At 49.5% G+C, this 1,101,631-nt stretch overlaps 41 protein-coding genes and 10 long non-coding RNA genes across 212 annotated transcripts; 20 read left to right on the top strand and 31 right to left on the bottom strand.

Annotated features, from left to right (window-relative positions):
• Nucleotides 1-9,673: 9,673 nt before the first annotated feature.
• Nucleotides 9,674-50,848, bottom strand: FUBP3 (far upstream element binding protein 3). 5 transcript variants are annotated; one of them, XM_087753122.1, is made up of 20 exons: nucleotides 50,691-50,828; nucleotides 46,793-46,914; nucleotides 43,671-43,776; nucleotides 37,260-37,310; nucleotides 36,745-36,778; nucleotides 34,758-34,807; nucleotides 33,089-33,160; nucleotides 32,279-32,336; nucleotides 29,487-29,649; nucleotides 28,512-28,610; nucleotides 26,387-26,491; nucleotides 25,891-25,993; nucleotides 25,120-25,220; nucleotides 23,685-23,826; nucleotides 18,794-18,954; nucleotides 17,863-17,936; nucleotides 17,285-17,361; nucleotides 13,093-13,164; nucleotides 12,239-12,366; nucleotides 9,674-11,075 (listed from the first exon to the last, which is right to left on the bottom strand). In XM_087753122.1, exons 2-20 carry the CDS (start codon nucleotides 46,850-46,852, stop codon nucleotides 11,067-11,069), a joined length of 1,665 nt encoding a protein of 554 aa, XP_087609248.1. In that variant the 5' UTR covers nucleotides 46,853-46,914; nucleotides 50,691-50,828; the 3' UTR covers nucleotides 9,674-11,066. The 5 variants fall into 5 exon arrangements, with proteins under 5 accessions (XP_087609248.1, XP_087609246.1, XP_087609247.1 ...); XM_087753120.1 differs by lacking the exon at nucleotides 46,793-46,914 and having other exon boundaries at nucleotides 50,691-50,848; XM_087753121.1 differs by lacking the exon at nucleotides 46,793-46,914 and having other exon boundaries at nucleotides 36,745-36,775; nucleotides 50,691-50,848.
• Nucleotides 50,849-64,391: 13,543 nt separating this feature from the next.
• On the bottom strand, nucleotides 64,392-93,681 carry ASS1 (argininosuccinate synthase 1). Of its 3 annotated transcripts, none has more exons than XM_087752877.1 (16): nucleotides 93,589-93,681; nucleotides 91,307-91,371; nucleotides 90,476-90,587; nucleotides 89,944-90,012; nucleotides 89,471-89,659; nucleotides 86,668-86,724; nucleotides 86,109-86,183; nucleotides 82,780-82,850; nucleotides 82,361-82,391; nucleotides 78,429-78,519; nucleotides 76,533-76,617; nucleotides 75,293-75,357; nucleotides 70,966-71,097; nucleotides 66,799-66,955; nucleotides 65,222-65,287; nucleotides 64,392-64,677 (listed from the first exon to the last, which is right to left on the bottom strand). In XM_087752877.1, exons 1-16 carry the CDS (start codon nucleotides 93,628-93,630, stop codon nucleotides 64,623-64,625), a joined length of 1,362 nt encoding a protein of 453 aa, XP_087609003.1. In that variant the 5' UTR covers nucleotides 93,631-93,681; the 3' UTR covers nucleotides 64,392-64,622. The 3 variants fall into 3 exon arrangements, with proteins under 3 accessions (XP_087609003.1, XP_087609004.1, XP_009475232.1); XM_087752878.1 differs by having other exon boundaries at nucleotides 91,307-91,360; nucleotides 93,589-93,671; XM_009476957.2 differs by lacking the exon at nucleotides 93,589-93,681 and adding an exon at nucleotides 91,712-91,941.
• A 1,034-nt stretch (nucleotides 93,682-94,715) lies between these two features.
• HMCN2 (hemicentin 2) lies at nucleotides 94,716-132,007 on the bottom strand. Its single transcript, XM_087752708.1, has 83 exons — nucleotides 131,742-132,007; nucleotides 130,768-130,838; nucleotides 129,601-129,759; nucleotides 129,228-129,350; nucleotides 128,253-128,424; nucleotides 127,812-127,918; nucleotides 127,501-127,621; nucleotides 127,141-127,404; nucleotides 126,829-126,973; nucleotides 126,423-126,544; nucleotides 126,058-126,330; nucleotides 125,817-125,958; nucleotides 125,079-125,206; nucleotides 124,706-124,819; nucleotides 124,401-124,550; nucleotides 123,497-123,691; nucleotides 123,009-123,104; nucleotides 122,507-122,631; nucleotides 122,067-122,211; nucleotides 121,808-121,920; nucleotides 121,391-121,547; nucleotides 121,019-121,181; nucleotides 119,358-119,485; nucleotides 119,108-119,216; nucleotides 118,647-118,816; nucleotides 118,029-118,124; nucleotides 117,734-117,910; nucleotides 117,256-117,410; nucleotides 116,773-116,896; nucleotides 116,411-116,583; nucleotides 116,066-116,153; nucleotides 114,778-114,897; nucleotides 114,366-114,527; nucleotides 113,725-114,006; nucleotides 112,970-113,137; nucleotides 112,689-112,802; nucleotides 112,408-112,494; nucleotides 111,711-111,902; nucleotides 111,104-111,259; nucleotides 110,591-110,704; nucleotides 110,144-110,286; nucleotides 109,818-109,968; nucleotides 109,370-109,588; nucleotides 109,072-109,185; nucleotides 108,817-109,004; nucleotides 108,527-108,623; nucleotides 108,106-108,267; nucleotides 107,599-107,712; nucleotides 107,348-107,479; nucleotides 106,720-106,863; nucleotides 106,459-106,618; nucleotides 105,954-106,078; nucleotides 105,687-105,870; nucleotides 105,406-105,503; nucleotides 104,824-105,096; nucleotides 104,536-104,726; nucleotides 104,377-104,458; nucleotides 103,949-104,085; nucleotides 103,691-103,832; nucleotides 103,330-103,477; nucleotides 102,939-103,066; nucleotides 102,658-102,814; nucleotides 102,422-102,543; nucleotides 102,054-102,218; nucleotides 101,858-101,965; nucleotides 101,635-101,769; nucleotides 101,210-101,344; nucleotides 100,898-101,088; nucleotides 100,293-100,506; nucleotides 99,969-100,103; nucleotides 99,708-99,898; nucleotides 99,538-99,619; nucleotides 99,119-99,388; nucleotides 98,226-98,375; nucleotides 97,864-98,001; nucleotides 97,556-97,677; nucleotides 97,240-97,477; nucleotides 97,055-97,117; nucleotides 96,840-96,968; nucleotides 96,411-96,728; nucleotides 96,038-96,157; nucleotides 95,661-95,787; nucleotides 94,716-95,536 (listed from the first exon to the last, which is right to left on the bottom strand). The coding sequence occupies exons 1-83, from the start codon at nucleotides 131,974-131,976 to the stop codon at nucleotides 95,194-95,196; spliced, it is 12,720 nt and encodes a 4,239-aa protein (XP_087608834.1). The 5' UTR covers nucleotides 131,977-132,007; the 3' UTR covers nucleotides 94,716-95,193.
• Nucleotides 132,008-134,413: 2,406 nt separating this feature from the next.
• NCS1 (neuronal calcium sensor 1) lies at nucleotides 134,414-159,394 on the bottom strand. Its single transcript, XM_087752709.1, has 8 exons — nucleotides 159,042-159,394; nucleotides 143,781-143,805; nucleotides 141,795-141,933; nucleotides 141,247-141,325; nucleotides 141,021-141,109; nucleotides 140,621-140,698; nucleotides 140,094-140,210; nucleotides 134,414-139,368 (listed from the first exon to the last, which is right to left on the bottom strand). The coding sequence occupies exons 1-7, from the start codon at nucleotides 159,103-159,105 to the stop codon at nucleotides 140,112-140,114; spliced, it is 573 nt and encodes a 190-aa protein (XP_087608835.1). The 5' UTR covers nucleotides 159,106-159,394; the 3' UTR covers nucleotides 134,414-139,368; nucleotides 140,094-140,111.
• An 8,732-nt stretch (nucleotides 159,395-168,126) lies between these two features.
• Nucleotides 168,127-208,282, bottom strand: GPR107 (G protein-coupled receptor 107). 2 transcript variants are annotated; one of them, XM_087752509.1, is made up of 19 exons: nucleotides 208,128-208,282; nucleotides 202,914-203,039; nucleotides 202,039-202,089; nucleotides 201,705-201,793; nucleotides 200,907-201,073; nucleotides 199,078-199,112; nucleotides 198,804-198,860; nucleotides 197,832-197,942; nucleotides 196,158-196,291; nucleotides 195,154-195,229; nucleotides 194,072-194,145; nucleotides 193,366-193,483; nucleotides 192,228-192,358; nucleotides 190,308-190,351; nucleotides 183,248-183,322; nucleotides 181,894-181,943; nucleotides 181,061-181,144; nucleotides 180,135-180,259; nucleotides 168,127-173,855 (listed from the first exon to the last, which is right to left on the bottom strand). In XM_087752509.1, the coding sequence occupies exons 1-19, from the start codon at nucleotides 208,236-208,238 to the stop codon at nucleotides 173,759-173,761; spliced, it is 1,755 nt and encodes a 584-aa protein (XP_087608635.1). In that variant the 5' UTR covers nucleotides 208,239-208,282; the 3' UTR covers nucleotides 168,127-173,758. The 2 variants fall into 2 exon arrangements, with proteins under 2 accessions (XP_087608635.1, XP_087608636.1); XM_087752510.1 differs by lacking the exon at nucleotides 183,248-183,322 and having other exon boundaries at nucleotides 172,322-173,855.
• A 47-nt stretch (nucleotides 208,283-208,329) lies between these two features.
• FNBP1 (formin binding protein 1) lies at nucleotides 208,330-317,578 on the top strand. 36 transcript variants are annotated; one of them, XM_087752500.1, is made up of 20 exons: nucleotides 208,330-208,820; nucleotides 209,251-209,314; nucleotides 246,447-246,562; nucleotides 251,631-251,687; nucleotides 254,280-254,427; nucleotides 266,882-266,944; nucleotides 267,767-267,871; nucleotides 281,811-281,939; nucleotides 283,698-283,844; nucleotides 289,195-289,392; nucleotides 290,774-290,956; nucleotides 296,765-296,851; nucleotides 300,142-300,156; nucleotides 300,307-300,342; nucleotides 304,061-304,170; nucleotides 306,882-307,014; nucleotides 308,090-308,211; nucleotides 308,686-308,825; nucleotides 309,253-309,411; nucleotides 312,140-313,555. In XM_087752500.1, exons 5-20 carry the CDS (start codon nucleotides 254,320-254,322, stop codon nucleotides 312,172-312,174), a joined length of 1,770 nt encoding a protein of 589 aa, XP_087608626.1. In that variant the 5' UTR covers nucleotides 208,330-208,820; nucleotides 209,251-209,314; nucleotides 246,447-246,562; nucleotides 251,631-251,687; nucleotides 254,280-254,319; the 3' UTR covers nucleotides 312,175-313,555. The 36 variants fall into 36 exon arrangements, with proteins under 36 accessions (XP_087608626.1, XP_087608625.1, XP_087608599.1 ...); XM_087752499.1 differs by having other exon boundaries at nucleotides 209,160-209,314; XM_087752473.1 differs by lacking the exons at nucleotides 208,330-208,820; nucleotides 209,251-209,314; nucleotides 312,140-313,555 and adding exons at nucleotides 213,922-214,196; nucleotides 314,564-317,578.
• Nucleotides 317,160-342,558, bottom strand: USP20 (ubiquitin specific peptidase 20). Of its 9 annotated transcripts, none has more exons than XM_087752467.1 (26): nucleotides 341,900-342,557; nucleotides 340,827-340,865; nucleotides 338,188-338,302; nucleotides 337,758-337,811; nucleotides 337,003-337,065; nucleotides 336,722-336,853; nucleotides 336,038-336,134; nucleotides 335,778-335,847; nucleotides 335,074-335,187; nucleotides 333,873-333,951; nucleotides 332,080-332,521; nucleotides 331,008-331,145; nucleotides 329,622-329,734; nucleotides 329,012-329,184; nucleotides 328,445-328,539; nucleotides 327,843-327,876; nucleotides 327,352-327,397; nucleotides 326,896-327,076; nucleotides 326,296-326,422; nucleotides 326,032-326,201; nucleotides 325,319-325,400; nucleotides 324,839-324,947; nucleotides 324,336-324,438; nucleotides 324,017-324,088; nucleotides 322,856-323,040; nucleotides 317,160-317,358 (listed from the first exon to the last, which is right to left on the bottom strand). In XM_087752467.1, exons 3-25 carry the CDS (start codon nucleotides 338,266-338,268, stop codon nucleotides 322,880-322,882), a joined length of 2,736 nt encoding a protein of 911 aa, XP_087608593.1. In that variant the 5' UTR covers nucleotides 338,269-338,302; nucleotides 340,827-340,865; nucleotides 341,900-342,557; the 3' UTR covers nucleotides 317,160-317,358; nucleotides 322,856-322,879. The 9 variants fall into 9 exon arrangements, with proteins under 9 accessions (XP_087608593.1, XP_087608590.1, XP_087608592.1 ...); XM_087752464.1 differs by lacking the exon at nucleotides 317,160-317,358 and adding an exon at nucleotides 321,783-322,435; XM_087752466.1 differs by lacking the exon at nucleotides 317,160-317,358 and adding an exon at nucleotides 321,783-322,049.
• A 294-nt stretch (nucleotides 342,559-342,852) lies between these two features.
• Nucleotides 342,853-349,460, top strand: CUNH9orf78 (chromosome unknown C9orf78 homolog). 3 transcript variants are annotated; one of them, XM_087752513.1, is made up of 9 exons: nucleotides 342,853-342,986; nucleotides 344,518-344,577; nucleotides 345,228-345,279; nucleotides 345,494-345,564; nucleotides 345,758-345,835; nucleotides 346,265-346,462; nucleotides 346,937-347,073; nucleotides 347,836-347,934; nucleotides 348,480-349,460. In XM_087752513.1, exons 1-9 carry the CDS (start codon nucleotides 342,904-342,906, stop codon nucleotides 348,569-348,571), a joined length of 870 nt encoding a protein of 289 aa, XP_087608639.1. In that variant the 5' UTR covers nucleotides 342,853-342,903; the 3' UTR covers nucleotides 348,572-349,460. The 3 variants fall into 3 exon arrangements, with proteins under 3 accessions (XP_087608639.1, XP_087608640.1, XP_087608641.1); XM_087752515.1 differs by lacking the exon at nucleotides 342,853-342,986 and adding an exon at nucleotides 343,104-343,400; XM_087752514.1 differs by lacking the exons at nucleotides 347,836-347,934; nucleotides 348,480-349,460 and adding an exon at nucleotides 347,438-347,816.
• A 368-nt stretch (nucleotides 349,461-349,828) lies between these two features.
• Nucleotides 349,829-358,997, top strand: LOC104023263 (torsin-1A). 3 transcript variants are annotated; one of them, XR_015703620.1, is made up of 7 exons: nucleotides 349,829-350,138; nucleotides 350,442-350,707; nucleotides 352,477-352,652; nucleotides 352,744-352,871; nucleotides 353,710-354,158; nucleotides 356,270-356,357; nucleotides 356,825-358,997. XR_015703620.1 is itself a non-coding variant. In XM_009477067.2 (5 exons), exons 1-5 carry the CDS (start codon nucleotides 349,928-349,930, stop codon nucleotides 353,958-353,960), a joined length of 1,032 nt encoding a protein of 343 aa, XP_009475342.2. In that variant the 5' UTR covers nucleotides 349,829-349,927; the 3' UTR covers nucleotides 353,961-355,107. The 3 variants fall into 3 exon arrangements, 1 of the variants encoding a protein (XP_009475342.2); XR_015703619.1 differs by lacking the exon at nucleotides 356,270-356,357; XM_009477067.2 differs by lacking the exons at nucleotides 356,270-356,357; nucleotides 356,825-358,997 and having other exon boundaries at nucleotides 353,710-355,107.
• LOC104023262 (torsin-1B) lies at nucleotides 357,294-362,955 on the bottom strand. The gene is made up of 5 exons (XM_087752512.1): nucleotides 362,742-362,955; nucleotides 362,086-362,351; nucleotides 360,611-360,786; nucleotides 359,464-359,591; nucleotides 357,294-359,367 (listed from the first exon to the last, which is right to left on the bottom strand). The coding sequence occupies exons 1-5, from the start codon at nucleotides 362,920-362,922 to the stop codon at nucleotides 359,093-359,095; spliced, it is 1,026 nt and encodes a 341-aa protein (XP_087608638.1). The 5' UTR covers nucleotides 362,923-362,955; the 3' UTR covers nucleotides 357,294-359,092.
• A 458-nt stretch (nucleotides 362,956-363,413) lies between these two features.
• LOC104023162 (torsin-1A) lies at nucleotides 363,414-368,213 on the bottom strand. The gene is made up of 5 exons (XM_009476953.2): nucleotides 367,271-368,213; nucleotides 365,820-366,088; nucleotides 365,562-365,737; nucleotides 364,462-364,589; nucleotides 363,414-364,328 (listed from the first exon to the last, which is right to left on the bottom strand). Exons 1-5 carry the CDS (start codon nucleotides 367,455-367,457, stop codon nucleotides 364,084-364,086), a joined length of 1,005 nt encoding a protein of 334 aa, XP_009475228.1. The 5' UTR covers nucleotides 367,458-368,213; the 3' UTR covers nucleotides 363,414-364,083.
• A 16,231-nt stretch (nucleotides 368,214-384,444) lies between these two features.
• PTGES (prostaglandin E synthase) lies at nucleotides 384,445-392,905 on the top strand. Of its 2 annotated transcripts, none has more exons than XM_009476952.2 (4): nucleotides 384,445-384,622; nucleotides 385,426-385,608; nucleotides 387,053-387,135; nucleotides 390,676-392,905. In XM_009476952.2, exons 2-4 carry the CDS (start codon nucleotides 385,501-385,503, stop codon nucleotides 390,923-390,925), a joined length of 441 nt encoding a protein of 146 aa, XP_009475227.1. In that variant the 5' UTR covers nucleotides 384,445-384,622; nucleotides 385,426-385,500; the 3' UTR covers nucleotides 390,926-392,905. The 2 variants fall into 2 exon arrangements, with proteins under 2 accessions (XP_009475227.1, XP_087609453.1); XM_087753327.1 differs by lacking the exon at nucleotides 384,445-384,622 and adding an exon at nucleotides 384,644-384,966.
• A 6,885-nt stretch (nucleotides 392,906-399,790) lies between these two features.
• On the bottom strand, nucleotides 399,791-425,219 carry PRRX2 (paired related homeobox 2). The gene is made up of 4 exons (XM_087752516.1): nucleotides 424,976-425,219; nucleotides 403,203-403,387; nucleotides 402,850-403,028; nucleotides 399,791-402,284 (listed from the first exon to the last, which is right to left on the bottom strand). Exons 1-4 carry the CDS (start codon nucleotides 425,217-425,219, stop codon nucleotides 402,149-402,151), a joined length of 744 nt encoding a protein of 247 aa, XP_087608642.1. The 3' UTR covers nucleotides 399,791-402,148.
• A 6,907-nt stretch (nucleotides 425,220-432,126) lies between these two features.
• Nucleotides 432,127-436,712, top strand: ASB6 (ankyrin repeat and SOCS box containing 6). The gene is made up of 7 exons (XM_087753134.1): nucleotides 432,127-432,207; nucleotides 433,179-433,412; nucleotides 433,873-434,054; nucleotides 434,465-434,571; nucleotides 434,989-435,097; nucleotides 435,607-435,693; nucleotides 435,896-436,712. The coding sequence occupies exons 2-7, from the start codon at nucleotides 433,300-433,302 to the stop codon at nucleotides 436,570-436,572; spliced, it is 1,275 nt and encodes a 424-aa protein (XP_087609260.1). The 5' UTR covers nucleotides 432,127-432,207; nucleotides 433,179-433,299; the 3' UTR covers nucleotides 436,573-436,712.
• Nucleotides 436,713-438,814: 2,102 nt separating this feature from the next.
• Nucleotides 438,815-442,369, bottom strand: NTMT1 (N-terminal Xaa-Pro-Lys N-methyltransferase 1). Of its 6 annotated transcripts, none has more exons than XM_087753137.1 (5): nucleotides 442,300-442,369; nucleotides 441,165-441,315; nucleotides 440,230-440,425; nucleotides 439,751-440,003; nucleotides 438,815-439,310 (listed from the first exon to the last, which is right to left on the bottom strand). In XM_087753137.1, exons 3-5 carry the CDS (start codon nucleotides 440,389-440,391, stop codon nucleotides 439,054-439,056), a joined length of 672 nt encoding a protein of 223 aa, XP_087609263.1. In that variant the 5' UTR covers nucleotides 440,392-440,425; nucleotides 441,165-441,315; nucleotides 442,300-442,369; the 3' UTR covers nucleotides 438,815-439,053. The 6 variants fall into 6 exon arrangements, with proteins under 6 accessions (XP_087609263.1, XP_087609261.1, XP_087609266.1 ...); XM_087753135.1 differs by having other exon boundaries at nucleotides 441,251-441,315; nucleotides 442,300-442,347; XM_087753140.1 differs by lacking the exon at nucleotides 442,300-442,369 and adding an exon at nucleotides 442,087-442,235 and having other exon boundaries at nucleotides 440,230-440,431; nucleotides 441,251-441,315.
• Nucleotides 442,370-450,398: 8,029 nt separating this feature from the next.
• On the top strand, nucleotides 450,399-456,638 carry LOC148056235 (uncharacterized). Of its 2 annotated transcripts, none has more exons than XR_015703733.1 (3): nucleotides 450,399-450,874; nucleotides 450,975-451,090; nucleotides 451,826-456,638. It is a non-coding gene; the product is annotated as an uncharacterized LOC148056235 (long non-coding RNA). The 2 variants fall into 2 exon arrangements; XR_015703734.1 differs by having other exon boundaries at nucleotides 450,452-450,850.
• A 7,896-nt stretch (nucleotides 456,639-464,534) lies between these two features.
• Nucleotides 464,535-576,528, bottom strand: LOC148056234 (uncharacterized). 9 transcript variants are annotated; one of them, XR_015703725.1, is made up of 6 exons: nucleotides 540,745-541,025; nucleotides 513,153-513,423; nucleotides 487,376-487,470; nucleotides 469,871-470,001; nucleotides 468,926-469,049; nucleotides 464,535-465,397 (listed from the first exon to the last, which is right to left on the bottom strand). It is a non-coding gene; the product is annotated as an uncharacterized LOC148056234 (long non-coding RNA). The 9 variants fall into 9 exon arrangements; XR_015703728.1 differs by having other exon boundaries at nucleotides 469,887-470,001; XR_015703726.1 differs by lacking the exon at nucleotides 469,871-470,001 and having other exon boundaries at nucleotides 464,535-464,968; nucleotides 465,099-465,397.
• A 1,125-nt stretch (nucleotides 576,529-577,653) lies between these two features.
• IER5L (immediate early response 5 like) lies at nucleotides 577,654-578,974 on the top strand. Its single transcript, XM_087753207.1, has one exon. The coding sequence runs from the start codon at nucleotides 577,968-577,970 to the stop codon at nucleotides 578,949-578,951; it is 984 nt and encodes a 327-aa protein (XP_087609333.1). The 5' UTR covers nucleotides 577,654-577,967; the 3' UTR covers nucleotides 578,952-578,974.
• Nucleotides 578,975-589,911: 10,937 nt separating this feature from the next.
• On the bottom strand, nucleotides 589,912-618,126 carry PTPA (protein phosphatase 2 phosphatase activator). 3 transcript variants are annotated; one of them, XM_087753074.1, is made up of 11 exons: nucleotides 617,953-618,075; nucleotides 616,927-617,188; nucleotides 615,392-615,492; nucleotides 613,905-613,991; nucleotides 608,552-608,677; nucleotides 607,760-607,877; nucleotides 606,110-606,209; nucleotides 604,821-604,945; nucleotides 604,213-604,313; nucleotides 599,487-599,594; nucleotides 589,912-593,783 (listed from the first exon to the last, which is right to left on the bottom strand). In XM_087753074.1, exons 3-11 carry the CDS (start codon nucleotides 615,449-615,451, stop codon nucleotides 593,709-593,711), a joined length of 900 nt encoding a protein of 299 aa, XP_087609200.1. In that variant the 5' UTR covers nucleotides 615,452-615,492; nucleotides 616,927-617,188; nucleotides 617,953-618,075; the 3' UTR covers nucleotides 589,912-593,708. The 3 variants fall into 3 exon arrangements, with proteins under 3 accessions (XP_087609200.1, XP_087609198.1, XP_087609199.1); XM_087753072.1 differs by lacking the exon at nucleotides 616,927-617,188 and having other exon boundaries at nucleotides 617,953-618,126; XM_087753073.1 differs by lacking the exons at nucleotides 613,905-613,991; nucleotides 615,392-615,492; nucleotides 616,927-617,188; nucleotides 617,953-618,075 and adding an exon at nucleotides 609,830-611,142.
• CRAT (carnitine O-acetyltransferase) lies at nucleotides 617,998-639,797 on the top strand. 4 transcript variants are annotated; one of them, XM_087753060.1, is made up of 15 exons: nucleotides 618,390-618,570; nucleotides 620,818-620,909; nucleotides 622,263-622,526; nucleotides 622,994-623,112; nucleotides 625,350-625,403; nucleotides 626,436-626,601; nucleotides 627,204-627,378; nucleotides 627,883-628,061; nucleotides 629,130-629,230; nucleotides 629,694-629,813; nucleotides 630,309-630,431; nucleotides 630,787-630,922; nucleotides 631,430-631,492; nucleotides 632,016-632,153; nucleotides 632,726-639,797. In XM_087753060.1, the coding sequence occupies exons 1-15, from the start codon at nucleotides 618,390-618,392 to the stop codon at nucleotides 632,939-632,941; spliced, it is 2,127 nt and encodes a 708-aa protein (XP_087609186.1). In that variant the 3' UTR covers nucleotides 632,942-639,797. The 4 variants fall into 4 exon arrangements, with proteins under 4 accessions (XP_087609184.1, XP_087609186.1, XP_087609185.1 ...); XM_087753057.1 differs by having other exon boundaries at nucleotides 618,435-618,570; nucleotides 620,807-620,909; XM_087753059.1 differs by lacking the exon at nucleotides 620,818-620,909 and having other exon boundaries at nucleotides 618,427-618,570.
• On the bottom strand, nucleotides 623,084-632,700 carry LOC148056232 (uncharacterized). The gene is made up of 3 exons (XR_015703697.1): nucleotides 632,494-632,700; nucleotides 632,341-632,397; nucleotides 623,084-623,190 (listed from the first exon to the last, which is right to left on the bottom strand). It is a non-coding gene; the product is annotated as an uncharacterized LOC148056232 (long non-coding RNA).
• Nucleotides 634,989-652,858, bottom strand: DOLPP1 (dolichyldiphosphatase 1). Its single transcript, XM_009476939.2, has 8 exons — nucleotides 652,732-652,858; nucleotides 644,938-645,038; nucleotides 643,206-643,290; nucleotides 642,838-642,937; nucleotides 641,887-641,985; nucleotides 640,408-640,536; nucleotides 639,529-639,618; nucleotides 634,989-639,045 (listed from the first exon to the last, which is right to left on the bottom strand). The coding sequence occupies exons 1-8, from the start codon at nucleotides 652,853-652,855 to the stop codon at nucleotides 639,009-639,011; spliced, it is 765 nt and encodes a 254-aa protein (XP_009475214.2). The 5' UTR covers nucleotides 652,856-652,858; the 3' UTR covers nucleotides 634,989-639,008.
• A 5,816-nt stretch (nucleotides 652,859-658,674) lies between these two features.
• MIGA2 (mitoguardin 2) lies at nucleotides 658,675-695,414 on the bottom strand. 4 transcript variants are annotated; one of them, XM_087753062.1, is made up of 18 exons: nucleotides 693,456-695,414; nucleotides 681,061-681,209; nucleotides 677,475-677,663; nucleotides 672,835-673,073; nucleotides 671,961-672,171; nucleotides 670,920-671,032; nucleotides 667,852-667,969; nucleotides 667,206-667,345; nucleotides 665,587-665,704; nucleotides 665,300-665,400; nucleotides 664,699-664,814; nucleotides 664,190-664,262; nucleotides 663,436-663,522; nucleotides 662,656-662,754; nucleotides 662,027-662,161; nucleotides 661,221-661,274; nucleotides 660,132-660,248; nucleotides 658,675-659,482 (listed from the first exon to the last, which is right to left on the bottom strand). In XM_087753062.1, the coding sequence occupies exons 4-18, from the start codon at nucleotides 672,928-672,930 to the stop codon at nucleotides 659,282-659,284; spliced, it is 1,779 nt and encodes a 592-aa protein (XP_087609188.1). In that variant the 5' UTR covers nucleotides 672,931-673,073; nucleotides 677,475-677,663; nucleotides 681,061-681,209; nucleotides 693,456-695,414; the 3' UTR covers nucleotides 658,675-659,281. The 4 variants fall into 4 exon arrangements, with proteins under 4 accessions (XP_087609188.1, XP_087609189.1, XP_087609187.1 ...); XM_087753063.1 differs by having other exon boundaries at nucleotides 694,142-695,414; XM_087753061.1 differs by lacking the exons at nucleotides 677,475-677,663; nucleotides 681,061-681,209; nucleotides 693,456-695,414 and adding an exon at nucleotides 674,581-674,829.
• On the top strand, nucleotides 674,959-702,423 carry SH3GLB2 (SH3 domain containing GRB2 like, endophilin B2). 6 transcript variants are annotated; one of them, XM_087753065.1, is made up of 12 exons: nucleotides 674,960-675,304; nucleotides 684,191-684,332; nucleotides 684,680-684,808; nucleotides 686,049-686,182; nucleotides 686,658-686,750; nucleotides 690,927-690,989; nucleotides 695,424-695,447; nucleotides 698,219-698,308; nucleotides 698,803-698,903; nucleotides 699,398-699,412; nucleotides 700,050-700,314; nucleotides 700,971-702,423. In XM_087753065.1, exons 1-12 carry the CDS (start codon nucleotides 675,242-675,244, stop codon nucleotides 701,076-701,078), a joined length of 1,227 nt encoding a protein of 408 aa, XP_087609191.1. In that variant the 5' UTR covers nucleotides 674,960-675,241; the 3' UTR covers nucleotides 701,079-702,423. The 6 variants fall into 6 exon arrangements, with proteins under 6 accessions (XP_087609193.1, XP_087609191.1, XP_087609196.1 ...); XM_087753067.1 differs by lacking the exon at nucleotides 690,927-690,989 and having other exon boundaries at nucleotides 674,959-675,304; XM_087753066.1 differs by lacking the exon at nucleotides 699,398-699,412 and having other exon boundaries at nucleotides 674,961-675,304.
• Nucleotides 702,424-704,770: 2,347 nt separating this feature from the next.
• NUP188 (nucleoporin 188) lies at nucleotides 704,771-735,123 on the bottom strand. Of its 4 annotated transcripts, none has more exons than XM_087753014.1 (44): nucleotides 735,040-735,123; nucleotides 733,081-733,135; nucleotides 731,812-731,885; nucleotides 731,135-731,219; nucleotides 730,372-730,452; nucleotides 729,867-729,911; nucleotides 729,156-729,248; nucleotides 728,886-729,005; nucleotides 728,256-728,467; nucleotides 727,344-727,458; nucleotides 726,618-726,818; nucleotides 725,801-725,890; nucleotides 725,156-725,221; nucleotides 724,505-724,624; nucleotides 723,907-724,033; nucleotides 723,631-723,786; nucleotides 723,150-723,276; nucleotides 722,427-722,514; nucleotides 722,257-722,333; nucleotides 721,975-722,089; nucleotides 721,514-721,634; nucleotides 721,212-721,278; nucleotides 720,654-720,782; nucleotides 719,310-719,443; nucleotides 718,796-718,902; nucleotides 717,783-717,989; nucleotides 716,959-717,128; nucleotides 716,553-716,622; nucleotides 715,834-715,901; nucleotides 715,003-715,198; nucleotides 714,418-714,495; nucleotides 713,976-714,061; nucleotides 713,395-713,540; nucleotides 711,979-712,160; nucleotides 711,390-711,590; nucleotides 710,664-710,756; nucleotides 710,279-710,437; nucleotides 709,528-709,665; nucleotides 709,038-709,112; nucleotides 708,103-708,312; nucleotides 707,206-707,337; nucleotides 706,995-707,065; nucleotides 706,419-706,548; nucleotides 704,771-705,638 (listed from the first exon to the last, which is right to left on the bottom strand). In XM_087753014.1, the coding sequence occupies exons 1-44, from the start codon at nucleotides 735,063-735,065 to the stop codon at nucleotides 705,468-705,470; spliced, it is 5,214 nt and encodes a 1,737-aa protein (XP_087609140.1). In that variant the 5' UTR covers nucleotides 735,066-735,123; the 3' UTR covers nucleotides 704,771-705,467. The 4 variants fall into 4 exon arrangements, with proteins under 4 accessions (XP_087609140.1, XP_087609142.1, XP_087609141.1 ...); XM_087753016.1 differs by lacking the exon at nucleotides 735,040-735,123 and adding an exon at nucleotides 734,148-734,778; XM_087753015.1 differs by lacking the exon at nucleotides 735,040-735,123 and adding an exon at nucleotides 733,481-733,953 and having other exon boundaries at nucleotides 713,395-713,497; nucleotides 713,976-714,074.
• Nucleotides 735,124-735,151: 28 nt separating this feature from the next.
• On the top strand, nucleotides 735,152-740,043 carry DOLK (dolichol kinase). Of its 5 annotated transcripts, none has more exons than XM_087753037.1 (3): nucleotides 735,152-735,220; nucleotides 737,641-737,710; nucleotides 738,197-740,043. In XM_087753037.1, exon 3 carries the CDS (start codon nucleotides 738,304-738,306, stop codon nucleotides 739,873-739,875), a length of 1,572 nt encoding a protein of 523 aa, XP_087609163.1. In that variant the 5' UTR covers nucleotides 735,152-735,220; nucleotides 737,641-737,710; nucleotides 738,197-738,303; the 3' UTR covers nucleotides 739,876-740,043. The 5 variants fall into 5 exon arrangements, with proteins under 5 accessions (XP_087609163.1, XP_087609167.1, XP_087609166.1 ...); XM_087753040.1 differs by lacking the exon at nucleotides 735,152-735,220 and adding an exon at nucleotides 735,227-735,631; XM_087753039.1 differs by lacking the exon at nucleotides 735,152-735,220 and adding an exon at nucleotides 735,227-736,045.
• Nucleotides 740,044-742,378: 2,335 nt separating this feature from the next.
• Nucleotides 742,379-749,860, bottom strand: PHYHD1 (phytanoyl-CoA dioxygenase domain containing 1). Of its 2 annotated transcripts, none has more exons than XM_009476934.2 (11): nucleotides 749,627-749,860; nucleotides 748,634-748,792; nucleotides 748,023-748,098; nucleotides 747,845-747,892; nucleotides 746,173-746,228; nucleotides 745,925-745,987; nucleotides 745,802-745,823; nucleotides 745,305-745,433; nucleotides 743,537-743,653; nucleotides 743,273-743,399; nucleotides 742,379-743,080 (listed from the first exon to the last, which is right to left on the bottom strand). In XM_009476934.2, exons 1-11 carry the CDS (start codon nucleotides 749,657-749,659, stop codon nucleotides 743,035-743,037), a joined length of 876 nt encoding a protein of 291 aa, XP_009475209.1. In that variant the 5' UTR covers nucleotides 749,660-749,860; the 3' UTR covers nucleotides 742,379-743,034. The 2 variants fall into 2 exon arrangements, with proteins under 2 accessions (XP_009475209.1, XP_087609178.1); XM_087753052.1 differs by lacking the exon at nucleotides 749,627-749,860 and adding an exon at nucleotides 749,159-749,533.
• Nucleotides 749,861-751,930: 2,070 nt separating this feature from the next.
• On the top strand, nucleotides 751,931-758,807 carry LOC148056231 (uncharacterized). The gene is made up of 2 exons (XR_015703696.1): nucleotides 751,931-752,038; nucleotides 753,153-758,807. It is a non-coding gene; the product is annotated as an uncharacterized LOC148056231 (long non-coding RNA).
• LRRC8A (leucine rich repeat containing 8 VRAC subunit A) lies at nucleotides 756,942-776,235 on the bottom strand. 8 transcript variants are annotated; one of them, XM_087753026.1, is made up of 6 exons: nucleotides 776,017-776,155; nucleotides 775,392-775,527; nucleotides 774,338-774,463; nucleotides 773,120-773,205; nucleotides 762,018-764,181; nucleotides 756,942-759,096 (listed from the first exon to the last, which is right to left on the bottom strand). In XM_087753026.1, exons 5-6 carry the CDS (start codon nucleotides 764,172-764,174, stop codon nucleotides 758,821-758,823), a joined length of 2,433 nt encoding a protein of 810 aa, XP_087609152.1. In that variant the 5' UTR covers nucleotides 764,175-764,181; nucleotides 773,120-773,205; nucleotides 774,338-774,463; nucleotides 775,392-775,527; nucleotides 776,017-776,155; the 3' UTR covers nucleotides 756,942-758,820. The 8 variants fall into 8 exon arrangements, with proteins under 8 accessions (XP_087609152.1, XP_087609150.1, XP_087609151.1 ...); XM_087753024.1 differs by having other exon boundaries at nucleotides 773,120-773,202; XM_087753025.1 differs by lacking the exon at nucleotides 773,120-773,205 and adding an exon at nucleotides 767,737-767,787.
• KYAT1 (kynurenine aminotransferase 1) lies at nucleotides 776,134-790,239 on the top strand. 4 transcript variants are annotated; one of them, XM_087753043.1, is made up of 14 exons: nucleotides 776,134-776,242; nucleotides 781,132-781,252; nucleotides 783,613-783,671; nucleotides 784,644-784,794; nucleotides 785,105-785,254; nucleotides 785,619-785,705; nucleotides 785,829-785,957; nucleotides 786,300-786,420; nucleotides 787,087-787,163; nucleotides 787,419-787,508; nucleotides 787,887-788,073; nucleotides 788,295-788,371; nucleotides 788,614-788,700; nucleotides 789,132-790,239. In XM_087753043.1, the coding sequence occupies exons 2-14, from the start codon at nucleotides 781,169-781,171 to the stop codon at nucleotides 789,198-789,200; spliced, it is 1,368 nt and encodes a 455-aa protein (XP_087609169.1). In that variant the 5' UTR covers nucleotides 776,134-776,242; nucleotides 781,132-781,168; the 3' UTR covers nucleotides 789,201-790,239. The 4 variants fall into 4 exon arrangements, with proteins under 4 accessions (XP_087609169.1, XP_009475206.1, XP_087609168.1 ...); XM_009476931.2 differs by lacking the exon at nucleotides 776,134-776,242 and adding an exon at nucleotides 778,184-779,110; XM_087753042.1 differs by lacking the exon at nucleotides 776,134-776,242 and adding an exon at nucleotides 780,065-780,998.
• LOC148056230 (uncharacterized) lies at nucleotides 785,353-788,377 on the bottom strand. Its single transcript, XR_015703694.1, has 5 exons — nucleotides 788,268-788,377; nucleotides 788,046-788,158; nucleotides 787,806-787,924; nucleotides 787,391-787,592; nucleotides 785,353-785,725 (listed from the first exon to the last, which is right to left on the bottom strand). It is a non-coding gene; the product is annotated as an uncharacterized LOC148056230 (long non-coding RNA).
• ENDOG (endonuclease G) lies at nucleotides 790,017-799,490 on the bottom strand. 4 transcript variants are annotated; one of them, XR_015703691.1, is made up of 5 exons: nucleotides 798,967-799,490; nucleotides 798,298-798,407; nucleotides 797,270-797,576; nucleotides 794,633-794,810; nucleotides 790,017-790,129 (listed from the first exon to the last, which is right to left on the bottom strand). XR_015703691.1 is itself a non-coding variant. In XM_087753054.1 (4 exons), the coding sequence occupies exons 1-3, from the start codon at nucleotides 799,465-799,467 to the stop codon at nucleotides 797,291-797,293; spliced, it is 897 nt and encodes a 298-aa protein (XP_087609180.1). In that variant the 5' UTR covers nucleotides 799,468-799,490; the 3' UTR covers nucleotides 796,377-796,515; nucleotides 797,270-797,290. The 4 variants fall into 4 exon arrangements, 2 of the variants coding, with proteins under 2 accessions (XP_087609180.1, XP_087609179.1); XR_015703690.1 differs by lacking the exon at nucleotides 790,017-790,129 and adding an exon at nucleotides 793,289-793,414; XM_087753054.1 differs by lacking the exons at nucleotides 790,017-790,129; nucleotides 794,633-794,810 and adding an exon at nucleotides 796,377-796,515.
• SPOUT1 (SPOUT domain containing methyltransferase 1) lies at nucleotides 790,489-796,422 on the top strand. Of its 3 annotated transcripts, none has more exons than XM_087753050.1 (12): nucleotides 790,489-791,056; nucleotides 791,138-791,180; nucleotides 791,318-791,437; nucleotides 791,762-791,921; nucleotides 792,572-792,661; nucleotides 793,010-793,059; nucleotides 793,300-793,430; nucleotides 793,849-793,921; nucleotides 794,290-794,388; nucleotides 795,044-795,146; nucleotides 795,712-795,859; nucleotides 795,962-796,101. In XM_087753050.1, exons 1-12 carry the CDS (start codon nucleotides 791,015-791,017, stop codon nucleotides 795,965-795,967), a joined length of 1,065 nt encoding a protein of 354 aa, XP_087609176.1. In that variant the 5' UTR covers nucleotides 790,489-791,014; the 3' UTR covers nucleotides 795,968-796,101. The 3 variants fall into 3 exon arrangements, with proteins under 3 accessions (XP_087609176.1, XP_087609175.1, XP_087609177.1); XM_087753049.1 differs by having other exon boundaries at nucleotides 790,491-791,056; nucleotides 796,047-796,422; XM_087753051.1 differs by lacking the exon at nucleotides 790,489-791,056 and having other exon boundaries at nucleotides 791,152-791,180; nucleotides 791,318-791,489; nucleotides 796,047-796,422.
• A 137-nt stretch (nucleotides 799,491-799,627) lies between the features above and the next one.
• TBC1D13 (TBC1 domain family member 13) lies at nucleotides 799,628-812,196 on the bottom strand. 2 transcript variants are annotated; one of them, XM_087753045.1, is made up of 12 exons: nucleotides 812,066-812,194; nucleotides 811,880-811,953; nucleotides 811,225-811,265; nucleotides 810,668-810,729; nucleotides 810,272-810,371; nucleotides 808,795-808,877; nucleotides 808,477-808,636; nucleotides 807,453-807,660; nucleotides 806,589-806,752; nucleotides 804,903-805,063; nucleotides 804,627-804,684; nucleotides 799,628-803,964 (listed from the first exon to the last, which is right to left on the bottom strand). In XM_087753045.1, the coding sequence occupies exons 1-12, from the start codon at nucleotides 812,086-812,088 to the stop codon at nucleotides 803,899-803,901; spliced, it is 1,200 nt and encodes a 399-aa protein (XP_087609171.1). In that variant the 5' UTR covers nucleotides 812,089-812,194; the 3' UTR covers nucleotides 799,628-803,898. The 2 variants fall into 2 exon arrangements, with proteins under 2 accessions (XP_087609171.1, XP_087609172.1); XM_087753046.1 differs by lacking the exons at nucleotides 799,628-803,964; nucleotides 804,627-804,684 and having other exon boundaries at nucleotides 804,979-805,114; nucleotides 812,066-812,196.
• Nucleotides 812,197-812,220: 24 nt separating this feature from the next.
• Nucleotides 812,221-835,103, top strand: ZER1 (zyg-11 related cell cycle regulator). Of its 7 annotated transcripts, XM_087753031.1 has the most exons (17): nucleotides 812,650-813,175; nucleotides 815,947-816,104; nucleotides 818,027-818,286; nucleotides 819,158-819,308; nucleotides 819,602-820,038; nucleotides 821,624-821,800; nucleotides 822,886-823,000; nucleotides 823,523-823,669; nucleotides 823,937-824,110; nucleotides 824,805-825,020; nucleotides 825,718-825,759; nucleotides 826,361-826,480; nucleotides 826,942-827,057; nucleotides 827,189-827,377; nucleotides 828,359-828,456; nucleotides 828,839-828,941; nucleotides 830,047-835,103. In XM_087753031.1, exons 3-17 carry the CDS (start codon nucleotides 818,129-818,131, stop codon nucleotides 830,102-830,104), a joined length of 2,301 nt encoding a protein of 766 aa, XP_087609157.1. In that variant the 5' UTR covers nucleotides 812,650-813,175; nucleotides 815,947-816,104; nucleotides 818,027-818,128; the 3' UTR covers nucleotides 830,105-835,103. The 7 variants fall into 7 exon arrangements, with proteins under 7 accessions (XP_087609159.1, XP_087609156.1, XP_087609161.1 ...); XM_087753033.1 differs by lacking the exons at nucleotides 812,650-813,175; nucleotides 815,947-816,104 and adding an exon at nucleotides 812,221-812,495; XM_087753030.1 differs by lacking the exons at nucleotides 812,650-813,175; nucleotides 815,947-816,104 and adding an exon at nucleotides 812,221-812,500.
• On the bottom strand, nucleotides 834,503-837,444 carry LOC148056229 (uncharacterized). Its single transcript, XR_015703695.1, has 2 exons — nucleotides 837,017-837,444; nucleotides 834,503-836,142 (listed from the first exon to the last, which is right to left on the bottom strand). It is a non-coding gene; the product is annotated as an uncharacterized LOC148056229 (long non-coding RNA).
• Nucleotides 837,445-837,450: 6 nt separating this feature from the next.
• On the top strand, nucleotides 837,451-843,737 carry ZDHHC12 (zDHHC palmitoyltransferase 12). The gene is made up of 5 exons (XM_087753055.1): nucleotides 837,451-837,614; nucleotides 837,998-838,134; nucleotides 839,055-839,141; nucleotides 840,444-840,610; nucleotides 841,204-843,737. Exons 1-5 carry the CDS (start codon nucleotides 837,530-837,532, stop codon nucleotides 841,511-841,513), a joined length of 786 nt encoding a protein of 261 aa, XP_087609181.1. The 5' UTR covers nucleotides 837,451-837,529; the 3' UTR covers nucleotides 841,514-843,737.
• A 134-nt stretch (nucleotides 843,738-843,871) lies between these two features.
• Nucleotides 843,872-864,470, bottom strand: PKN3 (protein kinase N3). 2 transcript variants are annotated; one of them, XM_087753017.1, is made up of 22 exons: nucleotides 864,333-864,470; nucleotides 860,675-860,957; nucleotides 859,966-860,114; nucleotides 858,348-858,477; nucleotides 858,083-858,234; nucleotides 857,508-857,703; nucleotides 857,007-857,198; nucleotides 856,640-856,749; nucleotides 856,001-856,144; nucleotides 854,983-855,058; nucleotides 853,814-854,000; nucleotides 852,605-852,716; nucleotides 851,663-851,739; nucleotides 850,084-850,150; nucleotides 849,392-849,483; nucleotides 848,848-849,024; nucleotides 848,697-848,759; nucleotides 848,058-848,134; nucleotides 847,342-847,484; nucleotides 846,965-847,072; nucleotides 846,308-846,388; nucleotides 843,872-845,562 (listed from the first exon to the last, which is right to left on the bottom strand). In XM_087753017.1, exons 1-22 carry the CDS (start codon nucleotides 864,351-864,353, stop codon nucleotides 845,350-845,352), a joined length of 2,850 nt encoding a protein of 949 aa, XP_087609143.1. In that variant the 5' UTR covers nucleotides 864,354-864,470; the 3' UTR covers nucleotides 843,872-845,349. The 2 variants fall into 2 exon arrangements, with proteins under 2 accessions (XP_087609143.1, XP_087609145.1); XM_087753019.1 differs by having other exon boundaries at nucleotides 860,675-860,939; nucleotides 864,333-864,468.
• LOC148056228 (uncharacterized) lies at nucleotides 864,441-867,447 on the top strand. 2 transcript variants are annotated; one of them, XR_015703693.1, is made up of 3 exons: nucleotides 864,441-864,701; nucleotides 866,034-866,436; nucleotides 866,988-867,447. It is a non-coding gene; the product is annotated as an uncharacterized LOC148056228 (long non-coding RNA). The 2 variants fall into 2 exon arrangements; XR_015703692.1 differs by having other exon boundaries at nucleotides 866,034-867,447.
• Nucleotides 867,448-867,595: 148 nt separating this feature from the next.
• SET (SET nuclear proto-oncogene) lies at nucleotides 867,596-877,883 on the bottom strand. The gene is made up of 8 exons (XM_087753048.1): nucleotides 877,477-877,883; nucleotides 876,072-876,129; nucleotides 874,879-875,021; nucleotides 874,051-874,154; nucleotides 873,747-873,860; nucleotides 871,979-872,149; nucleotides 871,731-871,877; nucleotides 867,596-870,732 (listed from the first exon to the last, which is right to left on the bottom strand). The coding sequence occupies exons 1-8, from the start codon at nucleotides 877,865-877,867 to the stop codon at nucleotides 870,709-870,711; spliced, it is 1,152 nt and encodes a 383-aa protein (XP_087609174.1). The 5' UTR covers nucleotides 877,868-877,883; the 3' UTR covers nucleotides 867,596-870,708.
• A 377-nt stretch (nucleotides 877,884-878,260) lies between these two features.
• Nucleotides 878,261-881,141, top strand: LOC148056227 (uncharacterized). Of its 2 annotated transcripts, none has more exons than XR_015703630.1 (4): nucleotides 878,261-878,554; nucleotides 879,207-879,323; nucleotides 879,413-879,543; nucleotides 879,677-881,141. It is a non-coding gene; the product is annotated as an uncharacterized LOC148056227 (long non-coding RNA). The 2 variants fall into 2 exon arrangements; XR_015703629.1 differs by having other exon boundaries at nucleotides 879,409-879,543.
• A 44-nt stretch (nucleotides 881,142-881,185) lies between these two features.
• Nucleotides 881,186-893,659, bottom strand: LOC148056226 (uncharacterized). The gene is made up of 3 exons (XR_015703631.1): nucleotides 882,021-893,659; nucleotides 881,834-881,919; nucleotides 881,186-881,254 (listed from the first exon to the last, which is right to left on the bottom strand). It is a non-coding gene; the product is annotated as an uncharacterized LOC148056226 (long non-coding RNA).
• A 332-nt stretch (nucleotides 893,660-893,991) lies between these two features.
• On the top strand, nucleotides 893,992-902,134 carry DYNC2I2 (dynein 2 intermediate chain 2). Of its 2 annotated transcripts, XM_087752603.1 has the most exons (9): nucleotides 893,992-894,192; nucleotides 894,938-895,192; nucleotides 895,945-896,054; nucleotides 897,796-897,953; nucleotides 898,515-898,624; nucleotides 899,383-899,550; nucleotides 899,992-900,224; nucleotides 901,017-901,174; nucleotides 901,721-902,134. In XM_087752603.1, the coding sequence occupies exons 1-9, from the start codon at nucleotides 894,115-894,117 to the stop codon at nucleotides 901,957-901,959; spliced, it is 1,509 nt and encodes a 502-aa protein (XP_087608729.1). In that variant the 5' UTR covers nucleotides 893,992-894,114; the 3' UTR covers nucleotides 901,960-902,134. The 2 variants fall into 2 exon arrangements, with proteins under 2 accessions (XP_087608729.1, XP_087608730.1); XM_087752604.1 differs by lacking the exons at nucleotides 893,992-894,192; nucleotides 894,938-895,192; nucleotides 895,945-896,054 and adding an exon at nucleotides 896,061-897,374.
• Nucleotides 902,125-955,103, bottom strand: SPTAN1 (spectrin alpha, non-erythrocytic 1). Of its 17 annotated transcripts, none has more exons than XM_087752579.1 (58): nucleotides 954,947-955,103; nucleotides 946,088-946,327; nucleotides 945,343-945,468; nucleotides 942,689-942,829; nucleotides 941,395-941,541; nucleotides 940,637-940,770; nucleotides 939,779-939,923; nucleotides 939,537-939,691; nucleotides 938,135-938,270; nucleotides 937,476-937,577; nucleotides 936,590-936,727; nucleotides 936,055-936,165; nucleotides 935,515-935,592; nucleotides 935,182-935,337; nucleotides 934,627-934,831; nucleotides 934,308-934,489; nucleotides 933,249-933,492; nucleotides 932,801-932,923; nucleotides 931,788-932,005; nucleotides 930,959-931,051; nucleotides 930,449-930,583; nucleotides 929,801-929,949; nucleotides 928,415-928,474; nucleotides 925,972-926,170; nucleotides 924,619-924,723; nucleotides 923,777-923,800; nucleotides 923,390-923,425; nucleotides 921,453-921,500; nucleotides 920,752-920,843; nucleotides 920,214-920,358; nucleotides 919,918-920,099; nucleotides 919,639-919,738; nucleotides 919,309-919,506; nucleotides 919,026-919,172; nucleotides 918,371-918,474; nucleotides 918,072-918,234; nucleotides 917,581-917,595; nucleotides 915,681-915,812; nucleotides 915,187-915,324; nucleotides 914,720-914,824; nucleotides 914,291-914,499; nucleotides 913,330-913,450; nucleotides 913,056-913,177; nucleotides 912,374-912,506; nucleotides 911,818-911,916; nucleotides 911,379-911,538; nucleotides 911,071-911,147; nucleotides 910,698-910,907; nucleotides 910,132-910,428; nucleotides 909,518-909,630; nucleotides 908,651-908,668; nucleotides 906,769-906,831; nucleotides 905,454-905,508; nucleotides 904,736-904,932; nucleotides 904,287-904,340; nucleotides 903,650-903,796; nucleotides 903,164-903,311; nucleotides 902,125-902,452 (listed from the first exon to the last, which is right to left on the bottom strand). In XM_087752579.1, the coding sequence occupies exons 2-58, from the start codon at nucleotides 946,322-946,324 to the stop codon at nucleotides 902,327-902,329; spliced, it is 7,497 nt and encodes a 2,498-aa protein (XP_087608705.1). In that variant the 5' UTR covers nucleotides 946,325-946,327; nucleotides 954,947-955,103; the 3' UTR covers nucleotides 902,125-902,326. The 17 variants fall into 17 exon arrangements, with proteins under 17 accessions (XP_087608705.1, XP_087608706.1, XP_087608703.1 ...); XM_087752580.1 differs by having other exon boundaries at nucleotides 954,831-954,955; XM_087752577.1 differs by lacking the exon at nucleotides 954,947-955,103 and adding an exon at nucleotides 951,777-951,824.
• Nucleotides 955,104-955,586: 483 nt separating this feature from the next.
• Nucleotides 955,587-968,106, bottom strand: GLE1 (GLE1 RNA export mediator). Of its 9 annotated transcripts, none has more exons than XM_087752597.1 (18): nucleotides 967,967-968,106; nucleotides 967,388-967,612; nucleotides 966,228-966,453; nucleotides 965,823-965,971; nucleotides 965,460-965,520; nucleotides 964,926-965,180; nucleotides 963,913-964,141; nucleotides 963,199-963,314; nucleotides 962,934-963,003; nucleotides 962,441-962,583; nucleotides 961,382-961,572; nucleotides 960,772-960,901; nucleotides 960,328-960,432; nucleotides 959,278-959,360; nucleotides 959,042-959,105; nucleotides 957,572-957,687; nucleotides 956,981-957,166; nucleotides 955,589-956,138 (listed from the first exon to the last, which is right to left on the bottom strand). In XM_087752597.1, exons 1-16 carry the CDS (start codon nucleotides 967,969-967,971, stop codon nucleotides 957,685-957,687), a joined length of 2,055 nt encoding a protein of 684 aa, XP_087608723.1. In that variant the 5' UTR covers nucleotides 967,972-968,106; the 3' UTR covers nucleotides 955,589-956,138; nucleotides 956,981-957,166; nucleotides 957,572-957,684. The 9 variants fall into 9 exon arrangements, with proteins under 9 accessions (XP_087608722.1, XP_087608723.1, XP_087608720.1 ...); XM_087752594.1 differs by adding an exon at nucleotides 958,172-958,302 and having other exon boundaries at nucleotides 955,590-956,138; nucleotides 956,981-957,687; XM_087752598.1 differs by having other exon boundaries at nucleotides 955,591-956,138; nucleotides 956,981-957,141; nucleotides 957,593-957,687.
• Nucleotides 968,107-968,728: 622 nt separating this feature from the next.
• Nucleotides 968,729-988,691, bottom strand: ODF2 (outer dense fiber of sperm tails 2). 4 transcript variants are annotated; one of them, XM_087753209.1, is made up of 20 exons: nucleotides 988,489-988,691; nucleotides 986,727-986,811; nucleotides 984,353-984,478; nucleotides 983,559-983,729; nucleotides 981,905-982,071; nucleotides 980,717-980,846; nucleotides 980,286-980,417; nucleotides 979,361-979,435; nucleotides 978,291-978,362; nucleotides 977,582-977,698; nucleotides 976,493-976,678; nucleotides 975,560-975,669; nucleotides 974,716-974,851; nucleotides 974,351-974,461; nucleotides 973,594-973,698; nucleotides 972,863-973,021; nucleotides 971,875-971,975; nucleotides 971,165-971,327; nucleotides 970,680-970,805; nucleotides 968,729-969,926 (listed from the first exon to the last, which is right to left on the bottom strand). In XM_087753209.1, the coding sequence occupies exons 1-20, from the start codon at nucleotides 988,689-988,691 to the stop codon at nucleotides 969,753-969,755; spliced, it is 2,649 nt and encodes an 882-aa protein (XP_087609335.1). In that variant the 3' UTR covers nucleotides 968,729-969,752. The 4 variants fall into 4 exon arrangements, 3 of the variants coding, with proteins under 3 accessions (XP_087609335.1, XP_009475198.2, XP_087609336.1); XM_009476923.2 differs by lacking the exon at nucleotides 988,489-988,691 and adding an exon at nucleotides 985,883-986,036 and having other exon boundaries at nucleotides 986,727-986,816; XM_087753210.1 differs by lacking the exons at nucleotides 986,727-986,811; nucleotides 988,489-988,691 and adding an exon at nucleotides 984,571-985,855.
• Nucleotides 988,692-989,722: 1,031 nt separating this feature from the next.
• On the bottom strand, nucleotides 989,723-995,336 carry PTGES2 (prostaglandin E synthase 2). Its single transcript, XM_087753326.1, has 7 exons — nucleotides 995,098-995,336; nucleotides 993,857-994,051; nucleotides 993,125-993,180; nucleotides 992,339-992,491; nucleotides 991,580-991,780; nucleotides 991,163-991,280; nucleotides 989,723-990,515 (listed from the first exon to the last, which is right to left on the bottom strand). The coding sequence occupies exons 1-7, from the start codon at nucleotides 995,314-995,316 to the stop codon at nucleotides 990,387-990,389; spliced, it is 1,071 nt and encodes a 356-aa protein (XP_087609452.1). The 5' UTR covers nucleotides 995,317-995,336; the 3' UTR covers nucleotides 989,723-990,386.
• A 1,232-nt stretch (nucleotides 995,337-996,568) lies between these two features.
• On the top strand, nucleotides 996,569-1,000,200 carry BBLN (bublin coiled coil protein). The gene is made up of 2 exons (XM_087753214.1): nucleotides 996,569-996,728; nucleotides 999,907-1,000,200. Exons 1-2 carry the CDS (start codon nucleotides 996,629-996,631, stop codon nucleotides 1,000,098-1,000,100), a joined length of 294 nt encoding a protein of 97 aa, XP_087609340.1. The 5' UTR covers nucleotides 996,569-996,628; the 3' UTR covers nucleotides 1,000,101-1,000,200.
• Nucleotides 1,000,201-1,001,430: 1,230 nt separating this feature from the next.
• On the bottom strand, nucleotides 1,001,431-1,021,010 carry CIZ1 (CDKN1A interacting zinc finger protein 1). 2 transcript variants are annotated; one of them, XM_087753211.1, is made up of 15 exons: nucleotides 1,020,674-1,021,010; nucleotides 1,018,499-1,018,614; nucleotides 1,015,810-1,015,976; nucleotides 1,014,641-1,014,776; nucleotides 1,013,677-1,013,737; nucleotides 1,010,755-1,010,834; nucleotides 1,010,305-1,010,384; nucleotides 1,009,080-1,009,262; nucleotides 1,008,597-1,008,727; nucleotides 1,008,101-1,008,185; nucleotides 1,007,383-1,007,496; nucleotides 1,006,862-1,007,041; nucleotides 1,006,131-1,006,200; nucleotides 1,004,920-1,005,041; nucleotides 1,001,431-1,002,183 (listed from the first exon to the last, which is right to left on the bottom strand). In XM_087753211.1, exons 1-15 carry the CDS (start codon nucleotides 1,020,769-1,020,771, stop codon nucleotides 1,001,575-1,001,577), a joined length of 2,232 nt encoding a protein of 743 aa, XP_087609337.1. In that variant the 5' UTR covers nucleotides 1,020,772-1,021,010; the 3' UTR covers nucleotides 1,001,431-1,001,574. The 2 variants fall into 2 exon arrangements, with proteins under 2 accessions (XP_087609337.1, XP_087609338.1); XM_087753212.1 differs by having other exon boundaries at nucleotides 1,001,431-1,002,120.
• Nucleotides 1,021,011-1,021,385: 375 nt separating this feature from the next.
• On the bottom strand, nucleotides 1,021,386-1,026,964 carry LOC148056225 (uncharacterized). Of its 7 annotated transcripts, none has more exons than XR_015703741.1 (6): nucleotides 1,026,822-1,026,964; nucleotides 1,024,460-1,024,508; nucleotides 1,022,749-1,022,892; nucleotides 1,022,622-1,022,651; nucleotides 1,022,244-1,022,382; nucleotides 1,021,386-1,021,627 (listed from the first exon to the last, which is right to left on the bottom strand). It is a non-coding gene; the product is annotated as an uncharacterized LOC148056225 (long non-coding RNA). The 7 variants fall into 7 exon arrangements; XR_015703739.1 differs by having other exon boundaries at nucleotides 1,022,749-1,023,121; nucleotides 1,024,470-1,024,508; XR_015703742.1 differs by having other exon boundaries at nucleotides 1,022,244-1,022,338; nucleotides 1,022,749-1,023,121; nucleotides 1,024,470-1,024,508.
• A 2,019-nt stretch (nucleotides 1,026,965-1,028,983) lies between these two features.
• DNM1 (dynamin 1) lies at nucleotides 1,028,984-1,100,220 on the top strand. 12 transcript variants are annotated; one of them, XM_087753164.1, is made up of 22 exons: nucleotides 1,028,984-1,029,311; nucleotides 1,055,456-1,055,529; nucleotides 1,056,733-1,056,882; nucleotides 1,058,026-1,058,229; nucleotides 1,058,766-1,058,864; nucleotides 1,059,583-1,059,743; nucleotides 1,060,839-1,060,981; nucleotides 1,061,065-1,061,200; nucleotides 1,062,318-1,062,385; nucleotides 1,066,838-1,066,976; nucleotides 1,071,785-1,071,871; nucleotides 1,072,067-1,072,137; nucleotides 1,072,588-1,072,639; nucleotides 1,073,847-1,073,858; nucleotides 1,075,126-1,075,239; nucleotides 1,086,040-1,086,149; nucleotides 1,086,785-1,086,896; nucleotides 1,089,399-1,089,569; nucleotides 1,089,747-1,089,988; nucleotides 1,090,373-1,090,591; nucleotides 1,093,900-1,093,936; nucleotides 1,098,162-1,100,220. In XM_087753164.1, exons 1-21 carry the CDS (start codon nucleotides 1,029,151-1,029,153, stop codon nucleotides 1,093,919-1,093,921), a joined length of 2,547 nt encoding a protein of 848 aa, XP_087609290.1. In that variant the 5' UTR covers nucleotides 1,028,984-1,029,150; the 3' UTR covers nucleotides 1,093,922-1,093,936; nucleotides 1,098,162-1,100,220. The 12 variants fall into 12 exon arrangements, with proteins under 12 accessions (XP_087609290.1, XP_087609289.1, XP_087609280.1 ...); XM_087753161.1 differs by lacking the exon at nucleotides 1,066,838-1,066,976 and adding an exon at nucleotides 1,063,429-1,063,567 and having other exon boundaries at nucleotides 1,028,985-1,029,311; nucleotides 1,099,563-1,100,220; XM_087753159.1 differs by lacking the exon at nucleotides 1,066,838-1,066,976 and adding an exon at nucleotides 1,063,429-1,063,567 and having other exon boundaries at nucleotides 1,028,985-1,029,311.
• Nucleotides 1,100,221-1,101,631: the final 1,411 nt, after the last annotated feature.

Genomic DNA, 1,101,631 nt, shown 5'->3' with positions numbered 1-1,101,631 from the left:
AAAATAAATAGATGCTCCTAAAATAAGCGGCGGCTCCGGTGCGGGCTGCGCTGCAGCCCCGGTCCCGGCTGCGGGGGCTCGGAGCGGGGGCGATGGAAAAAGGTGGAAAAGAAAAAAAAATCCTTCCATTTTCTGCGTGGTTTTAAATATCCCCAGCTGTTTCCCAAAGCTTCTTCCCGGTCCTAGGAAGGTGCTTTGGTGTGTGTCGTCCCCGTCGTCGTCGTCCCGTCCCCCCCCCCCCCCCGCCCCGTTTCTCTTTTTTAATATCGCAGCTATCCCTCCTTTTTAACATTTAAGAGGAAACAAGTTTAATATTCATGGCTGTTAATAGAGAAGGGCCATTATCGCCGCCCCATTGTTCTGAGCCCCGCACAATGCTGCTTGTATTTTCATGTGTATATTCCCAAAGTTCCTTCTGAGCGTTTAGTGAGCACTTTAATATTCATGGGTGTTAATAGAGAAGCCCTCAGTATATTGGCATATTGTTGGGAGGTGTACATATTGGTCTGACTTTGAATAGCCACAGTCCTCTTTTCTTTTGCTCTGTTTTGCAGGGTTGATGGGCCAGGAGTAAATGGGCATTTTTCCCCCCCGTCTCCCCCTTACAGAGAGAACATCTTTATTCCAGTCCCAGACTTTCTGGTTTCCCATTCAGGACCCTCAGAAATAATGTCAGGCAGAAGAAAAGTGGAGCAAATCAATCTTTCATGGTCTTTTTGAGACCAATTTGACATCCATGGACTCTTCTTTTCTTTCACAGCCTACAAGGGGATGGTCAGGATCTGGACAAGGTTGGGGTCTGATGAGGGGAGACATGGGATCATAATGCAGCAAAGAGAGAAAAGAAAAGCAAAACAAGAAAAGATTGCAGGGATGGGGTGATGGAGGAAAAATGAGGGTGAATGACAGTGCAAGAAAGGAGATTAGAGCCCAGCAGCTGCTTTTTGGGGGGCGGGGGGGAGGGGGGAGCTCTCTCCCCTCTTCCAGCCCTTCGCATGAATAGGATTTGAACAGAGCGGAGATTGATTTATAGTTATTGCAGTTGAACATTTATTGCTCTTAAAGAGTGGCGGGGAGAAAAGAGAGAAAAGGGGTTTGAAAAGCTCCTTTCTGTATTAAAGAGGTATCAAATGAAGACTGCTGAGATAATATACAGTGGCCAATGGGAATTTGATTTGCTTTAAAATTTAACTCTTGTGGGGCCGCCGGGGCCGGGCGCTGCCTCCGCGGGCGCGCAGGGGCGCGGAGCCGCCGCTGCCCCGGGCCGGTGCCCGCCCGCATTCGTTCCTCAAACCCCGCAAACCGCCCGGCTTCGCCGCAAAAAGCTCCGGGCGGCTCCTGTGCGCGGCGGGGCACGGCTACAGCCGCGAAATTGTGATTATTCCTTCGTTATTACGATGTGGGTTGGGTTTTTTTTTCTGTAAGGGGGGCGAAGGCAGGCGGGATGCGGAGCTGGGAAATAACCGGCGCAGGGCAGAGCCCTTTTCGGAGCTGAGTTTTCCTGCTCTAAAACCGGAGGTTTCTCCTCGCCGGCAGCAGAAACGCGATCGCAGCCGAGTCCCCCCGGGCGCAGAAAGGAGCCCATTGTTCAATGGGGAGAAATACATTTTTAGCGGTGATTGAAAGCTCCCCTCTCGTTTGAACTCTAGAAGAAAGTCCCTGGCAGGGAAGAGCATCCCCCTCCCTCTGCCCCAACATCTGTTTGGAGCAATCCAGGCTCTAGGGCAGAGCCGGGCTCTGCCCCCTCCCAAAGTCATTAAAAAGATATTAGTTGAGCTGAGAAAAGTCCAGCGCAGCCCCCGACCCGGGTGGGGTGGTGATGGGGGGGGTGTGTGTGTGTCATTAAAGACGATTTTGGATTTGCCAGCGCTAATACCGGCCGAAGGGACTCACGGGGTCCGGGTTCAAAAGCCCCCCGGCCCCGGCCGCCCCGCTGCGCCCTGCCCGCTGCCCGGCGCCCTGGTGCCCGGGGCCGGCGCGGCGCGGCCAGCCCGACCCCATCACCTGCTCCGTGCGCCCCGCCGAGCGCCGCGGGAAGGGGGACGGCGGCGAGAGCCGGGCGGGGAGCCGAGGCGGTCAGCTGCTTTGGCCGCATCCCCCGCACCTCCACGGGCTGCAAATGCCCCGGGAGCCGGAGGGAAGGGGGGGCAGGAGGGATCATGGCACCCCTGCGGCTGCCGCAGGAGCCAGGCGCCTCCGAAGTTGCTAAATGTGTCATTTATTAAAGCATTCAGGGGGCTTTTCTTTGGCGTTTGCTTGCAAACTCACAAAGGCCGAGCTGCTGTTTGGGGGTCTTTTCTGATGGAAAAAGGGCTCGGAGACCCCCGGCACAAAAGAAATCCTGGCAGTGCTTTCAATGGCCGGGACTCAATGAGGGGGACCCTGTGCGCAGCGGGCGGGGGTGAGGGGCCGCCCGGTGCTGCCTGAAAGGCAGGCCTGAATGTAATGGGGAGATCTGCGTTTATTTGTTGGGATCACATTTAATTAGCTTAGTACAACCCTTGAAAGACAAAGGGACCTCAATCTGGATCCAATCTGAAGCTCGTTTGGAGAGCGAGGGCTCCTGGAAAAGTCAAAAGAGAGAAAGGAGAAAGAAAGGGGAGGCTGGGAGAGAAAGGGGCTGGGGGCCCAGCCAGGTGACTGGCACGCGTGAAACAAGGGGGCCTTTTGGGCACAAGGCAGGGCTCAAAAGGGAGGGAGGAAAATAGCCTCTTCCTCAGGTTTTACCTACTTAAACCCCCTGAAGGGGCCGGAGCTGAAAAGCCTCAATAGGGGCTAAGGAGGCTGTAAAGCAAACAGCGGCGCTGGAGAGGGGGCTCCGGCCCTGCCGCCGCAGCAGTTGGCAGCACTCGGTTATGGGAATGCACCCAAATGTTACCTGCGCCCGGGAACGCTCCCGCCGCCGCCGCCGTCCACCCCGGAGCAGGAGGGATGGGGCGACGAGGCGATGCCCGGGGTGAGCCTGGGCTGGGGGGTCCGGCGGGCTGGCTGCCCCCCACCCCAGCACGGGGTCCCTCGCTGGTCCCCATGCCCCCCCCATGCCGCCACCCAGCCCTCTGGGGCCCACGCAGCACCCCTGCCCCATCGCTTGGGGTGCTTCATCACGTGCCGATGGGGCCACAGCTGGCTCGGGGCACCGAGAGGGGGTCCCCATGGGTGCACCCCTTGCTCTGGGGCAGCCCCCAGCATCCCTCCTACCCGTGCCAACACAGGGCACACACGGGTGGATGCGCTGCCACCTCCCCAGGGGTGAAAAGGAGGAGAGTGGTCATCCCCAAGGTGCCACATCCATGGGATGGAGCCGAATGGACCCTTGCCCCCCTCCAAACCTCATGCTGCCTGGCTGTCCCTGCTCTCCTCCGGCAGCGGGGTGAGGAGCAGCGGGGAGGGTTCGGGGTGCCCCGCAGCGGTGCCAGCCCCTCGGCGGGTGCCCAGTGGCTCTGGGCGGGGGGGGGGTTGGTGCAGTGAAGCCATGACCCTCCTGGCAAACACCCCGGCGCAGAGCGCTGCAGCCCTCCGAACCAGGCGAGCTGATTGCACTGCTCGGAGAAGGAGCTTTAGGGCATTATTCGCCTCCATTTCACTCTGCGGGAGGCCACGGAGCCGAGCAGAGATGCTGAGTGCTCTCCCCTCCGCTCTTGTTCGCTTTCTTGCATTTTTTCTTCCCTTTCTTATTTTTAAGTAGTATTTCCAGGATTATTTTGGCAAGGGGGGCAGAGTGCACAAAAGCAAATGGGAGGAAAAAACCCCACCATCCGCGCCTTCCCGGCTGCGTCCGACTCCTCCGTGGGGCTCAGGCAGCCTCGAAATGAAACGTGACTGTGGCAAATCACGGCGGTAACTCCTCGGCTGCCTCTGCGGCGCTGCGGCTCGGCGAGCGGGGCCGGTGGCACGGGGCAGCTGTATGCCAGCACCCGCCGAGGCAGCCCCAGCACCGCAAGGCCCTCGCTGAGCTGCTGGGAAACACAAAGTGTAAAATAGCCTCATGATGGCTTTTCTGCCCATGACCAAAGGTGTTGGCTGGGGGTGAATGAGGCACCGGGGGGTTCAACCTCCTTGAAGCGGCCAGGTGCTCCTTGGGAGTCCTGGCAAGGCCAGGGCCAGGCTGTGGGGCCAGGCACAGCCCCTGCTTGCTTGCCCTCATCTCGGTGGTCTCTGCACCCAGGGTGGATGCCAAAGGTGCTCCCCCCTGTTAGAGGCTCCTCCCTGACAGCACGGAGCAGGAGGGAGCGAGGGGGGATTTGGACTGGAGAAGCAGGAAAATCTCTGCACCTTTTCCACCCCTCTGGCAGTGACCTGGGGCTGGGACAGTCGCATCCCACCACCATCTCTGCTGCATCCCACCGCCATCTCTCCCGCACCCCACTGCCGTCTCTCCCGCATCCCACTGCTGTCTCTCCTGCATCCCATCACCATCTCTCCTGCAGCAGCAGCTCCAGCTGCCAGACTGGGACCCACGCTGGTGACTGCACCGAGACACCAGCCCGGAGAGGGCCAGCGCCCAGGGCAGGGCAGGGCGAGCTGCCCATGGGGAGAGGGCGTGTGTGAGCCCCATCACTCCCCCCTGCCCTCTCTCTGCTCCCCACAAGGGCCGGGGCCAGGGCCACGCTGGCCGTGCCGCTCCAGTGGTTGCCGTACCCATGTGCTGGCTGCAATGGGGGGATTACAGGAGCCGGCATTGGGAGATGGCGGCTAAGGCTGGGCAAGACCAGGGTCCGAGGGGTCCAGCCCAGCCTCCCCGGACCGTGGCTGGCAGCATCCCCGGGGCCAGGGACGAGCCCAGACACGCTGGAGGAGCGAGGCCGTGCTCGGCTGAGGCGGAGGACAGGGATGGGTACCGGGAGCTGGGCTGCCCCGCAGGCAGGTGACCCAGGCCGCGGGGCCGAGGAGGCAGCGGGGAGAGACGAGCCCTCCCGTGGCTCCTGCCCTTTGCCAGCCCTATTCTCTCCAAAACAAACAGAGCGGCGGCCCCTGCCTCCCCGTGTAATGACTCCACGGCAGCAAAGTTTAATATTCCCCGGTGAATGGCCCAAACAAGGAGCCCCGCCGGTCGGTGCGGCTCGCCGGGGCACGGTTGCCGGTGAGTGACGGCTCGCACAAAGGGAAGGGACCGTCTAATCCCCCGGGACCGTGGCACCTGCACCCTGGCCCGGCCGGGATTAAAGGGGAGTGAGCCGGCCTCTGCAAAGATCAGAGGCTTCTTTATAGCGGCCTTGAAATAGGATTTCCTCAAGTGATAAGGGGCAGAGTGGGAAGATAATCTGGGGGGCTCTTGGTACCTGCCCCCATGTCAACCCCAGAGATGCTCTTTTGGGTCGCCTGCCTCAAACCAGGCGCTCCAGACCTGGAGGGAGGTGGCAGGGGGGACCCGGGCACCCTGTTCCCCTTGTCCCAGGGGTGGCCGGTCCCTCCCTGCCAACCCCCTCCATCTCCAGCACCCGCCAAGGTGACGCCAAGACAAGGATGGGGGCTTGGTGCCCGCCCGATCGCTGCCCTCGCCTCCGGGGACTGCTGTCCCCTTGCGCCAATGGACCAGGGAGCTGTTTCAGCTCATCCTCACATCACCTAATTCTGGTGCCCCTCTTGTAAGCAGTTTCCCAGTGCCCGGTTTCTGCCGATTTCCAGCATGAAAAGTTGTGGAAAATTCCCTTTGTGTCTTTTCCAGCCCTAAGAGAGCACAGAAATGACCCGTCTGCAACGGCCACCCTGCACCACTGCTACTCACAGGTAATCCAGAGGAAAAAAAACCTCCAAACCATCCAAATGAAGGTTAAACAACTCCTTACATGGAATAAAACACCCGTGTGCTGCTTGACAGGATACCTTGACACCTTTATCTGCACAGGTATCATAGAATCATAGACTCATTTAGGTTGGAAAAGACCTTTAAGATCATCAAGTCCAACCGTTAACCCAGCACTGCCAAGCCCAGCACTAACCCATCGCCCCAAGCACCACGTCTGCCTGGCTTTTAAATACCTCCAGGGATGGGGACTCAACCCCTGCCCTGGGCAGCCTGTGCCAGTGCCTGACTGCCCTTTCGGTGAAGAAGTTTTTCCTAATATCCAACTAAACCTCCCCTGGCGCAGCTTGAGGCCGTTCCCTCTCGTCCCATCGCTTGTTCCTGGGGAGAAGAGACCGACCCCCACCTCGCTACAGCCTCCTTTCAGGCAGTTGCAGAGAGTGATGAGGGCTCCCCTCAGCCTCCTCTTCTCCAGGCTGAGCCCCCCCAGCTCCCTCAGCCGCTCCTTGTAAGACTTGTGCTCCAGACCCTGCTCCAGCTTCGTTGCCTTTCTCTGGCCGCGCTCCAGCACCTCGATGTCCTTCTTGTAGTGAGGGGCCCAAAACCAAACACAGCACTCGAGGTGCGGCCTCACCAGTGCCCAGTACAGGGGCACCATCACCTCCCTGGTCCTGCTGGCCACACTATTCCCAATACAAGCCAGGATGCCATTGGCCCTCTTGGCCACCTGAGCACACTGCTGGCTCGCATTCAGGCGGCTGTCAACCAACCCCCCCAGGTCCTTTCCCGCCGGGCAGCTCCCAGCCGCTCCTCCCCACGCCTGCAGCGTTGCATGGGGTTGTTGTGACCCAAGTGCAGGACCCGGCCCTGAGCCTTGCTGACCTTCAGGCAGTGTCCTGGGCCCATCGATGCAGCCTGGCCAGGGCCCTCTGCAGAGCCTTCCTGCCCTCCAGCAGATCGACACCTCCCACCCAACTTGGTGTCATCTGCAAACCTACTGAGGGCGCACTCGACCCCCTTGTCCAGATCGTTGATATATTAAACAGTAACAGGAGCAACCTGTCACCACGAGATCCCGATCCCTCGCCCCGCACCACAACCCTACAAGCACCAAGAGCCCCAAAAACCCTCCCAAGAGTGAGATGAACCAAGGGTTTGCAGAAGCAGCAGCACAGGTGGGACCTCGCGAACATCCACATCGTGTCAAAAAGCTTCAAGTTAAATACCACGAGCTCTCCCTCCGACCACGCCGTCCATCACCCACCCAGCTTACTGTAAATATACTGTTGCTCTAATGCAATTAAATATTTAATACTCAGGGAAGAAAAAAAAAAAGCCCCATGCCTGGTTGTCTCTTTCAATAATCATTTTGGTTTAACTTGCAACGTCCATAATGTAGTTCGTTCTCAAATCATGCAAAATTAAAGAAAGTATTTTAGACTATCTTAAAGTCTCCCCTCTGCTCCCAAAATAGCCTTTGCCTGTTCAGGCACACCGAATATAGAGCACAGGAGAGCATCGGGGTCATCGTGAACCCAACAAGATGCTTTAGTGACGTGCTTTTTCAGGCTGCTGCTCAGAAATGGTTTGCAGAAGGACCGTAATAAATTTCTACTTAGAAATAAGCCTCCGTGCCTGAAGAGCGGGGCAGGTGCCGCCCAGCCTGGGCTGCCACGGGGCCGAGACGGCCATGCCTCCCGTGAAAGACGCGCCGCTGAATAGAACTGTGATGGATCCACGCCGGGAGGGAGCGAAGCCATCGCGCGCCTGGGCTGAGGCCTCGGGAAAGGGATCGTGCTGGAAGGAAGGAAGGTTATTTGTAGAGGATAGGAAAGAGCGGGAGCCAGTGAGCTGGGGCTGGGGACCTCCCGCCAGGGCACTCACCTGGGGTGTCTTTGGCTCTGGTTTCTCCGTCCCCAAACGCCGCGCTCCGGAGGCAGAGCGCTCCCCAAACGGAAGGTCTCCTCGCTGTCCCCTGGGATTAACACCCGGGCACGGCCCCACGCCCGGCCCCTGTGAGGAGGAAAAGGCTGCGCCGTCCCCACCACCGCTGGTGGACCCCAAAGCCCCAAATGCGGCCCAGGTGCCGGCTCCTACGCGGTGCCTTGGGGACCTGCCCTGCTCCTTGCAGCATCCAGTTTCTGCCCAAGGGGCCGACAAACCCTCCCTGCCACAAAATCTAACGCAGTCAGTGCTTAATCCACTTTATCTGGGGATTAAGCTTGCCCAGAGCTGAGCAGGAGACTCGGTTCCTCTCTTGGAGACCACAGACTTGGCTTGAAGGCACCACAGCAGCTTCTGGGCTGCACAACACACCCGAGCCAGGAGGCACGAGGAGCTGCCCACAGACCCCAGCGTGAAAGGCGAGGCGTCCTGGCCAGCCCCGGGGTGGGACTGACCCTCGCACCGGTCCCCAGGACCCCCCCGGGCAGCCAGAGCAGGATGGCAGCAGGGCTGGAGCGGGGTTTGGAGGAACCCGGAGGTCACCGGCCCCTCGCGAGGTGCCAAGGCGTCTCTTCGCCTCCTGCCCTGCCCCTCTCCAGCTCCTCCTGGGCTCACAACAGAAAGAAGTTCAATGGCTGCGGCCCCTCCGCCCCGAGCAGGCAGCAATAATGGAAAACAAATTGCTGAACTTGGGAACATTTCAAGCACTTTAGTCTTCCAGGCCACCAGACTGCTGATGAAAACCCAGCTTTGCAGGCACCATCTTAATGACAGGCCAAATTTCAAAGGCTTGCAAACTATTTCTTTTGCTGCCCCACCCCCTCAATAAAAGGTTGCATCAGAAGGAGATATTTCCATAATTTATAGTATGGGTATTTCACTGGGGAGACTCGCTAATCTGTACTTACAGATACATTTAAGAAAATGCATCCTCCCACAATCCTGTGCCATTTACGACTATTGGCACAATCTGTAATACTCAGTCTTCAATTAAGGGACACCTTAGGGTTCATTATCACACAATTGCTCCCTGTGAACCATGCCAAATGCTGTTTTGGCACAGAGCTTGGAAGATGAATTAGAAGGAAGTCTTCTCGGTAATGCCCACTCCCAATTCCCATCAGCAGCCTTTATGCCCTCCTCTAGCCATTTTTTCCCCCCTCTCCCCTCTTTCCAAGTGGCTTTTACTATCCCATCTTTCAATGTCTCTCTTGATTCTCTGGAGGTATATTTAGAGATGCTACATCTCCTTTTCTTCCGGCTCTCAACATGCCTCCCGCGCCCTGCTTCGCAGCTGGGATCTTCTTCCCTTCCCCCGTCTGTAACCCCCCTACAGCTGGCTGGGGAGCGGTGGATGGAGCTAGTTTAGGTTAGAGGAGCACAAAACTCCTATTTTACAAGAAAGGGAACTCGGGAGGGGCTGGAGTTATCGCCAAACGTGGCCTGGATACATCCAAGTAAAAGTTACTGCTCCTTAACCTATCTAATGAAGGAGCACGGCCAGAGCCGCGTCCCTCCGCATCCCTCTCCCTCTCCAGCAGCCCCATTCGCAGGGAGGAGGGCGAGTCCTGGAGGGATTCAGCCGCAAAAACAAAGTTATGGAAAAAGCAACAAGTTCAGGCTATTAAAACCAGGGGCTGCCGCCTCCTTGACAAGCAATAAAATGTTTATACGGCTGCAAATCCATGCCCCTCTGGCGTATAGAAAACTTCCCTTTTCCAAAACAGCTCTTCCCGGCCCAAACAGCCACAATCACAGCACCTTACTGCGGGAATCCTCAGCGTCACGGTGCCAGGAGACGCTTGGGCGCGACGTTCAGAGAGTTTCGCTAGAATTAAGGCTGGAGCTGACTTCGCTGATCGTCCCCGACCTGGCAGCAGCGCGAGCGCGGCGGCGAGAGGACGCGGGGCTCTGCGGGCTGCCGGCTCGCCGCGCGGGGACCTCGGCCAGCGGACGGGGAGCACACGGAGGAAAACAGACTGGAAATACTTCACCCACAAGACACCTTGTGGAAATTTTATTATATAGAGTGTAAAATGCAACTGTCAGTCAAATAAAAAGAACACTTTTTTTTTTTTTAAACACCATGCTCAACATTATCCAATCGCGTTTCTTTATAGTTAGACATTTCAAGCATAAGGAAAAATAAGGAAAGAACCCAAGAACAGTAACTTCAGTACATTTCAAAACGGAATGTCCCGCAGAGCAATTAAAAATGCAAGAAAAAATAGCTTCAATTCCGTTTTTCCTTTAAAAATACACTGTTATCTGTACAAGAAACACTACAGTAAACATTGGAAATCATATTATCCCTTTTATTAAATCAAAATTATTTAGCGCATACTGTGGTTAATACTAGATTCATTTATTTCTCTAGGTAATTTGACAAATATTAGATAAGAAAATATTTAAAAGAAATGAAAAAGCAAAAAACACCTTGGAATTAAAAAATAGTTACTACCTTTTATATGGTTTTAAGTTCCACAGTGTTTGTTAAAGGTACTAATAGCAGATTCATTTTAATATTAAAAATAACAGTATTTATATTTCTGAGAGCATAGAGGAAAGTTTTTTCTTTTCTTTTTTTTTGTTTTGTTTTGTTTTTTTTTTTTTTTTAAACAAGCTTGGAGGTCTTAGATACATAAATGCAACTAGCAATGGAGACATGAAAAAATGTATTGCTAAAAAAATTAACACGTTTTTATATTACCCCTTTAGACTCTAGAAATTATACAAACCCTACAAAATGCCCCCCCGCCCGTAACTTGCCTGACAGCAAAACAGTAACTGCCTCAATACAGAATTCACATAATTAATTACAATACATATCATAGTTCAGTTTTTAAAAAATGCAATAAAATCAAAGACAGCCAAGATACAAGAAATTAGAAGTAAAACATTTAATGAATTTACATATTTAAGAATATTTAAATACTGTTTAAAATTTTTTTTTTTTTCTTTTTAGGATTTGTTACATACCACCTAAGACTTCCAAGCCACTCTTTCTGTTGCAACAGAAAAGATCGAAAATTAAAAGGAAAAAAACACACAAAAAACCACATGTTGAAATGTCACAGCTCTGGGGTGCGTTTTGGCGCCTGCAAATTCTCTGGCTTCTCTCCAAAAAGAATCCCGGAGGTTTGTTTTGTTTTTTTACAAATTTGGAAACAAAATTACCAGCATGTCCATAAGTTTAGTACATTACTAATTGTTCCTGATTCTTAGAAAAGTTCAGTATAGATTATCCTACAACTAGTGTTTCACAAACAAACAGAAAAGTCTTCATCAAAATGTTGCAAATCTAGAAACCTCTGTTACAAAAAGGTTTTCTTCCACAATGATTCCAAGAAAAAAAAAAAATTGCCACGAGGACCTTGTTCTACTGCTCCTAGAGAGAGAGAGGGGGGGAAAAAAGGAAAAGTTACTCAGCGGCAGCAAATTCTTAACGCTGTCGAGCCCTCCTCCCCCGACACAGACAGGTCTCTCATTCCCCGTTCCAGCCGAGCAGGATATATACCTCAAACGATGCTTCAAACCGCTGCCGAAGAGATCTCTGCCCTAATGCCTGCTATCCCTGAGCTCTCCTTCCAGGAGTTCATGCCTCTTATCGAACAAGATTTCTCTTCTCTAGAGGGCCAGACTTTGAGAGAGGAATGAAGAGAACTCCCTTTTATCACCGCTTCTAGGTCACACTTGGCCAGCGCCCGCGGCAAGCGCTGATTCCTGCACCCGGCTCGCCCCGCTCGACCTCGGCGGTGCCGGAGCACGGCAGCGGGGAGGCTGCAGCTGCCTGAGGACGGTGCTGGCTCCCCGCGCCGCCTGCATCCAGACCAGCTCCTGCTCCGAGGAGCCAGAGCAAAAACAGGATTCAGCGGGGAGAAGCGTCTGACCCCGCCACGGCATATGTGCGCTCTGCACATACTTTTTGCCAAATACCGAGATGTTCGCTCTGCAAACCCAGTGCTCAGAATGCCCTGTGGGTACGATCAGGATAAATCCCACACAACCCTCCTGAGTGACAGGTGAGGTGAGATTTTACTTGGCAGCTGGTTAATCCAAATTGTTTTTCAACAGTTTTCCCCTCCCTGTCAGGACAGGGTGCTCCCTCCCCAGGCAAGTGCACAGCTCCTCTCCTAGCACAAAGCTCGCAAGAGAAAAGGCAAAGTCTGCACGCATGGCCCCAGACTGCGCGACGTGCCAGTGTTGCGCTGCCTCGCCAGCCTGGCTCCATCATTCCTTTTACTTTAATTCCCCGAAGCCACAAAACAGCCTGGGGGTTATGAGGAAAGGTCCCCAGGATAAACAAATAACCTCCCAGCCCTCTCCCAAAAAACCCCCTCGTCCTGTACAGGAAAGTAAGACTCTGATGTCGAGACAACACGACAGGGAGGAGTGAGCAGTTTCTCACTTCTGTGATCACTTCCTCAGCCACAAAATATCTCTTGGCTTCACCACGTGAACCCAAAGCAGAGTCCCCACACCAGGGCAAGGCCAACGTACCCAGTTCCCCAAGGGAAAGAGCAGTGGGGTTCAGGGAACACGAATACAGACCTGGCTATGGGCCTGAGCCTGCCCTAGTGTCTGCCCATAGTAGGCAGCCTGCTGTCTGTAATACTCTGCCCAAGCCATCGTGTAGTCCGGCTGGGAACTTGCCTGAGAAGCAGCACTGGCAGCATGACCTGGAGGAAAAGAAGGGAAAAGGGAGAGATGAGCAATTCGGTAAGACCAAGCCCAGGCTTAGGATCTCCTTTTGTAAAGCTTAAAGAAGAGCCAGCCCCCTTCCAACAGCTGCAGACATCTGAAAGAGCGACACTGGCTATCTGCTCTTTGGATACGACAGGACAGGCTTTGAGCTGGCTTGCAAGCGACAAGCCAACAGCAGCCAGAAAGCATTAAGAGACCGTTCCCGCAGCTGCGGGGACAGGTCTGAAGGCCTGCACCCTTCATCCTCGGCCCGAAGGCCCCAGCAGCATGGTGTCAAATGCAAATCCAGAAGTTGGCACCACGCGCTTCTTAACAGAGTGGAGAAAGCCAGACCCATGTTTTTCCACGTGCGCAGAGCTCTCCTACCCTCTCAACGACCCAGCTTCAGCTTTCTGGTTTTTGTTAGCATCAGTTCTTGCTGTGTGCTACGTTTCCCCCAGGCAGGCCGACTGCCAGCGTGGACACGAGGTCTACTGTGGTTCAATGGGAGCACCTCTCCCGAGGCGCAACAGCAGACAGCACAACTGAGAGCTTCCAGCGCGAGAACTACATGCACCATCACCAACAGGAGAGGACCAAAGGGGTTTTGTAGAGGACTGGAAGCTAACAACAGCAGGGGATGGAGACGCAAGTCATTGAATTAGCGTTAGCTCTGTTTACAACAAGAGTTGATTCATCTCCAATAACCCTGTTTCACTCACTCTGTTTTTTGAAATACTCCTCCCATGCTTTGCTGTAATCGGGATGGCTGTTCTGCTGCTGGCTCTGTTGGCCTGTGCAAAGATGACAACAAGGGGCACGTCAATATGGAACAGGTGACAGTTTCCAGCCAGTGACACCTACCTTTCCACTAGACAGGCCCTGGATCTACCTCAGTTGCCCAGACTTCACACTTCAGCTTCCACCTTTCTACAGTGTTGGGCATCTTCAGTTCAGGGAAAGCTGAGGACAAGCTCAAATTCCTGATTTCATCTCGCCTGTGCCCCGTTAAAGGGCATTAAGCCCAGTCCCCCCTGCTGGGACCTGCTCAAGCAGGTCCAGGTCCAAATGTGCTCCCAGCACATTTGCTGGGAGCTGCTCAGTTTGCACATCAGCCACCCTAGGCTCCAGCTAGCACAGGGACGGAGGGTTTGAACCCCTGACAGAACTGAGGCCTCAATCTCCAGCCATGGAGCTGCCAAGGAAATGGCCGTGTTTTGAGTCATCTCACTTGGTTTTCAGGGGTCTGCATCCTCCACCCTGACTCTCGCCAGCAGACCATGTCTGAAGGAGCCCCGGCGGGCAATGCCTGTACAATGTGCCCACACACGAGCCTCCAGTGTACCATCTGCCCCAGCACACAGCTCTGGGGTAGCCAAACCGCTACCGGCTGCAGAGTCCTCAGGACCGAAGGGAGCCGTGAGCCCTGCACAAAGCACAGCCAGCTCCGCGGTCCCTCAGCACTACGCCCACACACACCGCCCGGAGAGGCAACCACGACACCCTCCAACAGCCACGACTGGCTCTGTGGCGCAGTCTCCAGACTCCTATGCTGCACTAAGATAAGCGGTGCCAACGCCTGCACTGAGAGAGACCTCACAGATCCCAAAACCTTGGTCTAGCACAGACTCCCCCTCTGTGAAGCCCTAAGACACCTTCAACCCAGCACATCTAAGTGCTGTTGCAGGGGAGAGTCCAGCCAGCCGGGTGCAGAGGCGGGATGCCCGCACTTGCCTTAGTCACGGTTAGAGCAAAGAGCCCTCAGCCAGACACGCAGCAAACAAAAAAAAGCCCTGAACAGAAAACACAGCAATTAGAAAACTGCAGAGAGAGGCAGGCACAGCGAGAGCGTGAGCCGCTACGCACACGGACGGCAGGCAAGGACGGGAGACACGCGTGGAGGAGAGCTCTCCCCAGCCCATCCAAGCGCCCGTGCTCCGTGTGCAGCCCTGCCCTGCGACGCCGGCCGAAGGGGGGCTTTGAAGTGGGGGGAAGGGGGAAAATAATACACTGCCAGTGTGAAGTGGGTGGAGGGAACAGGGCAGCAGTGTCCTGTCCAGGGGCATAAAAGCGGGTTAAAAGACTTGACCAACGCTACAAGTCAGGACCTTTTCTGGCAGAGGTCAAGGCTGCCTCAACTGTCCACCTGCTAATGCCAACAAAGGACCTCCTTCAATGCCTTTTCTTCTAGGAGAATTACAGTCCGCAGCAGGCTGAAAGAACACGCAGCTAAATGCATTTCACAGCAAAATGTTTCCCCAGCCAGTTAATTTATTTAAGATGGGGGAAGTAATTAAAATCTAAATACATGTGTAGGGGGTGGGGGTCTGCCCCTCCTCCCACAAGGAGGGCACTCTCAAGTCTGTCCCTAGGAAGCCTGCTCGGAGAACGACTCGGCCGGCTCTTTGACAGGGTAGCAGAGCTGTGAACGGGCTGCAGCACTCGGGGAAGGGGCCCTTCACAAGACTGTTTTCAAATTAAAACTTAAAGTGCAAAAGCAGGTATTTACCTAGTTTCTTACAATAATCCTCCCACGCCTTGGTGAACTCCACCTGGCCTGACTGGGTACCATTGTGATCTGCAGCAGAAGAAAGCGGTGAAGGCTGCTTAAAGCACAGCATTATCTTGTCTGTCCTCTCTCCTTAACCCAGACTGCCTTCAGTTTGCCTGGCTACAACAGGAACAGGGAGGATCCTAAGTAGACATGTCACTGGAGAGCCAACATTTTCCATCAGGTTCAACAGCAGAAATAAAACATCTGCCCCCAAAACACGGCCTTGTGGTAGCAAACCCATCCAGGGGAAGGACAATGGCAAGGAAGGATGCTTCACTGGTCTTGGGAGCCACCGGCAACCTGACAAACTCACTACAAAGCAGTCATCATCAGGATACAAGCTGTACTATCGGCAATCAGGGGATTCAAAGGGTCTGTGCTTTTATACCAGGCTCCAAAGCCAGGAGGTGTGAGCTTGAGATATGCCTATATGTTGCAGGAAGGGAGATTCCCCCCCCCCCCCCAGTGGCTGGTGGGCAGGATTAGAGGATGTTTCAGGGAGGTGAGAAAGAAGATAAGTTCCTGAAGTGAGTTTCTAAAGGCATCTTGCAAGGCAAATAGCAATGCACATTTCATAAGCATTTATTCAAAGGCTTTAAGGGAAGATACAAATGACATTTTTCATAGTTTTCCCTGCTGCACTGACTGCTCTGCTTCCCAAAGCTCAGGGAAGCCCAGTGCTCTTGGGGGTGCACAGAAAAGGACTGGAATAACAATTTTTCCTGTAAAACAAGCTAATGAGAAAATACTCTTTAGTATACTATTCCACTCCTGCACAAAAAAAAGTCCTTTCAAGCCCACCATTGCATTTTGCTGTCCTGAAAACCGAACAACTATTGACCTTCTACAAGTCCCTAGAGCTCAAAGGAAAAGTAATGATTTTCAGACTGTAATTGTTAAGGAGCAGGACTCTTCCAGAGGCATTTTTTTAGAGTTTAACACACATTTGCTATGCAGGGTTCCTATGTCCTACTGTAGCACACATTTTAGAAGTGCACTGTTAACAATGCAGCATGAAGATTTCCAAATTTCACGTATGCACAATTTCATAAACATTAAAATGTGATTAGCGTTACAGGGAATCACAAGTGCAATTGCAGGCATTGCTGCTCCAGCGTTTCCTCTACCTCAGGCACCTCAAAGAGTGGGAATTTATACTGAAGTTAATAATCTACCTGATCACTAAATCAGCCTTAGCACTGAAAGGCACCTGTCATTATACCCCTTTAAAATTACACCCCACGCCCCTACTTTTTGGTGCTTAGCTTTAGTTTTCACAAGACCAGACCATTAAAAAAACCTTGTATTTCCTGAAGAATTGTGATTGAAAAGTGTCTGTTGGGCACTACTGCCCATCACATGAGCTTTGAGATTACCAAGCAGACTGTGAATCCGCTCTGTTTAGGGCAAACCATTACCCTGGCTGTTGACACAGGACGATGCAGTTACCAACATCACCACTAGCATTTACTACCTCAATTATTCTGAAAAGGGGGACTTCCCCATTCCAACCTGCTGAATTTTGACTAAACAGAGCTTTAGGAAGAAATGCCACTTTGAACTTTGAAGAGTAACAGCCAGCCTGACTCAGTGCTGGTGGCTTGAAGTGGAAAGCCCAGCAGCAGGGGTGATCTGGGTTCAGCTTTTCAACTCATGACTAAGGACATGTGTGCATTGTTTTTTTAAAGTTTATTTATTTGAATATTTGAAAGCTGGTTATCCCACTGGCCTCATTCTGAGCGTTTAGCACTGTGAAGGCTGAGCAGTTCTCATCAGCTCCGAAAAGGAGGCAAGGGGAGACTACCACAGCCAGCGTGGATGAACCAGGACAGAAGCCCTGCCTACCTTTTCTTCCATTTTCTGCATCTCCTTTCCCAGTCTTTCCATCAGACTGGGAGTTGAACAGTGAGAAGAGCTCATAAGGAACATTTCAAAAAAGAAAATAAGCAAGAACTGATAAGGTCAAGAACAAAGAGACGGGAGGGCTCAACACCAGACACAGCGTGCCTGTTAGGGACAAGTGGGGTTGGCAAGGGCTTGCCTGGAGAATACTGGCAGAAGAGAGCCTAAGGCAGAAACGTTTGTTAGGAACAGACAGCAAGGGCCCAGTTTCCACACAAAGAGAGCAGAAATTAATAATAAGCAGTCAAGTGCACAAAAAGCGTTACAGTTTTCAATGGACTTCAGCTTATTCTGAGCTCAAACATGACCGCACGCCTCCACACACCTCTGCTGCTCAGAAAATTCTTTTGCTGTTTTCACACAAGTGGTCTGATGGGTGAACCTGTGTTTTGCAGGCACGAAACAGCAATTGCAAAGGGAACACCAACCCTTCTCCAGCCCAGGTCCCAGACACTTACTTGGGACTTGCTGTCCAGGCTGCTGCCACGTCTGGTAGGTACTGCCCCAACCCTGCGTCATGAACGCCTGAGGACCACTGCAGGGGACAAAAAGGCACACTGAGGTAGGCAATAAAATACTTAACAGGCCGTATACATGATGTTGCCCGTAGAAGCGAAATTGTTACTTATGGTCAGCAACTGCTGAGCAAACAGGTGAACATGGGAACAAAAGGAAATGCTGTGTAGGTGTGACTGCTTGCTATTGGTCTGGTCATGAAGCCAAGATGAAGACCCATCATACTGAACAGCACTCCTTGTGCTGTATGCAGTTCAGGCTTCTTTCCATGCTCTCACTGCACTAGAGACAGGAATTTTGGAGATGCCAATAGCTACTTTTTTTCTAAGTTAATAGCTAAAATCCTTCCTGTAGTCAAGCTTAAAGGATCAATCTCACTTGCTTCTTGCTTCTGAATGCTCAGTCTTTAAAAAGCTCCACTTATACACCACCCCTTCAGGGCCCTCCACCCTCCTCCCAATGTTTTTATAGCTCCCAGCCATTCCCCACAGCCCATCCATGATGAGATGGAGAAGCTTACTTTTGATGAGGTGTAGCAGGTGCTTGGCTGAACGGACTCTGACCAAATCCTCCAGGTCCACCCATGCTGGTACCCTGTCACAGAATCCACAAATACTTAATGCCAGCTCTAAGCACAGGGTGGAGGCAGCTAGTAGGAGCAGTAAGAAAGGGGAGAAGACAGCCTGGGACATGTTCCACTAAACCCCAGCACCTGAAAGAAGTGACTGATTCTCCAAGGATGAAGTTCTCAGGACTGTCAGCACACTCCAGGAGCCCAGCTTCAAAAACAACTCCGGCCAGCCCACAAAGGGACTAACGGGACTACGGCACACTTGGAAGTTTTCCTTTGAATAGCTGGATCCTGAGGTTGGTATCAAGCCTTCTCCTCTCAGGCAATTCAGCATAAAGGTTGCTTTTCAGCTTTACCATGCCCCAGTTCAGTACTTTCCATACTTTCTTTTACCCAAGTCTCCCCCTTCAGTAGTACTCCAGCCTGACATTATTAAGCTTCAATACCACAGCACTGCATTAAGTGGAAGATAAGTCATCCTGGATTTACTGGAGCAAGGAGTTGAGCGTTACTTTCAGGATGATGATGCCAGGATTGTGTCATTCTCACGCAGTGACACTATTGTCTTCCCTTCAAAAAGTCTCCTTTGACAGCCTTCTCATACCTTATTATTGCTGCTCTTCCCTCTCATACAGCTGCACACTACCCTTGATTATGTCAGCAAAGAGTCAGATCCTTCTGGGACCACAGCAAAAATTAGTCCAATGGATGCTGGAGGGTCAAAGTTCAAGACAGCTGCTAACAGGCAAATGGTTTTGAAGCTGAATAACGTAAGCGTGTGTATTCTGTGCCATCCTGTAAGTCCAGGCCTACATGTACCTAAGAGTGAAAACACCACATCTGAAAGAGACAGACCAAGATCAACAGAGATGGAACTTACACCAACTTTCTCATCTATGAGATGTCTAGCGAGTTCAATTTGCTGGGGAACTCCTCTGATTGTGAATATTCGTACACCAGGGTCTGTGTTCGGAGGTGGGTTTCTCTGGAGCTCCACATGGGCTCCCGACTGCTGATTTATGCTCTTGATGTTCTCACCACCTAAAGAAAAGAAAACCAAGGCATAAGGAGGGATATTCAGCATCCCCTTCCACAAAAGCATATCAAAGTCAGGTTCTGGTCATGGAATATAGTTTCAACTACCTTCCGCGTGCCTCAAGGGAGGCGGGCTGAGGATCGCAATGGCATAAGAAACCACAGTACCTGAGCTCATGTTGCTCCTTTAAAATGCCTCGTAAGCATGACCTGAAAGTGTGAGCTACTGCAATGGTGTTTGGGGTCATGGATGGTGCTGTTTCAAGAATACATACAGCCCCCCTTGTGTGCACACTGCTAGGCTCCCAAGAAAATGCAGCATGGCTGAAACACACTTTGACAAACTAGATGCAAAAAAACTGTACTGACTAAATTCTGGTGGTTTCACACAGCTGTTCACAATCCTCAAGAAAAGAAAGTAACCTGCAACTGAAACATGCTTTTTCCTTCTCCCACGAGGCTTTTTTGTCCATCACTAGACATTTCATTCCACTAAGGCAAAAAGCCACGAGCCACATACCTTGTAGCTTAAAAACAAAGCTTAAGCTTTCTCACAATCATGTGCCGTTCAATAGCTTATTCCCTTAAAGAAACCCCCGCTTACCGCGCTTCCTATTCACACTGCGGTGTAGGCATCCCTCCCTCCACACAACCGCAGTAGTGCGGGATTCCAGGCTGTCTTCCCCTATTTCAGAGTTAGTTGTGCATGCAGTGAACATATCTGGCTGCTCTGCCATCTGGATACGCTGGAGCACAGGAGTGCTTGGAGCAGGATGCTGCAGGGCCAGCCAAAGTAGATCTGATTTCCTCAAGACCTGCTAGCTCCCGGTCTCTTAATGAAATTTGCTTAACAAAAGCCTCAGCCAATGTTACAATGGTTCAATTCTTCTTTTGGAAGCTCACACAACTTACAGACCAGCTCCACTCAACTGGAGAAATTAAAGGGTGCGGGGAAGGAAGGGTTTTTACAACTTTTAAATCACAAACCAAAACTCACCAGCCAAAAGGACATACAGCAAGCAGGAAAGAGAGCAAAGGCAACTAACCGGAGATTTTTGTTTGGTTTTAATTAAAAAGAGTCTCCAAAAATAATCTCCTCCATTTTGCTCGCATTTCCATCTCTATACATCCAGCACAACTTCAAAACAAACTGTGGATGTTGCAGACACTTGTTCATTTCATTGTAATGGACTCGTGACCTTTTTAACATTTTAAAGCCTTCTTGGGGAAGGGAGGAGGAAAAGTTGCCAAAGGGCAATTAACTCTTTCTAAATGAATTTTTGAAGATGCATTTAACAAAAGATAATCGTGTCACATCCCTGGGCAGACAACAGGGATTGTACTGTGCAGCCAAAAGCCAACCCACTTATTTTCAGTCAAGCATGGGAAAGCGGTAAGATGAAGTTTCAAAACCAAGAAGTTTTTTTTTATGTAATGCTTTTGTCTGATGCAGACTTGTTTGAAGCTCTTTTTTATACGTATTGAGGTGAGGTCTGAATCAACAGCCATTTCATCTGCTTAATGAAAACAGAGGACCCTTTTAGCCAACACAATTTGGATCACGAAGGAGCGGGAGAACTTCTTTACTGGGTGACAGAGGCATAACCATAGGTTGCTACTCGCACAGCAGACTAGGTTTCTGCATCCCAAAAGGGGATTAAAAATTGAAGCATTCTCAAACTGGAAGCAAGGGGAATACAGATTTCAAATCATTTCCCCATTTAGCATTCAGCACCAAGTTTGTAGTTGTTGGGACTGGTTTCACATCAGGTCCCTCCCAGACCATATTGCAGGATCAAGTTAGCTGGGTCTCCAGGTTTGGTCAGAGGCTGCAAGCTCCCACCCCCCGTACCAGGACTCGGTGCCCTTCTCCTCCTCACCCTCCAGTCTGGTCCCTGCCACGGTGCTCCCTCCCATCCAAGCTATCCCAATTCAGCCCCCAGAGCACGCAAATGAAGTGACGCAGTCAACACGATGATGCACGATGCCGGAAGGAGTTCATCTTCCCCCATAGCGAGGTGACCCGCTCGGCACATGGTGGCTGTCTATAGACACATTCAGCAGCCCGCTCCATTCTTCTACCTGATGGGGGGTAGAAGTGATCCAAGAGCAGCCCCCCAGCTGAACGTGAAATCGTAAAGCAATTAATCAAACCTGCTAAAAGGCAGAGCTGACAAGAGCCAGGCCGGCCACGTTATCTGTCAATATTGCTGTATTTATCATGGAAATCCAGCGGGGGCCCAGAGAGGCTGCGGTTTGTTTCCAAGCACCACCAAACAGAGAAAGCACTTGACGTGTGTATGGTGCTCGTCTCCACCCTTCCTTGAGTCTTTCAGAAAAGAAAAGCTGCACCTACCCACCCTCTAGAGGAAAAAGCTATGCACAGGATTTGCAGGGAGCCGAGCGCTTCTTATCAGCTCATAAAGGCTCCCGCTCCCAAGCTGAGAAGTGATGCCCATGAGAAAAGGGCCTTAGATCTATCATATACGCTTTAGAAATTGAGCTGAGAAACTTCCTCATCTCCCTCTTCCCCGCCCCCCCCCCCGCCTCTCCAGCGGTTACCTGGCCACATCGCATACACTACACCCGGGGGCCCAAGATCCCCACTGCATGGGTGCTAACCTCAGAGACCAAGCTAGGTGTGCCCAGAGGACTCAGCCAGATTTTACAGAGAAGGCTAACAGCGAAGTGCTGTATCACACAGGAAAAAAAATAAAAATAAGAAGAAAAAAAAAAGCTGGAAACTGCTCAGAAACTAAAAAGGGGGGAGCAAAGGTTTTACAATTGGTCACTGTTAAAAAAAATCCCCACTAACATCCCCTCTCCCCTACACTGCCCCACAGGCAGGGGGAGAAGAAATAAGAAGAATCAGGTGTCTTGCATCAACATATGGAGAGCGCAGTACATCCATCCTGGTCCAGGCCCCAAAGGCAATGCTACAGCCATCACTCACTTGACAAAAATGAAGGCTGCAATAGACTAAGAGCATAGGCACTGTAAGAACACCGATTACAAGGTGGTATTACAAAGCTACAAGCACTCAAATCACCATACAACTAGTAATTAGTCACTCCAGAAAGCTTCTGATCTGGCCGGTTAAGAATCCCCGTTTTGCTGTTGTGGAAACAAAGGTAAAAAGCTACCCTTCACCCCCACAGTGAGCCTGTGCCAGGCCTTGCACTTGAATGCTAGGACATCCACCTCCACTACCTGCATTTATCTTTTCAGCACACAGTGCTCTCTGTAGTCACAAATGCTCCACTTCAGTGCACGGCTGAACAACAAGTGACCTTTTCTGATCCTTTATTAAGGATGACTAATGGATACAGCAATAAAGTTTCATTATAATTTGATTTTTCCATACATATAACTCTCACTTGTGGGCTTAAAATTTGCTTTGCTTGATCTTTTGCCCAACCGGACTATTCAGTGAGATCAAGCACAATCACTCCACAATTTCTGCATAATGGGGAGAGCAGGTGTTTTTTCATATTGAAAAAAGTTTTCAGGTTTGTGAACAGGTTTACGGCAAAGAACAACAGCTGAAAATAACTGCAGATACACTGCTGACGTGCTCGTGTCCCTTGTCACCCAACAAGGCAGCAGTTCAGGGTGCCACAGGAGCCAGACACACGGACAGGAACAAGTGAGATGCAGCAGGCTTGTGCCGCAGGGGAAAGAGGCCACAACACGTTTCACTGCAAGCTTGCTCCTGCCCAACAAGACGGCAGGAAACTAAATGTCACTGAAACATGGCACAATTCCCTCAAGCCCCTGCCTCCTTTACCGCTGCAGCTAATCTGTTCCTATTCTATTCACCTCACCTCTGCTGAGGCTAAAAGCCAACTGTGATTACTTAAATACTAGTTAAGGCATATGTCATTCTTTCTGAAATAAGCAGATAGAAAAATTAAATACAACTCCTTTGATACATCAGTGTATTAACTTGGAAGCATCGCAACGATTCAGAGTGATAGAGGTCTTCTATTCCTGGCTCTAAGTACTGCCATTACCCAATGTGTAGCTCATGTTCTGTGACAAACAGAGACTGCTGATGATGCTCCGGTTTCATAACTGTCTTGGGGTTCTACTGGTTCTTGAGAAGAAGGCCAGATGACTCCTTGTCCATCTCCTTAGCATGGAGAGATTCAACAACTAAGACAGCCAAGGTGCCTCCGTGGCAGTGAACATGTTCATCTGAGTGAGACGAGGTGCACCAGCCTGCTCTGCGACAGGCTCCGATACAGACAAACCCTGCTACTTCACTTTATTCATCAGACACTTCAGGTACGTGGCTGGAAGCAGCTACTCTTATTATCACATTCAGAGACCTTCCATTTTATCACATGGCACTCACAGAAATCCAGCATGAAGAAATGACTGTTCTGCTTGTCCCTGATAAACTGTCCTTTAAACGAATTCTCTATAAAAAGAATCCACAAATGAACCTGCCTTTTCTCAGCCAGCTGCTTGTTATAGCAAGCTTACTTGACAGCTCTGCATGAAGAGCCTCTCTTACAGATTGTGAACAAGGGCCTGGAGAGTACAATTATGAGTGAGAGCACCACAAAGAAAACAACCACAAGCGCTTATAGCTTATTCCTATGCTGCATTCACCGGCCACTAAATACCTGCAATTACAGAAAACTCCAAAGCCTCACTGTCAGGCAGCAAGAACGAGACCATCCTGAGAGAGAAAGATTGTGAGCTCTAGTATTTAGTGTCGCTGGACCCACCTTTGCCTATAACGAGACCACACTTATCGGCTGGCACCGTGTAGGTTATTTCCTGCATGCCCCCAGGTGTTCCAACGCTCCAGTCCCCGCGGCCACGACCTCTTCCTCGGGCAACAGCCAAGCTTCCAAAGCCATCTCGTTCCTTGGAAGGCAAAAAATTTGTATCAGTGGTTTTTTGTTGGCCCCAATGCACATTAAAAGCAAAATAAAGCAAGGTAAGTTAAGTTGCATTATAATCAATGGCACTGAATTAAGATATTCTTGGACTTCAGTTTTACGTTCAAGATTTTGAAGCACTTTAAAGAAATGCCAAGTAACGTAGGTTACAGCTGCCTTCCTGACTCAGGAAGGTATTTATATTTTTTAAATGCATGCCTTTATATCTGCTGAAATAAACCCATAAACAAGCATCAACTACTAAAGGGCTTTTCGTTTGTAATGGGGGCTTTCCTTAGAGCAACGAAGAGTTCTTGGCACTGATGCGCACAAGTTGCTTCCAAAGCGTTTCAAGTGTCGTTCTTTAAAGAACTGCTGGAATCACTCAGCTGAAATGCACATTTTCCAAAACTTCCAAAGGAAGCTTTTAAGTTCAAAGACACTTAAAGGACATACCTATTTTGGGTAACTGCTTTCTCCAAAAGCAAAAGGTGATGGGCAGTCAGAAGCTACCATGACAGACCTCAAAATTTAAGTGGATGACTTAAAAAAATTATGTAATCGAACATTCAAACCAGATCTCAGGGCAAGAAGAGATATCAAGACCTACCCTTGATGGAGAACTTATGCTCAAGTATCTGGTCTGGAATAGTCTAATATCTTTTCTTCTCACAATACAAAGGGAATATACAAACTCCTTCATGACTGTCCTACTACTTCACCTATCTTTGTACTTCTTGCTCTTGGGCAATGCAATACATCGGTGTCTTTCTTAGAGCACAGGGATTGCATACGTGAGCGTTCCTTTGCCTTTCCCTGCCTCCCACAGCCACCAGACCAGAGGACTGGACTCTGAAGAGGAGGCATCGCGGAGCGCTCTTCACGCTCTGCTGCCCAAGCGTTACTCAGCCCCACTGAGCAGGACCTCCAGTCACTGTCTCATGCTACTGCTGGACTCCATTCCACCACGTCACCATTTCCAAATAACTTAAGAACACTTCAACATGTGGGGTAAAAATGAAGCTACAATGAGGCCTCATAATACTGCCTGAGAATAGGAGATCTTCCCATAGCTCACTCAGCCCATACCACATTAAAAAAACCGAACAGACAAAAACCAAACCTAGCAGCTCTGTCCCAAGCAGCAGCATGTGTGGCCTACCAGAAGGGAAATTTAACACTGCTGTTCTTCAGATGGTGGCATCCATCCACACAGCTGCATGCATGCAGACGACATTCCCATATAACCACTTTCCTCCCAAGAGCCTCCAGAACCCACCTGTGCTGTGAGAATGAGCTCACTGATGATGTGTGCTGCGTGTTGACACCTATCGGGAAGCCCCATGACCTGTGCGACTCTTTCAGAACTAATCCCATCATCTGTGAAGAGAAGTGGCAAAGACTAAATTAAAAGGAGAAAACATCCACCCGCCAACAAAAGCTTCCTTCTAGCACCACCATAGCTAGCAGCATTTTCACATAACATCACTACCCCAAGAGCTACCTCTTCCCTCCACCTTCAGCGCCTCTTCCATGGACTGTAAGAAGACAAAACCCAACCCACGTTGCAGAGGGAACAACATTCAAAAGGCAACACTTTCAAATGCCAAAAAGCCATGAAAGAGACTGATATAATTTTAAGAGGACAAAGGCAGCTTTGATAGGTGATCAGACAGCCAAGGACCCAGAGAAAGTTACTTAGAATTAATCAACTCCTGATCCCCAAAGGCTTTAATGTCCTGAAGGAGCATTCTTTAACAGAAAATAAAAAGGTTTTTGTTATTATTTTGTTTATCCGTATAATTACCACTCAAGACATGACTGTTGTGACATCTAATGTTTGCAAATGAGCTGTATATAATCTTACTCTCTGAAAACCAGAAAGTGCAGGAGGAAGCAGCACATCATTTTTAAACGGGTTTCAGAAAGAGAGACAATGCACCTTTAAATTAGGAAAGCCTAGCTGCTGTAATCTCAGATCAGATCCACTTTAGCAAACCCAAACTGGAACGCTGGTCAGAAAGTAACGGCTCTCCATCCTCACACAAACCTGGTTTAAACTGAATCCTAACTCCAGCATCATTCTGAATCTTTTTGATCATTTCTCCATTTCTTCCTATCACAATTCCAACAGCAAACCTGGGCACAGAGACCTGATGGGAAAGGCAAAGCAGTATGAAAGCTCAGAGAACTAGACTGAATTACTCTGATTTTACAAGGAGATGCTCTTAACTATGAGGACAGGCCACGTTAGGCAGCTCCAGGCTACAGAACCATATTGCTTAAGAAAAACAAACATGTGGCCACAAATTCCTTCCCCGCTAAATGAACTCTGCACTACAAGAATGCAGCTTAAAAAGACAATTAGAAAAGTGCCATCTGGGAGTCCATGAGAACTCCTCTTCTTTGCAGCCAGACTCACTCTTCTGGCAACAGAACACAATGCATTTAAAAATAAGCTTACAGGTTACATGTGCAATTTGATGACTTCCACCCACTACCCAGCCCACAGGGAGGTTAGCAGAGTACTCGTGAAGAAAACATACCTCTATGCTGCCTCCTCCCATTCTAGAACTGAAATCATTGCGTACGCCTCGGAAGTCTGCCTGATCTTTCTCTCGGATGATCTCCAGTACCATTTCCCTCGCTTGCTACATGGGGAAAGAAGTTACAGTTAGCTTAAAATTATTCTGCTTGCCATCTTGGTGTTAGGGCCTCAACAGTGGCTAATGGTCAGGCTTCAGGCAAAGCGATCTCCGTCTGCTTAACAGAAACAGCATTCTGATTCAGAATTTCTTTTACCACAGTCAATGGAGATCTGTTCTCGATGGCATCTTCCATGTCTGACAAAACCTGCCAAGTGTGCAAGGTAGCAGTTTCTTGTGTGCAATTGCTTCCTTCAGTCTTTCAAAAAGGCCCTTCAGCTTTTAAAATAGCTTTGATTTTTTTTGGTTTTGTTTTGTTTTTAAATTAAAGGAAGGGAAGGCCCTTTGCTACTGGATAGAACTGAAACCAATATAGTAAGGTAGAAGCTGTGGTAGCATAGCAGAGACCATGTCCACTAAGAGCTAGAGAGCACGTACCAAGGAGGCAGGTGGGCAGCAATGAGCTTATTGACACTCGGAAAAGTTAAGCCCAAGCCTGCAGCAATCCAGCAAGACATTTTCTGAGACAAACGAATATTCTTCCTACCTACTTGCAGCCCTCAAGCCCATTCACAAGCTTGCATGTAGCCCAGCTAGTAAAAGTGTACCTTGGAAATAAGCCAACAGTAGCCACCATTAAAAAAAAAAGCCTACATGTCAAAACCAAAGCCTTTGTTTCTATATATTACCAGTCAAGCTTTTGACATTATGGTTCTATTTCCAAGTTTGAGGGACACTGGTAAATCTGACTCCTTTCACATTTTTACATATTTTACATTCCCCCGTGGTATTTTTTTATAGAAGGAGACAACTCAAGACATTTCAGAGATGCCCAGACAGAAGTAAGGGCAATGGAGAGATCTCATAGGGATTTGAGAGAGTTAAGAAACACTGTTGCAGCATCCAGAGAATCCCACCAAACCCAAGGATTCATCAAACTTCTTAAGTGCTTTCTAAGTGTGCTCAACTTTTCCAAGCGCCTCAGAGATCTTCCAGCCTATGCAGTCTCCGTGATTGCTTGGCACGATTTATGGCATGGAAGATGTGACAACAGCAAATCTTGCAAGGCAGAAGAAACCACCTGGGAAGTAGCAGCACTTAAAAGTATGATTTGGTTAAAAGTAGCAAGACTGCCATTAAACTCCTTTTTGCATATCTATACCTCAACAATAAGTATAAGAATTTTGAAAAATAACCACATTCAAATCTAAAAGCCCACCTGCAATAAGAGGTTTGAAAAATACAACCCAAACTTACTATCCCTGAGCAACATCAACTGTTGCAGCAATTTATGATTAGGGAGATCCTATGAAACAGAACTATTTTTGTTAGAGCCAGGAATGCTAAGCTAGATTTAAATACTTAGCAAGGTATGAAAAGCACTTGCTGAGAAGCGGAACATGCCACAGCTAAACTTTAGTTCTTTAATTAAGGCATTCCCATCATGCTGCAGTCTTCCAGTCTCCGGCTGATCATGTGTTTTTGCTTTAAACCGCAGGTATGAACACATCTGTAGAACCCTGACACAAGGAGACTGAGGTACCAATATTAAGCAAACCCCTTGGTTTCAGGAGTTGTCATGGTTTTGTTTGTTTGTTTTTTTAATTACCTGCGTCAATTGGCTGTCTGAGATAATGAACCTTCCACAAAACTTTCTCAAATGTGTGGTTAAGTTAGTCACTAAGAACCCATTTGCTCAAGTAACATAGAGCTATGATTTTTGCTTCATGGACTGGAAAGCATTTCAAAGCTACTTTCTCCAAACCCTCCTCCTGAGCTCTTCTCCTACCCATGTCTCATATCTACGTGGAGTAAGATCTCCTAGGTTATGCTGTAAACAAGCCAACACTTGCTAGTCTGGTGTTTTAAACTTGCTCTACTCAAACTTCAGCCTTACAGAACAAAGAAAACTAGCAAGGATCATTACATTTACAGTTGGATTCGACTCCATTAGATGCTCACAAATACGCTAAAGTTTAAATTTGTCCTCAGTTCTCTGGGGCAACTGCTTACTTTTATTACATACCTGTACTTTAAATGCATCTCCAGTAATACGGAGAGGTTTATCTGCTCCAGTAGGCAACGGACCGTCTTGGATCATGATCATTTTCACACCTGTCCGCTCCTGAAGAAAAAGCACAGAGCACTTTGCTAAGCAGAGTCCCTAAAACAAGGGACCATATTTTGGTTACTAAACATTAGGTAGGTCAAATCAGCAGCTTTACAGAACGCTACTTTAGCTCTTCACGGTAATAGTCCTAGAGTGTAAAGGACTGCCAGAAAGTGTGCTACTCCTGAAGTTCTCAAATAGCTGAATCCCTTGCAAAGAGAACCCCTCCACCTCAACAACTCATTTTTCAGCCCTTTCCAAAATCTGTAGCTGTCTGCATATAATAGTTATTAAGTGACCAGCCTTAATACTATTAGATTACAGAGGCCTAAACAGGGCACTCAAAAAAACTACATTTTTGACCTAGGTGCTTTCCTGAAACCCTCTCTTCTTTAAAAAACTTGTACCAGATGGAGGAATAAAGAATGTCTAGGAACACAGATTTATACATAACACAACACTTTTAATTAGAAAGGGGTGGGATGAGAAAAAAAAGGAAGACACGCCAGCATTATCACAGATCAGCAACAAAAGAGAAGCACAGCACTCTACAACAGCATGGCTGGCATTAAAAACTATTGCAGCAGCAGACTAGAGGTAGCCTTTTCTTGGCTACAAGGATCCCCTCCTAAACAGCACGCACCAAATGTTATCTAAAGCACACGAGTTTCTCTCACAGTTCTGGCAAAACTCCACTACGTGCGTAGCTGGGGCCAAACCGATTTCTTTTTTAACACAAGATTGGATTTGAGTCCAGCTCTCCGAAGGCAGAAGAGTAGTCCCTGCTGTAGAAGGTTAGAGCATTTAAGGCTCTCCATTTCAGCACGCTCTTGTTGATCTAGAGAAGCTGCAGTAGGGAAGAGAGCCCTAAAGTAAATGCATCTTGCGCACCTGCAACTGTTTTATTGTTTCACCTCCTTTGCCGATGACTAGACCCACTTTGGATGCCGGGATCAAAATCTCCTGAATCGTACTGTTGCCATCAACATCGTTGTGAAAACCAGGTCCGTTCCGACAGCGATCTACAATCTGCCCCAGTAGCCGTTTTGCTTGTCTTTGGAAAAGAATCGAGGGAAACAACCATTAGACAACATTGTTCCACGTGACCAAGAGACCAGGAACCATCGGAATGGGAAGCGATCGGGGAGAGAAGTAGTGAAAAGATGGAGGAAACCATAGTTAGCACAATGTTTGCTTTTTTTTTTTTTTTTTTTTAAACTCTTTGACATATATTTTCCCCTATCATATTACTTATAAGCAGTTTGATTTTTGAAAGGGGAAGAGAGAAGGAAGAGCAGCAGCATGCTCTGACCTCTTTGGAAGTTAAGGATAATAGTTGAGCTATAGCATTTGGGGTGCTTATTTTGAATGAAGATGCTCTAGGTTCTAAACTTTTTTTAACATATATACAATATCCGGTAAAACTCAAGCTCTGTTCTCCTTCTTGGTCAAGACAAAGACCACACACTGCTCTGATACTAACACAGCACATTGGTTAACCACTCTCTGATCAGTCACAGGCAACTGCCTTGCTCTTCTCTGCTTGCTCTTACCAGCAGCACCAGAACACTGTTCTAACACAGCCTCTGCCCCAAGCAGTAGGTGCTGAAGCTACACCGCGAAGCAAGGCAAGGATACTGCAGCAGCAACCAGTGAAAGACTGGGTTCTTCTACTCCTGGTGAGAAGAGACACACAAAGAAGCATTTGGGAGATTAAAGATCCCTTCTCTAAAATCTTTAGCATGTCAGAGGCAACTGACAGGGCTTCCCTTCATCTTGAAGGCTCCTAGTACCAACACATCACTTGCCTGCCCTTCTCCCACAGCCCTTCTCCCACAACCCTTCTCAAAGCAGGTAGAAGAAAGTCACCAGTTCCCTATTCAGTCTAAAGCAGCGTCTTCCCCTCCTCTCCACTTCATACCAAGCCATATCAGGCACCCTAGGAGGACTGCCTTCTCTCTGTCGATTTGAAGAAACAGTACAAAGTCATCCCTCGCAAGCAGACAGCTATCCCGGGCAGCTCAGGGGGTGGTGACCTGAGGCTGCACATGGATCAGAGCACCGCTTTCTCTTGACTTTCACACAAAACAAGGCAAAAGATGGAATTTCTGGAAGCCCGCTTCCAATATTCTGGAAGAGTCTTAAGAGGTTTTATCCATCTACCTTCCTATTTAGCATAAAGTTCTTTTAGTGACAATACAGAGACTACAACAGTTAATACACAACGTATTTCAGATGAGAAGGGGTCGTTTGGAAATTAACCCTATTAGTTTGCCACTGGATACAGCCAACGGAAACGCTCTTCACAAAACCCTTCACAAAGAAGTCTGACATGTGGATTGGTTTCTTTACTTCATTTTCTTTTTCTACAAGTAGCCTGAAAAAATAGTTCAAACAACCAACTCGACGAGAATTTTAACACAAAACTAAATTAAATTTCGCCTAATTCCATGTCCTCAACACCTTGTTCTGCTTCACAAATTGAGTACTCTCACCTTTCTTTTTTTTATTTATTTGTATTTTCTTTAAAGACAGCCTTGGACATGACTACATTTAACTGCTTATTTCAGAACCATGAAGTCTTAACTATACCTCTCCCCCATTTTCCCCCAACTGCATCTCATCAGGCATCCCAGCTTTTTAATATTTTGCTCTTGTTCTGAAATATCCTTTGCTAAAGGGGGAAAAGCACTTCAATATCAGCAGGAATACATTGCCGGCCCTATAATGTGAGCTTGCCAATTACATTTATTCTGGCTCACTGCTTGCAGTATTATGGTAGAATAAGGAGATTTAAGTACCCTTAGATCTCTTAGGAATGGAAGAATGATGAGTGTCTTCTCTTTAGAGAGACAGTCTTTGCGCCCATGTATTTTCACTATCAAATGCAACTCAAAGATTTCCAGATGGATTTTAAAAAACCCACCTACCCAAAGGCTGGGGAGAGAAAGAGCAGCTCCATATGTTAAGTGTGTTCCTGTAAGCCTGAGGATCCTGGATCCAGTTCCAGCAGGAGGTCCTCAACTGGTTTGTGAGAGTCTCAAACTCAGCTCCTGGGAAGGGGGAGGGAGGAAACACTGTCCCTAAAGTTTCTATAGGTCTAAAGAGTAGAAACCCCCTGCTGGCTGGCCACGTGTCTCTACCATGCAGGGATCAGAATTCAAGACTTTGGTTCAGTCCTTTGCTTCTTGTTGGCAGCGATGCAGAGGCAAGCACACCCATGGGCCTCATGCTGCTCTGCAACACCAACACCTCCAGATTATTCTGGAGTGGCACCAACAGGCTTTGGAGGCCTCATGCAGCCCTTCTTCAGCTGGAAGGATGGTCATCTCAATAGGAGTAGGGAAGCAGAGGGGAGAAGAGAAGTGCCCTTCAACAGCTTAGCTCAGTATCCTGGAAAGCTGCAGTTAGAAAACTGCATCCTAGGTGCCCTAAGAGCGACCTTGCCCTGCGGAGGGGAATTCCACGGAAATTTCTGCAGAGGGTTCAAACTGCAACTGGAAAAAAGCCTTTGAGGTGCACAGTTTAAAGCATCAGACCAAGAGGTTCTATGCTCCAGAGACCCTCAAGTTTCTCTAGGCCAACATTTGCTGGTGTGGCTAACCAAGTAGCACCACTGACAGAGCACAGCATTAGGGAGAAGAGAGAGAAGGAGAAAGGAGAAAAATGAAATCAGAACTCACTCAATGCTCTCTGGCGTCCCGGTGAGTACACAGGGCCTCTCGGGCATCCCACCACTGTCTACAAAGGAAACAAGAAGGAAACCTTTAATACATGGAATTAAAAAAATGGCAGTTGTTTCAGTAACTACCAAACACTAGCGGAAGCACTGTCCCCCCTGCACACAGAGCATGTTCATGAATTCAAAGACATCCAGGGTTAACATATTTTAAATTATTTGCTGGATGTCTGCATTCGTTTAAAGCCTTCTCTGCCAGTTAAAGGGAGGGGTAAGAACTTGATTAGAGTTTGTTGATTACACTCATCAAGAGTTTCCTGTACAGCACTGTAGTACAGTATTCCCCAAAGCAAACAGGCACCAGCACAGAACAAACGGATGGTCTCATTTTTTCCATGCAAGGCGATTTGTACGAAGAGCTGCTGCCACCCTCCTGAAACGTCTTCTGCCAGGAGCTGACCAGACTAATCAGAGACAAACCACAGAGCTGAGCAAAGTGGTACCACCAGGAGAAAACTCAACAGCTGCAATTTCAGGTCTAAGTACAACATGGATTGTCCATTTGCACTGTACCCATCTGTTGGTTAAAGATAGTTCCTTAATTGTTTCATTCCCCAAACCACCTGACAAACTTGTTTTCTATGCTAGTCGGGAGGACAGTCCTACAACAGCTCTCCCATGCACGTTAGCCTAGCATATATATCAGTTGTTAACGGTGGTAATGCGCCATGAGCATGGCAAGATGCCTGATCTAATGGACGCATCATCCTTCAACATTAAAAGCTGTTCACCTGCCATACAAAGAGGTGCTTACCTGGAGCAATTTGAATTTTGCAGCCAGACTCTGCCTGAATCCGTGAGATCTGTTCACCTCCCCTGCCGATTACTGAAACGAGTTCAAAAAGCATCAGAACATACCATTCTTCTGAGTAACTGCAGAGCACCTTCCCCCTTTTACTCCGCTGTAGCTATCTATAAAGGAACAGTTTGACTCCAGGATTGCAGAAGAGGCATCCACAGCATGACCAAATTTAGCATAGTAGAAAAACATTAAGATACTCCCGAAAGTTATTCTATTTGCTTGGAAAAACAAAACAAAAAAGCCTGTCTTGCACTGAAATGGAAATACATGCTATGCAAGAAATAAGGCACTAGCTTGAGTGCTGCTAGAAGAGTATATCTTGTTCAGCCTGAACCAACAAACCAGTTATTTGGGGTACTAAAAAAAGGCAAAGACTTTTCTTCTTTAAAATTCATATTTTACTGTCTCTTTTCAAAGGACATGCTATTTGGCTGGTCTGCACTCAGACAAAACTGCTACGTACTGAAATGCTCTATCAAACCTTAAGTGAAAACAAATACCCATCTCCCTTAACTCTTGGAGTCAGCACATCATTGTTTCACAACGAGATATACTGGGGAGAGACTATGCCAATCACCATTCCTGTCCTTCCCAGACTGCAAAAAAAGAGCAAAACCGTCAAGTCAAACAGGTATGCCTGGCTCAAGATGCTCCCACAGAAGCATCTCTCAGCTGTGGGTTTGCCACCTTCCTGCCTCTGTCTGCCCCTGGACCAGGACTACGTTTAACACACAGATGACGCACCAACAGAGCACGCAGGTTCCCCTCTCACAGAGCTATGGCATCCCTCCGATGTTCCCCCACACGCGTGGTACCAGGGCCGATAAATGAAGGGGTCTGGCAGGAGGAGAGCGAGCGTTTCCTTTGCAGGAATTTGAGTTACAGTTTTAGTGTCTTTCGTTTCAGAACAAAACTTCACGCACTAAGGGGTAATTATCATGGCCTGTTATTTTCCTTTTTACTCTTCATATATCAAATTGGAAAAGCTACACAAAGATGTAGCAGTAGAAGAGTCAATGCAATCACTGTAGTAATACAACAGCAGGAGGTGCCATTGAAGGGAAGAGTAATGATCATCAAGAGGAAGAGAGAAATTAGGACCAAGCTTGAAAGAGAACACTATCAGGAATTCAAATCTAGGAAAAATTCTCATCTGAGCAATTCATGCTAGTTGTGTTTCCCTGCAGCAAAGGTATGAGAGATTTAAAATTCTGTTTAACTTGCCTTAAGTCAACTCTTATTTTAACATTTAAATGTTGTTTTCCTCCCTCAACTCTCACAGTTTTGCATGCTCAAAGGAAGTAAAATGTTTCAGTGAGGGGAAATAAATTCACTTTTGACTTGTTTATGTACTGTGCTAGTGGGAATTTAAAGGAGAGAATCACTAAAACTCTCAGTAACCCATACCACACAGTCGTGTTCTTATTACTGGGACACGAAGCTTTTCCGTGCAGTTTGCACCCAGATTTTAAAGACAGTTCATCTGGTTCCCATGAAGACAACATTAGACAAGGCTTATCAAGGCTAGCAAGCACAAAAACTTGTGAGCATGTCAGAATAACCTGCATTCCTGCACAGAAGACACATCAAGAAATACATCAAAAGCATCCAAGGTACTTACTAAATCCAACCATTTTATCAGGCACTTTGAACTCTTCTGTTATTACAGCCCTAAAAAAAGAAAAAAAAGGAAGATAAAAAAAAATCAAATACTTATTACAAGGAACAATTTGGAAGACAACTATGTCCATGCCATGGAAACCAGGCACAGCATTACGCTTTTGCACACACAAGTAAACACTACATCACAAAATCATTTGTTTTAGAATAGACCTCTCGTGATCACCTAATTTCTCCTACGCTGGATACATTTCCAGTCTACTCTCCATTATCTTCAAGGGAACTGACAGAAAAACCTCTTTTTGTCATTCTTGCTCCAGACAGATTTAACGGACTAATGACAAAGTTTCTTTAATATTTGGTTTAGACCTTAGAAGCCACAGTCTTTGCTTACTACTTTTGGATATGCTCTTGCCAAGAGACACTCACCAAAGCCAATCCTGATATGAATGTCCCCTCCGATATTCACAGATCTTTTTCTTTTGCCTGCTTGTCCTTATCATTCTTTTCCTTGGAATTTATAAAAGCTGTCTTCAATTATCCTTTGAAGACTTATTACCTCGAGACTTCCATATCTATTGCTCTTTGGACTTTTTCAATGTGTCTCTGCCTCAAAACATAGCACCCAAAGCAATTTCCTAAGACCTGACCGTAGTCAAGTAGAAAGGAATTACCTTGGATGGTTTTTTGCTTCGCCATTTCTCTCTCGTAGAAAATACAACACAATGAATATGGAATTTGCAAACTCCATATATTCAGATAGGCATTATATACAATTCGTTCAGCAATCTCAAAAGCAATGAAACACCTGCATAATAAGTTCAATGCAGGTTTTGTGGTGAGGTATATTAAAATCTTCCTATTTTTTGGCTTTAGATCAGCTAGGGAAGGTATGAAATACACATTAGACTTTGCCAGCTAACCTGTAGATAAAGTACTCTCCACTGTCCTGAGGCTCACCAGCAGAGATGCAAAACCAAACGGTGCCATCCATACCCACAACAGAGAGGTTCAGAATTACCGTCTTTTTAACCTGGAATAAACCCAGTCTGTTGCCAAAACGTCCTATCCTGCATCCTTTGTTAACCACCCTGTGCCGGAGGAACAGTTGCAGCTGGACAAAGAAGCTAACCTAGCAGAAAACCAACCACCAAACCCAGAGAGAAACCATTTCAGGCTTTTCAGCCTCTTCAATTCCCTACGCAAACATCACTCCTGCAGAAGAGGGGTGGCAGGTAGCAGCAGAGCAGACAACGCTGCCCACCCTTCTCTCTGCTGCCCTAGCTGGACGTTAGCTTTAACCTAACCATTAAAAATTGAAGGTTTTTACGTATATCGCTTATCCTTTCTGCTGAGGCCCTTAACAAATAGCTGGTTATGAGGGCAATGCACTACTATTAGCTCGAAGGTGAATCCAGCTTTAGAAATGCTCTCCCCTTCCTACTCAAAACAAGACAGTCAATTCCTTAAGAGCAGGATTTGAGGAAAACTGAGAATTTCACTTTTGTTTTAGATGCTAAGGCGTGCTGCACAACAACTCATACTTGCTTCAGTCTCCCCAAACCATCTTTGACAAAGGAGTCATCCCAGGTCATATTACACCAACAAAATTAAAATAAAAACTAAGAACTAAAAAAAAAAAAAATCTACCTGCCCATTTTCTACTTCCAACTCCTGCCAAAATGCCGGAGCTTTTTTTACCTTTTCATTCTCCCTCCCGCCCAGGGCAGGGGAAGGGAGAGGAGAGAGAATTTATTCTGCTCGGTCCTGCAGATTTTCAGGAACCAAATCCAAGTTTCACATCAACTCTTTTTTCTTCATCACAACAAACAGCCTTAAAGGGTTAGCAGAAACGCCAGCCTAGAGAAAACCTAAGCTGACAGTTTCTCCACATTCTCAACCTCTGACTTCCTAACACTACTACAGATGGTGGATCAATAAACAATTAGAATTGATCAATAAATAATAAAACATAACCCACTGCTTACCTTTGATGTACCAGGGCCCCTAACTGGTTACCTACTGTGGCAGAGAGAGAAAAAAGGAAAAAAAAATCAAAGCATTAGCACGGATAAACTAACTTCATCCCTATAGAAAAAGAGTTCTTACCATTTCATCAAAAAAGAAAGAAAAGCAAAACAGTAATTTAGGTTCAGTGGCTGAAATGAATGTGTTATGTGGTACAAAACAGGAGGGGATTTCTTGATCAACACACACCATAACCCAGTGTCCAGCTGAACACAGGATAGGGAATTGATCTGCGTCTCCCCATGCTGAGAGTCATGGGAGAAAATCCTGCCTGCCCAAATCCAAATCCCTGCAACTAACCTCCCCCCTTCCCAAATTAAGCCCAAAGTAGTAAAAAAAAGGAAAAAGGGGGGGAAGAGGGTGGGGAGAAGAGAAATTTCAAGCAGACTGGTATGCACTAAAAAACAAAAATAAAAGCTGAGCAGACTCGGAGATTTAGTCTCGGCAAAAAGCAATAAAGACCGCTTGCACATACTTCTCTCTGTCTCTCTTATCTGTGCTCCATGGAGCCCACTTACACGGAGACCTGTTAAAGGAATAGGTCTGTTAAGTAACCTTGTGGCACCCAAACAGCTTTTTTTTTTTTTTTTTTTAATAAACCACCACGTTTTACTGAATACACACATTCCAGGCATATCTGCGATGTTAGCTGGTGGTCCATTTATGATTAGCAGTTATCTCCCCAGCTGACAACCCCCAAACAGATTTCTCCCCCCACAGATTAGATCCTTCTTCCAAATGTTAATGGGGAAAATATCATTAGACCAACTCATGCAAAGTGGGAACACATGCCCTGCTGGGCTTCCTACTGGACTTTGCCTGCAGCAAACCAGCTAAAAACCAGACCATTTGGTCCTAACAACCAGTTGAAAGATTATATTGCATGCCTGGAGGGCACAAGTAGCGAAACAAATGAAACCGGCCAACATGTGAGCTGCGATAATAAAGACGCTGTTTCAAACTACCTTGCAGCAACCTGCACATTCTTTGACCTGAAATAAATTGGCAATCAGCTGGCAGGGTGAGAAAGCGGATGCATCCCACACTCTCCAAATCCGGCAGAAAAATGCATAAAGTTTGCAGCCAAACATTTTACTCAAATAAAATAGACAAAGAGAGTCAATACTGTATTTCTGCTGTGTGTCAATACCTTCATAATAATTCAGGACCAAAATATCGACAGCATATATATTCTATTACTCTCCCCACACTCAGTGATAAGACAACTGCTGCGTTATTGACTCCGTTAGATTTGTCTTTGCATATTCTCACCCTGAATATAAAAAGCTCTAATTTGATAACTATCAATACCGCAGTTGAAAAAGGTGGGTGATGTAACGGGGAATATTTGCTCTAGCTGATAAGCTACTACCGCAGAGCTGAGCAAATACGACCAAATTCAGAATCTCGCCATCTTGCCCCAAACTGTGCTCCGAGTATTTTTACTACGCGCGATAGGTCTGGCGGCTATTGCTGTAGTACGGGAGAATCGCCCTTGCCAAGGACCAGGCCACTCATTATCCCAAGACGCCAGAAAGAGTGCTCTTAACACTCCAAGGCTGTATTTAAATATCCACTTCGCATTTCAATTCACCGTAACAGCTCTCTTAGCAGTCTGTTCCACTGCAGCCGCTGCCCACAAATTATGAGACAGATACACATCCTATAATCAACTCCTGAAGTTCACGCAAGGAACGGAAGAGCCTTCATTTTGTAACACAATCCTACACTTGAAAAAGACAACTTCTTAGGGGAAAACTGTACCAGCGCAAGTTAAATCAGTCAGGGAAATAATGCTTTAGATATACATAACAATGTCTCCAACCCATTCCAAGTACTATACAAACATAGTAAGCCATTCACCACCCCAGACTGGTATCAGCCTTACTGTATATTTATTGTATAAATTGGTTAAAAAAATTAAGCTGCAATAACTTATGTGTGAGATCATTCCTTCCACATTTCACAAATAACCTCTCCATGAGCTGAGACAGAAGGCAGATGGAGAGAACTGGGAGTGATTTCCTTGAAGTCAGTTATGATTTCTCTCCGTTTTGGGGGAAAAAAAGAAACGGCACAGCTCCCGGTTCCAACAACCTACAGGTCCATTCCTTCTCCAACATGCCCATTTTGCTCTGAAAGACAGGGACTAATAGAGAGGCAGGGCTGGGGCAGACGGTGCTCGCTGCAGGACTGAAAGCTGATGTTCTGTTCCACCATCTCCCTCTTCACGCCAGGGAGGGGGCTGAACTCTTGACAAGCCACGTACATATTTCCCCCTTTTACATCTATTGAGTACAATTTAACTGTAACTGCAGTCATTTTACTGCAAATAAGGAAAAATACTGAATAAAATCAGCACAATTTCCTATTAATGGCACCTGCTGGTTGATAACTCTTCACTCTGCTTTAGGCTTCACCTTAACTGAATTCTACCTAACAGACACTCAAAACAAATGTGAATTTTTTTTCCACCCCATAAAACAGAGCAGTTCCTCCCACTAAATTAATGTGCATGATGGGAATATACAATCTCGTCACAAATATCTTCATGGCTAGAATAAAATCAGAGCGACGCATCTCTTGGAGAGCAGCGGAACAGGGTTGCATTTCATACTTTTGAACCAAAATGGGATCATCATAAATCTTAGAAAACTACGAGGAAGACATTAGTTACCCTAATTCTTCATCATTAAATATTGCTAAGCTTTTCTTTAATTAAATGGTCAAAACCTAATAATTTTCATGTCTGCCTTCACTGCAAATCTTTATAGGCTTTTTTGTCCTTCCTTAAACTGCCTTATTTAAAAAATGGTGATCTGTAAAGTTGAAGTTTGAAGAACATTGGGATTTTGTGTATTACACTAAAATACACAAATTATTACACTAAATTGCACTTTTTGCCGAGAGATTGGGACTTTTGCCCTGGTCCTCCTGCTGCTACAGATGTGTCAAGGAGCATCACTACTAACTTTCATCATCAGTAAGACAGGGATAAGATTTCCTTCTGCCTATTGCTATTTTCATTGAAAACATGTTGGAGCAAAAGAATAAAGTATTCTGTACAACAGGATCATGCTGTGTTTCAGCCCCTTGGCTCTACTACAATCAAGTTTTATTACACCAAAACAGGCTGTCTTCATATTTGGATGCACCACAGAAGCTTGGGGAAGGCAGGGGATGGAGAGAGGGGGGTGTGAGGCTTCTCCAAGGTCTCCCATCTTTCTTTCCACAGACTCAAAGGATGCCCCAGCCTTCAGCTGCAACACTGCTGCTTAACCCTACATATATCACTGGAAGCTTCTTCAAAGCGGTCCAAAACAGGGCAAACAAAGGCTAACGTTTTGGTGATCAGTCTCTTTCCAGCAGACTAGATCCCTGCTTCCTTTGAATAAGGAGGCTGTTTCTTTAAGGATTATTTAGCATTAAATAAACTTATTAAATTGTGCTGGTAATTAGAGGGACCCAATAATTACAATGGAGGCCAGGAGCACCCGTTAGCCATGCAGGAGGGCTGGGATCTATCCTCAGCAGTGAGCCATAAGCAAGATGCCACCAGGTCTCTGCAGCTCAGAGGTAACCTTATCTCCAGCGCTCACCTTCGCTGAGGAACATTAACTGCTGCAAGTGGCCACATAAATGCCAACTATGACTTACTGTGAGCAGTACAAATAAACCTGATCTCCTCTCTGCACTATAACTATTTGTAGGATTACTTTAAAGTTGTTTCCAGAAAGGGGAAATAAAGAAGCCGGGGAAAAGAGAAATAATCAGTCTCAAGCTCCATCTAATACGAATAGGCCAGGTCACCAGGGCGAATCCTAGCAGCTCCTCATTTCAGATGAAGGTTATGTTAAGGGAAGTGCAAAAGCCACTCACACGTTCTGGTTTCCAATAGTATGACAAATCTATTTTTCCTGGAAATGCTCTAAAAGCAGCTGAATTTGTTTTGACCAGCACGCCGTCACCCTGTCTTAAGAGCACTTCCTAAGCTGACATCAATCAGCCACGCCAGCATCTGTTTACAGAAACGGACAGGCAGATTAGATTTTCCTGAAAGACAGACAGTTTTCTTGTCACCTTAAATACTTCCCCTGAACCCAATTTTTTCAGGAGTATTAGGGACAGAAGTAATTTTCTAACAGCCACATGGGGATATGGAAGCAGTGAGAACTGCACCCAGCCGTGAACATGCAGTATACAGAAGTAAACAATCAAACGATTTACCACCAGATTTGTTTCCAAGCTATCCAGAGCAGCAGAATGCATCCAAACCCCCGCACTATAAAGTTTCTAGAGCATGCGTAACAATATAAATAATCGCTTCTTGACAACAACATCTCCAAACCGTTGTCTACGGACAAGCAGAAAAATGGAGAAAAGTGTGGGCACGCAATCCCAACATCCCGGGTTCGCAGCTAACAGAGGACTAAAAGATCATCCAAATGGGAAGTGCTTTCCTAATTTAAGTGTCCTATTAAAAACAACTGCCATCTTCCAGATGCCTAAAGCCAAAGCTGCATTAGACTTTTAACGCCATGGCAGCAAGAGCAGGTAGCCCAAGACTGACTAAGGTGTGGCTCATACCACAAACAAATACAGAGCAAGAAGCACTCGCTACTTCAGGAGTGCCTTGGCCAGGCTGCAGTTCTGGGGATGCAGTTAAAGAGCAGCGCAGGAGGATTATGTGGTTAGGTGGGGAACTCATCACACGGTTGTATTTCAGTACAGGATTTACTAATGCCATTAGAAATAAAACCCAAGATAACCAAAGCTGAAAGAAGCGATACAACCCTTGCTCCTACCCTGAGAATTCTGTTTTCTTCATGAAATTCCAGCTCTTTAAAATATTACTTCCATCATTTCTCTTCTCCTCTAAGATCTCACAGATCAAATTTTTGGGAAGGGAGTTGAACAAAGTTATAACATCTACAGATGTATATGAAGAACCCAAGGGCAAATACAGCGCTCGGAGCTACTTTTAAAAGTTACAAACACGACCCAGTGCTGAACAAGCACCCAGGGTGAGCAAACACCCGTAGGTCTTTGCATCAGCAGAACAACTGCCAGTGCAACACTCAGAGTACAGCCACTCTGGAGGCTCTCCCAGGAGCGATACCTGCTCCGTGGAGTTACCTACCACAGCGCAAGAAACCAGCAGTAACGTACATTTATAGCCCAGGCTCCAACTGCATCGACACGGTTTGTGTCAACACAAACAAGGCTCAGCAAGTAACAGGGCTCACCAGTAAAAGTTTAAGTACAAAGTCTAACTTGCGCTGTCATTAAGCGCTATGACCATTTCACGTGTTAAAAGTTCATAGAAACCCATGCCGTCAAGAGGTCAGATTTCTCGGTTCAGTCTGATGGATCAATGAAAGAAATAGATAGGACTACTGTTATGAATGACCCGTTCCTAGAAGGCTCCTTTTGTTCTTTTTCACATGCAGCCACTTATCTAAGCCATTCAGACACAGCTCAAAGTTGCTCAGCATTCTTCAATGCTGAACAGCCTGCTTGACAGCCGAGCACCTTCCCATACAGAAACCAACACATACCAGTAATACCAGGCCTCTGGCTTCTCACAGACACGGTGATGCTCCAGCCTGAGATAGAAGGCGCAGGGGCTCACCCAGATAAACCCATTCTTTCCTAAAACACCAAACCAAAGGAGCAGCAACCTCTTGCTCAAACACAGCCAACACCAGAGAACAAAGTGGGTTGTGGCACGTGTTCAGAAACCAGTAATGTTAGCAAGCCAGAGGCTCCACATGAAAGAAACTTCTCCCCGTGCTCCAGCACGTTTTTTCAGCACGAGAAGTGGACATGCAGTATTTTCAGCCTTTGCCCCACACAGCTTTGTATCAGACAGAAAAAATTATTTCCAAACGAAGTGCTAGGCAGCAGCTTTGCTTATCTCCTCACTACTCCTGAACATATGGGGGGGGGAGAGAATCACCTTGCAGGGCTACTTGTGTCAGTAATAATACTAAAGGAAATAGGAAGACAGCCACATTTTTTTTTTTTTATAACCAACCACAGGAAAAGGTGAGCTCTTTGCATCCATACAGCAGCAGCTAATAAGTTTAAACACTTCTTGTAACAGTGCACATCATTAGATTTGTAAAAAAGAAAACACCTGTTCTAACATTCTTGTTGTTCCCACCAAAGATAAGAAACTAATAACTTATTTTAAAATTGTCACACTTCATACAGTATTAACTCATTACAGCTCCCAGATATGGTCCACCCAGTAAATTATTCTTTGGCTGTGGCCAACATTAAATGCTTCAGAGATCTAAGAATCCTCAAAGAATAATTATGAAAAAAGCTAAGCCTAATACGGGAAGTTTCCTTCCAACTTGCATCAACACCCCTTCTCCTTAAAATTCATGTACAAAGCGATCAGAACTCTTGACAGTGACTCAATTACTGTGCTGTGGCCATTGCTACACTGGGAAAGGAGCACACGTAACACTGTCCCTATACACTGTATGCTCTCAGAAATTAAGGTCATCAGGGACAAACAGCTTTACTACATATATCTGGTACCCTATACCAGGACCCTATACCAGGCTCCAGCACAGTTCCAATAAGCACATCCTCCTCCCTCCCTCCCCCCAACTACCACAGAACAAGATTTAAATTAGAGTTCTTTTGCTAATACCCAAAGTTCATTAACTAAGAAAGAATTGCTTCACATTAATAATACTAATGCCTAGGAGCCCTGTGCTATCTAGATAAGACTAAACAGCACAGGGAATGCTGTATAAAATTTCTATACACTGAAAGATGCATTGATTTCTGTCCTTAAAGCAGACAACTGCCTCCATAGATGCATTTCAGGAGCTGCATCCACAAGATTGACTAATCGTAACCAGCTTACCTCCGTCATCCAGGGGCCGTTTCTGCACTCCATAACCGTAGACTGATGGGTCCACAAGTGTTGTGGAATTATTCAAGTGAGGAATATCTCCAATTTTAGCAGCAATCTATAAAAATAGAGGATAAAAGCATGATTAGCATACCTGAAGTTTCAACCACCACAGCTAAACATGCTTTCGTCCAATAAGGCATTTACCCCAGCCCAATCTTCTCTCAGCTATTTTCTATATAGGTGGCTTTATAAGAGTTCCAAGACAGAAGTGCTTCATTTGTAAAGGAAACAATTTTCTGCTTGCTATTGATATTTGTTTAATTAAGATCGCATTCACCCAGTTCCTCTTCCTGATCATAAGCAGGTATTTACTCCCTGGAACATTATATTCAGGTTTGTTCACTCAATGGACAGCTGACAAGCTGTATCTTGCAAGGAGGAGAGTTAAACAAGCTCACTAGCTTTGTCCTGGAGAAGCTGCCTCCACCATAGCTGTGTAGGAGGACACACGCTTCCTCCTGCTGCCGTGCATATCCTGATACATAGCAATGCATACTTGCACATCAGTGGGGGGAGTGGAGGGAGAAGAATGTGAAAATACACAGCACAAGGACAGGTTTGGGAACTCCTTGTCAAAGAGACTGGATCACCCTGTGTTTACTGTACGAAGAATAAGCCAGTGGGCAAACTATTAGCCCAGAATTAGTTTCCATTTCCTGCAGCCGTCAATACAGCACAAACACGACTAATGCTGCCTGTGCCTCTGCTTCCATCCCTTACAGAGGGATAACAGCCATTCCCTGCTGAGCCAGGATGCAAGGAGGATATTTACAGGAAAGAGGAGACAGTCAGGTATCACAGTAAGGGGACTAAAGTAAGCAAATAAACCAGGTGAGAGAGAGATCTAACCACCACTTAATAAAAGTGAAAAGTTAAGCTCGTCTCTAATGACATTTGGGAGACATCTATACAGATGGATGCTGACAGAAGGGAGCTGTCTCACCTGCTCTCCAAGCTAACTGATGCAAGCCCACTCTAGAACCATACAGGTGCGTTACTTCAGTGCTGCACCCCAGTTAATACCCCCTTCAGGGCCAGGCAAACTGCAGGCTCACGGCACCCCTTGCCTACATAAAGTACTTTGCTATAATAAGCAAGCGCAGAACAAAGCGGTTACAGAACAAATATAAAGCACGGCGTATTCTACAGCGTTTGCTTCCTTTTCCAGCAAAAAGAAAATCATTGAATAGGATCTTTACTAGGAGTCTGATCTCACTCTATTATAACTGGGATTTCACCAGAGAATAAGCAACAGGAACAGATGAAAGAGCATTTTACACAGATACGTTTTAAATGAAGAGAAGGGCAAATGACAAATATAACTAAAGGTGTTTCTAAAATTTGAGTTTTACTGCAAAAGAAAGACATCTACAGTAACTCTGGTTGTTGACACTATCGGCTGCTGCAGTGGAATAAACAATTGCCCAAGATTCAGAACCACAGGGTACTGAAAAAAAAAAAGCTATTTGACATAATCTTGAAAGATTGAGGGCACTGCTTTTAGAAAAAGAATAGAAAACATTCTCTTCAATGCCTTGCATGAAAAGTGCTCCAAGTTTTGACCATTTTCTTATCATAGCCCATTCCCTCCCGTCCTCTTTTAGAAAGTCAACAACTTTGTTGTGTCAAAAATCCCAGGAGCTAGAGAACAAAGTCTTCCTGCAGGACCAGCACAGCGATCGTGTAGCAAAGCTTGGCTGACAAGCACCTTGCCTATCAACACATCCAAAAACTAATAAGCCCATAGAAATCTGATTCTGAAAGCATTAACACCGACTACCCCTTGTCCACTCCACACTAGAGAGTGCCAGGTAACGCCTTGCTTTTTGACTGAAAGCTGTACTGCATCCACGGTTCCTGCCCTTTGCCCCCATGCCTTCCCCTTATGTTTGGGATGCAGAGGATTTTAACAAAGGTACAAAGAGCACAAATGTTTCCTGACTACTTCAATGCTGAAAAATAAATTTAAAAATACATTTTATAACGATTACAAGCTTTCACATAATAACTTACAAACGTATGCCAAAAGGAACAGTGTCAGGTATAACATACCCTGGCATGTTTTGGAACATTTGATTTTAACATGCCCTTTATGAACTCTCTTTCTGTTAGTGGTTATTTACTCGAAAAAATCTGTAAGTTGTGGAAGCTGCTAGCTGACAGGCTGAAGCTGAAATCACACACAACACGCACAAGGGAAAGAAAAAAAATTGTCTGTGGATAGCAGAAGCTGGCCTACAAAAGGAAGCTAGCACAAAGCACAAGAAGAGATCACCAGCACTAAGGCTGACTGCTCCCAGAGCAGGAGAGCTTTGCAAACCCCTACTCGTGCTTAGCACACAATTATCGCCCGGGCACAGAACCCTCCAAGTAAAGGACAAAAATAAGAGAGTCAAATCAATTTTTACATTATCAGCTTTTGGGATGTTTTTCTCTTTTTTTTTTTCTGCTTTATTTAAACTTGCACCCTTATCTCTAAAGCCTCCCAGCTGCCACTGGATTACAGGCAGACAACACGCCACCTTGCTACAACAGGAAAAAATACCCTGCAAAATTAACTTGTGCTTTTTAAGTAGATGTAGCAGTTAAAATACATTTTAACTTCTTATGTTCAACTTAAAATGGGAACCTCAGTTTTTACTATAGGTTCAGCAGGGAGATAAGCACAAAAGTTAGAAAACAGCAAAAGTAAGCAGACCTAGCCCTTATCTGACTAAATGACCTTGAGTAATGTACTGCTAGCCACTGCTTTTGTCCTGCTGTATGTCAGTCTTCATTTTTTTCCTTTTTCTTTTTTCCTAAACCCAATACATCCATTTCATTAAGCTCTGAAATACACTGGAAAAAAGTATCACTACCACAGAACTGTTTCTGCACCTGACTTCCCCAAAATAAAGCTCTCCAACAAACACTATAAAGGACACAGTACAAACCTGAGCTACAGATTGCACTGGTTAAGCCAAGAAAAACAAACAAAATAACCCACAAAGTTGTGTGAGGAATACATGTTTCCTATACCTTGCACTTCTGTCCTTCTATACCTTTAACACTCTTTAAAAATGGTGTAATACCAAAACGCTTTTAAATATGAAGCTTCTTTGCTGGGCACAGCAGGACTCAAACACCAGCATCTGCAGAATTCAGCTTTCAAGAGAAAGGGCCTAGCTTCTGGGAAGAATCTCTCCTTGCTGTCCTGCAAAAGAACAGCAACCGATAAAATCACCAATTCTAGGTATTAGCAGGATATGAAACAATAAGGCGCTGTCACCTGGCCCTTCAGACAATTCTAGTATTTCTGCTACTCTTCCCATTTGTCGAGCAGAATACTCGAGTTTGCATGACAGACGTTTCTCCAGAGCTCTGTAGGAAGTAGCGAAACTGTCCACAACCATTTAAGTTTCATGTCACAGGTGGTTTTCCTAAATAATAGAGTAATTGCAAAGCCCTAAATCTATTTGAGGATGATCTGAAAAAGTACTCTGCAAGGCGATAAAGAAAAGTAAGTCTTAAGACCCCTCCGTCTCCGCAGAAATTAGAAGTTAGAGCCTGATAGTAGAAAGGGATTTTAAACACACAGCCTGTTGACACTCAGTCAGTCTCAGGATATTCATCCACTTTCAAGGTACCCAAGATGGCATGCTACAGGCTTACCAAGCCACAGCCTTTCCTCTTCATAACATTCCCAGAAATTCAGATTCAGGCAGTACATATGGCAGCTTACAAGAACAGCACATATATGAAGAAGGAACCAGTAAGTGCTGCAAACACATGTACTGAAAATGAGACTGCCAAGAGGAGAGGGTAAAAAACAAGCAAGACGCTGTTTTGTCAGTAAGAACAAGACTCGGGGACAGCCTGATAGAAATCCATTTTTGTCCAAAGCACAGGCAGTTCTGCTTATTTTCTGATCTCATTACTCAAAAGGGGAGCAAACATCCTCTTTTTTCCCCCCACCCCAAAATGCCACAGAAGAAAAGCCACCCGGCTGAGGAGCAGCCGGACAGATGGACGGATCGGTCACTACCTATGATCCATAAACTAATCCACTCACTTGAGCCGTGGTGCAGAAGATGCAAGACAGACCATCTCAAAGCCCCAGCATTCACTTGAAAAAGTAATTTTTGATACATCTCAAATATTTAAGACTCTACAAAAAATCCAAACAAGCCCAGCACAAACATCAAAAGCAACATACAAGTTATTTCTTTCAAAGGTATTCCAGATTTCTTACTCTTATATGTCATCTCACACCCCAGTGAATTTGAGGAATGCAGTTACTGTGATTGATCAGGAGTCTTCCCTGTCCTGAATTATTTAGTTATTAATAGCTAAGCATTGTATTCCACAGCCTGATTTGAGTGTTATGGCTTTCATGAGAACCGAATTTAGTAAACTTGATTACTAGTCTTAAGTGTAAGATTAAACTTTGGAAGAGTTCAAATGTCAAGCCAAGGATGCCATACCAACCCACAAAGCAAGAGCCACGACTGAAGTTTTTTCCTCTGCTTCCTCATCCTCTTAAGCAAAAGTAATACTCAGAAAAGGCTATGGCATTGGCCATAGAAACAGTACAAAAGCTGATATCTACATACCAGATCAGTATAGTTCAGGCAAAAACATTAAACACACTTGGCGAAAGCTCTGCCACCACCTCCAGAGAAGTGTTAGGTGCAGCTGCCTTTACATCCCACCCGATTCTCAGCCAGGACGTTCCATCACAGACTGCTTGAGGGAAATATTCGTCCACTGAGACCATCTTAATTCACATTTGGTAACAAGTCACCAGTGACAATTTAGTTCTGTTGAACTGTGCAGAAGACTACCTACTCCCTTACAAAGCCTCTATGGAACTAGATTAAATCAAGTACTTTTGCAGGGGGGGAAGTATTTTAGCACTTGCCAACAATTCTTTTCATCCCACTAATGGGAGAAAAAAAAAAAAAAAATCACATTCAACAGGAGCACATAAGTCTGCACGAAAATGTAGGCCACTGCACTCCCATGAATACGTGCAGAGCACGCATTTCACTTGTTTCAAGTTTTCACTTGTTTCCAGCGTGAAAAGATAGCAGGAAGGTTGCTACGCTGCAGCGCCTGACCTGAAGTTGGCAGCTTGGAAGACTTTGAAATCTTCCAGTTCAGACTAACTCAAGCTGTAGGCTTACAGAAACTCAACACAATCTTTCAAGCATAGTGAACTTAAGAACAGCAAAATCTGAGTAAGTGAGCAGAGCCAGGCTACAGAATTATTTAATATTCTCTCTCTTTCATGTGTGGGTTCGGGGGCCTCACAGATTCACCCTACAAACATGATGACAGCAACCACACAGCACCACCTCAGTGAATTTTCAGTTAGTGCTATGTTTTAGCCTAAGACCGTCTGAGGCACCCCACCTTCACATTTAACCTGCTACTGATCAGATGAGCGGTACGTACTGTGGCACTTTCAACATGCTCACAAAACAATTTCAATATGCTCACAAAACAATTTCAACAAGCTGCAACTTACCACCAAATAATTGTTTTCTTCTACATAAACAGGTTATTCAAAGATCATTCAACTGCTAGCAGACGATAATATTACCAGATATTCAACGAGATGTTTTTGCAATGAGGCACCTTCGGTAACAGACGATCAGGTCAAGACAAACACAGCTGCAATACCTCTCAATTTAACTGCATCACGGTGATAACCCTGGGCTAACAGCAAAGCTTTCAGACATCGCATACCATCAAGACCACAGTGCCTTGTTCGCCACTGAAAAAAGCGACGCGTGGCCTCATCCAGGAGGCAGCTAACACGCAACTTGCCTACTGCAATACTTATGCTGAGAAAGAAATCAACAACCGAAGAGCAGACTAGCTCGTGATCTCCTCTGGGAAGGTGCAGGGTGTTCATCTAGACCAGCGAGCGCCTCTGTACAGGTCACTGAAGACCGCACAAAATGCGGCCTGGCTGCCATACTGATTCACGAGTGAGCTGCGAGCGACGGTAAACCACTTAAGTTCCATTAGAGCGATCGCCTGAAAGGTCTTAGGTCCAGCTTAGTTTCTTCGGAAGTTTCTCAGTGAAATGAGAAAAGCGAGTCTGGGCAACAGGAGATTTCTCCCACCTGGTCTGTAACATTGGAAAGAATAAAGTCAGGGTCTTTAAGCGCCAGTTGGGCTGCGGTCCCGGTATTTAGCTGTATTACACCTTGTTAAGGTGCAGTTACTAAACATGAGTAAAGTGCGAGCTGTTCAGAGATGGAATAAACACCTGCGACAGACGTGGAAGAGGTGCAATGAACGGTCACAAAGTCTGCACTGTTAGCAGCAGCTTCTTGATTCTGGAGCCACTTTCCACAACCTGAGAAGCACAGAAATATTTGGAATATGCTGTACTGAAGACAAGGGTGTTGAATTCGGCAGGTCTGGGCACTTTCACTGAAAGTTTCCATTTTAGCGCCGGGTAAGCTCAGAGATTCCTTTGGGAGCACTTCACTCCCCCCTCTCTCTCCCTGCCAGGAGGGAATGCAAAGCTCCCCCTCTGCCGGGGTTTCCACTGATTAGCCTAACACACAATTAAGGCCTCGTTTAAAAAACGAATTAACATTAGCTCACACCCACCCACTGCAAAGTGCAAGACGACAGTTTCGCAGACGAGAGCTCCCGCAGGCTGCAGCCCGCCTCCTTCCCCGCAGAGCAGCCTTTCGGCCGTATCACAAGCCTCGGCCGCGACTCGCCCCGAAGGGGGCTGTCAGAGAGCCCCGCCGCCGCCCCGGCCTGCCCCTCGCCCCGGCGCCACCGCCCCCCGCAGGGGACAGCCCCGGGGCTGCTGCGAGGGGCCGCCGGCTCCGGCCTGCCGGGAGAGGGGCAGCGGGGCCGCGGCCCAGCCCCTCACGGCGGCTCCGCGCCTCGCCTCAGCCCCGCGGCCTAGCGTCGCCCCGCGGCCTCCTCCCGCCCCCAGCCCGCCCAGCAGGCGCCTACCTGCCGGACCCGGTGCAGAGCGTCGACGAACCCCTCGGGCTTGATCCCCACGGGCGCTGCGCTCTGCCCCTGCGCCAGCTCCGCCATGACACGCGCCCCGCGCCCGCCCGCCGCCGCCGCGCCGTCCCGCCGCTCCGCCCGGGGACCCGCACCCGGAAAGGGAAAGAGCCCCCCGCTTCCGCCGGAAGTGGGACGGGGGGGCGGGGGCGCCGCGGCGGGGCGGGACCGGGGCGGGTGGGGGGGGGGCTCGCGCCGCGCGTCACGGGCGCTCACGTGCCGATGGGGGGGCTCGGGGCGGGGCGAGCCCCGGCACCGCCCCACTGGGGGGGACCTCCCCCCCCCCCCCCCCGCCACCGGGAGCCTGCGGGCGGGGGGCGCTGCCCGGGGACCCCCCGGCCCCTGCCCGCCCCTGCCCCTGCCCGCCCGGCCCTGCCTGTGCTGCCCCATCCCTGCCTGCCCCTGCCATCCCATCCATGCCTGCGCCAGTCCTGCCAGACTGCCCCCTGCCAGCCCCTGCCATACCATCCCTGCTTGGGCCAGCCCCTGCCAGGCTGGGTCATTCCGTCCCTGCCTGCCCCTGCCATCCCATCCCTGCCTGTGCTATCCTGTCCTTGCCTGGGCCAACCCCTGCCAGACTGTGCCCTGCCAGCCCTTGCCATAATGTCCCTGCCTAAGCCAACCCCTGCCAGGCTGGGTCATCCCATCTCCTGCCTGCCCCTGCCAGCCCGTTCCTACCTGGGCCACCCTGCCAGCCCCTGCCACCCCATCCCTGCCTGTACTGGCCCTGCCAGACTGTGCCCTGCCAGCCTCTGCCATCCCATCCCTGCCTGTGCCACCCTATCCCTGCCTGCGCCACCCTATCCCTGCCTGTGCCACCCTATCCCTGCCTGCCCCTGCCATCCCGTCCCTGCCTGTGCCATCCCCTGCTAGGCCATGCCATCCCCTCCATCCCCACTGCGGTGGTGGCCGCAGAGGCACCCCACCAGCAACCACCATTTAACATCCTCTGTGGAAACACGTCACCCCACAGCGCCCGTTGCCTGCCTGTTTTCCTGCCTGTATTTGAGGACCATGTTTCTGACCACGCTGCCGTGGGCCAGACACTGCCACGGTGGCGGTGACACATTGTGCAAAGCTCCAGGACACGGGGTGCCGGTGTGCTCCGGGGAGCTCTGCCCTGCTCTGCCGAGACCTGGAGCTCCGGGAGGTGCCCGGGCTCCCCCCGTCCTCTGGGCCGGAGCCCCCAGGTCTGATTCCTCCCTCAGCCGCAGCCCTCCCGCCACAGCAGAGGAGCAGAAGGCTCTGGGATGATGCAAGGACCAAGGGGTAATGCAAAGAACATGCAAAGTAATGCATGTTCTTGGTAATCACCAAGGGGTAATGTAAAGAACATGCAAAGCTTTGTGCCGGTTTTGGCTGGGGTAGAGTTAATTTTCTTCATAGTCGCTAGTGTGGGGCTGTGTTTCGGATTTGTGCTGGAAACGGTGTTGACAACCCAGGGATGGTTCCTTATCACTGAGCAGCGCTTGCACAGAGTCCAGGCCTTTTCTGCCTCTCAGCCCCCCAGCAGCGAGCAGGCTGGGGGCACAAGGAGCTGGGAGGGGACACGGCCGGGACAGCTGACCCCAGCTGCCCAAAGGGACATCCCACACCGTATGGCGTCATGCTCAGCGCATAAAGCTGGGGGAAAAGAAGGAATGGGGGGACGTTCAGAGCGATGGCGTTTGTCCTCCCAAGTCACCATTACACGTGATGGCGCCCTGCTTTCCTGGGGATGGCTGAGCACCTGCCCGCGATGGGAAGGAGGGAATGAATTCCTTGGTTTGCTTTGCTCGTGCACATGGCTTTTGCTTTACCTATTAAACTGTCTTTATCTCAACCCAGGAGTTTTCTCACTTTTACCCTTCCAATTCTCTCCCCCATCCCACCAGGGGGGAGTGAGCGAGGGGCTGTGGGGCTTAGTTGCCGGCTGGGGTTAAACCACGACAAGCTTATTCCTCAAGCAGGGCGCTGCTGCGTGGCCCCTGCCCAGCCCTTACAGTCTGGGACGTCTGGGCGATGGCGGTGCTTCATGGGGTGTCCCACGAGGGCTGCCACCCACCCTGCTGCCCGTGCACAGACCTTCTCAGGGTGTGTTGCTCTCGTTCTCAGCTCTTTCTTGCTCTTTCCAGTTTTATGCATCTCATTTGTGCCTACATGAGTAGGCAGGAATTGCTGAGGCCGATGAAATTGTCTGGTGGCTGTCCAAGAGCAGGGAACACGCTTCTTCACTGGGATGCACAGTCTGCTGCCAGTCACCTACGTTACACCAGCAGGCTTGCTGATGACCAGCCTTTCCTTCTTTCAGAAGCTGGGATCATTTTCTTAAGCAAAACGCCCATTTATTTTAGGAGAAAGGAACACAGCCCATGGGGGAAGGATTTTAGGATGATCTATATCACCGTGGCCACCCCATCATCTTCCAACCATGGTGGAGGCAACTTCTCCAGCCATGCCAGGGCTTTGCTTCTTCTTCTCTTGCAAACAACCCGGAGACTTTGCTGGATTCAGGGACTTTTTCCCCTCCCAGCCTTGGCCAGGAAGACCCAACAGGCTCAGCACCAGCTGCCCCTTTCCCCAGACAGGTCCCGGGTGGGGGGATCACCCCGACAGCCCCACTCGGCTCTCGGGGGTGCCATGCCCTGAGCAGGATTCCCCCCGTGACCCTCCAGCCAATGCCAGCCTCAAAGTGGCTGCAAAAAAAAGGTGACCAAATCTGAAGCCTAAAGCCCCCAGCGCTAGGACGCCGGCAGACAGAAGCCGTAGCCTCTGCTGTCAGACCCAGCGTGGCACTCGGGGCTGTGAAAGCCGAGTTTTGGCAGTCTCAAGCCCTGGCAAGAGACGGAGGAGCCTCCTCAGCGCTGGGCAAGACGAGGGCCAAGGGACCAGGCTGCCAGGAGGGTGACGGCGAGCCCCGGCGCTGGACGGGCAGGGATGGTCGGGAGGGAGCCTGGTGAGAAGAAGACATCAGGCAGCAATTGAAAAGAAGGAAATTACAGGCCTTAAACACTTCCAGAAACAAATTTCTGATGTAAATCTTCCTTTTGAGGGGGAAAAAAAAGGTAAAAAAAAGAGTGATTCTACGCCTCCATCACCCGCCTCCCCCCACCCGAGACACACACACCTTCACACACACACGCGCTGAAATTAGTTGTGACAGCTGAAATTCTCCTCTCTCGGACGCCGTTTGACAGGGTACTTAAAAAAGGAGGAGGGAAAAAAAAAAAAGGAGAAGAAGAAGAAAAGGGAAAGTGGTTTGGTGTTGCATGGGGGAGGCGGAGGGGGGTGATGGGGTGGGGGGTTTCAAGTGATACAAGGCGCATAATTCAGGCTTCTTGGATTGCAAAAGCTCCTCTTACCTAAAGGGCCTGCTGCCTTTATTTTTATCCAAATGGCTCAATTACTGCAAAGCCCCACAGAGAAAATTATGGATGTTTGCCTCTATTTTTCTCCCCTTGTCTCGACAACTGTAGATATTTTGTTTTCCTTCTTTCCATCTCTTTTTTTTTTTTTCCCTTTTGGTGGTGGGTGCGGGGGGTGGAAGGTGGCCAGGGACCAGGACAGGGGATGGATGGGGAGATACGGGGGACCCAGGGCGAGGGACAGGGCGCTGGCACGCGGTGGCCCTGCCACCATCACACAACTTGGTCCTCTCTCCGTCTCCCCCGTGTCACATCGCACCTTTGGGTCCTCGCATCCCCCTCGTCCCCACATCCCCCACCCTTCTCCCTTCCTCCAGGCCTCTCTCCCTCTCTTCTCCCCCACCTCCCTCCTCTCTTTCCCCCTGCTCTCCTCCCCATCACTCCCTCCCCGTGCCTCTCAAAGCCACCATAATAGCAGCTTGTTTGGCACTTCACTTGGTCTCAATGAGAAAATTCCCCCCTCTCCCTCTTTTTGCCTTCGTTATTTCCAAACCCTGCAATAGCTCCTTTGCTCAGGGCTGCGGGAAGTGCCCATTTTTCAACATTTTTCTTTGGCTTATGTTTGTCATCCTCTGAATTACCGCACCGGGGAGTCCAGTCAGCCCGACACCAGGCCCTGCTATTCACGCCTCTCCTGCTCCTTAAGATCATGTAGGGAGAAATTAGTTATTTATTTCGAGCACCACTGCAATGTACTTCCCCGCAGAAGTGTTTGTTTTGATCCCCCGCTGGAAAAGGAGGCTCCGCGGGGAGCGTCGGCAGCATTGGGTCCGCCAGGAGACGTGGTGAGGGCAGGGTGTGGGCAGCCCCAGGGGCTCCCAGGAGAGGTGTGAGCATGGAGACCCCCAGCGAACACGTGGCTCGTGAGAGCGGTCCCCACCATGCTGAGGTGTTTCTCCAAGGCTCCTCCTGGAGCAGATGCTCTCTGCAAGTCCTGAGAGTTTCCAGGTGATGTTGTCCCATCAGGAAACCTGGTTGTCTGTGGTTTTATCCCTAGGTCAGACATGCCATGGTGAGGTGGATCCCGAGACCGCCTGGCGCCAGGAGAGCATCTCACCCCAAGGTGGCCATGACTGCACCAGGGGGTGCAACCCAGGAGGCTCTGCCAAGCGCTGAAAGATTGGGCAGGTTTGGTGGCTGGAGAAGGAATCCCTGCTCCAGCCCACACTCACCGGCCACGGTCCCCAGTCCCACTCGCCAGGTGCTGTCCTGCCCACCCCGGCCCCCTTCGCAGAGCGGTGCCAGCCCTGCCTGGGCAGCCGGGCTTTTGGGCAAGGGCAGCGCAGACCGGGAAACATTCACCACCTTGGAGAGTCCCAGATGATGGGAGATGGGAAGGACGCTGCCTGTCCTCGGAGGTCATAACCCACCTCCCCTTCTCCCTGTGCCGGGGTCAGGAATCAGTGATTCCCATCGCTGAGTCCACCGGTGCCGTTGCAGACCGGGCTGGCATCACTGCAGCTCCACAGCTGCCCTGGCAGTCAGGATGCTGCCGATGCCCATGAGCCCTTCTCCTTGCAGAGGTGCCATGGACAGGCTGCTGGGGAAGGGCCCAGGGAGCTGCAGCTTTAAAGAAAGAAGAGGAGCAGCGGGAGGAAGAAAATGCAAAATTGGCCCAGTGGGTAGACCTGCTATTTAAGTGCAGTTGAGAAGCGAGCGGGAGGAATTACAGGAGAAATGATAGTGCCCTGACAGCTGCCATTTCCCACCGCCAGTCTCCCCTAATGGAGTCCTAATGTAGTGGTGGGCTCTTCGCTGACAGCCCAGCCCGAGACAGGGCTGGTCTTTGTGCTGGTGACAGATGGGACAGTCCGGCAACAAACCTGTAATCCTCTGATTTCTGCCGCTGGCTCAGCTTAACCCCTTCTTCCCCCCGCACCCGCTCGCTTCCCAGGTGTGTGTGGCTGGCATGGGGTCCGACCTGCCCCCGGGGTCCCCCATCGACCCACTGCAGTGTGCCGGGTCTGGCAGCAAAGCAAGGTACTGAGAAGAGGAGGCAGCTGCCTGCAGCTCCCTCCACATCGCTTGGCTGCTGCTGGCCGGAGCAGCATGGCAGAGGCTCAGCCTGGTCACCAAACCGAGCCGGAGCAGGCAGCAGCACGGCTCCCTGCAGGGAAAGCAAAAAGCCGGACCCCGCTCTGGCTGCGTTCCCCACGCCGCTCTGCCTGTGTGACATTTAAGTGGGCAGGTGAGCGTAGGCAGGTGAGCGCAGGCAGGTGTGCTCTGCGGCACGGCGCCTGCCGGGAGGGCTCTGGGCTGCCTGCCCGGCACAACACCCGCCGGGAGCCTCCCACTACCGCTGGCTGCTGGTTCTGGCACTGAACCTCCTTGCTTGCCTCAAATTAGCCCCAAACCAGGGTAGGATTAGACAGTTTTAAGCTAAAAGGTGTGACAGCTCCCCCTCAAGACCAGGCTGCCTTGACTACATGCAGCTCCGGTCCTGCTGCCCGGGATGTTGGGGCTGGCAGCAAGAAAAGCTGCTGGAGTTTTTCTGCGGAAAAATGAGTGCAGCTGCTCCACACCCTTGTCTGTCTGCTGGGAGGGAAGGCCGGGGGTGCTGGGGGATCCTCTGCGGCAGAGGGATGGGCAGAGGGATGCTCTCACCCCTGGGATGCAAAGGGGGAGATTAACCACCTGCTGATCTCTTCTCCTGCATCCCAAAGAGCCCAAAGGATCCCTGGGGAGGGATTTTTGGATGCTTCTCTGTTAGGCAAAGGTCCAAACCCCTCTGCCTCCTTCCCAGCATGGAGCATCTCTCACTTTCGCCCTATCTGCCCTCCAGTGCCTGTGTGGATCTCCATCCCCTCCAGTGAAACCCACTGGCATCCTTCCGAGCTGCAAGGGAGCTCTCTCCCGTCGGCACAGGGCAGCCGGCTCTTCTCAGCCTGCAGACCCAGAGCCATCACCCCAGGATCACAGGCACCGAGCAAAAAGTCACCAGCCTGGCAGGGTCCCAGCGCCCTCCTCGTCTCCCCCCTCAGCTCCCATCCCACCGGCAGCATGCCTGCCTGCTTTCCTGCCTGCTTTCCTGCCCGGGCAGGAGTTAGCAGGTAGGACAGAGAGCTCCAGGCAGCTCTGCTGGGTCCATCTGCTCGTCCATCCCGCTGCAAAGGGGGGTCCTGAGCTGAGCCCCACTCCCAGCTCTGTGACCATCCTCTCCAGCCAATCCAGACCTACCCGAGGCCAAGGGGAACAGAAACATCCCCATCCTGCATCCCTGCCCCACCAAACCCTGGGGAGCAGCTGAGACCCCGGGGCCCATCCCAGTGGATGCTGAGGGTCCTCATCACCCTCTGCTCAGCAGGGAGCCCCAGCCCCCGGCAGCGTTAGACCCTCCTCGGCAGGAAAGCGCAATGCGGCGCACGCAGGTCCTCGGCACAATTAGCCAACAAGTGGCTGTTTTGTGAGGGATTGTTGCTGATGTGTTTTAAGTGGCTTTCCGAGTGGAAAATGTGAGGCGCTGGAGAGGCCGGCAGACAAAGAGGGGGATGCATTAGGTTTTCTTGGTCTGCTTTGCACACATCTGACATCACTCCACGAAGCAAGTTCTGCCCGGCTTTGGGGAAAATGAAAAATAAAGCAAGAAAAAGGGGCCAAGGGTACAGGGGCGGGGGGAGCGCGTGCGATTCAAGCAGGCAAGTGGGGGCTTAATAGCAGGAGACACTGGAGCAAACTGTGTCAACCAGATGGGACCCGGGTGCTGCGGGAGGAGAGGGGAATTAGCCAACCCGCGCTTTGTTCCAGCAGAAAGCGTGGCCCTCTCCCCCCAGGAGCTGCCTACATGTGATATAATACAGCCCCTTTCAGCCGCTAAGCTGGCCAAGGACAAAAGTCACCAATAAATAGCGAGAGGGCGAGGCTGAAAGCAAAAGGCAGAGTTGCCAAGAGCCCCCGCTTTCTCCTCGGGCGGCCCGTGCTGCCGTGCATCTGCCCTGGCTGCCGGCACGGCGACCCGTGGGCACGGCGGTGGTGGGCCTGGGGGCAGGAGAGGTTTTGGAGGCATGGTGCCTTCGGCAGGGGCGGTTGCAGCCTGCGTGGCGTTCGAGGGTTGTCCATGTTTTCTCTGCCTTGATTCCTTCAGCCAAGCTGTAAGAGCCAGAGTCCCTGTGACTCGGGCATCCCCCAGCGTGCATTGGGAAGGGTTGGAGGCTGCTGTCCCAGCCGTGTCTCCCAGCAGCCCACCGCTTGGGCTTGGGCTTATTAAGCCAACGTGCATCCTTTACCTTCCAGACTCCTGTAAAAACACCCCAGCACCAAATAAAACAGTTCAAAAATCCCTCACCCAGCCTGGAATGCCAGGGAGCCAGAAGCAGACCCCACCGAGCGCTGTCCCTGAAGCCGCCTGCTTGCGGCCATGGGCGTCCCATGGTTCCTCTGCAGTTCATCCAGAGGACGGTGAGCACCCTGCACCCCCACCCACTGCCACCCCCCTGCCCGTGGCAGCCCCATGCCTGCTGGGTGGGGGGCTTGAGGGCTGAAGCCACCCCAGCTCCTCGAGTTTTGGACCCAAAGGCACCCTGGCCATCGCATCCCGGCAGAGAGCTTGAGACCCACAAACATTTCCTGGAAGGAGGAGACCCCAAACACCCCTGGTCTGAGCTGGCGCCCCCAGTTTGGGGTCTCTCTTCCCTCCCAGCCCCCAGCAGGGACCCAGCCCAGCCAAGCACTAAACCAGCCGTGGAGCTGTGCAAACAAGTGGGACCCTCCATCCTCCCCCCCCCAAAGGGGTCTTCCTTGCTTTTGCAGAAATATTGATCCCGATAAACCAGGGAGACACATTAGGTGCCCTGGGGGGGTCAGGAGATCAGCGGCTCAGCTGGCTGCCCGCTGCCCGGGCCCATGGGGTCCAGGATGGGCAAGGGGAGCGCCGGGGGCCTCGGGAAGCCCCGTACGCTGGAGCCAAAGTGCTTTTGCCAAGGGGAGGTAAAACAAATCGATGAGGGACCACCGTGACACGCTGACCCTGGTGCTGAGCCGTGGTTTTAACGCATGACAGTAAATCTGGGCGGGGGGCTCAGAGGCAGATGGCCGGAGGGGGGAGGCAAGACGGGGCACTTGCTGGTGGGATGAGGGAAGGGCAAGAGCTCCCGAACCACACGGAGGCCAGCAGAACCCCCGGGGAAGGGAGAGGAGGTGGGAAAGGGCAGCTTGGATGCTGACACGAGGATGGGTGATGCCTCTGCCATGACCCGGATGCCCCTCGTAGCCGAGCATCACTCCCGAGCGGTCCCCCCTGCCGCCGCACGTGCCCTGGTCCAGCCAGGAGGGCTGTAGGGTGCCAGAGCAGAGACACCCCGAGGCTTTCTCCAAACCTATTTCCATCCAGCCGAGGGGAAGCATCCCCTCTGAACGGAGTTCTCGGTTTCCAGCCCTCAGCTCCTCACTCCCACCTCCCATCTCTCACCCCCCGCCAAAGCCAGAGGAGAGGGCAGGAAGGCACCAACGGCCTCGGATCCGGTTACCTGCAGCCAACAAAACCTACCTGTCCCTTCCCGGCCGCTCCCCCTGCCCCCTCTCTGGGGGGACGAACCAGAAGGACCCCTCTGGCCCTCCCCGAGCATTGCCGGGTCGCTGCCCACCGCGATTGAGTGACCAGATGGACAGCGGGCTCGGGCCACAGCCTCCTCTGTGGGTCCCTTGTCCCCCACCCTGAGCCGGCTGAGCTTTGACGCTCTGTCCCCCCGGGGCAGCCTTTGTCAGGGGCGTGCAGAAGGGCCCCTGTGTCCCTCTGATCCCTGCCGGCCCCACAGCAGCACGTCCCCGGTCGGAGCATAAAGCTGGCTTTCAGGGATCCATCGTTGGGAAACTCCCAGGGAAGAAGCAAGGGAGCTTCTTGTTAAATGGGGAAACAAAGCCACCTTGTTAAGGGGTTTACAAAGGCGACCATCTCCCCCTTGCCTGGGAAGCTCACGGCCAGTGACTCCCAACCTCACCGGGGGGATGGCTTTCCCTCGGAAAGATGGAAACACTTAATAGCTGCGCTGTGCTGCAGCCCTGTGACCCGTGTGCTTCCATGAACCCACTTGGAGTCGCGTCTCTGAAGGAAAACAGGGACCAAATGCTCATTGCAGGGTCTCCCATGGTTTTTCCATTGCTGGTAGCAGTACCCCTGCCAGGGGAATGCCATCCTCGGCGCTGCCGGGCCATTACCAGCACCCAGGGACCACTGCCTGCCCAAAATTACCTGATATTGGGTAGCACAAGAGGGTTTTCTCCCCCTCCCTTGGGAGAGGTGGGCCGGGGTCCCTTCCACACATCCCGCAGGTGGGGAGATGGAGCCCCAGGAGGGGACGTGATGGGGACAGGGTCCCACAGGGTACAGCTGCACAAGACCTCCCTGCTTCCCTCCTGCAAAACATCCCCCTTTTTACTCCTTTTCTCCAAGCAATAAAATAAAGTTTAAGCAAAATCCCAGTGGCCCTACAGCTGCTCTGCCCCCCCCCCCCCCGGAGTTTTCTCTTAACACCCATCTATTCTTACTGTCTTTTGCAGGAAACAGTCCCTGCCCCGAACAGCAGGATTTTGGCACGACCTTCATGGGACCTGATGGCAGCTCAGCCTCCAAGGGGCTCCCCCAAGCCTCTGGGCCCCCCATTTTGCAGACCACACCTGGGGGCTCCTCACCCCGTGGCCACATCCAAGCCCCAGGACGCATTGCCCAAACCTGTGCATTGTTCGGAGTTGTTCTTGGCAACGCTTGCGCTAAAATTCACATGCAATTAGGTAATTACCTCTACCTCCAGAGAAAGGGGAAAATTGATTTTGCCATAGTGATGCAGCAGGCTGCGGTAGCCAGCGTTGGCTGGTCAGCTTGTAAAAACCAGAGCTCCCTGGGCATGTACAAAGCCTGCCTGGGCACGACAGCTGGCCGGGCAGGGGAAGAGGAGACCTGCCTCTGCTAGCAATCCCTAGGGATGGGCAAAACAGGCCAAGCCCCATGTGGTGAGCCGTGCCAGGCAGCAAGCATGTTGCCAAAAAAGCCAAATTAACAGCAAGGAACTTTCCCCCCTACTTTTCCCTGTGGCACATGCTTGCCTTCCCACCTACGCTTGCAGGTGGCACTCTGAGGGGTCCACATCCCTCCTGGCATCATCCCCACATCCTCCTCCTCCTCCTCCTCTCCCTGGGGAAACGCCATCCCTAGGTGAGTGAGGCTGGAGGACATGTCGCCTTCTCTGCTTTGAGCCAGCAAATGTGAGCTGCTGCGGCTGCCTGTGCCATGTGGTGCCACCCTGGGTGCTGGTCCTTCGCTGGGAAGCCCTGACCACAGGTCTGTGCCCCGTGGGGCTGGGCTGGAGGCAGCTCTCCCTCACTGGGACCAGCAATAAATTGGACTGCTGCAGCTTTAAAGAAGCATGTCTGCTCCTTGGCTAGCTGCAGGGCTGGTGGCAGCGGGGAGAGCCGGAGGACACCTGCGGAGATCCTGTACAGCTGGGGAAGATTAGCCTTTTCCACTAGACAAGACCCATTACCATGTTCCAATATACCATCACTTCCGCTAGGAGAGCCTGCAGATGAGATATCGATTGCAATGACCCCGGACAAGCCCTTCCCCAGAGCCTGGGAGGGTGGCAGAGCAGCCCCACAGCATGGCCTGCAGTGCAAAGAGGGGGTGCAGCTTCCCAAGGGCATCCCCAGGGACCCCCAGCCCCAGGGTGGCGAGGGGCTGCCTTGGAGCAGGCTAGAGCTTGAGTGATGGGTGATGCTGTGCGGGATGCACAGAAGAGTTTCAAAGCCCAGCGGTGACCCAGGTCCCTTCCCAGGGTCCCTCCGGGCTCTTCCCAGCCGCAGCTCTGCCCTGGGAATGAAGAGCCCCCAGCCCACGCTCGCTGCCCTTACAGCTGGGTGGATGTTGCAGAAACAAGCCTGCCACCTTGAAAGCACAAAATATTATCCCCAAAATGCCTCTGCTGGGGAGTTACCTGGTGGTTCAGGAGCTGCTCACACCATGCTGCTCGCCCACTGCTTTTCCTTCCCACTGCAATGTGAGGCATACAGCCCCAGCCCCTGACATACCTCCCTGCGACACGCCGGGGTGGAAGGATGCTGGGAAACTGCAAGGAGGGCAATGAGAAACCACCAAATCATGGGAACTGGAGGAGCTGATGGTAATTAAAGCAGTAAAGTAATTAAACATGCGGTGTTTGACTCACAGCATCCTATTGCTGCAGCCCCTGGTAGCTGCACCAAGGGGAAAGGGCAGGCGCTTGCTGGGTCTTCTCTGTCCTGCAACCCCACGATTTTCAAGAGTTTTTTTTCCCGTGCAAGACTCCCACTGGGTTTGACTTGGCTGTTCAAGTACACTGAGCTCTGCTTTACCAGCACGATGCACTTTCAGCCCAGTTGGAAGCAGCCGCTGGAAGCTGATACATGCTACTCCTCTAAGGCTGACCACAGCCACGTCCACCACTGCCTCCGAGAGCAACCCTGTACTGCCCGAGGAGTCGGAGCTGCCATGGTTTGCAGCATCCTCTACCCTCAGCCAACAACCTCGTTGTGCATCCCAGCGGGTGCGGCAAGGGATGGGCAACCGGGGCACCCTGGGGTCCACGCTCCGAAGTGCTGCAGCACGGGTGCTGGAGGAGATCTGAGGCCTTGGGGTGAAACGGCTTTTTCCAGCTGATGATTTAAGTACCCCGGGGAGAGGTGGCCCAGCTGGTCTGATGAGCCCTCCCTGAGCACGTCTGGCATTTCTCAAGCATTTGGGCACAAGAAGCTTCTGCTGTGACATGGTTTTTTTGTTGTTTTTCCTCCAAAAGAGACATCAGCTCCTCATTGCACCACGTTCTTTCAAAATCCACTTTGCCAGTGGAGACCTCTGCCACGGCCAAGCCGTGTTGCTGCCAAGGACAGGTGGGCAGGGGAGGTAATGCTCACAGCTTACAGGGCTGCCCGTTGTCCCATGGGCCAGCACAGCATCCTTCCCCAGCGTGCGGGAGGACAGCAGCTCTGTTCCCATCTTGTTTTTTGAATGATCCCCCCAGGAGATGGCTCCTGATGAGGTTTCAAGCTCTTTCCCCCACCTGGGAGGGGGCTGCTGTGGGAGGAACAGCACAACCCTGCTGACTACCACCACCGCTGCGGGGCTCCGGGACACAGCTCATGAGGGACCCCCACGTGTAGCTGCATTTTCTACGTGGACTTGCTGCTGAAAGCAATGGGCTGTAGGGAACAGGGCGGCCCCACGCAGCCTCCCCCCTCCCCGCGCCCCACGGGGGTCAGACAGGCTTCGCCAGCCCAGAAAACCATTTCTCTCCCCTTGCCTGACAACCCTCCACTGCTTTCTCCTCCCAAGATGGTCGCTGCCAGTAATAGCAGGGAAAGTCACATCCAAGCTGGGAAAATAACATGTTATTTTCCCAGCTGTGATGTCAGAGCTTGTCACGCTCGCCGGCTCGGCAGCAGGGTGGGCAGGGCACGCCTGGACATCCCCGAATGGCCACCAGGCCTGGCTGCTCCCCTGGGGGCTGCAAAAATGTTCCTCTTTTTGGTGGCAGCTCTGCTTTTGCTCCCCAAATGGGTGGGACAGCGGCATGTCCCTGCCACCGGGATGGGGCTGCCTGGTGCCCCGCAGCCGCGCCAGGCACCGCAGGATGCAGCATGGGGGCTGCATCGCTCCCAGCCCCTGGAGGGCTTCTCTGTTCCCAGCCTGGGGACACCCACCACGGGGACATCCCAAACCGGGTCCTTCCCCATCCTCGGCGGTGTGGAGGAGCAGTGCATCCCGGGTGTTTGCACGGGTTAGAAAGTGTTTTCTTTCCTCCTGCTTCCACCGTACGTTTCGGAGCAGGTCTCCCTCGCTGAGCCATCCCTGCGTCCCGGCCGAGCGCTGCAGCCTGAGCCCCGGGGATGGAGGGACCTGCAGCCCTCCCAGATGCGATGGGAGAGAAGCCCACTGCCCAGCCCGGAGCAAGCATTCCTCTCCTCCTTGCCTCCCACAACACCATCGGAGGATATTTCCCTTGTTTTTCCCTTTTCAACAAGCCCCAAGTCTGCTCTTAAAACGCACTAAAACAAAGGAAGGCTCAAATCCTCTTAACTCATCCCCGCCACCCAGCTCGCCCCTCCGGACCAGCACCGTTTGGGGCGATGTCCCCTGCTCCCCACCTTCACAACAAGGTACCGACAACCCCCTCCACGTCCTTCAGGGGCACTTAATCCATTAAAAATTTCACAAAGCCCGGCTCGGGGAAGCGCTGGGCCAGAAGAGCAAACAAACAAGGCAGGAATAAAGCCCGGCTCTCAATAAGTGGACCCAGCGCGTGGCTGGGTTTTTATTTCTTTCCTCACTTCTCCTCTGGCCGACCACCTTTTTTTAATGATTGCATTTCACTTGCCGCCCCGTAACAAAGCCATCACCTCTGCCGTGACTCCAGGGAGACGAGTTACAATTACAAATTACCACCACAATTAGTTGCTAGTTCTTAGAGAAATTAGAAAGGGGAGCGGGAGGCTCGCGTGCGATTGATTGCTATTCATCCTGCTTTACGGTGACCTTGCTCTGGAGACGATGATATTCCTTCAGCCTGGAAACCGAATTAAAAAAAAAAATAATTAATTGTAAATTAACAGTAATAACACACATTTCCTTTCAATTAATTTAAACAGAATGAGGGGGCGTGAAGAGCAGGCATTTGTTAAGGCCTGTACAGTTTAATTATTTTTTTTTCCCACGAGATAATGTAATTAATTTATCTTAGAGGGGTGGGGGGGACATGGCGGATCGGGGAGAACAAAGCAGTTAACAGGCAATGGAAAAATTAAGAGCCCATTATGTAAATGTGGCGTGTTTTACAGCCCCGGAGTTGGGGGGCGGGGAGTATGGTGGGGTCTGAGAAATAAGTAAAATAACGACCGGCTGTGCTGGGGAAGGCTGTAATTAGGCAGGGCTGGTGCTGGGGGGGAGGTGGTTGCACCCTGGCGGTTGCTGGGGGCTCGGGGGGAGGCCGAGGTGCACCCCCAGAGCCCGAGCAGGGAAGGAGGCTGCATCCCGCGGGGCAGGGGCGAGCCCCGGGGGTGCTGGGGGCTTTTCCCCCCGCTCGGGGAGGATCCCACCTCGACCCCACAGACCTCAGTGAGTTGATGTTGATGAAGCCGGTGGCATCGGCAGGCTCGTAGTCCCCCTGCACGTTCATGCTGTGGAGAGAAAGGCACTGTCATGGGGATGGGGGTCCCAGGGCAGGCTTGGGGCTGCCTTTTGGGAAGGGAGCGGACACAGGTGACCCTGGAAGCAGCTGCTCCCCTGGGTCAGTGCCCGCTGCCACCCCTCCTCAGCTGCCCATGGCTGAGGGGGGCTCAGGGCAGGGTCCCCGCCAGCCCCTGGGAAAGGGCACGTGGCCTCGGGAGCAGCAGAGCCACAGGGCCACCCCAATGGCCATCCCCAGGCTCTCCAGGGCCCTGCTGGAGACACAGCCCCAGATTTCCCTCCATGGTCCCTCGTGTGCATCATCACCCTTCGTCCCTGTGCTCTTGCATCAAGCAGGGCTGCTCGCCCTGCCCCAGAGCCGTCTCCTGAGCATGGCTGTCCCATGCCAGGCAGGGACATTGCCCCAGGTCCGGGGCAGGGGACGCTGCCCAGGGGAGGGCAGCGGTGCTGGAGGACACCCCTGGCACCAACGGGGTTTATGGCCGCAGCGGCCGGTGCCTCGATACAACACCGAGCACATCCCCCTCCCCAAAGGCAGCAGCCACCCACCGAATCCCAACTTCGATGGTTTCCTACATCCCCAAAACACACGGCTCATTTCCCAGAAACCACAAACCTTAAAAGAGGGGGGGGTGGGGGGGGGAAATAAAGAAGATAAAAAAAAAAGAAAGAGTTTACAATGATTTTACCTCCCCTGACGGGCTACAGAAAAACCTCTGTGCTTTTATTTTTGCTCATTCGAGTGGTTCTGACCTGCTCTATAATTATGTTACTTTCTACCTACTGTGCAGAGGCATTTCCACACAGCTCTGCCTCTCACAGCTTTCTCTCGGGTTCCTGTGACGCCGTCACTCAAAGGCTTTCAAACCAGCGATGTAGAAATCAAAAAGAAAAGGAAAATGGTTGGAGACGCAGGGAGAATAAGTGCCCCTGCTTTTCTCTCCCTCTCTCTTTTTCCTCTGTCCCACCCCCCTCCATCCTCCTTTTTTTTCTTCCCTCTTTTTTTTTATTTATTTTTTTTTTATACTTTATTCATTTAATCTCTCCAAGTGAGAGCGCGAAGCATAATGAAGGGTTGGGACGGATTATTAGGAGCTGTTGATTTTGAGGGGGAGGGAAGGGGGGGAAAAAAGCCAGAGAAGAGAAAGAGAGAAGATAATTTGACATTTACTCCGACTGATCTAAACTCATTCGGGTGTATTTATGGCTTATAAAGTGTTTAGAGAGATTGAAAGGGGTTGAGGGAGGGCAGGGGGGGAGTGAGCAAGAGAGAAAACAACGTGAAGAAACAGGAAAAGCTGGAGGAAAAAAATAATATTGACTTGAAAACAGGGCTCTTGCTTCGGCCAGGCGCTGGGCTGGGAGGACACTGTGCCTGGTGTCACCAGGGCTGGGACAGGATGGGATGGGATGGGATGGAGTGGGACAGGATTGGGAGAGATGGGATGGGATGCTCTCTGCCACCACCCCTGCCCACCCTGGCCCCCCAAACCCCACTCACCTCACCAGCTCCTCGTTGTACAGCGACCGCGGTGACTCCCTGCCCAGGATGTAGACCTGGCCCTTGAAGACGGAGAGGTGCACGGTGCCCACCACCGCCTCCTGCGAGCGCCCGATGCACTCCCGGAGGAACTCACACTCAGGGCTGTGCCAGAAGCCTGCGGGCAGGAGGCAGCGTCAGTGAGGGGCCGGGGTGCCCATGCAGGGTGGTTCCCCCAGGTGAAGTCCTGCAAGGCAGACTCTAATAATTTACAAGGGAAGGGAGGCGGTCAGGGGACTGGGAGAGGTGCCAGGACACCCAGGTTCAGCTCTGAGTGATGGAGACCCCACGTGTGTCCCTTTCCCTCGGTGGCCCTCGGGTCCCCACCCGGCAGAGGAGGCTGGAACCAGCTGCTGGAGAAGAGGCAGCGGGGCCATTCTCCTTCCAGCTCCTCTGGGTGGGGGGCCCTCATGGAAATTAAAAGCTTCGTTAAGTTATTATGGAACTGCCACTCAAGAACCAGCATCTTGGGAGGGTCATGTGGAGACAGACAGGCGGACACAGAATCTGGGGGGGAACCAGCTCCCGGGGACGAGCTGCTCTCCCCTGGGACAGGCAGGGCAGGGATCGGCCCCGAGGGGCCAACCCCGACCGTGGGCTCTGCTTGGGGGCATGCAGCCCCCACAGCAACACTTTGCCCCTGGGCAGCCCTGGGAAGGGAAACCCCCCCGGCGATGGGGGTCCCAGCGGGGCAGCCCCCCAGCCCGCTTCCACGCCCCGTCCCCTGTGGGATGCGGAGCAGAGTGCTCCCCCCAGGTAACACAGCCGGGGCTGATCCCGGGGCTGTATCAGGCTGCGCGTCGGGGCACAGGCGTCTCGGCAGCCCCGGGTGGGCTCACCTTCCTGGCCTTTCCTAGGGCAGCAGGGCTCTGCTTTCCCCCACCACCGCGCTCCCCCCGTCACCGCTTGCAGTTTAACTTGTTTCCCCCATGCCTCTGGAGCGAGGGCCTGGTGGGATGCAGGGAATGGGTGCCAGCACCCACCCAAAGCTCCATCTAACCATGACCACAGCAAGCGCCTCCTCCTCTTGCCCCAGCTCCGGCTGGCACGGCAGCCCCCCAGCACCCCAAGCTCCCGACAGCGGGGCTGAAGCCTGGGCTGGGCGCTGGGGTGATGTGCATTCGCACCGTGGCCCCCCAAAATGCATCCTGCGGGAGCAGCCATTGGCATTGCCGTCCACCGAGGCCACCGCAGGCGCACGGAGGGGCTGTGGCCCTGCCTGCTGCCCCTGTGCCCCCTCCTGTCCCTAAGCGGGGTAATTAGCCGGGGAGCCCTCGGAGACCTGGAATAAAGCCTGGGAGATGGAGAGGGAGATAGAGGAGGAGAGAGAAAGAGCCCATTCACCGCCCTCCGGTCATCCCCAGGTTTTATCTCTCCCATCGCCCTCCCGCTCACACACCGGTGCCCTCTCACCTTTCCCTTCCCAGCTGGGCTCCGGGGCCGAAGCCATTGAAGAAACAAACAATTTCTTTTGTTGTTTGGCCTCGCCAGCCCCGAGCGGGGCCGTATCCTGCAGCCTTGTCCCTGGGATCTGCGTAGCCCTGCACTGAGGCACGGCATCAAAGCCCTGCAACCTCCCAGGGTCAAAACCATCTCCCTGACCCAGACCCCCTCCACCACCCCACTGCAGCATGGCCGGGGAGTTTGGGGACCCCTTCCCCGCAATCGGCACTGCCATGCAGGCAGGGACCCCGTCTTTGGGCAAATACACCCCTCTTTTTGGTAACCACCCTCCAGGTACAACCGTTCAAACATCAGGATTGATGTATGGCTGTTGCATCCCCATAAAAATAAACCCGAGACACATTAAAATAATAACCAGCTACTTAAATCCTGACTCTGACAGCTCCAGGTGTGAGGAAGCATCCCCCCCTCCTCGCCCCCCACCGCAGACACATTCCCCACGGGAAGCGATCCCGTTTAATGACCTTCCCGCCTTGTAACCAGGATCCTGCCCTAATCGCGGCGGGCAGGGGGACAATGGCATTTCCGCACCTGGCCGTACCTGCCGGACCGGAGCTGGCTTCAAAGCCACCCCTCCACAATGGGATCAATGGGGACGGGGGGGAAGATAAACACTAATTCACTTAAAATCAGGGACTAGTTGCAATAATGAGGTGTTAAAGGAAGGTGAGCTTGAAAGCCTGGCCTCTGGCAGGGGGACCTGCGGGTGCTGCACCCCGTTGGGATTGTTCCTTGGGTCTGGGCTCGGCTGCCAGGAAAGCCCAGGGCCAGGCTGAAAATCCCCCGGGATTCAGCATCTGGAGCCAGGGAAACAGCAGCCTTTGCCTGGCAGAGGTGGGGAGGGAGAAGCGAGACCACGATTCTGTGAGCGGTTCTTTAATCTCATGGCTTCACAACAAGTGGGTGGTTAGAAATAAACAAACAGGTTTATGCTTAAACTGGAAAAAAAAAGCCAAAATAGAGGCAGCCCAGGACAAAGTCTAATAAAGATAACCAGAGGCAGGAGTGGCATCAGAGGGTGAATTAAGGCAGGGGCTGTGATTCAAGGGGAAGGTAATCGAGACTTCTGCAGCCCCAGAGGCCCTCGCCCTGCTGGGGCCCTAAAATACAGTTTAAGCAGCAAAGGGGCTCGGGCATTAAATGCCAGTTGCTGAGGAAGATGCAGGAGGGAACGTCCTCGGAGGGGAAGGTGCCAAGGACAAGCACGGCATCAAAAACTGCAGAGGAGAAGACAGCCTGACCCAGTCCCGCTGGATCTGCTGCTGCCCAAAGCCTGAGCTTCTGGAGTCAGGTTATTTCCAGGGGGGGATCACCGCCATGGTTAGAGAGCAATGCCTGAAAAGGGATGGGAGGAGGAACTGGGAGGCTGAGAAATCAGGACATATGAAAGAAAAAAGTGTTGTTTGGCCGAGGGGCAGGAAATCTCCCCAGTGTGGGGTCTCCAGGGACGTCAGCTCTGAAGCGGGCAGGGGATGGAGGAAGAGCCGGGGCATGGGGGTGCACTGCTGTGCTTGGAGCCGTGCTGTGGGCAGCAGGGTTTTGAGCACAACTACAACATTTTGGGTTAATCCTGCTTCCTTCAACTTAGCACCAACAACCGAGCCAGGGTTGATCCCCGGAGCAGACCCCGGGGCAGTGCTGACGTCCCCTCCTGGGGGTGCCATTCCCGGCCCCCCCCGGGGCAGCAGCCTCATGGGCCATGGCAGGCTGTTCCCTGCAGCACCCACCCCAGCAGCGCAGGGGGGACTGAGCTGAGACCCCTCAAACTCAGCCCACGTGGGTGGCTGAGCAGACCCGCACCGGAGCCGCTGGGTGCATCACAGGAGGAAGAGCAAAGGGCTTGATGTCTGTCCCTAACGGTGGGCGCAAGCCAGCGTCCCCTTGTCCCTTAGGGCTGCCAGCCCAGCCGGGCAGTGCTGTCCTGGCCCAGGCCTGGCTGCGCTGGGAGCGGCTGGAAGCCCCTGCTGCAGCCCCCAGCAAAGCCACAACCCGCAGTGCCCCTGTGTGGGCTGCGCACCGCATAGCATGGCCCCGACCCTCCTGTCCCCTCCCGCAGCCCCCCGGGCCCCGCTGGCCAGGGCCACGGCACCCGGAGAGCCCCCTGTGCCATGCACCCCTGGGCTTGCCCCCGCCAGGGCATGGGGAGAGGTCTCCGGCTTCAAACCCCACCGTGGGGATGGCTGTGCCGGGATGGCATGCCCCATATCCCAGTGTGCTCCGGTCCCCATGGGGCGAGGGCAGGAGGAGAGATGGAGGGGGCTGGAGGGGAGAGCTGGGGAAAGGCTGGGGGGGGCACAAAGGGACAGTGAATTACAGCCTGAGAGACATACGAATGTGTTGGATGGGATGAAGCAGTGGCACCAGGCTGGGAGAGATGCCGGGAGCATCCCCCACCAGCAAGATGGAAGGCGGCATTGCCTCCCGAAGGCAGGCATGGAGCCCCTCCGGCACAAAAACAGGCAGAGCGCGGGGTCGAGCTCAGCCTTCGGCACAAGCAAACCCCTCTTTTCCCCCGTGAGTAGCCTCAAAATCCACATCTGAATTTTACAGCCCTGAGCACATGTACCAGCAGGACCTGCAGCCTCCGGTAGCAACGAGGGAGGAGGATGAGGAGGGCTGGGAGGATGCTGTGGCAGCAGGGCCAGGCCGAAGGACCGTACGTACCGTTGTACACCAGCTCGGAGAATTTCAAGGCGAGCCCCTGCTTGATTTTCCGTACTTCCCGGTCCATGGTGAAGGCCTCGATATCTAAATGCGCATGGTATAGGATCGTTCCCGCTGGGGTCTCATAGATACCTAGCCATTTTTCCAGGCAGGGGGAAAAGCAGAAAAAGAGAGAGAAACGTATGAGACCAAAACTGTCAGCAAATGACAAAAAATAATGATTTGGCTGACAGAAGGAGCTGTGGTCGAGCGCATTCAGTCCCAGCTTGCTGTAAAATGCATCTGTCATTATATTCATGCTGGGGCCGAGACAGTCCACTCCGCACCTTGCGGAGAAAATTTCTAGATTCCCCTCTTTGAAGAGGCACTCTGACGAGGCTAAATGACAGGGTTTGGGAACCGATCCCCCCACCGATCCGTGCCCAACGGTCTGCAGCTGAAAACCTGTAATTAAAGGAACGACGCGGGGCACAGGCACGGGGAGCGGAGGGCCTGAAATACCCTCCTCTCCCCTCGGCGGGCGAAAAAGAGCCCCGCGCGTCCGTTGCGAAGCAATGAGGCTACCTGGGGGCTGGGAGGGCAACCTCATTTGGGGCTGGCAGGGCCCCCCCTCCGGTCCCTTGCCGCCTGCCCCCGTATCGCACGAGGCCTGGGGATGGAGGGATGCTTGATTATTTCAGCGATGGGGACTAATGCTGCGGGCAAGCTGCTCCCTTTGTTCCAGCCGCTCCGGGCTTATTTGCTGCATAACATGTTTACTTGGTGTTTAAATGCAAGGGTGGCCACGCAGTGGCCATGGCTCCAGGTTGGATGCGGGTGGGAAGCCGGTGGGGGAAACGCTGAGCTAGTCCGGCAGCAAACACGTGGCGGGCAGGGCTGTAACCTGCCCATGGCCAGGGCTGTTCCACCAGCATGTCCCTGTCCCCTGCCCGCCCTTGGGGATGGTCCCCTCCCAACGCCAGGCATCCGTGCTATGTCACGGCCATAGGAATGGCAAAGGACACCCACAGGTTGGGTTTTGCTGGCACACAAAGAAAGCCCATAGGAAACCATCCCTGCCAAAGGACACACGTCCTCAACCAGCCCCAGCCCCGAGAGGGGGTGAGGGGAGCCCACGGGGCTGTCATGGGGGCTCAAACCTGCACCGGGCTCTGCCTGCTCAGTGCCCTGGTGTGCGGCAGAGGCTGAAGCGGGGTCCCATCCCAGGGTGGCCACAGGTCCCACGGACACAGCAGGAGCCCTATCTACCACGGCAGCCCAAGCCACTTCCATCAAACCTCGTCCCTACCAGGGTCCATGGTCTCAGCATCCTACAGGCACGGGACGGGTCTCTGTCCCAAAGGACAGCCACCCCCTCCTCTCAGGCCACCCCAGCGATGTTGCGGCCTGGTCCCCGGGGGCAGGTCACGGGGTGCTCACCGAGCACCCATCCCCACGGGGCTGCGGGAGGAGACAGCCGAGTTAACACCAAAAACCAGCTGTCCCATAACCATACAGCCGTCCCATAACCATACAGCTGTCCCCCTGCGCCCCTGTCCCACGGCGGCGGCACAGGGGCGCAGAGGGCTGCCGTATGCCCCCTCCAGCCCCCAACTGCAAAGCTAACACAATTAATATTCCTTCTGCTTCCCCTTAGGAGTTGTGAAAGCCAATTCGGGCTGACCAAAGGTTTGTGTCTCGGTGCCCACCTCCTGCCCGTCTGCCTGCACTCCTGCCTGTCCCGTTCGACCTGACGCTAGAGGACCAGGGACCGGAGGAGCGTGACAGCCGGGGTGGAGGGGAGGGGAGCTGACAGCCATGCTCCCAGCCTCGCCACTGAGGAGACAAGAGACACCTTCAAAGTGACACTTGCGGCGTCTCCAAGTGTCTATTTTCATCTCCCCGTGTTTACAGGAAAAAGACAGAGGTGTCAGCACTGCAGCCTGGCGAAGCTTCAATCACCCCATAATTACCGCTGGGGAAGGGGGGGACCGGAGCGGGGGGGTATGGGGGGGCCAGCCAAGGAGACAGCTGCCGCTGCTTAAAATTTTCTAATTTGTAACCTCGGCTGTCAGTTCACCTCCATCGGAGCAATTTTGCTGTGCTGAGTGCGGGCTGTCACTTCCGACAGCATCCGCAGGACAGGACGGGATGCGGTGGCTTCCCGAGGGGAAGGGGAGGGCGATGCTGCCCAGGGGAAGGTGCTGCCCAAATTTCCACTGATGGTCCAGGGCTGAGGCTGAGCGTGGCTTGGGATGGGTTGATCACAGGGAAGGGGTTTTCCACTTTCCTCTTCCATCTGCTCAGCGCATCGAGGGGAGGAAAAAGGAAAAGCAAGGAGGAAAAGCCCCAGCCCAAGGCAGTGCTCGGCTCTTTTGCCAGCAGCCGTCCTCTCCTTCCCACTTTCTCCCCACTGATTTCATTTACTTCACTTAATTAGCCCCCCTTTGGAGTTAAAAAGATAATTTGATAATGAGGATGTGAAAAGGCAGGAGAGGCAAGGCCGGGCTCCTGCTCGCAGCCAAGAGCCCCTGGCCGAGCCGCGGCCCCTCCGGCCGGCTGCAGCACCGCTCCCGGCACCCCATAATTACCCACCCTCCTCCCACTAAAACAAATACGGCAAAAGCGAGTTAATAGGGCTTAAAAGGCTGGCGCAGGCAGGCTCAGCTCGCCCCTTGCCCATTAGACCTTAACGAAGTTCAATTAGGAGCTTAGTAAAAATCAATGCAAATGAATTTTTCTCTTCCCTGACTCCCCGGTTCCAGGAGGTGAGGGAGAGGAGGCACCTGACGGGAGCCTTCGCTGCCACCTCTGTGGCCGTGGAGGGCTCTTGCTGTGCTGCTGACTGCCCGTGCCTCAGTTTCCCCTGCAGAGCAGGGGGTCCCTGTGGAGAAGGGGTCCCTGTGCTGCCCCGAGGAGCCCCGAGATGGTGGGAGCGAACAGGCACAGGGTCACCACACGCTGCTGGGATTTAAGGGATCATCTCTTCCCACCTGCAAGCCCAGGTCCCCTCTCCTGTCCCGTTGACTCTAATCCCATTTGGGGTCCAAAATGCTCCTGCAGAGCAGTGGTGGGGCCACCCCGAGCTGCCCTGCACCCCAAAACCCCCGGGGGAGGCAGGTACCAGCAACACCCTCCTGCTCCAGCCCCCTCCCGTCCCAGCTCTCCATCTCTCAGAGCAGATTTTGGAGAGGTTTCTGCTTATCCCAAGGAGCAAAACCAGGGGCAGGATCCTGCTCAAAGCAAGGGGGAAAACCTGTCGCCAAGGTCTTGTCCCCGAGGCACGCGCACCCCCGCTGTCCCCAGAAAGCCCCGTCCTCCCACGTCTGCCGGCGCACAAACGCGGCAGCGATCGCAATGGCAGTGTCATGCAGGAGACAGACATGACAGTTAAATGGGGTTTAGAGAAATTATTAAATGCTGGAAGGGTCACTAGAGCATGTCAGTGGCTCTTAAAAAAATAAAATAGATTTTGACAAATTACTCAGCATCCTGCACGCAAATGCACAGGCTGGCGTGTGCGGTTTGGGGTTGGGTTTTTTTTTTTCCTTCTTTCGGTTTTAATTTGATTATTCAAACTCAGATCGAATGATTTGGGGTTTTGTTTCTCATCTTTTGTGGCTGATGCTTTTGCACAGGGGCCAGTGCGCTGCGGCGGGGAGGGAGACGGCGGGCTGAGTCTTATCAAAATATTTGCTGATTCTCTGCGTGAAGGGCAAGTTTAAAGAAAGAGAGCATCTAATTAGGTATTAACGAGATTTAAAACAAAAGAGCAGGGGCAAGGAGATGGGAAATTATTCTAAGCCCTCTCGTTACTTAGTTCTGCATGGGGCAGCTCGCTGCCTCCAGAGATTTCCAATGAAGCTGATCCTAATGGATGATCAATACTGAGTCACAGCCTCAAAACACATAGATAAATCAAAGAATTGGCTTTAAAAAACCCCTCAGTGACTTGCATCAGCCTCCTGCGCTTTGTACCTGCATTATACAGCCTTGCACTCTCCAGGACCTCCCGTGAGCATCCTCCCATGCAAGCCCGCAGCCTGGCATTTTTTCCCGCTGGGGACAGGTCTCACCTGAGACCTGGGGTCTCCGGTGACACTGGGACCCCACGGCTGGTGCAAACAGTGGCATTGGCAGCGAGCGGGCAGCTGCCTTCATTAGAGACCAGTGGGAACTCCCTGTCTCAGGGAAATCTCTGTCGAAAGCTGATGGGAAGGGAGCAGTTGAGGGCTGCTGGCATGGCCTGAGCCAGAGCACCCCAGCAATGCTGAGCATCCACCACGTCCCACCAGGGCTTTCCCTTTTTTTCAGGGAGGGACCTGACTGCCAGCTGGTGGCTGCTCACCTCTGGACTTCATCCCGACGAAGCGGTTCTCCACGATGTCGATGCGCCCAACGCCGTGCTTGCCCCTGTGGAGGAGAAGGGAGGTTGCAGCAGCCCCAGCCCCACAGCGGGATGCAGGCGGCCACGAGAGGTGGGTTGAGGGGGGGGACAAAAGGAGGGGCAAACCCCAAATGACAGCATGGCCAGCATCTGAGCAGCACTGGCGACCATTGGTAGTGGCCCCCGGATAGGACACGTGACAAGGAGATGGATTTTCTCTCCTTTTCCCCTCCTCTTTGCTGTGCCACCAGCATCTCCATCCTCACTCGCTGCTGGGGCTGACAGTGCTGCAGGCAGCTATGGCACATGGGCCACTGGAAAATAAACCGGGCAAGGGAACAGGACACGCTGCAGCTGTATTCCCGATGGCTGAAGTAATTTTAAAACCATTTAATTAACATTTAAAAAGAGAACTACATGAAAAAGTTCATTCCCATTCAGCACGGGGGAGATAAAGGCAGAGGCACAAAGAAGGATGGCCGGGGACTGGGTGGCACTTGGCACCGGGTGGGAGGAGTGGGTGTCCTCATGGGTGCTGCCGTATTTTTGGGCAAGCCCCTGGGGATGGCTCTGCCCAGCGGCAGCAGAAACCGGGCGAGGGGTGGCACAGGGCAGAAACCCCCGAAGGAGCTGCTGCTGCGGAGGCAGGGGGAGAGCAGGGCAATGGACCCAGTCAGCACATCTCCATGCCCCAAAAAAGCCAACTCCCCACCCAAAAGGGACACTGAGCCCCCTTGGGCAGGCAGGGAGAGGCAATGCTCCCTGGGACACAGGAGCTGGGGGTCTGGGGCTGAGCTGGGAGCAGGGGAAAGGGGTGTCCTGCAGGCAAGGGGTGCCCCAGGGCTGAGCCCCCGCTGCAGGCAGGGCAGCCCTCGCCCAACCATGCGGCCGGGGCAGGCAGTAAATGCGCAGGGTGTTAATAAGACTTCTTAGCCCTTCTCGTGCACAGCAAGCATAAACTGTAAATACCCCCGTGCTCCTGGCCTCGGTGCCCAGCTCTGCTTGCTGGCATGAATGGCACAACTGGGACCCAACTGGGACCCAGCTGGGACCATCCCATCCTCACACTGCTGACCACCATCCCTGGGCATGTCGGGATGTGCCTGCTGTGAGCATCCTGCTTCCACCTCACCCTGGGGACCCTGCCCTCGTCCCCACTGCCAGCCAGCGGGCAGGTGGTGGGGGACAGCGTGGCACTCACGCGATGTCGTTCAGGTACACGAAGAGCTCCAGGGCCGAGCAACGAGTGGCTCCGTCCCTGGCATTGGTGACCTTCACGGGGACACCTGCGGAGGCGGGGAGGGAGGACGGGCAGGATCAGCCGGTGTCAGGATCCCCCCGGAACATCACCCCGCAGGCGTTAAATAGATGTGACAGATATGAACTCTAAATAACTTCTTAAAAAGGCATATCCAAGCTGGTGCGGGGGGGAGGCGAGGGGAGGGGGACCCACCTCGGGAGAGAAGTGAAATAAATAAATAATAAAAGGCCATAAAACCGTCCCCCCTCCTTTTCCCCTGTCCTCTCCCTCTCTCTTTTTTAGGGCCTGTGAAATTGCAACCAGGCCCTTAACTAATTGAATTTCACGCTCGGCAATTGTCTTATGGCACAGCACCTTCTGTCCCACCAGCCCCTGCCAGGGGGGGCTGACAAATGTGTCCCCTACCCTGCCAGCACGGGGGGTGTCTGGGGGGGACCCCCACACCGGGGCACGGCTGCTCGCACACGCACGCACACGCACCCCGCGGCAGGGTGCTCCCCACCATGAATTAATTATTGCACCTCTTTTTTTTTTTTTTTCCCCCCCTCTTTTTCCCTTAATTTTTTTTTAAGGGCGCTGGGCAGGAGCGGGGCGGGTTGTGGGGGGATGCTGAATAGAAAGAGGCATTTTTCTTTAGCGGTGTGAAATGAGCAATAAATGTATTAGGAAGCTGACAAGGGGGCTGCGGGGCCCACAAAGAAAAGCGGTGCGGAGTTGGAGGCTAATCCCCCCTCCATCTGCCCTCCTCATTACCATTTAACGCACTATCAGTTGCCAATCAGCCTCAATGCCTCCCTTTCTAGTCTTTATTACGAAGGCGCCCGCAAGAGCCCTGTCTAGTGATGGAGGCTGTCAGCTCCCCCCCCCGGCCCCCCCTAAACCCCCTATTTTCCAGGGGTTTATAAACTCAGTTGTAAATTGCTATTAAATGTAACTCGCGGCAATAATGAACCTTAAGCTGCTTCTCGGCGCGGGCCCCCCCTCCGCGCCCTCCCCTCGCCCCGGCTCTTTCTATTCGCATCCTCCGCCGGGGTATTGGCCGGGGTCCGCTCGGCAGAGAGCCGACGTTGTCGGGGCTGTTGTTGGTGAAAGCTGCTTAGCCTTTAAAATAGTTAATAATTAGATTAAAACTTCAAATAAATTAACTAGGGGCTGAATGGGCTGCTGAGAGGGGGGCTGCTCCTGGCAGGGGGATCATTATAATGGAGCAGGGATGCTGGTGGCGGGGAGGGGGTGCCCCCTCTGAGCGAGGTCTCCCCAGCCCGGGCTGGGCTGGTGGCTGCTGGCAGGATGGATGGTGGCACGGGGATGCCCATGGCTGGCAGAGGTGGGAAATGCTGCCCCGTGTCCCCTCTCCAGGTGACAGGTCCGAGGCTGGGCCCTGCCACGCATCCCCCAGAATGGGATGGGGTGTCCCTGTCTCCTCCATGCGATGCTGATAGCACCGCTGGCCAAATCCTACTGGAGCATCTCCCCAGCTGTGACACTGGCCAGGGCCACCTGCGCATCCCCAGGGCCAACTGTGTGCCACCCTGCAGGAGAGGGACCCTGTGCCCACTGCACCTCAATGCCTGGGGTGCGGGCTCGGACCTCTCTCTGCTCTCAGGGGGTCTCAGCAAGCCCCCCGAGACATACCCAGACCCTCCGCACCCCCCGAAGAGCCCCAACGTGCCTCAAGCACTGTCCCAAGCCCTGACACCACGCGTTGGGGCTCACCCCGCCTGCCCCCGCCCCAGGGATGCTCCCGACCATCTGCAGCCCCTGGTCCTGGCCGGGGAGCGGGGTTTGGCTTCAAGGGGCAGAAGCGCAAAGGGCCGGCTGTGAGGAGGCGCTTACCCCGCTCAAAGTCGATCTCCAGCACATCCGGGGTGTCGGGAGAGGTGGCCGGATCGCGAGTCTTCGTGTAGAGCCCGGCAGGGGCCTGATTCTGCCCAGGGTGGGGAAGAGAAGAGAGAGAGTCAGCGGCATTGGCATGGCCAATGCTGCTGGCAGCGCTGACCCCGGCGCGCATCCCCTGTCCCTGATGTGCATCCCCCATCCCCAGCACACCCCATCCCAAAGTGCGGGGCCGGCACGGCACAGCACCGGTGCTTACCGGGGCCCCAGGAACAAAGGGGTTGGAAGAATCAGCCAATTTTTCCCCTCAACTTGATCTCATCTTTTCCTCCGACGCCCCCACAGCTGGAGGCGGGATGGCTGAGGAGACGCAAGTCAGGCAGGGAAAAGCGGGACGATGGCAGCGAGCGGCAGGGCGGGCGCCTACATGTCCCCGCGCTGCGGCCGGGCTTATTCGGCGCTGACCGAAAAAACTAATGAGGAGGCCTGACCCCAGCAGGTGCTCCAGGCACACCGGCTCTTTCATGGTGTCCTCGGGGTTAATATACATGGGGGAAAATAGAGGAACAAAGCAAAAACCCATTTCAGAGCACATCAACCTTTATGTATATTTTTTTTTCTAGATTTATAGGAAAGAGGCATCTTATCTCCATCAGAGCCAGGCCACCAGAGGCTCGGGCGCTGACAATGAATTGCCACAATTGAAGCGCGTGCCAGAAGAGGCGGGGGGAAAAATATAATAAAAAAAGCTTTCCGTCCCAGAGAGCAAATGCTTTGCAATTTCGTGTGCCCCCTTGGCACTCACACACGACGCGGCTGTGTGCACTGGCCCCAAAACACTTTCGGACCGGTGTCTGCAAAATCCTGTCTCTAAAGGGACCCCTCCACCCACCCAGCCACAGCTCCAGGAGGCAAAGGGGAGGGAAACTGAGGCACAGAGCGGTGGAAAGGCAGGCAGCACCGAGCAAGCGAACCGTAGAGCAGGGCTGGGCCAAAGCTCTCCTTGGCCAACATCGGAAGGGACATTGCAAAGGAGCCTCCAGCTGAGGGGTCCCTGCGACCTAAAACCCCATCTGCAAGCAGCTCGGGTGGAGTTTCTCCAAACTGAGCCGCTCCTGCAAATATTTTGAGTGGTGGTAAAATGGTATTTTCCCACAAAAATCGGCTGTGAGAGCTGGAGCTCTGGGCACCCCTGGGCAGTGGGGCCCTGCCTGCACCCAGGGCTCTGCCTGCAGCCGGGGCCCTGCCTGCACCAGCCACCCGCAGCCTGGCCCACGGTCCCCCTGCTTCTCCTCTCCTTTTTAAAGCACAACTTTTCTCCTGCTCACTTTTCCTCTCTCCTCCTTTCTAGCAAGGAAAAAAGACCAAGGTAGAAAGCAAGTTTAAAAAAAAAAAAAAAAAAAAAGCAAAAGGGATTGTTTTAAAAAAATTTAAAGCTTTTTTTTAAGGGAAAATTAATTTCTCTGCAGAAGTTTTCATCTAAAATTTTTAAAGATGGGAAATAAGCCTTTTAGTGAAAACTTCCTCTTTTTTTTGGTCCAATAAATAGCAAAGCCCGATCACTGCCAGCACCTGAGGGCAGCCCGCCCGGCTGCGAGCATCCCTGCCGTCCCCTCCACACCGGGGGGACCCCCCTCGCTGCACCCCAAACCCCGGGGTGCACGGCCCGGCGGCAACCCCAGCCAAGTCCCAGGAATACAGACACAACTACCCCAGCACATGCTCCAGCAAAACCACCCTCAGGTTCCCATTTTCTCTCATTTTTGCCCCTTTCCCTTGCTTTAAACAGGAGGCGCTCGCACACGCGCCTCCCCCGTGCCCCCCGTGCACGCACACGCACAAATTACACGGGCTGTGGATTTCAATTTTACATCGTCTGGCCTTTCCTAGCCCTGATCACACTTATTAACTAGACGAACCTGCGAGAGATGATGAAAAACTTCGAGTTCAAAAGGAAAGATGGGGGGCGGGAGGGGAAAAAATACCAGAAAGTATTAAAAACTCTTTACTAAACATTGGAAGTCAAAGTCAGGTAGTTTCCAATTTTCCGAGCCAACTATGAAAACCCCTATTAAATAAAATAACTAAATAGAAATAAAAGTGACATTTGGCTTGCATTCCACCATTACTTTGCGAGTCTGTCCTCTTTTTATTCTCTCTCCTAAAAGCACAGTTCAAATGACAAATAGTTTGTTGCAGTGTATCAATGCCTCCTATTTATCCCTCCCTGCAGGGGGGCTAGTCCTGCAATGTCATCTTTAAAGGGGAGAGAGGAAAAAAAAAAGGAAAAAAAAAAAAAGGAAGAGTGTGTGGAAAGGGAGAGAGGGAGGGGGGAAAAAAGAAGCAAGAAAAACGGGGCAAGAAGAGAAGAAATTGGAAGCAAATGGTCCATGAAGTAAACCATGATGCAGAGCTATCGATGCCGCAAATGGTTTATTCATCCGGCTGATATTGTTGTGCCCGGGACTGAATGAACTCTTTCAGAGTGCCATATGAAGTTAAAGCAAGTAAATTTCTATCTTTCTCCGCATTAGCTGCCTCATTGCCCTTCAATCGGGCCTCACAGAGGCAGAAAATAGCTCAACCATCTGCTTTCAAATCCCTGCGTTTGGCAGGTCCCGGGGGTTTGGGGAGGGGAGCCCGCCGTGCCTGGCACCCTGGATCCTGCTGCGGCCGCCCCGGTGCCCGGCACCGCTTCCCGGGCTGGGGAAGGGGACGGTGGTGACACCGTGCGCCGGGAAGCCACCTCCCGGTGCTGGCGGAGGGAGAGGTGTCCGAGTGGAAGATGCTTGGGGATGGGGTTTCTGCTCTGTTCTCTGCTAAACTGGCCCCATTTTCCGAGATGGCTTTGGGAAGGAAGAGGGCTTGGCAGAACCTCGAGACCGGGGATCTTCCCCCCAGGGGAGAGGTGCTGGGTGCAGAGGGGTGGGTCAGGATGGGTGCACTGGGAAGGGCACCAGTCTGTCCCTTGCTAGCTCCAGCTGGAGACATGAAAACCCATCCCTGTGCCAACCACTCTCCTGGAGAAGGAGACACCCCCCCCCGAGGGCCCAGCTTTGTAAAGGCCAGCCCGCAGACACCCCTCCGGAGGGTATCGAAGGGAGAGCGGGACCCCCTCTCCACCTTCCTCTTCCTCGCATCCCTGCCAGAGGCACGCGCCAACCCAGCTGCAGTGAGCCGGCCGCAGGCCGCTGAGCTCCAGCCGGCTCCTCTCCCTCTCCGCCTGCCTCCCCCTCCTCTCCCTGGATTGTCTAATTAGCGCTGACGGATAGTTTAAGTAGCCACCGAGCATTGCAACCTGCTAGAGCATGAACAGTGCAGGCAGGGGCCAGCAGGCAGCCAGACCATGAGCACTATTCGGAGGCGGCCGGGGCTGGATCCACGCCTCTGGAGCGATGTGCTGCGCTCACTGGCAGCGCTCGGCCGCAGCACCCACCACCACCAGGCTCTTGGCCCCATCAGCAGCCAGAGCTGCCCAAAAGCCAGTGGTCCCATGGGTGCCCTTGGGGTCTCCAAGCACCACCCCACGCGAGGGGAGGTTTTACCCCATTTCCCCCCGGATAGTGGGGATGGGAAAGCAAGGAGGGCTGGGTGAGCTGCAGGCACGGGCAGGGGACCCAAGCTGCAGGGGCCAGCTCGGACCTCCGTCACCCGCCACCAGCCCCCATTCTCCCACCAGCGCCTCATCTGTCTAATTGCTCCTTTATTGCTGCCCCGTGACATTGTCCCCTCCAGTGTCACCCTGAAACAGTCCCTTCCCCTATTCACGCCGGCGGCAATTAACGTGCCGGGAGAGGCGGAGGGGCCGGGGCGGACGGCAGGGCCTCCCCACCGCACACGGCCTGCCGTGAAATTTCCAATTAGGCTGCAAATACATGAGACGCCCTCAGCCCTGTGGCTGCCACGCTGGCCGGGCGGCCGTGATCGATTACCTTGGGGTTCTCCAGGATCCCGGCTTCGTAGCTGAGGCAGGCAGGGAAGGAGAGAGAAGTCACTGCAGCACCTGCAACCTGCAACCCCAAAACCTGCTGGGACTACCTCCCTGCTCCCACCACCCCATGAGGATGGGCGTAAATATGTGTTATGGATCTCCAGGGGCTTTTAGCAGCAACCCTGCAAGGAACACGGGGCTTGGGAGAGCCCAGGAGATGGACACTGCCACGTGGGATGTGGACAACTGGGCAGAAAGGGAGGCTGGAGGTTTTGGGGTCACCCTTGGCCAGCACGTGGTGGGGCAGCCTGGGACTCTGGAGATGGGAAGGGCTGTCCTGACCACGCAGGATGGGGGGATCTGGGCCCCAGCCTCTGGGTTCTCACCCCATGGGAACTCCCAGCCTGCCCGGCCTCTCACCTGATGTGCATAAGGTTTTCATCCATGCTCCAGGGCGTCTGGGGCGTCACGGGCACCGGGATCCCATGTTTCTGCCAAGAGAAGAAGGGGAGCTGCACTGAGTGAGCCCATGGGGAGAGCCAGTCCCTGCCAGCACCAGCCTGGATCAGCCCCGACAGCGCAAAGGCACAAGCCGCAGCCACCAGCAGGGCAGCATGGAGCAAGGTGGACATCTGTGTCCCTGACTCTGGGCAACAACAGCTCCCACCACAAGGGCCACCTTGATGGGGACATCAGGGACACAGTGCCGCTGGGAGGAGAACGGCTGCCCCAGCCCTGCCACGAGCTGAGACAGAGCCCCAGAGCACCCCATGAACCCAAGCGATGGAGATGACGGCACGGACGTTGTGTGCTTTATCTAGGTCCAGGTCCAGGACAGTGCATTCCCCCAGCTTAGCTCCTCATCAAGGGGAGGTGACACGGGGACAGAAATCCCCAAAACCACAGGATGCTCTCCAGCCTAAACAGGACTGATGCTTTGCCGTGAGGGGACAGTACACGCATCCCAACAGCCTCATGCAAACACGTGGCGATGCAGACACACGGCACACGGGGCAATAGGCATTCCCCCGAGCCCAGGCATCCCGAGCGCACCATGCCCGGGGACGCACAGCCCCACACCAGCTTGCCTCCCCAGCGCAGTGCACAGCGCCAAGCCCAGCTCCCTAACAAGGTCACCAGCGCGCTCAATTATCCACTGACATTTCAATGGGGGAAATTGCCTGTGAAGACAAGGTGAATACGCAGGGGAATTAGCAGGAGAGGCGACGGTGGCAAGCTAACAACCGGAGCCAGTGGGGACGTCGCCCACCTTGCCAGCATGCCGAGCCACGACGTCCCGGCTGCAGGATGGCCATGGTGAGCTGGGGCTGGAGACGGCGGCGGCTGTGGGTTCCCACCGTGCCTCAGTGTGTTTGTACAGCCCATGCATCGGCAGGCGGCTCTGCCATTTCAGTGTCACCGCAGCAGGGACCTCAGGCTTGGCCAGGAGGAGAGGAGCAGGGGCTGAGCAGAGGCTCCTTGTTTGCCGGGAAGAGGGGAAGGCAACACTTGTGCTTGTTAAATCACCATCCTCAACCCATCACCTGAGATCACAGCAAGGTCCTGAGATGCCTCCTAAGGCTGCAGAGGGACTAACTCAGCCCTGCTCCCAGGGGATCACTGTCCCAGGCTCACCAGTCCCAAAACACGCTTCCAGGACCTCCCCAGGACCTCCATACCAGGCTTTGGAAGCGGGCACTGGGCAGCCTTCGCCTCCTCGACCCCGGCCCCTCTGCAGGGCTGCCGGGCACAGGGTGCTGTCCTGCCCGCAGACCTTGGGGGAGAGCAGGCAGGGCACGTCTGCACTTCACATGGGCTTCAAAACACAAGCTTGGGCTTGCTGGGAGGGCAAAACACGGCCTGCTGGGTGCAAGTGCTGGGGATCACCTGGCTTCTCCAGGAAAGAGCGAGAAGATGCCTCTCCCTGCCCTGTCCCTTGGACAGATGGAGATGCAGGTGCCTCCAAAGCCCCCCCCCAATAATGCTAGGGGAGCCCAAGGGCTGGGGGACAGACCTCAGCCCTGCCTGGGGTCAGACCACGCTCCCATCAGCGCCTGTCCCCTTGTCCTCATCCCAGCACCCTCGTGGATGTTGACAGAAGAGGTTTCACCTTAGTTAATTAAAGCCAAGCAATTAATGCTGAGTGCTATTTACCCTGATGGGCTGCACTCAGCAGCATGGGGCTGGGGGGCCCTGCCCTCTGACGGGCTCTCCCCGTGCCATCAGTCACACCCATCTCACCCAGGATGCATAAATGCATCTTTCAGACGCAAATACCCACCGATCACAAGCCGTGAGCCCCAATTGATTTATTTTCCCAGCCAGCCCTCTCCTCCCTCTGCCTCCTCCTGGCAGCCAGGGAAGCCCATGTCCCCCAGCCCATCCTCACCCCACGTTATTGCTTCAGAGGGGATCCTCCAAGTCCAGACCTGCGTACCAACAACGGCCGAGCCCAGGCAGCCTCAGCTGGGGCCAAATGTGTCGCAACCAAGGAGAGATCTCGCTTTCAGGGCACAACTCTGACGAGCTCCGTCCTGCCTGGCTCTGCCCGAGGCAAGGGTTCATCCTGGAGCAGCATCCAGGAGAGCTTCACCTTGCTCATTAAGGTGTTTCAGGCTCGGCTGGTTGCGGGGATGAAGCGGCTGCTGGAGCGGCTTGCTGCTGGAGCAAGGCTGGCTCCAGCACCCAGGCAGCAGATCTATGGCAAGAGCTGTGCCACAGCGGCACAGATCCCCACTTTCCGCGGCAGCAACCAAGCCCCAGACATCATCGCGTTATAACTCCCTGAGCACCAAGGCGAGAACATCCAAGCGCATCCACGCGTCTCCCTCTCTTGCGTGTGAAAAAGAGGGGAACCCCCCTTTTTTTTAATGCCGAACATAACCAGAGACCGAGAGGCACTAGAAACCCTCAACCCCAGCCTTTCCTCTTTGAATGGGGCCCCAATCCATTTCATTTCCCGTTTTTCCCCCCTTCCAAACAAAAAAACCCCACCCAAACAAAACCCCCAAACCTAAAACACATGTTCCATTTTCCATATAATAAAACCGCGGCACTCTTAATAACTCCCCTATTTGACAATTTGTTTGGCAACATATGGAAAGCTCTCGTAAACTCGCCCCTTCATAATACAACAGCAGATGGCAAACACAATCCTCAACACGCTGCTCTTGGCGGCCCTAATGGGCTCGGAGGGCTCCTCGCCCCGCTCTGCATCCCTCCGGCTTTGCACCTCGCCTTCCCAGAGATTACCCAGGCAGCTTCGACGGCAGCTATTTAAAAACTGAAGCAATTTTCTGGTTTATGCACAGAGCTGCCTTTTCCCTTTTGATTGATTGAGCCGAGTTGTCAAGCATTTCCATGAAGTCGCTAAAAAAGAAAGGTACCCTGGTGGGCACGTAAAAACCTGATGCAAAACTTCTAATATGTTTTATTGCAACTTGTACTTCAAAAAGGAAGGGACAACAAAGGCAAACGTATTTGCTTTGTCTGTTAGGCAAGTCAGGGAGCTGGGACCCGTTTGCTTGGAAAGCGGGTTACAATTAATAGCCAGGTAATTACGGGGTTTTTAGAAGGAAAGAAGAGAAAAAAAAAAAAATAGAGGGGAAAGAAAAAAAAAACCCAGCCAGAAGGTTCCAGTGTGGTGCTGCAGGGATGTTGTGCAGGGTTGCTGCTGTCACCCGCCAAACCATGGTGAGCATCCCACCGCCACCCCGAGCACCCCACGGCCACCACATGCCGGCTCCTACCTTGGCGTAGTCCATCAGCTCGCGGCGCCCGGGGAAGCGCTGGTAAAACTCGGGCAGCCTCCATGGCGCAACGACCTGGCGGGAGCGCAGGAGCATGAGACAAGAAACCCCGGGCCCCCTTGCAGCCCCCGGCCCCCTTTGCCCCTTGGCACCCCCCAGGCTCCCCGCAGGAGAGGGCTCCTGGCAGCCCTGGGGAGCCGGCACCCATGGGGTGTTGGTCCCCCAGCCGAAACTCAATCTCCCTGTGCAAGGGTGGAGTAACCCAAACCCCTGACCCTAACAAGGCGCTGGATGTAAGGGGGAAACAGGCAGCATCGATTATCTGGCAGCTGCCTTGGTACTGTTTCCTCCAAGGCCTCGTGGTGTTTGGGATAAAAATAGGTCAATTAAGGATCATTACAGCCCCCTCAAATGCCAAAATGTTGCTTGGTACAGCTGGCAGCTTGTTAAAGCAAGACATGGCCACTTGCATCGGTGTTAAAACAAAACTCCCCCTCAGGTGGGGAGGGGGCCAGGAGCCCAGCGGTGGGGCCCCAGGGGACAAGTTTGGGTGCCTTACCTTGATCTTAGGACACAGGGCGTAGCAGGTGAGCTCAAACCGAACCTGGTCGTTGCCCTGAAACACGAATGGGAGATGCTGAGGGGTCACCCCACACCAGGGCGGGCTGGGAGGTGGGTGCCCCCCACCCCGATCCCACTGACAGAGGACCAGCTCGCCCAGGGCCATACAGCATCCTCGGGAGAGGACCGTGGCCTGGTGGGGCTGCAGGTTTGGATTTGGGGAAAGAAACTGCAAAATAGGTAGGAACTGTTAAAAATAAAAGGAAAGAGCATTAAAAGTACAGATGATAAAACAGCAGCTCCCGGCTGCGCTACAGCCCCACGGCTTCATCCAGGGAGCTGGGAGGCTCAGGGGCTGCTGGGTGCTGCGAGAGCACGTGTGTGGCGGTGCACACGCGTGTGATAACACACGGGTGCAACTTCTAAGGCGCTGCTTGGCTACAGTAGCAGCTCCCCTTGCAATGCTGGAGACCTCAGGCACGGCGAGCAAGGACCCACCGTTTCCCTGCTCCCGGCTGCTCTCCCTGCGCAGGGACGGGACCAAAATGCCCCCAGCAGAGAGCTAGAGGGGACACGTCTCAGGGTCTCAGCTCCAGCCAGCACAGGACAGCCACTTGTCCTATGTCCACTGGGAAAAGCATCCCAGCCTGTGGCTTGGGAGACCCTCGGCTGAGCGGGGCATTTGCAAATCCCTGCGAGAGCCACCAGCCAGGAGGGACGCCCGCTGACGCTGCCCGGGACTTCAGATACCGAAGCTCCCTGTGCAAGAGGGGGGGGTCACATCTATTTTCCCAGTAATGCCACTGTGATGGGATTGCTGGCAATTTTCACTGGAAAAGCAAGGCGTGAGGCTGAGCACCCATCTATCTCCTCCGTTCCCCCAGCATAGAGGGAGGCAGGAGAGGGTAATGGATGCCAGGACCTGGGCTGGCTCTGTCCCATGGGGTCACTCCTGGCCCCTCTCCATGGCTGATTTGAACCCAAAACCACCTTTCCTGGTGCTTCTAATAGAATCGGGCACTGAATGATCAAACCCCTAACGCAGCTCATTCACCTGGCTCCGAGGGAGCCCAGCTGACCCTGGCGTCACCCAAGAGCCGTGCTCTCCCCTGGGCTAAGACTCCTAAAAACTGAACTAGTAGAAACCCAGATTTAGGTATTTTTGCCCTCACAGGCATCAGAGGACACATGGAAGGAGAAAGCAAGGGGGGAGGAAGACCACAGTGTCCAGGAGGATGCAGCAGCTCGTAATTAAATAGCTCTGAACCTCCCTTTATCTTAGTTGGCCTGTGCTGATGAGGTCCCGCTAATGAGGCCAGGTAGTCAGGAAGGGGCAAGGAGCAAGCCTGGGAGTTATTAGCACTTCCAAGGGAATAGCGCTCACCAAAGCCTATTTTCCACCAGCACCAAGGGGCGTAAGGACCCCCCTCCCCTCCTCTTAGCCCCAGCCTGGAGGATACATTTACGGCCGGGCTGGGAAATCCCCGAGGACTATTACACGCAGGCGAGTACATCCACCAAAGCACTCATTTCCCTTACAGACCCAAAACAAGTCCATCTGCTCCAGCAGCGGGGCCACCGCAGATGGCCCGCATTTAAGACGCTGCGGCCTCAGCCGGGGCCGATGCGCAGCCGGGTCGAGTTACCCCATGGCTGGTCCCTGCCTGTGCCCGCGGCTTAATGGCTTGGGGAGCGGGCAGAGCCCGGGGAGCAGCCGAGGGTGGCCCTGCCAGCAGGGATGGCTGGTGCTGGTGGTACCCAGGAGCGGAGGGGACATCGTCACATTAGGGGTGCATTACTCCAGGGCACCCTCAAGTGGGGGCTTTCAAGAGGAGGCTGCTGGGGACAGGCAAGAGGGACAGGGAAGGAGTGCAGAGAACCCATTGCAGCAGGAGCAAGAGTTATTTCAGCCACCAAGTCCCCCAGCCCCATGGCTGCCCCTCTGCCCCATCGCCCCGGTGGCAGCAAGCCCCTTGGCTATCCCCTGGCTGCATCCAACATCTCCCTTCTAGCAGGGTCCTCTGCCATAGCCGGGAAGCCCCAAACCCAGCCCCTTGCACCGAGACCCCTCCAGGTGGGCACCTCGCCTTTGCCCCTCGGCCAAGACGGGCACGATCTACGCTGCGGGTCCCTGCGGGACGGGGAGGAGGAGGCACCCGGCAGGTCCTGGGTGCACGCACAGCACCCAAGGGCCCTACAGAGCCACAGCTGGGACCAGCCGGGCTTGTGGCCTCCGGTGACAGTGTCACCCTGCCCCGAGTGTCCCCACACCGGGCTGGGCAGGGTGCGGGCAGGGGCTGGAGGTGCCAGGGTCACATCAGGCAGGTCCCACGCTCCCCGTGGAGGATTCCCTCCGCGCCGGGCAGGGGCTGGCCCCGAGCATCCTTTCCACGGTCTCTGGCTGCCTCTAGCGGCAAAGGGTCTTCCCTGCGGCCGGCGACGATGGGGACAGGGATGGGGACAGGGATGGGGACAGCCGCACCCTGCCCAGGGTGCCCCAAAACGCCCCGAGCGGTGCTGGCTCAGCCCCAGCCGGGTCCTGGCCCGGGCAGCCCGTGTCTGTAAAAAACCGAAAGCAGGAGGTTGGGCTGTGACCCGAGCCTTCCCGACAGGGGGAGGGAACCGAAATCAGGCACAGAAATCCCAGAAGTGAGAAGGAAGTGTCGAAACACTACCCCGCAGAGCACCCACAGAATGCCCTGTGCACCCCTCCTGGCACCAAAGCTTGGCCAAGGGACTGATTGGGTCCCCCCCCAAGCACCCTATGCCACCCCTGCTCCGGTGCCCCCGTCCTCCCTCACCTTGCCGGTGGCCCCATGGGCGACGTACTGGGCTCCCTCCCTCTGGGCGATCTCCACCAGCTTGCGGGCGATGCAGGGCCGTGCCAGCGCGGTGCCCAGCAGGTACCGGTCCTCGTAGAGAGCGCCGGCCTGCACCGCCGGCCAGATGAACTCCTCCACGAACTCCCTGCTGATGTCCTCGATGTAAACCTGCCGGGATGGAGGGAGCCCCATGATGGGAGGGTGGCTGCAGGGGGGATCCTGCTCCTCTGGGGCTTTGGGGACAGCATGAAGGGTCCCTTCGCCTCCCCTTTCCTAGATGTTGCTAAAAGGCTTTGGTGCAAAACCTCTGCAAAAGGGATTCCTTGCTGGCACTGTCCCCCCACCATGGTGGCCCCAGCTGTGGGGTGTGCAAGACCCCAAGGCTCAGCCCCACGGCAGGGAGCGGGGGGGCTCAGAGCCCCCTGGGCACCCGGAGGGAGGGACGCTGTTACCTTCTTGGCCCCCAACGCCAGCGCTTTCTTTCGTGCTGCTTCAAAATCTTCCTTCTGCCCGATGTTGGCCTCGAAGGGGGAAAAAACCAAGACTGAATTTGAAAGGAGACCACAAAACCCAGCGCAAGCACAGCCCAGCATGGGGCATCGTGTGAGGCACAGCAGAGCCCGTGCTGGCCGGGCTTGAGGCCACCCAGGATGGGCAGGAGGGGGGTTGCCCCCCCAGACAGCATACTTTGGGGCCATACCTTCCACTGCCAAGCCCTTGGCTCTGCCCCCGTGCACTGCCCTCATTAGCGGAGGATCATTTGCTCGAGGGGATGGGCTGTGCCACGCAGGGCTGGCAGCTCAGCAGAGCAGCACCCGGGCTGGGCAATGCTTAATCAGTGAAAGCAGGGTCGCCACCATGGCCACGCACATGCCAGGACCCCCGTCACCCACCCCAGGTCCCCAGAGCCATGGCCCAGCGCCCCCTCCCACCCCCAGCCCCCGGGGACAGGGTCCCTGCGGCAGGGCTCGGTGCGGGGCTCACCAGGTAGGCGATGACGTCGTAGCCCTGCTCCTTCAGCCACACCAGGATGCAGGAGGTGTCGAGGCCCCCGCTGTAGGCAAGGACCACCGTGCCCTTGGGCTGAGCCATGGTGCTGGCAAAGCAAAGGGAAAGGGGTTCACCGTGGCCCCAGCCCCTGCCCTTACTCGGCGCAGGGATGCTGCAGCCATCAGCCGTGAAACCCTCCCCCGTGTCCCTGAACTGGCCACGGGGCTGTCACCGTCCAGCCGGGCACTGAGGGCAGCCAGGGGTGAGGGCTCTTCCGGGGATGGGATATTGTGGGCAAAACAAACATTATCCTGGGGATGAATAACCACGAGGCAAGAAGCAAAGCCCACGGCAAACTAAACACTCAGGGCGGGCAGCGGTGGGGGTAGGTGGAAGAGCACATGGTGGAGCCACTGGTGCTGGGACAAGCTCTCCGATTGAAATACAGGCTCCCAGGATTGTTCTCACTCACAGGCAGCAAGAGCTGCTGCCATCGGGTGCGCGGTGCTCCCTCGGGACCAGGGCCATGGGCAGGACACCAAGCCGGGGTGCGCTCAGCCCACGTCTGGCTGAGCCCCCTCCTCTGCCGGGAGCACCAGGCTGGGGCAGTGAGCAGCAGGCAGCGCAGGAGGGGACTTGCCACGGCATCGGGAGGGATCACTTGGACCAAGAGCCCTCCCGGGATGCAAGGAGCAGAGGGGGAGAGAGCTGGGGGCAAGAGGAAAAGCCATGGCACCGCAGCCACGTCCCAGCTGCAGCTCCCAGCCAGCGGCAGCCAGGTGATGGAGGAGGCCAGGGCAGCCATCGGGGCAGCTTCGCTCTTACCTTTGCTCCACGCAGCTCTCACTCTGGCAATCCCGGCACAGCCTGCTCCACGCTCTGCAAGCACCCTGCAACACCGGGGTGCCAGGACTCAGACGCAAGCACCCAGCCGCGGCAGAGATGCAGCCCGATGCCTTGCTCGGGCATGACCTGGCACATCGTGGTCCTGCACCAGCGCTGGTACAGAGGACCCCCTGCAGCAGATGGGCGCAGCCGCCCACCAGCTTGGCCCCGAGCACCCACGGGCACTGCTGGGTGTGTGATAGCTTCAGGGCTGGGGCGCTTGGCAGCACCCCCCACAGCCCAGCCCCAAGTCTAATTAATGCTTATTGGGTGTTTGTCCTAATTATGCTGCCCCGTGTTTCCTGCCAGCATGAAACACCTACGTGGGGATCCCATGCCCCTTACCCTTTGGCCGAGGATATTGAGGACTTCAGCCAACAACAGATGGTGAAGGACACGGCAGCCTGGAGCTCAGGGGGAGGGATGGGGGATCCCGCTGTGGGACGGGGCTCAGGGCTGTCCCCACGGTCCCCAGGCCGGGCTGTGAATCCCAGGGCCCCGCAAAGAGGCGATGCCAGCTGACCCTTGGCCGGAGAAGGCGGACGGCAGTGCCGGCCAAATCCTGTCCTGAGCAACTTCCACGCTGTTGCTGCCAAGTCAGCACAATCCTGCTCCTCTTGCAAGCAGGGAAGGTGCCATGCCGAGCTCCTCCAGGCTGGCCCACCCAGCACCTTTCCGAGTGGGATGCAGTTACACCGGGGCGTGCCCCAGCACCCTGGTCCTGCCAGCGCGGTGTGGAGCCAGCATCCCACGGGGCATGGCTTGGAGCCAGCCCAGGTGCAGGATCTGGCCTGCTGCTGCCGGTTTCTTGCTGAAAAGCAAAGGGCTCTGACAGCCCTGTAACCATGATTCGGCCCCTTGAGCCTGCCCACGCCTGTCGGGCTGCCTGTGCAGGCAGTGCAGGCAGCACCCAGGCTTGTGCAACCAGCGTTTCCCTACCCTCGAGCCCCGTGGGTGTGCCACGCTGGGCCCCCGCCCGGGGCGGCTCCGCCATTCCCTTCCTCGCCAGGGCATTTACAGGAAGGCAATGGCAGTTCCCCAAAAGGGCTCAGCCCAAGCGTGACGCTGCACCTGCGACTCCTCACTGGGTAAATTCCCTCCTTTACCCCCAAACCCCATCCCCGCTGCCAGCATCGCTGGCATGGCTGCCAGCCTGACTAAGCACCTGAGACCGGGCACGCTCGCTTCACAAGTGGCCCGGCAGCAGGTTAGAGGAAAAGTCTCCAACTTTTGCCTGCTCAGACATGTTACGCTGCCCACGTGATACCCAAGGGACCTGGGGGACCTTGCCCTGGGGTCGCATCCTGCATCCCAGGAACGGTGCAGGGCCACCAGCATTCCCAGCTCCGGAAATGGGCTCGTGCCAAGACCGCCTGCCCAGGAAGGGAGAGCCCTGAAGTTTTGGCGTTAGGCAGTAATAAATCAGAGCAAACAAAGCTCAGCGAAGGGGAATGTGGCGGGACTTTCTCAGCCCTGATTATTATTCTGTAGCAATTTTCGTGTGAGTTGGGGCAGGGTTTTTACCAGAGCGACTCTGGCTGCTCTGCTCCGCAGGAGCACTGCGGTTTTGTTTTTAAAACCAAGAAAAAAAATTATAGAGGAGGGGAATAAAAAGCTAGAAACTTTGGTAAGGAGAGAAACCACCTTCACTAGCCGGGCTGAAGGAGCAGCCTCTGCTCCGGTGAGTGCTGCCTGCAGGCTGGGAGGGGGCAGGCAGCACGGGCAGGGGCGCAGGCAGCAGGGACAGGCAGCACAGGCAGGGTCCCCAGGGGTTCCCGCAGCAGAGGCATTGGGGATGTGCTCGCTGGTGCTGAGGTTTGCCTTAGCATCATTCCTCCGCCTCATGGGGGTCCCATCCTGCCCCCCAGAGCAGAGCAGGGAGGGCACGGGGTGGTGCCAGCCGAGGTCTCAGGGGGTGGCCAAGCCCAGGGTGCCCATCGAGGAGATAGAACTCACTTGCATCCCCCCTCTCCCTTCCAAAACTGAGCTAGAAGGGGCTTGACTGCAGCCAGTACTTCCCAGTGCTGGGAAGGGGCTGGGACCCCCTTGCCCTCCTCTTGCAGGGACCAGCGAGCCCTTTTCCAGCACCTAGGGGTGGGGGAGACCCGTGGGTGGGCAAAGAGGGGACAGCCAGCAACAGGGGGCCGGGTCCCCGAAGGCAAAGGGCCCCCTTTCCCCTCCCCCCCCCCCCCCCCCCCCCCCCCCGCCATGGCCGCACTCACCCACTCGCTGCCCTCGGCGCTTCGCTCCGGTGCCTGGAGCATCCGCCGCCTCCTCCTCCCTTATAGCCCGGCGTGGGCAGGCGGAGCCGCCACGGGACTGTCCCCTCCGTGGGCACTGTCCCCAGGCGAGGCCCTGCCCTCCTCCTGCCCGCAGGGTGCAGAAAAGGGGGGGGGGGCAGCTTGCACCCCAAGCCGGGATGGAGATTGTGCCTGGCCCTAGCCTGCTGCAGGGCTGTTCTCGGTGCTGTCACCCGTGTGTCCTCCACTCCTGACCTCCTCATCAGCCTCCACAGAGCACCGAAGGGGTGCCCCCCGCCCCGGGGACCCCACGGAGCCACCTGCCCCCAGGGGTGGGAAAATGGGGACCATGCTCTGCGACCATCCCGCTTTCCTCCCCAGCACAGCGTGGCAGGGGAAGGTTGAATTTATTTGAAAAACTCTATCAGGAGAAGCCGCAGGAGCCTGGGTGGGCAGGAGGGGATGGGGCAGGGGGCTGTGCATGGGGCAAACCCGCCTTTCTCCCTTGCATGTGCCCAAGGGACCCCAGACCAGCAGCAGACCTGGCCTTGGGGGACAGGGAACCCCTAAGCCAAAGGACAGGGCCTTTTGGGGGAATCTCAGTGTCCCCACACAGGTGCAGCAAGAGTGAGCTCCAGTGATGGGATCTGACCGCAGCACCCTCACCTGGGTGCACAGCCATCATCAGAGCCAATGGCCCAAACCCGGGGACACGTGGGCTCAGGTCCTCGGGGCCAGCACCCCCCGTCCCCTCCAGCCAGTGCCATCAAGGGGGCCTGAAACAGCTTTTTTGGGAACAGCCTCCACCTGCACAAAGGCCAGATCCTGCTCCCGCTGACCGAGGGACCCGAGGCTGGGGCAGGATTGGACCTTCAGGTGCTGGACATTGGCCCTTTGGCGTTGCCACATCCAGACAATCTCCCTTCTATGGTCCAAGGCCACGCAGGGAGGTACCCAAAGCCCCGGGAAATCAGGGCTGCTGCTAGGGCAGCCCCCTCCCGTGTGCTGAAGGAAGCTCTTTCTTTAGGCACGGCTGATATTTATCCACAGAACACCTTTATTTGGAACAAAACCGTAAATAAATAAGTGTGCACAGGAACCAAGTGGATTTAAAAAAAAAAAATAGAACACAGGCTATTTCAGTTTAATAGGTGGTAAATGCCAGGGCGCTCTGCACCCTCCCCAGCCCAGGGGACCCACCCTGCACCCAGCAGGGCCCTCACCAGCCGCCGTCACCCGACTCATCCCCCCACCTCTATCTGGGGGCTGATCGCGGCCAAGGCCACCCAGAGCTGTGTTTGCTCCAGGACTGCCGGTGCGAGTAGCAGGGTTGCAACAAAACCTGTTGTTTGCAAGAGGTTGGTGGGACATCTTGTGCCCCCCCAGGGCCCTGCTGAGTCAGGGACTGGGCCTGGGTGAAGGCAACGCAGGCAGGAGCTGCCGGGGGGCCGGGGAAAGCAAGGGAGTGGCTGGGGGGGAGAGGAAAGGTGCAAGCTCAGCTCTCCCTGAGCCACGAGCCTCCACTGGTGAGGTGGCGAGGGACAGGAGGAGATGTGACCCCATGTCCCCTCCTGTCCCTCGGCTGTGTCAGTAGGGGTAGGGTGAGACAGAGATGAGGAGGAGGAAGATGCTGGGCGCCCGCTGCCCGCCCGGGGCCAGCGCCTGCACCTTGAGGCGGTGGGTGCCGGGGTCCCGCAGTGGGCGCAGGGTGGAGACGATGCCGCGACCCCGCTCGGTGCGGAGGGCGAAGGGGCTGCCGGGCTCCCGCTCCAGCAGCGTGAAGAGGGGGCGGTGGTGGAGGGCAGCGCCCGGGGTGAGGTGCACCACGTCACGGCCGGCGGCGATGCCGAGGGGCAGGGTGAGCAGCTGGTACTGCAGCGTGGGGGGGCCAGCCGAGCCGCAGTCTGGGGTGCAGCGACCGACACACACCCTGCACGAAAGCCAGGGGGGACACAGGACGTGGCAGGGTGTCAGGAGCAGCCAGGACACCTGGGTCCACGGTGCTACAAGAAGGAGCGCGGGACGGACACCCCCAGCCCCGCAGCATGACTCACCCAGGCCTGGAGCCTCCCTGGTACCCGGCCGGGCAGGGTGCATCGATGCACTGGGCACCTCCACGGGTGTTGAAGCACATCTGGCTCGAGCCACACTGGATCGTGCCCTCTGCACACTCGTCCAGGTCTGCAGGGAGAGAGGGGACAGGTCTGAGGGTGCTGGGATGCCCACGTGCCCCAGGCTGAGGTGGGGATTCAAACCCCAGCTCCAACACCTTCCCACCCCTGCCTGGGGTCTCAGACACTGGGGCAGCAAGATGAAAGCACCCAGGCTTGTAGCCCCAAAGAGATGACATCCAGGGCACCATGGGGACTGGTTTCACACCCCAAGGAGCACAGGCGTCCCACCAGGACAGGGACACCACCCCGGCACTGACCGTGGCAGGTTTTCCCGTTGGGCAGCAGCCGGTAGCCAGAGGGGCAGACGCAGCGGTAGCTGCCCAGGCTGTTTCTGCACTCGTGCTGGCATTGGTTCAGCATCTGGCACTCGTCAACGTCTGTGGGGTGAGAGGGGTGAAGCCAAGCGGGGAAGCGGTGGTCCCCTCCAGTGCCCACTGCCCTGCAGCAGCCTGGCTCTCGCCTCCCCTTCCCGACACAGCCAAGCCTGGGGAGACCCCAACCCCACGAACAGGGGTGCAAACAAAATGGGAGATGGGGCAGCAATGGGCACAGGAGCTGCCTTTTGGGCACAAAGTGGCCTCCAAACTCCTTGCAAAGCTCTTCCCCAATATTCCCCCTGTGCCCACTCACCGGCGCAGGTGCTGTTCCTCTTTACAAAGCCCATGGGGCAGCTGGGGCCCCGGGCACCCAGCCCTGCAGCCTTCGCCACCCGGCGGAGGGCGAGCTGGGTGTAGAAGGACCGTCCCCGTGGGCTGCTTGGCCCCAGCCAGCGCAGGGGGGATTCCCGGGGCGTGCTGCCCGTCATGTCCCCTCCCTCCGCCCCCGCTGTGCCACACTCGCCGCCCGGCAGCAGGGTCCTGCCAGCGGGGCACAGGCACTCGTAGGAGCCCCGCAGGTTGCGACACTCAAAGGCACACGGTGGAGGAGACTGCAGGCACTCGTTTACATCTGAGGGAGGAAAGAACCAGGGAGTTGCAGCTGGATGGGGAAACTGAGGCTGGAGCAGGGCAGGGGAGCGACTGCGGCCGAGGTAGCGTCCCCTGCAACCCCAGCTCGTACCCAAGCATGGCCAGCCAACACCCAGCGAGCGGTAGCCGGGAGGGCAGGCGCAGCGATATGCCCCTGCGATGTTCTGGCAGAGCTGGTTGTAGCGGCAGGTGTGGGATCCCTCAGCGCATTCATCAATATCTGGGGAGCAGAGAGGGGACAGGGAGGTGGCACCACGCAGCAGGTGCCCCTCACCATCCTCATGCCCCCCTTGGGAAGGTCCGTACCAAGGCAGTAGAGCTGCTGAGGGCCCAGGACGAATCCCGGTGGGCACTGGTCTTTGTCGGCCCCTGAGAATCAAGCAGAGCTGGCTGAGAATGGACATGTCACTGCAGGGACGTCGCCTTTGCACCCTCACAGCCACCCAGGATCCCGGCATCTCTGTCCCCATCCCTAGGAACCCCCTTGTTACCTGCATCAAGCGAGGCACGGAGCTGGAAGCGGAGCTCCTCCAAGGTCGGGTTGAAGGAGGCTTTGATGGCGCTGGCCTGAACGTGCTGCACCCGGGGGGGCTGCGGGCCCATGGGGGGGTCGTATGCAATGGTGTGATTGCAGTGGGCACGGATGATGCGCCCATCCCGCAGGAAGCTCTGCACCGAGCCCCCCGAGAGCCGCCCCGTGCCCATCTGCACATAGCGCTCACTGAAGTCCTGGGGAGAGGCAGGGAGGGGGGTCAGGCCACGGATACCCGCCAGGTTCCCTGTGGGGAGGATGGGCAGCACCAGCACCTGCAGTAGCACCGCGGCCTCGCCGATGCTCTCCGGCACGGAGCCACTGATCACACTGTCCAGCAGCAGAGCGCCAGTGGGATCCGTGCCCCGGGCGAGGTGGGTGACCCGCAGGAGCTCCCCTGCCGGGAGGGAGCAGTGAGTGGCAGCCTGCGGCACCCCCAAATGCAGCTCCATCTCTGGCTGTGAAGCTCAGACAAGCACTGGGCTGAGCTCCCAGCGATGGTGCGTTGGGGAGACAGAGGCTGAGCCGGGCAGGACCAGGCACCGCAGCACCCAGCACGCCTGAGACCCCCGGCATCCCTCACCTGTGGCAAACTCCAGCTGCGACTCGTGCCAGAAGGTGCCCCGGGTGAGCAGGAACCCGCTCTGGGCCTCCCCACCAGCATGCGCCAAGGACCAGTAAATGGGGGCAATGATGATGACCAGCACCCGCATCAGCGGCCCTGGGGGTGAAGGAGAAAGGGTGTCGCCACAGAGCCAGCACCCTCCTAAGGGGGCACCCAGCCCTCCCCAACTGCCCCGGCCCCCCTTGCCCATACGGGACAGCACAGACGTGGGGTGCTGCGTTTGGGGGAGAAAAAAAAAACCAAAAAAAACTTTCCCCCGAGATTTTCACCTGACACAGGTCAAAATCCTCCCTGGGGTGAGGGCGAGGGTGATCACCTACCAACGGCGGGTGGGATGCTGCCGATGCTGCTTTGGACAACGGCGGTGCCGGAGCGCGGGTCATCCAGCACGCTGGCATCAAGGGCGGCCACGCCGAGCTCATGGGTGTTGATGACGCCGACCAGGCTGCCCCGCACCCGGCGCGGCTCCCCTGGGGTGAAAGAGACACGGGCAGCGGTGTCGGGGCTGCTCTCCCTGTCTCCCTTCTCAATAATTTGTGTGTCAGGAAAACACCATTTTCTGGAGGTGAAGGCAGGCAGAGCAAGGTGGGCAGTGTCCCCAGGGGTCCAGGCAGCACAGTGCCATGTCGACAGGGGATGCTGTGAGTGTGGCCCCACGCCTTTTGCTCACCAATGTGCACTAAACCCCCCCCCCCAAACCCTGCTCTGTATCAACCCCCAGGGTCCTGGCCCCAGCCCCAAACTTTTAGTTGCTTCTCCTCCAGCGCGCCTGGCAGCAGAGTGCCAGCAGCCGTGCAGAGGGCACCCAGGGCACCCTGCACTTCCTCCGTGCTGCCGGCCGGCCCGGCCCTCTGCTCCCCAAGAGGCAGCGGGAGAGGATGTGCCTGTGCATTTAGCAGAGCCCCTGGGAAATGGGAATTCAATCACGGCCAGCAAATGCAGGAAGGCTGGGGAGAGGCCAGCGGGGGCACAGGCTGGCATGCTGCGGTTGCTCCAGCAAGGGTTTGTCTGGGCTCAGACCTTCAGATGAGCAGTGGAAGAGATGGAAGAGGGCAAACCAGAGTATGAATCAAGGGGTTTAGAGCAAGTAAGAAATGGCAATATCCCTCCAAACCACCATGCAGGAGGTCTTACCCCAGGGTAACGGTGCTGCGGGCAGCCCCAGCCCCCCGAGCCAGCCAGAAGCCCCACAAGCCCCAGGGCAGACACCCACCTCGGACGGCCAGGGATACATGGGCGACAGCAGACCCCAGGGCGTTGCGAGCGAGGCAGGAGTAGCTGCCGGCATCCCGGCGGCTGACGGTGGGCAGGAGCAGCGTGGCGTTGGGCAGGACGCGGGCGCGGGGACCCTCAGACAGTGGCTCCCCGTCCCGCCGCCACTCCACGGAGGGGGTGGGCTCTCCCGACACAGCACAGTGCAGCAGCACCCGCTGCCCGGTGCGCACTGCCACTGCTCGTGGTGTCACCGCCACCGTGGGGGCACCTGGGCAGGGAAAGGGATGCAGGCAGTGCCGCAGCATCCCAGCGGTGCTGGGGCCGTTCCCCAGGAGTCAGAGGTGGTCCAGGGGGCTGGGGGGTGACATGATTTGCAGTCCCTCAAAAGGAGGGTGCAAAGGGGGGCACAGCACTCACTCTGCAGGGCCAGGGTGACAACCTTTGCCGCCATGCCTGCATCATTCTCTGCCACGCACCGGTAGTGCCCTGCGTCAGCGCTCTGGTGATATCAACAGTGTTAGCACCACACTCGGCTTTGCTGTGAAAGCTCCCCAAAACGCGCTGACACCCACCAAAACCCCACTCACCCCCACAGCGCGGATGGCCAGGGAGCCATTCTGCAGCTGGCGCAGGTGCCCGCCGGTCGCCACCAGCACCCCGTCCTTGCTCCAACGGATGAGGGGTGTGGGGTGGCCCCGGGCATCACAGTCGAGGAGGGCATCACCCCCGGGGGGCTCCACCTGGTAGGTGCTGGGGTCCCCCCATATGATGGGTGCCTCTGGGGAAGGAAGAGGGGTGGCAGAGGAGGAGGGCTGGCCGGGCACCCTGGTTTCCCCACTAGCACCTACCTCTGATGGAGACAAAGGCGGTGGCCCTGATGGCACCAGCGCTGTTCTCGGCGTGGCAGACGTAGGTCCCACTGTCGGCATGGGTGGCTGCCTCCCGCCTTAGGGTGCTCTGGCCGCCCTGCCCTGACACACCATCTGTGGGGTGCAAACCCCCCAAAAAGCACAGACAGGGACCAACTGGTTATAAACCCACACAGCCAGCTGTGCCAGCACCCCAGGGACCCCAAAAGGTGGAAGAAGGATGGGGAGGAAGCCAGGATCACATCCTCCCCACGAAGCTCAGCGTCCTCTGCCCCACCTGCCCGCGGTCCCCCTGCCACGCACCAGTGACGAGCTGCCCGTTGGCCGTCCAGGAGATGTGGGGCTGGGGGCTGCCCACAGCAGCACACACCAGCTCCAGCCTCTCGCCCCAGCTCAGGGTGACGTCTCTGGGCAGGCGGGTGAACGTGGGCAGGGTGTGGACAGAGAGGGAGAGCCAGCGGACGGCCCTCCCGGCTGAGTTCACTGCAGTGCAGGAATAGCTCCCGGAATCCCCCTCCTGCACAGGGAAAGCGGGGAGGACAGGGGTTGGGCTCAGGTCTGGGGTCCGGCTGCAGCCCTGGCTCGCTCAGCTGCATCTCTGCTGGCTGTTGCGCACCAAAAAGCCACATCTCGGCCATAGCCGTGTTTTCCAGCCCACGTTAGCAAACTCATGCTGCCCTGACCCACCAGCCTGTTGCAAAGGACCGAACAGGGCTCTCCCTCTGCCAAATATTTTTGAAAGCAGTCAGGATGCAGCTTGGCTAAGCGACACCTCGTCCTGCCAGCCCCAGCCCAGGGACATGACAGGGCACAGAACAACCTGGGCTTTCTTTTCAGCAGCAACAGATGCTTGTTTTCCAGCTCTCCAACTTACAGCTAGCTCGGCTGCAGGAGGGGATGGTGCTCACCTGGACGTCCTGGAGTAGCAGCTCCCCGGAGGGCAGGACAGTGGCCTTTCCCCCCCCACCCCGCACTGGGGCTCCCTCCCGGCTCCAGGACACACGAGGCTCGGGGACACCGTGGGCGGCGCAGGGCAGCAGCACCTCCAGCCCCTCCAGGACACCCAGCTCCGCCGGGCCGGCTGCGATGACGGGGGGCACTGGATGGGGCAGGAGGGCAAGGACTTGCTCACACCTTGACAGCCAGGGTTCACTGCGAGGTACCGGGGAAGGAGCCGAGCAGAGGAGGGGGCAAGTGCTGGTGCCCCAGTCCTGCCTTACCTTGCACAATCAGCCTGGTCCGTCCCGCAGCAGTGCCTGAGGGGTTGCGAGCCATGCACAGGTAGGTGCCCGCGTCCCTCAGGGAGGCCCGGAGGAGATGCAGCTGCCCATTGGGGAGCACCTTCAGCCCGGGCCCTGCGGGGATGGGCAGGAATGAAGGGCAGGACAGGGCAGCACAGCCGTGCTAGGGCACAGATAGATGGTGTGCCGGGACTGCTTCGCCTACAGAAGTGCCCCTTCCTGGGGAATCCCCGGGAATGGCTCCAGCCCACCTTGGATGGCAGCCGGGAGCCAGGAGGACCCACGCGCAGTGCCACCCAGCACCTTGCTGGGACGCCTACAACCTCTGGGCACCCAAATCTCCCCCTGGACGAAGGCTGGCAGGCAGCACGCGCTCTACCAGCCTCCAGCGGGCTCCCGCTCACCTCCGGCAATGCCGACACCATCCTTCTGCCAGGTGACCTCCGGCTGGGGGACCCCGGTCGCCTCACAGGACAGCACCGCACTGGTGTTGACCATCACCATCACCATGCCGGGCAGGGGTTTCAAGGCAGGGGGTTCTACAAGCGGCAGGGAAGTGTTGCCCACCAGGGCTCCCCCAAGGTGGGCCAAGGCACAGGGAGCGGGACCCCTGGGAGCTGCATGTACCATGCACCACGAGCCGGAGGTGTTTTCGGGCTGTGCCAGCAGCGCTCCTCGCCGTGCAGGTGTAGCGGCCAGCATGTGCAGGCAGCACCTGCCTGATCTCCAGGGCCCCTGGGAAGACAGCGGGCAGAGGGGAGGCAGCGGGAGGGCTGGCAGGGACCCATTGCCCCACCGGCGCTGCACTGCCCCGTGCCCGTACCTGTGGGCAGGATGCGGTAGCCCCCTCCTCGGCTGCCCAGCTGAGCCCCATCCTTGCTCCACGACACCGTGGGTGGGGGCACACCGGAGGCGTAGCAGGTGAGGACCGCAGGGGACAGCCGGGTGACAACCACGTCCGTAAGGTCATCAGCAATGGTGGGGGGCACTGGAAAGGTGAGGGAGGGTGATGAGTAGGGCTGCATAGAAATGCTGAAGGGGATCCCATCCCCTTTCCCCACCCCCATAGCCAGTCCTCTAGAGGGGACCCAAGCCTGGGGGGGGCTGGAGCACACCCCACATCACACCTGAGGTGATGACAGACTCTGGGAAAGCCACTCTCAGCAAGACCCACAGCCCCCAGGAGCTCACCGTGGACGGACACGAGGAAGACCTTGTGTGCCTCTCCCGCAGCATTGGTGGCGATGCACTCAAACCGCCCCTCGTCCCGGGGACTGGGGCTGGTGATAAGCAACGACCCCGAGGACTGCAAGCTGCAAGGGCAGAGCACGTGTTGGGGTCAGCCCCTGCCACACAGGGAGCAGCAAGAGGGGGCAAACCCCATCCTACAGTGGGACCCTTTGGCAGGCAAGGTGGCCAGCGGGTACCTGTAGGCGCCAGGCGGGAGGTGTGGGTTCAGAGGGTGGCCATCCTTCTCCCACCTGACGTGGGGCTTGGGGAATCCCCAGGCGTCGCAGCCCAGTGCAGCTGGCTGCTGAGCCAGCAGGGTGAGGTTGGAGGGCCCGGGGGCGATGGCGGGAGGGACTGTGGAAGGGCATGGCAGTGATGAGCAGAGGACAGCAGCACATCGTTGTATCAGAGCAGCCCAGCAGCGGTGGGTTGGAGGGGGGTGAGCCCAGGAGGGATCTGGCTTGGTTCTTCTGCTTACCCAGGACGTGGAGGTCCAGGCCTCGCCGGTCGGAGCCGGCAGGGCTGGATGCCATGCAGAGGTAATAGCCCGAATCCTGGACCTGAATGGGGTCAATTTGCAAGGAGCCGCCTGGCAGGAGCTGCAGCCTGGGGAGGGAGAGCATGGGAGCCCTGTGGGGGTTCTGCACGGCCGTGCTCCAACACATGGGGACACGCGGCTGGGAAGGTGGCATATGACACTGGAGCCAGATGTGGCACATGTCTGCTGAGCTGGTGTGGGGACAGAGCACAGCCCTTTGCGGGGGGACAACGCTGTCTCTGCTCCAGGCACGTCAAAACACCTATTGATGTGGAGGGTGGCACAATTTGAGCGCCAGCTCTCAGTGCCACCAACTCGCAGAGCCTCATACCTGTTGCTCCCACGGAGAGGCAGGAGCCGGCCGTCCTTCCACCACGTCACCCGGGGCATGGGCCACCCCTCCGCCCGGCACGGCAGTACCGCTGAGCCATTCAGCAGTGCCCTCGCCTCCTCGGGGCCCGGCTGGATCTCCGGGGCCACTGCGGCAGCGCCCAGCCAGCACCGCAGAAAGTCAGAGACAGGGCTCAGGGAACAGAGAACATCAGCCCAGACCAGCACTGGCTTGGCACCTTCCAACCCCCCCTTCCCATTACCCCAACCTTAGAACCTCCCATAATGTTGCGCATCCCCTAACAGGGACAGAGCTGGCACGCACTGCCAGCAAAGCCCTGTGGCAGGGCATCATCGCTCACCGTGAACCTCCACCTGGACACGCAGGCTGGTGTCCCCCAGCGTGTTGGTGGCCCTGCAGCTGTACTCCCCACCGTCCGCCGCCCCCACGGCCCGGATCTGCAGGAAGCGCCCCTCGGCCAGGACCCGCCTGCGGGCATCCTCCTAACGCCCCCGGGAGCCCCCGTCAGCAGCGCTCCCCGCATCACCCCCGTGGTGGGGGTGGTGAAGGTGCACCCCAGCCCCTGCCCGTGCACCGGCCCGGGTCCCATCACACGTACCTGCAGTGGGGAGCCCTCCCAGTGCCACTCGATGTGGGGGGGTGGCACGGCATCCTCAGGGCACTCCAGGGTGAGCTGCCCCCCTGCCACAGCAGTGATGCTGTGGGTCTCTCCAATGCTTGCGATGCTGAGAGGTGCTGTGGGATGCGTGCCAGGTGAGTCAGGGGGTGCCATGTGGCTTGGGCACCCCTGTACCTGTCCCTGTAAAGTCATGCATAGTCCCCCTGCTCTGCAGGACCATCACGCTGTGCTCCAGATTCCCCCCAATGGAGGCCTGACAGCCCCCACCCCTCTTCCCATCCATCTCCCAGCGATCCCCAGGATGGGGATGCAGGGGATGCTCCAGCTCTCTGGTCCCCCAGAGCTCTGACCACCCCGCAGCACCCCCTGCTAGCACCCTCCTCACTGCACCACTGGGGCCACGCTACCTTGGATGCTGACGTGGAAGCTTCTGCTGTCCTCCCCGGCAGGGCTAGCGGCCAGGCAGGTGTACAAGCCAGCATCAGCCACCTATCCAAAGCCAGGAGAGGGAAAAATTGAGGCATGAAAAGAAAATGCAGGTGGGGAGAAGAAAGAAGAGCCCCTACCTTTGTGCTCTCGATGTGGAGGGTGCTCTCATTCCCCGACACAAGCCAGGGCCCTGCCAGCAGCCGCCCGTCCTTCTCCCAGGTTACAGTGGGCACGGGGACACCCGTCACCACACACGTCAGCTCTAGCGGGGTGCCCACGGCGATTGACATCTCAGTGGGATGGGGCGCAGCCTCAATACGGGGTGGCTCTGCAAGGCACACAGCGAGGCAGGTGGGCTCAACCCCTCGTTGCTCCCTAAAAATTGGCCAGCTGTCCCTCCCAAATCCCCAGGGCCAGACACGCACCCGTCACCATGAGGTGGAAGGCTTTGCTGGCCTCCCCCGCCTCGTTGGCCGCCAGGCAGGCGTATACCCCTGCGTCAGCTGGCCCCACGGCTGTCAGGTTCAGCCGCGGGCCACCTGCCACCCGGTTGCTTTGCTGTGCCAGGGGCTCGCCGTCCTTCACCCAGGTCACTGTCGGTGCTGGGGACCCAGTGGCTTCACAGGTGAAGGCGACGTCGGAGCCCTGGGCCACCATCTGCTCCTCACTGCTCTCTGGGCTCTCCAGGATGGGGGGCACTGGGAAGGGAGTGGTCCCCCTTAGTGTGGCCATGGGAGCAAAACTGGATCCCCAGGCACTGGGGATGTATTTGGCAATTCCCTAGTGCCCTGTGAGCACCCAGAGGTGGCTCAGCCTCTCTGCAGGGTGCTCTGGGACTGCTTTCAGGCTGATCCCACTTTGCTCCATCCTCCTTGAGCCCAACACCAGCAGTCAAGGGCCAGCTCAGGACCCTGCTTAGAAACAGAGCTGCAAAGCATGATGTGCTCTCTGCCAGCAAAACTGGTGCTCCCCGCTCTGCTCTCCCCAAACCCCTGGCTGCCCCGTACCCCGTATCTGCAGGACGAAGCTGCGATCGGCCACCCCTGCCCGGCTGGAGGCGATGCAGGTGTAGAGCCCGGCGTCAGAGACCTGTGCCTGGGAGATCCTACCCCATGGAGTGGGGCACGGGGATGGGGAGGAGATGTCAGCTCCAGGTCCCCCTGCTCCCCAAAGTCTCCACACTGACATGCAGCCACCTTCGGGGTGCAGCTGTGGCCATCCTGGCACGCAAACCTGGGTACCAGCCCCAAAGCCTGCGGCCAAGCATCACTCTAGGGTCGCTTCTTACCGGAGGATGTGTCCAGCTGAGAACAGGGTAACGCGGGGGGACAGGCGCAGGGGCAGCCCGTCCTTCAGCCAGCTCACGTGCAGCGGAGGGGACCCCCGCGCCCGGCACTCCAGTGTCACCACCTCGGACAGGATGGCCCGGACCACCTCCGAGTCACCGGCACCTCTCTCGATGGAGGGGGGAACTGGGTGAGGGGACAGAGGCGCTGACAGGGCTGTTGGGGGTGGGTGGCCCTGGTGCTGCCCCGTGGGCCCCAGCCCCACTCACCCAGCACGCTCAGCGTGTGCAGCCGTGCGTCTTCGCCTGCGCTGTTTCGGGCCAGGCAGGTGTATGCCCCTGAGTCGGCAGCCTGGAGCCCCTCGAGGAGCAGGGAGCTGCCATCCGGGGACATCCTGCGCAGGGAGGATGGGACAGTGACCTGCATGTCCATCCCCAACGTGCTCATGGGGCAGAGATGCTCTGTGCTTTGTTGCAACCCAGGCTGCAGATTTTGGGGTGCGCTGCAAGGCCAGCACAGGATCTAGGACCCTGCCAGGGCGATAGCGACCACACAAGGCTGCAGCAGGATCCAGGATGCCAGGGCTTAACCCAGGATGACACTTCTCAACAAAACAGCTGGGATACATTCATCCCAGCCCAAGCAGGGAGACAGGGGAGAAGCAGCAGAACTCAGCCTGCGTTGCATTGCTCTTCTGCACAGGGGGAAACTGAGGCACGGACGGGGCTACGCTGTGGCTAGCCCCTGGGGTGGTCCCCCCCACCCCAGACTCACCGGGCGCGTGAAGGGGGCTGCAGCCCCAGAGGCTGCCCGTCCTTCAGCCAGGAGATCTGGGGGGTGGGCTGCCCCTCTGCCCGGCACTCCAGCCTCACCCCTCTGCCCTCCAGCACGCTGTGCTCACTGGGAACCCCCGCGCTGGTGATGCGGGGTGCCACTGTGCCGAGAAGAGAGGGAGGCTGAGGAAGAGGAGGGGGAGGAAGGCTCCTCTCAGAGGGAGAGCCTGCGGGGACCTCCGCCACCATGGGAAAGCCGTACCTCGCACCAGCACTATGAAGTCCTTGCGTGTCTCGGCACCCAGGCCCCGTGCCAGGCAAGTGTATCGGCCCTGGTGGAAGGGCTGCAGGGGGCTGAGCTGGAGCTGCCCCCCCCCAGCCACCAGGCCCTGCTCCGGGCTGCTCTCTGTGAGGAGACGGGGCGAAGGGGGCTGCAGCAGCGCTCCTCCGCCAAGCCCTCCCCAGGCACGGTGTCACGGTCCCTCCCTCCCACCCCCAGGACCCAGGTTTGGGGACTTGGTTAAAGCGGAGGTCAGGGCTCTGCAGAGCAGGGTGTTTGCACTGAGCGTTGCTGGAGCTTTGCAGGAGAAAAACGCCACTGGTCTGGGGGCAAACCCCTATCCCAGCAGGTAGCCCAAGGGCTGGTACCCAGAGAGCTGACCCCCACATCTCTCCATCACATCCCATGCCCACGACCCATTGTTTCAGCCTCAGAAATGAATCAGAGGCCCCTTAAAATCATGCAGGGAAAATGCCAGCCACTTCGTGCTTCTGCCTCCTCATGGGGCCCTGCCGTTCTCTCACAGCAGGATTAGAAATGGGGAAACTGAGGCAGGACAGTGGTGAGGCTCGGGATGGCAGCCTGGCATGGTGTCCTCCCACACACATACCCAGCGGGATCCCGTCCTTCAGCCAGGTGACGGCCGGCGCGGGCACACCAGTGACTTGGCAGGTCAGGACCAGGGGGCTCCCCATGTCGGCATCCAGTGTCTCCTGCTGTGGGTCCTCGGTGCCTGGGGGCCCTGGAGAGGAGGAGCGGAGATGGGGTCTGTGAGCAGGAATATGCGGAGCAGGGTTTGCCATCAGCTCCTTCGTGTGCGCTCGGGGGGGCAGAGCTCCCGGCCGAGCCCTCACCACTTACCGTGGACGGTGAGGATGAAGCGCTTCTCGTCCTGGCCGACGGCATTCAGCGCCACGCATGTGTATGTGCCTGAGCTGGAAAGCTGCAGGCGAGGCAGCTGCAGCACCCGTGAGCCTGGAAGAAGCAGAGAGCAGGGAGTCAGGGCGGGCTGGAGCCAGGACCGAGTCTGGGCCACCGTGCCAGCAAGCTGACCCATCCCCCAGCAGCCGGCCAAGCTCCATGCGAGAGGTGTCTGGCCAAAATCTCTCTTTGAGGTCTGAGGCCTCACTGTGCACAGCAGAGAAGGGTGCTGAGCTCCTGGATGCTCAGGATGCAACCTCGGTCCTTTCCAGAAGGGATCGCTCGGCAGTAAGTTGTTAGCATGTGGTTACTGCTGAAAGTCTGAGCTCGAGTCCCGCTTGTGGCATTCAGAAGGGCAGGTTAGGGGAGTTACAGCCCGCCATCGAGAGCTGGTGACCGTGCCAAGCCCCGGGGAACAGGCTGTCATCCTTGCTCATCCCAACGTACCTGGGGCGAGGGTCACCTCCTCACCGAGCTGCAGGACATGGCCATCCTTGTACCAGGCGATCTCCGCAGCGGGGTGGGATTGGACATCACATGCCAGCGAGATGCTGCCGTTGATGGTGCCATCGACGCTTTCAGGGTTTGCACCCATGATCCGGGGTGCTTCTACTCCGGCACACCCCAAAAGACAGTGCCAGAGGGGAAGCGTCACTGGGGAGGCTGAGCTCTCCCCAGGAGGAAACGTGCACCAAGCATCTCGCCTGCTTAGAGCATGCTGGCGCCTCGACCTCCTCGCATGGGGCAAGCGTGACAAGCACGAGGGCAGCCACGCAGTTCAGGAGCCACAGGAGACTCTGGCTGGCAGAGGAGGAGGAGAGGAAGGGTAAATCAGCGACCCGGGGAAGGGTCGCTGGGGATGCCTTACCTTGCACAGCAAGGGCAAAGTGCTTCTCAGCTGATCCGGCCGGGTTCTCAGCCACGCACGTGTAGCTGCCAGTGTCAGCTGCCTCCACCGCGGCCACCTGCAAAGGGGGAGCGGAGCCCTGCTGAGGGCTGCCCCGAGCCAGGGAGCTGCTGGGGCTCCCACAGGGACCTCGGAACCTGGCAAGACCAGGGCAGCCTCCTCCCTGGGGAGGGAAGGGTGCCCTGTCCCCTCCACCTGGTGTCTCCCGTGTCTCCCCCCAGCACAGCCACCGTGCCCAAGGGGACACCAACCTGCAGGACTGTGCCGCCCTCCAGGAGCTGGTGCCGTGGGCTGACCACAATGGGGACATCGTTCCAGAGCCAGGACACTGCGGGCACTGGGTGCCCGGTGGCGTTGCACTTGAAGCGGATGGTGCCATTGATGGTGGCTGTCACCTCCTCAGCCAGGTCCTCTGTGCCACCGTGGATGGCCGGGGCAGCTGCAAACCAGCAGTTACAGGGCTGCCATGAGCCTCCATCCACTCCCTGCCCCAGCCCCGTACTCACTCAGCACCTCCAGCTCGTAGTGCAGGCGGTCCCGTCCCGCCGCATTGGACGCCTCGCAGGTGTACGTGCCCGCGTCCTCCTCCCGCACCACGGGCAGCTGCAGCACCCGGCCCCCTGTGGCACAAGGCAAGGTTGGGGCAGGGAACAGGGAAGACCCTGCAGGTCCCACAGGTGCTGTGCATGCTGGCAGGAGCAAGGGGACAGGATCCAACCTCCTCCATGCTACAGATGCTCTCACCCCACAAAGCTGCTGCAGGAAACCCCCCCCAATCCCACAGTGAGGGTCCGTGGCCATTACCTAGCAGCATCAGCACCCCCGAGCCAGGGGAGAGGGGCTCCCCATCCTTGTACCAGGTGAGCTGGGGCGGTGGGATGGCACTGGTGTCACAGTAGAGCGCAGTGGGCTGGTTGAGGATGGCCTGCCGGTGCTCCGTCACCTCCCCGTCCTGGTCTTCCTCCCGGTGGAAGATCTCAAGGGCTTCGTTGGGGCTCATCTGCTGCTGGAAGAGGGGCGGCACTGTGGGGACAGGCTGTGGTCAGCTGTGGGGAATGGGGACTCACATCCCCAGGTGCAACCGGAGCATCTGCCCAGGCCTGACCGGGGCCAAGGAGATGTCCGTTTTCCAGCAGATACAAACCCTCTTCCTGCTCACCCTGCTCTGCTCCCACGAGGGACTCCACTAGGGACCCCTCCTCTTGCCAAGACACCCGCTGCTCCGAGCACTGGCTGGCCACCCAGGGCTCACCTTGGACATGCACGATGAAGTCCCTGTCATCTTCACCCACGGCGTTGGTGGCCACGCAGGTGTAGTGCCCTGAATCCGAGACGCTGGCTGGTTTGATCTGAAGGACCTGCCCCTCACTGAGGATCTGGAGGTGGCCAGCACTTTCCAGGAGCTGCACGGGGACCCCAGCCCCAAGGCAGAGAAGAAATAGAAGGACAGGAGGAGGATTACACACCCAGGAGTGGGATGGAGCCCAGCCAGCCATATAAAGGGTATCTTCCCACTCCATCCACCTGAGAGGGTCCCCAAACCCAGCAGCTCCTCCCTGGTTGCAGTTAGAACCTCACCTGCTTGTCCTTGTACCACTGGATGGTTGGCTCGGGCACAGCCCAGGTCTCGCACTCCAGCGTCACTGTGCTGTTGACCATGGCTTTTACCTCTTTCGTGGCAAATTCCCCCAAAGGGTCATCTCTGGAAATCCAAGGAGGAACTAGTGGGGAGAGATGACACAGCTGGCATGAGAGAAGAGCCCCCAGAGCTCTTGCTCTGCCCTAATCAGCAACAGGCAGCACCATGGGGGGGCTGCTGACACCCCCAGACAGACCCCTTTGCCCTCCTCAGGGTAGACCAGAGGCTTTTTGGGGCCACGTGCTGGTATGTGTGTGACTGAGCACCAGCTACAAGCGGTGCAGCTCCCTGGGGTGAAGGCATGGGGAGGGAAGGAAGGGGCACTGGCCCGGTTACAGTGGTGGGTTCGCTGCAGGAGATAGGAAGGACATGGAGAGCTCCCGCACCCAGGACCTTCACGGAGTAGTTCTTCACGGCCTCCCCAGCCTCGCTGGCCACGATGCAGCTGTATGTGCCCGCATCCTCTTCCTGGGCATTCAGGATCTGCAGCCCGTGGCCACCTGGGCAAAGGGGGTCTCCTTAGAGGGTTGCTGCTCACAGCCACAGCTGTCTATCCCCATGCAGCACAAGAAGGCATCTTAAGGGACCCACTGATCACCTGCAAGCCTGACTTGAGTGGATGTAATGCTCTTCTAGAGCCCATCTGCCAGGCTTATATAAACCAGTGCTATCTCTCTGATGCTGCCGAGGAGGCTTTAGCTATATCAGATGATGCAGCACATGGAAGAGCAGCACCCACCTGATGGCCTGAGCCCCTGAGGTCCTGCAGGATGATGATTTCTCACCATCCCACTGCCACGGACTGCCGTGAGACCCAGAAAAGGCCCCGCTCCCACTCCCCGGGCATGCAGCAAGGGGCCACCATGGTCATGCAGAGCCAGTAGACACCAGCACAGTACCAGGGAGCAGGTGGATGTTTCTAGACACTTTGAGGGGAACCTCATCCTTGAGCCAGGTGATGTTGGGAGATGAGTATGTCAGAGCCTCACAGACCAGGGAGATGGGGTTGTTGATGATCACTGTGACTTCTTCTGTGACAGCATCATGGGCATCTCCTGCAAAGGTAGGACTGGCTGCAGAAACGTGTTTGCATGGCAGATCAGCATTAGCACCCACTTAGGCTTCCCGATGCTTCATCCCCCCACCAGAGAGCATGATCCAAGTTCAGGGAGTTAGACTTGATCATAACATGTGAAATGCACAACCCGTACAGCACAAGCCCAGCTTCAGACTCTGCCCTCCAAAAGCACAAGGGACACAAGAGACACTCTCCCCCTTCCCATCAGCCACCGTCAGAGATGGATCCTGCACTAGATGGGCCCTTTATGCCCATCCAGGAGGTCTTCTGAAGGATTTGGAGCAGGTCCAGGACCTCATGCCATGCTGCTGGCCAGTAAGGTTAAGGGATCCTCACCACCTACCTGGCACAGGCAATTAAAAAGCCCTCTAAGTCCATGTCCCCTTCTCACACCCAAGACACTGCCACCATCTGAAGGCATCTCGTACCCAAAACATCTAGCAGGTAGTGCTTGGTTTGATTTGCCACAGAGCTGAAGGCCACGCAGGAGTAGTGGCCAGCGTCAGACAGGGAGGCTCGGGGGATGTGGAGCACGGAGCCATCAGGGGAGATGGAGAAGGTGTCTCCACGGGGCAGAGGGTGGCCATCTTTCAGCCAAGTGATCATAGGCTGGGGATTGCCTGTGCAGGGTGGAAAGCAGGTTTTAGCCTTCATACAAAGCTTTTTCTGTGCGTGCGCACAGCCTGACCAGGGTCGCCACGCTGGAGATTTTCTGGGAAGCAGGGACATCAGCCCAAATCCAAAGTTATCATGATCTGGATCAGGTTTTTAGAGGCTGCTGGATGAGCCAGCAAGAAGAAAGAAAACTGTCCTGAGTAGGAGGTGATTAATTATTCCCATCACTAAAGTAGAAACCAGATTAGAGGAATTTTAGCTCCATTTGGAAAGCTTGGAGCTTACGTCATGGAACAAGCTCCCCGCATGGGCGTCCTCTCCCCAGCGCTTCCCGGATAGCCCAACTGCAAAGCCAGGAACTATCCCAAAAATGCTCTTCAGACGATTTCAGCTATTTTCATGTCATTGGCTGGAGCCTTCCATTTGCTCCATGTCCCAAAGGGAGACTCAGGTCCCTGAGCCCCATCTCCCACCTGCTCACGCCACCGCCGCTCCCCGTGTGATGCTCACCCGCAGCCAGGCAGGACCAGGTGACAGGGTGGCCTTCGGGCACTTTGATGGTCTCTTCTTCGCCTGCGTTCTCGATGTGGGGAGGAACTAGGAACACAAGCCACCAGGGACCTCATCAGCTGGCCAGCTTTGCCAAGCCTCCGAGCTCACATGCTAAGGCACGAAGGACTCCAGCACTGCAGCTCCCACCATGCCCAGTCTTAAGTCGTGACTGTCCCTGCAAGGGTAAAGCTCTGAAATCCCATCGGGAATCCTGCAGCAGACTGACAACCCCTCCTTACCTAAGACATCCACATGGAAATGCCTCCTGGCCTCCCCAGCTACATTGCTGGCCAGGCAGGAATAGTGGCCACCATCCTGGGCTCGTGCACGGGTGAGCCTCAGCAGCCAGCCCCCTGCAAACAGGGAGCAGAGAGGTCTCAGGGCCCTGATCCAGGCACCAGCCCATCCCAGCAGTGCTCCTGCAGGGCTGGGGCTCCACCACATTTAAACCCATCAGCGTTGGGGCAAAACATGTTTCCAAAGCTCCCGTCTCTCACAGCATCCATGCCTCGTCCCTGACCTGAAAGCAAGTGCGTGTGCTCGCTGCGGGTGACGGGAGAGCCGTTCCAGGACCAGGTGACTGTGGGCAGGGGAACACCAGTGGCCTCACAGGTCAGCATCAGAGCTCCGTGCAGAGACACACTGACGTTGGTTGTCGATCCTGATCCTTGAAGGAACTCAGGAGGAACTGGGGAGACAGAAAAGGATGGACATCCATTGCAAAGCAGCCACCAAGACAGCAGAGGACCAAGGCAAAGGGGGCAAACTGAGTAAACCTGGCTTGTTCCCATCCTTCTGCTCATACAGTTTGAGGACATGAGCCCATTAGCATCACCTGAAGTTGTCAGCTTTGAAGGTGTTATGGGACAGGTGACCCACAGTAAGTATGTGTCACCTACCTGCACCCCCAAGCCCATGTTTACAGGTGTGACACCAAGATGGCCACACACCTGAGCCACCTCAGGCCTTTTCCAGCTCAAGTGCTTGGTACCCTGGTACCCATGAGGTTTCCCCAAGTCCTTGGAAAGCAGATGACTTTATAAAGCGTGAGATGGTCTGCTCTGATGACCCCAGAAGGAAACTCCTGCCCGATGGAGCCAGTTCTACAGTTATGCCTGGAGCATCCCCCTTCTGACCCAAGATCTTCTATGTGCTGGGTTGTCCAAGACCTCCATGTCGTCTTGTTCTCTGCACTTGTGCTGTGCAACATCACCACCCTCCCAAGCCTGCCTGCATCCAAACTCCCCAGCCACCAGCCCTGTCCTGCACCCCTACCATGCACTGCAACGTCAAACTCTCTCCGCTCCTGCCCCACCGCATTTGCCACCAGGCAGGCGTAGCGTCCTGCATGGGCCACCTCCGCCTTGGGGATGCGCAGCCGCCTTCCCTGCTCCATAAGCAGGAGCCCGTCCCCACTGGCCACGGGCTGCCCGTCCTTCACCCACTTCACCGTGGGCGGTGGCGTCCCCACAACCTCGCACTCCAAAACCGTCTCGCCAGCCTTGATGACAGAAACCTTCCTCGGGGCTTTGCTGCTGCCCTGGATCCTCGGCAGCACTGTGGGCAGAGGGACACAGGGTGAAGGCAATGCTGTAGCAACTCCCTTGGCCATATGCAAGTGGATTTACAAATGCCATCAGTCTGGATGGCGGCAGCAGGAGGGCGAAGCAAATGTGAGCGGGTGCAACTAGTGCAGTTGGGCTGCTGGAGTGAAAACCAGCTGCAAACAGCTGGAAGTCAAGAGGAAAGCTGGAGGGGCAAAGCTAGCCCAGCTAGCAGCATCCTTTCCAAAACACCCAAGGCAGTGGGCAACGGCTGTGAACTTTTGGGTCCAGCTGGACCTTGCATTGAGGGAGACTGTGGCACCTTCAGCCACCCCCATAGGTCCTCTGTGTCTCTGGAGCCCCCCGGCTCACCATGCACCTCCAGGCGATGCTCCTTGCTGCTGCTGCCGGCGGCATTCCTGCATTCGCAGGTGTACGTCCCCTTGTCCATCAGCCGTACCTTCTCAATGTACAGCATGCTCCCTCCTGTGGACACCAGCTTCGGGCTCCCGGGCTGGGTGGAGAGGGGCTCGCCTGCCCGGGGAGAGGGACAGCAGCCTCCTCTCAGGTTCCCAGCAGGACCAGTTCCCACCCAGAAGCTGGATACTGCTTAACATAAAGCACTCCTTGCTCCAAGGAGACCAACTTCTGACTGGTGGGTCGACACATAGAATCATTTATGTTGGAAAAGACCTTTCAGGTCATCGGGTCCAAAGATAAAGAGGAAGGAAAGCACATTTTTAACATGTGTGGGGAGGGATGAGGCTGAAGAACAGGACCCTACCATCCTTCCACCAGCTCAGGGTGGGGAAGGGGATCCCATGGCACTCGCAGACCAGCCTGACAGACTGCCCCTCCGGCACGGACATGTTGGTGGGCTCTGCTGAGGAGAAGGACGGGGGCACTGCAGGGGATGAGAGGAGAGGAGCAGCTTGCTGATGGCACCAGACAAGAGGAGAGGGGCAGCTCCCCACCGGAGCTCCATCCTGCTGGCTACGCACCACCCACAGCTCCACTGGGCTTCACACAAAGAACCGGCAAGCCTCCCCTGCACTGGCTCCATGTGGAAATAATAATCTTGAATCTCCAGCTAGTAAGCGAGCAATGCTTTTAATTGCACATGGCCTACAGCAGAGGACGACAAGCATCCCGTGCCAGCCACACAGGCAGGCCAAGCCCAGGTTGGCCAGACACAGCCTTATTAGGTAACCTTCCCAGTGAGCAGTGCTACCTAACTCTTTCCATTATCAGATGCTGTGCTCAGTTGCTCATAAATACAGCTGGATGGAAAACGGTAACTCCTTCCCATGAGGGATATCAATTTGTAGAAGAAAAAACCCAACACCCAGAAACCCCTGAAAAACAAAAACAGCAGAACCCAAACAATCCACCCGAGCCAGGACGCCAGACGTGCAAATGTTTCCCTGGGAAAGGATCGCAGGAACAAACCCGGATCAGGAGAACTGGACTTTCTCCACTCCCTGGCTACCTGCCTGCAGGACTTCCACCAACTGGCCTAGAGCATCCCTGAGAAAAGCCAGCCCCTGGCGCTGCGGACGTGCTGAACGGGCCGGGAAGGTGCAAGGATGCTCAAATCGAGCAAGCGAAAGCAGCCGTGCCTGTCCTGGCAGCAGCCTGGGAACCACCGCTGGCATCCTCCCCTCTCGGGCAGGGCGAGAGAAGGGGGACGACACCTGCAGCAACCACTGCACTGACTAAGTGCAAAAAAAGGACAGAGAAGCCCTGGCAACAGCAAGGAAATCCCTTCACTCTCCTGCCCGAACTTTGGAAAGACACCTCTTCTGCATCATCACTGAAATCTCCCCCCAAGACTCACGCAAACGTTGGCTTTTTCCCCTCTGACACCCGTTCTGGTGGGGATTCTCTACCACCTCCAGCTCCATCATTTTGCAGAGCTTTAATATTTTGGGCTTAGTGTTTTCCAAGCAAATCAGCTACCCCAGGTACACATTATACATACAAATGGTATACAATATAGTATATATGTGTGTGCATACACACACACACTGTATTTGCCCCTGCTGGGCTATTTCAGCCGCAGTGGCCCTTACCCCACACATCGAGGTTGTAGTGTTTCTCTGGGCGGCCGGGCGCCTGGCACGTGTACCTGCCCGCATCCTGCGCGGTGGCTCGCTCGATCTGCCGGAGGAAGCAGACACTAAGATGCTCTGCAGCAGAGCTGGACCCACGCAGCCCCTCCATAGGGGGACTTCGTGCCAGCAGAAGCCATGGGGATGGGATCAGCCTGAGGGGTGGGAATGGTGCTGAGCCATGGGCAGCAGGGAGGGACAGTCCCTCCCTCTGCACCCATTCTTTCCCAAGGGTGGGGAGGGGGAGACGGGGGTCTTCACAGCCCCATTTCCCCTCCCATGCTCTGCAATACTCTGAAACATCACCTGGAGCACGGTCCCTGCTGCAGACAGCTGCGTGCCCAGCGATGGTGTGAGCAAGTTCCCATCCTTCAGCCAGCGGGACCCCCGAGGGGGGACCCCGGGGCCCGGGCACTCCAGGGTCACTGGCTGGTTGATGATGACAGAGACGTTCTCCACACCCAGGGTGGTGGTGGGTACTGGAAAACAGATCGGCAGGGCAACACTTTCCCCGAGCCATCCCCTTCGGTACCGCTCCCCAGGGATGGTCCCCCACAGCCCTGTGCGCTTGCAAGGGGATGGCAGAGCAGCCCTGTGGTCCCGAGCATCACCTCCAACCCCACGGCCACGCGGGTGGAAAGGGGTTGGGGATGCATGGGGGTACTTACACCGCACCTCGAGGGTGGCCTCATGTCTGTCCTCCCCCACAGCGCTGCTGGCTACACACGTGTACGTCCCTGAGTCCTGGAGGCGAGCGGTGGGCAGGGACAGCATGCGCCCGCTGGAGAGGATCTGTGCTTCCCCAAGGTGCAGAAAGAGCCCAGATGAGCACAAAACCAAAAGAAACTCACAGGCAGCTGGGCTGCAAGCCGGCACACAGGAACAGGGATGGGTGGGCATAAGCCTGCCTTGAGCCCGTCCTCGTCACATCCCAGGGACCCTCTGCCCATCCATGCCACTCGTGGTAGGAAAGCCCAGCGCAGGGCTGAGCAGGTCCATGCTCCCATGGACCTAACGTGGGGCAGGTCTGGGCAACATTGCACCTGCTCGGCTCCAGCAATTGTTTTTTTAAAAGCCAGAACAAGGAAAAGGAGCATTTTCCTGGAGGGACGTCCCCAGTGACCCTCTCCCTCGATCAGGAGCTGTCTCACCTGTGGGCCACCCACCACGACACTGGACACCGGATTGCCGTCCTTCAGCCACAGCAGCACCGGAGCTGGGGTCCCCGTGGCATCGCACTCCAGTGTCACTGGCTCGTCCACCACCACCGTGAGGGGGCTGGGGCCAGCTGTGATCTGTGGAGGCACTGGGGGGCAGAGGAACGTCACCAGGAGCAGCAGGGTGCAAAAGGGATGGAGTGGGTAGGAGACACCACAGTGTGGACCAGGCAATACCCATCCATGGGGCCATGGTTTTTCTAGGACATTATTTGGGATGAACACAGGGGATTGCATGGCTGGAATTGCAAACGGGGCAGAAGACAGGGGCTCTGCTAAAGCCATCTTCCAGGGACATGTCCCGAGGGCTGGGACAGCCCTGCCGGTCCCATGCCCACACAAGAAGTGCTGGTGGGGGAAACACCCAGCTCTCAGACAGTCACGGTCCTTTCCCTGCTCATCACAGACTCACCAGTCACCTGCAGGCTGTACCAGAGCTCAGTGACACCGGCCACATTGGAGGCCACGCAGCGGTAGCTGCCAGCGTCAGAGAGTTGGGCACGCTGGATCTCCAGGCGCTTCCCATCCCTGGACACGGTCCGGCCCAGTCCAGCCAAGAGCTGCTCGTGCCCCTTGTACCAGGCGATGTCTGGAGGGAAGCAGGGAGCCAAGCTGTAAGGAGTGATGCTGCTGCCCCTCTCACCAAAGGGACCCAGGCGAAGCCCCAGGGAGGCATGAGCAAGAGCCAAGGGAGAGGACCGACTCACCGGGAGCAGGCAGCCCTGAGACCAGGCACTCCAGGGACGCCGTGCCGTTCTCCAGGACAACCAGGTCCACTGCACTGGGTTCAATGTTTGGAGGCACTGCAACCCAGCATGCACAGTCATGTGGGGCATGGCCGGGCTCACCATGGGCTCTCGGGATGCACCGAGTCCTGGGAGAGCAGCAGCCAGGGCTCACTCCCCTCTCTGGGAGGGGACCACATCACCACACGGTGCCACTGCTGCTCCCCAAACCAGCTAGCAGATTTGTTGCCCCCTGGGATGAGATATTCATCCTTCCCAGGGCAGGGGTCTCCACTCCCTGCCTGGTTTCTTACCCAGCACCTTCAGTGGCACATCCTGCAATGCTGACCAAGGGGCTGGGAAGAGACCCTCCACTGGGAAGCACCCATCAAGGATGGATGCTATGGTTTACTGCAGTGTCGGTGGCCATCAGTTCTCAGCCTCAGGTTGAGACTGGTGAAGGGCAAGATCCCAACAGATGAAGCTAGTGACCCTACACCTCCAAAAAAGCAGGGCCAAGGACACACGCTCCTTTGGCTAGCTGTGTCCTCCCTGACACGTGGGATGAGTAGCAGGTCTCGCCCCAGACGCTGCACTCACCTTGCACTGAAACCTGCACCTCTGCCTGGGCCACCCCTGCCCAGCTGCTGCCTTGGCAGATGTAGAGCCCTTCATGGCTGAGCCCCACACGAGTGATCAGCAGGGTCCCACCATCCTTGGACACCACCACACCGTCCCGTTCACCCAGCGGGTGTCCGTCCTTCAGCCACCTGCAAGGAGTGGGGCGGGTGGCGAGTTCTTGGTCTGTCCTACCACCCCTGGCCCCCATTTCTGCCCACCAAAGGAGTGAACAGCGGGGTGCTGGCAGCAAGGACTGTTCCCTTGTCACCTGGAAAGGGGCTGGCAGTACCCAGACCACTAGGAAGAGTGGGATCCCAGGGGCAAGCAGCAGAAATGATGCCTCCCATCCTACGGGACACCCCAAGATGAGGTGTTCATTACCCAGCCTGAGCCCCCATCCCAATCTCTGCTGCAGGATCCCCCCACTCTGCAGTACTCACTGGATCTGGGGTGTGGGGATGCCCATGGCACGACAGTGAATCCTCAGGGAGTCATTGGCAACAGCTGTCAGGTAGCTTTCCCCATCGCCGATCAGCAGCTGAGGGGGAGCTGGGGGGAAAGGGGACCTCAGGCTGGGGCCACCGTCAGACCCTGGCACAGGAACATGGGAGCAGCCGGGGTTGCAGGACCCCAGTAGTACATTAAGACCCGCAGCCTGTGGGAAGAGCATTTTAACCAGCAGACATGAACCTTGGACTTGCAGGCTGTAGCTGAGCGAGGCATTCCCTGCAGCGTTCATGGCCGTGCAGGTGTAGAGGCCGGTGTCTGTCATCTGGGGCTCGGCCAGCCGGAGGAACCCTGAAGGGAGGACGCTGTACCTTGGGGGAGAGGGAACAGAAGAGCTGGATGAGAGGAATGGCCACGTCCTCCATCACCTACCCCTGGGCCGGAGCTAAGGGCTGAGAGCTCACTATTGCCTTGAGACAGCCAAGAGAAGGTCCCCAGGGCCACCTCCTGCACAAGGAGGGCAGCAAAGCTGTCCACAGGTGCAAAATCCCTTTGCTTAGCTCTCACGTGAGCTCAGCGCAAGGCAGCAGTGTGAGCCACCCACCCCAGGGGACGAGGGGGGACGGGGCTCCCTGAGGAGCACGGCCCCTGCAGCTGGAGCTGGCCGTGCTCTCGCTCCCAGCACCGTCTGTGCTCCACAGACATAACATCATCTCAGCCCACAGCCGCAGATTCCTCCCCATGTGCTCCCATAAATCACCCAAGCACAGAAGGACAAGCCAGCTGAGATGTGGGGAGCAGCACAGGTCAACCAGGAGCAGCCATGGGAAACGGGACAAGAGCAACAAGGCAACACGGTCCCTCAAGAAGAGCAAAACCAACATGCCTTCCTGCTTCCCCAGGCCACAGCAATCCTCAGATGCAGGGAAAGAAGTGATTAACCCCAGGATCAAGGCCCATGATTTTAGGGAGCCCCTTCCAGCATGGTGCCAACATACTGAGAAAGCGTGTCCTGCTTCCAAGGGGGAAGACCAAGACACTCAATAAACATATCCAACCACTCTCCAGGTTATCTTCTCCCATCAAATCACATTAAATGACTGTCTCATGGCTGCCATCAGCCTCAACACCATCAACAAGTGAGTCTGGCTCTCCAGAAGTCACCCACTGGAACAGAACTGGCCTTTAAAACCACGTCCCAGTGCAGACAAAGCCACTGCCAGGCTCACAACCGTGTTTGTGCCAAACCTTCCTTGGTCCAGGAACATTTCAATGCCTAAAGCCCATGAAGTCACGTGGGCTGCAAGGGGCAGCGCAGGCTGCAGCCCCCCAACCTCCCCAGCTGCCCGTCCTGCTCTCCACACTGCTCTCCTCCTCCTCCAGACCTCAAAACTCCTCCTCCTCAGTGCCCTGCAGCCACCTGGGTGTGGAGCGGCATCAAGCTTCAGTCCAACACCTCCCGCAGGGATCTGCCATCCCCAGGCGCGTCCTTGGCCTCGCCGCCTCCTGCACCGTGACGGCACAAGGCAGGAACGTGCATGAAGATGGACAGGCGAGCAGGGCCGAGGAGCTGAGCTGGAGCCGCCTTCCCTTCCCAACTCCAGCCCTGTGATCAGGGCAGGCACGCAAAGGGCCAGGAGCAGCTGCTCCATCCCAGCAGATGTTTGTATGATGGAAAAAGTGCCTGGTGGTTCTTGCTCTGCTCTCCTTGAAGAGCAGAGCTAATGCCATACGGCTCGGCTGCCTTGGCTCCTGCCAGAGCACTGAGCACTGGCCACTGGATGCCAGGGATGCCCTTTGCGTCTCCCTACAAAGCAGCCGAGTCCCTTCATAGACCCGACATCCCTCTGGGAAGACACACAATCCCAAGAGATCATGGCCCCAGCACCTACAACTCTCCTTACCTCATGGTGGCGAGAGGCAGCGGCTGGGACTCCCGGGTCCACACCACCAAGGGAGGGGGATAGCCTTCAGCCTCGCAGGGCAGGGTGGTCTCCTGCCCAAGCACAGCCAGGATGGTTATGGGGTCCGATGCCTGTGATCCATTCACCCTGATCCTGGGCTTTGCTGGGTGAAGAGGGAGCACAGCTGGTGCAGGAACACTTCAGGTGCCCCACAGCCCTCATTGATGCTTTTCCCATCCCACAAACCCATCTGGCACCTGGCTAGGTGGCCCAAGGAAGCTAGGAGAGTCCCCGGGTGATGTTCTCCCTGCCAGACACCCTCTGGAGCCACTTTACTAGGAGTTGGTGCCAGGGCCAGTCCCAGGCACTCACTGCTGACGGAGAGCTGCATCTCCCGGCTGGAGAAGCCTGCTGTGTTGGTAGCTGTGCAGAAGTAGGTCCCAGCATCCTCAGGGGAGGGCGAAGGGATCAGGAGGGTCCCATTGGGGTCAAGGTGGTAGTGCGGGCTCAGCGAGATGAGCTCTGTGCCCTGTGGAGGAAAGGGAAGGGAGGAAGGAAGACAACAGACTCCCACAAGCCGAGTATCCCAAGGGCAAGAAGAAGGCTCTGCACCCATCAGAGCAAGCTGCCTCCTGGTCCTGGCTTCCCAGGGCACTTGGTGCCACCTCCCCGGGCAGCCACAGCCACGCTGGTGAGCTATGTCCCCTCCAAACACATTAGCCCACACCCAAGAGTGACCCATAGCCCAGCTGGCAGCGGGATGGCAGCCTGCCCGTCCCTGTCACCTACCTTTGCCCAGGTGACAGTAGGGGGGGGCACACCAGTGGCATTGCATCGCAGGGTGACAGCTGCTCCCTCGGTGGCAGTGATGAGGACAGGGCCAAGCTCAATGCTGGGAGGAACTGGGAAGAAAGAGAAGCACCTCAGCCTGTGTGGCCAGGGCCACGTCAACCAAAGAGAGCGGTGCTTTGCAGCTTAAGAAGTGTGGAGGGCACCGGGCCCCGATCACCGCAGCACAGGGACGCCCATCGCCCTGCCACTCACTCACCATGGATGACCAGGGACAGGTCCTGCCTGTGCGAGCCGAGGGCATTGGTCACCTCGCAGGTATACCTCCCCGCGTCCCCCTGCGACACCTGGTCCACGTGCAGGCTCCCGTCAGCCCGGATGGAGTAGTGGCCGCTCGGGGCTACCTGGGCACAGAGCAGAGGGCAGAGAGCAGAAAGCAAGACAGACGGTGGGGTCAAACATCACCATATCAATGCATCATTGGGGCATATCTAGAAACCAGTGCTTGAGCAGTAGGAACATCCTGATGCAGTGACAAACCCACATTACCCTCCCAACCCAAAGGCTCCCCTGGCATCTTCTACCAGCAGCTTTGGCCCCAGGAGGTTGGGGCACCCATCCTGCAGCAAAGCCCCCACCGCAGGGCCATGCTGGTGGCTGCCCACCCACCCACCATCCTGGCGGGCACGGAAGCCTCACCGGCTGCCCATCCTTCAGCCAGCGGCGGACTGGGAACGGCCTCCCAGCCAGGATCACACAGGGCAGTGACACGGGCTGGCCTGGTACTGCGCGGACCACAGGGGATGCAAGAGCTATTTCTGGGGCTGCTTGAAAGAGGGGAAAGGGAAACAATATTAATTGGAGCTAAACTGGCCAGGAACACTCAGGAGAACAGATCTGGATTGCCTGTCTTCCAAGGTCCAGTCCTTGGCTCGGCATAGGCCAGCTCCGACACTCAGCTCCCCCAAGAATTTGGGGATATTCGTCTACAGTTTGGGTTCAGGCGTGTGTCAGTGCATTAAGCCAAAGAGGTGGAAGGGCATTATCCAAACCCAGGGCTGGGCTGGGTTTGCTGAGCATTTACCACGACCGGCTTGGGAGCAGATGTGGCTGCACAGCTCTGCCACTTGCTCACCACCGGGGCAGCCGGTGCTGGCAGCAGCCGGGATCAATACACCAATAAAAGCACATGAAAGCAAACCGTGTCCTGTGACTGTGAGCTTGACCTCTGCTTGGATTTTCCCAAACTCGTTCTGGGCTTCGCAGATGTAGACGGCTTGGTCATCCAGGGAGGTGCCTGGAGAATGGCAGGGAGAAGCCTGAGCCTGGCAATGCCTGAGCCTGGAAGGGCTGGAGAGCCCCAGGCAAGCTCCAGGACAGGGTGACACCACCCTCCCCTGCCCTGCCCCTGCCTCCGAGGAGGGAGAGGCCCTGCAGCACTGGAGGCTTGCAGGTGTTACAGCACAGCAAAGCTTGCATGAGTAAAAAGTGCAAATAAACCCACTATATCAATGCTTTACTACTGCAAAAAGAGTGGGCATGGGGGGCTAATCCCACTGCTGGGACACCAGCCTGCAGCAGGAGGGGGAGAGCACCCAAGGGTGACACTGTGTAAGCATGCACCCGGGCGGGATGCCCACACACACTCTCCACCATGCCAACGCATGCTTGCGCACTCAGCTCTCTTACTGTCGATGAGGAGCTCAGCAGCCTCCAGCTGGCTGGAAACGCCATGCGGCCCATGCCAGCCCTTCACGGGCTTCCCGTCCTGCCGGGACCAGGCGATCCGTGGCGGGGGAGAGCCCTCGACGTGGCACAGCAGGCTCACGCTCTCCCCGACCTCAACCGCCACGTCCCCCAGGGGCTCGGGGAAGTGAGGGGCAGCTGGAGAGAGAGCAGCGGAGAAGGAGCTCAGGCAGGTCCGACACCCCAGCTTCCCCATAGCAGGCTCTGCGCACAGCTGAGCCCAGAGAAGGGACAGGGCTGCAAAACCCACGAGCCAGGTGCCCTGAAAAGTTACGAGATTGACTTAAAGCATTTGGTGTTTTTCCAAAGCTGTTATAGCCGTTGCAGTTTCCATCCCTTCCAGTCACACTCAGCACCGCCCTGGCTCAGCAAAACCTCTTGCACTTTTCCACCTCTAACTGCTTCAAGCCTTACTGCCCCCAACTCAGAACCTCCTTCTCCCTCCTCCCCAGGCTCTTCCATCCTTTCTGCCTCCGGTGGGCAGCCCTGAGCATCGGTTGGGGTACCTGGATTTTCAGACACAGAGAAGCCAGCCCCCAACCTCCACCTAATCCCACTAATTGCATTTTGCATCCCCAGTCTTGTCCCAAGCCATTGTGTCCCATGCAATAGCATCTGCACCTGTCTTCTGCCACTCTTTGAGCTTCTTCCCTCCTCCTGACCCTTGGAAACCCCATCAGGCTTCAGCCTGCTTTTACCAAGCACCGACACCCCTGCACTGGGAAACCCAGGAGCTGGGGGCAAGAGGAGCCTTGGGAAGCAGCAAGCAGGAGCTGAGCCGGGATGGAGGGTGGTGGAGACAGGCTTGAGTGCTTGGTGGGACCCAAAAGGAGAGGCAGGGACTTACCTCCCACGTCCAGCACAGTGCCATCAAAGGCGACGCCGGCCTCGCCGAGAGCCTCGCAGACGTACCGCCCCGCATCCTCCTCCCGCACCGCCTGCAGCCGCAGGACAGCACGCTGGGTGCCGGGTGGGAATGCCACCACCACCTGCTCGCCTGCCCCGAGACACCCCTGTGTCAGCACCCCGAGAGCCCCTGGCGGTCCCTTCCACCGTCAGTCCAGGGGACCCCGCATGTGATGTCCCTGCAGGGTGGCGGAGGGTCCCCAGTGCATGGAGGAGGTTTGCTCCCCACGTCCATTCCAGTCTCACCTTTGTACCACGCAATGTGGGGTGGGGGCACCCCTGAAACCCAGCACTCCAGGGTCACATCTTCTCCCACCAGCACCTTCAGGCTGGGCGTCACTGCCAGGATGGCAGGAGGCTCTGCACCACAGCGAGAGAGATGGCTTCAGTGACTCCCTGCAGCACCGTTCGTGGTGCCATTCACCCCGAGGGGGACCCCGGAGCCCCAGCAGCTGCTCCCCAACACCCTCCATCACAGACAGCCCCATCCCATAGCTCGCATGCCGCAAGGTCTCAGTCAGCAGCCAAGGCACAGCAAGGAGGGATAATAAATCCCTCCTGCGGCAGCTCTGAGCCCAGGCCCTTCCCGGGATGCTGCCAGCTGGCAGGGAGCAGGTACCGGTGAACTCCAGGGTGATGACTTGCTTGTCCCAGCCCAGTGCGCTGCTGGCGTAGCAGCTGTAATTCCCTGCATCCTCTGGGATGACAGCCCTGATGTGCAGGGTGCCCTGAGCATCCGTGAAAACCCTGCGGCAAACGGGGTGAGAGGGAAAAACGAGCTCTGTGAAAACGGAGCTGGTGAAAAATGTGATGAAATAAGTGAGCGGGCTTAAGGCCACCCCGCACACATGGTAAGCACTGGGCATTCGATAGATGTGGGTTAGTACTGAAAGCCAGCTACACCCGCTGCTTCAGGGAAGGACATTGCTTTGAACCAGGGAAAAGCATTTAGAATTGGGCTTTTTCATCTCCAAAGTAAAAAAACCTTCCCCAAAGTCCACTCCAGCACTCACAGCCTGACACAGAAAGGGAGGGGGAAGCCAAAAAGCAGAAGAAATTAAGGGGAAACACAAGGAGTATTTTGAGTGCACACCATGTGTGCAAAGCACTTTGAGTGCCCATCGGTGCGGACGGTGACCTGGATAAGGCAGGATGGCTTAAAAATAAATATACGAAGTTAAGGCTAGCAGCATACCAGCCATCTCAGGTGAACAGGTTAGGGATATCGCAAAGCTTTCCTCTCTCCAGAGCTACGGGCACCCCAAGCCCCTCTCCCTCAGCCCGTGCATTCCTGCAAGGGGAACACCATCCCCAGCAGGAGAGGGAGGATGAAGGCACCTAGGTCCCCACAGGCTACCTCTCGTCCTGCTCCAGGGCCCAGCCCCAGCGCTTCCAGGCAGTGTGGGGTGGGGGGTGGCCCCCGGCCGTGCAGTTCAGCCGCAGCTCCTGGCCCCTGCTGATACGCTGGGGGCTGGCATCGACCTTCACCCATGGTGCCTCTGCACAGAGTGGGAGAAGGGCTCAGCCCCCAGGTGCCATCCGCTGCCCGCGGGGCAAGGCGTCAGCCAGGCCAGGGTCCCACGCAGGGCAGAGCTTACCCTGGACAAAGAGCCAGAGGGAGGCGGTGGCGGTGCCGTGGGCGCTGCGTGCCACGCACTCGTACAGGCCCCCGTCCCCTGGCTGCACATGGCTGATCTCCAGCGAGCGGTTCTGCAGCAGCCTGGTCCGGCCATCCACTGGCTGTGCCGCCTTCCCGTCCCAGCTCCACGTCAGGTTGTAGGGCACATCACCCAGAACTGGGCAGGACATGACCACGTCTTGGCCCGGCGAAACAGTGATGTTGCCCGGGGGTATGAGACGTGGCGGTGGCTCTGCAAACACAGCACACCAGGGTGAAATGAGCCTGTGCCCAGACAGACCTGGAGACCTGCAGGCATTGAGGCTTGGCACAAGCACTCCCCACCTGAAACAGAGACGTAGGCACGAGCCCGCGTCGCCCCGAGCTTGCTTGTGGCTGTGCACTCGTAAAACCCTTCGTCACTCTTGGACACCGCAGGGATCAACCAGCTGATGTTCCCCAAACTCCTACGAAAAGCAAGAGAATATGGTGTCACCCCCACCCTGGGGCTGCCATGCCACCACCCTGCTCCAAATCCCTGGGGCTTTTTTCCAGAGTCAGGCAAAGGGGTGCACCCCCCCCCCCCCCCCCCAGACACATCCCTTGGGATTTTCCTCTGCTGCCTTGGGATGCTCAGAACTTGCAGGCACCCAGCCAACACACAGCATCCCCCTGGTCAGCACAGCTCAGGGGGCTGCTGCTGCCCACATGGGTCCATCATGGAGCCCACTGGGCCAAACCAGAGGCTCACCTGAAGAGCCGCTCTTCCCCAAGCTTCATCCTACCCCGGCTGAGCTGCAGGCGGAAAGGGACCTCGCTCCGTGCGGAGCAGAAGATAAGCTGTGGCTCACGGTTGTAAGCCTGGATCTTGCTGGAGATGTTCACTTTGGGTAGACCTGGGAGTAGTTGGGGACACGCACACATACAACGCTACTTGGGAGCTCACCAAGAGCTGCACTGGGAAGCAGGATAAAAAAAATACCCAAGCAGAAACCAAAGCAGAGGCGGTGCTGGAGCCTCTGTTCCCTTCTCAGCACCCTTGGGGAGCATGGGGACCACTCACTGGGGACGACGCTGGTGTAGGTGACCCCGGAGAGGCGGTGCAGGGGGTGGCCCTGAGCATCTTCACCCTTCACCTTCAGCAGAAAGTCACCCGGGGGGACACGGAGTGGCGAGCCCACCCAGAGCTGCCCTGAGGAGGTGTTGGAGAGGGGCCGCACGGGCAGCGAGAGTAGGGCATGGCCGGAGGTGTTGAAGAGCTCGATCTCCTGCAAGCGTCCAGGCAACTTCAGACCCGTGCAGTTCACCACCACGGAGATGGGCAGACCTGGAAGGAGGGAAGGGGAAAAACAACCCAGCCATGTTCCCAGCTGCAAGAAGCCCAGACACAGCATCCGTGCCCCCCAGGCAGCACCAGCCTCACCCTGCACCGGCCGCTCCCCAGGCTGGCTGGCGTCAAAGTCCGTCTGGGTGGAGAAGCTGGCTTGAAAATTAATGTTGCTGATACCCATGATCCTCAGCGAGTGGCGACCGCTGCTCTGAGTCTGGAAGCGGAGCAAGAGGTGCATGCCGAGGGCAGGGGAAGGCAATGGGGAAGGGCAGCCAGCCCCTTCCAGCCTGCTCACACATCCTCTGCCTGGCTGGAGGTGGATGGGGGAAAGCCCGCGCCTAGCCGGATAAATATCCATCAGGGGATGGGTAGGGGACAACATGCGGGGGCTGCCACCAGCCTACCATGACCGACCACATTCCTGGCTCGTGGGGCTCCACGGACACCACCATGGCCGAGTTGGGGATGCTGAGCAGTTCCTTCAGACCTTGGCCTTTCTCGAGGACCTTTCCTGCAACAGCAGGGATGGGCAACCTGGGTCCATCCCCTGGTCCCTGCAGCCGGCCAGGGGCCTGTTCTTGGGGCTCACCGCAGTGCAGAGCCCATCACACAGCTCTCACAGCCGGGGCAGCAGAGAAAACCCTCCTAAAACCAGAGGCAAAGCCAACCCAGGAGGGGAGTAGAGCAGATGCACTTGATGCTTAATGTGGGCTTGGCAGCTCATTGCTTTTTTATTTAAGTTTTCAGTGCAGGATTTGGTAGTTCCCATGCCTGCAGCCTCCTGTCTGTCCTGACCTGAGGGTTCTCCGGGAGGCAAAGCATCACCCCCTGCCCTGGGCTCCTACCTGCTGGGTCCCGGACCTCGATCCCTGGGGCAGGGCCACTCAGGGAGATGGTGACCTCCTTCAGGCTAGGGTCGAAGGGGATGGGCCACATGTGCTCCCCGCCGTCCTCATGGTCCGTGGACAGTAAGTGGACTTTGGAGGCCTGGATGGCCTCTTCTACCCACTTCAGCACCTGGGGGCACATGGGGGAGGATTAACCCAAATCGCCCCTCCATTTCGGGAGCGGGGCTGTATTGCACTGGGTCAAAAATGTCAGGCACGGCTGCAAAACAGCACCTGGGCTGGCCAGCCCCAGCTGGGTCTGGTGGGTGCCAGCACGAGGATGGCACAGGGACGGGTGGGCAGGAGGTGATAGCCCTGGCTGAGCCCCCCTTGCTATGAGCAGGTGCAAGAGGAATTGAGTAATTTGGTGTAATTGTTATTGCCAAGCGGCTTCTGCTCAACTGCTCGGAGCAGGCGCGTTATTACCCCCCCAGCTCGCTCATGGGAATAGAAACCATTAAAACACACAACTGCTGGAGGCTGGGTGGGGGCCTTCGCCAGGAGTCTGCTGGGAGATGCTGCCTGGTAACGAGCAGAAAAGCACTTTACTCTTCCTCAGGTCTCCAAGACCTCACAAGTGCACCAGTCAAGAGCTTCAAGGTCAGGAATGGGCAGGGAGGCCCCTCTCCCTGTGGCCAGGCCACCAGAGCACCCCAGCTTCAGCCCCAGCCCCAAGCAAACACCTCCCCTCCGTGGGGGCAGGTGAGTCAGCTCATCCCACGGACCACGCAAGCAGCCCAGCAGCAAGCTCAAAAGCAACCAGCCTTCTCCAGCCCTCACTTCGGCTTCAGGCTAAAGCAGGGATCCCAGAGCAATCTGGAGATGCCTTGGGAATGAGGATTAACCCCAGGAAAATCTAAGAGCAGCTGAGCCAGGCTGGACCACATGCGCCTCTGTCACCCCATCCCTGCTCCTGCAGGTCTCCCCGCTCACCTCTGTCACCTGCTGCTTGTCCAGGTGGAAGATCTGCCCGGAGCTGGTGGCCGCGATGCGCTCGTACACGCGGTACCCGGGGTGGCTCCTGTCCCCGCAGTCCCCCGTCAGCACGAACACCACCTGCCACAGCAACGCTCCCCATAGCATCACACACAGCCATGGGGGGCCTATCCATCCCAGGGAGAGGACGCAGCCAGCATCCACCAGCCCCCAGTACCTCAAGCCAGCCCAGGGGATGCAAAATTCACCCCACTAACAGGCAGCGGAGGGGGCTTTATTGCTGCGGCTCATTGCCAGGACCTGCCGTCCTGCTGCTGCAGCGTCCACCCAAGCCGGCCGTTGCAGGAGGCCGGTGGGCAGCGCTGCTCACCTGGGTCTGCTTGTGCTGCAGCAGCCGCAGCAGCTCCTCCTGCTGCTCGTAGTCCTTGGCCCGAGCATCCGAGAAGACGTAGATGAAGGAGCCGGGGTGCGAGACCTCCACGGCCAGCCTGATGGCTCCCACACTCATCTCTGGGCAGTCCCCTCCGCCCTGTGGCACATAGCGAGGGACATGGCACAGGCACCGAGCCACCCAGTGCTCAGCCCTTCCCTCCTGGGCTCCCGCCGGGAGCCCACCCAGGGTCTGCTCATGGCAAGGGATTGCACCAGGTTGCTGGAGTCGGCTCAAGCACAGCCAAAGCAGCGTGATGGTACTGCAGGGACACGCAGGATCACAAGGACCCGTCCCTGTCTCACAGCTAACAATGATTAAACTGCCCATTTGGGGGTCCAGACTCACAGAAGCCGCTGGCTTCCCACAAATGCCTTTAGCGGGCACATCCGTGCCCACCCCAGCCTGTCACCCCCACACGGCAGCAGGGCCGGCCACCCCAGGCACGCGCAGAGGCACAGCGAGGACCAGCTCCTGCTTCCACGGGCCTTTGCACCCCGAAGGGCTGTGAAACAATTTGCAGCCGCAGCTTTACACCTCCCGCCAAAACACAGCTGCATCCGAAGGGAAACGCCACAGGGATTTAGCAATGCATGGGAGGCAGGGCAGGAGCGGGGATAGATAAAGCATGATTAAACTCCCGGAGAGCATTTCAGCTGGCAGAATGCAGCTGAAATAATTAAAAAAAAAAAACACCACAAAAAAAACCACCAAAAAACCCCAACCAACCAACCATACTCAAACAGTTTTCAAACAGCACTTCTAGAAGAAGAGATTTTTGGTTCCATGGAGAGTTTGTGCAAACTCTCCCGCGGAAAGCGTTCCCGCTTTGGGACAAGAGCTGTGAATCGAGAGGGCTCTGCCCAGGGCACAGCGCCAGTGCTCCCCACCCTCTGCGCCCCCACCCTGGTGTGGTCAGCCCCCAGCAAGCCTAGCTCAGCCCCGAGCCCCCGTCACATTCCCAGGGGACACCAGGCCAGAGGGGAGCAGGGATTGCTCCCAGGACCCACCACTGTGCAGGAATGCAGGGCCTGGCTTCCCACCAAGTGCCACGGACCACGCACCAAGCCAGCCACGGAGCAGCGCTGCAGGGCTGAGGACGCCTACCTGGACATGGAGCTCCCGCAGGCGCCGCTGGAAGAGCCGGGGGTCCGCGGTGAGGGTGGCAGGTCCCACTTCTGCAAGCACACACCGGCACTGCCGCCTCAGCCTCCCCGACTGCCAGCACCAGACTCCTCCGGTGCCACGCTGCTGGCGCTCCCAAGCACCGGCCCCGGCTTAAACACCCTTATGGGACCCGCGAGACTCGGGGTTAAGCATCTACCCTGACTCAGCACCAAGACGTGGATTTGGGCAGACCCGGCACCGTGCCCAGGGGCACAGCCTGCCCCGGGGAAGCTCTCGGCCAGGGTGAGCTGCAAACCCAGCACCCTTTTCTGCTGGGGGAGGCTCCCAGCAAAGCAATGCAGAAACCCATTTACTGCCTCTGTCTCCTTTCCTGTCCGGCTCCAGCGATTTTCATTCAAACTCAGTAGTTCTGCTGAAAATAAAGCCTCGGTCCCGCTCTCCTTGTAGGGGGTCGGTGCTCTTTTGGAGAGCAGCTGCTATTTATGGGTGTGCACAAAAATTCCAAGGCAAAGACTGGGACGGAAAGAAACAATTCTGGCATTGCAGCCTCTTAGCAAGTGGTGCTTTTATTGAGGCAACCTGAAAGCACACTTGTATAGAAATTCCCCTCCATGATTAAACTGGGGAGATTGGGCCAGGCTGAAAGTAGAAAAGCCACCCATATGCGGGTGCCAGCATCACCGGGATTAATCCAGTGAGAAACGGCTTGCCCCGTGCCTGCAGGGTGGCGTGGGGATGGGAGCCCCTGCCCAGCACCGTGCCCTCGAGCTGTGGCTCATCCCGTGCTGGCGTCCCCATTCCGTGGTCACTGGGGCATTAAAAAGGTGGAGAAGGGACAGTGCAGGCACTTGGGAAGTGCACGCTTCAGCCCCAAACCCATCCAGAACCGCACCCCGGCCCCCACAGCCCCAGCCCCCAGCGGGACGCATGCCCTCGCCCTGTCTCGGCCGTACCTGGGTCATGGAAGGGGACCAGCACATAGTTGCTGATGGGCTTCGTGCTCCTGCTGAGCGTCCGCTCCAGGATGCGCGAGGCCCCGTCCATCACCTGCACCAGGTCGTCATACATGGAGCCGGTGACATCAAAGACGAAGGCCAGGGTGACCCCCTCTGTGCCAGGGGTGGGCTCAGCAAGACTGGGAGCCAGCAGCAGCCAGAGACCCACGAACACCCCTCCGTGGGGTGGCATCGTGGGGGAGACCTTCGGGAGCCAGGGACACCCCGTCTGTCCTTGCCCCGCTCCTTCCACCAGGCCCCCTGGGCACTGTCCCTGCACCAGGGAGGGACACAGGGTGCAAGGGGGGACAAGGTGCAAGGGGCCACACGCGGTGGGGCCAGAGCAGGGACCCCAGTCGGGGGACGCCCAGGCGCCGGCAGCTGCAGACCTGCTCCTCCAGCGTTCAACTTCTGGGAGGGAAGGAGGGAAAACAGGGCTTTTGGAGCCAGCAGCACGGCGGGGAGGTGGGTGGGAGCAGGAGGAAGCCGGGATGGGGATGCGGGGATTGGGAAGCAGGTCCTGCAGCCCATAGGATTGTCAGAAACACTGCCCAGGCCCCCTCCCTGGCCCTGCCCCCCCCCCAGCTCAGAGAGCCCCCCGCTCTGCCGGGGGGAGCCAGGGGTGAGGGGAGGACACGGGGGCTCGCAGCTGAGCGCCTGCGGGGAAACCCTGCCAAACCCACGGCTGGGGGGAGGAGAGCCAGCTGCGAAAGGGACCCCGAGGGATCAACCACCCCTCTGCCAGGCAAAGGGCTCTCCCTGGAATAGGGGTCCGCAATGGGGCTGGGGAGGACAAGGGGCTCTGGGGGGCTCAGGGGGGTCTTCCCCAGCACAGCCACCCTAGGAACAGGGAGCAAACAGCCACGCAAAAGTCAGACAAAGCCAGAGCCAGGAGAAGGGCTGGGAAAGGCAGCCCTTGGCCAGGAAAGGCAGCCTTTGGCCCGGAGCGCTGGCCGGGGGCTGCAGAGCTTTTCCTGGCTCCCCTTGAAGCAGATTGCTGAGCTCATGGCCGCTCCGGAGGGATGCTCTGCTCTTGCTCAACTCCCCCCCAGTGGGACCCAGGGAGAGGCCGCAGCCAAGGGCTGGCTCCTGGTAAGGCTGCACACTGAGGGCCAAATCCTGCCCTGGGCTGAGCACCCCCTCCTCCAGCCCCCAGCACCTCACTGGCATCAGCCCCACTCCTCCCAGACACAGGGGCCAGGGCAGGTTAGGGACCTCCCCATCCCCGCACACAGGACAGCACCCCTCTGCCCCACGCATCCCTGCCAGCCTAGGCTCAGCACAGTCGCAGGGTGGGCGAGGACCCCCCTTGCAGCCGGGCAGAGGGGGCAGCCAGACAGCACCTCTGCCCCATGGGGCTGAGCTGTGAGCTGTGCCGGTGGCCTGTCCCCCTCCTGTCCCCCAGCCAGGGCTGTAGGCTTGCATGCAGCCGCTCATCTGCAGCCCCTCATCCCCCCAAGGCTTTGCACCCCAGCCCCACACTCACTGCAAGCTCAGGGGGGGTCCCCCGCCCCACAGTGCCACCAAACCCACTGCAGAGCACCCCCAGCCACTAACCCCATGCCCTGACTCCATCCTGCACCCCGGCAAGGAACACCTCTCTCCAACACTGCTGGCACAAAAAAACCCCAACAGCTTCTCCCCATCACCAAATTAATCCCAGCCAGCCCTTCCCACACCCACCAGTGCTCCCAGTCCCAGGACCACCTGGACTAGTTGGGCTTTAACCCCTTCCTTGCTGGGGGTTAAAGCACAGCAAAGCAAGGGACAGCCCCTGGGTAACTGCTGTGGTTTGGAGCCTGCGCCTGTCCTCACCCGCTCCCCGGCACGGGGGCTACATCCCCGGGTGCCCCCGCCGTGTGCTGGCACAAGGCACCTCCGACCAAACCCCCCTGTGCAAACACAGCCTCCTTGTTTAGACCATTAGGGCATCTCCTCTGGCCTCCTGAAAATAATTAGTCAGCCTCGTTAGGAGAGCAAACAAAGATGGGCTGGCAGGGAGGCCTCGCAGTACTTGTTTCCAGAAGACTTAGCAGGGCAGAACGGCAAACGCAATCCCACGGCACGTGAAAAGCCTGTTCCAGGCTGCGAGCCCCCCTGCTCGCCCAGCCGGCTGGGGGGGGTGCTCCTGAGGGGCACCTCCGTTATGGGGTGGGAGGCATAATTACGAGATATTAATATCAAGATTATTCAGCAGCCGTTGCATGCCAAAAGCGTCCTGACGGCTCCCAGCCCGCTGCATCGACAAGAGGGCTCGGAGGAGACGGTGATGGCGCAGGCGGGCACAGCACGCCTTTGCTGCAAAAGAGGAAAAGAGAAAAGGACGTGGCACTGCGGGGGGATAAGTCCTGGCAGAAGAAAAGCTGTGTCTGGGTAAAGGGAGGTGGAAGGAGCAGTGTTACGGGGGTGAACGGTCCCTGCCGTGCTGGGAGCTGAGACCTGACAGCTCATCACGGCGTGTGGGCACAGTGCCTCACCGGCCACGGGCCAACACAGCTCAGCGCATCCCCGTTTGCAGCCCTGCTGGCACAGCCCTGGCAGCGCTCGCTGCTGCTGCCGCTGCAGCCCCGCGCCGCAGCCCCCCGAGCCTGCCTGCCGTCCCCCCGCAGCACACCACAGACCACCGGTGCTTCGTTACTGTCATTAAGCTTTTATTTCCACTGTCACAAAGTTCCTGGGTTTTGTTTTGTTTTCTTTTGTTTTTAAACTGTTTCGTTTGCTTGGTTTGCTCTTGAATTCATCTCAAGACAAGGCAGCAGGGCATGCAAGCCGAGACACCGGCACGGACGCACAAACAGGCTTCATCTTTACAAACAAGGCTCTTTGCTGGAGCTGCTGTTTCTCAGCCCAGGGCTTGGCTGCTCCCCGGGCAGGGGTCCCACGGGACGTGGCACCCAACCTGGGGCTGGCGGCCGCAGGAGCAGAGAGAGAGAGATGGGAAGGACGGCTTTCCTGCAGCACTGCTGGAACAGAGTCAGGGCTGGCACGTGTGACTGAGACCCCAAAACTGTGCACCGAGACCGGGGCCATCAGCTCCCTCCTTTGCCCCCAGCCCTCACTCCTGCCCCGCTGGCCACTGCCACCGCCCCAGCCGGACCCCTCCCCTCCAATGCCCCCGCCAAGGAGGGGTGGCTGCTGCCCTCTCAAAATGCCCCCGATCCCCACCTTTACCCTGTGGCTGGGGCCGATGGGACAGCGAGCTGGCTGCGGGTCACCCACCCACCCCATCCAACCCCCCCGATCCTAAATATATGGGAAGAGGGCAGCTCTCCAGTGATTTCGGCTGCCCCCGTGCCACGCCTGGCCCTGCTTTGAAGCCAGCCCTGCTCCAAGAGGGGCTCGGCCCCAGACCCCGAGACCCCAAGACCCTTCCACCCCCCGCGTCAGCGCAGCCCCACGGCAGCCGGTGGCAGATGCTTACGCGCATCCCTGCTCGCTCGGGGGGAGCAGTGGCTCTGGGATGGGCGTCCCCAAGCCTCAACCCCCTCCATCCAACTGGGATGCCGTGACCTGCCGGTGTGGGAGGCAGGCACCAACGGGCACCCACTTCTGCGTGGCTGGGTGAGATGCAGCTGGTACCCAGCACAAACGGGGTCTGGGGTCCCCCATAAGCAAACACCCCTCTCTGTGAACCCGGCGGGGAGCACTCCTGGGGGCTGCCCAGTCTCATTACAAATCACAGCAATTAAAGGGCTGCTCCAGAGGAAAAACCCACTTTGCTTCTCTCTCTCGGGTCCTGGTTTGTGCCATGAGGAGAGGGTCCGGGGGAAATCTGCCCCCCGAGCTTTCTCCCACGTCCTTGCTCTTGGGGGGAAACAGCTCAGCCCAGCCCAGCCCCAGAGCTCAAGGAAAGACGGTTACAAAGCAGCAACAGTCAGCACACGAACAGAAAAGTGAAAAGAAAGGAAAGTACAGACACGGCATTTTAATGGGGCAACACAGACAGGGACAAATGAGAGGTGGGGGGGACACGCCGCAGTCGCCGGGGCCGGACCCTCGCCTCTGCCTGGCTGTGCTTCGGGTCCCCTTCCCATCGCCAGGGCTGCAGCCGGCTTTATTTCAGACAGGCATCAGGAACCCGAGTATAAACAGAAACAAATCAGGTCTTGTTGGCTGTTCGCTTTTAATAATGAGCAGGTGTAAAAAGAAGACCGAAATGAATTATTCGATGATATAAACTCCAACCCAGTGGTTCATGCCCCACTCCCGGCGCTTCGCACGTGCCTGATGTTCGGTGGGTCCTGCCAAACCCTTGCGGTCGCAGCCATGAGCCGTATCCAGCGCCCACGCTCCCCTGGGCACAGGCATCGAATCACTCTCTGGAGGGGGAATGGCTCACCCAGGCCACTTCACTGATGGGGAAACTGAGGCACAAGGAGGTTAAGGCCAACATTTCCAAGCGTGAGATGCTTCAAGCCTTATTTTCAGCAGTGCCGAGAAGCTGCAGATCCTGGTGACGTTCAGGAGGAGCTGGGGGCCCTCAGTGCTCCCCAAAGGGAGGCTAGAAGCATCCAAGCCAGAGTCCCAAATCTGCAGCCAGGGGCGAATACTGGGGCCAAAATGATTTGCTCGGGGATGCTCAGCATGCCCAGAGCGGGGCAGGACAGACCCCACACTGGGACCCAGGACAAGAGGCAGCCCTGACTCTGCAGGAGGGGCCTCTGCCCAGGAAAACTCACTGTTGCCACCAAACCAACAGGGTCCTCACAGCCAGCACAGAGCTTTTGAATACAGGCATAAAACTTTTTTCCTTTTTGCTCTTTTTTTTTTTTTCCTAATGTGCAAATATTTAACAAGGGGCGAGGGAGGATGAGGCATTGGGTTCCATCCCTGAGCCCTCCAGCAGCAGCGGCAGCAGGAGGGTGCTGCCAGTAATGGCAGCACTGGCCTGGTGGACACTGAATTTTGGTATTTCTGGGGTCTGAAGCTCCCCCAAGCCAACACCGGTCCCTCACCCCAGCCGTGACGGGGGCCACATGCCCGCTGCCCTTGCAGGGCTGCCTCCTCGCTGAGACATCGGCGAGCGCTGATGGAGCTCGAAGCATGGCAGGTCGTCCGAAAATTAAAAGCCTTTCAGGGGAAAGTGTCAGAGCAAATGAGGTTTGCCTTTGCCTGGGAATTATGTCAAACATCAGAGGGTCCATCATTTATCAGCAGAAGCGATTACAGCAGTGTCACATTCATTGGGAACATCGATTGGCACCGGGAAGGGACCGGTCTGGCAGACGAGCGTTAGAGAAGTTGGAGGCGCTGCAAAGATCTACCCAAGAGAGCCGCATTTTGGCCACAAAGCATCAAGGAAAAGGAGTTTCCATGAGAGGGAGCGAGGTGACACCCTCCCGGAGCCCCCAGCAATGAAACACGGGCACTCCCAGGGGCAGGAACCGCAGAAGCAGCAGAAATATTGCACGTGGACTTGAGGTCAGTCTCCTTGGGGATGGGGAAGGGCATTTTTTTATGGGTATCGGAAAGTGCCACGAGCACACAGCCCCGAAACTGGGGAGCGGGGCTGCACAGCAAAGGACCAGTATCGCTTGGCTGGAGTCTGTCCCTGCCACGCTGGGAGGACTCAGACCCCGCTGGGGCACCGTCTTGTCTCCTGCATCGTGGGACACCTGTGAGAACGTCCTCTATGTCCCAATGTCACCTCCCACCGCCATGGGGACAGCCTCCTGGCTGGGCTTGGCTGCAGGAGCTGCAGACATCCCGACAGACAGCGAGGCGGAAAGATGCCACCACCACCAGCCGGACTGGGGATGGAGGGGTGAGCCCCCAGGGCGGTGGGAGAGCGGCACTGGGGTTGCTGGGCCAGGAACAAACCGTGTCGGAGCAGGAGGGGTGTGCACCCCGGCTGGCTTTAGGGGTCCCACAGGCATCTTGCACTTTGCTCCCGAGGAGATGCAAATCTCTCCTTCCCCAGGGCAGGGGCCAAGGCGGATGGAAACAGCTGCGGCAGCATCCAGGTAACGCTCGTCCTCCAGCGCGGATGCCAACTGGTGTCCCACGGTGTGTGTCCCGGCAGGGCTGAGCCCTGCTTGGGGACATCCCGGAGTGGTGGCGGGTGATGGAGAGGCCACACGGGCACCGCTGGCGGCTGGGGGGCCGTTTCTAAGCCCCACGCTCGGGTGTCTCCAGGCGTGTTTCCCCAGCCCTCCACCTCCCCCAGGGCAGATGCAAGCGGCTCCGCTTTGGGGCCATGCTCTCCATTTACAGCAAAACCTCCCAAGTCCTAAATGAGGAGCAAGGGGATAAGGAGACACCCCAAGCTGCACGTCTCCCAGCCTGGCATCCCCAAGGCAGAAGCTGCCACATCACCCCAGCCAGGATGTGGGGACGGAGCATGCCATCCCTGTGAGCATCCCCTCTGCTCCCCCAGCCCCACCGCACACGGGCTAATTCACAGCCACCTCCCTGGGGTGCAAACAGACCTTCCCCCAGTCTGTAAAAAATAAAATAGTAAAGGAATCTGCCTGAAAGCAAAACCCAACTCTTGGCTCCATTACTACTTCTCCACGCAGTGAGAAAATGAAAATAAAAGGAAATTAGGATGTTCTGGTACCCGGCGGTTTCCTCGCCCTGCCCAGCTAAGGGATGGAGTGGGCTCGGACCGCTCAGAGCCTGGGCTGAGTGAGCCGTGGCTGAGCTTGCGAAGGGAAGGGTGAGCAGAAAAATGCAGGAAACAGGGAAATGGGAAGAGGAAAAGAAGCTACAGCATCCCCTTAAAACAGCAACCAGCCCACGGAGCTCGGGACACGGGGGGTGGGAGGAGACGGGGGAAGGCAGATTTTTGGCTTCATTGTTATTGCAGGCTCCCAGTGCCCCGCAATAGTGTACGAGCATGTAAACCTTACAGATCATCACCTAGGTGGTCAGACACACACACGAGAGACTAAACACGGCAGCAACATTTACAACAAATAAATAAGGATATCGCTCATCGAGATAGGCATATAAAAAAAGCCTCACTTTTTTCCACCAAAGGGAAAAAAAAGATAAAAAAAAGAAAAAGCACAATACTGTCTCACGAAAAAAAAATAAAACAATAATATAATAATATATATCCCTAGTGAGCCAGGCTGGGCTGCCAGCGACATCGCAGGTGACGCCAGGACCGTGTTCCCAATCGCCGTCGGTGCCTCGGCTCCCCGGCCACCCCGCGCAGGCAGCACCCCAGGGTGCACGGCCCCCCAGTACCTTTGGGCTCCGTCTCCAGCCGGCCGGTTCCCAGGAGAGGACCACACCAGCACCGGTGCATCCGCAGTTCCATCCGAAAACATAGGAAAGGAGAGCAAAGAGGGCGAGGAGGCCGGGGTGGGGCTCTGCCTTCGGCGATGCTCGACCCGTTCCCCCGGCCTTGAAGTCTCGGGCGTTCGCTGCCGCTCAGACCGGGGTCTGTGGCGGGTTTTTTTTTGGAAAAAGCAGAAGTTGGCAAATGGCAGCGGCTGGTTCAGAGTGCGGAGAGGGAGAGTGAGCTCACGCTTCGAGGGCATCCTTTGCTCGCGGAACAGAAAGGAAGGCCGAGAGGGACAGGCAAGCTTCGCACGGCGGCGGTCGGATGGCACGGAAAGCATCTTCCCCCAGGCATCTGCAGGAGAGGGTGGGAGAAGGAAAATTGGGTGAGAAGGATGGGCAGAAAGCCCTGCAGCCATCTCACACCACACCAGCGCAGCTGGAAGGGCAAAGCTGGAAACACAGTAAAGATTTTGAAAGGCTCAAAACTCCAGCGGGGTTAAAAAAAATCCCCACGATCGGACACTGTCTGCGCTGCGATGACCAAAATCATCCCAAGAGACATCTCTGCATGGCCCTGCAGGGCACGGTGAGGCGCTCAGCCCAGCACCCCCAGGATGCTGCGAACCACAGCATCCCTGACACCGCCATGCCAAACCCTGCCAGCTCCAGGGCATAATGTAATAAGATCTAATATAAATAAAACAGTTAATAGAATATCTCGCCAGAGCATCCCCATGCCCCCAGCACACCAGCTGCCTCCCTGCCTCCTCTGCAGCCGCATCTGCAGGCGAGAGCGTGAGTTGTGCCGCAGGCAAACACCTGCCAGCAGGGCGGTTTGTACCGTGTCCTCATGGGCTGCGGTCCTGGGGTGCTCTGTGGGACGGGGGGGACCTGGGGGAAACCCATCGGTGTGGGGGCAGCATCTCCCCCCAGCTGGATTTGGGGGGAATGCCCATGCTTGGATGCTTCAGCAGACGAGAACCAGCCACCCGCCCCTGGGGAAGGTGGGAATGGCATCAGGTGGGTGGGAGATGGGGCCCCCCTGGGCCCCCCCAGGCCCCCCCGTGCTGCACTCACCGCCGCTCGGCCCCGGGACTATACGAGCCCGTCGTAGAGGGAGAGAGCTTGCACGATGGAGGGGTCGGCCTTGGAGCCCTCCTGAAATTCCTGCAGCGTCAGCTTCCCATCGGCATTCTGCAAAACACTCCCGTTGCAGCTCCGCTTCGCCCCAGTGAGGGAGATGCCAAGCACCCCGGGACTGAGCAACCCGGGACCAAGCACCCTGGGACCCCAGCAGCACCCACGCCATCCCACAGAGCTACCTGGGTCCCCCCCCACTGCCATAGCCTTGGTTTCCCCATCAAACCACCCACGCCTGCAGCCAGGGAGGAATGCCATGGAGGGTGCAATGCCATCTTGGGGGCCCTCAAATGGATACGGGGATCCCGGAGGGATGCGGGGGTCTACAGTGAGCCCAGCGGCAGCTGAGACCTTGTATTCACAGGGGAAGGAGGTACCTGCAAGAGCCGAGACGTGGCAAGGGGGCCCACAACTGCCTCCTAAATCCCTTGGCCCCAGGAAAAAAAAAACTTGAGCATCCTCACCTTGTCCATCATGGCGAAAATCCGATCTACCCTCTTCTCCGGTGTGTTCTCCTCCTCGGGAAGCTCCACTGTGTTTCCCTGCGGCAGCAGGACAGGACCCGGTCACGCAGCCGTTCGTGCCCTGCCTGGACGGTGTCCCCAGGCGAGGACACACGTTTTGCCCCTGCCCACATCAGGACAGGGTGCAGAGGGCTGGCATTCGTGCCAGAGCCATCCTCAGCGGCCAGATCCAAACCCTGCCCCGGCCATGATGGCCACAACCCCCCCAAAAAAAGCCCAGGAAGAGAATCAGGGGTGTTTCAGCATCCTCTCCGCAGCCCCCCTGCCCGCAGAGCCGGGCTCCAGCCCAGCGGAGACCCCCAGGGACTGCTCGCCCCGTGCCCCCTGCCCCGCCACTTACCACCATCTGATAAATCGCATCCACAATGTCCAGCATCTCGTTCCTCGTGATGTACCCGTCGTTGTCCAAGTCGTACAGCTTAAACGCCCCTGCAAGCCAGAGCAATGCCAAGGTGCTGGGGACTGCAGTCCCCCCAAACTGGACACACACCCCATCGCCACCCCCGTGCCACCCCCCGCCCCCTTCACGGGGCTGAGCCCACCGGTGTCCCGCAAGGAGCACTTACACCTCAGCTTCTCGTCCAGGGTCCCCCGGGAGGTGACCGACAGTGCCTGGATGAACTCCGAAAACTCGATCCTCCCATCCTGGAGAGGGGGGAAAGAGGGGGTGAGGGTGCCGCTGCCACCCCCACCCCGCAAAGTCCTCCCTGCCCATGCTTGCCCGATGCCGGGTGCTCTTAGGGGGCACATCCGAAAAGGCAATGGGGAGGGAGAAGCGATGCACATTTATCTCCAGCAGCGTGATCCGGCCGCTGTGCCCAGCCCACGGCGAGCATCCCGGCGGGAGCGACTCTGGAGCGTGGGGGGCGCCGCGCAGGTGGGCTTTTGTCAGCGGCACCGAAACATCGCGTTTCTCCTCTCTCGCTTGCCACTTCATCGCCTTTTCCCACGTGACTCTCATCGACTAAAATAAGCACGGGGGCTCACTCGCTACAGCTGCGCCACTTTCATTTCACGCCCCAGGAACGTGCAGCCGCGTTACTGAACCCGTCCCACCATTGCCACGGACCCAGCCCCGACCCTCCCGGACCATGCCCTTGGCTTGCAGACTTACTTTGTTCTCGTCGAAGACATTGAAAACAAAAGTGGCGAATTTGGTTGGGTCGCCAAAGGGGAAGAACTGCTTATAGATCTTCTGAAAGCCAGCAGCATCGAGCTGCCCGCTGGGGCAGTCCTTGATAAAGCCCTTGTACCTGCGGAGGAAGGGCAGAGGATGGGCACCAGGCGGGTCTCCCCGCTGAATGCAGCCCCCCAAGCCCTGCGGAGCCAGGACGGGGCTCTCCCCAGTGCTGCGGTGGGCTGGAGCTGGGAAGGTCCCTGGTGCTCCCTGTGTTGCTCCCATCACCCGCCCGCAACCTCCCAGCCCCGTGGGACAAGGTCCCTGCGGGCACCGCAGTGAGGGTGGCAGCGGGGAGAGCCTAGAGAAGCAGCGAGCAGCACCGGTGACACCGAGCGGTGCCCACCACACTGCTCCAACCCCACTGCGAGCCCACAAGTGGCAACCGAGCCACAACCAGGCTCCTGTTGAACATTGTCCAGGACCTGGGAGGGGACAGGGACCCGCTGCCCGGCCAGGAGCACCCGGGAGAGTCTTTTAAACCTACTTTAAACTAAAAAGCCCTCTGCACAGTCACCTCCCGCCAGCACAGCCATGCTGCCTGCAGAGGTGCCGGGGCAGGCGATGCCTCGCTTGGCCCTGAAGCTGTCACAGGGCCAGCAGGAGAGTATTTCTATCCCTCGCTCAGAACTTCAAATGCACATGGCTCCTGAGCAAGAAGCTGCAAATGGAAAGCTTCACCCAAGGGCCAGAGCTCCCCTTCCCCTCCACCACTGTGGCATGGCCCCGCTACGTCAGGTGCATCCAAGCGTCTCTCCAGCACGGAGGCGGCCACGAAAGCTCGCCCTGAGTTGCTGCACCACCACAGGAGAGGGACTCACGATCGACAGCAACCCCACAGGCAATTTGCAACCCACCACTCGGCACACACATGCTGCAGCCATGCCCCGGTAAAAACGAACAGCACAGCGGCCTGAAGCACCCAGGGCAGCCGAGTCTCCGTGACGGCATTTTTTGCATGATCCCAAGTGAAAGCTGCTCGGAGGAGCTGGGGGGCACAGCAGGGTTACTGCATCCTTGGGGTGGCACAGCCCAGGGCATCTCCCAAAACCCATCAGCGCTTAAACACCTCCAAAGGCCTTGGTCCCAGCTCCGGGCTGGCCCTGGATACCACAAGGTGCCACCCTGGAGGGCGCAGGGGAAGGGGCTCGCCGGCTCCGTGGGTGCAGGGACCACGTGGGGACCATGCAGGGTGCGTGAGCATTATGCAACGCGTCGCCCAGATCTGTCAGGCGCCCGCTGCAGCGGGCCGAGGGCTGGAGGAGGAGGAGGGGAAGGGGGTGGCGAGGTGGGAAACCAAAGCGCCGGTGACATCTTTTTCACGCTGCTGCAGCTATGACTCATCGGGGAGCGGGGGGAAGGATGAGAGAAAGAGATAAAGAAAGCAAATCTTGACTGGTGGGATAGGAAGATGAAAGGGAAGCGGTGGCTTTTCTAGGGCGTCGCATTCAGTGGGGCGGAGGGGATGGGGTGAGAGCGTGCTGCCAGCAAGGCACCACACTCCCAGCCCCTGCCAGCCTCTGCGGGCCCCGCTGCAAACAGGGACACGCTGGGACAGCACCGGCCTCCCACAGCCAGGGTCACGGCCACCAGCTGGACAGTCCCCACGTCCCCGCTCCCCTCGGCTGCCCTTATGGGAAGGGAAGAGGCGAGACGGAGTGGGCACCATCCCACACGGGTGGCTGAGAGCAGCCGGAGCCAAGCCCCACCGTGTGCTGTGCATGAGGTGTGCAAGAGAAAACCCTCTATTTTCTCGTCTCCCCTCTATAAGCAAACACCTGCACCCCAAAACAGGCGCACCCTCCTGCACCCCCTTGCTCTGCACGGCTGGCAGGGTTGCTGAGTGCCACCAGCTCCTGCTGCCTCGCCCGCCAGCCCCGTGCCCCGGCAGCTCACCGCCATGCCGCTGCGCCGGACACTCACCACTGCTGCACCTCCTTCTCCGTAACTGCAAGAGAAAACAGGAGAAAAGAGAAAAAGAAAAGAAAAGAGAAAGGAATTTAGCGCTTTCCCAGTGACGGCTGCTCTTCTGCACCTCACCTAAGTGACTTCCCTGGGGGGATGCCCGCAGGCTCGCTCGCTCCGTGCGCTGCCGTGTGTTACCCACACGCAAGCGGCTGCCTGCGAGGCACAGCCTGGGCTAGCCCTGTGGCCGATGGGGCCGGGGCTGCAGGTGCTGGGGCCCCTCCAGCCCTGAAACCAGGGAGCCCACCAAGATGTTTTGCTCCCTGCCAGGGGAGTGCAGCACCATTGCTGCAAGATGCTATGGACCACACAGGGGCTGGGCTGATCCTGGGGAGGATCCAGCCCTGTCCTCCTGCTTCCCCAGAGCCAAAACATCCCTGGAAACATCTGCCAAAACATCTGCCGGGAGGCAGCCTGGGGAAGGCACCTGCCCGGCCCAACACCCACACACTGATCGTGAGCAAGAGGACAGCCCCAGGGCCAGCATCCCTCCAGGTACCGGCTGCCTCTGAGCCACAAGGAGAAACATCATCAAACCCATGCCGGGGCCCTGGGAAACTTTACCAGGCTCCAGAGAAACCCCAAAACCGTGACAAGCTAGAAAATGGCGAGCATTGGCAATCCCGAGTGTCCCCAGCCCGGGGACAGCTGCTGAGATCGCAAATGTCCTCAGCAGAGGAAAGGCTCCGATGGGATGCGGGATGCCGGGGAGCCCGACGGGGCGGGGGGCTGGTGCCTGTCCCTGCTGCAGGAGCGGTGCCTGGCCGGCACGCCAGCGGGGAGCTGGGTGCCAGCAGGCGGGCACGGGGGAACGGCCTCATTAGTCATTTCCTTTGCATTGTGCATCTAAATAATAATAAAAAAGCAATAGGTCTGAAACGTGCTGGGATAATGAGGCAGAGTGGAGATGTGTCAATGTGCAAACGGGTGATAAAAATAGAGACCCAAGACACATCAAGAGATGCCAATTACCTTGGATGGCAAATAAAAGAAAGCAATTTTCTATCAGAAAGATTTATAACGCGCCTGGCAGAAGGCGCAGGCCGCAGAAGGTGAGGGCTGGCAGGCGGCAGCAGTGGGGCGGCCGAGAGGGCACACGCTGGCCCCCACCTCGCAGCCGGCCGGGTGCTGGCTCCCGCATCCCCGTGGGCAGGAATCGCTGCATCCAAGGCTGTCCCTCTGTATAGGAGGGGTCCCTCTGTCCCAGCTCAGGGACCACTGGAGGGACAGAGCCTGCAAACCCCCCGGGAAGGGCTCGCCATGGGGTGGAGAGGCCGGCAGCCTCTCCCCCTGCCTCCCCAGGGAGCTGGAAAAGGGCTGCGGCGGCCACGCCGGGACCGGCTGTGCTGGGAGGGCGGCAGCACCCGCCGTACTGCAGCGGGATGTCGAGAGACGGCAGCACCCGGGGAAAAGAGCGGGGAGGCAGGTACAGGGATGCTCGGCACCTGGGCTGAAGGACACTGAGGGCTTTGGCCGTGCCGCAGGAGGGATCTGGAGTGTTGTTTTGGCAGGGCTGTCTGGCAGGAGGAGAGCAGACAGGGGGAAAGGACAGAGGTCTCCTGGCAGGAGGGAGCCAGGAGGGACATACTGTATCCAGCAGCAGAGCTGGGGTGGCCAAAAAGAAGTCGTGCCAGTCCTGAAGGATTCCCCATCCCAAAAAAAAGGGTTGCACGGAAGCATCCTTCCAAAAGAGAGCTGCCGAGTGACGTCTCTAACAGAAACAGGCTTCCCTGCACACACTCCCCACAAGCATCCAGACACCAGCCAGGAGCGCCCCCAGCCAAGGATGCCCCGGGGAATGCCCCAGGCACCAGCTCTGCAGCCCTGATCGCCCACAGGCACCCGTGAAGGCAGGTGGGAAGAGGAGGAGGAGGACGGTGAGCGGCAGGACTTCAGGCAGCCCTTGGGGCAGGCAAAATGGGCAATGGCAGCAGCCTGGTCGGGGCTCGGCTCAGCCCCTCCAGGCGAATCGCCTTCTGCTCTCTCTCTCTCGTTCGGCAGTGTTTCCCCCAATGTGCTATTTTGGGCCTGGGAGCTGCTTTTCAACTCCAGCAGGAAACAATTAAGAAATATGTGCTTTTTTTAGTACAGTAGAAATGCTGGTAACGACACGCTGGGGCTGGAGCAGGAGGGAGGGAGGGAGCCAGCTCCCCTCGTGCCCACAGCAGGGATGCGTGATGCTCCCGGGAGAGGCTTTTCCAACAGAGCGGGCTCTTCAGGTGCCAGCCCAAAAACTGGCACAGGGCTTCCGAGGTGGGATTTTTAATGTGAACCCCTGGAACGGGGCCATGCAAAGCCCCATCCCTCCTCCAGCGCACTGGCACCGGTGCCCTTCCTCCTGCCCCGGGTGCGAGGGGAAGCTGCGGAGTTTGCCCTGGGGTGGGAATGCGGCCCCCATCTCCCAGCCCTTGGGAAACCACCCACCTCTGGGGGCATCCCTCTGCTGCCACCAAATCTTCCCTCACCCCGGGGCAGAGTGTTCCCAGCGCAGGGAAACGCCACGGCCCCAAGCCCAGCGTCGCTGCGGCCGGGCAAGCTGGGAATGAGCAGGTACCTGCCTCCCCGTGTCTGCAGTTCTGGATCTGAGACAGATAATGCTTCACGGCTGCCACTTCCCAGCTGCTCCAACCTCGCTGGGTGTCGACACTCCGAGTGGCACCGATTAGGGATGCTAATTGCCCATCCCCGCAGCAGGGACCCATGGCCGTGGAAGCCTTGGGGACACACCACTCTCCTGGCTGGGCTGAGCCACCCATCCTGGGGCTGGGGACAGGGGACACGTGCAGGGGCAGGGCCATCCCTCCGCTCTCCCTGATCCAGCCTCTGCAGCTCCCCAGCGTGCAGAGCCCAGCCGAGCTCACAGAAAGTACCTGCGCGGCGGCGGCTGCTGCATTTCCCTCCCCCAGAATCGATTATGGCGTGATGCTGAGCCGATGCAAATCAATTTGCAGCGATATAAACCTCAGCCAGGTTTGACCCCGAGTGCTCAAGGACAAGGGGATTACCTGCAGCGGCCCCATTGCAGCATCCCACCGGAGCAGGGCCGGCTCCCTCGCCATGCCCCTGCCAAGCCGGGGTTGCGGCTGGGCTCAGTTGCCATGCCATGCTCCCCAGGGACCTGCTGTGCCATGCTCCCCAGGGACCGTCGTTCCCGCAGCCGCTATGGGGATGGCTATAAATAGCACACGTAGCAGCTTGTTAGAGGATGCAGTGTGCCCCGGGGATCCTTGGGGATGAAAGGCGCTAAATAAAGGCAGGGTATTAGCATTCGTTATGAACCGCAACGCTGTAAGAGGCATCGCCAAGCTGGGAGCCCCGGCTACGCACCGCAGACACCCTCCCGTATGTACAACACCGCACAGCAGCTCGTGCTGGCAGCATCTTTGTTTCCACTGCTCTTAGGAAAGCACGGGGAAATGCCAAGCGCAGGGCTCGCACCGCAGGCAGGAGCAGGCAGCAGGTGCAGGCAGCAGGGGCAGTCACCCCAGAGCAGCACAGGAGCTGCCCCGCATGGCCAAGCCGCAGCCACGGGCCCTTGCTGCCCCTTCGCAGTGCTGGTCGGTCCATCCTCGCTCCCATCGCAGCTGGGAAGAGGGTTTCAGCCACACATCTCACCCAGCACAGAGGAGCAGAGACTGCCCAGTGGGGCTGCACTGCCAGCAGCCCCCAGCTCCCTCCTCCCAGCTACCGGTACCCAAAAACCCCCAACCCTCCCCCCCACCTTTCCATCAATCCCCAGTGGCACAGGCGAGGACTGACAGCTCTGTCACCACCCGCCCTTCGCGTGCCCCCTCTCTTCCCACCACCCAGCTGCCACTGCAGCAAGAAACAGCTCTGGTTAATCAATGCTCAAGCCCGTTAATTTGTTTTTGCCAGGCAGCAAGGAGAGGAGGGACCCAGGACTGCAAACCCTCATCCATCACCCTGCCCACGAGGGAGCTCGTTGCTCGCTGGACCGCGGCGGGGACAGGGCAGCAGTAAGGAGCGCAGGAGAGGCGGCCGGATTCGGAACGGTTTGGGGACCCCTGGCCACGGTGGGATGCAGGAGGTGACACGATGCTTCAGCCCCACAGGGCTTTTTTTGTGCTGCCCTCCCATTCTGCAGCCACCCCCTCCCCTGTTTGTGCAAGGGCAGGGGTTTAGCCAGAGCCGCAGGGCCGGATCCTGAGCGGGAGCGTGCACGCTCAGCCTTGCTCCCATGTGCCACGGCCGTGGCACATGGCTGTCCTCGTCTGGGCTCGGGCTCCCAAAGGCTCGGCAAGCACCGTCCCCATGCAGCAGCCAGCGGGGAGTCTCCGCCAAGCCCTGGCATGTCCCGCCTCGCTCCAGCCGCTATGACAGCACCTTGATCCCACAAGGCCACGGGCACCGCCGCCTTATCAGGGAAACCAGGGTTAATTATTTCCAGGCACAGAGTGGTTCCCCCGTCGCTGCAGGGCACTCCCGCTCTGCCAGGCCGTGGGCTCCACCGCCAACCCACAGGCAACTGGTCCGGCATCACCTGCCGAAGAGTGGCGGCAGCGGTCCTGTGGCATTTATTTCCCCCAGGGACTCGCTGCGGCTCCTTCCCATGGTCCCCGCAGGTCCCCGCGCATCCCGGTCTGGGGGAGCTGGCACATCGCCCCGCGCTGGGGCTCCCGTCCGGGTTTGAGGCTGCCTAAATCTGCTGCAGACGCTCAGCACAGCGCCCAGACAAGGGCAAATTGGGCACCCATGTGTGTGCAGAGTGGGCACTCCTGCGTGAGCAAAGTGGGTGCTCAGGCATGAATTAATGGGGCACTCCTGCATGCACTAACTAGGCACCCGTGCCTGAGCTAGATGGGCACTCATGCAAAAATAAATCAGGTGATCATGCACGGACTAATTGGGCACTCATGCATAAATTATTTGGGTGCTTCTGGGTGAACTAATTGGGTGCTCATGCACGAACTACCTGGGTGCTCCGGTGTGAATGAAAGGGGTGCTCATGCACAAACCAGCTGGGTGCTCATGCATAAATTTTTTGAGCACTCATGAATTTATCGGGCGCTCACGCATGGACTAATTGAGCACTCACACGTAAATTCACTGGGCACTCCTGCGTGAACTAATTGGGCACTCATGTGTAAATTAGTGTAATTAGTAAATAACACACTTGTGCACGTATTAATTGGGGACTCAGGTGTGAGTGGATCAGGTGCTCATGCATAAATTAATTGGACACTCAGGCACGAGCTAACGGGGGGCACATGCACCAATTAATTGGGCACCCGTGCATTAACCAACAGGGTGCTCGTGCATGGACCAGTGTGCGATCCAGCGCAAATTAACCGCGCACCCATGCATAAATCAACTGGGTGCTCATATGTAAATTAATTGTGTGCTCATGTGTGTATTAATTGGGTGCTCATGCGTGAACTTATTGGGTGCTGATGCGGAAACGACTGGGGTGCTCATGCATGAGCTAATCGGTCCCTCATGCGTAAAATACCACGGTGCTCCAGGGTGAACCCCGCACACCCTGCAATTTATGCCCAACACACTCCACCCCTCGCCTCTGCGAAACACATCTTTAAGAATTGTCTGAACATGAATCTGTTACAAACACCACTTTCAACATCATCACAACGTTACCATTCACCCATTACAAGCTCCCCCCTCCCTCCCCACCGAGCGGGTGACAGGGCTCGCATGTGCATGCGAGTGCATGCACTCGCTCTGGTTTCCCTCCTTGCCCCTGGGACCCAGATTTGGGGGTCAGCATCACAGCCCCAACAAACACCCACCGCAGAATTAGCCCTTGGTCCCCACAGAGCAACCACAGGGCTCCGTACAGCAGTCAGAACGGATACTCGGTGCAGACTTCACACCTTGCTCCTGCAAACACGGACCCAAGGAGGTCCCATCAGTCGCCACAGACGGACCCATCCCCAGCGCCAGCCCCTGGCCCTGCAGAGTGGGTTACCCGACATAACCTGAGCAGTCATTACCAATTTCAGGCCTCATCCCTACAAAACACGTAGCCAAGAGCACAGCAGCAGCTCAAGCTGTTGGAGGTATTGATGAGTGCAGTAGCTGTGGGGCTTCATCCAGCCCCTAAATGGGTGCTGGGCAGCATCCACTTAGTGCAGCACGGGCATCTCCCCACAGGGAGAGGAAGGACACATGCTGGGGCTGTCCGGGATGACTCCGGCAGCCTGGGCTGTTGGGTGGCTTTGTGCAGGCTGGGGAAGGGGGCAAGTACCCGCTGGCCCCTGGGGATGGCTGGAGCACAGGCACGAGACTCCCCCAGCAGCGCGCTCCTCCGGCTCCAGCACCAAACCCCCGGCACGGAGCCCAGTACCTGCGGGGGGGGGCAAAGGGGTGAAAACACCCCCCCAGGCTGCCGCGGGCTCAGTCCTTCCCCCCAACCATCCGTCACCCTGTCTTGGGGCACCTCAGAGCTCACCTGGGTCCCCATTCGATGACGGTAACTTCTAAAATATGCCACACATCAGCACTTTGGAAATTTGGGTTGCTTGGCCCTGTCTACTCAGTCTTATTAAAATTCAAGTTTCAATACGTAACCAATGTCCTGGTTAAACATTACAGAGCACATCGTCCTCCTGCCCTCCATCGAGGCTCGGCCAGACGGCCGCGGGGCTGGGGTTTGCTCCTGCTCCCGGGCGGGCACAGGGCTAGCTTTGGGGAAGCAGTGTTAAAGCACAACCCCAGCAAAACCCGGCTGCAGCACTGGGGACACCCCCCATGAAAACAACCGCGGCAAGACCCTGCCCGATGCCATTTTCTTTTGTTCCCAGAGATGACCCGCAGCAGCCTGCCCAAACCCCCGTGCCCCCATCTCAGCCCCGTGCACCCCGGCAGTGCCCAGTCTCCGCTCTCGGCTGCATCGCCCGTGCGCTGGGGGTGTCCCCGTGCGGGTACCCGTCCTCACAGCATCCTATCGTAAAGGGATGTCGGAGCAGCCTCACCGCGCAGGCACCACCACAGCCGGAGCTGCCTACCTGTCAGAACGGGACGTCCCCATCCCAGCTCACCCATCTCCCCGCACACTTGCCCAATTTGGCTTCGCTCCCCATCAGACACAGACATCGCCAGCGTCATGGCAGGTCTGGGAGCCTCCGAGACGTCCGGAGTACAAGCCCGACGCTGTTATTGGTGTCATTTGTTACTGCTGAGATACGAAGCAATATGCGGAGAGACCTGCATGTGCATTTGGCACTCTTCTCACCAGTGGTTGCCATTAGTGGTCTGTCTTGCTCCCAGACTGGATAAACAGGTCCATGAGGCAGCTCTGTTCTCATCTCCCCCGGGGCTGATACCAACAGGAAAGCCAATATGCAGTTAAAATCCTTTTTAGACTTTATTAAATATTTAAGGGCCCGACATTAGGCTTTGGAAATTGGGTTCAGGCAAAAAGCAGCAGTCGCTCTTTGCAGCAAAGGCAGCAGAGGAAGGGCAAAGGACTGTGCCTTCATTTGGGAATTAATGATCAGACTGAAACACGCCCACAGCAGGAGCCGGTGGCTGCGGCAGGTCTATCCCGGGCTGGATTTAATCCCAGCTTTCCCATGAGCCGACGCAGCAATGCCCCACGGCGGGGCAGAGCATCGCCAGTGCTGCTGGGAGCAGGGATGGAGCAGCCCCCCTGCCCCGGCCGTGCGGGGGGCAGCTGTGTCCTGCCCCCCTGCTCAATCCTCCCCATGGCTACGGGGATTTCAGCATGGCCTGGCGCTCCACAGTGCTGTCCCCAACCCATGGAGCAGTTCCTGGCCCAAGCAGAGGAGAAAACTCCCCTCCGGCCCCAGCGCGGGCAGGGGAAGGGAAGCCTCCGACTCAGCCGTCAGAGCCTGGAGCCAAGGGAACGTCAGGAGGACGCTGCAGGGCAAAGCCTCCCTGGCAGCAGGGCCACCACTGTCCCCTCCCTGTCTTGCCCACGGCAGCGCCAAGGGCTGCCAAAGCAGAGGGTGCTGGAGGCACCGAACACCTGCTCCTCCATGGGAGGTAGCACAGACACCCAGGGAATCTCCATGGGGTCCAACCATCGATCAAGAGACACTGGAGAAACATGGGTGGACAGAACACTGGCAGCCCTCCTTCCATGTAGGAACCAGAAACGTGCCTTGAAGGGAGAACAACGTGCAGGAGGTGTGGGAGTGAGCCCCGTGCCAGCACCGCTGGCCTGGGGAACCTGCAGCAGTGGCCACCGAGGAACCACAGCAGCAGTGGCCCTGGGGTAAGCACCCCCAGCCACCCCTGCCCTCGGACAGGCAGGGGTGCAGGGCACGGACCCCGGCTCCCTTTCCCATCCAGCTCCCTAGATGACCTGGGAGGCTGAGGAGGGGAGGGAGGAACACAACAGCCCCACGAATGTCACCCCGATAACGGAGCAAGCGCATCCGCGGGCTCCTCCCTGAAGCAGCCGCTTCCTTTGATGCCTTCAGAGCTTCTTGTTTCACAACCTTAATTATAGCGGCAGCAGCAAAGGTCAGGAGAGTGGTTAAGCAGATCCATTAACATGTCAGGGGATAAATGAAATGTGATTCTTCTGATGCCTGAACAGCAGCAGGCAGCGGCACGAGCGCAGCCGGCAGGGACGGCTGCTCCGCTCTGCCGCAGAGGGAGCCCGAGGGGCCCTTGGTCACGTCTTCCCCTTCCCACCCCAGCATTGCAAGCACCTCCCAGGGAGGTGCACAGGGACACCCCAAAACTTGCTTCTGACACCCCAAAACTTGCTTCACTTGCATTTATGTGCAGAACACCAGGTCTGTGCGCACATGGGATACCAGACATGAGATTCGCTGGGAGCAAGCTGGGGTCTCCCTGGGGAAGGGGCTGGAGATGCCCTCTGGACCACCACAGCCCTCCGGAGGCTGCACATCAGGTCCCCATTGAGCTCGCAGTGAACCTGCACCGCAGCTGCCACCTTGGCGGCTCTGGGTTACACGTGGCTGCAGTAAAAACAGGCCCCAAACAAAAGCCAGCGCCTGGGCATCCCTCCGGCGCGTCCTGCCCATCGCCCTCCTGGGACCACAGACCCGCTCTGCTCCCCTCGCCCCAGCGCATCTCCAGGGTGCTTGGGCAGGTGCTCTCCTCCCCCCCACCAAAACTTCCCTTTTGGGCTCCTGCAAATCCTATTACACACGGAGAGCACTCGGAGCAGGCAGGCACACTCGCCGGGTCGGCTAGCCAGCAGCAGCCCAACCTCAGCCTCACACACCGGGCGTGCGCCCACCTCGGCATCCCGGTGCCCCTCTCCCAGGAGCAGGTCCCACGGGGCTCCCACCCCGGGGTGGGATCCTGCCCACCAGCTCCCTACCCGTGGCTGTGCAGGCAGCCCCAAAATGGGTGCTTGTAGGGCCGAGCGGAGGCTGGTGCTGCAGAGGTGAGCGCAGGCAGCTGCCAGACACAGGCAGGGAGCCGCGTTTCAGCCTGGCTTTGGGGCTCCATGCTTTAGGTTATTGCACCCAGCGTTTGCCGCTGAGGGATAACGGGTCCGTAACCACCTGGCCGCGCTTTCTGCTGGATGAGCAACAGGAGGGATTTCAACACGAACCAACCTGGCAGAGAAACCCAGCGCCCAGGGCCAAACACTTCGGAGGCTAAAAATAAACCAGCACTGGGGAGCCACCGAGGTCCCTCCTCTGCTCCGACTGCCCCTCTGCTCCTGCTTACCGCCCCGGCCGGCACATTTTCCTGGCACCAGGGCGGCACGACGGAGCAAAGCCCCAACCCAGTGCCCCCGGTTTCCTGGCTGAAAACTGCTGCAATTGGAGAATTTTCTTCCCTTTCCCGCAGAACTCAACCCACCAGTACGTACCCCCATAACTACAAATCAATATGTTTGTAGTTTGCTCTTAAACTAATGCCCATTAATTCCATGCATTACTGTCGAGCAACAGAGCCAATTTTGTGGCTTATTGTAAAAGAGCAGAAAATGATGATGCCAGAGTGAGTTTAAAATCCACAAAATAGATCGCAGTGGGTGGGACGCGGTTCTTGGGAAAAGAGCATCTTGCTCTCCCCGCGCCCACTCTGCAGCCCGGGCCTCCCAGCACCACGGGCGTCATTTTGGCACCCTCGCCGTGGCTCCCACGCCTTCACCGGAGCCTCGCTGCGGCCTCCGGAACACTGGGACCGTCATCCTGATCCCATGCCCAGTCCCAGCAGTGATGCCGCTGCACCTACATGGCTCTGAGCGCGCTGGATTGCACAGCTATTGCAGCTGGCGCTAAAAAAAAATACAGCGTTAGTAGTTCGGACACAGGCAATAGCTATGAAAAGTTAACCCTGAAATCCAACCCCCCCAAAGATGACTAAAAAAAAGAGCTAAAACATGCTTTTCTGAAACAGCCTCATATTTTTAAGCCTGTTTCATGATTTTAAGGGTTGCCAATGCTGTGGCTGGGCCGGCCTGGGAGCGCTGCTGCAAGCAGGGACGCTCAGCACCGCATCTCCCAGTCTCTCTACCAGGAGTCCACACCAAGCCATTTCCACCCATGACACATATCCCGCACCCACAACTGCACACATGCACTTTACACAACAGGCTGCAGAGAGCAGCCATACCCCAGGACCTTCATAAATCTCCAGCTTAGCAGAACCCTTTGACCGCGGCCCCGCAAGGCTCTTAAGCACAATCCCAAATCCCACCGCGGCCCTGAGCCACAAGCACCTGGCCCGAGTTAAGCCCAGGCTTAAATCCCTGCTGAAGAGGGGCCGGCAAACGCGATCCAGGGAGGACGGTGGTTCCTTCGAGTCTAGGCAGTTATCACCTCCTGGGACAACACACACAGCGGCCAAAACTGCGTCTCCAAGCTATCTCAATAAGGCATCAGGAAGATTAATAAATTAATGATTATAAAGCACTTTAAGAGCTTTTGGATGAAAGGCTCTATGGAAGTACAAGGAATTACATAATTTATTATTCATTATTATTATCACTCAGTGTTGGCTTCTCCCGCACGGTCCTATATGGCACCAGCCTGGCCTCCGAGGAAGGTTAAATCCTCGCCCTGCAGCCAGGCTCTCCCCGCCAGCGCCGCTCCAGCGCCTGGCAGACAGGCGAGCTTGGCACGGCCAGATATTCCTGGGCACTCAGGTGCCCAGAGATGCTGAAAGGCACACAGTGATGGGTCCAAATCAACAGGACTTGGGCAGCTGGCACTTTGAAGCAGACCCCGGGTGTCCTTCTGCGCCTTTAGGTGTCCAAGTACCATTAAAATCTGGCCCCCAGTACCGTAAGTCAGGAGCGGAGTGGGGAGGGGAGCCAAGAGACGAGGTTTCCAGGCTCCTACCCTACCGTGTCCGGTTGCTAGCAGGACCCAGGACAACCTGCTCCGAACACCTGCAGTGAAATAACTCTCGCATCTCCTGGAGGCCCCTGATGGCAACCCTGCAGCATCCCCAGCACGACCACCGTGCCCGTGACTGCCCGGGCACACGAGTGGTCCCACGCTCCTCTCCCGGCTGCTTGTCCCAAGATCGCTGCAACTGAGGCAGGGCCAGAGAAACAGCACAAACAGGAGACGGTGAGACCAGAGGGGACAGCGGCTGGGGACACGAGAAGCCACCAGGCATAGGAAAAGCACTGAGAGGACATGGCGCAGGCCGCGGGTCCTCTGTGTCCCCCAGACATAAATCTGTACCAAAGCCACCCGGAGCAGGGAGAGGAGGCGAAGTCTCCCCATCCCGCCGATCCCAGCGAAACCAAGAAGGGGGTTTTTGTTATTTGCTTAATTTTCTTTCGAAACCACACAAACAGCAAATGATGCAATGGAAGAAAATCGCACCGTGGGAGAAACCCTTTGTGTACCGCAGCCCCAGCTCACACTGCCGCGGGACCCTCCCCGGGACAAAAGCGGGTCTCCTGTCATTAGCTGCCAGTTACGGGCTCCTGGAGACATCTGCCCAGATGTGCTGCAACAGCAGCAGAACAGCACGATGCACGAGGCAGGGCCAGCGCCCGCTCGGTAACGTGGCAGCCAGCATGCGGGAAGGGCAGCCACGCACTGGGGATGCTCTTCAAAGGATGGTCATCGCCGGTCTGCCAGAAAGGTGCCGAAATACCACAGTGCTGCGGAGTAAAACCTTTCCCAAGCAGATCCCCAGGAATCCTGGAGTGTGCCGTGGATTTGTGGCTACGACTATCCCCTGCTCGAGCTGGTCCCCTAGCCACGGCACAGGGGTCTGGATCAGTCTCTTCCACTGCACTAAGTGCAACCCTGCCCTCCTACCTGCACCTCCTCTGCCTGGATTCCCCAAAAGGCAGAAGGAAATTAATATCTTTTCAATCTCCCAGGGTCTGAAGATAAATCAGAGGCTCTCAGACGTGCCTGGGAGGGCCCTGTGAAGTGCTTTGCCAGACAAGGGAACACGCGTTCGCCTTGACAGCTGCAGAAAAGGGGCAGAAACACTCAGCAAAAGTAATTAATCCCAGAGACGAGAGGTGGAACGAGCAGAGATCAACAAACAGAGCCTGGTATTAGCGACGGCTCTCCCTGACAGGCATCGCACCGCCGGCTGCGTGCTGCCGGGGCACGGTGGGATGCTGCACCGGGCTCCGGCCCCACGAAGGGCCACGCGCTGCCCTGTGGCACGGCTGCCCGGGTGCTGCTGCCTCACCTGCACAGGTACGTGGGTCTGGTGCACCTCGAAAAATAGGCTGCAAGAGGGCCAGAGCAAGCAGGCAAAACCCCAGGCAGGCCAGGAACTCATCAAGGGAGCGATCAGAGGACCGGAATCTTTTTTGGAGGGGGTGTGGTGGAAAGGGGACGGCACCCAAGAGAGAAGAGCAGAAAGTTGGGAATGAAGTGATTCAAAAGGCAGTGACCTTCTGCTGGCCTCATCCAGCAAGAGAGACATCCCCATGCCCGCAAACGATGGTTTCACCAGCGCTGTGTTTGTTTGGCATCGGCTGCCCGTAAGACATGGGGCATCACTGCCCGTGTGCCCCGCCATCAGCCCCGCTGAGGTCGGCACCTTCCCTGAGCAGAGACGAGCCACCCCAGGGGTGCAGAAAGCCCAGCAGGCAGGAGATCACCAGCAGATGAGGCTGCGCCGGGGCTGGCTCTTCCCAGATCCCTCTCCATCGGAGATCGGATCGTCACGGCGGCTGCAAACCGAGCGGGCGATTGCAGCACGGCAATCCCAAGCGCGAATACAGACTGGGCAGAGAATGGACTGAGAGCAGCCCTGAGGAGGACTTGGGGGTGCTGGTTGATGAGAAGCCCAACATGACCCAGCAATGCGCGCTTGCAGCGCAGAAAGCCAACGATATCCTGGGCTGCATCAAAAGCAGCGTGGCCAGCAGGGCGAGGGAGGGGATTCTGCCCCTCTACTCTGCTCCCATGAGACCCCACCTGGAGCCCTGCGTCCAGCTCTGGGGCCCCCACCATAAGGAGGACATGGACCTGTTGGAGCAAGTCCAGAGGAGGCCGTGAAGATACTCAGAGGGCTGGAGCACCTCTCCTATGAGCATGGGCTGGGAGAGTTGGGGTTGTTCAGCCTGGAGAAGAGAGGGCTCCGGGGAGACCTTATAGCAGCCTTCCAGTACCTGACGGGGGCCTACAGGAAAGCTGGAGAGGGACTTTTTACAAGGGCATGTAGTGACAGGACAAGGGGTAATGGCTTTAAGCTGAAAGAGGGTAGATTTAGATCAGATATAAGGAAGAAATTCTTTACTATAAGGGTGAGGAGGCACTGGAACAGGTTGCCCAGAGAAGCTGTCGATGCCCCATCCCTGGAAGCATTCAAGGCCAGGCTGGATGGGGCTTTGAGCAACCTGGTCTAATGGAAGGTGTCCGTGCCCACAGCAGGGGCATTGGAACCAGATGATCTTTAAGGTCCCTTCCAACCCAAACCATTCTACCATTCTACGGATAACCGCACCTGGCCCAGCGCGGCTGCACCCGCAGTGGGTCACAGCCGCAGCGAGGACACCAAAACCCGGGGCTCAGCTCCAGCCGGGGTCTGTGCCCAGCCGGCACTGCCACGTTCTCACGATTTCTTCTCCCCGAGCCACTTCGAGGAAGCGCAGCCGGGGTACCCCAACCTCTCCTACCATCGCTCACGGTCTGCCAATGCAGACATGCCTCCCGCAACCTGCTCCCGCCTGTGCCACGATGAGAGAGCAACCCCGCTTGTAGGGTTGTGCAATGCACCAGTATTGCCTCTTCTCCATATGGGAGAACTTGCTGCATCCTAATCTATTGCCTTTTTGGGTAAGCGCTGCCGTGGGACTGCAGCAATGACAGCGGGGAGAGCTCGCAGGTCTGCTAGACGTTAGCAGTTCTCTGGCGAAGCAAAGGGGGAATATTTTCAACCTGCGAGCGGAGAAGCAAACTTGAATCACCAAAGCCTTTGTTTCCTTTGTGCACCCTTCCGAAAAAAAACTCTGATTTTGCTAAAACTGGATGGCTCGGGCACTAGCCACATTAATAAGATTACAGCGGAGGTTCAGACGGGAAAGCCACTCACTTAGAAAATCAGGTTATTAAACTGATACTGAGATACTCACAGAAAAATACCGAACTCTCTCGTGCCAGGCTCTTCTCTCCACTTCGGAGCATAACAACAAAGGAAACCCCTCCAACTAACGCACCCAAACTTTGAAAGCCACCCAGACGGTTGGGCTCCCTGTTTAGGGAGAAGGTGCCTGGCTCCAGGGAAGCAGCGAGGGGAGGACAAGCCCCACGGCCGGTCCCTGGGTACCCGCCTGGCACCGAAACCCCGTGGCCAGGCCGCCCTAGCAGAAAGGATGCCCCAAGCAGGGGCAGGAGGGGTCTGGAAAAGACAGGGGCATCGCTCCGGGTGGGCAGGAGGCGGCCCTTGTCCCACGGTTACTGAAGGCTTAGAAACAGGCCACGGCGAATTGTTTTTATAAGAAAACAGAGTGTTTCTCTGCCTCCCTACCCCTCGTCTCTGCTGCCTTGTGGGTTGCTTTTTTTTTTTATCCTCCCAGCCTAATCTCTGAATTCTTGCAACAAAGCGCGGCCGAGCCTGCGCCCTCCCCCGGGGAGCGGCCCCGGCAGCGCCGATGCCCGGCGCGATCGCAGCCGCGCCGCCGGGCGGGCAGGGACGAGCCGGGGGAGGAGGCCGGCGCCGGCCCCGCGTCCCAGGGGCGCCCGTGGACCCCAACACCCCCCGCCCCGGGCCCCATCGCCTCCCCCCGGCACCCGGGGCCGCCCCGGCAGCATCCCCGCGGCGTCCCGTCCCCCCCCAGCAGGCCCCGTTACTCACAGTACGTTTTCCTGGTCAGCTCCTCCACAACTTCAGGCTTCAACTTGCTGTTGGATTTCCCCATGGTGGCCGGCAGCCCCGGCAGCCCCGGCAGCCCCGGCAGCGCGCCCAGCGCCGGCTCGCCCGCCGCCTCCCGGGCCTCACTGCGGGGGCATGGAGGGACGGGGGGGGGCCGCGGTGCCTCGGTGGCGGCTCCCGGCCGGGCTACATCCCGCGGAGGGGACGGGCAGCGCCGCGCAGCGAAGCCCCGGGGGGGTGCGTGGGGAAGGGGGGGGGGGGTGTCTTTGTTGCCGGGGCTTGGCCGCAAAGGCGAGCGGCGCGGCGCTGCAGGGCCGCCCTGCGTGTGCGTGTGTGCGCGTGTGTGTGTGCGTGTCCCTGGTTACACGCACCCTCCCCGCCCTCCGCCGCCAGGCGCGGAGCGGCCGCGGCCGCGCTGCGGGGGCGCGGGGCGCTGCGGTGGCGCGGAGGGGCGGCGCGCCCCGCCCCGCGCTGCGGGATGGAGCGGGGGGGGGGGGCGCTCCGGCACGGCCCCACCGCTCCAAACCGCGGGGACCCCCGGGCGGGAGGGGGATCCCGGGATACCCTCCCTCGCCGGAGCGGTAGGGATCAGCGGGGAAAAGCCGGGGTAAAATGTCGGGAGGAGGAAGGGGGCGGCGGGGCGGGGGCGATGCTCAGCCGGGGCCGATGCTCAGCTGGGGGCCTGCCAAGCCCTCCGGTCCCTGGAGGTCGTGGTCCTGCCTGGAGGGCTGGTGGGCAGCGGGAGGATGGGGAGCTCCGGAGGGAACAGCCTGGAGCAAGGCTGAGCTCAGGGCCTGGGGGACGGGGATGACCTTGGGGGGACACCAGCACCTTCACTGGAAGAAGCATCGTCACCTCCTGGCTGCCCCCAGCTGAGGGCTGTGCCTCTCACCCCAGGATCCTCAGGACTCTCGTGAGCCTTTGCTCACACTCTGCAATAGACACCAAGTTCAATCCCTCCAAAAACCCCACGGATTCAACCTACAGCAGGTTTGCGGCACAGCCAGGAAACCATACAAGTGCTAAAAGCAGCAGCACTCGGCTCTTTTCCACCTCAAAACCATGCAGGGCTTTATGCCTCTACAAAAGCTCTCTGTGGATGTGTGCACACATTCATTAGCTGTACCGATGCACATGATAAATACCATGTTCTTCCCGCCTGTGTTGCAATGAAGGCCCGCTGGAGCTGCCCAGGCATGCCTGGACTTCTGTGGTAGCAGCCAAGGAGGGGAAAAAAACCGTGCTTGGCTACAGTAAAACCTGGCTGCGAGGCTGCAGAGAGCACAACGCAAACCACCCGGGGTTCTTGCAAAGGGGAGAAGGAGCATGGCTGATACAATGCCGATCTTCACACTTTTTTTTTTTTACCAGCGAGGGATTGCCTGGCACTTCTCCAGGGATACATTCCCCAGGGAGATATTTCTAAAATGTGTAGTCTCTATTACCCAGCCTTTCCACGAATGAGCTCATTAAGGCAGGAGAGTAGAAAACCACCATCACCATGCCCCAGCTCGGGCGCCCAGCAGCGGCACACCCCGGGGGACCACCAGGAGGAACGGCACCGAGCGCCTCGGCATTTGCAGCTGCGAGAGCTCTGCGAGGCTCGCGTTGTCCCCCCAGCATCCCTCCCCGTCGCTACCAATATTTGCACGGCTTTTAGGGACAAAGGCCTGCCTGCGACTCAGGCACAGGCCTCGGCAGATTTCAGTTTGGTCTTCAAATCTGCTGCAAAATGCCCTGTGCAGCCCCTTCCTTTGCTGCCCACTAGCAAAATACCAATTTTTGCAGTATTTCCCTTCATCTGCGGCCACGGGGCTGTAACCGCGTTGCAGCGGGGGGGTCCTGCTGTGTGCAGAGCACGACCTGTCCCACGCCCGCGGGGGTGATCAGCAAGGTCCCAAACCTTCCCCGTGCAGCACCGGCATTTTAGCACAAGCTCTGCTGATGCAAAACTGATGTTAAAGGGATTCAATTCTATTTAAAACTCTACCCTGCCTCCACCACGGGGAACGCTGAAGAGAGACCTCAGATCACACAGACGAGAGGAGAAAAGTAATCGGAAACTGTGCAAGCCAGTCACTTTCTCTTCCTAATTATTAGCTTTAACCCTATTATTGCTTAAATAACACCGCTAGTGGCATTTTCTGGGATGCAGTGACATTTCTACAGCCAGAGAAACACAGCCCCAGCCCGGAAAGACTCCTGGGGCCGGCGGGATTGGAATGTGAACAGTGACTGGGGCACAAAACAATCCTGTCCAGCTGGATGCGGTCAGTGCGCCAGGGAAGGAGCCGAGTTGCTTGCTCAGAGAGGAAAATCCAACGCAGGGCCAGCCCTTGAGAGCAGTTTTGCTTTGCAAATCCCCCCGTCTTTCTCTTCTGAAGAAAACCTCTGCAGCCCAGGCAGCACTCGCACCTCCCCGCCGCCAGCGACTGCAGCCCGAGCTTGCAGCCTGCCCGGCCCTGGCCGGAGCTGGCTTTTTCATTAAGCGACTGCATGTGCTGCTCGCAGTGCATCCACCGTCTCTTCACCGTATTGCAATGCGCTGCCATGGAAATGATCGTTCCCTGGGCGGTATGCGCTGTCGCTGCTGCGGTCGGAGCAGGGTCTTGCTTACAGCGAAGCCGCTGCCTCTCCTGCCACGCCAGCGCCGGAGGCTGGGATGGGATCTGAGGACGCTCCACGCTCTGACTGCAAAAGCTGGCTGCGTGGGCTGTGCAGCCGAGCCTGTGTCTGCAGAAAGCTTTTTCTTCCTTGGCTATTTACTTAAAAGCGTTTAATAAAACCACTGAGCTCTTTTTCCCCAGGACACAGCAAGTCTGTCAGGCTCAGCCACGCAGCCTTTGTTCCACGTGGGCTCGCCACGCTGCGTGCATTTAATAAAGCATCCTCAGACACCATCACGGGGGTTTTCCCCAACGCATCCTTGTTGATTTAATCGTCAGGATTACAGTCACCTCATGGGAATAGCGCTGCCTGCAAGCAGCGCGGTTCGGTCCCCCCCCGCTCCAGGGCGCTTGCTCGCTTTGCTTCATCGCAAGAGGTTTTTTCTTTCCTCCTTTTCTCCCTCCCTGCTGATGTGCTCGGACCTGAAAAAATCAGTGGTTATAATGCAGCCAAAGCACAGCACCCTCTGGCCCCCACCTCAGCCATGGCTGGAGCCATGAGTGGGGCTGGAAATGGGGGATGGGGTGGTATCCAGTATCCCGCACTTGCACTCTTGGATGTAGGTTGATGCAGGAGCTGCCCTGAGCTGGGCGGCTCAGCTCAACTCATCCCCTACCTCTCTCCTGCCCTTCCCAGGGCTGGATGAGGCCCCATGCAGGGTCCACTCCTGCTTCAGGCTTCACCAACCCCCTTTTCCCTAGCGCATCGCTAAACCCACGCATCCATCCGTCTGCTGCTGCCGTCTTTGGGGCCAGTGTTACCCCCAGACCTGCCGGCTCGCAGACATCCCCCTTCCACATCCACCCACGCAGAAGCAGATCGAGAAGGTGCTCCAAAAGCAATCTGGCGCTGGAGACGGCAGCAGCAAAGGTAAAGAGCCTTTGTCCGGCCGTGAACTCACCGAGCGGAGCGCACACAGCCCCTACGTTGTGCTTTTTCATGAAAAAGCCAAGTTTTGCTAAGAGCTTTCTTGTGCCAAAGCAGGGAGGCCGTCAGCAGGGGAGTGGTGAAGCCTCAAAGCCCGGGATGGGCAAGGAACATACACACACACACAGGAGATTAATTATATCAGCTACAAAAATAGTGACTATTTTAACGTTAATGCTTAAGTGATCTGACTCAGTCAGAAAAAGAGCCAAAGAAATTACTGGCATCAGCGCTGGCTGCTCCACCAGACAAGCCGTGGTCACTGCTGGCACGGAGAGTTACCAAAATAGCTGCTTTTTGAGGGTTTTTGAAAAAAAATGCCAGTAGAGTGAGTTCAACATCCTGGTGCAACAGCCAGAAATGGCGACCGCCGGTATGCATCGGCTAGTCCTGGGGACATCCTCGCCCGTGCCTCGGCTTCTCAGGCATCACCCGAATCTCAGATTACAACAATTTTACGTACGTGTATGATTTCAAGACTGGGGGCAGCTTTAGATGGGACTCCACAGCTTCGAGCTCATCAACCAGCGCGTTTCTGAGGCTCTTTTAAGCTTGACAAGACGCGAGCGGTGCTGCTCTTGCTTCGCCCCTGCTTTCACTGCCGGCCACAGCAAACACGGAGCGCCGGCAGTTATCGTTGTAACTGGTTTGATAACTGAGCTACATACAAGAAAGCCTCAGAAATCAAGATTTATAACCCAAACCACACTGTGGCTCGAACTCTAGCAGCCCTACTGGCTATCACCGTTATAAATTAATTTCAGCTAGCACAGCATTTTAGTGCCAATACATAGCATGGCTTTAGAGAAAACACAACAGAAACCAAACATACCAGTTTTTTGGGTAAATGGCAGCGGGAATGGTGCCCTGCAGGCTCTTTCCCCAGGAAACAGAATTGCAGATGGCGAAGTGATGGCCAAATGCAGAGGAAGGTCTGGAAATCAGCACAACCGCGCCAAGGCTGCACATACAGCTGTCTTTCAAGACTGACATGCAGCCGAGGCGCTGAGTGTTACGATTTGCTATGCTATTAATTCCTCTGTTAAATTCTAGTGTATTTTTTTAAAGACTATATTCTCTTTACAGGCTCTGGGGCTGGAATTGTTATGCTAATGTGGGAACCTGGAAAGGGCGGCTGTGGCGAACTCATCAGCTCTTCTCCCAGTTGCCTGCCGTGCGGAGCTAGCAGTTGGCTGAGACGCAGCCAAGCAGGAGGAGGTGTCGCGCTCTTCCTTCGTGGCACATCACAAATCACAGCTGGCAACTGGGAAACCACCTTCTTTTTCTGCTCCTGCCACGCTCATCCTGCAGCGCAGGAACTGCGGGGCTCAGCCCAGCTGCCTTCAGCCTTCGAACAAGGCTCGATACTAGAAACGGGCAGCGCATTTGTTCAGGGACAGAAAATAAAAAGACTCCTCGTAACGACAACCAAGCAAGTGCTGGACGGTTGCGTCTGCGTGAGATAAGATCACAGGCGCAGAGGCAGCAGCAGCTTTTTGCAGCCAAGACGCCCCACAGCATCCACCAGCGCCGTCAGGGCTGAAAGCGGGGTTGGAGAGGCTGTTCTGCACACTGGGAGCGATGCGTGGGGTTACTGGAGCACCGTTCACCAGTTCTGCTGCCCAGCTTCAGCAGATGCCTTTACTCAAAAAAAATCTCTTTGAGAGAAGTGTCCCTAAAACTGCAAGAGTGGGGTTTGGAACAGAACAAAGCTTTTTTTAGAAATATATATACGTAAGAACCTTCAAAATAAAGGGAAGGTATGCAGCTGCCAGCTGTCTGCTTTCCTGCCCAGATCTTCGCCCTGAAGGTAGCTCGTGAGGGCTCAGCATTGAATGGGCAAAGGCGGGCACAAGGGAACGGTCGCGGTGGTGCTTTTCGTGCCACGAGCTGGACAGAAGTGAGGCTCTTTCCAAGATTACTCCTGAGTCCTATTAGATCGTCAGCCCCTCGGTGCGTGGAGCCTGCCTGCAGCACACACCACCCCACCAGGGACGCTGCCCTGGAGCAGCCCAAGGAACCGGCCACTGCTCACCTGGTCTGGTTTTAAGACGAGACACGAGCCTCTTGAGCAAGCTTCGTAAGCAAACTGCAACGTCAGCAGTGACGTCTGTCCACCCAAACCCCACCCTGCAATCAAGTTAAAAAAAAAAAAACAAACAAAAAACCCCCCACAACACCCTCCCCCCCCAAAACACAAAAAACCAAAATAAAAACCAAAACAAAAAAACCCATAAACCCCCCCCCGCCCAAAAAAAAGCATTCAAACATTCAAAATCAACCTGTACCTATTTTTCAAATCTCATTGCCATGAGAGGTTGAACCGTTGCCTCCCACAAGGATTCATGGCAACACACAGGCGTCGTGTGCTTGGTAAATCCCAGCAGATATTTCTGCTCACAACAACGGTTAAAACCCTGACTTGCCATGAATACAGATTAGGGCACACACGTACCAGCTTCATTTTAACGTTGTACTTTTATGTTCCTCTTATGGAGCAGCCGAGCTCACTCAAGGCATCGACAAGGTTTAATAGTAAACCAAAAGCGGACCCCCAAACCAGAAATTATGCATGCAATATACTTCACACAGAGATAAGCAAATGGAAAAAGACCTGTTCAGGCATTTAGTCCAGCTCACAGCCGATAAGGACTTGTTCCCTACAGTATATTTAGCAGTGATTTGTCCAGTCTAGTGTTGATTATGTAAAACACCACAGAGCTGCCTCCATTTCTCCAGGGAGATTGTTTGCAGCCAAAGCCATCTCATTGGCAAAAGGTTTCTCCTAACACCTCGTCTTCCTCTGCTTTCATTTCATCTCACCTCTCCACAGCTCAGGCCTTGAGCCACACGAATTAATTCCCCACCCATTTCTGCAGTTTCCCCCCCCATGCAGCCATTTTGTAGCTTGCAACATCTTCTTGGCTCTCTTTAATCATCACTTAGTCAGGCTTACAGCTTTAATTCTTGTAATCTTCTGTCATTGCCCAATTCTCTCATCTCAGTCCCCGCAGCTGTTCTTTGTAGCCCCTCCAATTTGGCTACCGCCTCCTGGTATGAGATCCATCCCAAACCGAACAAGTTTGGCTTCTCCCAGGGGATGCAGATCGATACCTTCACAGCCGTGCTGGGGGTGGGATTCCTTCCAACTCCACAGAGCTCCAGCAGAACGAAAGCAGCCCGAGAGCTCAGGGGAAGAGGCATTTCCAGCCAGGCAGCAGCTGAGGCACTAACCATCGCTCTTCCACACCCCGTGGTAAACGGTGGGCGCGTACATGTTCTTAGGGCAACAGGATGCCAATGGGATGCCCTACAAAAACGACTCGGAACTGAAGAAGATCAGCACCTCAAAACAGCGTCCTCAGGGACAAAAAAAACCCTTATTAATATATTTACCCTTGCCACAGGAGACCCACGTTGCTCACAGCTCCCCTCATTGAGGACGCTGGAAGCCTCTTACCGAGCTCAGTGCAATCATCCCAACAGGGAGCAGTAAAAGGAGTTTTAAGCTATCCCCTCCATTTCGATCCTCACCTATGCCACCGACCACCACTGTAACAGCCTCACCTTGCAGGCCTGTTTATTTTTTTCAGCAATACAAGGAGCCATCTCATGCATTATATCTCAGCCACCCCACTAAAAATATTCCCCAGGGGAGAAGAGTCAGGAGAAAGCGGTGTCACCCCAAGTGACATTACTCTCCACAGATGAGAGGGGAGAGAAGAAAGGGTTGACATCCATTTGTTGTTCCTTAAGACACATGAAAGCCCTCGTCTCCTAACTGAGGACCCCAGTATCAGGATCAGCTGTGCCAATACAAGCTGTATTATTACCTCTTCTGCACAAAGCAATTTGTTTTTATTGACCATTCAGTATACAGGGCACTACAACACGCTCCTCCTCATTAGAGTCTGTCAGTCAGAAGGCAAAGGAAGGTAAAAGCAAGATTTAAAGAGAAGGCAGCTCTTTGCAGTCATGAAGATAATCTTGCTAGAGCAAGAGCATTGACAGCAGGCAGCCTGGACTGCAACAAGGCGCAGCAAATGATCAAGACAGCTCAGAATTTCAGACACTAGAAGAAAATCCTTAAAGCAAACAAAACAATTTACCTCCTCCGGGCAGGAAAACACCTACAAACTTGCATCCAAACACAGCACATTGAGGAGAGCTGTGTTAGGGCTCTGGTTTTGTTTATCTCCCCCCCATGTAATTCTACCAGACAATCTCTGCTTGCAATACACCTTAAGTACCAGGAGCTCTGGTGCAATTAGGGGCTTTTTCTTTTTGTCTCTCCTTGGAGAAGGTAGTCAGAAAGCAAGATTTTTTTTCCCACGTAACCTATACTTGGTCTCAATCTCAAGTGAGTCTTCCCACAATTTAGTCCCACTTTACACAGCCCTCCCCTAACATTTCACCTTTCGTTACAGCCGAGCGGTTTTTTAGCCCAGTGCCGCTAACTCCGCTGGAGCGCTGCGCACTGACAGCAGGGATGAGTTTGGCTGCTGTCGCTTTAAGGGGAGATATTTTAAGGCCAAATATACAACCAACAGAAAAAGCAGAGGATATTCAGTTTGGAGAAACCGAACATCCAAGAACTACCTGCACGAAAGAGAGAGAAGCTACCCCAGTGCAACAACCAGCCATCACCTCAAGTTTGGTTTATTCTACAGCAGGGTATTACTAAGTCCAAAACCCATGTACTTTTTATAGTTTAGTTCCCTGGCAAAACACCACCCACCCAAAGGCTTGAGGCAATGCAGAACTGGCTGCTTGGGATTTGCAGGGTAGAAGACACAGGCTATTTTTGGCATTACCCCTCTGTGGTAGGATGAGAACTATAGGCTAAACTGTAAGAAACATCTTGAAGACCTCCATTTCGTGATGAAGGACATATGCTTTTGAGGGGCGGGGGATTGTCAGGAAAAGCACTTTACAGAAATACTTTGCCCTCCTCATCCCTGCCAACCCAACCAGTTTGCAGAACCGAAACATGGGGTTAGGTCCCAACAGCTCAGGAAGAGAACAGCTACAGCAGTCCCAAGTCACCCCCAGTCCAGCCTAAAACAAACAGGTCAAGGACCTAGCCCTTTGCGATAACGTGGCCAGATCCACAAAGGAGACTACTTAAAAATACAGGTTTCTACCCTTAATTTGTATCTAGTCACCAAGGTTCAAAGCAGAAACTACTGCAGAAGTTCAGCTGACAAAACGAGGAGAGGAGCTAGGCACATACCAGCACAGCTGTAGTACCCGGAGGTCTTTCAGCTCAAGGCAAGGCACCTCAGTGTCACCCCCAGGAAAGCTTTTCCCATAGACTACAGGCAGACGAGATTGTTGTGATTTGGCCCTGTATCCATGATGCATATGTTAATGGATGCCAATGGCAGTTAGGCATGGGGAAACGCAGACTTTGGAGTCAACGGGTCAGCTTGGCTGCTAGCAGTTCAGAAGCAGAAAATGAGATGCATTAAACTTCTTTCTGGTCAATCTTTATTTTACACATTTGCATCACAGCAGGGAAACCAAGTTACACAGACCACCCTGATTTGTATCTACCTTGCTTCTCTTCAAATACTGTTTGCTGTTCTTTTAATAAAGTTTAAAAAAATACTGAAAAAATCCATTTGTACATCTGAACATGAACTGAGGAACAGGATATTTACAGGTCACCAAAACCCCTGGAACTGGACCTTGCTGTACACAGGAAAGTCTTTGAGTTCTGTTGGAGGTCATTTACTAAACGAATTCAAAGCTACAGTGTACAAGGTGCCCTAAAGCTGCTTAATGCCACAAGAGGATCTAGAATTAATTATTAATAGTTACTAAAGGGAAAGGGAAGCTATTTAGACCCATACTCTGTTTTGACAGAACAGGTACCAGCCCAACGCTCCAGTATCCTAGCTACGAGACGAAGTGCTTCTGATAATGTGGAGGTCGGCTCTATTTTATTACACAGAGAGCAGAACGCCGAGTGAAATCCCACAGGGAAATATTTATTAAGAATTGTCCTTTCTACAGGATCGCTGCAGTCAAAACATAAATGGGTTCTTGAGCCAGTCAACCTACAAGGAGCAACACTTTTCTCAGCCGCTTTCTTCCAGTACAGTCACTTTACACATAAATGAATATTGCAGTATTTTTCTTAAATCCTGTTCCAGCCGCTTGCAAGTACATATCGTGCGGAGTTCTTACAGGATCATTGCTATATCCACGCGAGAAACTGTAAGGGGGAAAATACACAGCCTCCCAATATTGCTAAGTAAAAGTGATTAATAAGCCCAAAACAGCATCGTACCCGGCGGCTACGAGACAAGGCCAATTAATCCAATTTAGAACAACGTTTTCCAGCACATCAACCCCAGGGAACACAAAGAACCACTGGTCAAGTGCCTCTGAGGAGCACCACCTCAGTTTTCATGAAACATTCAGGTTACTGAAGTTAAACACAAGATCACAGGTTTTGGACAGTGTCAGTCCCCTTTCAGGTATCACCGTACCTTCCATCTATGGCAGCCCACAGCTCCACGCTCTTTTTACCAAGGTGAAAAATGGGGAAACGTTTTATGATTGAAATGGAGGGCATAACATAGAATCAATAGAACACATTCGCTTTAAAGTACCAGTAATCTGTTAGCTATCATGACAGGTCAAACCAAAGGAGACAAACCAGGTAGACTGAAGGAGGAGGATTTCCTTCTCTTCAATACCTGTGCTACTCCCTGATTATTTTTTTTAATAGCTAAGCAACTTCAGTTTTCAGAGCTCAACAGAACATAAAAATACCTAATATTTGCTTCAAATGCAGGTGGGCAATTTTCAAATAGACAAAAAACCTCTTTCTTGTCAATTTGATTGTCACTGGCCAGACTGCATAGCTCTTCTTTAAGAGGAGCATACTGTAAGGAAAAAAAAAGACTTAACACACTAAAAATCTTCCATTGGACTTTCACCAAATGTGCACACTGGAGTGACTAGGACATGCCCTTTCATGGCCAGAAGGAATGTTACAGTGCTTAAGAATACGTGGTGGATGCACACTCATGCTAGAGAGAGTCCACTTAGCTTCGGAAAAAAAAAATACATCTTGCACATTACTAGCTCCAAGACAAAATACTGCAATGCAGCAAATTTTTACAACATGCTCCCAGGGTATGCCAGCATGGAGATCCAGGAACAGGGCACTCGGCTGGAGAGAAACCCTGAACAATGCACTGCACAGATCACGACATGCTGAGTTAGATGACAACATGAAAGAGCATCTTAATAGGACAGCATGTGGCTTCTCCAACTCGAACTGCTACATTTTGAGCAAGCAGCAGCAATGTTCCAGATGACCCCATTATGTCTTGCTTTCTTTTAGTACGCCTCTTGATGAACCATCAAGGAAAACATTTTCAAGCCTGAGGAATGCAAGAGTCTGGCAGTTGCACTGCAAGGAGGTTTCCTATGGAAGACAGCTTGCTGAACAGTTACAGCAGGCAGGAGGAATGCATCAGTGGCATTTGCACGTCATCATCAACAGGGATTTACCGGGGCAGAACCTGCATTACAACTGAAGACTGAACCGATCTCATTTTTGTCTGCAGAGGGAGCCGAGTACTCCACTGCAGCAACATACGTGCATGCCTTCAAAGCCATTTATTCTGAATTGCACCAGACCTGCTTTTCCAGGACTCCTGTCATTACACCACTGGGTACTCACAGGCTGATTTAGTTGTTCGCTTCAGTAAAAGGCAAAGACAGGAAAGTAAGGCTGTATCCCAAAACTATCTGTAAGCCACAAGCAGCTCTTCTATTTTCCCTCCCTGTGAAAGACAGAGCTTCCTACCAGATCAACAGCCGTCAGCATCTGAAAGGCAAGCTCTGCTATTATCCTGCCCGGTGAGCTCTAAGCTGCTGCTTTTCACTAGCAAGAGAGTCATGCACTTGCCAGTCATGCAGATGTGGGTTTGCCTTGGGAGGAAGGGGGGGAGCAGCCCTCCCTTCGATGCTTTGCGGTGCAGCACACACCGTGCTGCGTGAGGAGCACGGCTGCAGCCATCCTCTCCATCCGCCAACAGCCCAGCCGCTGTCCAATCCATCATACGACCCTGCAAGACAAAATTTTTCAACCTGCTCCAAGGAATTCCACCAGAGAAAGTGGAAATTTACTTTGGAAATGGCTACAGTAAGAATCTTCTATCACTCTGTTTTTTGACTTGTACATCCACATTCATTTTCTTTGCTAATGCTTAGGTCTGACTAGTTACTGTTGTACTGCTGGTTAGCATCCTGCATTAAGCACCAGCTGAAGGCGGTTGTACAGCTGACTGCTAAAGCTCAGGTCTGAACTAGGAAACAGCTCTTCTAAAACCACTTTTGGAGTACTGCCATGGCTTTTCAGGCCAAGACAAAAAAAAGTCACCCATTTTTTGGCCTTTGACTAGTGAGCCGGCAACTTGGCAGATAAACCTACACCATGCGCAACTTTAGTAAAGTGCGTATAAAAAAAGAAACCTGAGACTAAGGTAAAAGCGCTCGCCAAATCAGCGGCTCCACTGATGCTGAGGTATGGAATAGGCAGCCGTTTGGAACCAGCTCAGCCCATGCTGGGATCCCAGCACAACCCCTCATGTTTCTGGGTGAAACGCCACACCCATCACAATTTCACATCTCACTCGCAAAAGGTATTAACAGGTTTTAAGACAGCATCATGTCTGGATTAACATTGTTTTTGCAGTTCTGTTCCTGACAGCAAATCCTTATCCTCTACATACTTCAGTGCCAACAGACTTCAAGTCTCCATGGGCTACTCTGAACAAAGTTTACAGCCTGTTTGAGTGGCCCTTTGGATGCAGTGACATTGCAGGGTTACTCTGTCCCTGTGGCAAAGAGTGAGGGGATGAGTTTTTCAGTTATTGTATTTAAGTGTATGATGAGCTGGGACTGCCTATGTTTGTCTGGAGTCCAATTTCTCAGACCTCAGCTACTTAGTATGCAGAAGATTTCTTCATACAGAAGGTCTGAAAGGCTCACAGGTCACCTAACAGCCTTTTAGTTGTGTAGGCTTCTCTGTTTTCACAAAAACTGTATCTTTGCAAAACAATGACAGCAAAAGTCAAACCATCACTGCTGCAATTACCATGCAGTTACAGCTGAGGAGGAAAACATAGAAGAGGACTCTGTACACAGAGAAGAGGGCTATTCTCATGCTTTATCAGAAGAGAAAGCAGTTCCAGGTATCAGAGCAGGCAGATTCATTTCTACCGTTTCCATGATGCATAGAACCAACTACTTTTGGGACTTTTCCCCCCACCTGGGAAAAGAAGTGGCAACTGGAGAAAACAATGCTGGACTTCAAAAACGCAAGTCTTGGTACAGACTGCTCATTTAAGAGCTCTACAATCCCTGTTCAGGACTGAGGAAGAAGTGGTTCAAGGTTCCAGAGGAAATCCCCCTTCTAAACTTAAAGAATAAAAAACCCTAGTGGCTAACAGTCCTCTAATCAGTTGTGCCCCAGAGATGTAGTCCCTTCAGTCAAAAAAAAGCAATTCCTAAGTGCCTTTGTAAAAGATGCTGGCACATCCGAAGCTCTGCGATGATGACTACCCCTGTCACCCTGACAGAAGCACTTTGCTCGACAGCACCATACATCAATGTCTCTACATGAATATTAAGGCTTCAGTGGGTCAGTGAGTTATACTTGATTTATTTTTCTTAAAGCTTATCCTCATTACATCAGTGAACCACTTCCATCCTCCCCCAAATTAACAATCATTTGCTATGCCTTACTACTACTACAGCTATGGGCACCAGCTTGCCTTACTAACAATAGCAGAGTACTACAGATAAAACGCACATGGCATTTGTAACATGTCTCTAAAAACTCCACTGCAAGTTTGCAGCTAACAGTTAAGACTTCCATATTCCCCTGCATTGAGTGTTCTGCTCATAACCTTCTCCTTTCCTGACAAAAACCATTTAGGACTGGAAGCTGCGGTTGCCTGGTTTTGGCAGCAAAATACCATTTTGACCAGTTCAGCCCAACTCAAACAGCAATACCATTAATCCTACGTAGCCAGAGAGGTACAAGTAGCCATCCAGTGAGGCTAAGTAACTCAGGATAATGGTGAACCAGAGGTTTATGCTGCCGTACATTTGCTAGACAGACTTCCACTGGAGATTCCGGTACTGTTTATACCATGTCAGAAAGGAGTGTCTTTTGAAATCCCTTGAAAATATTTTATGATACAGATTGAAGTGCTCTGGGTCACAGCTTGAAATAAAATGTTTACAATAGCATGGCAGACCCCTAGAAAGCAAGCATCAGTCTTACACCTCTTGTGTACTTCTTGTCAGGTGGGTGTGAATCAAGAGCAACTCCATGAACAGTGGAGAATTTGCGTTAACGCTTATTGCACTACGGCTAGTGCTTTTAATGGAGAACAGTCACTTGCTTCCTGTATAGCAATACATTTGAAAACCTGACATATTCAAGTGGATACCTGCCTGGATAAGACAAGAAGATACTTATCAACTTTCCCACTGATGCGAGTAGTGGCAGAAGTCATCTGATCCAATACCCCATTTAGTCTCTCAAATAACTGCAGTTGTTTCTATTCGTTTGTTTTGCAACGTTTTGTCCAAGCCAAAAGGAGAGTTTATAAAGAAAAAAAATACTTACATCTCTTCTTTTCCCACCTTCTGACACGCCTTGTAATTCCCAGCATACATGTTACATAGCAAGTGTGTATATATATATATATGAGCATTATATAAAATATATAGTTTACATACACACTAAGGTCTCTCTTCGCATTAGTATTACACATTCTGAAGAATGCAGCTGCAAACAACTCTGAATATCTAACCAATCCAGAAAGGGGAAAAAAAAAGAATAAGCTACCCAAAATCCCTAGGAAAGCTTCACGCTCCTTGCAGGTACCAAGAGATCCCATTTTCTTATGATCAGAGGAATAGTTATATTTCTGCACTGCTTTGCTCCCCCTAGACACACCCCACTCTGCAGTTTCAGTGTTGGGGAGTGCTAGTTGCTCCCTTTCCACTGAGAGTAATAATAATAAATTAAAAAAGTTTCTCTGAAAGTGCTGCCTTAGTCCAGTCCATCATGCCGTACTTTCCCACTCGCCCCGTGGCTCTGCTGAACCATTCACCACTTTCTTGACCTTCTTCATGCCCTCCATTACTCCAGAAGTCGTCACCCTAGAAGAGAAGGGAGAAACATCAGAGAACCGAACTTGAACAGTAACATCCATTTCACCAGTAGCCCAGGTTTGTGCTCTTGCGCGTATCAAACAACACTTCTCTAGTGTTACCAAGACCTAGCAGTCTTGATGATGTTCGGCCTTTCCTATTGCTACCATTTTGCAGGCCAAGTATCATCATGGACACAGCACTGATGGGTGGTGGAAGCAAGGCCGTTGTACTTGAGAACCTCAAGGCCCTCCCCATCTATCATTAAACTAAATGAGCAAATAATATTTGCTCATACTTGAAAGAAGATAGCAGGGGTGGTTAAATGGTTAAAATGGGTGGTTATTTGCTAAAGTTTGAGCAGCTTGCTTGAAAAAAAACAAAATATTTTGCTATACAGTTGAACACACTGAATTCTGTGCATTAAATACTTTCTTCTGCATTTGCAATGCTTTTAATAGGTACAACGTATTATATAAACGCACACACAGTGGACAGTGCCCCAAATGAACCTTACTAGCTTAATGCACACCAACTCCTGTTAATAGCAAAATTACTCAATGAATGGCAACAGAACAGAAGAGAGAGGTCATCCTTTTTATACCATCCAAGTCTGGATTTGTCATGGCAATCTGATCATTGAACTATAAAGCCTCATAATACCGTTCAAACACTAGGCAGACTGAACTGTTTTTCCAGCCAGAACAGCACCACTCCTCTCAGAACTGCCTTAGCTATCCAAAAGCTTTTCAGCCCAGGAGCTTTCTCTGTTGCTATACAAAACAGGCTATTCACATGCACAAGACGTCTGCTTTGTTCTTTTGCACACTATTATTCTCATTCCATACAGGTATTTTTTTCCCCCACAAATGTGCTACAAGGGTTATTTTGGATGCTGAAAGTAAGAGTGCCAATAGCTCAATGCATTCACAAGGGATGCCTGGGAGCATACATAAAACCGTCCTGTTCAAAGATGCCCCTGTCAGTCTTCGCAGGCTTTCACCTGCTGTTTACCATGTAAGAATACTTTATTTGATCAGACTAGCTAACAACATTTTAACAGTATCACCCAAGAGAAGAAGTAATCTTCAGATACACTCTTCTGATAATGCCTTTAGTTCCACGTTAGGTATCAGCTTCTGTACATGTACTGTAAAAATAATTTACTCAAAACGGTGTGTTCAGTGACTCTCTAGCAGTACTGGGATCATCAGTGGTTCAGACGCTTTAGAGTGGGCCTAGATGAGCTTGTGTTTAAAGCAATAGGGAAAGAGTTCAGATCAAATAGCAGCTTTATTCCCTATTGAAATAAAAAAAAAAAAGGGAGAAAAGTAAGCAGGTTGCTTAAAGGAGAAAGATGGAATTAGTAAGCAGCAAACATTTGCCTGGAAGAAATCACGTCGAGCTCATCAGCACAGAGAACACGTAGATCTCTAAGTTCTCCCTTTTGACAAAGGTTTTCCCCACAGTCACACACGAAAACATCTGGGGAAACATGAGCTAGACAAAACCATCAAAGTAGATACATAAATAATTGGAAAAGCTTGCATTGAAATGTACTTAATGGTTTCCTGTCAAAAATGAAAGAACATTGAGTGTGGTTCCAGAGAGGTCTGTCCTGGGTTCACTTCTATTCAGTATTTTCAGTAATTGCCTGGGTAATGGAATAGAGAATTTGCTTATTAAATCCACAGAAGACACTAAAAGCTACATATTTGAGAACAGGACTAGAATGCAGAAAGATCCTGGCAAATCAAGGTAATGGTCTGAAAAAATATGGGACAATGCAGCAAGACAACTACAAAGTTTACTCTTCAGAAATAATAAGCTTTTTAATTACAGAATAAGGGGCTAAGTACCAATTCTTCAGGGAGGAGCTGAAGATTACAATGGACTACAAACCAAACACAAGCCACTAACACAGCAATGCACAGCAGACATACTAGGATATATAAGTAAGTTTTTTGCACATGCATGACACCAGGTAGTCCTAACACTTGACTCACAGCTGGCCCACAGTCTAGATTTTTAGCTCTGCATTTTAATACAATTACAAACCCATTACACACCAAGATGATGACAAAATGATCAGAGGTTGTGGCTAAGAGGGAATGATGCACTTTCATGGAGGGAAAGGACAGACAGCTACATACTGAAATTGCAGCCAGCTCAAGTCCTGTCATTTGTTACCAGAGGCCATTTACTGTCCCCACCCTGCAACGACAGCAAAGAACAGGGAGAGATTTTGGGGTGGATTCCTCAACAGCAGAAGTTAAAGACCATCTGATGAGCACTGTTCTCATCTCATGAGAAATGTATGCCGTAGCTCTTGAGTCCTTATTTTCTCAGATTGTTTGCGTACAATGGGCAATTCCTCTCACTCAAAATCAGTTCAGCCAACACGTTTCAGTGCCCGGTAAAATAAGGGTATCAGCACTAAGACCAAGCACAGTGCAATTCTCATTCTAGTCCTCTGAGCAGTCTCAAGACTTCAGTTCTGACCTGCAATACTGCAAGTAAATGTTCCTCACCCGCAGTTTGAGAACTGCATGTCTATCCCAGAAACTAGCAGTAGCTAAAAAGCAACAGATCCTTCTAACTAAACCATCTCTCTCCAGAGAGAATTTTTGTGGCTGTCAGAGAGATACCTGTCACAAACGAGGCACAAAAGGAGTTCCCTGAACACTCCATTGCACAGTGGTACACGCTGCAGATACTTCATAGTTCCCCCCCACGTTGTATCCAAGGTATCAAGAGATAGCTAAACATTCAGAAGCATTTTCAGCCCTCCGCAGTGGTGGATCTCAGCTGTCTTTTCTCCTGTTTTTTGTTCCCAAAAAGAAACACTGTGATACTGGCAGGAGCCAGCCTTTACAAGCTATTGCAAACTGGAGTGAAAACTGATCAGCCATTGAGCAAAAAAGCTGATCTCTGCATGGGAAAGATGCATTAGGTGAAGAAAATCACTTCTAACGGAGAGCATCATGAATCAGTCTGCCATGAAGCACAAGCTGAGAGAAAGCAGAGAAAAGCAACCAACCAGGACTTCAAGTCTCAGCACAGAATAGGTTGTCTCATGATACAGTGAGAAACTCCAGATCCCAAGGCATAAGCAAAGGTAGGTCAGTGTTACCACAACAGTTCACTATGTTGAGGCTGTGCTGGGTGTTAAGAACAAACAAAGTTAAGTCTCCACACACTCAGTAAGATGGATTTACTGAATTAATAACAAAACCATTAATGGCTTTTCCTCCAATTCCTCCTCCAGTGGAAATATCTTACCCCCACATGCATGTATGAACATCATTCTCAACCAAGATCTGTAGAAGAGCACTTCAGTACCTCACATTTAAAGCAAACTTACTGAGCTAATGAAATAACTTACTGCAAGAGTAAAAAAAACTAAAACTGCTTCCTTTCCCCTTCCCCACCCCACCTCATCTACTGTACTGTTTATATTTTTGTGTTCATGCCCCAGAAATGGCATTAGGACTGGAAGCCTGACAACTCTTTCTGCCAAGTGTGGCTGCACCTTTTCAAACAGAGTACTTAAATCTAACAAACTGTCAGCGACAAGCCCACATACCGACAGCATGGGCTCAAGAGGCTGCCCAGCCCAGAATACACAGAAAGCCACTTTGTTGATGATAAATGGCTATTGACCCTACTTGAAAAAGAACAGGCTGGTCCTTAGTTCAGGTTTAGTCATACTCTCCTCTCCACCAGGACAACTTCTATTGAGTCTGGTATAACTGAAGAGCAAGTCCTATCCCAAGACAGAGGCGCGTTAGTGGAAGAGACTTATTGCAAGTTACCTTTGCTGTTCTTGATTTATATTTTATTTGAGAGTTACGAGAATTTACAGAGGGAGGATTTGTGCCTTACGTTGCTTCTGTCACAGACACCTAGCCTTTGGATTTTTCTTGAAACTTCACAGATTTCCACACTGTCCTTAACAATATTTACATTTACTGCCAGACTGAGCTTTGTATAGTTCGCACTGCATTAAAGCAGGCATAAGCTAGAGAGCTGCACTTAAAATGTCCTATTTTTTGCTGGAAGGCAGGCAAGCCTGGAAAACAGGCTTGGTGATCTCACAGCTCTCCCCTCCATTGGCTCATGGAAATGTTGAGTCTAAAGAAACTGAACGCTTCTGCAGCAAATATTTTAAAGAGCCTGATTTTAACAAAAACCCTCCGGGAGAGGAAAACAACCATAAAACCTGACAATAAGACATGGCAGAACACCATGAAGTTTGAAGTTTGCAGGCTTTTAACTTCTGCCATAGCCTCTGAAGACAAGTGGGTATTTATCACATGAAAGACAAAACACACTCATACAATAGTTGGTCAGGATGCTGTCAGGCACTCACTCACTCGGTCAAATAAGCCTTGGTATTTTTTCCCCCACAGAAACAACATTTAATATTTATAAAAGCAAAAATAGGACCAGCAAGACCAAGTCAACAAGAAATTTAATACACTTCCATTGCAGTGCTTCACCTGTCACAGAATGTGTATGCAGCATGCTTTTCAAATATGTGCAAACTTCACCTCCCTGATGCAGCTGGGGAAGGAAGAACAAGACTCTCGGAGATTACACCCTGCCAAGTGCCCAAATGGGGTAAAACTGGTGAATCAGATGAGAAAAATTCAAGCAAGGCTAAGGGGAACAAAGCCACAAGGCACAACAATGGAGACTCCCAAGGCAAAGAGCAAAATGCCTTACTAGGAAAAGGCTCCCAAGGAATTCTGATCCTCGAGTTTCTAGTAATGTCTATTCCAGTATGGCAAGATGTAAATCACTTAATTAGTTCATTAAACTTTTTCCAGCTTATTCCTGGCAGGTTCTCTTAAATTTAGCAGCTTCTCCAATTTACTGAAATTACTACATGCGAAAGGTGCCATATTATTAGTCCTAAAAAAACCCAAGTAAAAACTCATTAAGCATGTCATGCAAACTTAAAATTCACTCTAACAGGCAATCTTGTAGGAAAAAAAGCTCTTTTCTGTACAATCACAAATCCTGCCACATCTTCCTTTTCAGACAGTGCCTTCCTAACATGGATGTTTATTTACCAGCTCCCAAACTGAAACCAGCTTCTTACATAAACCATTTAAACACTTTTAAAGCAACAGTGATTTTAGGGCCACTACCTACTAGTTGGATTCCGCTTGCAACAATGACAGATTTTATGGATCCAAAGCAAAAATAACTAAGCATTTGAAGAGATCTTTGTTTCTAGAGACATTTCTGAGAAGTTACACTCCTTGTATGACATTTCAGGCTGGATTCTGCCTCAAACCTCCTTGTAGCAATTTCCCAATAAGCTCCATTTCTTTCTGAGCTAACTACGAGAGCAAACACATTCTGACTTTTTTTGCCCCCGCAGTAAAAGTTGGAGTGTTGATTTGTTTCACCCAAGATCAGGTAAAGGAGATCTGCCGAATTAGAAATAAATTCTTAGGAACAGGCTTGTGGGCCTGTACATGAATTGCAATTATGCAGAAGTGCATAACTACTAAAGAGATTAGGTTAGCTCGGCTCCTATCAAGCAACAGAGTCTGTGGCAATTATAGCTGTATTCAACACTTCTAGCATGCTGAATTTCTTAGGGCAGTTTCTATTACAGATTCAGAAATGCCACTCATTTTTTAAGTCCTCAGAACAGCACTGCAAAGAAAATGACAGGGACTTAGGCTGAGCCCCACTTTATAATTTCTCCAGACTATCTCAGGTCCTACTGCATTTGTGGTGCCTCATGGTTTAGCATGAAGGAACAGAACAGTGAAGAGCATTGGTAAAAAGCCATCTCCTCAGCTCAGTGTTACTTTCTGCAAAGCTACAGGCTGAACTTCAAGGTAGGAGTGACCTTACACCATGTTCATTTATCTTCTGTAGATTGGTAGTTTGCCATTGCTTGGTTGGTTTGGTTTTTTTAACCATGAAGCATTAATGACAATCTGTAAGGCTCATTTGTGTTCAGCAACACAGATTAAACACAAGTTTTTTCACTTGATATTTTCATGGGTATGTTTTTGCCCCACAAAAAGCTTTACCAGCTTATTCCACACTACTGTAATATCCAGCTCAGAGGCTCCTATGCATATCACAAATTTCTTTGTTAGTTTAACACACACCAAATAGACACCTCATCTTTAAATGTGTGGGCAGATCTTAAATCTTTTTCAAAGAAGGATTTAGAGACATTAAAGTAAACCGCTTTTAAACATTACTTTTCTCAAATCAAGCAAAGATGTAAAAAAAGGCAGGGGAAGGGGTTCTTACACAGCTTCCATCTCCAAGTCATCCTCATCATCTTGAGAAAGCTGTAGATAAGGGTTGTCTGATGCTGGACGGAACTTGTACCCAGTGAGGACAAAGAAGACAAGTGTGGCCATTTCATCCAGCAGCTGCAAGTAAAAACACAAGATTGAAGTTCAGTCCTATAATCCTTCATGGTCATGAAACATTTCTTCTCATTCATAAGATTTGAGATTTAATGGCCAAGAAGCCTGTGCCGTAGCAGAAATAACAAAGCAATTCCTGTCCTGTTATCATTAATCTCAGGCTAAAGGCTGTCAAGCCCTTTGTTCTTTCAGCTTTCCCTGTCACTTTAAATTCAGTTACAGTTCCAGCCATCACTCCAGTGCTTTTAAGTAACTACGGCAAGACTTGGCTTTTAAATGGGGGGGGATGATCATCCCTACGTTGTTTGGAATTTTCAACAGTTAATGTATTCTAAAGACTCCCCGCACAGTTACTTGGACTATATGTTAAGAAACCAAGTATTTAAAAGTCACTAGGCAAATAAAGCCTGTAGATAGAAGAGTGAAAGCCTATTTCGCTGGCTCCCTGGGGCCTCAATTACACAGGGCAAACCTGACTATTTTTTCTCCTTTGTATGTTCTTGATTAATTTCCTTCAGACATTTTTAAATTGAAAGACTAAAAATCAATAATGCAATTACTTTCAGACATGTCATGTATAATCCAGCAGCCTTGCTGGACAAACATAAAACTAAAAATATATTCCTGCCACCTTAGGCACATCAGTGATAAAAACCAGGAGGAGAAAGGGTGCAGCACTGTGCTCTGAGATGTTCTACTACAACATGAGGAACAATTTATGGAATTTTTTTTGTGTGGTTATATTTAAAGAATAATAAGAAAAAAAATAAAGGAATGGATGTATTTTCCTTTGCTAGCAAATACCTGGTACAGCCATTTCCACTGGAATGGAACAGCAATCTTTATGAGAATTGCAATGATCCGTGTGAAGTAAATGTAACACACAATCTGGGAAGGAAAAGGAGAAAACATGATGAGAACAATAGCACCATCCTTATAGAACCTCTTTTTCCAGAGAAAGAGCTCAAGCAATTCCCAGGCAACTCATTATGTCAGATTAGCCCTATTATGCTCCTTGATAAACAGGGAAGATACAGGCTGAGGGCCGTACTGCTTGGTGAATGTCCAAATGACTCAAAGTATTGCTAACATATTTAAGTTACAGCAGGAAAATGCTTTAAGCATTAGGATTTTGTAGAACTTGAAAAATCGGGATTGCAATTATTACTCTTACCACTTTTAAGAGTCTGAAATGAGGCTGCTGGAAATCATTAAGAAGCCTATGCTCTCTTGGGAGGTATGCTCATGGCTCCCACTGACTTAATCAGAAGCTGCACACATGCATCTCAAGGCACCATTTGGTCCCAAGTTTAATTTTTAGGAAGTTTACAGTATGTTATTCAAGCCCATCAATTCAACTGGCAGCTCAAGCTGTCTCCAGAGGAAATTAGTAAGCGTTACAAATAGCTGTAACCAATTTAAAGATAGAGAGAAGGATGCAACCGCTAGGAAAAGAAGGGAAGTTGCTTTGAGCACTGTAACCCAGTTGACCAAGATGCCAAAGCACAGCAGCGCCACAGAACTAGGAACATCTCCACCACATCCACCAGCTATACTAGCTTCCAACAAGTAAGCCATCAAAAGGCTTGAACGGCTTCTAAGTGCTCTGTATGCATGCGTACATGTGTTTTACTTACCATTACATAGTAATGTCTGAAAAGCTTCAGCTTTGCTAGGTTAATGGCAGCTATCAAGAGAACACAAAAGTCCATCAGAAAATTGTTAAAACAAGATGAAGTTTCTTTCGATGTCTGTCTGCAAGGTAGGCAAGTGGTCAAAACTAGGACTTGGGTAATCCCAGACTAGAAGGATTTGTCACACAGCCTGTTGGGCTCTGAGGAGTACCAGCCTGGCTTGTCTACATACCAGACAACTCCTAGGCTGGGGTGAATGCCCTCTTAAAAAGGCAACTCGGTGATATCACCTTTATGCTAAATTTTATATGCACGCACTCTGCAATATAGAACCTTCTTCCTCTAATGCTTATCTGTACATAGCCAACTACATACTGTCACCTCACTCTTGCCAGAAGGACCATGCCACTTGACATTGCCTCCTAGAAAACTGACATCTTTTCTAGAGTTCTAGAGTCCTGACCTGCTCTGTGCCTTCAACTGACCTGAACGACTTTGAGGTAACCTCAGCTCTGGGAACCACTGCAGCTTGGTGAACCGCAGCAGGAGTATTTTGACATCTATACAGTATCCTCTATCATTCGTGGCTCAGTCACAACTTACCAGTGAAATGGGAAGTCATACTAAATAGTTCTTATAGCAAATGCATGTTTCAGTCACAAACCGTGTAAGCCAAGGCCCCAGGGCTAACTTGTGTTTATTGGACAGATTACATCAGCTCTTGAGGAACAGAGCAGATATTCATGTGAAGGAGCAGAGGTCAACAACAGATGGAGCAGCTGTCAACTCTGGTTTGAGAGTCAGGTTTTAGAGGTGCAGCAGGATTACAAATACGGACTCCTGGTGCTTTTGTGACAACACAAGAGGCAAACACTCCAAGATATGTTGACAGCATACAGAAATGCAATTTAGAGACCATGAACATCAGTTGCCAGTTAGAAAATCTGCCACATGCTTACTGGTATTCCCTCCAAGCCCTCCTTATAAAATTTTTTATCAGATGTGAAAGTGCAACACATTGTGCTTAAGTTCACCTGCACTCCCTCACAGAAATCACCAACTGCAAAAAATTAGATTTACAAAAGGCTGCATGTATTTGCACATAAGGCCTCCCAGGTTCACAACAGTGCAAAATACAGTATTACACACCAGGAAGAGGAGGACTAATAGCTACCAAAAAATGCTTCACTTTCTTTGTCAAAAACAATGAAGCTTTTCTTATGGAAAGGTAATGTCAAATGCACCACTCAAACTGTTACAGGTTCCCCCTACATAAGCTACAGTGAAGACAGACAACATTCTCTTATAAACCTACTTTGTGTAATCTAGAGATCAAGAGTCACTTTCCAAAACTTACCTTTAGTGTTCCAGAAGAACCACTGAAAGCTACGGACACCTTGAGACAGACAGAAACCCTCCTCCAGCAGACATACTGTAACAAGAGCACCCGACTAACACAAGGCGTAAACTGACTGACAAGTAGATAAAACTAAGCTAAGGGTAGTTTTGATTTAGTGCTGGCTAGTGGCTTCTACACATTTCCAAACGGTATGTCTACTTTTGACAGAGCACAGGGCATGGCAGAGAGAGAAAGCAGAGACAGGCCTCAAGAGGAAAAAAGCAAACCTTATTTGTGAAGGAACACCAAGTTTGTTTCCATGCAGCTAAAGCTTTATGTGCAACGCTCATCTGAACACCAGTCAGACTGGGTTGGCTTTGGGCAAGACTGTGCTCATGGGGGCAATCTTCTGGCACAGTACGTCAGAGGAACACTAGCTCTCAGTCTGGGGAGGATGCTCCCTTCTGGACTGCAATATGAAAAACTGAACATAGAATAGCAGCCGCTTTGCAATATACAGTTCTGGACTCCAGAAAGCAATGCCCAAGCTCTAAACTTGCATCTGGAGAGTACCAGCAGCGAAGCACAGAGCACTTCACTGGGCAACAGATGGCAAGACTTGGAACTGCTAGAACAAGAATCTAACTAAATCCTTGGTAGCTAAATCAGCCCCGAGACATTGGTTTAGCTACTTCACCCTCATTTCTGTCCCTCACAAAAGCTAGTTTCCCCCATTTAAATAGCAAAAACTTAGGAATTTTCATGGATCTAGTGCTCTACCAGATAACCTAATGTTAAAAGCTTTTCATAATACAGTTGGAGAAAGATTAAAGCCTGCAAATAAGCAGGACAAGAATATTAAATCGTGAAGCAGGGAAGCAATATTGTCCTATTTAAATGAGAGCTACATTAAGTGTGACCACGAAGATCTTGTGATTTACCACATATCGGTTTGTACACAGAAGGATCTATTTTGAACTCAACGCATTCATCTCCAAGAACTGCCACCAACTGGTGCAATGACAGGCCATGAGAATTACGAGGCTTCATAGTTAAAGAAACACCAACTCAACAGCTGTGATTCAAACTGCCATCCATCAATGCTTTACAGTCAACAACCGAGTGAGCTGGGGAGTCATTTCTGTTGGATTCGTGCAGTGCATAGGAGGAAAGGATAGTGAAGCCAAAGATCTGGCTGCCAACTGAAGTATCACCATGCCACCTCTCCCACCTTATGGAGCACAGCTCAAGATCTTGCCTATTCATCATGATAATCAATACCGAAAGTCATAGGTTGGTACATCCAGATATCTAGAATGGCTGAGCATGGGAAAGAAGGGCGAGGGGAGGAAAAACGACAACCACCACCAAGTAGAAAGACTGAAGAGCCACCTCTGGAAGCTGGCTTGCTTATTTATCACAACTAGGTGCTCTCCTCTAGCTGCCTCAACTTCAGGAATACTTCCCTCCGCTATCAGACACTAAAGCCAGTATTAATGCACGTCTACAAAATTCTGCCAGGTTTTTTTTAAACGGCTCAAAGTTACAGCACACACTGTTCTGGAGAAAGTCTAAAATCATCATTGCTTGGCATCAGCAGCTTGTGAATTGCTTTTTCACAGGCTGAATGTGCTCCAAGCAGTAACACTTGAGTCTCGCTATGCTGGACACTAAGACTTTGATTCACCTTAGCCTGGCAGTCCAGACACTGACAGCAACATTTGCAAGGAGAGAGGCTAGGCCAGCAGCTGTCACTTACAACTTGAATCATTTGCAATCCCAACCTGTAAAGCCGTGATAACACGGCAGCAATCACAGCATGCAGTAAAGGCTGGGTAAATTTATGTTTCGAGTATGATAACCATTCTTCAAGGAACAGTACTTAACTGCAGAGAAGGTAGAAAAAAGTAGCAGAGACTTTCTACCAAAGAGTTTACAAATGAATTCATATTTGTATTCCACCTCTTTCATAAAGTAATTAAAAAGATAAAAGCCATCCTCCAAGAAAGGTTTATAACATCTATACCTTGCTTCCCTCAGTTTTCCCTCCCTATCACCATTTACTTAAACAGCTTGTGCCTGCAATAGCCTGATCTGCATCGATCAAAACATAGCACACCACACAATTTTGATAATCAGTCTCTTTTTCCAATTGCCCCCTTGCTAATTTCAAATGCTGAGACAGCCTATAAGATGGGGAAAAAGAAAGTCAGACCATCCACTACAGCTTTGCACACCATCAGACAATAGCTTTTTGATGAATAAATCTGACCTTTTTAGAATATGTAATAACAATAAGAGGACTGCAGCCCAGGGCGTAACAAGCTCAAGTCCAGATAATATAGTATGCAAGGGCAAACCATAATGCATTTTGAGTGAACACGCTAAAGTACAGCTAAAAATATTTCTACAATCTTTGTGCGCTATACTAACTCCGGTGCATTTGAGATGCAATCTGCACCATTTCCAAATAGTAAATGAACTTTTTATTCCCCCACCTCGCCCCCAAGAATGAAGGCACACATGTAGATCCAGACCTCAAAAAGCAACTCCAGGAGTAACTCTGAGAAGTACGGCCCTGTAATCTCTACAGCACTCTGCTTAAAAGCATTCTTATACCAGAAAGAAGAGGTCAAGCAAACAGATACAGCAACTCTGTGTTATGCATGAGAAGCTGCACAGACTAGTTAATCTTGAACATTCTAAAACACATTAGCCATTTGGCACAACACTTCCCCACCAGGGTCAGAAGAATGTCCAAAGTACAGGATAAGCAATGTATCTCCAACACGTAATTGCTACATCAACCCCAGATAGTTAGCTAGGGCAGCTGGAAGTAGTACAGTGGAACATAATAGGCCTATTTAATTTCTCAACATTTCCTAACTCTCCAGCGCTATCCATTGAGGTCTTGACACTTAAATCACCACGCTTTATCTCAAGGTTTGAGATGCCCATGTACTGCCTAGAGCATGTTTGCCCCTGCGCTACCCCCTCCTCCTCGCCGGAGAGCTGCGGAGGTGTTTTAGCATGGGTCTCCGCAGAGCCATCGCCTCCAGCGTCTGCTGAGCTCAGCTAAGCAGAGGGTGTTCTGCACCACACAGGACCAGGCTCTTTGTTCACGGCATTTCCATGGTACAGAAGCAGGAAGACACTCAATACAGCAAATGTTTTTTCCTGACATGGGGGCAAGCACGAAAGCTTTAACCATCATTTGCCCACTGCACAGCACACAGGGAATGCTGCCTGGGAGCTCAATGCATTCCGCCTAATTCTCCTAATTCTGCTGCCAGCTATGACATGCTGCAGTGCTTCAGGAAAAAAGCTAATGTTCGTGATCAGACTGCACCAAGTTTCACATCTCACATCACACACACAGAAGTACAAGCAGAACAAAAACTGCAGTGGTGTTTCCAGCCCTCCATTCCTCCCTCAAATAACAGATGATGTGATACACAAGAGTGGGTTATGAGACTTGAGAGGTCCAGTGACCAAGAACTTTGAGTTTCAGACAAACATAAGCAAGTTTACTACAACATACTCCCTCTCTCCCTTTTCTCACAATGCCTGTAAAAAAGGTAGTGGTAGTTGAGCAGCTTTCCAGCCCAAACAATCCCAGCTCAGTTTGCAAGGCTGATTTCCTTAAATCTGCAAGACATTTGTAATGCAGATCTAGAAATGGACAGAGAGCCCGCTCCCATCTGAAAGAACAGTGACAGACCAAAGAGCTGCAGCTAGGCACTTGCTTAAGTCTGAAGGTGGCTATTTTAAAAGGGGAAGAAAAAAGCTTCTAAAAATGGGATGTTTACACCCACTGCTGTGCAAGATAAGAAGCCTGTGTAGGTCAGATATTTTGCTTTAGAGTTAAAGATCACCTTCAAGGAAAAAAAGCAAACAAGCAGGCAGCTCAAACTCAGCTCTATCACTGTGCCTTGCCTACTCTTCACTAGCAATCCACAGCACCTGTGCATATAAGGTCTCCCTGGATAAATACGGCTTTAGACCCATTCCTCTAGCTTTCCCACTTTAGAAAATAATCTTTAAAAAAAAAAATCAAGTTTAAATGACCATTAGCTAGTGACTCCAAATCATTGTTGCTTCTAACAAGCCTTTTTAATAATTGTACATTGCTAATACAAAGGCCTATAGCAAGCACAGCTGTAACAGGCTAAAAGACTAGTAGTCCGACCAGCCTTCTGCTTCATTTCTAGTCTAGTCACGCTGCAGTCACGGCTGCACTTGACCCAAGGGAGTGCTATCTAATAAACAGGTTGTGAAGTAGCTGGAAGAGGACAAGACAGACAGACAGTCAGGAAACACCACCAGGATACTGAGCCGTGAAGTCCTAGAGTTGTTAGTTCTAATAGATGTAAGGAAGCAAAAATAATTTACCTTAGGTCTTTCTCACCAGCAGACTCAGCACCAGGGAAAAAAAGTTATTGAATTTATAGTCTATAATTCCCCAAGATACCCTATAAGTTAATGAAGTCTGTGTGAGAGAACAGGGAAAGCAGCCGTTGAGGTAATACTAGACAATAAATCCTAGCAAGCAATAGGCAGCCCAGCCAACACCGGCTGCACAAGATTCAGTCAGCTCTAACCACAGGACAGGCAGTGCTGCAGGTAAACTGCGTATGAAAGGATCCAGTAGTTTTCACCACTTTAGGAGAAAACTATCTTCATCTGTGGAAAAAAAAATGCTGGTGATTTTAGAATTATCACTAGTCCTGTTTTTCTTGTGAGAAGCTAAGACACTGTGCAACACCTCTGCAGAACAGGGCCTCCAAGGGAAGCCTACAGAGTTAAGAGCATGTGGTTCTAGTCAAGACTATTCATTTATAAGCCTAACAAATTATTTTACCATATTATAGGGCAACCATATCACTTCTGGTTTTCTCAGCCAGGCACACTAGCAGCATGACATCATTAGGTTACATTCTGCTTCTGGCATCATGTTGCCATTCACTTGCTCCCCACGAGCTCCTATCAACAGCCTCTAAATACTCTAAGCACATTATTTCACAAGTGAGTCCCAGCACTGTGGCTGTCCTGGCCACAATCTAGTGCCTATGTTTTCCCCGAAAATTCTTCCTTAGCTTCTTTTTTATTAGTGTAGTATAACACAGCTGCCAAGTCCCTCTCAACACACAATTATTGAACTTGCAGGATCTGCACAACAAAGCATGGTAATGGCAGTAGGTGATCCACAAGCAACCTTCATGATAAAGAGCACCATTACCCGTTGAGAACAACACAAAACAGAGGACTAAGAACAGTCCTTAGGGGCTATTGTGCATATCACTGACTAGCTATAAGGACACAACCAGTTCTTCTCAGATCATCATTTTCTTCTACCTCCATTATACACTACAACACATCCTTCAGAACTACTTGGTTTTACTTAGATCCAGATTCCCCCCATTACGACGAAAAGTGGACACGTCCAGAGTCTATGCTGAACACCCTTGATGTTGGCCACCTTACTTTTCTCCTTCATTCAGTATGTTTTGAAGTTAAGCAAACTCCATAGCACCATCTTGTGATAAAAGGCATCAAGTGCAAAGCAGGCACGGGGTGATCACCTGGGGCCACACAGATCTGGAGGGTTTGTGGCTCAGTTTGAGTGCTCAGTGTCGGAACAGCCACAGACTCCATTGCCACCCAGCAGTTCTGCCTCAGTTACAGGAAAGCTGATCTCTATTTGTAGTCACACACGGTGGCTTCAGCTAAGAACCAGGACTTACATATGTGAAGTTCTCAGTTCAGAAGAAAGGGATTGCTTTAGGGAATGTCTAAATTTAAGCAGACTTTGTAACAGTAAGAGCATAAATACTCCAGAACACATGCTCAGTGGACAAGATAAAACAAATTCAGTCAATGTCACTGAATCCATGTGAACACACCGATGAGAAAGCTACCAATAACATTCATGTTACTTTATCAACACAAACCTCTTTTACATTGGTTTCTATTAGAAATTAATATTTTCCCCCCTTTAGGTTTGGGGTGGGTGGTTTGTTGTTTTTTTTTTTTTTTAACAACTTTGAATCTCAAAAAAAAAATGCTGGGCTCACCTTCATTATTGTTTCATTTTAACAAATGGCAAGAAAAGACCTAATCTGTGGTCTGCACAGAGCTGAGTTCAGTGCCCAGCCTAAACTTCACCTACTGGACCACAGAGACAATCTGCACTGAAATGCAAGCGGCTCAGTGGAAACCGGGAAATGACTGGAAGAAGTATTCAGACCTAGGAGGCTAGCTCCTGAAAGGCGAGACAAGAGTTAACGGATAAGACCAGGTTGAAAGGATGTTGCCAAAGGACCTTCTACAAATAAAGCTTTCAAGAAAAGCCATCAAATGACAGAACGTTGAAATGGCTGCCTGCTTCCAAGGAAGCCAGTGCTGTGCTCCATGGCTTGCATCTGCAGCCAACTGAGGAACTAATTCAGAAGAAGTGAACAGATAAGACAGGAAAAGCACACACTTACAGAAGCCATATTTGGGTTAGCTTTCTATCCATCATCTCATTTTCACTGCTACAATAAACATACTCAACTTTACACAAGCAGTCCTTTAAGCTGCTGTACAAACATGGACAAGAACTGCGTTACATTGAATGCCAATTTATGTTTTGTTTCATAATGAGGTTTGTTTCCCTGTATTCTGGCAGGAACAGATTTCTGCAGAAACTGAAGTAAGGGTGTCTATTTTGTCTAATAGTCAGCAATTCTGGAATTCATTTCTAGTTCTGCTTCTGAACACTCGAGTCTGAGAAAGGAAGGCAAATCTATCAAGATGATTTGCTCTAGATGTCGTGTCTAGCTCAAGCACCGAGAGCTGTGCAAGTACCAGAGAGTGAGTTCCACATATGAGTTCCAATAGTCAAAGCAATACATGAAAAAGGTCATTTTCCAGAAGTTATTCCCACTAGCCCACTGAGGAAAAGCAGCAGTGTGACAATAACATAGTGTAGATTTGTAGTGTTACTTTACATATTTTAAATCAGCATCATGTGTTTGAAAACCTAGCACTATCTTATGGCACGTAGCATAAAACAAAAAAATTACAGATTACTTGCCTTTCCCATCTGTTGCTGAAGCTTCCTGTAAATGTCTTATTGACCTGAAAAATAAAAAAGGAGTAGATTAGCTATAATTTTTGCACTCCCTTTTCACTGCAGCCCTCTAGAACACTGACAAGTTTTGATAGCTCTTTATGGCTGGGGTATACTCGTAATTAACTGTGCTTAGCGTGCTTGGCATACAGTTCACCCCCAGCTCAGGCAGTTAGTTCAAGTATCTGCATCTCCTTGCGATTAAGAAAGCCGATTGCCAAAGCCTACTTCAGCCTACAGAAAGCTTTGTGGGAGGGAGGGAGCAGAGTGAGAAACTGGGGCATTTTCCAGCATAATGCTTTCCACTTGTACAATTAAGCTGAGCTACTACTCAGAGTACTGCCAAGCATTTGGCATCTTACTGCTCTTTTAAGCTCTTTTCATTTAAATAGTTGATTACAGCTTACATGTCTACATAGGCAACTTATGTAACAGAAGCTACCCTGCAGGAATGTAAATTCAAGGGCCAAGTCTTAGTCACCTTGCTCCCATGAATCATCCCACCAGCTGCAGTGACACTATCCAGATGAAAAAGGGGCAGGATTTTGTGTCTTGGGCTTCACTGCCAGTTTATGTTGGTACCATGACAATCCAGGAACACTGGCTGCACACTATAGACAGTTACACGATAGCTCACCCAAATGCATTTGCTCTTCAGATACAATTCCTTTATGGAAAGCAAGTTTTGTACCAGCATATCACTAAGCAGGACATATGGATTCTAGCATTAGGTAGTAAAGAGCTGCAACTGTAAAAGTCACCTTTATCACAGGAAATCAGTCTCTCTACAATTAAAGTTAATATTCTTGCAGGTTTATTTACCATACCCAAACGCTCTCAACCTCAGAAGAGCTGCAGCATTTTGACTGGAGTGGAGGAAGGGAAGAGTGGGCAGTGCAAGTTTCTTGGAAGACGTTTCCCAGCCTTGGCAGAAGGCCACCAAGACTGTGTAGGGTTTTGCCCTTACACAAAGGACAACTGGGAAAGTAAGGACAGCTGAAAGCCACCCTCACAAGTCAAGCTGAAGCTTACCCCCATCTGCTGAGCAACACGTACGTGTGTCTTTACGAAACAGTTTGCTGAAACACTCAAGAGTTACACACTCTAGAGTGATGACATGTTTATTAGACAGACATTTATATTCATTCTGTGTTTCAGGAAAAAATACTGGAGATACTGGAGAAAAAGAAGAATATTCTGTGTTTACTAACCAAGGAGCCAGAAGCTCCTTCATATCCTCCTTTAAATCCAGCTGTTTATCCAATTAAGACTAAAATGAATTTGAAGATAAATGTTCTGACTAACTGGCAAGAAGCAACAATAGTGTTTATCTGAATTATCTGTGTTTTGGTTGAGTTTTATATAACCAACATTATTCTTTGCCAAGTAGAGTGGAAGGAAGGGCAGGGAAATGCTCCCTGTGGGATTATTTCTTTTAAACAGTCAAGTAAAAATACAGCTACTCTGCTTGAAGGCAGCACAGATCTTAGACAGCACTATTGTTTTAGAATTTAACAGCCTAGTTTCCAACCTCAGTCAGTAAAGCAAAATCCTATTTCTCAACGTAAGAGAGTCAGTACTTCTGAAAAATTCCAAGTTTCAAAAGCACCTATAGTCTGCACTGTGCTGGCCCCACTTAAAATCGCCACCCACCTTACCTTATCCCCACTTTAACATCCCCAAAACAAGTATCTTCTACAACACAAGGCTGAAGTGTTAAGATTGATACAGTTTCAAAAAGTTAACAGAACCCTTGCCTCCACAGGACTGACTTTTTGCGCTTTGGCAGTACCTTTAGCTCTAACTAGCAGTCAATACTCATTAGTTCAGAAACAACTCAAGCCATCGGGGCCCAGAAACCACACAATACATACAGTGACTCACCATACCACTGGAAACAGGATAGCTCCGCAACATAGCAAGTCTACCAGGAAGAGGATTTCTTTCCACAGTCCATATTCAGTTGTCCCCTCTTCTGTTGACTCTATGATAATGTACGCCACATTTGCGAGGACCTACAGGACAAAACATGCTTAATGGTTTCAGAAGCTTTCCGAGGAGATACTGATGTGGGCTGCCAATTCAGCAAAAGCTGTCCCACAGTGGCAGGAAAAGGCCGTTCGCTAACGTCAATAATTCTTCTGCACCTCTATGTCAAGAAAGTCACACGTTCAGCAGCATCTTCACAGGATTCACAGAAATAAAACTGATTGGAACTGATTTCTGCTGACATTCAGGCAGTAGTCCTTTTTGTTATATACTATGCTGAATCTATTGTATCAGTAGAAATAAAAAAGAGCATAATCTATTTATAAAAATACAGAAACAGGACTCCCCATACGCACAGACAGCAAACAGTCTAAATGCATTATTCTCAATTACGCCAATAATTCAAACTGGTCATTGACCACGTTTTGTACTCTGTACCTGAGCTCTGTAAGAGCCTCAAACCACTAATTATACACTTCTGGTTTTGCAGCCGAGTAAGGGATTCCATCTGGAAAGGCAGAAAAGCTGTTCTATCTACAACAAATAGAAGTGCTGCCCTCCTATTTACTTCAGTTCCTGGAGTACGAGACAAGCACTGATCACTTTGAACACACTGGGAAAGTTTCCCTCAGACTCAGTGGACCTACAAGTCTCAGTTTTCCCCTTTTTTTTTTCTTAAGCTCACTCAGCATTGCAGAAGTGACAACTTTCATTTCATTTCTCTGCTGAGTAGTTTAGTACTGTTTTGCAGCCCAAGTTTTGCCCCAGCATGAACATACCTACCTTATAGCTAGTTGTTCACTTGCTGACACTGTTTGATCACCATTATCTCATACTCAATACAGGCATAAAAGTGGGGAAAATTACAGAGGTCATTTCTGGCCCAGAAAATCCCAGCTCAACTGGGATTGTAACCAATAGGCTTATACAAGCAGTAGTTATGCAGTAGTTTGTGAGGGATTCACAGCCTTTTACAGTTTCCACAAGCAGCTCTCCCACAAGACCCTAAGTATTAACACAGCTCAGTCCTCACCTGAAGTGGGATGACAATCATGAAAATTTTTTTGTCTTTATCTGACAGGATGTGTTTAATGAAAGCCCAGCCTGTGCCAATAAGGGCAATAGTGATGAACAGAAGAGCACCCTTCAGTCTGAAAGAGAAACAGATACTGCAGTGAGAGACTTTATTTTATCACACTTCCTCTTCTGCCCAGGTTCTCTCCTACAGTCAGTAAAGCCACAAACCCAAACAAATGCCTTGCTATTCATAATTTTGGCAAGTGCTTATCCTACAACAGTGAAGCAGATGTACTTGCTTACAACTGCGTATCACATAGCAATATTACACTTCATTCATAATTGTCAATATATGCAATCTTTTCCTGGGGGAGTCATCCATTCACCATCATGAACAGGAGAAAACACTGGCAGCTGTACCCTCTTTTACCATTCACACCAAGAGCAAATTAGATACTTGAATATTAGTATGAACAAAGAAAAGCAAAGCATTTCTTCTCCTTTTACTCCTCCACCCAGATAAGTACCAATTCTCTGCAGCTGCCCTGTATAAGTAGAGCTTTCCCCTTCACACAGGGCTGATTGTTGCCTTGTCATTCAGCCCATAGTACCAAAGAATCAGCAATTTTCCAGTTTGCTCAGGAGGGAGGGAGGGGGGCAGCCCCACAGGGAATTCAATTTCATTGTTTGAATCTATCACATCAATCTTCTGACATACTTACAGGTGAGTGATGTAATAAACAACAGCCCAGCCTTCAATAGGAAATCCCTGAAAAGAAATGTAGTGATAGTCGATCTGGAAGCAAAAAAATACAGTATGTTACTTTACAAGCTGCTCATCAGCACCCCACCCATGTCTATAAAATAGGTCTGCCTGACAGCCACTTCAAATTTCATTTTCCAATCAGTGTGTACAAACTCAGCTCTGTTACGTCTTACAGAATGCTTCCTCCCAACGTGCTCTGGTTTTGTTTAGCAACAACGAGGCCGCTTCCATTTGCTGTATTTCCTAAGTGTTAGTGGATATTTCTCATAGAATCTACATCCTTTCCACACAGCTCCCATGCTTAGCTATAGTTAAACAACTGCATTTGTAACCTATTTATTCATTCATTGTTCAAGTTCAGTTGCATTAGGTGACTAGAGGTTTTCTAGTTTCAATTTTACTGGAAACCAGATTCAATGCCTTAGACCCCAGAAATGTTTGTAGCAGTTATCCGAACGTGAAGGTGAAGATCATGGCTGGCACAAACATTGAAGGATTAAATGCTTGCCATTACCTTTGTTTATGAGATCTTTCCAGTGGAAAGGCAAAGTCAATACAATTCAACAGAGACTTTGTGTGTTGAAAGTGTTAGGTCTGTTAACGTTAGGTCTGTTACAGTACACCATAATACTTCATCTAAAGCAGTGCCCTTGAATTTTACAAATATTCATCGAGGTTTCCATTTATTAACATTTATTGCAAGCCACATAGCTGAAGCAGCACCATCGCTCAAGCTTTCAGGCCAGCCTCAGATGGCCAAAACATTAGAATTCATGGAACTCATTCAACCCTCACGTACGCTTGCTGCTTCACCACTTCAGGCCATGATCTCAATTGTATTTAAAGTCAGAATTTGCTAATGAAAACTGAATCACTTCCACCAAACAGCTGCAGTTCAGTTCCAATGCTTCAATATGAAAGACACTTCTTGCTCCCTCCCATTCTCCCCCACAAAGCGGATTTCTCTAACAGCATGCCCTGGATTCCATGTTTCTACTTTCTAGCTGAACAACTTAAAGGCAGAGACGTTATACATACCGCATGGAAGACTAAGGACAGAGATTTTGTGAAAGGGAGGGCTGCCATTAGCCAGTGAATCTTAAAGACATCATTTCTGGGAGAGGAGGGGGGGAAAAAAAAAAAAGAAGAGCATCAATTAAAAGCCAGCAGTAAAAACTTCAGTTCCCAGGGGTATTTCTTGAAAACCTACAAACAGTAACACCCAGGCTGAGGTGACTATAGCGTAAAAGGACTCCCTTTAATGCTGCAGCCCAAGTTTTTGCAACATCCTGAACAACATTTCAACTATGTTCTACAACTCTGATTTTTAATACTCGAGTTAATTGAAAACAGTAATTCGTAGGAGTATCTTGCCTATATAGATGATAGCTGTTAGAAAGTTTGCTAAACATCATTCAAACATGTATTACTCCACCCTCCGCCCCCAAGTCACTATACACACCACCAAGTGAACTCCAGACTACTAAATAATCTGATCACTAAGTGAACTCCAGACTAAGTCAGAGGTAAAGCCAAAATGGAATCATAGGTGCTCCTGGCTTATGTTGCTACGCTTTAACTATTAAGCAGCATGGTTTTCACTTAGGAATTCCTACCACTTTTGACTATAATCAAAATGTTTATGGCTCTCCACTGCCATAGCTGTCATTCCCCATGGGGAAAAAAATATGATCACCTTTTTTCTTATTATTTCTTTTCAAAGAGCGTTCTCCTTTTGTCATCAACTACAGGAATATCCCATTTATTTGTTGCCACAATATATTTTAATATGTATGCTACATGAAGAATTTCTTAATGTAAGACTTGATAACTTTAGAACAATAGTCTGCAACAGTGATACTGACAGAAGTACCTGCTTTCAACTATAAACTTATGTATTAGGCATACAATATTGAGCCAGATTTGGAGTTTTAAGTGATTAAATCTGACTATGAATTGGGCGTTCTAAGAGGAAGAGTGAAAAATAAAAATCAAACACAGTAGGCCCATACTTGTCTCTGACACCAAACTAGTCCGCTTACCTGCGTTTACGAAGTATGTGGATCCATACAGTCCCAGACAGGAAGAAGAACATAGCCATGGAAATGTAGAGTTTTGGCAGTGGGATCTCACCTGCCGAGAGGTAGCTTTCAGGATTCTTTTCCGTAATTTCTATCTGAATATTAAAGGTGTGTTATGTGTACAGTTGAAAAAACATTTTCTTAAAGCACTGAGTTAACAATTACAGTTCACAATCAAATTTGCTCATTTAAAATTAGCTTTTCTGAAGCAGTGACTGTTATGAGACTCACAGAAAAAATAAAAGCAACTCTTCATCCTCAAGAACCTCAAAACATTTTGCAAAATTACACCCACAGCAATAATTTCCTTGAAAAGCAGAAAAGGACAGACGTTCCTTCTGCTGCTTCTGTTATGCAACATAATTCAGAAAGACAAAGTAATTTTCCCAAAGAATAGTTGTTCTCTATACCAAACTTCACAGAGTTTGCCCACCTTTAATTCAGAAACAGTATCTATAACCTTGCATAAACAAGTAGGTTTTTTAGCACAGTCCCGAATTATGTGTGGAGAGAATCACACATAGCTGAAAAACCCCACTCTTGGGTTTACTACAGTGGATTTCTTCACCTGTCAAGAGACAGGAAGCACTCTGCTGCAAGCCTGTTACCTTGCGACTGAGAAAACAGAAGCTTTATTTAACATGCTATTTATGCCCCTAAATGGCTTGGTTACATGTGCTAGGACTTCATTAAAATAATGCATCAAGACTGGTTTGCAGCACCGAAACTGTCCTGCAGCTCTAAATACAACCAAGCAGGTTAGTTATCCAGACTTTCTTCTCTTTCTGATTTCTTCAGTGGGTCAAAGCAACAAACAGCAATTCAAAAACTTGGTCTTTGAAACACACAACTTCAGAAGCAGATTTATAGCAGTCCAGTCTGAGTTAAGCTATGGCTGCTAAGTTTTATCACTACATGCTCCCTTGCTTTTCCCTTGCCGTAGCATCAGCACAACCATGTAAAAAGCAGTTCAGGGGGCTGATCTGGCTGAGTTACCTCAGTCAACGAGAGGATTCATTACAGAAGAGCTCACTATACACCAGCATGGATGCCGGCATGAGCACAGGAAAGAGAAAAAAGGGAAAGCCTGAGCTGTGATAATGTACTGTGGCTCAAAAGAGCATAGGACCAAACCCCTGGATGTTAAAAGAGATGAGACATTTGCTGTAACATATTGCCTTTAAGATGTGCATCTAACACTGTAAAAACGCATCTTTAATTAGGCCAGAAAAAGCAGAGACACTGAATTCAAACACCAACAATTTTGACTGCAGCAACAGCCTTAATATCTGCAATTGTGTAAAGAAAAAAGTGATTTTTGAGCACAACAAAACATGAACAGCTGTTTTAGCTCCCATCTCATTACAGCATCTAGTCACAACTGTGTAGATGGAACCCAGCCCACATGCAGTCTTCAGATTTCCAGACATTTCTCCAAAATAGTATTTTAATTCTTCTTACTGTAGTTGCTTTCTTCAGAAATGCCACTACAGAGATTAAAGGCACAACTCTGAATCACTTTCCACTCCATATATACACTCATGTACAGTGTGTGCTGATACACAAGCTAGAATTGAAAGCTGTATCTTTCAGTCTAAGCAAGTGAGTTAATTATACTTTAGAAGCTATACTCACATCGAGGCTAAATAGCTGCTGATCATTAGTCGCCCCATCCTTGCCAACACATTTATGGAAATACAGGCTGTAGAGACCTTCTTGGTTTTCAGAGCTGATGTTAAAAAAAAACTGAAAATAAGGAATAGGAAAGTCAGCATTCTTCTCATTCACAACAGGGTTGCCCTGGTAAGAAGCCATCTCTACTGAAGCATGAAAGAAGTCAGTCATTTAAGGTCAGTTGGTTCCTTTCAGCAAGCATACTGTTCTGAGGATACCAGCATATCTGCAAGTTTCGACAGAATTCCACATGCAAAATCATTGTACCTATCTATGATTAGGCACTCTGGTAATCCAAGACCTTTATGAAAGGCCTTTAGGTACCAGTGTTTAACTCAGCTCACCACAGAGAAAAGATAACAAGAAGTGTTGTGTATTTAACATGGTGAGGTGTAAAATTTTAATCATACTTGCCCTAAAGCATAAGCAGCTATTCTGTTCCTCCCCCAACTATACAAATTGGAAGCTATGGAAGTAAGATTTGTGTCACATAAAACAAACACATTTTAAATTCTATAGTAACCAACAATCACAAGTGAACCAGTATACAGAAACACAGCACTAATCTGGTTTCAGGCAGAGTATCTTCCCCTTAAGCGAGTCATCAGTCAGGTCCCAGCTACTCGTTCTTAGAAACCTGTATGCACTAGTTGCGTCACAATAAACTTCAACACGCTGAGGCTCACAGACTAAGATATTTAGAACTGCATCATACCAAAGACAGTTTAAAACAGCCCCCACACCTTATGAAGAAAGATTTCCAGCACTTATTCTTAACAAGAGTCCACTCAAAAACTGACTGAGCTATCAGAGAGGCATCTATACCCAAGAAATGGGGATTACAGTAGGGAGCAACAGACTTGCTTTTCACAAAGCAGTACAGTGAAGGAACTGTCTGCACACATTAAGACTAGACACTGACAGACACCCTACCTGAAATGAAAAAGTTCCTCTGTCATTGTGAACAGGATGTTCTTGTTCTACTATGCTCTGGCAAAAGGAAAAGAGACAGATTATTTTTTTTTTTTTTTAAAGCAGGTAACTACCACATCTGGCTACATCACCCAGACAATCAAAACTGCATTCTGTATATTTACAGCAGAAGTTGAGAGCAATAGAAAATAATACTCTCCACTTCCTGGCTGTGCTTATACTGGAATATTCCCCTAGGTTCTTTTCAGAAAGAGAACAGCAGACAGTTTCTTACCTGGGATGATGTTGTACTTCGTTTGGACTGCTTCCCTAGAGATAGAAGTATTAATGGTACATTTAGAGTGTTTGCATTTAGACATCCTTGTAGACTACCACCTTTTACACATTGCCAATACCTTACTCAAATCTTCCTATACTTGTCTGCATGGCAATTTCCTAGATAATCATTAACAGAGATTCTTTCCCAGTCCTTCCTTACCTCCCAGGACTCTTCCTACAACTAGCATCCATTCCTGATGAATCCTCAAATGCTAGGATAAGCTTCTCTACTATTACACCTTCTACAAAAACCTACCCAAGAAATCTTTCCAACCCCTCCAATTACACTGATGCAGGAGGCGGATGACCTATACCAGATGCAGGCTACAGCCTTGTTTCATACAGTCTACAGCTATGACTTTTAATGTTATGACAGCACTGTTAATCTCACTGACTAATCTTAATCTGGACATCAATACATGGCCTGACAAACATATGGAAGTCCTAACCAGCCCTGGGGAAGGAAAAAATTCTCAGCTCTTTATAAGCAAGGCACCAGTAAAAACACAAACAAACCCAAACCAAACCAACCCCAAAGCATAGGTGACCTGCCAAGTCAGTATCTGTTCTGAACTTGAGAAACTTAAATTGACAGGAGACTTCAACAGAGCAGCATGTCAAGTTCACAGTTTCATTCTACTGCTATAAGAAGCTTTTCAAACCTAAGGTCATCCCATTCTATTAGGAACCAAAAGTTCAAGACAAACTTTGCTTTTGGCTCCCGCACCTCAATGCGCCGTCAGTGTGCATGCTAGACTTCTCAGTGCCAGAAAAAGCAGAACTAGAGCTGTCAGATCAATTATTTTCAGTGCCATCCAGCTTTAGTTCTTGACTTGTTAGAACAGCTGTGCAAAATTTTCAACAATAAAGCTTGTGAACATGACAGGCCAAGACAGACTCAGACTACTTCAGATCAGACTGAGCAGTCTGATCTAAAGTCTAAACTCTTCCAGGAAGGGATAACATGAACTGTTTAGAGATAATCTCAGCAGAACTGAGATTATAAAATTGTTTCATCTGCTAATCTGGAAGCCAGACAAAAGATTTGTGCCTCCAACAAAGGTTATGGTATAGTTACTTCTCCATCCCCATAGCTTCTAAGTGACAGACTAGATTTCAGCTCTTTAGATACATACAAACTCATACAAATGCTGGCTGGAAAGGACCTGTGGAGGTACTTAACCCAACTTCTGACTCAAAGCATGCCTAGCGTCAATACTGTATCACATTGGCCCTGGCTTTGTTTAGTGAAGTGTTTAAAACTTCAAAGGATGGAGGTTCTACAACTTCCACAAATGATGTGCTACCATGCTGGAATACCTACCTAGGAAAGTCTTATTTTCCCTCCCAGCATCCAGTCTGAGACACCTGAGACTTAATAAGGGGGATCAGCCACAGGTTGCATTGTGTGACACTATTAAAAATAGCTTGGCATCATTGTCCTTCTAACTGTCCTTCAACTAGCTGTTGGTGGCTACCAAATTCCACCTTAGCCTTCTTTTTGCCAGACAAGAGACAACCAAGTACCTCAGCCCCTCCTCACAGGTACTGTAGGTCTCCAACAATCACATTAGGTCTCTGCTGGATCAACAGAACTGGTTAACACAAATCACTGAGCAGGAGAGACTCTAGCCCAAAAGGAAGCTCTATGCACTGGTTTACACAAGACTTCTGTCAAGTTCTAGCCCCAGGGGAACCCAGCATGTAACCACAACACACCGCTGAATGCACATCAACAAGGAACCAGCCGTGAGAGCGCACACAGGTCAGCTTTAGCAGGCTTACCTTTGCTGTCTGCATTTTCATTGGTCTTTGTAGGATTTTTACCAGAATCACTGCTCTGTTCAGAGGTTTTTTGCGGCTTGGTACTTAAGGCAGTAACATTTTCCTCAGACATGAATGAAATTTTAGGTAACAAAGAAGCAGCTTCTGCAGAGAACCGTACTTTCACGCTAAATAAACAAAAGAGTTTTTATGCAAAACTAAAGTCAATCAACATTCATAAAGAGGCTGTCATAGCCTACATATACTCAATAAAGGAAAATCAACTTGTTCTGACCTTTTTTTTTTACCACAGAGAACAGGCAAGCACCAGATCATGACTTACAGCAGCCTGGCATTGAACTGATGGCTCTGGGAGAAGTCACACTATATGTTTATATCAAATACAAGAGCAGCTGAACAAAAAGTTTATTCAGTTTTGGTAACCAGAGTCTCATTAGAAATCATGTTTCCACACAAACAGTTACAGTTGTTCTTCCAAAAGAAAGCAAGACAAACAATAAAACAGCGTATTCAGTGCAAGAGCTGCAGAAGTGACCCAAGAATTCAAGTTCATGCCTGCAGCACAATTAAGGTATGACTCTTCTGCCCTATGTCCTCCAACATACAGCAAGAATTCTTAGACCATTTTATACTGAAAATTTTTCTTTCACTCTCACCTCCCCTCAACTCTCATGTAACCCATTAAGAAATAAACTACGTGCACAGCAGTTTTCCAAGCCCTTAAAGAAATTTCACAAGTGTTACCTTAGCTTCAACTAGAGAAATAACTTTAAAACGTAGTGTACACTGTTTACTCACACTTCAGTTTTGAAGTCCAGAAGTAAGATGACAACAGAGACATCTCGCTCTGGTTTCTTTTTCAAGATACAGTAATCTACTTCTTCATCCTGGTAATATAAGCAAAATATCTTTGAAGTGCCCTCCTGTCGATAAGAAATGGGACATGTTCCCCCCCCTCAGGTAGAGGTTACCATTCTTAGTCTAGAAAGTTGTAAAATTGAATTACCCTTAAAAACTGCCCATGTCTAAAGGCCCCCCCCCTTTTTTTTTAATTTCTTCCAACCATTCCTGGAGTGAGGTAGACTATGAGATGCCCCTAGCTTAGAAAAGTAAGGTCACATCTCATTCTTACCAGGTAAGTGGAGAACCCATCATTCCTTGTTCGATCCAAACTGAACCCCACCTATGAAACAATTGAGAAGAATCTGTCAAATTAAAACAGCTCAGGTTCCCCTAGTATCAGAAGTCAAACCACCACTGAAAGAGTCAAAGACACTGCTCTCTAAATAAATTAAACATTTAAGGCAAAATCCAGGTATTTTTCTCATTACCTAATTAGACAGAAAAAAATTATTCAAATCTAATAAGCTTGCTGGTTCATCCATATCCACCAAGAATAAAATATATACTGATTCAAACTCAAACTAGAGTACCTTCTGTCCCTGAACCTTTTAACTTATTTCAGAATTTTTCCAGATGTTTTTCCTTGAGGAAAACATTTAATACTTTTAGTAATAAAGAGGTCAAACTGTGCAGAAGAATAAGAACACAGGTCTGTTTTCTACCCTAGTGTTTCAGTCTCTCTATTAAAATTACTCATATAATGTACTATATAACATGTAATGTTAGAGTCCTCTAAAAATAAGACGGTCACTGTTCTGGAAACCTACTGATATCATGATTACAAGACACATTGCAATGCAACAGGACAACAATGTGAAAATCTCACATCAGAGGACTGCTTAGGAAGCCTATGTTCAATATAGGTTGTATATGCACGCATCGAGTTCAGTAGAGGATCCGGTAAGTTAAAGTTTATTGTTAAAGCAGAATGTATAGTGCTCAAGGATAAGTCTCACAATATATATATATCGTCATAAATTGCTCGCAGTGGGGAGCAAAGCCAACAGCACCACCAGTCAGGATCCGACTCCTCAAACAAGGTAAGGCATCCAGTGGAAGGGCAATTTAACGGGAAGCTTAATACAGTCATTGAACTCAACTTACTGATAAGCTGCCCTTGTCATCAGAGCCCACAGGGGGCTTCAATGAAAGGTTGCCGACATTGACTTTCATGAAACCATCCTTGAAGAAGCCAAAGGTATTCAGGTGCACTTTCTGCCTCACATCATCCTGTAAGAAAGGAAAGTAAGTTTACAAATCACATATAGTCATCTGCAGCAGCAAAGAAGAAGCAGGGTGACAGAGATTGACACTTAACTATTCATGCAAAACATCTACCTGATCATACCAAGAGAAAATTTCTTTAGGATACCTTCAGATATAACCAATTATTTCACTGGAATCAACCAACTCTTCCAATAACTTGAACAGTAAGAACTTTAAATAAATGTGTCTTTGCTAATTACCTGGCTATACTACTGAGAAATATGCAAGAAAAAAGTTTGGAAGAAATTAAATATCTGGCAATGATTAAACAAAAATATTGCTACCAAAAAAAAGACTGTAGACAAATCAAGACAACTATTGTTTGAACACTAGCTGCTGTCATTGCAACAGACTGAAGAGGAATTAGTTGACTATAGTGATGTCACCTAACCGAGAGCTGGGTTTTGGCCAGGTGTTTCACAACTATCACAGGGTATTGCCATCCCATCAGATCTTCTACATTAGGCAGGGTCAATGTTTGGGCAGTCAAACACCTAACACACTGGAAAACTATGTGTACAGTGTAGATGAGAAAATTTCTTATGTAGCCCCATTCCTCCAAATGATTTTTAGCAAGGCCTTGCATCTTATAAGTAGGATAAATACCAAAAACTGTATATGTGTGTTCAAACAGAATTACTTGGGTCAGTTTCTCTAACAGGAAAATTGCAATCCCCTCCTCTGCTCCCTGTCTTAGCTGCAGAATAATTTACTCCACTTCAGTCTGGCAAGGAAAGTGTAGAAATTGATCCCTTTCCATGCCTTGCTCAGCTGATAAAGGTTCAAGTACAGTGAGCATTTTTTTTTTTTTTAAATAAGAAGGTCATGAAGGACCTCACATGAAAAGTAGTAAACATTACACACAGTTGCCACATCAGGTGAGGAAATGTCATATCCCTGTTACTTTGCATTCATAAGTCAATAAACAGGCATGCAGTTGGAGCCTCAAACCTACTCGATCATTAATTGGAAGAAAAGCAGAAACAGAGCAACAAAAATTAAAAAGCAAGTTCAAAATTGATTTAAAGCACTTTTACAAGTTGTCACTGAAAATAAGAAAATTGTTTCTTCTAGGAAAGATAATCAGATTGCAGAATACTCTAAGCAGAGAATTCAGCTGCTAAAGGCAAACAAAGCGTTCTGGGCAAGGTACTGGAAGACCGAGCTAAGAACTGTAGAAGTACAGTAAGTTCTCTCTCTTCCTTTGCTCCCAGTATTAATTTTGACTTCTCTGCATAAAACATTCCTGACACATAAATAGGACTCACTGTAATAGCAGGACACTACTCCTGACACAGCTAACCTGTAATATAGCTGTAATAAGATCGCCCTAACAGAATCAAGTTAACCTGGCAAATAACCAGATGGTTCCCTTAATGCTCAGAAGAGGAAAAAAAAAGTTAGTGACACATGGCACACAGCAGATGCTTTGTTCAACAGAGTATTATAGCTGTGCTGTCTTTGGGTTCTAGGTCACTTAACGTGCTTGAAACAAGAGCCCATCTGGTTCATTTAACACTGCTTTTGATATAATTTCCCAGTCAGAACAGAATATTAATACTAGCTCTTTACGTAGCACATCATACGTATTTAACCACATCTGGACAGATAAGCATTTGTCTGCGTGATTAGGTAGAAGGGAACAGGAGGGGGGGATACAGGGTCATCCAGCCACAGGGTGTTTTGCACCTTATAAACATGACCAGAGACAGCTGCTTAAGTCAGAGTACTTGCAAAAGCTATTCAGTTCAATTTAAGTTTGTCTACTCTGCCAGTTTACTGCTCCCCACCAATAAAAGATAATTAATATACAACACACACACTTTCCTCCCTGGTTTTATCTCAGCTTTGAGTGCTTAGAGTTTACAGATTTAGTTCACAAATCCTTCAGCTTTACATGATCCCACACACACTGTTACCAGTTGCCACCAAGCAACAGCACGCCCTCCAAGAGCTGTTCCACACATCGACAGCTTAAAGACAGCGGCTTACTAATAACTGTCTCACCTCTCACAGGAGGTTTAACAGGTTGGAAGAATCTGACTTTTATTTATAATCACTCAACCGCTGACTGCAGAAATATTCAATTGTAAGTTTACAACAAAGATCTGAACCCATACAAGTGAATACTTAAGCATCTGAGTTGTTAGCATACACATTATTTTAGTTTACATAGAGTGCTTAAGTCTGCCCCTTTGAGAAGGGGTGATCTGGGACTCATCACTACCAGGTTACAATCAGACCAATACAGTATGTTCTCAGCTTATTTCCATAAAAATCTTCCCCACTTCTTCTACCCCTTTAGGATAAAAATTGATCCTGCAACATATGAATAAGATTACAGGAAAGTGGTATCCAAGATCCTGTAGCCCAGAATGAGCAGAAAAAGATTAACATTTTACCCAAAATCTAATTGGGATCATGGTATCAGTGTGTGAGACTAATAGACTTAATTCATTTAGTCTTACATAAATTATGTGAAAGGTGTTTTCTACTTGAGCAATTGGAGCTTGAGGCCTACCAACATTAAAAGGCCACAAGTATTTACAAACAACCACTGAAAAGTAACATCTTCCAAATAATAATTTGGAACATGAAACTGCAATCTTGACAATATCATAAAACAGGAGAGGTCTTACTTCCCTTTTGGAAGCTAAATAATTGCAAAGAGAATTCACTCTAATCAGAAACTAACACCACAGCTGCTACACAGCATTGTCAGCTGGATGGTTCCTCTTGATAAATCACTACAAACTGGTACATTCAGGTATTCACTAGCATTAAACCTAACTTCCTCAATCTCCGAGACAGTTTGCCATTGCATCACGCAAAACATAAGGCTTCAATATTACACCATTCAACTGTTAAGACAAAAAAAAAAAAACCAACAACTTATTTTAAATCAAGAGAAACATTCCAACTACTTCTGGAAACCTCTGAAAATTGCTTCCAGTCTTTATAACTTCACTTTTTGTAGGTTTTTTTTTGTGGTGCTTTTGTTTGTTTATTAACACAGCTCATTAAACTAATGAAGCTGATAACAATTGCTACTAAGGAAGAGAGTTTCCTTTGACAAGGTTAGTCTAATAGCAAGATTCAAATAATTTTCCTAACTCAGAAGAAATAAATCATTTTGTATGTTTTTATAAAGATAAAAAGTTATTTTCAGAACAGGAAACCACTCAGACGGTGGCTTGTTTTTCTGACAACAAAAAAAGCTTCACCTTAGCACACTAATTACAAGATACAAGAATGAGGCTATTCTAAGTCAAGCAATAACAGCTTGTTTGAGGAAACCTAATAGCAAACACTCACACAAAGCTGCGGCCTTTAGCTTGGCACAGCATCAAAGCACACTTACAAGCCAGGAGCCAACAGCAAGAACACTAGAAGGGAGATTTCTCTGTGAAAGGGTACAGTTGTTGGAGCCTGACGTTCACATAAATGCTGTAAAGCGGCAGCAGAAGCAGAAAGGGAGAGACCGTGCTCTAACAGTAAAGCTCGTGTTTATACAGGAAGCGGACAAAGGCATTAACGCTCTTCTACTTTCCACAGTGCTCCATAGGGCAGTGTTGCAACTCACACAAAATACCTACAAAAGTAAAACCATACCCCACTTTGATTGCAAAAATCAGCAACCACAGCATAGTAATTGATCCAAGTAGTTAAGAGACCCTAGTAGGAACTAGAAACGGTAATGTTTGCTGCTGAGAACATTTGCTTGAGGCCAGTTTGAAAGTTTTCTATCTAAGGGAAAAGTATCACCCCAGGAGAAATTCTTCCAGCACTCAACTGTTGGCCACAAATTCCTCAAAACAATAATGTAACTAGCACAAACCTCCTAATTTATTGCTTCAGAGAAAAGTTTACTTTTTCTGAAGCAGAAAAATATGCATGTGGTTGCACATTAGACAACTACATAGCCTGGAAAACCCCCTACGAATAAGTCATGAATGTCCCCCTGGCATTCACTCTATCCTACAGGCTGAAGGGGAGCTCCTGCAAAGTTTTGGCACTCTCCCTAAACTGCTACAAGAACGGAGTAATCCTGGCCCTGGTCATATACCACCTTTTTAACTTCTTCCAATGTTTCTATTGGCAAAATATTACATGTTGTTGACAGCAAGAACAAAATTAACAATCGCATTCCGAAGATATACAGAGCGCTTCATGAACTATACAGAAGCCCTTAAAAAGCATCACCCCAAGCGCACAGTTCTGGTATCACATAACCACTGCACAGCTTCTCATTTAAAACACAACAGACAGCATGACTCTGGAGCTGCAGGTCATCGCCACGACCTGCACCACTTCCCATCAACCAGCCTGAATAACTAGTTTTTCCTCAAATATAGGCACAGGACGACACAACACTCTCTCAAAGCACAACCAGAACTCTATTAAAATGAAATAGAGAACTGTCAGCATGAGTATCTTCTTTTGCCTCTACTGATAGCTTGATTAGCGCTAAGAAACTACAGATGGAAGGCCAATAAGACAGCCACACAGCCTTTTAGAGTCGAGCGACCCACAAAGAAGACAGGAAAGCTACTACAGACCACAGATTAAAAGAAAAACCATCCCCAAATTCCCTCCGGAAACCTCCCCACATCCCATGTTCAGTCCTCGCTCATCACACACAGCTTTCCACCTCGCTTTTAAGAGGATGTGAAAATTTTGGACCTTCAAACCACTGCAGTTCTGAGGCTCCTTCACACGCTTTCCCCAGACTAAGAAACAGGCGGCCAAAAAGGCAAGGATGGAGCTAAGGGGATGCAGGGAGAAATAACGGGAAAAGCAGAACACAGCAGGGCCCGAGCAGACCGAGGAGCAGAGAGAGAGCCCAGAAAGCAGCAAAGAGGGAGAAATGCCGGGGGAAGGCAGCGGGACAAAGCTGGAGGCGCGGGGAGAACAGAAAAGCCCCGGACCGCGGGAGGCGGGCAGGGCCAGGCCGGCCCCGCCACTCCTCTCAGGCGACCCGGAGGGAGCCCAACGCCGCCGGGGGGGGGGGGGGGGGCGAGCCTGCAGGGACGGGGGCGGCGCAGACCTTACTTTGAGGGTGAGGTGATGGACGCGGGCACCAGCCGGGCCCGTCCAGAGCAGCACCAGCCCCAGCACAACCGCGGCCCGCGATAGCACAGCCCCAGCGCCGCGGGCCGCCATGTTTATTCCAGCATCAGCATCCTCTTCCCGCGCTACTTCCGGGGTCAAGGGGCGGTGGCGGCACGTGACCGCGGCGGGGCGGGGCCGTCCCTCACCCCTGTCACCGCCGGGTCTCTCCTGTCAGCGGGGTTTGTCCCCTGTCAGCGGGGTTTTGTGGCTTCCCAGCCCTTTTCTCTCCCTCTAGGGCCCCTCTGGGCTGCCCACCGCCCGGACGCTGCCCCCCAGAGTGTCCCCGGGTTGGCCCGGGCCCATCGGTAAGGGCCATGGCGGTGGTCAGGGCCGTGAGGCAGCTCCCTCCTTGCTGATGGCCCTCGCTGCTCTCACAGGGGAACACCGGTCAAAGGCAACCCCTGAGCCTTGCCGAGAACATCCTGTGTGGAGGTGCTCAGCAAGGCCCTGGTTGGGGCGAGGCGCCACAGAGCTGCTCTGCCCCCCGGGAGAAGGCCGGAGATCTTCCCGCCACAGTCCTCAGCCAGTTCCCAGGGAGGTTTGGGGTTGTCGCTTCCAGCTACAGCCGTGGGTCCGCCAGCAAGTTTCAGCTTCTTCCTGGGAGCTGTAGCAAGACAGATGTCTGAGCATCAGGTAGTCCAAACAACTGAAAAACTGCCTTTCTGTTTAAAGCTGGGTTTCGAGTATTAATTTTAAATATCACAAAAAACTATGTAACAAAACAAAGGGCTTTCTGCTTCCTTACTGGAATAGTTTTGCAGCTATTGAACTCGTTGAAACTGGTAGCTGTAGTCCCACTGAAAAATGAAACGACAAGCAGATTGGGCCTGACTTCAGTGGCTTCTTTGTTGCTCAAACTGAGAGTAACACAAGAAGCAAAATGAACATGAATAGCAGCAATTAAAATGGCTTTTAGGTTAACACAGTGCTAAAAAAATTTTTGAAAGACTGTGCAATTTATCTTCCTTACAGGAAGCCATCAGTATCAATAAATGTAGTTCTTCAGTGTGGAGTCCTGTCCTGTCAGATCTTGGAACCCAAACATTCTGATTTTCCCTTTCAGCGTATGGAGTGACAGCTTGCAAGTTTCTTCATCTAGAGCCAGATAAACAACTAGATTGGACCAGGTGAGTAGTAAAATGCAAGCAAGAGCAAATAGGCAGAGAAAAATCAATAGTCTCGACCTTTATATTAGCAAGATTATGTAGAATGTCACATCTTTGTACAGAGGTGATTCAGATGTTACTGTACATTACCCATTACCTCTTACACTTTAATTTCCCCCTTCTTCTTTTATACTCTTAGGTAATAAAATAAACACAGAAATCTCACCATCAGCCAAAGAAACCTGGACAGGTACCAGAAAATATCTGGAACTACGAAAAAACCAATCTTGTGGTTTTCTAGTAGGATTCTTTCTCTGGGCAGTGACTTGTACGTGCCACTAGATGTCCTGTCAGCATCAGGCCTTGTAGTGCGCGTAGCTACACCCCACAGATTGCAAGAAGCCTACGTAACTACAAACATCAGATAATTTATCCTGGAAAGATAACTCTGGTCCAGATATTTTCTTGGAATTAATACTTTTAATGTTGTAATTATTATAATTTCTGTGCACGGACCACCTGGGAAAGCTAGAGACTTTTGATTCCTGAGAAATAGTTGCTTGCAGCGACAGCTGCAGTGCAGGCTTTCATGCCTTGCTCCACTAAGTATCAGGCACAATCTGACTGCTTCAGTGGTCAAATAGCATGAGGTTTTCCCCTATAATTCTGGGGATTGGTTCAGCTGAAGAGCCTCTCTTAGTCTGAAGATGCTTCCTAAGAGCAATCAGGGATTTCTATGCCACAGACTAGAAACTGTCTGAAGATCTTTATTTTGTTCATGTAACTCTCCACCAACTATTAGGATATTGTAGTAAGTTCCCCACTTACCTAGCCTAAATAATCTCAAAGTTAGAATTTATAATGTTTACTATGGCTATGCATTTTTCGAAGAATTTGTATGTTAAATGATGTCTATACTTAAATTTACATGCCTATCAATATGCAAACTGGCTGCTGGCTGTAATGAATATGCTATAACAGCAACTCTCATCGTTATATTGATATGTTTTACTGTAGCTTCCAGACAAGATTCGCCTTGCTCTAAATGTGCTGTTCCTAGCAAGTACAGTTATTCTCAGCTGTGGTTAAACATATTTAGCCTGGATATCTTTTTCCTTTACTCCTTCATTGTATTTTCACATGTACCCAAATATCTAATTAGAACCCTTCACTGATTTTTTTTCTTTAAGCTTATCATGGGCAAGTATTGAGATTGGGTGGAAGGCATCAGCAGTGGCAGGAAAATCTTGGCACGGGGGCGGCCTGCAGGTACACCTCCATACAGAGCGAAGCAGATTAAGTGTCAATTTGTTAACGTACTCCATGAGCTGAGGTACAGGCGCGTCGTGGGGTAGCAAGGGCTGGACATGGAGTCGGTAGATGAGCATAACACAGCCAGCAGGGCAGGAGCCTCACCATCTCACCATTCAGGGTCCAGTCCCGCCGTCCCCAGGCAAGGCGAGCAGGGCAGGCCCAGGGATGGCAGCTGAGAGTCCGGGTCATCAGGCCAGCTCATGGCAATGCGACAGGACAAGGCTGAGCTGAGAACTCAATCCACAGTTCAGGTGATGGTAGCCAAGGTCAGACACAATCTAGTGATGGCTGGACAGGTCCACAGGGATGAGGCAGGCCTGAGATCAGCCAGATGTGAGCCAGGCTCCACATCAACAGGGTCTATAGCCATCGCTGTGGCTGAGCTGGAGACCCCTGCAACATCGCTCAGAGACTGAACCCTCAGGCCAAAGCTTAACTGCCGCTCCTGAGTCCATGGGCAGAGGGTGTGGGTGGAGGCCACAGGTGAGGCTGGTCATGGCCATTAAGGTTTATCAGGTGTTAATCAGGCCTTAATTAGCCCCCTCTAAAACCCTGATAGGGCATTTAAAGAGCACCAGGGGCCCCCTGCTGTGTGGCTGAATGATCTGTGTAGTGCTGTAACAGCAGAGAGGAAACAGCTGTGGTGGCCTTAGGGAAAGGTGTGTCCTCTTCCTTTCCCGGTGCCGTTTCGGTCCCAGTGTATGAGAGGTTACAAGCAACATCCACGTTCCTTTTCTTGGATGTGGATGATCTGGGTAGAATTATAAAACTAAAAGGGAAGCAGCTGCAAGGGTGATAACTTTGGGGGGGAAAGGTGGGTCCTCTTCCTCTTGTATCCTGGAAGCTAGAAATGCTTGTACGTGCTCTGAAAAGTTCTGATTTTTTTTGCTTTGCATGAGTAAACAAACCCAGAGAAAAGGGTTTAGATTGAACTGTGATTTAGGGATTTACTTCATCTTCTTTAAATACCTTCTGAATCATTTAGCAGCTAATCTGGCTGTTTTCAAGTGGGATTGGGGTTTCCTAAACAAAGTCTTGGCCTTCTAAAAAGGGAGTTGCTTCTCTTTGGGCTTAGGATCTACCTCTGGGAGTGTTCTGAATCATAACAACAGGAGAGGTAAACACAGACAATTTACAGGAATAGGCCCATATCTAGAGAACAGATCTGCGTGGTCTTGGTCTCGGTGTGGCTGAAGGAAAACTCCCACCAGCTTCTGTGTCTTTCAGATTTGGATTGTGCAAATTCAGTAACAAAGTGATAGATAATATAATTTCTAAGTGTCATTTTGAATTATTCTTTTGAGGCTGGGACCTACTGAGCTTTCCAGCATCCTACTTCAGCATAAAGGGCTCTTAATGCTCCCATCATAGTTAATTACATTAGTAATTAGGGACCAACCAAGCTGCAGGCCCTGCTGTTTTGGGCACTGTACAACTGAAAGTAATAACGTAAATGGCAGTCCCTGTCTTGGAGAGTTTCAGGGTAACTAATAAAGATAATCAAAGATAGGAAAAAGTCCCCTTCCAGAAATATCCAGAATTAATTTTATTTGGTGTTTGTCTTGAACCTCTGTCCACATGAATTTTTAACAACTTTTTATAGGTTTTGGCATGGTTGATTGTAATGTACCATCATAATACAAAACTTGTATTTCTGGCCTTTATCTTTCTGTAACTGGTTAAGCATTTTTATCTTTCAGTGTGGACAGGTTTCCCTGCCTGTGCTGGTGTAACAGGTTTGCCTTGTTCCCCTCCCAGCTCTTTGTGCAAAAGGAAATTCCACAGCAAATTTACCTCAGATGATACTAACGCTGCTTTCTGTTTGGTCCCTGTACATTCTTTTTACTCAAGTATTTGTGGATTAAGCTCTCAAAAAGTCGTGATGCAACCGTGCTGTCTGGTTTTGCAATGCATTCTGGATGGACATAGGTCTAAGGACAGCGGGCTTTGGTGCCCCTTCCCTGAAAGTTCAAACCCTTGGCAGATTGTGGTTGTGCTTTAGGCAGCATGGCAGGCTCAGGTATTTAAATATGTTGGCAGTAGCAGGAAGAAGTACTCTGTAAAATGAGTTGAAGAGCGTGTCTCTTAGTTGTTATGAAGTCAGTCCTTAAAAATAATAACTTTTAATGATGAACAAAAGCGTTGCCTGTTCTCTGCCTCCCTTTAGAGAGACCTGTGTGAGGAGCAGCACTGTACTCTTATGTTCCAATCATCTGAACTAGGATAAAAATAAATGCAATTCAGTTATTAACATGACACTCATCTTCATTGTTGTTCTAAACGTTGGAATTGCTTAATAAGTTATTCTGCTCTCGGCCTTTCTCATGTAGGGTAATAGCCAAGTGTCAGTGAAAGAAGTGCATTAATCTAAAGGCGATAATGCTTGTAGCAGCTGGTCAGTTTTTATCTTCTGACATCAAAAGGATCCCCACCCTCTATAAGCAGGTACCTTTTTCCCCAGGTGAATAAATGTGCTTCCCTTTTTTTTCCCCCGTGTAAATCTTTCATGAACAGATGCAGCAATATAAAACATCAGCCTGAAGCTCTTTTTACATTTCTTGTAGCTGAAAAACAAACGTAAAATCAGATTAAGTGACGCAGCTCAAATAAATGCTGTTAGAGGAAGATGAGCACAAAGTAAATCTTATTTCTCTGTCAAGGAAATGGACCATTTTCTGCAAGGCCTGCATAATTGCTACAATAACCCACATTTATGCAAAGGCAGATCATTTGGTTATTTTTCTGCTCGCTCGTTGAGCGTGTTGGTGACAGATGGTGCACTTCATAGTCCCGGATTTAGGTTATTTTGGGTGCGTGTTTGTATATGTATATATATATATATATATTTGGGTAGCTGACTTTGAAGAAATCAGCCCTTGCAGTCAGTTTTAAGGGTGTGGGTTTCCTTCTTCTCTGGGGCAGTTGCCCCCCTTCCAAATGGTCAAAACAGGAACATTTGCTTACAAAAAAAAAAAAAAAAAAAAAAAAAAGCCCCACCTCGTTCGGGGAGAGGGCGGCAAGAAATGGGGAAGCGACACCTGAGGGAGCGGAGGGCGGGGATCGCCGCCGGGGCTGCCCTCCGGGCGGAGAGCGCCCACCTCACCCAGCCGGGTGCTCCCACCGGCAACGCGGGCTGAGAGGTGCCCGCCGCCCCGCTTTCCCCTGCGGGGACCCTGGGGGTCCGGCCCCGCCGCTGCCAGCGGGCACCGGGGCGGCGCTGACTGGAGGCCGCGCCTGCGCCGTTGGGGCCTCGCCCGCCGCCGCCGCGCCTGCGCAGTGCGCCGGAGCTGTCAATCGCGCCCCCCCCCCCCGCTCCGCCACCGCCTCCCCGCGCGGCGCCGCTCGGGCCATTTTGCGGCGCGATGAGGCGGGAGCGGCGGTGAGCAGCGGCGGAGAGCAGCGCCCGTCCCCGTCCCGCTCCGCTCCTCGCCGCACTCCCCCGCCTCGCCCCGGCCCTCCGTGTGCGGGGGAGCGAAGGGGAAGGAAGCTTCGGCCAGGGGACAGAGAGACCCCGAGCGCCCCCCGCCCGCCCCTCAGCGCCGGCCCTCGGCGGCGCGGCGGAGCCATGAGCTGGGGCACAGAGCTGTGGGTGAGTGAGGGAAGGAGGGAGGGAGCGGGGTCGCCGTTGCGGCGGTTACCGCGGAGCGCCGCGCCCGCCCCGTGTCATAACGGTCCGGGCGGAGGGGCCGGCGCCGGCCCCGCTGCGGTGCGGGGCGGTGCGGTGCGGTGCGGTGCGGTGCGGGGGGCCGGGGCTCCGCCGTGCGGGGCTGGCCGGGGGCCGCCCTCTCCGGTGCGGGGGTCTCCCCTTTCCAGAAACTTTTACGTGTAGCCTCCGCAGCGAAATCCCAGCGCAGACTTAGTTCTATTTATTTTCTGAAATAAAATAATAATAAAAAAAGTGCTCAATCGCACAGAAAGCGGCGGCGGTTCTAGAGCGGAGGGAGGCTTTCAGGCAAGGGCTGGGGTGGGTTTTGTGTGTGGCTTCTGCAGGAGGCTGGAGGAGAGGCTCCGAGGTGGATTCGTATACAAGGGCGTCCAATTTCAGGAGAGGGAGCTGCAGGGAAGAAAAGCCAGATGATAAAATTTCCTTTCGCTGTTGTTCAGGGCTTTCTCTCCACGCTTGTTTTGAAGGACGGAGGTTTTTATTAGCGGAGTTTGTTGTTGTGTGTAAATAAGTAGGTTTTAATGGTGGGGAGGGTTTCGGTGTACAAAGCTCCTTGATTGTTTTTGAAGTGAACCTGGAAAGTATAAATGCATTTGGTTTACGATGGAACAGCACTGGAAAATACCAAACTGTTAAAAGGAATGAAAAGTGGGTAATAACGATTTGAAATGGTCCCTTGCTAATCTGAGAAAACAAGGGTGGGCAGATAAAAGAAGTCTTGGAAGGCAAAGGAGATATACATATTCAATCACAAAGAGGACACGATGCAGCCATGTTTGGCAGCGTGATGGTGGAGCATGGAGCAAAACCTGTTCTTGAGGGTTTGTGACAGTGGACAGGAGGCTGCAAGCGGTCGTTAATTTAATTGTGGGACATTAAAAATCTTTGGACAAATCTGTGCTCGGGAGGGGGGAAGAGGAAAACGGAAATGGTGTTTTGAATGGAGAAGTCAAGAATGAGTGGCAGAGGGTCATCTGGATTGCAAAGCACTGCAGGATTTTGCTCCTGTGTTCATGTTTGTGGCCAGTAACCACTGCGAGTTAAGATGGGAACATCTCTAAACTGTCTCTGTATAGAAATGGTTATTTTAGATGTGCTGATTGCTGTCCTTTCTGGATGCGTTACTGGCCTGTTCGGGCAGACAGTTAAGCATCCCGTTTTGCTGTGACATTGTAGTCGCGTTACAGCTGGATCTGATTAGAACTAGACAGTAAACTAGGAAGCAAATGCTTACTGCGAGGTTACTGTGGTATGTTTGTATATTCCAGAGAAAGAAAGGTGGTACATACTGATGAAATATTGTAGTGATGCTATATTGATTCATCAGTATATAAGCAGCTCTGCTGCGTGAGAGTGTTTATGGGAAAATCTGCAGTTGCCGCCTTTTTTTGCATCTTGGGTGCTTTGGGGGGAGATGAAACAGTTTGAGTGGAATTAAAGTAAGAGTCAGTGTAACAATTTTGATGCAGGAAAATACATTCTGAATTCTCAAGATAGACTTAGTTATTTTTGCGTTCTTAAAAGTGTGCAAGCAATACCGAGATGTTTCTGCACAAGAACAGTAGTAGTATAGTAGTGCTTATAAATAGTTGTTTCTGTTTTATGTAATCTTTGCAGGTGTATATGCAGTCATATATTTGTCTTCTGTAACAGTTCCAATCTGCTTTTGTAACATACTTTTTTTTTTTCTCCCCAAAAAATTTTTCCTGGTGAAATTACTGTCCTCAGCAGCATCAAAGTGTTATTTTTCATGTCGTCAATGTCGTACTTTGAGAAGCATAGCAGGATACTGAGGAAGAGGGTTGGACCAGCAGATTAAATGATTCTAGATGCAAAATTGGCAGAAGTTGCTTTATTTTAAATTGGGCAGAGTTTTGAAAACACATTGGTTTCCAGTGCTCTGGGTATTTAGGCCAAAACACTGATTTCTCTCTCCATGTTCACCCTTTCACTGTGAAAGGAAACCACACAACCAACCTGTACTTAGTATATGTCACCTCCTTTTGTTGATCATGGCATGCTTTTTTTTTTTTAAACAACATTAAATTTTCATTTACCTTAGAACTTAGTATTTGTTTTAAGTAGTCAGGGAATGGGTGTTTAGGAACAGGTGTTGCAAACAACAAATGCCTGTTTTACGATGTGACTGGTATTTGATTTGGTGCAACCATTTGATGGACCAAAAGTTGAGGCAGTAACAAGAGTTTCCAACTGTAGTTTAGGAGTTTGAAGTTTGCTAGAAAGATTAGTTAGCGTTGTTTGATCAGGCTTGACTTGCCCCCTGTATCTCCGATGTGCTGATCTATCAGACTGGAGGTGTGTTCATGATTCACCCCTTTAAATGTAGCAAAGGAGAAGTAAAATCAAGCTTGCTCATTAAAGCATGTAGAATGTTAATGTGCGTGGATTTATGTAGAATTTCTGTTCATTCCTGGAAGAAAAAAAAAAAGCTGGTTGCAGAAAGCATCAAACTTCAGAAGCAATAAAATTCCTTTGGCAACATGTAAGTTATTCCCAAGACAGACTTTTAGCCTTGTGCTGTGATGTGAGTGTATTCTGTGCCTCTGGCTTGCAAACCCTATTGCAAGGTTCCTGTTGATGTTTCACTTGAATCTAGACTTCTGAGTTTCATTTCAGGATTGGCCCTGTGAGTGTAAATGGACCTGTAACCAGCAGAATTATTAGAGGTACTAATGCAGCATTTATATCCCATATGAGGGTAAATGCTTGGCATAATGAGATCATCTGGGGCCTCCAAGCAATCCAGCGTTACAGAGCAAAACCTGAAGGTCTTGTGTCGCCGCCTGCGAGTTTCCTGTGTGTAAGCACGCTGTACGGGGTGGCAGCGGCTGCATTGTGCGGTTTGTCAATCTACCCAACCCCTGCAAGAGACAGTCTGCCCGTTATACTTGAAACACGCAGGAGCTGGAGGAAGAAGTGGTGGGTGAAGGTCAAAGTACAGTCATAGGACCGAACCGTCTTGTTTTTTGCCCCAGTTCAGGAGTAGCATTAAGGGCTAACAGGTAGGAGGGTATTGTAGATACTTATTTCATGTCTGGTTCTTGAAATTGGCAATGTTTTCTAAATACTCTGCTAATGTAAGTGGTAAGTAAAGATGATGTGTTACAGACCCAACTTGTACCTTCAGTGAACTACGCTTTGGGGACAATGGGCTGTAAAAGCATACTCGGATCTCGCTCACCCTTTTCCTCTCTTGGGTAATGGGAAGAACCTCGAGCATGGCTTATACAGCTATTCTGAGGGGTGTTTTAGCTTGTAAAATGCTACTGTGCGCTACGCTTCCCACCAGTGTCCATTTGTGTGGTACGAAGCCCTTGAAGCAAGTGGTAGGAATTACACAGCAAACTGAGCTAAAACTAACCTCAGCGCTTCGGTCCTTGTCTTTTGAGTGGAAAAAGCTGTGGCCGCACGGCTGGTGTATTGAAGGGAATGAACTGTCTTGATGATGAGCTGTGGCACAGCATGTAGTTTGGGGGAGCTACGTGTAAATTTGTGGTTAAGTGGTTGAGGAGAAACTCTGCCTCTTCAGAACACTGTCACATCGCATGGCAACTGCAAATGGTAAATGATTGAATGTGAGAAGATTTATCTTTTTGTTATGAGTGTTTTAGAGGTTCAGACACTGGGTTTGTTGGTTTTTTCCACATTCAGTGTAAAGTTTAGAAAAAGACTGGGGAGAAGGTGATTTAGTAAAATTTTTCTGTGACCTTTGGGAAAAGCTGCGTGCCTGCTAACAGCTGTCACTGTCCTTTCCACCTGTGAGAAGGTGAATATTCTGTGTTTGCAAAGGACTTAATTTGCCGTCTTTACGCAAGGGGCTCTGTTGGCCAACTCCTCACGTGACTGATACTTTGGGGACTGCGCCTTTTCTTTGTAGCGTGTTCCAGAATGCTTTAGTATGAAAAAAAAACCCAATTTGTGGATATGGTTATTTTTGCCTTATAAAGTTAATTCCACTTAAAAATGTGAATTGTCTCTAAGCTTTTTACAGTTTAGAAAATTATTATTTTCAGTAATAGCAATTTCTTAATTCACGGTATTTAAACAAGTGGGATTCTTGTAGGTCATGTTCTCTTAACTGCGTCCTCATTGTCAGATGATGAAACATGGGGGTGCAACTCTGAGTTGAAGGTGAAGGCCCTGCTTGCTGTCTTTAACTGATGAATCGTTTCCTCTTTCAGTAGTTGCATCTCTATTTCATCAGCAGAATTTGTCTTTAAACAGCTGTAATCTTGCATTTCTTAAATTTGCTTGAATGCAGTATTGTTCTTCAGCAGTATTTATAATGTATGGGTGTTGCATATAGGGGTGACTCACATTCGGAAACCGTCTGGAGAACCTAGGTGATTTTGACCTTGGTGGCATTACATAGTGTTGTCTGGGCTCAGTAGTCAAATGTGATCTGAAATGAAGGCTCTGTTCTTGTCGGATTCTTCCCTATAAGAGGATGTGCAGAGCTGGGTTTAGGTTTGACGTACTGATTCTTTTCTTAAGCCAACACCGAGTTTTATTCTATGCCCCACTATGGTTGATTGCCTGCAATAGGAATCTGTGTGTGGGTCATCCCACCCATCGCATTCTCCCCCCTGCCCCCGGCCAGTTCTTTGGTTTTGGGTGTTAACTGTTACTCTCCAAAATTGAACAGAAAAGGAGCTGGTTTCTGGTGGGACAAGGACACAGATCAGAAGTATTTAGTCTTGCCTGTTAAATCACAAGTTAACTCTGATTATGAGTTGAGAGTTTCCATTATATAAGGTAATGGGCCTAACCTTCAAAGGTGGGCGGATGAATTGTTTGCAGCTTAGAAAATCTTCTTCTGTAGTGATGGCAAATGCTCTTCTGAAAAGTGTGTTTCATTGTAAATTGGCTGTGAATTGTTGCAATTTATTTGGCATCATTCAGACAACTCCTAGAGGCAGAGCTGTGCATCCATGACCCCTTTCTATTTAGTAGAATCTTCATTTCTATTTAATAACATGTTAAAACTTCTTCTGTAGAGGCTGAAATTTCACCCACAAAAATATACTCCCAGATTAAGGCACCCTAAAAGCAAATACATTGAGAGGTTGAAAAAAAAAAAAAGATGAGGTCAGGAATAAATGCATCATATTTATAATTTTGGCTTGGTTATTCTAAGGCTCTTAGTTATATACGGAGTGCTGGAGATGGGCACTTCAAAGCAAAATACACTTTTCATTAGCTAAGTATTCTGCATAGTTATTTTGGACAGTTTTGAGGTAGCAAAGTTGTCTGACATTAATATCTCCTTATTTCACAGTGGATCACTCACTGTTTTAAGTGGTCAGCCTGTACATGCAGATTACTGAGTGAGAAATTGTTTATAGAAGTTGAATCATTACGCAGTATCTTAATTCTGCAGCACACGCCTTCGTGCGTTTGCCTGGCACAGGATGGGAGTTCAGGCTGCAGCCGCCTGTAAGTTTGTGCATTTTAAAATTAGTGCTATTTTAGTCCTTTTCATTAGTTTAAAAGTAGTTGATTTTTAAGCTTTAGGATGTGTGGTGTGGGAACTCCCCTGCTGCTGGTAGGAGAATGGGGTTGTGTGAGGTCCCTGCGTACACCCCGTTGTACTTCCAGGCGCTGGGAGTAGAAACACTCTGTTCCGGTTTCTGAAGGAGTTGCTGGGTCTTCAGTGTATGAATGTCTGAGTAATTTCGTTTACAATTCTGCTTTGCTTTAAGAAAGAGGTTTTCTGTAATATTGTCACCAACCTATTCTTGTATTTCCTACCTATTCATTAAAGAATGGGGGATTTACGATCTTTCAGCGTGAGTCAAGACTGCAGAATATCTTCTTTTTTCCTTTCAGTCACAGACTCTTCCCATTTGTATTGTGGCTGCTGAAGATCCCCCGCCTTCTTGAACCATATGGGAAGGCAGTCAAACATGAGACGATGTTTTTCTGGACTCGGTGCAGCTCATTAGTGTTACTCATGTTGTGAAACATTCTTTTAAAGCAGAATTTCAAAAGCCTTACTCCACATGAAGAGTAAGAGCCACTGCTGCACTGTAACTTAATAACGTGCTTTACGTTATTGCCTTTGTTGATTGCTGGAAAGGTAACCTGCTAATGAATTTTTGAAATTCACTTTCATCCTGTTTGAAATAATGCTTCTGAGATTGGTTATACGTTGAATCCAGTCCAGCTGTCAAAATCCAATGCTCTGTTGAGTTTCCTTAGAGTTCATATAAATATTTTAAAATAACTTCCCCTTTCAATATAATTGTAAGCTTTTCAGATGAAACTTGTCTTCCTGCTTCCACCCCTAGAAACTCTGCTTTTTCTATTTCCCTTCTTTTTTTAAACGATAAGCTGGTTAAATTGGTGAGAGGAAAAACGCTGTTGCCTCTTGGCTTATCGCAGTCTTCGTCCTTCTTTTCAAATGATGGCTTTGACTCTAAAATACGAAACAGGAAAAAGTATCATATGTTGTATGTACGTGCACATGTATGTACAGGATGTGATGGTTTCAGTCTGTCTTCTCAGGCAGGTGTCGTAGGGTGATTTGGATCCATTGGGAATTTTTACGTGATTGCTTTGCCTCCGTGCTGTCTGGATAACCGTATTAACCTGGTCAGTAATTTCTTTTGGCTCAGTTTATTGAGAATGGTTTGTTGGCATTATTAAATAAAATGTTTCTTTTTGCATCTAAAAATGGAAAAAAATGTAGATGAGGTTTCTAGATTACTTACAGCACAGAGCAGTGCAGTTAGTGCAAGAACGAAATGTTGATTGCCCAGTGTTCATTGCTGGTCACTGAAGCAGACATGCATGTTGTAAAGCACGTAAAGAAGCAATTCTGTTGCAATGTTGTCCTTAATTTATTTGGGGAAGAGTCAGCCTAATTGGAAAAACAAGCAAAAGAACAACAGCAATCCCCTAGACACCCTTAGAAACCCAGGAAAGCAATAGAACTTGAAATGGAGTCTCAGGAATTAATGCCTGGTTTAGAAAGATGGTCCCCAATGAGCTACCAAGTCATCCATGTAGTCCTTAATCCTGAGGAAATGCCATAGTGGATTATTATTCTTCTTGTTGTAGCTGAAATAACATAGGTTTCTTACGTTAAATGTGTGTCACTTAGCTGTCTCTCGGTCAATATTTTTCAAGTGCTTCTGCTTGGTACCTAAAAAGTTTTAAAGCAAATCCTTGAATTCTGCCATTCTAGAGAGGCTGGTATCAGTGCTGCCAGTAGCATTTATGTATCTGAAGGGGAAGGGTGGTAGTTTGCAGTGTTTAGACTGCTCCTCTGTGAACAGCAGGTACAATTTATCTCATTAATTACTCATTTTATAGTTCAGGAATTCTACTTTCATTGAACTAAGTCTCTGGATATGCAGATAAAGGAGTATTACCTATGTGACAGGAGAATGGTCATCTTGGCAGAGATATTGAGAATACTGCTTTTTAGTAACTGGACTCCTGGAGTCAGTTCAGCTCAGCTCTGATTAACTGAGAAATTGCTTATTAGGTGCCTTGGACAGTTTTCCCTGTCTCAGCCCATATTGTAGACTGAGCTGGTTATGAAGGTTATTTAATGCTTTCTGTCAAAGTAATCTATCTTCTGATGTTTAGATTTTTTTTCCAACTTAGTGTGCTCAGACTGCAGTTTTCTTTTTTTTCTGTGCCTCCCTCACATTTTTTGTATTTCAGATTAGTCAGGATTATTCAGTTGCTACCAGGGCTAGTGTCTTGCACATACTAAACACGATGCCTCTTCGTTTTTGGAAAGCTGTAGTGCTCCCGTTCATTTGAGCAAGGTTTTGAAATTTGGCAGACAATAGCTGTTGAACAGGGGTATGGCTTCTGCTGCTCTTGAGAAAATCTGCCCAAATTAGGCAAACTTGTAAGTCTCTGGAAAAATACCACTTTGCAAGTAGTCAGTGAAGATACCAGTGCTAAGTTTTCAGAAGTTCCAGTGTGTGCTGAGTGCGTTTTGGCCTTGGAGGGGTTTTTGTGGGACAAGATGATGCAGTCACCCACAGAATAGTCGAACGTGCCTCAGTCTCATCCTCGCAAGAGCGCAGCCAGAGTTTCCATGTCGTGGCTGCTCAAGGCCAGGGTGGAGTCAGGCAGCCTCTCCTGCTCTCAGACTCCTTTATGGGCACCCAGCGGTGCCGAGGGGGAAGCTGGCTGGAACACAGTCCTGCACCAGTGGGCTCTGGGCTGCATTGAGGGGGGTAACATGAGTCAGTGAGTTGGGAGAAAGTGGGCTACAGCTGGGAGGGAAAGGGGATGAGAGGCATGGCTGCACCGAGTCATGCTACAGGTCTGTCAGACCACTTAACGCTTCCTTGATGGTAGCAAAGTAGTTCTTCTCTTATTAGGTACTTGTTCTTCTCTTGTTATGCTCACCCGAGGGTGAGGAATGGGGGAAGGGATGCTGTGGTCAGAGAGGAACCCAGCTGATTCAAGAGACCAAATGTGGTGGGGAAGAAGTAGTAGAGCTCAGCCTAGGATCTGGTTACAGAAACTTGGAGCTGCTTGTCTAGGAACCGCTCCTGTGATTGGAGTGCCAAGAATGATGGGAATGGGGTCGTTTGAGGAGAGACCATTTGAACTGGCAGTTCTGGTAGTGAACTCGGGGAGGATGAGAGAACAGGAAAGGAGCTCGTGAGGAGAAAGGGAGTTTAAACAGAAAAGACAAGGAACTAGTAATAAGGAAGCAGCTTGGATAAAGAGCATGTGGGGAGAGCAGGGTTGGACTGTGGGTAGGACGGGTGGGATTGCGAGTTGCTGTCAGGATGTGCAATGGGATTAGTGCATTAGGAATGGCAAGTCAAGAGTTTGATGGGATCAGGAGAAAGTGTAGTGGGTGCACAAGGGGAAGAAGGAAGCATGGGGCAAAGGATGAAGATTAGATAATAAATAAAACAGAAAAGTAGTGAAGGGACCTAGCAGTCCTCTTTTGCATGCCTGGTTTTGTAGCATTGCTATTTTGCTGTGGCTTTTTCCTTGTAATATTTAAGTAGAGTTGACTTACTGGTTTGAATGTATGTACATTGACTTCTGTGGTTGCATTTTGCATCTTTACTCACTGTGGAAGAATATTTGACCACATCCCCAAGTGAGAGCTTTATCCAGAAGGGTGTGCACTGCTGTTTTTCATCCACTCGTTCTGTGCAGAAAGCTTTGAGGAATTGTTTAGCAAACAGATTTAAAATGCATTTAGATAATATTTTTCACTCTGCAATACGCTTTAACGCATTTATCTTGTATTTACAAAAGGAAAAAATGGTTGGCATGCAGCAGTGAGTGAATGGAAGTGTGTTTTCTCAAACAAAAGTTGAATGAGGACAGGAAATATTTCTTGCCCTCTTGAGGGCTGTTGATCTGTCAAATGTGGGTCTTATAGGAGTGGCATTCATTAAGAATGTGTAACTAAGGTTTTGCTGTAGTAAAAGAAAAACTGGCAGTGGATGAACCGGGAGAGCTGTGATAGAGCGCTACATAAATATTTTTTCACCTGTCATGCCTCTCTCTCCCAAGTATAACAGTCTGAGATACTTTTGCTCATGTGTTGTCACTGGAAAAGCCTAAAAATAAAGGGTTGAGAGGAGAGGGTTGTATATGCTGGTCAAGAGCCTTTATTTCCTTACAACTCTTTGAGGTTGTGAAACATCTGTGTTTCGCAGAGAATGCTTTTTGGCATATGTTCGTAACTTAACATCTAAAAGCTGTGTAGCACAGCTTTACTTCAGTTTTTGGTGTGCAGAAAAACTCCAAGCAAACATTTCAGAAGTGTGTGTGTGTGTGTGTATGTGTGTGTATATATATATGTTAGTAGCTTCTTTGCTACTTTGCTGAAAGACACTGTCATCAGCTGATCAGAAAGGCGACCTTCTCCTGGAGGATAGGCAGCCTGCCCACAGTGATCAAGGCATTCAGCGCTTAAAGGTTATTGTTGCATGCTTTACCCGAAAACCAGAATTGTAAGCTGAGCAAACGCACCAGCCTATCCTTTAGGTGATGAGAATGCATATCACATGACACGTGTGACTCGGTTCCTATTTAAATCAGTGCCCTGGGGATTTGTAGCCTTATTTTTGGAATAGGGGGGATAGCTAGGTTCCAGCTCTATTTAAAGACAAAATAATGTTTCTCTGGCTGTGTGGCTGCATGCAGTCTTCTGAGATGCAGCGAAGTAGCCCGGAAACACCCCTGCAAGGGTGGAAGCATGCATCCGTTCCTGGTAAAGCACAATGTGAACTGTGCGCACCTCTACACCTCCTCTTCTGGATAATCGTGGGCTGTTTTTGCATTGTGGCTTTTGCTCTGATTCTTGTCTGCGTCATCCTTATACTTGCATTATGTATAAAATTGTTGAAAGCTCAGTTTCCAGAGGTTCAGTATGATTGACATGAAAGTATCTCGAAATAGGAAAGCTGTAATTGTTGGAAGAAGACAATTTTGCAAGAAATGTGCTGTTGTGAGACACGTGCACCTAATTCAGGCATCTTTGGAGACTGAGATCTGCATAGTTGTTGAAGCTTTTCGAAAATAGTTAGTCTTGAATAGTTTGCGTATCCTAGTGCTAACATTTAATGTTTGGGGGAGTGTGTTGAATTGTTCCAGCTAACAAAAGCCTTCGCTGAGCTAAACAATATAAACATAAATATTTCACTTGGTTATTGGCAGTTGAGTTGAAGTACTTGATGGTTAGGAACAGCATGACAAAGTAGTGCACTCTGTTCACGCAAAGGTCGGAAGATCTTTTCTTTTATATGATATGTATGGTTTTCATGCATATGATTACAGCAGTTTCTAATGATGTGAATGTTGAATCTGTTGTTGGCTTGGTATGGTTATCTTTTGTGGTTTGCTTGTGGGTTAATCCCTGGGAACAAAAAAACAAATCTGGAATATTGAGAGAGTAGTAGAAAGCTAGCATCCATGCTTCTTGAAGAGCTGAACAAGTAAAAAAGTGTCAAAATAGTGGAAATTCAGAACCTATTTTATAATTAGAATGCAAGACTTAAGTGCTTTTTTTTCTTTCTTTGTGATACGTTGGCACATGCAGTGTTTGGAAGTTGCTGGTCAGTGGAGCAATATTGATTTCGCTCTGGGGGCAAGGCATTCATCTAACCTGCTCAGCAGGGGGTGAGATGGATTCCTTAATCAGAATAGCAACAATCCATCCTGAAGCTTCCTCAAGGTATTAGGGCTAAATTAAACAGTCTGGGACTAATGTGTAAGCCCTAATGCACTTCAAGAGGCTTTCCTGGATAAAGAGAATTTTGAAAATAATCAGAAGATGAACCCAAAACTGAAAGAAAAAAGCCACAGGCTCAAATCACCCTTAAAAAGGGGACTGTAATACATTTTCTTTGTGTGGTGCAGTGCTTAAAGCTCAGATTCTCTCGGGGAAGAAAAGAAAAAAATGCATGAACTATATAGCTCTATTCATGGCACTTCATTTATAACTTGTTTTCTCTTTTGTGTATGTGTTCCATAGCCATTCCAAAAATAGATACGGTCACAAATATAAAATTGCTAGGATTAAGCATCTTAAAGCTGGGAAACACACCATTTTTTAACAACAGTCACTACTGAGGAAGTGTGTGTTCCTGTGCATATTGTATTAGGTCTTAATTTTGCAAAATTTTAAGATTGTGTTTACTGGTGTGCTTTTACAGAGGCTACAATTATGCATGAATTTCTTGAGGATAAAAATGTCATGGTTGCATTCAGCTTTTCTGGAAATCCTTTCATTAACTCGAATGAGGAATGAAACAGTCTGACTGAGCTTCAGTCAGTATATTAAGCGCTCATAAGCAAGATTTAACTACTATATGTCAGTAACCTTGTTGGATATGCTTACTGATCATTATGAATGTCATTCGTGTACAGGAGTACTAAAAAAAAAAAATAATGGGGTAGACCACATGACGTTTCTTTAGTCTTGCTCTTAGTTCTTAGCCACTTTGTCTCGGTCCATCTCAGTCTGCACACCAAGTCAGGTGAGCAGTAATTTTCTTTTTACAGAATATTGGAATCCTTTGCAAATATATCCAGAAGGCCTGAGGGCTTTAGAAAAGCTGGAATGTTTTAGGGTGACTCTTTGTTTATGTCTGTGAAGACATACTGAATGTCCCTGGTAGATGGCAGATGCTCTCATCTTAAAGACCTCTGACTTCAGAGATGCTCTGCCACAGTATTCTTCCGTAACCTAAACTTCCTTGGTCCTACCGGTTCACGGCTCACCAGTTTGTGTTAGCAGCCAAAACTCCATTATTTGGGGAGGTGGGTTTAAACTTTAGGGTTTGTGAAAAATAAGCTCTTTACTTTCTCTTTCTTGGCTGAGAGCAATAGCAGTTTCAGTCAACCTTTGGACCAGAGTAGTTTCCAAAGACCATTTTAAGTGGAAGGTGTTGTCATTATGACAGCTGAAGAGCACCGAATGACCTCATTGTCCTTGCTATGGGAGGGGATGTTCTTGTCAAATTGTGAGAAATTGTACATAGGTAAGCACGCGTTTGTTTTCCTCTTTCCCTCTCCTCTATATCAGTCTCGTTCAGAGGCCAAGCTTGCTTTCCCAGCTTGGCAGATAAAGCATCCAGTAGATTCAAATCAATATCCGCTTTCATATTTTTTAGATGATTCAACTGCTCATCAAGCAAATGGTCTATCCCTGTGTTATAAAATAGTTGGGGAGTCATGGGACGTTCAGGGAACTGTGCCCAGAAGCTCCAGTTGCTGTCTGAAGATCAGTAGCTCTGATCCATCCAAGTCAAAGGTTGGACAGGAGGTTCCTGTTTGTTCCTCTTCAAAGGCATTTCTTCTGTGTTAGAGTGCTCTTTAATCCAACAGACAAAGCTGCAGCAATGTAATGGGTGAAAGCAACGCATGGATACGAGCAAGAGTGAAAGGGGAAGAGGAGGAAGGCTGGCACATTTTTATTGTTAATAACAGGAGTTGGTACAGATTGCCGAGGGCTTTCTGTCAGAAGGAGCAGCTGTATATTGAGATCAGAGTCCCTAGGTCCGCCCTGAGCTTCGGGGATCCTTGGTCCTGTTGTGCCAGCAGTCGCATGGGGCTGCTGCAGCCGTCGCCCTTCAGCTGCAGGCTCTTCCTCTCGCAAAGTTTACGAACCCCCGAGCTCCCGTTTGTCAGGCCTGCCGAGGGTTTTAATCTGTGTGACTGCTCTGGATTGCTTGTGATGATACTGCTGGGTGCTTACGACAGCGGCTCATTCATTTTGGGTATGATAGATGCTCTTACTTCTTGCAGTTGCTTTCTGAGTAAGCATTTCTGAGCATGAACATTGAGAAGATTTATTTTGGGTTTTTTTGTCTTTTTTTCCTAAGGCAGTTCGGTTTACCTGAGAATTGTATTTAAGTCCAGATTTAGAAGATTATATTAATGCTATATTTTGCATTCACATTAAAAGAAAATAGAACAAGGAGTATTTTTTTGATCTTCCTGTCCCAAGATAAAATGTTAATTACAGTTGTATAAATGAGACAATATTTGTTAACTTAACATCTGTGTTTTGAAATATGTGACTTAAAGTTTGTAAACAATGTGATTTTCTTCAGCCTAGACAGAAAATTACAATGCAATAGGAATTACAAAGGTGACAAGAAAACAAAGATATGAAATTTTTATATAACTTTGGGGATTTTACCTGTAGTAAAATTTATTTTTGCGGAAATTACAGCCTTTTAATTTTAGATAAACTCATGAGATCTGCTTTTACCTTGCCACCACTATCACTTCTAATATGAAGCCCTTATCATAAGCTTCACCTCGCAAAGCACTTGCACTCGTGTAAAATGTTGCTTAGACTATTTCTCTTTGTTAGTGTATCTGTTATTTTAGAAATTGCTTGTATTTCGTGCCATTGTTCAACTAAATCACACTATAAAAGAGTGAACCTTATTCTTCAGCCCTTAACCTTATGATTAATGTCAATTATTTCAGTGCAGTTAAGAGCCCTGGGCTTTTTGTTTATGCACCTGTTCTGTCTGTCTGCATTATGGGTATTTGGCTTTTTTTCGAGGTTAATAAGAAATTTAGATCATTGTGCCTAATTTAGTAATGCTGACTCTGCTCTCCGAACATCTGTCACTCTGCATCAATGTCTGTGCAAGGCAGTGCAATGTTCAGAACCTTCGGTCTCATTTCAGGCACATATTTTTCTAAAGCACTTGTGTCTCTAGTATCCTGACTAAGAAATTTTTCTCCAATACATGCAGATGCCTTACACTTTAGTCTTGAGCTGTGGTACAGTAAATTTTCTCTTTTCTGGCGTTCTGCAGCAGGACCAGTTGTTTTGTTAATATCCCATTATCTTCCGCTGTCCCCCCATGCGTCTTATTTTCCATGAGTAGATTATTTATTCTCAAAGATACTGTTCTTTTTTGTCTCTCTTGCATTACTCATAAGATTAACTCATCTCACCATGTACTTTAGAATTTGCGATGTATGCTTCCAAAAATGTCAACTGAAGAGCAGTGTGATAACCCCTTGCAGGCTTGAGTGCCAAGTCAGGAAGCGTCATGTTTAATGAAGGAAGGCGTCTTGCACATCAACTGAATATACCAAGTGTCATAGAAGCCGCAAATAACTTACTCTGATTATAAGACTCCAGACCACTGGAAGAAGGCTTGCAGATAGTAACTTGGTATTTTAATATAATGGCGAGACTTTTTTTTTTTTTTAAAAAAAAAGGTGTTTTGAAGTGGGGAGTTTTCCCAGGTTACATTTTCTCTGATGAACTGTAATATGTGAAGCCAACATCTCTTACACAAAAAATGAGAACTTTGCCTTTAGTATCTTCTGCTTTGAAACTAAATGCTCTAATACCACCTCGTTCCAGTAATAAATGAGCTGGAAGTGCATCTAGCAAGGCTTTTGAGGAGTGCCTCTCGGTACATTTACAGAATGTCAACCCTTGTAGCACTTAAACGTCTGCCGTTTTAGTAAGTGCATTGCTTAAAGTGTTGTGCTGTTCCAGAAGTCCCACTTACTTTTTTGTTTCTTTATTTTGTGAACCCGGGAGGAGTTGTCATAGCAGTTGTTGCTGGAGATCCCATCATGCTAGGTGGGCATTGTGCAACCCGGGCATTGGTGGACCCTGTCTTGAAAATTGTGTAATATGAATTAAAGGCAAGCAAGATGGTAAGGATGGGACGTGTGTCACTTGGACGTGGAAATCATACACAGATCTCAAACCTCTCCCATCTCATGACTCTTCTGGTCTGGGGAAAAAAAATAGTAATTTCTCTTGCACCCATGGTTTTTATGAAAGTCCATATGTGTTGTGAAGTTGTAAACTACTGAATAGTTACTGTACTCTGAGACTGAGTTTAAAAAGTAAAACAGAGGGTATCTATTTTATTGTATCCTCTTACATTGAAAATGAATACAGTATGGTGATAGATATCCAAAATAGATTCTCTATTCTAGAACACATTTCAAAGAATTATTTTTCCAATATACTAATTAATTCCCTTCAAATAAATAGTCAGGCAAAAAATGAAAGAAGACAACATCAATATTTAATGGCATCTGCTTAAAACCCTCCCGGTCTAGACTTTTGAAGTTGTGCGGGGGTGATATTCACACATCCCTGATAAAGAGAGGATGGAATGTGTGTGTGTCTGTGTTTTCTTTTCATTCAAGGAGTTAATTACTCACTCCTTAAAGATGTAATTGAGATGCCCCTCATGGCCCTGCTCAAGAATAATAGGTTGTAGGAAATGGCTTCATCTCTTTGTAGGCTGTTGCACCGTGAATACACTTCTGGATGTTACCAGAGAGTTTCTGTTTCCCGAATGGGATGCGCTGGTCTCCGCCTTTCAGCAGGCAGGCTCCTCCAGTTGAAGCAAGTGTGCAGAAGTAATACTGAAAATGGGCTGTAATTTTTCTCTTCCTTCAGGAAGGAGTGAGCCCAAGTGACCGACATCTTACTCTGCACATCACATCGCTTCCTGTTCCGCTGCTGAAGAGCGCAGCTACGAGCTGACCTAAATCTATGGTTCTCTTGCGAGATGCCAGTCTACTCGTGAGCTGTTTGCAGTATTTTTATAAGTGAACAGGCTGTATTCATTGTTATTGCTATGTTATCAGCTGCTTATTTTGAATGGTGGGCTTACGGAGAAGTGAATTTGTAACAGATTTACCTATAATTTGTGGGCACTGTTTATTCCAAACAGACCTGTAGAGTTGGGGAATCCATCACTTTCTGGAAATGAAGCGAACATTTGTTAGATTTCCTCCCACAATAAGGGTGGAAAAGAGCAGCGCTGTGCTTGCCATCCTCTTTTGATACGTCATGGTTTGTTATTGCTGTGATAGGAAAACACAAGTAGCACATAATGTAAGCATTCCCTCTGTTTATTTTTTTTGTTGCTGTAGCCTTCTACTTGATATTCCAAGAAAGTGAGAAGAGTGGAAATCAGGATCATTTAGCTGTGTAGTTTTATTCACAAAATTTTGCCACACGTGCTCTGTGCACAGCACATTTTTCTATGACATAGTCTTAGTAAAGCAATTCATTAAGAACTATTCCTGTAAAACACGCTGTGCTATAATACCAACTCAAAACTTGACCAGCAGCTCTCCCGTACTTCTATCGTGAAGATTTTAATAACATTGAACCCTAGTTTGTGTTAGTCTTTAACTAATAACATCATGATTTACGTGGTATGGTGGTCTTGGTTTTGTCTTCAAGACAGAATGCTTTTTATTGCTGTCCCAGTAATCAGCCCAAAGTACAGCAAGCGGCTTTACGCTTGGAAAAACTGTAGCACCCTTTCAGAAAATATCTTTGGTGCCTCAGATTTTTTCAGTCTGCTAACACATTCAGAACACAGGACAAGCAGCTTAAGATCTGAATGAGATTGTTCACCAAATGAGTTGGTGCAGCATATTAATTTGCTAGCACTTCTAAATGCCTGCAGTGTTACAAGAGCCTTCAATGTCACTAAAATACCAGGAGCTTTGTTGGTTCTAAACTCCTTAAAAGAGAGTTTTAAATTCTTGTCTGCTTGCCGTAGCCTTACCAGCTTTATAAAGAATTTCGAGATCTGTATTTGAAAACTGTTGTGCATCCTGGGCTTAGAAAAACTACTAAGAATCTTTTTCTGGTAGTATTAATGGCCTTGGAGTTTCATTGTGCTCTAGGTTTTACTGTGTAGCTCATTGTTATATGAGGCTCCTATTAGTGTTTTTATCTAGGTGCCAGTAGATACATTTACTGCATGTTTTGATATGCTTTTAATCTCAATGGACAGTCTAGGATTTATGTTGGAAAAAATTACAGTCAGATAAACTACCATAATGTGGTTTTAATGAGGCTGGATGCAGTCAACCTGATGTTTTTCATGTGTACTTTCTGTTCCATCTTAAGTTCATAAGTTGGTATTTAAATGCCAGGGTAGAACTGATACGACACTAAACCGTTTTTCCTTTTTCCTCTTTGTGTAGTAGACCAACTCCTGCCTCCCCCCAAAACAGTATTCTACCTGGCAGGTCTTGGGGAAGAGGGATATGAATGGGGTTTTAAAACTATGAAAAGTTTTAAACTTTTTAGAAGTCTATCTTTTTTAAATGAATGCTTTTATTCAGAGATTGATTTTTAGTAAAAGCTGCCTAGATGGGTAAAGCATAATTTTATTACCTGCTGCAGAAAAACTTCTATGTGAGGTTTATGAACCAGTACCGATTGACTGTTCAGAACTGGGAATTGAATATAAAGCTGCATGTTTAGGAATGGAATAAAAAAAAACTCACATGTGCTGTCCCTTGTTTCACTGATACTGGATTTAGGCAAATATGTAGTACTGGAAGATGGGATGGGCAGAAAGAAGTGGTCAGACTGGTGTGACGTACGTGTGGTTTTTAATCTTAGCTCCAATAAGCACTGTTTTAAATTGGGTAGTGCTTTTCCTCATGTCTATGTCTAAAAACTAGATTGATAGAAGACAACAGTTTACTGATTTAATTCTCATTAGGGTTGTGAAGATGCATACTTATTCAAGCATTGTGAAGGCTTGAAATCTGTATCATGGTACCATCATCACTGTTATAGCATGTGTTATACTCACATGGTTTTTTGGAAACCAAGGGCATGAGATTGTTGTCACAAGAAAACGGAATTACCCCTTTTGCTCAGCTAGACTTGCCTGTCCAGCTTAGGAGCAGAATATCCTCGCTGAGGAAAGCAGTCCGTGCTTAAAGGATCAAAGGATGTTGCTTTTCTTGCTCAGGATGGTGAAACATTATTTATTCCTGCTGCTTAGGTTTCTAAGTCATATTGGTCAAAAGAGAATGTAATTGTAGATTTGTTTCTGTAAAATGTTCTGACTATTTTACTTTGAGAGGCTTTGTAGGGAGCCAGGCTGGGAGGTTTGTACAGTCCGTCAGTAGATGCCCTACTTTCTACAAACTGCAGTTTTAGGTTATCTTGGTCAGCACGGTATGGTTAGCACGCTGAACTTGAGCTTTGTCTGTTGGGGCTCCAAGTGTGGCCTTACTACAGCATCTTTGTGGGACAGCCAGCAAACCACTGTGTCTTGCATGCTGCTCTGTGGTTCCCTGCTTGTCTCTGATTTCTCTGTGAACTGGTCCCTGTTTCAGATCTGTTAGGTGAATAGGCAGCACTTGCACAACGAGGCTGCTGTTAGAGCTGGAGGACCTTTGCTGCTGCTGCAACTTGCTTCAAATGCTCTCTGATCAGGTGGTCGGGCACTTAAAATTTATGGATGGTAGAGATAATTGCGTTATAAAACTCCAGTTCTGTATGTTTCATGAACGTCATGTTTATAGGGAGGAAACACTGGTTTCTTCCCATTTTACAAAGCTTGGTGACACATGATCTCTCTATTCTTCTCGTATGAATGTTTGTTTAGTGAGATGGAGTTAAAATTACCTTTTTCTCTTTAGATGCTTGTAATTGCCTCATGTACTACGAAGAATCTCAGGTATCCTCGAGTGAGTAGCTGGGATGGCTCCGTGACAATCCACAGCGCCTTGTGCTTGGCTGTGTGCGTGCTGCTCTGTTGACTCTGCAAACCTGAAATGTGCGTGGGCGAACTTTCTCTTGTATTCTAGCATGTAATTTAATTGATGTTTGTTTGGTAATTTGCCTCAGATTAAATTATTCGTTGTCACTACTGAACAAATGCTTTCTGTGCTTTTGGTGGGTCAGCATTTTGCACAAAATTTCCCCTTCTTTATTCCACCTACTTTGATGCATTCATTTATTTTTGCTGCGATCTTATTACTGAAAACTGAGCGAGGCTTCTGTTGGGAGGAGGGGAGAACCCAGTGGAGTTTCAGAGAGGCTTTATACAGTGATTATTTGGTTAAGGGAAATGCGATTACTTTTCCTCAGATTTAAACTTTGATTTAACACTAGTTCATGCTGTAATTAATGGGAGTTGTTACGTGAGGATACACGTTATAGAAATGGAATAGAATTGAGCATATGAGAATATGAGTATATGCTCTCTCCCTCCAAAGGAAAAGAAACTGAAGTTATCAGAGAATCCTTCCTTATTGATAGCAGTATATGCTTTGATGCACAGGTGGATGTTTCTGATCCCCAGCAAGACGTGTCAGTGGTACAGTTGCCACATTAGTTTTGGTTTGACCGTATTTTAGTTTGTTAATCGTAGATTAATTCTGTGGCTATACAGGTGATCTTGACTTTTCCAGAGGAGAAGAGGCATGGCAAGATTCAGCTTAAAGTCTGAGTATTTTATGCAAGTGGGATCAGCCTGAACCAATGTTGTTGTCAAAATCAAGACACATGGCCTGACTCTACCAAGTACTGCAGAGCGTGTGCAAGTGCAGCAGGGGTTAGTCCCTTTTCTGAAGCGTTTATCAGCTGAAAAGCTGAGATGAGAAAGGTATAGGTAATAGGAAAATACTTGGCAGGATGTTAGCTGAATGTCTGGGTTGCCATTTTCATAGCTGGAGGAAGAGTTGGGTCTAATTGTAATAAAAAAGCCGTGTGGCAAACCCCAGTAGACTGATTTAAGGAATTGTGTCTTTTCAGCTTTTCTTCAGCTCTTTGCTTATTTTCTCTTTCTGCCCTAGTTCCAGAATTCATCTATTTTTTTGCCAGTGTAGCTTGACTCCACTCTACAGAGTGGAGTGGATGAGTGGATAATATGAATTATGAAATGCACTTTGAACAGAGTTTGTTAACAAATTTTGAAGTGATCAACTTTGTTTAAAATTTAAGTTGAATTTATGCCTAGGTTTGCAGACATTTAAAATGCCACATACTCAGAACGACAGTGTCGTTCTATGTATTGCATTAGATTGCCCGAATCATATATATCTCTCTGAGAAGTCTCCTGTTTCGGGAACTTAACTATTTCTTGGATCCGAGCAGAAGCACCAAATCTAATTTCTGGGTTAAAAATGGAATGCAATGGCAGATAGAAATACTTAAGGCATAGCAGTAATGTTATTTGGTCCTGAGTGCAAAGTGGCCCTTGAAGAATCTAGGGTTGTACTTGTAATGTCATGGTATTTAAGATATTAAATGCTTTTTGAACCCCATCTGCAAAGGAGTACTTTAGTCTTTTTCAGCTGTTAGTTCCATTTAGTTTGGAAAAGAGAGGAGGGAAGAGTGAGTGTACAGATTTTCACTTTTCATTTGAACTTTGGGGAAGGACTTTGGACCCGCTTGGGGGGACACCTTGTTTTTTGACCCTAGGTATTGCCATTGCTCCAGTGATTCTAGGAGGCAGCTTCCATCAAAGCAGAACTACAGTGACTTTTACAACATTTTTCTTTCCAAGCGTCTGCATAAACAGTGCCGTAAGGACACCATGCCTGCAGCGGAGTTTGGTGGTCAGTTCTCAGAGTGCTTCACAGTGCCAGAGGAGGAGGGGAGAATGAGTCAGAGGAGTAAAGGCTATTCTCTTCTATTTAATAAACAAATACATCTTTGCATTAGCATCTGTGTAGAAATGGGATTCACACACATGCTCCATTCTACATCTGACAGGTGATTTATTTAACGGAGATTAGAAGATCAGAAGTTTTGCTATTGAGAATACCAGGCATACCTGGCGAGGCCTTTACTTTTTTTTTTTTTTTTTTTTAAAAATGTAGCCCATATGGACTACATTTAGATAGAGGGAGATCAAGGACTCTTATTTTGCAAAGTTTAACAATGTCACTTTTTTTTTTAAGTGGTTATAAAAACTAATCGAATTAAATCCCCCCAAAACGAAACAAACCCTCACCCAGATATTACTCCACCAAAGACTTCAACAGAATGGGATTGAAATTCAGGAGTTCCTAAACTCCAGCTGCGTGCTTAGAGCAGTACCGTATTTGAAAAGGTTTGGTATTAACAAAAAAATCATGCACTTTGAGGATGCATAGAACAGCTTGGGTATATTGTACATGATGAATCCAGTGTGGCATCCGTTTATGAAGAAGCTGGGCAAAAAGCTCGTTTCCCCAAAATACGTTCCCCCAGACTGCTGCAGTTTGAAGTATTGTTCTTGTGGATGAGATTCTGCTATTGTAATTCAGGGTGGTTTTGGATAAGAGGGCAGAATTGCCTTTGTGTGTGCGTGTGTGTCGTCTTTTAAATGGATCAGCAGATTTGTTTGTTTTTCTGTTGCAGTTATCCGTGCAATAAGCAGCAACACTGTATGGTTCATTTTTAATAATTAGTACACAGCTGCCCAAAGGGGAAACTGTGTGGGCAAGAGATCTTGTTGATCTTTGTTTTAACAGCTGGTATTATTAAGGGAGAGTGTTGCAGAATGGGAAAAAAAGAGGATGAAAATCAGTCAACAGTTAATCCAAAGATGTAGCCAGGCACCAAAAGATTTACTGGGAATTAGTTCTAAAATTGCATTTGTTCAAATTATTTCAGAATAAAAGAATGGGTGTGTATTAAATCAGGGAAGTGGGATGGTGCTGGGGAACAGTCAAAAGTTGCAACATTGTCAACTGAAAAATCTTAACTGGAACAACAACGACATATATTTAGCATTGTTACCATGCTGCAACTCCTGAGGGAGGCAGCTCGGCTCTGGAGCTCTGCTGCGGCTCATGATTTATACCATTCCAGCAGCAGAGCGATACACACCAGAATCTGCTCACTTTCAAAGCTCTTGTTTATAACGCACAGAACAGAACAGTGAATCCCTGTGGGTCCTTGCAGCTTTCAGTCTGCAGCTCTGGATACTGTCAGCAAAAACCAAATCCTTGTCCCATTCCTATTCCCTCAGGATGAGCAGAAGGAAGAGGTTAGCATTGCTTTGTTTTGTTTCTTTGTTTTTTAAATGAGTTTCATGGGTACCATTAATGCTAATGGTAGAGATGCATCATCTCTGGGCCCCAGTAGGTTTTTAGTAGTTACGAGCCTTTGCTTAGCTTTTGCTTAGCTAACGAGCCTGGATTTTAAGGTCTAGGTTCTGCTGCTTATCCCTATACCTAGTAGGGATAAATTCACTTAACATTGGTGGAATTGCACTAACACCACCAAAAGGAGAAGCAGCATGTGCACGTTTGTCTTCAGTTTAAATAGCTGAGCGTGCACAGAAGAAGGTTGAAATGCACTCAGTCCTTCAGTAAAAATAGTTGGTATTTCTGACCTTACATCTGGCATTAGTTGAGGTTTCTCTCTTATTATCTTGCTCTTTAAGAGCTTTCTTATATCCTAGGTTGTAATTTGCACATTATAATGTATTTTGAAACAAAACTGTGACCCATTCTGGGGTTTCTTGCGCGTATTTTATAAGCAGAATTGTATGTTTGAAAAGAAGTGTTCATTTCTGAATGGTCTGCTTATGACAGATGGTTCTCATTGTGGCAAAGTCATGCAGTGCCTCAAACCTCAAAATGTATAAACTTATTGGAAGGAAATGAATTGCTGCTGCAGCATGGCCATCTATGAAGAGTATCCGTGGACATTGCAAACAATGTTTTTTGAGCCTTACCTTTTCCTTATTTGAAGAAAACTGTAATACTCATTTTCAAGAGCATAAAACTGTGACACCTCTAAGATGCACATCTCCTCTTTCACGAGATGGAACGCAACTTCCTTGGAAGCGTCTCGCACCGATAACAGCAGATGACTTGTGTCAAGTCTCTAACGCCTCTGTATGGCCTTTTCAGGTAACTGAATAAAAATGAAACAGCACCTGTATAATGCTCTATACTACATGGACTAATTTCTTCCACATGTGCCATCCAGGGCACGTAACCTACATAATTTAACATCAAAAATCTCCCTTGTTCCAAGAAACCCAGGCTTCCCATTAGCCTTTTGCCTGCAAAAGGACAATCTTACTGTCCCTAACTATCCAGTATCCTTTGATTCAGTTGCTGTCTTTTAATCACCTATTGCTCATCAGCTCTGTCCTGCTCCACTTGAGCTGTTCACATCCTCCTGCCTTCCCACTCCCCAGAATTAATTATTCCTCGCTGGTGCCTTACCTCTCGCAGCATCTTTTGAAGCCGCTGCAGTGCCAGCAACCACATCCTCTCTCGTATGGCACATCTTCTCTCACCTTCCTTCCTGGCTGCTGTGTTAGCACTGTTACTTGCCCTGTTGCTATAGAGGGACCACAAGTTCTGCTTTACCACATCCTTTGTAGGATTCAACAGGCTAAGGGGGAGGAGAAGGCTTGGTTTGACACCAGGACGGCAGAGGTGGAGGGCTTGGGGGTCTAACAGGTTTGGGCTCCGGTGAGGAAGGCTGTTTGCTGTAGTGGTAAGAGCAGCCCCTAGAGCCAAGACCAGGAGGTTTCTTGCAGGAGCACCTGCTCCTCCTGGAGCTCCACCGCTCCTGCAGCCGTGGCGGGCAGCAGCAGTGACTCAGAGGCTTCTGGCTGCTGCAGGAAGGAGTAGTTTCAGCTCAGGGTTTAAGCCGTGAGCAGAGAGCGCTAGACATGAAGAGTGCGTGTGCGTGAACGTCTCGGCAGTGGATGACACTGGTTGTACTCACACAGGGAAGCGTCCTCCCGTGAACCACGTGTCAGGGTTTGCGAGGCTTTCATAATAGGTGTTAAAGTGGGTCACCAACGCGAGTGCCCGGGCTGTGCTGTTGGTGACCTGTCAGGCAGATGGAGGTGTCTTGCTGCCAACCCGATCCTCTGTGCTGCTGCTGGGGGGAGCCGCTCTCCCTCCCTTCCCTGCTTTCAAAGCTCGCTGGTCGGCTTTGCACTGTGGTTTGGTGTTGTGCTCTCTGTAGCCTACTGCTGTGTTTTAGACTCTGGTGCTGTGCATCATCTTCTCTACAACGAGGTCGTCAGCCCCGATGATCTGGTTGTACTCCCAGCACTGGCCTTGCCTCAGCGTGGCTGTCATTTGTTCTGCTCTCCAGGCGCTGGCCTCTGCGCCATGGGCTCAGGTGGCTTTTGCAGAAGTGCTTGACTTCAGTCAGGTTTCCATCAAGGTAGGGGCAGGGTATGGGCGAAACCTGCCTGTGAGACAGCACTTCTGCTTAATTAGCAGGAGGGGTCACTCTTGAGTTTGTGGGAGGTGGTTTTCTGGGTGGGGATGAGTGTGGTTGGTCTCAGGAGCAATTAAGATGGTTACTCCCTGTTGCTACTCTTTGCTGTGCAAAGGGCCTTGCTGTTATACTGGGGCAGTGTTATTTTAAATACAAATTAAAATTGGCATAAATATTAGAACTTATTTTGCTTTACAGCTTCAGCAAAATACTGAAGAGTAAGCATTTCAAGGCTGAAATATAGACCATAAACTGCTTAATTCATAAAGCTTATTGGAACAAGTAGGACAATTAGAGGTGAGTTTATCTAGCAACATAAACGATAGTTCAACATAAAATATAGTCTGTTTCCACTCTTGATTTCTGGGATCCTCACAGCCTCCCCCCAGGTTTGAAATGCACACAGTTGCTTAAGGATGCAGCAAAGAATCTTATTTTTGTTTCTGTTTTCTCCTAACTAGATTAAGTTCTGAAGCAAATCAGAAGAGAATAGTAAAAACCTTTTGGGCTTTATGGAAATATGAGTTAAGGGATGGCGATGAAGGGAAAATGGATGTGGGAAAGTAAGCTGGATTTTTTTTTCTGGGATATTTATTATTCCTCTCGAGTGGAAATATGCCTGTTTAAGGTGAAAGGTCAGGAAGCATTTATTTAATACTTAAAGGGTAAAATGAAATTAAACGCATGGATGAGTAGGAGATCTGCATGAAAAATGGATGTGATCATAAATAGTTTTGTGAACGAGAACCGGATATACAGGGGTAATGAAAGGGTAGGTTCATCAAACAACCAGTAAAGCCACAGCAACGTTTGAATGTAAAGCTAAAAGAGATGGTCTCCCTGTCCCATCAGTACATTTTCCATGGTGCTCCTTGTCTGTACTGCGTGAAGCAAAAGGTTAGTGTCCTGTACTCCATTTCATGCTTAACCTGTATGAACACAGATGTTTGTTTAGTTGTTGGTAACTGAGGATTTCACCGACTGTAGCTGACAAGTTTTGCATGGGAAGTTGTCTCTCGGTAGTGGCTGAGTCAACAGATGCTGAAGTGCTTTTGTATTTTCTGCTTATCTCTGTTTTCTGGAAGGCTCTTGCAATGGTGGCCTATACTTCATGCATTTGCTTTCATTATTAATTTGCCTGAAGACTGTTAACATTCATATGTAGCTTTATTGTAGGTCTCTGAGGATCTGTGATCTGAATTCTGTTGTATTCTGCCAGCGCTATGGTGCCGTATGGGACTTAACCGAGCCTATGAAGGTCTCATCATCTTGTTAATTATTTTTGTAATTTGAAGTTGTTAAACCATGGAATCTAAAAAAGTAATTTAGAACTTGGATGCTGTAATGTATTCTTGATCTTCGCTTTAATTCCTTTTTGTCTATGGAAATGGATGAGAGTGTTTTCAAAAAAAAAAAAAAACGGGGGGGGAGTGGGATGTGGGAGGAGAAGGTATGAATCAGAGGTGAAAGATAGCGTTTAATTCCCCTATTCCTACTTATGTTTTTAAGGACAGCAGATAAACAAGTAATTTCGGGAGGAAACAGAATCAAACTCCCTGGAGAATGAGGCAGTAGAAAGGCTTCAAGTTTTCTTGATGTTTAAGAATCATGAGTCTTTTATTATGTTGCCCGATTAGAATTACAGGAGGAATATGCTAAATATAAAGGCTTTGTTTTTCTGTCATTAGCATCTGAACCTTCAGCATACTCTTTCTTCACTACTTATCTCTGTATTAGCATTCTTCTTAATTTCGCACTCCTGCACCACTACCTGTGAAAGCAGCAGAAAGAGTGACAGGGACAGTTCAGCCTGGTGACTGGTGTGGTAAACACTGCCTCCAAAGTCTAATCTGAGCTGGTTTGACATGATGATTAAAATTGCAGGGTTAATTGTTAGTCTCCCAGAATCTAACGTTTTTTTTTCCCCACTTGAAACCAACTAGAAATCCCAGGACTTCTGTAGGTGCGGTTGGACCATCGTTAGCCTTTCTGTTTGTGGAAGCGCTTACCCGACACGGGGAGCACAGCGACCTGCATGCGGGTTGTCTGGCTGCGGAGAGACTGAGCCTGTAGCTCAAGAGAGGAGCGAGGACACCCCCTTCATTGCACTAGATGTTGATGCTGAAGCCCCTTGGTGGCAAATTAAGGTCCCATCCATCATTGGATCTGAACGAGCCTTGTGTCAAACTATTTCGCAAGAGATGGAAGCACTCTTGAAAGAGGAAGGAATATCTTACTGAGCTGATCTTCAAAGACCACATGAATAACACTTTATTGCACAATAATTGGTTGTACTCCATGTTATGTGGCTTAGAAATGGGAAGAAAGTTTTTCTTTCTTTTGTTTTGGTGTTTTTTGGGTTTTTTTTGTTTTTTTTTAATGGCTAACTTTTTCTTCTTCCCCAAATACTTTGCATAGCTGGGGAATGTGACTTCAGGAGAATAGTTGAGAAGTGAGGGGATTTGACAGCTTAAAGTAGCCGTTAAAATGAGGAAAAGCGAATAGGCAGCGCTGTTTCCATTTTAAGCATTGTCAGTGTAACAAGCATGCAGCTGAGTTCCAGAAAGAATGCATGAATGTGAGGTTATTTGGGCAGCGGTAAAAATACCGGGAGAGAATTAATGGGAACAGAACTGAAGTTAGAAGCACGCTTTGCCTTAGGGATAAAATTTTCAGAGCATTTTGGGTACTTGGATGTCCAGTTCCTGTTCAAGTTAGTGACAAAAGTTCTTCTTTCCTCTTTTGAGCTTTAGCTTTTGTGTGCATGCTCGAGAATGTGTTAAGCTCTGAACAACTGCGAAGATGCTGTTTGTTTCAAAGGGCTTGCAGCAGAGGCTCCGCTTTCCTACCCAGGTGAAGTCAGGTCGGTTGTGTATTCGGACTCCTCCATCGCTGGGGGAAGGCATGATGGAGTGTTTGCACTGGTATGTGTTGCTTTCACTGGGAAGCTGGGGGAATCTGAGGAAGAGGCACGAGTAGTTTAGTTATGTGCGCATCTTGATTGTCAATCAATAGTCTGTTCTTTCTAATAAGCTGTTGATGTCACAATAAGTAAGTATAGGGACTTGAAAACAGGAGAACATGAGATCTGGCAGGTTGGAAGGCCAAAGGACGTAGAGAATAACATGAAGGCTGTGGTGGGAGCCTGCTGAGATGCACGACTCATTGTCAGTGCAGTATTTTGCTTAAGAGTGTTCTTACGTAAAGCAGTCTGAGTCAGAGGAAAGTAGGGAATGCTCCTAAAAAATGTGTTGGTGTTTCTTTTTCGGAGCAAGCAGGTGCAAAGTGACCTTTTGTTTCCCCCCCTCACTGTGGTCTGGTGGGAGCGTTCTCACTGAACACTGCGTTATGGTTCGTGTCTTGTTTTCTTGCTTTTCTTGAAGAATGCTAAAGCCTTGTGGAATTTATTGTTCTCTAATGTTATCCCTAACTGGAAGGGTGAGGAAGCTGCAAAAACAGACAGAGGAGATGATGTACATTGAAATGAAAAGCTGAAGGAGCAGCTCATGGAGGTACCTGAGCCAACTTCCAGCTGATGACTGAACCTGCACAGCTGTAGTGGCACGTTTTATTTGCTGAATGTGGATCCAGTCACTGGCAGGGACGGTGGGCTTTGTGCTGAAACCATGTGCTGCTCTGATGAGACTGCTCCTGGTTGTAAAGCCAAGTTCCTTCACAGTGGAGACAGCCAAATCCTTACAAGCTGCATTCTTGCTTCTTTTTGTAAGGTGGATGCTTCCCCAGCCACCAGCTTCTTGCTGGCTTTCAGTGCAAAACTGATACCTTGATCTTTACATTTAAAAACCACCTTTGAGTTTTACTGTTTGAATATGAGCAGCTTCTTATGCCCCGTGCTACAAGTGCTTAAGTTAACCAGAATACGAGCTAATTTACTGATGGTGTTGCCCTCTTCACGAGATCTTTTTTGCTGGGATCAATCACTATGAAGAGCTTGTTTTAAGCTACAAAATTATTCTGGAGTTCAGTGAAAACTGAAATGAAACATAGTACTGGAGTTTGGGAGTCTTTCGAAGAACTTACTTCCTAGCAGTCTGCTTCTGGGAAATCTTTTATGGGAAGCAGTCTATTATGGAGAAGGATGAAAATCTCATTGTTAGGATTACTAAAACTAGACCAAATTTGTACCGAATAGTTGAGATTTTTTCAACTTTTCAGATTCCATGTGATAATGTATTTTTGTAATAAACTTTGGAAATACTAAGTCAATTTAAAAAAAATAATCTTTTAAATGTTGTTTGAAGGGACGACATTGTTGGTAACTACTCTCTGAAATCTCCTTTTTCGAAGTTCTGGTTTTGCATTGATTGCATGTATTCCTGGACTTGGGATTCCCTGAATTAAAGGTTATGCTTTACGATCAAAGCATTCTGTGTACTCTGTCATCTGTACGATTCATTAGCTTTAACACAGAGCCTTTGCCTACCTTCACCTTGCTGAGCAGATCCATGAACAAGGAGGACACATCTGTGTTGGGTCCCTCTGCCTGCACTGCCTTTTGTTTTGGAATCTCATGCTCAGCAAGTGATGGTGTTGCCAATTTTACTGACTTTTTTCATCCTTAAGGAACACAGAAAAGAGAACGGATAATGGAATACATGACCCCAGCACACTGTTGTGGGGCGTCGGCTGCTTAGTGAAATGGCACTTGGGCCAAAACCGTTCCATGCCTGGAAAAGGTCAGAAACTCTTCTCTTTAGCAAAGTCTGCAGAAAGCTAAATTTCACCTTGCCTTGCTTCTTGATAGCAGAGGTCGGTGCTTGTAGCTTATCTGGTTGAGGTTCTTCTGGTTACAGCTCGGCGCAGGGCAGATGTCTCTGCTCACTTTATAAATAGACGGTTAGCATCTTCACACAGTTGGTCTGAGAGCTGGGCCGTGGTGCGTTCGCCTTTGCACTGCGCAGCATGGAGTTTTCTTTCGCCAAACTTGACATAGTGAGGCCGCTGAAACAGTCCAGCAGATCCAGCTATGGGATAATAGACCAAACTGAGGCTGCTATCTGGAGCCATTTTCAGGTTTTTATTCATATTCTGATCTAAATGATGCTCTGAGAATTGAGTCAGGGTGGTGGTGATGGTGGTGGAAGAGGTTTGGACGAGCCACCACCAAGATTGCCTTTGCAGGGCGAACCTGCTCTATCTTTCTGTGCGGTCAGCAGCCTCAATTCTCTCGACGGGCAGGATCTCCTTGAGAGGCATTGTTTCCTATGGGAAACCATGACCTTTCCTCTCCGAATGGGGTTACAGTAGGATGCTAAGTTAGTTTCTTGCTACTAGTACGGTATATCTGATAAGGGTGGTTTAATTTGCTTACAGGGATTAGGGATTGGATTTCCCTCCCTGACATTTTCCTTAAAGTTGGGAGTGTGTGTGAATACATGTAAACTTGTGAGTAATGGGCTGCCTTGTGGGGTATTTAATTGATATGCATGTGTTTATGTTAAATAATATAAATTGTGGAAGAGGAGGGTGTGGGTTAGCTATAAGACATCTTTATCAGAAACTGTAAAAAGGCCATGATTGCACTGCTTTCTTGATGCCGGCATAACCTGAGAGATGTAGAGGTTGTATATTTGAAGCAGAGCAGAAGGTGCCTCGTTGTGCTGGCATCGTGCTCCAGCCACCATGTTCCTTCCTGATCCGAGCCCTCCGGGAGGAGGAGAGGTCCGTGATGGTACCCATGGCGTCTTTGTATTCTCCCCAGCTGTGAAATTGTCTGAAATAAGGATTTGTCTATATGCAAATATGTACTGGCTTAGTACACATCTTCCCTTTCTGCAGAATATGTACATCCTCTTTTTGTGTGAATGATGTTATATTGGTTTAAGGGTGACTTATATTGCTGGAAGTCGAGAGTTTTATTCTGTGTACTTTGAATCTCTCTCTCTTTTTTTTTTTTTTTTTCTTTCCCCAGTTGCCCTTAACAACTTTTTCTTAGTTCCTAGAGTATGGGGCTTAGTAGTTCTTTACTATTTTTGTAACTTTATACTATTGCCCTTTTGCTGTTCTCCCCCCAGTGCCTCTTTAGTTGACCAATACTGACATAATTTAAACTGAAGCCTAGTCTGGTTTGGCTGAATTGCTTTAAAATAGTACCTTATGCTAAACCAGAGCAAATGCAGATACACAAATCCCATGCGTCCTATTCCATGCCGATTACCTGCTGTTTTAACTTGCGTCTTGCTAGGCTTTTGCAAATTTCCTCCTCTAGCGTGGTTTCTATTTTGCCCCTTCAAAATACAGTTAGAGCAGCTTTGTTAGCAAGTAGCAGCTTCTGTGTAGATGAGTGTTTTGTTCGATGCTGGAAGAATCTCTCCTGATATAATTTATTGTCAGGGCCAGATATGCTACAAAGCAGAAAGTGGTATTTGCTCAAAAGCAACGTATTCATAAGCGAGGCTTTGTACTAATTTTCTGTTATTTTTCTACTCTGTGCATCTAAGGAAGTGGGCTTGTATTGCTTTGATAACATCCAACGATAGCTCTACAAACTGCAAGTCACAAGAGCAAATCTTTGGCAGATAGAAAGAAGCATCACTTCTCTCAGAAGCTGTAACTGTGGCAGCTCAGCATCTGACCCAAATCTAGTGCTGTGCACAATACTTTGGAAAACGTTGTAAATATTTGTACTGCAGATGTACAAACTTATTCTCTATTTTCCATGTAAAACATAATGCAACCTGATGCCAAATAAGTCAGGCTGATATTAAAGACCTTGTTTACGCTGTGTTTGTCAGGATAAGTATTCAGTGTATCACAGTTTAAAAAAAAGGTTTCTACAAGACCTGAAAAATAGAACTTCTGAAATGCTGTGTGGAAGGGATGATTATGGAATTTGAGTGTTGTTGAAGTAACCATATTTAAAAAAAAAAAAAAAAAAAAGGTAATTTTAGGTTAAATCTGCAGATAGTAATAAGCTGGCTTGGATAATTAATTTGGATTTAGAGTTGCTTAATTTCTCTTGGCATTTGCAAATCCCAAACTGACTTGTGGAATGTTCTTGATTGAAAAAGATTTTATTGAAAACATGTGTGACTGTTTTTGAGGGCAACAGTATTTGAAGAACAAAGTAGTATCGGTATATAAATGGAGGTAGAAAACTTACTGTAAACACAGCTAATGTCAAATTTTGTGGCATCATTTGTTAGCGTGTCTTCTGTTTTAGAACGAAACAGGCTATAGGGGAAGTAAATTCTGTTCTGTCAAAAGATTGTTAGTTGTTCTAAATGATATTTTAAATTCATAACACTGGCAAAGCTTGAGTATAAATCTCTATTTTTCAGACTAAATTCAGAATTACTAATTAGCAGTAGACCTCAAATTCATGGAACTTCTATTAACTCTTCAGGGTAAAATAAAGTACTGGCAAGAGTATCTGTTTCTTATCCTTTGTCTAAGTATGTCTTTATATTAGAAAATGTATTCAGTGGAGTTGCCAGGACTTTTCCAATGAAACTGATTCAGAAATGAGGAATGAAGAATTGTACTGAATCTGTCTCATGTTAAAAGACAGATTTTTCATTGCTTCAAAAACCTGTGTTGCTACAAAAATGTGTAACTGTGGTAATGGAAAATATTAATAACACTTTCTTTATGGTGATATGCGCTTTGGAAATTATTTTTAGTTATCTCTGTGTTCAACAAGACGAAACTATTTTTTTCATTCATTGCAGGACCAGTTTGACAACTTAGAAAAACACACGCAATGGGGTATTGATGTTCTGGAAAAATACATCAAGTTTGTAAAAGAAAGAACAGAGATTGAACTCAACTATGCAAAGCAGCTTAGGTAAGTTGATACGTCAAGTTCTGGACTTTGAGTTGCATGTGTTCAGAGCCTGTAATCGCCTGTAAGTTTACTGTTTCAGTGGTGGTAATTTGTTTGGTTTATAATCATGGCTTTTAGAGAATGGAAAGCTAAAGTTAATTTAAGATACGGTTTTATTATCTCTGCTAAAAATCATATGCTTTGCAAAAAGAATGGTTCTTTAGGTGACTGAGTAGCACACTAGGGCTTACTCACGATTTAAGCATGATTAATGGCTTGGGCTTTGAGGATAGCATTGTAATGTTTTCCATGAAATGAGGACTGCTGCATGTAAGTGCTGAACGGTTTAAGAATTCAGCAGAATAATGATCATTTGTTGTAAGGCAAAGTTTAGGGTTTCTTTTCATAAGACAGGCTCTTTATGAATGAGTGTTGGAGAAATTACAGGTCAGAAAGTCAGTCTCAGCCCTTGGAAATTTTGGCAATGTAGTTAGCCAGGTTGCAGCCTGAGATTTGAATTTTGACAGTTTTATAGTCTTGCCACAGTTCTTGTGATGTCTCCTGAACAGAGTAGAGATCCTGTGAATTTATCTCAAGTAGCTAAATTACTGGAAATTCCTGCTATGTACGTTCTACGTGTCTGGTTCCACCATCAGGTTGTAGGGAGAGAGAGGAGTGTATGTGAACCAGAGCCAGAAAACATATTCCCTGAGGTCAGATCCAGTGTAAATGGGGAAGGGGGAAGGGAAGGGGTGCAAAGAACCCTCCCACAACGAGTAGCTCTTACCCTGCTTTTCCCAGTAGGGCAGAAAAAATGAGAGGTGAACAGGGGTTAGAAGGGAGTACAACACACAGGCAGTCCTGCTGCTGCCGAGAGAGGCTGTGGTGCAATATTGCTGGCAGCCGCTAGTGTCCAGGGTGATAAACTGGAGGTGGTGGAGCTAACTGGGGGAGGGGAGCGCAGCACTAATCCTTCCGAACCCCTCCAGTAAATCCATACCTTTTTTTGCATGACTATAATACATATTAGAACTCCTTCCATCTTTGCAATATTTATAGAGATTGAGATCTGAGGTTCTAGTTGTTCTGTGCATATCTAAAGCACAATGTCTATTTAAAAAAAAAAAATCGCCCATAATTTTTGATGCTTGTATGAGGATGGATTTGAGATGCACAACAGCTTGTTATTTATGAGGAGCTGGTAGTTGAGAAAACCCTGCCTTTATGGTTATGTGCTTTCTCAGGGGAATGCCACAAGGATTCCCCAGGGTTTCTGCTATAGGCAAGCAGGAAATAGAGAAAATTACTTCTGCAGGAACAAATTGCTCACATCCTATGGAGATGAGAAGAGATTGAATTACAGAGGCAAAATGGGCTGGAAGAAAGAGAGTATGACTGGACTGGGAAACCCCAGCAGAGTATCTGTGTGAGCAGGCCTGCCTTATGAAGAATCACACACTAGACTCAGTGAATTTCTTAGGATGACAAAATTCATGTATAAAGAGTGTAATTATGAAAACAAACACACAAACAAAACGTTTAAAGAAAGTGGGAGATAGTCACAGGCAAAACTATCTAGAAACTCTGAAATTCTTATTCTGTCCTAGACTTCCAAAACAAACTTGGTCAATTTGTTTCTTCTTTCTGTATTTTAATTCCCCATGCATAGCTGCATTTGTCTCCCCCATCCATGGGTATGGTTTGAGGACAAATACATTCATTCCTGAGGAGCTCTTAAACACAATGCTGTTTGGAGTCACTAAGAAGTTAGAGGTACAAAAGAAAAAAACAAAAATGTAGGCTTGTCAAATGTTGAGATAAAACAGTGCTGGACATCAAAAAAAATAAAAAATCATGTGCTTTTATTAAGTCTCCTCAAGCCTGGTGCAAACCTTTCTTGATCACATCCGTTTGGTGTAAAAGGGCTGCAGTGTATCACTGCATGTCATAACATGCAGCCATACTATTAAAAAGGGACAAGTTAACACAAGATACTCCCGTGGATTTAACTCAAAGTTTTATTTATAGCATAAGTAAAGCCGCTGAACTTTATTTTCTTTTGTGAAATTTGTGTGTTCTGCTTGGGCTCTGGGCTCCCTAGCGAGCTATTCTTCCCGTCTGACTATCTACATCTCAGCCTGGTCATCTGTTGAAGTTTCATTGTCTTCTATTTAAAAATGTTTCTGTCCTTCCTCCTTATAATTCTGCAGATATATATGTAATATTTTTTTTTTAAAGTGTTTAGTTAGATCTACATACTTGCAGGATGCATCAAATTTATCTGGTTACACCAGTGGAAGAAACTCCCCAGTATCACACACCTTCTACATTGTGCCTGCGCTATTCAAGTCCTGCTCGTACCACTTCCGATCACTCCTGGTTTGAGAGTCCAGTTCAGATTTGGCATGATTGCTTTCTTTATAATTGTCAAGTCATTAGACTAAACTGGGAAGGAAGAGATGCAGAAACTATGGTAGAGCGTTTGCTTGTTGCTGCATTTTGTTTTGAACTTCGTGGGATGTGACATGCTGGACGCTGTGCTCCGAGTGCTGAAGTGGTTCGTGGTCCTCCTTCCCTAGTCACTGCTTCGAGCATCAAAAAGTGTGTCAAAAGCCTTGCCTAATGTAACGATGGTTAGATAGCCCTGAGGAAGACGTATTGCGAAAAAAAATGCTTAAGATATTAGGATAATCGGAGAATCGGGAACCTCTGGATGATAAATGTGAGAGGAAGAGTAAGATGTCAAAGAAGTGAAAATCAGGGAGCAGAGAAACAAGCTGGAAAGGCAGAAGAAAATGATGTGGTGTGAAAGGCAAACAGAAAGGTGGATCGGAGACAGGTGCACAGGCTGGCACAGAATCTTCCCGGAATTGCTGTTTTACTGCTAATCTCTGTTCGTCTGTGTTAGTTCCCGCTGATCGCAGTTAGCTCTGCAGGTGTCATTGCTTCATGAGTTTGAACGTGGGAAGCGCTGGTGTTGTGGTCATGACACTGCATGCTGAACTTCAACGTGCAAGAGTCAGATTGACTCTTACTGGATTCAGTATCACTTCTGGATTCAGTATCACTTCTTTCTTTGTGTGTGTATCCTGGTTTAAAACCCTACGTGTGGTTTTGATTAAAAAAGGGGGAAAAAATTGAAAAACACAAATATATAGACTCTATATTTTATGCGCTTTATGAAGTACATAGAAAATAATAAAATGTTTAACCCGGGTGCTAATCTTTGTTACATGCTTTCAGAATTTTTTTTCTGTGAAAGCATACTGGATTTTTTTGCCATAGCTCTGTAGCATTTCTACACCTTCAAAGGTTCACAAGAAGACAGTAGCTCTGTATGTCAGAACTAATTGGGCAGCATGGCAGTGCAGGGAGATGTGTGTGTGAAAATGCCTTATTAGTGTAGTCTTCTGTGCATGTTTTCTTGTGGTTTTTCCTTTCCTCTTTAAGCCGGTGTGTGGAGAGAGGCATTCCCATGGCATACGAAGAGCGCCGTAAGACTTACGGTAATCATGCAGAGCAGCTTGCAGAACTCTTGCCATGCTGGTATTCTTTGGTTGAAGCTGCTGTACGCAGAAGTAGAGAAGAGTTCTTTGTTTCAGAGCATCCTCTTTTCAGGGAAGGCAGAGACTGGAAAGGAGATGCTCATTTGGATCCCTTCCAGCAGGGATACTTAAATTTTGAGAAACACATGTTTGTCTGTGCAAATCCGCCAGGGTTCTGGCTACTACTCTGTTTGGGCAGATGCTTTTTAATTCCTTAAGGAGAACAAAAGGAGTAAGAAATGTGAGACAAGAGGCCCTGCTGTCTCCTAGTTAGCAGTAAAACCAGCATGCAACAGCGAGTGGGTTACACCTCTGAAAAAGCAGTTTCTTTTCAACTGGATGCGTTCTGGTACTCCTCCAAAGAGTTTGGCACAGATAGGTCAGTGAAACTTGGTAGTCCTTTGGACAACGATTCCATCAATACCACTTGTATGTTATTCTTGATCACTGAAACAGTCTTGTAAAGCTGAAACAAATAGCTTCCATTTCACAGTGGGGTAACAGAGGCTGCAGGAAGGCATATAGTAATAGGGCTGAGCTTCGAACAGAGGAGATCCCAGTACTGCAGCACAGAGAAGGTCTTAAAATTGCTGAGTAAGATTTGCCAGGTCTCTGGTTTGCAGTGTTGAAAAGGTGTGCGGTGGCATATTGTGCTACAGTGCAATATGTATCGTAGTGTTGAGCCTTAAGTATCGCAAGAGGTGTTCAGTGTCAGGTGGACAGCACGCATCCGTTAAACCCGGGCTGTGCCGCTGGCTGGGGGCTTGCAGTCAGTGCTTTCAGGACAACGAAGGCTGTATACTAACTGTCAAATGTGCTAACAGACTTATGTTCAAATTTCTTATTCAAGATATGATCACTTGAAGAGCATATCAGTATTTTAAAATTAAATCATTAGTTGGATGTGGGGTAAGGAGAGATCTGTGCTAATTGGGATAATCAAATTTCACATTTCTCCCAGCATCCGTTGATAATCATAATACGATCCCCTCTTCTCATCTCAGTGCAGCTTCCCGCAGCTTTACGAAGATTTTTCTCTTCCTTGGAAGCATCCTGCTAAAGGCAGGCAAATTTGCCTGGCCGTGAGTGTCATCTGCAGCAAATCACACTTTAATGAGCTGGCTGACATTTGGATATGGAGGAGCACCTTCTACTGGGTGGCATTTGTAAAGCGTGTCTGTGTGTCCAAGGACCAGTATATTTACTGTAGAAGGGTCTTTCCTATAGATCAGGTGACGGAGACTTCTGCATCAGCAGAACCAGGACTCAGGTGTATTGACTGCATGACCGTAATTTATGGACTTTTAGGGTTCAGAACCCGCTACTTATTGTGGTTATAGAGACTGAAGCACTGTGCGGCCCATTCTTTGTGTGCTACTACAACGCAGTCAAAGCCTAAGTGCAGTTGTACTTCTGAAAAGGTGTCTAGTCACTGCAAATAAAAACTGAAGCCCCACAGAATATGTGTGTGCATGCAAAGATTATCCAGTTAATTTAAAGGAGATTTTAAATTTAATTTTATATATATGTATTTTTAATTTTAGGAATCTTTCAAAGAAATACCAACCCAAAAAGAACTCCAAAGAAGAGGAAGAATACAGGTATGTTCATGATCCACTGCTGAGTGAGCATGCGTTGATGGAGGAAGGGGAAAAGTTTGGGTTACCAACTAGGATCTGGCTTGTAAACCAAATATTTTTAAAGTATACGAGTATAGAAATCATAGATGCAGAAACAGGCTTAGATGGTAGATACTAAGGAGTGGATTTTCAAAGTTTGGATTTGGTCTGCAACTACTCAATTCCTTTTATATGTTACAGTTTCTGGATGCCTGGGTTGGGGGTTTTCATTTTGTTGGGTTTTTTTTTTTTTTTTTTTTTTTTCATGTACCTTAAAAACTAAGCCAGACTGTATGAGCCTGGCTCTTTGAAGTGAATGACCAAACTCTTAACTACTTACAGCAGGAACAGAAACAGTTGTTAATTTTAGCATGAAACTTAAGCAGTCCGCGTAAATATTAAATTACTCAAATGGACTGACAACACAGATGAGTAACTTACTAAAGGGGTAATGTTATAACACCGCAGAGAAACCAGTGGCTCTTGAAAAGTAAGGTGAAGGATGTAGTGTGTACTCCCGGGATGGACTGACGCATGACGTGCTGCTGTTGAAGGATCTTGCATGGCCTCAGCTGCCTGCTGTTGATTCACGGATTCAGGCTGTATCTCCCTGGTGGCAGGGGACTAATGTCGTGCTCGCAGGTAGCGGCTGCAGCATCACAGCACCGCTCCTTCACTGGGTGACGCTGTGGGCATGACTACAGGTGATGATAGACCACATGTCGTTAAGATCATTCCTGCCCCTCATGAGATTAAAGATATTCTTTAAAGAGAACTTTCTAGAGGAGGAGCTTTCCGACAGACAGGCTATAAGCCAGAGCGAGAACCTTTTCCTTAGTTTCTCAACTAAGTCAGTGTTTTGTAATGCATCAGCTTTGAACAAAGGCATCGCAGAGTCTGACCCTGCAGCCTTGTATTGCAGGAGGCTGCTCTGCCTCTGGAGAGCCCAGCGGCAGACTCAAACCCTTGACCTTGAAATTTGAAACGTTTCAAATGAGTTTGGATACGGGTCCAACTGTGTGATTATATTGATTTAGATTTTTGGGTCAGACCCCCAAGCTGCTGTATACAGCTACTCTAGTGGCTCATATTAACAGAGATAACAACCTTTTCATTTTCTTTTTAATTTATTTTTAGTAATGCTGTTTGGGAATCAGTTATTTATACCATTGTTTCCTGAGCTATTGATATTTATACAAGGAAGCTTATGTTACCAGCACATCGGTTGTTTTGGTCTGTACCCGGGATTAGGAATAAATCTGCCTTTGGGTAGCTTTACCATAAATGGGTATTTTGAGTTTACTACAACCTTTTTTGACACATCTTTCACTGCTGTAAAAGGATATTGGAGTTAAATGATTCATGTAACGTGGCACAGAAGATCCCATGTATCCTTTGCCCTTTTAAATATAGTGTTCACCTCAGTATAGTTTCCTCATGTCTCTAAACAATGTCTGGGGATTTTTCATGCGACCTTTGGGTGCCTTGGACACTGCTTTGAGACAGTCTGTCTAAAAATTATCTGTTTTCAAGCTTATTGTCAGTCTGTAGTTCCGTGGCTTTGATCCCCTTGTCTTTTGCAACCGGGGTTTCTCTTGAGGCACCACGGCTTGACTTGTGAATGTGGCTGCTTGTACTGGACTATATTTTTAGTCTTTTTTTAGTTTCTTTTTTCCATTTTTTCTCTGACGCCTTTTTCATCCCTGCTTGTACCACTCCCCTCTGTCACCTCTAAATCTCCCCCTCTTTGCTTTGCTTTTTCACCTTTAGGTGATGTTATTAGTGCAGACTGCTACCAGTTAATATTAATAGTTTTTCTCGTATGTCCAAGTGCAGTGCTTCAAAGCCGCTGTTTTCCAGCGGACCAGCACAGCCAGCTGGGGTATTTAAGTGCAGCTCTGTTGGCTCTGTGCTGAATATGCTAGTGACATAATCTGCTGTTTTGAAATTGTGTGCACAGATGTTCGTTTCTTCCTTTTTAATAATACATGGAATGCTGTGTAAGAGATTATTTTATACGAAAAATAAACCTTGCAGAGGAAGGTACTAAAAGATATGGGTTGACAATGAACACCTGGTTAGTAAACTCACTACCTTTTTGAAAACTTTATAACTATAGCTGATTTAAATCCAATTTGCACTATTAAAAGTTTTTTTTTCTGCACTATGCTAGCCAAAAAGTTGGTTGCTTAGACAGGATTTTGCCAGGTAGAGTACAGTGATGACTCTGTGCACTGAACTGTAGCACTTGAAAGGGTATAACTAGAAATGTTTGGTGAATAGAGATTAGAATAGTGAAGTCTCAGAGCTGTGCTGATAAAAAACCTGGCACTCTACAACTGTGATATATTAAGAGCCAATGTCAAACTGTCTAAATCGAGATTAATTTATCAGACAACTGTCAGTGTGTGGGATAGGCTTCCTTTTGAGAAATTCCTTCAAGTGAATCTATGCTAACCCATATTCAGTCTCATGTAGCAATACTAAATGCTTAAGAAGGATACAACCTCCTTTGCAGTGTGTCTTTCTGAAAAGAAAGGGACTAAAAGCAGAATACGTTTTTGTCCTCTGCAGGTACACATCAACTAGAGCCTTCCTAGCCACTTTAAATGAAATGAATGACTATGCCGGACAGCATGAGGTCATTTCAGAGAACATGACCTCTCTTATCACTGGAGAGTTAACACGCTATGTGCAGGAGCTGAAACAAGAGAGGAAATCGGTAATTGATCATTTTTTATTATTCACAATTAATTGCCGTTTAAGACAGATGATTAGGGGAGTTCAATGTTAAGCAAAATTTATTTGTAGTTAATAAACATAAGCTTTGCTAACGAGCCAAGCAATAAAAAAGTGGGTTACGTGCCCTGGCCAAGTCACTGAACCATTTGAATCAAATGTTATAAAATCAGACAGCAATGCCTTCAGGAGAATCCCTGCTAAATAAGGTCAGAGACCCATCTGTGCTTAAGGCTCTGGTAGCCAAAAGCTTGTTTAGGGAAGAGTCCAGCAGCACTGTGTAAAGCCTGAAATAAACAGAGAAACTGTATTACTGAGACCGATTGAAAGAATTGTTAGGATCTTGGTTCACGCTTTCCTGCTTCTCAGGCAGATCTGGTCAACAGAACTTTCTGAAAAACTATTCTAATGAGAAATACGGGGTCTGTCTTGTTTTGTGATGGTGGGGAATCTGGTTTTCAACCTGTTATCCTTCGAGACTGGTAGAATTAGGAGCTTTTTGTTAATACCCTATTTTAGCTACTAGTTTAGGAACCTATGTGCCTGCTACAGTAAATGTTCAAAACTGATTAATTTGCATGTCGCCAGCTCTGAAAGGCACATAGTTGAAATGTGATTTTTCTTCCTTGCCTTGAACCCTTTTATCCCTGGGATGAGTGGGCATAAAACAGTCATTCTAAGCATTATTGTTACAAATACTCATATAACACAGGTATAAAATGACTAAGCAAAGTGCAACAACGCAGGGGAGCATCAGGACACTATATTTGATTTCGAAACTGTTGGTACATTATGGAAAGTGCAAAAGTACTCTTGCTCAGTCCAGGAAAACTTAGGCATTTATAAACAGTCCCACTAAACATTAAGCATGTTTTGAAGTGCTGTGCAGGGTCAGAGCCCTGGAAATGACATCTTTTCCTAAGTATAGTATTAGGATGGTAAGTCTGTCAACAGGCGTACCTTTAATTTGCAGAATGGTGTGTAATCTTTCAGGGACATAGTATTCTGGCAGCAACTTGGAAGGATGTTTTACATATAGCTGTGATGAGAATGTTTTCTCAGCCACTTCTATGACGTTTCATTCAGTATGGACTCTGTACAAAAAAGCAAAAAAAGCATTCTAGTATGGCATTTTTCTGTCACTTTGAATGTGTTTACCTAGTTTTTCAATTATATGGGCGTATAAGGTGATTGGAATATCTGTTAGACATTTTAAGTACGATGAAAGAGGACTCGCTATCTAGTAAAGAATGTGAACAGTAACTATTGCTTTTTTGGTTTGTTAATAGAGTTTTGAGGTAAGTATGGCTCATGTAAGTAATGGGTGCATGACAAAAATCATTTTAATATTGGTCGAGTGATAACAGCGTGGGAACAGCTGTTACAGTGTATTTACCTGACATTGCTGATAAACTAACTGACGGTGTATTTACCTGCTGTTGCTGATCATTCTTAGCCTTTAACAGAAAACAGCTGTCAGTCATGGTTGGTTCGTTTGTTCTTGTAACATGAATATAAACTGTATGAACTATGAATCCTTGTCTGAGTCCTGAAGATTTATCATTTATGAGCAAATGGTGTTGAAAAGGAAACTGCTTCTGCCTTCGGGCATTTTTTCATACATAGCTTCTCTCACTTCATACTGTAAAACACCAATGCATCAGTCATGCTGGGATCTGCAGGAGGGGCAGGTGGTGGGTGTGTAAATATCACAGAGGGCTGATGCTTTGGCAAAACCTCTTATGATACAAATTGATGAATGGCTCGGTATTTCCAGAAATTTTGCTGGCAGAGTTCTCATGCTCGCTGCTTGATATGTCATCAGCTGTTAGGCTACAAGTTCATGGAATCATAGAATCATTTAGGTTGAAAAAGACCCTCAAGATCGTTGAGTCCAACCATTAACACTACCAAGTCCACCAAGTTGCTATAAACTGTAAGAAAAGATGATCGCTTCTGGGGCTAGGGCCACATGTAGGAATTGGGAGACCCACATTCTTGTCCACGGAGTCTTGTATCATTTGGATTAAGTCACTGAGGTGTCCAAACACCTGTAAAATGGTACAAATTTCCAGTGATTTCGGTATTGCTGAGATAGCTAAGCAGCCTTGCTCTTTTTCTTGTAATTTCCCACCTGGAAGATGGAAATGACAGCGGCGTGATAAGGATAAATGCATGAACGATGAACTCGGGTACAGCAGAAAGTGGTCAGGCAAATATATAAGACAAGAGCTTCTGTTTCCAAAGGAAACCCTTTTGATATGCAATAGGAATTGTGCATTTGCTAGAGTCATGGGGGATGAGGGTGGTGATCTTTAAACACGTGGGGTCTGATGCATGCCTGCGTTACTCTGCTTTCCTGCTCATTTAGCTCTGTTGGTTAAAGTGGGATTACAGCAGCAGATGATTGGGGTCACACAGTGATAAATCACACTTCTTTTGTTTTTCCTTGACAAGTACAAGCCCGTAGCCTGTAAGCAGCACAGAACCTGATAGTATATAAAGCTTTGCACTGGTTTTATGCTGGATAAGATTCATCTGGCATGCAAGTTTTACATACGTTTGACTTGCTAGGCTACTGTGAAATGTATACTTGATGGCTACCTATGTCATGTTTTTTCCATAGAAGATAGTTGCTAATGGTGAAAATAAAGGAAGAAGCAGGTAATCAAAAACAGGTGGGACACTCTGGAGGTTGGACAAGTGGGACAATTTGCAAATTCACAGTGGCTTGGTGCTGTAAAAAGAGCAATACCTCCTCTTTCCTCTGGCCTGGTTTGGAGCTCAGGAGAGTTCTCGGTTACCTTTAAGTTTTTACAGATCGCATGCTTTGTTGCATGATGGTTTTTGATCATCAGAAAGCGGTAAGAAAAATCAGGCAAATACTCTTTTTGTGAAACTTGAATATCTTCAGCAACAAAGGTCAGTCAGTGCGTTAAACTTTATCATATTATGCATTCCTCTTCCAGAGGATAGCCCTCGTTGATGTTATCACTGTACCAGATGAGTTGTTTTGCCCTCACAGTCACTGAAGTTAGGCAAACACCCTGCCAGCTTTTCACATACAACGTGTGAGAGGGAGAACTCCTTGCGCTGTTTCAGTTCTTCCCAGCTGTCTAGTGAAGTGAAACTCTTTATAGTACAGTTCCTGACTTCAACTTCTTCTTGTATTCTCTTGATCTTAGTGTGTCCATGCTCTCATGTGAGTAATTGTCATCTTCAGCCAGGATCTTGCTAGCTGCTTCAAAGCTGAAATTTCAGTTCTACATGACATGTGAAGGTCAAGCCCCATCCACCTTCCTTTTGAGGTTATTGAGGTCAGATGCATGCGACTGAATTCCCCTTCGCTCCATCACCAAGCCACACAAATGAGTTGGGGATCGCCTCTCAGAGTGGTTCCGGGAAAGAACTCGCTTCTGCAGTCATTCTTTGTGCCACCCCAATTTCACCACAACCCTACGTCGGGGTAGCTCTGGAAGGTGTCAAGTTTGAGCTGGGGGCCCTGCAGTGTTGCAGAATTGGGTCTTAGTCTTGCTTGTCTGTGACAAAAGAAAAGGAGATGATCCCAGTATGTCAAGAGGGATGTTTGGACTTCACTTCATCTCCAGGCTGGAGAGATGTACTCAAGAGTTGTTCTACTCCCACCCATTGCGACTGTTGCTGGTTGTGATGGTAGCTCCTAAGCAGCCCAGTTATTCTCAATATGAGAGAAAGATCACCAGCATTTTGATTGCTTGGGTGAGGGAATCTGCTTCTGCACATTGCTGCGCCTGCCGAGTTGCTCAGCATGCTTTATTCTATTTAAAAAAAAAAAAAAATCTAGACACTGGGGTGTTTTTGCTACCTTCTTTTTGGATGACACCTAAGAGGACTGCTGAGCAAAGATGCAGCCAGTGCAGCCCAAGCATTGAGAATTTCCTTTTTTTCTTAAAGCTTCACAGGAGATAGCCGAATTTAAGTATTCGCTCGACTATGGCTGAGGAAAACCCTCAATACTGTAGTTTGTCTGGATAGAAATTCAAGAATTAATTCCTGGGACAATTCTCATTTAAATCTGTAGTCACAAAGTAGGTCTGACTCATGGTCTCCTCTGGCAGCAGCTGCTCTGTGTAGCTGTTGCTCAGGTCAGCTTTGCTAAAAATGTATTTGGGAGTCATGAACTATACCTCTTATTGCTGCTGCTGCTTTCACCTCTGCCTCCACCTCCCCTTGGGGGTAGGCTGGCTCCATACAATCAAGCATGAAAGTCAGGTACAAGCCCAGAGCTTTGCTGCAGACTGAACTGGTGCAGCACTGGGATTCTGTGGTTGGGAGAGAATTTACCTGATGTCAATATGTTCCATTTTGTGTCGGGATAGAAGGGGAATGGGGAATGGGGAATGAATGTATCCTTATGGGTACCGTGAGGGCAAAAATGGTCTGGTTCTTTATGGTGGAGCTTGTGCGCCCTCCCTGTGTGTATTCATACACGGGGTTTACATGTCAGAGAACTTTCTGTTTCTTGCAGACTCTCAGGTGTTGATGAAAAGTAAATAATTGGAGGAATTCTGCCACGTTCATTGATTCTGAATAGTGCCCTGTTCTGCAAATAGTCCTGTGGTTTTCAACAGGACTTCTCATGGCGTAACGCACCGTGCAAGCGTGAGACAGGATGGCAGAATGTGACCCTGTCAAGCGCACAATGGATTTTTCCGTGTTGCATTTTGGATGTGGCTCAATGTCTTTGTGTGTTTGGAGCACGGCTGTGCTTTGTGCTGCAGAGGTCCAAAGCGACATTGCTGCCTTCCAGAAATGACAAAGTAATGGCAAAGCGGGTAGTGGGAAGAGGAAAAGAGAGACAGTGAAAGGAAGTGATTTGCCAAACTTCAAACTTCACGTTGACGAGATTCAAACTGAGCTTTCCCCAGCTCTTGTTCTGTGACTATCCCGCTTCCAGCTTCCTGCCCCATCAATGGAGTTAGAAGCATTTACTTTTAATCTAAGTATAAGGGTATAAAAATTAAACATTAATAAATAGTTATGTTGGCAGGTAGAAGCTTTGCAGGAGCTATTTATGAACAGAAAGAAAACTCTGGGCGTTTATGGGAGATTTTGTTGTGCTCAATAAATACGCTGCATAACGATCCAACTCTGCATATTCATCCTTTATTTCTTAGAAGATTTCAGCTGTATTTCATTAAGTTAAATTGTATCAGTAGAGTGTGAACTAGTAGCTATAAGAAACAAAAGAATGCAGAAAATCATTTAGGAAAGACCATAATAAATTCTGTATATTCTTATTGAGTATTTGTTGGTTTTCCCCAAACTATGGCACAAATTTAATGAAACTGTTAAATATTTATATGTATCATTTAATGGTGCTGTGAAGGACTGTTCTGGGATGGAAACAGCATATGCTTATTACAAAAGTTTCCAAAAACATTTTTGTGTGGGAAACTAATAATAATATCCAATCCAGCTGAAAGGTATAGTGTGAACTTTGGATTCAGCAGGGTTAAAGTCGAGACCACTGGACTTATCCTGCTCTTCCCAGTTTGGAATGGGTACATTGAACTGTGAAATAATAGTTCGAATAAATAAATTGGCTTCTGTTTGCTACACGAAGGATTCTGATTGGGAAACAAAACATGGTTACAAACATATGTAGTTACATTTTCTGTGAATTAGCCTGAATATTACACTGCAGAGCAACAGCCTGTTAGAGGGATGAGATGAGAGATGTCTTCTATCGACAGTAACATTTCCTGCTCAGTGCATGACTGTGAAACGCTGGAGGGCGAGAGGTTGAGCGTCGGCCATGTATGTGTTTTTCCCTTTGTGCTCTATCCAGACAGCCGCAGAGATCGGCCTAAAATGGAAGGGCAACAATAAAGCCATGCTAGCAGAGCATCCCTTAACCGTGTGCGAATGCTGTGTATCCAGGGCCTGAGGCACATGATACATGTGGGCGCGTTTAGCTGGCATTTTAGTTAACATTCAATATTTTATGTATCTGATGCAGGTCTTAATACTCGTGTGTGAGTATATGCATACATGAAGGCTATATGGAAACAGCTAAAAGGTTGCCGCTCTTTAAAGAAATAAGTATTTCTTTGCCTGTTGAGGCATTAACGTGTACATCTTCTAGTTTTCTTATCCCTGTAAGAGTTGTACAGGACTGTCACACACCTTTTCCATGGAAGGAGGAGACATCCAGGTGAGGTGGCCTCTCTTGGTTGTGGATCAATGGAAGAGGAGCTTTGTGACAAGACTGGGAACTAGAAGAGGTGGAACGTGGAGTAGCATGCTCCTTTATTATCGTTGAAGGATTTAAAAACACAAACATCTTTTTTTCTTACCTTAGTTTTTAGTAGTAATGGTGGATCTCCCTTTGAAAAGCCCATAGGTTTGCTCTCATAGAGCACTTCAGCACAACAGGGCCTTTAAGGACTTGATCAGCCCCCAAGGATGGATTTGGGAGTGGGGTACACGATCTCCAAACAACCTGTCATACTCGTGTTTGTGCTCCCTGAATCCAGGGCCTTCTGGCCTGCTGCCGTGAAGCCAGATGGTTGAGCAGGACCGCTCGAAGAGTTGGCCAGGGTAGCAGAGTGCTCTCGGATCCCTGTAGCTTTGCTCCCACGGAGTTGGCCTGCTAAGCTGTAGGAGTGCAGGGCTGCTCTGCTGGGAGAGGAGCACGATGCAGTTGTCTCTGTGTCAGAGCAGTTACTCAGTTCTGAGTTACAATTCCCAGTATAAGGCCTTAATGTGTCATATGTAGCATGAAACAGCAAGTTACCATAAATACTACTGCCACGGTGTCTTTTAGGTTTATGTTAATCACCATCATTCTGTTGTCTCATCTCCCAGTAGGCATGAGCAGCTAGTTCTGGTCGTCTCGTGCAGCTGATCTGGTCTTTGTCTGAAGCCTGAAAACTTTGGTCTTAGTGGTCTGTAACTGGAATTCCTCTGGAATGCACCACTTCAGGAGGAGACAGTTCAAGTCGAATTAACATCAACCTTGAACAGCTATTCGTATAACCTGTTTCAGGTTGGACCTAGTTGATAGGTACATGTTAAGAATAACGTTCATGTGGAAGGTTGCAAAGGAAAACAGGGTTATATTGCAATATTAAGAAGTAGCGCTGATGAACGTGTGTGAAAACAGTCCCGTGTTTCATGTCACCGTTCACAGGACTGTCTTATGCTACTCTTATTATAAATGAGGGTGATAAGACCTCAAGAGCATGTTGCTATTCTTAGAAAGAAAGATTTCTTCTGAGTAGACTGGTTCCTGTCTTTGCAGCCAGGAAAAGAAAAACATTTGACAAGGCTGCTTGCAAATTGAGGAAAAAATAATGTCTCTAATTTCCGTCTCTGGTATGCTTTAATCACGGGCCGTTATTTTAGGAATCACTTGTAACAAAAATGGAGATAGAGTTTGAATTGGAGGAGGAAGTACTACCTTGCTAGGAGTGTGTTTATATGGACTATCGATACGAGGTGAGAGCGCGAGGTACAGAAGTCAAAGGTAGCTGTTCTTTGTGTGTTGTATTATCTAGTTTGAAAACAGAAAAGAGAATGAAGCAGCTTTGTCATATGTCTCTCTTTTGCAAACTCTTAAATAGGATGTTGTCAAATGAACCATATGCTCTGCATATAGATTAAGATATTTTTCTGACTATTTCTAATATAAACAGACTGTAGATGTGCAAATCTTAAGTTTAACTATGCAATCAATTGCTGTTTACTTCCTTAAGACAAACAAGGCTGTCTTGTTACAGCCTTTCTTAAAATGTTTCACGTGGTCAGTTTTTGATACAGCATAAGCAGCCCAGTTGTCATAAGATGCTTTTAACTACATCTTGCTTTTCTATTGCTCCTCTCAAAAGGTCAGAAAGAAGATAAGAGGCATCTTCTACCGAGCTTTTGTTGTCTGCTGTGTGAGCTGTGTGGCTGTGTAAACCCTCTTGCATACCAAGAAAGTTTTGCAAAAATATCCCACTGCTCCTTATTGTCCTAGCGTTGGCAGTAACAGGCGCTGTATTGTAGGTAGCTCGCTCGCTGCTCCCAGTGTTTTGATCAACATGGGTGAAATCTGAGCCTAACAAAAGTCAATGAGAGTTTTGTCTTTGATTGCGCAGCAGCCAGGATTTCTCCCCAGCTGTCACAAACGCAGTCAGCATGGCGATGAGGAGAGCACGCTGATTGGTATGGCTTAATTTACAAAGGAAAAAACTCATGCGCACAGTGTGTCTTTAGGTGGATTTCTTGCTTTTCCTAAAACTCTTCTTCCTTTACTGTAGCTGAGTATTCCTCGAGCTGAGAGTTTTTAGAATATCATGAATCCTTTTTAAGAAGTCGATCTAATGCACAGTCTTCGTATAAGCAATTTAATACTGTGCTGAAAATCTCTCAAGTCTTAACAACTCTAGCGAGATCACCTAAAACCTAGATTATTGGGTCTTAGCCTGTGAGCGCAGAATGGATGGAGATGTCCAGTCAAAACATGGCCAGTTAGGGATCGTTCGGAGCGCCCCGGGACATCCTACCTGCATTGTGCTTTAACACGCAGGGAAAAAGGAGAGTTGTGGTCATGTAGCCAGGATGGTTTGAGTTGCGGTAATGCTGCTATGTTTGAAGCTATTTAGTAGGTCTAATGCTCGGATAAAATATTTTTCAGGGAAATGTTAAAGTTGGCATGGTGATTGCTACCCTAAGACTCCAAAGTATAGATTAAAAGGTGATTTAGGGAGATCGAGCGAGTAATGAACGCTAATAAAACCAAAACTTTCACTTATCCTGTTTTTAATGTGTGCTTCAAATGCTGTGGATATGGCCGAAATGTCTGGGGGAAATCATGGCATATGAACAACCAACACTGCTCCTGCAAATGTCTTACTGCTACGCTTGAAGTGTGATTCATTAATTCGGTATCTTGCTCGTAATCTGTTTTTTTTTAAATAGAAAGCCTGATTAGGGTGCATTAGTTTGGGCATTTGGGCGGGGGAAGTAATATTCTATATTGTATGAACTACTCCAAATTCATCACTGTGTGCTGCTGAAATCTGGGTGACTGATTAAGAACGGTAGTTTTCCATATGATTTGCTAAATCATTTGTGATGTTCCCATTTGCTAAATCATCAGGTGTAGAATAACCAATTATTTCATTTGATTAACAAAAAAATTTCTTTAAATTAGAACTTGTATCTCGAAACCTTGTCAAGGAAGAGTTGATCTTAAAGTTATTTTTGCTAAATTTTTTTTTGGGGGGGGAGGGAAAGCTACAAGGCCCTTGCTGTTTAAGAAGTTTGGAAAGGAAAGGAAAGGAGTTTGCGGAAGTTGAAGATCGTACAGGGTTTGAGGAAACTGGGGGCTTCCTGTATGACTTGGAGCCGATCGCTAACCATACTGTCTCGATTTGCTTACCCGTAAAATGGGGGCAATGAAGACACATAGACAGTTGGAAGGTCCCGCTTCGTTGCTTTATATAAAAATGAATTTTCGAAAGGCAGAAATCATCCTCTGAGGGCAAAAGATTTGCAAAAGCAGAAGTGCTCTCAATACATATTACATCTATTATCGTGTGTAGCTTTCTCTCTCATAACAAGGATATATATGCGATAACACAACATGAATTGGGGGTTATAAATATATTTAGAAAATCGTTGAATGAAAAAAGGCAATATTGCACTGAAATCTCCAAAATGCGATGTAACTTGACATCAGTTCCTCAGTTTCACTATTTAATAATGCTCGGTAACACCCATTTTACATCTCAGTGCTCCGTTTCTGTAAAAAAAAAAGGGCAAAATATGGCAAAATCTGAACAAGATGCAGCCGTGATGCTCAGGCTTACTGCTTCTCTCAGATGTACTTCCAGCAGCTTGTAGAGTTTATTTTACAGAGAAGACAGATTTGGAAATGACAGGGATGGCTTGTGCAAAATGAAAATTACATTAGTGATTAACTACAAAGTGGTTTAAAAATAGGAGCTCAGGGTAGTCCTGTTATCTGTTATACTTTTGAATCCAAGTTCATCCTTCAGCCCCTATGTACCATTGTGTTCTGTTAAATTAACCTGGCGCGTTGTTTGCCTGAGGTTTGTGGGTCGGTGGCAGCGTTAGGTTTCGTGCCGGCCAGCTGCTCCCAAACCAAGGCCCTTCGTACCCCCCGGCAGAGTCGGAGCCAGCGGAGAGGGGAGCAGGCAAACGAAGGCTGGTGCAGGCGGGAAGCGCGGTATGAGGACAGCCAAGTAATTTTACTTGCAGCTTCACTGTTAAAAGATTTTCATGAATTCCGTGCTCGTTAGCAAAATGTTGAAAAATGTAGTGTTAAATTACAGTTGTTCCTTGGGACTGTTTTTGTTGCTCCTTGGGACTGTTTTCCTAAACTCTTAAGTACAAAAGCAAGCCTGAAATGAGGAGCGTTACAAAGCCCCCTGGCAAGGAAGATGCAGGATCTGTCACACGCAGAGTCGAAAGGAAATGGGGAGCTACAGAAGGAACCAAAATCAACTTGGAGTCTTTCCCCACCGCCCCAGCACTCTTACAGCTACGTCTGGGTTTTTTTAATGTCATAATGTGGCGACTGAGTTTTTGGAGAAGCCTGGTATGGTAGGCAGGGGTCTGGACTGCACCAGCGCCATCAGGGTTGGTGGCAAAAGGCGTCTCTCCCCAGCCGCAGCAGTGCCAGATGGCCTGGCTGCTGCATGCTCTCCCCCCTCGGCAGGCAGGAGTCGAGACAGGAGCTGAGCACCATGCCCAGGATTAAAAGCATTCCTGACATTTGTGCCTCTTCTCTGCTTTGAGAGTTTTTGTGCAGAGATAAATACTATCCAGAAAGTTGAACCTATAGAATGCCCCTATGTTCAACCATAGGTGAGCACCCCTCCTTAACAGCCGGTGTTTGGGACTACAGGCAGTAGTACCCAGAGCACTCGGGATAGTGTGGCGGTGGTCTGTTCTCGCAGACAAATTGAAGGTTATTGTGATTTTTAAGGCAATACAAGTCTATTGGACATGGCGTGACAGAGCATTGCGGTTTTGGGCTTTTTACTGATGTGACTGGTGGAGGCAGAAAGGCAGCTAGGAAATGCCACTAGCACGTTTGCTCCAGAAACCTGCCTCTGACAGAGGAAAATAGCAGTTGCTTTTTAGTGGAAGGTGCAGGAAACCAAGTAGCTGCCAAATTATGCAGTGCTTGCAGGCACATTTTTCTAACTTTGGCAGTTTGTGGCAGGCTACTGTTCTGAAGTTGGAGCTTTTCTGCCCTAACAGACTGCTGATGCCATGTTGCTCAAGATATATCTAATGTCTGATGATGTGCGGGCCTGAGAATGCATGAATTCTAGTGAGTTGCAGTGGGACTATCTGGCAATGTCAGACCTTTATTTTTCAAGTTTACTGTGTGAAATCATGCCTGTATTTGAGTAAGACATCCTAATTGCTAGTAAATAATGCAGCAGAAAGGCATCTCTCTTCCTATGTGTAGTTTCCTGTATTATTTATTTTACAAGGTGGTTGGGGGGGGGGGGGGGTAGCCTGTTCTGGCGGTCAGCTGGGGGCTGCGTTAACATCCCTGTTTAGAGCTGGGTCATTGACGTACGCAGTGATCTTGAAGGGATTGCTTATCCTGAGGAAAAGCGAAGCATGTGGAAGATAGAGGGGGTAAATAGCTAAAGCATATTAAATTCTCTGATGAAGAGCATTGTGTAAGGGTTAGGAACGATTATTTAAACCAACTGCAATGAAGAGCCTTTCTCCAAAAGGCATGTCAGGAGAAGTTCTTGTCATTTAGTATGCAGTTGACATCTCGTATTTAAAACTTCTGTAACGCCTTAGTGTGTGCACGCACGCACCCAGCGTGTGGGAGAGGAGGGTTTTTGGAGGGACCCAAAGAATTGATACCTCTCAAGAGAAACGAACAGCTGGCCTCGCACATGCAGCCAGTAACTAGGAAGAAGAGGGTTTTATGTTGAGTCTGAATGAAAATCAGGACAAACATCCGTTGTTAGAATGTGCCAATCAAGGGCATCTTGGTAAACTCCATGTAGAGAGAAATTTTAATTTAGAGCTCGCGTTCAGTCAGTAACCAAAGAAATACTCTTCAGATAAAAGTGCTTCAGATTTTGTGGTCTGGGAAACCAATAATTATGAGATACAGTGAACAATACAAGGTAGAATTGCTAAAGGGATTAGTCTAACTAACTACTATAATTGATGCAAATATACATCTGCAGCCTGCTAAGACATTAGCTAGTCATCATACACCTGCTCAATTTACCAGTGTTGCAGAACACAGCTGTCAGAATCATTTCTGGTTGTTGGGGTTTTTTTGTTTGTGTGTTGTTTTTTTTTTTTTTTTTTTTTTTTCCTGGAACTCCTTGAGCATAATTGACTGTTTGTTCTTTTGTTGTTCAAAATGTTTTCTTTTTCTCTTTTCTTTTTCTAAACAGCACTTCCATGATGGCAGGAAGGCACAACAACATATTGAAACGTGCTGGAAACAACTCGAAGCAGTAAGTGGAAGCTTCCTCAGATGTGACATTTAAGTCATCTTTATATTGTTTTCCTAGAGATGGTTCCAAACATTATATTTGGAAAAAGAAGGGTGTATGGATAAAAGCTGTAGAAATGGGATTTTTTTAAAAACTCTGCTGTCTTAAATACACTGGTACACACGAAAAGGTCTGTTTTAATAGTACATTTGGCTTTCTGTGGGATCTGTGTCTATCATGAGTAAAATTTCATTTGATATGACTTGAAAAGTGTGCTAAGCATTGCTGGGAACGCAGAGTCCCTAAGGGTCCTATTCAGATATTCCACTGTAAGCTGAATAGCTTCATACTGCGTGAATAAATTGAATGGGGCCATCTCTTGAGTAAGGTGCTGTTTCTCAAAAGTAAATACATCGGAATTGTCGTTCATGTGATGAATGAAAAGTGAGAGCGTAAGTAGAGGAGAGGATAAAGAAAGGGGACATTGGTAACCAAAAGTCCTACTTGCAAATGTATGAATCTTATAACTCCCTTGTTGTGCATTGTACAAATGAGGGAGTGATTTGGTCTACAAGAGCAGAAGAGATGCTAACAAGGAAAAATACTGAAATACTAGTGATGTTGGTGGAATCAAGCAGCCTGAAGAACGGAACAAAAAATGTGCTTCTGGTAACTTTGTTTTCTGAAGTTCTTTAATATGGAAATGTATTCCAATGTGAACAAGCGAGTCCTAAAATCTGACAGTTGTGGCAGCAAATCAGTTTAGGGGCAGGTATTGATTTTAGGTAGATTTTGATATCGTGTTTCTTTCCCATAATGAAGGCTTCTATTTTTCCTTTTCAGAGTAAAAGGCGGTTTGAACGTGATTGCAAAGAAGCTGATAGAGCACAGCAGTATTTTGAGAAAATGGATGCTGACATCAACGTTACAAAAGCAGATGTTGAGAAGGTAAGCCAGAGGGTGGAGAGACTGTAAACATGGATGTGAGAGGTTTGGTTCCTCAGTCCTGCTGGTGGGATAAACCCTCTGAGGCTCAATGCCTCGCTTCAATCAGTCCATAGGTTAATTAAAAATAGGGAGATCTCTACAGAGACCTGTATTTGCATAAAAATTCTAAACAGATAAAGTCAGTTCTCTTCAGTAAGGCGATATCGGAGTTTAACATAACTGACATGGCTCTAAATGAGCTTATGCAAAATCAGTTCTAACTAACACTCTTGATTCTGTGACAGTCCAGCTTGTGAGGGCTCCCTGAGGAGTGCTTGCAGTTACTACGCGTTGCTGGTCGCTCTGTGATCCAGGTAGAATTAAACTTCCTGGCTTTTGGGCAACACTTTGAAGGTGTCCCAATGTCATTGGTTGCAATGAAGAACTACCAGGATTGTTGTTCATGGTCCTAGGTTTACAGCAGGACAACTCTTCATGTCATACAGACTCCTGGAATCCCCGCTTGTCACAGATGGCACATAGCTTTTATTTTTATTTCTCAGTTGCTGTCTGGTTGCAGAATCATTTCTGGCTTTTATAGATTGATCCCCATTCAGTGAAGCTTTTGAACTGATGCTTAATTTTAAACACACATTTCTGTTTCAGCATATCCGCCTTGAAATATTTTCTCTCTTTAGTTTGATTCAAAATTGGATGTGCAGAAAGATGTTTAAAGTTTAAATGTCCAAGTCCAGTGATGTACCTGTAACTTAAGGAAGCAATGGAGAGGGAGAAGACGTGTTTAAATTGCTTCTCTTTTTGGTGTTACACATCTGCTCAGAAGATGCAGTAACGTAGATCAGAAACACTGTATTACAGTGTGTAAGGGCAGTTTTGTCTTCCCTGAGTTTGATTCATATAGATAGAAAATAGCCAGAACATTTGAAAAGGTTTGTTTCTTTAAAAAAAAAAACAAACAGACAAAAAAAAAAGACAACAAACAAAAAAAGGCAAGGGGGAGGGGGGTGGGGAAACTGAAGCTTAAAATACACCAAACATTTTGTTGCGGGGACAGGAAAGGAAACTGAATTATAGGTAAAGAATCTTTTCTAGTCCAAGATAGCCCTTGTAAAATGTAGCTTTTGCTTCTCAAGAGGTCAGCTTCATTCTATTCTCAGTTAATTCAGTCCTGGGAAGCAATCAAATACAAATTTTTCTTTACATCTATGGAATCTTAAGATGTTTCTAGTATGCTGAGCATCATGGAGGTTGCGTAGCAGATAGCATCAAGCATGCTATTAGAAATGAGGACAGTAAATAAAAAGAAGCTCAGGAAATTTCCCCAAAGGGCTATTGCATATCAAAGGGAAAAATACCTCTGTGGTCTTGTAATTTGCTTGGCTATTAGTTGTAAATTCACCATGCAGATTTGATCCTTTGTTGCCTTCTGGATTTGCCAGGGCGCTTTACAGATGAATGCATGTACAGGACTGTTAAAGATGTAACACCACATGTGGGTTTTTCTGACGGAGGAGGATCATCGCTGCTTTATCTGTATAAAGTGATTTCAGAATACACTTTTTTTTTTTCATAGATAAAATTAGGACTTGCCCTAGATTTTTTTCAAAGCTGAGGCCATGTCAAAGGGATAGAGAGACATGACTTACTATTTGAAATAGAGAGCTGAAGCGCCTTACTTCTACATCCCTTTCGAAGGCTGGCCTTTTCTGGTCAGAGTGACAGGCTATGTATTGATGCTCTATCAATCTGATAGTGTTAGGTAAATTCTGGGAAGCAATCCCTACCCTGGTGGTCTTTCCCTGGAAAGTGAAGCAGAGAGGGGCTTCCCTTCTAAATTTCTCTAGCTTTTTATTGTATATATTTGTAAGCTATTTATTGCAAAACGAGTCTTAGTGGTATCTTGAAAGAAAAAAAAAAAAATCTGTTGCAGTTATGTGTGTTGGCTAGTCTCAGGAGAAGGCATTAGTCGACTTTCCAGTCAGTCAGCGGGGTAGATGGAGAAGGAAAAGGTTATCAAAATGAGTGGAATGTGAAATAATATTACTGAACAGAGAGAACAGTGTTTTCCAAGTGCATGTGTTTAAACCGGGTTCATCCATGTCAGGCTGTGAATAATGCCCTTTCTTTGCTTCCCTCCGCCCGTGTGACTGGGGCCGCTCTGACATAACTGCCAAGCGCAAAATAGGATCTTGTTTAACCGAGTGCTGCTGGTGGGGGCCGCTCTCGCCGGCTCAGAGGCTGCTCGGCTTCAGATGAAGCAATAGGATGACTTTTTACGATGATTTTTACCTCTTCCTTCTATTGCAGTGGTTCTGATTTCTCTTGCCCCTTATGGCTTGGCTGCTGCACTCCTACTCCTAAAAGCTCCCAAAAAATCTGTCTGGCCAGGAAAACGGACAATTTGGCTGTGTTCAGAGCCAATGCTATTCACTTTGGCAGAACAAGGTGCTCTTCAAGCAATGGGATCGGTCGCCCTCATTTCTTTGGCTTGAGATTGACACCTTGGCTACTTTAACTTGTACCTGCAAATATGAGCAGACACTAGAGCTATTTTTTGCATCATGCATTATAGAGTAATGGAATTAAAGTTCTGCAGTGATCACAATGACACATGCAATCAAAAGAATATATAGCTGCAGTTCCCTAATGCACCTAATGCTAAGCTGTATGAGGCTCTGAAACGCTCTCATCTCTCAATCTTTCAGTCGTTGCAGCCTTTGACAACGGCAGCAGGAAAACTCTGTGACAGAGCTGCCAGCTACCAGCGCTTAACGTGGCCTTGCCTAAGGGATAACTCTTGGTATTGCCATTTGCTAGGATTGAGTAACCAGAACAGTGGCAGGGAAGCAAATTAGAGAGTTACTTTCCTCCTTATTTCTCCAGGATTGTTTCGCAAAGGCCCTCAGGTGTGCGCTTAGAGGCAGGGCTGGATGTGCCCTATGGGCACAAGTATGGGTATCTTGCACCTAGGTCCAAACTCCTTCTGTAGGACCAGCTCAGGTTTGATGCGCAGAGGGTATCTGCCTTCTGTGCCACTTTTGCGGCCAGGATGGGCTCGATCGTCTTTGCAGCGGGTCAGTCTGAGAGTTGATCTCAGAGCGAGCAGGGTGTTTAGCTTTCTTTGCTATCATCTCCTTTTTTGGTGGTAGGAACATAGAGCAAAAGGCTGTGTTCAGTCTCTGCAATGGTCAGGGTCTTTATGCAGGAGCCAAAGGAGAGTGGCTCTGGGCTCCCTTCCCGTGTTTGCACCGAGCCTCTAAATTACCAGCAGCCGACATTTGCAGAGAAATGTTTAAGTGTCAACACAAAGCGCGGTTTGGCACAAAGGTTTTGTCAGTTCAGTTTAGCAAAGTCAGGGTACGAAGCTTACGGTGTTGCAGAAAGCTGCGCTGTGAAAATATCCTTATAAACCAAGTAAATGGTGCAGCATGCTGATACCGGGAAGTCTTGTAGGTATCACTGTAAGCTTTAGCTTCATTTGGATTGCAGTGGGACGTGTGCCTTAAAGCATTTCTCTTTCGAAAACCACAGTGGAGCTGCTTCAGTTTTTTGACCATTTGGGGAAATGGTCTCTGTCACCAGCGCAGAGCCGGTGTACATATAAGGAAGCGCTTTATTGTTTGTTCCTTCACTTCAGAGCTGCAATCGCTAAAAAGCTGACATCTTTATGGGGTAACGTGGTACCCAGTGGTGCCTCTGCAGACTTCTTGCAGTAAAAAAAAAAAAAAAAAAAAATCAGCTGGCTTTTCTAAAGGTTTGTTTTCAAAGTAGACTTTTCAGAATCTGTTTTTAAGGAGGAAGTGGCTGAGGCCAGCCATGGGAAGGGGCGAATGCTTTGCCTCTTGATTTGCACAGCAGTTGAGGGGGAGGACAGCAGTTTGAGGTACTCGGTGTCAGGCAGGATCTGTCCCTTTGCTGAAGAGGAGCACGGTCGTATGTTGGCATCCTAGGTGATAATTTAGGCAGCAAACAACTTCAGCTTTCAGCAGTGAAAAACGAGCTGTGCATGAGTTCCCAGAACTGCCGCCCTGAAGTCAGGGTTCATCACCTGATTCTGATTTTTGTTCCTGTTATGTTAGGAGGCTTCCACCTTGAGTGGTTTTGAGATTAATGTAAACGTGATGTGGATTTAGAAAGTAGTTTAGTAGTGGTAGATTTAGAAAGACAAATATGCAATTTTGACCTTAATTCTCATTAAGTCAAGAAGCTTCTGGCGCTGCTAAAAACATGGGGTGGGCATTTTGTTTTGCTGTGGGTTTTTGACTGACTTGAACCCACACCCAGAAAGGACGAGCTTGTATTAAGATTTTATTCATATCCTGTGACATTCAGAGATCTTTTCTGGGGCAGTGGGGTTTTCCTACTGGATTTGTTTTCTTACGTACTTACAGCTGCTTGAGCTTGTTGCAAGTCAGTTTGAAATCAAAATTATGCCAAAATTATCCAAGCTTATATCCAAAATTATTATTATTACAGAATTATCATTCCATTCCTTCCTCTCTTCTCTGCCCAATCCTATGTTATATCTAAAAACAAACAAATGAAAAAGTTGACAGTTCTATTCCTGTGCTGACTCTGAGATACTTAGGAGTTTTAGAGGTACTGGCCTTTTTTTGTTTGGTTGGTTTGGTTTGGTTTTTGGAGTGGAGAAACTGGGGGAAATAGAAGTAATCTCAAGTTTATTGAAATCTGTAGGAGCTTTCCCCAGTGCTCTGCAACTTTCAGATCAGTTTGTCTGCCATATCCAAGATCTTTGGAGTCCCAGAATAGCTTAAGATTTGCATAAAGGCATAAAACCTCATAATACAATGATCACCATGACATTAATTTTCTAGTCTGTAAATATAACTACAGAGAGATACTGACGTTTCACACTTGAAGTTTCATTTTCTCTTCTCTTTTCTTACGCCGCGTTCCCTGGGTGCTCACCATCAATTGCAAAGCAGCGTAAAGAGTCTGTATCTCCCTCCTTACCCAGAGGAGACACGTCCACTACATTGCCGTGGGGAGTCATGAGCTGAATCCCTGGCAAAGTCTTACTGAACATAGATGTAGAAATACTGCTACTTAGAAAGATTCTTGGAATAAGCTGATCTTCCTGCCTGTGCAAGTGCAGTTATGCTGTCAAGTGGTAAACTGCTTTTCCAGCCTGTCGGCTGCTGCGCTGCAGGACGCAAATCTCTTCATTAAGAATTTACACAGCCTTACAATGAAGGGTGCACTAAGCTATTTTTACTTGGGCTCTGGAGAAATCTCTGATCTGTGTTTCAGCACTGCCCTGCACACAGCGTTTACAGCATGCTTCGTCGGCACAGCAGCCAAGTCACAACGGAGCCGGATGCAGCGTGCACCACCGAAACCCCACAGGCAAACCATAGAGGAACATCTCCAGCTCCGTGCTCTGTTGTTGCATCGTGCATCACTGAGGTTTTAGTTAATTAAGACTGTCAGCAGGAAACTCTACAGCATAACCTGAGATTGTGGGTGCCTGCCTTCTGCAGACCATAACTACTAAATGGGCCTAATTTTTCGGGAGATGCTGAGTCATCTGCCCTGTGGCAGTGGGGCTTGTTGGATCTCCTCCTTCTCCTGCCCACCTTGAGGCACCTACTGGCATAATGAACTTCTCAGCATTTTGGAGAATGTAGTGCCAGGCAAAGGTGATGTTAGAAGGTGGACAAGCTGTGCAGTGTTTGTGTCATTAATATGGCGAATGCTTACTGCAGCGAGTAGTTCCAGAGGCTTTGCTTTTGTTATACGCTGCTGTGAATTTAGAAAAGTGCAGCAGCAGCGCCTCAGTGAAATATGGAGGCAAGGTGCGTAAGGCTCAGTCCTGAACGTAGTGCAGGAGGGCCTGGCCTGTGCATTTCTTATTCGAGAGTTAGATATTGCATAAGATTTGCCACGCTCTCTGCGTGGCGGTCAGTTTTACATACTTCAATTAGGCAGCTGCTTTTCTTTTGCTCCACAGATGGAGCTAGCTAAACCCTTCAGTGTCTTTGCTTGTGACGCGGGTCAAATTTCCCATCAATTCAGGTTCTTGGTAACATGATTTAAGGCCATAGATTCACAGTAACATTATTTCTCTGGGTTATGCAGACCCCAGTCTCCATCCTGAACTGCTTCCTTCCTGATGGATGAGGTAGTGTGTGAACGCAGGGAGTCCCTCAGGACAGTCATTTGCATTTCTGAAAGAGTAAGCCTTGTTTACAACCTGCTGTCTGTGACACCCTGCATAGCAGCTGTTTCCCTTTTGGAATCATGACTAATTTAGGAGGTTTGATTTCTCGTCAATAGAGTTAATGACTGCAGCAGGAGTGGCTGGAAAACTTAATAAGTATCTGTATGTATCCCGTGCATACACTGTGTTTGGTGTTAAGAGATCGATGAACAGAAGCCGCAGCCAGTTTTAGGGTGAGATAAGGAAATCCCATCTGAACTCACATTTCCTCTCTGCAGTAATGCTCCACATAGCAATCTGACTGAGTTTCCTAACAAAAAAACTCTGTTGGGAAGCAGGTTGCTAAAGGAGCAAACAAGTTAGGGAGGGAAAGGGGGTGTGAAGGGGAGGCTTAAGAGCTGCTTCTGAACTAAGGATCAACTGCAGTTTGAATCAGAAGTGTAATGTAACCAGCCTTCTTGGCTAATGTAAAGCAATTAGTTTATGCTATACAGTTGGAAAGCTTGTTTATAGTCATTCTGTCAAAATATGAGAAGAGATATCTTTACCTGTTTAAGAACTAAGGGAAAATAAAGCAGAGACCTCAGAATTTAGTTTATTGTTTGTAAGTTGTTCGGTTTAAGTGAATGTATTGTACGCATAAAGCTGGGGTTTAAGGCTGGCAAATTCATACTGGTAACTTTCTTCAACCCTGACTAGCCATTCTGCATTGGCTGTGTTTGTAAATTCTTTCTTGGAGAGAGATGACTAGAACTGTGCCCAGTATTCAAAGTATGAGCTAAGCCATCTATTATACAGTCCTGAAATAATTTCCATTATTTATATTCAATACTTACATTTATACACCGCAGAATTTAATTGCTTATGTTAGTACAACTAAACACATCTCCAGAAATCATTTAAACGTTGTTGGCCACTGCTCCGAATATATCTTTTCTTGTTACCTCCTCCCTCAAGTCTACATAGCCTTCCACCCACCGTGAACACCTCGTTCTTCCGTAATAACCTTTTGTTAGGTATCCTTGTGGAACTGCGTTTCTCCGAGCTGTGTGGCAAGCTACTGGATGTTAGCAGGGATTTGCAGTTTGGTCACCCAGAGAGTCTGGATATTTAGTATTCGTGACACGAGAGCGGCAGCGCAGGGAGGCAAACTTTTGGATTCCAGGCACAGTTACTTCACTGGGGCCTTGGAGCAGCGTGCTGAGAGGTGCTTCTCTGGCGCACATTGCCGTGACACTGGCTGCTGTTCTTAATTCTTATGTGATGGTCCTTCTCTTACACAACATTTAGACTGCTCTGAACGCTTTCCAGACCGAATTGAGGCGATTGGTTGCATGTGATAGAAAAGAAAAAGCGATACACTTGTTTTATGACCGGGAAATACAATGCTCCAATTTGTGCAGGGGAGTCTGCGGCAGAACTGAAGTCTAAAGCCAGGCAACCGAAGTCTGGGGCTCATTCCCTTATGTAAAATTTCAAGTAACCTCTAGCTGTCGGACTCCATTAATCAGCAAGCAACTGTTCCTTTAGCCATGCTGCAGGAGTGGTCCTATGAGTATAGGACTGACACAGTTAGGTGAGTCCTTGTTGTAATATGATTTTTGTTTTTTCAGTAGTGCAGATGGGACCAGAGCAATTCAAGAGCTGTGCTAGAGCCTTGTGCAGGGTGCTTACTGTGTTCCTGTCCCAGCTCCGTTAATTCGGTCCATCTTTCTTGTTAGAGCTTCAGTGGTGTTCTGTTGCTTTGGTGTATCTCTTATTAGCGTGCGCTTCTGTAGTCTGGCAGAATTATGTGGAATGCAGCTGCACTAGATAACAATTCCTGAGATCTGGTGATGAAGACTTTCCATCCCTTGTCAGTGGTTTGCTCAGTTGTATATTATATTCAGCCAAAGGATGAATCCACAGATTCTCAGATATTTTTTTTCCCCCTCCCCTCTTCTAATGTTAAAAGTAAGGATTTTTTCCTCTCTCTCCCCCCCCCCCCCCCGTTATTTTGCACCCCCCATTCTACCTTCTTGCTTTCAGGAAAGCAAATTTCAAAACCTTTTTCTGCTTGCCAGTTCAGAGAGACCAAACTGGTTATTGTAAAATAGTAAACAATGGAGCTTGATTTGGAGGCTATGTAAATCAAAGCCTGAAATCCTGGCCCTGTTTCGAAGCCCATGGCAGAATTCCCACTGTTATTAATGATTCTGCAAACGCTGCCAGTGTTGCTGCTACCAAGAGGCGCCCCGCCGCTGCTGGTGACGGTGCCCGCTGGTAACAGCGCGCGGCTATGTGAGGCTGGCCGCGGAGGGAGGACCAGAGCCCGCAGCTGAAAAATCTGTGAGCAATTGAAAGCATTCCTGAAATTGGTGAAGTGTTTCTGAGTCTGCCTTTATCATTAAGTTATTTTGAAGGGGTTGGGTAGTTGAAGGGGGGCAGGGGTGATTTTTTGTGTTTGCCTTTTAGTCTGATCTTGGATTTACCAAAGACGGATCTATTTTGGCAGGCAGTGGCCTGGCAGTGATGCATCTCACATGCTGTCTGGGTTTAAAAAAACAAGGGGGGGGGGGGAATGGGAGAAAAGAAAGAAGAAAGCAAACTACACCAAAGTTTTGACTGGAAACTCTGCCGTTCTGGACAAGAGCGACTGCTGAGAAGTTGAACTGTTCCACTTAGTGCGGATCAGCTGAATAGCAGCCAAAGCTTTTTTCTGCCCTTTTCAGTTATTCATATCACTCCCACCATAACAGCCTTGAGGAGCTGCATTTTTTGTCTGTGTAAACCCAGAAGACAGTGTGTCTATTGACCCTCTTGCCGTTTCTGGAATGTGTCTTAGAAAATTGTTCTCAGCAAAATATCCTTCATTCTTTTCTGTATTGGAGACCGAAATGGCAGAAAGTGTACTTGTTTTTTAAAAAATTCTCCTACACTTAATAATCAGTTGCCTTTCATATCGAACCGGATTTTGGGGGGAGAAGGTGTACGCAAGTAACACTATACAAGGATTTATTGTTTTGAATTCTCTGAGAGGTTGCATGTAATGCGTAACAGCTTACTAACATTTTCTCACGCGTTCAGGATCGACAGTGCCCATCATAAAGATGTCCGTATCCCCTTTCTCTATTAAATTTTCCCTTTCCGACTGCTGTTCAAAGGCATAAAGTACTAGGATTGATTTCAGATCAGCATATAAAGCTTTACTAGTACTGCATGTTTGCGAGACTATGGGGAACTTTCCTTGTCTGTAATACTTTCGTCTCATTTGGATATGCAGTGAGTACTTACGTTGCATCGTATTGCTAAACTGCAGGATTATTCAAGCAGGTGATGAGTAGGTTCAGACTAAATATTGTCTCCCTAACATGGGTTACTTCAGAGTAAAAGGGATGCAGGGTTAACTTTCATCTAATTTTTTATTTTAAAAGGGAAAGAAATACTTCTGTAAGTACTTTGGTCATGAAAGATTTTAGCTCATCCATGTCCCACCCTGGCATCTGTCATTTAGCTCGAAGCTGCCATCTCTGGACTCCTGGTGGAGTCATTTAAACATTTGGAACTAACTGTTGATGCTGTTTGAAAGTCTGGTTTTTGCAACTCAGTGGTTAGGTAGAAAATCTGCAGGAAATGTGGTCAAAATAATCTTGAGAGAATAATGGTTGGTTTTTTCCTGCTACCTTGTAGAAGAGAGAGAAGCCGTAGTGTGTGTTGCCAGTTCACATGGCTATTGAGTTCAGTGTTGTTTTTCATATAAGGTAAGTGCTGTTAAGGCTGATTTTTTTTTTTTTTTTTTAAATTTTATTTTTAAAAGCACTGAAGACAGCCACAATTCTACTGATTATTTTTTTTTTTTTAAATCAACCATTTGAAAGCCCCGCAGTTAGCTACTGCCCTGCATTCTCCCCCATCAACGAGCAAGGCTGTTAAAGGAAGGAAAAAAGATGGGGTTTTATTATGTTTAATAGCAATTCTGTGTAAGTTCTGCGAGAAAAGAGGTCACGCATAAGAAGCCTTACCTGCTGCTAGGGTGCTTTTAACTAGCTCAGTATATCAGAGCTACGCTTTCTTTACCTGGAGTTTTCTTTCAGAGTTAGTTATAGAAAACGCTCCCTGGTGTGATTGTGTTTAAATCCGATTGCCGTGATGGTGGAAACCTGAAGTTTTCCTGTATGCTCGTTGCAAGGTTAATGGTGCTGCAGCTACTGGGCTGTCCTTCATTCTTGGGAGTCCTTTTCTTGATGAGACGTACATTGGCGTACGTGACCTTTTGGTTTTGTTGCTGCCATATGAGCTCAGAGAAGAACTGCCGTAACAAAACCAGACTTTGGAGAGGAGGCAATATGTACGCACACTGTGCATGTTCATTTGGGGACAGAAAGATGTTACAAAGGTACATTCGGGGGGGGGGAGTGGGCAAAATCTGTGTATCCTTTGCAAATGTGTGCAGGAGCACACATTTGAAAGCAAGCTGCTTTTCTGCTTCTCCCCACAAATCCCCCAAATGTACCTACCCTTTTCTGCTTTTTCGTGATGCCGAAAGGTGACCTCATTCCTTCTTCCTTTCAAGAGGGGAGGGGATTTTTTTGTTGCATTACGAGTACCTAGCCTTGACATCTCTTACAACTGAGTAATCTGGCAGTCTGTAGAAGATCTGGATCGTGGTTTCACATGTGGTGCTGGAACCGTGAGCTCTTGCTCCGTCGTCCCTGCCCAGCTAAAGGAGAGAGTATATTGACTGAAAGCTGCATCACATTATCATCCTCTTATAGCTGAAGTCATGGTCTGGTTTTCCAGAGACCAATTATTCCAAAGCCTTTCCTCCTAAAAATACTGTTCAGAGCAGATATTTTAACATTAACTCTAAGAAGCCCAAAAAATACCTTCTCTGAAGCTCTTTGCATGCACAAGTGAGCAGTAAAGAAGGCAAACATTTATTTTCTGTAACACTCAACTATAAGTTACTCCTGAAATAGCTCCTGTGACTCTGTGCAGCTCCAGGCCACTGTATCCATTACTCCGAATGTGAAACTTAACATCACCGGCTCTTTTTTACCATTCTGTGCTTCAGCAGAGTGCAGGCACCTAGCTATAAAATATAATTCTGTTAATACTAAAGTGATGATGTTTGAGGAAGTGACATACTCAAATGAAGTAATAAAAAAATTCTAGACTTTTTTTATATTTTTATTTTAAGATCCAAATACCTCATTGGAAAAATATTTAAACTGTTTGAAGCTTGCCAAATGCATTAAATGGCCAGGAGAAACAAAACATCACTGGGGCTCTCATACAAAAAATTGTTGGTTTTGGAATGTACCCAGTTTTACTTATCTGCTGCCTCCTCTTATGTGGGGCCAGTTATGATAGTTTTGGAAACCAAGCGTCTACTCCTGTATACATTTAGCTCAGAGTTACTTTGCTCATATCCGACCGATGAGCTCGCCCATGAAAATGAACTCTGATGGCTTAATGTTGGCTGGATCTGCCTGGAAATGTGTAATAATGGATTTCTTGTTTTTCTGCTTCAACAACAGAGTCAAGGGACAAATTCCTGAGTTGCATTATTTTAAAAAAATTAATAATAAAAAAGAAAAGACAGCTGTACGAGTGGGACTGGGGCTGTTGTAGAAGGCGGCTCAAACAATGGGTTGCTCTTAGGTAGATGAAGAGAATGGGCCTCACAAATGGATGCTGAGCTGGAGCAGCTGGGACGTGAGGAAGGGGTTGGGCGACAAGCGGACATTACCCTTACAGCTGTCAGCCTTTCCATGGCTGACTTTGTTTTGCTGGTAAATTTGTTTGTAGTACAAAGCTATATTGTTTTCCACTCGTATTTAATGTAGCTATATAGGAGTGTGGGGATGATAAAGTTTAATAAGCTATATAGCACTTGGGCAGAAAACATGATTGATATGGCTTCTTGGAATTTCACTGCAGCAGGTAAATTTTCTGAAGTTATATATGCATCTGTTACAGGGGTTAGCGGACAGTTAAAACTCCTGGGGAACAAGCAAAGTTGAAAGTTTTTTTTTTTTAATTGGATTTATTTATTTGGTTATAGTTTCAGTCTTTTCCATTTGATGCTACTGTTTCATCTCCTGTTATGGACTCGGTGTCCAGCATTTTCTCATTGTGCTTGAATTATTTTCGTAGAAAGAATGTGACGGGGATCTAGGAAATTCCTACAAGTGACTGCGCTCGCAAAAGAAATAGCTGAATTGAGGTGACATAAATTATTAGGTGAGATGTGCGAGCTGGACAAATGGGAGGGAAGCCTGTTTCTTTGCAAACTGAGATTTGAAACCTTCTGGCAGAAATTGTTACCTTCCAGTTATGATTACTAAAATGTTCCATGATTTGGTATTTCATGGGTTTATTGTCAGGAAACTATTGTCTGCTTGGAACAGTTCAAAGAATAACCCCATTCTGAACTGTTTTTAACAGGAGCCCACTTAGAATATGCTAAAATTAATTGTTGTGCTGGTTTCCCTGAAACACCCCAAAATCCTTTAAATGAGTTTTAAAGTGGTCTTTCTTTCCCCTTTCTTAAAGGGATTATTCTGAAATTGAGGGAGGGATTGGACCACAATGCTTTCTGGTTGCTCACAGCACTGTTCCAGGGCTAGGTAGACAGCGGAGGGCGAGGAGACTCTGTGAGCACCTGAAAAACGAGTGCAAACTCAGGATAGTTTTGATTCACAAAGCCAAAGCCTACGCTCGCTCCGATCGATGGCAGAGCTCTTGCCGGAGCAAGCGTTTGGTCCATGGCCGTGGAGCAGGCTCTGCTGGGGCAGGTGGGAGAGAGGGGAGCTTCAACAAGCGGGTGCTGGACAGGGAGCGAAGGCACGTGGGTGCGGGGAGCTGGGTAGGAAGGGAAGAGGAGGAAGAGCCGCTGTATGAAGGCCAACAGCAAGGAAGGAAAAGGCAACTAAAATAAACAGATGGGATAGACAGTAAGGGAATAATATTGGGCAGTGAAACAGATAACAGAAGGCCTTGGGAAGCAGAATTGTAAGGGGAGGAACTGGAAAATACAGAAGGGTCACTCAGGGACAGATTGTTCTAGGGAAGGTTAATTCCCCAGTGCTCTGCTATGCTGGGTAGCAAAGCAAATCATCTGTGTAGGTAAAAATAGCAAGGGAGTTGTCTCAGCTGCTACTCAGGCTCCCCTTTCCTTGTGCACTTCATGCCGGCGCTACTCAAGGAGGTGTAGATAAAAGACTTTGCAGAGAGCGCAGTGGGAGCATGTATGAAGATGTTTTGTCGTGATTATGTTGGCTAAGACATGCGAAATGAGACAAAACCATTTTGTTTTGTCGCTTCCCTTTCCCCCAAAAGTACTGCTAGCCAACAGGTAAGCAGTTCATTAGAGAAAAGGCGGTGCCATCCAACAGGGCATGCAGTGGAGCACGAAGAGTGTCCGCAAGCGTACAGAAAACGGGCATGCCCGTTAAGTGGGCTAGTAGAGGGGCAAACTTGTTCCGCTGTTCTACATGCAGTACGAACAGAGGTTGTTCATGGAATGCAAAATGGTTCATGGAAATAGCATGTCATAACAAGAAAAGAACACAGCGGTGTGCACACTGCAGGCTTATGCTTGACGTAGATGAACTGTTTCACAAAATAGGAGTAAACCAAAAGCTGAAGTGTTCAGAGACCCATATGCGAATGCTCCTGTGCTGCCTACTGGTAAGGATAGTAAGATGAGGAGTAACGCAATGCAATTTCTTTCCATGTAGTATAAATTATAAATTTCTTTTGGCATTTCTTTAGGCAAGACAGCAAGCCCAGCTGCGACATCAAATGGCAGAAGACAGCAAAGCGGAATATTCTTCCACTCTACAGAAGTTCAACAGTGAGCAGCATGATCATTACTACACACACATACCAAACATCTTCCAGGTAAGGGTCACTGGCACTGATCTAGAGCAGCTCATAATCTTGTGATAAGAGCAGAGGGGCGTATTGCACATCGCCTCAATGCTATGACCCTATCTTTTACTTTTCGGTGATTTTTGTTGCTGTTAGCAAATTTTATATGCAGTCTGCCAACACAAGAGATGGAGAGCTTGGTAGGATAAATTGTCCCTTTCTCTTAGACTAGATATCAAGTGATGAATAATATATGAGGAAGGTGACATTGAATTGTCATGATAGATTACGATAGTCTTTGGAATCCTCACAACCTTGCTCTGTTAAACTCTTGTGTCCGTGCAGCTGCAGAATGAGAGCATTATTTGCATTGTTGGGGCAGGAGTCAGCTGGGCATCATTACATCTGTAGAGCCTCACAGCCCTTTATTAACCTGTCTTCAAATCGAACTTCACAGATGTTTAAATTTAAACCACAATAATTCTGCAGTAGTGAATGTCAAAGGGTCTAAGCAAACTTGCTCATTATGTCTTAGGGTGCCTGAAGAAAGACTGTAGAGAAAGAACAAAAAAGCCATCAGATTTATACTGACCGCAGATCTGACTTTGTGCTTGACTGAACAAAGAGAGATTAATGTAGTAGAAGAGAAGTTCTAAATGACTGTTCCATTGTAATGGGTCATAAGCATCAGAAGTGGAAAATACAACCTCTTTAAGGGAGCAAATGTCACATGCTTCTCATCTGATGAGAAATAACTGATATTTGAGTAGCAAATAGGCATTTTCTTATCCGTAGCTGGAAATTCTTAGCTAAATGGACACCTCCTTTTTTGCTTCATGGTATTTCAAATCAATGTCTTGAGGTAACTTCTCCCTGGCATCAGATATAAAATTCTTGCAGTAGATTTGTATTTACCAGATCTAGTGTTAAGCGCTCTGATTTGTAGGTGAGCATGCTTAAAGTACTGCAGAAGTATCCTTTTCACTACCAGTGCACCAGTAAGCTCTAGTGTTTTCTTTTAGATGTTGAAATAAGAAGTTGTTTTGTAAATTATTTGTTGCTTGTGAATCTGTCAAGGCAATGGGGAGTTTTAAGTCAACAATGCTCCGTAAGATTCCTGCAGTCTAATGTGAAAGAGGCAGTTCTTGTTCATGCCCTTCTGTATCCTGTTATTATCTGTCATAATAGCGTTATGCCACATCCAGTTTCCCTCCGTTGTAAACGAGAGGTCCATGGAATAGATGCTGGAGATCGTGGCACTGAATCGGTCGAGCAACAGGGAGCATGTGTTGAGAAGCCCTGGTGTGAACAATACATGATATATAGGACTGCCTGTAAACCAAAAATTGCCTTGAGGGAAAAGGAGAAGGGGGGACATCAAGATTTTTGTTTGCTTCGATTCTGCAGTGGTATGAAAATAAGAGCTTTCAGAACATGTGTAGAAAATGGAAGAATTTATTGTTGCAGAAATTCTTTTAAAAGCCTGAGGAGCCATCCTTACAAAAGTCTAAAGCTGGGGTTTTGACAAATCAGCATTTTTTAACATAAAAAGTTAATTGAAAATTTCCCAGTAATAGTAACAGAGATTACTTTTCGAATGGCATTTTGACGTTTGAGGGAACAATATCACTTGATGCCTTCATGAGAACAGCTGTCCTAGTTTGTCTGTTCTTAAAAATATATTTAAACCATAAATTTTAAAGCAGCTGATGTATGCTGGGGAGAAAAATTGGTTGAAACTGTGAAGTTAATCTTGGTATTTGATCTGAATGAAATGTAATGTCTTAGAAAATACAAGAGATGGAGGAAAGAAGAATCGTGAGGATAGGTGAATCCATGAAGACTTTTGCAGAGGTCGACCGCCAAGTGATCCCTATCATTGGAAAGTGTCTGGATGAAATAACAAAGGCTGCAGAATCAATCGATCACAAGAACGTAAGTGTTGCATTGTGTGGATTGTTGATTGTCATCTTTAGTGTTGGTCACATACATGGAGACCTAAATCCTGGGTCCAGGCTGCAGCATGAGAGCTTTATAATCATAGAACTAAAACAAAGAATAGTTTCTTGTCCCTCACTACTTTGTCTGAGGCGGGATGTGCTCCCATTATTTCCCAAATCTACTTAACGCCCAGCGTCTACTGCCACACTTTTACCTATTTATTTTTTTTTGGTTTCTTTCCTTTTTCTTTTAGGAATAGTCTCTCCTTTTGCTAGGATAATTACTTTTTGAAATAACTGTAATTGAAAAATAGGCTTCTGCATAGAATAAGGAAGATACCTAATAATCACTAATTCTTACTCAGATGGGTTCTGTGTCTAATAGTCAGAAAACTGAATGTTGCAGAAATGTCTTCATTCCAGTTAGTTTTATAATAATTGAAGTATTTAAAGTATTGGCTGCATAAATTATTGCAAACGACTGGCAAAATTTCTATTTTAGTGTAAAATCTTTCTTTGCAGATTTGAGGTTTGCTAGCAATCTGTAAACGAGCTCACACAAATCTTGATTTCTGAACATCACTGTAGGAGTAAAAAGAAGCCTTTCTGATAAAAAGGCTGATAAATTGTTCGGTTGAGCTTCCTGACGTACAGTTAGCACAAGGGCAAATGTGTTTTCTATTTTGTTTTCAGAATGATCTGCTCCCTTTGTAAATGAAGTCTCTGCTCTTTCAGCCCTTCTCATGGATCACATTAGTGCTTCAAATACAAACAGCATGTGTCTTGCTGGCTGTTTGAATTTCTCATACGTCTTTTTCACTGGAATCTTTTCTGAGCTATTCAGTACCCAGAACCTGGAGGCTGCCATTAATTGGCAGCATAAGCCTGAGGCTGAAGTTTTGAAATGAATCCACTACTTTCTGCTCAGCAATTGCTCTCACAGAGAGCGGCATAGGAGACCAAGGAATCTGAAAATTACTCTTTCAGGGTGGGAGAAGGGGGAGCTGGGGCACAGATTCCCATGTTAGAACAACGTACCCTTCTTGAGATCCAGCTTTTGGTGCTGCATGGTGAAATCGTGTTGGGGAGATTCATATCTAAGGCTGTACTCTGCTTGAATCTTAAGTGAGGTCTTAGCAAAACACACACAAAGCTTAAGCTAGGTGTTTGAATCACCATGAATTTCATATTCAAGTTAGTCTCTCTTGCACACAGATAAGTCAGATTGATGGCTCATGTGCACAAGTATGACATTAGAAACCGGTGGCTTTGAGCATTGGTAACTAAGGGATCTCCTGTAAACACCATGCTACCAAAAATGTATTTGTTATATCTGAACAATTACAAAGGGTTTAGCATGTTCTATCTGGAAAACAGTTATGTCCATAAAGGTTCTTTTTTCTTCTTAAATATCACCAAGGATTTTTTTTTCATCTCTGGAACAGTAGTTTCTAACTGTCTTGACTCTGATAAAAGTGATATGCTTGTTCCTGCCTTTCTGCAGGATGCAGGTCCTGCTACTTTACAAGGGTGGCCATAGGTGAACACAGTAGCAATTTAAAAGCTGTATCTTCTCGATTTCCAGATCGCGTACTACTTTTGCCACTAATGCAGAGTATTACAGGAGACCTTTCCCATCTGACCCCTTAATGTTATAAGAGGCAAGTTTGGGCTCTCTTAGGCTACCATCAGGATAGTTTCTCCCTGTCCTCGAAAGATTCAAATTGAAGGTTGTCTCCTTTACTCATCTCTTTCAAGCTTGAAAAACTTTGCATAGGAAAGTCGACTCAATCTGAGCTGTAGTCAACTTTGAAAATGAGGTCAGATTCCAGGAAAGTTGAATGCAAGGACCGCTGGTGCTAATACAGCTAGTATAATGGTGAGCAAAACGAAGAGCCTGCTGAGCAGGAAGAGCTTTGTGTGAACTGCGAGCCCACACAGACACGTGTTTCCCAGCTGGGAGGAGATCTCCAGGATCTGGTAATCATAAACAAACATACAGTATCGCCAAACCTGAAATGTGTAAGGTCAGACGCTATGACACTGAGAAATGGCAGTGATGCATTTGGAGTTCTTATTTAGCTCTTGGTATCCTTTGGTTTTATTTTCACTTTTTCTACCCGGCTATCCCATGCAGAGTTGCTGAAGTAGGTGAGAGGGGAGAATGAAAGCTGTGCTCTTTATGCAGTAATTTCAGTTCAGAAACCAGAGCTTTAAATGGAACAACCACAACTAATATAGAAGATGTATTGGTCAGAAAGAAAAAACAATTACAGAGAAAGCACCAATTCTTAGTAATTTACCCTGAGTACCAAACTGTGTGTCAACTCTAGCTGAAAGGATGTAAGAACCTGCAAGTTCTGCAGCGGTTTTTTTTTTTGGTCTGTCAGTAAAACATTACGAGCTGATGGTAAGTAATTTCTGTTTAAAAAGAAAAAACAAAATAAAAGCAGCAGAACTTTACACTTCGTGTAGGTATCTTGGAGCTTTTTGATAATCAGTTTTCAGCTTCAGATAAGTTTTTCTTACAAACTTTGTTCTATGAAGGGGCGGTTCCTATGGCATCTGTGAACCACCACGTTTTCTAGCATCAGAACTCTGTAGTAAATAGGAAGGAAAGATGTAGTTCCGTGGTGACTTTGACACAGTGGAAGTGCAGACTGCTAACAGCAGGCCTCCTTTCCATGGCCTGCTCCGTGCTCCCTCCCTCTGCGGGTGTTAGTAGGATTGTGGAAGACCACTTTTCTTCCAGGGCCCCTGTTTCGTTGGATAGTGTTAAGAAAGGGAATGACATATGGGACAGATTTACTACTTTCTATATTCTCTGCAGCTTAAATATTAAAGTTCTGCTTCGTGCCCACTTCCAAAATGGCCAGTCTTTCAGGCTTAGTTACTTAATTTGTAACTGTGTAAATAGGATTGCTTTATGCCGTCACTGAAGTGTATAGAATTCCCGCTAATAGCAACAGAAACTCCGGATTTGGCTGGGAGTACCGGTTAGCCCTGTGTTCCTAATGCAGTTGTAAATATGCTTCTTTTTCATCTCCTCTTTCTAACAACTCGGGCAACGCAGAGGTCATGTTGCAAGGGTAAGCTGTAGTGACTGCTGGGTGAACCTATGCAGAATTTGCTTCAAAAGGCTCTAGAAGCAGATAAAATTAATTTGTTATGGACTTGGGAGTTCCTGTTATGACATTATCTCTGTGATATATGGAACATGCTGGTTATTTTTAGCTCCATTGTAGTGGAAGGATGTTTTGACTAAATGGAAGGAACAGCCTAAAATTAAGAGGAAAAAATGAAAAGCTCCATGCATAGGATAAAATACCAATAGAATATTTAATATAACCTTGTGTATGTTTATAGTCTCTTCCTTCTTCATCTTGCTTCCATGACTATTATTAAAAATCTCTTCAAATGTCTAGAAGTTTTAATGGCAGACTAGGATGAGATAATGGAAAGCATCGTTCTACCTCCCTAAAAGCTGCCGTAGGATTTTCACAGCACACTGGATAGGTCGAGGATCTTAAACCTGGATTTTCTTCACAATCCCAGGAAGACTTTTGCAAAGCTCTTCCTGTACCTGTGTTTTGCTCAGTTGAGCCTGGCCTCTGGATGTGCTTATATCCCACTAGATTTCTCATGAATAGTGTTTTACCTACAGACATAAGCAGAATCTGTGAAATGCCTTCAAAGCAACAAGTTCATCTTTTTTATCTGAGCAGGATGGTGATGCTCTTCTCTAGAGACTAAGAAGATATTTGTGTGCTGTGGCACAGTTTCTCTAATGATCTTAGAAGAAAACCGTTAGAACAGTATAACATTAAAAGCTCTCTTCCAAAGAAGTAGATGAGAAGTGTGTTACAATAAATTTTTTTCTGAGTCCGTTAGATTTAAATGCATTCAGCAAGCTGAAGTCTGAATTCGAGCTCAGGTATAATTAATTGTGTTTGCAGATCTGACTAGGAAAAATGCTATATATTGTTTTGCTTTGATTTATTTTTTTCTTTTCCCTCTGTCAAAAAAAAAAAAAAAAAAGGCAAACACATTGTACGCAGTATACAGCTGGTGTGCGGCTGACTTGCATCTAGCACTCCTCGTAGTGCCAAAAGGGCGTGTGGCTTCGATGACGGCGCCGGGAGCTCCCAGGCGCTGCCCGCACCGAGGTGTTGGGCCACTTGCGTGACCTTGGACTGCTCAGTTGTTCAGTAAAGCTCATAAGATAAACTCCTGCCGTTTACTGTAGCTGAGTTCACAAGCACCAACTTGTCAACTCGTGGCAGTGTGATCACTTAAGAGCTCCCTTATATAGGAATATTTATTGGGATTTTCCACTAGTTTGCTTACAGCTGCATGCCCAGCAATTCTATACCTTAAATCTTTGTTTAGAGTCACTTAAGTTACCTGTTCAGTGACTGAAGTATGATTGCTTTTCTAGTCAGTAAAGTTAACAGTAATAAGCTCTTAGTCATTTTTACCAGTAGACATGAAAAAGCCTTTGAAAGATGTTTGTATCAGAATTTTTATTTTTGTGTTGGAACAGAAACAAAGGGAATGAAGACCTTGCTGGTTGTGGTCATACTCAGGGGTTGTGCAGCCCAGTGGAAGGTTGGAGTGAGGAGACCTGAGTTCACTTTTCCTAAGCATCATCTTTAGTTAACTACAATGACCTATGCTTTAATGATAGTTATGTTTTTTGTTGGTTTTTTTTTTTTTTATTTTCCTAAATAGACCACAGTCCTCTGCTTTTTATCTGTTGGTGTTTTGCATAATGACTGGTCTCAGTGATACCTTTTCAAAATGGGCTAGAATTTCATTACAGGAATAATGGGCTGTTTGAGACAAAAGCTCGCCTGCTTTATTTCCGTAAATTGTTTATTTAGAGATCTATTCTGAAACTGAGCTTGTAGCCATTTATGTTCCCAGTTGTAACACATTCTGACTGACATAGGTTGGAAACTTTTGTTCTGTGTGGGGTGGTTCTTGTGTTCTTAACTGCATTTATCACTTCAGTATCTGGGAGTATTAAATCTTACGTATTAGTGTGCCTTGTTTTGGTAGGATACTATGCTGCACCTAGGTGTTTTTTTTTAAAAGCACATCATGATAGCGAAAGTAGGTCCAAGAAAAGTGCCCTGATCTTGGAGCAGAAGGTGGAGAGACTTGTATTGATCCTGGGCGTTCGTTCCCAGGATGTTTGTTCCCAGGAATGAGACTGGTCCCTGTAAAGGCTGGTTCCCGCACAGGTGAACTTCCTTGTCCTTGTACTGTTTCTCTATGCCACCAATTTGATGACAGCCCTCATCCGAGATGTTTATGCTTGTACTGGATCTGTCCCATTTCAGGATTCACAACTGGTAATAGAAGCCTTTAAATCAGGGTTCGAGCCTCCGGGAGATATCGACTTTGAGGACTTCACGCAGCCCATGAAGCGGACTGTCTCGGAATCCAGCCTTTCCAACTCCAGAGGGGATGGGAAGTCTGAGCCGAAGTTTGGTGGCAAATCCAAGGGCAAGTTATGGCCATTCATCAAGAAAAATAAGGTACTGACTTGCAAACTTGAGCGTGGTGCTAGTATGTGTATAGTCAGTAACTCTGCCTTGTCTAGTAATCCTGGCAATTGCAAATTTTTAAAGAGAATTTTAGATTCAGAAAGTTAATAACTGATGTCTTAATGTGGTGTTTTGTTGTAGTCTTTGGTTACTTAAGTTTCTTTATATATTTAATTTTTTTTCTCGTATAATTTGTTTAATTATGTTGCAGTTTTTGTATTAATTTAACTTCAGTTGTCACGTCTCTGCCATGGTCCATTACTGTTCCTAACTCGGAAGGAATTGTATACCACTTACCTAGTGCCATGTGTGCTGACTAACATTGTTACTTTGGGGAAGCTTTAATGTGGCATTACTGTTTTGACACTTCTAAAACTCTCCTTGGCTTTTCATTTGCGTTATCTTTTCAGTCTGTGCACTGGGTTCAGCAGTTGGGTGGCTGGGAACAAGGAATTGCTGCGATTCATTCTTCTTAAGCACAACTAATGGAGCACAACTAACTGAGCAGTTGACTTTTTTAAGAGACCATATTAACTTATGTATCCATTAAACCTTTTTCATTTCACTGTCATATTTTACACCATAATGCATGGCAGCATTTATCTGGGGTTACCAGAACGTGTCAGGGTGACCGGACGAAATTAGTTTTCAGTAGCACTGATGGAAGCCCAGCGTAGCTTTGTTGTTCTGATCTCACCCTTGCTCTGACCCGTACCAAACCACTTCTACTAATTACAGAGTCAAAAAATCTACCTGTTCAAAATGGATCGTTCCTGTTGTGCTGGTATATGAGAGAACACGGCTGTCTGGTGCTTACATCAGTGTAGCCAGGAAAAAAAATTAAAAAACAGGACTAAGTCCTGAGCAAATTCATAGACCAATTTGTAAAAGTGAAGTGTGATGGACGTTACTGAGGTATGATTTGAAAGCAGGAAGGAATGTGGTTTGTTGTTTTCCAGATAATAGAAACGCTACTGGGCACTAAGGTACCTTCCTTATCTGATCCATTTAAATTCAGGTATTTGAAAGCTCTATCCATATGCATTATTCTGAGCTGTCCACAGAGCGAGAACAGGGCAATTTATGGGGATAGCGCTGCATGGAAGAGTCTGCATGAGCCTCCTGTCAAAATACTTTGTGTTATTCTTCTGTTGCATCACTTACTAAAACTTCCATTTATCACACTCTTCATTTAACACAACTCTTAAATACTGCTTTCCCCCCTCTTTTGAACCATGGCCTTTAATATTTAATTATTTAATTGTTTTTTTTCTCTGGATTTCAAATATTGGTTTTGATGCTTATTTTCGTTTTGTGTTTTATCTTTTTATTTTGGTTTTTATTCTGTCACTTCTCCATCTCTTATACGTAGCTTATGTCCCTTTTAACATCCCCCCATCAGCCCCCTCCTCCTCCCCCTGCCTCTGCCTCACCCTCTGCTGTTCCCAACGGCCCCCAGTCTCCCAAGCAGCAAAAGGAACCCCTCTCCCATCGCTTCAACGAGTTCATGACCTCCAAACCCAAAATCCACTGCTTCAGGAGCCTAAAGCGCGGGGTAAGTTCTCCTCTGGATACCTCTCTCTCTTTCTTTCTCTTTTCTTTCTTTCTTGCGCTTTTATTGCACGTTCTGTTATGTAAAAACTCATTTTGTTTTGTGAATGAATCCGTTGTGTTCTATCATAACATGCAGACAAATCCAAGGAATCCCAACCTATAAAGCCATTTGTAGTCAAAAACCCCACAATGAAACCACAAAAAGTACAGTTGCTGATGGAAATTACCCATTCAGGTTTTTTGGGGGAGGCGGGATTATCCAAAACACGGAAGGAAGAGCTGAACATTAAATAATACTCAAGTTGAAGTCAAAGTTGTGAATTTAGTAGCCCTGCGCGTGTCTGTGGCCAAGCAGGTTTGGAGGAGCACCATGCAGAGGTTTACTCTGATCCTGGTGCTGCATGCTGTCTACCTTCACGTGAGAAGTTTTCCTCTCTGCAGGATGGATTCAGCTCAATATCTGTGTCGGGAGGAGGAGACTAAATTAGGAGGGATTCTAGAAAATAATTCTTCTGACCTCAGTTGGCGCATGTTCAGGCATTTCCCTGAAAAGATCAACACCTTGCTGTAGTAGCAGGAAGATGGCTTCCCTGTATTTTATGGCCAAGTGCGCCTCTGCGTGCGACTTCTGTTCCAGAGACTTGGCCTCAGCTTGTGCTGCAATGTTAGCTTGCTTAGTAAGTCTGAGTCTTAAGATTAAAAAACAGGTGAGATGTGAATGGTGAACTGGTTATAGGCGGTAATAAAGTTGTTGATACAGTATATGTGTTTTAAACCAGGGCTGCCGTGTTGGGGGGGACGACACTGCATTTCACGTTCCCTGCAGCTACCTGGATGTATTGATGACAGTTGGCCCTAAATATTTGGGGCTGACGCTTCTCAAGGACCTTAACTGCATCCTGTAGCATGAAGCTTCAATAAGATAGGAAGGTTTGATTTGACTCCTGTGGAGAGAGCCTAAGAAATCTTGCTTCACAACGAGTTCATCATGTCCGTGTTTGGGCCTCCTTGAGCAGATGATGTGGCTTAAACAGCTTTTAATGTGTCCGTAGAAGAATTTAAAATCCTGCCATGCTCTTTAACTTTTTTTCTAATTAGTTTTAAATGTATTTTCCACAGTTTTTATTCTTGACACTTTAAATGTCGATGAAATACCTTCGCAAAAATACCAAGTTGAAAAACTACTTGTAACGGCCACTAATAGTTGCCATTCTTGCCAACTGTGCAGGAAAGACATTAACTAAGAGTTCAGTAAACATTGTGATATGAACCATTGCAAAGCTAGGAAGAAAATGTCAAGTCCCATGTTTGACTTCTCCTTGCAGCCTTCCCTGCGTACATTAGCATGCAGAATTGTAGGCCAGCGCGTCTTTTTCTGGGCATTTCCCATCAAGTCCACGGATTCTGTTGGTTTCTGAACTGACTTTCACTTCCCGGTGCTATGATGCACACAGTTTAAAATGATATTCTGTCTGCAAAAGCTGTATCAGGCTAGCGTGCGAGCTCCAAAACATAGATGAGGTGTTTTGAGGGACTGCGGTTTGGGTTTTTTCCTCTGCCAGCAGCTGAAGTGCAGTGCGTTAGGTGCTGCTTTATGCCCTGGACAGTGCAGAGAAGCTGAAAGCCTCCGTGGCTGACCTCGGGGATTCACCTGGGGCTAGATCAAACTGGATCAGTATTTTGTGACACATCACCGCTGTTACAAGTGCAGTGTCCCTGTCTCCTTTGCTGCTGGTAGAGTAGGAGGCATGGCCTGAGTTTTCCCAGGTCAGCTGCTCTGTTCCTGTCCTTGACATCTGCTGTGGCTATACTGGTAAGCTGATGGTGAAGTGTTTGTGTTGAATTAAATGCTCTTATTGGTGGTCTTCATAAGAAATAAGTAAAATGACAGGTCCCTGAGATACAATTTTCCATTTTTCAAACAAAAAGGCAGCTTTATCTTCCCCGGAAGCTCGCACGTGGCCCAGTTGTGCTGAGAAGTTGCTGGCACAGCATGGCTTTGGCTCCTAGGTTAAGGTCCTTAGAATTATTTCCTCCTCTAAAAATTACAGGAAGGAGACACAAGTGTTCAGTATTTTAAAATGTTTTTTAGAGCAGGCTGTAACAGCAAGGAAGTGAATACTTTAAAAAGCCCAAATTCTGCTCCAGGGACTGCACTGACATTTAGGGCTGAGGGCTGGAGTTGTATAAAAGTGGGGAACTTCAGTGGTTAGTTACAGAGAATGGAGAACAGTGCTGTAAACAATATTTTGTCTCATCTGGTTGCAGACAGTACATTTAAAAAAAAAAAGATGTTTTATACAGAGCGGTTTTCAGTTCTTTGCTAGAGAATTGCCATTTAATGGGACATTCAGAACCCAAAAAATCCCATTTCTGGCGCTTTTCACTGGGGAAGCGGGAAGTTTCTAAGTTGTCCAAAGGCAGGTTCTGTAAATGTACCTCCTTCCCTCAGTTGCAGTTTGGCTCAGAGCATCTTTTCTCGGTGGCTTTTAGGGGGGCGAAACAGTCTTTCAGCTCTGCTTCCGTAGCGGCAAACCTGGGGGATGTGCAGGCAGCGGCTGTCTTGGTGGCACCGCTGCGGCGGGCGGGCGTCTGGCAGCCCTCTTCGTAGCGGGTGGCAGGGGGAGGCTTCGGAGAGCGAGGTGCTGCTGAAGGCGAGGGTTTGCCTTGCGATCTACTGCTCCAATAGTGACATTGACAGAACAGAATATTGAAAATAGTGCTGAGTATTTCTAACTTGGTTTAAAAATAGTCGTTTGTAGTTCCGGGGGCACTTCACAAGTTTGTGTTTCAAATGTACTAATTCTTATTGAGTGAGTGTTTGGCTGTAGAAGCAGTTATGTCTAATTGCTTTTAGTAGTTTCTGAAGTAATGCCATTATTTTCTGTTATCAACTGAGAAGTCCAAGCAAGTCTTACAAATCCTGCGTGCTGTATTGGTTTTAGTGGTTTGTGTGAAAGGTGAAATAATGAGAACAATTTCCTATAGTCTTCTCTGAAATCCCTCAAATTTCTGCTGACATGTTCATTAAAAATGTGCAAGGAAAGGCTATTGCTAAATCTTCATTTAAACCTTTCACTGTGTTCTCTTTCTATTTAATTTCCTTCCCCTGTTAGCTACCAGGATGTTTGTAAGTAAATACTTTTCCTGCCTGACTCATCCCACAGAGTTGGAGGACAGTGTTCAGATCATCGTTTTTTTTTGTTTTTTTTTTCCAGAGGGGTGAATTTAGGCCACATGGTTCATCTAGAAATATGGAGTCGGAGAAGCTGCAAAGCTCTGGCAGCTTGCTCCATCTGATTTGAAAACTTGTCAAGTTCACATTTCATAGGTCCCTGGTGATTTGTTGTACAAACGGTCAGACTACAAGATCACAAAAATGCCATATGACCTTCAAAACCAAAATAATTCTAACCAGGCAAAACATAAATCAAGAGCCATCCCCAAATTTATCAGGTGAAGAATGAATGGTTGGCATGTGTTTCAGCTGATGCGGTTGACCCACTTTATATTCAGTACAGCCAGATAATACTGTTAATTCTGCTTTTACCATATTCAGTTTTATAACATTTCCTTTTCTCAGTTCCTCTCCATCCCCCTGCCAACTCCAAAAGCATCTGAATTCTGCTCAGGAGCATGAGCAGTAATGTTACGAACACTGGATTGTGATGTTACCAAAGAAATCAGGAGGACATAGAGGGAAGCTGTCCTCTACGCAGAAGAACATTTGATCTATACAGAAAGACATCAGTGAAACAACTTTTGGAAAGGTCGTGCAGGGAGCCAGCAGGACAGCACAATGTAACGGGCCTTTGGCTTCGGACACTGAATAATTTCAATTGCTCTGAATATTGTCTCTGCACTGCTGGTTTTGTTCAGAGACAAAATTCTACTCCAGCCAGACACCTTGCAGTAAAGGTGGCCACAAGACATTTGAAGTACTGTTTTAGAGTATTCAAGCAAATTGTCAAGCAGGTCCTTCCTGGCTTTGTTGATAAACTGAGCTGTTCACTCCTACAAAAGCCAGGGTAACAATTTGTTTATGTCGGAGGAAACGGGATCGTGCTCCTTTTTTGCACTGGCTTAAGGAAGAAGTGCATGAAAAGGAACTACTTAATGCGAACAAGTCCAGTAGATACTAAGACCGTAACAGGATAAATAACACCAGCAGAACTGCACGTTGTAGTTGATCCTTGAAACGTGAGTGAATGGATTCCCATACAATTCCTCCATGAAACCTCTGATATCAGAACGTGTCTGGAGAAGCAGTATGTTCTAGTACTTGCCTTATAAAGTTTTGCTTTAGCATCTTATGTTGCATTTGGAAAGAAAGATTTCAAAACTAAAGCAGAAAAATCACTGGTGACTGTTAAAATGAATTATATAATTAGTAATGATATGTCCTGTGCCCAGTCTGGTTTTAATTTTGCTTCCAAACCAAAAATCCAATGAATCTTGTTTTCATGGAAGGAAGCAGATGCCTGAACAATTTACAACAGATGCCAGGTTAATGTAGAGGCGCCAATACCAGTACCAGTGGTCACTGCCAATATGAAATCCTAGTCTGTTTAAAAAAAAAAAAAAATAAATAAATTTAGGTGCTGACTCTTGTCAGTGTCTATGGTTTTCTAAATACAGTTTCTTTCTTCTAACCCCACCAGCAGAAATGTCCATTGTAGAAAGTACTGTAAAACTGTTACAGCACTTGTCATGGATCAGAACTACAAAATGAGGGGAAAAAAAGTCTTTTACACAGTTTTTGTGAGTGCTGTTTCTAATAACTCTTTACAAAGGCAGTATGAAAGTAGTATAACACTTAAAATCAACTCTGTCTCTTTAGGGAAGTTAAAGCCAGAAGAGTACAAAAAATGAGGAACCACTTACATAAGTCACCATTTCATTTATGCTTGCTCTGCTTTTTCTAATTCCATTTTGAGGACAAAGACAACTCAGTATTCTGCTAGTTGATATTAATTTTGTGTTCTTTTGTTTTATTGCTATAGCGGCAGTAACATCAGCACCTTTATTTAAAGAGCAATACTTCTGAACTAACAAAATCCAGGGGTAGAACTTACACCTTTGAATCGCTGTGTTGTGCAGACTTGCCTTTCCTCTCGTACCCCGAGACTGGGTTGTGATTAAGCAGAGGGGATGGGTTGGGGAGCCGGGACGCAGGTATTGCTGTCATTACCCACGTTCCGGCCTCCAGGCGGTCCCATAAGGCACACGGAGGGACTTTTGTGGTTTCCTTTTTAGTGGAAGGTGTTGACTTCATTACAATGTGATTTTATTTCCATTGCACCAGTTAATGTTTTCCCCTACCATCCCGTCTTGCCTCTGTGACACTGTGCAGTCTTCTCCCTCGACACTTAGCTGTTGGTCTGCCTGGGTGATCAGTGCTTTGTTGTTCTGCATGCAGAAACAGCAAACCAAACAAACCACCCCTCTTGTACCTGCTCTCTTCCCTGCCCCTGGGAATACTTGTTATTCTAACGTAAGTGTATAAATCTGTGCCGAGACCAGGATTTTTTGGTGGGTGGGGTCATTAAAGCCATGGCTTATTCTAGCACAGAGAGAGAGATGTTTTCTGACCTTGCGTGTTTAAGCTAGCATTTAAAAATATTGTATTTTCTGATTTTTGTGAGAATGCTAAACTCTTAATATTCACCTAGTTTCTAGGAAGCTTCCACTTTGCACTGAAAGGCTAGTTAAATGCCAAGCTGTCTTTTGCTGTAGAAGCAGTAAACACAGAGGTGCCGTGCTCGTCTCCAGTGTAACGGATGTGTGTTTTCTCTTGCTGACTCACCAGCAGACACAGTCTTTGTATATTCACAAAGAACTCATGAAGAGGACTTTAGGGACACCCACGTGTGCCATTGAGGCTAGGGAATATGTTGTAAGTCCGCGTATGGTGTGATCAGCCCATACCGTTGCTACACAGTCGCTAACCCCACTTACAATGCCGTTAGAGTGTGCTGTGAAAATGTGCTTTGTAAAAGATAAAAAGAAAATTTGGTGGGAGGCAAGTTGCAGCTTACTGTGTTACGTGCAGGAAAGAGATGTCTGCTAGTCCTGGAAATGCTGAAATTGGCACAATTAAAGTAGCTGGACCTGTGAAATTCAGAGTAAGTACTACAAACAGGTTCCATGCTTTTATTCCAAATTATTCTATGAATGCGGTCTTGAGCATCATGAGCCAGCCCCTGATTTGCAGCAGTGCAGTGGCACGTTCCGTGCCTTGGTCGTGGAGCACTCCGTGGAGCTTTCTGAAGCCTCCCTGAACTCCCTGTAACGATGACAGCTCACGCAATCGAGATATGTGACCTCTAAATCTGATACCCGGATAAAGCAGAGTATGGGGAGATGGTTACAGGACCACTAAGAAAGAAAATTGCCTCTTGGTTGTATGAAGTCCAGTGATTTATTTCATCCCTGTTTTCTGTAAGTGAGGTTAGTGGCCGTGACTGTCCAATAACACATGGACTTGCTGGCTTTCATGCTCTCTCATGTGTTATTGAAGCTTGTGGCTCTTAGGCTCGTCGGTTTTTTTCCTTGTAAGACTAATAGACTTGTTCTAAATTGACAGCTTGAAACGGATTTGCTCATTTTGAAGAAATCTAATTTATTTGATCATTTGGGGGAAAAATGCCCGTGTTCTCCCAGGAGCTTGTGAGCAAGTTTCTAGCTGTGAAAACCCAAAAGAAATGGGCAAAAGTAGTTACTTAGTGTTTAACGCAGATTTATTTTCAGTCTGCTTGTATTTGTTTATAGAAACTGAATTGCTCTCATGTAAAATTATGAATACATTTCAGAAATGGAAAACTGTGAATATGACTTATTTCAGCATTTCATTGTTTCCAGTCTCTGATCTGCTTTGTTATTTGTACTGGTTATAACAATCCCTGATGTACTATTTGGAAATGCTATTAATAAGTTTTCTATTTTTGTCATACTTAACAGCGTAAGAATTCGGCATACAGTGTCTATAATCCTTATCAAATTTGCTGAATTTACAGCAAAAGAATAGTCTTGATGCAGATGATTCTTCGCAGTAGCGTAGCGCCTTTAGAGCGAGTAGTGTTTAGAGACTAGCGCATGTAGCATACATTTGTGCCTTTTACAGAGTGCTTTGTAGGTAAATAATTATTCCGCACCATGAGTCTTGTCTGTATATATGTACAAGGATCTCAATTTGTGCTGATCATGTCTATGCTAAAGTTCACAGGAGTGCTAAAGCAATTACGCAAAAAAAAAGCTGCCTGCGCTGAATTTCTTCAGCAGCGTATTTTAGCTCATTCTTTCTCCTTCCCGTATGATTATTCTCTCAAATGGATTGCGTTTTTTTTTTTTTTAACTTTTTTGCTTTTTTTGTTTAACGGCCTCGTAGCCGAGAGAGTGCATTTCTTCATGGCGCTGTGATTGTTATCACACGTTTGCTTCCTGATGGACTGACCTTCAGAGGGAAGTTGAACTGCTGCCGTCTCACTGAATGTGTCCGTTCAAGTGGGCTATTCCACTATTCATTGCAAGGCCATATGTTTTCCTTGAATGGTTGGCATGTACGGCTGTACAAATTCTGGTAACCAATGGTAATTGTTATTTTTGAAAAATGTGTATTTCTTAAATCATGCTGTCAAAAACACCATAGGTGTGGAGCCACCTTTATTTATTTTAAATCCAATCCTAAAGAACTGTGCTTTTGCCAAAAGTTGAGTGTCTGAGAGCATCATGTTCAGGAGCTGTTGGTAGTAAAATAACAGAGAACTCTTGAACGGGAAGAGGTTCAGAGGTCTCGCAGTACAGATCATTGCCTGGAGTGAGAGGCGTTTCCCGAGTTCTACATTTCAACTGCCTTCACCAAGCACATACATTTACGCACTTACAAGTTTGTTGGGTCGTTTGAGCGTTTCCCAGCTGTCCCCAAAGAGCTGGTAGGACAGGCACAGCGCAGGTTCCTGGAGGAGGAGGTTGGGGTAGTTTTGATTCTCCCTTTAAAATCTGCTTTTATATCCTGAACAGCAGCTAACGTGCGCTCCTTGGCACAGCACAGAAAAGCACTGTAGCGCTGTTAGTCTCCCTATCTCTTGGAAAACCTGAACTGCAGCTGTCATAACGTCTTGCAATGCTGGGAGAGGCTTTGGGTGGTTTTGGTGGTCGGCTGCCCGGGCCCATTTGTTCACCTGGCCGTTTCTGAGGCCCTCAGCGCTGCCGAGAGCGGTACGGGCAACGATGCAGGGCAAAGGCAACCCGTGCTGCTGCGCAGGCCCTCGGAGCGTGCACATCCCTTCAGTCTCTTACTTGCCCAGAGTAACTAAAAGATAGTGGTTTGGCTCCGTACCAGGAAACATGATAACCTTTGAAGAATTGGATCACGTATATCATTTAAGGAGCTTGCATAATGTCTTACTATGCTGTGATAGAACCAATTTGCTGTAAAGAGGGATTTTTTTTTTTTTTTTCCCCCTCTTCTTGGTCTTGACCTTGTCTGACTGTATGGCCAAAGTATGTTTTAAGACTGAGTATTTGTTTTTTAATTGATCAAGAACATGAAATGACTTGATGTGGCTGCCCAGACAGCACCGTACGCAATCAACAGGGCTCTTGCAGGGACGTTGTCCTTTGGACGTAGGCCTGAGAGCTAGGAAATCGCTGGAGATCCCGTCGTGCTTTCGGCAGCTGGAGGCCAAGTGCAGTCCCTTACCTCTTCACTGAGTTTTGGCTGGGTGTTACCCCGCTTCTCTTAAGCCCTTGCATAAAGGGACTGATGCTCATGACTGCATTTCAGCACATTTTTGTTTTAAAGTGACTTGCCTACATCTGCAAGTTCTGAGGTTTTTTCCACTTTAGAAGCATTACTGTAATGTGAAACATCTCTGCTGTTGTAGCCGCTGTAAATGAGGCAATCCAGGCCAGATTTTTACCTGCGGTGCTAAAGCACGAGTAGAGGTACAACACTCTTCTATTTCTGTTTCTTCTGGCGAGGAAATGGCAGCTGACTGATAACGCTGGCCCGTCTTGTGAACTTTTGCACAGATCTGTTAGTGTTACCCATTTTGCCTTCCAAGAGCAAGGGGATTATGTGTCATTTTATTGTAACATCAGTCTGAAAAAGTTCCTCTTCTACTGATGCACTGTTGTTTTTTCTCTTTCTCCCCCACCCTGTATCTCTCCAATTTTTACATGAAGCTTTCTCTCAAGCTGGTAAGCACATTTACAGCATGCCTGTCCTGTGTTTTAATCACAATTTTCTGTGTGTGTTTTAATGTGCACTGTGCCACACGTGACATGACACTGAAATTAACTGTTAAATTTGTTTCTTCTTTGTGTTTGCCTTTTTTTGATATTTGTCAGATAACTCTGAATACACAGGTCTGGAGTCTAATAGAGGTGATCAGTATTCAGTCTTTCTAATAAGCTGCTAAAAAATTAACTCTAATATATAGTTTAGTTTTCACTTTTATAATCTAGGGCTATGAAAATGTAGAAAAACAGTATCAAGTAATTCTGCTACTGTGTAAGTATACATTAAAACATTTAAAGGAGAAAAAAAAAAAAAAAAAAAGGTCCCTGTGCTTGCTGGACCTTTTCCAGAGAGAAATGCATGTCTTTTGTGTAACATAGCTGCAAAGTTTGCTTTCCATGTCCAGGTATTACTGGAAATCTGCATTATCATCACCTACATTTTACAGCCCTATGTAGTCCTTCAGAATAACTAATGATGATATTAATTAAAGTTCTGTAAATCTTAACCAACAAGGTTAACTCATTCTGATTTGAATTTGCAAATGGAGATATACATATATATATATGAATCCTAAATTCTCTCTCGGATGCAGCTGTGAAGGTTTCTTGAACTACGGTAAGATAACATGTTACTGAGTTGGAAAGGGAAGGGGTGAACATATTTGGGAAAGCAAATTACGTGCTGAACTTCATACACAAGGTATCATACTACTTGAGATACTCCACACCTTGGTCTGTCCCTGACAGCTTGTCTACATTCCTTTGCCCTTCGTGAGCCCAATGACAAGGAGAATGCGACTGGTTTGCTGACCCACTTCATGCCGGCCAGCAAGAGCTGCAAATGGCTGCTGGCACTTTCAGAGAGCTTCAGAGGACCTGCACCCTAACTGCATTAGCTTGAAAGTTTTCTTATTCCTCACCAGTCAGCACCTTTAGGTGCTCTCTGCCCCCTGCACATATATATTGTTCTTGGATACATCTTTGTGGACCTGTTCTGTTCATAGCAGCTTATTCGGAGGAAACACATGGGCCATGAAGGCTACCCGCTGTAGCTCTGGAGGGTTCAGGTCCTGCTGCTGCTCTGTCAGCACAGTGACTTGCTTGGGCTCCATCAGCGATATTGCTTCTCACTGGAGACCTGCGGTGGGCCTGAGGAATGATGGAAATCTCTAGCTTAGTTGCAAACCTTGTTCTTTTGGCTGGTAGCCCAATGCATTTATACCAGGGATTTGCATTTGTTGTTTCCGTAGCCACAGTGCTAGTATGTTGTGTAGCTGAGCTAAGCCTTTGTATGTAGGAATAAATCTTCCCAAAATAAATGGCCGACCTGGCCTTTCCCCAAGAATTGCACAAACCAAAGAGATGTGCAGAAAGGGCAGAGACCCGTGTGCGGCTCAGGCAGAGGAAATCAGCTTGTTTGTAAATTCCTCTAGGACCCAAGAGCCGAAACGGGGGCTGACAAACCCTGTGCTCTCCCCACATGTAGCCTCAGCCCAGAAACTGGTCCTAACACAGCCTTGTTTTTCACAGCCCTTAATCTTGGGGCAATTTGCATCCTAAATCACAATATCTTTATGCAAGGAAATCTAGTGAGCGCTGGCTCTGCTGGTCCTATGATAACACATCAAAACCAGCACAGGTTTCCCCCCCACCTCGCTGATGAAGCGTTTTTACAAATGTAGGCAGTGGTCACTACTGGAGAGATAGCCCAGGTGTGGTTTTGCTTGAGAGCATGAAATGTGCCCGGCATGTGCAAAAATTGCTCCTTGACTCTTCCTTTTGGAAGAGGAACTGTAGGTTCTGTTACAATGGGAAATGATTGAGCACGGAATAAAGCCTGAGTGAGATCACCTCCTAAGCTCGGGCATGTGTTTCTATGCAACTCTAATGCTTTGGTCTGAAGCGTTGTGAACAAAGATACTGAATTGAGTCTAGCCTAGAGCTTTTGAATGAAGTTGAAGAATTAAAAAGAAGATGCTTTTCCAAATCTGTTTGACTACATCTGTTGCATTCTCCTAATGTATAACTGGGGATATTTTCAAGCATATCTGTCTCTTCTGCTTAGAACTGAGAAGAATGTTATATAGTCTTTCCTGTAACTGCTTGTTTATTTACAAAGCTACATCCAGATGCTTTGCCTTAAAAAGATATGTATGGGTTTAGTGTGTAGATTATCCGTAAAATATATTGAATCACTCTCATGTCTAATGCGATGTGGGAGTTACTATCAAGCAAAATATTATTATCATTAAAGAATGAATTAAAATAGATCTCTCCTGTACCATACGCAGCAGGTAATGTAAGCACGGTTAAGACTTCCTGTGGTTAAAGTTTCAAAATGAGCATAACTTACTTAGTTGTTTCCTTCGTTTGTCTTAAATTTGCTTTCTCGTTGTCTCATGAAATGGAATTTTAAGTATATTATTACACAGATGATGAAGGCTTAACTAGACGCATATGCCATCTTTTACTGAAAATCAATATGGCAGCAATTTCATGAGGTTTGCCTGTTCTGTTATTTTGAAATGGCTAGCCCAGAGGAGAAGATCTGTTGTAGTTGTCCTCCATCCCTGACACCCACACGCTTTCTTTCTAAACAGCTTGTTCTGCAAATGCAGAAGAAAGAGCGCACTGTCTGAGACCACATTCAGTGCAGAGTTGAAAGGGTCTAATGGGGAGCTTTTGTGGCAGTTTCCACTAAATCACACTCCTCGGAGAGAGACTTGGCATTTTAATAAGAGTAATGTTGGAACTCTGCTCACAAGTTTTCAGTAAGCTGCTGGGCCACTGAATTTGGTTACTCAGCTCTGTGTTTTTTACCCTTTTTTCTTCCCTGGGCTGGTATTCCACCTTAGAAATGAGATGAGGAATGAGCAGAAGCCAAAACAAAAAAAAAAAACTGTACCAATTCAAGATTATGTACAAGAACCTCATTCCTTTATTGGTGCAACTAGTTAATATTGGTGTGTGTTCAGTGTAGCCCACCCAAACTGTCCCCCTTGCCCTCCTGCAAGACAAAAATAGGTGGTACTTTGAAGAAAATAGTATGGATGTGTTTTATGTGTCATCTGTTTGCTATATTAAATGGAGGCAATCAAGAAGAAGCGTAGCAGTTTGAAGGCAGAAAAGGGGTTTTCAAGCAGAATCACACAAAGGTAACCACTGTGGTCTTCAAATGTCTTCTTTGGTTATGACTTCAAATTGATTGATTGATTCTATGGCTTTGATACAACTCCTGATTTTTATGCTAGAACAAGTGAGAGAGGAAAAATGGAGAGACTTTGACATGGAATGTGGATCTTGGAAAGCATGCAGCATGGTTTTAAATTGCAGAACGCCAGAGGAAGCACTTCTATTACCTTAGTGCGTTCAGGAGAGCCCTGGCATAAATTAACTGTATTGGGCCAACACTCAGACTATGCGGACCACGCCAGCAATTAATAGCGCACGTGAGAAGCGTGGCTGTGACACAGGAGTAAAAGCTAGCAACTGCTTTTATGGGGATGCTGTTTGGAGCAGAGTAAGGGAAGGCAGGAAAGATCAGCATGAAAATGGATCTCTGTTAAATAAAATCTGATGATAAGTATGGATAAAAATAGATTCTTGGCTCTGCCATTGAATTCTGGCATTCTTTAGTTGGTGATTTCCCATTAGCCGTTTGGTATGAAAGTGGGGCTTGGTCCTGAGGTTATTTCTAGGGCATCCAGATTGCTAACAGATAACTCCCAGTACAAATAATAACAATGCTTCAGACCATTGTAATTTTGCACAGACTTTTGTGAGCTGTTTTCACAATGCAATCCTGAAGGATTCTTTCAGGCTCTGATTTTTCTTCTTTGTTATTCCATTCCGCTCTGTGCAGGGAGCAGGGCCAGAGGACTTCAGCAATCTCCCACCTGAGCAAAGAAGAAAGAAACTTCAGCAAAAAGTTGATGAACTAAACAAAGACATTCAGAAGGAGATGGATCAAAGGTATGTCGGCTCCCTCCAATGAAAAATGAAATAGGTGGTCTTATATAGCAGAAGAGAAACAAGTAATATATAAGAGCAAATCAGGACAAGGTTCTAGGTTTTTTTAAGGTACTGTTCCAAGCAAAAAAGAACCAGGGGTTACATACGGTTGAAAACATCTGAGAGAGGCAAGGCTCTGCACAACTCAGATTCTGAGGTCAGTTGTTTAATTTTGGCTGATGTAGGTCAGAGCTGGGGCAAAAGCTGGCTTTCTCTTTATTCCATTCTCCCACCTCAGAGTAATGCATATCCCGTCTTCTTGGGAATCATGAGATAAGATCCTAGTGTAAGGATGGGAATGATGGGCATGATATAAATGAAGCAACTAGAGACTTTTTTTTCCTTCTTTCTTGAGCTTTCACAGGAGAGCAGCAGTTTAATCGTGAGCCAGACAAAGATTGCTGTTAGATACACTTAGTTGGTTTCTTGATGTGAGCCATTCCTGAGGGTGTTTTTTAGGAAAGTACAAGCTGTAAATACAACCTCAGTCAAAGGTACAATCATAGACCTCTCAGCACTGAGCAGAGTGCCTATTACTGCTTGATGGGCATGGGTAGATCCCAACAAGAGAGGCTATTATGAGCATGCTAACATCGTCAAAAGTGCTGATTGATTGGTGTGTATCTTAAGACTCTCTGATCTGTAGCTTACATTTCCTGGAAGCAGAAAGATGATGACTCCTGTGCTTTGTGGATGCTTTTTCTACAAGGCTTTGTTTATCATTCTGGTTGAGAATAAGGCTATTTTATTACACGTTTTTTATTGATTCTGGCAGCCTATATTTGTTGCTTTGTGTTTGTTCACATTCTGCAGTTGCATTAAAGATTCAGCATGTTATGTTTGCAAGAGGCAGAACTTTTCTTTCCTGAATGATTTCAAGACTTAGCCTCTCCGGTACTAGTCTGTCCCTAAATATTGCTTTACATTCGTACAGATGTGCCTATATTTTCTGCTAACTTGCTTTGAAGAACCTGTTTACTTGGTCTAGTAACACAAACTTTCTTCTTTGTTTTGTATCATGAATACAAAAGGAAAACCGCCACATTGATTATATGTTTCTCATTGCTTTGTTTTTGTCCTCTGTTATAACTTACATTTGTTTCTGTACAGATTTTCCTTTTTGCTCTGTATTGATTCTGAGGTAACCCAACATTAAAATCGGATATGAAATCAGAGCAGAATGAAGTTATTTAAAATGAAGATAGTATATGATTGAGGAAGTAGCACCAGCAGTTAAATAAGAGTTAAAAAAATAGTAATAATTGTGACTCATATGTTTGCAATATTGTTCCTTAGGGCTTTAACCACAGAGCCGTCCCACTTCCTCGCCACCCACACTTTTCCCCATTTTCAATCCACACAAAGCAAAGGCAGGCACAGGATTGCAATTGTCAAGAGTTTGGTGGGAAACTCTAAAACATAAAGAGTGTTAACTTGAGTCGTGGGACTCGCATTAACCTTTCTCCCCTCAACTAATGCCTAGAGAAAAGCTGAATAGCTGTGCCAGTAATACAGGAAATCAGCTCGTAAGTCCACCCTTCTCTAAGCTCTGAAATGTTCATCGTCATGCAGATAACTTTTTTTTTCTTTAAGTTCAGCCTCAGCTTGACTCAGGTCAAAGGCAGCACACTGCTGTCAGTGAGCGCTCTGCAGGCTTTCCTTAGGGAGCTCACGAAGGCATGTACGACATTAATCGTGGCCTTACGGTATCACATTCATCATCGCAGGCCTTAAAATTAACATCTCTGAAACCCTAGGCATTTGGCATCTGGGCTGATATGAAACACAGCCCCTAGAAAGAGTCTAGTAAAAATGCTGTATAACTTAACAGGATCCAGGGTCGCATTGTGCGGCCCAAGGTCCATCTGTCACTGCGCTGTGACAAATGCAAACCATCTGGAATTAGCTTTGTTTTAAGTAGTGTGAAATAAATATCTTACAAATTATTTGGGTTGCAAAAGACAAACTGCAACAGGCAGGGTGAGAATTTCTGGTTAGCACTCCATTTTTATTATTAATACATCCACGTCCAGCTCTTTGTCCCAGTTTCTCAACTGGATTTCAGCCCATGATGGTGAATAATGATGCAACTGTTTGTCTGTGCCCCAAACACTGGGATGATATTCATCTAGAAAGTTGAAGCTGTCATTCATGGCGAGATTTTTATTTTTATTTTTTTCCCCAGGGTTAGCAAGTAGAAATTGTGGTACTAAATAAAAGAACGTGTCAGGCTAAAAGTCGATACCAGATTCCCCCTTTTGCTTTGCAAAAGGCCACTGTCCAAGAATTCAGTCATTTTTCTGCTAAGATTCTTCAAGCGGAGCATGTGGAGCTTGAATAATTTGGTCTCGATGTGTTGTGTGCTTGTCCGACCCAGCACGTCTCCTGTGCCTCACGGTCCGCAGGTGCGGCTCCTCTGCCAGCCTCTCTCACGTGGAGAACCCTCAGCTTCTCTTCTGGCGAGTGATTTTACTGTTATTTTTTAATGGCTGGTTCTGTACAAGACAAAAACCCCTGTTTGGATGTTCTCAGTCACCTTTGTAACCCATCAGGCTTGAACCACAGAGTGAAGAAGAGGCAGTTTATTATCCTTTCATTTGCCCTCATTTAGAGAAAGGCATTTGCTCCCAGCTGCACTAACACTTACATGTTTTATTTTTTTTCTCTCTCAGAGATGCCTTAACGAAAATGAAAGATGTGTATATCAAGAACCCACAGATGGGAGATGCAGCGAGTGTGGACCACAGATTAGCAGAACTTGGACAGAACATTGAAAAGTTACGATTAGAAGTTCAGAAATTTGAGGTATGGGAAGAGACATTTCAGTAAAACGTAGCTCAGCACATGCTCAGTTCTAAGCAGATGCTTTTCCAGATGTATTGATGCATTTTCTTACCATGTATGGGTAAGTGCTACTTAAACACTTGCACTAATTGAGATCTTTGAGCCTGTTTGTGTAACATAAATATGCACCCATCTCTTGTGACAGTCAGCCAACAATCCTGCTGTTTAATTTGCCATAGAAAACAAATGGTGCTAAGGGTGGTTAAGAGGAAATGTAGTGCTCTCTGGACTGCCCAGAGGGGTTCAGATGCTTATTTAATTAATAATTTGAAGCATCATGTTACGGATGTCCGTGGAAAATCAGAGGAACATAAATGTAAAGCACCATTTATAGTCTAACAGCAAGACAGAAGCCTTCAGACAAAATATGTTTTAAGGAATACTCTGCCATGAACAGGAACCTTCTTAGAGATACAAAATCTCAAGGGTATTTGGAATATGTGAAGCCATTATAATTACAGGAGAAGGATCATAGGGCTGAGAAAAAACTTCACTAAGTTGTGCTATGTACGTAAATAGATACAGCCCATTAATTTTAGATGTTTCTTACAGTTGTTGGCTTTATTGTCCATTGCTTTCTTATCCATTTGAAAATCACTGGATCTTTCATTCTCACCAGCTTTAGTCCTCTTTTGAATTCAGCGGTCACTGCGATTGCTGTGTTTCTGGTGTTACTGAGGCTGCTATAAGCTGCCACACATCTTTTTACTTTATTGTGACTGGACCAGCAGCATCTCCCAACAGCTGCTGTTAACTGCTTCTCTTGGGTCACAGTGTTTTCGGCAACCAGCGTCAAAAAAGAATCAAGTTTTCAGTAAGTGTGTTTTTTGGCAGGACTGATTAAATTTAATATACACTTAAAGTACAGAATCTATTCCCCCTGACAACTGCAATCCAAAGGAAAATCTAAATATGTTTACAATCTGGGTTTAGTTCCATAGTCTGAATGTCAAATATGACACAGCAAAGTAGAAGCAGCATAATCCCCTTGCAAACCGAAGCATGAGAGATGCATGAGACTGCTTTGCTCTCGCAGGGCTGGCTGGCTGAGGTGGAGGGCAGGTTACCCATGCGGACCGAACAGTCCCGGCGGCAGAGCGGACTGTATGAAGCCCAGAACACGTCAACGGTGAACAGCTGTGCGCAGGACCGGGAGAGGTACAGTATCTGTACAGAGCTGTCCTGTCAGATCGGTAATTGAACCCGCTTTCTTTAGCGTGTTAACCAGGGAAACTGTAGCTCTGCGGCATTCAGAAACTCATTCTGTAAGCAGCCTAAAGGCAGGCACTCCATGAGGTGTTTCACATACTGATTTTAGCATCTGTAAGATCCCAGCTTTTAAAAGCTATTTTTCTGAATGTGATGAAATGTGTAACAGCCCCCTGCGCTCACTGCTGTGAAGGGGAGAGAGAGGGGTGCATTTTTTTTACAGCTTTTGATGGGAAAAATGATAGGTCTCGCCCATCGCTTTGTGACAGCCGCTAGTGTAGCAGCCAGTTCTGAGCGTGCTTTGGAGTTGCTGAGCTCCTCCAGCTACAGTTGCCCACCTTGCCTGAAGTGTCTGCTATCCAAGTCATGCTCTTTGCTCCTGAGGCTGGTTGCTATAGTTGCTGTGTATTTTCCTCTCTTGAGCAGCCCAGATGGCAGTTACACAGAAGAGCAAAGTCAGGAGACTGAGATGAAAGTACCGGCAACAGATTTTGATGATGAATTTGATGATGAAGAACCACTACCCACCATAGGAACATGTAAAGCGCTCTATACATTTGAAGGTATCACTCAGCCTTTACTCTCATTTAACTTACTGTTTTGTTTAGTTCATATGCCAAGGACAAGTGGGAAACCTTCATTTAACCCCTGCAGTGCCTAATAGACAAAGAAAGGGCGAGTGAGGCTCTGGCATGATTCTGTTTCTTAGAGAGGCACTAAGACAGTGATTTGTCTCCCATTTGTCTCTCTTCTTGACTCTGCAAGAAAAACAAACAAACAAACAAACCAAACCTCTTATGTCAGGATCACATTCATCTGGTTCTTCGTGTACACGCAGTCTCCAGAATCACATGTTGTTGTTCACACGGCTAGTGATGCAACGAAGGTTGCCTCAGCACGTTGTCTGAGAGTGCCCTGAGCACAACCCCGCTGCGTCTGTGGTTCCCGTTGTGCAGGACAGCCTGAACTCCGTGTTACTCTGTCTTTCAGGTCAGAATGAAGGAACAATTTCTGTAGCAGAAGGAGAAATGCTCTATGTAATAGAAGAAGACAAAGGTGATGGGTGGACACGAATCCGAAGGAACGAAGATGAGGAGGGCTATGTCCCTACATCGTATGTTGAAGTCTATTTGGACAAAAATGCCAAAGGTGCTATGACTTATATTTAATACTATTCTTATTACTACTTTATTTGCTTTCACAGAGATATCCAACCCTGAAACTGCTCTGTGTTGCAGATAGAGCCTTTTAAAAGTCTGTACAATGCCACAAGGTGCATTATTTCGTACATGGACTAATGGCTTGCTGTACTGCAAAACGTGCTTTTTATTGATCAGAGAAGGATAGTGTGGTAGACCCTAAAACTAGAGGGGAAATGCAGGCTTTCCTAGACAGTGCTCGTTCAACTGTCACAGCCGTTGCACACCCGACTTAGTGCAGGAGGCACAGAGCCCTTGGAGTAACATGGGCTCTCCACAGGTATCCAGGTGCTATCTCAGACACATTCACAAGCCAGCTGTTTGTCCCAAACTGATTCGGTAGAATGTTATATAGGAAATATTTAGACTGCTGTTTTGTGTCTCAGTGTGGTAGCTTTTCAGAGCCTAATGTGTTCTGTGGACCTTTTGGATTCAAACCTGGTCATCATTTAGTTAGTGTCTTTGGAAAGGGAAGGAGAGGTCTTGCCAAAACCTGTCTACACAGCACTCCGTGGTCCTTGATAAATCGGTAAAACATTAAGAAAGGTCCTTCATTCTTTCCACCTTGATACATTTGAGAAGATGGTACTTGCTGTTTCAGATGACCATAACTAATGGTTTAGCTCACGCAAGATCAGTGGAGACATTCAGAGCTTAGACTCGGCAATCTTCTGTTTCGTTGTTGCTTTTAACTCCTCACAAGAGGTGTGTTGTGTAAGCAAGCAGTACTACAGGGGAGTCCTGATAGAATATATGCTAGCACCACGAACACCTGGTAATGTAATACACCGAGAAATCAAAAGATTTTAGTCCTGTTTCAAATCAAGAATGCATTTGAAGTCCACTGTTAAATACTTTTAATGGTTTTTTTCAGTCACTTAATCCTTCAGATTATTGTTGTGTTCCCTAGACTTTAGAGTTCTTGGTGTGAAAGAAGCTGCCTCATCCAATTTAGAAGAAAACTGAACCATTCTTACTGGGATTTATGGACAGTAGGAAGAGAGTAGGAGGACTGCCTCTGTAAACAAACACTATAACTTGATCCGTTCACTGTCTTGGATTCAGTATTAAACAGTGCAGTGCCTTGTCTGCTGCAGATGAAAGTCTGGGGTCTTGTTTTGTTTTGCCACAATACAGTAGTTTTATGTTTGTGTTGGCAAATACAGCGTCAGTTGAGATGCAAAAGAGTGCAAAAAGCTCAGCCCCTCTGTCGGCTTTTATCAAGAGGAACGTGGACTGTACGTTCTCCTTACTTCATGTTCCAACAAGGCAGAAAGCACAGAGTGGGAGATGCCATCTCTTACCCCCGTGTTCTCTCCTGTGCAGATTGACTGCTTTGTGTGTGGCAATAGTTGAAAGCAACATTATTATTCTGGTGGAAAACTTGTTGTTCAGCAGTGTAGGCTGCTTGAAACGGCTAAACTAGTGTGGCATCTAAATCTGTCTTAAGTAACAAGCGTGGCTCTCCTGCCCTCAGATGGGCAGCGTGGTTCGCATCAGTGGAACGTTACAGCACGTCACCCGTGTCCGAGCAGAGCAGCAGGCTGGGTGGGAAGGGAAGCAGAGCATCTCCCTGGGTGGGTGAGGAATCCTGACACAGGCCCGCTGACTGAACTAGCAAAAGTTTGTCTTTAATTTACCCTTCTGGAGAGAATATTGCAGGAGTACTGCAGTACCAGCCAGAAAATCGTATCGGTATGTTCGTGGTATTGTGCAAGTTATAGGAGGGTGCTGAATGATCGTAAAAATGCCGTCTGTGCTGGGAGTGAAGGCTGATAGAGTTGCAGCCACTGCTGTAGCAACGATGGAGGCTTTTCAGATCCTTTTAAGTTTTTCCATTAATTTTGCTGGACTTCAGGAACAGAACCAAATGTATCTGTGAATATCTAATGTAAAGGAATTATAATAGTTACCTCTTTCGTTTCTCAATTCTCTGATTAAAAAGAAAAGCTAAAAGAGGACTTTCCATAAACTGTCACAGTAGCAGTGTAAAGATTTGGGGGAAGTGCTACTGTGTTTAAAAGACAAACTTTGTTGCAAGCTGCAAAATTCTCATTTGATTTTTAGTATATTAGTAGAAGTGACTTTATTCAATCCTTGAAACAGAAGCGACGACATTCCTGAAAATGAGACTGTAAATACTAAAGCATTTACAAACTTCAGTAGTTCTTTCCTCTTTTTGGAAAGCAGCTGGAGCAGCTGGTACCTCTAAAATATTAGTTGCGTGAAGGGTGGGAGCGTTCACACCAGCTCTGAGCGCATTTGTGACTCTTCCAGCCAGCGGAATCAATCCTGGCCCGGGCCTGCCTGCCGGAGTAGGCTGTGCCAGCGCCATCAGCCGGAGGCAGCTCTGCCCAAGTAACGCGATTGCTAAATGCTTTCTGAAAAGCCGCTTGGCAGCTGGCGAGCTTTTTCAGTCAGCTGAAGCCCGTGTTGTCAGGGCTCTGCTGCCGAACCTGAGGCGAATAGGACAGGTAAGTCGTGCGCTGCAGTCGCCCTCCCGATCGTAGTCTTCGCAGGGGCCAAGCTAGGTTTGCGTACTCCTGCAAATACCTGCGTGAGGGCTGTCGGTAAAGTTTACAACGGTGCCTCCGACCAGAGGCTGCTAGCAAACCCTATCACAAAAAAGAACAGTAATGTCTATCTTGTTTTGCCTTTTTTTTTTTTTTTTTTTCCAGATGAGTACAAATCACTTCAGAAAATCTCTGAGTAGGTTTGCATAGGCCTGTTCACCTTTTATTCTACTGGTTTGCTGCTACGGTTGTTTTAAGAGCTCTATTTCAGAAGGTTTTCTTTAGAAGAGATGAATGCATATGTCGTATCTCCAGCAATGAAAGACTCTGTTAGGTACCGTTCACCCAGCTGATGCATGTATAAGTTCACCTCTTGAAATTTAAATGTGCCTCACTACCAATGACAGCACTGGCCCGACTGTATGAATTTAGCTGTAAACAGTATTATCGTCCTTCCTAATATAAATGAGAGCCCACACAGTTCCTTCTCTTTGTGATGCATGCAGGAAAGTATTGTAAATGCTAAAAACCGTGCAGACTAAGAATTGGATCTGTTGGATGTAAACTCGTGTCTTGGGGCCAACGCCAGCCTCTGACTGCTAGGGGACGAGGAAGAAAACTCCTCTGTGCACACGTGGGCGTAGCTTCTTGCAGGGCTTTTCTGCATCTGTCAGGTATCCGGTGCCGACAGCTGTCGGATACAGGAACTGGTTGGGCCTTTTTGCTCCAGACTGACCATACCGTGTTACTGAATATGGACCTCATAATCTTCTGGGGAAGAAAACTGGCTTTCACTGGGGGATGTTGTGAAATAGTGCGATACACAAAAGAACTTGCATGAAATAACCAGCAACTCTCCACTGCACCCAACAAAAATGCCATGTTCACTTCCACCAGAAGGCCTGGCTGTTTGGGTGACATGCAAGTAATGGAGGCTGTTTTGCGAAGTTAAACTTCCTGATAAAAAAATTTGGGGGACACAGGCTGATCAGCATTTCAGCTCCTTTGCTGCCGTGGGTCTGTTCCTCCTCACCTGCGATTAGAGAAATAAATCCTTACAGACAGCTCTGTGGTTCTCAGTGCTGCAGCTCTGCTGTTTGTTTGCTGTAACCATTATGCAGAGCCTTGACTTATATAAATAAATAGGTAAAAGTTAACCATGCTGATGCACTTTTTATCTAGGATATATCTGATTATTTAATGCTTGCCAAATCATTTAGGAAACAGTGATTATAAACTGGACTGTGGCTTTTAAAAATCCTTTTGTTAAATACTTGCCCTTAGTTCTCCCAGTATAAAAAAAAAATGTATATACCATAACTTAAAAACTAAAGTTACTTGAATTCAAATTGTTTTTATCCTTTTATATATGTAAAAATATAAATGGTTTTATAGGCTGTTCTTCTACTTAACCTAGCTGCTGTTTTGATAACTGCTCGGTTCCTCTTATGTTGATAAGTGTTTTTGGTTACTCAGCTGCCTGCATCTGGTTGGACTTGCGTAGAAACTTTTGGTTTGTGTTAAGGTTTGTTAAATCTGGCCAGTGTGGTGGTTTCGTTTCTGTTCTTATTTTTTAAAGAATCATCATCTGTCAGGAATCTCTTTATAGCTTATGTACCATGGTGTCGTCTTCTAATAAACATTATATTTTCTCATTCCTGTGAGGGTTTTTTTTTTTTTTAATGACAATTCATTTAAGTTTAACTTTACTAAGGGAAAGCAAACGGCCCAGAGCTGCTTTTCGCCTGCTTCCCACACCAAGTACAAATGCAATTCCTTTTCAGGAAAAATATCTCGTTGTGGCTCTGCGAAAACTTTTTTGTGCTGTCATGTGGAGTTTTTTCGTTTATGGAAGTGGGTGCAAAGGAGATGGGAAGGTTCCCCTGCTCCCTCGAACGTGAGGGCAGTTTGGACCCATCCTGTATGCCCTTGGCTGCAGCAGTCTCTTCGGCCAAATCACACTTCAGGATTATAGCTTCGCTTGGCCACGGAGAAAATCCACCCTCGGCCAGAAGTCTGTGGGTACAGGAATGTGACAAAGGATGGCTTTCGAGGCTGAGACTGCTTTCACTTAAAACCTGGTTGTTTCTGCACTTCCCTTAAGAATGAAAGGTCTTTGCAGCCTGTTGTGGAGAGGATAGATAGTCTGGATTCGTCTGCAAAATTCTGCATGTTTTAGCTTCCCGTTGTTATTCTTCAGTATCATTCATGGTCTCTGGAGCTGTCGCTTGAACAGATACACTGCTCCTTTGCAGACTGAAAATCAAAAAGCCGCTTGTTTCTCTGTTGCCCTAAGAAAGCGCTGGCAGGGCGCTGCTCCCGCGTTTTACATCCTCCTCCCAGGGGAGAGCAGCGAGGGTGATGCTCGTCCCCAGGCTGACGGGAAGGGCTGAGGGTGAAGGATGATGTTGGAGTGCTGGCAGGGGATGCCTGAGTTCAGGAGCCTCCTTTAACCCCTTGTAACCCGGCAGATGCTTGGATGCTGTATGTCCTTTAACCTCCCGCAGGCAGTACTACTCTTAAGGGATCCCATTTTCCCCAGCCTCTTTCTAATCCAGTCTCTTTCTTTTTGTCTTTCTTATGTTTTAGATTCCTAAAGGTGTTTGTGCTGGTGCAAGAACCTCGGGGCGAGCTTGTCACAGAAGGAGAAACAAAATGGTCTGTTTACCCTGCAGGCAGTTAAAACACACCCATGGAAAGCCAGACTCCCAGTCTTGTCTGGAGTTCCCACTTGAAAAATTCAGACCTAAATTCCATCCCAGTACCATTCAGATGCTTGCTTTTTTTCATGGCATGCTACTTGTAGCTCAGATTAACTTATCAGCCTTTCCCACTCTTCTGCCAGCTTGGCGCAGCCCCTCTGTAAAACGTAACCAACACTTTCCCCCCACCCAGTCCCTCCCAGCACAAGGCAAAGAACTGCTGGCTGCCCTTTGCAAAGGGTAACCAGAGAGTCCCAAGCATGTACTGGCCTGTCTGTCCTCCCTTGTCCCTCAGTCCATCTGAGCGTATGCACTGGTCCATCAGCGTTTCACGTGGTGCCTTTAGTGCTAATCCTGCAGGTAGTCTCATCAAAAAGCTTGGAAAGGAGGTGCGTGCAGGTGGAAAGCTTCCCCGGGAACAGTGTTACAGCAGCTGGACTGGGCTCTGAATTTGCAGATATTAAATCTGATCCATGTGCATTGTTCAATATTCTGCTTTCCCAAAAGGTCACTAATACTTGTCAGCCTTTATGTTTTTTTAAATCTAGGCTGATGCTCATTCCAAGTATTAAATCCCTATGACCTTGCTGTTCCTGAAAGCCTTCAAGCTCACGTATGTACGCTTGTTTTCCTGCTCGTTCTCTCTGCCCCCTCCTCTTTATCCCCCCCCCCCCTCCTCTCTCCCTCCTCTTCCTCACACACACACACAGACACACACAAACAGAGACACTGGCATTTTGGTTTGAAGCCCCATTTTGCTTGTCACGAAGACCTCCGTTTTGCTCTCGTTTCAGTCTGCATGCTCGCCCTGTTGCCTTGCCTGCGCCCACCTTCCCGAGGGCCACGTTATTTTGTGGCTCGTTGTTGTTAATCTCTTTGCAGTTTTCTTTTGTCGGTTTGTTTTTCAGCATTTCAGACCTGCCTTCTCCTTTTGCATGACCTCTTGTGCGCTCTCATCAGTTAATGTTTGAATAACACAATTTTTTTAGAAAAATAAAAGAAAAAAAGAAACCGCGCTCTTATTTCGTTCTCCCACCTTGTCACGGACTGGACCTCGACCCAGAAGCCGGACAGGAATTGTGACCATCCTGTTCTCGCATGGTTTTATTTGAAGCAGAAGTAGCATGATAGGTGATGCTGCGCTTTATCGTGTCGTGCAGTGGAAAGAGAGCTATAATACCTCCAAATATCACACGATCTGGACCTCAACTGCCTAAGAAAGGGTCAACTGCTTTCTAAACTGCTATATTCTACCTGTTGGTTTCCCCTGAATCTTCACCATTGCTGGGATTTTACAGTCACCTTGTACACGTTTGAGCCCCGTAAGAGTCACTTGCTACTTAATAGCTCCTGAGGGCCTAATTTATTCCTAGATCACCACCTCATCTGGGGAGATCTGCTTGCTCTTAGGGAAATCCCCCTTTTGTAAAACGCCCGGAATTTGAGAAAATTGATACGGAAGCCACTACGGACAGCGACCCTAAAGCGAAACCTCTCCGGTTTAGTTTGCAGACAAACGTGTGTCCTTTTGCTGCCTGCTGTGCTTTTACGCAGGGTCAGCAGACAGAAATGTGTCCGAGAACCATCTGCTCCCCGGGCTGGGGATTGCCCAGTCGCCCCCGCTCGGGATGAAGCAATTTTTGAGTTGGGTTACACGTCGTGTTCGTAACTCTGTCCCTTTCTCTCCATTCAAGATACCAGCTTTTATTTTGAATAGCACGAAGTCCCTCAGTTCTACAGGCGGTACTGTAGCTGTTGTATTATGGTGCTTAATATCTGCAAGCATCAACCAGCAAAAGGTTATGTGTTTTTAATCTAATTTAGGTGGCTCAGGAGCCTGCACCGAGAAGCAGGCGATACCAACACTGAGGCCGGTCAGCTACAGCGTTAGCGGTGTCGGAAGGGTCGTAATTAAATCACCATCCTTATCATTGCTGCTACGGTGGTCGCTTAACTGTTTAGGTCCACGAGCCTCCGATAGCGGAATGTGATCCGCACGGTTGGCACCTGTGGCTTTGTACAAAGACTTGTGCCAAGGCTTTGTTGCATCCATCTATCGGGATCTGAATGGTTAAGCGGTTAACAGGTGTGCAAAAATATCTTTCAAATATTTTTTAGCTGCAGTATTTTTATTCTCGTGTCCAATGCACTGTTGAAGCAGCAGCTAGAAGAATTCATTTTCACCTATTGTTGTGCCATCTATGTAAAAAATTAGATAAAAGTTTGCTTTTATATATTTAATCTAGGTGGACAGTATATTATTGTCAGCCTCTGTGGAACATTTGAACAATTGCAATGTCTGTGTTGCTAAACAGCGCTTTAGAAGGAGCATTAGCTTTAGCTGACTGATTTTCTTCAAAAGTTTTATTAAAAGACCGTGTATGGAGTTTTTATAAACTTGGCAACTGGTTCCCGAAAGCCCGGATCTTAAAATTTACTGCAAGAAAAAAATAGCGACAGTCATGTATTGTAGCCTCCGCATCTCTGTTCCGCTGCCTTTATTCAGGGTAATGAATGAGTAATTTTGTAGAATTTACCTTTTGCAAAATCCGAAGGACTAAATACGTGACTGGTTTATAAAAACTCTGCTTGAATTCAGTAATCTCGCCCAGAAGCGTGGACTGTACCTCCTACGAAATCTCATTATCCCCAGCAAAAGTCTCTAATGCCCTTTCTTAACACCTGTAAATAGAGAAGAAACATATTTACTAATACCGAAAGTTGTGTTTAATGCTGAGTATTTTTCAGAACTTCATTTAGTTCGATGCATATAGTTCTTTGTTTTCCTGCCTGAAGTGTCAAAAGACCTAAAAGAAGCCAAATTCTATTTTAACATGACGATGTCGAGCACTTTTTTATTTGTATATGTGTGTGTATGTGTGTTTGAGCACTGATCTCTAGACTTCGGTGGCATCTCAGTGTTGTGATTTCATTGCCAATGTAAAAGGTTCTGGTGTTGCCCATTCATTTCTGGAGACAGAATTCAACCAAATAAAGTGCTTCCATTTGAAAGCGAATATCGACCTTGTAACAATGAAAGTCATCCACGTATTTAAATAAACATCTAATTCCAGAAGTACGGCTTCAGTGGACCCGTTTGATCAGCCCGAGAAGAAGAAAAATGGTTTTGTCGCTTTTCTTTCCCAATAAAGACGGCAGAGCCTCTCTGGGGCTTCCCTGCTTTGCCGCGGTACTCGGTTGGACCAGATGATCCCTGGGGTCCCTTCCGACCCGGGGTTCTCTGGTTCTGTGCCGCTCTGGCCCTGCGGTGACCGTTCTGCCGTCCCACAAACGTTTCCAGCTGAGAAGGGGAATTCATTCGGCTGCGACTGTTGCAGCCAGATAGAAATGCCGCAGCCCGAAGCTCCCCCGAGCTGCTCTCGTGCTCCTCGTCGCTCCCCTTGGCTGCGCAGGGATTTGGGTTTCCCTCCAGCTGTGAAGCTTACAGCGAATAAGCAGAAGCAGCCTCTTCCAGCGGGCGCTCGCACCGGGCCGCCGTATGCAGGAGAATGGTAACGGTGTCTTACTCATGGTACTTTGGGGTTTTATTTCATATTATTTCATAGTGGAATTTTCAGGTATTTGGAATATTAATTTGGCTCTGCCTGTACCTTTGGGCACCTGTCCCACGTAGCTGCGTCCCATCGGGTCACTCCGAGACGCAGTTTTATCAAACTTTTACCTTTACAGCTGGCACTGAAGAGTGACTGAAGCGGTTAGGGTTGGTTGGTTTTTAATTTGGTCGTCTGAGGGGAAAGAAAAACGCGCTGTTCTGGTTGGGGTTGTTGGGGTACCTGGGAAAGAGGGGTGCTTCTTGCTTTCTCCCGCTTCAGGAGGAGGCCGTCAGAACTGGAAGCTTGGGGAAAACTTTGCCTCTGAGAGCGCTGGAGCTGGCAGCGCCCACAGCGAGCGCCGTGGTGTAAGTGGAAGTCTTGGCAGGGGGTTTGGATACCGATTGTTCAGGCTTTAAAACCGGTGCAAGCCTGGCAAACGCCGCGTTTGCGCGGGCGGGCGCGACCACGCAGCGGTGGGAAAGGCGGCCGTGCTTCCCTTCGCTGAACGATCCGCGAGCCCGATGCCTTTCTGAGGCCGGGGGAGGATACCCGCAGTTCCACTGCGGCGTGCAGGGCTGGCGAGTAGCCTGTGTCTCTCTCTAGCCGAGACAAACCCCTGGCCAGCTCCTGGCCGCCTTCTCCATCCCCTGCCAGGCCGCTTCATTGGAAATGGCCTCATCGAGCGGCCGTGAGGATCCGCAGTTGCACAGCTCGTGGAGGGTGACCCCTGGCTGACAACTTCACTTGCCGCAGCTCTAGAGAGGGTTTTTTCCTCAGGTCAGATTGCTATATTTTTTTTTTTTAATGGAATTTCAGTAGTTCTTTGCCAGCACTAATTAACATCCCTGTCAATTCAGGACAAATGAGTACTGTTTATGAAACAGTCTGCTAGTCTTTGCATTTTTGGGAAGCAGCGAATAGGAGGGGGTGTCTGCCTGGCTCTAACTTTGATTTATCTCGAGCAGCATTAGCATTGCGAACTTTAAATAGCAGCAGCACAACCAACTGCGTGATCGAGGGCCGGGAGCTGAAGCCAAGCTGAGCAATAACTGCGAAGAAAATAAAAGGAGCTTTCCACACGCCGGCCGCGTCGCTGAAGGTGCCGGGGTGGACGGGAGGCTGCGTGCTTTGGCCTTTCGGGAGGGCGGAGACGCGCCACCGGCACCAGTGGGCTACCGAGCAAGGCCGGGGGCCGGTGCTGGGGGAGGCGAAGCTGCGGGGTGCGGGTGCAGTCGCCCAAGGGTGAGCCCGCTCCCCTTTCCGCGGGCTGAGACGGGACAGCGAGTGTCGGGCAGGGGGTGCAGAGCGCTCGTCCTCCGGACGTCGAGCTCGGCCGCATCCAACTGCTCTGTCTGACCGTGAGGCCGCAGCCGGGGCGCGAGGGGAGCCGAGGGAAGGGGAGCGGCTCGTGTAAACTGGACCCCCCGGTACCCCCAGAAGACTGCGGGGAGGGAGCCGATAATCTAAATCCTGAGCATTGAATAGTTCTTTCATCTCCCCTTTTTTTGCGATCGGCAAGGGACCTGATAAAATAAGGGGAAAATGAAGCGATTGGCAAAAAGAACTGACTGGAGTTCAGCCGTGAAACGTTGCTGGCGTCGGCAACGGGTCCCAAAGGCAGCTGCGTTCGGGACGCGGGCTCAGAAACGCCGTAGCTGCCTACTGCGGCGTCGGAGAAAAGCAAGGCTGCAGTCAGATTTCAAATGAAATATAGATGCAGAACTAAGCTTTGAGTGTTTTAACGGACAGAGGGTAACAAAAAGTGCAATTATGGGTTTGCCAGAGCAGCACTGGAGCGGTTTGTCCAGCCGCTGCATAATCCCCTCCCTGGGGGAGGGCGTTCGTTAACGTCTCCTGGACGGACCCGAGCTGCTCTGCAGTTGCTGAGGTGACCGGGCTTGTTTGCGAGATGCGAGTTTTGGCGGTTGACTCCAAGTTGCTGAAGAACAAGCTGCGCCGCCTTATTAACCCAGCCTGAGCTCGATTCCTTCGGATATTCCAGGCTTTAGCTAGTGCGGCATCAGTCGCTGCTCTGGTGGAGAACCGTGCTCGGCCTCGGGCAGCGCAGCGTCGCCTGCCTGGCTCAGCTCCTTGGGTCATTCACGGTGGTAGAAGGTGCTGGCAAGAGCAGGGTGGGTCCTGGGGCCTCGGTAGCGAGGCTGCTCTCCCGTAAGCGTTGCCAGGGAAGCGGATTAGATCAGAAATGACATCTTCAGCCACGGAAACAGACTGCCGGAAACCTGCGCAGGCTCCCTCCTGGAAACCTAGAACAGCTCGAAGAAACTCCGGCTGCTTCCCTTGCAAGTTACTTTCGTGGTCGGGAGCAGCCGCCGAGACGAACTCGGCTGGAACGGGGTAACTGGAAGAGGAGGAGGAGATCTTGGGCAGCGGAGCCCGCGAGGAGCAGGCGCCCTCCTCCGAACGAGCGCAGTACCCGTTAGCGGGCTTGGGCTAGCGGAGCTCGCTGCTGCTCCGCAGGATTTATTGCTGGAAAGCCTCTGGGCACCAGGAAGTTTGGATTTATTTTTTTTTTTTAGTTTTTTTTTTTAGTTTTTAAATTTTTTTTTCTTCCCTAACACCATAAGCTCCCTGGAAGCTGTCAGGCCCGCTGGCCGCACACGGCAGGCAGCAAGTCATGCAACTTGTTGAATGCACATGTATTTATTGTGACACGTTTTCAGCACAAAGTCTAACACTTAAGCACAGGAGTGTTACTAGGATCTGGACAGCATCCTCTGCAGGGCACGGACAACACGGACATGCAGCCCTGCAGGCTCTGCAGCGGACTCGAAGGCGGCTGCAGTGGCTAACGAAGACAGCTTGAAACAACGAGAAACCCCGACAGCGGCTCATTCCCTGACCTCCCCTCGGGCCTGGCTGGGTATATACAAACATCCAATAAACAGGATAGTAAAATTAACATGCTGAACCATTTACAGACACTTTTTTAAAGAAGTTGCTATTTGCAACAAACATTTGGTCTAAAAAAAAAATCTGAAGGCCACGTTTTTCTTTCCAAATTCTCCTCTCCTACCCCCTCTCCCACCTTCTGTCTTTAAGTCAGAGCAGCCTCTGCCTCCCTCCTCCCCCTCTTTTCTGCGGGCGCTCAGGAGGTGCCAGGGACCACCAAGGCCAGGCTCATTCAGGTTCCAGCACCACAAACACAGAGGTTGGTTCCTCAGCCCATGCGAGGCCACCTCTGCCCTGCTCTGCTTCCCTTAATTGGCACTCAAACGCTTGCACAGATTTCACTGTTGCCTTCCCGGCTCACGAGAGGAACAAAGAACTTTTAAGAAGAGCCCTGCTGAGAAAAGTAGTGTTTAGCCTTTTTTGTCTCCCTTCCTCTCCCCCCTGCCTGCTAGCGGATGCTCCATGGCGGCGTTAGCCGCAGTAGAGGGGGATCAAGTTGGTTCTGGGTATTAAATGAGCCACTGCGCACACAAATGACGTCCGTGTTGAGAAGCTGGAATGACCTCGGCGCGCAGGTAGGGGCTTGTTTGCAGAAAGCAGCTCCTTCCTAAAATGCTGCTTCAAGGGCCTGGGGCCTGGATGACCCTTCCCCGGCCCTGAACGACCGCCCCGTCGCAGGGTGGCCCAGCGGAGCAGGCCCTGCGCCAACAAACGGGCTCCTCCTCGCCCTTCCCCTCCCCTCTGGCTCTCGCGGCAGCCGCGGGACAGCTCTAGGCTCACAGCGGGGCCACGCTGAGAACGGGGTTACGAACCAGGAGTCCTCAAGTCTGCATCAGAGCTGGCCCGTGTCCCGCTCCAACGAAGGCTGCCCGGTAACGGCTCGGAGTTGAAGCTGCTCGTGTGCCACCCCTGTGAGCAAAACACCTGGAAGGCTGCATCCCATAGCTACAAAGCTGCCGGGAGCTTTAGCGGAAAGAGAACAGTGGGAAGCCATTGGGAAGGAGGCCTCATCTTCCAGCTTGGTTCTCTGAAAAGGTGCTGAACACATGAAATCGGATAGGAGGAGAAAAAAAAATTCTGCAGGACCATGAAAGGTGCGGCGTTAGGGGCTAGGGGAGAAAGAAACGGCCTCTTTCAACATTTCTTCGTTGATTGCAACTGAATTTGCAAGACTCCGATAAAGGGCAAAACTAGGAAGTTGTGACAGCTGCGCACCACCAGCACAAAACTACCGGGAGACCTTGCGGCTTTAGTCAGCGTCAAATAACAGGTTTCTCTACTTGCGACACTGCCCGCTGGAAACATAAATAGTGTTTCATTATCTTTACACGTTTGTGTTAAAAAGAAAAGTGCCAAAAGCAAAACCCGCAAAGGAGCAGAGACTCAGTTCAGTGGGGGCAAGCTGGGAGCGCTGGTTTCTTGTAAGCAAAGAAAAGGGAGAGGGCTCGGGTCAAAACATATCCTAGCGAAGCCTGGCTGCGGTCTCCTACCACAGCTTTAGCCAGAGATGAATTACAGAGAAGCTGACTTTCTCCCAGTCTTGCCCAGCACCACCCCCACGTTCAAAGCCACACGAGAGGACGGCGGGGGAACCCTGCCTTCCCAGGAGTGGTGGTGGGAGCCGCACACGCCTTCGAGGACCAGGCAACGGAAGAGGTTTGACTCCTCGGGATTCCCCAGCCTTCCATCCCCACACGGAGGTATCTGTGCCGTACCTTCCCTGCCCCGTCCTGCACAGATCACACAGCCCGCGTCTCTGCTTCAATCTTCTGCTCCCCGTGTAGGTTTTCCAGTTCTTGGACCTGGGCCACGTTCTGTCTGATGGCAATCTCTGGGCCCCCGCCGTACAGCGTGCTTAAATAAATCCATGTCTCCTCGGAAATCTGCCCGTAGTCAGCACCTGACAGGGACGAGAGCAGTAATCAGACGGGCAGGCGGAAGGCCCCTGGCCCGTGCAGCCGTTGGAGGGGAAGGTCGGGGCACCGCAAGGCGAGGATGTCCTCTCCACCCCGCTCCCCCTGCACAGGCCCACCCCCAGGAAAAGGCAGGCACCGGCGGTTCCTATCCAGTCCCACCAAAGCCCCCACAGCGGGGGTCCCCACGATCCCCACCAGCCCTTCCGCAGTGCCACCCACTGCTGGAAGCCACCGGGGCTCCGCGGCAGCGTAGCGGGCCGCTGCGGGGTCACTTCTGCCTTCCCCTGAGGGGAACTGAGCAGGAAGAGCCCACGCTGCCAGGGCCCGCCGGACCCCCTCTCCTGCACGGCAGCGAAAGAGCTCTGAGCCCGGGGGGGCCTGCAAACACGCCGGTCCCAGACAGCCGGGGTTGCGCTGCCTGGGAGAGACTGAAAATCCTCCTCCAAGCTGTCCTAGGAGGGACAGCTTAAGGTGGTCAAAGCCCAAAGCAGGGAAAGCAGAGAATGGCGCCATAAAGGTTACAGAGGAGGAAAGCAGAAGGGGTTGCTTGGCGAGGTAACCGAGATACAAATGCAATCTTTATCTGGTGCCCAGCGAGGACAGCACAAGCCATGTTATTTCACAAGCTGGACCACAGCAGATGCGGAGTAAAGACAAGTCAGGAGCCAGACAAGATCAAAGCTGCAACACTGGGCAAAGGCGAGCGGTGGAAGGGGCCTGGGGAACAGCAAGAGCAGGAGCCGGGGGACCGCAGGCTTCCCTGCAGCAAGTCACATCAGCAAGCTGGCCAGGCAGGAGCTGAGATGGCTCACTCAGGGCAGTCAGCACAGGGGTGTGCAGAGAACCGTCATCCTCTGCAAGACTGTCTTGCTCTGTGAGCGCTTCCCTACGGACAGCCAAACCCAGCGGAACATTCTCCTTCACCTGGGAACGCTACAAGGCGGCAAGCACAAGCCTTACCCTGCTTAACTTGCACGTGGCCACCGGCTTTTGTGAGTGCAATCTTGCTGTTGTCGATTGGTCCAGGAGGCTCTGTAAGAGCAGAACAAACACGTCAAAGCCCATTCTGCTTTCCACATTGCCACCAGATTCAGCTCATTTCCCGAGCTAGTTCTGTTAGTTCTGCCTTGCCCTTGGGGAGCTGCAGGCAGCCTCGCTGGTGTCTGAGCTCCCTTCAGCCTCACGTCATAGCAGGTGCAGTGCCCACTGAGGAGCAAAGAGACTTGTTTCCATTCCACCTCTCGCCCCCGACAGATTCCAGAAGTCTCTGGCTTCTTACCGTTGTCCTTCCCCTTGACAAAGGCTTCCCACTCACGGAACCACTGCATGCTGATGCAGTAGATGACGCTGGGAGACTCCTCCGCCTGGAAAGCCTTGTTCAGCTGGGAGAGCAGAGAACAGAGACATGGAGGAAGGATTCAGTCGCTCCTGAGATCTGGAGGAGCCGCTTCCGTTAACTCTAAGGCAGCCCTGCCATTCTTCAGAAGAACCCCCTGTAATTCTACCACCTTCCTCACAACCTGTTCCTGCTCACAAGAGCAGGCAAGAGACTAGGATGGTTTCAAACTTTGTGTCTGCATGCAGCCATGCACAGCATTATCGTGTCCCAGCGGCCCCTCCCCGTGCTGTTAGCACCGGGGAACCCCAAGGTCAATCTCCTGGCCATGCTGTAGGTCACGTTCTGGAAAACACGAGCAGGAGTTTTCCACTACCTGTCTGTGACAGGTCTCCATTTCCCACCTCTGCCCTTTGCTGTTGCTTCCAGACGCTTCCCGTACGAACCTTGATGAAGGTGTCGATTTCAATTCTCCTGCGTTTGGCCAGGGCTTCAATCTCCACTTGGCAAATGGAGCACACGTACAGATGGTTCACAGCAGGGCCGCCCCCGAACCTGAGCACAGGAAGAGAGGGAGGGGAATGGAGAACTGCAGGAGAATGGCAATGCTTCCCAGCCCGGAATCCTACAGAGATGGATTTTTATACTACTACAGATGCTGGTAAAGGAGGTGCAACTGCAGCCGCTTTCTGAACGGAGAGTACTGCCTTTGCTCGGTGGGTCACACTATTCCTCTGGGACCAGGCACCGACACAGCTCATTTTGGTTTAGATGAGGAGGATCTACCAGACACGAGCCTTTGCCAGTCCACCGAGTACTGCCTACCTTTAAGGTGCCCTGGGAAGGGATTATGTGTTGGTCACTGCCCGAGGTGTGAAACAAAACCCAAAACTCACTGGGAGGGAGAAGGGAGTGGCCATATTCACCTGTTGTACAGATATTCCCACACGTTCTGGGGCAGAATCACAACCAGGTCATCGATGTAGTGGTACTTATTAGGAGGGATCCCTGCGGAGGAAAGGCAAGAGGGAGAGTTAACCAAGGAACTCCTCATCGCTGGGTAAAGACACAAATAAAAACAGGCAGATCTTCCTTGCTGAAAACTCCCCGATTCCAGAATCTGCTCCCTCTGCTAACGGAGACAGGCAAGAGTTCATTAACTGTGGAGGTTTCTCAATTCATGGCGTCAATTTCTAATCCAGTGCTTCATTTCCAGTTGGCAATTTATAAACACGAGGGCTCCCCAGCACAACAGACGAAGCAGCAGAACGGTAAAGCGTGGTATCAGCTCTCTGCAGCGGCACGTGCGCCATTCTCCAAACAAACACTGAAGGCCAACCTTGCTGACAGGGTAACACAGATAAATGCTGCCTTATCTGCTTGCTACAGGTTTGTTTTTAAAAACAAACAGGAGAACTGAAAACTGTTGTTTCCCAGCACTGTGCGTCCCTCCAGGCCTCCGATCAGCAGGACAACGGGGTCATTGTCTCATCTCTCCCTGAGCGGGCTGGAGTTTCTGCCAAAGCAGCGGATCCTACTGCAGCGTACGCTGTGTCAGGACTACGGCTGAAGCTTTTTTTGTGAAGCATCAAGGTACAGCTGGGAGTTGCTATTCCCAGGTCCAGCAGCACTGCCTTACCTCCATGAGAGCACAGAAAGGTGTGATTGGTGATGGGACCAGGCTCAGCAAAGGTGTTGAATTTATTGAGCCACTCTCGAGAGATGTAGAACTGCAGTAAACTGTGCTCCTTCATGCTGGCAAGGGACACAACCTTCTGCCGCTCTCGCACAGCCTCTTCACTGCTTTTCCTTAAGTAGGAAAAGGAAGAGAAAATAAGTAATTCCTGAAAACTTTGTTTTCCAAACCCATTTCTGGGTATTCTGCAACCAGGGCACTGCTCACCTGTAGAACAAGACATAGGCTTCTGCGTTCTGTACCACGGTCTCGTGGACTTCGGTGACATACTGGTCATCAAACTCGTACCACTGCCCATTGATCACGTTCTGGCAGTAGGCTATGTAATGCCCACCTGTAACAGAAAACGCGACGCTGCTGGGATTCGGAGTGCAGGCAGAAGTCAGGCCTGGGATAACGTCAGCAGCACACACAGGATTAGCTGCTGGCAGAGAATGGAGAGAGCAGGGGGGGGGAAAAAAAAAGGCATAATTCCTGTTCAGGCAAGCTTTGCAGGAGCAGGGGAGCCTGGCACCACCATCCTGATTTGCCTTCCATGGAAAGGGCCTCTCAGCAAGACTGAACATCGGGAAAGGGTTTGAGCCAACCCCGTGGTGAGGCTGAAATAACTGCAGGGGATCTGTGGGAAGCTGCTCGGTTCACTTTTCAAAGGGTAGAGGCTGAGCAAGCCTGGGAACGGAGGGGGCAGGTCTTACGCTGCGCTTCACCCCAGAAGAGGTGTTGGCTAGCCTTGGAACACGCTTCTGCTTTGCTCATGCTCATCTTGTTCCTGTCACCTCTGGCTGTACTCACAGAAGAAGGACTTACTGCCTGCTGTGCCATGGTGACAGATGACCGACAGGAGATCGTAGGTGGTGATCTGGGAGACGCACTCCTTGGCTAGGAAAGGTCGCAGATCCAGCCCTTCCAAGGGGAAGGAGACATGACTGTTGATCTTGAAGGAATACATCACCTCATGCCGGAACCGTTTCAAGTGGATGCAAAGAATCTAAAAGACCAAGGACAGAGAACACCGAAGCGCAGTTTTGCCATGGGTATTCTGATCCAACAGCACATCTCTGTGCATCTGATCTTTGCAAGAGTTCTTTGCCTGTTAGCCATGAATCCTGCTGGCTCATCAGCTTAGAAGGGGGAAGTCTCTTCTGGTCTAAATACAGGGCTTTTTGCCACCAAAACAAACTTCTAATTCTGTTCTACCTCTAGCCTCCTTACCTCCTCAGCGGCTGCTGAAAGAGAACTAGGAAACAAGGTGCTTTTACTCACCTCTGGTAGCCGGAGGACTTTGCAGTACTTTACTCCATTCCGCAGTCTGAGGGAGAAAAAGGAACTAGCTGTGAGAAATCTCTAAAGCAAAGGGATGCCAAAAGGCAAGACTGGGTCTTGCTCACTTTGAAATCCAAGACAAATCCTGAATTCCAGCAGCAACAAATTCAGGCTCTTTGCAGCATCCTTCCCAAATGAGGTATGGCACGAGCAGTTTGTCATGCCTCTTCTTTCTAATACAATAGCTCCGTTACTGCCAAGCCACATCCCCGTTCATATCCCTTCTTCCTTTCTTTCCCCGCAAAGCCAGCGCTTTTCCTCTGCGCGATCAGTGACCTCTCAAGACGAGAGCTCTAATTAAAGGCAAGGCAGATTTTACATGCCACTCGGCAGAAGAAATGTCCACGCAGAGGGCATAGCAAAACGTTTGACAGCAGTACAGAGAAATAAAGTTGCAGAAATACAACGCAATACAGATAATGCAAACTTACTTTTTACACCGTTCACAACTGTACATGTTGTCCCCTGTAGAGGAAGAGAAGAAAGGCATTATGCAGTCACTCAGAGCACACAACGCTGATATGGCTACATTTCCATCCAGTGCAGAGAAACCAAGTTAAGTGACCTCTTGGGGAAGCCAGGGTGAGAAGAGATCGAAACCAGCACTTCTCTCAGTAAGTGTAGGCAAAAAGAGAATGCAGTCAACTAGCAGAAAAGCATACAATTGCCCGCTGACACAAGTGAATACAGCAAATTGTTTTAAGCCCTCTAGAGCTTATGGAGTGGATGGAGAAAGAGAAGAAACTAAGGTGGCTAAGGAGCCACAGCGCTCACAACCAGCCAACGGCCATGCCTGCTCCTCGCTGAAGACACTCTCACCCCGATTCAGAATGAAAAACCAGCACCCCTGAGCAGGTGAGGAAACTCGCTTCTGCTCAGAGATGCTGAACTGCCAACTTTTGGTACTGCCAGTCTCTAAGTGAAATACTGAGGCAGGATTTCCAGGAGATTTAATCCACCTCCAAAATGCAGGTGAAATACTCCTCTATGCGGTTTTCCTTGTTTTGTGCTGACCCCACTGAAGAAAACTCACCCTTCAACTCATCTGCTGCAAAAAAGGCAGCAAGGCAATCCTCCAGCGTCACAACAGGACCCCAAAACCAGCTAGGGATACAGGACACCACAAATCTGCAAAGAGATGGGATTAAGAGGAAGAGTTATACATAAAATAGCCAGACACTGTGGCATACAAAACCCCAAATGGATGATGGGTTTCTTTCTAGCTGTAGGTCCTAAGCTCATCACATGTCCCAGAGGAGCAAGGAAAGCATGATTTCTCTCAGCTGATGATTGCTCAAACTGGAAATGATTTGGAAAACTACACCAGGAATTCATTTGCTCTGGAGGGCAAGACTGAGCTAAATGCAGAAGTGAGGGATTATCAGCTGCACGAGAGATCTCAGGGTGTACGACGGAACTGACGGAACAGTAGCAACTGGTTTCCATGAAAAGGCTCAAAGACCTGTGAGGTACCACATACTGTGGTCCAAGGAACGGTTACAATTGTCATTCGCTGTAAACACCACTGGTTAGGGACAGCTGCCTTCCAGCGCTGCAGGGCGAACCCCAGAAAAAAAGAGGTCCTGATTAGGGAACACACCTCCGGATATACTCCATGATGAAAGCAATCCAGCCTTGTGAGGCATAGTTGTCCCCACATGCCCCTGTCTTAGCTGGCACGTTTTGGTAGATGGCAGAGTGCAGCTTGGCCAAGTCCTCCTTCCCTGGGATTGGGAGTGACAGGTCCTGGAATGTCTCCACTGTCGTAGAAACCTGGAAATATCCAAAAGGAAGAGGTCTGAGTTTCCTGTGCATGTAATGGAGCTGGGACCTGACCTTCATCACCTTTTATCACTGCTTGGATTTTGTCTAGGCTAGAAACCTGAGCTGGCAGCAAGAGCAACTCGCTCTCGCTAATCATTCTTCACTGCTGTCAGCAGGATGACTTTTGTCATGGTTTTTGTAGCACTAGAATCAGTTTTCTAATGCGAATGGGATATTGCTAGGCCAACTCAGTAACACGGATAAGCACACAGACTCCTGCAGAGAAATACAGCTTCTTGGCATGGCAGGTTTCTCACACCTCCCCCATCATGCACCCAGCCTCATTTTAGCAGGCCTGCTGCATCCCACGCTGTTTGGAAATAGGAGCAGCATTTCTACAAGCTGGAAGACTGTGCTCGTTGCCTGACAGCCACCAGACAACTCACTCTGTCGCAGGTGAGGCACTGCACCAGGCTGAGAATGGAGCCGTCAAAGATGTCAGAAATCACACTGCGATAACGAAGTTCTTTCTTCTTTTTCCCAGAAGCCTGCATCTGGGCTGAAAGACAGAGAAGGAAGCCCCATCATGTAGCAACTCCTTCCCAGTCTCCTGTCTCAGTACAGTCATGCAGCTGTACAAGAACACAGGACAAGCGCTGTCCTGCATGTTCAGATGCCACTTGCGTGCCAGTGGGACTGCAGAGCCCGTTGTAAACGGACATGAAGAACACTGCTGCTTCACGTGGTACAAGAAAGGGGGAGGCAGCCAACTGAACCAACACAAATGCACCAGCTCTCAGCAGGCAGAAATTGTCTTACTGGAAATCCTGTTTCCATCCTCTTACTACATGCTTAGAAGCCTGGCCCTGCCACAGAGAGTCCCTGCTTTTCTGAGGTCTTGCAACATTTTGCTCTAAGCTTTACACTTTACCTCCTCTCCCTCCTCACCTGCCTGTGTACTTTGTCCTTCCCCCCCCCCGACATTTACCCTGTGCTCCCCAGGAGTCTTGCACTGGAGAGGACTCCCCGCAGCAGGGACTGGCCAAACACACAGTTTTGTTTAATAACAAACCCTCTTCCCCACGCACACGTGTATGGAAACAAGAGTGCTTTTTATCCAGCCAGAACATCTGTGGCTGTGCTGACCTCAGCCAAGGGGCTGGGACACAGTTGAGGAAAGAATGCCATTATTGAACAGCTGTAGGGACAGTGGTATAAGCACGTGCCATTGCGTTTGCAGACTATGCAATGCTGAGGGATTTCGATTTGCAATTTGCTTGGGACGAAGAGACCAGTTTGATAACAACAGCAGCCAGGCTCCACTTTGAAGCCTAACAATGCTCCCAGCACTGGACTGGCATCTGCAGCCTTAACTCTATTATTGTGAGCCCAAGATGTCCAAGAGGCAGGAAGCTCGCTCTCGGTAACGTCATCTTACAGTTCTTTGGCCCACATGCTATGAAATTCAAGTCTGGCAGACAAATGTTTACACATCTCCGCACTCCCCTAAAGGGACGGAGCTTGTGCCTAGGACTTCATAGCCATTTTATTAATAACAAACACAGCATGCAGATGCAGACATGGAAATCGTTTCAGACTCTGATATAAGAGTGTACTACAACATCTGTTGTGCCCAAAGCTTGACTTTACCTGCAGGTTAACTGTAGTCTTTGCCTAGCACTATTTTAGAAAGCACTGAAGTCCATGGGAATCAGCACTTCTTACAACTGTTAATCAAAAATGATGATGGATTCCTTCTCTCTTCTGTAAATGAACCCCTCCTCCTCTACGTGCTCCCCCCTTTGCCTCCCAGCATAGGCTCTTTGCACTACCTTTCTTGAGTACGTAGGAAGGTCCAAGCCTGGCAGGACTGGAGCGAGGAGGACTGCTGGAGAGCTTGGAGTGCATTTCATGATGGACTGGACTACAGGGGCGTGAGGAGCTGCGCACATAGGCATCATTGTCAGGTTCTGTTTGGGAAAACAGGGAGGGAGAAGAGCACTGGTGAAAACCCCAGTTATGAAAGGCAACCCTACTGCAGTCAGTGTCAGCCCAGCTCTGCATCCCAGCACAGAATCTTTCCCAATACGCCCAGTTCAGTGTCTATTAACTATCCTGCTCGCACAGGCCGGCAGATAGAGCTTCCTTAGTGCATGGATAAGAGTGCATACAGAGCTATACTGAACAGCTAATAATTATATATAAAAAAACCCACCAACCCGCCATTTTTTCACACTTATGACTAATTAGGTTTTGCAGCTTGCTCCTGTATCCCTAATCCAGATAGACAGCATTGCTGTCTTCAGTGCCAGTTGGCAGAGTAAGACTCTTACATAAAGACGTGTTGAAAGATCGGATATGTTCAGTGTGAGGTGACTCCACACCTACGTCTTAACTGCTGCTCTTTTCTTTTCCCTGAGACACAGAAATGCACAAACTGTGCATCTCCCTTGTCTCTCCACAAAGCCCACAGTCCAACATTAACAAATACCTCCTTCCACGCCTTTTCCACAGCTAATATTTCCCCAGGCCAGCCTATCAGATAAAGCAATGTACACATACAAAACCTTTTTTTTAAATTAGGAAAAGGCATAAATAGAGTGTTTGCAGGTTTGGCAGAGCCAGCTATCACTGTCTTCAGGATGTAGTCTTTACTCAGCTCCATAGCACTTTAGCCCAGCTAAGCACATCTCTGGCTCACGTATTACATTTTCTTATGGAAGTGACCGTGCACAAAGGCAGAACTACTGCCGGGACACTGAGGAAAATCTTGGGTACAAAAATCTCTTGAAACCCATAGAAGGAACAGTCACATGATGTGTTGTTTGCCACTGCACTACAACACTGTCGCTGCGTAGGATAACATGTCTTCTCACAAATAACATGACTGGAAGAGGTGTATACCCGGTGTCCTACACGGACTGGCAGGACGGGGAGCTGGCAGCATCTCAGGTGAGGCTCTACCATCCACTGGCATCATAGTAGTATCAACATCTGCGTCCTCATCCACCTGCTCCGAGTTGCTGCGCCGATGGCCACAGGAGAACTTTCTGTCCTTCATCCTCTCTTTCTCGGAGATCCCTCTCCCTGCTTCATCCTGGATCAACAACTCTGTCTCTGCCAGGGAGCTGCTGCCCATGCCCGCTGTGGTCCGACTCTGACCATCTCCTTCACCCCTGTCACTGCTTGAGTCACAAGAGAGGAACTCATCCTCTGAAGGACTTCGGTCACCCTCTCGCTTGTCGTCCTGGTCACTGGTATCCAAATCCCTCGTCTCTGCAACAATTGGTTCCTTCAGTTCTTCGTGAAGCTGATCCATCAGGCACCGCAGGAACTCCTGAGTGTCCTGAAAACCAGAAGGAATTCCATGTTAGTATCCGTCCAGAAATGGGGCGAATGAGAGGGGCAAAAGAGGAGATGGCTCCATTCACAGCCTCTTTCAATGCCACCCACAAAGGTTAGCCAGCTCCGCAACACAAGGAGACCCAACTAAAGCAGAGAGAGTACCAAGGCCATGTACCAAGAAGCCTGTCTGCTACATAAATGGTTTTAACTCCTAAATTATAAAAGGCCCAATTTTTATCTGAACATCTTCAGCTGAAAGACACTGAAAAGCCAGAGAGCAGCCATAGCATGCAAACCATGAGCTTATTTATCAGGGGTTTACCACCGATAAGAGGCGAGAGACAAGGAGAAACCTAATGAAGACAGCAGGCCGTAGAGAATAGACTCTTACCCACAAAACAAATTTCATGAACACTGACTTCTGCTCGTGGCAATCCCTCCCTTAGAGAGGGCAGATTAAAATCTTTAATAAATGGGGAATGGAACCAGAAAGCGAAGACTATACAGTCTAGGTGCAAGCTCCTACATTCATAATACATGGTAAAAGAGCTGATACATTGGCTTCAAAGGAGCTGCTGGAAAGCAACTTGGTATCTTGACAACTCCAGAAAGTTAATTATGACGTTTCTGTTATTTTAGGGAAGTTTGGCTTTTAGCCTGCCCTGTCTTCCTTTCAACTTTATCTCTTTACAGCTGAGAGTTTTCCAATCCAACATACTTCACATCAAAGATAAATATAGAAATTCTTTCATTAATCATTATTTTTATCCTCTGTTTTGATTTCCTGTCACTATCACAGTTTAGATGTACTGTCACTTCTCTTGTAGATTTTCTAACCATAGTTTGATGTTTACATTTTATTCCAAAGAATAAACACAAGAGAGACGCTGATAAAAACTTCAAAGAAAAAAAAGGATAGTATCTTTAAATAAGATTTAGTTTGCTGTAATTCCCAGAAAAAGAATACAGAACAGTCATATCTTTAACATTTTAGTACAGATTTATCCAGGTTTCTCAGCTCTGACATGACTAAAGAGTACCTAACTCCCATATAGCAGGTATCAATAGATCTCTAAGCTCTTTATAAAGGAGGTGACCATCATAATCTCAGAGGTGAGAAAGCTGACACAGGAAAATGCACTGATTTGGTACCAGCAAGACAGAGGCAGAGCCTGGAAGAGAACCCAGGTCTCCTAAATCCCCCCCGAGTGCTCTATCAGATCACCAATACTGACACAAAATGGACACGACCCCTGAGCTCAAGCTCTTCTTTCTGAACACAAGCAGCACTGCTGCAGGAAGAAAAATCCCACCATCTTTGGAATAATGGCATGTTTTTGTTGAGGCCCCACCTGCTGCGCATAGCCTCGGAACATGGGGTTGACGAGTTTAATTCCATGGGATAGACTGCTTGGAACAACATAACTCGGGCTGTTTAGATATTAAAAAAAAAAAAAAAAAGAAGTTAGTTTGCTTATCAGGCCTGGAGCCAGTTTGTCTAGTAAGCCATAGAACAGGGTGTGGTAACTAGTTAAAGAGGACAAAAGGTAATTATGCACCTGCAAAGTCCGGGCATATATTTCTCTATTAGCTGGCCGACATACAAATTGAGAGACAGAAAACATCTCGCAGTCATTTCAGTCTGTCCTTCCAGAGAGACTCTTCCCTAGAGCACATTTGACTTAAAGCTCTGGCCACACTTTGAATGGTCTCAAGTGATTCTTTCCAGAGCAGGGTTTTGCAATGAGTTACTTGGTTTGATTTTCCAGCACCATGTCTGTCTCAAAATCTGGGTGGGCTGGCCACCCAGTAAATGAGGTAAATCAAAGCCAACATTAAAATGACATTATATTGCTTCAAAGTCTACAGCCTTCTCTTCCAGAAAGACACAGTTCACTTTTGCTCTGTATCTTACCTATCCCTTGTTAACAACTAACATGAAACAAACATGCAATGCCATTTAAATTCCTAATTTGATTTTTGTCAGTTGATTGCACAGAGCAGACATCTTCAGATTTAAACAGAGCTGCATTATTTTACACCATCCTTTGAACTGATCTAGAATTTGAACCAATAGCGAACATTTCCCAAAACGTCACCTGCATTTCCCACTCCCTTTGGTAAAAATCTCCCTTATCGCTTTTTCCATCCAAATCATCAATCCCTCTGCTAATCAAGAGCAGTGCAATTAAGTGCTGGTCAGTCCATGCAAAATACTCAGAAATGGCCAAGAGTATTCCCTTACTCCATCATTTTTTCTTCATTGCCAACAGGAAAGCTATATTAAAAAAAAATCTCTTCCTTTTCAAAGTTATAACATTAAGCATGTATTCTTTTCACTGACATCAATATGCCCACTTTATCACCAGTAGCAGGATATGGGATCTCTAGATATGGGGGGAATCCTCGCATACCCATCTACGTAGGGTTTGAACCGACTGCCTTAGACAATGCACTTATCCCTGAAGATCAAATCCTCTTTGCTGATGCCAGACGTCAGGACTAACATAACTACGAAACCTGTCCAGGTTAGATTAGGGAGTGACCACTCACCGTTTCTTATGCCAAACCTCAGACACCAACTTCTGGTAACTTTTGCACAGCGCTGGTTTCTTATCTGTACGGACCAGTCCACCACATTCCAGAAAAAACTGTGTAAGAGGTGGGCTACAAGAAAAAAAGAGAAGAATTCAGTGCACAGAAATTTCTCCTCTGCTTCTATTTTAGGGTTTATCAAAACTTAAACGCATGCCTTTTCAAAAGCATGCTTAAGATACTGTTTTTTTAAATTGAGGGAAGAAGCGATTCCAGATGCAGACTTGTCTCCTAATTTGAAACAAAAGAAAAAGGCTGATCTGAATCTGTTCCCAGTATAGAGAAGAGATCTTGGAATCAGCTCTCAGCAGGATGGCTAGAGAATATTTTAGGATATGGGTTGTTAGAATGATATCACTGGGGAGAATAAAGAGATGTGACATGCCTTCCCATACGATAAATACATTTCTGTCACAATAGAAATTATGAAGTTTTACTTCCAGCACTCATCTAAACATGAGTCTTGTATGTAGCCACAAGCCGGCTATTCACTCCGTTTCCTACTGTAAAACTTCTATTGCCCTAAACAAACAGGAAATTTTTCTGCACCTAGCCTGGCTGGTTTCTCTTTGCAAGACTCACGAAGGTCTCGGATCAGAGGTGCCACTTTTGGTATTTAGTGAAGTCTAGTAAAGACTCTACTGAAAGGCCCTAATGCCTACCAGTTAGAGAGAGCCTGAAGTGCTGCATTCATGTAGCAGGAGTTCCCAAGATTTTTCATTCCAGTAAGGCCTAAAGCACAAACAAGAGAGGCATGAAACACTTTCCAGACATGCTGCTTTCTACATTCCTCCCCAAAGGAGAGGGAATTCAGCCCTTTCTAGGCAGTCTCCACACTCTGCTCCTAGGAACCTCTCAGTGCAGGTCCTACAGATTGCAGAGTTACCCTCGCAGCCCTTTCATCCACTCAATGCAGAGTTACCTCTTGGTTTCAAATCGTCATCTTCCGATTCAGATTCGCCTTCATCAGCCACTGCAATTGGAACAGCTTTCAAAGGGTGAGCAGGCAATGGAGAATCCTAGATTAAAGACAGAGACATAAGCATCAGTGAGAGGCCTCCTTTAAAAGATGAGTTGTGAGAGATATTATCCTACACATAAATCAAGCCAGCCTTTAAAATAGGCACACTGGAGAGAGAAGAACCAGTTGCACGGTCTACCCTTCTCACTAATGCAAGGAGGGAGTGGAAGTAGTACCATTACTGCTTCCAGCACACATGATAAGAGAGGCATCGGGAATATGCAGCAGTGTCACAAGTACATGTGTTTCTGGTCTGACAGCTAAGATTTCCATGGGCCATGCATTGAAAATGAAGATGTGACAGCTGTTGTGGTTCCTCCCAGAAACAGACGCCCCATGGAAGAGGCCAGGAAAGGTTAAAAATAAAGACAGAATGGATATTCAAGTTATCTGGAAGTCTTCTTGGTCGGAGATCCTATAAGGTGAGGCCACTGGTCCTCTGATGGCAGGTAGCTACTTTCAGTGAAAGAGTTCCTATCGCAACAAAAGCCTGGATAATAGCAGAAACCTCTCGGCTAATTTTGCAACAGGTAAAGAAAAACCCTGCCAAGCATTGAACCCTGCCACGTTGTGACACAGACCCACCGGTTCAGTGAACTTTACTGGCGGTGACTGCGTGTGCGTTGCCAGCCGCTGGTCCAAGAACACCTCCTTTTCACAAGCGTAACACCAGACGCGGAAAGTGGTCAGATTCACCGTCAGGTTGTGCTTTTTGGCCTAAAAATTAAAAGGTGAAATAATGCATCTGATTTGACAGCTGGCTCAAGCTGAAGCACTGGACTACCAGGATAGGGTAGAGGAGGATTAGGTAATGGGAAAAATCCAACTCTTGTCCGTCTTAAGATGGACAACAGAGAAAAGTTCACCTGTGCATGAAGTGTGCTGTGGTCAGCAAAGGACTCCCCACAACCAACATAAGGACAACCAATCTAGCGAGAGAAAAGAGCAAAAGTACAATGGGCACAAGAAATTAGACCCTTTGTAAAATAGCCCGCAACTCCAGTCCCACCAGCAGCTGCAACTTCAGAATTGATCTTGCCAGTTTTCTAACCTGCTTTTTATTCAGGGCCCAGAATAAGACAGAAAACTGGAATTATTTAAGAAAGAAAACCTGGAACCAGGTTTGCACTCACGTAAAGGCTCCATTCCAAGGCAAATGCTCCAATGGGCAGCTCATTTGAGCAGTCTCGAAACGTCTGGGCATTGCAGTGTAAAAATAAACGGCGGCTGCCCACCCACATGCCCCTCATCATTCCTTTCAGCCTCGCTGCCCTGAGCAACATCTTCTGAGGTCTCACACTTGCAGCCTCCCTTCCCAGTTGCTGGCAGAGGCAGGACCCAGCCAACAGTCAATGCTGGGCATTTTATTCATTCCTGTTGGGACTACCAGGGGGCAATCAATTATGAGGAGTGAACAGTTACATCTCGGCATATTCGGACAGCGTTAGCCTTTAGTCTAGGGAGTCTTTTCCGTGAAATCCATCAAAAAACAGTGGACAGTTGTACTGTGAACCCCCTCTTTGCTTCCCGCTTTTTTTTTTTCAGTACAATACTTTTTTTTTAAATTATATTGAAGAGAAGTCCCACCATATCATGCACACAAAGAGCAAGCCATTTTTACCTGAAGACAAGCCCAGAGATTTGGTCCCACAGCTCCACAAGACTGGCAAGTTCCCTGCATATTCATGATAAAAGAAGGTTTGTTTGCTTGTTTGGTTTTTAAGTAACCTAGTCCTTCAAGAGTGGGAAACTTCTCTGTAAGACAGGCCTCACCAACCTGCAGCTCACAGTATTTCATTTCTTAATACCACACTTCCAATTACATATACGCTTTGCAGCGTTTTAGCTAAGTGACACGTGACACGACAAATAGATCAGATGGGGTCGACAAAGGCTTACTTTATGGGAGCTGTGCAGGGTGCATCAGCGCTGGAAGAAGAGATTCTGCCTCTCCTCTATGGAGACAGGCAGCATTTTCTTCGAAAAGCATAGGTGCAAAGCCATGCACGATAGCTAAAAGGGAAAGGACTGACAACCAGAACACCCTGTACCTTGGATTTAAGCAGCAGATCATCCCGGGTCACCTCTCCTATGGAATCCAGGTGAGGACAGATGTCTCTTGTATCCCCCATTTTCACCAACGCTCACCTACGGGCGGCTGTTTTCCTGGGAGAAGAAAGGATAGTTCCTTCCAGCTACATGTCAGATTTGCTCTCACAGACTCTAAGAAGATAAATTAGCATGTTTTGTATACTAGAGATTGCAATACCCATCTTTAAGGTTCAGAGATCAAAACAAATCTAAATCTGGAGTCAGTCATATTAGCTAGCACAGTTCTGACCCGTTGTTGAGTGGCTGCATTGTGGTATCGTAAGTAAGTGAGCAAGGCAATGGGGAGGAGAAGGAAACACATGAATAAAGCTAATAATCGGTACGATGAGGAATGTGCGTGCAGGGAGGTGCTCGGTACACAGGCATAGCTTCAGCAGCAGAGCTGCTGACTCGGTTTCAGGTATGGGGATGGATTTGCTGTAGCCTCAAAATGAGAACAGCGGTACAGAGACCCAGTGACCACCCTCTTCATATTAAACTCCCAGACTGTCTGGATCACGTAGCATCTCTGAATGACGCAGAGTCCTACAGGAATAAATAAAAACTCCCATTAACTCGTACGTGCTTTACATACATAACTTAACCGGTCTTGTACACCATGAATACTCAGCAGTCCATGAACCTGACTAGACTGATAAGCTACGCTTTCCCCTCTAGAGACTGGGTGTTAAGTGCTAGCTCAGCAGGTAGGGCGGGAAAATAAATCTGGTGATCTGAACTGACTGCCTCTTGCCAAACACAAACACGCAGCATGAAAAGATACAGATCTCATTAACCTGTTTGCACGAAACTTAGATTAAAAGTGAAAGGGCGCTGCAGCCCAAGACACGAGTATTTAGCCTATGGTGTCTAGGGGCTTCATGCTACCCATACTGTGCTGATCTGAATCTAACAGTTATTACACTGCTTTATCAAACATTAAAAATATGATTACTGCTATAAATGAAGCTGGGCAAGAGGGAATTAGATTTAAATGATCTGCAACACAGATAACCAGTCTTCAGTCTCTGAGGAATTTACCATTTCATAGATAGATTTTTAACAACGTGAGCCACATAACTCTCCAAGACCGTACAAAATGTAACGACACGCTGTTCCGCCCGCCTCGTACATCCAAGCACCGCAAGCACAGAGGATTTCATAGCTGCATGCTTAAGAGCACAATAAACACTTTCACGGTGGTCCATGGGTATGTAGAAGACTTTAAACGTGTCTCAGTAACATGCAGCTATGGAAAAAAAAAATGAAAAGAGTTTGTGTTTCTTAAGCATAGTTTAAGTAACCTCACTTGTGACTGTTAAAAAAAAAAAAAGAAAAAAGAGGACAAGTGATATTAACAACACAGACCAGGATCCAAAATATTACTATTGGCTGGAAATGAAGCAGATACGAAAAGCCCACATCATTACAAAAAAGAAGTGGAAAAATCTGATGAACTTGAAGTTAAAGACTCCAGCAGCATGGCTGCTACGCTCTGTTGTTTTCACATTTTGAGGACATTTGAAAGAATTCCCAGTGTTATCTGGTCTGAATCACTGACAGTGGGGGAAAAAAGGGGGGGGGGGGGGGAGATAAACAAATAAGCCATATCAGCAACACTCATCTTGGGAGCTGAAAAGATTGCCTAGCACCTTGCCTTGGCAGCAGACAAACCTCAAGGATAAATTTATAACAATGTTTTTCCAGCACTCTTTGGAACTGAATAAACTAAACTGGAGCAGCAAAGCAAAACTGGAGAGGGAGGAAATCACATTTGCATGCCAGAGAACACAACAGTGGTTGTAACCAGGAACTCAGTAACCTGTGAAGAGATGCTTAACAAATAACCGAGCAATTTCACGCAGCTTCACAGAGAAGCAAAATAGTATCATGTAACATATGTTGACTTAAAAGACAAGTGACAAGAGCGCAGTATCTTTGACTAACACATAAAACTGGGACACTTTCAGACTCTGAGTCCCGTCATCAAAACCGACTCCTTTTCCCAAGTGCATCAGCTGGTCCAGTTTGGAAAAAAAAAAAAAAAAAAAAAATCAGTGCCATGTTTGCTAGTTCACCTTCCTTGATTTCTCATCCCTTTCCCAGAAGAGGTTTCCCAGAAAACCTAATGAACAAAAAATTGTTTTAAAATTAACTCCAGACTCCTTCATCTTCACCAGCTTCAGCTAACTGGGAACCAGTTTTGGAGCACACTACGTTAAGTAGAATCTTGTGGATGTGGGTGGTCTTGGCGCATTCCGTGGGACCACCGCTCTGCTCAAAATGAAACCCATGCCTTTAATCTTCCCAGCACTGGGATGCTGATCCTCCCACCTAGGGCTTCCCTTTTTGAACAAAACAGGGAAAACCTCATTTTCGCCTCTCAGCCCTGACTGAACGCATCAGAAAAAGTTTGAGTCGTAACTGATCAGAAGGAAGCATTCAATCCCTACCTTCCCACGACTCTGCCCTAAGAGCTTTAGGTGCCGCACACAGCGCTCTCGCACTGCTCAGGAAACTAGGAATTTAATAAAAGCACTGCCAGAAAGCTTAACTTGGCTTGTCAAAATGTACTGTGTATGATGGGAAAAGAAGTTACCTTAAAACGAGTCCTTCAGCCTGTCTTTCTCAAGCACCACTGTGGAAGAACAGTACACGAACATGTCAGAACAATTCCACAGTAAGTGCAACCTACTTTCAGTTGCTTAAATTGCTGCCAAACCCGCTGTCTCTGCCTTCTACAGTAACACATTTCTCGGTTGTTTTTTTTTTTTTTTTTTGCTTCAAACAACTGTGTGGTTCTGTACCAAAGCTAGAGCCAGCTGTCAAGAATTTCAGATACATGCAGATTCACGGTCTGCAGAGTAACTGTACAAATAAAAGAAATCCTAGCACTGTTCATCTGCAAAACAACTACCAGGTCTGCTCGCTCATCTTGCATAACCTACCAAGATAAAGGAGTATCCGCAGTTGTTCTTAGCGACATTTTATACTTGAGATACTGAAGAAAGAAATATTTACTGAACTGCCCTACTGACAAAGAAGAACCAGAAACCAGGCGCTTCTGACTCTTGGCTGAACGTTTGCACCGCATCACGTACTGGAAAGCCAGGCGGTTTATGTAGAACAGGCAAAGGAGACCAGGTTTTAACGCAGATTTATTACTGGAGGTCACAACACGACGGTGCACCTAGAGATTCAGCTTTTAAAAGAAAAACACCTTCGGGAGCTGCCCCCTCGCCTCGCTATTTCGCTCCTCAAGCGCAGCAGACCCCCGAAATACAAGTCCTCTCCTAACAGACACCACGGCTGCTAAGGGTGAGTGAGGCTGAATATAAACATCCCCGCACACCGCTGGGTTCGGGCAGGACGAGCCACCGGCCGCCCCGCAGGGTCCCGCTCCGAGGGTCGCGGAGGCCGCTGTGGCGCCGGGGAAGGCACCGGGCCCTGTGGGGGCTGCAGGGCCGCCCCGCTGCCCGGCCACCGCGGGACCTCGGGGGGGACCGGGCCGGAGCCCCCCGGCCGCTGCTGCTGCATCACCCCCGGCCCGGCGCGGCCGCCCTCCCCACAACCCCGCGTCCGAGGCGGAGCGGCCGCGACGGGCCCCGACCCGAGGCCCAACCGCCCGCAGCCCGGCCTCGCCGCCGCCCCCAGCCCGCGGCCCCCTCTCACCTGCGGGATGCTCGGGGCGCCGCCGCCCCCGCCGCGCCGCGGGGCTGCGCCTCAGGCCGGGCCGCCGGGTAGGCCGCGCCCTGCGGCCCGGCGCGGGGAAGGGCCGCGGCGCCCCGAGCAGCGCGGGGAGGCGGCGGCGGTGGCGGCGGAGCGGCGGGCACCGCGCAGGCCAGGGGAGGGGCGGGGGCCGGGCCGCGGCGGGGCGGGGAGGAGGCGGGCGGCGGCGGCGCTGCCCCTGCGGAGGCCGTTCCCCAGGGCTCAGAGGGCCCGGCCGGAGCCCGCGTTCCCCGAGCGCTCGGAGCTCAGCCCCCGGCGGGGCGTCTGGTGCGGCGGGCGCTCCCGGAGGGGCGAACCCCGGCTCTCCTGCTCCGGCCGGGGGCGGGTTTGGCACCAGCTCGGCTTGAAGGGACGGGGTTTCAAACACGCGTGTGTGACAAGCGCCGGGGGCGCCTTTTCTCCCTGGCGGCCGTGACAGACACCGCGCAGGGCGGCCACGGCGCGCCCCTCACGACTTACACGGGATCCCCTCAGTAAAGATAACTCGTGGCTGATTTCCCTGGTTTTTGCCCCACGGAGCTCCCCGGGTACGTCTGCACCGTGCCCGGCGGAGGCTGACGGTGCCTGGGACGCTCCCTGCAGAGGCTCCCCCGGTTAACGATGCCCGCGCTGCTCAACACGGCGCCTTGGTAAATAAACCCGGGGGGGGGCCGCAGGGGTGGGGTGAGCGGCGGAGCAAGCCCGGGAGGGCACGGAGGGGCCTCGGCCCGAGCGGCGGAGCGAAGGCCGCGCTGCGGGAGGAGACGCCTCCTGCCGGGGCAAGGCGGCGAGCGGGGCCCGCGGCTGCTGCCCGGCCGCGGTGCTGGCGGATGGGCGGTGCCGCCCGGCTTCGTCGCGGGGTTGTGGCGTCATCGCCGCGCGACGCGCCCGGCGCGGAGTTGGGAGTGTGGCGGGGGGGGGGGGCGGCCGCAGTGTGGCGGCCGTGCCGGAGCGCAGCAGCCGCCGCCATGCCGGCCAAGAAGTCTTTCCGCCGGCGGAGGGGGGACTCCGAGGAGGAGGAGGAGGACGAGCAGGTCGCTGAGGAGGTCAGGTGGGTCGGGAGCCGCGGGGAGCCCGGCTGGGCCCACCGGCCCCGGGGCGTACGGGCGCGCCCGGCCCTGCCGCGGTCGGGGAACGGGACCCCGGGTTGTCCGGTTGTGTCACGCCGTCGTGTCACGTCGTCATATCATCGCGTACCGGCCTTGCGTCACGTCACGTCACGTCACGTCACATCGTGGCGTTGCGCCGCTATGTTATGGTTTCGCGCGTCACAGCGTTCGCGTCACACCTTTATGTCGTCACGCCACGCCGCCGCGGTGCTGCGTCACCTTGTCTCCCATTGTGACGTCCCCCCGTCATAACCTGCACCGTCGCGCCGCGGTCTCCGGCCGCAGTCGCCCTCAGGCCCGAGGCGCAGCCGCCCGAGCGGAGCGGAGCCCGCCGCCATGGGGGGGTCCCCACCCGGGTACGGGGCCGGCGGGGGCGGGAGGGGGCGGCTCGGCCCCGCGGCGGGGTCCGACCCTGCCGGGAGCTGCGGCCGCGCTGGGAGGCGGCTCTGCCCCGCGGAGACCTCGCCCGCCTCCTCCCTCCGGGACCGGGCCGGGAGGGGAGCACCGCTCGCCGGCCAAGCCGCCGGGGCGGCCCGCGGGGCCGGGCTGCGGAACGGCGGGAGCGGCCAGAGCAGCGCTCGGTGCCAGCGGACCCCCGGGGGCCCCCGCTTTCCGCCGGGCACCTGCCCTCTTGCTGGCGTCGCACGCGATTTCTGACATTTACCTCTCTTTTGCCTCTGTCTTTTGGAAATGGGCGCTCGCGGATGGTCCGGTTTGTTTTCAGAGCCCTGCACGCCAAGCAAGATCTTTCTTGTTATTATTTTATCTCTAAAAAAGTATTTTACGATGCATAGTTCACGGCAGATATTGAAAGACATGCATAATTAGGAAAAGTCCAAATATCTGAAGAGATTAAGAGCGCGTGTCAGTCTATATAGAGAGACTTGACATTTAAATTTACCGTAAACTTTCTTCTGAGTCACTCGCGCACTGATGTATCCTGACAACCTTTCAGCTCCGTTATGTTCACTTGAGAGCTGCTGCTAATTTTGCTGTAAATGGAGTGCTTCCTTAGCCCCCCTCTCCTGAGAAATGGCTGTATTATTTTATTAGCTAGTGTCGATTGTTGAAGGAGTAAAGGTGCCCCGCGTTAATTCATCTTACTTAGTCACCCTCTGTTTTACTGTGTGGAGAATATTATCTGGAGGTCTTAATGGACTAAAACCAGTGATCCTCGGCTCGTTCTTCCCATATTGGTTCGTAGTAAAGGCCTTCAGCGTTCGGGTGCTTCTTTCCTGAGCTGAGGGAAGACATGCTGAAGGGACATACCCAGCAGATGCCATGTGGGTTTTTTCTGATTGCTTAAATAAAGTAAAATAGAAAATAATCTGTAACCAGAAAAGCGGACACTGATATGCAGAAGTTTAAGGCAAAATCTGTCTAGAAGATTCACTGTTAACTGCAGAAAATCAAATTAATTTAATTTAATTAAAGCCAAAGCATCGAGTATTAAGTCAAATGTTTTTTCTTCAGGTTAAAAGTGGAGGAAGCCAAAGAAGTTCAGAGCCTCAGAAGGCGACCCAATGGGGTGAGGTAAGGGATGTAGCACCGAGGGTGTGAAGTTTTGCCCAACGGTGTGATGTAACGGTAAATTTCTCTCTTGTCGTGTGCCTCCTTTCAGCAGAAACCGTTACCTGCCGGGCAGTGCCGAAACCACGTCCTGGATAGAGGGGTTTCTGCATGAAAGCCTGAGGGTGGAAAAGAGGGGGAGTTTGGTAGAGGCGCACAGTGTCAGTTCACAGGGTGCAAAGTCCGTTCTGTATCCCAGCCGTGAAGAAAAAGATTAAGATTGGGATTTACCATGAAATGTATTTTCAACAAATTACTTTTGTGCTGCACGCATGGTTTAAATTGGACACTTTCACACCTCCTCCATGCTAATTCCCCTCTCCCCTCTCATCTAGCGCAGTTGATTAGCTGATGAGCCTGTTGAAATGTGCACCAGCAATGAACTGTGTTCCTATTTCGGTGACTCACTGTAAAATCTGCCTTAAGTTCTCATCTCCCCAAACCAGTAACAGTTCCTCTATCCACGTGGAGGGATTAGGAAGATTGACAGTTTAGCGATAATACAGTGTGCGAGACCATCTGCTAGATTTAGAGAAGGATAAAGAAGTGCAGTATTGTTGGTAATATATTTCCTTCCACTGAATTTTATTTACTTTCTTTATCTGCCTGACTAGCGCTGTAGCTCTGCTTGTGGGAGAGAAGTTGCAAGAAGAAGCAACGCTTGTGGTAAGTGCTAGACACTTTCATCGCCGCGGCGCTAAGATGGAATGATAGGAAAACAGCAGTGTGGTCCAGCCGCTCCCTGCGGGAGTCTGGCCTGGGGTAGGACTGGTGTCACAGCTCAATACTTACATGTTTTCTCTGATTTTATCCAGATTTTGAAGACAAGCATTAAACTAGAGGGAAGCTTCAGGGTTTCTCATTATTTCTTATTTTACAGGATGACCCATTTAAGATAAAATCTGGGGGAATGGTGGACATGAAGAAGCTGAAAGAAAGAGGCAAGGACAGGTGGGTGCATATGAGCTCTGGAGATCTCTCCCTGGACTGGTATTAAATGACAGCTAGTAATGAAGTAACCAGATGTTGGGGTGCTTTGAAGGGTTTAACATAATGCAGTTTGGCCAGTTACTGTTACCCTAACTTGTCAAATCAGTTTAAAAAAAAAAAATAAACAACTGTAAACATTGTGGTTTCCATTTAGGATTAATGAAGAGGAAGATCTAAACTTGGGAACTTCCTTCTCAGCTGAAACCAACAGGCGAGATGAAGATGCTGACATGTAAGTTGTGCTGCGATGTGTCTGGGATGTTGAATTCGGGGTTGGGTGTCCCCTCACAATTGATTTTTTTCTGTCTTGGATTCTGAGTAGTCCCAGAGCATCTTCCCAGTTCTCACTGAAACTTTCACTTGCCCTTTCACCCTCTGGATGCCAGACTTGAGAAGGCTTTTTCATGGACAAAGATGGGAGGTGCCAACCAGCTAGCTTGGCGTTAAATACCAGTGGGAGCCTTCCCTGCTGGTTGTGAAAGAGCTTGGAGGGTCTGATCATTTCTTGGACAATGTTGATGTTAGCTGAGTTGTTTCGGAGAGATTATTCGTTCCTCTCTCCTAGCTGTCGGGACAGCGATGCAGCTGCGCTCAGCAGTGCTGGGACAGAGTACAGAAAACAGAATTAAATACTGTGTGTCCCTCGTGTGCTGCTGTTTAGGATGAAGTACATTGAGACTGAGCTGAAGAAGAGAAAGGGAATTGTGGAGAACGAGGAGCAGAAGGTGAAGCTTAAGAATGCCGAGGACTCTCTGTACGAGCTGCCAGAGAACATCCGTGTCTCCTCTGCCAAGAAGACTGAGGAGATGCTGTCCAACCAGATGCTGAGCGGCATTCCTGAAGTGGACCTAGGAATTGAGTAAGTCCTTCATGGATTTGTTGATTATGGCCTGAATTGCCAGGATGAGGAGCTGTCGATTTGCAGAGCAGTGGTATGGCTGGATGATAACAGCCCCAGTTTGGCTCTGTGATGGGATTGAGCCTTGTTCTGGATTAGCGCTGTATCTAGCACAGCATGTTCTACGCAGTGAGAGGGCTCCAGTGCGGCTCCATTGTATGACTTCAGGGAAAAGGCCCTTAATTTTTGTGACTTGAATCTAGCAGCTTTCTGGAGGATCAGTTTATGCCCTGCACTGAAAGAGGATGCTCTGAAGATGCGAGCTTCCCTTTTGCCTTTGAAACAAAGCGTCTGTTTCTATAGCACTGCCTCTGCTCTCAAAAAAAACACATCAAATACCATAGCAGTGCTATTACTATCCCCAAAATCCATCCACTTAGCACTTCTGTGCCTACTACCCTTCTTAAATATGAATATTTTTTTTCTTTATTCCAGTGCAAAAATAAAAAACATCATCTCAACTGAAGAGGCCAAGGCCAAGCTGCTGGCAGAGCAGCAGAACAAAAAGAAAGACAGCGAAACTTCCTTCGTTCCCACCAACATGGCTGTTAACTATGTCCAGCACAACAGATGTAAGTCTCACGTAGCTCTCCTGACCCAGGTGTGACCCTCTCCTCTGCTGAAGAAAAGCAGTCAGTGGGGACAGAGCCTGATGCAGGAGAAATTAGTTCATGTATCAGCACAAGCAGCTGTCTGATTCCTTTTTCTGAGATGCTCATATAGACCCCATCTGGCTTCGTCTTTTTCTTCCATCCGTCAGCAAGCAGAGGGACATATTACTCATGGCTTGACTTTCTGCTCTTTAACTCCCAGCTGACATTGCCTCATAAATTTCAAGACTTTTTCTTTAAGTTGTGTCTTGAGCATGTGCTGGAAATGCATGCCTTGTCTGCGATTAGAAATGATGGTTTATAATTGAGAGAATCCATTTTGTAGGCTGCCAAAGCAGACAGGTGGTCAAGCAAACACAGACCTTACCAGACAGGAGATGGGAATTAATTTCCGGGAGAGCCTTTCATACCGCAGCCATCTGGAGGAAAGGCAGCCTTCTGCTGTGTCTAACCATGCTTACAGGGGTGATTCGGAGTCAGGTTTGTGTGTTCTGAAGGAAATTAAGAGTCTTTGGGCCACTTCTGATGAAATAGTGCTACTGAAATTTGCTGTCTCCCATCTTGCGTGTATTGATTATCCATAGAAACCAATTACAAGAATGCTTGTTCTGAGGTTCTGTTGTTTCTGCCGAAGATCAGTTGTAACAAATGCCATAGAAATATGTCCATCTGAATAGCATTGCTCCAGATAATACTCCTTTTCTGATGTTTTCCCTCTTTCAGTTTATCATGAGGAGCTAAATGCTCCAGTGCGAAGGAACAAAGAAGAGCCAAAGCCCCGTCCACTGAGAGTGGGGGATACGGAGAGGCCAGAACCTGAGCGTAAGTTCCTAATCTGCAATGTCATAAGGAGAGACACTGAAACTCTTCAGGGGTCCTGCAGAGACATCTTCTTACCTCCTCTTCTCCGGCTGCCCTGAGATGGTGGGGAAACAGAGCAATCTAAGTCCAGAGAGGCTTTTGCACTTGATGTACCCCTGCGAGGTCACACATGAAGCCCTCTGGGTGGAAGATGTCTTTAGAGATGTCCAAGAGCGGAGTAGCAAAGGTCACAACTGAAACATGTTGCCGAAGCTGGCTGACAAGGGTTTGATGAAAGCTGGAATCGCGAGGAGTGCAAGGTTGGGGAGCATTGACAGCTAAAGCAATAACCTTTCACACAGCAAGGGGCTGTATAAAGGAAATGGTGGACTTAAGGAAATGGCTCCTGTGAAAGGACAGGGAAATAATATTTCCTTGTCTTTCTTTTGAAGGGTCTCCTCCAAATTGCAAACATCCAGCCAATGAAAATGCAACAGATGATTAGCACTATGAGAAATTCAAGATGAAAGGACAGGAAATAATATTTCCTTCTCTTTCTTTTGAAGGGTCTCCTCCAAATCGCAAACGTCCACTCAATGAAAAGGCAACGGATGATTATCACTATGAGAAATTCAAGAAGATGAATAGGCGATACTGATGAACATGGACTGAAGATGTTGCAGTTGTTCTTATTTTCCGCTAATAAAGGATTTTGTGTCAATGACCTGAAATGGAGTTGGGGAGAGTCACTGCCTTCACATGCTGGTGTTACCTACAAAGCTTTTCTTGTGATTTTGTAGTGAATCAGTTTGCAGGTGACTGTGAACTCTTTGGTGGGCAAAATCTTCTATATAACTTACTTTCAGTTATAAAACTTGTTTTATAAGAACATGAGCTTTCATGGTTGGCATTTTTTAGTGAGAAAACAAACTTTCACCCTCTTAAAAAATACAAAAAAAGAGATCCTTTAAAAGCAGCAGTGCTGTTTGCCTTGTAAATATAAAGGGAAGGTTTAAAGCTGGTTTGTTTGAATGTAACTTTGTAAGAGACTTCTTGTTTGTTCCCGAGGGCCTTTGCTGTGCAGAGTGTGTAAGGCTGAGATGCTGCAGCGCTGTGATCAGTGCCAATGCTCCTCAGCCTGGCTTGCAAGTGCTCCGGGAGAAACCGCAGTCCTGGCTGTGCCTGCCGCTGCCTCGCTGGGTCTGTTGTCAGCGCAAGAAATGACAGCAGACATGCAGCACCGGGGATTTTATATCGTGTGCCGTGTTGTTTTGTATCTTTTTCGCGCTGTAGACTTATTTCTGTAGCAGTTCACTGCCTTTTATTTTAGCTGCGAAGAAGAAGAAAATTGGCTCCGGTTGTGATGTTGAATTGGAGGAAAATCTCATTTTCAGCTCTTAGGACAGGGTCGACGTGGCAGCTGGTGAAGAAGCCAGAGGCCCCGCAGCTGGCGTCAGCCACGTCTTCCCAGGAGATGTGACATACGGGAACTTGAAGCCAAGATTTAGAACTTGAATATAATAAAAGTGTTTTTAAGTGATTGTAAATGACATTTTTCCTTCTGGGATACATGCTGATGGTTTCCAGGTGCTGGTGTGGCCAGGGTGCCCCGTGGCTCTGCAGGGGGCCATGTCCCGTCACTCAGGAGTGGGAACTCCAGGGCGGGGTGGGGGATAGGCCCAGATTTTACTTTTTTTCAGAAAAGGGGAAAAGTCTCTGGGTCAGGTAAACGTGGTAGTTTGTCTCCGAGCCTCTGCCCCCGTGCATCTCCCTCGAATGCCTGCGGACACGGCACCGCTGATCCACCGTTCGAGCCTGAGCGCGGCATTTCAGCAGGTTTACCGCGCGAGGCCGCCATTTAGCTAATTACAGCCGCGGGCGCCCATCCAACATGGCGGCCGCCCTCAGCGCCAGCCCCGCCTCTGCCCGCACCCAAGATGGCGGCGGCGGAAGCGGCGTTGCGGGGCGGAAGCGGCGGCGGAGCGGCGGGGCCGGCGGCGGAGCCGGGCGGGCCATGAAGCTGCGGCGGGGCGCGCTGCGGGCGGCCCTGGGGCTGGCGCTGCTGCCGCTCCTCAGGCCAGCGAGCGCCGTGGAGCCCATCAGCCTGGGGCTGGCGATCGCGGGCGCCGCCGCCTCGGCCCTTACCGGCTTCATCTCCTACCCGCGGCTCTACTGCTACTTCAGGGAGTGCTGCCTCCAGCGGCACGACCAGCGCGCCGCCGCCGGTGCGGGGCCCGGGCGGGCCGAGGGGGTGCTGGGGGCCGGGGCGGGCTGAGGGGACGTTGAGGAGGGCGTTGGGGGGGTGCTGAGGCGCCGGGAGCCGGGCAGGGCCTGCGGGGCCTCCCCGTGGGGCCTCCCCGTGGGCCGCAGGGCGCTGCCCCAGCTCGGCCGGCCCTTTGCCCCCAGGCCTGGGGCTGGCAGCCTGCAGGCCGGGGTGGCTGCTGGACCCTCCTCGGAGCAGGCAGGAGCCGGCGGGACGCCGTGCCCGTCTCCCTCCTGGCTGCTGACGGTGTGCTCTCTCCATCCAGCTCTGCAGGACAGTTTGGACAGAAAGCTGTTCGGGCAGCACCTGGTGAACAAGGTGGTTGTAAAGGCCGTGAAGGGCTTCTTGAACAACACCAAGACCAAAAAGCCTCTTGCCCTTTCCTTGCATGGGTGGACTGGAACAGGCAAAAACTTTGTCAGTAAGATAGTCGCTGAAAGTATTTATAAAAGAGGTTTGCAGAGCAAATATGTCCATCAGTTCGTGGCAACTTTACACTTTCCTCATGCTCACAGCATCAATCTCTACAAGGTAAGAGTGTGCTGTGGGGCACAGCTCTGCTGCAGTGACTGCTGTATTGAATTACAAATGTTATGGCATGATCGGTACTAGAAACCTAGATGTTATTTTATGCAGTAAAATGTAGCCTGTGCCAGTTTTGCAATCTGTACAGAACTGGGTAAATCCTAACATCCATTGGGACTGGTTTTCCCGTGAATGTAAAGTTTTTTGCACGTGTTTTGAGCGTCTCTTTAGGAAAGAATGGTATGGTTAATTTTCATTCTGCACTTTGCTTGGAGATGTGACTGACTGAAGGATAAGTGTGATTCAGCAGGTTTCCATGGTTATGTGATGTACTGGTGGCCACTGCAAAAAACTAATAGTTCATGACTCTGGGAACCACTCGGTGACCTCCAAGTGTGTCAGGTACCATGGCAAGCTGAAGCTTGCTCTCTGAGGCATGGATGTCCTTTTCAGTTTTACTGCACACTGAGCAGGTTATTTAGGTTTTTTGTGCATCCATTTCCCAGCTGTAAAACAAAACCACAAAATATTGTGTTGTCAGAAAGGTACAGATAAATGTATTTGAAATTGTTCTGCCAGTTTGTGAAGTGTCAGCACAGTTCTGTAGGCAGGTGGATATCGTGTGGAGCGGTAACTCAGATGCATGTTTTTGGGTTTGTGGTTTTTGGGTTTGTGGGTTTTGGGGTTTTTTTTCCTAACTTTGTCAACAGCAGAGTTTGAATGAGTACCACTGTCTTTTTGTAGTACTGAATGTTTATATTCTATTTGCATGTGTTAAAAGTGGGAAGTCTAAAAACCTGATTTCTAAGTGGAGAAAATATCTGTTTCTTCCTTTACAACTTACTTTTCCCCTTCTTGCAACTGAGCTGTTTTAAAATAAAATGGATCCTTTTCTGCTTTTGTTTCGAGATGAACACACTTGGGAAACTTGCTGCCCAAGGCAGCAGGAGGCACTATCGCTTCTTATCCACAAATACACCCAATGCCACCTTCCTCTGCTGCCTTTGCAGTTCAGGGACTGAGTAAACATCAAATATAAAAAAATGATGATAATTGAAAACGGTCAGAACAGTTACTTCTCATTCATCTGGCAGCAGGTCAACCCTTTTTTTTCCAATTACTTCATTATTGATCCTAAATGTAACACGTAAGCGAGAGAAAAATGCAAGCCTTAAGTGAGAGAATCTTTAAATACGATAAAGCGTTAGCCCTTCGGAACAATATTGTGTTTTAAGAAGGGCGTGTAACTGTCTTCATTTAACTTCTGAATGATTAAAACACAGGGCTGAGAACTGAATTCTGTTTCTACTTCTGCCAGTGACTGCAGGTGCAGTTTCTCACTGGTGCTGCTCAGGTAGCAAATTTAATGTTGTTCGTAGCTTTGACACGTAGGGATGTTTAGACCAAAGTGCCGCCAAAAGTAATCATCTTACTTGTCAGGGCTTTGCTTTGCGTTGCTGTTCCTCGGTGGTACCCATTCTTTGTCCTACTGTGCATTTTCGGTTTTGCTATGTTTGCAGAAATATCTTTCTCATGAGGAGATTTCCTGCTTGTCCCATCCTGTCTCTTGGTGTCTTAAAATTTTTCAGAACCAGCATGAGATTTTGTTAAAGTTTTATTTACAGCTTTTAACCATGTTTTAGTCAAGAAGCCAAAGCTATTAAAATGACACAACTGAAATTACTCTTTCAGGTCAAAGGTCAATAAGCAGAAGTGCTATTTTCTGTCTTTTCAACACAAACTCTTTCAGCATCTTTTATTTTTATGCCACTCAGGACCAGTTGCAGTCGTGGATTCGGGGAAATGTGAGCATCTGTCCCAGATCACTCTTCATATTTGATGAAATGGATAAAATGCATGCAGGACTCATTGACTCCATCAAGCCATTCCTGGACTACTATGAGTTTCTGGATGGGGTGTCTTACCGACAAGCCATCTTCATATTCCTCAGGTAAGAAGTGGCTCCTCAGGTTTGCTGTTCTGTACACTCGGTGCCTTTTAAACCTACCTTCAGCTACAATCTTTGTTTTCGCTTTACTTAGCAATGCAGGAGCTGAAAAGATAACAGAGGTGGCACTAGATTTCTGGAGAAATGGGAGGACAAGGGAAGATATACAGATCACAGATATCCAAAATGCACTGTCTGTGTCCGTCTTCAATAACAAAAATAGTGAGTAAAACTGCGCTTGCTTTTGCGGTGATAAAAGTTCCACAGAAAGGATGGGCTGCATTTTTACAGCCATGGTCTCTACTTGATGTGGCCTCCAGTTTTTGGCTAGCAAGGAGCCGTGATGCGATTTATTGACATACTAATGGGCTAAAGGGAAAGCAAACAGAAATCCTGACAGTAAGGTTAGATATTGTAGTAGCTGAAAAATCTTTAACCAATAAAATGTTTTATTATGGGGAAGCCACTTCCTTGGCCCCCAACCCACTTCGCCTGTCTTGCTCAGTCTGGTAAAAGCCTTCAGGCAGCTATTTAGGAGCAACAAGCTGACATGCCAGCCCTGCTGCAGGCAGGCCAGTGCTTCCTAGGTTTCCTCGCACAGGACTTCTGGTGAAAAGGGGTTGTAACGTAATTATGCTCTAAAATTAGCATTGGTGGCAAACTTACTGTACTTTTTAAAAAGGTTAGATGCAAGCTCCAAAAAAAGGAGCAAGCAAGTTGGTCTGGGAGAGCTGATAAGAGATGGAAAATCTGTTCTTCTCTAGGTGAGGGGAGGGCAAGGTACGAGACTAGCACCTGGGGAGCAAGGCTTAAATTAATTCAGTCAGAATTAATTCATTCAGCTGCAATGGACCACATTTACGTGTCTGTCCAAAACTTTATGCACAAAATACCACGAGAAGGGGCTTGTATTTGGACTGACTTGTGCATTATAGGGCCCTGAAAATACAGGTGAATTCTTACTGGTATGTAGCGGAGGGCTATGATACGCCTCTTGCTTCCATTCCCCCATGGTAGTGTTTAACTAGAGGAGTAGTAACAAACCCCTTTCCCTTTGTAGGTGGATTTTGGCACAGCACCTTGATTGACAGGAATCTCATTGACTACTTTGTTCCCTTCCTGCCTCTGGAATACAAACATGTGAAAATGTGTGTCAGGGTTGAGATTGAATCACGTGGCTATACTGTGGATGAAGACATTTTAACCAGAATAGCTGACGAGATGACCTACTTCCCCAGAGAAGAGAGAATTTATTCAGATAAAGGATGTAAAACTGTGGATGCAAAGCTGGATTATTACTATGACTTCTAATGCTTTATTGCTACAACCTGCAAAGAAGCAAATTTAACTTAATCACAAAGTGGAGAACCCGGGACATTTCATTTTTAAGCACTTTTTAAAGGAAGGAACATCATTTTTTAACTGATGTGTAAATAAGCAGCAGTGCCTCTGCATTTTTATTCTGTCACTATTCACGGCTCCCAAGTACTTCAGTCTTGGGTTGTCAAGGTAAGAACGAACTGCGTTGTGAATGCGGGGGTCTGTGTCTGGCAGTGCCGAAGACCCCTCTCGGATCGTGTGTCGATTGTCAGAACCGTTTGGCAGACTGTTGGCATGTATAGGACTGAGACTATAACGTAATTTTAATTGGATTTTGGTTTGATATGGATGATCTCTAGACAATATCGAGAATTTTAATTGAAGTTCCTATTTCTGTGAAAGCCTTCATTGGGCTCGTGTGGGAATATTCCTATAACTATAACATGAAAAATAGGATATGTGTCTTTTCTCCTTGAACAGCTCGGCTCCAGTAAAGATAAGGGGGGAATTCTGTAATTAAAAAAAATCCAGAGTATTCTATCCAACATCATGCAGTACCATTTTCTTTCTCAAAACAGTGGTATAATTTGGTCTCCTGTGTGTCAAACCAAGAATATGAAACTCTTTGGTGTGAATAGTGTTCAGAGGGCGGGCTTAATATTACAAGGAAGTGAGTTAAAATCCTTGACTGCCACATCAGTGTAGTTGGTTCCTGGGTTTGGTTATTTATGTATGAAGTTGCCCACAGCATGCGCTCCCTCCGCAGGAGGGAGAAAAGTGTGTGTTCTGACTGGTGAGTCGGCTTCGTGGAAAGGGTGTAACTTAATGGGAAACATCTACAGGTTAACTTTTACACCAAGGAAATGGAAAAGAGGTTTCTCCTCTTCACCTACATGTAGAATTCAGGGGTCAGCTTGCAGGGTTTTCCCTTTTTTCATCTTTTCGCAATACTGTATGCCTTTGAGGCAGGGATGAAGACAGATCCAAAGGCATTTGAAAAAAATGTGAAATGTGTCAACTGGAGTTACTGCAAAGAGTGTCAGACTTGTTTCTGAATGTGAGCACTGCAGAGGCTTTTTTCCACTCCAGTTTCTATTCAAAATAAACTTTTCTCATCAGAAATGTGTTTCTTAGCTATCTTCTGGTGTTCTTTGCATTGAGTGATTTCATGCTAATTTTGCACAAACTTACTGCTTGTTGGGGAAGAGCATACTATGTTTCTGGCTGAAGTGTTCGGCTGTGCTTGAATACAGATATCTCCCTTCTTGAGTTCAAAGGGAACAGGTATGAGGAGGAGACGTGACTCTTTGCTACCTGGTGAAAGGGAAACAAATGAAGTCTGGAGTGGAAACTGCGCTTCTAGACCATCAGTACTAACTACACTCGCGCGGTTTTTGTAGAGGCAGACTTTCTAGATGTATACGTGCTCAACAGTATCATAAGGATGAACTTGGCTTCTAGAGACTAGTTAAAACCCTGCTTCTCATCTCCTCCTCCCACTGTGGTGCCACTGACTGAACGCCCTGTGGGCTCTGATTGAAGCCACCCACGTTTTCAGTGGCAGCATCTTGAAGTTTTCTCTACAAGGGGAAAAAATGGCCAGTAAGACTCCAGCTGTCCAATTCTGCTCTGAAGTTGTGTAATATACAAATTACCAGTCCTGGTGTTTGTCAGCAACTGAGTGCTTTAAACTCGGGTATTTATCTGTTTCTTTGACTTCCTGATGATAGCAAATGACTGGCTAATGGAAAAAACAGGATGTGAAAATGATAAACTTCTACTACTGTCTAATACCTTCTCTTCAAAAGAAACAGTTCAAGCAAGCAGTACTGTGGCTCTTCCAGCATTAAATCTGGGGGTTGGAGTAGATGGCCTTTAAAGGTCCCTTCCAAAGCAAACCATTCTATGATTCTAAATACACTCTTAGTTCTGCTTTGTGTGCCGTTGCAGCATCAATACTAGCATCTGACATACACTGGGAGCAAGTATTTCATTATATCATAGCCCTAGATGGCTTAGGGTAGATGGAAGCTTGCTCGAGAGGATGTAGAAATGATGTTCAAAGGGTGGAGACTGCTTCTGTTTAATCTCTTTTCTGTTCTTGAAAACAGCAGACCTGGCTAGGGGCATCTCCTGCATCTGGGTGAAAGAAATGAGTGTGCCTGAAATCACTGCCAGATTTGATCCTTCTGATCCTGTCGTTATTCCTCCCCTTTAGACTGCATGGTTTCAAAGCTGAGATCCTCACTCTGTCTTTTTTGCTGTGACTGGGTAACTTTGGCCGTTATTCTTTTTAATAGGCAGCTTGAAACTGGATCAGACAACTTAAAGAAAAATGTCAAAAGGGGGGAAAGGTCTGATTCCCCAGAGAAACAGTCCGTTGGCCAGGTGAGAGTAGCTGAGCAGTTGCCGAGACTGAATTTTGTTTGTTCTTATCAAAGTCCAGTACAAGCAACTGCTACTTTAACTCAGCCTTCTTCTGCAGGGAATGTTTCAAGATCTCATGCTGTGCTCATAAAATTAGAGTTTATGGTTAAAATACGGTGATGTATTAAGTGCCGCTTCTGATAGAGAGGCGGGGGGGGGCCTAGAGATTTGTCTGCCTGACGCCCTGGGCCAAACAGCCAAGCTGTCGCGTGTGCGGAGCGGTGCAGGCATAGTGCAAAGTCCTGATGAACGAGACAGCTGAAGCTTCCCATATATGCTCCGTAACGAGTTTCCTTATGCATCGTTACAGCACAACACGTGGTTCACAACAGCGTGAACAACTGAATGTTTAGTGAGGTGCGAGTTGTTGCCAGCAACTGTACCTCGCTTAAATTAGGCTGTTATTTACACACTGGCTTTTTTTTCAGTACTAGAGAGGCTGCAGAGGCTCTGGCCCATGGAAATACGATGAAAGCCTGTAGTCCTATCATGCCTTTGCCAGCCAGAGGAGAGGGGAAGAGCCGCCTTGAATGACAGCTTTCCAGATACAGCCCAGAGAGGAGGAATAGTTAAACAAGCTACCTGAGGCTTATTTGTCCTGCAGTGCCTGGCAGTATGGTAGGAGATACCTGTTAATAAGTATGGAGCAGAGCAGGCAGAGACTTTAAGGCTTTTTCACAGGTGTTTGTTTCTACTGAGCTGTATTTCACTGCTGAATGCCTTACTGTGCTGTTGGATGACTCGACATGTTTTAATATCAACAGGCTACTTAATCTGCTTATCTATTATTACAAATGTTTAAGAATAAAAGAAGCTTAACAGAAAGCTGCAGTTCAGCGGGTTGAAAACTGCATAAACTAGTAGTTTCCCATAGCTGAAAATTATTAAACCAAGAGAGAAAAGTGACTTGAGATTTATTCCATATGCAGTACCGTAGTAATATTTAGTGTTTTGAAATTGCACAAGTATTTTGTATTTGAAGTAACTGAAACTGGATGCAGCACTTACACCTATGAATAAGTCAGTTACAGGCCAAACACTATACATGAAAAGCAACAGTCCAATGTCCCAAGGTTATCGGCTAGCCAGCATTTGGCTCTGGAGATTGCATCAGCGTGAACAGTTTGCCAACATTTGACAAATTCCACATGGGGTTGTAAAAGGCAATTGACACTTTTAATTTAGAGTTTAACTGAAATGCTAAGCGCTCTGTTGTAATTGGCATTAACATAATAGTGTTGAGACCTATAAGTTTTGCATCACATCTTAACGCAAGTTTAAGTACAAGTGAGGGAGTAGATGCTGCAGCACAAAAATAGCTCGATCCTTCGTATCAGTTTAAAAAACACACTACAGTCAACCAAGTGATAGGCACTTCTGTCTTGCACTACAGTATTTGAGCTACAAGTGATGGATGATGAAAGAGTTAAAGCTTGCAACAGGATTTTAAACCGCAGCCTTACCAAGTGGGCAAAGGTTAAATCATCTTTCCCAGCTTTCTCAGTCGTCACTCACCCTTCCACACAGACATTCTTTAATGTTAAAAGCCACTATAAAACATACTTATCTAGTGAGGTACGGGGTTGTTGTTGATTGCTTCCATTTCCCATACTCCCTTCTGTGTTGGTTTCTAGGAAGAGCTTTTGCTTACGCTTCAGTATAAAAATACACTATTAAAAATAACTTCTGCCATGAAAGTGTCTTCCAAGCAAGGTGAGAGTAGCATTACCCACTCCTAGGCTATTGGGTGCAGCTGGGAGGGACAACGAAAGATCCTGCAGACTTCAGGCCCAAGAGCCTGTGTGCAGATTAACCTGTCAAGCTGTAACACTCGGATCCTCATGAGATTTTTCTGATTAAGAACAGGAGACTGGCCTAGTATGTTGTAATAGTCACATCCCTCAGATGGGTCCCTCTGCTTAGGAAGACCTGGAGTTACCACACAAATTCACTTAGCCCCCTTAGTTAGAAGAATATAAAGTTTCTTTTACAATTTCTTTTTCCCCAAAGAAGCAGAAAGGCAAGCAGTTACTTCCCCCTCCCCTTTCTCTTCTATTTAGTAACAGATTTCCCTGAGCTTATCGTGACTTTCCATGTTACTGCAGCAGCAGATGTGTTACGATGTCACAGCTCAGACATAAACTATGTCCCTGAATAGCTGACACTCATCTGTAGAAGCCACAACAGCGTCAATCTGCTGTGAAGGACAGGAAGCGTTCCACCATACCATCTTACTGCAACGCATCAAGGTATTCACCCTTGCAGACAGTATCGTAGTCCTGAACACACCACACATCCCTTCGTTTCATTAGCCCATGAACGAGACCATCTACAAGGAAGGGAATATGACTGCCTGGAAGAATTCCTCTGTTCTCCTTTGCTCCAGAGTCTAGCTTTTGTGGAAAGAGGAATTAAATACTTAATAATCCCAGCACTTGGAAGTATAAGGCAGGAGGGGCTGTATCCAGTGCTATATATGCTCAAAAATTCTCTATAGGTTAAAAGAAAAATAAAGGGGGCAACATGTGGATATCAGTCAGTTCAGAGATGAACAGTGGGATGTTAAGTTAAAAAAAAAAAAGTTAAAAAGCCCACACAGCATTTTCACCATACACCCTGGTAACAGTAAAAAAGCTTAAGTGCAAATACACAGATTTCCAAAAGCTCTGAAAGTGCTTTGGAGACCTGAAGGGTAATCAACCCTTGGCATTCGTCTCTCTCATCACGTCTTCGTGAATATCCAGCTTGGCCTGTACAGTCTTGCAGCCTTTATCAGAGTAGATTTTCTGCTCTTTTGGGAAGAACGTCATCTCATCAGCCACTGCTTGAACAACGTTCTCGTTGACAGCATGGCCACGGGCTGTCATTTCAGCCCTGATGCACATCTTCACATGCTTGTGCTCCAGGGGCAGGAAGGGGACAAAGTAGTCAATGAGGTTCCTTTCGATGAGGCTGCTGTGCCACAATCCACCTGGAGGAGTTGGGGGAAAGGGAAAAGCAAGTCAAGAGATGAACCCTGTGTTATGAAGTAAAAGGAATTTCCCATTTTCTGGGGAAAGCGACTTACTGTTCTTGTTATTGAAGACTCCTACAGATAGCAGAGGCTCCAGGTCTTTCAGCTGAATCTCTTCCCTGCGCTTTCCACTTGTCCAGAAGTCAAGAGCTACTTTATTAATTAAGTCACCACCTGCATTGCTGTTCATAAAAGAAAAATGTACGAGGGTGAACACAGACACAATTGAACGAGAATTTCTTTTTTAGCCAGTTACGCGTATTGCTAATCTTGATGTCAAACAAATCACTACAACAGAAACCCATAAGCCAAAATCTAGGGAAGGTCTCCAGTTCTTTAAATAGCCATCAGTGTGTGGTGGGTTGACCCTGGCCAGCAGCCAAGCACCTACACAGCCACTTGCTCACTCCCTCCCTCAGCAGGATGGAAGGAGAAAATAGGAAGAACAAAAGCGAGAAGGCTTGTGGGTCAAGATAAAGACAGTTTCATAGGTAATGAAAAGAGGAGAAAAAAAAAGGAAGGCTAAGGAAATCACTCACCACCCCCACAGCCAGACCAATGCCCAGGCAGTCTCCGAAGAACCTTGGAAGCTGAACCCCCCCCCTTCTTTCTCTACCCCGGTTTTTATTGCTGAGTATGACATTAGACGGTATTGAATGTTCCCCTGGCCAGTTCGCGTCAGCTGTCCCAGCTGCGTCCCCTCCCACCCTCTTGCCCATCCCAGCCTACTCGCTGGGGGCAGTGTGGGAAAAAGAGAAAGCCTTGAGGCTTTGCAAGCGCCATCCAGAAACAGCCAAAACATTGGTGTGTTATCAACACTGTTTCAGCCACAAATCCAAAACACAGCACCAAAACGGCTCCTGTGAAGACAGTTTAAGTCCATCCCAGTCAGACCCAGTACACGGTGCACCCATCCCAGAGAACTTCCCCAAAACATGAACTCTCACATGATGTGTGCTCTGGGCCAGGCTCGTGAGCTCAGCACGCTGCGGCGCTCTGCTGCACGGCATCAGACCTGCTCCGCTACAGCCACAGGCCACACAGGAGCTCATAGTGCTCCCCTCTGTCGTTACAGAGAGGGTCTTCGCTCCAGAGCGGTTCTTTTGCTGTTCTTTGAGTGAGGTCCCATAGGAACATCATTATCATCATAAACACAGATTTACCTCAGTATCTCAAAATGACTGAAATAGGTGCTACAGACCTGAGGAAGATGAAGATGGCATTCCTGTAGGACACCCCGTCAACCTGCTCGTAATAGTCTAAGAATGGCTTGATGGCATCAATGAGACCCGGGTGCATTTTGTCCATCTCGTCAAAAATGAAGACAGAGTAGGGACAGGCACTGACATTGCCCCGAATCCAGTTCTGCAGTTGTTCCTGGAACAAGAGGTTGAAAAACACTGAAAAACTAGGTCTCTTGGGGATGTACTGCAAAATACCTGTTTGTGACAGCCTCCAGGGACACCCTTTCAAATGTCAGCATCACATACTCGCTGGTTATACTTTTTCCTGAAGAGAGGACCATAAACGCTGTGACTGATCCCTTTAACTGGGACACTGAATTCAAATGTGAATTCTTTTCCTGCTCACAGATGAGACACTCTCTTCTTTCTGCTTAGTGTATGGATAAGGCACGAAAACCAGACTGAGATGGGAAGTCTTGGAGAAGAGAAAGCTTCTTTTTGTTTGTTTAAAAAAAAAACCAAAGCGCTGTTTCCTCTTTTATACAGAAACCACATCTATCAGAGCATCAGTTTTGGGTACCTTCAAACATGAAAACATGAAGATCAGAATTCCGCAGTGTCAAGGAATGAAGTCACTTGAAAAATCTCTCATGCAGGCTACACTTTCTTATTACACAGTGTGTGGTGGGCTGACCCGGCCAGCAGCCCAGCACCCCAGCAGGATGGGGGAGAGAGGACAAAGAATAAAAGTGAGAAAATTAATGGGTCAAGGTAAAGACAGTTTGACAGGTGATGGAAAGAGGAAAAATGTAAGCAAAGGGAATCACTCATCCCCCTGACAAATGCAGACCAATGCCCAGCCAGTGTCAGAGCAACAACCACCTTGGAAACCAACATCCCCCATTTTTTCCTTCTTCTACCCCAGTTTTTATTGCTGAGCATGACAGCTTATGGTACGGAATATCCCTGTGGCCGACTGGGGTCAGCTGTCCCCTCCCAATCCCTCGCCCAGCCGAGCCTGCTCGCTAAGCCGGGGGGGAAGCAAGTTGTGAGGCCGTGCGAGCACTGTTCAGTAAGAGACAAAACACTGGCATGTTATCAACACTGTTTTAGCCACAAATGCAAAACACGGCACCGCAGGTGCTGCGATGGAGAAAGTCACCTCCATCCAAGCCAACCTTTTAGCGCAGTTTTAATGACGGGCTTCTTCCCTAACAGCAAGCACCGCAGGAATCAGCAGATGGCATCAGTGAGAGGCCAGCACTAGAAAATCACTCTCACTTTCGATTCCTTGGCATTTTGGCGCCTGAGAAAGGCACTTCCTCAATGTGTTTCCCCCTCCATCTCTCCTGAGCGCCAACTTTGGAAATACCCAGCTGCGCACCTCCAGGTGTCGGGTACCTGGGGGATCTGCGCAGCACAAACAGCCAAACCCCCGTACTAGGGGGTTTAGGGAGCCGGGGTAACTGGATTACCTCATGTCCCTCCTCACCTTGTACATCTTGACTTTGTCGTGGTGGGGGAAGTGCAGGGTGGCCAGGAAGAGATGGACGAACTTGCTGCGCAGGCCGGCAGGGTGGACGTTCTCCGCCAGGATCTGGCTGAGGAAATTCTTGCCGGTGCCGGCCCAGCCATGGAGCGAGAGCGTCAGCGGCTTCTTGGGGCTGGGGTTGCTGCTGAAGCCCATCACCGCCTTCAGCACCACATCCTTGGCCACATGCTGACCGAAGAGCCTGGTGTTCAGCTGCACCTTCAGTGCTGCGGGGAGAGGGAGAGCTCAGCATCGCATGGCCACCAACAGGTGCTGGTCACCGGCCACGCACCAGGCGAGCTCGGCATGGCCACCGATGGGTGTTGGTTGCCAGCCGTGCGCCAGGCGAGCTCAGCAGGGCCACTGATGGGTGCCGGTCACCAGCCGTGCACCAGGCGAGCTTGACATGGTCACTGACGGGTGCCAGTCACTGGCCACGCACCCGGCGAGCTCAGCGTGGCCAGTGCCAGCCCCGGGTCTCGGCACGGCCCGGCCCCTGCCAGGCACACCGGGGGCTGCCGCGGGCAGTGACCGGTCACCGGCCGAGCTCCGGGGCAAGGCTGAGGAGCCCAGCGCGGCCCGGCGCCCCCCCCCCGCCCCGCCCCGCCCCGCCGTACCGGTGGCGTTGAGGCGCCTCCCGGCGCTGGGGCAGCACTCCACGTAGCTGCAGTAGAAGCTGGGGTGGGACAGGTACCCCGTGAGGGCCGAGGCCACGCCGATGGCCAGGCCCACGCTGAGCGGCTCCAGCGCCGCCAGCCCCGGCAGCAGCAGCCAGAGGAGCCCGGCCGCCCGCGGCATGGTGCCTCCGCGCCCCGCTCCCCTTCCGCCCGCCGCCGGCTGTGGGCGGGAAAACCCTCGCCCCGCCCGTAGCCGCCGCCGCCATCTTTGTGAAGGGCAAAGAGGGCATTCGCTGCCCTGCTGAGGACGTCGGCGGGCCGTGACGTACCGGGGGCGGGGGGATGACGCTAGGGGCGCTGCGTGACGGCGTTAGCAGCTTCGGCCAGCGAAGCGGCGAGGCGGAGGGGAGGCTCAGCGCGTCCTCCGCGTTTCCATCGCCTCAGGGCGAGCTGGGCGCCCTCGCTCCCCTCAGAGCGAGCCAAGCTCCATCCCTGCCGTCGCCCCTCAGAGCGAGCCAGGCCCCATCCTCTGCCGCCGTCCTCCCCCCGTCCCACCGGGTTTTAGCGCAGCACAGCGGTGCGGATGCCGCTTCCCTTCCCGTGCCACAGGCATCAGCCTCCTCTCTCGCTTTCCCCACCGGCGGCTGGGGTTGACAGGCCAGCGCCGCGGTCGGGAGCGCGTCGCCACGCGTGGGCGGTTGCGTTGGATCTAACGAACCGCGGAGGAGCTGCCCACAACCTGCGGGAGGAACGGTGTGGGGACGTGGTGTGGCGATAAGGAGGTGTCCTGTTCATTTACCGATCAGCGGCACTGGCGCACAGCGTTGTCCAATGCAGGCGGCTCGGCCGGGGTGGGGTGACCGCGTCGGTGTGAGGTGGCAGTGCCACGCGGATGGGCTGCTGAACCAGGACGCTGCCGGACAATCTGGAAAACTCGGTGTCCTCCTTCGTGCTTGGGTTTCCATGCCTGTACAGCCAGAGCAGTGGTGCTGATCTCCTGTGTGATTTCTGTGAGATACGTGGGTGACAGTCAGTATGAAAGAGACTGATACGATTACTGAGAATGTTATTTATTAATATGTTCTACTAATGAAACCTCAATGAACATCACCCTCAAACCTCATCACCCATGTATGTCCCTCTTCTGCTTACTCTATACCACGATTGTTGCCGTGTCCTGTTGTGTTTATTCAAGAGCTCTACAAAATGTGCCCCTGGTATGGGGCAGCCTGAATCCCTTCAAGGAAGAGTGTGTAGATGGAGCTGCAGGGAGAGGAAAGGGAGTTCCTGGTTATTCCGTCGGCTGTGGTCTCGTAACCAGAAGACGTGGCATTTGTAGTGCCTAGATGCTCAGAGTCACTCTGGTGGCTACAGTCTTGCAGCCTTTGCTGGAGTAGAGTCCTTCTTCTCTGGGGTAGTCAATCATTGCCGAGGCGATCTCTGTGATGAGGTCTTCATCCTCGGGATGCCCTTGCACGCGCAGCTCCTCCCGGACACACTCTCTCACATGTTTATATTCAAGAGGAAGGAAAGGGACGAAATAGTCGATCAGGTTCTTCTGGATCAGTTGACTGTGAAAGAAACCGCCTGGAAAAGAGAATAGGGAGCTTTACCATCCAAGTGCTGCGGGGGCCAGTTGGTGTTTCTGCACACTTCATGGGTCATTTTGCAGAAGACATCATCAGTCCTGGGACTCAGCCCTCAGCCCAGAGGTACTCACCTCTTCTGTTCCTGAAAATTTCCTCTGAGAGCAGGGACTGGAGCTTCTCCGCAGGAATGTCTTCTCTTCTCTTCAGCCTTCTCCAGTAATCAAGAGCAATCTCTGTTATCTTATCTCCGCCTGCATTGCTGTTAGGAAAGAGATTCACTGGCTCATTAGAGCTGTATCTTTGCCATCTTTATTGCTCAGATCGAGGGAGTAGTTTAAGTCACACTGTGTGAATCTGCACTGGAGTGGAGGTGACATGTCCCTACAGGTGGGTGTTGCCCAGAGATGGGAAGTGACAAGGACCATGCTATCTATCTCCCAAATGACAGCAGTGTCTGATGGGATGAGCACTTCTCTGGCACAGTGGCTTGAACCACGCGTTTGTCATTGCAGCAGAGCAGGGGGATCGGTCATGCTGCCAGGTGTTACTGAGAGGCTCTCTAACAAGCTGCTACTCACTGTGGGAATTGCTGCCTCAAGCTGAAATAGGTAGTTGGCCACGTGTTATGAACGTAAAGGCAAGCTGAGAGGTATGCCAGCCCAAAGGCTGGGGTTCAGGCTTGCTTCGGTCTTGTCGTGTGAAAAGAGCTGGGATAACCCTCAGCAAATGGATTTTCCAGGAATAATACCTGGAGAGACTGTGCTCCCTTGATCTGTGTATGCAAGTGGCCTTCAATAGGTGAGTTCTCCCCTCTCTTCATCTAAAGCGCTCCCTAGGGGAGTCCCACCCATCTTACAAAGACCTTTCTGCCTAACAGTGGTGTTACAGAGCTGGAGAAAACATATTTACTGACCACTGTGGAAGTGGCATCTCCAGTACTTTTGGAAGCCACCACAGATACTTGTCCATTTCCCATTCACTTGAGGAATGGGAGCCTTTTCAGCCCTGGGATAGCTCACCTCTCTTGATAGTGTTGAATAGCTCAGATCTTCTGGCTGACACGATGGCTGGGCACATTCATTGACAACATGCCGTAAAGACAGACAGCAAGGGACCTTGAGCTGCTCAGCCATGTTACAGTCAGCTACAAACCTATCAGCAATTGTTACTCCCTTTGTCTCTGCAGATTCTGTGGGACTGTAATTCCCTTTTCACCTTTGGCTTTCCTTACTTCAGAAAGAGGAAGATCGCCTTGCCGTAATAAACACCATCAATCTCTTCACGATAGCCAAGGAATGGTGTGATAGAGTCTATCAAGCCATGTGGCATCTGATCCATTTCAGAGAAGATGAAAAGGGACCTTGGACAGGCACTGACATTGCCCCGAATCCAATTCTGCAGCTGATCCTGTGAGAAGAGGCAAAATTACCTGAGATTTGCACTCACAATTGCAGATAAATTGAAGAAAATGAGATAAAGCTGGAAGTACCTTATAGAGATGGACATGTGAAAGGTGTGGGAAATGCAGTACTGGGCTGAAGTGGTGCACAAACCTCCTTCTTGGTATCTTAAGCTGATAGAGGTTCTCTGCAATGATACTGCTGACAAATGATTTGCCTGTTCCAGTCCAGCCGTGGAAAGACATCACCAGGGGCTTCCTGGGCCATTTGGAGTACATATTTGTGCTCAGAGCTTTCAGAACTATCTGGATAGCAAGATGCTGGCCAAAGACTTTTTGTTCCAAATCCATCTTTATAGCTGAAGGAATGAGTGGAGAGAAGAGTCAGAAAATGCCATATTATTCCTCCCCTTTTTTTTTTTTTTTGGTTGCAGCTGAATGACCATCAGGGAGAACAAATGTTCGCTGCCCTCCGGCCATGACAAGATTGTGAATCAGGAGAGAATCCAGCTGAGGAGCAGCTCATGAATCAAACTCTCGATGGCATTTATGGGAAACAAGCAGTTTGTATGAGATGGGCAGGAGTCCCAGCGGTGTTGTGGCTACTGCCTTCTATAAAGTCCTGGGATGGGATCTAATGTATTTGCAGAGACTTGTCACTGCATGCACTAAATTCTCGTTCACTGTTTTTGTGGCATCTAGCATACCTTGCATTTATAGCAGAATGTGCTTCTGTTGCTATATCGAGTTCTCTTAAAAAGGTACCACAGCTGGTGTTTCAGTGGCTAAAGTACTAGAAAGCAGCCTGTTTGTAAGCAGCTGAATCCAGAGCTGGTAGGAAGTGACATACTGAAGTACCTGGAGGCACCCAGGTCTCCAACAGTTGAGGATTTGTTTTGAAATCTGCATCCCAGCTCTGAAATGAAGCAGTATTTGCAATCCCATGACAAAGGGAAGGGGGATTGCCAGGTGGCAGGATCAGGAGTTATGGTTAAAAGGTTGCATAAGCTCTTTTTCAGACCATGCACTAGTTCCCCGCAGGTAGGGTGAAACAACCCTTCTTTCCCTTTTCCTTGAGGACTGACAGCCTGCTTGTCTCAGGGAAGTGAAGCAGCATGTTTTGATTCTAGACCTACCACTAATAGCTACTCATTTGACAAGTATTACAGGCAACCACCGACTGGGGTGTGGGATACCACTGGGGTGTCCGTCTCAAGAAGATGCGGGATTATTTCATTAGCTCTTAGCCTTGAATTCACCTCCAGAATTTTGCCTGCTTCTGCCAATATAAACCAAGACACCAGCAAGGAAAATGCTCCAGTACTGCCGTGAGAAGCAGGGTACGTGACCACTTGTGGGATAAGCAGTATTAGGTTAGTGCAGCCTTTGCCTTCTAGAGCCACTGTGGGCAGTAACTCTTATCTTTCCACAGCCACCCCAAAGGAAGCTGGCATTAAAAAGGAAGCCCTCACCACCCTGGGAAGGACCATCAGCTGGTCCCACTGACAACTTGGCTCAAGGTGCCCTTGCCACTGCCTTACCTGATAAGTTCAGCGTGTCCTTCATATTGCAGCACTCCAGGAGACTGCACTTGAGCCAGGAGTGAGGGGAGAGGAGCTGCCAAGCGACAGCAGCACCACCCATGAAGACTGAAGTGCTGAGGGGGTCCAGAGCTGGCATCAGCGTGGGTACAAGAATCAAGAATACAGCAGCATTCAGAAGCTTCATGGTGGGGACTGAAAGCCAGCCTGGCTTAGCAGGAAAGGAAAGCAAAACAGAATTTGCAGAATAACTTCCTGCAGCATGGTGCCTGAGGCTGTTCAAGAGGATGGAAGCCAAGTCTCCTGTAAGCTGGAGGTGTTAATGAGTTAACAGACTTGTCATACTGCTTCTTGAGAACTGAAAGTGTTGTGAGCAGGGTGTCGCCACATGGGTAGGGTGAGAGTTTCACCAGAAGAATCCCAGCTCTGAGGGGAGCAGGACTGGGACCTCACTGCATCTTAGCCAAGGTGCTAACTGGTCTGGTGATTAACCAGAAACATAGTGATGCTTGTTTTGGGCTTAGTTCAGACTGGGTTGTGCACCTAGTGTCACAGAGACCAAAGATTTCCATAGCAGTGGCTGGAGCTCTGCAACTCACAAGACTGAACACATCAGAAAGCTGCTTTATTAAAACCAAGTTCTCAGCGCAGATATTTTGTCCTGACAACTTCATGGCCCGCCCAGCCACCGAAGAAGTGTGTTTGCAAAGGGCAAGGACAGACACTGAAACAGCTTTGATTTTCTCAGCGCTTTTTTTTTTAATGAAGAAAATGTGAAAAGCACTTTTAAGTAATTCTCATTTTATTTTTAAAATCTCATTGGAAAAACACTGAGCAGCATTATTTAGTATTCAAAATACATGCTCAAGATTTGACGTCTCTCTTGAAACGAGCACCCTGTGCCGCCGACTGCCGAGCACCAGGGAAGCCCTGTTTTTCCCTGTTTTGAGAGAGTCCTCCCTGTCAGCTGCCATCGAGTCTTGAGGTGGGCACAGCTTAGGCTCTTGGCTTGTTAATCCAAGGTAGTTTGCCCATATGATGGGGTAAATGCCCCATTTACCGTTACCTACAGAGGGGTGTCCTCCAAGCCCCAGGGCTGGCTGCCAAGGAGCTAACACCTGAGGAGCAGGGCTGGCTGGGCTTTCTGGCTGGGATCTCTCCATAACAACACCCAGAGGCTGCACAGAGGCCAGAGGAAGGAATTGGCAGTGGCATATGCAGGTTTCCATGTTGCCTGGACTCTGGCCGAGCTCTCTTGGAGACAACTCAAATGATAGTTTTACAAAGGTGGTTTAATACCGCTACAAAAATGCTGGGAATTTTCCAGTCAGCTGTTCCTTGATGCACCCATCCTCTGCATTTGTCTGTGCTGAACACTAGATGGGGTGTCAGACAAAGGTTTTCGTCCAGGATTTACAGGGTAGAAAAACTTTTGCAGAAAACTGAGTCATGCCTGAAGAGAGGGAGTACACATCTGCAGAGCTGACCACTTGTGTTATGAAACGTGATTTCTTGGGATACCACACAGCCCGGCCCTCATGGCTGCTGAGGGTTCATGGAGAGCAAGAGCCTAATGGGCAATTTCAGCAGGGGACTGAGAACAGCCAAAGTCATCCTACAAAGGAAGATGGAGAGTTTGAATAAAGAAATGAGGCTGTTCAGCTGGGATCTGCAGATTCTCCTGTCCGTACCTCTGAATTAAAGGTGCAAGCAGGTTGCGTTGCTCACCTCACAGGCTTCAGCAGATATTTCACTGTTCCTCTTAGAAACGGAGTGTGGTCCCATGAACACCGCAATGGACTGTCACCCCTGAATATCTCTGGGGTAAAGGGTAGTGCCAAGTTGTGTCTTGCAAAGGTGAATCGGTTTCAGGGTTTATGATCCACCCTTTCAAACCTGGATGGCGCAGAGCCTCTTCTGACTGATGTGTGAAGGGGGCGATTAGATGTCCCTAGTAAATTTTTCATTGTGGTCTTGTGTCCTTTCACAAGGTCTCACCAGCCTGGAAGGGACTGCATCTCCTAAAACACGGATAGGAAATGCAAAGTGATAGGCTAAAAACAACACAGAGAAGGAGAATTACCTCATCTACGCAAAAAGAAGGGGTAGCATGGGACACGTCTATAGATCTTCTCCTTTCCATGTGGGAGGGAGGTGGCATATATTTCCTATACAACAATAGGATGTATGCTGCATAACAGGTACCAGATGGGTGTTTAAATAACCTTCAGCTGCAACATGTCATGCTGTTATCTCATTATCCCTTACAAGTTAAATGGGTTCAAGCTGGGCCCGGACATGGATGAGATGTCTAATAGCAGTGGTGAGGCTGACATTGATGGCAATTTCCTTGAACAGCTGTCTGGAAGCTCCAAGTGGAGCACAGACCCCGCAACACACAGTCCACAGTGCCTGTGTCTCGTTGCCTGTTGTGTTGTGCTGATGAGCACGTTGTTCTTCCGTCTCAATGCCCTCCTGTGTCCTGGGCACAGAATTGGCATCCTGTCATGCATTCACCGTGCCCTCCCAACCAGCGTAGCAGGGTGGTGGTCAGCCAGCAGTGGGTCATCTTGAATCAGCTGCCACCAGCTGAAGGTACTGAAAATTTGTAGCAGAGAAGAACTTTCAAAAAGTGTTTGGTGTGCAATAGTTGGCTTGAGGTATCAGTGATTCGCAGTGTTGATCGGCAGTGGAAGTGGTGTGGTGGGAAGGTGAGGGTGTGGGAGAGGTAAGGACGTGACGGGGATTACAGGAGGAGAGAAGGTAGGGATTTGGGGAGCAGCGGTATGAGCTGGAGGATATGGGGTGTTTGCAGTGAGTAATTCGGAGTGCTAAAGCTATTGTGATAGGGGAGATAGTGGAGATGGGGGTGGGTGTGTTGCAAAGGGAGAGATAAGGGATGCGGAGGTGGAGTACTTAAGGCCAAGGATGAGGAGAGAAGAAAGTCCCAGATGAGAGCTTTGCCTGGCCTTATTCTGCTTTCGGTGTGTTGAAATTTTCTGTCACCCACCCGCAGTTTGATTTGTACATTGTTGGTTTAAAGTCAGCATTCTCGGGACTTTGGGCTCGCAGATCCATGGCAGAGAGCCTAGAGAATTTGGGATACGGCTGGTTAGCGTGGCTTTCTGATTACGAGGCAGCATACCTCACAGTTGGCTGGAGAGCCAAGAAACATAATATCTCCAGCCAGGGGACAGGGTGCTAGGAATTGGTGTTGCAGCCCTGCCTTGAGTTCATGGAGTGCAAGAGGTTTCCAGGTAAGAATTGTAGGGTCAATGAATCAATGCTTTTCCCAGAAAAAGTCTGGGTTTTTTGTTGGAGAATGTATAAGGCCCTCAATATTTCCAAGTGCTTTATGAAAGAGGTTTGGTAACATGACTGCTGTTTTACACGAGGTGCTGGGCTGGCAAGAAGTTCTCGCTGAAGGTTTCTAATTGGAGAAAAAGAAGCGGGACACTCATTTTTCCCTAAATTGAATTTAATTTCTACCTAAACACGTATCTTCTCTCCCTGCCTTCTGACTCTGGCTAGACGCTCTCTAATGCTCGGAGTTTTTCTGAGGGGAGTTTGGTTTTTTTTACCACCACCACCACCACCACCACCCCCCCCCCGTATGTGTGGTTTGGGTTTGTTTTCTTTCCCTGCTTCAATTTCAGCATCATCTTCCAAGCGCTCCTTATCCTAAACATAGAGATGAGGCAGTGACAGAAAAGGGCTGCCACTCTGACGTACACTGGGGTTTTTAAGGGAGGGATTGTGGTGGGCCTTATCCAAATACAGAGCCTGGCTGAGCTCTGAGGAGTACACTTAACGCTGCGGAAAGGCTCTGACTCACTGGAATGTGTTCATTGACCTTTCTGTAATGTGACAGTAGAAATAACACAAAACACCAAAATCTACATTAATGTTGAGCAAACACTGTCTAATGCTAGCAACACCCAGGGAGTCAAGAGGCTGTCATCCTCTTGCAGGTAGGAAAATTGAGGGTTGCAGATGATGAAAGTTCTTCTTAACATGGTAGTTCATAGCAAAGGGTTTACCAATTCTGTTCTGTCTTTGAAATCTTTACTCAAGAGCTTGAGCCATGATTTGCCTTGAGCAGGCTTAAAAATCTTTGTCTAGGGTACAAAATCAGAGTCCCTTGGGTCAGTGTGTGCTGCTGTGCTGTGTGAAGAGGGACAGTCCAACAAGGAAAGGTATGGATGAGCTTGGGATTTGGGTGAAGTGGAACATCATATACCTGTCCAAATAAGTCTGCCCATGGGAAATAATTCCCTTGATCATCTCTGAACTCTTGTAAAATTCTGATGTACCATTAGGGTTTTTTTGTTCTGGTTGCTGTCTCTAGAAAATGCAATTGAGAGGTTCTTCCTTACAACAAGAGAAAAGGATTTCCTCTCCAGATGCCCAACCTTAAAGCCCTTTTTCCTGAGCCTGTATTGCAGTCAGAGACCGGAGTCTCACTGTGCTGTACAAGCAGAATGAATAACCAGCCCTAAGGACCTTAGAGTGTTTGGATGCAATGGTGGTCCAGACCAGAGCTCTACCTGGTTTACACTGGTACAGCACCTACCCAGGGCAATGTACAGCAGCTGAGGATCAAGCCAGGTTCATCAATACTGCTGATGCCCTTTGGCCGTGGTGAATGCTGACAGTCTCTGCAGAGGGAGAAAAATGTGATTTTTTAATCTGATATCAAGCGGTTTTCAGCAGGTGGAGCTACACAGGTCGTGTTACCTGGTAGGGATAGGAGTGAAAGGAAAGGGAGAGGAGGTGTTTAAAGCCATGCTTGAGCTACAGCATTGGTGTGGGTGAGGGAAACTGCCGTCTCACATTTCTTGCCTCTCGTGGGAACTTCCTTGAAAAGTAATGTTTTATAGATAAGTGCAAGGTGATAAGCTGGCAGGGCACTTCTCTGCTCTTTATAGGGTGAGACCTGGTGCTGAAACCCATTTGATCTTTCAGTCATACCACCTCCATCAAGCAATGATGGATGGAGAAGGACTTTCTCAGAACAAGCACAGGGAGTTATTTAAGTGCCTGGCAGCCAAACTGGCTCTGCTCCTCCACAGACCGCTGTGTGCTCCAGAGGGAGAAAGGATGGAGGGAGGCAGCCCTTTGGCTTTGGAAAAAATGAGAGGCTTCTGTTCATATGAACAAGAGCTGCCAAGACTGCCATAGTGACAGGCTTTGAGGAGAACAGGTTTTTAATCTGTAGCTGGGTGATCTTAATAGGTGTCCATTTCTAAAATGGACTTTCATGGCATAGACACACTCCAAGCTCATGTAGGTTTTGGTGCCTGGAATGAAGAGGTTAAGGTATGGCTTGGGGAAAATTGCTGTTAAGAGTTTAAATACCAGTGCTGCAAGGACACTGGGCCTCAGGTGGGCGTTGTATGTGCTGGCTTGGGTGTCTGCTGTTGCAGGGCAAGAGGATAGAGCAGCTCAGGGTCTAATGGTACCACCGAAAGCCAGGTGCAAATCAGGAGCAGCCACCTATGGACCATGCAAATCCACCTGGGTTGCCAGCTGAGAGAAGCACCCTCGGGGCAGGAACTGAGGAAAGCAAAGCAGGGTGCGGGGCTGGTGTTTTACCCACCTTGCCTTTTCCCCCCTCGCTGCTGCAGACCTGGCTCTGCTCCTGCCTAATTGCCTCTGGGTTCTGATTTCAAGGCCTGTGTTGTGCAAGATGGGGATGAATAATGTATGAAGCGGTAGTGATAGACCCAGTGGATGGGCGATCAAGTTGCACTTGCATGCTGGCAGTTAGACTCTGTTTTGACTTGTAAACTAAACACTCCCGGTGCAGACATCCTCTGTGGTTTAGTGATTAGATCTGGGGACTGCATTTGGACTCCAGGGGTCAAGCCAAGGTGCTGTCACCCAGCTCCAAGCAACACTGGGTAAGTCACATCATCCGCTCTTCCTAATCCCCCACGTGTCTCTCCGTGACATGAACGAGAGGGGAAGGAGATCCCATAAAGGGATTATTATCTTCTTAATTTAAACGGGGTTTTGTTATGGAACTTATTGTCCCAGGAAGTAATTTAATTTTAACATTTTGGACAGCGGACTTGACATGTGTAATTATCAAGCATTACCGTCATGTATGACAACAAATTTGCAAGAAAGAGGATTAAACCCTGTGCTGTACGTTCCTCATTGGTAAGATGGGGATGCTGTGAGAGTTGGATTTCACCCGCCTCAATGCTGCCTTTGTTTTTTTCCACTTCTTTTTAAAATTGAGCCCAGAATGTGAAACTGGAGGCTGTTCCTGTTTGGCTTTGACTGGGCTCCAGTCTGGGTCTGGGACCTGCTTTCTGGTTTTATTCTCCAGGCTGGCTTGGAAGCAGCTGGAGTGGAACAGCTCTCGCATGTGCCTGTCTGCTGTGTGTAGCCATAGCTCTCATTGAGACAGCAAGAAAGAACAGGAAAACTTTAGCCCGTATTCTGTCTTAAAACTTGAATTCTGTTGCAAATAATAATCTAGGGACAAAAACTGTGAGAAAGGGATGAAACTTGAACTTGATGAAATAAGAAAACATGATGCTTACATGGCGGGGGAGGATTGCTACAGGAAGAGGATTATAGGGCATGAGTAACGCTGTGCCCTCGCTCCAGTCATGGGCTCTGATGTGGCAAGTGGCTTGTATTTCATCCAAAGTACATAAGGTGGGGGTGTTATTAAGCAGACATCCCCATCCAACGCTTTGGGACCCTTAGGTGAAAGAGGACTTAAGAGTGCTCAATAGGTTTTGGGTTGGACTAGAATCAGAGGCTGTGTTTGGCTTGGGGTTTGCAAAACTAAACACCCTGCTCTTTCACCCATCTCCTGTGGAAGAGCCGTAAATACAGGTCACTAAAATTAGTCTCGCAAAGCAGCTATTCTGGCTGGCGCCTCTGTTATTCCTGCTCCTCCAACTCATGCTTGGATAAAGACCTCTGCCTGTTTTTAATCAGCTTTAGCAGTTGGCGTTGAGGAACAAGTGGTTCACCAGGAGAAAGCAACTATTTGCTGCTGTAATAGTTTCCCTATTTGTTCGGACAGGCCAGGTCCGGCTGCCCTCGGAGGACTGCAGAGGTTACGGAGCTGGGCTCGGTACTAACCAGCTGGTTGCAAGGCAAGAGAAGAGCACCAGGCAGTTTGCCAGTGAAGACTGAAGGACAGCAGCGCATCTTCAGGCTCCTGGTTTGTCGGAGAGCCTCAGAGGAGATCTGTAACCAGAGAGGCACCAGCAGCCAGCAAACTTTGGCACCAGCGGTGAGGTCTCCTGAGCAAGGAGGGATGTGGTGATTTCTCTGGAGACCACGATGAGGAGGCTTCCTGGAAATTGCACCAGGTCTGTCCATCTCTGTGGTTTGGACATCAGGCTGCCGTCATGGGACAGCCAAGGCATCTCTCCTGTTTGGTGACTTGCCGTCGGGAGCTTTCCAGTCCTTCTCTGACCTGTGTGCTGTCTCTTCTGCCTCTGGTGCTGAGAACAACTGAAGAAATCACCTAGGGTAGCATCTCTTAGACCTGGACTCCAATGCAGAGTGAAACCCTGAGATGACAAGCTATTGTGCAGCTGTTGCCACTAAACAATAGCGGACTTAAGCAGCCAGCTGGAGAAAAATGGCTTTGTAGGGCCTGAGGTGGTCCTGTTGCATGTAGCCTTTTGGAGGTGACAGTCTTGGGCCCATTTTCCAGGGAGGACTGTGTTCTCTACAGCCTGCCTGTGTTTGTCCTTTATACCCAGGGTAGAGCTCTGCCCTACCCATGCTGGTCGCTCCTGTACTGCGGGTATGATTTTGACTCCACACTAGCGTGATGCAAAATGAATTCACTCAACCACTCTGTTCAGCTGATAGAAAAAATGTCATCTTGTTTTTTTTCTGGGTTCTTTCTGGATGGATGGGTTTGTGTTACTGAAAGAGAAAAAGAAAATCCAGGAGCAAATTTTAAAATTATTTACATGTATTGCGAGTTTGTGGAGGATCTTGTAGCTTAGGAGTATGAACTTGAGTGGCTGCAAACAGACACTTACTGAAGTCCACTTACTCAACTGACTTGAGTGCCGCAGTGTGAAGGGAAAAGCATCGCACCATACAGGAGCTCCTTTTGGTCGTTCTGTAGGTTGGACATGAAAGAGCTCTTGGGCCGGTAAATCTCACAGAAAGGCTGTAGCCACCAGCTCTGCTCTGATCCCTTCATGGTAAGCACCATCCAGCATGCTGGGTGGCTTTCCCAGTCCCCTTGCTCCAGCTCCCAGGCTTGTCTGGCCACCTACAGGTTGTTCCTCCTTGTTGTGGTTTAAACCCAGCCAGCAACTAAGCACTACCCAGCCGCTTGCTCACTCCCTCTGCCCTGGTGGGACGGGGGAGAGAATTGGAAGAGTAAAAGTGAGAAAACTTGTGGGTTGAGATAAGAACAGTTTAATAATTGAAGTAAAATAAGATAGAATAGTAGTAATAATAATATACAAAGCAAGTGATGCACTATCAATTGCTCACCACCCGCTGACTGATGCACAGCTCATCCCCGAGCAGTGATTGCTGCCCCCCAGCCCACTCCCCCCAGTTTCTGTACTGGGCATGACATCATATGGTATGGACTAGCCCTTGGGCCAGTCTGGGTCAGCTGTCCTGGCTGTGCCTCCTCCCAGCTTCTTGTGCGTCTGGCAGAGCAGGGGCAGCTGAAAAGTCCTCGACCAGTGCAAGCACTACTTAGCAACTACTAAAACATGAGTGTGTTAGCAACATTATTCTCATCCTAAATCCAAAACACAGCACTATACCAGCTACTAGGAAGAAAATTAACTCTATCCCAGCTGAAACCAGGACACTGGAGGAGGCATGTCTGTATTTGTTCCTGCAGAGGGACAAGTGACACACTTAGTGAAAACAGATCAATGAGCAGTTGTCACTAGGTCTCAGTGTTCAGAAATGTGTCCCTCTATTTAAGCAGGACCAGCTGAGAGGTACTTAATTCTTTCACTTCTGCAATGTCCAGCTGAAGTGCTCTATGAGGACCTGTTAATTTATATCTCACATCTTCCACTGGACGACCTGGAAAGTATCGTTCCCATACAGATTCATCAATGTTAAACAAGGATGGAGGGTCAGGAAGGGATCTGAAAATCTTAGATTCTTTTTCCAGGAGATATGTTATCTAACAGGAAGAAAAATGTGCTCTGCTAAAATAAAAGATTGCGTGCAGGACTTTAGTTTCCAGCTATTGTTAAAATGTGTGTTTGAGAGCTGGGAACCCTGTGGCCAACAGCGAGCTGGAATGAGTTGAAAACACGAGAACGGACATGCTCTGCAAAGAACAATGTTAAGTCCATGCTAATAGCATAGCGAGAGAGGAGGTCGTGCTGGAGAATACGGAAAGGCCCTGAAGGAACAGAGATGAGCAAGCCAGATCTATTGCCGGATGGCTGCGGAGTGAGTGTCCCCGATCTGTCTTCTGTAAGAACATAGTTGGAATTCCTTCCGTTTGGGAGTAGCCCCTCCAGTGTACTAAATAACTCGCTGTGGAGTCATCCTAGACCCCTCAGTGAGGACTCGTGGCATTTAAAAGAAAAATGAGCTATTAGGAGGCTGAAGGACAGTTGGAGTGCAAGGGGTGAAATGAGTTGGCAGTCATGTGCTGGTCATCTGCTTGCTTCAGCGTTGGAGGGAAATAAGAAAGTATGACCGGGATAATCAAAAGCATGGAGGAATCTCCTTTGAAGAGAGATGAAAGCGAATGGGACTGTGGTAAAGCTGAGTAAGAGGTGATTTCACAGACATGTATCAAAGGAGGAGTACGCTAGGCAAAGCTGAGCAAGAACTGCTGTTCTTCCTAAGCCCCCGTGTCTCCCTGTGACATGAACAAGAGGGGAAGGAGAACCCATAAAAAGTTTATTACTGTTATCATCATCTTAATTTAAATGGGGTTTCATTATGGAACTTATTGTCCCAGTAAGTAATTTAATTTTAACAGTTTGGACAGTGACTTGACGCATGTAATTATCAAGCATTACCGTCATGTATGACAGCAAATTTGCAAGAAAGGGAATTAAACCTTGTGATTCAGAGCTTAAGTTAATCTCTGACTTCTGAAGACTGGATGAACCAGGGTGTATGGGGCCAGAGAGCCTCAGTCCATTGCTGGCTACCACAGGGGCTTGTACTACCTTGAAACCCCAGTGAGCCTCAGGGCTGGTACAACCCAGCAAGCTCCCTGCTCCTGTTGAAGAGCAGCAGCTCCCTTCCACCAGCGAACACGAACTTCCCGCAGCGTGGTATGGTGCAGTGCAGCTCCCTACCCCTTTCTGTTGCCTAATTCTCCTTGTGGGACAGCTCTAGCCCTGCTAACGTGGCTGTAGCATCCCATAGCCTCCTGTCCCTACACCCTTTCCACAGCTGCCTTCCCTCTTGGATCCAGCTTTTCTCCTGTTAATGGAGGAGCACTTCTTGTTCAGTTTTGGCTGAGTTGGTAGCACTGTCAACAGAAATGTGCTGTGCTAGACAGATGCATTCTGCTGCTTTGTAAATATTTGTAATGAGCACTGGTGGAGGGCTGCATAGAGCAGTCAGGGCTGGATAAATACAGGGTGGAGCAGATTTCCGGACACACATCATGGATGTGAGGACATAGCCTGCAAGTCAGGAGAGTAATGAAAGCATGAGACCCAGGCAGGTCCCTGGAGTCCTGCTAATGGATCATTCAGGAGGGGAAGAAATCTTAGGACAGTTAGTCCGAGCAACACTGCCTGTGGAGTAGCATGGTTTCTGTACTTTCTTGCACCATTCAGGCCAAATTCTGGTCTTGATAAAGTCGGGGAATCACTCTGGGAGGTTCTGTGGTCCTACACCCCTTTCCCTTTCCTCACTGTGGGTTTGGGAAATATGCACTGACTGGTTTAACTTTGAAGCGCAGTGGATGCTGTACTGCACAGGGTATGCCATCCTGGCTCTGACGTCCAGGCAGGGGCCTGTGAGCTTCATTCCCTTCTCCTTATCTCCTGCTCTGCTGCCTCAGGATGAGACTCCAGCCTGGGTGATGCTCTGTGAGTGCTCCCACCACTGTGAACAAGAGGGCAGCTGAGACAACACCACAATAAAAAGCTTCCAGGCAATGGGGGCTGTAAATAATGCAGCTAAATTACTCCCTGCTTTCCAGGCTGATTATGGGGAGGGTGTTTTTAGCATTGCATGTGGGGGGTGTTTATTGATAACATCAGAGTTGAGACCTGGACCACCTTTCTCCTGGCTGCTGAGATGCTGAAGCAAGCCCAAAAGAAATGTTGTGCATCAACCAGTGGGAAAAGAAAGGGAAAGTTTTAACATGCATTTGGAGCGTAGCTACGGGCTGACAAGTGACTCAACTCAAAAACCCTCAAACTGCCGAGAAGCTCTGACTTCTGCCTGAGTCAGGTCTCGTGAGAAGGAGCCCTGGTCTGCTGCTCTAGGAAGCCCAGCCACCCTCCTGCTGCCGAGGACCTTGCTCAGAGAAGCGAGAGCATTTAGGAGATCAGCATGTGTGATAAGGAGATTTAGAAAACATGACCTATAAGGAGGGGTGGGAGGAATTGCTGCTGTTTAGTCTAGGGGTGATGGAGGGGATGCAGAGAATTTGGGGTTTTAAAAGTAAGCTCTGTGTTTTGGAAAGCTTGGTGGTGGGTGAAGCTCTATGGCAAGGCCATGAAGGAAGGCTTTCCTTAGTCAGTCTCGCCAGGATGGTGTAGCCACTCTCAGCTGGGGTCAGGGACAGGCAATGAAGCGCTGACCTTTCCATTCCCACTTGTCCTACGTTTCCATGTCTCTGTGACAACTTGGAAATGTTTTTCTGTTGAAAACAGGACTTAAAAGGCTTTAAAATGGGCGAGCTCTGAAGCCTGCTGTTCTTCCTGGGTTTCAGGGCAGCGTTACCAGCCCAGGAGCTGAGAGAGAGCCACCTGCCAAAACAGGTCCCTGTTGTTGAGCTGGGCACCCCGTTGTGCTTCTGAGGGCGAGCAGAGCCCTGCAGACCAACACAGCAGGAGATCAGAGTCCTTGGTCAGGCACTGAAGAAGAAAAAGGCTGTCTTGGTTTGTTTTCTACTTTTCTCCTTGAAGCTGCTCATCTGCTGTTGAATGTCAGGGCTCCATAAGGATGAAATCTGGGACCACATCTGCTTTCTCTCCCAGCCCTGTTAGTGAGCCAGTGCTCTTAAGGCTGTAAAACATGCCCTGATTCCCATTTCTCCGTAACACAGCGTGTGGAGGCAGGACCACGCAGCATCCTTTACCTTTGCTCTTGCTCATGAGCATCCCACCAGGGATTCAGTATTTACTTTGTAGTTTTGCAAACGCTTGAAGCCTAGGAAATGTTTCCCAATTCTGAATTTTTGGCAGCAGGATTTGTTTCTCTTCTCTCCCAGCCTGGCGGGGAAACTCCCTCTTTTTGGGCAATAATGTAAGTGGTTTTTGCCTGTTGTTTACAGCTGATGGGATCTGGTTCTTGGGAAGAGAAACACATCATGAGTTGCTGCGGTGTGGCTAAGTGAGAGAGATGCCGGCTTCCCGCACGCCCTAAGCCCTAACCCCTGTCTCCCACCTTTGCCCATGGCAGCAGCGGCACGTGCAGCTCTGCCCAAAGCCAGCTTTTAAACCAGCTGGGTCAGAGGGGGAGAGCAGGGGAGAGGAGAAATAACTTCCCTCAGCCCCTCTCCCAGCTGGGTTGCATCCCTGAAGGCACAGAGCAGCGTAGCCAAGGAATGCTTTCCTCTAAGAGAAAGCCTAGGCGTGAATCCATGTGAGGCTCAGAATAAGAGAAAATAATCTGCTTCCCACATGCTCCCAGCCTGATGGCCTCTCTTCCAGTGTCTCCTTGCTGTCACAGCAACAGGGGACATAGTGTCTGCCCTGCAGCCAGGGTGGGTGTGCCAGGCTGGGGCAGGAGAGGGGTTGAGAGCAGGGCGGGAGCCCAGGAGTGGGCAGGAAGGGATGGTGGATGGAGTTGGAAGGAGAAGGCAGGAGGACGTGCCACTGCTTCTGACTTGGCCCTGGGCCCGATCCCTGTCCTGGGGCTGGCTGAGGAACAGCAGCTTCCTCTGCTCCTCTTTGCCTGCGACCCGGAGCCGCCGCACCCCTGCCCCTTCCCCGGGGCCTCTCCTGCTGGCTTTCTCCTGCTGCAGGCATCTGGTCTTCTGAGTATGAAGGACTATTTGGGAGAGTCTGATCCTACATTCCTCACGCCTGAGGCCTCTCAGATAGCTCCAGCCAGTACAGTCACTTTAAAATGCAAACCAGACAAAATCTGCCTGAGTTTGCCAAAGACTGAAGCGTCCCGTTTGTTTCAGGAGATGCTAATGCTGGTGGTTTCGCTGGCGAGTGACTTTGCAGTATCTTCTGCCATCCTGCACGCTGCAAAGAGCAGTGAGGAGCCCAGGAGCTGGGAGGTGGGGAGCTGCAGGTGAAGCAATGGGATTTTATTCATCAGGGGGAGAAGGTGCGTCATGGTGATGTGAGTTTTTGTGCAGGCTAAGGAGTAAACACAGGTGGAGTGCCTTTCTCTTTAATAAATAGCTAAACTGCTCATGCCTTTACTTGAAAACGTAGCTGTGTTTGATGAGCCAGCGCAACCTCCTGTGGGCAGCCGGATTTCCCAGGGCTGGGTGCAGCCAAGGGCAAGTGATCACTGGGGCAGGGCATGTCTGCAGGCTCCGAGGCTTTGTGCTGGGAGAAGCAGGAAGAAATGGCAGGGAAGGAGGGCACCAGCGCCTGCAGCAGCATCGGAACAAGCCGGGAATGTGGCTCAGTGCTGCTTGGAGCCGTGGGCTGAGCTGCTGGGCCCCAGGCAGGGAAGATCCCAGCTGGGTCCTGCACCTTCTCCCCCAGCATGTTGGAGCACGCTGGAGAAGTGCCACCAGTCTGCCTGTCTCCTCCAGGCTGGAGCAGTCCCCTCGGGCTCTTTGCCCGGCCAAGCTGCAGGATGTAATTGCTCATTTGGGAAAATTTTGGGGAATCTGAGCTGTAATTGCCCAAAGCATCTGCTGCCCTTTGAGATCAGGTTGGAGCCCAGGCCGTGCCACCCCGGCATACGTGCCTGTGCTCCATTGACAAGGATTTATTACACAACCGACCTTCTCATGGAGCTGCCACCAGGAAATTCCCCAGCACAGCAACAGTGGAAAAACATGTCGTTGTAATACTGCAGTGTAATTCAGCTGGTCAAATAAATAACAACCCGTGTGGGAACTGAGGGTGATTTTTATTCCATAATCTTTCCAAAGCAGGATTGTTATTAGAGGCTTCTGTTTTTAAGTACTTTTCTCAAGCACCTCCCATCAGTTTTTCATTCCTTCTGCCTGCTCTTCAGTCCCTGCTCCAGCAAAACCCTTTATCTTTTCCCCACAGCTCCTGGGGTCAGCCTAACTCGATGACTAAATCTTTCAAAGCCTGACCCTGATTCTTGTTAATCATTTCTCAAAAAAAATGCAGTGTTTTTTGCTAGCAGTGTTGGTTCTGGGTAGGTCTTGTCCTGGGATGAGACCTCTTGTGCTAAAGGCTGTAAGGCACAGCTTGTAGTTTAAGGACATACTGCCCTTAAGACCTGGTCCTGTTCAAGCAATGGCTCTGTCCTAGCAGGATGTGATCCGTGGAGGAGGATCAAACCATTAATATTGACAGCCTGCCTCCGCCTGGATTAATGGGGTGGTTGAACATGCTCCTGGCAGCTGCCTTGCCTTGGGTCAGCACAGCCAGGAAGGTGCGGCTGTGCGGTAGATGTGTCCTACACGACACAAGACCCCTAAACCTGAGAGACCAAGCAGGAGCTGGAATCCCAGGAGCACTACACCTGCCTTCACAGCCAGCTTCTGCCCCTTGTAACCCATCCACGCAGGTGCTGTGCCGACAGACACCAGCCCTCCCCACTGGGTTTCAGCTCTGGGTAACGGTCAAAGGGTCTGAAATGCATAAACACGTGGAAAAAACAACTTTCTTTGCCCACATGGGTTTTATACAGCATAGAGCCCACCAGCACATACAACACGCACGCCTGGGTCTGCCCCAGGGGTTTATGCCTAAACAAACTGTGCTTCTTGATCACTCCATTAATTTAAATTTGTGCCAGTTGCTGGTGCAAATTGTCCAGGGCTTTCTGCCAGTGCTTGAATAATGCTGAGGAGGAGAAAGTCTGGCTGGCTAGCCGGAGACGTCCTGGCTTGTCTGCAGGTGCTACCAAGCTTGTGCGTATTCCTGTTGCTCAGTGAGGTGTGCTGGCTGCCTCGGGAGGGAAGAAGGTGCACGAAGGAAAAAGGTCTCGCTTCCGAAGAGCCTGCAGGCTGGATCCTCAGTTGGTAAAAACTGGAGTGGCTCCATGTGTTGGTGATGTGTTGGTGAAGGGTCTGGCTGCCTGCCCTAGCCCCAGGCTCCCGGAAGAGCTGGGGAAGGGGCTGCTGGAGAAAATTTCCCCCCTGCTGCAGGGCTGGTCTGGCCCTTGCATCCCCCCAGTCCTTGGCCACCAAGGTCTTCTCCACTGCGGGTTTGCTCCCTATCAGCTATGGAGAGGGGAGATGGGAGGGAGCAGTGTCTGGGATGTGGCTTTGCCATCAGCTGCTTATGCTTGGCATTATGGTGTTTATAATACTCTGCCGAGCTCCAGGGAGACGTGGGTGGGGTTGGATGCAGTTTGGTGGCAGCACAGGGCTGGGGTGTTCACCCTGGACCCCAGCCCTTACTGCAGTGTTTGAATCCACATGGCTGCTGCGTGTCCTGGTGCCCCCGTTCCCAGCCCCGGGGAAGCAGCCTGTCAGAGGCAGGCACTGCCGAGCTGCGGAGCTCCGCACTGGGCTGTGCCAGGACTTGTTCTGCAGCTGCCCTGATGCCAGGGTGGTGGTGACCAGCTGCAAGTACCTCTCCCTTGAAACCAAGTGTTTGGGGTTTTCAAAGGCTCTCTGCACACTCAGATGTCCTGGGGCTGAGCCAGTGCAAGGCAGTGAGTGCTGTGGCATCTTTGGGGTTGCAGCATTAGGGCAGAACAGCCATGGCGTGGGAGACTCAGAGGCAAACACAAAGAATTTGCAGATCTCTGTGCCGGGAGGAAGATCTTGTGCATGAAGGGTTTTCCTGGCTCTGAGCCCTGCCCTGCCAGGCTGGGAGCAGCGCAGGGGTCTGGAGCTGGGCAGACTGGGGTGGAAGGACAGACGTCTGCTCTGGATGGGCACAGGAACAGCTCAGCCCTTGCCTGGGATGGCTGGAGCACACAGCTCACGTATGAGCTGAGTGTGCCAGGATCAAAACCCCTTCTACAGCACTGATCCTGGCAGGAAAGCTGCCCTGGTGTGACTGCGTGCTGACCGTTTGCTGGGAATTCAAGAAATGGTGTAACCCTCCCTTCTGCAGGGGCAGAGCCAGGGGCTGGCCTGTGGCATCCCTCAGCCACTGGCCAGGGCTGGTGGGATAATGCTGCCCAGATGGCGAGGTGACTGTTTTCCTTCTTGGCTTGCTTCCTGAGCAGGAGCCGACCTTCTGGATCTGCCCATAAAACCTGACTCCTGCTCGCATCAACGGTATTTCTGTATCACCTGTGCCCAGAGCATGAAGCTGCCTTAAATTCACACCAGCACCCCAGGAAAAGGCTCCTGTAGCCCGTTCTCCCCGGGGAGCGGAGTGCCACCAGCGTCCCATTGCTGGGGAGAAACCTGTCCTTGTGCAACAGGGTCTGTAGCAACGGGACCGGAGCCTGGTCCTGTGCTGGGTACGATGCTCCTCTTGGGTTACTCTGGACCCTCTTGGAAAGGACAGGATTGGTTTTGCTCAATGGCAGTTAAAAAATTGAAAAGCCCTGAAGAGCAATACCAGTCCTAGAAGCACTCATGCTTCGATAGATCGTTTTGTAAATGACAAACCGTTGTACTCCGTTCATTGTTTTTTGAGGCTTTTTCGTGGCTTGAAACAAATTTTTTTATTCCAACATCCTCAAAGCATTCATTTTCCACTCAATCCCCAAAAGTTTCCATTTTCCTGAAATAAGTCTTTTTTTTTTTTTTTTTTTTTTTTTCCCCTGTGTAAAGGAACCAAACCCCAAATCCAGCCCTTCAACACTAATAAACTTGGGGAGCTCCTGTCAGCCACCATGCTGCCGGCTCACCGGAGGTTTGCTGCTGCTAGCACTGGAGCCAGGGCTGGGGACGAAGGAGTTAAAGGTTTGTGTTGGAAGAGCAGCTCAGCTGCCTGCAGAGGCTTAGATCCCACTCTTTCTTCACCAGGGTTGGATGGCTGGGAAAAGCCAGCTCCAAATTCAAATGCCACTTTCTAGACAGAGGACGAAATTACACCCAACTGCCCTGATTCACCCTCTCGGAGAAAACCAGGACAAGCTGTCTTTGGGGCTGAGCAGGCTGGTGTTTATTTCTATTTGCAGGTTTGGGGCTTTGTGGTCCGCGTCTTGCCTGCTTTTGCTTCCAGGCTGCTCACTCCGGGAGCTCCCCTCCCAGCCGGGGGGGTACAGGGGCAGCCCAGGCCCCCAGGTGATGGGCGCTGGTGGGGCAAGGGATGGTTCTGTCCCCCGTGCCCCGTCCCTCGGCAGGTGGCTGTGTAGGGAAGGGCTGGCTGCCTCTGCCACTGGAGCACTCAGCCCGCACTGGGCGGGACTGGGGAGTACTGGGAGCGCTGCCACGGAGGGGTGGGCTGTGGGATCTGGCACGGAAGGAGCGCAGGAGCACAGGGCTGGATGCAGCTGAGGTAGGTGCCTACCTTCTTCCTAACTGCTCCTTCTTCCCAGGGCTGATCAGCTCGTGTCCTTGGGTGAGCAGTGCCTGGCGGGGCGAGGGATGCTCTGTGCAGCTCCGTCCCTCTGGGCACGAACAGGAGGGGACGTGGGGCAGGGGGATCGTGGTGGGCTGCTTTAGGGAGCCAAGAGGTCGAGCTGTGGCCAGGCTGAGCCTTGCTGTGGCCCACACGGTCGAGGGGGCTGTATCCCAGCTTGGGGCATCGCATCCCTGTGGACCTGGTGGTGGCAGGGAGTGAGGAGCAGAAGCAGCCTGCTCTGTGTCCCCGTCTGGGTTCGCTTAGCGGCAGCTCTGCTGCATCATTTACTCCTGTCCGGCCCGAAGGGGTCTACGGGGGCTGTGGGCTTTCGCCAAAGAGAGTGGTGACTTCTGTTGTCTTTAAACCTGGCCGTTCCTGCCCCCTCTCCCACAGAGCCCTCTCGCAGCCCAAGCAAGATCTCGGCTGGCTGTGAGTGCTGCAGGCGACCGAGCGGCACCTTCCCCCAGAATGATGGAAAACGCAGTGTTTATGTCATTTACCTTCTACAGCACGGTCTTGATTTTAAAAATGTATGTCGTTGCCATCATTACGGGACAAGTGAGACTCAGAAAGAAGGTAAGTTCCAGTTTCCTTTACCTTTTTCTCCCTTTCTGGCTTTTGCCTTGGGTTTCTGTGTTTTTTCTTTTTTTTATTCCCGTAAAGGCTGACAGAGTTTCCTGAAGCAAGTTGAGTTTTCTTTGAAGTTGAAAGCAAAACATGTTTCGTAGCTGCGGCAGATAAATATCTCACTTCTCTTTGGCTCTTTTTGTTTGTTTCTACCATCTCTAGCTTGATGTTTATAATTTCTGAATCCTAATCTAAATAGTAATTTCAGATCTAAAATGCCGTGCAGGTGAGCTGCTTCTAGAAAGAGACTGTTTACAGTTAATTTGCCATGTCTGGAAGAAAAGGAGGGGAAAACAAAAGAAAGGTTTAAGAACAAATCATTGCAATGGTCTTTTTTCTTGCAATGTAGCAGAAAGCTTTCCTGCTTTCGGAGGCTGAATCGCTATATGAATGCTCCGGGAGAGCAGAAAGTCATGGGGAATAAAAATAATAGCTGGAGGAAATGGTTCTTGGACATGGGGGAAATACAGGGAGGACCCGGAGCTCTAGCTGCCGTCAGGAGACAGGGTTAATTGGGCCTTTTATTGCCCGCAACCCAAATTGAACTCGTGGCAAAACTCAGCTGTCTGTAAAATCTGGTTTAAAGTATTTGAGAAGTTTCCGACTGCATCAATGGAGTGGGAGGGAGACATCTCTGCTCTCAGGTAAAATACAAAGATAGATACTCCTGTGCTGTAGCATCGTTGTAACGGATGATTTGGCTTCTCCCCTTGTGTTTCTGAATGGGAACAGTCTGGGCTTGTAACGTAACTAAAGAAAGCACCAGGGTCCTTTCCAGGCTGCAAAGTGACGCTGTTGCATGTAACCAGGTCCCTGAGGAACAGCTTCTGAGCATAGGTGGGGAGCTCGTATAAATCATTTTTATTTGTAACTTCTTTAGTGTAGGATCCGATTTCCCCAGGGCTGGTTTCAGTCACACGGTATCACCGCCAAAAAGCCAGGAAGGAAATATTCTTTCTCTGTAGGGTCAACTAATCTGTCAGTCCTGGTTATCTTTTGGATGCTGCACTCAGTGTCTGCGAGCTCTGTGGCAGCAGTGGTCTCATTTGGTGGTTGCCAAAGTCTCCTTTAAATGGGTTTCACTGGGAGAAGTGGAGTGAGATCAGGCCGGAGCTCCCTTGAAGCCCCCGGGTTGGGACCCGCTCGGTGGGCAGAGTTGGGTTTTTCAGAGGATAAGGAAAACCCATCAGGAGGTGCAGGGATTAACCCCCAGGACCGCGCACATGGAAGTGCAGTTACTCATCTGTTTGTAAAGGGTGTGAGAAACTGGGGCTGAAAGGTCTCCTTGGGCAGGAAAGACCCCACCGGTCTTAAAGACTGGGGACAAAGCTTCCACCTGTAAAGTTCCTGAAAACATTATGAGCACAGATGTGATGGGGACTCTTTCTTGCAGGCGTTTGCAAACCCGGAGGACGCGCTGCGCAACGGGGGGCTGCAGTACTACCGAGAGGACCCCGACGTGGAGCGGTGCCGTAGGCGAGTACGCGGCAGTGCTGGCATTTCCCCTGCGCCACAGGGTGATCCCTGGCAGCTGCTGGCAAAGAGGCAGTGGGAAGCTAAAGGGCTCATTAATGAAGTAATTACCTAGATGGGTTGAATGCCTGGAGCTCGGCTGCAGGACCCTGTACGCTGGGGCAGCTTAATATTTAATAGCAGCATGGTGTGCACTGGAGCAAGGACATGTGGAAGGACCCGGGTTTAGGGTCTGACTCTGACACAAACTCCTTCGTAGATGCTCAAAGTCCTGCAAGCCCCTGAGGGCTTGTCCGGGACCCACACCCACAGCCTCCTCATGCCCAGCTCCGAAAGGACCCCAAACCTCCCCAGATCTCTGCACAGCTTGGACAGTACAACTGGGCCATGACTGGGAACTGCGTGACTGGTCCCAGTGCTGTATGCTGTCCTGTTTGGGGATCTGGGAAGAGGCTGGACACGATGGCAATAACTTTTGTCCCCCTAATTGGGCAAACCCTGTATCAGGTATTCAGCCCCAGGCTTGCTTTGCCATCCCCCTTACCCAGGAGGTGCCCCAAGCGTTGGGCTGGATCGCTGCGTGGGCTGGTGACGTGCAGGAAAAGGGGCTGGAGCCGTCCCCTGCTGTCACTGAGTCCTCGGCTGCCAGCTCTGCTGCGGGTGGGGGACCGTGCCGCTTGCCTCCCACCGCCTGCAAGATTTGCCTTAAAAAATATCCAGTGCTACCTAATCCCTGGGCTTCCAGAGGAAGGAGGAGGGGAAACAAGCTGTTCACTTGCTAGGAAAAAGAAAATAATAGTAATAATAATAATAATAATCCTCTTTTGATTAGTCAGAAAAAACAAAATTCCATAAAAATAAATAACCAGAGCTGCAGCAAAGACCTGGGGAAGACTGGGATCTGACTTGTGCAGTTAAAGCACTCAGGGTCAGTCCTTGCTGATCTGTTTACAGCCCTGGGGAAGACAAATTAAACCCAAGATGTTTCCCCTGAACAAGGGTGATGTCGGGTCTTCTTCTCAGGCGTTATGGGGGTGGGAGCAGAGCCATGGCCAGGCTGCTGAGGTCTGTGCGGAGCAGGGGCAGAGCAGGGGAGAGCAAGCAGCAGCTCGGAGGGAGATTTCCCCCTTGCCTCTTAGAGAGGCCCCCGGCTCTGTCTCAGCTATTTTCTTTCCTTTCTCCTCCCTGTTCTTCTGTTTGTCCTTCCAACCCCGCTGAACCTCCGAGTCCTCAGAGGCTTGTTCGGACGGGGCTGCCGCGGGGCGAGGCGGTGGGCATCCAGCAGCTGCCCTCTCCCGGCACGGCTGACACCAGAAGCAAACCATGCTCATCACCGTGGTCCCGGCTGGGCTGCGGGAGGGTTTTGTGGTGGTACCCGCAGAGGCGATGCTGGCTTGGGAAGGCAAGCAGGGCCCTGGGCTGGGAAGGGAAGGGGCTGTGAGCAGGTGGGCAGCAGCCCGTCCTCGTGCCTGGGAAGGGGCTGGCTCTGCCCAGCGACCATCTGGCCAGGAGGAGCAGAGAGCTTCCCGCAGCCCTGCACCTCGCTCCCGGGTTTGGCAGGGAATATGTCTCCTCCGTGTCCGGGCTCTGATCGGCTCACCCCCACCGAGTCCTCCTGGCATCGCTGCTACAACAGCAGGACTCATTTTAGTGTCTTTTCTAGGCCAGTTTCTCCATGCTGTCCCAAAATCACACCCAGAGAGCAGCTGAAACAGGGTTTCCAGCAGGCTCCTTGCCATGTTCCTCCCCGCCTTACTTGGGGACGTGGCCCTTAAGCTACAGATTGCTCCCCATGGAGGTGGAAAGAGCAGGTAGGAGAAAGCCCCTTGCTCTGGTGCCTGTTTGCCTTCAGCAAAGCCGGGGTTGGAAACGGCCCAGGTGCAATATTTACCCGCAGGTGCCCTGGCCCTGCTGAGCCGGTGCCTGGCCTGGGCTCTGGTGCGGGAAGAGGGCAGAGAGGGATGCTGGCACTGGCCGGCGTTCAGCACACAGGTCATTTTGTGTGACGTGGCGATGGGAACAAGCTACTGGACCTGGAGCCTCTGCTCATGACCCCATCCCTGGCATCGCAGCGAGGGGAAGGGGGCTGGGGCAAGCCAGGTGACCAGGGCCCTTCCCTGTGGCTCCTGCTCCATCTCCCTCCTCAGAGACCGATCCACCCTCCAAAAAACCTGGGTACTTGGTGTTGAAAATTTCTGATGGAGAAGCTTTTGGCAAACCTTGGCCTGAGGAAACTGGTGTGTTTGGTGGGGCTGTTGCCAAGGCGGACGCAGGGACATCTCCTGCTCCACAGACCTGAACCCAGGGGCAGGAGACAGGGCTTAAAACACAGCTCTCTTTCTTTTCCAAAGTCAGTTTTCAGCCAGGTCTATCCCAGCCTGTGTCTGCACTAATGAGCTGTGACTGAGCATCCTAAAACTTCCCGGCCATTTCTCAGCTTGTGCAGAAGAGAGCACAGGCATCTTGGCATTTGTTTCAGGGAAGAAATGCTTAAAATTTTCTCTTGGCTTTGTGCACATTCAAACATCCCAGGGCACAGGAATGGGGAAGCAAGGGCAGCTTCATCTCTGCCTCTCAAACCTCCAGACATATGAGGAAAAGGCAACTGAGCCTTGTGCCTGGGTCACTCTCCAGCCCAGATCTGTCCCCACCGACCAGGGCACGACCAGAGAGCTCCCCCACTGAAGCACGGGGACGTGGGTCTGTGCTGCAGAAAGCAGCTCTTGCGTTGCAAGGGTACAAAAGAAGGAGAGGCAGAAGCGGTGGGAGGGTGAGGACAGCCTCGCTGCTTTGGGGACCGGTTTCGCTGCCTTGAAGGATGGTGCCTGGGGGAGGAGGGACACAGCCTACGCTCATGGCACGATCCACTCCTGTTTTGGTAGCGGTGCCGTGCGAGCGGTGGCAGGTGATGCTGTGACACCCAGGCAGGCGAGCGTTCAGATGGAGCACAGGGTTTGGCCCCATCAGTGCCAATGTGTCCTCACGAGGCCACCGCAGTCCCTCCAGCCTGACTACGGTGCAATTAAGCAGGTGCTGCTGGCACAGCGCAGGCGTGCAAGGGATGCTTGGGGCGTTCCTCCCCAGTCCCCTTTGGATGCACTTACGGAGAGGGGCGAAGCCACGAACCCTCCCATCCTGAGAGTTTCTCCTCTGGAAACTGCCTCATTGTTGTGTTACGTGGCCACATCTGGGGCCGTGCCATGCTGGCACCGCACCAGCTTTGAGCTTTTCACAGCTTTGCGGGGTCTTTGTTTTGCTTTGTTTATTTAAAAGCTGTAATCCTCGAGCTGTCATCTGTTGCAGCAAAGGCGTCCCAGTCACAGAGGGCAAGCTTCGGGAGCACAGCATCCCAAGGGAGAGACACCGGGTGCAAAATCCTGCTGCCTGTTTGTGTAGGGCGGACCTGGCTCTTTTGGGGGCTGCGTCTGCCCCATGCAATGGAGGAGAGGGCCAGCAGCACCCTGCGATGGGCACGCTGTCTAGAAGGGATGGGAGACAGCAGGGAAGACTGGTGGGAAGGAGCAACCTTATTTCCCTTTTCAGGGCCCATCGCAATGACATGGAGAACATCTTTCCTTTCCTCTTCCTCGGAGCCATCTACTCCCTGCTGGATCCCAGTCCCACAGTGGCCAGGATCCACTTCTTCATCTTCTGCGTGGGGCGCATCATCCACACCATCGCCTACCTCCTGCGGCTGAAGGCGCCCACGCGCTCTGTGGCCTACAGCGTGGCGCAGCTGCCCTGCTTCTCCATGGCTCTGCAGATCCTCTTGGCCACCACCCCGTACTGGTAACACCCAACGAGACCGACCATCCAAACCCCCTCGCCCTGCGCTCTGTTGGTTTCCCCGGCTGGACCGGGTGGTGCGTGTGCGAGTGTGAGTGTGCACGTGTGTGTGTGTGTGTGCATGGGCACATGGTATGTAGCCAGGGAGGCCACCTGCACCCCAAGGATGCTCAGTGCAGCCTTGATAAAGTCCCTGTGCTATTGAAATTGGGCAGGGAAGTCACCAGAGAGAAGGGGCACTTCTCCCTGTGGAGCGGGAAGGGGATGCGGAGGTAGGTTTCTCTCGCTCCTGCTAAGGGTGGGAGGAGGAAAGCACCCGGACTACCCCTCAAGGAAGGGGTTTATTGAAGGAAAGAACATTTTCTGGCCCAGCTGCATTCGAAACTGGGAAGAGGAAGATGTGCCCTTTCCCCTTGGTCACAAAAAGCCCATGAATTGGGAAGGAAAAATCATGAGGGTCCCACAAAGTCTCTTGGTCAGCAGATGTGGGTGGTAGCAGAGGGGGGTTCTAAAACAGCCGCCCTCCTCCTGCCCAGCCCTGTGGTCTGTGGGGAGGAGCGGTCCCTTAGGTTCCCTCTCCCGCGAGGAGGAGGACGGGAGGCAGGTGCCTGCCAGGCAGCGTAATTTGGAAGTCGAAATCTCAGGTGACGTTGTGAAGCCACCGAAGTGTTCAGTGCTCCCAGCACCGCCTCGTCTCACACCACGGGACGCAGCTCCCTGCCGGGGAGCCCTGCTGTCCCAGCAAGGACGCCCTGCGGCCGGTGTTCGGCAGCTCCCGCCCAGCAGCAGCCGTGGCTTTTCCATCTCGGTCTCGCCGTGGCAAGATGCAGAGGGACATGCCTGGAGCAGCCAGCAGGAATTGCTTACCCTGTAGAGAGCCGGACACAAAACTCTGGGACTTCTGGAAAGACTGAGATGCTCACACAAAACAGGGGTTTTGCAGTTTGCAGACAGAGCTTTCTCCCAAGGGCGGTTTTTGCGTTCACATGCCACTGATGCCTGAAAACGCTCCCAGGGCAGCAGACTGAATTTCTCCCCCTCTGTTTGTAGCCTTTCTCTGGCCGCAGAATGGCCGTTGCTATTTGGGGAATGTGCTGTGACCGCTTTGGGGGTGTTTTCTTTCAGCTGTTTCCTGCTGTCCACCGCTGCTGAGCCGTGCGCAGCCTGGTTTAGCTGGTGTTTGCAGAAAGCTCTGGAAATGAGCAGAGTGGCTTTGAACTGCCCCGCGGGAGAATACCGCTGCTCTGTGGTTTCACCTGAAAGCCATCGTGTTGGAGAGGAGAGGCTAGGACCAGGGTGTCGCAGGATGGCAAACGCTCTGCCATGTAGCTGTCCCAAAGTGCCAAGGGCTGAGCCGGCCACCAGCAGCGTGCAATGGAGCAGCCCGATGGAGGACAAGGCAGGAGGAAGCCTCTGCTTTCAGTGCCTCCTCCCTCCACCAAGGGCAATGCAGAGTTTTACTAAGATCACAGGGGAAACCAGAATGAGCAGAAAATAAATTCCCCTTCCACCTGCCCTAAGCACTAAAGCTGTTCCCTTAACCCCACTGTCCTCAGAGATGCTCTTGCTGAGACCTCATGCGCAAAGCATGTGGTGAAACACCAGCTCAGACTGATGCTCTGAGCCCTTGCCCAGCTTGGGTAGCAGCTTCTGTACCAGTAACTCAGGACCCCAGTGCAGATGTGGCCTTAGGCTAAGCTGTTTGGTGAGGTTTGAAGCGGAGCACTCTGCTCTCCCACGGGGGACGCGGGGCCCACCGCATGTGGAAGGCGGGCAGGACTGCAGCTTCAGCAGTTTTCTCTTGGCCACTTCTCATTTACACAGCCTCAACAGATGTCTGGGTAATTCATACTCCGTGTAACGAGCCTTTTCTGCCTCACATGGCGCACAAGGTCTCGAACCCCTGTACATTTCTCTGCTGCTGCACATGCATCCTGGTGGCAGGAAGCAAATATTCCCAATAAAAACAAATCATTGTGCTCTGATACATCCTTCCTTCGGGAGCAGCAGATGCAGCTGGGTAGCAGCTGGGTCCAGCCCCAGCAGGATGGCTCCCCAGCTGCAAAGCGCTTTGCTAAACCCCGCTGCAGAGCCTGGAGTGCCCTGGGACTCCTAAAGAGAGGTCCCTTTCCTCCGGACTCACCTGCCCTGCAGAGGAAGCTCTTTTCCAGGTGTGCATTATTTGTGCTGATCCTTTAAATTCAGCAGAGCTGGGGCTTGCAGAGCAGCTCTGCTTGCTTTTCCTTCCTGGTGCAGCAGGCTGCTACAAAGTTTGGTGTTTGCTCAAGCCTGCTCCATCCCCGCTCCCCCAAAGCAGGCGAGCGATATGCGATGCTTTGTCCCAGTAAGCTTTCTTCGCACCCTGCCTGTGTGCAGCCAGGCCTGTGGAGCCAAGCTGGTGTTTAAATCCTGGAGAAGTTCAGGTAAGATGTGGTTGCTCTCATTTCTGTGTTTAGGACTTGCAAAGGAGCTGCCTGTATTTTTCAACCTCAGTGGCCCCTTCTTTTTGCCAGCAGGTTGCTGGGAAGCAAATGTTTTGCTGGTTTTCCCTTATTTTCTTGAACTGTTGGTGTTTAGGAGATGCTGCCCCATTGGTGTCTGTGTTAGCTGGTTGAGATGGACAAAATGGCTCCACTTGGTAGTTTTTTCTTCCCCTCATGCTTTTTGCTTTCAAATAAGAAAGGCAGCAGTTGTTTTTAGGGTTTTTTGGGTTTTTTGTTTTTTTTTTTTTTTAAATGGCCTCTCTCCAATACATGTTGCTGTGGTTAGAGATGTAGCTGGGACTGAGATTTTTGGCATGGAAAGGAAGAAATGGGGCTGCAGAACCCCCCCAGAGCTGCCAGCTCCTTCAGCCTCTTCTAAACTACCTGTTCGGTGCCTGGGGCTGATGCCCTGCTCAGGGAAGCTGAGGTTACATGCAGAGCTCTGCTTTCTTTTTTATTAAAAAAAAAAAAAAGCCCTGCTGTACTGGCTGCAGGGAAAAGCTTGGGAACGTGAACTCTCCTGGTTCCAAAAAAACAAACAGAAAAAAAGCCCACGAGGCAAACTTCAGAGAGGCCCAAGCATCGCGCTTATTTTGAAATGCTGTGGAGGTCTGTGGGCAGCAGGGCAGAGCCTGGCTGCCGGCTCAGCCCAAGCCCCTGGGCTCTCCCTGGACCCGGGCGGTCGGAGCCGCTGGCTGTCCCCCGGGCACAGCCGGTGGCGTTAGCTGCATGTGGGGCAGCTAAAGCATCCCCAGCCTTTTCCCGAATAATATCCTAAAGCCCAGAGCTCCCAGATTCCTGCTGCAGCGTCGGTGCGGGCTAAGGATGTGCCCATGGTCTCCTGTAGTTCCAGGAGAGCAGGGATGGTGGTGGCATCTACCAGTCTCTCGGTTTTGGTGTGCGTGTTGTATGTGCCAACAATTTGGCTTTCACATCTGGCTCAAACCTGAAATGGTAACGCTGCGAAACCCACCCGGGACTGCAGAACAACGGAGTTTTGTGTTTAAATATTGGAATACGATTCACAGTGCCAGTATGTGTCTTCCCTCCGCCCTGCTGCGCCCAAGGTGTCTGGAGGTGGGGAAAAAGCAAGCGGAGACCCAGCACAAGCCGCTTCCCCTCCCACACTTCCAGCCAGTTTAGCCCCAGGATCCCTCCTACCCCCGAGCTTTGGATTACCCCTTCCTTACCTGCCTGTGCCGCTTCCCAGGTCCCTCCTGTCCATCCAGGCCTTCCCCCTTGTGCGGTCTGGGATAAAGATCCCCCCTTGAGCATCTCTCCTGTGACACAGGTCGCTCTGCCTTCTCTGCCCTCCCCAAATCTCCCATCTCTAGCATCTCATGCTGTAGGGGTTTGCCATGCAAACCTCCCTGTTCCTCTTGAGGAATCGGGATTCCCTTGGCTTGAAAGGAGAGCACAAAGAGGCAGCTCCACAGATACGGACATCCCAGGGGTTAGTCCCCTGGAAAAGCTAATGGTGTTTCCCTGCTCCTCTCTGGCATACGCGAGGATGAAGCTGGCACAAGGAAAACTTGAGCCACCGGGTTTTTTCCTGCCCGAGCTGTGCGATGTCCCCTGTTTGCGAGGTGGGTGCCATGCGGTTGCCAGCCCCAGGCAGGGAAGAGGGAGCCGGCGGGGGTCCCTGGCCCCGTGTGGGGGGTCCCTGGCCCCGTGTGGGGAGGGGTGGAGCGGAGCAGCGCGATGCGGGGTTCGCTCCGCACCCCCGACCCCGCTGGGCGGCCGCGGGCTGCGCTGTGCGGGGCTGCAGCACCCTCGTGTGGCTGCGGGCACCCGCTGCGGGGGGGACCCCGGCCCGGGGCCCGCGGAGACCCCGGCCCGGGGGCTGCGGGCAGGCCGCCGGAGGGGGGCTTGGGGCGGAGGGAGGGAGGGATGGATGCTGGGTGCCATTCCTTGGGGAGCGGGCTGAGGAGGAGGCTGGTGTCTGCTCCTGTGCCCGTCAGCCTCTCCGGAGCAGGCAGATGCAATGCTCTGCCTCACGCTGTGCATCTGCATGCAATAATTTCTTCTCGCATGCAATACCTCTTCCTTGGCTTTATAACACCCACTACAAAGGGAACGTTTGCTTCCTCCCTCCTTCCCAAATTGTTACAGAGCGTTACACCCCCAGCAGATAGCTACCATCCAGCCTCTCCAACGCTTCTCTGCTGCCTTAGGTTGCTTCCTTCTGGGGTTTGGAAAGAAGCAGCAGTGAGCAAAATACCAGCTGCGGGGAGGAGACGCTCCTGCAAGCGAAGCGCAGGGCTGGGGTGACCGGCGCATCCCCCGGGGCAGGAGGGGCTCAGCCGCTGGGAGATGACAGGTTGCTGTCATAGCTACGTAGGTTTCTGCAGCTTGTCGGTGGTGTCACAGGGCTTGGAGGGGCTCCGGACCTTCCCGTTGCCACCAGAGGGAGAAGGGCTCAGTGCAAGGGGAGCGGGAGAGGAGGATGCTGTAACCGCTAGATGTCTGTACAAGTCATTCTGGACGGGGATAACCAGGCTGGCATCCCTGCGAGCTGGAAAATGTGAGCTCTGTTTTGTCTCGCTGCCGTGGCAGCCGATGCTGATTGCGATATAAAATTATTCTCATTAAAATACTGCAGGGGCAAAACTTCAAGTTTTCCTCAGTTGGAAAGCCACATGCAAGTGTCGGGCTGTGGAGTCAGAAAGAAGGAAAGGGGGTACAGGGAGGCCCTCCCGTCAGCTGAGACTTGCCCTTTGGGAGTCAGCTGGTTGAAAACCAACTGCTTTGAGGAAGGAAACACAATTTGCAAATAGTGTTCTTGCAACCTTCCCCCCCTGCTGAAGTTGTGGTGTACGGAGGGAGTCCAGCTCTCCTGCAGAATTCAGTTCTGGTGATGGATGTGTCCGTGACAGACTGCTTCCTGGGAGGAAAAATCCCCCCCGTGCTGGAAGAGGAGGATAGGTAGCACAGTGCTTTTGAGCTCCTCTTTGCTGGCAGCCTTCCCCCCGGCACATCCCTCCCCTGCGGAGCGCAGACCCTGCCAGGTGAGCTGCAGCTCTCTGCTTGTCTGTCTCCTGGTTTGCAGACCCCGCAGCAGTCCATCGGCTCCTGGGAGCCGGCAGGGGCAGGCCATGGGTTGAGAACTTCTGCTCTAGTGGGAGCTGAACTGAAGCCGGGACAGTTCAAGCAGGAAATAAGTGACATATTTCCAGCAGTTCATAGTAATGAGTCACTGGAAGAATCTGCCCTGGGATCTGCAAGCTCTTCACTTCCAAGGGTCTCTTGGCTTGGGGCTGGATGCCCTCCAAAGGGATGCTATGCATTGGCCACATGCTGAGGACGTGAGGATGCTGCTTGGGTGATATTCTCTGCCCAGGGCTAGGCGGGACAAATGACCTTAATGATCTACTAGTCACTTATTGAATGAATAAATAAGCGGTTACAAAGCAGTAGCAGAGCAGCATGATAGGGATGGTTAAGCTGCTGGTGTGTGGGACCGTGGCTGCTGGAGCGGGCCGGTGTGGCTTTGTGGGCTGCACGTCCCACAGACCAGATCTGTAAATCGTGGGTGGGGTGCCCTGAGTCCCAGTGGCCGGTCGTGGTTCTGGGCACCAGCATGGCTCCAGGCGCTGAGATAAGATCTGTGTCTGTGGAGTTGCCCGCCGCCCCTGGGGCGGCACGAGGAGCCCTGTGGCTGCCTTGTGGAGGATTCATGCTCCTTTCAAGCCTTTCATTGTGTGGCCACCCCCTGGTTTTCCTCTCCTAGAACTGAAAACAGGGTGGGAAGACACGAAAGCTCAGGCAGTTAGTGGGCTTGGGGTGATGTCCAACACAGGGACTTGCTCCCCTTCTACTGGGTGCTGCACTGAAGCGCTGGGATGAAATGGGATGAGCCTTGCTCCCCTCTGAGGAAAGCTGGGATGTGTTGCTGTAGGGGTCCTTCTTCAGCCTTGCAGTCCCACGGGGTCTGTGTGTCCCAAAGGTGATGGGGGACGCAGGGATGCTGCTGGGAGGGAGTTGATCCTGTGGAGCTGAGCTCCTCTGGGTGCATGGGAGAGAGCTGCAGCCCCCCTGGCTGTGTAGGGGGGATTGGGGATGGCTCGGGGAGGAGGAGGTGACACAGGCACCCCGTCAGCCGTGCCACGGGGGCTGGCTTGAGAGGAGTCTGCTGCAAGCCAGCAGACTAAGGCAGGTAAAAGAAACAAGGCAAACCCCGGGTGCGCCTTCTCCGCCCAGCCCTCCCCGCTCCTGGCAGTCAGCGGGGCAGCAGTTTTCTGCACAGGCGGTTGAATCTCTGCCATCTTGCACCGACACAGACCCACCCACCATTAACTTTCTAACCCTCTCTGAATACACTTTATACCTTTGGTCTCTGCAGCATCTTGGGGCGGTGGATTTCAGGCTTTAGTTGTGCGGCGGGTTTCTACGACAGCCATGAGGACGCTTTCTGCTTTGTTTTCTAATCCTTTCCTAGCAATTCCTGCCGCTTGACTGGCTGCTCTTCAGCCTGAGTGTGTGCGGGGCGATTTCCCCTGGGCACATCTTCACACCTCTTGGCATTGCATTACCTCTGCTGCTTTGTAGCTCAGCACCGTGAGCTCCTGGAGCTCTTTTTGGCTTTGGCTGCTCCAGAATATTTGGTATTGCCTTTGCCCGACTGCTCCTTTCCCCTGCTTTTGGGTGCTCTGTGCTCACTCTGCACCTGTGGGCCTCTGCTCCCTGGGAAGTGGTCTGCAATCTGAGAGCTGATGGTTTATTCCTACCCTTTTGTTTGTTGTCTTTTAGCTAGTTGTCCATGTGGAATCTGACTCTTCTTGCTGCCTCTTGGCTCAATTTCTGCAGACCTGGAGGAGAAAACCCCCAGGGAGCCACGTGCGGCTCTGGCCCCGGTGTGCGTGCTCCCCAGCTCCCCTGCAGCAGGCTGGTCAAGGGCTCTCCCCAGGAGCCGTCCTGCTCACAGCATCCCATACCGATCCCAGCTCCTTGCAAATCTGCTCAACTGCGAGGCTCTGCTGAGCCCCCAGTGAAGCTGGGCTGCCCTTCAGGTCCCACATCTTCACCCCCCCCAGCCTGCTTCTCTGCCTGTGTGCCCCATCAGTGCCCAGCCTGCAGCTCACCAGGTTAATGCCCTCCCTGGTCCATGGGATGGAGCCTGGAAGAGCTGGATTTGGTGCTGATTTGGGCTCCCAGTGCTTGTGCTGCCCAGCCCTTACTGAGTCCGTGTGCTTGACAGAGCAGCATCTGTCTGAGTGCCTGGGTGTGCCTGCAGTGATGGTGTAGGAGACAATCTCCTTATTTCTCCAGTGCCCCCAATTCTCCAAGCAGGTCCAGACCTTGGCATTGCCTGTTTCCAGCTCCCAGGGCTGTGCAATAACTTTCTGCTGGTCTCTGCTGGGACCATTGATCAGCGCTTGTCCCAGGAGGACAGGACGTCCGTAACAGATGCTCATCCCTGAGGTCTGTGGAACATCAATTAGTATTTACATGTTTCCACCCCCATTTACGATGCTGGATTTGACCTGATAACCTAGCAGCAAGGGGCTCTGCTGTCTGCTCCTGGCTGCATCCCATCTCAGCCTATTCCCTTGCTGCTAGGGGGAAATGTGGGTGCTGCTCCCAAGGCTGTGGGTGGGAACTGGGGCCAGCTTTAATGTCAGCTGCTGCTTTGTGGGGAATTTGCAAGCTGACGGGGGCAAACCCTGTAAGCTCTGCCATTCCCAGTGGGATTTTGAAGGGGAAAAGAAAACTGAGCCCTCTTCCCTGACACCCCTTCCTCAATAGCCCATGGTCATTATCCTGGAACGAAATAGGATGGATCTGGCAAGGCTCTGCAGTTAGCTGTTATGCAGGGACCTTAGGCTATTTTCTGTGCCCCTTGAGTTTCCACCATCTCCAGGCATCAGCTTGAGGGTCCCAAGCCAGAGGGAAGCCCAGCAGCTCTACTGCGGGACCGTTGTCCCTCTGCCCTGTCCCAGCTCACAGGGCCTTGACACGTTCCCCCCTTGTCCCTCTCCCGGGGCACACGGACCACTCACTGTTTGGGAGCCTGGGGTGAAATCCAGGTCTCGGGGAGAAGCTGTGAGATGCCACCATCATGCAAGGTGAAGGTGGCCAGATCATGGCTCTCGTCCCCTGCCCGTGCTGCTTGCCCAGGGCAGGTGGGGAAACCGCAGTGGCCAGTGAGGAAAGAGCCACGTCCCAGTCATGTGCATGGACACATCTCTACTCAGTAAAATATTTATTCCTCCATTATTTCACAAGAGTTGTTTTTACAAAAACCTTACAAAAATTTCCAAAACACAGACATGCAGAAGAAAAAAAGATCCATCATGGATCTTGTTACAAGTAATTGAAATGTACAAATAGAAAGGGTGAGAGGGAGCTTAGATTACAATAATCCCTCTGTCCTGCTACCCCTCTGTGGGTGCAATTTGTATCTCGTCTCGGTGAGGCTTCAGCGTTGACTGACAAGCTGCAATAAGCTGCCAAGAGCATGGTGAAGGAGGGGCCCTAAGATTAGGAGCGAATGTTTTCAAATATATATACACATATAGATATTTAGTGAAGAAATATTTATTCCCTGCTTTTTTTAGGTTTACAGAAACGGCATCTGCAAACTATTACATGGATTTATTTTCATTAATGCTCTCAAAGAGGCTCCGACATTTATATCCCTGTGGTTTCATCTTGTATAACTGAAAAAAGAGCCCTGTGCTTTCCATGGGAATAGGACCCCCGGCCCCTCCTCCTGCCCGGAGCGGTGTTTCTCATGGCGGATGATTTGATCCACAGTGGATCCATCTTGACCCTGGCCTGGCATGTCTCAGCTTTTGTCAGGTCTCTGTGTGGTGTCTCTCTGCGGTCTGGGAAGCTGTGTGCTCCCCTTCTGGCATGGCAAATGGGGGGATACCAGCTCTGGAAACAGGGGTGGGGGGCACAGGGTGGGTGTTTAGGGTGACTTTGCTCCCTGGATGAGGTGGGCAGCGTCGGTCAGGCTGTGCCCCCTCCCTGCCCACCGTGCTGGAGGAGGGGAGCTGCACTGGGTAGAGCAGAGAAAGCCGGGGCTGGGGGTGGGATGGAGGGGCCGCTTCACCCCCAACCAGAGGAGGTGTGCTCCTCTCCTGGTTCTCCCATCAGGTCTCCAGCGCCGGGTGCTGGGTGAGTCCCCCTGGGCAGGTGCTGCCTGGGGTGAAGCTGAGGGTCCTGGTGTCGCAGCCGCTGGGTACCACGTGCGGCTGCAGTGAGAGCCCCAGTGAGAAAGGGAGAGGATGCTCCTGGGAGCGGTGGGGACTCAGGTGGTGTAGTTGGGACGCTTTCAGCTTTGGTGTCACACACTGGAGGATGTTTATCTGGAGGAAGCACCTTAGGAATTGCTGTATTTGTCCTCAGAGCTACTGCTACAGTCCCCAGCAGGCCTAAGCCCTCCTAGGGAAGGGGGGCTGGTGCCTTCTCCATCCAGACCACCCATCTGAGCTGGTGATGTCCCTGCGCTTGGCGGTGGCTCTTTGCAGTGGGTGAGGAAAGAGTGGTCTGGCTTCCAGAGGGCTTTAACCACAGGGTAAAACCTCCATCACTCTGGGTCATCCCCCATTGCTGCAGTATTGGCAGGGGAAGGTGGAGGGTTCATCTCTCTGTGGCTCAGTCCCACGGGTGAAGGACTGGGGTGCCGTAAGCCTGGGGCAAGGTTGCCCACCCTGCGTCCATCCCCCTGCACGTCCCACCTTGCAACCTCATTAGGCTGCACGGTAGGGTGGGATGAGGGGGAAACCATTTCCTTTCTGCAAAACCAAAGAAGCCCACCCCCACGGAGTCACCAGCCTCAGACCCCTGCACACATCTGCGAGCTGCCGACGGGGAGGCTGTGCCTCCGGAAGGCGAAGCCTGCTCTGCCGTTGGCATGAAGTGCTGGGAGCCGCCTACTCAGCTGAAACCCAACAGCTTTTTCCAATTTTCTCTTTCCCTGGGACGGTTCAGTGACCTGGGGCTCTGCAGAATCGCTGGCAAACCCGCCGAGGCAGGGCAGCAGTGCCTGCTTGGGGACCAGCAATGCTCCCCAAAGCTCGCAGGAGAGCTCACAGGCTCTGAGTAAGCCTGTCCAGATGCTCCAGCCCTCCTCGCCCCTCTGGGAAGGAACCAAGCCTGATGCCATCGACACAGGCAGCTCCTAAAGGCAGGCAGCGCGGCGCAGGGGGCTGGCCGGGACCAGCCGTGGCAGGGGCGAGCCGTCGGCTTCCCAAAGTCTCTCCCAAGCACCGCGACTGGGGATGCACAAAGAAGCGAACACGCGGGTCAGCTTCGGCACGCGCGATTGAGCACCGCAAGTCGCAGCCCGGTGGAAAGGGGGGCTCGTGATCCTCCCACCGCCGCATGCTGTCCCTGCGGGAGGAGAAGACCCAATAACTCTTTGGCTCTCTGGGCAAGATACCCAAATTGGTCAAATCCAATAGTCCAAGATCCTTCCATGTTTGGAAGCAAATTCTTGTTCCCTTGGCAAGTCTGTTTGTCCTCGAAGAGCGCGTGGGGGGTATGTGTGTATATATAGCCTTTATTATAAGGGTGTGCGGAAAAGCAAGTTTCTAACCAAGTTTGCTCCATATGTGGCTATAATTATGTGCCACTTTGGCCTGGGACTGACTCTACCTTCAAAAGGGAAGAGGAGAGGAGAGGTGCTGAGACGTTTGACGAGTGGCATGTGGGTTGGGCAGGCGGCAAGTTTGTCCTGGACCGGCACAGGAGCTCCACGCTGTATCCTGGATGAGGCCACGGGGTGGGCTTTGCCCTGGTCAGTTCACGGTTGGCACCTGGTTCTGATGGAGGCTGAACTCTTTGGCTTTGAGGCGCAGGCTGGCGATGCTGTTGGCCATGTTCACCCCTTGGGTGGGTGTCGCGGTCCCGCTGGAGCTGTAGGACGGCACAGTGCTGCGGGGAGGGAGCAGGGAAGGAATGAGGCATGGCCCGTGGAGGAGTCCCTGTGCCCCACGTGGTCCTGCTGGCTTCCCAGGCCAGACTGGTTGTTCCCTCTTAGACATCTCCCACAAGAGCAGCCAAGGCTTCAGCATTTTTGTGTGGCTGGATGCATGTGGGAACCCCTCAAATATGCACCAGGAGGCCCTGCCTTGAGCTTTTGGATGAAATGGCTGGATGCAGAGAGCTGGGAACCAGAAGGGACCCATGCCACCTCCTGTGTCGAGATGTGGGAAGGGTCAGCACGAGGCCAAGCAAATCCCTTGCGAGGACCAGGGCCACCAGCTCCAGCCCCAAAATGCATGGAGGCAGGGAAACCTGCTCAGCGGCGGGCGGGGGGTGCTTGGATGGGGCTGAAACGGGTTCCCAAAGCAAAGCCGGATGAGCTCCTTTTGGCCCCATAAAACTCCCCATGTCCTCAGTAGCGGCACAGGGCTGCACTCCTGCGGCGGTGGGGCGGTCCCTAGGCAGCCTGTCCCATGGCCACCTCCTCCCCAGCTCCTCCAGTGCCTGCACCTACCTGTACGGGGAGGTGCTGGTCCAGGAGAGATACTCTGGGGTCAGTGCGGTGGGCCGCGGCGCCATGGGCTGCTCAATGGCTGCTTCTTGGCTGTAGGATTTGAGGAGCGATGCCGATCTGTTGGCCAGCATTGCCCTCTCGTTACGGCGAAACTTGGCCCTTCGGTTCTGAAACCAGACCTGTGTGGGGAGGGAAGGTGGTCAGCGGGGACCCGGTGCGAGCAGGGATGTCCCAAGCATCCGTCCTACAGATCATGGTCACGTGCAGGATGAAACGAGAGAGGGGACAGTCCCTGCTCCCGCCTGGGGACAAGGCAGAGGGTGTTGTTTTCTCCCACACAAACCTTTGCTCACCTGGACTCTCGCCTCGCTAAGGTTGACTCTTCTCGCCAGCTCCTCCCGCACAAAGGCATCAGGGTAGTGCGTCCTCTCAAAGACCCTCTCCAGAGCCTGCAGCTGGCTGCTGTTGAAGGTGGTGCGGTTCCTCCTCTGTTTCTTCTTCCTCTTGGCCACCCCGCGGCTTGGGCTCAGGCTCTCGCCTGTGGGGAGAGCATAAAAGAGGCCGCGTGAGAGCCGGACCCATGTGAGACCCCACAGACCCCATATGGGGACCCGGCCGGGCTCGAGCCCTCCTGGGCATCTGCACTGCCCTGCTCTGTAGCAGCCCTGCTCCCTGCGGGTGCCTGGGACTCTGCGGGGAGCAGCATATCTGCAACCTTGTGGTCTCCATGAGAATCAAAACCTATTTTAGGACCTACTGGAGCTTAGGGTTAAACCTAACATTTGCAAAGACCTGTGGTGGTTTCATGTCCAGCTAAACCCACCCAGACCTGATTTTGAATACCAGTCTCAGTGGATTCTGGGGCACCACTTGACTCAAACTGCTGGGACTGCGTCTCACAGCCCCCCCCCCCCCCAACGGCGACACGTCCACAGGGTCTCTTGGGCTTGGCTCTTGCTAAGGTTTTAGGTCAGGCTTTCATGGACGGCAATGGAAATTCAGCACCAAAACTTCTCTGAGATGTGGGTCTCAGCTCCCACCTCCAGCACCCCCTGAAGTCCCCAGCTGTGGTATGTCCCCAGGATGACACAGGACTGCAGCCGAGCATCTGCTCATCCAACCCTGGTCTTCAGAGCTAGGAACAAATGCCTCCATGTCTTGCAGAGCTCAGCCTCCACAGCGTTTATTTCTGGCTTTGCTGGCTTATGGAAACATGAAGTTGAGGGTGTAGTTTGGTTTCTCAGTATTGATCTTGGGCTTTCAGCCAGGCTGAGATTAATTTCTTCTTTGTCACTAATATCATCAGGTTTAGGCAAGTTTATGAAGTCTTTTTCTGAGATACCCAGTCAGCTGCCTGCAAAGGCTTCATGGGGAACACGTCTCACTGTCGTTCTTCCTTATGGAGGTACTGGTTAATTATTCTTTCTGTTAATAAAGCATCTGGATCCAATCTGTACCTACTGGTGGGAAAGTATTTTGGAATTATTTGAAATGTTAATAGTTTTATGACATTCTGATTCATAGCAGGGTTATATTGGAGTTTTCTGCTCTATATCATTGCAGAGGCCATGATGGCAGGAATTACTGCTCCCTGAATATGCTCAAGAAATAAATACTTGTTAATAAGCTATCTTGATACTTATTAAATAGATGTGCAGCATTTTCAGATCATACTTGAGCAAGTAACAAAATCTACTGGAAGGAACATTAACTCCCCCGCTTCAAGACACCACCAAGCTGTTGAGCAGGAGGAAACTATGGGTTCCGAGATCTTTAAGGCCAGAAAAACCTTCTTGGACCTTAATTCTGAATAATTCAAGCCATGAAACCTCCAACATGTTCTTTATCAAGTCTCTAAGGTCCCTTTGTGCCCAAGTATACCACTCTCAAGGGCTGTCCCATCCTGAGATGAGCCATGAGGACCAGAGAAACTCCAATATCTGCTGGCAGCTTGTCCCTGGGACTAATCACCTTCTGCCCAAAGCAGGGTCCAAACTTAGAGCTACTGCAGAGTTTCCTTGCACCCTTCTCCAAAAACCATGCTGCTGGCTGATGCCACCAACAGCATCCCGGTGCCAAACGCGAGCCATGCAAGGGGATGTGGCAGGGGAGGAAGGGTTAAATTTATTTCCATTGCTGGCAGTGGCCTCCCAGAAAGAGCAGGTGGCTTCTCTGGCACTTTGCTATAGCGTGGACCAGTGTCAGGGCCTGGGAGCACTGCGTGCCTCCAACACCCTGACCCATTACGGGATGAAGCGTTGGGCTGGGAGGAGATGCAGGGATGCAGAGGTGGGACCTGGGCACCACCACCAGCCCCCTTCCCCATCTCGCTGCAGCCGCCGACGTATCTCTGGGTCTTTTATTGTGTTCTAGGTGCATTTGGACCTTGGTTGACCATCCCTTGGGCTGGAAACAGCCCGTGCTCTTGTATTTGGGACATGACCTTCTTGGTTGGGTAAAGATACGATGGATGGCGCTGTGCCTGAAATACGTGTGGGTTTGAGGCCCTTTCCCCGGCCAGGAAACTGCAGGCTGCCCTTTGCCGCCGTGCGTGTTTAAAGGCTCACAAATAAAATTCTCTAGATTCCCTCCAGCCCTTGTTCCTGCAGCTTCAAATGTTCTGCCAGTCTCTGCTTTCCAGTTGCCCCTTTTAGTTAAACTCCTTTTTTGGTCCTGTTTTCCTTCAGCAAGCTAATGAGCCGCTGGATTAAAATACATGAAGTCCAGTCATGGTTGTCCCTGAGCTTTCTGGGAGCCTGGGACCGAAACAGGAACCATCGGGCTGGGAAGGAGCTACAGGATGTAACGGGACGAGAGATGCTTCCTTGCAGGTTTATGGCCACCCCATAGGGCTTCTGGGGAAATTATAGACCAGGGCTTGGTTCAAAAAGTGCCGTCACCAAGGGCACCCACTGCCCCCCACCGAACAGGCAATGATTTCAACAGAGCCCTAGTAAATGTATAAATAAAATTTATAAACCCCCTTTGGTTTTGTCCCCAATTTAAAATCTGGCTATAGGACTTTTCCGTAAGTGAAGGCTTCTCTCACCCACTCTAATTTGGCTGAAAGCAAGGAGGAGGAGGAAAGGTTTCCTAAATTAACTCTCAAACCAGCTCTGTAGGATCTGGCCCAATTTCAGGCTGTTTTTTATCTCCCCAAACCCATGGAGGCAAGAGCTAAACAGCCACGGGAGCTGGGCAGTGCTGAGTGATTCCCGTAAGGGCTGGCAGGCGTGCTGGGATGGAGATTTAAGACTGGAGTTGGGTCAGGATGCGTCCAGGCGCTGGCGGTTCCTGGGTGGTTGGAGAGCTGCAAGCCCTGGGCCATGTCTGCGTTGGGCATTTTGTTTAGCCCCTATTGCTGGTTGGAATGGAGGGACCTTCTCCTGCACCAGAAAACCCTGTGGGATGCACCAGGGAGCTTCTCGGAGGATGCTGGTGGCCAAAACCCCTTCCCCACCTACTCACACTTCCCCTAAAACATGCTGCGCCTCGGTGTAGCTCAGAGCTCCCCAATCCGCCACAGAAACCTTTGCTTTCCAGCTCAGTTCTCTGCTACATTCATTTTCCCCCGCCATCTCCGTACCGCAGGGAGGCAGCTCCATGCCCAGGGCGCCTGCCTGGGTTTTCTGCTCCGCTCAAGGATGAGACTTGGTAACGGATAAACATCTTTTCCCCATTAGCTCAGGCATCGCAGGCTTGTGGGACCAGATAAATGCCACCCTAATTGCTGGCGGCGTGCATCTGACAGGTTTACAGCGTGCAAAGTCAGGCCGGATTGCTTCTATCAAAGATGCTTTAATAACCCCAAATCGGCTTTCCAAAAATGAGCATCGCTAAGCACTCTGCAGCATTGGAAAAGGAATGGGGAAGGGGGTGGGTTGGGTCCCCTGCAGACCCCTTGCCATCTCGCTGCCACCCAGCCGTGGGAATCGGATTTAACCAGATTCACTGACACCTTGATAGAGGAATTGGAAATTCCCTGCCCCGATGGGCTTCCAGCAATAACAGTTTGTAATTGCACAAAGTTAAAAACCAGCTCACCGCCGTCTTTCTTTTGCTGCAAAGCCGTGCTCGGGGAGGTTATGGAGAAAGCTGAACCTTTGCCTTTGTCAGTTATAATTTGGGGGTTCGTTTGGGACACAGCTGGGGGCATCGGCTTGATTGTCCCACCCCGAGGTCAGAGGGGGCCCCTGAGCCACCCCCCCAGGCACCCTCGCTGTCAGTGTATTTATCTTCCACTGATTACAATTTCCGCTAAAGGGGAAAAAAATGCAGGGGAAGGGGGAAAACAGGGGGGATAACGTTACCAAATAACGAAAGATGACATGGCGGGGAGGATGGGGAAAGGGAGGCACAGGGGCTTTGCACAGAGCAGGATGGGCCCGGGGTGCTTCACAAAAAGAGCCTTTAATTGCCCAGTGTGTTAGAAAAGACACAAGTCTTTTTGCCCATGATGTGGATGAGTTTTGGGGTGCTGGATGTGGCCTGGGTAACCTCCAGCCTCCTCTCCGCGATGCCCACCCTCGGGCAATGCTGCCTGCCTCAGAGCTGTGGGCAGCCCGGGGGGCAGCGCTCTGCCCTATGGATGCCATGGGGTGCTGGGAGTCACCCCCAAACCCTTCTCCATGCAGGAGCACCGACGCTGGCAAGCCTGGACCGCGCCGTGCCAGTGAGCTGCCTTGCCACCAGAAACTGGGCAGCAACTGGTCCTGCCCCATTTGCAAAGGCAGCGGCCCCAGCACCACCGGGTCAGAGCCGCGCTGGTTCAGCTGAGCACCGACCAAGCCCACTTTGCCAGCTCTTGCCTTTTCCCTCTGTGCTTCCATTAGTTTTCCAGAGGAAGGACTCGGCGGGTTTCAGCTGCCGAAGCCTGGGCGCTGGGCTTGCCAAGGGGGGCCCCACGCTGGCAGGGCCCCCAGCCTCCCGCGCAGCAGCCGCTGAGTGCTGTAAAGAGGTAATTTTCACTAGATTTCCACCGAGGCTTTGGCTTTGACTTACGACCTCCATTAGCGAGCGATGAACGACCTCTGTGCAGCTGTGATCCAGACCTAACCAGCATTTAAAATCCCAGCCGCTCACATGCCTGAGCCCCAGGGACTGCGATGTCCCCGGGCAGGGATGCTCCGGCAGGGCAGCTCATCCCTCAGGATGGCTTTCGGCGGTGGGCTCCATCGCCACCCATGCTCAGTCTCCCACTGCGGGCAGCTCCCCTCTGGACACCCAGTTTGGAGGGTTTCTTTGCAAAATGCTCATCCCGGAGCACGGTGTTCACCCACCGCCATCCCCGTGACCCGGGATCGTCACCTCAGCCGACTGCAAGTCTGTTTCTCCTTGGATGATGCTGCAAAACCCCCCGCGTGCACCGCTACGCCCTGGGACGGGGTTTGCTGGCTCCAGCTCTGCCACTTGGCTTTGGGGTGCAAATATGGGGCTTCTCTGGGGGCCGTGCCAAGAGGGAGCGAGTTCAACCCTTCTCCTGCAAAAATCCCAGGCTACATCTCCTCCGACGTGTTTCATTTTCCATTGCGCCACAGACCCCGGAGCCCTGAAGAGTTTTCTGCCGTTAAATTATTTCACGCGTTCCATTTATTTGCGAGCAGTTTGCCAAAGACCTTTTAAGCTTTAAATTTTTCAACACCCCCCCCCCCCCCCCCCGCCAAATGATCAAATCTGCCGTACCATTTACTTCCCTTCTCCGCCTGGAATGGCATTTTTTTCCCCTTTTTTCTTCTTGGGTATAATTTAAGGGTTGAAATAGCCTGGAGGGAATTAGCTGTAAATTCTTCCTAAGACAAATAAATTCAGCCCTCTAAGTTTCTACGTTTTTCAAACTGTTGAGAGACATTTTGGGTTTGTTTTACTTGAAATAATGATCGTGGCATATCTGACCCTCAGGCTGCAGCCGGCTCTAACCAAATAAATAACTTTTATTAATTAAGGTTTATCCTTAACAAATAAAACCCCAATTTGATCTAGGCTGGCTGAATTAGCAAAAATAAACAACGGGTTCTCTGGGCACTTGATGTGGATTTAACAAATTAACGCTGGGCCTTCATCAGGGAAGCCGCAGGGTGGTGGAGGTCTTTTACAGCCAAGAAATCCTTTGGAAAAACAATGTCTTTCGTTTCTCCCATGGTCTTTCTTGGTAAACATGTGGACTCCCTTCATCCCTTTATATACTCCGGGGAAGCGGGGAGAGCTCCGGCGATGACGTCCGCCAAAGTTTCATGTGTAATTGTTTAACTTGTTCCTCTAAATCATGCGATGGGGAGGAAGCGTTTCCCTTCAGATCGTGGTGAGCAGCGCCGGAGCAAAGCTCGGGTTTGGGAATTGCCCCTCCATGGTGTCCGCCTGTTCTGGCTCCTTTTTATCCCATAACGTTCAGCTGAGACACCCAAAGCCAGGGGGTGATTTGGGGGTGCATGGGCAGCCGAGCACAGCTGAACCCCCTTTCCAGCAGCCACTGCCAGCACTGCCCTGCCTTGGGACGCGGTCGGGAACAGCCTGGGAGCCCCCGGGGGGGTTTTACCTGCCCACCCTGGGGCTTTGCGGCGAGGAGGGCTGGCAGGAGGGATGCTCTACAGGCCAAAGGGCAGCTGGGGGCTTGTCCCCGCTCGTGGGCGCAGGCGGCACAGGGTTTGTTGCAGAAGCGATGGTGGGAGCTGCCTATGCCGCTACAGGTCTTTAATCTCCCCAGTTCATCTCGGGAAGCCCAGCGGGCTGCGAAGCAGCCGGGAAGCTGCCCCTCCATGTGTGCTGGTTTGCCCAACCGTGGTGCCTTTCCTGCACCCACCAGTGAGCCCAACCTGGGTGCACAGGAGCAACACGGCGTCACAGCTCGGAGGCAAAACTATATCGGCATAACTCCATTTTCTGGGTGGTTTCATCCTGCTCCCTGGGGGAGAGGCCCCTTGGGGCCACCAACCCCTGCCCACAGGGTGCCAGTCCCAGCTGTGCTCAGCACGATGCTGCAAGGTCCAAACCCATCCTGGGAACAACTGATGGGCACAGGGACGGGGTATCCCTGGGGAACGGGGGCTGCCATCCCCTTCCTGGGCTCCCGCGCTGCCAGGAATGGGCTCTGACCTCCTCATCCCGACCCACCGCCACTCCCTGCTCCCCCTCCAGCCCAGCCCCAGCCTTGCAAAGACCCCGGGAATGCCGGAGGCTCTGGGGAGGGGATTGAAGCCGGGGGGGTCCAAATGTGCTGAGTCCGAAGGAAACTTTCTCGGCTCAAGTGGCGTACATGAAAAATTTAAGAGAGGGGCAAGTCTCAGCTACTGGAGAAACATTACAGCGAAATGTTTCCGAGGATGTTTCACCTCATTAATTGTGAAAAAACTGAAACGCTGACACGTTTTTACAGGCTGCCAGTTTTGCTGGGGGAAAAGTGTCTCTGTTAAAAAAGAGCAGCAAAAGCCTGGACCAAGAAAGAGGCCAAGGCTGTCCCGGGAGGGCCTTAGCCTGCGCTCACTGACAGGCAGCAGCAGACTGTTTTATGGTTATAGAGCTGCCGCTGCACCAGCCAGAAACCACCCAGCGCCGTGGTTCGCTGCCCCCAGCCATGCGGACACCTGATTTTTGCGAGGATCCTGCACGGCGGTGCTGCAACCCCGGGGATGCTCCGTGCACACCCCCGAGCCCGGGAGGCTTTTCCCCTTGCACCCCTAGAAGCTGCAATTGCTGCTCGGTGGCGATGCCAGGGATGGTGTGCGGTGTCCGAGCACCCATCGTGGCATGTCCGACCGAAAGCCTGAGCAAGCTGGGAAGGTCCTGGAGAGCCGGCCGAGCTGGCAGCATCCCTGCATCCCAGTGGGAATGTGTCCAACCTGTGCTTGCAACCCAACTGTGGCACCGCAGCATTTTGTCAGGTCATCCTCATCTTCAGTGCAGCAAACAGTGGGAACGTGATGCTTAGCTGGGTTTGGGGACCAGAAGGAGCCTGGAAAGGAGGAGCCCCATGTTGTGGGATGCTGCCTCTCTTAGGGGTGGTCCCAGCCCAGCAGCAGCCACCGAATTCACAGTGAGAACCGTGAGCAGATTCAAAGCTGGCTCTCCAGCAAGGGCGGTGGTGATTTATCTGCTGCAAAACCCAAGCACACAAGAGGGACAAGATCAGGAGGTGTCACAGCGAGGAGGGGAGGGAGAGAGGGGATGAAGGAGATGAAGGAAGAAGGGGAGGAAGAGAGGGGAACCAGATGCTGGAGAAGCCAGGTGAGGACCTGGCTGGCCAAGTCGTGCTCTGTGATTTAGAGAGGATGCTCTGAAAGCTGAAAGCTGGTACAATCCATGGGGCTGCAGTCATCTGCTGCAGGTAAAGCCCCGAGGCTTTGACATGCTCAGCCCTCCCTGAACACTTCACAACCCTTCCAACCACACCAAAGGCTCCTGCCCCGGCTGAGGGCTCGTGCGCAGCCCAGTGCGGTGCTCGCCCAGCTGGGGCTGGAGCCCGGGAATGGTGTTTTGGCACGGCCAGCTCTTGCGTCAGCGGAAGTGTTTAATGGATTAATTGCAGCCACGTTCCCCGAAGGAGGAGACAGGGTAGGTGGGATGCTCTCAAGCCTCAGGAAGAGGCTGGGGAACATCTTTGGCCACGAAGCCCCAGTGGGAGAGGGCTGAGCAGCCTGAGAAATTCCCCCCCTGCTCTCCCAGGCGGCTGGGGGAGATGGTGCCGTGACCCGCCTTTTACCCAGGGTGGGAACTGCCGGCCCGTGGACAGACCTTTGGAGAAGGGGACGTGGACAGACCCTGCTGCTGGGCTCACCGGCTCCAGCACGGACCCCAGCAGCCTGGCCCCAGCTCCAACCCTGTGGCAGGATCCAGACCACAAAGCCTGGCACTATCAGCACCCCCTTAAACAACTGCTCCAGAAACAGCCTTTAAAGCCAGGCAACGGCGTTGGCACATGGCGCTGGGCTCGGCGAAGCCTTTCGCTGCGCTTTCCCAGCCGCCTGGCTCCTGCGCACCCCGGGAGCTGGGGCTGGGGCCATTGTGCAGGGCCGCAGGGCTCAGACTGCCTGGCTGCACCCGCTGACGGGTGGCACCAACCCAGGGCATCCAGCCCAGGACCCAGGGCGCCAAGCACATCCCGTGGGCTTGGTGATCTGCAAGCGAAAAATTCCCTCCCGGAGCTGTGCCCGCACGGGGTGGTGGGTGACCCCAGCCTGGCGAAGGGCTTTCAGGAGCTGCCAAGAGCATCCCGTGTGCTCGGAGGAGGCTGCAACCGCAGCCTGACACAATGGGCTGTCCCAGCTCCAGCACCGCCATCGCCTCCATTGTGTCAGGTCTCCACGGGGATGGAGCCGCAGAGGATCCAAGTGGGGGACGAGCTGGGGTGCTGCTTCCCTCCCGGATACCCCGGGTTTCACCCCGAGGGATGGCAGGGCAAGGAGAAAAGTCTGCTGGGAAAGGTCCATTGTCTGCACGAGTTTGTTGGGGACGGTGGCACTGCGGCGGTCACCGCCGGGCGCCCTGGCTTTGCATGGTCGGGGTCTGGCCAGGGTCTGGCATCTTCCTCGCTCACGGTGGGGGAACGCGCAGCTCAAGGAGGGTCACTCCCCTCTGGGGTCCCCCTTTGCCTAGATGGGGCTGGGGCCACACCGAGCCTCCAAAAACTCATCCATGATGGTGCCGGTCTGGATGTCCCCTGCAAATGCCAAAGAGGGAGAAGGGGAGACAGGATAGATACAGGGATGTGGTGTGTGTTGTGCTGCAGCTCCTGGCTTTGCCCAGGGATGCTCCAGGAGGCTGTGTCAGACCAAAGGGCTTCTCGGGCAGATGTTTGTGGCCACAGGGCCAGGGGTGGCAGGAGCTGCTCGGCTGGGTGAGCCGAAGCCCTCACGGCACAGCCAAGCGCCTCGGGAAAAGGCACCGCGGTGGGTTTGAAGTGACGAGCCGGGCCAAGTACAGAGCAGCACCGACCGACGGGGGATCAGGAATTTTAATTTTGTTCTCCCGCAGATCTGCCAGCCCCCGCAGTGGAGGCCTGGGGACCAACAAAAGGCGCTGGCTCTCCCCCAGCCGCCGGCAGCCGGGAGCCTCCCCAGCGAGGAGGCATTCACCAGGGGGGTTTGCTTTCATCTCCTGACCAGGAGACCTTTTTGTGGTGGGACGAGACCAGCGCCTGTCCTGTGCCTCGCACCGCTGTAGCACCCCAGGATGCCCCTGGGGACGAAGCCCCCGGGCACCCTCCCAGGACACAGACTCCCTGCTTTGCCAGCATCGTTTATGCCGTGCATTAAAATAGCTGAGCGCGAAGAGTGGCAGCGCCGGTGACAGTTAACAGATGTGTGAACAGGCTTCTGTGGCGCGGGGAAACGGCAGGCCTGAGCCCCGCTGCCAAAATGCTGGGGTTTGGGTCAGTCCTGGGCACTGCAGCGAGGGGGTCCGGGCAGAGGGGACAGCCACGGTGGCTGCCCACAGCCATCAGTGAGGGGGATGCCGGGATGGACAATGCCAGAACGGGTGATGCCGGGATGGACGGACCCCACTGTCCTGTGTCGGGGCTGAGCATGGCAGATGCTGCTTCTCTCCCCATCCCACAAATGTTTTAGGCACTGTTTGGTGCATCCATGATGCAGCCGCAGAGGTGCCAACATCGCTCACACGCGTCCGCCTGACATAACAGGTTACACGGTTTCCCAGCAGGGCATGGGGCATGTGTAATTAATTAACGCTAATGAGACTTGTGTAAACGCTGGCCCTGAGAGCAGCACCCACCTGCGCTTGCAAAGCTCCACCAAAAACTCAGCTTTAACTGCAAAGAGGTTTTCCTCAGGGGGTTGGGAAGGGGACGGGGTGGCGCGTGCCTCGGACCATCACAGTCTTGAGAGCTCGCTGAGATTTTTGCATGGTGTTTAAAAAATAAAACTAATCAGCCAGGGCTGCGTAGCAGGAACGCCGTGTAGAGGGCTGGCTCCCAGCCAGGGACCCCTGGCATGGAGATCCCAGCCTTTCTCTCCCTGCCCCCAGCCCCCCAAAAAAGTGGTTTCTTGAAATTTAATAAGCAAAAGCCCATAGCAAGCCAGCCTCGACGGCATCTGGCACTGAAACCCAACACCGGCCCACCAGGTTAAAGCACAGACCCCATTGCATCAGGGTCATTGCCAAGGGGGAGGGAAGAGGACAGGCAGGGACCACAGGGAACAGCAGGAACCCCCTCAGTGTCCCCTCCTGCCGCCTCCGTCCACCGACCCGACTTCCCTGTCTTTTTTGCAGCCCACTGGGCATTTTTCACACCCAGGCCAAGATACCACCGAGCGCCCATTTTATCAGCGAGCACCGGCACCTGCCGAGAGCCCATCCCGCGACCACCGGCTGGCATCCCTGGCCAGGGAACACCGGCACGTTTGGCTGGGGTGCAGGATGGGTGCGAGCCCCTGGCCAGGACCCCATCCCACCGCCGCTCCGAGGAGGACCCTCGTGGGCACATGCACGCACAGACGTCCCGGAAACCCTCGCCAGTGAGCAGCATCGCTGTCCTCCAGTCTGGTTTTCATTTGAGGTCGGTGGCCTCTCGCCAAATTTATTGTAAAACATTCATTTTAATAAGTGGCTCGTATCTTTTTTCTTTTTTTTTTTTTTTTTAAACCCAGCCCGGTTAACTGTTTCCAGGTTAAAGCAGAGCCGTGCACAGGGACGGCAGGGATGGCAGGGATGGCGGGGACCGTGGGGACAGCAGGGACAGCAGGCAGGGGGCTGGAGGCAGGTGCCAGCCGCGGGGAGGACACCAGGGGACACCTCGGAGATGCCAGGGTGGGGGCAGCTGCATCGAGGTCCTGCTTCTGCAGATCCTGGAGGCGCTGAGACCCTCGCCCTCGTCACCCCAAGCCTTCATCCCTTCCAGGTCCCTGGGGAGCCTAAGCACCATTTTGCTGCACTGGGGACCCCAACCCCGGCACCAGACTGGCTGAGGCCCCAAAACCCAGCCAGGAGTAAAGTGGCGGGGACGCTGGCACCAGTGTTTGGGGTCCCGGGGTGCAGGTTGGGGACCTCCAGGCACTCTCATACAAATCTCATTAAAACTTAACCCCTGATGGGTAACCGGGTCGTGCTGAGCATGCAAAGGGCTTCGCAAAGTGGACGGTGCCTGGTAGTTTAGTTTTGACATTTGTTTTAAGTTTTATAAAGCTCTAATACTAATAGAAATGCTTCAGTGTCTTTTAATTTAAATGAAAACAGTTATTTTTTTAATTTAAAAATTCCCCTGAGGTATTTACAACCCCCAAATTACAGCCATGTGGCCGGCCCAGCCAAGAAAGTGAAATCGGTGAGGAAGGAGCGTGGCGGCCGCCCCAGCCCGAGCCGAGCCCAGCATGGCCCTGAGCAGCACCGCGCCAGTGGCTGTCCCCATGTCACCCGTGTCCCCTCCACAGCACCCCATGGATGCTTTGCACCTTTCCTGGGGATGTGGGATCCCAGTTCACGGGGTGACCAGCCCCCAGAGCTGCCAGCCATAGCCGTCCCTGGCAGGATGGCATCCTTCTGTCTTTCCTGCTTTCCTTCTGTCCTTCCTTTTTCGTCCTTCCCTCTCCCCCCTCTCCCTTCCTTCTCTCTTTCCCTCTCCTGGACCCATATCAGGGTGCTGTGGGCAGAGGCAGGAGCAGCCCTGTGGCATCGGTGGGTTTGGAGATAGGAGCTGCCCCTGCCCGTTACCCCATTCTGTGCCCTCCTCGGCCGTGCTGCTGCCGGACCAGGCTCCTTGCTCCCCACCAGCTGCCCAGCCCTGTCTGCGGCGTCCCCCATGTGCTCCCCTGCAGCATCACTGCTACTCCTACCCCAATGCACCCCTGCAGCAATGCAACCCGCCCCGGCCCCTGCAATGCCCTGCATGGCTCAGGGTGCAATGCAGCCCCCCCCACACACACTGCAGTGCGCCGTCGAGCTTGGGATGTGATGCAAGCCTCCCCTGTCACTGCCCCGTGTGAGCTGGGATGCAGTGTGGTCCACCCCCCATTAATTCCCTGCACAAAGGGGCTGCAATGCAATATCCCTGCCTTTGCTGCAATGCTCTGCACAGCTCAGGGTGCAATGCAATCCCACCCCCCAGCAATGCTCTGCATGACCTGGGGTACAACGCAATTCCCTGGCATGACTCAGGGTACAATGCAACACTCCCTCCCCCTGCAATGCCCTGTACAATTTGGGGTGCAATGTAATCCCCACCCACCCAACACGCTGCATGAACAGGGGTACAACGCACCCCACACACACACAACTCAGGGTGTAATGCAACCCACACGCACGCTGCAATGCCCTGTACAGCTTGGGGTGCAGTACGACCCCCCCATATGCACATTGCATCGCCCTGTACAGCTTGGGGTGCAGTACGACCCCCCCATATGCACATTGCATCGCCCTGTACAGCTTGGGGTGCAATGCAATCCCCACCCAAGCAATGTGCTGCATGACCTGTGGTACAATGCAGTCCCCCGGCAAGACTCGGGGTGCAATGCAACCCCCCCATACACAAATTGCAATGCCCTGTACATCTTGGGGTGCAATGTAACCCCCCTCCAATGCCCTGCATGACTCGGGGTGCAGCCCACAGCCTGGGGCAGCACGCCCTGCTGCACCACCACCTCTGCTCCAGCTCTGTACCTGGGCTGCTCCCCCCCAGCCCCCCAGGCTCAGCACCCGGGCTCTGCCCCCTCCCCAGCGCCCCGCTCTCGCCAGCGCTGCCATGTGCTCCCCGGCGCTCCCCCGGCTCCCCTGCCATGTGCACTCCAGTTTCCTTGCGTGTGAAGCCTGCAGCCTCTCAGATTCAGTGGCTGGAAAGGATGGCGCCTCTCCACATCTGGTTCAATGCGCGAGCCTGGCGCCTGGCTTAGCCACAGTCTCCATTCAGAGACACACAGACTTTAATAGACTCATACAATTCTTCCTGATCTATCACTGCAGCCGCAGCTGAAAAGCTGCTTTATTATATGCACTCCAAAGGGGGATGAGGAGGGAAGGGGAGGGGGCTGGCGGCTGGCGCTGCTGCTCTCTGAAGGCTCCCAGCCCGCCCGGCGTCCCCCCAGGACCTGAGCTGCACCCCCGGTCCTGCCCCGGCTCCCGGGGGCCGTTCGCCCCCAGCCCCAGGGTGAAGGAGCAGCGTCACGGCCTCGTTGCACCTCCTGCTCAATTGACGCCTGTGGCCCCCCGAGCTGCTGTTTACACCCCGGCAGCATGCACGGATGGGGCAGTCCCCAGCAGAGCTGCAGGGGAGGTGGGTGGCAAAGGGGACTCTGTCCCCCTAATGTCCCCAAAAGGGTGCCACTCCCCCCCAAGCTGGGACAATTTCCCCCAATCCCTCCAACATCAGCATCCCATTTACCCCGCAACTCCCTGCTAGGGGATCCGCAGCCGGAGCCGCCAGCACGGGCTGCCTGTGGGTGAGGGGCTGCCCCGCGATGGGCGCCAGACCCCCCCCACGCCCCCAGCGATGCCCCCGGCACATCCCAGTGCAGGTGCTGGTGCTGGTTATCCCAGGAGAAGCGCAGGGCAGGGAATTGTCCAGCAAGGGATGCTGAGCACCGACAGGGCGTTTCGTTATGCCGTGGGAAGGCTGGAAAACTTCACCCGCAGCCACGCGTCCCTCGGGTGAACGCGAATGTTGGGAATGCCTCAAGGGCGAGGGTGGGATTTTTTTTTTTTTAATTCTTGGAAATTTGGGAGCATCCAGTGGAAAAAAACCCAGTTCTGCAGTGCTGTGGCAGTGCTGGCAAACAGGCGTCAGAAAACCACCTTGAAATCACAAATCAGTCCTTCCTCACCAGGAGGGGTTGTTTTCCCCATCCTCCCTGACCCGGCTGGCATCACTGTCCCCACGCAGGCACCGGGACCAAGCAGGAGATGGCTGCCTCTGCCCACTGCGCTTTCACCCTCTTCCCAGTTGCTTTTTCCAGCCAGGAAAAAAAATTATTTGCATTAACCCTGGTCTACATCCTTGCCCGGTCCCGGCTCAGCCTGGCCACAACCCACTGCCCCAGCGCTTTAAAGGATGCTCTGAGCCTGCCCCGTGGCTCAGGATCCCATCCTGGGAGGATAACTCCTTCCAGCTGCTGCTTGCGCCACAGGGAGGGGATGAGGTGCCAGCCTGGGGACACCAAGCCTCTGCCAGCCCCAAAGCACCCGAGTCCCATCCTCCTTCAAACCTCATCCCTTCGGCTCAATGATTTTACAGCTCTGGAGGGATAATTCCCTGTGGCTGGAGGAGATCAGCCCCGGGAGAAGGGGTGATGAGCCCCACTCCCTGGGAGAGAAGAAGGTTTTCTAACGAGGCAGCCTCAAAGCCCCAAATCATTTCATCAGCCTCCCAGCTACAGACACACGCCCAGGCTCTCTTAAAATGCTGATTCGTTGAAATTCACCCATCTTGGCTGCGTGGAGTCGAAATTTCATATTTTTCCTGTGAATCAGCCCTGTTCCCTGAAATAACAGCCCAAAAGGAGAGGGGAAATAGTCTTGCACTGAGCTGTTCCTGGTCGAGTTAGACATAATAGCCTGGGGGGGGGGGGGGACGGGGGGACGGGCAAGGTGTCCCTGCGCCCTGGCACCCTCCTGGGCTGGGCATGGCTGTGCCACTGGGCGTTTGGAGCTGCTGCTGGGGATCCCAAGGGAATGAGGCAGAGCCCCATCTCCCTACTGCACATGGGACCCCCCCGCTGTCCCCTCCAGACCATGTTGAGCGGTGACTTTTGCAGCTCTGCCCCACCACGCTCCTGTGCCCTTTCACTGCTGAAAAGTGGGGTGGGAACCAGCATCCCCCATGGCGGTGCCCTCTGAAAACCTGGCTTACTGGGAGCGCTGAGGGGAGAAAAATCCCAGCAAAGAGAACTGGGAGGTAAAAAGTGTTTTTCCTGCCTTCCTGGCCCATCCAAGGCTGCTCTGGCTCTTGGGCTCCCGCAGCAAGGGGGGACCCATCTCCCCAGGCCCTGGTTTGGGTTTTTTTTCTCTTTTCCCTCTGGCAGCGGCTACCCCCGGCGCAGATGCGAGTGTGTGTGGGGACCCCGCAGAGCCCTGCAAACGCTGCAGAAAAACGTGCTGGTATGTATTTCCCTGCGCCCCTGGAGAGGGCTCCGAGCGAGCAGGGCTGCTTCCCGGGGTTGCAAAAGCCCCCACTCCAACCCAGAGCCCCCCGAGCTGGGCTGGGGGGAGCCCGGAGCCCAGGTGGGGGTGTTCAGCCCCTTTAGGGGCAAATTTTCCCCAAATTGGAGCCCAGGTGCCACCAGTCAGTAAGAGCCTGACTGCACTCCAGGGCACAGAGCATCCGCCCAGCGCGCAGGGAGGAGCGGGATGGTGAGCGGGTGTCACTGCAGGGAGGAGAAGGATGGTGAGCGGGTGTCACCCTTCGGGGCTGGAGGGGACAGGGAAGCACAGAGCAGTGGTACCAGGTGGCCCCATGCCAGAAACCCCATTAGACCTGGGGTGTCCCAGCCATGCCCCCCACCCCAGGGTCCCTCCCTGCCTGTACCTGGCAGTGGTTTGTGCTGCTCTGGCTGGTTTTGGCAGGGCTGTGACCTAACTCAGCCTCTCGTCCTGCCCGCGCCGTGGGAAAAGCATCGCTCCCACCCACCCTGTGGTTTTTCACATGGGTGAGACCTGGGGAACCAGTTTCCCCCCGTCCATGAGACAGGGGACCCCCAGGCAGCCCACGTGCAGGACAGTGGGTCCCGTGGCAGTGACGCAGGGTGAGAGCCATGGTGGGGGGGGTCCCCAGTTAGGGATGGGAAGCCTGGCTGGAGGGGTCACGCTGCAGGCTGGGGCTGTCCCCTGTCCCCTGCAGCAGCCCGGAGGGATGCAGGGCGGGTCCCTCCCCATAGCCCTTTTTTTCCTGACTGGGATACACTGGGCTCCCTGCGAGCGGCTGGAAACCGTCTGGGCGAGCTGGGACACGTCAAGCTCCCCATCCATCCCTCGCCTGTCGCCAGCCTCACACTAAGCGCAAACAAATGTGGAGGGCCGGGAGGCGGGCTGAGGCGGGGAGCTCCCGCCCGGATTAATTGGTGCTTACTCAATACGTCCTGATGGATGCTGCACCGGGGACCTGCCAGCATTGGGCACTAGACAAGTGCTGGTCTTGGGCACAAGGCCCGGCTGTGCTGTCCCCTCCACTGGGTACCGTCCCTGCATGGAGAAAAACCTCTTGTCTTGGGGTCTGCAGCCCTCAAAGCCCTCCGGGGGGGGGAAATGTCCCCAGACTGGGGACAGTGAAGGTGATGTCCGGTCTCTGAGAGTCATGGCCATGCAAGGATGGCTCCTGTCCCGGTGCCACCCAGCCTGGCTGCGCTGGCCTTACAAGGACCGAGATGGCTCGCCTTCCCCCGGGCTGTGGATGCCATCGTTCCTGGCTCTGCCATGCAGGGACCGTCCCCACCAAAGGCCCTGCAGCAGGTTTGCCAGCCTGGGAAGATGCCATGGATGGGGGATCCTTTGCCCAGGCACCCTCAGCTGATGCTGTTCTGGGGAGCAGTGAGGGACCACGGGTGCTGTAAACCCCTTGCCCCAGCCTTGCTGCCTGCTGGCGAGTCATGTCCCACCCCAGTGCATCCCAACCCCATCCAGGCTGGGGCAAGCAGGTCGTGGTGCCACCCCAAGCAGCCAGGACCCCTCCTGTCCCCTCCTTCAGGGGACAAAAGCATGAGAGCCTCTCCTTGGAGAGCTGCAGCCACATCCATCAGACCCTTCTCAAAGCCTCTTCCCCCTGTGCGGGCTGAGTCAGGGTCCCGACACCCCCATGCCTCCCTGAGCGGTCACCCAGAAACCACAGAAAGCCCCCCGGCAGGCTCGGGGGATTTCCAGCAGTTTTGGGGCCATGGAAAGCAGATGGGTGCTGGAGAGAGGGGTCTGACGGGTCTGGGGTTATGGGGCAGGGGGACCCTGGCTGGCTCCCATGCCCGTGGCCCTATCCTGCTGGCCCCAGGGGTCTGTATTGCCCTGAGCCAGGCACGGGGGGTCGGCCACAAGTTAATGATGCTGGGTTTAATTGCAGCTGAGCCACGTACATGCATGGATGTCCCAGGGAAGGCAGATCCCCATGGGCACATCCCGGCCCTTTTCCAGCAGCGTTATGTTACAGGGCTGACTCCTGTCTGCGCAGCCCGAGGGGCCGAGCTGTTCCTGAGCCATGGCCCCCCAGCCAGCGGGGACAAGTGGCATTTGGGAAGGCAGAGAAGTGCAGCCAAAACATGTCCTGTGAGCCAGGACCGGCACTGCCCCTGGGCTGGGCCGCCATGGGGACATCGGCCGGGATGGCTCTGCCTCAGGGAAGGTGTCTGAGCCCTGGGAGCAGCTCGGGGCTGCTTGGGGCAATCAGCTAACGCCTAACCCCAAAAGCAAGCCCCTTCCCCTTTTCCACTCCATTACCAGGTCCCTGCCCCTCTTCTCCCTTTTCAACTGCCCTTGTTTATGTAATTAAAACCAATTTGCTGTAACATCATCTTAATCCCCCCCTGCCCCCTTGGATGCAGTCTCTCCTCTCCTCTCATTTCATCACTGCTCTGCTCAGCATCCGCACAGCCCCAGCGCGGGTTGGAGGGTCCCGGCCACCCCAGGGGTGAGGAAGGGGCCCCAGGAGCTGCTCTGCAAACAGGGTGCCCAGGGGCTACCACATCTCCCCATCCCATCACCCAGTCCCACCGGCTGCAGCCGAACGGGCAATGCGTGCCTGCCCCGCGCCGGAGGATCCCCTCCGAGGGGCCGCAGCCCTTCCTCCGAGCCCAGCCACGACAAAAGTGGCTCTTTCTGAGTTTTCAGCCCCGAAGCGGCTGCCGGAGCCAGCGCCCGACTCCCTCTCCCATCCCCAGGCGGCACCAAAAGTAAGTTCATTGTTTGAAAAGCCATCAGTCAAGGCCTGCTGGCTAAAATTACCCTCCTGCTTTATCATCTTGAGAACATTAAGGGCTGTTGTTAACAGATGTTTCGCGTTACACATTATTTGTTAGTCTAATGAAAGGAGGTGAACAAGCTTTCAAGACCTCAGAAGTTGTGCGGAAGGTTTTCGATGGGAGGCTGCTGCACCGCTCCGGGGGAAGATGAAGATGAGGATGGGGATGGGGATGAGACCTCACCACCCTGTTGGCGTTTCCTCGCTCTTGCCTGACTTGTGGGATTTCTGCCTCTTAATTTTTGGGTGCCACGAGAGCAATGTGTTACACAGATATTTGTACTCGTCCTCCCGAGAGGATGCGCTGGGTGCCCTCAGGGCCAGTTTGGGGCCGGGGCCAGGGCAGAGGCTGAGCAGCCCCCTTGGCTGGAGAGGGAGGTGGGGACAGCTCCGGTCCTTGGTGCCAGCGGGAAGGGATGTGCCAGCCCTGCAAGGGATGCCGGCAGCGGCTAACGGAGGGGCTGCTCCTGGAGCAGAGATGCGCCCAGGGCCCTGGACGTGGGGCTGCCCCCAGCCACCCTCCCCAGCGGGGAGGTCGGTGGGACGGGGTGGTGGGTGAGGGCAGGAAGGGGTTGAATCCCCCTCTGCAAAGAATAAAACCCTGCCCTGAGTTTCTCTGGCTCTGCCAGCCTCGGGAACAGAAGCCTCCTCTTGCTGTGGCTGCCTGGGGAAGGGCAGAGGGTTTCGTCGAGGTCGCAGTCTGCTGAGCACAGCCTGGGGCTGCCTACAGCATCCCTGCGCCAGCTCTGCCAGCGCGGCCCCTTGGACGACGGCAAGCCCTGCCCGGCGGAGGGGCTGCCTGCAGCGAGAGGGCTGCTCTTCCTCCGACCCACCGGCGCGGTGATCCTGATAACGGCTTCCCGGCTGGAGCGCAGAGCCGCATCCTGCAGAGGGACACTCGGGTATCAGGGTCTGTCTGCATTGATCGTAAATCTGCTGCCACCGACCTGCGGGGCTCCAAGCTTGCATCTGGTGGAAAAACCCCACGATGGTGAAGAGGAAGATGAGAGCAAACACTGAGAGGCTGTTTTACTTTAGGATGCCAATAAAAGATAACGTTACCAGTAAAAGTTCCTCTGCTGTCATCACGCTGATGCCAAAAGCATCGCAGATGTGTAGCAAAAGGCTGATGCTCGCAAAGGCAGGGCGTTTGCCTGGTAGTTAGAGTCTCCCCATCTCGATTTAGGAAATTGCATCCCAGTGTAGGCAGTGGCAGTGGGTAACGGGTCTCACAGGTCGATCTTTGCCTGCACACAGTTTTTCTCCTCTGTTTCCTTGTTCTCTTCTTGCTCGCTGCTCTCAGCTCCCATCGCTCAGGTATTTCTCTCTCCAGGTGGGATGAGGGGGAGAAATGCTTCCACTCCTGGATGGGTGGTTGGAGCATCCCAGGTGCTGACAGTGGCTTCATCCCTGCAACCTCACCAAAACAGGTGCTAATGGGAAATATCTCCTGTCGTCCAGCGGTGCTTGGATCAGCGGGCCAAACCTCGCCAGGCCTCTATCCCAGGAGGAATGGGCTTTTAGGGTGAAAAATGGGCTTGTGGGGATCAGCCAGCACCCTTGCCTCTCTCTCTGGTATTTGCATCACCCCCGGTCCCCACTGAGCCTCTTTGGGGTGCAGGAGCTCAGCAGGGTGGTAGTTTCTCTGCTGTTTTGCAAATAGCCCTGTGAGACGAGAGGGCTGCTGCAGGCCGGGCCAGGTTTCCCAAAGCAGCGTTGATCCCACGCGGCATACTGTCCCCCTGTACGGACCCATCAATGGGCTAAAACCTCCCCGCAGTCCCAAAGGCAACGCGAGAAGTACAAACAAAACCCAAGGGAAGGGGAGGGAGGATGGAAAATAACACCGAAAATACCAGATACCATCCCAGAAAGCAGCGCCCAGCCTCACCCAGCCCTCAGCATCCCGAGCAGAGGCAGGTTGGGGACGCAGGGGGGTTCTCCATGGAGGAAGGAGGTCGTGCAGGGAGTGAGATGTGGGTGGGAGAAAGATGCTTCAGACCTGCACGCAATGCGGGAGCCACGGGAGGGGACAGAGGGAGCACCCTGTGTGCGGGGGGGGTCCCACTGGAAGCCCCTCACCGCAGGTCTGGGCAGTGCCCGGGGTGGGCTGAGCCCCCTTCACCGGCACAGCTTCCCGGGTGGGCTGTGCAACCCTGACCAGGCACCGATCCGGGCCGTCAGCCCCCCAGGGCTGCGCTCCGGGGGCCGCAGAGAACAAGCCCAGGGTACCAAAAGCCAGCCGGGGGGCAGGTTTGGGGGATGCCACCCCCAAACACCCCCACCCCGCGCTCTGCTTCCATCCCCGCTCCCCTCCGCCGCCCCTGCGCCCGAGGGGACACCCGGCTCCGGGGGGGCTCTGCGGGCTGTCGGGTGCCCCCGGACCGGGGCTTTGCCGCAGGGAAGGGGCGAATCCTCCTCGCCCCCGCCTCGGGCACCGGAGCCGGGATGCGCGGGGGCCGGCGGAGCGGAGCGGGCGGCAGCCGCGGAGCCCGCGGGCAGGCGGGGTTGTCCCGTTAAAAACGCGCCTTCTGGCAGGACCGAGCGCCACGAAGCCGGGTCCCGGGTCGGTCCCCGTCCCCTCTCCCAGCCCCGGCTCTGTCCCCGCCGGCCCGGTGCTGCCGGTGCTACCGGCCCGGAGATGCGGTGGCCGGGAGCGGACCCGCTGCGTCCCGGTCCCCGTGGCCCCGCCGGGCCGCCTCCGCTCCCCGGGCCCGGAAACCGAGGCGGGGAGCCCCGGGGGAAGGGGGGACCCCGCCGGCCGCGCAGCCCCGGGACGCACCGGCTGCGCGGCACCGTCCCGTACCCGGCACCTCCGGTGGCGGCGGGGAGGCAGCCGGTGCGGGGTCGCTCCCCTCGGCGTGGGGTCCCTGTGTCCCCCGTCCCCGGTGCGGGGTCGCTCCCCTCGGTGCGGGGTCCCTGTGTCCCCCGTCCCCGGTGCGGGGTCCCTCTCCGCCGGTGCGATGTCCCTGTCCCCCCGGTGCGATGTCCCTCTGCCCCAGCCGTCGCGGTGTCGGCAGCCCCGCAGCTCGCCCCGACGGGGGTCACTCCTCGCCTCCACCCGCCCCCCCGGTCCCCCCCACCCCTCCGCGGGGGGACACCGACCCCCTTTGTCCCCGGTGCCCGCCGCTGCGCAGGGGTCGCCGGCTCCGCAGCCCGGCCCGGGGCGGAGGGGGGACGGACGGCGGGGACACCCCATCCCCGAGGCTGCCCCAAACCGGGGGGGGACGCCCATCCCGGGGCGGCGGGACTCACCGTCCTGGGGCGCTGCCTCGCTGCCGCTGCTGCCTCCCGACGGCTCCGGCATGGCCTTGCCGCCACCGGCGGGCGGGGGGCCGGCCGGGGGGGTCCCGTTCATCCCGGCAGCTACCTCCTCCAGGTCGAGGAGGTGGCTGACGCTGAAGTTTTTCCGGCTTTGAGGGTTTTCGGGCGGCTCCGGGCCGCGCACGGCGCTGGGGGCGAACGGCTTGTCCATGGCGAAGGCTGGCGCCGAGTCCATGGCTCCCACCCCCAGCCCACCCCGAGGTGCCGGGCCGCTCCCCGGCCCCCTTCCCCTTCCCCACCCCCCAAAAGAAAAAAACAAAACAAAACAAAAAAAACAACAAAAAAAGAGAAAACAATATAATAGTAATTATTAAAAAAAAAAAAGGGAAAAAAATCACGGCTCCCCTGTGAGTCCGACTCCCTCCCCAGCCCCTGTTCCGCCTTGTGCTGACGTCTGGGGAAAAAACCACGCTCCCAGCCCAAACTTTCTTCCCCTGCTCTTTGCTCTGGAGCTGTTCAAACAAACGCCCCTGCTCGGAGCCGAGCGGGGCGGCCCCTCGCCCCCCCCCCGGCACGGCGACCTGCCCCCCCGCCAGGGGCCGAGCACCGCCGGCAGCCAAGCCGCGGAGAAGGGGGGTGACGGGGACAGAGAGGGAGGGAGACCCGCTTTGCCCCCCCTCTTACCCCGTCCACATCATCCCCCCCAGCCCTGCTTTAAGTGCTTCTATCAACAAGTGTAAGTGGCTGGGCTCCGTGGGGAGGGATGGGGGGGGGGGGAGAGGGGCCGGGTTTCCCCAGCCCCAAATGGGGCTGGAGGGAGAGGTGACCCGCAGGTTAGCGGGGGACACGGCCCCCCTCCACCTCCAACCCCCCCCCCCCCGGTCCCCATCAACCCCGGAGCAAGGTCACCTCTTCTGGGAAAAGCCTGGCTCTCTCGCCTTAATGAGATAATTACGTCCTGCACCACAGTTAAAAACTCATAGGCTGTTTCCCTTGGGGTTAGAAAGAAACCTCCCTAATGAAAACCAGCCACCGGGAGAGGAAAAAGGAGTTTTTCCTCTTTAAAAATTATATATATATACACATTTATGCAGGGAGGAGGCGATGGGAGGGAGGGGGGCAGAGCCTGCGGCTGGGGCTGGTTGCTGGTGTCCGGCGAGGGCCGGCTTGGGGCGATGAGCAGAAATCAAAGAGGTTAACGGTTATTATTTCTTCCCCTTGATTCCAGCGTGCTCTCCTGCCCGCCGCTGCAGGCACATATGGACGGGGCTGCGCGCACGCAGGGTTCGACGCGAAATCTCTGAGCGAGATCGGCCGCTCCAGCCCAGCTCTGAGCTCATAAACATCCCCGCTCCAGCGCAGCCGAGGGAGGCAAACCCCTGGCTGAGTTATTTTAACATTTGTCGAAAGCTTTTCTTGCGCTCTCTTCCCCTTCAAGTCGGAGGCGTGCAGATTTTTAAGCCAGCCAGCGCTGCCAAATCTGATCTTCCTGATGGGGAAGCAGCTTCCCAGAGCTCTCCAGCTTGGAAGGGGTGTAGCTGAAGGCAGATTTTGGCTCTCTCCGACTCCGCGGGGGGCTCCCCAAGTGTGCAAACAAGCCAGCCCAACCTCCCTTCTCCCCCCCTTTTTTTTGGGGTCCATTTATTGGCCCTATTGGCCAAATTTATTGGCCCTAGGGCCACTTTAGGAGTCAGCTCCGCTGCCTGGTCCTGCCCCCTTGGCTGTGTAAATCATGGGCTGGTGTCACACCGCTTTCTGCTCCTGCTTCCCCAGGGGCTGCTCCCCACGGATGGGTGTTTCATCTCTGCCCAGCACCCAGCTGGATGGGTCGCTGGGGGTGCGTGGTGCCAGGGTGATGCTGTGCGCTGCAGTTACGCACTCAATGCGTATATCGGAACGCAGATTGCGTGTATTGCCATCAGCCCTCCCGGCTGCTCCGTGCTCTCGGGGGGGGGATGCCTGCATCAGCCCTGGGACCACCGGGCCCTGGGGGACCCAGCGCAGCCTTGTGCCACCCCTCCTCCTCGGCCAGGTACCCACTTGATCCTGCTTTTTTCCACCGTGGCTGCAGGGACAGACCCTTCCCAGGATGGGGATGACACCACGTCCAGGAAAAACTGCTGGAGGACCAGCCTGGGGTCAGAGATGTCCCCTCAGAGGACCGTGACCCGTCAGCAATGTGCACCGGCCGGTCGGGGCTGGTGGGGGGGCTGGGGCAGCGAGGACCCCCGTCCTTCCCCCAGCTTTTCCCCCTTGGCCCCGGAGGCTGGGAACATCTTGCTGTGATTATTTTGGGGGGGCTGTGGGGAGGCTGGTCCTGGCCCATGAAGCGGTGAGGGCAGGAGGGGGGATGGAGCAGCCCCAGCCCCATTTATAACCCTCTTCCTCCTCCTTGGTCGGGGCCAGACCTTCTTCTTGAACTGTCTGGCTTTTCCAGGGGAGACGGCTTTCCCTCACTTTGCGGCATTAAATAATTAAATGGAGGGAATAATTGTCGGTGAAACCCCCTTGGGTTCGCACTTCCTCGGGCCCTGTGATTGCTGATATTTTTTTGGGTGAAATATGACCTTTTTTATGATCAAAGGGGATCAGAGTTCCAAAGGAAAGTAAAAAAAAAAAAAGTAAAAAAAAAAGAGGGCAAGCATTTTCTTTTTTCCCAATCCTAGCGGTCTGGTAAAGTTTCTTTAGACATGCAAAGATTTACACACCTTTCTGCAGGGTGCCTTAAATTACCCTCCGACTCTTTACACATTTCCATGAGCAGAGCAAGAACAGTAAGTCATTGAGAAATTAACTGGCCTTTCAGTAATATCCCGTCGGCCTTTCAGAAGGAGAATGTCTAATGACTTTTTTGAAGTAGAGGTCAAGGTTTGCTTTTTTTAAATAAAACAATCTGTATTAATGCAATTTCCTTTTTAGCTGTAGGATTTGCCTTTTTTTTTTTTCAGCATTATTTTTTTTTTAACTCCACCAGCCACACAAGGCATCTGAAGCGAGACCCAGTTGTTTGAAACCCACCCTCCTGGCGTTTCCTACCTCTCTTGCGCAAGCTCTTCTTTTTTTTTTTTTTTTGGTAAAAAATATGTTTAAGTGATTAAAACTGGACCTTGGAGCTGGCAAGGTGACTCTTGGCCATGCTCAGAGCAAAGCACGGGTCGTTTGGAGATGAAGCCAAGTAGGTTTGGTTTGCCTGACACCGAGCGCCTGGGTTTTGCGGAGCTGGGTGTGTGCTCAGAGTCCGGCTTTGCTGAGCCGGCGCGGTTGGGCTGATGAACCAGAGCGGCACCGAACTGGCAGGGCTGCGCAAGGCTCTCAGGGTGAGGATCCGGCCGGCCAGAGCCTGCCAGGTTTGCAGTTTGCAGCCCTTGGGATGAATGTGTTTCTGTTTGCCAGTCCTTCATCTTCCTCCCTTAAAAAAAACCCAACAAACAACCCAAAAGACAATTTTCTGGTAATCTCGCTTTGTGTCCTCCTCGGGGTTTCTTGATATTTCTCTCATGCTGTGATAACATCTTGCGCTTCCGCAGCGCTCGCTGTGGCACGGATCCGGAGGTGCTCTGCCAGCCCCAGCCCTCCGCCTCGCCCCCGAGCCGCGGCGGTGCAGCATCCTTGGAGCCCTGCTTGGGCCGATGCTGCTCCTTTTGGGACCCAAGAGCTCATTCTCCTTAATATTTCCAAAATCTTGCCCTTTGAGTATTATTGTGCAGAGAAACTGGGCTGGCTTGCCCACATTCCCCGTGGGTGGAAGGGGTTTTCCTACTAGGGAGCTGCACCTCTGCTCCACCCTAAGTATGATGTTTGGAGTAAGGAGATAGTAAGGAATGGAGTAAGGGAGACAGTGGGGGCTTGATGGTGCCCGCCCAGGACGCAGTGCCCGGCTCTCGGGGTGGGGGGTGGGTGGCTGGGGTTGGTCCCATCCCCGGCGCTGGGGGAGCAGGGCTGCCCGCCCAATCTGCTTAAATCGGAGCCGTGCCCAGCCCTGCGTCCTGCCCGGGGCGGGAGAGCAGAGCATCCCCGTCCTGCCCCCGGCACCCAGGGCATCGGGGCGGGCAGGGTCAGGGCAGCGCTGCCCGCAGGGGTGTCGGCTGGGGGCTGCGGGGGCTCTTGCTGGAGGATTCCCCCCATGCCCGACCCTGCTGCTCCCAGCGGGAATGGTATTTCTCTATCCGCTGAGCAATTCCTCTTTCTCCCTCCATCCCTGCCAGACCCCGAAAGCACAGCGTGCCCCTGGGCTAGCTCCTCTCCTCCTCCTCTCCCCTCCAGCTTTCACAACTCCCCCTCTCCCCGTTCCCTCCTAGCTCCTTGTCTCTGCGGTCAGTGGCATTATAAAACACCCCAGCCAGGCCCTTGGTGAAGGTTTTTCTCCCAGCTTTCCTATTCCCTCTGTTTCTGCCTCCTTTCTTTTGCTCTTTCTTTCTCTCCCTCTCTTTCTTTCCCTGCCAGGAATCCCAGTCCCAGATGAACCAATACTCCGTGGCTCTGCTATTTCCCTTTTATTCCCCCCCCCTCCTTCAACAGCGAGATGGGAAAAGAGTGTACTAAAAAAAAAAAAAAAAGAAAGAAAGAAAGAAAGAAAAAAATCAAAGCTGCACATATTGGATCCAGATGTGCTTACAGCCCTTTCCAGCAATTTAATTAAATTCCCCCAGACAGCCAGGAGGATTTCTTAATGATCAAATTTCCCTGGCTTTCCTCCTAAAATGCCCCTCTTTCTTCGGCTGGCTGTTGCTCTGTCTCCCTGATGGATAGCCAACTCGCATTCTTCCTAGTCCGCCCCGCCAAGGCGATGGGGAGGAAGGGGGCAGATCCTGACGCTGTTATTTTAGCCGGGCACTCGAACGTCCCGGCCGCCCGTGCCAGCAACGTCCCTATTTGCAAAATGGATTTTTTTCCCCCAAGAAATGCGGGGAAGGGGAGTCACCTCCCCGGAGGCTGTGGCTCGTGGCGTGGTCGCAGCAGGAGCATGGCAGGGATGCTCCGGGGAAGGGCTCCCCTGCGCCCGGCCCCCCGCCGCCCTCACCGTGCTGATGGCCAGGGAGGGGTTTCAGCCCTTGGGTCTCCGGGCTCGACACCTCCCAGGGCTGGTTCTGAGCTGGGTTTGGCTCCATGCTGCACCCCCAAAGCCTCCTTTCCAGCCCGGGGGGGTATTGAGGTGGGGGCAAAGCCTCTGCAGGGCTCGTGGGGGCATGGCTGGGCTGGCGGGGCCCTTTGGGACAGCCCGGGGTCCCCTCTCGCCCCCAGGGCCTACATGGCTGGGGACAGAGGTGGCAATGGGGGGCCCACACTCACCAGCCCTCCTTTCCCAGCCAACGGTGGGGAGCGCAGGGGGGATTTCCCCCCAGAACGGTGTCTGATGGAGGGCTGGACCCCGCACGGTCCCCACCAGTGCCACGCAGCCTGGGACAGTGACTGTGCCTGGTGCTGCCACCCCGACTGCGGAGGGGCCGGGGTCTTACTGGACCATGGAGGGTTTGGGCTTTACCCAGACCAGGAGGGTCCAGGGTTTGCCCAGCCACCGGCAGCAGCGAGGAGGCCCTCGGGACCGGAGCGAGGGTCTCGGCTGCCCGGCCCACCCAACGTGGGGTCCCCCCGGCCGGGCTGTGCTGGTCTGAAGCTGGCTCATACGGGCATAAAGCATCCTTCATGCGAAGGGAGAAATCCTCGCTCCCCATTACTCCTCCTGCTGCTTTTCCCCTCCGGTCCCTGCCCAAGGTGCTTGGATGGGATTATTTCCACCCCCACTCAGGATGGCACGGGGATGGTGCTCCCCAGACCCCACCCACGGGGGCTGCTGGGCTGCAGGGGGGGGGTCCACACCAGCTGCCCAGTGATGGCACCAGTTCCCCGTGGCACCAGAGCCAGCAGCCCCTCTGCAGAGGGCTTGGGACCCCCTGCCCTGCCACAAAGGTGGGCTCGGGGCCAGGGGACTGCAGGCACCGGGGTCCCCCACCCTGGCACCCCACTTTGTGTGGGGAAGGGAAGGGTGGGAAACGGGGGGGGAGTGTGACGGCATGTCAGAAAAATGCCCAACCGGCGCGGCCTCCTCGCCCCCTCTGCCCCCGGGCCGCGGCTGCCTGCTGAAATCTGGAAGCGCTCCACCAGAATAAAATAAATACGTAAATAGGAAACCCAAGGCGGCTTCAGTTATTGCCGGCTCTCCGGAGCTCCCCGCGTCTGGAAATTCCACCAGAATAATAATAAAAATAATGATGATGATGATAATACCGATAAATCCTGGGCTAACGCTTCCCCCGGCAGCTCTTGCGGCAGGAGGGGGTCCCGGCGTGCTGCGGGCGGCAGCCCCCGAGCCCCCCGCGCCCCGGGGAGGTGGCAGCCGCCCGGTGCCACCTCCCCAGCACCCCCAGCCCCTCCTGGGTGGGTGTGCGTAGCCCCGGTGGTGGGTGCTCGCGGGAGGGCAGGGTGCTGGTTGGGGAACTGGGCTTGTGCACGGGGTTGCACGACTGCGTCACACACCCACACCCACCCACACCCACCCACACCCGCACCCACACCCGCACCCGCACACCCCCAGACCCACCCACACTCCCACGGGTAGCAGAGCTGGAGCTGAAGCCACCACGGGCGCTGGAGGGGGGGATGCAGCTGTGTGCGTGCGTGTGCGTGCGCACCTTGCCCGTGCACCGGCTTGTGCACGTGTGCGCGTGCCGCTGCGCTGGCGGGTGCGCACCCCGCGCGTGCGAGCAGCTGTGCACATCTGGGGTGCTGGGAGGGGTTGTGCTGGCGCGCCTTGGGCGGTTGTGTCCGTGCACGGGGTGTGAGTGTGTGCGTGTGTGCGCACGGGGGTTCGTGCGCTTGCGTGTGCACGCGGGAGTGCCCGCGGACGTTGGGTGTGCAAACGCCCCGTGCACACCTGCGCCCGCTTGGACGGGCGGAGCGGGCACCTCGTGTGCGCGGAGGGGCGTGCGCGGAGGGGGTGCACCGGCGGTGTGCACCGGGGGTGTGCACCGGGGGCGTGCACCGGGGGCGTGCACCGGGGGCGTGCACCGGGCGTGCCCCGGCTCGCGCCCGCCGCGATCGTTCCCGCCGCTCCCGGCCGCGTGCTGCCCCCTGCCGGCCGCGCCGCAGCCCCGCCCCTCTCAGACCCCGCCCCCTCAGACCCCGCCCCGGTGTAGCCACGCCCCCGGAGAGGCCCCCGCCCCGGTTAAAGGCCCCCGCCCCACCCTGCACAACCGGCGGCTTCCGCTTCCGGCGGCGGGGCCGGGGTAGGTGAGGGGCGGCCTCGGCTCCGGGGCGGCCTCCGCGAGGGGAGCGTGGTTGCTGGGGCCCCCGGTTCTCCCCCCGCCGTGGAGCTTGGGGGCACTGCGGGCATTGCCGGGCTCGCCCCGCGGCTCCGGGGGCTCGCCCCGTGGCGTGCGGCGGGGTTAGCGGCCGCTGGGGCCGTCTCGGTGGGGTCCCGGGGGCCCCGGCCCTGGCCCGCTCCGGGATGCTGGGGGGGGTTATGGGCCTCTGCGCTTGCCCCCGTGGGGCGCAGTGGGATTTAGGGGCCTCTCGGGTCCCCCCACAGAGTTGCCGCCCTGCGCGATGGCCCCTGGGCTAGTTCCTGTGGGTCACGGGGGGGGGGGGGGGGTTGGTGGCCCCCGGGCTGGCTCCTGTGGGTCACAGGAAGGGGTTGGTGGCCCCTGGGCTGGCTCCTGTGGGTCACAGGAAGGGGTTGGTAGCCCCTGGGCTGGCTCCTGTGGGTCACAGGAAGGGGTTGGTGGCCCCTGGGCTGGTTCCTGTGGGTCACAGGAAGGGGTTGGTAGCCCCTGGGCTGGCTCCTGTGGGTCGCAGGGGGTTACAGGGCCCCCAGCCTTGCGGGGGCTGCTCCAGCCCTGCTCTCCCCACAAAAAGCAGGCAGGGGTTGCTGGTTGCAGGCACCCAGGAGCACTCAGAGCCCCGCTCCGCTCTGGCCGCCCTCCCCCTGGCACCCCCAGCACGTGGGGGCTTGTGGCAGAGCCTGTGCAAATGCGGTTTGCCCTGAGCCTGGGCTCAGCCTCGTGTGTTTTCTTCCTGCGCCCAGATAACTCTAATTTGCAGCTCTGTGCGCAGGAGATAATTTGGATGCACCTCCGTGGCGCGTGGGAGGAGATCCCTGCGCTAGTCTTTGTTGCCTTTGAGATATGCATAAGGAGGGAGAAAGGCTGTGCTTTTTTCTAAATGCAAAACTGCTAGAAAGGCTCATTTGTTTTAAAAGGAGGGAAAAGTCCTTTGGAAACGAGGCAGCGCCAGGGTCTGTCCGCCAGAGACCTGTGTGGGGGAAGACACCACTGCCATGCTGGAGGCCCATGGACGGTCTGTGCGCGTAGCAGAGCACGATGCCTTTCCTGCACGGCTTCCGCAGGATCATCTTCGAGTATCAGCCCCTGGTGGACGAGATCTTGGGGCTGCTGGCAATACAGGATGCGGAAAGGCAGAGCACTCTTGAGAGGTAACTAGCCGGGGCTAAACACCCCGTTTAGGGTCGCAGTGGGGTTTAGGGGTGTTTTAGGGGGTGATAGCTGGAGCTCAGTGATGCAGCCAAGGACAGACATGGCACTGGCTGGGAACAAACCCCAGTCCCGGTGGGCAGCTCATCCCATGGACCCTCCTCTTGCTGCTGTTCTTTGGGAACGTGGGGGTGGAGCAGAGCAAACATGGGGGCTACGTGTGCTCCCCAGGAACAGCCCTTTCTGCCTGACCCATGGCAATAAAACCTAAACCGGGGTTCAGCTGTGCCCCTGATGCTGCTGCATCACCCCATAGCAAACAGGTTAGAGACCTGGTGGTGATAAGACAAGAGGGGAGACCAGGGATTTTTCTTCTTTCCCTGGTGCTGCTTTGACCCTTGCACGCCCCGGAGATGTGTGCCGTTCTGCTGAGTAACTGGTTGTTTTTGGGTGTGTCTTAAGCCCTGCCTGTCTGGGCAGCGACAGGAGCCAGCTCGCAGCTGTGAGACAAGTCTTGGAAAGGGAGACCCACTCCCCTTTTTATCAGGAAGGCGTGAGCTATGCCCTGCTGAAGGTCACTGAGCTGGGGCTCGTCCCTGCTGCAGAAATCCTCCTGGAGTTTGGAGCTGACCTCAGCTTTGAAGGTAAGGCTGGTGAGGAGGGGCTGGGCCTGGGTCTGTTCCTCGGGCTGGCCAGGGGGAACCAGCTGGTGAGAAACTGCCCGGGGAGGTGGTGATAGCTGGGGCAGCAAGAGGGGGTGCTGCCAGCTCAGACCCCCGCTCTGCTGGGGTAGCGTGGATGTGCTTTGTGGCAGCCCTTGGGGTGGACTGGGGGATGGCCAGGGGCTTGGGGGCCAGCGTGAACCTCTCAGGACTTTTGCCAGAGGCAGAGCCATTGCAAAAGCAGGACCTGGGGTGTCTGTGACAGCCCTGTTTTCACGGGCTTCACTGTGTTCTCGGGACCGTCCCCAGCTGCCCCCTTCCACTTTTGGCAGGTGTCAGGGCCGTTCTGGGGAAGCCCGTACTTCTCTCTGACTCTCTGCTTTTGTCCTCAGATCCAGTCACCTACTACACCCCCCTGCACATCGCAGTGCTCCGCAACCAGCTGGATATGGTGGAGCTCCTGGTGCGCCACGGGGCTGACATCAACCGCAGAGACCGGGTACGGGCTTAGCTGCCTGAGTGCGGCCAAGCTGAGCCCCCTCGAGACTTAGCTGCAAGGGACTGGCGTGTGGGGACAGCCCTCCCAGCTTCCCACCTCCCGGACTTCGCTCCGTGCCGCTTCCCCTTGGTGACCTCCTGTGCCTGTTGTCCGTAGTGCTCCAGTGCTGTGGCAGAAGTTCAGGTTGCCTTTGGCCGAGCAAACCTGCCTCTGCCGTGGAGCGATGGGTGGGAGGAGGCTGGCGTAGACGCGCCTCTCCCTGCGGATGCACCGGAGAAGGTTCACTTTGATTTTTCAGGATGGGTTGAAATATATTCTTATGTTGGCTGTGATGAAGCCCCAGCAGCGACTCTCCAGAGGCACTCACAAATAGTCTTTAATCCTTACTAGTGTTTTTTCCCCTCTTGCTCTGTGCAGATCCACGAAAGCAGTCCCCTCGATCTGGCCAGCGAGGAGCCCGAGCGGTTGCCGTGCCTCCAGCGGCTGCTTCAGCTGGGGGCTGATGTCAACGCAGCTGACAAAAACGGTCCGTGCGCCTCATCCGGCTCCCCCAGCCCGCGTGCTCCCAGCATCCAGCCCTCGTGGGTGGGCTAGAGCAGGGCATGGGGTCCGGGTCCTTCCGTCTTGCTGCTGTAAACGCTCTCTGGTTGTAAACTAACTGGTTTGGATGTTTGCAGGCTGCAGAACCTCCCTGGTGCTCTGTGCTTTGTCCTTGCGTGTTGGCTGTGTCAGGTGCTGAAGGGGGCTGAAACCAGCTCTGCGCAGTCCATGGGAGATGGGATGGGGCTGTGCCTCCGTAGCCCTGTGGTACCCGCACACTCTCTCATGGCACACGTGCCCTCTGGGGCCACCACCAATGCTGCATGTCTGGCCTATGACCCTGTCCCCACAGCTGTGCACCGTCACAGGGACAGCGGGAGCCTGCCAGAAGGGGAAGGGCTGGTTCTCCCTGTGTTTGGTGGGGTGGATTGTTTTCCTTCCTCCTTTTGGGGTCTCACCCTATTTTCATCTGACTGACCGATTGCTCCATCACAGGAAAGACAGCGCTGTTGCACGCCCTGGCCAGCAGTGACGGTGTCCAGATCCACAACACAGAGAGCATCCGTCTCCTATTGGAAGGAGGTGAGGGCAACCTTCTCCGCTCTCCGGGCACAATCCCTCCAGGCCTAGCACTGGCTGATTCTTTGTACGGCACCGGGCACTGTCCTCTCAACTCTTTTATGTTCCCACTTGAGCCAAGAGTAAAGCCTGGCAGTGCCAGAGTCAGTGCTGTCCTGGCCTCATTGTCTGCAATGCCACTTACGTTCTCTGTCCCTTCCTCCAGGTGCGGACGTCAGAGCCACCACCAAAGACGGTGACACTGTCTTCACCTACATCATTTTCCTGCTGGGAGAGATGGTGTGCAGCAACGCTGAGGAGGCACAGGTGATCAATCGCTTCTGCTTTCGTGTCACACAGCTGCTGCTGGCTCACGGTGCCAACCCCAGTGGGTGCCCGGCCCCCGAGTCCCTCACCCACCTCTGCTTCAAAAGCTTCAAACGCCACTTCCCACTGCTGCGTTTCTTGCTGGAGTCGGGTGCTGCCTACAACTGCTCCCTCCACGGTCCCTCCTGCTGGTCGGGCTTCCACATCATCTTTGAGTGCCTCTGCTCGCACCTCAGTGTCTCCGAAGATGACAGCTTCTCTACAGACCTCATCCAGAAGGGTCAGACTCTGCTGGAGCTCATGATGGCCAGTTCGCAGGCCATCCGGCTGCCCAGCAACTTTGAGGTCAACACCAGCAGCTGTAGGTACCACGGGGAGAAGATAAGGACTCTCTTCTGCTCTCTGAAGCAGCTGGAGCACTCCCCACAGGCACTGAAACATCTCTGCAGGGTGTTTATCCGGCAGCGCCTTAAACCGTGGCCAGTAGATGTCAAAATCAAGGCTCTACCTCTTCCAGACAGGCTGAAGTGGTACCTCCTCATTGACCATGCTGCTGCGGAGCACGAGGACCTCTGAGCCTGACTAATGCCTCTCCATCTCCCCCTCCTCCAGAGTCGTGGTGTGCCTACAGCCATCAAATCTCTGCTCTGGGCCAGCTTTCTCCACAAGAGGTGGACCGTCCACGCACCCACGGCTTGGCCAGCGCTGCCTACGGCGTCCGTCTCTGCTGCGTTTTTTGGGGAGGGGGGGTGCTTTTTTGAGCATGACGCTGCACGCACGTGTGTGGAGGCCTTGTTGCTCTGGGGCACATCGTGGGGAGGCGGGCAGAGCCCTGTGGCTCCCTGGGGGTGAAGAGAGCCCCTGGGCATCAGGGAGCTGGATACTGGGGCAGGGGGCTGGTTTGTGTGGATTTTAAGATCGGCGGGGCGGTTGGGGTGGTGTGACTGGACAGGCAGCCTGTCCCCTCTCTTCCAGCCCTGCCGGGTCCGGGGTGGGTGAAGCAGTGCCTTAGGCCAGCAGCGGAGTTGTGAGATGCCTCGGGGTGCTGGGAGAAGAGAAGTTCCCTGTGCCAGGAGAGCGCTGGCATCTGTGTCCTGCTTTCCTGCCTGCGGTCCTGCTGGTGGGAGCAGCCGCGGTGGAGGCAGGTCCGGCATCTCCGCACGGATGTGGATGCCTTCCTCGCTCACCCAGGCTTCGAGCGTGACGGGGAAGGGGGGCTGGCAGTGGTGGCCAGCTGCTCGGCACCCTGAGGTTCTGCTGGGAGCACCCCATCCTCCCGGCACAGAGGACCATCCACCAAGGACATCTCAGAGGTGCTGGGCTCCAAAACAAACAGACAAACGGATGTTTCTTGGGTTCGTGGTGTGTTCCCTGTGCAAGGATGAGGAATGGGTGACTGATTGCTGAGCGCCGCGTGCCTCCCTCCCCGTTCCTTGGCTCTTTCCCTTGCCGAGTGATCGCAGGACCTCAGTCTCCAGTGCCTCCTTCCCAGGAACAAGAAATTGCAGCAGGACTCAGGGGTTTTCTTTCCAACCTCCTACCGGAACCTGCAAACTCTGGGGCTGCACGCGGAGGCCCCGTGTCCCAGCCTTGCCACAGCTGCCTGGCTCCCCCTTCTAGGCATCTGCTTCCTCGTGATGTGCCAAAGACTGGCTGCAGAGCTGAGCCACCCACATTTTTGTTTGGCTTTTTTTTTTTTTTTTGGTCTGTCATGGGGGACAGATGCAGAAAAGGATGAAAAGAGGGGAAAAAAAACCATTGTGCTGAGCAGGTACGATTTATAGCAGGTGGATCTGGGACCCACGGGCAGTTTGCCTGCTGCAGGATTGTCTCCCCCATTGCCCTCTTGGCAGCATCTGTGTTTTACCTTCTCCCGCCCCATGGAACTGGAGCTGTGCATCTTGATGAATTGATGTTTTAAAAAAAAAAAAAATAATGCAATCAAATACTCCCCTGGTGTCTGGAATGGGAAATGAGCAATTAAACGAGGCCTTTTGTAATAAGGACAAGGGGCTTGTTTCTTCTGCAGGAGAGACAGGGCAGAAGAGAGGGCTCTGCAGGGATGGGGGGAATCGTGTGTCAGCCCAGCTGGAGGGATGGGCTGCAACTGGGGGTCTTCCCACCCGGCAAGCTGTCGTGCCAGCGCTGGCTGCGGTGTGCTGCATTAGGCTGGCACAGGGACGCGACTGGACTCGGGCAAAATGAAGCGGAGATGGCCAAGGGAGCGTTCGAAGCTGGGCGATGGCGTGGGGTGGTGGGGGAGCGGCTGTAGCGTTGCTGCGTTCGAGCGGGAGGTGCTGGGCATCACCGTGAGCCTGCGGTGACGGGCTGGGGGTCCGGAGGCAGCTCGGAGCGGGTTCCCTGTTAATGCCCAGCGCACACCAGCTCTCTCCCGGGGTTGCAGGGCTTTGGGTTCTCCCTGTCCCTGGAGGAACCTGGGGGAGCCAGGATTACATCCACCTCCCTTTTTGCTGCACATGTGGGAGAGCTGCTCATGGGTTTAAAGAAGCCCCCACAAAGCCCCAGCACCCACTGCAGGGAAACGGCAGAGATTTCTCCCATTTGCCTTGCCCAGCTCGGTGCTGTGAGCAGCAGCAAGCTCAAGAGCAGGAAAGGGTCAAACACCCAAGGGAGGAAGGGAGCCCAGCCCCTCACAGAGGTGCTCTGAGCTGCTGTTCACTAACAGGAGCCCTGTGCGACTGCGGTCAGCAACCTGCTGGTGCACGGCTTTTGCCGGGGAGACCCTCTTGCTCCCGTACAGAGCCCCCGAAGGCGGCATCAAGCCAACGCTGTGTCTGACAAAGCCCACGTGCAGAAGTGCAACAGCAGGAAAATGTATTTGGCAAACACCTCTTTTCACAAACAGCAGCAACTTGGAAGACAAAGCCCCATCCTCGTCACCAGCCCCGGAGAGAGGGACCCATGACACCCTCGCCGCCGTCTGCTACCCCATGGTGAAGGCACGGTCCTCACCCCTCCCGGCCCCAGCAGGAATCACCATGCTGGCCCGTGCTCCGAGCTGGCCCCGGAGAGACCTCCTCCCGCCGCCGGCCGCCCTCATCTCATGGCAAAGGTGTAGACATGGTAGATCTCATCGGGGAAGTTCTCCTGGCGCTCCTCGGCCAGGAGGTGCAGCCCAGCTCGGCGGATGATCTTACGGACCACGTCCAGGTCCCGGCAGACGCTGCTGTCCACATCGTCCATGATCACGCCCTCCTGAGCCATGTTGTCCTTGATGACCACGATGCCGTTGGGCCGCAGGCCGGCACGGCACCGCTTCAGGAAGTCAGAGAGGTGGTTGTCGGTGAGGTGTCCTGGAGGAGCAGAGCAGGTGTTAGAGGGCGCAGGGTGACTGCGGCAGGACCCCAGTGCCGGGGTGACAGGAGGGGAGGAGACCAGGAGACCGCGGTTGGGAACCCTCCTGATCCAGGCAGCCAAATACTTGAGCCATTTGCAAGTGAAAGCTTTAGCTTGGGGGTGTCCCACTTGTGTCCCGCGAGCTCTGTCCAACCCACACCTCTGCCCTGGCCTCCAAGGGCTTGGGGGAAAAGTCCCCCCAGTGCCATGCCCTTGCAGTGCCCAAGGAGGGCAGGTCCCCAACCCACCCTCCCACCCACGCTGTGATGCTCATCCTTAGCGCAGACCTCAAGCTCTCTTGCCCAAAGCTCTCCCCAGTGCGTGGGGCACCTGCACCTCGGGGGAAGCTGGACGGAGGACTGGCTGGTGAGACCCCCACGAGCTGAGTGACCCTCACCGATGACCCACTGGATCCAGATGACGTCATAGGAGTTTGGCTCGGGGCTGAAGTCCTGGAGGCCGCAGCAGAAGTAGTTGCGCACCCGCCTGCCCTCCTCTCCCAGGTAGCTCTTGGCCTTGGTGAGGAAGTCCTCCGTCACGTCCACCATGTCCACCGTCTTGAAGAGGGGCAACAGCAGCCGCTTGGTGATCCGGCCGATGCCTGCCCCGCAGTCCAGAGCACGGGTTGTCCCCGTCCGGTTGGGGCCATCCTGGAACAACAACCACGAGGGGCTGAATCCCACCGCGAGGTACCCACGGAGGAGAAACGGGGCAACCATGCAGGACGGGGCTGCGGTATGGGGGACACGCTGCAGGGCAAAGCTCTCCCAGCACACACGCAATGGAGGATCCCACGGAGCGACTCAAAGGGAAGAGCCCAGCTCAGTGCTGGGAGAAGGATGGGGCTTTGGGAGCATGACAGACCGTGCCACCTACCCGCAGAAACCTCTGCAGGAACTTCCTGGAGCTGTTGATGTCAATGCTGGAGATGTGGCCGTAGCCCCCCAGCATGCCGTCCACCGTGGCGGGCACGTCCTTCCAGTACTTTTCCGCCTTGGAGTAAAACTCAAACTCGTTCTCCACCACCTCGCTCGTCATGCTGGCCGAGGGGCACGTGCCCGCGCGGGACTCGCTGCTCCTCCGAGATGGGAGAAACCGCCGGTCAGGTCCGAAAGAGCCGCAGGCACAAAGCCCCCCCGAACCGGGGAGGCAGGCGTCAGCTGTGTGAGTACCCCAATTTCTATTTCTCACCCCTTCCCCCTCCCCAGGGCTATTTCAAACCCTAGAAACCTTCTGGCGAGAGCAAAAAGGAAGAAAGATCTAAATCTTGGTATTTTCCAGAGACCAACAAGCCCAAAACCCCTTCCCAGGCAGGGATGCCCCAGCCAGACCTGGCATCCTGGAGCCTTGCTCAGCAATACATCCAATTTTCTTTTTTATTTTTTTTTTTTAAGGCTGACCCACCCTTTTCACCTATTCTGTCTCTTCTTTCCCTGTCTTAAGAGCATCAACATTTTACAGATTACGTTTATCTGTGGCGACAGCCCCATCAGTCACCTCCAATTACATCTGGAGTTGCTAAAAGTTATCCAAAGCACCTACCTGAGGATTGTAAATCTCAGCCGTGACCGTAAGTTAGATATTTGCAATATAATAAAGTCAAGGTATAATCAGCAATACAAGCTATAGATCCCCCCCAGACATCTCATAATTCAAACCACTGTGGATTTGATTAACTGCGCTGGGGATTAAAAACTGGATTTAAAGTGGCCGAAGGGTAAATTCAAGGACTTCAAACACCTTTACAAATAAAGAAATATATAGGGTTCATGGCTTGAATTTGCTGGCAAATATCCCATTAGACACAAAACCTTTTCTATGGCAGCTTAGGCAGTTTCGGTGGCCCCGTGTGGTCTTCAACAGCCTGAGGACGGAGCAGGGGGACGCAGCATCTCACCTTACGGATCACTGGTTGAAATCCAGTTTGGCTCGGTGGTGCCAGGAGCTGGTCTGCGCTGTGATCTAGGGGAAGAAAAGAAGGATTTTAGTCCCAAATCAGCCCTTTAGTCCTGCAAGCGTAAGCGAGGCCAACCACAGCCCCAGGGAGCCGGAGGTAAGAGCCACCCTGGCCCCGCAGGCACCCTCCCGGGGTGGATGGGGCGCAGGAGCTGCTGCTGCCCCATAGCTCAGAGGTGTCAGGAGGCTGAGCCATGGGGGCAGCCGGTGCGTGGAGGGTTTTGGCCCCGCTTCAGGCAGCATTGCTGTCTGATCTCATGGGCTGGGACCCCGGTTCACCCTCCTGGCAGTCTTCACCCTTCCTTAGCCCTGGGTTCGACTTGGTGACTCCCTGGTGATGCTTCTCAGGGTGTCACAGGCCACCGGCACAGGTCGAGAGCACCCACAGACGGCTCTACCCGGACCCTGGTGCTGGCATCTCCCCTTCCCGCTGCCCCAAGAGCCCCCCGAAACATGGCAGCTCCCCAGCTGGCATGCGGGAGGGTGAGGGCAGGTACTGGCCCCGCAGGCCTCGGCAGCCCTGGGGAGAAGGTCACACCGGCCCTCCCCGCTTTCCGAGGGGAGGGTCACCTCAGTGCGGGGCCCGTTCCCCGACCCCTGGGGCCGTTCGCAGGCTGGGGTCCCCCGGGGAGGGGTGCACCGCCACGGGGGGCACTGGGGTCCCATCCTGGGGGGGTTACACCAGCCCTGCCCGTGGGGGTGCGAGGGGGCGGTTCCCGGTTCAAGGCCTAAACCAACCATTTCCCCGGTAGCCCCAGCCTGGGGCTGCGGACCCACCCCCGCCCTCCAGGGCTGCGGCGTGGGCCCCCCGCCCCGGGGAGCCCCGCAGGCCGCCGGGAGGGGAGGCCGGATCCGGACGCGGCAGCTCCCCCGGCCGCTCCCGGCCCCCCCCGCCGCTGCGGGCACGGGGCGGCGGAGCGGCCCCGGGGGGGGGGGGGGTGCCCGGTCCCGCCCGCTCCCCCGGGCCGGGCGGCCGCGACCCCCGGTTACCTCAGGCGGCGGCCGCGCTCTGTGCCCCCCCCACCCCCTGCTCCCGCCCCCGCCGTGACGGGCGGCCGCGGGCACCAACCAGGTGGCGGCGCTCGCAGTGACGTCAGTGTGAGGTCACCTCGGTGGGCGGGCCCTCCCGCCGCTCTCCTACCGCGGGGGGGCGCCCCGGGAGCGGGTGGGAGGGGGGCTCGCTGTGGGGCGGACTGGGACGGCCTGGGGAGGACTGGGACGGACTGGGGCGGACTGGGGCGGGGTCCGGGGCAGCAGCGGGGGGCGGCTGAGGGCAGGGGAGGCCCCGTCCCGCCCCGCTGCGGGGCCCGGCGTCCCCGCTGTCTGCCCGCACCGTGTGACGGGCGGCCCCGGAGCTGCCCCGCGGGCTCCAGCGGGGCTTCGTGCCGCGCCCCGGGCCCCCCGCCCCGGCCCTCAGCCCGGCAGCGGGCGGCTGTCCGCGGGGCGCGGCGGGGGGGCACCGGGGGGGCTGCCGGTGAGGGCGGCGGGGTCGGGGTGGCAGGGACAAGGAGCACCCGGGGTTGACAACGGAGGGGGTGTCGGGGTCGGGCTGCCGCCTGCCCCCGGCCCGGCCCTGCCGCCGCCCCGTCCCCGTCCCCGTCCCGCCGTTGTCCTTGTCCCGTCGCGGTGCCGTCGCGGTGCCGCCGCGGTGCCGCCGTGTCCCGCCGCGGCCGCGCGGGGGCGCTGTTGTCCCGCCGTTGCGCCGCCGCCGCGGGAACTTGGCTGCGTCCTGCGGGGGGGGGGGGGGGGGGGAACCGGACCCGCAGCGACCCCCGCGCCCACCCCGGCACCCCCGCACCGGGCACCCGCCTCCCCCCAACCCCGCGGCCCGGCGGGGGCACCGGACCCTCACCCTCCCGTGGCCCCGGCTTTGCCTTGCCCCGCTCTGTTCTGCCGGGGAGCTGAGGCCCGACAAGGCTCATCGCAGCTGTAGCCCCCTCCGCATCGCACCCCGGCCACCCGGGCTGCAGCCGAGACCCTCTCCCCTTTGGGGAAGCTCCCTCCTGCCCTCCCCCGGTCTGCGGTCAAGGGCGAACATCCCACCCCGCAGCCTGCCCTCCGTACCCCCGCCCCAGCCGGACCGGGTTCACCCCCCCCGACTCCCATGGATGGGGACCTGCGGTGCCCGAGGCTTTCCCAAGGGGATCACTGTGGGGACAGTGACAAAACTGGGTTGGCTGCAGCCTTGTCCCTGGGGAAAGGAGGCCGGTGTGGATTCTCTGGTGTCTAATATGGGGTGAGTCCTTCCCTCAGCAGGGCACCAGCCCCTCCCTTGGCTTCCCCCGGACACCGACTTGCACAAAACCTGTAGGAACAAAATCTGCTTGAAATCACCCAAAGCGGTCAGAAGGTAGCGGCAACAGGGACAACACTGCACGGGCACAGGGGGAGCGGGGCCCATTCCCACTCGGCCAGCACCCACTTACACCCCAAAATGTCCTAATGGCCTCAGCAAGGACTTGCTGTCCCCAAAACAGAGCTGCTCACCCCATGGCCATCCAAAAATCCATGGCACAACCAGGATGCGGCCTCGGAGCCAGAGCCCCTTGCTGTGCTTCCACGGTGCCGATGTGGAAAGCGAAGGGAGACCCTACTTTTGGGCAAGCAGCTGGCACCCCAGGACAGCTTTTGGGCACCCAGGTCCCCCGAGTCCCTGCAAAAGGGCCCAAGCGTGCTGGGGGCGGCAGCGACCCGAGGCGGGGGCTGATGGCAGGGGCTGGGAGCGCATGTTTAGTCGGCTGCGGACTTGGGGATGCAGTGAGAGCATCTCTAAGCACAGAAAGAACTGCTTTTGCCCCATTTTGCTTTCCAGATTTTAAGGAAATGAGGCTATCTGTCACCGAGGAGGGGACACTGAGCACGGGGCAGCAGCGCCTGGCTGCTCCCGGGATGGGGTGGTATTTGGGGAGGTGCATGGGGCTGAGCTCGTTCCCCATGCACAGGCACCTTAATGACCAAAACCCACCAGTTTTCCCCTCGCTGAAGCCACCAGCGGCCGTTGCATCGCTCTGGTCATCACCTGCATTTTCAAGCAGGCCATGGGGCATCCTCATCCCATCCATACCACCTATTTCCCACGGGACCCTGCAGTATTTGCTCTCCCTGCTTCCCAAAAAAGACATTTTTCTCCTTTTTTTTTTCACCATACCGCACTGGGGCTCATGCAGACCCTTTCCATTGAGCCCCAGTCTCCCCCTCTATCCTTCCCTGCCGCCGAGGCCCTTTGCGGTGGCCGGGAGGGGACGGTGCTCCTGTCCCCTCCCCGGGGCTGGGGCTCTGCGTCAGCCCCTCAGGTTTCAATGAAACCTGCAGTGGTTGCCTTGAACCGGGGGCCAACCTCACTTGTAAATGTTCCCTTTGATTATATACTGTTATTATTATTATTAAGGCAACAGAGTGTGGCTGAAAATTAAGAGAGGAAAAAGAAATCGGTTGAGCATTCCTCGTCTTGACACGCTCCTGAGCCTGGCAAGGGGCCAGTGCTGGGGACAAGGGTCCCACCATCGAGGACGCCCAATTGGGTCCCACTTTCTGCTGGAGATGGGTCCAACCTTGGGGCCAGTTTGTGCAAAGCCAAGTCTGCAAAAACGTGGCAGCACCGTGCTGCAGAGCCGCCCGCTTCCCTCCTCGGCTCAGCTGCCTCCCCGTGGTTGCTGCTGCCGGGAAATGCTTTTCCTCTGACCAGTTTCAATCTTGTCACTGGGTAATTCCTTGTGCGACGAGACAGAAACCAACCCCCGGACCCTCTTCTCCAGCCCATTTGTTTCCCTGCACACTCTCCTGCTCCAGCTCACTTGCCGCCTTTCAAGGTAATCACTGGCGCTGCAATCGCTCTTCAGGAATATTTTTTTTTTCTTTTCCCCAGGTGCTTAATCACCCTTATTACCCTTTTCTGATTAATTAATTCTAATTAATTTTGCACTATCGTTTTTGTGAAGAAGTGACCAGGATGGCACATGTTGTTGCAGGTGATTTGCAAGGCAGGTCCTGCAGCGCCAGCATAGCCCTTCCCTCACTGGCGTTTAACCCGGGTCCGGGCAGGCGCCTGCTGCCCTGTTTGCTGCCATTAATGGCAATTAATAGAGTAACGAAGCCCTCCGAGGCCCTGGGAAGAGCCCCAAGGGACTTTGCTGGGAACCATGCAGGATGCTCCCACCTCCTGGGCTCTGCCCAGGCAGTGGGGTTTGACCCCGGCCAAACCTGCCCCTTGCCTCCATGTTTGCCTGGCTCCGTCAGCCGCCTCCGCCGTGCCGTGGCGAAGGCTTGGGAAGTCGGAATAAATTAGGTCAGGGCTTCTCCCCGCTCACTGAGAGCCACCAAGGCGCTCGGAGGGGTGGCAGAGACGCGGGTCCCTTTGTGCCAGCCATGCTCCGCCACCTCTCATCTTCCAGCACCAGTGCCAGCACTTTGCCGGGTACCAGCACAGGCTTCACCCCTGCGTCACCCCAGGGCCTTCAGAGCCAAAACCCAATGTGCTGTGGGTGATCCTGCCCTTATAATAAATACATGTGTCCTGGGGACAGCGGCCAGCGTCCCTTTGCTGTTTGTCCCGAAAGCAACTCCTGGTCCGTACCTTATCCCCAGCACCCGGCAAGGAGAGGGGACGCGGGCTGGAAGGCTGCGGCCGCGCTCATGCCCAGGAGGCTTGTCAGGGATTCCCATGGCCCTGTCACCGGCTACCGCTCACTGTCCCAAAACGGAGCTGGTCGGATGCTTCTGCTGGTCAGATGCTTCTGCTGGCCAGGCGGCCACCCAGCGCGGCTCGGGGCTGGGACCGTCCATCCCACCTCGCTCCCTCGGCTACTGGCTCTCAGCGGGAGGCTGGAGCATTGCTGCCGACACTGCTGAACCCCCCAGCAGCCTGAAATATAGAAAATGTATTTATTATATACAGTGTAATATATGCTATATCCTATAAATATATGCTATATACTAGATAGTAAATAATATAGTGTATATATACATAAAAATTCTCTCTATACACTGTGTGTATAATATTGTGAGTATAATAACTGCATATATGTGTATGTATATATACACATATATAGTGTAAATGGACCATTTATGCCTATATGTATATACATATATGTATATAGCATACCATATACACCATACATATATAAACATATATTTACACACCGGATAGATATAGGTATATGCATATAGATATATGCACAGGGATATATGCATATAAATGTACACACACAAATATTTATACACACATATAAACCATATTTTTATATATGTATGCATGGTGTACATGGTATGGTGGGAGGGAAAGAGGGAGAGAGAGAGAATATGTACGTGTGTGTTGCGCACAGTGAAGCTACCCTGGCTCCGTGGCCGGTGCGGGGCAGTGGGGAGGAAGAGGAGGAAGAGGAGGGAGATGCAGAGGAAAGCACCCGGCAGGGAGAAAGAGGGAGAAAGAGGGAGAAAGAGGGAGAATACAAACTGCTCCAAGTTACAAAAGCTCCCCTCTTTGATTAATTGTACTTTCTGTTTGATAAATGTTACTCATGAGTATAAAATATGCAAAGCACTTAGCAAGTTCACACTGTTTAAAGAACTCAACTAACTAAATTAAAATTCGATGATACGAACGGAGCCGCTGAAGAGCAGCGTGGCAGCGCGCTGTTCGGGGAGCCAGCCCGAGCAGGGAGCCCGCGCCACGGCCATGCATCCCGCCCGCGCATCCCTCCCCGGAGAACCGAACCACACCAGCCTCGGCGCGGCAGCACCCAGCCCACGGGAAGGCGCCTCGGGCCCGGCTGCAGCGGGTTGTTTTGGTGAGGCCGTGGGCGAGGATTTCTCGTGTGGTTCCCCACACCCCGGCTGGGTCCCCGTGGGGTGGTGAGGGGCTGCAAGGGGCCAGCCCAGAGCATCCTCACCCCTCGGCTTTGCGGTGCTGCCTGCCCGGGACCGTGCTGTGCAGGCAGGGGTGTCCCTGGCACAGGGCTGCCTGCTGGCTTGGATCGGAGGGGCTGAATAATTTGCTCTAATTCCCAACTGCCCACCACTGTGGGTGGTGGCAGCCAAGCACCCAGCTCCAGTGACCGGGGTGGCTCCGGTGGGCACCCAGACCCCCAGAGCCCTGATGCAGCACCCCAGCATCCCATCCTGCACTCCCCCACCCTGAACCACTGTGCCTCTCATCACACCCCAGCAAATGTGCCACCTCCCTGCACGCTCGCAGCACTGTATCCTTCCAGACCTTTGAAGAAAACCAGCTCAGCCCTTTCTGGCTTTCCCAAAATGGCAGCTGAGCACCCTCGGGTGAAGGGGAGCCCCCCTGGCATGGGAAGGATGGGGGAACCCAGTTCTCCCCATGGGGTGTCTGCAGTCCTGCCAGCTTCCACCTCTGCCCCAGCTCATGGGCTGGGGGATGCGGAGAGCACTCTGGGGAGGATGCAGTGTGCACTGGGAGGATGCAGTGTGCACTGGGAGGATGCAGAATGTGCACTGGGAGGATGCAGTGTGTGCACTGGGAGGAGGCAGTGTGCACACTCAGCAGTTTTCCCTAGCTCCCAGTGCATGGCATGTGCCCAGTTCACACTGGACATGCTGCTTGGCCTCCTGCACTCCATCACCACCGTCCCAGGTGAGCAGGGCTTGCTGGAGGCAGCTTTGAGCAGCAGCATGTCAGGCAGGTAGCAGCTCCCTCCTGCCTGCATTTGAGAGGAGAAAGAAGGAGGAAAACCTGGCCTGGATCCGGCCTGACTGAGCGCCTGCCTCTCTGGAAAGATTTAAGAGCCCTGCTCACAAGGGTTAAGCATGTCCCCAGCGCTGCCCCCCCAGCCCCTGGGCTCCCCGTTGGGTCCCATGGGACCCCAAGCCGTGCACCCCTCATGGGCAGGGGGTCTCCAGCCCCTGTGCCCTGGGCAAGCGCTGCAGGCACTGGACTTTTGCATCCTAATAACTCTACAGCCGAAATACCGCCAGAGCTTCAAGTTCATCATTTCTGTGATGCCAACAGGCCCAGCCAGCATGTTGGTGCTGATGGCCCAAAACTCACTGTGCCTCACTGCCCAGGGGTATTCCTTCACCTCCTCGTTTGCCCGAGCCTCCTCCCAACCCTTCGGCCAAGCCGAGCTCTCGGGGCAAGAAGCCACAGGCAGAGGACGGGCAGGACAGAGGGACTTGACAGGGGGAAAAAGATGGTTTTTTCCAAAGCTGGTCTTCACTGGGCTGATAAATACTTCTGCAAGGCGTGACCCTGCACCGCCTCAGCCCCGACGGGGAGATTAAAATGACCCACACTTTGCAAAATCTCCTGGCATTTTTTGCTGGTGTGGCATGGCGAGGTGCTGCCGGGGTCCCAGCCCCGAGCCCCTGGCACAGCCCCGAGCCCCTGGCAGATCCCATTGCAGCACGGCCGATGCCTGGCTCGGTGGTAGCAAGCCAAGTTATCCTTGCAGTTTGAGCAATGATTTAGCCCCTACGAACCCACCCGGCTGTAAATCCTGGCATAGACAAGTCCCAAACATTCATTTCAGGCAATGCAGTTTGTGTCATCTCAGCATTAGCATTTACACTCTTATTAATTAATACTTGTTAAACTGAGACTAAAAATAAAGCGCTCAGCTCCTCGTCTCAGCTAACGCCTCTTTGCCCTCGCCCAGCAGCACGGCTGGGCTGTGGCAGGCTCAGCACCCGGCTGCTCCCTTCTCCATAGCCAGAAAGGAGAAAAAAAAGGGCTGTGTTGAAGCAGGAATCCTGCTAAAGCAAAATTCACCCCTTTCTGCACAGCCTGGTGGGACAAACCGAGCGTCTCAGCTGTCGCTAAGGGCGTGCGGCAGCGTCAGGCTTGCCTCCGCTCCTGCCTGGGACGAGCGGTGGGGTGACGGGGACGGCAGCGCACACAGGGTTTAACCTTTCTTTTCCGTTCCAGCTTCTGAACTTGTTTTTCTTTTGCTGTTTTTTTTTTTTTTTTCTTCCTGGGCTGGGCCGGCTCAGTTGCACTTCCCATTCGGAGCTGATTTCATTTCCCAGGCGGGACGCCCCGGGAGGGCTCGTGTCCAGGAAGGCAATGGTTAAGTGCGGTGGGCGCAGGTGGGCTTTTGTGCCTGCTCGCAGGCAGGCGCTGCCACCGCTGCCTTCAATTAAATCCGAAGGGCAGCAGTTGCTGCGAAAGTCCCTTTTCCCTCCACGGTGCTGCTGCTGCCCAGCAGCATCCCTTTGGATGCAAAGCCGGCTGCCGCCCAGCGGTTAGTGCTGCTGCTGGGGGAGCTGTGGAGGAGAGGAGGGTCTGAAATGGGGGTCAAAAAGGCTTTTGGGGAACCCCAGGGGTGAAACATGGCCAGGTTTGAGCATGGGCGACGGCGCTCCCCACCATGCTCCAGCCAAGCGTTAAACCCGTGAGGCTCCCTGTTTCCTCCCTTCCCAGTTGCCTGAGCTCTTGGGCCCCCTTCAAACCTCAGCTAAGCAAAGAAAGCAAAGTCTCAGCACAAGCTGCTTCCCATATAGATTACATACATTGCACATGGATCTATAGCACACAGACCTATAGTGCACACAGAGCCCAGGCGTGCGGCCGGCACAGTGCTGGCTGGATGAGGCTGTGCCGACTGCGGCTCCCCAGTGCTATTTCTGGGGAAGGCAGCCTGGTCTGCAATATTTAATAGCATTAATAATATTAATCAATAATACGATTCAATAATAACATTCAATAATAATATTCAGTAATAATTATTAATAATAACTTGTTTGTTAACTTTATTAATGAAAACCCAAAGCCTGCAAATTTACGCAACTCTGGGAAAGTCCCAGGTTACCAATCTGCATGACTTAAAACACCAAATCTTGCAAGACTTGGCCGTGCTCTTGGCTTGGGTGCTCCTCCCAGACCCCCTCAGCTTTCATTTTCCTGGAAAGCCCAAGCTCCGGCAGAGCAGAGCTGGCGGCCAGGCTCCAGCCCGCCTTTGCTGTGCCAGGGCAGCCTGGCATGGAGTCGGGGGGCGGAGGGGCTCTCCCAGCCCGGGCTGTGGGAGGGAGAAGCTGATGCCCAGGTCCCCTCTGAGCCAGGGTCAGGTCCCGGCACCGGCAGCACCAGTGGCGCTGGTGATGCAGCGTGGCTCGCATGCATTGGGAGTGAATGTTAATGGTGCCAAGCTCCTGGGAGAAATGATCAAATTCACTGTATAAAGCAGGGAGGAGAGGAAGGGGAGGGGGAGGAAGGGAAAATAACTCCACAGATTAATTCTGCTGATGAAAATTAAAATCGGGCATCGCCAAACCAACCCCAGAACGAGCTGCTTTGGAGCCGCAGCTCAGCCCCAGCCTGGCTGCAGCCACCCTCCAGGGTCGGCTCTGCCCGAGCTTTGCTCCTGCTCGTCCCCCGAAAGCCCCCAGATGCGTTAAGCCAGCGGCTCCCTGCACAGGCAAATGTGCTGCAGCCTATGGGCAGGATCAGGCCCCGGGGCCCGGAGGGGATGGCTAACCTGGCTGGCAGCATCCTGGCTCAAAGGGGGTTTATCTTCATCTCTGGTGCCTCCACTTCACCCGGCTTTACCTGTCCAGAGGGCAAGTCGGAGCGCCCAGAATTGTGAGATTCGTTTCAATGCCAAAGGTTAAAAAAATGAAATGTTGAGGGCTTTTTATTTATTATTTTATTAACTTCCTGGGTTTTGAGCCTTTAAAGACTTCTTTTTGCCCCTTGTGCTCCCCAGTGAGGACAGCTCCGAAGGTTCTCCTGGCCTGAAACAAAGGCAGAGATTCAGCAGTGATCACAGGACTCCAGAAGCTGCTGCTTTAAAAAGAAAACCAGCTTTAAAAAGAAAATAAGGTAAGAGTTCCGGAGTGGGCTGTGGCATGAGACCCTGCAAGATCCGACCCTCCTGGCCGGCAGCTCTCTCCTGCTCTGTTCCTGTCCGAGCTGGAAAACCTCCTGCAGAGCCCGGAAAGTCCCGCAGGAGGGACGTGACTCCAGCATTCCCAGGGAGGCTCTGCGGGCACAAGGGGACTTTCCTTGGCTTGGGCCACCGTGGGCACATTGGGTGGCACCGAGGAGGGCGCAGGGCTCTGCGCGGGGGGACATGGCAAAGCCTTGTGTGGGGTCGGGGCTGCAGCAATCCCAGGGGGGCACCCATGGGTGGGACCCCCCCGCATGCCCTGCTCTGCTGCACCCCACCTTCCCGCTCCCCTCTGCTGTGTCGCCAGCCGTCCCCTCTCCCTGGCTGTGATTTCATTTTGATCGCGGGCTGCTTTCCTCCCTCCCTCCATCCCTCCTCCCTCGCTCGCCGCTGCCAAGTCCGCAGGTTCCTGCTGTGACCTTGAGCTGGTTTCTGGAGCCGGTTGTGGGTTTCTTAAAGGAGCCGTGGGGGCTCCCACCACCTCCCTACTGCTCCCCCAAACCCCGGCCCAGCCATGCGCTGGGGCCCCCAGGGATGGGGGGGACTGGGAGCAAGAGCAGGGGGGCCCCCGAGGGCACAAAAATTGGGAGAGGGTGGAAGTGGCCAATTCTGCGGCTGCGGAGCCACGGCTCGGCCACGCTCACCACCAACTGCCGCGTTTTCTCCAGGGCCAAACAGCCGCTGGAAGGGGGTTCCTGGCCACCAGACCCAGCGCCGTGCAAGTGGTGGAGTGGGCAAAGCCCCAGCTTGTGCGTGGTCCCCAGCGCTGGCGACGGCATGGGGAGGGGGAGCGCGGTGCCGGCATCAGGAGGTGCAGGGGTGCTTGGGTGGGGTGCACCCACCTCCCAGCACGAAGGCGGGTTGGTGGCCCTCGCTGGCAGTGCAGTGGCCCTCGAAGCCCCACAGCCTCCAGCAGCAGCAGGGAGAGCTTGAAAGCGAACACGATGCTGGCTGCTCCCAGCTCCTCTCCAAAGCCAAGCCAAGGGGCAGACGACAGCGCGCCCGCCATGGAGAACTGCAGCGTAAAGCCGCCAGGCAGGGCCCTGCTTTCCTTGCTGGAGCACACGCGTGTGTGTGCACATGTGTGTGCATGCGTGTGCAAACACAGCGTGGCTCACTGGGAAGCTGTTGCCTGCAGCCAACAGTGGGTGTTGCACATAAACCCCAAATCCCACGAGCATCCCCATGTCCCAGGGCAAAGGTGAGCAGTGCCCGGAGTCTCAGCAGGGCAGAAACCCCCAAACTGCCCTCACCCCGATTCCTTGGCCTTGAGCTTTCCCAGGAAAATCCTTCTCTGGGTTAAACCCCACATGGGATGTGGCAAGGCCTTGGGGGAACCAGCTCTTGGGCTGAGACTGAGAAGCCAAAAAGTATCTCAAAGTGCTAACAGCTCCGGTGTGGATGTGCACAGGGAGGTTTTAAGCCACGGCTTAGCTAAGCTGGACAGGCTGAGGTTTCAGCCTTGCTTGGCCAGCTCAGTCCATACTAAAAGCTCCATCAGCTGGAGAGGACCCCAATCAATAAGTGCCTTCAAGGCAAGTAATAAAACTTTGAAATTATGCAGGCAGCGCTCCACAGCGAAGGTGGTGTTTAATTCATGGGGATGCTCTCGGGGAACCAGGGAGAGGGGTCTTAAATTAGGGAGAAAGGACGAGGGGCCGCACTGCTGCCCTCTGCACCGGGTGTACAGTGCTTGGACGGGCTTGGCAGATGCTGCGGTGACATAGCCACTGCTGAGCCTTCCTCGCTGCACTGCCCAAGCGCAGCACCACGTCCAAAACCCGCTGGAGGTATCAGAGAGATCCGAAGATGCCCCAGTCTCCACCTGTGTCTGAGCAGCTCTCGATCCCGGGGAGATGCTGAGCACGCAGCATTGCTCCCTGCTGCCTTGTGGGCGCATGGATCACGGGAACCCACAGATCAGCCTGGGGGCCCCAAAATCAGGTGCTACCCTGTGAGCTGGGAACCAGCAACGCCTTCTGCCCCGGACATGGAGCTGATGGTGGCTCGTAACGGTGGAGGAGGGAGCAGGAGGGGATGTTCTCAGCCCCATCTACTATAGACACATACGGGGGAAACTGAGGCACTGTGGGCTTACAGAAGCAGAAGGGATAAAGGACAGTCACAGGAGAAACTCAGTAGGGCTCATGCCCTGGTGCAGACCAACTGCTCAGGGGATGAAAACCTGGATTTCCCTCTGGGGGGGAAATAAGGGCCACATTTGGACCACACAAAGGCATCAATAGGCCACCAAAAGTCACAGCCTGGTGGCCAGGGCACCCTCAGGAGCCCCTGATCCCGCTGAGGAGAGAAGAAACCACTCCTCTACTGCCTTCCTCCGAGCTGCTGGGACCGATGCTCTGCGCAAGGAGCTGGGTCCAGCCCGCAGGCGACGGGGACTGAAGCGCTCAGGGCTGTCAAGGCAGCACGGGAGGCTCAGCCATTGACCCACCACCATGGGGATGGCTCGGGAAAGCCCGAGCCCACGTCCCACCCAGCGTGGGGACACAGCCCTCAGCTCAGCCAGCGCCACGCCGGGAGGAGGAGGAGGGATGGATCGGGAGGAGGCGAGAGAGAGGGAAGAAAAGGAGAAAAATGAGTTTTCCTGCTGCCCCAGTGGTGTGGCGATTGATCGGGTGCAGGCTGGTGTGGAGCGGTGCTGAGAGCCTCATTCCCCACCGCCGGCTCACAATTATTGGAAAAAAACCGGCGCTGCTGCTGCAGTGAAATTAGTTATTGATCTCTTGTCTGGGTGACAAGCGCGGCGCTCGGCTGCGGGGCTGCTCTCCCCGCCGGCCAGCCCCGCAGCCTCCTCCGCTCGCCCCGCCGGGGCTCAGCATCCCCGGGGCTGTTCCCTGGGTGGAGGTGACGAGGAGGCGGCTGGAGGTCTCGGTGTTTGCCCCGGCTCCAAAGCTGCTCCCCAGGGAGGTTTTGCCCACCCTGCTGCAACAAAGACATCAGCGAGAGAAAAAGGGCTCTGCCCCACGCAGGATGGGAGCCCCGAGTGCGGACCGCTCCCCACTTTCGCCTTTTGCAAAGCTTTGCCCTCCACGCACAGCTGCCACCCACCCTGCCAGGGCTCCTGGCCCCCAGCGATTGGGGTCAGGGTGTCCTGGGGTCTTTTCCACCTTCTGATAACCTGGCCATCGCGGAGGGAGATAAGGGAGTGGGAAATCAGGCAGCTGGAGAGCTTTTGTTGTCTGGAAAGGCTCTGCACATCCCTGGCCGCAGCTGGCCGGAGAGGCTGGACGAGCATTGGCTGCCCGGCCCCGCGGGGCCGGGGACACTAAGGGAGCTGTGAGGCTGGGGCAAACGGTTTCCAACCATCCCAGGGACACTTTCACAGTTTCAACAACAAAAAAAAGGGCATTTATTTTCTTGTAGTTCCCAGTGTGAGGCAGGAGCAACAGGGGACATCTCAAAGGATCCTGTTTTCCTCCAAACCTGGTCACCAGAGAAATGCTTCGCTCCAGGGCAAAGCCCTGGTTTGGTTTCCAGCAGGGTCGTTTTGAGTCTCACCTTTGCTTTGAGTTAATTTGGGCATTCCTTTTGCACAGAGCAAGGGTGTCGCTAGCAGGGCTGGTGGTTTGAGGCTGGCACTGGGGTCCCCTCGATCACATCGGGGTTGTTTGACTGTTCAAAGGGGTTTTTTTTTCCACCAACTTTTTGCCCCAAAAAGAAACTCCCTGAAGCGATCCCTCCCCAGGGTGTAATTAAAATGGTTTTGGGATGTAAATGAAAAGCCACCTCATGGGTTCCTGGGGTCAGTGGTCTCTGCAGAACACACAAACTTTTTGCTGGGGCTTTTTCTGTGGGGTCCCTGCAATGGGGACGCAGCCAGTGCCCCTCTGCCTGCGTGCTCCCATGGGTGCTGGGTGTAGATCAGCATCTGGGGATGTCCCCAGTGGGGGGCAGGAGCTGGTGGCACTGCCCATGTGCAGAGCCTGCAGGCTGTGATGGTGGCGGGGTGACAGGAGGGGACAAGGTGAGAACAGGATGGACCAGGACCTGTCCCATGCGTAGCTGCCAGGGATGGGCAAAATGTGGCAGTGGGGTGGCAGGCGAGGGGGGACAGTGGCCAGAAGCCACCAAGGTGGCTCATGGGGTGTCCCGAAGCCCTGCGGCAAGGGGCACAGCCAGCTGTCACCTCCTGCCTCCCCCTCAGCATCCCAGGCAGCACAGGACCCTGTCGGCATGGGTGTCCCCGGGGAGGCTGGGGGGGTCCTGGCCCCTTCCCCAGCCCTGGACAAAGGCCTGGGAACAAAAGCCTGTGGGACGGGGAGGCATCTCCCTGCCAGGGGTATTTGTTTAGCCCGGGAGAGGCGGAGGGGGGAGAGGAAGCTGCATTTCAAAGCGTTTCACCCTTTGTGAATCCTTCCAAGCCCCCCCCAGTGCCCCCCGCATGGCTCCAGTTCCCGCCGGGTCCCCACATGTCCTCTGCGGGAGGGCACTGGGTCCCCTCTAGCCAGCCCAGCCCCTTCCCTGCGATCTCCGAGAGGGAAAAAGAGAGATGAGAAGGAAAAAAATGCCAATCCAGCCAAGAGGAGGGAGCAGATTGCTGCCGGATCTTTTTCCCAGCTCAGCTCCTCTCTGGGTGGGAAAGTCGAGGATGCCGCAGCTCCAGGGACCGACGGCTGGGCTGAGCGTGAGCTTGGGAATTCGTGTGTTTCTCCCCATTTCTCTCCATTCTCCTAATTACACTGTGGGGTATTTTTGGGGGAGGTGTTATCCTGGGGCTGGATCAAAACGTGCACCTGGCCCCTTCCCAATCTGCCAGCGGCCAGAGCAGAGCCGCGGGTGCACAGGTCCCCTCGGAGGCACCACAGGAGGTTGGCAGAAGCCGGCTGGGCAAAGCCCATCCCTTGTAGACCTGCCCAGGCTCCCCTGGCAAGGTGCCACCAACTCTGGGAGGGCTCTGGCCACTTGCAGTCGACCCTGGGCTGCTTTTGCAGGTCCCCTCATCACATCCATCACCCAAAGCCGGGCACATCCCTGCACAGACAAACCCTAGTGCCTGCAGCCCTGGCTGCAACACCAGCCTGTGCCCTGGGGACCACTGCACACATGAGGTCTCCTGGGGCTGTTTCGGTGTTTCACCACCCTAAAAGCACCCATTTTCCCCGCAGCGAGGCAGGGAGGTGCAGCAGAAACAGCCACTGGCATCTTCTCATGAGAAGCAGCTTCCCAGTTTGCAACTGGGCGCTCTCCCAGTGAGTTAGCCTCACCCCATTGCTGGCACAGGAAGGCACTAAACCCCCCCAAACCCCAGCAAAGCTGGGATGTGAATCCTAACCACTCCCGACAGCCTCTGGAGCTTTGCACTCTGTGGGCGCTGTGCAGAGATGAAGGGGGAGAAAGGTGCAGGCGATGGGGCTGACCCCATCCACCGGCTCTCCTGCCTCCCCACTTCCCTCCGGCACGCCGGTGGAAGCCGAGCCCACGCCGACGGCAGCGGCTGGGCAGATGGAAAGACCAAATGATGGCTTTGCAGGGGGCCTGGGATTTGTTTGAGCCATCGCTGTCTCAGTGAGTGACTTCGAATAACGGATACACTTGAGAAAATCGCCATCTGCTCCCGGACAATTCGCAACCAGAGGAAAAGGTGAAATAAATTCAGCGACTGTATAATCTGCCCGGTCCTGGCTCCGACAGCAGGGACAGGCTTTGTGCAGCGTCCTGAAAGCGATTTGGGAACGAGAGAATGGTTTAGGATGAGCAAAGAGTGGAAAGCTGGAAGAGGGCAGAAGAGGTGAGGCCCCAGGATGCTGCGCCCGCAGCAGGGCTCTCCCGGCATCCCAGGTTTGGTGAGTTTGGCAGGAAGACAAAATCTCACCAGATCCATTTTTTTTTTTTCCATCTCTGAATTTCGAGTGCCTCCTGCTTCCAGCTGGGCTGGAAATACCACAAAAACAGATGCTACAATGCAGCACTTTAGTGCTTCGAAACCGGGAAGAAACCAGACATGAAAAATAAATGCAGGGGTTTGCAGCATTGGCCCCACCGGCCGGGCTGGGGATGAGTCCTGAGGGTGGCTGGAAGAGCCCTCGCACCCACAGACCAGTCCGCGGCAGGCTCAGCAGCTCCAAAAATCAACCCCCTCATCCTCTGCAAAGCAAATCCATCTCAGGAGGGGATAAAAGTGCCCCCTTGCATCTCTGCTTGGCCATGTCTGTGAGCCCAGAAACCCCACATGGCCTAGACAGCTGATTTTCACACACTTGCAATTAGGAGGGGGATAAATCCTGCCCCCAAAGTCACGGCACCGTGCGGCAGTCCCTGGCTGGAGGGATCCCTGGGGCTTCCGAGAGGACTTTGCTGGGGGAGAAGAAGTCCCAGCGCTTGGTCTTGCAGGGGCGGGAGGAGCTGGGGAGGAACCAAGCTGGATGTCACCATTTTCGGTGACCTTTCACACCTGGCAAGCCCAAAGCGAGGGTGCAGAGGTGCCCGACACTGGTGCTGCCCCGCACTCCTCCTGCACCAAAGAGAGCCCGGTGCACGGGTGAAGGCAACAATGCAGTTTCTTCATCTGTCTTTTCCTGCTCACTGGACTTTACCTGGGCATAAGGGTGTGTTTGGCACCTGGAGAACACCAGCCAAGCTGGCACCACCAGCCACCGCCTTGGCCACCGTGGCCACCTTGTCCCACCCCAGTCCTCCTTGCCAGGGACACAGCCCCCAGCTCTGCCAGCCCAGCTCCCGCCCAGCCAGCCCCTCTTCCCAGGAGAGACTGGCAGGGCCAGCGCACCCGCGATACGGCGCAGGGCCTTGGGGTGCTGCCGAGAGCTGCTGCGGCCCCATGGAGATGAGCTAGGGCTAAATCCTTCCCGAGGGGCAGCGGCCGCTGGTGTGGATGCACTGGTGTGCCCTGATAAAGGTGGGCACAAGTGGAGGTGAGCCCCTCCGACGTGTTTGCTGCCCGCACAAGAGATAAAAGCTCCCGTTCGGTTTTCATAGCAGGCAGGAGGTGGGCAAGGTGCTGCCTCAAAGCGCTGCTGTCATGGTCAAAAAGAGAGGAAAAACGACTGTGACCCGGCGCTGGGGGCACAGCCATGACCACAGCGTCGCGGGGAGCCCCCGGCTGGGTGATGCTGCTGGGGGGACCCCATACAAGGTCCTGGCAGGGCTGGGGGCTCAGCAGTGAGCCCCCACCACAGCCACACACAGAGCCCATCCGCCAGCACGGCATCCCCGAGCATGGCGTTGCCAGCCGGCAATGTGCAGGATGCTCTGGTGCACGCTTCGCCGTGGCGTGGTTGCAGCGCTGCCGTTGCTCCCTGCAGCCGGTCCCCTCCTCACGGGGGATGCCGGGGGTGCCGGGTCCCCACCGGGACCCCAACCAGCCTCACGCCAAGCGGCATGGGCAGCTCTCACTCGGCACAGCGAGGGAAAGCGAGTGCCTGGGGAGGAAGAGGAGGAGGATGGGGAGGTAGGCAGGTGGGATGGCAGGGCAGACCGCGCAGCTGAGGCGAAGCGAGCGGGAGCGGGAAGGCGAGGCTGAGCGAGCGAGGGAGAGGGAGCAGAAATCTGTTGCCCAGGATGTGTGCTTCGCTGTCAGCCGGCTCTGATTAACGGGCTGCCTTCCAGCTCCGCGCCGGCTGCGTTCCTGGCAGGAGCGGAGCACCCCGGCTTCCTGCCGTAGGAGTGGCTCGCTGAAAGGTTACATTTGCACAATGTGCCGCTGGAAAAGCGGTGCCAGAGGTTGCAGGCGGGGGAGCCGGGCGAGCGGGCGAGCAAGCAGCTTCGCTCTGCTCTGCCTGTGTAATGGAAAAAACCCTCTGGGGTACGCGCAGGAAAATATCAAGTTACGCTCCCCCAGCACAGCAGAGCTGGGCCCGGCTGGCTGTGGATGGGGGGAACAAGAGCGAGGGATGGGGCGATGGCAGTGCACACCCCCAGACCCTTAGCACTGCTCCGGATCAGCCCCAATGCAGGGAAAAATAGGGCTCTGCTCATGCACCCCCATTGCCATGGGCTGCAGGGCAGCGAACCCCCTCCTTCGCGATGCCGGGCTCCCCGGTAAGGTTTTGCACTTGCCGTAATCAGGATCCTGTGTCTCTGCTGCTTGGTGAGGAAAACTGAGGTCGTTGGGGGGAAATTTCCAAATCTGGCAAGGAAGAATTTCCTTCGATGGAGCTTCGGTCTGCACCACTGTGATTTAGGGGACTTGGCACAGCCACGACTACATCCACACACACGCCCACGTCTCATCCCCAGTTTTCCCAGCCCCGCTACCCCATAACTTTTGGTCTGGGAATATTATTTTAGTGTCTGGAAAGTCCAGCTCCTTGTGGGATCGCTGAGCCCACCATAGCTGCTCTCTGCCCCACGGCATCCCCTAAAAACCTCTGCTCACCTCCTCCATCATCCCTCCTGCACCAAAGCAGTCTCCTTCCGAGCAGCTCCGCACCCTCCAGGGCGAAGCCCTTCGTCCCTTCCTGCACAAGACCCTTCCTTTCACCTTCTCGTTTTTTTTATTGCATCTCAACCTGGTCACCTTATTGCCCCCCCAGCCGCGGAGGAGGGTTCAGGGCAGCAGGGGCAGCACCCACCCTCACCCCAGGGTGCTGAAGCCAGCCTGCTCTGCCTTGCAGGAGCCAACATTTTCCTTTTTGTCTCCCTCGTTTCCTTGGTTTCAAGGTTTTTCTTTCTCATTGAGCCCCTAATTAAAAAAAAACTAGGGAGGATTCCCAGATTCGGGGTGCTCGGAGGGGGACCGCAGCTGCCCCTGCAGGCTCTCTCTCCCTGGGCATGGGACCCCAACAGTCTTGCCCTGGTTCCTTGGTTTTGCCCCAAAGCTTTTAAATCTCACCCTCCCCCTCTGCTGAAGCCGGCCAGACTCCAAACCCCACCAGGTCAGCATCGCCCAGCCCCTGTCCCTGCTGCGCTGGGGTGTGAGTCCTCCCCCTCCGCTGTCCCCAGCTTCCCTCTGTGCCTGTTTTCATTAGGATTTGGAGATAAGCTTCCAAATAAAGGCACTGCTTTTAACTGCTTGGCCTTATCAGCCAGCATCCAACCGCATTCACCAGTGGGTCTTGGAAGATGCTCCGAGGGAAAAAAGGACCCCAAATATCCAGACCTCTCCTTCTCTAAGAGGCAAACCAGCCCCACAGCCTGCGGCATGGCTCCGGAGGGCACCGGTGGCTTTGGGAAACTATTTCTACCGTTAATGCTCCCTGCCCCGGGGACAGCAGTGTTAATGCAACCACGTGTGTGAATACAACCCAAGGACCAGCTCGACACACCTGGATTTTATTCCTGGTTCTGTCGCTGGCCCAGGGATGACCTTCAGCAAGTTGTTTCCCTTCCCCATGCCTATGTTTCTGCTTGCTCTCCCACTGTCAGCCCTTTCTAAGCCCAGTGATGCTCTGCCCGGTGAGATACCCCTCAGCTCAAGGAGACTCCATCCAACTTTGCATCGCCCACCCCCAAAAGGTGTGCAAACGGCAGCAGCCCTGAGCATCAGCGGGTCCTACACCCTCTGAGCGCTCGCCAGAGCCCCCCACCGCCGAGCCCCCTCCCCGCCAGGCCGTCCCATGGCTCATTTTTACGGCGTGTGTGCAAAGCCCTGAATATATGAACCAGCTGCTGGCAGCTTCCAGCCCCAAAGCTGCTCCGGTGAAAATCGGCTCCCCGCATGAGCCTCGCCACGGGGGTGTCCCCTGGGACAGGGCTGGAGATAGGGTCTCGCTCTCTTCCTCTAAGTCTTGGGGACCGTGGTGGTGGCGAGAAGTCCTCCAAGGAGAAGGATGGGGGAACACCAATGATGGCAGTAGACTTGCTCCCGAAACATCCAGCTGCTTGGAGGCAGCAAACCAACCCAAGCACCCCAGGCAAGTCCTGCTACTGTCATCCAAAGAGCCTCCACCCCGCAGAGGGTCCCCATTAGGATTCAGCCCCGTTAGAGATCTGTTACTGGTGGTGGAAGGAGCACCTCTGACTGGATGGCATGGAGAGGAACACAAATAGCAGCCGTTTCTACCCCTCAGTGGCAGGATCTCGGTGCACGGGAGACAGCCACTGCCCCGGGATGCGGGCAGGGAAGGCAGGAGGTGATGCATCAGACCCTGGACGCTGCGTCCCGCTCACACCGCTGCCCCACTGAGCTCCCTCCCTGCACACAGCGCAAGGGGCTGGGGGGCTGGCTGGGAGGGCGGCGTGGGGGGCACCCACCTCCACAGCAAATCCAGTTCCAGGAGCGTGGCAGGAACCTGGGACTGGGGCCGGCGGGGGCAAATGTGTCCCGTGTTAAGTGCCTCCAGTGCAGAGCAGATGTTTAGAAGAGCCTGGCTCCCAGAAACCTCCGCTACAAGCCCTGTTGCCAGAGCATGCAAAAAATCCCAATGCCAAAGCACAGCTAAGACACCCAGCTCTTTGGGGAATCAGATCTGGCCACAGCGCTCAGCATCTACAGATGTGGGCAGCATGGTGGCTTTTGGGGACAAGTGTGTCACGCCAAGAGCTGCTGGGTCCTCTGGCCTCTGTCCTGTACTCGCTGCCTTCCTTGAGACAGCCTGTCTCAAGGATGAGGTTGTTTCCTGCCCTTTTCCCAAACAAGGTCCCCAACCATACTGAAAAAACCTCGAGTCCATCGAGCCCTTGCTTATGGACAGCAGAGATCTGGCTGATTGCATGGGGCTGGCTTTTTTCCTCCTTTCCAGCTGTTAAATTGCATTTTAGACAGTTAAAAATACATCGCATACTTTCCTAATGTGACTTTTCCGTGGTAAGCAAGCAGCACAGCTGCCACCGAGACGCTGGAGGTCGTGGGGAGAGCTGCTCGCTTGTGCCCATGGACGGCCAAGCGAGCGGCTCTGATAGCTTGCAAACTCCTGGCCCCAAATTTGGGTCCCACAGAAGGGAATCGTGTGGCCCTGCGGCAGCTTTGGCCTCAGCCGACCAACCCAGTGGGCTCACTGCCTCTTGCCTCAGTTTCCCCACTTGTAAAAGCATTTATAGTCTGTCCTCTGTGATTAGATCTCACATTAACCAAAACTTGGCATTCTTTGTTGGGCTTTACAGAAAAAAGGTCTTTCGCACAGGGATCAGAGGTTAATAGAAGTCCAGGGTTGAGCTAGAAATGATCTGTTAATAGCATTATAGCGGAAAAGCCTAATTCCTGAGCGTGATTGGAACTGGCTGCATGGCATCCCATCGAAATGCCTCCCGCGCAGCAGGCACGGGGCAGCGCCGGGGCGGCTGAGCTCAGCCCAAGGCAGCGGCATTGCTGCAAGCCACGTGTGAGCTCAGATGAATCTCCCCTTCCAGCGGCACGGCAATCTCCACTGAGGTCTGGGATGGGTGAGTGGCTGGAAAAAAATCTCCTCTTGGTTTGCTACAGCACTGGAAGGAGCAACCTACATCCCCAAGGATGGGTTCCCTCATGGCTGGGAGACATCCGTGGTGTGGGGAAGGCAAGGGGAGAGCAAAGGCAATCTCCGTGGGAGGTGGGAGAGGCAAACTGCCCTCCTCCTGCCCACAGCACCAGGGTGAACGTGGCCGGGACAGCCCCAGAGCAACCTCCCGCCTTGTGCCGAGTTCACTGGAGGGGACAACCCAAGATGAGCCCTGGGAAGGAGGGCGCATTGGTCTCCTTCACCCCAACCAGGCTGCATCCGACCCAGACCAACCCCGACAGACACCTCCTCAACCTCTCGCAGGACCGATGCCCCAGCCCCGGTGTGGGCTCGGGCAGCAGAGAGAAGCCCAGCGCCCCAAAGCAGCTGGGCACCCCGGACCCTCAGCAAGGCGCTGGGATGGGGAGGAGAGCCTGTGAGAGGGTGAGGAAGGAGTTAAATCCCCAGCACTGCCAGCCCCCCCCCTCCTGCTTCTCTGCTAACTTTGGGAGGAAGGGAATACCATAAAGGTAAGAGTGGAGGAAGGAGAGAGGAGACAGATGAGAGAAGGAACGAGCGAGGGAGAGGGGGAGCGGGAGAGAGGAACAGACGGCAGAGAGGGAGAGCGTGGGGGGGAAGATGCTGACGCTTCTCCTCCATCTCTGCGAGAGGCAGATAGAGGGGAGCAAAAGAAAAAGAAAAAAAAAAAAAAGAAGGCAAAGACCAAGGGAACATGGGAGAGGGAGAAGGAAGGAGCCGGAGCGAGGGAGCATGTGTGAAAGTCGCAGTGAGAGAAGGGGCCTCTTTGATTCCCCGTGCCTCATACCAGACAGTGTCTAGACTGCAGCAATTATTGTCAGCTCAGAACACCCAGGCATTGCCATTTCAGCTGAAAGGGAGCTTAACAAAGAGCGAGGAAGAAAAAAAAATACCCTGCCAGCAGAGAGCTGGTCTCCCTCCAGCACAAGGGGCTCTTCGGAGGGCCCTCCATCGTCCCCAGCCCCCGGCGAGCCCCAGCCCCAGGTGTCCTTGCAGTGGGGGGAGCAAAGAGTTTGCTGCGGAGCAAGGTGGCCACGGGGTGTGAGCGGTTCCCAGACCAGCCCCGGGGTTGTTGGCTGGTTTTGGGGTGCAGCCGCCAGGCTCAGCTCTCCCTGTAAGCCCAGGTTATGGGGCTCAGGGCAAAGGGTACAGGGCTGGGGGAAAAGGGCCCCCGGGGATGTCGGAGGTGGCCCGGCCAAGGGGCAGCTTCCTCAGCGGGCAGCATTCGGCTGTAAGGAGCCACAGAGCTGCTCCCTGGGCCAGTGATGGACGGCCAGACAGACACCTTGGCCTCACCATGGAGCCTGGGGGATGCGCACGCCTCCTCCGAGCCGCAGGGACGTGAACCATAGAGCTGGGCACCTTCCCCCTGCTTGGGGACCCCAATGCATGCTGCTCCAGCAGCTCTTTAGCTCCCTTGAGTTTAAGGAAATGGTGGGAGGTCACTTGTGCAAAATCACGGGAATAAAAATCATCCCTCCTCTCCTCCATCCCATCTCCCCACCGCCATCGGAGGAGTTACCCTTTCCCCTCTTGGGCCCTTTGCCCTCTGAGGGGCTTTTCTGCCTTTGGAGGTCTGGGATGCGGCTGAGCCTCCCGGGAGGGAATTAACGCCCAGAACTGGCCAAGAGTCAGGAATTCCTGCCGTCTGCTGGAAACACCCGCCCTGTGCCCACCCCGGCTCTCTGGTGAGAGCCAGCTCCGAATACCTCAGAGAGGAAGAGGTCAGGAGGAGAGCTTGTGTGCCCTGTCTCCACCATGCCCATGGTTTTGGGAGTGGCGATGGTCCCACCCCGCTGTCTGTTGGGCTGCCCAGCAAATAAGTCCCTTTGAGAACATCCCCAGCTCCAGGGCCGCATCACCCATCTTCAAAATTTGGGTGCAAAGAGCAGCACGGCCAAAGGACCTTCTCTGCTGCTGGATGGCACTGGGGACCGTCCCTGCAGAGACCCACGGCCGGTCTGCTGGGAAAGGCAGCCAATCCCTCCAGACACCAGAGCGCAGCTCGGGTTTAATTAGCACTTTTAATTCTTGGAAAGGAGGCGTGAGGGAATACCCAGCAGGCTGGACGTGTTTTCCTCACTAGTGATCCGGGCTGGTGACAGGGAAGCTCTCCAGCTCCAGCTTGCTCGGCTGGGGTGGGGTGACATTGTCCTGGGGTCTAAAACATGGCAAATACCCTTGGCGAGCCCCACTTGGACCCCTCAGAGCAGAGGCACCTCTGTCAAAAGGGGTTTTTGTAGCAAACCCAAGCAGTCAGCATGCTCTGCCGGCGTGGGATGCAGCTTGAGAGGTGCTCGACCCAACACTAGCTCAGCTGAGCTGTTTGTCCTTGTCCTCTCTCTGCCTTCAGGGAACAAGATCCAGTTTCTGGCCAGGTCTGGTCATGTCTGCTAAATCAAGGACTGCTTCTCCCTTGGGTACATGGCACTGATGTTGCTGTGTGGATAAAATCAGTCCCACTCAGGATCTGGCCACTGTGGCAGACCAGAGGAGATGACAGCAGAAGTCCCACAAAGGACTGGGATGGCAAAACCTGCCCAGGGAGGGACTCATCCCCTCAGTTTACCTTGGCTGGCCATGGTGTGTCTGTGGAGATGGTGGTGTTTCCCAGCGCAGGGTTCCCTGGGTGAGGGTCGGAGGAGGAAAGTGCTGGCTCTGCCCGTTGCTCACGTCTCCCGTCACCATCTCATTGCAGTGGTGCCCTTGGCTCCCAACGCTGCGGTGCTGGGCTTCCTTGCATGCCGTCACAGCCGGCATCGCTTCTGCATCTCGGGGACAGGGTCTCCAGCTCCCAGCTGCTCCAGCAAAGCCCTGCACCCAGGGCTTGTAACGCTTCTGCCATGGAGTTTCCGACAAGTGTGGGTGCTGCAGTGAAATAAATACCTGGTATGAGCAGTGGGAGGTCTTCACCTTGTGAGCTTGGGCTAGAAAGTGTTTGACCTTCACAGGGAACTTTTGGCCAGCCTGCCCTGAGCCAGGGCTGGACCGCAAGGAGCCCAGACTTGCGACGTGACTCGTGGGCCTGGGGAAGCAGCTCCCCAAAAATCTGCCAGCTGCAGGGCTTCGAAACTACCGCCCCAGGGCTTTGTACCACAGATCAAACCCAGCCGCACAACGCAGCGGGAATGCCATCAGGCCTCTCTGCAGTCTCTGATGCTGGACTCCCACTGAAGCGTGGTGAGGCAATGCAAGAAGGAAGACCTTGACTTCTCCTCCATGCTACCTCCAGCGTCCCTCCCTCGGGCAGCCTGACCTGCCTTCCAGAGCAATTTGGGGAGCCCCAGCTCCCCACACTGCCTCTGCGAGTCCCAGCCCTGTGGAGATGCGGGGTCCCACCAGCAACCCTTGAAGCCACCAACATCTGCCCAGCATCAGCCCCCGCCCCGAGCCCCCTGCTTCCCCCCAGATCTCTGAAACAGCCACAGTCCCAAGCAGGGGGGGAGAGGAAGGGGAGAGGAGGGATCCGGGAAGCCACAACTGCCGGTGAACGCGCCCAAGCGGGTGGGTGGGAGAGAAACCGGCCACATCCTGCTGCCCCGGCACGCAGCCCGGGGAGCGCCGACATGCGCCGGGAGAGGCCGGAGGTGGCGAAGGCGCGGGGCAGCCTGGGCTCTGCGGCCATGGCAGGGGCACCGCCAGCCGGGCCTGGCACCGCTCTGCGTCCTGAACCCGCCACCATGCCAGGGCCGTGCGGGGAGGCACACGGGGCAGCGCTGGCATCCTTGTGCCACGCCACGACCCTCGCCCACCTTCGCTCCCTTCTGCAAAGCTGTCTGCAAATGCCAACTGCCTGTTTTCCAGTTCCTCCAGATTTACCCCCTCCTCTTTTTTTTTTTTTTTTTTTTTTGCCCCCCCCTTCCTTCCTTTCTTCTTCCTGGGTTAAAAATAATCAAGTTTCTGGGAAGCAGCAACTCCTGCTGCGCCTGCCTCCCTGCACTCGCGCCCCGGAGAATAGCTCAGCTCTCGGCTCTGCTCCGGCCCCTCCTCGCTGCTCTCTCCTTCCTCCTCCCCACCCCCTACAGGGATCTGACTAATATGCTTGGGCTCTGCTTGCCAGCTCAGCTGGAAAGGAATTTAACCGTTGCCTGGCCTGGAGGGAAGGAGCGGAGAGCCCGGACCTCCCCCGGAGAGGAGCGACCCTTCCTCCATCACCCGGGAGCCCTGGGCTGGGTCCCTGCCTGGCCACGCTCCCCCGGGTGCTGGACGGAGGGTGATGGAGGAGGAGGGATGCATGGTGCCAGCACCCCATGGCGAGCGGCGGTCCCAGCCCCAAGCCCCACGCGGGTGCAATAACCCTCGTGGACTCCCTCGGAGGTGTCCGGCCATCCCGTAGGCCAGGCAAGGCGAAATGCAGCACCCCAGGTGCCGTGGTCCCCGTGGCTTGGCTCATGGGAGCTCCTCCTCCAGCCACGGACGCTCCCTGGGCACCGGCCCCCCGAGCCTGCAACTCGCCACAGGCCTCAGCACTGGGCGAGGGTGGGAGCTGGGGTCCCACCCGACGCTGCTCAGGGGTCGCAGTGGGACCGGCAGCTTCAGCCCCATGGCCCCGAAGGTCTGCGGAGGGAGAGCCCCGGGCGTGGGGAGCCGCGGCTCAGCCCTGCTGCAGTGCAGCTCTGGCAGGAGCTGGCAGCCCTCCGCCGAGTGCCGGGACTCAGCCTCTCCTTCAGCACAGTGGGTAGGAAGCGGCGAGCAAAGGCAATGTCACGCCTGGGTAAAAACCACGCGAGGAGAAAGCTCCCCCGAGGCTAAACCCTGGTGCTAAAAAAGCCGGTGTTTGTGCGGACCCCCTCCGCTCTCCCCCCTTGCCAGCCAGGCTCTGAGCGCAAGCAGATTTAGCAGCACAGAAGGAGTGGGAGCTGTGTCTCTGCTTTACAGCAGGACAAGCAAAGCACAAAGCCTTGACCAAAGTTACCCCAGAAAGACTGTGGCAGAGGTAAGAGCTGACCCCCGCCCCTCCCAAGGCTCCAGCTTGCTGGTGTATTGCAGCATCTCTGGGCTCCACCAAAAACTCCCCTTGAAATCTCCTGGCCATTGCAGAAGGACTTCAAGGCCAGAAATCCGAAGCCCAGCACTGAGCCGAGCCAAGAGGCACGGGCTCGGCCGCCGCTAACCCCCTGCGCTGGCTGGCTCAGCCTGGCCGCTCCAGTGCCAGGGCACAAACAGTCCCGGAGGTGGACTCTACCTTTCCTGGAGCCTGCTGCCGGGCGAGCTGTAGGCACGGCCGCCCCGGAGATGGGGCTGGGGAGGAGGAAGGGGCACCAGGAACAAAGCAGGGACCCAGAGAGAGCAGGAAAGCTGCAGCCAGAGGATGACCCCTTAGCTGCTGGGATGCTCCGTAGAGTGGGGTCCAGCGTACGCCAGGGGAGGGGGGTTGCGCTGGCAAGAAGCAATCTGAAAGAGGAAGATGTCTCCTCTCCAAATCCTCCCTTAAATGGCAGTTCTGCTGTAAAATAGGGCAGGATGGAGCTCAGTGTTTGTTTTCTCTGCAGGACCTGAGCATGGCTCAGCCTGGGACTGCAGAGTCAGGCTGGGCTCCTCACCGACACAGCCCCGCAGGAGCAGCGCTTTCTGCAGCCCCAGCTCGGCTCTCGCAACCATCCCTGCAGAGCCGTTGCTCGGTGCAGGGACTCGGGGCACGAGAGAGGAGGGGAAAGAGCATCCAGCTCAATCCCACCTCGGCTTTCTGCCCCAGCTGCCGGGGCTCGAGGCAGCAGGATGGATGTGTGGGGGACCTGCGAGCCCTCGCTGCACACCAGGAGACGCACAGCCAGAGCCCCTGTGGCCCCACACAGCCGACGGCCAGGGGATGAAGCAAGTGATGGCAGGACACAGGCAGGAGCCGGAGCAGGGCCACGGTCTGACCACCCCTAGGCAAGCAAGGACACTCCTGTTTGCTCCCCCATCCTGAATTCCCCGGTGCCTTGGGAGCCCCCCCAGGTCCTGCCTGCCCCGCGGGCCCCGCAGCAACCTCAGCAGCCAGGAAACGCTGGCAGGAGCCAAAGGGATTGAGAAACTGCAGGCAGCAGGATGAGACACGAGCCAGCACAAGCAGGATGTGACTCGGGGGTGACGGGGACCGCCGGAGGGGTGTCACCAGGAAGCGGTACCTGGGGCCCATCCTGTACCCTCCCTCCCACAGTCCTCACGGCCAAGCCCCAGTCCAGCCGCTGCTCCCCACACAAGTCACCAGGTCCCGTTTATGTTTCACCGCCTAAATTCTCTGTTAACAGCACAGCGACGCCTTCTCCCTCTCTCCACCGTACGGTTTTGCACTCCTGCTCTTCCCAGGGCTGTCACCGGGGCTGTCCCCTCCACCTGGGGCTGTCCCCACCACCCGGGGCTGTCCCTGCCACCGCAGCGCCCCAGCCCTGTCACCCCATCTGCATGGCAAACCTGATATTTCCCAAGGTTTCTTCAGCACAGGCTTGATGGCAGGGGTGGGAGGTTTGGGGCGAAGCGTGGCTCAGACGCTGGCGAGACCTTGTCCTTCTCCTGCCTCAAACCAGCTGTTGTAGCACTGCAGGAAAGCAGAAAGGAGAGGATGAAGGAGAAGAAAAAAAAACAAGAGGAATTATTTTTTTCCCCACTAACCACCCAAAGCAGCTTTGCTTTGTTTTTCCCCCGGTTGAGGCCGACTGGTCCCAAGGTGGCCCCTTCCGTGGGTCTTGTCTTCATTGCAGCTCCCATCTCCTTGTCCCTCACCTGCCTGCCCCCTCTGCGTGCTGTGGTCCCTGATGGGGACTCCAGCGCATCCCCACCTTTCATAGCTCCAGCATGGCCAAGGAAAGCCAACTCAACAGCCACTCCTGCAAAATGAACCTGCTTGGGAGGAGAGATCCAACCCCAGCCACAAGCCATGGTATCCAGTCTATTAAAAGGCAAGAAGGGACGAGCAAAGAGACCCCTGGCCAACCCAAAATGCATTAAAACCATTAAAACCCAAAGACCCCAATGGGCAAGGCTGGACACAGACTCACTGGCTTTGTGGCAGTTCACCCCAAATCAACCCTAGCTTCAGCTCACCCCGGTATGAGCGCGGAGGAGTTGGCGTTGCGCTGATCCCTCGAGCGAGGGGACCCATTTTACTCCCTCGAGTGAGGGGTGAGGATCCAACCGAGGTCCCAGGGCTTCCCAGGGCCACCCTGTGCTGCTGCAGGGCACAGGGCAGCTTTGCAGAAGGGGTATGTCCCTGGAGAGGGGGTGGGAGGTGTTATCCCCCCTCTCCTTTGCAGGGGAATAGCTCACACAAGTGTCACGAAAAGCCAGTGTTCGGCAAAGGGCTTTAGCTGGGTTAGCACCCTTCCACCCAAGGAGTTCAGCTCAATTCCCAACCCCTACCTGCACCCAGGCTCACCAGCCATTCCCACAGGGGGAATCATTTGCCTCAGATGAGGAAAACCAGAGCAACAAGGAGATGGATCCACCAGATGAATCTAGTAAAGCCCCAGGCTGGATCAGCTTCTTCCTTGCTGTGGGGCAGGAGAACAGGGAGACGTCAGCCTGCTGTGGGGCAGAGCTCAGGACACCCAACCTGCTGCACCGCCTGGTAGGTAAGGGCATCCCACATCCTTACAGGAAGATGCATGATGGAAAAGACCCCGTTACGCAAACAGCTCCGACCCTGACCCACCAGGCAACAAAATCTCAAGGGCTCCAAGACGCTGCAGTTCTGCTTTTCCATCTCTCCATGCAGGCAGGTCAGCAAAGCACAAGGACATGCTCCCAGGGGAGAGAAAGCTCCAAAGCTTGGGAGGGAAAAATGGGAGTGCAGGCATGCAGTTTAGCCTGGAGGCCAGGACATCCTTCTGGGACGTATCTCTGGACCCCAGAGGATGCAGGAGCAAACAACCACATCACAGCAACTCCCTGAAACGTCACAGTTGCTCTCTGGGCAATACAATATCTCCAAGGTGGGGCAAAACCTTTATCCTCCATCCATGATCCAGGAGTGCCTCCATTGCCCAGAAAACACGGGGTGTCTTTGCATGGCCAGCTCCAACCCTGGTGTGGAGGCACCAGCTGTGGGGCTGTAAGGGGACTTGCGCTGTGCTCTGCTCACTGTGTCTGTCTCATCTTTCTAAGAGCTGAGGGGGATTTTGTTTGCTTGGTTTTGGAGGAATAGTAGATTTACAAAAAATTGGACGATTCAAAAAGGCTGAATCATCCTGAAACTCAGGGTGAAGTTGAGAAATTGTTTGGAATGAAAAAACAGAAATAAAGAAATACGTGTGTTGGGCAGGGGAGAAGGCTTTGAAGATGTCAAACCCTCTTCTTCCATCACTCACATGATGAATTGTTGTATTTGGGCATTTTCTAAAAGAATCTTTTTGACTTTTTCATTCCAACAGATCTATTTTTTTCAGTTCAGAAAATGATCTCAGTGTAAAAGAAGAGATCTAGTTAAAATTAGGCAACCCCCAAACATAAAAAACAAAAACCTTTCAGGCCAAACCAAGTATTCCGGCTTTACCTAAAACAACTATTTGCACTGGTATGGGGTATTTTGGGGGTTGTTTTTTTTTTCCATTTTGCCAGAAACCACCTCCTGAATCCCTGTTCTGGGTTGTCATGGTCCAATTCCCACACCCAAGACATTCCCTTTGGGCACCAACCAACCCTCTCCATTCATTTTCCCAGCAACATGGTACTCCATCGATGGGCCAGACCCACTGAAGTAACTGTCTTCTCCAAGAAGGATGAACGCTTTGGTTGACCTTGCTCACGGACCTCTCAGCCTGCCCTGTGCATCTTTCACAGGACCTTCACCCAACCTCGAAACCCTGGTTATTGGAGGATACTTAAGCCTCCTTAATACTAACTCAACAACCCAACAGCCCCCTCTACTCTTACACTGGAGGAACCTCCCCTGGGGAGGGGCAACAGAGTCTCTTCTCAGGAGACCTGCTCTCCAACCCAACCCCACCCGACTCAACCCAACCCAACCCAACCAAATGCAACCCAACCTTCTCCTTGCCACCACCCAGGGCCCCAACCTCCATCCCCCGCCACCCAGGCCAGGTGGTATCACGTCCAAGTCCAAGCTCACCATACAGCCATGGCCAAGAAGAGAGATTTAGCACCCAAAAAAGGCAGGTTTCCCTAAGACTGCCGCAGGGGAGGTTGGGTGGGGAGGGGGGTTAGACAAAGAGATGCCGGGCTGCCTTTCCAGCCCCCACGCCTCGCCGCAGAGGCAATCGCAGAGGCAATCGGCAGCAGGGCCGTGCCCTCCGACCCCAGGCAAAGAGGTGAAAGCCCAGGAAAGTAGCAAACGAGTCAAGGCGTAAATACAGCACGAATCCACGGCACTTCAGCGTGGTTCGTTATCTCTGCTTAGACTGGAGTCGGTGGAGCCAGGTTTGAGAAGAGCAGAAATATCAGCAATTAAAGATATGTCGTGTCAAAAAAACTCTAAACTGATTAAAGTTGAAGGCTCCGTTTTCTTCTTTTCATCAGAGAACGGAATCAAAACCTGCCTGGAAAGACGCGCTCCCCCCGTTCCCAGCGCTCCGAAGGCAGTGCCTGCATCCGTCCTGCTGTGTCCCTGCATTTTAATTACCACCTTATTAATATTCATGAGGCTAGGCACTCAAGGGGGATTGCAGTCTGTCATTCTCTCTCTCTTTCTCTCTCTCCCCCCCCCCACCTCTCTCGGCTGAATCTGTGGGGTTTTTTTTTCCCTTCTCCTTCCCAACAGTTGGTGTGCTGCAGATCTGTACGCGGCCGCATGTGCATGCAGCCCCGAAGGCGCCGAGCCTGCAAGGGGCTGCGGCGCGGGGAGGGCACCTGTGCTTGCCGGTGGTGGGTGGCACGACTCGGGGTGCGGGTGGGTCGGTGGGTGCGGGATTGCCCCTGCCGCATGTGGCAGCCCCGGCATCCAGAGACGAAACTTAGGGATGCCGAGCGGAGCTCCGGCTTGGAGCGAGCATGTGTGCACACATATGTGGCTGCCACGCACTCGGGGCGTGATGCCGGCACATGAGCAGAGCGGCCCGTTGGGGAGCGGGAGAGCTGGCGCACATGCGAGCGGGCGTACAAGGAGGGGGTGCAGGGTGGGGGGCACGTCTGCGTGTGTTCACGCTCACGTGCATAACTCCTGGGAACAGCATCACTTCTGAGTGCTGGGGTGACGGCGTAGGACCTGCACGAGAAGAGTGTGGCTGTGCAGAATGGCACTGGGTGAACGCAGCTGCCCTCAGCCCCCACCCCACCACCTCTCCTTGGGGACTGAGCACCCTGCACCCCAGTTCACCCTGCACCCCAGCTCTCCATGCTTGGGCAAAAGCAGCCGCTGCTGAAGAACAAGAGAACCATGGCATGGCCAAGGGGCCACCATGTCCTTGGTGGAGCCACAGGCTTAGCCATCAGGGTGAAGTGGGACCTAACGGGTCTTGCACGCACCCATCAAGGGGGTGAACCCCCGGCTGTGCCCCGGCTGCTGGTGCAGCTTGCTGGCTGGGCAAACTGGATCCCATTTGTTTTCTCAGGTCCACAGCGCTGACATGCCCTGGGAGGAGAGAGGGCAGAAAGCCTGGTTTGAGGGCACACAGAGGGAATGGGCTGCCGATGGAGCTGGAGGTAAATCGATTTTTTCATTCCTAAGTTGAGCAATGTGGGGTTTGCCCGCTCCTCTCTCCTTGCTGCCATGCAGCGTTTAACCCTTTCTATATTCATTGCTGAAAACAGCGGCCACGTTGGCAGCAGAGAGCTCCCTGGCTTTGCAAACTCTTCTCCTCCCTTACTGGACAAAACCACAGGAGGGTCAGGCTGTCCCCTCCCAGGTCCCTGTCCCCATCCTTCCCCAAGGGATGGTGCTGGGGCGATGCAGAGCCCGGCCGCAGGTGGTGGGCAGGTGCCCCATCCCAACAGCCACCAGTTGCAGGCTGGAGCCCACCTCCATTTTCCAGACAGCCGCAGCCAGACCACAGTCCCACCTTCCCCCAGCATCTCCCTCTTGGCTAGTGACACCCAAAGCACCGTCAAGAGCCCGAAGCCCCTTTGGGGATGGATCCTGCAGCCCAGAGCGCTGCCTCCCCATCGCCGACCACCTGCGAGCAACCTGTCGAGAGACACTCCAACTCGGCGGCTCCCCAACGCCCCACTTGCTCAGCTCCACAAATATTTGAATTAAGGTCCCCTGGGGAGCCTCAGTCACAGAGTAACTGATTTCTCCTCCTTCATTATATCTCTGTGTAATTTACCGAGGGACGGCGGCGTGTGCCTCCGTTCGAGCGAATTCCCAGCAGGACTCCCGAGAGCTCACAAATCAGGCAAAGGCAAGGCATTAGAATATGAAAGGTGAGGCTGGTCTCCCCACCAAGACTCATCTCGCTCTTCCCTGGCTCTGCCAGCCCCAAATTGTGTTTTATTTTTGCCTGCTGCCTCTTGTGCGAGCGGGAAGGTGATGGGTTGGGCACGGGCCACGGGGCTGTGTCCCTGGCTCTGTCCCTGGCTCCTGCTCCCTTCTGGGCAAGAAGAAGGGGAAAAGGGTCCCCTCCCTCTTGGCAGCATCTCAAGAGATGCCAAGGAAGCCGATGCAGCAAAGGTGTCCAAGTGAAACCATGTCACCTGGCCCTAAAATCTGACTTCTTTTTACCTGGATAAGTAGCCAGTGCCTCAGTTTCCACATCTACAGAAAACAGTAGTCACTCCCTCCATTTACTAGTTTAAGATCCCCAACACTTAGATGTTGGAGGTCTGTAAAAGACAACCGGCATTATGGATCCATCTGTGTTGCATCTCCAGCAAGGAGGAGCTGGAGGACAAGTTTGCCAGCGTAGCTCTATAGTTACCAGAAAGAGCCGCCAAGGAGAAAGAGAATAAAAGGAAGAAAATGAGGAATTTGGACCAAGGATGTACAACTGAGCTGCTTGGTGTTGTTATTTTGTGAAACACCAGGTGTGAGGAGACTGGTCTTCATTGGACCCACCTCAGACCGAACCCAACCCAACCGAACCCATCACCAACCACCACGTCTCAGCCCTGCACCGAGGTGCCAGAGCGGGAGCAGGTCGCCCCAAGAGTGGGAGGCGTTCGTTCGCGGTGGCTAACGGAGAATGACTGGACCTCTCACCAGTCTTTGCAGCATCTATGGGCTGGGTAGGAGTTGACCCTCTCCAAACCCCCCGGCCCTGGCCACTGCCAGGGATGCGACACTGGTGCAAAGCGCCGGCCGGGCTTGGACGCAGCGAGCTCTCTGTTCCAGCTACGCTGCAAACAGCGGAGGGCAACATTTTGCTTCCTGGAAACCCAGAGAAAGAAGTATTTTTACTGAAGAGCTGCAGCTCATAGGCAACCTGTAATGGAGATTTCAGAAAACTGGGTGTTCCCCCTTCCACCTCCTCTGCGAAGACAAAGACCTGGCAGATGGTGGTGGTGCTTCACAGGGCTTCTGCTAGGCTTTTCTTTGGGAGCTGGGTGCACGAACCCTCACTCTCATGCTTCTCTTTAGAGGTACGACTGACGTGAAATCTGCCCATCCCAAAATCCGCCCGTCCCTGGGCTATCTCAACTTCTCAGAGCTCTTCGCACAGGCTGACTTAAAGACCTGGGGCTGTTCAGCCTTTAACAAAGAGCTCCTTTCTCCCTAACCTTCACCAGTCGTTGGAGTTAAATAGGCTGCACTGAAACCAAACCAAACAAAGGCCCTGCAAAGCGGCTCCAAATCCCTGTCCCCTCGCCAGCGCTCTGGATTTCCCCCCCAAGCCTGGGCACGGCACTCCCTGGTGCGCTATGGCTCGCTCCCCACTCCTAAAGGTGGGCACAACGGGCTGAAGCAGCGAGGTTGCGTTCACTCCTATGCTTCTTTCTGCTGGGCATCCGTGGGAGGCGATGAGGGGGTGTCTGGGGAGGGAAATGTGCCACGGAGCTGCTCCAGCCTCTGTCTGCAATACCCCTTGCTCGGGACTCCAGCCATGCTGCTGCCAGTGCCACGAACCCCCCCGGAGCAGTGCAGGAGCAGCCCTCGTGGGCGCCACGTGGCTTTCCCAGGCATGGGGACCCTGATGGGACCTTTCCAAACATGCTGCCTGACCCGCCTCCTTGCCCGTTGATCCTCGCCCATTTTGGGGGGCAGCTCCCCATCACCGGGCACTGAGCCCTCCTCCCCCTGGCATCACAGCTATCAATTTGCTGAAGCAGCTGCCTTCCCCGAGCAGGGAGGTGATGGCAGACAGGGGTCTCCATCAACCAAGGGGGGAATTTTTGGCAATACCAGCCCCTGGAGGGGTTGCTGGCTCCCGCATCCCGGGCGTGCGAAGCGCGGGGGTCCGGGGGCTCTCTGTGCAGGCAGCTCATGATCAAAGCACCGAGTGCAGCCCGGGGCCGGGGGGAGGCAGGCGGCGTGAGATGAAACGGAGCAAAGTTCTCTGGGTTCGGACGCGGGAGTTGGAAAGGATTCGACGGCAGCTTGGAAAAGGAGGAGGAGAGGGCCGGGAGCAGCAGCGTTCAGCAGAAAGGAATGTCCTGATGGGACGGCAGCCTGAACGCCGGCCAGGACCCCCCCTTCCCAAGGCTGTTTAAAAGCCTCGGACCTCTCCAAGCCCTTTAATTGGTGCTTTAAAAAACTTCCTTGTTCCTTGACGCGGCGAAGTTTGCGTTTCATGCCCAAAATGACTCAACTCCCCCTCTCCCCCTCCATAAAAAAAAAAAAAAAAAAAAAAAAAATTCTCCTTTGAAAGGTTTGCTAGAAGCCAGCTCCATCCCCTCCCCACCAGCCCCAGTAGCCCCCAGCCCTCACCCCACCAGCCTCTTGTGTGTATTCTTGTTCTCCCCTAATAATCCACATCCCAGCTGCCTCCCTCTGCCTTCGCCCTCCTCCTCCCTGCCTCTCTCGCTCCCTCTTTCTCTCTCCTCCCCCCTTCCTCCCCCTTTCCATAACTCAAAAGCTTGTCAGGCTGGTTCCAGACTGCTGGCGCCAGGCTTCACTCCAGGAAAAAAATAAAGCAAAAGAGAAAGGCATGCAAGGCAAAACAGCCCCGCCACATGAACACACATCAAACCAGCCCTTTATCTCCCCGGAATGCTCTCCCCGCTGCAGAGCTCCCTACCCCGGCCCGACACACGCGTGCTCCCCATCCCCGTAACCCTAATGCAGCACTGCCAGGCTGCAAGCGCACACGCCCCGGCAGAGAAAAGCGAAGGAGCAAATACAAGATCTATTATTTATCAGCGTATCAATTATTTAGAGCCCTGGCGCGGGGAAGGGGTGGGGAGAGGAGGCCGTGGAGGAGGCGGCTTTTACCCCGGCAATTCAGGCGAGGGGCTTCTGCTGCCCCCAGCTCCTGCCCGCCAGCAGGGAGGTGATGGGGTGTCTCCAACACCGTCTCTTGCATCCCACCCCACCGATATGGGGTTGTTTCTTACTCTGACCCTTCCTGCCTTCAACAGAGCAGGGCTTCTCCCCGCAGCGAGCCCCGATATCCAGCTCCAGAAGCATCCCAGTCCTGGAGGCATCGCACCCGGTGCCTGAGCGAGGGCTGCACCACCCCACATGCAGGGCGGCCACCCCAGGGCATACGGGGAGACCCAGCACCCTGCTTCCTTGCCCAGGGACTGGTCAGCCTGCAATAATGTGAATTTTGGCATCAATCTGCACTTTCTCAGGCACTTCCACCAGCGCTCTCCCTGCTCAGTGGTACGTGCCTCCATCCCACTTCTCCCCACAGCCCGGAGGATGCACCCCACTGCTCATCACCACCCCAAACCGCAGCGGTGGCCGGCGCAGGGCTCTGGAGCTCCAAGTCACCCCACATCCAGCCAGCTCTGATGGACCTGTGTCAGTGCAGGGCAGGAGGAGGAAGGTGTCTGTGGCTGTCCACCTCACGGGGGTTTCATGTCAGGTCTTGATCCCAAAAGGTCAAAACCAACATCCCAAACCCAAGACCCAGTCCAGGCTGCAGGACGAAGACTACACCAGACTACACAGCCCCTTCCAGCTCTGTTTTCTCTTGGATTTTGGAGAAAACCCCATCCCGCTATCTTTGTGATGCCGCTGGCAAAGGGTCCCAGTCACCAGGCAGGTGACACCGATAGGCACGGTTTTGTCCATGGGCCATTGCCGCAAGCTCGCAGATGGCTACCGCAGCCTCCCTGCAAGGTAGCCGCCTTTCAGTGGCAGATCGCACTAAAGTAGCTACAGTGGGAAAGTGTGATGAGGTGGGTGTGCTAAGAAGATTTTTTTTGGCAGACTTCGGGATGACTTTATTGCTCACAAGTTCTCGAGTCATGGCTGAGTAACACACTCATTGCATGTCTGAAACAAAAAAAATCCCTTACCCCAGCACAAAATAAATAGCCTGGACAAAGCATGTTTGCTTTGCTCCCCTTCCTTGCTCCAGCTTCGCATGGCCGGGGGCTGCGAGGCTCCCACGTGGGCTGCAGGCAGCCTCTGCGTAGGAGCCCCGATATTTCCCCCGTGGTTTGGGAAGAGAGATGGGCAGCGGCTCCCACGAGACGCATGCACGAGCACTAGCCCCTTCCTGAGACCTCCCCCAGCAGGTCCCCTTCCCAGCTGATGGGTCGGGTACCTGAGGCAGAGCAGCATCCTCTGCTCTGATGGGATCTCTGGGAAACGACTTTAATTTGGGTGGCCAAATTAGGCCCGCCATGCTCAGACTTCCACAGCGGAAGGTGCAACCTCAGCCTGCCATGGCCTCAAGTATCTTCTAAGGGCCAAGAGCTCTGCCCCGTGGTGCCACGTCCCCAGCCAAGCAGCACGAAGGCTGCTGGGCCAGCTCAGGTGAGACCCTCAGGTGCACCACAAAGGATAAATTTCTGCAATGCCGCTGCTGGTTTGGATGCTGTTTCTGGGCACCAAGAGGGCGCAGAGAGCTGTGTTGTCTAAGGACAGAAGTGTCCCCCCACCTCTGGTGCCTTCAACTCCAAGAAATCAGTAGCTGCTCTTGAAAAGCAACTGAAGTATTTCTAACCTGGAAGGAAAACTACTGTCCTCTGCATCGTGGCTGATCAAATCCCTGCGGCAACTCAGAGCGTTTAAAAGGTACTAACTACCTACGTAAGCCTAAGGTGGAAAGAGCGAGCCCTTTTTCCCAGCTCGGGAAACCAAGATGAAGAAGAACAAAGTGACTTCCTCGAGGTCACCTGGGACGTGTTGCTGGAGAGCCAGGAACAGATCCCAGGACCCGAGGTTTCTGCTGTGCCGCTCCCAAGTCCTCCCATCCATCCTGACCTACCCCTGGGTCAACCCCAGCCCTCCCCCAGCCCCACGGACCCCACAGAGCCCCGACGACTTCTGAACGTCCCTCCACCGGGGAGAGAAGGTTGGGAGCATGAAGCCCTCCAAATGTTGGCTTTTGGGTGCCAACAGCTTCACCAGCTCCTCTCCAGGCCCAAAGAAAGACCTCAACTGGGATGGAAAAATCTTTCCCTTGAGTAAAGAAAGAGTAGGAGCTGCTCTCTGCCATTTACTGTCCCAGTGCTCCCACACCAAAGGCTAAGGACAGATGAGAAGTAGCTGGAAGAAGGGGGAAACAACCAAAATTATTAATCCCATTCCATTTCAATGGGTTTGAAAGGGACGTTTTGTAAATTTTCTACTACATTTTCCTTTTTATTTTGTTTTAAAAAACAACATTCCAGAAAAAACAGTCCTTATATTTGCTGTTCCTCCTCCTGAAAGAGCGTATCTTGTGGAGGAAAACAGGGCAGCTTAGGGAAGGAAGAAATTTCACTGAAGATTGAAGGGGGAAAGCAGAAGGACAGGAGGAACCCTTCATTTAGAAATGTCACAGGCAGTTTTTTGAAGAAGAGAAAAATCCCATTGTGTTGAGAATTTTTCACGAAAACTTTGTGTGCGTTTGTTTTTAAAGGCTGATTTTTTTTCCAGCTAAAAATAAAACTCCACGTGCAAAAAAAAAAAAAAAAAGTCAGCTGTCCCTGGACACAGCCGAGAGTGCTTGAAGGGACAGCAGCTACCCTGGGACGGCTTGTGCCGCTTCTCGACAGGCGGCCCTGATCGTGGTGACACAACCAGCTCTCGCTACGTGCCAGGGAAGGTTGGAAGGACGCTATCTGCCCCATGGTGCCTTTAAACAAAGCCGGGCAGCCGTGTTGGCAGTGCACCGGTGGCAGATCTGCAGCGAGCAGGAGCTGACGATCACCAGATCGGGGCTGCTTCCTTGTAGCCAGCTCCTGGCACAAGGATGCCCAAGAGCATCCCTGGTTGCACGTGGCTGCTTGGTGGCTCCTGGCTGAGCTCCAGAGCTGCCCCGCTGGGTGCATTTGCTGCAGTCCCCAATGGGCATCTCTGGGAGCCCCGGTCTGCTGGGGGCTAGCTCTGACCTGGCCCATTCCAGGGGAAAAATGGGAAGCAGCAACACTGTTGGGGCAGAGCACGCGGGTGCCGTGGCTGGTCCCAGCTGTATCCTTTTCCCATTTCCCTTCCATGCGTGCAGCCGGGCTCCCCGCCCCGCTGAGGTCAGCTCCGGCTATTCTCTCCTCCGTTTCCCCTGCTCCTGCCATGCACTTCCCGTCTCCCTTTGATATTTCACCTTTGCTGCGTCATTTCCCGTGGGCTGTTTTGGGGCCTGGGTTCAGGTGGACGTGCTGTTCCCCGCTGTTGTTAAAGAGCTGAGCCGGGGCTGAGCCTCGCCATCAGGGACCGCTTGTGCCAGGGAGCACATGAAATAACCCGGCTCACACAGATAAGCGTTCAGCTGAACAAGGACGAGCCCAAAAGCTGAGCTTGCACCAGCAGCCTCGAGCAGCACAAGACTGAGAGGGGGAAACGCCGTGAACAATAACGAGGAGCTGGGAGGAAACAAAGGCTGAGCGAAACAGGGAGCATTTCCAGCAGACAGAGATGGCCAAATCCAGCGGTCTGCTCACAGTGCTGGGCTTAACCAAAGCTGAGCAGGACCTGGACCTGGCCTGGGTCGGGCAAAGGAGCCATCTCGTGTTGGCCATCCGCTGCCCCAATGCTGCTGAATCAAGGGAAACCCCATCTCGCGTGGGGACAGGTCTCTCCTGGGCGCTACAGATGGGACACCTAAGCACCCACTCAGCTGACGTGGGGAGCAGCGCTCTGCCGCAGCACAAGCAAAATCCCCAGTGGGGTTTGGGAGCGAGCAGCTTCTTCGTGCTCCCACAAAGCCCCAGGGAGTTCAATGCCGAAGAGAGCAGCTGGGCTCCTCCCCAGGCAGAGTGACCGCCGTGCTCGTACGCGCCCCGTTTTGGCCAACCGTCCTTTCCACCGAGGAGCCACAATGTTGAACAAAAAACCATCTCCGCCGGCCTCCAGCACTGCCTGCCCGCACTCCCCGTGTGGCACCGGGCCAAACCCGTTAACAAAGACAACTGAAACAAGAGCACACATTAACTCCGTGGTGGATTTCCCTCAACGGACCCCAGCGAGGAGCATCGTTCACCCCGCCACGGCAGAGCCCAGGCCGGCAGCACCGGCAGCCCGTGGCACTCACCCATCAGGGCAGCCGTGGTGATGCTTCGAGCTGCCCGGACCCATCATGTCCCCAGGACACTGCTCCACCTCTTCACCACCGACAGCCGACGTCTGCCGGTGACCTCCCGGACACAGGCTACAGCCGAGCCGTGTCAGCGAGATGAGACGCCGCGCTCAGAGGCTGCTCCCTGCGGTTTTAGGGAGGAGGTGGGGGGAATCTCATGACATGAGAGACTAGAAGAGGGGTCTGACCCCAGGTTATAGATTTTTGCCTGTTTCGATGGCAATCGCTGACAAATGCCCATGAGTACATTTCTTTGGAGGAGCACAAGCTTATTGAGACGAGAGAGCTGAGGGAAGGGCTGCACGCCCTCTCCCCTGCGCTCCCCTGCCTCGCTGTTCCTTTCAGCAGAGGCTCGGCCAGCCCAGGTCACATCCCACCCCGCTGCGGTGGTGCTCTGCAGGCAGGGATCACAAACGGTCCGATCCTGCTCTGCAGGTGGTTCCCAACAAAGAGCAGTGCCACAGGGGTATGGGTGAGACCTCGAGCGCTCGCTTTGCCAAATGGCTTTAAAGCTTCCCCATCCCCTTGGACTGCAGCACCTTGGCCACTGCCTGGGGAGGGACTAGGATGTCCCCAAGCTCTCCCCTCCTACATCCTTTCCAAGCAGTAAGCTCTCACACGGTCATGGATGTGCTCCCAAACCATCATAGCGCTCATCGCTTGAAGTCTCTATTGGATATCATCTGTAGGGGAAAAAACCCTCAATGCCCTCTCCGCCCTTCTTTTAGCTCATGGATGCTCAGAACAGGGTTGATGCCTTCAAACACCGGCACAACCATCTCTCAGCCTGGACCTTGGGGATCCTTCAGGAGCAAGAAGGGGGCTGAGAGATGAGAGATGTAGAGGAAAATAGTCCACAATGGGAGTCCACAATGGCTTGTGGACTTGGCAACCCAAGCCCAACTCTGGATGGTGATGGTCTCTAGCCCATTGCAAGGGGCAGCAAGGAACCGGCATAATTTTGTGTTTTCAGGCTCAAAAACAGAGTGTTCGAGTGAGTCACAGGGATTTTTGTCCCTCTCCTGGAGGCCTTACATTCATTCATTCTTCCTTTCTTTTGTCATTTTCGATAACCTGAAATATTAGTCAGCTGGACTGAATCTGCAGGTTTTACTCACCACCTCCAAAGGAAAATACGACTAAAAAATACACTGAAACAGCGTGGCCAACCCTGAGCATCCAGAGCTCCTAAAGATTTCCAGATCCTGGAAAAATCACGGAACAGCCTTCAAAATAATGAGATTTGCAAGAGAGAAAGAAAATAACGAAAGGAGACCAGTTGGCTTCCTTTTATTTCCCTATTGGTTTTTGAGCCTTTAGGCCACTCTGACGTCATGCTGCTAAGCTTGTCTCTGCAACCATGAGGTAAGAAACCCTTAAACCAGCAAAACTCCCTGCCAGGGCTCTGCAATCACACAGCTTCAAAAAAAAAGGAAAGAAGGAAATGCTGGGAGCTGAGGGAAATCTCAAGAGGTTTGAAGGACTTCTCATAGGACCGAGAGGAGCAACAGTGGGCAACGGAGAGCAAGCGGCGCCCTCGAAAGCCCCTCTCTGCCCGTGTGGCGATGGAGAGCTGGGGACATGGGTGTTTGGAGCAGGGCTGCGAACATCACCAAGTGCCGGTGTGGCCACGGCACGTGGCTGGCTCACTCTTGGCAATCAAGGACGGTCCCAGGAAAGTGAAAAGACTTCCAGCACATCTCAGCGATTTCTCTCTGCTCCCAAAGGAAGCGTGTTTATTGGAAGCCATTTTTGCATAAATAGCCCGTTCCTGCTGTTTCTCACAAACTCAGACTAAAATAATTTCCTAGGCTTGAGGATGCCAACCCACAGTTTCCTACATGGATGCACAGAGCTCAACCTTGAGCAAGAGACCAAAGACATCCCCAAAATCCTGCCCAGCTCTCCCCAGCAGTGCTTGTACCAACTTTCAACCGCTTCGACGCGTTACTCCTCCCCAGTGCTTTCCTTTAGGCATCTCAAAGCCCTTCGCAACCTCAGGCCCATTCGCTCTCCACACGCACCCTAGAAGGAAGCATGACCCCAAATCACTGCTCAACACACAAAGAGCAAGGAGCAGCTTGCTCAAAGACCCAGGCAGCGCATGCTGGCAGATAAACCAGTCTTCAGTTCCTGAAGGACTGGTGTGCATGGGAGGTGGAGATGTGCAAGCAGAGATGGAGACAGTCAAGCGGCAGGGCTCGCCCACCCCACACCAACGTAGGACCGATATCTGCTCCAGAGCAGGGAGCTGGTGATGGGAACAGGTCCCTGTTCACACCAGAAGGACGTGGAGGTCCCCTGAAGGGCCCATGCAGCAGCGCTTTGGGAGCTGCAGGGGAGAGCTGCAGTGCTACAGAACCAGCACTGCCCACAGCAAGGACTGAGGCGGGGTCCCCCCTCTACCCTCCCCAGTTCTGCAGCCCAGCACAGGGTCCCACCAGCCAACAGACAGCTGGAGGGGTCCCTGCCTGCACCACTGCTGGCTCTGCTGCCAGCCCTCCTCCGCCACGTCGTCCAGGCTGGGACTTGGCTGGGACAGGCTGAGCCTTCACTATGCAGTCCCCAGCCCGCATCCAGCAGCCTCGGCAATAAAACCACTTGAAGACCATGACCATGGTGGTGAAAACCACCCTGCATGTGGCCTGACCATCCCCAGAAGAGCCCTTGCCCCGTACTCCAAGGCCAAGCAGCCCATGGACATTGCATGCTGAGCTGCTGTCCTTGAGTTTAGGGCAGGGAGGAAAGAAGAAGGATTTGGAAATGTTTCTGTTTGAGACTGCTCGGGGGATGAAGGCAGAGGGACTGCAGCGCTCTGGAACTGGAAATGGGCAGGACACAGTTAACGCCTGGTTCCTCGTGCAAGATCAGGAGGAACTTGGCTTCATATTTCACGTGTGGGATGTTGCAAGAGGACAAGGAGCTCTGAACCCCAGCGGCATGCGTTCCCACCGGCTTGGTCACGGCCGCGGGGAGGAAACCACGACGTGCCCTGGCTCCACGGCCGCTCCACCGAGGGCAGGAGCCTCCTTCCCGGCGCAGAGGGCACTGCCGGCGAAGGACGGTGCCACCACGCCAAGAGATGCCGGAGAAAGGCCGAAGCCGTAACCGACTCCGGGGTGGCATCGAGATGCCGGCAATTTAATAACCTGCAGCCGAGCGGTTGGGGGCTGCTGGTGAAACGGCCCCGTGCATGGCATGGACCTGGGGGCTTCGTACCGCCTGGTTCCCCTGCTCTTGAAAGCAAATACAAAGGCTGGGCTCCCCCAGCCCTGGCTGATGCTCGACCTCTCCGTTGTCCTCGCTGCACGCCTGTCCCAGTTCCAGCAGCCGGTTGCTACAGCAACTGAGCTCTGACTAATCATTTGCGCAATGACCTTTTTTCCCCCCAGAGAGAGGGAGGGAGGGAGATGGAGAGGAGGGAGGGAAGGAGGGGAGGAGAGGCAAAGCAAGCGGAGGTTAGCAAGAAAAAGCAGCCAGGGAGAATGTGGGTTTTTTAGGCGACGCAAGATTTTTTTAGGGGGGAATGAGGGGGATGCGGGTGGTGGGAGGGGGAGAGGAAAGCGGGTGTTGAATGGGTCCCCCCCCTCCTGGCTCTGTGCTTGAAGAAGGATGGATGGGGGCAAAGCCGGCTGCCAGGGCAAAGCGCATTGCTGGGACCGTTTCCATGGGCGAGGGGGTGGGGGGGACTCCGAACGGGGCTGAAACCGCAGCCCTCCTCCTCCTCCTTCCCACCCTACACGGACCCTGGCCGCTGCCGAAGGGCAAGAAGTCAAGAATTTGGCTCTGTCTCTACGCCGAGCGCCTGCAAAGGGCTGGCCAGCCGCGGGTTAGCCTGGCTCGAGCACCCCAAGCACGAAACCTCACCGGTGGGTGGTGTTTGGGGAAGCTACCCCACGGCTGAGCTGAGCTAAGCTAAAAAATCCCATGTCAGTGTTACACCAAGGGGGAGCACGGCTGGACTCTGCTGAGCCACGAGAACCAGCCCAGCAAGAAACCTGAGCCCAGCTCCAGTGGCTCTGATGGTGTTACTGGGAGGGCTTTGCTCCCACCTCTGCTGCCTTCAGCTCCAGGGTCAGGTCTGGCTCCAGCTCCAAAACAGAGTAAATAATGCAAAAGCCTCTTTCTGCCGAGCTCTGAGGAGCACACGTGAGACTGCATCTTACTGACTAGGTAGGAGAAAACAGCTTAGAGGTTGCACATTGCTCCTCACGCCAGTTGGCACTTAGAAGCTGGTGAAACCAAAAAAGCAGTGGCAAGCAGGTCCTCCTCACCAAGGGGTAGATGGTTGTGCTGCCAGTCCCGAGTTTTCATGGCAAAAGGATTTGGGCTTTTCTCCAGTTGGATCAGAAAACAGTGACATCTGACCTTGACCAACCACAAAGCACTCAGCCAGCGGAGATGGACAATAACAGAGATCCCTGGTGACCAAGAGCAGAAATCTATGGGGATTCACAGAAGAATGGGTTGGCCATTTGGAAAGAAAAGGAAGTTTGACGAAAACAAAATGTTTTTGTGGACAGATATTCCACAACAGAGCCTGACAAACTGCAGTACTGCTGTGTGAATTGGAGGAGAAGGAGAAGGACTTGCTACGACTAACAAGCAAACCAGGAGAGAACAAGCTATATCCTGCATGGTGCTGAGCGCACAGTCCCCACTTGCAACTCCTGCCAGCACATGCTGGAGCTCAGGACAGGGAGATCTCGTTGGGTAGGACAAAATCTCATTCAAAGAGATGCTATGGTGGCCTTGGCTGCTCCGTCCTTGCCCTCTTTCTGCACCAAAGACGGGCCCTTTCCTTAAGGCACCTCAGACAAAGTCCTTGCTCCAAACACCTCCAAAAGGTCCTGGAGCCAACCCTCCTCTGCCAGCTTACCATGCTTCCCTCTGCCCATCAAAATAACACAAAGGACAGGACACTCCTAGCAGGCATTCCCCACCTAGTTTATACAGCTAGAAAATGTAAAGCAAGACTCGCTAAATCATCTGCGATTTATTTAAGGCACATAAAGGAGAGGCCAGGTTGCGAGGAATACTCTGCGTGCAGCGTGCACCCAACATATCTCCCTTATCAGCACGACTTTGCACGTACAGAAATTTCCACTGCAGCATCTGATCCCGAACTTGGAGAAACCAACAGGAGGATTCGCATCGAGCCCGTACCGGTGCCTACGCGACGCGGGGCACCGCAGGCAGCCACAGCTTGCTCTGCTTGAGCTTGAGCAGATCAAAGCCATGTCAAGCCCAATGTAATAAGTGCTGCTGAACGGCAAGACACGTTAACTCAGGCTTGGTGCTACGTGGCCACGCTCACAGGGCTTGCAGATCCAGCCCGAGCTCACGCCTGCCTCCGATCCACCTTGTAGATGAACCCAGGGCTGCAGTGAGTCTGAAACACAGCATGTAGAAATAAAACTCCTTTCCACCTCTTTTCGGTTAAATCACTCTGCAGCTTGCAGAGCTCCACCAAGGACAATTATTTCCAGCATGTGCCGTGCATGAATGCTGCGAGCAAGACGGAGCTAGAGTTTCATCATAGCCCGGCTTTGTGTGCAGAGCTAAGGAGGGGAAAAAAAAAAAAGGGGGTGGGGGAGAAAAAAAAAAAAGGAACTTGGAACTGGAGGCCCCCCCGCCCCGGCCTCACCCTGATCCCGAGGAGGCTCCGCTCTGCTCTTGCTCAACCCGACACCGAGAATGAGGAAGCGGAGGAGACAGGCGGGGGAGGCGGAGGAACGGTCAAGCTGAAGACAAACAGCCTCTGAGCTGGGCGGCTTGGAAGGCTTCATGAGCAAGAGGGCACGGGAGCAAAGAGCAGGCTGTGTCCTGCACCGGAGCCCCCTCCCCATCCCCACCCAGGCTGGGGGCTCTGTAGCCCCAGCCCCAGAGGATGCTCTGGGTTTTGATAACCTGAGTCCAGGTCTCAAAGGAGATGGTCTCCAGCATGGAGATCTGCGAAGCCTTGCTGCGTTGCCAGCCCAGATCCCACATACCCAGGCTGTGGCCGCACACGGCCGAGTGCCCGCCTGCCACGCTGCCCTGCCCGGGGGCCTCTGCGACGCACAGGGACAGCGGAGCCCTCGGCAGCAGAGCCATGCTGTGCCGGCCGCAACCAGCCAGCTCTCCCCCTTGCTCGGTTAGAGCTGGCTTTCAGCACAGGCAGCGGCTCAGCAGCTTGCCTCCACACTCTGCAATACCAGGAACCGCAACGCCGTGCTCACTGCAAACAGGAGTTCGCATAAAAAATTAAACCCCAGCCAGGTGCAAGATGTTCCAGGCGGCTCCACGTGCCTGGGGCTGGTCCTCTCCCATTCCTGTGTCCCAATGTCCCGCACCTCGCTGCTCCAGGAACTGCACACCTTACCTCCCCTCATCCCACGTGCCGATGGCCGCTGTCACCTTCCCTGTCCTGCTGTCCCCATCCATGCATGCGGGCTGGTCTCTCCTCCTCATCTCACCCTGGGGAAGGAAGAAATCCAGCTGAAGGGAGCCCAGCATCTGCACAGCCCCATTGGTGACAGACCAAGACCCCAACGTGATGTCCTCCTGCTGATTTGCCCTTCCACCTCGGTAGGCCAGTAAGGACGTACCTTGATCTCATCCCTCTTACAGCAAAGGACATTGTAGCACAGACATGAAGGGACGTGCCCGAGGCCAAGGAGAACAGGGAACCAGGCAGAGGAGTTGGTTGAACCCGCTTGTTTGAATTTCTTTATGACAAGCACTATTAGCCCTACCCCAGCAGCGTTACTGCCCGCGAGGGATGGTCAGACAACTGCGACCGATCAGTCCAGGATGACCCCACGGTGCAAAGAGGCTGCCCAGCCCTGAGGCTGCGCTGTCCCTGAGCATCACCAGGGATGCAGGCACCGTGCATCTTCCCGACCGGCCAGCCCGGGATCCCACCCGGCTTGTAACCCTCCCACCATGCAACACAGCCCACACAGCACAAGGACCCGGGAAGAAACATGGCTTACGTGGAAAGGAGTGAGCACATAAGGTTGGGGGGATGCATCAGTTTAATTTCTGTTAAAACTACACCTTGAATTCGCCCAGCACAGGGCGTGTATGGAATATCCCTAGAGGGGTTCACATTACCGTAACTCAGAAGAAGATCAGAAATGATGGCCCATAAGGCAAACCCCACACCCAGTCTCGAATCTCTCTGGGTCCACCAGCAAACGAGAACCAAGACACTGAGCTGCATCAGCTCGATTGCCCGGTTCCTGGAGGTTCACACCAGTGGTTGCCCACAGGGATGGAGCACTTTGGGGGTCACCACGTCCCCCTGAACACGTGCTACCCCAGCTGCCCACCTCCCCAGCACGCCGAGGTGAGGGGGGCTACGGCAGGAGGAAAATGAGAGGTTCCCTTCTCAGGATGGGAAGGGCCATTGCTGGGGCTGATGAAACCCATCCCAAGGGAAAGGGTTTGCTGTTTCCCCAAGAGAAGTGGCAAATCCCAAGGGACCAACCCTCCAGGAGTGCCAGGGAGGCAATCAAACCTAGACAGGGATGAGAAAGGAGAGGAAAAACCCAGCAAACCCTGAGGAAAATGGAGCTTTCTTTCCCTTCTGCAAGACCATTGCAAGGCAGGAGCTGGGGGGAGGAAGCCTTTACCCCCCCGCCTGACCAGGCAGCAGCAGAGCCCGCCGGAGGAGATGCCATGGGAAGGCGGGCGAGCGCGGGGCTCCATGCGATCACCTATAGCGAGTGGCAATTCCAGTAAGTATACACCTGGCTTGCATTTGTTCCCAGAGGCGTTTTACATCAAGAGCATCCCTGGAAGGGAAGATTCACTGCCAAAAAAACACGAGCTCCACCTGCCCGGATTTTAGAGGGGAAGGCGGGTTGTTTGCATTTCCAATTTGGCTGGGAAACTGGAAAAATACAGACCTGAGCAGCCAATTCCCCCCAGCCCATCACCTCCTCCAAAATACACCAGTCTCCAACCCAGAAAGATGCTGGACCAGCACACCGGTGGGGACCCATGCTCCGTGGCAGGAGGCTGGGGACCTTTGGACGTGTGACGGTGGCTCTGTGGTGGGCAGGGACCAGGGGGGGCTTTTGGAAAGAGCAAAGGTACCAGGATGGGGCCTGGGGGCACCAGCCCGACTCCTCTGTCCACCATTGGGTCACCTGTGGGACCTGGCGAGGAACGAGCCCCTCAGAGCAACAGCGCTGGGTTTAAATAAATAAATACAATTCTGCTGAAAGGGAAAAAGAAAAAAAAGAAAGGAATAAAGGATGTGCCTCTCCAGCGCCTCCTCCCCTCCCAGAAACCTGTGTGCTATGCAAATATATGCAAATGAGACATGGAAGGGGGGATGAAACTGGCTCTCTAAACCAGCATGGTTTTAGACTGGGAAGCGTTGGAGGCAGCTTGCTGGAAAGTTGAGGCAGAAATAGCTATGCCATGAGAGGGACGAGCAATGACAACTGGAGGGTACGCGTCCCAAAATGCCTCTGGCAGCGGGATCGGCTTCTGCAGCACCAGCAAAATACAGCACCAAACCTCCCTCCTGACACCCCAATTCAGCAGCTGGTCTTAAAGCACTCCCCAAAACCCCCTTCCCTCCAGCCCAGGGCTGGGAAAAAATAAAAAAAATAAAAAAAAGGAGAAAACTTCCTTTGCTGCTGTTTGCGATTCCACCCCTGCGATTCCTGGGTAGGGATGGCAAAAAGCACTGCAGCGTGTGGAAACCCAGGCAGCTCGGTCCAAAGCAGGGAACGGCCAGCACGGGCAGCCCGGGGTGATGCTCCCCAGGGTGGGCACTTTCCCAGGGGACTGCTTAAGGAGTGACATCTTTCTTACATGAAGAATGGGATTGTACGAATTCCAGCTCGTTTGTTCCAGGCAATTTGTCCACCCAAGTATTGCCTTGTTCGGTAACATTTTCTCAAGGGGTTTCTGCAGAGAAGCAGGTGAAATCTAGAAAGTCTGAAGGCTTCAGGGTGTAAACACCATTTGCCTGAGCAATGCTGCTCACGTTGATAGTCAACGCCTGAGCGTTTTTTGCTCAGAAACAGGAGGGTTTTTTGTGTTAAACACTCTCTGCTCAAGAACAGACCTGGCTGGAGCAAAAGCCCCTTTCCTGCCTCCTGACCCGGCGCAGGATTTTTACAGAAATAGCTCAGATGCTCTAAGCTCAACGGAAAGTTTGGGATGGACTGCCAGTATCCTGGGCAGCCCCGGACCACAGCAGCCCTGCTTCAGGCAGTCAGCAATTTCCAGCAGCATCATTGGGGTGCAGTTGGAAAGTTGCCTCCTGCGACTGCAGGGCTTTCAAAACCCACCCCAGGCCCTGGAGATGGGGGGAGAGGACAGGGGAGCAGAGAGGGGATGATACCGACACCGTTCTTTGTGCACCTCGAGACCAAAGGTGCGATGTGGGGATCTGCTTCGTATCTCACAGTGGGATGCGGAGGAGCAGGATATCTGCAAAAGGCACTGGAAAGGACTCAATTGCTCTCCGGTTTGAGTCCATGCACATTGACCATCTCCTGTGATCGCCCCTCCAGTGCCTCTGCCATCGCTTACAACCTCAGCTTCCCCCCAAGAAAGTCACGGCACTGCGTTCGAGACAGCTCCCACAGCCCTGCATCTTAATTTGCTTTTCATTTTGCTTTATCTGTCTCATTAAAGGCAATCTCCAGCGACTCTTATGCCGGTCTCTAGCATGGCGGGCGTTTGTGTTTCCGCCGTTGGGTTGAGCGGGCTGTCAGCAGTGACAGCCCACGTGCACGGGTGCCACGTTGTCATTTCGCGGCACTGCGCATGGAGCAGAGGCACCTTTCATCCTCACGCTGCTTTGCAGTCACCGTGGGGCTATCGGGGTGTGCCCAGCCCTGTCCTGCACCCCAGAACTACCCCCTGACAGATATTATGGCTTCAGCATCACATGTCCTCGAGACAGAGGTTCATTACAGACGCTACCTGCTTGGCTGCAGTATCTTGCAGTCCAGCACCAGCATATCGGCTTCCCTGGACAATTCACATAAATCTGGGCCATTCCTATGCCACAAACCCAGTTCCTTTCCTTCACCTGGTCTATAATATGGGGCCAGGTTTGAGCATCTTTCTCACTGGTGTTTATTTGAGGCAAAACCAAAGCATCTCTAGCTCTTCCCTGTGTTTTTCTGTCCTTTCATCCACTCTTTTTAACTGTATTTCCCTGACACCTCTCGTGGAGCTGCCCCAGCACTGGGGCTCCGGCGAGCATGGCTGCGGCACACGTACTCTCACCGACCAGAACAGTGTTACACAAACTTTTGGAGCACACAACAGCTCATGCCCATTGTGTTTTGTGACTCTATATTAAAAATACAGCCTTAACCCACCTCCCTGAAGAAAGAGGTGCCATGAAAGTGTGGTGGGGTGGCAAGTCCAGGAGATACCTGGCAAAGGGAGAGGAGCTGCTGCTCACCCACCCCTTCCCAGTCCCTTCTCCAACTCCTGCTCCCATCCAAGAGCTGATTATTTCTCCCTCTACCCACACAGCAAAGCCCCACAAACCTGAAGAATAAAAGGTACAGACTAGCTGGGATTTCAAATTCAGTGATTAAGGAGGGAGGCAATTTCTCCCCTCCCTGGGCTGATAGAGAAGGCAGTGGATGAGGACGGCTTTTTTGCGTGCTGCCAGCAGCTGCGATAGGCGCCTCTGCCGTCACCAAGCAGAGAGATTATTCTCTGGATCTCCCGGGCTGTTTATCAGGAACACTCACTGCTGCAGCCGCTAAACCAGCTTAAATACCAAAATTTGAAAATAATTAAAAAAAAAAATAAAAAAAAATCTTTTCTGTAACCTCGGAAGGAGAGGGATTGGGGAAGGGGAGGTAAAAGCACCCAGGAGGTGAGTTGGGGTCTTAATAAAGCAGCCACATCCCCAGCTCAGGAGGGGCACAGGGAAAAGAGGCTCTGCAGCCACAGGGACAGAGATTCCCAGCCGGAGGGATGGAGCAGCAAAACCTGCTGGCAGGGGTCCGAGGGACCTGCCTGGAGCAGGCAGCTGCCAGCCTCGGCCGGCAGGCGCATCGCTGGGAAGCCAGTGGGAAGATTTTGCAGGACAAAGTCGGTGGTGCCTAAGCTGGCACGTCTCCCTGGCCCTGCCTTCGGCATCACAGGCTGGGGAGCCCTTGGGAGCATGCGAGGAGCAGCAGCTTCGCACCACGGCTGGGGCAGCCCAGCTCCGGTACCCGAAAAAGAGCGGTAGAGCAATGATCCCTCCCCCGGCACGGCCGGGGAGGAAGAGGCACATGTCAGGGATAATAAATTGCATGAGAGTCCGGATCTGGGGACTGCACGGGAAGAAAAGGCACAAGGTCTGATTTCCTTGGGCATTCAGAGCCTTTGAAGATCAGAAAGCAGCTAAGCGCAAGGCAGGCTTTCAAGCTGCCAGTGCGGGTTAGTGGTGGGCCTGGGACTCCCCGGGGAGCAAGAGCTGTAGGATCCCAGCTGCCGGGTCAGATCCTGCCTCCCAGCCGCAGGAGGGTAAACGGGAACAGCTCTGTTGACACCGCATGAACGTGCTCCTCGATGGGTCCTTAATTAGCACATGGGTGTGAGCTGGGGAGCACCAAGCTCGGAGCTGGCTGGGTGCTTGCTGGTTGTGGACCATCCCAGCATGTCCCCCTGCTGCGATCCCCCCTTGCCTTCTGCCCAGACAACTTGCTGCACTGGGGATGGCCCCAGCCCCTGGAATCGGGGGTACGATGCCCAGGAGAGCCCTCTTCGGGCAGAGGGGTTCCTGCCCCGCTTCAGAGGCAGAGTTGGAGTCTCCAAACCTCCCACTCCCCTGACATTGAGGATGAGCGAGACCCTTCCCGGGGCTTCTGGCAGGCAGGGAACGTCCCAGCCACTTGCACGAAAGGTTAAGACCACTTTCCAATTAGAGAGGCAGGAGCCATCGCAATAAAGCTCTTCTGAGGGGATATTAATCAGGGCATCTTCCTCTCGCGGAAATGCAAATCAGCAGAATGGAAATGGGAGTGATTACAGCCAGGGAATAACGCAGGCACTTCGATCCCGGCTCCGTGAGCAGTGAGGGCCACGAGGGCACAGGAGAGATGCCCTGGGCTCCCACATTGGCCCCGGGATCCAGGCGGAGGCGTGGGGGACCCACGGGCTCCACCTGGGAATATTCAGCATGGGGTTTTCAGGTCAATGTTAGTGCCAAGGCCACGGGAATGGCACCAGTTACAGCAAACCAGCCCCCAGCTCTTGGGCTGGCTGCAAGATTTTGGCCCATCCTCTTGCACCCACCCAAGAGGAAGGCTGGAGGAGACCTGGGCAGCACGGGGACATGGGTTGGGGACCTGCCGGCAGAGATGGAGAAGGCAGCAGTGGCAGATAAAAGGTGTAGAAGGGAAGGAGAGGGGATGAAAAGCGAAAGGCGATGCAGAAAGGGGCCAAAGTGGTAGGGTGCACAGAGCACCTCCCTGGCCCTGGCTGGCGAAGAGCTGCACTGAGTCCAGAGACGGCTCTGCTCCTCGCGGCAGGAGGCATTAGATCCAGCTGAGCTGCTTCAACGCAGTGTGCATGTAAATCAGCCGGACAGGCAGAGAGGAGAAAAACAAGGGGGATGAGATAAGAGGATAGAGAGAGAGGCAAGGGGAGGAGGAAGGAGAAAAGGGGAGGGAAGGAGAGGAGCAGGTGTAGAGAGAAAGAGAAGCAAAGAGAGGGCAAAGGGAGAAAGGGAGAGGGAGGAGGAGGGATGGGGAAGCAGAGAGCAGCAGGAGGGCAGGGCGATGGGCCGGGGTCGGTCAACACACCGCAGTCCTGCCCAAGCGTGTGCCAGGTGGGGGGCCGCTGCGGGCAGGGGCTCCTGCCGCCCCCGGTGGGGAGCACGGGGTGAACATGCCAGACCATGACCCAGCCTGGGCCAGGGCAACCCTGGGCTTGGCCACCCTGCTCCTGCCCCTTGGCTTCCAAACCCTGCAGCACTGCCGGGACCCCGCTTGGGTCTGGGATAAAGCAGCACCACGCAGTTGAGTTTCCAGCCATAAGGGAGATGTCTCATGGCCACACAAGTAGCCGGAGTCTGCCATCCTGTAACCCCTCACCTGCAAACGTAATTCCCTCAAATCACCTGTCCTGAAACCTGATGTCCATTTACAATGGAAGAGTTGGTGGGTGCCAACGTGGAGGTGACTGCATCTGGGGGATGAAACGACACGAACGCGTCACTCCTCTAAGTCAGGAATATCTTGCAAAGCACAGCGAGTGATTCCTGATAAATCATAACTGGGCCCTGTCTCTTTCAGCCAGGGAACTCAAAGGCAAAATATTTTCATTAAACCCCTAGGCTGAGGATCAGCAGCTTCATGAGAAGTTCTCGTGACTGGGCAGGACACAAGGATCTCCTGACATCAACATGCACTAAGCAACCAATGCTGATGCAAATAACATCTGCCGTAATCATGACATAGCCTTTAATTATATAACGAACGAGGATGTCGCCACATGCAGAGTCCTGACGTCACCAGCAGAGCTGGGAAAAGGTCTGGAGTAGGACGATCAAAAAAATTAGTCCAAAGGAGGAAGATCTCAGCCTGGAAAAGAAGCAGCTAAAGAGGCACATTTGTGGCCTCAAGAAGGTGAACCAAGATTGATTGCTCACTGCGTCTCCCAATAAAAGAATTAGGAGATATCCAATAACATTAAGAGGCAGCAGGTTCAAAAGAAACAAGAGGAGATGGTTCCTCACGTGGTGCGTGGTTAAGCAGTGGAAGTCCTTGCCACAGCTCTCTGGGGATGATTAAAGCTTACGTGTTTACAAAAATCAACTAGACAAATTCATGGGAAATCCATTGAGGGGTATTAAAGACAAAATGCCACTCTGGCTCGGGGAGTCCCTGAGCTGCCATGTGCTCAGTGCTGGGAGGTGCGCAAGAGATGCATCGGTGCCGGTCATCGGGGGGGACGGGCAGGGGACAGCCCTGCACGGCTCCTTACGCTGCGCTGAAGATGGCAGACGACGTCTTTGAGCCAGCACATTGATGTCAACACGTTCTGTGTCACACCCCGGGCGATCCCGAAATCCCAGTAGCCGGGCGTATTTACAGCCCAGTCTTGGGGGATGCTGAACCCCCCAGGACACAAAGTCCATAAGAGCAGGACCACGCAGTGCCACTGTTAATGTCACCGGTTTAACATGACACGGAGCCACCCTTAACCTCTCCCAGTCCAGCGCCGGGTTACCCTCCTGTCACTTTGCCAAACGCTGTTTCCCAGGACCCCGGACCCCGCCAGGAGCCCAGCTGGACACAGGGGTCCGGCCCTCGGAAGCCTGGCCACGCGCTTTGCCGTGCGCAGCATCCCTTCCACGCGCGCCGAGTCCATGCACGTAGCAATACCAATTAAACCAAACTACATCGCAGAGGGGCCTGGCAGCGCTGCATTTATCAGCCTGCCTGGAAGGGGCTTGTGCAAGCTGTCCCCCTGGCTGACGGATTAGACAGCAGACAATTAGGTTTCAGACACACACACACGCGCGCAAGCACACGCAAGCACACGCAGGCACACAAATCCTTTTTCTCCATCCATCTGCAAGGCCGAGGTGGCCGAGCCCAGCTGCGCGGCTGTCCGGTGCTTCTGAAGCTGCGTGCAGCTGAATAAGAACGAGCCCCCGCGCCTCAGCTTTCAGCGTCCGCTCGCAAAATGAGCGAGAGGTCCCCAAAGAGATGACACAATTGCAATGGAAATGATTAACCCCTGACGGGCTGGTTTTGCCGCCTCCTCCCCGCTCCGTACCGCCGCAGCCAGCCTGGCGGCAAACTCCTACTCTTTGGGTTTCAAGGACAAAGCTGGAGCAAGTTAGTGCTCAGCCAGCGTCACAGGGAATGAGCAACCTCCTGCGTTTGTGCTTCGAGGCGAGCTGGGCTTTTTTGGAGCTTGGATTATTTCTGATGCAACCCTTTGCTGCTGGGAGATTTGCAGCTCCTGGAAGCAGGGATGGTGTCTCAACACAAGCACCGCTTCTGCAAAGGTCCCACCAAAAGCATCCCCTTTTGGTGCCCAAGACTAGAAACTATGATTGCTACGTCCAGATCCGAGGTGCAATGCAAGCCAGCGCTGCTCCTCGGATCATCCCCTCTGAGGGCTATCCAGAACAATAATTCAGTATTTCAAAATTAATTGAAACATGAAATGGCTAAGATAGAAATGAAACAAGCTCGGGTGGCTTCTGAAAGGCGAAGCCTGCACGTCCGCTCTGGGAGAGGATTTCTGATGGAATCAACAAAACAATGGATAAAGGGAAATCAGTAGATATAATTTATTGGGATTGTCCTAAAGCCTTTGATAAAATCCCACATGAGACGCTATTAAGGAAACCAAGCATTACTGGGTGAGATGTAAAATATTGCTGGGGAGCGGGAAGCAGTAAAGTGGCACAGACCGGCGTCAGAGGAGGTGGCTAATGCCCTGCCGGGACAGAGGTCGGGGAAGCTGGAGCGTGGCTGTGCTCCAAGCCCAGCTCCTGCTGGCATCGGGAGCAGCGAGCCGGGAACCGAGAGCCCCAGGAAGGCAACGCCGCGGATGTTTGGGGCACGCCAAAACCTTCACAAAACAGCCCCCGAAGTCCCTCGCTCCTCCTTCCTCACTTCCCCACAGTCGGTCTGTCTGTCCCAGGCTGCCTGTCCTCCTGTGCGGGCAGGGGTACAGGGCCATGAGCAGCCCCCCCCCCCCCCCGCCATCGCTTGCACCTACTTGAGGGAAGATAAGCTGAACATGACACCAAAAAGGACCATGTCAGCCCCTGGCCTCGCTCCTCACACTGCAGCCCTTGATCTCCCCGTGTCCTTTCAAGACATCTTTCAACTGTCCATCTGGAGAGGAGAAAGCCCAAGGAGAGAAATCTCCCATCCCACGGTAGGAGTGGGACATGCCGGGGGAGGGAGGATCCTCCGGAAACACCACTCTCAGCTGCGCAAAGAGCTTTCTAAAAACAGCACCGTGTTTTAATTTTTCTTGTAGTTAGTTGTGAAGAACAGGAGATCAGATGAGAAGAGTCCATCTTGGTGCCTCGTACCTCACCGAGGTCGTTTCCTCTGCCAGGCAGAGGACGCAACCAGCTCCAAGACAGCAGATGCCCAGGTAGAAATAACGACAGAGGTAACGCAGCCCATCCCTCAAATCAATACCAGCAACTTTTTGAGGTCTATTTTCACAAAACACAGACGTAAGCCCTAGTATTACAAGATGCAGCATTCACTAAAGTTAGATGCAGCTCTCCAGATGCAGTGGGGAACATCTAGGTGTTTGCCAAGGAAGATTACTGCTCTCCCCGAGCTCTGATTATTATTAGTAGCATAATCCTGGAGACAGGAGGATGGACCTGGCCTCACAGAGCAGGTCGTACAGCAATTTAGGACTGCCTGGAGGCTGCCGCGTTCATTGCCTGTGAGCAGCCAGGTCACGCAACCAGATCTGTCCCACGCACGAGCTGCTCCATCTCCAGACCCACCAGCTTTCTCACCTGCTCCAGCAGGGCTGGCCCTGAGCCTCAGCCCTTCCTTCACTGGAAACCAGCTCCTCAGTTTTCAGCCTAAACTTATCTGTGGGCAGTTTCTAGTCATTTGGTCCCCTGCCAACAATATCCGTCAGTGAAACAGCTCCTCTCCCACCCCAGTGCTCCGTGTCCCCTGGTCTACCAGATTTGCAAAGCTGAGTTTGCAGAGTCTTGGGAGATGGGCTGTTCACTGCTTCTCCTTGGGGACTTTGCCATGTATCAATCCATAAATCACCCCTCCAGGTTTATCAAGGACCTATATGTTTCCTTCTGCAGCACTAAGCAGGGTACCGGGGAGAATTTTCTGATAACTACGCTGCATTTTCCTCTCCTCCTTTCATCCCATTACCCATAGTTATATCCCTTAGACCACTCTAAATAATTACTCAGCAGGGTGTTTATGACCTTCAGATATTTGTCCACCCCTGGTTTAAGTGAAGTCTTAGCCAAGCTACACTTAATATTTGTACTACCCAGAGAAACACTCATGTTCAAAATACTTCCAGGCTGTGGTTGGGAAGTTGATAGAAAGGACTGATCCTGCACCATTTGCCACAGCTCTGAGGCCAGTTTTCAATCCCAGGCAGCTTTCTGCTTCCTCAATGGGATGTTTTCCCATTAAAAACCCCAGCACCTGGAAACCTCCCTGTGCGTGCTTCCCCCATCCTTAGCTTAGGGACAAGGGCGCGAAGGGACAGTTTATAGGGGATGGGTCACACAGAGATGAGAGATATCTAGACAGAGCTATCCAGGTACCTCCATTGGAAGGAAGAGCCGGGTTGTCTGAAAAAAGCCCTTAGGAATTACAGGGAAGGGAGGAATAGCCCTAGCCGTTCGCAAGAGGCGCCAGCCTCCAAAATAACAGTTGGCGAGGCCAGGAGGATCCAACACTTTCCTCTGCACCAGGAGCATCACCGGTGTCGGCAGGGCTGCCTGTTCCCCTCTGGCCTCCCAGGGATGAGTGCCTGGGCAAGGTGAGGGTCAGGGCCACAGCGAGGGACGGCGAGACTGGCCACAGTAATGGAGATTTACTGCTCCAAGCCCTATTAGCTGGGCCATCTGGATACCAAGCGTCAGCACAAGTTATTAGAGACCACAGCCTGATGTTGTACGGGCACAAAGGCAGGGAGAAGCAGGAGATGCTGCGATACCTTCTTCCCATGCAGGAAGAAGGTGGGAGCTCCAGGAAGGTTTCTGCTGGAGCGAAACCCCAATGAGGGGAAGGAGAAAGGGAAATGCACACCCAGGCACTGGGCAGGCACTCGCAGATACAACACAAACATGCTGGTGTGCATGGAGTGCGTCTGTGCTTGTGGCTCCTTGCACGGATGCTCATGCCCAGGCACAGCGCTGGCATCCACGGCAGAGGCGAGAAAGGGGAGAGGTGGATGGAAGAGGAGGAGGAAGCAGGACAAGCTCCCCATCTGCAGCACTGCCAGCTTCGGGCATTCCCCTGTCATTGCCAAGCCCTAAGCAAAATTATGAGGAGGGTCTAAGAGTTTGTGTCTAAAGAGTGCTCAGTTGTGGGTGGTTATGGTGTATCTTCTGTGTTTTGATGATTTAGGAGGTCACATTTTCCTTCATTGCTTTTGCTATGGCCACAAGAGATGGATAGACTATCTTTATTTTTTTACTGAAAGCAGAGACCTTCTCATGGCTACCAGACTCTGTTACCTGGACCTTTGAAGTATTTGCTATTGATAAAAAAGCATGGGTGGGTGATGCCATTTTGTAGGGCAAACCCGCCAGGACCTGGTACAAGGACATGCTCTCTCATCTCGTGGCCAGCCTGGGTTTCTGTTCCTTTGCAGCGAGCTTGGCCTCAACGGTTAGTCCCAATGTATACCCTGCAAGAGGCCCCAGTCTGACTCACGGAGGGGAAATGACTCGCTGTGGTTACGAAGCATCACTTTCCCAAAGAGGAAAACAATCCAGCACGTGAAACAAAATCTTTCCTTCCTTAAAACTGGGCATCACCTTTCAGGAGACAACAGACAACCCAACCTGACCCACGCGTGGTCTGGGAAACAAAACCTGGCTTGCATGGGTAGAAGAGTACTTCCACCAAACCTGTGCCAGCCCCTGGGATCTCCAGGTACCATCCCAGGTCTCCCACCATTGATGCGGCCCTAACCCTGGAGCCATTTCGGTCCTCTGTGGGTGATGTAGCTGCCTCCAAACCTTCAGCCCCAAAGGGAACAGACTTGGCCGCACCCAGCCCTATGGAAGACCATCCTTCATGGGCTCCCTTCAGCCCTCCACCCCAATACTGCAGAGAAATAACCCCCCCGTTGCCCCCGCCGCCTCGATGGCTCCTCAGAGAGGGGCAATTCTGGCTCGAGAAAAATCAAATAATACAAGGGGAGGAAAGCAAAAAGAGAAAGAAAGGACAGAAATAGGGCCAGGGATGTGGGGGGCTGCCAGGCCGGGGCTCCCGCAGGTCTCAGCCCAGCATCGGGCTATTTTCTGCCTTTTCCTCTTCCTCACCGCCACGTCGCCATGGCAACCCCATCAGCTGAGCAGCTCCGCTCCTGACTCTGCTTCCCGCTCCATGGGGAGTTTTTTTTTTTTTTTCCACCCCTTCTTCTCACCCCAAATTCCCGCTCAGGCCCCATCCCAGGGAGGCTCCCAGCCGGCGCCTGGTGGTGCTGACCCGAGACTTACAAGGGGTGCCCATAAGGTCCCCCTCATGCAGCATGGCCGGGGGGGGTCACCAGCAGGACCCCCCGGGCAGCTCCCACCAGCCCCAGGGAGGGGTGATGGCACCCTGCCTGGTTGGGCACAGCGCTGGCTTTGGGAGCAGAGCCTTGCACTGAGGGGGTCCCCCCACGCCTCTCACTTTCTCCTCCCCTGCCCTGGGAAACATTCTCCCCTTCAGCATCTCCAGCCCGGATGCCTCCGAACACCTCCCCGTTGCAAAGAGCAGGCATTGAGTTTTTGGCCAGCCACCCCACGGGAATGGTGCTGCCCCGGGAGGGAGACCTCACCCAGAGAAACCCGGGGAGAAGCCCTGTGCAGGGCGATGGTCTCTCTGCCGGGGAGGAGTTAGATAAACACCATCTCAGCATAACTCCTCCTGCCATCAGGGTATGTCAGCCTCCAGATGTCCCCTCCAGCCCCGTTTTCTAGGGCCCAAGGCAGCTCAATGTGTCATTAAAACCTAGCTGAGCCAGAGCCACGGGTAACTCAGTGGTTTTAGAATTAAACAGAGGGAAAGAGATGTAGCAAGGCCAAAGTGGTGATGGAGGATGCAGAGGAGCTGGAAGAGAGGGGAATGGGGGGGAAGGAAAAAAACAAGCCTTTCCTGCCCCCAGTTCAGACAGCGTGTCCAGGTGTGACAAAAGAGCCATCCACAAGGAAGAGGGGTTTGGAGAGCATCCTCTGGTGTTAGATACCTTCTTCCACTTAACATCACTGCTCTCCTTTTGCTCTTTGAAAGCCCCAACCTTAAATACAAAGGAAGGTCTCTGGCCCCTGGAAAGCCTGACTTTGAGGAGACCAGATTCATCTCCACAGTATAATCTCCTCTGTCTTGCCTAGCATTTGGCCCTGCCGAGCACCGGGCTGGCACGTCCCCGGAGCACCATGAGCCCATCCTGCCTGCCCAGCTCCTCACCAGGACAGAGGAGTCCCTTTGGGGTGTTTTGCATTGGTTTTGGTGCCTTCAGAATAGCTGTGGTTGGAAATCAGAGGCTGGGTTAATCTGACCCTGTCATACATATCAGATGTGCAGCAGAAACAGCCCTCCAGTAAGCGTTACCACGACATTTGGTGAGGGTGGGTTTTTTTTTTTTTCCTTCTTCTCTTTTTTATAGCAGACATCTGCAGCGGGAGAAGAGGGATGGAGGAGAGAGGAATGAGAAGAAACAGCAATTCTTCCAACAGCCAAAGCCCACTGACTCAAAGCCCCCCATCACCCCCAAATCCCAACTTGCTCAGGGCCAGACCAAAACCCCACTGGAGAAGAGCAGCCCAGCAGGGCTCCGGATGGCTCGGCACAACCCCCGGCACACAGTTATCCCTGCACACATCCGTGCCAGGCTCCGGGTTTCTTTCTACACAAAAATCACGCTGATTTAACTGAAGGTGCAATTTTGCAGCCGCTTGCTGGGGAAGCTGAGTTTCTTTCCATGTGGTTTAAGTCAATTAGGAGCAGGTTGAAGCTGAAGTGAATTAAGGCATTCAGCCTCAAATAGGAGTGCCTGCCTGGAGAAAAGGGGAGGGGAAGGCAGCTCTGCACCACTTTTAGCTAATCCAGTGCAACTCAACCGATATAAATCTGAGAACAGACAAGGCAGCATCCTTCCTCCCTCCTCCTCCCTGTTCTCACTTTTTCTCCCCCCTCCTTGCTTCCCTCATCCTTCCCCCATCCCCTCCCTGAAGACTTTTTCTCCTGCTGTTCATCTCTTCCCCGCTTTCTCAGCCCCCCTCCCAGTGCCCACATGCGTGAGGGGGCCGGGAAGCAGTTGGAGATCAAACTCCCGGCAGCGCCGAAGCATCGGCCGTGCCAAGAGCCTGAGACAGCTCCGGAGCAAGGAGGCAAAGGAGTGGGATGAGTGAAAAGCGTGTGGTTTTGGGTGCGAGCAGAGGAACCGCTTGCAGCCGGGGAAGCTCAAGGATATAAGGCAGCAGGGGAAAGAGTTTGCTTTATAGCACCAAGCACACCCAGAGTGGCTGGGGTTTGTCCCCACACAGACCTGCCTGTATCCAGCCCCTACCAGGACGCAGGGCAGGGAGAGCCGGCGTGCCCAAGCGAGTGGTCTGATGGCACGGGAACGGCTTGGCTGGCTCCAGGAGGGAAGCGCCATGTGGCAGCGGACATCCCTTGTGGCATCCCTTGCTTTTTTGTTGTCTTCCACAAGGACATCAGACAGCATTTTAAAGCCTAATTTTTAGGGTGTTTGGAAGTCTGTAAGGACTATTAACACAGGAAGATGCATTAACATGGGTGCCACAGGGTGTTTTTAAAGTGTAAAAGCTCCTAAAGTACCACTTTCCTCTATTCCCGCCCCCCCCCCCCCCCCCCAGTCCTTAATCTCCCAGATTAAACATTGCTGATTTTATTTCCAGATGTTAATTTCCCCTAGACCTCATCTTGCCACTCAGGTGTCAAAGCCCCTGGAAGAAGGATGGCTTCTGGCCCCACGCCGCAATGGCAGAGGGTGCAGGTAGCCCCTACGCACACCAGGAGCCGGCTCCAGCTGCTGTTAGCAGCTTCCCTTGGCCAGGGGAAGAGCACAGAGAGGATTAAGCAGCTCCAAGCCTGGGCTCTTGGACTGTATGGGGTTTCTTTGCAGGGTATCTGCATCCATGCCCTGGAGCCACGAGTGGGGTTTCCCCAGGAGGCTGGGGGAGAGGAGGAAGAGGATGGCAGCCCAACCCCATGGAGCTGCTCAGGGGCTGTTTGGGGGATGCCAAAGCTCTGTGCAAAGGTACCTGCCATGCTCTGGCTGCTACCAAGGACTCACACATCACACAAACAACCTGCACAAAGAAAAAGCCACCAGAGCAAAACCCCACACACCCTGCTCCGTGCCACAAGCTGAGCTGCAAAATCCTCATCCCTGGGTGCTCTCTGCAAAAGGGCAAAGACACCAGATATTTCCAGCAATCCCTGCTGCAGGTTGAGCTGGGAGCACTGTGCAGTTAGTCTCTGTGGTTCACGGCATTGGCTGCTGCCAGCAAGGAAAAGGAGGAATTGGGGGGGAGAATAGAGCAAGCACAGTGGGGGGAACAGTTAATTAGAAAAGCTGCCCGAGATGTGGGCTTGCCAGACAAACTTTGGGATGTCCCTCCACGCCTCATCAATGCAAATGAAGCAGGAGGACCCAGGGAGACATCCCAGGCTGCCCGTTGGTTTTATACCCAGATAACTGGATGACAAGGCTGGCTCCCGGCAGCCCCCGGTGCTCCTGCCACCCTCCAACCCATAGCTGCAGCCTTTTAGTCTCCACCAGCACCAGCTCAGACAAAGATGTGGGAGCTGCTGCACAACAAACCTGCTGCGCTTGTAAACGATGCAACTCCAGAAAGAAATGTGGTGTAGACAGACGGACGTAAAGGAGCCCATGACCCACTGCCAACATCTCTCCCCCATCAGCATCCATGCACCCCGATCTCCTGGGGACACACAGCCCTGGTCCACCTTGGGACTGCTGCCGTGCCACTGTGGTCTCCACAGGCACTCAATGCCTTGAAAATGCCAAATCATTATTTTTCTACCTAAATATAGATTTTCCTCAACACCCTGTAGTTGAGCACCCAAAGGAAGCCCTTCCCACGAAGGAAAAGCAGGAGGACCCAGCCCTCCCTGCAGAGGGTCTGTGCTCCCATTCAGAAGACATCGGGGTTGGCACGGACATCGCAAGACCTGGGTGCAGGATTTCAGGAAGCTCCAGCTGGAATGACGTGAATCAGGCGTGTGCTAAGGGTTAGAGAGGAAGGCTGGACACGTGGGACAGGAAGCCAGATCCCATTCCTGCCTCTGTCCATGGCTTCCCCCATGACCTTGGACAAATTCCAGGGGCACCAGATTTTCAGGCAACTTCTGCTCCCCTTTGGGCCTGGACTTACCCGAGCAGAGCCTGGCACGGGCAGGCAGGATGCTGAGCAGGCTGGAAAGCCAAAGCCTGGTCAGCACCGTGGTTCCTCACCCTTCTGAAGAGCATCACCAAGGTTGCCTTTCTACCATCCCATTTCCAGGTGATTTTTCAGAGGTACGGGGGTGGGAAGGCGACGCTTCACATTTGTGCGGCTCTCTGTGAGCTGGGGGAGAGTCCCTCACCTCCAGAATGGCTAGGGGGGAGGTAAAGGAAGAGAAGAAATAAAGAACCCCCCTGTTAGAAACCAAACCAAAACGTTGGGTGTTTGTACAGAGCCAGGGTGGATTCATGAGTCCCGTTCTCTTGAGGGAGGTCAGACACGCCATTTAGGCACAGTAAAAACCTTCTGGGTTGAAAGCCAGCAAGGCTTGCAAGGGACTTTGATGTCTCCCCGATGCTCTTGGGTGCCTGGAGCCCAAAACATTTGTGCTCTAAACCACTGGTGCAGAGGCAAGGAGTTTGGAAAAAGCAGCAGTGAGAGCACTAGATCTGCCAAACCCCGGCAGGCGCAGGCTGGACTGGGCTGGCCTTTGCTCTCCGTTTTGCTGTCCCCAGTAGTTGTGTAGCTGTCACCCAGCGCAGCGTTTTGGAGACCCTTTGGGGCAGGGCAGCAGGGGCGAGCCGGCACCTAATCCTGCAACATCAGCTCTGACCACTCCAGCCCTGACAGCAGCAGCAAGGAGGAATGGAAAAATACAGAAAGGACCTGAAGAAAGCTCCCTCATAAAGGGGCTCAGACCACACTTTGGACCCTATTTCCCACCCTTGGTCCCTTGTCTTGACAGCTGCACCATGTATCCACAGGGAGAGAGCACATCCGAGCTGCAAACTTTAAAAAAAAAAAAAAAAAAAAAGGAAAAGAAAAAAGGAGAGAAGGAGCGAGCGAGAGAGTGTCTGACTACAGCCCTAAGGGCTGTCACAACAGATAAAACCTCAGCCAGGCTTCGCAGTTTGAGCTCCTGCACGCTAATGCACAGCAGAGCTAAAAATACCAACGTGCGGAAAAGCAGAGGCTGCTGTTGCTGCCTTTTGAGCTGATCGCGGGCTCCAGCTTCCCAGCCAGCCCAAAGCAGCCAGATGCATGGCCGCAGAGGGGGAATTGCAGCTCCGGAGAGGGGCAGGGGCACCCCGGGGGTCTCCCCCACCACCCGGCTGCAGGGCTGGCTCTGCCACACCGTGCCCAGCCGAGCCATCTCGTGGAAAAGGGCTGGGTTGGGTTTGTGCTGATGTGAAGTAAAATATCTGGGCCACACGCTTTTTGCTCTGCAGGCAGAGAGGGATGGCAGTGGAGGGATGGAGCAGCCTTGGGGAGAGGGGCCGATGGAGCTCGCGATGAGGAGAAGGATGCAGCGAGGCTTCGCGAGACAGCAAAGAGGCAGGACAGATCCAAAGCCCCATCCCTGGGGCTGCAGAACAAGCAGCCTGGTGCTAATCCCCAAAATCAGCCTCGTGCAAGATGGGAATGAGCTCATGGTTGTGTTGCCACGCTATCTCCTGATTTATCCGGCCATCTTCTCTACAGCAATTGTTACCCTATCGGAGGCTCGGGAACAGGAACATACTTAACCATGCACTTAAATTCAAGCATGCACTTAAAGTCCATTTTCTTGAATGGAGCTGAAGGACGTGCTCAAGGGTTAGCACGCGATTAGCTGCTTTCAGCAACGGTCAGTTCTCTGAACCGGGGCTCGCTCAGGGCCCTCTTCTCCCAAACCCAGGGAGGGCACCCGGGTGTCCCTAAGCTGTTACATCCCCTCCTGCAAATTCAGACAAACCCCACTGCTCCTGGGGATGACCATCCTCCAAAATGCTGATTAACACCAGGCATCAAGCAGTCATCACACTTCCCGCAGCAGGTCTGTGTTGTCCCCGGCAGACACCGAGCAGAGCAGCCGCCTGCCCAAAGCCCCCAGCTCTGCAGCGCGGGAAGGTCTCAGACTAAATTTGGAAGCCATCAGGATGGTGAAGGCTTGGATGGTCTCCTTCAGCTCATAGCCAGACTGCATCTCTTGTCTGCTGTGCATGCTCCTGCTCGGCCCCACAAGTGGGACAGACACAACCATCTTGGGGTCACTACACCCCAAGACCTGGAGCCCAAACTTGACCTGGGGGCACCAAAAATAGAGTCCCCAGAGCCCCGGTGTCCTGGCTAACACAGCCTGCGCTGCTTTCCTACACCTCATAGGGATCAAACCCTTGCCTGTTCATCAAAAATCAGGGGAGAGGCTCACCCTCCCCAGTCAGCACCCCCATATCAGCCCTGCATCACGCCTCCCACATCAGCACTGACCCACCTGCAGAGCCCACAGCCCAATTACCCCATGCATCACCCAATTCCTTTTCTACTCACAATAACATTCAAGACACCAGCGCAAAGTCCCCGTGGATCTATTTCAAGTTGCATTATCAGCACATTTGGCAGTTTCATCATGCTTAGGACACGGTCCCCTACAAAAGGCCAATTTATCTTGAAAGCAAACCCCTGCCCTAGAGGCTGCAGTTTCCAGCAGGCAGCGGTTGTGCCAACACAACCTTTGGGCAGGGCGGAGAGCCCTGCTAAACCCAACAGCCTCGACAACATCCTACGCTGGGGCACGTGGCTGGGGAGAGAACAACAGCCCCAGCTCAACCAACTACCCAAATTTCTTGGCACCTGAACTGGTTATTTTCACCACACCAGTGCAAGCCACGATAGCAGATCGATTCCTGAATAGTAACTATTACTTAGATTAATTAATTCATGTTTCCACAGTGCGTTGAGGAATTGAAAGGGTAGGGAGGGAGCAAAGGAGGAGGCAAATCAACAAAAGAAGTGCTACCTAAGCCTAGGGGATGAACACCATGCAGGAAGAGAAGAGCAGGTTTTTATAGTAATTACAACATCGGTATTTATGGATTAGGCCAAGAGGATCCCCCCGAGCACTGACTGCAGCTGGGTCTATCTGCAACCAGCCTCCCTTGCACAGGATGGGGCAGGAAAACTCCCTTTCTGATCCCAGCACAACCCATCCAAGCTGAGCATCAGTCACTCCTCTGTAATTTGTTTTGCAGCATGACAAGCTCCCAAAACATCAAAACTCTGGCTTTTTTTTTTTTTTCCCAAATCAAGTAGACACTTGCCAACCAGCCAGCCCAGCCCCACACTTCTAGTATTTCAAGGGCTTTTCCAGCCCTCTTTTTTGCTGCACACAAGCACGTTCATATCATATCTACGCTACATATATAAACCTTACACATCACCATCCAACTATAACCCAGTGTTGGCAAATATCACAGCACCATCACAAGGTGTTGCAAAACCTTTTGACTTCCACAAAGCCCCTGATCCCAGAGCCATGAAGGGAAGGGGGGGGGGGGGGGGGAAAGGAAAAAAACTAAACCTCTTCTTTCATTAAAAAGGAAAATTCACAGCCTTCATGGTTAGAGGCAAGGAGTTGAAAATACGAGTTCTGAAAATATGGCTCCTAGCCACACAGAAACTGGAAAGCACATAAAAATCAAGATTTTTCACACAAGTTTTACACCAGACTTTTGATCTGGGGCAGCAACTGCATTACATTCACTCTCCTTATTTGCTTGCATTTGAGCATACAAAGAGGACGGTACCCAACAGAGCAGCGCTCACAACCAGGACCACTCTTCCAAAGAGAGTCAACTCCAGCAAAAATCTGGATGTCCATGGAGAAACCTAAGGAGGAGCTGATCCCATCTAACAACCAGCCATGACCCCACTAACAAGGAGCCCCACAGCCCAGGGAGATCAGACACCCAGCAGACCCCTTGACTGAACAAGAAGCCCTGCTGCAGTCCTACCCATGGCTCTCAAAAAGCCCCAGTTCCTTACCTCTTTGGTTCAGAAGACCACTGGTATCCACCAACACTCCTGCTGAACACCCGCATAGCTTCATCATCAAGCTTTTAATTGGAAGAGGCTCTGGAGGCAGTGCTGCACCAGCTGTGGTCACTCAGCATGGTCTCACACCCTTAGCACTCTCGAGGAACCACTTTGCAAAAGGGAGGTAAAGGGGTATGGAAACTCCCTCCTGGAGACTCGGAGCTGCCCAGCCCCAGGCCTGAAAGCAGCTCTCCGGTCCTGGCAGGCTGATGCCCCAGGGCCCCACGTTGGACCCCGTGAGGCTGTACTCCTTCCTTACCTGATGCTTCAGTTTGGATTGCAAGATCTGCGAGATAGAAGCTTCTTATGGAATAGTCCAGCTGCCTGCAGCCACAAAGTGCTGCTCTAGCAAATGTAAAGTGCAGCTAGATGAGTTTCTAATAAATATTATCAGACTCATCACCATCAAAGTGTCCTTGTTGGTCTTCACAGTGGAGTTTCCAAGAAAGAGAGGGGCTTTGGGCTTTCACGCCTCACAGTGTTGTCTCCATTAGGGTCACATCCACCAGCCAGCACAGGGCAGCCGTCCCACAGCACTCCCTGTCCCAGGCTTTGGGGCAAATCAGCCCACCCATCCACTTCTCCTGGGGTCGGCGCAGCCCTCTCTGCCTCTGTGCCCCATCCCCAGCCCCCTGCCTGAGACGTGGAAAACCCAGAGCTGTTTCAGAGGCGCATGCTGCCACTGGGGTGACAAGCCAGGCATTCAGGCATTCAGGCAATTCAGAACCCCCCAAAACCTGCCTTGGTCCAAACTCCTAAAGATGCTCCTAAACTGGCAGGCTCCCTTCACACACTCCTGTCCCAAATTCCTCAGGCCTCTTTGCCAGCTCCGGCCTCTTGAAATTCTGCACACTAATAAAATCCTAACTAATTTACATCCAAGATGGGGAGTGAGTGGCAGCTGTTGCTATAGAAACCCTCTCCTGAGCCCTGGCTCCCGCTGCAGCTCTGAGATGAGAGACCAGAAGCCAGTTCGGACCCCAGCCCCAATGGCATTGGGACGTCCCGTGGTGCCCGGCCGGCCCCGCATGGGCTGAACCCGACGCTGCTGCCCGAGGTCCCGCTGCAGCGGGGGTGCACGGAGATTGCGGTGGCCACCACCACCACCAGCCAGCCCTGGGTGTCCTGTCTTCCTCCAGGCCCTGCCTTTTGCACCCTCCATCACTAAAGGGTCTTCCCTGCCCGCCACCCTTCCCTGACAGCCTTTAATCACCAGCTCCTGGAGCCAGGGGTCTGTGTGACAAACCCCGCTCTCATTTGGAGAAAGCAAAATAAAAAGGACAACAAAGCAGAATTGCTCTCTGAGCTGCCAGACTTTGGGGAAACGCTGGAAAACCCAAGCTGAGGATCCCACTGACAGAAGGAAAATTTGCAATGTGTTTAACACTTAATGTGTTTCTTTTTTTTCTTAAGTTGGACTGATGATTATTCAGTGCACAACCTTTGGGGGGATTAATGCTGTGGATTGATAACAGCACCTTACACAAGACCTTCCCTCGGCTCCGAGCAGGCTCAGTCCTGCTTTACAGAAGGAGCTCAGCTTACAGCATGAAACCCGGACCCATCACCAGGGCTTCACCATTCCCTGACAGCTTTGCTGAGCATGGAGACATCACATCTCCATGGTGAAGCATCCAGGAGCGAGCTTCTTCAGCAGAAAAGCAATCAGAGGACAACATCTCCACAGGGAAGGGAAGAAAGCAGCTCCCCTTTCAGTAAAGCAACCAGCGGACGCAGAGGGACTGTCCCACCTCCAGCCTTCACGACGGAGCCAGGTAGTTGCACCATCAGGGGTGCTGCACCCTGAGCTCTGCTGGTAGCACCTGGATGCAGAGCTGCTCATGGCAGCGCATGGGGGACAGTCAGTGAATAAATGTATCTGGTCTGTGGGGCTGGATCCTGCTCTCAGTTATGCCTGTGTAAAGCTGGAGAGAATCAGTTCTTGAACTGACGCATCAGTGTGTGTCGAGGAGCGGCAAGCGCACACGTCCTGGATATGTACTGGAGGGGTGAATGTGCTTCCTCCCCCATGGACGTGTTCCTCGGGTCTTCCCAGGAGCAGGATCCAGCCCACAGCATAGATGCCCCTTTTCCCTTGGCCAAGATGTCAAGGATGTATGAAGGTTGCTCAGTGGAGATGCCTCCCTCGTCTCCTACATATGTGCTGTGCCACGTGGGCACCACGAGTCCCGGATTGTGGGTGGTGGAAGGCTCCTGACCCATCACCTTGTCCCCAGGGACGGACGTCCCCGGCATACCTCAGGAGCTATTTATTCCTCCCTCCAGCCCTCAGCTGCCTGCTCCGTCACGCAGGGAAAAACTGACTCAGACCTTCCCAAGATAAGGCGACCACATCTGCAGCCCAGCTCCCCGGGAATGCAATCAAAATAGCGACCGGCAGCCCAGGCGAGGGAAGGAGGGGGCAGAATTTTTTGCTGCCGACTCCGACCCCCTGATGGACCGTTGCCATGGAAAGCCGGCAGCCAGCAGCCCCAGCTGGGGTCCTGCTGAAGGATTTTCCCTGCTTGGCCTGAGGCTAGGGCAAGGGGAAGGCGGGGAAAGGCCGGGGAAGAGCTTGCATCTGGCTGCGACAGCTCTCCCCTGCTAGCAGGTGTGGAGCTCACCTCCCTCTTGGCTGGAGCATCCCGAGATGGTTTGGGATCCAGCAGTAGGCTCAGATGCTGCTGGGCAGTGTTTGAAGCTGGAGGATCACGGATAATAAACCCAATAAACCCAGCTCTGTATTAATGACAGAGGGACCAGGGAAGGGACAGAGAGACGGTAACGTAGGATGGGGCTGCCATCCTCTGAGATGGTGAGGTCTCTGGGGCACCCATCCAGCTCCTCTCCCCTTCAGCCTGTTTCCAGTCCCTCATTTTTGCATGAAGAAATAGGACAGTAATTTCTCTCCTGCGGGGAGAAACAATACAGGAGCTGAAGCTGACCCCTTCCAGACTGCTTGAGCAGGCTGACGTTGGGGGGAAGATTTGTACAACTTTCTTATTGTGAAAAAAACCACCGCAGTTGGAGATTGCACCGAGCTGGGCACTGCATGATGGTTTCTTGCCCTGGTGCATTGAGATGAGGTGGAACAGGGCAGAGCTTGAAGCTGCTTACTTGCACCAGAGCCTGGATCAGGCACTAGGAAATCTGCTGCCAGCAGCAAGCACCCAGAGGAGCCGTCACCCCTCCTGCTGCCTCGCCGGGAGCTGGCAGGAGGGGACGGACAGCTGCTTCTCCATAATCATCTCTCCACCACTGACGACATGCTGGAGCTAATTTTCAGAAGACACCTTGGGAAGAAGAATGCATTTACAACAGCCGAAGCACCAGGAAGAGCCTCTCCTTCCAGAGAACCAAAGATGAACAGCAAAATAAAATGCCGCTTCTTGTTAACCCTTGCCTGTACCTAAGCAAGCAGTAAAAAAGTTGCTGGCCAAATCCTGCCCATGTTCACAGTCTTGTAGCTTTGCCGATGGTCTCAGCAAAGAGACAATGACCCTTCAGAGACATTACTGACCAAAACCCTCCCTGAAGGAGGGACCGTGCCCCCGTTTAAAGCCAAGACTTGCTCTCTCAGATACCTGCTGAGATCGTGGTCCCAGCGACTGCTGCCCTGGGCACCTCTCAGCTGTTCAGCACGTGTGTGGCACGCACAGCAGCCAGGATGGGGGATGAGGTGCAAAACCCACCGGGTAGAGATCCCAGCCCTGCTCTGGCTTTGAAAAGCATCCCTGGCCCAGGAGGGAAAAGGAGAGCTGGAGAAGGGGAAGGGGAAGGGGAAGGGAGGGGGAACACCACCTGCGTATTGATCTGACGATATGAAAAGGGTTTTTCTTCTGGTTCCTGAGCTGCAGACAAGAACCTATTGGATGAAAACCTCAGCTCTCCCGCTGCCCTGGTTTCAGCCACTCCAGGCTGCTGTTTAATTAGATGAGCATTAGCAGAAAGGCAGCTGGGCAGCTGGGAGGGGCCCGGCTTTCTGTACCCCGCAGTCGCCCATTCGACAGGAGCGTGCTGCTGTCGGAGGCACCGCTCAACTGTACCCACCGGGGCATCCTCCCGGCTCCTCCGGCAGCCAGGCTGAGCCAGCCGGGAACCTGCCGAGACACGCCAGGGAGCAGAGTTGGCTGACCCTCCAGCCATTGGGACCCCAGCCGCCCCCATGCAATACAGTCATTAACCCTTTCCCCCCAAATTTCCAACAGCCACGTGTGAAGCCCGGCGATGGGACAGGTTTTCCTCTTGCATCAGCCTCAGGTTTAGCTCAGTAACAACCCGGGAGCCAAGGAGGCTGGAGCATGGAGCAGGCATTTTTCCTCCCTGCATCCTATCTGGGAGAAATTAAAACAAAGTTGTGAAGGATTTGCAGTTTTTTCACACTCCTTTTCCCAGATTAACACATGGATCCACTTTCTGTTCAGCAGTCTGAGAATGTATTGTTTTGTCTCTGTCGCAACCTCACACTCCTGCACCCCAGAGCTTCCCAGCGCCCCACCAATGGGTATGGGATATCAACAGGAACGCAGGAGCTCACTTCAGTTAGTGTGCACTTCTTAACTGGGCTGCAAACTCCTCAGCAATTCAGATAGTATTTTATCTTCATTTCAGAGACCTGGGAGCAAGGAGGCAGCAGAAGACCAAGGGACATGACCAAGGGTGGTCAGCAAGAAGGTGGCAGAGCAATGGAGAGATGCCGGGAGCCCTCCCTGTTCCCACTACCTGCACTGAACCCAGCCGTGGCATCACCTGGTGACAGCTCATGAAAGCACTCTGTTTTGCAAGGAATAACGGGAAGATTCCAAATTACCCTCTTGCATAAGTCAGCCCCTCTCCTGCACTATCAACAGAGCGACACAGATTCAAGGAAACTGGGTTAGATCCACATTTATATTGGGATGCAATACTCGCAGGTTAAGCAAAGTTCCCCTGACTGTCAGACTGATGCCAAATCCCACCAGGGGAAAGACCCTGCCCAGCTGGGGCTTTATGTCAAGGCTTTACCACGGACGCGGGGCAAGCTCTCATTACATGTTGTAAAATAAACTTTCCAACAAACCCAGGATGCAGCTGTTTCAGCTGCTTTCAGCAGAAGACGTTATCTGTGGAGCAGATAAGCTCAGTTCAGCCTTACCTACAGCTCCACAGCCAGCTCCTCCACAGCAGCGTCAGCACTCAGCTAGCTGCTATCAGCACATCTGCAGTGCATCCATGCCGGAGCGACCTTATGCCTGCTGGTTTGGAGGGAGAAAACCAGAGCCTTTGCGTTGTCCTTCTCCCGCAGTGCTCTGGTCTGGCTGGTCTGAACTGGCTGTGGTGGGAGCAGGAACACGTTGCTCTGGTTTCTCACCCTGCCGCTGCTTTTTTGTCCTCGCCTCTTTCCATGTGTAGTCATTCCCAGGCCACTGTGGAAACACAAGGGGAATTGAATGGCTGTGAGCTCCCACGTAACAGTGACACAACATGGGGCAGCAACCAGCCACCAGGTCTGCTGCAGACCACAGGGTGAAGGGTTGCAAATGCTGGTGGAGGCAGTTGGGTGAAGGTGCAACCCACAGCCAGGCTCTCCAAGGCCAGAAGCCAGGAGGTATGAGGGAGCAGAGCATTGGCTTGCATTTCCCCCTCACTCTCTTACTGCTCCTTATCGCTCTCGAGGGGATGCTTTCATGCTGCATGCCCCGGGAGAGGTGTTAGCCGAGGTGCACAGCCCACCATGGGAAGCTGCTGTGCCCCGCTCTGGGACCTCCACATGGACCAACAAGCTCCAACCAGCCATGTGTTAACCCCCAGGTCTGAAACCCCTGCATCTAGCTCAGGAAACAGGTTGACGAATACCTATGGGAAATAAGGGGAATTTGGGAGTGGGGAGCCAAAGGGTCAGTGGAGATGGGTGACACCAAAGCTGTCAGCTCCGTGATGTGCTGGGATGCCCAGTGTTGGCTCTGGGGCTGGCGTCCCCCCATGCCGGTGGGGAAGCGAGCACAGGGGCTCTCTCCTTCAGACAAGTCCAAAGGATAAATTTTCTCTGCCGTGTCACAAGACCCAACGCAGCAGCCCACACGCACGACATGCTTCGACCGCTGAACCCCACCACTGCGCACACGAGCACCCGAAACCTCACACATGCAAAGCGGCGAGTACGTCCCATCAAGTAGAGACAGAGCTCCCGCAAGAGCTGCAGGGAGGACTGCGCCTACATCTCCGTGCAAGGAGCCCATCGGATCCAGGCAACAGTGCACAAGCAGAGCAAGAGCTACAGGCGCCAACATCCCCCTCCGGTTCCCAGCATGACTCACACTGGTTGCCATGAAGAAGTCAACATTTGCATGTAGCTACCCCACAGTGGAATGAGAAGCTCCCTCAGCTATTTGCTGACTCTCTGGGGGAGGGCAGTGAGCGGTGGGACCTCAGGGGCCAGCGTGGTACCAGATGGCAAACTCTGGCATTTCCACAGGCATCTCCAGGCTGCTACCAACCCGGTCTGCATGTGCAACATGCCCCAGACGATGCTCCCAGCAAATAAGATGTTCAAAAGAGAGAAAGGTGTTGGGCACCCAACTCCTATTGGATTTTGTTTTCTTTCAGCTTCTTTAAACTCGCAGCCTCAAAGCTCCCCACCCTCGCCAAGCACCGCACAGAATTAGCTACGCACGGAGCGATCAATGCCGGCAAGGGAGAAGCGCGCGCACGCTCGCACCCACTTGGCTGCTCAGCAGAAAGCGAGCGCAAGCACACAGACCCCAGCCCAAAGCTGAGCTCTGGCAATAGCAAAACCCAACATATGCACGGGCAGTTTCTCCCAGCATCGATGCACCACATGGAGGTGTTCTCCTGAGCAATGCCCCGGCCCCGCAGTGGGAGGGCTGCTCCTGCAGGCGTGTGAAAAGCCCTGGCTTGGGAGAGAGGGGGTAATTATATGCCAGGGGAGCAGCTGATTCAAACCCTTCCTGACCCCAGGCTGAAGAGTTCTCCTGATCGATCACAAAGATGCTCTTTCATTTTCCTCAAGCGTTTCGCTGACGGATGGAAAAATCAATGCCCCACAGAGGAGTCTGGAGGGGGGTGGAGCAAGGGGAAGAATGGGAGAGAAAGGGAATGGGGAATGGAAAGGAAGAGAAGGGAGAGGAGAGAGACGAGCGCACCGGGGGAGGCAGGGGGTCCTGGAGGGGGTGATGGGAAGATGGGTGGGCTGGCGGCACCTACAACCATTGCCTGCCCCTGAGGTTTGGGATCTCCTCCCCACATGGAGGACCAAGGGCAGAGCAAGGTTTCTCCTGGCTGCGCGCTGTGGAGCCAGGGCACCGCTGCTCCAAGAACCCCTGCTGCGCTGGTGCCTCCCCACATTGAGCACCGCTTCTGCAGCACCGATGAAGGCCCCAAATCTGTGCTGTGGGGTCCCCCCCCCCAGCAACACTGCTGGTTTCCATGGAAACACCTCCCAGTTCCCCACATGGAGACATCCCTGGTACCCACAGTCAGATGTGGGGGAAGAAACCCTCAAGGTCCACAAGGCTTTTGGGTGAGCATTCCCCATGACCTTGTTTTTCATGAAAATTGCCCTGCTGAGATCCCTCAGCTCTGACTCACTACGTGGGTGCAGTCCAAGCACCGTCTTGGGGTCCCATCCTGCCCACGCAGCTCTGCGGTCTGCCCTGGGCTGGGACAGGGATCCCCAGTGCCTCCGTGCCAGCAGACCCTGCAATTCCAGCATCTTGCCAGTCCTGCTGGGCAGAGACACTGCCAAAAGGGACTTCGTCTCTTCAGGGGGGGAAATCTTAGCTAAAGACCAAGCTAAGACCCACAGAATTCATTTAGCCCCTCGGTTTCGGACTGCTGTGGTTTTCAGAGATGGTCAAGCCTCTCCATTCATACTCGCCAACACCAGCCACTAGAAAAGACACCCGCGAATCTCCCCTTGGGTCAGGGGAAAGCCAGGCGCACGCTGCTGGATGCAGATGAAGTGGTAGCTTCCCACGAACAGTTGGGGTTTTCCAGTGTTTTCTTCCCCACATCCTATTAATAATTAACACAACTGCAATGAGACTGGCTTTTAAGAGGCTTCACTGCCATGAGCTGCGTTACAGTCCCTCTTCCAGGAGCAAAGGTTTGCCTGTTACCACTGGACAGCAGGAAGGCTCCGGTCTCGGCCAGGGATGCCATCCTTATGGGACCCTGTCTCCATGGTCGCACCGGGCTGAGCTGACCCATCGCGCTGCCGGAGCTGAGGCAACAGAGCCCTGCCGAGGCAGCCCATCCTCAGCTCCTTCCCAAAATCCCACCCTGGGTCATTGGGCCGTTTTAAAATCGCCACTCTCTTCTCCTTGAGGCTGACCTGTGTGTGAGCTTGCCAGGCAGGAGGACAAGATAATGCTCCCCCTCGAGATGGGATCTGGAGGTTAAAGGACAGAGTTTGGGGGTTGGGGGTGGTCTCTGCCCATTGATGCACAACCCTGTCCCCTGACACCTGCAAAACACCACGTGAGCAAAGCCAGAGCACCCCATTTTAGGTCATTCTGGGGGGTGTTTTTCAGGATCTCCCTTTCCAAAGGGCAGGGAGCTCCTTCTAGATCACCGCACCTCCCAGCTGCCCAGCGAACTGTGCCGTGCTGGGCTGGGGACAATGCTCTGGGCCACCCAGGACGGGAGAGCAGGGTTTGAGCCATCCCCAAAGCACAGGATTCGGATTGAGCGATCTCCGCACCTCCAAACACCCTGCTCGGGAGAAATGCAAACAGAAAACAGGAGATGTGATAGATGCAAAACTCTCAGCCCGACCAGCCCCATCTCCCAGTAATTGCTTTGCTCCCGCTGGGCTGGGGCCCCGATCCCCCACCCGGCCCCATGCAGAGCGGCCGCACCGGCCCGGCTGGTTGGGGCGGCCGTAGCGCTGCGGGAGGCAGAGCGGGGCCTGCAACAGCCCTGGCAATAAACAACTTCCACATGTACCCCATGTTGCCTAACCGCCCGCTCCCCGCCCTGACATACCAGCACACTTATTCATTGGTGTGCGAGGGGCCGAAGCAGCATCGAGGGCGTTTGGCCCCGGGTACTGTGGCGCCTGCGAGCTGCAGCCCCTCCTGGAACAGGGTCCCGTGAGCCCCCCGTGGTCCCTGGGGGGTGCGGGTAGCCCCAGGTGCCCATCTCGCAGCTGTGCCACAGCTCCAGGGCTGCTGTGGGAACCCCAGGCTAGCAAACACCCGCCCTAAGGGTGGGCGCCAGTGCTGGCAAACCCCCTCGAATCTCCTTTTAATTGGATCCCCAGTTTTCCTCCCTATCCCACACTGTCCATGTCCCCCCAGGCCATTGTGCCCTGCCTCTCTTTCGGTCGTACACACCAATCAAACTGATCACCGATCAAACACACCAGACTCAAACCCACATCAGCCTCTTCCCCTCCCAGTGACAGCATCCTGACCCCCCTTGTCCTCTGTATGAATGACAAAACCTCTTAAGTTAGGGGTTGGGAAAGGGTTTGAGCCCCCAGTCCTGTGGCGGAGCAGGGTCAGAGCTCTGCAGAGCGTCCCATCAGGGACACGCTGCCTGAAAAGATCCCATTTGCTGTCCCATCCCGGTTGGGACATCCAGGGATGGGACAGTCCCATCCCAGCAGCCTCTGGGGATGACAAACCCCCTTTGAAGGCAGAGAAAAGACAGGGCTCCGGATCGCTGGCATCCCAGAGGGTTTACGAGGAGATTTTTAGCAGCACCAGGAACGGTCCCCGGATTAGAGCTACAGGCTTCAAAAGGAGCTGCTGAACGGGAGAGCCGAGGGCTGGAGTCACTGCGGCTGAAAAGGGAACGCTGCACATTATAAATAGCTGCCTCACTGGCAGCACATCTGTTTCAGGCAGCGGCTCGGGAAGGCTGTGCGTGTTCTGGTTTGGCTATTTTGGGGGAAAGAGATTTGAAACTCACTCGTTATTATTATTGTTCGCCCAAGAGATGTGAATGATGCCTGTTTCTCCTTTTGCTTTTCAAAATAGAAAGCAAAACAAGGTGAGTTTCAAAGCGCACTGCAGCGTAAGGTTCCCTGGGAACTGCAGCCCTCGCTGGGAGATGGTACGAGCACCCTGGTGACACCTGGATCAATGGGTGATGGCACCAAACAAGGCTGGCCGTGGGACTGGGACAGCACAGTCCTTGTCTCTGCTCAGCCATGAGCCACCTACAGCCTTGGGAAGCCATGGGGGTGGGAGCGAGACAGGCAGCTGCAGGCAGCAGTGAGGCCAAGGGCAGGCGTCGAGGCGAGGCTATGAGTGAAGCTCCCCAAAATGCCGTGGGCTCATCTGCGCCCGCCAGACGGGACTGCCTTGTCCCCCTGCTGATGCCACCACATCCGCCCATCGCTCTGGCTCATCCCTGCGCCAGAGGAGATGCCAGATCCCCCCGGGACTGATCTTCGTTCAGAGGAGCAAGGCCAGGCGGCGGGACAAAGGCCACAGCCCCAGGGATGCTCCAGCACCACTGGGGCAGGGGACAGAGGGATGTCCTAAGCCTGGCTGCCCCGTCCCTCGAAGGGCCAACATCCCGCGAGAGCCCACACGTGCCGAGGAGGTGCGGGGTGCCACCAGAGCCAGCGTGCCCGGGGCGAGCGGAGGAGGATGAAGAGGCGTCCAAGGTCCGGTGGCATCAGAGCAGCCCCGCGGTGCGCAGCCCGGCCCGAGCACTCCCGTACAGCCCAGCAACGGCTCATTAATCACTCGGCACTGCCGCGGGATGGAGGCCCTCACCAACCGCCGCCAATCCCCGCGCCGTTACCACAGAAACAACCCTTACCCTGCACAGGCTTCAAAGGGTTTTGTGCGTGTGCCTGTGTGTGCTTCTCTATCTCCCACCCCTCCCGTTGTTGTTTTTTGTGTGTTTGTGCACAAGAAAGAGGTTTTTTTTTTTCTTCTTCCCCGGGAAGCGTTTGGCACCGGGGCTTGGATCATGTGAAAAGCAAGAGCAAGAGAGACGGACAGACGGACGGAGAGAAGAAGAACCGGGAGAACCAGCAGCGATAGCCACAAGGCTGGGGGGGCTTTGGAAAGGAGAAGGGGAAGAGTTCGGGGGGGCAGAGGTGGCTGCGGTGCTAACGAGTCAAAAATAAATATTTATATGGGGAGAGTTTTAAAACCCTATTTTGCATCGTTATAATAAATTATTCATCTGCCTGTTTCTCCCTGCCTGCCTCTCCTGGTCGGGAGCTGTGAAAGGGAGGGTGCTGCGGGCTGGGTGAAGGGGGTCATGGCTGACCAGGACCCCCCGCAGTGCCCCGGGGAGAGGAGGCAGGGGGGTTTGGGGAGGGAAGCAGGGACACGGCACAGATGCAACCGGACCCCGACACGACCACGGCGGTGCCAGATGGGGAAGGGTCAGGAGAGGTGGGTGTCGGGAGCAGGCGGCTGAAGGTGCCCAGGGGACTCGGCAGCCTCCCGGTCAGCAGTGTCAGAAACAACACGGCTGCTCTTATGCTGTACACTGGTTTTGGGTGGAGCCCTCTGTGACTTCCAGGCCCCCAGATTTTTGTTTTGGCAAAGACAGCAGTTTCCACCAGGCTGGCTGATGCCCTGCAGTGTCCTTCTGAGGAGGTGGGGACAGGGAGCTCTGCAAGGAGCCCCACTCCCCTGGCTTCCACATATCCCCAGCTCCTTGGGTGTCCTGGTGCACCCACCGAGGGCAGGCGCACACATGCAGGCAGCGATACAGCTCCAGCCCACGCTCCTGCACTCACACAGCCAGCCGAAGAGCCGAGCCGACTGGGAGCCCCGCACCACCAGCTGGGATAACGCTTCCAGGAGCCGTCCTCACCTTCACATCTCCACCTACGCACTGACACGCACACGAGACAGCCCTCTGCAATGCTGGCAGTGGCTTCCCATCGAGGGCCTTGAGCAGCACCTCCGCGGCTGCCCCCAGACTCGGTCTTGACCCTTCTGGGTGCAGTAAAGCATTTCTTTGGGTCACTATTGCACGTCCTGGTGCTCTGATTGCAGCTGCCATGACCTCCACCAGCATATAAGGTTTGAAAAGAGCCACCAAGCACAAAGGAAAGATTTTGGGAGGAAAGGCTTGCCATGGCTATTTCCAGGCTTGCTGCAATTGCATTTGCCAGAACTGCTGCAACAGAGACAAAAAGCAAGGAGAGAGAAAGGCATGCACGTGGCTGAGCAAGCCACAAAAAGCCCCTTGCCTAGCTGGAGGCTTCCAGCATATGGAAGGGGAGGTAAGAGGGCTGGAGAGGATGAAAAATGATCTTCTGGATCACCTCGCTATCCCCTCGACTCCCCTTCAGCCTCTCCTGACAGCTGCTCGGCTGACCTGCCCCTGCAGCAACTCCCCGGCAGCCTCCTCCGGTGCTTCGCCCCCAGGATATCTGAACATCAAACCTAAATCTCCCTTGTGCTACAGTTTAAGCCCATAATTTCTTGTCCTACCCACCACAGGACACGAAGAATCGTTTATTCCTATCCTGTTTGCAGCAGCCACTGACATATTTTTGAAGGCTGTTATCACATTTCACCTTCAGTCTTAGACCTTTTCATGAAAGATGGAACAGAAACACAGGTTTGTGACGGGGACGAAGGACAGAATAACAAAGAGGTTTTTCTGGATCACATGTGGAAAGCAGGAAAGCCAGCGGAAAGGCAGGGAGCCAAGGAACGGGCAAGGAGCAGCCAGGAACACCGAGAAGTAGCTTAAGTGCCACCAGCCAAGTTCAGGACGCAAGGGGAGATGCCGGAGACACAGATCAGCGGGGAGGAAAAGTGATGACACAAGGGTCATAGCGACATGGTGCAGAGCACCGGGACAAAACGGGCCTGGGGTTCCCGCACAAGGTGATGTGGCAGGGCCTGAAAGGGGTGTTGGGACTTGGCTGCAAGTGGGGAAGAGAGCTGGCTGGCCTTGCTTTTGCTGGCACCATTACTTATGGCAGGTAATGTGCCAGCTCAGTCCTAAGGTCCTGGAAAGGTGCAATGGAGAACCACAGACATGAACGGCAGGCACCTAACAACACAATCCAATACGCTTATCGTGCCTTTGCATGGCCGCACGTGTCAAAAGTACTTACAAGAAGGAGATAATCTAAATTGATAAGGGAGAGGGTAGAGGAATAACACTGTGGGCACAGATATCAGGAGCAGAAAACAAAGCAGAGACTGCGTCAGGCATCTGCTACAGACCCCCAGGACTCGAGGAGAGAAAGAAAGAACAAAAAGATTCCTGAACCAACTATCAAAGAGCTCGCAAACACAGGATACTCGTACTCAGGGGGCACTTTAACCACCCAGACATCTGTTGGGCGACAAACACATCAAAACGTAGTCAGAACGGTTTCTTCGTTATGTAGAGGACAATTTACAGATGAAGGAAGTAGAAAGGCTCCACAAATCTACTCGCCAATAAAAAGAAACTGTTAAAAAAGCAACCGTAATAGGGGAAGTTTGGAGCCTGTGATCACAAGCGACACAAACTCACCGGAGCGAGGACACGGCAGCACGAGATATTTACTTCGCAGCAAACACATTGCAAGGGGAACTAAGGGACAGCCAAGAGCAGCAGAGCTGGAGCTGCCTGCGGCAGCTCTGCGCTTACCCCCTCCGACAACACGGCTGTCGATAAGGGACAGGATAAGCCTCCCAAATGTGGTGGAAGGAAAAGAAGCAGAAGAAACAGGCCTTTGCATCAGAGACAGCCCTAAGCGTGGGCTGTGGACCCAGCAAGCGGGGCAGCCCGTGATTCCACCCTGGCTAGCGGCTACGGCTTGTCTCAAGATTCCCAAAGGCAGGCTTTTGCCCAGAGCACAGGGGAGGTAGAGGCAGGAGCAGGCAGCCCGTAAGAGTTCATCTCCCAAACAGCGAGACTTTCCATGCCTGTTGCATGAATGCAACCAGCTCTTGCGCATCACCGCAGGAGCTGAGCACCTCCAAACACTGGGTCCCCTCTTGGAAGTCACCCCTTGATCCCTCTAACTCTGTGCCAAAAGCAGAAACAAGGTCTGAGTTTTAGGGACCAGAGCCCCAGCACAAGGTCTTTGTGCTGCCGTGGCTCCTGCCTGTCCCTCCGCAGAGGCGGGGGCATAGCCACGCTACCGCGTGGAACGGGGTTTCACAACATCCAGCGCTAGAGACACAAAACACTCTTGCAAAACTTGGAGATGCAAAAGCAAACACATCTGACAAGTCTGTACTGCAGCAGAGGGGGTTTCCCAGCATGCAAAGCCCTTTGGCTTCTAGAAAGGAAAGTAACTTTGCCTATGAACTCCTGGAAGAGTTTGGAAAACATCTGGCTTCAGCCCTATTATCTGTGCTCCACGGAGAGCCCCCAGCTCTGAGGGGCATGAGCAGCAGGAGGCTGCCTGCGGCTACCCCCTGCCCTGGGGCACGTGGCCCCCAGCTCCCTGGAGCCCTCCCGCCCCACACCCTGCATCCCTGACCTGCCATGGCAGCTCAGTAAATTAAGGCTTTGACACTCTATAATGGGGTTCAAAACTAACCAGGTTTTAAAGGTGTTTTGTGTTTAAAGATTAAAATAGCGAACGACTTGAGGTGCCTAAAATACACCTGAAAATCTGGCCCTTTGGCGTTTAAAGGACCTAAATCTCACTGAAGGGGGTGGGATGCAGCATGAGCCTCCGTTTCTCCTCCGGAGTCATCTGGGCGATGAAGGGATATGTCATCCCCTGCTTCCCACACCAGGAGCAAGGACCTCCTCAGTCTTCACGGTTGCCTCCAAGCAGATGCGGACACTGGAGATCTGCAACTTCAAACAGCATAACTTAAAAAAGTACCATCACTTGGGGATAGGAAAATCTCCCCTACTTTTGGCCACGTTTCCAAAGGTGGTTCCCGCATTTTGGCCTTAGCTGGAGCACACAGTTTCCCGATTTACTTATACAAACGTAGCTCTGGGAATACGAGTGTCCAGGTTTCACGGGTGTCGGTTTTGAAGTGCTTTGGAAAAATACAGGTATTAAAAAAGGAAGGAAAAGAAAGTAGCAGCAGCCATAAGCTGACCCTTTGCAGGGAACAACTCAGGACATCTTGCTCCTTATTTATTTAAAAAAAAAAAAAAGCCAACATTGCTTTTCAGGCCTGAAACCCTGACTTCAGTTACGACACGTGTCTATTTATCAGGAGAAAAACTGAATATTTCCACTATCACAAGATTATTGCCAGTGCTTGGATTTTTCCCTAACCTCCAGCTAAAATCCTCTGAGCTGACGCTCTGAAAATGGAACGGCATACAAAATACGCTCCCTGACTCTCAGAGTTGGAGGCCCCCCCCCTTTCTCCCAATAAACAATTTTGCATATATTTAAACCTCCTTCCTCTGGTTTCCCAACTCCTCCACCCTCCCCAGCAAAGAAATTACGAAAATCCGTCATTTCTCTCTTTTTCCCTTGCACCTCCATCTATCAGCGTCTCAAAGGCAGTCTCCTCGAATGCAGAGCGGAGCAGGAGATGGGCAGCGGTAATGGGAATGTGCTCCTGACTGTGCAAACCCACACAGAGAGTGAGGACAGGAGAGACTGCATTTGCATACATATTAAACGAGAGCAGTAAAAAATGCAGACGTGCAAACCATTTGGACATGGCTCGCCTCGGCGATGCGCCCTGCAAGGGAATCAATCTTCTGCGTTCTTAAAGAGAAAAACCTGTTACGGAGCGAAAAGCAAAGCCAGAGAGACGTCCGCTTGCAAACACGGTCAAGGTTTCGAGACAATCTGACCTTCTGCCTTCGCTCGCAAAGACCTGCTGTGCAAAGGCTGTCGCGTAGGAGGGTGAGACCCCAGTGGGAGTTTCCACCTCCAGCTGCTGCCCCTGCCCTGGTTTCAGCGGGGCAGGCTGGTGCCTTTGGTCCTCCTCCCACCATCACCAAGGGGAGGAGAGCTGGTGGGACCCCCATCCCCAGCCAACCTCGTGGCTCCCTGCTTGAGCTGGAGCAAGATATTCTCACATCGACCAAGCCCTCGGGTGAGGGCAGCACAGAGACCTCCCTGAAATAGCCTGAGCTGGGTTCCACGGAAGAAATAAGTGACACCTGGATGTGCTGAAGAAGCCCAACTTCTGCATCCCAGTACCTTCACCGACTGAATAGTGAGTACTAAGTGTCGTGTCCCATTTTGGCCCTGAGTGTGATCCCCGTTACGGCGAGCTCCAGAAGGCAAGGCAACGATCCTGGAGAGCGTGACTCCCAAAAATGGCTTTGGTCCAAAGTTTTTGGGAGTCTCTTTGCTGGCCTCATGGAGCTTCACATCCACCCTACCACACATCGGCTGACTGCGCTGCACAGGTCACAACAACAGCATTGCGCACACGAGCATCTCCCATGGTCAGGATCTACCTTTCCCTGGAAAGCCCCAACCCAACCTCACCTCCACTTGTCCCAATACCCTGGTTAAGGCCATTCCCAAGATAGGATGTTACACCTCAGACAACAAGTGAGTACAGTGGAGCTTATGGAGTAGATCATTCCTAGGTGCCTGCAAGGGTATGGATCTAACGAGGCAAATCACGCAGGCAAACCTACTGATTTCAAAGTCTGCAGGTTCAGGTGCATAAAAAGTGCAAAATCAGTAACTTTTATATTGCCACTCAAGGAACCACAAAGATAAAAGCAATATTCTGGGAGTGAAGATGCTGTGAATATTTCTCATCTGCACTTATAAGGGATATTTGGGACCAACGGCTTGATTCTGTGTTAGCCTCGTTCAAATGAGATCATTTACATTCCTTGCCGGCTGAAAACAGGCTGTCAACATATTTACTTGTGTCAGGTTTCACTTCCCAACCACAGCGCTAAAAACCACTGGGTGCATGTGGAGAGCGAAGGTGGCAGTGGATAGGTCCAGGACCAGGCAGGAACAGCGAGGATGGGGTCCAGCGCGGACACCGTGGTACACTCCAAGGCAGCAAAGTGTGAAGGTCCTGCAGGGAGGGACACCAGGATGCATCAGCAGCTGCTGCTTTGCATCGCGTCATCCCAGCTTCTCCCTGCGATGGTCCCTTCTGGAAAGCCGGGAGCTTGCCAGGCTCAGCTGCCCTTCCCTGAAGGTCCTGATGCTGCAGACAGACAACTGGACATACCTCCTGCTCAAGCATCATGTCCTGTTAGTGCAGGCACCACCTCCTGCTGACTGAGCCTCACTGCCCAGCAGGGTTTGACCCCTCTGCTCCTGTGGGAACCACTGTCTGGAGCCTCCCTTCTCCTCCCCTCTCCAGCCATCCCCTGCTACGGCCAGATCTAATCTAACCGCCTGCTTCTGCGCGGCTGACTCACCCTCACCTGTCTTTGCACCTAGAGCCCAAAGGACACGAAGGGGGAACGTGCTGGCAGCCGCCTGGCTTTCGGCAGGCCTTCCCCACCGACCCTTGGCAACACCACTTCTTCCACGTCCGCCAAGCCCGGGGCAGCAAGGCAGCATTTAACTGTCTTCTGCTTCTCTACCACCCTCCAGCCTCACCAACAAGGCAGTCTCAGGGTGGGAAGGCAAATGAAATGGGCTTCCCAGTAACCTTTCCGATGTGGATTCTCCAGTGTCTCGTAAGGGTTGAGTTCCCAGGCAGCTATCGAGCGTTTGAGTCTCTCCTCTTTACCCACCCACCCATTTTCACAAGACTTGTGGGAGCCATACGAGAGCTCTACCCTTCAGCCAAACATAATTGAAACTCGTCGCTGGGTAAAAAACAGGGGGAGGCGGGAACAAATGGAGAGAGAAAGAAAGAGAGACACGTACGCACGCATGCACAGACTGGATCACAGAGGCCCTATTCCTTTAAAGAAAGGGGGGAAAAAAAAAAGAAAAAAACAAAGTAAGACTACAGTGGCAACGTGCACCAGCTGAGCTGTTGGCTTGCTTGTATACCGCACAATCCCACCCCTCTGCCTCAGCTGCTGGGGATTTACAGGCACAAATGATCTGGAGAGGGTTGGTTCATCTGCACATGAGTGTTTCTACGGCACCCTGCACAAGAGTGGCCCCCATAGCAAGTGACAATTCAGAAACATTTTTGGCTGTTAATTATATTCTGATTGAGTTTTTTTGCAAGAGCGATGCCCCTGTGGAAGGGCAGTGGTGAGAATCTCGACGAGGAAGCCCGGGGATTTCCACCCAGAAACCGGCCCCCTGCCTTGCCAGAGAAACATGAAGGCAAAAGAAAGTGGAGTTTGACAAAACAACAGAAAAACAGCTTATTGGATAGCTGTCATTTGGCAAGTATAAATATATTAGTGACTGTGTTGATATTAGGCTCATATCAAAGGACATTAATTTGATAATTGCCTGTGCAGAGAAAGGAAAAAAAACCACAATCAAGTCTATTGCCACTGGCATCAGAAACGCCTCCCTTGGTTAAATCAATTTCCTTTTTTAACTTAATTTGAGTTAATAAGAAAGCTATGGTGTAGCCATAATCCAAAAACAACCCCCCCCCCCCCATTTATTCCTTTTTTGACTGATCTTATTTTGGCATCAGCCTGACAGCCCAGAGCAACCAAGGGCCAAGGACTTGACTTGTCGGTTTGGGGTAGTTTAAGAGACAGTAGAAAAATGGGAATTCTTTTGCCGAGAAACTTGTCCACGAGCTGCCCCAGCGACGCAGTGTGCGACCTCCCATGTGTGCTAGGCCCTCCCGCGGGATCCGCGTCCCAGCAGTAGTCAGCGATGTCAAACTCACCCTGCAAATGGCCCCAAATGACATTTTTAGAGAGGCTCTGTTATCTGAGACTGCAAAATTAGCACCATATAACAGCCTTGGTCTGCATGACGGTTCCTGCCAATGTCAATGGTGGTGCTGTATGAGATCAAAGGTAAAGCACAGTCCTTCAGCAACAGCAAACGTTTTGGCTGGTGGGAGAGCATGGGGGGAGCACGGCAAAGCCAGCAGCAATCCCTGCCCCGGTCAGAAGAAGCCCCACTGAATCTCAAAAAGCTCCGGAGTGAAAAAATGATTCTTGCCATTTGCCTAAATTAGCGAACCCACATGCACAATTCTTCAGGAATAGCCAGGAGTCATTCATCTGAAAATTTAGCAATAAAAGCATTGCCCTTCTGCCAAAGAGTTAATAGCCCTGAGAGTGAATCGGAGGTCTCGCTCTTGCTGTGGGATTTCTCCCGGTGATACCATGTTCCCACTTGGAGACAAGTTTCTTTGTTTGCTTTTCCCCAGTTATATAAGGGACATAAATTTTTGTTGCAGAGAGAAGTCCAAGCAATCTGCATCTCCCTCAAAGTCTGCATCTCCCTCCAAGGCTTCTCGCTATGTTTCGGCTTGAATACTACTGCTGTTGCTGCAATTTTCCAGCTCCTGCCTGTATCTGCACTAAACCCTCTCCCCTGCCCTGGAAAGCAGGAGCCTGCCCAAAACACAGCTCCCCATCAGGTCTAACCCCACAGGAGCGGCCAAAGCCCTCCCATCCCCATTGCAGAGGCAAAGATATGAGCACAGACGAGCTACAAAACCTTGGGCTGGCACAAGGACGTGCCCAGAGACGCTCCCATGTGCAAGAGTATCTCAGGCAAGTGTCTCGGTGGAGCTCAGGCTGCTGCTTTGCAGCTCGACTCTTCTCTAACCAGTCTCCTCCAGCCCCTGGTTTTGCTCTCCCAGCAGGTCCCTGATCCCCAGCCCCATCACTCAGCGCTGAAGGAACAAGCCAGGGGAGGGGAGGCCGTGCCGGGAAGGCTTTCGCCGTGCTCCGGCGAGGGCTGGGTGCTCTCGAGGGCTGGGTGCTCTCGGCCGGCCGGCGCCGCATTGCACACATACCAGCAAACCTCAGCCCAGCAGCCCCGGAAGGGGAACGCAGCAGCCAGCAGCAGCTCCCAGGCCAGCGAGGAAGCCTTAACCCCTTCCCTGCTACGGCCAAGAGGCTCCCCGAGAGCCAGGAGGCAGCAGGAGAAAGGAATCCACCCTAAGGCCAAGCATCCAAATGCTGCATCCCTCCCTCCCTAAAAAAATCCCAGCAATACCCTAAAAAATCCCTGGGAATGCAGCCCTCCTCTTCCCCTTCCCATGGCCCGATGGGGAGGCAGGGGACAACCCTCACCCCTGGCCAAAAGCCATCAACGCTCCCAGCAGCCAGCACAGTCCCAGGCGATGCGGAGCCCTCCCCAGTGCCCACGGTACCCCTCCACTCGGGGTCAGCCACTGGGAGACCCATGCCTGGAAGAGGGTCTCAGCAGGGTCCCGTGGGGGACCCAGGGACAGCCACAGCCTGGCACAGTTTATTCTGCACCCCAGGGAGCGGGAACTTTGGGCCCCTCCACTTGCAGCACTTAAAATTGTAGTGGCAAGGAAGGTTTCTCATCAACATAGGTGGAGGAGAAATCCCTCAGGGTGAGGTTTTGCTCTCGGGTCCAAGGTGTGCATCCCCCCGTGACGCAAAGGCAGGTCTTTGCACGTGGGTGCTTGCACCCGTCAAGAGCCAGTTGACAGCCTTCGGTGCCCAGGGAAAGTCCAGCTGGCCCGGCTTTCCCCAGCCCCTTTCTCAGCCTGGTTTCTCTTGATCTCCTGATCTCTCCTCCCAGAGAGATCTGGGATCTGCTCTCCCCTGCAAGGCACAGCTGGCAAATCGGTCCCCAAGAGCCAGGGCAGGAGGAGGTGGCACGTCACCTCCAGAGCAGGTACCAGCACACCTCCCCTCCGAAACAGCAGCAACCAGGTGTTACTCCAACCCATGTGAATGGACTAAAAATGCCTTGGGCAGGGCTGCGCCACCCCAGTTGGAAATCAGCTTGGTCTGAGCAATCTCCAGATGCAGTTGCAACAGCTTATTTGCTGCAGAAAAATCACATTTATGGATCCAACATGACAGCAAACACTTTTCCTGCGTTTTTTCTTTGTTTGCTTGCTTGTTTGTTTGTTTTATTATGTGGAAAAAATGGACAAAGCCCTTCCCAGCGCAGGTAGGATCACTGAAACCCAGGGCTGAGCCTGCGGCTTCGGCAGGCAGCGAGCAGGAGCTCTGGGGCAGGGGGTGTCAGCCAGCCCCACCGCCCCGGGGCCACGCTGCCCTCCCAGCGGAGATCGGCTTTCCCACACCAGTGTTCAGCTCTGCTCGGTTCGCTCCAGCACTGGTCCGATCGGATCAGGCCCAACAGGATTAACCACATAACGCAGCGCCAGCAAAAGGCAGATTTGCCTTTTAAAAAGAAACACACGCACACACCAAAGTCCGCATCAAAGAAACCCTCGGTTCAAAAGTTGCCTCCCAACGTAGGGTTTCTAAATTTAAGATTTCGTATTTTTTATAAAATAGAAGTAGACCCTTCATAATAAATTAATAATCAAAGGCCCACAGAAATGTTTCCATAAACTATTTTTTTAATTCCAAGGGAAACCATTTGTTTAAAAGAAGCAAGTGTTCCCCTGCAGAGCTGGCACTCCAGTAATTGCAGCATGATGATAGAAAATGGGGCCGGATAGCAAAAATAACTTAAAACTATTCTAAACAACCATGAAGCTGAGTCATCTGTTTCAAAGTCCAAGAGGAGATATCCCAGTGACAGGGCCCACGGAAAATGCTAAGGTGCATAGTTAAAAGGGGAGGGGAGAAACAAAAACAAACAGTAAAAATAGTACAAATTCTTTCAGATACTATTTGTGACAAAAGATGAAAGCTGGGATTTTCATCCTCTTTCCAGCATCTCGGCTGCAGCGAAGCTCAGGGTTTCATCGCGCCAGGCACTATGCACCAGGCACCCCTAATGCAACGCCCCACGGGTGCAAAACCAATGCTGAATACTGGAGCTTAGCGTTCCTCTAAAAAAAAAAAAATCAAAGGAAAATAAAAGCACCCTGTCCCCAGCTGGTATCAGCCAGTGCAACCCCACGAAGAACAGGGGAAGGAAAGGCCAAACCCTGGTCTCTCAGTCTTTTGTACTCCAGCCTCACTTGTGTACACTGCTGTCACATTACAAAATGTGTAAGTTGCTGTAGGAATGGCAAGGTGCCACCAGCATAAATACATTCGTATCTGGACAAAGGATCTGTCCGCACATCAGGATCTTCATTAAAAATGAGTTTGTAAGCACTTCCCCTCATTCTTTTGGTTCATTTCCACAAAAACAAAAATGTAGTGTTGCGTCAAAGTTGCAAGGACACCCAACACGAGACCAGGCCAAGCGCTTGGTGCTTCAGACCAAGCCAGCTGCGCTTTCACAGCACTCCCAGCTTTCCCAGGCTTGTCGAGGTATGGATTTAAAGTGGTGGCACTTGATCCTGGTAGCCAGCTTGATCTAACGATGGGTGCATCTAGAGCGCAGCTGCACTCAGGCCATGGGTAGAGCACGGTGGGGAAATGCAAAGCCCAGGCAAGAGGCCGGGGACACTCTGCGCAGGGCGGTGAGGGCTGCGCTGTACTGCACCGCAGGCGCCCGGCGGTTATGGGAAGCAAGTGCCACAGCCACCAAGAATAAAACCATCGTGGCTATTTAAACACAAAGTTGCAGGTATGGCACCTTGCTCTGAAGGTTTCTTGGTGGATGTGCCTGGAGATGGGCAATCGCGAAGGGAAGATCCTCAGCACGTTGCTTACGTGTGCTCCCTCCAAGAGGGAGGGTCTTAACCAACACAGCCAGCCCTTTACGCCCTGCTACCAAGACTAATTTAAAGCTGGTTCAGGTAGATATGGGCACACCAGACCACAGGGATTGCCCACATCAAGTTGACAGTATGGCATTTGAAAGTCAACTGGAAGATGCTTCAAACCAGTGCACTGTGAACGGCAGTGTTTTCCCTCTGCGTGTGAGCAGCCATGGAGAGGGCAGAGCAGGAGCCGCCTTCGCTGTCCCCCCATGCCCCGGGGCACTATCCTGTGGCTGGGGCTCCAGGGACAATTCAATTCCCCTGGGATTTCACAAACAGTCGACAAAAGCAGGAACCCCGGGAGGAGGTGACAAAATGACAGTAAAGCCTGTGGGAACCAGCAGCCTGTTACGACAGAGGGACAAGTGACAGTGACAAACTTTTCCTCATGCGTGCTCGACAAAGGCATGCTGGAAACCTGGTGGCCATTCCTGCTGCTGGCACCTCCCTCTCCAAAACCCTTTCAGACTTCCCTTCTCCTCCTCCAAAAGATCCGACCACCTTAAATTCTGCCTTGTGCTGCTGTAACGAGGGAAGGGCTCTTGCTTTCTGCTTACTGATGAGGAACCAATGTCCAAAAAAAAAGCACGTATCAGAGGCAGACGGATTTTGCAGGGAGAGGCCATAGCTTTTATCAGGCCAACTGACAGAGCCGGAAAAACATCAGGCTGAATTTTGGACACAACTGGCTTTCTTCAAGGTCTGTCTACATTGCATGCAGGAGAAGCCTGTAGTTAAGGCAGTTTTTCTTCCTAGGCTGCACCCTGAGTTAAAAACACCATTGGCTGAAGGGCTGGAAAAAACCAATGAGTTCAAACAGCAAGGCATCTAAGAGGGGGATTTCCAAAAAGGTGGGGAAGAAACCATCAAAGCAAGATTTCCAAAGAGCTTGGTGCGTGGGGTGCTCTTTGGGCAGGGAAGGTTTCCAAGATCTGACTCCAGGACAACTTCAAGACAACGATACTGCCAGTGCGTGAAGAAGCCTCAGTCCCCACTCCAGCACAGGTCCAGGTAGGCAGGTGACTCAGCTGGAGTTAAGAACAAAGCACAATGGCAGATCTAAACCTCACGTCCCTTTTAGACGACGCTCTCATTGTAAAGAAGTCATGAAGTAGAACTTCCCCTAAGCTGATGTACATCTATTTTAACTCTTTTTTTCAGCAGATAAAGGCATGAAAGGGATTCAACACATGGAGAGTCAAGCCTTGCACCTTGATCACCACAATTCGATCCTCCACCTTCCAACAGACAGGCAGAAAGGCTTTATCCCAGGTCATTGCTGGAGCATGCAAGCACCTTCCACATCTGATGTTACAACATCCCCCAGACTTTGCGGAATCTCGAGCGGTGCTGCCTTTGGGGGTGAGATACCTGCTGGATTTGTTGCCTGGCTGGAGGGATGAAGGTCCCTCCATTTGCTAAAAGAGCATGCAGAAGAGGATGGGTTGCTCCTTAATGACAAGCACGGTCTAGATTTGCCCAGCCTCACCCAGAAGACTGCTCCCTCTCATGCCTAAAGTATGTCCTAGGCTGTCACCACATTCACAGGTCTCTCAGTCTCCAATGTGCTTGTCCTCTGACTGCCCCAAGAAGCGAGGCAGCACTTATCTGCGTTTCACAGATGGGTCACTAGAGGCAGAAAGACAAAGCCCCAGCTTCCCTCTGCATAAACTCCTCAAAGCACCAGGTTTGAGGATTTCATGGTGTTCAGGCACCTGAACCTGGGTCCAACGTCACCCAGAGCAAAGAACCAACCCCAAAATCCCAGAATCCAGGCCAAGAGCCCTGACCACCGGCCACCCTTGCCACGTCCCGGCCAGCTGAGATTGCTCTCCCAGGTTTCATCCCAGCCTTCGTGCTCTGGACTGTCTCAGAGGAGCAGCTTGTGCTGCTCACAGAACAAAATTCAGCCTTTGATGCCATTGGCACTCCTCCTTTAGTTGCTTTGAAGATTAGGGACAGAGCCTTAAATTGGATTCAGAAGCTGATGGGGAGCCAACGGAGCAGCTTGAGCTCCCGGTGGCCTAGCCCTTTGGGGAGGTGAGCGGTCGTGCTCTGCACCAGCTGGCCCCACCACACTGTTTCTACTTTCAGCTTCTGCTACAAGGCACAGAAGCACAGTCAGCTTGAGCCAAGCAACGTCATCGATACGGTGGAGAAAATTGTCCCCAACCTGGAGGGAAGGCAGCAGCATTTTTGGAAACAAGCATCGCCTGGTCATCACAGCTAGCAAAGAGGCCAGAAAAAATGGGATTCTCCAAACCATACCCACAGTTCAAGGCAGCACGATGACAACAGAAGGTAGGGTGTCACCGCGGCCTTCAAAGCCTCATGTTTTCCAACCTGCTTCTCCTCCATCCTCAGCTTGACTCAGCTGCTCATGCCTGCATCCCACAGCAGCAGCAGCAGCTCTAGTGGTTGTGCCAGCTAGGAATGAGAAACACGCCCATGGCATGTCCATCTCCATCTCTCCTCCTGGTGGGAAGTCCCTCTCCTCCCATCACCACACGTCCCCTGGCTGCCCCTGCCCTACAGTACTGCCTGACCTGGGGACGATGGGCAGTGGCAAGAGCAAGGTTTCCTGGGGGTAAGCAGGTAGCATGGAGGCCAAGAGCATCAGGAACATTGATAGGAGCCCAGACAGGCATGGTTTTGGTGGTTCTGTGTGTTTTTTACCAGACCAGTTCTGCACTCACAGCGTTAGGCACTGCACACCCACAAACACGCACTAAGGGACCATCTTTGCTCTAATCGGTACAATTTCAGCACCAAATGGTGCTCCACTCTGTGTGGAGTTCTGCACACAGAGCTCAGGCTCTGGGCTCTCAACAAAACTTCCATCCCCCTGACCACGTCCCCTCCCTGGCTTTCCCAGCTGGGAGCCGTGGAGCAGCACAGCTAGATTCCACCTGCATCCACCACCCAACCCCACAGCATCCACAAGGACAAGTCCCTTTGCCCAAATTCCTTCAACCCCTTTGGAGCCTACCAACTCAAAGGATGCTAAGAAAACAGGCACGTGGACCACAAAAAGCCACAGCTCCTCTCCCCAGTCAAGTTGAATCCTCAAACGAGGGAGGAGATCCACGCATGCCAAACTTGCTTCCAAAGCATCTCCCTCCTCCAGGAGCCAGGGCACAGGGGCAGCAAGACACTCTGTGCCGTGAAGTGACACGCACCAAAGTAACATGTGGCACAGTCACAGCAACTCTATTAATTTAAGTTAATTTCCTGCAGTTCTGTCTTAGTTTTCCAGCAGATTCAGGACTTAAAGGTTAAAGCGTAACCTTGTCTCAGTAGCTTGCTATTCGCTCCATGCAAATGTCTACCTACAGCCTGGTAATTACATGCATTTCCAAAGAGCCAATCCGCCGTCAGCCTGACAGATACTGATCTTCCCGTTTTATTTTTAGCTCTGTGCTTCCCCCTCTAGATGCAAAAAAAAATTCTGTTTGTTCCATCTTTTGCTGCAGCCTCTTTTTTCCCCAGCTCACCAGCCAGCTCCCGGCTCAGCCGGGCTGGAGCAGGGAGCAGTGCGGGGTGGCAGGCTGGGCCGGCGCTGGGCTGCTGGTGGGAGTCCCGCACAGGTCCCCACCACGGTGAAAGCGGGCAGCCGGCTCCTTTGGGGCCACCCGGGGAATTCGTCTCCTCTGGCAGAGAGGGGTGTTTAAATGGGAAAACTGAAGCGAGACAAAGAGCTACGCACCCCTGTGCAGGGGAGCTGGACGCTTTCTCTTGGGGACATCTCCAGCACGCATGCATCCAGCCAGGTCCCAGCTGAAAGAAAAAGGGGCCAAATCTGGCAGAATTCAGCCACGTGCTAGTGGCTCTGCAAGTGCAGGATTTGTCATCTTACAGAGCTGGGTGGCTTCCTCGGTTAACCACACGGGGCCACCCAGAAAGAGGAGGCAAGGCCAGTAGGGCAGGCGGTGGAGGCAGGTCAGCCATGCAGACAAGGCTCAGTTGATGCTTCCGACCCCGAAAACGGGCACCCATGGGACTAGAAGTGTGCAGTGCCACCGAGGCCAGCACGCTGCCCTCCTCCGTGAGCTGTTCTGGTGGCTTTGCGGAGGAGGCAAGGTGTGCAAACCGACAGAAATTTGTATCCTCCAGAAGTTTAGCCCCATCGGGCACCCCAGCACCAAAGAGCAGCCCAAAAGGCTGGTTGTAAATCATGAGACTTGGAAGAAACAGGGATCAGGTTCTTCTTTGCCTTTCCTTTTGGAAGGAGTCTGGGAGTGGGGATGGGTTGGGCTTTGAGGGGTGAGGTCTGCATGCCTCTCTCCCCCTCTCTCTCTCAAATGCATATTTTAGATTTAAACCAGAACAGATTCGCACAAACTTTAGTCACATGATGGGGAAAAAAAGACACCGAGCCTCAGAAGCGACAGGCGAAGAAAGGGCCGGCTGTCGGCACCACAGCACGGAGGCCAAACGCACCACGGCCAATGCCGACTGTGGGCCACAGGACACAGCTCGGGGACATTAAGGGAGCGAAAAGGGTTTGCACGGAGCAGAGAAAGAAAACCCGGATGCGGGGAAACCACATAATAAAATGCATTCAATAAATAGCTGAAGAGAAGGAAAAAAGAGGAGCAGGGATGGGATAAAGCAGAGGAAGGGTTGAGTGTGGCCATTGCAACCTCTATGAGACTCCAGTAAAAGTCAGCAGATCTGGGACTGATGCATCTCCCCAACGCTATGGGCACCTCTCTAGGGCTCACCCCTGCATCGGCTACCCCGGCTCCAGCCCCAGTCACCTGGGAAGTCACAGTTATGTCTCATACACGCAAATAAAGGATTGTTTGTCTTGTTATACTTCTAAGCATCCTCCTAGTCACAATGGCATTCAAGAAATTACCCCTACACGGTTTTACATTTCCAGGGGAATCTCTTCAAACCTCACCAGCGATTCCCCTCCTTGAAATTTTGTAGCAAATAAAGCACACAACACTCATAAGCAGCTTCAACCATTTTCAACAGGTAGGTTTAGGCAGTTGTAGGAACAAGGATTTTATGGAGATCTGGGCTCCACTGTCCCAGTTTCCCCCTCCCACGGCTCCTAGCCTGAAGGTCAATCTAACACACGACTGGGGGAGCAGGAGCCACCCCAGCAACTGGAGCAGGCACTGGATGAGACCGCGGGGTGACAGAGCAGAGAGCAGGGAGGGGAAGGTAATCATCCCCGTTACAGACTGGGGAGAGCCGAGGAACAGAGATTTCGCTATTTACTTAACAGCCCACAAGTTAGGAATGAAGCTCAGATCCCAAATCCTCATCCTTCTGCACCAAAATAAATAAATAAACAAACCAACCAACCTGCCTCCCATCGAGGAGGAGTTGGGGAGCTCCAAGGGAGCTTTTCCACCCTCTGCAGAGACGCAAGCCCTGGCTGAGCTCTGTGAGAACCAATTCCTTCGATGCCAACAAGTTTAGCCAAAGGAATTCAGGGCAAGCAATGAGAAAAGGCTGGTGCAAACCTACCCCTTCACCACGTTCCTGCAAAACATCTTTAAATCTGAGAGCTTCGCATAATTGTGTTCTAAACAATTCAAACCTGGCACTGCCAGCCTTTCGTTTCCGAGTTGCTTTCTTGCTGCTGGCTCATTTGGTTGGTTTTTTTTAACCGCTATTCAGTCTCCATTCTCCTTTGTGCGATTCAGTCGTATTGTTCCCACCTTAGCTTGAAATTTTAAAGGCTGGGTACCCCCAAGCCTCTTTCCTTGCATTTACACCCTTTTATAGAGAACAACGACGGTCTCTGCCACACATCCTTTAACCAAGGAGTGCACGCAGGGCTGCAGTTGTTCTCTCGCATCCTGGACACCCCTGCAAAGCCACCAGCAGAATCCAGGGCCTTAATTCTTTTAACCTCTCCTCCCACACTCATCCCTCAGGCTCCATGTCATTGTGGTGCTTTTCTCCAAATCCCTTCTCAGTGAGTTTACACTCGAACGCCATCGCAGTGCCCAGGCTTGGGCACTGGAAAACAGTGCTGTGAGCTCAAGCAAGAGAGAAAGAACCAGGGTAGTGTCTCCAGGGCTGTCTGACACGTGGCCTCAGCATCTGTTACCCAAAAAATATCAAAAGGCAGATCTTGCACTTACGCAAGACATGCACAACAGGAGGTTTTAGCCTTTCCGTGACCACAGCTGGCTTCAGAGCTGGGTCCTTACCAACGCCATCCTGACCAGTGCTTACATTGCACTCTCCAGTCCTGTGGTGACATTTATTCCAAGTCCTCCAGCTCTTCAGCTGTTCTGCAAGAAGCTCTTTCCCTCTGGATCTCTGTTGCAGTTACATCCACTTGCCATTTTCCAGGTTGCACGCTTATTTCTGCCCACTTACAGCTGACCTTCCCAGGCTTTCTCTGTATTTCTTTCCTCCTTGGCTTCTTTGTCTTTCCACATCTAATGAACATGCTCATCATGATCTGGGCGAGGGCTGTAAACAGCGACACGGACCATACTGAGCAAAATTCCATGACGGAGGACATGACCTGCTAAATGAAGCTGGGCCTGCAGTCAAACCTTGGATGAGTGCTTGGTGCTCCCTGTTACTCAGTCTATGCCTGCTTACCTATACCTTCTGTTTACAGCATCTCACCACAGTGTTTCGACCTATGGCTGCCATATATCTCCAGCGAGACGTCCGGAGGCACTGGGTAAAACCGCCCATGGAGCGTTGTGTCCATTGAGTTCCCTTGGGCTGCTCAGACCCATGACAAGCCCTCCCACATGCCATGCTGTGCTCCTTCCCACAGCCCTCCAGCTCCTACAGCACCAGCCCAGACATCACAGGAGCAAATGTTTAACTTCAGGTGCATTGCTGGGAGCCATTAAATACCACTTCTCTCCCAGTGCCAGCCCCAGTTCTTTGCTAGAGACTCCTACTGTGTGGCCAGATGGAAATTGCCCAGCTCAACCTATTTTTCTCCCTCCATCCCCATTGCTCCAGGCTTTCCCACCCCAACCCACATTTCTCCTATGTCCCAGGTGAGATGTGAGCTCCCACCCCGCAGCGGAGACGTGTCCGACCTGCTGGCACAACGTCTCAGCGCCAGATATGTGGACTCAACGAAGGCTTTCCATTGGCTTCACTCCCCTATTCCTCTTGGCCTCTCTATTCCCTCATGGGCTGCTTCTCTGTTTGGGAGCCCATGATTGTATCTGACAAGGTCTCCTAATTGTCTCCACTGATTTTACCGGAGACGGACTTTAAAAGCAGCTCAGTAACTTAGTCACTTTAATATCATTGCTGAATTCAACTCCCTCATTTATTAATGGGCCTACTTTTGCTCTTTCTCCCCTGATATGTTTGCAAAATCCCTTTTTATTTCTCTTAACCCCTTTGGCTAACATTAACAAGCAAAAACTCAGTAATATTTGATATTATATGTGTATAAATAAAAGCAGGAAAAGATCTTATTCATGCCTGTTATAGCTACTAAAGCAGGCCTAGGGCTCTGGAGTAGCAGCTTTACTGCATACGTTAAATATCTCCATTACTTTATTAATGCACAGCGTTGGAATTTTATTGGATAGTTTGGGTTATTTACCTTATAAAGTAACACGAGCATCACAAACCACGAAAAGAGGGTATTTAGTACCTTCTCCTTAAGTCTGCATCTCCACAAACTGAGGAAACACAAGACTACAAAAACAAAACCCCACGTGCTACGTGTTCTTTCTTTTACGAGAGGTGGGAGGAAGGGGGAGAGGGCATACCAGCAGTTACCCTTGCACCAATGCCATCGCACGTTTTTGCTCAGGAGGAATTTGGCCGGGCAATTTGCAAGCAGCAACCCCAGCCTGCTTTTACAGCCACAACGACAGCCAGCAAGCGCGAAGCACCACTCGTCCGACTAGAAAGAGGTTTTGGGGTGCTCCTTCCTCCCAGCCCAAATTCAGAGGTGACAGGAGAGAGGAAACAAAAAAAACTCCAACTGAAACCAAAAAACACAGAGCAGTTTCCAAGAGGGAATTTTCCACCTTCGATATTTTCATTGACTTCTCAAACATGGTTCAAATTATGCCCTAAATTGTCAGTAAAATTGTAATAATCAGAACCACTTAGCAAAGTGACCAAAAAAACCGCTTCCAAAAGTCTTTAAAAGAATTAAAATAATCGGGATAAGTCAAGTCAGCCCCGATGAGAGGACAGCTTCCTAACTCTGCAGGCTGGACTTTATTTATCTGCCTTTAAATTGCTGCCTCAAAGACTCCACAACGTGGTCACCCGGAGACCGGCTCTGGTTCTGGGCAGAGAGATGGCTGGTGAAACACAGGCGATCACTCGAAGGAGCTGCCCCAGGGTCCTGTCCCCAGATCTCAGCGTGACAGCTCCCTCGGGCCCCGGTACAAAGCGGGTCTCATGGGAGCAGCAACGGGGCTGGGTAAGACCAGCTTAGGCGAGCGCGTTTTGGAGCTGTGGGACGTGTGTGCTGGATGCCCCAAGAAGAAATTCACAGTATTTGCCTTTCCGATTTAAAGCTGGGGTGGGGAAAAAAAAAAATTAAAAAAAATAGGGATTTATCCCAGAAAACAGAGCAGCACTTGAGCCTCCGCAGGGCAAGGCTGAGCCCATGTCCCAGGCGCCTGCCGCCCTCACCTCCTGCAAGCAGTCATGATGGTGAGCCGTCATCCTATTCATTTGCTGCCTTCCCCTCCTTTCTCGTCGGACACTGCCCTCCCACACGCCGCTGGTACTGAAGCGAGGGAGAAAACGCCGAGGGAGAAGCCAAAAATGGGCACGTGGGGCTCAACATCTCCCTTGGCTTCTCCTGCTCCAGCCAGCGCTAGTCCCCTGGGGGACGAAGAGACAAGACAGTGGCTGGCACAAGGTGGCCTTTGCCAGAAAAAGCCCTTCCCAGGGGCTGAGGGTGCGGTGCAGCGATGGGATGAGCTGGGGATGCTCAGACCCCACCTCTGCCAGGTGCACAACAGCTGGGCAGCATGGCTTCAGGGTGAAATCCTGCCCCGCACCACGGCGATGAGCAATTTAGGGCGAGCTCAGGTCACCCCCAGCAGGGCTAAGGTGACAGATGACAACGCCATCCCTGGCTTCACCCCTGCAAACACTTCCCACCCACTTTCTTGGGGTGCAAAACCACAGGAACCCAGACTTTCCTTATCACCCTCCACCACGCTCCCTTCTTTAAGCGCAAAACTTCCCCCCACTACCTATTTTTAAACCCAGCCCCGTCCAAGCAGGGTCTGGGATTCTCTGGGTTTTTTGGGGTTTTTCTTGTCCTGGGGGCTGTGATTTTAGGCAGCGGCAGGGAGGCAGAGGCACCTGCTGCCAGCCACCCCGCAGCCGCGCACGAGGCTGCCCGCAGACCGCAGGCAGCGGCGCAGGCAGCGGAGGAGAGGGAGGGCGGGCGAGCAGGCTCCCCTTGCAAAGTCTGTCCTGTGCTGTCTAATAACACAAGGTGTCATTGTATACCCAAATCAGTGCCTGGAGCTTTATTTATAACAACTGAAACACAAAACCCAGCAGGCCAGAAACGGCGAAGGGAGAGAGAGACCAGGGAGGGCAGGGAAGCAGCCGGGCGAAATCTCCCTATTTAGCAGGATTTGCCTTGAGATTTTCAAGCTGGATTGAGGCTGAGGGGGGATGCGGGGGGCCACCGGAGGAGGAAAGAGCGATGAAAGGGAGGGAAGAGGGAGCTGGCAGAGCAGCGATGCCTCCCTGGCTGCGGCAGGGCGACGACACTGTCTCCACCGCGGAGCCCTGCGTGGAGCGATGGGGGTGCTTCGCTCGCAGCCCCCCGCCAGCCAGCAAACGGAGGTGGGGGAAAGCTCCACTTCCCCTGGGACACTCTGGCTTTTACAGCCACTCTTTTTTAAAGGCCATTTGTGGCTTTTTAGCCACCCCCTCATCCCAGGAAGAGCTTTGCAGCTCAACAGCTGGCTCCAGTGGACTCCCTCTTGCATTGGAATAGGCTGTATCTGCAAACTTGGCAGGAGCCATCCCAAAGGGACGCGCCCAGCCCGGCAGGCAGCAGTCCCAGCGCGCTGCCTCGGGCACAGCTCCTATCAAAACCAACGCCGGCGGCTTGCACGACCCCACTCCTGCGAGAGGCTGAGCACCCTGAACTCTTGCTGAACTCAGTGGGAGCAGAGGCGGCTCAGCAGCGAAAGGTCCCAACCCTGCACTTACAGCATGGGGAGATGTGCTCTCGTCGGGTGGGTCCAGATGTTATCATCACCGCTGCCACCCCCGGCAGCTTGTTCATCTGCTCCCTTGTGCCAGAGGCTCCTGCTGCCGGCACGGCGTCGGTGGAACAGCTCTCGGGCTCTCCTCCATGGCTCCTGGGCAAAGGCTGGCAGCTTTGCCTAAACTCCCTTTCCCCAGCAGCTGAAAGGAAGCCGCTGCCAGACTTTGTACTGAAGCTGCTGAGGTGGGAGCATTCATGTCCCATTCTTCTGACTCACCGTGGAGGTGGTAGGCAGCAGCGGGAGGGAAATAATGAACAGCTGGAGGGGGTAAAGGGGGAGGTAACATCTTAAGGAGTTGCAGCTAGGGATGCCATTTGGCGTTCACCTCCCCTGCAGACAGATATTTAAATCTCCAGGTGCAAAAGCCACTGAAAGTTCAGGCTGAGTCAGAGCTCCAAAATTTGACCCACTAACAGCAACAGAACGGGCCCCTTAAGAGATAAAGCTGAGCCCTCCCTTACGGGGAGGCTGTCTTGCACCGAGGGCCCCTTTGGTCCAGCTTTGCTTCTGCTGAAGGCAGCGGGAGCCAAACCGTGCTCCCTGCAAACAAACCAGAGCCAAGCTACAAAAGCAAATCCATAAAGGAAAAGACTCCCATTAACTTGACCAGGACTTTAAAGTCTCCCTTTCCTCGCACTCTACCCCGGTATTGGTCTCAGATGTTTTCTGACTCTTCATTTAAAGGGGGAAAACAAAACACCACCAAAGCCACAAGGCGCGGGGGGAAGCGGCTTTCATGTTCCTTCGTTAGCAAGCGTTCACCCAGCGCTGTCCCAGCTGCACCCACCGCCCTCGGCCCCCCAAAGCCTACCTGCAGAATTACATTTGCAAAACTGTTGCCCAGGAAATGTGCAACTAAAATCTGTGAAATAAGCATGCCTGGAATCAAATGTTCTGGGTGTAGTTAAACGACCATGCCTTGAGATCTGCCTCTGCGTTTAGCCACGCTGCCATGTACAGAGCTACAAAACAAAACGCTTGGCTTGTTTCACATCCCGGCCTCAGCACCGGGACTCTTGTTCCCTGCAAAGAGGGAGCCCAAACTCCTTCTCCCAAGGGCTTTAGGAGCGTGACAGCAGGAGGAACAGCAAGATCAGGACCCTACACCTACGCTCATGTACAAAATCAGTCCGAGGGCTCAAAGCACAGGGTATTGCCTGTGCAACAAGCTGCAGCCGCTCCAAGCAGAGGAAATAGAGAACCAAGACAGTGGAGTTCCCCGTCTCTTCCACCACGCGTGCCTCTTCGTGAGGGGCAGAGCCGGTGGGGACAACATGACCCCAGCTGCCTTGTTTCATCACGATGAAAACCAGAGCTTTCATGGGGAACGGCGGGACCCCAGGAAACGTCCACCGAGGTCTGCCCGGCGGAGGATGGAGCCTTCAGGGCAAGCAAGCCACATCAGTCCCACGGGAGCATCGAGGGGGTGAAACTTGGGTCCCCCTCAGCCCACGCAAGGGCTAGAGACGCCGACACCGGTTATTCCAGAACAGGGCTCAGAAAGCCTGAGCCCCGCGGGAAATTTTTGACAGGTTATTTCAGAAGGGTTTGTCCTATGCAGTAGGAGCAGGATTTTTTCTTTTTTTTTTTTTTCTTTTAAGATTTTTGTGGACGGGAAAACATCTCTCCTTCCCCTCCCTGAGCTCACTGTTCCAGTCTCACGTCCTGCTAGAGTAAACCACAGGACACAACCTTCCCACTTGCTTCTTTTCCCAGCAGCGAACAAGTTTTTACTCCATTTTTCCTTCCTGGGGAGCCTGAGCTGCATAGGAAGGTGGGCAGCAGAAAGGCAGGTCTGCTTTTCTGCTCTTTCTCCACATGAAACTACGGCTCCACTGCAGCCCCCAACCACTCGCCCGGAGTCCCCAGCACTGGGGGGAGAGCGCAGGGTTGGGAGCCCCCTCCGAGCTCAGCTGCTTCCCAGGTTTCACACGGTACCTACACCTGCGAGGAGACACCACGTTGTCCAGAGGATGCTGCCTCCCCAAGACAATTAGGTTGTGTTTGAACCACGACCTCAAGGAATAGGATTAATTACGGCAATGTCGAGCGTGACTTCATCTATAGGGACAAGTCATGTTTGACATCCCTGCCAGCTGGTTACAGGACTGGAGGATGAGCGAAACCTGCACGGTCCCTCCCCGGGCTGGTTTGTTGGCACACGTTCAGAAATGGTGCAGGTTTGGGGGAGAACAGCCTGCGTGAGAGCCTCAGCAAGCAAAACCTTACAGCAGAGCATCCACACACCGGCCAGATAGAAGCCATGTTGCAGTGTCACGCTGACACGTGCCATTCAAAGCGATGACCAGGTAGAAAGCCAGGCTCTTCCATGAAACAACAGCCAAGTTTCATCGAGCATCCGAGCAGGGGATGACTTAAACTGTTATTTTAACACACAGATCGGGAGGTCTCCTCGGGGAAAGGCAACAGGTCTCACACATGAAACAGCATGTTCCCCAGCCTGATCCATGGGGTTTAGCTAGCATGCAAGTATCTGATATTATTTCTCACCTGCTGATGGGTCCTGACTGTGGGAGCGTTACACAGTTGGTCCCAGAGTCACAGATGGACCTACAGGCAGGAACAAGTTCTCCCCGAAGGGTCAGCGTCCCGCTTCCCAGCCACCCTGCCTGCACTGCCCTCGCTCCGGGGCTGCCCACTGCCTCCCACCAGCCAAGGCTCTGCCTCAAGAAGTCTAAAACAGTAGAAAAACCAAACAAACAAAAAAAAAACCCAACAAAAACCCAAACCAAAACCCAAGCTGATCTTTGAGGCCAAAAAAGGGTTTTGAAGCAAAGGGGAAGGAGGGGAGGTGGGGAAGGAATCTGAAGTTACATCACTTGGAAATACCCGAGTGCTTCGGAGATGTATGTACATGTTCAGCTTCCTACTGTTTCTCCAGGAACCTACTTGGGAACAGCAAAGTGACACCAAAAGGAGCCCAATGACATTTGCCTGAAGCAAATAAAAACAGCCTTGAATTTAAACCAAATTAGCCCACGTGCAAAATATTCCCTTCCTTGGAGCTAGGCACTTTGGGGCTTTGGAGCTCCAGGCAGATGAGTGGGGTGAGAGAGGTTCGAAATATAAATCAATCAAGAGCTTTTGCCCTTTGGCTGGGCTCAAAACCAATCCAGAGATGTTCTCCATGGTATTTCAAACATTTCTCAGAACATGGAACTAAAACTAGGTTTCGTTTCCTTCAACAGAAGTCACCGTGGCTCCTTCATGACAAGGAAAATAGATTGGAGGGGAAAGTCTTATTTTCAGTAAAAGTTTTGTTCTTTCAGAAAACCAGGCTACCTTCCAGGCACCTTTCCTGCAGACAGAAGACCTGCATCCAGCTCTGAGAGGTTCCTCCTGCTGCCGCACACACAGGCGCACTGAAACCCAAGGAGAGCATGTGGACAGCATTGCAAGTGTGATCCCATTCAGGGAACGTGATGCCCTCCAGGGAGGCCAGTTTCAACATCAAGCCAGGACACACCTCTTACGGGGACCGGTCTGGGTCCGGCTCAGCTGAGGAGGCATGAGCCATTCAATGCACTGGGCCAGGAGCAGACCTGGCACTTCTCACCCAGCCCCAGTGACGCTCGCTTTGCTCGCTGTCCTGCGCAGGCAGGTCTGCCTGCTATCCCCCTCTCCCAGATGGACCCAGTTCTCCAGTGGTTCCCTTCTGCAAGGTGCAAGGCGGGAGAAGAGGAAATATAAAAACTACAGGCCTGATGCTCCATTTCCAAAGGCTGCCATGAGCCACCAATCCAGACTGGGAGCGGCTCGAGTTGATGCCTGCAGCCTCGGGAAGAGGATCCTTGCCGGGGCCGTTCCCTCTCCCCGAAGCATCCCCCGGCCCCTGCTCCCACGCATCCCCTGGCGAGCTGCCCAGCGCCGCTGCAGCGCTGCTCCTGCCTGCCTGCCTGCACAAAATGGTTAATGCGGCAGGCAGGCCAGGTGGCTCAGGTGTGCGTGCCAAGCAGCTCCCGTCTCACCTGCAGCGACTTGTCGAGGGGGAGCCGCATCTGCCTTTTCTTGTCTGGCCTTAATCTGCCTGGGGAAAAGGGAGAAAAGGGATCCAGGAAGGGTAAACACAGCTTAGGCAGCTGCAAGTCCCAGCAACCAAAGGGCTGAGCAGGTGATTCAGAGAGCTGGAGGCCTGCAGACACCCTGTCCTCTGCCTCCCGCCAACATCTCCGGTGATGGCAGCGGCCTGGGAATTGCCAGGGTAATGTGCTGGCTGCTGGGGCCACAGCATTCATCGCTAGCCCAGCAAAGGCAAGATGGGGAGCCTGCGCTGCAGGGTCTGGGGTAAATTCCTGCCTCTTGCTCTGCTTCACCGCCTCCCTGCAAAGACAGATCCCACCCAAAGGATGCAGGACCCAAGATGAGGGAGGCAGAGCATCAGTACATCCTGTACCAGCAAAGCATCCAGCACTGCTGCAGATGCTGTGACCTGCCCTCAGGCACCTCCACAGCGTTGCCCCTACAGAACCACAGCTCTACTGCAGCCCCAGCCATGGCTCCAGCTTCCTCAACGTTACTCAGCTCCACAGGACCACACTACCTCTGTCAGCCTCCCTGCTCGACAGCCTTTGCCACTAACCCATCCCAGCATCGACAACTTCCTCACCCTTGGAAAAAAAGAGACTAGGCTCAATCAGGTGGAAGCTCATTTCTGCATTTGCTTCCATCAGCCTTTCCACAACCTGAAGAAAATCCTGGTGAATGAAGAAAAAAAAAGACCATTTTGCCCCAAAAGGTGGCTGAAGGGTTTCGGTACGTGTGCTGATGACTTTTGACACGGGGTTCTTACGCAGTGCCCAGCGCTGTCACAGGCATCACCTCTAGATCCTCTGCTGGGACATGGGAACCCGAAGACGGAGCTGAGCCCCACTGTATCCAGCCCAGGGTTCACACAGGCTTCAGACAGAAAGGCTCAGGACCACGTTTGGTCCTCATCCAGCTGCAGGGACAGATGCTCCTGGGGGGAGAGAGCCTTTCCAACTGCAACTGCACCACTGAAGAAGTATCCCCAACCTTGCCCAAGACCTGGGAACCTGCCCAGCCAACCAGTCAGAGATTCTACCTGGGTGAATCAGGTCTCAGCCCAGCAAGGAGCCACAGCATAGGGCAGGAATGCGAGCGGTGACGGGAACGCATGGGGCAGGCGAGGCGAAAGGGCCAGACGGGCAGGGAAGGGCAGCGACTCCCTCAAAACTAGGCCACAGCTCGGGAGAAGTCATGCGACGTCTCCCCAGGCACCGCCGCCTCTCCCCTCCGCAGGGAGGGCAAGGAGCCGGGCTGGCCCCGCACACAGAAGAGACTTGCCACCCCGGCAGTCCCAGGAGCTGCTCTGCCCCACGTGCGACGCAGGCAGGGCCAGGCAGCGCTGCTCTGGGGCAGCAAGAGCCCCCAGTGCGAACCCAGGAGAGCCGTTCAGCTCGTGCTTGTGCTCCATTCTTTCTCCACGACGAAGGCTCAGGGTTACAGACACCCTGGTGCCCAAGGCAGGGTGCAGTTTCCGGGCATTACAGGGATTTTTTTGCAGCTTGCCAGCCCTGGAAACAGCCAGAACCCTGCAAATCCTTCCCCTGCCTGCCTGCCCTCTCCTCACCAAGTCAGGGACAGCCGTAACCCATTGCAACCTCTCGCCTGACAGAGCCACAGCGCTCGGAGCTGCCCTGGGGAGACGGGAGAGCCAGTCCGACTGGCTCAGGGCTCACCGAGAGCTCCCTGGGCGAGCAGCCTTCTTCACCTGGGAAGCACCGGGAGACCTGTGCTCCCAGTTACCTCCCGAGCAGGTCAGGACGAGGGCCCTTCGTTGCCCGAGCCTTTGGCCTAATTATTTTCATTCCTGTCCCCACACCCTGCCCATAACAGCAGGGATCAAGATGCCTATTACAGCACAGGCGTTTCGCAGGCGCTGCCCTGTCTGCCAGCAGTTTAGAGGAGGCGAAGTGGCCGAGCTGGAAAGAAAGGGCTTTGCAAGTCCAGCCTACGAGGTTGAATCCAATTTCATAGGCACCATACGTATTTGGGGCAGGGCAGATGAGAGGATGGAGCAGGAGGGTCCCTGACTGCAGATGCAAACACCTAAGTAGGTTTGCACCCATGCACGCTGGCGCACCGGGCAGACGGCTCGGTGCTTGCGTCTATCGGCAGGACACCAGCGCGGCCGCAGCAGCAAGGCCATGACGGGGAAAAACGCTGCCAAAAAAGTCCCATTGATTCCCAGGTGCCACCAACACTGCATGTGGGTGAAAGCTAAACATGCCTTAAACTTTTAGCCTAAGCAACAAGAGGGGAACATATAGATATAGGAAGGAAACCTGTGTGTGTAGGGAGGGAAATAACAGGATAAAAAACCCTAAAAGAATTAAATAAGAGGAAAGAAGGGCTGGGAAAAAACAAATGTGGGTAGAATAGTCAGGCTCTGGCAGCAGTTAAAACTTCCATGTGTTTAGATCCCTGAATCGACGGTTAGAGATGCTACAACAAATGTCACCTTCATGTGAGCACCAGAACTGCAATTTTCTCATAATCCCTTTTTTTTTTTCCCCCTACCCTTTTTGTTCCTGTTTGAAGCCTGTTCAGAGGATAACCTGTTGGGGGCAACCCCGGTACCCAGCAGACGCCAGGTTTTTCTCCTGGGTTCCCTCTCTCCCGCTCTCCTCCTCTCTTTGTCCTGCACTCTGTCGCTCCCGCACACACCAACTCCCTGTCAAGTTTCTGGCTGATCCAGAGGGAGACGTCGGTCCTGCCAGTTCCAGCATCCAACTGCTCTTCCCGGGCCCGGGAGCTGCAGTAACCATAGAAACTGCATCCAACGCGCAGGCTCTGCTGCGGGGGCTGCTAGGATGCTCAGACACATGCACAGGCAGGTAGGGACCAGCCAAGGCTCCGCCAAACCACCTCCAAACGATGCCCAGGTCGGGGAGAGGGACGAGGCGGAGGGGGGACGATCGAGGCTTTTCTCCCCAAAACCTCGCAGAGCAGCTCGGAGCGGCGTTGGGAGGTGTTTCATCTCCAGGCTGAGCGCTGGCTAACCGGTTGCAGAGCTGACGGTGCGTTTTATGGCGCACGGGGAGATCGGTGAGGTAATTGGGAGGATTCTGTTGCAAAGCTTTGTCTTGGTCTGCCCTGCATTTTATCTGCAGACTAGATGGGTACCCAGGGCTCCCACTGGCCCGAGAAGTAATCAGTCATTAATCCTCCGATTCTTTTTGCACCATGAATATAAACAGGCCAAATCCTATCCCCGGCTGTGCTGGTGAGAGTCTTTATGTTGATGGCACTGGCAGCAACACACATGCCTCCAAGGGCAAGATTTGGACCGGCACAGTTAGTTAATGAGCTGATCTAAACATTGCATTAATTTTACACCCCTCCCAACACAGACATAACCCCCGCTTTCAGCAGTACAACTCGGAGCAGGCTCGAACCGCGACCACCTCTTCAGACACCTCACATCAAGCCCTTAAATCCATGCACGGCTACGGAAGAGGCGCGATTTTCGGAGTCACTGGGCACAGCAGATGCTCGGTGTCTACAAGAGCCAGACAGCATCCATTTCAGCGCCAGGAAAGCGGATCGGAGGGGGCCTGGCGAGGGAGGATGGGGAAGTGCTATCTGCAGATGCCCACGCACACCCCGTGGGGCAGGAGGTGGCTCTGGCAACCACAGAGGAGCCTGAGACTAGTGACTGGGATGGCACACGGAGATGGGCAAACACACAGAATGGGGACAGCTTCGTGCCTTCACCAGCTGTTGATGGCATCTCTCCGTCCCTCTCACCCTCTGCAGACAAGGGCTTTTGGGAGCACCACGATCCCACCGTGGGGCTTTCCTCCTCTCTGCCCCTCGTCCCCATCGCCCAGCCATCATGGCGGCCGGCAGAATGAGCCTCTGGCTCTTGCACGGGGATGGAGGTGCCTGGCTTGCGAGGAATTGTAAGCACCTACGGGAAGGTGTGGGGTGGGGATAAAAATACCAGCAGTCCTGCCTTTTTAACACCAAAAAACAAATAAAAATAAGTTCACACAACTTCCAGGCTCCCTTCTTCCTTCCCCCCCTCCAAGCCATAAATACTCCACAAAATCCCCACGCACAAACAAGCCGTGGCCTCCGGACAAAGAGGTCCAGCCTCTGAATGGCCACCAGGCGCCTATTTTGGGCTGTAACTCAGCCAGGGTGGAACAAGCGGGCTCAGCTGTCCTCCCCATCCGCAGCCCGCAGCCGGGCCGGCCGGGCCTCACCCCTGACTCCAGCCCCTCAATGGCCCCATTGTTCGGGGCCGGGAGCTCAGCTGCGACGGCCGGGGCGGCCCGTCTGGCTCCCTGACATCCGGCAGGGGACGGGGCCCGCAGCGGGCCGGGGGCCTCCGTCGTGGCGGGGGGGATGCCAGCCCCCAGCTCAGGGAGTCCCGCAGCCCCCCGAAAGGGAGGGAGAAGAGGAGGGGGCTGCATCCCAGTGAGGCAGAGCTGAGTCAGGGTCTCCTCTCTCCCCAGGGCTGTCGTGGGGAGCGACCCTTGCATGGCTTTGGGGGGAGAAAGGGGGAATATCATGAAATGAGACACATCGGAGTCAAGCTTTCCTCTCCCACCCCAGAGGCATGGCTTAAAATCTCCCCACTTCCCCGGCTGAACTTGTCTTGCTCCCCCATGCCAAACTGGGGGTGAACGCAATCCCACAGGCAGCTCCCGTCTCCAAAATGGACCAAGGGATCGCAGGGCAGGCACGTACACAAACCCTCCGAGCAGCCAAGAGCAGACCCGAGCACAGGCTGGCGTCAGGGCAGACACACTTCAGTGGATCCCAGATCTGCAGGAGATACCAGCACCCACGGAGCCTTCCCGCGGCTCGGCGCCCCGCCAGCCCGGCGCTGCCAAAAATCAGAGCCCTCAAGCTACAGCGCGGAGAGGCTCCGGCACCCTCCGCCCAGCCAGTGGCTTCAAGGGCTCTGCTCGACATGCAGACATCTCCACCAGGAGCTGAAATTTTCTGAAAGGAAGGTCGGTGTCGACATTTCTTTTTAAACTCCCAGGAGTTTCCTCCTGAAAGATGCAAGGGAAGGGCTGAAAAAAATCCCTTCCTTGTGCAACGTGAGGGCAGCATCCTCAGCAAGCTTCAAACACCACCCAAGAAAAAATGTTAAAGAGACTAAAGAAGCACAAAAAGCAGCCCAAGGCATCTCTACGCCATTATTCTTTCTGGGCCAGAAGGGGTGAAAATGCCTTGGGAGCAGCAGTGGGACATCGCTTTTAACACCAACATGACGCACAAGGGACTGTGTCCTCTACTATGTGACACCGCGGTGACTTGCTCTGCTCCTGTTGCAGGTAATTGCTGCAGCATCCCACCCAGGGCTGGTCATACCAATTTAGCCAGAGCAGCCAGGAGGACTCTCTGTCGATACCACTACAGTCCAAAGGGCCATCCACATCAAACATCCCCATATCAAACCTACCAAGCCAGCCCCATGCAGCAGTACCATCACGTACTGGTTGAACTGGCAGGCGATGCTTATCAATACGAGACATGCCTTCTTTTTGCACAGCTCATTTCTCTCTCCTGAATGAGAATAGCTTTCCTGGCAGCGACGGTAGCCCACGCGGAGGAACAGCTTGCTGTTTGTACTTGAAGCAGTGAAGTCGCAGAGCAGCCCAGCACAGGCAAGCCCTGCTTTACTGCTTGAGACAACGTTCTTGGTCTTTAAGTAACCATTGTCCTGGTGCAAGGCTGGGCAGACTTGAGCAGGGATCAGTAAAGCAAAGGGTGGTTTGGATTTTCTCTCAAACACATGCCCCCATGGGGGCAGGGAGGCCCAGCCTGTGCTGATTTATTGGAGGAGATACAATTTAAACCCACTCCCCCTCCCAGTAATTCTATAGCTTTGCAAACAGAGCATCTGCAACTCTCATGCTGTCCACACAGACTGTCTCCAATGATCCCACATGAAGAACGCAGCCAAGCAGTCCCCAAGACCAGCTACAGCTGACACATGGCTCCCCAAAACAAGGGAGAGGGGCAGCAGGTACCTCTTCCTCGCAGTGTGTCCCCAGACCAGACTCAGGGCAGAAGACAACCCATCCCCACAGCATCATGAAGGCTGCACAGTCCTCTCCCTCCCACCATGCTCTTCTTGCAACAGTCTTTTCACATCTGTTCCTCGCTTTGGAAGAGTCTCTGTGATGAATTAAAGGAAAAAGCCAAGAAAAAAAAAAAAAAAATAAAAAATAAAAAATCTAACTGGACCATCTCCTTTGCAAGCTTTCCTTATAGGATTTCTCTGATATGGGCCTCACTCCTCCCTGTGCTGCACAGGCTCTTCAGCATCTTTCATGGAGATCATTTAGCCATTGGTTCTTTCCCCTGTGTTGACCTCTTGTGTGACCCACCTCTCAGCTCACAGAAGAGGATCTAGCAGAACAGCCAGATGCTCCTGAAGACCTGGAAGAGCCCTTCAATAGGCTTTGCAAACTCAAGAGATGCTTTTGTGAAGCTGTCGGAGGCAGTGGCAGCAGAGCATGCTCCTGCCAAAACCCCTCTGGTTGCCCTGTAAACCCCAGCTCTGGATGCTCAGGCCATCCCAGAAGGACTTTGTTCGTTGTTGCTGAACCCAGGCTTCCAGGAAAAAAAGCTTTAGTAGCAGAGAGCTGGATGATACTATTTATGTGTCTTCTTCAAGTGGTTTTGCCCACATAGCCCGGAAGAAATGTCACCTCCAGCAGCCAGTTGGACACAGCAAGAACGCCATGCCAGATCTCTGTTCTGACAGCTCCAGAAGATGATTCACCGAAGAAATACTCAACCCAGGGTCTCCCCACCAGAGGGAATACCCAGTGATCTGATCTCTCAGAGACTATATTTTACTCAGCATTTAACACTGTCAAAACACTTGATAGGACCAAGAGGGACTTCTGCATCTGCTGATCCGCTGCCTCTTCTCTCTGTTCCTCTCCAAGTTTTCATTGTTGCCTTGAATTTGACTTCAGCCTGCTGCTTTCATGGTATGATGCTGATACGATCACACCGTATCTCCCCAGAACTTTTAAACCTACTGACCCACTTCCAGCCAAGTTTATCAGTGCAGGTGGAGACCTTAGAGATAACATTTCTGCAGCCACAGAGAGCGATGGTGGGACAGGCTGGGATGCAACTCTGCTCAGACATCGTGCAATTCACACAGAGCAAGATACTACGATTTTTTCCCTAACCACAGGGAAACAAAACAGAACAAGCTTCAGAGTTGGAGCTCATGGTTTAAAACCCAACTGCTAGACAAAGCCGGAGGAATCGGGCTTTGCAGGCTCCAACCCCTGCAAAGCAGCACATCCAAAGCCTTTCATCTACAAGGCCAGAAGTGAGGTGAGACCCTGAGCTTCAGGCGTTTGCTGGAGGAGCTGTTTCAGAGCTGGCCACATTGCAGCAGCCACTGCTCTTCCAGCAGAGCAGCCTCAGCCCTAGATAGATCTAATAGCAGAGAGCTGGGTGATATTCCAGTCCCGGTAGCTATGTACCCCACCCCAGAATACCTCCCCCCAGCCCTGCTCACCACCACATGCTTTCCCAGGCACTGCCAAATGAAAAAAGACCAAGAACCCCAGTGCTAATGGGCCACAGGTATGGAGCAGGAGAGATCAAGGACATTGCAAACATCTCATGTTCCTACAAAAGCAGGGTAAAATTCCCTGGGGATCCTGGGAAAGGGATCGTACCTCGTGCTACAGAACATGTTTCCTGCCAGCATAGCCAGATTCAGGATCAGAAAGCTCAAGCCTCAAGACAACAACCCCCCAAACAGGCATCCTGGAGATTTAGCATCCCTGAGGAGTATCAGCACAGCCTTCCCTTCATGGCACGCTCCTTGTGGTGCCCAATCTCCCCATTTAGAAGACAGCAGAAACAATTTCAGGCGCCAGCTTGATACACCAAGGGCTGCAAAGAAAAAAAAAAAATCCTTTCTTGCAGGAAGCCTGTAGAAGCCTTGAAGCCTTGGCTTAACAATGCAAGATCACCCCAAATTCCTCTCCCTCGTTAGCTCCTCTAGCCACTATCCTGCACACCAGTCCCTGCATTAGCCCCCACCCAGGAACAAGGTGGGAGAGGAGCACAGGTCCATGCTGAATCTCCTGGCCTGGAGGGACGGTGCCTGACCCATGCCCCATCCCAGCTACCAGACCATCTTTGCCACCAGTCTGTTACTGGACATCCCGTTTCATTAGGGACAAGTCGTCAGCACGCCGGCTCACACAGCCTCGCCCAGCTGGCTGCCCAATTTACTCCGCCTGCCCCAACTCAGGGACACGAATCTATGTCAGACAATCTGAAGTTATTATCTGATTAGCCTATTTGATATTGCAGTGCCTGATTCAATACCCATTGAAATCAAAGGCCCCTTGATCTCAACAGGCACTAAATCAAGCCCTGGTTCCCTCCAGCCGAGCACAACCATCCCATCTTCACCGGTTACTCTGGCAGCCTAGGCCACCGCTACATAATTAGAGGGCATGATGCTGGGTTTAACCCAGTGCACCAACATGGCTTTTCTTATCAGTTGTGAATTTCCCCTTGCTTTGGACTTCTGTTCCAGAGGAGTTAAGTGCTATTAAAAGCTTCTGTAACCACTCGCATCTAAGGATCTCAAAGCACTGCAGAGACACCAGTGAGTTATGTTAGCAACTCTCCTAGGAGAGTTTGAGCAGGGCTTAATACAAGGCAGAAATGGAAGCACCAGGAGATTAAATTGGGTCTATCCCAAAATGTCCCTGGGCCCAATTACCATCTTACTTTCACTGCAGACGCAAGTCAGAAGTAACTACCCCGAGTCACAGAGCTGGAAAGAGAGCAGAAATCTGGCCCATTGCACACAAGCTGCAATTTGAGATGCTATTTATTTTTCTTTTGCTCATTCAGGAGCAGAGCTGTCCGTGTTAGCAGCCACGTCAGTTCTTGGCTCCATAGGACCCAGGCTGAAAGACGAAGCAGCAAAGGGAAGAGCAAACCGGAGACCACTCCATGCTGTGTAAACGAGTTAAGGATCATTTCTGGGAATCTGACACTTGTGCCTGACGTATTCTGGAGCAAAAGGGGATGCGAGATCCCAGCCTTGCCACCCCCTGGAGACATGTTCCTTAGTTCAGCCTTTTGCAAAATGAATTCGAGGCAGCGGGAAGACATCCACCAGAATTTGGCCACATATCACTGAGCCTTGGAGTCTGTCTGGTCCCAGGAACCCCAGAGGGTGGTAACAGAGGATAAAAGGGAGACTCAGAGCTCCCCTCCAACAACATCCCCCGTCCCCATCTCCCAGGCTGTCCTACAGCAGGCAGTGAGGCAGCACAGGGAGGGAGCACTCCTGCCTCCAGCACAAGAGATTCATCATTTGCTGCTCCAGCAACAGCAGCTGAGATGGTAAAAACTGTTGCATGAGCAGGAAGGAGAGAGGGACGGGGCTGGGCAGCGGGCAGGATACAGCCTCCCTTGCTAGAGCAATCACTTCCCGTTCCACTCTGCCGAGAGCAGGAAAATCCCTTCCATAAATAAAACAAACAAATAAAATAAAACCCTCGGGTTGGGGGAAAGGAGAAAAATCCAGCACTAAACCAATGCAGCACGTTGGCTGAGCCTTGCCGGTCGGCAGCGTGGCTGAGCAGCAGGAACAGCAAACAGTGGAGTGCACAGCAATGGGCACTGGGAGCTGCGGGATGGGTGGTTTATAGGCCAAAAAGTGGCTTTATAAAACTGGATCTTTAAATATTTGCTCTGACGTGTCTTGAGTCCCATCCTCTGTGGCGGTTAAAGGCTCACAGTCCTCGCACGCATCCAGGTCCCGCAGCGATTTGGGGAGGGCGGCTCCGGCATGGCAGCAATTCCTGCGCAGGCCCAGGGTTTCTGAGCACAACACTTATATTTCCATGCAAACCCAGCCCCTTCCTCCCCGAGCTGTAGAAGAAACAGATGTGAAAACCAGTTACTCCTTTCCCACCTCTCAAAGAGGAATGATAATATCAAGTCAGCCAAAAAACCCAGATCTGCTCATTTTGGTGATGACAGAAACATCACCATCTGAACCAGCTAGTCCAGAATTAAGAATCGGGGGATGGTGAATTGAATAAACATCACAAGAGCCAACACTGTCATCTCCCTTGGGGGTCTGCAGCCTGGACACAAGGACCCTCCAGGCCACCTACGGCCACTCGTGGCCCTGGGAACACCACGTCCCCAAAGGGCAGCAGGGAAAAGCGCTTCCCGCATGGCGGATCTGGCACGACCAACTTCCCAAACGACTTCCAGCACTGCAAAAAGAAACATGAGAAGACTGAATTCCTCCAATGCCAGGCCAGATGCCTCTGGGCTTCAGAGAGTCCTGCTGAAACCCTACAATCCTTTCAAGCAGCTCCAACGGGCTCAGACGAGGCAGGAGGAGACCTCTGTTTCCCCAGGCAGAAGGGGAGAATTTAAGCCTGGGCACCCAGAAGATGCTGGAGGCACAGAGCAAGGAGACCCCAAAACACAGTGGACGCAGGTTAGCATTTGCATTCCTGCCAGAGAAAGGGCAAAGAGCAAGGATTCAGGCAGGAGAGGACAGGCAGCACAGGAGCAACAGGAGGCAACGGGGAGTGGGGCAGAGGGACGTGCAAACCAAACAAGCCTGTCCCCTGCATGCCTCTGAACCAGCGAGGCCCTCAAGGCTCTGGATCAGACCCTCAATGCTTTGTCCAAGCCCACCAACCTGTTCCCTTCCTGGGACCCTGCTGTGTCCAGGCACCCATGTGCCAATATCCTGTATTCATGGCCCTAGTGCTGCTTGAATGGGGCGGGGGGGGGGGGGGGGGGGGGGGGGTGTCACTTGCACCTTGTCCCCAGGCTGCTATGGGGCAGACGAGCCCCATTTTTCCCAGGTGACCATCCACCGCCATATCTCCATACCTCCATCCCCGGGCTGAAGGACAAGGGAACCTTCTCCCTGCAAACGGGGCTCAGCCGTGCCTGTGGCACAGCCGGCACAGGCAAAGCTGTGGGCTGTGAACTCAAAAGGAGCCAGAAAACTTTCAGAAAGGTTTGCCACACAAGTGGCACCTTTCCCACAGGTCACATCCACGGCAGGCATGTCCAGCACCCCAAGCCAGTCAGCAGAAGCAGCAGGTCTGGAAACCATGCATCACCACACAAGAAAAGCACGCAGCCTGATACAAGAGCTCATGCACCAGCCTTTGCTGCTGACTCCTTAGCAAAGGCTTTTTGCTGGGTTTTCCACCCCCAACCTCCATCCCTTCCCGTGCTCAGGGACTCTGCTCCTCCCCAGCGCAGAAACTCCCCCAGTTCTTTCACAAAAGCAGCAGCTGCCGGCATCAGAGAGTCCCAGGATGTCCCTTCTCACTCCTGCATGGGATTTTGGGGTGACCAAAGGCTCTCTGACAGTCCCTCACAGCTCCTCTTGTCCAAGGACAGCATTCAGGATTTTGTCTGCATAGGGCTGGGAGGAGGCGCCTAACCAAGCCCTTGTGGAGCATCAGCCTGGGCAGAAACCTCGCCTCGATGCCTGGAACAGGCGGGCAGCGCAGGCAGGAGGGTCACAGTCCCCTCCCAGGAATGGCTCAGCACCATGCAGGGAGCAAAGGAGCACGATTCAGGCACAATTTCTGGCTGAGAAATGGCCTAAGCCTGCCCACGTCCGAGCTCTTCCGCGAGCTCAAATCACAGGGTTTCTGAAGCTCCTTCGCTCTAGGAGAAGCAAACAGCTGCAGCAAGCTGGATTTCTGACCACACTGCTGTAGGGTCTTCATTTCCCAAGAACTGCCTGTCTGCAGCTGAGAAATGCAGGCTGACCTTCCCCGCACGGCACCCAGCCTCGCCTGTGCAGAGCTGCCATCCCTCCCCAGCACCCTCCTGCCTCCACCCCCCCCAGGGCCAAACACGCTCATTTGCTTATGAAGAGCCTGAAGGTGCATCTAACAGCATAGGGGAGCAGCATCCAGGCTGCATCATTTTCTGCTCTTCTCTAGCTCTTCACTGAAGCACGAGAGCCTTCTCCTCTGCACCCCGCGCTGCTGAGCAGCCTCCACCTCCCCAGCTCGAGGAGAAGCCTTTCCTCTCCCTCCCTTTGCATTGGGTCTGCTGAGCAGCTCGGAAGCAGCCTGCATGAAAGGTACTGACAAAATAAAGTTGGATTGTACTGCATTATTGAAAAAGTGACCTCCAGTGGTCAATAAAGCCTTTGCCCACCGTTTCCAGGCAGCGGTGCCTGTTGTCAAGCTCTGCCTCGGTTCAGCAGGACAGCGGTTCGTCTCTCCCAGTCCCAGCTCCCACGGGTGGCTCATTAAAACTCAGAGTCTGAACTTTGGTAACGAGGAGCTCAAAGCACTTTAATGCACGGATGCAATCATGAATGCAAACAGGCTGCAGGCGAGAGAGCAGCGTAACAGCAGTCTGTTTCCCCCATCTCCATCCTTACAGCTACTGGCTCTAGGCGAAAGCACGGGGTCTGATAAGAGAAGTTGGCAGGAGGCACAGTTCTAGGACAAGGCATTTTTTGGTTTTACTGCAAACCCTCAGCCATGCTGTGTGGGGAGAGGGAGCGGGGGCTCAAGGGACACCATTCCCTGTGGCTCAGCAGTGCTGAGCTCAGCGTCTGGACCGGGAGGAGGCTGATGGACCCAGCGCAGGTAGCAGACAGGTTCCCCTCGAAGATGCCCTCCTCTGCGCCACTGCATTCCCACTCCTTTCACATTTGATTTCTACGAACAATTGCACAACCAGCTTCCTCCTTCCCTCCCCTACCCCAGCTGCAGAAGGCAGATCTGTCCCAGCCACGTGAGACATCGCTGCAGGAGGTTAACCCTGGCATGGAGGGGGAGCAGCCCACCAGCAGCACCCCTCTCCCAGGCACCCCATCCTCCACACCAGAGCCCGAAGCACAGCCTCGCCCAGGGAGAGCAGAGCTGGTTTCCCTTCACATCACACACCAGAAGGCATGGGTGCCCCGCTACGTGCACACACACGCAGCCCCACGCCGCTCGGAGGAACGCGCGCAGGAGACGGTGATGGCCCATTTGCAGGATCAGCAGTTCCTGCATACGCAGCAGCTCGCCAGCGAGCCCGGGTGCTCCCTCGCCTGTGGATCCAGTCCCCTCTTCCTTCCCCCTCTCCTTTCACAGCCTCAGCAAGGCAAGCAGCATCACCTCATGGTCCCCCAGGCACGAGGCCAGCTGGGAGCTCTAGGTGAGTGTTTTGGTTTTTTTACCCTTGTTGGGATTAGCTTCAGGTAGGGCCCAATGCAACGAGCTGAGCCTTCTCAGGACAGGCGAGGATGGAGAAGAACCCGCATTCCCCAGAGAAATGGAGGGAAGGCCCTAACGCAGCCCAGCTCTTAAGGATCCTGCTTCATTTCCAAGTGCCAGTGCCACCATAGTGAGGGATGCCTCCCTCCCTCCCTCCCACTTTGAAGAGGAGCACAGCAGCGGCCATCCCCTCCAGGTCCTACACCATCTTAGGACCAATGTTGCACAGGGAAGACATCCTCCCGCCTTGTCTGGGATCTGGGCCCAGGGAACAGCCCCAGCACCTTCACAAGCCAGGCCAGGCTGGAAAGAGCTCCCCACGCCTTGGCAGACGCTCGTGACGGAAGCTGAAGCCTTTGCAGCATCACCTCCCCTTCCCGCCAGAGAAATCTGTACAGGGCAGATAACAAGCTTCACAGACACGTTGCAGAGGGGGTCACCAGCCAGCAGGGTCTGGAAAACACGGGCAGTGAGGAGCAGGGGGAGAAGGGGCTAATTAACCATCTCCTTCCCCAAGGGGACTGGTTTAGACAGCATGAAAGATTAAAGGTCTCAAGGATGCAAGGGGAGGTGGAGGGGAAGAATCTCTTCCCATGCACAGACACAGATAGGCACCACCGAGCTCATAGGTACGGTCAAGACCAGGCTATGAGCCAGGGATATGATCTAGCGCACCAGGCAAGGAGATAACCAACAAAATGGTGTCCTCCTAAATTTAGCGCCACCGTACATATCATCTCCCAACCCTTCACCCCCACAGCCCACCCTCAGAGCTCTGCAAGGCTAATTTCCATCAAGGGCTGTCTTGGAAGAGACTCTTCCCATTTCAACTCATCTGCCAAGTGCAGGCAGCCTTCCCCAGATCAGCTCCCCTCATTCTGCAGCGTGCCAGCAGCACAGGCCGGGCTCCTCTCCACCTAAAGCAACGCACCCATGGCACAGAGACAGCAGTTGCCTACATACCACCTGCAAAGCAGCCTCCCCTCACGTGGAAATGTGCAAAGCATGGGTGTTTAACAGCAGGGTCCCAGCACATTTATTGTACCCTGTTGGTGGAACAGCCACCTCCCTTCATTATTCCACGGTTCACAGCCCTGGGATTGAGAACAAGGGCAAAGCTCGCCGTTCCCCTCTGGTAGGCGTCACAACAGCTCTCTCCTTCGGCTGTGCACTCACACGGCTCTTGCAGCAAGCAACTGGTACGCAGCATCCCTCCCATGAGGGTAGGAGCAAGGAGCTCCAGCTGAAATAGTGATTTCAAGTGCTGCTCTCCAGACCTCAGCATCTGGCACGGCTGCGGCACCAAGGGCAGGACACCTTCAGACGGAGCCAGGTGGTTGCTCTGTTCTGCAGCAGGTTGCCAGCTCCCAAAGGAGAAGTGGACCATGACATTCAGAGGGCCAAAACTGCAAGGCTGAAACCCCTCTTGCAACAAGAGGGCATGGTCTTGTGATGGCCATGCACGGCCAGGAAGAAGGGAACATGAAGGGACCCAAGCTTTTGGGGTGACAGTACAGCCAAGTGCCAGCTGCCTCCAAACTACAGAGCACCTCTCCTCCTGCCATGGATGGGTGGGCTCACCTCACCAAGTCGAGACCACCTAGATACAAAGCTTGGCACAGTCCTGACAACCACTGCAATGGCCGATGGCCCAGCCATTTGTCCTCCTGAGGAATAGAGGACATCAGCAGCTCCTTTCAGCTCCAGGAGCTGCAACTGTTCCCTGTGATACCCCAGAGCTTAACCTTATGGGGCGACCACAGAAAGGGCGGCTGTTTTGAGCTGCTGTGAGCTCCCACTGGGACACCTCACACCTTCTGGTCACAAATCCTCTCCTCCTCCACATGCTGCTGGCATCCGGCCCCTTCTCCTGGTAGAGTCCCTCGTGGCGAGAGCAGCTCTGGCAAGGGTACCTTCCCCTCCTGGCCCCCAGGATAGGGTAAAGGATGGTTATCAGGGACTGGAATTTCACTTTTTGCCTCTTTTCATGGTGCTGAAGGACAAGCCAGACCAAGCATCTCTCTGCATGGGTGCAGGTACTGCTCCAGGCTCCGGCGTGGCCCAGCAGATCCTCCATCACTGGCAGGACCCGTCTGGCCACACTCAGCCACAGAAAACATCCACTTCTCTCCAGAGACATGAAGACACGCCATACCCTAGGTGTGAGTCAAGCCTGGGTTTCGGGATGCCAAAGGCAGCATCTTCAACCCCCCAGAGGTTTGACTTCAAATCTAAAGCTGAGGCCGATGGCTGGGTAGAGGCAAGGGACAGGGTGGGATCCCTTCGCTGCCTGGTCTTCGCTTCGCTTGCAGGTCTCGTTTGGAGCTGCACCAGCACAACCCTCCACAAACAGGCATCACATCCAACCTTGGGTCCACCGCTCCATCCCTGGCAGATCGGGTCTATGAGGTGAATTTGGGTCCAAGTTACAGCTTTGCAGCTTCAAGCTTTAGAAGTTTTAATAATAATAAGTCATAGCCTCACATCTCAGATCAAGCTCCCTTTTGGATCATCCAAGACCCAGCCGGGAGTGCTAAACCAGACAGGCAGGACCAGAAAACGTTCCCATCCTACCTCTGCAAAGAGCCTCCACTCCACACCCTTCCAGTCTGCCCCTGGGGTATCCGTCTGACAGGCGGAGCAAAGCTTTGTTGTTTAAGGCAGCCTAATCCTGCAACCCTTACATCAGTGGGGCTGGATCCTGACCTTCTTGGTTCACTCAAGATTGATTCAAGGTTGGGCTCTTCTTGATTCACTCAAGGGTGGGATGCAGCTGGGAAGGGGGCGAACGACTGCAAGAGGCAAGAGAGGGGAGACAATCTGGGGCCACCACACACCCAGCAGCTGAGCACAAGCAGCGATAGCTCTTTCCTTTTCTCCGCTTCCCTCCTGCCTCTGCAAATGCCTCTCGGCTTCACCCGGTGAGGGAGGCTCAACCCAAAACCAGGCTGCAGCAGGGTTGTACCTGCATGTGTTGGTGAGTTAGAGCTGGCTGGACAGATAGACACGCACCAAGCCTTCCCCCACTGCCCCTTTTAACTTCTGCCTCCTTGACATATCCTCACCAGCAGTTTAAAGAGGGCTTTTTTTTCTTATTTTCGCCACTCTCTTTTTTTCTTTTCTGCTCTTTTTTGTCTTCAGTCTTCCTAGTGGGTGGGGAAAATCCCGGGTGTCAAACTTCAAAAGGGAAGCCTGAGTTCACATCGCATTCATGTCCGAGGCGCTGCCTAACCACAGGCTCCTGCCCGCACCCACACCCGGGGCCGGCAGATGCTCGCGCGAGGCCCGACAAGTCGGGCACTTGCAAAGGATGCAACAACGCTGCTGCCTCCCCTCCCGGCAGCCCTGTTTGGCTGGGGACATCCATTTGTCCGTCCATGGCTTGGTGCACTGGGTAAGCCAGAGATAAAAGGAGGGTTTGGATGCGAAGCCCTGCTCAGGAGGGTTGCAGGGCCGGGATTCAGCCCCCTGGCAACAAGCCCACCCCAAAAGCAGAGCTCCTGGAAATCAGCTCTGCAGGAAGGAGAGAGAAACCCTTCCCTTCTCCTCCCTGCTTAGCATCACATCCCTGACAGCAGCTTTGTGGCACAACGCAGCCCTGCCACACGCCCCATGAGACATCTCGGTGGCACAGTACAGCCCTAGGATGCTTCACAGCAAATATTTTGCTTTGTGCATTTGAATTTCACTCTTGGTCTGGCTGATTTTTGCTAAAGACTGTGCCCAGCCGAACAGAGTAGCCGGACCAAGGAAGAAGCAGAGCACAGACCAGCACAGAGGCACAACATGTGCTCCGTGCTGTACAGCCAAAAACCAGGAGGCACGAGGAGGCAGCCTGTCTTCTGCAAGGGCTTTGCTGGGGATGTACAAAGCCATCCGCACCAAACCTGCTGTGCTGTGCAGAGCTCGGGTGCTCTCTGCACACTGCGGAGCCAACGTGGGGAAACAGAGCCGCCAACCTCAGCCTCGCATTGTTCCCACCTACAGAAGCCCTGGTCCACGCAAGCCACCTCCTTCACATCTCCTGGTTTCCAGATTAACAGAGCAGGGCAGTTTGGACCTGGTGCTTTCATAACAAACCTATTTTCTTTCCCCCAGTCACCTGCAACAAAGAAAACCAGGCACACAGACAGTCGAAGGAGATGTAGCATCTATTTGATTTTCTATTGTACTCCTGAATAGTAAGTTAAAGCCTATTCACAGCTGATTTGGTTCTGTTTTCGGTGGCATTTGAGACCCTCAGGCTTCATGGGGAGACTAGCTCTCCTGCAGAAGAGCTGGCAGGAGCCAGCCTTGCAGAGTTAGGAGCCAGGTCGGTCCTGGGAGGTGAGGCGAGAAACCCCACACAGAGAGAAAAAGGGGGATGCTTGGAGCAGGAGAGCCCAGAGCCTACACCAGGAGCCCCACAGTTAGAGATTGGAAACAGCTTCGCTCCCTGCCAGGAGCATAGAGAAGCATCAGAGTGGCATTTTGTTGAAAGGGGATGAGCAGGGGCGTGGGAGGATGTGTTGATGCTCCCTCCCCGGAGGAAAGGGCACAGGTTTTCAGTGAGAAAAAGCTGTCCTGGCTTGGTAGCTGCACCAGGGAGGACGTGGAGCACTGGACGGGCAGCACTGCAGCCTCCTCTGATGCTCAGGGATATATCAGGGCAGCTCTGACACCCAGGTCAACCCTCAGCATCTCTGGCAGTTCACCTCTGCCAGCCATCATCTTGCAAGTATACACTCCATGATTTTAATCCCACTCTCCCCATTGGACACCCGGTGTGTTTGGATGCAGTGTCCTGAGCCATGGCAGCAAGCGTTGCCTGGGAGTGGGTTCTTACCCCACCTGCACCGCCAGGCACACAGGCTCTTGAGCATCCGTACAGAGCATCGGACCAGATATCAGGATATATGGGACAGCAGCCTACTAAGAGCCTCAAATAACGATTCCTGAATACAGCGAAGGTAACGCAGTGGGGGGACACATATCCACCGCAGATGCCTGCTCTCAAAATACCTCCTGCAGGTTTGGCTCCAGCAAGGTGCTCAACTCCACCAGCTCACAGAGCCAGCCAGGAGCTGAGAAAGTCAGTCACGCTTTTCCATGCAGGCCACGATGCCCAGCAAATATTCAGCCTGTGTCTACCCTGGTGAAAAGCCTTTTTTGATTGCATTTGCCCTCTGCTCCCCTTCCAGGTAAGCTGGTACCCCAGAGCACCCAAACGTGCAGATGTGGGAAGGATGCTTTGAGCAGCACCCTGTTGGAATGGAAGAAGCCACTGCTCCAGGATTGCTGAAACAAACCCTGATTTTAAGAAAGGGCTCAAACATCCTGGAGTTGTGGGTGGGCTTGAGAGAAGGGACACCTTGCAGTGAGGTAGCCAAATAGCAGCACCCGCATTTCTCACCGTGAGCCCTTCCCAAGGAGCAGCAGTGCAGCAGGTCACCAGCATCTCCCCAGGGCTGCCCCCCAGCAAACTCTTCAGCCCCCCAGTGCCCCTCCAAAGGGGTTTCCACTGCAGGACTCAGGCAGAAGGCCAGGAGCCGAGGGAAGGGGGCTGCCGTTCCTCCAGACTGCGAGCCAAGGGGGACGCACGTGACTAGGTGTTGGCTTGGATTTCCAAGCCCTACGACAGCACCAGCTGCTCCTGCCCATCCCTCTCCCCCCAAAGAGGCCCACAGATCGGGTTTCCCGGGCCAATACGTCCAGGTGAGCCCCCACAGACCTGGCTGACATCTCCTTCTCTGCAGCCATTCCACAGAGACGTCGGACCAGCCCTTTGGCAGGTGAGCACCAGAGCATCCCCGTGGGCTCCAGCCGACACATCGGCGAGGGAAGCCAGCGCGTCTCACCTCCCATGAGCCCACGGGATGCAAGCACCGCGCTGGGCAGGGACTCGCCCCGGCAGAAACCAGATCTGGGCTGTTCCAGAACCAAAAATAACCTGCCAGCTGCCCGGGAAGAGAGGAGAGCCAAGCGTGCACAGATCACGCACATGTCAGGAGGGAAGTCATCTGCACCCATCTTCAGGGATAACGGGGGGAAGCATGGTTTTCGGTGCAATTCAATGGATAACAGCAGAGCAGTGGCATAAAACAGCCTCCAGGCCTTTTTGGGCAGCAAAGGAGCAGACGGCTGATACCCTCAGGGCCCTGTCCTCCATCTGGGGAGGAGCTGCTGTGCCTGGGAGCCGCCGAGAGCCCCGGTGCAGCTGTACTGAGGAGCAGGGACCCCTGCTCGGTCCCTCCTCTCCTCCCCCAAGAGGCAGCAGCAGCCAGAGCAGCTGGGAGCCCGGAGAACTCGCAAACCCGTGCTGGGTGGGAGGGCGTTCTCCCACCCCCAGTCGCTCCAGTAGCAATTACCCAGAAATAATCTCCCAGCCTGAGCAAGCTGGAGAAGCAGGAAAGAAAATCCAGATGTGCAAACGAGAGAAAGGAGGCACCAGGGTCTGCTCACATCTCGTGTCAGCCTCCTGCCAAAGGCTCTTGGTGCAGCCACACCTTGTGTTTCTGAGGAGCAGCAAGAGCCCTGATCCTCGCAGCTTTCGGGGAGAAGAGAGAGCTTTTTGTGCCTTGGGTTAGCTGTGATGGCCACCCAGGGCTCGGGAGCAACAGGGGCGCAGAATCCAGAGCTGCCTTTGGGGTGAAGGCAGACAGTCAGACCCCGTAAACAACAGCCTTTTGGGCAGACACAAGGTTACCACGGCCCACACATGTCCCACCAACAAAGGAGCAGAAAATGAGACACTCGCACCAAAAACCTTCACACTACCAGCACTGGAAAGGTGCAGTCCCTTCTCCAGGGCTTTCTGGTGCTCTGTCAGTCAAGGACACTTTCCCCGGGAGATGTTCCCAAGCAAGGCCACAGATTTTCCATATCAGAAAAATCTGATTTTCCAATTTCCATAATTGCACACCAATCACAACCAGGACCGGGACATAGGGTTAGGCTGAGCAGGTAACATTTCTGCATCAACCCATACTTCAAGGAGTCATTTTTCCCTGATCTTTCCCAAATCTTCCAATTTTCTTGCTTCTTGCCACCACTGAGACACTCGCAAATGATGTGTTTCAGGACCTGCCACCTCAGAGCAGGTCAACACCTGCCCCAAAACCTGGGCAAGGAGTGGAAAGACCTGGTGCAAGTCACTCAGCACCCCAACTTCATCAGCCTCCCGAAGGCATCGGCATTGCTCATCTCCAAACAGTGTTCCCACAGCCCAAGGGAGGGCATTCACAGGGCAGACCTCGTGGAAAAGCTCTATCAAACAGGGCCGAGCCCTCGGCAGGTACAAGCTGACCTCAGAGAGCAGAGCCGCAGCAGAGCTGACCTCAAGGGGAAGGCAGGAGCGTTTCCAGCCAGACTTGGGAGGGGAGCTGGCAAGAGCAACGTGAGGGCGCAGCGTTGCAGGATGCCAGCGCTTGCATTCACTCATCACCTCCCAGGGTTGTGCACGGGACGGGAGCTGCTCCCGCTTTCCCCAAGCCAGCCTCCCTGGGCAGGAGAGGACAAGCAGGAGCTCAGTGCTCCTGGAGCCGCCGTCCTCCCTGCTCCGGTGGCAGGAGAAGAAAGCAGCATCAAACAAGTCTTGGGCTGTCGGCTTCCCAGCACCCTCAGCAGTGCCGCCCATGCCAGCACGGCGCTCCACCACCTCCTTCCCCCCTCGGCATCACTGTCTCTGCGGAGAGAGAAGGAGTGGCTCTGCTTCCCAGCCCAGGGGTAACAGCAGCTGGGGAAGGATGGAGCCAGTTCCTCCCCACTTCCCAGCCCTGGGTCACTGCTCCAGCTAGAGGGGAACATCATCTTCCTGCTGCCCCGGCTCCTGGTGCAACAAGGGCCAGGGAGAAAACCCCCACACGGGGCTGTCACTTCCCCAGGAGAGGCTCATCCATGCAGGGTGGAAGAGGAGGCTCCTGCCACAAGGTGAAACCAGGAGGCCCTGGTGCTTTCCAGCTCCATCATCAGCTCCCTGCGATGGTTTGGGTAGAGCTGCTCGGCCCAGGTCTCCCTGCCCCTCGCCGGAGGGGGCACTGGCCCAAATCCCACACCCAGACTCTGCTCACTATGCTTCATCAGGAGAGCCTCCATGCAGTTTTGCACCAGACTTTCTGGTTGCTATCAATAAGTCTTCTGGGCAGGAGGTTTTAGAGCCTGGCGCTGCTGGCTCTGCCCAACCAATCTTAGCAGCATGGGGAAAAAAGCTCAACTTTGCTCTCCAACATGGGTCCTCAAAGTATGCACTGGGGATTAAGACCGTGCTGTCCTGACCCTCAGCATCCCGAAGGGCTGAGTGGCAACTCAGACACACAAAGAAAGCAGAAGCTCCACATTGGTGCTCTGCACCATCTAAAAGCCTTTTATTTCATTTCACTTGCTCGCTCATTTCAAGCTAGCCGCCAATACCTTGGGAAACACAGGCTAGAGAGACTTAGGATTTATTTTTGAGAGCTTAACATCCATTATGCTCTTAAAAAATTTATGCCCTTAAGCATCTCCACAGTGGCTGCTGAACACCCATTAAAAAAGTTTCATCCATTGCTTAAGCCTGACAAGTCTCACCTTCGAGAGATACCCGTAAAGACCTGGCAAGACGCTCAGCTTGAGCCCTGGGCTCCTAAGACCTGACCGCAGCACTAACAGCCCTGGGAAAGACGTTATCCCCCCAAGAGAGTGAGACACCAGAGGTGAGGTTTATATCCCGGAGCAACCACTACGCGCTGACTTTGCTGCAGACAACTGTGGCAGGACAGCTTGATGTGTCAGTTGGAAATGCAATTAACTTCAATGTGCAAGGGGATAAGGGAAGAACCGAGGTTCCTATGGATGCAGTTGCTTGGCTCTTAATTCCTCTAGCAACACTAGCCTAGCGATGTTATCCACATTTCATTTCTACCCTTTCCAGAGCAGGAAAAGTTCCCGTCAGCCTTGGGAATGCCTGTGCACATGGGAAAGTCATGCAGTGTGCAAAGCAGCACTGCACCAGGAGCTGTTTGCAGCCAGCTTCACCTCCAGGACCCCTATCCCACAGCTCCTGCCACCTCCTCCAGCAGCTGCGTTTCACCCTTTGGGGCTTCTGCTCCAACATCAGAGCAGGAAGGGTCCAGGCTCAGTCTGGGTCCGAGCAGGACTGTGTCAGAAGCAATGAGCCCAGGGGACACAGAGGAGTGCTCATCCCAGCGGCCTCGGTGCAGCGCTCCTCCAAGGCACCTGCTGCAACACAGCCGTCATAACACGTTAGGCAGCCGTGAGGCTGCTGGTACAAAGCTCCCAAATGGCAGGCAAGGGATGAAAAAGCAAAAAAACCCAAGCAACAGAGGTAGGCAGGCCTGCAGGGGAGCTTTCCTGTGCTCTCCTCCACCCAACAGCTTCACCAGCTCCCCATGCAGCCCATGAACCCCCCCGCAAATGCTGTATCAGGGCTCACACAGCCTCACAGGCGGGTCCCCGCTGGGCCAGGCACGGCACACACACACCTACAGGAGCTGTTTGCAAGACAGCGAGTGTCAGCGTCACAGCACCGAGGACCACAGGCAGCAAGAGACAGGACCAAGGTCAGGCAGCGTAGCTGCAGGCTGAGCTGTGCAGCCCAGCCCACAGCACCCACCTCCTCACCAGGACCCTGAACAGCCCCCCGAGAGCAGCCAGACACAGCAGGAGGTGTTAGACTGACCCCCCACCCTCTCCCCTGCATCCAGGCAAGATGAATTTGTTTGCTCCTACACGATCGCCTCAGTTGACGCCTCGCTGTAACGGACGGACTGGTCACTCTGTGCTCCTGCACGCTGCTGTGGGCTGGCCACAGATGGGCAAGAACCCCCCCAGGCTTCTTGTTTCAGCATCCATGAGACAGCTGGCTGGCTGCACCCGCCGCACCAAAGCAGCATGGGCTCCCTGTGCCCCGGGCACCGCGGGCTCCTCACTGTATGCAGCAGCCGGCAGCTCGCCGCAGGCAGCCTCTCCCACTCCACTGCTTCCTTCTGCACAGAAAAGGAGCAGGCACAGACTCCACTGGAGCCCAGAAGGGTCTTCCTGCTGCCCTCGATGCGCCCAGGAGGTCACAGCCGCACAGGTTGTGATTCAGCATCCAACCACGAGTCCCTGCATGCAGGGCAACCGGGTCCTGGCACCTCAGGTCCCTCCACAGCCACAAGCTCTGATGGGCTTCAGCCCTTCCACTCCCACTGTGCCACACATGCACCAGGAGCTTTCCACAGCCCAAGGAAGAGTTCATCTGCTCTGGGTAAGAATTTCACTCAGGCAACCCCAAATCCAAGCAAGACCAGCAGCTCTGCCCGCTGCCAGCTGTGCTGAGCCAGGCACCGGGCTGGAAGCAGTATGGACACGAGCCTGAACTTGCAGCATGGACCAGCTGGAGCCCAGTTCCAGGCAGGATCAGGCATGCCCGATACTCTCTCGAACACCTGCACTCAAGAGGGGGAAAAAAAGAACAGAGTGCGGCCCCTTGGCAGGCAAGCACCCAGCCCCCAGGCTGCGAGGAAGCTGAGCTGCACCCAACAGCCCAGGAGAGGAAGGCTAGGCTGAGAGCACCGGGCTCAGCCCTGCCACCCAAGCCCTCCCCTTGCCTTCACACCAACAGCAACCCACAGGTGAACCACGGCGTGTGACCGCGGGCAGCACAGGCAGGCCTGGGCCATCTGCCCCAGAGCATCACCCAGCACCAGCCAGCTCAGCTGCCGCCTCCCTGCAGCGTCACAGCCCTCCCCGCCAGTTGAGTTTTGGTGGTTATTCCTGCTTTTCCAGTCAGCGAGGTTCCTGTGCCGTGCTCCAGCAGCCCCTCTGCAGTGCATTTGCCTGCCACAGGGATTTCATCCTCCTCCACCGAGGCTCAGAGGGGCACAGAGGCAAGGACTGCCAGGACAGGGCAGCAGGGACAAAGCAATTTGAGGCAGCCAGGTGCAGCCCACAGCTGGCCGGCTCTGCTGGGGCAGATATTTCAGATACCCACATCATGGTCCCAACGCAGGGTCACTCGCTCGCCTGCAGCTCCCACCCCATGCCCAAACCAGCCCCAGCTGCCCCACGGCGGGCAGGAGCTGCCAGGGGGCTGGATGCTTCGCTGTCATCTCCCTCCAGGTTTGCACAAGCTGTCTAGAGGTAGCTGCTGGCAAGGGGCCAGCCAAGCCGCGGTGGCTTTGATGTGGGTGTCTGCTGGGCACATGCCAGGGCAGGCCAGGGTGTTTGGCGGGAGGCACCGGGTGCCAGACTGAATTATGCCGTGGGGGAAAGAAATCTCCAGGTCACAGCTGTGCCACAGTGGCATGAGAAATCTGCCTCGCTGGCCATGCCGTCGCTGCTCCGCACTTTGCTCCAGAGCTCTTTAGCTGCGGGGCTCACAAGCAGGGATGTCTCCCCTGTGAGCAAACAGCCGCGGCACTGGTTTTCCCTGGCATGGAGAGCACCGGACGGTTTGGCACCCACCTCCCAGCAGCACCAGGTCCAGGGCGCAGAGCGCCAGGAGGAGGATGCTCTGGAGGGGATGCAGGACCAAAGGTGGTCCAGCATCGCACACACAGCCCTGCGGCGAGGCAGGCCCACCGCCGCCGTGCTGGGCTGCCAATGCCCAGGCACCGAAGGAGTTACTGAGCGCGGGAGGTGTCATTAATAACGAAGGCCACGCGAGTGATTTTTATCTTTAAAAAGCCCACAGCCCAGGTTGCGCGGCTCCACTAGGGAGCTCGCTCGGGCACAGCCACTGCTCCTTTAAGGTATTTAACAACAAAGTGGGTGAACAGGCTGGCTCCTCCCCGAGACTGTACATTCCCTCCGGGTCCCCCCGCCCCAGCCACGAGTGGCAGCGGGGACCCCCACGCCAGGCCCGGACTACCAGTCCCGGCATCCCCTGGGCACCCCCGGGGGTTTGCTCCGTGCCGGGGATTGTAGTCCTCCCGCTGCTGTCCATCCATCTGTCCATCCGTCCATCTCCATCCATCCATCCATCCACGGGGCATCGCAAGGCCATGCTCCTCCCCGGTTGCACTGGAAGGGCTCTGCTGCGGAAGGCTGCAGTTTCCATCGCAGGCAGGCAGCGATTAACCATTTCAGAGCCCCGCATCAGCTGGCAGCACTAATCGCATGCGTTTGGGGTCACTTTTAGCAAAGAAGGGGACCCCCGCTGTGCCTGGGGCTGGTAGCCCAGGCAGGTCCCGTGCACCATCCCCGCGTTCAGATCCCACCTGAGCCACAGATCCAACTTTAATACAGTTTTTGCCCTGACCACCCTCCCTGCAGGCTTGGCAAGCACAGGGAACAGGGAAGGATCTGCGGCTTTTGTTGCTCTTGATGTCAAGCATCGCCGCCAGGCACCGCAAGCCCCAGGAGGGTGGTCTCACTGGAGATGGACAATTCCTATTGCAGGAGTCACGCAAGGGCCCCCCATGCCAGACACTGCCGGTCACTACCTGCATGGCAAGACAGGCCCTGCTGTGCGCAGATTAGCATCTAGAAACCACGGGACAGGGTAGGTGGGAGAGGAAACAGAGGCAGAGAGACACAATCAGCCCTGCATCACTGGCACCTGGTCTCCATGCCCTCCCATCGCTGTACAACAGCTTGCTGCCCAGGCTCCTCCGAGAGCCCACTGGTCCCATCACCAGTAGGGAGCACGGCTGCAAATCCCACTCAGACCCCAGAAAGTCCCGTCCTGCTCCACCCAGGGCAGATGGGAAAGGGATCTGCAGGTAACATCCCTCATTTGTGCTGGAGACAGACCTTCCAGTTAGGGTAAGGACTGCGCTCCAGCACAGCCACATTTACAGCTATAAAACGGGGTCAGACCAAGCCCAGGGATCAATCCTTGGCTATGAGGCACTCTAGACTTCGGGATGTTTGACCTAGCAATTAAATAGGGTCGCTATCAGATACCACAGCCCAGCAAACAGCCCTGGCTGCCCAGGGCATCTCATCCCTCCTGGAAGTGATGCTCTAGGGTGGCAGCGGCGAGACCCCAAAGCGGCTCTGGAGACCCAGTTGCCACCAGCTGCCGGGGGAGCCCCCGGAACGGACCTGCTTTCTCCAAGGAGGAGGTGGTCACATCCACAGCCTCCAACAAAACCAACTCCAGGGACCTGGCGCCAAATGCAGCAAGCAACTTTGGAGCCCTTCTCTTGGTTTCTCCCCAGAAGGCGGGACCAAACACCAGCACGGAAAGGCAGCCTGACTGCTCAGCATGTAGCCAGACCGTGGGGACAAAAGCACATTGCCCAGCTGGGGACGGAGCTCAAAGCTGTCCTTTAGCCTGGTGTTCACCTCTCCACGGGCTCTAAGTGATATTTGTCCCCATCCCTAACCCAAGAGCCACCACAGGTCAAAGCATCCTCCCAGGAGTGACCCCACAAGCCATGGTCACAAGTCCCCTGGGTGAGGGACCTACCCTGACCCCCCTGCAGCCCCAGTCTCCAGCTCTGCCTAGATGAGAGCTAGTGCTGAGCACAGCTGGGTTTCATGGACAGGAGCACCCCAAATTTTCTAGCCCTTCGGCACAGCTCCCACACATCAACCAGGAAAGCACCCAGGCAGCTGAGCCCAGCTTGAAGCCATGCAGCCCTGCAGCCAGGCTGAGCTTCGGTGCCATCACCACTGCAAGCTGCAGGACTCAGATCACCTGCAAAGTCACTGCCAAGCAGGGCAGAGGCTGCGGGGACTTTGACCCCTGCAGCAGTTCAGAAACGCTCAGGGAGCCGTGAGGATGCCACTGACACAAGGCCCCCATGCAAGCCCCCAGGCAGCCACCACAGTGGCTGTGCCTGCCCTGCGCAGGCAGCAGAGGAGCTCCCGGGATCCCTCGTGCCCCCAGGAGGGCGAGCACCATGTCCATCAGGAAGCTGTGAGGAGCTCCCTGGGGTGGCAGGGTCCAGGGAAGCACCCAGTCCAAGGTGCAAAACACTAGGTCACTGGAAGGAGTGGATGCCAACTTCATCCCCTCTTCCCGAAAGAGCAGCTCCTAAGCTTGCCGCATCCAGTTTACCTCGCAGCTTTAGCATCCCACAATGGTTTTGCAGGAAATCCATGTCTTCCAAATGCCAGAAACAAGGAGACAAGGCACCAGCAGAGACCAGCACAGTAGGACAGGCTCACTAGAGACCTGGGGAAGCGCCTCTGCGAGAAGCTTTACAATGCTGCCGCTGTAGAGCATCACCCCAGTGGCTCTGGGTGCCAGGCAAGCCACCCAAATCACACCGAGACCAACTGGGATGCTGCAACCTCCCCACGAACACCCACAGCTCTGTTCACACCGTCAGCAGCTCATTCTCCCCCAGCTCTAGCAAGGAACAGATCTGCTACTGCAGACCGACCTGTGGGCACAGCAAGCCAGCAGCCAAAGCATGCATGGGCTAAAAAACATCGGCGCAGGCAGAGGCCCCCTTTCTCCTTTGGGTCACGTCACCAGCTGGCCAACACAGCCAGCATTTGCGGGCTCACAGCAGGATAAGCTGAGCCCACTGTGGAAGCGATCAGCAACAAGATCCTGGTAGGAATCACCTCCTCAGTTCTACCCTCCCAGGATTAGTCAAAGCAAGTCATGCAATTCCCGGCCAAGGGGACCTCCCAACACTTTGGTAGGAGCGCAGGGAGCACTGGGAGTGTTTGTAAGCACCACCTTGGGCACAGGGACGGGTTAGGCTGTGCTTGGCCACGCAGCAGTGAGAGGCCACGAAGCAATGGCAGGGAAGCTTACAGGTTGCACCCATACCCTGCACAGCAGTGCTCAGGGTACAAGAAATGTAGGAAACAAGCCAGTGAAGTTAGGCAGGAACAGACCAGATCAAAGGACTGAGCGCTTCATCCATGCCCCGTGCCACGGTGGTGCTTGGGAGGCATTATACAGCTCCCCAGCTAAAAGCAAGGAGGAACAATAATTAAATGGATGATTTCTTGATATGGTTTTGTTCCTATTTTCTCCAGGGTTTTATACAAAGCATTTGACTGTGGTACCAGAGCTGTGAGAAAGAACTAACAGCTGCAGCAGCGGGGTGACAGCCTTACCCACCTCATGCTCAATCAGTACAGATGGATATGCTGCTCCGAGGGCTGACAGCTTCTGGAGCTGACATGCCCCGTCCCCCACTCGCTGCGGCAGACCCCGTGGGTCTGTGCTACAGGTCCCCCAAGCTGGGGAGCAGCTCGGGGGTCCAGGCAACATTGCGCCTGCCCGGCACAGGGGAGGGGGTGGCAGAGGCCAGCCCTGCTCCCAGAGCTCAGCCTGAAAACCTTGTTCTGGCTTGTTTTCCCACTAGCTTTGGATGCCTGACTTGTAATAAGTGAGCCTGAAAAGCAGGCTCCTTTTCAGACATGCCAGGCACCCACAGCTCCAACTTGCAGACGCATCTCCAGGGAGTCAAGTTCCAGGTGCACCCAAAAAAAACTCGTGTTTCAGCCAATACCCGAATGCCTCCGCTTCCTTGTCTGAGAAAAGCTGGGTAATGCCCAGGCCCAGGACTCTGAGGCTCAAGGGGAAATTGCTCTATAGCAGCCAGTCTAATTGCACTGAAATTACGAGATCAAGCAGTAAATTCATGTCTGTGTTCATTGCTCTGGGTGGCAAGGCCGCATCAGCAAGCGCCTGATCTCCAATCGCTGCAACTTCACGTTTCATTGGAAAGGGAAGGAGGGGGTTAATGAAGGAGAGTATTGCCAGTTGGAAGTGCTACCTAAAAAGGGTTTCTCCTACTAGCTGAAGCAAAATGGTTTCTCTTGCCAGCTTGTTTACTCTGCAGCTGAGAGCAGCGGACCGCCAGGTTTTGCTGCTGGAGCCCGCTGCAGGATCGACGGCTGCGAGACCGTCCCTGGCACCAGGACGTCAGCAGGGCTGGAGGGACTGCAGTACAGCTGCGCCGTCCCCAGCCCAGGGCCAGCCCCACGGCACCCGCACCGCAGCCCTGTCCCCAGGACCGGCAGCATGTATGAAGGGAAACGTGCAGCTACAACCAGCAAATCCTGGGCCCATCCTCCTTTCCTTTGGGGAAATAATGGTACTCGCCATTTAATGGTCAGTTAAAAGCTGCAATTACATTTAACCGAGATGGTTTCAGACCAAACGTCTCCTCCAGCAGTAGGGTCCTTAGGGCCCTTTCCCATGGGAAGGGCACACAAACCCCAGTGGAGACCAGGGAATAGGGATGCTGGACAGGGCACCGAGATTTTCCTGGGAAAGGCAAGCACCAAACAAACCCATCCTGCCCCAGCTTGCTGCTGCAGAGCCAGAAAATGGACAGGACTTGTTATCCTCTTTTAGAAATGCAGAGCTTCCAGTCATGTGCCAAGACAGGTATCAGCCAGATTCCTGTCTCCAGGAGATTTCGGAGTCCACAGGCCAAACCGAAGCAGCGCAGCTTTCGCAGCGCGCAGACCATCCCGGCTCCAGAATTAAAGCCACCGTGTCTGCAAACAGAACACTTGCACCCGCCAGGAGAGCCAGCCGGGGAGGAGAGGCAGCCTGCAGCCGCTGCCAGCCTCGCCAGCCGCAACGCAGTGCCCAGCAGTCAGCAAGAGGATCAGGCCCATGTTTTATAGCCTTTATATTAATTACCCAGAGTCTAAATAAGGTTAAAGTTTTAATTCCATCTTCATCTCCTAGAGGCTCCTGCTGTGCTCTTGGGTTTTCCTGGTGCCACGAAGCTTCTCAGGCAGCTACAGCAGAGGGCACTTCTCTGACAGCCAGAGACGGCAGCATCTCCTGCATCAGGGTTGCCCCACGGTGCCCAAACGGCCCCAAGGATGCACCACCCTCTGCAAGGCCCTCTGCACCTCCATAAACCCGGCACTGCTGCAGGCAGGGCCCTGCAAAGTCCACCTGACCCTTCGGTTAAAGCCACTACCTGAGGCCAGCGGGGCCACGCGATGATTAAAGAGCAGAGGGATGGTGCTGGGCAGCGTCCTGAGGCCACGCTGCAAGTCCGAGCTGAGGCAGGATGGAGAGCAGGAGCTTGAGGCAGAGGATGTTTGCCAGGGCGATGCTTTGCGGCTGGCACTGTCCGTGCTACCCAAGCCACCCCGTAGCAGACGGCCAACAGGCAATCCAAGCTCTTAGCCTGGACCACCTAGGCTGGAGTTTTACAGCTGGAGATGGGCCAGAGAGCAGCAAATACCAGATGAGCAAGAGAGGCAATGGCTGCCTGCACTGGCTGGGTGGAAGATGGGGCACAGGCTGGCAGCAGCAGCGCTGGCTGCCCTGGTTCCCTGGTGCCCAGGAGGCCACAGAAAACTCTGCAGAGCTGCAGCTGGGGCTCAGTCTGTGAGCACCAACACCCCACGAGGGCAGAGCCTTTGATCTCGCCGAGCAGGAGTAAGGCCTGGCTCCAGCCACCAAAGCACCCAAAGCTCAGCACCAGTCTGTGCAATGTGCCCCAAACCCCAGCCCTGCTGCACCCCATATTATCTATGCAGACCAACTCTGGGTATCAGCCCCCAGATCTCCAGCTGCCGTGCAGCCACAGCCTTGGAAAAGCCGACCCGCAGCCAGGAAGGGTTGCAAGGAAGAGACTGGCAGAGGAGAGGAAGGAGACAGCACAATCCCCCCACCTCAGATGCTGCCCATACCCACCCCCTTGAGCTACAGCCACCCTCTGGACAGATTGTGATTAGTTTCCACATTATGGACAAGGAAAGCGGGTCAAGAGCATCCTACAAGAGCTTGGGAACGCGCAGAGTGTCATTCACCCCGGTTTGCATGGCTGAGGGCAGATTGTGGAGAAGGTTGCTCCACAAGCAAGATTGCACAAGCAAGGAGGACTTAGCCAGCTGCCACTCAGGGGGCAACGAGCTGCCCCAGCCCAGCTGCTGTCCCAAGGGCCCTTCCACAGGGAGAAAATCCTCTGTGGCGCTGGGCCTGCTCCCATTCCCATGGGTGAGCTGAGCCAGCAGAGTCCAGTCAGGCCGGGAAGCAAGCAAAGCCCCCAGCCCTCCGAGCGTGCCCCCACAGCCCCAGGCTTTGCACAGTGCCCCCAGAGCTGATGAGCCCAGAGACCACCTTGCACAACTGCCCCTCCGGCAGCAGCGAGGGCTCCAGAGGCTTGCTATCCAGTGGGCTCTCCACAACTTGCAGACACAAGGCTGCCCATAATCACTACTAAGGTATGCACGCCACCGCGTCCCCCATAAGCGGGCACCCAGCATGGGGAACCTCCACAGTCAGTGGGGGAACCCCCTCCTCTCTCCCTTGCCTTCCGCTTCCTACAGAAGATGCTGTTTCAGAAGCAGCTCTGCAGCTCCTGTTGTCCCTCCCAGGCTCCCCAGCTCACAGCCCCTTCTCCCACCAAGGCACAGCAGCCCCCTTCCCCAAGACTCCCACAGCTGCGCACCCAACCCCAGCTCTTACCTGCTGGCCAAGGCTTGCTCCTCTGTGGTGGCACCGGCTTCCCCAGTTCCTGCTGCTCCCCAGGCGGATGGCTGGGTCCCTCGGTGGCCAGGTCCTTCGAGCAGCCAGCATTGGGGGCAGCCCCGAGCCCCTGCACCCCTCGAGCATCCCTAACCCCACGCACCCCCCAAGGGCCTGCCCAGACCTGCCTCCCCCTCATATGCACCCTGTGAGGGGGCACCCTTTGGAGCAGATTTAAAACACCTGTGTGCAGCAAGGTGGGGTGGGAGCCCTTAATTAGCAACAACCCGTGCATGGTCCTACTCCCACTTTGGGGGAAAAACTGGTGTGATTGGGGCACTTTCTGAGCAGCGACTGATGCACAGTCCTGCTCCCAGCTGGGGGGGAAACATCTGATTCCTCTCCGCGAATTGCGGGGTGCAGGTGAGTGCTGGCAAGGCGGGAGAAGGGGGTGTCCCTGCCGGGGGGCTGCTCGCTGCGGGGCCACGGGGGGAGCCAGCAGCGCTGCGGTGCCGCCGGCCCTTCGTAACCTTTAGCGCCGCGGGGCTGGGGCAGCCCGGGGTCCGCGGAGGGGGGCGAGGGGCTGCGTCCAGCCCGGAGCGGGGCTCAGCCCTCCGGCACGGCCGGGGAGGGGGCTGCCGGCGCCACCAAGGGTGGCGGGGGTCGGCAGAGCCCCCGGGGGTGTCACTGTGGGAGCGGGGCGGGGGGCGCGGGGCCCCCGGGGAGCGGGGCGGGGCGGCCCGGGCAGGGTCCCCGGGGAGCGCCCCCGCCCTCACGGGCTGCTCGGGGCCGCCCACCGGGGCGGGAGCCGCCCCCCGCTCACCTGTGCGAGGGGAGCGGCGCACGGAGGCGGCGCCCCGGCCCCGCCGCCGCTCCGGCGGGGTACCCGCTGCCGGGCACCGCCCGCCGCCCCCCGCCCGAGCCCTCGCCGCTTCCCCGCCGCCCTCCCGGGCCGCGCCGCTCCTGTCAGCATTTGAACGGCGCCAGGGGCCCGCCTCACCCCTATTGGTCGCCGCGCCCGCCCGTCAGGCCGCCCGCCGCCTCCCCGTTGGCCGTGCGCCCCGGGGGGGCGGGGCGCGGCCGGCGCGGCGCTATAAAAGGCGGGGGCTGGGCGGGCGGGCGCTCAGTGCCGCTGCGCGACAGGTACTGGCCGGCGGGGGCGGGGGCGCGGGGGGCGGAGCGAGGGAGGGGGCGGGGCGGGCGCGCTCGCGCGGAGGGCGGGCGGGGGCGGCGCGCGGGGAGGGCGGGGGCGCGCGCGGCGCTGGCTGCACGCGCCGTCCCTGCACGGATCGCGGCGGCGGCAGCAGCAGCAGCGGGAGCCACCGGCGCGCACGGCGATGCCCGCTCTGCTCCCGCCGCTGGCCGCCCCCTGAAGCCGCCCCTCTCTATTTCCCCCCTCTCCAGCGACCTCAGGCTCTTTCCCCCCCCTTTCCCCTTCCCCCCCTTCTATTTCCTTCCCTCCCCCCCCCCGCCTCTTTATCCTCCCTTTTTTGCGACCCTCCGCACCCTCCCCGCTGCCGTGTGGATGCGGCCCGGGGTGCCTGGCTGCGCGGGTGGCGAGAGCAGATGCTGAGGGGCCGGAGGAGGATGGAGTGCACCCTCGATGCGCAGAGTTTGATCAGTATTTCCCTGCGGAAGATCCACAGCTCCCGCACGCAGCGAGGCGGCATCAAGCTCCACAAGAACCTGCTCGTTTCCTATGTGCTCCGCAACGCCCGGCAGCTCTACCTGAGCGAGCGCTACGCCGAGCTCTACCGCCGCCAGCAGCACTACCCCGACGGAGCCCCGCTGCTCGCCATGCCCGCCTGCCCGCCGCCCGCCGCCGCCGCCCCGCCGGAGCTGGCGGCTCTCCCGCTGCCCGCCGACACGCAGGACCGCGAGGCGCGGAGCTGCGCGGTAGCGCGGGGCGGTGCGGAGCTGCTGGAGGTGCCGGTGTGCGCGGCTCCACCGGAGCTGCAGCGAGCGCCTTGCAGAGACTCGTCCCCGGGCTTCTACCGGGCCGCCGGCAGCGCCGGTCCCGGTGGCGGCGCGGCCCCAGGGCTGCTCTACGCCGCCGGCTGTGACTTCGGGAGCGGCGGGGCACCGCACTGTAGCAGCCGCACCACGGTGCTGGATTTGGACACTCACGTCGTGACCACGGTGGAGAACGGGTACTTGCACCAGGACTGCTGCTCGCAGTGCCCCTGCTGCTGCCAGCCGGCACCGGGGCTCGCCTCCCCGCCGCCCACGCCGGGCACCAAGCGCAAGTATTACCCGGGGCAGGAGGAGGAAGAGGAGGGGGTGGAGGAAGGGGAGCCGGGGGGAGGCGGGGTGGCGGGCGGCCCCCCCTTCGCCCCGTGCACCAAACGCGCCCGTTTCGAGGAATACAGCGCCGAGCACCCCCAGGACTCTTCCAACATCTCCAACTTGATCTCCATCTTCGGCTCCGGTTTCACGGGGCTGGTGAGCCGGCAGCAGGCGGACTCGGAGCAGCCCCTCAACGGGCAGCTGTGCAGCAAGCAGGCGCTGGCGAGCCTGGGAGCCTGGACTCGGGCCATCGTCGCGTTTTAGAGAGGAGCGCGGGGGAGCAAAGTGGGGAGGGGGGGGGGGGGCTGCAAAACGGGGGTGCGATCCGAGGGACAGCGGCTCCGGAGGGGGGACCCTGAAACAAAGGCCGGGGGGTGGGGGGTGGGGGTGAGGGGGGCTGGGGGTGCCGAGGGGTGCGCAGGGGAGGTGGGAGGGCAGAGCCACGCTAGTGTTTTATAAATTGTACAATAAAGAAAAAAAAATCTAAGATCTTGGGACTTTATTTTTGCAGAGATTAAAGGAAAAAAAAAACAACAAAAACAACAACAACAAAAAATAAGCAAACAAGCGAAAACAAAACAAAAAAACCCCAAACCCAACAACGAAGCACCTATTTAAATAATCCTCTTTGTGTCCGCTCGGGGTCTCTTTGCGGCGGGTTCCCGGGGCCGGTGCTGGCGGCGGGGAAGCGCCACGTGAGGGCCGGGCCCCGGGACCCCTCCGCACCGGACCCCGCCGCACCGGCCCCGGCCCCGCGGCGGGGAGCGCCCGGGCTGCACCGGCGGGGCCCCTGCGCCCCCGGCCTGGCCGGTGCTGGGGGGCGGGGAGGGGGCAGCAGCCGCTGCCCGCTGGCTTTTGTGCGTTTCCTTTATATATTTAAAAAAAAAAATTAAAAAAAAAAGGCAGAAATGAAAACATTTCAACTTTCCTCCCAGAAGAAACGCGTGCGATGCGACTTCTCCTTCCCACCGCTTGTGCCAGGGGAACGCCGGAGGGTTGGGAGAGATGAATTTGGGGGGGGGTCGGGGCAGTGAAGCAGGGGCCGGGGTCCCCCCGGCTGCTCCCCGCCGCCGGCAGCCCGGAGCCTCCGCCCGGGTGCGTTGGTGCTGCCGCAGGTACCGTGGAAGGCGCTGCTCTGCCGGGCTCCTGCTCTCCCCCCCCCCCTTCTTTTTTTTTTTTTCCTTAAGTTCAACTGTTCTGGTTTCAGCCTTCCCCATCATAAACCCAGCATTGTTTGGTCTTGCGAAGAGCTCTGCCTCCTGTAGCGTCTCTTGTTTTATTTTTTTTTTAATTTTCTTTTTTTAAAAGAAAAACCTTTTGTTGTAAAAAGGTGGCTTTTCTGCTCCTGTCCCCCTCCCTTGCTTTTTTTGTTTGTTTGTTTGTTTGTTTTTGCAGCCTGCCCACTCCCAACTTCACGGTATCGGCACTGTGTGTAACTGAGGATGCTTTGCCAAACGGTCTGTTGGGGTCTGTTTCTTTTTTTCTTTTTTTTTTGCTTTCCTCCTTTTTCTTTGTTTGTAAGCCTGTATTTTTGTGCATATGGAATTGTATATCACCGGGTAAAACTGTTCAAATTTGTTTAAATTTATAATCTTAATAAAAAGTCGATTATAAAGTTGCTGTGCCCTCGCTTGCCTTGACCCCGCAGCCCGCGGAAGCCCCTCTCCTCAGCCGCCGCTCCCCCCCCCGCACCGGGGAGCCTTCGCGGGGGCTCGGGCACCTCCCGCCCCGGCCACCCCCGCTTCGTCCCCTCCCCATCACCCGCCACCTTCACCCTCTCCCCCCCGCAGCCCCCCGGGGCTGGCAGGAGCCAACAAAAGCCCCCCCGTCGGTCCGGAGGTGCCACGCACAGCGAGTCCCGGGTGGGGAAGGGGCCGGGGTTTGCGGCCCCTCCCCGCTGCCCTGGGCGGGGGGAGGCGGCGGGGACCCCCCGGCCCCGCTCCGCGCCGCTCCGCGCTCCCCCGCCTCCCCCGATGCGCTCGGGAAGTTTTTTTTAAGTTGGAGTTTGGTTTCGCCCCGCGGGGCCGCTGCCTGCGGGCTCCGCCTTTTTTTTTTTTTTTTTTTTTTTTCTTTCCCTCTTTTTTTTGTGCCTGCGTTTTCCCCTCCCCCCCCCCCCCGGACCGAGGGGAGCCGGGGGCGCCCCTCCCCCCCCCCCCCCCCCCCGGCCGACCTCAGGAGGGGAGAATTTAATTCTGGTTTTTTAAACCCCCGTGCAAAGCGCGCAGTTTCCAGCATCCAGCGCAAACCCCGCACCTGAAGCCGCTCCTCCGCCCCCCCAGCATCCCCGGGACCCCCCGCCCAGACCAACCCACGGACAAAACCCCTCCCCACCCCCGCGCATCACCGCGGGGGCGCAACCTTCCCCCCTCCCGGGGAGAGAGGACCCCCAAAAAAAGGGATTGGGGGGCGGGGGGGCTCCGCGATCGCGTTGCAGCCGCGGAGGAGCCGAGGCGCGGAGCGCTCCCCGCCCCCCCCCCCCGCTCCGCGCCCCGCGCCCACAGCGCCCCCTGGCGCCCGCCGCCGGACCCGCAGCGGGGGGGCGGCCCCGGTCCCCCCCGGTGCCCGGGCAGCTCCCCCCGGGCTGGGCCACGCTCCCCTCCCCTGCTGCTCCCCCAAACAGCCCTGGAAAATAAATTAAAATTAAAAAATATCAAATGGACAAACCCCCCCGGCCAGGTGCAGCGGCGCTGGCGGAGGCATAACCGGGGGCGGGGGGCACGAATGCTCTGCAAACCCAAGAAGTTGGATGCTTTGGCCAGGGCAGATTCACCCATGGAGCCAGGGAGAAGCCTTCTCCCTGGTCCAGAGCCCGGGGCAGCCCCGAGGCCCCATCCAGCCCCGTCCTGCTCCCCTGTCCCGGGAGCCCCAGCTCCCCAGCACGGAGGCGGCTGGAGAGGGGCCCCGGCAGCGGGGTTAGCAGAAGCAGCAGCTCCTGCATGCGTGGCCCCGGCTGCTGCGCGTGGTATTTGGGGGAAGTTTTAATACCCAGGTACTTCTGCGGACACCCACAGGTCAGCGCAGCCGGGCACCGAATCCCAAACCCCAACGAGCCCCTGCCAGGCCGCCCAGCCAGAGAGGGGCAGAGCTCTCTTTAGCCCCACAGCCACACGCACGCACCCATCAGCCTCCCAAACCGCTCCCCGGCTCCCAGACCTTGGGGTTCCCAGTGGCAAAGAGACCATCACCAGGAGAACCCCCCGTTCCTGCAGGACTCGACCGCCCCAGGCGCACCCATCCCTCCCAGCCTCCCCTCTCCCGCGGGGAGCCAGCCCTCGCCCCCGCCAACAGTGGAAGTTTCTGGGGCTTCAGTCAAGGTTTCAAAGGCTGGAATTGCCAAAGACGCCTCTGCATCACCGGTAACGACACAGGGTGGTGGAGACGGGGTGCACATGCCACGGGGACACTCAAAAATCCCTGACACTGAGGAACGAGGAGATCCCACAGCTCCACGGAGCCGCTGAGCCTCAGACGCTCTCGGCGGCACAGTTATTTATTTATTTTAAACCCTGGTACATGACAGTTCTCTTCTTACGAAGGTGGCAGCAGCAGAAAGCCCATCACACAACCTCGCTCCTGAAAGCGGAGCCTGGAAACCAGAGTCTCATCTGCATATTCATAAGTACCTGATAAATTAATCATGATGGCAGAAGCATTCAGGCTAGAAGGGAGGTGACAGGGGAAGGTTGCACCCCCCCAACGCAAGCCCATCCTCACTCTCACACACTCCTGTCTTCCAGGCACAAAATGTTTTGATCCCTTCGCAACTCGGCTGAGCCCCCCGGGCGCTCGCAGGGAAGGGGGCTGTGCCCCCCGCGCACCCCGGGAGGCCCCCGCCGCCTCGGCCCCCACCCCTCCGGTCCCTGTCTCCAGTGAGAGATGCTGAGCAGCTGGGCCGGCGTGGGGCGGAGGACCCCAGGTCTGGGGGAGCTCAGCTGCCACCTCCAGACCCCCCCAGCCCAGACTCAAGCTCTGCTCCCACGTCAGAGCCCGTCCCAGATCTGCCCCCCAGTGCGGTGCAACCTGCCCGACCTTAGAGCCGGCGTCGCTGATGCCAAAGAGTTTGACCCTAAAAATTCTTCCATGTCCTCTCTCCCGTTAGGGCCCCCTCGGCCGGGGGTGAACGGGCATCGCCTGGATGTTGCGCCCGGCAGCCCCGGAGCGGGGCAAGGTGGAGCTTGGCTGGCACGGAGCTGCGGGAGGTGGGAGATGGGGGAGAGCGAGCGGAGCCGGGGGGGTCCTGCACCATGCCATGGCAGAGGGAGCCGCCTCCACGCACACACCACTCGCTCCGCCAGCTGTGAGACAGCTGTGGCCTTCCCTTCACCACGCAAAACGCTCTCTGCGGGCAGATCCAGTTCTTGGGGTGCCCTCAGTGTCACTCTGCTGAACCCCCTTGGTTTGGGGGAAGAGAGATGCCAGGGAGAGATGCTGCCTCCAGCAGCAGAGGCAGAAATTCAACCTGAAGCTGGTGCAGCGCCTGAGCCCACCTCGCTCTTCCCAGGAGCGACCCTCAGCGGAGCGGGCAGGAGGGGCAGAAAGCAGCCGGCAGCTGCCCGCAGAGCCCAGGAGGCCCGGCACAGCTCTCGCCTTTATTTCCCCAACTGGAGGCAACCGAGGGGGTGGCTGCAGGGCTGGGCTGGGCTCACCGACAGCAGAGGGTGGGCGCTGTCGCCAGCACCGACCGGTCACGGGGCTCTGCCCAGCACCAGCAGCACCCCGCGGGTGTTTGGAGGGCTCAGATCTGGCATTAGGAAGTCATGCATCAAATCCAGCGCCAAAGCCAAGAGCCCGGCCAGGTCCTCGCGCCGCTGGAGCGGCTCAGCCTGGGAGAGGACATCGCTGCACACCCAACAGGTCCCTCGGCACCAGGAGGGAGAAGGATGGACGTGGTGATGGGGAACTGACCCCTCACACCTCCCAGGCTGCCAGCGCGGCTCTGCCCCCGGCACCCAGCTCCCCCGGGAGGGTTTGGGCACCCACCCAAGGAAAACCCACCCTTGCACCAGGAGCCAGGCACCGGTTCCCAGGCGCTGACCCACAGATGGAGCTGCTCCGTGTCCTCCTAAACCACCAGGGCCAAGAACAAGACTGCACCCGGTCCCAGCAGCGCATCCCCAGAAGGGCAACTCTGTGCTCTGCCGATCCCGGCGCGGGATCTGGCCTTCCTTCAGTCTGTCGGCTGTGAGTCAGATCCCTCCCCTCGCATCTCCCCTGCTCAAATACGGATGAGCAGAAGTATATTTTGGGATCCGCACATGTTAGCAGATGTTTGGAGGAGTCCCCTGCAGAGAGAGCAGTAGGAGACCTATGGGGGACGCAGCAACGTGGTGGAGAGGCCGCTCCCGTTAGCGGTGTGTTTAATATGTTGGGTTTGGTCTGGGCCTGGGTAATTAGCATCCAAGCGGTAATTATTCACACTTGGCCTTTCTATATCCTGCTTACAGATTTGATGATTAATGGTGCTCCTTGAGTTAAGCCTACCCTGGATTTACCAGCGCGCGTTGGGAAAGTTAAGAGGAGGCTGTCGCGTGACAGAAGATGCTGTCCCTTATATCTAACAGCAAAAACAATACGATAGAAAAATTAGAGTAAAAAGCGCTTTGCGCAGAAGCAGCAGACGCTAAGCACAAAGCAGCCATCTCAGCAACACGCCGCCACCACCATCTACGCACGAGTATCTCGGTTGTATAGTAGGAGAAGCAAAAACCTCCCCCAGCATTCGGAAGACACCGACGCCGGAGGCTTTGGGGGTTTGCTGGCATCACGGAGACGCAAGCTGGGCAGATCCCTGCAGCAAAGCGGGGGCGCACAGACCCCCTCAGCCACCTTTCTACCCCATAAACCCAACGAGGGGTCTCCAGAGAAGGACCTGCTACCCCCACAAGCTGGGAAATGGGGAAACCCAGCTGCTAACGTCTCCACACTGGGACTAATACAGCTCAACCAAGCAAAATCCATAAGCCAGCAGCGGGCTCACCTGCTCTCCTGGGCACCGGCTCCCCCGGCGTTGCTGCTGACCCCGGGTGACGAGGCTGCACTGGCCGTGACGGTCCCGGTCCCCCCGCAGAGGGACCTGGGGCAGGTTTGCAGCGCCGCTGGCCGAGACCCTTGGAGGCTGAGTGCTTTTGCAGCTGCTCCTCGGGGCAAAAGGCATTTCCAGCTGAGCTTCTCTCCGGGATTTCTATGCCAGGCAGGCAAGAGGGCCACGAGCTTCGTCCAGGATCTTGCCCAACACCAAATAGCACGTGGAGGTTGGCATGGAGAGAAGGAGCCAGCCAAGCCCAGAGGCAGAGCTGCCCTGGCTCCTCTTCCTCAGGGAAGGCACCAACTGATTCCAGGTGAGGAAGGAGAGGAGCAAAGAAGGGGAGAAAACCCACCAAACCCTGCTCTTATCCTCGCCTCTGGCCCCAAGATTGGGCCAGCTGAGCAGAGGCACCTGCCCCACACCTGCGGGGACGAGGCAGAGCATTACCCCCGCATGTGCTGCTGCCCGGAGGAGGGGAAAGGGCTTTTCCCAGAGTGATGAAACCCCCACAAGCTGCCCTAGATGCTGCCATGGATCATCCCTGCTCCTTGCTACCCTCCGCCGGCTGCTTTCGTGGGAATGAAGCTGCCCCTTCTCGCCTGGCTGCCAGGTCTCCTTTGGGCCGGACCCATGGCCGGGAGGGGACCGTTTTCCCCCTGCTCCTGTTGTGCCAGACTCGTGGGGACTCACACGTATCAGAGCGCAGCATCCGCGCCGTGCCCCCTGTTCCCACCTTTCTGATGTGGGAAACGGGGACAGCGGCTGCCGTGCAAAGTCAGAGGCACTTCTGAAGTCGGTCCCGACCAAATCTGCTTTTCCTTCCCCAAGCAGGGAAAAGTCGTGGCTTTTAAGGTCAGGGCTGGACTCCAGCGGCCACTTCGTGGCCCCGCTCGGGCTCAGCCCCACGCAGGCAAGAGCTGCCCTGGGCTTCGGGGCAGCTGTGCCTGCCTCGGGTCCCTGAATATTTCCACACTTTCATTTTGGGGGCTTGTTTTTTTATGAACTACCACCAAAGCAGTGCTTTCCCCCGCCTTTCCTTGCCAAAATGAGGCTTTTGCATTGAAACGTGTGAAGCTGCTTTTTTTTCCCTTTTTCCCCAGGTTTTACAGCATGAAAGTGGATGTTGATGTGAACAGAATTTTGAAACCGGAGACAGGGAAGTTCTGCTCCGGGAGGTGACTATTTGCTCACAAAATCACCTCTTTTCAAGTTCTCTGATGAAATTCTGCACAATTATTTTTTTTCCCTCCTTGCCCAGCCAGCCCCGTGCCCTGCGCTGCTCCAGCTTTTGTTTCTCCTCCGCTCCCTAGTGAGGATGAACAAAACACCACCGCGCCGCGCAGTGCCCGTGCCCGCTTCTCCTCCTCGCCGCGGCTGCCTGCAGCGGCTGCCGCGCGCAGCCCGGTGTGGCCCGCACCCCGCGCACACATGCTCCGCAGTGTTTGGGGTTGCACACCCCAAACAGGAACCTGCTCCTGCTCCTAAACTGTTTGTAAACGGGACGCTGGGGTGCTCAGGATTCAGGGCTATTCCCATGAGCTCCTCCTTGCAGAGAGCCAGGGCTTGTTGGACGCACAGCTCAGGGAATGGCGTTTCAGAAACTCACCGTTTCATTTGCTTTTGTGCTGGAGAGCAAACACCAGCCCAAAACACATGTGTGAAGTGATGGGCTTCGCTCCCACCAGCCCCATGCTGGCGTACGGCAAGGGAAAGCTTTGCAGACAGCTTCCAGCAGGACTCGGGTCAGGATGCGGGATGAACGCGTGCAGGGGGAAAGCAGCACCCTGGCTGTCATCCTACAGATGCCACAAAAGCCTGGAGGACTCTCAGGGCCAGGGGACAACCCCCACATCCAGGCTCCATGGCTGCTCTCCTCCATCACCAGTCTCCCCCCAGCAAAGGCCATGCCTGTGATCCCCGCAGCACCACAAACAGCCCGGTTTTTCCGCTGCCACATGAACCAGAAGGCAAGAACATGGTGAAAAAGCCCAAAAAGCCAGGACACGAACATCCCCGGCTCCGCGGCGCTGTGCACTGGGCTCAGTCCTCCAGCTCAGTGACAAGAAGAGATAAGGGGGAGGACCAAGCCTTCGGTTTGTCCCTCCGGAGCTACCGCTGGATTAACTCAGCCTAACGGTGTTTAAGGAGCATTTACATGCAGAGCTTCAGCTTGGCCCTCCGTTGCCTGCCGGGTTAGGCAATGCTTCTGGCTTATACCTTGGCTCGGGATCTGTTAACTCTGGAAAATCCCCAGGTTTTGGAGCACATCTATTAAAACAAGCAGCGCTGTGGTCATCCAGGCTCTTCCCCTTCTGCCCATGGACCACGGAAACCACATGCTCCGGTCCAGCGTGAGAAACGGCAGAGCCGACTGCCAGCCGGGGCGGACCGGCGGTTCCTGGCATGGTGCTTCTAACGGGGCACGGTCTCCACAGCCCCGCTGCTGCTTTATTTGTCCCACAGTCCTCCAACGCCAGCTGGAGCATCTGAGAGATGTGTGTTCAGGACAGGCAGGACGAGGGGCGCAACCGAAGGCTGGCAGCTCCAGCAAGAGCAGCACATGGAAACACTGCAAGATGGAGGAAACCTGGTCCCTCGGACCCCGATTTCAAATGGATCTTTTTTTGGGTTTTGTTTCTTAGGTTGCAGTAAACAGGACCACACCACCAGGCTGGGCTGAGCAGAAATGTGAGGAGCTGCTGGAAGGCGTGAGATGCCCCAGCCGGGCAGCGCGACGTGCGGAGAAGCCAACCCATGCCCCAGCTCCCTGGATTTCTTGTTACCAATGTATTTATGTCGCCTCATGCCTGGATTTACTGGGTTTATACAGCAGGACAGTGCTTTTATTCTTGGTCTCCAGGTGGGAAACCGAGGTGGTGTCCTTAGTTAAGGTGACAGTGGGGGTCTGCGGTAGAGCAGGCAACTGAACCCGCATCTTCTGAATCCATCCAAACCAGCGGGCGGCTCTCTCATGTATATGCAACTGATGTTTGACTCTCTCCCCAGGGACTCATCTCCTATCTTCCCCCTTTAATTATAAAAATTAGTAGGTTTGAGGAATATTCAAGGGGGTTTCTTTTCCTGTGTTGACAAAACGCAATACTTGAGGACTCTAACCCCAAATTCTCTGTGACACAGATACCCTGGCAATTATAAAATACTTCCAAGCTCGCTCCATAAACCCCTTTGCTGTTGCTATTAGTATGCATTAACATTTTATTGGTGTTACAGGATGAAACATCCAGTCTTGCAGCTCCAGTGGGCTTGGGGATTTCCAGCATCCTGCAATATGTATCCGTGCAGAGGAAATTAAAATGTGGATGGATCAGCAAGATACAGTCAAATCCTCTACAGTAATTTGGAGAAGACTAAACTCTGGTGCTAGTGGAGCATATTCCAAGCTATCTAATAGAGAGCTGATGATCTCTGTAACAGTCTTTTTGTAAGTTTTATTCTTGCCTACAAGGGAGTTTTTTCAAAGGGGGTATGTAATACCTAAACTAATATTTTTAAAGGTATATGCTCTGAACATTGAGAAGCAAGACCCTTTGCCACGCAGCCGCTTTCAGTGATCAGCTAGTACCCGATAAAAGAACACGCTCCAGTATCTCACAGTCTAGCTGGAATTTCTTTCTCACCACCATACCAGTCAATTTTATATAGTTCGTAGCCCTCATAGGACACATCGACTCTTAGGAATATTGGAATGCTTTGCTCTTTTAGCAATAGTACAACATATATTTCCTTTAGCAGCATTACCACTTCTAGCTGAAACCCAAAGTGGTGTCTCTACACGAGGGCTGTAGAAGCGCAGTGCTGGTGTACCTCACTAACCCTGCGTACATGAAGTGGCCTGCAGCTACACAACTATTCACCAAGCTGGGGTCCAGCACCGTAGAGCTCACAATCTCCAAAAAATACCTGTTTCCACACATAAAACTGGGAGGAATTAATGTCAAAATAGATAATTTGGGTACCTTGACTTGTGCAGTGCAGTCTGCTTAGGTTTCTCTCTCCCAGGTGGCTTAGAAACAGAAGAACTGATAAGGAACTGCTCCTCTGCTTTCTCTCCTTCCTCCATTAATAGGCTCAGCAAATCCTCAAGCACAACCTTAATCCATTTTTATAAAAGGAAGCAAGGATGTGGTCAGGAGGACTTAAACACACCTCGGTGCCCGCTGGATCAGGGCCCCGCAGCGCTGTTCCCACAGGACCCCACTCCTGTCTCCATGGGTTTGCACGCACTGAGCATTAAGGAGCCCGAATTCTGATGAGGGATTTCGATGTTATTTATTATCTGTGTTACAGTTGCAACTCGGAACATGGCGAGTGACTCGTTCCAATTTTAGTGACAACTGTATTTACGCCCTACGTAGAGCCAGCCAATGTAGACATTCCCAAGCCCAGGCTTTTTATAGCAAGCAGAAGCACCCACTCCACCCCCTCAAAAGCCTTTTCTAACCTCCGAAGCCTGCTCACAGCCTTGTGCTCTTCAGAATGAGCACATCTCCAAGCTGAAGATGCCCGTCACGGTTCAGCCTTCGCTAAATCTGATGTGGAGGCAGCCCTTTTTCAATTTGCCTCATTCTAGTTTGAAGTTTGGCACAATTTTTACAAGATCAGTCCAGAGGAAGGCGTCTGTCTCCAGGATGCTCAAGGAGTTTGCCCCAATGTCAACGGGAAGAGTGCTCATCCCCCAAAGGGGAAGCAACGTTAAAGGATGAGGATCTCTCCTCTTGGCTATTAGAGCATGAAACGACCTCCAAAAGCCATGTTAAATTCTACATCTGAGCCAGAAGAGTCCTTGTTGAAGCAGCAACGAGATCCCCGGGAGCTTCTCAACCATAGAAGGTTCCCACCAGCACGTCGGCAGCAGGAGAGTTCAGGTTATGTTAGCAGTTATCGTTAACCACCAATTCCACCTTCTCCCACCTATTTCTGCCTCCTTCCCTCTCTCAGAAAGGAAGTCAACGCAGTTGCAGGGACGCAGCGCGGCGTCCAGGGCTCTTGTGTGGATCAACAGCAGTTCCTTGGGGTACGAAGTACGTCTTTGTCCTGGAAACTGCCAGCTCAGATTTTGCTGCTCAACAAATGCTGGCCCTGCAGTGGGGACTTCTTTGTTTATTTAATAGCAGGAACCCAGCACTATGTAATGGAACTGAGCTGCACACCAGGGACAAGTTAATACAGCAACAATAGCATGAAACAGTTCTATTTTTTATTCTTTTACCACTATCACTGCACGAGGCTGCTTCTCTTAACTCTTACTTCATTTATTACCGGCTGCCATGAACGATCATTTATAAAGGAGAGCTACGAAGAAAGAGACAGGGGAAGGTCGACGGCGATTTGCGAAACGCACCCCGTGTAAAGGCAACAGCTGTTAAACAGAAACACGAACTGGCCTACGTATTGCAACCCTGAAGGATCCAGTTCTAAAAACTGAATTTAAAAAAACGGGCTTGGTCAGTGGGCTGAGCGGGAAGATGGTGAGAAACCCACACTACGTCTGCTTCCCCTTCGCTGCGCGTCATGTTCACCAAGGGACACGTTCAAGATGAATTCAAGTGCCTTCAAAGAAAACATCTGCGATCCAAGATGACATTTCTGCTCACCATCCATCCCTCCACGCTGCTGCCACTTTTAGCAACATGCACTCACACAGTTGGCCAGCGTTGACGGAGAAGATATAACCCAGTGACAAGAAAACTAGCATTTGCTAAGCGCATCTATGCTAGCTCCAGCTGCTCGTGAGAAGGTCCAGGTATAATTTTCTATATAAATCCAACAAAGCTGCTGAGCTAAACTGATACTGGAAGTCCTGAGTCAGCCCCTACAGCAGGACACGAAAAACAGCTGAAGAAAAAGGTTCCAGTTCTCACCCTGCCTCAGAAACAAGGCTCTAACACCCTTTGGCTGTGAGAATCTCTGATCTTCAAGAGGTATTTGCAGGCCTGGGAACAGGCTTCACACATCACCTACCTGCCAAATCCAAGCTGGGAGAGAGGGGGGTGGACATAGCAAAGAAGTGAAATAAATAACTAAAACACACTATACCACAGAAAGCCACCTAGGAAGGACACAAAGACAGACTGGATATACTTGCTTCATGCAGTTAAATAACGAGTCAATTTTGATGCAAGCAAAAGATCAACCACCAACACGGCAAGTGCGTCCACAAAGCCTCTTCCCTGTGCCGAAGGCTCCGGCCATCGGCTTCGCTGGCTCTGCTCCCAAAGAGGGAGCAAACCCCAGTCCAAGAGAGACCAACATGGTCACCGGTGCAAAACACCGAGACTTCAGCACACAATGTGGGAGGAGGTGGGGGAGCGCTGCTTCGGACGCCGAGCAGCCCTGGGTGCTGCTACGTGTGTGGACCCAGCGGGAGAGGAGCAGAGCCCCGAGATCCAGTGATGGATGCTGGTGGGAGTCAGAGGAAGGCAAGCAGCTGACTGCCACACGACAGGGACACATCCCAAGCGGGCTGATAAGATTCAAACAAGAATTAGCTGCTTGAAGTCCAAAAATCCTAGCAGGACAGATGTGCAGACTCAGGCAAGCAAGAAACATAGCTCTAGGTGAGCCTCCTCCCACCTCCTCAGCAGATCCAAAGCCCAGGGACACTGTCCCCAGGGAGCAGTGGCTGCAGCTGCAGGGGAAGGAATCACCTCCCCATCCTTTTTTTTTGGTGCTGTATTTCACATTCTTGGTGTCCCTCCCATGCATGGATGTCAACATTTCCACCCATCCTTTTGCATGGAAGCCCCATTTCCATAAGATGACCAGGAGAGATGCGTTCCTGACCCTTGGGCAGCTTTGGGAAACCACGGGCTTTAGCTCAGCCATTGCCAGCCAGATGATGCACAGCCATTTAAAGCATGGTGACGCTTGCCAAAAGCCATGCAGCAACGCGAGGAGGCACAGGTGAAGACACCTGGGGTCTCCGCTCCAGGCGCTGGCTGCTAAACTGCTCCACCAGAGATGGACACATCAAGTCCCAGCAAGCACAGAGATCTCCAGCACTGCTCCAGGAGTGGATCCATTTGGAAATCCAAGACAAAACACACGTCCCATTTAGGAATAAAACAAGACTTAACTCCAGTTTTCCATTTTCATTTAAAACGCAAGTTTATAGTTGTTTCAGGCAGGCCAAAAGATCCTTGCCCCCTCCTGCCCAGGGCTGAGCCAGGAGCAGACAGGACAGTAGCAGTGCCAGAAAGCTCTGCTTTGGCTCTGCGGACACCTGCATTTCACTGCCTCTTAATTTACTCTTTTCTTGTTCTCCCTCCCCTGAGCGCCTGCAAGAACCTTTACAAGAAGGAGCGAGTAGGTCTGGCAAAAAGAAAAATGTAAAAAAAAAAAAAAAAAAATTCACAAGCAGGCTTTTTTTCTCCCCCAACAGTAAAGCAGTGCAGCAGCAAAAGCTGAGCAGCCTGGCTGAGGGCAGCCCCACCGCCCCCTCCGTGCTCTGCGGGAGTGCCAGAGAAAGGATCCCTGCTGCCCCCGACCCCCAGCAAACACCAGCTCAGAGCCCTGAGCCCCCTACACCCCACCTGGGAACCCCAAGAAGAAACATCCCCTCTCCAGCTGCAAAGTTGTAGCCAACCTTGGTCAAGACCTGCGGACACGACAGCTCACCTCAAACCCAGCACCAGCCGTTTCTGCCCTCCTAGCAATGCTGCTGGTATGATCCGGACCACGTCCCCGTCCATTTGCCTGCCTTGGAGACACTGCTGCTGGTGGCACTGGCAGCGTGGTCCCTCTGCCCGAGGTCCAGCACAGCAACACCAGCAGGGAATGACAAAGGGAAAGAGCTTTCTCCAGGTATAACCCACTGTCCTGGGCTATTTATGCTTTTTGTTTCCAGTGCAGGTATATAAATGCAGGTAAAGCTGCATGCTTGCCCCCCCCCCACGCTGCCTTTGCTCCAGGGATGGCCCCCTAAAAGAGCTGGGGAACATACTGCTTCATGGGGAAATCCCTTTGCTTTGGGGCTGTCGCTACAATTTATGACCAAGCAGTAGCAACCACGGTCACCTTGTGCCACTGAGGCCAGCCCAGCCCTGGGGCGGCAAAGATCGGAGGAGGAAACGGGGAGTGCAGAGGGCAGGTTGGACCCAGCGATGAATGTGCGCGAACATGTGAGGTTTTGTGCCCGTTAAGAGGGAGCCTGAGCAAGCGCCGCTCAAGCAGTGTCTTTGCATAGCTGTTCCCACAGAGCCGGGTCCCTCCAGGGACCTTGCCTCTGGCTCCAGAGCCAGCTCAGACCCCCGCAGCCCAGAAGGTTCCCAGCTTTACCCGAGAGAAGAGGTGGTGGTGGGAAAGGAAGACCCAGGGAACATTGCAGAAGACATGGAGGGAGGAGGGAGGGGGTTTTCCTTACCCAGAATAAGGGAGGGATGGCACCCTGGGCTTCCAGCAACCCACAGACCTTCCCTACAACTTCCTCTACCCATTTCAGACCCCACTGTGCAAGCAGAGGTGGCTGCCTACAGGCACGTGCAGGCTCACACCTCACCCCTCACAGTGGTTTCCCAAACCAAATAGCAACAGGAAACTTCAATGAAATTCAAAAGGGAAATTGCAGTTACCACTGCCCAACACGTACACACGTGCCTTCCTCCCCTCCACACCCCCTTCCTCCTGGGAAGGGAAGCAGAGGGCCTTTGCTGCGAGGCAGCCCCTACTCAAACCCCATTCATATGCCCAGAGCCGTACACAGCAGTCACGCTGCCCGTGGACGCAGCGGAGCGGAGAAGCACAGCCCCGGCTTGGTCGCTGGCGAGACATCCCCGTGCTGGGGACGTGCAGGAGGAGCCGCTCCGGGTCCCGTCTCCCGTGCAAGGCCGGCGAGTGCTTTGGGTCTGTGGTTGCCGATGAGGATGCGCAGGAATGAATGGGCTGTGTGTAACGGGCAAGGTGATGAGGAGGGGGTGAGGGGAGGAGGAAGAGCGTCGTGCTACGCCTCCGCTGCCCCGACTCCTCCCGCGGCCTCCTTAGGACGTCACAGGCTGGATGGGGAGCAGGCTGCCGAACTTAAAGTGCTGGATCACAGGAAACTTCTCCAGGCACTGCAGGAGGGGAGATAAAGAGGGGTGAATTCAGGAGATGTTTCCACCTTACGCACGCAGCCAGAGGTACATCCTGCCTGCGGGGTCAGGAGGCAGCGAGCTTGGGGCCACTCGGCTCAGCTGCAGGCAGAGGGATCAGTTCCATGTCTCCCCCCCACATTCCCATCTGGCTCCTCAGCCCAGTAACACTTCATAACCCCATCCCCTTCCCTTCAGCCAGAGCCTTTCGCTTGCTGAAATTCAGGCCTGGAGCATGAGCAGAAGAGGCATGTCTATGTCAGCAGCTTTCTCTCTCGCTATCTCTTATTGCTTGAGCTGATCTCTTTGAGCTTCACCCTACAAACCCTCTGAGAACTGCAGAAACTCCGCGGGGAAGAGGCTCTCCCTCCCCAGGATGGTGCCCGCACCCTGGGTTCAAGCTCCTGCAGCCGCAAGGCGCTACCCAAACTGCATTCTGGATGCTCAGGTCTTTGATAGACAAGCGCCAGTGATTTTGCTGCCATAGTTTAAGACACGACCCTATTCCCAACAACCCTTTGCCCCTGAAATTCCCACCCCCCATTGCAGAGTAAGGCTAGAAGGAGCATGGATCACAGATCAGTCACACATGTCCGCTATGAGGCAGCTCGGCTCAGAGCTGCTTCGTCCAGCTAAGACTGGGCTCCGCGCAGGGAGAGCCAGGCTGCGAGGGCACAGCCCCTTCTGCTCACCATCATGCCAGGGCGGGAAGGCCAGTGACTGTGGTCAATAACCACGTCAAAGGTTGCCAGCACTTGCCTGGCAGAGCCACTCAGACCTCTGGTTTTTTGAGTCATTGCAGACTCAGGCTGCCCAAAACTCACAGAGAGCACGGAGGAGACTCACCTCCAGACGCACCTCAGCAGTACGTGTACACCAACCCAGCAGCCACATCTACGCTAACATCAGCCGCGTTAGCTGTGAGTGGTTGCGCTACACAAGGGCTGTAGATCACCTCACCGTGCTGCAATGGGGACTCATCTACCAGGGCGCTCGGGGACACAGCTAGTGAGATGGTGGCCACCTCCTCGCTACAGGCAGAGGGGCAAGTTCTTCCCTCCCTAGGCAGCACAATATGAAGAGGAGAAAAGAAACACAAGTGCCCTGTGTCTTGGGAGGAGAGTATTTCCCCTGTACCCGGGTGAGGCGTGGGTCTGCTGCTGGGATTCTTATCCTTCAGGATATGTGAAGTAGATACAACCAAAGCGCAGCAGCTACCAACTAACAGGAGTCCACCAAGTCCCAGCAATTCCTTGGCACAAACAGCATCCGCTCAGAGCCAGGGTGGAGGGGATGCTGCACTAGGCAGGTGCCCAGCTCCCCACAAGCTGCAGACCCAGCAGCAGGAGGGTGTCAATGCCACACCGGCTCCTGCCTGCGACCAGCAGCCTCCCAGGCAGATCTTGGGGCCAAGATGCACGGCTCGTTCCTCCGGGCATTTTTTCAAAGCACAGTTCCTTCCTACCAAAGGGAGGCAAGAGCCATGCCGCAGTTACGACTCTCCCTTCCATAGGAAGGAGTCCTGTGCCCTCCACGGGGTTGAGCTGAACCCGCTGCAGCAGGGGAGATCCCAGCTCTGGGGATGGGAAGGAAGCGGTGTGCTGCAGACAGCTCTTCACCCCAAGGCAGGGCGCAGGCAGAGGCAGGCAGCCTGCCCGCATGCTGTCATCATGGGCAAGCAGGATTTGTGCTCAGAAGCCCAGGCCTATGGTAATCCCTTTGGAGCCAGAGGTCAGACAACTGGTTCCAGCACAACTGGACTGCTCGCAAGTACTCTGGAGCCAAAGCAAGTTTGGAGGTGGTGAAAGTAGAGCACGGCTGTATCCGCTCCTGGGGAATATTAGCCACGCAGAAAATCACAAGCCTCCATGCCAAGGCACCAAGGAGAAAGAAGTCCTGTGACCATCAGGGCATATCACTTTCAGAGCTTCCTAATGTGTGGGATGCTCAGAGCTGCTGCCATCTCCCAGCACAACCACTTAGACAAACCCTCAGAGGAAGCAGTGCTGGACAGCAGTGACGCGAGGGAAGAACCAAGAGAAATGAATGTTGAAGATGTTGACAGCTAGAAAGGTCATCCCAACTAGCTCCAAGGAGTCCCACGGAAGACCAGACTGGTTTGGGCTCTGAACGAGGAGACTTTACCACCAGTAGGAAGAATGGGTATCCATTCCACTAAACACATTGCCAGCCCAAGAAGAGACAAGCAGAGAAACTAGGACTAGCACAAATTTACTGGATTATTAGAGGTGCCAAGAGACAGGACCCTCCTTGCAGCATTTGTGGGTGAAACTTAGCCTACACTAGCTCAATGGAGGGGACAGGCTTATTTTCTTCTTGCCATCATCTTGATCATGCTGAAGACCGGCTCGGGACTCAACTAGGGAGTAGAAACATGCTTTGGGTCCAACCTTTAAAGATGGAACTGGGACTAGATTAGTTACAATGGAAAGTATTTCCCGACTGACTGCAGCAGAGAAGGAAAGGTCAGGAGACTCAAAAGCAGGCTCAAGGGAAAAACATCAAGGCTGCTGCTTTAACCACACTCTATTCTGTCGACTTCTTCACTCGCCTTTGATGAAGAGAATAAGAAAAGCCCTCGTACTTCGAAGCAAACACATCTTCACCCATTATATTTATATTATAAATAGACACATTTGAGATTTCACAAACACCCAGAGCTGAAGACACATTGTCTTCAGTCCACTGCCCATCCATGGGCCCTGCAGCAAGCACCCTGGAGCGCCTGGATCCACACTAGAGTTCCCAGCCACAAGGACGCACCTGAGCTTTCTGTCAGCTGGTTACAGTCATCCCCTCCCATAGAGGGGACAGAGCAGAGACAAAGCATCCAGAGTGGTTTTAAATAAACCAGGTCTGCGGACTGCTCCGCTCCTGCCAAGTGAGAGCAGGTTGTGAGTGAGCATTTGATCTCTCCTGGTCTGCTTCTAGCAAGTGAGCCCTTCACCCTGCTGCTGCCTCCACTCAAAACCCGCTCACGGACAGCGCTGCCCGGCACCGAGCACTTCTCAGCCACCCCAGACGTGTTAAGGAGCCGGAGTCTCCATCCAAGTCTCTGATTTCACCTGATCTAATTGCAGCGGGTGATCGGAGGGGCAGGGAGAAGGGAGGGGGGAAAAAAAAAAAAAAGGAAATCTTGCTCTCACCGTAGCCAGTCAGACAGAAAGCAACACAACCCCAAACCTTCCCTCTCTCTACTACCACACCCCCTGAGCTCTGCCACAGAAGCTGCCTGCCTTGAGCTGGACAAAGACCCATGTCAGCACGTGGGGGCTGTTGGCTCATTTATCTTCTGCTAATGTTGGCAGTGGCTAATTGGAGAAAGACCACAAGGGTGAAGGCAACACATCTGGGAACATCAAGCAAAAACTTGTTCCAGGAGCCAGCAGCAGACAGACAAGATCTTCAACGGTGACGGTGGGTGCCTAGCCTGAAACACCCAGAAGGGTTCAGTTTTCAAAGGATGAAGCCTCAGCGATTCCTGAACATTGTGTCCTTCCCAGAAAATCAGTCAAAGAGATCCTCTAGTTGCAAATGTTGGTAAAAGCTGCACGGCCAAGCACACCGTAACTGAAAGCTCTGTCCGGCCACACTGACATGTCCATGCTCCTCTCATCTCCCAAGCCAGGCAGGAGCCAGCAGCGGGGTGGGAGACTCCCCACAGCAGATATAAAGAACCGGTGAGGACTCCTGAGCAGGAGTTCCCCCTCTCCTCCACCCATCCAGGTGAACACAGGCACCGTGCAGTGCCAGGAGAGGACACTGCTGCACGGGGACTACGTGCTTAGGAATAGTGCTTTAAGATCTACAAATGTCCTTTGAGGAAAAAAACTAAATTTAAAGCACTTTGGTTGACTCAATGTTTTCTACACCTTAGCCTAAATTTGTGTCTTTACTCTTCCTAGCAGCTTTTGCATTCTCCCCCCTGACACAGCTACATCTCTAGATATTGCCAGCAACCCACCAGTACTGGATCTGGCATTTCCACACAGAATGTCATCTGCTATTCAAAATAGACCAAGGCCTCCAGGAAAGACCATGTCTTAGGTGCCCCTAAAAGAGCCAAAGAATCTCCCAGTCTCTAGAGGATCGCCGGGCTGCGCTGTCCCCAGCAGGCCAGGTAGATCTGCCAGCCCACAGCGGCCCCATGACATCCATGGACACGCACACCGCACCACGGGCACGTCGCTGCCAAGCTCCTCCAGCCATGTACGTGGTGCATGAGGCGAGAGCAACCACAGGGCATGTGGGGCATCAGGCAGGAGCACCTGAACAGCACGGGGCAGGTAGGATGCCAGGGGAGTACCCAAACAGTGTGAGAAGGAACTGGTCCAAAGGAAAGGAAGGACCAAGGCTCTTAAGGCAGCAGCAGATCACGCTCAGGCTCTAGGTTTTAGGGGACCCATATTTCACTTTAACAGCGCTCCCAGCACCGGGGTCTTCCCTCCAGCCCCCCCCAGCTCTCACACCAGAGCCTCCAGCTCAGGGTTTCCCAGCAGGCAGCATCTCCAGCCCCCATGACGGAGCTGGGAGCGGGGACAGTCCAGAAGGGGCAGCCCAGGGGCACCCCTCCAAGGAGCAGCCAGCAGAGAGGGTCGACCCCCGGCCCCGCTTCTCCTCTTTGGAGGCTGGGAGGAAAGCTGAGCTGGGGGCGGAAGGAGCCAGCGGGCCTGGGAGTGACACCTCGCAGATTAGAGAGGTATGTGGCCTGGAACCTAAACACAGGATGTGCAGTGCAGAGGAAAGGCTGGGGGAGGGAACCAGCCGAGTTCGGCACAGTTAACCCCTTTGTGCGCTGGGCCTGAGCGGAGCGAGCCTCTGCCACATGTCCCAGCAACAGGAGCATGGCAGAGACCACAGGGTATAGGATTAACTCCTTCAAGCCCCGCCAGTCTCCCCGGGTGCACCAGGGAGCTGCACCATCCCTGCTCCGCCATCCCTGCTCCTCCAACAGTGACTGCCTGCAGAGCCGGCACGGTCCCATCCTTCCCAGCAAGAGATGCCGCCTGTCGGTTGTTCCCTCTGGAGGCCCAGATGTGGCAGTTCCTGTCCTGCTTCCTCAAGCTCAGGGTTAGCTTGAGCAGGAAGGAGAGATAAGGGAGAGCCAAAACTGCCTGGTTCCCCAGGTCAGGGTTCGCCAGGAAAGCCTGCCGGGGCAGCGCCAGCAGAGCCCCGGTGGGTGGAGGGCTGCCAAGCCAGGGAGTAGCTGTGGCCTCGCCGGGTGGGCACACTGGACAGACAGCACTCGTACCGAGGGGATATCAGTAGGAAGCATTCAGCCTGCTCTGGGGCTCTTGAAACATAGGATGATAATTTAAACCAAGTCTCCTCCAGCTGGTAAAATAGCAGTGCGGGGACCAGAAGGACGAGCAGGTCAAGACATCGGCCCTAATTTGGAGACCTGCAACTGGCACTATGGGAAGACAAGAAATGGCAAAAGTCATGTCTGCAAGGAATGGACATTTTGGGATTGGCTTTGGGGCAAACACTAGACAGGCAAGAGCCTCCTTCTAGCCAGCAGCACCTGAACTGCCCAGGGCTCCCAAACGACATCCAGCACGGGGTCCCCATCCAAGGAGCAGCAGAAGAGAAGAGCTGACCCACAGTGAAGTGGAAGGGAGGAGGCGCGTGGCCAAGCAGCCTCCCCCTGCCCATGGTGCTCACCTCTGCCTTGTACATACGGATGAGGCCCTGGTTGACCTTGGACCAGGAGGGCACGGCGCTGATGTTCCAGAGCTGGTTGGAGTGCTCGGCAAAGGGGCCAGTCTTCATCTGAAAGAGACCCGAGAGCAGGGCTGAGGGAGCCGGGCCAGCCAGGAAGCTCGTGCACCAGCAGTGACTCACGCTCACACTCTCTCCAAGCAAACATTCCCACCAAGCCCTGTGACCCACACACTAGCCACCTCACCGTGCCTTCCCTCCCTCCCTCCGAGCTCCCTCCCGCTGCGGCCACATCACATGAAACCGTAGCAATCCAGCTCCCCCCTTTCCTGATAAAATTAAACCTTTTCCTGCCACGCTTTCCTAATCAGACCTCCCTCCACACACCTCCCTTTTAATGACTGCATTAAAAAAGCCCCACGTAAGTCCCGTTCTCCCCGCCAGTAGAGCTTGGCTCAACGCTGTTCCTATTCTACCCAGAAACCTCCCAGTGCAGCACTGCTGGGCTTTCCAAGAAAATGACTCATTCCCCATTCAGATCAACAACAAGCAGCAGCGACAACCGCCGCTGCCTTCCCTGAATACAGAGGGCAGCGCAGGTTGGCAGCAGCTCCGGTGTCCGCAGCCCACTCCACACCTGCCTCTAGCAGAGGCTCTGGGGGGAGGCAGGAGCAGAGGGGCACGCTCCAGTCCCGCTCTCCAAACCAGCTCCAGAGCTGCGAGTCGCTAGCTTGCAGCAGATGCTTTAATTTTTTTTATTTTATGTTTTTTTTATACTCCAGTGTTTCTCCTCCCAGGGCAAGGGGTTTGGAGGAGGGAGGGCAGGGGGGAAAGCTGCAATCAAGGACAGTTGCACGTAGATTCCCTGGGTAGTTGTCTCTCCTTCTCCTCCATGAACAAAAACAGACCCTCGGGGAGAAAAAGAAATACAACGCAGCCACTCTGACTGAGCGAAGTTCCCATGACATCAGAAACCACAAGGCCGAAGCTCACGCTAAAAAGGAGCGTGGGGAGAGAGGAATCTCTTGGACTCTTGTTCTCAACTCGGGGCTCGAACAACTAAGCCCTTCCCTCCATGCACGCACAGGCCTGGAGCGAGGGTGGGAAAAGAGCCTCCAAAACCATCTCTCTGCCTACTGTAAAAGCAAGCACGGCCGATCAATCTGCTTTGGGAAATTGCTGCTGCCCTTCTGCATGGTCTGTGTGGCACCAGCCTGCAGCAGAGAAAGAAAGAGAGAGGGAAAGGGTGGGGGGAAACCCAAAAAACCCCACTGCTTGGAGGACAACACGTTTCAAACCCGCTGACCCCGGTGCTCCAGCCCCGGGGTCAGCGGGTCTGTAGTTTTGCCCGCTGCTGGGAGAGCACAGACGCATCCCCGCTTCCCCTCGGCGATTCTCGTGAGCTGAGGGATGACGGATGAGCCGCTCAGCCGTTCCCGCTCCCCTCTGCCGTGCATGCTTTCCTTGCGGATACAAGATGAAACGCACAGATACACAAAGCACGACGTTAGCCGACAGAGCCGGCGCGTTATTAAGCGCGAGGATTTGGCACCGGCAGGCACCCGAGTTAAAGGCTGCCGGGGAGCTCAGCGCCAGGCTGTTCGCTCAAAGCATCCCCCCCGTATGGGAGACTTGCCTGGATGCGTTTTGCCCCCAAACCTTCCTCCAGCATCGCCGCCCTTCGCAGGGGCACAGCTTGCATGACCCACCACCACCGCGCTTTGCTTCTCCCCCCTTCCCAAACCGGAGCGAGCACGCTGGGGAGCGCGGAGGAGGCGAGCGTGGCTGGCCGGCCCCGTGCTCACACCTGGGGCTGTGCAAGCACCCGGCACGGCCACCACCGCAGCCCTCCTCACCCAGGGCGCCCAGCGAGAGATGGCTTGGCTACGGTTTCAAACTGGTGAGGGAAAAATAAAGGGGACAAGGGGGGAACAACAAAAAAAAAATCATCTCCTTCCAGCCACAAAGGGCGAAGAGGGAGAGCTGGGGGGGAGAGTGAGAGGCAGCGAGTGCGCTGCAGTCCCGCAGTGACCCCAGGGGAACGGAGTGAGTCAGAGCAGCCATATTGAGCAGGAAATTACTCACAGACGCGGCGTTCCTGCCTCTCGGTTCCCAAGAGAATCGGCCTTTTGTAAATGGTTCCTCTGTCAGTGCCGGGGGGAGGGGGACGGCTGAGGCCGTGCTTTCCTGTCAGCTCCTTCCCTTCCAGCAGAAACCCGAGCCCTCCCTTCCCAAACCTCCAAATTTAGAAGCCAGATTGAAGCTGAAATTCCTGCTGCCTGCCCTGGGCCCTTGGAGGAGCATCTGGGCGATCGCACTGATCCACCGCAACAGCCGGGGCACAGCCGGCACCCCTCTTCTGCACAAACACACACAGCCCTGCCATCGCTGCCGTCCACAGCCCCTAGCGTGGCAGGCACCGCAGAGATGCTCCCAAACCCTCCTCATCCTCGCACCTACGGGTACCACACGCACCCTGCGGGACACTTTGGCAGGCAGGGCAGCAGCAGGGGAAAAACATCAAGTCCCAGCTGGCTCTGTAAACCTCACTCTACTCAAGAACCACACGTTCCGGTCCAAAACCACCCTGTAGACTTCCCAACAACAGGCCAGCTCATACAAGGCTCCCTGCCGTGCCTGTGCGCCGTGCAGGGTGGTGCTGCCATAAGGAGGATGCCTCGGTGGGTTCAGCATGGACATCACCTCGCTGCTACTTTAAGAGCCTGAGGTTTAAATATACACGTGGCAAACACCACGGCAGCGTATATTCATATCCCTGAAACATCACCCAGGGACTGAGAAAAATATCTGCTCAAGAGAATATTCTCTCATTTGAAAGAAAACAACCTACCTCGGTTGTAGCTTGCTGAAACAAAACCTGCTCTCATGTCGGTAAGACGTACCAGACCCGCTACGGGAACTGTTGTGGTGTTTGCTATGTGTTTAACACCTTTAAAGAAGAGCTGTTTCCATTTGATGAGCTCAGAAAAAAATAATATCGTTCATTTATTAAAGTCTTTAATCCCTTCTATCTTTTTCCCTGCTATTTTGTTTTGTTGTTGATTTTGGAGAGAAAGCATTTGGAGGGCACCCGAGGCTGCTTCAGCCCCCCCTAGTGGCAGTAACAGCCTTCCCAGGCATTTGGGAGAGAAAAAACAAATTTTAAAAGCAAAATCTTTACAAAAAGGAAACGGTGCCTGCATGAAGATGGATTGAAAATACCATGCATTTGATAATCCAGGCTGTTGCCATCCCTTAGCGGCTCACGCCAGCAGGGCCCGAGAGGAGGGCTCCCTGCCACCAGGTGGCACTGAGGAACGGAGCAGAAACATGGAATTCCACGATTCTCAACTGATGTGTGGAAAAAGAAGTGAAATCACTTATTTTACAAGCCTACTAAAAAGCTAACTTTCTGCAGGCAAAAGCAGAGTGACCTGAAGAAGCAGTATGGTGCTTTGTATTTTAAACTTCACGTGTCATCTGTGCGCTGCAGAATTTTCTACACATCTGTCAAGAGATGCATGTTTTTATGTTTTTACCAGGTTAGTGCACTGTCTGAATATTACAGAGGCCCAAATTAAACTAAATCTTAGAGCATCTTGGCTCCTGCTTTCCTGTCCTCATCTTGATCTCTTCCACCGGCGCCTCTTTACTACCTGTGCCATAATTTATCTCTGCATTAAGAGTTAAACCCTGTGAGGTGCTAAGTATCAACAAACCCTACTAGATTCAGCAGGACTTGACACAGCACCTCCTGGGGTTTGGGCCAGAGGCTCCTATGAAAATTTCCTACATGAAAGGCTAAGTTCATATTCTATAACCTCCCTTCTCATCTAGTCACTAAATTAGAGAGGTGAGGAAGGGGGAAAAGTGAACAGAACAAAGGGGAAGAACCACACTCTGTCCTTCAAAATTAATCCCATCAACTCTCTCTTGCCAGAGACAAGAAATCCCTCACCACACAGAGCATGGGGTTCTTGCTCTCCCTGCCCAGACCGTGCAGCGAGGGGGACGGCAGAAACACGGCCAGGTCATCCACTGCAGTCCCCTGTCTGAAGACAGAAAACCTTGAGCTCCCTCATTGAGAAACACCACCCACGGTTGGCAACGCACGGAGTATCATCAGTCCCTCACCCAAGGGCCATAGGGTGCTCGAGCAGAAACATGATCCTGATGGCATTGCCAGCTGGGTGAACCTCAGCACCATCTCTGCTCTGGATCGTTTGCAAATAAGGAGCATTTAATGGGCAACTCTTTTGGTAGCATCTGGAGGAGACCAAGCTGCATGGAGGTTTGGGAGCCTGCCCTAAGCAAGGGGAGGCCCAGGGCTTGCCAGGCAGCACCCAACGGCTGGAGGGAAGGGAGGTTATCTTGGCAAGCCCAGTTGTTTTGCAGGTCCTACTTCATCTTCCTAGCATACTTGCAGGCACCAGACTTCTCCATCCAAGTTCCCACTGACTGATCCAAGTGATGATCCAAAGTTATTTGTTTGCTCTTGTTACAGCTCCCTTCAACTGCAATCCACAGCCCATCTAGCTTAATTATACCTTCATCTCAACATCCCTGTCTCAACTCAGTCAAGGAGACCACCTCAGACATGCAACAATGGTTCACCCGCACAGTTCCACGAGAGCAAACAAACAAGCAAAGGAGGAAGAGAAAACCACAGCCAGAGCCAATACCTAATGTCAAGAGAACTTCGCTGTGGGACAAACCTTCCAGTCCTCACCTCTGTAATGAAGAGGATGCACTCCAGGAACATGAAGTCCTTATGGTTTTCGTTTACCACCTTCTCGTCAACAAAGTGTCGAGGCTCCAGATTTGGATGGTCTAAAAAGAGTAAGAGACAATAGGAAGTAACCTGTATGGCACCCCCTTTCTGAGACCAAGTTCAACCAGGTCTTGTCCTGCCCCTCTTCCAGAAGAAACAGGATCCTCCCATCAGAGCTCTTCAGAAGTCAGCACAGAGCTGCTCCTTTCCATCTCATCTCCCACTCCAATGCCTCAGCAGTGAGAGCACCTGGTAAATTCCCCAGGGCATAAAATGTGTTTTCTAGCACCAAAACCAAGGCTCTGCTTTTAAAAAGCTTGTAGTCATTGCAATAAAGACAGAGGTACCGTATGAGGAAGCCTTCCATCTCCCAGCCTAAGCAACTAGCTTTATTTGGAAAGCTGAGAAAAAAAAGAAAATCCAAGCTCCAAGCAAACTCTTCCGCTGTATTATCCACAAATTTGACATATTTGAACTTAAAAATCAGTCCCAAGCCCCATCGTCTTTGCAACCTAGACAGATGGGGCAGGGGGCAGGCTGGGACACGAGAAGATTTTTATTAGTACCTATCAGCTGGGAACTGCCCCATATGAAAGGTAGAAATTGGAAGTCATCCAAGCCCCACACGCCCTGGCTGCCAGCAGGTTCCATCCTGTAGGTCTTCTGAAGTTTTCGCATCACTTCGAGGTACCTGAGACCAAAGAGAGAAGGAAGGGTTAAGATAAGGCCGTCTGTCTTCATTGACTTACATGAGGACAAGAACAAACAGTTTGGAGAAGGACGCAACTTCATCACTTACAAGCAGGACCCCCACATACAGCACGGTACATAGAATATATATCCAGTTCCTTTGCCACAGAAAGCAGCCTGACAATAGGTATAGTAGCAAATAGCAGCAACTTTTTAAAATTAGGGTTTTTTACACCAAATTCACTACGAAAGCAAGTAGCAGAGGTTTACTTTATCTGCAGTGTCTTATATTGGTGCAGATTTTTCCCCACCCCCACTGTTATTTGAAAACATTGATATTTCACTCTCCTTCAACAACTTCCAAAAGAGCTCAGAAAGCTTTCCACCTTATAGCAACCTCTACTTCCACTTTTCAGGTGGAAAATTAAAGCTGGAAGTACTATCGAAGGAAATTGTTTCCATGCCACCAAACAGTGATACAGCCGGGATTAGATCTCTGGACTCCAAACACCCATTCCACCAGTTTCATCACTACCAACTCTACCTCCTGGGCTGGAAACACAGCTAGCGGAGGAGTGGAGGCCTGCCAGTTTCATAGATTTTTTTTTTTAATGCCTGAAGAGATGTTAGATCCTCTGATCAGATATTCCTGTCTATCAGAAAGCACAGAGCTTCACCCACTTACCTCTGCAGAGCTCAATAATTTGTGCTCAACCAAAGTAACTTTCCAGAAAGACACTCAGCCTCTAACAGACAAAGTGCTATCACCCCTTTGGAGGTAGTTATAATGGGTCACTGTACAGTCCATTAAATAGTACATCTGCCTCCTAACGTTGTCTAAATTTGTCTTCAGTTTTCCCATTCAGCCCCTTTCCCTAGGCCAGCAAGCCCTTCAGCACTTCTCTAATTACGTACACGTCTTTGTAGAAGGCCCTTGATTTGCCCAGCTCACACCCCAGGAGGAGACAACTCTTACAATTTCTCACCAAATGGGTGCGGATGAGTGGAAGAAAGGGGGCACAATCAGCCCAGACTACAGGATGAGTCTAGTGTACAGAACAGGCAGTAACACCTCACGCATCTCACACAGCTAGAAGTGGACACTGCCAGGGATCTGCCCCCAAACAGCCCAATGCTTCCAGCCCTTCTCCTTCAATGACCTCACCTGTTAAATACTTTAAAGACGATGGCCATCTGGTCATCCACTCTGAGCACACCGATTTTGCAGAGGCAGCAAAGAAAGGCAGCAAATGCAGCTTCGTGCCCTGGAGTTAAAAGACATAAAGAGATGTTACACTGGTGTCTCTGGTCCCCAGGACAACCTTTCTGTGGGCACCACAACGGCTCTTCAGAAATCACAGCAGTCACATTCACCGGGCGAAGAGCCCGAGCCAGCTGTCCCTAAGGTGCTACCTCATCCTATTAATGACACGAGCTGAGAATATTTCATCCCCACACAGCACCCACTCAAAGTATACCTTCTAGATATTGATTATTAACTCTGAGAAAAAGAAAAGTTCTTGAGGAAAAGCAGCTCCAACACTGGGCGTGCCAGGAGCAAGGCAGGGCCTTTCCCAGGAGCTGGGTACAGCAGGGGAAGTGGAGTACCACAGAGTTGTCTGCTCGGGTGATGCAAGAGAACCTTACATCTGCAAGTAAAGAGATTTCCTCCCGCTTCAAAAATATCCATGTCGGAAGGATGCAGATCCCATGATGCTGCCGGGAACAGTCCGTCCCAGAAGGTACTGGGATCTCAGGCTGAGCCTCTGCAGCTTGGTCCTCCAGCTAACAGCAAGGAAAAGAAACAACCAGCAAAACCAGAGCACTGTCTTTTAGTGGAAGGGACCACAGAATAAGGGGGGGTACAAGATCAGCAGCTCCACACTATGAAGAAGTGCAACTCCCAGTGTAGGAACAAAGTGCACCTATGGTCAAGCCACTGTGAGCTAGGACATGGGCCACTGGCTTGGGACACACAGGAGGGGAGGAAGGCTGAATTTCCTTCCCTGAGCTGACAAAACCCCAGCCAGCGGGTGCCTTTCCAAAGACAACATCTCCCCCTGGTGCCGGCGAGCTGCAGCTCTCCTGGCAAGCACTGCTCAGCCTCCAGCTCTTCACCCTTTTACCCACGTCCTCCTCTTCTCCCTCCCCAGGTCCAAAGTCGTGTTTCCTTGCACCCACAGTGTCTTGCTCTCCTGCCTTTTGGTGGGGACACTCTCCTCAGCACACCACCTGCCCTCCAGACAGAGGTGCAGAGCACGTAGAAGATTCTGGATTTAAGTCTAACTGAAGCCAGTGTAGTTACTCCAACCTGCAATTCAGTGTCAGGTGCAAAATGCTTCTACATTCAGATTTCAAAGCCCCTCTGTAAGCAGCGATGTCACTTCTAGGGAGCATCAGACCTCAAGCCACCTCCCACTGAACACAGACTTGGTTCCCATTCTAGTTCCGATTCAAGTAATTATATTTTGTCCCTCTAAATTGCCTATTGCAGATCAGCCATGCGGGACTGCTGTATGCAGTAAAGCAGCTCCTACAGCTTATCCCAGAATGGCTTGCACAGCTTGGTTCACATTTTCTCGGGCGAGACATGAAAAGGGTGTCAGAGCTTTAGCACAGCCCTGCTCCCAGCCCCAGCTCTCTTAGTCATAGCCCACACTGAACGTAGGGTGAGGAGGCCCTAGAAGGAAGGTGTTTGTATCAAGCTGGCACTAAAAAACAGTGGCAATAATGTATTTAAATAAATGCAGCACCAGGCTCCAAAGGGTCACCACCCAAGGAAGTCAAGTCTCACCCAGCACGCATGCCCAGGTACCTGTGCCATAGTCAATGCGGGTGGAGTTCCCCACGGATTCCTTCAGGTACACGGCCACTTCTGGCGCAGCATCAGCCAAGTGCTTGGGGATCACTGTTGCCACCAACTTTTCTGCTTCCTGAAAGACACAAAAAAGACTCCCTTGAGTGAGGGCAGATCTGTCACAGTCCCCAGGAGCAAGTCACCCTCTGCTCAGACGCTGGTGCAGAGTGGGAGCTGCAATGGTGCACTCCTACAATGGCCAGAGCCAGCATGACAGGAGCAAATTCTCCTTCACCATCCAAGTACATCAACCCAGTCACCCACTGAGTCATCTCCAGGACAAAAGCATTAATAGAGCAGCAGACCAGCTGCAAGCTCATTGCTGCTGGGACTGTGCCCATGCCACCTTCAGAGCTCGGTGCAGGGCAAGTGCTCTGAGCTGAAGGAAGCCAAACAGTTTCATAGCCTTCCTCTGATTTTGTGTGTCACACGTCAGCTAGCAGACACAGTGGGCAGTTACAAAGCAAAGGAGTTCCTTGGGCTTGGAGGGCCCTCATGGACCATCCAGGACTTGGAGACCCAGCCAAGAGCATTTACATGGACCATATGTTCTCTTAAGAGAAGAAGACAGCACCAGATCAGGGGTAAGTAATGCATTTCAAGAGGTGGATCCTTCACAGCTTATCTGAGCAATTCCTCTGTAGGCTGCTTGGCTGCCACACAAAGACGGAACCATTCTGCTACCCCTGCTGGGCACACTGCCCTTCTGTAGGAGCTGCACGTAACACCACATGTGAAAGACATGCTCACCTGATCTAGTTTGGCATACCAGGTCCTGAAGGCTTTGTTCCCAAAGCGAGAAGGTTGATCCACTGGCGGGGTTTCATCGATCCATCTGTCAAGGGTGTTCAGAAGAGCCACCAGCTTTTCAATGGGCTACAAAGAAGATGAGGGGTCATGGTGACATAAAACAGAGCAGTCCCTCAGGCTCCAACATCTCTGCCCTGGATTGGAGTCATTAAAGCCCACACCATCCTTCCCAAGGGTGGCAAGCAGAAATGGGATGCGCCAACACTCCCCAAAATGCAGAGGGGCTGGGAAAACCATCCTTCCCCTCAGAAGATCAGTCCAGTACAAAGCCCAGCCTGAGGCAGGCTCTCCAGTCGCCCACACAGTCTTTCATCAGCTGTAGCAGCACTATGCTCTAAAACCTCTGGGAGAAGAGCTACAGCAAGCTCCTAGCTGTAGGGCATACAGGACTGAGAAGCAGGGAAGTGCTACACAATTCAGGGATCTCTAACACAAAACCCAGCCTCTGCATCTTGAGAGTCCTGCGTTCTCCATGGGATCCAGCACAGCCCTTACCATATATCCTCACCAGTGGCTGATGATGTGATCTTAGAGGCCCTTCTCAAGGCCTCTAATCTTTGTCCTGAAGTGTCTCTTAGGAGCCAGGATTAGCAGTGATGGCATTAGCGTTTGTACAGCACCCAGTGCAGCAGGGCCTAATTGCAAGTCAGCCTTCTCAGCTTGATTCCTGTTGCTTCAAACTCATACCAGCCAGACTGCTACAGCAGCTCCAGCCCAGGGATACCCAATCCACGTGGCAAAATACAACCCACCCAGGGGAAGAGGCAGCCTGGTTTGCCCATCAGTGGTCTCATCAGAGCAAGCATGAGAAGCTCTTGGCTCTCAGAGAAATGTCTCAATACAAACCCAAAGCTGATGGGAAGACAAATGCTGCAAGACAACAGAGCCGTCTTTCTTACACCTAGTGCTGGAAGGAGAAAGTGAGGAGCCTGGGTAGGGTGTATGAGAGTGACTGGAGGAGGCACTGCTGTGGCCATCAAGGAAAAGAAGAAAGGTGCAACAGGCGACACAGCACGATGTCTCAAGCTGTACTGTTAGGACCAGGGCTGGCCAATGCACACAGTCTCCTCCCTGCCTTGTCCATACAGCTGGGGAACAGCTACACCCCACGCACCAAGAGGCAGCACTGTAGGCAGCACTTTAAGCAGCTCCAAACAGTTTTAGGAGGCTCTGCTGACAACTGGTCAAGCCTGCCAGAGGCTCTGGGATTCTCCTCACCCGACTCCAAGCAGCTGGAGAGCCGTCAGCTGCCACAGCAGCTGGCCAGGCCCCGGGCAATGTAGGCTCCTCTGTCTCGAGAGGGGACTCCTTCTTCAAGGGGACAAAGGACAGAAGAAGCAGCGGCTGGTTTGACTTTGCTGGAGGCATCGACCGTGTGAAGCCGGCTGGTCTCCTGGGCTGTGGTTCAATTCTTCATGCTGCCTGCCGGGAAGACGAGGAAACAGCCGAGCCCAGCAAGTTTCTAGCCCTTGAAGTGCCACTCGAAGGGGGTGTGTGAAGAGACAGGCATGGCAGGGCCGTGCTGCTGCTGAACCAGCTGCGGATCACTCCCCGTGCCCTCCACTCCCAGGAGGAAGGGTCCCATAGCAGAGACAGCCTCCCGCAGACAGCGGCTCCTCAGGAGCCAAGGACATGGTGGGATCAGCCAGCGGGAAGCGGGGTCAGGCAGAGGATCCACCCACCCCACAGGACCTTGACGCTTGGCCACTGAGCCAGGCTAGAGGCTGGGCTAGAGGACAAGACCTGAGCACACCAGGAACACAAAAGACAAAAGTGCCAAGGGACACGGGGGGGCCAGAAGCTCTGGGTGCCCTGGTGAGGCTGCAAGCTGTGGCCACTAACGGGCCAGTGCCCCAGATTCGCGTGGACCGAGGCAGCGCGACCCTCTCTGCTTCAGCTCCCTGCTGCCCAAAGCGCTGCAGAAACCTGGCACCTCCCCACCGCACCGGGCCAGGTTTGGACTCAGCTCTACTCCTTCCTGGCTATTGCATTCCCCTCCAATTAAGCAACAGCGTCCCCAGCACTGGGTTGCATTAAATAATTAAACCGTGCTGGTGATTTATCCGCCGGCACCAGCAGCTCATTACAAGCAGCTACCGTATTTCAAACCCCTCTCAGCGAACACTCAGTGCTGCCTGGATAAATGGCTGGCAAGGACCGGCTCCTTCCCCCTCCCCAGATCTGCCCGCAGGCCTTGGGGAGCGCAAGAGTCGAACCTCCCCTTCCCCACTCGCTTGCTTTAAAGGGATTAAAAAGCCCAGCCCCACTGAACACGAGAGAGCAGGACCCAGCTGCTGGCTCAGCCATGCCAATAAATAATTAAAGAGATGCGGCTCATTTTGGGCTTAAGGCCCTTTGAAAAGGGGGTTACTAAAAGAAGCAGCTTCCCATTGTCCAGCAGAGGAAACTTGTGCATCCAGGGCTGACCCCAGCGGGGGAGAAGGAGGGGAAGAGCAGAGCTTACGGGAACACAACCATCAGCACCACTGCAGCCTTGTTTTGCCTGGCTGGGTTTTTAAGCTCTATTTTTGCTTTACCTTTCCAGCGATCAAAGCAAGGGCGGCTTCCCCCCCCTCTTCTTGGTCTTCTCATTGTGCTGATTTTGCATCCCCTTGACCCTGAGTCTGCCACCGGTCCCAAAGGCAAACCACCGAGCCTCCTACAGAGCAGAGACCTGTCAGCATCTCTCAAGAGCAGGGGCCAGGCAGAAGGAGGTGCTGAGAAGGCACCATGGCAGCCAAAGCTGCCCGCGGGGACCAAGCCTGCCCCTGTGGGCTACTCGGGCCCTGTCAGAGGCGGGAGCTGCTAAAATTGGGGAATTTGCCTCTTCCCGCACTTCCCTCCCGGAACCAGAGTGAGCCACAAGGCCAGCCAGTTTCTCCCAGTGCAACTGGCTGTTTGAAGGGAAGGTCTGCACCACACGTGGCCAAAATTAACCTCTTCCTTGCTGCACTGCTCCTCTGATCAAAGTCACAGCTTTGAAAAACTGCTCCAGGCTGCAGCCCCAGCAGTCGCTGCACGGATCCCCATGTGACAAGCACTCCCTCCAGGAGAGGAATGCAGGTCACAGCCTATCAGTCATACAACCTTGTGCCAGACATAGCGTCTACACCAGAGTCCTGAACAACAGCTCAGCCATCACAACTTGTCAGATGCCTCCAGCAAAACCCCAGATAGCTCCATGCCATTTTTCAGTAAGAGCAGAGCAAGCTCAGCAAGTCTCAGAAGGGGCTCAGCCCCCAAAGGATCCAGCTCTCACTCCAGCAGACAGTTTGGTATCGACACACGCTACTCTGGAAACCATTAAGCTGTCTCTTTCAAAGCAGAGCAGACCATACTTTCTTTTTTTTCCACTGGTATTGCTATACCAGTAAGTCGTGGAGAGGATACGCGTTCAGCAGAAAGGATTCCAGGAGGTCATTTGCCAAAGGAAGGCGTCCCCAGCATTTGATCAGGGAGGAAGATGGGACGGCACAAAAGCACATCAGCAGCAGGTACGGCAAAAGAGAAGAAAGCAGAGCAGAGATGCAAGCAGAGGCCACAAGGGGCTGAGCCTTTAAAAGCACAGATAAGCAGTTTGATCTACAAACGAACCCGCGTGAACAGGCAACCTCATCAACAAGGCAACCCTGGGGATGCTCCACCTGTGCCTCAAGCCACAGGCTTCTGCTCTCCTCAGCGCGAGGGGAGTGAGACACGTTCCCTGCCGTTTCCCAAGCAGTCAGGATCATGTCTCTTGTTTGTCACCTGGACTGGGACTGCAGATGGAAAACATTAAGTCCAAGAGGGATCTGTGGCACGGACACAGCCCTGATACAGCGTTTCCTAGATAGCTGACAGCTCAAAGGCGTTGGCAGAAAAGGGTTTTTTTTGCCCCCTTTTGTTTTGCTCATTTTTAATGCATTATTTCCCTAGAACTGCTCTGTGAACGGTTGGGAATGAGCGAGATGGTAACAAAGACAAAACTCAAAGGTGAAATGCAAACGGTGGAAAGCAAGAGCAGCATTTGACAGCAGTTTCTACTGAATCGAAGGAACAAAAGGTGGACACAAAGCCTGTTAGGGAGGGACTCATTATCCCTGATCCCCCCCATGAACTACAAGCAAGTCTCTCATTCACACACTGGCTCCTAGAAGGGAAGGCTGGACTTAACATGCCTGCTTCAAACACAAATGACTGGGTTAAACATCATCATAGGCTGCCTTCCCACACCAGGAGGAATCTATAAACACACAGGGCCCAGTCTGCTTCCCATTCTGCCTACATCTTTTTAGACTATTCCCAGCTTTCTTGCCCAGCCGTGATAAGTTTGAACCGTAAAAATGTACCCAAGAATCTCCTCATTGCAATGCAGAACAAGGGAGGGGGATCCAGCGTGCAACACAGAAGTGAAGTTGGTGGCCAACACATGTTCTGCAGATCACGGCAGCACCCAGAGAGACCTCAGGCCAGCACTGAGCATGGCTGAGGCCAGGCAGTTACCACCACTGAGGGTGCCTGCCCTTCCCCTCTGGCTCCAAACGATCTCGCCGTGCCCTGATAAGGTGAACAGGCATTAAAACCACGGCAGCAGACAGAACCGGGTGACAGTCACATTAATACAAGGGGAAAAATAGGTCCTTTCTGCTCAATACCTCGGAAGGGGCGATCCTGCCCCACAGGCTAAACCTGCCTGCTCAGCCCAGCCCTCCTGCGTGCTCCGCAGCCCCCCATAGCCCTCAGCACAGCCCTTGGTGAGGCAAGTCCACTCCATGACATGCCTTGAGCTCACACGCTGTCAAACCAGACCTTGCATAGCTCAGCTACAGCATGGGCCAAGGAGATCGGAGCTGTTAACACAGTCTGAGCAACAAGGCCAGGGACAGCAAGACAAGTGACTTGCCCAAGGTCCCACAGAAAGGCCAGTGGGAGAACAGGAATGGTACAGACATCTCAGCCTTTTGCCTGCAACCAGGAGGGAATACCACATCTTCAAAACATCACTGGTTGAAGCCAGGCTGTGAAAAGAGGGTCAAAACATGTCCTTTCATCATCCTCCTTTTCACCACCAGCTTCTCTCCACTTGTAACTTGCTTGATTTCCCATCCAGCGAGCACACACAGAGCCTCTGCCTCCTCGGGGAAGGATTGCAGGCTGACATTTGCATCCCCAAGGATAACCCAACCGCATTTATTCTCCCTGGCTCCCAGATAAGCTGCCAACTCATTCCTCACCTAGGAAATATTCACTGTAGAGCCAAAAAAAAAAAAAAAGCAGAAAAGGAGAAACAAGGGGATCCAAACTCTTCTCCTACCTCTGAAACTTTATATTCGCAGGTCAGCTTCTTGCCCCTGACACCTTCATTCAGAGTGAGGATGAAGCCCATGTAATCTGCGTATGCCTGCAAACACATCCGAGAGAGCAGGGAGTTAGTGAATACCCACAGTGTGTCTGAACAAGCAACGCGGCATGGGAGCACTCCTGCACACCAAGGGAACCTTTCCCAACACACAACACTGCTTTTCTGGAGACACCCAGGGTGCAGGGCTTGCTGTGAGGTTACTGCTATTTTTGGCAGACATCAGAGGGAGATGGCGATTGCACTAAGAACTCTGCATTGCTGTAAAAATTACTGAGAGGAGAATCCTAAAAATGCTCGCACTGCCCCCGAAATCATTCCCTCAGCTCCCTGCCTCCCGTCAGGTCTAATTCAAATTCCTCGCTTTTGCGGAGTCTCAGTTGTGCCTAGACATTCTGCTCTGCACTGCTTCTCCCAGACCTGCGCTGTTATCTTCCCTTTCCTCCTTCTACTCTTCTCCCGTGTTCATGCATGATGGAGGAGTGGGAGACAGCCCAGGCTCCTCACTGCTCTTCTCTTTAAATTTGCTGCTTTTGAAGCATCAGAGCTGTGGAGCTGCACTGGATATAAGTCTTTGAAAACACCAGACTAACATACCACCACCTCTCCCTCCTTGGGCCCCTCTTGCACAGAAATCCTGACCAGGAGCAAGTCCTTAAACCCAGGAGATTTAACAAAGGAAGCTGCACTCAGAGGTTTGCTTGAGACGTGGCTATAACTTAAGCTTGTCTTAAGACATCACAGATCAGTCATCAAGTGAGAACTTGCTCCTAAGAGGTGGGACAAGTCTGGGCTAACACACCAGTCCCTCAAAGGCAGAGAGGGGAGAGCCTGCCTGTTCCACCAGCTCCACACATACTGTAAACAAAAATTGGAGGCCTCGGCTCTAGAGCCCTTTCCAGGTAGGAAGGCCCCAGGAATCAACCCAGCCTGGTGCTCAGAGGCCAGGCAGCAGGACCTGCACCTATTATCCCTGCTCACAATGGAACAACAGTAATAACAAAGAGTCAGTAAACAAGATTACAACGCCTGTTTCTCCGTCTGTACAGTAATTGTACAGATCAAGCTGAGTTCAAACAGCACTGGGTAAATCCAGTTTTGATATAATGCACAGGCTAGGTAGAATGAAATAGTTATCAGCTTCTCATCTAGCGTGTTGGGAGGGAGTAGTAATAATTTTTAAGCATCTCTGGTCTCCCTCAACCTCTGGGCTCTCCCTGGCTAACTCCTTTGTCGAAGCATTTGGCTGCCAGACTCCACACCTCACTGCCAAGTTGTTTTCCTACAAACAGGCAGTGACTCTTCTGCTTTAAAACACAAATCAATTAATTTCCCATTACTTGCCCAAACCTGCTTTACCTCATGGCTGTTCCCAGACCAGACCTGGCTGCCACTGAAGCATAATAAGCACTTACCAGTTTTCCCTGACCCCAGAGCCATACCTGAGAGCGCTTCCACTTGGCCATGTCGGAAACCATGTTTATCTCCTTTTTGGGGATCATGAAGTTCTGCTGGAGGGAAGTAGCCACCTCCTCAGAGGAGCCTAGGAGATGCAAAAAAAGAGGTAAAATAGAGGCAGTGGAGAAGAAGAAATCCTCTATCTTCCTTTCTTAGAAATCAACATTCATTTCTCAGGAGACAGAAAGCAAACAAATCCATCCCAGCTTGTGCCATTATCTCACCAAGTCCTTCTCACCAAACAATATCCTCCCGATCCCTGGATAATATACTCCTAAGGATACTGCAAGGCTTCAGAAAGTGGCTTTATGTTTGTTTTCACCACTAAAGATGCTTTTCCCATCTGGACAAAGAGGCTGGTGTAGGAGATAACAAAGACAACATCCAGCTAGTTTAATTATTTCTGTCTAGTGAATACAAGCTTCAGGTCGTGCTGAAGCACTGAGCTCTCCTAACAAACCAACTGTGCCTTGTTTTTAGGGTGTTAAGCCTGAACTGCATTCCTCTAAAAAGGACAACTCCTGCAAAGACAAAGCTGGAGCAATTCAATAGATGGCAGTCCAGAGCCACAGCCGCCTGTCCAGGCAGTGCAGGGGCTTGGAGGATGCCGGGACGCAGCCTCTTCCAGGTGGAAGCTATGAAGACCATTTAATTTTAAAGCTCTCTCAGAGCCCAGGATGTAATATTTAATGCAAATGCAAGTTGTTAATGCATTAGAGGGGCTCTTTTCCCTGCCATCTGAATCAAGGACCCAACCCTGCTGTAAGCATGAGCCCTGCCCCAGGCGCTCCAGAGCTCTGCTCTCAGCTGGCAGCCCCGCCACGGGACACAGCAGAGCCAGAAATCCTCCATGAGCTTAGAGGTAATTTGCATTATGCTCCTGTAAGTGCAACTTTTAATGGCAAGTGGCAGTGCAGCAGACCACTGTTAAGGAAACTGGGTGCTAATGTGAATTTATGAATTCTGTTAGAGTCACCCAGTTCACCTTTTTAATCCTAGAAAATCTGAAGACATTTGCTCAGCACCAGCCACCCTGGCAACACTTCAGCGACTGCTCTCCACACTACGGCAAGTCCAGGCACTGGCTCCCTAACAAACACCACCAAGCTCCAACTCCTTAAAATATTATTAGCTGCATTTACACAGAAAATACTACCCAGAAGCATTAGCAGCCTCTTCTGCAGCACAGCAGTGCTGTCTAGCAGGCAGAGCAAGGAAAAAGGAATCCAAAGTCCCAGGAACCACACAGAGTCTGCTACAGACTTGTCACATAACCTTAGAAAGTCATTTAACTTCTCTGCCTTTCAAGTTCCCCATCTACAGAACAGAGGCAGTCTCATCACCTGCCTCAGGTGTTACGGCATTCGGTTCATTCCCGCACATAAGTTACAGTAAAACTTCCAGATACAAGCACAAGAGGAACAACGCGCGAGGAATTTAAATGAGACACGCGTGCCTCTCTCCTGAAAATTCAGCACACGACTCACAATGACTAGCACCGTAATGATGGAGCTCTTACTTTAAAAGAACTTATAACATGAAAACAATGAAAAACTCCAGAGCAGTGGTGTAAAAAGGCAAACGCTGACTTGTCCATTAATGCAGATGATACATAAAGACCAGAGATGCGGCCAGGGCAGTGTCGCGGACCGGGGGGATCCGGGTGTTAGCCCAACCTCTGCCTCATCACAGATCTTGTTTCATCTCTTTGCATTTCTTTCTCAGCCATCGCTTCTTCTGACACACACTTTGTGCGTTTCCTCTTGGGGAGGAGGCCACAGCTGCTCAAGGAAGGAAACGCAGCGAGGGCTGCAGGGGTTACAATATTATAAAACGGACAGACAAGCACAAGTCCAAACCCAGTGATGTGATGGAGACAGGAGCAGAACGGGTTGGTTTTATGATGAGAGGCAACTCGGACAAAGGAGACGCTTTCAGTTTTACTCTCGTGATGTAGGGAGGGGGAATCAAACTCAGAGACGGGACCTTCTCCACCGGCAAACACCACCCGTCTCAGCACGGGGAAACGGAGTCACCAAAAACGGGCTACAGAGGACAGGGAGCCCCGACTCCGGCAGCCTAAATCCCGGCCGCCTTGCCCCTGGGAGGCGCAGGACGGGCCCCCACTCTGCCAGCCCTCACAGGACAGAGGCTCCCCCGGCCCCGACCCCCGCTGTGGGGTGCGGGTCCCTCGGGCAGCGCCGTCTCGGGGCGGGGGGGATCAGGCCCCGACCCTGCCGGCAGCTCACGGCCCCGCAGGCCTCAGCCCGGAGATGCCGGGGCTCCCCGCCCCACCTGCCCGAGGGTCAGGGAGCTCCAGGGCCCCTTCGTAGCCTCAGCAAAGCCTCGTCCCACCTCACCCCACCGCAGCCCGGGGCGCTCGCTGCCGTCACCCGCCCCCCCCCGCCCCGCAGCCTGAGGCCCGGCGCCCCCGGCCCAAGGACCCCCTCGTGCAGCGTGCGGCCCAGCGGCCCGCACCCCGGCCCCGAGCGCATCCCCCAGCCCAGAAGGCCCCGGAGCCGCCCCCAGCCCGGCCGCCCCTCACCTGCCCGCCGCTCGCTCTCTGCCATCTTCCCGGAGCCCGGCCACCGCCGCTGCCACCCTCACCTCTCACCTCCGGACACGCCGAAGCCGCCGGCGGCCATCTTTGAGCAGGGCACGTCGCCCGGCCCCGTCACTCCCGGGGCCGTCAGCCGGTGGCGTGGCCCCTCCCGGCCACCGTCGTGGCCCCCGCCGCCATGTTTGTGCGGGGCACGGCCTCTTCTGCCCACACAGGACGGCGGGGCGGCCATGTTTCTGCGGGGCGCTGCAGCGCCGCGAGGAGTGCGTGTCCGCGGAGCGGAGCGGAGGCGCGCCCGGGCGAGCAGGAGGACTCTTCTCAGCGACTCCCGGAGAAGACAACTGATAGAGGAGCCGCATCCCCGCTTCGACACCGGCCGCGGCGCTCCCTCCCCTCACAGCGGGACCGTGCCCTTCCCCAAGATGGCGGCCTGGGCTTCGCCCCGCTCCAAGATGGCGGCGGAGCGGCCCCACCCCCTGGCGGCCGAGCGGGGCGGCGGGGCGGCGGCGCCCGGTGTCGCCGGTGTCCTTGCGGCGGGCGGCGGCCGGGGCCGGGGCTGCGGGCAGGCGCGGAGCCATGCTGGCCTTCGTGGCGAGGGCTGTGGTAAGTGCCGGCCGCGCTCCGAGGGCGGGGACACCGGGAGACGGGGGGGCGTGAGATGGCGACCGGGCCGCGCCACCCGCCGGAGGGTGACAGCGGGCCCGCTGGCCCCGGGAGGGGTTCCCCGGGCCGGGCAGGTGGCACACGGCCGGCCCCGGGCCCCGACAACGGGCAGGAGCCGCCGGCGGTCAGCGGCGACCTGGGCTCGGGCCCGGGCCACGGTGACGGGCCGGTTGTGCGGCGGGGGCCGCCGCTTCCCGCTGCCGGGAGGCGTTCAGGAGGGGCAGGGGAGCAGAGGGCGCGGGAAGGCTCCGGCACAGAGGCCCACCCTGCCCCGGTCCCCGGCACTGCTGCTGTCGGGGCCCGGCACCGCTCCCTCAAGCCGGAGGAGAAGCAGGGCTTCCCCGGCCAGGCCCGGGGGGACGGTGATCGGGGCAGGCCGCAGGCCCGCGTTCCTCTGGGGCCAGGGTCCCGGCTGCAAGGGGGGGGAAGGGGCTTGGCCACCGCTGGACGAGCCCTGAGAGCACTGCTCATCCCGGCTGGCGGGCAGGGACGCTGCTGAAGTTAATCCTCCGAGCCGGTTTGGCTTCTGCATGTGCCTTGAGGCAGCGCTGCGCGGTGGAGCGTTCACCGGCGATGGAGGGCTTGGGGCTGGATGGCAGCCACGGCTGGTCGGGGGCGAGGGGAGCCCAAGGAGCGGCCATCTGTGGCTGCAGGCTTCGCCTTTAAAACACACCTTTCCCTGCAAGCAGCGGGAAGGCAGAGCTGTCAGCCCCGCGCCTGGTCTTAGTAACTGGTTATTGCAAACGCTGACGGATCCCAGGGGAGGAGGAGGAGGCAGAGCGGGATGACAGCAGCTACATGATGGATTCACTCCCCGAGACGCTTTCTCAGGGGCCAGGCAGGGCTGGTTGTCTCTGGGCTTGAGGGGCTCTCTGGCTTCTAATTTAAAAGTAAAAGAAAAAGACAGACCGCTGTCATCTGACACTAAATGTTGTGGCCGTGCTGGGAATCAGACACTGCTCTGAAATTCCTCCTGCCCCCCAGCCCCAGGCTGCAGGTGGATTTCCCACCAGCTCTGGAAAAGGTCATCTGCCGCATTGGAACGTGGCTCAGGAGCAATGCCAGCCCGCGAGCTGGCCATGTCTGCACGCCCCGCTCTCCGCTGGTGTTCGTTTTCCCTGTTGCTTGTGGGGAAAGGTGGACTGTTTGCTCTGTTTGCTGCCAGCTGCCTCCTCTGTTCAGCTGCGATCGCTATTCCTCCTCCCACCAAACACTTGAGTTTGACCTCAAACCAAACAAGCAGAGGACATCAAAGAGGAAAGATACAAATCCACTCTACATTTTAACATGCAGCGTTTTCAACTAATTTGTTTTGGGATTTTCACTGTTACCCCAGGGAAAATCCGAAACTGTTTGTCTGGAATCATCATACTTGATCTTAGCTACGTAGAAGACTCTGCTTGTCTGCCCCTGAGTTGATTAGAGAGACACGAAGGAGGGGGTGATATTCTTTGTGACTGCACAGTTCTGTTGTTGCCCTGCTTTGGAGATACTTTTTTTTTTAAAGGGTTGACAACCCCAAAGTCTCACCTTGCAATAATGACCACACATGCATGGGGCGTGAGGGCAGTTAAGATACCGCCTTTAGCCCCCAACTGAATTTCCTCCCATCTCCCACTAATCCTGCCATCGCCTGCAGTGATGCTGGGTCACTGTCCAGTTCCTGTGGAAGAGCTGGCCGCATCTCACACTCTCTGGCCACCTTTGCCTGAGCAAAGGGACTAAATTCCTCATCGCCCGCATAAGTCCTCCCTGCAGCTTGTCCCATCTGGTGACAGCCCACAGCATCACCTGCTTCCAGGATGTAAATTGGGGTCTCTCCTGCCTGATGTTCAAGCTTCTCTCACAACGGCCGCTGTAGTTTCATGGTGCAGGCAAAGGCTGAGGGAACAACATCCCCAGCACCTTCACTTCGGCCGTGACTGGAGGCCCAGAGCTATCGATCAGAGAGAGACTCTGCCCAGACGGTATTGATCAGCAAGCACCGACCGGGCAATGCAGGACTGCCGGTCAGTGGCCGCAGGAGGGCTTCCCAGAAAGGCGCCTTCATGGCAGTTGACGCAACCTGATGGCCTGATTACCCCCGTCCTCTCCTGGGCCTGTGTCTGGCCTTGACCCCTCTGATCAGAGCAGTCATGTGGCAGTTTGCTAACGAGGTGACGCCCTGCACGGGCAGCACATTGTCAGGTGGAAGAGGAAACCGAGACAGGCCGAGGGAGAGGTTTACGATCTTTTCTGTCTTACCAGCCATGGATAGGAAGCAGAAGCAAGCAGAGAAGGTACAGTATGCCCACACTGCCATGATTAACACCCTTCATTTCTTCCCAGCCCCACTCTTCTTTCATGCTTCAGTAATTCCCCCTTCTCTTGTTTTTAACATTCCTCCTCCAAACCTTGATCTCGTAGTTCTTGCTGGGTCCTACAAAGAGCATAGAGCATTTTCTCTGGGGGCTCAGCACCACGCAGAGGCTTTTCCACCTTGCAGATTTAACTCTTTCTTTCTTCTCTGTGCTTAGCTGCTGGGAGGAGGTGGGGGGACAGCTATTTTCTCATTGCCTTGGAAATCAAAGGGCATGTTCTCATTGGCTCTGCATCCTCAGTGTACTGAGGATGCAAAGTCCAGAGTCCTGTAGGAGGGTGTCTGATCCAACAGAGGGGGAAGAGCAGAGGGAATTCAAAACCTCTGGAGTACAATTTAAATGTCTTCAAGCCAAAGGGTGTCCAACCTTGTTCACCCAAGAGGATGATGTTCTTTTGGGGGAAAACTGGCAAGTTCATTTCCTGGTTAGCAGCTGGGTTTGTTCTGTTTCATTCCTCCGCTCAGAGAAATGGTACGGTGCTTTCTAAGGCGTTCACTCCCACATGACCCTGTTGGATCCCAGGAGCCTGTTGGCATCACCCACAATTTCCTGAACAGCTCTCCCTGTTCCCTCTCCAAAGGCTCCTGTAATTTGGCCAGTCCTGTACTGGTACAACTGGACAGAGGTTCTCTTAATATAGCTGTGTCCTCCAGTAACTGGGAGGTTCACCAGCATAAAGGAGCATTGCTCCAAGGCCTACACATCACAGCCAGTCCTTCCCTGACCGTCGCTGGTGATGTACGATCCCTGGCCAGTCAGAGAAGAGGCATTTTAATCCTGCCCTAAACTTATCTAAATTCTGTCTCCTCAAAGCCCAAATGGTAGTTTGATTTGGCACAAGGGTTCTGCTTAACTTTCTGGTCTTATGCTGTTGCAAGAAGTAATGAAACAGTTTCTGACAGTACATAAGATGAATATTTCTTTCACAACTTACTTTCTTCCCGCTTACCATGGGATGGAAGGGTTTGACTTTGTCAAACGCATGGAGACTCTCAGCTGGAAAGCACCCAGAGAGTGGGAGATGTATCATTATCCTGGCAGCATTTCCTCTGATGAGCTGAGAATCAGTATCTTGAGAGATCGAGTTTCTCTTTTGCAGCTTTTCTGGATGTCCTACAACCATCTCTAGCACGCAGTCAGTAGACCTGCGCCTTGCATTTGCGCTTTGTGTGCTCAGAGGGGTTGGAACGGAGACTCCCAGATCCAGGTTATTTGCTACCTCGTGCACATCGAGGGGAAGTTTTGTCTCGACATTTGCTTTGTGCTTTGCAGGCCAGGCCCTACGGCCTGCTGAAGCCGACAGCTTTAGGCAAGATCCCAGGCAGATTCCAACTTCATCAGGAAGCGTTGCCCCATCTCCCCGTGCCACCGCTCCAGCAAACGCTGGACCGCTACCTGCTGGCCCTGCAGCCCATCATCAGCGAGGAGGAGCTGAACCACACGCAGGAGCTGGTGGCTGAGTTCCGCAAGCCGGGAGGCGTCGGGGAGAGGCTGCAGAAAGGCCTGGAGAGAAGAGCCAAGAAAACAGAGAACTGGGTAGGTCGGGACTCTGCCCCCAGGCTCTGCTTAGGGAGGGTGGAGGTCTGATGCACACCTCTCCAATGTCCTGGCTGCATCCACTGGTGCCTGTGTTTTTATGGCATCACCTTCATTACCAGTCTGCTGCTGACCTCCCTGAGCTGTGCAAGCTCCTCACCAGGACTTGGGTATGGCAGAACAGGGAGTCACTGACCCTGTCTGTGGCTGCTGAAGCCTCTAACCTGTTAGCATCACAGAGCTGCCCCAAGAAGTTGAAGGAAACCCTCTGCTCAAGCCCTGCACCAAAAGTCCCCCGCTGCCTTGCTCAAATCCCCCTGTACCCCCCTTCCACGTTCAAAGCATAAAACCCAAACAGTTTGCAAACTGTGGGACAGAGCTGGGGGCAGGATGCTGAGACCGTTCAGCCGGGCTTGGGTCAAACAGCAGCAGACGCCGTGCCTGCATGTTGCCTTTCTCCGTCCCAGCTCTCAGACTGGTGGCTGAAGACGGCTTACCTGGAGTATCGCCTGCCAGTTGTGGTCCACTCCAGCCCCGGTGTGGTTTTACCTAAGCAGGATTTTCTGGATCGGCAAGGTCAGCTGAGGTAAAGTCCTTTTCTACCTTCCCCTAGGTTTCAGATGGGATGAGCTATCTCTGCTGGACAGGGAGGAGGATGTTCAGGCTGATTGGGAAAGAGAGCAATTAGCACATGGTCCCCAAGTTTGAGAGCTGTCTGTGCTGTGCAAGAGGGCTGCACAGATAAGGAACGGCTGCCGTGCTGTGAGGAGGCTCCTGGTTGCACCAGATTAAATACTTCATCAAGAGGGAAAACCAAAGAGTCCAGTGGCTCAGGTACTAAACTGGGACTAAAAACCTAGGTTTTGGTCTTTGCTCTAGCACAGATCTTAATTGCAAGATGGCCACATTGCTGGCTGGAGGCATTGTGAGGATATACATGACATGTTAAAGACTATGAGGGGCTAAGATTGTGTGTGCAGTTAAAGGAGGCATAAAAACTAGCCCAGGCACGTAAGGGAGACCAATCAGAAATGCCTCTGGAGTTTGCTAGTTTAAAGGGATGGGGGAACCTGCTGCAGGGACTGTCAGCCAGTCTGTTCCCGCAGGGGACTGTCCCCTGTTGTGTCATTTCACTTGTGGATTTATGGCTTGGAAAACTTCACAGTCACCAGCCTCTCTCCACCCCCAGTTTTTCCTTACAACCAAACCCTGCTACGTCCTCTCTTCTTTGTGGGCTCTAACCACTACGACTGTGTTAAATCCACCTGCAAAACTTGAGCACTGACCTTTATGCAGGGTTACCTTTGCCACAGTTACCAGTCATCACTGCTCTGGCAGATCAGAAGTACCAGCCAGGGGAGCAGCAAGGCTGAGAAGAAATCCTCCCTTCCGCTCCCTTGGATACACCTGAGCAGCGGTGCAGAGGGCGAGCCTCACAGGGACAGCGCGAGACTGGGCAAACAGCTTTGAAAGCTCTTTCTTATATTATTCACTCTCAAGTTATCCAAATAGAAGATAAGATCTGGAGCACTACCAGTGGCCCAGCCAGTGGAACCAAGCAGCTGCATGAGAATCTGGGCTCCCGTGTAAAATACAATTTAAATGCGTGTTTGTATAGTTTGTGGCTGCAGAAAGAAGTTTGACAGCATGGCTTGAGACTAAAGCTTCAGAAACAGAAGGCAAGTTTAGAAAGTGGAGTTCTCCATTTCTTAATCTGGCAACACTGCTGGCTGAAAACAAGTCAGCTAACCTCTCCCTCGTCTCCCCCTCAAGCCCTAACTCTGCTCCCACGCTGTTTGCTCTCTGGAAAGGAACACAGGCTCTCTCACTGTCGTTCGCCAGCTGTTTTACTTGCTCAGGTTTTGCAATAAGGCTGAGAAATTTTCATTGAAAACTACTTTGCAGGATGCCTTATTTGTTTAACAGCCCTTAGGTTCTTGAAGTTGCATCCTTTGATCTTTACTAGGGATGGGTAGGCTGAGCAAATCTAGATGACGCTGCCTGCAAACGCCAAATGCTTGCACCACTTTAAAGCCTTTGAAGCTCAGCTGTCTGCAACCTCTTGTCACAGTGACCTCCTGCCTCCTTCCTCCCATGCGTGGGTGGGAGCTCCCAGGTCAGAGTAGGCCAACCTGTCACTCCCAAGCTAAGCGGTTTGATGTGGCTTGTCACAGCCTCCCTCCCTGCTGGGAGTTGGCGTTGGCAGTGTTTATGTTGATCCTGGTAAACACAGCGGCTCGGTGTCAGCGTGCAGCATGTCTGCATTTGTTTCAGATCCCTCAGTGCCAGAGGCATGCTCTTAAGAGTTGCATTAGCAGCAGAATGTTCATCAGGTAGGAACTAAGTCAGCAATGGTGAGTCTTGGATGCAGGGAGATACAGCTGCATCTTGGCCTGAAACTCAGAGGTGGCCCCTGGACAGGGAAGGGCAGAAATCCCCTTTTCTTGGTGCTGTTTTAATGCTAAGACTCAGAACTAGGATGTGATAAAATCACAACACGTCAGTAAAAAATGCTGCTGTTAGAAGGTCATTTATGCATCTGGACTGAAGCCTGCTTTCTTGAAAGTTGTCCAGAGTCCTTGGTTATACAGTAAGATACATAAAAAAAAGAAAGTACTACATGGTGGGACTCTGCAGCCGTCTCAAATCACAACCCCGGAGTGGCTGTATCAGCTAACCAGAGATGGGCACCACAGGGGCTTGGCAGAAAGGCTGAACTTTCTAAGGAGCAGAGAGAAGCTCGGCTGGCCCTCCTCACCTAGCTCCTCAGCCCCAGATGTTCTGCATTTGAATCTCAACTTGTAACATTTGATATTTTTCCAGGTTTGCTGCCAAGATGATCGAGGGCATCCTGGATTTCAAGACCATGATTGACAAGTGAGTTAGTGACCCTCCTGACTTCTCACATGTTCCTTACTGTCGTAGAGAGGCTGAGCCTAGTCAGTAAATCTCCCTTCCAAATAGAAAGGCAAGAGTAGACAGCACATATTTGAAAAGAGATATTGTAATCAACATCACCGCTCACTGCCAAGGTGACCACCACTGGAAAAAAGCAAATTTACTTTTCTTTCTTCATGTTCTTTGTTTGCCTTACTACTTTCATTGGCACGTGTACGTGCTTAGAGGGAGTGAGCCTGACTGACAGTCCTGTGGAGCTACATACTTTTGTTTGCCCACAAAACAAGTTACAGCTCAGGCAGCAGGAATTTGTTTCTCTCCGTCTGGGTTTCTGGTGTTTCTCATCTCCCAGCTAGACAGGATGAGCTCTAGAGAAGCTTGTTCCTCCCTACCCCTTTTCTTCTGATCACCAACAAACCTCTGCTGAACATGCCTTATTTATAGTCCAAAAATATGTTTACCAACAGATTACCAACATCACACCTTTACATCCACATTCAGACAAGGCTCAGGGCCAGACATGAGAAGGGTAGTTGGAATATGACCACTCAAGTAACCGATCGAGTCCCAGTCCAGTTCGTGAGTCATAGACAGCACATCAGACACCCACCACTCAAGATTATAGCTGAAAACCTCTTTCTGCCATTTCACTGGGAACAGTACATCTCCCAGTACATTGTGCCCTGGAGTCTCTGCAGACAACACAGCGTACGCTAAGCTACGTAGCAGGTCCAGAGATCTGTTTCTCTGGTGTTACACAGAAGATAGTGTTGTTCCCCTCTCCAAATGAAAGGCTGGCAAACAGACATTTTTTGTAGTCCCTACTAGGAAAGCTGGTAGGAATAGGGAAGAATGGCTCTTTTTTATACCGTCAGCACCAACACATTTAGGTCTCGCTGGGGTGAGTGACAGGAGCTGCATGGCTGAGCCTGTGCCTGTCTTGTATGGGGAGCGCAGGCCTTCTCACTGCTGTTTCTCTTCCCCTTCCTCCTTACCCTGCTGTGTCTCCAGTGAGACCCTCCCAGTGGAGTACATGGGTGGGAAGCCCCTCTGCATGAACCAGTACTACCAGATCCTCTCATCCTGCCGCATTCCCGGGCCCAAGCGGGACTCCATTGTCAACTATGCCAAAGGCAAAAAGCAGTCCAGACACATCACAGTGGTTCACAACTTCCAGGTACGGCAGCTCCTGAGCTTTCAAGGAGGTTCGTGTAGCTGCAGGTGTCCCTTTCAGCTAGCTGTGGTCCAGAGAAAAGGGAACAACAGAAAGTCTCTGCCCACGAGGTTTGCCTCACCAGGGATTCGTTCCTGCTCCCTTCATCCCCTTTGGCCTTAGCTGGCCAACAACTGGGAGTGCCATGTGTGACCAACAGACTACGAGGCAGAAAAACACTCTCTTCCTCTGTTTCTTGTCCCTGCAATTCCTGTCTCTCAAAGCCCAGAGATCGTGTCTGGAATTGGAAATCCCAAGTGGAAACTGGGTAACAAACCCTGCCACCATGGGTGAGTCTCAGAAATGGGAACTCCTCGTGTGTTTTGGCCCTCATTACCATGGTTTCTGAGCTTCTTAAAACCTGGACTGTATTTATGCCCTGCAAGGGAAGTTGGACTTGGGTCTCTCAATTCTGAGCATCCTTCAAAGGTCTGCTTGCAAGCCAAGTTCTTAGGTCAGGTCTTATTTCCTCAAAGTGGCTGTTCCTTGTTTCTGGGGCTGGACAATAAAGATCTTCTCTCATGTTCTGTCTCTTCTCTGTCCTTGTCCACTCTTCTCACCTTCAGTTCTTTGAGCTAGATGTTTACAACAGTGATGGAAGCCCCCTGACCACTGACCAGCTCTTCATTCAGCTGGAGAAGATATGGAACACCTCCCTCCAAACGAACAAAGAACCTATTGGGATCCTCACCACCAACCACCGAAACAGCTGGGCAAAAGCCTACAACAACCTTCTGAAAGGTCTGTAGAGCCCCTAACACGTGCAAGTGCTAACAAACACCACGAATGCTTTTGAACTACCAACCTCACCGCTCTGCTGTGCTCTGCTCAGTTCTTTCCTTTGGAAGCTTGTTCTGGACAGATAACGTGAGCTTTCCACCTCAAAGAAGCAACTTGATTTCATTGCAAAGTATTGTTATTTCTGTTTTGGAAGGTACATAGGTGAAGTCCAAAGCTTGGTTTGTCAGACCTGAAATCCTAGAGTTTGTTGCCTTGCAAAGGGTGGGATGTATGAAACACGAAAAAAGGAAGGTGAACGCAGCGTGCTTGCATCTGTAACAACCCGGCTGGCTACAATCTTAATTACTGTATACACCCCTAAATGACCAATATTGCACTGAAGTACAATGGGAATCCAACCACTCTGGGTCCTTACAACCTGCTCCTTCAAATTTAAATCTCCCTCCAATTAAAATGCAAGTTTTTCAACTCCCGTTTCTTATTTGCTGTTCATTTCTCTCCCAGATAAGACCAACAAGGAATCTGTGCGTACAATTGAGAAGAGCATTTGCACTGTCTGCCTTGATGCGCCTATGCCACGGGTGTCTGAGGACATCTACAAGAGCCGTGTGGCCGCTCAGATGCTGCATGGCGGAGGCAGTCGCTGGAACAGTGGGAACCGATGGTTCGACAAAACCCTTCAGGTAAGTGCTGATGCTCTAAAGATGCTAGAGACACGAGTCTGGAGGAGATGCTTTTTCCTGAAACTACAAAGGTCCAAGAAATCCCAGAAACCTTTTGCAGGAAAGTTTTCCTTATATCAAGAACGTGGAGAAATAGGGGAGACAAGGCGTGGTGGCTGACAGTATGAGATCCTATGGTTTCCCTTGCAGTCACCACAAACACTCATTCCTGCCTCAGGGACTTTTGTTTCTTTTACTGCCTCTGCCCACGCTTATTCAGTGTAGCAGTTCTTTGTGTTCCTTGTAAATCAATTTTCTGCCTGCAGTGAACAATGCCTCGTCTGCTTGGAGGCAGCCCAAACATAGGGAGGTCTGTTCTTTGTATCTCCTCTAGGCTTGTCACTTTTCCTGTTTCTGCCAGAAGCTGCCCAATGGCTTTTTTTTGTTGGGTGGTTTTTTGTTTGGTTTTTTTTTTTTCAATCATCAGCTGCCATCCCAGGGCATCCCTCTGATCTCTTCTCCATTCAATCCTGTCAAGAGCTTTCAACAACAGCTGCTATTCAAGCTTCTCCTTCATTAGTTGGTGTACCCTGGCTCATGGATAGTAGCAATGGTGCTTTAAAAGATTCTTCTCATATCTGATGAACTCTTCGTAACGTTTTCAGCTATTTTGTTCCTATTTGGAACTCTTCATTGATAGGATAAAGCTTAGATGTTCCAGCTAATTGAAAAGGGTAAGCCAGCACATGGTGATATTATTCCTGTACTGTGTTTGCATCTAAGTAAATCAAACCCACTGAACCACTCTATTGCCAGGGCACTGAGCACACCAATATATCTATCAGGCATGCTCTTATCCATTTAATTTTGCAAAACTGTAACAGCGCTATCAGATCTTTGAGGCCCGCTGAAAGGCTTCCACTGCTCTTTGGCTCAATGAGGCCTTTGTGTTACCGTTCCAGCGCACAAGGATAGGATCGCTGTCCATTCTGATACAGAGCAGTGAGATACTAAGATCTCTCTGGATAGCTCCTGCTTCGCACGCTGGATGTCTGTCTTCATCACTGTCCTCTTGTGCTTCTCTTGTAGTTCATCGTTGCTGAAGATGGCTCCTGCGGTCTCGTATACGAACATGCTCCCTCAGAAGGCCCACCCATTGTTGCTCTTCTGGATCACATCGTGGAGTACACGTGAGTCCTGCCTCCTCTACTTTTCCTCAGCATTGGAGATAGGTTTTAAACCACCTGCTCCCCCAGAACATGCCTCTTCACAGCTCACCTCCTAGGAATTTGTTCTGGAGAAAGGGAAGCGGTTTGCTAATTAGGTATTGCAGTTCTTGTATTCATAAGGGAACTGAGTGGACAAGCTACTCTGATAAGTTTTGCTACTGCTTCCATTTTCAGAGAATTACACTGTTCAGAGTTAACAGGACTTTTGCCTGGGAGAGGTGTTTCTTTTGGGCAGAAGGCACAGAAGACATTTCATTCATACCCTTCAAAAAACCCTGCAAGGGCACTGTGAAGAATTTTTCAGCCTGTGACTAGCATCACAAGGTGTTAGGGAAGATCTCCCTGTGCATTTCTACCTGGGCTCTGGTGTGCTTAGCTGAGCTTCATGTCAAAGGTCTGGTTAAACAATCATTTCTCTATGCAGGAAGAAACCTGAGCTGGTAAGATCGCCCATGATTCCTTTGCCAATGCCCAGAAAGCTCCGGTTTAACATCACCCCAGAAATCAAGAGTGACATAGAGAAGGCAAAGCAGAACCTCAACATGTAAGTATGAAGCAGTGGTGAGTGACTGAGTAATTCATGTCCCCCTTTGGAATGTGTCGGTGGTTTAAATGAGGCTTCCCCCACTGCAGCCAGGGAGTTTTCCCAGGGACTTCTTGGGTCAACAACATTGAACCTAGCTGAAAAGCACACTAAAGCCACCTGCCAGGAATCAAGTCAAAGGTGCTGGAAGGGGGTAATTGCTGATCCATCCCACTTCACTGAGAAAGAGCAAGGCTTTACTGGATCTAACTAGGGATACTAGAGCGTACGCACACACACCCATGTAACCTGGTGAAGATTTCAGTAGTGGCCAAAAAAGCTCATCTCCATACTGCTGCCCACACAAGTCTGTGCGTGACTGAGCTCTCTCTGTCCCTGCATAGACCAGATCCAAATAGCCTCTTCTCTCTGAGCCTTGAGAAAGCAAAGTCCATACTTTTACGTTACAAGAACAAGCAACAGGCAAAGGAATACTTTATCTTTCTTTCCTTGCAGAATGGTTGAAGACCTGGATATCAAAGTCATGGTCTTTCATCAATTTGGAAAAACCTTCCCCAAGTCAGAGAAGATAAGTCCTGATGCTTTTATCCAGCTGGCCTTGCAGCTAGCATATTACAGGTAAGACCACCAACAGGTAGCTTCTCAACCTCTTCACCATAAGACTCCAATACGTGAGCTTGATAAAGGTGTCACAGCCGAGTCTCTTGCAGGCTGCTATGGCCTGCTTCCTAAGTCCCATGTTCTCCCCATGCGCTGGGGTCGAACAGCAAATCTCTCTTGTGGCAGCTGCCAAGCAACAGGTGAGATTAACCCCTCTGTGTGCATACAGTTGTAGTAAGGAAGCATCAGAGATCAGCTGTCAGTGGGACTCACTCACATACAGTCTTCCCCTTCCCCCCAGTTCTTCTGTTTCACAAGAGGCCATTCCTCTCAGGAGAAACTCACTTCTGTGACTTTCTCCTCCATCTTACAGGATGTACGGCCACTCCTGTGCCACGTATGAGAGTGCATCACTAAGGATGTTCCGCCTGGGCCGTACAGACACCATCCGCTCCACTTCTGTAGACTCTCTTAAGTTTGTGCAATCAATGGACAGCCCTGACAAATCGGTAAGGATCAAAAAGGAGTGGAGTAAGAGGACTCCACTCCAGAAAAAAAGAGGAAAGCTGCTTATTTGGCTAACCCTGTGTCAGCTGGTTTCAGCTAAGCAGAACCGCACCCGATATGAAGTTGAGCTAAAACATAGCTTGGAGTATATAGTTACACACCTTGGGTTTCATTTGGCTTTCCTTTCACGTATATGGAAAGCCTGGGAAGCAACATGTGGACATTTCTAATTCCACCAGAAAGAAGTATGTCCCTTCTAAAAGTCTGTTTAGCTACTCAAACTAAGTTCTGCTACTGATGGATGGACAACACCATTCAGAATGAAGTAACACAGCCAAACAAGATTATTTAAAAATTAAATTACTAGATTTAAAAATTAAATCTAGTAAATCTAAAAATTAGTGTAGTACAGACACACAAGGCAGAAATGCCCTCCATCTTAGAGGAACAGCCAAAATGAGGTTTTCCGTGCTGCAGAGAAACTTACAGACAGATCTGTGTGTTCTCAGGACCAGGAGAAGGCAGACTTGCTGAGGAGAGCTACCCAGGCCCACAGAGAATACACTGATATGGTGAGTGTCCTCTATGCCGACAGAGTTGGGGTTTTACATAGCAAATGGGGGTTCTGGTGAAAGACGAGGCCTTAAGAGCTTTCTCTGCTGACACAGCAATGTGGGCATCAGTGCTGTTGCACATGTCTAACTCTGATCTGACAGTGCTCTAGACCACGGACTGAATGCTTGCTCTCTAGCTAGTGGTTTAGGTGTCCCTTGTGGCTGGCCTAAAGGAGAGAATCAAATATGAAAATAGCTTCAGTTCTCACTGTTGCTGATAAATGCCACAGTTGCATGAGGACCCCTTAAACCAGAGGAAGCCCATGGGCAGGAACTGTAAGGTTGGTTCCACTGTGTGCCTAATTTCACAGTCCTTACAAACAAGACTGACTATAGGTCCTAAAAGCAAGATCTAGTTTCCTTCTAACTTTAACCACTTAAGAGATTTTTTTAAAGTGCTTTTTTTCTTAAAACAAAGAAATTGATAGCTTTGCTCACTTGCCTGCTAGACAGGCTTTCATCTAGTCTTCCTTCCTTACAGGCAATAAGGGGCAATGCAATAGACCGCCACCTCCTAGGCTTGAAGCTTCAAGCTATCGAGGACCTAGTGAGCATGCCTGAACTGTTCATGGACACAGCATATGCTGTTGCAATGCACTTCAATCTCTCAACCAGCCAGGTAGGACTCATCTGAGCAAAGACGGAAATGCTCTCCTTGTTTATTTTCACTGCCTTTCTTGTCTGCATTTCTCCTTCATTTCCTTCTGTTTGAAACTAGTCTTCATTTGGGGACAGAAATTTTTAAGCCTGCTACCAATCCCATAAAGCTGCAGATCTGATCTTAGAGCTGCCACAGTTCCTCTCACCTTTGTAAAACACCAGGATAACCAAGGCCAAGATCACCAGAAGCATTTGGTGTCTTCCTGCAAGCGATAGCAATTGAAGTTAGCAGCCAGAATAGCTTTACGTTCATCTGCTGTGCTGTGATTCTTACCGATACAGTTCTGCTTGTGACTTACTACAAGCTTATCTTGGGGAGAAGTACTCCTTTGCAAACGCATAGGAAAACACATTGATACCGAATGGCAGAATCCAGCATGTGTGTGGTGGTAGGTGGGTCTGACCAAAGAGGCCCTCTTCTAGAGCATTTTCATGAGGTGGCAGTTTCTTCTTCTGTTGACAGAGCTGTTAGCATTTGATGGCTACATTTCTCTGGCTGGTTAGAAGTTTTTAATCACATTGTCTCCACAGGTCCCAGCAAAGACAGACTGTGTGATGTGTTTTGGTCCCGTAGTTCCAGATGGCTATGGAATCTGTTACAACCCTATGGATGAACACATCAACTTCGCAATTTCAGCATTCAACAGCTGTGCTGACACAAACGCAGCCCGCATGGCACATTATCTGGAGAAAGCACTGCTAGACATGAGGGTCTTGCTCCAGGCCACTCCCAAATCCAAACTGTAAGAGGCAAACATGATACAAAACCCCCAACTAAAGGGGCTATCCCTCATGCACTGAAGTTCCCAGTTCCTCAGAAAATGATTGAGAGGACAGCTTGCCCTGGAACCTAGGAGGACATCTACCATTTGTTTTCAGCAAGAGGTTACAGAATAGTCATCTGCAGATATTAGTGGTGAGAGGAAACAGTGTCTTAAGCCAAAGTAGAACTGATTGGTTCTCTCCCATCAACGCAAAGTGCACCTTCTGGTCCTCAGAGAGGACTGAAATATGATTTTATGGGACTTACTGTAAAGGAATACAGAAATACAGAATACAGTCCTTTCCTAGTATCTAACTCCATTTGGTGAGGAAGGTAGTTCTCCAGGAAAAACAAGGAATGTTTACTATATGATGGAACTACTGTAAGACCAAGTCTTTTTACTGGTTTAGTCCTCTGAAGAGCACAGCATCTCTCAAACTCGACTTAAGATTTTTCTGCTGCTCCAGTAAAATGTCACCATTGACCTTTGGCAAGGGGAGAAAGAAGTTCTTAAGTCGGAGCAGTTAGAGTGCACTGCACTACACTACTTATCCCAGGCACTCCGACCATTACATGCTTTACAGGCCTGGGAATGTTCCCTTCCCCTCATTTTAGGATGCTGGGATCTCCTTTCTGTTGCACTGACCCTATTAACAACAGATTATCATTCTCTACAAACTAAGGTGGTTTGTTTGTTGTTGTTGTTGTTCTGGGCTTTTTGTTAAGCTTGCTGTTGTGGTCCTAGCCATGGATCTCCAGGCTCAACGTAAAGCTTTTTCCCCCGCAAAGCTTCCACAAAACTTTTCTCTTGCACAGGTTTTGCTGGCTTTGGCTTTATGTACCTTAACATTTGGAGAGATGAGAAGGGATTGCCTATGCATTTAGCAGGACACTTGCTTCACTGTACCTTTCTTCGGGACTGAGGAAAAGAAACAGATGCTGACCTTCTGTTATTACCCAGAAGGCCACATGCCTAGTCTCCTTCAGGGCACACATGTTAACCCAAGGTGGTTTTATACCTTTCTTTCAGAAACAACATATTTGTGCATAATGTGTTATGCCTAAGTTGTGGACAAATAAGAATGTTTCTGATTAGGAACTCCAGAACATACATCTGTTTCTGGCCCACAGAATTCAAATCTGTTAGAGCCGAAGGAAAAACAGCTGCAGAATCACACTTCTTTCACATCACTCTGCTTTAACAAGGCAGAAAAATCTTGAAAAGCAGGAAAAAAGCCGAGAACATGTGGGCACTGTAGACATTTGTCCACAGCGGCAGCCACTGTTCCCGCAGTTAACAGTACTGCGCCTTTTCTGCCACTCTTGGGAGTTTTTTCTTACTGCAACATTACTCAGATTTGTGCCACCTCTATTCTGTGAGAGAATGACCTCATGATAGTGTTTTCATGTTCAAACTTGAGACAGTAAAAGATTATATATAAACATTAACATACAATTTTAGGATAGGAATTTTTCTAAGCACTACTCCCAATGAATGTGCCAGAATCCAAGCTCCTGACTATACTTTTATTTAGTAAAGCTGTATGGTACTGAAGAATGCTAATGCTATTTCTGCAACAAGAATTTAATATTTAAATTGCACCCCCTTCAAGACATGGCTGCTGGGACACCACCGTAAACAAGAAGCATTAGGAGTCTGATTGCCTCTTTTGTTACAGGGAAATATTTGATCATAATTGCTACTTTTCTGATCATTGAACAGCAAGGGACATGATCAAAGTGCCTTGGTGAACATATATGAAGAAATTTGCACTAAACCTTTCTAAAGTGAAAGGAAAAAAAAAAAATCATTCTAACTTGCTTCTTGGAAGACACAAGCCAACACTGCTGCATTTTTTCCTAAAAGGATGTTATTTCAAAGCTTCTATCTTATACCTAAATAAACCTTAAAAAGGAAAATTTAACTGAAACTCACCTGCACAGCCAGTGATTGTATGAACTGCCACTTTCACATCATCTACATGGATTTAGTTGATCTTTGAGAAGAATCCTGAATGGAGTGATATAGTCTAAAAAAAAAAAAAAACCAAAAACAACCCACAGTAGGAGCACTACAAACCTGGGAGCACGCATCCCTGCTCTGTTGACTCCTCTGTATGAATTAGGCTAAAAACTGCAAGAGGACACTCAGTATTATCATGGTGTAAGCGATTGTGTAAATACTACATAAAAGACCAAACCTTGCTGGAACAACATCTGGGTTTATGGAGCCTTTTACATTGAAAAAAATACTCTTTTTGCCAAAGTAATCCTCCCCCCATACTGAATCAACCTCTATTGCTAGGGGATGAGTTATTTTTCCCTGTCCACAATGCCTTCAACCACTGATGCTATAGTATTGCCACTTAAGTATTTGAGACTGATAAGACAGAAGTAGAAAAGTGCCGAAGGGGAAGGCTCTCAAAGGAAAGTGCCTATTAAAGATTAAGCAGAAGTGTGCGCTGCTGTGACTGTATCCCAGAAGATGGGATTGATCTATTCTGCATCTAAATCTGGATATCCCACTAGCTTCAGCAGAGTACAGCTGCAAGAAGCAGGCTATCACATTGAAAGAGATACAAGATTCATAAACCATTTAACATATCCTTAATGATACATGGAGCTGAAATTCAGATGAGTGAAGCTGATTTTTGTAAGTGCTTGAAAGGACACTAAAATCATTACAAGGTTTTTCCTTTAAAAAGTCTTTTCTTATTGTACAAGTTCTAAAATGTGATGTCCTTCCGATTCATACCTTCTTGATTTTTTCAGTGTCAACTTACTGAATACTATTCTCCCTGTTTCCGATTGTTTTATCAAGGGATGTCCATTGTCTTAAAGGCACATTAAGTACAAGAAACTCAAGTTCCAGAAAAACTACCAATTAGGAACAAATAATTTAAGAAATGCATAGACTGAAGATATTCGGATAACTCTTGGCATATGAGTGCAATTTATGACACAGCCTGGTAGTGTTGCATGCTTTGCTGGTTAGCTGTGTTAAATACTGTTTCAGTAGTGTAATCCATGTCATGCAAAGTTTTGAAATGTTCTTTGAATAAAATGAAACACAATAAACAGATAAGTGCTACAAAAAGGCTTACATCTCCTTCGACACTGCAGAAGCTACATAACTACCCTTATGGGAGGACGTTTGTGTGGGGAGAGCAAGAACAGTGAACCACAGCATTCTGTCACCTTCCTTTTATTGTCTTAGTATCTCCATCCAGCCCCCTTGAGTACAGGGGAGGAACAGAAAGCATCCGCTTGCAAAGCCACATATTCCAAAGAAAATATTCCATTTCAGAAAACTAGTGGCAGGAGACTTCGTACAAGTGTAGGATAATAAGGCAGAGCTCAAATCTTTTTCCTGCACAGCACCATTTAGTTAAGAAAATCCATGGGATCACTAAGGAATTTCTACTATATCAAGTATTGCAAAGATTTCTGGAAAGGTACAGCAAAAGTAGGCAGAAGATGCAGATTACAAACAACTCACAGAGAACAGAGAAGAGTTTATTATAGTGTCTTACAAGAGCTCTTCTTCTCCCTTACTCCTAAGCATTACTGTGGGAAGCTTGGGTTTGAAGGCAACATGAAGCAGAACAGCTTTTTACACTACACCGCTCTCCACAAGGAGATGAAACCTCCTCCCTATCTCTAGTTCTCAATAGGTGCTTCCACATACAATTTTTCCAGCAGTCTGTCACAACAGCTTAAGAGAGGCTAGGGAAGTGCTAGCCACTCTTGAAACAATCCACTCTCTCAGCCTTGTCCTTGGGGAAGAGAGCCATGATCTCCCTTCTGGCTTTCTGAGTTAACTTACAAGAGATATAAAGAGAAAATAAATGGGTTTTGCAAGACATAAGTGATTAGTACCAGCTTTCAAACCGAAACATACGGTACCACCATGTCACGTGGCCTATCTGATGTCCTGTCTCATTTTAATAGAGCTGTTCTAAGTCAGATCAAGTGTCCTTGTGAAAGCTGCAAGATGCCTCTTTATTCTGATGCACCTTCAGATCCAGCGCTCAGGTCCTTCAGATGTTAACAGGATTGCTCATGTTATGCAAATACTAAACAGTTCTTTAAAAAAAATATATTTGCTGTAACAACTGAAAACAGTTAGTTTACTACCCATAGCTACTTAAACACAGCAACTTAAACAGCCTTCATTCTTGATCTCCTAGATCAGGATCACCGCTTTCTACAGTTAACACTCTGGTTGTCCAATACTTTCTACAGCAGCTCCCGCTCCATACGAACACAGAAACTCCTATGGCAACAGGCACAGATGAAAACTTTAAAAAAAAAAAAATCAAGATGGACGGAAACACATCTCACTTCAAGCAGCTTTATAATGCAGGAGTCTGATTAAAGTGGAGCTAGTAAAACAGGCAGCAAGACTGGGATGTGACAGTCATTCTACCTCTGCTCACATGACTGCATCGAAGGCACACCGATGACTTTTGAGCCAGTTCAGAAGCTGTCCTTTATCTGTGAAAGTTCAAGTCAATTGTGCTTTGAATAAGTACTCCCCTGTAGTTACACTTGAACTGCTGCATTATATGCCAGAAATACAGAAAGTGTCCATGCACAGCCCTGAAGCACTTTGAGTATAGCCCTTGCCAGGTTAACTCATGGATCACAGAAGTCGTAGACATCACCAGCACGCACAGATGGCAGGCACACTCCCACAGAGACACAGCATCCAGAGAGCTGACTGGCCACATGAAGAATCGGAATGGAAGAAGGATGGAAAGCAAAACGTGCTTGCAGTTCGGCGTTCAAGGTTACTACTGCAGAACCCCGACCAAGCCACTGTAATAACTGGTAGGATAAGCTCACTACTTGAGTTCATGGTTGGATTCTAACAGGACTCTCTGAGAAATAATTCAGACAACAGCTGAGATAGTTATTAGTCATTTGCCTTGTTATTCGTTTACGGTTGTCACTTTGTTCATTCTTAAAAATCCCTCCCTTAAGCTTTAACAGAGAAAAATTAAAAATCCAGTGCTTAAGACAGAGACTAGCAACTGAATTTTGTAAGGCTTTGGGCTGACTCTTACTGGAGCACAGCACTGCTTATAACCAACGGGCTTTCTGGTGCCATCGGTAGCACACTCAGTACAACAACAGAAGCTGTACAGATCACAGCAACCCTGAGGTAATAAAAGTATAAAGGAAGAGATGGAATAAATGTGAGATATGTATGATAATCTTGCCACCTAGAAGAGATTCTGAGAGAGACACTCTTGCTAATTACACAACAGGAGCAGCAGTGGAAAAAAAAAATAGTCAGTATATTTCAGTTTTTCCTTTGTTTTACACACACACTCCCCTTAATGGTATCCGTGCAGGCTTCCCTGCAGAACCGTCACTAGTGTTAAAAATCAGATCTTTAGTCTTTCTTTCCATCTGTACAAAGTGCAGTTGGAATTGATTTTGATCTCCCAAAGTGGTTGCAGAAAGGAAAGGAAGCCTTCCTCTCCCATCTGCCCAAGTCACCCCATCCTTGTCCCCCTCCCTCCTAAGAAGTTTTTAAAAATTAAAAGCCCTAATTAAGTATGATCAACTTGAGATTAATTTTGTCATCTTCTTCCAAAAAGAAAAACCCAAACAAAAAGCAAAACCAAAACACACAATGCCTCACCCACCCCAAAAACAATAGTTCCATTTAAAAAAATAAATAAATAGTGCGTATATTTCATGCTGGAAAAAAAAAAGTCACAGAAAGGATTCATTTTTGGGTTTCCCTCCCCTGAACATGACACCAGGCATTTTCTCCCCCCTCCCCTGACGTGGACACGATGGTACATTCCAACTGGCAATGTGCATCTGTGTTGAAAATGAGTTTCTACTCCTGCACGGTCCCACATGCATCAGGGAGCATCCAGCTTGCTGCTAAAGCAGAGCAAAGGCTTTCAGGTTTTGGGTATGGTCCCTGCCTGTTCCTTTGGTCCGTCTGTTAAAAGGCTCCTTGCTGCTCCCAGGTCTCTGCTCTTGTCCGTCTCCGTTAAAACGTGCGCTCTGGTTCCCGCACTTCCCGAGTCACTGGAGCTTCGTACCCAGCTTGCGCTGTCTGTTTCTGCAACGGCAACACAGAGGGCAGGGTGAGAGAGGCGGCCCCGACCCTATCACAGGGCATTGCGGCAAACCAGGGGACAAAATATAGGAAGATTAAAGTCAGGCTCTGCTTAGCTCCACACAAAAATAAAGCTGCCCCCACCATACTCAAAAAGCAGAATAGTCCTTCCTACTCTTTACAGTCCTAGAACATCCATCGTGTCTTAAGTGTGCACAAGCTGACATGTGGATGCAAGATTATAAACAATTGCTTGCAAAGAACGTGGGCTAGGGAGCTGAAATACTATTTAAACAAAACATTCTTTAATCCCAAACACTCCCCACAGACTCACCTTCCAGATGCAGTGGTTAACCCACAACTTGGTATTTCTTTACTCTGCACTACTCTACCCACAGCAACTATCTACATATTAGAAGATAAATTAATAACTACATGTAACAAGTCAAACCAGCTACAGCTCCTCCACCCCTCAAGATCACTTACCTTGCCTCTGCTCTTGTGACTGTGTATTCAAACCACAGGATGTTAGGAATGAGGCTGGTATCTCGGATTAAAAAGAACTCTGAAATTGGCCTGGAAATGGACAAGGTGGTGGAAAGGGGGAAATAATTAGACTTTTCCTCCACCACAATTTTGATCAAAATAGAAAAAAAATAGCACGAAAACTATTCCAGACTTAACATTACTACTCTATTACCCTTCAGTCTGGGAAAGGAGCTCCTCGTTAAATTTAATAAAAAAACCAAAACCAACACTCTTGTTTGTTTGGTTTTTTTTCCTTATACAATGTTTCCAGACTATATTACATTTAAATGGCTTTGCAATTTCACTAAGTCAGACGGTCATTAAGAAAGGTCTGTTCTGCTTGAAAAGCTTCTCCAGCACTCCGCCACACCTTACACCTTTAGTAGGGCTTTACAAACGTACAGTTGCTTAAACGTTCTCTCTCCCGCACAGTATCAGGCAAGGACATATGATTCTTTGTATATGCGTGCACAAGGCATGGAGGAGAAGTAGGTTACACAACAGTCAGTAAGCAAAACTGGAACAGAACCCAGGAATTCTCATTTCTAACATCTGTAACTTAGGTGGTTCATAGAAGTTTGAGCAGCCCGTTTACAGTCAGGGCTTGCACAGCTACAACTAAAATTTTAGCGACTGAAGTATCTTTATGTTTGTTTTGTTTCAGATGCAAGGTACAATTTTTACACCAATTGATTAGGAAAATTTTCTTTTGCCAGGTAATTCTACTACACCTGTGTTACCAGCTCATTGCAAGGGACTCATTTAATGAGCAAAACAGCAATCCACAAAATGCAGACTTGCAGGAATAAAACCTCCCCAGAACAGAGAGAGACTTACCATGCAGCTATCCTTGGGAAGAGAGGAGTTAATATCTCTTGTGTGAAGGCAAACCAGGCTATGGCCATAATGCTCCCTGCCACACCTCCGTATAAGACTTGGCTCCAGGTGTGGTAAAGCAAATAAACCCTGCAGTGGAAGAGAAGAGTCACCAAACAGGCTTTAAAACAAGAAGAGGCATGACTCAAGGGCTGATGTTTCACTGGACCCTCAGACAATCTGAGCAAGTTATCCTCCAGATGTTAAAAGTGGGTATCTTTTTTTAATTAAAAAGCTTAGGGCAAAAAAGTGGGGAAAAAAAACTGGGGAAAACTGTCTTCCCTGCTACAGCAGTTTCAGCTTAGAGCGCTTCTAGTTTGAGCTTAACTCAATAACCCTCCACATTCTTCTTCATATATCTTTGGATTAGCTGAGGAACTATTGCTGTTGGTTCCCACAAGAGACTTTTCCAAAGCCAGTAACAGGGCAAGTCCCCTCCAAGCCACCAAAGCTGGGGCTTAAATGCTTTTAAGAACATAGACAGCATTTTTGTTATGATTTTGCTGCTCTCAAACGTGACAGCACAAAGACTGCACTACCACCGCATGCTTACTGTGACTGCAGCCATTCAGAAAACTCTGTTAATGGTCTCTTCAGTTATCCCTGCACATGAGCTACATGAGTCACGTTCAAAATTCTTTTCACCCATATATCGTAAAGGCATTAAGATCATCTTATCTGACCCTCTGCCTAGCACAGGCCACTGCATTTCCTCAAATTCATTTTTATTTGAATTAGACCATATATCTCTTATGAAATTGTCCTGTCAAAATTTTAAAAATAACCAGTAATAAGGAATCAGCTCTAGTGTACAGTCAACTGTGCCAACAGGTAATTGCTTTCCTGTGGAAACCATGGCCTTATTTCTAGCCTGAATCTGTCTGGTTTCCAATCGCTGGAGCTTATTTTATGTATGTGTGTATATATATTTTTTTAAAGCTACTAAAGCGAAAAAAAAAAATCATTATTAAAGTTTCATTTTCTTTATTCATCTTAATACAACTAAATCTTGCAAGTCAAACAGCTATAAATGTTTTTGTTAACTAATGCTCAAGCAAAACAATGAGTTTGATCAACTGTAGCAATCCACATGCTGCAGATGCTGGTGTGCCAAGGCATGGTGTAATGCTTTCATGATTAGTGCTGGAAAGAGGGCGAGGCAGTGAGGCTACAGCATGGCAATGGAGCCAATGGGGAATCGGTACAAGCTCAGCTGATCTTGGGTTTTAGAAATGCTTCTGTAAAGCACCACACATGTAGCACCTTCGTTTGCTTATTTGAAGGGTCTCATGGCAACACAGCAGCTTCCACAAAGCTCTGACTTGTACAACGCAGTCATCGAGAATTAGATCAGAAACGCAGGATAAGGAACGACAGGTTTGCTGGCTGTTAAAGGCCCCAGGACTGTATGAGAGCATAAGACAAACAATTGCTCCATACCTACTATATGAGACTAGCAAAGCCACTGTGACGAGGCAGATGGACAGCACATGTCGCCATAGTAAATCCAGAAACCTCGCATTGTTTGTTTGGTGCATTCTGAAAGAGATGGAGAGCCATTAGCACAGTGGCAGGGAGCTGAGCAGTCCTTATCTCTGTTCTCACTATCTCTGAAACCCTAGGAAAGCCGTACTCCAGTGGGGTCACGGGCAGCTCAATACCATCCCAGCAGCAATCTGTCCCACTGGCAGCAGTTAAAGAGAAGCCAGAAAGCCGTACTTCTCTCTCTCTCCAACTGTTAACAGGGATTGCTGAGATGGAAAGCAAAATGCTCACAATTACTGCAACTGATGTGAAAGGCACATGCTGAGCATATGCAACAGGGAGCCAAGACGTCAGAGCCCCTCCATCGTCCACAAAGCTAGGAGGAACTGTGAGTTTTGTCTTCCTCCACACGTGGAGCCACAAGACAGAGCCATGCCCCAGCGAGAATTTCAGAAAAGCACAGCACAGCATGTAAAACCAGTGCTTGGTAAGGGAGATGAACTAAAAGGTCATGCAAGTGGGCAACAGGTATTACCTAAAAGATTGCAGACAACCCCACTGACAAAACTGAGTAGACACATGAGAAAGCAGCTCTTCTTTCCTCCTCCCTATTCCCCCCCTCTCCCCTCACACTGGTGGATCATCGTGGCTTAGAAAAAGCAAATCAGGAGACCTGTACCCAGATAGGCATAGGAGGCCCACCCGTACCCTTCGGTTTGCAGCAATGGTAACTACAGTCCTACATTCAGATTGAGATAGACATGCTTCATCCACCCTAGCCACAGAAAATTGTGCAGTTCCTCCGATTTAATTCCATTATGCCACTTAAGTGGCACACAGTAAGGGAGCCATCTATTTGAGGTGTTTCAACATATTAACAGCCAAAACCTGACATTGAATTTTTACCTTAAATAAAGGAACAGAAAGGAATAGACAGAGAAAAACCACATGAATTGGGAGTGGCTGGACGGCATCCCATATTTTGTGGTCACTGTTGAATGGGCTTCTGGGAAGAGAAGAAGAAAGAGTATGGTCAAGGTCTACTCTGTACATAGCAGCTGGAACGCTCCAGATGTGAAGCCAGACCACTGTGCTGGAGTATGTGCACACGAGTTCACAGGACACGTCTCTGCTCAGATGGCTCTGCCAGCCTTCGTACACCCAAACATCCAAAGCCAACATGAGGCAAAGAGAAAAATACCCTCTAACCCCCCACAGTTAGCATTCCACTCAAAACTCAACCGACACCATGACACCAATGGGCCATACCATACCTTCGCAGGGCCGAGGCTCCCGGATTACATTTTTTATTAACCAGTTCACTCCCTCGTTGAATGCCAGCCCTCCCAAGAAAGAGATCTGTGAAGGCAAGACAACTGTGTCACCCTAGCTAAAAGATCCATCTACTTCCCAGGCTCTCTCTGTTGAGAAAACCCCAAACCATATGTTTCTAATTTTCTGACTACTGGAGTTAAAACCAATGGCTTCAAAATTCTCTACCTAAGGAAGAAAAGCATTTCTTTTTCAGCCCACTTTGTGTATTTGGCAACACATTGTGTATATGCAGCTTTTCAGCAGATGATACACAGAAAGAGACAGAAATGACACTGTATAGCAATTCTGTTCGCATACTTCACCACCAAGTGTAGAAGTGACACTTTTTAACAGGGCAGGTTTTAAGGGATTGTCTTTCCCCGACGACCAACAGGGGGAGTGCACACACTGTTATTTGGGTAAATAGCTTTACAAAGGTGACTTTTTAGACTTTCTGGCTTTTCCCTCTATGAATATTTTCATCTTGAAGTTGCTGTCTTCAGTCTAAAATGAATTCGCATTCTGAACTGAGCCAGACTGATAGCATTTATTTTTATTCATAGTCCATACACCTCCCCTAAATTAGTCCTGCTGCTGTGACCAAATTCCCAGCTGGCAATGATACTCTGCCTCCTTAACACTGAGTCCCATTCCAGATGATGAAGCAATTTTTCACTCTCTGTCCTGAGCTACGGGTCAGGCTGCTGCAAGTCAGCTAGTGTCTCTCTCCAGCTCAATGGTGACTTCCCACATAAAGAACTGGGAATCAACCTCAACACCTGTCTCGTTATCAACACCTAACAAGCCCCAGTATTCAAAAACCTATGAATTCGTGCAATAGTTACTCTACCTTATTCTCTTTTGGGTTGACAAGAAACCTTCGGGTTGCCAAAACTTAACAGCTGCCTCTCCTAGCCAGCATCAGCTTAATAACCTAGAAGTCCCATTCCCAGGTCCCTTGAGCCACTGGTTCCCATGACACCATGGCCCTATACTAGAAATCTGCTGCCAAAATCCTTTCACTGGCCCCTATCTTATCTGTTTACGGAAGGCAAATGTTACAAGAAGTTTATACCTCCTAAAAGGGAATTTATCCATGACACTGGTTCCCAACTACCTGTCAGAGCAGACAGAAAGCATTACATATTACAAAAAAGTCCCTCGTTGGTCATTTGGACAGAAGCAAGTCTCTTTGGTCCCTGGTATTTGATTTACAGCTGGGAAGCAGCCCTTGTAGACAGATGCACTCCCTTAAGAATCTGTAGGTTTTATTTTGTATCCCCTTTCCTGCCTCAGTAGTTCAAAGAAAGCACATCCTACTGAGTTACAGACACCATCTCCTGCACATGCTGCCCATCTTGAAGGAACCTACTAGTGCTATGATCCTGCTGGATCTTGGGAGTGTTCCCACTCTGCAACAGCATTCTTTAGTTCCTCAGACACCCCTCTAGATGTTTTTGGACAGATAATGCCCAAAACATACCAGAGAGCAACAGAAAAGTCAGCAAAGGCTAAGCAGCCTTTTAACCTGGTACAGGTGGTAATGTCTCCTGCTGTCCTTTGACAGGAAGATCACCTTACCTAAGCTTGCTCTTTAAAGAGAGAAAAAGAAGTGTGAATACAGGAGCACCAGGTGACAAACGAAAAGACTTTTGTCATGAGGAGAAGCTGAGAAGGGAGAGAAGGACTCACCGTGTGAAGCTCTCTCTTGAATATGATGAGTGTTACAAAGCCAACAATAATGAATATTGGACCAAGACTCAAATAAGCTAAAAGCTGACCAGAGAAATCACCTAGGGAAACAAACAAGAGAAACAAATCAGTTTGAACTTCACAGGTACTTGCCTGCCACCAGAGCATGGGTCACTTGGTGCCCTGAATCGCTGAGAGCAGAGGGGCAAACTCAGCACTGCAGCAAGTCTCCATTTTGCAGGCTGACTGCTGCTGCTCCAGCCCGAGAGGAGCCGAGGCAAGGAAGACAGCAGTGCTTACAGGCAGGTTCAAAACCAGGGATGAGAGGAGCTTGGCATCGTTCAGCAGAGATTACTGCCAGCCAATTTACAACAATGACCACGGGTGTGGGCCCAGAGTCACTTTAATCCAACATAAGCACAGCCTGCTGCAAAAGAGGCAGCATCTTTCCCTCCCTCTCATTCATACTGCCTCCCTGTGCCAGCAATTACCAGCAAACACTCCCCAAACAAATCCTTTCCCACTCCCTTACTAAAATGGGTTAGTTTTCAGCTGGATCAGCTCCCTAATCTGTCTCACCATGTGTCTGCATGAACACTAGCATTAGCAAAATGGGGAGGAAATAAGTAGCTAAACAGCGGGAGATAAAGGGGGGGGGGGGGGGGGAAGAGACTTTTTTAACCAGTAGCCCCCTTGTATCACACAGAAGTGACTTTGTGCCTCCACCCCAAATAGTTAACAGTCTAGTTATCCCCCAGGGAGCATCGGGAAGCAGCAATGGGACCTCGCAAGAGATCATAAGGTACCTCAAAACCTTTATCCTGAACTATCACAGACGTAGAAGTAGGCAAACAACAGTAAAGAGCAGCTATGTATTTTAATCTAAGTTTCTCTTGCCTCTGTTCCCTGAAAAAGGACACAACAAAAGTATTGGAGAGATGTTAGCATAAATTCCAAGGAAACAAAAAAATTATCAGAGTAATTTTGCTCCAAGATCAGCAATTCACATCAGGAGAGTAAGAACTATCTACCAGAGAATCTTTAAAGACAGTAGTAACTACAAAAATGCAGTATGAACCCAGTGAGCGACTTAAGAGACAGGGCACTTTCTATATTGGTTCTCAGAGACTGGATCTTCTCCATCCCATCACTGAACACAAAAGGATCAGCCCCCACACAAATTTATTCTTCCTCCCTCCTCTCGAAAGGAAACAGGATGCCTCTGCAAGGCTGAGCATTGGACTCATTCCTAGATCAATTCCACTGCAAGATACCGAGTCTCCCCAGCCCACGCACCCACATCTTAAAACAGCACTTGGCAAAATGGACTTTAACCTCAGCCTCCGAATACTGGAGCTCATTAAAAAAAAAAGTTATTGCACTGCTACAGAGTTCACGTTGCTGATGTTATTGCCACATCGTTGTGGTTACATCAGGTACAGTGCGCAGATCCCTCTTGAATTCCAGACTCTGGGTTAGATTTGGGAACCAGCACCATCATCAGCAAGGATTACTTGCAGGAGTTTTAGTTTGCTACACCAGTAAAATTAGGAAGAGTTGAAGGACAAAACCCCCAAGAATACTGGGCTTTCACTGAAGTGAGGTTCTATTATTGTTTTTAACCTGAAAAAGCGTCAGAAGACACCGAATTTGAAACTTTTCTTGCACTATATGGCAGGTTAGCCTTGCATCAGGTGGGTCCCAAATGCTCCCAAAGCAGAACAGCAATATATTACAGTAATGCAAAGTGGATGTAAGTGACAGTATCTGTTACTTGGCAATGGTGAATCAAGCCCCTTATGATTTTACACAAATCACAAACTCTCTACAAAATTAATCCTGTCTTAAATGACGAGGGAATTCATGAGACAAGCCACCAGACAACCAAACTACGCTGAAAGCCTTAGGAATAATTTCCAATAGTCTCAATTCCAGTGTCACCAAATGAAGATAGCTCCTCAGCAAGGAATCACCATGTTTCAGGCCATTCACTTTGTTAATCCGTGGTACATAAAGGCTGAGCACTTCAAGACTAAAAGCTGTAGTTTTGTCAAGTAGAAACCAAACCAGATTATTTATCTTCTCAGAGGGGGGTCTATTTCTTGGGCAGATAGTGGAAGAATACTTAAGGAATTAGTCTTTTAAATTAAATAGCATCAGTAGTACCGAACTCAAGATCCTCTGTTATGTTATAACATACCCAATAAATCAAGCCACCCAGACTTAACCGGCACACAACCCACCCTTGAACCTGGGGTGGAGAACCAGAAGCTATCGCTCCCAGATGCTGCCTGCAGGCAGAGTACCAAGTCCTTTACTCAGACAATCTTAACACAATTGCTCCCCAAACGTTTCAGCTGTCCATTTAAAATAGAACAGAGATAGCATTAATAATATTTCATATTCCTGTGGCTAACAGCAAACAGAATCACATTCTGAAGCGACTTTTTCTAGGGGAGGAGGCAAATAAATAGCTGTGCACTAACCGAAGGCAGCATTTCTGCTGTGCCCTGGGAGCTACACCAGGAACTCGCTAATGCCATCATAAATGCACTCGCTAGATGAGCGGCTTAAGGCAGAGCTGCACTAACTAAACCAGCTCCAAAATGACTGGAAATCCCCAGTGAAGAAGGCAAAGCAAGCGGCGAGAGAAAGGCCAGCACTGATCACCGCACAGCGCTCCCGGGGCCTCAGAGCGTGATTACTTGTGTCACTCCTATCTACTCTCACGCTCCAGTGCGCTCAGAGACTTATTCCCAGGGAAAGGGGACTTGCAGGAGAGCTGACAGTTTGAAGTCCAGTCAGATCTAGAAAACAGATCCCCCCCCACACACACACCTTTTTATAAAAAATTTATTTTTCTTCATTTTACTACACTTTGGAATTTTAAAGCAATTCCTCCAACCAGTAAGGGCAGAGACAAAACCTCTGGAAAAACATAAAAGGAAAAATCTATTTAATATATACCTTGGGTTTTGTTTTGTTTTAAATTCTGCTTTTTTAAAGTCCAGCCTTCCTGGACATCATTTGGGGCTCAAAATGCCAAAGAACGCAACTACCTCATTTTTGGGCACCCAAGAGATAAATAGGTGAAACACTATACACAGCTCAGAAGCACTTTTTTTTTTTTTTAACAGCCTTCATTCAGCATCTGCTTCTGCTGCGATTCAACATTTTACCCAGCATTCTTTCAGTGGAAATATCCAAGCTTTACCACATTAGCTTAACCTGTATATAATGTAAAAATGTGAATCAACAGCACTCTAACCACATCCTACCACAAGATCTAGCTTTACCATCGCCACCACTGCTTCCTATTGAACCATCTATTTGTGGCACTGCTGCTGGTCGTATGTTCTTGACTAAACGCACATGTGCAAGTCGCACAGACAACATGCAGTGTATGTGTGTCACATGCATTTACAGCAGTAAATATTCACGATGTATCGTCATTTCCTCTAGTTGCGCATATCCTGATATCACAAGCTGTGGGACAGTAAAAATATCTTCAGGAGGCTTTAAATTATGGCGTAAAAGGCACACATCAGACATGAAACTTCTGCAGGAAAGTTAAACATAAAACTTCACATTAAAGAAGCCAGACAACTGAGTGGTATTTGCTTCTTTCAACAGATACTACTTAGCTATGAAATAACCCTGACTGGCAAGCTACCACCCTAAACAGAAATCACAGCAAGGGTTATCAGAACAAACATTGCTATAGTAGCAACACGTGCTGATACCGAACAGCAACGAGAACTGCTGAGCCAAAGTACACACACAGCATGAGCACCTTTGCTCCGATGGGTTGATCCTGCACGCTTGCCCGACTGTAGCAAACACCCTTCACAACTCCGAAAACAGGAAGATTCTCTGTCCTTCTGCAGAGAAAGGCTTTGGCACGCCAGGTTTCTCTCCTTAAAGAATTTGCCCAATGTGAGAAGAGGAGGCCCAGAAAGTCCCAGAGCTTTAAGAATCCCAGCTGCACTGAAGGGAGGAAGTTTGGTTTTTTTCTTTTCTCCAAATAATAATAAAAAACCCAAACAAACCAGGAACTCAATGTTTCTCCAGTGAAACTCACCCTACAGACAGGAAGTCCCTGAAGATGAGTTTTAAGTCTGCAAAGTCATCCCATGGAAAGCAATGCATACGGGAAAAAACAACCCTAATTATACACACAACATGACAGGATTTAGTTTAGCTGTTATCAAACAATAAACACTCAGGCTTAGCCTATGCCAATACCCTCAGAGTAGTATCCAATGCTCTGCAGCAGTCAAAAAGGCAAGAATAACATTTTTAAGAGCAAAACAAGTACCTGTTACAGCACTACAAAAATTTATTATGCAATTCTGGTGTCACTGTCCAAAAAAAGGACAGTAAACACAGAAAAGGCAAATAGAAAGGGGCCAAAGATAACAAGAATGAAACAGTAGCCGCTCAGAAAATATCTAATAACTCATATTTTCACCTGAAAAGGGAAAACAGAGGACACAACAGTTCTACAAAGTTATGAATGATATGGAGAAATGGACAGCAAACATTTGTTACCTCTCACTGCACATGAGATAGAGAGTGCTTGATGAAATTACTGAGCAGTGGACTTAAAAGTAGAAAAGAAACAACAACCACATTAAGTTACAAAGCTCAGTGCCAAAGATACTGCGAGATCCAAAGCAGAAATGGGTTCAAAGAGCAATTGGACATATTCAGACTATAGCTTTTATATATCCATCAAAGGACTTAACGATCCTGATGCAATCACCAGCTGATTACTGGAAAGACATCCAGAAGAAGGATTATTCCTGCCTACCTGCCAGCAACCTGACACTATGCCAGATCATTCCTTGGTCTCACCAAAGTACAGTTGCTGATATGAAAAGCTCCAGGACCAAACATTTCTGAAAGCAACATCAGGACAATATTTTTAAAGACTGTCCTCTTCAGCAGCATGCTTTAACACACCAACAAGTGACACTGCCATTGTTGGTGTCTTCTCCCTGTGTTTGATCTTGGCATTTACTATGGGTAGTATTTCAGTTAGGTCTCCAAGATCCCATTACTCAGACTAGTTTGCAGTTGACTACCGCAGCATTCATCCGCTGTTTCTCATTTGATCTTGCTCAAAGTTGACATTGCAGAAAGCCCTGGAGAACTGAGCAGCCACATAAGCAGTAAGGATGGGTGTTTGGCGTTTTGTACTATATTGCTATTGATAAGGAAACGTTAGATAAAAACAGGGAGGACGAGCACCCTTCTGGAGACATGTCTCCCCTTCACAATTACAAGCCAAAGCACAATAATGGGCTTTGTCTGCCCGACAGAAATCAGCAGTGACTGCTTTTCACCTGGTCACAGCAAGAGGGACCATCACTCTTGGCAGATGAGAGTTGGGATGACAGCAGTTCTGCACTGGAAAGACCTGAGATTTTAAGAGCCAGTTGCCACAGTGGCTCAGCACACTGCACTCCAGGCCAGCAGCCTCTGGGACCAGCCAAGAGCAAAAGATGTTTGCCATACAACAGTGTACGACATGCCAAGACAGCTTAATAATTTATGTTGGTAAAAGCAGGATCTATTTCTCTTTCTGACCCCTCTCTATCAGCACAAGGCTACATTAACTCCATTGTGCTGAGCACACTGCCAACATCGCTATTTTATAAATATACATTATCTAGCAGCTTTATGGACCTGGACTTAAGCTGTATACAGACAGAATATAAGCAGCTTTCTAAATAAAGTCAGAGCACTTTCCACAAACCCAGGTAAAAGTATCAGACCTACCATCTTACTGCAACTCATTTTTCTAGACCAAAATAAATTAAGAAACTTTTGTACCTCCAGCTGTTTTAATGTTTTAGTCCTTTCTCTCCACTTCATAGGCTTCCATAATTACATGTTTTATCCAAGACAAACACAGCGTTCATCCCCTCAATAGATAACCCTCGTCTCGGTGGTGCTTTACCCCCTCCACACAATCATCTTCTCCATTTGCCTGTATAAAAAAGCTCAATGCAGAGAGAAAATAATCGCGTTATGTCACATTCTTTAAGATCTGACAGATAACCCTTGTGCAGCAATTTCAACTACCTTCATTTCCCAAACCAATCCAACAAATAGTGCACAGGACGCTCTGCGTATACTGCCAGGTTCAGATAAGGAGATAAGATATAAAGATGGATGTATCAGTACTACTGGAAAGATTATTCCCCCGTCTCCCCCAAACTGTCGCATTAATATATTTGAGAAGGGGGGTGGCAGAAGAACATACAGGGTGAAGGAAAATGCAAGACAGAAAAGGAAATGCCAATCTTTCGCATAAAGCATCACAGAAAACCACAAACCAGACATACTGGGCAGACAGGGGAGGGGGGCAAGAAATAATGTATTTCCAGCACCAGATCTTTCCGGTGTTATTGCATTTCAAGTTTTCTGGCTAAATGGGTACTTTCAACCCAGAAGATCCCTAAGCACGTTAGAAGCATTAGGTATTGCACTACTGAGAGGAGCTTTCATCAGGAACTAAAATCCAGTTATTGAAATAGGAGATACAGCAACGCTTTATGGTGAGTTAGGGACTTTCGAGGAGAACTAGCAATATTGAGAACAGCGTTAACACCAAATTTGGATTTTGACCAGGCTGTCAATACTAACATTCTCACACTTCACACCCTGCTTTTTCTATTATCTTTGATTACAAGGAGCAGCAGAAAAAAAAAAAAAAAGTTTTTCTATCTCGCCTAAAAATAGCACAGTGCAAAGCACCTGAAGAGGAGCTCCTAAAGACCACAGTTACTAATGAGACACTGCTTAGACAGCTGCTATCTCCATACAGACCCATTCGCTCTTGCACACTGGTAGACAGGGGATTCATCCTACCACAACGTGGGCCAGGCTGCTGGCACGCCGTGCCACAGGGACGCACCACAGGACCTTCCCAGATCGTTCTGCTGCCCCAGCTGGAACAGCCCGTCCTGCACGCCGGCAGCCATCGCTTCTCAACACCGACCTTACCCAAACCCACCTTGCCAGGAGCTGACCTACAGGAAGCCCTGTGCCTCTTGTCCTCTGGGCGTTTCCCACAGCATCGCCTGATCGAAGCGCAACGCCGGGGCCCGCTCCCGGCACAGCCACAAAAACCGCCTGGCAGCCATACCCACCTCAGGGACAGGGCCGCCCCGCCACGGCACAGCTCCCCGGGATGCCATGAGGGAACACGCACCAAGCCAGACCTCCAGCATCAACCCAGGCGCCCGACAGCGGGGCAGGGAGGGGACACTGGGCCCCGCCATGCCGCTCTGGGGCGGCAGCGGGGCTGTTGGGAGCGGGCGCGCCATGGGCGGGGCCCGCGCCTCGAGGGCCAGAGGCAGCCACACATGGCCAGGCATGCCAGGGGGCTGCGGAGGGGGCGAGGCAGCGCTGTGGCAAGGGGAGGGCGGCAAAAGGGAAGGCAGGCCCGGCCCCAGGGCCCCGGGGCGGCGGGACAGGGCCGCGCCCGACCCCCCCTCCCGGCCCCCGGCCCCGCCTGGGGCTCGGCAGCCCCTGGAGCACGGCGCCTCGCCAGGGCGCATGCGCAGCGCCGAGTCGCCCCGCGGCTCACTATCCGGCAGCGGGTCCCACCGCCCCCAGCGCGCAGGCGCGCCTCGCCGCCTCAGGGCGGCCGCTCAATGGCTCACTATTTGGCAGCCGCCAGCCCGGCCCTCGGGGGTACCGTGGAGCGGCGGGCGGGACCCGCCCGGGAGAGCGGGGCGGCGGCCACCGGGGAGGCCGGGCGGGGGCGAAGCGGAGCTTTACCTGCGGGATACTCGACGTGAGTGAGGGAGACCGGCCGCCACGGAGCGGGGAGCGAGCACTCTCCGACTGCGGCCATCTTACCCGGATACCGGGCCGGGCCACCACGACCAATCGGAACGCACATAAGGGGCGGTGCGACCAATGGGCGGGGGCGCGGAGAGCGGCGGGCCAATGACGCTGCGCGGCAGGTGAGGCGCCGGCCAACCCACAGCCACCCAATTAAAAATCCAACCCGGGGAGCGGCAGAGCCAATAGCCTACTAGCATCGGTGCCCAATAGGAGGAGGACGCAGGTAGCGGAAAAGCCAATCGAAAGAAAGGCGGGCGTCATCGCCCTTCCTCATTGGCGAAAGGAGCGATGCAGATTAGCCAATCACCAGCTGCCATTGCCGCCAGCTCTCAGCCAATCAGCCGCGGCGCTGTGGTGGCTGGCTCGGGGGGCTGAGGAAGGGGCTCGTTGGCGACTCGGCGCTTAAAATGGCCTCTGCTCGCCGCCGGCCTGCGGCGCCCCGGCCGGGCCAGCCCTCGCGTCCCCCGCGTCGGAGCCGGGCCGGGCTGATGGGGAGCAGTGCCCGCGGGAGCGAGTCCCTCTCACAGCCTCCCTGCTGCCGCCCCGGCGCCTCACGGCCTCCTGCTGCGGTGGTTGTATTCCCTGCCGCCGTGGGATGGGACACCGGGGCTGGCCCGCTGAGGAGGCGGGCTGCCACTGAATAAAAACCAAACCGTCCTCTCATGTCACCTTTTAAAAGGGAATCTGTCATTTTATAAACGGGATTACTACAGGTACTGCTACATAACAGGATTATTTCACTAGCCTAAGCATAACATTTCTACCTGCCCCTGCACAGGAGGGATGAAGTGACAAGCTAAGCTCTCTTGAAAAATGCCCCCCCCTCCCCTTTTTTTTAAAGTAACACTAGGGAGAGGATGGATTTTTACAGCCCCATCTCCGTTATAGCTCTGTAAAGGACCAGCAGCTCCTGTGTGGACATGCACATGTGAAAATAAAGCATGAAATAAAGCCCTCGCAGAATCTCAAGAGAAACCGGGACGCTGCTGCCGACGCTCCGCACATCCTTTAACAGGTAGTGCAAAGGCCAGGTAATATACCTTTTTTATCCTCCCCAAATGCCTTTGACTACTGAAATCACCTGCTTTGAAGACCAAACTGAAATGAACGTTCCCATATGTGAGCCCAGAGAATAATACGTACCTGGGGAGCCAGAGGAAAAAGCAGAACACAAACAGTGCAGCACTTCAAAAGTGAGATACACGAGCAGCGTTACACAGAAAAGCTTGTAGAAGGCAAATATCCCTTCAGACCAAACCACCAAAGTTAATTCAATTTTAAAAAATAAAACTTACGGTAAAATAAATACGCAAGAGCAGCGCAAGAAGTGATAAACATAGGCAAGGGGTTGCCTTTAATTTTTATATGTCAGGAAAGCACGCGGACTAGGATATCTACCTCTTAACATGTTCACCTTAACATAAGATTTCAGAACAGGGAGAAACCTCCTTTTCCTGCAGTTGTAATACACCTGTTTTCAGATGGAAATTATGACTGTGTCCAATTAATTTCAACAGCCTCTTCAAAGTTGATACCTCTCCTGACATTACAAGGAGAAAAATAGCATTAAAGCCTTATTATTTGGAAAGAAAGAGCAAATATTTACTGCATAAGTTCAGTTCATTGCAGAAGACTGCTACAAGGTAGCATGAGTGATTTACTGCTTTCATTATTCAAGTTAAATAAATCTCCTCCTTTCCAAGCTATTGAATATAGAGTTATGCTGGCAGAGTGGATTACATTTGATCTATGTACCATGACAAGTACTGAAAATTGTGGGCTTCATTGCTATATTCACCCACTCCTTCCTGAACATAAGAAGAAAGTGTCAATACACAGAGCAGCCTTTGCTCTGTTCCTTCAGCATAAGAAAGCACAGAGCTGCTCGGGAGATGTAATGAGTATACAGTCTGACACCATGGAAACTAAGATAAACTCCTTTTAACTCTTGCAACTAACGTTCAGGGTGTGGCACGAGACAAAAATTTTCCTATTCATGAACATTTTATTTGCATATATCATAGTTCGTGACAGGCTTTCATTAATGCTAACTGAGGCTTATTTTTTTATTTTTAAGCATATGGATGAAATCTTAATCACTGTGGAAGCAAACAGCCTATCTGATTCAATCTGGTTTCTGTATCATTTGAAAATGAAAGTATTTAAACATACTGTAATTGCTTCAGAAGAATGAGAAGATGAGTTTCCTGCATTGCTCAGCAGATGGGCATCTCTGATATCAACCCACAGTCTTTACTCTGGGTTTCTTTCACATAGATTGGGAGGCTGCTAAGTATGCTATGAGAACTTGGACAATGTTTAAGAGATTCTGCTCCTTACTGGGATTTCTGTTATCACTTTATCACAGGCTGCTAGCCTACCCAAACCACACCCAAACACCGTCAAACCACTGCGGAAAAAGAAAAATCTGAAAAATGAAACCCCAGAGTTTTCAACCACTGCTCAACGTACAATGCGTTGTCTTGTTTATTTTATAGCCTGCTTAATCTATGGACTTGTCTTCAGTAGAACCAGGAAGATTCCCCTTTCAAACAAAACCCTTACGCTTACTTGCTGTAAGTTCAGCATCTTGACTCTAGGAAGAGCAAGCCTTGTTTTAGACCATCACTCTACCACCAGAGGTGTCACCACAACGGTCACCTAAATCAGAAACCAAAGGCTTGAGTTTCTAGCAAGTTTCGCCAGGAAATTTAGAAACAAAACCCACGATCATCAAGGAAAGTTTTATTTGACTTGTAATGCCCACATCCTAAGATTAAAGGATATTTAAAAAAAAAAAAATTAGCTGCAAAGAAAAAGAAAGAAGCAAAACAAGAACAGATTTTTACACCTTTAGGAAATCAAGAAAAAATAGGCACAAGTTTACATTCATTAGTTTCAGATATGGCAGAGGAATGTTCTACTGAAGAGGGGTAAATAAAATCCTGCTTTCCCACCTCCTTGTACGAGACAGCACAAGTCATATGCTTCAAAGCCACACTGATCTCATAGATAGAAGGCAGATTTTTCCTCTTACTTTTTTTATTAATGTATTTGTGCTTTAAAGATCATAAAGACCCTCCTAGAGCCATTTGGTGTAGTCTCTACATGCATACTAAAGTACTGAGTACGTACTTTAACCACTGGTGAAGCTTGTTACAACCTCCACGTACAAACTGAAAGTCATGCATATTTGAAATTCTGTTTAAGCATCAGAAACTATTGAAGAATTTTATTTCATAGCTGCTAAGCCGCTTTAAATCCCCATCAGTGTTAAAATCTTGCAAGTGTCAGCCCAGAATGATTTAACCCCTTGAGAATAAGGGGTCATTATCAAAAAGGCAAATACCTTATCTCTAGAGATTCTACCCGGATACGTATCTCATCTGCTACGAATACTGAAGAATTTCCTTTGCTAAACACAATATGCTGGGGAAAGAAGGGTTTTCTAGTGATCTCTTACGAAGCCAGAGGGCAGGCGGTTGTTCCGTCGTAACCTTTTACTCTACCCTGCAAAACAGATGAGTATGAGGTGGTTGCCGTTTCGGCCAAGCCCTGCTCTGTACGGGAGCAGCGGGAGCAGCCTGAGCCCCTGCTCAGGGCTGCAGCCAAAGGAGCTGAATGCAGCAGGTCACGGACCACCACCCCTCAGGTCAGGGAGAGCTTCTTCCACAGGAACGGCTCCTCTGAACCCGCTGATCTGAACAGCAGCCTTCAGAGGCTGCCAACACCTTTCTTCTGCCTTTCCTCTCAAACTACACTGGGATCAGGGAGGGAGAAAGAGCAGCAGTGAAATAGCAGGGGGGGCGAGGGGCATGTAGAGAAGTTTAACATCGTGCCCAGTGAAGAGAAAATCCGTTTGTCTCAGCAGGCATCCTTGGCTCGTGCAGGAGCAAGTTAGTGTTGGCAAGTGGAGGGGGAGAACTCAACCTTCAAGAAGCTGCAGATGTTCTCAAGGAAGATCCCTCTTTACCTTCACTGGGGGGGCAGCATACCCTATTTGCAATAACGGCTAAGGAAAAGCATAAAGCTGTAATAAAACTGTCTGTCTTCCATTTGATTGATTAGGAATTTACAATTTCTTAGCTTAAAAAGCTGCAGTGCAAGTTAATGTCTGCTTCTTGGGGCCCCTGGTTCAGTATCTCTCCAGCAAGGACACGAAAAGACCAAAGTCAGCAGCCAGTGTTCTTGTCTGTACACAAAGACAGGGCTGCCCCAAGCACTGAGGCCAAAAGACACTCAAAGTAGTAAATAAATACACATAAAACAACTCTAAAAATGAGAAATTAACAGCATTGATTGTTTAGAATTACAATCCATCTTATTACATTAATCTTCACATTGTAGCATCGTTTCAACCACTATACAAAGCTGCTGAAGTTACTCTTTCTTCTAAACCAGCCATACTAGAGCACAAAGCACTATAAACATTTTTTTTTTTTGGCAAAGTAACTTGCTTTCAGAATACAACATACTTTTGAATCACAGTTTACATATAGCGGTGCGTCGTGCTAATACAACATCCACTGTTTCTTCTCTCCCTGCACGCTGCCAGGAGCAAGACGCCTCAGAGACCTTTCCTAGTTTCAATTGCCGTCTCTTAAATCCTTCTCAGAACAGTTTATTTCATGCAGCTTCACTTGGGTCAGCTGCTCCTCACTTCTGCCTCAGCACTGCCTTGTTTATTGCATTAATCTGGTCTTCAGGATAAGCCACATCAGTCTGATGTGCTTATAGAGCAACAGATGTTGCATGCTCTACACTTACCCTCTCGCAAGCATCTCAGGAGTGTTTATCTACTCCTTTTACATCCTTCTGTTTACTTTTTCCCTGCTTACTTCCTTCCTGCTTTTACTAGCAGAATCCACATTAGATATCTGAAGAGGAAGAAAGAAGACATTTGCATTCTCCATGCCCATGCACCGACTTTCCGCTCATATGGAAACTCCAGATTCTTACTTTTTTTTTTCCCTTGCAAAAATATGGCTAGGTAAGACTTATGCCTTTTACCTGGAACAGACACAAGGGATAACTAATCAGTCTGGAGAAAAAACAGTGAAGCCCGTGTTTTTGTGGAAGTCCTGATTCTCTTCTCCCTGAAGACTTCCTCATTCTGAGGCTGGGACTTGGAGCTGTATGTGGACTGAAACAGGAGGAAGCACAGGCTGGACCCTCAACCTTCATCCGTGGCATCGCACTCACAGAGGACTCGGCAAATCACTGCAAACCTCACACAAAAGCCAGCACCGCCTCAAGTCCAGCACGCTCCACTGCCACTACCCTACACCAGTGTTCGACTCCGCACCTGTCCCAAAGCAGCCAGATTTCAGGTGCCGGCTGTGCAGTCAGGATCGAATTTAAGAGCCCTTCCCAGCACTACAAGGCCATACATACACGTGCGCTTGATCTCTACCCGAAACTATGCTATGTTTCTTAGGATGGACAGACTATACAGTCGTTTCCTCTCTAGCAGCTTGATCCCAGCTCTCCAGCTACCTGCACACATAACCCCTTTCGTACATCACATCCAACATCTACACCTCTTGCTACCTTGTGCGTAACAGGAATAGGCACCATGCTATACCGGTTCCCTCTGCTTGTGTGCACCCAACACCTACTACCAGCAAAAACTGCTGCTGGTTAAACCACGCCACTCATTCTGAAATACAGCAAGGCACTTTGATGGATGTTAAAGACTTTGTGCATGCACAGGCAGGATGCAAATCCACCCCCTCCTCACACTAGCTTGCCTTAGGGGCAAACGTAGACCTCAGCAATCTCCTAAGCGAGGATGACGGCAGCACAGAGCCCATCATCTGGCCTGCAAAGAGCAGCAACACAGAGGGAACAGACCAGCTTCCTCAGAGCTTCAGACTGGTTACAAAAGTCTGCATTTTACTTCAGTGCTTTACAGAAGTATTTCTTCCTCCCTGGGAAAGAAATCTTCGCTAATCACATTGCATGTGTTAAAACACGTAAGGTAAAAATCAGCAGTCGTGTCTGTAGAAACACAGCAGAGAAAGAACGATAATAAAAATCCCAAAGCAAACAAAGCCTCCTTGAGAAGCTAAGGGTCAAGTGGAGAATTCACCAATGATGTTCCTGCTCCCACCCACAATCGTAAACATCGGGGATCATCTCCCAGAAAACGCACAGGCAAAACAGGTACATATGTTGCCCTCTTCAAGAGAATCGGGCAAAAATCTGGGCCCAGGCAGTTCGTGGCTTATATGACACATTAAAAATAATAATAATAAAAAGAACAGGAAGGTGGAACAAGGAAGAAATTCAAACCATAAGCTGGCAAGTGGTCCTGGATCCATCCCAGCAAACACTACTGGCTACAAAAAGCAGAAGGTCCCACCAGGTTGCTGTGTGTTGAGATAGTCTTGCTGCCACCATTGAGCATTGCAGGTAGTTTTATCCATCTCTGGGAGGAAAAAGGTCCTTGTACAAAACTGTTTTCCTCCCCCGGCTGACATCAGATGAGCTCCTTCAGTGGCTCATTTTCACCAGGAAGCATGCCGTTCATCTCAGGGGAAGTCTCGGTGCCCAGATATCCCAAGAGGATCTCACTGCGCCGCCGCGACAGCTGCAAAATGTCTTCTGCCAGCGACTGCACTGTTGTGTATCTCACGTTGTCCAAATCAAACATGTCCTTCAGATATTGTACTATCTGGTGCTGCAAAGACAAAAGGAAGGTTTACAGTAAGGAGACCTCCTCCCACCTGCCAATACCAGCTGTCTGGCCTGCAGCAAGCAGGGAACCCCGTAAGGAATTTTGCATGTCTGCCATCTGAGCGAAAATCTGCTTCAGGCTGGGTATTACTTTTGTGGCTAAGTCCCCTCGTGCCTCTGAAACAGGACAGCAGAGCTCCCAAAGTCAGGAAAGCAATGCTGATGTCCATGGCAATGTCCATGCAAACGTTTAATGAATGCAACACAGCCTCTCATGACGTTATCTACAAGAACAAGAGGATTTAGGCTTTAAGATCAAATACGTAACTTGTAAGATCAAATACGTAACTTGTAAGATCCCATGTACTCTTAGACAACATATTCTTTCAGCATATGCACCTGTAATCTTTTCCAATACTGATGGTATAAATTGATCTCATCACACACCTTTGCTATCAGCTATGGTAAATTGTGCTGGGAATTCTTATCTGAATTCAGCAATCTGCATCTCAAAAAATAGTGATTTTTAGAAGGCTTTTGTACAGAGCCAAGTTTCTTAATGCCACAGCAGTCATCAAAAGCACACATCTGCAGCTTTAAGCCAGAAGACAGCAGGAGTCCCACACAGATTAGGTACAGAAAAGCCATCTTACCTTGAAGAAACTGCAGACTTCAGATAGCTGCTGCTTGGGCCCCAGAAAACCAAAGGCTAGAACAGGACTGACATGCTCCGATACGGAGTAGAAATGAGAGATAAAGCCATCTGGTACCTGCCACAGGGAAGGGAAGAATCGGTCAGTCTTGGTTCTCAGACAGAATTAGCAGCTTATTCCATATCAGCTACCAAATTCCATGCCAGAAAGCACCGTGCTTCAGAAACTGAAGTTAAGAGCTACTTAAGAACATCTCTTCTTGCAGAATTACATTTATCTTTCAGATCCCTTGAAGGATGACTAGAGCTTTCTATCTTCATGTTTCTAAACTACTATTTCAGGAGGAAAATAAATAGAAGAAAATGAAAGGCAACCATCAGGCAGTCTTTATAGACTCTATTTATAATCTCTGGATCAAGCCAGGAAAGGGCATGCAAATATCCAAGACAGAGCTACTGCAAGACAGCACCAATACAGCTCCCAGCGCTCTCATTTCTCCTTGTACCATCTCATGAGGCAAACCCAGTTGTACCAGCTGGTTGCAGGATAGGAGTTGAAAAGTTGCCAGAGGCCACAAACCCTATGGCAGAGCTGGGGTTGTGAAGTTGCAGCTTCCTGTTCCCCAGGTCTGTGAACTCATCTGCTGTGATACTTCAGAAAGCCACAGATTTAAGGGAAACACATCGAGTAAGAGCTAGTCAGCAAGCAGTGCTGGGAGGCAGAGAAGCGCCTGAGCCATTCATTGCGCTGGCAGCAAGGAAGCTACAGTTCAGGAGCACCCCCTTGTTGCTTGGTGTCTGTGACCATTCCTATGGTATCGTGAGTGGGAAAAGGGAATACCGGAAAGGCAACGTTGTCTTTTGAATCCTCACATTAAGGAAAAGGGAGAACAAACTCAGACTGATTCAGTAAAATGCTGGCATGGCACTGGAGCAATGACGGCAGGACCCCAGTGCTCTAAAGCATCACAAAGAATGTGATTCAGTTCAGACTTACACCACTTAGATTTTGCATTTTGTCAAGATCTAGGTGTTATCTTTTCAGCTTCAAATACATTAGATTCCTTCCCCTTTAATTAATTTTGCTTACCATCAGAAGCCTCCTTTTTGCTTTCAGAACTGACCAGCAGGCAGTTGCTAGAGCCTATAATTAACCGAGAGAGACCATCAGTTACTGGGATTACTTTAAAAACAAAACAAAACAAAATAAAACAAAACAAAACAACAGTTTACCAACACATTGCCCTCAAAATATCAAAGCAGTGGCCCTTTTGTGCTAACAACTCTAAAATTAGTGACAAAATCGAAGTGAACTGGAAGCAGATTTAGCCACTCCAGATCCATTAAGTGTTTTTGAAGATTGCTAATATGATCTGACATAGTTGCCAAACACCCCAGAATGCAGACTGTAAGCAGACAGCTGTTAAAACGTGCCTCCCAACCATCTTCTTCTCAGTCTATGAAACTAACCAGTCTTAAATATGCAGCCAGGGGCCAGGACTAGAGGAAAGCACTGCTACTTGAGCCTCAGCATCTGCTGAGGTACCACCAGAATGAATGGCCAGGTGCAAAAACCCACACGTGTTTTCCCCTACATTTTGATCCTCTTATTCTCATTCATGAAAATATGTGTTGTCATCTTTTAACATCTCCATGGCATCACTGATAAAGGCCGCTAGAGAAATAAATGTATTGGAGCCATTCAGATGCTTTCAAAATAAGGAAAGCTTTCCTGTAAACAATTTACAGGTACCAGAAGATTGTTGTTTAGTTTCTGGGAAGCATGGTATTTCTAAAGAGAATATTCAGCTCAGCCAGGACAGCCGAGGTTATATTCTTTCCTAGCCTTGGCACTGAGGTCTCGTGCTCAGCACAAGGGCTACCCGCTTAACGCACCGTCTCCTTGAAGCTGTCGGAGAGCCATCGGTTGCGCAGCACAGCCAGCACGGAGGAGGGCGGGTTCTCCAGATCCTCAAAAGCATCCATGAGGATGAAGTCCAGCACAATATCAAAGAAACTCATGCACACCACCTGTCAGAGAGCAGAACACTCTGTAAAGGAAACAGGTTTAAAAAAAAAGGAGATGGAGTTTACTCTTTTGCTTTGAAGCAACCAAATGTAATGAGCTGAATTCTGCCACCAAGGCAGGAGGACTGAACTGTGTACACTCAGTTCACAGCCCCCGGAGAGGGGCTGGCCAAGAGACTCATTAATTCCATGTCCACGAAAAGCCCAGTCAAAAGGCAAACAAATCTTACAGACAGCAGCTTGTGCCCTCTAGAAAAAGTTGGGATTTTGAGTTGGCGTTTTGGGTTTGGTTTTTTTTTTTTAACCACAGTAGTGTTGACATTGCTGAAGGCAAGATTAAACACCCCAACAGCCAGTTTTCCCCCCGCCTTCCCCAACAATGTACAATTGCAAAATAATTGTATTTCAGCAGCAGTTCTTTCACTCCTAGGCCATTCCTACATATTCATTATCCTCCAACTCCTCTGCAACTTTCTAGAGAGAACGTCTTTACCAACCCCTCTTCCCTCCAGCTCCTGCTGAGTGGTCGGCCAGGTCTCTTGCTTCAGTGCATAACGCAGCATCTCCTCGTAGCTTTCCAGAAAGGCTTTGGGATTCTGGGAGAGCAGAGAAACAAAACACTTCAGAAGGTACAACAGTTGTGGGCCCATTTCACCAAAGTTTGACTACGCTATTCTGAGCTAACATCAACATCAATGCATGAACTGGCTGAAGTTTTTAGCCAAAACAACTCTTCGTGCAGAAAGAGAGGATTTATTTCTGGGAGGCATGGGTGGCCCCAGGTTCAGCTGTGACTCAAAGCACCTACGTTGCTCCACTTTCTTCAAGGAAGTAGCTAGACACACCCGTAAGCAAACCAAGCCAGTAAGGGAGTAAGGGACTAATGCTGTGCAAGCGACCATCTCCCTGTTTAGGGGATGACCAGTGACTAAGCAGTGATCTGAGAGCTGGTATGTGGCTGATGCAAAGGTTTGATTCTCTTCTCTCTTTCCTATATTCCTTGAGACGATGCCATCGCTGATGCACAGCCTGTACCCTCTGTTCGCTCCAGTGAGGCACAGTATCAAACTGTGGACCCGAGCCGCACAGAGGGGTTCTTTCAAGAGAATTTGGTTAAACAAGATTAAAAGCACAGGCATTTTATTTTTCACAATAGTCACCAGCATACAGATGAAGTTTTCTCCTTCCAAGACACTGGAAAAACTCTGGGTTGGGATGGAGGAACAAGTGTCCCTGTGCTCACAAGACACAGCTGAGCTGTTATACAAACTTCCTACCTTTTCAGCTTTTGTCATCAGTCCTATCACCATTTGCTTCCCAACCTCCCCAAAAAACAGTTGATTGCTTTTATCTTCCAGCAGCTCCTGCAAAGGGAACACAAGAAGTCACCTGTGTATGCCTACACCCACATGAATTCTGAGTTGGGAGAAAAAAGGACAGGACACAAAGCAGTGCAATGCTGCATACACCAGTATCATTAACCTTTAATAAGATGGAGTCTAGAAAACAAAACTGTTCTGTCCAGGAAGTGAGTTTAAAATTAGGCTGAAAGACTGGAATTGGCAAGAACGGTGGTACGGGAGCCACGGAGTGGCAGAGGGGCCAGGGCACAAAAGCTGCTGTTCAGACTCTAGCCATATTTTGCTGGATGCAGATTGCAGTAAGGAGAAGGAAACCTTGCTCCCCTACTACAGAGGTTTGACTCCAGCCCAGTGAAAAGCTCTTAAGTGGGAGTAGCAGCTCCTGGGCAGCTCTGAAATTACCAAACTTTCACTTCCCAGAACTAAACCAGTGTCAGTGGCCACGTAACCACCACTCAAGCTGGGCAGAGGGACCAGGGGATCCTCTCCCTCTCCAGATCAAATCGATCAGGACGGGATTATAGAGCTGAGCAAGGGGAGCTTGGGCTGCTGCTGCTTCTGCTTTTACTTCCTCTAGAGGGGCAAAGACTTCACCCCTGCATGGGCAGAGGAGAACATGCTGCTGGCAGCAACGCGCCGCAGGAACCAAGGAGCCTCAAGCTGTTCTCACCTGGAAGGCCTGCCTGACGCAATGAAGCTTCGCGAGGAAATCCTGGTCACTGTAGCAGCCCAGGAGCTCTGTCCTAGGGGAAGAGAGGAAGGATTGCATAAATTTCAGCTCTCCTGATGTCTGTGTTCCTAACAAATATGCTCTTTTAAAAAAACCAATTCCCAATCTGTGCCTAGGAGGAAGGAACAACTTCATTCCCTTTGTCCAGCTCCCTGGGGGACCAGAGCACCTCTGCAAAGGCTGTTACAGCACAGGACTATGCCAGCCAGCCACACAGAACAGTCACAGTTCCCATTACTAATTTCCTGGGACAATTACCCTTTCTTAACATGTGTCTCCTAAAATCTGGGGCTAGTTCCCTGGGAAGTCCAAACCTGCAGGAAGGATGCTAAGAGTTTTTGTCCCCAAAGGGTTATTTTGGTTATAGGGCTGCTCAAAGGCAAGTAATGTGTTTGTACTGCTCAAAGGAGCCTCGACACAAAGACTCACAACTCCAGCTGGCACTTCACCTCAGCGTCCGGCATGCAACTTTCCCTTCTTTCACTAATTGCAGAGCTTCTTCATATGCCGCTACTGGCTTAGAGAGGTGGAATGGTATTTCCTCAAAGTGGAGAGAGTCAAAGAGCTGTAGAGGTGGCAAGAGGCATGGGAAGAACAAAACGATCTCATTAAATATTTGCAAATACTCAGAGACTGCACACAAGCAAGATGTGCCTTCTTCAGCTAGCAAACTTTTGTCAGTGCCAATTATTTCCTGCAAAGATATTTCTTTTCTCACCAGTTTCAGAGCTGTCTCAGCTCTGACACAGCTCAATATCCCCTAAAATTTACACAACCAAGCCACATTACATTAGATTTACAGTACTTTCCTAGCTGTTATGGTGTGTTTTCTACAGTAGATAGGAAGATGACATGGAAATGCTGGTTGGAAAGGGCTGCACGATGCCCCTAATGAAACAGCTTTTCCTAACATCCATCATGAAGCTCCCAGCTTGGGGCTGTTACTCCATGTTCTATCATCTTCCTCTACCAAGATGGGTTTGGCTCCGCTGCCTTTGTGGCTCCCCTCCAAGCAGCTGGACTGCTACACACAGCTGAAACTGAAGTCACCTCTGCTGCAGAGAAGAAGGAGTCCTCGGAAATCGAGCTGTCTTCATCATCGGTCCGAAGCCGCAATGACCCATCCGTCAACGGAAGCATTAAAGTCTTCTCTGGAGGAGAGGAAGAAGCTGCATGTGTTGGGAGTTTATGGACTATCGCTCCTCTTAGCCACTGTGGTCTCCCTCCCACCCCCACAAACAGCACTTTGTCACCACTTCATTGTCTAGCTTACAGAAAAGACATAAAATCAGAAAAGAAACTGGCCTTCTAATGCATTTCTAACCCAGCTCCCATACCCAGATCCAGCAGCATGCTGTCTGATGGAAGCGAAGACCCAAACTCTTCCTGGAGGTGGTAGGCTCGGTGCAAGAGGGACTCCAGCTTCTCGGCAAACTCCCTTTTCTGGGACTCCTCCTTGAACATACATAAACGCCACGCTTAGTTAGCCAGCTGGGCAGAGACAGACTGACAGCACAAATATGGAAGGAAATTTTCAGTAAAATGGGATTTACAGTTTGCAGATTAAATGATTTAAAAAAAAAAAAACAGAGAGGACTCATTAATCCTACAATGCAGCTAATAACACAAGGGGAAGGAAGCTTCTACACAGCCTATTCCAAACCCTCTGGTTTTTTAGCTTTACAATTTTGTTTTGCTGTTAAAGAAGGAAGAAAGAACTTAAGAACTTTAACCTGCCATCCAGAAAAATGGGTATTCTAATGAGTTACAGATCACTTAATTCTCCTGACTTGTGACTTTAGCCTAATTTCAAGAGGGAATCACATCAGAAAACCTGTGTTGAATACAACAGAGTATCCAGAACTTGATACTCTGTTGTATGAGTCCTTGGATGAAGGTGCTGGACATAAGCAAAATTTGCTGTAAGCAGCACAGGAGGATAAGAAAAATAAAAGGGGGGAGAAAAATAAGGCTTACACAGCATCTTGCCTTCATGCCCCTCTGTCTGCATGAGTATCTCACCCAAAAGACAGAAGCATTAACAAGAAGCAGAAAAATTGTTTTGATAATGAATCAACTGTTTTTAAGTCAGTTTTAGAAATACTATTGGACTCTTCAAGGAGAGACAACGACAAAAGAATCCAGCTTTGATTTGGACAAATATTATCCACCACAAAAGACAAATATCCCACATACTTACTACACCAGGCTCTGTTTATAAGAGGCTGGGAACACTTTTTGCCAGCGAGAACTCCCGGACAGTTGGGAGTCACAGCTGGGAGTTGTGATTGTCACTGAGCCTTTCTAGTCTGGATCTCCTCTTATCAGAAGTCTTCCCTGCATAGTCCTCAAGTCCAAGATAACAAGGCGTTGTCCTAAAATACTTGTTTCCGTAGCTGTAGGCAGAACGAGTTACACATCTCCCTGATCCACTTGCTCAGTGAGCAGGAACATACTTAGCTCCTACCGAGTTACCACTTCACCTTACTCATTAATACATGCAGGCAGCTGGCCTCTGCTTCTCCACCCGGCTTCTTAGGAAGTGATAGTGACCATCAAGATCTCCACTTTCAAATGCATTAAAAAGTTACAGACACAGCACTGCCAGGCAAAAAGCTATTTCTTTCTCTCCAGTGCTGTATTTGTTACAGCCTTTTGCTACCGCAGCCTCTGCTGCTGGAGGACTTGCATGACAGTGACTGACATGACACTGGAAGGTGGGTAGAAAAGCTGGGGAATGAGGGGGCGAGACTTATTAAGAAGAAAAAGAAATTAAAAACACCCACTCACATTGCATAAGGAAGCTGCAGATATAGACAGCTCTTAAACAGAGTCTGGCTCAACTCTGCCCTTAATTTGCTCTTCTCTTAACCTCCTAATTACTGCTTCCAGCACCCAGGCTGGTCTTTCAGCATGTTCCCCAGCTGGCAAATGCAAGGGAAAAGCGGGGACCTACCTCTGGGACGTTCTCAGACATGCTCTCTTGCTGTTTCTTGCTGTCCCAGGGCACTGGGGTGCTGGTACTAGCATTGTCCCTCTGCCTGATGGTCAGTGCCTGCTCCCACTTCTGCAGGGCCTCCTCAAACAGCTCCATGCCTGGCAATGCAACAAATGCAAGCTGTGAGAGTGCCAGGCCACTTAGGAACAAAGTGCTACAGCACAAGACTTTGCTCACTCAGACATTCCGGCGAAGAGGGAAGCCTCTCCCCAACTGATAAGAAGGAATAAATGTGTTCTATTTCTTCCCCTTTTAAATATGGTTTAATTTGGACTAGAAGTTAAGAAGAACATCCCCAAACTGGTTAAAACATCGGCTGTGTTACTTCCAAAATACTGTTCTCCGCACAAGGTGAGCCTGTTGCTCAAAGAACAGTACCTTGGAAGTAAATTATTCACTGAGAAAACAGCGAACTGTTTCTTTAGGAGAAGAAGATGGCATTTTTGTAACTAACAAGTGGCTGAGTTTAAGTTGAGAATGGGAGAGAGCTTCCTATTAGAGCTCTACATTGACCTGCTGATGCTCCATGTCAATTTACACCCCCTTTTTGCTCTCACAGTGATAAACAACCCCCCAGGGCGATGTTACCTTTGTGCTTGTTTACCTTGAACATAGAGGCTTTCTGCACTGGAATCACCAAGGGCTCCAGCATCCCCCATTGCCTGGACCTCCCACATCCCTGCTGATGCTGGTGTTGGACTGGAAGAGTTGACTGCTACCATCTGCAGGAAAGCAGCAGAAAGCAGCAAATGCCTTTTAAATTCTCTCCAAGGGTAGCAGCATTAAGACCACACAACCACCACCACCAGTTAAATCTGAACGATAAGCCATTTCCCTTCCCCACGTTTGCCCTTGTGCTCCCCCTTACCGGTACCCCCTTGCCTGGGAAGGGGAAGGTATCAAGGGTTACCGGCCCCCTCCCACTTGGGTTTACACTGCGCTGTCAACTGCCAAGAGCCGCATGGTGCTGAGAGGGGAGGGGAGGGGAGAAGTCCTCTCCTTCTCCACCTAGCACCACAGCGGTGTCTTTGAAAGCACGGAAAGTTGCGTAGGAAACACCCTCCCAAGCAATTTACACTGAAGCTTCATTAGGAAACGGCAAGCTGTACGGTGGCGAGCACTAGCAGGAGAGCACTGATGGAGGCAGCAGCCCAAGAGCTCCAAAGCAATCGCTACAAAGGCAAAAGGATTTGGATAGAAAGTTCATGTCAGCCCCAGCACAAAAACCATGGAAGTGGGAGGGGAAGCGACCACAGTCCAAACAAAGGAACAGATTACCAGCAAAAATACAGCTGAGGACTTTGGCCAGGGGGATCCTCGCTCTTCCCTTTGTAACCAAACCTTCTCCTGGGAGGGCTGAGCACTAAGATCCACACAGCAAATTGTCAGCTTTCTCCAATTTCACACTAGCGCATAAATGTCTTTTAAAGTCCAACCCAATAAAGTGCTGGGTTCAAACACTACAAATGACCAGTGTTTTCATATGGCTTAGAGAAATGTGTCCAAATGTGAGCCTGATACTAGAAAAAAATCTACAATAATCGTCTGACAGATTAAGTCTTGCCCTGCCTCCATTGATTAATCTCTGTGGAGTGTTAATAAATCACTGGAGATCCAGAACCGCAAATCATCAGTTCACTGCTGTTGACTTATTTACTAGATGGCAAAGAAGAGCCCCAGGAAGCAGATGAGAGAGCAGGCAGAAATTGCAGCTGTGCAAAGGATGAGCTGTTTTTCCATCAAGTAACATGAAAGCAATGAGTACAGTGTCACAGACGGAAGGAATTTAGGTAGTTTTTTTTATCTAAAGAGAAACGGACTTCAGCGATACAAAACCCGGACAGCATCTGTAGGAACGGAGAAGCCACAGGGGGATTAAATGGATGTGAGAGTCCCTGCAGGGGGAGGGAGGCCAGAGCTGGACACAGCTTGGTCCTCACTCACATGTCCCATCATATCCCAGTTACCCCAGGGGAATACTGGTGCAGGACCGCATGCCCGGCGCCGCACCGGCACTGCCGCCTGCTGGAGACACACTTTGGCCAGCACAGATTTTTGGCAACTTTCTGGTGCTTTAACCCTACAGGACAAACTAAAATACAGCAATGCCTGCACATACTGTAGGGCACTGGTGGCCAACAGCTCCCTTCGAAGGGGTGATTTTTCCTTCTTCTTGCCCCAGCATTGCTAACCAGCCAGCGAGCCCAGGCAGGTGATGCCGAGGATGTGTTTTGCAGTAAGTCACAGTGCATGAAGCTGCAGAGGTTGACTTGTGCCGCCCACTGCTCCAACAGCAGCACGCAAGGCTTTGAGCAATGAGGATGCAATCATAGAATCACAGAATCATAGAATCATCAAGGTTGGAAAAGACCCTTAAGATCATCGAGTCCAACCATTAACCTAACACTGCCAAGTCCATCTATACCATGTCCTTGAGCACCACATCTATCCGTTCTTTAAATACCTCCAGGGATGGAGACTCAACCACTTCCCTGGGCAGCCTGTTCCAATCCTTGACCACCTTTTCGGTGAAGAAGTTTTTCCTAATGTCTAACCTAAACCTCCCCTGGCGCAGCTTGAGGCCTTTTCCTCTCGTCCTATCACTCGTTACTAGGAAGAAGAGACCAACCCCCACCTCGCTACAACCTCCTTTCAGGTAGCTGTAGAGAGCGATAAGGTCTCCCCTCAGCCTCCTCTTCTCCAGACTAAACAACCCCAGTTCCCTCAGCCGCTCCTCATAAGACTTGTGCTCCAGACCCTTCACCAACTTCACTGCCCTTCTTTGGACAAGCTCCAGCACCTCGATGTCCTTCTTGTAGTGAGGGGCCCAACACTGAACACAGCACTCAAGGTGCGGCCTCACCAGTGCCCAGTACAGGGGCACGATCACCTCCCTGGTCCTGCTGGCCACACTATTCTTGATACAGGCCAGGATGCCATTGGCCCTCTTGGCCACCTGAGCACACTGCTTGCTCATGTTCAGGCGGCTGTCAACCAAGTAATACAGGTCTTGAAGCCATCACTTCTGCATTTGGTCTCACAAGAGGTGCATATAAACAGTGATGGCTTCTTCTGCCTGGTTAAGCCTGAATTACCTGTATTTCTAGGCTGCTTTTGGCTTTGGAGGAGGTAGAACGACTAGGCTGTGTTCTCAACCTGCACTGTTTCCTGAACAGAGCTATCAGATTTAGGTAGTTAACTTGGTTATAACAACCAAGCAACCTGTGAGCAGCCCCAGCACAGGAAGGCTGTTCTGGCACAGGGGCTGGGCCACCCAAACCCCCACCGCAGAGGGAACCAAACAAGCTCTCCATTGCTGTGAGACCCAGAGACAACCCCACCTCCTTCCCTGAGGGGGTCACGGAGAGCCCAGAGGAATCACGGCCCTGTCCCACACACAAGTCCCTCCTGCAGCAGTTGGCCAAAGAAGTACCCTGGGGCTCTTGGCCACAGGAAAATGCTGCTCTGATTTCATGCAGGCAACTCCAGACAGTCGCTGCGAGGTTAATATCAGAACGCGCCCTACAGTTACGCTGTAACCTGTTCTGCTCCAAAAGCTTTGGCACTATCCATCGGCCAGTGCAAGCCCAAGGACGTGGTGATCTTGTTACAGGTAGCTGCACTCGTATCTCCCAGCCCTGATTCTCCCAGCCCAGCCGAGAAGGTCCTTACCGAGGTGAGGCTGTGGGAGGAACTGGAATGTTTGCTGGGCTCGATGGAGGAAATCCCACTGAGCGTGTCATTGCTCTTGCTGCCAGGACTCTGGACTCTCTTGCTGGAGTATCCTGCAGTTGGGAAGGTGACACAAAAACAGATTTTAGGCCAGGTTCACTGCAGCTGTGAATAGGGAGGGGAACATCACCCTGTCAAGTGTGATTGTGGATGGGCAAAGCAGGATCCAATACCTAGAAATGAGTCACGGATCTCCTGTATGCTCTATTTTGCTCTGAGACGCTAAGAAAGGTGGTGTCAGTGGGGATCTGAGGCTGAGGAATGAGTATTTATTCACTGCTTATGGAAGCACAAGATGCTCCTCCAGCTTCCCTCAGGCCAGGCAGAGCACGGACATCGCTCCCTTGGTCATTATTAAAAACGCTTAAAGATTTTCATACATTTCACAAAACAAATGCTTAATCCCTGAAGTGCTTTGCTGAGGGCCTGGGTCAGTCTTACCCCAAAAATCAATACAAGCAGGTGAAGAAGCTGCCCGTGGTCCGGGAGCCGCCGCGGAGCTGGACAGACACTCCCGACTCGCGAGCCTGGCCCAGGCCACCCTCCCCTCCGCCGCCCAACCTTGCCAATGCGGCTGCGCACAGGACCCCTGGGTCAGGCGTCATATTGGCACCACCGAGATCAATATGCAACCAGGTCACCAGGTGCCCCAGGCCGTTATTATCAGGGGAAGTACGGCATAACGGGTCCACAGTCTTTCTGTAGGAAGGGGGATGGGAACTGCAAGCCTTGGTGAAAACCTCAGTGTCACTTTTTTCTCGCAAAGGCTTTGAGCTCAGGCTCTCTCCCCCTTTCCTCTGCTAACCCTGTGTTCATGGCAGTGTGCTTCAGGCTTCTAATTTCATTCTGCCTCAATGCACTACAGCAAATGCTTTGCTTTCCTCTCCCCACAGCTGTCAGGAACTTCCCATTGCTCCCTGTACACGCTCTTTGCTCCCTCACAAAAAGCTTTTGGAGATTTTCCCTTTTCGCAAGGCCAACCTTTCTTCACGGAGGAGACCCTTCTCGTTGGCAAGATGGGCACTGTGATCCCTCCAGGCTTAAAGCCGCACTTCTCTGGAGCGATCTGCTTCTTTCGACGACGACGACGCTTCAGCTGATGAGCTGCAAGAGCCAACGCAACTGTCCCGAGAGCTGTAGCAAACAGCACCTTACGCAGGCCTGGAGAGAGCCGCAGCTGAGAGAAGACAGACTTTAAACACAAAAGATATGAAAGAGCAACAATGAAAAACCAATTCCACCACCCTTTTTTTTTTTTTAAAGCAGTCTTAAACATAAGACATCTTGGCATTCCCCCTCCCACCCACAAACACAGCCCCTGCTACACAACTAAGACTTGGCAGCAGAGAAACTGCAGAGCATCATTTTGACAGAGTCTGGAGAACTTGGTCTCAACTCTCATTACCAAAACACATTGCAATATTTGCACACAGCCTGCAACAGATGCAATCCGGGTTACCCAAATTCAATTCTTAAACCCTGGTGTGTAACTAAGCTTTATTGCGCCAAGTGTTGCATTACTACAAGTGAGAAATATATTAATCATCTTTAAAACAAAAATCTTTTTTTAGTGCCTTTGAAGAAGAGGAAGGTTGAACCCGGGTGTTCTCCAAGGAGGGATGTGGGAAGCCCTTCTCTTCCCTCTCCATACTCCAAGCCCACCCTGAGCAGCTCTCTCCCACCACCCCAAACTCTCCGTGCAATTCTCACAAACCCTTGAACTGCCCAGGCCCCCAGCATCATCCTGTCATGCCTCTGTCCCTCACAACTAACACAGACTCTTCTCTCTCTACAGACAACTCCCAAGGAGAAAACCCAAGGAGCCCAACAGAAAGGCCTTTCCTGCTCGTCGTACCTGCCCGAATGTCGTGTAAACAAACACGGGGATCTCTGCCACGGTCATTGCCAAGGCCTGGATGATGGACATTCCCTCTGTCCTTCTAAATGCCATGTCTGAACAAAGATCTCAGCACCTCCAGGAGCCACAAACGGGAAGGGCACTTGCGGATGCTGCGCGAGCTGCTCACAAACAAATCCAGCTTTTCTCTGGCATCTGGCTCAGAGTCCTGGCTCGGCCTTCATCCAGCAATCCTCCTGCAGGAAGAGGAGAAAAATCAGATGAGTGAAGGGAACACACGACCTGCACCTCCTTGTACTGCACTTCACAAACCACACACCAGGTCACTTGGAGCAGCAATGCTGCTAGAGCCAAGCAGGAGATCTAAAGCATCTTCTCACCAACAGCAGCAATTTTTTTTGCTTATCCTACCACCCACAGGGGCAGATTCCCAAACTGCTCTACAGCAGCAGCATCCTTGGACTCGATAGCTGCTGGAGATTTCCACGTGCACCAGAATTGGCTGCACGTGGTTGGAGGGATTTTGTTTGCAGTCCTCATATAAAAAAAAATTATTCCAAATAACCATATGTATGCTTTCATTGTCAAAACTCTGCTTTCATACAGTTTTCTGTGCATCAAAGCCCAACCAAAGGGTGTTTGCCCTGGTTTCAACACTGCTTGAGTTTACTCAGAGCTTTGCTGGCCGTGCTGGGAGCTGGGGAGGAGGGACGTGCTTCACGTCAAGGACAGAGCTACAGAAGAACGTATTGAAACCAGAGGGGGTCATCTTTTAAATGCCAGCCCCTTTGGCCCCGCTCTCTGCCAGGCCAGCCTTTGCAGCAAGCCGACCCCGCTGCAGCGAGGGGATGCTGCTCCTACCCCGCATGCGGCCGCGCTCCGGCCACGCCAGGCTCCGGCGTCCCCCCACACCGACAAGGTAAACCCACCCCAGGTGTTACAGGCGCCTGATGACCCCCTGCTCCGGCCTGGCCCCATGGCTGACAGCAGCCTCACACCCCACGGCCCACGGGTTGGTGTAACCCCGTCCGGGAGCCACGTTTGGAAACGGCCTCAAGGTGGCTGGAGCCTGCAGGGACGAGACACGGGCGACGGGCTCTCCCCACAAGGTTAAACGCAGTGTTTTGGCCAGAGCAGAGATGAGGAGAGCAAAGTGCAAGAAATTTTGGGCACAGAAAACAGCCAGGGGGTTACTGCGCCCGGCGGAGCGGTGCAGGCAGCAAGGTACCAGGGAAATCCCTCCGTCCTGGGCATCCCTGCCCGTCGTGGGCTGTCATGGCGGGGCACTGCGGGCCCCCCGGGCGCGGGGGTGTTAAACCCACCGGCCAGGCAGGCCCCGGGCAGGGAGCTCCGCACGGGACTCCCCGCACCAGCACTGCAGCGAGCTGGGGCCCTGCAAACGGGGCTCCCCGGGCCCTCTGCACCCCTGGAGCGTCCCCACGGCCCCTGCACCCACACAGCCCCGGGCACCCGCCGAGCGCCGGGGTCCCTCAGGCCCCTCGCACCCCCGGGGCATCCCCCCCGCACTCAGGCACCCCGCGGCACCACCCGCACCCCAGGCATCCCCAAGCCTCCCGCATCCCCCGCATGGCGGGGGGGTCCCGTACCCTCTGCACCCTGCTGCGTCCCCCCACCCCCAGGCCCGGTTGTCCCCGTCTCCGACTCCCTCTCCCCCCCCGCCCCTGAGATGGCGCGGCCCGCCGGGCCCGGCCCCCGCGAGGGAGCGCGGGCGGCACCACTCACCGTGGCGGGGGGGCGCGCGGCCCCGCTCGGCGCCCTCTCCCCCCGCCGCGCGCCATGGCCGCGGAAGGGCAGCGTCTCCTTTCCTCGCGCCGCAGCCTACCCTGGGCGGGGGCGGGGCCGACGGCGGCGGGGCAGAGCCACCGACCCCCAGCCCCCTCCTCCAGCCAATCAGAGCGGGAAGCTGCCCGCCGCCCCACCAATCGGGGCGCTTCCCCGAGCCTGGCTCGAGGATGCGGCGGCGAGTGCGGTTGAGCGGGGAGGGGAAGGGGCGGGGGGGCGGAGCGAGCGCCCATTGGTCGGCGGCTGACAGCTCCCCCCACCGCCCCGGCCCTGCTTAAAGGGGCCGCGCCCGCCGCCCGCGCCCCCGCTGCTCGAGGCGCTCCCGGGGGAGGCCGGAGCCCCGCGGGCTGCCGGTACCACCCGCCGCTCCCCGCCCGCCGCCGACGCGCCGCCCGCTCGGCTGGGTCGGCGCCGGGAGGTTCCTCCGGTGACACCGAGCCCTTTTAAGAGGCCGCGGGGCGGCTCGAGGAAGGCATCGATCGGCGCTATAAAGCGGCGGGCGTGCGGCGGCCGCGGTGACAGCGGGGGCGCGGCGGCGGCGGCTCCCGAGGCTCCCGCTCCCGGCGCCGCCGCCACCACCACCACCACCACCACCACCACCATGGACTTCAACGTGAAGAAGCTGGCGTCGGACGCGGGGGTCTTCTTCTCCCGCGCCATGCAGGTGAGGCGGCCGGGCCCCAGCGCGTCGCCACGGCAACGGCGCCCTCCTCGGAGCGGGAGCTCGGGCCTGGCCGGCTCCCTCGGCCGGGGCTCCCCGCGGCTGCCGGGCCTTCCCCTCCCATCGCACCGGCAGCAGAGCCAGGGAGCTTTTTCCCAGCCCGAAGGAGGCTGGAAAAGGGGTTGGGAGCTGGATGGGTCGGCTTGACCGAGCCACAGCCTCGGGAGCAGGCGCCTGCGGGCACCGGGGGCCCCGAGCGGCCCTGGGTGACCCCGAGCAGGAGCTGGGCTAAACCGTGGTGCTGCTGTGGGGAGAGCAACAAAGCAAATAGCCCCAGAGGTGCTTCCAACCAGCGTCTTGAGTGGGGAGGGCGGGGGGAGGAGTGTGGAGAGGACGTTGCTTGCCTAATGGTTGTGTTGCTGAAAGAAGAGCTTATCTTGCAAACAGCTGGTCAGTTGGCTGCGCCCAGGCCCATCGGGGAACTGTGCCCTTTTGCTGGGGAGATGTGGTAGAGGTGGCCTTGCAGATGGTCTGCACCTCGGTCCCTCGGGAGGTCGGCAGCAGTAGCTCCCAGACCCTGACTGGTAAAGTGATGGGCAGGAGCTGCTGAGACCGAGCAGGTAGCGCCTCGGTGGCCCAACGTGGCGTCAGGACCATCCTTCACAAACTTGAGATCAGGAGCTGCCTGGGGACGCAGCGACCCCCCGGAGCCGTGGAGGGGAGGAACTTGGCTACCCCTGAGGAGCAAAGTGTGCCGCAGGTGGTGAGACGCCGCCGAGGCTGTCCGCTCCTTGGGCGTAATAACTGGAAAACTGCTCTGGGTTGGGCAGGAGGGGAGAGGGCAAGTCAGAGTTGGTTGGGATCCTGCCTGAGAAGTGAAGTCCAGCTGGTGACTCTGGGACTGGGCTTCTTGTTCTACCTGTTGTGTGGGGGCTGATAAACAACCAGAGCTGGGCTGTCTTGTTCCAAACCTTCTGTGCAGTGGAGCAATTCTGGCTCTTTTAGGAACTGGTCTCCTGTAAACAGATATCACCTCCTGTAACCGTGCCAATGAGTCATATGTTGTGAAAAAGGGAGATATTAACTACAGGTGCAAAATAAGGAGCAGATGGAAAGCTTAAAGATGCTGTTCTCATGCAAATGACCTTGGTAGCAGAAGAAAGAAAGAAATGCTGTAAAGAAATCTTATGTTTAGGAGCCTTATTGTAAGTCTCTGATAAGTGGTTTTTAGCTTCAAGGCGTAGGAAGGAGACAGGCATGGGAACAGTGTCTGCACACAGCAATTCTAGAGCAAGGAGGCGTTTATAAATAGTGGCTTCTGCCTGCTACACCTACTCCACATAATCTCGTATATGAATATTCATATGACTAATCACAGTAGTAATTTCTTGAAACAAAATGGGCACTGGTACTTGCGGACAGCATGCAGGTGTTTGCGTAAGGAGGGGAGATTGGAAGGAAATGGATTGCTGAGGCTGAAAACCACCTTCTGAAGGCTGATAGCTGGGGAAAATAGGCCTATTTGGGCTGTCCCCATAAAGTCCTGCTGCTAGTGCGGGTGAGCACTGCCCGATCTCCACCAGGAGCCAGAAATGACAGTTGAGGTCTGCTGTTGGCAACGAGGATTAGCTTTGTAGCATTCTTTAGTACAGCAGATCTTCCAGGAGGGGAATAAGACCTGCCTAGAATAAGCTCAGTTTTCTATAGCATAGGAGAGGGTTTCTTTGGCTCCAGGCATTTAACGAAATGATGTTTTACTGGAACTGCAGTGACTGGGAGATAAATGGACTGGCCATTATGTGCTGTGCCACTCAGACAGCATTAGCTATTGCTGTCTGAGATGCCTGGCCAACACAGAAGAGCTTAACTCGAACTGGAAGAAGGGCTGTAGCATCCTCAGCGAGGAGGGCAGGAGGCAGAGCATGGTCAGCGCAGCACCTCTGGGGTGGCTTCCCTGAAGCTTAGTGCAGGATCAGTCCTGGTTCGAAACCTGTCAAATGCAACCTAATGTAGGGCTGGCTGAAGGATTTTGGACTAGGCTTGACCTCTCTCATGACAAAAAAAAACAAAAAACAAACAAACAAACAAAAAAACATAAAAAACAAACTCAAAAACCCACTGCCACCTTTACACGGCTTTTCCTAGCTCAGGCACCAGACAGCAGGACTCGTACCTGAGGAGAAGCGAGGCAGCTTGAAGGGCTTGTGTGCTCCTGGGTGGGCAATCCTGTACCCATCTCCAGCAGAGGCAGGACAGAGGTGGCTGTGACAAAGAAGCTGTATAAGCAGTACTCATACCAGGCTTGTGTACGCGGCTCCCTCACCAGGCAGTGCCCTGTGGGCTTCATGGCATCTCTTATGTTCTTTGGAAAAACAAAACAGGTAGTAGAAGCAGATGAAGTAGAGGAGGGAGGTGGTGGTCAGCACTACTACCCTACGAGTGGGGAACAAGCTTCTAGCCTTGGGCAGCTGCGAGGATAAAGAGCTTTTGTAGGATTCAGCATCCCGCTCGAGGATGTACTGTATTGACGCTTGCACCACCAGTCACAGCCATCGAGTAAGCATCCTCAAAGGAGATGCAGCACATAGCCCCTAACAGCTCTGTCACCTGCAGAGATACTTCAAACAGGTCGTGCTCTTCATCTTCACTGAAGAAGAATAAGGCCTTTCTCTTTGATCAGCTGTACCTTCCAGTTATCAGTAAGTGGGTTTGATCCCAAACCTCTGCAGAGGAAACTATGCTAGCAGCTCCAGCTTCCCTACTACAGAACTGCCATCTCTCCTTCCAAAGGCAACACGCTGGATGTCTCTGTTGTAGACAGGCTGCAAGCCAGGCTCTCTCAGGGATGTCTGGAAATGATTGTAGGTGTCTGTCTTTTGTCAGATCTGATGTAAACTGGCTCTGGGTGAAATCGCCCAAGCGTGAGTACAGCTTTTGGGTGCTTATCCCACTGCTAATGTAATTACTACTAGCAGCTAGAGGTTGACTTATTCTATCTTGAAGCTCCTGAAGAAAGACAGAATCCTCCATCTCTCTGAAACCCGATGATAAAATAGACTTTTCCCCTCTGCATGCTAGCCTTACAGGGGTTGATACCTTAGTTGCTGGACAGCTTAAAAGTCAAGAGAACAGGAGGTGACTTAAGAAAAGGGTTTTGAAGGCAAGAGGTATGGCCAGAGCACGTTTCCACTAGAAACACACCTATGAATCCATGAGGGCAGTATTTTTTCCTCTCCTAAATGCCTTGCTCATGAGTTAACCAAGCTGTCCTGTTAATGGCTTCCTTCTGTCCTCTAGCACAGTTTCACTTGGCTCACAGCCTAGCTTCCCTGACTCCTGGTGCCCAAATACTTGAAGCATACTCTGTATCTGGTCCAGAGCTGTTGTGATTCAGGTAGTTTTAGATGCTTGCTGAGTGGCTGTGAATTCTCTCCTACTGCAACCCTGTACAAGGTGGGAGGTAGATTTGCCTGAACTGATTCTGTCTTGCCTCTGATCACCAAAAAAAGCAAATGTTACAATAGCCTGGGCATTATGAAGCTGTTCAGAGGCTTCAGAAAATCCATCGGCCCAAATCTACTGGCAGGTGCAGGAGACTATTCCTGATTTAAGACTCCTGGCTGTGGCTTGATCTTTGTGATTTAAGGTGGAAAGTCATAAGTAATGTCCAGCTGGAAAAACTGGGGACCCTGTGTCCTAGTTTCAGCTGGGATAGAGTTAATTTTCTTCCTAGTAGCTGGTATAGTGCTGTGTTTTGGATTTAGGATGAGAATAATGTTGATAACACACTGATGTTTTAGTAGTTGCTAAGTAGTGCTTACACTGGTCAAGGACTTTTCAGCTTCCCATGCTCTGACCAGTGCACAAGAAGCTGGGAGGGGGCACAGCCAGGACAGCTGACCCAGACCAGCCAAAGGGCTAGTCCATACCATATGGCATCATGCCCAGTATAGAAACTGGGGGGAGTGGGCTGGGGGACAGTGATTGCTGCTTGGGGACGGGCTGGGCATCAGTCAGTGGGTGGTGAGCAGTTGCATCACTTGTTTTTCCTGGATTTCTTTTTTGTTGTTTTCCTTTTCACTACAATTTATTATTATCATCATAATTATTATTATCTTATTTCAACTATTAAACTGTTCTTATCTCAACCCACAAGTTTTCTTACTTTTGCCCTTCTGATTCTCTCCCCCATCCCACTGGGGCAGGCAGGAGGGTGAGCGAGCAGCTGTGTGGTGCTTGGTTGCCAGCTGGGGTTAAACCACAACACCCTGCAAGTGGTACAAGGGCCAGAACTCTGCCACCAGATCCTCTGCAAGGGGGCTGCAGCTACCCTGTCAGAGCTCACAGCATACAGGCCTGGGCCAGCTGGAGCGGAGAGGGATGGAAAAATCACACAAGCCTGGAAGAGACATGAGTCAACTTGTGCCGCGTTGTGCAAAACAGCTGTTGTGTTGGCATAACTCAGTGGGAGCACTGGGATTTTATTCCCCTCGCTTTAAAGGGGAGAAAGGTGCTAATGCTTTTAGCAAAGAAAACACTGCATGTGCTATTTTAAAGCCTAACCTTGATGGCCTTTAGTCTCTAGGGCTGTAGGCACAGCCTTTTTTGATATTGTAGCTGTAGTGCAGAGGGACCATCCAGCTCAGCTCTACTTGCTTACCCTCCTGACATCCCGGGAGCGTCTCCACCAGCTCTCTTGGGGAAAGGGGAGTTTTCCTCCAAGCTGTGAACACAGGCAGCTGCCTTAACTGCAGTCCAGCATGGTCTTGCTTCTTTTGGGCCTGTTGCCCAAGGGCTGCTCTCCTGATCTGTCAGCCTGCTTGCCCACACGGGCCCTGATAAAGCATCTAGCGTTCCTGCTGGCCAGCCAACCCTCCCAGAGGAAACCCAACCTTTGGCTGAATTATTGATGCCCTGGAATGCAGCATGACTCTCCTCTTCCTGGAGAGCGAGTGGCACTCGACAAAAGGCTGCCCTGCATTATTAATCACCTCATCGCCTTCCCTGCACAAAGACGGGACTGGTGCTCAGCTGGGTCAGCTGCAGGGACGCTTCCTGCAGGGCAGGATTGGTGGAGCCTCTCGCACCGTGACCTGGCACGTGATCCCAGGATGCAGATCCTGGAATTGGTTCAGGGCAGGACTGTTGATCCAACGGTCAGGTTCTAGAAAACTAATGGGAGCAGTTCGGCTGCAGCAGGATGGAGGAGTATAAGGTTCCCAAGTATTGCAATTGCACGTGTTCTGCCTGCCCTGACTCTCTCTCTCTCTCGGTGGATATGCACCAAGCCTGTAGGTCAACTGGATACAACCAAATAACACTCCCATTTGTGGCAGTCTGGAGTATTTGGTCCTGCAAAAGTACAGGAGCAGCAAGACACAAAATATTTTTAATGTGTCTTTTTACAGTCAGGAGGCATGAGTGTATGATCAGCTCGTCTGTTCTGCATCTCTTGGCCTCACAGTGAAATCTTATGTCTGTTCAATGGGAAGGAAAAATAATGAAATTTCCGTAAGTGTTATGAAAACAAATTCCTAGGAACAGAAGTCCTTTATGGGGGAGTTCTGCTTGAAATGCTTGAGTAGCCAGACTTCATAAACTGCTGCTGTTCTACCCTGCTTTTCACTGGGGACACTGACTTGGGCAGCCACATAAGAGGGGATCAGCAGCTGAGACCTGTTACCACCTGAAAGCTCAGATCTCCACTTGCACCAGATATAAGAAAGAACCAGCTCATAGGATAAGGCGGTGTAACTTACCTCTAATCTCCTTTGCTGGCTGTGCTTTCACGAGAAGCTTCAGCTGATCTCCCTGCAAGCTGCTCCTGCACAAGGTGGTCCTGCTCTCCCCTGCACCCGATGGCACATTCCCCGTAGTGCTGTGCGTTTGGGCGAGTTCTCTGATCTGCCTAAAAAGTGATGTTAGAGGTCAAGTTGAGCTGGATCAGTGACTCCCCATGCACAGACAAGGAGGCAGAAGTGTGCCGCAGGGGAGGAAAAGACCACCCTCTGCAGCAGCCCCCAGTGAGTTGGTACCAGCTGCCCCCAGGCTGTGCCTGGGTCTGGACTTTGCAGCGTAGCAGACTTCTGGGCAGGGGTGAGAGAGACACTAAAAGGAATTAAGTGCACATGGAGTCACAGCCTCCCAGCATGTGAGCTACAGCCTCCCATGCCCTTGCACCCACTTCGTGACGTTCACGTCCTGCTTTCCAACGCTGAAAGCAAGCCTGAATATGAGATTGTTTTCTGGCCTGACCCTTTGGAGCCACAGGCTGTGACTGAGACTCTCTCCCATCCTCCTCTTCTGGCATAGCCCAGGCTTGCAGTGAGCAGGGTGCTGTCCTCAGCCCTCTTGCAAGACAAACAGCTTTAGTGCCTGACCTGAAATAAGAACTGAGTGACTGAGTCCTGGCTGCTGTGGCCGAGGGCTGTGCAAATGACCCACGTTATTCCACCGCACCGGGCGAAGGGGTGGGTTACAGAAAACAGCCGCAAAGGACAGTGATGCTTGGAGACGCTGCTTGTGAATACAGCAAAGGACCCCAGAGCTGGAGTGATTCAAGAGGCTGGCAGCAGCACTGTGGAGATGCTGGAGGGCTTCAGCATTGGTCTGACTCTGCAGCAATGCTGTAAGAAGCTGACTAAATTCAGCTGATAAGAAACTGGGTTTAGGCTTGACAGCTCCAGGGCAGATGCTGGTGCAGGATGAGTCTAAACTGCAGGAAAAAGAGCTGGACTTGAAAGTGAGATGAGATCTCAAAAAGCTGTCTGGGAAGGGGGGGCGAGAGAGACTGTTATGCTTGCATCAAAGAGTCCTGGCTTGTTTAAGAAAGCTCTTAAACAGATGACTCGAGAATTGGTGCCAAATACCTGGGAAGCCCCAGTTTGCTGCATGGCAGTGACTCAGCCCAGCCTGGCAGAGTTCGAAAACAGCCCTGGGCTTCCAACAGCGACGGAGGAAGAGAGCCTCAGCTGCTCACACCTCTGATTGTCGTGAGCATCCCCCAAAGACAATCATAGATGTACTGAAGTACAAAGCAATACAAACACCTTCTCACCTCGGATCTGCTTCTAGCCATCTCCAGCAATGGCCACGCAGCAAGACTGAGCTGAAAATAACTGCCAGTAACCAGGGGCTACTGGTGCTGAGGAAGAGACTAGCAAAGCGACCCCTGGTCATGCATGGCTGCGAGTCCTCTGTCCCCAGCGGGCTGCAGCAGGGAGTGTGACTGTCCTTGCAGTTGAGAATCTGTCACCACTGACATCCAGCAAAGCAGTTCACCGGCTCCAGCTCGAATCTTGCCCAAACAGGTCCCTGTGTAAACATACCTGCAGGGCTTGTATATCTCGGACATCTGGTAACATTTGCGCACAGGACTCCTAACGGCCATTTGCCTCCCTCGTGTGCTGGTTCTGGGCTTGCTCCTTATCTCACTTTGTTCCCAGCTTTGTACTGGATGTGGAGGCAGCTGGGGCCGTTGGGCAGCTGCAGGAACAGAGCTTGCCAGAAAGCCTTTCAGGAGGGGCAGCAGACACCAGACCAAGACCCCATGAAGAGGCATCTTGGCCCATCTAGAGCTGAGCTGTGGGATAGGGGAGGGGAGAAGCTAAAAGTAGCAGATCAGACAGGAGTTGTATTTCATCTAAGAGTTTTAGCCAGGCTTTAATCTCTTGGCACCTGACTGTACCAGGTATTGTACTGTACCACGTCCTGATAACTCAACAGTGGCACCAGAAGCCAGCAACAAGGGCTAAAAGGACAAGTGCAACCTCTGTAGGATCCCAAGTGGCACAGCTGTCTACAGGGGTCTTTTAGTATGATCCAACAAGATGCTGATTCCATCAAGAGCAGGAAATTGTGCTTAAAAATACACTGAAGTTGTAGAGAAGTGAGTGGAAAAAGGGGATGGGATGACAGAGAATGGGCTCTTCTCTCAGAAATCCCCCAGGGAGGCACTGGGGGGTGTCCAGGCCATCTGACGCTGCACCTCCAGACTGACAAACCTTGCTTGTCAGGTGTCACTGCCCAGTATGAAACACTGAAGACTTGCACAGCTTCCTTTTCCCTCCTGCTAATTTTAACCTGAAAAGGAATCACGGAGGGAGGGAGAGTCCATTGCCAGTATGAATCTGAGTGCTGAGAGAAGTCAGACACCATTATATTTCTCTCAACACCCTGCTTCGGAGCCTGTCCAGCCACTGTGCGTCCTAGAGGAAGAGTCACTTGCTGGAAGCATTTTTGTCTAAATCCTGAGTTTGAGCCTCCTTAAACCTCAGAAGCTCAGCTGGCAGCTCGCTGCCAGCAAGGCAGGAGGTGAGCTGGGAGGCAGCGCTCAGACACTGTCACTCTGACGGCTGTCAGAGGGCACTCACAAGCCCTGTAGCAAAACCAATCTTGTGTACATGCTTGTCTAATAAGATGAGAAAAAAGCCTGACTTGTGAGGTGGTAGTGGCATTCCTGATGCCGTTGGGTTTGCAGGACATAGAGTTGGTTAGGAGGAGGTGAAGGGAGTTGGCACCTTGCCTCGCCTGAAGGATGTCTGTTGCTCTCCTGCATGAAGTACTGCAAGCCATGTGCACATTTAAATAGATTCCTCACAACTAGAGTATTTTTGTACCAGACCTTATTAAAAGTTACTTATTCTGGAACACCTCTCAAACCTGGACTCTATTTTTAGCTCAATGCTACTTCCACTCTTGGGCAAAAATTTGCCCTCTTCCCCTGAAAGATGCCTGGGAACAAAGAATGACACCTTGAAGGCTTTTTAGCTCTACTCCAAGATAAATGCATGAGACGGAAGAAGCCTCAGTGTCTCTTAATAGTCCTGTAGCACACTGTAATTTTGCTTTAGTAGAACAGAACTTCTAATGACTACCTCCTTCTTGCAGTTTACTGAAGAAAAGTTGGGCCAGGCTGAGAAGACTGAACTAGACGCCCACTTTGAAAACCTTCTGGCCAGGGCAGACTGCACAAAGAACTGGACAGAGAAGATCTTGCGTCAGACTGAGGTTCTGCTACAGCCAAACCCTAGTAAGTCCAGCTTCTTCTCATGCTTGAAGGACAAATATTACTTGCAGCTCAAACAGCGTTAAAAGACGTGCCCTCTGGCACAGAGCCCTGTTCCACTGAGTTTGTGGGGGTTGGAAGAAATGTGCCTTTGCAGGGCCTGTCCTTCCTTCCCTATGTCGCTGAGAGATGACTGGGTGTGCTCCTGAGGACTGGGAGATGGTTGGAAGGGAGGGCACACCTCCCAGTGCTGGTGTTTGCTATCTACTGCATGACTGAGGACTGCATGGGGTGGGCCACCATGAATGCCAGTTCCAGGGGCCCCTCCTTCATCCTCCATCCTGTAACCACTGGTGGCATCCTCATTCCAGGTGCCAGAGTAGAAGAATTCCTCTATGAGAAGCTTGACCGGAAGGTGCCTTCCCGGGTCACCAACGGGGAGCTGCTGGCACAGTACATGACAGAAGCAGCTAATGACTTTGGGCCAGGGACACCTTATGGTAAGTCAGCCTGGCTAATTAAAAAGCCCTGGGAATCCATCCCTTCCTAAGAGAGTATCCCCACTACTGGTTTGGGTTAAGACTTCCACAGCATGCCTCTTGAAGGGGACAGAGTGGCTTGCTCCCCCTGTGGCAACCTGCCTATTAGTGTGTCAAAGCAGATGCCAGAGAAGGGTTTTCTCTAGCACAGAAGCAAACAGCCCATCTGGAGTAGGAAGTCAGGTCTTAGTCCACAGCAAAGCATGCTCCGTGCTGTGGAAAAGGCGCAGGGGTCTCCCCATTCCTAATACGGTCCTCAAGTCTGGCAGAGCTAGAGTAGAAATAAAGACACGTGGATCCAGGGTAGCTAGCGGAACTGGTTACAGGACACAGAAACTATTCTGTGCTATTTCTGTGGCTTTCTAAACTAGCCTGAGCAGTGACTTGCAGTGAATGGCTCTAGCTTTGTCCAGTTTGAGCATACTTTTAGTCTAAGGTGGTACCTAGTTGCACAGAGTTTCTCTAGACTCTGAACAGGAGAGCCATCCTTTAACTGTGTCCTGCAAAAGGACGGCGGAAATCTTTCTCCAGCAGAAGGAGAATAGGAAAACAGACTTGGGAAGGTTGGTGCTTGACTACAAGCCTCAACAGGTCCCTTCCTGACCACAACGAGCATCTTTCTGCTCTTAAATCCTAACAGTTGCCCCTTCCTGCGGGAATTTTAGGCTTCTTTAAGCAGCAGACCTGCACAGAAGCACAGCCTTAACTTCCAGCTGTCCTTGCCTCCACCATGAGCTTTGTTACAGCTCTCCAAATCAATAGTTGTTCGATAGCCAGTCCTGCTACAGGCAGAACAGCATCTGTAACTGCATCTCTAGCCAGCACTGCCTAATCAACTCATTTTTTCTGCTCTGGTGCTTTTTAATTTGCTGCTCTGTTCCTGTGCCTCTGCTTTATGAGACAAACAAAGATCATTCTGCACAAGCAGGTGGAGCAGTAAAAGGACATCAGTGGAATAAGTGCCTCAGCAGATAGATAACATCAAAGCTGCACTGGGAGCAGCTGAGAAGAGGCCTCAAGCTAAAAGCAGATTGTAGTTAGGACTGAAGCTGGTGTGGTACAGCCACGGTCACCTTGTCCAGGCAGGGTACACTGTGCCTTTGTCCCCCAACACTGGAGCCTGGTAGCTCTGGGTGAGTTGGCTGAAGCTAACACAATGTTAACTGGTTTTTCCTGGAGTTGAAGGCTTCTGTTATTGCAGGAAAGACCTTGATAAAAGTTGGAGAGACTCAAAGACGCTTAGGTGCAGCAGAACGGGACTTTATCCACTCTGCCTCCATCAACTTCCTGACCCCGCTGCGCAACTTCCTGGAAGGGGACTGGCGAACCATATCCGTAAGTAGGGTAGTAGGGAAGGGAAAGCTTGTCATGTCACTGGAGGGTGGAGGGAGAGGGAGACAGTGCTGGAAGAACTCATTTTCCTTCCCTGTGAGAAAGGAGGACTCCCATACCTCTTCCCCTGGAAGAATGCAAGGATAGGGGAATACCAATCCTAGATCTGCTCAGGGCTCCCTCTGCGGCAGGGAAGGATTGCCAGTTGACGTGCATGAGGAAGGCAACTGTTTTCCTGACTCCTGCACGCTAGTGGGCACCACCCACCCACAGGCTGCCCTGTTTCCAGAAGGTGAGCCTGGATCCCTGGCAGCCAGGCCCAAAACTCTTGCTAACGAGATGAACATAGCAATCGCTTCTTTCTCCCTAGCCTTTTTTGATAAGGAAATAGACTTGATTCCTAGATGATACCTTGTCCCTTTCCCTCTCCAACAGCTCCCAAGCAGTCTGCTCTTATCCCATTTTCTGTCCCTTACAGAAAGAGCGGAGGATCCTGCAGAACCGCCGCCTGGATCTGGATGCCTGCAAAGCCAGGTTGAAGAAAGCCAAAGCTGCCGAAGCAAAAGCAGCGGTAACTTTTTCCCTCATTCCCCTCTCTGTCCTTCTGGCCCCAGGGCTTGGCTCACATGAGCAAAGCCACATGCTCTCTGGACAAAAATTAGGCTGCCCTACTATGTCCTGGGTCTGGCAGGCATGGGTGGGGGGATTCCTCATCTGGTATGCAAGGGAACTGGGAGCAGGAGCCATGTGCCTGTTCCTCAGATGCCCTCCCATGGGGGAGCTGTTGAAACAACTGAGCTCTGAGCTTCCAGAGTCTGGAAACTTCTACTTGACCCAGGCTCCTGTCTCCTGACTGCTAGTGGTTACTGGATGATTTGTGCTAGTAACTAAAAGGCTGCATCTTCTGAGGACTTGCTAAGTTTCCCTGGGGATCTCAAAGCAAGCCAAGAGAGAGCTGAGCTGGGAGGTGCACAAGGGGAAAGCACGCTGGGGCTCTGCAGCAGTCCCGGGCTTTCAGACTAGTTAAGATTCTGCCAACTCAGTCTTCCCCAGGCAGGAGTGCCAGGGGAGCCTGTGAGGGCTGGCCGGTGTCAGACTGTCTACCAAGAGGTCCATCCTTCAGCCTATTCACTTAATTCATGGTGCTGTCTAGTTACAGGCTAGTCTTGCCCTCTGGCTTTGGAGAATTCATGGCAAGTAAACTAGCAAAGGTCTCAGGTCAGAGCAGTGCAGAAGGGACTGGTAAGTCAGCCAGTGTCACTGTTCACAGGCCAAAGCAATGGGGACAAGCGCTTCAAAGTGCTTGTCTGAGGCTGACGAGACCTGTCAGCTCAGGGTGCTCCCTGGGCCTGAGGCACCTCCTGGAGCTGGGCTCTCCCTGGGCAGAGGCAGTGTAGCAGGAGGCAGAGGGGACGTAGCTGGGCCTTGATGGGTTCCCTGGAGGGCCTTGGGGAAGCAGATTGCCATCCTGTAGCACTCTGGCGGTTGGCAGAAGGACTCGCCAAGTGCTGCTTCTAGCCTGGGGCCAGGAGCTCAACTAGCAAATGTGCGCAATCAGAATAAGCAGGAATCCTTGTCAGTCAGTCTCTGGGATACCAGCCTAGGAGCCCTGCCATGAGCCTGTTTTCTAGCCATCTGCTTAGCTGGGCCTCTGGCCTTGCAGCTCCCTGGGTGGCCAGTTCCCAGGTGTCTTCCCTTTTCTCCAGCTCTGACTGCATACATGCCATATGGGAAAGCTGTGCTAAGCTCAGCAGCCTCCATCAGCAGGTCTAACAGAGTGCTCAGGCCTGTGTAGAAAAGCCCTGAACAAAGCTTTGGGTGAACAAAAGTGATAGCTGCCCTTTTAAAAGAGCCTGCTCTCATCAGTCAGGTCACCCAGATCCACTGAAGGTAACTTCAGGGGTCCCCCATTTCCCCTTCTGAAGGGGACAGTGCCCTCAGTCTCAGTGAGAAGTGGTGGCCATTACTTTATCTTAAGCTCAAATCAGAGCAGGAATTCAGATACCTCTTGTGCTTCCTCTCTTTCCAGCCTCTTTACCTTGCTTCCTACATGAAGTGATCCCAAGGCCTCTCACCTGCACACAGACCCTTGGGTGAGGGACTTCCCTGTAGCTGGAAAAGAAAAACCTGGTTTCCCACTGGAACTGCAGGGCTGGGGTGCCCCAGGCAGGACGCAGAGTCAGTCCAGGCTTTCCAGGGTGTTTGCCCCAAGCCACGTTTCAGCCCCTCTGCTTCTTTGAAACGGAGATCACGCAACAGAAGAACAACCTCAGCTGCTGGTGTGGGCACCCATTTCTTACCCAGCTTAGCTTAAAGCTGGGGTCCCTGGCCTCAGGGTGCCTCACTGACTACCAGAGGATGAGGCACAGGTGGAAGGTCCCAGCTTGGGGGGGGGGGAGAACTGCTGCCTCTGCTCTAAGCGTGTTAACTCATCATTGGACCACAACCTTCCCCCTAACAGAAGCCTGGAGTCCTGTATCACACCTCTCCATCCAAGCTGGTCTAAAGTATCACACCTCTCCCAGCTCACCACTCTCTTGCTGCTCTTCCCCTCCATAGTGCAAACTTGTGTTCCCACAGCTTCTGTCTCGTGACCGACCCTCCAAGTGTGCTGCTGCCCAGACCTGTGAGCTGCTGTTCGAGTGTCTGGGCTTGTGCATTTCCCTCAGACTTTGTGCTTTGTCCTTCCTGTTGATGCTGTTTTGTTTACTAACCTTTTTGTTTTGTTTCTTTGTAATTTGCTCAGTGTGAGGGAGATGTGAGTATTGACTGCTAACAGTGCTGTGATTTTTTTTCTTTAACACCTCTCATTGTCTCTTTTCCATTTGAAGTGAAAATTCCCATCTCCCTTGTCCCATTGGGACTGGCCCTGGAGCATGTACTGAGCATGGTCAGGGCTGTAGCTGCCTGGGGAAGGTGCCCCAGAAAGATGGGAGCGTCTGTCGGCTGCCTGCAGCCCCTCTGGAGCATGCACTCTGTTCCATCAACGCTGCTTGCAAGCAGTGCTCAAGAGAGGCATGGCCTCCCATAAAGACCCCACTCAGGCTCCTCCAGCTGCGGGCAGGAGGAGGCCGGGTTGGGTGGCAAGTCCGTCTCCTGGAAGGGAGGCAGCCCAGAGACAATGACAGGCAGGTTGATCTGGTTGTGGTGCTGTTCTGTCCTTCAGGCTCCAGGGCTCTGCCCATTTTCCCCATTACAAGAGCGGAAGGGGGAGGGAGGTGGGTCCTTTTTGACCACTGCTTGCAAATACAGCTTGCCCATGCATAGGAGTGCAAGAGCAGCTTGCCTCCTTCATCCCATGTGCCGTGACTAGTTTTGGGACTCTCTGGAGACCAGGGAATGGGAGGAGAGGTTTCTTCAGTTGCTCTTGATCTTTTTTTTTTTTTTTTTAAAAAAAGAAGTACAAGAAGCTATTCTTGTGAAAGAAACATCTCCTTTCCCCACAGGGAGGAGTCAAGCCTAGTTGCTGTACTGGCCTCAAATCTCATCGGTACCTTTTTCTCCCTATATTCAGGTTTGACTTGTACTAGGAATCACTCCTCCTTATTCCCTCCTCTAGCCATCCCCAAAACTCCTAGATGGTTTAAAAAAAATCTTTTCTTGTTGGGACTGCCTGACTGCTCTTCCACATACTGGTCACTCATTCCAGCAGGCTGCTCGGGGCCCAGCAAATTGGGTCAGCGTGTATAAGTAGATCTGGGTGAGCTGCAAAGAGATTAACCTGGGAGAGGAAACGTGGGGCCTGAGAGGATCAACAGAGCTAGGTTACAGCTGGATCGTGTGCCAGCCTTGCACACCAACCCACTGCGCAGTAAAGGCTGACCAGGAGGATACCCTGATCCATCGCACCAGTGTGATGGTCCTGGTGTAAGCTAGCTTGTTGGCTTATCTCTTTGGGTGATGCTACAGTCAAAGGCCATCCTAAGAGGAGGCCTAGTCTTAGCTTAGCTAAATAGAGAGCCCATGTTGTGTGATGGTTAGTGAGCCCACATCTGTGTGCGGGTGGACTGGATCCCTTGCATTCCCAATGAGGAAAACCTGTGGAGTGCTTAAGTCTTTCTACCCCAGGGCAGAGGTTTAGCTATGGAGAAGGTGGCTTGGAGGTTTTCTGACCTCTGGCAACAGCAAGGCTTTGGATGAGATCTGCTTTGGCTAAGCCATGCCCCTTACTGAAAAAAGGAGATCTGAGTCTATTGGGAGGAAATGTTCCCAAAGGCTTGGTGACAGCAAGAATAAGTAGATATGTTTCTGTGGAAGGGATGCTCTGATGCTAGTGAACATGCCTACTTTAAGGACAAGGCCCTGGGCCCCAGCACTGTAGGCGGCAAGCAAGGGGAAAGAAGGTCCTGCCCACCGGACTGAGCCAAAATAACATGAGCAACCTGCTGGCTGCAAGGGAATGGGAAATGCATTTGAGATTGTGCTGTCTCATCTCCACCCCAACTGGCTGCTGTGTGAGCGGACAGCTGTAAGTACAGGCAGAGTTTCTAACAGTAGAAATATCTGCTGTTCAAGTACCGGTGCGACTGCATGAGCCAGTCCACCTCCTCGTGCACAAGCCTGGCTTCCACGTACCACTGCCCAGACTGTTGGGAGACCTCCCTCCTGCCATCCCCTAAGAATTTGAACTAAGCTCCCAGCACAGACAGGAAAAAACCCCACTAGTCCCTTCTTCCACCCATTGCCCGACCGACTGCTATCGACTCTTCTGCGTGACTTGTACATGAAACTCTATTCCCCCCACTAGGCTGTGCCTGACTTTCAGGAGACTAGACCTCGTAATTACGTTCTCTCCGCCAGCGCATCAGCGGTAAGATTGCCTCCTCCTAGATGTTGCCTCTCCAACCTCTTCCTGCCCCTCTCTTCACCTGACTTAAACTCAGACCTAGCGCTCTGCTGTTTTCAACATTTTAATGTGACATGGGCTGCCCAGGGTTCCTCTGACTCAACCTTAAGGATGCAGATCACCCCTGTAGGGGTGCATGGTCAGGGTCTGGCACTTTTGCTGCTTGGTTTGCTTTCCAGTTTCTCTGCCAATCCTTTTCCACATTTCTAGTGGGAATCTTCTGACTGTCTTTTATTGCTAGTGGAGCAATTGAAAGGAAAAACCTCAAAGGTTAGCCTTTCTGGATGGTTCCAGCTGTACACTGGCAACGTCACATGCGTGACTGCCTGATCAGTGCTGTGGTGTCAGTGCTCAGAGGCTTTGTAGCTGGTCAAGAGAAGCAAAGGTGGAGGAATCTCTCTGCCACCCATCGTGTCAGTAAAGCAGTAGGCTGACAGTGCAGCCTTGTCTATTCTGTAAACAGAGGTCATTTTTTTTTTTTTCCTTTCCTCTTGGGGCCTGTCTGTTGATGGCTGTTATGCAGTCAGATGTGCTGGGGGCGGGTGAATAGCCCATTGCATCTCTGCTGTGTTGCACTGAGTGGTTGTGGTCAAGCAATTGCCTTTCTGCGCTGTTCATGGCTCCCCGTTGCACAATGTCACATTTCTCGTTAAAATGTTGAAAACTGATCATCTTGCTTCCTAAATAGCATTCAGAACAACACTGATGCCTGTTAATAGGATAATCTGGTAGCAGAAGGGCTGGGGAGTGGGATCTGTAGATGTGAGAAAGGACAGCCCAGCCTTCTAGCAAATGAAAAACATCATGGAAACAAGTTGGATTTGGTTAATGGGAAACCCATCCCATTTGGAGAAAGAGGTATGTCTGAGCTGATAGCATCAGTGTTAGTTCCCAGGGGGATCTGTCCTGACCTTCTTGGAGAGCGATGCTGGGATCAGAAATAGCTTTGCACAATAGCTAGAAAGCTATTTCCATAGGTAACAGGCCCGGTGATGAGACTCCTTAGGAAGAAGCTGATACTGGTGACGCTGTAGCAATTGCTCCGTTTCCATCTCCCCTAGCGCAGCAACCAGCAGCAAAGCCTGCGGCTCCAACTTCTCCCTTGGAAAGGTCTGTTCCAAGGACAGCACAATAATGGACTAAAACTGAGCTGTAGGAGAATTGGAGGAGAGAAACTGGGCTTTCCCTGCCTCCGAATAGCTCTGGTTAGACCAGGGCATCCTGATCATTCCCCGAGGCTTTCTGAAGCAGACCTGAAGGCAAGCATTTGCATAACATGCATTAGCATCTTGCAGAGTGCCCAGATGCTCAGTTAAACACGTCTAGTCATCACCAAACTGCAAGCTGGTCTGCTTTTGCTGTATCACAAAGCTGTTCTGGGTAGCAGATGCCAAGCACAGTAACAGGACAGGAGAAATAGATTTTGTGGGGTTTTTAGCCCACGGGTGTCTACCCTGGCACATCTCTGCCTAGTTCAGTGGTCCCTCTTCGGAGCTCTGCTAGAGAAGCTGTGATGGCAGGGATGATGATATGGGACAGCTCGAGCAGGGCTCTAGGGGACTGACTTGCTCTAGGTAAGCAGCCAGCACTGACCTTGATCACTTCATCATGTTGGATGGTTGCACAGCAGGGCCTGCTACCAGGAGTGCCTGTAGGAAACATGCTGGCCTGGCCAGCAGTGGGCCTTGTGGCTTCCAGAACCATCTCTTTCAGAGGTCACAGTTGAAGTGCCACCTGAAGTCCAGCTGCACTAGCAGGGGTGACTTGAATAACAATTAGCATCTCTCAATTAGCAAAACGTGGGCTGAGTCCAGACTGCTCCCCAGCTCCATGCAGGCAGGACCGCTTTGTAACAAGCTCTCTAATCCCAGCATTCATCCCAAGGGGTCAGGTGCTGCAGCAAGGTAGGAGCTCTTCATACTGTTGCTCTGCTTTTCTTCCAGGCCAGATTCGTGTGCTACTTTAGCCTTAGTGCGTACCAACAGCATCGAGCAGCGGTTGCTGCTCACCTTGCTGTTGAGCCCTGCTCCCTTCTGGAGGGAGGGATTGCTTATGCCCAGGTAACAACTTTATCTTACAGCTGAGCAAACAGGTCCGCTCTCTCCTGCACCATATGCCCTCAGCAGGGCTCCAATTTGGATTCTAAATTTCTGTTGTTTTTTGGAGAGGTGGATAACATGGTGCTTCCCCCACCTTCCATAACAGGAGGGCTTAGATGGAATTAGACCCACCTGGAGATAAGCACCTCCCTTGTTTTGTATGAGATGGAGGCTGAGGAGCCATTTCTCCTCTCTCCCACACTGACCTTTTGTTTTTGTGCAAGAAGGGGTACGTGGGCTGTGTAAGCCTAAATATCCCTTTCTCTCAGACCCTGCCACTTGCCATGCGCTGTACTCCTAGGAATGCTTCCAAGAAAAACATATTGAGTACCTTAAAGAGGGTTCCTCTGGCTTGAGCTGGGGTGGAGGAAGAGAGGTGCAGATCATGGCCTTTTCTGCTCCCCAGGCTGTCTGAAACACTTCTGACTGGAGCCACACAGTGCCTTAGCCCAGGGATAGATCTGGGCAAAGCTGGACTGCCCCAGAGCACCGTAGGTCAGAGCTGGAGATTGCACAGCAAGGCCAACAGAAAAGAAACAACGCTGGCTACAAATTCAGTCGGTACTGCAATGATTAAATGGGCTTGAAATAGCTTAAGTACTCTCTACAGCATCTAAGTAGGAAGACCTGTGGCCAGAGCAAAAGCTTCCCATTGCCCCTGTAGTAAACCTTGCTCCAAAACCATGAGGGTGTGCTAGCAGAGGCCTTGTGCCAGAGCAGCAGGTCAGGCTAGGACCTGCTTCTCAGCTGCCTACGAGGACCTTCCCACCATCTGCCTCGCAGAGTAGGAGGCCTTAGACTGAGAAGGGGAAGGGGCTTAGGTCCCCCTGCATGGCTGAAATTGCCCAGGCCTTATTTGAACCAGATCCTGATTTGCAGTAACAAAACACCTTCCTAAAGGTCAGAGAAAACACCCAGCCTCGGTGCACCAAGCGCACGGGGACAGCCTGCGGTCGTAAGGGGACCAGCCACAGTAACTCCACTCAAGTAAGAAGCAGTGCCAGTCAGGCTACGTACCGTGGAGCAGCAGCTGAGCTGCGAGCCTGGGGGCAGAAGCCAGAACAGGAGCAGGCAGCAAGCCAAGGAGCCTGGTGTAACACCTTCCTGCTTCAGTCCTTCACCAGCACAAGCATCTCCTGCAGGTGCTCCTTATATTGGCTGGTGAAGTTGTCTCTGCACCTGGGGCTGCCACAGCCCACCTGAGGGCAGTTGCTGGTGAGAAAACCTCAACAAGGATCAGTTGGGAGACCCTGGGTCTAAACAGAGCTTGTTCTCCCTCTGACACCACAACAGCCAGCCCGGGGCTTCCAGGTGCCTGCAGTGCAAATTCAGCCATGCTATGGTGAGCTTCCCTCATCTGCAAAGGTGACATCAGAGGGTGAAGCTGAGGTCCTCAGAGGCCATCTCCCCTGGTCCCACTGATGCGGGGTGTTGCTGGCAGGCTGGTGTGTTCCCAGTTGATCCAGGGCAATTTCTCTTCATGTTCCCAGGGCTGAGGGAGCAGTTATCTGCTGAGGAAAGGCCAAGCCGAGGTCCTCTGGGAAGGATCAATGTGTTTTTCTACCTCTTCTCTCCCTTTCCCATCGCTGTGCTTGACTTTTGTTGTCAATTGTTTCATGTCCCGGAGCCAGATCCCAGCAAGCAGCTGGCAGCGTTGTGCTGCCCCAAATGTGCCCCTGGGGGTGAGGAGAGGAGGAAGGAGTAGCGCGATGTTTTGCCTGGCTCAAAGGCAGCGTCCAGCCCTTGCGTCCTCCTGCCTGTAGCTAAACGTGCCTGTGGGGAGCGCAGACTGGCCGGATTATGATCCCATTAACCCCAGCTCTCCAGACCAGCGGGTGAGGAACACTGGCCTCTGTCTGCCTTGAGCTCACGGCCGTTCCCAGGCCCTAAGCGTGGGCTTAAACAGCTCGCTTGCCTCTCCACAATCCTACAAGAAGGGCTGTCCTTCAACACCAACCTCTGCAGGTTCAGCACAGTAATCCTTGCTGTTCAGAGAACTCTGCTGCTTAATCCTTTTCTTCCTTGGAGCCTGCCGAACGGCCCTGGCAGGGAGCAGAGCTGGAGTGCTGCTGGCTCTGGTGGCACGGACTTGCTCTCCCATTGTGAAACTGAGCTCGAGGTTGCGGGAATGAGGGGAAGGGGCATCGATCTGGCAGCTGCTGCTGGGTGAAGGGCTAGCCTGTCCCCGGAGTTGGCCTGCTGTGTCCACGGAGCGTCCTTGCCAATTGGTGTTAATGCCGAGTGCTTCTCGACGTCTCCAACACTGATCTCCTTTCCTGTTGCTCTGTGGCCCCTACAGCTTTGGAGCGACGAGGTGGAAAAAGTAAGTACCCAGCTGAAATTGTGCTCAAACCTTCTGGGTGTGCTGGTGGTGTTTAGGGGGTGGGGGTGCTGCGGACTCCTTCCTGCCCAGGGGAGGATCAGTGGGATGTTGTCAGCCCCAGTCCTGGTCCTGCAGCCGTACGGGTCAGCGCGACCGACAGTGGCTGGGGAAGGGCCTGCCCCGTGGGCCAGTTGGCCGTACCTAGCGCGAGAGGCTTCCTAGGCAAACCAGGCATGCGTTCGTACGTGATAAAAGGCAACTCTGAGAGCCCTGCACCGGTGTCGCAGGAGCAGAGGTGATGCGCCGCGACGTGATTCAGCTCTGCTCCTGTGGCAAAGGCCCTGCCTGCTCCAATTTTGCATGTGCCGTGCGTTAGCCTCTAGTAGCCCCTTGCCTGCTTGTTCTGGGGTCCAAGCAGGAGCTCTGAGCAGAGCTGAAGCAAGGACAGAGGGTTTCCCTATGAACAGCCCCAGCTGCTGGAGGGAACAGCTCTGTCAGGAGGGCAGGGTGGGAGGTTTGGAGCCTGTCGTGGAGTTGACTCTGTCTGGGTGAGCGGCAGTTATGCTTTTGAGCGGATCCATGGCGGGAAAGTCCCAGATCTTGTTTATCATCTTCTGGGTTCCCCAAGGGGGTGTGTGGCTCGTCCATGAAGATGGATGGAGGGCTGCTAGTGGACTAGAGACCAGGGTGAGCTCTGTGCAGAGCTCCAGCATGGTATGGAGCTTCCAGAGACACCTTCTGGGATCCCATTGCCTTTCGTACCTCAAACACGCCCAGCGGACGTTAGCCTGAAGCCTGAACTGCAAGGTGGTAGAATGGCACGTTCCTGCATGCTGTGCATGATAGCAACCTGTTACTGCCTTGCTCCAAATGCATCATCAGAGCAGACTGGGTGTTCTTGAACCAGCTCCTCCTGTACTTTAAATCCTCCAGTCCCTCAAACAAATAAGCTGACTGCAGTCAGCTATAAGCATGCAAGGCTCTGCTCCTCTATCTTTGGTCTGTCCTTGTTGGTTAGACCAAGGTACGTCAGTAAACTTCAAAGTTCTCAATGTCTTGGAGAAGCACAAGACTGGAAGGGACCTCCCAGGCCACAGGCCGGTGCCGGCTTTATGGGAGACTCCATCCTGCAACTGCTCCGAGGTAGCAGGGAGAGGCAAGGGGTCAGATCCCGGGTGGTGCCAAATGGAGCTGGGTCTGCCTGTCACAAGTTTCAGATGGCTCCGCTGCTACCAAAGTCTCTGCTCAGCTCACTGGAGCAAGAACGTCTTGGTGCTTAGGAAGGCATTGCACTGGTATTTCCTCTTGCATTCCCCCTTCTTTAAATAATCCCTGTCATACAGAGGATGCAAGAAAATAGATCAGTTGTAGCTTAAAATAGACAAATCTGATTAAAAGACAGTCAAAGCATTTCTTTGTTCTAGCCCAGCTGTACAACAGAACTGGTAATGCTGTTGCCAGATGAGAGATGTAATGGCCCGCAGCAGCTCCTCTCGCTTGCCCTGCTGCGAAGGCTGGGTCCCCTCTGGGGCGACCCCGCTCAGAAACACCAGCGATGTGGCCTCTGCCCCGAGACTGTCAGCCTGTCTGGATTAGCTCTCTGGGGTCAAGTCCAAACCAGTCCTGTGCCAGGCTGATCGGGGCATTTCCAAAGCAGCAAAAGGAGCTGTCGCAGAACTGGTGCTGTGCAGGGGCCACTGCACCGAGGCAGGCGGCCCTCCGATTGCTGCACCCCCTGGAGAAGGGGAAAAGGAGACAGAACCCGTACTCCTCTCCTTCCAGCAAGCCGTAGCTGAGGGGACATGACTCTTCTGTGCCATCCTAAAAGGGAACTGGCATGTTCTGCTTGGTGTTATGGAGTAATGCATGCTAGAGAGAACAAAAGTGCCTGTTTGTCACCCCTTCCCTCTGGCAGCGAGGAGGGGAGAGCAGGCACCAGAGCACCTGACTGCTCCAACACTTCTGGAGCTCTTTGCAAGGACCCACCTGGGTATTCTGGTACTGCAAATCTGCCCCAGTGTAAATATGCTGATGGTTGGTGGGGGAGAAATGTTCTGTCTGTTCGGTAAAGAGGGTCTCCAGTATCAGTCTGTCTGAATTCCCAATGCCTGCTGCATAGCTGCCTTCTATTAACCGTTGTTTAATTCCTCTGAGCTCCAAATAAGTAATTAGCTTCAAAGGAGAGCCTTGGGTAGAAGCTGGATTGGGATGTTCACCTCTGTTGCGGAGAAATGTAGTTCGTAACAGCAATTTGCTAAATGTTCCCTGGCCTCAGCCTTTGTTCTGTGGTGGTAAAAAAGATACCAGCAAAAGTTGCGCTTTTGGAGAAAAACCGAGGAGGTTGTCACATTCCTGTGCCTATAGGCTTAGAGAGAGGGGGCTGAAAGGGCAGATCCTGGCACGGGACTGGCTTTCCACGCACCTCAGGATTAACATCCTCCATCTTCATGTTCTAGTCTTGTCGGAGTAGGAGCCACCTAGCTTGATGCATCAGTCTTGAGCTGCCATTCCATGACCTGCAGTGATCCAGTGTAGGATCAAGCAGGAATCAAGTTGAAATACAGCCAGAGGCCTCTGGGATCCTCACCCAGGGTGTCTTGTGCCTGATGTTCAGCGTCACAGGCACACGTGGATCCTACTGAGCCAACAGGACACTTGTCCCAGTGCTAAAGAGGGGGTCGGTGGAGGAGGTGGGTGTTGCCTCTCCCTGGAGGAGGCAGAATAGTGGTCCTTGCCTCGCGCTGTCTTGAACACCCTGTCCTGTTTGGCAGGCAGAACACGAGCTGAGGCTGACGCAGACCGAGTTTGATCGACAGGCGGAGGTGACGCGTCTCCTGCTGGAGGGGATCAGCAGCACGCATGTGAGTCTTCCTGGGCAACTGGAGGGGTGCGGGGACTACAGAGACTCTTGGCTCCTTTCTAGAAGAACGCCATGAGGATGGTGGAGCCCTGCACTGGGAGTAGAGGTAGAAGAGGTCATAAATTCAGATGCTGGAATGCTCAAACTAAAACCGTAATGAAGCAGGCACGGGCAGTGCCACTGTGACACCCGCAGTTCTGCAGTCCTCGAGATGCTTCCGAACCAGAAAACCCTTGCTGTTCTCTCCCTAGAGCTGTGGACTAGCCACATGGGCATGGCTAGAGTGCCAGGAGCAGCCTCCTCTCTGAGATCACCCTTGGGCCTATGCAACATTCCCAAACTTAACAAATAGGCGTGTTCAAGCCAACCAAATAACTCCTTTAAATAGTGGCCTGCACAAGTCTGCTTCCCACAGGGGCAGGTAGTAGCTGCAGGAAGAGTTCCTGTGCCTGGCCCCCGAACTGGCAGCCCAGCTCAGGGTCCTTCTCCCTCCAGGTGAATCATCTTCGCTGTCTGCATGAGTTTGTGGAGTCTCAGACCAACTACTATGCTCAGTGTTACCAATACATGCTGGACCTGCAGAAGCAACTGGGCAGGTGAGACAAGAGACTGCTTCTACTTCTCTAAGGGTTCCTCATCTGGCTGCCCCTAGCTCAGGCCTCCTTCCCCATCCCGCCTCATAATGTTGGGTAGAAGTTTTAGAGCCCCCTCCAAGCTCTGACAGAGCTTCTGAGCTTACAGAATGGTGCCCCGTCCCGGTGGTATTGCATTTAGAGCGGGCTTTGCCATTGGATTCATCGGGATTTTATACATTCATCTCAAAGCACAATGGCCATGAGAGTTCCAACATTCTTCCTCTAAATTAGTTAAATCACATGGGAGACAAATTCCTGTTGCCAAGCAGCAAGCCTGAGTGTGCTCTGCTGCGGCAGTACCTAATTCGGTGCTGCTGGCTGCACGTCCCGTGGGCACGGGCAGGGCTGTTTTGGCTGTTAACCTGTCACCTCGGTGCGGTGGCCGGACCCAGGAGGGGCTGTTGCCTCTGCGTGATCACTCACTACTCCTGTTCCGTTCTTTTCCATGCTTGCAGCTCCAAAGGAGAAATGTAAGTAAGATGTTGCACAGGACTGGCTCTAAGAGCTCTCCACCTCAGCCAAACCCTGGAGTCTCTGCAGACTCGCTACAAAGGCCAGCGAGGGCCAGAGCTGCACTCCCTTAGTGCAGAGGGGGGGTATCTGCAGATAAACGAGACCGAGCTCCATTACTGCCTCTATCTAGAGAGCCCAGGAGGCCTGGGAACCTCCAGTTCTGGCTTCCAGTTTAACAGCAACAACAACTGTCCCTTTCCTGGAGAACCAGCCGACCAAACAGATAACACAGACCGTGTGAGAGCAGGGCAAGGGCACAGCACAACGGACCCAGCAAAGCAGCCGCAGAGCCAAGAGCAGCACCTGCCCAGACCCCTCTCTGGTGCCGCACTTGAGTCTCGTGCTCTGCAGGTTAGCTGCCAGTCCTGTAACAGGACACTGGAATCAAAATAAGCAGACAAATATTACCTGTTGCGTAGTCTCAGCACCTGAGAACTGAGTGCATTTCCCCACTCAAAGGGCAGCGTAGCTATGTTACAGCTGTTAGCTGGAACTCTTGCGCAGCATCTGCAGTGTAGCTGCTGGAAGAGCGAGCTCTTTCGTGGTTCCTCATACTGGAGCCTTACTGAACTCTGCTTTTTTCTCCCTTGTAAGATTTTCAGGCACATTTGTAGGCAACGCAGAATCCACATCTCCTCCCTCAGCGGCTACCTCTCCCCCAGCTGTCGCTGCTGCCACGCTCCCAGCTGTGCCTACTATTCCAGTTGTGCCCACGATTGTTGGGGTGCCGAATACCGTGGCAGAGAGCGTACTGAACCCAAATGAAGTCAAGCCTCCCGTCAGCGGGACACGGAAGGCCCGAGTCCTCTATGATTACGAAGCAGCTGACAGCACCGAGCTGGCACTTCTTGCAGATGAGGTTGGTCGCTTTCCTTGGCGTTGAATTTTGCTATAACTGCCTAGCAGCCCGTTGCATGCTCACCAAGGTCTTGGTTACTTTTCCTGCCCCTAAAACCCCTGGTTTATGGAACCACTAATAGAGTCTTTCCCCTGACACTGAGTTGCAGTGAGCTTGTCCTCATGGCCATTTGCTATTTAAGAATATCGCCCCAATAACTCTTCCGTTCCCGTTGGAGTCTAGCTGTACCCAGCTAACAACACACCCCAACAGTTAGCATCTTCACTGTGACCCTCAAATATAGCTGCCTTACCTGAGAGCGATGGGATACGCTCCTGGCTGGAGGCCTGCTCTAATCATGCTGAGAAAAAAGGAAATTCAGCAAGCTGCAAACTCTGTTGTTGACTAGACTCAACTTTTGTATTCAGAAGGGGTGACATAGCAGTGTCGTGCCACCCTGTATGCAAAAATACCTTAAGTCGATTTGGAGAATGAAAAGGCACCAGGGGCATCACTGGGCAGATTGCTGCAGATCTTCTATTAACCCTGCAGGGAAAGGGCACGGACGCCTGCTCAACGGACTTGAGGAAGTATTGGGTTTTCAGTGCCCATCTGACTGAACTTCTTGGCTCTGGCTGCAGAATGAGGTCCTGTCTAATGCTGGCTTCTCTCCCCAGATGATCACTGTGTACAGCCTGCCCGGCATGGATCCAGACTGGCTCATAGGGGAAAGAGGGAACCAGAAAGGGAAAGTTCCTGTCACTTACTTGGAACTGTTAAGTTAAATGTCTCCGGGAAGAAGAATGTACAAGCAGAACGCACCCCTCATCTCCTGGCACTTCTAATGCGGATTTCTTCATCGGAGACCATTGCTCTCTTCAGGGTTGACACTCCATCGCTAATATGGGAATTGTGGGAAAGAAGTGGTAAAACTATGACAGTGAGGTTTTGGGAAGGGGCTGATGGCACCCGAGACCGAATTCGTTATCTCCCAGCGCAGCCTGCTTTGAGGTTAGTCTTGATGGCGCAAGATTCCTTGATTACTTTTTCCTGCCCTACCCTAGTCTCGTCTATCGCAGCGGCTTTCCCAGGGCCAGCGCGCCGTCTCCCTCGGCGGCCACTGACGGAGTTTAAGTTACACTTCCCTTGTGTCTGGTGGGGCTTAGTGCCCGTCTGCCCCTCCTCTCCTCTCTCTTCTTCAGCAGTAGAATTGCCTAAGTCAAACCATCGAGCATTCCCGTGGGGAAGTGTCCCACACAAACCCTCTGCCACGTTCTAGCTCTTGAGGCAAGGAAGCTGAATTTAATAATTAAGAGCCTGTTAAAGCCACCCACCTCGCTCACCTGTGGGAGGACGGTAACGCCAGGCGCTCCAAGAGCCACGCTTACTGTCCTGGTGCCTGGCGGCTTCAACCTAGACCTGTCCCTAAAGCTGGAAGGAAATTTATTTGTGAAGACCAAGCTAAAAACATAGGGCCTGTATGTCAAAAATCAAACCTCAGTGCAAGGGACCATGCATCTTGCTTGCATTTCCTCTGAGAAACTGCTCTTGGACTGCAAAGAGTTTACAAGCCTTTTTACAAGCTTTGCTCCCTGTGTTAATCGTCCAGGCTTTTCTTTCAGTGCGTCTGTTCCAGGCATGTTTTAGCCTGACTTTATTTTCACCCTAGATCACTGATGGAAGTAATGTTTCCCCTCCCGTCTCGGCAGTGAACAGCCTTGGTGCATCCCAGCACAGCAAGGGATGGTCCCGCTGTGTTACCTTGGCCGTACACCCACTGAACAGTCCAGGCCGCCCGTGGCGTACGTGGTGGTTTGGCTCACGGGGAGCGCTCCGGTGCGTATGCCTCTCAATCCTAGAACGAGCTTTTTAGCGAGAGCTCGCCTAAAGGACTTCCACTGCTGTGGAACTCGTTTTTCACTCAAGTTGGATGGAAGAGCAGCTCACCTGCACCAAGCGCTGTTCACTGCCTTCCCCTCGGTATGTCAGAACTAACTTTGCTTGTTGATCGATCTTTTGCACTTTCCCCCATGGTATCGTGACCACTCTAATGTAACAGGGCACCGAGCACCTGTGTATGTAGGGCTCATGGTTTTCAGCACTTATTTGCCAATAAACAAACTGCCTGACCTCCTGCCTCGGCGTCTTGTGTGGGTTCAGGGCTGCTCTTGCGCTCCTGCTGCGTGACTGCGGGCTGCGGGGAGGCGGAGGGAGGCAGCTCAGGTGGGAGCCGTGCCGTTCCGCTAGCCCCGATTCGGAAGCCGGGTGTAAAAGCAAAACAAAGCTGCTCATCCTTCCTGTCCCAGCTGAAAGTCTCAACGTGCCTTAAGGCCGTTAATGTCTTGCAGTTCCTCTCCCAGGTGACGCATCTCAGTTGTACTACAGAGTCAGGAACTCTAAGAAACAACAGCTCCTCCTTAACCTGAAGCAAAAATAGAGCAGCAGTATGGCTCTAGCTGCTGAGAGACTGGAAATGCTGCTCTAGATCTAACAGACTTCTCTTGTTGTTATGGAAACTAGACCTGCTGCTAACTTAAAATCCTAAAGCCTTGTCCCTAGCACCCAGCTTGCAGGAACTCCTGGGAGAAGCAGCTGTTGAAATGCTCGGTAGTGCAGCAAGAGCACTCAGTTTTTCTACAGTTAAACTCTACTGAAAGGGAATGGGGAAATCGCATCGTGCTAGTGTTTTAGTTAATTTTCAAATTGCAATGATTCCCACTACTACAGCTCTGCCCTTTTGTAGATCCAGCCCTGCCTATTTCCCTTTCCAGCTTCCAGTATGTGTACCTGTCCCTCAGGCCAGTGACGTCCCCGTTTCCCTGTTACTCCTCTCCCTGGTGCGTTGAAGAAAGAGGAAGAACAGCTTTAGCAAAAACAGCAGCAGCTTAATGATGCAGAAAATGGTGTCTCTTCCCTCAGAACAGCCAGAAGGAAGCCTGTTCCTGGCAGCAGCGCTCCCCTCCCTCTGCATTAGAGAAGAGCACATGGAAAATGCGGTGCTACTTCGAACTGGCTCTCTACAGAAGGATTACACTCGTGCTGCTTATTTGCAGGTGCCGTGGTGAGCCACCCTTGGCTGAAAGCTGTCCCCTGCCCCTCTGGGGCTGCGGGGCAGGTACAGGTACAATTTGGGGCTGGAATGCAGCTGCCTAAAGTGAAGGTAGAGCTCTAAAACACAGATGTAACCAACGGCATCCGCTATTCTTTGCTACCTGGCACCATAAACTCTCACTCTAGTGCTTCAGTAAGTATCTAAAAGAACATATTACCTCTCCCCAAATTCCCATTCTGCCTGTTCTTGTTGAACACTAATAAAGCGATTAGCACGCTGTCTGTAGCTTCAAAAGCCGTAACAAAAGGAAAGGCACCTACAAGAGCTATCAAGTAACAGCCCTAAGCACTACTGAACTTGCTTAGATGTGCTGAATTCGGGCTTTACTTCCACTCCCCACAGCTACCCGTCACCAGGTCGCTATCGTCTCTGCAGCGCTTCACCTTCAAATCTCCATGTTCGCACTCGCAGCTCCCTGCGGCAGAAAGCGTTAACAGTTACAGGAAGCCCCATCTAAACACGAGTGTGTCACCCCACCTCCCTGGCAGAGCAGCTCACCTCAGCTTTCGGAAGGTAATCAAGCCCCTCTCCCTTCTACTTTAAGACCACTTTGCTCCAGTCTGTAGCTCAAATCCCTCCGAAGCCTCCAGAGCAAGTAAAACGAGATCAAACAAGTGTGCTAGAATATCACCATCACTTAGGCTTACAAGGAAAAAAAAACCCAACTCCTAAGCAACAAAATCTAATTTTCTCATTCTGATCTCTTAAAACCATCGAGATTTAATAGATTCTGACTGGTCAAGCAATCAAGTGTCTCTTTAGGAAAGACCGGGTGGGTTACTAGCTCACAGCGACACTGAAATTTGATTTCTTACCTTACAAAAGTCTGTCTAGTTTTCAGGCTTTATTTTAAGCAGTAATCACTGACCTTCTCTTACTGTCTCCATCGCACGTTGAGCCTTGGACCTTTAAAGAGATTGTCGATCTACTTGAGAGAGCTACAACAGCACAATGCAACCGCGCTGTAGACGCCGTCTTTCTTCTAGCGTGAGCCTGCGCCCTCCCCTGCTGCTGCAACAGGCAGAGTAGCAGCTTGGACCCGTGCACGGAGTAACCCGTGCGCGTGGTCCGCACCATCGTGTGCAGAATCGTTCCTCGGGAGCATTTTATAGCGATGTTCGTTTAACACCTCCTACGGGTTCCCCAACACGAGAGTAAGAGAAAGGGAGTGGGTGTGGGAAAGGCGAGGGAATCAACCTTTGATTATAATCGCTTCCAACAGTATCTGGATCGTCACTCGGAAGCCACAACTCGCATCACTGCTAGGTGGGACTTCAGCCCCGCTGACGCAGCAGAACTACTACACGGAAGATGCAGAACGGGAGCTGCAGGCTGCTAGGCCCAATACAACACCATGAACCCAGCTGCTGTCTATAAAGGTTTTAATATCAGTATAAATAGGGCACAGTTACAAAAAACTGCAAGACTGGAGCAATGGAATTTTTGACTTAAAAACCTTGAGTGAGGCCTTGCTCTTCAGAAACACACACAACACACAGACTGCAGGGTGAAGGGAAGGCGTGAGCACACATACACCATCTTGCCTTGAACCATTCAGTACAAAAATAGCAGTAGAAAGATGGTCTCTGAATTGCTGGCTGATCCCTTGGGTGTGCCTTAACTGGACTCTGACTGCAAGGGAGAGGCAGATTGCACCTTGTGTGAAGAGCAGAGTTAATGCCCAGCGGAAAGTTTGTCTCCTCTCTCCATCCAGCCACAGCTTCCCCAGCTGAGGTACAAGCTATAAAAATAAAGGTTTTGACTGTTCAGTGCTCGTACCCAGCCAGGATGCTCTAGCAGATGGAGCGGGCAGGCTGTGCACATGGGCTGATCACTGAAGAGCCGCTCTCGGCTTTCCTTACATTCGCTCTGCTACTGGGTTGCAAAAGTTCGACGGGATCTCGCTGCTGATGTCACAGCTCGGTTTACACCGCTGCCCACACCAGGCCTCCCTCCCTTTCCCACTCCTTATTACGAGCTCTGCCAAAGGTGATGCCTTCTGTGGTGGACGTGAATCGTTCTGCTGCAAGTCCTGAAAAGGGAGGCAGGGGCAGGACAGAATCTATCTCTGCACGTGCCGGACAAAGGCCTGCACGAGCTGAAACAAAGGCTCCTGCCCCTCAGGACCCAGCTTGGAAGCAGACTTTCCTTGGGGAGAGGGAAGAACCCCGCTGGCAGGTGAAGAGGGACCACCGCGGCGGAAGTAACGAGACAGGCTGGAGAGCAGCGTACTCTGAAATTAGAAGCATGTAACAAATTAGCTTCTTTCAAACACGTGCCCCTCTCCCTCCCCAAACAAGGTGCCGGTGGCACAGGAACAGGCACCAGTACATAGAATCACAGAATCGTTTAGGTTGGAAAAGACCCTTAAGATCATCAAGTCCAACTGTTAACCCAGCACTGCCAAGCCCACCAGTAAACCATCTCCCTAAGCGCCACATCTCCCTGTCTTTTCCACACCTCCAGGGATGGGGACTCAACCCCTGCCCTGGGCAGCCTGTGCCAGTGCCCGACTACTCTCTCGGTGAAGAAGTTTTTCCTAATACCCAACCCAAACCTGCCCTGGCGCAGCTCGAGGCCGTTCCCTCTCGTCCTATCACTTGTTACTGGGGAGAAGAGACCGACCCCCCCCGGCTCCAGCCTCCTTTCAGGCAGTTGCAGAGAGTGATGAGGGCTCCCCTCAGCCTCCTCTTCTCCAGGCTGAGCCCCCCCAGCTCCCCCAGCCGCTCCTCCCCAGCCTTGTGCTCCAGCCCCTGCCCCAGCCTCGCTGCCCTGCTCTGGCCACGCTCCAGCCCCTCCATGGCCGCCTTGGGGTGAGGGGCCCAGCGCTGAGCACAGGATTCGAGGGCCGGCCTCACCAGTGCCCAGTACAGGGGCACATGCAGCCCAAGATGCCTAAGGCTGTTGACTCACGCTGGGGAATGGGCTTTACTGGGCAGCCAAAGACAAACGACCTTCTTCCGCAAGACACGTTCACACTGAACAGCGAGCAAGGATGCTACAAGCTGCTTACCAGCTCGGAGCTGAGCTCCTGCTTCATCCGCTGCTTATCCCGGGGATGCACAGCTGGGTCTCTCAAGTACCGAACAGCCTGGGAGATGAGCAGGTAGAAACAGTTTTCCATTGTAAACATGAGCAGAGACCTGTGCAAAGAAATGCACATCAGCAGGAGCCAAAAAGGTCAGCACACTCTAGTTTCAAGGTCAAAGACTCTTAGAAAGACTTCACACACAGGGTACACAGGAGGGAACACTGTCAGTGTTCACATTCTGCTCAAGCAGTGATACCCAAAAGCTATGGGCTGCAGAGTAGAAACCCCTGTTGGCCATCAGGGAAGTCTGATTTAAATATACTGGTAAATAAATGTCAAACAACTCTCTACGCTGCATCTTAGGATGGGATGGCTTCACACACCCTCGCAAAAAAATCCCTGTTTGCTTTGGAGAGCTTCTGATGGGCTACCTGAACTCCCTGGATTCAGAGCGAGCAGCTCTGAAGCTACATGAATGCCTGTAAACCTCAGTTCTGACCTGAGGAGCATTAGGTTCTGCTCCTGGGCCATGACTCAATCAAAGAGCTGGAAACTTACTTGAGGGTTTTGGTTCCCTCTTGCATATTCAGCCCTGCAGCCTGAGGGAAAGGTTCCTTCTTCTTATCCAGCTGAAAGGGAAAAAAAGACAGGTATTAGAGACAGGAGATACAAAAGAGGAAGTATTCCTACTCTTCAAAATATCAGACGAATGAGTGCTCTGAGATCACCGCAACTGCTGTGCTCTCCCCAACAGAGAAATGGCTAGTACCTCTCCCAACATGTTAAGGGCCACGTTGACTGTGGCAAGGAGTGTCCCAAAGGAAGGTGCGACATCTGAATCAAAGGCTGGTGTGGTGAAACTCAAAACGAAGAGCACGTTGTACTCGGCAAGGTCCAGCGACTGTGGAGAAACAGAAAGAGGAGTGAGTGACCCCTGAGGCCACGAATATGCTATTGTCATAGTAACAGGAACACCTAGTCCCTGTATCACACTCCTTGTATGGAGAATTAGAAGCACTGAGGTATTTCCCAAATCTCAAGTACACAGACGGAGCGTTCTGTACAGTACTGCACAATCAGACTATACAGCTCTCCTCACATGAATGAGCATTCTCCAGCTCCCAAGCCGTACAGCTTGCCACCAAGTGGCCATCTAAAGTAATGACTGTTTCTAGATTGTCTTCAAAAGCCCAGGCATATGTACCTAGAGGCCCAGGAAAAGGAAGTTAACTATCCAAAAGTTAGCAGCAGGATACTGTCAGAATCAAGGATTAAACCTTCCTTTTCTGCACTTGGAGACCAGCCACTAGGTCACACTGACACAGGAGGGTAAGAAGAGGATGTCTTTTCTGAAGAGTGACATACTGAGGATACAAACCTAGCTGGGTTATTAGTCTGCTCCAGTTAAGGTTACACAAACACAGCGTTGTGCAGATCACACAAAAGCTCAGCCAAGCCTTGCTTTCACACTGATCAGTGCCTGATTCCTAAGGGGAATTCCTTGCATCCTGCCTTCCTGCTTTGTACAGCAGAACGGCAGGCAGATGTGTGGTGGGGTCATTGCCTCAAGCAGGACAGAAGGTGCCTCACTGCACAGACCCAGAACATTGCTCAAAATGCTGGAAACTCCCCTCTTCAGGGAGCAGCATCTCTCCTGTGTCTCTACCTGATCAAGGAGGATCTGGCAGACATCAGGGGTGAAGTGGCGCAGGGCAGCAAGAGATTTGCTGAGGATTTTCAAGAGGCTGTACTGCACTGTAAGCAGTGCTTTCTGCTCTGCTGCCTCTGACTCAGGGCTGGGATGTTTGGAGGAGGCTTGGGGATTACGTTGCACTCGTGGAGTCACACTTGATGGAAGGGAATCACCATTTTTTGTCTGTGGAGAAAGAAAAAAAAGAAAGTCTTGAATACAGATATGATTATTTTGCCCTACTTTCGGGGGGAAAAAAATGCTATGAACAAAAGGAATGAGGAAATAAGACACCCAAAGTCTGTCACCTGCTAGAACCATGAGAATCTACACTTAGTGTGCCTCGGGGGAGGCACTGCATTGCAGGGAGGCAGCTGCAGAGGCTATTTAGATTCCACATTCTGGAAAAAGAATCTCTAATCAACACACCAAGCCTTAGGCATGCTGAAATAACACATCAGTAGCAAGGCATTGTCTCCACCTCATGAATCTAAGGATTTCCCAAGAACAAGAGCTATCTCTCTTAAACAAATTAAATCAGGTCAAGGACACCAGGTCAACAGTGGCTTAATTAATGGCACTACAGAGTACTACAGCAATGCAGCTTTCTTGCTGCAGCGTAGGCAGCTGTAAAATGATAACAGCACCATTCAAACACAGGCTGTTGTTTCTCTAGGACTGGCTTTACCCAGTCCAGAGTTTTTAGAGTCCAGACTACTCTTTGCATGTTTTTTAGCTGTGGAGAAATGCAAATCCTAACTATTGATGATTGTCAATAATCACCACTAGGATTATCGACAATCAATTCAATATCCAAGAGCCTGGATATTGAATAATATCTGCCTTTTAACAGGGAGCGTGGGCATGCAACACTCCTAACTTAGAGTTTGGCTTACAGTCCCCATCCTCACCTGCAGGTAGTGCTGGAGCATCTTGCGGCTGTGCAGGAGGGAGGTACAGGCCTGACACAGGTAACACAGGTTCACCTGAAATAAATAAGGTGAGAGAGAAATCTCTTAAAAGCTCAAAACCCATCTATTCACTACCATTGGTGGAAGCTAGAAAATCCAGTTAAACAGAGCACTGTGATCACAAAGGATCAATGCAGTCTCTTGATTTCCCAGTATTTTCTTGGAGTCACCTGGCACTGAGAACTGAGAGCAAGACATTGAATTCCCCGAGTTATTTTTCCAAGCTACCATCTGCCTGTCCCCGACAGTTATCTTTCCTCACTCAATTCAGACAAGATACTGACAGAAGAGACACTTAAATGACCTTAGCAATAGTTCCTATTAAAAGAGCAGCAATAAAAAAGGTGATACAGTGCCATTTTCTCTTAACACATGCAAATCCCTGTGCTCCAAGGCAATGTTTTATCCACAGCAGCATCCTGATTCCTACCTGCATATCCCTCATAAGCTGTGGCAGGTGGAAATGCCACTCCTTTGTGAAATTTGAGAGCTGAAGAATGAAGCCAACAGTGTGATCGGCCTCTTCCAGACAGGCCAAGCTCTGTACTGTCCGTACTGCATTCAGGCACTGGAAAGGAGAGAGAAGTACATCAGGGCGATATGCTGCCATACAAGACGACAGCTATTTGTCCAGGGAGCATGCTTATGAACAGGTAATTCAGCACCTGTGTACAAACAGGACTCTTCAGCACATCTGCACTGACACAATCCGGCCAGTACAGGTATTTGGGTATTGCAGGACATGAGAGCTTCATGGTGATTCAACCCTGACCACAGCGTTTTCATTATTTGAGCAAGGCTGAGCTGAAGCCACCTCCAAGAACAGCTGTCATATTTTTCTTTCCAGAGCAGAGAGCCACAAAGTGAGTTCCCATCAAACTCTCGCTTCTGCTACTGTGTTGAGTAGGCATATTAAACACCCGTAGCAAAGTTATAACCCAAGAGTGTACAGGATGAACAGACGGTGAATGCCCAGCTCTAACAAGTACCATCACAATCATCCCTGCCTGACCACACGGCTTGTATATTCTGTCCTCCTTCTCCACTACTGAATTATTTCTACTGTAAATCTTTCTGAGGCTGGAGGCTCTTTTCAATGCTTCTGCACTTTCTGACATGTTTCCACTGCTATTGCAACCCAGAAGCCAAGCGAACCATTGCAGAGGAAGTATGTGACATACCTGAAGAATCCTCTCTTGATGGACACCAACAAAGTCCAGGGCTTCTGTCAGGAAGTTGTATCTAAGTGTTTTAAGAAGGCGTTCCATCAGTGACATGGAGAGACGATAGACGCCAGGCCAAGAGGGGGCATCCAGAGACTTTCGAGATGAAGCAGATGTCTGAACAAACATAAAAAAAAGATACAAAAATAAATTTCTTATTTACATTGCCGCCCAGCATGGCACACGCCAGAAACCCTTCACACCATTTGGAAGTCTCCAGGCTCTGGGGGTGGCTGCTGTCCTTCCCAGACCAGCAGGGCTCTGCTCCCACCACAGCCCCTAAGGCAGGGCATGGCAGGCTCTCCCGGCGCACTCCCGCCCACCAAAAGGAAGCAGCACCCACCTGAATGGCTCCATTAGTGCTGAGCTGGTACACGCTCAAGAGGGGCAGGCAGACACTCTGTGTGACACCTGCTCCAGCCACTGCTGCTGCTCCCTACAAGACGCAGAACAAACTACTGTTAAGATTTGCACGTCTCTCTCCTCTCTGAGACTAAAGAGACCTATTTTGCGTTAGATATTTCTGTCCTTTGCACTGTTCCCACCCTTTTAGAGAACTTTCATCTACACACACTTCTTGTATGTTGTTAAAAATTCAGTATCAAGAAAAGCAACACTGTTCTTCCAGTAAAATCTAACCTGCACAACTGTACTATGAATTCCATTTCGATATCATCTGATTTGGTACATACATAATCTTTGAAAAGGGCTGGCTTTGGAACAAACTTGCTTTCACCCAAAGCCCCACACTGAGAAAGCCGGCTCCAACACTTAATGCTGTTTTAACTAGGGGAGATCATTTGCATTGCAGATGAATACATTCAGGGAAAGTGCCTGCTCTGAATTACAGGTCTGCTTTGGCTGGCTCAGCTCTTCCATCCGAGACATCCCATTATCAAGAATAAGGCAAACTAGGCAGGCGTACATACAGGACCTGCTGCTTGCCAGCCTCTAAAAAAAGCCTTTGTCTACAGATCATTGTTCAGCTGCATCACAGACAGAACAGTGAGATATACAGTTCCTATTAAAAACATATAGCTACATGCTCTCATTTCTCTGCACCTCTCACCTGTTGAGTCCTTGCTAAGGTCAGCAGTAAATGTAATGAGGCCTCTGTGAAGTGAAGGTTTTGTTTAACTCTCAGGCTGATCTCCAATGTGGCAAAGATAGTAGGAAGCACGGGGACTTTCCTAGTAATCTGTAGCCAGTAGTCTCCATCTTCATCAACTTCACAGAGCTCTTTAGCCAGATGCAGACCCAGAACACACACCTGCAGCGACAAGGAAAGGAGAATGAGGTATAGGCTTGACATGGATACCAAGAAAATCTTGAAAGCATTTACTAACACAACCTAAAGTTCAATCATTCTCAGAATCATAAATTAAGGCACCTGGTATCCCTCACATTATACTCTGCACACTTGCTGGCTATGTTAGCGACAACATTTTTTTAGGACAGATCTGAAAGAGGCAGCAACAGGCAATTTCCCAGACTGCTGTGTGCCAAAAAGACATGGAGTGATTCCGAAACAGAAACTGCCAAAACTTCCTTTGAAGGCAGAAGGCTGCACAGGGAGTTGTTCCAAGCACACACAGAACTTTTGTTTTTTGTTCAGAGAAAAGAAACATAGCTGCAAAGCAGATGAACAGGTCCTTTACCCCGTCTCGCTGGTCCTTGTGTTTAACTCGGGAGGCATCATCTGTTTCCATGCTGTCCTTGTCATCTGTAGCATCTCCCAAGGTCAGGCTGTGTCGAGTCTGATCAAAGAGCGCAATGACCTCATCTTGGAGTGTTTCACACACGCTCAACACCAGCTGGGAGTACTGGGGGATCTCATTCACTGTGACACGCACAGAACAGACAACAGTTAACACACAATTCTTGTACTTAGGTTTCCAGTTTAACTGATAACATCACTGGGCCACATTTCTTGGAGTTAGTATTTATTCTGTTTTCATTTCAAAACCTACAAAACAGAATGGGAGGAACCGTGACTAAGTTAGATGATTAAGCCTAGGAGGATATAATAAGGGATTAGACGGTCATCTGGATAATAAAAACATGTAGTTTTCCCAAAAAGTCATATAAACTCATGAAATTTCAAGGCACAAATCAATCACTACTACAGACAGATTATTCCATAACCGCTCACTACAGCATTTCCTACCCCGTTCTCCAGATTGCTGGTACTGGCCAGTGGGTGCAGTCTATGTTCTGTGAGTCCATATAAACACTACGTTCTCATCAAAACCATTACAATAAATTGCACCACCTTTTACCAGCATGCCTGGAAACTCAAATTCAACAGCAAAAAAACAAAAAAAAACACGTTTAAAAAAAAAACCCAGTCCTCCACTTTCTATTTATTTTCCAAAATATAGGGGCTTGCAGAGCCCAAGCAGTGGGACAAGGAACACACAGAAAGGTAAGCTGATACACTTCTCAACACCACAGTTGCCTTTGTATGTGTTGTACAGAGAAATACTGCCCAGATTCCATTGAGGGTCTTCAAGTGCTACTGCAATGCAAGATGCCCCACAAGCAACAGAGTTCTATGATAAGGTTTGGATTACTCTCATTACAGAGAGTAATGACCGGACTAGTTTCTCTGGTTTGTAACAAAATGTACTCTCAGAAGACTTTCTTGTGTTTGGGTCTTTTGTTATCTCTAACTAGAAATTCATGTCAGAATCTAAGCTCTACAGTCACTCTGTGAGATGGCATTACTAGGGTGTCCCTCCCACACCTGCTGAGCTATTTTCAAAAACACATGGGAACCCTATCTTGTCTCTATCAAACTGATCAAACACAGAGATTATTGTTGGGGAAAGACAAGAGAAGGGAAGACATATACACACTGTGAATGATAAACCTCATCTCTTGCTAAAACTAGCTAAAACAAGTAAGAAAAAGGGAGAAGTCCCACAGGTTGGTGACTATATTCAGCATCCTGTACTGCTACTAACACCAAAAGCATTTTTATCTTGGAAACTAGCACTTGTGTTAGTTTTCAGTGAATGGTGTATTCAGCCACGGCAGCCCTGCTCTTGACACTCGTACATACACCACCTCACCTTTCATCTCCTTCATTTGCAGCACAGTGATAAGAGCTGAGAACACTTTGGCTTTGGTTTTCTCCATCATCTGCTGATCTGCCTGTAGTACTCCCTCCAGAATCTGCGTCAAGGAGTTTATGATTTTATCCACAGAACCCAACTCGCTGACAACAAAAAGGGAGAGCTCTTCAGATTAGACAAGATCCCTCAATAAATATATTGGCTTGACTGAGCTGTGTGTATCATAAGTTATATGATCCACACAAATAAAAGCAGTTCTTTCAAGTAAAGTTTAAGTCACCACCTGGATCTCAGTAAAGGCATTCCACAGCACAGTGAGAATGCAGGACTGACTATCACAAAAGCTTTCTTGATACTTTTCACCAGCAAGCAGGAAGCCAAACCATAAATTTATTACTACAAGGAGATTTCAGCAACAACCTACAGACATTTGCCATCCCAAAAGAGAGTTCTATGATAAGGTTTCAGTTTCCTCCCCAAATCACTAAGGGAATCTCACTAGAGCAACACACTTAAACATAACCTCCCAAGTTTTTATACTTAGCAGTGACTGATAATTATCCAAACAAAATACCTACCTCTTCCACTGTTTGAGCAGGATCAGAAGAAGGGTACATAGCATAGACCCCAGCTGCAGACAAGATACCGACATGGGAACTAGAAGCTAGGAAGAAATACTGCAAGAGTTACAGTTGCAATAGTCACATGTAAGAACACTTAAGAAATCCTCAGCCCTGGCACCGCCACCAAATGACCAGGTTTGTTCTTCAGCAGCTAGCTGCATTGAGGGAAACAGAGTCAGGACACTCTGCAGGGTCACCCAGTGATGACAAGAATAACACATACAAAATAAAGATTTATAAGAAGCTCATCAATTCAGGGAGAGAGACTTTGTTTCAGCCCAGTTTCACAGGAACTAAAAAACCTATGATGGCAAGCAGCTGCAGAAACAGAACTCCTCTTAGTACAAAGGTGATGAGCAATTGGGAAATTAAAGAACTGACAGGAAGCAGCACCTACCAAAGCCTTGGTCCCATTTAGCACATCCAGAAACAATTGCTGATGAACTGCAGAATCAGTCAGATGCATTATATCCGCCTAAGATCCACAAAGACAGAGATCCATCAAGCACAACAAAAGATGCAGCTTCTTAGCAGTCTGACATCAGTCTACTGTTTTACTTTAAGAATTCACCAAATTTTACAGCTGCTGAGTGATGCAGTTCTACAGAAATCGCTGAAGTACTACATTAACAGTTGACAAGAAGTCAGCAATGACTGATTTGTCTAATGGTGCATCCCTACCTCACTGCAAAATCTCTTTTACAATTACAGAATTACTTAGAATTGCTATAAAAATTATTTACTACCTCCCTCCTCTGCTCAGACAGACAATACGCTCGTTTTGATCAAACAGCAGAACACCACCTACTCTAACCTCTCGTACCATGCTTGTGCCAACTTATGTTGTAAGCATATAGACAAGAAAATTGAAAGAAAAACCAGTGAATTCTTCATTATGACTTAGCTGGCCCTGAGAAGTTGACACTGTATTATTCAAAATGCCAATTTCAGATTGTCATGAAAGATAAGAGGTAGCTCTTACATGGCTAGTAGAGATTATCAGCAGCATCCGCCAGGCTGAGATCAGCATCTGATATTCGGTCATGGAGGCACAGCTGCTGCCCTCTGTCTCCGCCACGTGATATGCCAGTAACCTCACATATTCTGACCAATAGGCAAAGCGCTTTTTGGTGGAGAAATTCTTCAGCGTGTCTTTCAGGGACTGATCCAGTGAGCCCCTGACCAAATCAAGAGGAGAAGTTATCTTCTTTTATTCTTTGGTCAGAAAATATACTTCTTCTGAGATTCAGGTAGAAAAGCCAAGAACACAGCTTGCAAGTGAAGGTTATTCCACATATTAGACCTGTGCAGGGAATCCCACTTTTTGCATCAAATGTGAAGGAAAAACATGATCCCTGAAGAAAATCTATGATTTTTTTTTTTTAAGCAGAGATTTTAGTTAATCATGACTTTTCAACTTATTAAAGGGCAGTTATGTTCAGGAAAACAAAATGAGTGGGATAAAACTACTAAAATGTTAGTCAGCAATCATTATAGCAGGTATACTGAGCTTAGTTTACAATTAGTTTTAATAAATACTGTATATTCTCATTCCAGGGTCCAAGGAAAATACTAATAGTAACATTCTCACCTACAGGCTGCAGAAACACTTACACCTCTTTCTGCAATTGGCGATTGCAAGAATCTCAAATGCACATTTGTGATTTGTTTATAAACCACTGTTTGTCCCACGTTTTCACAGGACTACCATGTACTTTGTCCCTCAAAGCCTGCACCGTCTATCAGGATTTAACACACACAGTTTAGATAATTAAAAAGTACAGGGACGAAGGAGAGACTACCAAAGACTCACTTGACAACATAGTAGATCTCCAAACAGATGATTTTCATGATTAAGGCACAGGTATCCAAGACACTGAGCTATAAAGACAAAAAAAAAGGAAAATCTGAGCAGCTAGCTCTGCAGGGTGAGTGGAATTCTGATTTATCCCTACCCATCCACTTGCAGTGACTGATACTCCAGTTTTGCAGGAGACTTGTTTCTCCCACGATAGCAATAGTTATGTCACTTGACCATGGACTGGTGATAATAAGGAAAGAATGCCGTGTTCAAAGCAGCACTCTGAGTGACAGCACAGGACTTTCATAACGAAGGGGAAAACTCCCACAGAAAGGAAGAATAACAAGAACCTAATCGATTCCTCTGTGATACTAGTCAGCCTGAGCTATGCCTAAAAAAAAGGAGAGTGTCTTTTGCCAAACAGCACACGAGGTATAGTATGGATACCCTACAGACAGCACACCTTCCAAAGAGTGTTACCACAGATGCTACGTTAACATCTATTTTTGTCTCATATGTGAATAAAGAGCAAAGAATTTCAAAAGACAGTTCATGGCTGTACAGTCTCTGCAAAGCCAGAAAGCATTCACTTCATCTCCTGCCTGTGTTTAAACCACTTGATCATACTTCCTTTTAGAAAACTGCAAGCAGAGGGAAGAGCCACACACATCACTTAGAAACCTTTTCTGAGAAGTGCATAACTACCTTCTTTTTGTTTGGACGTAACTCACCTCTGATGATTCTGAAGGCGGAGGAAGGGTCCCAAAGAGGGGATTGGTTAAATTTTCCCAAAACTTTGGCCTAAGAGACATACACAGAAGTAAAATCAGTTATCTCCCCCACGCCACATGCCTAGCAGCATTTTGACTGTTCCAAACTTCATAGAAAATACGCTTTGGTAAATACAAGCTTATATAGCTTTGTATAAAAGAAACAGAGCAAAATATATTTACTTCTGAACATGCACATACGAGCTTCTCATCTTCTTTCCTGAGACACTAAGTTCAAAGCCCATGCACTGCAAACCAGGGCACACAGGGACTAAGATGCAAATGTCCCTGAAAAGTCCGATGAACCAAAGAAAAAGTGTTTTGGAAAAAAGGAAGGAAAATGCATTGTAGAAAAACAACAACTCACTTTGTCCTCAGAACTAGCATGGCGCTATCTCGACGGTCCTGCCACAGAGCATGCAGGAAGGCAATGGCAGCACGGTGCAAGAGGGGAGGGCACCAGTACCTCTCCTGTTGTTTGGAATCTATCAGCTCTAAGACTACTTGGAGGCAACTCCACTCCCCTAAGCTGAATTCCTAAAGCAAAAGGAAATGAGAGAGGTTACATCCCCACAGAACCACTATGTAGGCACCTATTAAAGCAGAATGTGCTTGATTCCGCTTGAACAATACACAGACAAATAAATCTTGAGTACATGAGGCCTTCGTATATTTTGCATATAACTACAAGGAATGTAGCCATAACACAGGAGAGAAAAAAAAATATTTTTAGGGGAATAAAAAATGAGCTAAGCTAAGACTTAGTAAGACCAAATGCCTTCAGAAGGTCCCAACCCAAGAAGACCTTGAACTGCAAAGCACCAGAATGGGTATTCTGGAAAACGGATACTGTCCATTGTACCTCAGTCTTCAGCTTTCTCACTGACTGGCCACTGTCAGAGTGCAGAGAGTGGGTCACAGGGATCTTTGGTCTGACCCAGTAGATGTTCTTATGTTAACTCAGTAAGTGCCTTGAAATATCGGAGAAAGTTTCTCTTTGGTTATAGGGAAAAGTGAAACTGGGATAGCAGCACATCCATTAACTGCAAGCACAAGCTGCATTTATCTTTACATTAAGCGCATCAGGTTACATGTAAGAACTACCAGATTTTAGAGCCTAGAGCCATAAGACTGCTATGAACGCTACAATAAAAGACCAGCGAGTCCTTGGGCACATATCTGCTATTCTACCTTCGACCTGTCACTGCCATCCTTCACTTCCAAGTTCAGGAACAGCTCAATGAGCCCGGGTTGCGTCTCCACCGCAACTGTGAGGAATTCCAGTATCATGACCTTAATGCGCATGTCCTCAATCTTGCTCTGCAGGCGGGTGAGGAAGGCATCACGGATGGCAGCGGCATCACTACCAAGGCAGGCATAAACAGACATGGGAGCAACCTGCAAAAGGAAAGAAACATCAGAAGCAAGAATAACCAAACCCAACAGAATGCTGCTTCTCTATATAAGAGGTGATTTGCATTTCAAACTGAAACTCCAAAATATTTGATATTGAATCTACAAACATATGTGAGGGAATTCAAAAGTAAGTTGCTGTGATTAAGCAGGAAGAAACTTGCAAAGTGATCCAAATTTTCCTCTTTGGCAGTTCTGCTCTATCCCTCACCTAATTCTCAAGGGTTATTACAAAACTGGAAAAGACAAAAACAGTTTTGGAATAACGTTTCTTGAAATAAACAAACCCAGAGCTGGACTTATATGCTTTAATAAAACTGCAAATACATTCTCAGAAGTTTAGTAGCCAAAAAGAGTAAGTCTAAAAGGCAAAGTTGAAAGCTCCCAATAAAAACTCAAATAGGATCCTCTTCTCAGTAAGATGTTAAAGTTCCAGTTAAGAAGGTGCAGGAATTGTATTGGAGAGCGTGACTTGAGAAAGTTGCTCAAAAAAGTAGAGAGAGATCAACTGGAGGTGCAAATACTTTGCAGAAAACACCCCACTCATGTGAGGCCTCTCAGTGACTGAGTGACTTCTGAAACAGCAGAGGATTACGTGACAAAACTAAGGGCCCTTTATGTGATTTTTAATGTGCTCTACCTTACAGCTTTCAGCCCACACAGCCTTCAACTGACTTGCGTTAAGCTCCCCGATACAAAAAAGCCCAAAGAGATTATCTTGAAAGGATTTCAGTGGTGGAATCAGTCAGAAGGGGAGAAGCAAAGGAGCACTTGTGTGAGTCTCATCTTACCGTAGCCAGGCGTTTGAGCAATTGGATGGCCAGGCGTGGAAGTGCAGGGTCATGCTTGTGGTAGATGTATTTGGCCAAGACCGCAATAAGATTGTTTCCATGAGCACCTGGAGAGAACACAATTAAAATCAAAGAGAAGAAACTGCAACAGGACGTAACTATTTACCAAATAATGATTTCCATAGCAGAAGGTGAGAACTAGGTCAGTCTTCCAAAAGAACAAGGCATGGGCCCAGCCAGAGGTACTAATGGCAGCTGGTTTACTATATTCTGTAATTACACCCATCTCATTACAAAGCAGCAAGCAACAAGCCACGCTTGCTTAATACTTTAGAGGCTGTCCCAGAGGAGAAGAATGCCTTAGAGGAGGGAGACTAGGCCTTCTGCCATCACTAGAAACCACTCCTTGGAACCTTGAAATCTTAACTACTGTTTGTAAGGAGACACACACTGACTATTTGTAAATAACAAAAAAGCATAGCTGCCCAGGCTGTCCCCACGGAGAAATACATACCATGCTGAGTAAGTGCCTGTTCTAATGGAGATACCACACTAGAGGGGGGTTTCAACCGGATGACATTATTGGTAACCGAGAATGCCAGCTTCACTGTTTGGATCAGCAGTTGACCTTGGCCTTGTGACTCATCACTGTGTTTGCAAGAAGAAACCAAAGTAAGTAACGGTGTTGACAACCGACATTTATTATTTGCACAATATTCAAAGAGGAAATTCTATACTCTGTCAGTCGGGGCTTGTAAGACATTTTTACTCCAAGTGTCATGTCACCTGCTGAAAATAACAGCTGCTGAAATACAAACCCCCACATATCCACAAAAAATAGTCTACCCAGCCCTGAGTTTTCAGCATCAAACAAAAAAGAAAAATATCCTGACAGGCTACTGTCACTTTTTTCCCCCCTCTTTGGGACACAAGAGATTTAAGATGTGTTAAGACAGAGGAAGAAACATTTACAGAACCAATCTCACAGAAATTATAGTGTACCAAAACTGGACGAAGAGATAAAACTGGCTCTAAGTCAGGTATTTTCCTAAGATTTTCCTTATCAGATAAACATTCTGAAGAGACATTAAAGCCAAAAAGGTTTCTCAGATAGGTCTCACCTTCTCCTTAACAAGTCTGGATTCCCTTCCAGACTTGTTTTGAAAGAAAAAAAATGGCAGACTTCATCAGAAACAACCTGCTAGCAAGTCTGGCTGGCTATCTGTCAAGTAAGGTTGGCCAGGAAAAGAGAACAGAGGAACGGAGAGAGATTCAAGCCTCAGTGAGAGCCACATAAGGAGGTTAAGGCACTCAACACTGGAGACATCTTCAATACTTCCAGAGCACTTCAAGCTGCCTTCAGAACCACCCTGAAAAGACTGATCATCCCTAGCACTTCCAAAATTACAGTTCAAGCTTTATTACAATTTATTTGTGAGCATAGCTTCACTTGAACTCTGGTGTTACTTGAAGACACAAAACTTCTAACATTGGCTCTAATTTTCTCGCTTCCAGTTCACTCATGCAATCTTATAAATTGCATTTGAGTGAATTCTGTATAAAAAAAATGTAACTGCTAGCAAATGTTAAACAATTGAGCACATTTACACCCACTAGCATGCTCCAAATGTCATTTAGAAATAGGAAACTAAAACAATTGCATGAAATGGATAGTGTACAGGAAAGACTATATACAGATCTGGAACAAACAAGGCTTGTACCTTCAGATCACACAAGGCAGGCTGTCATGGCTAGCTGCCATGCTGATTCCCTGTTAAGTGCAATCAATTAAAGCTACATTTGAAATATTATCATTTGCTTCTTTCCTCACACCACTGAAACGAAACACACCACTCACCTACTAGACTGGGAGGCCATTACCATATCAATAGTGTCCACACCAATTCCCATGATGTTAATGACAGCTTGCCCTGCTTCAGTGTTGGCCAGGCTGAAGATGCACAAGGACTGAAGGCTGGGGGCATTGCTGGGAGAAACGAACACCACAGAACATCATCACTAGGAGCACTTGCAGTATTCTCCCACCTAGCGCTTGGAAAACTACCACAAAGTAACCTCTTAATTTCCACACCCCCACTGACCCCTGCTTTATTCTCCCTTCTACTTTCTTCAGAGTGGATACACCAAATAGAAAAGCGGATGGCAGTCTGTTCCAGGAAAATCTATTTACTGTTTTCTCTTTCTTCACCGGGTATTCTAAAAAACAATGTCTCTAATCTTCTTCTACCCTTCCTGTACTCAGTAACACTGAAAAGAGCTGAAACCAGCACTACACAACCATGCCAGTTCATTCCTAGTCATTTACATTCAAAAACTGAAACAAAAAGATAGCAACAGAGCCCTCCTGCACTGTAAGCCAGGCTGGTGCAGATCTGAAATCCATCACCTGTCTTACCTGCTGCGAGGATCCATTTCAGGGCATAAATTCAGTATAGCATGGATCAACTGCAGAATAAGGCATCCTAAAACAGAGATAAAATGGACTACTCAGTTCAGGAAGATCTGTTGCCTAGTTTCTGATATTTTCAAACAAATCACAGCATCCAGCAATACTGGTAGATGTACAAAGCAAATTCCAAATAGCTGCTAGAAAAGGTAGGACAAAAAAAGGAGTAAAACTTCACACATTCTCTTTGAGAAAACAGGTGATCCTTTTTCTCCTCTCCTCCTCCTTCTCCCCCTGCCCGACATCCTTACCAATTTTCTCTCTCACTCCATGAGAGTTATAACGCCATTTGTGGTAATTTGGTAACATCTCCTTCAGGACAAACACAATGCAAGGCACAAGTCCTTGGCTCTGGGTGCTCCCAAGTTGTCCCTAGGAGAAACAGAAATGTCATTGTCCCCCTTCTGGTTAAAAGCACAAGAAACCTTTTGCAGGAAGATATGCCACATGTCTTTAAAGTGTGAGAGAACTATCGAACTTGAGGACATAGATTTACAAGCGACTTCTATTCTTTTGTAGATCAGATGAACCAAAACAGTTTTTTGAAAGAACCAGACTACAGAGAAAGCACAAACAGTAGCACGGAAGGGAGCGTCAACCAATACTCATAGAGACCCGTTGCACAGGGGATCTCAGACACGGCTGTAGTTCACTTTCCTATCCTAACAGCCTACACCTGACTTCACATGCAGACCATTCCCAAAGCACTCACCCGGACAAGAGTTGTGATCAGGTTCAGGAAGGAGATGGTAACGCTGTACTCGCCTTGAGGCTGTTCTATGCTCATCAGTAGGTTTCCATAGCCCCCAGCGTTCATTCCCTCTGCACTGTGAAATGAGCAAGAGGGTTTGTTACATGAATAGCAGGACTCTGACATGAGTAAGAGATGTCAGGTGCATAGATTTCACACCGGCAAAATGTTCTTACAGCAGATTATGAACAGGTTAGGCAAAAAAAAAAAAAAAAAAACCCAAGGGCTGGGGATGATGAATACCTAATCATGTGATTCATACTGGACACCGGATTGGCAACAAATGGTAAGAACCCCGTGTGGTGAAGGTCAGTCCAAACCTGCAAGAGAAAAAGTACAGATATTCCCTCTCATTCACATATACATGTCTACTAGTTCTCAAACCCAGCAAACCCAGAAAGTAGTTTCCTCACCTTGGCTGGCATCCGAGCAGCCAGTACCGTCAAACAATTCACACAAGAAGCAATAACATCCACAGGGGGAGAGATTACAGTTGTCAGCCTAGGTAAAAGAAATATTATGCATAAAAAGCACTGCCATCTGTAGTCGATATACTGTTGTTTTGATCAAAAAAGCTTCTCTCTCACTGAAGTACACAAGTATAAAACCTAACCACGTAAATACAGACTCCAGAGTCTGCACTTGCAGTCTAGACTTGCCACCTCCCCCTCACACCTGAGTCAGATCAATTTACTGCAAGAGACAAGGCTGGCAAGATAGCAGACTGTCACAGCAAACAATGAGTATCCAGCAGAACAGCAACTCCCAGGCAGCTGACACTGAGCAGAGAGTTAAGAAGTGCAACCGTTTTAACACCTATAAGTTACTGCTCTAATGATATGCTTTATTCCCCTTTCATGTAAATATAGCTACCAATAAAAAATGCCTTTAAATTGATAAAATCGCACAACATGCAGGAAAGAAGTGGAAGAGGGGTCATTCTGCTGCATCAAAGCATTAAACAGTGCGTACCCAGAACGATCTCGAGAACTGAACACCAGTCTTGGGGAGCTCAAGCGCTGAGACACGCTTCTTGCAAAGCTCTTGGCAAAATTAATAATTAGCCATTCTTCCAGCTCATTATATCTTCTCAGGTCCCTCCACTGTTAGTGACTTCATGCTGGTCAGTGACTTACCTCTGCAGGAGCATGTAGATTCGCGACGTGATGGGCAGAAGGCAATCTGCTATCGATACATCAGTGCTGATGACTTTATGAACCAGATCAATTATTGGCTTGACCCTCTGGCAATGCTGAATCACATCTGGGTAAAGAAAACTAACACTAGAATGCAAAATCATGCTTCAGCAGTACTCAAATCTGAAAAAATACACATTCATCTTACCACACATCCCCATGATCGTTCTCCATACCGAAAAACATTTATTTTATCTACCTCAACTTTTCCCTCATCTAAAATTTATCTCATCTCACTACATGCTCTTGGCCTTTTGCAGTGAATTTTACAGTATTATAACAATAATTAAAAAATCAGGTTTCTGGGAAAGTATTCCATGCTCTTTCAAAAGTATTCAGAACTGTTCAATCCTACTATTAACCTCACATTGATACTGATTAACAATTACTTATTCTCTTTTATACTCCCAGCCTATCTCACCTGCTGTCGATACAACATGGAGCAGCATCTCAATCTCACAAGTAAACAGTGTCCAGCTGCTGTAGGAATACTCCCATCGCACCAAATAAGCCCGATCATCCAGCATCACTTGGCCCACTGTTCCTTGAGGTATCCGCAGATTTGTTTGACCTAGTCCTAAAGATTGAAGAAGCAGGTGAAATACAGTCACAAATTTACCCATGAGTTAAAAGCCAGGTGAAGAACTGAATTCCCCAAAGCGTTTCAATAAGAAAAGGTTAAGTGCAGTTTCCTTACCAAGAGGATAGAGGAGCTTTGGAGCCTGTCTTCGCCAAAGTGTGCCATCTTCATGAGAGATCACATCAGGAGGTTTATGCTTGTACAGTTCAATATAGAAGGACATTTTATCCAGGAAACTGTATACCTGCATACAGAGAGAGCTTAAACAACACAGCCGAAGAGCCAGACCTTAAAAATTAATCAACCAGGTCATGTCCAGGAATAGGCAAGTTTTCTTGACACGGACAATATCCTTCTAACATGTCAACCCTACCAAAACATTATTAGACAGCTCACATGTCCAGACAAGTCTCATCTAATGACACAGGAACTTCTTATGAGTAAAGTACAACCTGAAAAATTAGGCAGTATCTTATCTTCAGCCATTAGAGTTGACAAGTTTTCTAAAAGCCAGAAAACAGTGTCCTGCAACAGCACAGGACTAAAAAGGAGGCCTGTCCACTGTTGTTTGACAAAAGCTTAATGTCTGTTATCTAAGATTGCAACTGAGATAAGCACATATAATGGAAAGAAAGAGTCACACAGCATTATCACATAGCATGTTATCCCCATCCTGAAATAAATCATCTCCCAAACACCAAGAGAGATCCTGTACCTTTTTTGCAGTAGATTTATCAGACACAAGGGCTTGGAGCAGCTGAAGGAGAGGAGTCAGAAGATGGGGGAACATCCCACACACACTGTCCAGGATAATACCCAGACCTGCAGTAGGTTCCTGGTGGTGGAAACAGAAAACAAATGTCGTATCACTAAAAACAAACGCTAAAATGGTCTCAGTATAGCACGAGGATACAGTTCCTTTTGAAGTTGTACATTTAACATTAATCATGCACAAAAGTATCACTCCAGTCCTTGCACAGACTAAAGCATGAGGCAGTGTGCAAGTATAAGGCAGGAAGTAAGACTATAATGCATTACGTATCATCCTAATTCTGTGACCACAAAAAATAAGCATGCTGCTTTTGCCAGCAGTTAGTTCAATCCTTGCAACCCCAGCTCTGGTTTAAACTATCACCTATATTAAAACTTGTTCCAGTATCCTTCAAGAGTAAAGCCAAGGCTGTACCTAAAAGGCAGGAAAGGGCAAAAGTAAATCAAAGACAGATACAAACGAACACTAGCTCCTCAGGCCCTCCTAGAAACTAACTAACTAAATATAATCAGTCTGTTCGTTTCCTAAAAGGGGATCTTTCATCAGGTTTTAGTTATAAGCAAGGTAGGTCAAAGAAGTTGCCAACACACTCACCGTCTTCCAGAAGAGCTGAGGAATGCTGGAAGCTGCCAGAACTTCACATGCAGCATCAATTATATCCTTCAAAGGAACAGAGGATGGAGAAAAAAGTTACTTTACACAGGGGGATTTCATCCCAACCAAGTTCCGCCACATCTTTGGAATTTAACTCTCCATGTTTACCAGCCAAAATGTAACTACTTCCCCTAATCAAAACAGAAAGAAACACCCAAGACACCCAAACCCAGAACACACAGCCAGCCTAAAGCCATCCTCCTTATCATGAATGGACTGGCCAGGACAAATAGGTCCACTGTATCTGCAAAGGGCTATACGATGTCTTCTCAAAATTGGAAATAGAGTATGTATTATTTCCGTTGCTTTGGAAATAACACATCAACAATTAGTTTCAAATCCATAGGACTTCAACTGCAAGATATGCTCTTTCATTATTAATCAGCCAGCCTGCAGAGGTGTTTACGAAGTTTGCATTGTGTGAATGCAGTAGGAAAACCAGCAAATCACTCTTTTAGATCTATCTAAGCCACATAAAGTTTGTAGTCTCAAATGCAGGATTACAATTTAACAAAAGTAATTGCCACCAGTTATGACAGGTTATTTTAAATTAGATAACGGACACAATGAGCCTTGGATGCTTACCTGCTGATTGCCCAATGTATGTAATTCTAGTGATGTCAGGACAAAGGAAAGAAGTCCATAAATACACATACAAGCTGTGCTGGCAGTACACTGGAAAGAAAGAATACACAAGGCCATTATAGGAAAGACTATGAATTACAGAACACACTGTAACTGTACTCAGTCTGCTTTACAAACTGAGTAGCTGCCTCTTCAATATATCCTTGCTGCAGTCAGCAGAGAGCCAGGAAAACAGGAAGCAGTCATTAGTTAAGCTCCACATGAACATTAAATATTTCACTGAAATGAGAAATCTCGCCACTACCATTATCATTAGAAATGCCTTCCAAACATTAAAAAAGAAGCACTCAGTGTTCATAGAAATCAAAAGGATTTGCTTTCACTGGTTTCTGCCTACAAAGTAGTTTACTCTCATACACAGTATTGTCTAATGAAACCACATACAGAAAATAGCGCAGAGTTGAAAATCATCTAATACTCAAGATCCACAATGGCCAGTACACTTACGGAGGCAAACCAACAAATGTGATTAAATGCAGTCTATTCTGCTCAAAAGAGATGTACTTCCTCAACTTACAAAAGCTTTTTTTTTTTTTTTATTCTTTGGGCATAAAAATCTATTTCATTTCAATTTGATTTCTGATCTTCACTGAAAGAAGGTAAGATGTTAAAACATGCTTTACTGCATACTCTGCTTAAAACCAGATTTAGTTTGAAAGAACATTGGTTCAAAATCATCCGCTTCCCATCGTACCTTTACATCAGCAGCAGTTAAAAAACCTTCAAGGGCTTACATATATGATTATAAGAAACTCACATTCTTCCCCCCACTGCTCAGCGATCGCAGAAGCTTTGTCAGATACTGGAAAACATTCAGCTGGATAGCAGTGCTGCCCATTCTCCTGATAATGTTTGTTGCCTCCTCTGGGTTTACAGTGTGACGGAGCAGAGCCCAGGCCAAAAGCACCGGAGCATGATGTGAGACATCCCCTAACTGCAGCAGCTGATTGTCCATCTCCTGCGCAGAGACAAGAGAAAAGCAAAATAATTGAGATCTTCTGAAAGAAGTTCATACTCAGCAAGCATATAGCTGATTGCATCTTCTTGCTAACAGGCACCTTTCCCTTGCAGGTAATTATTTCAAACATGCAACTGACCAAATTATACACTTGCAGCCATGGTGTTTTTCTGCGTGGTTTACTGACTTATAGTTGGTCTAACCTCAGATGTTCTCTATCCTAAAAGCACTGACACTACAAATCTTTTGTTTCATTCCTTTCTGGAAACTTCACAACGCCTATTCTTTTGCACACATCTTTCTTCAGAGAAAGGCCCAGGATAACCAAGGAAATATAAGGGGGAGAGGAATTCATTTCATTCTTATTTGCCCCAGAATGTTATGTGGATGCTAGTTCCTACACTTGGTTAACAAACCCAAGGATCAGAAACTTAGAGACATAATCTTTAAACAGCACTGCTTGCACCATCACAGTAAGTTCTGTATTATTAGGCTTGACGAGGGGTTACTCTGCCAGTGCTTTACCTGGTGGATGCGCTCATTATTGGCTAACTTGTGCTCCTCTGTCCTGTCATCCAAAGCACGCTCATGGAGGGAGTCAATTTCCATGCCTTCCACCAGAATAAGAGCACTAAAGTAGCTACAAGCAGGAAAAGAATAAAAACAAGTAGCTCAGGAACTTTATCTAAGAATCCAGGTTGGTTTTTTTTAAACTGTAAGTGGTCAAAAAACAACCTTTAGTTTGCTTTTGTTCAGCTGTTCTTTGAAGCAATAAGAAATTGCATGAAATTAACAGCAGGTAATCCAAATTTTGTCTTGAAATGCTAGTATATGACAGATTACAATCTCCAGAACTACAATTTCTGATCGAACAGACAAAAAAAGGTCACTGAAATTTGAAGATAGCTTTTCCACCTTTGTAACTCTCTGCCACCTGGCAGGATTTTTCATTCCCTCTGGCTGCAGCTCGAGTTATGTCCCATGCAGCAAAATGAAGACATTACTGCCATTTGTAAGCAGACCCACAGTAGCTTGAACTGAGGCAACACAGTTAACAATACAGGTCAGAGAGAGAGTGCTAGCTTCCACGCAGGTAGCAGCCAGCCTACCAGCACGGGACCGTGGAGACACAATTTCACTTCACCACTAGACCATCTAAGAAGGAGTGGCACCGTGTCTTCATCGCCATTCTTACCAGAGGCACGATTATATACTAGGTTAAAGCTAGTATATGGATACCTCTCTACTTTGCAATCGCACCTTCATTTTGTCACAAACCTCCAATGTGACCAGAAAAGCTATTATTATCATCACAGTAAGCTTAGCTTGAAATAGTAGTGATCTTAAGAGGCAGCAGGAAGAATTATAAATGCTTTTTTCCTGAGGAAAACAATTGTTTTGCTCTGTACTCCCTTCACAAATATACATGATACTTACCCAATACGATCCACCAGGTGATCCATGCTCTCATCTACCAAATGTCTGTTGGTTTGTCTAGTGCCAAATCCCTGTTCTTTGAACAACTTTGCAAACGCCAGAAGCTCATCAGGTGCCATTTCAAAGTATGCATAGTAGAGGAAGATGACTTCCAGGAGCATGGACTGTTCACGGAGGCATTGCACAAACCAACGGGAAACCTGACGTTCTGTCTGCACAAGGAAAAGTTCTACCGTCGTATGTCGAAGCTCACAGGTCAGTCAAAGCAGTTAGAAACTGAGAAGTTTTGAAGCATTTCAACAGCTTGTGTAGCCAACTGTTTGTATCAATGGCAAGGAAAGCCACTGTAAACACCGAGTGTGCTGATGTAGAGGGATAATGAACAACTACACATAAACAGAGCCGTTAGCCTAGGGCTATCAACGGATTTATTACAAGGAACAATACATTCCATGCAACTCCTTTGTTTCTGAGCAAAAGTGTGTTCTGTTAGACAGAAAACGAATTTTAGGTTTCATGGACCAGGAGAAACATCCTTTTTAACTGCATCTGCATGTACATATTTTCCAATACACTACGTATAAAGAAAGACTTTATAAGTTGGATAAATAATAGCAAGAAACAAAATACCATGAGATTTCCATGTGTTTCCCACGTAGGAGCTTCTGCTTTGTACAGCGCTTCAAACTGTTTCCGGTAATTAGGAACTAGTTCCTTGTCCAATTTTTCAACACATTGGAAGTATTGTGCCTTAAATAAACAAATAAACAAATAAAGAAATTAACTTCTCACGTGCGAACTCATGTGCTTTTTGCAACCACAAGTGGACAATTACTACACAACTTACATATTTAGCCTATTTCAATGACAGCACATCCAGGAAAAAGTTCCTGTACTCACTGTGTAAGGGTGCCTCTCATCCTGAAAATAAGTGAGTAGATGGAGAACGCAACGCAGAATGCAGATCCTCTCTTCATAGTAATAGTCAGCAAGCTGTGAATATATAGTGTCATCAATATCCATTTGGTATTGTGTCCAACTCCCACACACTTTCCTCTCCCATACACTGCCAAGGCCTTCATCACAAGAATATATAATGCTCAAAACTTCACTACTGATGGAGTTTCAACTAAGCAGTTTTTAATTTATCTGAAAAAACCCCCACTTAATTAACTTTACAGAACTCAATAAAACATGCCCATAGGGACATAGCTGTAATTACACTGCTAAGTGAGAAAACTTGGAAAAGAAAGGCAAAAAGACAAAGAGAGAGGATCTCTCATTCTTCATCCCTATTATCCTCTGTCAGCTATGTCTCCATTTCAGAGCTGTCACTTCAGACAATAACACATAAACCTATAAGCTTTGGAAAACACGGGAGCGCACAACTGCCCAGCTAAATTCCCTGATATTAAGCCTAAAATTTCCTTTCCGTAGCAACAATTAACACTGTGCAATCTTCACGCACATCCCTCTATTTCAGAAGCATCTTCTAAAATCTGTTCTTTATATGAAGCAATACCTCAATTATTCCAAGATTTTCTGGATCCATAAAGTCTGTTCTCTGTCAACAGATCTTTTCAACAGATAATACAAATGGAAATGACTAACCTTCAGCATCAGAGCCTGACTCTGCCTTTCATCCTGAAGAACTGTCTGTAAGCAAAACACAACAAAACAAAGAATTATCTACTGCAGAAATACCTACTGACAAAACACATACTCACAAAAAAAGACTGACATAAACAAAAGACAAATTTTTCTTTCCATTTCTTTCAGAAAGATTCCAAGAGGACAAAGCCAAAACACCCCTTTGTAACTATATATTTGTTCTTCATCTCCACTCGCTCTCCTTCACAAATTTGTAGCTTTCCTGTAGTCCTGCGATAGAGAGAGGAGCTGAGCTCCTGCAGGAAGATATACTAGAAAGCGAGGCCTCGATATCTGCTATCACATTTCCTTAAAGCAGCACTTGAGCATTGTAGGTTCAGAGAAGAAAAGCTACAAAGCCATTTCCAAATCCGAACTCAGACTCACATGTGACCATATGCACCAACAAACTACTGGTATTAAGGAAAGATGCAGAGTAAATAGAACATAAATGGGAGCTACGGACCTTCAGGGAGTCTCTTGTTCCTCTGTAATCCTCTTGGAGATAACACTGTAACAACTGCACACTCTGCTCTTCATCCAGACCCTGAAAAAAAGAGAGATGCTCTGAAATGAATAAGAGGCAACTGAACTCATTAAAGATGAAGATTCTCTACAAATATTCAGGCAGCTCTTCTCTTCAAAACAACTAACTTCCAAAATACGCCAAATGAATTTTTTTTTGCATCGGGCAGATGCTTGCTTTAGTCAGCACTTCTGTTTAAAGCAAAATACAAAAGCTTTGACGTCACTTAGATGTACCCAGTTTAACTTCAGCAAAAGGATTATAACAGTGATTTTAAAAAGAGGTACCAGTCACCAAATTCCAACTTCTGGCTTGAAGGAACGTAACCTTGCAGGTAAACTGACAGTATTTTCAAACATGGCAACTGATTTAAGGGGCATCAGTTTTCAGCTGAGCAGTTTCAGAAGTCTTGAAAGAACCCAAGAAAGACCAAAAGCGGGTGACTGCTTCTGAAAAGCAGGGCCCTTTGCAGCAAGAGGGGGTGTTAACCAGGAAAACTGAGGCACCTGAAGGTCACTAATCACTTTTTTATATTTTCACCTACAGTCCCAACATGTACTTCTAACATCCTTTATTTTGAACTGAAAGGAATTTAAGTTTGCCTGTATTTAACATCAAGAAGCTTACTTAAGTAACAGAATCCAAATAACAATGCATTCCAATTGCAGGGATAAAAAATAACCAGAATAGCACCTTCACTCACCAAAAACTTGCTGACCCTCAGACCCAACTCTTTCAGCGGAGCAGCTACATCTTTATCAGCTTTTATTTTTTCTGCGGAAGTAGTACTAAAGAAAAAAGAAATTTTAGTCACGAAAAATGCAGCAATCCCAAGGAATGAACTAAAGAGGCTTAATTTCAAAGTTCTCGGTTTTATCAGTTTAAACCGAACATTTGCTTTTTCCTCAATGGCCTTTCAATATTTCATGCAACGATATTCTCTAATCTTCCCACCACACAAAACTTAACATTATTCACAATAATTACTATAATAAATGCAGGCTATATTTATTCCACCTTCTCCAGTGAGGGAATCTGGATATCCTTCTGGGATGACTGAGTGTCAAGAGGAGTCACTTCTCCACAAGCTGCACACTTGCGCACGATTGCTGCAGCTCAGCCGAGGCAAGGATTAAAAGCTACCTAACATTAGTAACGACAGCAAAAACTGCCGTTACTTCTTTCTGATCTGTATTTCATGCCCAAAAATGTTATGTGGATTAAGTACTTTCTCTTGCTACTCCTCTCCTGAAATCTCAAGTCACGCAAGAGAGTAAAAGTCTATTTTCATGTAACCAGAGAGAGATATTCAACATGCTCCTCTACATATTAGGAGAACCCATTTTAGAGATTAATTTTTAAAAATCAAGCAATTTATACCTGGGCGGTTTATAGTATGAAAGTCCCTCTAACAATCTCTGCCAGTGCTTGTTCAATTCTGCCGCAATCTGTGCCTAAAAAAAAGAACCAAATACTACTGAACAGATTCCTCAACATACACTGCTGAGTACCAGATTTGTTACATTTAAGCAAAGCAAAGAAATTCCACCACCACAAAGAGACAGGAACAACACAAGACAACCATCTATGATTCAGACTGATTCAAGGTGCATATTGTATGAGAAAACTCGCTGCCTTGCCTAATCACGGGAAGGGAGAGGAAATAGGAGGCAATGGACTGGGTTCAGAAACATTTGGATTTCCAATCTCTGAGCAAATTCTTGAAAGCATGGGCTCCACCCCAGAAAATAAGGCAGCAGGCTGTACCACTCATGAATACCCCAGGCCAGCCACTCTAGAGAGTAGCACTTGTGTCCGCTCCAGAAAGGGAAGCACCTTTTCACATAGACTCTTCCAGGTAGTTCATGAAGCAGCTATAAACAAGGGGTGGAAGAATGAACAAGCAGTGGAGATACAGGAATAAAAATCACACTGAGGAAGAGGGAAAAGCAGCAAAACATATTTTCACTAATATTCAAAGAGATGTTGTGCTGGCTTTGGTTGGGGTAGAGTTAATTTTCTTCACAGTTGCTAGTATGGGGCTGTGTTTTGGATTTGTGCTGGAAACAGTGTTGATAATTCAGGGATGTTTTAGCTATTGCTGAGCAGCGCTTGCACAGAGTCCAGGCCTTTTCTGCCTCTCACCCTCCCAGCAGCGAGCAGGCTGGGGGCACAAGGAGCTGGGAGGGGACACGGCCGGGACAGCTGACCCCAGCTGCCCAAAGGGACATCCCACACCGTATGGCGTCATGCTCAGCGCATAAAGCTGGGGAAGAAGGAGGAAGGGGGGATGTTCAGAGCGATGGCGTTTGTCTTCCCAAGTCACCATTACACGTGATGGAAACCTGCTTTCCTGGGGATGGCTGAGCACCTGCCTGCGAGGGGAAGGAGTGAACTAATTCCTTGTTTTGCTTTGCTCGCGCATGTGGCTTTTACTTTACCTATTCAACTGTCTTTATCTCAACGCACGAGTTTTCTCACTTTTACCCTTCCAATTCTCCCCCCCATCCCACTGCAGGGGAGCGAGCGAGCAGCTGTGTGGGGCTTAGTTGCCAGCTGGGGTTAAGCCACAACAGATGCAGAAATTATCTATTTGGCCAAGATGCCATTCAGTGATGGACAAGCATGCTTAGTAAGACACGGACTTACTGGTTCTCTTAAAGCTGATCTGCCCAGAAGAATTGTCCACAATTCTCTGCTGCTCCTGTACACGAAGGGAAAAGGTGCAGAGTATTTTAATGATGAACACTATTTCAGCCTTCCATTTAGCTCACACCTTTTCAAACCTACCATTAACTCAGAGCAGATCACACTGCAATATAAGAAAACTGATTTAAGGAACACTGGTTTTTAGCTGACCAGTTTCAGATGTCCTGGAAGAACCCAGGAAAGACCCAAAGAGGGTAACAACTGATATAGCAAAACTTGCAAACTCATATCAAAGAAGTATCACATTTATATCAGTTTCTTAGCTCAATTTGATTTTGCTACTTGGACGTTAGTAAAAAGAAACCTAACAAAAGTATAGAGCAATATTTTATTCAGTTACATTCGATGCTCTCCTCCAAACAAGTTCTTCCATAACAGTTTCATCCTTCACTCCAAGTGGAACATAAAACTGTGTGAAGTGAAAAATTGCAACACTTTTACGTAAGGTAGAATGATTTGCCGCAGGTCTTCAGAACATTTACCCTTGGCTTCTTGTTTCTTCCCGAGAACTCTGTAGAAAAGCCAATTTGTGCTATAAGGTATTACAGTCAAATCCTGACCCTGGCATACGCATCCAGAAAAGCGAATCTCCCTGCAACAGCTCTGAAAAAGGATGTTTGCCAAAAAGAATATTTCAGGAACTTAGACAAATGCTGATTTGTTAGCAACGTAATACAAATCAGGAGTTAAACACCACAGCTCCCCACGCAGAGACTGTCTACAAAAGCAAGAACACTCATTAACTTATTTTTAGAATAGCATCATCAAAATAACACACTGTGGCAGTGAAAGTCATCTGCAACTTCTGACACACGGTGCCACTTAAATGATAAGACCTATTATTTCCAGTACACCTATCAACATAATTTCTACCTGCTAATTCCCCGATAGTTAGGCGCACCTCCCTCTGTATAAGCTAACAAACCTCCCCACGACTCGGTCAGCAATGGGCTACGGGTGCCACCGCTCCAGCCCACACAGAGCACCGAAAGGCCACAGAATTTTACCAAGCAAAGAATCGCTTTGTAGAACCGAGCACCAGCCTCGTAGAGCCAACCCTTCTACTCTTCATTCCCTCCTAACCTCTGCTGTGAATAAAACAGACCACGGTTTGTTGCCAGTTCGTTAATTAGACTCCAAGACAGCTAAGGAAGGAAAGCTCTCTTTATGTGATCCCACGTAACAGTGGCGTTCTTGTTCCCATCAGGGCTTACAGACATTCATTTAATAAAAACCAGACACCTAGGAACACTCCAGAGCCTAAAAATGTTACAATAAATGTCAAAAACCGTGCTCAGCGCAAATGAAGGCACCCATCTGAAGTGATCACTGAACCTGGGATTCATTGAATAGCTTCCTTTAGACGTCTTCCACATCTCTATTTTCATTTTTATATTTGCAAAGAGTTGTCCAAAAGGTGAAAACCAGCCCCGGAATGCTCTGCTCGGCACGAGAGCAGGTGTCTGACAGACACCTCGGGGACGTTAGCGTAAACCGAGACCTGGGCTTCGCAAAACCAAAAGCTTTTAAAGAGCTCTAGTTAACGGTTCACCTTCTACAACCGGGCGGAATAAAAGAAACGCAAAAAATCGCTAAAAAGCCACGACCGACACCGAAATTCAGCGGCCCGGGGGGGGGGGTCCCCGAGGGGCCCCTCAGCGAGGGGCGGGGCCTCGCTGCGCGCGCAGGGGGCGGGGCCAGGCCGGCGCGGGCCCCGCTCTGCCGTTAACCCTCCCCGCCCCGCTCCCCCCGCCGGCGCTGCCCCCCTCCCCGCCGGGCACCTCCCCGCCCCGCCTCCCCTCCCCTCCGCGGGGAGCCCGCCCGCAGCGAGGGACGGGGCCGCCGCCCGCCCACACCCCCCCCCCCCCCGCCGCCGGAGCCGCCGCCGCATCCCCGCACCTCGCGCACAGCCCGCCCGCCGCCATCTTCGCTCCCCTCTCACGTGACCCGCCGCGCGGAGTCGTCTCCACTCCTCCTCCTCCTCCGCGCCGGCGTCACGTGGTGGGGCCGCCGCTCCGCCTCGCCGGCGGGTTGGGTCATGTGACAGGCGGCCAGCGCCAAGATGGCGGCGTCCTGTGAGGTGGGTGCGGGTTCGGCTCCCGGGCTGCGGTCGGGGAAGGCCGCAGCTCCTCGGCGGGACTCGGACCTCACCCCGGCAGCGGCTCCGAGACCTTCTGGGGGCTGGTGCGGCCGCCATCCCCGCTGCGGCCTCTGCCCCGCAGCAGCTTCCCAGTAGCGAAGGCTGGGTTGCGGGTTGCGGCGGCGGAGGGGGAGAGAAGGGGGAGGGCGGCGCGGGAGGACAGGGCAAGGGGAGCCCGCAGCGCTGCGGAGGACAGGGAGGAGGCAGGTGCTGCAGCGAGGCGAGGGCTACTGGGCGTTTGGGAGCACGTCGGTGGGAAACTTCCCTGCCCAGAGCAGCCGGGATGCAGATCACGAAACGGGCAGAAAACGCTTAATCCGGCTTGAAACGGGGGGCGACGGGTCCCATTCGGTGTGTGAGGGAGCGGGAGAGCTGAGGAGCTTCATGTTACCTGAAAGAAGGCGTGGAGGAGGGAATCGCAGCAGGCGCAAGAAAATGAAATCATTCAGCAGTGAAATACATCGTGTTGCAAATTCAAATGCTGCTGCATTAGAGTAGGAGACCTGCGTTTCATATGGTGAAATTCTTCCTTGTCTCATAGCCAAGCTGGCAGGCTGCCTGCTGGGGGAAGCTGTCATGTGTCGTTACTGATGCAGGAGCTGGGTTGCAGCCTTAAAGTTGCCAGACGGAGTGGGACGTCTTTTTCAGTCTTTGGCTAGCGTGTGGTATTTACCCTGCCTCGTCTCAAATAAGCCTTAAGCTTCCCCCCTCCCCTGTGCTCGGAAACAATAAGGAGCGGGACCTCAAAACCGTTTTTGGTCATAGGTAGATATTGCCCATGCCAGTTCTGTTTTATTGGCTATATGACTAAGTCTTCTCCTGTTCTGTTTAAAAATGAATTGGGATGGCAAAAAGATTACACTTGGCCTGATCTAGCTGTGTAGCAACAGTAAATGTAACAAAGTTGTTTGGCAATCAAGTATTTCAGGCTATTTGAATAAGGATGCCAAAAAGCAATCTATTAATAATTAAGAGTTTTCAGTACAAAGTCATAAGTAACTAAACGCTCCAGACGCACAGTGTAAGGCAGTTTGACGGTACAAACTTTAACAGTTACCCAGTAATGTTGCTACTAAGATCTCTATCGGCTTTATAATCTGGTGACACCATTCAACACTGGATGAAAACCCAAACCAGAACTTTAAATAAACTTCTAGCCTTCCATGAGGGAGCTACTGTAGATATTAGTAACGAGACTGGGGGAAGCAGAATTTAGTAAGAGTTTACTACTAATCAGCTTAAGGGTGGGCCAGAAAGGATGAAGCAATCCCCAGTTTCAGCTGGAGATACCATATCCAGCAGGGACAATACAACTGGATCAGCCATTCTATTGCCAACAGAAGTACGGAAACGGATACCCTCAAAGCACCCAAAAGAGATGCCAGTATAATGGCATTGGCTTACAGATGGCTAAAACATAATGTCAAATTATGGATAAGGAGAAATAAAGGTTGCCAGAAAGTAATAAATGCTGGTGAGACTTGCACAATGTTTGAATGCCCATAATACTTCGAGAAAGATAGGATATGATTTAACTTAACAGAGGCATTAGGTGCACTGCTGATTATCTCAACTGTTTATCTTATAGTCCAAAAGTTTAAAGGAAAGATTAGTTTGCAGTGCAGCTGTCATTGGCTGTGAGCCTTGATTCGGAGAAGGTGAAATGCTGTAAATGGATCAAGAATGTCTTTGGTTTACTTACTCTTGAAAAATGTGAGGAAAATAGTGCATACCAGAGGTTAGTTAAACAAATAACTTATAAATTAATGATGCATTTTTGGGATGAGACTTGCTGATATTTGTCTAGTGTCATTAATGACTAACATTAAAATATTTTGCTTATTGATTTAGATCTAGAGTCCGTAAAAATAGGAGTGTGGGATTCTCACTTGGAAAATGGGAATCAAGATATCTGACAGGGGGAAGAGGTTAAAGAAAAATTAAGCCAATACCTTTCTTTAAAGATAAGGAAGAATAAATCAGACTCATTTACTCATGTATGAAGCTGTGTAACAGTTAAATCATATGGCTACAACACATCCTAGAGTTAAACAGACTATTGGCAATATGTCAAGATGGACTAGAAGCATATTTTAGAATAGGTATCTTTGCAATGAATATGGCCCAGCAGTGCTGTATAAGTAAAACAAATTAAGCTGCCTGATACTAAGGATGTGATGAACATCCTGTCATGGCTGCAGGCAAAATGATTTCTGTTCATTTGATTTTTCTGTGATCAGATTTCCTCTTTAGCTTATCGTTACAGTTCTGGTAATAGATCGAAATTAGATTAAGTATGCCATTTGACAAATTTTTTTTACTTATTGTGATGTTTTCTTTCCTACTTCTATTGTAAATAGTGTATTATAAAACACCTGCTGCAGTAGTGGAAGTATTCAATCATAACGTCAGTAACAGAAGGAGAGAGAGGTACGTAGGGGTTTTGCACAGCAGTGGGAGAAGAAATATTTAATAAAAGGAGAAACATTCTGTAAAACTACAGTGAAAACCACATACAAAATTGGGTTCTAAAATTATCTTTAAACTTCTGAATTAACTATATTTCAGATTCACGTCATCACAATGAAGCCTTCTGGGAATATTTATGGCTTGTTTGCTTCATATTTCAATTCAAAGACACTGCAACAGAAATATTTAAAACTGCATCTGAATACCCCAGTATTCAGTGGTTCATTTCTGTCACTGCAGGCTGACTTCTCTGCTTCTCAGAGGGGGATATCAGTTTTGGCTGATCCATTACCTCACTGGTTTTATTTTTTTTATTCACCTGTGTGTTGACATTAACAGTTGGCACATAATTATCAGTTTAAATTGAGCTTAAGAACAAAACAGCTGTGGAAGCTTTAGCTTTTCTAGTAGTTGCTTTAATTGTTTGCTCTTTTTTTTTTTTAATAGGAATTGCAGTAGCATGAAAGGGAATTCTTCCTAATGGACAACTATTGAGCCCATCGGGACTCCTGAGAAAGATTTTTTGAAAGCTTGAGCCACGTCGGACTGGAATCATGTTAAACAAGCCAGTGCTGGTGGAATCCCTGATCGTGTTCGTCATCATTCTCTTTGTGCACGCAGTGGTGTGGGACCGGTATTCCTGGTGCGCCGTCGCTCTCGCTGTCCAGGCTTTTTATGTCCAATTCAAATGGGACCGTCTGCTGCAGCTGGGTGGGGCTGTATTCCAGTTCCGTGCAGCAGCGAACAGTGGCCTCCTGCCAGCTAGCATGGTCATCCCCTTGTTGGGGATAGCGATGAAGGAGAGGTGCAAGTCTGCCGGCATCGTGTACTTCGAACGTTTTGGCATAGTTGTAGCTTCCACTGGCATGCTGGTTGCTCTCTTTCTGTCTGTAATAGCGGTTGGCATCACAAAACCTGTGCCAACCAACACCTGCATACTCACTGGTGTTGCTGGCAGTATAATTATCTATACCATGAAGCACTCTTTGACTGTTTCAGAGGTGATAGAGGTCCTAGAAGTGCTGCTAATTTTTGTCTACCTCAGTATGATCTTGCTGTACTTGTTGCCTCGATGTTTTACTCCTGGAGAAGCATTGTTAGTTCTCGGAGGTATAAGTTTTGTTCTCAATCAGCTCATTAAACGCTCACTGAATGTAATCGAGGGCAGAGGTGATCCCATAGACTTTTTCCTTCTGGTAGCAGTTGTTGGAGTTGTTCTTCTTGGGCTTTTTTTCACTGTGCTCTTCATTTTCATGGATTCGGGTACGTGGATCTCCTCCCTGTTTTTCCACATGATGACAGCAGTGTTAGGCTTAGGGGTCATCATGCCTTGGCTGTACCGACTGATCCAGAGGAACCCTTTGTTCTGGCTACTCCAGTTTCTGTTTCAGACACAGACAAGAGTTTACCTTCTTGTATATTGGACCTTTTTGGCTGCTTCAGCATGTGGCGTGGTTTTCTACCAGAATGCTAAGAGATCATCTGAATCTAAAAAACACCAGGCCTCGACTATAACCAGGAAATATTTCCATTTCATTGTTGTAGCTACTTACGTTCCTGGACTAATTTATGACCGCCAGCTTCTCTACGTTGCTGCAGTACTGTGTCTGGCAGTGTTTATCTTCTTAGAGTATATTCGGTACTTCAGGATCAAACCATTTGGCCAAACCCTTAGGCATTTGCTGTCTCTCTTCTTGGATGAAAGAGACAGTGGACCTCTCATCTTCACTCATATTTATCTCCTCCTTGGCATGTCCCTCCCAGTATGGTTGTTCCCTAGATCTTGTGCTCCTAAAGGTACCTTGTCTGGGGCAGGAGCACTGGTCCCCTACGCTGGGGTACTGGCAGTAGGGGTAGGAGACACCATTGCCTCCGTTTTTGGTAGTACAATGGGGGAAATCAAATGGCCAGGAACAAAGAAGACCGTTGAAGGGACGATGACAGCTATTTTTGCTCAGATCATTGCTGTGGCTCTTATTCTGATCTTTGACAGCAGCGTGAATCTGAACTCCAGCTATGCCTGGATTCTGGCATCTGTGAGTTTAGTTTCTCTTTTGGAAGCTTATACTACCCAAATTGATAATCTGCTGTTGCCTCTCTACCTCCAGATAATGTTTATGGCTTAGAAGCACCTCCAGGAACAAAGGTTTCTTCCTTTCTAGGGAAAAGTGATAATAGACTATGCACTGTAATGAGTGCTCAAAGCTGATCTAAACACTGCTTTTGGTACGGCAGATAAAATTGTTAAAAACAGAAATGAAAAAGACCTATTTAAAATAAAGGTTTTGTTTTGGTCTTGTTTTTCCCCCCCTGTTTAAAACAGCATGAGTTGATTTATGTTCTCACAAGAACACAAATGCGACTTGTAAACTGGATTATTAAACACAAATGCTATTTTTATGTTTCTTCTGGGTGCTCAAAGGCAAAGGAGGTAGAGGAAGAAGAGGTAAGTCAATGAGAGAAGGAAAAAAGGCAAACCTCTCGGATTTTGCCACCTCTGTATTTCATCAGAGCCAAAACTTGTTTTACTGTACTGAGCCCTGCCGCCTTGTATTACTGCATATGCAAACTCCTCGTTTCTGTAGAAGCACCATTTGAAGCATGTTTTATAAGGATAGTGGCCACCGTCTACCCAAAGTCAATACGACTGTCCCAGCGAATCCAGTCACTGTCAGCACGAGCCGTACTAATGCACTGTGATGTATGAACACAACTTCAGATTCAGTAGCTGTAATAGCTCGGTTTGTCTGGGGCGGGTGCGGGAGGTTTGGGAATGTAAGAGACCATTTATTCCAAACAGTACTAACGAGAGTTGCGGTTGTAGCCCTGGAGATTTATGCAACAAGAAAAATGTTTTATCTTCAAGATTTTAATCTCTAAATTCATTTGGAATAATATTCAATATAGGGGAAAAAAACCTAAGCAAAGTCACAGAGAAAACTAATTACACGTTAATCAGGAAAGCAGAAAATCTGTTAAAGTCAATAAACTTCTTTAATACTATTGCATTCTTCTACTTTTCACATTTTTTCAGCTAGATGTTTAATCAAATAATTTATGAAAATACTTCTATCAACAAATCGAGTAAAGCCATTTGATTAAAAATTATAACTACCGTTTTGTGGCCAAAACCCCCCATAATTTTGATGTATTAAACACTTCTATATTGACAATCCATTCTTGCCAGTTTGCCAAGCGTCCATTAGAGCAAGACACATCAGCACATGTCCTCCCTGCCTCTTCCCTTCCCCTAAGCAGCGGCCAAGCAGAAGGTTTGCATCCCAGGATTCTTGTTTGCAGGATGAAGTTAGCTTCTGACACTTCTTTTATTCACTTTTGGGAACGGTTTTGTACAAATCCGAGGTACCTTACGCAATACTGTCCTGCAGCCCTAGCCCTGAGACTGTCTTGGGAGTGAGAATAAGACTGGGGGTGGGGTGAAACTAGTGCTCTGGGCCAGCAGCCCGGGCCAGCAAAATTGGCCCCAGGATCTAATATTGTGTTCGTCCCTGCAACAAGCCAGGACTCGAACAGCCGAGAGGCAGCGTTGGCCAGTTTACACCCCCCCTCCCCCCGCCTGGGCAGGGCTCCTGAGAGTTGATACTGCTTTTCCTGAGGTTGTCAAAATTCCCCAAAGTTGGTTTTGGTTAATAATGCAATAAATTGTCAGATACTCTGCAGGAAACCAAACTCAATAATTGTGCTAGACTGAGTTTCCTTCACATTTAACAGGAAATCCTGCAAAGCCAATCCAGCTTCTTGCTGTTGTTTATGCACTTGAACAAGATGGTTTTATACGCACCACTACCTGCAATGTACAATCAGAGGACTCTTCTAAATTATTACCTCTTCTAACGGAAAGGCACGGGAAGAAGCTTTAGCTGCTTCCATCACAAGCCACAGCCTTCACCACTAACATCATAAAAGAGCACCAGAGTTACAGAAGTCCCTTTCCCTCCACCCCGCTCACAGCTTGCGAACAAACTGTGGGGAAGGCAGGGGAGGGCAGCAGCTGTACCTGCAGGAACTTCGCTGTACCTGCAGGAACTTTGAACATTACTGCTGTTGCCATTACCCAGTCCCCTAATTCCTGGCCAGTCCTCTCTGATGAACTCTTTGCTGCGCTGACCCTATTCTGCATTGCCCAGCAAAGCCCAAAGGGCTGAAGGGAAACTTCTTGCCATAAAGAAACCAAATTTGACTATTTCACATCGAACAAATGCCGGATACAGGCAATACACTTTTGAAAGGGATGTGTCTATAAGAACTGGGGCTCGCTCTGCCAGGACTCCGACCAGTCTTAAGGTTACTACGATGTAGTTAGTGCGTTGGTGATACCAGGCTCATATCTCAGCGTTGCCACTGCACCAGTGCCAGGGAAATTACACCTCCACGGCTTCTGCTGAGTTTACGATACAGGCTTGAGCTTGCCTCGGATGCAACTTAAATTTCCTAACATTCCTTAGGTTTCACCTTGCTATAAGTTCATTTGGTTTTGTTGGGGTTTGGGGGATAGTAATTGTTCTTGTGCACATTGAGAGTTCAAACCGGTCATCAGACAACTTAGCGCTGGCCCCATCTGTTGGGAGAAGGTCACACTGTCTTCCTCAAAGAAAAGATGAGGGGGGATGAAAAGGAGAATTTCTCTTTTTTTATTTAAATGTCAGGAGTCTCACCAGGGTCTTTTGTTTTCATAATTTCAACACGAATCTTTAAGAACTGTAATATTTTTAATCAACACACCCAGAGATCACTCAGCTACAGTTTGCTAGAAATACTTAGTAGATTGATTACAAAAGTAGACTCCCTGCTTCAGTTTGCCCACAACAGGATTATTTTTAATCACAAACAGGACAGAGATCTAAGGGTAAAAGTCAGCCATCTTCACATGACACGTTCACCTGCGTTGCTGGCATCGACACAACCAAGAAACGCACTAGACAAGCTCTTGACTTAGAAAAAAAATACTGAGTATCTGCAAAAAGGAATACCTCTTAACTGGTCCCAGTCAAGGTGCAACTGTTTTTAACACTCTATTCTCAAGACTGAAGAAGTTTCCTTACCAAAAGGACTGGGCGACTATTCTCATACTAGTAGGGCTCACGCTGTAGTAGAAGCTTCTGCTAACGCAGGTGTATTCAGCTGTGCCAAGGGGCCTTGTTCTGGCAGGAGGGTAAATTAATCTTGAGAGCTGATTGAGTGAAAGTTGCATTTAAAGGGAACACGAACGAAGGATCAGAAAGGAATACTGATCAGCTATTGACTCCAGAAGCCAATCACTAACTTCAAGTGTAGAGCGATGGAAAAGGCAGTTCGGGAGTTGGCTGGAGCCTAGGAAGTAAGGAAGAGGTAAAAACAAAACTCCAGAGGCTACTCCAGTTCTACAGGTATGAAATCAACACCGACTGAGGCACTACCAACAGAAACTGTGTGACGTGCAAGACCACCAATAAAAGTTTATCCTGGCTATTGCATTGAAAAGGCTTTAGTTTCCTTAGCTGCTTGACAGGATGGCCACCTTACCAGTTCTCTTTGCTCCAGCTGGTGTCTTTGGCTTCCATCACATGGAAGGTGAACGCGTGGCGAGAAGACTCCGAGCTGTTCAGTTCACTCTTATGGACAACTTCACCATGGATGAGAATGAGCCCACCTGTTTGAAAGAAACATCTGTACTGCTTTTTTCAAATTGTGAGTGCTAGCTTTAAAAGTTGAAAGTGTTAAAATACAATTTTAGCTCTCTTGTTTTTCTTGAGCTGTAAAGTAGACTTGTTTGGGGGTTGTTTTTACCTTTACTTATAGGCAGAGGTATGAACTGGCTGTTCTCATAGGCCGGCTCTGACCCGACAAACTCTACACATGTTGAGGTACCTGAAGCTGCACGGACCATCCTCCGGGTAATTCCACCTGCAAATCCACAGAAGCAGCAACCACACAAAAATTAAACAGCTAGCTACATTCTGCACAGCAGAGGAACGATATCTGTGATTTCTCTTGGCAACGATAGGAACTTTATTATTATAGTATATTCCATTTTTTTCCTTAGTAATTTGGGTGGGTTTTTTTTCATTAAGCAAAGATTTAGAATTTTCCAGCTGTGGCAGAAACTGATGAACAACTGCCTTTTGTTTGCCTTTCTGGCTCTTTCTGTGCATTGCAACATAGCCCTTTAAGGAACACAGTCGTACGCTTATGCAAAGCCAAACTTTGGTCCATTTCTCCTTTCTGTAACAGCAGAAATTGCAAGCAGAGTGCAGCTGACTCCAGAATTTGAGGGATGAGTGCCTTAAAAAAAAAAAATTAAGAGCACTATGATTACACTCACTGAGTGAATACTTAGGTAAGCAACAGTTTAAAGCTGATTAGCGTGCCCTAGGGGCAGTGGAAAACCAAAAACCATGCTGGTAATCCAATAGTGGTTACACACACAGCAGCTACCATCGCTCACAACAGCCGTTACATGAGTCTGTGCTGATCCGCGTTTGTCTGTGTGTTCCCCTGGGACACTGACTGTTCTCCGATGGCTTGGATGGTGTCCAAGGGATCCTTGCATAGACTTGGAGGCTTTCCTTATTTACTGAAACGCAGACCAATATTTGACAGTCGTGTGTGTCTGTGCGTGTGTGTGTCCGTCTGTGTGTGTGTGTGGAAGAGGGTTTTTATTCCCTTTACACAGAGCTGTCAGGTCTAAAAGTTTTATTGGCCAGGGCAAAAAAAAGGGATCTTTGTGAAGGGGATGGAACCTGGAAAAGACACAGTTTTGTAAGTGGATTAAAAAACAAAAGAAAAAGAGTGATTTCTCAGTGTATTCCTACTCTGGAAGGCAGAAGGAGGATTATTACTCTTTGCAGTCCAGATCAGACTTGAACATTTTCAAGGCTCCAGCCAAAATTGTGGAAGGAGCACCAACACGTAGCAACGACCTGTTTCACTGCAGGAAGAAAGGACCCAGTAGTTTAAGACCTTCTTGACATTAAAGTCTTAAATCTCAGTGGCCTGGCAAGGAAGACTGAATCTTGCAGGCGAAACTTCTGAAATAATACTGAAGTGAAAAGAAAAGATTCAGGAGCAGTTTTAATGGTCCTCCCCTTAACAGGGTTTGGAGGAAATAGAAATTCGGGAAGACTGTCCTTCCTTGCCCCAGTACCCTGGATTCTTTGTTTCTAGGCTAGATATCAACTTAAAACTAAACACAGCAGTGTCAGTCATGTACACTACGTATTTTTTAATAAAAAAATGTTGTTATATTAGACTCATGTGATGGACCGGTGGCCAAGAGCAAAGTGAAGCAGTTAATAACCTGCTGAAAAATGCGGTTGTAGATTTGACGGAAAAATGCGGTTGTAGATTTGACGGAAAAATGCGGTTGTAGATTTGACAACAGCACAGGGGGAGATCCCTGTAGGAAATAAAGTCGTCCTTTCAACAAACATGAATAGTGTGTTTCTGCAGGCGCTGTGCAATGCCGAGAACATAACACAGCGTGTGTTACCCTCCACCCTTCATCAAGACAAGGGAGCGCATTTCACAGCACGCACCAAACTACCGTGACTCTTACGGGTGTGAGAGCCAGGAATGAACCACAAGCAGCCGTTCTCCTGCCTGGCATCCTCCAGGGCAATCCAGAACCCCAGGATTCTGCCCAGCGGCTCCGTGTGCAGGAAGGTGGCATCCTGGTGCGGGGTCACTGCAAGGAGACGCAGTCGTTAGGGTCTTTTAATGCCTGAGGAATCCAGTACTGCCAGAAGGACGGCAGGCTCGTTCTCCCTGACTTCTTGACCTGACCGACCTTGCCCACCCATCTGTCATACACATTAAATCTTACATAAAAATACTGCCTTTCAGCATGCTTCAGATGTAAAAGTAGCTCTTTGTTCAAGTTGCATAGGATGTAGAAACATTTCTGGAAAATGTGGATGCTTTTTAATAATTTTAAGAAGGTTTGGACCACAAAACTCATGGGCTTAAGTCTGATTCTGAGCCTTTTTCCTGGTAATATTCCTTTCCTAAAGGAGTATTATCTGCAGTGTGATATAGAGATAATACAAATCTCACCTTCACCGCCAATGCCAGGTTGCTGCAAAGAAAGAAAGGCGATGTGTGAAGAGAAGAGTTTCACAGCTTCCCACCTAACAGGGTCTTATTTCTTGAGCGACAAGACGACTTGAAGTACTGTACCTTGAAGATATACATGCTTTGCACCACTACTGGTCTCTCAAGGCCTAGTTTTCTTCCCAATTCCTGCAAGAAAACTTTTCAAGATTTATGTTTGCTGTTTTCTGCACGCTATAAAGCATTATTCTTTGAGATATTTAAGTTTCCTTTTACAGGCAAAATGACTATCCTTGGGAGTCTAGAAAATTAAGATTAACTACTCCATAATTTATATTTTTCCCAGACCATTCTAGGAAACAGTAACAGCTTACCTGCACCTTGGAGGAGTGGGTGATTTGCTTGAAGACAGGATCATAAGCATGTAAAGCTAAGGGGGAAGAAAAGGCTCAGACTGACGATTTCATTAACAGAGGGGAACTTGGCAGCTCTCAATCATGAGCTGCAGAGACGACAGCCAAGCAAGATAAATTGCAGCCAGAAACTTTCATCCCTCCCAAGAGTGGATATACGTGGCTTATCACGCCTAAGGTGATACGACACTTGTAGATTTCTACAAACTTCTTTAGAGACCAAAAATATAATCACTCACTGGCCACAAACTGCAGCTATATAAAAAATAGCATATAACAGAGTGAACAAAAATTGAGTATTATGTGATTAAGTATTATATTATGCAAATGCTAACGCGACAACCACTATACGTGACCCTGAGGCACACAGGTGAATCCACCCTTTAAAAACACAGTTCTTAAGACCTACCAAAAAAGTAATTACTGCAAAAATGAGCTAGGGCTTATCTATGGTGCCCTTCGCAGAGGGCCACAGCCCACAGGTCAGAGCTGTTTGCGCACAGACGCTTGCTACAGGCCAGCTCCGACAAAACCGTAAAGCAAAGACTTGGAATCGTGCCTCCATCTCATCATGATCAAATTTGCCACGAGGACACACGACCGGGTCCAGCAGGGGCTGCTCCCGAGCAAGGGATGAGACTAGACTCGACCAAAAGGAGTAATTACAAAAAAATAAGTCTAGCGAAGCCTTTGGAATTGTTAAGTTGCTGAGTCAGCAGGCATCCACAGTTATTTTCACTTCCCCTGGGGAAAAGCTGAAGTATAACAGAATGGCAGGGGGCTGGGAGAGGGAGAGTGTTTTTCTGAGAAAAGCAAAGCACCGAGAACTCTCAGTACTGAATTTCCAAGTTTAGTGAAGTTTAATCTGAACAAAGTTCATGTGTTTGGATACGCAGTGAATCCTGCTCTCTTTTTCCATGTATTGTTTGAAAACAAAAGGGATCAAAATGCAAGTTCAGTAGCTGGGAAAGAGGAAATAGGTCAAACTGAAACCAGTGAGGGTAAAGAGAAGGTGCTGGTGACACCAACGGAGGGAGGACAGCTTCAGCCTCAGCAAGCCAGCCCTGTACAGACACAGTTTTATCTGTACTGAACGTGACCAGTCTAAGGTGGTAAACTTATTAGAGCAGTGTCTTACATGAGAGACAAGGGCTGAAGTCCAAACTTTCGCGTGTCAGTGACTCTGAGCTATGCGTAGCTCAAAACCCTCCTCGAAGGGTTTTTTGAAAAGGATCGTAATGGAATATTTTTAAGTCCCTTGACAGCAGAGATTGAGGAGCAGCACAGGGAGAATTGCAGAGACAGTGACAGAGCGACTGGGGGAAAAGCAGACTGATGTGTAGAAATCAAGTTGAGGAAATGCAGAAACCCAGAGTAAAACAGCCCGGGGTTGGAAGGACAGGAGCTGCGTGGCCACAATGGCGAGAGGGGCGAGGCTTGCGATATTTGATGCGGTGGTCCCCAGGAGGCACAGAGAAGCAACACAAGAGGGAAGAAGTCGCTTCTCTGCTCAGAAAGTTTTCAACTCAGATGGCCAAGGTTATTTAGAGTGAATAGGTCTGGAGAAATCCTCATGTCTGAAAACCACATCCCTTTTGTCCATCTCTCCCAAAACCCCATCCTTTAAACATACCGTGGCCAATCTTGCTGATGGATTTCTCCTTTGGAATTAGAAAGTCACCTGCAAAACAAAACCAGAATTTAACATTGTTTGCAAAGCAGGAATTGTCCCTAGAGCTGGGAACTGGCCCCGACCCCTCCCTCAGCCTTCTCCTCTCCCTGCCCTGTGGCTAACTCAGGCCAGAGCTTACCTCTCTCATCCAAAACGCCTTTCTCAAAGAAGAATCTAATCTTGTCTCCACTGGTTAGGAAATAATCCGAGCTACCCTGCCAGGGATAAGAGCCCAGTAAAGATAATGTCCTTGTAAAAACATAAATGAACCTTTGATCAAGGCATTAATACTCACCTGCATCTTTTTCCCATCAAGCAGCAGCATAAACAAAACGCAGTCAATAGAAATCACTTATACGAAGGCTTTCCACAGTACTAAATCTCCTGGCATTGATTAGGACTTTGCAAGAACCTCTCACATAGAGGCTGCCCTTGCTTTTCTTTTGCTGGCTGCCTGGAAAATAACCTGTCTTCTGTCTGCAGAAGCAGCACAAGGTGACCCAAGAGAGCTGCTTGTGGCTACCAGGGGCTGAAAGCACAGCAGAGCCACACGCATCCTTTCCTCCTTCACCCTCTGATAAGACCACCACCGAACATTTGTAGAAAGCTGGAGAGCAAATGCCTCTCACAGCGTTATGCTCAGTTAGAAGAAGGAGTCGTGTTCCCCCAGAGTGAATCCTGAGCAGCTATTTGCCTTTTCCCTTTCTCCTTCCAGCACCTCAACGGGGACGGCCCTGCCCTTCTCGGTACCTGCGCCCGGAGCTGCTCCTCTTCCTTGGTGGAGAACTCGGTGCGGCAGTGCGGTGGCACTTCCATCTCCGCTATGATTCTCTGAATCTGGTTCCTCATGCTGTCACACTCCTCTGCGGTGAAAAAATGCTCTAGGACAAGGAAGCCATCCTCGTGGAACTGGAAGAGATGGGGGCACTGCTCTCCTCGAGAGTCCTCAGGGGAAGCAGCACAAAGCAAGAGAAAACAGTTCTGGCCCTTCGCTGTGCCTCAGCTCAGTGTGACAAGCATCCCAACTTCAGCTCTGCAGCTGGACAACCTGCTCTTAATTTTTAATTTCAGGAGAGGTTTCTAGTGTAAAAAATATAGTTCATTAACAGGCTGACATTCCATGCAGTTAACAACAACATATCGCAACCCTTCAGTCCACAAAGCAGAGCAGATATCGTTGCTGGAGCCTTTGTGCCTTAAGGATATCTTATCTGACATGTGTGACCAACAACTATTAAATTAAGAAGCCTTCTAACACAGTCAGAGCAGTCATACCTGGATTCCAAATAAGGATGAGATTCCTTTACAAGCTGCAAAGCATTGTTTTCTCTAAGGGAAAAATCCCTGGGTGATTTCTCATGGTTGACTACACAGTCCCTTACAAAGTGAAGTGAACTCTGCTGGCATTGCTGTTTCTTTATATAGAAAACCCTGGAGATTATCCTTTGACAGGCAGATTTCGACTTCACGGATGAAAGCTGAGCAGCAGAGACAGAAGGGCATGAGAGAAATTCCTCCAAGAGCTCTGCAGGACAAGTTGCCCTCTGGAAGAGTTTGTAGCCACGACAGGGTCCTCACACACTCAAAATGAATGCAATACAAGAAGCTGAGAAGAATATAAAGTGTTGTAAAGCAGATCTTTGCTAGACCTGATCACGGGTTCGCTAGTAGCAACCATGTCTTACACGTAGCGTCACCTGCCTGCACTACAGACGTGCTCCTTCCCGGGGGGCAGCTCCTTACCTTTTGGATCTGGTGCTGGGTTACAAACGCCATCAGAGGCAGAAGCTCCCAGGATCCCACCAGCAACACCACGATGCCACCCCGGCTCCGCGGGGCTGACTCCCCGCCTCTTCACGTGATCCTTTCCCCAGCATGTGATAACGGCAAGCGCTGGGCAGCCGGCCGGACTGTTGCGCAGCCAGCGGAGCTTCCCCGTGAGGAATTTTGTCTCCATTTCTGGCCATTTGTTCCTGGCGGGGACATTTGGGGCTGCGGAGTTTTGCTTTGGCTCTTGGTGCTACTTAAAGCGCACAGAAGCATTCTGCTCAAGTGCGAGCACAAACTTGATTCACTTAACTCCAAGGAGGAATCACTGTTTTAATTAATAACCCAGATTAAAAAAAAATAGAGCAGTTAAGCTGGTACACACAGTAAAACAAGATAAGGGAGGGAAAATAAGATTCAAGTGGGATGAAAAGGTCTAGAAGTTTCGAAACAAGCTCTTTTTGCTCAATCAGCGAGTCCTGCCGGCACTTCAGCACCTGGAAGGGACTCCTGGAGATGACAGATGGCAGGCTAAAGGGTGTTAAAGCTGAAGAGCTTTCAGTAAGGCTTCGGCAAAATTCATAGAGAACCTGTTATTTTCATTGGCAGCTGCTCTTTGGCGATGTACACCTTCACTTGCTCGGTTCGCTCTCCTGCAGCTCCAAATGTGCATGTAAATAAACGTAAACAAAGCCACAGTTCAAACCAGAGAGAGAAAACGCAGAAAGCAGATCTGAAAGGCAGGGGAGAGCAAAGAGCAGACGCCAGCCCGGCGGCGGCGCTCCCCGCCAACACATCCTTCCCACCGCAGGGGAGCCCGGGGGAAGGTTTTGCTCTCCAAAGCAAGCAAAAAAAAGCATTTGGCTCTTGCAGGAAACACCGAAAACATCCTTTGAGCAGCACTCCACGAAGAAATACCCTTATGGGGGCGGTTTTATGCCTCACTCACCTAGGAAAAAAAAAAAACCACCAACAAAATGAAGGAGTGCAAAACGTTCAAGGGAAGGTGTTTACTTCCAAATATATTTGCTAGCAACTGAAAATCCATCTTAAAGAGATGTTGTTTGAAAAAATAAAGTCCTGTATTCTGTAAGGCAATCAACTCTGGGTAAGAATCCCTCCCTATCTTGTTCAAAGCTGGGTTTAGTTTTTAATGAAAAGGGAAATCAGTGTTTTCTCTTTTGGAGCATTTACAGCTTATTTTCAAGCTTTTCTCTGCACACAAGAGGATATGAATTCAGTAGTTTATAAAGCTAAATTTTGACAGAGACTTTAATCACTGGGCCAGAAACGTGGAAGGGAAACAATCAACCTCCAACGCTGCAAAACTAAAAAAAAGTCTTAAGAATTCCTCCTTCCTGTTAAAGGACTCTCACCAACGGATGGAGCTGAAATGTTTTTAAGGAAGATGCGTAACCAGTGGAAAAAAAACCCTGCTGTAGCTATTGCCTGTAAGTCGCTCTCGTGAGGACCCAGCTCACCGGGAGGCAGCAATGCCCCGCCACTCCTCAGGCCCTCTGTTACCCCCGTCATTCATGATGTCAGGTACTTCTCATTCCCAGTCATTTATTTTTCAGCAATTTAGCACGTCATCATCTCCACTCCCCACCTTACGCACGCGTGATGACTTCAGAAGCTGGTTTAGCTCCTACGCGTGGCAGTAAACCACAGCTTTCCTGTTCTGTGGATTGTTTTGAGCAACATAAACAGCAGATCGCAGCAGACAACGCAGCAAGCACCAGAAGATAAGCAATTGCAGAAACCAGGAGAGGCAACCCATCTTGGTTACAGGAGCACTCATCAGTGTCTGTCCTTAGGAGTCCTCCAGTTCTTTGCCGCTCCAGATGTGCTCCTATTTTGAGGCTTAGAAAGACCTTTTCAGCAAGAGGAAAACCACCCCCGCCACATAATGCCCAAAAACACTCAAAGAGAAGGATGTCACCTTTGTGAATACCTTCTCTTCCAGTAAGCTTAAATAAGGAAGGTAGAAAGTACTCGGACAAAACTGGGAAATGGCCCCCTTTTCCTTCCCTTCCTCCCCCTCCGCGAGCTCTTTTGCAGACCATTAAACAAGCTTTTCTCCTGCCAGCTCCGCAAGAAAACTGCACTTCTGGCAAACTCCATTGGAGGCTGCCAAAGCCCATCCCATCCCTGTGTGAAGGGTACAGGAGCGAGCGACATCTGGAACGTGGACAACCCTGCAGCAGACAAAGCACAAGCGTTTCAAATGCCTTTTTGACTGGCATAATTATCCTAATTTCCTCCCCAATAAGAGTTCCTATTGAAACCATTTGGAGCCAAACCAGCTTGCCAGCTCTCCAGAGCCAGTTTAAGCAGCTCAGCACTCTCACCAAAAATCGCTGCTGTTGGAGCTGCCAGGGTTATTAGGTAAGCAAAAACTTCTGCTAGATCTCTTATCACCTCTCCTGAAGTCTTCAATGTGATTGGCAACTAGTGACAGAATATTTAATGAGAAACAAGGAGCACAGGAACAAAAGACAACCATAATGAGTATTTAAATTGTGTTAAATGGTATATTAGTATTTAAAATGGCATAAATGCTTGAATACTTGTTGTCCCTGTATTGGCAGTCCTTTCTTTCAAGTTATCGGAAGCCTCAGAAATGCAGTAATTTTCCATCAAGAGGATTCTCACTGTCATCAACAGGTTAAAACGAGATGGTTACTTTCTTCAAAAATCAGCAAGGGAAAAAGCTTATGGTGCAGCAGGGCTAGAGGATTGTACTGGAATAAACCCAATATAGTTCCAGCTGCCTCTACTGCATCTTTACTCCGTGCTTTTCAGTAAGCTACACAGAAAATTTGGAATTACCAGGATCAAAAGTCTTTTTCCAACAAAGACAGATTGGTTCTTGACCCTTGGGCTCTTTCCCCATCACAGTATTAGTCCTGCAGGAATCCAGCAAGCCCCAGTTTTCTTTGATGGTACCTTTCATTCTTTCCTTTTGCTCAGCTCTTCAAAGAGCTGGTAAATCCTTGCCAAAAGGAGCTGCAGTCTCGTCATCTAAGGCTTGCTGAGGGGCATTTTGTCCTCGCCTTTCTTGGCTCAGTCCTGCTATGCATTTCATTAAAACTCATCAACACCAATAAGCAGCATCACAGCCACCTTTCGCCTGGTTCACAGCCTGCTCACATTTTCTGTCACTGGAGCGGGGCCAATGTCACTGTGGTCAAATAGTCCTGGACAAAGGAAGCAAGGGAAGGCAAAACACAAGAGAAATACCTTTCTATACAATAAATGAGCTGCACAGAAACTCCAACTGTCTTTGAAAGTCACAGGCTGATTCTCTGTAACACATCATGAACACGCTCAATTAGGAAAGATGCTATCTGCCAGCATTTTCAGCTGAAAAAGTGGTGCGTGGGGTAGGCAGACAGCTAGGAAACACACTTTAATTTGTTACCAGCAGTTGGCTGAAGACGCTATTTCTATGGCAACAGGCAGTTTTCTCCATTGACTCCAGCCCCTATCCCTTTCCCAGGGAAGAAGAGCGCAATATGCATTTTGCAAACTCAACTGAGCTTCTATCGGACCACGCAGACAGTGCTCCAACAGGCTTGTATTCGGCAACGTGAACTGCATCAGCCGTTTGTTAAAGCGATGGTGAAATAGGTAAGGCAGTCCAGGCTTGTCACTGAGCAGGACCTCTTTCATACATCTACCTTTTGCTTATTCATAAAGGAATGTCATAATCCACAAGGACTCACGCGATGAGTAAAAAAACCCAATAATCCTACACAATAGTTGGAATCATTAACATCTGTCTTCTGAAAAGCGAGATCGCGAAAGGCTAAGTGCCTTCGCGTACAGAAAACTTAAAACAAAGCAGACATGAAAGGAAAATGCAAATTAAAAATTAAAACTTTTATTCTGTTAAAGTGTCCAGTCTTACAAGTCTTTCAGAGAAAACAATAGCAGCCTTCAGTGCTTAAGGTGGAGGTGCTGTTGATCAGCTGCCCAAACAATCCCACATACAAAGTGAATGTCATGATTCTGAAATGTTACATCAAGTTGCAGGTCTCGGATGCCAAACCACAACCCTGCTTGTACATTTACGGAATGGGAGTGAACAATGTTTAAGCCATGAGTAGTGTCTTAAATGGACACATTTGTCAGCTGTAAAAGATGACTCAGGCTCATTAGCCCCCTTCTCATTAAGTCTCCTCTAGAAAAATTTCCCCCATTGTTCCATGAACTTCCTTTAAAGGAGACCGAGAGGGGAAAAGGGTAATTCCAGAAATCCTAAATTAAGCCTTTCTTTGTGTGAGTTCCCACAAAGTTCACCTTTGTTATCGGGGTCCAGCAATTCAGGTACAGCTACGTTTGAAAAGGGATTTTGGAGATGAGATTTCTGGAGGATTTCATACTGCCAAAGCAGTTTACTATTAACCTACCACTGCAGCTGGAGGGATGGAGGGAGAAAGGTCCGAGTCAAACAATACTCTTGGCCAGTTCCAGTTCTGCTTCATGCACTGCTAGAATGCAGGTAGGATAGAAAATTCACTCTGTTTTGGCACGTGCTTAGTAAGACTACAGGATCCACTGTATGGCCAAACAGTGGGGAAAAAACCGATTTCAAAATGCAACGGGGAGCGGGGAGAATCAAAGTGAAGTTTAAGCAATAGTTTTACTTGTTAGCGTTCACACAGCCTTACCTTAAGTAAAATTTCAGAGTAGATGACGGTACTGTTTACGGTACGACAATATCGTTTGTCAGTGAGAAGTCACGCCAAAAGTTAAGAAATCTCTCCATGGTTGAAAGAAAAAGAAACAGGGGGAAGAGCTGGCTTCAGGCAGAGGCTATTACAAATACACTCGGAGGAGCAAGCGCCTCTGTGGAGAAGTTAATGTATCTCTAGAGAAGGCACAGCTATTAATGAGGAAAAAAAAAGTTACCCCTCCCCTGAAGGAGGACTTAAAAAATCCAAAGAGCTCAAACCATGCGAGTCCCTTTCCAAAGCAGAAAAAAGGTAAGGAAAGGAAACTGTCACAGCTGGTGAATCGATAATATTTGAAACTTACTTCCTCTACACCTCATCCTCTGCAAAGGATGTGTTATTGTTCTCAAAATTACTAGAATCATGTTAGAGAGGAAAAAACAACATCAAAAAAAAGAGGACCGCAGTGTGGTTCAGCAACAGAAAGCCACTTAATACTATTTATGGTAATGAACACCAAGAACTTTAATTAAAATGAAGTGAGCTAAATGGAGTGTATAAATGGTAATAAAAAAATTAAAATGAGGTAGGATGTTATCAGGAAGTGACAGTTAATACCAAAGAACACCACATCATGAAAGATACCTGTAACCGCTATGTAACCATTCAGACTGGCAGAGTAAATTAATTCCAGCTGCTGAATTAACTAGGGACCAAATAATAAAATCAGAAAACAATCTTAAACAAACAACAACTTCAGCTAACATTCCAGTGCATAGTTTCAGAGATACGGCAAGATTTAACACATTTAATAGGTTTGGTATTCCTTGCCTTTCAGCTGGTTCAAAATAATTAGTTGCAACTTATTACTTTTTGGAGTATTTAGCAGGAAAAGCAGAATTCCATTTTACTAACCTTCGGTCCTAACATGGGATGAGCACGCTTGTGATCTACAGGGGCTCCAAGAACTCATTCAGCTCGGAAGTGCTATTAAGGAAACGGTTGGTTTTAACTCAAGTTGTTGTATGGTTTAGCAGCTAATAAATAGTCTGGTTTGCTACTACTATAGTGCTTTGAGAAGCCTGTCAGGAGGAACAAGACACTGACCAGACTGTTGATTGTCTGCTTAAGTTGAACTTTCTTTCTGAATGTACAGATCAATGTCAGAAACAAAACCCTTAAACTTCAGTTTGATAGAAACTTAAAGGAAAAAAGTATACACTGATTGAATACATGCAAATGAAGAAGGATTGTTGACATGAGCTCGTCCCTCAAAGACCGAGCAATCCAGACAAGTATGGGAAGTGGATGACTCACTCTGCTGTGGGTTGAGTTTTGCAGGAGTCCTGAGCAGTAAACACGGTCAGGACCTCATAGTTTAGACCCTACCCTTGAAGTATTAAAGCTTCTTCCATCTCATCCCATGAGACTGATACTCTGGAATCAGCATCTATTTGACGGAAGACCAAGAAGCACATATCAGGAGTAAATAATACATATTGCTGTCTTCCAGAGTGGCGATGTATTTTTGTGCCACCTGTGTTTCTGGTACAAGCAGTTATCAGACTGCTCATCCCAATTTTGCCACACAGGAAGCTATCTCAAGCCCTAGCAGCCATGATTGAAAAAAACTGAGCTTGGAATATCATAAGAGCAGCAAAAAGCTAGTGTTTTCATGCATGATCAATACTGGGCTGTCTTAAAATTGCTTTGTAAGCCTCAGGCATAGGGCAGTCTCTACTCAGCAAGAAGCGGGAGTATGGCTCTTATTTGACCAGAAGTTAGAGACAGTCTCTGACTTCCAGCAGAATAGCCTGTTGTCCACTTGTCCTATGGACTCAGCACTGAGACACATGGCAGTTCACAAGCTTGCAAGCTTCTAGCAGCACTGCAGCATACTTTCAGGAGCTGCTTATAGAAACTTCTAACGTAGCTGTGTAAAGTTTAGTTTGTATAACTAAGACCACAACTAGAATCAAGGGTCAAAGCACTCGTCTACAATGACCTAGACATACAGAAGAAATCTCTCTGCTCCTGTAAGCTAGGTGAAAACCCTGTGAGGTGCTTTGCCCTTTCAGCCCTGCCTAGTCTAAAATACATGTGTTGTAAACCAGTTACCCAGTGGCCTTGAATACAAAACAGAGTTCAAGCCTCTATTCAGTAGCCATTACTCTCCAGCACGATCTTTTGGCATAGAGTAAGGAAAAGTTTCCTTCACAATACAGCCACCACACCCACCATGAGGAACTGACTGGAAAACAGTATTACCGTAGCTAAGCCTGAAGCCATTCCTGCTTTACTTAAGCAGCATTAAGCCCACCTAGCAGTTTCTGCCCTCTCTGTTGATCCAAAACGCTTGTGCAAATAGAAAGAGTACAATCCAAGAAGCATCAGCATCAATACTTTCCCATCCTTCCAGCAGCGGCCCCAACTCTTAACACAATTTCAAGACACTAACCCTGTTAGAAACAAACAGAGCTTTTACAGTACCTTGCCTTCCAGATAAAGAGATTTAATTATATCATTCCCTGGACTGTTTAAACTTTTCATAATGAATGGACTAAGGGAGGGAGAATTTACATCTTTCTTAAAAGCAGTTTTATAAACAGATCTCCTGGATTTTAATGTAGCTTTATTTAAGCATCTGAACATCAATAAATCCAGAGCCCAGTTAACATTGTTCATGATTTCAGCATGTTTAGTGTATATAGTTCATATCTTACATCTGATGAAGACAGCCACAGTGTGCCTTATGGCCCCAGCATCCAAGGGGCCACCATGATTTGCTAAGCCACTCGCTGGCCCCTTGCCAGGAACCACTTTGGAGATGGCTGCAGCTTCCCCCTTTTGTACACACGGGAGGCCTCCAAAATTCTCATGCCTCAGCTTGCAGCACTCCACCTCGGAGCCAACCTGTTGGTCTGATGCAGAGTATTACAGTGAGGACCTGCAGGTCCTTGAGCCTCCTTGTCCGTCTGATGGAAAAGAGCAGACTTCAGATGTATTGTAGGCACACCTTAACCACTCCACCTTAAGGACATGATTATCAGTAGCTATTACAAAGTTATCTACCTCTGCCAGTACAGAAGGTTGGGTTTTTCTTTTGTCAAACAATACCAAACAGGTCAGACTTGTTTCAATAAAGACTGCTCTGTCCCAGGGATCTAGAGGAGCTCAGTCCACAGAGGATTCTCATACTGCTCCTTAACGCTGAGGGAATGAAAAGGGGAAGAAATAGGAGGACAGGTTTCTTTTCCAGCACCAAGTTCAATCAGCATTTGCCTCTTATTTAGGTCAAGAAGTGTAACAGGAACTGACAGCTGGTAAAGTGAGGAGGACAACAAAAAAGAACAATCAAGCAGCTCTGTAGACTGCATTCATGAAAGACACTGGCAAAGCACCTAACAGCTTAAGGGGGGGGGGGGCAAGAGGTGCAGAGGAAACCTGAGTGTTCCTCTTTACTAACACCACCAAGCCCAGGAGACACCCCGACACACTGGCCAGTTGTATGTTCATATTTAATATGTGACAAAATACCAGGAATTTAAAAGTAGCTTAAAAACTTTAAAAGCCAGATCCTGAAGCAACTCAATGCTTCTGGGAAAGATTAGACAGTCCGACTGCTTTTTATCCAGATCTTTCTCCCACTTGCACTATAACCATCCATTTCAGAACAAGCTAAAGCTCTGGAATTATGTCAGTTAGTGCCTCCAGCACATCCGCTGAAGAAGGATGCTATGTGATCTACTCATCAGCACAAGTGACTTGAAACTGTTAAAATAGTGCAATCTTAAATGGGTAGATAGAGTTTGGGGAGGTTGGTTCCTTCTCCAGGGGCAGAGGAGAAGGTATGCGGTGCAAAGGGGAAAGAATCAGTAAAAAAAAAATCCTGCATTCAAGCTGATGTCTGAGATAAGTTTAACCCCCAAATCCTAATGCCAGCGTCTAGATAAAATCAGCTGTCTGTATCCTATCCCACCCCACTGTGGGGCCTCCCTGACTGAATCTGAGTCAGAGGGGAACAGTACCAGGTGTCACAGAAAGAGATGGAGGTTCAAGAGGTTTCCTAGTCTCTTGATCTTTGCTTGCAGGACACTCTCAGTCCCTGACACATAAGCCCCATTTGGAGCAACGCAGCAATCCCCACATTTCATTTTCTCCACCATTCAAAGGTCATTTCTTCTCACCAGCACCATCCACCTCACCCCACCTCCTGGGTGCAAACAGCAGCAGAACAGCAACATCTTACTCCCACTGGCCCTTGCTCAGAGGCCGACTAATCTGTCTTGATCCTCATCCTGATCCCAAGCTTCCCCCATCCTGCATCTGAGGCAAGAAGCTGCCTCATTCAGAGTCGTGTTTGTTCAGGGACTCCTTGGCTAGTCTGGTAGTGATCGGAGGGGAGAAAGGGGAGAATCTGGGGAAAAGGGGACTGGAATGGCCTTTTGTTTCCTTCTAGTTGGTCAGAGGCTTTTCCCTTTTTTCAGGGGCTCAAGCTTGCTCTTTGTCTGCCCTCCACAGCCGCTCTTTGACTTCCAAGGGCAATGTGTTGAACAGGTCCTCCTCTACCACAAGCCCACTGCGTTTCAGCAGAGGACATTCTCCCAGCTCCACAGGCAGGCACTCCAAGCGGTTCCCTCGTAGCTCTATCTGCGACAGATTTGTCAGCTCTCCAACCCGGGATGGAAGTGACTGCAGCACATTGTTTCCCAGGTGCAAGGTTCTCAGTTTCCTGCACTGGAACAGCTCTGGTGGGAGACTCTCAATCTGAAAAGAAGAAATCAATCATAGGCAAAGTCACCAGCAAACAGGACACATGCTCATAAGAGACCAACAAGCCTACACAATGCTTCAAGATTTACAGAGCACTTGTTTTCAATCCTCCACTTCTCCCTTGAGTGAGCTCCTACTTTCCACCATAAGGACCATTCCCAAAGTAAAAGTCACTACACCACAATTGTATGGATTCTTCTTTCAGACACTCTACTGCATTAGCTACAAGAGATCACCAATAATGGCAGCTACAGCAGAAGACATCACCAAGGACAGGATTAGAGGACCAGAAACCTGCTCACAGCTGGCCTATACTGTCACACGCTCCCATCAGTATCAGCTTCTTTCCATCCCAAACCCTTTACACCACCATTGGATCGTAGCCCCTTTGCTTTAAGCAGCCAATGTACAATTGGTATTATACTGAACACCAGAAAAACGGGATTTAGTCAGTACTCCTAGCTTTGCTGTAGTAAGAGCAGAGGCTACCTGGGTACAATCTCCAGGCCCGAAGAACTAGGGCTATTCTTTCATCGTTTCTGTATGGCTTTGAAATGTTGCAAGGACTTTCTAGGCTCCAAAGCACAGGGTTTTTTTGACAGTGCCAAAATGCAACCAAAAAAATGAAACCACCAGCTGTTAGCTTTCCCACCACCACCTTCATGTATCCATGAGTCACTAATTTAATAAGGCTTATTTCTATTAAAGCCTTTTAATAGTCCAGTCCTCCCAAAGAATTTCTAGGAAAACAATATGGCTAAAGTTTAACAAACACTGGGCTATGAAGTAAATGTAGCAATTCAGTATTCTCCCCTTAATTCAAAGTCTCATCTTGGAGGCTATCATTTGCCTTTAAATGCAACATGTCCTTTTTAAAACTTAAATTATGCATGACATCATTCATGGCCAAATTAGACTGTAATCAGTTCTGAATGAGATGGAGTCCAAGGAAAAGCCAAGACAAGACCAGACCAATTAAAGACAGTTCAATTCAGTCATTGTTACTGGTACTGTTGAGTGTTTTGCAAACAGCAACATGCAATCAAATGATCACAGACTCTTGAAAATAATAGTGTTATTTAAGGGACAAGTATTGGTTTAGGAAGGAAACCATGTGCTATAATACAGCCAACTCCAGAAGCCTCTATTTGCTAAGACTGCTGAGCTAGGAGAGGCCATTTGAGATAATTCCCGGCCTTGGGAAATGCCAGCCTACCAGTCCTTGTGTTTCTTGCTGTCACTGTTTACTGCAAGTGACCAGGCTGTCAGAGCCCCAGGGCAACCGCGGCCTTGCCCAGGCACCTGCAGAGGATACAAACAGCTTAGCTGGTTCACTGGGTCCTCACCACCTTTTGCTTCTGAACACACTGGAGCAAAGGCTGCTCCAGCTTTCCTGTTGCATTAGCGTTTTTTGGGTTTTTTTGGTTTGGTTTTTTTTTTCCCCAGACAGAAATGGGTGGTGCCACACTGTGCTGCAGAAAATGGAGCTGCCTCTAACTCCTTTTCATTCGAGAAGCTCCACCCCAAGACTGCAGAGAACACATTGCAGATTAACCCTCAGGAAGCTGTGCTAGGAAGGTTGCCAGAGGACAAATGGTACAGAATTATCCAAGTTCTGAACAGTAGCTTAAGAATCTTTAAAACTCCCTCATCTTTGCTTAACGCCATCCTCAGAAACTGCCCATATCAGCCCCGCTTACCCCAAGAAAATATTTTGGCTTTTAACTTAATAGGAAATGATGTGTGCATACCATGAAGTTTACCAGACCTTAAGCCGCCCATGGAGAGATGCACAGCCATCCAGTCTGTTAGCGCTGGGAAAACTGAGCGAGCAGCTATTAAACTGGGATAGCTGAATGGCTGCTGTTGTCTGCCGTTACTCTTCAGTGGCACAACAGACTTGAACTTGCAGACACTAACTTGAAAATGCTGACTGGAGTTTTAGGAACCTTGTGTAATACTGATCTGCATTAGCAACTAAATACTTAGTGTTTCTCCTGTGAAAAGCCAAACCGTACTAGAGCTGCTCTGTCTGCCTCTCACAGGCAATATGACAGCGCTCAGTTACAAACACAGCTTGCCAATAGCAGTGAGGATTTGACATATGGCAGTGACTTAACCTAGCTGGGATTACACAAGAAAACCCACAGCCATCATACTGAGGCACAGCCAGGTGCCATCATAGTTCCTCCTCTCTGGAAGTCAAGGAATTGCCACAGTTCACACTTTCACAGCTGACCGACTGCCAGCCGATAAACCTGGTTTAGTTCACTCTGCCCTGAGTAAGGACACTGCAGAAGATTGCTTTGCTCTCTCCAAAGTCCCCTTTGTGGAACGAGACAATGCATTTTAAAAGCGAGAGCTTAAGAACCATTTTTCATAAGTCTGTCCCTATCCAACTTCTCACAAAAAGCACAGGCTTACAAGACCAAACTATGGAGTATTCCCTGGAAATGCAAAATACTCTAAACAAAGCTGTAAGCCACACACACACGCCCTAGATGGCTGCTGCCATAGCATATGTACGTGGCTGAAGTACATAGGCTTAAATGCCTAGTTCTAGATTAAGGCTATAGTTTCTCAGATCTCCATGTTAAGCCCAAAATTAATGTCAAGCTAGAGACGACAAGCTTCCAACTGCAGAGAAACAAGTGACAGGCAGGATTTCTGAACAGCCTCCAATTGCCACTTAGTAGCAGCTTCACTGTTAAGAGAGGAAAGCTACAGAACAAGGGCTGTTCCAAGAAAGGCTTGCCCCTGGAGTTATTTGCCTTAGATAAACCCCTCAGAGAGAAACAAAAACTTGAGAATTTAAATATAACAGCAGTGCCAGGAGTATTTCAAACACCATTATAGCGTGTTTAATCACACAGATAAGAGCACAGAAACACTCAGCTCCTTCCTTGCTCACTTACCCTGTTGGCTGTCACAGCTAGGTTCTGCAGGTTTTGAAGAAGTCCAACGTCTGGCGGTATGGAAGTCAGGTTGTTGTGGCTGAGATCCAAGTACCGAAGTTTTCGGCAATAGAAGAGCTGGGTAGGGATCTTTTCTATCTTGTTACGATTCAGGTAAAGGCGTTCTAAATTGGTTAGGTTGCCTATTTGCATGGGGATGTAGGCAATGTGGTTGTACCACAATTTAAGGCAAGTGAGACGATGTAAGTGCTGGAAGCTGATGATTTCCTCAATGGTCTTTAGGTTATTGTCCTTCAGGTCTATCTCCTGCAGATTGTGGAGGCTAAAGATAGAGTGAGGAATGCGTTCCAAGTCACAACGGATCAGCTCAAGCTCTGTCAAGTTGACCATTTTCTTAAGGCTGTTGAGAACGATGAGCTTGGTGCCCTCATTGTTGATGGAAAGCTTCTGAAGATGCACACCAACATCTGTCACCACCTGTGGCAGCTTGGTGAGGTTACTCTTCAACCTTAACACCTTCAACCTCTTCAGCTCTCTCAATCCATCTATCACAATGTACCGGTTGTTTTCAGCACTCAAATTCCCTGTCAGATGAAGCTCCTCTAGCGTCTTCAGACTATAAATCCAAAGGGGAATCTCCTTGATGTCTGTGAACTTGATGTGGAGAGATTTCAAATTCTCCCTTAAGAAGGCAAGGGCTGGAGCCTCAATTTTGGCAGCTGTGTGGTAGAGCCACAGTTCCTTAAGGCTGGTGAGCTGAGCAATGCTGGGGGGAATAGTGACATCGGGGATAAGCTCCAATTTCAAGACCTCCAGCTCGATGAGGTCAAAGACCGTGTCAGGAATGCCACTCAACATGAAGAGATGCAGTTCCAGCTTATCCTGGGAGTTCTTGGTGATCCTCTGGCGCAGCTTCTCCAAAGTCCACTCGTTGTTGAGGTTCAGCTGCCGCAGTTTGTTCTCACTCACCTCCGACAGAAAGACAGCAAAGCGCTTGGAGTACAGTGGGTCATACTGATCAATCAGGTGGAGCATAAAAGCAAAGTCATTTTTCACATCAGGAATGTCACTGTAACTGCTCTCCTCCCGGATGGACTCAAAGGAGTATTTCTTGAGTGATCGCCTCAGCATCCACCAGAGTGTGTACATGCAGATCAGGCCATAGAATATCACCAAACTGATGTAGAAAGACGCCAGGATTTTGAAGAGAGTGGCCAACGGATGAGCACAGCGGTACATCCTGTAGCCAGTCAGGCTCTCAATGTCCACTTTACAGTCAACATCAAATGTTATGTTGTTGACATAGTAAACAGTATAGCAGATGATCAGAATGAACTTGATCACTTTGATGATGGTCTGTCTCATGTACAGGCGATAAACTATATCTCCCTCTTCCACATGCGTGCGGAACTTTTTCACTTTTTCAAAGAGTGCTTTGGCCTGTTCACCTTCCTTTTTGTCCAAGACACCGGTCTCAGACCGGTCCACAATCCCTTGCTCAATTCGAGACTTTGTTCTCTGCAGCATGGGAACAGTGGCTTCCACATCCTCACTGACTGTGGAGGATTTCTTGTCCATGGAGCCATTCATTTTCCCAAATGCTGGCTTGGTATCACTCTCTTCCACCACTGTTTCAGACAATGCCCTTGTTGTCCATGGAGAGTCAAAACACTTAAGCAAAATAGACACAAAATGCTCCAGCTTGGAGCTGGTCCTTGGGAATTTGAACCAGAAGTTGCTACAAGCCAGGAAGATGAGAGTATGTAGCAGCACCAGATAAGGAAAATATTTGGCAAACCAGTGAAGACGGTTCTCGTAACACACCGCATCCACATAGTTATACTGGTGCCGGTCCAAATCATACCGGATCCCCGTAGGTCCTGTATCAGTAGAGGGAACAAGACTAGAATTATAGTAGGTACGCTCTGGGGTTGTGGCAGTCCAACCTCTGACTGAGTCATTGCAGGAGTCTTTGGTAACCCATTTACAGGGCAAACAAATCATTTTGTCTTGGGTGACCTGAAGCGTCCCTCCAAACACTGCAATCATCAGCATCACTATGGAAATGTAGTCTGTGAAGACGTCCCACCATGGCTTCAGGATGCGGTATGCTGGCTGAGTGTCAGCAAAGTAGCGCAATTCAGTGACTGGAATCATGATTCACCTGAAAGGAAACCAGAAGCAGGCATTACCAGCTTAAACTGTTTTGTTCTGCTTTTCAAGAGGGCATCAGGAAACTCATGTTTTAAGCACTGGCACAGCAAGACTGGAATTAGCTGAGGCCCAGTTTCAAGTCACTTGGAGACAAATCAATGAGGCTTCCTGTGAATAATTTGCTACAGCTGAGGCTGCGAAGTCAGTTTGTTGCCATCTTCCCCGACAGATGAATTGTCACAAAACATTATAACTGCTACTTATCATTAGCAGTCTGTGGGGCAAGACATTCACACTTAAAGAAAGCTCGCAGGACAGACAAACTACACCTTGGCCAGACCAGCATTTGGCAGTTTACTGGTTTATCTAGGGATTTTATTTCAGGGATGAAGGAGTTTGCAAGCGCTGTTAGAAGTGATAAAATCCACACACGGAGCAGTTGTCATGAGTTTGTTACTGTTTTTACAGAGCTAGAAAACAATAATTCTGGATTTGTGTGGTTCTCAAACTGGCAAGGAGGAGGATTTACATACAATACAGTTATATTTCCTAGAACCACGTCATTGATGCAACTCAACATCACATTGATAAAGCAATGGAAAAGAGAACAAAGGTGCCTGATACCATGACTTTTCCTTCCCTGTAAGTAATTTTGGCTTCCCCGCTTTGCATTAATTCTCCAAGGAAAGATTAGTTACTTGCCCTCTGATAGACTTAGTACTGAAATCCTGTAACAGCTGCTTTTTGCCTTATTTACTTCAGAAGTAGAGGAAGGGGGAGACGTATTTAGAAGAATTCACTTCCCTGACCAACCACTCCCACCTAGAGTTCATCTCAGCTGGGATTTAAGTGTCACAAAGGAAATCAAAAGGTTCTGGGAAGCAGAGGCCTTATGGCAGAGCTTGTTCTGTCCTTCAGGCTTCCAGATGAAACTTCGAGCACATTTTTCAACAAGCCACAGAAAGCCCGGAAGCCTGACTGATCCATAACCATGAGCTCACAAAATTCCCCTATCTGACAGGCAACACAAGCAAAGAACATGAAGTCATTGTAGCTTGTTCTAATGGCTGTAAAAAAGCAGTAATATCACATCATACTTGCTAGCAAAGTTCAGGAGTAGGACAAATGCTAATCTTTCAGTCATTTTGAAACTCCCATGAATTCAATTGTAAAGGAAGAAGGGCAAAAATTCAATCATGTTTCCCCAACCCATAAGATTTCATTTGTACAGACAGTCCCAGCAAGTGCTGGGGGGCTGCGGGGTCGATAGCAGGTCTCTACATGCCACTGGCTGGGAGAAAGCTCTCTCTGACAAGTGGGCTGCCCGCACCGCCTGCTTTGATAGAATTCAAGTTTGTATTTAAAATCAACTTCCAGCACAGAACTGCAAAGTAAGCCCTTCCTAATATGAACTCAAAAAGCACCACATTCCCTAGAGACACTAAAGACAGAACTCTACTCCCTGGTTTGCTGCTTACAACAATAAATGGTAAGATGCCAGCTTTGACTTAGTGCTACTTGGGAAGGCTGCAAGCAACTAGAGGTGGTAGACTGAAAGATGACAGCCATCCCTGAAGAAGTGTTTGCCCTTCTGCCCATCCAGTTCCAATACTACATTAGTCCATCACAAAAGACAGACTGAGGTAACTCTACATGCAATTTTTGTTTGTTTTTGGAGTGGGGAATTTTGAGAGACAAAATGGCAATACCTGTTTTAAAAGATCAGTAAAACAAGGCAGACCAGCAAATCTATTAATTTATCAACCAGTAAACTCATGCAATCCTGGCACAGGATGCAGAAACAAGGGATGAAAGTAGCCATATACAGCACTGTCAGAAGAAACTACTGTCCTGTTAGGCTGCAGAGCACCGGAAAAGTGGCTGGCATGCCTCTGCAGGATGGACTGCAATGAGCAGATTAGGGCAAGAGGATTATACATTCACAGGGACAGGGAAGGACAGGCAAAACTGAACATCTCCTGAACAGCACCTGAGCAGCTAAAATAAGAGGAGTGACAAGGTATTCAGAGCCCCCCTCCCAGTCCTGTTGCTAGCTTGCTGCAAAGCCCTAGGCATGGGATTTCAGCCATGCCTCAGCTTCCTTCTCTGAATACATCTACCTCAGGGAGAAGAGAGTCCATTGACAAGATACATTTGAGAAGAGCTGTCTGTGCATACTACAGAAATACTAATTCCAGGATAAAACAGGGTACAGAAGTTTTCTTTACACCCCCTGCACTTCAGAACACCTCAAATGAAGCCAGCAGTTAAACAGCTCCTTGAATCACAGTTCCTGGTGATGTACATCTCCTCAGTTTGTCTACACAGACAAGAAAATTCAAAGTCAAAACCCATTTCATGCCTGTATTTTCTGCAGGAGGCTATAGCCCTGACAGAAGCCTTTAATCACTACCGACAGAAGCCTTTACTATCCCAGCCCCCTTACCCACCCATTCCCTCCTCTTCAGAAGCACCAAACCAGGATATATACCTGATTGGTTTTGTTTGTTTGGGTTTTTTGTTAGGACCCCTACTATACCAGGCTAGGAAAGCAAGACAGTTCATAGAGAAACTAGGAAGTTCAGCTACTGAAAGGTTTGAGAGCCAGGGCAAGACCACTGACATACTGCTGGGCCACAAGGAAAAGCAAACAAGACAAGAACACACATGCCCTCCCCGTCACCCTCTGCATCCCTCCCACCATAATCAGACCGAGAGAGCAGAGTCCTGCACTTCTACAGTCCAAAAAAGAGAAAGCCTGGAAAGCTTTGCAAAAGGGGAACATCAAAAGCTACTGCAATCATCTGCTGGAACAGTTAACTTTGACATGGCTTAGCTTCTGAAATCCCGCTACGCTTGCAGGTGAGCACAGCTTCAGTTCTACCAGACTGATAACGCAGGGGGGGCTTTGAGAGCCAGAAGTCTCCCTACACACCACCCTAAGGCTCCATGAGAGTCTAATGGCAGCCTCCCAGCAAGTACACATCCATCTTAAACACTCTTGGCAGATGTGATGGAAAGCTTTTGTAGTGACTCCTTCTAAACTACATCTAGGAGGTAACACAAGTGCTGCCATACCATTCATTGCTCTCCATAAATGCTGTGTAAGATCCTGTTCCTCTTTTCTTTTCAGGAACATGCAGTGAAAGCACTGATATTGTTCATAAAAGAACGGCTCCCTGTTTAAACAACTCCTTACTCCTCGTACCCCACACCAAGGAAAAGAAAAAAAACACACCACTTCTCCCCAAAGATCCTTCCTCCTCCCTCCAGTGCTTCATCACTCTTGGTAGGGAAACTTTTGCAGGAATTGTCAGGCCCTTCACAGGTACCCTTAGCAGACTTATGAAACAGGGGAGATCTCTTTTCAGGAACTGGGGTCTCATGGCTAAGGCATTCGCAGACTTGAGTTGTAGTGCTGGGTTGCCACTTTTGCCCGATCCAGGAAAAGCCCGATTTCTTCTCACAAGAAATTAACCTTGTGCTCACTTTGATTTGTATCTCAAGATAACTAGGAAGGAAACCAACAAGAAGTTAGCACAGCAGGCTCCCTAATTCTACTTACCAGTTACATGGGGTAGGAAATCTCCCTCTACATTGTGCACCTACAAGACAACTGAAAAAAAAAGTCATCTGAGTGTCCCAAGACAGTCTATTACGGCTCAATGTCAGCAATTAAACCCTGGTAGGGTGGAGCAGGAAATCTCCTGCCTTCCAGTAACAATGACAGGGTCACGGGAGGAAGAAAAGGACATTCATAGCAAGTCCCCACTCCTCCTGGCAGCAGTGGAGACCCTGTTCAAGTCCCAGAAGAACAATAAAACTAGGGGCCACCTTTACAGAAGCTGAAATTTGCCATGTCTTATCTAATCTTACTGCAGATGCTGGGAGTAAAAGGGAAAATTGCCCGCCAAGCAGTTGAGAAAGTGGGTGGGAAAGTTGCATCCCTCCTCACCCAGATTTCCCATGCATGTAATCTACTTGTAGTTCTGAAAGACAGTTCTGCATCAAGATGCAAATGTCACCTTTATTTTGTGGACTCCATTTTGTAATCATTTGAGAATGCAATTCTTGTTGCAACACTCTCCCTTCTGGATCAGAGCAAGCAGTTTTGCTGCTGGGGTTGATGACAACAGCAGATTAACTCTGAGAAGTCAGATTTCTAAGGGACCATCTCTGTCACCTGACGCTCCCCTGCGTGGTAGGATTCTTCCCATAGGGACTGTGATTCCAACCACTATATAGAAACCAAGCAGGCAGCTGGAACACAGACTCTCCCAACAAGTACATGGGCAGCAGAACAGAAAGATTTACATGGAGGGTATTATTCCGGCATAAGACTAGGAACAATCCTTGCATGAAGACAGCTGGCCAAAAATGAAGTTACCTCCCTTGTGACCAAGACCAGACCAAGCTCCACAGGAGCAGCAGGCAGACCGCAGAAATTTCAAGCTTCTGCTCTTTTCAGAAGTTGAACTCCAGCGTGCTTTGTCAGCAGGAAAGTGTTTACTGTGAAGAAGCTTCATTTGCTAAGTCAGTTCTGTCATGTAGCCTCACTGAAGGCTGAGCACAAAACACATGAACTGAGTGAAGGAGTTCATAGGCAGGAACAGTCATAACGAAAGGAAGTACTGTGTCAGAGCAGTCTTGGTGAAGAAGGATCCAAGCTCCTTCAAGTTGCAGAACTTTCCAGTTGGAGCTCAGAAACAGGTGATTTGCTTACAGTATAGTTAACTCTGCCGCATGGAAGGCATCAATGCTGAGATTGTGAAAGAGTGCTTTATTCAAATTTAAAGGCAAGTTGATTTCACTTAACTTGCATAAGCTGATAGATCGGAACATCTCTGCCTAAACCCCTGTCAACTTACCAGAAGCATAAGGAAGTTTTCCAAGGGTATAATTAAATAGGCAGGATTTAGGTATTACACATTGGGGGGGAACCTTACAAGTGTCTGTCTCAGAGATGTTTCAGCTTTTGCATTCCACAGTGCTTTCCTAGCTACCACACAGTCCCTGAGCAGTCCCTCATCCCCGTCCCCCAAGAAATAACACTACCTTTGAGGGTTTCAGCTACACCAAAGCAGCACAATACTTTGAGCACAATTCATATCCAATATAGAACAACCCCAGGACAATTTATAGCAGCAACATCTGAGATCGTACTGCGAAAGACCTCTATGCTGAAGCCTCATTATCATACAGCAGGATCAATCCAGCCTAAATAAATACACTCCTGAAATCTTTGCACGTTTAGATACTACGTACCTCTTCAGAGCCTGCAGATTCACCTGGATCCCAGTTTGCATCCCACAATGGACTCCTTTTGCCAGATGATCATCCCTGCCTCAGCCTGCTGGGCACCTACCTGCTGTGTGCAGCACAGCCTCACCATTAATGCTGAACAGGCTGATACAACAGAAGAAACAGCAGTTTCAGACTTACATAACCAGCCTGCCAAACCTACCCAGACTTCAGCCAACCATAAGCATCACAAGTACTAATCCTATGTTTTACTAGGCACACCTGGAGGAGAAAGATAATCACTCATGTTAGAAGAACAGGGACATCCTCAGCACACCACACCTAAACAGTAAAACCAGTCAGAAACAAGATTAAACGTATCTGGCTGACAGAGACGTCATAAAGCAACATGTACCTTACCAGATAAAGGCTGACAGAGCTGAGAGCATGAATGCTTTCCACAAACCCCAGGACCTCTGTGATATTTAACAAATTCAAGGTATTCAGAGCAACCGCTGCAGGAGCAAACATCCTCCAATTTGGACAATTCCTCTATCCAAAACCATCCAACCTAAAGAAGTGAAGATTGACTTATTGTGACAGACACCTGGCTGAGCAGCACTTGAAATTCCTGCCTGCAACTGCTGGCCAGCATATCCAGCTAGGGACAAAGTGAACAGAAACAACATCACTGTTCTGTTTCACTGGCTAGTTTGTCAGCTTGACTCATCATTTGCTGAATACTTTAGCCAGCCTCCTCTTCCCTCCTCCTTTCTGTTGCCTGTTCTGATACTAATGGAGCTACTGGCAAAATAGGACTACACATGAGATCTCATGACATGCACAAAAATTTAAGTTTCCACCCCTTATTTCCAGGACCTCCCTGAAATCAGGGAAGTCCTCCTCACCTTTAGTGGCACGCAGCTCCCAAGTGAGGCAGTCTCATAATACAGTTTTAGATAAGTAGACATGGATGCATTGTATGTTGGATCTTGCAACTCTTTAGTTTCTGCTATACATATTCTTCATTCTCAGTGGATTTCCTTGTAAGATTGTGGACGGCAAAGCAGAAGTCGAGCATGGCTGACAGAATTTCTTACCTCTCAGAAGCCCAGAGAAAGAGGGAGTTGTTCATGTGCCGACAGCATCAGAGGTAGATAAGGGAAAGAAAAACCTTGATGCTGTTAAGACTATAGCCCTGATTATTGACGAGCTACAACATGTTACAATGAGTTTTCAACAGAGCAGAGCTTCCCTCCCCAGCAGGCTGCCACCTGAAATCCTAAAGAAGGGCATGACACAGAGCTCTTTGTTCAAAAACCAGGAAATGCAAGAGCTTTGCTGGTCAGAGATGGGACTGGGAGTTTATGTGTCTCCTCCCCCATGTTTATTAGGTCCAGAATTAAAAGAAAAAAAGGAGGCTGGAACAGAGCTGCTTTCAGGCACCCCTCAGAAAACCTTCCAAGCACAAGGACAGACACGTGATCAACTGGAAAAGTCCAAGACATGAGACGGAACAACTCAAGTGATTTTGTCCTTTGCTGTTTAGAAATAAACAGCAGAGAAGCCAGATGCCAAAGCCCTGACCAATCAACTGTTATCCCTACACCAGGCCCTTTCTGAATTAAAAAAATTAATCCCTCCTGTGGGACAAAATGTCTTCTGAGATAGAGAAGTGAACATGTGAAGTTTAAAGGGTCCTTTATCAGTTAGGCTAGCAGATAGAGTAGTGGAACAGCAGCTGCCAGAACTTACACTCTTCACTTAGTGGAACAGCCAGTGAACTCAACACTGAGAGCAAAGTAAGTTGGTTTTCACACAACCATCCAGCAGCTGTATGCAACACTCAGCCCTACCCAAGCCACAAGATACAGCAGGATGAAGCGAACCAACTGGGTCACACCACCTTTACTGAAGCTCGTGCAAAAGAGTAATCCACCTACACTATGGATAGTGCTTCATCATCTTTACGGCTACCCCTTAGTTGACTTTTCCTGTCAGATACAAGACTGGCATTCTTTTCTTAACAGTCTAGTGCAACAGCTCCTGTTTACCATCACACAAGCAAGCCTGTCCAAACAAGTACAGGGAAGAACACCTGCACTATCAGAACAATCCATGCCAGAGACCTGGCTTGGCTTGCCACATTTTCTGACTTCTGACAGCATTTCGCCCCAGCTGCACAGAATTGAACACAGTCTGAAGTTATCAGCATCACTGACACATGGAGCAGGGACTGTATGTCAGTATCATACAGCTATGTAAATGTAAGTGCTATCGGATGACTTGCAACAGTGATGCAAACAAGAGAAAAATGTCTGTGTCAGCTTATAAATTATGAATGTACATGGTTACAGGCTTCCTATCCAAAATTAATTTTCTCTTTGCCATAGAAAAGGTGCTTCAAGGACAGGGCACTGGAGCTTGTCTCAGAAAACAACTGCCTTATTCCAACAGGACACTATGAAACACTCCTTTGTACTGACTAATGCAAGTGATTGAATTAATTCTGTTAGTATCTACTTAAGACAAACTGACAGCAACAGAATTAACTTGTAACAACCAGAACAGCTTCAAGCACCCCATCAGCTGCAGGAGTAGGCTATTCAGCATTTAATTCCAGCATTGAGAAGAGTCATACAAGAAAAGGGAACCAACTGTTTTCAGCTAAAGACAGAAACAGTGGACAGAGCAGCACTTTGGCATATCTAACAACAGATTAAGAAATCAAGACTCTAGATTCAAAGTGAGTAAAAACTTTTAAGCAAGGATAATCTTAATTGATTGTTGATAGACTGTCACAACATGCACAAGTCCATGGGTGTTGCCACAGCTGTTTTCAAGCTCAAAGAGATGAGCCAGTTAAGATGAAAGAAGATGCAGATGAGAGCAAAGCAAGATAAATAAGACATCAGCTATCAGCACAATAATATTTAGCCTCAGTCTGAGGAAAGAGGAATAAGTACATATTCACCTATTCACCGTACCCTATAAGCCTTGCCTTCAGGACCACGAGCTCCAAAACAGCGACTATGACTTCCAGCTCAGAACATTTTCTGACTGCATTAGTTGATTAACAAGGGACAGGCCATCCAACCTTTGATCACCAAGATCTGACAAAACCAAGACTCTAAAGGAGAGCCTGTTAACTAGCCCAGTACACAGCTTTACTCTGCACAAAGGTAGGCTGTAGCTAGAGAAGCAGCTTGCAAATTTGTCACAAAAGAGGAGCTTTAGTGAATTGCCAACATAATTTTATAGCAGATGTTAACAATGCTTAGTACACAAGGAGAACACACTATTATTTCAGCAGGGACGTCATGACTGAATAGCTTTTAGTTTCAAATGTAATTTCACAGCAGCAGGAGGGGCATGCATAATCCAGCTATATGGACTGGACTTCAAGGTGCAATACAAGATACATGCACCACATCAACAGCTGAAAGGAAAAAACTGCTTGGAAACATTCAAGATACGCTCTTCAAAGCATGTAGACTGTTAAACGCCTGACCACTATTAGTGTGTATATCCTAAACTGAGGTTATTTTTGAAAAAACTTGAAAGGAGGGTGAACACAAAGGAGGCTCACCACACTGCAGCTCAATACATTAATTTTTAATCATTACCAAAACAATATCTGTGCATCCCCCCCTCATATTAAGGAGCCCCCCACAAAACTCCTAACTCTGTGCCCTACCAGCACTCACCTGATATTGCACCTCTGTCTTCCTAGACACCAGTTAGGCTCCATCTAACACCAGAAGCGAGTTTCACTTCCTCTGTAACAACTCTACTGAACAAAATCCTCCTTTAGAATGTGGAAGAATTACATGAAGGCCTCTAAATAAGCCTGCTCCAATCACACAGCAATAACATAATAACTTACACATTTGACCTCCACTGCTTATTTAAAAAAAAAAAATAGTATCAGAACCCCAAACCACAGACCATCTTTCTGAACGCCTGCAGCATTTACTCGAATGTGATCAACCCTAGGCATTCAGTAAGTCATCACTGGAAGGCTTCAGGCACTCTACATTTCAAACATGGAAACATTAGCTTTTAACACATGGCTTCTGGCACACTTTAAGGAAATATTTATCACATTGTCTTTGACCTACATCAATAGAGTTAAGGTTTCCGAATACCATGAGAGGATCAGTACAAAAAACAAATCAGTGAACTGCCAGAACACTAATTAGAACATCAGACACGTCTTAGGGATACTCGTATTCTGGAAGCAGCATACTGCACATGTCGCTGCTCAGAACATGGCCAACCTGGACAGCGTTTCTCATCTTGAAGATAAGCACAGAATTTTGCAATACCTTTCATCACTATCCTAGCAAAGAACCAAGGAAGCAGGGAGTTTCTTGCAACTAGTTTCTGTCATTGCCCAACTGACACCCACGTGGGTGACCAGCCAGTGCGCTCCTGAGTTCACTGTGGAAAAATTGCCTAGGAGATGGCTATACAGCAACACAAACATCACCCTGTAGGAAAAGGAAAAGCACCTACTAAAGCGAACAGTTCTCACTACTTCTCAGCTGCATTCCTTTTAGACAGCAGTCACCAAACCACTTACTGGACAGCCTTCAAATATTTACTGTTTAGTGCAATGAGAAGTTAGGGTTTATGTGGCCAAGAGTCAGATGTATGGGTGAATAAACATAACAGTTATATTTTAATTTGGACAATGCTCAGTTCCTTCACTCTTTTTTCATCTTCAAGCTGACTAAGGGCTCACAGAATTTAATTAGCATGGCACCACTCTCCCCACATCACCCTCTGATCAACCACCTTTCTTCCTTGCTCCTTATCAGCCATCTCATCACTGCCCTGTGCTTTGCAACTATGTTTAAGTGGTATCCTGGTCATTTTTTTGGCTTTATTTTACCACTCAAGAGCTGGCCTGTAGCCCTTACCCTGCAGCTGGGTTCTGCTATCTGCACTTCAGTTCTCTGTGCTGGAAGTGGATGATGTTCCTGCGTGCTGGATCCTGAGCAGGTGCTGAAGCGTGGCATTCCCCACACGCCATGGGAACAGCTTCCCTGAAATGAAACAGAGATTATCAGCAGAGAAGGGGGGGGGGGGATCAAGTTCACAGAGGGACCATGTTATGTAAAAGCTTGGTAAAGGATATCTAAGAAGCAAGGAACAACTCAGAGGGTCAGTGGGAACCAGGAAGAGGCACCCCCATACCTAGAAAGACGGTAAGAGCTCTAAGAGCTAAGTAAAACTATTAGGAGGAAGGAATCTCCAACATCTGTTATTCCAACAGAAGTTACCAAAAAGCAAGTGTGGCAGACCCAGCCAAAGGGGATGCTGAATATTAATGCTAAGCCTAAACTGGTAGAGGCAGATTAACCTTCTAGAAGAAAGAACAAAATTTTTAGCTGGGAAAAAGAATTAGATGGCTTTACTACCAACTTTCTAGTCTGAAAATTTTGAAGTTGCTGAAAATGTTACAATCAGGAATATCTGAAAATGTTCATCATCTTCCTTTCCCTTCTGGATTCAAGCAACTGCCCCCCTTCCTCTCAACACATATCTACCAACATGAACCTTTTCAAAGGGGCAGCAGTTTAGCACCATCAACAAGAATTACAACAGCTTTTTTTTCCTTGCTTCCTGCATGTCAGCATGGGGCATGGGAAAACAGACAAGGGAGCAGACCTAGGCTTTGAGAGATCTCAAGCATCCAGCCTTCTAGCTATGTAGAAGACGACTGCAGAACTTCAGAAAGCATTTTGTCAACAATAGGGAAAAATCAAAAGGAAGAGGTATCACTGGGAGAAAAAAAAAAAACAACCAACCCACCCATACTGGTGAAGATGTTCAATAATACGTTCCTCCTGATCTTAAAGTTACCATTAGGGATGACAGGTTTTGAAGCGACCCCCTTCTAATCAAAGCTATCGTATTTTAGCTGTGACAGACTGCTGGAAAGGAAAGGTTTAAAGGAGAGGGCTCTCTGACCTTCTCCGCCGCCTGCTCTCAGGCGAGGGCCTCAGCACCAGCCCCACGCCAGGACACCTCGGGACCGGCTCCGCGCTCCCGCACACGCCGCCTGCGCACCAGTCCCATCTGCCCAGCGCCTGCCACACCACCTCAGCTTTCCAGAAACAGAAAAGACATCTTCTATAAGATACAAATAAAAAATAAACCAACCAGCTTCCGTCCCCAGCACCGCCGCCGGGTAACAAACCCAGGAGCTCGCCCCCTTGCCCGAGATGCAAGGTCCCCCGGAGGGGACGGCCCTGCCTCGCCCCACAGACGGGGGGGGGGGACACCCGGCTGCCCCCGGCTCCCCGCCAGCCGCAGGCTGCCCCGCCGCCTGACAGGGCAGGGACGGCGGGGACACGGAGGAGACGAATTACTGCCGAATTAGTCAGCAAATCCTCCCCGCCCGCCCGGGCGATGCGAGGGGAGCAGCCCGGCGCTCAGGCCCCACCTGGCCGCTGCCCTCCCCTCAGGGCTGCGCCCCCTCAGCCGCCCCCCGCCCTGCCTACCGCGGAGTCCGGTCCCGTTCCCCTCACGGCCACCCCACCCGGAGGAACGCGTCCCCGCAGCCGGGCCGCAGCACGCCGCCGCCTGCACCCACCTGGCCGCTCGGCCCCCGCCCTCCCTCACGCCGGCTCCGGCTCCTTTTGTTCGCCCCCAGCCGCACCGCGGCGGGCCCACCCCGGAACTGACCTCACTCGCCCAGCATGGCGGCCATCAGCCCGTCCCGCCGCCGCTAGCGGGGAGCGAAGGAGGGCGCCGCCATCTTGGGAGCGGGCATGACGAGAGAGGCACGCCGCCATCTTTGTGCAGGGCGCAGTCGACCGGTGGGCGGCATTTATGGTGGCGGGGGGGGGGGGGATAATGAGGGGAGGGTGAGGCGGGGAGCGGAAAGTGAGGGCGGGGGCGCCATCTTGGTGCAGGGCAGCGCGCAAAATGGTGAGCGTCTTAAAGGGGCCGCCGCAATTCCAGCCTCAGCGTTGGGCCGGCGAAGGGGAAAGTGGGGAGCTGAGTGCCTTGGCCTGCTCTGGCAGGGCAGCAGGACTTTGGAGTCCAGAATTGAGTCTTTTTGTCAAAAAAAAAAAAAAATTACCTCTCTGTTAAGATTTATGACCCGACCATGATCAAGCCCTCTGTCATTATTTAATTTAATGCAATTCTACATGCAGCAACTCGGTCTCGCAGCCTGTGGTGCTGAGGGATGGCAGCCTCTGTCCCTCAGGAAGAACAGGGAGGAAAGCCAGGCTTGCCCAGGACAGCTTCAGGCCCTGATTCAGGCAGATTTCACTGCTATGAAAACACGGAAGGGTAAAAACCGATAGCTGCCATGCCTTGGCATCACGTTGTTTCAGCTTTGGCCCCGCGGCGTGGTTCAAGCCGTGCGGAGCCTGAGAGGAGCGTCCGCTCGGCTGTCTGGACCTGCTGTGCATCACCTCCAGGCTCACAGACAAAAAGGAAAATAATTTAAATTGCAGCTTTTACCACTTTTTCCTTAAAAACCAACCTATGTGACATTTCTAAAGTGGAATATTTTGAAAACCCCATTCCATTTCTCTAACAACAGCTGACCAAACTAAGGCCACCAAAAACTACAGCGTTTGTTTCCTCGCAGCAGGAATAGTAACACTGGTGTGTTACCAGGATATATCCAACAGCAATTTTGTGGTACCTGAAAAAAGCAGGCTGATTCACTAATGTTTATTTTCATTTGGCTGACTCATTGGAGGACACTGGGTAGCATCATTTTTTTAAAAATTCATAAAGGATGGTTCAAAGGCATTCATTATAATTTCATTAGTGTACAAGAGGCAGTTCTGAGAGGTTAAGTGCAGCCAATTTTAACTTGTATACACCAGTGATCACTGCTATAGTAAAATAAGCATATCTGCGGCTTTCTAGGAACATTATAGGTCTTAGCATCCTCCCGTCCCAGAGGAGCTATGATCCCACCTGCCAGGGGACAGTGCTGTAGACACTCACCAGCCCAGTGCAATAGCTAGATTTAAAAAAAAAAAAAAATATCCTTAAGAAGAACTGTTCGTGTCTAGATGCACTTGTTAAATTAAAATGATCTGAAGAAACAGAGGGTCCTAATTTTCCTTGAGTTTTACAGTACAAAATCCGAGAAGGTCAGATAGTGTCCTTTGCACCACTGGCCGCACGTGTATTATCCACCAATTTCTGCTGAATTTCAAGAGGACATTAAGGTGAAGTTACATGTTACTGTTGAACCAATATAAAGGCAAATCCTGCTGAAGGTGGAAGGGGCTCGTGCTCGTCCATCCCTTGTTCTCCCCACTCCTCTCTGCCCTGGCCCCTACCCAGATCTCTGTTTCCTTGCAGTGCCTCCAGCACACACACGCGCCCTGCCCCGAGGCAGTTCAACCCATGGACCTCCCAGAAAACTGTCCACTTTTCTGCCAGGTTGGCTTTTTGCTAATTTAGCTAGTCGAGTGAGCTCAGCTCAGGGGCAAACAACAACCAGGGAAGGCGCAAGGCTGGCAGAGAAGAAAGCATAGCGAGGGCAGCAGGACGGAGCGGGGAAAATGGCATTGAGCTATTAGATGGCTCAGGATGTGCTGTGTACATTCTTGGGGAAGCAAACACAAGTTCTCCTTCCATCTGCTTGTTTCAGTGTTTGAGTTAAACAGAAGTTTAGAAAACAAAGAGTTTGCATCTGCCTGCAATGACATTCCCTCCCACTTAGTCATGGCAGGGATGCCGTGAGCCCAGCGGCCGGACACCAGGTTAGGATTCAGGAACCTTTGGCACAGTGGACGTCAGCCGCTTCCTTTCCCTATGGCTCACTTTTTCCTACTGTGAAAGGGAGACAGGACTTACTCACTCAAGATTGCTACACGACCTGATTCATCAGTGCATGTAAAGCCTTGTCAAAAAAGGAAGAGGAAAGCCAAGAGAGGACAATTTTCTCTCTACGCCTCACTTGAGCAATTGTCACTTCTCAAACGACTGATGGGGAGTTCAGCCACTGTATCCATGCACTGAAATCCCCCTCTGAGGCTGCTGTCTCTCTCCCTGCCCATCCACAGCCCAGGGGTCGGACGATGCTGCAGGATCCCACTTTAGGCTGTATTGTTGACAGTTGGTTGTTATCCGCTGATGAACCTAATGCTGATGCCTTCACCTTATGTACCTGTGATCCATTCTCTTCTCTAATAATATTAAGCCTGCAGGGTGAAATTTTTGAGAGTGTCTGATTGACTTAAAAATTCATTTTTCAAAATGACTGAAGGCTTCACTCAAAGGGAAATTCCCAGCCATTGTCATGCCAAAGTAATTATAGCCCTACCACAAACATTATCCCGCTATAATTATGCCAGTATGAGCCTCCATCTGAACAATATGCTGGGATATTTTCCCAGGCAACCAAAATCCTCTGGCAACTCTGACTCCAAGCCTCCGGGAAAAAGGGACCTGCTCCCAAAAGCCCTCTTCTCCCTCACCATGGTGCTTTAGAGACCAACTCGAGATCTCCCGTTCCCCGGTACGATTTTCCCCATCGGAGTGTTGTAGCTCGATTCCTGCCAGCCCCTGCAGCCTCTCCGACTCCTCCCAGGAAGTCCCAGCTGCAGATGAAGCCTTTCAGAGCCAGGGAGAGGGCAGCATGTGTGCAAATGCAGCCTGGGCGGTTGTGCCAGACTTTTGCAGCGTAATGCAGCGTGGCCCAGCTTGATGTAAGTCGGTTTTACCCCCCCACCATCCCTTCTGCAAGCTTCCTTGCGCCTACATGTGTGCGCTTGCTGGCTGTTGCTGTTACCGTGATCCCGCTGTGGCGTTGCACCCCACGGCGTGAGGGGTTCAGGGGGACCCTTGTCCCCAAAGCCTTCGGGGTGCACCTGTGAGCAGCCAGGCTGGCCAGCACCGTGGAGGTGCTTAGGGAGCTCCGGGACAGAGGAGACGGCTGGTGCCCGTGGGCTGGAGGGCAGGAGGTGGTGAGTGACCGGTCCCCGCGGTGACCTTTCAGCTGTCACCTCCAAAATCCTTAGTGTGCTCCGTGTGCACCCCACCAGGACGTGGGTCCTTGCTTGCAGGGAGCGTACATACAGCACAGCCTGAAATGCCCAACCAGGTGAGAGGCTCCCTGAACCTTTCCCAGGCTTTTTGACTCTCTGGTGGCTGACCCCACTCCAAAACACCATCCAGGGCTGGGGAGGCGAGGCAGAGCCCTCTGCCCTAGCCCCGCTTGGCTGCTCCCACTGGGAGCAGCACCCCGACCCCAGTGCTGCCTCTAGCTCTTTGCAGGAGCCTTGCGTACGGCTCTTACACCAGCTCTGTAGTTTTCTGTAATCCAGTGAAGCCCTTTTTACTGCCACACTTCTGTTTCGTCACCTGCAGGGTTAGTCCCCTCATTCCCGTACTCATTTGCTTTGCATCCCAAAGCAGTGTCCCCCCACATCTCAGCGCCCGTCCCCGACATGCAGCTGTCCCGCGCACAGGGACAAGGTGGATATTTTGCAGTCCCAAGCAATATTACGCTGTGGCTACCCATTTTTCCATAAATTGTGCTGTTCTTTCCCACCTGGGCAAAGAGATATAAAACCCCCCTGGGTCTCAGCTGGCAGCCGCTTTGCACTTCTGTTAGAAATAACACAAAATGCAAACAGTGGGGACTCACATTCTCCAGGTAAGGATGGAAAGTGCACCTAGCAATACTGAGAACTTACCTGTGGGCTGGCCAGCTTCAAGCCTGCTTTAGTTTATTTTTTGGCAGCTGGGTAAATTAATCCATGGCTGGTCAAAATAAAGGTGCATGCATCCTCCAGACTCACCGCTTTTATCTCAAGTACCTAACAAAACATTATTTTAGCTTAAATACCGCATGTTTAAGCAATGCTGTAGAATAGTTGAGGGGACCTGAGGAGAAGGGACAGGCTGCATCAGGCACAGAAATTAATTTGTTTGGGGTCTTGAAGGAAAAGGAAACACCAAAATCACTTTGGAGATGGAAGCTGACATCTTGTTCATCAGAGTAAAACTTGTGACTAAACAGCTTGGAGTTGCAGCAGCTGAGAGGCCAGAGATTCTCAAAAATAGCAGCACTCGTGCTTTGAATTTTCTTTTTTGTAACCTTAAGAACATGAAAGAAGAGATGGGTTTGTGTGGAGCAGGTTTGCCCAGCGTACATCCCTATGGCCCCTTGTTTCACCTGCCAGCCTCAAGAGGCAGGGTGTCCCAACAGCCCTGCCAAGGCACAGCCCCATCAGGGAGGGAGGTGGAGGAGCTGCAGGGGAGGAAGGGCAGAGGCAAGAGATACCTGGGATCAATGAAACTGGATGGGAAGCTGATGTTGAATACGGAATTCCCAGAGGATGGCCTCTCACTGGTGTCCATACTGCTCCCCCCAGTGCAGACGAAACTGGGGAGGGAGCCTGGAATTGGGGAGAGAGGAGGCAGAAGCCATGGTTGCCCTTGTGATCCTGACTTTGTGTGTGTAATGGGCGCAAAGTACAGTCCCAGCGCTGTTTGATATTGCAGGGACAAGACACAAAGCAGCTCGTTCCCCCTTTTCCTTTCTGTGGCAGAATAACCACAGCTTGGGGTCTGGACCTGCCTCATCCCCAGGTACACGGAGCATTTGCTTTACCCCTGCAGCCATGGATATAGCTCGTACTCCAGCGAAGTATTGCTGACCAGCTTCAAGCCTGCTTTAGTTATTTTGTCTCACCCCTCTGCTCTGTGTCCGGGGGAAATGCAGGTCGTGCCCGTAGGAGTGAGACAGCAGGAGCCGTGGCATGCTCAGGAGAGCGGGACCGTCTCTGCGTCACTTCTTGCTGGAGAGGAAGAGCAGCGCTGGATATAGCTCGTACTCCAGCGAGGTATTGAATGCTCAGCGTCACTGTTTCTGGCCAGCAGCCTGGTCCCTGGCTCAGGCTGCAGTGGCGTGGAGCCCAGGGGAGCCCACTGCCCAGGAGCTAGCCCTGGCAGCGATGGCAGATAGGGCACACCAGGAAAAGCCACACTGGTGCAATCTCCTCTGTACCCGTTTATTTCCAGGTAGCCTGTCTAAAGGGAACATCTCATAGCAAGAGAATATTCTTCATACAGAGGAAAGCTCATTGTTTGTGGGGTTGCCTCGTCTTATGGTCTCTTCTACTAAAGCCTCTTGGGCTGCAAAGTACTTGGGAAATATCAGCATCCCTCTTGGAGATACAAACATGCAGAGCAAGGAAATCACGTGCGGCAGGGAGTCAGTGGTGGAAGGTTGTGGCCACTACGTTTGCACTCAGCCATCCTGTCTGGCTGCCAGGCAGATGGCAACTGCAGAAACACGTGTGCGGTTGGGGGAGCAGAACGGGCTGAAACAGATCGGGGGGCTGCGTGGCCCCAAGCCTGTGTTGCTCTCCAGCCTGATGGGCAGCCACCCATGGCAGCATCACGCAGGCTGGCAATGGGATGGGGGGACCTAAAAAGAAGAAAGTATTTGTCATTTCGCTTCCTGAAAGGGCTGGAGCAGACAAGGCCTTTCCTCAGAACTGGGAATTTCTAGGCTTAAAGCACCTTCTTCCTACTGACCCCCACCACCCTTGCCGATGCTGTTAAATTCTCTGAACTGTGGCCAGCAGCAGCCCCACTGCAAGAGCACAGCGCTGGAGCTGTTAATATTTCACCTCCAGCTATCTTTTACTTCCCAAGCCACGAATCCTTGCACTCCCACCAAAATTAGCTCAGGCACCGGATCTTGCTGACCGTAATATCCATGAGCTTGTGCAGACAGAGCAAAGCAGAGGACTGGGGGAGGCAGCGACTTCTGCTCGCCCTTGGCTACCTGCCCGGCACCACGGGGGAGCGCAGAGTCCACCCGGTGCCTTCTGAAACACAGGGCTCCTCAGCAAGTTATTTGCAAAGATCCTTAGCGAGGGCAGAAGCTGTATAAAAATCCAAAGACCTCAACACAAAATATTATTGGAGCACTTTCCAAATTCTGGTGCAGCCCTCTGGGAACGGCAGAGGTGAGCAGGTAAGTGGGGAGTTACCGCTGCAGCCGAGCCTGGGGAGGGGGCTGAACTGGTATCCCCCCCCATCCCAGCACGGCAGAGCACAGACCCTGTCCCCTCACATCCCAGCTCTGCATCTCACATCTCAGCTGCTTTCACCTTGTCCCCGTTCAAATGTATTTTATTTGCCATGGTGACGATCTTTTTCTTGGCTCATTGTTTCAGAGACGCCCTCCTCATGTCCCCACGCTGACTTTTCTTGGTGCATTGAGCATCATTTGTCTCTGGTTTCCAGTCCCTTCGCTGTCTGGTTACCTTTTCCCTGTGCTGTTGAGTTATTAAATTCTGCCTCTGCCACTTTTCATCATCCTCATGATAAATTCCCCATCAAACACATCTGACTTTCTCCCACGGTGCTTATCCAACTGGAAGGAGGATTTTGCTCTCAATGTTTCCTACTGTCCTTCTTCCCACCCGCCCTAGCCATGATGCACGTGGAAATTAGATATCAGTCAGGCAAACGGTACCTTGGTGTCTCCGTACATCAGACTGACCTGCGTGCTGTGCTCCCCTCTTGCCTGTACCCAGCTGCTGCCTGGTTTTGCCATGAATTTTAGGTGCAGAAACCAGTGTTTTGTTTAGGATCTAGAGCCAGTCCCTTCACCAAGGGCTCCAGCAGGACAAAGCAGCAAATACTACTGCTACTCCTTAGAGCAGTGTGGAATAAAAAAGGTTTTTCTTTGAGGAAAAGGGGATATTTTGGGGCCTGCAGAGAACAAGGAGGTCCTTCCGATGGAGGACAAGAGAGGCTGTGGAAGGCAAAAGGCTGAGGTCTGGGGTCATTAGCCTGGCTGTTACAGCTTGACTGAGCTCATTTGAGCCCATGATTTATTCCAACTGAAAATGAGGTTTAAGGCATTGCCAGCTCCCCAGTGAGCATACACACGCTCCTTTTGTTCATCTGTTTTCTCAGTTCTTGTTGAAACTTGTAAATGAAACATCCTCCTCTGCCAGCTCTCGTCTGTGTGATCTTTCATAAAAAGTGTCTGAAGCTTTTTCTAGAAACCACTGCAACAGCGTTACTGCTCTAAGGTCGGTCAGCAGCAACCCATGAAGCAATACTAAAGGGCACACCTTCTATTGGGAAAAACATACCTGGGGAGGCCACGTCCCCTTTGCATGTGGCCCCATTGCCATTAATAAAAGCTTCAAACTCACGTTCCTTCTCTCTCTCTTTGCAGGCAAAAATGTCAAGGCCAGTGCAAGCTCGGAGGCTGGAGGGAATAGAGAAGAATATCTGGTGAGTTAAGAGAGTAGCTGTTTTACCCTGGTGGTAGATGTGGTTTTAGGCAGCCTAATACCAGACAGAAATCACCGCAGCCGCACAGCGCAGAGCAGCAGTCTCCCTCGGCTGCTTTGCATCTGTTCAGGAAGCGCATCGGGGCAAGTTTGTCCCGGGAGACTTTACCCTGGCTGAGTTCTGTACCTGCTGCCCACACTTTCTGCCATATCAGGTGTCCCGCACCATCCTGCGGGAAGGCAGGCGGGAGCGCCTCGTAGTGCATTGCACTCCATCCAACCCATCTGCCTGAATGATCCCCGCAGCACCCAAATCTGAGCCAGTGGTTGCAGCACACTGGCTGCAGCCTGGGTCCGCTTCAAGCCCACCCTAGGGCACTGCAAGCAGAGAGGCAGGCAAAGGGATGCTGCAAATGCTGTTCCCAGCCTGCCAGGCACAGTATGGCATTGGGAAAACTGCATGCTTGAAGAAAATATTTAAATGAGCTTTACCCAAAGCCCTGCTGTGCCTGGTTTCAAGCTACAACTGCCAATGAGCTGGCTCTTGGGTGAGACAAGCGCTGAGTTCAGCCTGCCTTTTCCCTCTGCAGAGGCCTTCATGGTGTCTAGTTGCTAAATTTTGCAGAACTGGTATGAGCTTGAAAACCTCCAAGACCTCTCCTGCTCAGTCTGGTCCGATCAGAAGCAGTGCACGGCTTCAGCTGCGACCACACACCCAGACAGCACAACTGTTTCCTTCGAGAACAAATTAAAACCACCCCCCAGTGCAACCGTGGCTCATCCTTGTTTTAATTGAGATGGGTCTGAAGTGACCTGTGCTTGGTCCTGTCCACCTGTGAGCAGCGGGACGGCTCCACAGGAGGGACACCAACCTGGGTCACTTCCAAAGGGATGCTGGCAAGCGGAGGCAGTGCCAGCATGCTGCCTCGACCCTCTGTAAATCCTTGTCTTTCTTTCCCTTTCTTCTCTCTAGGGTGGAGTTTGTAAAACTGGCTGCCACCTACTCCACAGTGAACCTGGGCCAGGGCTTCCCCGACTTTCCCCCACCAGACTTTCTGAAGGAGGCGTTCGTGAGAGTCCTCAGCGGGGAGAACCACATGCTGCACCAGTACACCCGTGCCTTCGTGCGTGGACAGACCCCCCTCCTTGACAATACCCCCGTCACTCCCCATTAGCCTTGGCTGCTTCAGGGCTCATCAGGCAGCCATTAACAGGGCAAACCACGAGGCAAAACACGCATGCAGCCTCCGCCCAGGCCCCCCCCGCCCAGGGCTGTAACACCCTGCTTTACCAGGGCGTTTGAACCAGCCGGGCTGGAAGATGCCCCACACGCTCGGTCACTGGGCACTTGGCTGCCCAGGCCCCTTCCAAGGGCTCATCCATATTTTAGAAGGCTTCTGCAACCCAAATCCCTCCCCTCTTCTCACCCAACAGGGCCACCCACCTCTGGTGAAGATCCTAGCCCAGTATTTTGGGAAGCTGCTTGGACGGGACTTGGATCCTATGACCGATGTGATGGTGACTGTGGGGGCGTACCAGGCCCTTTTCTACTGCTTCCAGGCTTTCGTTGATGAAGGCGATGAGGTAAGCCAAGAGTTGGGCTTGTTGCACAGGCAGCTTTCCTCCAGGAGAGCCCTTCCTGGCTGTGGGTCTGCCAGGGGTAGGTTTACATAGTCCTTTTGCAAATCAGAAAAGGTTTTATCCCCATTATCCAATATTTGAGTTTCCCAAGGAAAAAACTCTCTGCTGCAGGGCACTGTCTCATTTCTGCATAAGCCAAAATAACCCTTTTGCCCTGAGTGATGTTGTTCCTCCCTGACACTGCTCACTGGCAATGCAGGTTCTCCATTACAATCTTAAAATTTCCTGTCCCTCCCATTGCTCTCTGCACCCATCAGGGAAGGTCTGCGCAGGGCCAGGAGGGCACTGACATTTTCCTTTCTTCCAGGTGGTAATCATTGAGCCTTTCTTTGACTGCTATGAGCCGATGGTGAAAATGGCTGGTGGGATGCCTGTGTTTGTCCCGCTGAGACCGGTGAGTGGCTCGGAGCAAAGCTGTCGAGGAGGGAAGAGTCATAGCAAAGTGAGCGAAGAGGTGAGCGGTAAGCAAAGTGCAGAGGTAGCAAAGCAAGCCGAATTTCCCTTCTGTTCTCTCTAGAAAGCTCCAAAAGATGGAAAATTGATGTCTAGTGCAGACTGGCAGCTGGACCCAGCTGAACTGGCTTCTAAATTCAGTGAACGGACAAAAGCCATCGTCCTGAACTCACCCAACAACCCTCTGGGCAAGGTAACGCCCCTGGCCTTGCTGTGGCTGGCCCCGAAAGCAGCTGGGGTGCCACAGCTCACCCAGCCACATTTGCAGCGTAGCAGTGACTTGCCCTTCCTTGCACACAAGGGAAATGGGTGTTGTGGCAGCACCGCACGCTGCGCTCACTCTTTTGGTGTTTTTAAGCCTGGTCTTCTGTGCCAGTAGGGGCCTTGCCCTGTTAGACCATTGCAGCCAGCTCCTGCCCACCCTGGCTTGGGAGATGGTGCAGGCAGGGTGTGCAGCCTTTGCAGAGAGGCAGGGACAGGCAGGGGCTCCAAAATGCTCCTGCTGCATCTCTGCTCCACTCCCTGCCTGCTGCAGGTATTCAGCCGAGGGGAGCTGGAGCTCATTGCAGATCTGTGTGTGAAGCACGACGTCCTGTGCATCAGTGATGAAGTGTACGAGTGGCTGGTCTACGATGGGAAGGAGCACATCCGCATCGGTACGGAGAAAGGCTTGGCTGAGCTTGGGTGTCTTCTCTGGGTACAGCATCTTGAGGGAAGGAACTGGTGATTTAACTGGGGTCCCCTGGAAATTACATGGGCTGCTTGCATGCAGAGCTCTCCCAGGCATGTATCCCCAGTAGAGGTATTCTACTGCACTTCAGTCTCAGCCTCCAAACCAGGTCTTGAACTGGAGCCCTGACTTCCCGACCCAGTCAGAGTTGGCTTCACAGTGTGAGATCCAGAGCAAAGAGCCCTTTGGCTCCAAAGAAACTGTATTTTTTTCCCCCAGATTGTAAAACCACAGCTTTCTGGTGTCTCTAATTTCGGGACATCTATTTCAACATGATTCCAGAGGCCTGTTCTCCCTGTTGCAGTAACATGCAATCACCTTGTTGCAGCGTGATGGTGCCTGGCACCTCTGGAAACCCCTGGGGCTGGGTACATGCATATGAAAACACTTCATTACAAAGAGATGCTCTTGAGAAACCTGGCTGCCTGCTTGGGATGTGCTTTGAGGCTAATCCAGGTGAAAGATGTGCTATGAACACAAGAGGCCACCATGGGTTCTGGTGGGCAAAGAGCTCCCACCATGTTATTAATGCAGCCCAGAAGCGAGCGCGCTGAGCGCTGCCATCATTGTTTCTCTTCTGTTTTGTTGCCAGCCAGCTTGCAGGGGATGTGGGACCGCACGGTGATCATCGGGAGTGCTGGGAAGACCTTCAGTGCCACTGGATGGAAGGTGAATTCCCCTGTGTGGCACCTCCTTGTCACCCCATCCCCATCCCTTTGCTCCAGGGCATGGCTCCCACTGCCATAGGATGGCACTGGGGACACTGCTGCCACACACTCGGCGTTGAGTCAGGTCTGAAAGTACCAAAGCTGCTTTATGATAGCCCTGTCTGGAAAATACAATGAAGCCAGCACAGGCAAATAAAGGGGAGGCCAAACAGGTACACAGAGACTTACCACCTTCCTCCTCCTCCCCTGGCCACAGGTGGGCTGGACTGTGGGACCCAACCGGCTGCTGCAGCACCTCCGTACCGTGCACCAAAACTCAGTGTACCACTGCGCCACAGTTGCCCAGGTAAGGCAGCTCCCTGCAAATGGCCCTGCGATTCCCAGACCCCCAAAGCAGGTGTGAGAGAAGGTCCTTCTGCCCACGGCTGACCTGAAAGGCACGGACAGGGTATGTGTGGTGCCCTGGAGAGGCTTCTTCCCCTCTCCCTGCAGTTGCCCCATGCCCGAGAGGAAGGGGAAAGTCCAGCCTGCCTGGGGTATATTCCTTATTTTGCATTGACAAATCCAAGGGGCCATTTGGAGGGGCTGGAGGCAGAGAGCTTGGCTTGGTGCAGTGAGAAATCACCCCCTGCTCCCTAGTCACCTGTGAATTGCATCAGAGCAAAGACTCCGGTTCTCAAGCAAGCCTTGACCATCTTCCCACCGGCTTCCTCTCTCCTCGCAGGAGGCCGTGGCTCAGGGTTTCCAGAGGGAGCTCGAGCTCTACGGGAAACCAGAAAGCTACTTCATCCAACTGCCCAAGATGCTGCAGCAGAAGAGAGACTGGCTGGTCCAGAGCCTGGATGCTGTGGGGATGAAACCCATCATCCCCGAGGGCACCTACTTCTTGGTGGCAGACATCTCGGAGTTCAGTGAGTCGTGCAGCTGCGGTTTTGCTCAGGCAGGGCTGAGTATGGGGGGCCAGCCTGGAGCGGTACCACCAGCAGGGACAGGAACCTGCATAAAGCACCACCAAAGCAGGGATAGACAATAGTGCATTTCCCATCCAAGCTCGCAGAGGCCGTGGGTTTGGGGCTTGGCTGAGGCACGCGGCAGCAGCCCCCACCTCTGCGCTGCTGTGCTTCTCCCGCAGAATCCGACGTTCCCGATGTCCCCGACTCCGACGAGCCCTATGACTCCAGATTTGCAAAGTGGATGGTCAAGAACAAGGTAAATGTGTCCGTCCCTTTCTGGCGCACACCAGCGCTGCCGGGCCTGGCAGCTCAGCCAGGGGGGTGCCCGGGGGTCTGTCAGCAGCTGGCCTCCACTCTGGCAGGCTGGGCTCAAGCAGAGCGAGCAGCCAGGGCACCAAGGGCATCTACAAGCCCATCCGTGAGACTTGCGAGCAATAAGTGGATGACTTCACGCCAGCCCAGAAGGAGTAACCTCAGCTCCACGTTTCCCCTTCCCAGGGACTTGCCGCCATCCCGCTCTCCGCTTTCTACTGTGGGGCCCACAAGAACAACTACAACCATTTCATCCGGTTCTGCTTCGCAAAGGTGAGATATGCGGCAGCACAAAGGAAGGCGACATTGGGAGTAATAACGAGGGCTGGTTTAATGAGATAAATGCCAAGAAGAAATGCAGAGCACCTTGGGCATTAGAGCCTGAGTGTGGCATCACAGCAGGTCCAAGCCCCTCCTGCAGACACGCGAGCCGAGCCGGGGGCAGGAGATGTGCCGGTGCCATCCTAAGCTTTGCCCCATCAGCATCCCACATTTCTTGGTCAAGGCAGGGAGTTTGCTGGGTGTACATTTAGTTGCCCAGTGGCTATGCCCGCCCCAGAGATGGCTGTGCCTGTGTCACACTGACCACGGGGCATTTGCGATGTTGCAGAATGAGAATGGGATTTTTATACAAATGATGACTGCAATGAGGGGAAAGGGGATTTGGTTGGAAACCACTGACCAAACCTGTGGTATTTGTTTAGGAGGAAGCCACACTGAAGGCAGCAAATGACATATTGCAAAGATGGAAATTGGAGAAAACTAGTCCCTGAGCACACTGGAGAGAAAACCAGGCTCTCTGTGGTCCTCACCTGCCACGACCGCTCTTTCTCCTCTTCCTTTGCTTGGCTACAAACTTTGACCTGTCCTGATTTTTGTGCTTTCAACCACATTTTCTGTCAGACAAATGGGTAAGAGTCTTGCCATGCCCAGGGTCTGGGAAACACTTTCTGTCACTGGGAAATGATTGCACTGTTCCTTGCAAGAAGTGAGTCTTTGCATGTGCTGCCAGTATTCAACATTTCTTCCTCTTACGGTTAAAGACTTTGATAATCAGTTCTGGGATGCGTCCAGCAAGACACAAGGTAAGGATGGCTCCTGGGGTCTTTTTCACTACCAAATTCTGAAAAGGTGTTTCAGGGCCTACCTTTAAGGCTATGCTGGGGGGTTACCGTGGCTTGTCTTGCTCCACATCCCCACTCGTGTGCCTCGGGGCACAGGACAGCATTTCCACCAGCACCCGTGTGCCCACAGGACGCTGCAGCATCACCACCCACCAGTAGGCTGATTCCTATGATCCTGAAAATTATAAACCCAGTGAAATGCTGTTTCCCATAATTAACAATTTTCCCATTATTTTTTTTCTGTGCACCTCTGGGGAAGGCGACTGCAGAATCGGTAACTGGCTCCCCCCAGGAAAGAGGCTTTCATGAATAGTCCGGCTCTTGCCAAACCTTCCCCGTGCACCCCCCAAACCACCCCTGGTGCTTTGTCGGAGCGTGGCAGCATTGCCCAGGCTGCAAAGCAAAACCTTCAGGCCTTTGACGAGTGCATGCTGTGGCCGGGGAGGAAGGGCGCAGCGGCCTCAGGCTGCTCCTGCTGCTGGTGGCCCCCGCAGCCTCCCACCCGCCGGGCTGGCGGGCGCTGGGGTAACGTGAGCAGCATTTTGAAAGGTAATTCTTGCGTCATTCTCGATTTCAACCTGGATAAGAATGTAAAACAGCATCATCAGTCATGCAAGAGTTATGTGCAACAGACTGTACGATAAGTATTTGTGGTGGTTAAATTATTAAAGTGGAATTACTGCAATTATTGAAGAGTAAATGTCTCTGTAATGATTCCAGGGCTGACACAGCTCTCCTGGAGAGCTGCCGTCACCCGTGCAACACCTGCATTGTGTCCTGCGGTGCTGGCTGCTTGTCCCACCCAGGCCAGCGGGCAGCGGCTCTGCGGGTACCGACACCCGTGGAGCCAGAGCTGCGCTGACCGGCGGGAGCGGAGCAGGCACCCACCTCCTGCCCTCGCCCACGGGAGACGCGTCCCATCTCACCTGCCTGCGCAGCCTGGGCGGGCGAGGGTGCTGCTGAAGGCCCTTTTGCACCCACACGCGTGCCAAATGCTGGGAGAGCTGCAGTCACCGAAACCGATAAGCAACCGTGAGATGAGATTATTAACACAAAGATTAATTGCAACATCCCCACACGTGTGGGCTCTTGCTCTAGGCCGTGACACACCCTGCAAGGGGCAGGGTACACTCCCCCATCCTCCAACACGCATGCAGTGCTTGTGCAAAGACACCCAGAGGCGGGGGTGCCGATTTTACACCCAGCTCCAGCCCCAGGCGCCCCGGAGAGGCTGAGCTACGCCCGCGCCCTCCCATCGTTTCCCTCAGGTCACCCATTCTCCCGCAGAACGAGACAACCCCTGCTTAGCTTCACAGCCGCGCAGGCGACCTAAACGCTGCCCCCGCCCCCTGCCTGGCCATTGGCTCACGTGACACCGGGCTCCTCCCCACCGTGGGCGGGCACCGGCGCCCTCCGGCCAATCACCACGGCGGAGGGGCGTGGCCGGGAAGCGCGGGCGGAAGATGGCGGACGGCGGCGCGGCCAAGCGGCCCAAAGGGGCGCAGGTGGGGCGAGCGCGGCGGTTGTCCGGTTACCGGGGCGGCCCCTGAGGGGAGCCCGGCGGTAACGGTCGCTGTCTCCCGCAGGTTGAGGAGAGGAAGGTGGATTGGCGGCGCTGGAAGCAGGAGAGTAAGGCCGGGCCCCCGGGGGTGGCCAGCGGGGCCCTCATGCCGTGTGTTTTCCTCCCCCCCTCCCCCCCTCGCAGCCGCCCTGCTCTGAGGGCTCACGGCCCGTGGTGTAAAGCGAGGCGCTGTTCTCCCTTCCAGGGAAAGCAGAGAAGAAAAAATGGAAGGAGATGAAGCTACTGAAGAAACTGGAAAAACAGCGGATGCGGGAGCTGGCAGAAAAAGAAGCCGAGAAGCAGGAGGAGCAGATGGAAGACAAAGGTGATGCCGCCGCGACCCGGCGGGGAGGCCTGGGTTGAAAGAGCTGGGAGAGGTTGGTCGTTAAAAGTCAGTCAGTTTTACGTATCGATAGGAAAGGTGACGCTCACCTTCATAGATCTGATACAGATCAATCCGCATGCATAAACAGGCATGAACACCATGCAGCGAGCACCGCACAAAAGACCTTTCTTAAGAGAAAAACCTGTGATAAAAATCTAAAAAGCAGAGGTTGCTTTCTGCTCCCGCCACGACTGCAGCTGACGCAGTAAATAAAACGCTGTACGCACAGCTGTGGCTCTCTTCTGATGGCGCTCTGTTCCCCAGGGCGACACTACACGCTGAGCGTGGCCCTGCCAGGCTCCATCCTGAACAATGCCCAGTCGCTGGAGCTGCGGACGTACCTTGCTGGACAGATTGCTCGGGCCTGTGCCATCTTCTGCGTGGATGAGATCGTAGTGTTTGACGAGCATGGAGAAGATGTAAAGTAAGGAGCAGCCATCTTGTTCTGCACGAAAGCGTTTCCTCTCTGCTTTGTTCCTTCAACCTTTTATTAAGCTAAGACCAGGCAAGACCTGCGTGTACCTCAAGCAAATGTTTGAGCCTCTCTCAAATGCCAGGATTACAGGGACCCCTATACCACTGGGCAAAGATGTTGACTTAACTGCCCTGGCAACCGGGATCATTTATCCCAGCATGGGGATGACAAAGCAGCAGGAGCTCAAGTTCTCCTGTACTCTGAAATCTTGCTGTGGAGGGACAGGGTGGGCCTATATCCTCACAGAAGACGAATTCCCGTCCTTCACCTTTCCAGCCTGGACCTGCATCTGTGGTAACTGGCCAAGCCATGCAATCCTGTAGCATCCAGCTCAGTAGCACCCAACTGCCAGGTTGTGTCAATAGAGAAAGATCAAAAACAAAACTGAAAAAGATACTGGGCTTACAGAGAGAGTTCCAAATATGATTTGTTAAGAGCGTCTACCTCTGGAGTAGCCCTTTTATAAGGCAGCCCATTTATTTCTTAGGGGCGGAGGGTGCAGCTATTTTCAGATTAAAGAGCAAGGCTTGGTTTTCTGGAGACCTGGCCATCTGGGGCTGTGCAGTCTCACACTGAATTTACAGGCTGCTCTCTTTCAGGACGGTGGAGGGGGACTTCGAAGGAATCGGAAGGAAAGGCAAGGCTTGTGTGCAGCTGGCTCGGATCCTGCAGTACTTGGAGTGCCCGCAGTAAGTCTACCGTGGTCAGACTGCATCCGGTTTGCATCAGAACTGCCTACCATGGGTATCTCACGCTAGAGGCTATGGGAGCAGGAGGCAAATGCTGTTTCTATTGCATAATTATGCAGGAAGACAGGATCTAATTGTTTCACGTGACTGGTTCAGGAGTTTAACTAAAAGAAGAGCAGTGAATGCAGGATACAACCTGCATGATACATTAGAGGTAGATCAAGGACTCGAGGGAGCTAAGCATGCTTTTCTCTGTACTCAGCTCCTTTGAGTCAGAACAGGGCTAGAATTGAGGGTTGGATTCCTTAGAAACAACTGTTTTTGCATTTGAACCTTCTCTGATAACAGGTACCTGAGGAAATCCTTTTTTCCAAAACATGAGGATCTGCAGTTTGCAGGTAATGACTCAGTTGTCTCTGTCCCAAGCTGTTGCCTCCCCCTTCCTGAGCTCTGGCTCTTGTTTTGCACGGCATGCCCGGAATTGAAAAACTTTTCCCCACTTTAGAGCACAGGCGAGGTGCTGTGCCGTGGTACGCTGGAGCAGAGAGGGAGGGGGCAGCAGAGCGGCTGTACTCACGCCTGTGTTCCCACAGTTTGCGTCCTCGCCTTAGCAGTTGCTTTCCTCTGCGCTCTTCTAGGGCTGCTCAACCCCTTGGACAGCCCCCACCACATGCGGGTGGATGAGGATTCAGAGTACCGAGAAGGCGTCGTGTTGGACCGGCCAACTAAGCCAGGCAGAGGCTCTTTTGTTAACTGTGGGATGAGGAAGGTATGCCTGTTACCCACAGATCCCAAAACCATTTCCCCTGTCTCTCCAGCAGATTTGAAGCAGGCCAGGTGGGTACTGCTGAGTTTCTGAAGGCCATAGTGGGCTGGCATGGAGTTTAATGCTGCTGCTGTCTTGCCCCTTCTGGCTCGTTAATGGTTGTAGCTTCCCAAGTCCTGGCAGGCCTGCCTGTTCCAGCACATCATTGCTTCACTGCTGAAGTTGAACCTTTGAGCAGCAAAATAAGTCTCAGATTGCTGACCTGAGCCTGCACTGCATGAACCACACAGGCCCCGATCGCAGATCTCCTCTCTCCAGCTCTAGGCCAGAACAGACCCCCACTTCCTTGAGGGTTCCCTTCCTTCCCCACCTTCCCCAATACTTCCAGAATGTCTGACACTGATGGTGACTGTCACTGCAGGAGGTACAGATCGACAGACAGCTGAACCCCGGTCTGCGAGTCACTGTGCGCCTGGAGGAACCCCAGAAGCCAGGTAAGCCACTGCTCCATTAGCATCGGTAAACTTCAGTCCTGCAGGAGTTGGTCCTTCCATATGACAGCCTTCAGATTACTCATGTTCAAAGGTACCCAACAGCTCTGCGTGTTCCCTTCGCTCCACACACAATTTTAATAACACCCTTACCGTACCTCCCTGGTTAGCTCCTAGAGGAGCTGCTCTTTGACCAACAATCAACATCCCAAACGTAATTGCACGCTTTCCAGAATGCGCTCAAAAGGGCGGTTCTTGGTTGGACACCAAGGCAGTGCCCTGCCCCAGGAGAAACCGCCGTACGTGGCTGGTCAGATCCAGCCCTCGCTAGGAGATCACAGGGGCTGTTAATCTCCTTGCTTCCCTTTCAGAAGCTAAAGTGCGGAAAGGCACCGTGGTGTCCTCACAGCACCCTCGGACAGTCTCAGGCTTGTACTGGGGTTACAGCGTCCGCCTTGCCTCCTGCCTGAGTAAGTATTTGCAGGGGTTCCCTGTCTTCTGCCATGTCTCTTCCTGGGCTTCCATCCCAATTTCAGGCCTATTGGCTGCACATCTGCAGCACACATTAACATCTCTTTCTTTGAAATCTCTTTTGTCTCAAAGGCAGCTTACACGTGCAGCTAGCAGCCATGTGGCAATCAAAGTTAAGGCTAAAGCTAGGGGTGTGAATCACCCCAGTCACCCACCAGTACTCTGCCCTGTACTTCCACTCACCGTTGCGCCAAATGTCCATGCTGTAGCAGGAGACAAGAGTTGGTGCTCTCCATCTCCAGCCCGTACATCTCCATTTCATGATAACTGCCTCCTGCTCATTCACATCAAAGCCAGCAGTGACATTTGAGCTCAAGAGCCCTGCAAGATCCTTTTCCTGTCTTCCGATTGATTGGACCTCCTAGGAAAATCGTAAGCCATTAGTCAAGGAATGGCTTCTGGCACCTGTTTGAGCTTTGAGGAAAAGGTGCTGCAGCTGCGAAGGGTGCCAGAGACTCCTGCAACAAGGGAATTATGTAGGAAAGAAGAATCATTCTGTCTCCTGATGCACTAGTGGCACCGAAAAGCAATTCCTTCTGCTGCTACCACTCACCTGTGCCCCGTGAATAACCCTGTATTGTGTTTGTTTCCCAGGCGCTGTCTTTTCAGAGTGCCCGTTCAAGGAAGGCTACGATCTCTCCATTGGGACCTCAGAGCGGGGCAGCTCCGTGGACCAGGCCACTCTCCCCTCCTTCAGGTTCGTGTCCTGCCCGCTTGGTGCCACTCTGAGCCCCCAGGGAGGCCTGGTGCAGGCAGCAGGGCCGCACTGTGGCCTTGGTGTTCTCCCAGGCAGGAACGCTCCTAGATACAAGTGCAAGACTTGTCTGCAGGCTCCCTCCTGTGCTCTGCTGCTCCCTTTTGCACCAATGTGCATCCCTCTGCGTGACAGAAGCTGGGGGAAGTACCCCAGGACAAAGTTGATCCCCTTCCTGCTTCTCTGGAGCTGGTAGCAGGGACTGTCACAGTGGCCAGGTGCTGTGGGGCTTTTTTAGGGAGGCAGCTGCATTGGGCATTGTCAGCAAGGGACACAGCTCCCTGCTCCAGCAGCACGGAGGAGCTTGAACCCACATACCTGAACAAAAGAAACGAGCCTGCTTCTTGCAGATAAAGTTAAGAGAACTGGTTATGTGAAGCCAATTCTTAATCCACTTGAAGGTTCGAGGCACACAAGCAGCTCTCCTATGTAGAGTTTGTAGCATCTGCCTTGGTACAGGTGTAAGAGCCAGTCTCCCCTCTCACCCCGTCCCTGTGCTCTCCCCTAGGCATGCCCTCATCGTGTTTGGAGGTCTTGAGGGCTTGGAAGCTGGGGTTGACGTGGACCCAAACCTGGAGGTCACCGACCCAAGCGTCTTGTTTGACTTCTACCTGAACACTTGTCCCAGCCAAGGCAGCAGAACCATCCGGACAGAGGTAGGCGGCTAATGGCGCGGTGGGCACGATGCTGGTGTGCACAGAGCAGCACTGTGTTTCTGCCTCTAGCAGTGACACATATGGCCCACACCTCGTTCCCAGTGGTGACGCCTCAGCAAAGAGCGGCTGGCTCGCCTGGTGCTCCTCAGAGAGCAGCGGTTCTGACCGCTGCCTGGGTCTGTTCCAGGAAGCACTGCTGATCTCCCTGTCTGCGCTGAGACCCCACATCGATGAGGCTGTGAAGACACCCAGCGACAGCTGAGGGAAAGAAAACCACTGACCTTGCCCTCAGCTGAGGACTACCTTGAGGAAGCGGCTGTTCAAAGGCGGGGTGCTGGGCAAATTGCTCCAAGAGCCTGGCAGGGCCAAGACACAGCGTGACTAAAGCTGGCAGCACTGCTCGACCAAGTGTCGGGCTGCCGTTGGGACCAGCAAGTGTGTGCCCTCCTGCCTGTGTGGCCCAGCCTGCAGCGGCTGGGACAAGCCTGGCAACAGACTGGGAATTTAGCAGAATTTACCAATTCAGACATCTGGGGTGGGGAATAAAGCAGTGCGGAACCTCAGCTGCCTCGAAGTTTATGTGTGTGTCCTGGTGTAGAGGATGGGCACTCGGCGTCCGGAGATCTGCATGCTCTCTGCCTCTGGAGCCATCTGGCCTTCAGATTTAAAGGAAGTCCAAACTTAATCCTTATTCCAAGAAGCTGTTCCTGTCTCAGTTATCCTGACTTCCCCCAGCCCCCCTTCAACTCCAAGGCTTCATCTTTCCTAACAGGAAGGGCTGGAGCTTCAGCTGGGCCTCAGCGCTAAAGCACATCAGCACAGCTCCTTACAGTTTGGCTCCATCTACGCTGCCTTAAGCTCTGCCTACAGTGAGCTCAAATAGGAAGGCAGCTGGAAAAGTTGGCTCTGTCCTCCCACCTCCTGCTGAGATAGTCAGAGCTTTGGTACGAGCAGATAAGAACCAATACTGTGGGTGTTCAAAGCTTTACTGCTAAAACCATCTTCTGAAAGAAAACAATCATACAGGGCTTTGGCCACAGAAAGGCAGGAACCTCTCCTCCCCCCCTGCACCCACCTTGCTCCCATTCTTCCCTGCTAAATAGCAGAAGTTAAGGAACTTCCCTTTGTGTCTTAATGAGCCACACACAGCTCAAAGGGAGCCATTACAGGGGTAGGCTCCACTGGTACTGCACCTCAGGGGCAAATTTTAAAGACCTACAATGGCGTCGGGTGCCTGGGAGCCTTCTGCAGGACCTGCCCTTGAGACCTGCTGCGTGTGTTTCACTGTTAGGCAAAACGAGGGGAAGGGTAAGGAGAAGCACGGGTTTGATTCCTATTTCTCACATGTAAAATTGCACAAGGAACTACTGTTCTGCAGGCGACTGCTGTCAGTCCCTTGCCAGGGGATACCTGGATTCGTTTAGTCGGGGTTCAACGCTTGTTTCCAGCTGTGATGGCTTTCAAGTTACTTGTTCGCTTCAAGATGTTTGGGACAAAGAGGAGCCCCGAGGCTCGCTCAATGCTCTCAATGGGAACCAGGAACCGTTCCAGGGGGATTTTCTCATCCACAGGGCTGTTGGGCATCACGTACGAGCGCAACTCAATCTCCCCGCTCTCCTTTTCCAAGATGAGCACTTTGAAGAAATGGGTGGGGACGGCCACGTTGTTCTTCCCAATCACCTGGTACTTGACGTACATCTTCCCATCAGCCTCCATCCTGCGCCAACAGCAACGTCCCACGTTACCTCCTCGGCTGGTGCCGCAGCCGCCCCCTCAGCCCTCCACCGCCGCCCCTAAGTGAGCCCCCGCCCCACAGCGTGGCAGGGAGCAGCCCTGCTTCTGTGGCAGGGGTGTAAAAACTGCTGAAATGGAGGCTACGTGACACGGTGAGGCCGAGCAGTGTATTGGGTCTGTGCTCCCCCAAATCCCTTCCCTGCTGTCTCTCTTTACCAGCCTTCCCAAGCTGCTTCTCCTGCTGAAGAGATCTCAACATGAGACAGCTCCTTTTTAGCACTACATGAAGATCTTTGCAAATAAAGTCGTGCTCTTAAGTGGAGAAATCGTCCATGAAACAAAACCTAGAAGCTTTATTCTGCAGAGAAGGGGTCTGCAGTCTAACCTGTTAATAATCTAGTCATCTACTACTACTAGATTGTTAAGGACTGCAAACAAAAGCGACTTGGTTATGTTGTAGCTCAAGAAACCCACCTTTCCTCACACAATAATCAACTGAATGGGAAATACACAAACTAATCCCAGTCCTAAGGAAGTACCTTTCCACAGAACCTCTGCGCACAGCCGGTCTCACCCACCGAGCGGGGCCTTAGCAGACAGCTCCCGTTTGGGAGCAGCTGGGAGGCTGCGCCCCCTCTGCCTACTTTCCTTTCCCAGCACAACGCATCTCTCCAGCGTGGTCCCAGCTTGGCCCTCGTGCTTACCTGGGCAGGAAAAGGGGTCCTGTGCAGACGTAGACGTTCTTGTTGTTCCTCGCCAAGCTTCTGCTGTACTTCTCAAGGTTATTCCAGGCGTTCTGGTTTAAATGAGGATCCTAGAAACACAACCAGGGCGACACAGACAGCAAAGTCAGTCACTGGGGAATTTTTTCACTGTTCAGAGTAACAACACCCATATTTTCTGTAACACGCAGCACCCCAAGCACTTTCTAGAGAGGTCTCCACTACCACCTCCGCTCCAGACACTGCGTACAGCGAGCTCCTGGTTTACACACCCAGGAGCAGAACCCGCTTGCCTCAGACCATGATTTTTGCAAGCATCTGTCCGCCTGTTTAACTTCGTTCCTGCAAAGAGCTGCGCTGAACGACATCTCCCGTGGCTAGAGAGGAGCGCGCAGGCAGGCGCGTTTGCAGGATCGCTGTTGTTAAGTTGAGCGAAAAATATGGCACCCCCGAGTGCATTCGGTCACTTTGGTCCCTCTCTGCCTGAACAGGGACAAGCACATGGAAGAGCCAGACGGTTTCCAGCAGGGAGCAGCGCCTGCCCTTGAACCGGGGCAGCTCCGGCTTCCCCCCTCCGCCCTCCCTGGGCGGGCCCAGCCCCCCTGCGGGCCTGGGGGGCTGCGTGGAGCCGGTGCCCGGGGCGGCTCCTACCTGCGGGGCGATGTTGCTGAGGTAGAAGGTGTCCCTCATGGCTTTCTGACTCCATTTGTGGTTGGCGGCGGCGGCCAGGTGCCCGCGGTCGAAGCCGCTGCCGCGGTAGTCGGCGTTGGTGGCGCGGTGGTATTCGTGCACCGAGTCGTCCTCTTGGAAATCGCAGCCGGCGCGGTCGGAGGTGCCGCTCAGCGTCTCCCGGTTGAGCTGCTCGATGACCCAGAGCGCGCTGCGGTTCCGCGGGTCGTAGCACAGCACGTAGGACTCGCGGCTCCGCAGCTGCGCCAGCCCGGGCAGCCCGTACTTGGTCAGCTCGGCCCGCCCCGAGCCCGGCAGCGCCGGCGGAGCGGCCGCCGCCACGGCGGGCACGACGGGCAGGCGGCCCAGCAGCCCCTCCGCCGCATCGCCGCCCTCGGCCCGCCGGCGGGCGGGGAGGGCCGCCCCCAGCCCCGCGCCCAGGGCCAGCGAGGCGGCGGGCAGCAGCCAGCGGCCCCGCAGCATGGCCGTGCGCTGCGCCGCCGGAGCGGCCGCCGCTTAAAGGGGCCGCGGCTTCCCCGGGGGAGGGCCGCTAACGGCGGGAGCGTCGCCCCTTTAAGGGCGAGAGGGCGCCGCCATCCCGCGGGCCCCGCCGGCGGCGACAGAAGCGGCTGCGGCCCCGCCGTGCAAAGAAACCATTTTATTAGGACAAACGAGAGAACAGCATTAAACCGGAGTCCCGCGGGCCACGAAGGAGAAAGTACAAAAACAAAGAGCGGGGCGGTCAGCGAGGCCACCGCGGCTCCCCCGCGCCCTGCCCGGCCCCGGCCCCGCTCGCCCGCCCCGGCTGCAGCGTTCCCGTCGCGGTGTTTTCCCGGAGCCGGGTCGGTGGAGGCACAGCAAAACCGCCTTGCCCAAGGGGAGAGGGCGATGGAGAGCGGCTAGCTGACACTCGCAGACCCTCGGCTCGCTGGGTTCCCCCGGCCGCCACCACAGAGGGCACTCAAATACCGCAGGCATCGCCTGGAGCAGCGTCAACTCCAAGCTCAAGGCGGTGACCCAACAGGAGACGTTTGCACAAAGCCACCCGTTTAGTTAAAGGAAGCATTATAAAAATAGTGTTTAAAAAGAAGCATAAAAGAAGGAGTTTGAGAGTGATGAAGTGTTCTCTATACCCCGTTCTGGCAATTCTTTCCAGACACGGTAAAAAAAAAAAAAAAAACAAAAAGAAGTGTCACTTGTTCCTCTCTTTCGGGGAAAGGGCATTTTAGAAGAGCGCTCCAAATGGCTAAAACAAAGTCGCTGACACTCGTTAAGGGAAAACAGGCTCTGCTTTCCCAAACACGCTGCCTCCCCCAAAGCAGCTCCTGGCCTTCATTCCGCTCACCGCCAAAGCGTGAATAATTCTAGGTTAGGTCACAAAATTCAAACTCAAAATTGGTATCCTGACTGACCACCATCAACAACTTGATCTCTAAGTATCCTGTTGCTTCTACCTCATTGGCAAAGCCACAAAGTTTCCCGAAGCCAGAATTACAGCGAGGTACAGGCAGCACGGGCCTCTTCCCCCCAGGGAAGGCTCATCTCTCCCCACATCCAGCACAGCCTCCTGCTTTTCCTCCCCACTGAAGACGGGTCCCCCTTCCCCTGCCTGGCAGCAGTCCTGGCTGTGAGGAGTGCGTTGTAAGAGCTGTTTAAACATCCTCTCTTTAGGCCCCTATGAAACAAGGGGTCCCCAAGGCACCCCAGACTAACACCTCCCAACCCAAAGAACTGCTGCTTCATCCAGCCTTGCTGCTCCTGCAGCAGATTAGGACTGAAAGAAATCAGAGGTGGAAACATCAAGGGTGGAGCAGCTGCTACTTGGCCACACAAGCAAGGAACCACTAGTTAAATACCTTCTGACTTCAGCAGCAACAACAAAATCACCAAAAGCCTTTGAGGAACGAAGCCAAGGAAACTCATGAGGAGATTGAAAAGCTGGTAACAAGACTTTCTTTCCTCCCCTCAGAAAATCTGGTTTTGCTCTTAAAGACAGGAGAAAGTCTTAGAATAAAGAAATGGATGTCCCAAGTCATTGAAAGTACAACTCCTTTCAACAGCCCTTTTCAACAGCAGGACAGAAGTCCCACCACACGGGAGGGGATAAGGAAGGACATAAAACAGCTTTTCATGTAGGAACCAGCCTGTCTGGGTGTATCAAAGTTGTTACAAGTTCTCCCCAAAGAACTCCATCAGTTGAGCAGCCATAGTCTGGAGAAGGCTAGAGAATTTATCCCCGAGAGCCTTTCCATCAGCCAAAGCTCTCACTGCATCAAACCACTGCAGACCCCTTTTAAAAACATTCACCATCGCCCCCTAAAGAGAAGTAAGACAGCACAATATAAGCCCTTCAGCACCTAGGAAGGGTGAAGACAGCATGACACCCGTATGGAGAGGGCCACCTGCACTGCTACTCCAGTAGCCACCTCCCTAGTGTCTTCCTCGAGTATTTGTAATGCTACAGACCAGCACCTGGCTCAGAGCTGGGCAACGCCACTGCAGGAGGTTAACCTCGGGGCCCAAACGCTAATCTGATAACAAACAGAAGTTCATCTACAAGTAATGCTTTGATCCTGATTTGCCTGCTGCCTTCTCAGATTATTTTAAGGAGACTTCTAGCTACTCAGAGCAGGAACCCTCACGGGTGCTCCTGTTAGCAGTGAGAAAATGCAGCATAAGAGAACTCTGCACTTGCCAGGGGGACCCAAAATGGACAGCCCAGGTATTCGGGGAGGTGCGAGCAGAGCTTGTACATGGAATGTGAGAGCGCTACAGCAGTATTGAGAGCAGTTCTGAGGCAAAACTGTTTGGAGGAGGTCCAATTCTGCCTAAGAGTTCAACCCTCCAGTTCTACGTTTGTGCCTACCAGCTAGCTGTTCGGCTATGCAGGGTCTGACTACTGGCCTCTGTAGTGCCGGCTAGCCAAGAGCCGAGACCATGAGACCACCTGGAATAGCTCAGCGGTACAAGGCAGGAAGAACATCCATCCAGTGGTTAGAGCAGATGGGATGCTTCACACAGCTGCCCTGGTCTGTCAGTTCCATATTTCTTGGAGGAAAACTCTACCCGCTTCTAGAAAGGATTACAGCAGAGAGGGATACTGTTAGCCACAGATATTAACTACAGATTGTTTTCAGTCTTGTTCTTTCTGCACCACAGCAGCAACAGCTGGCTGCACCAGTGTCACTCAAGCATCTTCTGAAGAGGCAGAGAGATTGCTTGGGATTGCCAATAAGAACATAGGTGCATGCATCAACCTGGCCGTCACTCTCCCCACCCACCCTTGTGAGAATTACAGCAGCCTGTAAAGAACTGGCCTTCGGTGAAGGAAATAACACTAGTAAAACAGCTGATGGCTGACAACATCCCTCCTGCTAGGGCGATTCTAAGCCATCAGCAGCTTAAGCAGATATTACAAAGAAAACTGACCTTTAACAAATCAATACCCATAAATACCGAAAACTGCAGTGTCAAACAGCTATGCAGAGGTAAGCCAGCACAGCACAGAAAGAAAAGGAAAAGCACGCTGGATTAGTGTTCACTCAAGATCTTCTGCACAACCCAAGCACCTGGGTGCTGGCAGTTTCTCCCTCCGAGGATTACAGTTTCTCATCAGCTTGACACTGCTGGCAGGTTAGCAGTTCTCTCCGTAGTTTGTCTTAGCTGATGTTCACGTGAGCCTGCTCCACTGTATCTGAAATGCAGCAGTTTCCCTCCCAGGAGGAGAAGTGTCCAGCTCAGGACTGTGACTCCCACAGGACCGGTACACGGAGAAGTGGATCAGCCCCAGCAGTCAGCTAATGACAAATGCTTGTATGCCCACCGGGTTACACCAGGAAAGGACTCTTAATCGTAGGTCGGACCTGTACCATGTCTCTTCCTGACAAGAAGTACTATGAGACAGAATCAAGGTTACCGTGACCAGAGCTTACACAGGGTAATATTACGCAAGCCACTGAGGCAGAAAACGCCAGTGCCATGCCTGTATAAGCTCCTAGATACGGCTGTCTTCATTGCACATGACTAGATGCCCATTTCTTGTATTTCAGAATCCTGATTGTAGCTGGATATGCTCCAGTTCAGAGCCAGGAAAGCAGCTTGAGGCCTCCCTGCAGCAACAAGCTCCTGCTCTAAGGCTGTGCGTAATAAGGCTTGACTTCAAACTACACTTCACTCATTGATTAAAGCCACCAGTGTCTTGCTTTCAAGGAGACCTTGTTGATAAGGCGATTCTGGATTCAGGCAGTTTCAGTGCACAAAGCCGCCAGCTGTAATCGTCTCCTCCCATCGCAGCTTCTCAAGGTCTCTTGCCCAGGCAAAGGGGTCCAAACTGCCGGATATTAGATGACAATCACCAGAAACTGATGCAATAATCTTCATTGCACACCCCAGGGATGGCCGAGTGCAGACACGAGGGAGAAGAATCCAGAAGCTACTTGAACGGCAGGATGCGTGACTTCATTGGGATACATTCTGTTCACAGGAGGAAGATCCTTCTACACTCACCCACCAAAATCCACTGGACTCAGCCTGTCCTTTCCCCATCAGAAGTTACTCCATGTGTTACTTCCATGATATAGGAGTCCATCCCTTCAGGGGTACGCAGACAGATGGTTTCTTTCTCCCCAAACTTAAAGTCATTAAAAAAAGATACAAAGAACTGCTTTTGGCAGCATAGAGGCATTTGAGATTTGAAAAAATCTGGAGTGCAGGACCCAAGTAGGTGGGGAAGTAATCAGTCCTTGAGCTAATAAATAGAGTAGAAGGAAGTCTTTGAGGTGCCCAGTAGCCCAAACACAAAACCTGAAGTCCTGCAGAGACCACTAGGAGCTTTAATGCACCACACTGCAGAGGGGCATCTCCTGGGATCCGCTGCCATACAGTTTCTCTGACACCTTTTGTTAGGCTCATGGACTACTTAGAATCTTGAAGTTCCTTTGCCTTCTTCAAAATCAGGTGAACATCAGAGATAGGATAATCCTATGTCAAAGAAACAAAGCGATGTAAGTAACTACCTCACATTTCTTGGCCTATTATAACACAGCCACGTTCAGTTACTCCCCTAACAGCTAACAGTTTCCCGTTTTGTAACCAATCAAGCCTCAATATCCTTCAAGAAGATTTTTTTTTTCTTTAATTTGTCCTCCAAGGGTACAGTAAGCTGGCCTGCTACAAGGGCTATCTTCATGCCCGAACGCCTTATCAGAGCCAGTACCTTGCGCAGCCCAAAGCAGGAACTGGCAGAGTCGGAGATATCCCACTGTGCAGTGCAGGTGTTTTCAACCTTGGGCTCTCACAGATCTCAGAACTAAACAAAAGCCTCTGGCCAATAAATTTAACACTGCTACATAGGGTTTCACATCTTTGCTGGAAACTTACATTTTTTGCAAACCAAAAGACGTTAAAAACCTCTAGTCTATGACAATCTCTCTGTAGGCTAGAATGAGTGCACAAGCAAAAGACTCACACTTCCAGTAATGAGAATGCTGTAAGATCCCTTAAGATTCTTCTGCATGCAAACATCAGAAATCTGGCACCTCTCTTCAGCCAGGTGTACCCCCTCTCATACCATCACCCTCTCTCACAGTACTGTTTTACAACTCTTCCGATTGCTCCCTATGCCCACTATATTTAACCCTTACCTGTAGCAGCCTCATGTTCAGAGTGAAGTCTCCTTCCAGCAACTGATCCCGGATTAGTCTGAAAGATGGAAATTATTCCAGCTACTTTTGACTCTTTATAGAGGAACTTTAAAAACAGACTACACTGTGCCCTTACAGAGGCTTTTGAAAACACTTTTGCTGTGACCATAACCTATTCACCAGATGCCCTAATACAGGCCTACAGAAAACTCCTGGATCCACGGATTTAAGTAAAGGAGGGAAAGAGAAGAGCAGGAAGAGTACCTATGTACTTACGTCAACATGGCACAACAGACGAGCAGAAGAAAATCAAAGCGCTTATCATCAGCAAAGAGGGAGTCCCAGATACGGATGACGTCTGGCAGCAGGAACTCTTGGGACAAGAGCAGCGTCAGCCAGCGGAAGGCAAAGAACTGGGGTTTGATGTTCTGTTCTTGCTGTTAGACATGCACCAGGCAAAGAATGAATACGTGCTCTCGGCCAGTTCCCTACAAGTAAGAGATGCACCCCATGTTTCCAGCCCCATCTCCACCCTGATGTAGCTCTAAGCTGCCAACTCAAACTGCGACATCAGCAAACCCACCGCCTCCTTTGAAGTCGCTCACACTCAAGCTAGATTGAGAGAGGTTTTCAGTGCAGCCATGCTCCATGTCTACAGACAAGCCAGAAAACGCTCCTCTGTCCACAACATGGAGTAAAGGAAGCTTTCCTTCCTAAAGGCACTATTTGTGTTAGTTCTGTTAAACTTGCCAAGTAATTTTAATGTTCCCATTTGAACAGCATTTTATCTGCAAAGCCACAACCCTCCCCCCTCTAGCAGAGGCACTGTTTTGTCAGGATTTCCTCTCCTTTCCAGAAGCCCTGTATTTGTCAAAAGGTTTACTATTCACAAAAAGAAACAACGATGGAACAGAGTTCACACTGATGGTCAGTAAAACATACTGTAAGCACTTCTAGCCTGAAGCTTTCTTGTTTTCTGCTGTCAAATCCAAGGGACCATAAGTTTAATCAAGGTCAAACAAGTTCAGGATCCTGCTGACATTCTTAAGGACCAGCTGCTGCATGGCCAAGACCATTTCCTGCCAGCCAAACATTTTATTTTCATCAGCCAGCACTGTGGGTTGTGTCACTGTGCTGACAAACCATCTTTTGGATTATAAAATAAATATATCCTGATTTTTCTAAACACAAACAAAATCTCAGTGTGATTTGGTGAAGGCTGGAGTACAAGAACAGTTTTCCCCTCCAAATTCTCCTTGGACTTTCACACCAAATGGGCTATAAGATCTGAAGATGTTTTCAACAAAAGCTGCCTTCTACATGTTCTACAAAACCCACATCAACCCAAGGCACTCAGAGACCCCTGGATGAAGGAGAATGATGGAATTCGGAGGGCAGGATGGTCCAGCTTGCTGGATTTCAGTTTACTTCTGGAATGATCTCCATGCAGTTTTAGTGCTGTCAGGGCAGCCAGTGGCAACAGAAGTGTGTGCATGGAGGAGGGGGGGCGGGTTTTTGTTTTGTTCTTAACGACAGAGACACAATTCCTGTAACCTCAAATTCCAAGGAACTCTACAGCAAAACTCATGTTTTGCCTGATGACTAGAAGAGAGTAAAGACTCCAGCTCCAACTAGGCCTCAACTCAGGTGACCAGGGATCGTGGCCAAGTCACTTCAGACTCACAGCTGGCAGCTTTGCAACAACTATTGTTTGCTTTCACAGGCAGGCAGGGGAGGAAAGCCTTGCTGTGTCGGCTTGCTCTAGCCTTACTCCAAGGAGTTTTTGTTTCAGCTTATAGATAAGAGAGCCTCTATGCCCTACAGGCAAAGCCCTTCATACACTTCCAGCCCTTCTACTCAAGCACAATAACAGTTTAACAAAATCGGTTGACATTTAAATGCTCTATTAAGCTTCACTCCTTGCATTCCAACAGAGACTCAGAGAAACACCTAGCTCCTCACCAGCTTCAAATACAGCTCCACATCTTTTTCCTTCAGGGTGGAGTAGACCTTCTCCATTTTGTAGGTAATACCACACTGAGAATCATCCAGGCTCTTAATGAAGTTGTCCCGAATTTCAGCCATTAGATTGGTAAAGCAGAAAAAAGTGTCTGCTTCCGCATGTTCTGGGAAAGAAAAATGAAATAAATTAAAAAAAAAAACACAGATGGGGAATAGAGGAAGCATCACTGACAGAGGCACACAGACTTAGAAATGTTCTTGCTCCCTAATCTGGTTGCTGTACTGGATTCAAGTAGTGTATCCCACAAGATCCTGGCTTGCTTGGTCTGGGACAAGACCGTCTGGTCTTTTTTTTAAACTAGAAATGCCTACAGAGCCCCTGCAAGTACAGCCCCTGTGTGCAACACAAGGTCTTCATGACATCGGGTCACAAACCGGTTATCTATGCCCAAGAACACCATCTGCTCTCCCTGCCATCAGCCCACGCCCTCGGAGCTCCCATGAAGTAGAAGCAACTGGCAAAGTACTCCCATTCCATTCCTTTCTTACCAGGTATATATGGTACAAGCAAACAAGAGCTTCTAAAGGAATTTTAAGTTTCACGAAGCATAACTTAGATGCACGCAAAACAAACAAAACACCCTCAAAAATCCTCACTTCCCATGTCCTCACCACTCACAGCCCATTCAGTCTCTATCAATTTGCTGTCGTTCCCGAAACTCCTCATCTCTTACTGTATTTGCTTTTTGGCCTCGATCAGCCAAAACAGAGTTGTTTAAAGATAGTCTTATTCCCAAAACAGTTCTTTATACAGACAGCATGCAGTACCACAGCCATTACTGAGCGGCCAAAAGAGTCTCTCACCTTTCCATTCACTGTTAGGATCTGTAGCAAAGGTGTAGTAAAGAGGCCCCACAATTTCATTCATCCCCTGAACGTACGCTATCCCGGGGTTCAGCTTGGCGTAGATGAACAGGATTCGCTCCACCACTTCCCAGTGAGCTTCACAGCCGTTGGGCAGAACTTCATACTCGCTCAGAGAATTAGGAGTCGTTTTAAGAGGGGAGCTCACCTGAAGAGCAAGGCAAGACTAGGGCTGATTTGGAATAACCAACTGGCACAGATAGTTTTGTTCACATGACAAGCTTGGCTTTTAATACATAAAGCCCCTCAAAAGATTTGGGCAGCTCATACCAAGCCGGCAGGTGTTCACATAAACCAAGACAAGTAACTGAGGAAGCACAAAGGCGCTGAAGTCCTAGTGCTGGCTATCCCTGAAGAACAAAGCAGTTGGTAGTAACAGACAGTTCCGCTGAATCACCGCACCACCTGATCCCACACAGTACGAAACTACAGCAGTTCCACTTCTTTGTTAGTCATATGAGGAAAAGTATAGATCTGTTGTGGTGGCAAACCACCTTCCCCAACAGCGTGTGGCACTTGTACTGTAACACTCACGAAAGAGGAAAGAGACAACACACGTTTCAGCAGATACCCACCTCTGTTCCTAATTGCAGGTCTATGAGATCCAGTTCTGGAAGACTATGTAAATTCAACTTCGATAAACGAACCTTTCAGTGTTTTGTTCTCATACAGAAAGGCACATGTCAAGCATAAAATACTCACATCTTCCTGCAACTCCAACTTCCACCAGAAGTCAGGAAAAACTAATCCTTAAAATTAAATACACCTATAATTCCCTACTAACTGTCAGGCACGTCAACTGGTTCTACAAAGCTGTCTAGCCAACAGAATACACAGTACCTGCTGGGGTGTTTGCTTAATTCAACGACACAAGCAGAGAGAAACAGAAAAAAGCCCGAGAGACATCCTTCCCCTTATCAGCTCAGATGCCCTGCCCCACGGACAGCCCCCACCTAGATCTCACATTCGTAACCCCGCTGCGGTTTCGTGCCACCGTCTGTGACTTGAGTGTGGTCTGCTCCACTCGCTTGCGCAGCGTCTCAAACTCATTTTGGGGGTCCAGGATTAAAAGGCAGGGGTAGTCCGTTGGGCGCTGGAAGAATGCCATGTCAGGGTACAGCCTCCTAGGATGGATACAGAAGGAAATCAGGCGTAGGAAGGAGGAAGTACGTGCCCCGTGTTGAATGGGAGGCTCAGTTTAATATTAAACTTCGTTTTCAAAGTACAAAGTGTTAATCAAACCACTCGGGTTCAGACGCCTGAGTCATTGTGCCTCACATACCTGACATCTTTGTCTATCTGGAGAAGCACTTCATTATCCTTGAAGTAAGTATTCCATCGACTGTCTGGGTTTGGATTGAGGGGCTGAAGAAATAAACAACAGAAACAGAACAAGCATGTTTCACATGTATCACAGTCCTCAGTAAATATACACTGATTTAACGCTTCTGCTATCCCTCTGTCATCTAGTACCAGCCCACTCCTAACACATCAGTTTTCATTTTTTCTCTCACTAGCTACATTTGGTGTTGTTTCTTCACACAGTGTGCAGAAAGCGGATCAGAGCTTGTGAAAAGAGTGAGCATGCAGGTTCACTTAGAGAGGCAGAAGCCAACATTTCCAAGCCCTTTTCACCTGCCTCTTACTGACTTTGTTCCCAAATCAGCTAGCCTGTCCTGTGTCAACAAGATTCCTGATTGAAGCTCCAACCTGTACAACAGAGACGGTCTTTGTACTTAGGGTAAGAGTTACCTACCCACACAATACTTAGGCGCTGTGGTTATTAGTTACAAGTATCCCCCTCTATCTCCGCTCTGAGAAGGCGGATTGAGCACCACTGTTGTGCCCAGGAAAAAGGAAATACATATTAATATGAACAGCCTATCCAGTATCTGACCGGTTTTCCAATATGACAAATTTAACTACCCCTCCACACACACTTTCCTCTCTCCAGATCAAGATCCATGGAAAGTTAACAACTAACCAAGAGAAGGGGGGGAGGGAAGCTATGTTCCAAGCGACTCAAAGATCACTGGAACCTGGCAACATGGGGAATGTTACAAACATGCTAGTTTTGCAGCACCAAGGCCTCCAGAGATCACAGCAGCACAGATGACTGTACGCTAGCAGAGAAGTTAATGTTCAGGACAAGTCATGGAAGCAGTTGTATCATTTTACAGTCTCTTCTGATCAGTTACTTCATTGCCTCCCCCCAACACATACACTCTTAACAGCACTTTCAGAGAAGGAAAAAACCAAGGGATGCAGGAAGTAGTCAATTAAAAAAAAAAAAAAAGCCAGCACCAGAAATAGAAATAAGTGAGTCTCTTCTCTTCCATGCCATAGTCCAACTTGACTGTCCTGCCTTTTATATCCTCTGTTCAGAGTAGCCTGCTCTGAGTCCACCCACAGGCCTGACTTCCCAGGAGAGCATCTCTTTGGTAGAGGTACCTCTTGTGAGCCTCTCCCTTTCCCCAGGAGACCCGTAGCCTGGACAGCTAGCCCCAAAGGAGGGGAAAGGGATTTGCATCACTGCAAACAGCTCTCTTCAGAACTAGTGGTGCTTTGCCAATAATTCACACTGAAGGCTACTAAGACACAAGCACCAGGCTGGTACCTAGGAACCGTCCCCCCTGCTGGCAGGGCAAAGTTCTCTCAGTCCAAGAACAGAGCCAAGCGCAGCCCAGGGGTCCAGACTCCTGAAGAACAGTTTATAGCTCTGGGGAATTTTTGCAACACAAAGGCTTAACAGCACTTACGTGATCTTCTAAGGTCACATCTTCCCTTGAAACACCCAGGTTGGCTTTGGCGATCCCAGGCTGGATAATCATTTCCTTTAGGAATTGGGAATACAGATCCCTTAAGGAAGAGAAGAAGAATTTGCAATGAAGCAGAAGATTAAGTCAACGTAAGCACCCAGACTGAATTCAAATAGATCTCTCTGTACCACCCTGCTCAGCCAGAAGGCATTCGGTTTTCTCCTCAGCTGAGTTCAGCTGAAGAGGTCAATCCACCAGACCCCGGAGACAGCCTACAGAACAGTGCAGTCCACATGAGAACAATTCATTTTATGAAGGTACTTAATTATTTAAGGAACTATTCTCCTTCTCTGCAGATATCATTAGAAATAAAGGAGCAAGTACCAATGTCCTCACCTCTGTTTCTTCAGCAAAGAGCTCCATAAGGCTTTCTCTAAAGGGAGGTAGTTCAGAAGTATCTGTACAGAAGACAGATGCACACAAATTAGTATTTGGAGAATGAGCTATTATACCTGTAAGACGAGCAAACCAAACACAGTAGCTAGAATTGGCTCTCTGAAAATACTGGGAGCCTTCTCCAGAAAGCCTAGTACTTTGCCAAGCGACAGTCAGGAATATTTTGGGGACTGGTTTTCAACACAGACCTATTTGAAGAATAGATCGATAGCAAACCTGACTAAAATGCACTCCTAGCTTAATACTGAGGGCTGTTCTCATGCAAAAAGCAGACAGCCACTTTCTATCATCCAAAGAGATGGCTGTCCTGTGTCAGTAAATGCTATTGCGATTCTGCCAGTGCTGACCTGCACAAATTGCTGTCGATTTTGAGTGGCTTTTAAGCTCTGGATTTTTTTTTTTTTGTTTACCATTTTAAGTGCCCAAAAAAACTATGTGTACTTAAGCAACCCAAAGCATCACTCGCAAGAAACAAAAGCGCCCCAAGCAAAACCCACCTTCCAGCACAGGCAGCGCAGCCCACCATCAAAGGGAATTCCTGTGGAACATCAGGCAGAGAAATAACTACGTTAGCCCCAGTCTCCTCACCGCAGTTTGTTAACGTCACCACGCAAACAGGCAAGGCAGCACTTTTCCTCCCCAGGAGGCAAGAAGTTTTTACAGGGAGGCTATAGGGGTTATAGACGGTGCCAAACTTGCCGGTGCCTCCCGCGGGGGAGGCTGCCTGCGGCAGGCGATGGGAGCAGAAAGCTGGGGACCGTGCAGGTGATGGACAGGGCACAGCAGAAGCAATGAAAGCCACGAGAGGGGGAAGGAAGGGTTTGCCTGGAAGTCTGTGGCTGTGCTCAAAGGCCGGGTGGGGACTGCTGCGGCCTGATGGAGCTTGGGCTTGAAAACACACACAGCAGCCTCGGGTTTTCAACCCGAGCTTCACAACAGCTGTAGGAGCGGATTAGGTCGCGGTGGCTGAGGTGGCCTTCAGCCGTCGGGCCTGACACCCCCCGCCCGCGCCTTCGGGCTGCCCGAGCCCCGCGGGGGCAGCGCCAGCCCCGGGCCACCACCGGCAGGAACCACCCCCCCGGGGCTGGGGCCGTGCCCAGCGCCCTCCTGCCCATGCCGGGGCCGGTCCCCGCACCTCCCCGGGCCGCTCACCGCTAAAGCAGAGGTCGCGGAGCTTGGCCAGAGCCACCGTGGGTTCGCCGAGCACCTCTTGGAAGTCCGCGATCCTGAGGGGAGGGGAGCCGCGGCCGTTATAACGTTTGTTACCGGCACCCCCCGATCCCCGCAGAGCCTCCCCCCGCCCCGCAGCCCCGGCGGGGGACGGGCCCCGACACCGACCTGCTCTGGTGCAGCCGCGACATGGCGGCCCCCGCGCCCCTTCCCCGCGCGCCGCGTAACGGCTCCGGCTGGAAACCCTGCCCGCGGGGTGGGCGGGGTCAGGCAGGCCACGCCCCGAACCACGCCCCCACAAACAGCGGTGGCTCCGCCCCCGCGGCCGCCTCAGGCCGCCGGTCCCTTCCCGCCCCGGCCTCGGAGCGGCTCCCGGCGGGCTGGGCCGCTCGGGGGCTCGGCCCTGGCTGCCCCGCCAGGCAGCGCCCTGCCAGGGCACCACGATCCCACCCGGGGCCTGGTCGGCCGGGGCTGGGGCCCCCTCCCCGTCACCAAGCGGCAGCAGCGCTGACGGCCGCCGGCGTTGCCCGCCTCAGAAAAGACCCCGCTGGCGCTCCCAGCCCTGAGGGAACCCCCGGAGGCGGCCGCGCTCTCCCAGGCAAGGTCTGGTGCCTCCGGCCCGGGCAAACGGCAGCCGTCAGCGAGGCCTCCCCGTCAGTGAGGGGCGTGGGGCCCGGGCTTCGCGCTCGCAGAACCTCGGGGTGGCGGCGGCCGCGGCTCTCGGAGGGGAAGACGCGGGGCTGTGGGGAGCGGGGGCGGCGGGGCCCGGCCCGGCTCGGCCGGGCGGCGCAACGAGCCCCGGGGAGGCCCTGCCAGGCCGCCGCCAAACGAGCCTTTGCGTGGTGGCGGCTTCGCGCTCTGACCCGCGCCGTGACATCATGTCATCGCAGTGAGCGCCACTGCCGTGACGTCACGTCACTGCCGCGACGTCACGTCACTGCCGCGGGAGGCGGTGAGGTCACGGTGTGTGAGGCAGGGTCCCGACAGCCCCGCGCTGCCTTCCGGCTCCGGCGGGTGGCCGGGAGCGGGGGACCGGCGGGCGCGGCCCGAGCGTTCCGGGCTGGACGGTGTTTCCGGGGGGGGAAAGCGGCGGCGCTTCCGGTGCGGGCGGCCCGGCTGGCGGAAGTGACGGCGGGGTTTGTTGACAGCGGAGGCCGCGGCGGGGGGAGCGGGCCCGAGGAGGACGCGGAGCCCCTGCCCGCCCCGGGGAGCGGCGCCGGGACGAGCCGGGACTCCCGCCGCCCCCATCCGCCGCGCTCGGCGGGGGCCTGGCGCCAGGTGAGTGCCGGCGTCCCCCTCGTCAGTCCCAGCCGCGGGGCTCGCCCTGCCCTGGGGCAGCGGGCCTGCCCGCCGAGGGGTGGGGAGGCAGCGCCGCCCCACGCGGAACCGCCGCCTCCGGCAGCGCCGCCCGGTGCCCCCCGGCGGAGCCCCCATCCCCTCCCCGGGACTACCGGGAGCAGCCGGGCCCCGCCAGGCAGGGCCCTGGGCCGCGGCAGCCCGTCCGGGAGGATCCCCGGCGCTGCCGGGCGAGGTGACCTCTGAGTGCCTCGGGAACGGAAGGTCGCCCCACGGAGCGGGGCCGGCGCCCCGTGTCAGGGGAACGAGGGAGCGGTTGGGTTTGTGGCCAGACCTGCCTGCAGGCTGCTGAAACGGCTCGCAAGGCTGTCGGGGACCATCGCGGTCCGGTGGTGGCGGATCCCCAGTGCCCAGGGAGCAGTAACCCCGGGGCTCCCGGGGGCGTCCTCTTGGGCCGGTGACCTTTTGGAAAGAAAACCCATGATGTAGTTCAGTGATCCGAAAGAGCATCTTTACTGCAGGCAGGTACAAAGATCAACACATTTCCCAGCTAGCAGGAGTCATTTCATTTGAGATGTCGGTCTCGGCAGGCCGACAAGTTTGGAAAGGGCAGGCTTTGCTGGGCCACGGAATAGTTTGATTTATTCCTCCTTCAGTTTCCCTGCGAGGCAGGGATGGCATTTCCCCACACAAGCTGCAATGACCCATTGATTAATAAAAACACAGGGATTTGCAGCTGCAAGATGCCAGCTAAAATGACAGTGCAGTTTTCCTTCAAAACGTAACCTGTGCCAAGCGCTGCATTTACATTAAATTTGTTATTCTAAAGTCGTCGTAATCAGTTCACGTCAGTGCATATTGTTTGCCCTCTCCTTGGACAAGACCCTGATGCTGGAAAAGTCAGCTTTGCCAATCATTTTTGTAGTAACAGCGTAAACGTTATGTCATTGGCGTGGAGCCGTGGTGAGTCAGGCTTGGCTTTGGGCAGCTGCCTGGAGAGAGACACTGGGAGAAAAGATCAGTCTGAAGTCCAAGGTAGAGAATATTGGCACGGGCGGCCCCAGAAGTGCCAAGAGCGGTCCCAAGCCTCGCGCGCCAGTGCAGCCTGAAATGCTGTAACAATACGGATGTAGCCCACAAATAAGCAATATTTGCCAGAGAGGCTGGCAGGACCTGGAAGGCTGGGGGAGAGCGACGCTGCGTGTACTGCAGCTTCCTTTGGGTCCATGGATGGTGGGAGGGTGCTGTTACTCCACGGGGAGGGCCGCTTCTGCGGGTAGGTGGGTACGCAGGCTTTTGTATGCCTGCTCCTGTGTCTCCAAGGGACTCGATTCCTTCGTGCATTAAGATGGAAGCAAATCCATTAGAGAAATAAATTGGAAAAAATATTGGCAGCTGTAGTTTTAGTCACTTTTCGATTCCTGCGCTTGAATTTTTGGCATGTTCCACGTTTCTGTCTTTGACCCTTCACAACCACACATGCACTAGAGAGCTCGTTGCCCATCATTGGCCAGGGCCGGTGACAGCCTGCTAGGCAGGCAACTTGCCGATCTGTTGCCTGTGGAAAGCTGCCTGAGGATAATGATTAGGCAAATGTTAATGATTTGTCAGCATCTCTAGTTCATTTATTTTTATCAACACACTGAGCTTATAAGAGACAATATTGATCAGTGCAGCTATTGAGACTTACTTCCATCTCCCCCTGCCCACGTGTCATGTCTTGAGTCTCTAGCTGAGGAGGGAGAGACAAGCTTGTATCGTATCCTGTGCAAAAGGTCACAGCAGCTGCTCTGAGTGCAACTCAAATATCCATAATAAATCATGAGGATGAATGCTTTTTTTGGTGTTATTTTACTGGGATGGTTTAACCACTTTGCTCTATATTAACCTTCTCTATGGGATTTTGTTAGTGGATCATGGGGAGCTCAGAAGTTAAAGGGCAGCTGATTTCTCCAGGGCTAGGATCAACCGGCTACATTGTGCTGGTCTCAGCAGAGGGGGAGCAGAGGATTGTCAGAGCCGCAGGAAGGCAGTCCTTGCCCTTTAGTGCTCTAAGCTGCTTGGACAGGTCCCAAGCACTGGCTGTTTCCAGCTGCACGTGATCATAGATTGTCAATGGGAATTTGTTTTCCAGTTCTCTGGCCACGGGTAGTAAACAGTGGAAGAACACTGGCTGCGGGGACCTCCTGTCTGATGGCACGGGGGAACCGGTAGGGATAGCAGAACACGTTTCCCTGCTCGTTCAGATCTTCCTGTTGATCTTGCCTTTCTGGAAAGATTCTCTCAAGCAAGCTTCAGGCAAAATCTGCAAGAGGGACTTGTTCTGGAGGTGAAGTGGATTAGTCTCCAAAGCAGACATGGTGCAGAGCGCAGGACAACTTCCTCCCACCTGCATTCCCTTAGCTGGGACCTCACGGCCAGTGAGACAATACTGTGTGCTCAGTGGCCCATTTCATCCTTGGCTTCTCTCCTGACATAACTGCAAAGGAGAGGGCTGTGGATTATGGATTGATTTCTTTTTCAAAACTGAAGACCCACCATCTTACTCATTTTCATTGTTTGTACCACGTGTATCTCGGAGGTCTCCGAGCTATCGTGGCACCCTTGAGGAGTCATAATTTTATGTTATTATGACCCCAGCTCAGGACTCAGTGACCCAGAAGAGCAGGTTACACCCTTTAAACTATCTCTGATCATGATGTTAAGTACAATTTTTGTGATTTCTGAGTTTTTGGGTTTGTTTTTTTCCTCAGCATCTGCTTTTGCGTGGAGACCTTTTGCCTCTCGCACCAAAACCAGCAGAGAACCTGCCTGAGATCCCCACTGGAAAGGCTGTTGAAAGTTGTAGGCCAGAACACAGTGGGTCAGAAGGAGTTTGGGATTGGAACATGATCCTGCCAGTAGCCTGCAGGTATAGTTCCCAAAGACGTTTATAGGAAGGAGAAACTATCGATGAAATTCAAGTAAAGCCAAAAAACAAGTCAAGTTCATCACCTGCATCTGCTTTTGCCTGTAAGGTTTTGTCCACTTACACTTCAACGAGATTCAGCCCAGGGAGACGAGGCCTGGGGTGGGCATACCGCAGGAGCGATCCAGCACGGCCGTTCCTCCGTCGCTGAGCGAGGAGCAGTTCTCCTGATCTCCGCTTGCTTTTTGAGAGGCTCCTTTCTGTGTTGGGTTAATTCCTTGGCCAACTCTTTGGCCCTGGCACTGAAGCACGCCCTCAGAAAAAGAATTAAGGAAACACAGAAGGAAGAAAAGATCTTTGCCAACTTGTTTTGCCTTCATGTTTGCATAGAAATCCATTCACAGGGAGGGAGCAGAAGGCTGGGAGCCTGGGCTGCCGGGCAGGTTCAGTCACAGATGTGCTCCTGTCACCCACAGAGACCATTTGGTGTCTGAATTTGAAAGGTTACCTCGTCCGCAGCCTTAACTGATCCTTCATCGGGGTGTCACGGCCCAGGCAGTGGCTGAACAGAGCATCTGAAGGGGGAGGAGGGAAGGCACCTGATCCACCCCAGCTGCCTTTGGGGATAGTGATTAAGGTGAGGAAAGGGAGTTAAACTCTTCCGTCTTGTACTGATACCGCAGGAGTGAAGGAAAGAGAGCACCGGAGGCTTTAGAGAAGCGAAGAGCTGGAGATGCAGACAAGTATCCTGATCTTTGCAGCTGCTGGATAAAGATCAGAAACAGAATACAGTTAAGGACATTTTGCAACAACTTCCCCAGCAATGGCTGCTCAGCTGTGGCGCAGAGAATAACTGACTCCACAGCACTGGTGTTCTCACTGCCAGCAGGGACATACTTATTGATAAGACACAGGTTTTACATCAAAAATAAGCATTTCAACACAATTTTTGTGTGCCCATGGAAATGTATAGAAGGGTTCACATTAGGGTTGCTTCTAATGTGATTTGACCCTTTGAAAGGGAAATGGTGTTGTTGGTCTTCAGTCACTTCTGCTAAACACCTCCAAGGCTCCAGCAAGCCTTCCTCCAGTGCCAGTGAGCGAGTCTGAATGCTACAGCCATGAGATTTTTCAAATAAGAAAATAGACAGGAGTAGCTTCCCCTAACTATCTGCCTCACCCATCCTTCTTTAGCCTGTACTGAAAATGAAGAAGGGCAAAAGCATCTTGCCTTTTTCTAGGTCAGTCACTCATACTTTTTTGTGACAGATTTGAAATGGTTTGGGCGAGCTACAGGTACAGATGTCCAGCGTGTGCATAAACCTTGCTTTACGCTGCACTCAAAGGGAAGCCAAACCAGTCCGTACGTTTCCTTCTGGCTTCTGATCCACTTCACGGTCTAGTTCAAGGACTTGCGTGAAGCTTCTGGCTTGGCGTTACAGAAAAACATTTCGCTTCACACAAAATTTCACTTGGAACGATGGCAAACTGAACTACAGGCACAAGATATGGGGCCACTAGAGCCCACTGGGACTATACAAAGGATCGTCCCGACAGTAAATTTTCTGGTGGCTTATCCAGCCCGCTCTGAAGGAAACCAAGCAGTGTGGTTTCTGCCGCTTCCCTTTCAGAGAGCCTTTGTCAGCCAGATAACCCCTGCAATGAGGAAACATTTTCTTGCTGTGTAGCCTCATTTCCAAACATGTTTTGTGTTAACTCATTCCCACAGTGTCCCCTGGGGGCGGGGAAACCAAGGAATTAAGGGCATACTGCCAGAGAGGCCAAAATGCTGCAGGTTCTTTTGAGGTCAGCAAGTGATGGGCTGTAAACGCAATGATCAACATCCTGCTGGTACAACAGCTTTGCAGGACGCTTGCCAATGTGCCTTTCTCAATGCATCTTTTTTCCCCCCCCTCTGCTTATAGCTGTCCTGATGTCCCTGTAAATTCATCCTGGAACTTCATTTGAGGAAAGGATCTACTGAATCAAAAGCTTCCTTCTGCTCTTCCCCTTCCCATACCCTCAAGATGGCATCCGATAGCCCGGAGTCACTAATGACCTTGTGCACAGATTACTGCCTTCGCAACTTGGAAGGGACTCTCTGCTACCTGCTGGACAATGAAACTCTCCGGCTGCATCCCGACATCTTCTTGCCAAGCGAGATTTGTGACAAACTTGTCAATGAGTACGTTTCAGGCTTGTGGAGAACCTGTTGTCTGGTTTGGGAAGGAGCCAAGAGCTCAGGGAAGGGGGAGGATAGTTCTCTAAAAAGAACAATGGGAAAGGATAAAAGGGGGGAAAAAAAACAGGGAAGAATTCTTAGGGCTTTTTTTCCCAATTGATCTTCATATTGGAAATAAGGATTTGCACTAACTTCAGAAGGAAGCGTCCCCAGGGGTTATCGTATTGCTATATATCATTCTAGTTTCTGTGGAAATCACCATTTCTGCATAGGTAAACCCAGAATGAAACAGTCACTGCTTCTTTCAAGAACATCAGTAAGCAACAAAGGAGCCTTCCCATTTCCCACCACTGCAGCATTACAACTCTCTCTCAAAGCAGAGAAATAAGAGTGCAAAGTGCTAACAGATGTTAAACTTTAAGGCTGCTGCTCCCATAGCTTTACAAAGCAACCTGTTTCCAGGGATTTATAATTTAGCTATCACAGTCTCTCTTGGCTGAACTCCTGCCCACAAAGTCTGGCAGAGGCCTTTGGCCAGCTAACTTTCTGAAAATGAAAAATCAAATTACTAGCTTTAAACAGCTAGGGAAAAAAAAAAAATCCTGGAGTCTGTGCTTGCCAGAATCCAGTTTGCTCACACACACGCATGTGACCTTGCACAAATGTTTGCCTGAGATTTTCCTAAGGATTGTTAGTTCTGTGCAAGAAGAGGTGATAGCCCAGCCCCAATTACCCTAAGGGCTGTTCTGGATGAGCAGGAGGGAGCATGCGCTTGCTGACACACTTGGTCCCATTTTCTCATAACCAGTGACGGTGCTAGAACTGTAGCTGAGCCTTTGTGTCATGCCGTGCTAACGCCATTGCCCCAATACAGGTACGTGGAATTGGTGAAGACAGACAGCATCTTTGAACCCCATGAAAGCTTCTTCACCCTGTTCTCAGATCCCCGGAGCACCAGGCTAGCTCGGATCCACTTGCGGGAACAGATCGTGCAGGACCAGGACCTGGAAGCCATCAGGAAGCAGGTGGTATTGCACCGATAGCCTCCCGCTGCCACTGCGCATAGCAGCATTGCTGCATGGGCACCAGCTAGAACCCAGAGATTCCCAAGACTCCATCCTTCACCATCCAAATTTTCTTTGGGAGAACCTCAGCTTCTCCCTTCTCAGCTCCCAAAGCCGCTGTAGGGAATGGGATGGGGACACTGGTCAAGTTCGATGATATGTGGTCTCAGGCTGTCCCAGTGGGAGGTACTGTAGCAAACAGGGTGGGCACTCTACCTGTGAAACATTTCTAACTTCGATTTCCCATCTTCCAGGATCTTGTTGAGCTCTACTTGACTAACTGTGAGAAGCTGACAGCCAAGAGTCTGCAAACCTTGGTGAGCTTCAGCCACACACTTATCTCCCTCAGCCTCTTTGGCTGCTGTAATATCTTCTACGAGGAGGAGAACCCTGGAGGCTGTGAAGATGACTGTTTGGTGAACCCCACTCGCCAGGTCTTGGTCAAGGACTTTACTTTTGAAGGCTTTAGCCGCTTGCGCTTCCTGAACCTGGGCCGCTTGATCGAAGGGGTAAATGTGGAGACGTTGCTTCGGCCGTTGGCCTCCCTTGCAGCTCTTGATCTCTCTGGGATCCAGCTGAACGATGTGGGATTTCTGACCCAGTGGAAGGACAGTCTGGTTTCCTTAGTGCTTTACAACATGGACCTTTCAGAGGAGCACATCCAAGTGATCGCACAGCTTCGCAAGCTCAGGTCAGCAGATCTGTTCTTCCTTGTTTATCCTTTTCCCACTGATAGGGAAAGGTCTTTTAGGAGTGGTCTACTTGCCTGCTCATGGAGAGCCACCCACTGCTGCTTTCAAGTTAGAAACCTCCCCATGAACAGGCTCACTCATTTTCTCACTCTACATGTCTGACATGTCTAAAGCCAGCCTGCATTTTGCTTGCAAAGGAACGCCACAAAGCAGAAACTCCCTCTTGGAAAAACAAAAAGCAACACACACACCCCAAAAAAACCCACACACCACAACTGCACGCACCAAAAAAAGAAAAAAAAAAAAAGAAACCAAACCTACAAACCAACCACCACCACCCCCAGCCAAACAAAAAAGAACAGCTGAATACCTGAGAGATAGCAAAAAAAAATACTATAGATGTGTACATATATTAATATAGTGATAATCACACTGTGAAACTCAGTCCTCCAAACCACTTGTCAAACAGGAATGTCTGAAGTTTAAGCCTGGCTCTGAGATAAAACTAGGAAAAACTCTGAGCTCAGGCTGTCTGCTCGCTGTGCTCCGCGGAAGCGTGCTGTGCATGGATGGTGCAGCCAAGGGAAGAAGCAGTGTCAATAAATAGGCGCTCCTGACCTAGCCGCATTGACAGTGAAATGACTTCCTGAAACAGAGTTGAGACAATTGCTATTCAGACTGCACAGTGGTGTCAGGAAAGGAATCCAGGACTTTCCAAGCCAAGGAGAAGGGCCTTACTATTCACACGAAGGATACTTTGCCATGGCTTTAGTATCGTCTCTACTGACTGCAGACACTAGGGGGTACCATGTTAACATATGACCCAGGAGTCTCAGGAAACATCCTAGATAACATTTTCTAAATCCAAGTACTTAACTCCCAGCGATTTGTGATGAAATGTGGTCTACAACAGGTAGAAGACACTTTTGTGAGTGGGATGTTGGCTCCTGTCTTAGGCAGTTTAGAAAAGTCTCTCCCAAGGGTCTCAGCTACTGCTTGGCAGGCAAGAGCAGCCCCTCTCCTGTAAAGGGCCCCACCTGCACGTGATGGCTTGTCCCACCACTCCCTTAGCATCAGGGTTGCCCCAGAGCTTAAGCATTTAAATACCTGAAGATAAATGAAATCAGGGCAGCGTCATAGCCTGGGGTGGAAAAAAAATAGAAGACTGGGGAAGCAGACAAAAATCTGTGTAACTTAATTTGTGGGATGAGGCAACACATGTTTCTGGGGATGCAAAGATCCTCTAGTGCATCGTAATCACCAGGCAGAAATGCTCAGGTGGCTGCTGTGATGGAGCTTGGGAAAGGCAGTTCCTGAGCCTGGAGCAGTTTCCTTTGTGATGTGTGGCCAGGTGGTTCATTGCGCTCCATTCTAAGTAGACCTCTACCAGATATCTGCGTGCTGTGGTTAGACACAGGGCCAGATCCTGCTGCCAGATCCTCCTGTATCTTGTGAAGGAAATAATAATCATAATAAATAAATAAAAAATAATAATCACACTTGGCTTGTCATCTTCCTCTGGTGGAGAGGCAGAAGCCCCAGCTAATGCTTCCCAGGCTCTGAGCTCCTCTCTGTCATTTGCAGGCACTTGGATATCTCCCGAGACCATCTGTCCAGTTATTACAAATTCAAGCTGACCCGGCGGGTTCTAAACCTGTTTGTGGAAAACTTGGTAAACCTCACTTCGCTCGATATCTCAGGGCACACCATGCTGGAGAACTGCACTATCTCAAGCATGGAGGAGAAGATGGGCCAGACAAGGTAAGGAAATGGCAATTACTGAGGTCTGCTTGGATGGACAGATCAGTCACAGAGGAATTAAGAACAGTTCCTTCTTCTAAGTTTCCAAATTCTAATTAATACTAAAAAGCAGGATACGGCTGTTGCTAGTTTCTCCTGATGCTAAAGACTGGTACAGGAATCCACTGTGATTCTTGTACGCGACACATGTAAGGACTTCTAAGAGTGATAAAGAATTCATCCTGTCTGCCTCCCAGACATATCTGAAGAAGTATTTCAGTTCTTCTTTTCCACACACGTTCTTCTGAAAGGACTCCAAAGCCCCTTACACATTTTCTGCACAAAACATTCTTGCCCTCACTGAAATCCAGGCTCTTCCAAAACAGAGCATTTCTACACTGCGTCGATACGTCAGTGTTCGTAGGAGAGCTGAGTGTTTTAGGAACTCGGAATCTGAAGGCATATTTTCAGATTCGATGTGGATGCTGGGTGGATCAACCTTTGAAGATCCAGGTGCACCTCAGTAGGTGCATACCTGGAGGTCTGGTTTTCCACATCAGCCAAGAACTCTGCCCTCCTCTTCCCTGAGCACTTACTGAACAACAGCAAACAAGCGGGACAGTACTGGCCCCTTTCCACCCACGCTGGTGAAAAATATACTGGCTCTTGGTCAGTAAGGAACATGGCAGCAAAACTAGCATTCTTGCACGATCACAGCAGCAGACTAGCGTGTCTATCAGACGACATGCAGTCCAGCTTGCAAATAGTTTGGATGAGTGAAATCCACAGCCCTTTCCTTGGGAAATGTTCACCCCAGCTAGTGAATTTCCAGGACAAATTCTACCTGGGAAAGCTGCATTCTGTCTGTGTAAATTCTTACTGCTCTTTCTGTTGAACACATTTAGCCCTTCACTCGGGATCACCTGGGATGAATGTCTAACATTGTGTTTAGGAGAAGGTGACTGGCATACAACTGAAGTGCAGCTGTTACTCTTGTTACGGAGCAGTACAATCGGAGTGAATGGAGAGCTGATCGCTGTCTCTGTGGCAGGGGGCACCTGAAGAAACATGGTACCAACATGAGTGATCTTTTATTTTTTCCTCAGCATTGAGCCAGCAAAGAGCAGCATTGCTCCCTTCCGGGGTCTGAAACGACCGCTCCAGTTCTTGGGCCTTTTCGAAACATCTCTCTGCCGCCTGACGCATATTCCAGCCTACAAGGTAATAAGGCTGCAAGAATATTGGCAGTAGGTACTTGGTAGAAGTTGAAAGAACATGAAAATCATTGGCTGCCAGTAGAGTGGAGTTCTTAGGGTCTCAGGTGTGACAACTGAGCTCTGACCTTTCAAGAGCTACTTGATAATGCAGGAAAACTGCCAGAAGGCAAGACCTGTACCCTAAGTGGTTTTTACAAGGGTTAAAAAACATGCCTCTTAGAGAAGGGCATGGAAAAATCATCCTGCCTGAAGGACCAGGATGTCTCTGACTACAACAAAAGGATTTAAGACAATAGGAGTCTTACCTGTGAACAGCGTCGTCTTGCCCCAAAGGTGCTATTTCTTGTTCCTCTGGGCTGAGAAGTGATTCAACCTCTTTGCTCTCATCCTGGGCCTCATCCTGCTAGCAGGGCAGGGGGAAGCTGTACCCTTCAACCTTCCAGATCTACCCTCAGAGTTCCCTTCTCCTGGTGGTTTTCCTCCTTCATCATTTCTTCCCTGACTCTTTTTTTTTCCTCTGTGCCAGGTGAGCGGAGACAAGAATGAAGAGCAAGTCCTGAATGCTATTGAGGCTTACACTGAACACCGGCCAGAAATCACTTCCCGGGCCATCAACCTCCTGTTTGACATTGCCCGTATCGAACGCTGCAGCCAGCTGCTGCGAGCCCTTCAGGTAAGCCCCATTTACCTCACACTTACAAGGGAAATGTTGCAGTCCCGGCCTTTTCTTCACCTGGAATGCCATATCAGGCCATTCTGGAGAAAGTTCCAGTATTGCAGTGGAACTGGGTACCTTCATTTCATAAGCATGTTCCTGCAATGCCTGGACCACGCATTCCTCGCAGGCTTGTGACGGTTTTTGCCCCACACAGCCATAACAGTCACTCCAAGACCCAACAGCAAGTCAGTGGCACTGAAGCTTCATGTTGCTTCTCTGCAGCTGGTGATCACAGCCCTCAAGTGCCACAAGGATGACAAAAACATCCAGGTGACAGGCAGCGCAGCGCTGTTCTACCTGACCAACTCCGAGTACCGCATGGAGCAGAGTGTAAAGCTGCGGCGCCAGGTCATCCAGGTGGTGCTGAATGGCATGGAGTCCTACCAGGAAGTCACAGTAAGAGCGGCCCAGCCTCCTTCGGCTCCCATGGTCCTCCTTCCCTGCATTAAGTCTTTAGCCTGGTGTTAGCTAAGACTAACAAGCCTCCAGGACGCGAGCCAAGGCAGACACCAGAGAAGCTGTTGCCCAGATCCGCTCCTTGCTTTCACTCAGTGATGGGGATTACACGCAGGGTGCTCCTTATCCATGCAATTTTCTCCAGAACAAGGAGAAGAAAGCAATTATAGCAAGGCTCCTTTTTATCCCATGATAGCGGACAAAGGGTGTGTACAACATAGCACAGACATCCAGCACTGACTGTGGGGTGAAAAGGGTGCGGGCGTCGGGGGTGTTGAGTCAACAGAAAGAAACGTTATCCCAGTACACTGTGTTGGAAGCTCGCCGGTGATGCCACTGGGTTGCAGAATGGCGACTGCTGCGTAGAGAGCTTACAGGCAGTGAGGAACTGGCTTGGAAAGTAATGGGCGTTGGGTGATGGTGTGGCTGTGTGAGACCAGAGTGACAGCGAGAGAGAAGAGGGTACTGATAGACCACAGCTAAAGCACAGTGCTGGATAGGAGGGTGACAGAAATTTTAGTGGCTGTAATCAAGCAAGAAGATGGTTTCAGTACCAAGCAGCAAGGAAGCATGAGGTGATGGGGGCCATGTTTTTGTAGCCACTTGGCCCAGCGTTTGCTTCTTTTTGACCCAGGTACAGCGAAACTGCTGCCTGACGCTGTGTAACTTCAGCATTCCTGAGGAGCTGGAGTTCCAGTACCGCCGAGTCAATGAGTTGCTGCTGAACATCCTCAACCAGAGCCGGCAGGATGAGTCTATCCAGCGCATCGCAGTGCACCTCTGTAACGCTCTGGTCTGCCAGGTGGACAACGATCATAAAGAAGCTGTGGGCAAGATGGGTTTTGTGATGGTTGGTATGGTCCCAAGGTGTCTACGTATCCTTAAGCCAGGCTAGCACAATTCCCTTGCAGCAGTCCACCAAACGCATCCAGCCAGTGATCCAGCCTTACAGTATCACAGGAGCGAACTAGTGTCCTAGCAATGCTAACCTTTCCTGCAACCTACCCCTCCAGGTGACATCTTTTACTTGCTTACCAGCACTGGAAGTCATGATCTCAGAGACAGGCTGTCTGCAAGAGCAGGGAAGCAGTGTAACCTTATACCTTAACCTCTTCACCACATCATATTATTCCCAGAACTGGTACCACCTTGTGACTGGCTCCTTCTGCATCTCCCCGAGTTTGCATCTGCTTCCCAACTCATGTCAGCCCATATTCCTCACCTTTTCAAAGAGCTGCGGAGGCCACTGCTTTGGTGCAGTTATACCACATTCCAGACTTTGTCATACAGATCAAAACTGACTTGACTGAAAACTCGACAGCTTGGGGACTGTGATATAGTTCAGCTCTGTGAATACTGGCAACATTTGAACATAACCCAGTCCCACTGGTTTAGAGAAAGAGATAGCAAGTAGGGTCTCTGCAAAGGGTAACAAAACTGCACATGCCTGCAAATTGGCTGTAGCCAGCCCTGCAGTACTACAGCAGCTAGTTTTAGCTCTGTGATTCTTGAGCTGTTTCTCACTCTTCCCCTTCCTCTGCCCACAGACAATGCTCAAGTTGATTCAGAAGAAGCTGGCTGATAAAACGGTGAGTGTTTCTCCCAGAAGCGTATACATAGAGTATTTTCTCTTCAGTCTGACTTAGGCATGGCGATCAGGTTGGATATTAGGATTAGATTATTAGGATTGGATATCAGGTTGGATTTTAGGAAAAGCTTCTTCACCGAAAGGGTGGTCAGGCACCGGAACAGGCTGCCCAGGGGAGTGGTTGAGTGCCCATCCCTGGAGGTATTTAAAAGACGGGTAGACGTGGTGCTCGAGGACATGGTTTAGTGGTGGGCTTGGCAGTGCTGGGTTAACGGTTAGACTCGATGATCTTAAGGGTCTTTTCCAACCTTAACGATTCTATGATCAGTCCCGAGTGCCAGCTCAGCTTCTCTAACAAACACAAGACTTCTCAGCTGATGCTGCAGAATTTCCTGTCCCAGGGTGAGGGCAGGGGAACGTGACAGGGAGGCAAAAATATTAAACAAAAAACCCACTTGCTAACAAGTTGAAAGTGACTAACAAGGTTTTTTTACCTCTGGAGTGATGTAGGGTGACAGCAGGGGGGGAACACAAGCAGTTGGTTTGCACTGGGCTCCCACATAAGCAAAGCTGTTTCTATCCCTTTCTCTTTGGCTCTGTAGTGTGATCAGGTGATGGAGTTCTCCTGGAGTGCCCTCTGGAACATCACTGATGAGACCCCCGATAACTGCGAAATGTTCCTTAACTACAGCGGCATGAAACTGTTCTTGGAGTGCTTGAAAGTGAGTATGTCTGGGTTCCGCTAGAGGAATGCTGGCCTTGGCAGCGGAGATGCAGGTGCCTGGGCAGGATCCCTGGCTGTGCTAATCTAGAAGCAGTACCTCCTATGTTGCTCAAACAGAGGAGAAAAAGCTTGCATGTCATCTTCTTTCTCACATCCATCCACCCAACCAGTAGAAGAACAGAGAAACTTACACTCAACGCGTCTTCCTCTTTCCCCGCATTGTACGCAGTCCTCCTTAAGTAGAGCAGCAGTGAAGAGTGGGCCCTGGCCTCAATTCTCTCCTCTCACACGTGTCTTTAACACTAGAGATCCCATTTAGCATCTGCTAAAGAGCCATTGGTGGCTCCCCAAAAATACCCAGCCTTTCTAGATGTGCTGTACAATCTTTCTCCAGGGTTGCTTGTTCTCAGCATCACCACGACCCTGCTTTTGTATAATCCCTGTTCTTCGCTTGCTTAGGAATTCCCAGAGAAGCAGGAGCTGCATCGCAACATGCTGGGCCTCCTGGGCAATGTAGCAGAGGTGAAGGAGCTCCGCCCGCAGCTCATGACTTCCCAGTTCATCAGTGTGTTCAGGTGAGTGCCTGGCTAACGAACAGCTGGGCTGGGGCACGGTGAATGCACTGGAGCTCTGCTCCTGAGTCGCCTGGAGACTTTTAAACCTTTGGTGCATCAGGACCTCTAAATGATGTCTTCTCTCTTGGCAGCAACCTGCTGGAGAGCAAAGCAGATGGGATCGAGGTATCCTATAATGCCTGTGGCGTGCTCTCCCATATCATGTTTGATGGTCCAGAGGCTTGGGGTATATGCGAGCCCCACCGGGAGGAAGTTGTAAAGAGGATGTGGGCAGCCATCCAGAGCTGGGACATCAACTCCAGGAGAAATATCAATTACAGGTGAGGAATAGGAATGTTTGGCCCCCTCACCTAGGAGCCAGGAGTGTCACAGGAAGCCAGCAGCAGCAGAGAGCAGGGAAGAGGTATAGGCCAGCAGGGGGGCTCTGTGTAGAGTGAAGGAGAAACATCCTCAGGGAGATGTTTAGTGACCGTTTTGCATCATCCTTTGAAACATGTTACACAGGCTGCTGAAATTAGACACCTTGCCTGGCAGCTCCTGTGGGAGAGGTGCGGGAGCCCAACAGAATTTCTCCTGCGTGTTTCTGGTGAAATTGCGGAGTTAGGAAACCCACAATCCGACTGTCTGGGACTGCCTAAGCGTTTTCCTCTGAGACTCCTGTCCTTTGCACGTCCTTAAGTCTGTTTGCTTTGAAAAGTCACATGGATTGCTGTAGCTTTCACTCTCCTCTGGGGGATATTTAGACACAGTTCCCAGAAATCCTTTAAGGGTTAATACAACTGGTGGAATCCTCCAAAGCCCTTCCTGTAAGAGGGTATCAGGTACTCTGTATTCCCATAGTGCCTGGCAGGGATCCAGAGCGAACGGCGTTCCAAGGCCTGAGCTCCGGTACAGACACATTAGCATTGTCAGAAGAAACACAGCCACCATTGCATGTGAGCAGCCAGCTCTGGCCGGGTATAATTTTGCTTTGGCCCCTCTACAGAAAGATCAGTGCTGCTGGGTTTCAGCTGTCGTGAGGAGATGACTGACGGAGGCTGGAAATCGGTTCTTGGACTCGGTTGCGTTCATTGCCGCTGTTTATCCGGGCAGCGTGTTTGTGCTAAAGCGGTGGGGCCTGTAAGCCTGCCGGCATTGCCGTGTGACACCGACTTGGTCTTTGATGCCAGAATCTTTGAGATGCCAATGGATTTACTGCTGTGGTATCTGTGAGCACAGTTTGTATTGCTTTGAGTGGCAAAGGTGCTGAAAGAGGCAGCTCTTGGATTTTTAACAATATTTTCTGCAATATTTCTGTGCAGGTCATTTGAACCAATCCTTCGACTTCTTCCACAAGGGATCTCCCCAGTCAGCCAGCACTGGGCTACCTGGGCACTGTATAACCTGGTCTCTGTCTACCGTAAGTTCCCTTTTCGAAATCACATCCACTGCGCTGTGGAAGTTGAGGGTGTGGACCTGAGCGCGTTAGCTGAAAAAGTCTTGCCAGCGTAGCCAAGAGAGAACCTTCTTTGAATGCCTCTGGAATGTCCAGGCAGCACAGCCAAACAAAAAATGAGACTTAGTGCGTAGGCAATTCCTTCAGTGTTTTGGTACTTCTGGCCATGCTGTTGTGTTCTCAGCCATTCTGGGTCTTGTTTTCACAGCCAGGGCACCCCTAGCAGGCTCCATAAAAAAGAAGTGTTGTGGCTTCTCAGGCCACAGACTTCTCCTTCCCCTCCTGCCACCCTTTGGAGCGCTCTTGTGAAGGTTCACAAGGACCTGTTTTATTCTTCTCTCTGCAGCTGACAAGTACTGCCCGCTGCTGATCAAAGAAGGTGGGATTCCCCTTCTGAAGGACATGATTAAAATGGCCTCAGCACGGCAAGAGACCAAGGAAATGGCCCGGTAGGAAACCAATGCACGATCGTCAAACACTCAGTTTAGCTTTAGTTTAGTTTTTATTCTTCTGCGTCAAGTGAGGCTACCAAAGAAGGGCCTGTACTGATGTGGGTAAGAAGCAAACAGAGGAGAAGAGCAGGGAAAAGAGGATGAAAGCAGAAGACTAGGGAGGTGTCTATAGGTGGGCAATACACACAGAGCATCCAGGGTTGATGGATGCTGGCCAAACTGGTTATAGAAGTGGCCCATTGGACTGGGGAGCCACAGGGCTGATGGCATCTCTTACGCCGATAGTCCCCAGTCATTACTGTGCTCCATACCTGTGCAGGCTCCCTGTCTCCAGAATCATATTGGCCTGTCGGTAAAACTGCTGACCGCGCAGTTAAAATGAGAGGATTTTTCAAAAAGTGGAGAGAGTCCATCACCTTTGTGAGCTTCCCCAGCTTACTTCGTTATGCCGCCTGCCTTTGGAGTCGTTCTTTCGGAGCTTTAAAAGCCAGCTGCAGTTTCTAATCACTGGCAAACTGGGAGCTGTCATTTCATACCTGCAGGATGAATATAACAGAGAGGTGGAGATCAGCGGGGAATACGTACCCGGTGGGTGGGTGGGCGGCACGTACCCGGTGGGTGGGTGGGCGGTACGTAGCCCGTGGGTGGGTGGGCGATACGTACCCGGTGGGTGGGCCTGCAGAAGCCTCTCACAGTTAGGCAGGTTGTGTGTGGTGATGGGCAGCGCGGGAGGAGGAGAAGCAGGGACAGATGACGGCAGAATGAACGACAAACATCTGTACGCACCTGTGTCCCGATGCGAGTCGAAGTTAGCTGGCGATGTGGATAGGGGGGTGATGAAGGAACGGTCACATATGGACCTGGATGCATACTACCATCCCTTGAAATTCCACGGGGATGAACCGTGAGCTGCTTTTGTGGAGTATACTGGTTTTGACACAAGTATCGGTTGTTGCGTATCTCAAAAGAGACTGCCTGCTGCAAATAGTATACGCTGACACAGAGATCAAGCTGTTGGACAGTTCTCATGCTACTGTCCCACAGCTGTCGTGCCGCAAGCTTTAAACTGAACCCTCTCTCCTTGTCCTTGTTTTATCCGTAGGAAAGTTATAGAGCACTGCAGTAACTTTAAGGAGGAGAACATGGACACTTCCAGATAGAGGCACTCATCCGCTGCCTCTTGCCAGCACTGTATCCAGCTTCTCTCTCATTCACTGTACATAGGGAGGACTCTTTCTTACCAACTCGCCTGTTGGAAGGAAACTTTATGTGTGTGTGTGAGACCCTCAGTAGATGAAGGTGAACAGGGGAGGGGGGAGGGACTTTTTGCACAACAAAATGCTTTCCTTACATTAGTGGACTTTTTTGTTATGAAGTTTCAGGTTGAAGTTCTGTGTGTATGATTTCTGTACAAAAAGAAAACAAAAAACAAAGACAACTACATTATGTATCTTTTAACCTTTTTATTTTAGACTACACAGAGAGCCTCAAATGATCATGAGCTTGAAGACCTAGTTGCGTGATCGCTAGTGTGACGTTTTTATTTCCCACTTTTTAGAAAATTCCCTTTTGCTGTATTGCATGAGGTCCTGTAATGTCTGCGAGAATACCAGTCCTGAATGGGGTTCGGCTGCTCAGTGGGGTTACAGGCAGTGACGAGTTATTTATTTGGTTAGAGAGGTTGGGGGACACAATACCAGAGAGTTAGACCAAAAGAACTGACCTTTTTAGTGATATTTTTGTAAATTGAAGAAGTGGGGAAGAAAGATCTTTCAAGTCAATTCACTCCCTTAAGGGCTTTTTTATAGAAGACTCGCATTAATGGAAGCATTGCTAACTGTCCGTGGGGCGTTCGGAAGCAAGACATTCCCATTAAGGGGAGGTCTCTCTTGTCCCCTTTGGCGGTACAGTAGGATCTGCCAGCCCACCCCGCCTCGTCAGGTCAGGGATGACCAGTAAAAACGGTTACGCATCCGTGGCAACACAGAGCTTTTCTCTCTAAGGGAGCCTGCGCAACAAGGAACAAGGTTTGTTCACAAAGGGCTGCACCTCTTCGTTCCAGTCCTTCGCCGCTTTTTAGTTGTGTTCTGGTTTGTGGTGAAGGGCTACAAATGGCAGGGAGCGTATTTCCCCGTAACAGAGCATCATAAGCCCTACTGGGCCCCAGTCCAGAGCGGCTTGTACCCCTTGTGCGAGTCCCAGTAGCGGACTGGCGCTGTTCTGCTCTTTTTCAGTCCACATCAGTGCGAGCCGTGCTCAGTGGCAAGGTAATCTCCCTTTGCAGGAAGCTCGCTGCAGCACAGATGCTGCCATTGGAGGTGCTGAAGTCCTCTCCTGAGACTGGGGAGCCCCCGGCACCCTTTGGAGGGCGATCCCCTGAAACAGCACCTCTTGTTCCACCCCAACGTCTTCCCCCTCTTCTGCGAAGCGAAAGGCCCTATTCTGACCTGACTCCCACTAGCGCTAACCAGCGCGGTCCCGCTCGCGTCAGCGGCGTTACTCCGATTGACGCGACGTAGGTGAGAGGAGAGTCCCGCTGAGCTGGTTTTCACCGGTCAGACTCTGGACCCATAAAGGCTCAAGAAGCCCAAGGCCAAGGTTTGCCTCACAGCCAGGCACCCCGCAGCACATCGTGCAGCCCACGCTTAGAGCCCTCCGCTTGCCACAGTTCTTTCACAAATCTTCCCTTCAAAGGGATTTAGAAAAGATTTTTTGTCTGGTAGCAGTAAGAGGAGAGCGGGGCCATGTGAGCTGGGACATTTCAGGCCTCTGAGCACCGTGACCCTTGCTGCTCTCTTCCCGTGTATACATTGCTCTCGGATTTGACTCGCTGCTATGAGGTTCTTCTAATGCTCAGAGTTAATGTTGTCGTTGCTGAGCACGTTATAGACAGATCCTAGATACACAAACTGACACTTTAAATGACAGAACACAGCTGCCCTGGAGAGGTTTACTTTTTCTGCCAGTATGGTGTTACTCAATGTCTTTTTTTTTTTTTCCTTTTTAACCATACGTCATTTGTTTTGATATTGTGAGATCTGTACTTTTTTTCTTTAAGTATTTTTCAAACTTATATATATTTTTGTGTCACTTTTGAATTGTTTTCATATGGTTTGCAAAACTTGACGAATTATACTTTTTTGCAGTCGTTTGATTGAAATGTATTTTTCTCTCTCTTATTCCTGTTCCCCGAGAATTTGTGTCCCTTTGAGACAGGGAAGCTTGTTTCAAGATCTGTTTTCTGTATAACATTTGCTAATCTTCCTTCTAGATGCAAAACTAAGAGAGGCTGCAAATACTGCCAGCCAGCCTCGGAGCGTTAGGGGAGCCAGGCTTTGCTCATTTAATTCTCCACTTAGCGCTGCTGTGCTTTTGAAGTTGTTTCACGTGCCAGTGCCACCCACTAGGCTTTCTTCCTTTCTAATGCCCATGTAGTGAAAGCTCCTGCCGCTAAAATCTTGAATCGCGTGACAGAGAGCACTCAAGTTTCTGACTGTGTTGGCAAGGCGGGAGCGGAGCAGAAGGGGACACATCACCGATGCGAGAGGTATCGGAAACCCGTGGCCCCCAGAGCGCAGCTGCCACGTGGGGAGGCAGCTGGAGCTCAGGAACGCCTGTCTCGGCTAGAGCAGACCTCAGCCTTGCATTGTAATCAGGGCCAAACAATCGGGCTCTACGCTGAGATGTTGGCACAACAACATCAAGGTTAACCAACAACGGATGGCTTGGTTCCACCTGCCTCAAGCCCCCAAAGGTTTGGGATTTTCAAACCAGTGCCCCTGTAAGTTCAGCTGTTACCGGTCTCCCCTGCTGCAAGCTGGACCACGTTGGCCCAAACGAGATCCAAGCTGCATCAAACCTTTGTTTCACACTGTAAAGATAAGCTCTGTCCTTGCTGCTCACATATCCTCATCAAGCTGCACCTCAGCCTGAACCAGGATAAAGAGATTTCAAATTCCCGGCAACATGGAGATTCATGGGAGTCAGGCCAGCCTGCCAGAACAGCTTAGCTTTCTGAAATCTGCCACAATCCCCACTGGGAAGGGGGGACTAGAACTGCTCTGTTACACCCAGCTACACGCGAGATTTTGAGTCAGGCCACCAGCAAGGTAAATTCCTGAGACAGCATTTTAAAAGAAATAGCATCCCTGTTAGAGTAACATGAGCTTTGGCTACGAGCTTCAATGTCTGCAAGCCAACAAACTGTGTGAGCTGAAAAATAACATTTACTTTCTGTAAGGAGCAAAAGAGAGAAAGGCATCCTCTGAACGCCTGAGCGTAACCCAGGAATTCCTGTAATCGGGCGTTTGAAACTAGGCTGTAGCTCGGTTTCCCTAAGGGAAACAACAGGAGTTGTTGCACCTTGGGCGCGACGCGTGTACCGTGACCTGAAAGCACTTTTTGGAGGCAAAGAGGAGTTAATGAATCGCTGCTGCAGAGCCAACGCTCAGGACAGAACAGGATAGTTGTCTGCAGCCATCATACCAATAGTCTGCAAAGGAGGGGAGGGCAAAACGGATGATTTTGTGTGAAGGCCTAATGTAGAAGGGGAAGTTGGATACCCTGAAATGCTGGCCTGACACAGAGAAGCCTCTCAGGACTTCCAGCGTTGCTGGAGCAAAGGAATGAACCGGGAGACTTCAAGTCCATGCAGAATTATAGAGCCAACGACCAAGAAAACCAGAAAACCAGAACAGGGTTCTACCTGACAAACGAGAATCCAGCTGGAGAGAAGGCCCTAGTGTGTAAAGACAGGGCAGAGGGGCTCCTTGTGCTCTGTACTTGTCCCGCTCAGACTCTTACTCATGTTTTCACTACTACATTTCCTTTAATATTGAAAAGCTTGGCAAGCAGAGCACGAACACAACTCGGTAGTTCTCCGCAGAGACTGTGCCAACAAAGGAACCCTCTACCTTGACCAAACGTGGTTTCCTTCCTGGCTGGAGGGTGCCTCATCGTTCAGTGGCCCCAGTCAGTGTTACAGCAGTCCTCAGCACGCAGGGTGTCAGGTGTCTGCCGTTTTCTCTGGAATAGATAAGAGAGCAAATTGGTGGGCAACTTTCCACCAGCGCTTCCATTTTACAAGATCCGTGGGAAGAACTGCTTATAACGATTAGCATCTACTTGTACGATGCTTAACACCCAGCAGCACCAGACTTTCTCATCTAAACCAAGCCAAGAAAGTTTAGCGCTGATATTTGTGGCAATTAGTAACACGGCAGATAATTATCTGCCCCGTCTGCATCATGGCTGCTACTGCCCTGCACTTACCTATGGCTGAAATGATGTCTGTTCAGCACTGGAGCCTACCCAGCTCGTCACCTCGGGCGGGCTTCTGCGCAGTCACTCTCGTCTCTGCAAAAGATGAGCGGGAGGAAAAGTCTCGGAGCTGTCAGCCTACTCCCCTCTCATCACTTGAAGAAGGCAATTAATTACCAGCAGAGCAGGAGCTATAGGGGCACTGCATTCAGGCACTTCTCCGCAGAAAAGGTGTTTTCTTGAGACTGTTCAGGGAGGAGCCTGCCACAGCTCAGGTGTTCGAGGGTAGCTTGTGAGGGAAAAAAGAGAATTAAAAAAGTAGGGAAACGGCTGGTCTCCACGACAGCCATGTGTGTGAAGCACAGAGGGTAACGGTCGTCAGGAATGGACGAAAAGCAACGTGGGGGCTGGATGAGAAGTCAGCACTTAAAAAAAGGCATGAGGGAGATTTGCTGCTGAACTGAAACACTTCTGCTTTAGCAGACTCTATTTTGATTTCATATAGTTGTCACTGATTCTCTCTGTCATTCTTTTCTTGTTTTAAAAAAGTTTTTAAGCTAACTAAATATGTATTTCCTTGTTTTGCTTAACAAAAATAACCTCAGTTATTATGAGCAAGCGTCTGCTTTTATTCTGCCCATTGACCTGCCTAATGTTAAGAGGCCGGGTTCAAATGTTTGTACATGGTGAAACCGAGCAAAAAAAAATAATAATGCACAACTGTTGCTTCCTTACAATTCTGAATGAATTAACTTTTCTGTTGTATCCATTGGATACCCGCTGTGTATTAAACCCAGTGCTTAACAATGTCTTCTTCCTTTGGTCTACGAATGTGGTTTACTTAGGTACGTTGCTGGTCCGTTTGCTGTCATATATTTCATTAAAACTGAAAGGAACTGCCATGTGTTGATGATGCAGTTCAGTGGCTTTGCCTTTCATCACTCCAAGGGATACAATGCTGTTTGTCAATAGAAAAGAGGCGTGGAGGAAAAGCGTATTGTTACGAAACGATGTGAGAGTAGAAAAAAAATCCGAACGATATTTGACTGTAGGGATTGTCTCTGAACTCTGTAACGGATCTGTGGCTTGCATCCCATAGCCTAAGCTCCGTAAGTGGGCAGAAGCTGAGTACTCAAGAAAAGACTCTAGCTTAAAACAGTCAATCTGCTTTAAGGCCAGCGTGACTTTCTTACGACCCTGGTCCTGCACAGGTTCACCTGCCGGTTCATTCAGTGGTCGCTGGAACTCTCTAAAGGATCGGACTGCAGGCGGCTGAAGTAGGAGGAGGAATCATGTGAAACCGAACTGCCTCTAGGAAGCTGAAAACGTACCGTGTTGTAAGAGTACAGAGAGATACCTTAGGCTTCCAGCAGCCTGAAACTCCTAGCCGGAATGCCATAAGAATCTAGATTCTCCGCTCAGAAACTTGTTAGTAGAGGCTTTCTGGAACTAAGCCTAATTTCAACTAGTCATTTAGGTTGAAACCCTTGAGACAGGGATAAGCTCTGATCTCTGTAAGAGGTTTCAAAGCTGTAAGAAAAGATAAAAAACATAAGATGCACAAATTATTCTAATCACAAAGAGAGCGAGAACGCATTCCTTAGGACAGATTATTCTAGAATATCAAAATGTTTCTACTTTCAAGTGGGTAATATTGTTGCTACTCAAATTGCCTTCATTAAGCTTTGACATTTACACCTCCCTGCAAAGAAGGGAAAGACGCTACCCACCTTTTCTTTCCGTTTGTAGACAGCGCCTGATGTTGCTGTTCTGAAAGGCTTCCTTTGCACCTCGAGGAACAGCAAGGTTTTCAGGATATTTAAAGCAGGCAGAGAGTAGCAGGGCCGTCTCACGTGCAAACTCTGCGTGCGAGGTTTGACAAGCGCCAACGCAGTCTATGAGGTGTCTGAGGGAGGATTTCTGTACGGTTTGCATTTACCTAGAATAAAAAAAAAAGGCAAGCAAAGGGATTCAAAAGGTTGGTGGAAATTTTGACTGCAATTTTTATTAACATTTCAACACGGCTGTCTCAGGTAGACCATTTAAGTGGCCTGTGCAGCCTGGTGCTTTCCTGAAATCAGCAGGTGGCCACTGACTCACTTAAAAGAGACTAAAATAATCGAGAACACCCCAATTGTGGTCAAACAATACCAAGGAATCAGCTACTTTTCAGGTGCTGGAGGAATTTGCAAAGAACATGATTTTTCTTTCCAAATTTTTACTGGGAAAGAAGGTAACAAAAGCAGCAAGATACACCTCTGTTAAAACCGAAGAGAGTTTAAAGAAAAAACACTGATTTCAGAACTTTTACAGGCCTGTGGTGAGATTCATCTCCCTTAAATAGAGAGACACTCAAAGTGTAAACGTGTACAGCTAAGCCAGTCTTTTTGGGTTTTTTTATCGTTAGCAAAAGATAAAGACACATCTGGGGTGCAGTTCAGCTCCTTTGGGATGTCTGCTTTCAGAGGAGGACCATTCTCTAGGGATGCCTGCTTCCCGCTGCTGCTGGCGGGGAGTCCGACGACCTCGCTCGGGTACCAACGTCCTCACTGCAGGCACCTGAAGTCAGACCAAATCCCACCCCGGCAGCCTCCTACCCAAGTTACGTCAGACATTTTACAGGCTCCGTTTGCATTAACAGGGCTGTCTGAATGCGCTCAGCCAAGCGCAACCTCTGCGTTTCTCCCTAGGGGATGGAAATCAATGGATGAAATGATCAAATTGGCGCGACCGGAGTTAACGCGCCTCACCCAGACAGCACCCCGAGCCCTCGCCTTCCAATGCGCCCCTGCGAGACCCCTTCCCCTGCTTACACCCACACCGAGCTGGGTTTGCCTCGGGTGTAGCTGCGACCTGCGGAGGGGTTTCACCAGCGACGCTGCCCTCCGGGGCCCCAGCCCTGCTGAAATGGAAGCCCGGGAGGGCGAGCGGGAAGGGGGGCTGAAGGAGGGGACCCTTCTCCTGGGCAAGGCCGCCGCGGTGGAGGGCCAGCAGCAGGGCACAACGCGGGCAGGCGGTGTGAGGGGAAGAAGGGAGGCCCGCGGGCCGCAGCCACGCTTCCCCCTGCAAGCGCGGGGCAGGGACAGAGACCCCGGTTCCCGCTCGGGGGAGCCGAGCCCGAGGTGTCAGCCCCCGGCCCGGCCCTGCTGCGGGCCCTCGGCCCCCCGCGCCGGGCCGGGCCACCTCAGGGGGCCGCCCGAGGCCGCGCTGACGGCGAGGACGGGCGCCCCGCCCCGGGCCGGGCCGAGGCGGCCAGGCCAGGCCCCGCCTCTGGGCGCTGGCCGCGGCCGGGCCGGCGCTGCCGCCCTTCCGTGCCGGCGGGCGCCATGGGGGCCGGCGGGCGGTGGGTGAGGGCGGCGCACACGGCGCTGAGCGGGGCCTTGGCGCTGGGGCTCTTCCTGCACCGCACAGGTGAGCGGGGCCGCCGCGCCCCTCCCGCAGCCCCGGCCCTGGGGTGCTCCCGCCCCGGGGAGCGGGCGGCCGAGGGCCGAGGGCCGGGCCCGCCCCTGAGGAGAGGCGGCCGCGGCTCGGGCTGTGCCGGCCCCCTGCGCCCGGGCAGCGGGGGAAGACGCGGGGGTTCTCCGCCCCGCCTCGGCCCCTGGGCCCTGCGGGGCCCTCAGGAGCCCCTTCCCTTGCCCGCCTCTCCCTTGCGCACCCCACGCCTGGTTTCTCCCCGTTTTCTCCCCGTCCCCCCTTCCTGTAAGGTGCAGGACTCCTTCGTTAAAGCCAGAGAGAAAAATCCTAAACGCTTCACAAGGAAGTACTGCTCTCTTTTTTTTTGGGCTACCTTTCAGATCTTCGAAAGCAGGAGGAGCGCGGAGAGCTGCTGCAGCCACTGAGCTTCGTCTTGCTGGTTTTGTGCTCTGTCCTGCTGTACTTTAAGGTGTCTCTCATGGATCCGGGTTTTGTTAAGGCTGAAGAGGAGGTGAAGGTATATCACTTCATGAATGGAAGAAAGTGGTGAGGCTATAAAATCTATAGGCTTTTTTTTCTTTTCCCCACTCTGCTAGATAAGAACAATCTGAAACAGTTTCTCTTGCACTTGGCATGAAGGAACATACACAGGCCGTGGGGATGAGGCTGGACAGTCTCTGATTCACGTTCTGTACCAGCAACAGGGTTCATAGACTTTAAGCATGTCTTCTACACCACGCTCCTGTTGTAAGTGCACTGTGCCATTTGAGCCTAAGTCCTCTCTTGTGTCAGAGGCTGCGATACCCCTATAGCATGTATACACGACCTATTTCATGTTAACGACCACTAAGTGGTACAAGTGCAGAAAACCCAAATTGAATGGCGAGCTTGGAAGAAAGTGCTCTCTGCAGCTCTATTTATCGAACTGGTTATAGATTGGTTGCCCTCTCAGAGGACATGTACACAAACAAGTTACAGTGAAGTAAACAGAGATGCAAAGTTTCAGTAACTGAGAGAGATTGTGTAGGACAAAAGCATTATTGATGTTAATCATCCGTCCTTAATGTAAATGTTGGCTGTGTTATGAATAAGTAGCGCTGCTTATAGCGAAAAGATATCATTATTGTCCTTGGAAGCGAGTCTAACCTTGTTTATTTTTGTCCCAAAGCATAGTGTTGGGATCAGCGGGGTATCTTGTCCACAATTATTTCTGCCTCTGTGCAAACATTCTTTCGATGGTTACAGTAGCCCGTTCTCTCTCGCTGTACCTTAACTGTCTGCAGCTTCTGTAGGAATTCTAAGGAATTATTTTGTTTAACCTTCCTAATGATAGAGAGAGCCAGCACTGTGTAACTGTTAAGGATGCAGACAGCTCAGTCATGCCAAGGCAGCAGCACACAAAACCTCCTTAGTCACTCCCTTTCTCTTGTTTTGTAGGCAGGCAAGAGCGAAGAACAAAGCATGGTGACACCCCAAGTTCCAAGTAACATTAAGATGCGGCGTTGCGGTTACTGCATGGTGAAGGTAGGCATTCATAACGTGCTAGAAGAGAACAGGATGAGCGATTTGCAAGCTTACGTTTTTTGGCATCACCTTTGTTCAGCTGCTGTTGCCGGTGTTTTTCTGCTCTGTCATTGCTGCTCGCTGCTCAGTGGTTTGGAGGCATGGCAGATCCGATTAATTCTGTCGTAGGGTCACCCTCCTGCTGAAGAACTCACAGGAAAAGTAAATACAACTAGCAAATTGAATTCAGATACAGTCCTGAATTGAAAAGTGATCCAAATGAATTGTGTAGCTATAGGTGTAGTAGTGATGGACATTGGCACGTATGCTAGTTTTCCAAGGCTGAAACAAGTCCCTGCTGGCTCACAGAAACAAGGATCTTCTTCTGCCATGGGAAAATTGTGTTCTACAGTCTTACTGCCATGTCAGTCAGACCTGACGGCATTGTCAAAAAGGTTAGTTTGAAGATATCTTGATAGAGAGTCAGAAAAGCGGTTGGGCGTGACATATAAGAACTGCTGGTAGCTATGAGCTTGTTTGGAGGCCCAAAACCAACAAAACATTAGTCTGAGTTGTAAAAGACAGCATGAAGGGAAAATTAGCAATTAAATTAGCTCTTAAAACAGTTTGCCTAAAGCCTAGAAATGCCTGTTTTCAGAATGATCCTTATCAGTTTAATAAAATCCAGCATTATCCCAGCTTCCATAAATTCCTGAAGAATATCTACCAGGAGAAGCCAGCTTATTGCAAGAGGAAAAGCTGGCAAAACTTATATACGCTTCAGGGAACAAATCCTAGGAGGCACACTCATACTACTTTCCTCAGCCAGATCTTTCATCTTCTCTGTTCCTGGTACTTGAGCTGCCTTCCCGTGCACGTGTCTTGTATTCACACCGAAGCAGGGACACTTCCCTCCTCTGTGCCGTCCCGTAGGCATCCCATCCCTGCACGCTTTCTTCAATAGCTGTGGTCCTCGTTTTTCACCTCAACACTCTGCTCGTGCTTTCCTGAGTAGAACAGACTGGCTCCATCTCCCTCCTTTGCACACTGGACTTCTTATAAATAGGTAGATAATAAAGAAAATGTATAGATAGAAGTAGCGTGGGAGTCATTTGATTTGAACCTCCCTTATTTGGCTCTGTGATAGGGGAATCGCGATCCCCTTTAGTTGTCTTGGGAATGTTGATGTTGCGCCGTTATCTCAAAACGGAGTGCTTTGGGACAGCACTGCTGTGGAGGGAGGCCGTATTGCACGATGCTCTCTTCCACCAAGCAGGGAGTTGAACCAGTGGACTATTGCTAGTGTTTGGTTTTGTTCTGCAGCAACCAATGCGAGCCAAGCACTGCCAGCTGTGCCAACACTGCGTACGGCGCTACGACCATCACTGTCCCTGGATTGAGAACTGCGTAGGAGAGAGGAATCACCCCCTCTTCATAGTCTACTTGAGCGTGCAGCTTGTAGTTCTGCTGTGGGGAGGTCACGCTGCTTGGTAAGGCCTGGAGTCAGCACTTTGACCTCTGAGATTGCTGAAAGTTGTGGGGCTCCTAGAGCCCCACTCAAGGGTTTATAGCAGGGGCTGGACTGGCTTTGTATCTTCACCCTCTTTTGCATCCTGGAGATCAGCTCTTCTGACCCCCTCATCTGCTGAGGAACAACGTAGCTGGTCAATAGTTGAGCAGAATCTGATAATTTGGGTTTCATTGTTCATCTTTGTTTCAAGCTTCAATGAACAGAATTAACAACACCACGAAAGCTAACTAATTTTGGTTCAGTGTACAAATCCAAGTACAGGAAACTGCAGCAGGGTTTCAGCTGTATGCCGGTTCAGGAGAGGAGTTAACTGGAGATGATTGTCTCTCTCAGCTGTCAGGGCAACCAGCATCTTTTAACCTTCTCAGACTCCAAGTCGCTACTGGCGCGGTCTCTTAAGAGTTTATAGTATATTAACTCTCTGTAGTAAATGATTATCAGAAGCTCACTAGTTAGTTATGAATCAAACTCAAATGTGCCATCAAGTTTGCTTGTTTTATGTAATTAGTTCTACATCTTTCACTGTGAATTTATTTCTCTTTGAATTCAAAGGTCAGGCCTCTACTTCGAACAGTCCTGGGACTGGCTGCAGCACAACATTCTGCTCCTCGCCTCCTTCCTCCTGATGGTCATATTCACCATTGTTGTCCTGCTGCTGCTTATTTCACACCTCTATCTGATCTCATGCAACACCACCACCTGGGAATTCATGTCGCATCATCGCATCTCCTACCTGCAACACTCGGAGTCGGAGAATCCCTTTGACCAAGGGGTAATCCTCAATCTCTGGAGGTTCTTCTGTTCCTGCCACCTCACTGCATGGGAGAAAATCTATTTTCACAGGAACAACGAGCCTGTCTAGTCACAGCAGCACCTCCCTGGTAGAGTGCCAACACAGCTGCAGGTTGCTGGGTAAAGCTTTGCTAATGCAATTGCTGCTGTTTGCTTGCACAGAGCTTTAGTACATCGTGAACTATGCAGCCTGTTCCACAACCTGTTCATCCTGCAAATTACATTTCAAGGATAGTCAGGGTTATTTTTTATATACGAATAACACTGTTAAAGGGGAGACACTGGTTCTGGGAAGGCCAGCAGGGCTGATTTCTGGACTGAGCAAAGGTTTCTCTCTAAATTGACTTCCTTTTGCTCACTGCATCCACACCTCTCCAGAAGAGATGCAAGAGTAGCGTGAGCATCCATGCTCACTTCTCTTCCCCAGAGTTTCCCTCTCCCTTTGCTGCTGGGGAACAGCAGCTATTACAGACAAAACCAGCCAGAATCAATATAATTCCTGTGGCCTTTCTGCAACATCGTTCTCACTGTGAGAACCGCAGTGCCTTTTGTCAGTAGCGTGGGGCACGTAATAGAAATATTTGAGTAAATATTTGGACAGTCAAAAGCAAATTTCATTTTGACCACATGCCTAAACTTTCTGCTTTTCACAAAGATTTGAGGTTTAATAGCGTTAATGTGCATGAGAAACAGCAGCAAGGCACCAAATTCAGCTTAGGCGATAATTAGCCTGTACTTTGTGATGCCCTGACCAGCTTCCTAACAGTTTCTGAAGTGGATGGTGCTGTTAACAATTCACAGACTATTTTGAATCGATTCAGCAACGAATGATACCATCAACTTTTCTTTGGACAGAAAAGTAATACTTCCCTACTGAATTATTTCTGCGGATAACTTCATGCTCAGGCCTTTCCTGTAGCTTGTGGGGAGAGAACCAGTAGCAGAGGGTTACTTCTTGCCTAGCTCAAGTAACACTATTGGTAATACTACTACCTCAACATGCTAGTAAAGTTTTAATAAAAGAATACAAAGTTTCAATGCAAGAGGAAAGATTCTAGGTCCTGTTTGTTCAATTGAGGTGAGGGGGTGCTGGTAGCTTTCTAGGGTAGCAGCAAGCTTACTTGTTTCCATTGTAATAAAGGGTCAAACTTCAAGTTTCTATGAGGAACTAAAAGGAAGTTTGGGAATGACCAATTTTGGCTTTAAAACCAGAAGAGGCTGTGGTGTGAATTTTAGTCCTGACCCTTTTCTGTTTAAAAAAAAAAAAAAAAACAAAAAAACAGCACCACAACAAAACCTTAGTTAAAATTATTTTGTGCCTTAATTGCCTGGCTCAGGAACTAACAGCAGCTCAAGAGCACATCTGGCAAGCTGGTAGGATGCACTCAGGGTTTAAAGTTGATGAGCGCTCGTGAAAGGACAGCGTAGTCACTAATACAGCACGACAGTCCTAAAGCACTTTAAAAACAGCAGAAGGATCCCTTTTTTGACCAACTCCAGAGTTTGTAATCTGTGTCCAGTCTGGTTCATTCAGGGTAGAAACTCCCCATCAGAGGGATATCAGAACGCTCAGAATTGTTTTCGTAATAATGGTATGCCATCCAGAAAGGATTCTGCAGTTTAGAATCATAGAATCGTTTAGGTTGGAAAAGACCTTTAAGATCATCAGGTCCAACCACCACTAAACCACGTCCCTAAGCACCACATCTCCCTGGCTTTTCAATATCCCCAGGGATGGGGACCCAACCACTTCCCTGGGCAGCCTGTTCCAATGCTTGACAGCCCTTTTGGTGAAGGAAGTTTTCCTAATATCCAACCTAAACCTGCCCTGGCGCAACTTGAGGCCGTTCCCTCTCATCCCATCGCTTGTTCCTGGGGAGAAGAGACCGACCCCCCCCCGGCTCCAGCCTCCTTTCAGGCAGTTGCAGAGAGCGATGAGGGCTCCCCTCAGCCTCCTCTTCTCCAGGCTGAGCCCCCCCAGCTCCCCCAGCCGCTCCTCCCCAGCCTTGTGCTCCAGCCCCTGCCCCAGCCTCGCTGCCCTGCTCTGGCCATGCTCCAGCACCTCTGTATCTTTAATGTTTGTTTGTGTCAGCGTGGCACCTGCTGAAGTAGGGCTCATCTGCCACACAGCAAGTTCTGGTTCTTCAGGTATCAGTCAAAAATTTGTCAGCAGGTATTACATCTCAAAACACACAGTTTTGCTCTGTTCGGTAATTCTTGTTTAAATGCACCAGGATGGTAATTTACAGTCTTTTTACTTTACTATAAACTATAAATTAAAAGATTAAACATGCCTTTTTTGGGTTTTAATGCCTCTCTCTTTGAACCCAAGTTCTAGGTTTCACCTGTGCTAACACTCCACTGGGATACTTACCACTTCACAGGGGCCTGGACCTTAAGAAAAGTCACAAAACGCACTGAGGGGCCAACAGCAAGCCAACCGTTACTGTTCAAACAAGCGTGAGGAAAATGTGTATCCTGCTTTAAATGGGCCATTACGCTGCAAGGCAGAGCAGGAGGCTGAAAGGGTATTTGGACGCAGGAATTTTCAGCAGCAGTTACGCTTGGCTTTGCAAATAGGAAATCTAGGTTCAGTGTGAATTATTTCTGGTTTGCACAAACATATGCTCTTACCTCTCTGAATTCTGAAGCACTTAGACCAGTCTTGATTTAACGGCGACGACTCACTAGCTGCACCCGAACCTTATCTCCAGATATGGCACAATTGCGTTAGTTCAACTTCTGTCTACCTCTGTTGAAGACAAACTGAAAGAGTAATAGCTGTGCCTCCCTCTTTGTCGTCAGTGTGATGCTTCATTTCTAGATACCCTTCCTTTTTTCGCCCAACAAGCTAACATTATGAATTTAAGAGAAGAAAATTTATCTTATCAAGTATGATTACGAGATATGTTACCAGGCAAACGAAATCACCTTTAACTTACTGACCTTCCTATATTAACACTGTCATTATTTAGCTATCCCAAAAAAGATACAGGACACACACGTTGATAAAATCTGCAGAGAGACAACTTGACTGCAATCATTTGCACGTGACAGCTGATGACACCATGCAATATGTACACAGACTTGAGTGAGAAGGAAGGAAGGAAGAAAGAAAATAGTACTATTGACATTTACAGAGAGAAATAAAATCCTGCCTGTTGGGCAAAATATGGTTAGCCCTGACCTGAAACATTCGGCTAACACAAAGGAGATGAAAAGCTGACATTTCATTGTAAGGAAAGGTATCTTTATTTTCCAAAAAAATAGCATGTGCAAAGCTGTGGCTTTCTTATATCATTAAAAACAATAGCTAAGATTTAGTGCCCTCAAAGAAGTAGGAAGAGACTCCTTTTCCTTAAGATGGATCACTTGGATCATTATCAAACCAAACATCATTGTCTTGGTTGTGTTAAAATCCATTCCTTCTCTGGCATACACATACTTATGAGTGGGAATGGGCATAAAATCATTACAAAGAGGGAATGCTGCATATCTTTTCTAGAAAATAGGTGAGAAGCGGCCGTTCCCCCTGCTACTACGCAACTTAAAAAAGCCGTGCTACTTACTTAGGCTTTTTGCAAAGAGTAACCTGGGCTGCAGAGATGATTTGATTTCGTTAAGTCCAGCTTAAATTCAAAATTTCCATCTATATTCCATGGCAGCAGAAGATACATCCAGTCAAACATTAATTACTCCTTAAAGATAATTGACATCCAGAATCCCTCCAACAAATGAGGCCGAAAAAACCACAGTAGGTTAACTCAGGTTGCAGGGCACTCTCATCCTGGGGTCATCAGCACTACCAGCTCTAGGAATTCTGTTGACTTTTCCATTGCTCATGCCAAGTCCTCTACACTCTCTCAAGGTGGTAACAACCTGTTCATGTTTCTTATAGCACAGGAATCAAACATCTAAAAGGTGCCTGGAGACAAAGTCAAAGTCCTTGAAGACAGTCTGCTCCTTACGGGTTAGGAGAGCAACCTCCTCTGGAGGAGTAAGGATTGGCTTTTGCGATGTAAACTCTTCATCAAAGTTGCTGACGTCAGTCGGATCTCTTAAAGTGGGCAGAAAAGGGGGCTTCAGAGTCCTGGCAAACAAGGCATCCCAATCAATTTCCTGTAAGAGAAAGAAGCAAACAGACCAGATTGACATTAAGATTATTTATGAAATGTGAAAGTAAGAGGAAGGATTGCAGCCTCCCTTCCCGATCATTTGCAACGTCTTATTTCCACTAACTGGGGGGGGGGATTTAAAAAAAAAAAAAAAAAAAGAGAGAGAGAATTGAAAAAAAGGCCCAAAGCAAACAGCATAGTCGGTGCAGGCCAGGTAGTACAGAGATTCCATACAGTCTAAGGTTGTTCTTCAGAACACCAAGAAATTAAGTTACAGCTCAAACTGTATTTCGGAGGGACAAAACTGAAGTGCAGCTGTGGCCAGGTGGATCTGTGGACTTCCCAGCAATTTCTGCTGGCATCCAAGTTCTCCTCTTACTCCAGTGCACAGCCAGCCAGGGGCTGTAAGGCTGTCATCACGAGACAGCATCTTTGACTGCTGCAGTTTGATTTAAAAAGGGCTGTTTGTTGATGGCTCAAAAGGAAGGTATATTTGTACATAGAAGCAGCACAATCAGAAATAACAAACTGGCTCTGGAAGCTTACACATCCCAGAAAACACGTTTGGGGGGTGTCATTTCAAACACGAATTGAAACACATATTCCTGAATAGAGCAATGAGGTGCAACAGAAGCTACCGCTAAGATCTCACTGATAACTAATGGAAACATGCTTCAGTACCAACAGAAAGCAGATTGCTCTCAGCTCAAACACAAGAGATGAGGGGCAGGGATAAAGTGAGTTCCTACCTTAAAAAAGGCCTGGATTTTAATCTCTTCTGCATCTTTTTCCCCTGCTCCCAGTCTACGCTCTGGACATTTCCGAAGAAGCTGCAGGAAATATCAGTTCAAAATTAAACTACTGGAACAAGGATGGAAAGAAATAATGTTCCAGAGAGAAAAACAAAAGGAAGGAGATGGACTGACCCCTTAGTATCTTCTCATTCTCACTTTGCAGCAAGGTCATAATCCGCTAGTAATAGCTCAGACCTAGTTCCTTGTAAACAACTTGCCAACACCAATAAGATACCCGCTATAAAATGCACGAAGCACCTCATCTAAATTGTGCACCTGTGACTACTGGGTCACATTCAAAAACTGAATCAAGCCACCCCCACTGAATGACTCTGACAGCCCTGCCCTTGAATCAACCCTTCTCCATTTCAGACTTAGCAGCAACAGACCTCCGTAAGAAGCCTGCTCAGTCACCCTTAGACAGAAGAACAGCATCTATGTAAAGAGCAGGAAAGGAAAAGTATGTGTAAATTTTAAATGTTTCCTTAGTCTGTGTAGGCAGCTCCAGATTACATACACGAGTGCTATTCCGTCCCACCAGAGTCCCTCTGGATTCACTTACACAGTAAACGCAAATTCCTCAGGCTTTCAGAGACCCATCAAGCCCATTACCTTACGGATTATAGAAAGTGCCTCAGATGAAAGGAATCGTGGATACCGGACTTCATCATTTACAATACTGTCAAAGACTTCTTCCTCATCATCTCCAGGGAATGGTGACTGCAATTGTGACATTTTATTACTTAATTCACATAGCACCCATTCCTCCCTATTAAATAGGGATGAGAATAGCAGGGAGTTGTATGGATTAATTAGTGTTTGGCAAGCTCTATGAATGAGAAAAATGTAACTTAAATTAAAAATTTAAATTGAAAATAAATTAAAATTTTTAAATTAAAAAATTAAATTACAAATTTTATCTCTGGTGGCCGGGTGCTACTCTCCCCAAGACTGCTTAGCAAAATCCTCTTAGAGAAAGGTGGTCTTACCTCACCAACAAGCATCTCATAAATGAGTACACCCAATCCCCACCAGTCTACTGCCCGAGTGTACGAGACGTCCGTCAGGACTTCCGGAGCCAGAAATTCAGGAGTGCCACAGAAGGTGTTTGTGCGGTCTCCAAAACCTATTCCTGTAGGAAAAGAACACTTTTGTAAAATCCAGCACACAACTGATCACATGCAGTCTCACCTTCTGAAAGCCATAGATTATTACTTGATAATCTAATGTTGTTAACCAGGCAAGGGCTCTCATCAATGCTTGTAAACGCCAATAAGGAAGTATGAAACCTGAGGCCTCTAAAAACTCCAAATAAGAAATACACAGACAATACCTAAATAAACAGCAAAACCACGGAAACTTCCTGCAGATTCCATTGCTCGTTTACGCGAAGTACATAATTTGCGGTATCCTATATTCTGGCTCCTTTGAGCAAACAAGCACATTGTAAACTCCTTCATAAGCTTCCTGAAGAGTAAAAGACAAAGTACCCTTTTGAAGTTCAGCATGGACAGACAGGTGAGGGTTTTTTGTTGTTTGGTGTGCTGGGAGGTTTTTTTTGGTGGATTTTGTTTTATTTTTAAGATGGGGATGAATACAAGTTACACACAGCCACCTCAGTACCTGTATTTGTGAACACTTTACTAAAGCCCAGATCCTAAACTGGTTCTGATGGTTCAGTTTGGGCTTCACCAAAGTAACTCACCTTCCTTACACAATCCAAAATCTGCGATCTTGACGAATCCTTCAGCATCTAAAAGCAGATTATCCAATTTCAGGTCCCTGCAGGCAAAGGAGAGGAAAGAAAATGGTGGATGAAGTCTGAGGATTGCCATCCAACATCTTTTTTTGCAAGAGGCAGAAACAAGATGTTAATAAAGAGAATAAAATCTAAATTGAGTAAATTCTACATTTGGTTTAAATAATGTATTATTTGGAAGATTCTCCTTAATTTATTGATATTTTCCTCTTAATGAAAGGCTCACAAAGCAGCTTAGAGCCGGGTGGGGCTTATTCATCTTGAAAAGAGCATCCCACAAAAGCATGACAAATTACTTGACTATGACAGTAAAAAAGAAAGCGGTGACCTACAGGTGCCCCCCAGAATGTACTGACATGTCACAGAGGATGAATCGCCTGCAACACGTCAGATGAATAACTTCTAGATGACTTTCTTTACTGTAAGCACGATGAACATGCTGATAGCAACAGGCAATGGGGAAAATAAAGACAGACAGAAAGATTAGAAACCCCAGCAAGACAGTGAGCTCCAGACACAGAGTTACAGGGAAAATAAACTTTCAAGTTGCTGAACCGTCTTATACTTTATTCTTTGCTACATTACCTATAAACAATTTTCTTCTCATGCAAGAACTGGAGCCCCAAGACTACGCAGGCTGTATAAAACCTAAAAGAGAGAAATATTTATCAGGAAATATCTATGAGAACCAAGTTAAAAATTTATAGCACCTGGAAACTAGATAATTCTAACTCACTGTGCCATATGCTCCGGAAAGACGTCTTCATGTATGCGCATCATAAGATCACCACCCGGCGTATATTCCATCACAAAACAAGCATGATGAGGTGTCTGGAAACATGCAAACATATTCACAAGGAATGGATGATCAGAAGAATTGACCACTTCAAATATTCGCTTCTCACAGTTCAAGCTGCCAGGATTCAAAGAAGAAAAACATCAATGTTAAGACTTGGCAGAAAAACCTGTTTTGAGAAAGACAGGATGAAGAAGAAAATCTTTACATCTTAAGCTAGAGAAATAAAAAGTGAGGGCTAATACAAATATTTATCTTACATACTTCCAAAACTTTGAGTTTTAGAGTGTTCTTCAGGTGTTATTCCACCAGAAGCTAGAAAGCAGTTATGAGTTTCCTTATTCCTGATTTTAGTTACCCAAGCCTTAAGGTCACATTTAACCTTAACAGTACCATGACCAGTAGACATCATACCTACTAACATTTGATTACAGGTATGTTAACGTAGCCTCTGGCAATAGTACCACCTCTAAACAAAGCTCACCTATCAATTTCGTCTCTCCTAATAATATCTTTTTTCTTCAAGGCTTTGATAGCATACAGCTTCCCAGTTGGCTTGTATTGGGCCAGCAGTACCTGAAAGACAACAGAAAAGCTGTACTTCAAACAAATCTGTTGTTTCCTTATTGGATTACTTTGACTCCCATTGACGCAAACTATTTCCATCCACTCCAAACAGTCATTCTCAAAACCAAGCTCAAGTAACTCCAGAAATGGAGCACTTTTTTCCTCCTCCTTGCGCTGCAGCAGTCCAGAAGGATGTCAGTGTAAGTTATATTCTTTTCATAAACCGTAGTATCACAGCTGGCCGAGCGCTTTATGAGAACCTCAGAGCTCTCACAGCATGCAACTATGCACACAGTTTTTGGGAATGGAGCTATTCCGCTAGTGATCACAATGACAATGAAAGGAACAGTAACGATGTGCTTGATGAAATGACTTAGCGCTCCCTGGATGGTTTCCTCCAGGCTTTGAAGCCACAAATCTTCAGGAGTTTTGACTGATAACAGGAGTTATCAGCTGCTTGTATGGTTGGGTTGGGTTTCTTTTGTATATCTGCATTGCAACAAATCCCTTCTGTACTGCAAAGTTTCTATTCAGACTCTGAGGCAGAGGCCCATCTTCACAACCACAGTCCTACTGGCCTCCTCCACAAAGCGTACACTTCTACACTACCTTCCCGAAGTGGCCACGTCCCAACATAGCGATGCAGTGAAAATCCGCAAGCTGAACTGTCCTTTTCCTGCAGACAAACAAGGAAGAGTTGCTGAGGCGATACCCAAAAGATGCATAAACAGGTAACAAAGGAGCGTGTATTTGTGTCAGGGGAAGAAGCTCTGTATAGCAAAAGGGAAAGTGAACAGCTGTGTCAACCACTCCTCACCCAGGCTGAAATCCTGAAAACTTAGGCTTGCTGCTGCTGTTCTACCACTGAAGAAAGGAGCAGGTAACCATAAGGCAAGGAAACTGCTCCCAGCGGCAGCAGTCTGACTTCTGCCTGTGCTGGCAATAGGAGCAACAATTCTGACTCTCCAAGGCTTGCTCTCTCTGTTACTTCCCATAACAGGATTAGTTCCCCCTGACTCCCATCCTTGGGGTAGTAAAGTTCAATTTCGCCTACACTCCTTTCAGCAGGCTCAACAGCAATTGTGCTAATCAGACATGAACATGTATATCGAGTGCTAGTAGGACAAGGGCGTAAGGAGAAGTTCTCAAACAGGAACGGGAAATGAAACATCGTGAGATAACAGGCATTAAGATGTTGCTGAAAAAAAAGTAGCTGAATAAAGAGATGCTATAGAACATTATGTCAGCCACAAGGTGTTACCAAGGAAACTAAGGCTGCTTAATTGCTTAGAAAGAATTTAAAAAAAAACAGAAAAGCAAAAAAAAACCCCAACCCACACCCTAAAAGCTTTAGTCCAGGATCATCTTTAAAAGACAGCAGACACTCCATACTCTTCCACTGAGTGAAATGAAGGACTAGGTATCTACTCAGGAAGGACTCAACTCCCTCCCCAGCCTTCTCAGAGAGAAGGCAGGTAGGTGCCTGACCGCATCCTGACTACAGGGGTTTGAAGATGGGACCCCTCAAAAGTGATGATGAAATTATGAACATAATTCTATGATCTGAACTGCAAGTTCAGCTTAGATAGATTTTGCTCTTTGTGCTTTTTTTTGGTCAGTATTTGTTCAACAATATTATTTTTTTTTTACTTGTCCTGTTTTTGGTATATTTAGTACTGTGTATCTTTGCTACATACAAATTGTGTATATATAACTGCCACAGACTATAAACAACTGACTGTTTTATGCCTCCCTATATAATGAAAGACAGTGTATCTTGCATATCAATAGAAACAGAAGAGTGTGAGGGATGCCAAAAGTATTTCTGAAATGTATTACTTAGAAGGCAGACACATCTAAATATGCTACACCATAAAACCTCAAACACAAGGAAGCACTTGACAGTTAAGCAACTTTACCTTCTCCTAAAGTAATCTATTACATTGTAGTGTACAGTCTATCGATAGGCTAAGTATCGGGGTTAATAAGCAGATAAGGCGCAGCAGACATGTGGACAAGTATAGTTCAGAGCAGACTTTTCATGGTATTGTCTACACTCAGCACTAGGAGTCTGCTGCTGAGAAACCAAAGCATATCTTGAGCAGAATTTTAGACTGCGTGCTCAAAAATTTCAGCCCAGTGCCTCTTTAATCTGTGACCCAAGACAGCCCATGCTGTTCACAATTACCTTGGAGATGCCTGGACTGGAAATTCTGTTAGCACAGAGCTGCAAGACTTCTCCTCAACATGCAGCCTCTTCAGACACTAGGAACAGAAAGAAAATTACAGCGTGTCATCCTCTGGAATCGCCAAGTCAGACCTGAACACCCACATCCAAATTTTCTCCTTTGTCAAGATCCAGCACAACCACAGACAAGTTCTTGCAGCCGGTCATCACCTCTGCTTGGAGGGAAACAGCATGAAAACAGATTGTCTACGGTCACACAAAACTATTCCCATGTACGATATTTTTTTGATAGGGCCAAACCCTTTAAAATAAACACTTTTAGAAGTCCAAGATAAAACATTTCCTTTCTAGAAAAAAGGCATCTCATGTCCCAGAAAGAGTCACAATGATCAGAGAACACAGTTTCCTCTGTCACCAAAGCCAAATGAGAAAGGGTAAGATGTGGTAGAACACAGGTCATTAACCATTATACTACTCAAAACAATTTTCCTGCTCCTTCCTGTCGGAAAAGCAGAGCTCTTCTTCGTTTTGCCCAGTTTCTTTAATGACAAAGAACTTTATCCGGTTCTAAAAGCCTGCCCACCCTCCTTCCCCGTTTTCTCTGTGCAGTCATCTGTTCTGTACTCTTGCCCTGAACTCCCAATGCTGACCTACTTCCCATTTTGCTTCTCCAAGAAAAGCAACTTATAATTTAAAAAAAGAAAAAAAGAAAGAAAGAAAAAAAAAAAAGGGCGGGGGGGAAGAAGAGGTGTAACACTTTCATGAAGACTCCATGCCAAAATAGCTCACTGGATTCTGAATCCCTGGAGATCAGCCAGCTACTGAGGAGGCACCTGCCTAAAGTAGAGTTAATTTCTCCAGTAATGAACAAATAAGAAGAACCAAGCCTTGAAAGAATACCAACCAACAAAGAAAAGTCCCCCTATTAGCCCAGCTGATTACCGGAGAATCTGCAGGAGATGGTGTTGATTCTTTGGAGTTGGCCATCAGAAAAAGGCGTGGAGGCTTGGGTGGTGCTTCATCAGCAAATGTAAGCTTAGCCACAGGAAAGTCGCTGCATTTGTAAGACAAAATTGAAGGAGATTGCCTTAGGGCAGAACATTGTACACAGACACCTTTGCATCACCTTTGCTATATAAGCAAAGTTCAGTTCAGTCCAATACACCGGACAACAGGACTCCCTGATTCACACCACAAGTCTGTCAGGTATCAACAAGGCATATGCTCTCCTAAACAAATGAAGAGAAAATGAGCTATTAAGTTGGTGATGGTTAGACTCACATTCCAGCACTAGCTCTCTGATGCTATAAAATTAATGAAACATAAGTGTATAGAAATAAGTCACTATGGTCAAGAATGTAAAGGAAGTCTTGATTTTAATAGCAACACAGTAGTTGATTTTTTTTTTCTTTTGTAGGTCTTGTGAATCAGTGGGAATAGTCTCTTTCAGAGAATGACTAATTCTCTAAAAATTAATTCCAACAATTTAAAAAAATTATTATTTAGAGAATTTTCTTCTACAGCATATTTAAAAGCTTAGTTATCTACCTTCTGAGTGCTACATCATGCTAGTGGTTGGGATACGTGTAACCTCATGAAAGAAGAGTGCATTTTTACCACAACAATCACATTGTGACCTTGCATTGAATTCAGTTACTGTACTGCTGAAGACATCTAATGAGTGGAATTTTCTTTCCTTTGCAGTGCAGAACCAGTACATTTTTTTGTGTATATAAAATAACTTTTGAAAATTTGCTTTTGGTTTGAGGTTTGTGGGTTTGTTTTGTGGTGTTTTGGTTTTTTTTTTGTATAACAGTGTTTACTTATCACCACTTTTATGCCCACAGATCTTACTTCAGAGGAAAAGAAAGCTGCTGAAGTTCCCCTGGCTCTGGAACACACTGCTTGTGTGGACAGCAATTCTGGAAATCAGTCCAACTGCTAACAATAAATCAGAGCTAGTCACAGCATATTGAACACCCCACTAAAACCACATCATTTCAGGCAGCATTGCCCCTGAATTAAGTTTCACAGATACAAGTTTCACATCAATATCTTCCTCCACCTTAGTAAGGTGCAACAGAATTTTAAGATCTACCCTACACCCATTCCAGAGCGTCTTCCAGCAACACTCAGAACATGAGAACTTACCTACTCAATTTGGACATTGAATCAACATGACTTTGCGGGGGAACTGGAGAGAAGTCTGTGTGAATGGGATCATGAAGCGGGGGACTCAGAGTGCTCATGGAACTACACGGAGGGAGGAAACTCATCATCAGGCGACCCCAAGCAGCAACACTTATGTTCATTTGAGGAGCTCGGAGAAATTCTTTCCCTGGAGGAGTCAGAGTCAAAACACCAGTGAGATTACAATGCACAAATTACAATCTCACGTACTGTTAAATTATCATTTTTGCCCAAACACCTGTGGGTTACTCAAAAAGGCAACCCACCCTAGGGAGAATGGGCTTTTTTCCAGGGAAGGAAGTTTAATAATGATGATGATGAAACAGATCTATTATTTCACCTAAGTTCAGCTCCATATAATATCATAACAATCCTCAAGTAGAACTTGCATAAAACATCAAAAATTGCTTTTATTTTAAATCACGTTTTCTTCTATTTCAACACTGCATTTTAATCATGTAGCCTGTTAACAGAAAGTTTCTGAAAATCTCTTAAAAAGAGTAAAACATTTGGGATGTTTTCATTATTCTTACTACTTCCTGAAGAATATAAAATCTCATTTATCCCCACTGCCAGGAGTTCTCAGTATGTAAAGTCTTACCTTATTCAGCTTCACAAGAAAGAATTTGCAGACAAAAAAGAAAGTATGCAAGTTATTCCAGCGCCTAAACTATTAATCTGAGATGCCAGCTCTAAAGACTTGACAGACAATCAGTAGCCTGTTCATGCTACAGTCTTCTATAACTCAGAGTTTTCCAGAAAACCTTCCAATATCTGTCCGTCAGTAACAGCGTTGCTGGTTAAATTAGTACACCTTGAGTTCTGGATCTTGCTAAGAAGTCTGTTAAACAACTAGTAATTATATCTTCCTACCAATGTTCATTGTGAATAGAAACACCACAACAATATCACATTACACACCATGCTGCAGCCAGGCTGCTTGCACTTTTTCTGACTGAACAAAACTTTCACATTCTAATAAAGCCCACCTACTTACCCACAGTAACTAGCAAGCATTTTAATGTCTCACAGATTTAATGGGACAGGAGTGCACGCCAGCCTGCTTGTACAAACCCCTGACCTTACTTACACACCCTAAATAGCGAGCAGTCAGTTCTCCAGCAGCTTACCTTTCTGTTTGGGGAAAATACGTTTCTGTCGCTGCAGTTTCGGCTTTCTCTCAATGACAGGATTACAGAACATCACCTGTCAGAGAAGCAAAGGGGATTTGTCAGGACTCCTCCTTTACACTGTGAACACAAACTTTCACACATGCCTGCTCTCTCATCAAGTTCTCCATTCATATCTGTTTGGTAAGTCAGGAGTCACTCCCATAGACTCCAGACTGCGTTATTCTAGCTTCACCCTCTAAACACCTGTTACTTCAACTATGGCTTTAGATGTTGGAATTTTCTGCTACATGAAATGCAGCAACCTCCCAGAATTAAGAGCAATTCATATCCCAAACAAAATTAATTTGTAAAGCCATGCGTAAAGAACACAGCCATTTGTAGGGTAAAAAAAGTGGTAGTCTGTGACACAGAAATAAAAACCAAAATCAACCCCCACAAAAAAACAAGAAGCAGGGGAAAGGAGGCAAATTTTGGTACATGAGGTCAAGATCTTACTTTTGGAAAGATAACCACAGGAACTTTCATCACAACACAAAGAAGAAAGTACTGTGACTTTTAAGGGATTATCTGGATGATCTCTTCATTGATGGTACTTCAAAGTACTATTAGCCTCAGAAAGATGATAAAATAAGCATAGCCAGAGGGAATTTGGATCTTTGATTCTACAGTCTCTGCGATTCAATTCTGACCATTAAGCCATATGTTTAAGTAAAGCGTCACTGATGACTCATAATGAAAGCAAATAAAAACCAACGGATTTCACAGCACACACATATATAATTACACTGGAGCAGCTGAAGAGTCACTCCGCGCTACAGCATGTGTACATCTATTATATCATGTTGTTCCTTATTCTTATATGTGATATTGATGCAAAAGGATTTCAGGTGTCATTCAACCCTTCTAGATCATTGCTCCTTCCATTCCTTGTATCCTGGGTTGAACAACTGCTTTCAGGACAGGCACCCTAAACAGACAGAGTTCTCTGAAAAAGAAACAAAGCTGACATTTATACCTCTGCAAAAAGCATTCCTTGGGGTTCAAGCGAGAGGCACATCCCATGACGTTCGTTATCAAGGAAATCATCCAAACGTAAAAACTTCACTGCACATAGTTCTCTCCAGTCTCTCCAATAAATTGCAATTTCTAGCTCACGAGACTGGTGGGATGGGTGAGTGGTGGAGGAGAAAAAAAAAAAAAAAGCAGAAGAATTACATACTGCCCCATGCTCTGGAAATTGCACACACACGCTGTCGTAAAAAAAAATCAGTAAACTAAACAGTATGCATAAGAAACTTCTTTAATCCTTCAGTTCCCTGCTTTCTCTGATGTTTTCAGATCCTCCTAGCTAAAGACCCTCTTGGAGATGGCTGTCTTGGCTCCCCGTTTCAGAAATCCCCGTGAGAGTCACTTTGCTGGTAAGATGAAATAAAACTGCTCAGATAAGGAGAGAAGGACAACAGATGCTCTTCAGGCTGAATCTCTGCCAGGGATGCACTGCCTTCAGAGGGAGACTAAGATAACTGGCACGTAAAAGGACCTGGGGACAGCAGCAACACAGAGTTGAATCAAGCGGAATGGCGGCTAGATGAGCAAATCAGGTAAGGTGAAATGGAAAAACAAATACAACACAGGGAATCTGGGGCAGACTTACCCGGTCCAGCTCAATGACAAAGCTCTGGTCCCACGCCTGGTTATTAACTGGTCCCCAGTTTGTTTGGCCAACCACTTTATTGTCCACTTTGAGCACAGCAAGGACCTCATCTGGACAAAGCAGAAAACACGGATTATAATCTTTTACCGAAGAAAGTCTCTCCTGCTGAAGGTAAATATCCCAATCAAATGTAATTTCCAGGAGAGTACTAGGAGGACTAGGTATAGTGCGATTCATTTTCTCTCTTCGTTTTGCAGAAACCGGGTTTCCTGTAATTACACTCATACCGGGCTAACCTAGTGCCTTGGTGAGAAGCCCCCACGCTCCCATATGCCACTCACAATTCAACAGGGAACCCCATACTCACTACAAGGCTCTTCATTCCGCAGGTACTTTCCTGCAACACCACGGCCATGGATACCCAGGCCAACTCGTGGTCGGGAAAGGGACCTCAAATCACTCGGGCTGCCACAGATGGGAGAAGAACTAGTCATTCGGGAACGTCCTGGAACATTTTCCAATAGATCCTGACACCCCATCAGTCTCACTTCCAATGTTCCTGAGGAATTTTAGGAGAGTAAAGAATATTATTATGTAACAGATTAAGTTATTCCAGTCAGCCTGTCCTCACAGGGGTCCAAGAATTTCTCAGATTCATGATTTCTTGGTTAATAGCTCAAATCTATCCCAGATTAATAGACTGCAAATCCATATGATCAGAAAGCTCTGGCTGGCCTACAAGAAATAAGTCCAGTTCCTAGAGAATCAAATGTCCATATAACAAGAGGCATTACATCAATGAGAAGAAATGCAACTCATTTTTCCCTCTGTCCTCCTCACAACAACATGCCAGGCAGGATTTATGTACCTGTTAGGGCTGTAGGTTTGATGACTGAAGTGGGTTGGATGCTGCCATGCTGAGCTCCCAGGGAGGAAGTATTTACTAGTTCCTGCTTGACGAGTGCTCTTTTTGGGTGATCAGGAGAAAGCTCAGTAAGCTGATGTTCCAAGGACAAGCGCAGCAGGTCAATCTTCTGAGAGGACTCTTGCAAACGACCCTGAGCCTAGCAATATGAAGTAGAACAGAAAGCAGACATATTTTCAGTGTACAGCCCCGGTTCAGGTACTATTAATCCTTCATGAACTACTAGAGTAAGCTTCAACAAAAGACCAGGTAACATCTTACTAATACAGGAACAAGATGAAATATTTTCCCATAGATCCTGACTACACCATCAGTGCCACTTCTGATGTTCCTGAAAAATGTCATGAAAGCAAGGAATGTCATCCCTAGAAGGGAAAGTGATCCCAATCAGTCTGTCCTCACAGAGAGGCAGGAACTTCCCAAATTAGTAACTCCTGGTTAACTCTAGTCATTCATGCTAAATCACTAATGTTGAGGCATGAAACCACCCTCTCAAAAAGGCCTGAATAAGTGCTTACCTCAGCCAAAAACTTGCGATCCTGTACCCGACTTCCTCCTAGGATCTTCAGCACATTTTTTGCCCCCTCAGCTACAGCAGCTTCTATGCGCAGGTGATGTCTCAGCTCCTCAATACGCAGCTCCAAAGCACTGATGGTGGTCCCCATCCTCACTAGCCATTTTGGAGATAAAATATGACGAGGATGAAAATTGACTGAGTATTCTGAATCTTAGGGCTTTGGACGCACCTATTCTGGGCTGTATCAGTTACTGAAAGCACCTTACCTGCTGGATCCACTGTATCTTCCATCCCTCCTGCTGACTGAGATACTTTCACAATGTGCATGCGGATTATTTCGATCTTTGTCTTGCTGTCCTGAAGCATCTGCTGAGCTGTAGCCAGCAGCTTTCGCTCCTGCCAAAAAGCAAGCATATGCAGAGAGAGAACCATTCTCATTAAAAACGTATTACGAAGATGTGTTCACATATGAGGATGAGGTGGTACCTGCAAGAAGGGTCATAAATGATCCTGAAATGGCATAGATAAGCAAAGGAGACACCACTGAGGATCAAGGACTTTAAGATCACTATCTCCATTTGTAGAGCAAAAGGACAGGTCAAGGACATGTCCAGTTATACCAAACCTTGCAGTCAATGAGACTTGTGGTTCACTGGCCAACTGTGCTTACCGCATTTTATGAGCAGAGGTTTTGAACAAATAAAAATATCACAATCCTCTACACTGCTCGTCTTACTGAATTAAGCTTCATAATAAGCTTGGATTTTTTTTTTTATTATCCTTTGACTTTTAAATATGATTATGCAAAACTCAAAAAGTGGGATGAATATGAAACCAGTACACCTCTGAAAATTTTTCTCACATAAAGAGATACTACATGCTGTGCTCTCTCCTAAACAACCTAGTGATATCAAAACATCCCACCAACTCAGTGTACAATACCAATGCTTTTTAAACTTTCTTTCCTCAAGTCAGTGACTGAACGTACCTCTTATACTGTCCTCACTACCTTCCCAGGCTTGCAACAGTTTTTCTAGAGACAGCACTTCTATCGTGCCACTTCCTATAAGATTGATTCTCTGCCTCTAATCTAGAGTCACTAAGAGTGTTGAGGTTAGATGCATTAACATCCCTATGTTGGCCTTCGGCCAGCTAAGTTAAGCATCTAGACTGAAGAAGTAATGTAGAGTCTGTAGCTGGCAGGGAGAGGTAGGTCTCTCCAAAGGGCCATTATTCTGTTTGAGAATGATTACACAAGCCACTCTCTAGGTACCTAGCACTTTCCACTGAGACTACAGAAGGATTTACATGGCTAAGTTAAAACAACATGATTCCCAACTCTATCATTAATACCGCTAAGCAACATTCAAGAGCAGAAGCACAATCAGCATCTGCCACCTAAGAACTGCCAAAAAGATCAAAACTGCCAGACTATGCCCGTCTGCCCGGTCTAATAACTCCCCTCTTACAGTGATCACCACCAGATGCTTTGGAAAAAGGCAGAGGCAACGACATCACGGGCCAAAGTGGAATAAACTACACGTTCAGAAAAGCCTTTTCCTGACATCCAGTAATTATAGATTGGCTTAAGCTCTTGACAAATGAAATATGCGCCATCCAATTCCTTGTTGATTCCTGATAAACTCCTGAAATCCGTAACATGCAAGTCTAATGCATAATTGGAGTATTGGTTGCCCTGTGCAGTAACATGACAGGCTGTCACTATGCTGAGCACCAAAATGCAGAGCTAGGATTCAGTCAAGCAAGCTTTGCAAATGAATTTCTTTCACACATCAATTACCAGAGAGAGTCTGTGTATGGACTTTAAATATAAATTTTGATCCAGGAATCCATGTTCCCAAATGGTTGTTTATTGCTGCTTACCTTGGATGCTGAATACATTTGGATCATGTTCTCAGCTCCTTGTTTCACTTTCATTTCAACATGCAGCTGCTTTTTCAGAGCTTCCACCTTCCTTGCCATGGGGTCTGGGTTTCTTTCCCAGAGACAAGGATCTGGAGATACAGATCCATCTGTACAAACAATACAATCAATACCATTAGTCATGTTTCCTTGTGTCATTTCACCGGGTTATAGATGGGTGGCTCTATAAAAGAAGGTTAGGCTATAAAATAAGGTACAAAAAGGTCTTGTCTACAAAACTGGCTGCAAAACACTGTTGTAAATGAAGCTCAAGCTCATATCTGTAAATATTTCTTAGTTTATCAATGAACCTGTCCTCATAAGCACTCTTCCAATTTTTTACTCATTCATCCTGTAAGATACTTGGATGTTCAACCACCCAGAAACTCTATTCGAGTCTCTTCAATTCCACCTACAGCATACTTCTGAATATTGTCCGTGCCCAGCACTCTCAGCTGGTTTTCTCCCTACACCGATCTCTCGTGTTGCCTCCTTTCACCTTTATTGCCCCATTTGCAACTTTTTCCTGCACAGATCACCTTGTCACCTAAATACCAACTGGAGAAACTCCCACTACTTGTGAGTCCTCAACAGAATATATCAATTCAATATATATAAACATCAAAGCACTATAACACAATTTTCCTGTCAATCATGACCCAAGACCTACCTGTCTTACTCTCCTCTTTGTCTGTGATTACAATCCTTGCATTAAGCTCCTGAAGTTCCCAGTGCAGTTGTTCCAGTTTCCGGTTGGAAGATTTCAGCACATGCTCTATATGAACAAGATTCTTTCTGTCTGTTGTCGCTTTGCGCAGGTTTTCTGCTCCCTCTTTAATCTTCAGTTCTTTCTGTATAGCACGGCGAAGTAGTTCCTTCTCACCTTCCAGTTTTTGCTGGAAGCTTGGATCCATTAAGTTCACACCATTGCCCAGCTGCAAGAGACAGCTGCCCTGCAATCAAGCAGCATTGGGCAAGAGGATTTCAGAGATAACACAGTTCAACCATTTTTATGCTATAGCAATACCCTCATAAGATTCCACTCCTTCATTTCACAAATTCTGAAGCCAACCTTTTCACCAAATTTTCAAGACGACAAGACCTACATTTAAATTGCAGAGGACAGAACACAACTTTGATCTTAATATGCCTTAATTTGGTTTTAGACCATAATGGAGAAAAGCTTTCATCTTACTTGTCTCCTTGTTGTTTAATGTCTACACACCTCTTTGTTCTCATCTTTTGTATCAAAGCCCAGCCAATATTTGCCCTTGTTCTGATCAACATTGACTTTTACTAGTATGATGTAGCAGATACAGATTTTTATCTGACTGTGTCTTGGTGCCAGCTGTTCAAAGACACATCTCAACTAACCTGTTAGAGCTTTTTAGGAATGTCACGAGCATGCATTAACGCTCAGCTATTACCCCAGAAGAAATAAAATTTAAAACCTACAGCTGTTTCTACAAATGAGCAAGCAAAAGAGTAAGCTTAACGTTCTGCTGTATCTGAAAAGGGAACCAGACTGTTGTCTCAATCTCTGTTCTGCTTGTGATTTACAGGCAGTAAGGCTGCTGTAAAACACTGATTATTTTGGGGTGCATTAGTAGCATTCACGCTTGTTCTGGGCTTTGTTTTACATCATTTTCAATACTGCTTCTTCTAGCGATATGTGCCTCGTCAACAGCTCTGGACAGAGATGCTCTGTTTACAGACTCTGGAGATACACAGTCTAGGCAGTAGCAGCAGAGGTACATCTCACTGACCAAATACAGACCGAGCTCAGACAGGAGCTGTGAAAGCTTTATCCATAAGGATGCTACCTAACACCGTAACAAACAGATAAAAGCAAGAGGTTACGCTTTTCTGAACAGGAAGACTGGCTTTAAGGCATTCAGACCAATTAATATACTAATAACCTAACATTAACGACTCATCATACTCCCCGCTTAAATGCAAAAGAAACAGTTGCACAGTCAAGCTCCACTACACCAACCGACTTAATGTCACACAGCACGCCAGTGACTAAAGACAGAACTCGGGAATCCCAACTTGCTTTCACACTCTTTAATCGATTGACTACATTTCCAACAATAAACCACACTGGGGTTGTGTTACTCATGTACGTTATTGCACTTTGTGTGCTGTGCATCCAAACCCTATGCCACTCAGGCAGAAACAATTATTTAATCAGATTAGTATATTTTATTATGCACCTGAAAGACCCAGCCCAAAGTTTTTGCTACAATTTCAGTCTAATAGCAAAATAATTAAAGAAGAAGGAAAAAATCTATTTTAAAGTTGGCCTAAAACCAAGTTGGGTCTGCAACAGGTACACAATAGCCAAAATAGGAGTTGTTCAGATTGGTAACAAAACAAAAAGGTTCAGATTAACATCCTGATTTCAGGAAGTTCTCGCCCAATTAGCAAAGCCAGGAACTAAGCCAGAGCTTTGAAAAACGTCCAAAGTTTTGTGAGGAAGAACTTGAATCATGGAGTTCCTGAGTCACAGGCAACCTTTACCAGCTCTAAGTTGGAAAATCAGAAAGCTCTTTATCCAGTCTGTAGTGACTAAAAGCAGTTTGTTGCTTGCAATTCTAATTTAAATAATTAGAAAAAGCATACAGATTTATTTTCTATCCAAACTATGCAAATGAGTGTAAGCAATCCACCCCCTTGATCCGCCCTAAGCAACGGAAAGAGTAGTGCTGCAAGAGTACTGCCGATAAAGGGTACTGAATACAGGGACCTGGGTATTGATTCAGAGAACAGGTACAGCCAGGGCAGTTCTTAGGTCAGTCTTCCTCCACATCACTCTCTGGCAAAAGCTAGTCTGGATACCAGTTAATGCACCACGCTAATTCTCTAGATATATTTAGAATGTAAGCATGGTATGTTTTACTGGATCCTTCTTCCCTTCCACGGATCAGAGCGTGCCATAACGTTGACATGTTTGCACCAAGAAGATAAAATATTCTGTTACTGAGGAGGATGGGAAAGCTGAATTTGCATTTGGGTTGATCCATTTTGCATTTCGACTCAGGAATTTCGATGAGGTGTTGGGATACTGCCACAGCCCATGCTGCAGCTGTTCTTGGGTTCCCAGGGAAGGTCAGTCCTTCAAGGTATGTCTCCAATGCAATCCCAAAACATGTCTACAGCTGGCAGAGAAATACCCACGCTAGCTTAAATTAGCTTGCTTTTGGTACTTGTAGTGGGGCTGCCAGAACTCACCCAGGGCTTCCGCTAGACTCATGTCGTACCCAAGTGTCTAGACTGCTTCCTAACTAGCAAAAATTTCAGCAGTATCAAAGTTGCGCTTAGTCCTTTGGATTGCAGCCCAGGGAGGTCCCATCCCCTCAGTTATGCCCAGCCTGGCAATGAGCTTCACCTGCACAAAGCCCGGAGCAGACCTGGCCCTTAGAGCCTCACCACTGGCACAGAAATTGATTTACCATTCGATTTAACGAGCTAGCGATGAGGAGGCCGTCCCCCCTCCAGACCACACGTGTTCACCGGGACATTTTAAATCACATCTTTCACGGCAGCTTTGTGCTGTAGGGATGAGGCCTGCGTCGGACGGACTCACGCTAGCCACATTCACTCTTCATGAGAAAAAGCCACTGCAAGGTTTGGAAAAAGGCAACTGCAATCCTGTCTGGAGCCAGTCCATTTTCCAACTCCCAAGCTGCGTAAGGGTGGGAAGCGGCGAGCCCGGGAGGCACCGAGATGGCGAGAACCCGGTCGGGCCGCAGCGCTGGCAGCGAGCGCTCTTTGTGCCACTCTCTCCATCCCTTCTTTCCCAGATTAGGCTTGAAACGCCTCAAGGAAAGAGGGCAGGGCATCTCCTCCACTCCGGGGAGCTTATTCCAGAAATGAATGTTTTTCCCAGCACGGAGGCTGGCTGCCCTCCCCTGGCCAGCCCCAGCAGCCGCCTCACCTCCCACACCGAGCGGGGATTTCCTCAGCGGGCACCAACTTGGCCAGAACCCCATTTCCCTGAGGCGAGGAAGGACATTTTTAGGGGTTCCCACCTACTTCGCACAGCCTCTCCCATCTCCCCGGGGCGCGGCCACGGCGAGAGGCGGAGGAGAGAGCGGGAAGCCCCGCTGCCCCCACCGCCGCCCCCTCCCCGGGGCCGGGGGCTTCTGGCGGAGCAGGGAGCTGTGCTTTCCCGGCGGGAGGATGGAGGGGGCCCCCAAAGGGCGGAGGGGGCCCCCAGGAGGGCAGAGGGAGCCGCCCAGGAGGGGGGAGCCCCCTCGCCTCAGGCGAGGCTCGCCCCGCCCGCCATGCTGGCGACCCCTCCGAGCCCTCGGCGCGGCGCTCACCTGCGGGGTCCCCGCCGCCATTGCTCCGTACGGCGCCGCCAGCAACCGGCACTTTTTCAAACTTCAGCCTTCCCGGGAAGCGGCGTGCCGCCGCCAGCGCCCTCTCGCGGGGTGCGGGCCCGGGAGAGCTGCCGGCGGGCGGCCCCTGAGGGAGCGGGGAGCCTCCCCTTCCCCACACGCCGCCCGGCCCTGCCCCGCGGGGTCCTGGGCCAGGCGCGGCTCCCACCCCTCTCGGGAGGTCGTCCCGCTGCCTTCGCCCGCCCTGAGGGGAAATGCGCAGCCGAGACCTGGCGGCGAGGTCCCGCAGCGCGCCCGGGATGGCGGCGGGAAGGAGAGAGGCGCGACAGGCCGGACGCTGAGGAGACTGAGGTACCTCCCGCTTCCCAGCGTGGACATCGCCCTCCGCGTCGGGCTGCTGGGGAAGGAGAGGCTTTAGGGGATCAGTGTCCTTTGTAGGCACAAAAATGGTGGGTTCGTGCCACAGGGACCATACGGGGACATACACCGTGCCAGATCTCCTTAACTCGGGCCCCGCTCGGATCCCGATGCCTCCTCTGGGAGCTGGGCGCTGTGAGGAAAAATCCCTGTGGCTGGCCCCAGCCTGGGCCCAGTTTGCTGTGCTGAGTCGATGAGGTGGTTTCCAATTTTAGTTCTCCAGATTAACTCGTAACTGGCATTTGTTTGTAGAGGAACAAGCGAACCGCAACTCTCCTTTAGATAGGATGCTTCCTTGGAAAGGGGGTGATGCCTGTCTCCAGTGCTGTTTTTTTTACTAACTTTTTCTCTGCAGAACTGCCCGTCTACATGTAGGATCTGGTGTTTCAACTAAATATTTGAGTGAAAAAATAACCCAAGTGCATTGGCAAGGCTGGCAGTAATCCCCCAGCTATCCTGAGTGAAAAACCACCCTGCTGCTGTACTGCCGTGGTGTCACGCAGAACCAACATGCAGCGTGTCACAGGCCCAGTGTTTCAAACAAGTGAAAAAGATACTAATTGCTTTCAGGTGGCATCGACCGCCACTTGTAAGATCCCTCCTCAGCAGCGTTGCCTAATATTATTAGTGCGCTAATATGCTTTTTCAGTCCTGGAGCAGTACACAACTTTGAGTCAGAAGGCATGCAGAGGTTATAGTATTCCCACATACGAATTTAGAAATACACTAATAAACAGAAATGTTTTCCTTTTATTTAATTAGAACAGTTTTTTTCCAGCATAAGCATTTTGTAAATGATCTGCAACTGAATGATTAGTAAAAGGAAATCACCAGAAAATGTAAAATTTAAATCTAGCTTAACTGAGTTGCATTAATAAAGCCTTAAACTTCTATAAAACCTTTGAACATGCTCTCGTTAATAAAGCAAGTGCATTAGATTAACATAAACCCTTCTGGAACCTGTTGCTATTTGTAACATTGTCCAGGCTGTTTAGTGTTTAAGGAATGATTTTAATGAGACTGTACATTCAGTGGAAATACTGGAAAGGGGAAAGTCAAACCAATAGGTGCGGATTGAGTTTCAGAGGAGCAGGGACACCCCCAGACCTTCAGCGGACAAAGCCTGTCCCAGCAGACGGGGATCAGGGCTGCGTTCGGCTGGAGAGAGGTTTGGTGGGAGCTCTTGGCGGGGCGGTGGCTGCAGAGGTTGGTTTGCCCGCCGCTGCCCTCGGGGTTCACGTGGGGGCTTCCCCCTCTTTCCTTCAGGTCTCGTGCCCTGCGGGGGAGGCTGCGGGGCAGTTCAGGGAGCCTGGGGAGCTGAAGCCATTGGCCGAGGACCATCTGGGTGAAGGAGCTCCCCAGCCTGGAGATGCCGGGTGATCCCAGAGGCGAGGAGGACGCGTGCTCTGGCCTTGCAGCCCTCCACCTTCCCCCCGGTCAGAGATGTCCCTGGCTACCCAGCGCATCCCACGGTCCCCTGCAAATCCAGCGGATAGAGGGGGCCGGTGTGTGGGATCAGCAGCTCCTGCCCACTCGGCAGCCTGTGTCCCGCGGGAAGATGAGTGGCACAGCCGGGAGCACGACGTGCCCGTCCAGCCCTTCCAGGATCCCGCAGGGCATGACTCCTCCGGGGGCCGGGGCCAGCCCTCCGGCTGCGGCTCCTGCCCAGGTAGCGTCCTCGCCGGGAAGGGGGAGCGTGTGACCGGCCCGGGGGGCGGGCGGGCCGCGGTTTCCGAAGCGGGGGCGCTCCCGGGATCGAGCTGTGTGGTCTCTTTCGGGCGCCTGCCGGAGGGGGTGCCGGGGGTTAAGGCATGCCCTGCCGCTGAACCGGCAGCCGCTCTCCTCCGCTACACCCGAGGAGAAGCGACGTAGACTTGTAGGGCTTGTAGACGAATTACGGCTCTTGCCGTTTTGCCTGCGGTTATGCGAGCGCTAAAAGGCGTTGGGGGGGGTGGGGGGGGAAGTGCAGGGGAAGGATGCCCTCGCTTCCCGGAGCCCTCTGCCTTTCACCCTGGCCAGCTCTCCCGTTTTACGCTCCTTCCCGGCCAGGGAACAGCCCGCCCGGGTCAGCAGGCAGGAGCACCCGGAGGGGGAGCTGCTGCAGCAATCCTCCCGGGCGGCAGGGTGCCACGGAGAGCCGGCCCCGGCGGGCAGGGCTCTGCCTCTGCTGGGCAAAGCAGCTAAGGCTACTTAGCAGGCACGGGGAATTGTGTCTTACAGGACTCCCTCCACTAGAGTACCTTCACTCGGAGAAGGTGATGATCAAAAGATAAGTCTTAGAAGTTTTCATTTTTAATCCAGGAGAAGGAGGGCAAGAGATTAAGCATAAATCTGTTCCCCAGAGGAAGCAAGCATCTTGTTCCAGAGTTACTTGTGACCTCCTGTCACTCTTATCACCCTGGGCACCTGATAGCCATAAAAGAGAAGTGAGCACTATCAACCTCACCCGTGAAAGACGATACCGAGTTTGGGACTAATAACTGATTCTTTTGAAAAAGACTCTTAGAAATGGTAACATCAAGTAACAGTTAAATGTACTTTAATTCCTTCAAACAGAAGGATATCTTGAAGGTACATCAGAGAAGTTATTTCATTGATTTCAGTCTCTTAAAAAAAAAAAAAAAAAAAGCATGGCTTCAAAATTCAGGAACAGTATCCAATAAACAAAGTACTATCGTTATGCACCTGTTTTAGAGTGTGGTACAAAGAGAAGCTTACAGATTCAAATGAATGGTATAAATGACTGAGAAATCGATTCAGATAATGCTTGTTTACAGGGACAAAAACTATGTTGACAAGTATGAATAAGCACACAGATACTCTGTTTAAAAAAAAACCCAAACCTTTCTAACTGTATTTACACACACGGATGTATTTGCTTTCCTTTGGCACTAGAAATTACAGACAAAAGATTCCATTTTATAGCAAGTAAACTTCAAACTTAAAATAAAAATAACCTTTGAATCATTTAAGTCATACAGCCCCAGCACAGTAGCTTCACCTTTATTAAATTGCCACCAACTCTATATTCTAACCCTGGAAATTCAGGCTACAAAGCCTGAATTCAGCTTCCACCTGTGACAAACGTCACTTGGCAGGATTAACTGGATGTGAGGAGCTCAAGCAGCCATGGGGAATTAATGAGATACAGGCATGTTTAATAAGAATGAATCTCCCATTCTTATCCAAGGTGGAGGTCTACCTTTAAATGCTCTTTATATGCATATACAAATCAAATCAAGTAAAAATGGACACCCATTACATATATTCAGCCAAATTAGACAATAACTGAACAGTCAGAGCACATGATGGCCGTTTGTAGTATTTCTTCAGTGTTGCAGAAAGAAGTGTTAATCCCTACTCATTTCCATTGCTAGGAAAAAAAAAAATTAAGATTACACTTAACAAATATGGTTTATTCTTTTAGGACGTTAGTTTACTCTTTAGCCATTGCCAGGAGTAAACCCTTAAGTTTCACAGGAAATTCAGTATTATCAGTACAGTAGCAAGAGTGTTTTGGCACCCTGTAAAATCCTAAAGAATGTGCAAGAAAAATCTCAGAAGTAGCATTTCATTATCCAGACTTCTCATTTCTTGTTCATGGTATTTGACTTTACAGAACCTGAAGCTTTGATTACTTCCAAAACAGTTTTTGTAAGTTTGCTGCTAGTAACCAACAGGGGTGTAACAACAGTGGCACAGTACTTTTCCGAAAGCATTAAAGACCAGGAAAAATTTCTTTTCCTTGAAGAACTACAATCAATTAGGACTACATAAAAATTAAGTAACGAGGCATCAGGGCAAGTAATAGCACATCGACCCTCTACCACAACAGGAAGCGGTTTTCAATCTGACAACAAAAAGGAATCAAATGAAAAAGAATCTAAAATTTACACACTTTGTAGGTTTTGCTCCTTCTCTCTCTAGACGGTAAGAAACCATTACCAATTAACATTTTACTTCGCTCTGCAAGCAGGATCAGGGCAGAAGCTTTTGTTGAGATGGAATAAAGTAAATGGTCGCCTTATTTTTGCACTGATCACAAGCAGACTGGATGTTGTATTGTCTCTCATAACTGGATTGAATCCAGGCTGGACCAGACACTTACAGAATGTTTCCCCCACGCACGTTATTTGGACATGTCTCAAATAGAGATTAATCTTGTTCTGCTAAGTGTATTCTTAAGCATCAAAAAAAGCTGAATTTGACTACAGCAAATTCTGTGAGGAAAAGGAATCAGAATATAACAGCAAGTCTTCCCAGAAGACAGTCTTTTCTACACATCCAAAGAGAACTAGCTGTTTGAATTTTAGATTAGCTGATACAACATTTTTTTTTAAATATTTCAAAAGCACAGCATGTTAAAACAACTTCCATTACACTTTGTGGAATACCAGTACCAACAACCTCTATGTGAAATTGTTACAAGCTACTCAAATGCAGTCTCTTAAAATGAAAAAGAGTACAGTATATCTAAAGCATATATACATGCTGCTACCAAGGAAAGAAAGCAGTGAAGTAGCAACTTTTTATACATGAGCTTCGCTAAGAATCTTGCTCTTTGAAACAGCCCGAAAATTAGCTTGCACTTAAGATTTATTTTCAACTGAAAAGGCTTACAAAAACACCCAAATCTTATAAGACCCCTTGGTCTTTTTATTCTGAGCTTGCATGATATTTTCATGCAAACTGATTTACTGGAGATACAGTACTGCAAGTTACTACTTAAAAAAAAAATAAATCTAAGAATCAAATGATTTTTCTTTTTGCAAAACACGAATATAAACCTCTGTCTTCACACAAGGCATATGCACCTACAGCCCTGTCTTACAGAGTTAGGTAATGCAAGAACCGGAGTGTGCAGTAGTAGCTACCAAATGGAACAGTTTACAAGCACTGAAATAGTGGAAACTAAATGAACTGATTATCAGTCCACGCAACCGCAACGTTGCATTGCACTACATAAATACTGACCAAATGCCCCCAAAAATGCCAAGAAACTACAAGCAAGTTCAAAACAGGACATTAAAACTGTTTCTTTCAGTGAAGACCAACCAGTCCCTTTGTGTACACATTTAGTTTTATTGTAACAAAGCAACTTGTACACTTTAACGTTTAAAACTGAGCATCTTTCTTTCCTTTCCAGTGAAACAAAAAAAAAAAAAAAAGAATTTAAAAATAAACAAGAACAAAATTACAATAGAGAATGTCAATTCCAAATAAGATCCTACAGGTTCTGCTGATTCTCCATCAAGTGGCAGGGCTCAAAGTCATCATTAGGAGAAGATTTTATTTTAAAAGTGTCATCTTAAACTGCAAGGATGTTTGTTAAACATCACAATTAAACATGCCAAAGGAGAAGAAGCCATGTTGTCAAAATGCCCACTTAACCCACCCAAACATCTGAAACCCACCCCGGCTGACCTTCTATAACCCCCATTTTTTTTTTTTCAGTTTTTTCTTTTTTTTAAACAAGAGAAAGTAGACAGATACATGTTGGTAAATGCTAACTGTCCATATTCACATAGAGACACAGTGTAATCTCTGAGCCCAATATACAGAGAAAGAAGGAAAAAAGCTAGATTCTATGCACTACTACACAGGGGCCTAGCACTCTTCAGCTTCCAGCAGAGTGAAGGGAGCAGAAGGTTTTCTTTTTTCCCACAGAACATGGTGTGTTGATTCCATAAACAGTTTTTGTTTTGAGACAGAAAGGGATAAAAATGAACTTGAAACAGAAATGGGTAGATTCTTTTCCACTGTATTCTGCTCAAGGTATTTCCCCCAAAATAAATTGTGAACCATGGTGTAGAGGAGAGAAAAAGAGACCTCAAGAGAACAAGGCGACTGAGCACAAGAAAAAAAAGACAGCAACTTGCTCCCAGGGACTGGAGAAAAATTAAAAAGGTAAAAAGGGGGTTTGGAATCCATCAGTGTTCAATTAGTCATCTTCTCCTTCATCCTCCTGTTGAAAGATAAGCAACAATTAAAAAAAAAAAATCTAATCACTACACTTCAGATAGCATGAACTGTCAAATGCAGTACCCGGAATGTTTTACTGCCCTATAGTTGTTACTCATAGCATGCTGTATGATGACCTCTCCCTTTCCCTCTTCACTAAGGAGCAGTACCACTTGCCATGAGTACCTATTTACACAGAAATCAGTTAATAACTGGATGTCCCAATGAAAAAACATCAGGTTTGGAAAACTACCGTGACTTAGAATCACTACAAACATTGACATAACTTGAACACTTGGAAAGTGAAGGGGTCATCTTTTTTCCCCCCTCATTTTAAACTCTGAAGAGCAAAATGCTTCAACTTTCAGATGCCAAATTCTAGGTTACATAATAAAGCCCCGGACTCTAGTGCCCACAACAGCCCTCCTATCTCAACACAAGTAACTTTTGCTGCCGAAATTCAGACACACCATGCCTAATTACGAGAAACAAAGACATGTTAAACTTGAAGTTACCAACACCCTGAATGCTGTCCCTGGAATCCCACTTGCTACTAAAGCAAATTTCTAATTCCTGAACCCAACAGAGTCCTAGCTAAGCTGGCCATAAGCAGAAATAAAGCGACAGGTGGGAGGATGACAGAACTGGATGCAGCAACAAAAGCATTTACAAGTGAAGCATTGCTAGAATGGTCACTAATTAAATAAGAATTTTGTTACGCTAATATCCTAGTTCTTCTAGAGCACTTCCCTTACAAATTCACTAAAACTACTTATTTGCACTGTCTCTCATATGCACAAACATACTTATTACCACACTGAAACCACTCCACAAGTTAAGGTAGAAACAGTTCTGCTTCTCCTCCCCAAACACCTTGTCAGTGATTGCACAGAAAACAGCTATTTTACCTGTGTAACAATGGCTCAGTATTCTTACAAGATCCCTCTTACACATTTCTTCTGGTTCTCGTACACCAGAGATGGAAGGGGTAAGATTACTCACCTCTCCTTCCTCTCCCTCATCATCATCTTCATCTTCCTCCCCCTCATCTTCATCTCCTTCTTCGTCGATATCCTCCAATCCTTCTTCCTCTTCATCATCATCATCGTCCTCCTCTCCCTCCCCTTCTTCGTCATCCATATCAGGAACCTTAAAAGACACATACGCAACATTAACTACAGTGATCAAATTCACTTTCACTTGCACAGTGCTATCATGGGTAGGGATCAACAACTCGGCGCTATACTCACCAAGTAGTACTGTAACGGATTTGGCCAGATGTCATCCTTGATGACTTCTCCTAGTTCATCAGCCCCTGCATCGGAGTGGTCAGTGAACCAGGTAAAGAAACTTTCTGGCTCTTCATGCTGCCTCTTCCTACTGGCTTTGTTCTGTGTCTGGCTTGAACGTTTTGTCAGATCCTGAAAACAAAGTTAAAAAGTTCCCTAAGAAGCGGTCTTTACATGGCCTTTTTTTTTTTTTTTTAAATAAGCATCATTTAGAAACATACTTGTCTAAACAACCACAAGAAGTCACTTACTACTCCCTCTTTCAGGGAGAAGTCTTCAAACAAACACTTGGAACACAAACGACGCACAGAAAAAGATACCACTCAGCCACTCGCATGTCTCATGAACATGAGAAACCAGTAAAACCGCCTGTTTCTTTTAATGACCTCCATTGAAATACTGAAAATTGGCAGGATCTTGCATTTGATTTATGCTTCCCTATCACAGGGAAGCACAAGTATGACAAGTGTTCAACGATACACTGAACTTAAAAGATCTCACAATGGCTAAATGCTGCTCTAAATGGCTAAATGCTGCTAAATGTAGCTAAATGCTACAGCTACTACATACGCACAATTTAAGAAACACTCAGTCTCCACACCTCTAAGCTCTGTCTTTAACTTGAGAGAAAGAACTGCCTAGCCTTCTTATCCTAAGATCTCCTGCTTTGAAGTCTTCAGGTCATTCTTTGTAGTAAGTCAAAAAAACCTACACAAACGGCTAAAACATACGGTCACAAGAACATACACGAGTCCTGCATTACGTATCCACCACCTTAGCCCAGAAGTTTAGCAAGTTTGCAACAACCTGTTTGCTAAGTCCGAAAAGAAACACGCTATCTGCTATTTAAATCCATTCTTTCTTTGGTCACATGGTAACCCAAAACTTCTAGTATTTGTTTTCTTGATAAAATCACAACATTTACAGATTTAGACTGTTTAATGAAGAACAATACCAGAATTCACACTGATTTTGTGGTATGTTGTAAAGATCATTCGGCTAGTTTGTACTGGGCTGTAACTTTTTGTACAAGAGGAAAAGGTCTAGTTCTCGTTCTCGATGAAAAAAAGATTAAATTTTCTTCTCAATCTGAGGGTAACAAAACAAGCAGCAACTTAACTGCAACCCTCCGTTCTACTTTCAAATGCTCATTTCAAAATCTTCAGGATAACATGGGAGTGCTCCCAACTTTTACAGAAACTAACTACAGCAAATTAATTGTTTGAATACTGCCTGGATGAAAGACATGCCCACATTATCGTGCGGCTGCAGCTTCTATAAAGATGTAGCGTCTGGAAATGAAGTTCAGGAAATAAAGAGGAAAAAAAATGCACACACCCCTATACCTGACCCCCCCAAAACCCCACTGCCCTCAGAATTCCTTCTTTAATAGTTGTCTTAAGAAAACAACAAAACGCAGCCCAGATCCACGCCACAGAAAGACAAGCTAACGCGCTTCTTAATCTCTCCACCTGGTCGTACTTGTACTTTCACTGGTTTAATGGTGGTGCTCAACTGAGCAAGAGAATTCACCATAGATCTGCATGTAAATAGGGTATTCCAAACCCTGCAAGACAGGCATGAACTATGTACGTGGAGAAGCAACACGGGGGTTCAGAGGGGAAGGGAGGACAAGGCACCTTCAATACAAAAGAAAAAACGGAACATAATTAAAGCGATGGTGTCGCAGAGCGCGGCAATCATCTCTCCCAGATGCACAGATACATACCTTCCCAGATTTCCATTTGATCTCAGTTGATTTTGAAGATGGGTCTCCACTTTCATTGAGGTGAAACTCTTTGGAGAGAACTTTATTTTCGAAGTATGGATTCTCATCAAAATACTGCAGAGGTGAAAGCAAAGAGTTAGAACCCGCATAATGTAAAGACATGTGCCAACTCACACCTGGTATTCAAATGGATAGCTGAAGAGGTTAAGTTACAAACTACAACCCAATATGCAATTACATTAAAAAAAAAAAAAAAGAAAAAACCAGAAAAATCACAAGTGAAGGAATTATTTAAAGTACTTACAAAATCTATTCTGTAACCTGATTTGATGTCTTCAAATTCTGTCACCTCAACTCTGGTCAAATAATGCAGTGCTTCCTCATCTTCTTCTCCCAGCAGTGCAGATACTAAGACAGAACGAGGAATCCCACGTTAACAAAGCTATGAAACATGTATCACACAGACAAAATACAGGAAATTGATTTTAAGTAAGAACTGAACAGCAACACGTCTGTCCAAGCCAACTTCTTGTGGCTCATTTTTTTTTTTTTGAGTTACCAGCCAACAGACCATTAGCATTTGTGTGATTTGCATTTGCTGAGGTGAAAACATTCTGTCTGCTGGTTGTAGTTCAACGTTTAAAAGCAGCAAAAGCTACCGGCACACATCTACCCTTCTCTCTGAAACACATTTTCACACAGGTAGCTTGCCCAATCTAAGCAGTCTACAAACTTGTTTTGTCCTCTCAAAGTCTCTTGGCGAGAGTCCTAAGGAGCTCACCTCCAATTAAAAAAAAAAAAAAACCCAACCCAAACAAACTAGAATCCTTTTTTTTCTTTAAAGGGCCCAATTCACTAAGGAAAGTGGGACACTTGTCGTTTAAAATGCAGAAAGAAAACTAACATGGGATTTTAGTGAACAAGATGCTCCTTTGGTCAACAAATGCAAGAAATAAAAAGCTTATAAAATGCACTCTGGGACAAAAAGGAAGTGTTTGCAAATGAAGCAGGCTTCTGTTTAAACATATGTCCAGCAACAATTCTAGAAAACTCTCAGAGCCGCAAGACACTCGCATAACAAGCAAGCAAACACTGAATTTACAGAAAAAAAAGAGTGCTATGAAGAATATACCTTGTGGGTGGTTGACAAATGTTGTTACCCAGAAATTTGGGATTTTGGCGATCAATTCTGACCTCTTCTGGAAGAATGGTTGGCGGAGTTTATTGTATTTCTGTTCTACTTTCAAAATTTCCTCACTGGCTTGTTCATTCAGTCTGTAATAGAAAGTGCCACGTTAACCACAGGAGAGAGAACTGAAATTTAAAGATGCATCAGCAGTAGTTAGCTAAAAACTGAACGGGTCTGATTAGACTCGTCTGCCGCATTCAACAAATGAGAGCTCTCAGATAAAAAACTGAGGCCCAAACCTGTGACGCCTAGTAAGAAACACACTACCAGAAGCAATCTCACTGATCTCAATGAAACGTGCTTAACACGTTGCATGTTTTGCAGCGTCACACGAGGGCCAGACCCTTATTTATGCAAAGCAAAGTAGTATTGACCTCTTAAGCGTTTTGTTTGCAAAAGACCTGAAGACGGATAACGCATAACACTATCACCGGCTCTTTATAACGTTTGGGCAGGCAAGCAAGCTACAGCAAAGCAATTTTGTACCCCCCCCCCCCCCAAGTAAAATCTTAAGACGTAACATTTAATTGGTTTTGTAAAAAGGCAGAGCCCTGACAGTGCAACAGCTTCACATGGCCAGAGCCTCAACAGTCACCCGCAGCCTTTGTAGGACACCGTGCACGGAGATAAGGTCCAGGCAAATACCGACACAGAGCCCACAGAGTTCTGGGATATGAAACTAATGTTTCAGTGACACTTTCTACATGTTATTCTACAAGCACATAAATATATAATAAAAAAAACGTACAATAAAAGTGAACTTTCCAACCGAGGTTTTGGTTCTGCTTACAAACATGAAAATACTTTTGCAAAATAGCAGACACATTAACTTGAAAAAACAATAAGAAATACATTTCTATTATCAAAACCATCACAATTAATTTAAAATTTTAAACTCAAGTTCTACCTATTTAATTATCCACAATTAAACAAGAAACCAGGATACTTCTTCAATTTTTTTATCACGCACAAATGCCTCTTACGTCTAATCAAGTCAGAACACAAGTACATCTTGGCGGAGTTTAAAGAGAGTGAGAACTACTACCGAGTGCTTACTTTAGTTACTAAATATTTTTATTTTTGAAAGTTACATTTGAATTGCTGCTAAAACGTTTTCAAAGTTTGTTAACGTTTACCTGTCTATTTCATTCTGTACTTCATCAATGTGTTCAATTGCTTCCTGTTGCTCTTTTTCTGAAAAACAAACGAAAATGCATCAAAATCCCTTCATTCTCGAGACTGACAAATCACCTGGGGTTTTCGCTTAACACCTTTTCTAGTGATCTCCAAGTATGCGGGTATTTCTATTGAATGTCGTAAATGTTACTAGGTCTTAAAGCTTCAGCTACTTGCAGGGCGTACTACGGCTGAAGTGCGGAAAAGTTTGACAAAACAGCACTCAAAGCGCGTTTACCCCTAGAAATCACGGCTCGCATTCCCCTCCGGAGTTTCACAAGCCAACTGGAGAAGTTGTAAGCCGCATTTGCTAAGACCAACGCGTTTGAAGGAACGCGAAATAATTTAGAGAGGACAGAAATACCAACAGAAAGAGCAGAACTGAGAAGGCGCCACCTTCTAAAAACCGAGGAGAGCGTTCGAAAGGACGGTTACGAGCGAAAAAGGCTCCGAAGTCGCCGTTTGGCAGGTATCTCCTCATCGGGACTCCCCCTCGACAGAGCCTGGCACCGGTCGGGGTGACGGCAGGACTGTTTACCGATCGCGCCGGGAGATGAATGAAGGGCAGCGGGAAGTCGCTGGAGCGGTGCAGCGCGCTCACTCCTCCCCCGGGAAGTTTCCCGCACGGCTCAGCCCGCGGTCGGGGACAGCTCTCCCCGCTCCCCAGCTGGATGCGCTGCCCCCCCGCCCCACCACGGGGCCGGACAGCACGCGTGGGACCGGAGCTGGCAGCGGCCGACCGGGCGGCAGGAGGAAGGAGAGCGCTGCGCCCTTCCCGCGGCCGCCGGGAGGGAAACCCGCGGCGCGGCGACCTTTAAAAATCCCGCAGCTGCCGCGATCGCACGTGGGGACGGCGCGGGCCGCTCCCTCCCCGCGCCGCCCGAGCACCGCGTGGCTCCGCGGGCGGGCAGGGCCCGGCAGCGGCCGGCGCCGCTCCATCCCCGCGCGGCGGGGCAGCACCACGCGGCCGCGGCGGCGGCGGCGCCGAGAGCGAGGAGGCGGCGAAGCATCATGGCGGCGGCGGCGGAGCACAATGAGGCTCCGCGGATGCTGCTCCGGGAGGTGGGGCGGGGGGGGGGGGGGGGCCCCGCTGCTCCGCCAAGGCCGCAGCGCCCCCCGCCCGGCCCCGCCTGCGCCCGTGGGGAAGGAGGCCGGGCCGGGGAGCGGAGACAAAAGGGCGCTAACATGGCCTCCTCCTGCCGCTGCTGGGGCCTGCACATCCGCCCGGCCGACCCCGCGCTCTTCCCGCCTCCGGCCCGGCCGCGGCCCGTGTGGCTGGGGAAAATGGCGGTCGGTGCGGCGCGGTGCGAGGCGGAGGCCGCGGCGGCTGCCGCCATTCCCTTCCCGCCCCCGGCGCGGCCTCACCTGAGGTCTCGTCGGCCCCATCGTGGTTGGAGTTCAGCTCCTTCTTACTGACTTTGGCCGCCGGCGCCGACATGTTGGTGGCTGCGGAGCGGAGCGCGGAGGGAGGGGGGCTGTAACGGGACTGAGCGGAGGGGGGGGCCGGGCACAGACTCCTCCTGCTGCTGCTGCTGCTGCTGCTGCTGCTGCTGCCGCCGCCGCTGCTGCCGCCGCCGCTCTGGCTCCCTCCGCCGCCGCGGCGCTCCCGCCTCCTCCGCCCGGACCTGGGGCTCCCGGATAACAGGGGGCGGCAGCGGCGCTCGCTCTGCCTCACGCTCCCCACAGCCAGAATCCCCACCACCGCCGCCTCCTCCTGCTGCTGCTGCTGGCGAGGGGCGGGCAGCGCGGCGCGCATGCGCAGCAACCCCCCCTCCGGGGCACGGGGGGGACGGCGGCGGCAGCGCGCAGGCGCACCGAGCCCCCCCGCCGGGCGCTGGGCGGCGGGCGGCAGAAGGCGCAGGCGCGCTTCCCTCCCCTCCCCGGGAGAGCGCGAGCGCCCCGCTCCGCGCAGGCGCCGGCACCGCCTCCTCGCCGCGGGCGGCCCGGGCGCAGCCGCAGAGAGGCCGCGCGCCAGCCCCGCCCCCGCCGCCCGCCCCACGCCGGGCGCCCATTGGCCGCGCCCGGCGGCCTCGGGGGGGGCGGGGGGCGGGCCTCGGCGCCGCGGGACCGCGGACGGCGCGAGGGGCGGGAGAAGGGCGGCGGGGGGGGGGAGGGGAGTAGGGCGGCGGCGCGTGCAGGTGTGTGTGCGGGGGGGGGGCGCATGCGCGCGGGCGCCGCGGCCGTGGGCTGGCGCACGTGGCCGCGCGCGGCGGCGGTGGGCGCCGCGCTCGAGGCTCGCGCGTCCCCTCAGGGCCGCCCCCGCCCCGCGCGGGGACGCGATGGGCGACGGGGCCCGTCCCGCTCCTCGCCTGGGGGTGGCCGAGGGCCGCCCGGGGGAGCGGGGTGGCATCGCGAGGGCTTGCCGTCCCGCGCCGTCCCGCCGCCTGAGGCGGCCCCTCCGGACCAGCCCCCGCACCTCCTGCGCCTGGAGGAGCTGCGTGAGGTGAGGTCGCCTTTCCGCCCTGCCTGGCTCGGGGGACGTGGCGACCCCCACCTCGCTGCACTGCCTCCCTTAGCTGGAACGTGACCCAGAGCAATGGCTTCAGACGGTAACATTTTACGGGCACAGAGGCCCTGTCAGTCACATCCAGCCCACTCGGTTACTGTGGGAGCACAACCCTAGAAGGTCATGGAGCCCAGCCGCCTGCCAGCACACCTGCCACTGCAGCAAGAGCAAGCAGACTTAAAATAACCCTTTTTGTCCCTTTCCTGTCCACCTGTCATGGAAGAGCTCCCCGTAGCTTCACAGCTACAGCTAACTCTGTTTCACTCTTAAAGTAACAGCTAAGCCACTCTTTTCTATTAAAATACGCAGCATATCATTCACAGATGAATATTACGATATAGATCAGGCTCAGTACAGCTTTGATGAAGTAGGAACTTGCCCTTTGTGTTTGCTTTCCAGTCACACGGTATTATCATATTCTCCCTGCTTGTCTCCTTTTTCGTCTCCTCTTCACCTTGCCCTTCCAATGGACTTATTCAACAAGGCCTGGATGAGTCCCTGCCTCCTCAGAGGCCTTTCTATAGTTTTCTGATTCCTGCTCCCACTTGTTGCTTCCAAATCCCAGTTGCTTTTTCTTTTGTATTCCCAGCTGTCACTTCCCACCAGTTACGTCCTTGCCTCCATTGCCACCCACAACTGCCGCGGCATGTCCACGATTTGTACCGTGCTTCCCCACGCAAACGGCAGGCAAGAGGAGCTGCCATCCGTGAGTCCTCTGCTTTCACGTACAGCAATGAGCTCTCTTAACTGCTGGGCACAAAAGGTAAGCAAAGCATTGCAACTTTATAAAGGCAGGATTATCAAATCCTTCCCAAGAGGGGTGTCTCAAGGCCTTCCTGAAGCCCATCACAGTGAGATAACTTCTCTCGTACTCTGTCTGCATCTCCCAAGATCAATTAATACGGATATCTTCACATCCAGACAAGGTAAGATCATGTCTGTGGCTTGGTTTTCTTCCTTCTGTTTCCCTTGAGTGTCTTTACTATGCAGTTGTATCTGCTTGCGTTTTTTTCCCTCTTTTTCTCACCTGTAACTTACTGTTATATTGTCTTTCTCTAGATTAGCCTTTGAAGGTCCACAGTTTGAAAATACGGGCCATATGTTTGAAAGCCAGTTCCAAGCAGGAACATGATGATCCAAACGTCATCTGCCTGCTCCCTGCTAGAATCCCTTGTTTAGTCTCTAAATTACTAGGTGTTCCTGAAGTACACGATTAAGGTGTTCTGCTGATGTATCTAAAGTCAAGTAATCGTGAAATTTAACTGCTGTACTGCTAAGAACGTTTCCAGGATCTGTTTATCCTACCTTAAGACTAGCTATTCTACAAGAAAAGAGAGTACATATTAATATGTACATTATATATATACATTAATAGAATATATGTATGTGGTCTGACTTCTGGGTACGTTTCATAAAAGGTCTCAAAACAACAGGTGCTTACATGTTTCTGGGGCTTGGCTCAGAGAATTTGACAACAATCCACAGAACGATGCCCTCTCTGCACTCTCCTCCTTGCTTTGCAGAGAAATGAAGTAGTAAAGCTAAGCCACGGAGTTAGAATGGTTGTTGAGCTCTAGGAAAGATGAAAGCAGAGCACCTCCAGCGGCTTTTGCAGCTGAATTGATTTACTGTTTGTTCTTGCTGCATTGTTAACATGTACGCTCAGGAGGAATGTGACTCAAATGTTTGTGAAGAAGCAAGTAGCAGCACAACACTCAACTCAGTCTGAAACCGTTCCTCTGTGTAGGTACCCCGAACAGTTTCATTACAAAGGAAGGAAAATGGTACTTAGGTGGTATAAAGCCTCGTTGTTACATGAGTTACCTGCTGTTACACAAGATTTTCAGAAATGACATGAGATGCTTAGACCTAATATGTAACTGTGTTTAATATCCCTGATACTATAAGAAAAAATAATAAATACTTAGAGGTTTAATTGATAAATATTTAGTTACCTCCCTTCATTTCTTTCTAAAGTTTTTTGTTATCTGTAACTAACCTCTAAGGCAGTTTTAGTCCTTGAATAACTGTTGAGGGCTTAAAATGTACAGCGATTATCCTATGATATAGGGGGTGTGTGAATGTATTTAGAGAAGATGCTGTCCTCCTTCTCTCATCTCCTTGTGAGACCTTTCTCAGCTCTGGTTACATCAAATATAATAGAACAGTAACATTTTTTCCTGAACTATTCTGTCCAAGTAGCTATGCTGCCTATATCACAAATAGCTCTTTTCACTCCATATTACAGAGTTAGTATTCCTGCTTTTGTTGGAACTTCAGGTTGCACGGTTCGAGTTGCAAAACTATACCGTGTGTGGCATCTTTCGAACTCGGTGCATGAGTACTTTGGCGTTGACAAATAAGGGAGTGAGATCTTTGCAGCCTTCCGGATGACTTTGTCAGACGAATGAGGAAAATTTGCGTTAGTTTTCCTTTACGTATATTTGGATATAGGGGGGATTTGACAGCAGCTGATAATGATTAACGGCCTTACGGTTTACAGAGAGTGTAGCAGTAACTGCACGTTTTTCTCGAGAACTGAATAAACACAGCTTCTCTGTAAAGATAATCTCATATTTGCTCCTTGATGTAAAAGTTCAGATCTCCCAGTATTTCTTTCCTTAGTTAGGTATGTTACTACAAGAGACAGAGACATAACTGGTAATCACGCTTAGTTTCTGGAACGTCAAGTCAGCTATAAATTTTAAACATGAACCCCTGATTTGGCAAGTGAAATCAGAAAACGTGCTAAATCCTCTCAAATACAATGTAATGATGTGTGAAAAAGAAAGAAGAGTACATTTCCTTCTAAGTATTTCTGCAATGCAAAATGGGCATACATAAAATCATGCAAGTCAATATAAATAATAGCAACTTACGTTTTTATAGCCTTCCATCCCAAAGAATCTCACAGCCTTTACAGAAATGGTTGTAGAGAAATATAAAACAAGGATCATTCTACCACTGCTGAAATGCAACCAACTGCTTAACAATTGCACGTCTACGCTGGGAGCCTGGTCTTCCACAAAGAACTTGCAGACTTGGGCTCCGTATTAGGAACAAATATTCCCCCTTGGAGCGCAAGACAAAATTTTTTAGAGTATATGAAAGCTTTTAAATGACTGAGTACACCAGGGAGTTGAAGGCTGCACAACGTCTCAAGCACACATAAGCTTGTACTTGATAGTAAAGTCTGACTGGCATATCAGTGCTTACTCTAAGCAGCAGGCAGAGACACACCAGCTGGTTTGCTGCATGTAATCAGTTTGACAGCCCCCAGGAATCGCCGAGTCTCCATGACCCTAGAAAGACAGTTTGGCACATACGTTAAACAGTCAAATACCTCCCCTCCAACTGCTTGTCCATCTCTGCTAGTCACAGACCTTCCCGGTCCAGCACTCACATGAGAACTGAATGGTTAGATAATGACGGAAGAATCTTCCACGTGTCCTCACAGTTGTTGCGGTTTAAACCCTCGGATGAAAATATTTCTGGGCTGATAACTGCGTTTGAAGCAGGATGGTGGCTCAGCAACACAGGGAGTAACTAATAGTATGTAGTTGAATAAATCCAGTGATTCTATTTGGATTTTTTTTTTTTTTTACTATTTTTGGTAAAGTTCCCATTAGACATAGTCACTAAACCTGATTTTTATTTTTTCCTCTACCAACATTTTTAACTTATCAGAGCACTCGCTTGTAATCTATGAAGAGCTGGATGGTCCTGTAAGGCTTGTGCTCGTTCCCAGATACTAGAGACAAGGAGGCAGTCAAAATATTCTTAAAAATCTGAAATGAAATTCAAAGTCAATGAAACCTGAGACACTGCTGAACGTGAGACGTAAGCTATTCAGATATGTGGGCGCTTAAGAATGTTTTGCTCGTATTTTTCACGTAAGGTGTACAGTTGTGAATTTTGTAGGGAACTGAACTGATCTGTGCCTTCCAGAATATTAGGGGAAGTTGTTTATTAGAAAATTCTCTTGAAATGACATTCTGCATTGTGAAATTAGGAGCCCCTGCCCAAAGAGACATTTCATTGGAGGAGTTTCCTGCCCTTCTTGACTTTCATTCAGATTTTATATCTCAGACATTGATGTTGTCCTGTGCCTTGGCTTAGATGGAGCCCTGTGACTGTTAACTACCGATCGACTGTGCCAACAGACACATATATCGATGCTGTTATAAATCCAGCACTACTGAATTGCAGTTTCTAAACGCAAATTTCTTGTCCAGATGTGCTACTACCACTTCCAGATGTGAATATCCATCTCCTCTCGCCTGAGGAGTTCACAGTCCAAGAGGGGATCTGAAATGTACAAAAGCTTTGGTTGAAAACATGTATTGGCGTATGCAAAGGTGTCTCTTCACTGCCTGCAACCCCTGCAGGGTGTTACAAGGGCAGGTATTTACACTTCATTGATACATTCACGACAGTGGATGTTCAAAAGCTATCCGTAGGGATACACAATTATTAGTTTCGCAGGACAGTATTAAAGCCAGTCCATCCTGCGCTGAGGCAATGGAAGACTTCAACCAAGCTTAATACAGTTTCACAAGAAACAAGCTACAGTTACATGGAAAATGTCTGAAAAACAAGATGTTTATTTGGAATCATCTGGTGATTAAATGATACATGTTGTGGTTGGCTTGGTATTTACGTTTGAGGCTTTATTTTACTACATACGCTCCTGCATAATGAAAGCTCTGAACAGAAGTTGCTGGAAAAACTGACCACTTGCAAGAAGTATTCCTAGGTAGAATGATCAATCACAAATAAAGACGCTTTCAAACTGGAATGCTGCAGTATTTATACTGGGAGTTATTCTGGAATAGCCGTGCCAGCCAAATTTTTATGTAGAAGGCCCTGAAATAATTCACAGGGGAAGTAGCTACTAGTCTTCCATTTCCTTCAGCGGTGCTCTGTCTGAAGAAGGGCTGTCATTTCCTCACAGCGAGGGCAGAAGCTCTAGTGCTAGACAGAGTCTTTCTGATGAGACGCAATAGATATGGATACAAATTCGTGGAAGTTACAGTATTATAGATTAATATGAATGCTGAATTGAAGTTTTAGGATAACTAAGTGGTAGGGGTAGAGCACTAGGAAAAACTCTACTTTGTTCTTCTGTGGGTTCTCCTGCAAGGAGACTTCCAGATGATCCTCTCCCTCTTCTCCACTCATGGGAAAATTAAAACGGAGCCAACTTTTCCACAAAGAAAATGTATAAACGTTTGCTTTCCAGGATTTTAACTCTGGCCAATGCCTGAAACTCTTATTTATCATCTCCTCAGTCCTACAGCAGGAGAACTCTTGCTGAATCCTAAGCAAAGTTGAGTAACACTTCAAGATTTGGTCCCTTGGGAATAGCAGTAGAGACTAAAATTTTACACTATGTGTATTTCATCCTATGCTGGGTTTGGTTGGGGTAGAGTTAATTTTCTTCACAGTTGCTAGTATGGGGCTGCGTTTTGGATTTGTGCTGGAAACGGTGTTGATAATTCAGGGATATTTTAGTTATCGCTGAGCAGCGCTTGCACAGAGTCCAGGCCTTTTCTGCCTCTCACCCCCCCAGCAGCGAGCAGGCTGGGGGCACAAGGAGCTGGGAGGGGACACGGCCGGGACAGCTGACCCCAGCTGCCCAAAGGGACATCCCACACCGTATGGCGTCATGCTCAGCGCATAAAGCTGGGGGAAGAAGGAAGGGGGGGACGTTCGGAGCAATGGCATTTTGTCTTCCCAAGTAACCTTTACACGTGATGGCGCCCTGCTTTCCTGGGGATGGCTGAGCACCTGCCTGCGATGGGAAGGAGGGAATGAATTCCGTGGTTTCCTTTGCTCGTGCACATGGCTTTTGCTTTACCTATTAAACTGTCTTTATCTCAACCCAGGAGTTTTCTCACTTTTACCCTTCCAATTCTCTCCCCCATCCCACCGGGGGGGAGTGAGCGAGGGGCTGTGGGGCTTAGTTGCCGGCTGGGGTTAAACCACGACACAGCCCTGGTCTTGTTATCAAGTGGCAGCTGTTTTTGTGGGAATCATTAAAAACTCCCCTTGTTATGTAGAGCACTATCGATATTTGAACTCTCAGGGGGAGTAACCTCTGTTTCTACCCAGAAAATATCAGATTAAAATAAACATACGCAACATCGCTCAGCAAAGAGTGAGTACATTATTTAAGTTGGCATTATTCAAACATTTGCAGTGTGTCTTGAGTCTTGTGTAGGAGTATAGTGACAGAAAAGGTGAAACAAAGAGGAAAATATGTAGGTATCTGTCATATACAGTTTTTGCTATAGTAATACATTGTACACATTCTTTTCATCTGAGAATGTCAAAGCTCATTAAAAAAAAATCTAGTTAAATATAAAAAGTTCTGTGAAGAAAGTAATTCTTTTATTGGTAGGTTAACTGAATGCCAGAGTTATTCAGCGTTATTCCTCATTAGAGCTGGAGACGGAACTCGGGAATAGAACTACTCTCCAACTTCAGCTCCATAAAATGCTGCACGAGTTGCCAACAATGAAGATCTGCAAGTGGAATTTGGTTAATTGTGTCAGTCTGTAGGAACGCTTATTATTTTTTGGTACTACAATAGCTCTGAGAGTCCTGAGAGTTCTGCGACTGAAATCCCTTTGCACAAGGTGCTATCTGAACACAAAGCAAAGAGGTGGTTCTGGCTTGGAAGAATGTAAAGTCCTTCAGGACATAGCTTGACAAACTATTTTTTTGGTAGAAGTTCCTACTTACGCATTCCCCGCCACACATTCCTCCCCTCTTCCCCTTCACACTGTCCTGAATGGTTCCAGTGCAGGTTTTTTTTGTGTAGCCCCATGTTAAGTTGAATCAGGAAACTGATTTCAATTAGAAATATTCTCCATTAAAAAATATTTATTTTTAACTCAGACTAGTACTCTGACCTGGCTCCCTGGTGCAGATGCACGAACAACGTTACAAGAAAGAGGGTCCCGTGAAGGCAGGAACTAACAAGGAGAGGGTAAGGAACATATCGCATAAGCCTTGCTTGCTTAGAAGAGGTGTCTGTCAAACCGTGCCCTTAACTGAGCCTAACCATGACAAGGTTGCAGTTGTAACTGGTGTCAAAAAACAGCAATATTTTTTTGGTAAGATTTCTTTAAATTAACACAAGCAAGTGGAATATATCAATAAACAAAATAGCAGACCTGCCACTTCAGGTGATACTGTAAAAGATTTCAGAGTAGTACTTTGAGATCATTGACAAAAAGTCATCCTTCCCCTTTCAGATTCAAAAATAACGTCTCTCAGAAACACACAAAGGAAATAACCTTTAAACTTCAGGTTTGTTTTTGCTTTGGTATGACTGGAAAATAATTTAATCTCCCTTTACAAATGGGGGGCGGGGGGGTAAAACAAAGTAGAGACCATTTCCCTCCCACCACAGTCGTACATCCATTATCTGACTCACCACTTCTGGGATTCCTTCTGGCAGCACTGGTTTTATTGCACTGAAAATTCAAGCATGTGAAAATACTCCCTGTTTTCAGGTTACTTTGTGCACTGTTTCGTTCAGGTCAATATTCCTTCCTTTAGAGGTTTGGAACTAAACATTCAGAAAGTGCTGGATGTTGCTGCTGTTAAGCCTTGTGAGAAGGACCAGCACAGTGGAAAGGAAGGGGGGAGGGAAAGGAAGGGAGAAATGAAAGGGGAGGAGAGTCCATATCTGAAGAGAGACTCCAGACTAGCGAAATTTTCCTGACATCCATTCAGTATCCAGCAGGGTCTCCTTCAAGGGCTTTTACTGAGATCCAAAGGCCCTTGCAATTCACAGAGGCATTTACATGCAACGTTGCCCTCTGGGAGCTAAGGTATAACTGTACTCCTGGATAATAATAACAAAGAGTACTACCAGACTCCTATTGAAATGTCAACCAGGCACTACTGTTGTAGAGAGTAACAAAGAGATGCTAATATAATTAATTATGAAGCCTCGGTACCCTCATTAACACATCTTTAGTGCCTAGATCTTTGAAAATCAGCTGTATAAAGTGACTGTCAGAGTTAATTCCTTATAAATTGCCTCCTGTCACATCCCAGCGCTGCAGCAAGTTCTCTCGGGCCTTGTTGATGCTAAGAAATCTTTTTTTTTTTTTTTTTTAAGTACTGATGCAGTTATACTGGTGTTATTAAAGGTATAAGCTGTTGCATAAGCAGGAGTTTGTCGGGCTGGAATAGAGCAAGATAGAAACGCCTTTAGTCAACCCAGCTTCCACAATGGGTAGCATAAATAGGAAAAGGTTGAATCAATTAAATGGAAAACTAAGGACAAAAGAAGAACAGGAATGAAAGGTGTCACATAATTTGGCATTAAAATGTTTCCGGGCCTTTTTTTAAATTTGAGGATAGCAGCCAGTTTATAGCTCTCCCTCCTCCTCCTGCCTTTACGACAGCATTTCAGCTCCAGGCCTCATTCCAGTGCATCCTCCCGCCCCACCACTCCCGCTTACAAATATATATTTCAATAGACTTTGGCTACATGGAGTTCCAAAACCAGCATGTAATTGGTGCAATTGTCTTTTACATTTCGCCACAGAGCGCCACATTCATGCCTTCTTAAGCCCTGTTTTGTCATGTTTTCACTCTTTTTTTTAAGTTAGACGGGCGTCGGTACTTGTGTGGGGAACCCTACATACACACTAAAGAAAGGAGCGACACAAACCGGCTATATTGGTGGTTCATTCTGTTATTTCTGAGTACCAGACTACTATCCTGTCATTCTCCTAAAAGATAAAGGTGCCATCTAATAGAGGCGATAAAAAGAAAGCGATCATTACAAATCACTTGGCATTTTCTGCGGCAGTCGAAACACTCACACTGACATATCCAATTTGTCTGTACAAGATATCCTGCCTCCCTTAATCTTCCACGTGCTTTTGAGAAGATGATAATCTTTCTGCAGTGCGTAATTTTGTAAAGTTACCTCTGTCTGTGTTTGTATAATATGCTCCAGGATCCTTTGGGATCCTTGTTATACTTGGGATAACAGACCAATCAAGCTGGGATATTTTTATTTGCCGTTTCAGAAGTGGCTTTCACACTAAGCGTAAGCTGATTTTGCAGGTCGAGCTAAACTGACAGTACGCAAACTCTCTAAATGGAGGTGAAATTTATATCGATAAAAGGAGTCCTTGCAAATCTGTCTTTCCTACTGTATTAGCTCACATCATGGTAGCAACAGTATTTTATTCTCCACTCTTAAATTATATATCTGTACCCCAGTAAAGCTACGATGTATTTATTGATCATTCAGTGTCCATAGAAATCATGTATGAGAAATGAAAGTAGCGTGCTTGAAATTAAGTAAATATATAGATTTCTGAAGAGCTATCAAAAACTATCATGCAAATTCTGCTTGCTTTATGTAAGTATAAATCTGATGGTACTGAGTGGAATGTAACTACTTATTTCTGAATGTCTTTTTTTGAAACAACACTTCTGCAAAGGACAGCCAGTTCTAGTCAGATGAATACTACCTGTCCGCAATGCTTTTTGTGATAGCCAGGCTGCTTTATATGTACCAATTAAAATTCCAACAACTGTTTGAGATAGTGTAGACGTAGCCTGAGTTAACAAAGTGATGCGCAGAACAGAAATAATTTTTAGCCATGCATGGTTACCGACTGTGGGATTAATTTAAGGGATCTCAGCATTTTCTTCCATGTTGCCAGCACTGCAAAAGGTCAGCTACCTTTTAAGAGCGGCGTGCCAGATTGTACTTTTATTTCTGAGATTAGCTGGTGGGCATGCTGGTATGAACTCAGCAGGAACCAGGGGCTGCTGCGTCTAAAAGGAGAGAGACACTGCCAGTCACCCTGTTGACAGCATCAAGCCTCAGTCCAAGGCAGAGGCTCCCAGCTGCCACCGAGTTCGGAGCACCATGACAGGCAGGAACCGGGATCCCGAGCCTTTCACAGATGCCTCTTTCGATATGCCACGGCTCCTGGCCCCGTGCCAGCTCTTGCTTGCCACTCAAAGCCCGCCGGCGTGGTGTCTTTGCGCCTCGGCGGTGGTAGCTTGCTGACACCTGCCACAAAGCAAGCTCTCCCTGCGCTCCTTCCCATTGCGGTGACACTTGACTAAAATCTTTGTCTTATTAGTATCGGTGAAGGAATGAATATGGGATAGGCAATACCTGTACGATGCAAGAAATCATACCCATAATATTTAATAAGGACCCCCCCAACTCTAATCCTACAAAGCACAATAGATGTATGATTTTACTGGAGATGGATTCGTTTCATAATGCATCATGTCTCTAGGTGTAACAGAACTTCAGAGGTGAGGCAATGTGTTTTCTGCCTCAATTCCAAGTATGGTTTTCAGAGCAAAAAAGGGCAGAGCATTTGCAGGGACATTTGGGAGGGGGAACAGGGAAAAGGAGGTCAGAAATGAGAGAAAATGCACGAGCACTTTACAAATGGCACTGGAGAAGAAGTAGCTGGAGGATTCACACAGCTCGAGGTACCGCACTGAGTCCACGCAAGGACCTGAACCCTCATTAAGCTACCGAGCACCTGGCTGGCTACGCGGACGCTGCGTTCCCAACACTGAACACTTGTGGTGACCTTTCTTTCCTTCAGGTTTAGTGAATGTGCGAATACCTCATGATTTAAAATGACACATCTCTAACAGAAAGAAATAAGATGCGTACATTAGCAATGCATCCACAAAATACGTTATCGGATATGGTTGAAACACTGCTCTGCAATTTAGGAACTTGGGTCCTGTTCTTTCTTCTGCCACAAGTTCCCAGCACGATTTGGCAAGTCATCTAACCCTTACACCTGAAATTTTCCCCGTCAAAAAACAGCACCAGCAGTTCTCTGCCTTGCAGAGCTTTGGCAAGGGTAAAATAAATGCTTGTGGTATGTTCCAAGCATGAGATGAGGAGTATCACAGATAACCCTACAGATAAAAGAGACTTCAGTCAACTCATTACTACTTGGTCTTGCATCTGAACTCCAAAAATCACCGCCTACAGTTGTGCGAGAGGGTGCTGCTGTCGCTAAAAAACTTCCAGGAACGAGCTACACCAGACTACCGGTGAAACTAAAGAGGTGTCCTTTTAAAGAAGGCTGCAGATGTCAGGGGCTTTCCGGTAATTTGCCTTGCGGGTAGCATCTCGATGATTTTTCTCTAGGGATATTTCCATTTAACGCAAACCTCTGAGCCTCAGTGGGACTAACTTCCAGAGCAAACCACCTCGCTCTGAGGCAAATGACACTCAAGATCTAGTTCAAAGCTAAACAGTGTAGGAGTAACTGCTCAGGCATTGTCTGTACCCAAATAACAAGCACAAAATGTCAGCATAAAGCCAGTTCGAGCTCTATATTGCGTACTTGGGTTAATTCGAAGGCAATACAGTCAGGTACCCAGACCTCATCCAAACCAAATTTGGCATGCTAGGCAATGCAGTAGGGCACAGGTTTGAAATGAACCATCAGGGAAACAGAATGAGGTCTTGCTGGTTATACTGGTTGGGGAGACAAGTAGGTTCTGGAGTGACAATTCTTTGATACAAACCCTTTTTATTGTTTGAAGAGTTTTGTTGTTTGGCTGTGTTATTTTTTTCTCTTAATAAATGAGAGTATGTAAAGTTCTGTTCCTCCGAACAGAGCCATCAGTCAGTGAAAGGCAGTGCCTTGGGTCCCATGTCAAGCCCCTCACTGCCAATCTAAGCCCCAAGAGCTCTGTCTCATGGCCGGAGACTCCATTCCTGTTTGAACTACGCACGCTGTTTGCTTCATCCTTACTTGCATCTGACGGGGGTGGGGGGAATGGGGGGGAAGGTGTAAAAGGGGAAGGCTCAGTTATGCATCTCTATTTTGGGTAGAGACTGCCGTTTTGGCAGTCTGGAGCCTCAACAGAACTCAGTTGTTTCATTTATCACAAATAGAGGGCACCTACTGCACCCACTAGTGGGTGAATTTTTACTGAGATACAGCTTAGAATAGTCGTTTTGCTCCAGGTCGTAGAAATCGTACCCCCCGCGTGCACGCTTGTTGTCGTATCTCATTCTTTTTCCTGATACTCTCTCCCCCAGTGCTTCTTCCCACACTGCTTTCTCTTTACCTCAATCTCCTCTTGTTCTTGGTTGTTTTCTGATGCTGATTTCCTCCATTATGTGAAAGTGAAAACTTATTAATACTTTGTCTCACGAAACACAAAGAAGAGAAAGCGCAGATCAGCACTGCAGTAATAACAGCCACTTTAGAGAGACTTACTAGCCTCAGGCTAGTAACGACCCTCCCCCAGTTATCCCTGATTTTACCTTATTTCCAGTGTAGTGCTACTATGTCAAGACAAGAATATCTATGTATCCAATACTGCCATGCCAGAAAGAAAAATCAAGATATGATTTATTGAAATACTGTTGATATATTGAAACCCCAGCAAATCAGAGATACTGGAATAAAGAAGGATTAAGCTGCAATTACTTAGAACAGTCATCTTCTGGAACTGTTTGCTCCTTTCTCATCCTCAGGGAAGAAAAAGTCCAGACATGCACCATGTTACGGGGAACATGCACTGCATTTGCAGGAACTTTGCATATTACTTGCTGAAAAAATTGTTGATTTATTTTTGATCCGTTTCACATATTCAAATTCCAGTTTTCTTATCTCACTTCGCCATCTCAAAAAGCACAAACTTTTCTCCTTAAATTCCCTCCGACAAGTTATTTGAAGATTTTAAATTGCAGTCTGCACTTAGCATTTTTACTACGATGCAGACTGTATATAAATTCACACTTGTAATATTTACTCTGCTACCAAACAGTAATATTCCTTGGCAGTTCTAATCATACCAATTAAAGATAATGTAGTGATGACTTAAGAAGATCTATTTATAGATGATAAATCTTAAACATTAAGAACCTCTTAAGAGCCCACTCTTCTATTGGGTTCAAATATTTAGTATCAGTTATTCAACATAAAGTAAATTGAGATTAAAAAAATCCCCCTACTTCCTGCATTTAGCTATTTGCAGTAGAAAAACTCATCCAACAATGATTGCTTTATGCACTTTTAATAGGGCTGTTGAACTGGAATAGAAAATATATTTTAGTTCACTCTTATTTCACAATTTATTAAGGGATATTATCTTGTCACTGTTTTGCATCTTCAAGTTGATCTCTTAAAAAAAATAAGCATTTCTCAGTAAGTGCTATACTAGGATTCCACCAATACTAGCAGCAGCGCACTGTTTTATGACCTAGCAGTCTAGTTCGTGAATGAATACACTGAGGCAGAACACCAACTATTTTCTCCAGAGAAGGGACTGGAATCCTGCTGTGACAAAACCAGTACATTGTTTCCAATACTCGTATGTCTTTTAAAGCCGCTTTGTAAATGGATGTGTAAAACGAGGTGGAAACAGAAAGCTGGATGAGATATAAAGACGGTAAAGTAGTTTCAAACCCACAGCTACAGACACCTGGTTGAAAATCTCAAGAGTTTGAGATGTTTCACTTGTGCTAAAATTGGTAGAAAAGGACAGCAGAGTATACTTGGTCATTAAGTATTGTAAATTACGTCCTGACGTTTGACCTGATAAAAAATAAGCCATACCACAAAAAAAGGACATAAAAAAATAAATACCCTTCTTGGTCAAGCCGGTGCTCCATCTAGTCCATGATTCACTGCCATAGGGCAGGGACCAAAGGAGAGGTGCCAGGGGCCTGCCTGCAAGAGACGTGGACTGCAGAAAGCGGTCAGGCTTGCACCCCGCCACTAGAAAGCCGTCTCCTCCTGCCACTGTTAGAGCTTCCACACGGAGCAGCTACCTCCCGCCGCAGGAGATGCTGAACTTGAACTCTGGAAATTCAGATTAACTCCTGTGCTAATCAGAGAGAGACTAAAAGCACCATCGGTCCCACCCAAGAATGCATTTATGTTCTTAGCTGTACTGTGGAGCATCATGAAGGCCCACGCAAACCAGGGGAAGAATCACAGCAGATACACGGTAACAGTACAGGATTTGAAATCTGGAGGCTCCATTGTTTTGTTTTTTCCCCTTGCTTTTGAAGGAGGTGCCACTTAACCTCTTTCTGCTTCAGTTTCACTATCTGTAAAATGGCTATAATAGTTCTTTATCATGAGTTTTGGGGATTCTGATTCCACTATTATTTGTGCAGTACTTTAAATTCCTCAGAACTGTTGCACTCGGCTCCGACATAAATGGATTCACATGTGCTAAAGCGGCGCTACGTCCGTTCTCACAAGCGCCTACTCTGTATCCTGCAATCTTGATTTTTACATACAGGCCAAACTCCTTCCCAGCAACGGCAGGAATAACTCCGCTGAAGTTACTGCATCCGTGCCTGCTTATGCCAGGGCTAAATTTAGCCTGTGCGTTCATCATGAAGTTGTTCTAATGGAGTTACAATTAGAAAAAACCCTGTAAGCACAGTCATACCTGTTAGGAATAATCACTAAGGAAGCTGTGACTCCGGTAAATGTTTCTGCAGACGCAAGCAGCCCGGCGGTGACCGGCCGTACCCGCACCGAGGGGCAGGTGCTGGACCAGGTTAGCTACAGCCCTCCGGCGCTCCTGGCCGCGGGAGGAGAGCTGCCCGGCTCCCGCAACCCGGCTGGCGTGCGGCGAGCCCTCGGCGAGGCTCGGCAGTAATTCACCCGCGGCCCAAGCTACCATCGGCCCCTCCTCAGAGGGAGCCAGCGCTAAAAGCGAGGCAGCCAAGACGCACCCCAGGCTCCACACGCACGCTTGAAGTTGGCTCCCCTACCCCATCTCCTCGGCACGCACACGCCGTACGCCCTACCCAAAGCGGCGTACTTAAAACCATGTTTCTAGCAGTATTAATAATCCCTCCCCGCAGGGCTGAGGGCTCCGGAGCCGAGCCCCGGGCCTGTTTCCGAGCCGCACCAGGCCATCCGCCAGCGGCGCTCCGCGACGGCCGCCCGCAGGGGACACAACTTGCACCGCGCAGCGCTGCGGGTTTTTTGCGCCGCCAGCCGCCGAATACCGGATTTCTCCTCAAAACATCGCGTCCCCCGCCTCCCCTCCGCCCCGCGGCTCCCGCCGCAGCCCCCCCCCCCCCCCGCGCTCGGCTTTGTCGCCCCCCCCACCCCCCTCCGGCGCCATCTTAGCTCCTGGCAGCCCCTGCGCCCTCCCACTCGTGCCCCCCGGGGCCCAGCGCCGCTACGGCCGGGGCGGCCGAAGGGCAAGCAGAAGCCCCCGCCGGACCCACGGCAGTAACAAAGGTGCCGGGGCCAGCCCACAGCCCTCTCCCACACGGAGCCGCCGCCCGCCCAGCAGGGCACGGCCCCCCCCCCGCCCCGTGCCCTTCCCCAACATGGCACCCGCCCGGGTCAGTTTACCGCCCGCAGGCCGGCGGCCCCGTCGCTCGGGGTGACGTCATCCCGCAGCGCCGCACCCGTTTCCATGGGAACCCGCCGAGCGGGCGGTGGGAGCTCGTCGGGCCGCGACCCCCGCTCGCCGCCATGTTCGCGGACGGGACGGCGCCCGGCGCCGCCGTGGAGTCGCTGTGGAGGAGCGCCCGGAGCGCGCACTGCGAGGCGGTGAGAGACCCCGGGCGGCCTCGGCCTCCGCCTGGGCCTCGCCCCGCGCTTTTATACGGCCGGGAGGGGCCGGCCGGGCCGGGGGCGGCTGTCAGAGCCGCGGCCGCCTGCGCCTTCCCCGCTCCCCGGTCCTGCTGAAGGGGCGGCCGGGCCCCGGCTCGTCCCCCCCCGCCCGTCGGTGAACCCCCCGCAGGGCCCGCGGACCCAGCTGGGCCCGGGACCTTCCCGGCAGGGAGTTTGCATCCCGGCCGGTGCCGGCCCCCGGGGCAGGGCCGGTGAGCCCGAGGTGCCGGTGTCTGCCCCCGGGCAGCCTTTTACTGATTCAGGCCCTTTACACAAACTGGCAGAGACACGCGTGCACCTGCCACACAGCCGTAGTTTGAGAGCTGATAACGTGCGCTCGCCATCGCGTTCGGTGTTTGCTGTTCCCTCTGGAGGCTCGCTGCCTTTTTGCCATCTCTCGTCCTCCCCGCTCCGGGCTGTAGGGCACACGGCCTCCATCGACCGCCATTCGGGCGCCTCTGTCCCAGGTCAGATCAGGTGAAGGTCACAACCACATCACCGACACCCAGGCAGTTACAGAGGCACCCTGCCTTCAGCCCTGAGCCAGAGGTGCGCAAGTGTGCTTGAACGTCTCCGGGAGATGCCAAGAAGGGGAAGATGCTTTGAGTATTTTGTGCTGCACTGTTGTTTGTTTTTTTTTTTTCCCTGTTTGGATTATAGACTGTCTGTCTTCTTTTACTAGAAAAGCTGCCAGACTGGGAAAATTTCAACAGCAGAAACTGCAGTGCAGTCTCATACTAGCCGAGATGCCGGTGTGCAGACAGATCAAAGTAAAGATGCCGTCCAAGACTTCCAGCAAGAAGTCCAAGTAGATTACACTGGCCTTCTGTCATTCCTTCAGAGAGTGGAGGATGCTGTTATCAAAGAGCTAAATAAAAACTGGAAAAGCCGTGCCTTCGATGGCTTTGAAGTGAACTGGACAGATCAGAACGAAACAGTAAGTTGACAGAATTCAGATCCTTGTCGTTACCCAAGCAGAGCTGGTTGCAGTGGCTCTAACTCGTTAGTTCTGTGTCTTCCTGCTGTGATTGTTCTTTCCAGATTCTAATAATCAGAAATTATTAGGTGGTGTTTTCTCCAGCTTTCTGCCTTGCTTGCAGCCTGGCCTTGCTTGGTAAAACTGTTCTTGCTGCTAGCGACTGTCGCAGCAGCTTTGTGAGAGGGAAGCCTGCAGTTGGTGTAGGCTTACCTTCAGCTTCCCCTTTAGAGCATGCCGGCCTGGCAGTTGTCTGGGGGCAGCTGCGCTCAGTGAGTCGGCAGCTCTTCCTATTTACATCGTATTCGTTTAGCGTACAGTGCTCAAGAGTGGAAGCACTTTGTATCAGTCGGTACGTGTCGGTACAGTCGTTTTCAGACCATTGCTTGTGAAGCTTAGCGAGTGCCAGACTCATACCTGGGGGGCTGCCGTAAATCCTTACGGCACAGCCTTCCAGAGGCGTCGCGCAGCCCCTGGCGTGTGCAGTCTGAGAGAGGTCATTACGAAGCGACAGCTGGTTTGGTAGGGTCAGGCGCTTTGGGTTTTTTTTCCCCTACAGTAATTCAGCAGCTTTGTCACGTATATCTATGTGCTACTGGGACAGAGGGGACGCCTGCGCTGTAACCGTACGATCATATGCAGGAGCATGCACAGATCTCATTTCTCTGTGTTCAGAGATTATTGCTTCAGTGCTTGAATCTGATCTCTTCCAGGTGTTGTGTTTGCATACGTTGTCGTACCCCGAGGCTCAGGATCAAAACCTACAGGTTACCAGCCTCTCGTGGAATGCAACTGGAGCCGTCCTTGCATGTTCGTACGGCCGGTGAGTATCTGAGTGGATTGAGAGCACAGCTGAGGTTGATGTGACATCTCAGGCTGACCCGAGTTTTAGATGTGATTGCTTCCTCTGCAGTAATAAACTAGACATATATATATACACACACCTTACACAAGTTAAATAATTCATATTCAAAGAAACAAAATCTCAGGGGAGTCTTAAATTATGGCTTTTATTTCTTCTACCTTCCCCCCTGCCCCGAAAATGGATCCACGTACTCTTACTGATTTGTTTCTAGAGAGGTTCTGTTTGGAAAGCAAATGTAAAGAGCAGATGCACTTGCAAATATACGTGGGTGAGGTTTGGAAGGACGTGCTTATCTTTGTTGAAGATCACGTTGTTTTCATGTGGTCTCTTAGCGCCCCGGATGAACCTGGCACCCATTCACGCGTGCGCCTGATGCCGCAGACGTGTGCTAACAGACGTTTAAGAATTTCTGAATTGAGGGTTGGGCACAACTTTCATCTAACCCAGTGCACGTCCATAGCAGCCTCTCCTTTCGGTGCCCTTGTTCCTTTTTCCTTCCACTACTGCTTCCTTCGATTAAAAGCCCCAGCAAAAAGGGGATCCGTGAGTGAATGCATAGGGAAGAGTCGAACAGGGCAAACTTGTATGTTACTCGCCCCTTCTGCTCTCCCAGTCTACAGCTGTTTTCAGATTAGAATGTGGTTTCTGCGTCTGTGGTTTCCCTTGGCAGAATTCCCTTCCGCGAACTTACACAGTCTCTGTGAAGCTGTCTAAACTTTTAGCATCTACAGCAGCCTTTAATAAGGAGTTTCACAGATCAGCTACCCATTGGATGAAAAACTGCTCCTTTTATTTGATCATAGCTCTTCCAATAAAAGAATTAAGAGCATCAAACAAAGGCAGTAGAAGTCAGGCTCAAAATCATTGCTTCCTGTCCTGGCCACTGACTGTTCTCTGTCCTCCGTATCACCTCCTTGTAGCAAGACAGGACATCACCTTGGGCAGCGCGGTGCTGGTGACAGATACCCGTAACGCTTCGGTAAGCGTGCGATGAATGAAACACAAATAACAAAGAAAGCAGAGTGGCAGGTGTCTTTTAGCATCCCAGAGTAAGAATTCATGAGCCACTTGTGGCAAACAAGTATGAGGGGCATAGGGCTGGATGGAAATCTCTGGAGCTGGGGTGCGGGGCATGATTTCTGCAGGGTCGTCAACACCGTTTGGTGGTTGTGAAGAACGTTCTCTGTTCCCCTGGAGGCACCCGGACTTCAAATCGTGCTGCTTCTCTCAGGCCAAGCACGTTTCAGTCGTTTCAGCCCCCATCAATCGGTCCTCCAGGTAAGATATTTCCTCGCTGTGTGTTCTCAGACCCTGGATCTTTGAGGAACCGTGGCTTGCAACTCAGCCGGTTTGCAAATCAGCAGCTATTTGGTCGCCTTGGATTTTCATTCCCAAATACTCGCAGCAACTTTCTGTATGTCCCCTTTAGATTGTTCCCGTTAGTTGAACAGTAGTAGGTCTTGGAATAGTGAAGCCTATCTGAGATTTACTTGCAGGCACTTTGTTCTGTAAGTACAGACACGCGCTGTATCTATACCAGCCTGCAGAAAAGTTTCATCACCTCACGATCCCCTCACCTCAGTTTTACTTCAAGCCACAAAGCAGCACGTTTAAACGACGCGTCAGGCGTAGCAGAGCTCTGCTAGACTGGGATTCTCTGAGGAACAGCCAAGGCAAGATGGAGCTTTCTCTTCTTCAGGTTGGACAGTGGGGACTGGAGCACAGAAAAATCCTATGTCTGTACCTGGAATCTGGACAGAAGAGGGTTGAATCCACAGCGCCCTGACCTGGTGGTGGATGTTCCCAGTTCGGTCATGTGCCTGGCTTTCCACCCCTCCCAGCCGTCTCTGATAGCTGGTAGGTTGCTCTTGCCTTAGATCCTCTCTGAAACGTACCCTTATTTCCTTCAGCTTGGATCATTTTTTTTCTCTCCGTTCAGCCTAAGATTTCTTGCAGAAGTAACGGTGTTGCAGCTCCTCAAACTGAGGAACTAATGCTCACCAACATCGATAAGTGCAGGCGCTTCTGGACTGGGAACTGGGACTTGCTCTTTCAGTGACATCTGCCTTCATAGCATCTCCTCAGAGAGAGGATGGAAGGAAAGTCAGCCCTGGGTGTAAGTGGGAAGAGTGCACTTATTTCGGTAGAGCTATGGTCTCTTACGCCAGAGCTGACTGTGCCCTGTATGTAGCTGCCAGTCCTCCGAAGCTGGTGGGACCGTTCCCACCAGAGCTTCGTTTGTGCATCTGTCCCCTTTCTGCTGCGGACTTGCCCTTCCCAGAACTCTGCTCATACTCACTGCCAATAAGAAAAGTTATCCCCGTTCCGTTGTAACAATGGCGCACGCTGCCCCTCGCGTTACTTGTGTCTATGCGCCGTTAGCCCTGGGATGTTTTATTGGTGTCTCTGTCCTTTCAGGCGGCCTGTTCAGTGGGGAGCTGGTGGTGTGGGATACCAGCAGAAGAGAAGACCCCGTGATCTGGAGGACGGGGATGACAGATGACACTCACACTGATCCAGTCTATCAGGTAACAGAGAACAGCTACAGTAGATGCAGCGGGGGGAGGCGAGAGCTGCCGTCGCTCCGTTTCATACTTCCAGTTTGCATTCACCTTACTGGTGCTTTACCTGCAGCTCTCAGCCAGGCTGCTGCGTCCAGCGGTTACGTTCTCTTTTGGTTGGCTGAGCTTCCCCAGCTCTGGCTACTGAATGGGCGTGTGCTGGACTGGACGCTTGCAAGTAAAAATAACTTCTCTCTGCTCAGGATAAACGAAGAGTAGGCCTGTTCCCATGCTGTAACTGGTTTTTGATGCAGATGCAGCCAACAATACTTGTAGCGGTTTAAAAATGTGAGCAGCAAAGCATCACTGATCCTTAGTTGGAAGCTTAAAGCTACACGAAGGGTCACAACTTGTCACGCAGTCTGGCTTCCTAGTGGTTTTTGTCCTTCTGGGGTACTGTGGCTCTGGGCGATCTGTGTACTTTCTCATCTGAAAGTCAGGAAAATGCTGCTCTTCATAGCTAAAAGTGCTATAAATAAGTGATCTTAAAAAGCGTCAAAAGCAATGGCAGGTGACCCACCGGAACTGCAAACTGACTTCAGCCCCGAACACCTAAAGGCGTTCCTGTGTGCCGGCTCCCAGCAGCAGCGGGTTCGGTACCCGGATCGCTGGCTGCCGCCTGGCTCCGCTCCCGTCTCGGGGGGGCCAGGGGACCGCAGGCTGCCGAGCGCGGGCTGGGCAGTGGGGATGGGCCCCTCACCACGAGCTCATGGCCTTCGGAACAGGTTAACTGGTTACCCGAGGCCAAGCACAGAAACCACGCCCGGCTGTTGAGCGCGTCGACGGATGGAAAGATCCTGGTGTGGCGGGAGGAGCGAGACGGTCGGCTGGCCTTGGCCGAAGGATTTGCCATGGTGGCGCAGCAGATCCCTCGCAGCTCTCGGCTGAAGAAGGTGAGTTCAGCGGTTCGGAGAGGGCTGATTTGACAAAACCACTCTTAACGCTGGAGCCCACGTGGCAGAGCTCGCCTTCGCGTGAGAAGGGCCAGGAAAAGCCCCTTCTGAACATACGTGCTAACCCTTGATCCCATCTCCTTTCCCATAGTGAAATCGCTCCTTGGAAGAGTGGCAACAACTGAGGTTTTGCCATGCTCTGAGGAGAAGCTGCTGGGGTGGAAAAGCGAACTTGCTTTTAAAATAATATGAATTCAGGTGAATCCCCTCGTAGGAGGATGCTGCAGTGGTTAAGGGCTGAGCAGTGCTACAGCATCATTGCTGGTGCAAGCTGTGCAGCGAACAGTGGGTCCCTGGCAGGCTGGTCCGTGCTGCTCTAACCGTGGGCGCGTTTCACCGGAGCCCCAGCTCCCGCAACAGCTTTGTCTCTTTTTCTCCCAGTTGGCCTGGGGAGAGGTGGCCGTGGGCGTGACCTCGCTCTCTTTTTCGCACTTTGATCCCCGCGTGTTCGTTGTCGGTGCGGAAGGCGGCTATTCCCTGAAGTGCTCCACTGCAGCAGAGACGCTGGCTCTCCAGCGCACAGCCAGTTCTGTTCCCCTCAGGGCGCCGGCGGAGCTCGCCTTCTCCCCGCACGGCGGGCCAGTGTACTCCGTCAGCTGCTCGCCCTTCCACAGGCAAGTGCCGGGAATGCTGGACACGAATGACTGCCTGGCTCTCCACGTGCATTTTTCAAATAGCCCCCGGGGGGGTTGTGTGTGCGTACAAGTTCCAAAAGCGGGGCACCTGGCAGCGGGAACTTGATCAAGTAACTTCCCGGCGTAGGAGAAACGACATCCCTTGGCTCGGGTGAAGCTGCCCACGTGAGTGTGCTGCATGTGGGCGCAACACGAGTAACGCTCAGGCCGGCACAGAACATTGGCACCTTCCATAGATCATCTTAATATTAAAGAGCAATTTAAAGACGGGGGAGGAGCTGAAAAAGTCATTTATTTATCAGTGCTGAAGTGATCTGCCCCTCAGAAATCTTATCAGTAGCTGCCCGAATTTACATCAGCAGCTGACATCTCCGCCCGCGTTTACCGACCGTCCACGGGAGAGGCCCCAAGCCCCGTCTCTATGAAACGTGCTGACAGCCCAGGTTCGCACTGAGTTTGCGTGAGAGCACCACGACTCGAACAATGCCTGGCTGTAGCTCAGCAGCTCTCAGGCATCTCTGGCCCACAACCCACCATCAGCGCTCAGCGGACAGCACGAGCCCTCATTAACCTTAATTAAGGGCGGTAACGAAGCTGCGTCTCTACAGACCCCAGCCCCGGGTACAGCTCGGAAATCGCTGCTTTAGGAAACACATTCAGACCTTTGCAAAGCAGTAACAGCGTCCAAGATTGTGCTCCTTGACTGATTTTTGTTCTGTATCTTCAGAAATAAAGCCAAAAAAGTTGTTTCTTGCTGCTTCCCTCCCCCAGGAACCTCTTCCTGAGCTGCGGGACTGACGGACAAGTTCACTTGCACTCCATGTTGCAGCCACAACCCCTCATTTCTCTTCAGTTATCACAGAAATACCTCTTCTGCGTCCGCTGGTCTCCGGTTCGACCGCTGGTCTTTGCGGCTGCGTCTGGGGAAGGTAGGTGACTGCAGGTGCCTGTTCTCAGACATAAAATTAAGGTTGTGCTGGGTATTAATTAGTACAAGTCACTTGTACTGATGAGCATTTCCCACGAGCAGAGAGCGATGACCGCTGTTTGTACTCTGCCGTTGGTATCACAGAATCGTTTCTAACTCTAGCAAGATGACTTCAGTCAGTTATTTTTCGCTATGACACGGCAAGATGACTGTGGCTAAAACTTCCAGCTTCTTTGTTTCCGACATTTACTACTTAGAGCTAATGGTTTAAAACAAGAACTTTTTCCTTAGAACATTACCCAAACATTTTTGAGTTAAGGCATGCAGATTTCACAGGATTTGGCAAGCTGGTTTCAGGTCCCTGACAGCAGAATCGATCACGACTGTCTGGCAGTGATGTCAGCTGTCACAGCCTAGACACCGTCAGAGGGAAGGGGAGACAGGTTAGAAGAACAACTCTGGGAGTTCCAGACGGAGCAGATACTCATCTGCTGTTCAATACAAAGTCCGTTGCCGTAAAGCTGCAATAAATGTTTCTGCTTTACAGGAGACGTGCACCTCTTTGACTTTGAGAAGAGCTCGCGGAAGCCTGCCGTTTCCTTGAAGCAGGCGGCGGGCGAACGCCCCGTGTACTGTTTAGAGTTCAACATCAAGCAAACTCAGCTCTTGGCAGCCGGGGATGCTACCGGTACAGTCAAAGTCTGGCAGCTGAGTTCTGACTTCACTGAGCAGGGACCCAGGGAAATGAATCGTCTGGAGCAGCTGGCGAGCGAGATGACGGACTAAGGCAGCAACGCAAGCCGCTGCGGGAAGCGTCTTCCTACTCTGACTGGAGGGAAAGCTGCCCACTCACCTCTTCCGCAGCGCTGGCCGTAAAAGGCGCGACCACGGCAGCTGGAGTTTCATCCACGTACCAGTTACATTTGCGTTTAGCCATTAAACACAAGATGATGTGGTTCGACCAGTAACTTTTATTGAAGCACACTGCAATATGTTTGTTTTCCCTAAGAGTTTTAAGCTAAGCAGTTTAAGGTTACATCATAAAGTAACACTGAGTATTGTAGAGCACAAAGAGAGAGAGAGAGACACATGCAGAGCTACAGTCAGCAAACGGGGGCATGTTCTTTGCACCTTTCGGTACTAGTGTTTTAGATCAATTCACAAAGAGTGAACGTGTAAATTCTATGTAGTCGTAGGCAGCAGGAAGTTCTCTGCCCTTGCCGTCCATGTAGGGCTTCATGTGAGAGATGCAGTAATCGGCTTGTTCCCGGGTCAGGTTCTGAAAGACAAAGACAGCGCGGAGGTGGAGAGGGGCGCTCCGAGGCTGCGGATGGGGAATTTACGAGCAGCCCTCCCGCTCCCAGGGGCGCGCAGCTCGGAGTGGAAGCGGGAGCAGCAAACTACGCCTGGCATGGAAACGCTCTGGCTGCTCGCACTGTTTGGTTCAGGGTTGGAAGCTCTGACCTGAGTCTTCCCACCACAGAGAAGACCGAACGGGTAACTGACAGGAGGAAGCAGCGCAACCTCTTTATTTCTCTGCCAGCTGGTGGGATTCAGACAGGAAAAACTTGCTGTCTTGGCAGGGCCGTGAGAGGGAGGAGACGTTCATACTGCCTAAGCTGAGGGTGAAGTTTCTCCTTTGAATCGCTGTCTGGAGAAACACCTCCCTCTCGTCTCCCAGACGATTAAAGGAAGGCAGGAGTTTCTGAGGACAGACCCAGTGACCGCACCCCCTTCCCAGGCCTCTGAGTAGCTCCTGTCCTACTGAACCTGTGTAGTTCTTTGGCAGTTAAGGCTTTTCCTCTTCCTCTATGGAGCCAAGACAGCAAGTGGGCAGGGCTGTTAGCGTTGTTTCTGTTACCTCTGCAGTTCAGCGCTGCCTGAGCTACAGCGACGCGAGCTTCCAAGCAGCCAGTGCCGGTCTTCGCTAACAGCCTCTAACCAAAAAGCCCCCGCCTGTCCCTCCCCGGCGGCCACAACCAGGACTCACTTGGTAGAGCTCCTCCTTGGTCACGTAGGGCTTCCCCTCTGAGCTGAGGGCGCGGAAAGCGCTCTCGATCTCCTCGCTGGATTTCACATTCTCCGTTTCCCTGCTGATCATGAACGCCATGTACTCCTGCAGCGAGACGTGTCCATCCCTGCCGGGGAAACACAGCGTGTGAGCACTGCCATCCACTGACACCCCGAGCACAGCGCTTCCGTACCCTCCCGAGAGGGGCTTTATCTTTTCTGGGAGGAGCAAAAGTCTTAACGCAGGACTGTCAACACCAGATCGTTTCCTAAAGCGCATTTCTTCTTTGCAAATGTCAGTCTTACCGTCGTAAAGACTCTTTTACATGAATTGTTGTGAAAACCACCATAGCCTCTCCACAACAGAAGTAAGCACAGCCCTCAGCCTGCGAGAGACCTTCCAGCCAACTCCCCGAAGGACACCGATTCAACATTTTGCAATATAAACAGGACCAAACCCACGTACCTGTTGGGATCTACAGTGTCAAGAATAGACTCAAACTCTGGGTCTGGCTCTCCTTCCTCAACCATAGGCAGGTCGTAGCCGAGAGAGCGCAAGCAAGACTTGAACTCCTGGTGATTAAGTCGTCCAGATTTGTCCTTGTCAAAGTGCCTAAAAACATAAAAACAAAGCCCACATTTTTAAGTGTCAGTTGTTGAGTACTGAAAGCTATAAAGTGGGCTGAAAACTAGAACAAATTATAACTAGCCCGCTATTCTGGACAAATGAGCCTGAATCAATAAATAGTTGTGTCTAACATACATAAAAAGTAAGCACAAATTCTTTACTTTGCTTAAAAAGCATCCAAAAAATGGCTATATTCCAGCTGGACTTCACTGGCACTCCCCGTTCCTAAACCACTGCGCCCACAAGCGAGCGTGCCCAGGAGAGGCTCTGGCGCGGCCGTGGCTGCCCCCGGCCAGCAGCGGGCGTCTCCGGAGGCTCTTGCCATCTGGCAGAGATCGGAGCAGCTCGGCACAAAACTGGGCAGACAATAAAGGAGCTACAAACAGATTGGTCAGCGAATGCTGCGAACAGGAGCCACCCACATGCCAGAAATATCTCACAAGCATTCCTCCGGCACGCTTTCCCCGCGACTCACTTGAACATCATGCTGAACTCCTTCAGAGCCTCCTCGGTGACTCCAGTCGTGTTTCTGAAAAGGAAGAAGCAAAGCTCGTGAACAGTTCCTAAACTGCAGAACTCTGCTGGAGTCCATCTGCCCCAAGCCAGCATCTGCATCAGAAGGTGGGGACAAACGAGCAAACAACACATCGCATCACCACAGCTCAACAGAATAAATCGATTCCTCTAAGATCTCGTCACTGCTAACGGCTAACAGGAGCTATTTCCAAAACTGCTAACTTCATCCTTCTGAGGAGAGCCGGGGGCGGGGGGGATTTACAAGCTCACTACACCCATTAGTCAGAGCACAGGAGAGCCATTAGCACGGATCACGCAAGGTTTGTTTTTCAGACACAGGCAGATGTCTCCTCTCCTTTATCCCCCCAAGTTAGACACGCTTTACACCGCACGTGGGGTAGGCCATACCGAGCTTGAATCTGCTGTTCCAGATTGTGCTGCATTCTCATCCCCAGCTGGTCAAGCTGGTCCCACTGCTGTGCCAGCCCCACGGTGCTATGTTCTGTGTATTTGTTGTCCAGGATAAGTGCCTCTTCCATGGCTGCTCCAAGATCCTCAATCTTCTTCAGCTGGCTCCTCATAGCTCGGATCTCCTGGTGCTTGCGCTGTTAGGAGGGAGTGGAGAGGAGAAAAATCAAGAAGCACAAAAAAACCCCTTAGAAAGTTATAACACAGGCTGGCAGGGGAGGAAGGGTTATACTCTTCTTTTTCTGCTGGGATTATATATACCTGTACTGGGATTTGTAAAATAGTATTCAAAATGTTCTTTATGCACACTACTGGAAACCAACAAGTCTTGCAAACCAGTTCTTGAGGCAGAAAAACCCCTCTTATTAGGAAACGGGCTGAAAATGCTGTATCCTCTCTGCCCTACCCCGCTCATTTAGAAAAAAAGAACAAAAAGGAAAACTACATTTAACTACATTAAACATTACATGTTTAATGGCTTGTGATGTGAGTAGACATCAGATATGCAAACAGATAATCCCAAGGGTCTCTTCAGTACTCAAAATGTGTAAAATCAATTCAGATTTTACCATATAATTACATGCATTTCCATTCCCACCCTGTGTTCCCCAGTCATCGGTTGGGAAAGGTGTTTTAGCAATAGGTGAGCATTGCTTACTTTAGTAGCTTCCAACTGCGATTCCAGTGTTCCCGATTCCTCCACCATGCAAGACCTAAACACAGAATCACAGTGAGACAGAGCACTTATCCCATAAAAAATGGCAGGTGGGGCTTGAAATTAACAGTCCTTCCTTGAAATTAAAAATCCTTACACCAGTGTTATTCTCCTGTAGATATTTAAACAGTTTTTGTTGTTTGTTTATTCTGACTCATCCTATTTCAGACTGACACGTGTACATCTTGTTTGATTCTTATTTCTTTATATAGTTAATTTCTAGCCCCGTTTGAAAGCCAACACGATCAGCAGCCACACTTCATGCCAGATCCAAAGCGCCTGCTTTACTGGACCTAAGGGAATTAGAAACTTAGTGCAGTCCCACCCCACTCCACCGTGCCCAGCACACACACGCACACACGAACTACAGGTGATTCACTGGAGATGGGCTGTGTTTGCCAGTAAGGTACGGAGCTCTACAGAGCTGTGTTACATGGGGATAAAATAGGGGGAAAAAAGACCTTGAAAACTATTGGTTTGGTTTAAAAGTAATCTTAATACGGCATAATCACTGCAGAAAACTATCGACCTCTCCTGCACAGCAGTGGTTGCGGACAGTTGCCTTTCCCGCCCCACCTCTCCCACGCTGCGCCCAGAGCAGCTGAGGCACGGCCTCTCCTCTCAGTCCCATTTCCACGCTGAGATCACCACCGCAGTGATGGTCTCCAAGTTCTACTTCGTATGGACTAGCTACGGGAAGTCTCTGGATGCTGCTTTTCTCCCCGAGATCCTAAGCAACTTTTAGGCAGCAGTGTTGAAGAATCTCTGTCCTTTCGACACGTATGGTGAGAGTTCATAACGTGCATGGACAGCAGGTCTGGGCGCTGTGCGGGTGGGCTGTCCTCTCCTGTGACTCTGTGCTATCTAAGTTTCTAAAACTTCAGTCACTGGTATTTAAGTCACTGAACCCAGGTTTTCATCCCCGCTGAAATCTATCCTCCTACATGCTTTTGAGCTTCTTGAGAAGGGGATTTCGAAAGTGCTGAATCACTCTGTAGCAATGAAAACGCACCAAACATCTGGGTGTTTCTCAACGCATGGTTAAGGCTCAAGTTCAATGCACATCTAAAGAGATGAAGCGCACGCCCAGAACCCTGAGCAGGAAGCTGGGAACCAACCGTGGAAAAGAAAGAGTCAACAGGGAAACAAACCTCCAAGCATCTCTAAGCCGTGAAAGTTAGTTGGAAGGAAAGCGAGCCTTGGAATTAAGGAGTGCATTTGAAAACCAAAGTGAGGTAAGAAAATAAGAGGAAAAAACCTTCCAGATAGATCATCCCCAACTTCATACTGATAGACACGAATGACACGACGATATGCTATGCTAGTCAAAGAAAAGAAACCAAGTAAATTCCAAAAAGGAAAAAAGAACAGAGGAAAGAACACACCCAAACATGGCCACTGCAGCGGAGCCACACTCCAAGCCAGCACCACCTCGCAGCAAACACAAGCAAGTACTTGAAAGAAAATTACTCAAATGCTGGTTGCACAGACACAAAAATAATCTGTTATTATTTTCGTGTAAGTCACAAAAAAAGAGTCTCACTAAGAGACGAACGAAGTCTTGCAGTTAACTCATCTACAGATTCTTTAAAGGCATTCTTCCTAAACTCCAAATTCTTGTTCCTCCCCTTCCCAAAGAAAACCTCCTCCAGGCAGCGCCGGGTGCACACAAGCAGCTACGGCACACTGAAAAGCAAGGTGTACACATGGCAACTCTTATCTCAAAAGTTCTCTGAAGCTCTGCTTCCCCTCTTGCCAAGGAAGGCTAAGCACAGCCAATGCCTCTTTGAGCTAAATCTGTGTTTTTAATCTATTCACGCAGAATTAAGGACAAACTCTGCCTGGCATATCAGCAGCCTTCTGGTAATTTGTTCAACAGAAGAGCTTGGCGTGGTGATCTCAAACTCTGACCCTATGTCTTTTAGTAAATGGCTCCTTTCTGTTCGCTCATTCTTGAATACCAGAACTGATCTACAACACTGCTTTACAAAGGAGCAGAGAATTCAGCATCCGTTCCAGGAAAATCTGCTCAGTTCCATTAAACTGTACAACAAAAATGGGGCAAATTATTTTTATCTGGCAGAAACAGCAGAACACAAGACACTGTGATCATTACAGAGCAAATAAGAAGCACAGTTATCTGCGAAGATTCCACCCTTTTATTATGAAAAGCCTTCTCTCTTTATGAGAGAGGCCCCTGCCTCCTCTCCGGCACTTTACGCAGGGCTGACACGCAGGCCCCTGCACCAGGTCCATACACTATTCGTTAGCATTTTACATTAGGTCTTATTACAAAGCTTCCATTGTGCTGCAGACTTTTAATACTGAAGAAATTTAAATGGACAGACACACTCTCAGAGGGTTTGGCAGTCTGAAGACATTTAGAAGATTTCAGTATTTCCTTTCCACTCCATGACAAATGACCAGCGTGCATCCTCATCAGGAACTACTCCCATGGACACAACGTGGGCTTAAAACCGCAGGCGTCAAACTGCCTGCAAACCCGCACACGTTCATGGGTTCCTGTAGGAAGGTTTTGTTTTCTCCTATGAAGAATACCACCTTTGCGGGGCATGGTTATGCAGCAGATTAAAAAATGAGAAATTCGTATTTGTATACTACAGAGTTTTAAGAGAAATAATTTCAATAAAGCCTCTTCATAGGAATCTTCCCTCCTCCTTACCAAAAACGGTCAATACTTGGAGCTTCGAGAACAGTTATAATGGAAAAGTTTATTTCACTAAGCAAGTCTCTGAATGCTGGAAAACTAGGAATGTCAGCTGTTTTCCAAAGGCAGCCTATTCTGTGTTCTCGGATACCTCATCAGATTAAGAGCCTTTTCTTGTGCAAGCCCTCAGAGAAAGCAAGAACAAAAGTTAGGATTTCCATGGTGTGCCAGTGGCTACCCATTAATCATTTCTTCTGCTTTTGACTAGGAAATTGTTACGTTTCTACTGGTTTATACTTAATCTACTCCAAAATCTTGTTTCCTGTGTCTGTGCACCTCAGCCACAGATTGCTCTTTTCAAATAAAAGGGGTTTCAGCGCAGCTTTCACAAGCTATGTAACAGCAGAAGAAAACACACAGAGAGAGCAGAACACATCACCAAATTTTTAAAGATATAAAATTCAATACTAACCCATCTAGCAGGTAAGTCCTGTAGAATGTGAAGATCCAAACATCAGGCAGCAGGACAGAGACAAGACAATAAGAGGGACAGAGATTTGGGTGGGAAGCAAACATCAAAAAGTTAAAAATCGTATTTATATTTCATTATTTCATGAAGACACATACAGAACTATTTGTAAACGCACAGAGACAGAGAATCACAGGATTACATGAAAGCAGAACTCGCCTCCTCTGAACCACAACCAGAGTGCGTCAGAATTGGCTAACAGCACCGAGCAGTTACCTCTGTTTTCTAGAAACATGCTCTTCCGTTCGCTGCAGTTCTTGACCTCTAGATTTTTTTATTTTGAATGCACTTATTAAATCTTTACTCCTTCTCCCTAGGCAAGGATATTATTAGACAGCACCCTGGGTAAGTGATGACAAAGTAGTCTTAAGCTTTCTTCACAGCTTCTTTCTCTATTGAAATTCTCTGAGATTTCTAACATGCTATTCAGTACAAAAGGAGCACTAACAGAAACGCCACTGGCACTTTGCACAGTCTGCTTCGAGCTATTTGCTCCTCGCCCCCCCAGCTGTACTGCAGACTAGTTCAGGAATAACTGGAGAAGAGTGAAGTCCTGGATAACTGGAATTACGGCAGGAGAATGAATTCAGAAGCAGAAACATTTTTAAAGTCTGGCGTTTCAGGGCTTTTCTCTTCCCTGTGGCTAACAGGGCCTCCCTCAAATCCCAGCTGCAGGAAATGGATGAGTCCTGAATAGCTGTTTTTCAGCAGGAGACATTTACAACTTAGACGGACCAAAGAGATGTAGGATGGATACAAATATTAGCTGAGGAATGCTCTAAGGGCAGCTCCTGGGAATACAAACTGTACCTGGTCTCCTGAATCCACTGATGGAAAGCATTAGCATGCTGAGCAAATTCCTGGCGCAATTTGTCATTTTCTTCCTGCCTTCGCTGTTCCTTCTGCAGCTCCAATTCACGTTCCTGAGAAATGACAAAAATAATTTCAAACAGTGAAATAATGTGATTGCCGATTGGCCTCCTCCTGTAATAAAAAGCAAAAACTAAGAGCTGCATACCAGCACGGTTCTGAAGCTCAAAACAAGACTGAGGGCTCAAAGAGCGTCCTGGATATCTAGACAAAACCATCTACGGTGACAACACAGAACACTCCTACTGAAGCCTTGAGAACTGGAACTGAACCAGCAGTTACTTTACTGCATAGCATGGACACTAAACATTTTATAGCTAGGAAGCGAGGGACATGGGCTTTGTCTTTTGAAAGACTGCAAATGGAAGACCATGAAAACAAGTTTATAGCTAATGGAATTTTTTCCTCTGCTCCCAAATTTCGAGGTATTTCCATCTGTAGTACAGTGACAAACTCTTGTACTGATTATCTTGGAGGACAACTTCCACGGAAGACTTGAAAGGCTGTAAACTATGAAAAGAGCCTCTCTCTCTCTCTCTCTCTCTCTGACTTGCCTTGATAATTTTCTGCAGATTCCTCCAGGTTTCTTCAAGAGCCTCCATAGTAAACCAAGTATATGGGTTAGAGGCTACACGGAAGCTCTTGATCTGGCGATCAAGCTCTGCCAGCTGGTTGAAGTCAGCTTGGGCAGAACTAAGCGAAGAACGGAAAGCATCATGAGCTTCTCGCAGTGCTTTGATTTCTTCCAGCGAGTTACAGCGCACAGGATCTGTCAGGTCCTCTTCAGCATTCTCAAACCAACTGTTGAAGGCAGACGCCTTCTTTGCAAAAGTCAGGAACAGATCCTCAACCTTGAAAAGAGCAAACAATCCAGTTGTTCAGTTTGGTTGTGCAGTAATGCAAATACTCTGTATGAGTTGATCTGGAATTAACATGCATCAATGACAGTTTGCCCTTATTACTTCTTTCTTGAAAACATCTAAAACGTTCTTATGACAAGTCTCCAGGATCTCCATAATCATTAGCTGCAAATGAAAACGCTGCAGAAGTTGCAAGCGTCTAATGTTTTTTTTCAAAGAGAACAATTAGATTTGTGCAGCCCCATGGTTTGGCCACTTACCTTTCTGAAATGCTCCTGAGCCTCCAAGAGTTTCTTTTTCCTGGCAGCAGAATTAGCAAGTAGCTGATTCCAGCGTTTCATCAAGGAAGCATGCCGAGCCTCAATGGCCTTTGATTGGATATGTTTGGCTGCTAGCAGCTGGTCTTTCAGAGCAGTGATGTTTGCAATTCCCTCCTGCTGGAAAGCCTGAAGTCCAGCATCAAAAGTTTCCTGAAGCATTAAAAAAAAAGAACAAAATATTTTAGATTGTAGTTTTATTTAACCATTCCAATATCCTGCATATATTTCAAACATAAATGCCAGATCCTCATGTACTGAAGCGTTCACTTGTTCTCTCCATCACTTACAAGGTGGAAGCAGCATTAGCACTAACCTGTTTGGTGAGTAGTGTTTGCACAGAAGAGAGGTCGCGTCCATAATCATCTGTTTTCAGACTGTTTTCCTTCTCACCTGGAAAATGAAACAAGTTTAGTAAAAATGTCAGTGTCTGTATCTTACAAATTCCCTCTATTCCAAATCAGGTTACCTGAAAAGCATAAATTAGGTATAGCACTGCTGATTACTTTGGGTTTAGGTCTGCTCGTTACAACAGCAAGCAAGAAGGTATTTGAGATCTTTTGAAATGAAAGAGCATTTCAAATTTCTTTGTGACAGGGTACTGTGACCCAGTGCAGGACATACCTATCCATGACTCCACTACATCTGCTTTCCAGTTGAACTGGAGGAAGGCAGAGTTCTCATCCAACTTGGCTTTCCTCTGAGCTGCTGCTTTCTCCAGATCCGACACCTTGCCTCTGAGGCCCTTCATCTTGGCAGTAATGTTCTCCTCGTGGTGATTGTTCTACGTGACAGCAGAAAAAAATGCACACTATGTGATCTTAAGGCCTTCCAAGGCATCCAGTAAGTTGGTGACAGAGCAAGGACTTCCACTGAAAGATTTTGTCCAAGAAATAGCTTTGAAAGCAGTTAACACCAAAAGCTTATTCAGCCGCAAAAAATGAGCAAGAGCTCTTTTCAAAGGGATGACAAATCAGTCCTCACAGAAGAGTAAGTCTACTTTGACATGAAAATGTCCTGGGTAGCCTTTGAACGTTTTTCTTCTGCACCAGTTTATGCTCACCTTTTTAATGAGATCCTCTCCGTTAGCACAAACATCGTTCACTCTGTCTTTGTGGACAGTAAAATCAGTCTCGAATGCTTCGTGCTTTTTCAGCAAGCCCTGCAAATGCGAGACACAGTCACTCGTTTAAATAATTTCTCACCACTTCTTAAAAATAAAAAAAAAATGAAAATAATTTATTGTTATAAATCAGCTAGCATAAACTTTTTCTGACAAAAACTATTACTCTTAGCTGGTTAGCACAACTTGCTGTTTTTCTGTGGACAAAAGGAGACCGATACTGACTTCCAATATAACTTCAGCCATTTGAATTAACCAGGACTGCCCATCAGAGGTCAAGAGGTGCAAAGCTACGCCAAACTGCAAGTCATTTCTACGGGAAATAACATACTTGGGATGCTTTTATGAAATGAATTAATGTTTTTTACAATGTAGGCTTTCAAAAGGAACCAACAATAACCGCTAAACTGGAAAGACAGTTAAAGAAAAGGTTCGTTAAGCTCTAACCAACAATAATGCAACAAGAACAATAAAGAGCTGACAACTTTTTCCATACCTGGATAGCAGCAAGGGTGTCCCCATAATCCTCGCTGGCTACCAGTGTCATTTTCTCATTGATCCAGGCTTCTTCTTCCTCAACATTTGCTACAAACTGCTGGTACTCCAGAGACTCCTCTAGACGCTGACCTCTGTATGGGAAAAGAAAGGTAAAATCAGTCGGAGTGTTGCTTTATGGCCTTTAGATATAAGATGTAAAAACAAATTACAGTAGCAGAAAACCTAAGAATGTACAGAGACTGAACCCTAAACACACAACGATTCACACTTCACTTCTCCAGCAGCAGACTGCAATGTCTACAGCTCTAGAAATTCACTAGGCCACAAAGCCTGCAGCAATTAAGGACCAAAATGAATCATTTTCTCCCAACAGCTTCTACTCAGAAAAACATCCAGGTGGTGGATTAAAGCCAGTTAATTTCAAGTCTATGGTTTCCAAATGGCACAAGAAAAGGCTAAACACGGCATATGTCAAAAAAAGACTCATGTTTCTACTGAGGAACATTATCACTAAAACTCTTTTCAATAGTCTCTAAGAGTCTGTCATCAGCAACACGTGCTATTACATCATATTACTGACTCCTGACCCATACCCTAAACCCCTGAAATTCAGTAAATCTGGTCATTACGAGTCCATGTAACTTTTAATACTGGATTTTACAAAAACATGTCTCACACACCTAGCAGCTGCCAACTGTTTTAACTCTTTCCAGTGATCCACAAACTGAGCCAGTCTCTGCTGTATCTCCTCCTTTCCAATTGTGTTATCATCTGAAAGCTTCTTACCAGTGTCCAGAACACCCTGCAAAGCAGAGAAACACAGTGTTAATGGAACTTGCTCTCTTCTTATGCCTTCTGTTTGGATGCCAGCAAACCTATTACTGGCTTTCGTATTTGCCACAAGCAAGAAAGACGCTGCTTATAGTGAAATCTGTCAAGGAGAGAGGCATCTACCTGGATAGCAGGTTCGTGGGCAGCTAATTCTGCTTCTAAGCGCTTGTGTTTTTTCCTAAGGTTCTGCACACCAGTTAGATCTCTGCCATAGTCCTCTGAGCTAACCAACAGTTTCTTCTCTCTAAATTCAAGAGAAAAGAGAGAAAGATAAAATTTGAAAACTACTTCCATAGGTCAAACCTGATAAAAGGAAAAAAAGAAACCAAAACCACTGCAAATAAGGAAATGCTCCTCATAGCACAGAAATCTTGGATGTAAAAAATTGTCTACATGAGTTATCAGCAAGCAGCAGCTAGCTCCTGGCAGCATATTCAGGAGTACTGTGGGGGGGAAAGAAAGGTGACAGAGGGCCTATCGTTTTTCTCTGAAGGATACAGTTTCTCTATACTGTTTTCTTTCTAGTAAGATAGATACCTTCTGTAAAGTTTACCTGCTGTTGCCCAATTTTATTTTTTTATTTTACAAGCATGACAAAAAAAGTGCTCTAATTTGAATGATTTCAATCCAGCCCACTTCTTTCCCTCCTCCCAAGATACTAACACCAATATGGGAAGAGCATTTGATTAATTACTACAACTGGCTAGAACAACAAACAAAACCAAAAGTACTTCAAACTGAAAAAGTAAGGTTTGAATTTTTGCTAGGAACTTTCCTAAGAAGAGTAGAGTCAAATTTCAGTTATCTGGTGCGGGTCTAAACAGCATTACTTTTTCCAGTACAGAGCTTTCCTTCTTGGGATTTAACCAAGAGAGAACTGTAGATAAGAAGCCACACCCAAGCTAGTGCTGAAGCCATTTTGAATATAGTTTTCTTGACTGGGGGCAAAGGTGATTTCTTGTAGAAGCACATACCTGTGCAAAAGGCAAGTTATAAAACCATACTACAGACTACGAATGTTGTTAGCAAGCTGGCAGTAAGCACATGCCCCCACGCCAGAGCCTAGAACTTCCAAAATACACACTTGATCCAGGACTCCTCATCGTCCATGTCACGGAAAAACTGATGCAAACGGTGGGACTCGTTCAGCTTTGCACGGCGGGCAGCTGCCATACTCTTAATCCTCTGGAAGCGCCCATTAATGGTCTCACGTTTATCCTTTACTTGGGATGTATCAAAAGCACTGCTGGTCATCAAACTGTCAGCCTGACTGTTCAGGTCCTTCAGACGGTCCTGGAAACATAGGTGAAAAAGCGTGTGAATTGCTTGGACCTCATTTCTGTGTTTGTTATGTCAGTGTAAAGATCATTATCTGACTGCTGTGCAGAGTCACGGTTTTTACTAAGAAAAAATGTTTCAACAAGTATATGACTGCAGCATGTACTGAAGTGGTATCTGTAGAATTTGCTAATTACTATGATTTATCTTCCAAAACGAAAAGAGAAAGCAATACCTCATGAGCAGATATATCAGCTTCCAGTAACTGATGTTTCTTCAGAAGGTTGTTAACTGATGCCAAGTCCTTCCCATAGTCTTCAGATGCCAACAAAGCCTCCACCTGGGGGTGGGGAAGGAAAAATGGGATGGAGAACAAGTTGTGTTTTCACAAAACCCTTGACGTTATGTCTTTAAAACTGTGCACATTAATTCTCTTCTCCATTTTCTATAGCGTGGATAAACCTTTGCCTCATCACCTGTTTAATTCCTACAAGATTCTATGCAAATACGCTTCTTCTCACCTTATTTTTTATAAATAACATAAGAACATCCACAAGATTTTTAGTTGTAATGAAGATTTTTTTCAAAATAAATCTAGACTTGCTCAAAGGTGGACTGTGCTCCACAAAATCTAACATCAGCCAAGGGAATCAAAAATTAGAAGAACAAGTCTTGCGAGTAAATAATCCCAATCTCAGTTACCTCTGAAAGCCAGAAATCAAAGTCCTTGATTCCAGTATTGAAATTCTGTTGCTTATTAGCTTCTTTCAGTTTCTGACTCTTCTCTGCTGATTTCTGTACCAGGAATTGCCACTGGTCAGCCAGGGCAGCTAGGCGTGCCTGTTATAAAATAGAAAAGATAAACGCTACAAACTACAAACATAAGTTCTGCTAAATGCAAAACCAGAATAAGGTACAAGTTTGGCTGCTGATGCCAGATATGCAAATTGCACAGTCACTATTTCATACTGCCTAGCTATAATTCAGTTCAACTTTTACATCCCGATCCCAGGACCGGAAAACTTCTCACCCTTGAGAACGAAGCAGAATGATTACCCTGATTTCTACTGCAGAGTTGAAATAGAAAAGCTTCTATAAAACAAGATTTGTTTTCGAGGGACGCTCTCCTCCCCCAATTACCCAAACACTTCTCAAAGCAAAAACTAAGCAAATCTTCTAAGACTTCTCGCATCTACCTTGACAGCATCCTCACTGCCGGCACACGCTCCTCTTTCAATCAGAGAGTTCCCCATATCAATGACTCCACGGATCCGATCTGCATTGGCATGGAGCTCAGCTTCAAAGGCTTGGTGTTTCTGGTGTTTGCTCTGAATATGACAAAAGCAAAACTGTTAGAGACTGGGCAAAGGGCTCCTAAATTGTTCTCATGGGCCGAGAGGAGAGCACAAGAGTTATCTACATACGTGAGATTTCTATATAGCCTGATCTAAAGAAGTTCTCTCTCAGTAAGAATACTTATTGTTCACTCAAATAGTAACTCTCATTCATCTGAGTAACCGTCAAGCTTTGACCTAGCAAAACTGTCCATGAGCTGATACATACAACTCAGGCAACATCTCCATTTTACAGATGCCAATGCAACGTTCCTTGCGTTAAGCTTAGCTGTTACTAAAATAAAGTTTTCTCATTTTCAGTGCCATCATCTTTGAAAAGCAGCAATTATACATACCCTAAGCAGAAGCACAGTAGAGCATCCCTTCTACTCCTAGAGTAATTTCATAATTTTCTATTTCCCTTCCTAATCTATAGGTAATTAAGAGAAATCACTGCTGCAGCCTATCTGCTTTCTGCACAGTTTTGATATTAGTCAAAGTCATACACGGCCACATTATGTATTAAAATAATGAAGTAACAACCAAAAACCTCTATAAAAGTAACGGAATTCTTTGTTAAAAATTTTTCTCTACTGAGTTGAGAGCACCATGAGAACACTAGGAGCCTTGGTGTGGGAGGAAGTATACAGTTCTCTCTCATACATACACGATCCATCCACCCACCAAGAAGATAACAATAGCACAAAAATGACAAGACAGAATTTACAAGTATTAACTGGAAATGCTAGTAACATTGGACATGGGTATACAATGCCCTGAGAGAATGGAATGAAAGCAAATGTTAGATTAAAAATAAAAGATGGAAAATACTATAGCACTGGCACGAGAAATTCTGCATGAACTGCTTTATTTTGGGAACTGTTAATCCTGAATGCTGAGATTATAAAAACATATCCTTCAAAGCTAGAATTACCAACATGTAAAATTCAATTAAAAAGCTGCCAATTACATATCTCCATATAATTACCATGACAACAAATCCCAGACAAGCCTTTTTGGTTTAATATAAAATTCTCATTTTTCAACAACAACAAAAATTTAATGTACCACAGCCGAAAGTGACAAACAACGATTCTTTCCTTTCTTACTCTAGTTAGCTTCCCCTTTCTTTGTTCTGTCTTCTCCTTCCATATATCCTCATTTTACTCCACTTCTTGGATTCTTACAAGTCCTGTCAGCTTTCCATCTGGTACTTAGCTTTTTCTGGAGTGTTCCTTCTATATTATTCCCTTCTATGCTACTGCTGCAAGAACTAAGCCATCTAGGTCTCTCATTTTATTGAATCCTCCATCTTCAGCATTTGATTCTACAAATGCAAGCTAACGGAGTTGGCATCGTGTGTCATGTTAAATCACCACCACTCTAGATCGGGACAGGAGGATGACAGGCCCAATAACCAAATTTCTGAAAAAGGAGGATAGAAACCCATTTTTCTATGGGCTAACTCCTAAAAAACCCCACCAAACTACATCGCTAATGCACCACAAATTAAACAGATCATGCAGAACACCTGCAAAACAAATACGTAAATAAATGATGCTGAATGGGCATTAACAAAAAAGCCACACCCACAACATGAAGATCAACAGCTGTACCTGGATGTAGGTCAAAAACTAAGAGAAAACAAAGAGATTGCATGAACTGATGGATGGAGCAACAGACTGCAACCAGACCTTGTGCTCACACGTAAGCTATACAAAGAAAACAAATTCACATACCAGGGCTAGTCCAAACTACTTACCAGCAGTTTGGAAAGCTATAAAACAGATTGAGAGAAGTAGTTCAGTGCATTCATACTACTTCATAAACCAGTATTAAAACATAAGAGGTAACTTCAATTAATTATTCCTTAATACTAAAAAATAAATGAGACTTCAGATTTCAGAACATAAGGCAGAGATGAGACCCAAGAACTCCATTTCCTTATTTTATTATCTAGATGCTGGGAGAAAGAACAGCTACTCAGGGGTTTCTTCGGGAAAATTGCTGCTGCAGATAGCACATCTATTATTTATTATATGCATCAATAATTACCAAGTGAGTTCTATTTTGGCTCTCCTTTCATGCATAATGTACCTTCCATTTTCTCCTTGTTAAACGGAGACCATGTCCAACATGGTGTATAATTCTGTTACCACTGAACAAGAATTCCTGACCGTATTTTTTCAAACCAGAGTACGTTTTGCAAGTTAAAAATGATATTTTGATTTTTGAGCCAAGAATCATATTCACCTGGATATTTGTGGGATCCTTATATGACTCATCGCTTGCAGTTTGGAGCTTTTCACTGATCCAAGCTTCTATTTCATCCACATCACGACTGAACTGCTGGAGTGTCTGAGATTCTCCTAGCTTCGATCTCTTTTCAATCATTTGAGCTTTCAGACGAAGCCACCTGTATGCAATTAAATACACATGTTGAACGAAAAACTAGGAGTGCACACCCCATCATCTTTAACAGCTACAAAATGTTGCCAAAGAGCATTCTCTTTCAGTCATATCTGCACCCCATCTAATAGGACAATACTGACCTGTCCAAAACCTCATTGCGTCTGTTAGCGATGACTCCTTTTGCATAATGATCAGCAGAGATCAACTGGTCGGCAAAAGACTGTAAGACAGCAATTTTCTCTTCCTATTAAAAACAGAAGCCATAAATTAGAGCCATGGTTCCTTAAAGTCAAGTGATGAGCGGGGTCTGAAACACAACAAAGCTTTTTTTTCTTCTTTAAATATGCATTACTTTAAGTGTGACTCTATGAAGGAAGTCTATCTTCTACAGGACTAGAGAGTTCAACTTCAGAACATCTTTCACCTGTGGCATTCTGGAAAAAAGTATCTTTTGGACTTTAAGCTACAGCAATATGACCTCTCAATAAAAGCAGGCAGCTTTCTGTCACAACAAACTGAAAATATACCTTTTTGTGTTGTAAAAAAAGAAAAAAATTCATTTCAAATCAGTAAGAGATTTACACAAATACTTGCCACTATTCCTACACTGTTTGTAGGCAGCGAAATACATCCCCTATCTCCACTAGCCGCTTCTAAACTTCTGCAGCAGATCCCAAATGGCTGAATATTTAGAACTGAACTTTAGAAGCCATACACAGTAGTCACTTCTTCTGCTAATAATCTGCCTAAGAAAAACTAAACTATTTTCCCCTTACTTCAGGCTACACTCCTCACCTGGACATTGATTGCCTTATCAAAATCTTCGTGTTTCTTGATGAGTGCCTCCACACTGTCTAAGGAGTCTCCTTTATCTTCTGTATTTAGGAAAGCCTCTCGGGCAGCCATCCAGTTTTCAGCTTGTTCACAGTCCCGATGAAACAGCTAGGGAGGAAAAAAAAAACTCCAAAGCATGAGAAAGACAGACTGAGAGCACCGCTCATCACTAGGAAAGAATAAACTTTCCTAGGAAAGGAGGGATTATTTTTCTTTTAAAAAAGGCAGCCGAGTTCTGTAGTACCTGAAGTTCTAGGCACTGGTCTAGCATCATTCTGCGCTGGACCCAGGCCTTCTCTAGGTCTGTCCGTTCTTGATCTAGAATATCCAGTTTCTCCTTGATCTCTGGGCTGGCATAGTGTCCATGAGCCAGAAGTTGTTGTCCAAACTGTTCAAATGCCTGGAAAGTGCCAGCCCTCGCATCTATTTCAGTGCGGTGTTCCTGCAAGGTACAGAGATGCGTTATTAAATAACCAGACGGCAGAGCTTGATCTATTTTTGGAACTCTAAATGGAAAGCGTCAGAAAAAGAAACGTTTGTTGATGTTTATGATACACGCTTATCTTTCACATACCTGGTGCCTTTCCAATAAAGCTTCAGCTCCAGTCACATCCTTTGCAAGTTCATCTGAGGAGACCAGGCCCCGGATTCCATTGATCCAAGACATAAGGTCCCTGTGAACACACAATAATACAGAATTTTTCCCTCCCTCCATTGAAATAAGTCAGAACAGAAAAAACAGTCCTCTTTCAAACCCTCCCCAGAAATATTCCTGTGGAACAATAAGCCATATACACTTCACTAATAATATACCAGATGGACAAACTGGGGGGGAAGAGGATAGCATCTTTACCTGAAATCACTGAGGAAACGCTGCAGGTCATGAGAATCTCCAAGCTTCTCTTTGCGCTGGTCAGCACGTTTTCCCAGACTATTCCAAGCCTGATTCAACTCAGTACATTTTTCCTGGAGATCTTCAGCAGATTCTGGATGTGACTGGATCAGACGCTGGGCAGTTTCACCAAGAGAATTCACCTAGAATTACAGAAAGGGAAATAAACACAACGAAGACAAAAAGCAGCTTTCCTATAGTTCAATAATTTCCGCTAGATAAAAAGAAAGCTTTTGGGTCTGTCCTCACAATCTCACCTTGTCTCCAAGAGCTGCCAAGTCTCTCTCAAAGCCCTCATGTTTGCGCTGCAGAGCCTGCACACTGGCCAAGTCATGTCCATAGTTGTCTGTATTTAATGCTTGATTCTTCTCCTCTATCCATTCTTTTGTTTCATCAGCATCTCTGATTTGAGCAAAGGGAAGGCAAAAAGAGAATTAAAGTGGAGGTCATACTAGGATCTCCATTACCTAGCAGGTCACTAATTTCCAGAGAAGCTCACGTAGTTGATGGTTCTATTAAATTATTTCCTAAGATGACACAAGTGAACTTTGGCAAAACAGGACAGTAGTCCTGACCTCCCAAGCCTTGCAGCAATTCCATGCTTTTATGTTAACGAGTCTTTCTTTTTCTAGGAAGAACATAAAGAATTCTTGTTGGACCACCGGTGGTCCAACTTCCACTGAATAAGCTGGGGGTTGAAGTACGGTTTGTTTAGAATAGGTACCACTGTGTTTTAGAACTCTTACAGACAAAGTATTCTACTGAATAAGATCAAATACGATACAAACACCCCACCTGTGGAATCTCTGGACCTCATGAGCACTGCCCAACAGCTGGCTTCGCTCCTCTGCTAACTGCTGCAGAGACCTCCAGCGCTCATTCAGTTCCTGCAAAACAAACAAACAGAAACCCCCACTGATATTGCAGACCACAGTTTTATAGCATTTCTGTTCAAACAAGAAACTCCGGTGCTGGACCCACTGAAGCTTTATGATGTCAAACAGAAAACTTTAGTATCCAGTAACATTTTGTTCACTACGCTTATCTGCGCCTTCTTCATTCTGCTGACATTTGCAGAGATGGCAACAACCCCTTCATCTCCATTTTTATAGGCTTTATTTCAGGGGTCCGCTGAGGATACTGATAGCAATGCTGGAAGATTCTTTCTTTTACAGTATATAAACTTCATCAAGCAGTCAAAAAGATAAATGAAAAGTCGGCTGGCCTTTCACTACAGGTGAAGGTTACCATATTCTAGCCTAGTTAAATAAAATCATTTTAAGGGCTTCTCCTGTGATAGAAAAAACAAATGATTTCATGTAGATAGTAACATATTAATGTAACCTGAGAAGCAAGTGCTGTACATGTCAATACTTCTTTCAATAAGTTCATTCAAAAGGGTTTATAAAAAATAATGAAAGACAAAGACTATGGAAAGGGAAGGTGAAACAACGTTCTCAGCTTTTAAAATAGCTCAGAAAAAGTTGTATTCTTACCTTAATTGAGGTAAAGGTTGCCACTGTGTGTACCATCAAACGTGCAGACTGTATGAAAAGGCAGAAATAATAAAAAACATGTAGCATTAAAGTCAACTCTAACCAATCGGCACCAAAAATCAGACTGAAAAAAAAACAAACCCCACGTCCTTAAAAATCCATAATGACTTGGCCCAGGTCAAAAATACAGACCTTGTAAAATACAACTCTGCACAATGCAGGCATAGAGAAACATCCCAGATTTTAAAGGTTTCAGTGAAAACTGTTGAATTCTTTAATTTTCATATACTTCTTTAGAACAGTGTTTTGAATACACTGTTATTTCAGATGAAAGAGAGAAGCAAACAATAAGAAAATCAACGCAAGTAAATTACAAAAGCAACAAAGAATAATTAGTTGCAATACCCAATGTATTATAGATCAGAGCAAGAATAGTTAGAAATTTACAAGTGAGTACTACCATGTTAGTGTAAATTGAAACAAACAATAGCAGTCTTAATAAGGACAGAAAAAAGAAAATGTAAAGTCAACATTCAATAAGCAAATTAAAAAAAAACCCAAACAAAACCAAACCCCTAGTCATGGGGACAGAACAAATAATCACCTAAATGGTTTAACTCTTGGCTGAGTTTTTGGCAAAATCAGCTTAGCGGTTAATTCAGATATTTCTAGAACATCATCAAAATTGCTGAAGGCTAATTATAGAAATGACAACCAATTCCCTCCAACAGGCAATCTACTTTTCTGACAACGATGGGTTACTTGCAAGTTCACCCCTTTGCAGATATACACAGAGAAGAACTTACAGTTTGCTAAGTTACTACGAGACTCTTAGGATTCAACGTACATGTGCACAGTCTGTGCAAAAAACACCCCCAAACAACAAAACCAAAACAAAACACCACAGCAATTCTTGTTGACATGGCTGCATTTTCTACAATACTGTCAAAATACTGTATACTTATCTGGTTTTCCCACATTCACACAACTTAAAAGATGTACAAGCAGCTTTAAGCCTAAGAGGGTGGATGCAAGACATGAAACATGGGAATGAAATACTAGAGAAAAGCACAATGTTGGATAATGTAAAAAATATTAAAGATATTTTTGTGCATCAGCAGGTGACAGCTACTCCATTGTAAGCTACTAATGAATGGAGAAAGGCTTCTTTAACTATTGTAGAAAATGAGCTAGAGATGGATAATGGAAGAAAAAGATACTGCTATACACATACAACATATTCCTTACTAAAGGAATATTGACATAAATGGCTTTGATTTTCAGGAATAAAAACATTTCTTTCTGCTGACTACATAAAAAAAAGAACTCATGCAAGTGAACAGGGACTATTTCGCACCTAGTGGCCATGTAAGACCAAAAAACATTGGTATAAAAACTGGAATCAGCCTTACAGTACAAGCTCAAAACAAAACGGAGTTTTGCAGCAGAGAGGTAAAAACCAGACTGTCAGCAATTTCTACGGCTAGAGCAATTCTGTTGGAAACCTATCTCAGCTATTCTCATAATCATAGCTGCAAATAGAGAGCTGACATAGTTACTTCACTTTGCCTAGATGGCTTTTATTTTTAAAACAAAGAGCAGTACCTATACGACATCTTTACATACAGATTCTCTCAATATGTAAGTACAAAGGCGAATTCCTGCCGAATGCTCAACAAATTTTTGTAACGTGCTTGTTGAAGTTAAACAAGCAAAGTGAAATGAAAGTCACGAACCCTAAATCAATACCAATCCAAACACTTGCTGAGACTAGGACACCATTAAAATCACTTTCTCAACAGTCTTTAAAAAGAAACAGTGGGGGGGGAGATAAAAAGAAAAAAGGGCATGTGAGAAGGTGTATGGTCTAAAGAAGATGATGTGCTGTAGTTTTTGTTTTACTTTCCTGTTGTGTGCTACTAAGTAGTGACACGTACCTTCCAAGGAGAGGCTGTCTTAGAATCAGTTTCATCCTGTTTGAAAATGTGAAGAAATAGCTTTAAATAGGAAGCAAAATCTAAAACTATCAGAATATAAAAAAAAAAAAAAATTTTTGAACGTTCTCCATGTTCAATCCTTTAACAGAGTGCACACATTTTTACAAGTATTTGCGCCATTTTGGGTTACCCTGCTCTGCACTGATTTGTGGTGTGGGGTAAGATACTCCGGAAATAAATGGATCAAAGAGAAGATAATCTTTTTATGTCCATTCAAAGTCATTATTGAGTTCCTTCACGGAAATGGACTACAATTATGGCTGAACTTCTACTTGTACATCCCAAACCTGTTATAATTGCCGCATTATCTCAGAAATTAACACTTACCCTGGGCATCATACCATAGACTTCCTGCAAAGGAAAAGGACAAACAAACAACTTGTTATTTTCTAACAGAAAGAAAGCTTTTACTGTTTTTGAGAAAGGGAAGATAGCAGGAGATATGCTTCCCTCCTTCTACAAATTGGTTACCAGCATGTCATTAAGCCAAACAGTGCTCGCACAGCCTACACATGTAGCAGAAATGGGAGTTTGACTACTCAACCATCTACTGCAACACAACATCTTCAAGCTCAGAAAATAAACTTCAATACTCTGTTGGCACCAGACAGAATTAGCTACAGAAACAGCACAAGTATGTGAAAAGCTTGGGAAAAAAACCAAAAACCAAAGAAAACCCACAGGTATGTTACTAAAACAAAAAAACAAAACCAGAAAACCCACAAAATCCCTCCTACTGTAAGCTGAGCTCTATTTTATTTCTCTTTTCCCCTAGCATTCCTCATCATTTTTCCTGCAAAGAAATGAAGGCTGAATTTCAAATTTATATGAAGTAAAGCTAATGCATGGATTCTCCATGACTTTTAACACTATTTTAAAGACTTTCCATTCCTAAAAAAAGAAAACAGCTCTAGACGGTGCCATTTGCTATAGCACTATTTAAAGAGAAACAATTCAAAGGGTACCCTTGTGATTGCCACACTACAGAACAGGCATTAAGTATCTCTGGTTAGAATACCAGTATTATCAGGCCAGAGAGCAAAAATGAACAGCTAGAATCTTGCGATTCTAGCAAGCGGAAGACACAAAGCGGAAGACAACAGACAAAAGAAAGGAAGAAAGTCCTTCGCCTCTCAAGAGGATTAGACTAAGTTAGAAAAAACGTGGACCTGTTGCTGTACTGCTTGCACTTCATCTGCCATCAACCCTTCTGACTCCAGGTCATTCGCAACCTTGTTTATGTCTTTCAGACGTGACTCGTTAGCTTTTAAATCCTGCACAGAACAGTAAAATATCACAGCATTAACATTCACGCAAGCAAAACATGTGGAACAAGTTGGCACATCACAAAAAGTACACGGTTTGTAAACAGCAGGAATTCAGCACACTTGACTTTCACAGTTACGAGTGAATATACAATGCATGAGAGTCTATGCCAAGAAACCCCAGCTGCCAGCGCCAGCCATCCGTGGAATACAGAAACGCACTATCAGAGCTTTCCATACAAAAAGTTAATTAACAATCAGGAATGGAATACACTTCTAAGCTGTCAGGTATACAACATTACCAACATGAAGATCAAAAGCTATCATCCATATTACTACAGGAATAAGCTAAAAGGCCAGCTTAAAAAGTAATTTTACTAAGACACTCATATGCTTCCAACCAAACAGACTGACAGAGAGCTCTCTATAAAGCAGAAAGGGGACCTGGTTAAAAAAGTATTAGTGAAGAACTTGCACTTAAAATTTAATAGGTGACACATTTTCATTTCAGCCATCAGCTTGTTTTTAAAGAACCCAAATCCAGTAACTGCTATCATCTTCTCACCTACAGTACTAGGTTGGCTCAAATTGTTTGTTAGTCAACTTTCAAGCTGTAAGCATGATAATGACCACAGAACTGTCGAATCGCTGTCTTTTCCAATGTATAAAGTCAGGCATCTTTGCATTTCAGTGCTCAGTATCTTACCAAAGTAGACAGAATAAACGTATCTGCCCAAGCAATTCTTTCACACCTCATGCAAAGAAAAAAAAAATAAACTAGTGTTGCAAAAATTGGGAGAAAAAATAAAAATGAAAGGCTACCAGCATTTTGAAGCAGATAATTATTTTTTCATATCTTAGGAAACACTCTACTAATGGAACTAAAACGCATCTTTCCTTTCAATAAAAAGGAAGAGGAATAGCTTAACTGAAGGTTATGCTTTACACAGAATTCCTCCAAAGCTTGGCAGGTTCTATATTTGAATGTGTTGAAAGAGAGTTTCGGATCTCTGGGAGCTGGGAACCATGTAGCAACCTGGAGGCTGCAACCAAACTGAAGACTTTTGAATGTGGGATTCTCTCTATCCTCACAAAATAAAATTTAAAAAAATGCATATATACCTTTTCATTTCCAATCAAAGCTATCTTTCCTTCTCAACTATGCTCAGCTATGAAAAATTATCACAGACATCTGACCAGAAAGCCTGAGGGGAGAGACCAAAACCAACACACCCATTATGCAGCATTACAACATACCTTCTGAAAATCATCAAATTTCTTCTGTAGCACCTCCACCTGCTCCAGATCAGCACCCACTTCCTCATTTGTGAGTGCAGCTTCCTTCTCATTGATCCACTGCTGAAGCTCATTAGCTTCACGGAAAAGCATGAATTTTTTGCAGCTTTTTTCTAGCATGCCTTTACGTTTTTCTCCCAGCTCCAGGAGAGAGTGATACCTGCAACAAGCAGAAAGGGAAAGCAGAGGGCAGTCAGATTGAACTGAGCAGAGTCACAGTAATTTACCAAGTACTGGTATCACCAAAGATGTGGGAAATCCCTGCAGTCTACACACTGTTCTCCTACAGAATGATCTACTTGCACGTGATTAGGTAAATGTCAACTGTACACGTTTCTCCTCTACGTGGATATGCACACCAAAATGAGATCTCCCACATGCAACACTTCATTGGGCAAAAGCAAACCCAAATCACAGCTTAGGTCAGGGCAGGCTCTTAAGCTACAGCAGCATTGCAGTGCAGGAATGACTCCATAGGGTCTTACTTTCTGAGAAGTATTTTCCTATAGTACATCAAGTTTGCCATCAGACTATTAAAATCCACTAGCCTCCCAGCTATTGGACACAAATGTCTTACCTAGCTATTATTCAGTGCCAAAATCTGCTGAATGTTTAAAAAGAGGTATTATTTCTTTGATAATGCAGCTATATTCAACTGGGAAATCCATGAAACTCCTTTCACATACACTGTTTTTCTATCTGTGGAATTCCCAACAACATCAGTGAAATTACTCCTCATTTACATTAGAATAAGTGCAAAGTAAAACCTCTAAAATGTTTAAATTGGTTTGAACAAGCAAATAAACCTCAAAAGACCAGCCATTTATTTAAAGCCACAAGAAAACTGATGTCTCCTATTTGATTCCTGGTAACGAACTAGACACAGACGATCCCACAAGACCTTTCCCAAGCTATGGCTGAAAAAAGCCAACAGAAGTTTCACAGTCACTGACACTGAATTACAGATCTCTTCAGCAATGCCTAATGCCTGTTTTTAAAGAACCTGCATTCAGAAAAGCCACACCATTAACACTCATTCTTACTGTTACCCTATTTTAAGTCTTCCGAAAGATGAGGTATTCTAGCTGCATCTGGATGGATTTTTTTATACCCTGAATCAGACTGCATATTGGTCTACTGCAGTGATCAACAGCAGCAACTGATTCTCATTATTAAGCCATGAGGATATCCATTTTGATGCTATTAAATCAAATACTGTAAGACACTGCTGAGAGACCTGCAGGGGCCTCCAACGGGGAAAGGGTAACCTTACAATGTTTTCATTTCCCACCTTGGAGCACACAAGCAAATACTGAGCAATTACAAGTCCCAGCTTGAAGAGTCAGCGGTGTAGCATTTTCCTAACCAATAACTCAGAGGTGACACAGTCTGTTGAAGAAAATCCTTGATACCCTGGGCTGTAATGCCTATACATCACATTGATAATCAAGTCTTTCCATGGAAGCAGAGACTTCGTGGTTTCCTGTCTGTCCTGGTTTAAGGCTGAATAGAAAGGAACTAAGAATCTTTCACATTATTTTTCAATGGAAACATTCTACCCTGACTTGAGGAAAACACTGTTTTGAAGCCTGCCCCAACTGCAGATGTTTGCCTCAGCATACATTTTTAGGTTTTAAGTGCTTGTGAAGCTCATAGAGGATCTGGGGCAAAATTCCTTTAGAAGCAGACCTTCCCTCAAAGCTGCTTTGCAACACTTCAGAGATTAACATAATACTTTCACTTTTGATTCTCAAGAAATACATTCTCTATGAAAAGACAGTCAGGCACAGCCCATGAACACTATTATTTTGGATCTCCCAGCAACTTTCAAGAACATAATACAAACCTGGTATTTTTTCCAGGAGATTTGAATACAAGTTTGAAAACCACACTAATGTTATAATTTAAAAAAAAAAAAATCCTATAAACTAATGCTTTTTGACTACCCAGCTTGAATGTTACTTTAACTATGACAATCCCACCCTTCCCAAACTCCAAGGTATTCATATGTGATGTAATACTTGGTGTATATACATATTTATATAAACAAACTAGTATTTCTATCTGTACCTCAGAAAATGCAAGATATGCTTTTTAAAGAAAACAGTCTAGATATCACTACAGCCTCATTTGGTAAGCAAAACCAGCATGAGGGAAAATAACGTCATCAACCAATTTAGCAGCACACAGGTGACCAACAAGATAAGCAGCTGGCTGGCTGGCTGGCTATAAAGAACACATGAAACACATACCACGACACTCATCTAAGCTAAAATAATTCACATGGCAGAAATTGCTTCCTTCATGTCTCTTTGGAGCAGCTTTCCCAAAGAAAGAAACAAAGGGAGAACGAACAGTGACAGTATGGAGACAGCATGGTTTAGAAAGGGCTAATCCTACTCACAGTTCTTCGACCTGTTTCATACGCAGAGATACACTGCCGACTTCCTTAGTTATGAGAGTCCTGCACAGACAGAGGGAGCACAGCAAATGCATGCAAAAAATTAGTCAGATTAACAAAAATAATGAAAGCAGCAGCTCCATCCATGGGTTGTCTGTGGTAGGAGATGGTTAAGAGTTCACATTTAAATGGAGAAAATTAGGTGTCATTCAGAAGCAAACGAAGCAAATCAGACCAGGAGTACAATTCACATAAGGAAACCTCAGCAGTACAGTTGAACTCTCTCTATAAGGTCTCCTCATTTCCTGATCATTGTGCCATGTGTTTGTAAACTAAAGGGTGGTCTCCTCTCCTTGGCTCTAAAATAAGGCACCCCTGTTCTAGTTCTTAAAAGCAGCATGCAAACCCATAGAGAAAGTTACACATTATTAAAATCCTGAACAATGCCTCACAATTTTCCAGCATCCTTTCTTCTCACTGGTACAAGCTTTTTATTTTTATTTCTTTTTTTTTTTTTTTTAAATTCTAGAGCTAAAGCTAGTAATTATTGTATGTCACTGTAATAACTGGTGACTCAAAACAACTGAGTGGGAAGAAATTCTCACGTAGAATGACAGCATAGCTGTGCAAACAGATGGGAGCATGCACAAAACTTTCAGCTTTGGCTTCCAAGTGGCTTGATAAGATGAGCCAGTAGCTCACAGCTATCACCCACAGCCCTTGCGTGAACTAATCTACAACTACCATGTGCTTTAGGAGGCCATTACCAAGCAGCCGTACAGTTTTCTCTATTTGCAATGGCATGTTCCTCTTCTAAAAGGAAAAAAAAAAAAAAAAAAAAAAGGAGAGAGGCATGGTTTAGCCCATGTAATGGCAACAAATAATGGCACCGCATTTCAGGAAAAAAAAGTAATGAGCTAGCACCAAAGTAGTCACAGCTCCTAAGGAGGTTACCTCCAGAGGCAGCCCTATATAGGGAGGGTACTGTACTTTATGTAACCAAATTTAAGAAAGCTTTTCAAAAACAGATCACACATTAAGAAGTGACAACTACAAATACAAGAGCTGCTTAGGACAGATATAACTCACAAACAAGTTTAAATTGTTAGGTACAACAACAACAGGAACACATAAAATACTGAAGTCGGACAGCAAGTTGAGCTCTAGGGTCGTGAGTTTTACAGTTAAAAAATGGGAAAAGCAACAAGAAAATCTAGAGTAAGAATAAAACAACTCAATATGGTGCCCCCAGTAAAGGAGCGCCTTTTTTTGCTCCAATTAATTACTCCCTAGTGTAAGAGGCATCAGTGTAAACTTCTGGCATACGCGAGGCAAAGGCCAAGCCAGCAAATGCTGGATGGGTGTTGTATCTCATCAGTTAGATCTTACTGATTGTCAATTTGCTCCTGTCGCAATGCTATGCTGCCTTGCTCTTCCAGGAGATTCTCTCGGGATGCAGACTGGGCAGGATCTAGTTTTTTCACATAGGCAGCTGGTACAAAGCCCTGACGGTCATTAACTTCAACCTTCCACCAGTCCTAGAAAGGGAAGGGGAAAAAAAAAAAAGCAACCACTGTGAGGCAAGCACCAAGCATAAAGTATGCTGAGCAACCGAAAGCTGCAAATTAGAGGCTTCTATTAACACAAGAAAATGAGCGACGCTCCCAACAGTTTGCTCTTTTTATGGAGATCACTTCAAACAAACTGTCCCTTGAAGACATCTAGGTCTTGCTTCCATGTCTCCCCTTGTGTTTGGTCAAAAATTCCTCAACAGTAGGGAAATAAGTTTTCTCACAGACACATGCCCTATAGCCTATGTTGTTTATCTGACTTAGAAAAGTTGGCAGCCATAGAGGAGTCATGAGAACGAGCTGAAGAGGTATGCTAAAGTGCTGAATGGGAACATGGACTAAATGTGCAAATTCTTTAACTTCTTTGAACGTTCTTATTCAAAAAAACCAAAGCCAAAAACACTCCGCAGAGCACACACCACCAAGCAAGCCAAGCAGCTCAGCAAACCAGACAGCAAGAGCATACCTTGTTGGTGCTGTTGAGTAAGGTGAGGATATCTCCCTTTTTCATAGTCACCTCCCGGGGACTCTTCTCTTGGTAATCATAGAGCGCCAGAACAAGCTCTTTTCCAGTTTCATCATCTGTGGGAGCAACTTGTTGCTAAACAAAGAAGGAGCGCAAGAAAAATGAGTTATTCCGTGTGTATTACAACCAATGTAGTTGTCCTAAAAAATACTTCAGCCTTAGTTAAAGCTACTGTGGTGCCTTAAAATGATTCTTGTTGAAGTAAATGTAATGCAGATAGACTTATTTTAGGTACTGTCTGGGCTTAACCCTTGAAAACCACCACATTATACTTTTTTCTTCCAATGCAACACAGCTGCCTGTTATGATTATAAAAACAGACCACAGAGTTTTTGACAAAATCAAGTACAGTCTGCAGTAAGCTCTCAAAACTAAAAACTGTTATTAAGCTTTGTCTTTACCTTCTGCTGACCCAAGAATTTTAGCAACATAATTAGCATCTTTCCTTACCCTGCATGACTGGGCCTGTTCCCTTAACGCCTGTATGCTACTGCCGTAAGCAGAAAGATCAGACATCAAAGCTTCGTGCTTCTTCAGAAGAGCCTGAAAGCGAATGATAAAAACAACATGTACACCTAGCCATTTTACAAATACTACTCTGCTTAAAATATGTACTTTGGCTCCATACAGAGGGAATGTGGGTTTTTCAGAGCTGCCAGTCTTGTGACTCTCATGAGAATACCTACTTCTATTTATTCACAGGCTAGATAGCAGTCCAAATGCTTACTGTGCTTTTTCTCTACCTTATCTCAGACACGTTCTTTTGTTCTGACCAGGAATACCACGTATCACTCTGGAAACAGTGTTGAGTTTGAAAGTATGCCTTTAAACTGCACTTCATTTTGATGAAATGTCAGTCAGCAGTGTCTGGGATGTAGTGTTTGACCGCAGAACGATACTAGTAAAACACTCTAGACAAAAATTACTTACAGACCAATGAACTACTGAAAACCAGACTCATCCTGAAACGCAACATCACATGAGGAATTTGCTGATACTAGTCTCATTATACTTTAAAAAAATTATAAAAGAGTGAATGCAAATTTTAAGTTTCCTCACAACTGGTTTAATATACTGAACAGCAAAATTTCACGTGCAGTAACTAAGACACAGGACAAACTGTCATCCTTTGACTCTGAGACAAAATTCAGCTTGATACAAGAATCTTCTGCCTTTTCTCTTAAGAATCCTGAAATTAGCAAAGCTCCTTACTTTTTTTCCACTGGACAAATCCTCGCTGTGTTTACGCGAAACTAATTCAAACAACAATCTCAAATACCTCAGCAGAGTCTTCATCTTTTCCATAGTCTGTACTGCCTACAATGGGCTCCTTTTCCCTCATCCAGGATTCTGCCTCATTAGCATCAGCAAAGTACTGCTGAGCCTGCAGGGAATCCTCTAGGTCTTGTCGACGCTGAGATGCTTTAGCTTTCAGAGAGTCCCATTTTTGGTTTAGCTCGTTCAATTTGATTTTCACATCCTCAGCTGCAAAATGTCCTAGGAAACAAAAAGAGGGAACTGAAGGGCTTAAGGAGACATAAATAATGCACACTGAAAGATTACTTGTACTTCTTGGAAGTCGCAGAAATTGGACCCGTTTAAACCTGTGTAGCCTATTCTGACTGGAACAATAAAAGCACAACTCAGCTTGTCCTTTTGCCTCAGACTGGAAAACACTGTACCTGTCAATCAAACTGGACTAGGAATATTTGAATCACAAAGAACAAAACAAGACACATCATAACATTTCCTCTCAACGATGAAACAGGAAAGGTCATCTCTTTCCAGCGGCAGAGTTTTGACAACAGACAAGTATTATTTCAGACCTGTATTCTGAATCCTGGAATCAGGGAAATTTTTTTTAGTATTGTGGTATTAAGAACACCCAGTCAGAAATAAAGATACATACTTATTTAAAAGCAGGAATGATCCTTACTGTCTTTGTGGAGGATCATCTCTCACATGATGATTATGTATCTTAGATACAAGCCTTTAATAGATTTAAAAATGGAGACTAAATATCATAGGCACAAAGCTGCTGAATACAGGGCTCACAGGCCTTTGTCAAGAGCAGATGAACACCCGTGAAAATGGTGACAGTTCCCATCAAGGAATCTATTTTTATTTTCAGGCGAAAGAATGACCAGAAATTCATCCTGCTAGCAGATACCTGTCTATTGCCTGGATAAAAACAGTCAGTGATTCTTAATTGTACAGGGCCAGAGAACAAAGTCCAGCACAAAGACTTGGATTTCTGAAAGAGGAAGTGTTAAAAAAAACATTGAGACGTACCCTCTTCCACCATAGCATTTCCTTTCTGTGTGACTGCTTTAATGCGGGGCTCATGGCCTGCAATTTCTGCCTGCAAAGCCTGGTGCTTCTTTAGCAGATTCTGGACACCAATTAAGTCCTTGCCTGAAAGATATAAAATAGTTCATCAGCTAATTCAGAGTCATTAGACTAAATAAAAATTTCAAGGAAGCTGCAACCAGTGCTAGACAAACGTGCAGAATAAGTACTACCACAATGAAGACAGAGCACTATGAAAACTAAGCCACCCATTGGAATTGTAGAAGTAACGTAACAGTTAAAGAACCATGGGAGATGGCAAATATGTAACTCCAGGCAATGGTAATTACAATAAACATTTCAGAAATTTCCAGGGAATAGTCCACAAAAAGACAAGTAATAACAGAGCAATTCTGACATCTAAATCCTGGAGATATCAGGATGGACCAACCTCGGTTTGTCGAAGCTGCAATAGGTTCTTTTTCCCTAATCCAGGTCTCTTCATCCTCGATGTCACGGAAAAGCTGCTGCAGGCGAAGAGAATCTGCAAGTTTCTGCTTGCGAGCTACCATAGGATCCTTTAGAGCTTCATAACGAGCTACTAAAGCTTCTTGTTTCTTCTTGATATTGTCAGCATCAAAGTGCCCAGCATCTTGGAACTGGCGTGCCTGGATGGTAATGCCATCTATACGATCCTAAAATAAATTCAGCAATAGCATTATGTCAGAATCTCTGTGGGAAGGCTGCAGTGACTGAAAACATTTGAAGAGTGTTTTCTGGTCTTAGCTAATAAGTTATGTTGTGACAGAAGAGAATCTAAGCTGCACGCTGCCAGTGCAAGAATTCTGGTAATAATTATGTCCTGGATAATATTCAACACATTATGTAAATGTAAATGGTTTTAATCTGTCAATTTCATAAAATAAAGAAAATATTTTTGAAATTACATTAACTTTACAGATGTGCTACTCTAGATGAACCAGTCATCAATTCTTAATGACTGATAATTCCAGTTGTGGGAACCAGATCCTGTTGATTTTCTTGCTGTGCATTTAATTCCCCTAAAGATCGTTTGCAACGTAGGAACAGTTTGCTGTGAAGTTCTATATTTTAAAACTGATCTGTTCTCCCTCACCTCCCGTTTCTTAGAGCTATATGAAAACAAACTGAACAAGAATAAGCTGTTAGCATATGGAGATTCTAAGGGGAATTAGTTCCTACACAAAGCACAGCACAGCACATCTTTTTAAGTTGGTATTCACAGCACAAAACAACGCTGTGCTGGCAGCAGGTCACAGTATGGAATCATTTTACTTTTTCAAGAAGCTATCTTGTCAAAGACAGGAAGACATACAATCTACGTTTCAGTTCAAAATTATTTCTGATAAATAAAATTGTAAAGCCCAAAGCTACAAAAAATTATGAAAATGCAGACCTGCTCAGGTCTCCAGAGTGAATGCTTTTGAGTGAGCAGATCTGAAAGGGCAGGAAGAAAAATTATTTCCCTTACCTGATGGGCAGTAACATCTGCCTCTAGCAGGGCATGTTTCTTCTGAAGATTCTGAACACTAGTAAGATCTTTTCCATAATCATCAGAAGCCAAGTGTCCCTCTACTTCATACAGCCACAGCTCAATGTCTTCCACATTGCGATTAAACTGCTGCTGTTGATTGGCTTCACGCAGTTTTATACCTGACAGAGACAGAGTGGCAAAAGGAAAAGAGGGAAAGATGACTTATGTTTTCCATTTCATTTAATTCACTTCCCGTCTTCTCCCGGCTAAACTCTCTAGAAAAAGAATTGCCCATATTCTTCTGAGCAAGTCATACCTTTGAGCTCAGTGGCCTCCAGAAGTTTCTTCCACAAGCTGATAACTTCATTCATGCGAGCTGCCACTTCATCAGATGCATAGTGATTGACATCAATCAACTTCTGGCCAGCTTTCTCCAGTGCATCAATACGACTCTGATTAGCGGAAAGCTCTGCTTCGAAAGCCTGATGTTTCTGAACTTTACCTTGCAAGTTTGATGGATCCTACAGATGAAGAAAGAATAAGAACCGTTCAATCCAAAATTACTATCTATAGGTCTCTGAAGAATTTTTAAAAATTAGACTACATTCGTATACATGCCAAGATGTCACAAGAGGATCTGGTGCCAAAAATATGCCTATGAAATCAGAACACTTAAGCTACTGAATAAGCACGATTACAGCATGATGGGAAAATCCCCCTTGGGGTCGGGAGAAATTGCAATTCCTCCTGTTGCCATTAATACTGCTTACTATCAGCAATATTTTGGCTGATACTGCTTCGTATCATTAGAGCGATTACACTAAGCCTGTTATTGCCTTAAAATTACTCTAACGTTCATCTTTGTGTTTACCTTGTATGCCTCATCTGTTGCAGTTTTCATTTTTTCATTAACCCAACTTTTTAGCTCATCAGAGTCTCGGAAAAACTGCTGCAGGTGGAAAGAATCTGCAAGTTGAGCACGGCGGTACATAGCTCTCTCATGAAGGGCATTTCGGCGGCTCAGCAGCTGAAAAAAAAAAATAAAAAAAGGTTTTTAAATTCTTCAAGCTTGTAAGAACCACCACTGTACCTGTATTTTTGGGAGAGCTCCGCTGACTTATCCTATATTGCAGTCATACCATTTAAAATAATAGAGCAGAACATGATTTAAAGTCTACAGTCCAAAACTATTTTAGATACTTACAGCATCTCTGCGCGTAGCAACATCATCCATGGCATAATGGTTGTTCTGAATCAATTTAGTAGCAAACTCATCTAATGCCTAAAGAGAAAACAGTTTTCCATTTACTTGGTGTAATAAAAATTGTTTGTGCAAGTTTACTTAGTAGATTAATTCTCAAAAGTTTATCACAGTAGAACTAACAGAAAGCTATTAAGATAGCTATTGTTACACCCTTTTTCATCTGTACCATCATCTTACATGTGGAAGAGTGCAGATTTTTGACAAATCTTCATCCACATGTGTGCCGGCATGGTATGCAAGCTCTGGGTTGCTCAGCTCTCTGGGGCAGCACTTGAGCCCTATCTTGTCTTTTCCATCATTTTCCATTTTAGAGACAATACACATAATTTAGAGATAATAGGTCCCACGTAACAGTCGATTGTTCTGCAGAGCAAGCCTCATCCTTCTCTGTCATCCTCCAGCAGTGTCTCCTCCCCAGTCAACAAATTCACTTGTTTTATTTCTTGCCCATTTAGTGATCACCTAATGTAAATGTCTTACTGTGATTTTCTCCTCTTGGGCACTTAGGGATTTCTCAAAGTCTTCATGCTTCTTTAGAAGAGCTTCCACACTATCCAGAGAATCACCAAGGTCTTCATTCAGCAGAAATGCCTAAAGTAAGGAAACAAACACATTTTTATGTTTCCATGCTCCACTGGCTCTAAGTCAACTCAAGCATGGCCAGCGATGTTTCCTACCGTATGATATTATTGAAAAGTAAAGGATGATATACTCTAACAGCCAAAGGTTCTGAATAATTCTTTTTAGCTTCTTATTCAAACAGCATTTTACAAGAGTTAACACACATAAAAGCAATCTCAAGCCAACTTGTCACAACTAATAGTTTCAGCGTTAGATGGAAACAGTCATTGTAGCCGCTTGGGCAGCCAGATAAATAACTCCACACAGCACCCTGCTCACCAGAGCATGTTTAGTGGCAGTCACCGCCACTAGTAAATACCAATTGTTTAAGTCTACTGAAGACCAGCCAGAAATTAAAATCAACCATATCTGGAGAGTTCAGGTATGCACTCACTTCTTGTTTGCTCATCCAGTTGTCAACTTGTTCGGTATCTCTGTAGAAAAGCTGCAGGTCCATGCACTGTTCGTACTGCTGTCTGCGAAGCTCCCATAGTTCTAGCAAGGCAGATCTTTCATCTGAGAGGATGGTCAGCTAATGCATTGGGAAGAGGAACATACGATAAGTTTATTTAACAGTCCGGTTCATTTCCATCTCAAGTTGTGACTCTAAAAAAGTGGTTAACACCAGACCAGACGGAAAATGACCTCCTGTGTAAAGAATCATCCTCCTGTTACTGACATCATCATCCTCATATAGGGCAAGCCTTTTCTCAGCTTACCAAGCTTGAGCAGTGGCTACAACCTTCTGACTTCACTCAGAAACCTCTCATTTTCTAAATTAAATCTACACAGAAATATTTAATGGACAACCGCTCTTTTTGACTGCAGATCTATTTGTAAGAGAAGCTCTTCAGCAAACCATCCTGCTCTCTCAGCCTCTGAAATCTCTTTGGCCCACTCTCACTTTCGGTATTTGAACTGTCTGATTGACCAACGTTTCAATATGCAGACTTCATGAGAGGCCCATTAGTTTGAAAACCAAAATTCGGAAATATTAAATATTTACTGACACTTCTGATAGCAAACCTAAACTTACGATAAACAGATAACCCATTTTTCTTTTGGAGAAAAGATATACTAATAGTTCCTAATAGATAGCACCAATAGTCCTAATAGTTCCTACTAACAGATAGGCAGAAGCTGTCAATTTGAGAATGAAAAGCACATTACCTAAATACATGAAAAAAGCCCTGTAACCTGGAGGGATGATACTTTGCAGCTTACGATCTTAACAAGAAATGAACTTTTAATTCTTCTAGGAGCTCTTGCTCTCAACCTACCTTTTCTTTAACTTCATCAGAAGCATAGTGCCCAGCAGCAAGCAAAGCCTGGCCAGACTCATCAGCAGATTTGAAGCTATCTTCATGGGCATCGATTTCTCCCTATGAAAGGGGACGTGAATAAGCCGTTACCAAAATTTATCTTAGAACAGAGCATCAGAATATGAAAACTGCTATTGAAAATAACACAGAGACAACAGCCTGGACACCTGAATGATAAACGTTCAACTATCTTTAAATACATTTACACTTAACATCAAAACTAGAATGAAATGTATTACCTTACAATGCAGATAAGGTAAGTACAAATTCATAAGTTAAAATGAAACTAAAGGATGGTTTTAAGCTGCACTCTTTCTGCTTACTTACAGGAATTCCTTATGATGGAGAACTAAAACAGTCGTTAGTCCAACTGACTGCTATCAGGTCTAATTATTTTTTATAAAATATTATCATAAGCATTCTTAAATACTTATTAGCATATATCTACTATCAAGAAACAAAATAAAAATATTACATCAGGACAGCAATCTAGTACTGTGTTAGTTGCATGACCAAAGAATTCTAAGGACATAACATCAGCAGTTCTGACTCGGAGACTGTGTTAGACATACAAATCAGAGGGTTGCTGACTGGATTTGGCTGTATAACCATTATACCTTATGTTCCTGATGTCTATCTAGAAGGGCTTCTGCTCCAGCCACGTCATTGGCAAGTTCATCAGCATTTATCAGAGCCTTCATCTCAGTCACCCAGCTGGTGAGGTCTCGGAAGTCCGCAAGAAAGCGCTGCAGCCTTAGAAAAGCAGAAGAAAAAATGGTTAGGGATAATTTGCTTGCGTAGTTTCTCCATACTTACCCCACAGAAAGGGTTACAAACATAAAAGCTGTTCCTCAGATAGAAACAAAAGTAGCCAATACCAAAATGCAATCAGAATGTTGAATAACTAAATATGCTCTCAATCAAAAAAGGAACCCTTTTAAAGTTAGGAAAATGCTAGGTTCAAAATCAATTTCTCAAATACATGTTTTGCATGTAACTTATATTGAAAGTAAAAGGAATAATCCTAACTACAAGCCTGTATGTTGAAGACAACAGAAATCAAATAGTTCTCAAGCAGAGTGTTTCACGATATCCCACAGGACTGCTTCTGTCACAAGCGTAACACAGGGGTGGGAGGGGCAACTGACAGAAAGCTTCAACTGCACATGCCTCAGCCTTAAAACAAGCAAACAAATTCTCAGATTCCTTTCAGCATGCCTTTACAGTTATTGTCTTTGGCATGTGCTTAACACTTATCAGTAAAAGTGATCAGTTTCTGTTTCCCTTTTAAATTTGCTGTTAATTGATCTGAAGAGATTATAACAGGGAAGGCAAAGGAAAAACGATGACTTGTGTGGCTCTCCACAACCATAAATCCTGCATCATGGGAGGGAACAAACAGCAGAAAAACAAAATGAGAAAGGATGTAAACTAACCACCGTATCAGGATAAGCTTCTCTTTAGTATGGCTTCTCAATAGTGATCTAACAGATTATGTTTCATAGAGAACCAGGCTAGTATAGAAACAAGACTGGACGAAGACAAATCCCACAGCAACAAAGCAGCTATCGCAGAAACAGGTACTTCGTTTAGTCTAGGACAACACCTCAAACAATATACCATACCTTAGTCTTCACAGAGAATCATAAGGACTCCACAGTGAACGGATTTGTAATATGTGTATTAAGAAACCCCACCAAAACGAGAATATAGACAGATAAGGTACTTCGAAATGCAGGTATCAACTCAGATGAGGAAAAAAGTAAACGTCCTAAAGCATGGAAGTGTCTATTTTCATAATTGATCCGCATCCAGATAATGACCAAAAGCTGTAAATATTTATTTATCATATTTCTTTTACCACAAGAAGCTATTGTAATTTGGTGAACAAGACTGCTTCGGAAAACATCAGAATCATCCAAAAATTTTGGAAACAACATTCCTTCCTTCTCCTCCCAAGAGCCCTCTGTCAAACATAAGTAAGGAAGAAAGGTCATTTCAGCAGGATAGTATTCCTACCTGTAGGAGTCATTAAGGCGAGCATGCCTCTCTGCTGCCAGAGTTCGGATCTGTTCCCAGTTGGCAATCAGCTCCTCCCGTTTCACTTGAATTTGAGAAGCATTTATTGGGTGAGACTGCTGCAAACGGTCAGCTTCTGCGCAAAGAGCCTTAACCTAGACCCAGTCACAAACAGTGAGTAAGCTTCTAGCCTTTTATAAGCAGGTTAGCTCGTTTAAATTGTAGGTAAAATGCATGGGTACCTTATCTTCCAGAGCTGCAAGATCTCTTTCCAGGCCTTCATGCTTACGCAATAAAGCCTGCACACTGGCTAAGTCTCTGCCAAAATCGTCTGAGGCCATCAACTGCCCTTTCTCCTTAATCCAGCTGATTGTTTCATCCACGTCCCTTCAAAACAAAGCACAAATTGAAAGCAGTCTATCTTGTATGGAAAAAGGAAGAAAGCAGGATGTTTTCCTGTATGTATGCCAGATGTACTGGCATACAAACCCATATATATATTAATAAACACTGCAGCCAACAACAATCATTCTTTAAAAAAAAAAAAAAAAGCTAAAAAATTAGACTTTTTCCAATCTCAAGAAACCTTGAAGCATACTGGCAGGCCATTCAGATAGTGTCACCAGATGCGAACAAGGAACTACAGCACCACTGAGCACCACCCGGTTCCTACTCTGGACCCTTCTCTGACTTAATTACAGCAAATTTCAAAATGCTGTAGATGGAGATGAGGATAGGAAGGCACTGTTCGAAGACGCCCAGAACAACTGGGCTGACATCCATCTGACAACAAAACACCACCCCTTTTAAGGCTCATCTGGGACAGAACTGAGGGAAAAAGCCCTCAGAGGAAAGGGAAGCAAAACTGCCATTAGCAAGAATGAACAAAACTGCCAAGTGTTGAAAAGCTAAATCAGAATGATTATTCTAAGGTAATTCTAGAACAACAAGGCCCTCATTCAACAAGTCATGAGGAAGAGTAAAGCAAAAACATAACAGACAACAGTAGCTCTTCTCATAATACTGTATGCAGCTGAATGCATCACTAAACATCCACACGAATTATTACATCACTGCAGCAGATCCAGCCAAGATCATACCTGTTGAAGCGCTGAACTTCAGCTGCCCCAAAGAGTTTTCCTTGCCTCTGAAGGGCGAGCCCCTTAAGACGCTGCCAGCTTGCATTTACTTCATCCTGTTTGGACTTTATCAGTTCCTCTTCAGGGTGTTGCTCCTAGCGAGCAAAGGAAAAATCTTATTTTCACGTGTTCTGTGATTTTACATCCATTGACAAAACCTCAAAACACCGCTGTTTTTCAAGAGATCAATTTATAACTGTACTTTCCAGATGATCACTCAATTTGATAGTTTTCCTGAAACCGCACTGTATAAACATTCAGTAGTCTTGCAGTAGTTTAAGCTTCCCTATGCACTAATTAGTCAATGGGAAGAAGGCTGTAAACAGAATCTTTTTTTTCCTGGAATGCAATACTTCCTGCCCTGTCTCCATCCTTGATCAAGCCCCAGATGACACACCAGAAAAGAAGATATATTAATCCTTGTTGTCCAAGGGAAATACATTTAACCCCACATATGACAGCTTCTCTTACTAATCACTGCTCTCCACATTTTCAGGAAGATTCTCAGCTGGGGCAGTTCCTCAAGCTGTTCAGCAGAAGAACAAGTGAATCAAATGATGACCATGTAAGATTGAGATAGCCAAGGATCTAGGCACACACAGAGTAAAACTTAAAGGTCTGCTACCAAACCAGGGGGAAAAAGAAGAAGTTGCAGACAAAAGCTTGCTGTGTTATACCAGACTTGCCAAGAGAGATTTTCAACACACGTGAATGTTTACCTGGATAAGTTTGCCAGCAAACTGGTTCACTTCATTTACTCTTTCCTCATGAGCTGCAAGGTCTGTCTGGAACTCTTCAAACTTCTTTTGCAAAACCTCAACGTGCTCTAAGTCCTGCCCAAGCTCTTCTGAGGTCACTATGGCCTCCTAGTACATTGAGGGAAAAAACCAACAGCTCTATTTCAGTATAACCTATGGGAAATCACTACTAGAAATCAGGAAGCAAACTGTCCTAATTTTGAATAGGTCAAAGACAGTTACAATCACTGTGTTTAAAGTCAGATTTAAAACTACAACGTTTCCTCCTTTAAACTCCACTCCCTCCCAACATCTTTCCATTATTGCAGAAAACATGCAAGATCCCTAAGGGTACTATTTTTTCATCTTGCTTGCTCTTACTCATTTTTCAAATTATTGAATATGCTCAAGTCTACTATTGTAAGGTTTCTGTTCTGTGCACGATGATCACTATTACAACAACCTAAATTACTGAAAGAAAATATGCACAGAAAAAGCATACTTTTAAAACTACAAAGTAATTGCCCATGCTATTTCACACTACACACAGTGACTAGAATTTGTTTACATTTTTAGATTGTTTATGGGCATTTGCTGTAGGCTTCTGATGCAAGATTTCTTATGAAAAGCGCACCGTCATATTCATTAACAGTTATGCAGGGTTTATAGTCTGAACCCACAGTGACACAAAATAGCAAACCATCATTAAGAAAACCTATGTGATCATTTTGTGGCTTTTTTTCTTGATAGCGTGGTTTGTGGTCTGTTTCTTCAGAGTTCAAAGAATCGAGAGCCAACAGTTCTCTTGCAGCAAATGTCCTTACAATGTATATCTAAAGATATTCCAATCATTAAGTAATTATGTACACGCTGCTTGCCGGTTAGCCTGGCTACTTTCTATAACAGATCATTTAGAACACTTATAAAAAACATCTGCTTTTAAGATTTCCCTTATAGGAAACTGCAATTTGATTACTATGAGAAATATGAAGGTCTCCTCAAAGCACAGAAAGAATTGATTATGTTTAACTATGCTCTCCAACATGCAGGCTTCCTCCCTTAGCCTAACACCTTTATTTTGTGGCTGCAAAAGAGGAATAGTAGTTCGCATGCCTACTGCTTATACAATATGAAAAATCTAAATAAAACACATAGGTGCCTTTAAAAGGTCTCTGTGACTACCTGAACTCCAGCAACTATATGTTGATAGAAAATTTCCACACAAACACATCAAATTTCCCATCAAGAACACAGTAAAGGCAGGTAACAATTATACCTTGTCATTGATCCAGTCCAAGACATCTTCACATTCCCGTAAGTATTGCACCAGCTTCTGTGCTTGCAACAATTTGACTCCCTTCTCTCTCATCTTTTCCAACAGTAATTCCCATAGTCGGTGCAGCTCCTGCAGCCGAGTCTAGAACAATAGGATGTTGTTACTAAAATCCTGTATCAGAGAAGATCAGATTTATTCCCTTCCTGACCTTAACGGAAGATCTTTTTACCCCCTCGAGGTTGTACATCTTAAACCTTACTTTAAACAAAAGGTGGACAAACCTCATAAAAATTTAATCTCCAGTCATTAGTTTTCAAATGATGTAAAGTGATGTAACAACACAAAATTAGAAATTACTGAACAGAGTATTTGAACGCTTGTTATTAATTAATGAAGCTATCAAATAGTTACCTTTACATAACTGTGAGGTAAACATTTTGAGATAAAACTTGATTTAAATTCTATGCTAGTGTGAAGTCAGACCAAAAATTTGCTGCTGTTCCCTTCAAACGTTCAGTCTTTTACATGGAAGTCGACTCCCAATAAGCGAATCCCGTCTTCATGTTGGAATTTATTTTTATTTAAGACCACACATTTTGTTTCAAGTCAAACTTGTGGCGCTTCACAGTATTTTAACCATTTCTCTTAGCACTAGTCAGTTAATATATTTAGCCAAGATTGTTAAGTAATATAATACTGAAATACTAGGAGCAATTACTAGTTTTAACATTGAGTCTCTCCCTGGCTGCACTCTGCCTTTCAAAACTGTTGGGAGCAACCAGAAATTTTATAGACAATTAAAAGAAAAACCACACTCCCACACAGAAACACAACTTGCAAAACAGGAAAGTATCTGCTCCACCCATCATCTATAACGCTTTGCTCATCGAGATCTGAAACTTGAAAGTCACGCTAGAGAAGCTTTTGAACATCTAGCATGGGTGGATACCCATTTAATCCATTTAGAAAGTTCAGTTAGGTAGGTTTCAAGGGAGGAAAGAGCTCACACTATTTCCTTCACTGCCCACAAGGATAGTGCAAACTGTCAACCAAGGAAGAAAGAAGACATTGCAAAAAGAAGTTGCACTGCACAGCCACAAGTTTCACCTACTCGTATGTGAAAGCCAACTTGGGTAGCTGTTACTATTGGGCGCTGTGCAGTCCGGTATGGCGTGAAAGACTGAACCATTAAAAGGCAAATTACGACTCCGAACAGAACACAAATAACAACTTATATTGCGCAGCTAAAACACAGTATTATTTAAGATCACCCAACTGCAAAGCGATTTTTCTTTTTTTTTTTTTTCCCCCTAATTGTGGTAAAGATTATACGAACACAATGAGATTTCTAAAATAATCATTTCCTTAGGGTTTTTTTAATTATATAATGTATAAAAAAAAAAAATCCTGCTTTCCTTAATCACCATCTTAGTAACAATGAAATGATGAATGTATCAGTTAAATTGATAATCACTACAAAAATATCACAAGAGCTCTCCTTTTATAAAGTAAAAAGCTTTAAACGACTCTAAGGAGACTTCTTTGCATGAAAGAAAAATGCAGCCATAACCGACACTGAAACAACTGAGGCCCAGAAACAGCAGATTTAACAACGAGTGCTAGAGAAGAAGCTGGTATGCAGAACAAAAATAAGTGTTTATTGGTGGGGTATGCGCACGCACGCGTGTGTGGGAATAAGAGAGAAAACACTAACGTAACCAGAGGAAAATGAGAATACATAGGAGAAGGAGTAAAAGATAACTCTCAAATCATTGCTTAAAATTTACAGTTTGCTCAGACTTTTTAAAACGTTGATAATCACTCAAATAATGTCAAATGTAAACCTACCTAGTGCAGCAGCAATGATTTTAAAAATACATTTGTCATTGCATTACACAGATTGGGAGATTTACAGAGAAAGAAAAAAACAACAGCAGATCTCGGAAAAGGATTTGAAGAAAGCTTACTGCTTGTTATTGAGGAAGCAGCTGTCCTAAGGGATGTTCACTACCGGATAAACAGAGCAGACAGAGCGCTGTACTTGGAGCTCACAGAAAAAGCCATGGAACGCAAATTCAAAGAAATTCAAACGTATGGCCTGTACAACTTAACCAGAAAGCAAAGGTCACTAGAGACCTGATCTGAGCCAGAGCACAAGAAACTAGATGTCTGAAGTTTACTGCTATGGCTGCTTGTGTTACTTATAATTATTATTGCAGAAAATCAAAATGCTATATATAAGCAAAAAATGGAGTGGTCAACATCCCTGATGCCAGACCTTGTGAATTTGCTGCTTCTTGATATTGTGCCATTTTGGGAAGAACCACAAGTATAATTAATCATTTGCCTTATGACTTTCAACACATCTTTGAATGACTGATGATTTTCTAGTCCAAGTTCCTGGACTCCACTGGCAGACAATTTACCTCAGAACTGGATCCAAGAAAAGATACAAGCTGGGTGTTCATGAGAGAGAAAAATATCTGTAAGCTTTACAAATACAAACTCTCTTGTGATTTCACTAATCGAATACCTGTAGAATTTTAAAAAGTGTTTAGTATATAGAGTTATCTGTTCAATCTGCGCAAAGTGTTTAAGGAAAAGCCTGTTAAGAGGGGAAAAAAAGAAGAAAAAAAAAAAGTTTTAAAACTCACTCTAATGGTTTCAGATGCAAAATGGCCTTCATTAATCATCTGATTTCCAGTCTCATCCAGTTTAACGATAGCCCCTGAATTGGCCTGCACCTCAGCTTCAAAGGCTTGGTGCTTCTGCAGCTTCCCCTACAAGTAAAACATCAAAGAACGTGACTGAGATTTGGTGCACAGCCCTCCTGCACATTTTCCAGCATCAAGATTTTTAGTGTATTTTATGCATATTCAGTACCGACAAACAATAAAATAGCACAGCTGAAATCATAGCCGTACCACATGCTTCACGGGTAGACTGAAACATCCCAATTTTAGTTATTTCATTACTGTGTTTGCTCTTGTGCACCGCAGTGTTCAAACATCTGAGAATCCATCAGCTAGTTCCACCCACACAAGTTAATTTTCTACAAATATCTTTTTTGTGGAAGCAATAAGAGTTAATTCACGATTATTTACAAAGCCAAAGCGTCCAGCAAATTCTAGGATTAAGCAAAGCTGGTTTTACACTACATTGCACTGTGTAACTTTTTCTATGCTCATTTAGCATCTAATCCATTATTAGAAATATTCCAATTACATCAGCAAAGAAATCGGGCTTTTGAAGAACACTTTGCAAGGCTGTGGGTATTTGCACCCATCTTCGCCACTCTTGGATCAAGTTACATTTACGCGTTTGTTCTGTCTATCCCAGTTGACCTGGTACACCCTTAGTGTTAACAGTACAGGAACACAAAATGGCAGCAGGACTTGCCTGTAAATTGCTTGGGTCTTTGTAATTTTCATCAGATGCTATCTGCAGTTTCTCTTGGATCCATTTTTCAAGCTCATCTGCATCACGCTGGAAAAACTGGAATCGATAGGAATCTTCAAGTTTTTGGCGCCTTAGAGAAGATAGTTCCTTGAACCTGTGGTAACGGTCCAAAACTTGTTGACGCCTTTCTTGGATATCTTCTGCTGTTTCCAACACTTTTACACCACTCGGATCCATTTTCTGAAAGCCAAAAAAAAAATACATTTTGTTTGTATTATAAAACAATGGCAGGGTAGGAAGAGATCCATGAAAGAAAAGCCTACTTTTTTAAACTCATGTGTGGTTTACTTACTCTGTGTGTGCAGGTATGTATATAAAATACAAAAATTATACATACAAATAAATAAAAGCACACTTCTAGCAGAAAATAATGGGAAAGGAATATTTACAAAGACATTTAACATCTACTTGTTTTGGAAAAACATGGCTGCAGTCATATAACAGCCATGTCATCTCAAACTGTAGCATGCAAGTGTCTAATACAAATGTTAAAAATGTGTTCCTGTGCATATATGTAGCTATATAGACATAAAATGTTTCTTGTACAACATAAAATCTGGAAACATTTTATTTGAAACACTCAATATAGACAAACTAAAGTAAGAACATTTCTGTTCTTTAAACAACAGCTAACTGGTCCACATAAGTACGTATATATACATATATATCTACCTATGTATTGTACATACATATATATACACACATACCCCTCCGTGTGTGTGATGCATCTCCTCACTGTTCTCTCAGACAATTAAGAAAAGTTACAAACCCACCCTGCCGCTCCCTACGTCATCTTTCAAAAGCCCATACGGAGGCTCACGCCGCTTCATAGATCTGACTGTAGACAACTCAAGGAGCATTTCATGTAACTAGTGATCTCACTCTGACCGCTTCGACTGAAAATCCTCGTGTGTTGCTTTATATACTAAAACCTGTTATTGTTACCACCGACAGCAAAGAACTGACTACCATTCTGCTTTATCTCCTTTCTATTAAAATTGAAATAACCTTAAATTTTCGGTTCCTAAACTTTCAAAAAGCAATCTGATTTTCAATAAGACATCTGTGCATTAGAACAGAACTGTAACACATATTAAAAAAGTAGTATCATTGTTGTCATGGGAGTTTGGATATTTACCCACTTATTTGACAACACGCCCTGCATATCAAGAAGTTGTTGCAACAAACACTTCGTGCTTGAACAATTATGCAATTAACACCTTGATGTACAAGTGTTTACGTGTAGAGCTCACTTAATGCTTTTATTATAAATTCTGTAAGCATCAAGGTAAACATACTTCCCATCAATCCTATCAAAGACAGGGAAGAAACCCAGCCTACAACTGCATACTAAAAGACACGGGGAATCTCTTAAAACACATTGTTAAATATTAAATTGTTATTTAGTCATTAGTTAGCCACATGCTTTAATTAGACACATATCTTGCATAATTGTATGAAAAACTCCACAGGCTGGAAAGTGATCTATACGGCCATGTTTTCCGTTTGGTTTCCAAGCACTTGTAAAGGGACCGCCTGATGGAAAGGAACATATGGGGGCGAATTCACACATTCCTGAGCTCTCTTCCAACAGTCCCACCCTGCAAGAGGACAGCCATTTCAGCAGCAGGCGTTACTCCCGTGAACTCTGAGCCCCAACTGCATTGCGGCAGTTTAAGGAAGGAAAGAAAATTCAGCTTTGCTTTCTCTTCCAGGCCTGGGCGTTTCATTCATTATTGCCAAAAGAGGGCAAGGAAAAAAACCAACTCAGTCTGTGTAGACCATATTATATAAATGAAGTCCAGGTTTCATCTGGCAGTGGTACCAAAGGCTCCACTTGATTAGTGTTTCTGAGTATTAAAAGATCAAAACCCTGAACATAACTTGAGCTCAACTACAGATCTGTTTCCCTGAGAAAGCAGCTGTTTTTTCAAGCGCTCTTTCAAACAGCCTTTTCCCTCCAGGAAAGCAAGTTACTGCTCTAACTTCCTTTCCTGTGCTGTCACGCTGTGTTTGGATTCCGACAACACGTCTTTTAAACCAAACTGTGTTCAGGAATAACGAAGTGACACTCAGTCTGAACGTACTGCGTGACTGCAGCCTGCCTCTCTGCTTATTCTGGTTATGAGCGTTACTGGGAGAAAATGAAATCCTAGTTACTCTTTGGAACACTGTACAGTCCTTTGCTGTCAACTTATATTTCAGTACTAGAAACAACCTCCGCAGCCCAAGTAATTTCAAATCACTTTAAATTATTATTTAAATTATTAAATTATGCAAATAATTATTTAAATTATCATTTAAATTACTTTTACTTTTTAAAAAACCAAATAGGAGGCCTCCTGTAATTTAGCCTGGTAGCTGGTTTGCCTCTCACCACACAAGTCTTGCAATCTGGCTCATCTTTTTGCTGGAATTTGTTAAAAGAAAGGCTCCTTTTATAACTACAGTAAGTCGAGCTAGTCAATTGTAAAAGAAGTGCTTTGGTCTAGCAATAATAGACTGTTCTTTCCTGCAGCAGATCAGCTGACGTCAGCAAGTCTGTGCTCTGCCAGAGCGCGATCAGCAGTCGCCAGGGAGCTCTGAACTCAAAAGTCATCGATGCTGCAGAACGATGCAGTCTACCTCCGACATTCTCACGCTCAAACTGCGGTACCCCCCCTTGAATACAAAGCAGTTCTCCAAGATGTTTCTAAACCTTCTCGGTTCAACTACGTCATTCGAAGGCATCTATGACACAACTCTGCACCCCTAAGCAAGAGAACCGCCAACAAGAAGTTGCGCTTTATGTTTTAAACGTGAAAAACATAGCTCATACTGGGACGTACACGAACGCCCAGCCTGACCCCAGATAACCGGCCTCGTCCCCGGCGCTGTGCGCAGAGACAGCATTCCCCACATCGCTGCTGCCTCCAGCCCCTCCCGGCTGCCTGCGCCGGCTGATAAGGTCAGGCAGAGCGAACCTTCCAGGAGGTGCGGGCAGGAGGAACGGCACCGGCTGGCTTCTGCCCAGAGCCTCGGCCTTCCAAGGCAGGCGTCATCACAAAGACGTCCCCAAATCAGCGGATCTTAACTGTACCAAAGGCATTTGCCACTGGACACCTATGCTGTAACACTAACTTTAGAAAGCCACTCGTCAGCTTATGTCTAACTAAAAAAATAATCAGAAATGCTTCTTCACGCTGTACCATTGTGACGGTATTTAAAAAAAAAAAACAGCAAAAAGAAGTAAATTTAAGATTAAAAAAAAAGAAAAAAACCAAACCACCACAACACTTACTACTCTCATCCTTCAATCTAAAATGATTAGCCTTCCCCAGATGATACAAATTACACATAAGGGTACACTAAAATTTGCATGGGAATATACAACTGCAGATATTTACAGACACTGCAGTGCAACAACGATGATGTCAGCAACATCATTCAAGTTCGGGAAACAGCAGTATTGAGGTGGGTTAAACAGGAATTACAGCGGTGCCATTAGGGCAGACACACAGAAGAGCTGTCAGCATTTCCCTTACCAAAACATGTTTTCAGGGATTTAAAAACTTGAATGTAAAATACATTCGGCACTATACAGAAGATTTTAGCATATTTTTAAGAACAATTACATGAAGCTTTAACAACTAAACCCCTTTGCCTGAAAAGCAATCAGATATCAGTATATAAAGATCACTATCTTAAGTTGTAAAATAATGACTTTCTCTTAAGACAAGTCCTGATGTGCATTACATATATTCAGCATACGTGACCCTAGTAACAGCCTGTAATACGAGTACTTTCCGTATCAAAGCACTCCCTGCTTTCCAAGTACGCACACACGAGCAGCAAGATGAATGTTTTTGCATTCATCCATATTATGCATCCTAAGTCTTGTCAAAAGAACATTAACTGAGACTGGCTACTCCCTCCTGCCTCCCCCTTGGGGAACAGGAACGGATTGCTGATCTTTCCTCCAGGAAAAAAATGTTAATTCTAATACTGGATGTCAAAATAACCTTCAAAAGGAAAGGACAGAGGAAAAAAAAATAACGTACACTTTTCCAACTTTCATTTCTTCCGTTCGCAGCTTCCTCAAAACACCAGGGAAGAAGTAAGCCACTACATATGTCTCAAACACAAAACCACCACGACTGCCTAGTTTAGTGCTAAGGTAGTATGTATTGGTAAATAGTACGGGTAAATAAAAGAGAATCCTTCTGAAAAGTCTGCGTAGCACCGGCTCCTGCTCCTGTGGAGGGACCTGCATGAGCACATTGTGTTACAAAGAAGTAAACGAAGGATGTTGTATCATATACCCTATACTAGAGATTTAAAACACAAAATTAATGCACAGTCATTTGGATCGAAATTAAATCTACAAAATAAAGACATTTTAAGGGTGGACTATGTGCAGCAGAACCCTGTGTCCAAATACGCCCGGTTACTGTTAAGGAAGGGTCACCTACAACCTCAAACCTCTACGAATTCCAAGCCAGACAAATAAGTCAAGCGCTGCAGTACAAAAACCCAAGATGTGCTGAAATAGCTGCTTAATGCCGTAGTCTCATACAGACTAACTGCAGCGCAGGTAAAATTCAAACAAGCCCCAAAATTTAAGTAGGTATTACAGGGACACAAGAAACTGTAGCATTAAAAGAAAAAAGAAAGCTAAACTACATTTGCAAGCTGCAAAGCTAGTGATTTAGGCCTATTAGACGGTTTGTGCACAGCCTTAACTATGCACTTTTGAAATACGGAAGACGATTAAAGACCTGTTCATTTTTAGGCATTTAGTCTTAAAATTTTAATTCCACTATTCAAGTAAGGGCAGCTGAATTGCCTATCTGAATTTCATGCCTTTATGTACAAGGGTTTTTTGGCTTTTGTTTTTAATATCACCACAGACCTTTGACAAAACTATGCAGTGCTGGCAAGGACTGCACTCGCTGAGACTCCTGAGAAAGCAAATTACCTTGACTGCATTGCAGAAACGCAGAGTTTACAGGTAATGTGATATTATATAATTAACCCCAGCATTTTCCGTTCCCATTTGTTATCTTTTCATTGTAATTTTAATTGTAGTATAAACATTTACATTATTACCATTTCCAAACAAAACCTAGTTGCTTGTGTTACCCAGCTGAAGTTTGGTCCATAAATCCTATTTATTTTACCATCACTGAACAGAAAACACCACAGATGTATGAACAGTTACACCACAGCAATACAAGGATTATAAATTTGTGCAAGTGGATGGTACAGGAACCAAAGCCCACTTCGAATGCATAATGTTCTACCATGTAAATCTTACCACGGTTGATTTTTAGATGCTATAAGTCAAAAGATATTGATTAAGTACTTTTTAAAAAAAAAAAAAAAAAATTCTTAGAGGATTAATCCACACCAAAGCCAATCATACTGAACTGTAACAACTACAAAATGTTCACACATCATGCATCACAGACAGAAATTAGGAAATTCAAAGTATTAAAGGAAAGGCAGATCAGACTCAACGCTGAAGAACAAATAAAGCACCTGCTATGGAGAACAAACTCTCAAACGAATGGGTTTTTGTTACAAACAGGTCATTGCAATAAAGGCAGGCAAGTATGGCGCTGACACTTCATGCATTATTTAAAAATACCTGGACTTTGACTTTACGAAACGATGACAACATGATGGAGGAATGTAGAGTCTAAAAGGGAGGGGGAAATGAAGATAACATTCAACTAATGACTAGCATAAGGACACGGCTGAATTTTTTTTTTTTCTCCCCCAAAATACATACTCCGTCACAGTACACGTTTCATTCTTTCCTTTTGGTTCCTTGGCACACGCAACAATTTGGCGTTCTTTTACACAAGCTATTGTGAGCGACAGACCTCCCCATGCAAAAAAGGTTACAAATATCAACAGGAAAACTTAATTAATTTGGTATGTACTAACCTTTCCAGTTAGTTAAAAAAAAAAAACAAACCAAAAATAAACACCCCACCATAATCTGAAGATTAGAACAGAAAGTAAAGAAAGTTATCTGGACTTGGCAAATGACACTTATTGCTACAGGGTAATCAAGTGGAGTAGCTTAATTTAAAGACACAAACTCAATAAGAAGATTTTGAATGTAAATATCTACCAAGATGTTTATTTTCAATTGCCACAGTAAAAAACAGGCGAGTAGCAGTTGCGACAGAAGGTATTTTTTGAGATAGCCAATTATGCACCTGTTAAGTGTATCTAACCCACTGAATTTTTAGCTGAAAATTTCCTTGCCTCCCCTAACCCTACATTTTCGCCAGGAGTACACCGCAATCCCTGAAGCAATTCACGGACAACCGCAGTTATGTGCCTTTCTGCCTGCTGAAGCTAGTGCATATCTCTCGTGGCATTTGCATAGCTTACTGCGTATCAGTTGCAGCAGCGAGAAGGCAGCTTGCCACTCCATTTGATCCATGGTCAGCTATGGGAGCACAATGCTGGACTACGCTTGGCAATCTCCATCAACGGCATCTGCAGTCTGCTCCACCCCATTTTTCTGCTGCCTACACTCCACGGACAAATGGAAAAAACAAACTCCCACACTACACTAACGTGCAGCGGAGCAAAGGGAGGAATTCATATTAGTTCCTCCAATACAGGGGAAGCAATTAATCACCCTTCAAAAGCATTATATTTATGAAAAAAACAATTACAATCCCATAAATACATTAAGTAGACAAAAATAAGGCAGCAAAGATACTAAGAGATTTGCATTAAATTACTAAGGTTAGTTATAAATCTAATAGTTGAGAAATAGGAATTTCACACCAAGAGGTACCACCCTGTCTCAAGAGATTTAAGGCTTCTCCTACCTTTCTGCCATGCAGGAGAAAAACACGTAAAAAACACTTAAAACAGTCTTTGACATTCAACATTTTTGTTATTGTTGCTACCTTTTTTTTGTTATTTAAAAAAACCAACCACAAATATGTTTGCTAACCTCATCAACTATGGATCTTACAGAAGCATAACATCTAAATCTTATTTTAAAATAAAATTTCTATTTCAATCCAACCAATACAGATTTTTTTTTTCCAACAGGAATGGAAATAAATTACTTCTTGTGAACAACGTAACCTGCTATCTTGGTTCAAGTATTTTCCACAGCTTAACAATTGCATTACTACAGATACTGCACACAATGCAGCAGAAAGCATCCCATTTTCTATCTTGCGCTCACTATTTTCTCTGCACAATTTATAATTATGTAAGGACAAATGAAGATTTCATGGAAGAACTCATTGCCAGTTGCATCTAAATACATAAAAATCACACAGTGGGATTTAATATTTGTTTTGAACAAATCTGAATCCCTGACCAAGGCCTTTCACTGAATACAGTCATCAGAATCTTCTGGCACTTTGCTGAAAACAAAATGCCAGAAGAAAATGGATTTTTTTTTTTCCAGAAAGATACAGAACCATTTCAGGTTGGGTTTTTTTTCCCCCCTAACATATTCATTCGCCATCTCCAGACAACTGCTCTTCACAACCTATTTAAATATGTATGAAAGACTGCTGAATAGTCACGTACGTTTTAGACTGGAACACACAGCTGTTTTATGACAAAATAGCTACTAAAAATCCTAAACAGTCAACATGGACCTGCTGAAAAAATGTAGTGATAATTGCTTATGCTTTTCCTTAAATATCAGGGCAAATGACTACCCTATTGGTACATACTTATGATCTAGCAAAACAGATTTAGATCACTGTAACTAGATAAGGTGTATGTGTGCAACCAATTGAGAAAAAAATTGACTGTTGTTACTTTATGTTAAATTTAAAAAAAAAGTTAATCAAGGGAAGAACAAATCCTGATTCTTTTATAAAGGAAACCGTAGTGCTTGCCCCATATACCAAAATGACACATATATGAAAGGAACACAGGTTGGGAGGATTTCCTTTATATGTCTTCCTGCTTGGCTGGACAACTGCTGGGCAAGCTATTGACGTGCTCGCCATTTCACACGGCTATCTACCGATCCATCTCCTTGAGGAAAGGGTTCTCCAGCCACCACCGAAACACCCAGCCCCTCCATCGCTCCCTTTTCTTCTCTCCCCTCACAGACGCTCTCTGCTGCATCTCCTGACCTTGGACAGGGCTGGGCTGGTGAGAGCTGCGGGAAGCCATTGCTGTGCAGTGAATCCCCTCCGCCGGGTTACCGCAGAGCGCCCGGTTCTCCACCTCCCCCCCGGGGTTTCTCCTCAGGGGCGGGGGGAAGGCAGGGTTTTACCGCAAACCTTACCGGACCGGGGCGAAGGGAAGGGCGGGCAAGGCGGGGGGCTCTCGCTCTGCCCGCAGGGACGGAGATTCGCTGTCACTGTTATTTACTCGCCTATTTATCCCCTCCCCAGGGCGCTGAATGAAATTCCTGCCGCGGGTCGAGGCTGCCCAGGGCGGATCCCGCCGCTCTTTGCCCGCCTGCCCTTTATCCGCGCCGCGCCCCGGGCCGCTCCCCTCCCCTCCCCCGCGGAGAGACCCCGGGCGCCGCCGCGGCCCGGCTCTGCGGCTGCCCGCGATAAAAAAAAAACCCACGGCAGCAACGGCGGCCGCCGGGGAGGGCGAGGACGAGCGGTAGCCGAGGCGCCGCGGGGAGCCCCGGGAGGCAGGGCCGGCCTCAGCCTCCCCCCCCCCCCCGGCTGAGGGGAGCGCGCACCCGTACACCTGTCTCCGCAGCGGCGGAAGGCGGAGCGGGTGTGTGGGGGAGCCTCTGTCTGCCCGAGTCGGGTGGGATGAAGGCGAGCGCGGCGCCCCCCCCGCCCGCCGCCTCACCGGCTCGGCGCGCAGCTCTCCCCCGCCGGCTCCGCGCCCTCCGCCACGGACGCCGCGCGCCGCCTGCGCCCGCCCTTTTATAGGGCGGCCCGGAGGTGACGTCAGCGCCGCAGAACGGTCTCCCGGCCAGCGGAAAGGGCCGAAGGGCTTCGGAAAGGATAGGGAGGCGGAGGCGGAGGCGGAGGCGGGAGGGGCCCCACCCACCCGAGCTCAGCAGGCGAACGGCGGGAGAGGGGCATGCAGGGAGAGGCGGAGAGAGCCGAGCGGGTCCGGAAACAGCCGAGCGATTCCGGAAAGAGCCGAGGCGGGGTGCCGGAGGGCGGGGCCGGGCGCTTGTCTTCCCCTCAGCAGTGGCGGGGCGTTGGGCCTTTGGCCATCGCCTCACCGTCCGACGGTGACCGGCCTCGGGCACGAAAGAAATACAAGATTGCACTAGGAATCAGTTAAAATGTCCGTGCAGCATGGCGGCAGCTGGGTTTTCTGCCCTCTTCTCCTCAGCCAGGGTCAGTTTGGGCTCTCTGCAGCAGCGGCAGAGCACAGAGGATGAGTGACAGGTTTTACAATTTAAATCAAGAGGCCAGACTCAAAGCTGCAGCCTCTTTAGTTTTACATTATTAAAAATATATATGGGTAAGGCTGTCCTTTTGAAGCAGCATGCAGTACCACAATCACAAAGAAGCCGGGCAAGGACACAGCATCAAAAGGCTGCAAACGCTTGTCAAGAGAAATCTATTTTTGAAAAGCTGATGCATAAATTCAAAAGAAAATGAGACTTTAGTATTAAAATAGACATGGCAAAGACATTCTACTCTAATCTCTAATTTACTTTTTTAAAGAAAACCTGCTGGTAAAGCAGGAAGAACTTTATGGGATCAAAGTAGTGAGTGGGTTTGAGTGATTTTTGAGTTATTACCACTCTCCTTTATGAAAAAGTACTTAAATGGAAAAAGCACACTTGCAGTAACGTTGCATCGCAACCCGTGGGACGGCCTGGAACTATTGTCTCCAAGGAAGACTATGACTCACGGCCGTTTTAATGCCTCTCGTCCTGAATGCACAGCATTTTCACATCCGAGATGCTCTCCGTCATCATATTTGCTATCAATATGCATATGAAAATGCCTTGAATACAGGCATAAGACCTTATTAGCACCGCATCTTCCAAACACCAAATGGCTAACGTTCCAAATTGCTAAAATGACAAAAACCAGAATAGCATAATACAAGTCAACCATCATTTCAAGCAGTGGATGCAAACTTAAGCTACATCTAAAAATAAATATTGATTTATTACGATTCTTTTAAAGTGTACTCGTTATTCAATTAAAAATTCTTATTAGTGTTTTTTAAATAGTGTATGAGTATCTGGATGCCCTTTACTAAGGCAGAAAAGGATGCTGTGTTTGTTATTTATAAAAATATACTCCCTCCCTCCCCCAAATGTTAGAAAATGCTAGTACCTGTCAGCAAAAAAGAAGCTATTGTGTCTTGCATATACCATCAAATCACTCCCCGTGCTTTGGCACAGGCAATCGTTTCTGACAGACAGTACCAATTACTATCTCGGCTAAATGAGTCTCCAACGTAACTGTAGATATGCAAGATGTAATTAAAACACCTCCACTCAGCAGAAAAAAAACCTGAACGTTTTCAAGTATACGAATGAAAGTTGTATTACATCCGTGTTACCTGGTAAAAGGATACTGGAAGGAGATTTCCAGCATCCCAGAACAATCACCAGTAACACCAGTCTAAAGAATTCCAGAGTCAGATTACAAAATATATACACCAAATATAAATTTATTTACCAGTCCATTTTAAAGTCAAGGTTAAAGGTTTTAAAGGCCTGAATTCCAAAGTACACATTACACCCTTCTCAGAAATCTAAAGAGCTATACGAAAAATCGAATTCAGATTCTCATATGGCCTCAACTCCACTGTCTACATTATGATGCCTCTAGGAATAGCAAAAAACGATCTGGTAAAAATAATCATTTTAACTTGCAACAGTATATTGCAAAAATAACGCACTACCTTCTAGAACTCAGAAGCAAATTTTCTCATCTTAGAGGCCACCAAAATAGTTCAAGGACAGCGCACCACAAATCAGACAAATCCCCCATCACTCTGATCCCCCGTGCTGTCTGTCTCCTGTATTCACCACGGAGCTGTAGATTTGCTTGACCATCCTTCTTCTATAGAAAAAACAAACTGCATCAGCTTCAGATTAAAAAGAAAAAAAAAAATCAAACTTTTAATATTAATTTAAACAGATTTCTAGAATGAACTATTCTCAGAATAATCCACCACTGGTACAAAAGTATTACAGTACTTGATACATAAAATACCGTAGCATTGATAAGGAAGAAATCCATTGACATAAAAAGAGCCCTTATAAAAAGCACCTTAGGTAGCCCAAGCAAACCATTTCCCCCTCAAATGATGGCAGACCACCAGCAAAAGTGCTAGAATGAACGCACCATTTTGCCACCCTTTTTTTTTTTTTCTTTTAAATAAGAAAACAGTTTATTAGCTTCCATCCATCTGATGGATAACGGACACAGAATTTCTGTCGTTTCAGGAACTCTGCTCTTCCCCCACGAAGTTACTGTTATCCATGCAAACCTTTTAAAACAGCGAGTGTACCTCTCTCGAATCGAGAGCACTGCCTCTTGGAGCGAAGTTCCATTCAACGGAGGTAAGCGTCAACACTGCTAGGCCAAACGCCTTTACCAGCCTCACTGTGGTTTTAAGATGTTGTTGAGACAAACAGGGTGCAAGTATGTCAGCATAATCAAAATTGAATTATAAAAGACATGTAATAAATACAAAAATGAAGTTCTAGTGGTAAGTTTCTGAGATTGATTACTCTGTTAAGACTTCGTAAGGCTGTGAGGTATTTTCACTTCCACGAACAGAACAGCACTGTGCAAATTTTCAATCCAAGAGTCTTTAATCTCTGAAGCCCAGAGGTCATCAGGATGCTACACTTAAAACATCTTCTGCATGCTTAAACACATGAAGGAAAAGTCTTCAATTTTCCATAATTTACTATACAAAAACTTATAAAAATCCAAAGCAAAGAATAACTTCCAATTATTTGCAACAAATTAAACACAAGTTTGTTCTGCCCAACATAAATCTTGATGAATTAAACATGATCAGGTTGATGGAATATTTTCTCCTCATTCCTCTATATACAAAATATATTTATTTTGCCTTTACATGTAAACAGGAAGCCAGGTCTGAAAGCACTGACATCCGGGGGGAAAGAAATATAAATGGATTTATGATCTCCAAAAGGAAGACTGCAGAGCACCCTTTGGCAATGGAATTTCCTTCTGCTGTAGACATTCCTGGTGGAGAGAGAAAGACAAAGAACAAAGGAAAAAAGACGTGTATCTTAATTTGCCATCTCTTCTCAGGAATTTTGATGGCTCCGACTGCACACATTCAAAGCACTGCTAATAAAATGTACCAAAATTCATTTTAAAATGGAAGTACAAACTCTGAAGCGATCCTATTTTAATATCATAATCTAAGTCAACATTCACAAAGCAATTTAAATAATAAGTATTTTACAGTTTTGCAAGCTTTCTTAAAAAAAAAAAAATGCAGACTACAATGCTAAACAAACGCTACAGAGAGCGGTTCAAAGCGTCTGCTTCCTCACGTATCTGATCAGGGCAACAGATAAAAACAAGCAAACCACTGATAAAAAATAGCTGTTCAGAAATGACTCAGCAGAATCCTCCTCAACCTGTGCATCTCCTCTCACTGCAGCTAGGCTCACAGAACTTCCTTTATAATCAGAATACATTTTCACTGAGAGAAATTGATGTGAGGTAAGAAAGAAGCGAGATGTTTGACATCACAACTATCATTAAGGTAATTCGGTAACTGAAAAGTTACAAAAGACGGGTTACATCATAGTGACGGGTCTGGACTATCAGGTATGCTGCAAGCAGCACCAGCCTCATTATCAAAATGATGCGTGTATCGAACGAAGAGAAAAAAACCCAAAACCAAAACACTTGAAAACCATAAAAAAAACCCAACCAACCAAACAAAAAAAAACAAAAAAACCCGCTTTACCTCCAAGAATTGCTTGAAACGCATTAAAGAGCCCATCTGTCCGGAGCTGGTAATTGCTTCAATTCTGCAGAAATGAGAGCACGTCTCAAAATCTACTTAGACAGTTGGGTTTGATTTACAGGTGGGCGTGGGGGGGAACGGCAGAGATTGGAAAAGATGGACGAGTCATTTAAGAGCAAACAGTCACGAAGTAAAAAACAAGGTTTATTTCACATTCCTAACCACAGATAGCATACCTTGGGAAATAGTCTTCTCGGATTAGCAACATCATTTTCCAGAACTGAACCTGATACTGTTTCATGAGAGCGTTGCCACACACCTACGGTACAGAAATCCACAAAGACCAGATTCCAGAACTGGGTTTCAGACTAGCACGACAACTTCGATGAACCTGTTCGATATCAACCACTTAATATTTTACCCAGACATTTAAAGAAATAAACCTACACCTACAATGGAACAAGCAAATCCTCCACACGCCGTTACTGCTAGCACAAGGACCTTTTTTTCTTGTTGACTGTGTGGTGGCCGCTGATACCAATTTTACGTTATTCTTCCTCTCGCTCCGGTCTCCCTCCAGGAAGATCAGCCCTCCCTAACACCGTTTGCTAAGGGCATCTCGTGGCCATTTCCCCACCTTGACTGCTGCGGCGTGGCTTCATCAGCTTTCTTCGTACACTCAGTTTACAGCACAAATGTTCCTCAGGCTTCACGGCTACGAACAGAATCCCCAGGTGTACTCCACTTTCTACTTTCTCATTTCTACTTTTAAAGTTCTTTAGAAGGCATTTGCTAAGCATAGAAGCTGCTTGTGTTCAACAGTGTTTGTCTCCCCTGACTTCAGCCTTTAACTCTGGCTCTTATTTAGCATAGCTCTATATCCCAGGATATAGGATTAATATACATCAGGCTCTGTCCTTTTCAACCTGAAAACCCCATCCTGTTTTACGAAGTAATTCAGCTGGAAAGGCCACAGGACCTCGTTGCATTATACGAACTGACGCCAAGTGCTTAGCAGACCTTATTCTTACAGGACCATGCAACTGTTTTTAAAATACCAGGAACCTTAAACGAAACCAAATACAACAACAGAAGTTGCACGTATAAAAAACTTATGTTTTTAAGTCATTCCACTCCAAAGCTATATTTGCAAGAATGTGTAAATATTCACATTCCTTTCTGAAGGAATAAGGACAACTTAACGAACCTCACCTCAGCAATCCCTTCAGAAACTAAAACGTCGCCAATTTACATCTCTCTAATCGTTAGCAACCCACATCACTTACCTCCAGAAAATCAAAAAGAAGCGTAGCTGTCACGTCTGCCAGAGGCTCCATATTCAACATCTGAGCAAGCCAGCGCCAGCCGTAGTTCAGCCCATGAGGATGTGCCTACAAAGCAACAAAAAAGCCACCCACCACTTGCTTTATGACTTGCAAAATGCTATTATCACAACAGGCAGTTTTCTGATTTACTTTCTTTATAAAGTTATTTTACAGTAGCCTCACATAAAACCTGATCATTATGCAAATGTACAGAAAGGAAGTAAAGGTCTGCACTACAAATGACTTTGCATTGCTTTGCTGATTATGGTTATGACCATCTCCCTTCAAATATACTATGAGCTGGTTTAAGTTCAGCACACCGTAAGTACAAATCAAGTTTACAATACATTTAACAGACTCTTGGGATAGTAACAAGGTTCTGATTATAATGCCATACACGCATACCCCTTGTTTGTTTCCATAAGGCCACCGGAGCTGAATGATAGCAGCATAAAGACGAATCATTCCTGACATCCGTTTAAGAAAATGATCTTGCTCTTCCATCTTAGAATCCTTAACTTGATATCCAAGCATCCTAAGTATGAGAAGACGTTCCAGTATTAGTACAGCAACACACATTCACTTGAGTCCCTGTGGCTCTCAGCTTACTTTAAGTCAACTGCACTGAGAATAGGGATACGCCAAAAACCATACAAGAATTATTGCAAAGGTGGATCATTACCCTCTGCATCAGATGTTCCACTCTTTTATACCATGTAGAATATTTAAGTTCTCTACTGGATATTTCAACCTGAATCAAGCTATGGCCATCAACCGTTCTTTGAGAAGGGCGAGGAAGAAGAAGCAAAAGAGCATTTCCAAAGCTGAAGGACACAGCATCCTCCAGGGAAACAGCGTCAGGGGAGCCGCGCACTTGTGAGTGAACCTCCAGAGTCTACGCCAGCACATCACAGTGCCCACGTAATCAGAGAAGGGGAAAAGCGGAGTTCACTCAGAAGAATACAGTCTTCACCCTTGCAGGGCTCATGCTGAAAAGGTCCAGCAATGAATTTACCTCTGATACTCCTCCATAGAAGTCCCCTCTTTCAATGCAGGGTAAAATGGCACAGAATAGGGGCACTTTTTGTGCAGATGAGCTAAAAAGAGGTCTCCAACTCGAGGGTGTATTTCCCAGATTCCTGAGGCCACCACAGCAATTGGGAAAGCTGCATCACGGTGAGAAGCTACTTCTTCTTCTCCTTGATTCTGCAGGGGGGAAAGGAAAGTCAGCCCCCACCCCTTCCAGCCATTTCTCAGACAAAAAAATTCCACTTTTTTGTGTAACTAGCCTCTACTAAAGGATCCTAACGTTTCCGTGGCTACGTAGCCAAGAGCTGATAAAGCCCTACGTCCTCAGCTCCCCCAGAGGATGACAATAAACTTGGGCTCAGGACAGAAGAAAAGGGTTAGCAAGTACAGACAAAGTGCAAGGCTGCACAGATACTTTCACTCCAAACAATCATTTTCAAATGTTTACCGATCAGTCACGGTTTTACTCCACGGGCTAATTTTTGCACATATTTGTCACCGCAGGGACAAAAGAAAGTTTCAAACAGCCCAAATTTAGCAAATGAAGACTAGAAAAAAAAAATACTGCCAATTTCAAAAAGCAGCTTAAACAATGACACCTCATTTCGTGGGGGGTGCTAACTACGCAGCAGGGACAGAAGTTTGCCTCTTAGACCTTAGCTTCCCCCCGCCCCAATTCCACCAAGACATAAGGTTTTGAGCATATATTCAGTTTTGCGATAGATCATAAGTTAACTATCAACCTGTTTTCCACTAACACTGTACCCAACTAGTTCAGAATATGTAACAGGTAAGCCTGGAATTTAGAACAGTTCTTCCTCCTAGAAGAGATAACATAGGGGAGTGGAAGGAAAGGGAAACGAAGGTCTTTCACTTTTGTTTTTATCCAAAGAGCACTTTCTCTAATCAATATGAAGATTAATACGTGCAAGCTAAACACCTAGTAATTTTGTTCTTAGTACCTGAAGACAGAGGACAGGGTCCAAACGAACTTCTTACAGCACTACCTACCTTTGCCACCCCAATAAAGAGAACATTTCCTCACCACAAATTTCTCCGCAAGTTTGTAATAGACAAAATCCAGACCCTGTGGATGCTGAGTCACTGACACAGTTCGCCCTCCGCTCTGAACAGACTTTCCAGAGAGCAGGTTATTGATCTTGTCAAATATCTCTCTCAGCTGAGAGCCTGCAAACATATAAGGAATGTATGGAGACAGAAGATTAGGAAACAGCAGACAAGTCTTAACCATCAACTACACAAAAACTAGACCTACACCCTGAAGGGCAAGGCATCTCAAACTGCGTGTTTGCTACATCTGATTAAAGAAACTTAATCACGATGAAGCAAGACGCCTCTGAGGAAAGCAACAGACCTTCAAAACATAAGCAAACACTGTGCTGCAAAGACTTGGACTATATGCACACCAGCTTTCTGCTGTAGGGATAATTATAGAAACGTCGGATATGTCGTGTCCTACTAAAATCTTTACAGCGAAAGGCTTTTCAGTTGGATTGGGTTCTTGGCGTTTTCCTGACCTGCTATTCTAGAGATCTGGCTCACAGGGATCGTAGCTGCTTTCTGCAAGTCTGCTTTTATCTTCTTAACCTGTAGAACAAACAAACAAACAACTTCAAAAACCTTTACAGACAAGTAAACTACTGTGATAGTTTGGATGAGCAGACTGTTAACAGAGGCTGCTAAGTTATAACTTTTCTTTTTTTTTTTTTAAGTGAAAGCTGTCCTATTTCCCCTAGAAATTAAGATAATCACTCTTCAGCAGCATCAATCATTTGTTCATACCTCATTGTTGTCTTTGCAGTTGCTGATTCCACTGAAAGATGCAACGCACTGCTCAGCAGCATCTTGAAGCTGCTGGTACCACTGCATGGTACTTTCTTCTGCCTTAACTTGAAGTCCTGATATTAAAAAAAAAAAAAAGAAAAAGCAGAAGACTAAGAAAGACCCAAAACTCTAGAAAACCGTAAGAAAACTTAAAAAAAAAAATTCCAAGGAACTAACAGCTGCACGAGTGCTTTTTTCCCAGAATTTAATTGAGAAAGTTATGTTCATAAATGAACTAGAAGTTTGCAAGCTATACAGGAGTCCTCCTTCTTCAGCTTAGCAGCTTATATAGGCAGGTTATCTGGACTTAACTTACCCGCAAGAAGGAAGCCATTTCAGTGGTCTGTCCTTCTATGTTTTGTCACATCATGCATGCCCCATCTACACTCACAAGAAGGCACAATGTTATTCTCTAATATTCCAATATATGGCATACTGTCTAGGAAGAGCAGGTTTTGCTCCAGTTAATACAGTCAATTTATGCTGCATCAGTTTCATTTCAAAATTTGTTGCTGGAAGTCCTGTACCCATCTTGCTAGTTGGGCTAAAAGTAAAGGCTACAGGAAGGTATGTCATCGCAACGGTAAGATTCCAAAGTAGTATTTACCCTAACAGTAAGAGAATGTGTAAGGAGGAAGAAGAGAGGGGAAAAAAACCCAAACCCTAACCAACCTTCCTTCTGCTGCTTTCCACCTGGCTGCTGCGCAGGGGCAGGAGTCTGAGCCTTCATCTGCTCTTTCTTCAGTAACTCTTTCTGCTTCTGTCTCTCTTCCTCTTCATCTCTCCTCTTTTTTTCTTCCACAGCTGCAGCGATTTCTTGCTGCATGCTGGATATCAACCCTCGCATCTCCTGCAGTGCTCGTTCAGTATTGGCCACATCTACTTGAGTAGGGAAACCTCTCTGTCAAGGGAGAGAGGCGGTAATAGAGCATCAGTCTTTTGTTCCACTATCTGTAGACCAACGGCAAGAGCGAGGAGCCTTTGAAGCATTAGCCTTCAGATAATCTGGGAGCCAACTACATTTTATCTTCTTTGGTGAAAATATGTTTTTCGCCTTTATTTGTGCTTGCCATTGGTCATGACATTTGTAAATAATGTCAGTCCATGACTAGATCTCACAAGAACTTGGACAACAAAAATTAACAACACACTCTGACAAGCATAAGGGAAGCCCAAGGCAAAGGCTAGACAGCTTCCTCTGCAGAAAGCCAGCTCTGACGAGCTGGAACAGAGAATTAGCCTTATTAAAGTGTTTTATTTTTCAAGGTTTGTATCCCACCTTTACACAAAGAAAAAAATTTTCAAGGAAACCTACTGACTGCAAAAAGGCTTACAAGTATAGGAGAATCATAATGTGTTCAGTATTTAACAATTTATGACCCGTTCCGCTTCCATGGTTGCCTCACAAAGAACTTCACAACATCAAGAGTTTACAGTATTTTGATATTGCATCTTTCTCCTGTAGAAACGCTCATGCATTTTTATAAGCCGTTTTCAAAAGAACAGCTAAAGTGCCGTAGAAAAGAATTCTCCTTTTAAATTAGATGCTTTATAGGACGAATATCTAAAAACATTTCTGTGACATCTTATTTAACGTCCTTGTAACAAGCTGCCTTCGAAGACAACTACAGGAAGCTTTACAAAGGAACGACAACCAAAGTTAAGAACAACTCTAGAACCTCTACCTCACTTGTGGTGCGGATGAGTCCTGACACCAGCCCACAGATCTGGTTGCCACGATTACTGTATGCGGAAAGATCAATTCTTGGCAAATCTTTGTGTCTATAATTGGGATCGATCTGCTGGTTAAGCTGAAGCACTTCCTCCTGGATAGAATAAAGGCGACGCAATCTTTCCTGGCCCTCTTCCTTACGCAAACGCTCCAGCTCTTCCTGACGCTGCCTCTGCTGCTCTGCCTCGCGCAGTTTTAGGTTTAATATCTGAGGAGAAAAAGACACAAGAGACACAAAATACTTAAATAACTCCAGCCTTCCAGGTCCTCCCTGGCCTGATGACTCCAGCTTCGCAGGTCCTTCCTGCTCCTACAGCACATGCTCCTTTCCTGCATTTCCACAATGCAGCAGGTGTCTAGGACAGCACCAGAAAATACATTCTCACTCCAGGGGTGCCATGTAAATACAAATAAAGCAATTGGTCTTTCCAGTTCCCACCCAGTAGTCACGGTCTTTTATCAAAGTCAACTCTTGCAAGTCTCAGACCTTCGCTCTGTGTCGGTGTTCTTCCTTCAACTTCTCTTGCTGTCCCTGAGCCTCCTTTGAGCTACAACACACATAAAGACAGAAAAACTGTATTCAGGACACGCACGAGACAAAATACAAACACACAGCAAGTTAATTTTAAAATAAGCCGAGCTAAAGAAACTTTAACTCTCACAAATATAGTCTTTTTCTAACCACTGAAAGGCAAACAATAACAGGAGAGTTAACCTAAGAAAAGCAGCAGGTGAGATTATCAAGCACAAGTGACTGAATAGTATATAATTATCAGGAACAAGAATTAATCCTCACTTTGATTAAACGCTATAATATTTTAAGGATATCAAATATCAGAGCTAATCTCACCTCTTCTCCATTACTTCTCGCAAATCTTGGAATTCCTGATGCTGCTTTAGCTCCTTCAGTTCATCAAAGCGCTTCAGTTGTTCACTTGCCAGGTCGTACACCGCCCTCACCATCTGCTCTTGCTGCTCCTGCCGTTGCCTGAGCCCCTCCTGCAGATTGCAGAGGTGCCAGAAGCACCACAATGTAGCAATCACCAGAATTTGGACAGAAGAAAATACAAATTAAATTGCCCAAAATGAGCCAACATGGTCTCCTTGGGGTTAGCCCAAACCTTACTCTCCAAGGTTTAGGATAACTTACTGTCCTGCTACTTGTACCAGAGCACTGTTACATCTGGTTATGTAGCTCTCCTGCGACTCACATACACCCGCAAGTCTTTTTGGGCTTGGTTTTTTTTTTTTTTACCTTTCCTTTCAACCTGTGCATCTCTTCATACATCCAAATGCAGCCTTCAACTTCTGTAACTTTAGATGGCAGAACTGCTGGAATGACTTCTTGATCCATTTCCAGCAGACTAAGATCTTCATTTCCCTGCGTGGTCAGCGTATAAGCAAAATCAGTGACTGAATACAGTATCAGCAACTCACGGAGGAAACCAGGTAAATCAAGTCTCCTAAACTGCACGTTATTTCTAGAGAAACAAAGGAGTCAACCAACACACAACTTTTTAGAGTAGTTATCCACCCCGGTACCATAGCCTCACCACTTTGAGTATCCTCCAGCATGTACATAGATTGCGATAATTACTTTTCCCAATCACTAAAATTGGGAGCAGAGATACCAAGAGCCTGTAGGACATTCGGGAAGGCTAACTGTCGCCTAGAAAGGCGAGACAGACTCCCCACGTTCTTTTTACATTCAGTAAAGATGTTCCGCTGGAAGAAGTCAAAACAGGTTTATACTTTGAATCATTCTTCAGGAGGAGTCTTCAGAGTCTCCCTTAAAACGTTTATCAGATCTTGCTGCTTCATTAAGATGCTTTCCTCACAATATATTTCTTAAGTCTAAGTGGGGCCAAGGCGATGCAAAACTTTGCTGCTCAGTATCATTGTTACGTGGTGAAGTCATCATTTAATGCACAGCGACAGACATTTGTTTTCTTTTCAGGTGCTTCATCGACTTCATTACCTCCGCAACTCCACTGCTCACTGCCCAGCTTCCTACCCTTTTGCCTTGTAAAAGGAGCCGCAACACACCTAAGTCATTCAAAGACACCAGAGAACCCGCAGGGGTCACTCACGGACTCTTACGACAGGCCTGATCCTACTCTGCGGCCTTATCCCTCCAAATGGAGGAATCCCGTGCTACTAATCCACGTACCTATACAGCTCCCACTCAGTTTTCCTTAGTTACGGTGACAAAGAGAGTTTGCTTTTGGCCGACTATGAAACATTATTCTATGAAAAATCTTGTTCATACCAATTTTATCATTGCCTGTTTATCCCACAAAAAGTGGAAACAACTTAAAAGAGCACAAACCAACCTTTATCAGACAATTTATGGCAGCAAGTTAGCACATTTTTCTCTCACGGCTGCTCACACACGGGTTACAACCAGAGAGCTACCTTTGCTTCACTGGGCTCTGTAGATGAAGGTGGCGAAGAGCCCTGGCGGCTAGCAGACGCGACCTTCTCCACAGAAGATGACTGGTTTGTGAGGAGAGCGGATTCTTTAGGCGTTGAACTTCTGGAGGGTGCGGTTTCTGGGGCTGATTGCCCAACCACTCTGTCCAGGACCCAGCCAGAGTACGGGGACAGCACAAGAGGAGACATGCAGCCTTCCAAGATATCCTAGAGAGAAAGCGTTTTCTGTAAACGTGAAACGTATCAAGATAGCAACAAAACGTTAACAAACGCACACCGGAAACGTGCACAGGGCAGCACCTGCTTTATAACCGCGGCTCAGCACCCCATTCACCCATTTCTTCTGCTGTCTTTTCAACATTTTTTCCAGGCTCCCCTACTTTTGCAGGGCAGCAGGACGGCCACGTTTGAACCCTCTCCTGTAACACCACCACCTCCTCCTCCTCACAGATTCCTCCCCGCCTCAGCCGCCCACAGGACACACAGACCCCCTGTGAGCAAAGCGGGAGCGGCGGCGGCGGCCCGGGGGCTCCCAGCCGCCCGCCGGGAGCGAGCCCTCACCTCATCCTGCAGCCAGTGGCGGCAGTAGCTCAGCTGGCCCTTGCTGGAGGTGCGCAGAGCCGCCAGAGTCTCCCAGCGGAGCTCCCGCGGCTGCATGGCGACCCGCTCACGCTACGCCCGGCAGCGGGCTGACCCCTGACCCCCACCGCCCCTTCCGCTTCCGGGGCGCCGCCGGCCGCTTCCCGCCCTCTGCGGCGCGGGCGATAAAGGCGGCGGCTGCCCCCTGGCGGGCGGGCGGGGTCCTGCCCCTCCCCGCCGAGCTCCAGAGCCGCGGGTTCGATTCCTGCCGGGGGCGCCTCCGGCGAGGAACGGGGCACGGCCGGGAAACACCGGCAGCTCCGCCGCTTTTCCCCTTATTTTGTGTCTTCTCGCGGAGGAGCCCCGGGAGGGAGGGAGGGAGAGCGGCCTGGAGGGCAGCCTGCGCCGCAGCACCGACCCCGGGTTGCAGGGTGGGCAGAGGCCACCATCCCGAGAGCGCGGCCAGGGGCTGGCGCGCAGCTGCCGGCACCAACAGCCCTGCCTGCGGCTGCTTTCCCAAAATTCGGGCCAGAAGGCTCTAGAGACAGCACAACGAAGAGGAAATCCCCCACATAACCAATTAAAATGTAGTTTATTGTTTGTTTTACCATAGCACCTTTAGGATTTTTAGAGTGTTAAACACACACACAATTACAGAACTCTCAAAAAATTATTAACTTAGAAAACCTTTATGACAAATACTGCCCAATGACCACATCACACATAAATAGGATACCAAAGAGATAAAAATAAAAACAGTGTTTATTTTTGCCCCCATAAGAACCATTTACTGGAAAGAACAGGGCACTAGAGAGCACACGAGTTTTAGGGACTCGACACACTGAAGACCTGATTTTCCAGAACACGCAGGCTGGTTCGATTAAGCAGCTGAGTATCCGTAGCTGCTCTTTAATTGACTTAAGAGCAAGTCAGTATTTCATGCACACCCTGAACTCGCGTGGCACTCACACCAAGACCCCGACTGAAGCGCCACTGAGGTTAAACCGCCGTCTTTCCTTTGAATTCAGATGGTTTTGGCTCAGTCCTGGGGATATTCAGGATCAGCAAACCAGGGTGAGAGGAGCAAAGCAACATAAGCATCACACTCAGGAAAAAAGGTGAGGATCAGAGAGTATAAAAGAATCAAGAAAAAAAAATCATTATTTCTGGTATAAAACTGTTAATGAACACTGTGGTTGTTCAGGAGATAATCTCTTGTAAGTGTGGAGCCCAGGCACTTAAGTTATTTTCAGCTCCACGCTTCTGGCGGGTGGACCCTCTCCCACCACCCTATCCTCCAACGTATCAATACAATGTTCAGTAGTTTAAAAAAAATACAAAAAACCCCCACAAACAAAACAACCCACATGATCTCCCCAACAAAGGAAAAGGATTTAAAAAGAAATATGAAAAGGAAAAGAGCTCTTATAAACATTAACATGCTCAACAAACCGCTGACAGGTTTTAAGAGCTGAAACCATCAGGACCTTAGAGGATGAGAAGGACCTTATCCATCATATGCGAAACCATCTGGGTTTGGGGCACAGTTTATGGTGTAACGCCAGCCTCCAACACCAAACCGGTACTGCTGATACCCTACACTTAGGACATGCACCACCATCATTTTATCGTCTCATGCTGCAAGGAAAAGAGGAAAACGTCTCCTGATAGTGACCCTGAAATGCCAACCTATTTCCTAAGTAACATATGGCTTTGAAATAGGGCTGCTTTTGTGCTTAGAAGCAGAGGTGCAGGGAGAGCATTCTCCTCATGGAGAAGAACGAGAGCGGCTGGGGGAGCCCAGCAAGGCACTTTCTCCAAAAACGTTGGCATAGGAAGACTTGAGGAACTGGACGTAGTTTTGCATGCTGCGGTTGGTGCTCTCCGACTGCTCCAAACGATCCTTTAGATCCTGCAGGCGGCTTTCATACCGGCGCTCGGCCTACATAAAGAAGCACAAAACACAGGCTGAAAGACAGCAACGTTCATCCTATTCATGTTAAACTTAAACTGTTCCCCAAAAGCGCTGAGGACAGCAAGAATTAGCACCGCAGCCGATGACGTTACCATAGATGGTGCTATGATACTTGTAATTTGTTCTGCTCATTTCCAACTCCATTCAGCAACCCACTGATAGAAGCAGGAGACAACACAACTAATCAGTTGGGCTTTTAAAACTGATAAGCTATAGTTACGGGAAACACACTCTTTTCTGAAAAGCAACTTGACCTGATCCATGTGCCACCCCAATTCCAAGTAAAACTCAAGTAAACAAGCAGCGTAAATAGGACATTATGAAAGATTCCCCTTCTTTCTTACAGAAGAAATCCTTTCCTCTAGAAGAGGAATTGCATTCTCTCTCAGATAACTAAGCACAGTAAATGAAGTTGAAACCTGTCCATGGTATCCGCTGCAAATCTCATTTGAACGTAAGAAAGGTCTGATTCTTTTCTTACACACCTAAGTTTAGAGCAAGTTCATTCAGATCATTGCTATAAGTAAGAAGCAAATGAGAGTCTGCATTCCTGAACTAGTGACCTAACAGACACGTCATATCACGCATCTGTCACGGACGTCCCATTCAGACACAGCTCTGCATGACTTTTGCAGCAATCCATGGGACCCCGGTTTACGGACTCTGGCTGCTGCCAGAACACCACCAGCACAGCAAGAGTACGCCTCGCAAGTCACTCACATCGTCTTTGCTCCGACGCAATTGGTTTAGCTCTGATTTATTCCTACTCAGCTGGGTCTCCAAATCCAACACCTTGGACTGGGCTGCCCTCTCTCTAGATGTCGCTCGTTCTCGAGTTTGTTCCACCTACGTGTAACAACAGAACAACTTTGTTAAAGGGTTGTCTATGGAAGAATGATTTTTCCCTACCCCATTGCCCACAAAAGCCCTGTGAAGTTTAACTGGACACATTCTCATACATAAGCAGGCAGCTCAGTCTCGTGCTTTCCTCTCTTCTGTTGCAAACTGGAGCACGGGGTTCAGTTTTTCAATGGTTTAAGTGCTGACAAACAGTACCAGCACATTTTATTATTTCTGTTTCACTGAACATGACCATTTTCATTAATTTGGTCATAGGCTGAGGAGGTATTTCCAGCATTCTTGCTGTTCCCTTTTTACAGTCTGGGTAGTTTTGGGAAAATTCACAAACACGAGAAATTACTTACTTGTCTTTTGGCATCCTCAATGGCCATCTCCAGCTGACGTGCCAAGGAGCTACATTCACGGGTCTTCTCCTCTAACCGCAGCTGACACTGGTGGATTGACTCCTCGCGTTTTGCTATGACCTGAAGGAATTCTATGTTCTGGGCACTCGTTGTCTCTAGTTTTCTAGGTTAAGACAATAAGGGAAGGAAACCTATTTATTTTAAATGAAGCGTGTTTCAGTCTGCCTTTTTGCCATGTCCTGACTAGTCTGGGAATAGATTCTATTCCTCCTTGAAAGGTGAGAGCCCCAGGAAACACTTCTCCGTTTCTCAAATCAAAATCTCAAAGATCGAAGGACATACAGAGTAGCCACATACCTGCATTTTCCCAAACGTTGTCACTAAAAGGAGTTTATAAACATGGGCAAAAATATTGTAATATGTAGTAACCTCAAAACTGTCGGGCTAGATTGGACAGGGAGCTGGTTATCTGCTGCGTAAGCCATCATCCTTTCTAACAACATTCATAAAAGGTGTTGCAAAAACCTATAACTCTCTCTCCAGTGGACAGCTACTGGTTAGAGATCCTTGTGGGATAAGCAAATGCACAGAATACTGGAGGCACGTGGGGGACTGCAAAAAGACTGAAGCTGTTTCAATCCCCTGAAAAAACAATGGGAAGAGGATGGAAATGGAAGGTTAAGAGAGCAAGAGAGCCTAGTATTTCTAACCTTTCTAGCTCCTCCACCTTCAAGGTGAGCTGCTTTTTCTCCTCCTGGGCCGACTGATACCTCTCTCTTGTCATCTCCATTTTGTCCCCCTGGAGCTCAATCTAAAAATTACAGTAAGTAATTACTTTGCAGAGTAGTCACTACACACAGACGACCAACCACCTAAAATGTACGCAACTCTCCAGAAGGAAACATGCTCAATTCATAATTTCTGGAAGCCCCAGAAAAGGAACAGTGGACAGAAAAGCAAAGCACCAAACATCCATTTTGCCGGTGCTTCCAATTCATGTTTGGAAAGGTATGAGAAAATACTTTTGTATTCCAAATGAAAAGCCGGGTCCGTAAACACTTGCATGCAGAGCAGCCACCTGTAAGCACAGCGAAGCACACACACATTAAAAGCAGCCATAGACGTGACAGCAGCCCACAAAGGCATTAAAGCCTGAAATACCAGGAAGGTTTATAATTCCAAGCCAAGCAGAGTAAAGCAGTCAGACTGCGAGATCATTTGCTGTGCCCTGAGGCACGGTTGTGGAAGTCATGGCTGTCTGTAATTGTCCTGCAATACCTACGCAGTCCTCCTGGGGACAAAAAACAGGGACTGGGAAAACAACCTGAAATCAGGGTGAGAAAACAAGGTTGGGACAGCACTATCAGCAGAAAACCACAGGAGGGAAAGCTGAAAAGATGATGGAAGTAACACAAGCAAATGTGGGCATTAGCAAGTGTCACTGCTGCTATTCAAGTCCCAATAAGGTTCTGCACCAAGAGATGAGAAACCTTTCAAACAGTAAGGAATGCTACTAGCTACGCCGCTGACTTCTTGCACAAAGACATGGCACACACCTTTATTTTGCAGCCCACGTTTAATCTTTTCAAAAAGAGACGAGAACAGAGACGAAGTTTGAACCTTCCTGTGATTAGAAATTCATCTTGGTCTCAGACTTGCGGATTGCAGAGCTGCAGGTAGTTTCTGCCAGTCCCTTACCCGCTGACGAAGATCTGCAATCATGACAGACAGGTCCACGTTCTTCTTCTCATAACTCTGAAGCTGGTCCTGACATTCTGCTAGCTGTGTCTCTGTGATCTTTAGGATCTCGGGCAGCTTTTCCAGTTCAGCAAGCTGGCTCTGGAACTGCTTACGTGCCTATAATCAAAGAAGAGAACATGAAAAACTTTCAAATGTTTACAAGGTCAAGACCAAAACATTTCTCAACTTCAGTGAAGCTTTGTTAGTCTGCAACCATGATAAAACTGTGTGAATATTTGGCCAGTGTTGGAGTTCAAAGCCTAAGGTCATCTTCTACTCCAAAAGGCATTCTCTTAGGATCTGGCATTCCCTATGGATGGAGTGAGAATGAGTGAGTATTTTGGATGCTGGGCTTTAATTCTACTAGAAGTACAAGTTCTTTTTTGAGGACAGCTGTTCCACATCAGACAGTGGTGTAAACCTACCCAGTCCACTGTTCTAAACCACTGTTTCTGCAGCAAAGGACACACTAAGCAATTTAAACACCTCTGAAGAACACCATATAGTCAAAAAGAAGCTGCTAAATGCTCAATAAATTTTGCAGAATGAACAAGTCCTGAGAAAAACTAACGGAAAAGGTAAACTCAAGATAAGCCTTTTATTTCCTGTTCACAGCTATTTTTCACTACATTCAGAACATTAAGATCCACGGCTGTCTACAACACATCAGTCTTTAGAGGAACAGTTACCAGTTCAATCTCCTTGTTCATTTCATCCTTTAGCATCTTGTTCTCTTTATCACACTTCTCCAGTTTTGCTGCCACATCATCTGCTTCCATTCGGGTCTTCAACACCTGGACATTCAAAAAAACCCACATACTTTATCTGTTATATACAGTTTTCAAGAAATGTGCAATGCTTTGGAGTAACTAAAACTGCTCAAGGATCAGCAACAAGTTTCTTGCCACACTAACCACCACTCCAGGACTGTATTTGGAAGTTCACTTTCTACTTCTGCCACCTGGATCATCTGGGCTTTCCACCAAACGTTCTCCCCTCTTGCCTTATCCTCCGACTACCACAATATCCAAAATCCCCCCCAAAAAGCAGCCAAGGAACAGTACCTGCCGAAAGGCAGAAGAAAGCATCTCACTATTTTCCTTTACCTTTTGAAAAGGAGCAGGAAAAAGTGAAATAATTAAAATCAGTCTTTTGTTTTCCATTAACCAAGATCTCTGCTGTGGGAGTCAGCTCTTCCTAATGACCAAGTTATCAGCACACAGCGAGGAAGGCAAGTCTCCCACACTTTGGCATATAGCACGTGGCAGTCTGGATGCTGCCATCTGAGAAAAAGTAAGGCTAATAGAGACAAAAGAACCAAAACCATATGACACTGCAAAATCCTCCAAGAGCAAGCAAAGCGTTAAGGCATTACAGAATAAGCCACAACAATGAAGGGAGAAAATATGATCGCGCAAGGGCTAAAGGTTTTGGTAAGATGCCTACCTGTGACTTGTAGGTTTCAATCAGCCCTTCATAGTTCCTGACAGAGCTCCTCAGCTGCTGCACTTCCATCTGCGTTTGGTTCAGCTTTTCCTCCATTGGGACCACGCTAGCCTGAAAAAAGAAAACATCTTCTATTGAGCCCTTGGAAGTAACTGCCACGCTAGCTGTCTAACATTGTCTACACTAAGATAAAAGGCTTTTGTCAGTGTAAGCTGGCAAAACTTTCCAGCCTTCAGTGGATTGCCCTATCATACCTGTGGCAGCAATGGGTGCAATTCAACTCTGTCCTCAGAGGCTAAGCAGCTTGTTATAATTTCTCCTTTTTTTCCCTAGCATTTCAGCTTCAAACCCCTAGAATAACTGACCTTTAGCCTTTCATTCTCCATTTTGAAAGAAGTGACCTCTGTAGTCTGTCGATGCAATTTATCCACCAAAGCTTCTCTGTCCTCCCGCATCTTGTCCTCCAGGGTTGTCTGCTGTTCCAGCAAGTCTGCAACACGGCTGCCATACAGAAAGAAAATTAATCTTTAAGTGACAAGAAAGAATAAACCTCCTAACCCTTGAAAATTGCTTCACAAACATGACTTTTCCCTATCCTTTCATCTTCCTCCTCCAGTCATGTATGCACACCTATCTGTAACACTGTTCTACTACCTCAGTCGTCTTAGCCTGCTGTAACTTGAGTTATCCCCGTGGAGCTCAAATACATTGCCTCCAAGATACACAGGATAAAGAGGAACTTCTCTCATCTCGTACCTAGCTATTTTTTCCTGCAGAAGTAACTGTACTGCAGTGATACCAACACATTTATTTAGCTTCAAAACAAAATTGGCACAAACTATACTGCCTATCTCTTCCAATCCCTTCCATTCAAGCATCTTAAACAGATCTCAAAAGAAAGATAACCTTAATTCTTTCAAAGTGTTACAAAATGGCAAAGGAACAGAGAGTTTTAAGGGTCAGCAAACCCTTAAAAAGCCTGCCTTTGCTGTGGCAAGTCAGCAGCAGAAGCCACATCTCTCTCCCTCTCAGTCTCTTCAAACTCTGCTCTAACCCTTAGGCAGTGCTGGTTTTGCTTGGATATTTACAAGCAATTCAATTAAATTATTCAATTTAATGAAATTATTCAGTTAAATTCAATTAAATTATCCGTGAACTTAGAACTCATCCCCTCTCACGCTTGTTTCTCCACACTAATTTTATTTTAACCTGTTCAGCGTAACAATTTCCAGTTCGAGGTCGCTCTTGTCCTTTACGACTTTGTTGTAGCGACTCCTCCAGGACTCCAGAGTAGACAGCGCCTCAGCAACATAGCTGTCCTATCAGACAACAGAAATACATGAGGAAAAGAGCAAGGGTAACAAAAACGTCACTGGACACAGGGTATGCAGACGCAGAGATACTGATATGGGTAAGCATGATAGGTGCAGAGGCTTCGCCAAGACTTTTAAAATATTGAGGACAAGTATTTATTTTTATTCTTCCTGATCCTTCAGAGAGAGGTGTTGTCCAACACTACTGTCAGCCAACAGACATAACAGCAGCAAAACTCTTTGAAGGCAGATGAACTATCACAAACGCAAAGCATGGCTAAGATTCTACCAGTGACTCTGGTCCCTGGAATTCTAAAAACAACGGAGAAAAAAAACCAACCAAGTAGTGTGAAATCCATGCTCCCTTCTGACTTGTTTTAGTCCTAACTTTTCCACTTTTTCTTGATATCCTTCAGTCATTTTCAACAGGAAATTCCAGTACACCTCTAAGTCTTTATACTTTTCTGCTCTGACTAGTTTCTCGATTAACCACCAACTCCATTCAGAATTTTCAGCCAAAACTACCAGGCTTTATTTCACTGGCTTTTGTCAACCCTCAGATGGTTCTGAAGAACGAGGCAAAAAATCAGATCTGCTAGTTCAGTATGATCTAAGTTACTGCATGTCCTAAGTTAAGGACATGCAGCGAATATAGTGACAGTTGAGAAAACTGGATTTGTTCTAAACTTAACATAAATGGGCCAAGGCATCAAGACAGAAATAAATCTCATTAGTTGAAAGCAGAGACTCTCCCCAGGGCTGCTACCAGAAATCAAAGATTTAGATGCATGATCTGAAATGAGGTCTCTCCTCCTGTATTATCAGGTACCTTTTCTGCTAGCTGGGCAGTCAATTGCTCTGCATACTCTTCACTCCGCTCTGCCCGCTCTTTCTGTGCACGGATGGCTTTCTTCAGGGCTTCTTTATCACGGTCTGCCTTCTGCTTTAGTTCTTTCAATTGTTCCATGATGTGTTCCACCTCTGCCTTATGCTGAGCTTCACTACGCTCCAGATTCTGCAGGGGGCGGGAGAAAATACACCACATGGAATAATGTCCTTGTACCTGCATACCCAAAGCAGCAACTAATTTCGTAGAAACAGTGGAGAGAGCTGGGCATAAACCCCCAAGCTCCAGCCTGGAGGTACTTGCAATCGCATTTCACCTACACAATCCTGTCCTAATGCTGACAGACATGTCAGCATGACATGTCTTCCTTTCCTTCCAAAGGTCTTATTTTCTTCTTTCATAAGCTGCTCTCTAGAATACTGATTTCGTCTCCTGACCAAGATAAATACTGGTCTATCAGTCTTTTGATCTACCCAAGAACATTCTCTTTATTAATTGAAATGCTCACATATAATAATGTTGCTTTATGCAGCCATACACCTTAACAGAATTAAAGCCCCTCTAAACCATATATGTTCATCGTAACATCATCACAACATCAACAGATACAGTAAACATAAGACTTTCATCAAGATAAACCAAGGGAACTTTCTCCTCCTCATTAATACTGTAGAGAGCATGCATGAGTGCAATCAAATACAGGAACATATGACACAGCATTTTTCCCAGAAAGCACATTAAATAGTTTATGATCTGTCTTGATGCTTGACTAAACCAAAGCCATTTTTTAAATAATTATGTAGTAATTAACTTAGGAAAAAAAAAAATTAATAAATGCACATAGACCTTAAGGCTCTGATTTTGCTTCATACATCAGAAATGAAAAGCTCTTCCCTTTCTTACTTCATTTGAAAAGTATGGTGCGTGTTAGTGGTATAAACATCACCAGCCAATATTTCAGGCTACCAGACACGGCTGAAGAACAGTTGGTGAGTGCTACTTCCCTTGTCAGTCAATTCAGTTCACGAGAGCAAATGAAGACATGATCCCCAGGCACCACTGAAAACATACCCGTATCTGTATGCTCAGGCGGTTGTTCTCAGCTTCTTTATTTCGCAGCTGTGCTTGTAAATGGCCTCTCACAGCCTCCATAGATTTGGAAAGTTCGCACGCTGTCTTTGCCTGGTCCTAAATAGGGAGCAAACAAGACCCACGCCTTTTTCCTCAATAAGCTAATAGAAGGAACGCTTTCTAATACATAACCATTCAGTGAAGAAATCTGATATTATCTCCAGGCACCTCCACTTTCCTCAGGTGGACCCTCACAGCTCCTCTACTCCAACAAAATGGGCAACAAATGAGTAGCCATTTATTTTACATCAGATGTGAATGACTGGCCTGAAAGATTTGTTCTAGGGCAAAACATCCTTCATATCTGATCTCTTCCACTACATTCCTTTTTTACTTCCTAAACAGAGGAACAGACTGGAATTTGACATCAGCAATCAACAGGACCTTAAACAGAAAGGCAACTCAGTGATAAGCCCAAGCAAAGAGAATACTACCTATCCATCTTTGTGATGGATGTTTCACTAGCAGAAAATTGAATCTACAACTGCGTGGGAATAGGTAGCTGTCTGTCTACTTTTTATAAGCAAGCCCGTCATCTGATCCCTTAAAAAGTAATCATCTGCAAGTACAAACCCATATTTTGGACTATCTGTGGTTCTACAGAACTGGAAGATGCAGCAGGGAGGGGAAAACAGAAAAGGGAAACTACCTTTTCTGCCTGTATCTGAACAGTAAGATTGTCCACTTCTTCTTCTTTCTCCTGAAGCCTCATCTGAAGTTGCTGGGAAAACAAACACCACTCATGTTAAGTAACAAACATATTTAGGTTGGCAGGTGGAAGGAAAGAGGTGTAACCGCCTCCCTCCCGAGACTCTCTGATCCACAGCACTCTGGTATCCACAGCAACAGCATCCTCAGCCCTGGAAAAACAGCCTGCATTCTCCTCAAGCAGAAAGCAAAAGGAATACACATACATTTGTGTAACAGGGCATAGGATACCCAGTCAAGAACGAGGACCTGACAGGACTATATACTCCACAGACAAAAAAAAGGCCTTATCTATCTCTCACAGCAAGTTTTATAAATTCTGGCAATGTAAGAACTCTTTTCTCAGTTTACAGATAAGGAAATGAACAAAAACTAGCACCAGGTCGCTCACTCATTCAGTGACAGAAGCAGATACAGAAAGCTTATGCTCTTTGTGCTTTTCTGTCTCTAAGGATAACATGATAAACATATAGAAACATATAAGATGATTTCCAAACTGAAGAATTCTATTCTGACCACCAGTGGTATTTTGGCAGTAGATTTTTTTTCTCTCTCACCCTCAGAGTTTTCTTTTTAAAGAAACACGTAGTAGAATTCTTGCTTTGTACATTCTGTACCATAAGAAAAGGTAAGCAGAATCATTTGTGCTTAAACATAGTAAGAACAGGCTTAAGTTCTCCTTTATAGCTGAACACTGTAAATCCTAACGGTGCTCTTATATGTAGGTCTCAGTTGTGCTATCCCCATTCTAAGCCCCCATATTTCAAAGCCATGAAAATCCACCCACTTTGCAATGCAGGCTGTTAACCAGAAGAGCAATGTAGTGGCTCTGATTACCACAAGAGGCAAAATATTTTTATTGGTCTAAAAGGCATTAGTGTAAGACTTGATGGCTGAATACAAGACAAAGAAGAGCTTGTCATTTGAGATCTCTCTGCTTTATCATTAAAAAAAAAGAAAGGGGGGAGAAAAAAAAGGAAAAAAAAAAAAGAGAGATTGTGGTTTGCTTACCATTTTCTCTGCATCTGAGTCAGCCAGCCTTTTCAGCAGTGCTCCTTGCCGCTCCAGTATCTTCTGAGCGTCCTTCTACAAAATAAATATGTGAGAAAAATTGTTAACTAAAAAGTCAATTTTATATAGATTCTTTAAATGGAACTGGGCAAATCAACCATTTCTTCCCAGGTGCAGCAGCAATTCTCAGAAGATACCTAGAAGCATCAAATTTGCTGAATATTTCACGTCATCACCCATCTCAGAAAGCTTTTACGCTTCTCAGTCAAAGATTGTAATAAAAAGCATGATGGTAATTTAAGGTCTTTCCGAACTCTCCCGCTACTCAGGGGAAGTCACGTGGAAGAACTCAGTCCTTTTATCCAGTCTTACTGGTGGCTGAAAGAACTGTTACCATCAGCCTGCTTTTGCTCAAATGGAATATAAACTACAGGAGGAACAGCAATTTCATTTCTGTATTGCTCTTACAACCAGCACAGAATTGCTTACAATTTCTCTGTTATCACTCTTACAGCCTACAAAAATAAAGTTCTGAACATCCTTGGGCTCCCATTAGCTAAGGCCACATCTAGTCCTCAGACTTCAGCCAAGGCAACTGTAGCGGTAACATTCCAGACTAGCATGATCAGCAGATACAGCTCTATCTAGATGAGAAAGAGCTGGCAACAGAGTAGTGTCTGCACCTTTTAATACAAAGACTTGGATGCTTTAACATCCTCGCAGCAGAAAAGTCAGTCTTACTCTATGGCGTAGGCAGGGATTAAAAAAAAAAAAAAAAAGAAAATTATCCATCCTTTGTGACACAGGGTCAACATCAGGGTTGGGGGGAGGGGGGGGAAGAGGAGTTAAAATCTCTCTCAAACTCTGTTTCAGTCCACAAGACAACATAGCCTTCTGCGATCAGCCAAGTTCAAGCACTGCTCACCTCCCGGTTATGCTGCTCTCTGAGAAGTTCTCGTAGTGTCCGGTTGGTTTCTTCAAAGGTGCTCAATTTCTGGAGCAGAAGCTCTTTTTGTCTTGTCAGTGTGTTAACATCTGAGCTGCTCATGTGTTTCTCCTAGAGGAGAAACAAAAACCAACCAACCAAACGAAAAAAAGAAAAGAATTGTTCACATGGAATTAATGTACGAAGCTGATACAAGCATGAGCAGTGCAATAGTCAGCACCATGTGTGCGGAAGGTAACTGCAAGTAAATACCCCACTTCCAAACAAAACCAGCAAACTCTTTAAGTATGTTAAATCCCTCCACTTTTCCTTACATTTTTCTGGATCAGCAACTGTAACATTACATTTTTAAGACAGCCGTATGACAGGACAACATAGGAAAGGCAAGAACAAAAAAGGACAACACCTACAATGTTGAGTCTCCCAATTGTATTTTTCAGGGCATGGATCTGCCTGGCTGCTGCTGCTCCATCCCTTTCTGCCTCACTCAGTTTGGACATCAAACACTCTTTCTCATGCTGCAAGTACTTTTTCTGTAGCCTGTAACAAGAATTCAGCCATCAGAGAAACAAGAAGCTTTGCCAGCTGCACCTGCCACTATTGATATGCAGTTGATTGGGTTAAAATTCATAAAAACTCATAAAACCCTTCGAATCAGAGGATAAAAGCTCTAAACAAACACTACTTAAGATTTACCCTCTTTCAGTGTGGAAGTTGAAGATAGAAGCCAGGAAGTAGACACCAGGAGCTTGCTAGGACCATAGCTATGAAACGGGAATTTAGAAGGGACAAATTGGGCTTATACCAAAGCCTGCACACACTATTAAACCCAAAAGACAATGCTATGCTTTTCCTGGGCACTTAAGCCACACCAGAAATGACTCCAAATGGCTGAACATGAAACAGGAAAGCACATCAAGATATACAGCTCCAAGTTTTTAGCCAGGGCTTGCAATCTCAGAAGTATTCACAAAGTTTTCTGAAAAAGGAATACGCGGTATTAACTTCCAAGTGACCTTTCTTAAGGAAAAAATAAAACTAACTCTCTTAAAACACGAGGGTTCCCCTGGAGACACAAACTTCCTTAATTCTTTAGATACAAAGCAGATGCAAAAACATCAGACTTGGAGACTTTTGGGGTCACTAAGAAAAACCACAATTCAGTCCTCTCAGGGGCTGTCACTCCTGTCTCACTATGATTTTCACAAAGCCCAAAAATTCTCCTCTAGTTTTCAGCTCCATGTTTATTCATTTGTTGTTCTACCAATATCATCACAATTCAAACAGCATCTCTTAACCTTCAAAATATTAACGGTAGAGCTAGGATGACCCTCCAGTAGGCCACACAAGCCAACTGCCCCCAGGTTCCTCTCAGAGTAGTTTTCTCCATTCCAATAATCATGCTAGAGCACTTTTCTGCAGCTATTGCCATCTGTCCCCCTTCTAAAAGGTGACAAAAAATCCAAGAACATCAGTTCTTCAGCAGCACTGCAACCCAGGGTACAAACTACAACCTCAAATAACGTTAGCAATAAAGGAGGTAGGTGCCTGTAAATACCACCACTTGCAGTAGCAATGGAGAACTGGAGCTTTCTTACACAGTCAGATCTTTCTCTTCCTTTATGCGCTCAATATTGCGCCTGAGCAGTGTATTCTCATGTTCTGTTTCTACCAGCTCTTGCGTGACCTCATTCAGTTCTTCTTTCTGCTCCTCAAGGAGACGCTTTGTCATTTGCTGCTGTTCCTCCTTTTTCTGCAGCTTGGCCTGATGAAGATATTTAAATAGAACTTCAGACAAACCAGGTGCTTTTAAAGTGATACACAGAATCCACATCTCAAACCAGCGAACCAGCTGTTCAGCTGCACCAAACAAAGGACCATGCTCTCTTTTTTTTTGCCTACGTACTTCCAGGCTGTTCCTGTGCACAAAGGGCATAATTCACTTATTGCCTGGAAATACCTCCCATCCCACAAACACAGGGAGACACAAGCACCCTGGTTCTAAGTCCAAAAATCGTCATCAGCCATGAGACAGACCGCAAACATGACAGGAAAGGAGCTCTGGTAGCAGTTCACACACGGGAGATGGCTCCCATTGCTCCGCTATTGCTTTGCGAGATCCAGGGAACTGGGTGCAATCAACCTAAATAGCCCCTGGCATTTTGTTTCCATCTACCCATTTTGGATTACCCAGGTGGTTCTGTGGCAGCTCAGCGTCACTGCAGGTAGTGTGACTGGAGTTGTGTACAGGCTACTCAAGAGCTGAATGGGGCTCAGAAGTTAACTACTGCTCCTCATGAACGACACGTGCATCTCATTTGGCACTTAAGAGCACTACAAACAGTTGAGATGTGCAAGAAGAGAGAACACAGAGCAGGGGTTGAACTACTGTACCAGACTTGTTTCTTTTTGCAGCAAAAAAGGTCACTGGAGATTCCCTCGCTTGTACAGAATTAAAGCTAGCAAAATTAATGGGATCTTACACCACGGATTTATTTAAGTGACACCATCAAATATTTAGATTCAATGAACTTATTCAAAGTATCAAAACAGATTTTTGTTTTACAATCATGCAAGTAATTCCATGAAATTTTGTAGCAGAAATAAAATGGAAAACACTTAATATAAGAATCTACTTGACTCAAATCCTATTCTTGTTCACTGATTTGAACTTCATGTAGTTTTGAGTGATAATAAGAATATCAGATTTGCCACCCTCAGCGTTAAAGTTAAAAATGCAGTTTGCCCCACAATAGAGCATCTTATGAAATCTAGAAACATCTCCTACCCATTTATTAAATGGTGTCAAGTACATAAGAGGCTATTTATCTGGAAAACACAACATCACTGGGTTGCACATTTTGAAACAGAATCAGAAGAAACAATCTTGTTGAGTAAGTGGATTCTTTGACAATAAAATATCAATATACTGTATTTTTCACCTTCTGGAAGGACCAGTTTTCAGATTCAGGACTTGGGCAGAAAACAGATTATTTGGAAACTGAAGCACAGCAATACCGTATTAAATGGATAATGTTTTAAAACGTTTCATAGTAGGGCTTAGTGCATTTCTCCCCAGGATAGTTCAGCTCTTCTAAACAACTCAGATTGGTTAGCTTGCTTAAAAAAAAAAAAAAAAAAAATCAGAGGCCTGGGTAGTCTTCCATTGCAACAAGACTTGACTCCAGCCTCCTCTTGCCAAACGATCAGCTACAAAGCCCGAGTCAGCAGGGCTTTACGCTGTCTCCTCACCTCATTCTTCAGCGTTCCCACCACATTCATCAGGCTATCTATCTTCTTTTCATATTCGTTCATTTTGCAGTAAACAGCATCCTCCTCATCTGTAGAGAGGTCACTCAGGCGCAATGCTGATAGCATTTTTTCTGAATCTGGAGGTGTAATTTCTAGGCGGTGAGTTGGTCCCTGGTAGAAAAGCAATAAAGGGCACCACTTTTTTAGCATAAAGTTATAAACAGTATTCTAAGCCTAACTCTGCCAAAACAAAGACCAGGTCGCATCACTGCAATAAGGCTAGTAAGGAAAAAACATCTGTAAACAGCTCTTTCATTTCCATCAGGGAAAGGTCAAGAATGCAGAAAGACTAGAACAGAAACAAAAAAAAAAAAAAAAGAAAGTTCAAATTCTCGTTTAGGAAGAGCGAGGAATACAAAAGGCAAAACTATCAACCCATGAGAAAGAGAACATTACACAATACTACACAAACGCTCCATGCTTCGGAAGAGACTAAGAACAGCAGCCCTTCGCTGTGCCTCATCTCAGATGAGGTCTTGAAGGGGACTAGTAAAACTACAATAAACAAAGACATTTGTCTGGCTTCTAGAGGCAGAAAGGCATGATATGACCACAGGCTGCTAATTAATTTCCATTTTTTCTATTAAAAAGTGAAAAAGATTTATAGAAGACACTTAAAATGGATGGTAGGTGACAGTAGCCTTCTTTCAGATCAGCCCAGCTCCCTCATTACACAACTGCTCTCTTCAACCTCAGATAAACCTGAATGTTTTAAAGAGCAAAATCAGCCATACCTCCCATTTGCAGGCGGACTCCCGGACAGATGTTTTGCCTGGGGGCATCCAGGGGGCCTTAGTTTTCACCCGGACAGCTCGACACATGTTCACGGTATCCCCTTTCATTTTCTGTTTGTGCTTTTGCTAAAGAAAGAGAAAATAAAATAAATCACAGACTTTTAAAGAACCATGTACAATTTTTGGTGCTGCAAAACCAAATGAAAGTTCATTCATACAAAAATATCAGTGTTTCACATGATACGTCAGATCAGACGAGCCAGCAGCCATCAGAGGAGGCCAACCCCAGTCAGAAGGAAAGGTTATTGCCCATTCGGTTGACAGGATGGCTAGATGTAGTACATTCTTGTCTATCACGGAGCAACTCTGTTATATCCCTGGGATACCTGCACTTGTGATGTGATGAGAGCCTTACCCAGCAGGCCAGGGTGGGAGATTGGGGTGGGTGGGAAGGAAGTCTCCTCTGTATGGAGATACACAAAAAAATACCGCAATACAACCCATTCACATAAAGAAGGAACAACCTGGGAGATCCCTTCTCCATTCCACGTTCATCTCACAAAAGAACAGCTATACCATTTGACAACAGCACTACCACACAAAAAAGAACAGTGCGGCGTGATTGGTTATGAAAAGCCCCTGAAGTGTTTTCCCTGCTTTGCAGTTAACTAATAGATCCACACTTATTTGTATTGAACTTGAGGTGCTCTAACTGAAGGAAAGGTAAAGTGCTTTTGCACAATTCTAACCTTAAAGAAATATCAGATATTCTAAATATTCCCTACAGGCAATTAATTAATAGGAGTCATTGATTTCACTGTCAGGCCCTACCCCATTATGATATTTGCCATTAGCAACAAACACAAAATTAACAGAGGACTTAGAACAGGATGTCTGCATGAAAGGAAGAATGAGCTAGCAACTTCCATCGCCTTTTGAGAACAACTTTACATAAACATCCAGCTACAAAAGAGGACATGAAATATCTAGAAACTCAACTTCAGTATTGCCTTCTACCTACTGTGGATAAGGCTATGCAGAGATCCTCTTTGCTGCATAGCTCAGCGGACTGAGAAGGTGTTTAATGCCAGAAGATGGTTTGAATCCAGACTCTTTTTTTCTAAACACATTTATTTTAATACAATCAAGATGGAATTTGAAACGCCTAGATATTACCTTTCCCCAAACCTTTCCTACAAAAATAGGGATGAAGCCAAAGAAAAACCGTTATCAGGACACAAATCCAGGAAATAAAAGGAAAAAAAAAAAATCCCCCAAACCATATCACATTGGAAGCAACGCTCCTCACAATCACACACTTGAACATGAAAAGTAACTATATATTCTATATCTTACTTAAATCATCTTAAACACAGAAGATGTGTTACCGAAAATTCACCACTGAATACGAATTCAAGTCTTGCAGTTCTAATACAATGGTAAAACAGACCTTGAAGATTTTGTGGTGCTTCTAGGACCGTTCACCTTCCTCTTTGTAGCCCTTCCAAACACCCAGCTACACACTCCTACCTGGCATTTTGCAGGTGTGGTTTTCTGACCCTTTTTAATATGGACATGGACAGGGGTGTTTTCATCCACATGGACGTGCAAAGGGGGAGATGAGGAACGGTTCTTCATGGCTCTTCTCCCACAAACGGGAAAGGGCAATACAATGAAAGGAAACCTGTGAATAAGGAAACTGGAAATAACAACATTTCCCTCTGTGCCAGAGAGCAACAATGGCCAGAAAGTTTGAGCGTTCTTTTAGTAGCATCTGCCATTTTTAATTGCACACTATTTTGCTGTAAAGCTAGGATTAATACAAATAATTTCTCTGCTTTTGGTATTTTCTGCTTTTAACATGGTTACTAAAGACCAAATACAGTTGGATTGATAGCAGCTGTCTGTAAGAGTCATTGGAGTTCAAAGCCTTAGAGCAAGTGAGCAAATCAAGGGTTCCAGTAACCAACTCAATCTGATTATGAAGAGAAATTCGAAGCGGGGAGAAGAGGAGCATTAATTTAACAGTGTAGTTAAGAAAAATCAATGGGAAACCATCAGATCCTTCCATCCTAGAACCCTGAACCTGTGAACTCTTTCATATGTGTTTAAGTGTCTTTTTGAAGTTAACCAAATGCTTTAAAGCTTTTGGATCACAGCATTTCTTTGATCTTCAGAAAAAAGCATAACCTTAACCAATATCTAACACAACACGAAAAAGCCTAGAGACACAAGGTTAAAGTCATCACCTTTGAGCCTGATGCTTCGGCTGAGGTAATGGTATAATGCAATGGCAAATCTTACAAAAATTCACCAGCAGCACTAATCTGATTTTGGCAGAAAGGATTTTGTCAGCCTAGGTAAAATTACTTACAGTTATTCTAAAGCTTTTAGGTCTTCTGGACAGTGTGGTCTGTGCAGAAATTGAAGTCACTTCATCATTGATGGACGAGGGACACCTGATACAGAAATAATAAATGACCACTAATAGGAAAAGGTGCCAATTTCTGAACACCCTCTTCCTTTTGATTTAAGGCAACACGCAGGTTCAAACACATCAAATGTATGAATCCAGACAACAAAAGTCGGTGTGTCCTGCCTTTCTCTGACAAGCATAGGATAAGGGAAGGACTGAGATTGTAATTCCTTACATATTGATGATGAAAGTTGGTTTAAACAATGGAAATGTTTTCTACAATTACACAATGGCCTTACTCAAACAGTTACAAACCTTCAAATTCTAACTGCAATTTTTAACCAGTTTCCTAAGGAAACAAGGTTTGAACACTTCCAGAGTACCTGTACGTCCCCTCCCAAACCCCTCACCCTCCCTAAATTCTGCCATCATCAACAAATGCTGTAACACTTGACAGAAATGTTGAGGTTCTAGGTTTATACAGTTTTGCAGGCTGAAGAGATGCATCCAAATTGGCGCTCATGCTGAAGGAAACCCAGCACCACACAGACCCGTGTTGCAATGTGGTCACTGCCTGCCCAGCAGATACCTGTGTGCTGGCTGGCTGACCAGTAACACGCACAGAACTGGGAGTCACCTACAGCAGGAGCAGCTTCTTGCCTGGTGGTACCTGGGGGACTTGAAGAAATGAGAGCGAGCGAGGAGGGATCCCCAAAGGACTAACGTCTGCCAGGGAGTGACGAAGTGGTGGTATATCAGGCTTAGTTAGCTAACCTTATGGTAACACTCCTTGACAATTTGCTATGTAAGAACAAGTGTGACAAGTAAAGTGTTACTTGCAATGCAGGAGAGCAGGATTTTGTACAATACTTCTGCTAGACTAGAAATTAGATCACTCTTTAAAGCTGATTGATTAATTTGTCAGCTTGCCAAGGTTCGTGTAATAACCTACTCTAAATAAAACCAATAATACTACATCTGTTGTTAAGCAGTATGCGTTTAAGACTAATCACACCTGTGTATCACGTCAGAGTTATGAAAATTACAGAGGGGAAGACACAGCCATACTTCCCTTGATGAGGAAGCGAGTTTTCTGAAGGACCAGGATCCCCCAGCGTCTAGCTATGAGCAACTCCAGACACTGCTGGGTGTTTTAATCCTCTTCTTTCCAAGGAAGGGTTAAACTCTCCTGACAACCAAACCTGCGCGTGGGCTACAGCACCCACCGAGAACTTACACAGAGCTTTTGAATCACCACAAGTGAAACTCAAATGCTGTCACCCAGCTTTCCCTAGCAACAAGGTTTATGTCAGAAGTTTAAGTAACTTCTGCTGCCATCTCTGGAGGCTTCTCAAAGAATCTGTGGCTACCTCAGGCTGGCAGGGACCAGTCTGGGGCCAGTCTCCTGCTCGAAGCAGGATCAGCTCTGAGGTCAGAGCAGGGCTTTACACCCAGGTGGGGCTGGAAAACCCCCAGGGGTGGCACCACCCCCGCCCCAACGCCTGCCCCGGTACCAAGCACGTTTTCCGTTATATATTTATAGTCGCCTGATAGTTCCCGCTTTCCCTCGCCGCGGGAAGAACCACCCCAAGGCAGGAGGTCCTCCTCGTTACTGAGGCGGCGGGGAAGGCGCCCGGGGCATTATCCCCGGGGGCTCAGACACCCCCACCCCTCCCCGGCCGGACCCCCTCTGAGGGCCCGGCCGCCCCGGCCCCCTCACCATGAAGGGCGGCGCGGAATCCGCAGCCGCTGCCGCCTCAGGAGCTCTTCGCCGGCGGCGGGGAGGCGGCGGGAGGCGCCGGCGCTGCCATGCAGACCCGGCGGCCGGGGCGAGGGGGGCGGCGGGAGGCCGCACCCGGGGCAGGAGGCGCCGCCGCACTTCCGGGGCCGCCGCCGCGCCGCCGCCGCCCGCGGCTCCCCCATTGGGCGATTCAAACCCTCCTCGTGACCCGTCCGCCGCGTCACAAGGCCCCGCCCCGCAACGGACCCCGTCGCCATAGTGACGCGAAGCGGCCCGGCCCAGCGCAGACCGGGAGCCCGGGGGCTGGCTGCCCCCGCAGGGGCCGCGGAACGCTTTTCCTCCGTCTAGGGTTTACACAGACGGGTATTTACACGGGTCACAGAGGGCGCCTCCACGCTCCCGGCTACGTACGTTCGAGATAATGCTTTTAAACCAACATCATTTGCTCGAACGTTGATCTTCTGCTACTGTGGAACGCACGTTTCAGCGCAGAACAGCTGCAACGAACGCCCACAGCAAGCCACAGACCAGCAACCTCGCTCCTCTTACTGCAAACATTTTCTTTCTCCCCTCTATGCCCGATCCGAACCGAGTTCGTAACTGCTCTTACAGCTGGGAAGAAACCACCCCCTCCCTCACCACCCGTGCTGTTCTGCCCAGCAAAGGTGCCCCCGCCGCCCAAGCGGCCGTGTCACAGACTGCCCGCAGCCCCACCGGCCCTATCCCCACAGCCCAGCTCCCCTCAAACCTGCCCCCTCCTCTGGGGCAACAGAACTCGTTTCAAGTTGACAATTAAGGAACCGCAAGCCTCGCGCTGCGCAGAGGATCGCTCCCGTTCCAACCGGCGGCGTCTCTCAGTGAGACAAACATCAGGTATTTCTACCTGGCGGGGCTCAGCAGACTTGGCATTGCACAGCGTTACCTGCAGCGATGGCTCCTAATCCCATCGCTACAACGGCAAATCCTTTGTTACTCTTGCACGGCAGAAACATCTAGAGATCGGCCGAGTGTGTGGATTGCTCTTAATCCTTCTTTTTCGGGAAAAAACAAAAACAAAAACACCCCAAAACCCACACACCTGATTTTCAGGGGTATTCCAGAGAGATTTCATGCAAGATAACTTCCAAATAACTGCTCTGCATTAGTGATTTCTGTGTAGGGTGTGCGTTCCAGGCGTAACGGGTAAGGCAAGAACTCACAGATCGCGCAAAGAGCACAGGAAGAAGCAAGCCTTTATCCCTGCAGACCGTACAGAATCAAGTACCGAAAGAACCGTTTACATGGAAGAGAAAGCATACAATCTGCCGAGTGCAGCATCGCTTCTGTCATAGGAAGGATGCCTTTCCCAGTACCATGGATTCCTCCAGTTCCCTCAGCACTGGGCTCACAGGATTCTATTGCTGGAAAAATTGTCATTTAAAAACTAGTATCCAGTGTCTCAGTCAGGAAAACACTTCAGATGACATGGATGAGTAGCAGAAGACAGCCTGAAGCAACAGCTGCTCAGACCTACCATATCGGATATGGCTGTAACACTTACTAGCCAAGAGCGGCTTGCTTTTACAGTAACCTGCTCCGAGAATGGCTCTCGCCTAGAAGAAGCCTATTTATTTACTGCATTCTTCACTTCAGAGCTTCTCCTTTCCAGCAGCGTCCAAGATCCCCTCCTGTCCTTCCAAATATCGTGTTCAAAGATACACACAGCCGGATCCCTTCTGCTCACTGACACTTGACATTCTCCACGGGACAGTCTCTGTGCCTGCACGTCAGGTGTGACCAGTCCGTTCAACTCTTAAAAAATAAATGCCGTTCCTTCTGAAGTTTGGGTTTTTTTTTTTTATCATGCAAGTACTTCAGGAAGGCAGCTGCGACTGGCATCAGACTGCAGCTTCAGCTCTTTGAATGACTTCTTCCATGCGCTGGTACCAAGGCTGAATCTTAGTGTGAACCATCATGTCGTCAAAGGCTTCCAGCCCTTCCATGACTCGGAGGACCCCGTACACCGCCTGTGCCAGAGGATAAAGATTAGAACAGCAGTGAAAGAGTCAGCAGTGCAGAACGGCTTAGGGTACCAATAAGTGCCTCAACAGCCTAGCCAGTAAGGCTCTTTCCCTGTCTACTCCACCACTCTGATCAGCAAGGAAGACTGAATGGCAGGAAGGCCGTTAAGAATACGCATGTTTTTCCATGAGAAAACTGTAAGAACAGATCAGGATCTACGTGCAGTTATGGGGCAAAAGTTAATCCCATCTCTGCATCAAGCCCTGGTGTGAAATACTTCACTTGCATTCCAAGGAGAACTGCTGGTGCAGGGGGTGAATCCTGCTCTGTTCTGCACTGCTGCCTGCAAGGAAACCCCAGCAGCACTGAATGCCATAAAGCCTGTGCAGGCGTGAGGCTTTACTCATGGGCCAGAGCAGGGTCCTGCCTTGTAACCTGCTTTTATCATGCTTCCACATGATCAGCAACATCCACCTGCGGGTTCCATCTTGTCCCCTTCATGTGGGAATTGTATTATTGCACAAAGGACATCGGCAATGTATCTCACGTAACTCATCATCTCTGCCTGTATTTGTGTGAACCATTTCACACAGATGAGCAACCGGATGATTTGTAACACACCTAATAACAGATACAGGAATTAACCCCTTACCAAGTCAGCAAGGTTCGGCTGGTTTCCACCCATGAACAGTCGATGTTTGCCAACAGCTTTTACCCACTCATTAACTGCTTCATACAAGTCTTCTCGGACATTATCTTGAAGGTGATGTCTAGATAAAGAAAAGAACCAGTTTGAAGACACTGGTTTGTTCCTTTAACCTTTTATCATTTCTCATCTTACAGGCTGGTCTTTGCCTGGGAATTAGGAAGGTATTTGAGAGTGAAGGGGGCAGTTAGTGATCAAATAGTAGAGGAGTAGAGGGGTGCAGTACCTCCACTTAAAGTAGTACAGCTGTTACTCACATTGGATTAAACCGTTTGGTTTAAAACCCTGAGGATCTGGGGTTCACAGCTAAGGAGGTTAAGGAGCCATCCCCCTCTTGTGTACTTGGTGCTCAGTGGTACCAACCTTTTCTTCAGCCTCTTGCTAATGAAGAACATGGCGACAGCCCCCAGGTACTTGGCAAAGAAACCTTCCACGGTGCCAAACTTCCCCTCACGGACAATGTAATCAAAAGATGCCAAGGCTTCTCTGGGGGTACGGTAAACATTGGGGGAGATGAGGTGAACAAGCCAATCGTCTGCCCATTTTCTCCACTTCATTTCTTCCCTGCAAGCATTCAAAAGAAAGAAACTTTTCAGTGAATGAGGTACAGATTGCAGGGCTACAGGAGGCAGGCAGAATCACAGCGGCATTAGCCAGAGGTTCTGCCAAGGACAAATGTGTCAAGAACTCCTGCCCAGCCGTGTGCTCTGGTGACCTTTCCAAAATGCACTCAGGATCATTATCTTTGGCAAGGCTCCTCCAATCTCAAACTAAAATTAAGACTAAGATAGAGCACTAGCTTCTCCTCCCCATATGAGAACTAAAGCAGAAAGGGAAACCAGCATTCCATAGCACTCCCCTGCGACAGAAAGGAAAGGCCAAGGAGGAAACTGGAGGCAACTGAAGGCTAGCGTGACCATGATGGTGGTAACTAGGCCACCTAACAGCCTTGTTTCAAATTACATAAGAAACACAGAAAACCACTCCAACTGCTGAGGTTTTAAACACTAAGGGGGGTGTGACAGGATTTGTCAGCACCAGCAGGATTTTATATCTACACCATCCCCGTGTACATCTGGCTGTGACCCCACTTGGGAAGCCCAGAAACTTAAGAGCACTTACACTCTCACTTCTTTGACAGGATAGACTTGCTTTGTCTCCTTCTCATCCAGCATGAGCCAGTATTTATTCCCATACTCAAATACCTCCTTGCCTTGCTCAGTTACAGTTTTCATAGGAGGATAAAAGGACACAATCTCTTCTAAGCTATTCCTCCTGCGGACAGAAACACGGTTAGCACCTGATCTGGCTGCTACAAAAATGAGCAAGAGCAAAGGACAGATTGAAATAAACACACTTTAAAATATATTATTCGAAAAATAAGTGCACAATGTTCCAAATTCTATTTGAAATTAATTTTGAAAAGAGACTGGAACAGCTACTTCCAAGTAACTATTATTAGTGTACATACCTTTCTCTGTGTCAGAACAGAAATTTTTGCAGGCATAAAACTACCTACCATTCTCAAGTGCTTCATAGCACAGACCTAAAGGACAGGCCACAGGCGCAGCAATTTCATTTCATTCTAGATGTTCTAACTGGCTAAATGTAAGCTTAGTTCCAGGACTAACACTAATCCATGTTTAAGTAGGTTTTGTGCAAAGAGAATCTCACAGGTAAAGAGGAGTAGTTCTGAAAGGTAAAAGCTTTGCTCCACTGCATACGCATCACAACATATACAGGTAACATCCATGTTATCAGAGCCAGGCTCAGGTCAGCCAAACACCCAGCGCTTCAGAGACCAAGCTCAGCAAGGTACTTATGACCGACGCAGAGAGCGCCATCTCAATCTCTAGTTCACTAGGGCAATTCACATTCAACTCTTTCCCCATCATCCTGTTTTCTTACTTGGAAATGAGATAGGTCTTTATCGCACTGATGATCACTGAAGAGTCATTCAATTGCTGAAAAACAGAATTAAAACAAACTTTCAAAAGAAGTTGGTGAAATTGAAAAGGAAGTTCTTCAAAACCTTTCCCCCTCCATGCTGAGGCTCCAAGTTAGAACTGCAGTCCCTTTTCCTCCCATGCATTTCTACAGGAGTCCCTGCCCATCTCAGCCCTACATGCAGATCTCTTCTGTGATCGTTTCAAAGTATCACTTCAAATTGGTCTTTAATTCTGACAACAGAGGACCAGAGGGCCAGGTACACATGCAATACCAGTGGGTTTTAGATTTAGGCTCTTGGCAGGGAAGGAGGAAAGCAACCCTAACATTAAAAAAAAAAAAAAAAAAGGGCAAGTTGAATCTTCAGTATTCTTGAGATCTCATTTTTTCCCACAAGATACAAGCAGTTCCTGTTACTGCTGGTACAAGTGATATGTCCTGCGTAAGGGCTGACAGAAGCCAGATAATGACTGGATTACAGAGTCACTACACAAACAACATGCCTTGTAAGAAAGACCAACAAAAAGCTCTAATAAGGCCAAGGCATAGGAGACCATGAAGCAAGAAACAAATTTAGGCTTTTGAGATAATAAAAGATGATTTAAAGATTACACTGCATGTGATAAACGACAGAGACAAGCCTCCAAACCACTGCTTTTGGGGAAATCAAGCTTTCAACACAGTAAGACTTACCAGAGTGCTTCCAGCATTGGCTAGCAGGATAGGCACCTTTCTGTAGGAAGAGAATTTGATCTCTTTCCTCATTATCGGGTTCACTTCCACAATTTCATAGGGCAGTCCATGATAATCAAGAAAAGCTCGGACTTTGCTGCAGAAAGGACACGTTTTGTACTGGTAGAGAGTGAGCTGCAGGCTCCCTGCAGGCAGCTGGGGAAGGAAGAGACCAGAAGCTTCCATTTTCTACTCAAAATGGAAATATTACCTTCCTTCCACCCTTATTTTTGTCATAAAGTCATAGTCATTGACATTCAGTTTCAACATCTGATCATCAAAATATCTTGGCTAAGAGATGCCTTCTTCAATTGGCATCACAAATATTCACCTTCCATTGGGACCAAATACCTGTCTTTCTAAACATCTATTTAATCTGCTGGAAACTCCTACTCACAGCCAGAAAAAAGAAGTTAAATCCAGACAGCTTAGCCCTCTACACACAATTCCAAATAAAAACACAACCATATTTTAACTATCTTTAAATCAAAACCAAAATAGCCTTTTCAATCCAATTTTTCCCCCCAATAACCCCTATTGAGGCCACAGAGTGGGGAGAGCAGAGAGTTTGCTGTTGATTTTAGGCACATGTCTGCCCGAATTCAGATTCTTGGGACTAACCAACCTGTGCACAACTGAGACAAGACACGGAGAACGTGGGGTAGCACAAACAGCGAGGCACCAAGTGAGGGATGTTTCCCAACACTGCTATACTTCAGCGATCTGACAGGCCACACCAATCATTAGTTATATATTATAAACCAAATACAGTCATCTCACTTTGCTTCTCGTTTGCAATTTATCGGGTTACACAACCCTCCGTGGGCGCTGGGACAAAGCAACAACTCTAGCAGACAATGCTGCTTCGTACCCCCAGCCAGCTCTCGCTTTCTGACAGGCATTCCTTGCAGCTCCTCAAGGAGAATGCGGCCGGGGCCTCCTTTACACAATTCTAAGCGGTTTCCTCACCGAAACCAGAGCAAAAGCAGCCGCTTGGTCCGCAAAGCGGGAAGAAACCGCGCTCTCCCTGAAGCCCTTGTCTCCAGGGCCTCGCCACCGCGGCCATGCCAGGGCTCGGGGGCTCGGGAAGGGCAGGCGCCCGGGGATGGAGGCGGCAGGAGCCGCGGGGGGCGGCCGGGAGGGGAGGAGAGCGCAGCCCGCGGGCGGGGGGGGGCCGCCTCAGGCGGCGAGCGGGGCGTTACCTCAGCGGCCGAGTGCTCCCGCAGGCGGTGCCGCGCCGCCAGGTAGAGGCCGGCGCCGCCGCCCAGGGCGAAGGCAGCGCCCAGCAGCAGGCGGCCCCCTCCGCCGCCGCCCCCTCCTGCCGCGGGGCCGTAGGCGCGGCGCGGGGCCCGCAGCGGGGCCCGCAGCCGCCAGGGCGGCAGCAGCGCGGCGGCCCGCCAGGCCCTGCCGGCGGCGGCCATCTTCCCGGCGCGGCGCGGGCGGGCGGGCGGGCGGGCGGGCGCCTGGGGGGGGCTTAAAGGGGCCGCCCCGCCCCTCCGCGCCTCCCCGCCCCCGAAATGGCGGCACCCCTTCCTCGCTGAGGTAAAGAGCCCTCAGCGGTGTTAAACGCCACGCGAGGCGGGCACGGCGAGCGCGGCGCCGCTCCCTCGCAGCAATTATAAAATCCGGGTTCCCTAAGAAGACGCCGAAGTGGAAATAAAATAATCTGTTCTTTGAGAGCGCGTCCTGCCCGGCCGGGGCTGCTGCTTGTGGCCGGCCCGTACCCACAGTGCAGGCGCGAACCTTCGCACTCAAAGTCGTCGTCTTTTTCATTAAAGCGTGGTTACGTCCATTAATTACGCTAACGTTCAATTCCCCTTCTTTGAGCACAACGCGGGGCCCAGCGCAGCGGTGCGCAGGGGGGTTACCCCACAGAAAGGAGAAGAGGTGGCCGCGATGTTAAATGAGGACATAACCTTTCTTCTGTGCCCCAAATACCCACTTAATAACAGAGTTCTCAAAACGGGTGTATCTCAGGAGCACGGCTTGAATTAATGCTCTAATTGCAAGTTATTTTCATCCCAGTGACATCTCTCCCGGGGGTGAAAAAACCACGCAGCAATTAGATCTCCCCGGGACGCGCGAGGTACGGCCGACACCGGGCCAAGGGCAAGGAAGGGCAAAGCGAATCGCGCTCGTTCCTTCAGGGAAGCGGAGGTTTGAAGGTGACCCAAGGGTGGTTCAGGCCGCCCGGGGGGCGAAGCGTGGCCGGTGGCGCGGCTGCGTTTCGGGGTTCAGCGGCAAAGCCCCTCGCTGCTGCGGCCCCAGCGGCCCCGGGGGGCTCCCCGCGGGCGGAGGTGCAGGGCTAGTCATACAGGTCATAAGCTGCCTGGGGAAAGAAGCGCTGGGTGCCGATGGCGGCCCCTGAGGACGACTTCACTTCGTGCCCGAAGGCCCTCGCTTGCGCCGGGGTCTGCTGTGGCCGGGACAGCCCAGGGCACAGGGAGCCTGGGGGGGCTGAGGACAGCTTCCCTTTGGGAACGTGCTTGGGTAAAAGACCCAGGGGGCGCGGAGCTGCCCGCCCCGTCGCGCTGTCCTCAGGGCCGCCTCACCGCTCCCGCCCGCCCCGCGTCCTGCGCGCTAACCACAAGCTTTACCCCAGCGCCGACCGGCCGCCTTTGCGTGACGCGCGAGGCGCCGAGCTTTCCCATTGGCTAGCGGCCCTGCGGTCGCACTGACGCACCGTCCGGGGCGGTTCTGACGCGCGGCCGCGGCGTCGCCCAGGGCGGCGGGATGTCGGGACCGAACGGGGAGCCGCACGTGCCGGTGGGCGGCGCCGGCGGCAACGACGACGACGACGACAACGACGACGGGGACAGCTTCGGGGAGGAAGGTGCGTGGGGGCGGCCCGGGGCAGAGCCGCCTGCCACCCCCGAGCCGGCGGCCCCGGCGGGGCGGCCTGGCCTGGCCCCGCGGGCCCCGTGTCGGCCGGCGCGGGTGGCGAGGCCCGGGTGTTCCCAGGTGTTTCCCTGCTTCCGCCGGGAGCGGTGCCCGACGCGGGAGGTGAGGGGCTGCGGGGCCGGAGGGTCTTGAAACCAAGCGGGGCTGGGAGGGTTCCCGCCCTGCGGTGGGGCACTGAGCCCCTGCCTGCTGCCGTGGGGGCGTTTTTATTTATGTCTTTCTTCTTCTTTGTGAAAAGATTTTTCTGTGCATTTGCTGGTGTACGGGGCGCGGATGACCAAGGAGAAAGAGGACGTTCAGGTTTCGAAACCTTAGGACAGATCACGCGGGCAGATCTGGGAGAAGTAGCTGTGGGTGGAAAAAGTGAATTTAGGACAATCAGCCTGGCATATTCCACTTCTGGGCATTTTTACAGTGCCTAGGTGTGAAATTTCTGATACTGTCCGAGCCGGTTAGAAAAAGCCGATGGAGTAAATGAGACAACGGCAGAGCTGTTGTGTACGTACGGGTCGTTCTTAAAATTAGAAACCTTTCAAGGAGTAAGCACTTTGCTACTTTTCTCTTGAAAACGGTGAGGAGTTGGGTTACGCTGTTTCCCAAAACACCGCTCAGTTTCCGGATGCGACCCGCGCAGGTGAATCTCGTAGCTGTGGCTGTGACCCACCTGCAGTGACAGGAGGATCATTTCCACCCCGAAACACCCCAAGAGTGCTCGCTGCTTTGCATCGTCCCAGCGATTTGTGTTTCAAACTTTTTGAAGAGCTAAGAGACACACTGGATGTGACGGAGAAAGTCACCACCTCTGACCTACAGCCAGCCTCTGCGTTAAGTTGTTCCGCCTGTGATTAGCTGGGGCTTTGCGTGCAGTAGCTGGTCACAAAGGCCTGTAGCCATTCCCTGGTCTCGGGGAGCTGAAGCTGGGGATCGCTTCCTTCATCTCAAATAGGAAACCTTCTTTTTGGCAACTGTTCTCGTAAGAATGCAGAGCAGTAAACAACGCGATTGCCGTACTCCTGGTCAACATTTTCATTAGGGGATGTGGTTCGATTCCACAAAAATACACCAAGCTTGCAACTAACAAAAGACAATCAAATAAAATGCTTTTACAGATTAGTTTAAAATTGTTAATTTTTTTTTTCACTTCCCAAAGCTGCACAACTTATATAGCCTTCCCTTGAGCTCTAGGCACCGAGAACAATTAGGCCCCTGCTGTGATTACAGACTTCTTGCCAAGCTGATGAATAACGTTACTTGTCAGAAGTAGTTACTGTATCTGCTTGGGATCTGCTCACCGTTTAATTGGAATGGGATGCACCAAATACTAGGTTGAAGTAAAGAGCTCGAACCCATGGACACTCGGGTATCACCTAACCTTGAAACAGGGTTTGCAAAATACTGGTAACTGCCGCCTTTTTGGAAAGAATGTCTGTGGGACTGATTTTTAAATCAAGCAATGCTCTTGCTCATAATGCCACCCCTGCATATACCCGCGAGGCCAAACTTTTATAAAGAACCTTAAATGCAACATATGCAATTCTCCAAAGAATTAAAGGCTGCAACGCTGCTGTGAATGGCTTCAAAGCAGTATAAGACGACTATTTTTTTTGTAATGAAGCTTCTCCTTAGCGATTAAGAATGCAAATGACTGCAATATTTAAATATTCACAGTTCTTTTAAAGCTGCCTGGGCCTGGTGTGCTGGGGGCTCTGAGCACCCTGCCCACAAAAGTGCCAAGGGAGCAGCCGAGAGGGGCAAAGCTGGGCTTGTGAGGCTGGGGGATTTCGGCACGGCTCGACCCTCATCCCTAGGACACCGGTGCCCAGAGCACATCCTCATCCTCCTCGCTTTCTCTCTATTCTCCGTTAGCTCAGAGCGGCGTTCCAGCCAGGCGCTGCGTGTGTCACGCTTGGCTCCGACGCTCCGCCAGCTGCTCAGAGGAGCCGGGTGGAGAGGAGCCAGCCGCAGCCGGCGAGGTGTGGGCTTGTCCCACCCACGCAGGCATCCTTCCCGGTCCTGCAGCCCACGATCCTCAAAAAAACGTCAGCCCGCGGGTCGCAGCTCGATGCCTGCCTCCCTGCGCTCGCTCAGCCCATGCAGCTTCAGAAAGGAATGCGGGACTGGCTCCGCCTGGGGCCTCCTGTAACCCCCGGGGTTTCAGCTGCCAGGCTTCCAGTTCCTGAGTAACTTGTCAGCAGAGGTTTCTCTTGTCTGGTTTTTCAGGGTTGTTTTTTTGTTAATTCTTTAGGATTGCGTGAATATTGCTCGGAGCAATCCAAAAGCAAGTGTTTCATCACGCTAGCACAGCTATCTTCATCTGCTTAACAGTGCTAAGACGCATCACTGTGAAATGCCGTTGTACCGAGGCCAACGCTTCTGCACTTGAAACAAATGCTGTGAATAAGAAATTGTACCTAGGGAACCAACTTTCAGGATCATCCCCAACGAGTTTGGTTTTAATCTGAAGTGCCCCAAGCCTTAACGGTGCATGAAAATCCTCCGGTTGACCTCGGTGCCCCACACTTACCTCGCTTTGGAAATAACAGTGCCACTACCAGCACCTTTGGGCTCGTCCCTGCTCCTGCCACGGCAATGTTTTGGAAGTCTGACTCCAGCCGGGCCCTCGTGAAGGACATCCCAGCCTGGGAGCCTTGCACAAATAACTCGGAGAACGTAGCAAACACTTCGGCACGCTGCCAGGATGCCTGCGCCCTCATCAGGAAAGATGATCCCCAAGGCAGCTAAAAAGGCTAACCTGTCCTTGGGGTTTGTTTGGCGCTGTTGCGACGCGGATCGCTGCGCACTAGCGCTCAGCCTGTGGTCAGCTATTGATGTGTGAGATCAGAGGCTGTCAGAGAGGCGCGGAACGGGTTTGGACTGCCCAGGGAACTCGCCTTAGAGCTTGTTACCAGTCCTCCAGCTTCCCGTTGGTCTCGTTTGATCGGTGAACACAACACATGCAGGATTCAGTTGCATTTTACTTCACGCACCCAGCAGCAGATAAGGCACAGCCAAAATGCTGTGGGCGTGTTTTGCAGCAGCTCTCGCTGCCTGCACTGACTGCAGTGACAATATACTTACATTGTTCAGTCTCTCCTTTCCCTTCCTTTTAGAATACGCAGCAATAAACTCCATGCTGGACCAGATCAACTCCTGCTTGGATCACCTGGAGGAGAAGAATGATTATCTACACGCCTGCTTGAAAGAACTGCTGGAGTCCAACCGCCAGACCCGCCTGGAGTTCCAGCAGCAGAGTGAGCAGCAGAACATGGAAGCTGATGCGCAGGGATCACAGCCTCCCGTCTAGCGTGCTGGCCACAAACTCTCCGTTGGTATTGCTAAGGGGACATTTACTGGTCACCAATTTAACGTAAAACTTGAATAGAAGGGGTACCTTGTGCCTGCTACTTGTTCCTTCCTGTGGTTGTGTCCTGCCGTTCGCCTCCATGTTCTGTTTTTCTTTAGCTGTGTGGTAGGTGCAGAAGCACACAGGGGGATGTAGGAGAGTTGGTTCTTTTGGCTCCCCAACACGAGCCTGGCACTGACACTTGGTTAAAGCTGGTTGTAGGAAACCTGATGCCATGCAGGTCGTTTGCAAGCAGGCCCTATTCTCAAAGAGGAAAGATGATCTCTGCTCTTTTGCACTGTTAAATCCAAGCAAGGAGTGTTACAGCTCCGGCTCTTCCCTCAAAAAGCACAGTAGGCAGGGGCTGTCCCGAGTCCAGGCTCGCCCCGAAGTGTAACTCCGGTGACAGACTTTGAGGGGGGGCCCTAGGCCAGCTCCTGCCTTGAAACTACAGCTTCCCCGTTATTCACATTAACTGTGATGGGAGGAATGCTGGCAGAGGGTCCCAGATCACTGGACTCTTCTGTCCCCTTCCAAGACAAGCTACCAGGGTGATGTTTTTGACTGTTATAATTGGAAGCTGCCTAACTCCTTAAGCTGCCATTAAGGACTCGGGCTTTAGAGAGAGGCAGAGCAGGCTGGTTAGCCCCCAGCACAGCATTAGCTATCCAGAGCAAAGAGACAGGGGCCTGCCTGCGCGGGCTGTGAGCAGAGTCCTCCCTGTACGTTTTGACAAGAGTAAGCATGAGCATTCTGGTCTGAAAGTCTGTGATCTTGTCAGGATGGCCTGGGGCCAGCGCTGTGAAGCAAGTCTTACTGTTCTACTTCTGTGGAATTAAAGGAGTTTTTTGGAAAGTTAAAGAAGTTATTTATAAGAAATCTGTTTTATTAAAATCAGTTTGAAACAAAGTTTGTTCCTGAGAGTCTCCACTATGAGAACAGACTGTATTAAGCCTCGTAGTATTCATAGAGGACCAAGATGCACATTCTTGCCTAGCTTGGGACACAGTGCTTGTCCAAGAGCGTGCACCTTTGGAAGGAAACTGTTCCAAGGAGCAGAATTGGGCACCGAGTCTCCCAAGAGATAAACTTTTCCTCTGCTTGAAAAGGAAACAAGGAGGAACTACAAGGAATTCTTAGTGAAAAATAAGTCTGCATCCATCTACTTCATGAATGTTGTCCCCTATGGAAATCACATTACCGTCTTCTTTCAAGTTCAACAATCCAAGCCTCAGTCTTTCCACATAATTGCTGTATCCCAACTGTACAAGTAATAACCAACACCATCCCGTATTAGACACGCTAAAGCCAGGCTTATTTTATTCTTAAAATAAAAACAGCAGTAAAGTTGAAGGTTTTTGCTCTATTAAAAGACTCCGAAAATAAACATTTTCAGCAAATATCATATGTAAAGGGCTCTCCCTTTAAGGCCACTCTATCTGGGTTTGCGCCTAGTAGAGCGTCTGCACCCAGCAGAGGTAAGACTGGCTGCCTCACCTTTGGCTAGGGAGGAAGGCTCTGCCGCTGCCTCCTGGCCTGTTAGCGCTGCCTCGTTCTGTTCTAAACCCCCTCCATTCCCCAGATCCGGGCAGTCGTCTGTGCCTTCCCTGTGCCTGGCTGCACTGGCTTCCTCCTCCTCCTCAGACACGGCGTGTCCCAGCAACTCCCCCACGGTGCGGTTCTCTTCAGGGAGTGGGCAATCGGCACTAGCGGTAGTGGACTTGCTCGCTTCCTGTAGATTTTCTTCTTCTACAACCATGATTCCACAGACGTCGTCAGTCACGCTGGCTAGGCTTTTGCCCTCTGCTACAGAGGTGGCCAGCTCACCCTTACCCTCCGGAGACCTCAAAGCTTGTTCTTGCAGGGCTGACAGCTCTGTACCCTCCTTGTCTATCCCATGATCATCATTCATCTTCTTGCTGGTGTCTGCTGTTGCAGCAGGAGGCTGTTTCAGATCATCCAGCAATTGGGAGCTGGAGCCCTGGGAATGCAAAGGAGCCTCGGGGTAGGCAGCTGTGGCACGATGCCTCGCTGCCTTGTATCTCTGCAAATACAAACAAACCAACGTGAGAGACAAGCCCAGCTCAGCTACTGTCGCTGCAGCAAGTAGCAGGCGGTCCAGGAAAACCTGCACAAAAACAGTGGTGAGTGGCAGCTAGAATCTGCAGGGGCACGACTTGTCTCGGCAGCTCTCCTGGCCTGGCTGCTGAGGCTTTCAAGCAGAGAAGGGTCAGCTCCTGTGAGGAAAAGTGGCGATATTAAAAACTGAAGTCCCTCTCACGTTACCTAATGCTGAGCGAGTGCATGGCAGACCTGTGGCTCCTGAGACAAAAATCATGTTTTGGCAACTGTTAATCTCAGTCAGACTCAGGACTTTGTAGATGTAACAGTGCACGTGACAGCTCTTGCTTCAGCTACTGCCAGGACATGACTCTGGACATGTTCCCTGGATACATGAGGCTATGCACTGCCCTCAGCTACAGAGATGTGATTTAATGTTTATCAGCTAAAGCAAGACTTAAGTTGAAAGCTTAAGATTTTTCACTCTGCTGATACAATCTGTGCAGCCAGTGAAACTGTTGACAGGAACACTAAGATATCAAGAATATCTTCTTGTTACAAGGTACTGAGGTTCTCTACAGAATAAAGATAAGCATATCATCAATAAAGTGACTCATTTGCACTAGCTATCATGATGAACCAGCAGAGGTCTGTAAAGAGATTGAAATGGCTACTAGCCATTTTCAAGACTGGATTTCAGAAAAACAGCAACTCTGTACAGCTATCTAACATGCAGTAGGAATCTGGTCTTCAAGACCCAGACAGAGCATGAACTAAAGGAATAAAACAAAGCTCCCTCTTTTCCACAACAGTTCCCTCCACAATTGGCTCACTTTCAGCTTTCTGCTAAAGGGTCCCTTGACCTGGCACTAGCATCAGACCCGACAATTTAAGGAAACTATTTTGAGCGCGCTGGCTTTCACCACTGCCTTAAGCAGTGCTACTGTAGTCTGCAATGTGGAATTACAGCACATCAAACGGGCAGTTTTACATTGTAATTCAGTTTATCATTGCAGGCTTGCTCTTTCCCTGTCCTTGAAAAATGGGATATGTGCAATATCATAACACATTGGAACTAGATCAGTCAAGTCATAATGTGGTACCCAAACTGAGCCAGGTGCAAGCATGCCAATTTGTTTTCAGAGTGATGCTGTGAACTGCCTCACCAGCAGACAATTCTCTGCTTTGAAACCCTCTGCTGAGCTCCTCTGAGGAGAGTACCCCAGAAACTGGCAGTGATTTAACTCAGACCATGACAACCCCAAGGCACCTAGGCAGCCAAGAATAATAGTTATTTGCCTGCAGATATTTAAGGTTGGACTCCTGTCATAAATAACCCCTCCAGGTCACTCTGGCATCCATTTGAAGAGCGTCTGATTTCAGCTCTAAGTGGGCCAAAAGGGAGGCATACACACTGCTGCTGCAGTTTCACTCTAAGCTGATCTAAAATAAGCCAGGAAAACTGCAAGGCTGATTCCTTCATTCCTGAAATGACTAGCTGCAGGAGTGGGAGAGGATGAGCAACCATGAAGGAACAGCTGTGGTCTTCTGCTACTTGCCATTCCAAATCCCCTGCTCTAAGTGCTGGCTTCTGCAGCACCCCTCCCCTTTGGAGGCAGCGACGGCTGACTAGGAGTAGTTAACCTATCTGAAGACTAGCAGAAAAACACTAAGTTTTTGGGTTTTTTTTTTTAACACTAACAAAAGCTGGATACATCTGTGGTAGAGAAGCACGATGGCTTTTGCTGGAGCAGGTTTTGGGTGCAGGCAGAAGACAAAGTCAGTGTGGGAGCCTCCCTCCTTGCCAGGGTCAGGGAATACTGCTCTCCTGCACAGGCAGGGCCCAGGCAGTGGTCACGGGAGAGGGCAGAGACAGTGCAAGCCCTGCGTACCCACCGCAAGCTACTAATCCAGGCCCCTCACCCCCTGGCAAGTCAACAAGGACAGAACGATGGAGGCAGATTCCAGGCCAGCCCAGTAGGAAAAGCTTCTAGATACAAAAGCAGCAAGGGGCAATACGGCTTCTTTAGGTGGAGCCAGTAAAGCAAAGGAACAGCATCAGTTGGCAGAGCTTTGTGCTAAGGAGTTTCTAGGACAGGGTAGCAGACAGACAGACAGACAAACTGACTTCCTTGTTGCAGGCTGACCCTGGGGACCAAATGGACTCTCACCAGCTTGTAGCTTCCATCACATAAAGAGTCTGTAATGTTAAATTTCCAGATTTCTACAGTGAATACCTGATTTTACCAGGCCCCTTCATGGATGAATCACACCCACAATTTTGGCTAAAGGAGCTGTTCCTGCAGTATCGCAGGTAAAGATGCGTATGCACCAGCTTTCTGTAAAAGGAACAGCCTCCGTCTCTTGTTTGCTCCCCATCTTGACCCACCTGTAATCTGTCTAACAGAGAAGAGGCCTAGACTGAACGACAGACTCCACAGGTTCAGCAAACAGAGCAGACACTCTGAGGAAGATCTCCAGCCAGAAATGGGCAACAAGATGACAGCAGCAGTAGCTGGGAAGCAGGACCGGACTGGTTTTAGATCTACAGGGGTGATGGGAGACAAACACAGAGCACACCAGGAGAAAGCTATGGCACAATGGACACCAAGGATGATGGAAATGAACTGAAGACAAGACAGCTAACGTGGTGGATTCACTGAAGAGACACGCACGGGGGTAACAAATGCCAGGCCATGCAATCGCCAAAGGGTCTAACCTGAAAGTTCTCAAAATGCATCAGGGACTTGCAGTGTGCGAGCCGGGCAGCAGAGTCGCTATGGTAGAATTTGTGACACAGCCTGCAGAGGTAACCTGCGACGGGGACCAGAAAATCCAGGCCTGCGAAACGGGAGGGGAAGGGAAATCACAGATCACATTGAATGGAACTCAAATAATGAAAGCATGTTAAAAGGGAAGGGGAGGGGAGGGAGAAAAAGAAAAGTAGAAAGCTTTGCTTCTGTTAATCAGGGATTTGCAAGATGACTTGCTGAATATCTCATCTTACCATGGAATGGCTGTGTGGTTGATATTCAGAGAGAAATCTGGCTGCCAGAGCAAAGAAACTACACAGAACATTGGGGGGGGGGGGGAGAAGGAAAAAAGAATACAATGGAAAACTACAGAGAACATATGATCTAATGTAATGGGATCAAACCAAGCAGAAGACAGCAGGCGCGCAAGAGGAACACGCAGAGAACATTCACAGCATGAATCATTATTCCATCTGCCACACGATAGTGGAAGGTTACAGCGATATGGAAGATTGGTGTAAACAGAGCTCTCCTTGGGCACAAAACAGCCTCTGCAGAGCTGCCCTCCTCACAACACGAGTGGCCGTTAGAGGCTTGAAGTCAGAATCGCTTACAGGGTGGGGACCAGAAACAGTCATCTGGAGGCAACGCTGCCCACCAGTCCAGCCACATGTCTGAATAACCGCTAGGTAGAGCGTGGGGGTTCTGAAGCAGAGGAAACAGGCACAGTTTGGGCTCTGGCAGAGAGCTCGATACTGTCAGTGCTGCTCAGTATCTCTACACAAGCTGCATTTCTGTTGGAAAGCACTCTAATCAATATGCTTGCAGGCTCCATCTTTCCAGAGCATCCCTCATTTGCTACCTACTTTCTTCAGTACTCCTGCCCTACTTGTTCCATTTCCTGCCTTAGTAAGGTATCTGGCTCTCATTCTTTCTTCTTCAAAGCAAAAGGCAGCTGACAAACATCAATCACATCCTTACGTTTTGTCACACAGTAATAAAGCAACGTTTGGATCTTTCTCCAGGCAGCAGTGACCTGCACCAGTCTGATGCAGATGCTGAGCACTGTGGCCCAAGAACTCATTACAGCAGTAGGTAGAGGCCATCCTCTTTTACAGATACAGCACGTGGCCGGAGAAGGCTCTGTGGGCCTTTGTGCTTAACTCTGCTTGCTTACCATAGGCTGTGTCTGGACAATACTTCTCGCTTCCTTCGTAATCCTCCAAAGACACTTCTTTCAGTCCAGTCTGGAAACCAAAAGAACGTTAGTGCCCACTGTATCTATGCCAATTCCCTTCCTGGGCTCTTACACTTTTCTGGTAAGCTTGGGAGCAAAACAGAGGATTCACATACCAGAGACGGAGTTGCACAGCATCTGATTAGGGCCAGATACAAAACCCAATGTCAGGAGGCCACTTCATTACAAGGGTTAAAAACGCCCCTTGCACTCCAAGCCTGAAGTAGCTTAGCCATGTACCTCCTTCTTGGTAACTGCTCTCTACTGGGAAAATGATATTTATCAAGATAAACCTCCACACGTACGTTTGCTATGAGACCAAGCTACTGCTGGGCTATTCAAAGAGACAATGTCAATGTCTTTGTCAGAAATTCTTTCCCTTGAACAAACCGTTGCTTATGCTCCTCAACAAAAAGGTAATGCTTGAAGACACCAGCAGGAGCTGTACAGCACAGCAGAAACACCCTCCTGCATCCCATATGTAGTGCCTGATTCTCTTTTGCATCATCCTGTGCTCTGGAAGAACCCCAGAGCCCTCACCCTCCTGCTGCAGGACGCAAGGTTGACTGCATTCTTGAAACCCTAAGCTCAACCTGTCAAGACCAACTAAGTCACAGGAGCCCACAGCAGATTCTCAGATAGGTCATTCCTTCTCCTTCTGCATGGCATACCTGCTTGGCAGCAGAATCCTCATTCTCTATCAGCACTACGTCAAGGTCTTCCTCCTCACCAGCTCCCCCCTCCTCCTCCTCCTCTTCATCATCATCATCTTCAAAACAGCCAACAGCATCCACTGTGATCAACTCCTCCGAATCTTCAGGGCTGCCCAACTCCTTCTCTCCTAGCCTCACCTGTCAGGTACAGAAAACAAAGATCAGATCAACTTTGCACTCTCCATTTAACCAAGGAAGACCCCAGACTCTGAACAGACTGCATTTGATGAGTAGAAAGGACTGCAAGAGAGGCACAAAGCTATCTCACTTCTAGACACATCTAACTCCTTGTCCCTTTTTCACTCAATTTCTTTAAGCTCTAACAATTGAAGTCCAGCAAAAGATGAAAATTAAAACAGGGTTGGGAGAACTGCATATCTTCCTTTCATCCCTGCAATAGTCAGGGAAGCAGAAAGTTAACCTGCTCCACAGTGTCGCTGTCTCCAGTCCTGCGGAGCTCTCCACTTAGGCAGTATTACCTCTTTGGCTTTCTGTTTGTGCTCAGGGGACTTCATATGCTCCACAAACTTGCGAGGGGTCTTGAAGTGGCGGCTGCAGACAGTGCAGAAAGGACGAAGCGAGCGTTTGGCCAGCTAAGGAAAGAGGGACAATTCAGTAAGTCACAAGAGGCACCACTTTGGAGGAATGCAGATAAATCTTGAGTGAAGCAAAGTCACAGCCCTGCATCTAAAACAGGAAGACCACGAAGAGAGTCGTCTTTTCAGCAGAAAGGACTCCCTAGCTCTTACCCACAAAAAGATGGAAAGCATGCAGAGCAAAACAAATGTGGCTTCTAAAAGGCGTTCTGGCACTTCTCCCCTAGAAGCCAATAAATATGATGGCCCGCCTAAATTTTAGCTTGGAAATTTACAGGCTGCCCACCAATCCCTCCATTCAATTGATCAGGTGAGTATGATAGGCCGTATTTATTGAGAAAAGCCAAGAATTATAAACCAGAAGTGCTTCAGGCCATACCCATGTAGCATGACAACTGGAAGTTCTAACAGTGCCAGTGTTCAGAGGCAGTAGGTAGCATGGCAGTGCCCTTAGCGAGGATGTTACTGACAGAACTTTCTGTACATCTCTCCACTCCAATCACTTTTCCTTTGCTGCTTGGGGAGCAGGAGATGCTAGACGCTTCCACTCAATCCCCATGAAAGGTCAGTGCAAAGATGAAATGCATGCTACGGTTGTTACCTTGTGTTCTTGGGTCCTGCGATGTTTGATTAGATCCCCTGTGAAGTGTATCTGACAAGTGTTACACCATCGCTGCTGGGTCTCTCTGAAGCGACAACGGATATATCTGTAAGTCACACCTTTTCACATTCTCCACAGAATACTGCAATCTGTTCTCGGCATTGTTTTCCCCACCATTCCTATCTTTACAGGCTCGGATTTATCTTCTCCCCTTCCCAGCCATTTATATAGGTTGCTTTAGCTCATGCTGACAGAAAGGCACCAGTTAAAACAAGTCTCCAACCTGGTCTACTGTATTAAAAACTACACAGCAGGGCAAAGTCAACATTGGTATCCTTCAGCAGGAAGGAGTTGCCTGAAGGAGATTAAGGTCCCTGAAACCAGAGGGATTTTGTACCTTACCTAGAACAGAGGGGCACCCTGGTGCAGTGAGGAATTTTAGAACCCATGCAGGTCCACATTCAGATTGTGTTTTCTAGTGCAGACCAACACTTACCCATCTTTCTCTGCCAGCACCTTCTGCTCCTTCACCATGGGCAGTAGTGAAACAAAACAAACGTTGCTCATGTGCTGAATCTCCCCAAGTCGCTGCTGGTGCTGAATTCCAGCCATGTGGGACTGGAAATTCTGAGAGAGAGGTTAGGGGAAAAATCCATTTAAATGTATTCAAAATACAGAAAATAATAGGTATGAGCTATGCTTTCCATTCTCTTGACTGTTGTTTAACAATGAAATGGTATAAAAGCTTAAGAGCATGGCTGCCTGTGGATCCACCCACATTCGCTCTCTAGCAGGTTGCTTGCCAGCTCCTCAGGAGAAGTTTATTTTATCTGCATGCTTGTCATCATTTTTTATGTTCCTCGTTCCTGAAGCATGAGCCCTTGCTAACGAGTCTCCTGCTGCACCTCCCCATGGCAGCTGGCCATCTAATTCAGTTCTCTTGACCACCCATATCCCAGTCAGACCTCTGGATTTTTACCTGCTGACTGCAGCAGTTGGTCTTGCAGATGTAACAGTAGAATTTAAGGACCGATTCAGGGCTGGGATCAGCTGTGCCCACCTCACAGGTCCAGTGCCCTGGTTTCAGAGCTGTTGTACTGATAGCTCTGCTCTCACTGCTCTGCTGGATAGTCACTTTCAGTGAACCTCCAGAGCTCAACACCTGCCAAAAGAAGGAGTCAAGATTAAGTCCAGTCTCTCAGTAGAAGACACTAAAAATGACACCTGCTTTTTATATGTGACCTAAGCTAAGAAAATGCATTTAAGCTTGAATCCACAGGAGGTTGATCAGAAAGACTCTCATACACACTCCTCCCAATGCTGCTAAATCAGCGATCCCTGTGTCATAGTACCAGGCCTATTAGTACAGATGGTTGTTTCTACAGCCTCTGTACACACTATAAGATCCAGTCTCCGGAGACTGGAGCAACAAACAACGCGTTGGTAAGGAAAACGATCAGCTCACGTTTCTCCACTGCAGAACTAAAGGCGACTCAGCGCCACACCTGATGGAGTAAGGAACTCAAACAAGGGCAGGATGATACCTTCGATCACATCAACAAATGTCTCCAATTATGGAAGACTATCAAGTCTGATTCACACCATGAGTTAAATCTTTGTCTGCTTACAGATTTACACAGCATAAGATCCTGGTTTAACATCTAGCACGTGGGCAGGGTATTTAATGCAAAAGACTCTCAGGTTGCTGGCTTTACCTGTGTCTCATTTTTTTCAAGCTGCCTTTCAAAAGCACAGACTTCCACTCTCTGCTCATACCTGCTGTGATGGCAAGTGCCACAGCAGCTGCATCTTTACTACCACCACCTGCATTTTTATACATCTGCTCTTCAGCAACATAAAAGATGTATTTAGCTATGGTCTTCAATACGTGTATTTTTCAGTGGCTCTTTCAATTCAACTTTCCATCTTTCCAGACAAATAGTGAAATCTTAAACCCCAGCATCCACAAACAGCCAGCAGTAGGTAAGGTACAGGCTAGCAGAGGTACAAAAGCAGCGAGTCAGAGCAGACTGCGCGCTAATTGCAGACATATTATGCCTTATTGCCAGGGACAACAGCTTACAGCAGGAGAGAGAGCTCCAGACGTGGGTGCCATCTGGTTCCCAGTGGCAACGGGCTTCTCTGGGATGGAGGGGGAGGTTGTATGTTCTGCACCACCCCTGCATGGCATGCTGTCTACTCACCTCAGGAGCCTTTGGTTCCTCAGAGAATTTCCTCTCTTTAGAGAGATCTTCAGCTGTGTACTCCTTTGCATTGTCTGTACCTAGGAAGAGAGAGTCCTTTTAGCTGCCTTAAATCAAAATAGGAATGATAGAAAAAACAAAGCAGCAGGTGAATGAAGTCAGGGAGCTTTCCTCACAGTGCTGTTGGCCATAAGCCCAGTTCAGAAACCTTTCTCCATAGAAATCCTTATTAAAGAGGGAAACTTCCCATCATTTGCATTTGGTAGACAACAGGTTTTAGGGGACCATGTTTGGATTTGGTTCCTAGATTTTCTCCTCCTTTCCCCATCCTGTATGACTGAAGGAAGGACATTTCTGACGAGACCCACGGGATCTACAGATGCTGACCTACAGGGGCAGTTCCAGCAAGGAGTGCCCTAAAAGTGAAAAGCACAGTGCCCAGCAACTCACCATCAGCTTGGACATGGGTGCTTGACTCTCCTGCTTCCTTGCTGTCTGTGGCATCCTCTAATGCAGACTCCTCAGTCACACTTCAAGGGTATCAAGAAAATAACCTTATTTGCCATGTTACAGACAAAGAGATTCAGAAGACACAACAAGGCACAGGCTGGGGTCTAAGCTACCACACTTTCCACTAAACCCCCAAATCAATAAGCTACTGGAAGTGGTATTTCAGGCAAGGATTCAGCAGAAGTAAAATAAAAACAATGAAGAGTGGGCATTCTAGAACTGATTCAGAAACAGCAGCCAAATAGTCTGGACAAGAAGGTTACAACTGATTTTTTGGATTTTTTGCCCTCTCCTGCAAAAGGCCTGGAGGGAAATAAGTTCATACAGGAAATATTCTTAATAAGAGCTCTGAGAGCTCACTCCTGTCTTGATTGGTGACCTGCAGGGAAACTGCAATACCCGGACAGCACTCCAGGCTGCTCTGTGCATAAGGGAACAGAGACCTGTCAGAACTGCATGGGTTCTCAGTGGTGTGTTACAGGGATTTAATCATAACTGCCTCCTCTGTTCGTATCAGTCATGTTTCATTCCAGAGTCCCTACAGTTCTGCTTGTGGGGGAAGCGGAGCTGTACAAGACACAAATCAAAAGGACTTTGCTTTGTTTTATTTGGTACTGCTGATCTGCTAAGGAGAAAAAAGATCTTGAGGGGACTGCTGAGAACGAACAGTTGACTTCCAGAGGGCACAAAGTGTACTTTACAATGTCTTTCTCCATCCCCCATTTTTCCATCAGGGCTAACGCTTTTCACCATGGTTTGAATGTCTTTCTCAGGTCAGCACAATATCCCACCCTGGTGTCCTTCTGCCAACAGGGAGCAGTGCATTGTGCACAAGCAAGAACGCAGACTGTGCAGGTACTGCATCCAGCGATCCAAACACACGCACCGCATAATTTATCAGATTGATAAGTGATAATGTAACTGGGTTACATGGCTATAAATATGCAGCAGGGTTTGGGCAGTGCAAACACGAAGAAAACAAGAGTGGCTGGCATTAACATTATTTGTCAAGTGCTGCCAGCAGGCTCAACACTATACCACACACAGATGGTGACAGCACTCCAGGGCAAGGGTTTGCAGTCTAAGCTGCAAATCTAAGGAGCAATCTAAGGGAGCAAAAGCCATCACGAGCATGATCTAAGGAGGAAATGGTATTATATGGATACTTGTCAGGCCATGCTAGAAGAAGTGGGTGTTCAAGGAGGATTTGAAGATGGTGAGTGCTTTCTGCACTGGAATGAGGATGTTGTTCCAGGCATACAGATGGTACATAGGAGAAAAGGCAGAAGTGGGAAAAACCTGAAATGAAGAAGGAGGGTGGTATTCCTGGCAAAAGGGAAATGAACAATGAAGGATGAAGCACAAGTTTGTGACATGGATGGGGGCAATGCCCTTCTCATCTGTGAAGGGCAATATGAGAACAGTAAACTATTCTTTTCAGAGATTCATTATCTGTTCATTGGAAGTAAACAGAAACACTTCCAAAAAAAGCTAAGGAATGATCTATTCTAAGTAAACACCAGCTGCAATATATGCATCAAATCTGGCAGTCCCTAACTACTGCTTAGGAAAGGATTTTCCTAATAGCAGGCTTGCTGCAGTGAGATCTGTCACTCCTCAGACTTGGTTCTTTTTCCGCTGTACGTAACAGGACTTTGATTAATATCCACTAAATATTAATGTAATTAAAATTAAATTAGCTTTGACAAACAGATTAACAAAGCATACGCTCAACTGCATTCGACAGCTTTAATTGAATTTCTTCACTTTTTTGCTAATCAGAGTCCATAATTTACGATGGTCCCTGCTCACATATTTATCACTCTCTAATGTTTTACATGATCAAGGTAATACCTGAACATCAAAGTAATCCTGAAATATTCTCCCTAAAGCTAGCCATTAATCTCTGATCTACAGATGGGAAACAGAGAGGTGAAGAAACTTGTCCGAAACCATGCGGTGAATTGTTAACAGGGAAGATAAGAGGACCCAGGAGTCCTGACTCATAGTCATTAACATATGTTGGAGAATTCTCAAATCAATGCCTCCAGAAATCTGTATGCACTCCCTCCTCTTCTCCCTCTGCACCAGCTAACAGCGACAGTTCTGGGAGAGGTATGGCACCGTGCAGATGGCACCAGGAGCTCCGTGATGTGCCTTCCCACTAGATGGCAATACAGCCTTGTCTGTTCCTTCCTGCACCCAGGGAGGCAGGGAGCGCCAAGATGAGCCTGCCGTGGCCAGCATGCCCGCGCGTTGCGCATCCCTTTGCGGATAATAGGATTGCCTTTGTCTATTTTTACCCAACAGACAGGGGTACTGGCAAGACAATCTTTGCTGAAGGGATGCAGAACTCAACACTCATGGCTACAGGCTGGGATACTAGGGAGTATTGATTCCCTTCCCTTTCTCATTCCTCAAAATAAACTACACTCTCCTGCACCTGCTGTAGCCTAACATATTCCAAGGCTTTCCCTCTCTGCTGATACATGGCTGCTCGTTTCCCTTTTTGACATTTATGGAAGAAAATTAGAGAAACATATCAAAATAGAAAAGAACCTCTCTGCTTCTTACAAGAATCCTGGCAGGGGAACAAATGAGCAAACTCTACTTTGTTGCACATTTACATGAGCTGCATCTCTTATTTTTCATTCCCATAGTTGGATCACCCATAGCAGAGACCCTACAACACCCTGGATCTCAGCAAGCATCATGAGATTTTCTGAATTGTCCCCGAGCATCTGAAATACCTCCTACATGCTAGACATCAGGCCAGTACAGTACAGCCCTAATTATTAGAAAATAAAATCAGACAACAATTCTAAACCCAGTAACTATTTCAGAACCCCACTCAATAAATACCTCTTCAGTCTTTTTGCTGCAGGCTCCATGTTCAACACAGATTCTGTTGGAGTTCTTGGCTCTGCAGGAACACAGAAGGAGACCTTAGCCAAGCAGACCACGCCACCAGCATGTTCCCTAGCTGAACGGTCAATGCCAATAAAACTCTGCTAGAGCAAATACTACTATACACTTGCTTATTCTGAATTTGAGCATTGTAGTGACAAGGTTAGATAACGACCTAAGATATTTGAGTTTTATTGCAGATGTCACTGTATGACATGTCATCCAGAAAGAAATCTATGTTTATGTCTTGCTAAGTGGGTCTTAGTCCTATACCTAGGTGACAAGAGCCCAGATCAGAGGAACATTAATATAAGCCAAGGTGGCATATCTACCTGACAGCAACCATTTAATCAGGTAATTTTCCCCACTGCACATACACTGGCCACAACCTCATCATATGCCTGCATTTTTAGATTAGGTACTCTTCAGTCAGAAATAACATTCCCACACCTGTATTGTATCCGACACTGTAAGAGATTCAGTGCCGGCAGTTTCTGATCTGACAACTGGAGTACAAGTACTCTTTCAACTCATCTTTTCCTTAGCATGTTGATTGCAACTGGTTCTGCTTCATGTGTTTGACTCCATGAGTTCAGCACGGGTAAGGCAATGTGGAAGCTTTAATCTCAAACCAGTTTTATTTTTTCCCCCCATCTTAAATGGGGCTCACCGTCAAAGTGATTTCTGAGAGGCTTCCATGCAAGGGATATGGAGCTAGCTTATAAAAACCAAAAATATCCCGGAAAAAAAGATATATGAAGCATATAGCAGAGGGCTGTCACAGGCAGTTTAAGTATTTACAATTAGAGAGAAATGTAGCTGATTAAGACTAAAGCAACCTCCAGTCTTTGCTGCAGGAATAGCAAAGAGAAGTTTAACATGTCTAGAAGCATTTGTTTTACTACAGGCTCCCCCTTACCTGTGGATGGCAAGGAGTTGTTCTGCTCTGACCCTGCTTGCACTCCCTCTGGGATCTCCATTTTCTCATCACCTTGTGTCTGAGATGAAGAACCAGGATCTAGTTCCCGCTTCCTTTCAGGGACCCTCTGGAAGTCCTGCAACGGGCAGAGAGTCACTGCCAGCTCTCGGTCCTTCCTCAAACCCAACACACTGTCCAAAGCACCAGACCTTTACTGTGGGGCAGGAACAGGAATTCTAGCACATGGTAATGGAAAGGAATAGATGGTTTACAATGGACTGCCTTGCTTCAGGCAAGTTTACACTGTTAAACAGAGCAATGCACTTTAATTCCACAGGCAGCCCATGACATTTCTCCCGTTCTTTAAGTAGCAGCTGTAGGAGATCCTGCTGCTCACAGAGAGTCGGATCACTTTAGAGGGACTCTGGCAAGAGGTACATGGGCAGGGAAAAAGAAGAGTCACAAATAATCCCCCTTCCTTTCAAGTCTGGAGAAAGGACAGTCCAAGAGTGGAAGCCTACTTTATCTAGCACATCTTTTTAATAGGATGGGACCAAATATGCAAAAGCTAATCTAAGAGGAGGGAAATACTGGTCAATTAATCCAAGAACCATTTCCAGGATACAAAAGAGGTCTTAATTGTAGAAAGTGAGAAGGATTTTTACAAAAAAAATATAGATTTTACAAAATCCACAAGAACAAATATGATCCTGATCTTTAAAAAAAAAGGGAAAACAGCCCAAAGAGGCAGAGTGACGCGTCTGTAGTAGAAGCAAGACGTTTGGGAACAACAAACTGCTTTGGAAGGCTAATGGGGCCTCTGTGAAGAGCAAAGCACTCAGCCAGGATTTCTTCTATTGTAATTACTTTGAAGCTGGTACTTCTAAAGGCTCCTTTTATATCTTAGGTTTAAACAGTTCTGCTATGAGGAATTCTCTCTCTTGGGCAAGAAGCGACAAGAAACCCTTGCATCATAAATGTAAATATGGACCACAAGAACCTCAGGGATGGACTTATTTCTGCATTTCTGTGTCGGCAGCATGGTGCAAAACGTAGTTTTCATTGTAAGGTGCTCTCCTTTCTCTTTTGTTCTCCACCTACAACAGAGTCAACTGCTGCAAGTGCAAACCAAGCACAAAGCTCCCGAACAGTTGGAAACTACAGCTCACCTTGCGAAAGGTCCGGTTCTGCCGCTGGAAGGGAAGGCTGGGGAAGCCCAGCCGAGTGGGCTTTAATGAGACCCCAACAGGTGGTGGCCCCAGGAGGGAATGTCTTGTAGCCTGAGGGAAAAACTGCTGCAGTGCTGGCGCTGTCATGTTAAATCCACGCAGGTTTCCTATAAATGCAAACACACAGCGTATCACTACCCTGCAGCATGCAAAGGATAAAGAAAATCTTGCACCTGTACAAGCAGCAGGGAGAGGGGAAAGGCTCCTCCACGCGAGACCCTGTACTTCACTGGGCACTGTATGAGTGCTCTGTGCTCTACCCTCTTCAGCCCCCACAGAACAATTTGATGTGATAGCAACCATTACTATGTATCAGGCTATTTAATTATGATTGTCACTGCAAGCTAAGATCATTAGAGCAATCATTTGATCTGAGCACACTAGCACTTGTGTTTGCAACAAACAAGGTCTCGTTTTACAGAAATTCTTTGTAAAAAAAGGAAAATTCATCCCACATTTGTGCAGCTGGCAGCTCACACCATAGTACGGTTGCTGTTTAACACAGGCCAGCAACAGCATTTCATTTAGAACAACACTGGACTTCTCAAACAAGAGATTCCACAGTCCTCTCTGCCACCTGGTTATCATGCAACCTCAACATGTCAACCTAAACTCTGACACTTGAGACTCTGCCATTTCCAATTATAATGCTCTGCTTTCTGAACAGTTCTTTTCAGCATCCACAGACTATTAACTAAGTCTCAACAATTTCTTACGAAGGCAGTCCTTCCTATCCCCATTTCAGGGCTGAGGGAATGGAAGTGCCCAGATGCCTCAGCTACACCCTCAGAAGCTGTCCACCATTCTGGGAACGTGGACTTACATTGCGATTTTTTTATTTCCCACTTGAATTAGTGCATATGCTGGCTTTTTAGAAGCTGCCAAAACAGGGCAGAGAAGTTTGGAGACAGGCACCCAAAATCTGAAAAAACAAGCTACACTGTTTAAAGCCCGCAACACGATAGGAAGTACTCCTCCATGTTTGTCTTCAAAAGTAATCTAATCTCTTATTACTCACCATAAATAATCTCTTACTGTAAAAAGACATAGCTGTATTAAAAAAAAAAAAAAATCTATAAAGCGAGAAGTCATCTCCTCTCTTGGTTTAGTACCTTTAAAGAACCACACATCTATTTCAATTTGAAGTATTTATTTTTTCCTACTCCCACTGCTGAAGCCACATACAGTCAATGAATTATTTATGCTGATGTTTCCCAGGTACAGAAATTCTTCAGCATCAGATATTCTTACATGTAACCCAAACCCGAATGACCAAAAAAATTCAGATCCCTAAGAAGGGCCACGCTGAACACTGCAACCATACTACACGTCACCTATGGCTAGCTGACGTAGATTATTGAAAGAGAAGTCACAACTCAACTCAGCGTGTAGAGGTGAAAAGAAGAAGAACAACGCTAAGTCAAGATGCATGTAGAGTGTTCATTAACATACCTTATCCTGCTCTCTTACCTAATTTGCCTCAGGTCCTTGGCATGCTATATTTAAATACAACTTCTCAATAAGAGATTCTGCTTTAGGGAAAAGGTCAGCCCATGCTAACATCAAACATGTCTGAAAGGAGCATGGCTGACTAGAGTGCAGTCAGACTTTTTTCCTGACAAATAATACACCAATCTTCAGAGCATGGCTTGTCCTGTTTCACTGCCAGTTTCCCTACAACCTGAGAGAGATCTGTAGAGAGCCACTGGAGTCACTAGAGAGCCCTCTCGTTAAATGGGCAAGAGAGAACAAAAGGAGAGTTAACGACATGCAGAATAAATCTATTGTCTTCACATCTGGGCATGATTCACTGGCAAGATAAAAATTGCGGGCATTAATCTAAACTAGGCACTTTAAAACTACCCCAGGTACTGATTTTCTGTGTTGAAAAGAGCTGTCAGGTTAAGATGTGAGCAAAAATAAAAACATAGCTTTATTCCTAATATCTTTAGGCTAGCAATGCTATTATTAAGGCAGCTTCATAAATTTGTTTTGAAAACATCACATCTGGCAAAAAAATCCACTTGTGGAAACACAGTGATGGAAGAACAGTAATATTATCCACCACACAAATGACAGTCATTTCAGGGAATCGAAATTTCACAAGGCAATTGAAACCCGAACCATTCTCCACCACAAAATACTTCATTTGTTTGTACTGCACTAAGTTTGGACAGAGACAAGCGTCTACTGCAAACAAGGTTAGCCTATACGTAACAGACAATGAAATGAATTGTTTTAACCTTCCAACCAAGAAAGACAAACAAATCTAAGACAAACAAAAGAAAGACAAACAAAAATCTAAGTATTTTATCTAAATATATTGATGGAAGAATACTGTCTCCAGCAAGTCTAAGAGGGAAGGCACGTATTTAGTATCTACCCTGATACCTTCTAGCGCTATTCCCAGTTATGAACAGTTGGGCACATGGGATTTTCAACAACTGAAGAACCTCTGTGGTGTGGACTATGGACAAACTTGAAGAGGGAAAAAAAACCAAGATGACAAACGGAACTGCCAAGTACAAGGACTGCAATGGTTCAGTAAGAAATAGCCATCCTATGGTTTCAGTCCATGAAGAATGATTAAATAACTCCAATAAGTAAGCGTCTCCCATAACGACAGTACCTTGCATCTGCTGCATGAGTAAGGCCCGCTGAAGCATAGGATTGGCATTGAGCAGCGATGGTTGATTTGTTGCCCGTAAGCTCAGCATCTGTTGCTGTTGCGGTGGTGGCAAACCCCTGGAAAAGAAGGCATTAATCATAGGAACCCAATAAAAACTGTACCCTTCAATTCCAGGCCCCTAACAAGTATAAAACGGAGGAGCAAAGAACAGCTGAAATGCTGATTTACATGCATTAAAAGATACCATACACCAGCACTGTATCCTCTTTCTTCCACTCTCCTGGAATTTCCAAAGCTGACAGATTGTCTATCAAGGAATTTGAGGTCAGAGAGAACTCCTTAGCACCAAGCCCACATAAAGCCTGTCAAGCAGCATAAAAAAAGCCCAGGAGCTGACTGCAGTTCCACAGAATTATGCAGCACTCGTCAGTAGAAACGAGTGATCTGGATCAGGAGCTACATTTAATACAACAACAAAAAAGAAGTTCTAAAAAACAGGGAGTTTTCTCAGTAGCTTAAAGCATATTTTTCCAAAATCAATGCCTCCCACACGGAGCCAGACAGGCCATAACTGTAAATGGTGCCCCCTAACTGCAAGAACCAGATGGAAAAATAAGGCACGGCCTTCATATTTAAAACACAAGGAGGAAGAACCGAGCGGAGAAGGACTCTCCAGTCCTAAGGAGGGTGGAGCAGACATGAGAGAAAAGTCTGAAGAAACTGGCAGGCACTTCTTCAGGCGATTGCAAGGTCAGGCCCACCTCTAAGCACGACTGCTGACACAGCTATATCTGCTAGGGCTGTAAAGAGGTACAAACATGGATCAAAATATCCACGCTGACAAAAAAACCCAACCCTCTTAACAGCATTTACAGCAGCTCATCTTCACGTTTGCTGCTCTAGATTGTTCCAGTCTCAGAGCTGAGATATTTATACCAGAAAAATCATACTTTTAACGGTGCAAGATGCATCCGTGCTATCTCACCCTCAGTTTCATACTGGCATTTTAAGGGCAGCTTTGTTTATAGTACAAGACACATGAAAATGGTAAAAAAGATTCAGAGAGATTTGTATTTCTAGCAGAACAGAAAGATTCCCACATTTACCTCAGAGACATATGCCTTATAAGGATAAAGTAATTAGTATAATTTATTAAATAAGCAATTAACTTTCTTCTTAAATTCACATCCCATTGCTTTGAATTTCCAGAGGCTTTACAGAGAACAGTAACGGCAAATAAATGCATCATTTCAGAGAATTTGTGTTAGTTCTACAAATATCAGCTCATCAGGGACAACTGCTCCTAAGACAGTTATTTTCTCTCTTGCATTTTTTTAGGAAAACCCCAGCTATTTGCCCTTTTATTTTTGGCAGATGCCATTCGTCTTTTACAACACAAAACATGATTTTCTCCATCCCCCCCACCCCAAAGTGCTCAGTCACATCCTCAGCGCCGGTGCCACTGCAGAAATAAGTTCAATAATCTCACCCAGGCCAGAAGACCCAGCCGGAGGAAGAAAATAAATAAATAAGTGAAGTTCAATCATAAAACAAAGTGTGTGTCTCCGTTTAGGGCGGCTCGGTTAGGTGCGTGTGAGCGGTTTCTGCGGGAGAAGGCGTTTTCCCCCGAGCCCCCTCCTCGCCGCCTCAGCCCGGCGCCCGCCCGGGCCCTCGCCCGCTGTGAGGGGGACGCTCGGCCCCGGAGCATCCCCTCCCGCACGCTCTGCCCGGGGTCACCCTCCGCGCCCTCGGGGACCCCGCGGCGGGGCGACCCAGCCGGCGGCAGACGGATCCCCGGGGCGCTGGGGGAAGAAGAGTTCCCGGGTCTGCGGCGGCCCCCGACCCGCCCGTCCTCCCTCCCCACAGCGGGGTGTGCCGCCCCACACCGGCCCTCGCCCCACGGCCCGGCCGTTCCCGCCCTCCCCCGGGCATCGCCCCCCACACGCCACCTTCCCTCGGGGCACCCCCTCCGCCCCTCCAGGCCTCCGGCTTTACCCCCATCGAGGCCTGCGCCCCCCGCGCCCCCGTCTCCCTTTGTCGCCTTCCCCGCCGGGGGAGGGCAGGCCGGCAGCCAGCCCCGACGCGGCTTTCGCGGGGCGAGGAGGGACGGAGGCGTTGGAGAGCGGTTCCCCCGGGACAGGCCCGAGATCCCCGGCCTCGCGTAGCGGCGCTTACCGGCCTCCCTGCTGCGCCGGGGGGTGGTGGTGCTGCTGCTGCTGGAGGAGGTGCTGGAGCTGCAGCAGCTGCTGCTGGAACTGCTGCTGGTTGAACATGTCTGGGGAGCCCCGAGCGGGGCGAGCCTGAGACAAAACACGGGAGGGCGAGGGAGGCACCGGCTGCGGGGCTGGCGCGTATCAGCCCAGCAGCCATTGAGCAGGGGAGCCGCCGCCGCCGCTGACGCCCATTCATTCACTGAGCCGATCCCCCCCTGCCTCCTCCTCCTCCTTCCCCCCGGGGTCATCGCAAGCAGGAGCCTGTGGAGGAGGTTTCCAAACCCCACCTCCCAAAACCCGCTCCCACCCTCCCCTGCCAGCCGAGCCCGCGGCCCGCCCCGCTCCCCGCGGCGGGGCCGGAGCGGGCCGGGCGCCGCGGCCCCTTCCCTTCCCTTCCCCGCCCCGCCGGCACTCACGGCGCAGCCCGCGGCTTCACCGCTCGCCACCAGCCGCCTCCATCTTCCCGCCGGGGACAATAACCACCTGCCCGGCCCCGCTCCCCGGCCAAGCCCGGGCAGGAGGCAGCTCCTTCGGCAGGGCTGGAGGACCCGGCCGCCCCCGCAAGGCTGCGGGATCACCCCCGGGGCCTCCTCTCAGGTCGCCCCAGCCTGCAACACCTCCAGGCCCCCGCAGCGAAGCGGGAGTGGGGTCCCCTGTCCCCCGAGGGGGCTGGGAGGGGGACGGACGCCATCTGTCCAGGGGGAACGGAACAACCGGCTGGAGAGGGGGAGCAGATGGCGTCCAACAGCGTGGGTTTTCTGCTCTTTGTTTTTTGGGTTGGTTTTTTTTGGGTTTTTTTTTTTTTTAATAGTCCAGGGGAATCTTTGGTAACCATCTCTCATCGAGGAGATGGAAAAAAACCAACAGCCTCTGGCCATTCGCTGTGGTCACATCTTGGCAAGCCTGCCATGAGAACCTGGAAGAAAACAAACAGGGACTTTTGCAATATCACTCTGTGCTGTAGACCGAGATGACTTTTCTAGCATGTCCTTTTTTTTTTTTTTTTTCCTTTGTGAGTTTGCAGCAAAACCTTTCCTGCAGCACCTGTTTTCTGTAAGTGATTTAGTTTTAAGGGTGTTCGGTGCACATGGCCTCTATGAAAAAATACCCTATCGTTTTTTCTTATAGTACACCTAGGGTAAGGGTGCATTTCTGCTCTTTCCCATTCCAGAGAATCCATCCTGAAATAATTTACTTTATAGTCTTATTATTCACACCAATAAAGACTACTAGATTCATTAAAGGCCTCAGAATTGATTCTTAGCTGAAAGCATTGTAAGCTGAACACAGTTACTGGTGATACAGAGTTAGCATTAATAATTTTCAATACAGCAGCATATGTTGATCTTTCCTTTGGGCCTTTTTATACCGCCCTGATTTTACAATAATCAATTTGGAGATGACCATCCATATTAATCAATGACTGGCCATGTTAATGCCCAGAGTCCTTTATCCAGTCACAGCTGTCTGCACACAGAAAATGCTCTCCTGTTAAGCATTAAAGCTTAAGTATCATCCCAGGGAATACATACATGGAGCGGAAAACACGTGCGGAGTCTTTTTCAAATCATTTTGCATAAGTGATCTTCTTTGCTCCTGTCATCATGCTGTTACAGCAGCTACCAGCCTGGCTTGTTTGCAGTGCGGGGGGAGAGGGTTAATTTTATGATCCTACAAATGTCCATATATTAACCAGACATGCAAAAGACAGAATTCAGCTTGTAGAAATAACCTGACATCTGAAATTGAGGTCTCCTGTTCTTATTCCCACAACTAAAGTTCTTTTAAGTATTCTTTGTATGTAACATTTGGAAATCTACAAAGCAGCATGCTAATGAGGTATGTACGTAACAAAGTCTACAGTTTTTTTACTGTTCGATACTGTATTCTGACATAGTCTAGAAGCTCACCTCAAAGCCTGGGCTTTCTTCTGTGAGGTCCTGTATAGAAATTATTAAATAGACAGCCCTCAATAAGCGTTTATGAACATAAGCCTACAATGCCATCCACAGATATACTACTGCATCAAACACAAACCTGGACGTGGATTTGGTGCTGTGCATGCACAGCGCAAGTCAGGATGAGGGCTGTAAGAAGTGAAGACACCTGCTGCTTGACCATCCTGCGATCCAACGGCTCATCTTCAGAGATGCCTTCACGTGCCAGACGTAAACATCTTACCTACCATCCAAAGGAGGAGGTTCCAGATTCAGCTAATCACACCGTTCCGTTTGAAAGTCATACAGAGATGTAAGGTAACAGCACAGGAAGTTGGGCTAGGCTCCTTTCTTTCATTACAGGCAATAAAACAGCGTGTCTTAAGCTGACAGCCAAAGGGTACTTGCTGTCGGTGCCCACTGAGCATTGGCACACGGACCTCGACCTCTCATCTCCTGACAGTTGTTTTTTCCTGCAAGGAACATCTCCTTTTCAATTATCAAGCAACTTGCCGTTCGGTATGCGGTGGTAAATACATGACATTGTGTGAGGAAACATGGAACCTTAAAAGCGTCGTGCTACAGTACAGACCACATTATTACTCAATAATAACCTAGGCATCTGCTAGGCTCAGGGGTGGTCACACAAAGCTTGTGTCTCATTGACAACAGGAGCGAATGGAACAGAATAAGAATTAGAAGTTCAAGGTAAGAAAATTACCTAGAAAGTGCCCTGCAATACTGAGACTATCATCAGCGGGGTTGTTGGCTCATCACTGCATTACACCTCTGTATGATGAGATCAGGGTTATGAAATTTCTTGGCAGGTAAGAGGACAAACCATATGAATGCTTTTTATTCAGGAGCTGGATTGCATCATGTCGCCAAGTTTTTGCTGGGCTGTATGAATTTGTTCCAGGGACCAGATCGGGCACGCAGATAACCAGAGATGTCTAGTTTCCAGCACATGATTGGACTGTGCAGTTTTATGTTTTGATTTTGGCTTCGAAAAAGACTTGGTATGCAACCCTTGGTGAAGCCACATAGCTTTTCAAGTGTTTCTCAGTGCCTATGACAGCACCAAGATACTGTGGTGCCCACAATTTCCTCTGCAATCCACAAGGATGGTGTTATTACTCATCCATTTCACTAGGATATAACTAGTTCTCACCATAATGTCTTTAAACCTCCCCAACTGCTTGGAGAAAAAGGCATATGGAGCTTCAAAGTACTTTTTCCTCCTGCTTTTGGGGCCTGCCCATTGAAAGAATGGGCCAAGTTTCACCAGACCTGCTCCGAACAGCTGATATAAATTACTGGAGTTACTGTTTTTCATGTCTATTTTATCTGGAGGAAGATTGTATTCACACATGAGAAAGCAGTAGCACACAACATTACAAAGCAAAACGATCTGTGCATTAAGGGATATTTGCACCCACTCTTTGTTCTATTGCTCTAGAAACCTATTCCCAATATTTCTTGATTGGCAGGACAGGCCCACAGGATATAAACTAAGATACTGTTTTTACACCCATTTTGCCACATGGCCAATCAGCTTCTATCAGTGATTTTCAGTCTCACAAGGTAAAATATATTCCAGGAACTATTTTGTATCATCTCACTGGATGTGAAAAGAACAGAGATCTCAGCTTTGTTGCTCTTAAAATATTAATTTAAACTTACATCCATGTCCAGATCCCTGTCCTAATGGACTATAACATTCAGTTTATGTCTTTCCTTGTGTATATTCTGGCTTCTGTGAAGTCACACTAAAGATAAGCCTCACCCAGTGTCTCATACACTAGATTTACCTTCTTTTACCTCTTTATGACGGATTCTCAGAATAGTTCAGCAAATTTCCTGTTTCAGCAGAGAAAATGAGGAAGCATTTCACTATGTTATTCTACAAAGACAAGCTCTATATTTGAAAATCAAAAATTAAAGCATGCTTTTTTTTTCAGACAGCTTTTCCAACCAATAGGAAAATTATAGAGAAACTTTCTTTCTGAGCAATGATACCACAGGAGATCAATGATGTTACTGTGTTACCATTGCTACTATAGTAGCATTTAAGTACCTATAAAATAGAAACTTAAAGTGTTTCTATCTCCATAGGCAGTTTCACATAGTCATGTAAATTTAAGAGGCTAATTTTAATTAAGTTTTTAAGCTATTTGTCATCTGTATAATATATTCTATATTGATACAGACAGTACCAATCCTAGCCCTGATTCTTTGTGGAACTTATATTGTAACCTCTGCTTGTAAATGTTTAAATTCTTACCTGTGTTTATAAACATTTCTTAGGAACCCAAAGGACCAAGAGCATCCACTTCATGACCCACTGTGAAATGTTCTGAACATTCACAGCTCTACCTGGAGTCAGTGGAAACAGTTTGCAGATGACTAGGAGAATCTTAAGCTAATTGTATTCCACGTTTTTCCCTCTTTTCTCACCGAGGACTAGATGTGTTATTTTCGCAAGGGCAAGGAATGAGGGACAGAAGCCAGCACTCAAGTGTCTATTTCTAATTATACTCACTAAACTGGGAGTTCTATTTGCATGAGGTGACAAAATCAGTGTACAAAGCTGTCATTATGTTGATAGCCATACATAGAAACACACATAGTTATGCCCACATGCATTTTTAGGGATTCATATTAAAGTACAGCCAGAAATATTTATAGCACCCTGGGGGGAAAAAACTCTCATCCTCCTTGTTTTTCTTTGCTCACATCCTGAGTTTTTCTACCAAGGTAGAAAGAGAAAGAGATTTTTCCTGTCCACTCCAGTTTATAAAACTCCTTTTTATTTCGCAGACATTGCAGTTTTTCAGTACTTCCCATGAATTATGACCAGATAGTTGTTTTTCCTCCTGTAACTGATACATGTTGCTGCATAAGTCACAGGTGGGAGGTATTATAGAATCAAAAGGCCTGTTTGCTGTAACATCCTTGCAACTCAGTTTCTTGCAGGAGAGAAAATGGAAGGCTTTAGGAGCGATCCTGAGTGCTTGCAGTTCTCTCTTTCATCAATGGGAGGGGTAGGTTTCTAAAGCTTCTTATAAACCAAGCCTCACTGGCTCTGACACTCAGCTTGGGTCTCTCCGGGCTGTGCGATTACAATTGCTGCAGAAGCGTTTAGATAGACTTCACGATATTAATGAGTTCTTGTAGGGGTAACGCTGCAGGCACACACTGTGGCATCATTTGCTTACAAGCATCTCTGCAAGACAGGGGAAGCAGGAGCACATTTTGTGCATCTTACAATTTTAGACTAATATTGATCTGCTGAGAAATCTATGTAAAGTCTGCCAATATTTTTACCACGTCTGCCACCTCTTTTCTTCCTTTCTTGTCTACCTGGAGAGCACCCTATTAACTCTCTCCTGTCCCTCCAGAGCACTTTTGCCCTTTGAGAGTACAGTAAGTTAGACCACGGACCCCCTTAGACACCACCCCCCCCCCCCCCGACCACACTTACAAAGAAATAAATACCTTTTTCACAGAAAAGCAAAACCAGATAACATATGAAAGAATACCTGCAAAGAAGCTACACTTAAGCCTTTCTGCTGTACTGGCTCCTTATCTGGCAATAAGCCCTATTTCCCCCCCCAGTCTTGAATATCAGCTGTTGACATACTGTACTTTAAAAATTCTTTCACAAATCTTTCTCAAAGCAAATGTATTAATTTTAGCTTTTCCAGAAAAATGGTATCACTCTGAATCATTATTTCTGGACTGAAGTGGGATCACTCAGAACAAAATATCTGCTTAGAATACCAAGCAGGGAACAGAACACAACACTTACAGGTTGATGTTTCTATTGTTAGCAAAAATATTGATGACCACAATCAAAAATAGTTACTTCTGTGAAAGTATTAAAGGCAGGTGTGGATTCATGGGGTAGGGTAGGGAAGCAAAGTCAAGTCACATCATGTACTGGCTAAGCAGCTAATGCTGTTATCAGGGAGCAGCAAGAGTAGGGCTGCTTCCTGGGGAAGGGGAGGCAGAAGCCAAGGGGTAAATCCCACAGCTGGCAGGGATATTGCCAACCAGGGCCCAATCCTACAGCAGCCAAGGGAGGCAAGCAGGACAGACCAAAGATAATAGCTATATCGAACAAAAAGTCCAGATCATGAGGCAGGTCCAAGGTCAAGCAGAGATACCAACCTGCAGGCAAGGATTAGGACCAGGTCTAATGATCTCTAGGCACATCCATACCAATGAGACAGAGCCAAGGAATTAGCCTACAGGTTAAAGTCAGAATCAAAGACTCTATGGGCATATAGGGCTGCAACTAAGCTAAAAACAGGCACTTCTCCATAACTCATCAGGGACTAATGGCCCTGGGCTGAGCTTAAATAGAGCTCCTGGCCCCACACATGTGGAGAGATGCCCCAGGTGAGGCTGGTCATGGCCATTAAGGCTTATTAGTACAGCTGTTATGTTATTTGAGGTGATTGCAGTGATGTAGCTGGGCAGTCTTTCTCTGTATTGAAATTAGGACTGTGTGGGTGAACTTCAGGTTACAGAAACCTCTGGGAAAAGGACAATTTTCTTCTGACAGTTCCTCAAATAAAGCTTCAAAGATCCTCACGGTCTGAAGTTCACTGAGCATCGGCTTTGACCCAGGGAGAAAGATGACACCATTCTTTAAGTCTTTGATACTCTTCACTGTTCTTTTTATGGTGCCCTCTAACAAGGAGCAGCCATCAACTTCTGAAGGAAAAAACAATGTTTTTTTCTCCAGGTTCCTTCAACATAAATGATCAGAATAGCTGCACAGATGCTCACAGACTTTTGTCCACAGTCTATACTGAATTTCTTAAACTTGTTTCTTGAGATTTGCTGGGCAATTTGCAGAGAGGAAAAAATAGCATTGACAGCCCCCAAAACAGCCCACGTATGCCCTTGCAATGGTGTTACCCCTACAGATGGAGCAGCTCCTTCCCTTCCTTCAGTGTTCTTACCTGCACACTGGTGATGTTTTCAGAGCATTTTCCTTGGGCATCTTCACTGGCAGAGTGAGGCAAATTCACCCCTCAGCACGGTTGTTCCAGTTTCTCTGTACGCCCAGGTAGGTATTTTTGCATGGATTACATTTGATGGACATCTGTGAAATCTTCCTTAGAATCATTATAACTAAAAAGTTCCTGTTTAAAACAAAACATATAGCTCAAAATCTGTTGCAGTTTTTTGTTATTCCTTTCCCCCACCACCCCCAGCTCTCTCTGAGCTGTGAACAAGAGTACTGGGTAGCACGAACTGAGAGGTGTTTGAAATGCAGCATTCTCCCTCCTCCTGAGTCACCGCTAGCCATCAGTTTCTTTTCTGAACACTTCTTTTCACTGCTATACTTTCAAATCAAATATGGCCTCACATTATATTCTTATTAAAAACCCAGCCCTTTTAAAAGCCTAAAATCAATCAGTTTTCTCTTTATTGTAGACAAATAATTTTTAAAAGCAAAAACTAAGTATGTATAATGAAGTACTTGTTTGTGTTTCTGTAAAACAAACATAGCAACAACAACATTGACTGTTTTGCGGCCATAAACAGAAATTGATGCGTTTTTCATCCATGTTTGAATGAAGATGAAGCAGCAGAAGCACAGTAGTGTTTTTGCAAGCCTCCGGTTTAATCATATCAAGTATTTCTCATATTCTGGCAATTCCGCTAGTGCTGTCCTGGCACAAAGCCCTCCCATACAGGTGTGTCAACCACCTGTACAGGTACTGTGACTAAACTGCACAGGTGTATCAACTGAACGGTATGGGTGTAAAGACCAAACTGTGCGGGTGTAGTAAGCAAACCATATGGGTACATTGACCAAATTGTACCTGTATGTTGACCAAATCATAACTGTACATTGACCAAATCATACCTGTACGTTGACTGCACTGCGTAGATATAGTGACTGAACCCTGCAGGGGTAGTGACCGAGCTGTACAGGCTCACGGACAGGTACAGCGACTGGACCAGGCAGGTACACCGACTGACTGAACCATGGGGCACGGTGACTGGGCCGCACACCTACACCGGCTGGGCCATACCTGTGTGTCAACCGGCCACACACAGGCCATGGCACCACAGCCCCGAGGCCTGGAGACAGGCTGTGCTGCGCTGGTTTCGGGGGAGCAAGCTCGCCCGTTCCCAGCGTTTCTGGGCGCCATCCCTGGCCTCAGAGGAGGGGGCGTAGGAAGCCTTTGCCGCCCGGAGCCCCCCTCAGGCCGCCCGGACTACATCTCCCAGGATGCAGCGCGGCGCCGGCGCCCTTAAGGCCCCCTGGCGGCGGGGGGCGGCCGTCTGCAGGCTCGGTGGGGCGGGCTGAGGCGAGCCGAGCCCGGGCGGGAGCGGGCGGCGTCGAGCGGGGCGCGGGCTGGTGCCGGTGCCGCTGCCCGCCGGCCGGGGCGGCGAGAGGCGGGCTGCCCGCCGGTGAGGGCGCGGGAAGGGGTGGTGGGAGCTCGCCTGTGCGAGGAGCCGGTGCCGCGCCGCAGCCATGGGGAACCGGGGGATGGAGGATCTCATCCCGCTGGTCAACCGGCTGCAGGACGCCTTCGCCGCCATCGGGCAGAACGCCAACCTCGACCTGCCGCAGATCGCCGTGGTGGGGGGGCAGAGCGCCGGCAAGAGCTCCGTGCTGGAGAATTTTGTGGGGAGGTAAGGGGGTCCCCGGGGAGCCCCACCGCAGGCAGGGCTGCGGGGGGGGGGGGGGGGGCACGGGCAGAGCTGCCGGGTGCAGGGAGAAGCGCGGTGCACGGACAGAGCCGCCGCACGCAGGGGCAGAGCGGTGCAGGGGCAGAGCGGTGCAGGGGCAGAGCGGTGCAGGGGCAGAGCGGTGCAGGGGCAGAGCGGCTGGTTGCGCGGGCGGTGCAGCTCCCCCGCCCAGCTGCCGGTTGCATGTGCGGTGCGCGGGCAGCGCAGTAGCGGGGCAGCGCTGCGGGACGCCCGGGCGCTGCGCTGCAGGGGCAGGGAGGGGCGGAGGGGGTCTCCCCGCCTCGGGGGGCATCTCCTCAGCGGGGTCCCCGCCTCTGCCGCACCGTGGGGGCCGGTGGGAGCCCCCCCCGCCCCGCCGGGAGGTGCACCCTGGTTGTTACACAACGCGGGGGGCTGAAATGTCAGTGGGGACCGGCCCCTTCCCCTCCCCGACTCGGTGCGGGGCCGCCGGGCCGGGGTGCCCCCTCCGCGGGGCTCCGAGAGATGGATGTTGTCGCTGGGAAGGGGGTGGGGGGTGCGGCGGGGGGATGTTTAAGTTTAATCTGCTCCGTCCCCCTCCCCCAGCCTGTCCTCCATAGCGGATGCCATGTCGGGAGCTGCGAGGAGGCTATAGGAAGGACGGGGTTATTTCTCTCCTATGTGCTCAAATCCCCGGGTGCTACCATTTTGTGACAGGCAATATACCGATGCCTTCCCTTCATGTGACCTTCGCATTCATCATCTGCAACTTGAGTAAATTGCAGACCGCGCTGCCTGGTTATCGGCTCCAGCGTAGACACACAACACCTGGGGTGGGGGGTTGTTCCTCAGCTTGTTTCTGGCCTCGTTAATTAATTGTATTCAGTGATGTACAGGTTTTAGTTATCGAGGCATTTTCTTATGCTGTGAGGGGCACGCGAGCTGCTGGTGACTTGTCCTAAAAGCAGTGGCTGCTGTGATACCTGGTCAGATGCTTGCGTGGGTTTTTCTCTTTTGGCAAACTGCATTTGTGACATCTATTGGATGCCGTTCCCCCACCCCCACTACTTCTTTTAAGCTGTTTGCTGCTGGATGGCTTATAAAGCTTTTTCTACTGTTGTAAGGGTCTGCAGTGTGTATTAATTCCTTGTTTAGCTGCCAGTAGCCCCAAATCCTGGACTTGTGCAAGGGCAGCCTTGAGCAGCGAGTGCAGGGTGTGCTGTGTGTCCTAGGAAGAAGGCACAGGGATTGTGTCTGGTGCAAAGTAAGTATAGGTGGAGTAAGATTTTTTTTTTTCTTTATCTATAGATATACATTCAAAGCGTTTGGGATCCTTTCTAGCTAACTTCCAACAGTCCGTGCAGTATCTCCCAGGGATGCTGGGAATCATGCCAAAGGAAGGACACTGCAGGAACACATTTTACTGAGCCTCAGGTCATAGACCAGGATCCACTTGTTTGTCCATAGGCACAGGAAGAAAATAATGATTCCTAGCACTGAAGTCAAAAACTTGCTGTGGTGTAGCTTTCTGAGAAGAAGGGGAAAATAGGTCTCCTGAAATATGTGAGCAAAACACGTTCACCTGTTGGCTCTGCTGTTTTCATGCTTTCTAAGTATGGGCAGCCTAACCTCGTAAATCCTTTTTAGAGGATCTGTGCAGTCAGTGCTGCAGTGGCGTAATATATAACGTATGGCTGTCAGGCCAGAGGAGGGTTTGTCGAAGGACAGTCAGTGTATCGGGGTGCGCTGCCCCTCTCTTTTAGACTGAGCAAGCAGAAGGGGATACATCAATCCTTGGTGCGTCTCTGCTGGCACCCGTTGCACTGGGGATTTTATCTGCCTGGTGCAGAGCAAATGAATTAAATTGTTTTCTATCTCTTTCTGATGACCCCTGTCCCAGGAGAACTTGTGACCTCACTGTGTCCCATCAGTTGTCCCTCTAGCAGCAAGTTATAGTGCTGTGGCTTTCAGAAAATGACATAATGAAGGGTCCCCTGAGCAGAAGCTGAGACCTGTCTGTAGAAAAGCATTTAGAGGAAATAATTGGAGTGGAAATGGAAAACATGTCAAAGGGAGGAGGTCTTTCTCCATTTGATACCCTTGAGTGCTGGCTGGTTCAGAGACTGGTAACATGAGACCTCTTACCACAGAATGTATGTGTATATGCTGCAAAACCTAATCCTGTTAAAATAATGTTGGGGCCCTGCTGTAATGTGTAGTCTCTTTTCTTTTTGTGTGGGCATTGGAAACCATGATAAGAAGCTATGGGAATAGTATCCAGAATAAGCATGGTTCCTCAATGTAACTGTGATAGGGGCTGTTTTCTTGTCTGAATAGGCTTAAGAAGAAATCGTGTGTAGACCTACTGTGTACAAATACAATTATTGCTGCAGTGTGGATATGACATATGTCACTGATCCAGCTTGCTACCAGGATGGTAGTGCAGCTATTGCTCAGCAGCTGCTCACCGCACAGTGAATGCGAGTGCTGATGAGTTTCTCTGGGTGGATGGAAATTTGTGCAAGAACAAATGCTGATGCAGTTGGTACTGACCGACGTGCTTGATGGGGACACTTCAGACAAGGGGCTGGAGGCTCTGCCAGGGCTGGTTTGCCAGCTCAGTACCTGCGGGGCTCCCTTCAAATTGTCATCAAGGCATGTTCACGTGGCAGGGCAGCACGCTTGCCCCTGCTGCCAGACCTAGCCTGTGGCTGTGCAGGACTTCAGTCTAGGGCTGCTGCTGGCACCTTGCATTAGCACTGAATCCCATGTATGCTGGAAACCTTGAAGCACTGAGGAGTGATGCTGACTGCAATCAATGTTTAGTTACATGTCTTACCAAACAAATCTTATTTTTTTTCCTCCTGAACATGATGGCTTACTAGTTGTTGCTAATTACTCTTCCAGTGTCACTTACTCTGCTGTTAACAGATTATCTAACAGTGCAGAGCCTGTATTTGTAATACCAGATGTCAGTGTGGCTGCTATGTGTGCTTTTGCTGCCGGAGACTCAGCATGGTGGCTAGGATAGTGGCTGATGGTGTTAAAATCACTGAAGAGATGAGAGAAGCCATGTAGAAGCCAGACAGGTGACACATCTCTACATAGACTGGTTTATCCTGGGCCCCAGAACTGGAAAGAAGGTTCGTTGGGTCAGCTCCAGGCGTTTCCTGTTGGTGTGGTTATAGGCTCGTGGGATAACTCAGATTGGAAGTGACCTCAGGAGTCATTTAGTCCATTCTTAGGGTGGTGTTACTTCCCTGCTGCCACCTTTCTTAAATTAGAAGGTCTTGGAGGAGGCACCAGTACCAGCAAAACTGGTCCGATAAAAAGAACAATTGACTTGACTTGAGAGAGCCCAAAGGACCAAGAAGGGAGGGATGTACAAGGCAGCTCACACAGCTGTTTGTAAAATCATCCATGTTTATGCCACTCTTATTTTGCCAAGTGAAAATAACAAATATAAGTGTGTTGGTTTTTTTAAATCCTAAGATCTCAGAGCACTGTTACACAAATCTTTGGATTTGTGGGAGTATTGCTGTTATCTCTGCTTTACAAATAGGAAAAAATGAAAGCACAAGGCTGTGTTCAGATGGCTGCATAAGTGTCTGTGCCTTGTGTTCTTGTTGTCTGATCCAAGGCAGTGTGCTGCTCAGCCCTGCTAGGACAGCTGCATTGCTCTTCTTGGAGAAAACAAGGCACCTCTGACTTCTGGAGAACAGATGGCTTAAGGGGGCTGCTGAGGAGGCAATGACTAAGGCCTGGGAACAGTCGGTGGAAGGACTTGAATGGAGGTGAAACCATCTTGTTTATGATCAAGGGAGCTAAGCAGTACCAAAATTGTGGGAAGTGAATCAGGGTTTACTTGACCCCAGACCTGAGCATTACCCCAAAAGCATCCTCTCTTGGGAGCTTTTATGTCCCAAACCAAATAGGGGCACTTAGCAGTCTGTCACCAGGCTTCGATGGTAAAGCTGAATTAGCTGACGTTTGTATGTTGCCTGGAAGGAAACTGGAGGCAGGCATGGACTTAACTCAGCTGTGTTGGGCTAACCTTGCCTCTCCTGGCAAACTGAAATTTCAGCATGGGTAAAAGAGCAGGGAAAATGCAGCATTGCAATGCCTGTGGCAGTGGTAAGGATAAGTACCTATTAAGCTTGGTACTTGTGCTACTGTAATTGCCTTGACAAAACCAGGCAAGGGCCAGGCAGCACTTGCTGCAACTGTGTCTTTGCCTTGCAGTGTCACATACTGAAAGTGCAAAGCTAGATCTTGAAGCCACAGGATTTAGTTTGGCTTCAGGTGTAACTTTGAGGAGCAACTTAATATTTTCATATCTCAACATTCCCCAGCCATTTAGAGGTAAATACTTACACCGCCAAGATATGATGAGGGAAGGCCTTCTTTGATAACATGCTTTGCGTTGTTATGGGAAGCTTCTCCAGCAACATACTTCAGAGGCCAACAGCAGTATTTAGCAACTATCTAGAAGTGGAAGATCCTATAGGGATGCATACAGAGATGCAGATACTTGGCCTGTTCAGATACTGCAGGAAAACTGTTTTGTCAGCAATCTTTGTGCTTTTAGGTTGCTCAGGCTTCTGCTGTAGTACATGCTTTGTGAGCTTGCATGCTATGAAGAGAACTGAGGGTTTAAATCCTCTAAAAATTATAGCAATGTTATGTATAGATAGAGGATGTCTGCTGTACTGGGTAATGCTGAGCGTCAATGCAGTACTTCAGTGGCAGATTTTTTAAACAAGAAGATACGCTCACTAATGTGCTCTGGTCTGGCCACAAAAGGGTTCTTAAATATGATTCTTCTGTTTTTTTTTGTTCTTCTTTGAGATACATTCACATGCCCAGAGTGCTGGCAGAGAGAGAGTAATTACAAGTCATGGACCCTTAATTGTTGTGTGATAAATACATCTATGAGCTGACCAAATGCTGTTGTGTGTTTGTGGGTTAAAGACATTGGCATTGCTTGGGAACTGACTTATTTAGGGTTGCAGAGGATGGTGAAAGAGCCAGGAGCAGGATTCTGCTGTTCAGAGAAATAAATCGTGGTCAAATAATAGTCCTTCAAATGGCAGCAAGCCTTTGGTCTTCAGTGAAGAAAATATGGATTTTTCATCTCAGATTAATCGGGGAAGGAAGAAAATATGGAGCACTGGGGGAAATGGATAATGTGTTACAGCAGACCGCAAGATAAAGTAATGTAACTGAAGAGAAATCTGTACAGTTCTGAGCAAACACTTGTGGGAGGAGGAACACTAGGAGGAGATACATAATTAAGTTAAAACATAACATGGATGGCTGTAAGGGCTAAAAAAAGGCATGAATCTCAAAGTTTGTAGATGCTGCAGCAGTGTCTGCCTGTATTTGTCCTGTGACTACTTGCTTTAATGTTATAGGGGTTGGCTCAAGTAAATACAAGTCTAGTATCTTTTCTACATCCTGCAGCGGTTAGGTGTTCTCTGCAGATCTCGCTGTCTGACTGTATTCTTCAGCTTAACTCTTTAGTGATGACCTCATACTTCTGGTAACTGCCCACTAGCCTTATATTCACTAGGAAAAAAGATCCTTATGGCACGTCTTGGATCATATCAGAATTTACCCAGGGAAAGGAAACCAGCTCTATCTCCGGTTTGGAAGCTGATGCTCAGTGTTGCGCAAGCTGGGGCTTGCCTGGACCTCCTGTTGTGTGAAAGTGACAGGTTGCCTGGTCATTGCTGGGATTCACCACCTGATAGCTGGCAGATCAGGAGGATGCCACCTTTGCTAGTGTGGACTCTTCCTTGTTACCATGATAATCCTCATGTTGGGAATCTTGGAGCATCCTGAGCTTTGGTTAGTCCTTCCTGTACTTTGAGATAGGTATGTGGTGTGGTTTTTTGTGTATTTACTCTATAAACAGTATGCTGTGGTACAGGGCTGTAAAGAGTCTGTAAAACCAGTGGGGCAAAGAAGTCGGAAGTTCCCAGAAGAATTCCCCTATGCTAAAGCTGTCAGCTGTTACTGTTTTTTCAAAACTCCAGGTTTATAACTTTTCACACAGTCAAAAAAAAAAAAACGCAATGCAAAGACAACCTTCTGTTTTTAAAGGCTACTGCCTGTTTTCAGAAGCCGTAGTTTAATACCTAGCTGGGGGTGCCAAGTCAAGTCCTTGAACCTGACTTCGCCAGATGCTCTGAGCAGGCAGAACTCCGCTAGACTTAAATAGAAGGTGTGGGAGTCTGTCTGCAGCACCTCCTATCTGAGGCAGCTTCTGGAAATGTTGCTCTAAGGCGGGAAGCAATCCCCTTCCTGAGCTGGTGAAGTACTAAATGTCCTACTTTGTACTTAACTTCAAGTTTGAGCCTGTCTGTACAAGTGTGAGTAAAAATTCTGAGTAAGGATTTCTTAGCATCTTTAAGGTGAACCTTTTTGAGGAGAAATGGAAGAAGTTGACAACTTATGCTAAGTTGATCAAGAAAACAGTTCTTGCTGTGTTCTAGCTACTGGGGTGAAACTTATATGATGCCTTGAGTGGTGAATTTATTAGACACAAGCAAACCCATGTGTGCTCCACCCATGTGAGCCAATACTCAGATATTTGTTTCGGGTAGTGCGTTTGAGTGGCAAAACCAGATGATTTACTGAAGGGGTGGCAGGCAGTCACCTAGAAGCATATGGTGTCCAGCCTATATGCTCAATGTAAAACTGGTTTTGAGGTGGCATCTGTGGAAGGAAATTTACCGGTAATATGCAGGGTAACCAACTTCCTTGATATGCCACTAAAAAACCACCCAAAAAACTTTGGGTGTAATACTTTCCTTCTTGAACTCTCAAATCTGTAACCATATGAGTCAGAGTACTGCTAGTTGGGAGGAGAGCTAAAACTAAACCTGGTCCAAAAAAAAAAAAATCTAGTCATGCATGGTGGGAAAATATCTCACTAGTGGGACAGTTTCTCATTCCGCTTGAAATCTTCTTTTCCTGAGCTCAGACCTGGTTCTACATGTCCTGATAGAGTGAAAGCTCAAGGTAAAGCAGTAATGTCTCTAACGTGCAGATGGGCATGCTCAGCCTTGAGACAGAGTTCTGTTTTCAGCTCTGAAACTAAATTCTTGTGCAACTAATTCTTTTTATACCTTTTTCTCCATCTGTAGAAAGGAGAGGCTGTTGGTCTGTCATGTAGGTGTATATAACTAATGGATGCTTGAAATAACACTATAAAAGGTTAACTGTAAAGTAGGAAACTATTTTTCCTAACAATAAATTAAAACTTTGCAAGGGTGGTACAGCGATATCGCCTGAGCCCTTTGAAAGACCTGCCTTCTCTCCAGAAGTGGTGTGTCAAGAGCTTTAGCTGTTCAGGCAGCCTCGTTTGCCCGATGTTGCTGGTTACTTAGGTCTGCTCTGCAGAGAGGTTGGGACTCATGCAGCCACCTTTGGCTGCTGGCATAGATCAGATCCTGGATCTGAGGAGTCAGGGTGTTCTTAGAAAGCATTGGGAGATGAGAGGCTGCACTAGATGAGCTGGTAGCACTTAAATTTTTGAGCATAGTCTTTAGGAGCAGGGATGGGTAGCGCAGCCGTATAGAGGAATGAGCCCAGGGTTTTGTCCCTAGTGACTTTAAGCACTCAGATGGTCTGGTTGGGCCTGGAGGTGGTCAGACTGCAAGCAGGACTGGTTCTGAAAAGCTCCAAAAAGCTATTTCTCTGTATTTACATTTATCTGTGATTCTTCTAAAGCATGCATCATGCTTATTTTTGAGTGACTTGATGGAGTTTAGTCATGAGAACTGGATGTCTTGCTCAGAGCTCATACTATAAATATTGGGGTGGCTATGAAGAGAGGACTGAGACAACATTTCAATGTTTACTGAGGAGCAGGCAGGAGTATGCATCAAAACATTGTGACTGGCAACTGAGAGCACAATTTAATGTTAGATATTTAAACAATTATTCCAGGTGACTCGTTGATACTTTGTACTGATGTCCAGCTCTGTTTTCAAAGTCCTATTAGTGAGTACTTTAATAACAATTGAATGTAAAGTGGCTCAGTAAGTTTCTTAATCTGTTTTATATAGATGGGCAGGCAGGACTATTAAGTTGCTGACGGTGGCTTCCTGCGTGACCTTCAGGCTTGTCACAGCTCCTAGGTTGGTGCTGACTATAACAGATAACTGTTTTCCTTTCCTTCAAGACACAGTACAGGAAGAATGAGCCCTGAGTCTGAAATCTAACAGTGTCTCTGATTGTTCTCTGCCGTGTTAGATGCTCTGAAAGCCTTGGCAGACCCAGCCATGAGCAAATGGATGTGAGACGGTGTTTCAATCCCTGGTCAGTAGCTTCTTGCAGTTCAGCATAGCCTGCTTTTGGAAGCATCTTGGAAGCAGACGTTATGCAAGCTCCTCAAGCTGTGTCTTGCTGACTGGAAGCAAACTTGCCAACTTCTGCCACTTTTCTGCAAGTCTTGTGACTTGTGTGGCTTTTCTTAGAGCCCTGGACGCAGCAATTAAGCTAACAGAAGAGCAGTGTAGCTTTCGTATTGAAAACATCAATTTCTAACATAGATGTTTGAGGGTACTTTTTTTTCTTTAAAAGATGCTGTTTCCCTAAATGCTCCTGGAGACAAGTATAAAGAATCCCAAAACTTCCAAGACCTACATTGTTGACTCTTCCCTTCCTAAAAATCAGGCTTTAGTCCCAAAGCTATAAGCTCTGCTAAAATACTTGTGTTGCAGTCACAATGGACAATAAATTATACAAAATGAGGTTTGGAATAAACCCAGTTCCTCACTTGTGACTGAAATGGGAATTGAACTTGCGTGTCTGGGGGTGAAAATACTATTTTAATAATGTATTGCCTCAGCAGTCCCCTTTAACACTCCCTTTCCTGTTTCTTATGGCTTTAGGTTGCATTGTTGCAGCTGTGTTGAAGGGTGAAGAGTTAATGCTACCATAACAAACACGAGAATTGCTGGGATCCTGTCTGACTGTGCTAGGACTGTCATTTTGTGGCTGCGAAACAGTCTTCATATAAGAGTGGTCAGTGTAGTATATGGGATGCCTCAGAGAGGACATAGCCGATAGTAAACTGATACTGCTGTGGATTTTGGCTGAAGAGCCAGGCAGTGTTGCTGTAATGCTGTATAAAAACTGAGCAGAAACTGCAGCTGTATTTCAGAGTAGTTTTTCAGCTGCATTTAGACCCTTTCTCAAAGCATCAGTAGGCAGAAGTCTACAGAGGTGCTGAGCAGTTGGTTCTCAACATCTGCAAATGTTTTTACAGCAGAGCTAACTTACCCTGGAGAGCACTAGGAAAAACTATTGGTTTTGGGGTTTTTTTTTTGAGTGGAGATCCAGGGACGGGAGGCTGTGCTGAATTTCTTAGAACAAGGAAAGAGGTACCTAAAGGCAAAAATCTTGAAGTCTTTGTTCAGTTCCTCCTCTTTGCCTTCCTGCCACTTTTGCATGTGTAAAGGCAGGGTAAGTTATGTGGGATCTGGCTCAGGGCTCTGACAACAAATTAACAGGCTGTTTCAGCTCTGAGAGCTCTTCATCCAAGTAATTCTAAACTTCTACAAACAGGGGCTTAAAATGGAAATAACTGTCCATTTGCCACCTGCCTGCCAGCACAGGAACAATTCTCTGTCAGCAGGGGAATACACCTGATGACATGTTAGTTCAGAATTAAGCCAGTAAAAAAGCTCTAACTCTCACAGTTTTTATGCTGATGTTTAGCTCCACTGACTTGCTTATGATTTATTCTGAACTTGCACTGCTCTGGGTCAGGATGGGGCCCCTTGATTCTAATACACATGCTAGGTTTTCTCTCTTTCTGGCTGCTGTGATCTCTTGAGTAATCTCTGGCTATTTCTTAAGCTGATTGTATTTTTACTTTTAATAGAAGCTCCTCTATGAATAGCTGGGAATTGCCTGAGCATGGTAGTGGCCTTGAGAGGAGATCTGTCGCAGTGGGGTTATAGTTAGAGGTAAAGAGGAGGTTGGTACGTACCAAAATGCTGAATGCCCTCAGGGATTGGTGCGTGACATGTGTCACACTGCAGAGCTGGTGCTGCAGCTCCAGTGCTGAAACTCGGGTCACCTCTTCTATATCAGTGCAGCTCTCAGCAGAGATCCCAGCAATATACTTATTCGCTCTGTGCTACTTTGATGTGATGTTCCTGTTCCTAGGTATTACTCTCTGTTTATGCCTGTTCATACAAGATGTGTGTGTTATGACAGGCCTGCAAACTACCTGGCACCCCAAACTCCAAGCAAGAGGTCCATTTCCTTGAATGAATTTGTACAGGCTATTGAAAGAATGATATTTAAAGAATACTTACTGCAAGAGAACAAGTGAGGCACTGCATTAGCACTTGATATTTTGCCATCTTCTGTTTGGACAAAGTTGAATTCAAACTGGACACCTGGACAGGCAAAAGCAAATGTTATTAGAAATCAGTGTATTGGTTTGAAGGGGTGGGGAAAGATATCAGGGGAAGGAATTTAGATAAACCCTTTACTTGTGGAAAATAGGGAAAGGAAGGGAAGACTGGAAGACTCTGGTCTGTTTGTCCAGGTCACTAGGCCACAATTTTCCTATAGATTCAGAGTGCCCATTAATAGGTGATGCCAATTTTGACTCTCCTCTGCTTTTTGAATTTAAGCCCTGAAAGTTTTCCATGAAGACTTGGACTCCTTTAGAAATTCTGTGGATGTGTATCTGTATATAAACCTGTCTTTTTGTCATCTCCTATGGTCACTGCCCAAACTTGACCAGAGAAAAATGTTCCCTGGGACATGAAGTGCTATCCTACTGGTCCAAAAGGACTCTGGCAGACACATTGGAACCAGCCAGGACGTCAAAAGCTCATCTCTTCTGGGACTATTGATTCAGCTTTTGTTCTGGTGTAGCCTGAAATGGAGATATCTTTTTGTGGTTTTTGAAGTAGAGTTTAATGCCTCCGAGTTTGCTCTGCACTAGAGGTGTTAGCAGTCAGTATGCTGTTTTTTCTTCAAGGGCTTAAGAAGCAGTGCCTCTGCACCACGTTTCCAGCCAGGGTGATCCTAATTATATCTGAAACTGCAGAGGTGCAGCGCATAGCAAGGAGCTTGGCACTTCTCCAGGCAGAGTGGAGATATACATTGGCATCTTAAATTCCCTCTGCAGGACAACTGTGCACCTTGGGCAGTTTGGTCAGGATGCCTGAGTGCGGCATAACTCTGTTACCCCACAGAATTCTGTCCTTCCTGCCTGGCCTGTTGGAAGGGAAGCACCCTACCTCCCCGTCCACAGCACACCGTGCCTCTTACTGCTGACCCAAGGTAAATTATCAGGGTTCATACATTCAATTTTATAAACCCACTACCCATGTCTGGCCACTAATAGCACATCATGGCTTGAGATACCACCTCCTTTTCTCATACAGCTTTCGTTTGGGTTTGTATTAGTGGGCTCATCAAAGTGATTTTTGCCTTATCCAATGAGCCCTTTCAGTTGTCTGTCCCTTTATGGCCTTCAGGCTCTGGGGAGACTGTCGCCTTCTCTAGCACGCAGTGCTGTCTGGGAGTGGAGGAAGTGCCATACTGCAGTGATGAATTGTGCCTTGAGCTATGTTTGTTCTTCTCTTAGGTCTTGCAGCAAATACCAGGACTCCAGAGGTGGTGGAGTTCTGACAAGAAATCAAAGATGATACTTACCATGAGTGTTTGGTATCTTTGAGTCTGCCGTTGTACTTGGTTTCCTTTTCTGAAGGGGAGAAGGGCAAAAAGGGTGATAAACCCCTTTTTATCCAGAGTCTCCATGTGATGAATAGTTTGAATATTAGTTACTGCTGCACAGTCTAGTGGTGTCCATGACCACAGGAGAGCCTTTACTGCTGGACAGCCTTTGGTCTAGGCTCAGCTGCAGCTTGACTCCAGAGAGCTAGGACAGATTAACCCACTGGTGGTGGGAAATAGCAAGGTCAGCCTGTTGCTCGTCAGTCTTAGCATACATTAATCCTAGGGTGTTATTGTGGCTGTGCTTTCCCATCAGCCATTCATGTCCCAGAGTTCTAGTGTACAGCTTGTCCTTTTGTTTTCTCCCAGCTCAAGTTGCAAGTGCTGTACAGGGCATGTTGTTCAGGGCTGCAACCCTTCTGTTATGGCAAAGCCAGGATTTGTCAGTAATTTTTTTTTTTGTGCCAAAGCAGAGCGGTGTTACTGCAGTATCATGACAGATCAGTGCGGCTTGAGAAAGACAAGCAAAGATGCTGGGTCACGGGTTTACCTTTATAGCCATAAAAACCTGTTTCTTCACTACTGCCATCAGAACTGGACTAATTTGATGCTCATGGGTGGTGTTGATGCCTGGTATTGTCCTCTTAGAAACTGTCTGGAAGTTGCAGGGAGATTCTGGAGATAAAATCTGCATGACGTATTTTTGCCAGGGTATATATGCTTTGGAGAGAGCAAAAGGAAAACTTGCTTTCATGATATGATGGTGAAAACTCGGCAAGGCGGACAGGAGGGTCTAGTTTACAGCTTCTGGGGTGGAGAATACATCACGCTACTGAAATATTTCTTATACCTGTGGCTCTGGAGGCCTCTGGACCCAGCCAGTGCTGTGGTTGCTTTTTCCCCCTGAATTCTGGTATTGCTACCCAGATCTGGTGTTATGTTTGTTTGTTTTTTTAATGTGTGAAACCAGCTTTGTTTTCTTTCTCCTGGGATAGTAATTTTTGAAATCAAAGCTGCATTTTCCACAAATGTGTGATCCTTAGTGCCACATCCATTCAGCGTACACCAGGCTGCTTATTCCTTTGAGTTCCTGATATTGTCATGTAGAATCAGTGATGTGTTATTCTTTACCTATAATATCCCAAGGCAGCAAGCAAGATCCAGGACTTCATTTTCTATTAGCCAAAAGATCCCAGAGGAAGCTGCACAGCAGCAGTGCTGCAATTTTCTGCTCTCTCAAGACTCTTTCCTTCTCCAGCGCTGCAGCCTAGAGTCAATGCGGCATTTGCTATAATGGGCAGTGACTTTTTGAGATCAGGCAATGCACTGTCGGCTGTACCACTCTCTAAATAATCCTCCACAGTAAAATGCAGAGTTCCAAACAAGAAAATCCCTTTACAGTTTTTACCTGCAAAAATACAAAGAGGGAATTGGCTCACAAGTGCACTTGAGGTGTTGGAGTGCCCTGTTTTCCTTTCCCATCTGTGTTCTACATCCTCACGTATTCTGGGCTAACCCATCTGCAGGAAGATAGCAGGGAGGGATCTGGCAGATAAGTCAACCCTCAAAATGGAGGAGGGGAAGGATATTCCTGATTAATTCTCACAGCAGAGGTGAACTGAAGCAAATGGCATCTCAGATGAGATGGTTGGGTTTGTGTGCTGGGAGTACCTCTTGTTTTTCCTGCAAACTCTTGACCTATAGCTGTAGACACTTCCTTCAAATCCCTCAGCTTCTGCAGCTTGGGGCTGATGCACAGCAGTGAGGGACGCAGGAGCTGTGTGGACATAAAACTGATTTGTTTCTATGGAAACAAGTAGATTTTGCCATGTTGTAGGGAAGTAGGAGGGGAATTATCCCCCTGGGCCTGGTTCTGGCTCTCAGATTGGATTGGTTGCTGCACTGCAATTGTAGAGCAGCAGCCCTTGAAGGGATTATCTATCTAGTCAGTGATCACAACTAGGGAGAGAAGCACGTGGATCCAATCTGCTCCCATTGCAGGCCACCTCAGCAGGGATGACACAAGGCACTGTCGTATGCCAGGATTCCCAGGGTCACAGCCCTCCGTGGCACTTAAAAGCAAAGAATTTAGCCTTGGTCACTCATAGCCAGAAAGGAGGCCTGCATTACAGTACAGGCAGCTGTGACTGTATCCTGCCCAGGATGGCTAAGGTGATGAATGGTGCTCATACTTTTGCCTAGAAAAAGGTGTGCTAGAGCTGAGAACTTTGTGGTGTCTGCAAGGACTGGGGGAAGCTGAGATCTTTCAGATGGGCTTCAGGTGTTGCTTGCTGATGAAATTGTGTGCATTGCTTTCAGAAAGTCCCAGCACCTGAAGTCCTGTGACTGAGGGTGATGATTTTAAAAGCTTTTTTCTAAAAGGAAAGTTAATCTCATGATACCAGAGCAGGAATCAAAGCACGGCTATAAACCTCGATCAACAGATTCAAGTAAGAACAGTACTTAGTAAAACCGATATTCCTAGTGGTCTGTATACTGAGTCTGTTTGAATGGACCCTGTGTCCTTGTGCAAGGTTCTAGTGCTGATCCTTCAAAAGGGGCTGACCAACACCTGTATTTCAGACTCTCATGTCCTAAAGGTACGTGCCCATCTAGGCCCCAGCAATGACCCTGAGAGGGAAAGCTTAGAGTTCTAGATAGGAAGAAAGCAGACCGTGGGAAACTGGCAAAAATGGTGATGCCTGTGTGTGTGAGCCTGTTCCCAAGGTATTCCCTTGTCTGTTCTCTTCCTCCCCTCCTACAAATGTAGCACAGGAGCTGTGCAGCCTTCTCTAATGGAGAGAAATTCTGTTTGCTCATCTTCTGTCTCTCCTCACTGTATGTGGGGACTTTAGTACATGTTAAGTAAACTGAGTTAGGGATGGAGTGCAGCTCCACCAGAAAGTCTTGCTTTATGCTGTAACACAGCCGGTGAGTTGATTGGATGTGGTAAACCTTGGTTATGAGTTTGCAGGGGTGCATCAGAAGAATGGAGCAACATCTCTGCCTTACTTTCAGGTAATCTAAAAATATATATAGCGTACCTGGAAAGTCAGGCCAGATCCTGCTGTAAGGTCTACCAAGCATAAAGCTAGGGTATGCTGGCTTCCTTATAATCAGCGTAGACATATAGCAGCAGAAATCCCTGGGGCAAACCCTTGGCTGTGCCAGTTTACTCTGCGGGCTGGCAGGTCCCCAGGCCACTGAATAAAAGTGTAATACCTAAAGTGTAAGAATGCTTCTGCCCTCCTTGGATGTCGCTTGCCCTGTGGAAGCAGCACAGCCATGAAGCTCTGTAGCTCTGCATCAGATTAGCTTGTGCACAGAGGCTCTGGTGCAGCCGTGACTTGGCATAGTGCGTACAGCTGTCTTCCAGATTTTGATGTACCCTGAAGCTAGTGGCGTCTGAAACAGAAAAATCGGCCCAGAGGATTCAAATAAAAATAAACAATAGGAAAACTTTTTTATCTTATCCCACTGCTTCCAGAGACCTGCATAGAGGTATGTGCAGGGGAGGGGCTGAGTGAGATCCAAAAAAGGAGATGTGGAAAGGCTGAATGAGAAAGGCACTGGCTGCACTGACCCTTGGGAACCAGTCTGTGCAGTCAGAGATAAGCCAGGAAAGCAGAATTTAGTGCACTCTGGAAGAGATTTAGTGTGCTCTGGGAAGGGTAGGGGGGAGAGCTGTTTCTAAGCAAGCGTTCATATAAAAATTGCTATGCATTTTCCTTTTTGCTTTAGCAGTGTTTATGAAGGTGCTGCAGGCTGATGTCTGAACATGGCCACTGCAGCTGAAGTATCAGTGATGCAAGAGAACATTGCCCAGGGCCTATCCCTTCTGTAGTTGTCTGAGCCCCCTCAGCCCACACTTGACTCAACAAATGCATTCTGAGCAGGGCAGAGACATTTTGATTAACACTTTTGATGTTCAAGGCATGTGGGTCCTCCCAGAGACCCACAAGAGCTCATAAATATGGCAATGCATTTCAGTAACAAAAGGCTTTATCCTGTTCTTTAGGAAAGATGATCTATGCTCTACCCAAAATTACCAAGAAGGTGACAGGGGGCAGTACTGGAAATGTCACCTCTGTATATCTAGATCAGTGACCAAGTAATTGTGCTGTGTCCCATGACAAGAAGATAAGCCCTATGGCTGAGATGGAAGCTCATTCAGCTGCTGTCTCTCCATGGCACATCGTTTAGTCCCAAATGTCAGTGAAACAAACCCCACCATTATGCTAGTTCACAAGGAACTGGATTTGACTTGCCAAATTTACTGTATGTAGGCTTTCAAACAGCCAGCCATGCAGTTTTCTATGGAGGTGGATTCTCCTGGAGGGAGCAGTCTCCTGAAAGTTTCCTGTCTTTTTGGCAAAGCCTGTGATGTGGGGTCATTATGGTTTTTGAAATGCTGCCTTTTGCAGTAAATGTAGGTTCCTTATGTGGCTTTACTTACTTCATATGTTAACTCCGTGAATACACTACTTCTTGTTTTAAATAAAGTGGGAGCACAGCATGGGAAAAAGATGCAGGACAGCACCAGAACACAAGGCATCCTGGTCAGTTTTAAAAGGGGCAGAGGAAACAAAACAAAGGTGATTCTTGTGGTGAGAATGATGATGTCGGGTTTGGAGTGTGAACATGTAATACAGCCTATTTCTACACTTATTTTTTTTTTTTCTTACAGTGATTAGCATAGTTGCTGTCTTTTCATGTTTGAAGACCACAGTGCATCAGTCTCTTCCTAAAACCTTAATAAAGGCATCTCAGACAGAATACCCCTCACGCTTGCTGGGGACCTGTGCTGGTATCAACTGCAGTGCTCTGCAAAGGAATAGAAGAACTCAAGGCTGATAGGGGAATAGGAGAAGGAGCAAATTTCAGAAGTCACTTTCTATTTCATTGTCTATCCCCTCTGACTCTTGTTTGCAAATTATCCAGTAGTATGCTATAAACAGGTCCAGCTTATACTAGCATTTGTGCTTTGCACTGCTTGGACAGCACCTGTGAAGTTTGTAAGACAGTCTCTGGGAGCTCAGCTTATGTACAGCAAACTTCCAAACTTGAAAAGAGGTCTGCTTGGCCCTTCTTGGCTAATGATCTGGAGAGCTGTACTGGGGAGAAATGGCTAGGTGTTGGAGATGCTGTTCGAGTGCCAGAACTACTTAAGCATTTTTAAGTGTTCCAAGGCAGCACAATAGTGTTAACCTCCCTTTGTGCTACTGTAAATAGGAACTCAAGGTACAAGGCAGTGGGAAGCCTTCTCTTTAATTTTTTTGTTTCTGCTAACATGTATATTATGATGACACTCGTGAACTATTGCCTGTCTTTATTTTTCACAATTGTATTCTTGAATAATGAATCATTGTGCGCAATAATATTGCCAGTATGCTGGTATGTGGTGTACTTACATATAGAAATAAAGATCTATTGTATCCATTGTGTGACCAGTACCAATTCCACCCTAAGAAATTATATTATACTGAGTGCTTATGGAATTACTCTTTCACAGCGTGTCAAGGCTAGGCGCACTGTTGTGCTGTGGAGATTGGCAGATAAATAACATGTATCCCCTGGCTTAAACTTCTCTGAGTCTAAAAGTGCTAACCTTGATGGAAAAAAATGTGACTACCTAGAAATGAGACTTACTATGTGATTATGAGTCTGTAGCACTGGTGTCCAAGTTCACATGATGTGGCATGAAAGGAAGATGAAAGCTAAGGGCAGAGAAAAACAGTTAGAATAGCAGGTTGATGGGTGCTTCTGTTGATAACGCACCTACTTTTAAATGCTTGTGGTTCATGTTGGCCTGTCTGGCTTTTTTTTGTTTGAGAAGCACTTAGGTTCAGGAAAGATAAGAGCTCATAGAGGCCACAAAGTCAGCAGGAAAGGAAAGTCTAAACCTGTAACGCAGCCCTCTGGTTAACCTACTGGGTGGCAGAGGAATGAACAGATTTGTCCTTGTTTTTGCCCCGTGTCATCTGAGTTACAGAATTGCTTATGAAGGTACTTGCATGTCACTTGAAGGCATCAGACCAGGAGGATGCTCTCAAGGGCAGTTCCTGCATCAGACTTCTATCTTCTGGTAGAACTAGGTGATGTCTGTTACGAAGGAGCACCAGGCTTGAGTTAGTGTCTAAGAAGTGGAAAGCTACTACCATTTCTGAGGTGTTTGTTTTAGCAGTCAATAAGATTAATAGTAAATATTTTGAGGAACCTGGTCTAGCGGAAGGTATCTCTGCCCATGGCAGGGGGGGTGGAACTAGGTGATCTTTAAGGTCCCTTCCAACCCAAACCGTTCTATGATTCTATGATTTTTAGCCTTGCAGATAGCCTGTGGCTGATGTGTTGCATAGGTGTCAGCCTGTGTTTTAAGGATTCCTTTGACACACATGCTGGAGTAAGAATATGTTTGAAAACATAGCCAGATGTGAAATGAAGTGCTGTTTAGAGAGACTTATGAGCTGTTCAGAGAATGCAGCATGTATGAAGATAATATGAATGTTGCCATTCAGTGCAGTGATCGGAAGTCATATATCAAAGGTACTGATACTCCTAGATTGTCTTGGGATTCTTATAATGCATCGTGCCTTGGTGAGCTAATGAACTCTTGATCTGGATGTGTGCGAATGAGGAATGATCAACTATAAGACCTGACAGATGAAATGAAGGTAGTTTGAAGCTTAAGCAGGAGCAGGTCTGAACTGTGTAACCAGACAGTAAAATCCGTAGGGGCAGGAACTGTTTCTTGCTGTGGATTGGCATAGTGCTTTGTGCAGTGCGGTTCTGATTGAATTGCTGTCCCTGGGCACCACTAGAACACAGGAAATAACAAATACTGGGTTTAAACAGAAACAGCCATGTGAAATTGTGGAGGCTGTGTGAATCTTAATTTTCTGAAACTAATATAATCCAAACTGGGGATTAATCACATCCCTTAATACCCTATTTGTCTGTAGATATTTAATAAGAAATCAAATTGAAATTAAATGATCAGATGGTGGTGTTCACTCTTCTGTTCTTTGGAACTACTTTTATGTCTTTGTAAGCTGCTGTTTTGGCTTTTTAGTTGAGGCTTTACCTTCTCTAGTGCATTCTAATCCAAGAATCTCAAAGGACTGACAAACTGCAAGGATGCTGTATTGTTGTATCTAGGCTAGGCCTAAATTTGTATTTCAAAGCCCTCTACAAACAGCTTTGCAAGCCTTCCAGCTTCCATAGAGGGAGGGAAAGTAAGTGGCGATAGAAGCATTTGGTCAGTCCTCCATTTAGAACAAGAGATGGTACCATGGACTCAGTTCTGTTGTTGACTGCTGATGAATTTTGTTGCAACTTCTGTGAAGACTAAAATCATGCATGGAAAAGCTTTGACTCAAAGTCCTTTCAGAAATACAGATTACCAGTGGATGGGGAAGGTGCAAACCCACTTTAATTCTGTGGAACAGAGTAGCTTGTTCACAGGGCTCAATAAACCAGTGGGGAAAAATTAATTTTATAGTCCAGGAGTCCTAGCTGCCTGTCCTGTGAACTGACAGATGTTCTTGGGTTTCCCTGTGTGTGTATCTTTCTGTTCTGAAATTCAGTTCTTTCTGGGTTGAGAGCTGGGCTTGTAAAAGTGCATTTGTAGTGCCACATAAGGGATTGCACTAAGCCTTCTTGTCCGGCCATGTTAAGGTTTCTAGAACATATGAGCTAAAAGAAAGTGTTTCTGTTGGGTCTGTCTCTGAAGATCTGCATGAATGCAGTTGCCTCTCATGGGTGTGCTTATAGCTCGAGTTCAATTTCTTGGTCAGTACAACATAATGATCTTTTGACAAACCTCAGGGGGCCTCTGTTATTAAAGCAATGAGCTGCAAGAAAGTAGACAGCGTCTATATGCAATGCAAAGGAGATGGCCGGAAGAGATGCTTTTCCATGTGAATTTGATGGAAGGAGGGAATGCACAATGCTCATGCTTGCAGTTGGAAGAAGATCCGTTGAGAAGCAGTTGTGGTCTGAGCCAATGTGTAGGGGTGCAGTTAGTATGTTACCTTCCTTCACCGTTAGGAAGATAACGGTTGCCGCTATAGAACGGCACAACTACAAGATCATAGGCGAGTTGGCTGCAAATGCTATATTGCTGGAATTAAATATCAGCTGTTACGGGAATCTCTAAGACATAGAGCACAAACCTAAAACAGTAAGCTAATCCACTTCTAGCAAAGCACAAAGGGACAGACTCGCTCATGCAATCACTTTTCTCTTGTGCTTATCAGGTTTGAGAGCATTTATTCTAACAAAGCATTGAACCAGGCCCGATATGCCTGTAACGATTGCTGAGATGCTGGAAGACTAGTTCCTCCTCCAAAGATCTAGTCATCTCTTGTTTAACAAGACATCAGATTGAGATCAATTGTTTGACCAAAGGAGTAAACAAGTATTTTTTGACTAGCAAATTTTATGTTCTCTAGGAATAAATGTGGCCATACTGCGGAAAACCAGCTTGTGTGAGTCTCCTCTTTTAATGGAGACAGTCACATTTTCTTCAATGTAGTGGCAATGAATAAACATAAGGAACTTGTCTGAAAGTGTCAATGTGTGCCTCTTCAGGAAGTCCCAAACTTTACATATGGGTATGTGTCCTACTTTTTTCTGACTGTATCTATCAACGTGTTCTTGCCTTTCCATACAATATCTGTTGAATGCTACGAGCAGTCTGTCAGTCTCCTGTGTCTTATAAATAGTCTAGGGGAAATGTCTTTGGACCGTGTTACTTTTTAACTTCTAATCTTCTGTACTGTACAAGTCATTAGATGAACTCTGAAATTTGTTTATAGAGCAAACATGCTTTTTGTATTGTTAATAGCACATTTTTGTTCTGAAGGATTCCAAGATACCTAATGCGTGGAGGTTTTTCATATAGAGTGTCTGGCTTTAATTTAAAAAAAAAAAAACTAGTAGGGAAACCCCAAGTCCCCAGTGTCCCAATTATAAATGTGGTGTTGCATGTCATCAAGATTGCCTTAATGTCTTTCTGACATGCTTGGATTTTGTTCGAATGTTATTCCACAGTAACTGCTAGATTGTTTTCCATCCCTCAAATATTTATTTTTACTATTGCATTACTAATGCAGCTTTCAGCCCAAATCTGTACTTTAATGCAGCTCTGCATACTAAAATAGAAATAAGACTGGAAGGGATGATGTGATTGGGTTTGCCCTGAGGTAGCTGGGAAGCTAGTCGAGAACATGTGTAAGCACTTCAGAAGTGAGCAGTGCAAAATATAACAAGAAATGCCTTTTCATGTCACTCCCCTGCCTGAACTTCTGCAGCCTGAGTCTCATCAGAATTTGCATTCTTGGTCCTTTTTGCTGTCTTGGTTTAGAAGAGATCTATCACTGGTCAGACCAAAAATGTATCTAGCTCGATATCCTCCCTCTGACAGTAGTTAATAAAAGATGAGTGTGAAAATATGTATAAATAAGTCTCCCACTAACTGGTGCTTTGGGGAATGTAGCTGATCTGAGCCTAGTTTTCCAACTCTGAAATGCTTGGAACTGCATTACTAGAACTGATACCTCAATATCTTGATAAAGAATTTTAGGTCAATAGCTAAGCAAAAAGTTACAAGCAAATTAAGTATTTATATTCCCTGCATACAGCTTCTCTGTCTGTTTTAGCTGCTACTTTGCTGTGTTTTCTGGATGAAGCCTAGCCTGAAGAAGTGGCACAGTGTGGTATTCCTGCTCAAAAGCATAGGAAATCAAATGTTGTCATGCCAGCTCTGCATGTTATGAACAAAGTAATAAAAAAGTAATTTTCAGTTCTTAAGATACAAAGTGAAGGAGGAAAAGAGGGGATGGTGCTCTCAACCTAATTGAATAATGTATTTCAGGCACGAAGTCTTGTATAGCGATGTATATAATAAGTCTGCTTTTGATGTCATGCTAGAGGCTGCCTTGTCTTGCAAGTGGGATCCCTGCTGCCCTCGTTCCAGCACTCGGAGCCTTACAGCATGTTATCTCTGAAGGCTTACTCCATCTTTCTGTTTGTCCCCCCAGCCTCGCTACCTTATATCTCCTGTGCTGGAATTGAATAAGCCAGTTTATTGAACCCTTCTGCTCTTGTCTGCTCAAGTCATCTGGCATGTGGTTGTTCTTATCTCGCACATCAGTTCCCTGATTCTGACTTAATTTCATCGCTTTGTGCTGCTCTTTCTGGAGCAATAGGGGTGTGTGTGTAGATCTTTCCCCTGGCTCCTTAGTGGACTCAAAACCTGGGCTGGGCATGTTGTCCATGCCAGACATGCTCTGTTGTTGTAGTTTATTTACAGAAGCATTTTATTATGCCTGCTGCAAGAGGGCAGGCAAGACTCTTGTACACTGCCTTCTCCTTGGCTCCCAGCCAGCTTGCTGCAGAATTTACTAATACGTACTTTTTGGTGTCTATGATTTGAAAGGCTTAGCCAGAGCAGGAGGAGGAAGGAGTTTGTTCAAGAGACCGGAGAGAAAGGAGGTCAATAAGAGAATTGGAAATAATATAGATACAATGGGGTGATACTGTATCAATTGTTTTTTTTTTTAATAAAGCTTTTTGGCTGTAACTCCTGATAGGAGTCAAATGTAGAGAAAACTTTAGAAGTTGAACTTCATGTGCACCCCAATAGTATGTGGATAAGAACACACATTCATTTTCTGATATTGGGTATCAGATTGCACATATTTTCACTCAGAATTAAAGTGGCAGTAAGATTCTTAATTTAGGTGACTAGATTTGGCTGATGGATTTGTTATCTTGTCTTCTATGAGGACTTAGTGTTTTTTCCTTAGAATAGTCTGGGAGCTACTCAGTTAACACAGTAAATTGGATCTTTTTTTTTTTAATGCTGGAACCCAGATGCCACATAGGTTTTCCGTCTACCTTTGTCCTGAGGTTTTGCCTTTGTAGCTGTGACAAGGACAGCAGAGAAATAAAGATCTTGGCCAAAGCAGAAAGCTTCAGGAAAACACAGAACATAAGTGGAATCTTAATTCCTAGAGGGCTTGTTCTTGTAAAGGCAAGTGGTGCTTTTCCTACACTAAAGCAGGACTTGATACTGCAAGTTGGAGATCAATAGCTAGAGTATTGTCTCAGTGTGCTAGAAAGGGAATCTATAATAATAGGATACCTTTGTCAGGTACAGCAAGTTCAAAATAAGTCAGTGCAGCTCAGATGGATTTGTTACTCTAAAAACTGATGCTGGGGTAGGACTTTTTCACGTGTTGACCACAGACATCTATAGGAATGAAGCTGAGACAGCAGAAAGCTGCTAGAATGATGCAATGCCTCAAAGATTCCAGGGTTAATCCCACTGGAATGGAAAAACTAGAGCTGTATTATTTGAAAAACAAGTGAAAGACAAACCCTGGTTAACTCCTTATACTTCTGAGAAGTCTGAAATAATGAGAATGGGTTATGGTCTTATTAGAATCATAGAATTGTTTAGGTTGGAAAAGACCTTTAAGATCATCAAGTCTAACTGTTAACCCAGCACTGCTAACTCCAGCACTAAACCATGTCCCTAAGCACCACATCTACAAATCTTTTAAATACCCCAGGGGTGGGGACCCAACCACTTCCCTGGGCAGCCTGTTCCAATGCTTGACAACCCTTTTGTGAAGAAATTTTTCCTAATATCCAATCTAAACCTCCCCTGGTGCAGCTTGAGGCCATTTATTCTCATTCTATCACTTCTTACTTGGGAGAAGAGACCGACCCCCACCTTGCTACAGCCTCCTTTCAGGCACTTGTAGAGAACGATGAGGTCTCCCCTGAGCCTCTTCTCCAGGCTAAACAACCCCAGCTCCATCAGCTGCTCCTCTTGAAACTTGTGCTCCAGACCCTTCACCAGCTTTGTTGCCCTTCTCTGGCCACACTCCAGCACCTCAGTGTCCTTCTTGTAGTGAGGGGCCCAAAACTGAACACAGGATTTGAGGTGTGGCCTTACCAGTGCCAAGTACAGAGGGACAATCCCTTCCCTAGTTCTGCTGGCCACACTTACTGATACAAGCCAGGATGCTATTGGCTTCCTTGACCACCTGGGCACACTGCTGGCTCACATTCAGCCAGCTGTTGACCAGCACCCCCAGGTCCTTTTCTGCCAGGCAGCTTTCCAGCCACTCCTCCCCAAGCCTGTAACGTTGCATGGGGTTGTTGTGACCCAAGCGCAGGACCCGGCACTGAGCCTTGTTGAACCCTGTACAGTTGGCCTGGGCCCATCAATCCAGCCTGTCCAGGTCCCTCTGCAGAGCCTTCCTACCCTCCAGCAGATCAACACTCCTGCCCAACTTGGTGCTGCCTGCAAACTGACTGAGGGTGCACTTGATCCCCTTGTCCAGATCGTTGCCAAAGATATTAAAACAGAACTGGCCCCAATACTGAGCCCTGGGGAACAACACTTGTGATGGCTGCCAACTGGATTAACTCCATTCACTACAACTCTTTGGGCCCAGCCATCCAGCCAGTTTTTTACCCAGCAAAGAGTATGCCCGTCCAAGCCACGAGCAGCCAGCTTCCCAGAAGAATGCTGTGGGAAACTGTGTCAAAAGCCTTACTAAAGTCCAGGTAGACAACATCCACAGCCTTTCCCTTATCCACTAAGCGGGTCACCTTGTCATAGAAGGAGATCAGGTTAGTCAAGCAGGACCTGCCTTCCATAAACCTGTGCTGACTGGGCCTGATCACCTGCTTGTCCTGTACATGTGGTGGCACTCAAGATGATCTGCTCCATAACCTCCTCCAGCACTGAGGTCAGGCTGAGAGGCCTGTAGTTCCCTGATATTTCTCCTGGCCCTTCTTGTAGCTGGGTGTCACATTTGCTAACCTCCAGTCAACTGGGACCTCCCTGGTTAGCCAGGACTGCTGATAAATGATTGAAAGTGGCTTGGTGAGCCCTTCTGCCAGCTCCCTCAGTGCCCTTGGGTGGATCCTATCTGTCCTCATAGACTTGGAGTAGTAACTGGTAGAGTTGTACCAGAGGTCCCATTACTCCAGACTTAAACTTACAGGAGATATTTTTATTTGAGGTGTTAGAGACTGTAGGATGCCTTCTTACTGTCCCTTCACTTGAAACTACTCTGCAGTTTTTTTAATATTACCAAGTTATTCTGACAGCCCACAGATGGGGAGTTACTCTTATAGCTGAGAAAAGAGAAACACAGAGAAGTAGAAGGAATTGCGTAGGATTACATAGGAAATCGGTGGCCAAACCAGGAGCTGAAACAAAGCTGCTCAAGTCCTTGTCTGATGTGTTAAAACAACAGCTCGTTCCTCGTCTTCGCTTCCTTTGTCAGTGTTAAGCTCATGCAGGACTAAGAGCAGATGCTAAAAATGGAGGGCCCTGGATTTCTCATTCACCAGAGTAGTTAAAATCACTACTGAATTAGCAAAATTATTCATTGTTGCGGCTATCAAGGGAGGGAGGATTGTGTGCCAGAATCCAAGTAATGTAGGTAGGGCTTCTTTTTAACAAAGAAAACTATATTCATGCTGTAGGAACCATGTTTTGAAGTGATGCTTCTCCTACTAGGTAAGGAAGCAAATGATAATATTTTCAGAAATGCTCAGTGGCTCTTGAGGAGCCACATGAACAGCTGAGTACTTGAAAACCAGGCCACACACTAGCAAGGTCATTGGCAGATGCAATGAGCATGCTTAGGTTTGCTCAAAGCACTTGGATTTGGAAAAAAAGAAAAATCAAAGGAGAGCTTGTGGGCTGTGGCTGCTAAGTCAGCATTTAGAGAAGGATAGTGAAATGCTTCCTTCCTTTGAAGTGATTTGAAGTACACAAAAATTCAGGGTTCTTGTGGATATAGAAGGAAGCTGTTGCTGCTTTTGCCTTGGCAATACTTAATGTCTTGAGTAGTTAGCCAGGAGAAACCCTGGGTGGAGGCAAGCCTTTGGCTGCTGTTTAATTTTTCAGATATATCATATGGTGTTTGCATGCTGGAACAATGTGGTGGCTTCTCAAGCCCCAAAGTGCAGGGTGTGAGTGATTTTGTTGTAGTTCGGGTAGTTGTATTTTGTCAAAAGGAGACACACTAGTTTTTGGGCTCTGCTTCAATTTCCCTCCTCTTTCTGATGAAAGAGATTAATTTTTTCCAGAGTACAGACAGCTGTATTAAATGGGCTTGTTAGTTAGCTTGGAACATGAGCTGAAGGAGCTGTAGTTGTTACAGAGAGGATTAGAGGGGATGTGCTGCGAGTGTAGACCTCTTCAGAACACCACGCTCTTATCCTCCTTGAGAAGGAGTGCTTGGTTTTTAGTGCCTTAAACTTTTTTGTGCCCATGGCTGAGGCTCCTTGTTAGAATCCGTGAATGCTTATAGAAGCAGAAGAGCTGTGAAAAGGGAAGGAAACAATCATTCGCTCATCTGAAACTTCCTGTTTCATTTCAGGGACTTTCTGCCACGTGGATCTGGCATCGTAACCAGACGCCCGCTGGTCCTGCAGCTGGTAAACTCCAGCACAGGTATGTGAGCTACTTTCCCTGTGTGTCCAGCTGGATCACTGTCTTAGTCAAGAAAGGTCTTATTTCACCAGTGGCACTGCTCAGCGTGGAAAAGATAAATAAGAATTTTCCCCAGTAAAAATGCCCTGCAGTTGGTTTTCAGTTCTACTTGTTTAACATCTGATGCATTAAGTGTTCAGAAGCAAAATGCTTCTTAGTTATTTTGTTTTAATTTATTAGGCAAGGCTCCATGCATACACTTATCACAATTTTCCTTTGCCTATGCAGCTTTGACTCTTATGAGTGGGTAAGACCTTAAAAGCCAGATGACCCTGCTGATAATCTACTGAAATAAGGGGGTGAGATGATTTAATGTACTGAAAAACCAGTGTGAGAACCCTGGGATCTGGAGAAGAAAGACTAGAGTTCTGTGGCTGGTCTTTTGGGCAGTTCACTGGTTTTGCTGCTTGCTTACAGGATATTTTCATTATCATTCCCTTTAACATAAGATAAGATCTCATCCAGAAGTTGGCAAGTGAATGTTTCAAGGTGTTCTGCCTCTCTTGTCAGGTGAACTTGATCTATACACGGCAGTCCTCTTGTCTACAGTAAGGAGACAAATTTGACTTTTAGGAGGCTTTTAAAATTGAAACAGAGGGTTCTTGGATTGGTTAGCCTATTCAAGGACTGACACAAAAAACCCCAGCCATCAGCTGACTCAAACAATGTCAAGAGAAGGGGTTTTTTTTTGGCTCTCAGACTCTCTTGAGTCTGTTCTCGTTATGTGATGAGACTGTTATTTACCCCCAACACTTTAATACAAAGCTAGTCCAAGTTCTCCTGAGTACAAGGTATCTCGCGGTGTAGCTGTGGAAGTCACCACTGCTGCAGGCAGATGCACGCTAAGCTTGCTTAGTATCAACAGAGAAGGTCCTGGATTATTGCTTGAATGAAGACAAGCGAGGGTGCTACCTCTGCTGAGATAAAAGCTGGATTGCAAAGATGTTGGGCTCAATTGAATTCTCTCAGACGTTGATCAGATAGTGTGACTGCAGTAACTTCTATGCCAACCTGCCAGGTCCTAGTGGGAAAGGCCCTTTCCAGACTTCATTCCTACAGTTGTTTCTTGTTTTGTTTTGCTTCAGGACATGATGTTTTCATTGCGCTTTGAGTATTTCTCTGATTTTAGTGACTACTTCTGACTCTCTGCTTCTGTTTAAATAGAATATGGTGAGTTCCTACACTGCAAAGGAAAGAAATTCACTGATTTTGAGGAGGTCCGTCTGGAGATTGAGGCTGAAACGGATCGTGTTACTGGCTCCAACAAAGGGATTTCCCCAGTGCCCATCAATCTTCGAGTCTACTCTCCCCATGGTGAGTCCTAATGCAGAATCTGAGTCAGGAGATAAGTGAGGCAGGCTGTTGCTTTGTCATGAAGTAAAGGCAGAAAGAACAGAGATGAAATGGGGAATGTGCTTGGTTTTGACTTTAATCTCCATGTGCCTGGGTTGTGCTGTATCAAACTGCCAGCCTTAGCCATACTGCTAAAATGGGTTTGTCTGCCAGCTGACGTATCTGACTGCTAGCAGACCTTCTCCTTGAAACAACTGATGTTTGTGCAGAAACTTGTTCCTGAGGCTGTTCCTTTCCATCAGCATGGGCCTTACAGTGAAGAGCTGCTGTCTGTCCCTGCGTTCCGATACTGCTTTACTGGACAAATAAATGGAACAAAAAAAAAAAAAAATTGATGGAGAGAGTGGTTTTCTTGAAGAACACTTGCCTTCTTTTTGCATGTAAATATGTACTTTGCATGGTTCTCTCCGGATGGTGCCTATGTCATCTGCCGCTGATCTCAGTGGAAGAATTCTGCTTAAACAAGGGAGTGCCATGGTCTCAAATTTGCCAGCTCTTTGAATGTGAACATCTGTGCGGGCATTTTTTTGGGAAGCGGCAGCTCAGTGCTACATAGCATTTGGCTGGCTAGAACTTGTGCTTGATTTTTAGTTTTCATTTTTTCTCTTAGCAAGACAATTAAATGGTTATAGGGCTGCCTGTTGTAGTCCTTCAGGAGAAGGCCCAGCTGAATTTGACAGGAGCCTCCCTTGAATAAGGGTGGTAGGACTGAGCCCTTCAATACCAGGGACAACTCTTAATGAGTGGAACCAACTCTTCTGACTCTCCAGTCTTTGTCATGAAGTGAAAAAATGTACTGTCATGCCTTCCCCTTCAGTGTAGCCTACGTGGAAGGACTTTGAGGGCAGTTTCCCTGATCAGTGTGAAAACAAGTGATTTTTAAAGGGAAGGGTAATGACATAGTTGACAGTCATGACTAGTAACAACTAGCAACTAGTCCCTACTAAGCAGTAACAAAAAGGAACTGAAGCTCTGTGTGCTTCTGTGTGTGCATCTGTTATGCCTATTACATATTGGAGGCAATAAAGCTACAGGTACTTCTCATAGATCAGAACATTCCTACCTGAACACTCCCTTGTGTCATCTCCTGTTTCCTGTGTCTAGTCCTGAACCTGACCTTGGTGGATCTACCGGGTATGACAAAAGTCCCAGTAGGGGACCAGCCCCCTGACATCGAGTTTCAGATCCGAGATATGCTCATGCAGTTTGTCACCAAAGAGAATTGCCTCATCCTGGCAGTATCCCCAGCCAACTCCGATTTGGCCAATTCTGATGCCCTGAAGATTGCGAAGGAGGTGGATCCTCAAGGTAAATTATCTCCTAATTTAGCATGACATTACTAGATGACTTTACTAGACAGTGACCTGATTTTCTTTTTACACTTTGGTTGTGATTGGCCCAGTAGCTGTGGGCTCCTGTCTGTTGTCTTGGGTTGTATCTTCACCAACACGCATTCTTCTGAGAGGTGTCTGTGAGTGTTAACAGCTACTGTAATAGAATTTCTGTTATTCCCCTTTTCTTCCTTTGTCTGAGCCCATTTCTGAAGAGGTGTAGGATTTCCTTTCCTTTAATCATTTGCATTCTGCCTGGAGAAAAGTAGGAAAATATGCACTAAAATCCCTCTCTACTGTGTCATAACATGTGCACGTTTCAGCAGGATATAACTGAGAACTGAGCTCGATTATTGTCTGTTTTGCTCTCGTGCCCTCTTGGACATGATGGGAACTGTAATGTTTGAGTTCGAGCCCTTGAGTAGCCAAGCTGGGCAATCTGTAAGCTCTGTGAACAGAGGAAAATATTACATGAGTTGTTTTCTTGATCAAGTGTGCTTGTTTTTTCCATAGGGCAACGCACTATTGGAGTCATCACTAAGCTGGATCTTATGGATGAAGGAACTGATGCACGAGATGTATTAGAAAATAAATTACTTCCTCTTCGCAGAGGTATGTGTCCTCATGCTTTGTCTCCTTCCTCTGTTTTCTCTATGTGAGGTATTCCTGGCCTCATCCCCTTCCTCCAGTGCATCCCCTTCCTGGAACATGTGTTATGACTTGTGGTTAAGCTATCTCTGTTCCAAGCTGAAACTAAGAAAAGTTGGGGAAGAGGGATGAGTCACGCTGTTAACAGGAACTTTTTAGATATTTCTATCTTGATACGTAGTCCTAGCAGAAGCATAGCCTTATGCTCTTATCTTTACTTTATCTTTCCTTACTACTTTTAATAAGGCAAGACGCAAAAATGGAACTCCTGTCTAAGACTGCTCATCTTCTATCTAGTTGAGATTGCCGTAGTATATCAGATGAAATAATTTTGGGCTGTGATACATGCTGTGTATAGCCATAACAAAGTACCTGTCCTAAGGACTTTAACAGAAAAGTCTCAAATGAATGTGACCAGGGTAGGCTTTGTGATTGGGGGAACAGCAATAAATAAGCTAATTCTCAGTTGCATAGTCGTTTTTGTCCTGCATACCAAAATACCAAAACCTGGGCAATTCAGAGGAAATTCTAGTTTTAAACTCTTCTAATTGGTTCCTAATAATGTGTTGCCACTAGAATTCCCCTTTTGCAATGCTGCTAGCTGGATAACTTCCTTTTCAGTCTGAATCCTGTTTATGTTCTCATCCTTGCAACCACTTGATTTGTCACCCCACTCTTACAGGTTACATTGGTGTAGTCAACAGGAGTCAGAAGGACATTGATGGCAAGAAGGACATTCAGGCAGCTCTGGCTGCAGAGAGAAAATTTTTTCTCTCCCACCCAGCCTACAGACACATGGCTGATCGCATGGGAACCCCCTACCTGCAGAAAGTATTGAACCAGGTACTGTCAACAGTTAAGAATTGCTGCCCACTATGTCACAAGAATGGCTAGGCTGGCCATCAGGCCTCTTCTGAGATGGAAGAATACAGGAAAAGCCAAAACTTGTGGTCAACAAACTGATAAATACTTGAAATTGTTTTGCTACAGTGAGACTTGTAAAGATTGGTTAATTGTTCCTTTTCTGCATCATAAAAGGCATTTTGGTGCCAGGTCCTATGAAGTGTGCCTGACTTGTTTCACTCTATCAGTATGATACATTAAGGCCAATAATGGAGCTTACACAGCAAAGGCGGAACACTGCTTTATCCTCTCAGTGACACTGGTACAAAATCAATAGTTGGTTCATGGCGTTTACACTATCAGAATGCAAGGTCTTTCTGGTTAAGCTAAAAGATACCTTCTAAATTTCTAGTGGTCTCTGTATCTAACAGTAAGCTGCAAAGATTGAGTTAAATGTGATACTGGTAGTCATTTTCCCATCTATTAAGTCTGATCTCCTGTATCATACAGTAGCAAATTACTGTTGCTTCCCTCTGCTCCCTTGAAATACTTCCTTAAGTGAAGAACTACTTTGTTCTTTTTCCTCCTTATTTAAATATTTGTCTTTAAACTGGAGTTATCCACAGCTGAGCTCTGTGGAAACCCTCTTATTAGAGCCTCATCAGTGGTTTTGGCTCCTTCCACCTTGCCTTGTTGAAAAAGGGCTTCACGACCACCTTGGATGCCAGTGGTATGCTAATCTGAAGACAGAATAGCCTCTACTCTGGTGTAAATAGCAAATTCTAGTACTCATATGTGAAGCTTATTCTTGGATTGGAGACAGCAGGCTTGTATGAATGGGAGTTTTGTAGCAGACTAGAAGGGTAAAATGAAGGTCAAGAATAGAGGGGTGAAATAGGTAGGAGTTGGGGAGGCAGGATACACCCAGATCATAACTGGTATCTGTCCTGGGATAGACTTTTTATTAGGACCTCTCAGAAGGACTGAACACAGACAAGAGGAGCATTCCTCTTTATTTTGTGGTGTGGAGGTAGCAGGCTCTTCCCAGTAACCACCTAGAGGTTTATTGCCATCTTAAACCTTTTTCTTGTGCAGCAATTGACCAACCACATCCGTGACACCCTGCCAGGGCTGCGGAACAAGCTACAAAGCCAGCTTCTCTCTATTGAGAAGGAGGTGGAGGAGTACAAGAATTTTCGCCCTGATGACCCTGCTCGCAAGACCAAAGCTCTGCTTCAGTAAGTGGCCTCAGCTGCATGTCCCTCCCTGGAGATGGCTGCTCAGCCACGACTTCTACTTCATGCTTCTTGTTTTCTTTCAGGATGGTCCAGCAGTTTGCTGTGGACTTTGAGAAACGCATTGAAGGCTCTGGAGACCAAATTGATACCTATGAGCTGTCAGGAGGAGCTAGGATTAACCGCATCTTCCATGAGCGTTTTCCCTTTGAACTTGTGAAGGTACTGCTTCCCTGTGCTGCAGAGACCCATTTTGTCTGCTTGCCTGTTGTCTGTTACCTCTTCTTGTCTCTTTACTCCTCTTGGTATCTTTCATCTGTCTTTCCTTTTGACTACTTTGTTTCATGTTTTTTTCTTTTATCACCTTTTTTACTTCCTGTTGTCTCCTTTATTGGAGCCTTCCCAGAGTACTGACCTTTCCGTCAGTCCCTGTCCTTGTGACAGAACTTAACTTTCTCTTAGTTAAATGTCTGTTTCTTTGGCTTAATTCCTAAATGCTAAATTAAATTTGCAAAATAACTTCCTTTAACACAGACAATAGTAAATCAATGACTGAATGTCCTTGCAGATATGTTGTGTCAAAGCTACTTTGACTGAATTTCATGTAGTAAAAATGGTGCTGAAACTTGTACTTCCTTGATCTTGAGCACCAGACTAGACCTAAAGTTGCCCTAATGGATATGCAAGAAGCAGGAAAGAGGATGTAGATATACCTGGGATTACTTCTGTCTATCCTCTATCAATGGTCTAGTTGTGGGAACAGTGTAGAAACTGTTCTATTGTCATAATAGTTGAAGAGGATTTTTTTAATGTCAGTTTGAACAGACTTGAGAGCCAAATTATTCCACTCCTGGGTTTTCTGCATTTTGTTTCCTATTTTTTTTATTTGAATAAGATGAGGCCTTTTTAGTGAGATACAAGAGCCTGTCTTGTATTGGATAATACATCTTTGTATGTGAATTGTAAATCTATTTGTGGTGTTCACTGAAAAAACAGCTGCCAAGACCTCATGCTAAATCTTGGGAGACAAAACAGTTTGTTTTAGAAAGCAATCCAGTGCTTCAATCCTATTGCTTTATCTCTAAGAAGCTCCTTGGGAGCTGCTGGGGCTTGGCATCTGTAAAAGTAGGCCCTTAGCTATTTGTTTCCATCCAGGATGTCTGCATTGGCAACAGAAGCTTTATGGCTGGACTCTGTATCCAAAACTTGGGCTAATATCTCATCTGTCACATGATAGTGCTGGCATGGGACCTCTTCTCTGTAAAGCATGCTGTTGTGTATCCTGGGGTTGCGCAAATAAGTGTCAGACAGTTTCTGATAAAATTCTCTCTTGGTGCAGATGGAGTTTGATGAGAAGGAGCTGCGACGGGAGATTAGCTATGCCATCAAGAACATCCATGGTATCAGGCACGTATCACGCGCTAGGCAGACCATTGGCTGCATAGCCTTGTAAATACCTCTAGACCTTCCGAATGGAATTGAAGACTTCAGAGGTATGGTAGGTCAGCCAAAGGGGAGGGATAACCTCCTTGGACCACCCTGGTGGTTGAATCTGGGAGTAGGGACAATCCAAGTCAGCTTGCTTTGTTTTCCTATGTGAGAGTCTTGGAAGCCTAAAAGGTAAAACTGCCTTGGTGACTAGACATTCTCTCCTTCCCTCTAGTGTCTTGACATAAGAAAGAAAGGATAGAAAGAGGGATGCGAGCCCATACCACTGCTTCATTTAGTTTTAAACATTGGTTTTCACTTTCTGCCTCCATACTAACCAAAAGTTAGTTGTTCAAAATGCTTGTTGGGGCTGAGCACCCCCTCCCCTAGAGATCTGAGGGAGCATTGGGGTGCCCATCACTGGGATCCCAATGGCTCCAGGACGTAGTTAGCCAGCACACTTGTGTTGCCCTCAGCGGAGGTTAGCTGTCAAAAAGCACTGCCTTGAGTCGTGCTGCTCCTGGCAAGGTGACCTGGTGCCTGTCAGAGCCCTTCCTGCACACTGGGATGTGAACAAATGCTGACCCAGATTTATTTTCTTTTGCTCAGCCACTAGCTGAGCTTGATAAAGGGTATCAAATGTGTTAGTGTCCTAATCATTAAGAAAATCTTTCAGAAAAGGCCTCCCAACTGCTGTACAACTCTGAGGTCAAATGTGCTGCAGAGGGGTCAGCCCCTGCCACCCTTAGGCCTGGTGGCTGAGGTGAAATGGCGGCCTGGCCGTGGCTGTCCATCTGGGATCCATTTTGCCCTCAGCACCTCCTTCCTGGGAGGTGCCAAGCATCCCCCATTTTCCATAGACTCTAGTCAGGGCTTGTCTGGGGGACATGACACTCTCCAGCCCCACGTGCCGGGTTTCAGTGATGGCGGTGCCTGCTCCAAGATGTGTGTGTAATGCTGTGACATTCTCCTTGCCCCTTCTCCCCCTCCTGCCTTGTCTTGTCCCCACCCTGGGTGTTTAGAACCGGTCTCTTCACACCCGACATGGCCTTTGAGACCATTGTGAAAAAGCAGGTGAAGAAGATTAAAGAACCTTGCCTGAAATGCGTGGACATGGTCATTTCGGAGTTAATCAATACCGTTAGACAGTGCACCAAGAAGGTAACCAGAGGCAGCATGGAGCTGGCACTTTCCTCTGCTCGCTGGCTGCAGCACAGCACTGTGACCTGGGCAGGGACTTGCCTGCAGCCACACTTGGTGTTTCTAACCACCTCCTCAGCATGACTAAACCTGAGCGGTACCGGCCCAGGGCGATCCAGCCAACAAGCCAAACAGGAGGGGACGCGGTGTGGGACATGGGCCGTGGCCCTGCTCCCTAAATGTTTTAGAGCTGAGGGGTGCTGGAGATATCCCTGCTACCCCTCTGTCTGTAGCATGACTCCTGATGCCTTCCGAAACCAAGGGTGTTTCTTATATGGCTGCATTTTAAATTTAGTTAAAATAATCTGGGATTATTTTCCAAGCCAGAAACTGGGATTTAAATTTTGTCCCCTCTGTACTTGTAGAAGTGAGAGGGTTAATCCCAAACTAGCCTTTAGGTGCTGCTGGGGGGTGTATGGGGCTGAACTTCAGAGGCTGCAGCAGTTACGGCTGTGGGCTGTATTGCAGGGAAATGTTCCTGTGGTGTTTGGCTTGGTTTCTGGTTGGCTTGGTCCATATCCTGTTCTGGAAGAGCAGCACATGGCTGAGAAGAAGCAAGTTAGAAATGTCCATTGACCTCTGGGGTCCTTCTGCTCTCTCTGAGAGAGAGAAAGGGCTTCAGGTTTTGCCCTTTGGGATCCATGCTGGTAGTTGTTGGGGCTGAGGGAGGGAACCTGCCTTGATTCTGCCCTTTGGATATGGCAGCTTTTGTTTCTGAGGTTGGGGCTGAAAGGCAGCAAGGTAAGAACCCTTGTGCCATTCCTCTCAGCCATGGCTTGCTGCTTCAGGCAGGGCTAGGTGCTGGTGCAAAGGCACCTCGGTTAGGATGGCGGTATGGGCACCGGAGACTGGAGTCGCCACTGGCTATTCAGGTGCAGGTAAATGGGCATTGCAGGAGGGGTGTGGAGAGTCTGACACCCTGTCTCTGCAAGGGTGGGGAAAGGTGCCCAAGTGGTGATACTTGCCATTGCTTGCAGAAATGCCTAGTCCTTAGGGCCAAGAGCCTCTGTAGAAGGGCTCAGGCATGCAGGCACATGCTTTGCCCCCCAGGACAGACTGGGAAAGCAAAGTGGATGCAGTGAGAGGTTGCTCAGGTTTCTAGAGTGCTGGAGGAGCTTCCTTTTTCTGTCCTGCTGTCCTCTCTTGGGGTGTGTGACTGTGGGGAGCACCCAGAAAATTGCCATTAGAGCCTGATGACAGGTAAGCACAGGCCCTCAGGCTGCCAAGTATCCAGAGTCGCCTGCTCACTGGATCAGAAGGGCCCTCCTTTTTCGTGCCCTCTGAAGCTTCTCTTGATTTGTTCTCCATCCATCAGTTGCTATTAAAAATCTCCCATTCATTCTCTCTCCTTGCATCCTTCCCTCCATTTCCCACCTCTTTGTTCACTGTTTTCTTTTTGTTTCTTCTTTTACTGACAATTTCAGAATAGACCATCTGCTCTGACAGCAGCAGGTTCCTCAAGTGATCAGCTGGTGGGTACAGCAGGGTGGGAAATAAAGAAGAGACCACAGGGATGGGGGGAAATGTCACAGATTCAGGATTAAAGCATTCTATTTTAGGTTAGATCCCACTGATAAGAATTTTATGGTTGACTTCAGTGCTAGTTGCTCTGTGTGCTCTAGTAGTCATGGTTACAATTTTGTATCTGAAGGAACAAAATATTGTCATTCAGGTGATATTCAGGTACTGGAAGGGACTGGCTTTTTAAATATTTTTTTTGTGCAGGGCCCCTCAAGTCTGGTGGGGGAAACGGTGTATATTGAGCTTAGCAGGGCAACTGGATTAGTTGGAAACTGCTGCCGAGTCAGAGGATGTGAACTTAACTCTGGAAATGCCCTTGCTTTGCTCAAAAGGGGCTTTGTTGGCACCTTGATGAGGACCCTTGGGTGAAGCTGAATCCTGTAACGTATTCCAACTCTTTGCTGCTTAAAAGGCAAACTAGCTGTAGGTCCTATAATGTGTTGAAGAGCATTTTAATACTGGTGTTGCTTGGGGTCTTGCAGGTGTTATCCACAGATGTGAAAGATGAGGTGATGGGAAATATCTGATTTAAATGAAGTGGGTGGTTATTTATAGCTAGCCCTGGATTGGTTGTCAGCTGTGCGTGCCCCAGGTTTGACCGTTAACTGTTCCTTTAGAAAGGCAGTATCCCCTTCCTGTGTCAAAGGGACATTGTCCTCTTGAAAGCACTTGCAAAGCAGTAATACCCCATGCTAAAACAAGTAGCTCAGACTGTGTAACAAGGAGCATCCTGGTAGAAGCTCTGAAGTCTTTGTGCTGAAAAACTTCTTTGGGTGCAGCGGTCTTGAATTGGATTCATCTTGGCCATATTTAGTAACTTCAGCTTCTGTGGACTTTCTGCTCTGTTGTAGTGGAGCCACTGAGAATACAGGACACTTAGCATCTGTGGAAGTTAATACTTCCTTACAAACCTCAGCAGTGCTGTATTGGGTCTGATGCTACAGGTTAGCTGGGGCAGAACAGATGCTTTGTATAGCTATGGATGCCCTGTAGCATGTTTGCATTTTCCTAAATACTGAGTACATCTGTTCTTACTGAGGAAGTTAATGTTGCAGGGAAGGTGAGTGAGATGAAATATGCTCCGTAAGTGGAGCAGTTTGTCCGAATCCCTGAAACTGAGAGACGTCGATTCAGTTCAGTTCTGCCGAAACAAGATGCAAGTGACAGACCTTTGCAAGTCTTAGCTTGGCTCCTGTTCAGGCTTCCTGCAGCTGGAATAAGGAAAACATGAAGGGGAGATAACTGTGGTGGGAGGGGAAGGAAAGGTGAATGCCTGAGACAAAGGGAAATGAGACATGGTGAGCCTCTAGGAAGAGAGGCAGTGGCTCACTGTGGCAAGCAGCTTTGTCTTAAAATCCAAAGAAGCTTTCCTTTAGGAAGAGGTCACTTGATCCCTGGGGGGGTTCCATCCATTCATCTTGCTCTTGACAGCTCACCATTTCACTGGCCCAGCTGCTCCTACCTCATTCCCCTTTGCCACTTCCATTTGCCTGTAGACTCTCCTGATACTTGGCAGTGCACAGGCCCCATAGCAATGCTCACCTGGTTCAATAAACTAATGGAATGAACCAAAATCTCACTTCTCATTTTTGCCTTGTGTTTTCTCTCTTCTCCCCTTTCCTTCCTTCTCTTTCCTCCTCCTTCCTGCTCTTTCTCTGCTTTGCTTTCTTCTTCCTCGTTGCTTCCTCCCACCCTGCCCCTGCCATGCAGAACGGGTCTCTTCACGCCTGACCTCGCTTTTGAAGCCATAGTGAAAAAGCAGGTGCAGAAGTTGAAGGAGCCGAGTCTGAAGTGTGTGGATATGGTAGTGAGTGAGCTCACATCCACCATCAGAAAGTGTAGCGAAAAGGTAAAGAAACAAAAAATGCAAAGAAAGGTCAATGCCCACCCCCTTCCCACACACTTCCATGCTGTTTCTCCACACAAATGCCAGGAACTCCAGCAAACCTAGTGAGAGAAAATGGATATAAAGATGCATCTAAAGGAGAGCAGCAACCTGCAGGTATAAGAGCAGTTTAAAAGCAGGCCAGGAGAAGTGGGTGTCAGCTGATGGGCTCCTTAGCCGAGAAGTGAGCTGGGATCCAGTGGATTACTCTAGCATACCCTTTTATTCTCTCTGGCTCTGGCATTCACCTCAGTGTGGATCAAACCCTTTGCAAGTCCCGTTTGCTGTGCCACTGCCTGTGCATTTGGAACTTGTTACTTTTTTTTTTTCCTGGGACCCCCTTAAAAAATCCAGGTACCCTAGAAAAAGATAAAAAAGCCAGAAAAAGACCTCGCGTCCCCACAGCGTGAGTGGTCTGCAGTTTTCATCTTGTCTGCAGAGCGATGTTGAGCAGTAGCATATACAAAACAACTGTTGATTAAAAGTTTGAGGTGCAAGATCTTCTGCAAGACGTACTGAGTGAACAGAAGATTACTGTCCCAAAAGGCTTGGGGAAAAGCTTTTCCAGGCATTACACCCTCTGCATCATTCTCCTGCTGATCCTCTCGCTCCATGGACTGTGCTCAGTGGGAGGTAGCGTGGATACTTCTCCTTGTATGCTGTGAACCACGGGAGGTGAAGCCTTGGGCTAGCAGAGGGCAGCAGCAGGTGGAGAGGGAAACTGCCCTGGGTGATGTGGAGGGTGTCAAATACTGCTCGGAGGCTGGGGCAGGAGTGGGTTTGGTTCCCAGGCTGGTTTCCTCCAGGAGGGGGCACCACATGCCTCCTTAAACAAAAAGGCAGATGTGGCAATTAGTGTTAAACTGCCTAGTGAGGGGCCAGAACATGTCTGTGGCACAACAGAAGTATGCTCTGGAAACTGAGATGGAAAGGGCTGTTTCAGGAGCTATTTTAGAACTTGAAAATTACCATTCCCTTCTTCCAGGGTTACAGCCAGACTCACCAATGTATACCCCTAAATTGGGAAAGAAGGGAAGATAAGAATTGGTAGGAGTTCAGAGTGAAGGTGAAAGCTGAGCTAATGAGGTTTAGTTGTACTTTAGGCAGAGGTGAGCTCTATTCCTTGGAGACATCTTTGACACGCTCCAAGCTCTGCCGAATCTGTTTCTTGCAGAGTCCTGCTGTTGCCAGATTGCTGTGGCAAGGCAGAGTGACTCCCTTGCAGCCTGTTTCTTGTGTGTGTTTTATTTTTGGTGGGTTTGATTGCTTACACTGTTTTCTGTATCTGGCTGGAGATGTCTGCTCTGGGTGGGGAGGGAAGAGGATCATGAAAACTCCAAGGGCACTGAATTCCAGTTTCTCTATTGGACCACATCATTAGAGTGGCTGGACACTCACTGGCTTTATGGATTTTAATCCATGACATGGTGGAGGACCCTGTGAGGATGTTCCAGGGTGATGCAACCAAGATACAGCCTGTAAGGAAGGTGATAGTAGCAGTGACGTTGTAAGAGACTAATGGCTGTAATAAAAGCTGGGAAGACCAGGGAGGCAGATGTTAGAGATAAGAAATAACTGCCTGAATGAATATATTTAGCAATAGTACTGGAAAATAAAAGGAAAGCTTTAGCAATGCTTGAAGTCAAATGCCTACATGTAGCAAGAAGCTTAATCTTGCCTGTATCTCCCTCTGAAAGAGTAGAAGGTAACTGCCATGGACCACTTTAGGATAGCAGCCAGCCTGAGATGGGTTCTGATGGCATAAGGCAAAGGGTTGTAACTGCACAGGGGCATTAGTTGATTTGCAATATTTATCTTGCATGTTATAGCCCTAACTGCTTGACGTGGACAAGAGCATGTGCTATTAGGGGAGGCATCTGGAAAAGGCTACTTTAGGACTGATGCTAATTGTAAGGTAATACCCAGCCCGCTGTGTTGTGGACTGATGCTGCCTTTCCAATGACAAAAACAAACGTTTAAACTCACTAGAAGTCCTGCAAGGCTTCTTGAAAGGAAGACCGCTTGGGCTGAGACCTCTTGAATTAGCTTAACAGTCCTGTAGCCTTGGTTTGTTGCTGTCCTGAACTATTGTGTGTTATTGTCTGTGTGCCGTCACAATTATTTCATTTCACCCCAGATGGTGAAGAAATCTTTGTATGTGCAGTTGATAAAGCTGCAGAGATGCAATAATATGAGACTATTAATAAAGAACATAGAAGGAGGCAAACCCATCTGTTGCGTGCTACAGAAGTACAGCTTTCCTGTACGAGAAGGGATTTGCAGTTGACTCTCTTGACTATTAGACAAAGTTGAGGGCTGAAGAGAAGGTAGCTGTTACGAGCTGTTCTGACGGGCCTGATTCTGAGCTTCCTCCAGTTGGTTAAATGGAGAGTAGCTCCAAAATCAACAGAAAGCTGGTGTAAGCATGCAAGCCCTTACATTTAGGAGGATAGTGTTCTAGCTAGTGTTTTTCCAAAAGCAGGAACCTTCTGTGCCAGACTGCACTGCAGCACCTCACAAGTGCAGGAAGGTCTTGCAAGTCAGCAATGCTTCAGCTAAAAGCTGATCTTTTGTGTGCTGGCAAGGACTCCTGGAATCTGCAAAGAGGGGAACTAAGGAACATCGGAACAAACTGGTTTTCAAAGAGGGCTGTGAGCTTGTATTTTGATTGAACAGGCAAATGCAGCTAAAACAGGACTGAAAACCCACTTGCGCTGGGACACGATCACAGGCTGACAGACTTAACCCCTTGAAGGGTCGCCTGCTCTCCTGTCTGTCAGAGTCATGGCATTTCTGGGTGCTGTTTGTACTGCTGGTGATAACTCCTTGCCCCTCTATGCCCTATTGCATGTTCCCAGGTGGCGTGACATCCTGTGGCTTGTCCATGTCCTCTTTCCTTGTCCACCTTTGCTTCTCCTGTGCATGCTTGGGGTTGGAAGCTCATGCATGGGGATTGATGCTGTCAATTTATTTTTGCACATGAATGTTGCTGGATGACCCGGGTTCTGAATAAACCACAACTTGTTTTGCACTTTGTGTGCCTTTGGACTGGCTGGGAGTGGGGTGGGGAGGTTTGTGGTTTTTTTGTTTGACTGTTTGGGTTTTTTTTTTATTTGAAGTAAAGAAGCTGAGACTTGCTTAGAGGTTTTCCAACTTCCTGTTTTTCTGTTGGACATAACTTGCCCATCTGTCCTTTGCCAACCCCCCAAAGGAAACGGGAAGCTTTGCCTGTGTGTCTCTGAAGCAACCAGCTGCCTGAACCATAAAGATCATGGAGAACACCCAGTTTGTGCTTTCAAGAAAAGGTGGGGGTGGGGAACGCTAATTCCACTTGTTTTTATTTTCATGCCTCTGTAAGGTCACTGGCATTCAAAACAAACCATGCATTTGAAAATAGGCAGTGTCGAAGCTAGTCCTCAGTTTCAGTTCCAGGCCATTGCAATTTGCTGGACTGGAAGGGTGCTGAAAGGGTTTGAGACTATTTGTAGTCAGATACTAGGAATATTGTTACTGTTTGGAATAGGATCTGGCTTCCAGTAGTGATGCTGCACACTTCAAGCCAGTTCCTCCTAGCATGTTGTAGTTGCTTATGTATACAAAACAAAAGGCCAAACCAGTTTAAGAAGAAGCACTCATGTAAATTAGAGGAACAAAACAAATGCAGTATGGAGCATAGGCAAATGAGATTTCTTTTTTTATGTGTCCCCTTGAGGGGATGTAAAAGACTGGTGTTAGGAAATGCTGTTTGACGTTATGGTCAAACCGGAGGCAATGTTAAGGAAAAAAAAATGAGGGAGATGATTTCAGAGGGGATAGGTGAAGTGGGAAAGAAAGGGCTAGATCCTGGGTCTAGAGGATTAATTTCATTTGACTGTGCTGGGCCTGACCTAAGAAATAGTTACTGATACTGAAATCACTAGAGGCTTATGAATCGAGGCAGGTAGGTGGGTGTTGTGTGAAACCCAGAGGGCTTTAAGGGTGCTCATTTTGGAAGGGTTTCTCATCCATGATCTCTGTAGATATTCTTCTTTTGAACCACAGCTAGTAAAGTCCTTCTGTTTCTCTGGACAGGAAAGGATTCCCTCCTCAGTAACATGGCAAAAGTGTGGTGTAGGTGTGATGTGAATAATAGACCTCAGCTATGTAGTCCTGCCCCAGCACAGGTGGAGAGCAGGGAGAAGGAGCTGCATGCCCAGAGCACAGTGTTTCTTGAAGATATGTCCCCTTGAGTTGGTCAGATCCTCTGTCTCTGCTTGCAGATGTTAATGGAGAGGGCCAAGTGCTTTCACTTAGTGCCTCAACAAATGGGGATTGAAATCCACTTCACTTCCCAGGGAGACTTCCCATAGGATTTAGCAGGTTGTAGCAAGAGACCAGTCACCTACTTAGCCTGCTACAATGGGATGCTGAACATCTGGAGAGATTGTTCACTTTAATGGGAAAAACCCAACAAGCAATAAGTAGAGTGTTTGCATCTGGGTTTGTCAAGAGCCTCATGCCAGGAAGAAGGTGGTGGGTTTGGCACAGGTCTCTGGTGGAAGGTTGCTGCAAGAGTGAAAAGGGCTTTTCTCTGAAGCCCAAAGCAAGAGGGAATGACCTTTGCCCCCAGCAGACCTCCAGGAACTTGGAAAAAATCTGTCTGCAAGTCCAGCTTTTCAGAACTTCCCTTGAAAATACCTGATTGAAGGGTGTATGTGTGCATGCATAGGTGGGGGCTGCTCCCCCCTTTATACCTCCCTTTCCCATGTGCACGCGTTTTTTCTCTCTTGCAGCTCAGCCAGTACCCTCACCTGCGTGAGGAGATGGAGAGGATTGTTACTACTCACATCCGTGAGAGAGAAGGCAGGACCAAAGATCAGGTAGGGGATCAGGAGTGCGTGTAAGAGGGGAGATTGGGTGGGGGGACACCTTTGAAGGGACAGTCTAGGCTAGAGTGGCCTGAGCCGAGGGGTGTCTGGCTGCAGAGCGCTGATCAGATGAACAATGTACAGGGCTCTGTCTGCAGCATCAATCACTAATGTCTGTCTTGCTCTGTCTGTGCCTCTGTTTGGCAGGTCATGCTTCTAATAGACATCGAGCTGGCCTACATGAACACAAACCATGAGGATTTCATTGGCTTTGCCAAGTAAGCACCCACATCCTATTGCCTCCTCTTCTCTGCATGTGTTTCCTGTGGCTCTGTCCTGTAGCTGCTCCAGTAAATGGGTTGCAAAGGCCCTGGTGCAGATGCTGTGGTTCCAAAGTATGGTTCAGCTCAATATTGCTTGTTTTTCAGTGGCTCTATTGTAAGGCTGGGGAGGAGAATAAGAATGTGTAGAAGGGGGAGTTAGAGTATTAGGTTTGTGTCAGGGGGGAAAAAAAGAAGCAGTGGAGGGTTAGTGACCCAAATATGGTTCAGATGGGAGTGAGAAGATGAGTAGACCAGGCTGAGAGAGCAGATGGAAACTGGGTTATCAAGGCTTGGAAGCCAGTGGCGAGGGGCATGAACTCACTGTAGCAGGTATCTGATGGGAGCAGGATTCAGGTGATGAAGAAGAGCCTGAGGGGTTTTGAATATCTCTGCTGTTGTTTGCAGTGCTCAGCAGAGGAGCAGCCAGATGAGCAAGAAGAAGGCAGCTGGCAACCAGGTAGGCCAAGTTCCATCTCCTTCACTGCTGCAAGAAGGACATGTTTGCTACCTGGAAGCTACCAGGTGGACAAGCACTGGGCTGGATGCAGCAGTGCTCTAAGTTGTTTTGGCTTTATTTTTACTCATCAAACTCTGTTTATACCTGGAGGATAGTGTTTTAGGTTCACTGTAGTCAGGAAGAACTGAGCATGTGGCAGCAATGGAAGGAAAGTGTTGTACAGGAAATGGATGCTTGATAATCAAGATCTGGTTTTGCTTTTCTGGTAGAAATCCCTGTTGTGTAAATCCCTGTTTGTTCAGCCCCTTCACTAGCTGTGTTAACTCTTCTGCTGAGGTGAGGGGTACAGAACACCAGGTCTGAATTGTCTTTTCTAGTTGTCTTTCCCATCGGTGGTATCTACTTTCTGGAAAGGGATTTCAAGAGAGTTTGTGGACTCTCTTCTGGAAAGCTTCACTGGAAATACTTAAACCCTTGTACAGGGAGACAAAGGGTGATGATAGCCGTGATTGCACTGGGTATGTATGAGAGCACATCCATGGGAGAAAACGGCAGCGGAGGGAAGGAGTTCCCTTATTCCTTCAGGAACTGTAAGGAGTGTACATACAATTAAAAAGGGGCTAATGATACCTTCTCCCAGATTTGCTGGGGACATGGCAAGGCCATCTAGGCTAGAAGATCTTGTAGAAACAGAGCCTTACAAGCAGCTTCATAGAGAATGGAAGCAAATGGTTTTGCTTAATCTTTTCAAAGACATTCACTCCTGACATCCATCCTCTTTATGACATGTTTGACCACCTTTCCCTGCACATAAACATGCAGACTGTTTCCATACTGTTGGCAGGTAGGCAGGTCAGCAGGTTGGGCTGGCCAACCATCCATTTCATGGGATCTCGGAGCAGCTGTAGGGAACCCCATCCTCTGCAGTATACCCTACAGAAGAGCTGAGTGTAAAAGAGTGCAAAGGGCAAACTGTGGATCTACCTGTAAAGCGCTTTGGCTTTCCTGTTAGCAAACTTTATTTTGGGATGGGGGTTGCTTTTTTTAAACACCTGGGGGAAAAAAATTTGGTACCAGCTTCCAATTTATTTTATTTTATTTTTGAGCCTCTTTTCTCCTGCTCCGGCTTTCCTAGTAATAATCTCTCCTCTCTTTGCTCCTCTCCTGCTCTCTGCTCTGCTGCTGTTGCTATGGTTCCCCTTTGCAGGATGAGATCCTGGTGAGTAGAAGGCCACTCAGCAGGGTGTGCTAATGAACATTAATGTTGCATCTGGGAAGGCAAGAACAGTGCATAGACAAATTATTCCCTCTGCTGCTGAATGGGGAGAGGAGGGCAGCTGGCACTAGACACAGGTGAAGCAGGAATGAGGTGAAAAGATAGTATGTTGAAGAAAAATTCAGACCTGCTGGTACATCTGGTGAGTGGGTGGAGATAAAAAAGCAGTAATCCAAGGACCTGTGGTTCTGTTTCACTGCCCCCTCCTGTCCACAGAGAGAATAGGACTATCTCGAGCTTAACAGTAGGCATGAGATGAAGATCCAATGCTCTGATGTTTACCTTTATAGGGTAAATTGACAATTAAAAGGATCGTGTACCTCTGTGGTAGGCTGGTCACGCAGTGCAACTTGCTAATATGGAGTGCAGTTGCATGGTTTTTCAATGCCAGGTCGTTTTCAGCAAGCACATCCATACAACAAGGTACACACACATAATGCATGCAGATGTGTTTGGGTGTTAACAGTGTAGTAATCCATATAAAAGCTAATGCATTTAAGCTGATGCATACTTGCATTTGATGACTGCATGTGTGAGGCTCTAAACCAGCACTTGGTGAATTGGAGTTCCCTAGAGAGTAATAGCCTGGCTTCTTTACAGACTAAACTTAAAGCAACTTGTTTTGCCCTAAATTAATATGACTACTCAAATACCTGGGTATGCTGAAGTCCAGGGCACTAATTCCAGATGCACCATTTTGTTCTGTTATACTTAGTGTCTCCTTTTTACTAAACTCCATTCTTTTTGGGTTGCTTGCCCGTCTCTTCTTCTCGAACTGGCTCCCCCACCCCTGAGTTGGGTGAAGCACTCCACATGTGCAGTGTGCCGAAACGTGTGCTGGTGTCCTGGTTTTCTCTAGGCATGGCCTTTTCTGGGTGTGTTGCTGTGATCTGGTGCTTGTAGGTTGTGCCAGTGTCCGAAGCACTCTTGATGCAGTTCTTCCTGCATCTCTTTCCCCTTGGCAGAGGGTATAATGCACAGCACTGCCAGGTTCTGTCCTGCGTCCTTTTTATACTATTCCTGGCCCTTTTGAGGCAAAGACCTTCACTGGCCAGTTGAGTGGGGGGCTCTTCTGGCAGCAGCAGAGAGCACGGTGTTCCTTGTCTTTCCATACTGCTCTGGGTATAGGGATACCCTCCGATCTTTCCTCTGTCACCTAAGGCCAGGCTTTTAGGGCCCTTGTTAATGCTCACTGCTTCCACCCCCTTAGGTCATCCGAAAGGGCTGGCTCACCATCAACAACATTGGGATCATGAAGGGTGGCTCCAAGGAGTATTGGTTTGTCCTGACGGCGGAGAACCTCTCCTGGTACAAGGACGATGAGGTGAGTAGCTTGACTCTGTGACTTGAGTCTCTGGCATCTAATGAGGATAAGGCCTTTAGTTCACTGGGTGTTACAGATGTATCTTCTGCGTACTGTCTGCAGCTTGTGACACAAGCTGAAACCATCCTTGGGCTGGGTTCTCTGTGGTCTCAGCACTGCTGAGCACTTCTGATTGAATGTGGATGTGGCTTTTTTGATGCACAAGGAATATCATCTGTGCTTCAAGCCCTGGCTCAGCAGAAAGTTGACAAACACTTGGAATGAATTTGACCTTTGTTTTGCTGTGGCAGCTGTGATCAAGGATGTGATGGGTTAGTTGCAAAACTTGGACCTTTTGGTATTTGTGGGGCAGCTATGATGAGTTTCCTGAAGGAGTACGGCAGAGGTTTTCATGCATCTCTCCTGGTCACAAGGAAAAAAAGCTGTCTCCTTTCTGAGCATAGCAACAGGAGCTGTGGAGCTGAAGCTGCAGCTCAGATGCTGGCTCCTTCTGACTTTGGATAAATTGCTTAACTTCTTCAGGATTCAGTTGTTAAATCTGCAAAGCAGGAATATCTTTTTAAATGTTTTTATATTGAACATGCCAGTTAACATATTTGTAAAATTGTTTGAATTGTGAATGGTTAGAGTACTGCTGATCAAAAGTATGTGTGGAATATCACTGATAGGAACATGGACCCGTTCTGCAGAGTTGTGTGAAAATCTTGAATATTAGGAATTCTGGCATTGTGCTGTGGTGTCTTTCTGCTTCAGTGGGAAATGATATGAGCAGACAGAATTGTCCCAGCTGAAATTATCATTGTCAACAGTGTGTTGCTTCCTGTGCAAGACAAAGGTAGATAATTGTCTTTTCTGATTACTTTGAAAAGAGAAAGGATAGCTGGATGGTTTTGGTAAGGACATAATTGAAAGGATTAGCCCCACTCAGTGTGCTGGGGGATGAAAAATGTCTGGTATGATGTAGTCATGCATCCCGAGTTGATCGGGGTTTCTGATTGCAAATAAAGAAACTGCTCTGCCCCTTACTGTGGTCTGTGTGCCTCAGGCGCTCTGCGGCACACAGTGGTGTGCCTGGGAGCTACAGCTAGGCCTGGCTTCTTGTCTAGCTCATGTCAGTGGGCCTGTTTCATTCTCAGCAGGTGGAAATGATGACAAATATGGTGATGAATCAGCCTCTAAATATCACTTTCTGCATGGAGACTGCTGCAGCGCTGCTATGGATGAGCAGGCAGCAATTTCCTAATTAAAGAACCAGGCATTGAAATGTCTTTTCCTAAATCACTGTCTCTGCTACAAGACCCCTGACCTTTGTATTCAGAGTTGTTTGGGGAGGCTTCACTTTCCTCTAGGTTGCATATGCAGGTCGAGTAGTTATAAACATCAAGTAGTTTAATCAAAGCCAGCTGCTACATCTGTATTACAGGGATGATCAGAACTCCCTGTTCTTCCCTGGGGAGTGGGAGGGAGGGCTGCAGTGGGGATGTATAAGCTGTTGATAGATTCCAGTTGCCTGGGATGGGGATTGGACCTCCCTTCCCTCCTGAGGGAGGGCAGCCTTGGGGGACAATAGCAACTGGAGGTCTGCACTGTTTCCCTTCTGCATAGCAAGAGGTAGAGCTGCCTAATGAAAGCAGTTCCCTACCAGCCTTGGTCCCCTAAACACAGGAGATCCAGTGCTGATGAGGTCCAAGCAACCTCTGAGAAAGGAGCCTTTGTCTTCAGCTGAGTGGGAGCAGGGGGAAAGGGAAGCATATTTTCATTTGCTTCCTCCCCCAGTTCAACTCCTTGATCACTGGCGGTTGTGAGGGAGAGAGGCAGCAACTTCTACCTGGACTCCATAGATGAGCCAGGCTAAAAGTTGGTGCATTTGAGGGGGAGCTTGGAGAACCTTGAGCATGGGGATTCCCATCCCACCCCAGTCCTGCATGGAGCTGGCTCCATCCTGATGAGCTGTTTGCAGTGCATGGTCCTCTGTCAAACGGTCATCTTTGCATGTCTGTCCCAGAGCTCTTCTCCACCAGTTCAGGAGGACTCGTGTCCTCTACACTCCTGAAATGTTCTCATGTGTGTTTAAAGACTGTACACCATGATCTTTCTTCACTTAAGCTCTGGGAGGAAGGGGAGGCTTTGTGTGCCCCACCCTGCACTTCTGTGGGCTCTCTTGTCCCAGTTCTCTTGTGCTCTGGCAGCCGTCCAGAGGGAACGAGGAGGGAGCTGAATCTGTCTTTTGCAGATGGAAATGTTGGTGGTGGAGCTCTGGGTGATGATGGGAAGGAGCAGGGTGAGAAGGTGTGCAGTGGGGTCAGGGTGAAGACTAGGCTGGCACCTCTGGAGCAGGGGAGAGTGGGGGCACAGCTTCTCCCTGCCCTGTCCTGCGAGCCAGGACCCGGAGTCTGCAGAATGAAGACATCTGGACCCCATTAGTGAAATACCAGTCTTTCAGCAATGCTGGCTTGTTTTTCCTCTGCCTCTGAAGAAAGGAACTGAAACTTAAAATGTCTTAAAGGGCCCAGCATTACATGTTAGCAGGGATATATGGCTGTTGATGCTCTGGAGGGGCCTGAAGGAGTGTGCTGGGGAATGGGAGGGGAAGGAAAGAGCAGGCCAGGCGGGGGTGGAAAGTTGGCTCCCCACTCTGCCTTGCTGCCAAGAGCATGTGTGTGTGCTCCTGGGCTCTGTTTTTCTTCCTGTCTCCTTTTCAATGAGTCAAACACTGGCCCCATGGAGAGCGGCCCCACAGAAAGCTGGCCTCCCAAGACCTGGAGACCCACCCTTCTGAGGTACCTGCACCTCCTGAACCCTGTGGGATCATGCTGCGGGCCAGCGGTGGGAGGGAGAGGTGGGGAGGAGCCTGCTCTGGCTGCTGGCAATATAGAGTGAGGTCTCCTTGCTCAGGGAGGCCACAGTGTCCTCAGGGCTGGAGCAGCAGCACAGTGCACTCTTAACTGCTCAGCAAGCACCATAGTGGACACGATACAAGAACTTGATTTGAATAGTCCTTCTGCCTGAATCCCTTATGAAATGCATAGTGCCCGCTTCTCTGCAGTGCTTTCCCTCCTGCTGGAAAAGAGGGTCTGTGAGCTGGGCTAGCGCTGCTGGTGATGGGGACCTTGTAGGGGAACTGCAGTGGGCACTGTGCTCAGTGGTTCCCATCAGTAAAGCTTACTGCCTGCTGGAGGGGACCCCTGTGCTCTCTGCTCTGCAAGGGTGACTGTTTCTGCTGGAGTGCCTGTGACTGTGCTACTGTGTGCTGCAGTGTTTGTACAGCTGGGTGGATGGTTATATCTGCTGTTGCCTTTGGGAATTTGTGTGCATGTACAATACAGATGGGACCTTCTGTCCTTACTCAGGTAAATCGCATACGAGAAATCTTGGGCTTGTAAGAACAGGTGACTACATGAAAAAAAAAAAAGGCCTTATTTGCTTATGTGAAAGTATTTGTGTGTTGCATGCAATGTCAGTGCATTTGAGTCCCGTGTGCGTACAGGAGGGGTGGGCACAGAGTTTTAGGTACTTTCAGGTGCATCAGGGAGTGCTTCGTATTCTTTATGCATCACGTTGATTCCCGCTGCATCAGTTGTGCTTGAGCTCTTTCTCTGTCTTCATGCCTTCTCTTTTGCTCAAAGTACAAAGGTACTCTCTCTTCTTCTGGGGAAGATTTGACCTTATTGACAGTCATTAGATAGCTGCTTGTTCTGTACCTGTCAATGTCTTGTACCCGACTCTAGTTTAAAAATAAATACATTGGTCAATGCTGAGATTGTTCCCCACTACACACATGCACTCCCCCTTCTTCTCCTCCCTCCCACCCCCCCCGCCACCAACAGTCTGTGTCCTTGAGGCACAGCTCAGCTGGTAGAAATCCTTTTGTCTTTGCTCTGATGCCCACCAGTCATCAGAAACTTGCTGTGACGGGTCCAGCTGCAGCCAGGTTTTTGTACCCAGCGTGTTTAAAGACCACAGGAGCAGGTCTGCTCCAAGGTTCTTCCTCTCCTGCTTTCACACTGCTCCCAGGTGCTCTCTGTAAGATGTTCCTTCTCTTTACATCCTCTGTGGAGCTCTTTCATTCATTCGCTCATCTTTTCTCACAAGTACATGTTTTCTCATGGATAATATCTTAGTCTTAATCAGTCCTCACTTATGCGTTCACTCACTGTTTCTCTTCTTTCTTTTCCAGACAAACATCAAAGCAAACACAACTTTCAGAGTATCCAAACCTCCAACTTTCAGTCCTTTGTGGGTTTTTCTTTATTAATGACCACCATTCTTCATGATGTGAAATCCCCTTTCTCCAGTCACCTTTCTCTGCTACCTGAGAAGGCAGGATCAAGCAAAGCACAGTGCAGCTGTAACTCTGCCAGGCCCATGTGTCTATCTCTGCATTTTATGGCAAAGTTTAGCATGTGAAACGCAAGCCATCCTGAACACAGCTACCCCTGGGACAAGTGCATGAAGCTGAAAGAAATAACGTCTAAAAAGGGGATGAGAGAGATGGAGGAGGAATAAGAGGGTTGTGAGTAGGCTGGTGGGACAGGCAGGTAAAAGCGATCATCAAGCATGGCTCCAAAGAGTTACATCCTCCCAGGCTGAGGGATGAGTGGACTTTGCATGCAGCTTTCCCCACAGCCCGCCCTCTCCAAGCATGTCCCTCTGCCGTGCAGGTGTTGCCGTCCCCGTGCAGCACTGGCAGTGTGTGGTGTATCCCAGCACAGCCTAACCAATGTGCAGACTACTGTACAATCTCGTAGTCCTGAACAGGTAGTCTGAACACTGGGCAGACGGAGTGGAGCCTCTGCGATCTGCTCTCCGGCTATCAGCAGCTCATTAGTCCTTTCCCCTCCCTGCTTTTGGGACGGGGTTTTAGGGGCAGAGATGGGGTGAAAGAAAGTCCAAGTCCTGATTGAAGAAACATCCTCCTCTGGCAGCTGGGAAGAAGAAATGTTGCTCTCTGCATGTTTCCAATTTGGAGCAAGCTTCCAAGCTCCTTCCTCTTCCAGTGCTGGTGTCAGGCTGGTACCTGGCTTCCACCTGGGGTATGCTGCACCTTTTTAGAAAGAGAGAGAAAAAAATCAATTACTGCTGTTTGGGGAGGGAATGCTGTGAAGTCTTGGCTGTCACCCAGGTGTGCAGAACTTGTTGCTTGGTTCAACTCCTTCTCTTCCCCGTGGAGCTGTGTGGGAGGATTCCCAGGCCCCATGCACCCGCATCTCCTTCTGCCCAGTTCTGTCCTGTAGATCAGCCCTTTGCCTGGGGTCTGGAGCAAAGCTCAAACAGGACCAACCTTTGCTTCCAAGTCTTCAAAAGGGTCCTTTGACCTGCCTTGGCCACTTGCCTTTGCAGCTCACCTCCGGCTACTGCAGGAGCAATCCGCATCCCCTCTCTTTCTCCCCCCACTATGTCTGGCATTGCTGAGCCTCCCTCCCTCCCTCTTCTGGTTTTTGCTCCCTCCCTTCTTGCCTCCCTTCTGTCCTTCTGCCTCAATTGACGTGGCAGTGGAAAGCTAACTAGACTCGAGGGAGGAGCTTGCTGGCTGCTGGGAAGGCCGGAGGTTGGCAGGAAGCGAGCCGGCTGACGGATGGGGTTGTGCGGGGGAAAGGAAGGTTCCCTACCCTGCATGGAAACTTGAGGAATGCTGTTGCTTTCTGTGGTGCTTGGCTCCCATGTAACGATTCCAGATGTTAGCCCTAGCCTGTGTGGTTTGCTCCCTCTCTCCCTGGTGCTGCAGGGATAAAGAGGGCTTTATGTGCACTGCACGTCTCCTTTCCAGGATCCCCTACTCTTGTGTGCATGCTGCTGGACGGTTAAGATTTGTGGTCAAAAACAGGAATACCCAGGACTCCCACTTTGGCTCTAACCATGCACTGGGGAAGGGTAACCAACCCTCTCCTGTTCCCGGAGGTGTGCAACACTTTGCATGTGTGCTGCACTTTGCCTCGCCAAAGCAAGTCAATACTCAGGGACGATTCATCCCTGTCCTGGCATAGGGACAGGTGTAGGAAGAAATGCCTGCTTGTCTTTTGCAGAGGCTGATGGGCATTGCTGTGACTTTAGACAGGTCGTGACAGTGGAGTTTTGGGTTCTGTAGCCTCTCTTAAGCTGCTTGGTTTCTGCCTGTGCTTTCTTATACACCCTCTGATGGCTTCCTAGGGTTGCACTTAGCTGCATGTTTAAATCTGCACGTTATTTCAGCTGATGTAAATAAAAATCCTTACTTTTGTGTAGGTGAGTTGATTACTGTTGCTGTGCTTCCTAAGCCAACAGTAATGGTTGTGATTAATCACATGAGTCCAGGCCTAGTGTCCACAGAGCTTTTGAACTAAATCAGCTTAAAATCTTAGGATGTGTTGTTTAAGTTAAACCAATGCAGCTTTCTAATGTAAACAAGCCATTACAGCTGCTTTGCAGCTTGGAGTGGTGATTGCAGTGTTCAGTAAGTTATGCTCTGAGGCTAAAAGTTAAGTGATACAGATGGGCTGTGTTTTGGGAAGATGGTCATGAGATGCATGTATGTTGTGGGGTGACTAGGGCTTCCTGGAAGAATCACAGCTCAGAAATTCATCTCTTCTAATATGCATTTTCTTTGCTTTTGCTTCTTGTCTTTGCAGTTGGTAATGTCTTGTTGGAGGGGGTGGGGTTGGTGGTTCAACTTAAAATGCTCAACTAACTTGATTTCAAATATTGCAGACTGTTTTTTCAGAGACTTCTTCCTAATAATCTTGTAGTGTGCATGTATTCATGCAGTGTGTTTATTATCAATTATGATGTTAAAACTCTACTCAAATGGAAAAACATTATTACAGGAGTTCCCAAAATGCCATGCATGTGTTTAACACAAATGGTTTGACTGAAACTCTAGTCATCTCTGGGGCAGGTTTGTTTACCCATAGCACTTTGTCTTACAAGAAGGAAAGGACATTAAGAGGTTTAAGCAAGATGAATTTCTCCTAATTTCACATGGCCACCAATTAAAACAATGGCAATGCTCTTTCTCTCATATCCACAAACCCCTGTCTCTGTGCAAAAGGAGGTGTTTGTCATAACAGCTGCAGGGAAACCTTTAATTAGTTTTTGTGCTCCAAATGCAAACTGAGACCTAATAATTCTGCCAATTACTTTCTTGTACGGCGAGTGCCAATTTCCAACCTTAGGGGAGCCCACACATGCATCTGTCAGCTTCATTTCACATGTATCAGAGAGTAGGAAAATTTAACTTGCTGTTGAGGCAGTCCAGTTGAATGGAGGAAATGCTTTGAGTCAGGCTGGCTTGCTGCCTCCTGAATTTTGTGAACTTCTTGTAGGTTATTACCTACAGGATAGCAACAAATAATTCAGATGATAGTGCAAACCACTGTGGTCTCTGGCCAAAACCAATCTCTAGAATTTAGCCACAATAAGGAGGTGTGTAGCCACAATAAGGGTGTTGCAATAAGGATGTTGCAACATCAGGCTGCAACTGCATCATCCCTTTTTTCCTCTAGCTATTGTGTTTCACACCCCACAGTTGGAATGGCTGATGGGTCCTGGTCTCCTTCCTGGCCCTGCGTATTTTCTTTCTTTGGTGGATGCAAAGTACAGAGCCATATGGCTGTATCTGCACTGTGTTGGGGGCGGGGGAGTAATCCTCTGGCACTTATCCTGCCTCTGCAAGTAGCTTGCAGTCATCTCCTGCAGTTCTCCATGCAAGCGGTGTGACTCCCGTTGGGAGCAGCAGCCCTGATTAGGGGTAGCTAGCCCCATGCCTACAACACTCCCTAGCCAACACTGAGCATCCGTGTTCCGTTTGGTACGGCCAGTCTGAGTGCTTCTGCCACTTCACTACCTCTGCTTGGCCTCACGGCTCTACAGATTAACTTGCAGCCAATGTGCACATTTTACATAACAGGTACTTTGCTGCGGAGAGAGAGTTTTGCCTGATGATTTTTTTTTCTTATAGACGAGGGGAGATATCTTATAAGCCTCTTGGGATCAGACTGAGGGCTTTGAATACGGTATTTCAGAAACTACTTTCCCATTTCGATGTGTGCTGGCTCTTCCTTCTCTTCCCCCCCTGCTTCCAAGTCTGGAAAGCTAGAGAGAGAAGCCCTTTTCCCCTCTTGGCCAGGATGCTATTCAGCCATAGCACATACTGCCAGATTGCTAACATATGGGCAGAGGGCTCAGCCAAAGTTTTGAGAGGCTCAGCCCTTGGCAGCTCATTCCACGCTTTCCTGTCTCTGCATTCAGGAAATGAAGTCAGAGTGTTGATATAAAACAGGCTGGGTTGAAAACTGAGAAGCTGGAAAGATTGAAGTGGGGAACTGGGAGGGGGGAGGTGTGGGGAGGTGGAGAGCGGCAGGGGCTCGTTGCGGTGCACATTGCCCTGCAGCATGAGTGGGTTGGGGGTTTCTTGCCTTGTGCCAGCAGCTGCCATTTGATTGCTCTTGCTACCTCAGAGTCAGAGGACTGAGATTTTATGCTGGCAGACAGACATATACGCCTTTCCTCTGGTGTATGGAAGGATCAGCATGCAGAGATAGGGTTGTCTTGATCATGCGGCAGCATTTATGCAAGAGCTTGGAAGGGGTGAAAGTTGAAACGCTGGCAAAGACCATGTGTTTTGTATCTGGGACACGGGATTCCCTTAGCTTTTGACTTTTTTCCTGAAGAATGACTCCATTGCTAAATTTCTATGGAATGATGTGGTTCTAATGCAGAATTATTTTTCTCAGACAGCTTTAACATCAATTATTTTTTGACTAGCCCATAGACTCTGTGGGATGGATGCAGGCAGTTCCAGTTAAGTGAGACTGCAGCAGGGATGGTCTGTCTTGCCTAGGGACTTAGCAGTTGGTGTACTTCACTTCTAGGTCACTAGTTCAACCTAATTCAGCATAGTAATAACCCAAAGTAATAGAAAGCTGGAAGGTGTTTGTGGCTTACAGAACCTGAAGTGGTCTGTGTGGCTCTGAGACCAGTACCTAGCTGACAGATGTCCCATCACAAAAATGCTTGCCCACCTCTAATCTAGACTGATCAACAATATTAAAAAAATCCAGGGGAGCTTGCTTGGAAGAGCTCTCCTGCTTTCATAGCCTGGCATCTTTGGTGGGAGAGAATGGAGAGTTTGGCAGCTACCCAAGTGATCTCTTCTGTTTTCTAGATGCTGGCTTCTGGGATATTCTTGTTGCATAAATCTTGTAATGGACTGGTATGGTTTGATCTTTGGGGCATGTCTGAACTCCGTAGTGTCTGATATCCTTAGCAAAGTCAAGTCAATTTAACTGAAACTTAAGAGGACGTTAGGCTGGACTTGCCATCATCTGGGCTCAGCAGCTTTGTTGTCCTTTGTCATCCAGGCTCTGCCCTGCCCCTCTTTTCTAGCTAAACCTGTAGGATCTCTGCTCACTGACCATCTTTGTTTTCCATTCTTGTTTCCCCTGAGAGCAATCATGTTTTGTTGTTTCTGGCAGAGAAAGGCCTACAAACACACAAGATGCTCACAAGGGGACAGTCACACATGCGTGCTTGCACACAAAAGTATGCTCTGTTTCTATTTCAGTCTTGGATAGCTGCATTCTGCCTTTTGGAGACCAGTGTGATGGCTCCCTCTCTTGTTACGTTGGGGTATAATACCCAGCTGGAACGGGATGTTCCAAATGGGGACCTTAAACTAAACTCACTTCTGTTAGTTTGCTGTAGATCTAGATTTGAGACTATGCAGGGAGAATGATTTCTGACGTAGTTTCTGAATGTAAATGTAAAAATTAAGATCAAGTGTTTTTTTTTTTTAAGATGATACCTAGGGTCAAAAATGTTGAGTTTGGGTTTTGGGTGTCTTGTTCTGTGTTTAGCTGGAGATATCTCATAGGAACCAGACTGGAGGATTGCGGTTACTCTGAAAAAGGGGTCTCTTAGAGCTCTCAGAGTCTGGTCACTAGAATTTCACTCTTGTTTTTAACATTCACCAAGCAGTAAAATGCCCATATTGCTTGAGTTTCTAATCATTCAGAGCATGAGATTTTCATAAATGAGCAGTTACCTGTTTTGTGGTTTGTTTTTTTTTTTTTTTTCCAACACAGGCGGCCTTCAGGTAACCTTACATAACCTATATTATTGTAGCCAGATCTGCTCTTTGATCTTCTGATGCATATTTATTATTGCTTAATACTTTAAAAGGGTTCATGGTACCCAATAGAGTGTAGGACAGTGATAGGATGAAATGAGAAAGTCAGCTTTTCTGAAGAGGTAAATTTAAGTTGATATAGTCCATAACTTCTGTGTCAAACCAGCTTCTCTATCACATGCCTGGCTTTTCTTGAACCTGGATATAGGCTTGCAGTGATTAGAACTAAACCACTGATGCGGTGACAGTGGAGCTGCGAAGGCTGCTGTGCCCCCTCTCTGACCAGCAGCAGTGTTTCCCCCCATTAATGCTGTCCTGAGAGCAGAGGTATGAGGCAGACCTGCTCTGGGTGTCAAGTGGCTGGTGAGGGTCTTGGTGCTGACCGACCCCTTGCTGGGAAGAGTGAGGACCTTGGTGTTGATCATGACCTGGGGAGCTGGGACAGTGCCATGCTGCTGCCTGCTCCTGGAGGAGTTAATAGGGCAGGGTTGTTGGGCCACATGGCAAAAGCAGTCGGGAAGGACAAACTCTTGTTTCTAGAGGTCCCCTTTTCCTCTCAGACTTAAGGGACCAGAGGACCTGGGTTGAGAATGCCTCCCTGGCAATGTGGGGGCTGTATAGCTGACCGATTCCTCTGTGCTGGTGGAGTAGAGGCTTCGTTGGAGCAGTGAGTGACTTGTTACTGCTCCCCTTTTCAGGAGAAGGAGAAGAAGTATATGCTACCAGTGGATAACCTGAAGCTGCGAGATGTTGAGAAGGGGTTCATGTCCAGCAAACACATCTTTGCTCTCTTCAACACTGAACAGAGGTATGCTCGCATCTCAACAAGCTAAACTGTTGAAGCTAGGGACAGGCTTTACCTAATATTAGATAGGAGGGAGTAGAGATGAGTGCGTTGGGATAGCTGTCTGGGAAAGATGTGCGTATCCTTTAAGGGATAGCCATTTTTGGAGGAGACGGGGGACTTAAAGTGTGACTTCATTCCTTCTGGTCTTACAGATGTGTACCATTTTCTTTCTTCACCAGTGCATGGTCTGCAGTGTGACCTTAGTCTTCAGCTAGTTGGTGTGGTTACCTGGGTCTGGCTGTGGCTGGAATATATATTTATAATCAATGTTCTTAGTGAGTGACTAGGGAAAGCCATAGAAGATAGGGAGCCCGGGTTCACTGGAGAAGTCCAGCAGTGAGCAGAACTGAAAAGGGAATCTCTTTCAGGCCCTGTTGAAACACACAACTGATCTGGAGGCAATCAAACTTGCTCATAAAAAAAAAACAAAACATTTCCTTTCCCTTCTGCAGGAACATCATGAAGATACTAGCAAGGGACTAAGTGTCTCTGCCTTAAAATGATGGGAAGGTTCTCTGGTCACTGACATCTTTGTCACATATGGGCAAATCTCTGATTTGCAATAGAGAAGAATAAAATGTTTGTCTTCCTCTCAGGAATGTTTACAAGGATTACCGGCAGCTGGAGCTGGCCTGTGAGACTCAGGAGGAGGTGGATAGCTGGAAGGCTTCCTTCCTTCGTGCAGGGGTCTACCCAGAGCGTGTTGGGGTAAGTTACAGCCATAATAATGGGATGGGAAGGAACGCGGCATGTATCCTAAGAAGGATAGCTGCATCCTCTTATGTTAAAAATAAGTTCATGAAGGTTTTGTCTCTTTCCTGAGCTGAGAGCATTTTGGAACAAAAATTTAGTTTTTGGTATGTCCTGGTGCTTCCTTCAAGGAAGCTTGGGATAAAGTAACAGGTAGCTTCAAAGGGGAGATAAAGTAGGCAAAGGCTGCCTTGATAAACCCTTCTAGCTCTCTTGTTTTGTGGGCATTAAATTCCCAATATAAGGAGGACATTTAACTACCTGATGATTAAGTGGTACGTGTCTGAGGGAAGGCACCATTCCTTTTCAGTAACGCTTACTGTACAGCCTTGTTAGGAGCTTCCTGGCTTAGTAGTAGTTGTTCTCCTACTCCCTCCCCCACCCAATTAGGAAGGGATGTTCTTTGAATTTTTCTTTTGCTTGGTAGATACCTTAATATGCTGCTTTAGCAAGACCTCTTATCTCTTCCCTTAGCCTTGTCCCACAACACTTGCTGTCAGCATTATGCTCTGCTTTAAAAGTATGTTCTAAAGAATTGTGATATATGTTCCTGTCCAAAGCCTTCCTGTTCCCCTGTGAGAGGAAGCTATTCTAAATAGTTTTTCCCATTAGAAAAGTGATAATTGCTTGTCTATTTATTTGTTGCTTCTAATAAGCTTCTTGCATTCATCTTTCCTGTTACACTTGGAGACTGTGGGTTTTGCCTTAAAAGTATTTTCTGACAAACAGATGTGATATTTTTAAAATAAAAAAGAGGATTAGGGACTGGACCTTAACAGTGACATGACTTCAAATTGGCTTTGAACCAGACTGGGCTTCTTAAACACATCCTCATGAAGGACATGTGCCACCTATTGGTGTGCAAATGGAGTGGTTTGACATAGGAACACTGATCCTTAGGTTGACTGTCTTAAAACCCTATGTAACGAATAACAAGTAGCCATTGTAGGTAAGTAAATTGCCCTTTGTTGCTAGCAATACGAGATTCCCTTTGCAGAGCATCCCATTTTGATTTTCAGTTTAGCTGAACAATTCACTTGTTCCTCTTCCAGGGTAATCTAGGTATTTATGTAATTTTAGTGGGATTGTTCTTTTGCTTATTCAGTGCTATTATGGGATCTTCTCCAAATTCTGAGACCAACTAAAAATCTTCTTTTATTTTTTTGTCCCTTTTTGTTTTAATTTTTTCCACATATGCTCAAACTGGCCTGCCAGGACAAGGACAAAGTAAGTCTGACCCTCTCTGCCTGTTTTGCCCCCTGGGGCTCTCACCAGATAGTTCTCTCTTGTTTTTTCCTTTTGTCACAGTTTCCTGAGAGACATTTGCTTCTTCTCCCTCTTTGTACCTTCTGTTGGATTGCTGCTGTTTGTTTCTGTTCTTGGTTTGAGTTTTCCTTTTTTCTTTTTACTTCTCCCTTTTTGTATGACTTCTGAAACTTGGCGCACTTATTTTTGATTTTTTTCGTCCTCATTTTTTTAAGCTGTCCTGTTTGACGTCCACTTCCTTTACTTTGTTTCTCACTGAGACCTTGCATTCCTTCATTATGTAAGATCTTCCCAGGAAAAGCTCAAATGAACAAAAGAATTTGCCCTTTCTCATATATTTTGTTCCCCAAAACAAAAGATAAGCGATTTCCTACACTACTGCAAATCCTTCAGACTGGGATGGTTTAAAAGAAAGGGTTTTATTTATAAAATCCTTTTTTTTTTTTATAAGTATTGAGAAAGACAGCAGTCTTTCGTGCTTTGCTGCTTTGAAATTGATCCCAAATGGATGAGCCTTGGCAATTGCTTGCTGTCAAACAGCACAGCCCAGGTTTTACCTTGCAGAAAGCTAAACAATGCATTTCAGGCAGACAGGAAGAGATGAATCTGCTTGGCGTGAAAGAAAACATAATTATGGCTTATGGTGCAGGATTTGTAGTTAAAGTGATCAGGAAGGTTTTCTAGGTTACTCCACCTACTTGTGGTCTGACTGAGGTGAGCAGTTACTTCACCTCTCTGTATCTGTTTTCTCATTTGTATAATGAGGATAAAGATGCAGCCTGTAGGGCTTAATTCATAGTGAGTGATTCTCAGGTCTAAACTGAATCTGGGCGTGGAAAACACAGCTCAGATGAAGAACCTTTCAGGAAGCTATAAACATTTAAAGTAAAAGTTACAGCTTTGAGTATTCACTAGAGCCAGAACCTGTGAACATTGGTCAGGAGTCTCCGTTGCCTTTCACCTTTGTGTAATAACTTTCTAAGAGTGCAGCTTTATTGTTAAAGCTGTCAGATCTGAGCTGGTGAAGCCTATATAAGCTGAGCTGTGCATTGACAATCACAGCTCAAAATGTAAGTTTTAACTTTTATTGCATGCGCTTCTTGTGTGTTCCCTTATTTTCTTCTCTTAGCTCTCTCATGAAAAACTAATTTTGTTACATTTGAAGAACCAATCTGTTTCTTCTTTTCTCTTCAGGCCAGTGAAGCAGAGGAGAATGGATCAGACAGTTTCATGCACTCTATGGACCCTCAGCTGGAGAGACAAGTGGAAACCATCAGGAACCTGGTGGATTCCTACATGGCGATTGTCAACAAAACCATCAGAGACCTCATGCCGAAGACAATCATGCACCTCATGATAAACAATGTACTTATCACAGGATGGTCGATGGCGGTGGGGAGGCACAGGGAAGGGGAAAAATAGGGAGGGAGAGAAAGAATGAAGGAAAACTGAAGGCAGCTTGGAAGTAGAGGAGGTGGGGACAGAATGGAGTGTTTTGGGGAAGACGCTGGAAATTCATTCCCTCTTTGTGCTCATTTACAGACCAAGGACTTTATCCATTCGGAGTTGCTGGCAAACCTGTACTCCTGTGGTGACCAAAATACGCTGATGGAGGAATCGGCAGAGCAGGCCCAGCGACGCGATGAAATGCTGCGCATGTACCATGCCCTGAAAGAGGCCCTCAACATCATCGGGGACATCAACACCAGCACTATCAGCACCCCCATGCCCCCACCGGTGGACGACTCTTGGCTGCAGGTGCAGAGCGTACCATCTGGACGCAGGTACCGGAGGCTCAGGGGGAGAGCCCCACAGACCTGCCTGATGCCTCTGTATGGCTAGCTGGGGCCTCCTACTGAGACGGGGAGTCCTCCTCTTCTCCCTGTGGATGAAGAGTTCTAGGTATTTGTGTTGGGAGGCTCCTAGGCCTTGAAGGCTATGCAGGGCTGCTATGTCTTTACAGAGGATGTGGAGGCTTCTAAACCCTTAGGTTAGATGGGGCCTGAAGTAGCTCTGAAGGCAACCTGAAGCCTGGCGTGGCCCTTGAAAGCCAAAGGGTGGTGCGTAAAGTGACATGAAACTAAAGAAGGAACACTGCAGGCAGCATGATGGTGACAGAGGGATGCCAGGCGTGTTGTTGCAGTTGAATTTCTCCGTTTGTTTGCCAGGTCTCCTACGTCCAGCCCCACGCCACAGAGGAGAGCTCCTGCCGTTCCACCCGCCAGACCTGGGTCTCGAGGCCCGGCTCCTGGGCCACCTCCTGCTGGTGGGTCCACGCTGGGTGGTGCCCCCCCTGTGCCCTCCAGGCCAGGTGCCTCTCCTGATCCCTTTGGGCCCCCACCTCAGGTTCCTTCTCGGCCTAATCGTGCTCCTCCTGGTGTTCCCAGGTAAGTCCTGAAACGCTGCTCCACACAGGAGGGATATGTCCAATTTTTGGGTAGCGGCCCTGACAGTACTTAGCCTGCCTGGGCCATAGAAGGAGAAAGGAGTGCATGGTGTGGGTACAGTCTTTGATTATTTGAATTGGGTCCGTAGGCAGGAGCATCGTTGTCCACTGAGATTTCATTGTGCAGGTGAGGCAATGCCAAGGCAGCTCTCAGGAACAGAGGGGCATCCTCTTCTCTGCACAAAACTCTGTGCAAAGGTTGGGGGAAGAGGACCCTTGTACCTGAGGGCTTTATTAAAGCAATCGTACCAATACCTCTGCTCACAAGGAGGAGGTGGTCACCAGAAAAAATCAGAGGACTGAAGTGATATACACCTTTCAAGGCAGTTCCCCTCTGCGTAGGACTCCCCAGAGTCTGAAGTTGGCCCTTTTTTCCTGGCCCAGAGTTCTTCAAGGTGAGTTGGAGAGACCTTCATATAAGCTGTTCAGATGCCTTTTGGCTAGGCGAATATTGCAATGTCACTGGCAGGGAAATAGATATTTTAGGCATTTTTGTTGCTTCAGTAATCAACTTGAACATTTGTCCAGTCCAGAGGGTTCAAATCACACAGCTTTGCTTTCCCATTAGGAAATTTAATTTCTTTCCTGTTCAGTCACTTCAAACACACTTTAGCATAGTAATAAGGGATTATCCCCTGTGCAGCTAAGCACGTGTTCCTGAACAGGACTTAGGAAGCAGTCTGGAGCCGGGAATGCTTTTATGTTGGGTACTTGGCCTCCCTCTGAGGAGCAGAAGGTAATTGCAGAATAAAGAATGAACATAACCAGAAACTCCCCAATGACATGCCAGAGGGAACGCTTCCCTTGTGGAAAATACCTCCTCTCCAGTGGGTGCTGGTGGCACATGTCTGAAGCTTTCCTGTTTTCTGTGGAAACACCCAGCCGGTCAATGGGTGGTGATGGTATATGGCAGAGGCGGTTCAGTCTCACTCCTGTGATAATGCCCCAGCTTATACTTGGCACTGCCTGTTTGGAGGGGAAGTGTTCTCTGCCAGGCTGTATCCAGACCAGAGATGGGTGAGTCCAAGGAGATTATAGAGCAGTTTCTGACTCTGGTGTGTGCAAATGGTTTTACTTTCTTGGTGCCTCTGCCCCAGGACTCCCTATGCACCTTGATACAGCTTCCACAGTAACTTGTCCACACATGCCTCAGTGTTGCCCCAGGGACTGCAGTCCTGCTGGTGGCACCTATGGATGTCGGGATGCTTCTGCTGTGTATTTTGGCTCTTGCTTCTTGTGACCCTGCTTCTCCATATATTGTTATGTTGTGGTTTTGTTTTTAGTAAACTTATGCTTCTTTCTGTCTACATCTTTCTTCTTTCATTCAGTTTCATTTCTTCACTCATGAAAAATATTCTATATACCTGATCATCATGATAGGATTCCCCAAATGGGCTGAAATGAATTGGCCTTTTTTTAAGAAATCTGTCATAGCCTGTCTTAATGGCTTTTCTGCCTTTTGCATGAGGTAGGAGGGTTTAGGGGACGGTAGAGAATAGCACTGGAGCGGAGGAAGAAAGTGTTTCATACTTAACCGAGCAATCCTGTGCTTTAGAAGGAGAGGTGGTAAGTTGAATTGCATGCTACGGACTGCCCTGATCTGGAGTTGAGAATGTAATTCCAGAAGCTGTGAAGTGATGCTCATTCTCTGATCCTCCTCTCTGATTCTTCCAGTTGTTCATAGACTCCTCCGGATCCTGATACCAGCTTGTCATTTGAGTTCACTGATGAACGGAGAATTTCCAATGACAAAGGGACTCTTTCTCTTCCTCTTCTGTATATAGAATAAGAGTGTTCCCTGCTAGCACTTGGACTCGGGTCCTTCTGCCATGGGTGAACAAATGCCATCTCCATTGTTGCTTTTTTAATACCCATCTTTTCCCTTGCTAACCGGGCTACACTATTGTGTGTGTGAGAAGAACAAAGCTCTTGTATATGGCATGAGTGGGCTTTGCTGGAGGAGTTGGTGTAAAGTAGTGAACTGGAGGTGCATGGTGGTGGCTGGATGTACTTTGCGTGTGTATGCACACTGATGCCTGTGTAGAAGCTTGGCGGGTTTTGTGCCTCCAGTTTGTGTGAGCATCTGATTTTATGGATGATGAGCTTAGGCAAGTGTTGCTCCACTTCTTTCTTATAAACATAATTGTATAGACACATGCTTTCACATATAAACACCACATGGTTCATTTTCTTGCACAGGAAGGTTTTCGTGCATATAATAAGTACACTTAAAACAAGACTGACTTACTATCCTGCCTCTGTACTTAGCATTTATTCGGGCTACTATGGAAGTCCATACTGCCAAATACATACCTTTGGGAGCTGAAAGTTACAGTTTAAGGTCCTATCTGTGTGCAATGAAGGACTGCATTCAGACTATGTACCTGTTGGAGCTATGCAGGAGGATTTGCTCTGGGAAGGAAACCTATGAAGATACTGATCCAGGTACTTGGTATCTTCAGTTTAAAAGTTTGATAGAATCTGTAGGTGAAAGAGCTTAGGCAAGCTCTAAGGAGGAATAAAAAGTTTAAGTGAGATTGACTTAACCATTGGAAAAATCTGTTGCAGGCATTAATAGGTTCTCTGTTCTTTGGTACATCTAAGGAAGAAGATGCAAGTGATCAGCATCACTGTAAGCATAACTTCACTCAGCTTTATGACTTGAATTATTTAGGAGGTCAGAGTAGCTGATCTCATGATTTGTGACCTTGAAAATAGAAGTCTTCACCTGCTTCTTCCCTTTCTGGGTTGTGCTCAGGACTGCATGTTATCTCCCTCTTTCCTGAGCTGTTTGTTTCAACTGTAGCATTTAATATGGTCAGAAGATAGGAGTCCTCAGTGAGAGACAAGTCAAGCCGCCTGTGCCCAGCTGGTGGGTGCTGAGACCTAGGTATGCTGCTGGCTCAGCAGGTACGGAGGTCAGCCTGGCTGCGTGAATGGACTTGCTGTGTGGGTGAGTGAGCACCGGCCAGTAGGCGTGTGAACAGATAGACGGCGTTCAATGCAGCCCTGCGCACAACAGCATTCTGGATGTATGGAAAGATGAGGCTGTGATTGTGCGTGCGAAGTCCTGCGTGGCTGAGTGGAGCCCTACCCGGCAGTGCACACTCATGCCGTGTTCTGGAGGGGGACGTGCGAATGCGTGTCTGTGCAAGCGCGTGTGTCTCTCTGTTCCACCTTCCTGACAGTCTGTGTGGCCTCTGCCTTGAACTGTCTGAACTGCCATGTTGATTTCATGTTGTCTTTCAGAATCACTATCAGTGACCCCTGAGGACTGGCAGCCACGGTACGTTTTGCACTCTCCCTGCAATGCATGAGTCATTGTGTCCCCATCCTCCATTTGCTCTGCAGCTCACCTCCGCTGCCTAGTTCTTGTGTTAGTAACAGAGTCCCTTGTCTGATGAACCACCTCTGCCAGGATCTCATAAAGGGAGGAGTCTTGAACAGAAAACTGGCTGATCAGAGACAGAGCAGCTGCTTGAGCTGCAGGAGCTGGGAAAGCCTCAGTACCTGACTTAAGGTTACTAGAGGACCATTTCTCTGCTTCCAGATAGAGGAGGTGGGATGGGGGAATGAGCTCTGGCAGCAAGGTCTAAACTGTGTCCTTCATTTGGCTTATATCCACACTGACTGGGAGATCAGCTGAATGAACTCTGTTTTGATTTGGTTTGTCAGCTCTGTTAGGATTAAGACAGAGACTTGGGGAGCTGCTAGTTCAGACTCCTCTTCTTATATTCTAATGTCTGGCTGGAGAAGTGCTCCCCTCCTCACTGTGTCCCTAGTGCTCATGGAAGGCAGGAGGAGTTTGGGTCATTAATGTCAGGACTTCCATGTTTGAGTGCAGGGTAACTCTGACATTGAATGTTCCCTATTATCCTTGTGTCCATCATCACCGTTAGAAGTGAACTCCCTTTGCTTGTTCTCCACTTGACCCTTTACCTTCTAGGTTACTCTTCTGCTTCCATTCAAACTGCCTTCTCTCCTCTGCCTTCTGCCCCTGCGAGAGGAAGGGTTTAGTGATCCGTATCCCCAGACGCTCTGCCCTGAGCTCCTGCCTGTTTCCCTTTCCTCTCTCTCCCTGCATTTTGCAGCATTGTACTTGTTCAGTGAAGTAGCAGGGTATTGGGGCAAGCTCACGTGCGCTGTGCTGGCCCAACAACTCTACCTTGTCCTGTTAATGCTGAGGGTGGGGGTGCGAAGAAGATCTGACAAATTCTCCTGAGTATTTTTCCTGGAAACCTCCAGCCCTTATTGACAAAGGGGTAGGTAGGGCAGAGCAGGGCAGGCATGGGTGCATTAGGCCCTTTCTCTGTGGATGTTGTTTCTTGAAGTGAAAGGTCTGACTGAGAGGAGTGGAGCAGTAGTTTCTGTAGATTCCCTTGCTGCTGGTTGTGGCAGAGAGGGCTGGGGAGGAGTATGTGCTGAAGTCCTAGCTTAAGAATAGCATGAGTTCAAACCCCTGCTCCAGGGCAGGGGAGTTGACAGCTAGCTCCCATCTTGCAGCAGATGGTGTCTGTTAACTGCTGCATGTAACTGCAGTTAGAGCCGAGAGGTGCCACATCATGTCAAACCAATGCAGTGATTTTTTTCAGTGATTGACATCTTTGAGGACGTCATCAGTCAGCCCTCCTCACTGATGACATACTGCAGAGGTGTTGGAGCAATCGGCAGTTTCCTCCAATACTCTGCCTACTGCAGACATCCCTGGCAGCCCTAGAAACATGCTTCTTGGTGAACAACCTCAGGAAAGAGGCTTGCTGTTGTCTGTACCTCATTCTGGGACTCGCTGTTACGGGGCGTTCTGTTCTTAATCTGGCATAAAGAGCACCAAGGAAATAAAAAATTAAAACACAAAACAACACCAAAAACCCAAACAACCCAAAAAACCCCACCCAAAACCTTTTGCAGCCCAAGGGAATAAATGTTATGTTTTACCATCTCTGTTAGGTCCTTATCAGCAGAACTCTCTAGTAGCCTGTTGGTGTCTAGATGTGATGAGCTCAGTGTTCTGTCTGGGTATGGCTTGAAAGACCACGACTGTCAGTGTAACTGGTCTCCTGGGGCTCCTGCCAGGACTCGAGTCTTACCTCCCATGTACTGGTGACTGCCAGAGGCTTCCCCGTGAGCAAAACTTTGTTCCTTTTTGTCCTGACGGAGGAAAGTGACTTTTCAATGATGTAAAAGGGCTTGGCTAGCAATGTAGTGAGACAGAGTGAAGCAGCATTTCAGGGGTAAATGTTGCCTGAGAGGCTTCTCTGTCCCTTTTTGTGCTGGGAAACCATTTTCAGAGCCTTCTGTAACCTCACCAGGCAGATTCTGCAAGTGTCTCCAGAAAATCTGAGCAGAGACAAAAGCTGTTAACTTTAAAAAGTGACAGCCCCCCCCCCCTAAAATGCTCTGAGTGCTGAGAGAAAGAACTGTCTGCAAAAATCAATCATGGTATATTACAAAAAAAGCAGCCCATCTACCTGAAAATTACGTGTGCTTCTTTCAGCCCTATTTATTTTGGTAGGGTCAAGTGGCCTCCCTTGCCAGGACACATTACATAGTCCAGCAACTTCAAGCATCCTTTTCATGTAAATCCACAGAGGCTGTTAGGGCAACCTGTCCAAACTCCTGAAATGCAAAAAGCCCTTCAAGCTTCTCAAAAAATGCCCTCGACCATGCGTGACAGTGCAACAGCATCTCACTAAAGGTTTTGCTGAAGTTTTGTAACATTTTAATTCAAGTGCTATTACTGTTCCGATGACGGTAGTAGCCATCGAATGGCTGCATTTACACCATGAGCACCCTTCAGAGATGATGCACAGATCCCACATGTCATGAAGCTCCGGGTCACAGATTCCCCAGCTGTAACATCTCATTGCAAGGTTTGCTTCTGGGAGATAGTATCATTTCAGCATCCTTCCAAAGTGGTTGTAATTTCCAGGTGAGCTCAATCCCATCATTATTTGCTGTACAGGAGCAGTAACTTGACTGGCATGCTGACAATGGGGTCTTGCAGTCCCCATTGACATTTTCAGTCAAGGAAATAACATTTGGAAATGTTTTAATGCCTGAAGCTTATTTTTATGTATCATTTTCCAAGGTAAGGAACAAGTAGTTGTAATTGTTTTGAGATCTGGGGCTTAATAGATATGGAGCAATAAATTCTGCTGAGGTCTAATAAACAGGACTGTAGAGTTGCTCTGGCTCATTTGTTAGGATGAGGGAGCTTGCCTCAATTTATGGGAGCGTAGCTCCTCTGGTACCAGCGTGATTATAGACTTGCAGTAGGTGCAAAATGAAGACTTCCCTACCTCAGAAGACCATACTGGTGCAAATATCCTCCTCTGCCCCTCTTGCCTTCCCTCAGCCCCTGTGCTGGGGGAGGGCCTTCATGTCCAACAGTCAGCTGATTCTCTGTAACCTAAATTAAAGCTTGTTGGTGTGGGATTGTTCAGGCCTTCATTCTGTGACACCTGGCTCTGTAGGATCAGTGCAAATACTTCCCCTCTGCTTGGTCTGCATCCTGTTGGGTTTCCTTTTTGCGTTTCAGACAGTTCGGACTGTAAAACTACTCTGCCTTGGTACTGAACAATTTAATGACAATGATGCACCATCGTGATGCTCTTTAGGTTGCAGACACTGCAGGGAGCGTGCTTTAAAGGAAAAACATAGATTGGACTCACTGACGTACAGAACGCTTTTTTTTATTTGTGGACTTAAAGCCTGTAATCTGAGTCTGAAGTGATCTTTCAAGTAATGAGTTGAGAGAGATGGCAGGGGTGTTGTCTTGTGTTTTCTGGGGTTTTGTTTTTCCCCAGTCCTGTGCAGGAAAGATCCTAGAACACTTAATCCATGCAGAGGGCAAACACTTAAGTTGCCGCCCATTTATGTAGCTAAAGTATCAGCAAAAGAGCTGAGAGAGAGTGGAGTAGCAATGGCCAAAGATCCTTTTATTGAAGTAAGTAGAAGCTGCATTTGCTGAGCGCTAGAACTAGAGACCTGAAAGCAGCAGGCTTGCCCCTAACATCAAAGATCAGTGTCATGTATTGGAATAGGGAATCTCAGGCTTGCAGTAGCCCCGAGGGCAGGGGAAGAAGGTGCTCCTCCAAACCAGCCAAGAGCCTCTGACAGCAGCGTGTCTCAGAGGACCCCATCCATGCTGTGTGACTGTCATGTGCTTGATACAGGAGCTCACTGTTGTCCATGCTTCTCAACCTTCATTCCGGAGCCAGTGCACTCACTGGCGATAAATCTCTGCACTTCCAAATTTCAGAGGGAAAGCAAAACTGGCTGTCCAGCAGACTGCTTTACTGGTGATCCATGCTGTGCAGAAAGGCCAGTGCGAGGCCTGAAATAAACCTGCAAGTCTCCTTTGTGGAGTTGCACCCTGGTAGTTTGTGCCTCAAGTTTTATTCTCTTGCTGGCTCAGGCGAGGTGGAGAAGCATGTGTGATTGTGACTGCGATTGCTGTGCTAACCACAGTGTGTGTTCTCTTGTTTTTGTTTTCTGCTTTTTCACAGCAGAAGGGGCCCCGCCTCACCTACTCGACCTACCATAATCCGACCGGCTGAACCGTCCCTCTTAGATTTATAACTCGAGGCTGTAGACAGCTGGCGACGAATGCCGTGCTGGCGGCTTCCCCATTCCACCCTCCCTTCCGCAGCCACAGTCACTCCCCTCATCCATCCCGCATCTCTGCCTCCCACCACCCCTTCCCGGTGTGTCGTGAAACACTAGCCTAGTGATCGAGCTCTTCGTCTTCACTCATGCGTCCCGTATTGCTTTGTGAGCGTAGAGTAGCCTTCATTCAGTGGCATGGATCCCTGAAGTACACAGGCTCCTTGGAGAGATCAGCCCCAGGGACGTCCTTAAGTCCAAGTGGTGGCTGTCCGTCCAGTTATTTCATCTGCCCGGTCTAGCCTGGATAAGTGTCCTGCCTGCATCAGTTAGCTGTAGCACCTAGGACTGATCTGTAGCTATTTTCTTTTCTTGTAGTTAAGAAGACAAAAGTGTGACTTAGAAGAAAAATACTGTCAAAACATGTGACACCGTTAGGAACAGATTAAACGTCCTGTGTATTAGTTTGACTTCTAAGGTGCAAAAACTCATGTTGGGAACAGTGCAATCAACCTTATGTCAAAGTGAGGCAGGGAGATCAAGAAAGGGGGGAACTCAATGGATCGGCATAGTCCTGCTAGAGTGAAGTCTGAGATAGCGCGCACACCGCGGCGTGCAGGGATGCACGCGGACCTGCTCGCGCCCGGCTCCCCAGGAGAGCTGGGGCAATCCTGCCGGAGAGACGCGCTGGCTCCTGCCAGCGGTTGTCTTGCATCATCGTTTTTGGCTGACTTTCCTGAACCCAGCAGGGAGAGGGGAATAGATATGCTGCTCCCCCCTCGCAAACGGACAACCAAATGTTTTCAGGGAGTTTGCTGTGTAATGTTTTGTTGAAAATATTTCCGCTTTGAATAAGCACATCCTTCAGTGTTTTTTGGGTACTGTGGTGACTTCTTCCGTAGCCTTTTCTTCTTGCATGTGGATGGTACGTGTTTGGGGAAACTCGTAACCGTTGTTGATCGCAACTCATCTTCTTAAGGTTTGGTTTTTACTTTTCACGCTACATGTATTTAAAAAAAAAAAAAGACTTGAGAATTAAAAATGTATCAACCCTGTACATCTCGGATGTCCTGTCTCTACCAGCATTAAATGAGCCACCTGCGTTGCAGGCTTTCAACCAGGCCTGATTCAGATTTAAGTTCTCTTATTTCAGTGCTATTGCTCTTAACGTCTGTTGTGGATCCTCTATGGTTCTGATGCCAGTTCCTTTCTGTATTTTAACTATTGTTTTACTACTTCTCCCCCCCCCCTTTTCCTTCCCTTCCCCTTTTCCTTTTTTCTTTGTTTTTCTTGTCGTTAAACTCCAGCCGGCCGGGCAAGGCCAGTCCCTCCCGCCCGGAGAGCCCAAAACCACCATTTGACATGTAGGCCTGCTCCCTCTGCCTGCCTCTTAGCTGTTCTGTCCTGGAGTGGTCTGACTCGAATCTCACACATGGCTTGTTCTGTTTGTATTTTGTGACAAACACATATCAGGTGTGACTGTAGTGAAACTGTTTTGTTTGGGTTTTTTTTCTTCCCAGCTGCTTAAAGGAGTTAAACAAGTATATTGTAGTAATGAGAAACATATCTTTACTGTTATAAATATCTATAAATATATATATATAAGATGAAGAATCTATATATGTCCAGGTGTTTAAAGCCATTTGTGCTTCCATGTGGATTTTAGGAAATACTTAAGTAGGGAAAGAATATCTATATACATATATATATATATATACACACACACATCCAAAAAGTTAACCAAATCCTGATGTTGAGTTTTTGAGCCGATTGTTAAATTCTCTGCTGTGTGCAGTTGGGTTATTGTATTACCCCAGACTTGTGGGTGAACTGTCTCAGTGCTGGTAGTAGCTGTGATGCAGTTTGTGATCTACCTGTCACTCTTGTTTATTGGATGAAATAAACTCTCATTTCTGTATAATGAAGGTCTCCATGACTAGAATAAAACCATCTCTCTCTCTCTTGCTCTTTCTCTGGGTGATTTTCAAACTGTGTTTAATTATAACCTAATCTTTTCATCCCGTAGAGCTTAAAAAGCTATACATGCAAGCAGGTGCTGTCACTAATAGGGAAGGTGGAACAGACCTGCGTCAACAGAGGTATCCAGTGAAACAGCTCGTCAGATGTGGAAGTTAACTCCCTTTCTCCAGTGTAAAGGAAAATGCATTGAGGTGCTTCAGTGACTGGACATGCAGAAGGTGGGAGCTTTGCGCACACAATTGCTTGGTTCTTAGAAAGGTGTTTTTGCCTAGGGTGTTTGTGGAACACCGCAAGCAGGTGTTGAGTTGTAGTTTCTCTGCCAAGCAGTGTCTTTTGGGCCCGTATCTGAAGCGCGGTCTAACCAAAGTCTAACACGTGTGGCCAGCTCCTGCTTGGAAGTTGCTCTGGGGCTGAAGTGGGATTTCTCCCCCGGTATAAACCGGGGAAACCTGTTCGTACTGTCTCCGTGCCAGAACAGCGAGAGCTGTGGGTCTTGGATCACGGTCGCTGCTTCTCAGCGACAACTGCATTTCCCCGTAATCCCTGAACGTAGCGCTGTCACCCCAGCGATGGCAGTGGATCCCTGAAGCCCCCGTGTAACGGGGCTCCAGCACTGCTTCTGCAGGAAGAAACCAGCAGCTTTGGGGTTGCTGACTGACATCACTGTAACGTTGATGCCTGACTGAGCCCCGAGTGCTGCTGGCTGTGGTACTTGTGCAGTCTCCCTAGTGCCCTGGTAAGACTTTCATAAGCTAAAAATCTCCTTAATGATTTTATTCATAGCAGATACCGGTGTGGGTTGAGTGAACAGACGGGACCTCCAGCGCCTCCCTCCTAGGGCTGTTCTAGCCATCTCCGTCTTGCATGTTTGTATGGGTTCTAACTTCAGCTTCTACTCAACTGAGGCAATAACCACTGCTTCCCTTACTCTCTCCTGGTTTTTTTTCCTCACTGGAACTGTCCCATCTATCCCTCGTGTTTATACATAGAGGGGTGCTGTTAAAGAATATTATATGTATCAAAATATGTGTATGTATTCAAGTCAATACTAGAGCCTTATTTTGCAAAGCTAGAAACCTCTGATCTGCCGGTTATCAAAGGTTAAGTACGGTCTGGTGAGAGTACCAGCTGCCCTGCCCCAGGCAAGGTAAAATCCTGTCCTCAAACAGCGCCTCCCCTTCCCAGCTAACGGCTGCTTCCTGGTGTTTGGTGCTTATGGCCTTCACGAAGCTTTTTCCTGTTTTTCCTCACACCAGAGGCGCAGAGGTGGGTCAGCTGCTCCCGTTCGAAGCTGGTGTGTGCCAGCGGAGCGGTTCCTGCTCGTGTGTCTGCCCTTGGCGGGCTCAGGGAGACGCTCCTAAAGGGAACAGGGTGAAAGATGAACCTGAACCTCGCC

This window comes from Nipponia nippon, unplaced genomic scaffold (genome assembly GCF_047370975.1).
Source record: "Nipponia nippon isolate SJK-2023a ecotype South Korea unplaced genomic scaffold, ASM4737097v1 scaffold_16, whole genome shotgun sequence".
NCBI lineage: Eukaryota > Metazoa > Chordata > Aves > Pelecaniformes > Threskiornithidae > Nipponia > Nipponia nippon.
This window is presented reverse-complemented; position numbering and strand designations above follow the sequence as displayed.

Excerpts from the sequence above, each read along its gene's own strand:
- FUBP3 (XM_087753120.1), bottom strand. The coding sequence starts at position 50,777 with ATGGCGGAGCTGGCGCAGGGGCAGAGCGCAGCGCCCGTGGGGATCAAG. Across the intron at positions 36,779-37,259 it reads GATAAGAGAGACAGAGAGAA|TAGGTAACCAGTTAGGGGCC; the intron begins GTATGTGCAAGC and ends TCTCTGCCACAG. Across the intron at positions 23,827-25,119 it reads AGCTCATTCTCACAGCACAG|GAACGAGATGGCTTTGGAAG; the intron begins GTGGGTTCTGGA and ends TTGCCTTCCAAG.
- ASS1 (XM_087752877.1), bottom strand. The coding sequence starts at position 93,630 with ATGCTCCAGGCACCGGAGCGAAGCGCCGAGGGCAGCGAGTGG. Across the intron at positions 91,372-93,588 it reads GCGCCGAGGGCAGCGAGTGG|GGTGCTTGCAGAGCGTGGAG; the intron begins GTGAGTGCGGCC and ends CCGGTGTTGCAG. Across the intron at positions 82,392-82,779 it reads GAAAACCTTATGCACATCAG|CTACGAAGCCGGGATCCTGG; the intron begins GTGAGAGGCCGG and ends TGCCTGCCTCAG.
- HMCN2 (XM_087752708.1), bottom strand. The coding sequence starts at position 131,976 with ATGCCACCCCACGGAGGGGTGTTCGTGGGTCTCTGGCTGCTGCTGGCT. Across the intron at positions 116,584-116,772 it reads GGCCACCCTCGAGGTGCGGT|TACCCACCACCACCCTGGGT; the intron begins GTAAGTACCCCC and ends TCTGTTTTCCAG. Across the intron at positions 106,079-106,458 it reads CAGCCCCCTTCACGCGCCCG|GATGTCCCCGGATGGCAGCT; the intron begins GTGAGTCTGGGG and ends CTCCCTGCGCAG.
- NCS1 (XM_087752709.1), bottom strand. The coding sequence starts at position 159,105 with ATGGGGAAATCCAACAGCAAGTTGAAGCCTGAAGTTGTGGAGGAGCTG. Across the intron at positions 143,806-159,041 it reads GCTGACCAGGAAAACGTACT|TTACGGAGAAGGAGGTGCAG; the intron begins GTGAGTAACGGG and ends TTTCTCTTGCAG. Across the intron at positions 141,110-141,246 it reads CCTGGACGAGAAGCTGAGGT|GGGCGTTTAAGCTGTACGAC; the intron begins GTAAGTGCTCCT and ends TCTGGCTTGCAG.
- GPR107 (XM_087752509.1), bottom strand. The coding sequence starts at position 208,238 with ATGGCGGCCCGCGGCGCTGGGGCTGTGCTATCGCGGGCCGCGGTTGTG. Across the intron at positions 198,861-199,077 it reads GAAGTACAACATCATCCCAG|AGCATAGTAGAACAAGAACA; the intron begins GTAAGAAACTGT and ends TCCTTTTGCCAG. Across the intron at positions 195,230-196,157 it reads CACATACTTCGTAAACGCAG|AAATGATGTCTTTAAGATTC; the intron begins GTAAGCGGACTA and ends CTCCTCTCCCAG.
- FNBP1 (XM_087752470.1), top strand. The coding sequence starts at position 214,173 with ATGAGCTGGGGCACAGAGCTGTGG. Across the intron at positions 290,957-296,764 it reads TCAGGAGCCTAAAGCGCGGG|CAGACACAGTCTTTGTATAT; the intron begins GTAAGTTCTCCT and ends CTGACTCACCAG. Across the intron at positions 308,212-308,685 it reads TGTGCGCAGGACCGGGAGAG|CAGCCCAGATGGCAGTTACA; the intron begins GTACAGTATCTG and ends TCCTCTCTTGAG.
- USP20 (XM_087752467.1), bottom strand. The coding sequence starts at position 338,268 with ATGGGGGATACAAGAGACATCTGTCCTCACCTGGATTCCATAGGAGAG. Across the intron at positions 336,135-336,721 it reads CAGTAAAGTTCACTGAACCG|GATTCTCCATTGCCTGCTCA; the intron begins GTGGGTCTGTGT and ends TCTTTAATCTAG. Across the intron at positions 324,948-325,318 it reads TGGGAATATCTGTACAACAG|GTTCGGGGGCGGCCCTGCTG; the intron begins GTGAATATGGCC and ends TCCTGTGCTCAG.
- CUNH9orf78 (XM_087752513.1), top strand. The coding sequence starts at position 342,904 with ATGCCGGCCAAGAAGTCTTTCCGCCGGCGGAGGGGGGACTCCGAGGAG. Across the intron at positions 344,578-345,227 it reads AGGCGACCCAATGGGGTGAG|CGCTGTAGCTCTGCTTGTGG; the intron begins GTAAGGGATGTA and ends CTGCCTGACTAG. Across the intron at positions 345,565-345,757 it reads AAAGAAAGAGGCAAGGACAG|GATTAATGAAGAGGAAGATC; the intron begins GTGGGTGCATAT and ends GTTTCCATTTAG.
- LOC104023263 (XM_009477067.2), top strand. The coding sequence starts at position 349,928 with ATGAAGCTGCGGCGGGGCGCGCTGCGGGCGGCCCTGGGGCTGGCGCTG. Across the intron at positions 350,708-352,476 it reads ACAGCATCAATCTCTACAAG|GACCAGTTGCAGTCGTGGAT; the intron begins GTAAGAGTGTGC and ends TATGCCACTCAG. Across the intron at positions 352,872-353,709 it reads CGTCTTCAATAACAAAAATA|GTGGATTTTGGCACAGCACC; the intron begins GTGAGTAAAACT and ends TTCCCTTTGTAG.
- LOC104023262 (XM_087752512.1), bottom strand. The coding sequence starts at position 362,922 with ATGCCGCGGGCGGCCGGGCTCCTCTGGCTGCTGCTGCCGGGGCTGGCG. Across the intron at positions 360,787-362,085 it reads ACAAAGTCAAGATGTACAAG|GAACAACTGCAGAACTGGAT; the intron begins GTGAGGAGGGAC and ends CTCTTGTTCCAG. Across the intron at positions 359,592-360,610 it reads GCCATCTTCATCTTCCTCAG|CAATGCAGGTGGTGACTTAA; the intron begins GTCTGTAGCACC and ends TTTTATGAACAG.
- LOC104023162 (XM_009476953.2), bottom strand. The coding sequence starts at position 367,457 with ATGAAGCTTCTGAATGCTGCTGTATTCTTGATTCTTGTACCCACGCTG. Across the intron at positions 366,089-367,270 it reads GGACACGCTGAACTTATCAG|CTATAAAGATGGATTTGGAA; the intron begins GTAAGGCAGTGG and ends TCATTCCTTCAG. Across the intron at positions 364,590-365,561 it reads GCGATCTTCCTCTTTCTGAA|CAATGCAGGCGGAGATAAGA; the intron begins GTAAGGAAAGCC and ends CTTTCCTAACAG.
- PTGES (XM_087753327.1), top strand. The coding sequence starts at position 384,778 with ATGGTTCTGTCCCCCGTGCCCCGTCCCTCGGCAGGTGGCTGTGTAGGG. Across the intron at positions 384,967-385,425 it reads CAGGGCTGGATGCAGCTGAG|AGCCCTCTCGCAGCCCAAGC; the intron begins GTAGGTGCCTAC and ends CCTCTCCCACAG. Across the intron at positions 387,136-390,675 it reads GACGTGGAGCGGTGCCGTAG|GGCCCATCGCAATGACATGG; the intron begins GCGAGTACGCGG and ends TTCCCTTTTCAG.
- PRRX2 (XM_087752516.1), bottom strand. The coding sequence starts at position 425,219 with ATGGACTCGGCGCCAGCCTTCGCCATGGACAAGCCGTTCGCCCCCAGC. Across the intron at positions 403,029-403,202 it reads TTAGCGAGGCGAGAGTCCAG|GTCTGGTTTCAGAACCGAAG; the intron begins GTGAGCAAAGGT and ends CTCCCCACACAG. Across the intron at positions 402,285-402,849 it reads ACCAGCACCTCCCCGTACAG|CACTGTGCCGTCCTACAGCT; the intron begins GTAGGTGCAGGC and ends CCCTCCCCGCAG.
- ASB6 (XM_087753134.1), top strand. The coding sequence starts at position 433,300 with ATGCCTTTCCTGCACGGCTTCCGCAGGATCATCTTCGAGTATCAGCCC. Across the intron at positions 434,055-434,464 it reads AGCTGACCTCAGCTTTGAAG|ATCCAGTCACCTACTACACC; the intron begins GTAAGGCTGGTG and ends TTTTGTCCTCAG. Across the intron at positions 435,098-435,606 it reads CAACGCAGCTGACAAAAACG|GAAAGACAGCGCTGTTGCAC; the intron begins GTCCGTGCGCCT and ends GCTCCATCACAG.
- NTMT1 (XM_087753137.1), bottom strand. The coding sequence starts at position 440,391 with ATGACGAGCGAGGTGGTGGAGAACGAGTTTGAGTTTTACTCCAAGGCG. Across the intron at positions 440,004-440,229 it reads TCCTGCAGAGGTTTCTGCGG|GATGGCCCCAACCGGACGGG; the intron begins GTAGGTGGCACG and ends TTGTTGTTCCAG. Across the intron at positions 439,311-439,750 it reads CTGGATCCAGTGGGTCATCG|GACACCTCACCGACAACCAC; the intron begins GTGAGGGTCACT and ends CTGCTCCTCCAG.
- IER5L (XM_087753207.1), top strand. The coding sequence starts at position 577,968 with ATGCTGAGGGGCCGGAGGAGGATGGAGTGCACCCTCGATGCGCAGAGT.
- PTPA (XM_087753072.1), bottom strand. The coding sequence starts at position 617,977 with ATGGCAGAGAGCGAGCGGCGGGCAG. Across the intron at positions 615,493-617,952 it reads AGAGAGCGAGCGGCGGGCAG|GCTCCTCTGAGGAGGTGGCT; the intron begins GTGAGGGGCGGC and ends TGCATCTCCTAG. Across the intron at positions 593,784-599,486 it reads TCCGTATGTACAAGGCAGAG|TGCCTGGAGAAGTTTCCTGT; the intron begins GTGAGCACCATG and ends CCCCTCCTGCAG.
- CRAT (XM_087753060.1), top strand. The coding sequence starts at position 618,390 with ATGGCGGCCTGGGCTTCGCCCCGCTCCAAGATGGCGGCGGAGCGGCCC. Across the intron at positions 620,910-622,262 it reads AGCAGAAGCAAGCAGAGAAG|GCCAGGCCCTACGGCCTGCT; the intron begins GTACAGTATGCC and ends TGTGCTTTGCAG. Across the intron at positions 625,404-626,435 it reads TTCAAGACCATGATTGACAA|TGAGACCCTCCCAGTGGAGT; the intron begins GTGAGTTAGTGA and ends CTGTGTCTCCAG.
- DOLPP1 (XM_009476939.2), bottom strand. The coding sequence starts at position 652,855 with ATGTGCGTTCCGATTGGTCGTGGTGGCCCGGCCCGGTATCCGGGTAAG. Across the intron at positions 643,291-644,937 it reads TCAAGAGAGAGCTTCACACG|ATCTCTTTCTTGGGAGGGCT; the intron begins GTGAGTCCTTCT and ends TTGCCTTCACAG. Across the intron at positions 641,986-642,837 it reads TTTCTGTTCCTTTATTTAAG|AATGCACCAAACAAACAATG; the intron begins GTAAAAATTCAA and ends CATCTCTTTCAG.
- MIGA2 (XM_087753062.1), bottom strand. The coding sequence starts at position 672,930 with ATGGCATTTAGAAGGACAGAGGGAATGTCCATCATCCAGGCCTTGGCA. Across the intron at positions 665,705-667,205 it reads TGTCTGAGAACGTCCCAGAG|GAGGAGTCCCAGAAAAGGGA; the intron begins GTAGGTCCCCGC and ends TGTATGTTCAAG. Across the intron at positions 659,483-660,131 it reads AAGTCTGCAGTTTCTTCAAG|CACCAGATAGTACAATATCT; the intron begins GTAAGATGGCTT and ends TTGTCTTTGCAG.
- SH3GLB2 (XM_087753065.1), top strand. The coding sequence starts at position 675,242 with ATGGACTTCAACGTGAAGAAGCTGGCGTCGGACGCGGGGGTCTTCTTC. Across the intron at positions 686,183-686,657 it reads GGGACTGGCGAACCATATCC|AAAGAGCGGAGGATCCTGCA; the intron begins GTAAGTAGGGTA and ends TGTCCCTTACAG. Across the intron at positions 690,990-695,423 it reads TCTCCGCCAGCGCATCAGCG|CTTTGGAGCGACGAGGTGGA; the intron begins GTAAGATTGCCT and ends TGGCCCCTACAG.
- NUP188 (XM_087753016.1), bottom strand. The coding sequence starts at position 734,212 with ATGAAGAGTAGAAGGGTTGGCTCTACGAGGCTGGTGCTCGGTTCTACA. Across the intron at positions 730,453-731,134 it reads TGAGGGTCAGCAAGTTTTTG|GGTCTGGATGAAGAGCAGAG; the intron begins GTGAGTGAAGGT and ends TCTTTTTTTCAG. Across the intron at positions 725,891-726,617 it reads TGAGCAGTGGGGGGAAGAAT|TGTACTGCCAGCACAGCTTG; the intron begins GTGAGTTTCTTA and ends CTTTCTTTCCAG.
- DOLK (XM_087753037.1), top strand. The coding sequence starts at position 738,304 with ATGTTAAACAAGCCAGTGCTGGTGGAATCCCTGATCGTGTTCGTCATC.
- PHYHD1 (XM_009476934.2), bottom strand. The coding sequence starts at position 749,659 with ATGGCGTTTGTAACCCAGCACCAGATCCAAAAG. Across the intron at positions 746,229-747,844 it reads CATCAGCAAGATTGGCCACG|CTTTACATGCTTATGATCCT; the intron begins GTATGTTTAAAG and ends CTTCCCCCTTAG. Across the intron at positions 743,081-743,272 it reads AGCTGGAGCAAAGAGAACTG|GCTCCAGCCAACTCCCGAAC; the intron begins GTAAGGTGGCCA and ends CTTACTTCCTAG.
- LRRC8A (XM_087753021.1), bottom strand. The coding sequence starts at position 764,174 with ATGATTCCAGTCACTGAATTGCGCTACTTTGCTGACACTCAGCCAGCA. Across the intron at positions 759,097-762,017 it reads TAGCTGTGACAGCCAACAGG|ATTGAGAGTCTCCCACCAGA; the intron begins GTAAGTGAGCAA and ends TCTTCTTTTCAG.
- KYAT1 (XM_087753043.1), top strand. The coding sequence starts at position 781,169 with ATGCTCAGGAGAGCGGGACCGTCTCTGCGTCACTTCTTGCTGGAGAGG. Across the intron at positions 783,672-784,643 it reads GGAATAGAGAAGAATATCTG|GGTGGAGTTTGTAAAACTGG; the intron begins GTGAGTTAAGAG and ends TCTTCTCTCTAG. Across the intron at positions 784,795-785,104 it reads ACCAGTACACCCGTGCCTTC|GGCCACCCACCTCTGGTGAA; the intron begins GTGCGTGGACAG and ends CTCACCCAACAG.
- SPOUT1 (XM_087753049.1), top strand. The coding sequence starts at position 791,015 with ATGGCGGACGGCGGCGCGGCCAAGCGGCCCAAAGGGGCGCAG. Across the intron at positions 791,057-791,137 it reads AGCGGCCCAAAGGGGCGCAG|GTTGAGGAGAGGAAGGTGGA; the intron begins GTGGGGCGAGCG and ends TGTCTCCCGCAG. Across the intron at positions 792,662-793,009 it reads CAGTACTTGGAGTGCCCGCA|GTACCTGAGGAAATCCTTTT; the intron begins GTAAGTCTACCG and ends CTCTGATAACAG.
- ENDOG (XM_087753054.1), bottom strand. The coding sequence starts at position 799,467 with ATGCTGCGGGGCCGCTGGCTGCTGCCCGCCGCCTCGCTGGCCCTGGGC. Across the intron at positions 798,408-798,966 it reads TCAGCAACATCGCCCCGCAG|GATCCTCATTTAAACCAGAA; the intron begins GTAGGAGCCGCC and ends TTGTGTTTCTAG. Across the intron at positions 797,577-798,297 it reads GGACCCCTTTTCCTGCCCAG|GATGGAGGCTGATGGGAAGA; the intron begins GTAAGCACGAGG and ends CTGTTGGCGCAG.
- TBC1D13 (XM_087753045.1), bottom strand. The coding sequence starts at position 812,088 with ATGTCGCGGCTGCACCAGAGCAG. Across the intron at positions 810,372-810,667 it reads TCTTTGCTGAAGAAACAGAG|GGATCTGTATTCCCAATTCC; the intron begins GTGAGGACATTG and ends CTCTTCCTTAAG. Across the intron at positions 805,064-806,588 it reads TGGAGCTGTATTTGAAGCTG|CAAGAACAGAACATCAAACC; the intron begins GTGAGGAGCTAG and ends CATGTCTAACAG.
- ZER1 (XM_087753033.1), top strand. The coding sequence starts at position 818,129 with ATGGCATCCGATAGCCCGGAGTCACTAATGACCTTGTGCACAGATTAC. Across the intron at positions 820,039-821,623 it reads GCACAGCTTCGCAAGCTCAG|GCACTTGGATATCTCCCGAG; the intron begins GTCAGCAGATCT and ends TGTCATTTGCAG. Across the intron at positions 823,001-823,522 it reads CGCATATTCCAGCCTACAAG|GTGAGCGGAGACAAGAATGA; the intron begins GTAATAAGGCTG and ends CCTCTGTGCCAG.
- ZDHHC12 (XM_087753055.1), top strand. The coding sequence starts at position 837,530 with ATGGGGGCCGGCGGGCGGTGGGTGAGGGCGGCGCACACGGCGCTGAGC. Across the intron at positions 837,615-837,997 it reads GCTCTTCCTGCACCGCACAG|ATCTTCGAAAGCAGGAGGAG; the intron begins GTGAGCGGGGCC and ends GCTACCTTTCAG. Across the intron at positions 839,142-840,443 it reads GCGGTTACTGCATGGTGAAG|CAACCAATGCGAGCCAAGCA; the intron begins GTAGGCATTCAT and ends TTTGTTCTGCAG.
- PKN3 (XM_087753017.1), bottom strand. The coding sequence starts at position 864,353 with ATGGCGGCGGGGACCCCGCAG. Across the intron at positions 856,750-857,006 it reads GCGGAATGAAGAGCCTTGTA|ATGAGGTCCTTGCTGTGCTC; the intron begins GTGAGTATGGGG and ends TGCTTTGTCCAG. Across the intron at positions 855,059-856,000 it reads AAGGAATGCTTTTTGCAGAG|GTGATGTTCTGTAATCCTGT; the intron begins GTATAAATGTCA and ends CTTCTCTGACAG.
- SET (XM_087753048.1), bottom strand. The coding sequence starts at position 877,867 with ATGCGCGCCGCGCTGCCCGCCCCTCGCCAGCAGCAGCAGCAGGAGGAG. Across the intron at positions 876,130-877,476 it reads TGGGGCCGACGAGACCTCAG|AAAAAGAGCAACAGGAAGCA; the intron begins GTGAGGCCGCGC and ends TTTGTTTTTCAG. Across the intron at positions 872,150-873,746 it reads TCAAATGGAAATCTGGGAAG|GATCTGACAAAACGTTCAAG; the intron begins GTATGTATCTGT and ends CTTTGTTTTCAG.
- DYNC2I2 (XM_087752603.1), top strand. The coding sequence starts at position 894,115 with ATGTTCGCGGACGGGACGGCGCCCGGCGCCGCCGTGGAGTCGCTGTGG. Across the intron at positions 894,193-894,937 it reads GGAGCGCGCACTGCGAGGCG|AAAAGCTGCCAGACTGGGAA; the intron begins GTGAGAGACCCC and ends TTCTTTTACTAG. Across the intron at positions 897,954-898,514 it reads CCAGCCGTCTCTGATAGCTG|GCGGCCTGTTCAGTGGGGAG; the intron begins GTAGGTTGCTCT and ends CTGTCCTTTCAG.
- SPTAN1 (XM_087752577.1), bottom strand. The coding sequence starts at position 951,809 with ATGTTGTCATCGTTTCGTAAAGTCAAAGTCCAG. Across the intron at positions 928,475-929,800 it reads CAGGAGCAAATTGACAATCA|GACTCTCATAACTAAGGAAG; the intron begins GTAAGATCTAAC and ends CTGTCTGTGCAG. Across the intron at positions 926,171-928,414 it reads ATGAAACAGGTCGAAGAACT|GTATCACTCTCTCCTGGAGC; the intron begins GTGAGTAGGATT and ends TGCTTGTTGCAG.
- GLE1 (XM_087752594.1), bottom strand. Across the intron at positions 965,972-966,227 it reads TGCACAGGTTGAAAGGAAAG|GAGGGGCTCAGGCAACGGCA; the intron begins GTAAAAAAAAAA and ends TGCAATCTGCAG. Across the intron at positions 960,433-960,771 it reads CTTATGGAAACAAACAAGGG|GCACATCCTCATGGGCTGAA; the intron begins GTATGCGTGTAT and ends GTTGCTTTGTAG.
- ODF2 (XM_087753209.1), bottom strand. The coding sequence starts at position 988,691 with ATGGGGGAGCCGCGGGCGGCGGCGGCGCGGCGGCGGCCCCGGAAGTGC. Across the intron at positions 984,479-986,726 it reads CTAAAAGCTTTAGAATAACT|CAAAAGCACAAACAGAAAAT; the intron begins GTAAGTAATTTT and ends CTCTTTCTTTAG. Across the intron at positions 982,072-983,558 it reads TGGGAACGCTGAAGAATGAG|GCCAAGCTGCAGAAAAAGGA; the intron begins GTGAGGAGACAG and ends TATCTTCATCAG.
- PTGES2 (XM_087753326.1), bottom strand. The coding sequence starts at position 995,316 with ATGGCCGCCGCCGGCAGGGCCTGGCGGGCCGCCGCGCTGCTGCCGCCC. Across the intron at positions 992,492-993,124 it reads AAGACCTATCTCATTTCCAA|GAGGAATAGCTTAGAAGAGA; the intron begins GTAAGAAAACAG and ends TTCTGTCCGCAG. Across the intron at positions 990,516-991,162 it reads AGCCGAACCTTGCTGACTTG|GCGGTGTACGGGGTCCTCCG; the intron begins GTAAGGGGTTAA and ends CCTCTGGCACAG.
- BBLN (XM_087753214.1), top strand. The coding sequence starts at position 996,629 with ATGTCGGGACCGAACGGGGAGCCGCACGTGCCGGTGGGCGGCGCCGGC. Across the intron at positions 996,729-999,906 it reads GGACAGCTTCGGGGAGGAAG|AATACGCAGCAATAAACTCC; the intron begins GTGCGTGGGGGC and ends CCTTCCTTTTAG.
- CIZ1 (XM_087753211.1), bottom strand. The coding sequence starts at position 1,020,771 with ATGTTCAACCAGCAGCAGTTCCAGCAGCAGCTGCTGCAGCTCCAGCAC. Across the intron at positions 1,007,497-1,008,100 it reads GCAGGACCCAAGAACACAAG|CTGGCCAAACGCTCGCTTCG; the intron begins GTAACAACCGTA and ends CTCTTTCCTTAG. Across the intron at positions 1,005,042-1,006,130 it reads TTGTCCAGACACAGCCTATG|GCCTGGATTTTCTGGTCCCC; the intron begins GTAAGCAAGCAG and ends CCCGTTTCGCAG.
- DNM1 (XM_087753154.1), top strand. The coding sequence starts at position 1,029,151 with ATGGGGAACCGGGGGATGGAGGATCTCATCCCGCTGGTCAACCGGCTG. Across the intron at positions 1,056,883-1,058,025 it reads TCGAGTCTACTCTCCCCATG|TCCTGAACCTGACCTTGGTG; the intron begins GTGAGTCCTAAT and ends TCCTGTGTCTAG. Across the intron at positions 1,072,138-1,072,587 it reads GATTTCATTGGCTTTGCCAA|TGCTCAGCAGAGGAGCAGCC; the intron begins GTAAGCACCCAC and ends TGTTGTTTGCAG.